A 1,153,433-nucleotide genomic window follows, 5' to 3' on the forward strand; every position below is an offset into this window, starting at 1 on the left:
TTAACCCGCTTCCACTGAGAGTGCAGGGTATCTTATGTAGCACAGGAGCACTGGTGGTACTTTTGTGTTCTACCTTTTTCCTTTGAGTAGCTGGTAAACACCAGTTATTACTTTGAGGGAAAAACCATGCTTCCTTTAAAAATGCTCAGAGTTGGGTGTGGTGAAGCATGCCGTAACCCCAGATTGTGGGAGGGAGGGCCATGGCAGGAGGGCTGAGTTCGAGGCCAATCTCCACTGCATAAGGAGACCCTGAGACAAAATCAGCACAGCAAAAAAATGATCAGAGCATGAGTTACATTAGTTTTAAGATCACCTGAAAACAGGCAAAGGGATAAAATAATGGCGTGCTGAGATACCAAACTAGACACTTGGACTCACGCTATGCAGTGAAGAGTTTAGTTTCTGCAGAGGATGAGGCTAGCATATTAATGGAACATGTTATCAACGTTCTGTTTTAGAATGCTATGCCATGGAAATATTTCACATAGCTAAGGCTGATCAATGAGTTACTTTACTGCTTTCTAATAGGGCTTTTAAAATATGCCACCACACATCTAACCTTTTGACATTTTGAAGCAACACTAATGCCTACAAAGGCCATGTTTGAGAACTCCATAGTCAAGTTACCTGACTTGCATCTCATGATGCTTTAAAAGTTTCCAACTCTTGTGTTGGGAGACATCACAGTTATCCTTGGCCATATGCAGTCCTCAGGCTGTGAGCATCTACTCGTCTTTAGGACTGGATTTTAACGCTAATTTAAATATGAAGTGTCATTGCCAGGCAGTACATTGCTTTGTGGATGGCATTCACCAATGGAAGTGTCACTGCTAGGCAGTACATTGCTTTGTGGATGGCATTCACCAATGGAAGTGTCATTGCCAGGCAGTACAACATTCAGAGAATAGCATTCAAGAACTACACTTAAATTTGTAGCTTTAATTTCAAGATGAGAATATTTTCTTCTATGGTTGTAAAGACAGCAGGGCAATTAAGCTTAACCTGGTATAATTTTTCTTCCTTACACACCTTAAACACATGCAAAGAAATGTAGGGTTCTGCATGTTGTTATAGAAACATTTGAGTCTAGTTACTGCTCTTCAAACCAGCACCGCTGCTGTCTAGAGCACACTTACTATTCTAAGTTCACAGAGGTCTGGGTGCAAGGCTTGGCACACTCTGTGTCTCCTTTGAGCTGAGTGAATTGCTTGCTAGCAAAAAGTTCTCCAGATCCATGTACACGCATCAGAGCAATCTAAGTAGAGGGCTGTTGGACAGACGGAGAGAAATGGAAGAGGGCGTGGGAGTGGGGTGTGAAGAAGCCAATGCTGAACAGAAGAAAAAGGATAGCAGATGGTAGCGGCGGGAGCAAGGAATGGGTGTGAAATGTAAAAAGAAAAACAGGAAATTCCCTAAAGGGACTCCCCAAAGTTGCACAACCATTAATGCACCTGCTGTCTAGGGGAAGGTGATTTGAAGGAAAAATACACAATTTAGGGCTACAAAAGCTGATGTCAGCATGTCTATCCCTTACCAGAAGCTTACAGCTAAGACACATGCTAGAGACACACGCTGCCGCCATGACAGCACAGAAGACCGACTCCTCGTGGATGTTCACTGAGATTTTACAAGGATTGTGAAAGTTGTATTAGTAAATAAAACAGAAAATAATCATTCTTCCAGTTCTGCACTGTTCCTGTCAGTACAGATCTGTGTGACACTCAGCTTTGATATTATCGAGGTTTTTCCTGAAGACAGAAGGCAGGGACACTGAGTGTCTCTTGCAGAGAAGTAGATCTGCAAACAGAAGAGCAGCTATCTGCAGAGGCAGATCCTGTAGCGTTCACCCCACCCCACATCACTGCATGCTGCCTCAGCCCCATGACTTGAGGCTCCTAGGTGCTCTGCTGACTTCTCATGCTTCTCTTCGGCTGCCTTGGTGTGGGCTTTCTTAACATGTGTGACAACTTATTCCCCTTGTTTACTCTGTCTTCCCTTGTGCCTGCATTACACAGTTTCAACCACTACTGCAGAGGAGGGCTAGGCCCTCTACCACGCCACTCACTTCTCTACTGGGTAAAGCCCCTTGCTGAGTGGGCTGAGTGGCGCTGGGGTCTCAAAGGCCAGGTGCCCCTGTTACCCTCCACAGTAATGCTACCTGATGCCTTGCTCGCAGGAACACAAAGCTCCCTAGACTGTTCTTTCAGGATAATGTTCATTGTCTCCACTTGACGCCCGGTGTCATGGTCTCATTACTGATTTATTCATTCAAATGCTCACCAAGTACTTGCTTTGACACGTGCCAAGAGAATATTTTGTTTTATTTTGTAACTGTCCTAAGATTGATGTGTTGGTTAAACAACCACTTGAAATTTATCCTCATATACCTTAGATTCGAAACCAGTTCAGTAAACAGGATGAAGGATGACTTCCCTTTGCCAGACTGAATTAAACCAAATGGAACAAAAATGCCACGATTTGATTAGCACATTCTGCAATAAGTTATATCCCGAAATTTCTATACGAGGCCTCCTGACAGCTGTATACATGGCCAGAGGTGTATACTATGTCACATGGAACTTTTCTGTGCCTTACTTAGAACTTCAGCCTCATTACAGGTGTGCAAATATTAGGGAGAACAGTGTACACTGGGTTTAGCATTATCCGTGGCTTCAGATGGCTGCTGGGAAGTCTTGGAGGCCCCTCCCCCCCCCCCCCAGAACAGGGAGACTATTGCACACACAGGTGTGCTGGTGCTGGGGAGCTCCTGGGGACTAAGCATTTTTAAACAAAGTCTCATTCTGTGGCTCAGGTCTGCCTCAGACTCACAGCAGTCCTGTTCCAGCCTCCCAAGTACTGGGATTACAGGCACCAAGATGTCACACTTAGTTCCGGTCTGAGGTTTTGAGATAAGGGGAAAAAGATAGGGCACAGAACCAATGGTTTTAACTTAAAAACCTTGCAATCCTTTGACTGAATTGGAATTACTGATAGGAACTCTTGTTGTATCTTATCTTAAAAAGGAAAATCAAAGAGGCTGCAATAAATAGCCCCAGTGCCCAGATTGAGCGCTCGGAATATATTTCCTGCCAAAAGGAGCCAAAGCTCCTTGAAGCAATGACCAACTCCAAGTCTGGATGGCAAATACAAGAAGGCTGCAAGAACCCTCCAGGTCAGGAAGAAAGGAAACTATAGAAGACTGTTACTATATTGGCGAAGGCATTCAGGGCTAACTTGGAGAAGTTTCCATTTGGTAAGAATGGCATAATATGAGTATAAAAAGACAAAGAATTGAAATATTTCAAATCTCAGAAAATTAAAAGCAAAGCAACATCTCACAAGTCACCCTGGAGGAATGGTGGGAAACTGGCCTGTTTTTAAAACAAAGTGCAGGGGCTGGAGAGATGGCTTGGTGCTTTGGTTCCTAGCACCTAAAACAGGTACCTCACAAGTGCCTATAAATCCAGCTCCAGGGTGAAGATGCCCCCTTCTGGCCTCAACAAGCACCTGCATTCACGTGCACAGCACATAACCAATCTTTTTGAAAAGAAATAACAATGCAGGGCAGGAAATGGGGCTCAGCAATTGCCTAACATGTACAAGGACTTAGATTTAATTCTCAGCTCTATAAAACAAGAACATCTAAATCCATAAAAGCGATCACATATTCAGTATCCTGTTTCCTACATTAACTATCTGTAACTAGGTAACTGACGGGCAGCAGATTCTTTTTAACCCAACAAAAACCACAAGTCAAATGAGAAAGAATAAAATAACTGGAACACAAATCTGATTTTTTTTTTCTTTCTAAGATAGAGTATTGCTGTGTTATCCTAGCTAGCCTAAACTTGCTTCATTGGTGAGACTGGCTTAGAATTTGAAGCAATTCTGTGCTGGTGCCTCTGAGGGCTGAAATTATAGCCATGAGCTATATGTCCAGCCAGTGATCAGGAATGCTGACGTGATCTTGCCTCAAATATCAAACTCAAATATGATGGGGGTTCTAGATTTCCACTCTTAGCACTATAGTCACTACTCTAACCGACCAGAGCTTAAACTGTGCTGGTTGTTATGATGTACTTAAGCATACAATGCACACCAAGTTTTGAAGGTTGGTGGAAAAAAAAAATCTTTTGAAAGCAAATGTTTGTGAAATTTTACAAGTACTAAAAAAATAACAACTCTCATCTTTGATTTTTATGGTACTGGGGACCATGCCCAGGGCCTGGTGCACACCAGGCTCAGCCGTTTCTCCGGTCTTCATCAAAGGTACTTGTCATCAGCCATCCAGGTGACAATTAAGTTCCTGCTTAATTGCAACTGCCCCATGATGGCAGTAGAGGCTCTCATTCTATTCCTGATTGTAATGTTTTCCTATCCTACGCTGTTCTTCAGGGCCTGGACAACTTCTGTAAGCACAGGATCGTCTTTCTGTGGAAGGGTGGGTTTTCTGGGAGGGGAGGAGGAAGTGTATTTTATAACACAGAAGTATTTACACAAACAAAACCCTCCCTCTCCTCCAAATGCACACCAATCATGCTTGTTTTTAAGGCTGACCTTCTCTTGAATACTAGTCAGGAAAAGTTACTCCGCCTGCATTTTGCAAGTCCACAATCTTTTGTGACATTTACTGACTGAAGTTTGACTCAGAGCTGTCTTTCTTCACATGTAGTTTATTTACTGAGATGTCAAATATTTCATGGATTAGTTGTTTCTTTATGCCTCCTTTAAAAAATTCTCCAGCATTTGATACTGCTTTTTGAAAAATAGTTTTAAAGTTAGCACAAAAAACAATGGCTTTGTTAGGCCATTTCCACACATACATGGCACATACATGTCTTTCTTCATGTCTTCCCTGTGTTCTCTTCTTGGCCCCACTTCTGTTTTCATACTGCCTGTTTATGATAGTTTATTTCTCCCAAATGACTTGACAGAAATTTTATCAAATTCATTGCAAATTTTGTAGGGATCAAAATACATATGTAAATAACTTTGTGATAAGTGACTGTAAGTAAACAAGCGTTTCCCCAGTGAGAACGGGGTCTTCTTAAATTTTCTCTGGAATATCACATTTTAGTGTAATAAATATCTTTATACGATCATGAGTAGCAGGGAAGAATTCCCAAATAGCTTAGAATTGTATTGCAAATGTAAATCTGAATTCGTGCATTTTCATGCTTAGTCAGAAGAGGCTGATCCCTTGTTAATGTTCATTACACCAGTCAGAAGACCAAAGGAAGATGAAATAACGCGTAGTAGGAGGGATCATGCTTGTGATAGTATGCTTTTGGTAGAGCCGTCTGTAAGCTTTGGGTACCACCAAGGTGCCTGCCCTAGAGGTAACCTACCCTGGTCCTGACAAGACACTGGAAGTAGTTACACTATGGTTTACCACTCTTTAAACACTTGGGCCTGACTAGTGGTTTTTATTGTTTGAGAGCACGACTTGGGTACCATGGAAAGGTCGAATGGGAGAGGGAGGGCAGGCCAAGCTCACTTTTATCTAATTTTTAAACCTCAGAAAAACATTTAATGTTAAAAGGAATGTTTAACCTTTCAATGAAAATCTAATGTAATATACATGATATTTAATGTCTTTCCCATAAACTGGGCCTGGTGGCACAGGACTGTAATCCCAGCTACACAGGGGACTGAGGCAGGAGGATTACTTTTTGCACATTCATTGCTTATCTAGGCAATAGAGTAAGTTTAAGAGCAGTCTAGGAAACTTAGACTCTATTTCAAAATGAGAAGTAGGTCAGTGGATGACTCAATGGGTAAAAGCACTTGTGGCTGAGTCTGACAGCCTGAGTCAAACCCAGGGTCCACACAGAGGATAGAGAAATTCTCCCACAAATTATTCTCTGATTGTCTTAAAAATATGTGGCACCCCACCCAATATATAAATAAAAAGGAAAGTGAGGGCTGGGGCTATAGTTCAGCAGTGGAAGGCTTGCTAGCACGTGTAAGAGCCTGGATTTTATCCCCACTCTCCCAGCCCTCACCCCCTATACACACACGAGCTCTCGTGGGAAATGGGAAGCAGTTCTCGGATAGTGTGTGTTTAACATCCACGATGGCCTGGGTTTATTCTCAAGCACTCCGTCTCCCCTGAGAAAAACTCTCAACACGATATTCCACAGTAATCAAATTCTATTTATCTTACTTTTATACACTGATTCCTATATGAATACCATTAATACTGCTTTGGAATTTTAAACCATGAAAGCAACACAGGATTTAAAAATGCATATGTGATTAAAGAGTATAAAACAAAGGCAGGACACAAAGCATGTCTAGCAGCAGTCACCATGGCTGGGATGCAGCAACTGCTTAAAGGATGAGTAGGGTATTATGGAGACGGCATGCTGTCCTTTAGTTTCTCTTCATGATGACGGTCAGGGGAAAATCCAGCAACTAAACTCACTCCTTTCAGTTATGAAAACCAGTGCATTCCCTTCCTTATCCACTTGTGATGGATTATACCCATGGACCCATGATTTGAAAATCAACTCAGAATTAATTTAACACATCCAATCTGTAGAACTTTATAAAATGGAAACTGAACTTTATATAAAACTGAGTTTTACATAAATATTAAAAAAAATAAGGAAACTGGGTTGATGACTATTTTTTCAGCTTCTCTCCTTACCTCTATTAGTGTCAAGAATAGTTTATTTATTTAAATATTAATTTTTAGGTGTACATGTGTGTGACTGAGTGCCTGACTCTGTGTGCAAGAACTCACTGGGGTCACAAGAGGTATCGGATCAGGTATTCCATGAAACTGGAGTCACAATGGTTGTGAGCCACCATGTGGGTACTGAGGATCGAATCTGGTCCTCTAGAAGAGCAGCTTGTGCCCCTAACCATTGAGCCTTCTCTCCATCTTATTTCCCTATTCTTGAAACATCTAAGTAGAAGATCAATCTTTCTTAAATGTGCGTGAGTGTGTGTGTGTGTGTGTGTGTGTGTGTGTGTGTGTGTGTATGTGTGTGTGCATGCGCACATGTGCAGTATATTAACCAGGTCTCTCCTATCATGTGGGTCCTAGGCATCCAACTAGGTCATTAGGCTTAGTGGCGAGTGCCTTTGCCTGCAGAGCCATCTTGCCAGCACATTTATTTCTTCTGTAAATCTGTGTTCTTCTTGAACTTAGATATTTCTAGGACTACATCACAGTTATATACTGAGCCTTATGTTCTCTGGTTCCTGTATCAATTACTGTTCCTGTTGCTGAAACGAAACACTGTGACAGAAACAGCTAAGGAAGCATTTATTCTGGCTCACGGTTCCGGAGGAATAAGAGTCCACCACAGAGGGGAGGCATGGCAGCGGCCGGAGCAGGGAGCTTAGAGATTACATAGCAACTGCACACAGGAAGCACAAGGTGTAAACTGAAAGTGAGGTTGTCAACTTTTAAAGTCCATTCCCAGTGACAGACTTCCTCCAGTTGCAGCTCCTAAAGGTCCCATAATTTTCCCCAAAGAGCACCACTAACTGGCGACCAAGTGGTCAAATACATGAGCCTCTGGGGGACATTGTCTATTCAAACCAGTACAGTCTCTGACATGCCCAACTTTGTCTCCTGTGAATTTTTAAGCTTCTTAGATCATAATCCCGCTAACGTCAACAGAGCCGTTCATCTTTCTGTTCTTGACTGCTTTTATTTAAGAATCCAGTGGAGCATCTTAACTAGTTAACACAGACGAGGTTTGGCTTCATCTCAGAAGTCTCTATGAACATTTTTACATCAGTTCTGTCTCTTAATTAGGTCTAATATTCAGAACATAGAAATTATACCAAATCATAAATTCATGCAAAGTATCTTTGGAAATGCAGGGAAACCTCCATGCTAAAGAGGCTCCCAAGCACCTTTTTACTCTTCCTCTTCACAGTCTCCGGTCTATCCAGTGTAGCTGAGTATGCGATCACAGAAAGGGCCCGTCTTCTCCACGAGGAGCTCGCACAGTTCGGCCAGCATCTAATCTGTAGCCTTCCTGAACAAACCCTGGTTTATCCTGACTTTGTCATCTCTACTTTAGCTCTAGGCACTCATCAGATGCTCGCTCATTAAAAGGAAAATACTTGAAAACCAAATATCACATCACTTGCTACAGGTAGTAGCAATCAAGTCTTCCAATTTAGTTTCTCTAACTTTTCACAGCAATTTCCAGAATACCCTATATATTTCCATTTAAAAATAAATATTGTTAACACCATTGGGCAAGTAAGACATATGGCAATATAGAATGCTTTGGTAGCACTATGGCTGTGACTTAAATTACTGTGGATCAAACTGCCAGAAGCTGAGAAGATAACTGAATTTTCCTCTCCCTTTATCCTGTAGTGAGGATAGAAGATAGCTGTATCATGCCTATCGATGAAAATATTTAACAATAAAAAGCTGAAAACACTGCTTTATAACTTAAATAATATAGTCTTACTACCAAATGTTTTAGTCATAGGATCTCTTGGAAGCTTGAATGGAAGCAAACTCTAGGGTTTTAATTATGGATGAAGCCACACAATTCTGGAAGCACAGTATAGCAAGCAGCCAAAAATGTTACACATATGATTTTATTCCAAATGGGCACATTGGCCAAATGGTGAGGCCCCGCACAATCATCCACTTTGACCACCTACTCAATAACTATCCCAAGGAGTCTGCGAAGTGAGCTCTCACACAAAGAATTCTGTGGAATTAGTTGGGCAAAATCAAGTGGTTCATGTTTCCATGCTGTTTAGTATTTGAGTTGGATCTAAACACATCACAGCTTAAGGTCTTTGGGGTCCTTCCTTGAAGTGGAAGAATATGGAAAATGTAAGGATACACTTTCTGCTTCTTCTTGCACAAAGGTGACCTTAATATTCTTCCTGTCGTCATTGATTTTTTGGTTGACAGAAAATATTTAGCTTATGTAAACTTCAATTTTTTTCATTTTTAAAAAGCAAGAATCCATATGCTATTTGCCCAACTAACACAGGCTTGAAAAAGACATCGGCTCATTAAGTCTGCTTGTTACTAAAAACAAAGAAATGATGTGAATCTAAATCATAAGATGCATTGTAAATACCTCAGGAAAGGGAAGACATCTATACCCGTCATGGAAATTACCTGCAAGAGACTGACGTTCCTCTTTAGAGCAGTCTCAGTGGCTTGGAGGAGACATGCCCTGCCTGTGTTCTGATCACCAAAATTAGTCCTCATTTTCTGAAGTAACTTTAATCTTCGTGATACTCTGAAAAAGAAATGGAGATTATATAGAGGAAAAAATTGAAAAGCAAACATTTTATTGCTTGATCAGTATACACCATTTCTTTCTTAATTGTATCTCACCTCAACTATGACCATGATTGAAAGCCGATTATTTTATCAACCAATGGGACAATAAAAAGAGTAGATAGTTTACTATGCCTTAAGTCAATCTGGATAAAATTATTTTTATTTTCATTAACATATACTTCTTATATGTCATAAGTACATGCCTTTCTTTTTTCGCTTCTGCAGTCTTTTGAAAGTATTTTAGAGTGTTGAAGACATGTAATTTTTGGTGAAAATGCAAACTGTAATACAGAGCTCCTTGTACACATAGTTATATATACCTCCCCACACATATACATTGCTATAACTTGCTATAGGAAACCTTCTGCTTAACACTTCAGTACCCCTGAATCTCATGTTACACATTTAGAATTGTGCTAAACTTCCATATGTTTGAAGAAGCAATAAAAATATTTTTTATCTCTTTTTCCAAGAGAAAGATGATGGTTTGATATATGAGTGAGAGGCAGTATGTATGAATGCCTGCATGCTCACAAGGTAAACCAATGCTTGAAGAAAGATGGAAAGTTATGAGTAAATTGTTTAACTACTTCATTATATATAATACACTTGAAAAGTTTCTTGTTCATTTTATAAGTTTTTGGGTCCTCTAAATGATAAGAAATCATGTACAATGATTAAAAATACATAAGTGGTATACAGAAAAACAGTAAGTCATGAAGGTTGTCAAAGAACAGTTTCATGGGGCTATCTTGAATGTAGAACTAGAAACCGAGGTTGATGAACATTTATTTTATTTTTGTTCTTATGAGAATAGCGTATTAGAACAGCAAAGGACAGGACTTGGTAATTAGACAACAGAAAAATCTGAAAGCTCACAGATAGTCAAAGAAGATTAAATATAAGATCATGGCTAGCTATACAAAATATGCTGGACCAAGTGAAAAATGATTAGACTATGACATCAGAACATTAGAGAGAATGCAGGGGCTGTGGCTGTACAAGTCATGCTCCATGAATATAATGCCAGCCCAAGATAAGAGGCCTCAAGTCTACTGAAAGCCAAGCTTGGAGCTGGAGAGATGGCTCTTGCTTTTCTAGAGGACTTGCGTTTAGTTCTCAGCACCCACATCAAGCAGTAAACACTTGCCTGTAGCTCTTAGCTCCAGGGGTCTGATACCCTCTCACCCTCTTCTGGGCCCCGTGTATTCACACATGTATAATTATACACCACACACACACACAGAGAGAGAGAGAGAGAGAGAGAGAGAGAGAGAGAGAGAGAGAAAATCTCAAGTAATAAACTTTAAATTTTTTTTTTTAATTTAAAAGAAAAAAAGATTCAAGTATGGTGGTAAGTACCCTTATTCCAAGCACTCAGGAGACACAGAAAGATCAGGGGTTCAAGATCAGTTTTAAGACCAGTCTGGGCCACATGAGACCCTTTCTCAAGAGCCCCTGCCACCAAAAATGTTCTATTGTGAAGCACAGAATGGGTGAATTTTGATATGTTTTTAAAAAGTAAGTAGATATATAGATGTATAAAACATAATTGTGCCTTTTAGTCTTAAGAGACAATGAAATTATCTCCAATAAAGCCTCACGTCAGAAAATGACACTTTAATATGTCTAAGTCTTCCTGTGCATGTTTCACTAATAAAGTCAGCACACGCTCCATATTTAGAGTATCTTTTTCAAAAACTTACATTTCTTCATGCCTTTTAGAAAGGTGGATTTCTTGAGTGAACAAGGAAGTCATCTTTAATCAAAGCTGGGCTATAAGCTTTCTGCTAAATAATAAAAACAGTTATTTTTTTCCCCTATGTTCAGCTCTACAATTTGGTCACTCTAGTGCTGCGACAACCCCTCGATTCTCTCAGAAGAGAAAACTGGCCATTTCATGTACTATGGGAAAGAATGCACGCAAACCCATTTGTATTAATGATTTCTTTCTTTCTTTCTTTTTTTTTTTTTTTTTTTTTTTTTGCTTTGTTCTTTGCATTTGCCAGATTAGACCCCAAATACCACGGATCTGGTAAACTCAACACACTTCGTATTTTCTACCTCCACCCAAACTCTAACCTTGAACTGAAACAAACAAGAGATGGTATAAGACTTGTGTACATTTCAACAGGCAGAAAGAAAAAAAAGTATATAAATATTCAAAACAGGAATATCACCATCCCTTGGGCATGTGCACAGAGACGGTGAGAAAGGCGAGTATGAACCAACTGGAAATCCATGGTCTTTCCTTCCCTGGCAGACTGCCCAGGTGTACCATCGCTCTTCCAAACAAGGGAAGTGTTTTCCATGTGTAACTCAGAAAAATCTCAATGCAGTCCTCTCACTGTAGCCTGGGAGGTAGGAACTCTCATTTGGAGAGTTTAAAAACTCTTTTTCTAGGGCACACTTTACACCAGGCGCAGCGTCACCTCGGCTCACGACCTTGCATCGAAAAGCACAAAAAGCTAAAGGTGCCCCACCTGAGGGAGGAAACTAAGACGTTCCCTGAAGGCGGCTTTCCTAAACTTTCTGAAATTAAACACTCAATCCCTGAAGCGCCTGGGGTCGGATGCCGCGGGGCAGCCTGAGTGGGACCGCACACGGGAAAACTCGGCCTTTGGAAGCTAGGCGCCCGACGGCAGGCCCAGCTCGCGCCTGTCTCCCCGGGGAAACGCCTGAGACCCTGCCTCATCACCTGGCTCTCCCCTGAACAGTGTCCTCCACCTAGGCCAGCTGGCCCAACGACCGACAGGCCGCCGCCACCCCGCGCCCACCGCCAAGCTCTTCCGGGAAGGCACCGCGAACCACGCCTGCGCAGGATCTGGGCGTGGCCAGGCGGCCAGCGTCCCGCCCTTTCCGCTGTGACGTCAGCGGCTCTGGCTCGGTGCAAAGTAGCCCGAGGGGGCCTCAGGGGCTTGGAGGGAGAGCAGCTGGTAGTTCGAGCTTTTTGAAAAAAGTGGGATCGGCCCGTGTTAAACAGTCGTCAGGGAGTCCGGGTGGTTTCCTAGGAACCCTGGGATGCTCCCATAGTGTGTAAAGTGTGTGTGTGTGTGTGTGTGTGTGTGTGTGTGTGTGTGTGTGGAGTTGGCATGGTATGTCATAGTATGTCTAGGTGCCCTTAGAGGCCAGAAGCCTGCTTCAGATATCCCTGGAGATCTGTCTGGATGTTGTGATGGGAATTCTGGTCCTCTGAAAGATCAGCCAGCGCTCATAACTCCTGAGCCATCTCTCCAGCGCCAACAACAAACATTTTTTGTCTTTGATTCACACTGTATGGATTTGTAATTCTTTTGCTTGCTGCATTTCATCTGACTTCAAAGCACCGTGCCTTTACTTGACAGATCTGTTTAGCTGATAAACTTCACACCCTTCCCCTTGAATGACCCGGTGTTCTGGGCTCACCTATGAATAGAGTAGAGCGTTTACTTGTTTACTTGATTACATTACTTGTTTGTTTTGTAGGATTTATAAATAATTTTTTCTTGGATGTGTTTTGGACTGCATGAACAGAGAGCCTATTCAAATGTTTTCATGTTGCTTATGACAAACTTTATGTACCGTCATGCCTTGGTTAAGTTTGCATAGCGACACAACTAGCAGAAGCCTACATTCAATTTTTTGTTATTGTTGTTCAATGCCCCACCTTTCCAAGTCATTGTCTGCCTTACTGTTAAACTAAGGGATAGTTTGGGAAACGTGCAATTTTTAGGGAAATAGAAACCAAGAATATATCACAGCAACTTAAAGATAGGTAGATATACTGTGGCCATTTACAGCAACCTAGAGAAGTGCTTTTCTTATGATAGCTCCTCTAGTATGGCAAAGCACATGGGTGGTCCTTTCCACGAGACAGCTAGTTGGTGAGGACAAACCTCTGGCAACTGCCCAGAGGGCATCGATTCCTATACAGCTTCTGTGTTTAGGCGCGATTGGTTTGTGGAGCGAAACACTCCGGCTTTACCCTGCAAATCTTTGTGGTCTTCTAAATAGCAGCTGGCCCATAGCGGGGTACTCTGGACATGTGTAGAGCACGTAATGTTCCCTAGTGCTGATTCCTGCACCAGTTAGTTTATGGCAATTATTGTCTTAGTCTCGCTGTATAGGGATTGCCTTTTGGAAAAGAAAAGTGTATGTATATATGGCGGCCCCAAGAGGGCATCAGATCCCCTAGAGCTGGAGTGATAGGTGGTTGTGAGTGGGTACTGGGAACCGATCTTGCATCTTCTGGAAGTGCAGCAAGCACCTTAGCCACCAAGCCATCTCCCCGGCTCCAGGAGTATTACCTTTTAAGTGGTACATTCTGTAAAGGTGTATGTAATGCATTATAATATGCCTTTAAGAATCTACTGACTGGCTGAGCCCTCAATGTATACTCAAACAATGCCAGAGGACGGCAGCTGGCAACATAAAATGACATTTGTTATTACTCCTTCTGTACTGGGCATTTGGCATAAATTCCACCTAATCTTTTTTTTGTTGCTTGTTTTCTTTTTTTTTTTGTGGTTTTTTTTTCTTTTCTTTTCTTTTCTTTTTTTTTTTTTTGTTAGAGACAGGGTTTCTCTGTAGTTTTGGAGCCTGTCCTGGAACTCGCTCTTGTACACCAGGCTGGCCTCGAACTCACAGAGATCTGCCTGCCTCTGCCTTCCAAGTGCTGGGATTATAGGTGTGCGCTGTCACCACTACCCGGCTAGCTACACCCAATCTTAAACAAGTATAGGTGGTGAAGTCACACTTATAGCTGAAGAAATTGATACTTGGAGAAATTACTGACTTGTGTTCACATTCGTTGCAAATGAGTATCAGCTTGTTTGGTAGAATTTTCCCATGAACTAAGATTTATTTTTCTAATGAAAGTACAACATTTGAGCAGTTGCTGGTATTATTCAGGGGTCACAAGGACATTGGAAATTCCTTGCTTTTCCTCATGGTCACAGCATGGCTTTCAGAGTCACTTTTGACAATTGCAATGCAGAATCAGTCAGCACAGGATCTTGTGACTTTTGGGTCTGTGGCGAAACAGTAGCTCATGATAAGAACTCACGACAGAGGAAGCTGTTCTATGGAACCATGGTTTACACAGAGGATATTATAACTATGAGAATCACGTGGATGGATGGCATGGCCGGTCATAGATGAGAGAGTGTGTTGAGCTGATTAGTCTGGACAGCATTTTGGAAAACTGAGTTGGCTTTAGAAGCGTGTCTCTGAGGTGGAATGTTTCAGGCAGTGAGAGGATACAGTGGTCATGTTGGATTTTCTAGGGGAAGGGAAAAATTTGCAGAGAAGTATGTGTGTGTGCCCATTGAAAAGAATTTTTTCTCCTACTTTCTACCAACCTTGTAGATTGTATTTCCAGTGCTAGGGAATTTCAGACAAAGGCTTGACAGTAATACACAGGATTATTAGAGAAGGCAGGTCTAATGAGCAGAGAATGGGAGTGAGATCAAGGAAGACTCGATGAAATGGCAAAGTAAGAAATTTATGAAAAAAAATTGGAAGAATCCTTGAATATTTCCAATACTCTAAAATACTGACAATGAATTCTGTCATATACTGTAGAGATCTTTTTAGATATCCTTTGAATTTATCATAGTTAGACAATGTTTAGAAAATAAAGAAATCATGACTTAAATGGGGTTGATTTTTCTTTCACAAATTTGTTAAAATGGGTTCAAGTATCCGTTTTTATTCCATTTGAAATAGAATCCTTAGAATTATTTCACCTGTTTTGTACTCCTACTTGGTCTGTTTTACTTTACTGAAGATATTTTACACTCAAAATATATAAAAAATGCTTTAAATTGTCTCCTGATGGATTTTGACCATATAAAAGAAGTTTATACGTACATACCTTTTCAGAAGCTCTTACTGGTGAATCAAGCATGTATCTAGGTTCAATCAGACAAAATGCTGCAATGGAGAAATCAGTAGCACACCTGGGACCTGTGTTGTGGACATGCTTGACTGAGATGATATCTTCTGGCTCCCAGAATCATGTTTAACTCCAGAGTTGTCCAGTGACAGTTTGTATATGCCCTTCTCGTTCCTGGGAAATGGAATTAAAAATCTTACCAGTTCTAAAACTGATTGAAGAAAGTATTAGGGCTTTTACATTTAATGCATATATGACAATTTTAAGTGAATCATTTATGTATTGTATACTTGTTAAATATGTATGCATCTCACTTCCCAAATCCCTTCATGTAAAGCTCACACGATCTGTCTGTCTTATTCTGATAGCCTTCTAGCTGTCTATCATCTATAAACATTTTCCAGTCCTGGGTCCTTGATTTCTCATTGCCATCTGATACTTATCTATTAGTCTATGAATGCTTGATATGGGATTTTCTTTAAGTAGGCATTTTTTTCCTTTTTTTAAAGTATTTATTTTAATTTTATGAGCATCGATAGGTGTTTTGCCCACACGTGTGTCTGTGTGAGAGCATCAGATCCCCTGGAACTGGAGTTACAGACAGTTGTAAACTGCCATGTGGATGCTGGAAATTGAACCCAGGTTCTCTGGGAAAGCAGCCTTTGTTCTTAACTGCTAAGCCCTCTCTCTAGCCCCAAAGTGGGCACTTTCTACTCATGGTTTTCCTGATTGTTTCTTGGAGTTTTTTCTCGCGTACAGCCCTGTGCCAGCTTTATCATTAGTTCGCCCGGGCGGGTAGCTGAGAACCCCTACCTGATATTGAAGAGTTGGTGAGCATTGTCTTCTGCCTTTCACAGGCTTTTGTAATATGCAGTTACGTTTTATAAAAACATTCAAGGCTCTGTGTACCTGGAAAGTTTTTTTTAAACAGTACTTTTTGTCATATTCACCCACTTGAAAATTTTCCTCAAACAATAAAAACACAGGGATTGCAATTTTACTGCTTTTTTGTTTATTTATGATCTAATGATACAGTAAAAATTTGTCTGAAAGGCTATTGTAGCTTGATGAATTGGGGGGGAACCTATGTCCTTTATTTATATGAAAATAAATGTTTTACCTGACTGAAGATTTCATGTGAATATACTCCCTCTTTTGTTGGACATTGAGTTTTACTTTCAAATCTGATTTTACTTTTAAGTGTTTCCTTTTTTTCTTTTCCTTTCCTATAAATATTTTTGAAGTGAATCACACAAGTGGTTTAATCTTATCAGCTCATCAAATTTTGATATAAATGTCACTCAATATAAAATATTAAATTAGGTAGAGACTTAGTTAATTTTTTCATCAATGTATTTAGTGTGTGTGTAGAGGGCATATGTGTGTGGGCATATGTGTGTGGGTAGAGGATGACTTTCAAGTTTGTTTTTTCTTTCCATTATTTGAGTCTTGGGGATTGAACTCAGGTTGCCAAGTTTGGCAGTAAGTACATTTATTCATTGAGCCATATTGCAAGTCCCTAATTTTAATAATTGTATTTTCAGAGATTAAAATAGAATAAAATAAAATTTTAATATCTTTATTTGAGTCTGGTTTTCTTAAATTCTGAGACCAGGGAAGTTGGAGGCACTAGAAAGAGACTATAACATACCTATGTTTTGATATGTTGCCCTGAGTCCAAATATGTATCAAATTGCTTATCCAAAAGCTTATACAAAGAATCATAGAATATTTGTTAGATTAAATTTCATCTATTACTCTTCCTATGCTGCCTGCAACAGGTGGGAATGCTTCCCATGATTGACAAGTTGGATAATTAGTTATCTCTTGAAAATCTGGAGTCTTGAGTATTTGCTCAACATGAAACGGGCTAAATGTAATTGCCTTTATTCCTAAAAAAATGTGAAGATTAGTAACAGAGGAGAAAAGAAATGGATTCCTTTTAACTCTAGATGGCAGCTAAACACAACTAACAAAGATCAATTTTTTTGAAATACAGAAAAACAAAAGTCGCAAAACACACATTATGGTCCCGCCGTCCAGTTAGTTATATTACCCAAATGAAGTCCTGAGTTGATATTGCTGAACAGATGTGTATAAAATGTTGTTACGCACATGTTAAATATATAGTGGAGGCCCTATCATGGCAAGTTTTTTTTTCCTTTTTAAATCTGAAGGCTTGGCTTACATGTATGCACTGCTTTCTATTGTATTTTGTCCTGAAATTTTTCGCTCAGTATGGTTTCATTACACATACAGGTTTTTAACCAAGTCAAACCATGCACCATTGGTAAAAGCACTGTGTGTTTAATGGTTGGGATGCTTCTCAGAGTACTTATGAGGGAAAGAAAACACCTTGCTAGTTCGTGCTTGCTCTTTGAGTGGACTGTGTGTTTGAGGACTTAGATACAGTTGTAAACAACTCTCTCGTGGGTGTCTGGATGCCTGACAAGTGGTACAGAAAGGTTCTTATATGAGACAGAACTAAAGCGCTTCATCCAGCTTGTCAGCCAGCTAGAAAGGTTACCGGAGCTGTAAGACATTTTTAATGAATGTATTGTGAAAGGGTTCAGTTGATTTGGTTCTCATTTCTGCATTTAGCAATTTATGCTGGATCTTTCTATAAGTAGTGAATGACTGCGTAGACCCTGGCCCTGCTGTCCACACTGCTAATGAAGTTGGAAGGAATGTTGTAGTGAGGGTCCAAATGCATGCTGGGCCAGGTATGCCCCCCGGAACCTGGGATCCCAAGAACACCTCAGATGCTGGAGTCAGTTTTTGCTGTTTGGGTTGCTTAGAGAATAAATGTTCAGTAGGATCCAACAAAGAGATGGGGTGTAGGAGGGGGCTGGCCACTTGTTCTTCCCTGCTGCCTGGCTAGCTTAGCTCCAAAATAACCACACAGAAACTGTATTAGTTAAATCACTGCTTGGCCCATTAGCTCTAGCTTCTTATCGACTAACTCTTACACCTTAATTTAGCCCATCCCCATTCATCTGTGTATCACCACAAGGTCGTGACCTACCAGCAAACTTTTGGCACATCTATCCCAGCATTCAGTCCATTCCCGCTGCCCCCCTCCCCCACCTAAGTTCTGCCCTAACAACAGGCCAAGGCAGTTTCATTAACCAATAAGTGCAACACATAGACAGAAGGACCTCCCACACGAATGGGGTCATGTTGCAGCAAGTTCCCCATGGTCTTCAAGTTATCCCCAAGCTCCTGACAGCAGGTATTGGTCTGTGACAGGTTCCTGAATATGCCAGTCTAATGCATTTCAGTTGGCATAAGGATAAATGATTTTCCTGCTTGAAAAACCACATGAAGTCAGGTTAACTAAAAGCCGAAAGCATAAGGATAAACGATTTTCCTGTTTGAAAAACCACATGAAGCCATGTTAACTAAAAAGCTAAAAGTTACAGGTTGTACGCTTATTTTAGAGAAATTTCCACGAGAGCTTTTCCTGCTGCCTCTTTCATTGTGCTGTTGTGTTTGCTGCGCTGAGCAGTGGTCTCATTATTACATCGTGATGCTTGTGCGTTAGGCAACTTTGCTTGTACTCATTCCTCCCACCTGCTTTGTCTTCGCCTCCTACTGGTTCCTTCTCAAATAGCCCCTCTTCCAGTTTTCACGCATTATTTTAAACTATAGGTTCTATAGATAGGGAGAAAACATGCATTATTTCCGTTTTCCAAGTCTGCTTTACTTTGCTTAAAATAATCCCCAGTTCCATACATTTTCCTGCATGGGACATGATTTCACTATTTTTGTGCTCAGATGGAACGGCATTGTGTATTCATGGGACATTTTATTTATTCTTCTGTTGATAGACACATAGACGAAGTCTATAAATATAGAACAAAGAAAGAATATTAAGAGCTGCAAAGGAAAAAGGCTAAGTAACTTATGAAGGCAAACCCATCAGAATAACATCTGACTTTTCAATGGAGACTCTGAAAGCCAGAAGGTCCTGGACAGATGTTATGCAGATACTAAAAGACTACAGATGCCAGCCCAGCAAAACTTTTAATCATCATAGATGGTGAAAACAAAATATTCCATGACAAAAACAGATTCAAACAATACCTAACCATAAATCCAGCCCTACAAAAAGTACTAGAAGGAAAACTCCAACCCAAGGAAGTTAGCTGTACCCATGAAAACACACTAGCAAATCCCAAAGAAGGGAAACACACACACACACACACACACTACCACTACCAAAATGAAAAAATAACAGGAATTAACAATAACTTGTCGTTGATATCCCTTAATATCAATGGACTCAATTTGCCTATAAAAAGACCCAGGATAACAGAATGTATGCAAAAAACAGGAGCCATTTTTGGCTGCATACAAGAAATGCACCTCAACCTCAAAGAGACATTACTTCAGAGTAAAGAGTTGGGAAAAGATTTTCCAATTCCTAGCTTTCTTAACTGATTTTTCTGTATGAAGTGATTCTGCTAGAAATTTGTAACTATAAATGAAAACAAAAATCATGCTAACTTGCAACAATTCGTAGCCTTTTAAGAGAAAACGTGTCAAATCTGTTGATATTTTTTTCAATTAAAGACAGGAATCTTGATTCCCAGGGAAATCATCTTATATTACTTTTAATAACTCATTCATACCAGGCATGTAGCTCTGTTGGTAGACTGTTTGCCTATCATGTACACAGTCATGGGTTCAATCCCCAGTACTTCATGAATGAAGATTCTAGGGAATATCTGTGATCCCAACACTGGGGGAGTGGAGCATGAGTTCAAGGTCATCGTTTGCTACAAATATAATACATGAGAATCATAGAGAGCCATTCTCCAAATAAAATCAAACTCAACCGAACAATCACAAAAAACCAACTCATTCCAATTAAAACCTACAAAGCAGAAACAAAAGTCCAACAAAACAAAACAAAAAGATAGGACTGGACTGTTTCCACCTTTTAATGTGTCAGTACTCTCTATCTCCTCCAAACCTGCTTAAGATCTCTGTGGCTGCATATGACTGTGTACTAGTCACCGTCTGACAACAGCAGGATACTTACATCTTCCCTGGCTCTCACCTGTAGGCCAGGTGAAGTCCAAACTCCTTCAGACGGCAGCCGAGATCTTCTGTGATAACTGCTCTGGCTGTCTAAGTTCATCATCCCATTTTTTTTTTTTAGATGAAATTTTGCTTTGCAAGATTTTCTCTAACATTAATACAGAGTGTCCTTGTTTTGTTTTTTTTTTAACCTATTTTGCCTTTCAAGGTTTACAACCATCGTTTGATGCCCAGCTAAAGTATCATCTTCTTGGGACTTTCCTCTGAAACTCCTGTGGCCCTTACTTCTGTCTATACGAATTCGCCTGAGGCCTAATGCAAACCTTCACGTACTGCTATTAAAACTTAGGTCTTGGGGCTGGAGAAATGTCTCAGTAGTTAAGAAAACTTGTTCTTACAGAGGATCCAGTTTCGATTTCCCGCACCCACATGATCCCAGGGGATCTAACAGGTACACATGTGGTATGTAAAGCATACATGCTTTAAGGAAAGACATCCATATAAACAAATTAAATAAAACATCTAAAAATTAAAAAAAAATATTTTAGATTCAGGGGCCCTTAACATGGCTCACTCAGCAAAGTGCACTCCCCACAAGAATGAGGACCTGAAGGTGATGGTCACATCTTCATGCTGCTGTGAAGCAAGCAGAGGTGGGCACACCTGAGGTGTGTTGAGCAGCCAGTGAAGGGGCATTGGTGAACTCCAGGTCCAGTGGAAGCTTTATCTCAAAAATAATCTGCATAATAATAATAATAGAGGAAGATACCTGATGTCAACCTTCAGATACAGGACACTCCACACACACACACACATACAATAAAATTTAATGTGAATATTCTATACGTGCATTAATGTACATAAATACACTATTCATTGTTTCTGTCTTCTACAGAACTTAAGGCATACAGTATGCATCCTTAATTGGTTGAATAGTTCTGATAGTTGCATTCTCTAATAATGTAGTTTTTCATTAGAAAGTTGGCTTTAACTCACCCTTCAAAACTAAGGAATAGGCCCTTTTATCGTAAGTGCATTTTTTTTTCTTGCAAAACAAAACTCCGAAGTTGAAAAAACTCTTGACAAAACTGTCTAAACATGCATTTGGGAAAGGAACCATGTTTAGTTATTATAAATTGCTTTCATGGAGTTAGCAGTTACTGAAAGCCCTCAGTTTTCACACTCATATTCAGATTATTATGTTAGCCTATTGGGTTAAAAGAAAAACCAACCAATCTGAGGCTCATTTGTTTGGGGCTAATAATGATCATTGTCTCTCTTCATGCGGGATTCTAAGAGAACTCATTTCCCCATCCCTCAGTCAACACCTGTAGCTTAGGGACAGCTGATGAACTGGACTAAGTTTGGTAGTGAGACCATAAAGCAGTTAATCTCGCTAGTAAACGTTCTGAGCTAACTCATCAGAAAAACCTTTGAGGAGAAAGCCCTGGCGTGTGCGTGGAAGGGGAGCGGTGTGAAGCGCATTGCAAGGGTCAGCATGAGAGGAGTGCCAGGCTGTGCAGGGAGGAAGCAGTGGTGTGTGCAGACTGAATGAACCCCTGACCAGAACAGGGTGTGAGCCGAAGACGACAGAAGACTGGGGAGAGCGAAAGACTGGGGGAGGAAAGATGGGGCTTTTAAAGACAGCTGGCGTGTACAGAACTGTTAGATGTCACAAGGTCTCCTGAGGTTAAATCAGTTTAGAGGGAACTGAAAAGAACTGTGTCCTTGCATTAACTGTTTTTCACATATTTTATTAAGGTACCAGTTTTCTTCCATTGGCTCATCTTTGAGTGATGCAAACACAGCTATGTACTGGCTTTATTCAAATTCCGAGAGAGTGTGTCTTTTCAAGATATTGTTTGCTCTAATATTCGTTTTTAAAAATTTGTTTTCCCACCATCATAACATGAATATGAATGTAGGGTTGTGTGTGTGTGTGTGCATGCGTGTGTGTGCGTGTGTGTGTGCGTGTGTGTGCGTGTGTGGGTGCATGTGTGATGCTGGGCATTGAACTCAGGGGCCTTGTACACACAAGATAAGACCTCTGCCCTCAGCTCTAACTCAGGGCACGGGTGGCACATGCCTTTAGTTCCAGCACGCTAGAGACAAAGACAGGTGGCCAGGCTGGTCTACGGAGCAAGTTCCAGGACAGTCAGGGCTTCACAGAGAAACCCTGCCAAAAAGAAAAAAAAAAAAGAAGTTATGGGAGTGTAGCTCAGTAGTAGGGCAGTTTGACTGCCAGCTCAGTTTTAACTTGATAATTATACATAGAGACCTACTGAACAGATTTTCTATAAACAGATACATTAATAATTTCCTTTTGGATATTACTAAACTGTATTTGTGAAACATTGTCCGGAAAAACATACCTGATCCCAGGGTCAGTTCTTAGTTAGAGAATAAAATGTCTGTAAGACTATGATTATAAACAGAAAGAAATTTTTATTCAGGGGGCTGGAGAGATGGCTCAGCAGTTAAGAGCATTGCCTGTTATTCCTAAAGGTCCTGAGTTCAATTCCCAACAACCACATGGTGGCTCACAACCATCTATAATGAGGTTGGGTGCCCTCTTCTGGCCTGAAGGCATATATTGTATACTAAATAAATAAATATTTAAAAAAATAAAAAATAAATAAAAAATTTTTTATTCAACCACAAAAGTAAGTATTGATTAGAAACAGAACTCTGTGCAGGGTTGGCAGGATGCTCAGCAAGTAAAGGTGTTTGTTCCAAGCCTGGAACCTGAGTTCAGTGCCCAGGATCCACGCGGTGGAAGGAGTACACACCCACACACACTCACATAATTGGTTAAATCAATCAATCACACCCATATAAACTCAAATAATTTGGATAAATCAATCAAACATACCCATACACACTCACATAATTGGATAAATCAATCAAACACACCCATACACACTCACATAAGTGGATAAATCAATCAATCAAACACACACATAAACACTCACATAATCGGATACATTGGATGTAGCTAGAATATTTTAGAGAAGAGAGCACTCGGTAGACAGGATTTTCTTCCCACGTATGCTGCTCAGTTGTCTCCTGGCCTGTGTGCTCCACAACATGAAGCTGCTGTCCTGCTTTACTTCTACTTAATGTGTTGAAGAATATCTGTAGCTGCTTGAAGGACTCTCTCTCTCTCTCTCTCTCTCTCTCTCTCTCTCTCTCTCTCTGATGTATTTACAAATCACAGAGGGTATAGGTTTGTAATGTATGTGTAAATGGGTGTGTGTATGAGTGCTTGTATGTGTATGCACATGTATGTGTACATATGTGTATATATGTGTGTATAAGTGTGTATGTTTATGTTTTGTGGATGCCCAAAGAAGCCAAAGGTCAGAGAGTTTTGGGACTTGTTTTTAAATGTCCCACCTAGTTGTAAATCCGAGTTCTGCTCCCTCCTGGCTACTGTAAACAGGTGTGGCTAGTTGCCAGACCTCGTGCTCCTGAAATAGGGAAGTAGTTGGTTCCTACCTAAAACAAAAGTCTCGGGATCCAACTAGGTTCTAGTTCTCTTTATGGAAATAACTTGGGATTCCACCCAGGGAGTGGTTTGCCTACAGAGTGTTTGGTATAGGGCAAGAGTCAAGGACCACTTTCAATTTATATGTTAATGCAGTCCTTCTGTTATACTCCTACCTTTTGAAATCAGGGGTATATTAAGCTGTTGGAAATTAAACACAGCGAATTTTCAGTACTCACTGGAATTCCTTTCTGATACTAACCTATGTGTTTCTGCGTTTTATTATTTTTTTCACGTCTTCGTATTCCTTACTATATTTCTAGATTCCCACGCCTCCACTCTGGAAGAAAGGTAACCTTGTCAAGGCTGGCCCCCCGACAGTGTTTGTGTGTGTGTGTGTGTGTGTGTGTGTGTGTGTACTGTTATTTGATCAGAGTGTTCTACAACACCTGGATCTGTGGTTTCATGACATTATATTATAAACCATATGCAATCATGTCCCCAGATATTTCTTCAAATGCTTCTCTTTTGGGGATTCCAATTCTGTGTACACACACCATTTGATACAATGTCACAGTTCTGGGATTCACTATCCCGTATTTATCCACCCTTTTCCTCTGTCCTTTTTTCCTTTGTTCATGCCTGACCCTGCCCTCAAGTTCACTGGTTCTGTCATAGTAGACGGTGGTGTCACTTTACATCTTCGTAATGAGTGGCAGCCTCAGCAGCCCTTAATACTCTTATTATTTAGTGTCCATCCTCATAAGTGTTAATGTAATTGTGGTCTGGAGAATTTAACTTTAAATCAATTTGAATTTTTAAAATTTTTTATGTGTGTGCGCATGCGTGAGTGCGTGTATGTGAGTGTGTAAGTGCGCGTGTGCATGTGTGTGTGCGTGCGTGTGTGTGTGTGTGTGTGTATGTGTGAGTGTGTACATAACCACACATGAGTATGCAGAAGCCAGAGGACAGCCTTAGGTTTTGTCACTGTGCCCAGCTTTCTATATGAGTTCCGGAGATCGACCGCTGGCCCTTGGGTCTGCAAGTTGAGCACTAGCTTTACTGGCCTGAGCCATCGTCCATGCTCTCATCTTAACATTTGAAAGAAATTAGCAAACAAGTTAATTGGTTTTGTTCTGGCCTCTTTATACATACTCTCTTGCTGATCTTCCTTGCCCACTTCTCCTCCTGACCCAGCATTGGGTTGCTCTCCTTCCCTCAGTAGTGCTTCTTCTGATTTCACAGTGTTCTGTATCCCCTTCCCTCATCTTAGATCTATTTATCCTTCTCATGGCCCCCTTCTTATTTCCTGACCCCCATATAGACACACATATACACCTGCACATAAATAAAAATTAAAACAACATCCATAAGTAGGAGATGTGGGGATTTTTTCTGTGTCAATATTATTTTGCTTAACACAGTAACTTTTGGTTCCAACGATTGCTGCTTACATGTCAAGATTTTATTTTTCTTTTTTTCTTTTTATTGATTTTTATTGAGCTCTACATTTTTTCCTGCTCCCCTCCCTGTCTCGCCCCTCCCCTTCAACCCTTCCCTAAGGTCCCCATGCTCCAAATTTACTCAGGAAATCTCTTCTTTTTCTACTTCTGAAAGACCTCCAGAGCAGGGAGACTCTCACTCAAGTCTCGGGATAACGCGACCCCCCAGGAACTCACGAGAGACTGTCTTTGCTGCAATCACACGAGGTTTATCGACAGGACAGGAACCAGTGCACTGGGGTCAAAACTCATTTCTCACGCAGGGGTAGAGAGTTGAACCCCCGAGTAGCTGGGAGAAGGGGTATATAAGGGAAGAAACCATCCAAAGAGGGTAGGGAGGTCATCATTGGAAAATTCCGAGAATACCAGTGACAATCACAAGGGGGTAACTCCCTATTTCTCAAGATTATAAACTAAGCCGGGCGATGGTGGCGCACGCCTTTAATCCCAGCACTCGGGAGGCAGAGGCAGGCGGATCTCTGTGAGTTCGAGACCAGCCTGGTCTACAGAGCTAGTTCCAGGACAGGCTCCAAAGCCACAGAGAAACCCTGTCTCGAAAAACCAAAAAAAAAAAAAAAGATTATAAGCTAACTTTATCTTCAGCTAGTTCCTGAAACAGAATCACTGAACCAGTTAATCTAGATTTTTGATTTTTCTCTCCCTGCTTAGATTTTTTTCGCTCTATTTTTTCTGCTAGAGGGGTCTGGATTTATCCAGGTCTTTCACTTCCCATACAAAGATTTTATTTTTCTTAACGACTGAATAAAACTAAAATTCCATACATGCAGCATTTTTCCATCTATTGGTGAGCAGCTAAGCATGTGCAAGTACCTTTTGGGGTAGACTTTCAAGTCCTTTAGGTATAGAGCAATGTAGTTAAATCACAAGGTAGTTCTGTGTCTAGCTTGTGTACGTGTGTATGTGTACTGTGCACACACGTGTGGAGTCTAGGGGATAGCATCAGGTGTCTTAATTGCGCTCCTCCTTATTTGCTGTGGACCCGAGCTGAGGTCCTCCTGTTTGTGCAGCAAGCACCTTCGTCACCGAGCCACTTGTCCTTGGTGGTTTTGAGAAACCTAGATGCCGATTTATATCGTAACAATGCCTGTTTATACTCCCACCAGCAGTGAATGAACACGTTTGTCTCTCCCTCCATCTCACTAGAATTCGTTGATATTTGTTTCCTGGTGTTAGCCATTCTGACTTGGGTGATGTGGAATCTCAAAATAGTTTATATTTTTAATTTCCTGGTGGTATTTAACATTTTTTAGAATATTTATTGACCCTTTTTTTCATCTTTTGAGAACTGTCTACTCAGATCATTAGCCTATTTATTGACTGGAGTGTGTGTGTGCGTGTGTGCGTGTACAAGCTTTATCGTTTTTTGTATTGTTGTGTTCTTTTGAACATCTTTGAGAAGTATCTGCTGAGCTGTTCTGCCTATCTTTTTTAGAAATTTTTTTAAATATTTATTTATTATGTATACAATATTCTGTCTGTGTGTATGCCTGCTGGCCAGAAGAAGGCACCAGACCTCATTGCAGATGGTTGTGAGCTACCATGTGGTTGCTGGGAATTGAACTCAGGACCTTTGGAAGAGCAGGCAATGCTCTTAACCTCTGAGCCATCTCTCCAGCCCCCTGTTCTGCCTATCTTTAAATTGTATTGTCTCCAACGGTGCTTAGTGCATTAAAGAACCAAGCAGTCACCATTAACAGGCTGCTCTGTCTTCTCTCAGAGACATCAAGCCTCAATTTCTGTTTCCTGAGACTGAGCCAGCAGTTTCTGATGATGATGAAGAGCCATGAACAAAGGACAATTAATTTCCAATGCCCCAAGTGGCAAGGACGAGGAGGCCTAGTTGCCTAAGCCATAAGCAGCTCAAGATGGTAACCAAGTAAGGAAAAAGCCTGGGTCTAGTCCTGGCCTGCCCCCAAATGGAAAACTGTAGCCCCGACCAGCCCCTAACTAGCCCTGGCCAATTAGAACTCAGTAATATGATTGCCACTTTCTTAAGCCAATTATAGATAGAATGTCCCAGCTGCCTTAGGACCTCCCCATGGCTGCGCTTAAAAAGAGCCCACCTTGCTCTTGCCCTCTCTGCCATCTTGCCTTTGTATGGGATGGTAGGCCCCAGCATGCCGGAATAATAAACGCTCTTGCTGATTGTATACATGGATGGTGGTCTTTTGTGGGACGTCTCCAAGAACCCAGCAGTGCAGTGTCACGAACCTGTAGCCCAGAACATGTGGATTTAAGGGCTTGTGGCCAGCCTTGGCAATACAGAAAGAGACTATCTCTGAAAAGATGGCCGGGAATCGACAGAAACCCAGGTCTCTGGTTAGCCCTGCATAGACACTACTGCTGTTTATTTACATGTGAAAGCCTGGAGAGAAGCAGAATAAGAGGATATGTTGGAGTTGTGCTTTTATTGTATTACCTTGGGGATGCTGGCGAAGACCTACAAACGGAAGTCATGAATATCCAGCTGGACATGAATCTAGAGTTCTCAGTGAAGTGTGTATTAGGACCAGACATATACCCTATGTATGTTTTGTGTAACAAAACTTTTCTTAGGGAGATGCAACATACACATTTACTTATCCCAGATAGGGAGCCAAGGTACCGAGATCACCAGATCCCAGCATGGTGAACCAGTTAGTTTTGTTGGGGTTACTTACATGAGCGTGGGTGAGGGGTTACTTACAGGAGCGGAGGTGGCTCACAGACAGCTGCATCACACTAGCCCACCCCAGCACTGGCGACAGCTCACTCAATCTGGCTGTACGCGGTTCATCAGGTTGGAGAGTGTCCTTTCTAAGACCCTCTGTTCTAAGCTACCTCTTCCAGGCAGCTCCGCTTGTGTCTGCTTCTTCCAGGCAAAGTGGCCTGGCTTGAGCTTTGCCCAGTCTGAGAGGGCCTCTCAGGTTTTATTGCTTACCTTGGGAGGGAAGGGCTTAGTCAATAAGGTATGTTCCAGGGCCTTCCTGATGCTATGCTGAGTTGTTTACCTTTCTGCTCAAGGAGCTTCCCTACAGGATGCAATGTTTCAGTCTCGGAGGAAACGGTTACACGATGATATGTATATAAAGTTACATGAGATTGGTGAACATGCATAATTACACGAGGATGTGCCAATTGTCTCTCAGCTTACAAAGAAGGAGATGTTAGCCTACGGCATGCCAATGCTTACCTGAAAAAATAAGATGGAAAAGTGGAGTCTGGAGAAATTGCAGATGTTGAGGTAACTCAATAACATTTAGAAGCTAAGATAGTTCTACTTGAGAGTTCCCAGATATTTCTCAGCATGTTTCCTAGCAGTGAGGTCAGGAAAACGTGACAAGAAAAACACAGAATGAGCCTCTATATAAAGTTTTGCCATATAGATATGACTGACCGATGTATCTGTCATCCTTTATGACTCTGCCTTCCTTATCCAGCTTTGTTTGATGATATATATTAAATGTTTCATCATGTATGATTGTCTGTCTAGCATCACAAGTCCCATGAAGTAAAGGATGTATTCCGGACACCTACAATGTATCCTTCCCTCTTGGGACCTAGTAGTTGAGTGACTGACAGTTGAGTGGGGAAGAGGGTAAAGAAGAGTCTTGGGATGGTCACGATGCAACTCTAGCATGTATAGGAAAGTAGAGACTGGAGGAAAAAATGGAACTTGTGGTTATAGATACCACAAGTTTCTAAGAAGTTGCTTCTGTTACTGCTGTGGGGGACTGAGGTAGGTGGCTTGCCTCTTCTGGGAAGGTTCTCCATCATAGGAAATGGTTACAGTGAGGGAAAAGAAGTCTTGGGGTAAAGAGCAAGTTTGTATGTTTGTGTAGCAAGATTGGTGGCTTGTCAAAAAAACAACTACTTCATTCACATGAGGAAAAGGAGGAATGCATTCACTAGGTTCTTGAGAGGACCTGAAGGCATGGGTGGGCTCCCTCTGAGCGGTAAAAGATGTTGGAAAAGTCCTTCCATGGCCACAAGGATGCTTCTTTGATGGTGACAAGAAGACACATATTGTGGATACAGGGAAGTTGATACAGTTAGTTGTCTTTTGCCTAAGTAGTTTAGCTGAGTAATGCCTGGAGCTATCTTATTCAAATATTGTTATGTAAATATGCTAGCAGTTGGCAGTGGAAGTGTCATGGTATTGCATAGAGTTATGAAGACTTTCCTTATTTTTCTTTGGAGCGTTTCTGCAGTGTCTGATAGCAAGCTTCTAGTTTGAGTTTCTGCTCTATAATTGGATGAGAAGATACTAACTGCCCTGGGGAATACCTCAAAAGGCATAGTTACTGGCGAGCCTAGCCAAAGAGATTTTCAGATGCGGGGAGGAGAGAGCTATTAAAGGGGGCAGGGTGAGGCCAACTGCCTTTCCTCAGAGCTTGCAGCAGGAAGGCGACACTGAGCACCTGTTCTTAAGAATATCTAGCAATTCCTTTGTAGTGTTAAGAAGAAGTCTAGAGTAAAATTAAAAGGACTCAGGATGGTTTGGAAGTACACAGCCAGCTTACACACAGGTACTCACATAAGACACTTAAGAAATGAGAACGACAAAGGGGGAACAGTATGAAGTGCTTTATCTATATGAGGATATTTGCTTAGTAGTTTTGAAAAAAAATGTAAAGAAGTTGATTAGCTACTTAGGATGGTTACAAAATCAAGGTCACATACTTTTAATCAATAAGAACATTTGGCTATATGAATATTAGCGATTAGTTCTTCTTAGAGTCTCATGAATCTTATGATTCATTTTTCCATGAATGTTTCAGATTGATTCTCTTGTTATACAATCTCACCCCATGTTAGTTTTCACAGTCATTTTTGAAATGTCATGATTCATGGAAATGTGGTGTATTGGAATATATTGTAAAATGTATTGTTAAAATACCAACAGTTATAAGAGAAATGACCCTAACTGATATAATGTTCCTTCAATCACTAAATTTTTGTGTAAGAAACAAATTGTCTTCTTTGTGTGAAAATATCCTCTACAATACATGTATGCACTTCATAAGATTAAGGAACGTTATAAAAAGAGGAAATAGCTGGGTGGTGGCGCACACTTTTAACCCCTGCACTCAGGAGGCAGAGGCAGGCCGATCTCTGGGAATTCGAGGTCAGGGTGGTCTACAAGGACAGGCTCCAGAGCTACACAGAGAAACCCTGTCTCGAAAAAAAAAAGATGAAAAGAAAAAAAAAAGAGGAAATGGCCTTAACTTAGGTTTACTCAAAGAGTTCAAGTGTAACCAATAAATGAGTTTAAGATCATTGATGTGATATAGAAATTAGCGACAATTACAGTGGATATATATATATATATATATATATATATATATATCCACTGTAATTATATATATAGTGGTTTGTTTAGGGACTGTGACATGAGTTTATTTCCCAGATCCTATGAGGAAGAGAACTGACCCTTCAAAGTCCTCTAGCTTCCACATACCTGATGGAGGAAGGTCATTGGCTAATAAAGGCACTGCCCTGGCCCATTTTATTGGTTAGAGGATAGGTGGGAGGAGTAAACAGAACAAAATGCTGGGAGGAAGAGGAAGTGAGCTCAGAGACTCCACAGCTCTGTTCTCCTGAGCAGATGCCTCAGCAGAGACGCCATGCTCCTGGCTCCTGGGCAGACGCACGCTATGAAGCTCCGACCCAGGATGGACATAGGCTAGAATCTTCCCGGTAAGACCAGTTCTCACAGATTATTAGAGATGGGTTGATCAGGATAACAGAATTAGCCAGTAAGGGCTAGGGCTAAAGGGCCAAGCAGTGATTAAATGAAAACAGTTTGTGTGTTGTTATTTCGGAGCATAAGCTAGCCGGGCAGGCGGCCGGGGTGTTGGGGACGCAGCCCCGCCGCCCCTATTATTACACATACCCATGCAGCACTCACTGCAAATAGATAGATAGATAGATACAGATAGATAATAGATAGACAGATACATAGATGCAGTGAATTTTTTACAGTTCAGTTAAGAAGAAAGGAATCACCACTGTAAATTATAGAAACAGGATAAAAAGGTAGATTATTGAATCTACTTTTAAACTCATGGTCATCTTGTACTAAAACTATGCCTCAAGACTATAGAGACTCGGTTACAGCAGTCTTGGAGCCTGGTTCACAATTACAATGGAGGACCTGGAAGAAAGTAGAAGCTAAGACCATTGTGCAATGAAATAGGGCTAGAGGTATGTAAATCTTCCAAGACCAACTTCTTGGAGTAGGAGATTATGCTAATGTAGAAAGGCAAGTTCCATATGATGACCAAACCCTGGTTTTATACCACGCAGCAGCTTTGAATGCTTGGGACAGAATTGAAGAAGTAGGAAAGAAGATTGTATTTACTAAAGTAATACAGGCCCAAAAAGAAACCTTCATGGATTTCTTATAAAGACTGACTTCAGCAGTAAATGTGATACCACATTCAGACGCTAGACAAATAATAATTCAAACTCTGGCTTTTGAAAGTGCTAATGTACAATGCAAAAGGGTAATTAGGCCACTAAAAGCAAGATCAGCACTCTTAGAGAGATGGACCTGAGATACAATCAATATTGAATCTCATAATCATGATGATTCTTGGCTAGTGTTAGGAAAAAAAAATCCTAAAACAAGCTGCTCTGCCAGCTCACAAAATCAAATTAAAACAGATTACACCAAATTAAAATGCCCATGGTTTATTAAGTACAGTGCTCTCGGGTGGCCGAGAGCATGGCAGGGGCAACAGAAAACCGGGGAGCACATGCAAACTCTGGACCAGCAGTCCTTCTCTGGAGGCCCACTTAAATACCCTGTGGGTGTGGTCAGGACCTGGCATGCTGGGATTTGGAGTCCAGACCAATACAACTCCCAGGACATGGGGCCGGGATGGATGCCAGGGGCTGGGGTGAGGCTCCCAACTTACATTACAGCTAGGAGAGGTGATATCCAGAGGTTTGAAGAAAAACTGAAATGTCAAGTGTTTCATTTGCAGTAAACAAAGGTAACTAAAAAGGGATTGTAAACAGGGCATTCCTAGAAACAATGTTTTTTTTGTAAGAATAATCCAAACAAAATGCCCCCTCCCTTCTGGATTATGCAGAAGGTGTGGCAAAGGCAGGCATTGGATTAATAAATGTAGATCAACAAGGGACAGTCAAGATAATCTTTTGCCTTTGGGAAATGCCTTGAGGGGCCTCTTACAGGCCCTCATGTCAAATTCAGCTCAGTCATTTCCTGTCAGTTTAGAGGAAACTCCTTCCCAGAGCAATTAAAAAACCTAATGCCTATTGTTAAAAAAACCATACTGCTCTGGATATATAGATATATCTGGATAGACAGATAAAAGATAAAACAAAAATTTCATGAGAAACCATAAATTAAAATCGATAGATATTAGATTAACCACTTCTCCAAAGTTAGAGTTGGGGCAGGGTTGTTTGTTTATATTTATTTACTTAGTCTTTTCAGTAACATGAAAAGAAACAACTTGAGGAATTTAAAGACCTTTGGACAAATATGCTTCCCAAGAAGAAGGAAGAACTACCAGGAAAAATTACCAAGAAAAGGTATAATCAGCCGGGCGGTCGTGGTGCACGCCTTTAATCCTAGCACTTGGGAGGCAGAGGCAGGCGGATCTCTGTGAGTTCAAGACCAGCCTGGTCTAGAAGAGCTAGTTCCAGGACAGGCTCCAAAACCACAGAGAAACCCTGTCTCGAAAAACCAAAAAAAAAAAAAAAAAAAAAAGAAAAAAAGAAAGAAAGAAAAGGTATAATCTGGCCTAATGTGATCTCTGAAGTCTCCAAAAAGGTGATGGTGATGGGATCCCACAACAGTGATTCCATCAGGACTATAATAACACCACTGAGCTGGAAAACACCATCTAAAGATGGGCTTTGGTCTACAAACTGCTCAGGACAATTTTGAGGTGACTGACTAGCTAAGATGATCCAGCCGCACAGACTACTTAAGCCAGGACTTGAGACAAGTCTTGTACTTTCCCATTATGCAGAGCCTGGACAACTCTGCATTGTCCAGGACTTGACATTTAGGCCATATTTTTCAATTCAATTCAGGATTCTCTAAAGATACCATTGCCCCAGAAAGCAGGAAGTAAATTCAAGAACATGACACCCACATTCCCAAGAAGTGGGGTGAGTAGTTTTTGGTTGTTCAATTGGTTATGGATATTTGTCATCATTTAGAGTGATTGGGTACAAGTTCTTATTGGTAATGATCAGGAAAAAACCTGAACAAAGGAGTTTAGATTCAGGATTTTTGCTTTGAAAAGAAAACAGGGGTTATAGATACAGAAATTGAATAAAAAGGTAGATTATTGAATCTACCTTTGTATGAAAAAAGCAACTACCAGTATTAATTTTTTTTTTTTTGATTTTTCGAGACAGGGTTTCTCCGTAGTTTTTGGTTCCTGTCCTGGAACTAGCTCTTGTAGACCAGGCTGGCCTCGAACTCACAGAGATCTGCCTGCCTCTGCCTCCCGAGTGCTGGGATTAAAGGCGTGCGCCACCACCGCCCGGCCAGTATTAAATATTTTACATTGACATAGATTTCTGTATATTGATATAAATTTAAGATTATTTTTTGTTAGAACATACTGTACATACATTTCTAATCTTGTTCAAGGTACTGGACCTATACAGCTTATTTAACAATGTAATGCAAATTTCTAGTCCTTGAAAGTTATTATGGCCAACTATTTAGGATAATAAGGAACTTCAGGTTAGTAATTAGTCACCTATTACAATCAAACTTGTAGTCATATTAACTATGCTTTCAAGATCACACAGAGATGTAGTTTAGATAGACAGGTCATCTTCAAACACTTCAGAGACATATAAAATATGCCATCTAAGATGCTTTAATGAAACATAGCTCTTTTTTATGACAATGAGACATGTTGAAGAAACTCCACATGGCAAGATGTGAGATGCCCTTCTGTATATGTGTTGCTTTTATTGGTTGGTGAAAAGCTATTTGGGCCAATGGCTTAGCAGAGTAAAGCCAGGCAGGAAATCAGAACAGAGATAGAAAGAGAGGGTAGGCAGAGTCAGAGAGATGCCATGCAGCTGCCAAAAAAGGCAGATGTCATGTAGCCACATAATGCAAGAGGTAACAAACCACAAGCCTTGTGGTAAAACATAAAATAATAGAAATGGATTAATTTAAGATGTAAGAGCTAGCCAGAAATACTCCTGAGTCATTGGCCAAGGAATATTGAAATTCATATAGTTTCTGCATGATTATTTGGGTCTGAGCAGTCAGGAAATGAATAAGCAGTGTCTACCTACAATAGAGTTTGCTTTCTTTGTGACCAAAGTAACCCCTTGGGCAAAAAAGTGCTCTTGCCTTGACTACTGACAATATGCTGTCCACGTTGGACAAGCAGGACACAAAAGAGAGTGACTGCCAAACTTTGCCAAAAAAAAAAAATCCTGCTTCACAGAAAAGTCTGCTTAATATTCTAGGCCTGTAGGCCAAAGAGGATGTTACAGAGGAACCTTGGGTGACTGTTTGAGCAGCCAACTATTTCTGTCATTTCTCACATTTTTTTTTGAAGTCATTTGCTTGCAATTTCTGCTTACTCAGTTGATATTATTTCCTCTCCTGGGAGTTGAAGACTAGATATATCTAGTTATAGTTTTCCTTGTTTACCAGACTCAGAAAAGAAATTCACTAAAGAAATGTAAAATATATAAGTTTGAGAGACATAAAAAGATAATTTTGGGTTGGTATTATAAGTCAGAATAAAAAATAAAATAGGTACAACATTTTGGACTCACCAAGATAAAATAGATAATGGAGTATTTTCTCTAAATTTGTCAAATGTAAACAGACTAGACATTGTTGGTATATTTATTGCCTGTATATATTGTATATAGTCACTGTACTCATTGTATATAGTTTTTCTTATATTAGTTATAACCTTTTTCTATTTTAGACAAAAAAGGGAAATGTGGTGATATTCTGTTTGTGCTTTAACAAATAAAACTTGCCTGAAGATCAGAATACATAGCTAGATATACTAGCTAACCATAGAGTCCAGGCAGTAGTGGCAAACACCTTTAATCCCAGCACTCAGGAGACAGAGACAGAGGGATTTCTGTATGTTCAAGGCTACCCTGGGCCATACAAAATTGAACCAGTCTAAAAAAAAAACAGATTCAAGTGGTGGAAGCTCACACCTTTGGTCCCAGCACTAGGGAGGTGGAGACAGGAAGTGATATGCCTGGGCAGAGAGGAATATGAAGTGGGAGGAGACAGGAGCTCAGGATTCAGTTTTGAGGTTTGGTAAAGACAACATTCATCTGGGTATTCCTAGAGACAGGATCACTTATTTGGTCTGAGGATTTGGTAGAGGTAAGAACTAGAGGCTGGCTGTTCTGCTTCTCCGATCCTTCAGCATTTATCATATTTCTGACCCAGGGGTTTTTATTATTAAGACCAATTAGAATTCACGCTACAGTAAACATTTAGGGACAAGATGGAGCCTGTGGCTGATGAGAGAAACACTGCCCATCCTTTCACAGTGTTGTACTGTATTCTGCTCTTCCTGCTCAAGAATAAAACATCGTGAAGCTTTCTCTTTCACTTCTCTAAAGTTATGGGTATGCTTATTCTCTTAAAAATACCTTCTCAGAATTCAGAGGTGGGGAGATTTAAACTCAAAGAAGCAGCCTAACTTCTTTACAGGCTGCAGCAGGAACACTGAACATTGAAGATCTGCCTAGGCCACAGAGTGAGCTCAAGATCAGCTGGGGCAGCTTAGCTATGCTGTGGGACAATGGTCTGTACCCTGTCACTTGTATTTTAAATAAACGCTGATTGGCCAGTAGCCAGGCAGGAAGTAGAGGCATGGCCACCAGGCAGGAAGTAGAGGCAGGGCAACGAGAATTCTGGGAAGAGGGAAGTTTCAGTCTGCAGTCATAACCCAGAGACAGAGGAAGCCAGACACAGAGCAAGCAAGATGTGACAGCCTCACTGAAAATGGTACCAAGCCACGTGGCTAGCACAGAGAATTATGGGCTGATATAAGAGTTAATAAGAAGACTGAGTTAATAGGCCAACCAGTTTATAATTAATGTAGACCTCTGTGTGTTTCTTTGAGAATGAACAACTGTGGGACCTGGTGGGACAGAAACCCCAGTCAATGACTAGATCCTGTTTTTAAAAGGCTAAGAACACATCACAGAGCTAGAGGCTTGTGTCTCACATACAAGATCCTGGGTTCAAACTCCAGTACAGGAAGAAAGGATATGGGAGGAGGAGCCACCTGGGTATAGAAATCTCTTAGCATTGTTATGAAAATTAGCAAACTAAAGTAAATGTTTGTTTCATGTTTGGTCATAGATATACGAAGTAACTACATAAAACAAAACCATAAGATTGTATGATGGATGATATTGAGTACCCACTATGCACGATATTCAAATTTTGCACAAATAACCTCATTTACTTCTCCCAGTTGCTTAACTAGGTAAACATTAGTTGTGTTCTATAAGAGAGGAAAATAGCACCTGGGGAGGGATGTAGTAACTTTCCCTAGATCTGTCAGTAAGTGGCCAACCTGACTAGAATTTGGCTGTTTGACCCCATATTTCTCATTCCTTTCTTTCCACCCACAGGCAAATCTTCCAATAACTAGTTTAATGTAGAATAAGAGGAATTTTGTGAGCATGGTGTGCAGCTCAGATCATCCGCAGTGAACGGTCACTTGCTTGCTCACAACTGTCCCTCCAGCCTTTGTCTAAGAATCCATCTCTACCAAAATGCCAAAACTATGTTGTTGTTGTTTTGTGTTGCGTGCAGGTTTGTGCAACGTTGGTGTTTTGCTTTGTTGTCCCTACCTAGTTTTCTATGATGGCGGTGTCTCTCATTCCCTCCGGGGCCTGCGGCTTCCGATGAATTGCCAGCAAGCCATAGGAGATCCTTCTCTGTTCACACCTATACCTCTCTTGCTCTAGGGTTACAGGCGCTGTGTATTACAGTACCTAACTTCTACATAGGTGCCGGAGAACCAAACTCAACCCACAGAACCACCCCCTGAGCCCTGCAGATAAAGAATCTGAAGAAATTGAACCTTAGTTTCATTACTGGAGATTATAAATGTCCGTAACTGACAGGAATTACAATAAATATAGGCCAAATAAAATATACCTGTTGCCTGATCAGGATTTATATAGACAATCAATTTGTAGTAATCTGATAGTAGAGTCACCAAGGGTATAACTTGAGGGAGAGATGCATTCTTCCAGGACAGGCGCACCCCTCCCCACACCCATGCACACGGGAATGGTAAACTAAGAACTCATGTTGGACACAGAAGAACTTGTACTGATCCTACATCTACTCCATGACTCCCCACGTGTCTTGCTGCCATCCACCCTCCTTCCTAGACAGCAAAGGTTCAGGCGGGAAGTTGCTCCCAGCGTGGCTGAGATACTGGTGGACGTCACAAAGCAGGGGGAATGTTTGACCTGGTGAGACTTGGTCTTGTTTCCTTAGAAAAGGAGGAAGAATATCGGTAAATCAGGGCAAGAGCATGACCTCTTGCTTGTAAAGGCCACCGCCGACTTTCATTTCCTACCGTGACGGAGGGCTACTGAGTGTTAAGGTGATTTAAAAAAAGGGAAGCGGGATCTCATAGAAATGCTCCATGCTAAGATGTACATCAAAAACCATACTTTATTTTATGTATAGCAATACAATTTACATATTAAATAACACTATAATAGAATGATTTGATATAGTTTAAAACAGAAGGAAAAAGGGAAATTTTCCAGGTTATAAAACCCCTGCCCCCACGGAACAAATCATTTAAAAAAAAAATTCACTTTTTCCAAAATGAGTCAGTGCGACACATGTACTCGGGAACTAGTCATGTCTACCTGCTATTGCACTAATGGTCGATGGGATTAAAAAGCAAGCCCGACTTTCACAACCACAGCCTCAAAGGAGGAACACACGTTGGATTCTCTTGGAATGCAAAGATGGCTCTCGCTACTTCAGTACACAGAAGTTCACATATCCACCACGGAAACAAAACAGAACAAAACAGAAAACTATGACACAGTTGAAACTAGAAAAAAATTAGCTTTATATGAAAATATAAAATTCTATGATTATATACCATAGATACAAAGTTCCCAGGAGATGCTTACTCAAGCAACAAAATATTTACAGTTTTAATGATTTTTTAGCTATTTGGAAAGGAAGTGAAAGAAACAGGCTTCGACATGAAGGTGGGATCTTTAGAAATGATGGCTGCTTGCTAGTTTGTTTCAAATGTCCTAACAAAAGAGGAATCACTACCCCAAATGTTGGAGAGTTACGACATTTTATAAAATTGACTGTCTCCTTTTCTGGAGATGTTTATCTTTTAAAACTCAAGATATTTTTCTTGAAATTAATTATCCTCTGTAGAAAATGTTTCCCTTTGCAAATATTTAACAAAAATACTAAAAACATTTTAACAGCTAAGACAAAAGTAGAGGCCAAATGTCATTATAATTTCTTATATATATATATACTTTTTATCATGCCTTCTTTCTAGAGATAAATAAAACCAATATTGTGTGTGAGTGGTAACTAAGGGAAAATGCAAAGGGTTCTGTGAAGGTACAGCTGCTGTAGAGAAAAAAAAGCAGGCATTTTCCCTTCGTATAAAAATTTACTGGCACCATTTGAACAGAAATTTTAGAACACAGGGGATGAAAATACATTTTCCAGTGGAACTGCAAAAGCCTTAAGACAACTACATTATGATTACTTTTTCTTAAATTATGATGCATTTGGGTTTTTTATTTTTATTTATTTTTTGCTTAGAATTAGTTATGTGTATCTTTGGTAAATTGGTATCTATATTTTAATTTTAAATATAGCATATATGCAATTAAGAAAAAGTCATGAGAAGGCAGCTGTGCCGCGCCTTTATAAGACAACTCAGGTTACTTACGGATTTCATTGTCCCTCGAACACCATAAGCCCTCTTCCATCTTGAACACTCTACCGGACTCTTCTATTCACAACGGGCTCTCAAAACTTGCACAAAGATTAGGAGAATCACTGAACTAACTGTACTATTCTTGAAGCTCAGAAGGTAACTTATGATTAACAAAAAAGGAACATTAAAGATGGTCTCATGGTTTGAGGTACAAGAAACTTTTCTGATGTCTCTAATACATCTCTGATGTCCAGCGCGTCCACCTGACCTAATTTTAACAATTCAGCTGCGTTTGGCGTGTGTCTTTCATTTCCCTAGAGGTAAATCTTACATGCAAACAGCATCTTAGGGACTTATACACTAGCCATATCCCTTCCCTTTGACTGCAAGTGGTTATAACCTTATTATGTACTTAAGCAATGTGTTTATGTCTCAAAGAAAACATCTTTGGAACTCTCTGCCTCTGGAAAGATGCAAAATGTCTTTTGCCAATAACAAAGACTAGTGAAGATACAAAAGAACTGAAAATGGCTGATGGTGACTATCCTTAGTGAAGGGGATGTGGACCACTTTGGCAAAATGGGCACATAGCAATAGGCTGGAATCTGCAGGCTTTGGTTCAAGCCTGCTGTAGATATGCAGGCTGCCCACAGAGAGCTTCTACCCCATCTTGATTTTATTTCTGTTTTGGTTGTTTCATCCCCTTCTTTTCTCCTTATTCTCGCACTCATGTAAGAGACAGTCCCAGAGTTGTGGGGAATATGCAATTCCACAAATCCAATGTCCTGTGTGAATAGCACAGAAAGTAATACTTGCTATTTGTCTTCTAATCAAGGCTACTTTTGTTAAGGGCAAATTGTGAGTCCATGAACTCCAACTTGAATGTTAATTCCGAATGGCAGAGCCACCAAGCATCTAACTGAAGAGCATCAGCTAGTATCAAATCTGTGTACAACAAAAAGAATCTGTTTAATTGGCTAAGAAACTCCACAGTCTGAATCTTTCCCCTTCTAGCTCAGCGCTAGAGTTGTAGCAACAGTTAGTCCTTCTTTGAATTGTGCAGGGTGACACCTCTGGTGGGGTCAAGTGTGTGTGTGTGTGTGTGTGTGTGTGTGTGTGTGTGTGTGCACGCACGCACACATGTGCAATGGTTAATGTGCTTAGTTTGCTATCTGGCACAGACACCTTACAGACCATGTTTAGCCATTCATGAAAGCCAGGCTCTCAGTTCTCCATGTGTTCAAAAGCCTAGTTTAGCCTGCACAAAGTATCTTCATGGAACTCTTTGGGTCTGGCCCGTGCATAGAAACCCTTGGACTTGGGCTGTGACCCCCTCCATAGCAGCTCTGGTTCTACAGTACATCTGTGACTAGTTTCAGACAAGCAGCTCACAAAGAACAACGCTTCCTTCCCATTGCAATGCTGCCTCAATAGTGACAGCAGGCGCAGGGTCTCAAGGTAAAGCTTACTGGCATAATAAGGAAACCAAACCCTGTTCCCTTCGTGGGCCCAAGCTTGGGGGATGATTTCAAGTCTGACAGAAGCTGACCTTCAAAAGGAGATGGGAAAAGGAAGACACAGATCTTGGTGAAAAGTTTAGTGGGGTTTGTTTGGTTGAAAACAAACTCAAATAAAATCTCCTAATAATGCTTCCAGTTTTCCCATAATGTAGTATGGGCTGAAAGCCATTCCAGCTGGACCTAGGACTTACTAAAGACTCCCACCACTTTTACTGGTGTACATCTGCTCATGAATATCCACAAACCTTCTCATGAAACCTACTCTACAATGGAGATGTCACCCTTCATTCAAAACTGAATCTTCTCTTTAAAACTCAAATTTCTTTCTCCAAATAAGACTGCTTCAGCTGTAGGAATTTCCCAAATATATTTCCAATTCAATCTTAAGTAGAATATGTATGTAATTTAGAGATTTATTATGAAACATTTGGCAAAACAATAAAGAAAAGAATGAGGTCTATAGGTAGTTTTTTTTTTATTAGATTGCTATAGGAGTAGTTAGTAGGGATTTTTTTTGAATACTACATATAAATTTAAATACCTATTTTTTTTTCTGTTGTTGGAGCTACTGTGAGGTATGGTACTATACCAAAAAGTCTTAGAGGAGATTAACTAAAGTCCTAAGAAAACTGTACGAAACAGTGTCACCTTTCCGTTGTAAGAGACAGCCCTGATTTTAGGGTGCAGCTACTTCAGAGAGTCAGGATGGAAATAACACACACTGTCCACATAGCTACTGTGAAATCTGTAATACAGAATGATTCTTTATTTTGACACATTTCAACTGTGAATATAACTTGGTAACTAAGAGGAGATGTTCACATGAAGCAACTCTTAAGCCCTCTTCACTTCTTAGTGGATCCCTCAACCATTACACATGGAACTGACATGAACAGACTTCTTAGGGGCTCCCCTTAACCTGTGGTCCTGCAATAGGAAACGACGCCCATCCACTCCATGAAAACAGAAGGCGTATAGTACTGAACGGTGCCTAAAAAAGAGGGGGACCAAGAAAAAGACAGTGTTGCCTGCTAGAAAAATGCAGTCGCTTTAGAATAATAACAAAACTGAGGTTCCTTGTCATAACCAAGACCTTCACTGCACGGAACTAGAGAGGAGCATGTATGTCGCCATGGAATGTCACATCAGGGTTTGCTGTAGTATTAGGTTATAGGCAGTAACACTGATCAGATAGTGCAAACTGGGTAAAGTTGCGGTTCACTGTGTGAAATGAACAGGTGCAAATGCTCACTAGGATACCATTAAGACATAAAATGGCAAAAAATAAATATCAAAACTTTTATCAGTGTAAAAAAGTAACTGGGTTATTGTATAACCTAGAGTCTGGCAAAAAAGGCCTCAAAAAAGTTCTGTCTTTACAAGTCTCAGAAGTTTACAAATGAAGTGCCCTTTCCGGGGGTCCAGTCACACCAGAGACTCCATGCTCTCGGCAGGGTCTGATTCTTCTCCGGTCAGCACAGCACCATTTTTGTCCCCTGTCATGGGACCATTTCCATTTTCTTTAGTGCTGACTAAGCTGAGCATTGCTTTGTAGACAAACTGGTATTGTTCCTGGAAGACAGGAGGGGAATCACGGGTCAGACATTTTATCTAAGATGCAAACACCGATCAGAAATATGTACTAGGAGGGGTGCTTGTTCGTTCTTGGCTGCCCAGACCCAAAACAACCACTCAGAAACTCTTTTAAATCACTGCTTGGCCAACCACTTAAACATATTGCTAGCTAGCTCTTACATCTAGTATTAACCCATTCCATTGTTTTATATTTTACCATGAGGCTTGTGGCCTAGGGCAAGGTTTCAGCTGGTGGCCTTCATCTTTCTCCTTTGGCAGCTCCAATGGCATCTCCTTGACTCTGCCTCTTTCTCACAGCACTCAGTTTAGTCCCCCCTCCACCCAGCTTAGCTCTATACTACACTATCACAGGCCAAAGCAGTGTCTTTATTCATTAACCAATAAAAGCAACACCTATACAGAAGGACTTTCCACACAAGAAATATACTCCAAAAAGGCATTCTCAGAGGGACAAGAACAGCAGAAATCTTATTAAGAAACTTTAATGGCAGCCAGATGAATCGTTGAGTTCTATACCTTCTTCATATCCTTCTGGTCTAGAACCTGTTTCAGAGTTTGTGGCTCATAAGATCATGGAATATCCCTATTTTGTAACAGGACAACATTCTACTCTTAAGCAAAGTTTTTTTTTTTGTTGTTGTTAGTGGTGTTTTTGTAAAACTACATTACTGATATTTTGGGCTAGATACTTCTGTGTTGGCAAGGGTTGTCTTGTGTGTGGCACAGTGTTTAGCAGTAGCCTTGGCTTTTATACACTAAATGCTACAGACTTCCGTCCAGTTGTGAAAAGCAAGAAGTCTCTATAGATATTGCCAGATGTCTCCTGGTCGACACCCGTAGTTGAGAACCCCTGGCCTATGGTATAGATCTGAGGAGCATGTGATAGGTTTGACATAGACACAAACTACTTACGATGTCTGTGAATACTCCAGGTCTCATAAGATTGATCATTTTTGCCACCTGGAAGACATCCACAGCATTTTCATTCTCCAGCTGCTGGGACAAGGTGGTAAGGGCACATAGCATTCCTGCAGAAACCGCTCCATACCTGGGGAGGAGAAAAGGAGGATGCAATCTCAGATGTACAGGCAGACTGCATGCAGTAGACGCTAAGTACCAGCACGTACTTTCTTAGGCATTAAGTAGGCTGGGTTGGTGCCTATTGTTTGTGGCAATGCTGGTTTACAATGATGACTTTGATGTCAGTTATATACAGAGAAAGCAGGGGGCTACACTCACACTGTTATGTTTGCACAAGAGAATTTCTATGAGCTCATGGCTATCACTATGTATGCATATATGCGGCTCAAAAGGAATCAGAACTTTGTTTTGTTTTTTGCGACAGGGTTTCTCTGTAGCTTTGGAGCCTGTCCCAGAACTACCTCTTGTAGACCAGGTTGGCCTTGAACTCCCAGGGACCTGCCTGCCTCTGCCTCTCTGAGTACTGGGATTAAAGACCTGCACCACCACTTCTAAAACTAATTTCACATTAAATTTCAAAGTGAAAATTTCAAAAGTGCCATAGGCCCTCCCTCAAAGTGACCACCACCTGTCCATAGTCTTCCCAGGTGGGATACTAATTGCTCCTCATTTTAAAGCTTAAAAGACTTTGGTAAGTTGATGGGTGATTAAGAACAAGGAAGGTTCTTAATAGGCTTTTTTTTGACCATCCCCATTTATTCTTCTGAGCTTCCCTCATTAATAAACTTTGGATACATCTGTTAGGTTTATTTCTTTCAAATGATTTTATAAATGATTTTATAGTATTTCTAGTACATGTTTCAAGTCTTTCCCCCTTTCTTTAGTTTTTATAAACTTTGTTATGATCATTTTTGTCTCCCTAAAATACAGTCCAGTTTGATGTAAATCTAGGTCATCTTTTATTTTGGGGCAGGGGGATTCTGTTTGAGAATTCTGTCTGTGAAGATTTATTTATACCTTCTAATTTTATTTTTCATGTTTCAAGTCTAGGTTACAAATGCCTACTGCTGCTATGTCTTCAAACCCATGTACTGGAAATTTTCATTTCATATTCAAAATACCTGTAAACCTTATGTTCCCTTCTGCCCAGTTTTATGGTGATTTTGGAACCAGACCATCAAGGAATAAATAATGTAGTTAGGATTTTTGCTACATTGCATGAATATATGGATGAGTTCAAGGAAAGCCATGCTTTTCTGGTCTTTTAGTTTTTCTCTTCACGAACAGCTTGCCCTTTCTCCATCTGTTTAGGTCACGTGGGCTTCAGAGTTTTTTCTATATCCTTGCACACCGTGTTTTACGTTCATTCCTGGGTTCAGAGGCTCTGCTTCTCCTCAGAATGGCCTCTTCTTGCAGGACTAGCTGTCCGTTTTCAGCTGATGCAGACAGACATTAATCGTGTTGACAAAGTGTGCCTGTACAGGCCACAGCAGAACTCCTGAAACCCTAGTCATCTGCCGGCTCTCGGGTGAGGGACTTTGTCTCTTGGTGTTTATTCCTGTCTCTGGTGTTTACTGCGTTGGTTAGACTCTGGAATGTTCAGTGTGCCAGCACTGGAAGCTGACATGCTCTTTATGGTCTTTTATGGTCAAGCTACACAAGTTTGGAATAAAAAAGAAAACCATGTATGATGGGCTTCTTGTAAGTGATATCTGGTTAAGAATAATGGCTTATTTTTTTTTGTTTGTTTGTTTGTTTGCTGAAGGTACTGGTGGGGGTAGGAATGCTTGTCATTTTATTCCATTATTTATTATAGATGCTTTTCCACTTATTTTTATCAAGCTGTTCATTTTTTAAAATCCCCTTTGAAAATATCTTGAATTCACCAATACATTTTGGTACTACTTACTTAGTGTTACATTGCTAAGATAAAGCTTATTTTCTCATACTATGTAACTCTTCTTATACTAGATTTTGTTGGATGGTATTTACTCATGGTTTTTAAAAATATGTAAGACTAGCATGTACATGGCAATTCTGGTGCTTTTTAATTAAGTTTGTGCTCTTCTCGTTGTACAGTTTTGATGTAGCCTCAGTGAGAGTTTGGGGGGCCCAGGCTCTTGGAGGGCTCACTCTCTCCCTCACTCTCTCCTACTCATGTCTTGGTATTCACGGCTGTGTGGTTTATGTTCTTTCTAGACCACTCCATACATGGAGTTCATCTTCCCAATGAGGTTACAATGTTGTCATCGTCACTTGATGTTGAAGAGGCATATTCAGGTGAAGTAACTGGCCAGCGAGTCTTTTTTTTTAAATATTTATTTATTATGTATACAATATTCTGTCTGTGTGTCTGCCTGCAGCCAGAAGAGGGCATCAGATCTCATTTCAGATGGTTGTGAGCCACCATGTGGTTGCCGGAAATTGAACTCAGAACAGGCAATGCTCTTAACCGCTGAGCCATCTCTCCAGCCCCTGGCCAGCGAGTCTTGCAGTGAGACTATGGCTAAATTTCAACTAGCAAATCTAAGTGGCTTATAAGAGAGATGGGCACATACCATGCATGCATTGTCTACTGCCTACGCTTAAAGTTTATTAACATAATGTTGTACGTAACCAGTCTCAAATCTTCACTTTATTTTCTTTTAAATGTATTTATTTCTAGCTTTTCAATCAGAGTGTGCTCAAGATACACAGAAGTATACTCTCACCAGGCCTGGCTGGAGCTATCATTCAGCTACACAAACCACCAGCATGTGGACAGTCTTCTGTAGGCGGAGACTGCTCTTTCATTTCCCGACTGTTCAGACACGAATAATCACACAGAAACTGTATTAATTACAACACTGTTCGGTTAATGACTCAGGCTTGTTTCGAGATAGCTCTTACATCTTGAATTATCCCATTTCTATTAATCTGTGTATCACCATGAGGTTGTGGTTTACTGGTAAGGGTTCTCGGCAGCTGCCTGGCATCTCATTGACTCCACCTACTCTCTGTATCTCTGTTCATATTTCCCACCTTGGCTTTGCTCTGTTAAGCTATTGGCTAAAGCAGCTTCTTTATTAACCAATGGTAATAAAACATATTCACAGCATAGAGAGGAATCCCACATCAGCCTCCTACCACTTATTCCTACATTTACATATGTAAATTTCAGATGTTTAATTTATAATTAGCTTGTGTAAATAATTTATGAGTGGTAAGAACCTAAAAGAACAAGCTTAAACAGATCATTCTCAGATGCGTTGAAGCTGTAGAAATGGGAGATCTTGTTTCTTCTTATTTATACCTTCTCTAAATTGGTTTCTTCATTGTTAGTGTTCACTCCCAGCCTCCCTTTCTCCCTGTCAAGATAACTTGTCATGGTAGAGTCCAGGCTGGTTGTGAACTCCTGATGCTCCTGCCTCTGTCTCCTCAGAACTGGGGCTGTAGAAGTATGTCACCTCTCTGGATATCACCATTGTATCTTTCCTTGGGCCAGGTCTGTTTACTGTTAACTCTTTCTGTCTTTGCTTCCTTTTCATCCTTTCTGTTTTCATCTGAGACTTACCTGTATTTCAGCCGTTTTATCGGTTTTACTTTCCCCCTTGATTTTTAAACTGAAAGCCAAGTTTGTTTCTGAACTTCAATAAATGCAGATTGGGCTATGACATTTTTAGGAGAAGTACAGTTTGATTCTTTTAGAAAGTTAATCTTTGATCATTTGTTATTATCTTTTTCAGTTTCAATCTTGCTTAAGACATACATTATTTATAAATAATTTCACATGTAAGAATTTTAATTTCCCTTAATAGGATTTAAAACCTTATTTAACTGCGGATTTTGAAGATTAATGTTTTGTGGCGAAGGCGTGTGGCTCTGTATCTAGTTTCCACACAAGTGGCTTCCACATCTGTGTTTCCGCAGACTGTCTCTCGTGGCTTCCACATCTGTGTTTCCGCAGACTGTCTCTCACGCAGTGCCCCTTGGGTGCACACAGGCCTGCGTCAATACTAGGTAAAGCTGTGTTATGCAGGGTCTCTCCAAATGCGACTGCTCAAATGGCTCCTAACTGGTTCAGATTTGGAACTCGACACTTCACTGTCTCCAACACTTTGGCTGTTGCTCTTCTTAGGGTTTTATCTCCCTGTGCATCGGCTCTCAGATACGTCAGAGTTCCCAACGAGCTTCTGCTTGATCTAGGTCAGCCTCACCTGTTCTGCCTCCAGTGTCTCTCTTTCACGTTTAATGGCAGCATTTTTCACTTTTAAGGAGTTACTTTTGTTACCTGGCTCATAGCATGTGTTTGTAATTATTTCATAAACTCTTCCATTAGCTCTCTAAATATATTATTTCAATATCCATTATGATTACCCCATTTTGGTTTACTCTTTTTGTTTGTTTTGGTTCTTTCTCATTGTGCCGTCTCCTGTTGGATTCTACACTGTACTAAGTTGGCCTTATTTCCAAATAGTATTTTAAAAAAAAAAAAACAAAAACATTTGTACTTGATTTGATTTTATGAAGGAAACAATTTAACATTTATTTAACTGGTCCTAATTAAATGATTAAACTTAGGAGTCCTCTCTTCATTTTCCTAGCTCTTCTTAAAGATTAGCTCAAGCTAGTCAAACAGAACAGCAAGATGACCGTGGTCTGCTCGTGGAGTATGCTGGCCATTCTGTGGGCTGGCTTCCCCTTCCTACCACTGGCTATTCTTTGTCAGAGGGTTTTTTTTTGGGGGGGGGGCGTTGAGACAGGGTTTCTCTGTATAACAGTCCTGACTATCCTGGAACTCACTTTGTAGACCCGGCTGGCCTTGAACTCACAGAGATCCACCTGCCTCTGCTTCCCAAGAGCTGGGATTAAAGGTATATGCCACCGTTGCTGGACTACCGCTGGCCTCTCTTAATACAGATGCTGTTTAGTATTTCCATCAAGGACAGGTACCACACATAATGGTGGTTCTAACACCTGGCCTAGGGTACATGGGCCTAGTTTGTGCAAGGACACCTGTGATGTTCACCCGTGAGGAAAGCCCTTAATGTCACACTTCCCAGAAGTGTGGCTGACCATCTGCAGAATGTGCTGGTACAAAAGTGGCATAAAGCTTGTGGGCGTAACCAACCACGATCTGCTTTGACTTAAGGTCTACTCCATGAGATGGAGCCTGTACCCAACATTGCTTAGGTTGGCAAGAACCTGAGACTGGATAGGCCAGCAACCTAGCGGGGAAACCAAATACTACTGTTCTGTTAAAGTAATATAGTCCAGTCTTATATAACTAGACCGTGTCTCACAACAACAACAACAACAACAACAACAACAGCAACAAAATCCTTACAAACAAAACCCAAGAATCACAATCTAAAATCAAATTAAAGTGTGGGAAGCAAATGAGAACAAGAAGCCAGAAAGAACTACAGCACAGCCCGAAAGAGAAAGAGGGAACAGGAGGGACCCCAGTAAAACCAGAGGAAGGCAGTGTGGAATGGCAGTGGCTTTGAGCCCCGGGGCTGGTCTCCTGTGTCTCAATGGACTTGCTCACCCAGGACTCTCCTGAGTGACGTCAGAGCTTCACAGTAGCCCTGGAGAGTCTTTGTGTCTTTTCAGCATTTTTTTTTCTGCATTTTCCATCTTACACTAGATCCCATCAATAGTGTGGCTGATGCTAGCTGACACGAACTATACATTTCTCTAGGCTGAAAGCCCCTTCCTCCCTACGTCTGTTTTCCCTGAACACAGAGTAAATGCCATAAATTATGTTTTTGATAATTTAAAAAAATATTTATTCATTTTTATGTGCATTGGTGTTTTGCCTGCATATGCATGTTAGGAACTGGAGTTATAGACAGTTGTGAGCAACCACATGGGCGCTGGGAACTGAACCCAGGTCTTCTGGAAGAACAATCAGTGCTCCCAACCTCTGAGCCATCTCTGCAATCCTGTTCTTGGTCATTCTAAGCAGTTATGGGTGTGTTTGCATCAGGAGGAGTAGATTCCAGTCAATGTATTTTCTTATAGAATTTCTTACCGGTCTTCAGTCCTTGATCTCAAGACCAAATTATAATAACAGCTAAACTCTCACTTATTTAAGCAATGTAAGCTATTAGGAATTAAAACTAGAAAACGTTACAGCAGAAGTCCGTGCCTGCTACTAATCTTGAGTGACAGTTTGATTACATGTCAAGTAGCTCTGGAAATCTCTATATATTCATGGCAGGCAGTGAACAAGGCAGATGGTCTCTTTGTTTTATATGTATATTGTAACATATAACATATATAACTTAACTTTTGTGATCTGGAAAGACCGTGGAGATACAACCCAAAAGGTTCTCAGACCACACTTTTGAGACTTATTAAATGAAACTAGCTTAGTTACATAAGAAACCAGTTGTTGTTTGAGTCAAGTGTCTGCTCTACAACCATCTCCAGAGATTTTATGTGCTATAGTCATCTTGGGTAGAACAGACCATCCTGGAAATGGAACAGACTTGAGCAGGGGGAATACAGCAAGGTGAGAATACCACATGTTACTGTTAGGGTGTGCCTGTCCTTGAGTAAGAGCCTGCTGACATTCTGATGAAGAACAGAAGTGCAGTAACTTCCCCCTTCTAGAATGCACACTCTAGGGACACTCGGAGCCATGTGAAATTTGACCAATGAAAACACAACCGCAAAGCTGTTTCATATGCACATATACGTATGTGTGTGTGTGTGTGTGTGTGTACCCTACATGAATAACATGGAGTATCAAAGAGAGAGGGAGGTGTTCCCTTTCAACCTCTGTATGACTCCCATAAGAACAGCACCAGGGTCTAATACACATAATCAGATACATACTCGTCATGGACAATAGTGGGGCCATCCCGGGTTAAGGCCTCTTCCTTGATGACGTTGATCAGCTCAAAGGTACTGCTTATGGGGGCATCCGGGTTAGGCCACTTGGGGCACTGAAAGTGCCGAACTTCTAGTACATAGTCATCCTGCAAGCAACAAAAGAGAATCATAGCTCCTCTCCTCCAGTAGTTCCCATGTCTGTAACCAAATGGCTGGAGCCTGCTCCCTAGAAAGCATCTATCACAGGAAATGCTAAACAGTGTTCAGTTGCCTAAACTGCACGAGACCCACCGGTCATCAAAACACAGCACGCCAGTCAACAGTAGGCAAACAGAACAAAACAAAAACCCTGTAGGAGACATTTTGCCAACTATTCTAACTTTGACTCATAACAGAAAAGAAAGAAGGGAGGGCTTAGGTATCATTTAAACTGCTGACATGCACGGAATGTCTCTTATCCTTCTAGGAAGAGAGCTATTATATGTGAAAATAGTGTTTATTAAGGTGTCGCGTTGTCTTCTTTACACATTGAGAGGCTATGGTTCTGATGTCAAAGCAAGCAGCATTTTTCTGCCATATTGAATATTATCTTATACACTGTCTTTATCACTAAGCCCGAAGACCTCCTTGTGTGCACGCTGAACCAGAGTCTGCAGCATCTCATCTACCCAACTGGAAAAGGCAAATATTTGAAGGAAGGAAAAACAGAAATGCACACATTTAAAGTTAGCCTTGCTCAAACAGCTGAGCTTCCGTCAAAGGTAGCAAAATCACTTTAGTATATTCTTACTTAAAAGAGGATATGGGGCGCACATTGGGCAATTGCCGAGGAAATGTGGGTGAAGTTACCTGCGTAGCTTCAAGGATAAAGTCATGGATGATAATCTGTTCTTCATTAGAGAGGCACAGCCTATCTTTGCTGATAAGGGTGACAGTGAAGGCCTCACAGTTCATGGATTCTTCTCGACTTGGCCAGTACACAAACTCGTCCTCGGCCTTTGGGGACCAGGAAAATAAATTATCTTACCGTGTTATCAAATATTTGCTTCTCAGTTTTCTTGCAAACCGGCCCCATCATGTTTGCCATCTTCCAAACCACTCAACTTACCTTTTAAATTGATTTTATAGAATTAATCCTCCATCTGGCTGGTTTCAGTGTTACTGCCGTCTATCACAAATCGCACTTTGGTAATAGCCATTTCATAGCGTCTTTCTCTCATCATAGCAACCCCAACTCTGCTCTGCAGAGTGGGCACAACCCCTTGGTGACACCCAGGCGCAGTGGCTGGACCCCGTAAATTACACTAAAAGTGTAATCAGAATAACCAGCACGCTGACATCTTTATGCATGCAGACAGAGCTTTGAAAGGAGCTGCCTGGGACTCTCGGAGCTGTCACTTCATGCCTGCTCTCTGAGGATGAGGGAGAATGGCCAGGGTGTAGCTTCTGCGTTCTCTGCCCCTCTTTTCTCTGGGTTATGTCTTGTGATAAACGTGGGTCATTTAAGTACATCTCAACAGTGTCTTGATTTGGGTGCAGCTCAGGTAATAGAGCCAGCCGGTCACCTTTGTCTTACAAGCATCTCACATGGACATGTATCCACATGAATGGCTTCTCCTTACTCTCTGATATTCATACTGTGTGCCTGTAAACGACCACAGTGTTAAGTGTTCCTAGCTGCCGAACCATGCCAAAACCTTCCACTGTGAGTATGCGCGACACAATTCCTACCTACATCTTTCCTGCTCTCAGCGTATGACAGACATGGCCAAACCACTACAGTGCATTTAGTTTTGTTATTCTACAATCGCTTTCATATACACTTGATGTTACATCATTAGTAATGATGTTTAAAACGTAAGTTTTGTGTATTTTCGAAATATAATACATGATATAGAAGAGATAGTAAAGTTTACCAAAGTCAAGTAAATTAACAGATTATCAATTTTCATACATACACATTTATATTCAAAATATATATGTAAAAATATATTATGTATTACTTTTGTGGCAACGGCTATGATATCATCTATCATAAATTCTAAGTATACTACAATTTTTTAAAAATATTTATTTATTTATTTATTATGTATACAATATTCTGTCTGTATGCCTGAAGGCCAGAAGAAGGCGCCAGACCTCTTTACAGATGGTTGTGAGCCACCATGTGGTTGCTGGGAATTGAACTCAGGACCTTTGGAAGAGCAGGCAATGCTCTTAACCACTGAGCCATCTCTCCAGCCCCACAATTTTATTTTTATAATTCTTAGACAGTACATGAACTCTAAATATCTTCATTCTACAGAAATCTGTAGTTTGTGTCTTTCAACCTACCCCTGCCCCTGATTACCATCTTGTTAGCTCCATATCTTTTGTGCTTCCTTAGTAGGATTGTAGAATGTTTTCTTCCTGTGTAAGAAGCCTGTGTAGGCTTGTTTAACTTAGCTCAGTGCTCTCTGAGCTCAATCTGTGGTAAAAACTTGACCTCACTCTTTCCCAGGGCCAGAAAACGTGCCCCTGTATAGACACTGAGGTTGTTTCTCTATTTTGACTGTGGTGCACAACACTACAGAAAACACTGGGGTACAGACATGATGCTTATCTTTTTGGCGGGAGTGTGTGCCCAGCAGGTGTTTTATATTTCTTTAGTAACTTGAATAGCGTTTTCTGTATGGTTGTATTAGTCTATAGTCCAATGTATAATGAGTTGTCTTTCTTTCCTTTTTCTTTAAAGACAGATATAGACCTTAAACATGCTGTAGACTAGGCATTTAACCTGCATTCATTTTTCTACCTCTGCCTTCCCAGTGCTGGGTTTACAGCCATGTTGTACGACACCAGCAAGAGTTACTATTCTTCCTTACCAACATTTGCTATTTATTGGTTTTTTTTAAGTCACCCCTTTTGATAGGAGGTGGCACTTTATACGAGAATTGATAATAACACTTAGTATCTTTGTACATACCTGCTTATCATTTATGTCATACTTGAAAACATATTTTTGCCCACTTTTTAGAGTTCTTTATAAGTTTTGGGTGACAGCCACTAGATATGGGATGTGTACCATCTGTCTTGACAAATGAAGACACACTCAGAGATGTCCATAGACTGTCTAAATCACGCTGCTGATAAAGGGTACAAGACTGCACCTTTTGGATAGGAGGCTGTGCACACACAGCAGGCAGGCCCTTGGTAAAAGGCATCTTTTATCAGACAAGCTACCCTGGTGGTGTCAGATTCAAGAGAGGGTAACACAGAAGCCGTTCAGCTCTGGAACATGCAAGCTTTACGTGCTCCTCTATTTTAAGTTTAAAAATAGAAATTCGGGCTTGGTACTTGAATTCTATCCCTGAAAATGATGGCTTCCTAAGAAAACCCTAATGGAGGAGACCATGGAATGAGATTACGAGGCTTTATAATGTGCTCTTTCTAATGTGCTCAACTGAGAAACTCCCACTTGCCTGCAGGAAGGAGGTTTGCATGGGTATCTTACTGAGAATGCCTACTTACTATCCCAGAAGTCAGGGGTAAGATTCACAACCAAGAAGACTTTGTTTGGGCTCACAATGATGCATCAGAAATGAGCCAGCAGTCCAGTGAGACTTATCACCCCTTCAAGCTTCAATATAGATTATTGCCAAGAACATTCTTATTTTTAAAGCTCAGCATAAGGGGAAGCAGATTAGCAATTGAGTTTAGTCTATACAAAAGAAAGTCTGGAACAACCGTGAGTTTTCTTATGCTTTGTTCGAGGAAATGGAAGTATGACCCTGTAAACGGATTCAGGATATATAGTTAAGATGAACAAAAACATCAGAATCCAACCACTATGCGGAGATTAATTTATTACTATTCTATTTACCCATGCCTTCATACCTCTGAAAAAACAAGCCTGTACTATCAAAAGACAGAATAGGAATAACTGATGATATAGTTTGTTTAAAGGTGTCAAAGAGATCAAAGGCAGGAAAAAAAAAACCTCCTGAATACAGACATTGAATTAGGAGCAATTAGTCATCTTGAGAGATCGAACAATTAAATTCATCTTTGCCCAGAGGGAACTTGAGCTTGCTACACAGCAACAAGGATGACCTTGAAATCCTGGTCCTCCCAGTCTCTCGCTCTCCAAGTACTGAGACTACAGGCATACGTCACAGACAGTTTTATGTGGTACTGGGGATTAAACCCAGGCTGCAAACATGCTAGGCAAGCACTCTATCAACTGAACTCCAGTCCCAGATCCAAGAGTGACTTCTTATTTCAACAGGCGTGTGTGTGTTTGTGTGTGTGTATACTTATATATATATACTATCTGTTAATTTGAGACAAATTCCTTAACAATGGCAATTCAGTATCCAGTAGTAATGTAACTATTTTTTCTGGATTTTTGGCTGCTCTACCCCCAGTAACGGCTACCATGAAAGATGTTTATTGATCACCTGGCATTCTTTAACTGACAATTTCCTGGCTTCCTCCATCAATGGCCAACTTTGGGCCCAAAAGGAAAATCCCACCTCCTTCTCTACACCTCCCTTCTGTCCTATACCTACCCCAGCTTGTAAGATCAAGACAGGCCGACTCCCACAGAGACCCTCTCCGCAGGTTCCCCTCTAAATAAAGACCCGCAGAGTCTTACACTGCTTGCTCTGTTGTTCATCATTCCTTCTCACTGATACATTTATTTATTTATTATTAAATCTTTTTTCAGATAGCACCTCATGGAGTACCGGCTAGACTTTGTAGCTGATGGTAAACCTTGAAGTCTTGATCCATCTGTTACAATATCGCAAGTTCTAGAGATTACCTAGATATAAATATATAATACTATCTAGATATAATAACTATAAAGATATGAACATCTAGATATAAAAGTATAAGATTATCTAGATATAAAGGAATTGATAATACTGTTTTTTAATTAGATTAGTGACTTATAAGTCAATTAAAAATTGGAGTGCTGTATAGTTCTAGTGGTAGTAAAAACACAACAAAATGATGTCAACTTCAGGTAGTCTTGTAGCCTGGCTGAAGAGAGATCCTGAGATGCCATTGTCCACATCAGTCATTGGATTCTATCTGGTCAACATGGTTCTCTTTGTTGGGTCTAACTGTTCCCTAGCTTTCCCACACAAATGAGCCCTGGGAGGAATCTTGGTGGTGAGTGGCCTCTGTTAACTGACTCACCCAGGAAATGAACGTTTCAACCCTAAACGCCTTCCATTTCCATAGGCCAACCAGAACGGGCTGCTGCCGCCAGCTAATTGGAAGAAACGCTTGCACTTCAGCTAAAGCTTCTCAACCTCGCTACCATCCTGTCCTACAGAAGCAGCCTTGGACCCTGGAGCTAGAGCAAAGCACGGCAGCATAGACGTTCCTATTGGCTGGACAAATGGCCAAATATTGCCTAGGGGTTCAACCACAGGCTGGTCTTCCTTAATTAGAAACTTCTGTTTAATCTTGCAGGTTCCATGTTCACAGAATACCTTTTTAAAGATGCACCTAATTCTGAAACATATATATGCATGAGATATAAACAGAAACATGGAATTCTGTTTTTAAATGTGCTTTCCCATCTCCTATACAGAATCTTAACAGAGAAGGACTAAGGGACGGAAAAACTAGTGGCTTAAACCCTCTCCATAGGATGGATGTAAGCAGCCTCTCCCTCGTCTCCACTGTAGACCTGACTGTGGATGGAAACACTACTAGCCCTTAGCTGAGACCCAGTGCTCTGATGTGGTTCGACGGGACCGTAAAATGATCAGAAGCATGGACAGATGACTTAGGGACAAATCCGAGTCTAATTATTATTGCATGCTCTTGGACAAGGTCATTCTTTCAGTTTCTCCAGCTATTAAATAACTTAATTCATGCAAGGTAAACACGGGGACATACACCATACATGAAGAAAGTTACCCATTTTCTGAAAGTACCATGCACTGGCTAAGAAGTCAGTGTGAAGTCATATGAAGGAGTTTCCTAAAAGGATGTTTTCAAAGCCTTTATCCAGTACAGCGTGGCTGAAGAGCAGTACAAACAGCACGGGGGAATCAAGATTGAGGGGCAGTCCTATGAAGACGCCCTTCTTAGCATACAGACACAGCAGCCCATGGCAAGGTATGACAGTAACGCATGTTTGTGGCTTTGTGGGCTCGCTGGCGGGCAGCAGATGTGTCCCTACTCACCAGGCTCTGGTTGTCTGGCAGCATGACGATGATCTGTGCGTTGTGATCCCAGATCATCCTCCAGAAATCTTTCGTCGTGTGCGGCAGAGGGTGCTGGGTTATAATGAATTCATTGCTTCTGTAGTAGCCCTTCGGTGAGGGAGAGGGAGGAGCAGTGACTACGGATGTTATCGCTAGCACTTTGGGGTGGTAAAATACGTTCATGCAACAAGGCAGCATTATTTTGGCTACGCTAAAAAAACGGAGAGAGGCATTCGGTCCGTGTGGCTAATTTTAAGTTGTACTTCTGTGAATATTATGCAGACAATTTTCTCTCCACATGCAATTCACTTCCAAGCTGCCCCTGCTGTTTTTACTTAACAGCAATTTCAACATGTATTTAAAGGCTAGTTGGGCGAATTAACAATAAAATTAATTCCTTAAGAAGCCTTTTGCTTAATTTAGAATTTTTTTTGTATTCCCACCCTTTAGGCATCTTTTATTAAAAGTTCCAAGCACAGAAATTTCTGTACTTTTGATGTTACACATTGAGAAATTACTTGGAAAAATGAACTCAGTCCCAGGGGTGGTATGTACTCCTTCATCGTAAATACAGCCAATTAAGCTGAAAGGTGTTAACGGTTGACTCTCACCATGATGTAAGAAGCATTAATGTAATCTGTTCCTTTCATTCCGGGCAACGGTGCAAGTCCCACTCGAGCGCGCTCGGCTTATCATATGGAAAGAAACAATAACACCACATTTGCCTGATTGTTCAAAGGAAACCGCAATTCCTCCTAGGCGCTACGCTGGTGAATGGCATGTCTCCCCGGCTCCTTGCTATGACTGGTGTATTTAAACACGCTTAAGTGTTATCTGGTAAGGAGGGCATAAAATGAAAATTTCCCTGGGGACACGGGTCACACACTATAGGATAAGAATTGAACTGTAGGAAAGGCTTTCATAGCCTATTAGGGCATAAACACGGAAAAGCGTTTCAGATAACCTGACCCTGGTTTTTTATGCTGCTACAGCATCGCTAATATACTGTACTTTGCTCTTCTCTGTCAACATCTCGGTGTCCTTCTCTGCATGAAGGGTGTAGAGAGCAGTGACCCTTTTCAATAGAGATACCAATATTCAACATTCATTATCCAATGATCAACAAATGCCCGTGTTTATGGGGTTTACAAAGTATTCCCTGCTAAGTCCTAGTTAGGTATACAAGCGTCACCAAAGACCAACAGGGCCCAGCTCTCAAGAGCTAATTTAATGATACAGTTCTAATGAGTCCAATTAGTGCTGATTAATCGAAGACCCAAAGTCTTAATGCCACAGGGATGCTAGCTTTATCATCACTCTCTCACGTTGAAATATGGTGGCATTTTGAGGTAAATCAAAACTAGGTTTCATGTCAGATAGGTCAAGCGACCTGCCGGTGTCTAAAGTCACTGCTTCTACATGCCTTTCATCGGACTGACGACACCACGTCTTGCACAATACGTGAATCTAGTTTTAAAATGTCCGCTCACTGAACGAACCGCGAAGCTAAAGTCTCACCTGGGACGACGGAAGAGTTCCTGTTCTTCTCCTTGTTACACTCCTTCTGGGCACTGAAGCACTCCACGTATTTTGCATTACACTGAGTGATGAGCTGGGAAGGAGCAGCATTTTGGGCGTTAGTCCCAGGGACAATTGCTAGTGCCTGCTTGAAACTTTGGAAGACTATATCAACCACCATCCAGACTATTAGGCAGGAAGAATATTTTTGTATCCCAAAAAACATTCATGTTTCACTCATGGGCCTTCTTTTGCTGGCTTGAGTGTGTCCTTAACTTGTGTCTGCTGGCAGACTCTAGTGGTCAGGAATGAAGGTACCGTGTATGGGGTATTTACTGAACACTGTGACGTTTCTGTCGATGGCACTGCTATTGGGAATTTTGTCTACAATTTTTCAATAGCATATACGAGTCAAATCTATACTGTAATATTACTTAATTTAAGATATAATCATACCTCTTGAGGATAAAGACCTAAACAGATTCTCTGCACATTTCTGTTGATGGCAGGCTTTTAACCTTACACCACAGAAGTGTTTCGCTTCCAGTTTATGTAACTAGGCTGAGCAGCTTTCTGTGTTCTGTTTTAGTTTTACAAATCTTTGACATTTTAATACATGTCTATAATATATTTTAATCATTTTCACCCCCTACAACCCTCTTACCATCCTCCTGGTGCTGTTGAGTCTTTTTTTTTTTTGTGTCACAACAAATTCCCCTACTAGTGTGTTTAATTGGTGTTTCTTGCACAAGCATGAGTGGAAGGTTATTTAAGCTTCACCAGTGATTACGCCACTGAAGAAAACATCAGAGCTGTTAAGTGTATGTATTACGTGGCGTTACATTGTATTAATACGTTACCATTGTATCACATGGTGTGATCAGCAGAAAGGAGAGCAGGCATTCTATCTGTATGAAACACATGAGGACAATCTCTCCAGGTGCTTTACTGCCACTGTACTGGGCCATAGATGGTCTTTTCATTTTTTGAGTTTCTGCAAAGGGCTAGTGTCTTAAAAGAGCCAACTGCCTGGCTTCTTTCCAAGTTTTGAAAGTTTCTTCTGTGAGATCTTTTAAAAGTGTACACAAAGAAACACAGATCAAGAGCTAATGTTTGGGAGCAGTCTGTCTGTTACTTGTGTATCTTTTAACACATATAATTAGATATCTTAGGGACAGAAATCATGGCATGATGGTATTTTTACATATCTTTTGTGCATGAAACAATAATTTCATGGTATGGAACTTCTTTTTATGACATCATGGAGGCAATCACAAAGGTTTAGATTCTGAAGCATTTTGGACTTTCGATTCTTAATGTAGGGATGCTTATTATCCTCTGATTCTATTTTCTGGCCCTTATGTAAAGAGGTTTTCATTTGTGTCAAGATAGACAAAATGAGATGAATTTGTCCCTCTTTGTTTTCACATTCAAACTTTCCCTAAACTCTGAAATCATCAAATATACCAGAAATGAAAAACAAAGGAAAATTTTAAAAATAACTTTGGTATGCCATGTTTTGTGATACCCACTTTTCACATTTAAACGAACACGGTGCCGTCTAATCACCTAAAGTGGTTTCACAGTTGTTAGGCTGTTTAGAGGAGAACAGGAAATTTGAAGTTGGTGTTGTGATTGAACTCAGTAAAAATTGATTTGTTTTTTCATTTCATACCACTTCGTATAACTCGTTTGGCTGTCTCATTTCTCCAGCGGAGATTCCAATGAGGGTTTCAGAGTCTAGGGCAAGTTTTTCCTGTGAAAACCTGGACTGAAGCCATTCCTTCCATTCTGCTATGGAGTGAGGAGATTGTGTGCAGAACATTGTGCAAAGACTAGAAAGGCAGGGAGGGGCTAGGAAAGGGGGAAGCACTCAGGCGATGGGAAGACCGTGTGGGAAAGAGACAGTTAATGACTTCGGTAGTCTCATTCCCCTTCAGCTACCCGCAAGTCTCAACAAGCACTGGGCCTTGTGTTCCATTACAATGAGTGAAGCTTATCTGACTATGGAGCAACTCCTTTAAGTTTCCTGATGACCTTCTGATTTTCCAAAGACACCAATTTTGATCACAATATGTATCCAGATAGTCACTCCCCTCCCCTCTACTTTCTCTTTCTGATAGGTTCTCACTCTACAGTACCAGCTGATCTTGAACTTGTGGTCCTCCTGCCTCGGCCTGAGCGCTCAGATTACAGGCATGTGCTACCACTCCCGGCTCACACAACCATTCTCAATAAAAGTACTACTGAATACTTCTGAGTATCCAGAAAAAAAAAACAACAACACAGTATTTTGGGGGCCAGAAAACTGACTGGAAGTCTTAGGTCAACGGGTTAGAGGATGGTGTCTGCATTCAGATAAAGTCATCAATGGCTCAGAAGAAGATAAAGCGCTGTACCACATCTGCTTGAACATCAGCACACACACACACACACACACACACACACACACACACACGTTCCAAACTTTCTTTCACATTACACTACAGAGTGAAACAGTAATCTATTTCGGCATCTACATAGATAAAAAGAAGACATAACCCAAATTCAGGGCATTTTCCACTACTTCCCTGTCTTTACTAAAGGCACCATGCAGAGCCCCACCTTGAACTGCTTTTCCAGCCGTGTCCTCCCTCCTACTCCGGGAATGAGGATGCTGTTCACGTAGCTATGCAGCTGATTTGAAGACACTTCCGTCTCCTTTCCGAGAATGGCTTCCAACAAGGCATCATGGATGAAAATGTACTGCTCCTGCAAGGACGAGGTGTGGCCGTCATGGAGGGGATCTGCTCGGGGACAGCTACCACTTCTAAGGTTGACTTGAGCCCAACACTTCCCTGAACAGGAACCTACGGTGCATTTCTCTGCTGTTGTCGCTAGATGGTGACCCCAATATTCGCTTGCTGATAAGCTGTCATTTACTATGGAGTAGAGACCCACGTTGAGTTTAGCTCTGTATTTCTCCACCCTGTCTAGACCAGGTGGTGTGATAATTAGCACACAGCTGCAAACACATGTTCACTAAAGGGCTCAAGATCCAACTTTTCCCACGTGTTTGCCAGAGACTAAACTTAACTCCCTGGGATCGGGAGCATGACTTGACCTGACTGAAGTTGACCCCGGTGTCTAGACAGTAAGACAGTGAGGGAAGGCTGTGATTCAGAAAGAGCGTCATCTCCAGAAATCTCAAGCACAAGTTCGTGTATTCCTTCAAGTTCTAAGGGAATGCATCTTTCTCTTCAGCTCGCGCTAACTGGTGCTGGGACGTCCTGACCGCCACTCCTTACCTCCGTCTGGACGAGGTAGTTACGCTGTGTCCTGATGTGCTTCAGGAATCCCAGGACGTTGACTGTACTTTTGTCCTTTATCTGCTGCAGCATGCTGTCTATGACAATGTAGGTGCCTGTCCTGCCCACGCCGGCGCTGGAAGAGACGAAGGCACTCAGTCGGCGTTTTCAACCATTGACCAAAAGATAAAAAACGTAAAAGCTCCCACGCTAAGAAATAGCCCGTTTTCCTGATCGCCTACTAGAAATGACCTAGACTATTCTATTCATATAGATATCGCCTGAACACTTTGCACCATCTAGCCTCAATGAAGAACACAGAATGCCTTTTACTCTGCGAGGACAATTGAGACACAGGGGCCATCTCAGCTTTCCCTGCAGTTCTAAGGGAGGAATGGAGCTGGAGGTACTGGACAGCAGCCATCTTCACCCACAAAGCAGTCAGCTGAGGCCTGGCAGGTAGGTCCTATGACTCTTACTGAACCTGGAAACTTACCCTTTGACTAAAATCCCTTTTGCGTACAACCTTCTCTGCCTGCCTCTGCTTCATGCAACTAGTGTTGGTAGTAGAAAACTCTATGATGGAGTATTTCCTTTTAGAAAAGGTCAATGCTATGCCCAGAAAATTTGGCTCCCTGTAGTTATTTTTCCTAATTCATATTTTAAAAGATAGCCAAGAAGCTCTGGAATCTGTAGTACCGAATGGCAAGCTTGTTTTGGGAGGATGCCTCCAGGAGGTTCCTCATCGAGCACAATACCCAGGCAGTTTGGCAGACTGTTTTTCATTGGTAGTTGCAAAATGGGTTAGCAAAAAGGTAGCGTTCTCATAAGGCTTTAAACGCGGGATGTGTCTCAGCTCCTGAAAATGTCTTGTTTTGTTAAAGCATATTATAAGAACAGCCCCACAGAAATGCTTAGCAAACGCTGAGAAGCTATGCAATGTTAGGCACAGAATAAGTAACTTGAACACTAAAATAGAGGAGGCCATGGCTGCACTTTCATGAACACACGAAACAGGCAGTGAAGACATCTAAACAACCATCCAAAGTTGTTTTAGTTTGTTCAGAGAAAACACAATTTTTTTCCAAGAGTTTTTGTTCAGAGAAAATTCTAGCTTGTTCAGAGAGAAGACAATTTTTTAAAGAGTTTTGTTTAGAGAAAATATGAACTTTTTCAAGCGTTTTTGTAAGAGGTCATTTAGGTAGCACATATAAGTTAGAAAATTGAAAGAACCTTTCATCTATGTCCTAAATACATGCTATGGAACCTTCTCATTTATATTCCAATCTTCTTAGGTGGAGCCCACAGTTTCCCTACAGTTGTAGGAGCTTACCAAGAACATTTCAGAAAAACTAGATATTAAATCAGTCAGTTTTTCCTCAAAGCTACACAGTTCTTTTTTTGACTTCTTTTTCAGGTGATGCTTCCATGTGACGAACTTATAGTTATTCATAATTGCACCGTGCTTCCCCTCTGCCGTGTTCATAGAGGACATGGGCCACACGAACTCTCTCTATGCTTCGTTTGAGCACAGGTGGAATTCACAGGGCTCCAATCCCCAGCTTCATCTTACCCTGCACACTGGCCCTGTCTGCACTGCACCAGCACGTGGCCCACATCCGCACTCTGCACGCTGGCCCTACCTGCAATGTACCAGCATGGGCCCACACCCCCAGCTTCATCTCTCCATGCTGGCCCTACCTGCAGTGCACCAGCACGGGGCCCATGTCTGGTACCCGTGCCGCTGATGATCTCCGCACAAAGGTCAGGACCGGGAGGGTGTACTCAGGTACTCCCATGTCAGGCCACTGTGTGTAGTGGTACTGAATCACCGTCCTCTCGTTCTGACGACCCTTGGGGTTCCCCTTCTGGCCCTGGAGGAAAGTATAAAAAGACACCTTGAAGCTTGAGGGTTAGCTCCTGGATGAGAATAGTACAAAGCTGTCAGGAAACATGACCTTGGATCTCAGTTCTCAAATTATTTCCTGTTTGTGACCGACTTCCATGTTGCATGGCCACATCCAGAGCGCTCAGAAGAGAAGAATAAAATCGCTCCGAGAATGAACGTTGAACAACATCAGGCTTTTGGACTTAGACAATACAGAGCACTTTGAACTCTCCCACAAAGCCTGCTTTTCCTGACTTGCTGCCTAATGGTCTGCTTTGCTTCCATCTGCCATTCCCATTTCTTCCTTACACTCAGTCTGGATACCCCAAGCCAGGGTTCCTTACTGCCACCCACTCTCCAAGAATTGAGGGAAAGCCAGAAATGTTGATAGAACCTGGCGCTCGAGAGCCTGGGGCCCAGCCTTGCTTCTCTGTCACTCTCACAGGTGACTTCTACTGAGTGGGTTTTTATCTAGGAGCCAACTTTTCCTAATCTCACCAATCCACGTGGACGACCTGTTAGGCACTGGTCAAACACAGAGCACCCCGAGTTCCTATTGCTTTCTCTCACTTAAGCTCCTATCAAAGCAGGGTAACTGGGCCTGTTTAAGTACGTTATGGATGCCTTGGATCTCTCTAAATTTTAGAATGATTATTGACTGGCTTGAATCACCCAGAATCTCAACAATAAAGACCACATACTGCTGCTGATTTAAAACAGTGCCTAGCGCTAATCATAGCCACACTGAGGAAGGGCTGCTAACCCTGGGCTATCCGTGGGCTTTAGAGCTGCCTAAATGTGGGTTTCCTTAGGACTACATTCTCTGAGATGCCAATGGAAATCAAACAGCACTGCTTCAGACAACTGTCAGACTCAAGACTGCGTCGCAACTGTACTTTCTCACTGAGCTGCTATTTAGATTCCAAAATATTGCTGTGGTGACTCTTGTTGTGACAGGGGATTTGTGGGGGAAAGAAACTGAGATAACTTGAAAGCAGTATTTCCACATCGTGATTCTTGGAATACTACGAGTTCATAGAAAAAGATGGTATGGGTAAGTCACATGACCAAACACGAACTCAAACATGATGGTCACTTGTGTTCATTGTCCCTTCCTAAAAGCAGATACATATTATGTAGCAGCCTCTTTCCATTCCTCATGAACAGCGGAGGATGAGTTTTAAATACCCGTCTTGCAGGATTAGAATTCCTTGGGATACAGTTTGGGAAACACTGCAGTCAAGTTGTCAGGAAACAGCAACCAATGGACAGGTACCATGGGACGTGCTGTATTCTCGACTTCCGACGACACAAAGTTAGGTTTGTGAAGACAGAGGAGCCAGCTAGAGGCCCTAATGGGTCTCATGCACTTTGCCAACACCTTTCATGTGACACACAGACATTGGGCAAAGAGGTACAGGGCCACAGAGCTCAGTGGGTAGAGCCCCGGGTCACATCCTTAGCACTAGGTAAACCTAGTAGTGTAGCGGAAGCTTGGAATCTAGTGCTCAGAGGTGTAGATGGGAGGACTCACTCAAGGATCTCAGTTATACAGCCACTTTGAGGCCAGGCTGAGCTCTATTTATTTTTGAGACAAAGAAAGAAAGAAAGAAAGAAAGAAAGAAAGAAAGAAAGAAAGAGGAAGGAAGAAAGAGGAAGAAAGGAAGAAAGAAAAAGGAAGGAAGGAAGAAAGAAAAAGAAAGAAAGAAAGAAAGAAAGAGTTGTGAAAAATGTCCTAAAAGCTTGGATTCGCCTTGGGTGTGCAGGCGTCTCCAGACAGCTCGCCCAGCGTGCACACGCACCTTTTTCACTTTTGCGTTTCTGACCGAAAAACGCCGGACAGTATAGCAGGCGTGTACTTTTGTGCTCTTCAGAGTGACAATGATGTTGCCATACTCCTCGCTGTTCTCCATCGGCCAATACTGATCACATTTTCTCTGCAAAAAGGAAAAAAGGAGGATTTTCAAACAACAGTATTAAGACACAGATAATAATTTTCAATTTTTTTTAAACTAAAAAAGAAAAGTATAGGCCGAAATGCTTAAAGGTTAGTGTGACCTCTGAAGAAGTTCATGACTTGGGATAAGTTTGTGCAACATTATCTGAGAAATGGGCCAGTAAATATGATCAGCACACATGAGAGAGAGAGAGAGAGAGATTATGAGGGAACCTTGTACAAAGTATGAGTAGACTGTGATACAGAATAGTTTTAAGTGCCATCTGGGCTGGGCTTACAGAAGCCAGGCTGGAAATCTGTTACAAGATTGGGTCACCAGCAAAACTGAGACTCCAAAGTCAAGGGTCCTGAGACACCCGATCAGCACCATCTCCACAAACTAAGAATACAACGCATTCAACTACACTTTTTCATGATGGTCATCACGTTAGCCTCCGTGTTCCTGAGTGTCTTTCTCACACCAAGCATTTCCCAACATCCCTGGTTTCTGCTATCTCTTATTCTGTACATTCTTTCTCTTGCTAAACTCATCTCAAACAGGGGCTTCCATAAAATTTCCACACTACAGGATGCACTCATCTGTCACTGCACCACTAAAACACGCCTGTGTAGCCCTACAACATGCCTACGTCATCAGTGTAGCCCTACAACATGCCTACGTCATCAGTGTAGCCCTACAACATGCCTACGTCATCAGTGTAGCCCTACAACATGCCTATGTCATCAGTGTAGCCCTACAACATGCCTGTGTTATCAATGCAGCCCTACAACATGCCTATGTTTCATATTAATTTGCACTCGTGATGCCTTAGCTCTTGCAGAGAACATGAGCAATCCCATGTGCAGAAGAGAGCAGGTCTATTTTCTACACCTGTGCACTTTCCTTCCCACAGCAGGTGTTTAATTCACTTTCATTCACAAAATGCAAAGAGAGTAAAAAAAGAGGCTCTCACCCTTCCTTTTTCCACAAGGTTTGTAATCATGATGATGATTCCTGTATTTTGTTCCCAGATCATCCTCCAGAAATCTTCGAATGTAGACTTTAGAGGTCCCTGGGTGGCAATGTAGGCTTTTGCTTTGTTGTAACCCTTCAAAGATGACACAGCACAAAGTGAGATGAAAGTGGTATCACAGAAGACCAGTTAATAATTGAAGTACCTTCCAAGTGGCACAGGCCATGTTTGGAGAGACATTTCCGTGTAGTGGTGCAAGACACCCACCCCCTCCGCCACAGGCGTCCATTCTCTAGAAGCAGTGTAAGAGCTTTTCTGACTTACATCGACATAATTTGCGTTGATGTAGTCGCTGTGCTTAGAGTCTTTTCCTGGTAAAGGTCTTAACTTCACCCTGCTGTGATCATCTACAGAGAATAAAAGACAAAAACAAAACGTAGAATTAGAACCAGCAACAACCGGCAGCATCCTTAACATGCACATGGCAACCAGGTGCTGCGACGAACAGCTACTGAGTACAGCTTCAATGCCATCCCAACACTGCACGGGCGCAGCTGTCCCAGAGAGGGCCCGAGGAGCATAAATAACAGTCTTTACCAGTTTTCATGAAACTGCTAGAAATTGCACAATATGCCAAAATTTCATTTTTCTATTTCAAAAGAAAATTCACGGGCTTTTGATTATCCATTCTTTCATCCTCTTCCTAGTACTATAAATTTAGAGAGAGAGAGAGAAAGAGAAAGAGAGAGAGAGTGCACAAGAACACAAGACACAAGAACTCATGAGGCTGTGTGGATAAGGATGTTGGGAAAAGTTAGAGGAGAAAAAAAGAGTATGATCAAAATATGTTGTATGAAAAAAGTTTAAACAATGTTTTTATGAAGTGACTTTAATGAAGTTTATATAGTCTTTAGGGTATTTCACTGCTCTGTGAGGTTGAAGTCTAGGCAACTCCCCAGGACCAAATGAAGGGAACGAACCAGAGCTTATCCTGTATCGTGAATCTGGCACATTCAGGATCTGATCCTACTGGTTTCTGTGACAGTTCTTTGGTGTCCTTGGCTATATAAAGTCATGAGCAAAGGGGTAGATGAATGTGGCAGGTAGTATGTACAGAATATGAGTGGCTAGAACATAAAAACCCAACTCTCTGAACTTGTAAAGCAGAGATGATGGTCTTCCAGCAAAAAACTTTCAGTTGGGCATGGTGGCATTCAGGAGGCAGAAGCAGGTGGATCTTTGTGAGTTTGAGAACAGCCTGATCTACACAGCAAGTTCTAAGCCAGCCAGGGATACACAAACGGACTCTGTCTAGACAAACAACACAATTCCTGTGTGCATCATACAAATGCTGCATTGGTTTTCTCTCGGATTCTGTCACCTACTTTCTGATTGCTGTGTGTTGAGGATGACATTATGTGTGCTCTTGCCTGACTCTTAAAAAAGGCCATGTCTATAGATAAAAGTTCACAGCTGTGAGCTACCTTGAATAGGTCAGCCAAATATGCTGTGAAATCTGATTCATGCACAGACGAGAAGAGAAAGAAAAGGCATTTTTTTTGCACCTTTTCCCTCCTCTTTACTCATTCACATAAATGAGACCAACAGTTCTACTCAAGAACAACTTGTTTTTTTTTTTAGAAATTAGGACAAGTAAAACTATCTCTATTAATAAACAATATGATCCAATATATTTAAGCCCAAAGGGGTTCCCAAAAATGATCTTTTAGGATGACTGGGTCTAACAGCGCTTCATGAAATACAATCAATATACAAAAATCAACTGTACTTCTATACACGGAGCATTTTCATTTGCAACAAGCATCAAAAAAAAATATGGTGGACCAAGAGATGGCTCAGTGGTTGAACACACTTCTTACTCTTATAGAGAGGACTGGAGTGCCATCCCAAGAACCTACAAGTTCTTGTGACTCCAGTTCCAGGGGAATCTGATGCCCTCTTCTGGCCTCTGTGAGCACTGCATGCACATGGTGCAGACATTCACACAGGCAGATATACCCATGCTCATATAAATAAATCTCCAAAAGCAAAAAAGAAAACCCCAAAACAACAAAGCAGGAGTAAACTTCACAGAGGAAGCCAAAGCTTGTGCAATGAGAGCGTAAACCATAGTTGAAAGAAATAGGAAGGCCTAAGTGAAAACCATCCACCTTCACGAAGGCCCCAAGACAATACTGAAATGGCAATGGTTCTCAAATCCATCCCACACTCAGTTCACTCTCCATCAGAATCCTGGCCCCAGATTAGGAAGTACGAGTCTAGTGCTAAAATTCATATGAAAATGCAAGGGGCTGAGACAGCCTGAACAGAGGAATCTGAGTTTCCAATTTAAAACTTTGCCACCAAACTGCCCATAATTACGGCAGTGCAGAGCTGGCAGGAGAATGAACGCAGACAGCACCAGGAATAGAATCCAGCAGCCAGAAGCAACTCATTACCTTACAGTAAGTTAACTGTCCATAAGAGAGCTGAGCCAATTCATTGAGGAGAAAGCCCTAAATCTTAAACCACAGACAAATAGATACCCTTATGCAACAAAATGAAGAACACAAAAAACACAATCAAAATGGATCAAAGACCTAAACAAGAGTGTTGAAACCATGAAAATTTCAAGAGGAGAACACAGCAGTAAACTTGGCATGGTTTTCCTTCCTAATATGACTCTAAAACCACCACCAACACTAACACCAGGTTAAACTGGATATTGACAAACTTTGGAAGATGGACTTTTGAAGATTTTAGAGAGCACCATTAAGAAAGATAGTCTGGGTAGTGGTGGTGCACTCAGGAGGCAGAGACATTTGAATCTCCGTGAATTTGAGGCCAGCCTGGTTTACAAAAGCTAGTTCCAGGACAGCCAGGGCTACACAGAAAAACCCTGCCTCAAAAATGAAAACAACAACAACAAAAACAAAAAGGGAAAAGATAATGCAAAGAATAAGCAGAACTATATGGAATCCCACAATATACAAAGTTCAACAGTAAAGAGATAAAATTCAGCTACGAAAAAGTAAAAGATGAGAACAGATTTTTTTTTTTCCAAAAGAAGATATACAGATGGGCCAATGAGCGTTAAGCAATGTACTGATCCCACTGACCACTTAGGCAACCACGAGAAAAATGCTCATCAGAGGTTCCCACCTCAAACCATCACTAAGACCCACCCCCCCCTCAAAAAACAAAAACAAAATAGGGTGCTTCTGTCAAAGCGTGAGGTCGCTGGACCTCTACGTCACTGCCAGTGAGAATGAAGCCCAGCACAGCCACTCTGAAAAAAGCCAGTCAGCTCTCCTAAAGTTGAACACAGGTTCATCCATAAACCAGCAACTCTGCTTCTATGTATGTACCCAAGAAGGAAGGAAACATTTCTACAGAAAAGCCTTGTCTGCGAACGACATTGTTCTTAAAGACCCAAGTTGGATAAAATCCAAACACCTAGCAAGATATCCCTTATGCATGTAATTGGAGTATTAACAATGGAGTCACTGATACACAGTGCAACATGGATGAGTCTGAAAGGGTGCTAATGTGAGAGGCCAGATACACAGGTTTCACATGTGAGTCCATCCACAGGGACTGTCCAGAAAATCCAAATAACGAGAGCTAGAAAGTAGTAATGGATTTCAGGGGGAAATGGTGTCTTTTAACAGCCATGGGGTTTCTTGTTGCTAGAAATACTTGAACATTAGACTGTGGTTCCAACATCTGTGAAAGGACAGTCCGAATGGCATGTAGACAATCTCAACATTTTATTCAAAAACTATCCACAGCAGTGTTCAAACTTTAAGCGGTCCAATTAAAAGTCTGTGTAATGTGGTTCTTACTACAGAAGGTAATGAAATTGGTCCCTCCATGTTCAAATCCTATTCCCCTGTAGCTATAACTTTAACCCGTTCTGATGTTAGGCTTATTCGATTCAGTTCTCCAAATCTGTATTAAAAAGACCCGCCTCCCACTGGTTAAAAACAAAGTCAGGATAGCCCCATGATATTCAGGCTTTGTCTCCCAAGATTTGACATGACCTCAGCTCACGTGAAAATACAAAAGCTCGGAAGAATTTCTTTTGGTTAGCTTATGGCTCCCTCGAAGCTCTGATGGCCCACGCTGCATCTACCTCGTGAGAGACTGGCTTTCAAACGCCAGCCTCTCTGGGTGGAGCAATTCTGACTCTTTGGCTTTCCCTGCAGGGCAAAGACTGAATTCTCCCACCGCTGAAGATCGTTTCAATTACTCACATGCTAAAATGTTGATATATCTGTTTTTGTGCTTGTTGTCTGGGTGATTGGAATGTTCTGCAGTGATGTTCATATCAGCTGTACAGCGCTGGACTTCCTAAAGGAGAAGAATGACAAGGTTTTAGACACGCTGGAAACTAAATGGAGCCGCCGCCACATATCACGCAGCATTCTGTCAGCATAGGCTATATGTATGCTGCATGCTGTAACTGAATTCTTACGGCCTAGTGATAGGGAAGCTATGCAACACTGTAGCACATACTCCTCTGCTGAAACATGGTGGAAGAAACAGACCAAGAGCGAGCCAGTCAGATCCAGGACAGAACATTACACGGGACAAAGTTTAACGTTGTCATTTTACGGTGTCCCTCTGCTTCATTCTGCAAAGCACTGTGACCTTTTACACTGGACACAGCCTCAATACTGATGCTTCCCATGTATCTTGAAGGCACCGCTAGGTCGTGTTGAGTGACAGGCCCACGCTATGTTTGTCTAAATACACTTTATGGTGCTTGTATTATGACGACACCACCCAATGTGGCACTTCTTATTATCTGACCTCATCTTATGTGGTGCAATTCCTCCCTTCCTCTATACACACACAGATATAGCTATCAGCCCAGTCCCTACAGTGCCATTGCTTCCTCGAACTCATTCAGATCTGAAAATTGCTGTAACGATCACAAACACAGGAACAGTGTGAATTAGGGATGGTCTCGTTCCTTACGAGCTCATCGCTCATCTACTTTATTCCGGTTTGTACCTGGAGTTGGGATGGTACAAAACAGTATCAATTTTGGAGTGCTGAGATACAAAAGAATATCTCTTTCTAAATAAGTCACAGTCTATAAGAGAAAAAAAAAAAAGATTGTTAGCCAAATGTGATCAACAGAGAAGAGGCCTGAAAAAAAATATGGGAACAAAAATAGAGGAACTGAGGGAGGCTTAAAATAGGACATAGCAATTCACTTCAGTCTTAAAGGAAGCACAGGAATTTCCAAGAAGGACAAAAGCACCAGGATTTGCAATGTGCTTGGAGGCCGCATGGCCTCATTTCATAGTTAGAACCCTCCATGCTAAAATGTCTATTTGACAGGACAGTCTTGCTCGGCCGACTAATTATCTTGACTGGCTCAGACATCGTTTGTCCTGATGAAGTGTTGGCTCTGGATTTGGTCAACTGAACTTGCACTAGAGACAGCAGAGGCAGCTCTGCACCACCGCCTCGGCCCCAGATAGAAGCCTCATCTCTTAGCTCAATATGAAGCTGCTGAAAAAGCTGGGTTCTTCTACCCTGGATGCTTCACACACGAAGAAATACTGGAGCCAACTAGTTAAGGAAGCCATTAGCAGTGCGTAGCTGCTACTAAGAGCAGGCGCAAGGTCACAAAAGTGCCAGGGGATGTTGTACACACGCAGATTATTGTGTTTCCCACATAGCCCCTGAAGAGCTATGCATGTGTCCATAGCAGCTACATCAAGGGCAGGGATGTAGTGAATACAGGGGGCAGACTGTCTCATAAAACCTCAAAGTACTTCCTAGCGAGCAGTCCCCTCTCCATGAAGAGGAACTCTGCAGTCAAATAACCTAAGGTATAAAAATGAAGGGTCATGATCTGTTCAGATTATTGAGTTTCCAATGCCTAGAAGCTCGTATTTAACTTTTCGTAACTGAAGGTCTTCCCAGCTGTCCCGGAAGACAAGACTCCGAAGGTGTCAAGTCAGTCCACATCTTCCAGGGAAAGGGTGCAATGGCGATTCTCACCTGTTTCCTACCTCTACGAAGTGGGATAAATTCTGCTCTCTCCTGTTCTAGTTTTATGACTCAGTTTTGCAAACAGTGGTTTAAAGGGCCTGAAACCTTTTGGCTCTTTTCTCCAAAATGGAAAAAGAAAAAGTATGAGTGCAAAGAAGATGGTGATGTTGATTATAGTTGGGTTATGGGGACCTGCCTTTTGGAACTGCCTTAAAAGTATGAGGTCAGTTTAAGGCAAAACACTTCACAAATGGATTTGTATCCTGAATAGCACCAATTCACTGTATACACAAATCCCAGGCACAAGTCAATACTCCACTGCTGGGTAAAAGCCAGCCTTTTGGGCAGGTACCTCTTTAAGACTGAGGTGATTGGAGAGCTTATATTAAGACATTTTAGCCTTAGTTCTTTAGTCGGAGATTCATTTTGTCTATTAATTCTTTTCTCTCTTGTACTGTATTTGGATCGGACCACCCTAGCCACGGACCGAGGCTGAGACTCAGATAGAATATAACACAATGGACCAGGGCTGCTTCTATAAAGCAGTCTCTCAAGGCAGCCAATCAGCTCCTTCTGCTATCTAAAACCCCTGGCCAGATGTGTGGTTTCCATTCATGCTTCCAATGAATGGCATAAAACAAGGGAAGGACGTAAGTAATGTTAGATCTGACTTTCTTAGCACTCATGCGGTCTGGCTACAGCCTTCAGATTTGGTCTTGAGGATAATAACATCACCTGTAAATTCCTACAGTATGACTTGACTCATTCAGGAGCCAATAATACCATCTGATCCTGGAATGATCCTTTGCTCTATCAGACTGGCATCGCAAAGTTAACGTGACTTTAGTAGGCGTTAAAACCTTTTAAAGTGACCCTAGTTGGTGGAGTGCACATGGGAAACTTACCTATTTCACACTTTAATGAGAGATTTAAGATGATGCTTGCTTGTATTTTATTGCCTATATTAATCTAGAGTTCTAAAAGTAGATATTCTGGATACTGACAGATATGTAACTCACAGGGGAGGGTCAAGAGAAGAGAAGAGGCTTAAAAGAAAAAAATAATAATTCATTAAAAACAAAACATGAAAATCCTAGCATTTGCTATCTCCAGAACTCTTGGGGGATGCAATCGGCTGAATCTCCTGCTTTGGAGATGTGGAGGGAGGAGGCCATCTGGAGAGCATGGGATGGCCTGCTAGCCTACCTTTCTGAGACACCACTCCAACAAACACTGCGTACACATCTATCAGATTACCCAACAAAGAGCCCTGGGAGAAAGTATTTTGGACCTGGTGTGTTAAGAGGCTAATCTACAGACAATGAAATGCATTGGTCATGACTAGTCCAGAGTTGGTCCAGTGTCCAAGAGAGAGTTGGTCCTCAAGAGATGAGGACCTCTGTGCCTTCCCACTTCCACCATCTTGGACTTGGCCATCACACCTGACTTTTTGCAATGCTGTGTGCTGGGCATGACTCCATTAGACAGGGACTTTTTGGTGGGTTCCAAATTACTTTGCCAACCTTCCAGGGAGGGTATTATCTTCTACCACTTCATGTTCTAACCTTAGCCTTAAACCCACGCCTTTTAGAAAGGTGGCATGTTTTCCTGTCCTAGGCATGGCTGCCATTTATCTCTCCCCTCCCACAATCCAAATCCCTGGTCTTTGCTCCCCGGGGCTGCCCTTTTTCACCGCCCCACAGAAAATTCTTTTGCAGGCAGAAGTTTATGAAATTATCCCATCTTCTTTATAAAAGTCCCTACTTAAATAGGAATTTTTCTTGGTAGTAAGGATTTAAAGCACATTTCTCTAATATTCAGACCAAATGCATGGTCTGCCGTATGCTCAGCTCTTCAGGGACAGTTTCTGCCATCCTCCAGTCATCTTTGTGTAGCGTTGCATCTCCTTCCGGGGACGTCCCTGCCTCCCATTATCAGCAGCCACCGACAACTCAGTTCATGACACAAAACAATGGGGCCACTAGTCCCTCAGCGCATGGGCTCAGGTGGACAGAGCCTTATGCTCCTGATTTAAGATGAACAACGAGTACCCATTTAGCCCAGTAGTTAATTGGAGGAGAGGTCATCCCCCAGAGGACTGTGTCAAGGGCCACGGACCTCTGGCTTCATCTCTGTGCCCAGCCTTTAAACTTCCGATTCCTCCAACCCCCAAGACCTAGTCCGCGGACCTCTGTAGCCTTCTCATGAATGTGACAGGACTGTGCTTTAGGAAGCCTTCTGTGTTAAGGTTATGGGGGCAGGGAAAGCGATTTCTAATATTTAATAATCAAGCCACTCTGGGATGCCACTGTCCAGGAAGCCCAGGGAACTAGTCATGGCCAGTTCAGGCAGCCAGGAGAAGGGAACGAGGAAACGTTAGCCTCAAACAAGAACCAGTAAGACTGCCACTGGCTGCAGAATCTTGGAGAGGCATAATGCCACCAGTTCTACAGCCCGCTCACAATCTATCTGACAGCACTGTTTTCCGACATCACCTCTAGACAAAGACTCAAAGTTACTTAGGCTGCTCCCATTCCCCCTCTTAAGTAACATCATTATTAAAATATGACAGTTGCTCACCCCCCCCCCTTTTTTTTAAAGCCCAAGGCTGAAAAATCAAATGGTGCCACAAGGAGAATCATCGTCACTGGGACACCCAGTCAACACGCACACCGTGGGGCAGCTCCATTTCTGTTTTACCTTATTTCCTTTTCATTTCTACTCTGGTCTCCTCCCTGCACCACCAGACTGAGCTCTTTTGGTAAGGGATTCTAATTAATCTTTGTACGGAGAGGGAATAGTTGATACTCAGCTGTTTTACCTTGCCCGACTAACTATGAGCTTGAACGGTACTCTCGAGAAGACCAGTAATTTGATTAACTTGAGGCTTCTGTTCAGATGTTGAGTAAGATTTCTGTAAGCCACACTGGGACTAAAATCACTGTAGAGTAGAAAGACTATGTATTCCTCACCTAATACATGTAGGAGAGGGTACCCTAACAGCCTGTTTTTTTGTTTTTTTGTTTTTGTTTTTGCCAAGGCACAGTTGCATGCGAGTCAAGGGCAAGCTTGTTTATTTCTCTTGACTCCAGCTCATTATAAGACATTACTTCTATGAGTCTGGAAGGCACTGGGGCTAACCACAGGGCTTGGGGTTTGACAGTACTGATCTCAACCCCTGCTGCCACCGTTTCAAAACCTGGCCACCTAATCTTGCTCTGCTTATGGATGATGTTTCCCCAACTTTAAAGTGAGGTCAGTGAGAGCCGAGATAAAGTAAAGGACTGAAATAATGCGCTGAGCTAACTGTGGGCCCTGGTTACTGCACACAAGTGATGGAAATTCGTGCAGGAGATTACGACTCTCTGACCACAATAAATGGTTTATTTTAAATATTTCATTGTTCTTTGTACTACATAAAATCTCATTTCCTGCCCTTACACAGTCAGCTATTACCTCTGCTTACTTCCTCACATGGCTTATTGCTATCTTTCCTTGTTTAGCAAGATTACCAAAAAGGAATGATGTTTTTGTTTAAAAACACTTCAAAGTTTTGCTGAGTTTTAAAGGTTGCGGTATACTGGTGAGCTCCTAGTCTGTCTCATTCTCCCCTTTATGTTGCTGCTTTACTATTTTTTTTTTCTTTCAGAATTCTGATTTGAAGCAACTCCAGTTTTCAGTTCTCCCCAGGAGGAGCCAGGAGATGGTAACGGAATCACAGTGGCTGCTTCTACTTAGGTTCCCCATCCCCTCCCATGAACAACCAGCTCCTGGTACTGAAGCTGTCAAGAGCAGTAGAGGTGATTAAACTCTTAGCTCACAGTATCAATATTTTTAGGATAGACACAGGATACAAATAAACGCCGGGATTTGTTCACGGGCGTGATTCTGATACAGCAAAGCCCATCTCTAAGTCAGATCAAGTATACAGAGGTGTAGCTGATTATTCTGAATAATTAAATGGTGTCAAAACCAGCTGTGATGAATAGCGCTGGGGTCTCAAATCATAAATAATTGAGAAAGCAGAGTTGCATTTGATCATCCTGATCAAATTCTGTCCTCTAGAGGATAAATGTTTGTCCTGAATACCATCAACATGGTTAAATGCCTCAATATTCTTGCTCGGTCATCCAGTCAACAGTCAATTGAGCTAAATCACTTTAACGCCACACACATTTGCTGTCCTCATGAATACAAAATGTTTGACTTAAGCCATGTTCTTCGTCGTGGACTAAGCACCTTTCTGGACCAGCATACAATAGCAGCATTAAATACTTGACGAGCTTTTGTTCAGTCTTCTCTCTACCACCTTTCCCATCATTTTTTTTTCCCTCAATTAAAACCTAAACGCAAACCAAGTCAAAACACAAACGAAACAAGAACAATGCCAAACTCACAACAGCAGCAACCTCAGAGCAAGAATTCACTTGAGATGTCAATATAATTGCCTTTCTGGTGACGTTTGGGAATTCCAAATTTGCATAGAGACAGGGGTTCTGGCCCCATTTTTCTCTTTGCTCACATGAGATAATTGCACCTCAGAGCTGTGTGTGTCCACGATGGTCCCCGAGCGCTTCCTTCCCATTTGTGTTTGAGCCCCAGAACCAACTGTGTCAAGAGGCAGGCAAGAAAGGCTCTTCGCCATCATTCCCATTATACAGTAGGAAGGGAAAGAGGAAGAAACCCACTCGCCCCTACAGCTCGAAGACAGCTGAGCTGCCATGAAAGCATGCCCTGTTCCACACAGCCCCTGCTGCCAGGGATGCGCCTCAGTAAAGAAAAGGGCAGTCTGTTTAATGGCTCCTCATTGACACCCTGTCACTGCTGAACTGGCACGGAACCCAGAGCTGGCAGAGGGGGACCTGCCAGATCTCTACCTTGTTTCCTACACACCAGCTCTTAAAATCACGAGGCTGTGCTAACTCCCGTCTTCTCTCCAAGAATTAATACACACGGAAACAACAACAATCAATTAATAATTAACCCAGCACGCCATGGAGGTTTATTTATTTATTTATTTTAGCCTAACAACTTTAGAATGCGGGTGACATTAGCACCATCTTTTTAAGGATGAGGAAACTGGGGAGCAGAGATGGAGCCTTATGAAACTCACTTCTGGCAGAGCCAGCGCTTTCTCTGGTGCCAAACCTCCTGTCTCCACCATACCGTGCGCAGCCCAGAAATGACACAGAATCAGGGAGCTCGGCAGTGGCACCGTGTGACTAGGCAGTGTGACTTCATCTTAGGATTAAGACGAAGAACTAGAAAAACCTATCCCCAGTAATTGTCCTCTCGTTAACCTCTATGGCCTGTCCTCCACCGATGAGCAGGGAGCCAGACAGGTGAAACGAACTCCCTCTTTCTACATCTGGCTCGGAAAACGTTGATGAAAACCATCAGTGAGAAGAGAAAGACATCTCCGGCTGGCAGAGTTATTGTTCTGATAGGTTTAGAATAAATGCAGTTCCCGCTGTCAAAAATCCTTATGAGATAAAAATAAACTTTCTCAAAATTAGTTTCCAGTCTTGAAACATACCTCAAAATCTTCAGAGAAGCCATGCTGGCTATTAGAATAGAGCTCGCCGATGTGTTTAACAAACTGTTTGACGGGAATGGCTTCCATGTCGTCTGCAGGAAGAAAATCAGACTCAGGTCACACAGAATATGTTCATAAAACCAACGGCACCGGAAAAGCAAATCCTACATAGGAAAAACATTTGACGAAAATGATAAAATTCTATCAACTGAAGTAAATTTCTGAAGAAAGGTTTGGGACTTCATTTTACATCAAGATCTCGTTAGGATTGTGAGTTGCTCTTAAGCCAGGCTAAATAAGGTATTTCAAACACACACACATACACACACACACACACACATACCTCTCTGCTTTCACTTTGAAGAGAATTTACACAGTAAAGGAAATACATTATACTCTACGCTAAAAGTCTGCTTTTATCAAGCGTACCCATTTGCCAAGATATTTGGCACTTCCTAGGTTTTTAAACTTCAATTATTATTCAGTGGCTAGGGCTTGTATGTGCATGATCTTTTCCCCTTGGACAGACACCCCATGCCAGCTGTGCAAAGCCTTCTACAGTTAAGTGTTCAGAATCTTAGTTCAAAACAGCTGTGTCTATACGGTGCCAAAGAATCAATTTGATGGAATTAACGGACTTTTTTTTTTTTTTTTGGTGTTGACAGCCTAGGTGTAGATTCAGGAAGACGCTACACACACCAATTTATTGTAGCTTTGCCACTCCGAAGGGACATTTCCAGCTCAAGGAGCCTAATGCCTGTTTTAGGTTTATTTACAGAGATCCAGGCTGATCCTTGACTGTGTCTGCGAAATGGCCACGCCCACTTCCTCCCTCTGCCAACTCCTCCTCCCTCGGCCCTCCCCCACAAATATTTCCCTTTAAAAAAAATGTTCGGCTGAATTTGAGATAAACAACAGACATGACATTTACTTTATTCAGAGTGAAAGATCTTTGGCAAAGGCACAAACATCCAAACTGCCGCAGATGCTTTTCTTAGTAAAGGGTATGAAGATCTCTATGTGTAAATGAGGTCCTACTTTGGCAGGAATTTCATAGATCCAGGCCTGACAATCTGATTTCTCTTCATCTGGTGACAGTTAACATTGCCTGTGTCATTCCTTCTCTACGTTCTTTGGAGAGAGCAAAGCTCTAGGGTGACTTTTTGCATCTATTGACATTTGAATCCTTCTTCAGTGGGAAGTTGCCACTCTCAGACTCTGTTTAAGAAAGGTGACTCCTATGTCCGTAACCTAAGTTGCTCAGCACCGAAACATTGTTTCAATGGGATAGCTTGTCCTTCACAAACACAAATTCTGTGTGACCGATTAAAGTCCTGATCACTTTAAAAGGAAACTTTATGAAGAAAATTGCCAAGTTATTTACAAATATTTCAGGATTGAAGATGTTCATGAATATGCAATCATTTTGTACGCCCAAGAAATCTATAGCTTCCATGATGTAACCAGCATTAACAAACTAAGAAGAGCCAAAATGTTTGCCCAGAATATTTAGCAGAATGCTACTCAAGAAAAGTTTCCAAAATTATCTGATCATTTAAAATGTTTAGAAGTTGGTGAATTCTATAATAACTGCTATATGGCAATGAAGGCCCCTCAGGCTAAGCTGGAAAAAAAGAATTAATATGCACAAAAATATAAGTACCCAAGTATAAGCACATCTTTGCACTTAAACAATATAAACGGTTCTCAAGGTCAGAGCAGCATAGACAATAACTGGGTGACAGAAAAGTTTTATTCCACGACCACTGGAATTTCCAGTTCCCATAGGGCTATGGCACTAGGAAAGGGCATGGAAGTCGGTTCAAAATGAGAAAAAAATTACGGTTGCTATATTTTGATATTTTACATGTAACATCAAGGATTTTCAAGACATAAAGATGCTGAGGTTTAAAAAAATGGCATTTTGAAGGTCACAGCACATGGCAAATCATTAAAAGAAATACTTCAAAGTTCACAGTAAACCACCTTTTTCCTATAATGTAGTCAACTGTGATGCCCATCCTAATGTCACATACCCAGAAATCAATCTGCCTGTTGACCCCATGATGGGATGCAGTAAGACCTAAGCCGGGCTCAGTAGGGTTGCCATGGAAAAATATGATGCACCATTTCTCCCCTTTGCATTTTTATCCAAGGAAACTGAGGCATCTTTATACCACACCGAGTTCCCAGGCACCACCAAAACCATAAAGGAAGTAGGAGACAGGCAGATGTGCACACAGAGGCACGCTGCGCTGACCTCTGCCAACCACACAGATAACACGTCACTTGTCCATCACTCAAGACAAACAGCAGAGGGCTCATATATATCTTTTCTTTCTCACGATAAATATAACACAGCAACTAACTAGAAGCCCTGACCAACTCCCTCTCGAATGGTATTTCTATTAGGTTTCCTCAACCATTTTGAACAGTACCGTAGGCCTGAGCAACTAACTCGGTTTTTACCTGGAAAGATCAAACTCGGCATAGGAAAACAGCTATCTACGGGATACTATTTCTACCTGAACGTGTTTGCTTACAGATGACAGCAGGACTAATTAACGACCAAGTGCTTTGCATACACCTTCTATGTGCCCTGGTGTAGGTACTACATGCAGCCTCCTCTTACAAGCAAACGACTTCTTCAAGACGACCTAAGGATGCTGTTCCGGTTTGATTTCCTGTGGCTCTGACCAGAAGCACCTTGGGGAAGGGAGGTTGGAAGCTAAGGCAGGCACTTAGGAAGACACCTGGAACAGACTACTGCCCAGGTCCACATACCTAATGGATGGTACCATTTGTAATGGGCCGGGCCTCTACATCAGTTAGCCATCAAGAAAATACGACACAGATGTGCCCACAGGCCAATCGGATGAAGGTCATTCCTCAATTAAGTTCCCCCCCTTTCTGAGGTATGTGAAGTTGACAACCAACATTAGTCATCACAGACAGGCATGGTCTAGAAAAGCTGGCTGCTGACCCATAACAGCGTGCTCCAACTCACCCCAAACTTTATGTTCCACTGTGGGTAATCACATTTACTGGCTGAGCACCCAGGACCAGCCGGCAGTTGGGGAGACAGTCCCTGTTCATGGCTGACGTCTGTGTCAGAAGTCAAGTCAACATAATGAAAGACCCCAGCTTAGCTGCTATAATGCCATTTTGCAAGGCTTTCACACAAACAAGTGTAAGTTCAAGGTAAAGTCGGTGCTCCTAGGCGGCCAAAACAGGATATCTGTGGTCAGACATCAGGCCTAGGAGGGGAACGGACAGTTCTGGGAAAAACTACATGTGCCCTAGATAGGGCCAAGTCAGCTATTATTATCAGATCTTCATGTCCCCGAGGAGGAACTCGTCCCCAAGTGAACCCATCGCCTCATCTGAACTGACCAATGGGATTCCTGTAACCACGCTTCTACTTCTGTATGCCTGCTCCGCCCACCCGTTTCCATATAAAAGACTCCCTGCCCAGCCTGGGGGGCGCAAGTCTTCCAAAGAGACTCTGACGCCTGCAGGTACCTGTGCAGCCGCTCAATAAATAACCTCTTGCCGCTGCAGCCAGTGGTTTCGACTGTTCCTTGAGTTCAGGGGTCTCCTCTTGAGGGAAGGACCGCTCTGAGGGTCTTTCAATAAGAAAGTGAAGGAAAAGCCAGTGTGTAATCTCCAGACGGAACACGGCCACTGCCGTCAAAACCTGGATGCGGAGGGGTGACCACTGATGCTGTGAGGTTATGGGAGAGACTTGAAGATGAAAGGTGGGCAAACTCCAGGCTTACAAGTAAAGTCCTAGGATATATGGGGAGACCACGTAAAGCTGGAGTTGGTCTAATTCAAAAGGAGCAACCATTTGGCCTGTCCTGGTTGCCAAAATCCACGACAATACTCTGAATGCATTTTTTTATTTTTAGAGGAACCAGGTGAAGGGAACAGAAATGTTTTTGTGATCAACCTACGGATGCTTGAGGCCGCTTATCTAAAGGGAATACAACGCTGAGCTTTGGCCCGGTGGAGTCAAAGCCTGGACTGCCTCTGTTTCTGAAAGTTAGGATAGTGAAGAGGGAAGCATGGCACTGAACACAATACCTTGGGTAGGCTGGTAAGCAACCATCATTTTGTGCTAGTATTTTTATTTGTAGAATTTTCTGCTATCTTAGATTTGCTAGGTGAAAATGAGGCCACCACTCCTGATCACTAAACCCCGCGATTATACAATGTTTTATATAATCAACTGAGAATCAGTATCTAAAGCGTGAACTTTGTTATCAAATATGATCATTCTTAGCTTTTGGGGTGAGAATTAAACCAGGAAAAAGGTTTTTTATAAATAGTTTTCATCTGGGCTCATCCACAATAAACCCCTTATCCTAGTCTCTGACTAGGATGGAGCGTGAACAGCAACTTTTGCCCAGAGAAGGCATCAAAGCTTAGATAATGATGTTCTCACACACCAGTCCTGGGAATAAAGAAAAATGCATTTGAACATAAAGAAAATCCGCTTCACAGATCCACAAGGTAAAGCCCTGCATCTTCAGAACCAAAAGAGGCAAATCTCTAATACCTTAAGCTTCTCCAACCAATTCACTCACGCTAGCTCTGTTCTCTCCTTAGCTTAAGAAAAAGAAAAAAGTTAACTTTCTTGCTGTCATCTTTGGTTATAGCAAGGGCTAGCCCCAACTTCAGTCTCTTACTCAGCCATCAGGAGAATGAAGCTCATTTTACCAGTCCTGTCTAATTAACTCCTTCTACGGGCCAGGCACTTCCACTCCGCGAAGTGAGCAAAGAAGTCAGAGCAAAGCCTGCCTCCCTGGGATTCCTTTCCCCTACCTGGGAAATGGCAGCAATAACAATGCCTTAGTCACTAAGTCAGTGGTTCTCAACCTGTGGGTCTAAACCAGTTTGAGGGTCAAATGACCCTTTTACAGGGGTTGCATATTTACCTTGCAATTCAAAGCAGCACCAAAATTACAGTTACGAAGTAGCAACAAAATACTTTTACAGCTGAGGAACTGTGTATCAAAGGTTCCCGGCATTGAGAAGGTCAAGAGCCACCGCACTAAGTGCTCTGAGAAATAACAAAGTAAGGACCTGCCAGAGGCTTGGCTTGGCATTTGGTGACTTTAGTAACTATGAGGTGTCATTAGGCACACTTGTTCTCTCTGTACTATCTGATCCAAGGGACAGATGAAATGATCTAGAGACACAAGGCACTTGCCTAATGTCCTTCAGCTATTGGAGGGCTAGGATGTCTCCAGGGCCAGGCTCACCCTGAGTGCAGTGCCTTTCAGACCTGACACTTGACCAGATCCTTCCCATGCAAATTACTGAAGTGACATGTTTTGCTTTAATGGGAAGTTTCGCTTCCTGACAAGCTCACACTGGCTCGCTGGTCACCTTGTTGACGTTAGGTAAAGAAAGGTACTAAATATTTACCTTCTTACCAATGGTAGCTGCTGGGTTCACTGGCGAAAGCTCTATTTAAGGAAAGATCCCTTTTGCTGGCTTGGGAAGTGGAAGGGCATATACACAGATACATTAGGATTTCAGAAATCCTTAGGTTACCTATTCTGTAAAGAAGAAAGAAGAAGGAAGAAGGAGGGAGGAGGAGGAGGAAGAGGAAGAGCAGGAGGGAGAAGGAGGAGAGGAGGAGGAAGAAGAAGAAGAGGAGGAGGAGGAGGAGGAGGAATAGGAAGGAGGAGGAGGAGGAGGAATAGGAAGGAGGAGGAGGAATAGGAAGGAGGAGGAGGAAGAGGAGGAGGAGGAGGAGGAGGAGAAAGGAGGAGGAGGAGGAGGAGGAGGAAGGAGGAGGAAGGAGGAGGAAGAGGAAGAAGGAGGAGGAAGAGGAAGAAGGAGGAGGAGGAGGAGGAAGGAGGAGGAAGGAGGAGGAAGGAGGAGGAAGAGGAAGAAGGAGGAGGAGGAGGAGGAGGAGGAATAGGAAGGAGGAGGAGGAGAAGGAGGAGGAGGAGGAGGAGGAATAGGAAGGAGGAGGAGGAGGAGGAGGAGGAGGAGGAGGAGGAAGAATAGGAAGGAGGAGGAAGAGGAAGGAGGAGGAGTTCCCTGTACAAGGGTTATTTAACCCTCAGTAGATTTCGAACCTTATCCCAATTCCAGCCAGTGCCACCCGTAGCAGTGAGAACATATAAAATTCTAGTATCAGGCTCCATTTACATCCTCGATGCTCAAATACTTTTCCAGTCCTCCCCACCAAGGCACTACCAGGGGCCGCTAAACACATTTCTAGTCAACAGACCTCAATCTCAAGAGCCCAGTCCCCCTCCGACTGCCCTTCCAGCCTCCTTGAGTTCAGTTTCAGGTTCCAGGCTTAGTATGACCTTTGTCTGTGTCAACTTAGGAAGACGAAACAAACATGAAAGAAAAGAGCACAGTCAAGATTTTAGTCCCTGAGTTACGAGCACAATCAACAGATTTTCGTCTAAATCAAACTCTTCGGATGTAAGGAGTATTTGGAGATTAGAGCATTTTATTTCCTGACATAAAAAGAAATCTTTTCATTTATGGCACAATGAAGTCAATGAAGAAAGGGTTTCATTATAGTCAAAATGCCAATGAATCTCCTTTGGAGATAATCTTTGTATAAATAAAATATCCCAAAAGGGTTGATTTAATCCCAATGGTTTAAACAGCACATATAAAACCCTTTCTATGCTGGCACCCAGCTGAAGCCAGTGACCTTCAAATTATTAAGCTATATTTTAACGGCTGGAAAAGCGGAACCATTTCTAGATTCTTAGGCTACTGGCAGCTCCCACAGTTTGTTTTATAATATGCTTATTAGAAAGCTAAGCTTTCCAGAGAAAGCGTTTTTCAGGACATTTGTTTTTGACATGTTGCATATCTGGAACTCTCTTCCAGGGTTTGAAGCGGGTTAATTTCATGAACTAACTTCTAATTTTAAAATGCTTATCTACGACACAAGTCTAAACGAATGATCTACTATAGTAAATACAATCTTGAGGTAAGGCACTGTGGTGGTTTGAAAGAAAACGACCTCCAAGAAGAGTGGAACCATTAGGGGCTTTGGCCTTGGAGGAAGTATGTCACTGGAGGGGCGGGCTTTGAGGTCTCTTGCTTAAGGCTCCCTCAGTGTGACAGTCGACTTCCTGTTGCCTCAAGATGTAGCCCCTTCAGTTCCAGCACCACGTCTGCCTGCATGGCACATGCTCCCCTTCATGATGAGAATGGGCTGAACCTCTGAAACTGTAAGGGAGCCACCCCAATTAAATATTTTCCTTTATAAGTTGTCATGGTCATGGTATCACGGCAATAAAAGCCGTAATAAGACATATACTTTGGTAATTCTTCACTAATCGCTAATGAGAATCTTACATTTGCTGACTCAGAAGAATTGTAACTGGCCAGGTGTGCAGCTCATTGGTAGAATTCTTGTATGGCAGATCCCTGGCATCTCGGACGCATACAGGTATGCACGTATATACATACCAAAAATACACACGTACACACAAAGTGACTTTCCAGATGTTTGGTTATTTTGCCATTTTTTTTATTATTATCGACATTGTGTGGTGATGAGTTCCAACCACAAGCCTTGGGGAATGCAGGTAAGCATTCTACCTATGAGCACCTTAGTGGTGCCGTGGAGCGTAGGGAGGGGTCGACTCCCTGTGTGACACAGGCTGGTCTAGAAGCTGTGAGCCTCTTCCTCTGCCTCATGACTGATTCTTTACAAGTGACATCTATCCACCTAAAAACTGTGCTTGTCGGATGAGTCACTTGCAAGGAGAAAGTGGCTCCCAGGAATTTCCCAGCAGTCACCACATATTCTGGGCAATATTGGAGGGAAGCGAGGATACAGACTGCTCCTGCCTAAGCCACAGGACGAACCAACCATCCATCCATCGTGACGGAGCCTGTTAGTGAATATGCATACTGAAAGTGAGTATACACACTGCTCCCGTGCAAAGCGAAGGGACGGACCATCCGTCGTGATGGAGTCTGTTCCTCTCTCTGCTTCTCTTCATACCAGTCACAGTTCCCCCATCAAGGATAAAAGTTAGTAAGAAGAACCCAGGGTGTCACAGGGCCCATGCCCACCCGCATTTAACCCTTTAGCTGTCTACCCAGCAGGAACAAGCAAGGGCATTCTGTTATCTATCTTGTCTCTCTGACAACTTCTAGTGAGAAAAGGCTGCCTAGATAAAGCCAATTCCAGCAACACCTAACGACAACATATGCAGACACAGAAAGGGACAATTACGTCCCTGACCATAACCATACCCCATGAGACTCTCAAACACAATTGCTTTTTGTTAGCCAGAGAATGGCTGTATCTTGAGCTTCATGCAATGGCTTTTATAAACTTTTAAATGTGTTGCGAACATTCATGTATCCATCCAACAGCAGAAACTGCCTACTATGTGGTAGGTAGTCTTACAGCCCCCGAAAATACACCCATTCGCCCTTATATAGTGAAGATAAAGTGATTTCAAATAAGTAAAATAGATTAGCTGGTAAGAACTTTGTGATAAGGAAGTGGACTGACTGGTATTTTGCAGGTAAGGAGCAATAGCACTATTCAAAGTACTTTCTCTGTATTAAAAAGCAATGTCAGGAAGATGCATAAGATATCCAAATACATGTATATTCTCTCTCTCTCTCTCTCTCTCTCTCTCTCTCTCTCACACACACACACACACACACACACACACACACACACGTCAGCAGTACCAAGTTCATATCTAACAAAAGGGAAAAGGATGTGCACACAAACGGTGGGTGAGATCTTAAAACCAACAAGCAGCCCCGCTCCAAGCTTCCAAGACCTGCAGCATTTCCTTGCACTGTCTCTAGTGTGTCCTAGCAATCCTTATCACACTGTAACCGTTCGAGGCTCGTGCTGGAACAGACCACTCTAGTAACACAAACAGCACCACCCAAGTGTCCAAGGTTCCAAAAACGCTAACAGTACATGGAATCTTGGAGGAAAACTCACCTTTGAAAATAGGTTCACACATTATGACTTAAAATCGGTGTATTTTCCACGTTGGAGCCGCCACTTTTTTCTCCTTATGGTGACGCTGTCCTACGCTAACCCATAGGTATTTTCTTCTGCAATGAGGATTTTATTACTTTGTAGATATGAAAAGGGGCCAGATTTTATGACATTAGCCTTAGTGAAATAAACCTTGGACCGGGCAAGCTTCAAACAGCTATGACAGTGATATTTTGTCATGTGCATCATAGAAAACAGAACAAAAGAGAAAGCAACCCACTGGGGACGCTGCAGTGCCCACTTACCCGGGATGGGAATAATAGGAATACTTTCGTTGGGGACCACCCGAGGTGAGTTGCTGTCTTCCACATAGAAGTGAGCAGTCTGGAAACATTTTCTGTGTGGAAAAGGAAAAGAGGGCAACCGTGAGCACAGAAGCACACTGTGTCTGAGTTTATCATCTCAAAATCCTTCACGTGAGCACAGAAGCACACTGTGTCTGAGTTTATCATCTCAGAATCCTTCTTTAACAGCTTCCCCAGCTTGAAACATCGCACAGCACGGACGGCAGACCCAAGGAAAAGTGGTAAATGCAAAAGCAGAGCGTTCAGCACACTGGAGGAACCCCAAGGTCTGAGGGCGTCGCCTATCACAGCCAGCCGCAAACACAGAGCCCCAAACGACTCGAGTAAGTGAGAATTTGGCACAGAGCAGCCTCCTGCACACGCTGTGAGGACACTACCCCATTTCTCTCTAGCTGTCGGGCTACAGAGGAACAGTCTGCTAGTCTCACCAGCCCCCCAAGTACCAAGTTCAAAACCACACCTTGAATCCCCTCCAATACAGCCATCAAACAACCCTACTGCATAATGGCACCACATTGTCTGTGCTTAGCCAAGGCCCCAAATCCTCAGACAGCTTTTAAAGGGGTCAAGGGGCTTCAATAGGATAAGCATGCCCCGAACAGAGGTTCTTTCCAGACAACCTCTAAGGCCGGGGCAGAAACCTGCAGGTGTTTTCTGCTTGCCTTCATCTGAGCTTTGTTTTTACCTGTACTTCAAGCAAAGCAGGGAACACACACTGGTCATCCCAGGACAGGCAGTGAACAGCAAGGCTAGGAGCAGCTCACGCAGCCTCTGCCTGAGATGCTGGCCAGCCCTCAGCTTTCCAGCATCCGCGTCACTGCTTGCTGAGGCCTTAATGAGCTGCCGGAAAGACGGGCTGAATATTTAATGAGGCGGCTCAGTGTGAATGGCTATTGTGACCAGAGAAGGGTCCCTGTTCATCTGGCGGAGGGGCTTTACAATAGCTGGCCCTACTGCTGCGTCTTTTAGCCAGGCGGGAGGCATCCTTCTGGTGCTCCCAGTCACCAGGCTCAATCTCTCTCCTCCTGTGTCTCATGCCAAGCGACACTTAACACACCACGGCTTTGCATCATCTGGGGTGTGTATTCCAACTAGTATGGATAATTCAACTTTTCTTCAGGGTATCTTTGCTCATAGAATGGAAAAAAAAAAACAACAACAAAAACCCTGGGACATTTTCAGGAAGACAAGGAATGCAGGAGGGTGGGGGGAACTAGGGAGAAAAGTCAGTCACTTGAACAAACCAAACCAGATCCCTGCAACACCCGGGAGACCTCAGAGACATGTAGCTCTCCCACAGTAGGGTGGCACTCATTCCAGAATGAAGGCTTTTCCTTTAAATAGTCTGTGTTGTCACATGGAAAGGGTACTGCCTTACAGCCTACTGCCTTACAGCCTACTGCCTTACAGCCGTCTGTACTGCTCTTCCAAGTCATAGGGGTTCCTGAACAGAAATGGCTTCAACCCCACATATACTGCAGGACTGGCCTTGAAGAACCCTAAGGGAAGGTCAGGGTTCTGCAGGAGTCTGACATTTATAATAGAAATAGAAAACTTGTATTTATACATAAAAGTGTGTGTGTGTATATGAAGTAGAAACCCTATTATTGAATATATAGGTATATACACACACACACACACACACACATATATATATGGTGTATATATATTCAATAGCCTTTACCTTGCTTGGGGTAAGGTGTATATATATATATGTATACACCTTACCATATAGTGCCATATCCATATGAAAAATAAGACCGCCACATCTGAAATGCCAACTTCTTTCTCTCTTTAAATTAGTTGCTCATTTTTTACTCTTGATTTTCTTTCTCCCCCTTTCTCACTGCCTGCGTGAAGAGACTTGCAGAATGCAATCCAGCAGCTGAAACATGGATCGTGGACAGTACAAATGAACGGGAGCCTTACTTGTGTAGGGCCCTAGCTATAGGAACTCTGCTTTTGTTCAGTTACTCGGCAGCCTGAACAAGTTCTCAAAGTCACTTAGGTAAAGTCACACACCGCACCAGCTCAGCTTTAAAATACAGAGTAACAAATGAACAGCAACAACAAAAATAACAACCACCTAAAAACTTCTGGGCTGGGAACAGTAGCAAACGTGTAATCCCGGCACTTCCCAAGGCCAGCTTAGGCTACCCGTGTGAGACAAGTCTCCAAAACGATTTTAGGTTTTAAGACTGCAAATTACCATGCCTATCACTTCTAAGACAGAAGAGGTTAGCAGATGGAATTCTGTTACTGTTACAGTCGGACAACCTTGGAAGGTACAGACCATAATGTGGATTATTATTTAACTTATATTTTATTATTATCGTTATTTGCTAGAAAACAGGCAGACCGTCCGTCTTGCTGTTAAATGTAGGACTAACAGCTGCACATTATCTTTGGGGGAAAAAGCAGTGTGCTGAAGCGAATCTCACTCCTGTGCCCCATGTGCTGCTGTTTATAATGGCTTTTCCCTGGAGCAAAGTGACGCCATGATTGCTATAGCAAAGCTGGCAAGTCAAAGTGACACCGTGATTGCCAGAGCAAGGCTGGCAAATGGGGCCGGGGTCGGGAACTTGGGAGATAAAGCTGTGCGCATCTGTGCCTGGCTGCACATCCCATGCTTTTATCCAGCACAGGACGTGGGTAGGCATATCACCCCAGAACCTAGGGAAAGCGCCTCCCTTTGAATGCAAGTTTTATGACCTATGACAGGAGTTAGCTCAGGGCCCGGCCAGAGCATTGCACACTCTGCCACTGTCCAGAATCCTCAGAATCAGCTCCTCAGCCCAGGTAAGCGCTGGAGTCATTTAGAAAGACCCACATAGGAAGAGATGATCCTGCCAGAGAGATGAGCGGGTACAAATGAACTAAAGGGAAAGATCAGTTCAAATCACCGCAAATCCCCCTCCTTCCTCTAGTCACTATTAACATTTTGGGGACTACCCTTCCATACCTTTGTACATTGGCTTTTTCAATAGTCTCTGGTCATTTTCAATGATGCTGGGAGCGGGGAAAACAGGACAGACAAGGATTCTGCCTTCTTGCCACTTACGTTTCCATAGGAAAGAGAGCCACACATATGTGAGCAGTTGTGAGGAAATACAGCTTAAGGGGATAGGGGCTAATGGATGAAGGAGAAAGAAGGAATTTGAGCTGAGACCTACAGGGAAGGACAGGCTCACAGTGGGAGCGGAAGAACATTCTAGCAGAGCCAGCAGCTACAGAAAGTATCTTACAACAGAGCAAACCCGGCAGGTGTTGTAAGTGAAAGGCAACCCGAGACGCATGCCATAAGGCTGGACAAAAGGGCAAGAGCCTCAGCATACAAGACCCAGGAGGCCTTTGTTGGCTTTTCTAGGGGTCTAAGACCCTTGCAAAGCCAGTGAGGACTCCAACCTATGCTGGGACGCATCTTTAGCTATCGCTTTGAACAGGCTTACGTGGGCTGCTGTGTGAGACGGATCACACACCATCAAGAAGGTAAGAAGATTAACCAAGGGCTACTCTTGTGATCACTCCAAAACTCAAGGGAGGGAGGAGGGAGGGAGGGAAAGAGAGAGAGAGAGAGAGAGAGAGAGCGCAAGCGCACAGAAAACATTCTGTGGTGTTGGGAGCTTCGCCCATGTGTAAGTGCTCTACCACTGAGCTACTTCTCCAGCCCTGCTTTATATATTAATAACAAACTACAATCCTATCATCAACATAAATCCCTTACGACAAAAGAGAGGTGATATTCTCATTACAATGTTGGCCTAACCAGCCACTGCATTGTTAGAATTGCTGCTTTAATAATCACGTGCTAAGAGTCTATCCTGGGGCCAGGCTGCTACCAGCCGTTCACTGCACTCCCCAAATGCCAATTTTTCATGTGTACAAATCCTATACTCTGGTTTTAACTTTCTGATAAGGCAGAAGGTATTATATTTTAATTTCTGAAAAATCCCATGAAAAATGTTTAAAAAAGCAAAGGGAAAAATATCCACAAGTTTAAATTCCTCCAAACTTCTCTCATGATTTGATAAGAGATGCAGGGCTGCCTCTGATTTTTGAGCCCAAGGGAATGGAGACAGAATTTCTCCAAGTGTTCTCAAGCATGCCACTGAGTATGCAATTTCAATTTTCTTTGTAGTTCCAATTCTGTTTCAACTAACATAGCCTAACAATCCCTTCTTGAACGAACAGATTTCCAGGATAGTGAAAAGCCATTTCCAAAATTGCTTTACCATGAGTATTTTTATGCAAGTATTATTATAAAAATGGGAAAACGAAGTAGGTCATGTTTAGAATAATGAAAAAATATATTTACAAGTTTAGTTACAAAGTATAATCTAGTTGGTCACCAGCATGCATTTTGTTTTTTCACTTCCCATCCCCCCAGGGAGCTCGCCCCTCTCTTACGGACCTAAGACTGGGTCACAGTGATTTCCACTGGATTGACATCATTGGTGTATAGATAATCCAAATTATCTTCTGCCTTCCCAATTCCATACTAGCAGTGAATATTTTTCGGACTCAGTTTCTAATTTGGAGAGTCTTTGGCATTTTGAGGGTTCCTAAAGGTAGACTGACTACCTGTTTGTCTATGTACCTGCCTGTTCTACCACTGTGATAGCAACTTGTCAGTCAACAGGGGTAAACTAACTGAAGTCCCGATCTTGTTGGTTTAAGAAAGCTATGTAGGACAAATCCTATACCTGGTGACAATCACCAGAGAAGGCCTGGATGGGACACAGCCCCTCGCTAAGGAAGCTGGTTTGCACTGTTCCTAGTTAAGAACTTCCTGAGACAGAGGGACAGTGGTTCCAGCCACTCTCTGGTGCTCATACTAAGAAGTCACTGAAAATGTGAAAACCTCAAATGGAAGGTGGATAGTATCATAAATGTGCCTATAAAAGTCCTATGAGAGTTTACAGGATCCTGTACGGCATGAGAAATAGTCACTATGGCTGTAAGGGTGCTAACCCAATCGAATTAAGTACACCAAAGGAAGCTGTGCACCACATACTTGAGTAACAATGTCCAAGTGCTCAGTTCTGCTTCTGTTAGAATCGAGTGTCAGGAACAGGGTGATGGGTGGGTGTGGTAGTGCTCACGTTTAATCCCAGCACTTGGGACACAGAGAGAGGTGGATCTCTGGGAGTTCAAGGTTAACCTGGTTTACTTAGTGAGTTCCAGGGCAGCCAAAGCTACATACTGAGACCATGTCTCTAAAACAAACGAACAAAAACAACAGAATGGCATTCTGGGTAGGATGCTAAAATGTTCTTCTATGCACACTAAATAAAAGCCTTTTGGGGGAAGGGGCTAAATTACAGAAAAGACATTTCTCAGTTTTTCCCTCCTAAGAGGCTAATTTTTAAATCACCCTTGCCCTTTACGCTGCCTGTCCGATAGCAAAAATCATTTTAGTTTCTGCAAAGGAATTGAAGTCTGTGGTATTTACTTAAATATCAAGTACTGTGCTCCATTCTGGTATCTTTAGTTCTGAGTGTTTGGTTCCTTGAAGAATCCGGAAACCACAGGGTGACAGGGCTTCCCATGACCTAACTCCATCAATAAACATGTATGTATCGGCGTAAATGAATTCAGACAGATTGTAATAATATATACAGCTTTAATGGGGAAAATAGACTTACAGAACCACCGGTTCCGCGGAGAACAGGGAAGCAGAGAGAGCGGTGGCAGGCTCACCACTCGCTAGATTTATAAGTAAACATTAAGCCGGGCGGTGGTGGCGCACGCCTTTAATCCCAGCACTTGGGAGGCAGAGTCAGGTGGATCTCTGTGAGTTCGAGACCAGCCTGGTCTACAAGAGCTAGTTCCAGGACAGAGAAACCCTGCCTCGAAAAACCAAAAAAAAAAAAAAAAAAAAAGTAAACATTAGCCAGAGGCGAACACGCACCTCTAATGGGCTGGGCTTATCCCTACACTTCGTAGTGAGCATCCCGACACAGGGAGCCAGTCTCCAACTTAAACAGTCATCTTGAAGGTAAGCACGTCTCCAACTGCATCAGATCATCAGATGCTGGACCAAGGCTGGCCAATGTATCCATCTATGCCCACTTCCACACAAGTGCTAGGTAGCCAGGTGGGAACGATTTTCCTATATTCTTCTGTATCCATCCATTCTCTTTGAGAAAGCTAACATGGACTTGTACATTGTGGAATGACTTCTAAGAAAGGTTTCCCTGAAAGTCAAAATTGTACGGTGAGGGGTATTTTCTCTAGCAGTTTTTCTAGTCTGTGTGGATTCTTCTTAGCAGCTCCTAGGTCTCAAGCCCAGCCCCCTCCCCCACCACTGTAGTCTAGAACTATGGGATGTCTGATTTCTTTTTGTTGCTGTTGTACAAGTGTGCATATGAGTGTCTAAGGACACTTGAGCCTTATGGGTCACCAAATTTTACTCTTTAGGCAGCATTTCTAAAATAACTTTCCCATCTTTCCAATAAGGGACGTATTTCCGTATTTCGAGGAGAGAGACTCGGTCTACCGTTGTGGCAGCAGCTGTCTGCAAGCAGGATGCAGCAGCCAGTGACCCGCATCAGCTGTCAGCTCTACGTCCTGGAGCTCCCACCGAAGCGCGCACACACCCTAGCACATGGCAGGGTCTGCCGCTTTTAATTGGCCCTCACGACTAACGACACACACACCAACATCTGCTCCAATAGCACAATCCAGTCTGAGAGTCTTGCTCTGCCAACAACGTAAAGCAAACTACGGAGATGAACAGGGGAACTAGATTTTAACACCCTTCCCTATTTCCTTCCAGACATCTGACATGTTCTCAAGGCAGAACACCCAGGAGGCCTGCATGTCTGCCCAACGCCCTCTCAGGGTGCCGTCTCTGTTTTTCTCCAGGTACCTGCTTAGACAACCCTTGATGGGGGCTAACAATTTTCTTATTTCTATCTCTTTCTGCTTGCCTGACAAGAATTTGAGAGTAAGCACACAGCCAACATTTTCCTGAAACAAAGGGCCGATATTGAGTCTAGAAACGTCTAAAGCTGCACTCGGCAATGATGTCTATCAAAAGGTCCCCTCCAAAGGCATGCTGTGATTCTGAGATTTCCAGACATTTGGCTCAGCATGTCCATCCTTTTGACAAGCCTCTTTCCATTCTCAGTCTCTGGCGTACTGCAACACTGTTTCTCTAGTGCTGTGGAAGCTGGGCTGGGGGCTGGAGGGCAATCCTAACAAGGTTTTTCAACTGAAATGAAAACTCAGAATTACAAACTAAACAAATGTTGATATATAGAGACTGGAAATCAAGTCACTATCTTCAGATTAAGTTCAATGGTTTTCTAATCACATCACTGTGTGAAGGAGTTTGTTTGCAGTGTGGAGGCAAAATTCTAATTGCAGACTATACTGGGCAGTTGGCTGAGGCACTACTGAATATTAATTGAGCAATTCTAAGTGATTCATAGGCAGCCCTCATTTGAATTTACAGTGGCATACCCGCTAATAATCTCATTTATTTTCATGTTGTCAAGAGCAGAAATCCCATTAATATTTACTTTTGTAAATGGGTGTGTTGTAGTGAACTTTGTATACGTAAGAGCCACTTATTAACTGAAAGCTGCAAATACTCGCAAGGGCCAGCAAAGGAGGAGATTGAGAGCTGTGCTAAAAAGACTCCGACTGATTTATTAGGGCAAAACATTTCCAGAAACAGAAGTGACACACAGCAATAGAATGGAAAGACTGTGCACAACGCTGGGCTTTCCCTCAGGAGTGTCTGCTGAAGCTACTCCGGTCTTGCTTGGAAGGCGGCCCAATGCAATGCTAAGTTGAGATTTTTCATACACAACAACCCACTTGCTGCTGAGTTTTCCTCACTGCCTGTGAAGCGATCCAGTTCATGCAGCTAAAGTTTACACAGTGTAGTCTCCGGAAGGGCTCTTCCAGCACGGAAGACTCAGAAACCAAAATATGCTTCTGGTTGGCATATTTTCCAAGCCATGAAAGGGGACACAAAAATCTGACAAATCAGGATGTGCTTTGGGGGTAATAATGTGGTGTGTTTCACATCAGGGTGGCTGGGATTCTTGGGCATGCGTTTGTCATGCTCTGGACAAATGGGGTGTGCAGTGGGAGAGGGGAGGGAAAAATGAGGAGATAAAAGAGAATGAGATCACGCGGAGGATAGAGAGGCAGGAGAGGGAATACAGAGACTCGGGAGAAAGTGTTCCCAGGTCTTGGGGATTTCACACAGGTAGCAGCAATGTCCTAACTCATCCTTGTTATAGGTAAAAGTGACACACACAAAACCGTTTGATTTCCACATGAAGAATGCTGTTGGATGGGTAACTGCCTGTAGTGAATTTCTTTGAGAAAGGGGAGAAAATGAATTGCAAACACAGAAGTGGCCTTGAGATAATAATGCTCTTTCTTGCTCAACATTATTTTGCCAAGAAATTCTCCTCGGTCCTTAGGGATGACTGCAGGGCACTTTCAAGGAAATAGGGGAGCAGAGGTCACTTCCTAAGCCACATCCAGTAACCTGAGCATGCTCTTTTCAATATTTTAGCCAGATCCAATGGGATAAACCCCTCACAGTTCATCTCCCTGGGAAAGGCTTGACAGCAGGGTCTTTGAGAAAAGCTGTTGTGCCTTTATATCCTATCCTAGAATGTTCTGAGCACCCAGAATAAGGCTACAGGTGCTTATCACAGTTTGAAGGGTAGCCCTGGCTGTCCTGGAACTCACTATGTAGACGAGGATGGCCTTGAACTCACAGAGATCCACCTGCCTTTGCCTCCTCTGCACTGGGATTAAAGGTGTGCAGTGCCATGTCTGGCTTGCTGTAATATTCTTAATAGCCTTAATATTTCAGCATCTAGGAAAACGCCGCGTGTATTTTTACTGGTCATCTCCATTGTAGCAATACTTGTGAAACTTGAGAGTATCCTCCTGCCAAAAGACACCCCACTGTCATCCAGGTGACATTCCCAACGATCAAGAACTGGTTCTTCTTCTTCTTCTTCTTCTTTTTTTTTTAAATATGTATCCATACAAGAACTTGGGAACAAGTGTTATAGACTGGAGAGGCTTTCTAAGGCAGTGGCTCTCAACCTATGGATCATGACCCCTTGAGGGTCAGATGGTCCATTTGGAGGGGTTGCATATCAGATATCCTGCGTAGCAGATATTTGCACTACAACTCCTAACAGCAGCAAAATTATGGTTATGAAGCAGCAATGATAATAACTGTAAGGTTGGGGGTCACCACAGCATGAGGAACTTTATGTTAGAGGGCTGCGGTATTAGTAAAGTTGAAAATTACTGTTCTAAAGAAAAGGAAAAACAAATGGTTCAATCTCCTTACAATAGATGGCAACATATCAGAAGTACACTGATACTATTGCTCCATCTCTGAAGAGATAGCAGAGAGGCCATGGCGCCCAGCACTGGAAGGGTAGCTCCAGACACGCACTGCTAACTGAAACCCCCTTGAGCCAGAGGCAGAGGACAATGGGTCACTCTATTCAAAGCCTCCCCGACACCCTCCGATGCCACCGTTTCCCTAACTTGATCCTGCAGCTGTATTTATGCATGTGCAAAATGACACGCTAACAGAGTTATTCAGCACAGCATTGTGTTGTGACAAAACTGACGGCCTTAGAGGATTGCTTGAACAAATCGTGGCATATCTATTTTAAAACCACCGCCCCCAAAACAGGGGAAGTATAGATGCCTAGAGAAAACTGTTACCTCAAACAAAGCCAAGCATGGGTAAGACATGTAGTATTTATTATGTAAAAAGGGGCATGGAGACATCCCTATCTGTTTAGATATCAAAAATTCTTGAATAATGTATAAATTACCAGAGATGAGCCTCTGTTGTAAGGAGGTGGACGTAAGGTGGGCACACAGAACTGTGAATTATGCCAAATACTACTTATTCAAAATTTAAGTCAACTTCTTTTGAAAACTTTGACACTTGAGTCTGGTTTTCAGAGTTTTATCCTTGGCTCAGGATCTGGGGCCTCAGAGGCATGGCCCTTCCTCGTGTCCACAGAGAAACAGATAAGAAAAGCATTGCAGTGCTGTTCTTTCGGCATCCCTGGAGGCTTTCCTTCCCTCCTCATTCCAGGCTGAATTTTTGAATGGGTGCAGGCCATGTGAGGAGATATGAGAGAGAGAGAGAGAGAGAGAGAGAGAGAGAGAGAGAGAGAGAGAGAGAGACAGAGAGAGAAACAAAGATGGAAGAGAGAAAGAGAGACAGAGAAACAAAGATGGCAGACTTGGAGGCTGGTGGAAGTGCTTATCCTGGTGCATCCCAGACTCCAATGGAGGCCTAGGAGAGGTTGCAGCCCACGCACCAGGAAACTATGCAGTATGGTGCTGTAGGAAATCCGACACCCAGTAGCCCTTAAGTTACCCGTCCACTGGGGCGTGGCCTCTTATACTATTTATGCCGATGTAAAGTGTGCATCTGGCCTCTTTTCCGGCTGCGGGATTCGGTTTCTGTTCTCCGTTCCAGCAGAGGATATTGATTTGTAAGCTACCCCTAAATAAATAACCCTCTATTATTCTCAATTCTGAGCTACTGTGGGATGTTTTTAAGCGTCCTTCTTTGGTGTGGAGATGGGTTAGCAGCTAAGGAGAGTGGGTACAATATGGAGCAAGGGAAGAGCATGTGGGTTGCTGGCTGTAAACATACAGAACACACGGGGAGTAGGTGACTGGAGGCTGTGGAGGAATCACATAGTCAGAGCAACTCCTTGGGGAAGATAAGAAACCCTTGAGCTTGAGCCCCTGAGGACAGAGTTTCTATCAGGCCATGCTCTTCCTCGTAAAGTACTGAACACAGCACAGAGCTAAAGAGAAAGGACCTGTGTACGCTCTAGCTGCCTAGAGAGGAGGCCCCACCCAACTCATCCCCTTCCGCGGGACTGCCTGGCCAAGTCACTTACCTCCTCAGAGTCTCAATGTCTCCTTCTCGGGTATTAACTAAGTCTTCCAGATAAGTTGCCTGATTTAATCTTCACAGCCATCCCTAAGAGGATGAGTTCTGAATAGACCCATTTTCTAGATGAGGAAATGGAGTCTCAAAGGGATCCCTGGTCATGGAGCCAGGAAGTGATAGAGCTCGTTACCAATCCACACGTCTCTGAGTCAAGGTCCGTGTCCGTAGGCCCACCGTAGAAAATTCACTTTATGCTACACAACCCACAGTTAGGGTGAGTCCATACATACTTTCCGTTCTTCAAGATAATTTCTAGCACGGACTTAGGTGGAATTAACTTACATTTCCCTCAGTCTTAAGCAAAGCTATCAGATTCCTTGACACAAACGGCAGGAATGAGGTATCTCCTGTACCAAACACAGTGTGCTTGTGGCAAGTCTGCTCCCATGTAAGGGTCAAGCATATAAGCAGGCCGAGCATCATATCTGTGAGCCCCAGAAGCTGCACAGGCATTTACTTCTGTATTGTGCATGAGACATGCTGGGTTTTTAAAGCACTACAGTAAGACATGTCACCATAGACTGGCTACAAAAATAACTCAAGTGATAAATTACATTTATCCAAGGAATAAATGTTATTATGGGTTGGGATTAAAAATTGTTCAAGTAATGTCCATAGAATAAATGTCACCATGGGCTGGGTATAACGATGGTTCAAGTGATGTCCATGGGAAGAAATGTTATCACAGACTGGGTATAAAACTGTTCAAGTGATGTCCATGGGAGAAATGTTATCACAGACCGGGTATAAAATTGTTCAAGTGAGTCCATGGGAGAAATGTCATCATGGACAGGGTATAACAGTTGTTCATGTGATGTCCACAGACCCCTCTCTTAAGATCTTTGAATTGAAAGCTATAAAGAGAGGTTTCTGGTCATATTTTAAAAAGCTGATGGAGGTTTGAAAGCATATGAGAAATTGGAAACTTCAAAGAGTTAAAAAAAAAATCACAGAAAGGAATAATGACATCAACAGTGTCAGTGTGCTGTGCACAGGGCCAGAACTGCCCAGATAAGGATGGGCCAGCCATGGGCTTTCTCATTCACCTGTCAAAATTCTTCCTCCATTATCACAGCTCTGTTTGATGATCCTGGGGATATAACTGAAATTTCATCTCAGTAACCTGATCTACGACAACTAACAGAGACAAGCCATTCCATGGGAAATCTTAGATGTGAATTTTATAAACCGATTGACTGAAAATACACACGTACTATTTACAACATAAATTGATCAACTACTCTACTTAACAACTTAGTATTAAACAATTATTAATATTGAACAGTCTATGTAAGATAAGCAATACAAATATCAAGAGGTTCAAGTGCAGATATGAAGAGTACATTTACAACTTCTAATTGCTTCTTATAAAACTCTGTAGGTTAGTAATTTTGGAAGTATTAAGCATTTATGCACATTTGCTTTTTTATGGAAAAGCATGTTATATCCACATTTGTTCATTTTCTGTCTTTCCTACTTTTAACCCTTTATTTATAAATTAAGACATTTTTCACTTATATAGATTATGCTTTTTTAAAAAAAAAAACAAAGCTCTAATCATGCATTATGCTCTTTTGAAAAAAAAACCAAAGCTCTAAACATGCAACATCTGAATTTTTTTTAAAAAAGAAAATGGATGCAACATACATACAGACACGCAAACGCAGTGCACCCACCATATGACCAACAGGAACAGAAAATACAGCCCAGCCCACAGAAAAAGCAAAGCAAGCACGGGCGGGAGCTACCGCAAGGGACAGCAGCGACCTGGAGGCTCAGCTGGGCTTTACAGTTCTTACTGGGTGGGGTGGAACAGGCGAGTATCAGCAGTTTCTGTCTAGAAGACTGTCACCCCCATAGCAACAAAACAGAAGTTCCGCAAGCCAGTCCCAGCCATTGAGACTCCCCATTAAGCCGGGCCGCCCTCACCTGCTCCCCTTCTCTCCTCTCTCCCCAGAAGAAGGCACTTCACGGGAACGTCTGGGAAAGCCCTTGGACTTTATTTTGTTACACCCTCTAAATGGATAAAAAACAAAAGAGAACATGTGTAGAAGACAGTAGTTGACTTGGCCACCCAGAGTTCCTCACAAATGCCCTCCCTCCACTCACACAGTGGACACCCACCTATCATGTACAACATTGTCAAAAGGGGGCACTCATGCAAAAATGGCTACGGTGTCAGGGAAGTCTCTGATGCAACACAGGTAGGTTGGTTCTCCAAAGTGATGACTTACATATCAGAAGGCGGTTTTATCTGGATACGGAAAAAGGTCAGGGAGTCACCATTATGACCTCATTCAGATGCCCGTCCTTCATCTCTGCTGTCCCCAAAGCAGACAGCTCAGAAGAACTTCCACAACTTGCTGGGTCTCTACTGCCCAGGGTGGCCTGCCTTCCACCACCAATTTCTCTGTACTTGACAGATGCAGGGTTTCGTCTTTTTCCCATGTGTCCCTGTCACTTCTGTTTCACACAGAACGTACCTCAGCAGACAGCTACCAGTACTTGGCAAGAGTCTCTTAAACATTTAAAAAGCTCAGGACCGGATGCTAAGCTGGCCATGTTCAGGATGCATTTTCTGACCCATGCAAATGCTCGCAGGTGGCTGATTGGATGGGAGTGGCCCCAGCCACCTGGGCTATAGGATGTCACACTGAAATAACTCTAAGTTCCGTCCACAGAACAAGGAAGCTGAACCCTAATACATAAGCTTCTCTTCGGTGGGAGCCCTGACTCACACACAGCAATGTAAAGTCATGGTCACTGCTCCACGTCTCAGGTCTCAGATGGTTCTCGGCAGCCGCTCCCTTCTAGGAATGAACACCTTTGACTTTTTAGTGTTGATGTGTCTCTTCTCCCTTTCACAAAGACTTTAATAAGTGATTTTGGTGATTACTAGACTGCCTAAGCGGTCAAAGTGCTTATCAAGGGAGCCAACCTTTACAGAAAGCAGAACTTGGGGACAAGGTTGAGAGGGGGAGGAAATGCACAGTTCAGAACTTCCTGTCTCCCTCTGTTGAAACTACTCTGTCACTACAATGACTGTCCTCCACACATCAGGAGTCAGCTGTGTGGCTGCGAACACTAATCTGAAGAAACCACGAGTGTGTTGGAATGTTTTCACAAATTTTCATAAAAACTTGAAGTCTGCAGCTTCCTACAATATTTAGACTTTTTTTTTCAACCCTTAGCCCTGCTCTGAATTCTGCCAGCTTTACTCTTTCAGGAATGTTGGAGCACAGCCGGCTATCTCTCGGCAGTTTTTCCTCACGCACCATCACAGGCTCTCGAGACTCCCACCCAGAAGCTGACAACACTTCGGGAAGAAGCAAACGCCAGTAACTAATATCCCCCAACAACCAGGGGGTAACCCGAGCAAGCGCAAGGGTTTAAACGTGGAAGGGAAGGGCAGTGGATTCTGAGAGATTGGAAGAAAATGGCTCACCCGGCCTAGAACAAACACCTAAGACTCAGCTCTCCCGAAAGCGAGCTGTTTAAAACTGTACCAGCCAGCGCAACCTGTGCTGTCTCTGAAGTATCAAGGACCATGTTTAAATGGCCACCTTTAGCTGCGCTTCCCTCCTGCTTTTGTCTAATGACTGTGTGTTAGCCTGTTCCAAGAGAGCTCCGACTGGCATCTCAGGGCCAACTCGACAGCAGGGGGTCGGTTACTATAACAACTGACAGCTCTCATGAATTCTGAAAGGCCCCTGAGTAGCCATTTGGGAAACAGTTATTGAGCAAAAAGTTGCCTGGGATCTGAGGCATTAGCTGCCACGTGACTCAGCTTTCCCTGAACAGTTGGGAGGAAAAAAAACAAAACAAAACAAAAAAACAAAGGTGCCCACTTCCTGGAACACCTGGGGACCTCAAAATGTTCCCATCTACATCCCTCTCAGATTCTCAGGACAAGCCAGTTTAACACCGCTGAGTTATCATAATCCCAGCCCTCCAAGGCAAGCCTTATTTTGGCACCATGAAACGTGTATTAGCTCTCCCCACAGGTTTGACACATTTTCAGGCTCTGGAGAGCTGAATGGTAAGAATTATTCTTCATGGTTCAAAATCTTAAAATACAGTCAGATCGGGAAGTTCTAGGTGGAGATGAATTGAGCCAGCAGTAGTTAATTTTTAGAAAAAAAAAAACAAAAACATACAAACACCAATGAATGATCTGTTTGCAGAAAAGATTGCATAAAGCCATCAAAAATGACTGAAGCTCGGGTTTTCTACCTTTTGATTATTTTCTCAGAACAAGAGGATACTGAACAGCCAGGATGGAATCCAGTGTTTTGAGCAAGCAGAACCACCCAGAAAAGGCTTGCCAAGAGGGACGTGTCATTTGAGGGACAAACCTATGGCCACACTGACTGCATCTCCAAGGCCGCCTCTGTCTGAGCAATTACCCTCAGCTTTTTTTACATTGTCGCAGCTCAAGTATTCTCTCCAAGAAGTCCTTGGCTCTCAAGCCGTTCCACTGGACCCTAGTCATGGTCAAGTTTCTTAAAGAACTCACCGTTCTCCCAAATGCATCCAGGAATCAGGCAGGAAGAGAAGGGACAGCAGATGCTGGTGGCCACCTGGCAGTGGCCATGATAAGGGAGCCGCAGGGTTCGCTCGGTCCAGCTTGATGCCACCACAAAAAAGGTGACAACGCTGTAGCTGGTTTTTCTATGAGATAGCCTGCTGGGGTTTGAATGAACCAGTACTTTCAAATAGCACAAAAGAGTTTAAAAAAATGGACCAGTTGATATAGGTCACTGGTTTGTGGAAAACGTTATTTAATTATTCATTTCCTCTACTAAGCTGTGAATTTCTCTTCGAAGCAGGAATTCTGATCCTGGAGGAGTCCCCAGTGTATGTATCAACATGCGGAGGAGTAAACGCACCCCAATCACACAGGTCTTAGTTGAGCAACACAAAATCCTGGCTATGAGAAGCTAACACTGTGAGGTGTGTGATCCTGGTCAGTCTTCCGTTCCTTTCCGGAAACTGTTCCCTCTCATTTCCCCTCATGGAGCGAGGATAATCTCCTGCCTGAGGCCCTGGCCACTGCACAGACTCTGTAGAATCAGAAGTGTCATGCACGTAGGGAATGGCAGAGCCCGCCTGCTGTCCCAGGTTCTCGGGGGACTTGTTCAAACGAGGCTAAGCCAGGCAACTCAAAAAAAGATCTTTAAAACGTGTTTGGGCTCAGTGGGCAGAGCACTTAACTGGCATGCACAAGGTCCTGAGTTCAATCCCCAGCACCTCACAGCGAAAGAGACGTAACACGTGCCTTCTTTCATTCAACTATTACTGGTGGCTTCTATTAGCAGTTTTGTATTTGATCCCCCTTCAGCCACCTACTTAGAAAAAGCAAATTCTTAGTAGACCCCCTCCCTTATGACTCTGCCAGGAGAGCAGGCAACCCCCTCATCTAAAGCCACCTCTAACGGCTGAGAAGTGCTGGCTGCCGGAGAGGCAGGTGCAGTGTGCCTGCTCACAGATCCTCTGCCTGCCATGGTCACTACCGTGTAACTGCAGGAAAGACCCACTTCCCAGAGAAGCGCACGTGACTGGCCATGCAGCCAGCACACGTGCCTTGTTCTCATGTGCCCACGCTCTCTGGCCGTGTGTCTCTGCCTGCCTGAGCCTCCGCTGCGCCTGTACAAATCCCCTACACAGGTGCCATGAGGATCCTTTCGCATCCTCTCCACTCTGTCTCCCACGGAACATCCAGAAGACAAATGCTGCAACGGCAACAAAACTCACTCATGTTCATGAACGGGATTCTTCACGAGGAGGCCACCAACATGTACAAAGGTCTAAAGATAAAACTCAGTTAAAAACAAACAAACAAACAAACACCTTTTTCTACCTGCAGATACCACTCACTGACATGAGCGGACTTGCCACAAAGTTTACAAACGACTTGGTCCTATGGTCTCGGTCACATGATCAAGAGGGAATGTGAATTTACCAGATTAGAGAAGGCTTCTCAGTATCCAACTTTAGTACCACTAGGGATCGGAGGCCACAGTTTCCGCTTACAAAGCTCACACCCTGCAATCCCAGAATCCATGAAGTTAGCGAGCCTATCTGAAGTAAAGCTGCTTTGTGGTTCTGCAAAGTCCCTTTCTAAGCTAGAATTACGGTCAGTAAGATACTAAACTAATCACTGCATTCATCAGTGGGACTAAGCCAAAGTAGGTGATATTATTCAACATCAAATTCTCAAACTCACAGAGATGTAACTGAATGTGAACATCATTACTGAGTCCCCAGAACACCTGAAAATATAACTGTTTCTCAAAAACACCGTCCACCTAATTTATTATGGCAAATTCAGAACCCAAGGTGATTCCTAGCTAAGCCTCCAGGCCACGTGGTCATTACTGTGCAAAACTCACACAGTAGTAGCTAAACAGTTCCTATGCCCATAGTGTCTGTATGACCTGCAGACATGAAAACAAGCTACATAAGGAATAACTGAAAGCAAGTTACGTAAGGCATAAATTGTTCCTATCATGCATGCTATGCCCTGATCTGGGGCAACAGAATCTAACAGTTAAGATGGTGGCCCATGGGGTCCAGATAGATGGATCAGTGGGCAAGAACACTTGTTGGGCCTGTTTCCTATCCCAGCACCCATGAATAAAGGTATACCCTTGACTCTAAACCCCACAGTGCTAATTTAGGGCGGAACAGAGGACCATCAGGGCTTGCCAGCTGTAGGCTCAGAGAGTGGTCATGTCTCTGATCATAAAAACGAGCATCAGGTGGCCTCCTCTGGTCTCTGCATGAATACCGCCCCCACATGTAGCACATATAATGGTGGGTTATGAAGTCAGGTTGGCTGGGTTCAAATCCAGGATCCACACACTAAAGGTTTATACCATGACTTGGCTGGAGGCAATAAAACAAAACAAAATAAAAAGTTAATTTAAAAAAATCTGTGCTATTCAGGTATTAAGGAACACAAAAGCAACTTACAAACAAAACCCACCTTCAAGACAGTCACAATTCTTGGTGTTTACTGATGCCCGGCTCCAGGTAGCTAATCTGCACCACAGCACGGATGCTCAACAAGTGACTTGAACCAAGGCACCTGGTGGCTCGCCTAGCATCCGCCTCAAATTATGCAAATCGAAAAGGTACCATCTGAAAGGTCCCGCTTCTGAGTGGCAGCAGCTATGTTGTTCATGTATTTTCAGGGTATTAATGCCACATAAGCAGCTTGCCCCATAGTTCTCGCAGTGAGCTTCCTTGCTATCGATTCAAAGCCTGCGCTGTTGCCATCTAGAATAGGAAGGCCAAAATGGCACATTTTCCTTTTCCGGCATCTTCAAGAACTCTTGATTTTATTTTTTTTACTTTTTTAAGTTGTTCTGACTCATTTGCAAAAGCTCTGAGCCACTGAAACAGATTGTGAGATCTGTTATATTTCTCATGCGCACAACTGGGTGCCATTCCCTGAAGGAGCCGAGCATTAACTCGGGTGATTTCCTTTCTATGTCCTGGTCTGTCACCCTGTCCTTTGTCCCAACCACCCTGCATGCATGTCTCTCTGCCTTCATTGTACTTTCTGGACTGCTACAGATTTGGGGTTTTCCTTTGCTCCAAGAGCAAACTGTAGCATCCTATTTGCAACGCCTCTGCTACAGTATTACAAAGTATATTTTCCTTTGTAGATCTATATCACCAGGCACATTTGCTCCTCAACAGTCCCCCATGGCTCCTCAGTAGTCCCAGGGGAACTCTATCTCAGATCTCTCTAAAGTCTGTGCCCATTATTTTTGTTTGTTTGTTTGAGCAAATCTGAAGTAATGAGGTTGTCGCTTTTGGAGACACATGTTGGTATGGCAGAGTCAATGGCTGATTACTCAAAGACACGTATGGTGGTATTTCATAAATACAGGTGTCCCTCGGGGCTAAGTTGATTCTCATTTCTCATGCACAAATTGCAGAAAGTTGGGGCACCAGGGAGGAGGACCTGACCCTGACCAACTTCATGTGGGTGACAAGAACACATGCCTCTCTTTGGTAGGCTACCAGCTGCTGCAGCTACTAATAAAACTCCAAGAATCCAACCAGCCCTGAGCAGGCAAGGACGCCCCTAGGCTTTGAAGCTCTTTCCAGAGGGTGTGTGTGGGGGGGTGCAGGGGCTGCCTTTACTCTGTTCCTACTCCATGACACCCTTGTCTGGAATTGCCTTTAGGCCCATGAGGAGTACCACCCGAACTAATTTTATTAACTTTATAGTCACCCTTTCATTTTGGCTCAAAGGAGTTCTGCTCAGTTGGTTAACCTACATTCATACCATACTTAGCTCTAAATTGATGACTGAGCTATTTCTAGGCTACTGTGCATAAGGAGATCATTCCAAAGAATAAACTCTAGAAGGAGATTCCTAACTTCTTTTTTTCAAACACCGTCTTATGCCATGATGAGATTACTGGAAACTATGCACAGTTAATTATTTTTTTTTTTTTGATTTTTCGAGACAGGGTTTCTCCGTAGCTTTTGGTTCCTGTCCTGGAACTAGCTATTGTAGACCAGGCTGGCCTCGAACTCACAGAGATCCGCCTGCCTTTGCCTCCCGAGTGCTGGGATTAAAGGCGTGTGCCACCACCGCCCGGCTGCACAGTTAATTATTGAAGCAAAAGATATTTATTTCCATCTATAGATTTCATTTTATCACTTCCAAACACTTTTAGGGATACAAGGACCCCAAATTATGTTTCTATTTCTCCTTAATGTCAGATCTGGTAAAATACCATGGCACGTATGTACTAGGTCCCCATCTGCTACACGGGGCAGACGTTTCTCACAGCCTATAGGGCCTGCCTATGTGCACTCAGGAACATGTTTCTTAACGACTCGACAGGTAAGGAGACTGACATTGGACGATGAATCTTCATTGAAAGTGGTCCTTCTTACTGACCTCTCTCTAGTATGTCCCTAGGCTCCCACTATAAATGGTCAGTCCTCCGATTTCCAAGCCCAAAATAGCTTTTATACATCTGACACACACACACACACACACACACACACACACACACACACACACGAGTTTTATATACAAGAGTTTTTCAGCTGCCCAGAACCAAATTTCATCCTTTGGGAAGGACAGTAACCTTTGCTAAGAATACATGCGCACTGTTCCTAGGGGCTACAGCTTTGACGGGGTCTGGCTTCAAATCCAGGCTTTGACCTGTGCTCCTAATTCAGCACTATAGGGTTACTGCCTCTCTCGGGTGCTGCCTCCTGCACCTTCAGCCCCCCCCCCCCATGTCTTTTGGCCATTCTTCGCATGGTGGTACCTCCAGTGCCTCTGCTGTCCCTGCGATCTGCTCCCATGACAGTCAGTGCATCTGTTTGCTGGAGGTTATTCCCTCTCCAGGCCTATTGCTCTTCAGCTTCCTCCTCTGGTTCCTAGCCGTTCAGCTGTCAGCATCCTGGGGAGCTTCTCCTGTACCTGACTTTCCTCCCGGGCTGCACTGAAGCCCGATGCACACTTAGCCTTCTAGAACATTCTCCATACTTCATTATGTCACACACCCAACTCTAATGAATGCTGAGGGCCACAGGGCTTTGTGACTGAATCACCAAGCACACCACAATGCATGATAATGCATGGTACCAACTCCATAAGCATTATATAAACAGCAGGAAGTTGCATACAAAAGACCATGCCCATGCAATGACAGAGATGGCTTCATAATTGCATAAACCGAATACTTAGCTGAACCTTCTAAACCAGCCACATTTCTAAGCCTGGGCAGTCCCCTGAGAAACTACCTCCAGCCAGCTTTCACCTCATATTTTTGAGGATAATAGTGGTAAGGCTAATTTTGGACTCCAGCGCTAAACCCAAGCACAATGGGCACAGTCCATCCTTCAGCCACCAGAAGATTCTGCAGATGGCCAGATGATCAAAGTAAGACATGAGACACAGCATTTGGGGGCCTCACGGGAACTGTGAGATGACAAAGTCCCTTTCTGTTGGGATGGAAGGATGAACATCTAGCATAGGTCAGAGGGCTCCCATGAAGAAAGAACCACACCGGCTAGCCACATCCTTATTCTTCCAAAATTGGTCACACCTGATGCCCCTGAAACTTTCAGTGAAATGAATTAATAATAGTCCCCCCCCCCCCTTGGGCTTAAGGGAATTTGATTTGCCTGTCAATTTACAACCAAAGGGCGCTCTGATGATATTGGGCTTTGCCTGGCTCACAGCAGCCAGTCAACAAACTTCAGCCCCCTTTCTCCCCCCAGGTCAAAGAAAGGAAAGGACCTCCCACCCTCCACACCGATCTGCATAAACCACAGAAGATGCTACTGCCCAAGGGTTTGGCACAGTGCCTGGCACTCAAGGTGGACCTAGGGAACATTACTACACTCTTCAACTGTACAACAGGAAACAGAGAATCCAGAGACCCTGGGATTCATTGTTACACTTTTTTATGTACGGTTAAGTTGCAGCGTCAACAGCGCCAGGCGACGGTACTCAAGCTAGAACCCTGGCTACAAAATACTGGTCCTGGGGTTAGGTTGCTGTCACCGTGGGCTGACGCTGCGGGCGCACAACTTGCCACCTGAGGACGTGATTCTGGAGGTCTGGGTGAGCCTCGCCGCTCTGCCTACGTCAAGTCCCTTTGTCAGTCACCTCAGCCATCCTGTCTCCATGCCTGAAGAGGCAGAGATGCACGGCTACCCTAGCTTCAAAGCCACACCACCACGGGGACACGAGTCTCTGTGGTGCTTGCCAGTTCTCTACGGGAGCCGCCTCGTGCTGCTCCTTTCATATCAACCACAGGAAAAAAGCTGGGCAGAAAAAGGGCCCTTGTCCCCTGTAGGCTGTTCTCATGCTTTGCCAATGGACCCATCTTAGCATGAATTCAATTTCATTTTTCCTGCTGTTAGGATTTTTTTTCCTTTTATAGCCATTTTTTGTGCACTTTAAGCTAGGGGAAAGTAACAATATTTTGGCATGTACTGTTAATCTATTTTCCATTTGGACTAACCGAATTTTTCAGATACATAAACAGTTGTTGTTTCAATCTTTAGGGAAAGTAAGCCAAGGACAGTAGATGACCTAGAGCTGTCTATCCTATGGACCAAGCTCTTTTGGAATCCGGGTGCTCAGGAGACACCGGATTATTTGTGCCTGTCCTGCTGCTCTGCTCCCAGCCCCTCTCAGTCTCCATGATCCGTGAGAGAATACAGTCTGGGATAGTCTAGCTGTTTTGGTTTTCCTTCCCAGGACTTGTCCAGTACAAGTGCCCTCCTACCCCCTTCCTATGTAGCCCAGGCTGCCACAAAATTGCTACTCAGTACAAGCCGACCCTGAAGTTGCAATCCTCCTGCCTCTGTCTTCAAAATCGAAATGCTAGAATTATAGGTATGCCCCATCCTACACGGCTCCACCAGACACTGCTGCTCCTGCCTTTTCCTGGTTTTTCAAGACGGGGTTTTTCTGGGTAGTCCTGGCTATCCTGGAACTCACTCTATAGGCTGGCCTTGAACTCAGAACTTCACCCGCCTCGGCCCCCTTATGCTTCTTCATGGCAGGACTGGAGAACATGGTCAGCTGAGTGGCAGCTGCAGAGCTTTTCCAGCAGGTCTCAGCCTGCAGGCCATGACCCCTTTGGAGAACACATATCAGATTTCCTGCATACCGGATATTTACATTATGGTCATAACAGTAGCAAAATTACGGTTATGAAAAAGCAATGACATAATGTTATAGTTGGGGAATCACTGGAACGCGGGGCGCTGTATTAAAGGGTGGCAGTGTTAGGAAGGTTGAGAACCACTGTGCCATGTTCCCATGTGGGGAGTTATCGTCACATACCTGGGGAAGCCAGAGAAAAGTATCCTGTCCTGCTCAGTTGAGAACAGACCTGAGGGCACACAGCTACCCATATGCCCTCACTTTCTGCTGAGCCTTCCCTCCAAGCACACGTGTGGTGATGGATGCTCAACTCAAACTGTCCCTGGCACGCCTTTCCTGGCCACTGAATGTTCTTCCTCACTGTCTCTGCTTAACCCAGCAGCAAGTAATTCTAAAGGAAGACCACAACACTCTTTCCTAGATATCCCCACTCACAGCAGTGGCCAGGCAAGGCAGTGGCGGTACACACCTTTAATCCCAGCACCCACAAGGCAGAGGCGGGGGATCTCTGAGTCTGAGTGCAGCCTGGTCTACAGAGTGAGTTCCAGGAAAGCCAGGGCTACACAGAGAAACCCTGTATTAAAAAACCAGGATGAAAAAAGGCCCAAAGGCTAAAAGGCTGTCTAGACCCAACCCTTCCTGCCCTGCCCTGCCTCTGACATTCCCCAGTACTCCAATGCGACCGTCATACCCACTTACTGGTTATTTCTGTAACATGGGGGTGGCTTTTCCACTTGCTGCCATCTATGCTAGAAAGGGCATTGGTTGGGCTAAGATGGAGCCCATCATTTAGGTCTCTGCTCAGATGACCGCCCCAATCAGGATGTTCATAGTCCCTCCAAGCATTCAGAATGCGCAACTCTAGGTCCCAGGATGACCTGGCCTCTTCCCAGAGGTAGTTTTCTCCAGCTCATACATGGAATTCTCTGAGGAATATCTTAGAGGTTGCTTTCTTGCCTGTCTCCACCACAGCAGAAGGCCACAAGGGTTGAACCACTGATTCTTGAGACTCCTTTAAGTTCACAAAGGTTAAGACACTGATACTCGCTATTGCTTTAAGGCCCCAAGGGTTGAACCACTGATTCTCACTGCTGTTTTAAGGCCACAAGGGCTGAGACACTGATTCTTGCTATTGCTTTAAGTCCACAAAGGTTAAGCCACTGATGCTAGCTACTGCTTGAAGGCCACAAGGGCTGAGCCACTGACTGACGCTGTTGCTTTGTCTCAACAAGATGCTGTGACTCAAACATAAGAGAACTGAGGAGAAGAAGATGAGGAAGAACTGAGCTATACCTGGGGCCATGGGCTCTTTTGCTCCCTTCCTGGTTGCCATGAGCAACAAGACCAGACTCAGCTTTGGGAAGGAAGGATTATTTGGGCTCTCAGTTTGAGTGTGGTCTTTCACTGCAGGGAAGATGTGGTAGCAGGGCCATAAAGCGACTTCCTCTCCACCAATCAGTAGAGAAGGGAATTCGAGCACTCTGACAGCTTTCTCCTCCCCCTCTCTGTGTTCAGGCTAGATGCCAGCCCCTCAGGTAGTACTGCCCACTTTCAGGGTGGATCTTTCCTAAGCATTTAATACAACCAAGTGGGTGATCAAAATGAACCATTACGCTGGTGCCCTAGTTTGCTTTCGATGGCTGTGAAGATCACCATGACCGAAAGCAACTTGGTGGGTGGGAGGGTTTGCTTGATTTACTGAATATCTCTACTGGAGGCATCACGGAGGGAAATGAGGGCGGGAACTAAAGCTGAGCAAAGGTGGGAACCAGGGAGGACAGCTGAGCATCGGCTTACCCACCTTTTCCCACCCTGGCTTTTTTCTCAGCTATTCCTCTTCTACAGCCAGGTCCGTCTGCTCAGAGATGGCATGGTGGGCCAGGCCCATCGACATCAATTAGCAATAAAAAAAAAATGCCCCCCCCTCAACATACCAACAGGCCAGTCTAATGGAGGCAACGCCTCACCTGAGGCTCCTTCTTCCCAGGTGACTCGCCTAGCTTGGGTCAAGTTGAGAAGAACTAAGGAGCGCACCACTAAACCCTGTTCACCAGTGATGAAGGCCACCTGGCCCGCAGTCTAGTTTAGCTGACTTGTTCCGCTGAAGGAGCTGAGAATCTAGCTGGAAACTCTGAGAAGGCTCCAAGCTGGCTCCTTGGGGGACACAGTGAGAGCTCTCTAGAGCAGTAACAACAAAAGGCTGGCCACAAGCTGACAAGCTTACCTCCCCAACACCTAATGCCACACGACCTAGGAACTGCTTGCCCTCACCCAATTTCCTTCTCACCAAAAGGCTACGAAATACTTTAAAGACAAAAGCTACTTAATGTCCTGAGAAAACACTGCAAGGTGAAGGCACGGCCTGAGAGAGGCTGGAAGCCTGTGGAACCTGCCCGCTCCTTCTGTAGGTGTGGACAACTAAAATTCAAAACAGAAAAGGGACCTGCACCCAGCGGGGAGTAGAGCTGGGGTGTGAGTAGAGATCTCCCAGGTTCTCCGGTGGAGTTTACCACAAATGCTTAGACCTCGGATGCAGTGCTGGCCTGTGCCATCGTCCCGAGACCAAAATAAAAAAAGTCTCCAGGTCAGAGACACAAGACTCGCAAATGCTCACTGCTTCAGCGCTCTGAAGACAGAGGCCCCATGTTTAACTCCCCAGGGGTCAATACCTGACTGCCCCCTGCTCACTCACCTCCAGTACCTCAATACCTGGCAGCCCCCTGCTCACTCACCTCCAGTACCTCAATACCTGGCAGCCCCCTGCTCACTCACCTCCAGTACACAAGCACAGCGATGAGAAGGACCAGGCACACGAAGGTCAAAGCTGAGACCACAATCAGGGGGATGATCCACTCCATCCTCCCCGGGGAGGGGCGGCTTATCATTCCGGAGGTGTTCTTCTCAGCTGCGAGAGAAATAAGCCAGTCAGGGGACAGATGTGACAGGCCAGCAGGCAAGGCATGATGCTGAGCTCTGTTCCAGGGAGAGCCGAGCCCTTGCCACTCTGAGCCACTGCAGGGCAAGAAGGGCAGATGGCTGTCCTAAGTCACTCTTCTGCAGGTGGGGTATTCTTTAGTGGCCTGTAGGATTGATCTGCTTGTGAGGTTAAAGGGGATGTGTTAGGAGAGCTCTGTAGAAGACAGACTTCAGCTTCACTCCTAGGACGCTCTCCGCACAGAGGGAACTTTGGGTTCACTTGGAAATAGCACTCGGGGCTCAGAAAGGAAGACAAGAGAGGATAAGGAATCAGTTTCCCCCAGATCACAGCACACACACTCCTGCCTCTAAACTACGTGGCAAACCTGCAACAAGGGTTGTTCTCCCTGGACACCCAATAGCTCTTACCCAGCAGTTCTTTCTTCCAGCATCTGCTATCTTTAGAACCCTTAGAAAGACAGCCGTGTCTCCCCTGAGCTATGGGGCAGATGCCAGGGAAGGCCTAGGGATACGAGTGAGACAGAGATACAGCCCAGAGCAGCCCAGACACACAGAAGCAGCCAGCGACAGGATTAACACTGACCTCTGAGGAAAGACCCAACACTCCAGGGCTGCCCAACAGCTGTCTTTGGAACAGCAAGTATCCCACCTGCTTGGCAAAAAAAAAAAAAAAAAAAAAAAAAGAGGCCAGGACACTGCCAGCCCAGAAGTATCCCTTGGCAACATGAACTAAATGCAGGGCTAATCAAGCTGTGTTTCCAGGGAGGGGAGATGGGTCAAGCAAAGAAGAGAAAATAGGCCTTGGGAGCAGATATTTAAAGAGGCAAGACTCCTGGCCTCGAGGTGTGCTCCTGTGTGATCCAATGCATTTTGTTGCATTACCTCCGTGTTTAGTTTTAGGCTCCTGAAGCAGGGGCTTCCCAGGTGCTCCCCAGCTCACTGAAGAAAGGACAGACAGGCAGCAACCCTGACTGATTCAAGCCTCTGGAAGCCTCTCAGTGTTCTGCAATGCCTTCTGGATCCGCCACTTCCCTGAAGACACACTTCCAGAGGGCAGGGTGGCAATGCAGGCTCACCTACAAGCAGCCTTTGGCGGGAGGACCAGTTAGGAGGTCAACCTCTGAAGAGTTGATCACAGCACCGCTACCATGGTGCCAGGGGAAGGAAGTACAAGGGATCAGGCCAGTTCTCACACCGTCCCAGGGGAGTGAGGTTCAGAGCAAGAACTACAGGGTGAAGAGAAGTTAGCCAGGCGAGTGTACTTGGAACAGAGGCCATGTGATTGGGGGAGCGTAAATATGGGGGGACGAGGATGGAAAAGTAGAAGTCAATCAACTGGGGTCTCCGAGGCTGAGTGAAGGTCAGAGACTTTAGTCCTCACAGTACAAGGCAGACCTTCTCACCTTCACGCCCCACACACTGCCTTAAGTGCAAAGCAGCGACCTCGGAGGAGCCAGGGGAACAAATGAGAATAATTCGGCAGGGTTCCAACAGAGGTCAGTTCAGCCAGACAATTATCCGGCTGCTGGTGGGGGCATCTCAAAGACCCGGAGGTCCTGCTAACAGGAGGAGAGTCAGGACGGCTGGCCGCAGAGGCCACATGACCCTTCAGCTCTGCTTTTACCCTGGGAGGCCCTCAGGAACTGGGGGTGCTCAGAGCCTTTTGTGGATTCTTGCCTGTGGTCCCCCCAATAATCAGTTCTCAATAGTCACTGGTATTGCTGCCATTCTAAAACCTGCAAGACCACTCTAGAATTTTCTTGGCTTTAGGGCGGACACAGGAGTAGCGGTGGCTGTGAGGATCGGTGGCACACTAGCTGTCCCTGAAACTGAGTGTGGGTCTATGTTGGTGTTTCTGTCCACCCCTTCCTCAGCCTTCCCAAGACGACCCAGGTTTGTACCCGGTCTTCACAGAGGCCCACGGCCGCACAGGGTGGTGACGAGAGGCTCTTCAATGTCTGACAGGTAAGTCCTCGAATTCGCAGCCAGCTTTGGTAGAGCTGGGCTGAGCCACTTCTTCCTAGCATTGTGTGGTGCTGTGTGACACTGTCCCCTAAGGCAGTGTCTGTCATACAGGAGACCTCAGTCGGCAGACACTTGCATTCCAACACCTCTTGATTTCAATCCTTGCCTGTGGCGGGGCTTTCTTTAAAACACCTAACACGGTGCTGGACTAGATTCCAAAATGGGATGCGAGACAGTCAGCCTCGCTGCCAACTTTACGGCACTGTCTTCTCTTGTCCATCAACGGCCTGGAAGGGGATGCCATTTCCTGTGAAAATCCACACAATCTGTTCCTCTCCTGAACCCTGGGTTTCTGCCCAGAGAGTATAGGGAGAGTGCCCAACCAGCCAGCCCTGCTGAACTGTAGCCATGTCTACCTGACTGAGACCCACATTTCAAGTGGGACGATCCGCCTTTTATCTGGATCGTCTGAGGTGGAAAGATCCACCTTAAATCTGGGACACACCTTCTGGTGGCAGACAAGGCGGGGGGGGGGGGGGGAGCGCTTGCTCTTTGCCTGTTTGTCCTCTCCCTCGCCAGCAAGTTCATCTCTTAACCGGCATTAGAGCCTACTCCTTCGGGACCCCAGTATACACTGAAGACCAGCTGAGTCATTCAGCCTTGCGGACTTTCCGTAAGGAGACAGCCACGGTGGGATAATTCAGACCATAACCTGCAAGCCGCTCTACTAGATCCAGTTTTTACATACATAGATTCGTCCTGACAGTCCCGTGTCTTCAGAGAACCTTGACTAACACAGAGATACTCATTCAGAAGACGTGTGTAGAATGCCCAGAAGTGTTCCAATGCCAGGCAAATGTACAGACCGTCTACCGTCTCTGTCTGTGTGCAACCCTGGACAAGTGAGCTACTGTTAATAATTAGTCTTATTTAGTTCTCAATGACTCAGTTTCCCCCTCTGTAAAAGGAGGTGATAATACTGGCCCCTGCGTTGTGGAGTAAGAACACACACAACGTTTAGAATGCTGCCTGGTGTTTCTCCTGGCTATCACTGGCTGTTGTGCCTGTCCCCATCACTTCATCCCTCCTAAGATCACTGGGACCATCACTCCCTACCATGTGTACTATGAGCATCCCCTCAACAGTCCCATCACTGAGCTCTTCCTCAGCCCCTAAGGGACTGGGAATGAACACTCCCTGGATGGTTGCTGAATCTGACTCCTCCCTGAGTGTGTGGTCACTCGGCACTTCAGAAGTACACGGGTCGAACAGTCTGCCTATCACAAGTCACCAGTTAAATACTGGAGCCTCAAGGGTGGCCTCCAGGGGAGACCAATCACTTTCTTTCTACTCCAGAAAGACAGTTGTCCAGGTGTTGACTTGATCTGTGATTCTAGCGGAAGAATGAGTTGCTAGGAGCTACCAAGAACACACAGCATCCCACACAGGCTGTTAACTTGGTCCCCCAAACCTTCTGCGTGCCTCTGGAGACAAGGAATCACAATCTGTTCAGGCCCCCAGTGGCTGCCTGAGGACACACACACAGTACACGCTTATCTATGCTGTGATTTTCCTACACATAAAGTTTATGATGAAGTCTAACTCGTGGATCAGAGTAAGGTATGAATAACAGTAAAACAGGACAATTAGAACATCCTGGATGACAGCTTTTTCTTATTTTTAAACAATGTTCTCATTTCTTAGTTTTGAAAATGTGAACCATGGCAATGGACAGTGTCAATCTGCTAACTAAGCAGCTAGTGCACGTGTTAGGTGTGACTACAGTCAGGACGCAGAGAGGATGCCCTCTCCAGGCAGCACGGAGTTAAGACAGTGTGACATTTCTTCAAGATTCTCATAACCGCAGGGCATGGTAGTGCCTGCCTTTCCTTCCAGCATGTGGGAGGCAAAGGCAACAGTGCTCTGGGATTTTAAGGGCAGCCTGGTCTGCCTATCTGTAATTGTCAAATTCTAGAATTCCCTTTCATTTTGTCTGGACCATAGCTGACTGGTGGTAAAGAACTTATACTGCAGAAAGCAAGCCTCGAAGACCCTTGTATACATTTTCGGTTCAACTGAGGCAGTATATCTGACCGCAAGCTCCTAGGCCTCCGATCGGTTGGAGCTGGCTACAAGCTGACAGGTTTGTGTGCCGCTTTGAGTAAAATGACTGGCAGCCTCAGAGCTGGGCCCTTCTTCTATCAGAGGAAAGCAGGTGGTAACAGGGATTACCCAGATTACCTAGGTAAAGCTGACTCTAAATTATGTCTGGATAATTCGCTAGTCAAATGCAAATGAAATCCTGGGGCAGCTTGTTCAAAACTCTTTGAGGAGTTTCCAGAAGGGACCTGAGTGATTGCAGGCGTGGGGCTGTTCCGAGGACAGGAACTGTTGAGTGTTCACCTTGCATGACCACAGAGCTGCTTTTGACCAGGGACACTAGCGGCTAGCGCCACTAATCCCGCCTGATGCAGTCTCAGGCTCAGTGGATGCACTAGCTTCAGAACCAACTGGCTAACTGGCTCTGGGCATCTGAAGAAGGGAGGCAGGGGAAGTGCAAGTACCTCCCGTCCTCTCCATCTTCATCCCTGCATCCAGCAGCAATTGAGTACAGTGCCTTAGTTCTGTTTAAAAAAAAAAAATTCAAAAAAAGAAAAGAAAAACAGTTTTCAGTGGCATATGTCATCACTGAATTAATGCTGTTTGCCTTTTACTGGCTTGGCTCGCATCCCAGTAGAAGCAAATAAAAAACCGAGCACAATGTACTCTACACGCGGCAGGCGGAGAGCATCAGATGGACCCAGCTGAAGGGCTTCCTGCCTCGAGGAAGGGCTCAGCTCCTGCCACGGTCAGGAACTCCGGTGCCCTTACGACTAGGACCAGGTTCCTCCTGAGGGCACCGTCCAGGTGGAGAAAAGGGTTCCTTTGTCAGGGAGAGACGTGGAAGAGGAGTTTGCACCGTCAACAACATACAGCCTGCTCTCGTCATGGGTGACTTTGCTATAGCTGTTCTGAGCGACACCCTCATTAAACACCACCCATTGTGAAGGAAGGTGGCTGCGGCTGGTGTGCGTGTGTGTAAGTGAGTGAGTGTGTGTGTACATACATAATGTAAAATTTACCATCTTAAGCATTTCTAAGTATATATAAGTATATAAGTAGGGCTACATGTCAACACTGTAGGGAAGCTTGTCTCCCCAACATTTTGATTTTACAAAGAGGAAACGGTACTTGGTGAGTCACAACCTTCTATCCTGCTCTCCAGCCTCTGTTCCACATAGAATTGGCAGGTCTGGGATCTTCCATAGCACCCACATAGGAGCTGTATTAGTGACAGCTTATTTCACTTAGCATAAAGTATCCAAGGCTTATCCAGGGTATGTGTGGGGCAGGGTTTTCTCTGGCTCCCTCCTGCCCCCTACCCCCACCATTTGGGTTTCCTTTCCAAGGCTAGGCAATGTTGCATTTCCTTCCTTCCCTCCTTTTTCCTTCATTGATGCACATCCCAGTTGCTTCTATAGGTCGGCTGTCTGTCCTGTGACCAATGGGGTTAAAACCCACACGTGCAGATGCCTCCTCAAGCTGCTTCTGGGAACTGGGATTACCAAGTTTTATGGTCATTCTAGGTCCAATTTTTCAAACAACAATCTCTACTGTTTCTCCTAACAATTGTCTATTTATCTTCCTTCGAAGAGTGTTAAAACCAGTTCCCATTTCTCCACACTTTTACTAATGTATTATTATTTAAAATACTGTGAAACAGTAACGCCTTTTACAAGCCCATGAGACTTGTCTTTATCTTCCAGGTTATCTTCCTGGTAACCCTGAGGTTATTTTCATTACTGTTCCAGAGACCCAGCTGCTCATCCGTTTGAAGCACACGCCATGTGCACATGCCCACGTAGTCTGCCTTAACAGGGCCTGGCTCTGTGACCCAGTGGCATGTGTAAACCACACTAGAGTACCATTTGTCTCTACTTGTACCCACGCCCAGAGTTTTCATGAACAAAGATCCCTCCCCACTCCACATAGGCCTGCTGTACCAGACCTCGACAATCGAAGGATGAACTGTCAGCTCCGGGAGCGCTTGGAATGTCCAGGGTGTTTAATCGTTCCCGATCTGACTCAAAGCCTCACAATTAGAGCTAGTCCTGACCCACTAGATTGCGACCAGGGACGCTCGAGCCATCGTGTGCATTATAGCCACACTGTTTACACAATAGCCAAGACATGGAAGCAACTGGAATACCCATCAAAGACGAAGGGAGGTCACCAGGACCACCATGCGGTCCTGAAGCTGGGTGCAGGCAGAAGCTGTATACAACCTTACATCAAACATCCTGCCCCTACTCCCACCCCAGTTCCTGACTCCAACCTCCTTCTTAGGGTCTGGTTTTTCACATGAAGAGCTACACACACTTTCCTAGTTCAAAGATCACATGGAGTATGGAGAAGAGCAAATTTTGAGGAACCAACACTTCTCTGAGAGGAAACTAAACCGTGTTTGGCATTCTGTACCCTGCAACAGAGAGCTGGTTCTTATCACGACACTCAGGAAGACGGCAGAGACGCACAGACTATAGCTCACAGAAGGAAGCAGACCAGTGGCCAGTCTTGCTAGCCTTGATTAAGACTGCTTGTGGCATCTCCAAAGTGTTTTCTGTCATGCATTTTAAATGCAGTGCACTCATAGGTCCTAACCTACAAAGAATTCAGTACTATATTCCTGACTTCTTTAGTCTGGAGAGCTTGCTCTGAGACTAATGTTTTGAAAATATTACACTTATGGTGCGTGTGTGCATGCATGTGTATGTACGTGTGCTTGCACAGAGTGCATGTGCACTCACGGGTAAGCGTGAAGGTCAAAGGACAACTTGTAGAAGTTGGTTTTCTTCTACTTGTGTTCTGGGGATGGAACTGGAGGTATAGCAGGCACTGTTGGTGCCTGAGCCATGTTACCGGCTTTCTGCCTTTAGATCAGTGACTCTCCTGCCTCCTCCCTAAGTAAGCTTCCTTCAGGGAAACTTGATATGAACACCACAAGTCAGGTCTGTCAACTTTGACATGTTGACACTGTGGGCCAGATATTCGCTTGCTGCGGGGCACTGTGTGCGCTATTCCCTGGCCCTTTCCTAATAGTTCCTAGGAACGCTCCCTGTCATGACAACCCCAACAGTTTCCATGGCCCTGCAGGGAGGGGCAGAACACCTGAGTGAGACCTTCTGCTCAGAATGGAAAACGGGCAGCTTCAGACGAAGGCTCTTTATGATGTTTATGTCTACTCCTCCTGCAATCCGGGAACTAGCACCAGAGTCCACAGGAGCCCTGGAACATGACGGAGAAGACTCCATGCACCTCGGATCAACAAAGCCCATCTTGGGCCCTGGACATGTTCCTTTACCCTTCCAAACCTTGGTGGTAATCATGACAGCAAAGCCCTCAAGGGAGTGTCTTAGGATAAGTGACAGGCAAGTGCTCTCAGCAGAAGGAGCAAGTGCGAACCCAAGGTGTTGTTTCAGTAACTAGCTTTATAACATTGGGTCCCTTAGAACTGAAGGTTTTCTACACTTCTTCAAAGGAGCGACGTGTCTGGGTGTCAGCATCCTCCACTGTGGCTCATCTTAAAGCGGAGCAGCCAGGCAGGAAGCGCCTATGTCTCTCTTCAGCGTTCCTGTCATGGGTCACCTAACACCAGGCCACATCCGATGTTTCCTGAAGTTTGTCATTTGCTACCCCGACCCAGACCATCATCTTCAGCACTCCACTTGAGACAGATGTGAAGAGGCAGTAAGGAGAGTCTAAGCAGGGTGTGATTTGAAAAACGTTGCGTCACTCACCTAAGGAGGCAAACTCTGACAAGTGTTGCCCTGAATAAGGAGCTTGCAGGTGGCATGCACTCTGAGATATTTATACTGGACACACTGCCCAGGAACTATGTCGGCTGACTTCAAATCTGCCTCCACCTTGTAGTTTATGTTCCTAAAATGAGGACTCACGGGCTAGATGTCCATGCAGCACTGATCCTTAGGAGGCCTGGGGGCTACAGAATGCTAGGAAAAGGTTTGAAGGACACACACACACACACACACACACACACACACACACCCCTCTAGACCCCAAGACCACAGCCACTACAGCGCCCAAGGACAGCAGCCACCATTCTAGTCGTGGATAAATGCGGGGCATTCCTACCTGGCCCAGGGACACATTTAGTTTGGAACATGCCAAAGCAAATTGTTTTTACAATTTAAAAAGTGGGGTACTCCACAAAAACTAGGATTTCTGACTCAGAGGGAGTTTCCAATGGCAACGGTGGGAGCCGAGACCGCCATCCTGAGAAACAGTAGGTACTCTAGAGCTGGCTACTGCATTCAACACTCTGTGATGTGTGAGAGCTGGCCCTTTCCTCTCATTGAAATGCCACTACTTCCACAGAAGGATTTCAGCGAGGTCGCGATGTCAGCATCATGGAAGGAATCTAAGCGAGCCTTTTGGGGATACTGGCTGACGTGCAACATACTCTGCTAACTGTGGGCACTGAGTTTTCAAAGATACTGAAGATTGACTCGAGGACTTTTTTACTTCATGGGAAGAAAACTTAACTGTGGAACAAACAAACATATACCCAAAGTCTCTCAGATCAATCGCCACTCACACATAGAGGATGGTTATTTCACTTAGAACAAAACCAAACCCAAGCTGGAAGAGCAGATGGGGGACAAGGCAGGACGGGTGGAGACGACATAAGATCATGGACACTACACACTACACACTTTGCTGGCTCCTCATCTGGTTATTCAAATCCTTCATTAAACAACAGACATACACTATTTTTTTTTATTTTATACCAGAGGCTGGAGAAGGTCAGAGTGTGAGCCAAATCAGCCCCCCCCCACACCTGTTTTTAGTGACGGAACTGTCTGGCAGTCACAGTCACTCACTGCTATCCTGTTCATAGCTGTGTGCTGTAAGGCAGAACCAGAGAGCTGAGACCTGTGGCCTATGAACACTATTTACTACTTGGTGTTTTTTTTCCTCCTCAAGGTTTGCCAATTCATGATTTCAACCCAGAACCACTTTCAAATTTGAATCCGCAGAAATTCAGAACATGAGCTGTGGTTTTAGGGAGAAATGAGCCTTGCTGTTCTGACTACAAAGATGACAGGGCAGAGGAGTGTTCCTGAACAGTCTCACGTATCCCAGACTGGCCTTGAACTTCAGATCTTCTTGTCTGGCCCTCTGAGTGCTGGGATTACAGGTATGTGCTACCATAGCAAATGTATGCAGTGCGGGGATTACAGGTATGTGCTACCATGTTGATGTACACAGTACGGGGATTACAGGTATGTGCTACCATGTCAATGTATGCAGTGCTGGGACTACAGGTATGTGCTACTATGCCGGATGTATGCAATGCTGGGATTACAGGTATGTGCTACTATGCCGGATGTATGCAATGCTGGGATTACAGGTATGAGCTACCATAGCAGATGTATGCAGTGCTGGGACTACAGGTATGTGCTACTATGCCGGATGTATGCAATGCTGGGATTACAGGTATGTGCTACCATAGCAGATGTATGCAGTGCTGGGACTACAGGTATGTGCTACTATGCCGGATGTATGCAATGCTGGGATTACAGGTATGAGCTACCATAGCAGATGTATGCAGTGCTGGGACTACAGGTATGTGCTACTATGCCGGATGTATGCAATGCTGGGATTACAGGTATGTGCTACCATAGCAGATGTATGCAGTGCTGGGACTACAGGTATGTGCTACTATGCCGGATGTATGCAATGCTGGGATTACAGGTATGTGCTATCATAGCAGATGTATGCAGTGCTGGGACTACAGGTATGTGCTACCATGTTGATGTATGCAGTGCAGGGATTACAGGTATGTGCTATCATAGCAGATGTATGCAATGCTGGGATTACAGGTATGTGCTACCATAGCAGCTGTATGCAGTGCTGGGATTACAGGTATGTGCTACTATGCCGGATGTATGCAATGCTGGGATTACAGGTATGTGCTACAACAGCGTTGTATGCAGTGCTGAGGGTTAGAACTGGGGATTTTTGCATGATAAACAAGCACCCTGTCGATTTAGCTACATTATCAAACTCCCGTAGGTCATTTTAACTTCAGATAGCGGGGAACCGCTCTTTAATGTTCATTCAGATTGCAAAATAGACCCACTCACGCCTCCTCCTCAAAGCCCCCACTGTGATGTGGCATCTGGCTGCTGGCAGCTCTCCTTAGCGCTAACAGGACAGGTGACTTCCACAAATTCACGTATCGTCCGTGCACAGCGGACAGGATGAACTCCGCTGGAGCGTCCCAATAACTTTAGCCGGGCAGTGGTGATGCACAAACACCTTTAATTCCAACACTCAGGAGGCAGAGGTAAGGGAACCTGTGTTGGAAGCCAGCCTGGTCTACAGAGAAAGTTCCAGGACCCTGTCTCCAAACCTCTCCTTCCTCCCCTGCAAAAAAAAAAGAAAGAAAGAAAGAAAGAAAGAAAGAAAGAAAAAGGCAGCTCTATCAGCACTATCTCTACACTGACTGGGGAATTTCTCATGACCTGCCCTTGGCAGACAAGGTCACTACTGGGCACAAACTCACTTGAGGGTCAACTGAATGAGGGCGTCGAGCTACGGAACTGAGTTAACGCCAAAAGCCATTTCTGCCAAACTATAAATTTTTTCTGATGCTGGAATGGAAGGGGCCAGAAGCTGGGTTTGGGGATCCCAGGGTTCGCTCGTCATTCTCCCCTTTCCTGGAGTCTGAGGTCTAGCTCTCACTTCGTCTTACCAGAATCAGTCTTGGAGCCCAGCCTTGCAGCTTCCCAAGCTATGACCAGCTCCTAATTCAAACACATGTTCTCAGAAACAGGCTGAGTCCACTCAGTTCAACTCCATCCCTTGTCTTAAAGAGGAAACACACGGGCCCAAGCCACCTGGACACATGGCCACCACCATTTCCGCGCATAAGTAAGTGTTCTTGAAAAAAAAAGTCAATCACACAAGCAGCTTCTCTTGTTAGCATCGACTCCCTGGTTTGCCATTTCAATTAAAATCTAACTTCATGTCTTTGGCTCTCCCAGGGTCTGGACTCAATCCTTACTACCACCGCTCCCTCTCTGTGGTCCTGCTCCACAGGGACCTCATCCCATCCAAGCTCATTCCCAGTTTAGGATCCCTAGACCTGCCACTCCAGCTGCCTAGAATATTCTCCCACGTGTCTGTGAGTGGCTGATTGCCCACACTGGTCTCTGTTTAAACACATTTGTTTGCCGGGATCTCCTCAATATACCTCTCCTACGAGCATGTACCCCCTGGGAGAAGAGACGTCTCCATCACTGGTCTCACTTTAATGCCTACTCGAGAGCCTGGCACACAATGGGAAGGGACTCTATACTCTTTGCTGTCTTTAAATGTAAGAAATTCAACTTGTTCACCGCAGCCTCTCAGAGGGAACGCACAAGGACGGCCTCATCAATGGCCACACACTCTCCTCTTCTATACAAGGCCACTGTAGCCTCGCTGCCAAACTGCCCCATGCTGAACGACACCCACGAGAGACCCCTACTTAGAAAGAGATTAGTTCACAGCAGCCTCAAGGGGAAAGTAATTCAAAGCATGAAAATGTATTCTACGTTGTATCTTAACATACGAGATCTCAGCTTTAGATGAATTTTAATGTTTACAAGCGGAAAAGCAAATAAATATTTACCAGTTGCCTTTTTTTTTTCTTTGCACTCATAACTTCACAACAGCTTAAATGAAAAAAACATTGTTGCTAAACGCCTTGCAGTCTGGCAACACGAGGGGTTTCTTATTAAGAGAAGCCCTTGCAACAGGAACAGCCCCTCGTGCCACGGCTCCGGCATCATGATGGCTCATCACGATCTGAGCATGTGACCGAGGGAAAACATTGCCTTCAGTGGTACAGCAAGTGGAGGCTGAACCGGCCATGCCTGCTTCCCCAGCTAGGAACGGGTAGTCTGCAGAGCCACGCTGGAGGACAGCCAGCCTGAGGGTTGCTTGGGCTAGGACCATGGACTCCCCAGACTGGACATGTCCTCTTCCCTCACCTGAGGTGGGTCTCCATCCTCCCCAGAACTATCAGTCACAACATTGTGACTGTCTCTTCTATTACTCTTTGACAATCAAACATCTCAGGTGGGTAGTTTCTTTCCTTGCTTGCCAGAAAAAGCAAACAAACAAACAAACAACCATCTCAGCAGCTTGCTCTCCCAAGTCGCCACTACCTAACTCCCTGGAATGCGCTCTAGCCAGCTGCTGTCAGTCATCTTTCCGTCTATTCCATGACACAGGCAAGGGGCTTCCCTGGCAGAACATCCAGCCTAGTGCCTGGCAGAACGATGGCCACCCAGAAACAGACGTATTTGTTTTTAATACATGACTAAGGAATAAGAATGTCTGTGTGGGCACAGGCATGAGTGTGAATGAGTGTGCCCCCCTATGTACACGCCTGTGTGTCATCTGCATGTGAACGTGAACATCTGAGAACCACCTCGGACCTTGTTCCTCGGGTGCCATCTATCTTGGCTTTTAAAGATAGTGTTTCTCACTGACACAGAACTCTTAAAATAGGCTAGGCTACCTGGCCACTGAGCCCCAGGAATCTTTCTGGTTCTGCACCCCAAGTGCAGGGGTTGAAAGGGCATGTCACCATGCCTTGCTTCTCTTACAACCTGGGTGTGGGGGCTCAGACTTCAGGCTTTCAAGGCAAGCGGTTTACTTTTTTTTTTTTGGCTACCCCCACCACCAGCACCCAGGACTAGAACAGAAATGGGCAAATGTCTCAGAATCGGCACCCACTTTCTTCACTTGGGTGTTTAGGGTGGAGTTCTTCTGAAGGAAAGACATAAGTACAAGGAAGCAATTACTCCAGCGAAGAGAATACTCCTTACAGGAGGAGAGAAGTCGATGTGGTTGCAGGCACAGACACGCCAGGGATACACACAATCCCAAAGTTATTATTACCTGCTTCCCCACCCCTCACCCCCCGCCCCCCTACTTTTAGAAATAGGTCGAATTTGCTCACAGCAGCCTGGACCCTCAAATATGGACCAGCACCTCCTACCTGGGTTAACAGTGATGAATTTGCTGTCCTCGGAAAATCGGTCCCCTCGGGACATAGGTTTCTTCGATGGCATTTCGGGCCTCCTGGGGTCACTCCCTGAATAATGTTCCTCTGTGGCTGTTGGGGGCACTTGGGTGGCTGCGTCCTCATTGGGATCCAAGCCTGGGACAACCTGGCCTGGCTGGTCTGTTGCAGGACCAGCGTGGTCCTGCCCACGCCCAGGTATAGTCTGATGTCCCCCCTCCTCTGTAGTCCTGTGAGGGGAAGAAGGCGTGGGGGCAGGAGCAGTCCGGTTCCTCTCTTCCGCTGTATGGGTGGCCTCGCTCTTCTCCTTCCTCTCCGAGTCCTTCTCCCCCTCCTCCTCTTGCTCCCGCTCTCCATCCTCACTCTCGCTTTTCTCCTCCTTCTCCCCTTCCTCCGCACCCTCGCTGTCCTTGGTAGGAGCTGAGTCGCCATCAGGCCCGGGAGAAGCTAAGGCCTCAGTAGTGGCAAGGACTGGTCTCCCGGCCTGCTTGCTGGCTGCGGCTGCAGTAGGAAGGCGTGTGGGCCACACGGTACTGGGGAAGGAGGAGATGCCACCACCACCGAAGCCCAGGCCTGCCAAGAGCGTGCTGGTAACCACAGAGGCCACTGTAGCCTGGCTGCCACTGGAGGAAGGACCCATCCCAGTTGCCATGGAAACAAATGAGAAGGGGATGCCAGAGGATGTCCAAGTAGAAGAGCCGGAGCTGATGGGGGCCATGTCCGCTGAAGAGGCAGGAGAGGCTGTCGGCTGAAAGGGCCACCCAGGGTGTGGAGAAGGGAGGTGAAGGAAAAAGCAAGGCAGTATCAGTAATCAAGAACCGAAGTGAGGCCCCTCTGCAAAACCTCAGAATTTCAGCCATCCATCCTACAGGTTTTCATAAGTTAACCATGGCTAGTCCAGGGTAACCAAGTTTTATTTCAGTGGCTTTATAGTCAGTTTGAATCAAAAAATTAACTACTGTATTAAATTCAGTTTTTTACTGATGTGGCTCACGGTTGGGCCAGATGGGGAAATATTAAATATTAAAACATTAAAAGTGCCTTAAAGATACACAACAAAAAAGTCATAGAAAGGCCAGATGCCCACCATTTGTGTGTGTGTGTGTGTGTGTGTGTGTGTGTGCGCGCGCGCGCGTGCGAAGTTGGGGGCAAGATGCAGAAGTCAATGCTTCAAGTCAATTTCTGCCCGTCAATGCTTCAAGTCAATTTCTGCCCGTGACTATCTAGCTCTGAGATGTGGAGAACCACGAAATGGAGTTAACTCCACCCTCATACAGCGTTGCAGGCAGCAGACCAAGAGGGAAAACAGCAGGCTCAGAAGCAGGTGCCACACTCGGGACACAAGCTTTACAGAAGCCTCTGCAGCTTCAAGCTGAGCGCAGTCCAGTCCCAGAGCCTTTCAGAGTGACTGCATTTGCCACAGCGCCACCCTGGGGCCAGGGCTTGCAATGCAGCCTGCTCTATGTACAAAGATGGGAAGGTGCAGAGTGAGAGGGAGTTTGGAGTTTAGCAAAGTGTGTGCTTGCTCGGCCAGAGGCAGGGCTGCTGAGGCCTAAGCTCAGCCCATCCTTTCCCAACACTCAACTGGGCTGAGTGATGGTGTTACTCAGGGGAGACATCTTCTACCAACACCAGGAGATGTCCTGGGAAAGCACTCTAAGTCCTTATGAGCTGGTGTAGAGAACACCAGATTATACCTCATCACTTATCCAAGTCCAAAACAACAGTGGGAACATATTTTGGAACTTCACACGACTTTAACATTAAAAAGAAAAATCTAGCCGTTTAAGGACCATGGGTTCTAAAGCTCATTTCTGAAAGCCAAGTGCCACCAAACACAGAAAAGCCTGCTTAGCATTGACTCCTTGCCTCACTCTGTATGACGAAGTGCCTATTCCTTTAACTCACCAAGCCTCAGTTTCTTCACCTGTCGAATGGGAATAACGGTACTACCATCCTGGGCTTTCTGGATGCTGGGATGTGCCTAGTGAGTTTCCGACTGAGATTCTCCCCAGCACTGGTAATTTCTGATCAGTAGCTATGGGTTACGACATCTGGATTTTAGCATAAGTGGAGGGCTGGGGATGGAGTAATCCCTGAATCATCTGATTCCAGGAAATCATACATAATTACAGATCGGGAAGATTTTTTATGATGACAAAATTATACGATAGAAGCCACTAATATTGCTGTCTCGCGCACTAGCTTAGACAGCAAGTGTCTCTGAACGCTCTGTGAGGGCAGTTCAACAACATTATACTGACACCTTGTGGCAAGAGCTTTAACTGCATCCAAATTAACAACAGGGACTGTGTACCCAGCATTCTCCACTTACCACGCCTGTTTTCACAATCCTGGTCCCTTGGAATATTCTGGTAGTATTAGCTGAGGGGGGAATAAAAAAGAGGTTACAATGTAAACAAAACACAATGTATACACGTGCTTCCAATAAAACCCTACCTATGGACACACGAATCTAAATTACACATACTTTTCATGGCACAGAATAGTACCCCTTTGTACACTTTCCAATCATTTCAATGTACGACGCGACACGCTCCTGAGTCATGCAGACATGGTCAGACAATCAGGATCTAGCCAGCAGTTCCCGTCGCAGGCAATTAATTTAAAACTTGCGATTATCAGTGATTTACTGAAACAGGACTTCAACAACAATAAGATGCCCACGGCTGCAACGGACGGCTGTGTTATCGCTGCACCGAATGCCTGTGAAACTTCACTGACCTTCGGATGCATTTTCCAGGGCTGTTGGGCTTCTGAGTTTCATCTATTTTTGTGGGGGGAGGGTCTCCATTTCTCATCCTTGCAGTGATTTTATTATGCATCTTTACCTTATGACAACTTACCATATTCTCAGCTTTTATTACATTTATGCATGTATTCCTTCATGAGAAGGCAGGGGATGGGGTGTGTGTGTGCTTCTCTTGTCCCATCTCGTGGGACTGAGCTTGGCTCATCGGGTTTGACTGCAAGCACCTTCAAAAACTGAACCATTCTGCCAGCCCAATGGTTCATCTTGTATTAGCTCCTTCACTGTGTCCTGCAATAACCCTATTGCCTTCCTCTAGCCGTGGACTGTCACGTGCTCCCTCCCCGCTTGCATCTGATGGTCTCCAAGCTATGCTCCACACGGTCACATCATTTTCTTTTTGCTGCACACCTGTTCTGTGCTCTTTTCTTCGCAAAGTTCCGCTCTCCCACGCAGTCTCCATAAAAGATACGCCCAGTACATGTCAACTTGTATTAAGAGGCGAAGGATATAAAATTCACCACGTTAGCCAGTCTTAGCATTTGATCCACTAATGGTCAGTTAGTTCATTTGCTTAATCATGCAGCTGACCTCCCCACCATTCATCTTCAGAGCGTCCTCATCTTGCAAAATGCAACTCTGGGTACGAGCCAACCAACTCAGTTCCTTTTATCTGGTCCCTGGGAGACACCACCACCGGATGGTACTTTCTATCTCTGCGTGTGACTCTTCTATATTGTGCATATAAATGTAATCATGCCCATTTGTACTTTGGTGACTGATGTATGTCACATAGCATAATGTCTGCAAAGGTCACCCCTGCAAAACAGGCACGGGCCAGAACTTCCTTACATTTTTTTTTTAATGCTCAATAATATTCTCTTGTGCGTCTCTACCGACTATGTTCAGTCATTCATTTGCTGAGGAACATTTGGCTCCGGAATAACGCTAGACATCATAACTTATAATAAAAAATATATCAGCCTTCTTGAGGTTATTTAATAAAACTAGAACATTCTATATAAACTCAAGACCTGCCTCCTATACACACAGCCTCAAAACATTACCAAAAATGCCAATCAACCAAGCAAGTAACGTATCTGCTATGCTTTTTACCTAATCTAGAAATGGCAAGGGCCCTACACAATTTTGTTTGCCCTATAATTTTAAAAAGAAAGACCCCCCAAACCACCACCACCAACAACAACAACAAAAAACACTGACTGTGTTATTAACTTTAGTCTATCACTCCTTTTATTGGGCACCTGGTATCTTGCTACTCCCTTTACCACCTATGCCCCTCGACAGGCCCCATGGACACCCGAATTCACAACTCTTGACATAATAATGCACGCATTTTGTTTAAGCAAAAGTACAGTGTGCAAATAGAGAACCGGGAGGGCAGATCTACAAGTCAATACAACTGCTTAGATAACAGGTCAAATAAAGAAGCTAAGGCTGTAACTCTAACCTGGGTCAAAATATACCCCAGACAGGCGTGCACATCCTGCTTCCTTAACAGAAGATAAAAGGCTCCCAGGAGCCCTGGTGGTTCGTGCCCTTTAAAAGGGGGTCTGAGAAGGCCAATGGGCTCAGTTGCCATTCCATCAGGCTGCTGGCTTTATTAGTCTAGAACAGTCTCTGAGATCTGACACCATTCTACCACCAGATCGACTCAGTGATTTCTGAGAATGGCTGATGGTGATCGCTCCTCGACACGGCAGCAGCTCCAGGACCAACGGCTTGTCACTTGGTGCTTGCAATAAATGCATACACGTATCACCGCAGCTCAGATTTGCTTGAAATATTATGACAAGTGTATATGACTTTAACTGATTCCCCTCTGATGGATTTTAGTTCTTCTTCTTTTTTTTTTTTTTTGGATTTTTCGAGACAGGGTTTCTCTGTAGCTTTTTGGTTCCTGTCCTGGAACAAGCTCTTGTAGTCCAGGCTGGTCTCGAACTCACAGAGATCCGCCTGCCTCTGCCTCCCGAGTGTTGGGATTAAAGGCGTGCGTCACCACCGCCCGGCTTGGATTTTAGTTCTTAAGACCACCGTGAGGGAGGATGTGCCTGACGACTTTTATGCTCAGACAGAAGGCTCTGGAAGCCCCACCCGTGACTGACGGCTGAGCACTGTACAGTGGCTAGCGCAGCTGCCCATGAGGCCTGTTGTCAACATGAAAGACTCTGTGTGGGGAGTGACAGGGTGGTTCACAGCTGTCCATGGGCCATGGAGCTGAGATGAAGAACACAGAACTCCACTCAGTAGCTTAAATGATTTACCTCAAGTTGATTGCTCTCTGAATATAACTTCCCCATTTGTAAAAACCAAACTAAACCACAACTACAGGTCGCGCTCCCCAACAAACGAACACACACAAAACCCTACATGAAAAACTGTCCCAGGTGAATGTCGGGGTGAAGCAGCCGAAGTGGTGACACTCTGTAAGGGGAGCCACACCATAAATGTCACTTGCTATGAGGGCTGCTAATACATGTATCACAGTGGCTGAGTACAGTTATTAGTATTTTAGCATTTATTACACTTTATTTATTTACTTATTGTATGTGCCTGTGTATACCTGTGCATGTCACAGCATGTACATGCCATGGGCACACGCTTTGAGGTCAGAGATCCACTTTCTGTCATCACGTAGATCCTGAGATCAACCTCAGCTCTGCAGGCTGGGCAGCAGATGTCTTTACCAGTGGAGCTGCTTTGCCAGTCCAATGCTTTGGGATATTATATGGATCATAAATAGGTTATAATCACTACAAACAATACTTCATTTGAGTTCCTATGCTCCCAAATCCGATACAATTTTATTTCTAAAAGCAGTTACAGGAAAGAAAAAAAAATTTCTCTGGAATTCTCGAGATCCTGTTTTCGTTCTTAAACCTTGAGTCTGAATAGGAGGTGAATTCTGCACCTTGCTCTCTCTTGCTCTGAAGCAGTGGGAAAAGGCTGGGCAGGAAAGGGCAGAGGGCTGACCTTGATGAGGGTGCGGGTTGGTTGGCACAGGGCTTTCATGGGTGGTGTGGGGAGGTGTGAACCAAGGATCCACTCCTATTCAACACATGGGGGCCAATGCCCCGCACACACCAGTCATTCTTAACAAGCCGCTGTGACCAGACATTTAAGATGTTCCCTGATTTGAATTTATACCTGATGGGGCCTTTTCGGAATAGCGCTGTTACAATCCTTTAATTTTTCAGAGGCCAGGCAGCCCAGGACTATTAATCAAAGGGGACACTTCTGCAGCTCCCAGGCTCTGGGTCCAGGCAATGAGAGGCCTAATCATGATTTATGGGGCTGAAGTCCCAAGGCCTGGCCGCAGCAAGCTCCCAGACCGGCCGACCTTCTCCCTCCCCTTGCCTGACACAGACCCTGCCACGGCCCAAGGAGCCTGCTCAACATGGAACAATGCATTCTTGTAAGTGTGTGGACACAGATTTATTTATGAAAAAAAAATGAAACTTTGGTAAACTTTAGTTAATTTTTAACAGAAGGATGAAATCATTAGCCAAGAATGTTTAAATGACACATGTACATTCCAGTTCCTTGGAAGAAATCTATGCTGGAGGACGTCCCCCCTGGGTTCATCGCTTATTATTTTCTTTTTTTTGGTTTTTCGAGACAGGGTTTCTCTGTAGCTTTAGAGCCTGTCCTGGAACTAGCTCTTGTAGACCAGGATGGCCTCGAACTCACAGAGACCCGCCTGCCTCTGTCTCCCGAGTGCTGGGATTAAAGGCATGCGCCACCACCGCCCGGCTATCATTTACTATTTTCAACCAAACCTCATAAAGGCTGAAACTTTATGAACACTCCCATGATGATCAAGTGACTTCAGGTACTGGAGGATTTGGACGTCACCATTTCTGGGTGTGGAATGTTCAATTGGTAAGGTCTAGACAAGCACTTCACAGTGAAACACCAGGAGTTGTTGGTCCACGGTCCTGTGATTTATGCTACACTGATTATTCAAGGCACACTGGTGTTAGTGTACAATGGCCCCCACGTACGCGCCTGCCTGTAAAGGCTGCCCGTTTCCTTGGGGTGGTAAAACCACAGCCTTAAGACAAACAACACAGGTTCTCAGCATGGCACAGCTGATGACCGCGGGCTGGGACCTGCACCCTCCCGGCAGAGCCCAGCTCCACCTTGGCAGTCTTCAGCATTTAACGCGCCTGTCAGTCACTAGGGCCATCTTGCTAGAACTCACGTTACTAGGTTGGTATGAGGGTTTGTGAGCCTGCGGAGCTCAGAGGCTTCAGATGGTGCTGGTGCAACCTGCCCACGTGACTTAAAGGGTCTGCAATTTTACATGCATTTTCTAGGAAAAAGTCCAGATGTTTAATCTGATCCACAACTCGGAAGCTAAGGATCAGATGAGTATGGTCTCTGTTGCAGAAAGTCACGGTAGAGGAAAATGGGGTAACACTGGCTTGGTGTGCAGGCTTTTCACCCGACAGGCAGAAAGCTGCGGCCTTGAACAAGTAAGCAGCCTGAGCGGTCGGAGTCTCTGCGGAGGCAGAGGCCCTGAGTTTCCTGATGGATTTAGTTTCTCTTATGAAACTATATTCATAAACTAAGGACCATAGGTGACTGCTGATTTCTGTAAATAATACTAGGATTAAAATGGGGCAGAAAAAAAGATTATGTCCCATGATTACTTCTATAATTTTTTGTTATTATTATATTTTCTGATAGAGAGTGAACCTAAGCCTTGTGGATGCTAACCACATGCTTCACTACTAAGCTACAACTGATCTGATCTATCTATCTATCTATCTATCTATCTATCTATCTATCGTTCTAATATTTCTGGAGTTTGAGATGGCTCACTTGTTAAAAACACTTGCTGTTCTTGCAGAGGAGCTGGGTTCGGGTCCTAGCACGTGCATGCAGCTTACAGGTGTCTGTTGCAGCTCCAGGTTATCTTTACATTCCCCCGGCCTTACTCATGAGTACCGCATGCATGTGGTGCATATACATGCGTGAAGATAAAACATGTATACCGAGAAAATAAAATAAGTTAATAAAATAAGATTTCAAGATTTCATTCATGAAATCTTTGTATTGATTGCTTTCTAGAAAAATGACTCCATTAAATGCATGAAGGCAAAGTTCCATTTGGTTCACCCTCAGTTTGGCCCTAGATCCTCCTAAAGGTCCCCAGGCAGCACAGAACACAGATCTCCAGACTGGGAAAATACTACACAGAGACTTTTCTGTGTGGCTTAAAAACTGGAAGGACAGATTTTCTATTTTGGGTTAGGTGGTGGTGGCGCACGCCTTTCATGCCAACACCCAGGAGACAGAGATTTCTGTGAGTTTGAGGCCAGCCTGGTCTACAGAACTAGTTCCAGGATAGAGAGCTGTTACACAGAAAAACCTGGTCAGAAAATACCAAAACTAATTAATTAGAAATTATATATATAATTATATATATCTTGGGCTCCAGTTTTTAAAAGGCAAAGATCAGTCCTGCTGGATATCTAAGTAAGAGGCTATGGCAGGAATCGGGAGACCACACCATCTGACGTAGCTTGCAACAAGAGGCACAGCTGGAACACATCAATGAAGCCCTGTAAAGACAACCCTGCTTTCCCTCTCCTTCTATCGGCCTCTGAGACTCCCAACCCCAAAGACAGACCTAAACGACCAGAGCTCCCTGAATACGGCTTACACCCTCTATGAACCAAGTCCCTGAGGAAAGAAGCAGCGTTAGGGACAGTGGGAGACACGAAGACAATAACCAGCCTTACCTTGAAAGAGCATCGTCTGACTGAAGTCACTGCGCATGTCATTCCGACACACGGCCTGTACTCGGAACAGGTAAAGGCTATCAGGTGACACATGGCTAATGGTGGCCTTCTGCAGGGGAAGGAAGAGAAGGTACCGAGTTGGTTCTGAGCTCACAGATGCGGTTCACCCAAGAACTAACCTGGGCATCCCAGAGTCCCGACGGTTGGCTTTCTCTAGAGACTGCTTAGGAATAACCTCGTGGGGGAAATCTGTTTCAACACTAAAGAATTACCAGCAACTGGTTCATAGCTTGGGAGAGGTCTTGAGCCTTTCTGCTCTCAAAGCCCTGACTTCTGTCGTTATCACTAAACATCAGAAATTGTAATTATTATCCACAACCACCTCCACAGTTATTAAAGAAAAGAACTCCAGAGCCATGTCAGTTTTAGAAAATTAGCAAAAAAGTTCTCTGTCTGGATGGTTTTCTTGTTGTTGTTGTTGTCTAAAGCCCTCCGCACAAAGAACAAAATCAACAGACTTACAAGACGTAACTTTGCCACAGTACTCTCTAGCTGCGTGGCCCTGAAACATGCACTAAATGTCTTCTAGCTTCTGCTAGTATGTGGACAGGCACAGCCACCTAACAGCGCTGCGTAACACAGGCCAGGCAAACTCTGCTCTTGGTAACATTGAAGAGAGCAGCAGCCAGAGCCAGCAAGCTATGGCCTGCATTCCGATCCAGCATTCCGATCCAGCAGGCCATCTCTTACTGTCACACAGGCATGGCCATTGTTTTTCTGTTTGTGGTTGTGTGTGTGTGTGTATGTGTGTGTGTGTGTGTGTGTGTGTATTCTGTAGGGTTACTTTCACTTGAAAATTGACAAGCTACAGCCTGCATGCTAGATCAGGCAGGTCATCTGTTATGAAGTTTCACTGGCACATAGACAAGGTCATTGTGTGTGTGTGTGTGTGTGTGCGCGCGCGCGCGCGCACATGTCTATGCATGGGCGTGTACTCTGTACACTTTCACCAAAACATTGACAAGTTTAAGATGTTTTGACAGACTATATGACCGGAAAGCCTAAAATAATTACTGCCTGGCCCTTTGTCAACTGTCATCAGACATCACGAGCCACATCCTGACCACCATTCCTCAATGCTTCCTCTCCACAGCCTTTAACACCGAGGAAATGGAACATACCTACAAAGTAGGCAGTTTTGTTCCTGGAAAAACAAGCAGGAAATGCCACTAGTCTCCGACAGTTCCCTCTAATGGGTGACAGGTCTCCTGGCAGACGTGTGTACTCCGAGCCAGTATGAATGGACTTACTAAGAGGGTTCTCCTGGCACAGTCACCATAATCCTCTAGTTTGGTATTAGCACGTGGTCATGGCAACACTGGTTGCTACCACTGGGAACAACTTCCAGATGGGAATGGGGGGGGGGTTAAGTGCTGTGGGATAATGCTCTTGTACACTGTAAAGATTTGTTACTCATATTAGTTTAGTAAAACGCTGGTTGGCCAGTAGCCAGGCAGGAAGTATAGGCAAGGCGACCAGATTAAGAGGAAAGGCAGAGAGTCAGTCACCACAGAGGAAGCAAGGTAAGATACCAAGCCATGTGGCTAAACATGGACAAGAATTATGGGTGAATTAAGCTGTAAGAGCTAGTTAACAATAAACCTGAGCTAACAGGGCAACCAGTTTATAGCTAATAAAAGCCTCTGTGTGTTTCTTTGGAATTGAACAGCTGTGGGACCAGGTGGGATAAAAACTTTCGTCTACAAATGGCGTTTGGCAAGAATTTCCACATAAAGCCTGAGAAAGCTTTAAAAAGAGAAAGAAAGGATCCTAGACAGACAAGACCAAAGTGAAGCACAGCTTCTTGGTAACCGTTTTGTCTCTGATAGGCTCTGTTTTCTGGCAGCAAGCAGAGAGCATAGATGTGCTAAGGCCGCAGAGGACAGCCTGATCTACAGAGTGAGTTCCAGGATAGCCAAAGATATATAGAGAAACCCTGTCTCAAAAAATAAAAATAGAAATGAAAGAAATAAAGTTTAAAAAAGCTATGTAACGATAGAAAATCCATAGAGAATCTGGATACTGTATGTTATTGTGTTCTTTTTGAATTGTCTGACTGCTGAGGAAGGAGCAACAGCTGCTAAAAGACATTTGATTATAAATGCTGCTGAATTAATCAGATCTATAGATTTTAAAAATATCTTGACTTCAAAATCTAAGTCAAAAGATATGTTACCTTGGAGGAGAGGTTTTGCTTTTGTTTCCATAGCAAATGAGAGGCTGTGGATTCATGCTGGGTTAAGAAAATAAGGCTTTATAGAGGAAGATCCCTAAAAAAAAAGTTCCAACGGGAATGGATGGCCCAGATAATCTAATATTTCAGAGGACCTCTGTTGCTGTTTTTTCTGAGTGCTGCATCCAGAACAGCTTCAAGGCTGCTGGCTGAGAAGATCCAGGCACACAGAATACTCCAGTCAGGACTTGACCATAATTCTAAATTTTCTTTGGGTCCTCCTAAAATTATCAGCGCCCCCAGTCAGTAGGAAGTAGCCTATAAAACTATGCCTACATGCCCCCAAAAAATAGATTAGGGATTTTTGCCTTTGTTTCGAGTGTTGGTTACAAGTTGTTATGGACAATGGTCAGGAAAAAAAGCTAAGCAAAGGAGGTTAGATTCAGAGTATTTGTTTTGAAAAGAAAGGAAGGGGTAATTCTGTGGGATAATGCTCTTGTACATTATAAAGACTTGTCACTCATATTAGTTTAATAAGACACGGATTGGCCAGTAGCCAGGCAGGAAGTATAGACAGGATGACTAGGTTAAGAGAATCCTGGGAAGAGGAAAAGTCAGTTGCCAGCACAAGCAGAGGAAGCAAGATGAGAACGTCTCATTGAGAAAAGTTACCAAGCCTGTGGCTAAACAGACAAAATTATGGGTTAATTTAAATTGTAAGACCTAGTTAATAATGAGCCTGGTCTAACAGGCCAAATGGTTTATGATTAATACGAGCCTCTATGTGTTTCTTTGGGACTGAAGAGCGTCAGGACTGGGCAGGACAGAAACCTCTGTCTACAGTTGAGGTCACATTCCTGAGGCTTTACTCCATTCTCTTCGAAAAAGCCTTGAGCACCAACACAGGGTTACAATGAATGTGTGGGACAGGAGACTGGCTAAGCCTCGCAGTAACTGTGAGCTAGAGGAGGGCACTCTCCTGAGTCAGCACTCACGGCGTGTGGCAGAAATAAGAAACTTAATTTTGTGTGTCTCAATAGGAGAAAAAAAAAGCCTCTATGAATCCCTGTGAAATGGAACATACTGTCAAAGCAGAGTCTTGTGCCCATCTTGCTTTCTGAATCCAATTTATGCCTTGTTCCCTGAACTTCTGTTCCATCTTCTAATCACAGCAAAATCTTCACTTCATCTAGATGGAATTCACTAGAATTCACTCCAAGCCAGCATCTCTTCCTCCCTGCACATTTAATTATTTTCCACTTAGAACAAGAAACAGAAGGGGCGCCTAGATGATTTCCGCAGATTAATACAGGCCTGACTTCAGGAAAGGAAGGATTCCCTGATGGACTCCCGTGTGCAAGAGGAAGGTTAAGGCACACGGTGACCTTGGGTGCCTTCCAATACAGCCCTCTCCAATTTCACGAAGCTCTGTGTTCCCTGATGCGACCCAGATAACAATGTCTAGTAGGGGAATTGAAAAGATAAATGACAATGAAGCAAAAGAATCTTCATCTAAAGGAATATGAAAAGTATTATTCTATGACTGATTGAATGAGCACCGAGGACTTTCTATTGAGAGAAAAAAAAAAAGTGGCAAGTCATTAAGAGTCCCACTCTGAGGAGAAGCATTTTCCATGTGCATATACAATTACAGGCTTCATTATTCTGGGGCCTCCTTTGATTAACAATAAAGCAGCAAGGCTTTCAAACTCCCATGCGTCACTTTGAGTTTCTTAAAGACTCATGAGTGTTGAACGGTTTACAATGAGGGAGAAGAACTTCTACAAGCAGATGCCCAAAGGGCCTTGCTGGGCGTCTGAGGCCAGATACTCATGTACATTTAAACGAGATGCTGGCGTTGGTCTGTGTGGCCAACATGAGGTCAGGTTAAAGCGCCCTGGGCTCTGGAGTTCATCAGGCAACAAGAATGTGTACTGACACATGAGTGACACATGAGGGACCCTGGGGACTATGGCCAGCAGCAGGCAGAGTTGTGTGCAGAGAAGATGAAGAGGTGGAAGCAGACGTAGGGTAACTGTGAGAGGTAACACTCAAACACGGCTCACTAAGTGCCATGACCCACGGTGCACTTACGTAACTCACCTAATACGTATTAACCACCTGATCGAAAGAAAAGGGCTTGTTTGGGACCAAAAGACAGTACAAAAACACTGGCACTTGAATGTTGAATGTCACCGTATGCGTGAAATTATATATTTCGGGGTAGTGTGAGCTTTTAATGTTAAGTCATAATAACTCTTAAGTCAAATTAAGCAGACCCGGCATTGGCGGTGTAGCTATAACTTTCTGATGTTAGTAAAAACAAAATTGGCGACTTGAAATTAAATCATGCCAAGGTTTTGATACACTTGTCTTAAGATATTAATGAAATACTTCAAAACACTGATACAAAGTGTCCAGATTCTCAGATGTTTGTTGTGTGAGTTTTGTTTAGTTGTATTTTTTTTTTCAGTGAATGTCTGGCACATTGCAATCCTCAAACATGTGGTTATCTTTGTTGTATTGGTATATTCAGTGACTTGTACATTCAGCAATAGCATTTGAGCAAGTTATATCAGCAAGCAATATTTTCAGTTATGTTTCAAAAATGAGTTTAAACTTGCTGAATGTAAAGATTGACCCTCAAGTCACTGTAGCTTTAGTAGTTGCTTATTGTATTAGTTTAGATGCTAGCACTGCATGTGCTGTGCATATTCTGGTTTTATTAAAATAAAAAGTTGAACTGCAAAAAAAAAATAAAAAAATAAAAGGGAAAACTGGGGTGTGTGACATGTCTGGGCATCCACACACCGCAGTATATGTGTGGAGGAAGAAGACCACATCAGGTGTGGTCCTTGCTTTCCATCTCCCTCGAGACACGGTCTTGTCCACTGCTCTGTATGCCAGGCTAGCTGGTCTACCAGCTTCTGGGGGGGGGGGGGGGCTCTCTGTCACCATCTCCTCTCTCCCTATAGGAGGAGATGTGCTCTCTGTATACTGTCAGAGGCCTCGATCCCAGGGGGCCTTACCAAGTCCTTGTCGCTGTCCTTAGTAAAAGTCTTCTCTTTCTCATCCTCATTCTTGGTCCAGCTATAGGAGATCATGTAATTCATGATGGGCGGATGGTAGATGGTTTCCGGTTGGCTCCAGGACACCTGCAGCGCTGTCTGGTTCAGAGGCTGCACCTTCATGTGGATGGGTGGAGAGCTGCAGACTGGAGACACAGGTAAAAATGAATGGGCAGCAGCACCACCTGCCACTCAAACGTCTGCCCCTTGACTCCGGGACACGGTTCTCAGGAAGTACGTACCCCCAGCCACCCACACTCTCTTCCGTATCGGTTATTCCTTCCTGTCTTCATTTACTTATTCACCCACTGTGCATGGGTGTGTGCACACACATGTGGACACGCATATGTGCACGTGTGCACACGAGTATGCACCCGCAAGTGTGAAATGTGTGGAGGAGGAGGACAACCTTGTTGTCCTTTCTCCGGCTTCTCACTGGCCTGGAACTTTCCAAGAACAGGGCCACCTGCTCAGCACTGAGGTCCCAGGCACTGGAGTTTTCACCACACCAGGCAATTTTTCTATTTTTTAAAGATGGGTTCTGGGGTTCAAACTTTGGTCCTCACGATTGCAAGGCGAGCATTTTACTAACTGAGCCATCTCCCCATCTCTCTTTTTATTTTTTGAGACACAGACTTGCTATATAGTCCAGACTAGCCCTAATGTTACGGTTTTACTGCCTTAGTCCCCTAAGCCCTGGGAGTGCAGTCAGGAACTACCATGCTTACCCCCAACACACACACACACACACACACACACACACACACACACACTGTGAACTAAGTAGACACATTGTTACTTCAGTCCTAAACACTCTGGCCTGCAGTTTTTAAGAACAACAACATTCTCTAATCAAACCTTACAGCCACAATCCTACCTAAAAAAAGCAGCAGTCAGGTTAATAGGATTAACTCATACAATGTCCATATTCAAACTTGTCCCCTTGTCCTCAAGATCACTTAGAGCTACGCTTCTCATGTTACCCTTTATTAATAAAGCTTTCTCCTGACTTGCCCTCAGGAAAGACTCTTTGAGGAAGCCAAGACACTGGACTGGATGACTATCCAGCTAACTATAGTTGCATATGAAATTTTATTGCAAACAGATTAACGCATAAATGCAATGCAGTCTTCAAATAACTTTAAAGCAAAGGCACCCACAAAAAAAGAAAGCTTCCTCTGAGGGTCCGTGTGTCTTTCCATTCGTGTAGCTGGAAAGCTTTAGGAGATGTGATGGAGCCACATCTGTCTAGGGCCAACTCACTACAGTCCTGACAGCTGTGGATCAGTCTGCAGAGGGGTGACTGGGGCACTCGCTGCTCTTGAAGGTGTACAGTGATTGCATAGTCGAGAGCACCACCCTTCTCTTCACCGGCACAGCCAAACTTGTCCCTGGACCTAAACAAATGCCTCCTCGGAGCCTATTTCCTTCGGTCGCCAAGGGGAGATGAAGATTTCACAGGAACTGCCTATGTAAGGTTGGTATTGGACACAGGTCTGGCAGATATCAGGAAGGAAAATGCCACTGTCTTGTAAGCTCTCCAGAGAAGGCCGAGACTCTGCTGGGGGCTGACTCCCTTGAGGAAGGCCCTTTCAACTGAGTGCTGAGCAAGACTAACCTGGGTGGGGTTGGAAAGAAGTGAAGTCCATGGAAGGGACCCAGAAGCAATAGTCCAGGTTTGAGAAGCCTGGAGAACCAGATGAAAATTCGGGGCTTTCTCCCACGGGCTCCTGGAACCACTGGAAAAGCCTGAGGCCAGACGGCAAGGTGAAGTTGTTCTGACAAAGACTCATTTGGTCCCACCAAAGCAGAGTCCCAAGAGGGAAGGGGAGGGCTGTCCAGGGTCAGGGGCACAGCTTTGTCTGCATGTTAGGGTAGCTCTGTGACTGGGCTAGTGGCAAGTCTGAGGCTGTATGTGCCAAACAGAGCACCAAGAGACACACACCTCTTTTCCCATCCCAGACTCACAAACCTAAGGCTGCCTCTGAAGCCAATGGTTACCCTCCCGCAGAGAGGATGGCTGGCTTTGGCTGTAGCCCTGCCTGGCAAGAGGCTCCTTGTCTCTGTTGGAGAGATGTGCTTTGCGTGGCTTCAACAGGAATAAGTGGGGATTGATGAGACATTCTCACTTCCCTGGAGAATGCCCTCCCCCCAACCCGAGGAATGGGTACCAAGCCACCATGCATTTCCCTCCAGAGCAGAGATTTCAAATACAGACTATGAAGACTGCTGGGACGGCCAAAGGTGACATAACAGAACAAGGACACTAGGGGGCGACAAGGTACTGCCTTTAAAGAGTTCAACTTACTAGGCTTCTGTTTCTCAAGATGGCACAAAGGGAGGGGGGAAATGAGCAGAGAGCCACATCTCCATCCTTCTTAACACTGGCAGTGAGGCCAGGTTTATCTACTGGGAATATTCTATACACCACAAAGATGACCTAATTTCCACATCTCTCACCTCCCACTACATTCTTCTTTTCCTCCCCTGCCGCAATTACTGGTGAGCTGTCAGGGGCATGTCTCTCCGGCAGTGACATCACAGTGACATAAATACCCTCAGCACCCACATGCACTGTGCTTATTTATTTTTTGAAACGAAAATGTCTGGCCTTTTCTATGTAGATGAAGATGACTCATGTTTTCTTGAAATATAATATTAGTACACAAAAGTAAGAGAAAGTTCTAAGATTCACCCCAAATGTTACTGTAACCTCAGACAACCGTTGCAAACATCCTAGAATCCAATGTCTGGTAGATTATCTATCTCCTTCTGCATAGGTCAAAGAGGATTACACATAATTTGATGTGAGGAAAAAATGAAATAAGAAAGAGCTGGACGTGGTCACGCATGCCAACCAGCACAGACATCCTCAGGATGAGGCAGGGGATTCTCAGGTCTGAGACCAGGCTAAGCAGCACAGCCAGACCCTGTCTCAAAAGCCAAATGAAGCGAAACCCCAAACAGACCAACAAGAAGAACACGGGCGTAAGGTCTGTAGGTAAGCGGATGTCGTAGCTAGTCGCTTGTGCCTATAATAAATGAAGTTTAGATGCCACTGCTTTGAGTGGAGAGTACAGAATCCCCCATCAGTTACAAACTACAGAGCTAAGCTCTCAGGAGACAGAACCACCTGCTAGGCAAGCGTTTCTCTAGCTAAGGGGTCACTCTAGAGCCATACTTGCCCTAGACTGCCCAAGACCAGGCCAAAGGTAAGAAGATGTTGCCCGAGGGGCCCACCTCCCAACAGTCCCTGGCTTGGAAAATGTGCTGCAAGGACAGAAGCTTCTTTCCACTCTCTACTCCCAAGCTTGCCTCCCATCCTCTGAGACAGCAGGTTTCTGGACAAGGGGGACGCGGTGGGGCTGATGTGGAAGAGGGCTCTGCAGAGGAACACCGTACCAGAAGAACCCAGGATAGAGCCTGGCATTCTTATCTATAAAAAGGGCAGATGGGAAATATTTTTGACTTTGCAAGTCACGTGGTCTCTCTGGCCTTCAAAGCACAAAGCAGCAGAGGCAGTGAGAACGTGAGCGTGGCTGTGTCCAGGAGAACGCACACAGTGGTGTTCAATTTCAGCTTTGGATGATTTCTCTGGGTCTCACTCTTGGCTCTTCTGTGCTGCTTGAAGGCATTAACATTCAGTTTATGTCACACAAACTTTGGTGGTGGGTGAGGTGTCCCCCATATGCAAAGGAACACATCTGTTTGTATGCTCGGCACAGCTCACAGGTGGCTTCTCCACAGAGCTTAGACCCTTGGCAGCGCTCACCTTGAGTTACCCTGCCGCTTCACTGGCTATCTGGAACAATCGGCCTTCCCCACTAGAGTAGGGTGTGGCCAGTGCCTCTTGGGTCATGCTCCATACACTGCCAGAGCCGTAGCAGTGGCTGCCGTGCGTATGTATCTGAACAGCAAGCAAGCTGATGGTACGTGGCATAAGATCCTAGGCCATTCCCTAGTCCACAGGTCTGTGTGATCGATCGGACCTCCGTTTCCAGCCTCCCAGGTTTCCACCTGCTCCTCCTCCCTTGCCTGTATTTGGCCGGCTCTGCTCCAGCCTTACTGGTTGTCTGTCTTCAATACCATGTAGGTCCCTCTGTCCTTCCTCACCACCTGCTCACTCCCTACGCTTCTGCCTGAGCTGTGAGGACCTCAGGGAAGGGAGCACATCACTGTTCACCAGGTTCCTGGGCACAGGCACAGCTTTTTCATCCTTGATGAGAAAAGATTTTGCTCCATAGTGCTGTTTCTGAAAGACTCCCATCTACAGAATCAGTCCATTCCTGTGGCCACATCCAGGACTTCTGCTTGTACAGAGATGCTGTCTACTCAGCAAGGGGATGCTCGCTACTCAGGAAACACATCCTGACCACAGAAGCGGTGAGCCCTTGTCCAGGCTGAGGGAGATGGGGAAGGCCTTGTGCCTGTGCCTCTAGGAAACCCTCGCGTCAATGAGGTCTCCCTTCCAAGCCCAGGAAGGAATTGGAAACCGTGCATGCTTTCACAGGAGAGTTTGGAAAAGCTGGCATATTGAAGTGTGGGATGTTGGCCCTTGTCTTCTATTGTCTCTTTAACTGTATGATGGGCCACTATTTGGTACTGGCTTCCTCATAGGACTGGGTGAGTGTGACGGGCATGTTGCACCCTCACAAAGTTGGGGTGAGTGTGACTGGCATGCTGTAACCTCTTGGGTTGGGGTGATGGGCACACGGTAAGTGAACTACAGTTGCAAGCCTCAGGCCCGTTGGACATTCAGGCCCCATAACCTTTACTTATAAGTCTCATGTTTAAATCGGGGGAGCTAGAAGAGCGGAGAAATGGTCTCCTTTAGACTATAGGTGCGTTCACATTTGCCACAGTTCCACCACACCCTACAGCTCCTACACAGCCTGCTCATCCTCAGCTGCCTGAACCCTCAAAGCCAGCAGTGCAGTGGCAGGCGCCTGCTTTCACATCCTTCCTTCCTACTGCCGGCCACTGCAAACTGGGATCTTTTCGCACATCCCTTTGTATAAAGATCAAAGCCTTTTAACCACACAGGAGGTGCCCCACCCGGTTCTCTAAACAAACATCCCCTGTGAGGTGGCTCTGACAGCAGCCCTTCCCTTCCCAGGGCCTGAGGACAGGCTCGCTGGGGACTGATGGCTCTTCAGGTCTCCAGCAGGACACTCCCTCGCAGCACTGAGGACCCCTGCTTTGACTCTGAATAACCTTTAATTACGATCCCAGCTTTCGTTAAATAATGAAGAGGCTTCTGGCTGAGCACCCGAGGTTTTCTGATTTTACATCAGTGTCAAGGACATTTCCCCAGTGGTCACAAAAGTCAATCTAAGTCTCTCCTGACCCCAGCCCTGCTCATTTTGTGCTGTTGGTAAGAAACAGGGACAGCTCTGATGAAAGTCAGTGTAACCCCAAATGTCTGAGGCTGTTTGAGTAAACGGCAGCTACTCCAGGGATCTCTTCTTAAGGCCCCCACCACTTCTGAGTGTCACATCTGAGGTGAGGGGCCAACTGTGGATCAGTGTGAGACATAGATTGCTCAAACACAGCACTTGGGCACTGGCTTACTATTACATAATGCTATCCAGGGCAACCGAATCCATGCGTTTCTTCAGGCCGCCTTTTCTTAGTAACAGAAGCAAAGGGGAGTCTTTAGAATATCTCCAGAACAGTCTCAAACTCCTGTGAGTCCCTCTAAAGCCAAAGGCAGTTCAACTGACATTCTTCTTGTGTCAGAAATGCATGTACAAGTCCTGGTCCTTCAAACCATCACAGGGAAGCAATAAACACACGTGGTCAAATCACTGAGCATCCATGGCCCTTACCTCGTGCTGCTCTGGCTGACATAGGAGATACCTATTATGAGTCTACGAAGCTCCCAGTTTCCCCATTAGCTTATTTTAGAGACGTAGCCTTAACAGGATCTCTTATTCACTTACTCAAATGATGAATATGGGCTGGAGTAAGTCTTAACATTTTGGAGATCACAGTCTGGCAGGGAAAAAGATAACCATCAGCAAGCCTGCACAATCAAGTTCTTAACTAGGGGCTCCTTAAGGACTGGAGCGAATTTAATGCAACCACAGACTTGGATGAAAAGGATGCTGTTATTTTCACCAATCTCTAAGATGTCCTATGTCTTTACATCTTACACGCTGCCAGCAAATGGCAGCAATGCTCCCAGGATGGGTGCAAGTTCACCAATTGGTAGCTGAGTCTAATAATGAATGCCTTGTTGCTCAATCTTGCAAGTGAAGCTTCACTTCACTTGCAAAGACGTGTAGTGGTTGAAAGAGAATGCCCCCCCCCACCTCCAATCATATATTTGAGTGCTCAGTCCCTAACTGGTAGTGCTGTTTGGGTAGGTTTAGGAGGCGCGGTTGTGGTATTTTACCACAGCAATAGCAGAGTAACTAATACAGTACACATGCCACAATTTAAAACCCTGAGTTCTGCTGAGCACCGGCTGGCCACATCCAATCTTCCCTCTGCGCTGCCTTGGGATGTTCCCCATACGCCATGCCAGGGCATCTCCTCCATCGCTGCCAGTAGCCCTGAGCTACAGTCCTGCTTCTCAGCAAACAAGGGTCTGCAGACACTAGCACTGTGACTGCTGCCTGGGAGGCAGAGCAGGCATCCTGTGCGCCAGAACTCCAAGTGCGCCTTCTGGATTTCCCCAGCCCCTCCTGCCGCTCTGGAGTCTGTTTTATCTATGATGTCCCTTTTCTTCTGAAAGCTAATGACCACGGGAGGTGTCCACATCCTGTACCGGAAGGAGCATTGTTTGGCTTGACACTAAGGGAGGTGGCAGAAATCAGAATCATCCATCTTCCAAGCCACAGTTAAAACAAACAAACCACTGAGTCCTGAGTATAAGACTGGATCTCTTTAACACACTCTGGGAAACTATCTCCCGTTACCATGAACATACTGACATCGAGCCAAAAGAGTAACGTGGACCAGCTCCACCTTAACTGAACAGCCCTTCCATGTGGTGGCTCTAACCTTCCTCCATCTCATGAACCTTGCTTCAGACATGGATTCACAACAGGATCTCTGTCAGAGACCCGGCTCTGTGCTGGGGTTCCTGAAGGTTGGCCTCCTGTTTCTGACTGCTAGGATGATGTTACAGATGTGAAGAAGCAGCTGTGCCACACAGCATAGGGGTCCAAAGATGCCTTTAGCAGCCAAAGGAGTGCTCTGTGTGACAGCCTAACAGCCTACAAGCTGACTTAAAGTTTTCACACCAGACATGACAAAAAAATTACATGTGACCCTCCCAGGCAGGTTAGCTAGGCTTTCATTAGAGTAAGCTATAGTCAGGAAGTGGGGGATCATTTGTACAGAGTCAAGATTAGGAATGGGCAGTAGGTTCTGGGAAACCCTATTTTAAATGGCCAATCCTAAACACACAAGGGACTGAGCTCCCTCTGACTTTAGGCTGATCTAACAAACGGGTCCACATGTTCTGAGGAGCTCAGGCTTTGTGGCTGGCAACAGCTGTAAGCGCTCAGCCTATGACGTCAGCCTATGCCTTCTGAGAAGCTGTTCCTGGTACCAGCCAAGAAACATGGCTCTGGGTCCTTGCTAACACACTACAGTACTCGGTTAAACGGTGCCTCCTCCGTATAAGGAGAGATCCAAAACGTGGTAGTCAAGGCATGTATCTCAGTCCAAGCCAATTTAATGCATTAGAATTGACACACACACACACACACACACACACACACACACACACACACACAAAGCTTCCCAAGATCAAAGCCACAACCGTAAGGCCCCCGGGTGTGTGGAGAAGAGCAAAGAATGAATGGGGAGTCAGCCTCACAAGGATGTCCAAGCCGTATTCATGGCTCCTTCTACTCCTCAGCAGCGTTGGAAGTGGCTGCTTCTTAGGTCATGACACAGTCAGGGTCCTGCCCATGTCTCTACACAGCAATTAAAGAATAGCTCCCAGAATCACCTCAAGGAGGCTTGAGGAATAATTGGCGGGAAGAGTGGGGAGATACATTAAGTCTCCCAGCTATGTTCCTCTGCAAACCCTGAAAGATGCCTGCAATCCGGGAGCCCCATGCTTCGCGAGCAGCAACTGCTAGCTAACCGGAAAGAGGAAGTCCGTTGCTCTGGGAGGAAGGACACTGTTGGCCTTTATTAATTTCCACATAGTTGTTCAAAAGCACCACAGTGTCCACATGACTAAGCCAATGTCAGAGCAGGTTTATCTGGCGAGCGAAAGAAAGAAGAAGCTGTAGGAGGGTTGCTAAGTTGGCCTCGAAGCTCCAGTTCTGCCTACCTGCCTGGAGACAGAGAGGATTAAGTAATTAGGTAATATTTATAAAGTGTGAAAACGACTGACAGCCCCTGGCACCTGCTACCGGAACTGGCTCAATACTCCCAAGCACAGACAGTAGTGGTGCCTGGGAACAAGCACTTCCTCTCTGTGCTGCAAGGCTGATCTCTGAGACAGCAAGGCAAGCCCTCACCGTCGCTTTGAAATGAACACTCAAATTCGCGAGGATTATGTCTATGGTAGAAGAAGCTTCTCAGGCTGCGGGTTCTGGGAGCGATACAGATACATGCTCTAAATGTCTGAATATGCTTCTGCTATAAGAGAACCTAGCATGGATAAACAGCAAATGTTCTGACTGGGACAGCACTATAGCAAGGTCCATCCATCCACCTACCCATCCATCCACTTATCCACCCACCCACCTATCCATCCACCCATCCATCTACCTATCCATTGATCCATCCATCCACTTACCCACCCACCTACCTACCCATTCACTTACCCATCCATCTATCCACCCATCCACCCATCCACCTATCCATCCATCCATTCATCCATCCACCTATCCATCCATCCATCCATCCATCCATCCATCCATCCATCAATCCACCCACCCATCCACCCATCCACATACCCATCCATCCATTCATTTATCCATCCATCCACCTATCCATCGATTGATTGATCAATCCATCCATCCATCCATCTATTCATCCCCATATTTACAGAAGAATCAGCATGGTCAGCATTCACCGTGCCACCTCCCCAAGAGACAGAGTCTTACCACATCATGGTACTTGCAGGGTAGCAGAAGAACAAGATATTCTAAAAACAAACGTCAGTAGTGCTAGGTGCTATGAGGGATTAAGTATGCATTAAGTATGTGTGTACTCCCGAATGACCAAACCAAAGCAGCCAAGAGACTTCCCCTGAAGTGCACCTTAGGCAGAGTTGTGAAGGTTGAGACGAATCAATCAGGTGCAGAGGGAGGTCAAGTGTCCTGAGGCAGAAGGAGCTGGCTGCTGGGGCGGAGCACGCCAGAGAATTGACGCCAAAGGAAGTGACAGGCAAGACAGGTCTGAGGAGGGGACAGGATTTATAGATCACAATGTCTACGTTTCTCTTCCTGTTGCTGTGATAAGACACTCTGATAAAGGTAATTTAAGGGTGACAGGACTTATTTTAGCCCACAGTTTAAGGTACAATCCATCATGGCTGGGAAGCCAAGGCAGCTGGAGCTTGAAGCACTTAAGTGATGTCACACCCATGGTCAGGACACAGGGCGATGAGTGCATGTATTCAGCTCACTTAAACCTTTTTCTTCAGACTAAGCCTCTTCAGCCTCAATCCAGAGAATGGTCTTGTCCTCAATTAAGATGGGTCTTCCCACATCAGTTATCGTAATGAAGATGGCTCTCTACGGCATGCCCAGAGGCCCAGCTCCTAGCTGATATATATTCTGTCAAGCTGACACTAACCATCACACACAGAAACCCCAACCTTTCCATAAAGGTTTCGACAGTTGCACACAGCCTGGCTTCACACTTCTTTCAAGGAGCACAACCCCTTTTGCTGAAATGTGAGCGCCAATGACCATGTCACAGATAAAAGGTTGCCCCAGATGTACACAGAACTCTCTGCTCACCTACAGACCGGAAAGCACAATTGTTTGCGGATAACGTTCCATGACCCATGACTCAGACTGTATATTATCCATCCTACAGCCTGCCAGACAAGGAGTCTGATGACCCCATCCAAGGATAAGTTCATCGCTCTTAAGACCTGAGCCTGGCCTGCTGCACACTGCCCTAGGCTGTCCCATCAGCCAGTGCATCTGCTACAGCACTGGGTACTGGGTGAGGTGCCACTAATTTAAATACGTACAAGGCTTTCTCCTTAGAAGCTCCAGATGGAGTGGTATGCTGGCTTCCTAGGGGTTGACCCCAGGACCAGGACCTCAGTAGCTTGTACAAGGAGTATCCAAAGCAAGCTGGCAAGCAGGAACCATTAAGCGCACAATGATAATGATGATGACATGTGCTGTAGGACAATGGTCTTTATCCTGTCAGTTATATTTTAAATAAATGCTGATTGGCCAGTAGACAGGCAGAAAGTGTAGGTGGGACCACCAGGCAGGAAGTAGAGGAAGGGTGACAAGAACAGGAGAATTCTGGGAAGAAGAAAGCTTGGTCTGTAGTCTTGACCCAGCCACAGAAGAAGCAAGATGTGACTGCTTCGTTGAATAAGGAACCGAGCCACATGGCTAACACAGACAAGAATAATGGGCTAATATATGTTATAAAAGTTAATAAGAAGCCTGAGCTAATGGGTCAACCAGTTTATAACTAATGTAGACCTCTGTGTGATTTCTTTGGGACTTAACGACTGCGGGAACCAGTCAGGACAGAAACCCCGACAACAGACACGCTTCATGGTGGTTGGTTTAATTAGCATATTGCTACAACTCAGAGTCACTGGAGCAGGGAAATGTTTACATCAAGCTGGCCCGTGGGCATGTCTGTATAGGGTTACCTTGACTACCTCAAGTGATACAGGAAGACCCTCCTGAAACGTGTACATTTTTGTGTTCCATATAAAGGTCCTGGGTCATGGGGTCAGCCATCAGGATAGCGAATGCAATCTTGAGCAATTTAGAGGGAAAGCCCTGGAGTACAGAAAACACTGAAACAGAGAACACCCACTGTTTCTGGTAGTGGCCCAGATAAAAAAGGACACGATAAGGATATTTGTTCTTTATTTCCTTGTCCTCTTTCCTCACTGCTGAGTTAGTTAGTGGTGGTGCTGGTGCTTCCTTTGCTGGTATTTTGGACAAGCTTTTCTGAGTTTTCAATATGAAATGAGGATCAGTGGCTCTCTAGGAACATTCTAGGCCAATGATTTCCAGCCATCCTGATGCTATGACCCTTTAATACAGTTCCTCATGTGGTGACCCCCAACCATAAAATTATTCTGTTGCTAATTCATAACTGGAGTTTTGCCACTGTTATGAATTTTAATGTAAATACCTGAAATGCAGGCTATCTGATATGTAACTCCTATGGGTTACGACCCACAGGTTGAGAACCACTACCCTAGGCCTTTGGCACCAGATTGGAACTGCTGAATTGACAAAACTAAGCAACTGTGCCAGCCTCTCGATGGAGAGCTGCTGTTGGGCTATTTCACTCATATTGTGTTAGCTGGTTTATACAAGCCTTTTCTCTATCTATCTATTTATCATCTCTTATCCATCCATCATCTATCTCCACCCACCCATCTATCTATCTATCTATCTATCTATCTATCTATCTATCTATCATCTCTTATCCATCCATCATCTATCTACCAACCTATCTATCATCTCTCATATATCCCTATCTACCAACCTACCTATCCATTCATCTTTCATCTATCTATTCATCCATCCATCATCTGTCTATCCATTCTATTGGTTCCCGTCTCTCTAAGAATCTTGATTACTACAATGCTGCAATTGGACAAAAGATCTTAATCTCCTGGGTCCCTGCTTTGTCTGAACACCTCCTGGCTGTGAACTTATGTTTATATAAGGCACTGATTCTAGTTGTTAATATTCCCTACTCCTTTATTTATTTTTCATTTTATTTTATTTTTGTTTTTTCAAGACAGGGTTTCCCTGTGTAAGAACTTTAGCTGCCCTAGAACTAGCTGTTGTAGACGAACTTGGCCATAAATTCACAGAGATCTGCCCGCCTCTGGCTCTGGAGTGCTGGGATTAAAGGCATGTACCACCAACGCCTGGCTAAGACTCCCTACTCTTTTTTTTATTATTATTTATTTATTTATTAAAGATTTCTGTCTCTTCCCCGCCACCGCCTCCCATTTCCCTCCCCCTCCCCCAATCAACTCCCTCTCTCTCATCAGCCCGAAGAGCAGACCAGGTTCCCTGCCCTGTGGGGAGTCCAAGGACCTCCCACCTTCTTCCAGGTCTAGTAAGGTGAACATCCAAACAGCCTAGGCTCCCACAAAGCCAGTACGTGCAGTGGATCAAAACCCAGTGCCAGGGGGCTGGAGAGATGGCTCAGAGGTTAAGAGCACTGACTGCTCTTCCAAAGGTCCTGAGTTCAATTCCCAGCAACCACATGGTGGCTCACAACCATCCGTAAGGAGATCTGGTGCCCTCTTCTGGCCTGCAGGCACACATGCAAACAGAATACTGACAATACTGTATACATAATAAATAAATAAATATTTAAAAAAAAAAACCCAGTGCCATTGTTCTTGACTTCTCAGCAGTCCTCAAGACTCCCTACTCTAAAAGAGCTGCTATGACGCTAGCCCAACTCAGCCTCTATCCAAATGGTCAAGTCAAGCCGGGCAGTAGTGGCGCATGCCTTTAATCCCAGCACTTGGGAGGCAGAGGCAGGCGGATCTCTGGGAGTTCGAGGCCAGCCTGGTCTACAAGAGCTAGTTCCCGAACAGGCACCAAAGCTACGAGAAACCCTGTCTCAAAAAACCAAAAAAACAAACAAAACAAAACAAAAAAATGGTCAAGTCAATCTCCTATGAGAGACTCCCATCCCTATCTAGATACTGTAACTCCGGATAACTTCACCTGACCTAGAAAATTCTACGGAGCCTTCTGCTGGTCTTGTGAACTCTATTTCAAGTACTCTGCAGATGTTCTCTTCATTTTGAGAGCCAAAGCAAGAGGCTCACACCCCTGTTCCTATCATGGGACCTGGGCTCTGACATTGCTATAACCACGCCCTACCGACTTTCCTGACTTGACAAAGGCCCATCTCCCCTGCCCTGTCTAATCTTGATTCCTCTTTGCTCACCCTTCCATGATGCCCCCTATACCCAAGGGCCTTTGCAAATGACTTTCCCCTCTAGACCTCTTCAGGATTCCCTCCCTATTCTCCTAGTGGCCAATCCCACAATCAGGGACTTGGTAGTCTATATGTGGAACACTCAAGATAACTTGGCAGAACAGATAACAACAAGCACGTAAAGAATGATGTTCTGCCCTGCTCCAGGAAACCTCTTTCCCACTGCCTCCCCCACTCTTGGTTCATGATCTGATTTCCCGTGAAACCAGTAACACTTGGGCATGATGGCCTCCGCTCTGTGTTTGTCTCGTTGCATCTTCAATTCACAACGTACACTGTGACCATGTGTGTTTGTCTACCTGTAAGCAAGCAGGTAGGGGTGGTGTGTGTGTGTGTGTGTGTGTGTGTGTGTGAGTGAGATGTGGGTGTGTGTGCGCTGCAGTGGTGGTGGGGGGGCTTGGGGAATGTGTATACACAGAGGCCAACATCTGGTTAGCTTTGTCCATCCCCTGGGATTTGGAAACAAGGTCTCTCACTGCACCTGGAGCTCACCACGTTTGGTGAGCTGAGCTTCAGGGGTCCCATGTGTCTACTTCCCAGGACAATGATTATGGACAGGTGCTACAGCGGCTGACTTTTAGGCAGGTGCCGGGGATTGGAACCCAGGTCTTCATGGTGGCAAAGAAAGCCCTTTACCCACAGACCCATATTCCCAGCCTTTAGTTCTAATGCCTAGATGTTCACCATGGATACTCAACAAGTGTGTGCTAAGTCCTGGCTGCAGGCATCCTGAAAAATTAAATACAGCAAATATGAGTGCCAAGAGGCCAGCACAGCACCTGGCACTACCAAGCTCTTCCTGGGCACAGATACTCTTCTTGGTAATCTTTTCAAAGGCAGCTGGAGCTACACACGGAGGTAAATCTATTGGTTGCAAACAGCGAGTGAAACAGACAATGTCAGCTGCGGTTGGGAATATGGCTCGTCTCTGCCAAAACCCATGTTGAGCCCTGGTCCTCAATGAACCAGGCGGTGGTATAGTGGTGATGAGGTCTTAAGGGACAGACCAGTTCTTTGTCCCCTCTCTTCTCAGCATACCCTCTTACTTTGCTGCCCACATAGGTATTTCCCGAGTCCCTCACCAGAAGCCGGGCAGATCCCAAATAAGCCTTGTTGTTGTTGATTTTAAACAAATTACTCACTCTCAGGTATTGTGCTATTGCAACAGGAAACAGACAATATAGCAGGAAGACAACACTAACATCATGTCAAGCAAAAAGAAAATAAAAGGCAATCTAATGTGGGAGTGTCATATATCAATCTGTTAATTTCATTGGTTAAGCAATAAAGAAACTGCTTGGCCCTGATAGGTTAAAACATAGGTGGGAGGAGTAAACAGAACAGAATGCTGGGAGGAAGAGGAAGTGAGCTCAGAGACACCATGCTCCCCTCTCCCGGGCAGACGCAATAGCTCTGCTCTCTGAAGCAGACACAATGGAGCAAGCCGCCAGGTCAGACATGCTGAATCCTTCCTGGTAAGACCGGTGTTACACAGTTTATTAGAGATGGGTTGATCGGGATATCAGAATTAGCCAGTAAGGGCTAGAGCTAATGGGCCAAGCAGTGTTTAAAAGAATACAGTGTCCGTGTAATTATTTTGGGGCATAAGCTAGTAGGCGGCCGGGGTGCTGGGGATGCAGCCTCGCAGCTCCTATTACAACAGGCAATCTACACAAACATATGATTACATACAATGAGAGATGTCCCGAGATGTTGGACATTTAAAAATGTTTGATGTTACGGTGTTCTAAGTTTCCAATCAGCCCTGTATCTTGCTACTTAGCCACTGCCAGGCGAAAACCAATAGCAAAGCCAAGTTCTTTTTGGAAGAGGGCAGTTAAATACCAGCCCTCTGTGAAGCTGCCTGAAACGTATGCTTTGCTTCAGCATGTACCTGTCCTGAGAGTTTTTGGAAGCGATAAGGTAACTTTGTAGAAGGGTTTCTGGGAGGAGCTGCTGCCTACAAAGGAATGAACCCTCCTATCAGACGTCCCCTTTAATAAGATAAAGTAATTGTAGCTCATTAATGTGGTGTATGGAGATGATTGAACTGAAAATAGAATAACATTAATATTTTCTCCAAAAATAGCACAAAACCAACATTTCAATGTCACACATTCTCCACAGCAATCATGGGGTTCTATCTTTGTTTGCTCATTTTGGTGGGAAATGGGATGTTCTGTCCCAGCGTATTCTGGTTGAAAATCAGCTTGTTACTTATGGCTATGTCTTTTAAAACCACTTTTAAGCCAAACAGGAAGCAATCTTTGACACTGAGGTTGAAGTTGAAAAAGACATCCCAGCAGAACAACAACCCACTTCCTACAAACCGAGGGACGAATTTGCGACACTTATGGCACGCAGAGAGCCAGTGTCCTCTCTATTGCCTCTGCTTTTATTACGTTATACCGTGTCACTTTAATTAAACCATCAGATCAAGTGGCTTTGATTCCACTGTGGGTTGAACAGGTTTTGTTAAATTAGTAAAAAAGTATGTTTTCTGTTGTTGGAAGCAAAGTTATTTTTCTTCAACCGCCATTCCGAACTTCTTCACAATAGACAGCATTCAGCATTTAATCACAGGATATTCTTCCACGTGCCCTGGGCGGGCTGAGGAATAACTGAGATGACAGTCCATTAAATCCTAAAGTCTGTCCAAGTCATTTACTGACAAAGGGCAGAGTAGCAAATTGGATGGCCCTTGAACAACCCACTGAGCCTAAACATTGTTTCCATTTTCTGGACCCAAGGCTTTACATTTCCTATGGATAACATCCATTATGTCTTCCTTAGGCAACAGTGTGGGATTAGGACAACCATTCCTCCCCCTTTCTTTGATGCCCTGCATGACCACACTTCTTGTGCTGGGGCAATAACAGGCGGCATTCTGTTGCCTCCCTGCAGTTGCAACCAGTATGTGGACAGGGCAATGACAGAGGCAGAGAAGAGGTGCTTTGCCTTGGCACCCAACCAGCACTGTTCTCGTGAAAGATCACAGCCATGGGACCAGGGATAAGGAGGAGCTACATACATTCAACGGAGGTTCTATACCTCTGATGGGAAGATGGCCAGGCCCCAAGTTGAAATAGTGAGTAGCGGACAACCAGCTTCATAAATCTCTAAGCAGAATGTAAAAACCAAACAGTTCATGGTTACTACTACCACCATTGGTGGGAGGTGACGGGATGGAATATGCATACCCATGTCTTGTGTATTTTCTGCACATGCTCTACCATTAAGCTATATATATTAATCACACCACTGTTTAGATATTCAATATTTAAAAAACAGATGCTTTCTCCATCTTATTTTACATGTTCCCTAGAGCACGGGCCAAAACTATGTTCCCAGGACAATTCTGTCCTTGGCTCATGTGTGCTCAATAAAGTGTCACGGGAAGGCAGTGTCACGGGAAGGCAGTGTCACGGGAAGATAGTGTCACTGGAAGGTAGAGTCACAGGGAGGCAGTGTCACGGGAAGGCAGGGTCACGAGAAGGTAGTGTCACGGGAAGGCAGGGTCACGGGAAGGTAGGGTCATGGGAAGGTAGTGTCACGGGAAGGTAGGGTCACGGGGAGGTAGGGTCACGGGGAGGCAGTGTCATGGGAAGGCAGGGTCAAGAGAAGGTAGTGTCACGGGGAGGCAGGGTCATGGGAAGGCAGGGTCACGGGAAGGTAGTGTCACGGGAAGGTAGGGTCACAGGAAGGTAGTGTCACGGGAAGGTAGTGTCATGGGAAGGTAGAGTCACGGGAAGGTAGGGTCACGGGAAGGTAGGGTCACGGGAAGGTAGGTTCACGGGAAGGCAGGGTCACGAGAAGGTAGGGTCATACATGCCCACTCATGTATATATTGGCCTTGGCTCCTTTCATGACTGAATGGCAGACTTGAATAGTGGCAACAGGAGTCAGATGGCCCACAGAGCCAAGAGTATTCACTACCAGACAAGCAGCCAAAGTAGTTTAAGGATGACTCTTGACTTAGGTAATTAATTTTTCTTTTTCTGTCACAACATCGCAACAAATGCATAAAACATCATCTCTTCCTTGAGGACCTACAGCTCCTGACAGTGAGCGGCTAGAGAATGCCAGCCAGAGGAACTTTGTCCTCCGTGAACACAAGCAGATCTCAGCACACCACACTACTCTCGGGGGACCTAGATTTCACAGATAAACAGTGAAAGGAAAAAGACTCTTCTTTTGCATTCCATCTTGCCTGGTACCCCTAAGACCAACCACATCAGCTCCTGGAGCTGTCCGATGACTGTGAGCATCTGTATGAGGCTTCTGCCTGTGAGGCCAGTGCATACAGCACTTGCTGGGTAGAATGCCCTGGCATGTACATGTAAAAATAAAACATAGCTATCTTTAGTCATTAAGGAACTGAAAACAAAATCCAAAAGAAAATACTTTAGCTCCATTAATGTGGCCAAAGGCAAAAGATGCACAATAGCAAGAGTTGGCAAGGATGTGAAGACGCCGCACTCACTCCACACCCTATCAATAAATGCAAATGGGTGTTGCCACTGTGGAAATGCAAGGGCGGTCCTCCCAACCTCACACCTAGAGATTTGGTGTCAATGGGATACTCTACGCCTGACTCTATCTAAAGGAACTGAAAACAGATGCCAACACAAAGACTTCAATGCAGATGTGAGGGTAACAACATCCCTAATCCCTCGAGAACTGAGAAATGGGAAGCTCCAAATATCCAGCAAGCAATACACTAGTACACAAACTGTAACATGGCTACGCAGTGCTACGTTATCTGACCACATCGCCTTGCTCGCTCCCGATTCCTGCTCCCACACATCGTACGTGAAGTGAGAGAAGCCGGAGACGCTCTGTGACCTACTGGTAGAAATGTCCAGAACTGGCCAACCGAGACGGACAGAAAGGAAATCTGTGGTTGCCAGGGGGAGAGGAAGGGTGGGTGCGGAAATCATGGAAAGGGCAATAAGAATAGTAGCTAAAGGGGATGTTGCTGTTTCGCAGAACGATGAAAGTGTTCTAGAAACAGACAGTAGAGGTGGCTATACAACTTGCTAGTCACACTAAAGCCACTGAAGTAGACACTTAACGATGATAAACCTTATGGCACATCAATTAAATCTCAATGAAGCTGTTATTAAAAACAGAGGGGCGGGAGAGATGATCAGTGGTTAAGGACACTGGTTGCTCTTGCAAAGGGCCCAGGTTCAATTCCCAGCAGCCACATGGTGGCTCACGACCACCAACTGCGAACTCTAGTTCTAGGGGAACTGATTCCTTCTTTTGGGCCATATGGCTACCTGCAGAGACGAGGTACACATGCAAGCAAGTAGAAATGAGCACATGTGTGCACATACACACAGAGAGAATATGTTATCAAGCAAAAAAAAGTATAGAGGATCAACTCAGCAATAAAAAGGAACGATCAACAGATACCTGGAGCAGAACAGGAATAAATCCTCATCCTAACACCACAGGAAAGAGAGAAAGAGATTAGAGTTGCCTAAGTTGAAGACAGGAAGAGAAGTTGAGTATGAGTGAGTATCCATGGCGAAGAAAACGCCCTAAAGCTTGGCTGCACTGATCAAACTGTCCATTTACAGCAGTGGGATGAACATGTAAAACTGGCCCAGATTATTTATAAAAGTTTGGAGGAAAAAAAAAATTGGAGTGCTGGGTGTGGCTCAGTAGCTGAGCACTTGCGTAGCATGCATGGGGCTCTGGATTTAATCTCTAGCAGCTCAAAGTGAAATCATCAAACAAATGGGACTCCTTCCCACTCTGGGCAGAAGAGCAAAAGGTGAATACAGCGACTTTAAGAAACGGACAAAGTCTTAGCAAAACTGAACAGCAGAGGATGAGGCCTGGCATTTAAACGACAGACAGTGTCTATATGGTCACCAAGAAGCAGGCCCAACTCATTTTCATCCTCATGGAAACTTAGAAATAGATCATGTTATCATGCGTACAGCAAGTACTTTCTGGACTAGTCACACTGAGGATCATGCTCAGAATGAACAAATCACTACTGCATGTAACGCTCTCAATACCAGTGTGGAATAAGGTACTAAAGCAGGCTAGTCAGTTGACTCCACCAGCGCAGGAGGGCAATGCGATTCTCTGGCAGTGGTTACCCCGGGAGTCCACATCTCGAAGGGCAAGGGGACTGACCGTTCTTTGATGGTGGGGATGTCAGCGCCTTGACCTGAATGCTTACGGCTCAGGAGTATTTAGTTTTGCTGTGGGAGCATATTCTGCTCCTTCAGCCAATAGCCTTTAAGATACCAGCCCACTTGGGCATGGTCTCTTATAGTTTAAAAAGCAGCTGGAACTGTGCACCCCACTCTCTTGCTTCCGGCTCCTGTTCTGGCTGCTAGACTCTGTTTCTATTTGAGTTCAGAAAACTGTTGTTTAGGACAGTGATCTGAAAGTTTTCCCCTTAAATAAATAACCCTTTTATTATCCTAATTCTAAACTGGTGTGAGATTGTTTTTCGGCATCACAGTTTGTGGAATTTCATCCAGCTCTGCTCATGTTACATGCCTGTTTCTCCAGATGTGCACAACTGGAGACCTCCAGTGAGGTCAGGGCTACTGTGCCAAAATATGCCATCTTGGACTTCAAACTGAGGGCATCTGTGGGATGGCAAGTACAGGGAGGGGCTTTCCCAGGTTCCTGTTCTCTTTCTGGGTGGTCACAAATCTCCTCCCAGGAACTCACTAGCTATGGAAGAGCCCCTTGTATCTAAGATGAAGTGTGCTCTCTCCTCTCTTCTCTGTGAGGAAGGTTCTAGACCTAGGACTTAAGTTCTTGCTTCTCTGTTATGCGGCCATATAATACACATACTTCATTTTTAGACCCAGCTTCTATTCATCTGTCTACCGTCAGTATGTGGCAGGAGGGGAGGGAGTGGACAAAGAGACAGCAAGACTAACTCATGAAAGAAGTCAGCTGGCAGGAACACTAGAAACCCCTCTCCACTGGAGTCACATGGGAAAGAGCAGACCCTGGGCAAAGACAGTCACACTGGGGGATGGGGAAGACAGATGGATGCTATGTAAATGCCATACGAGGCATCAAGACAATGGGGGACACCCTCTGGGGTCTCAGTCTTGTTCCCTCTCTCTTGACCACTTCCATTCCAGGGAGTGCCTTTTTCTTCCTTAATAAACAGTCCCCATATCCACCACTATCCCTGTGGCATGATCCAGTGCTTTGTTTTACAATATAAGAACCTGCAAGCTTCCATAGGTGCCCCATGGGCTCAGACCCACGTCTACGACAGTGTTTTGTACAGGTTCAGTTATCAAACACTCAGATGGTGCTAAAATCCAACCAGCATTGCAAAGCTCTCTCTCTTCTCCCCGACCTCTCTCATTATGACCCCTCTAGAAATATCAGACATCCTTTTCATAATTACACATACGAAGAGCTAGCAATGTACATGATCTGCAGAAAGCTCTGGAGAATGAGGAATTGACTGACCACATCCCCCATTTTTAGGCTTAGGCCACCACCTTCAGTGGAGGGCCTTGTCTACTTTGACACTCGAAGGAAGGAAGACCACTCCCCTCTAACTTTCATAGACAGCAGAGGCCACACAGTCTCTCTGCACAGCTCCTCTGTCACTCACTCAGCCATTCTGTCTAGTTCCCAGCTTTGCTACTGTAGTATTCTCAGCATTCCCGAGCTAGCAGACTGTGTGTTCCTCTTGGTCCAGATTTCACATCCCTTGAACAATCTCTGCACAGACTTCTCACAGAGAGAGAACCCCGAAGAAGTCTCCTTTCACCAAGTTCCTTGGGAAAAGGCCTTCGAGTTCAGTTATTTTTAGCTAAGTTTAAAAGGTTAGCCCAAGTGAGGATTTCTTTTATACCAACCCAACCCTGAGGCATCTCATAGTCTTGTGAGCATCGTAATTGTCCTGCTACTGATAGGAAAGGGGCTAGACATGAATCCCAAGCCTTTCGTGAGCACGCCAGGCCAGACCAGTGTTCTATGCCAAACCACAGAGAGACAGGTCAGATCCCGACTCATTCCTGCTCCCACCCCTGACCTTCTGAGCTAGCACAGAACTCTGGGCCTTGCTCTGACATTAGGTAAATGCTCTTTCATATGTTGCATCCTATACTCCCCCTACCTGCTGTCTTCCTTTCAGCTCCTTTTCAGGTTCAAGAGCTTGGAAAACGGGCTTATTATTATTATCCAAGTACAGTTATCATGGACTATAATCTTATTCCTCTGGACCCAAAAAGCTTTTTTCATGAGGGTGGAGACATTCCTGGAATAAACTCCCCAGGTCACTTATGGTGCCATACAGAGCACAGCCTTTTTGCTGGCAAAGCCCGTGAGCTCGTCCCGTGCCACCCAAACACACAACTCCAAAGGATTAGAGTGTTTGGTTGGGAAAGAGCTCTATCATCACACCAAGGCAAAAATTTCTGTTCCCACCCCTTCCAGGACTAGGACTTTGACTGGACTGAGTTTTCCACATGTTTCTGAAGAGGCAACTCACAATTGTGATTTATAATAATAATAATAATAATTAATTATTATTTTTACAATAATAAAAATAATAACTAATTATAAAATTATTAAAAATAATAAGGATAAAGGAAGAACAAGGGTTTCTGGGGGAGGAACTCATGTTTATTTCATACGAGAAAGCAGAAATGTAAGGAAGATGCCAGCAAGTGCCCACATCCTGAGCAGATACTGAAACTCAACTTGTCACTGGTTTAAGAAGCTGGTGGCTTCTGGGAAGCAGTCAAAGCTGAGTCACACTCCTGTAACATGGGAGTGAGCAGGAATGCAACACAGAAATGCTTAGTAGGTAGGACAGGGCCAAGGCTGTGCCTCAGTGGTAGAGCGCTTCAACCCAACAGCACAAATCCTTGGGTTCCATACCCAGCACTGCATAAACTCAGGAGGCAAAAGGAGGACTGTCAAGAGTTCAAGGTCAACTCTGGCCACAGCAAACTAGAGGCCAGCCTGGGCTACCTGGGACCCTGCCTCAAAAAACAAACAAACCAACAACAATAAAATACACAAGCAAGAAAGAGTTTGGCTAAAGAAGAGTTTCATTTAGACATTACTAATTAGTTTGGACGTAGGAAATAAAATAAACAAGAGGATGGCCGATCGATTCCTGCTAGTGAGAGGGGCAATTTTAAACAAACTAACCAAAATTATTCGCACACCATTTCTATTTACTGTCTAGACAAATTTCTTTTTGCAGAGAAACATATGATCTTAATACCATGTCCCAATTCTTGGTTGACTCTGAACTTGTGTGTGTGTGTGTGTGTGTGTGTGTGTGTGTGTGTGTTTGCAGAGGTTGACAACAGGTGTCTCCCTCAACTTTTCTCTACCTTATTTTTTGAGACAGTGTCTCTCTCTGAACTTGGAACCAACTGACTGGAAACAGTGACTGGTCAATGAGATCTGTGCATTCTCCATGTCTTTGTATCCCGCATCCACTCCCGGAGTTAGTTACAGATGCATGGTACTAAGCCTGGCTTTTCCGTCTGAGGATCTAAATCCATGTCTTTATTTCCTTTATAATTTATGATGAGAAACCTTCCTCCCTCAGGCTAGAGAACTCAGTCAACATTTACCTTTAGAGGCTTCTGTCCCCAGTGGGTTGTCCAGGAAGTCAGACAGGTCATGGTTCCAGGCATCTCGGACGGCGGACTTGGACACCACTCGGTCATTCAGGTCCTGCTGTGGCCGGAAGTTGTTTCTCAGATACTCCACTGACTTGACATGGTCTTGCTGCTCCGTGGTGAAGATGGAATAAAAAGCCTCAAGCTGGACAAAGAACCAGAGAGAGGAAGAGAAAAATGCAATTAGTAAAGCTCTGTGATCCAAAGGGCATCTATGGGGCGATCAGAACATGAAGTGGCAAGTGGTCAGGCCAAAGCTGATCTACCCCAGTAGTAGATAGCCTTCTGCAACCATATCAAGTGGCTGCATCTCTGTCCTGACCCCTAATGGAGACCATTCTCAGCTGAGGGTGGGATGGGGCTCTCAGCCACACGTGCCTTCGGCAGTGTCCCAGTAATACCTTTAGTACTATGGGGAAGACTGCAGAGTTATGGAAAGTCCTCGCGGTAAACTGCCTAGGTATGAACTAGAGGCCCTGCACACATGGCTTCCCCTGACCCTCTGAGCCTCCACTCTCCTTCCAGAAATAGTGGTAATCATAACAGTGTTGACCTGATAAGAGTTTGAGCAACAGGACTGAGGTCGAAACACTTCTCCACTTATAACATTCAAAGTACACACTAACATTTTAAGAAACAGCAGTTACAGCTGGGTGATAGCAGCACACACCTTTAATCCCAGCACTGGGGAGGCAGAGGCAGGTGGATCTCTATGAGTTCGAGGCAGGCCTGGTTGGCAAGAGCTAGTTCCAGGACAGGCTCCAAAACTACAGAGAAACCCTGTCTCAAAAAGCCAATATGTGTGTGTGTGTGTGTGTGTGTGTGTGTGTGTGTGTGTGTGTATGTATGTATGTCAGTCAATATGTGTGTGTGTGTATGTATGTATGTCAGTCAATATGTGTGTGTGTATGTATGTATGTATGTATGTATGTATGTCAGTTAATTCTCACAAATGCCTTTGTGCATGTGCTCCAAATCAAATTCCTCCAAGTCATGAAGATGCTCAGTGCTGTGTGGGAAAGTCCAACTGCCCAGTTCTAAATTTACCAGATGGCTGGCAAGTCACAGACAAGCTCTCTAAAAACCCAAGCTGCCTTATCAGTGAAATGCCTATCAATGTAGGTTCCCGAAAAGATGGAATCTACCTGGCTCATCTGGAACAACATAGGTGCTTAAAGAAGATCAGCTGCTGTCATGATCACTGTGAAGAAACATCTTATATAAGAACACTGATGAAACTTTTCAAGAAAGAAAAAGAAAACCTCAGTACCCCACAATCATATCCTGACTATCGAGATGGATTCCTTGTAGCCCTCAGCACTGCGTCATTAAGAAAGGTCATTCTTCTGTGTGCAAAGATGGAGCACTGACTGGCTGTCACAATGGCTCTCATCAGCCACAAAGACAATCTTGTCACTAAAGAAAGGGCAGAAAAGCAGAGGACTAGACGCTGTAGCAGGCTTCGGGGAGCTAGATAGCTGGCCATCAAGACTAGTATGTAAAAACTTTGAAAATTATTAATACTATCAGAATTTTTTGCAGTTTCTGAGTCGGGGGGGTCATCTTCAAGGCTGGACCTAACACAGTTCAGAGAATGACCCAGAAAATGACCAACTGTCGATAACTTGAGGCTTCCTTCCTTTGCTTGAGAAAGAGATGCAGTTCTTGGGAGACTCCTAGATTCTACTGAAATCCTTCACCTAGACTGTTGATGGTGTGAAGATACGTGCCCTTGATGCCACTGAGATGCAAACAAAGGGGCTAAAAGTTCTCCAGCCCAGTGATGCCACTGAGATGCAAACAAAGGGGCTAAAAGTTCTCCAGCCCAGTGATGCCACTAGCTTGACAGGATGACCAAAATGACAGAGGGAGAGAAAAAGAGAGAGAGAGAGAGAGAGAGAGAGAGAGAATGAATATGAATGTACAGGTTTCTGATTTTCCCGGAGGAAACGACTTCCTAAAATTTTATGAAATGAACTAACAAGGACCTGCTGGAGAAGGGCCAGGTAAAGGCCAATCAAGATGATTAAAAGTTGGAGACTTTCCTCGCCTGATGAAGGTTAATATTCAGGAGGATGCCTATATGTTTTTCTTTGGGTTCTCCTTCTTATTTAGCTTCTCTAGGATCACTAATTATAGGCTCAATATCCTTTATTTATGGCTAGAAATCAAATATGAGTGAGTACATCCCATGTTCCTCTTTTTGGGTCTGGCTTACCTCACTCAGGATAGTGTTTTCTATTTCCATGTGGGAGCCTAGGCAGTTTGGATGCTCACCTTACTAGACCTGGATGGAGGTGGGTGGTCCTTGGACTTCCCTCAGGGCAGGGAACCCTGATTGCTCTTTGGGCTGATGAGGGAGGGGGACTTGAATGGGGGAGGGTGAAGGAAATGGGAGGTGGTGGCGGGGAAGAGACAGAAATCTTAAATAAATAAATAAATAAATAAATAAATAAATAAATAAATAAATGAAAGTTGGAGACTTAAATCCTGCGAGGCAAAGGGAAAGGCCATAGGAAGAACTGTTCAGCCTGGAGAAAAGGTGAGGGAGGCACACTTTGATTGAAAGGCCCTTGTAGAAAACGCTGACCAGCTGCTCTTCAGGTCCAGGAAAGGCAAAATAAAAGTGGCTTAAATAAGCCATAGCGAAATGAGTTGAATAAAGGGGGAGGGACATTCAGGGTGGGAATTCGCTTGTTGCTTGTTTGGTTTTTGCTTTGTTATTAACACGGACTGGGCTACCACACCCAAGTCAGATAGGAAGTCTTCTCAAAGAGACAGTCTTGCCAGAGGGGTATTAGAGCCAAAGAGAAGAGCCTGGTATGTACTTCCTTCTCGGCTAGCACTCACTCCTGAAAAGTTTACTTCTGAAGCCTCGGGGGAAAGAATCAGTCACATAACTGTAAAAAGAGGCAGGTTGTGAATTAAACACAAAAGTGCCTTCCTTTAAATTGCTCTTACAGCTTAATGACACGCTGCGGTTTAAAAGCTCAAGATGGTTGCCTTGTCATTAACTCAACTCACCCGGCAGATTTGGAAGGAAGGATGTGGCGGTTTTGAGTGAACTGATGACCCGCATGATATTATATTGTCAACTGGATCATAGCGTCCCTTGACAGCCACACAAAGGGGCTCACGTGGGAGGACAGGCTCAGTGGGCTTAGCAAACGCCTTTAGGAAGGTTGGCAGCATTTGCTAAATGCTGGCATTCCTCTAAAAGGAATGGAAATTGCCGGTAGCCCATCCTTTTGGTAATAATGGCCGCAGTTGTTGATGGAGTAGTAACCTCCCTGATTCTTGGACTGCGACAAAGTCTCCATGCTTTGTTCTGCCAGTAGAGAAGTAAATCTCCTGGGTCAGAACTCCACTGACCTTCATACATATGTGTATGTGTGTGTGTGTGTGTGTGTGTGTATGTAACATATAAGTATATTTCTTATTTATTTATTTATTTATTTATTTATTTTTGGTTTTTCGAGACAGGGTTTCTCAGTAGCTTTGGAGCCTATCCTGGAATTAGCTCTTGTAGACCAGGCTGGTCTCGAACTCACGGAGATCCACCTGCCTCTCTGCCTCTTAAGTGCTGGGATTAACTGGCTTTCACTTATATTTTGGATTGTCCAGGGAAAGGCAAAAGACCAGAAGAGGAGGAGCTGTATGATGTGACAGTTCCCAGGCAAACCAGAGTCACAGGACCACCCAGACAGACATGCCTCTCTGGTCAGTGCACGTATGTGATGGAATCTTTCATATCTGGTTAGAAGTGACACAATGAGCCTTTTAAATCGTACACAGCGGTTCTGGAGAGATAGCTTGGCAGTTACCTCACTGGTTACTCATGAAGACCCAAACTTAGATCCCAGCACCCATATGCAAGCTCACACTATCTACAATCAAGTTCCTCCTGCCCTCCATGAGCACCAGGGAAGCAAATCATTCATCCACATAAAATTTAAAAAGATCTTAAGGAAAACAACTGGACACTTTGTCATGCTACAGCTCTGGTTGCACCATCTCAATCTCCCGCTGTTGATTATCTGCCCTGTGCCTCCTTTTCCATCCTTAAAACCCCGACTCTTAATTCTTGAGTCCAAACTTTCATTTTCAGATCCCAACGGACAAAGGTGCGGTCTTGGTCACCTTACTTCCTCCTCCTATTTTTGCACGTATTATGTATATATTGAAATGTACATGCCTGTATGTCTATGTGCAGGTCCTTTGAGCGCCCTCCACTTTACTTTTTGAGAAGGCAAATCTCTCACTAACCTGGAGGTCATCAATTCTGCTAGACTGGCTGGCACCAATACTCAGCGATCCCCTATCTCTGCCTCCCCAGTCTGGAATTACAGGCGTGTGCTGTTCTATCTGGCTGTGGAGGTTACTGGGGGATCCAAACTCAGGTCCGCATGCTTTCAAGCATTTCTCAGAATGAGCTGTCTTCCTGGCTCCCCATGTATCCTGTCCTCCTGAGACTTTGTAGTACATCAGGGATAACAATGATACTTACCTTGTGTGCTTTTGCTCATGCTCTAAGGGGTTGCTATATATAAAGTGTTTGAAATAGTTCCTGATACAAGGAAGTACTCAATAAATACTGTTCTCACCACAATTAATTTTATTTTATGAAGACTGTAGCTAACGGTGACTGTGTTCTCTGATTACAAATGAGAACGTGGCATATCTGCCACTTTCTCATTCTCTTTATTACTTATCAAACTTTATACCAGGCAGTTCAACAAACACTAGAACACATTGTTTTAAAATGCACTTTTAGCCTAAAAGGATAATATTAATAATATATTATTATTTTGTTGTGGTGGTTTGAACAAGAATGGACACATAGGCTCATATTTGAATGTTTGATTCCCAGTGGAAGACTGTTTTGGAAGGATTAAGAGGTGTGGGCATGTTAGAGAAGTCACATCACTTGGGGTGGACTTTGAGGTTTCAAAAGTCCATGCCAGTCTCAAGGTCTCTTTCACGCTGCCTCGGGCTTCTGGATAAGATGCAAGCCTTCAGCTAATGCTTTGGTGCCATGCCTGCCTGCCTGATGCCATGCTCCCCACCATGATCACGGACTAAGTCTCCGAAACTGTAAGGAACCTCTAATTCAATGCTGTCTTTTTATGAGTTGCTCAGTCATGGTGTCTCTTCACTGAAACAGAACAGTAGCTAAGGCAAACACTGACACCAGCAACTAAAACTTACAAAGCTCTTTGAGTATATCCGGGCACCATACTCAAAGTAGCACGTGCTTTGTTACTTTGTCATCAGAGAGGTCTCATGAGGCTGGGGCCATTGTTACTGTTAGCAATCATGTTACTGACTCCAGCTAGGAAACTGGCCCATGAGACTCAAAGAAACCAAAGGTTAAAGACTGGAAACCCATATCTGAGTGACTCAGTTTTTCTCAACAGCACCATGTCACACTGAATGGGCCCACAGTATGATTCAGTGAACGAGAAGCCAGCAGTGAGGACCCAATGTGGTGAGTTTGTCCCCAGCAATTTCTGCTAGTTAAGTTCAAGGCCAATTCAAGCAGAGTATCCAGTATCATCAATTTGTCCTCTTTTGTGTTCTGAAAGGAAACCACTTCCGATCAGGGCCAGCAGGGTGACATGAACAAAATGGCGGCCGAGAGGAAAATGCTTTCCACATCCCTAAGCCGTTACCACTATTCACCTGAGCCATTTCCAGGAGGAGATGGTGAACACACTTGGCTTTATCTTAACTTTAATGGAACTAATGAAGTCTTTATCATTTAGTAAAAATAAATGAAAGTTTTTATTTCTATAATATCAAATTGACTTTTTAACTTTTGAAGAGAGTGTAAAATACTTCTTTCTTTTATCCCTGCTCGGGGAGCTGTAATTGCGTTTTAACTAGGACTGTTACAAGAACAATTTTAACCTTGAATCACAAATGTGTTGGCTGGAAGTGTATATAAATCATTTCAACTTAGTTTTTATTATAAAAGTATTCCAGAGAATAATTAGTTTTTAATCTGTCAGTCTGAATCAAAGGAGAGTTGAAATCTATTCAGGCCCTGCATGTGCCCCCGGGGTTCTTGGTCCACAGGACGTGGACAGCCGACCACTGAGGCTGAAGGGGAGAGAATAGTGAAAATAAAATGTAATAGAATTAGGAGGCATTAAACACTGGGATAAGTGGTACTTTAAGGGATGGGAATATCGAAGCAGTTCAGACTAAACCGAGGGGACAGCATTAGGAATGTTTCATCTACGGTCCTGGAGAGGCTTTGGTTTTTGACTCTAACTTTCAGGAATGGCAGGGTGGGCCCTTTTTGTCGCCCCATTACAGAATGGACAGTGACAATGACCCTAAACATCTCAGGGTGCACTTCAGAACCACAGCTGCAAAAAAATGCTCTGAGACTTGCTAGCTAAAGGCAAGGCCGCGTCCTTCCTGCGGCTCAGACACTTACAGGAAGGCAATTACAGATAGGTCCTCTACATGAAGAAACTGCCTTCAGAAAATTAACAAGGAAAGCAGTCCCTGTTGGACCAATCACGGCATCGTCACCCTGCCACTTAGAACTTCTCTGTCTACACACGAACTGCACGTCAGATGGTCTTGGAAAGGACAGCGCTGGATACCTGACACACAGCTGTCATGGCCCTACTGCTGCGACATCAGGGTCTATCGCATGTTCTTCTATTATCCAGGCCACACTTTAGTAAGAGTTCGGAATGCTGGGTTAAACGCTGTTAAAATTAGTTTTCTGTTCTTATTTATATGTTTCAATGTGTCCACTATAGAGTTTAGACAAAACACATGGCTTGCTTTATGTCAATGGGGCAGGGCTGTCCTTTGGTTATGGGAAGACAGGAAGCTGCTTCCTCTCCTGTCAGGCACAAGTCAAGGCATTCCACCTTCCTTTCTGTTTCCACAGACGGGAAAACGGAGGCACACAGTAGAGAAAGGTATCTGAGGAACAGAGTCAGCAAAGGAACTCTCCACTTGAAGGCAATCAGCCCGCAAAGCAGAAGCGCTTAACTGCAAAGACATGGTCTAATTAGTCTGACAGACACGCAGCTGCCTGGGAGGGGGCAGTGCACATAAGCCTGTCCTTTCCAATCTGTCTCACTGATAGGGGGAGAAAAAGGTCAAACATCCAAAGCAGACTAATTAAGACATTCAGATTTATGAAATATTAGAGAACGTCCCCCCAAAAGTCACACTTATTGTGAAGGGCTGAGAGAGAGCTCAGTGGTTAACAGCCTGTGTTGTTCTTGCAGAAGATTCGGGTTTAATTCCAAGTGCCCACACTGTGGTTCACTCTAGTCTCTAACTCTGGTTTCAGAAGATTCAGTGCTGTCTGCAGGCTTCCTCGTGTACCAGAACCATTGTCCATGTAGCCCATGGACACATGTGTAGGCAAAATACCCATGCACATAAAATTCAAATATGAAAAAAGTCACACTGGAGAAAACTATAGGCAATGCCATATTTGAACCCATAGGAGGAGCAGATCTGATGGTGGCAATAGGCAAAGAAGCATCATTTCTGAGACTCTTCTGCAGAAGGGAATGAGTCCCGCCACAGTGAACTCAAAAATAGTATCTTCTGGACTCATCACGAGAGCACAGTACTGACCATACAGTCTATGTATGCATGAAAGCGTAGAGAGAGACTACAGGCAGCTGACTCCAAGACGGAGGCCTACTCCTAGACCATCATTTTGCAATGCCATTATTCCGACTGGATGACAAGACGGCATCACTTTATTTCTCATTTTCTCTCTTATTCTTATCCCGCTACCCCGTGTGTGCATGCACTTGGAAGCCTGAGACTGATGTCACGAGTCAATCATTCTCCATCCCTTTCCACCTTATTCATTCATTGGGGCAGTCTCTCTCAATCAAACTCCAAGCTCCCCCAGATAGCTAGTTTTGACAACCAGCTAGCTCTGGGATCTCCTGTTTCTGCCTTCCAAGGTCGGCAGTGACAGGCAGGCCACCATGCACACTCCGCATTTTTATGGTTTCCAGGGATCTGAACATTTGTACATGAGTGTTTTCACTGCTGAGTCATAGTCCCAGCCCCATGACTTTTGTCTGGTATTTACAATGGAGGGATAGTAGAGTCAAATAAACCACACCAACTACTGGTCAACCAAGATGTCTAGGTTCCATCAAAAAAAAAAAAAAACCACCAAATTTAGATCTATATTATCATACATGCCAGAGGCTGAGTTCACTGGCTAAGAGCTGGGGAGAAGGCCTATGTAGATTCACAGGAGAGAACAAAAGACTCAGCTTAAGAATCTGTCTGTGTGCTCTGCAAGCCTTTAAAGAAACCCATATCCCCCAGATAAAGAAACTCCTGGGCTGATCACCACATCTTACGAAGAACATGCTTATTCTGCTCACTGCTTGTAGGTACCCACAGAGATGAGAGAAGAGTAAAGAGAAAGGGGATTCGGAGAAATAGCTGAGCAGATTCTCAAAGACTTGGGCTGATTTCTTTCTGATGGAGGCAGAAAAATCCCTAACCATTTGGCTTTTCCAAACTGGCCTCTGCTTCCCCGAAATGCGTGTTCTGTGCTAGCTTCGGAAAGGATGCTGGCAGTGGCAGAGCAGGAAGATCTGAAGCAAGAGCACTCGGAGGACTGACAGACACTTGCTTTCCGGGGGTGTGTGTGTGTGTGTGTGTGTGTCGGGTGACGCAGCTGGCCAGCAAGGAGCCAGTGCAGCCACAGGGAAAGGAGGCTGTCTTTTCCCCCTGGGAGTGAGACGGGGATGTAGGGAGAAGGTTCTGATACAAGGTGCAGCATTATCTGCAGGCAATTGGTAATGAGAAATTAGAAAGCTAGTCCCATTTCTTTCTTTTTTGTTTCTCTGTAATGCAATCCCTTCCAGAGAAGGCAAAGCAAACGCCTACATCCTTCTTCTCCTTGCGTGTCCTTGTTCTCGAGCTCCAGAGGGCGGAAAGGGTATCAACAAAGCACTTTCTAAAAGCTCCAGTTTCCAAATGTCAAAATGCTTCAAATCCACAAACACTTCTTTAGACAGCCACTCCCCAAAAGTGTGTGCTTTGTTTGAACCTAGTAGATATTTGTTTGCCAAAGCAACCCAGCATATGCTGATGGCCTTCAAACCTCCTGAGTTAGCCAACTGCCACTCCTGTCTCACTAGGAATCCTAGTGAAAGCGGGAAAATCCGTATTATTTAACTTCAATAGCTCAAGCATTTAAATATTTGAAGGCAGAAGCATTTATCTTAAGTAACAAAAAGGACCCTTTTAAAGATCAACTACACACTTTACTCAGCCCTACAGAAATAAATATTTGGACTGATTTCTTTAAAAACAAAACAATGTTGGCTTCACCATTAGGAAGAAAACTTGTCTCTATTTCATTTTCTCCTTGTGGCTGGCAGATCTTGTGCAGGAACCAAATTGCTAGTCCTTCCTTTTTTTGTCATGGTGTGAATTAAAAAGAAAAACATCCTCAAAGGAAAAATGGATGCTAACAGCAGAAAAACTCAGGTTAGCCTGGCACCATGCCACCCTACTTTGCCAGGAGGATAAAGGGCTGCTCTGTTGAATCTCTTACAGCGCCTGCTTCCTGTAACCCGAGAAAGGTCAACACTGGATGCTCTGGGGGCACTACCCAGCACCTCTGCTGGCTTATTTAAGAACAGGCATGTGACTTAAGGCCAGATTTTGGTTGGCTGGGTTCTCAGATACATCTTCAGGAATCCTTTCTGGATGGAAGACTTGGCTTTAGCCAGCTCTTGCCAGATCTTGACCTTAAGGGTCAACTGGGACTAGTACAGCCACGATGGGGCAGGGCGGGAAACCGAGAGCAAACAAACCAGAGGAGAGGTCTGTGAAAGCCCAGGATTAGTACAAAGCCATGCAGGAAGCTCCCAGATTGATGAGACCTCTGCAGGCAAGACAGACAAAAAAAAGCACAGGCTTCGCTTCCTAGTTAGGAGTCAGTCCTGTGTAGGAAGGCTTACACAGCCTCACCTCAAAATGCCCTGACTTACTGCGTCTCCAAAATACACCATCTGCTTAAACTTCTTGAAGTGATCAACGCTCTTTGTTATAGCTGGACCCATGCCTAAGCAGAGAGCCACCTGGCCCTTTAGCTTACCCCCTAGTCTCTACCCAGAACTCTAGACTATCCCCCAGGGATCAAAATTTTATTGCTTCTGTTATTAGTTAAATACTGGTATTGCCACATCATTCTAGAACTTTCCCCTTCTCTTTGTCCCACTGCTGCTCACAACTGTAAGGGTGGCTGGGTGGTGTGAGGTCCTTCTGTATATATGTTGCTTTTATCAGTTAATGAATAAAGATGCTGCTTTGGACTATGATAGGGCAGAGTAGAGTTGGGGGAAGGGATAAGAGAGCTAATCTGAATGCTGGGAGAAAGAAGGCAGAGTCATAGAGAAGTCATGTAGCCACAGCAGGGGACAGACGCACCAGAACCTTGCCAGTAAACCACAGCCTCGTGGTAAGATATAAAACAATAGAAATGGGTTAACCAAAAATGTAAGAGCTAGCCAGCAATATGCTTAAGTAATTGGTCAAGCAGTGGTTTAAATACTATAGTTTCTGTGTGATTATTATGGGGGTCTGAGCAGCCAGGAACAAACAAGCCACCGTCTACTACAGCTGGGTGGGGAAGAGCCTCCCAAGAGCCCTTCATTTTGGATAGTGCTGGTTAGTGGCTCCGTCCTGCTTTCTCATGTCCTACCCACTATTCCTGGCACTACATATCAGGCATCCTACTATATTTTCCCAGTACAAGCTGAAGTCTTAAGTTTTTAAAATTAAAATTACTTATTATTTATGTTGGAGGGTCACATGTGTGGGAGCTGGCACTCTTTTTTTTCGTCATGTAGACCCTGGGGACAGAATTCACATCATTAGGTGTGGCTACGAGTGGCTTTCCCACAGAACTATGTGGAGTACTCTAGGCTGAACATTTGACAAGAAATACATGATTTCCAAACAGTCTTCCCTTCATTCTGTCAATTTTCAGGATGTGACCTAAGGGCCCTCATGCCTCTGGCAGCTCCATTTCTTCAGTCAGTGTGCCAATTCCAGGCTCCTTTCACAAGCTTCTCCCTATGATTAACTGTTTGGTCTGAGTCTCACCTTCCAAAGAGATAAACTCAGACCCAAATCAAAAGAAAGCAGTGCAGCAATGGGTCAGAAGCATCCAGATTTGGGGTCCTCACATACAATGCCTTTACACTCTGATGCCCTGTGTGTGCCGTGTTAGGACAGCACCCATGGCACCCAATGCCTCTACACTCTAATGCCCTGTGTGTGCCACGTTATAGCGGTACCCATGGCACCCAATGCCTCTACACTCTAGTGCTCTGTGTATGCCCCGTTAGGACAGTACCCATCTCTCAAGGCTTTTGAGTCACTGATCCAACTGACATATAAGGAGCCTGTTCAGAAATAGTGTGGGCTTCCAGGAAGGCTCAGATGTACCATGCCCTAGATGCTGACACTACAGAGAAGTAAATGACAGGATCGAGAGGATGCCAGCTCCTCCAAAGGCTAACCCCATGGACGAGGTCCCAGTGACATGCCTCTAGTGTCATGGCCCAACTTGTCCTTGCTGCTGGTAGCTTTTTGGTCATGAGAAGGTAGGTTGTTTCCTTCACCAATATCCTGCCACCCAGGACCGGAACAACAAGTCCAGCCAAGCACAGATGAAACACTCTGAAACTGAGTAAAAACACAACTTTACTCCTTCATGTTGTTCTGCTTAGATCATCTGACAGTGAAAAGAAGTGAGGGCCGGAGAGTTCAGTGAGCCATGCATGAGTGCTAATTCTTTGTGCACAGGGATCTATTTTCTCAGCTGTGGTAGGCTGGGTACTCATAAAATCCTGAGAGCCACTGACCCTGATCTGTCTTTATCCCCACCATAAAGTGAGGGTTTAAATAATATCTGCGTGCTAAGACCGCAAATGGGGAAACACACAGGAAGAACATATGTGCCTCGGATGCAAGTTATCACTGTGGACAGCTATTATTTCCACAAGACCAACCCCAGACAACACCTCCTGCCATTTCTGCCATGCTCAGCAAGTTAATCTTCAGCTGAGAATATTCTTTCATGTTTAGAGCTTATTGTTGATACCATGTTTACTGAATTTGTTCTTTGACAATTTCATGTGTGTATAATGTGGATTCTGAGTCTCCTAGTCCCTCCCACTGCCACCCCCACTCTCTAATATCCCATCCCTATCATTCTCTCTCCTCCCTAAAGGTTTCTTTTCCACACCCATGTCTTCTTACTTAGTCACTCTTGAATTTAACGAGGACTATCAGTGTGGCCACGGGTTTGGTACTATTTATTGAGTCTGTTAGGGGTCCTTGGTGGGTACTCAACTGAATACGACTGCCCCTTCTCCAGAATCCAGTCAAGAGGGATGGGTGGGGCCCTGTTAACGTCTCCTGGATCCATGACTGACTACTGACAGCAAAGCCATGCTGCGGGGTGGGGGCGGGGGGGTGGAGGGGGCATATTGACCACACTGACTCTGTCATGTCTAGAAGACAGCATTGGGAAACCTTTTTTTTTTTTTTTTTTTTTTTTGGTTTTTCGAGACAGGGTTTCTCTGTGGTTTTGGAGCCTGTCCTGGAACTAGCTCTTGTAGACCAGGCTGGTCTCGAACTCACAGAGATCTGCCTGCCTCTGCCTCCCGAGTGCTGGGATTAAAGGCCTTTTATTTGGTTTTGATTTTGCTTTTTGAGACAGGGTTTCTCTGTGTAACAGCCCTGGCTATCCTGGAACTCACTTTGTAGACCAGGCTAGCCTCAACTTCATAGAGATCAGCTGGCCTCTGCCTCCAGAGGGCAGGGATGAAAGACACGCGCCAGCACACCCAATGGAGAAATCATATTTTAAATTCTGCTATCCTTAAGATAAAAAGCAGAAAATTAAAACTCCATACTAGCAATAGTAAATATTCAATGCAAATGCAGTCAAGATGGAGAGCTCAAATGGAGGCGGATGCTCACCTGGTGGTAGGAGATGGGAACAGGCCTACTGAAGACAATCCACTCCACGATCTCACTACATGGAGGTGTGGTCAAGGAGCCTGTGTATCGATAGTAGCTACCCAGGGATGCGGGCAGGAGGTCTCGGAGGACAAAAGGATCCAGGAAGGTCTCCTTCTCTGTTTGGGGAAAGAGGTGAGAAGGTCATAACAGCCTCAGATACACAGCTCAAACCCCAGGCCCACTCAGACCCCCACCCAGCCTATCCCCTGGAAGCACTGCCACCTGGTGGCAGGAGGACCTCAGAAAATGAGGTGGCCAGGGGGCTGGAGAGATGGCTCAGAGGTTAAGAGCACTGATTGCTCTTCCAGAGGTTCTGAGTTCAATTCCCAGCAACCATATGGTGGCTCACAGCCATCTATAATAAGATCTGGTGCCCTCTTCTGGCATGTAAGCATACATAGAAGGAATGTTGTATACATAATAAATAAATAAATCTTAAAAAAAAAAATGAGGTGGCCAGCCAGTCTGGGGTGGTGGAGACACCAGAACAAGCTGCATTTCTTATAGATTAGGTTTTTCCAGCCAGCAAGGTCAGGATAGACACAGCAGGGTGATTCCTCCCTATTCCCCAGGACTCAGAACTCTCCAGCACAGTGAAGACTCACACTCCTACAGAAAAGCCCTTCCCAATCTTGCTTTATTTAACACAGAAATTTTTTCTATCTAGGAACTTTAGACCAGTAACCAGGAGAGAAAACTTGGAAGAAAATGAAAGAATTTCTACAACAAACAAAACAAAACAAAAGAACAAACCAACCAGCCACATGAGCTGATGCGACACTTATTTCTCAAAAAGGTCACACTCATCATGATGAATTCGGTGAACGTGCACCAGTTAGCTTCCACAGGCAACTTGACTGGATTAAGAAACACCTAGGGCATTATCAAAGCACACCTTTGGGTGTATCTCTGAGGATGTTTCCAGAGATTCCTAAAATGAATTAGGTACAAACTGAAGGTGGGGAACATTTCAGGCAGTGGGGACCATGAGTGTTGCTGAGCACATGGGCAGAGTACAGTAGAGAAGACTGGGCCACATAAGAAAGCGAGTACTCAGGAGGCAGAGCGTGACCAGTCCAGCAGCAGTGACCCTCCACGGTTTCGGCCTTGGGTGGGTTCCCCCAGTGATGGATTAATACAACAGTGTAGGCCAAAAAAACCCCTCTTTTCTCCCCCAAGTTGCTGTCCGTTAGCATAGCAAAGCAAACCAGCAAAGGGCCACGTGCTGAGTAAACTCACTAAGAGGCTGTCTATGAATGTGGGGTTGCTCTCCCCATCGGTCACATGGTCCAGTGTTCTCTACGGCTCCTTGTTTGTGGATGGGCTGTGACAGGAAGGACAGAACCAACCCCAGAGTAAAGCCACTGTGACCCAGAGAACAATGAAGACAAACCATTTCCGACAGGTGACCACTACCTATCCCGTAACTATGAGAGAGAAGATGGAAGCCTAGCCACGGGATGCTATCCATGGAGAGAAGGCTCAATTGCGAACTCTGCTGCAGGCCTCAACTTATCCAGGTGGTTTCTGTTAGATGCTTTGAGCATCTGATCTGATGCTATTTTCCTGTGGCGGTCTGTCCTTTCCCTTGTGAATCGTACATTTATTTCTGTTTAATGAAGAACTGCAGACTGTTCTTTCTTCCCATTCTAAACCACGAAATGACTAAAACTGTAATATCGTATAGGACAGATTTTTTTTTTAAACAAGGGGCTACTGTACAGTCAGACACTCTATTTGGGATTCTAGCTGACTGCCTTAATAGGAGCTTCCTCAGTCAATTTATGTTGGGTATTTTATGTACCTGCTTTAACAATATTTTGTTATCTATCTATCTATCTATCTATCTATCGATCTATCACCTACCTATCATCTATTTACCTGGCTATTATCTATCTATAATCTACCTACCAATTATTTATCATTATATATCATTGTATAATATATATTATATATCATCTATCATCTAGTTACCATTATCTATTTCTTTCTTTCTATCTATCTATCTATCTATCTATCTATCATCTAGCTATCACCCATCATCAATCACTTGCTATTTATTCTTTTACTTTAGCTTACTGTAAACAATAAACATACTCATTCCAAAAGTGAAAATATAACAACCACATATCCCTCTCTAGATGAACAGAACAGTCTTCTTATCCTCCCCACTAGTGCCTTATATACCTTTCTTTACAAATCAGAGAAAGTTCAAGTTTCTGTCTGCATCTCCAGGAAAGACCTGATTTTAGAACAGAAGTTCCCCCCCCCCCTCCTCAATTAAAGTTGCAGATGTCTTAAGGCTATCAAAATCCTGCTAATGGTTTGCTTCCATTCCTAAGTAGCTTCCACCCCAGCTCCCCAGGCTTTGCTGGTAGACTCAAATCTCTAAGCAACCATTTAGACGCACCAATATGCCTGTAACCACATTCTTTCCATGATTTGACACTGCCCATGTAGGATACCTAGGACAGGCACAGTATGACTGCCACACTTCAGAAGTCTAGGCACCTGGTAGAAACTGCCAGAACCTCAGTAGAAAGCAAATGCACTGAAATCACTGAAACTGTACTATCTTCTAGAAGAGACACTGTTTTTAAAACAAGACATCATGAGTTATCCTCTCTATTTGGCAATATCCTGTTCGTATGGCAAACACTTTCTCTGCATTTAATACACGTGGAAGGTCTTGTTCTAAGCTTTGCAAACTTTAAATTATTTGATACTTAACCTCCATCAAGTCAGTCCCATTATGAACTCTACTCCCAGAGTCTAGACAAAGCAGGGAGCTAAGAAACAGGCCATGATAATTCCTAGCAGTACACAGGCCTACAAAGGATGCAGTTTTGTGCGCACGTGTGTGGTGCACGGTTCCTGTGGATGCATAGGATGCTTGCCTGTAGAGGCTGAAAGTCAGCCTCTTCCCAGGTAGTGTTCACCTTGTTTTTGTAACAGTGTCTCCTCCTGGCCCAGAACTCACCAACCAGGCTAGGCTGGGTGGCCAGTGAACCCCAGGGTGGAAGCCCATCTTCGTCACCCTCACACTGAGATAAGAAACTTACTCCATTGTCCCAGCTGTTTTTTTTTTTTTTTTAAACACTGCTTCTGGGGACCATACTCATCATGGTGCAGCAAGCACTTCCCTGACTGAACTATCTCCATATCCTGCAAGCAAGCACTTTGAGATGCATGAGCGATGTGAGAATCAGGGCAGCGCGAAGCTAAATATAGACTCTTGTGACATAAGAGGGCAGAGGATGGCGGTCACTTACGGAGGATCAGCAAGAGAAGCCCATTCTCCTAGAAGTTCAAGATGGATTTTCATGATGGATTTTTTTAAAAGAAAAAATTACCTAATAAATGCAGGTTTTTAAATCATGGGTTTTGCAATCAAAAATCATGGGGGGGAAAAGCATTCCCAGCGGAACAAAAGGAGAAAACCAGAGGGTTTGCCTCTCCACCCCCTGGCAAGTCTGACCTTTAATTCTACCTGGTTACCAGCGAGCCAAATCATGGGGACAATTATGAGAGTGCACTTGGCTGGGACTGGTCTGGCTGGGAGAAGGGCTGTTTTGGCCCGTGCCTGTTTCCTGGTCCATGGAACAGGCAACACTTGGAGTCCCCAGAGGATATGTGCAGGGCTTGGCATCATGAGTGACAAAACCGTCACCTTCCTGTCTCCCTTGGCATCACACGGGCCTGAGCAGGAAAAGATGCAGCAGCAACCTGTCCCACCAAGGAGGTGGCACTGCAGTATGACAATACGGGTTCAGCAGGAGTTTCCCATGGTCTCGAGAGCTTCAAGTGTGGGCCCTGCTGTATATTCAGCAGAGAGCCCTGGCCTTGACTCTTTACAAGGTGTGCTCAGTTCTGTGTTGAAGCGGGTAGACGTAGCCAGGGGCTGGATTCCAATTCTCCATTCTGTCACCACCACTCCACCCACCCAGAAGGTTTGAGATTGCCATAGGTAGGGGTTTTGGGAGAGAGACTGCCATTACTTCAGGAAAAAAAAAAAAACCCTACTCTGGAGCCCAGCAACTCTTCACACTGAAAAACAAAGCCACTGTGTCCAGAGCTGAGCTGGAGACCAAGGGTCACTCCCAGAAGTGTTGATTTAGTCCAGTTTGTGGCCATTACAATAGCGGAGAGAAATAACAGAGATGGGGTCAAAAGCTTACGAAGAGCACAGACTCAAGGGTAATTCTTCCCTAGTATTAGGGGAAGCAATGCCTTCAGGACCCACACCTTGCCTCGAGCCTTTGCTTTTCCAAGCTGACTACTGGTGCCTTCAGGGTGCACATTTGCCTGTGCCAAGCTTGTAACCTGAGTCGTGGGATGCAATGATATCCAAAAGCTGTGCAACTTTGGGCAAAAGCGTTAGCCTCTCTGGGCTATTTCTATAATCCATAAAATAGCAGTTGTGAGATTTTATATCCTTCAGGATTGCTGAGACAATTACGAAGCTACTTGGTGCCTGGTCCACTGTCAGCCTTCATTTTTCAAGGGAACCCTCGTCTGAGAGCAATCACCGAAGAATCCCAGGCTAGCTTTTGCTGTGTTTCTAAGAAAGGATAGCAAGCATTCTCCGTCAAGTACCAGATAGTAAATATTTTAGGTTTTGCAGGCCAAGAGATAAAAATCAAAGATCTTATGTTAGGACTTATGTAACAGAATCACTTCTACAATCTTATTAAGGACATTCTAAATTCTACTAATGGCTGCATGCACCCTTCAAAATATGTCTGCATTAATGAGAAGACTGTAACTCATGCTGGGGGAATAACATTTTGCCTAATTAAAGATGCAGTGTAGAAGCTCGGGGCTGTGCCAAAACTGGCAGCGGAAAGGACTGGGCTTTCTGTCCAAAATGTGCCTACCTCTGTCTTTAAGTTCTGGAAGGAATCCCACACAATGTGACACAAATGTCACCCTGATAAGGCAGAGGCAGACTTGCAAGAGGGTCAGGGAAGACATGCTCTGTATGAGTTCAGGTGCCATCATCATTTATTTTGCTGACAGTACATAATAGAATTGACTTTTAGGTTGGTATTCCAGACACTGTTTTGCTATGTATTGCAGGATAGTCTTGAACTTGGGAATGGAGGCACCTGACATGGCAGAACTTCCAGGACTGTCCACAGTCTATTCAACCATAGGTACCGAACCAACAGAACCCAAATGTGAGATTCCTGATGCCAGGCATGACAAAGGAAAAAAAAGAACACATTTCCAGCTGAGACCTTAGCTCTTCATGAAGAAGATTTTAATAATGCAGCTATTAGGAAGCAGAGAGCCTTGCTCTGGCCAGACCACCTAGGCTAGCATCACAGCTCAGCTTCCCTCTAACCGACGTATCTCTGGGACAAGGAATAAGAAAGCCCTGATACTGGAGTCTGGGCAGTCACCAGTTAACATTCCTTAAGAGGTTAGGAGAGCACCGGGCACCGAGAGCGACCGGAGGGACTGTTCGATGAAACTTGTGCGCCTTGTGACCTTACAGGGGCTGTGTGGCTCCATGCCCTCTCAGAACTGCACACTTCCCCCAACTTCTAGACTAATTAGTAACTTGCATCCAAAGCATTCTTATTGCAGCCTCTTACCAGTTGAGGAAAACATACGAGACACTAAATTCTCCCAGCATGCCCTGCACTGTGCCAGAATAAGCAGGTGTGTGCACAGCACATCAAAGAACCGAAAATGGGAGAAGCCTCCTGTTCCACTTTCAAGGATCCCGGGTGCTGTATGCAGACAATATTATATTTTAATAATTAATTGTTCATCAAAGAAAAAATGAGGAACAGGGATGCTAAATTCAAAGTTATTCAAATTGCGAAAATGAATAATGTATGACTTTTATATTAAATACACACTGTATTAAATAGTCTACACTTCACCCAACTCTGTCTTTCACTTCTAAGCATTTTGAGCGACAATATGAATAATCAGTTAGGGGAGGTTTGTTTGGAAAAAGGAGTACCTTATTTGAATGCAAATGAAGTATATTCGAAGATGATTAAATTTTGCTTATCAATTAGGAAATTTTGTATGAGGGCCTTAAAGTCACGGTCAGCCATTAAGCTCAGCCCAGCCCAGCTATCCTTGCAGCTCCTCTCAACATTAAATTATATCTGGCTCATTCTGTTCAATTTCTTCTTTCTGATAGCAGTGCCAAGAGGCAATTTTTAATTAAAGAAAATTTGAAAGATTCAAACACGCATAATTGGATTAAAAATGTGATCATTAAAACATTAGATGATAATCACCTGATTGATTGCATTTTTCAGTGTGTTAATAACTTAATATTTGCAATGCTTTGGTTACACAGGGACAAAGAAGGGTCTCCATAAAATACGCTGAATAGTTAACATATGAAGGAGACCAGTGACGTCATCCAGAACTGTGGGATTTGCCAAGCATGGTGATGCACACTGCTACCCACAGAGAAGAGTGGAATATTCAAAAGAAGCAAGAACAAGGCAACATGACGTATTTTGTCTCCCTAACAGGCCTACTCTAGGGGAAAATCCAGGAACATCTACAGTAACATAAGTATCTGGTGTGGTTGTGCGGGCCAAGTAGGATTGGCTTATAGGCTGGAGAACCTATTTGAAGAACCCGGACACCTAAAGGCAAGCTCAGAGAGGCCGAAGATAATGACTGTCACAGACCCTACTGCAAAGCCATCTAGCCTCCGTGACTAGCTGACCATGCATGGCATTTTCATCTCAAGTCGATGTTCAGATAAAACAAAGAGAAATTATGAGGTTCACAATCAGAGAAATGGATGTGGCACTTAAGTTCCAGAAATTCTATAATGTCAAAATCCAGGACCATCCCAAGCAGTTTTAGGGCTTGTCTCTCTACCTGAAAAGCCCCGGAGACTTTAACTGACAGGGTAATACATTCACGTGGCTTTCCTTTAAACAAGGCAAAGAGCAAATTCACAAAAAGAGGAACACGGTACACGAGAATTAACTGATTTGGGCAATAAACAAGAAGGTGGAAGCCGGGCGATGGTGGCGCATGCCTTTAATCCCAGCACTTGGGAGGCAGAGGCAGGCGGATCTCTGTGAGTTCGAGACCAGCCTGGTCTACAAGAGCTAGTTCCGGGACAGGCTCCAAAGCCACAGAGAAACCCTGTCTCGAAAAACCAAAAAAAAAAAAAAAAAAAGAAAAGGTGGGTGATGCCAGAAGGTGGCCCAGCAGAGCAGAAGGAGACGGCATCTCAGACTGGACATAGTGACACACGCCGACAGCATCTCAGACTGCACATAGTGACACATGCCTTTAATCCCAGCACTCCGGAGGCAGAGATAGCCAGATCTCTAGGAGTCTGAGGCCAGCTGGGACTACAAACTGAGACCCTGTTAGTGAAAAAAAGAAAGAGAGATAGGAATGGGAGACAGAGAAAAAAGAAAATGCATCTCAGTATTCAGTATAACTGGGCTCAGTGTTCCACTATGAGGACTGGACAGGTCAGCTAATCTCTCCGAAGTCTCAGCTCCCTATCTGCTACAACATTGTTATCTCCTAGGCAACTGCAGGGATGAAACAAGGCTACCTGTAGAAAGCACCAGGGCAGGGCTAAGTCCATGGGCAGATCAAACAGCTATGACGGATGTGCTTTTTCCTTTCTTCCCCCTTCTGGCTCTTTACCCTACTCAAAACAGTACTGGTTACCACAGACCATCTATACCATTGTCTTTGCTGATTCCTTTACTTTTCGAGATCTTTTTTGCTTTTGTCTGTAGCTTAGACTGGTCTTGCCCTTGTGATCCTCCTGATTCTGCTTACTGAGCCCTGGGACCACAGGCGTTGCTACCATGCCTGGCTTCATTTCCTTTAGGTTTTCTATGTTTCAGCGAAGTCCAATGTCATACACTCAACAGCCAGGAGGAAACACAAGCAGAACACTCAAGAAGACATCTTCACTACCAACAAGTGTAAGTCAGCATGGGACACGGGAGAGGAGGGAACCCAGCTCATGTTCAGCACTTACCATGTGCCGGGGACACTGTGTGCTGGGAGATAATAGATCTCCAAGATAAACCAAAGACCTCACCATACAGTGGAGAAAACTGAGCTACTGAGAAAATAAGTGATTTGTTTGTACATCTGGTCAAAGGAAGAAATAATATTCAAAGCCAAATCCTTTGCTCTTGGCCCTGAGGTGACAGGACTTCTCCTATTAAGGTGACAAATAAACAGCAGAGAAGCCTGGTATAAAAGTCACCCAAGGGAGACCAGTGGATCACTGGAGATTTTTCTTAAACCCTTTGTTCTTTATATTTCACCGAAACAAGGTTAAGCGTGTTTCCCTAAACTCCCAGGGTCCTGTTCAAATGATAACACACTGACAAAGGAGGGTGGTTGAATGAGAACTTCTGAGGCCTTTTTATGTCTTAACACTATTGTTAACAATGCCATTTAGTGATAAAATAGCAATCACGCAGCATCCTACTTCCTGGACTTGGCCAAGAAAAGAAACGGAAACAGCTCGCATCTATGGTGGAGGTTTTGATAAACCGAAATCCAGGAAACTGGAAATGGCTTAAGCCTGTCTGTTTCTAGAAGATCTGAGATCAAAAGCATTCAGATAGGCATCAGTTCTTCCTGGATCCATAAAAAGACAGAAGCCAATTAGCCCAGCGCTGGCTGCTGCACATTTATAGCACACTTCAGGAAAGTTCCATGTAATTAAGTGCTGGAAACATAAACTTCAAACGGGAAATTTTGTCGCGTGTTATGATGCTCAAAATCACCAGTGAGCTGTAAATGTTCAGAACGATCAGTGAGCCGCAGATAGCATAGCACTGGCTCCCTCATTGAAAAGGGGGAAAATGATTTGAACGATTGCTTCCAGGTAAACATTCCAACAGAACCCTCATTAATTCACTTGAAACATATCTAGAGGACATGGGGACTGGGGCAAGATCAAAACGAAAGCACAGGCTGTTACATGGTGAGTATTTGATCATATACACACAGACACACACACACACACACACACACACACACACATGCACACACACGCACACACACTGGATGTGGTAGTGCCAAGAAGAAAGCACACAAAACTCCAGCTTCCTCTGAGATGAGGCTGGCAAACTTTTTCTGAGAAGAGCCAAAGAGCAAATATTTAAAGTTCTGTAAGACTTAATGCACTGCTAGTGACAAGTACTGTCTGTATTACAAAAGTTGCCACAGATAATATGTGAACAAATGAGTACAGCTGTGTGATAAAACTTTATTTATATTGACAAGCAGTGGGCCAAGATTTGTGTGTCTCAATCAAACTCTGAACGAGCAAGCAGGAGGCTTGATTTGGTTTCCAGATAGTTTCTTGAGCCTTAATCTAGAGTGCTGTGGGCACACAGCAGGCAACATTCCCCGTGTCTTCTCAGCCTCAATATTATCCTCATTTTCTCATATGGAAATATTAATGAGAGACACAGCCATTTGCACAGGATCACACAGCTTCTAAGCTTGAGAGTCAGAATTCAAATCCAGCCTGAACCAACACATGCTTCTGTAATCATCTCCATGTTTGCTCGATCCTAGGGTCAAACTTCATGTGGAAAGTAAGAAAACACACTTGAATATTTGGACATAGGAAGCAACTGTACAGGCAATTGAAAAGCCAGTCTCTGGAGCACCAGACCGCAAGTACAGAAAAAAAACTTTTGAATGATCAGAAGACGGTTCCATGTTTTTCCTTTGACCTCAGTGTCTTGACTAGTGTGTCTTAGGGACTCCATCGTGGAAGGAGGAATGGACTCACCAAAGATGCCTAAAGCTCATGGGTACATAATAAGCAAGACATCTCAAACTAAGCCAGCTCATCTCTGTGATGTCATATGGGTGCATGATGACATAGGTGTCTACTTGTGTCCTAATCATCCTCCCTACCCCAAGAGTCTTCCTTCCTAGAATTTGTGCAGACGTTTTCATTCACTCATTTGACCAAACAGTGATCTCAAGACTTTTTTTAAGGTATGAGCCATGGTCATAATAGTGATGGAGTCATAGCAACATAGCAGAGTCCTTTGAATACTTTTTACCTTGCTCCTTTGATAGAAACTATTTGGTGGGGCTCTGTTAAGACTGAAACCTGCAGATGGGGACACACAGTGACAAGGAGTGGCAACAGCTTGGAAGAAACAGGATGTAACATCTGTGTCACTTTTCAAGGAGTGACCCTAGACCAACTTCCCAGCAAAGGCCGCTTCACATGTTTCTGTGGCATGGAGATTAAGCGGTTGAATGTCAGAGGGTTTTCAGTAGAATCCATGGTGCCTGTTGGGCTAGTTTGACCTTTCCTGAGTGTCGAATGACCATGCAGCAACACAGAAGCGAGCAGCTTTTCTTTAGACAGTCACCTGCCTTCTTTGTTGTCTTTTCCTTTTTCTAAAGCCCAGGAGCAGAGTAGATACTGGCACCAAAAGTTACTTCTTAATGCTAAGATCCTGAGGCAGACACAGTTCTTTAACCAATCAACATAAAGAAGAAACAGCCTGTCAAGGATTGTTATGGCACAAAGGTTTTAGAAACATGGCTGTCATTCCCCTCTCAGCTTGCTGTGAGGTCTCTGAATCTCCCACTGTTGAATTCAAATCACTGTCTGCTTTGACTGCAAATGTAACATGAAGATGTGCAGAGCCAAAAGCCAATCACCCTAAAACAACTCCTGTGTGTGGCCTCCACTCGACTCTCAGGACACAATCACTCTCCTATTCATCCTAAGCAGTGGCAACGTCTTTGATTTTGAAATAATCACTATGTTGCCTTCCCTGCGGTCTCACCATGGAAATCTTCCTGGTTGAATACACCATGCTGCTTCACGGCGCCCCCCCCCCCCCCAACCTTTTCATCGTTTCACTGTGGCAAATGTATCATTATGCTAAGACGTCTCCCCCAACCTGCTAATGAATAGGCTTGGAGGTTTTTCTGCCTTTGGGTAACCAGAAGAAGCAATGCCACAAACACTCATCTCCTGCCAGGCATATCTCTGAGTTTCTCCTTGCAGTGGTTTTCCAGACTGTCTGTGCTGACTTATTACCACGTAGAAAAGTCCCGGGCATTCACACCATAACTAGCACTCAACACTCTGGGCAGTTTACACATCAGACTATCCACTCGGGCTGATGGGGGTTCTGTTTTGTTGTTGTTGCTTCAAGTTTTGTAGAGGGCACATATTTGAGACATTAGTGTATCAAACACATGAGCTACTCTTTAACTCAGAAAGAGTCAAATATAGAAATCAGCAGGAGAAACTGAATTGTAACTACGTAATCATCCCTGTGGGGTGTGTCCACACACAGGTGTGAATATGGATCAACAGGTGAAACGGTATTGTAACTATGTAGTCACCCTCTGTGAGGTGTGTCCAAACACAGGTATGAAAACGGATCATCAGGTGAAACTGTATTGTAACTATGTAATCACACCTGCGGGGTGTGTCCAAACACAGGTGTGAATACGGATCAACAGGTGAAACGGTATTGTAACTATGTAGTCACCCTCTGTGAGGTGTGTCCAAACACAGGTATGAAAACGGATCATCAGGTGAAACTGTATTGTAACTATGTAATCACACCTGTGGGGTGTGTCCAAACACAGGTGTGAATACGGATCAACAGGTGAAATGGTATTGTAACTATGTAGATACCCTCTGTGAGGTGTGTCCAAACACAGGTATGAAAACGGATCATCAGGTAAAACTGTATTGTACCTATGTAATCACACCTGTGGGGTGTGTAAAAACACAAGTGTGAATACGGATCAACAGGTGAAACTGTATTATAACTGTGTAGTCACCCTCTGTGAGGTGTGTCCAAACACAGGTGTAAATACGGATCAACACAAAAACGTAAACTCACTTCAGAAATTATGTAAGTTTTTGGTAATTTGCTTTTGTAAACTCAATGGTGTGATTCTCAGGTATGAACTCATGTGTGACATCATGTCTCATTTTCAAAATGCTGGGCATACCCACATAAAGAGCTAACAAAGAGCATTTTTAAACCCAGAGAACCCTCTGAGCTGCTCCTCCAACTCACCTTTCCATTCTAACATGCATCACCCTTGATTTGTTCTTGAGCTTAATATAAACGTGGCCAAGCAGTGTCTGTCCCTTTGTGTAAGATGGTAGGTCGCCATTTTTTTAACTGCCCTACGTAACGGGCTACAGTTGAAGATACCATGACTAGTTCATATGCTCCCACTGGTGAACACTCAGTATGTCTAATCTGTGGCTATTAAGAACAAAACTGTTCTTTTGTGTGGCTGGTTTTTTTTTTTTTTTTTTTTTTTTGTGTGTATACACTTAAGCATGAGCCTGCCGGATCAGAGAGTGAGGCATTTGAACAACACGGCTTTTTGAAGGGGCTCTTCCAGCCATGAGATCACAATTTACCTGCTGCTTCAGAAGCTCGCCAAGTCTGGGCATGTCTAGGATTAGAGTTCATTATTTATTGGGGAAACGGCAGTTGAGTCAGGGTTCGATGTGAAAAGAGACCAAACGTGCTGGCACCTGCTCTTACTGCCAGTGGCAAACCTTGGCTGGGGGCTGTTACCATGCACAATTTGACTTGCTTGCTCCACTTTCTGTGCGGGGTTTAAAATAACTCCAGCCATCACAGGACTCTGTCCACAGACTGAGCAGAAGATGTCTCCCAGGGCAAGGGGGAACGAAGGAGAAGAACAAGGCAGGAAATTATAGCACTGACCTTCCAGGGGAGGGGGGAGGAACACAAACACTTGGGCAGCTATTAACAGTATGAAAGGGGGTGCCGGTGGCTGGGGCTGATGACCCAGACAAGTCAAACCCAGAAAGAAGGGTATGCTGGGGTGCTGGGGCTGTGGAGCTGCCCGCATGGTGCACACAGCGAGGTCGGGGTTGCAGCTTTCAGGAATCTTCACCCATGTTGGAATTGGCCCTTTGAAAACAAAACTGCTTTAGAGTTAGCTGTTCACCAAAGTGAGCACTGCACTGCACAGCTGTTACCCTGGCCTGTCACAGGCTCCCTTTCTGGGGTGAGCACACCTGAGTATTGTAGTTTCCCCCTACGAGAAAGTCTGTCACAGTGCTGTTTTGTTTGACAGGTCATTTGAAGCTCTCCTGGGAAACATGTCTGCATCTTGTCCCACCCGTAACTTCCGCTGACAAGGAAAGCTTGCCAGAGCCTCATCTGGAAGGAGCAACCTAGAAGTGTGCTCTCAATGATCAGAACTTGTCCTTTCACAGACAGCTTCCTTGGAAGGATCCAGCGAGGGAGCAACAGAGAACATCAGATACATCCGCTACTCAAAATACGGCCAGTGCGAAGCTTTGCTGCCTGGGGCAGATGATGTTCCTAACCATCCTCACGTTTATGGGGCACAGAAGCAGCTCATCACACATGAAGAAGGAAGAGCAAGAGCTTGAGAGATGGCTCAGAGGTTAAGAGCACTGGCTGCTTTTCCAGAGGTCTTGACTTCAATTCCCACCAACCACATGGTGGCTCACAACCATCTGTAATGAGATCTAGTACCCTCTTCTGGGTGTATAGGCAGAACATTGTATACATAATAAATAAATAAATCTTTAAGAAAGGAAGAAAGGAAGGAAAGAAGAAGGCTTTTCTCTCTGCTCTGCGAATGAACACTGTTACCAAACACACCTCTCCTCCTTTTTCTTTTTCCCAGGTCATCTTCCCCCTTGGGAAATCTCTCTTTTAGTTAAAACCCTACCTTGGCATCTGATTCACAGAGCACCCCTGTGACCATGTGCCAAGCACACGGTGCAGCCAAGACCAGATAACTGCATCTCAGCTGAAGGAACACAGAAGACTCCTCTGGCTAAACAACAAAAAATAGCCAGCTCATACGAAGTTAACTTTCTAAGATGCAACCCCCAGAGGTCAAGATGGAGAGGCCGCTTCAGAGAGCCACACTGATCCCTTCCGCACATCACACATCTGCATCACCTCTCCCCAGCCAGAGAAGCTGTGAAGAGCACAATTATTTACGCTCCCTCAAATCAGCAGATCGCACGAATCCCTCACAGGACCTTCAACCAAAAACACATCTCAGCTTCAACAAGCGCTCTTTTCAACTCCTCAAGATGTCTATTCCCTTCCGGGAGAAAGGCATACTCTTCTGACCCCTTCCCCTGACCCCTTGCATATCTCGATTCTCTTCTCAATCAGAACCAAGCCTCAGTGGTCTTTAGTTCACCGCTTCCCCTTAGCATTCTATTCTTATACAATAACATTTCACTTGAATGTGTGTTCCTTTACGTGACTTTAAACATTTAGTTGTGATTTATCGGGCAGCCATTGTCGGCCAAGTGGGATATGTCATCTTTCTACCTTTCCTGAGGCTCACCCCTGAGGAGGTATTGTATGAGCAAAAACGATGTTCCATAAATGCTTGAGAAAGAAACCTGGACGATATGACTGAGAGTGATGGCGGTGGGCAGGGAGGAGTCGTCTGACAGGCAAGATCTGAACGGAGACTAGCAAGCAAACAATGGAGACACACTCGGTCAGCACGCAAGAGGGGAAGAACAGCGTGCCAAGAGAGGACTTTAGAGGAGACTTTTGCGAAGACTCCAGGAAGAGAAGGGCAGTGCCTCTCTTCCTCTCCTAAGAGCTGGCAGGGGCTGCCTCCATCTATGTCCCAGCCACGGTTGCATCTTGGTTTTGACTCGAGGGAGGTGAACTTCAATTGGAGGCAAACACTGTGTGTAGCTCTTTCCTGTCCAAGAGCAGGGTGGAACCTGGGATCACTGTGTCCCTCAGTCAAACAGAGTGTTCCTGTGGCGAATTGTCTGCGACTTCCCTGAATAACTCATGCCCAAGGAAATGGCAGTAGGTGGGGTTTGGGGAAGGCAATCCAGATGCTGAGGAAAGAGTCCTCATAGATGAGATGAGTGGAGACAGCTCAATGGGGGGGTTTTAATAACAGTGGGACCCTGGGTCTGATTCCCAGAACAGGAGGCGTGCCTTTATTAACATAGATCTGGAAGGGAACAATGCAAGCTTCTTCAAGTGAAAAAGCTCCGTGGGATGCTCCCATGGGGTCGTCATACATTCCTTCTTTCTTTGTCCATGTATGTGTCTTTAACATGTGTGTGGCAGATGAGTATGTGAGGATTCAGGTGAGGTGCATGTGGAGGGCAAATGGCAGAGGCGGGCGTTATCCGTGATCTCCCTCCACACTAAATTTTGAGGCAGGGTCTCTCATGGACTAGGCGGGGCCGGCTGGTCTACCAGTGAGATCCAGGGTTCTCTTGTCTCTGCACACACCCCACCCCAGCACTGGAGTTATGAGATATGCTGCCGAGCTTGGCTTTTAATGTGCATGTTGGCGATCTGCATGCAGATCCTCAGGCTTGTAAGGCAGGCACTGCACCGACTGAGCCATGGCCCGGCTCTCTGCTTTGCTGTTTTCTCTTGGTTTATTCTTGTTACCTGCTGCCTGACTGAACAGAACAATTAATGCTCAATCCAGTTTAATCGGACTCTGATAACAAGTTTAGTTTCCCGGGAAGAGGTATCTGCTAAGCTCTCCAGAGTTGGCTCACGTCGGAAGACAATCCTCCCAAAAGGTGTGAAGACATTTCATCACAGTGTAAGGAACGGAGGGAGATTTACTATGGCGACTAGGGCTATTTTTGTCAAATGTCTTTGGAATTCTAATTAGATTGTTAAAACTTTACAAATCATTACATGAGCTCAAGACTCAAACACCTTCCTGCAAGCTAGGGTGCTTCTGCTACAGGAGCATCTCTGTGCCACAGGTAATGATGCATGGCTGAGAATATAGTTGCAGGGAAATTCTGCCAATAAAACCAGCTGGAAGAGACAGAACTCATTCATCTTCCTTCCTCTCCCAGGTCTGTGCCTGAGGGTATGATGTCTGCTGCAGAGCGCGCCAGCCCTGCCCTTTCCTTGCCAGCAGCTGCAAGGTGCTGGGTCCCAGACTAAAGCTCAAAGGCTTGTCCTGGCTACTTATATTTCCCCTCTTAAATCTGCGAGGCAGATCAAAAATATTCACCAGTGGCAAGGAACTTGAAAACGGAATGTTTTGAGAAGAGTGAGGAGACAAATGGCAGGTATAACACCCGAGAATCGTCTATCTTCGAGCACTCTGATTTACAATGTGGGCATTCACAGAAATACCTGAGGGGAAACAAATGGTTCACTGTGAAGCCAGGCCGATTATAACTGCGCAGGTTATAACCGTGGGTGTTCTTTACTCGTAAGATAATGGCTCTAAAGCCCTTGCACAGCAGAGGGCAAGGAGTGACATCACCCTCTGTCCTCTGCAAGATAACCTGAGTCCTTCAGGTGAAGATTCCAGCCCTTCACTTTGCAGCTAAAGGAAGCTTACTCACCGTGATGGACGACGCCCTTCAACCCGTGGATAATAGGATCCAGTGCGGAATTGTCCCTCGGACTGACCTACATGTAAAGGAAACATGATTGGTTAAATCTGTACTGGCATCAGCTACAACGGCCTCAGTTTAATCTTCTAAAGAGAAGCAGGAAATGGATGCATTCAGGTCTCACATATACCACGGTGCTCACCAAATGCCGTAGATTTACAACACAGTAAAATTAGGTGAGGAAAGTCTAAATCACAACAAAGAAACTTCTCAGAATACATTATAACAGGAGAGACACACCACCTCTGTAGCAAAGCCTTAAAAAGTTACTGCTCCCGGTCCGTTGAACAAAAGTCACCGAAAGTTATCAGAGAACAATCCATCATGGGCCCAGCAGTCACTGCCCCCTGCTGACTGCGTTTTCCCTGCTCCTTAGAAAATGGTCCAGTTCCCTGCCAGCTCATTCTCCTCTGCAAAGACCCCAGTTCTCTGGGAAAACCCCTGTTCTCTGTGGGCATTCGTAAGAACCATCAAAGCAGGATGGTAGAAAGATAATGTGTCTGCCTTCATCTTCCTTCTAGAATCGATGCTACTCCAGACCGAGCCTCATGGTCCGTGGGCCCCACTGGTTCATTTCTTCAAGTTTTAGATACTGCTTAGTATATTAATGCCTTTTGTAGATGAAAATATCCCCAGTATGCTAGAGTTATGATTTTAGCTATTTTCTCTTAGATATGTACAAGGAACGATTTAATGAAGCAGAACCATGTCTGAAGTGTGCTTTTAAAACAATCCAGGAGTGGGTACCAATTGGAGAGTGGGGGGATGGAAGACTGACCTTGAATCAATCATTTAGGACTTGAATGGTAGGAATAGGATGCGTCATGATACACCCTTTCTACTCCTATGTATCTCCCTTTTCTCTCCTAAAAATAAGGAGCTTTTCAAAATCCATTATCTGCGGTTAGCATAGTCCCTGCATTTTTCCCCTTCAGGGACTGCATTTCCTATTAATCCACTTCTCACATAATGAAGTTGAGATATTGATGAACCTTTCAATGTGCAGCAAGACCCAATTTGCTGTTTCAAGTTAACGCAGAGGAATCCAGAGCCAGCCCTATGCTGAGTTTCTCGGGACTACAAAGGATACACACCACTTCCAGCTTAGGCAGATGCCCCCATCACTGTTGAGCTGCTGTTTCTGTCTTGCTCTCTTGGAGACAAATCCACACTTCACACATTTCCTTCTTTTTTTTGCTCCAGCATCGCTAGGACACTGCAGCAGCTCAAAACGGTAAACTGGGACACCTCTGCCCCGCTAAGGGAACATGTGATCATTCCCAAGACATTTCTGATTTGTCACAACTACAGTGGGTGGAGGGGAGTGGTACGGGATTCTAGAGAGCCCCTGACATCTATCTGGGAAAGACTAGGATGCTGTTAGGTATCAGTGATGCTCACAATTATGCCGTACAATGAAGCATTACCAGATGTTAGAGGCCAGCGGTGTGCTGAAGGGCTCAAAGTCTAGAGCCCCACGTTCTACCCCACCTTCAGAACACAGGTGCCATGATGCAGGAAGATCTTTATAGACTAGTAATGTAACATAATGAGAAAGTCACCTCTACACTGTAAACACTACAAAGGAAGGAAGGGAGGAAGGAAAAAAGAGACGAAGGAAGGAAAGACGGACAGTGTTAGGGGACTCACAGTGCTAGAACACACAGGTAAAATCCTAAAAGATGCCATGACTGAGCCCATGTCAGAAAGGGAGCCCAGACCAGGGCTAGGCAGTGATTAAAGTAGAAAACATTCTTAAAAAGCCAACATATGGCAAATATCTATAAGATATACCAAATCCAAATTATATTTGAAGAAATAATGTATTTCTATCACATCAAGTAACTGATCAAAAATTTAAAATATGGCCCCCCAAAAGAATCACAATTCAAGACTACACACAGGCGAAGAGAATCTCACCAGTGAGTGTGTCACATTTCAAGAGCCCAGAACAGAGTAAGAGCCTGGAGGAAAAGCCCTGTCTGGAGGCCGGAAGTAGAAGGGTGTTGTGGGTGAGTGCCCTCTACCTGTAGGTTTAAGGTTTTGTCTTTCAGGGGATGCTATGGGAAGGTGGTGGAACCTTTAGGAGTGATGTACTAGTTGGGAGGTTCTTAGTCATTGGGGACCATCCCTGGAGGCTTGCTGAGTGATGAGGTTAGCAGTACTACACATTCCCTATGTAATGGCCAAAGTGTGTTGGGGGGGGGGCAATCAATCATGGACTGGAACACATGGTATGAATCAAAATCAATCTTTCTTAAGCCAGCTACCTCTTGTATTTTGTTATGCGGCAAGAGGTTAACACAGGGGAGTGGTAATGTTCACATGAGTCTAATTATCTCAACTCTCAAAGTCTGTGGAGAGAGACAGTAAGATGGCCACAGACCCCCTTTCCTCCTTGCCACATACTCCTCCAGAGCTGGGGTTTGCCAGAGCTTCATCTGGTGAATGTGACAAAGGCAGATGCTCTTTCAGCACTGGGACCATAAGCCACCATGTGGAGAACCCCAAACTTGCCTATCACAGACTCAAATGAAGCAAGAGGGAGCATGGGCAATTCCAGCTGAAGGCCTTCTAGTTCGCCAGCTACCAAGAGGTGAGCAAGTCCACGCAAAGCCATGTGACCACTGCTCAACATCTGTAACCCACACAGAGCTGGAGCTCCTCCAAGCAGAGCCAGCGAGCCAATGCACAGAATGTCGGAATAATCGGATGGTTGTGATTTCAACCAACCGGGCTCATTTTTCTTTTAACAGAGCCAACTGCACATAAGGGAGCTTCTGTGACTGCGCAGGGGCTGAAATGGGAGGAATGGCTCTGATAATTTTCTCTGCCATTGCATGTTGCTTATGTTGTATGCTGTGTTCTACAGTTTTCCAAACGGGACTCCTTACCAGACCAATTCAGCTGCCTCGACCCTTCAAAATTAGGCCACCCTCCTGCTGCCTATGATGGCAACGTTCTAGAAACAGTAGGCAAAGTTTCACTGTTTGTATTTCATTTTCCTATTGTCAACTATGGTCTGAAAAGATTAGAAGGGAAAGTCCTATCAGGGTGGGGTGACGGTGCCCGTCTCTAACCCCAGCACTAAGAAACGGAGGCAAGAGGCTCAGTTTAAGTTGTCCTCAGCTACAAAGGGAGTCCAAAGAAAGCCTGGGATATAAGACTCTGTCTCAAAAAGCAAGTAAGCAAGGAGGAGAGGAACGCCAAAGGAGAGATAAATAATTCCTATGTTTGAAAGTGAACACTGTTCTGGGTTGGGGATGGAATCTTCTGATGTCTAGTCTGTAAGTGAGCCCACTGCCCTGTGTGACCACATAGGATCAGTTTCCTTCTCGTTGGTCCCTTAGTTCTCTCCTCTTAGCTTTCAGATCAGATGCCCTGTAGTCATTATTGCTTATGTTCAAGGAGCCCTTCTTTTACTCACCAATGACCCCAAATGCCAGCAATTTTATTATAGTACATTGCTAAAATTATTCTATTATTTTTGTTTGCTTGTTCATTTTGCAATAAGGTCTCATGTAGCCCATGCTTGCCTTGAACTTGCGATGTGGCTAAGGATGACTTTGAACTCCTGACCCTCCTGCCTTTACTTCCCAAGTGAAGAGATGACAGGCATGAATGTCCATGATTACTTTCTAATTAGATATTACTGTTAATTTCTTACTGTGTATACTAATTAATAATTAATTAACCTGCCCATTGAACTTTACTGTAGGTTTGCATGGGTAGAAGAAAAATATAATTGTGTTAGGTCTGGTATGACCTTCAGGCTGCAGCGTTTGCTTGGAATGCTGCCCTTGTAGCTAAGGGGGATTACTGTACCATGATGCTCCTTCCCGAGATGAGGAGGGATGTCTTACAGTCAGGGGCCCCTTGGTGCATTTAGTCCTGTCTGATGGTGTGAAGGCTCAGAGGAGGTGCTCCTAATCCTCCGTGACTGACACCCACTGATAACATACAAGTGGGAAATAACCAGGCAAACTAATCCAGGCTCCATTTCTGTTCACTTCTGATTACAGCACCTCCGAGTTCACCACTCAGACCTGGTCTCGTCTCAGCTCAAAGGCCTGCCCCTGGATTCAGAGAAACCCACGATCGCAAGTCTCTATACGGCCTCTTCAGTTGCCGCTGAGAAGACAGGCGAGGAAAAGGCGAAGGAAATGGAGCTGTTGGTTAGTCAAAGAAACTGCCTAATAATACCGCGCTCATTCTCCAGTCCATGGGCGGGGAATCCAAACCGCATGCTAATAAGTGGATTTGTTCCAGGAAGGCAAAGCCCTCACTGAAATAATCCCTTCCACTGACTGTTTCAATCAATTTGCCACTTAAACAAAATTGTGGATATCAGCTGAGCAACGTGGGCAGCTTTTTTAACACGATGGCAGTGAACAAGGCTGTTTTAGCAACCCATGTTTACATTCTGGTTCCCGTTCCAGCTAGAAGGAGGCCAAGTGAGAGAGAGGGAGAGAAAACGGGGCTCTGAATCAGGCGTGAACCCTCACAGCTTCCGTGTCCACATCCTTACAACGGGGACCAGAAGCAGAAAGGGCGGAGCCTCAGGTTCAGCACAGACAGTGTCTGCCTGGGACGGGTCCTCCTGAACAACCATCCATCCGAAGCTCTCTCATTTCAATGAACACCCAACAGCATAGGTCCTACCCGAAGCATCTCTGTTTGTCAGTAAAACCACTTCGAGCTAAATTTCAAAAGATCCACGTTTTGCTCGACATCTACTCAATTTTGTAATATGCCGCTCCTTTTAGAGCCACACGAGGAGGTTTCCTGGCTCTTGAAACTTGCTTCCTTCCACTTTAAGATCAAAGAAATTGCATGGTAACACAGAGAAGCCAGAACTTCCACAAAGGAGTTTAAAAATGATGGGGGGGATGCCCCCCCCCCAATGCTCACACACAGTTTGCGCTTCAACTGAAAACCATAGCTCCTGGCACTTCCAATTCTGAGCAGCTTTGTAGCCATAGTCATCTTCAAATGGATGAAACACAAACAGGACAGAGGGTTCTGAGTCAACGCCTTCCAGTTGCCTTTAGATATAACTCCAATTCATGGAGACATTGCCAATACAGGAAGCTGACACGGATGGACTTTGGGACAGAGATTAACTTCAGGCACGAGCTACTGAAATCTAAGCCACCAAATTTCCTTTGCACGTGGTCACTTACCACTTAGGTTTGTACGACCATCAAATTAGTAGCCCCAGGCTCCCAGTCGTCTGTCCATCTATGCTTATCATCCAGGCACTCCAGAATGGGCTGTGCCTATCCCCATCTTGGAGCAAAATAAAACAGACGTCGAGCAGTCCCAGCAGAACATGTGTGCCACATTCAAAGAGGCTCCTATTGCCTTTTCCCGAACCCTGTGCCATTTGGCCCTTGTCTCAGATTCTAATAATTGTCAATCTATCAGGTCCGGGCCATCTGGTAGATAGGATGGCCAAGACAACTTCCTTGCCCCAAATCCGACATCGGCAGCTGCTACTTTCCTACCACAAACCTCCTATCCAGTAACAACCACCCTCCTGGGAAAAAAGATTTACGTTTACAGAGGGCAGAGCTATCCCATGAACCAGAGCTGTGGGGTGGGGGGGGCGGGGGGAGAGTGTAAACAGTGGAGATTCTGTTCAGCCTTCCTGAACTGCAGTAACGATCCAACCAGCCTGAGGGCTAGCAGGTAACTGTGCATTCAGAGGCTAACACACCTGATCTGAAAGAGGACAAGCGCTTCCCATGAGGTCCAATTTCACATCAGTCTCCTTCCCTTCCATTTCCCTCACCTAAGAGCCACACAGCAAGGAGACTGCAGTTTCTTTCCTTCTGGCTGTTAGGAGCTTCCTGGTACCAACTGTTTTCACCTTGGCCTCTTCCCCAAGACTGTATTTCACAGAGTCCTTTCCTGCAGCTAAGAGTGACTATTTTCTGCTATTAACATTAAACTCTTGTGTGTGTGTGTGTCTGTTCCTATTTGTTTGTTTTTGTTTTGCAAACCAGATACAAGCCAGGGTCTACTAGAAGAGGGAACCCCAACTAGGAAATGTCTCTATCAGAGACAAATTTGTAGGGGTATTTTCTTGATTAATGATTGATATGGGAGGGTCTAGTCCCTGGGGTGCTGCCACCCCTGGGGGAGGTAGTCTTGGATTGTTTACACAAGCAAGCTGAGCAAGACAAGAAACAGCTGTTCCTCCAAGGCTTTGGCTATTGTTCTTGCCTCAGCTTCCCTCAGTGATGGTCTGTGACTGGTCAAATAAACCCTTTCCTCCCCAAGTTGCTTTGGTCATGGTCTGTATGGCAGTACAACCAAAGAAAATTAACAAGGGTAGATAGTAGCCAGCAAGTTCTGGCAATCCTTCCATCTCTGCCCTCCAGTGCTGGGCTTATGGGTGTGCGTGGCTTTCCGTGAATTTTTATGTGGGTGCCGGGGGTCTGAACTCAGGCTCTGACTATAAAGCAAGCTATCTTACCCACGGAGCGGTCTTCCCAGTCCCTGTAAATCAGGCACAGTGCCTACGCCCACTAACTCAATCCCCGCTAAGCGGCACTCCAACCACCCTTCCTTTCCCCAGTCGCTTATTGGGACTCTAAAGTCTCAGCAATGGATGAACAGGTGTCTTTCTTTCCTCCTGTCATCTCAACACCATCTTCTCCGCTGGCTGTCACTGCTATTAACAGGATCGTGAAGTGTGGGATCAGAGGGGCTGAAGCGTTTAGCAGCCCACCTCACAAGGAAATCATGGAGGAAAATGGGGACAAGGTTCAGAAACAGGCAAGGCACAGGAATGGGGACGGGGGAGTGGTGTACAGCAAGGCTGTAGGACCTTTCTTTAAAGGCACACTACAGTCTCTAGGAGAATCTAAGAGTAGCTTCCTGCTCCTAAGGTCAAGGGCTGGGGAGGTAGCTCAGCTGGTAAGAGCGCTCACATATGAAGATAAAGACCTAAGTTCAGGTCCAGGGATGCATGTAACAAAAGGGAGGCATAGCTGTGTGGGCCTAACCCCAGCACTGTAGTGGGTAGGGACAGGAGGATCAGTGGGGTTTGCAGGCTAGCAGCCTAGCTTCAGGCTCTGTGAGAGACCCTGCTTTGAGGGAATAAGGCGGAGAACAAAAGAGCTGAACACCCACACAGCCACGTGAATCCTCATACAGGTATGAATATAGCAAACATGTCTACATACAACACACACTCCAGTATTAGCCTTTCAGCCTAACCTAACAGCTTCTAAGCAAAGTGTCACCACAGCCTCAGGGAACAGAGTGCCCTCGTCTGAGGGGAAGGCTCTAGCCCTTGGTTATCATCCCGCCTCCAGCACTTGACAGACAGACCTCGAGGACTAGCTGCCAAGCAGATGAAAAGTCTCTAGGCCGCAGCTCCCGGTAAGGATTGTCATGAAAAGAGATGCGTGCCAGCAGGGTACAAACTCCTGTCTGCCTGGCAGAGCTCAGGTTCTGACATGGCTTAATTACTGTTAGCTAATATTCTTGGGGGTTACTAGTTAATTCAGGAGTGAGTCATCTCCACCAAAAGCCACCAATCTGCCCCATTAGACTGTGCCAAGACAGTCTTGCTTTCTGTCTACATAGGTCGTGTCCCACATTCACGGGTATCAGGGTCTTGAGTGTGGTGGTCAAGTCCTTTTCTTTGGCTTTCAGTTCACCTCAAGCCCAAGCAAAGCCATGAAAGAGGAAAAGGCTGAGGGCAGGGTAGGCAGTTGGCAAATAGTACCAGCACATGGCCACGTGGGCTTTTGTCCCATGTCTTTCAATGTGTCTCCCACCAGCTGATGATAACGGTTCCAAAACTGCCTGTCCCATCCAAGCTAGCCTTTTCCAAGGAGAGTAGGCTCTTGGAATAGAGTGCACACACAAAATCCCAAACCCATAAAGCTCAACCTAGAGTCTTAAGCTGCAATGTTCACTGTCTCACAGTGATACTGTTGCGACCTTTGGATTAAAAAGGAGAGGGAAATGTGTGTGATCTGCGAGAGCCTGGGGCGGAAGAGCAGCGTGTTTCAACCTCTACAGCTGGCCAGATGTTTCTCTCTGTTCTGTGTGGCACGCTGAACAGTCCCTACTCTCCCTTGGTAATGCTCCCGCCATGGACCGCAAACCTGGACAACTGCAAAAGCTTAGGAGAGAAAGCCGGGACAGCCGTTTCCCAGCACAGAGAGACTTCAACAAGAAACACATTCGATGTGAACTCTCACCTCTGCTTTTTCATTCCCTCTGAGCAAAAAGCTGCTCCAGGCACTTGATTCACAAAAGACAGAGAGGATCCAGAAAGGGCTGTGTAGGGACCGATGTAAATCCCCACCATGTATACAGCAAGAGAAATACAAGAAACAAGGCGTACCGGATCAAAAGGTTGCCAGACAGATCCCCGTGGCAGCAGAAAATCCTCTTCTAGCAGCAGAGAATGCCACTGCTTCTATTAGGAAAGCGGGAAGAATAGGTAAACAGCTGAGAGGTGGCGTGTGTAAAATATTTAAGTGGGGCCTCGGGGGTAGCTTACTGGGACAGCACTTGCCCTGAATGCCTTGAGTATGATGCCTTCAGCACTGGTTTGGGAAAAAAAGGAAAGCAAATGAAATATTAAAATGACATGACTTGGGGCGGTGAATCATGGCCCGAAGGCTGCATGAAACCCAGGATAGCTATGAATGTGGCCTGATACAAAATTGCCAAATAAAATCTTATAGATTTTTGTTGGTGTTTTAAAAATGCTGTGGTGTACATACAGCGTTTGCTGGTTCTGTACTGGTGTGTGTGCTGGTGTGTGCACGTAAGAGGATGGAGGACATTGGGTGACTTCCTGCAGCCTCTCTTGTTCTCTGCCCCTTCATGGTCTCTTGCTGAACCTGGGATTTGACATTTTTTCGGTAAGGCCAGTGTTCAGAAAGTCCCGGAGATCCTCCTGTCTCCAGTTTCCGCAGTGTTCAGGTTCCCGGCAAGCAAACCACGTCTGCCTTTTTATGAGGCTACTGGGTGTCATAATTCTGGTTCTCCAAGCCCCCTATCCACTGGGCCATCTCTCTGGTCTCATGATTTAAAACAACAAAACAAAACAAAAGCCTGCTGTGGGAGTTGGAATATAACTGGCCCCCATGAGCACAATGGGAGTAGCACTATTAGTAGGTGTGACCTTACTGGAGTAAGTGTGTCACTGTGGGGGCTGACTTTGAGGTCTCCTACACCCAAGCTAAACCAAAGGTGACACAGATCCCCTCTGCTGCCTGAGATCATCGTGCAGTTCCTTCTCCAGCACCAGGTCTGCCTGCACGTCACCAAGTCCCACCATAATGGTAATGGACTAAACTTCTGAACTGTAAGCCAGCTCAACGAAACATCTGTCTTTATAGGAGTTGCCGTGATCATGACGTCTCTTCACAGCAAGAGAGATCCTGACCAAGACACCTGTGCAAAGTTCTCAAATATGAATTTTGTAGATGCCAATGCTGTATCACAACGTCAAAAGACTGGCTTGTACCTGTAGCAATATAACGAGGTGACAGGTGACCAGTGCTATTAATCTAATTACATGTACCCAGCTCTTTAACATCATTTTATACTGAAGAGCCATGGAAGGCTGGGATAGGATGGTTCTAGAAGGCCTACCGGAATGCTTATCCCAAGTACCCTGGGCCTTAGAGTGACTTACACTGATACAGCAGCATGAAGCAAAGCAATGTGGCCACTTCTTTGCTGTGATTATAAAAGAACCTAACTGTAAGTATGTATGTATGTGTGTGTGTGTGTATGTATACAGTGTTCTGTCTGCATGTCTGCCTACAGGCCAGAAGAGGGCGACAAATCTCCTTACAGATGTCTGTGAGTCACCATGTGGTTGCTGGGAATTGAACTCAGGACCTCTGGAAGAACAGCCAGTGCTCCCAACCACTGAGCCATCTCTCCAGCCCCTAACAACCTTCATCTTGATGGCTGGCATTAGATCTTTCTTAATAGTCTTGTTGGAGAAACCACTATCACAAGGAATCGCAGGTAACCTTTGGCCACTGGTTAGGAGAGAAGTTAAATTCTCCTGAAGGTGTGACCTTGACCAACAACCTGAGCAAGTCTGGAAGTGGACCATTTTTAAAGTGAAGTTCCAGGTGAGCCCCAGCCATGGCTGTCAACGGGACCAGGGAAATACCTTGACCCAGAAAACCCAGAACATTGACAATGATTGTGTGCTGTGTTTAAGCTGGGTAGACTCATGATGCGTTACACTGAGACAGACAACCATATGCCACAACTTGAGTGCTAACCAGGATGTGACAGCGAATGGATGATGACACTCTGCTTTCAGTGCTGACAATCCAGTTCTGTCTCGGAGGGCACAAGCGGCTCTTTTTCTCACCCTGTCATCTTCCTTACGCTGTGACTCCAAATGGCTAAAACGGGCTTGGTAGTTTCCGTCCTTCTGGCTTAGCTCTTGCTCCTGTGCAGACCTCAGCTGCTGGCACTGGGGTAGAGCAATGCAGTTGTCATACCTCAGGTTCAGGTTGGGGAAACGGGGCAGCCATAATGAAAAGGGTCACCAGGCAGAACAATTAAGCATCAATAATCAATTCTGAGATGAAGACATTTCAGTAGCTTTTATGTTTAACCAAACATAGGAAAGCCACGGGTTTGCAGCATGGAATTTGAGGCCATCATCACGAAAGGTGTCCCGGGGCATAGCACAGGGCACAGAGCAGCAGCAGGAACAGCTGCTCAGAATCCCGGCAACCAAGTGGAGCTCATTATGTACCGCAGCGCTCTTTCGCAGAGGGTATTTCTACTCCGGCTGCCTTTCGGGACTGAATGATGGCGCCATTAATGGAGTCTCTGAAGATGGATTAAGTATCAATTCACTCTCCTCAGCAATACCTCATAGGCCACCCCCTATTTCGCACAGTTCTCCCACATGAAGGGCTTGCTGCCCGCCACTATAAGAGAGACACAAGCTCCCTGCCGCCGTCTTTCGAAATAAACCTGTTCACACATCTAGACGGTGCACTTCATTCACACATGGTGACAACAGCATCAGGACTACCAATAAATCTGTCGCGGTACTTGATGCAAGAGCATCAGCTGAGCAGTGCCTTGGACATTACAATTAGATCATCTATGTGGGTAAACAGAGCTAAACCCACTAATTAGACCAAGTCCTGTCTCACAAGTGGTCCCGTAAATGAGTCTAGAGCCACCTTGGGGAGGACTCAGATGATTGTGAACTCAGCTTTGCACTTAAAAGGTACCTGAGTTCAGCAGAGGGTAAAATTAAACCGCAACAGGGAAAGACAAAATCTTTCCCAGCAGGCTCTGATTGATAGAACACGCCATTTGTAACAGAACGAAACGGAAAACCAGAAAGTTTGTTCCCGCTATCACTGCCTCGCTGGGTCAACTCTCTCTCCTCGGAGAAAATAATAAGAGTTTCTCCACAGAGCATAAAGTCACTCGCTCAGGCACTGGGACTCCAGTGTTCTAGATTTAGCGTTACTTCCATTGGTTGGGGAGGGAGGGACTGCTCCACGGGGAAGAGAGAATCCCATAACATTTATAAAACTATCATTGACCAGAGTCTAAGAAGCAGAAACGATTTAGGACAAACGCAGATGGATCTCCTTAGCTCAAGGCAACAAGGCCATTAAAACAGCTGGTTGGGTATGTTAGTGGGTAGGTGCAAAGACTTTTTAAATTAATTAATTTTATATATGTTTATGTTGGAAATGTGTTCATGCATGCCAGGAGCTGACATCAAGTGTCTTCCCCAATTGCTATTTGTCCTGATTTTGAGATAAGATCTCTTAACTAAGCCTAGTGCTTGCTACTGGCTAGACTGGATGGACTGGCTGGCAAGTCCCAGGGAACTTTCTGGCTCTGCCTTCCAGTACTGGGGCTATAGTACACCACCATCACGCCTGGATGCTGACATAGCTGCTGTGCCCCATCACGCCTGGATGCTGGCATGGGTGTTAACGGATTTGAACTCAGGTCCTTAAGCTTGCACTTTACTGAATGATCTATCTGTGCCCAAGTGCAGAAATTTTGAAACTAGGTTGGTAGATGCAGATTTGAAATCTGGGTATGCTCTTTAACTTTTCTCTCTCTCTCTCTCTCTCTCTCTCTCTCTCTCTCGCTCTCTCTCCCCCCTCTCTCTCCTGCCCCCCATCTCTCTCTGGAGAAAAAGTGAGTTGGCTACAATTCTATCACTACTGCCTTAAATCTTGACCTTCAAGAGAACTTCAGCAGCTTTTCACCGAGGGGATCAAGTCTGAGAATCTGGGTGGAATGTTCACTCTTCCCGTTCTTGATGATGCTTCCGATGCTGATGCTGCCCGCTGAGCACATCCTGAATCCAGCTTGTATTGTCTCCAGCTCCTCTCTTCTGACTCCAGCCTAGGTGACTGTGACGTCTAACCTTCACTGCCAACTCAGAGGTGAGATGAAAACATACCTCTAGGCGTGTCTGCAATTGCCTTTCCAGAGGCAATTAAAAAGTTTGGGCTCTCACCCAATGAGGAACTTGGGGATTTAAAACCGAGTAGGCTATCGGGAGGTGGAAGAAGTAGGCCCCTGGGTTGATACTCAGGGGCTGGCATCCCTCGACCCCTTCCTGTAGCACCCCCACTCCCGGTCTGCCTTTAGGTGAGCTTCTCTTCCAAATTCCCCCATCACTTCGTAACTCTACCTTCACCACAGGCCCAACATCAATGGAGCCAAAGACCATGGACCGAAACCTCCCCAAGCACACTGTGAGAAGAAGGTTGTTTACTCGGGCGTTTGTGACACAGCCATGAGACAGGTCACTAATAAAGCCTTCTGTCTCACTCCAAATCTGCATGCCTGCTGGGCTTTTGCATCTGTTCTTTCAATACCCTCAACCCTGAATAACGGACAGGGTTCTCATGCATACCGTTTGCTGGAATCATTTTTGCCCAGCCCGGGAAAATCAGCAGGGCATACACACAGCAACGATAAAGCACTGTTTGCATGGACCTGGGGTTGGGAGCTAGGGCCCTGGAGCAAAAGCAAAAACCAAACAAAACCCAAAAACCTGAAAGAGAAGATTATGTATACCCCTTCTCCCCAACCCCCCCACTGTAAAAAACAGAGTCAAGTATACAGGCTGCCTGGAATGCCACGGGCAGTGGAGAAAGACCTTGACCTTCTTTTTTTTTTTTTTTTTTGATTTTTCTAGACAGGGTTTCTCTGTAGCTTTTGGTATCTGTCCTGGAACTAGCTCCTGTAGACCAGGCTGGCCTCGAACTCACAGAGATCCGCCTGCCTCTGCCTCCCGAGTGCTGGGATTAAAGGCATTCGCCACCAACGCCCGGCTTAAGACCTTGAACTTCTGAACCCCCTATAACTATATATATACTATAACTTTCTATGAAGTACTGGGGTTTGAACCTGGGGCCTCCGGCATGCTGTACGAGCATTCTACCAACTGAGCCACATTCCCAGTCCAGGAAAGGAAGATTGTTTTGCCTCTCACAAGCTTTAAAGCCTGAGTATTACCAACAGTGCTATAAATCTTGACAGATGCAGCATTAACAGATCAGGCAAGGCTGAATCTGTTTGATTTCTTTTTTTTTTTTTTGTTGTTGTTGTCATGCAATGAGTACAGTTTTTTTTATTGAGAAAAGGAGAAAAAAAAACAAGTTTCCACCTCCTCCCAGCCTCCCATTTCCCTCCCCCTCCTCCCACCCTTCTCCCCCTCCTCCCACCCTTCTCCCCCTCCCCCCACTCCTTTCCCCCTCCCTCTCCAGACCAAAGAGCAGTCAGGGTTTTCTGCCCTGTGGTAAGTCCTAGGTCCTCCCCCCTCCGTCCATATCTAGGAAGGTGAACATCCAAACTGGCTAGGCTCCCACCAAGCCAGCACATTAAGCAAGATCAAAACCCCGTGCCATTGTCCTTTGCGTCTCATCAGCCCTCATTGTTCGCCATGTTCAGAGAGTCCAGTTTTATCCCATGCTTTTTCAGTCACAGCCACTTTAGGGTTGGCAAGAGACCTGACCCTAGAGGGGCACCCAGGTGCCCAAGCCGAGGTCCCCAGTTAGTTCCTGGGGCAGCTGAGGATAGGGAACCTGAAATGACCCTATCCTAGAGCAATACTGACGAATATCTTGCATATCATCATAGAACCTTCATCTGGTGATGGAAGGAGATAGAGACAGAGACCCACACTGGAGCACTGGACTGAGCTCCCAAGGTCCCAATGAGGAGCAGAAGGAGGGAGAACATGAGCAAAGAAGTCGGGACCACGAGGGGTGCACCCACCCACTGAGACAGTGGAGCTGATCTATTGGGAGCTCACCAAGGCCAGCTGGACTGGGACTGTTTGATTTCTATGATGCCCCGCAGCAGGAATCACTGTGCTTCCCCAGTTTCAAACTTCTTTGAGGAAGGACTGACTGATGGTCATTCCAAAGGGTTTGACTATCACACACGGAGACTCCCAACCACGACGCAGAAGCTGTCCAGGTTATAGTACTCTGTACCTATTTGCGAGCATCCCGGGAGCATCCTGGACATCTCCAAAACCTAAAACCGCCTGTCGGTGTGATCCAAGAGATGCAGAGAGAATGGAGGGGATTCGCCTTATGCAGTTTGTGTAGTGCAGGCCTTCTGTGCAGACAGTATAGAGAATTCACCCCACGGAAGCGGCTGCTTAGCATCCTGGGATACCCCTCCTCTAACTCCTCCAATTCTATCCTTATCATTTTAGAGGCTACCTTTGTAAAAACACATCGCTGTTTTGCTGACTTCTCAAACAAATTAAAGCTCTGCAGGGGCATTTTGAGCCATCTTTGCAGGATCAGGTTCCAATAAAACAAAAGTCTTTGGGGAGTGGGCTCCCATGCTGTGCTTCCCAGCGGGTGAGCGCATTTCAACCCAGGGAGCGCTCAAGGACCGAGTGTGCTAGATTCAGTGACTTGTGAAATGAATCTGCTGAACCTGAAAATACATTTTAAAGTAATTGCCTGTTCGCTTCTAGAGGCGGTCAGGTAAATGACCAGATTTAAGTTGGGTGGCAATAAGAAATTTTACTAAGAAACAACTCGAAGACACAATGGCTTTTAGTTTTACCAGTGTGGAGGTCCAAACCTTTGATCCCAGCACTTAGAAGGCAGAGGCACTTGAGTGCAGCAGAGAGTCCCACCACACAGAAACACCATGATTACTATTTATTGAGTGACGTGCAAAAGAAATCTGAGCAGAAGGTAAGAAGATGCGGCAAAGATGCTCAACTTGAACCTTATCTAATGGCACCAAAAGGCATATGCCTAGCGCTAGGGCTCAATTTGCCTCATCACTGCAGGCGCTGGAAGACCATTATGGTAAAAAACAAAGACCTGATTTGGCCTAGACGAACCACTTAACCTCCTTAAGGCTTAATTCCCTTAACTTGGAAATATCAACAATATACCCTTAACGGCTGTCATGAGAACTGATACAATAATCCATTTATAAAATAAGGTCCTTATGACACTGGCTGTTATTATAATTGGAAAAGCTGCTTTTAGTATACCGAAAGCTTGACTTGCTAAGTAAGACAGACGTCAGACTAAGGCCCACCTTCCTCTGGTACTGCAGAATCAATTCAGTGATGTGCACAGGCATGGGCTCCCAGCGTATGAGAGCCCATGGTTATTTTGAACAACCATTCTCCTTAACATTCTCTCCGACCATTAGAAAACGCCGTAGATCAATCGGTGCTGTGCCTCTGATTTAATTAAATTCTAAATAGTAAACATAAGTTAATGATGATCTCGAGCTTAGCTCTCTAGAAATCAAGCGTGCAGGTCATGCTCTTTTCCTCTTTTAGAAGGCACTTCGGAGGGAGACCCTCCCTGCTTACATCCCTGTCTCTTGGAGACGATGATGCACAGCAAAGATTACAAATTAGCTGAGCGTCTGGACCAGAGAAACTCTTTCATCTCCCCGCAAACAGGGCATTTTCTGCCTGAGAATTTTAGTTATCAGCATTCATGTCAAGAGATAAGGCGAGAGGAAGGTTATCTATGAATTTTAGATACTCTAGACTCCATCTCTAGTGGAATCTGAGGGAGATTTCACTGCTGCCTGGTTGGAAGCCAGGCCATGAGGGTTCAGAATCATCAGGAGGTAGGATGCTATGAGAAGAAACTAGCATGATGGCAGCCTGAAAAAAGAAATCTCTATTTTATGGATTCCTTGGGAATCTATTATATAAGCTCTGGCTGTGTCTCTATACAATTAAAGTATTCAGTTAAACCCCATGTCAGCAAGGCTAGGCCCCTAGAACAGCCCAAGAGTATAAATCACCATCTGTAATTTGAGTTTGAAAGATCGCTTTAAAAATTAACTTTCTCTGTCTAGAGGTTAGCATTCCTTATCCTTCCTGTTCTGACTTTTACAGTTACTTGCCCAGTGAGAGGTCCATGACGGATGCCGGCTGTGACAGGTAGAAATGAGGACGAGGTAATGTGGTCACAAAAACCTGTGAGCAACAACAACAACATCCTCCTGAACTTAAAAACTGCCCATGCAAGGGACCAAGCAGGTGCTGCCATACCTGATCAGTGTACTGCGCTGTGTACTAGGCATCTTCAGAATCAAAACGGAGGATTCTGACTGAAATTCACCTCTACGAATTAATACAAAGGAAAAAAAAAACCTTGAAATCGAATAAGGCACAAGCGTGAAGGCAGCACTCCTACTTCTGTGCTGTTCACTAGAGGAAAAAAAAACAACTAGAAGTATATTGATCACTTATTACTTAAATAAATAATGATAAATAACATTTAGAGTCACACTATCAAGGGGCTAAAAAAAAATAAAGGAAAATGGCGTACTAATATCCGGATATGAACATGACATTCTGTTAGGACAAAAACTACTTTACAGTTGAGTTTCACCCTACTTAGGTAATGTGGATATTTATAAATATCCTTTAAAATGCTTGACAGAAGAAAGACCAGATATAGATGTTTTATGGCAGGATTAAGCATCCCACTTTCTCTTTAACAGACTTTCATGTTCTCTGAAATGTCTACAAACACAATTATTGTGTGGATTTAAGGGTACACGCATGTATTCAGGGGATTAACCTTAGGAGTCATTAACCAGTTGCCACCCACCTTGGCCATCTGTTTATTTTATAGACAGGAGCTCTACATAGCCCTGACTGTCCTGGACTTATTATGTAACCAGGCTGGCAATAAACTCACAGAGATCCTCACCTGCCTTTGTCTCCAGAGTACTGGGATTAAAGGCATGAGCTACCATGCCGTGTCCCACCTTGCCTTTGGAGACAGGGCTTCTCACTTGACATGGAAATGCTCAATTTGGATAGGCTAGATATCCAGTAAGCCTCAGGGACCCTCCTGCTTCTGCTTTCCAAGAAATGGGGTGATAAATGTGTACCCCTATGCCTAGCCTTTTTTTAAAAAAAAAAAAACATAAGGATTACTGGGATTAAACCGTAGTCTGTTCTGTGGTTTTCATGGCAGACCCTTTGCCTAAGATTGCCATTGCCCAAGACTGACTCTTTCTAGAGCTTCAAAAAAAGTTATCTGCGTTTTGAAAAACACAATATATGAAAATGTCAATATCAAAATTATTTGGGGACTGGAGAGAAGGATCAGTGGTTAAGAGAGATTGCTGCTCATCATGAGGACTGGAGTTTGGACCCCAGCACCTACACCACACTACTCCAAGTGACTTGATATGTTTCCAGCCTCTCCACATACTCACACAGACATACACACATACTCACACAGACATATACAGACACAAACTCACACAGACATATACAGACACACACTCACACAGACATATACATACAGACACACACAGACATATACACACAGACACACACAACAATAAACCTGAGATAAAAGAATGTTATGTTAAATGTTAAAACTATTTCACATGTAAATGCTGATACAGGTACATAAATATCAAATCTGATAGTGTATTTTAATACTTTTGCACATTTGGCGAGTATGTATGTTAGTGATTAGTCTGAACTATCAACTTCACAGCACCTAGAGTTTCAAATGAGGAATTTTCTAGATCATGTTGTCCTGTCAGCATGCTGAAGAGGGAATCATCTGGATGGTTAGCTAAGGTAGAAAAGCCTGTCTATTGTGGGCAGTTCACACAGGCTCTGGACAAAAGGAAACACAGCAAATGAGCAGGAAGCAAAAATGAACACAGGCTCTTTGTTCTCGTGGATGTGATATGACCAGCTACCTGATTTCCTGACTTAACTTCCTCTAAGTGGTGGGCTATAATCTGGGAATACAAGAAGAAGAAGAAAAGAACCTCTTTCCTTCCCTATGTAATCAGGGTATTTTATCAAAGCAATAGAAATGACACAGGAAAGCCGGGCAATGGTGGCGCACGCCTTTAATTCCAGCACTCGGGAGGCAGAGGCAGGCGGATCTCTGTGAGTTCGAGACCAGCCTGGTCTACAGAGCTAGTTCCAGGACAGGCTCCAAAGCCATAGAGAAACCCTGTCTCGAAAAAAAAACCAAAAAAAAAAAAAGAAAGAAAAGAAAGAAATGACACAGGAACAGACACTGATACTAAGAATGGGGTGTTGCTGTAATAGACTCGACCATATAACTTTTATGCTTTGAACTAATTGTCAAGACTTTGGAACTCTGAGCTGGAATAGCCATTGAGGACTGTGGCGAAGAGTATAATGGGCCTTCCTGTGGGAGCTTAGGGGAAGGGGTGCTTAAAGTTATAGTGACAGTAGAGGCCCAGGTCATGTTTCAGAAGGGAATGAGAACCCTGTTGTTAACTAGGCTATTCAGCTGTTGTTTGGGCCAAGAATGTATGTGCTAACCATGTAAGAGCTAAAGTAGCCACTGAGAGTGTCAGAGATCACTGACACTGACAACATTTGATGGTGATCAAAGAGAACATTGAAGTGAAACCTTCTAGGCTTCACTGACACCACCAGGATGTGTTTGCTTGGGGTTAGCACACAGAGGCTGATCCAAGGGAGCCAGACTACATCTCGAGCTGAACTTGGCAATATAAGCAGCATCCATGTGGTACTGGTGTTGAAGGAATGCAAGATGTAAGACTCTTAAGTGAGCCATGGAGACCAATGTCTTGTGACCAGGCTGGGAGTCCCTGAGGAGATGTCTTGAGAAACTACTAAAAAAGATGACGCCTCAGTTTCAATGGAGTCCCTGGGATACTGGGGATGTTAAGGGCACAGAATCTCCACCAAAAAGAGCTATAGGTGTGGGGCCTGCCTATGCCTGAGAGAAGTTGTGTTTGCTGCTGATAGCAGAGCTGGGGTTGGGGTGTGGCATGGACCACGCCCTTCGGAGCCCATATAAGCTGTATATGTCAGAAAATGATCTGATACACACTGCTAGATTTGCTTTTCTGTAGCCAGAGACTGTGCTTTTGCTTCCCAGTCACCAGACTCAAATGATCACACAAAAAATATATTAATTACAATACTGTTTGGCCAATGGCTCAGGCATATTCCTAGCTAGCTCTTATATCTTAAATTAGACCCATTTCTATTAATCTACGTATCACCACAAGGATGTGGCTTACCAGTAATGTTCTGGCATCTTTCTCCTTTGGCAGTTATATGACATCTCTGACTCCACCTACTCTCTCTCTATATTTTTGTTTGGATTTTTCTTGTGGTTTACTCTGCTGAGCCATTGGCCAAAATAGCTTTATTCATCAACCAATAAAAGCAACACATAAACAGAATGACATCACTTTTCCTTAAGTATGATTACTGTATGCTCCTATCTTTCACATTTTGGAATTAAAAAGAAAAATAGGAGCCCATAGTTAAGAGATTTTGGAGTTTTTAAAGACTATGGGACTTTTAAGGTTGGACCACAGTTTATATTAAGATACTAATACATAATTTTGGAGACAAAGAATTGGGAGGTTATGGTTTTAAATGTGTTTATTCTTCAGGCTGACATGAGTTGGATTGTACTGCTAAGTTTTAACTGTCAACAGTGATCCTCAGTGGTTCTCAACCTTCTTAATGCTGCACCCATTTAATATAGTTCCTTATGTTATAGGGATCCCCTAACTATAAAATTATTTCATTGCTACTTTATAACTAACTTTTCTACTGTTACGAACTGCACTATTAATATATCTGATATGCTACCCCAAAAGGAGTCACAACTCACAGACAACTACTGATCCAGAATCACCTGGGAAGACAGTTTCAATTGAAGAATTGTCTAGATCATGTTGGCCTGTAGGTATGTCTCTAGGGGGTTATCATGACTGTTAACAGCTGTAGAAAGAAACAGGTCATTGTGGGCAGTACCATTCTCTAGTTTGGGATCCTGAGCTATTTATAAGCGCAGACAAGACTAAGTGAGCACTAGCAGGAGGGAACACGGGCAATGCAGATGTGAGGTGATTTTCTGCTTGTCAATGCAGTCAGTCACTTTGGCAATGATTGACTGGAATCTCGAACTGTAAGCCAAATAAACCCTTTCTTCACCTATGCTGCTACTACTTGTCAAGGTGCTTGTCACAACAACACAAAGGAGACTAGCACATGTATCAGATATATAAATTAAAATGGAATTAGTTTATCCACATTCCTATGACAGCAAACATTTGTTTCAGTAAAGGCCAACCCATGGCCAATGGGCGTTAACATGGCGCTGCAGTGTTCAGCTGCCACTGTGGCTCAAATGGTGTCAAGTGGAGTAAGAGCGGAGCATCACATGACAATATGGTTACATGGCTTCCCATATCCTACCATGTGCAACACAGCAAAGATAGAAGGTGATAACACTGGATACGATGGAGAACCTAGCATTACGCTGACCTGGACAAGGGAAAGAGGACATTCTAGAAACAAGAACCATTTTCCCAGATAGATGCAGAGTGTGTGAGCTCTCAGTTAGGAATCTTTCTTTTCCTCCATGTAATTTTTCAAGAGATTTTATGTGAAGTAGAGTCTGTGCTGACAGATAGACTGAAGAAATAGATCCTAATGGGTCAAAAGTATACATTGGGCTTCTTGGTTCTGAGTTGCTGTTTTTATTTCTCACTCTGCCAGAATCTCTCCTCATAAGCCTGAACGTATGTCCACATCTTAGGGACATGATATTTCCCACTGAACATTTGAGCTAGCCTCCTGAACCCCTGCCTAGGAAGGGTTCATTCATTGCCTCTCCAACAATCCAAGTGCTGGTGGAAACCATTTGGCAAGTAACACTTCACATCTGGTGGATCTTTGAAGAGCCATACACAACACCACACCAAGTACCCACCAAGCAACAGGCAATTCTCCATGTAGAACTAACAATTCTCCCCATGCTGCAGCTCCTACAACCCAAGGGAGAATGAGAGCCTTCGCCACAGTCACAAGCATGAGGTAGTGATGGCTACAACCTACAGTCATGGCCACTGGGCCCCACTTAAGCTACTGCCAATACTTTATCACAGGTCCCAATCTTAAAGTCACAGTTTCCAACTAAAGCCTATAGCCATTTATTTAGGTCTTCAAAACCTTAAGGATGACAGAGACCCTGAGAAATATTCTAAAACTTTAATATATAATAGATTCACATGAACAGACACTGGTACTAAGAATGGGGTGTTGCTGTAATAGACTCGACCATATAACTTTTATGCTTTGAACTAATTGTCAAGACTTTGGAACTCTGAGCTGGAATAGCCATTGAGGACTGTGGTGAAGAGTATAATGGCCTTCCTGTGGGAGCTTAGGGGAAGGGGTGCAATGGTTTGGAGGGACAAAGGCAGATGCGATAGTCAGATTCCTGGTATCTTCCCTCTAAGTAAAGTGTAAGAACAGCTTGTATACATGGCAAGCAAGGGATCCAGGGTAAATACTAGTTTGAGATTTCCGCCATAAAATGACAGGTTCCCTTTACGGCAGCATTCATCAGCACGCTTTCATTCCGCTAAGGCACAGCTGATCTCTAGGAAGACACACTGGATTAGACAGTACTTCCCAGAACTTGATCAACGTCACATAGAGCTCAAGATCATTTCTAGGAACAGTGTGGCTGGGACAACCCAGAGTGCCACCTCCGGCAATGGTTCATTGCTCCAGGGGCAGCACTTGTCACTGTGATTTATCTTCGTGATGAGAGACACGGCAGAGAGAGCCCAGTTCCACTGGAGAGACTGGCCGGAACAATTCCAGGATGGCAACTGCCTGTATGTTATTGTGTAGTGTGTGCGTGTGCGTATGTGCGCACGCACGTGCATGCGTGTGTGAAGGACAGAAGACACCTTCAATGCAGCATCAAGAATGTCATCCATGCTAGAACCATTTCAGCTGGAACTTTCCAATCTGCAGCAACAGCTTTTATTGTACCATCCCACCTCACTCTGATCAGTTGGCTCCTAGCAATCCCCACGGTCAAAGAGATGTGGCCCAAAGCCCCAAAGTAGACAAGATGTGGACACTATTCTAGAAGCCAAGTGTCAAAAACTATGTCTTGCCATTGATGACTGAAAATCTAGCAAATCACAGCCCCAGTAATTCCCAGCAGCTAGTATCATGAACATAGAGAAAACAGGAAACAACCAAAAAGACAAATAATGTCCAGACACTTAGAATTGCGAAACACCGATGTCTTGTGGCAGCTCTTAGTCTAGAAACACGAGGTCACACAAATGCTAATGCAGAATGCTTCACAAGCACAGCTGCCTCCCTGGTTAACTTTTCATACATACAGGTCCTGTCTCCCTAACAAATTTACAAGGCAGGGCCTGAGTCCGGGTCCTCTATTTTTTTTTTTAAAGCACCTACCCTACTGCCAGTCTGCAGATCCTGCTGAATTACTCTCTGCTGAACAGATAAATGCCTTCATATTACAGACTCATAAAAGGATATTGACTTATTTTGTGCTTGCTGCAGGCACGCTGGTGAGAATATTCAGCACCTGATTACAGACTGGCTGATGTGATCCAGACTAGAGTCAAGTGAGTTGTTGAGCATGTGGAGAAAAATAGGGCACCCGTCACGACTTGGTAATTCAGTGGCAATTAAATCTGTTTTTTGTGGGTGGCTTTTTCTGTTACCCCCTTTTTTTTCCGGTCAGAGTCCCATCAGGAGACAGAAATCACACCAGTAATATGAACGTGGAACATTTTAAATCAAAGAATTGCTAGCAAGCAAAAATAGTTACCTACTGAAAACAGGTTAGATAAGAGAGCCCTAGAGAGACGGGAGGCTGGAGCAGGGAGTGGCTATTACCTCTGGGAGAAAAAAAAGAAGAAAGAAGGGGGGTGGGGGACAAACATGAAGGAGAAGGACCATCCCCTAAGGCGGATCCACTGAGCTATGGAGAGGGAGAAGTGCCCCAGGAACATGCTAGCTACTAAGGCAAGGAGGCTGCCAGAGGCAGGCTGTTGCTGCTGCTAGCAGCACAGAAAAGCTCTTTTCCCCGCTCCAAAGTAAGGAAGCTTCCTAGCCTGTTGCAGGACATCTAGAGGAGTGGTCCACAGAGGCCATGGTGAAATTTACCGGGGAAACACAGGCTCCAGAAAAATCCATGGGAACTAAACTGCTAAGCACGGCTCAGAATCCTACCACAGCGCTCCAGCTAACAAAGGTCAAAAGAGCCTTTTGCAGGGGCTGGCTGCAGGTGGGTGGATGGGTGAGCCTGTAACGGAGAGGAAACTGGTCCCATGTGACACCCTTCACACGACAGAGTTCCAGCAAGAAGAAGAGAGATACCGCCAACAGTCACTAAAAATCCTATAAGGACATGATTCAATTTCCCGTCCATCAGAAGAATGAAAGAGGAGGAAATAGCTCCCAGTGTGTCAAGAAGGGAAACCAAAATTAACGAGTGAATGACTGAAAATATAGGTCAAACACTTGCCTATTTTTCAATATATGGGGCGTGTGTGTGTGTGTGTGTGTGTGTGTGTGTGTGTGTAGAGGCCAGAAGACAACCTGAAGGATCCTCCTAAAAGTGCCATGTCTAAGTAAGTTAAGGTAGCCGATGAGCAAGTTTCAGGCTCCACCCATGTCTACCTTCCTGCCTCAAGCACCCCCTCACGCGTGTTTTCGTTTGAGTTACCGTGCAGATCTCAGTAACACTTAGCTCTCACGACGCATCTGAGCTTCAGAGCCTCCTGACAAATTCGGATGAAGACATAATCAATCACAGGCATGCCAACCAGGAGAGGGAGACAGACACATCTCTCTAATGAACTTCACATTTCCCTTTGTTCTCGGTCTTAATTGGGATACCTTCAGTGGCTCTGATGTACTGGTAAGAAGGACTGGTTGGTTCAATGAAGAAAATCACGTTCTTAACGTCAAGAGCGGTTTGACGTTACCATTCCTAGGGAAGGTGATCAAGAACAGACAGCCTCTACTCTAGCCTTCAATAAGGTTCTCGTGTTGATATAAATCGTTGGATTCAGTGTATGGAAACCAAATGATAACTTACAAAGCAGACTGGATATAAGACAAACACTGGAAGATTATCAGAACTACCAAAGGATAAAATTACAAGGAAGCTTTGCTGTAACGCTACATGAAAGACACCGATATCGCTTGTATACCCCTACCCCACGGGAACATCAGTTTTATCAAAAACACTGTAAATAAAGTAAGAGGTGATGGGGATCTGGGGTGAGCTTAGTGGAAGAGCAGAAAGCCCTGGGTCTCATCTGCAGATGATTGCAAGAGGTGTGCTGGGATTGAAAGAGTCAAAATGGACTCAGGGTTAAGACTAGACAAGAATTATACATGCTGTCTAGAAAAGGCAGCATCTTGTTCTTGGATACTTAGTGGAGGTCTCTCCCTTCTCCCCTACTTCTCTGGTTAGTTAGGAATGCACTGGACTTCCCTGCTAAGTCTGATGAGATGCTCTATGATGCACGGCCCAACCCTGCACCTAGATTCCAGTAATGCAGAAGAAACCACTTACTGGCCCCCATGACACCATCCAGATCCACTGAGAGTCCGTCGTTCCTTTTACGGCAACACTTTGTCATTTGCAAACAAACATTCTGTCTAAATCATCTCCTTTTCGATTTCCCTACAGACAGTAAAGTTTCCCCTCAAGAGATGAAGCAGGCTGAGAGTTTCCTATCTAAAATGGCTGAAGCCAGAAGTGTTACAAATTACACGCCTGCTAAGATTTGGGAATACTCCTAACATTCCCGATGTGTTATCTTGGAGATATCATTCATATTTAAATATGAAAGTCATCTATTATTCCTATACCTCTTTTTCTGTTAATTTGCAGAGAAATGAGATTTAGCTTAGGTCTAGAGACTAAGGATATTGTGCCAACATGGGCTTCTAGGGAATGGGAGAAGGCGAGAATAGACACATGGAGGAGCCGGGTTTGCTTTACTGCAACAATCTCCTCTTTTGAGAACTAACTTGTTTATGTTACACACCAGCCCTGGCTGGTCTAGAAGTCACTATGTAGATGAGGCTAGCCCGGAACTCACAGAGATTCCCCTGCGTCTCCCTCACAGCTGCTAGACTTAAAAAAAAAAAAACACACACACACACACACAGCCTGTTCCCCGCTCCCCTGTTCTTGGAAGAGTGTCTTGACATGCAGCTTAGGCTGGTGACAGATTAGTGACTCTGCCTCTGTCTCTTGAGCATCCAGATGACAGGCACATGCTGATGTGTGTGTGTATGCGTATGCATATATGTATATACGTATGTGTGTATATATACACAATTTACACACACAAATACGTATGTGTATATACATATACATGTATATAATGTATACATGCACACATACATATATGTATATACATGATTTATATAAGTATACATACTTCCTATGGTAATTTCATGTTTTCAGTATACCCCCATTTTTCAGTGTCATATGAGGTCAAGTCTGGATTTTCCTGCTCTTGGCACGCAAAAGGTGAGCATCCATTTTGGATGTGGGGTACTCCATCCATTCACATTCACACAGAAGGTATAGAAGCTATAAATAAAGAACTGAATCAATAGAGTTATCTAGAAAAATAAAATAGGCATTAGGAGAATGACTGAAAAAGAGAACAATACTCTCCAAGGTGATGAATTTTTGTTCCGAAACTATCCTGTCAGAATCCTTACACCGCTGCAGAGATCACACCTGCCATGGTAATTACTGCATCCTAGACACCCGAGAGTTTATTAAATGAACGAAGTGACAGACCCGAGAGAAGACTGAGGGGTTCAGAGTGATCTACAAACCCTATGCAGCCTGTCACCGGGTAACTGACTGGCTCTGGCTTCCAGGATCACAAGTCCAGGCTCTGTGCCATCTCCAGAGCTGTGGGACTCGTTAAACTGCCAATACAGGAAATGTCACTTCTCACACGAAGTCTCAGCTCCCTGTGGCCTCTGGCTTTGCCTTAAACTAGTTTCTCATCTGCACCAGACAACATCATCAGTCTCTCCCTGAAGGGGAGGCCTTCTACTCTTAAGTAAAGCTGTAGGCAAGTCAACCGGCATATGTCTGAAGGGAAGTAAAAATCAAACTGAGGCTTCCCATGCGAAACTTGCACGATGATTCACCTTCGACCCTGTGGCTGAGAGCTGCTGATCTGAACGGTCTCTACCAGAGCTTCATGGGTGGTGAGACAACGGCAATCTTGAATTTCCTGAGTTTTATCTGCTAAAATTTATGGGAAGGCCTAATAAAACTAAGACAAAATTGTTCCAGATTATTCACTGGAACGTTTATAGAGCTGTTTGGCCAGGGTGGCTAGCGCAGATACCCAGAACATACGATGAATTTCCCTCTTGACAATGACTATGGCATATTATCTTAGTGCAGTCTTAGTCATAAATACCTATGGACAACTGTTTCCTCCCCCAAGATCAGGCAGACCCATTAATAAAGCTTACATTCACAACTCTAAGATGACCTTGCTTCCTCAAGTGAGATATTTCTTTCCCTGAAACTACAGTGTTGAAGTAGTGAAGACTTCTTTGTTACATAGCTAGGCCATGCTAATGGCAAGAAATTATAAAGTATCATATATATTATAAAGTATAAAGTGAAAGCTATAAAAACAAAAATTCATTCCGTTTCCAATAAACAAACTTGCCATTTTGGTTAATAACCCATTTCTAGGTTGGTTTTTTTTTTAAAGAAATTTACCTAGTGAAATAAGATAGATAATAATTCAATTAGTTTATGTTGTATAAAAACTATCTTCAGAGCTCTGAAGTTTCGACATGGTCGGTCACACACGACCTTAGAGGTTTCACCAGGTCCGGGTTCCTCTACTACTAGCAGCGTATGAACAGGCCTCTTCCCAAAGGAAACCTGAAGTTAATTCTGCTCTTCACTAAAGCAATCATTGAAGAAAGAAGTAGGCTCAAATCTATGATTCATAAGGATCCAGCCAACTAGCCCGCATTTCTCCACAGGCCTGACATAACCAGGAACATGGTTTCCCAGGGCCTGGTGTGCATGGGGAATTTCATCCAAGGTCACTAAGAGAACGACTGCACAGACACCTATGCAAAGCCTAGGCCATTACCAAGAGAAAAGTAACTTCCAGAGGGCAAGATGGAAAACCCTTTAGGTTGGACTTTCACTCTCTGGGAGGGTTTCAACTTCATCACTATTAGCATTTTCTGGAATTTCTAAAACTCAGGGTGTCAGCCCCCAAACCCACAATGGACAAAGCAAAGCGGAAGAAGAGAACACATGCCAATCAGGGAAGCAGAAGGAAGATCAGTGGTACAGCAGCCCACAGTAATCACCAGGACACTATCCACGCTGCAGGGCACTAGCTGTGAGAAACAGCCAAGTAACCAAGTCCTTCTGTCATTTGTAATTGTGAGAAACCATTATAAAATCATGCCCCTCCCCCAAGACAGGGTTTCTCTGTGCAATAGCCCTGGCTGTTCTGGAACTCACTCCGTAGACCAGGCTGGCCTCGAACTCACAGAGATCTGCCTGCCTCTGCCTCCCAAGTGCTGGGATGAAAGGCGTGTGCCACCGCCGCCCAGTTAAATATACTACAGCTGCCGTTTCTGAGGTCCTTACAAAGTTTTAAACAAGCACTACAAGGGGCATTCCGAGCTCGAGAGAGATGTGAGGTCAAGACCTCAGGACCTCCTTCCCTACAGCTGAAAGCTGTGCTGGGGATGGCGTGCATCCTATCACGGAGGACAGCCCACCCCCCGAGAGCTTCATGTCTAGGCAATACAACGTAGCAACCAGAAGTAGAACAGATCTATCTCTGCTAACACAAGCATCGTGCTACAGCCTAGCACATTACTGGTTCTATAGTTAGAATTTCTTTTTCTTGAGATAAGGTCTCTTTATGGAGCCTTGGCTGTTTTGGAGCTCTCTATGAAGACCAGACTGGGCAGTGATCTACCTGTTTCTGCTTCCAGTGTTGGGGTTAAAGGCGTGCAACACCATGCCTGTTCACAGTGTGTATCCTGAAGTCAGTCAAAGGCTTACATGCTAAAAGCCCACAGGGTGGAGCTATTGGGAGAGGATAGAACATGGAGGAGGTGGGTGCCTTGCAGGAACACTTAAGCCACTGGGGAGGTGCCCTGGAAGGAGATAGCAGGTCTCTGATCTAATTTTTTTTTCTTGGCAGGAAGGAGAGCACTTGTTTTTTGCCATAGACTCCTATGACAACTTACTCCTTCACCACAGACTTCCAAAAGTAGAGGTCAATCAATACAGGTCTCGGTCCATGACTGTGAGCCCCAGGCAACCTTTAGTCTTTGCAAGGTGTTCTCTTGGGTGTTTAATTACAGCACAGAAGCTAAGCAAATCAACCAATGATAGTCTAAAGAGTTTAAGAAGCTCAAATGGTACAGAAGGAGAGATACAGACATTCCCTCACGTACAGACATCATTTGCCACATACACATGGGAGGAGGGAGGGAGGAAGGGAGAGACATAGGGGCAGGGAATATTAAGGAGGGAGTTTAATTTATGGGCCTGCAATAAGAGCAAAGCAAAGGCTTCCACGTGTAAAGGGAGAGTCCCAGCATGCCATGGGAGAGTCCCAGCATGCCACGGGAGAGCCCCAGAATGTCATAGGAAGATCGGAGCCTCGAGGCTGACTGTTTCATAACTGAGAACAGAAAATAAAGGAAGGCTGTCAAGAAACAGGATGTATAAGGAAACTGTTTTAAAAAGTGATTTCATAGGAGCAAACGCCATTGTGTAAAGAATGGCAGAAGTTAGTGTAGGGGGTGATAACTGAAAAGCCTGTGGGTTTGTTTGAAAAGGTGGTGGTAGTATGTGTCTGTGTGTCTGTGTGTGTGTGGGGGGGGTGTCACTAAGACAGTCTAGGGTATAACCCAGAGTAAAAAGGAGTCTTCTCAGAGTTTGCCATGGCATTTTGGTCCACTTAGACGATGGCCTGAGAAACTACTGGCTACTGCCTTGTGATGTGAGCATCACCCAGATTTCCATGCATTTGTATGATCCATTTCCTACCTCACCCTAAGGGCCAGCAGGCAGAGCTCACCCTCAGGATAGTCCGTCCTGAGATGCAGCCACTACCCATCCAGGCCTCTCTGAGGGGCACTGATGAGAAACAGCAGGACCTACTCTGTAAAAGAGCAGCAAAGGGGACAGAAGAAACATTCTTAGTTGTTTTGTTTCAATTATCTATGTTTTTAGCAAGCTGTTCAAATGAGGTAACAGTTGTTATCTTAAGTATATATGCCGAGTTAGACACCTGACCATGAAGCGAAGATGAGAAAAACGGTGGGATAATATTGGTCCATTGGCATAAGACAGTGGAGGATGAGCTTTTATCTTGCTGGGAGAAATAAAACAAAACATAAAACAAACCTCAGACTCAACAACACAAAAGTAGAGAAGATAGAAGCAATTACATTTTAAGTGGACAAGGAAAAAAATAGGATTATGTGGAAAAAATCCCATCCACATGACTCCTTTAAGAAAAGAGATACATCTTTGAGCAGCCTGTCATTTCAGAAGATGGTTTTGAAAAAATCATAATGTTTACTGTGTAGAAAAATGGTTTATGCGCTTGGAAGGAGAGCAAACTCATTTCAGGATAGTGTTAGAAATAAAGCTGGAGAGGTTCTAAGGAGTTCACTCTCTTAGGATAATGTGGGTCCATTGAGAGAGAATGCTTATGGCCTAGGAAATCCACCTGCAGGGATGGTTTGGGGCCAGACTAACACGTCTGCACTGCATCCACAGGAACTGGAGAGCAACTGCCATCTCCTGGATGAGGACATGCTACATGCTACTAGCATGGAGGGGGCACTGGCCTCTGAGCCTGCATTCTCCATGAGTGTTTCAAACACCCGAACAGTGACCAAGTGTGGTAAGAACGTGTATGAAGTGTCAAGCTTAATGCTCACGATGAAGCTGATCCTGTTACAAAAGCACAGCTTTTTATTTGAAAATTATTAAGAAAAAATAAGTTGTGGGGCAATATTATACAGGCCACATATTTCCACATTGTATGGAGGCCAGGCTCTCAAGCCACCGTTGCACCTGAGGTGGTCACCTAGCACTTACAGACAGGCTGTCCCCCAGGGTCAGGATATGCTAATGTTGTTCTGCTCCCTTCCTTGTAACTATGGAGATCACCTGGGAAGAGGTGTTAATCTAAGCTACCTGAAAGAGCAGCCACAGTTGTGGACATGACTTTAGTCCTGCTACCCCGGAATCAGAATGCTAATAAACTTCCCCATCAGTTTACCTTTGGATATGAAAGCTGTTTTGAGAAGAAATGTGGGGGATCTTCAGGATTTGAATGGACCCTGAGACTCCCAGATATTGCTGTGTGAACTGTGGCTGATCTGAAATTCACTGGAGACCCCAGAGTCTAGGAGCCCCACTGGCCTCTGCTTCCCGGAGTGGCATTAAAGGTATATACTGCCACACCTGGCAGACCAAGGGTAACGTTAACACAGCAACGGCAGGGAAATGCATGAGCTGAAGTTCTATCTAGAAATGCATGAGCTGAAGTTCTATCTACCATTCTTGAACTACATTTGGAACCTCAATTTGTTGCACAGAATGGCTGAAAAACACTGCTAGGGTAGCCGTGAAGGGTCTGATGAAAATAATTTTTCAACATAAATCGGAGTAGAAAGAGTCAGTATGCTGGCATTCTCCCCTGTGTGCACGGCTCTGCTTCATGACTGTCCCCGTCTCTTGCCCTTACAAGTCTCCCTCTGTGCTGAAGTCCTCAACTTCACCAGCAAATGCTTCACACATTTCTAGGAAGAGGGAGGTCATTTAAAAAAAAAATCTTGACAGGTTACCTCAGTATTTTTGTGTATCAATTTAATTATGGTAAACATCTAAGACAGAAAATTTAGCAGAGATGGGGCGGGGGAGGGGGGAGCAATGAAAAAGGAAGCCTTCCCCCAATCTCTAAAAGCACAGCACTTGAACTACCATTGAAACAACCCATCTGTCCACGGCTCTCTGAAGAATGCGCACGGCTAAAATGCCTTCCATTATGTATCCTATAATGTCCTCACTGGAATTTATCCCATGGCTAAAATGGCCAAGTGTTTAGTCAAATCAACTAAGAGCTAATGACATGGGGCCTTAGGGACACGGATTCTTGCGGCACGCACTCCCACGTGCTTCTCCTGTCATATGCAGGGCAGGAGAGCAGGAAGCCTCTCAGGCAGGTCCAGGTTGTGTCTAGACTCACTCTCTAGAGCACGGGTGAGGAAGGAAGCCATAGCTGCTGTTTGTTCTGGGGCACCAGCCACAGGAAGGGATGGACGGTAAAGCCATAGGAGGGCTGAGTGTTCACTGGGTGGTAAGGAAATTGCAGAGGATAAAGGAGGGTCCCATTTCCTGGTCTGAAATCACACCACTTCCAAAGGACAAAGGCGCCATAGGGCAGAGACAAACAGCCCATACTTGCCACACAGGAGGGAAAAGAGCCTGCCACACACCCTTCCAACTACGTCACATGCAGAATCATGCCATCATGGACATATACTATGGACATATACTATGAACCCCACAGACGCAGGGTCACAGCTATGGTGACCAGGGTGCTCATCCACTTACTAGCCACACGAATTAATGGCTAGATTCCAGTTTCCTTATCTAAAATGCAGCTTCTAAACGGATGTATCTCATTCATCCATGTCTGTCTGCTTACGTCACTTGACGTTAAATGCCTTGCAGGAAACCCGATAAAAGCCAACATGCATATAGTTTCTAATTGCTATGTTTGCCTATGGTATAAATCGATAATGTGCCTCGTGCCCTCAAGAGTCTCCAGGAAGCATCAGTTTCATGACGACTTAGTATTCCAAGGCCAAGATTGGCCTAACTTCTCAAATCAGTTCCAACATGTTGGACACTGGAGTCCTATACCTCCTTGCCAGAACCTGGCACAAGTAAAACCTGCAAGGTCCCCTCACCTATCCTTCCTCACTCCTGCCTCTTGAGTGCTGGAATTATAGGCATATTAACACCGGACCCAGCTGGAGCTTCAATTATCTTTATAAGATTAATTTTCAGCCTTAAAATACCAATTTCTGAAGGACTGGTAATGGTAACAAGTAAGGACTATCTATCTATCTATCTATCTACCTATCTATCCATCCGTGAGGGTTTACTTCAGCCTTTTGAGACTCCTGAGTAAATCCAGGGATTTAAGAGAAACCATGTGTTCAGACAAATTCTCTGTACAAAGGCAGACCCCAGGAAAGAGCTTCAAATCAATGGAGGACATTCCTCCACTTTTAGAACTTGTATTACATTTCCTGATTATTTCTGCGCATGCTCATAAGGGTATGTGCACATGTATCCGAGGGACAACTCGAGGGAGTCAGTTCTCTCCTTCCATGTGGATCCAGGGGTGGAACTCAGGTTGCCAGGCTTGCTGGCAAGTGTCTTCATAAGCTGTGTCATATCACTGGCCCAGGAGAATTCTTAAATGCAGGGATTTTTGTTTTTTTTTGGAGCCAATCAAAGAATGAGCTGTATGTGTCTCTAGGTGGCACAGGGACCACCACAGAAAAGTCATCGTGAGGGATTTTTGTCTACCCAGTGATCCTGAGATGTCACACCCCAATTCCTGCAGTCCCAGCACATGATCTGGCTGTGACCTTTCAAGTTCCATTTCTGTCACTTCAAGCCTGAAGGCTAGGTCCTAGCAAACTCAGCTGTCTATCTTCCTGAGAGTAAACACAAAACACTTACCATATGGTCTAGAAAAGATCTTCTGACCCTGTCTACTCAGGAAAACCGACGAGAAAGCTAACAGCTGGAGAAAAACCAGGACTCCTGGAATGCAGAGTACAGGAAGGCACAGTGATGGGCCTGGGGGCTGGAGCCAACTCTGTGGTGCTAGACATGTCGCTGAATGCCTGCCCTTCTCCCAGAGTTTATTAAGAACTGGCTGAGCATCACAGAGCCAGCATGAGAGTGAGCTACATCTTGTCTTCTGCATATACGTTGTGGTTGATCGCCTGGGGTTGCACTACTAGCAGTGTGAATGGGGTGTCTCTGACTCTTTTGTCTGCTCTTAGGACCCTTTTCCTCCTATTGGGTTGCTTCATCCAGTCTTGATTTGAGTGAGGGTTTGTGCCTAGTTTTATTGCATATTGTCATTTCCATGTCTGGTTGATATCCCTGGGAGGCCTGATCTTTTCTGACAGGAAGTAGAAGAACAGTGGATCTGAGGGAGGCAAAGTGGGGGACTGATGTGGAATAATCCTTCTGTATACTGTGAATATGTATTACTCTCATTGGTTAAAAAAAAAAAGTTGACAGGCCAGTAGTAGTGCAGGAAATTAGGCAGGAAAGCCAAACTGAGAATGATGGGAAGAAGGAGGGCGGAGTCAGAGGACATGCCAGCCAGCCACGGAGAAAGCAGGATGTGTAGAAATGAGGTAACATTTTACAAGCCACATGACAATTCGTAGGGTAATAGAAATGTGTTAATTTAAATATAAGAGCTAGCTAGTAACAAGCCTGAGCTCTCAGTTGAGGATTTATATAGTAATATTAAGCTTCTGTGTGATCAGTTGGAAGCGACTACCAGGATGGGAAAACTCCACCTACAAGGGACTGAGAAGAGTATGCGGAGGGGAGGCCGGTGGTCAGAGTGCATCGTATGAGAGATGACTAAACCAACCAAAGAACTAGGTAAGCATGAAAACAGCTACCACCACGGGAAAGAGCAGAATAATATTCACAATGACTACTTGCCTACTTAAGGATCAAATAATATCACGTAGGTGAAAGCACTGGATGAAATTTCAAGGATTATGGAGAGGTAAAGTGATATTAAATCTTTTTCATGCCCTTTTAGCAATCAGCCTCATGATTCCTCAAAAGCAAAGGGCAACCGGGAAGACAGTCTCAGGCAGGGAGTATTCAAATGACTGGCCAATGTGACAAGGGACTCATCGCTTACTTCAAACCGTTTTAAAATTATTTCACTAAAAGTACTTTTGAAAACCCCCGATGCTGCCCCGCCTAAAACAGATGTTGTGATCTAATGTTTGGCCATGCTTCTCCTCTCACACAACACTTCTTCAACACCCACAATACACTCGGTGCTCCCTACAATAGGAAACCAAACAAGGACCGCCACCATCATTTATCGGTTACAAATGTGTAATCTAATCAGCCCGTTTGAAAAGAGAAGAACAGAGAAGAATAATGAAAACGGCACAGACGAGATCTTTGAGAAAAGGAAATGTCTAGCTTCTAAGGCTTCTGATTATTAGTGTACATTTATTTATTTTGTGTATAACTTAAAGTTATTCTCACTGTCGTTTAGCACACACATGGCAGTGTACTTAGCCGCTGAACTACTGGGATTTTGTTAGTTTTATTTTTAAAGCACAGAAGAGTGACATTTTTTTCCTATCAGGAATGCTGTCATCAAGCTGCTTCCTATCAGATCTCCATAAGCCCCAGTATTTTTCTAATTTGGGTAAAGGTGAGAGAAACATCTGCCCTCAAAAAAAAGTGAGCCCTTCAATTCACTTTCATATACCAGTAGCGCGACTGTGCCAGAATGTTCTGTGATACACTGTGCATTCAGAACAACAGTCCCTTTAAACAGGAGGAGCTGCTGAGGGCTTTTCGGCTTGTGTTTCCTGGACTGGACACGGGTCTGGAGTAACGTCGCCTTTGGCAGAACATCCTGAACTACATTTGAGGGGAGGCAGAGTATCCCTTCTCAGCCAGGAGATTGCATGAGTAAGATCTAAGAGAAGCGCAAAGGCCATACTGTACCAAACCTATTTTATAATATTAGATTTTTACAACCATATCTCATTTATAGCACTAAGTGGCAGGAGGGAATCACTTACTTACTAAGAGACTGGGAGTTTGCCCTTCACTTAAGTGCGTGAGGATGGGAAGGCTGGCTGAACGCTGTCTCTCACAGAGAGCTTCGAAGGGTAAGATCTTAAAAGTGAGTCTGGCCCCGTAGTTTCACTTTTAAGGTGGTTAGGTTTTTGTTTTTTGTGTTTTTAGGATAATTGGCTAAATTATATATTTTTTAAAAAATCCTTACATGCTCCTGTAAGTGGGATATGAATGGAGGTCTTGGGGATTGTAAATTCGGAGTGCACAGTATGCCTGGCAGAAAGGCCAGTGCCAACAGAGGCCACTACCTCATCTGTTCCTTTGCTCAGAAAATCGTCATTGGGCTTCTGCTTGTTCATGAATCTGTCCTCACACACAAGGGTGCAGAGAGAATATGTTACCGTGAGTGGGGCAGTAACTTTTCATGAGACACCTACAGATTATCTTGTACAAATACACTAATGAAATCAACCCAGAGTTCAAAGGTGTTTTATGACAGGTGCAAATTTAACTAATATACTGGGAAGTGGCCAGTTGTATCTGAATATACAGCACATGACAACACATGAACTGACCGCCACTGTCCTCTCTGGCTAGCTTCCAATAAATAAAAATATAGCCCAAAGGAGGTAGAAGGCTCATTCAATAGAGTCGTCCATTGCACACAGACAAGGAGAGAAACAAACACAACAGGAGTGAACACCAAATGAGGAGAGTGGCAAGAAGCAAGCTCGAACAATAATAAGGGTGCTTTCCACAAGCCCAGGCGTTGCTCGCGAATCCTCATCTAACCCCCACTCCTACTTCAGAAGTGCTGTTTTCATTAGTCACCAAGTTCCTTCAAATGCAGGCTCCCAGAACCTGAAACTAATTTCCTTTCTCCAGCATAGGAACATAAAATCCTTACAATCCTGGTAATAGAAATAGATTGTTTATCCCAAGGTTCCAGCCACCACCATTTCTTTTCTTTATAACCAAACCATTTCAGCACACTACCCCGCCCCTCTCTGCAGAGGGTGCACTTGCCCAAGTGTGCCTAACATGCTAACCAGGTCAGTCACTTTGCCTCTTGCTGTGACTACCGGAGAAAAGTTCAGAACTGGTGCCCTTCAAGGCTCTCCGACTGTCAGTACTCCAGCAAAACCAGGACAGTTTCCAGCATTTTTTTTTCAACCCCTCATGATACAGAGTTCTGCTGGGAGGCCATCTGTATGCTGTGCCCTCTGTGGGAGAAGCCCACAAACTCACTCTGAAACACTCCCCTTTCAGCAGATCACAGCAAAATCCTATTTTCTTCAGGGCATGGTCTCCTGATGCCTAACGGGGCCTATTGACATCACAGGCTCTTAAAGCTCTGAGTGACTCCTTCCTTCCCTAGAGCTAACTCAAGTTTAAAACAGGACCACTGCCATTACCACTTACTATCTTTATGCGTATGTACACATATTCATCTGTGTATGACTACATATGCACATGCCAATGTTATACATGGAGGCCAGAGGTCAACCTACGGGGTCCTTCCTCAGAGTCTTTATTCCTTAGGTACCATCCACCTTGCTTTTAGAGATGGGATGGATGGAACTCTTCAAATACACTAGGCTGGCAGGCCACCAAACTCAAGGGATTCGCCTACCTCTGTCTCCTGAGCTCTGGGACTGCACATGTGAGTGCCTGTGCTCCAGGTTTTCACACAGATTCTGGAATTGAACCCTGATCCTCATGCTTGTTCATGAAACACTTCACTAACTGACCTTCTTCCCGGCCTCCATGACTAACTGAACTTTTTCCTGGCCCCCATCTCTAACTGAACTTTTTCCCGGCCTCCATCACTAACTGAGCTTCTTCCCGGCCTCCATCTCTAACTGAGCTTCTTCCTGTTCTCCACTAAGTGAGTTTCTCCCGAGCCTCCATCACCACACCGTTCAATCACTGCCGTTCCTCCAGTAGATGTGATGGCCACAGAGACTATATAGCACAAGGTAAGATCCATTAAGTCCATACCAGAGTAGACTCCAGGTATCACAGAAGCATACTCTTGGCCTCGAGACACATTTGGTGGCTAGATACCGAAAGATGCTCCGTTATGCTCCAAACTTGAGGAGGCAGGGCAATCCATGAGCTCCTGCATTGGTGTGAACCCAAGGATTGATTTGTGCCTCCCCAAGCAGGCCACACCCCGACCTCTTTCTAGGCATTCTTCCTTCACCTCACTGTAGGCCACACAGGGGACACGCATGTCCTCCAGACAAGAGAGCTCTGCGTAGCAGGGTCTCCTCTGACAGTGAGGCTGCAGGCACACAACCGCCGAGGGGAAGCTGCGCTCTCACCCTGCTTTATGACCCGTGTGCTTTACAATGAAGCTTTTATGCCAAGGATGTAATTGAAGGCACCGCTCTCCGCTGGAAGTCGGGCCTGACACTACATTTGCTCGACAGGAAGGCATTGCAACGGCTCATCATATACACAGCCAGGGATGACTGCACCGGAGCTAGGGAGATAAAGGCACCCAAGATAAATGATTTTACGAGCCTATGACAGCCTTCCTTCTCTGTCAAGTCCCAAAGGTCCTATGGGGGCAGGTGGACAATGTCACCTGAACCATTTAGCAGGATCATTTTAGCATGTCCAAAGAAGAAACTGTTACAGCACTCGGAGGCCCCCACATCTCATGAGACTATCATTCTTCTTGGGTCTGGTGCAGAAATAAAGTCATAGCCTTGAGCCTGGGTGGCCTCGGTGAGGATACTGGCTGAGGGACTTGGCTTTAGGCGCTAAGCTCTTCAGCTGGTGCCACAGGTGCCCAGAATATCCCAGCATCCTCTGATGAAACAACAGGACTGTCTGGCCAAAGGCAACAAAGCCAATTTATGGTGAGGTGCCATAAGCAACCAACTGAAGTCACACGTAGGCCCAGGGAAAGCCAAGCAGCAGCCGTAGCACCACCGGCATCTTAGGAGCACGCACTGGCAGGAAATGACCATACATACAAGATCCCTGTATCCTTCGTAGACTAACACCCTAGGTACTAGGTAGGGTCACCAGGGTGCTAAACCTAAGCTGAAATGGTGGGGGCACGTGGTGGGAGCCCACCCTAACACAAACATGCCACACCAGGGCAGCGAGGGGGTAGGCAAATTCAGATGTGCAATAACATCGTGACAGAGATGAGAACACGCACCTGCACAGTGAGAAAGCCCCGGCTGAGACCTGACCATCATCATGTAGGTTTTTTTTTGTTTTTTGTTTTTTTTTTATTTATTATGTATACAATATTCTGTCTGTGTGTATGTCTGCAGGCCAGAAGAGGGCACCAGACCTCATTACAGATGGTTGTGAGCCACCATGTGGTTGCTGGGAATTGAACTCAGGACCTTTGGAAGAGCAGGCAATGCTCTTAACCACTGAGCCATCTCTCCAGCCCCCATCATGTAGTTTTGAGGCCCATGGACATAGCTGCTATCTTGCTTTCCTGATAAAGAAGGGGAGGAGCTAAGTGGGGATGGGGGTAGTAGGCAGAAGAGGACGAGGAAGGAGGAGGACGACAAAGGAGCTTGTCCTTCTGTCCACTGCCAGGGATTTAAGCAGCGGCAAGTGGTTCCCACATTAACTGATTCTCAGAATTTAAGAGAAATCTTACACATCGCTCCTCACTCCTCCTCCCCGTCTCTTCTCCCTCGCCCAGTTCTCTTCATAGGCCTCTATATCTTCTTAGCGTTGGGCTACTCAAAGGATAATAATCCTGACCTTTTCTCTGGAGTGGCCTCTGGATCTCTGAGCCACAACTAAGCCCACGGTGGAAAGACCTTGCTCTGGCCTCGGGTGTTATGTAGACCCAAGATCAAGTTCCTGGTCCTCACACTTGTTTGGGGCTAAAGGGTCAAATGGGACTTGCCCTGCTTACCTGCTCATCATGTAGGAGGGAAGAACAGACAAGCTTCTGTGAACGTCTATGCTCCATCCTGGCCTCTAATCTGCCCTAGATGTGCAAGGGACTCCCAGGGCTGACTCGGTTCCAGCTCAGAGCAGGAAGAAGGTGACCCACAGACAAGGACAATCCCTAACACAGGGCCTCCTGACTGCAGGTCACAAAATGGGAAGAAAGTCCAAACTGGATGGTGGTATTCTCAGGAGACCTGGGGAGACTCGGGGAGGCACAAGCGTGATGTCACTCTGCTCTGAGATTAGGGGGGAAGGTATCGTCAGCATCTCAAGACTTGAGAGTACGCTAAGTAAACTGTAACCCGAGCGAGGAAGGCCTGGCAGAGACAGGAGGGTGGAGAGCAATGGAGAAACCCAAGAGAGTCCACTCGACAGGCCAAGGCCAGCAGCACTCAACCTGCATTGTACTTTGAAATTAAGGAGGAGATTAATAAATACAGCCACGCTCAAGACCAGTCACTGCCATCCCTCCGTGTCTGCGGGCCACTGAGATCATCTAAAGACGACAAAATCCATATACACCGGTTCCTTATATGAAATGTGTGGGCTGCCGATGGTCTAAGAAATATCTTACTTATTTTCAATCAACTCTGGTTCCGACATCACATATAACACAATAGAAGTTCTGCACACAGAGCTGTCCTACTCAGCGCAGGGAGGAACGGTAAAAACAGGGGTTCACGTTCAGAACAGATGTGACTTCCAACATTGTTAGAGTCAGATCTGCGGTTGGATTGAATGCGGTTGGATCGGGTTAGTCAGATGCAACACAGACTAACATGGTGCGTGCAGCTGTGCATTTAAATCCTGGAGTGGGATTCCAACGTTACTGTCATTAGAACCGGCTCCAGGATCCCAGCATGCAGCCACTGTGGAGGACAACGGTTCTCTACCTCGTCGGTCCAAAGCGTTGGAAAGAACACAAGATACCAAGGCGAGGCAAACTCAGTGGCAGGGCCGTCTCCTCTCACATGGACGAGGCCCACACCAGTTCCACTGCACACACGGTGACAAGTGCTGCTGTGTGCACAGAGTGAGAGAGAGCTGGCATTCACCTGCTACGTTCCCGTTCAGGCACATTTTCCCTACGAGACCTAATACAAACTTTAAAGCAACTTTCCAAGAATGAATGGTTATTACCAGTCCTATTTTCCACGACCAGGACACCGAGATAAAAAGAGACCAGGTGGAATTTCTAGAACTTACTGCTAGTAATTGCCAGGACTGGGATTTAACTGACCAATATAGATCTTAAAAAACTGATTAAGTAATACCAATTTTATCTCAGTGGCTCTTTGATTGAGATTATCAGCAGCAAATGAGCAAGGCTCCTTCCCCACACACATGCATGCGTGTGCATGTGCGTACACACACAAGCAGGGCATCCATAATAACAGGGACCACGTTTTATCTTTAATACTCATAGTGGTCATTGCATATGGCATACCACAGTGACCTTATACTTCTAAAAGGGAATAAGCAAGAGAAAGGACCCCCACAAAGTATGTATGTCAATCAACGCAGAAAGGAACCACAGCTCCCACACCCATCCTGTACCCGAATCCACACAGGGACTGAAGACATACATCACTAGAACAGGAAGCCATACCCTGGCACAGTATTTAACACTTCCAAAGGCTGAAACCCTACTGCTGCTTTGCCTATGACCAATAATCTCACAGAGGAGGCTGTATTGTATTCCCGACACCAATATGACCAACAATCTCACAGAGGAGGCTGTACTGTATTCCCAGCACAGATATGACCAACAATCTCACAGAAGAGGCTGTACTGTATTCCCGACATGGATATGACCAACAATCTCACAGAGGAGGCTGTACTGTATTCCCAGCACCAATAAGAGCACAAAGAAATTCTGTTTTTTATGCTCAACACATCAGGGAAACTCACTGCTAAGCAATAAAGACTCCCTTGGGTATGGGAGATAACCAATGGGAACTTGTGATAGGCATCTGTGTTCAAAACACTGCGCTCCTGGTCTCTCTACCAGCCAACTGGCTGACACAGTTCAATAACTACTTATTTCCCCACCCAAAGTGTAGCGACAATTACATTAGCCCCTCTTTACGGCAGTAAAAGAGACATGTAGATGCTCCTTGAGGAACTCTGAATTTAGTTAACTCCTCTCGAATTACTGAGTTACGGCACCAATAGCAACTCCTTAAGACCTTGACTCACAGCCAAAGCAGTCAGACGAGAGGCCTCGTCTGCCAAATGAAAGAAGGCTGGGAGGGTACACTGTGTAGTCACTAACTGAGGCGATGTGTCTCCTTCACTGTGTGCGTTCTCTCTGTGACTTCAAACGGAACGGTGTAATGTGTCCTCTGTCACTCTGGTACTGCACCCTTAATCATTGCAGATTATCATCGTCAAAACCATTATTATTTTGGCCCTTATTATTTGTCTTAATAACATGCAATCATCTTTGCTCTGTTATCTACACAGACTGGAAATAAATATTAGACACAAAACTATTATTACTTTGAGATTTCTATGAAGAGCATTAAAGACGTCTCCACAGTGATTTTATACATGACCTCATGTGAAATTTACAACCCCTCAATCAAAGAGAGGTATTTCCATGGTGTAGATGAGAGAACGGAAGGGCCAACCCATGACAGGAATCTGTCATCACATGGAAATTTAAAATTTTAGCACCTAATATCTTACTTCAAATGCGTAGACACTGATTCTGTAGTCAAAGAGCATGTAGAGTTTGGGAAGCTTCTGGAATCAGGATCTTCTTAGTGGGGAGTTCAGAGCACTACAGGATACTTGGTAGACAAAACTAGCTGAGTACACACATTATCACTGACTGTTCCCTTAATAGTATTTACAGGGAATGAAAACCAGACAATGGATGTCTCTTTCCAAAAGACTTAGGATTTTACCTGTCACATCTTGTAGTGAAACAAGGACATGCTTTGCATATAAAATTAGAAAACAGGGTGACCTTTTGAAAAAGAAAAGCCTTTAAAATTAGAAATAATTCATGGGCCGCCCCCATGCCACTAGGCTCAGTAGAAGGGTCTTGGAGATGCTAGCCTGCCGAGTGAACAGTTCACAAAGCTGAGTGGAACCACAGGAAGAGCCATCAATGGGTCCCCAGAAATGATGGAGACTTGGAATAGAGATTTGCTTCATCAAGTGCGGTGGGAACTCCCTGGAAGCTAGGAAAGTGTGAAGCATGATTAATAAAAACTCAGAGAGAGAAACTGGGGTTCAACCTGAAGATAAGAAAAGCAAAGCCACTGGCTCTTACCTCAACCTCAGTCTGAAATGGTGATCCTGCCTCCAGGAATCTCAGAGGGAGACTGTGTCTGTGAGCTGTCTCCTCCCATTTTATAATCCTCTCTGGCGCTGGGATTAAAGATGTGCACCACTGGGATTAAAGGCATGCACTGCCTGGTTTCTATGGCAACTATTGTGGCTACTGGGATTGAAGGTGTGTGTTACTGTGGCGTGGTCTGTAAGGCTTGCCAGTGTGGCTATTTTACTCTCTGATCTTCAGGCAAAATTTATTTATTAAAATAAAAATGAAATGCCACTACAAAAGTGACCCTAGAGGAGCATATGGAGCCTAAACTGGCCATCTTCTATAACCAGGCAAGGCTCCTGGCAGTGGGACTGGGACATCAACCTAGTCACAAAATCATCGACCTACAATCTGTCCTGTAAGACATGCTGGGGCAATGGCGGCACAGAACTTGTGGGAGTGGCCATCCCAAGACTGGTTCAATATGAGGTGTAGGCCATGAGAGGGAGCCCACGTATGACAGTGCCTAGAAGGTCAGGAACCAGAGGCAGGATATCTCAGAGAGCCAGAATAGACCCAAACATGACTGGCAAATCAATCAATCAATCAATCAATCAATCAATCAATCAATCAAATGATTCCTAATGTTAACCGGCTTGTAGATTGCTTTTAGACCGGCGCCTAGCTAATCATCATTTGAGAGGCTTCATCCAGCAACTGATGATGGGAGCGAATACAGAGAAAGCAGCCAAACACTAGGCAGAGCACAGGGCGTCCTGCAGAAGATGATGACGAATTGAAGGAGCCAGTGGGGACAAAGACACCACGAGAAAATGGCCTACAGAATCAACTAAGCAGGATTCATAGGGGCTCAGAGGCTGACCCGACAATAACAGAGCATGTGTGAGTCTGACCTAGGTCCTCTGCATATATGTTATGGTTGTGTAACTTGGTGTTCTTGTGGGATCCCAACAATGGAAGTGGGGATGTCTCTGAGTCTTTTGCCTGCACTTGGGACTCTTTCTCTCCTACATGGTTGCCATATCCAGTCATGATATGAGGGCTGGTGCCCAGGCTCACTGAATCTTAGGCTATGTTCAGTGGATATTCCTATGTAGTAATAAGAGCGGCGGGGCTGCGTCCCCAACACCCCAGCCGCCTGCCCAGCTAGCTTATGCCCCGAAATAATTACACGGACACTGTATTCTTTTAAACACTGCTTGGCCCATTCTCTTCTAGGCTAATTCTCACATATTAATTTAGCCCATTTCTAATCATCTGTGTTGCGCCCCTAGGTGTGCTTACCGGGAAGATTCTAGCCTAGTCCATCCTGGGTCGGAGCTTCATCCCGGGAGCGGGGCATGGCGTCTCTCTCAGGCGTCTGCTCCCGAGAGCAGAGCGATCGAGACTGAGCTCACTTCCTCTTCCTCCCAGCATTCTGTTCTGTTTACTCCTCCCACCTATCCTCTAACCAATAAAATGGGCCAAGGCAGTTCCTTTATTAGCCAATGACCTTCCTCCATCATTCCTAGGATATTCCTGCTCTCTCTCTCTCTTTTTTTTAAATGGAAACAGAGGAGGAATTGGAATTGATCTGGGGCAGATGGGAAACTGGGGAGGAAATGGGAGTAGAGGGAGGGGAAACTTGATTCAGGATATAATGTATGGGAGAATAAAAGCAGTTTTTAAAGACCTGTTTCAGATAAAATACTGCAGTGTGAAGACACATTGGGCAGGCCAACCATGGGATACTGGACATCAGTGTCATCTGTGACAAGAGGGTCAAGAGTGACCGTCACTAAGCCACCTATATGGCCATGTAAGGGGCTTTTGACACAACCAAAGAAGTAAGACTAGTAAAATACCAACTAAGTGGATTGGCAAGGTCCAGTTTGTACAGCAACCAAACCACCCTTTCAATTGCTGTTGTATTCACAGTGTTGGGTGCTTACTTAATGTGTTCTTACAGTACAAAGTAAGGCTTTGTTTACTAAAACCTGGACAGTTTCAAATCTCAGATAAGGAAGACCTAATTTCATTACTTCTATTATTTTGATAGTTTTTTTTTTTAAATCCATGACTTCAGTGCTGAAGACTGAATGGTAGCACGGTTCATGCTAAACTCCCATTAGACCCCCGTGTTACATAAATCTTAAGTCCCCGCTACTGAAGCCCTGTATTATATACAACTACCTAGGAATCTGTGGAATTTGTGTTTATGTACAAAAGTCATGTAACTCAGCATTTACTTCTTTTTTTAATATTTATTTATTTATTATGTGGACAGCATTCCTTGCAAGTGTGCCCGCATGCCAGAAGAGGGCGCCAGGTCTCATTATAGATGGCTATGAGCCACCATGTGGTTGCTGGGAATTGAACTCAGGACCCCTGGAAAGCAGTCAGTGCTCTTAACCACTGAGCCATCTCTCCAGCCCAGCATTTACTTCTTCCAATTACATATGAGCTAAGAAAGAGAGAGCCTGCTGTAAAAATATACCCAGGAAAGTCAAGGCACAAGGATGCTTTACAGTGCCCACAACACTCAAAATGGGGGCTTTGATGCTAGCTGTTTTCTGAAAAGACACCTGCAGTAATAACAAAGAAATGATGTGAACTGTAAACACCATGCTTATTGTACCATCACATTTGGATGCTTACCTGGGGCAGGTTAAATGCCTGGAAGAATACAGTATTTTAAGAGGGAAGTTCTCCCTATGGTCTCCTAATACCTCTCAAACAAGAGATGATGCATCTTGAAAAACACCACAGTTGGTGAATCACTGTGGTCAGGAACAACGGTTATAAAGAAAGAACAAGAAGAGAAAAGGCACAGTCTGGCTCACACTGTCCTGTAGTGTAGTACGGTTTATGCTGCAGAAGCGCACAGGCAGGAAGCATGACCCTGGCGTAAATTCTCTGAAACACTGTGAAACCTGTAAGAGGCGGAGCCTGTGGGAGGTGACCACATGTGAGCACCTTTACAGGAAGGTGTCCTGGGAGTAGGAGGGTTTCCACGAGAACAGGCAGACTATAAAAAGGATCAGTCTACTCCTCCTCTTCCTCCCTCTCTGACCACATCAGCTTTCTTCTCAATGCTCCTGTTTACACTCTCTCTGCTCGTCTGCCACACTACGGCTCAGAGCAGGAACCCTCCTGCCTAAGACAGCAGTTCTGCCTTACGTGGACTGTGTAGTCAGTACAACCATCAGGCAAGAAACGCCTTTTCTTTATGTGTATCCCAGTATTGGGTATTTGGTTACAGCATCGCCAAACAGATAAGACCCAGGGATAATGTCTACTGCCTGGCTAAGCCACAGACTCAACATACAGGTACCAAAACAGAACAGGTAAGGGAGACATAGCTTGTACGTACAATGGAACTGCTTCCATCTGTAAAGAAGAACAAAGTTCTATCATTTGTAGAAAAGACCTGGAGACAATCATACGAACCAAACAGAACTATGGAATAGAACTATGTTCAACATAAATTTTTTAATATTCAAAAACATTTCAATTTTTCTTCCTTTTTTGTTATCATAGTATACAAAAAGTGTAGGCGAATGCATTTCTACCCAACTAGAAAAATGCCTGTGCAAACCAGTCCATCTTAAAATGTAATCCATATGGTGTTCCTGGCATTTGCTTTGGCAATGTGGATTATAGGCTCATTGAGAGATTGACACTGTACAGAGGCGATGAAACAAAAGCCTTAGTTTATGTTTGGGTTCCAGTGACCTGATACGTTGAGTCTCCAAACGAAGAAAACAAAGCAGAGAGATGGAAACTTTAACTACAGAATCCAAGGCCATTTTTGCACGTTTTTCTGGGCAGTGAGTACCACATAGCACTGCATGCCGGGACATCAGAACCAGCGAAACAGTTAATGATTCCGTCCAAACACACAAAGGGCCAGGCAGTGGTAAAGATTTAGACAGTGAAATACTTAACTACTTCTACACAGGGAATTGCTTTATGATTCTGAACTAGATAAATCAAGTACAGAAGGGGGTGGGGGTGGGGTGGGGGTAGAGAAGGAGGGAGGGAGAGGTGAGAAAATAAAAATGACCTGAAGGTGTACGTTTCTTGTCCTCTACCTCCTTCAATAGAAACCCTACTTTCTGATCCTGTTCTCCACAAAGAATTGAGACAGACCGTATTCACGAAAGTGTTGCTCTGCAATATACTCGTCTTTGCAATTGTGGCAGAGTTTACACTGAAATAAGTCACATGCCCTTTTCCTACACCTGTAAAAGAAAAAGAAATTCCTCAAGAGTTAAAAGCTTGCCTGGGGTGCTGGCTTTGGTAGTACAGGCCTTTTGTTCCAGCACTCAGGAAGCAGAGTCAGGCAGATTTCTGTGAGTTCTGATTTTGAGGTCTGCCTGGTTTACACAGTCAGTTCCATGTCACCCAGAGCTACATAGTGAGATCCTGTTTCAAGAAAAAAGAAAGTAAAATAAAAGAAGGAAGGAAGGAGTGAAGGAAGGAAGAAAAAAAGAAAGAAAAGAACAACAAAAAGTCTTGCCCCAGGGCAATCCTTGGCTGCTATGGGAAGCAAACAGTGCTGTAGTTTGTGAAGGGAGTTTAACTTGGAATTTCCACAACCCTCACAAAAGGGATGCTCATTTTCTACTGTTCGTTCGTTCATTCATTCATTCATTCATTCATTCACGTGAGTGTGTGTGTGTGTGTGTGTGTGTGTGTGTGTGTGGTCACAGCATCTTTCTAGACTGTTCTCCAGTTAATATCTTGAGGACCGGTCTCTGGTTGCATACAGAGATGGCCCACTGCAGCTAATCTAGCTTGCCACCTTGCCCTTGGGCTCCTCTGTCTTTGCCTCAGGAATGCTGGAAGTACAGGCAGTCACGGAGCCCCCTCTGTTTTTACACAGGTTCAGAGATCTGAACTTTGATCCTCAAGCATGTGAGACAAACACTCTATCCACTGAGCCGCTTCCCAACCCACACAACCTTTTTGGAGTTTCCAATGGTACTTACCGATTTAAAGTTCAAAGGAATCTGCGCAAACCCTTACCTCTCTTTACTTCTCCCTATCTCAGTGAGAGGTCTATTAAACTTGCATTTGTTGCTAGCATTGCTGCGTGAGAAGAAATACCCATAGGAGCTCTTGAGAAAGCCATAATACTTAGAAATACAAGAGAAGCAAGAATTTTTTTTGCCTGTTAACTGTTGTTCTTTATGTTGGAATCTCAGATATCTAATATTATATCAGCAAGGACTGGGAGTGATGAGCCCGGGGTTGCTAGTCATTCCAGCAGTTCTGTCAACCTGTATCATGACATCATCAGCCCCGCATCACGACATCATCAGCCCCTGTACCGTGACATCATCAGCCCCTGTATCATAACATCATCAGCCCTCCCTGAGCTGAGTACCTTTTTGAAATTAAACTCTGGAGTTCTCAGTCACTTAGCAGAATTTCCCAACTTGAAACAGCATTGACAGTCTGGCCTTGTTCAGGGAACTCCCCTTTTCCCTGACAGATCTTCCCAGCAGCCAGGATTTCTAACCAGTAGCTGCCACTGGATGCCAATGCCACCTCTGTCAGGTGTCAGAAGTTATGGTATTTTTAGAAAGGACCAGTGGTTCCTTGGAGAGCAAAATTCCCCATGCACTCCCTACCCCATTGCCCTTCAAAGACGTTCCTGAATGACCAATGGCATCTTCTCCCTGTTCAACCACACTGCGTCTTCCATATTTATACGGAGCTTTAAAAGAAGGGAAGAAACTAAGGAAAATGGCTGCCATCAGAATCCTAAGATAATGATAAGCACACAGAGCGAGAGGGAATTTAAGATCAAAGGCTTCGACTAAGAACAACAGAAGCAGAACATAATTTAAAGTTATGAGAAAGGAACTATTTAGAGATCTGCAAAATAAAGGGAGGCCCTGAAGACTCCTATGACACAATAGTGGGCTGGTTACAGACACATCTCTCTCCACCTCGGCAATGTGGAACCCAACTTTATGATTTGGTTCTCCTCAAAGAGCACCAACAGTGCAGACAGACTGCATTCCCAGAAATGCTGCCTCTTCAGTTATGAACTGCCGTGTGGGTACTGGGAATCGAACCTATGATGGAGGAAGGTCATTGGCTAATAAAGGAACTGCCTTGGCCCATTTTATTGGTTAGAGGATAGGTGGGAGGAGTAAACAGAACAGAACGCTGGGAGGAAGAGGAAGTGAGCTCAGCCTCGACAGCTCTCCTCTCAGGAGCAGATGCCTGAGAAAGACGCCATGCCCCGCTCCAGGGATGAAGCTCCGACCCAGGATGGACATAGGCTAGACCGGTTCTCACAGTTTATTAGAAATGGGTTAATCGGGATATCAGAATTAGCCAGTAAAGGCTAGATAGAAATGGGCCAAGTGGTGTTTAAAAGAATACAGTGTCCGTGTAATTATTTCGGGGCATAAGCTAGCCGAGCAGGCTGCCGGAGTGCTGGGGATGCAGCCCCACCGCCCCATATTACTACTACAAACCTAGGTCCTCTAGAAGAGCAATCAACACTCTTAGTTCCTGTGCTATCTCTCCAGCTCCTAGTCGATCAAAATTTCGCAAAAGCCAAATGCCCGTGCTTCTATTTTGCAAAGAAATAATATCCGGAAGGGTTTCAGAGAAGAGAAAAAAATCTGTATAGCAGGTCCTCTGTCTTCAGTGTCTTATTGAATGAGTGTCCCCAGTGCTAGCTGACCAGTAGTATTTAGTGCTATACAGGAGCAGCTTTTGAACTGAAGAGACAAGACTAAAGCCATTTTAAACCCAGGCCCCATCTTTGTGAGAGTCTAACCTAGGAGACACCCCATCCCATGTGTCTCATCCCATGGACCTGTGAATTCATAGAAAAGCCACAACCGGCCCCAAATCTGCCTGGCTGCCCAGAGACTTGACAAACATATTTTTTTCTTGACAAATCAGAAGCTAGACAAACAAGATTTTTTAAGGTTACCTGATGTTTTTGAAGAAAGTTACAAAAATCCCCTCTAGACTTGACCCAACTATTCCCCTACACAATGTAGTAATGCCAAGGGCACATAACTTGTGATTTTTGAGCTCCTGGCTGAGAAAACTCCCGTGGGTTTTAGGGGACAATGGTCATTCACTCAACCTTTCAGAAAGTCAGGCCTGTCCTCAGTTATTTGGTCCTTGGGAGTGGAGGAGTCACGATAGAGCGACTAAGATCTCCAGGTCGAAGACAAGAAGCGTCTGTGACATGTATCAGAACAAATGGCTCCAGCAATTCCCAACTACCACTTAGCGTGCAAAGGCGAAGCACTTGGTAACCATCCTTGAAGTGCAATGATTTAATTAAAATAGATTTTCACATGGTCACATTCGAAGAACTCGAGTCTCTTAATTATGGAATGCTTTGCCAATAATTAAATAGTCTTTGGTAACAACCGCTAGGAGGGAACAGGCTATTTGCAGACAGGCGGTACGCTGGAAACACCTGATAAGGCTATAAATCCCGTGTTGTGCACCCACAAATCAGCTCCAAAATTGCATCTGAACATTAAGAATGACTCTGCCTTTCCCTTAATGATAAGTTCTATGAAATCAATTAGCTGTTAAAATAGCTTAATTGGAACATATGTATTTTAATTTGTGTGTGTATTAAAAAAGTCCTCTTAATCAACCCAAAACATTCTGAAATTGCAATTCTAGGTAATGGAGTAAAAGAATTGAACTTCTGACAGGGTACAAGCAAGGAGGTGGAAAATGCCGGAAGGGGTGTGAGCCCTTGCAAGGAGGGTGGTAAGAGCAACCCACTTTAGCGTGACGGTGCTCAAAAGCCATCTAAGAATGAGCTCCTTCAGTCCAAGGTCACGTTCTCAGACACAAAAACAGTTCTGGGGGATTTTTAAATCCCTAGGTAAGGGGTTATGGGGGGACAGTGAGGCCTCTCAGAAGGTAGAGGCACAATATGACCAGGTCTTGATGACCTGAGTTTGACCTCTGAGATCATCACCACCCTCTCACACACAACAAACAAACCAACAAAGGCAACAGAAAGAAAAATGGGGGAATTAGAGCAGTTGGGTACAATTATTGAGTCATATTTCTGCTGCCTAACTTCACAGAACTAGTGGGGAAAAATTAGAGCTAGCTATAGCTATGATAAATAATTTATTGTTATTAACAACAAAAAAGGCAGATAAAATTCTTTGGGAATATGTTTTTCAAAAAATGACTACTGAGGACACCATGAACAAAAGCATGATTTATGCTTTAGTGTTGGTAGTTGGTCTAAAAAAAGAGTAGAAGAAAAAGAGAAACAGAGAGAGGCCAATCCCAAACTTGGTAACTTCAAACTACAAGCTCTTCACATGAAATGTTCATCACTGTGAAATTACAGGAAAAATCAATTTGCATTTTTCACTTGGTATTATGTACTTGACCTGTCTAACATCCCTTCATCCTAGGGACAGGATGGTGGTCACTTGTGAAGGGAGGATTCAGGGGCTGTCCCTTATTGGAACTTACTACCCCTGGTTTCATTGCTGGTAAGATACAATGTTAGGTTCCCTTTGAAATTGTCATGGGGCCTGGGACGGAAAGTTGTCTGATAAACAGTGAAGACTGAATGAAGAAGTCATCAAATGAGGTGCAGAAATGAAGAAAGGGGAAAAATCTCAAGGCAATCTGAGAGAGAAAACCAGAGATGCAAATAACAGCAAGAGTGGGAAAAAGAAACAGAGAAGACCAGATGCACTAAAACAGAAACCAGCATCAGGGCCACACCCAGACCGCAAAGAGCAGCTAGCCAAGAGGCAGCAGAGCCAGCCAGCACAGTGACAAGAAGCCCAATTCTCACCCGTCATTGAGAAAGATGAAAGCACTTGGATAGGAAGCATTACAAAATAACTCTCAGACACAGACACACACACACATCGCACGCAGCCCTGGTACTAAAATATTCCTTTGGGCCTCTGAATTCAGTAGTGAAGAATTTTAAGGCTTGTTGCTCATTCAAGATTGCGGGCACAAATACAGAAATGCGTCCCTACGTTACATGAGGTGGTTTGGTGACGCCCCTTGGGGGAATCATCAGTGGAAGCCAATCACGAGACTCAAGGGTCATGAGACTGGCATCGCTCACGTTCACGGTTTGACTATCTCAAGGGTCATGTGCTTCTGCTATAACCAGTGTCTTTATGGGCGACGCACAAGAGCCTTCTGGACAGTGCTTTTTCCAAAACACAATTCACGGATGGGGTGGGAAAGTTCTGTGGGGTTTCCTTTGATTTAATAAGCAGCAACTGAGGCAAAGCATTGGCGTGAGGGATTGAGAGAGATGGGTGGTAGACACAGCAAGATCAGCAGCCATGGGCCTCTGCCTCAGAGAGTTCATACTCCACCCTCCCAGGAAGCACACCTCCCAGTAAAAATTCACAACACTCATTCACGGACAGACCATCAGTATCTCCCGCAACAAGCCACTGTGAAGAATCTCAACGTGACAGTCAATTGAGTATTTATTTGCACAAGCAAGTCACAAAACCAGTCACATACAAAAGAGGCCGTGATGAATAAGGCCCGCTGGCCCAGAGTGAGCTCATGGCACTGGGGACAAGGCAGACAAGCAAAACAACAGTTTCTCCACAAGATGGAAGGCTAGGGGCCACAGCAGGTCAAAAGAAGGACAGGTCATATCTGCTTCTGATGGGTTGGGGAGAGGAAGGTGAGAAGCAGGAGGTGGGGGAAAAGGCTTTGGAGCCAGCTCTGGATGGATGAGTCACCAGGAACTTCTCCTGCCTTCTCCATGGCTATAAATAACCCCAGGTGCTGCCATTTCATTTCATTACTAAGCCTCTCCAGATGGAGAAAAATAATTAAGCAGTCTGTGGTGCCGACGTGATATAGAGAAGAGGGTAGCAACTCGTGAGCCGTTTGAATTCTGATGTTTCCTTTCAACGGTGCAGTGAGGGCAGAAAGGAAAAGAGGTCAAAGGACAGCACAGACCTTAGAAAAACCCCAATAAGCGTAGTCGAACCCTGGGCGGAATGGAAACAGAAAGGGGAAAGCCGTGGGACGAAGGGCGGCGTTCTGCTGGCCCGTCCAAAGCAGAACTGCTAAGGTGAAATGGAGAAAGGACAGAACGACTTCCCGATGATGGGCTGTCAAAAAGAAAGACTTCAGGGGGGCTGGAGGGACAGCTCAGCCTTCACAGTACTAGCTCTTTCAGAGGACTCAAGTTCTTCAAATGAAATGGCAGCTGCTCATACCAGGCAGCTCACAACCAGCTCTAAGTCAGGGTGATGTGTGTGGTGTGTGTGTGTGTTTGTGGTGGAGGGTTCCAACAACCTCATTTAGCTAACACAGATTCTTGTACCAAATGGGTATACACATACACATAAACTTAAAAGGTCAAAAATGTTCAAAAAAGAGAAATACTTCATGAAAGCTCACTTATATATAAGTGCAACATAGCATATTTATACTTTATAGAAGTACACTAACTGGCTGTGTCTCTCGTGACATGAGAACCTTTTATATATTGGTATTCAAGACAGATTTAGAAGTGTCCCTATCCAGAGACTGAAACAGGAGAAAGAAGTGTCTGACTGTAGTTGGCCCTTCAAGCCTTCCGCATTCAACACCAGGAAGTTCCCTGGACTCAATGAAACATCAAAGCAATTTCATACATGCGTATGTAAGACAGGGGCCATGAAGGATATGATTGGGGCAGCCCACCAAAAATGACATGACTGGGGCAGTACACCAGAAAAAAAAAATCAATAAACTCAACAGTCATCAGGCGTTCTGTGCAAAGGCCGAAGTGCTCAAGTCTGAACGAGGGTGCCACGAGCCTCTACTCGGGAGACTGAAATCCTTCAGGTGGTCATGTGGCTAAAAATACCACCTTCCCTGGTGGGAAACAGGAAAGTATGGGAGGACTGCTCAGGAAGAAAGCTTGTAACTGAGAAACCAAAAGTGGACCTAACTTTGCGGCCGTGATGAAATACAACCCAACACAAAGCATGGATAGTCTCCTCTCAGAACCCCAAGTGAAGCCAATTAAATCTTTTAGCATATTATTTTTAAAAGCAAAATATCCTGCCACAATTGCCCAATTATTCTCCCGATTCTAGCTCATGCAAGCATGTGTGTATTCTTACTTGTTTCACGGGATAGCCCATGGGAGACATTACAATAAGAGAAAGGCGTAAAGGAGCACATTAATAGTTCTCAGAGCGTTCTACATTCTTATCAGCATTCAAACAAGGTTAACAACAGAGAATATTCAAAGTTCTACTCTAAAAAACAAGGCAATTATTTTAATTTTTGTACTTACACTAATTATTTATTCTTTGGAATGGTTTAACAACAAATTCCTTTATCCTTTACCAAGCTGTTTATTTCAAATTCTCTTTTTTTGTAAAGTCCTTTAAAACAAAACTTTACTCTTACTTATCTTTTTTTTTTTATCCCAAGGGCTGTGAACCCAAGGATGACCTGTGTGACCAAGAGAAAACGGGATGTAATCTGGATATATGACTGCCAGATCGCCAGGGACTACACTGAGTGACTCTCAGCATCGTGGGCCTGCACTGCATCCATGGAAGACTGATGCAACTCTTGATTTTCTGCTCTTGGCAGAGGTCCTTCTGCCCTTCCTCTGGGCTCCCAGGCGGCACTTGCAGGAAGGAGGCCTGCTGTGCCACCTTTCACCGCTAAGACAGACTCTTGAGTTGACCTGTTACCAAAAGATGCCAGCTGCCACTCAAAGTTTCGGTAGTCCACGCCCGGCACAGATACATAAGGAGCAGGCAAACATGAGCAGATGGGAACATCTATAGGCAAGCACAACTTACAGTGTGGGGAGGCACCTGCCTCCAAGGCAGTCACACACTTCTCGTCCTGAGGATGGCGAGAATATCAAGACATTTTCTATAAAATCTCCCACACTCAACATTAAAAAAAAAAAAAAAAAAAAAACTTCATGAGTTCAACAAATAATGTCAATGATCTGTCTTAAAGTCAGATCAACAAAACTAAGTTTAAGCCCAAACAAGATCCCTTGGTCTACTTGCTGGGCCGGTGCTGGATACGGTGCTCTGGCAATGTCGTGAACCGTACAGATCTAACCACAGCAAAGGCGGCAAAGGCACCAGAAGGACTCAGAACAAGAGATGTGTGTGTAGAGTAATCAACAGGAGGACCAACATCTCTGTCTACACTGATGACATGATTGTTTCACATTGTGGTCAAGGGGAAAGTTTTTATTGTAGATGGTGGGGGGGGGGGGGGAGCCACCAGAGGCATCTAGAAGAGTCTGGAGCAGAGAGAGAAAACAGTAGACCAACAATGACCAGTAGCTTAGACCTGGCCATGAGAGGAGCAGAAGCAGAGCAAGGTGGAGGGGGTAGGAAGACATATAGAGAGGAAGAACAGACTGGAGGAGGGAGAAGGGGAGGGGCAAAGATTGTGTGGGCAGAGGAGAGAGAGCATAGCTGAAATAGCCGGGCTCTCAGGAGAATGAGTAGCTGGGGGAGAGAGTCTCAAGAGCTGGAGAAGTCGAGGGTAGGGGTGGAGGGAAGAAGAGCTGAGATGCTAGCTGGACTCTGTACTTGTGATACTGAGAGAGTCTGGGAGCCAGAATGTGCTTTAGGATGCTATTAGGTCCCACAGACAGCCATGTGTCCCCTCAGCCAGTGGTAAGGGAAAGGGCTACCTTGGTAAAGGGAACGAACTTCACAAGTTCCTAAGATGTGACTGCTGGCTTTTGTCTAATCTCCAGAACGTGGGGAAGTGCACTTTTCCTTTGGCCCTGACTATCTACCCAGAAGTCTGCCCTATCATCCTAGGTTATCAAACAGTAGCCCGATGAAGACAAGGAGAGAGTGAGACACTTGTCTATTTGTGTGTGTGTGTGTGTGTGCGTGCGTGCGTGTGTGTGTGTGTGTGTGTGAGTACATGATGTGTGGGCAGGGTAGGGTAAACATGTGTGTCACCCCATGATGTGAATGTCACAGAACAACTCTCTCCTACTTTTTATGTGGATTTAGCATGGAACTTAGGTCATCAAACTTGCAAAGACCTTTACCCATGAAGCCACATACATCACCAGCTTAAGACCTCTCTATATATTAGACAAATAAAAATATTCAAACTTACTATGTGTTTAAAGGAAGAATTTCTGTTGTTTTAAATTATGTGCAAAGGTGTGTTTGTGTGTATGGACACCTGAGTTCAGTGCCCTGTAGAGGCCAGAAGGAGCTATCAGATCCCCTGGATCTGGAGTTACAGGCAGCGGTTAAGTCACCTGCCATGAGAACTGAACTGAACTCAGGCCCTGAGCAAGAGTAGTCAGTACCCACTCTCCACCACTGAGCCTTCTCTCCAGCCCACACAATCATTCTTAAAAGGAGAGTCAAAGAAGGAAATCAAGCCAGACTGAAAGATAACAATACTACCTTCTGCTTCTAGCGCACGGAGAAGCAAAGCTCCAACGTCTCTGCACACAGGAGGCCTGACGCAGAGGGGAACCAAGGCCACTCAGCACAGCTGTGTCCAACACAGTGTGGTTCCTTTTATTATCTGTCCTATATTTCTTGTTTCTACGACAGCAGGCCCAAAACTTGGAAAAGTCCCAACTAACGAAATATATGTTCAACTTTTTCATACATGAAACAGGAGCTGTGTCCTAGAAACACTTCAAAAACTCAAAGCCTAGATTTCACAGTCAAGTATTTTGGTGCTTTGTCTGCCCAAGCCTCTAATTGGTCCTATATTTAACAAGTGTTTGTGGAGGAATCAAAAAAAGAAAAGGAATTCAAACGTTTTGGCAAAGCATGCATCTTTCCAATACCTAAAAAACATCTTTCCAAACACGCCTTCTCACACAAACAGCACCCCACAAGTAGGGCCTGGTTACTCACAGTGGCTATGAAGGATGGTGGGAAATTGACAGTCAGCTATATAAAAAGCAGCAGGCAAAGAAGGTCAGAACACAATGGGTTAACAGCAAGGTGACAATTGCCTCAGAGGGAGAGGTCAGAGTTGTCAACTGTAGTCTGGTCACATCAGCAGCTACGAGGGGTCCAGACAGAACCCAGTGACCCTTCCATCAGAGCCGAACCTGAGATCCCTCCTCTCATGAAGACTCATGATATCACAAGGGTCTCCAGTCCACGAAACCCCACAGGGATAGATACAGAGTGTTTGGCTTGTGATGTGCTGTCCTCACTTCACAGACAAGAGTGTTGTGCTTCGGAAGGCTAACTGCATCACTGACAGGCAGGAGAGGGGCTCAAAAACAAGGGATTCTACTCCAGTAAAAAAAAAAAATCTCTGAAAAGACTGTGCTCTGCTTTGATGAATGATATAATCAAGGAAAAAGAGAGGGACTGAGGACAAACAGAAGATAGCAGTATGCAGCATAAACACAGATCTTCAAGGTGCTTGGCCATGGATAATGATAAATAACATTCTTCATGGCTTAATGTAGCATGTCTAGATTATATTTCTATGGATAAAGAACTAAGGATATTCGAAGAAAAAGTCACTGTGAATGACACATTCCAAATTTTTCGGGCTGTTTTGTTATTTTAGCTTATTCTGTCTCATTATATTTAAAATGCTGACAGAAATCCCTAACTAGTCTCATGGTCCAGTGGAATAGTAGCCTGTATTTGAAAGCTGGTGCCAGGGACGAGAGAGGGGGTCACTGATTAAAAGTGGTTTCTGTTCTTTGCAGAAGACATGGATTTAGTTCCCAGCACCCATATCAGGCAGATAACAACTGTAATTCAAGCCCCAGAAGACCCTTACACTTTCTTCTGATTCCACAGGTACCTCACCCCACATACATCTGCTCTTACACATGTATATACTTAAAAATAAAATAATGTCTTAAAAGAAAACGGGTCCAGACCCAATGCTTTTTAATATCAGGAGGAATATTAGCATCTAAGATTTCTACACATCTCCTACTGAAGTGTTTGTTCAGGAAAAGGGAGAGAAATCAGTAAGAAGAGAGGGGCAAAAAAACGGAGAAACTTGCCAATCACATGTTCCCCGCCAGAAGGAACAGTGGAACGACCTTATCTCAAACAAGAATGTCCCTTCTCCTTGGCAAAGCAGCCTGCTCAGAGAGACAGGTGTGGTAGACCTAGGCTGGAGAGGGTTATCAGTCCCTCTGAGTGGTTGAGAAAGCACCAACTACCAAGACTGAACCCGGAGGAAAAGAAACTCTTGTATGTGATGGCTCCAGACAATTGTGAAGACAAAAAGGCAAACCATGTATGTACTGTCCCAGTAACATTCCACACTAGACAAGAACCATGTCTCTAGAGAAATTTTACTTTAGTATGAATGGACTTCTTCAAAAGCCTGAGCACAGTCTAGGGAGATGACCCAGTTCTTAAGGTTGGCCTCATAAGCAAGAGGAACTGGGTTTGATCCCCACATAAAAATCTGGGCATGAGATGAGTGGCAGAAACAGGGGAACCCTGAAATGTGCTGTCCAGACAGCCTGGCCGTTTGACAAAGGCCCAGGCCAATGAGAGACCCTGTCTCAAGCAAACAGTGGAAGACGCCTAAAGAAAGACACCTGAAGTTGCCCGCTGACCACGAACACATGCTACATGAGCACATACACAAACATATGTGTGTTCACTTTTGTGAGTGTGTGCAGGCACACACACACAGCACACATCTGAGAAGCATTATCTGTAGGATGAAGGGTTTCCACTTTACTTTAAACCCTGATACAGGAGATATGAGCAGTAATCAATATAAACATATGAAGGGTAAGAGAAAGAATAGAGGGTAGAGGGTCACACCTGCACTCCTGGCACAGGGAAGCTAAGGCAGGGGGATTCCTGTGACTTCCAGGCTAGTATGGGTTATAATCTGAGACTCTATCTCAAACAAACAAAAGGAAGAGATGGAGAGTGGTGATTCCTAAGTGAGCCAACTTGGAAAGAGTCTCAACAAAGGTGAGTTGCCATAGCGACCTGGAGATGGAAGGAAGAGGGGCTTTTCCAGCAAGTGGCTGCTGCTACTTATTACGGCTCCTTCAGGTAATGTCAAATTTCAAAGTTGCTTAAAAGAAAACCACCTCTTTTTCATCTGCCTCTTAATATGCTGAAGGAACCTGTTCAAGACAGGGCTGCCACAAAGTAAGTTAGATGACAAATGTGTTCTTCAATCTGCACACCAGTCAAGTAGCAATAAAATCAGAATAATTCATGCAAAAATTTTCATTAGGTTTCTAAACATACTTATTTACATTTTAAATCACACATTGGACAATATGAAATATCTTTCATTTAGACAGGTGTGAACTAGAAAACAGATGCATTCATTAAACATGGAACAATTCGGCAAATTAAAGGAAAAAAAAGCCAAAGAACTCTCTGGTTGAAGTATTTCAGCCGCTGTTAACTTACTTGAAAAAATATGGCCATGGCTCCAATTATTCTGTTTTCAGAGATTGCCGTCTGGAAGCTGTCAAAGTCATCTGGATTGTAGAAGAAAATCTGCATCTGCAAAATAGTTAAAAATTGTATTAGAAAAAAAATTCACACCTATGGTTAAGTAGAGAATAGTCCAGAGAGGACATTCGCTTCCCACAGGCTGAGACCATAACCCATTTATTCTTTTATCCATAGTTTTCCTTTGTAAAACCTGTGAGAGCACATCCAAACAACATGCCACTTCCCACACGACTGCATCCATGCTGCCCAGGACACACTACTATGGAAGCGTTCTTATCGCGGTTACCCGACACATGATGAAACCTTCCCAACAGGCAAAGCTTAAACACAGCTTAGCACATGCGAGGAAGAAACAGAGCCTGCGAGAGGTAGCCAGTGTGTGAAATTATCAACACACGAGAAACGACGTGGGCATAACCAAGACTTGCAAGCTAGATCTCAGGAGATTATGAGACCACAATAAAAGGAATTTCACAAAGATAAAAAAATTAATGGTAAAAACTATGAAATCGTGTCTTAGAGTTTACTGTGTACATAAAAGCTATTCTACACATGAGATCACTGAATGTACTTCAAAAGCTCAATGAAGACAGAAGCTAAAGGCAAGGAAATACTGATTCAGTAAATGTCCATCAAGTTGCTTTAAGCTGAACCCCACAAGGAGAATGAACTCTGGGCGCCCCACACCAATGGTAAGGACCTTCTCTTGTATTAGCTAGAGTTTCTTACTTAAAACACAAAATCCTGATGCATCAATTTAAGATCATTTAAAAGACTGAGCATACATGCAGATGACACAAGCAACTGCTTTCTGTTGTTTGTTTTTGATTTTTGTTTTTGTTTATCAAGACAGGGTTTCTCTGTGTAGTCCAGGTTGTCTTGGAACTTGCTCTGTAGACCAGGCTGGCTTGGAACTCACAAAGATCTGAGTGCTGGGAAGAAAGGCGTGAGCCACCAGCATCCACCTAACTACATCCATTCTCATTCCAACATGTCTGGCTCCTAGCCTAGGAGACCCTCAGGAAGGCAGTGTTCTTGACATAGAAGGTCAAGCCTTTGTTCGTGGCAGAGGGGTTGTGAAGGTGAAGGTACACAAGCAGCGTTAGTGCTCCACGCTCAGATCCCAGCATTCCGCCCACCACCAACACAGGCTGATATCAGCAGACTTCTTAAACATCCTAGAGAGAGGGCTGGAGAGACAGCTCGGCGGTTGCTCTTCTAGAGGAAACAGGTATTATTCCCAGGATTCACATAGTGGCTCACAACCACCTGTAACTCCATAACTCTCCACTGGACACCTTCTTCTGACCTCCTGGGGCATTAGATACACAAATCATACATAGATATACATGCAGACAAAACACTCATAAACATATAAAGAACTGAATAAAAAATACAATCAGAGTATGAATGGATTGGACTTAATCTCCCAGGAAATCCTGCTCCTTCAAAACAAAACAACCCCAAAAAATCTCCTAGGTAGATGTCATCTCTCTCTGCCTCCGCTTACCCAGTTCCTAAATGGCATGCAATGGAAATGACGATCATATCCAAGCAGGGAACTTGGAGATTTGATACCAAACAATTAATTCCCAGAAGACACTGTGAACTCAAGGTGACTCCATATAGGCCAAAAGTGAACGGAGTCTGCATGACAGAATGAACTGAAATGCTGAGGAAACAGTGACAGGTTCATTTCTGAGGGGGAGACGAAGCCACCGTGTCAGCTCACGTTCTAGAGACATTCAGGGTCTATGTAGACGGGGGAAAGAGGTAGATTCTTTTGTGACATTCTTTTAAAGCAAATTCATTTTCTTAAGACCTTGAGTTCTTAGCAATGCTGGCGGTTTGGACACCTTTAGACATCATGAATTTACACTAAGAAAAATCCACTGTGCGAGGTGCCGATTAAAACCACTGAGTACTGGGTCAGGTGCTTCATGTTCAATGCCACTGAACCAAGGAGGAAAAAAAACCTCCGCACAAGTATATTCATAAAATTACACTCCACTTTCCTTTGAGAACTTAGACTCTCACAGTAAGTAGGTTCCAGAAAGCTTATCCTTCGGCTCCTGAACGGGGCACTACTGTTCAATGCACCACCTGAATAGCAGAGGACACAAAACACATTAAGACTTCTTCAAGAGCACTCTGATATATAGCCCGAACGGAAATGCATATTTGGAAAACATGTTCAAGTCGAGGCTCCACCCACCTGGATAATAAAACGTCTCAGAAAGACACCACTTATATGAGTTGGAAGTATCAATTTTCCTTGCTAGTGCTTTCGAACTGCAGCCTACCGAATTATGCTAATATGCAAAGCTGTCGAAAGATAAGAAAGCAAAGAAACGGATGAAGTTGTACTGGGGGAAACTGGACTCTAGCAATTGCTGGTTGATGAGAAACTTTGCAAAGACAATGCTGTCGAACGTGTCTGGTTAATTCAGTTCACCGTGACGTTGGTTTTGACCTATACTGAGTCCTTCTGACTTGAATCTCCAATTTCTGCATTTATTTTCAAAAGCCACACCCAACCATGGGGAGGGGTGGTGATGCGTGCCTATAATCCTAGTATTTGGGTGGTTAAGGCAGGAGGCTGTGTAGGAAAATCTTGACTGAAACAAACAAAACAAAATACAGAACAACAGGAAAAGTAACACCCACCACAGAGTGCATATATCTGGGGCATATTTGCTATATAGTAATTCCTGCCAAAGACACCTGAGGTGAGGGAAAGATCTGGAATGCCCAGTGACAGAGATGTCTAACTGTGCCATACCCGCTACCCAGTTCCACCAATAATTTATATTTTGTCCCACAGGCCCCATACTGTCTCTGTAGATGACCTATGGCCATCACATCCTTACTTTCCTTCTATCACTGGGAGTAAGAGGGAGACAATGTGTCCCATGAACTGAATACGTAAGCGTGTAATTTCTAAGAATAAGGCTATCCTCTTACATGATCGAGGTGTAATTGTTACAATAAGAAAATTTCACATTGATGAGATCTGATTACCCAATTCTCAGTTCACTTTCAAATTTAGTAAAAGTGCCCAGTAAAAGCCCATTACAGATCATCTTACAGTTCTGGGTGCAGGATATAACCTGGGATTAAACTCTCCACTCAGTGGCCATATCCACGCTGTCTGTTCCCACTGCCATCTGGAACAACTCCTCGACACTCCTGACTCTAATAGTGAGATGCTTCCAGGATAGTCTACATGACACTGTGGTCCATCTCATCACAGTTTCTCAGGAGTGCATTCTGGTGGTAGATTTTGTGCAAACTGTCACACGGCGCTACCATCTTCATTCAAGGTACCAATCCTAATACTAGGACTGTTTATCTCAATTATTTCAAGGGTGACATGGGACAATCTTCTCCACTGAGGCTTTTTTATTCCTTTGAAAATGCAAAGATCTTTGTGGGGAGAAAGGGTGAAACAATATTCCTACCCTGGTTTCTCAGTTTCACCCACTAGTTTTGGCATTCATTAATGATTTTCTAACTCTGTTTTTTTTTTCTGTATTCATGAATAAGATCTTTATGCAAGGAGTATCTTTCTCTTCTCTAGGTTTACGCATGCATGTATTTGTACATACAGACTTCTTTTGTGTGCACACAGACTTGCTGTGGCTTTTACTTTGTTCAATCCGCAATGACACTTATTCGAAACTGTATTATGTTGATGTGCAAACTGCCCCAGCTTCGCCCAGCAGGAGACCCTTCCAAAGGACTCCCTGCCATGCAACTATGCTCCTATCATTCTCTTTGCATATTGTTAACTCCCTCCTTCTTATCAGGCACTCTGGTTTAGACCTAACTTAAACTTTATCAATCCCAGCCACAATAAAAGGCCATTTTATTCTAGTACATACTGGATTCTTTTGGTGGGAAGAGTGGTTTAAAGACTTGGGAACTCAGTATTTTCCAAATGTGCTGAAAATAGAAAAACATGCCCTTAATCCCAGTCCTCGGGAGGCAGAGACAGGTGGACCTCTGAGGGTTTGAGGCCAGTTTGGTCTACAGAGTGAGTTCCAGGATAGTTGGAGAAGGTTCACAATGAAATTCTGTCTTGAAAACCATACCCCCCCCCCCAAAAAAAATTGGTTCTTCAAGAACACATTATAGCTGAAGACCAAGGTATCCATTCTGAAAAGGAAAGGAAGCTGAACCAACACTGTGAATGGATGTCATGTGACCTTTCTTTCTGACAGAGAGAGGCTGAAGGAAACTAAAGGAGAAAGCCACTGAGAAGGAGTGCATTGTGGGGCAGTCATGAGACCTCTTAGTCAACACTTCAAAGCCAGGAGTGATTAGGATGGGCCAGATCGTGTCTACCAAGGAGACTAAAAGAACTGGACCATCCTGCAGGTGTTCCTGTAGCCAGGTCAGGCGTGTCTTACCAAGAGCATCAAATGACATCATACAACATTTAGAAAGCAATAATTTACAGGGCAAGCAAATCACAAGGAAGCTTCATCACGGGCCAGGACACATGCGGTAATATAGGGGGATGCCAGCACAAGCTCTGCCATGTGGGATGGGCGCAGTGACGGATGACATCCTGCACGGCCTTGGGTGCTAAGGAATTACACAGAGTCTAAGATACTCACAGCCCTTCTCCTACATGGCACAAGTTCCCTATCACTTAAATTGACTCTAGGTGCAAAGGGATTTAATGTATTTTTTTCTTTCAATTTGCATCACTGTGTATGTAAAGTTGAATGAACCACGAATGATCAATCTGAAACAGGCTTAATATTGCTATTTTTCACACATTTATTGACCAGAAACAGGATATCAAATCCTGTTTCTACCGTTCATTAATGCTCTGTGAATAAGATATTACTATGAGTCTCAGGCAAGGAAAACAAAGGTTTGTGAGTCCAAATTTTTCAAAGCTCTTAAAGAAGAAAACCACATGTTAGTATAGGAAAGTAATCTTTTACCCTCAGAAATCAAGGTCTTCATCACGGTGCTTCCTTCCACCTGGCAAGAATATCTACTTAATGGCGACTCTGTATAAGACACCATGGTAGATGAAGACACAGGAAATGCTTGGGAAGACCAAAGTCCCGTTAAAGAGCCAAGGTTAACTTTTTCTTTGAATGACAAAGTTAGATAAATGCATGGAGCTTAAGGTCATAAAATACATGTTAAAACAAAGCCTAAGTCAGTCCAGCCAGGGGGAGGATGGGACGTCTTCATGAAAGTCAACACATTCTCTAATGTCATACCTGTGTACCTAAGTCAGTGCTCAGGTGACCAGGACAAAGGACACAATGAAAGTACCCCAAGTCAAGAGAGGAAAACCCTCAAGTTCTCTGCAGATTCAGAAAGAGCTACATTGTTTGTTTTTTGAGACAGGGTTTCTCTGTAGTTTTGGAGCCTGTCCTGGAACTTGCTCTGTAGACCAGGCTGATCTCCAACTCGCAGAGATCTGCTTGTCTCTGCCTCCTGAGTGCTGGGATTAAAGGCATACTCCACCACCACCAGGCGAGAAAGTGCTACATTTATATTATCTCCTAGAAACCTCTATCTCTCTTACCTACTCTCCATACACAGCAAAGAGCGGGGGTTTGCAGAGAAATAAGTAAGGGGACAGAGTCCAGACAGCTCATAGGAAAGGCTAGTGACTGAAGAATCCAGTTAACTGGATTCCTGGGAAGTTCTCATACAGGAAAAAACACACAGATAAAAAGCTGCAGAAAAACCGCAGAGAAACTGGAGAGATGAGCTATGGGTACATAACGCTCTTGCAGAACCTGGGTCTAGTATCCTGAACCTATACTTAGCATTTTACAAATGCCTGCAACTCCATCATGGGAGGATCTGGTGCCCTCTTCATGGCCTCTCTGGATACATACATTTATGTGCATATGTCCCCAACCAAGACAGACACAAATGCACAAATGAAAAAAGATGAATCAAATCTTGAAAGAGAGTTCGGGGTGGGGTGAGGGGGTCAAAGATGCGATGTAAAGTCTGACCAGGCAGCAACAGTGCCCAGAAGTACATAGAAGGCAGAGGTATGGGAGGGAAGAAGTGAAATGTGGGCTTTTAATGATGGAAGGGGATAATCTCCAGAGAGCCAGTTGGGATGAAGCAGTTCGCAAGTGAAAATCTAAACACAATGAAGCATTATCGGGGCGGTCTGCTTTAGAGCTAATTTCTACTGGGTGATGAAAGAAGTGTAATCTGAGTTCTTATGCTGTACTGCAGCGATAGTTTAAGCTGGGCTGCATAGACATCATACAAATACAACACTCAACTACTCAACAATATAAACTCAAGGGAGAGCTTGAGGAAGGAAGGCTTCCTCAAGGTTCACAATTCCAAGGTACAGTACTGCAGGATGGTAGGACTGAGGCAGGTGTTCACATTGCCTTCAGTCAGGAAATAGAAAATTGATAGCGAAGGCCGCTTGTTCGTTCCCAGCTGTCCAGACCCAAAATAATCACTTGGAAACTATATCATCTGCAATACTGTTTGGTCAATAGCTTAAGCATATTGCTAGCTAGCACTTATATCCTAAACTAACCCATCTCCATTAATCTGTGCATCACAACGAGGTTGTGGCCTACCGGAAAAGTTTTGGTGTGCTGGGGAGGAGGCATCTGTCTCCTGTGGCGGCTATATGGCTTCTCCCTGACTCCACCTACTCTCTCTCTACATTTGTTTAAATTTCCCTCCGGGCTTTATTCTGTTAAGCCTTTGGCCAAAAGGATCTTTATTCATTAGCCAATAAAAGCAACACATATATAGAAGGACTTCCCACACCAAAGAATAGTATAATGATGTGCTCAGCTCACTTTTCCCATTCAGCCGAGGATCTCTGTCCCTGGAATGATACTATTCATATACAATGTGGATCTTCTTACCCTCATTAATCCAATCTAGAAAATTAGTCACAGCCATGCCCACAGAATAGTCTCTCAGGTGACTCCAGATCCCATTTAGTTAACGATCAAGTATAACCATCACATACATGAAGCCATGTTCCAATTGTCCAGTTCTCCCAAGACCATTAGCTAGAAAGATCTAGGCAGGCAGATCATAAGTCATCTTGGCTCAAGGATGTGCCTGACACAGTATTGGTCAGTACATAGAATATGAAATTGTTTCTGGAAAGAATAAACTGGATAGGGACACGGAGTGACTTGAATGAAGATTTCAGAGTGACAAAATCATCAACAAATTCATATGATGCTCAGACAAATGAACAAACAAACAAAAAAAGGTAAACATATGCACTATGTATATTATACAATAATTCATATCACAGAGTTCCCAATGATCCAGGACACATATTTTATGAATACTTATTTTTTATTTTGGTGAATAAAATGTCTGGGCATGAGCATGGTGTGTGTGTGTGTGTGTGTGTGTGTGTGTGTGTATGAGCACAGAAACCTTAGCAGGCCAGAAGAGGGTGTTGGATTCCTTGGAGTTACAGGTGAGAGTGCTGGGAACTACTTGGGAGCCACCATTCCAGGTACTGTAGTTATTTTTAAATGAATCCTTATGTTTGTGGTAATGTTATGAGAAAGTACTTTTTTTCTCCTATGCTTAAGATTTAAACCATGAGAATTTATGAGTCCAGCAGACTGACTTCCATGAGGTACACGGGTCTTATCTACTCAAAGGTCTGAATGAGGTCTCTGGCAACGTCAGCCTTCAGATACAGGACTGCGACATCAAACTCAAGACGAAACCACATGGACCTGGGCATATCACATGATGAAAGCAGTCTGATCCAGTGACTTGACCAGCACATCTGCATTCCCCAGAATCAGGCTCCTCTAAGGTGAACACATCCCCAGTCACGACCCAGATCCCCTTTAGTACCAGAGAGAATACTGGGTGCTCGGTGTGGCAGCAGAGCTCACTTGCTGACTGAATATTGTGTTCTCATTTATCTATTTTTTGCATACATCAATTATGTAAAATATGAATTTCACTCTGAAATTTCATGTGTATATAATAACTCAGATAATATCCGCCCCCACTGCCCTCTCGTTTCTTGTTTCTTGCTGATTCCCCTCCTCTTTCAAAGTATCTACCTACTAACTCTCATGCCCCTGCTTGGTGATCCAATTAGTTTAATTAAAGTTACATTAGAGGCATGGGTGTGGGGTTATTCACAGGAAAACAGAAGCTTACTAGTGGCTACATCACTGATGAAAATCTTTCTCCCCCAGCAGCATCCTTTAACGCTCATGAATCCATAAAGCTGGCTAGGGCCTCATGAGATCTTCCACTCAGGGTTCCTATCTGAAAACCGGAGGCCATTCACAGCCTGAAGATTCGCTAAGCAATGCTTTGGAAAAGTCAGAATAAAAGAGACAGCTCTTATTTTCCCATGAATCTCTACGAGCAGAAGCGGTGTGTCAATGATGGTGAAATCGATTCTTTCCACATGCCAGCCAGCCTCCCAGGAAGTCATGCCAAAAGGTGTGGGCTCAAGCAGCCTTCATCGAAAGAGTATTTTTAGGAGAACTAAATTCTGAAGAGGAATTTTTGCCCACAGCATCTCTGTAGGCAAAGCGACATTCAAATGAACGTCCACATAAATGTTCTGAAGACCTGCTTAATACCGCACGGATCGGCACACTACACCCTGGTCTTCAGCAACTCCTTTCTGCTTCTGCCATGAACTGTCCTTAGCTCCTTTGTAGCTGGAGTTCTAGTTTTTGGAGCAGATGATCCCAAAGTGCAGACTAAGCCCAAGGGCCAGCAGAGCAGGAGGTGGGACAATAGTGTCTACTGCCAATTGACTCTGTAACTTCTTTACTCTGTTACAGACATCCTCACAACTCCCGGTCTAGGGACAAGTCTTTGCATTTCTCCTCTGATGGAGAAGAACCTGCATCCTCGAAGAAAAAAGAAGCTGCATTTCCCAGGAATTTGCTACACATGATTCATGAAGTTTTCACCTCAAGCTCAGAGAAAGACTGGAAAGCAATGAGGCGGGTTCGGAATAGCACATTCTGAGCTGGATCAGACGTTAACCCCTCACCACACATTTAGGGAAGGTGACAATAATCTACAGCTCTCCCAGGTAAGAGCTGCGTGACAGGGAGGAAGGAAGCTACTGACATTCCCACGAGTACCCTCAAGAAAAACTACAGCAGCAAGCTACAGGGAAGGGCAAACAAAATTAGTCAGGTAAAGCACCTTCTCTCATGACTTACACGCTGCATGTCACAGTGCTTGCGGCTTTAAATTCAGTCTAAGAGGAAGAGAGAAAATGCAAATAACTCAGGGGAAGACCTACCTTCCACCATTCTTAGATAAGAACTCACACATCCAAGAACCAAGGGTGTAATGGATAAATAAACAGCGAAAGCTTCACTCCAGCCATAGTAATGAGCAGATCTCACAAACAGAGCCGACCCCCCCCCCCACGTGTATACACACAAAAGGAAGGAGAGGAAACCTCACACATCTCAAAGGCACCACAGTGGCTCCCCCTAGCGCAGATCCTTAGAAAGACACACAGCGAGTTAAGTTCTCTGACTACTAGCTACCAGAAAGGCCTCACTTGCATGCCTATTATTTATGAAATGTCCTCTATGTGTACGATGCTTCAGTAATTACCAAAGCAGTTGTGCTATTGATTCCGGGGTGAACAAAGTCTGTCCCTGCAGAATCCACACCTACAACCCCAGTACTGGGGAGGCTGAGGCAGGAGGACTGCCTCAAGTTTAAGACCAGCAGAGGTGCTACAGAGCCAACAGAATGTGTGATAAGGAGTTAGGGCATGATGCAGTTCAGTAAATGCAAAGGAGGACATAACTTGTGTCTGTCCACAATCTCCCTACAGAGACAGGGTCATTATATAAATAAAGACATTTTTTAATAAAGAATTAAAACAAAAATAACAATAAAAATAGGCAAGGTGGCACACACCAGTACCACCAGTGCTTGAGAGGCTGAGGCAGGAGGATTGCCTTGAGTTCAACTTTTTAGAACTTACTGAAAAAAAGCAAAACCAAACAAGAAGAAGCTATCACTTCCTTGCAGACACAAGGTCAGCTCTGAAGCCCAGTGGGACTCACCACTCCAAGCACAGAGGACAGCAAAGATCCCCGGGTGCTCGTGGAACACGTTTGTTTTGCAGACACAGGAAAACCACTGGTGTCTGTGCTCCTTGCAAACTTTGTCGGAATCGCTTTGTGCTTGGAAGGCAACAGCCACATGATTCACCGTGAAATGAAGTCTGGAAAATCACTTTGGATAAATGGGCCTATAAATTCAATAGAATTTCCATGACAACACAGAGTGCAACGCTCACCACAAATAAAAGGCTATCCATCATTTGGCACCAACTAGGAATTGGCAATATGTCTCCCACCTGGAAATGCAAGGAGCCCAAAGCTCAGGTTGTGACTTACCCGCCCCAACTTACCACTAGGCTTCACTCCTTACTTCTCATATGTATCCTCAACCCCATAATGGCTTGTAGGTGACACCGGGAGGCTAGGAAATGGCAATTAAGCGAAATAAAATTCGTACAAGCGCGTCACCGGTTGTGACTCCTTCCCAACTTCCAGCCAGAGGCCTTGCCCTGAGTTGTGAGCAAAGATAAGCAATGCAGATGGTTATCCACTATCATGAAAAGCATGATGCCAACACTCGGGATCTCCGTAAGATACGACGGGAGGAGGGTTGGCTCAGTTGGAAAGCTGCTCGGGGCACAAGTATTAGGACCAAGTTTCATCACTGGAATCTGTGTCAAAGTTGTCACGGGCATTGGGGTATGCCTATAACCCTGGTGTGGAGCGAGCAGAGACAGGCAGGTCCTTGGATTCACTGGTTAGCCCAGCACAGCCTGACTGATAAAGTACAGGCCATTGAGAGAGGAGATCCCTTCAAATTAAAATCTGAACAGTGCTCCCGAGAAAGACACGTGAAGTTATTCTGTAGCTTATAAACACAAACAACACACAAACACAAAGGAACATGTTCTATGCAAATTATGTCTGAGGAAACAGGCACAAGACACCCAGTGACATCTCCAGCGCTTGAGTTCTGTTGAGTCCCAGCCACACTCTCGAGCGAGTCCACTCTTGGGCATTGTAAGATGGGGAGCACTGACGAATCGAGAACACCTATAACAGAATGCTCCTTGAGCCACCTTTGAATTTCAGATGGACGCCCCTTAAAACAGGTTCAATTTATGACCTCTCTGAGCACTGGACGTGTGGGGAAGAGCTGGGGGGCCGGTAGCAGGGGTGCCAGGGCCAAGCAAGAGCCAGTGCTTATTTGATGACTGCAATGGTTACCCACCCCCCACCCCAACCCCCAACACACACGACAGGAAATGTATTTTATTTCTGCATTTAGAGACATTTTCTTGCTGCTCTAACTCACAGGAACCAACTGCTGCAGAGAGATGCTTGCAGGAGGGGAGATCTGAGACTGTGGACGCACCTTCCAACAAGGCTTCCCACGTCCTGCCATGCTGCCCAAGGCTAGGCACGGCAACAGCCCATGTCCATCACTTCTCACCACTTGGACTTGGATGTCTTCACCATAAAACTAGGCGCTCATAGCCCTTTTTAATGCTTGATTTCAATATCAACACAACAGGATTTAGAAGCATCTAGAAGACTAGTAAAGTAACTTGGTTGTGCGTGAGTCCGTTTCAGAGAGGATTAAGAATGGGAAAATACCTGCCCTGAATACAGCACAGTCCTATAAGTGGGGGATTCAGACAGAACGAATGACCAAAGGGAACACTGAGCACAGCATAGGCATGCCCTTCTCTCTGCTTCCTGGATGCCATGAAGGTGAACTGCTTTGCTCCATAACACCCTCCATTCCAGGACAAACTGACAGCTATTAAACCCTTCTCTGTTTGGGCGAAAGCGTCTCCATAGGCCCCGGCATCCATATACCCCAAGAGTCTGGAAGGTTTGCGTGAAGGCTTCACTTCAGCCTCTGACATCCACATACCCAAAGAGGAAGGAGGCTCCAACCCAAACCCCCACCCCTGAAGCTGCCTCAGTCCAGACGCTGCCCCTGAGAAAGTCCACCAAGGATGATCCCTCCGTAGAGATGCTCAAGACCATTCCCACAGGGTATTTAAACTGCCCCCAGAGAACAAACACATGGTCTCCTCAACTTCCCGTGGGGCCACCTAGGAATGTTGTGCTCTGGACTTGTTGATTTGGTTTGACTGGCTTATTACATCAGTGGCAGCAGATTCCCAGTAACTAGGAACTTAAAATTGACACTCCCTTACTAATTCAGATAGCAGGAGGAAAAGCTAACAAACACACTTTTTAAACACATACATTCAGTCCTGATCTTACAGTCAGTGCTTTCATGGGAATATTTAGGGGCTTAGAATACCAGAATGGGTAGGACTCAATACATGCCAGGTGCCATAACAGGTGCGGGCTACAAAACTGTCTCCTGCAAGTGGCTCAAAGCATTCTTTGAGAAGAATATCCACGTTTTACACTTTCACTAAGGGTGGGGAAGAAGGCCTGGGATAGAGCCAGTTAGTACCGTGCCTGCCCTGGAAGCGTGCGGATGTGAATTTGAATGCCTAGCAACCATGTAAATGCACAACCAGGTTGTGGGCATCTGTAACTCCAGTGCCTGGAGACACAGACAGGCAGTCTACTGGTCCAGTCAGTTAGTGAGCCTCTGGTTCAGTGAGAGTGAGAGACCTTCCCTCAAAACACAATGTAGAAATCAGTCAGAGAGGACGAGACACCCAGGTCAAACTCTGGCTTCCACATACACCTGCATGTACATCTATTATGGGACCCTCACCCCTTATTCTCAAAGGGGCAAGAAGAAATTTCCTAGCAGAATGCTTTCCCAGGAAGATAGTGGTCTTCCCCTCTCCCACCCAGGAGATTCCCAGCACAAGGTCACTTAGCTGAGCCCAGCCAGCCACCTGGTACAGGCTGATAAAGATGGCCTAACTCAAGAACAGTGGCCTTGCTCTAAAAACAAGGAAAAAGCTAACTTAACAGAATGGGAGGGAGCAAAAGTCCTTGGACCCATGCCAAAACATTTTCAAAGATTCTCTTTGTAGTTATGCCTTTAAAAGCTTACCCCACAGAGGAGATACAAGTCCTCTCTACCTTGTTGTAATGGGGATGGAGATGAGTTCCAAACATGTTTGTATTATGCTGATTAAAACTTGCTTATTACAGTCTGGGCCTCTCTGGTGGTCTCTCTCTGGGAGTCGTAATCTGGGCACAACACTATGTCATCCCTTTCTTTCACACACACACGCACACGCACACTCACGCACACATGCACAAGCGTGTACACACACATTTTCTTACACTATTGCTAATCTGAAATCGTGGACTTTCTTAGCTTTCAGCCACTGGATGGATGTTTCTAATTTCACTTAATATTGCTCTGATAGCCATTTAGAATAAAGACTTTCCCTCATCTTTTTCTAATGATGGCCATTTCATTACTCACTGAAGCTTTTTACTTAGGCAAATCAATGCTCTCCTACAGGCCCTGTAAGTGCAGAGGCAAATACATGTGTACCTGCTCCTCGGCGTTGTTTATATAAAGCAAAAAGCCCTTGTTCTACATAATGTGTCAGAGAATTAACAAAACAACCCACCGAGGAGGGAAAGGAAGCGATCAATCTTCATTGAAAGTTCCTGAATGTACACTGTCAATGGGGAAAGCCAATGTGCAAATTAAATGCACCGCGAGCACATTCGATTTGCAAAGCAGCATGCCCCACAATGCTGCACGCATCACAATACCGGATGTGCCACACTTGTGTGTGCAGGGGCTTAGAAATGAAGTGAGCACGTACAGCTGGGTGAATGCCACCCACGAGTAGGGATTCTCTCAGAAGAAGAGAGCAAAACTAAGGTAGGACCCAGGAAGGAATTTGTTTATGGGATAATTTAAAACCCGTGTTAGGCTCGTAACAGCCCTTCTAGAAGACACAGAAACGATTAAAATAAGGGGAAAAAAATGGATAAAGAAAAACCGAGAAAGAGCAGGCCTGATTTTGGTTCCTTAGCTCTGGAGGGAGGAGGGGTAACTAATGGTTGGGTCTACTGGACAGCAGTCTCCTTAGGCACCTGCTCTGAGGACCAGAGCCATGTCATGGCGGGGGGTGGGGGGGGGTGTCTCCATTGCTCCTCTCACTTGTCATCTGTGAGTGCCACGAGTCAGATGACCCAAGCTCCCCAGCACTGAAGGGATGCAGAGGTAAAGAAAAGAGTGTCTCTGTGATAGACCACATCAGCTCTGATGGGCGTGTTTGCCGAGTCCCTACAAATTCGGTCATAAGAGACACCTCGCAAAGTCACCTATGAGAACTGGAGAGGGAAACAGAGCTCCATGCCGGGCAGGGTGCAGCACTGTCTTAGAGAGAGACCACCTCACCAGAGACTACCGCTGGGTTACAGAACCGCAGGAATAACATCTGGCGGTGAAGAAAAGACATCATTAGGACATGCAAGTTCCCCACCATTTTGACGATAATTTCAGAACAGTAGAATCCAGAGATGCAGAAGGCTAAGAGGACGCCACCTAAAGCTTGTGGGGAGGGACTGGGGAGTTGATGTCCCACGGGGATAGAGCTCTGGTTAGATATGAGAACAAGGTTCTGGAAATGAGTGGATATTCTGCATAGAATGAACATCCCTGAACTGCATGCTTAACTGAAATGATAAAACCATAATTGAAATGGTAAATCTTATATTACGTGCAATTTACTACAATTGAAAAAATAAGAATGAACCATTGGAAAAAAAGTAAATAAAAATGAAAAACTAAACGCAAGCTCTACCACACTAGGTATTGTTGTCAGGAGCAATCAGTGCAATTTCCCATTTCTGAATGAAACTGATAGGAATCTGACCGCGAATGGGGACAGCTTCAATGGACTTTAGGTTCCCATGCATCCATTCAAAGTCCGGGGCTAAGATTTAATACCACAGAGAAACAGAAATGTCACAACTACAGAATCTCAAACATTCTCCTTCTCCTCCCTTCTTCTTCGTAATTATCAGCATAGCATAAACCTCCTAAAAAATCCCTATTTCTGTTGAGCTGACTACTTAATTCTGAATCACGTACTGTGTCATCTCAAAGCCTTTCACCGGTGGCTTTTCTGACCTTCCCATTCCAGCTCACACTCTTCGTGTCCGAAGTTTCATCGAGAACATTTTAAACAAGGAGCAGGGACTGGAAGAGCATCATTGTGAACACCTAGATGCTCTTTTAGACAGTTCACCCCACCATCCACCAGACAGTCAGGCAGAGAATGCTAACGTGCGGAAGCCCACTGGCATTCTCCAATCCCTAGTCACTGCCAAACAAGCAACACTGGTGCTAACAGGAAGCCAAACAATGTCTCCCAGGCTCGAGTGGGAGTCCCTCTGGCTAGAACATTCTGGGGCTCTAAAGCAGCAGTTCAATCCCCTTAGGGGGTAACAGATATATCCTTCATATCCGCTATTTACAGTACAATTCATATGAGTAGAAAACTGACAGTTATGAAGTAGCAATGAAGTGATTTTATGGTCACGGGTCCCCACAACATGAGGAACTGTATTAAAGGGTCACAGCATTAGGAAGGTTGAGCACCACTGTTCTGAAGGGTAAATCTTAGTGGGTTGTTGCTACTAATTTGAAATAAAAATAAAGTTCAACGAGATTGAAAGCAAGAAAATATCAAAGCATGGCTTTATGAAGGCAAGCATCCACAGGACACAGACAGCCCCCTAGTCACGCTTGCAACTGGCTCTGTTCATCACCCATACTGAACAGCTGACTGATACACAACGTGTCTAGACAGGTAACGATAACTGTGCTCAAACACATGGTTCCTCGACTTGTCTCAGATCTGTAATGCAGAACCTCACACCCAGTACTCTGCATAGGAAGCCGGGTTCGGAATCTCTAAACTTACCAATCAACTACCACTGAAAGTCTCCTGATCAACATATGATAGCAGACGGGAGTTTAAACGGACAGATATTTAAAACTGGCTGCCTTCGCTGGAACTGAAGTACTCGCTGATATTACAGAGGAGTTCAAAACAGCATGAGTCAGAATAAAGCAGGACCAATGCCAGGTTCACTGCCAATTAATAAGAGAACAATTAGATAAATCGAGTAATGCCTGTACTATAGAGAACTAAGCAGAAATTAAAAAAGAATGGGCTGATCCACACTTTTCAAATAAAGGGGGAGATGTGGAAATTCACAGAGAGGGAGAGACTACTGCTAAGAGATTTAACTGTTGCTTCTTCAGAGACCTGAAAATGCAGGGTTGAAACGAAGAAATGACCTTGAACAGATAGATGCAGTACTCTTTAAAATATCAACAATATAAGCCACCAACCTCAGAGGAAGATGAATAGGGGCCCGGCATTACACAGGTGACAGGATGTATAGTTAGAGGGAACTAGATAGGAATGTATCTGTAGGCCAATCCATAGTCCCAGGACAATCTGAGTCACCCCAGGGAGGTTCCAGAGGGAGTGTATCCATGTAACCAGCATGTATGCAGATGCTGAGGGAATACTGCCTCCAAGAATCGCAGAATGCGCTCATCTGGTCACTACCAATGGCTGTCTAGAAGTTATCCAGACACACGTGCATTCCGTTCTAAAGCCTGTGAACTGTCTGGGAAAACGCACGTGAATATTTTATGGAGAATTCTGCCTGTGTACAACTCCCTGGAAGAGGTGCTGTCTTACGATTATACTAAAGACCAGAAAGGTAGGTTTGGACAATGAGGAATTGCTTCAAGAACACACCTGGTTTCCTGACACCTTCCAGTACTTAATTTAAACACACCTATCTGAAAGTTCGGAGCTAGTATCTACGTAGGAGAGGGAGCATCTGGCATTTGCCTGAATTTGGGCGACCTCACTCAAAATGATGACTTTCAGGTCTATCCATTCACCTGCGAATTCCATGAGTTCATTTTTTATACTTGAATAATATTTCACTGAGATTATGTGTCACACGTACTTTCCATTCGTCAGTCCACTGTTGTGATGGAGCAGGAAGGAGCACAGATGAGCAGGCATCTCTGTAGGAGGAGACACAGTCTTTGGGAACACGCCTAGGAGGGTACTGATGCATCATGGGATAGACTTCTTCCTAGCTTTTGGAGGAACATCCACACCAATCTATACAGTGGCTGCACCAGCCTGCCCTTCCACCAGCCACGAATCAATATCCCCCTTTCCCTAGGTCCATGTCAATGTTTGTCATTTCTTCTCTTGATCTGAGCCATGACTCTTGACTGGGTCATGGTAAGAAAGCAGAGCAGAGGTGATATGAAGGGGGTTGAGGAATATAGAGATAGGAAGAATTAACTGGAGTGGGAGTGGGAAGGCAGGGTGTGGGGTGTGGTCACAAACACTAAACATCTATGATGCCTGTACAGAAATGTACGATTACAGAAGCTTCCTGAAGCACATACATACAGGAAAAGAGTTTAAATGAAGTTTAATTCCTATACAGGGAATATGCCTCGCTCAGAAGCCAGAGGCTGTCAAATAAAATGCTCAGTGCCAAATACGAGTTTCTTTCCTCCCAGTTCTTAGGCAGAAGTATCAAGGACACATCTCCCTCCCTCCCCGCCCCCCCAAAAAACAATACAGGCTATTGGTTACCCTCTAGGATTTGATGGATGATTGACAGGACATGGAGATAAACATGCTGGTTTTGACCTGGGAGCTTCATGCATACTGGCTAGTCTTCACAGTGCCAGCAGGTCCTGTGCATGCTACTGGAAAAGAAAAGGAATCGGCACACCTGGGGACAGTATGCACCCAGACGTACATTCCGAAAGCCACAATAAAGACTAGTCTAGCAAGGGATCGCCACTGGCCTAAGAGTGGCATGGATGATTTCAGAGTCACCAGTATCTTTCTGATTATATTTAAGGCCCACTTCATAAGATGGAACTCACGCTTTGCAATGTTACCTGAGTCAGGAACCTGTGCCTGCGTAGGTCATGGGCCCAAGGGAAAAACTGATTATAACACAGTATTAATGTGCCCCTAAAAGGCTACGTTTATAACCACGGATTAGTGGCCCTCACAACTCTCTCTCTACAGGGGCTTCTTTTTATAGCAGAGGGTGATAACTATAGAGGCTCAGAATTGGTTAAAGCACAGCGTATAAGAGATGGGGAATGCCTAACACTTAAATGGGACATTTATATCACAACGTTCCACTCTCAAAAAAAAAACCCAAAAAAACTCAGAAGAAAAATTGCAAGAGGCAGAGGACAGTTGTGGTTCTTGACCATGACAGGGCTGTTGCTCATAAGATCTCAACAGAAGCTGACTACATTAACAAGAGTTTCACAATATCAAGTCAGCCAAAATGCCTGTGTGGATGGGGGAGGGGATCACAAAATCCCACCCATAGCTGAGGAGCTGTTGGCAACTGATGGTTGTGGGGATGAGGAAGAACCAGTTTTCTTTAGATGTGGTCCCCGAAAGGCTGTCTACGCTCCAAAGGACGGTCCCACACCCATGCAGGTACTGGCAGTGCTAAGTGGACTTAGCAGCTTTTGAAACAAAAGTAGTAATACGTACTATTAGAAGGGAAAAGGGGTGGTGAGGTATGGGAAGAGACAGAAGGGCGAGAGTGGGGTGTATGGAGCTGATCAAAACATACTGTATCCACGTATGAAAATCTCAAACAAACTGAGAAAGGATGAACACAGCTGGTGAGCAGGAAATGACGGTCTGCAGACTTCTGTTCCTCCGTAACGGAAATGACTCCTGGAGACAGCCGTTCCCCCACACAGTGCAGGGTCATTTGCTGTGGAGTCCTTAGGTGATGACAATGACCTGGATGCAGTTCAGGAAGAAAAAGCTCCTGGCCTGGAGTCAGTCTCAAGTTCAGGTATTGAGGCACTGCCATGCAGGAGTTAGAGCCATGTCTGAGGTGGGAACCTCAGTTGAAGAAATGCTTCCATGAGGCTGGCTTGCAGGCGACATCTATGGGGCTTATTTTGATTGTTGACTTGATGTGAGCGGGTCTAGCTCACTGTGGGCAAGACCACTCTTGAGCAGATGAACCTGGGATGTATGGGAACGGTAGCTAAGTTTAGCCTGGAGCACGCCACTAAACTCTATGACCTCGATTTTAGTGAGTTTCTCTTCTGGTTTCTGTGGGTGATAAACTGCTACCTGGAAGGATAATAGGAGATAAATGCTTCCCTTTGAAGTTGCTTTCGGTCACGGTGTTTGCCACGGCAACAGAAAGCAGACAAGGACAGTAGCTGTCACCCATACGCGCTCTCTCTCTCTCTCTCTCTCTCTCTCTCTCTGGATGACTTTGGTTAGAATCCGCTGTGCCTACCTGACGGTGACTAATATCAACTGATGTCACCCAGCTGCTACCTGGGTCACACTGACCAACTCTACCCGGGATGGACCTGTGGTTTACGGCGAGCAGCTCAACTCCCTGCTGGGCAAGGACAGAGGCAAGGCAGAATAAACCAGAGATACTTCTTGAGTGTGAACAGAGTGTGGGAAAGGAACACAGGCTGCTGTCATGGAAATGACACAGAATCAAATACCCAGTCTCCCCGCTGAAAGAAACCACTGCTCACTACTGCGTTCATGGATAAATCACACATACAATGTGTTACTAATATCACACGGTACTGATGTATGGGAATTTATTCATCTAACAGTTTAGAACTTTATATTATCTAATTATTATGTGAAGGTGGGAATGGGGTACACCAGCTGCCACACAATGAAGACACAACTGTCATGGAGAATATGACTGGGTAACGGTGATTTCTCACCATGCTGAGACAGGAAATCAGGTCGTCTCCATGAGGAATTGTATGAAAGGGGAAACACATCCGGGCACGCATGGCCAGGTATTCAGAGGGGTTTCTGGCAGGCAGGGGTTAGATTTTTATTCAAAGCATTATACCCCAATTTAATGTCTTGAGCTTCAGGCTGGTGCACTGGGTCTTATTACTTCTTCAGCTGCCTCCACCTCCAGGGTATTTAACAAACTGGCTTAGGAATTCCTACCAAAGGATTCCACCACACCTCGGGCTGTCTGCGCAGCACAGAGACCCCACTTTCCCCTCCCAGTCTGGGGGAGCAGAGTGGCAAGAAACTTGAAGCTGTCTATGTTCTCTGAGCACTGAAAGGCGTATAAAGACTCACCTGGAGGTCTTGGGCTTTGCGGTTCAGGAATGTTAATAAGATAATAAAGGTATTTCGTCCTTTTTCCTGAGGTGTGTGTTTGTGTCTGGGTGAGTGGACACATGTATGAATGCACAGGCAGATGGAAGGCAGAAGTCAATTGCCTCCTCAGGAACCTTCGATCGATATCTATTTGCAGACAGGGTCTCACTGAACCTGAAATTTACTGATTATTAGGCTGGACCTCTTGGCTACTGAGCCCCAGAAGTCCACTTGACTCTACCTCCCAAGTGCTGGGACGACAGGAATTGTGCCATCAAACCTAGCTTTTATCTAAGTGCTGGGATTAAACTCAGGTCTTTAGTATTGAATGAGGGATACTTTACCAACTGAGTTCCATCCCCAGGCTTTCCTTCGAGGCCATTGGTACCTTGACCTTGGTTCTCAGGGTGTAAACCTGCCCTGTACGGCACTGATACTCTAGTTGGAAATCTTCACAGCTCAACTTCTACATTTTGGTTTCTGTCTTTTTAATTATGATCAGTATACAAAACCACATTAGCAGCTGTCGTCAGGGGGAACACACTGGCTGGTGTAAGGACACCACACCACTGTGTACCATGTAGATGACTGGACATGACTCAGGAAAGGGTTGTCCCAACACAGTCACCTTTGAAGGCGCACTCCTCCCTAAGAGAGAAACACTCTACCACCTTCTTGGGCAGCAGAAAAACAGTGTAAATCTGATGATAGACTCCACTCAGAACTTCCCAGCCACACTCCAAAAGCCGGCTGCAAACAGCTGGGGCTTCTCAATGTAAACCATCACTGGTCTCACCAACTGTCCTGTAGGTGTGGTCAAGATAACCACACCCTTCACCTAAGGACAAGGACACATTAGAACCTTGACGTTAATAGCAAATATATCCCAAATGAATTACGTAACTCATTTGATTTTTACTAAAAGCAAGAATGGTCCCTTTACTGGTCAGAGAAGGGGTCTGTAGCTTCCATCCATCCCAAACAGTGCCTGCCTTAAAGAAATCAAGTTGCTCAATGCATGTGTCATGGGGTTTTTACTTAGTCTCCATCCTCGCTGAGTCTCACCTTCCGGTGCCCATGTGTGGTCTCAGAGCCCAAGGCACCCACTCAGAACAGATGTGAAATCCAAGGAAATACATAAGCGTCATAAGAGCCCAGTTCAGCCACAGTATCCCACAGTATCCCTCCCTTCTGAAGTCAAGGGTTCTCAAGCAAGCTGGCTCTGCCCCTCGGGAGGACTTTGATAGTGTTTGGAGATGTGCCACCTTGGGAACAGTATGTAAAGGATGCTTTTAAATATCGTACAATGAAATCAGAATTAAACATATCAGTGCCGAGGTCAAGATCCTATTCCCAGTTACACTAAAAGAACACTATCCAAATGCCCACTGCACACAGAACAAAGCAAGTATATATAAATGCTCTCATCCCACAAAATAAAATCAGCTAACATTATTACCAGGAGATGATACCAAGTCAGTCCTGTGTACACAGGGTGTTGATGTTCCTGTCTGTCCATGGCTGGATGAGGACATACACAGTCCTTGGATATGAATACAGATTCCATGTATGATGGAACGGTTGTTCAAACCTTCAGAACTCAGTCATATGGGCTGGAGATTGAATTCTGTCTCTTTCATTCACGAGGGAGTTGGATTAAAAGATTTATGGCTTGCATCATGCCCTCCTTCTGCCCTTTCTAACAGCGGTTGTTGTCTTATTGGGAAATAGGGTCTTTGAAGCCAACTGGGTTAAGAGAAGTTATCAGAGCTCAACAGGATGGTGTTCTTGTAACTAGGAGAAACTTGTTCTGTGCAGTGATAAAAGTAGGTGACATATGTAGGATCCACGGAGTGTCAAAAGTTGCCAGCGCACTGTGGGAAGCTAACAGCATGGAAGGCATCGCTTCCGGCTAACTGAAAAGCCGACCCTGCCAACACCCTCATCTTGAACTGCTGGCCTCTAGAATCAGAAAAGGAAACTCTCTAGTCTCACTTAGCTCCTGAGTAGTGCTTTGTGAGGGTCGCTGAAGGGATAGGGACAATCTTAGTCTTCTACCTGTCAGATAGATGAATTGTGACAGTATTTAGTGCTAAGTTTTACAAGCAGCTGAAAACACAGAGAAAAGAAGCCACCTTAAAGTCTAACAGACAGAAGCGGCTCACCCCTTAGCAGCTGGACGCCCCTCTGTGGCACCTGCCCGTTTCTCCTAGGAAGCTCGCAACAATCCAGAATGCAAAAAAGGAAGCAGAGTGCCATCTTTAAAACACGCATCCTATAATAATAGCACCGTAATAGTCACCACTTTAAAAATTGCAAAGCAGTGGAAGTGTGGTCTCAATTCTGCTAATACCTGAAACATAATTGAGCCTTAATTACAATATTAACCACAATAGCAACTTATGATGTAAGTACATCAATTTCAGAAAACAAAACTAGGGAAGCTTAAGATATAGTTCTACCTGGAAAACTCAAATTTGTGCCTATGTGTAGGAGGGAGTATTTCCTGCCCATTGTGCATCAGTGTCCCGGCCTGCCTTCCCAACAAATGCCAGAGCACTGGAAACCCTCTGTTTCCAATAAGGTCTATAAATGTGTCTTTGTAAAGACCATATATACTCATGTGAGCGCCTGTATGGCTCTGCCATGGGCATACTAAATGGTCTTTGAATGGCTCTCTTATGAAGCAAGCATGTTGTCATCTGCTCGATAAAAGGCAAAATGATACAGTTCTATCCAGACAGAGAAACAGGACTCCACAAAGCCTGGGATAAAACCGGACTCACTGAACATAGCAGACAATGAGGACTACTGAGAACTCAAGATCAATGGCAATGGGTTTTTGATCCCACTGCACGTACTGGCTTTGTGGGAGCCTAGGCAGTTTGGATGCTCACCTTACTAGACCTGGATGGAGGTGGGTGGTCCTTGGACTTCCCACAGGGCAGGGAACCCTGATTGCTCTTTGGGCTGATGAGGGAGGGGGACTTGATTGGGGGAGGGGGAGGGAAATGGGAGGCGGTGGCAGGAAAGAGACAGAAATCATAAATAAATAAATAAATAAATAAATGAAACAATAGATTCCCGTGTTTCCATCCATTTCTAAGCATGAAAGAACTATCACGTCCCAACAGAACCAGTCAGCTGTCTCGATCTTTACTGTGGTTGACCTTGCCTCTAACATATATTTTTCCATATGAATCAAGTCAAGGCAGTATCAACAGGGCCGCCATACTTCTTAGTATGACTCTTCCGCACATCACCTGGCCTGAGCATCTTTGGAGGCAAACACTATTAGGAAATGGCAAGCTAATCAGATCAATTCATCTTTAGAAATGGGTCTAGAGACAGTAACATGTGGGCAAACTCTTCTAAATAAATGATCAATAAAAACCAAGTGAACAGTGCTTAATCAACAGTGGAGCTTGGCTGTTACCATGGGTATTCCAGGAGACACTGCAGGCAAGTAGGTTTGTTCCTTTCATGGAGAGCTATGGAAATTTTAGGCTTATCTTGTACACTTTCCAAGAATAATATTCTAACATAGTCCCAACAATGAAAATGTCAACAGCCATCATGGATCATGATCAGGTAGCAGAGGCCAAAAAAAAAAAAGACTACAAGACTACAACCAGCTAGGCACTGAATTCTGGGTTATTAGGAATGAGCGATGTTAAAAGAAAAAAAAAAAAAAAACCTCCTCTATATCTTAGTCTGGTGTCAGGTGAGCCTGACATTTTGACTTACACAAAATTCAAGCTCGAAAAAGGTCCAAACAAATTACAAATCAAACTTGCAAATCAATCTCTCTTAAATAAACTTAAAGTGCTATGGTGGCCAGTAGGCTGCACACGCCTGGTTCTGAATGGTTTCTACATGGGTGTACACACATGTGCAGCTCATCAAGCTGATCCCTTTCCTATCTGAACACTTTGCTCCTATGTAGCTTGTGCTAAAAGAAAGTTAAAGAACATTCTCACTGTGTGGCAGCTAGGAGACAGAGCGAGAAAGTCAAGGGAATCAACTACCAGTTGGAGACTCATGACCTTGAAAGAGCAGCGACAGGAAGGTGTCCAGATATCAGTTCACATTTAGATGAGGAAAAACCTCTGGGCACCTACCATTCGGGGAGGATCCTGCAAAGTGTGCTGGCCCTGGCTGGCTGGGCCCCCTTTATCCTCAGCACCACAGGTGTGAGGCAGATGCTATGCTTATCTTTCTCGCAGCAAACAAATTCATACATTTGGAATTCTAAGCACCAGGCAGAGGAGTTTTAAATGTATTAAAAGCAAGGTACTGAAGTTCAAAATACAGATAATCGCTTACAAATTACTGATTTCCTTTGGAGTGCAATTACATTTATAAATATGAATACAGTCTATATTAAACCATGAAAAATGACACTCAACTATCTGTCAAGAGTTTGACATACCCTTGGGAGAATTTTTTTTTTTCAAACTTAGTTGAATGCACACTAACATACTTCTTTTGTCGAAGTGAATTGAAATAGGGAAAGCGAATGGATTGAAGAAACTTAGGGATAGCTTAAAAACTGACGCATGATAAGAACCGAGCAAAGGCTACTCTGGAGTCTCCCCCTTTTATGCTAATAAAGTAATATGTAAATGAATCTGACTACCAGCAAACAAAACAACAACAACAACAAAAACTTACCAATACAGACACATGTGAGATATTTTCCTTAGGGCTTGACCTGAACACTAATAGATCCTTCTTTCTTAGGATGTTTTCCTTTTCCTTTTTAAACAGGGCTGGGCTTTGCCTGGTTATAGAAGTCTGGAAACAGCAACCTGTACAGCCAGTTCCTCTCTCCTCTTTCTAATGTCAAATAACAAGGGAGCGAAAGGCTACGCAAACATACCAAACTATGGCCATAATAATTCTAACTAATGGGCCTGCCCGCCTGCATGCTTGCCTCTCTTCCTCCATCCCTTCCTTCCTCCCTCCGCCCGACCTTCCCTGTAACACATTCACTCTTCACAATATGCCCATCTCAACTATTGTATTTTCTGCATGTGCATGAAATCTCTCTACTTTTTTTTCTTGATAAATCAAGTATGCAATGGTATTAGCATAGTGTGTGTTTACTCTCAAAAATGGAATATCAGATATGGTAAAAGTAATAAAACATTTCAAAGAAGCACACTAATATTTACATTACAATCAGGTAATAACACACAAAATAAATTTCAGGTGAGCTTCAAGGTTAATGACAGGGCATAGTAAAAACATGTATTAAATAATATGAATAATTTATAATTTTCATATTTACTCTATGTCAGATTTGATTACTTCCAACATGTTTTGTTTTTTAATTTTTTTCCCCCAAAAGAATGGACAAGAAGAAATACGTTGATTGAGCCATTTGTCTGTTTAGGGAGTGGCAGTTTAGTGACACACATAATATTAGTATACAGGTTTATCTGTAATGGCATACATAAAATGCAATTGATTGCAACATGCCGAAAGCAGGGGATGCACATAGGTTTGCTATTCTGTTCTTTCAAACAATACACGTGACCTCCCCTGGCTCACAAGCTACATAAGCATTCCAGCTGTAAAGAATACACTGAATATTAATAATGGTTTCTTTCAATTGAAAAGTATCATAAAACTAGTTTCTTAACATATACTTTTCCCCTGGAGCCTAATTGGTTTAGTGCATTGCCTCAAATAAGAGGGCAATTTGATCCAATGTTCAAATTCACCTATCTGAGCAGATAAAGAAAATATGGATTCCTAAGCCCAAGATGAGAAAGCCGACTGGGTCTAGGGTAGAGTATCAGGATTATCATAGTCTAATATGGTAATTTCAAACCAAATAATTTATGCCCCTAACTCTGAGGAGCTCCAACTTGGTACGTATAAACAGTCCAGACAGCTCTGCATGCAAATATTCAACGCAGCGAATCATTGGTCTGGTTCAAGGTTTCTGAAGCATCACAAACACTGGAGCATTGCCGAGACTCATCTTGGATATCTCGCTGTTGCCAGCATCCCAGAGATCCAGCAGCGCTGCTCCTGCCTGTGCTCCATCTCGTAGACAGGGGAGATGTTGGGGTGGGTCGCCTCAAAGGACTGGATCTGGGTAGCTGAGTAGGGTACCCAGGCTGCAGCCTCTGCTGTCACCAACACATGCGGAGAAATTGGAAGGTGAGGTGGAGGACATGGTCCTGAAGTATTTCTACGCCCTATGTAAGGAGCACCAGAAGGCTGTGCTGTGGAGCAATCTTTTTGTACACTGTGAATATGTATTACTCTCATTTGCTCATAAAAAGCTTACAGGCCAATACCTGGGTAGGAAGAGGCTGAGTTCGGGAACCAGACTAGGAGAATTCTGGGAAGAGGAAGGGCAGAGTCAAAGAATGACCGGGAAAGGCAGAGAACCTGGATGAGAACGCAATACTGAGACAAGGCACCAAGCCACGTGGCAAAGTATAGATAGAAACACGGGTTAATTTAAGTGTAAGAGTTAGCTAGTAACAAGTCTGAGCTATCAGCATCTGAGTTGATTATTTGGGGCTGGTCAGTTGGGAGGGAAATGTCCGATCACAAGGCTGCACCCAAGTCCAGATTCCCCTCAGATAAGAATCCCTGCACCACCCTTTAGGGGAAGTTCCTTTGGAGACGTCCAGTGACACAAAGCAGGGGTCTTCCGAGAACTGCTGTGGATGGGCGAGGATCTAAAAAAGTGATGTGGCAGGCAAAGGCAAAGACAAGAGCTTGCCTGAGAGCAATGCAGGAGGAGGAAAGGAGTCATACACTGACGTCTGGTACTAGAGCTCACATCTGGGAGCCTGTCGCATCCTAGAGGTTTTCAGCTCTGTGACCCGCGATGTGCTCATAGTATTGTTTTTACTTTGCTTGTGATGGATTCTGTAGTTTTCGACCACACAGAAGTGCTTTCCCCTCTGCTGACTACAGGATTGAGGTCAGCTTAGGAACTTGTTAAAGGCTTACTTCTGGGCAAGTCTATGAGAGTGTTTACAGAGATGATGGGCATGTCTATCAGCCAATGGAGGGAGAGAATGCTCCTTAAGCCTAAATGTCACTATCCCCTAGGCTGAGAACACAGACTGAACAGAAGCCAAAAGTCTGGACCCGTCTTTGCTCTAAGCTGGGTTGTTCTGCAGTAGGTGAACCAATTTTCCCAATACTCCATCACCTGAGGCCTCGGACTTCAGCTTTTAACCTTCAGATTAGGTACACACTAGCCATGGGAGAAGCTTCTAGGCCTTCAGCCATGATTTGGGCCTGTGACACTGTTTGGTTTTGGTCTCAGCCTTCCAGTTTTGTGGTCCAGGGTCTCTGACTTGAAATATCTAATAAATCCATGTGGGCAGACATTCTATTGGTTGTGTTCCTCAGGAGAACTATAGCAACGTATTTCTTCATTTCATTGTTTAGAAGCTGGCACGGGTCGGCCTCACAAGCCCCTTCCAGCCTACACCTACATTTATCTCTCACTCGGATCAAATGTTCTTTTTCCCAAAGCGGATTTTTCAGTTTCACCTACTATCCCCGTTGTATTAATTTCTCTGTTGAGATTCTGCCTTGTTTCTGAGGCTCTTGTCATCTCGGCAAGGCTCCCAGCCATCTCCCCAAACCACTGGGAGCTTTCGAAACTCCCCCAGTATCACTTATATCATGGATTCAATTACTTCTACTTTCCATCCCCCTACTTAATTCTCCATGTTGACAGTTTTCAAGGTCCGGAAAAGATTCTACATAGTCCCATCTGGAAATGACTTGCCAGCGCAACGTCAGTTCGCTTGACTTAACAGCTCACGTGACAGAAGTCCTCATGCCCTTTTCTGTATTTCCTGTGATGTGCCAGGCAGGGAGAGCATTGCAGGGCCTGTGCGACATGCAAATTCTCCAGAACTTTCTATCTACCTGTTCCACTACTTCAAACCTTTTCAACTTTCCTAGATGCTCACTCTACATGATGGCTTGTGCATCTGTTTGTTTGTTTGTTTTTTTAAACAAATGCAAGACAATAAACTCCTACATGTGATGGAGTATAGAAGTTACTGAGTAAAGATGTAAGAGAACACAGGAGACCACAAGCACCACTCAAAAGAAACCCTGGGCAATGACATGTACGCAGCAAACCAGAAAGACATGTTTGCCCCTGACAAGGAAGTAACAAACTGATTTCTAAATAAGCCCTTCTCTATCCAGTACACCAAATAGCCAAGCACCTCATCGCTTTACTGGGAAATGGAGAGAGAATTCTACCAAGGAGCTGACATTCAAAAAGTCCAAAAGCCTGTATAGTCTAAAGCAGAAGGTGTACACAGCAATATCTTCCTCTGGTTATACAGACACCAAACCAACGGGGAACAGCTATGGGTCTGAGCCAACAAAAGGGTATCAAGGCATTGTAAAAAGAGGAATTTAATAATACGCTTTTTATTATTAAAACTTATGTAGGAATTTCGCCTTCTCATTCCAACTCAAAGTTATCAACTTCAAACTTGTGTCCAAGTTATCTTCCCTTTTACTGTCTTCTCATTTAGTTCATGAAGCATTCAGTTTTATATTGTGTCCCTTTGAAAGGGGCACAGGAAACGGGCAGGCCACTTGTCCCAGCTCATCTCAGACTCCTTTCCCTCCTTGCCTTTACCTAGAGGAAAGTATGCGCTTTCCTGGGCAGATTCTGAACGACAACGTTGACCATCTTGGTTCTTTGCAGCGGGTAGAACACACTTACGGTACAGACAAAATAAAAAGCTAGGGCAGAGAAAGCCTAGAGTACGACTGGCCGTGCATTGCAGATGGAAAGTGAAGAACACGGACATTACAAAGACAGTGTCGTTCCGCTAATAATGGAGCTTACTTACATTCTGGGATCTTTGAGCATTGAAAAGCTGGGGGGCAGCAGGGGGAGTGCCACAGATTAAGAAGGAGGTAATAAGACAAAGTAAGTTTAATAGAAATGACTCCCCTTCCTGTTGCAAACTGTGGTGTCTACACACAGCTAAAGAGCCAAAGCACCTCTGAACAGCTACCATCGGTGAACAAGGACAAGGGCTCCTGCCTTTTACGTTTTAATTACATTAATTAACTAAATTTTTTTGATACACAGTCTCTCTTTGTAGCCTTAGCCAGCCAGGAACTCACTGTATGAACCAGGCTGGCCTTGAACTCACAGAGGTCCGCCTGCCTCTGCCTCCTGAGTGCTGGGATTAAAGGTGTGCACCATGACTCCAGGAGAAGACTTGGCTTTCTAGCTACACTCTATGTATTTAGTGGCCAAGCTTGACTTTGGAGAACTATGGATACATTTTAGACTTTTTGTTTCTATATGACCAAACTCAAAGCAATAGTAGCAGAATATTTCTAAACTTCCAAATTATTAAATAACAGTATTACCATCACCACCTGAACAGTTTTATTTCGGTCTTTTTTTTTTTTTTTTGCCCTCAAGGATGGGGGCATCTACAGATACTGCCTCCTATTGGTATATGGATACTTTTTTTTTAACTCAGAAAAGAACAACATTAATTGCTTCCTTGTTAATGTATATGTATATAAATATACATACATATATACATCATACATGTTTTTTGAAATAGGTAAAGTAAGGATTTTCTTATCTCTATAAAATAACACGTTAACATGTTTCATTTAATATGAAACACTTGGAGATTTTAGCAGAGGTAATTGTCTTACTTTCAGCAGGCCTCTAAGAGGAAAGAAAGGAAAGTTGAGCCTCCGAATATGAAATACAGTAATTAATGGAGTGTCAAGTTGCTAATGCACATTTAAAAGAAATGAGTAAAATTAGCAAGCTGTGGCTACATGACTGCGCAGGCTTTTTTACATGCGCGTAAATCTAAACCTGAAATGTGTTTTTTAAACAGCATGGAGAGGGGGTTAGGAAGAGAAGGGAATGAGAAAAGCTTCTTGCATTTATACACTCAAAGGTCTGCTGGAATGATTTCTATCACAGGATGAAGGGAGTCATCCACACTACATCTGAGGAAGTCAAAGCTGGCAGCCAAGCACCGACTTAGAAGAGGGACGGTACCTAGAAGGGGGCAGCTGAATGAGGAAAGGAGGCTTATATACATTTGGGACTTCATGCACGTCTGGATCGATGAGTAAGGCATTCAGGGACACTATTGAAATCATAGGAATTTGGGCATGAGAATTAATGGATACAGCTTGCCTTCCCCTTCTGGATGCTGCTTGAAAATGCATCACTGGGCAATGAGACAGAGTATTTGGGGTTATGCTGGCAGAAGGTTTTAAGCTGAAAGAATATGACTGAAATGGGAAATGAAGCTTGAAAGCCTGGCAAGGATGGAGCTCTATTATAGATTCCACCTGCGGTTGTCGTACTTATATACAAATTACCCTCTCCACGCCCCACTTACATCTTCTGTAACACGGAAGGTAATATCGCCTACTTAGCACGCTGGTGAGAATTAAGTGACATCATGTTCATAATTAGCTCAGGGCACCATATCGTACCCTGCAAATGTCCAGTAAAGGAGAGAAGGTGTTATTAGCACACCTTTCTCCATGCAGACTACAAGTTTCAAGCATCCATTTATTCACGTCAAAAACAATCCATCTAAATAACAAACATCTTCTGCTACATTTAAGGATAGTTCTTATTAAAAGGCATGTCAATATTCTTGCTCTGATTACACAATTTCTTTGCACAGAGAACTGTGACTAGCTTAGATAAGGGTGGATTTAAAAACCTCGGCATGCAATAAATAGTAAGAGACAGAAAGATTTCGCAGCCCGAAAGCAGACAAAGAAGACCTTAACTTAAATCGAAGGGAGCAAACAGGTTCAATCTAGCATGCAGATGTTGACTTAATTGGGGATGGCTGCTTGGTTTTGACCTTTGGGGAAGATCAGGAAGTCCCATCAAATTTGGAGGAGATTCTGTGATGAATTAGTGAGGTCTAGTGTGAATTCAGGAGGTAATACGTAGGTACCCAACTCTTTTTCCACCTTATTCTGCAGTTATAGTCCATGGAGAAGAAGCATCAACAAAAGCCACAGTAGATTGACACATCTAAGTGAAATGAATAAGAAAGCCGAGGGCCCCTTGAAGCATGAGTGGGACAGAGTAAAAGAGAATGTAGAAATACACTGTCATCACACACCATGTTACTGCTGCCATCTGGTGAAACTCAGCCTGTGCAGAAAACATCATGGAATTGAAGTCATAGCTAGCACTTTTGACTGTTGTAGTGGTTTGAAAAAGAATATCCCCCTCCCAAGGCTGACAGTCATCAGGGAGTGGAAATCGGAGGTATGACCTTGTTGGAGGAAGTGTGTCACTAGAGGTGGGCTTTGAAGTTGCAGAAGCTCAAGCCAGGCCCAGGGGTTCACTCTCCGTTCCCGCTGCCTGCAGAGACAGGTGGAGAACTCTCAGCTGCCTCTTCAGCACCACGTCTGCCTTGTGTGCCACCATGTTTCCAGTCATGAGGACTAAGTCTCTGAAATGGTATGCAAGACCCAATTAAATGTTTTCCTTTATAAGGGTTGCCAGGGTCATGGTGTCTCTTCACAGCAACAGAACACCGACTAAGACAACTGGGGAAGGGAATGAAGCAAGAGAGCATAGGCAGGGAAGGGAACCACCTCTTTGTGTGACTCTATGGTCTGCCTGTTGAGAGCACTGCTAAGAAATTCCGGATGAATGGCTTCAGTCTTGTCTGGTCCTATCACTGACCACAATTTTTTTGGGTTCATCATATGGAATCAATCTCATTTCAACAACAGCACCCGCATGACTGAGCGCAAAGTTTGGCGTCACCATTCAACCGCACAACATGAAAAAGAAAGAAATCAGAACATGAGGAGAAGATTGAGAACATCGTAGTATTCAAAGTCATGATTGTCCCAGGGTGAATGCAGCCTGTGTCCACTGCCCTGGCTATCCCAGTGAGTCCAAAGGGCATCCGTCATGGCAGAAGTCCAGACGACAAGGGAATGGATAATCGTGGGGTGTGCACGCTTCTGATTTGCATAACTTTAATAAAAAGATGATAAAAAAAAATGAAGCTTGATTTTACTAGTTCATGTATGTTGAAGGTTTTTAAAGGGGAAAAAATGTCCAGTAAAGAGAAATCAGCTTGGGTTTCCATTTCTGTTTCTTGGCTTAGGTCTGTGAAGCTAGCTCATCACCAGCTTTGGAGTCTCTAAGTGGGTAAATTTAAATTTCCTTCAGATAAATGTTTTCCCAAATGAGAAAATGCTATTTTTAATGAAACCAAATAGCCTTAATTGGTTGTGATGGGAAGTAAACTCAGAGATAAACACTGCATAAATAATTCAAGGCTTTCCATCTGGGGAAACTTCTATGTGAATTGGATAACAGATACTCGACCTAAGACAGAGTGTGAGGCACATGAAAAGCACCTCACATCTCAGCCCACTTTCCGGTGCACAGCTACGGTCGGAAAGGATTCTGAGACCACGATGATGGGTACCGAACCCTGTAGCCCCGCCCCTCTCCATTCTTACAATAAAAGCAGATTAAAACATTTCGCCCGGGGTCACCTATTTTTATCCTCTCCTCCATCATTATGCTGTTCAATTTAAAATGATTACTATGTTCAGGCTGGATTAAAAGGATGGGTGAGAAATGGCCCCAAGTTTCCAGAACTTACATAATAAAATCCATTAAGTATTAAGGGCTATAATAAACACACAGGAAAGAGTAAATAAGAATATAGAAGGATAATTAATTCCAATGGGGAAGAGGGACTGCTTAATGGAAGAGCTGGCATTTGGGCTCAGCGATGACATCTGAGATCAGAAGGATATTAAAAAGAATGGCAACATACTGCACCGCATATGTTATTGATTATTTTTATTTCCTATTAATAGCCACAGCTAAGGATTCAGTTGTATTTACTATGCCAGAGCATGGACTATCTGTTTGAGTGCAATAGCTCCTTTAATTGCACAGCGGTAATCACAAGAGGGAAGCATCACTGGTTAAGTCAGTGGTAAAGACAGAAAGGTAACGAGAGGTCAGACGTGTTGTTGAATGCCATCTAGCTTGGGAAAAAGCAAAGCTGAGACTCCGTAGCCTTTCTCTGCACTGAAACCATGGTGCTCAAGGATGTGTGTTCTGAAGATACAGGAAGGGGTGGTGGTTGGGTAGAAAGTGGTGCCTATTAGGAGCAAAGCCTATCCTTCAAATGCCCAGCTCAAGAGAACTGAAAACCACTACCGTCTTCACATTCTGCGTTTGTTCTAGCTCATAATCACTATGGACATGCACAAAGCCATGACCATGTTGTGATCAGCTGACCTAATGCTCTCTTAGCATGATTTCAAACTCTAACAACTCCATATGTGTGCGTGTTGTGTGTGCCCGTGTGCATTCATGTCAAAGTGTGTACGCACGTATGCACACACAGGAAGCCAGAGGATAATCTCAGATACCATTCTTTATGTACTGCCATAAATGTTATATTTGTGAAATGTGATCACTTACTGGTTGGGAACTCACAAATAGGCTATGCTGGCTGACCCCGGAGATTCAGGGATCCACCTATTCCTGACTATGACTATGAAGTCCTGGAATTATGGGGCTCAAATTCCTTCTTTTTTTTCTTTATGGATTTTATTCCTGACTAACAAGATTACAACACTTCTTTGATAAAGGCTGAGTTTCCTAGTCTTTTTGGAATCTAAGAAAGACTAACTTGGTCCAATCACAGAAGCAACAAAACTTCAGAAAAAACAAAAAATATCTGACCCATAGCAAAGGCTTATTCTTTACAGCTAAACTAATATGGCCTAATTTTAAAGAACAGGATATATTAACCTGAATACTGAATATAAGAAAAGAGAAAGAGAGAGAAGGAGGGAGGGAGGGGAGGAAGAAGAGAGGGGAAGGAGGGAGGGAGTGGAGGATGGAAGGAGTAGAGGTGCAGAGAAAGAGAGGGGCGATGGGAGGAAAAAAGATGGATGGCTGGATGGACGGAAGGATGGATAGATAGATAGATAGATGGATTGATAGAGATGGATAAATGGATGAAAGGATGGATGGATAGATGAACAGAGAAGGGGAAGAGGGAGCAGGAGAGCATAGATGCAAGAATGTTATTTTGTCTGCCCTTTAAAGATAGAAGACATGGGCTGGAGAAACAGCTCAGCAGTAAAGAATGTCCAACACTCTTGCGAAAGTCTAGAGCGTAGTTCCCAGCATCCACGTCAGATGGCTCACAACTGCCTGTAACTCCAGCTCCGGGAAATCTGATGCAGACATCTGCAGCCATGATGTGCATTCACAAATGCACACACACCACACATCCAGAGCTTATCTTAAGGAAGGAAGGGAGGGAGGGAACGAGGGAGGGAGGGAGGGAGGGTTTTCCTCTTCCTTATCTTATCATCTAAAAGGTTCGAAAGCGGTGTTCTCCACCATCCTAATGTTGTGACCCTTTAATACAGTTCCTCATGCTGTGGTGACCCCCAATCGCAAAACTATTTTTGTTGCTATTTCATAACTGTAAATTTGCTATTGTTATGAGCCGCAATGTGAATATCTGATACACAGCATAGCTGATATGTGATCTTTTGGGGGGTCATTTGATCCCCAAAGGGGTTGTGACACACAGGTTAAGAACCATTGTCTACAGTGATGGAATAACTGGGAAATTCTAAGGACAATATCCCAAAGTAGATAGAAATGATATTTGACAGAATAAACACAGCAACCATTGTAAAACAGACAAGAAAGTCATGGTATAATAATTGAACATGGCTTTAAAAAGTCTCGATGGATATTGCAGGAGAAAGGACATAAGACACCAAAATAAACAACATTTAATCTGGAGAGTAAGACACCAGCTTGTCTCTTCAGAACTGATTCTACAACGTAAATTGAGAAACCTCATGAAAAACATGTATTTGCTGGGGCATTTTTATATGATGAAATGAAATAGAATAAGAAGTTGAGTTCTGTCTCTCTTCATGTCTGTCTCTTCAGACAGGTGAATCTGAACAACTGGGCAGATGGCCTTGACAGAAGTCACTCAATCACAAACATAGGCCCTAAGGAAGTGCTCTCAACAAGAAACTTACGTGTGCTATGTGGGGTCAACTGCATGTAAGTCAATGATTTGATTCTTTCAAAGTGTGGCTCAAAAGATACACATGACAGCACCAACCCTAGCCCCTGCTCCTGAAGAGGTTCTGAGGTACACAACGAAAACAACATCAACCAACCAGGCCACCAGTCCTGATTGAACATGGACAGTATACCAAAACATGGGCAGAAATAAGAACCCATCATTCAGATTTAGCAAGTTTGGCATCCAGTGAGGCCTCTAAGTCTCCAGAGCAACTATTTGCTTTTTTCTGTTTTCTTTTGGTGTTTCGAGACAAGGTTTCTCTGTATCTTTGGAGCCTGTCCTGGAACTAGCTCTTGTAGACCAGGCTGGCCTCCAACTCACAGAGATCCTCCTGCTTCTGCCTCCCGAATGCTGGGATTAAAGGCGTGCGCCACCACTGTCCGGCCTCAACTATTTTCTAAATAACCGCTGCAAAGAATCAACTGTGCCTTCCAGTTACACAGACGTTAAGATAACAGGAAGAAATGTGGAATGAAAGTACTTGGTGCCCAGGGGTACCCTCTCCACGTGTGCGCACAGGTCTCATCCATCTACGAGTTGATTACTGCCACCTAAAATTCACAGCAGAACCAAGGAGACAAGGACACAGAGGCTGGACGCAGTCACTGAGAAGAACAGGGAGAGGAAATACTCCGAGCTTGTGTCTTGTGTAATTCACCTTTGCCTGTGCCTACATCCATATCTGCATCCTGCAGGACAGGCATGCTAGCACCCGCCTGTGAGAGTCACCATTCATGTTGACATAAGCAGAGGACACAATCCAGGTTTGTTTGTTTGAGTTCTCGTTCTCTCTCTCTCTCTCTCTCTCTCTCTCTCTCTCTCTCTGCTTTTTACTTTTCTGTTTTTCTGGTTTGCCAAGAAAGACTTTCTCTGTGTGTAGCCCTAACTGTCCTGGAACTCCCTTTGTAGACCAGGCTGGCCTCGAACTCACAGAGATCACTCTGTGTCTATCTCAGGAGTCCTGGATTAAGTGCATTATTAAGAATCAAGTACTAGAGGGTTCGAGTGGGGACTCAGAGATTTAGAGCGCCAGCTGCTTTTCCAGAGGACGTAAGTTCAATTCCCAGCACCCACATGGCTCCTCACAACTGTCTGTAACTCCACTCTCAGGGATTCTGATACCCTACACGCAGGCAAAACACTAATGCACACAAAATAAAAATAAGAGAAACCAGGGCTTTGAGACAACTTCTAAAGGCTCGAACCTACCTATCCGTTTCTGTCAGGTAAGCCCCACCTCCGAATGTTCCCAAGGTCTTGCTGCAATATTGCCTTGACTCGGGAGCAAGTGTTTAAACCTGAGCCTATCTAGGCCATGCCAGTTTCAAAGCACAATCCTGGCTTCTTGCCAACCAACCCCCCTTTAGATCCCTGCTGTGTTGTGCTAAAGCACCACATCTGAGTTCGATTCAGGCCTTTGAAGCCGGGCTGATGTTTCAGTAAGGTCTCAGAGGGTTAATAGGACATGGCATTATACGTCTTCATCACTAGGGCTGCAATAGTCCCCATAGGTGTTAAATCTTGGATAAACACATTTCTTCAAGGGAGCCTTGTGATCCAGTGTATTGCAAGGCATTCCAACTACTGTTCAGGGGGGAAAACTGTCTCCAATTTGTGGAACTCAGTATCTACTTGGTGTGTGAAATATAAATATGTTGAGAAAATGAAAATGCTTTCTCCTCTTATGTTCGTTAGGAAGAGTCTTCTGAAATGGAGAGGCAATCCTCATGCCATGTTTTAAACGCAGATGCACCAAGCAGCTAAAAGACAACTTTTTAAATATTAAAGGCTTCGAGCCGGTTGCCGGCTGCTAAAGTAGCTACCTATACAAAACACTTAACGCTGAGAACCATCAGAAGCCAACACTTTCATATTAAATCTACTTAATGTCAAGACTGCTCAGTGAATGTCTTAACACAGAGTCACTTGCAAGCTGAGAAGATATTTTGTATTAAACATGCGTAGTGATGAGTGTATTAAATACACTATAATGCTGGGTGGGAGACAGGGAGGAGGGCTGTAAATATTACAGAACAAACACCAAGTGTCTGGAGCTGTGCTCGCCTTAGACACGACCCTATGAGGCCAGGGTAGTACCAACTAGCTGCAGCCACTCAGATGTGGCTGATTTCCCACCCCATCACACCCTTTCTGGTACATAGGGATGACCTATGTGGCCCAGGCTGGTTTCAAATTGCAATCCTCTTGCCTTTGATTCCTGAGTGGTGGGACTGCAGATAGAAAGTACCACGCCAAAGAATACTATTAAGTTCAACACACAGCCACATTTGTTTAAACCAATCAGCTATTAATTCAACATCTCCCAAGACAAGCAATAATACCATACGCAGATTCTCTTTCAATCTACCCAAAACTGAAATCTTAGGTTCGAACTGACGAAGGCGACATGCGTTGTCATTACAAGGCAGCAACTGTAGAAACACCTATCAAGAGGAAAATATTCGACAGTTATTGTAAAAAGAACTTCTCACCTGATGCCTACCATGTTGTAAGTGAAAGAGATTCTTTTCTTCTTGCCCTTATGGCATGTGGGCACTTCACGGATACCAGAGATGGTGAGCAAACATTTCTTAGCGGCTTTACAATCTTTTAAGATCTGTCAATCCATGCATGGGGCCCTGGGTTTAATTACCAATGGCACAAAAAGAAAAGAGAGAAAGAGGAAAAGAGGGCGTATGGTTGCTAACTGGATCGACTGCAGCGGGTCTGCTGTACTCACTACAGACTCCGTTCAGCTTTCTAACCTTGAATGTGCATACACGTCACCCATTTAGGCTCCACACTGAGAGATTTTAGAGGAAACGGAAAAAGAAATAAAATGTTCTTTCCTGTTAAAAAAAATGAGACATCTTTAGAGAAATTATTTCATTTGGTTTCAAGTTCATCCCATGTAGCGGATAACAAACAGTTCACGAAGTGGGCTGCACAAAGGTTTCAGAGTGCTAACTGGACCAGGAGCAAACATGCGTATTTGATTATTTTCCTTTATTCTTGGAATTTCCAAAGCCCTGCATTGTGGAATGAATGCTTACGTCCCTTCCCGCATTTAGATACTGAAGCCCAAACTACAAGGCACTGAGAGAGAGGCCTTTCTGTTGGATGAAGTCATGCACGTGGAACCCTTACAATGCGATTTTTTTACCTTCTATGGAGAGGCAGGAAAGCCCACTTTCTCTCTGCCTGAATACAGTGGAGAAGACGCCTCACAGGGGGACCTACGTTCCGGCTCTGGATACTTTCCAACTTCCGGAAGCACAGAGAAATAAAATCCTGCTGTTAAAGCACACAGCTATTTTGCTGTAGCAGGCTGGGCACACTAACAGAATAATGATGAATCGAGCCACGATTTTAACATCAAGAGCAGATACAAACCACCTCAGAGCATAGAATATAAGCCCTTAAGCAGGGCTGAAACCATTCTTCTCTGTCTGTGACACTGGGAACATCTAGAGACACCCTGACTGTCTGGCATGGAGTACACAGGGCCCAAAGTTCTGCCATACAGGACACATGAGAAGGCAGGGACAGACGTGAGGGCCGGAGAAGCCAACCTACCAAGAAGTTCCTTAAGCGAGGCGTGTACTCAGGAAAGGAAGGTTGCCCTCAAAGGCTGCCCAGCAGGCAGTGTCCTTGGTTCAACTCCCAGAAATGTGTACTGAAAGCCCGAGAGTGAAGAAAGCTCCAAAGGTCCTACAGTAAGTCAACAGAAGTGACTTAACTATGTAAATCTGGCTGTAGCAATGTGTACCTCCTATGCTGGAGTGCTGGCGTCTGTCCATACCAGCTCCACCCTTTCCCTGGCTGGGGGCTCCACATTCCTGGTATCACTAATGTAATCACCCCAGGCCCAACTCTCCATATCTGTAGGCTGCAGATAAAACCCGAGCACTTAGCTGATAAGGTTCCAGGAAGATAAAACATGCACAGAGATAATGTCATTGACTAACACCTCGCCCTGGCTCTGCATTAAGGGCGCCACGGATGGCAGGGCTGAGGGTGGAGAAGCAGCACTGACAACCCGGCCTGAGTTATCTCAGTACAGAGCCACGCACACGGGCGTGTGTCATTCCCAGCCACAACCAAGCGCAATGGAGTGTGCCCTGGGGGCCATTTAATCAGAGCAGGGTACAAATTACCCAGCATTTGTCTTCCGGCTTGTTCTGGAGCACACGGCTTTAGCAACTGCTTTTCTTGATGTTTATTTATACCGTTTCTTTCTGGAACAAAATCTCAGTAAAATTGCTCTAGGGACAGTTTTATCTCCCCACCCCTATTCCCAGGAAGCTGTGTGCATAGAGGAACTGTTAAGGAGGATACAGGACCCGCTGAACACCAAGGCAAACCAGGCAAGAGTGAGCCTGTGGGAGGCCACCTGACTGCTAAACTCCTGAACATCTGCCAATTCTGATTTCTGCCATTCTTTATGGTAGTAAGGACAGACAGGTGGAAGGGCTGGCCAGTCTCCCCAAATATTGACAGGGCTAGGACAAAAGGAAAGAAAACCCAAAGCCAAAAGAAGGTGAGGATACATTTTTAGTAAGAATCATGGGGATTTGCTTTGTTCTCCTTAAGATTATTTAAATTTATTTTTTTTTTAATTTTTAATTCTTATCTATCTTTTAGTTTTCCAAGACAGGGTTTGTTTGTGTAGTCTTGGCTGTCCTGGCACTCAGGGGTCCACCTCCCTCTTCCTTGGCAGTGCTGGGATTCGGGTGTGCACCACCATTGCGTGGAGAGTTTATGGTTTCTTGTCTTTCTTTTCTTTTTCCCTTTCCTAATTATTATTTTTTTTCCAAGACAGGGTCTCATTTGCAGACCTGGCTGTCTGGAACTCATTTTATAGTCCAGGCTGGTTCTGAATTGTGCCTCTACCTCACCAGTGCTGGGACTGAAGACCTGGCATTATTGTTTATCTTAACATGGAATTCATTTGGAGTGGGGGTTCGAAAACTAAAGAAATCACTAAATAGAAGCTTAGGTTAAATGTCTAGCAATGAACCTGGTAAACTATACTTCTGTAGCAAAATACAGAGTTCAAATGATTTCCCTCAATGAAGACCGTCGCTCTTCCAAAGCAATCTTCACTTTCTCAGCCATGTAGTGAGCCAGCCCACTACCCCTTTGTAGATAGAGCACATACTCTGAGGGGAAGGTATTGTTTTTTTCTGTATATATAGCAATGCCAGGCATAAAGAGAACATTCGGTAGGGTGGATATATCATTGAACTAACATGACATTAATTCCTTACTCATAAAATAAGGTAAGAACTAACAATGTCCCTCCAAATGGCTGGACCTAGGCCTACATCTGTCTGAAGTTTAAGTATGATCCAGAGCCCGAGAGGATACTAGGACCGCATCCAAGATGAAGAATCTCGCAGTGGATGTACCCGCCAACTTTCCCACTGGAAGCTACAGCTTCTCCATTAGGGAGTATGATAGATGTCACTGTCATAATCAGAAATTTTCTGCGGCTTCCAATGTGCTGGCTTTTACGCTGGAAGCCGGAGTATTAATAAAGCAATTGAAGGAGTTGGATTATAAGTCTATGAATGTCAGTGGCAAGGTTTCCCATATGTCACTTTGCAGTAATAAAGGACTTCAGAGAGAGAGAGCAGAGACTGGGCAGAACAGCTCCAGCTGTATTTTTTAAATAGTCGGTGGGGAAGTGAAGACAGGCCCCAAAACAAACAAATGAGACCAACGAAGGCAAACTCAGTCAATCACGTTGCCCAGGGACACGGTCATGCGCTGGTGGTACACGCTCCCAGAAATGGACCACAGCCACAGCCCATCGTATCCATTTCTCAGGGCAGAGCAGCCGAACCACAGCCTTCCTAGGTGGCTTTAACGCAGTAAGGTCCCTCCCTGGCAGATGATGTCAAGGTTTCTGGAACACGAGCGGTGCCGGATCACGGCAGTCAACTTCTCAGAGAGGGTCTTGCTTAGAGCAAAGGGCCACCAAATGGAGTCTAAAGCCCGCACCATTCTGGAGCCCCCAGAAAGACTCTCGATACTCATAGGGCTCACAGATGGACTTTACATGTGTGTGTGGGGGTGCAGGTAGGTTGTCCCTGGTTCAGCGAGGCTAACTTCCCCCAAAGCATAGATGTCTGCCTAGGAAGAGACCCCAGGGCAGGTACCAAACACTTAATATTCTCAGCCACCATCAGAATTGATGTGGCGCAGTCCTGTTCCCCAAGGAGGAGCAGCGGACGAGGACAGCCACGTGAACCTAGTTAATTCAAAAGTAATAGAGTGAGGTAGCTCCCGTTACATTTATCGAACTGGCCCTCGAGCGGCTGGCTGCAGTGGCAGCCAAGACCATTGCAGGGCCTCACATGGAAAACCCATCAAAGCCACAGCTTAGATTTGATTTACATTTGAATCATGCATGGATTTCTTCGGCCACTGTCTGTGTGCTGAAACTTTCTCGGAGTGTGCGGATGCTGACGAGGGTCCTGCATTCCTTCTACACCATCGCTCATCTGTTCTTGTCACCCAACAGGACAGCTGCTGTGAATTCTAATGGACAGACACCTTGAAGGACGACGAACCCACCAGCCAGGAAGAACACAAAGGAAGGGCCTGCAGGACAGGCTATCGGCAGAATCAAACAGGGCAGCGGCTGTTCCCTTTGAAGACCCTTCCCAGGTGTGACATGGCAACACACAGCTTTAATCCCAGCACTGGGGAGCTGAAGGCAGAAAAACACAACAATCACACATCCCAGAGAGTTTGGGTTATGTCCATATATTGTAAATTTAAAAAAGAAATCACTTTGTGCCTCAGCTTCCCTGTATAACAAGCACAGAGAAAACTGCTAACTTAGATCCCCTATGAGGATTAAAAACATCTGGATTGGGCTGGAGACATGGTTCTGCGATTATGAGCACTGGCTGCCCCTACAGAGGCCCTGGGTTTGATTCCTAACACTCACAAGCTGGTGTACAATCACCTTGCACTCTAGTTCCAGGGGAGACCCTTTTCTTTCCTCCACAGGCTCAAGGCATGGAAGTGGCGCGCCACACGTACAAACATGCAGGCAAACTAGCCACACAGATAAATAAGAAAAATTTCAGAAATTAATTGGAAATCGCAAGAAGTCTCAGACAGCAAAGTCCCTTGCCACACACACACCTGCCAGAAGGAGTTTAATCCCCAGAGCCTGAGGAAAGGTGGAAGGGAAAAGCTGACCGCATAAGGTCTCCCTCTAACCTCCATGTGTGCCACGATATGTATGCCTGTAATCCACAGCATGAACACACGCGCATGCACAAACACACACACACACACACAATATAGTAATCAACTTCAATAAGAGGGATATGTGTGGCACACACACAAAGCGGTCTCTGAAAAGAATATTAACTGATTGTCATGTCCTCATGAAAATCACCAGCTAAGAAGGGTTTCTGGACCCTCCAAAAGAGTTGCCAAGGGACTAGAGAGACCACCTGTACCTCCAGTTCCAAGGGATCCGAGGCCTCTAGAATACCCGAACTCATGCGGATAGACACACACAGAGAAACAGACAGGCACACAGACAGACTTGGCAAGCTCATTCTTCCTCGTGTCTTCTCGTTGTCACATAGAACAGGGCCACTTCTCAGAGGAAAGACAAGCTGGGAGTGGAGTTCAGAGGAAGAAAGCAGGAAACCTTCTAAAGAAGGAGATCAGCGGTGCTGGAGCCAACAGGAGAAGGGGAAGAACATCTCCAGATCCAACTGACTGGAAGAGCAGGCAGCCATAAGGGCACGCGCATATCACAGCCTCACGGTACACCCACGCCAGCACGTCAGGCACACTGAACAACCTCTGTGAGATTACAACAAGGTGAACTCATCATGTCTCCATCTCAGAACTAGGCCAGCCACTCATCCATTTCAATATTATTGTGAGGGAACGATTTGATAGACAAAGCCTGTGCAAATTTTGCCATCGGATCCCCCTCAGCATTAATAGTTTTGCCTGACAAAACCATCTGTATTAGCTGAAAACTCTGCTCTTGAAGTCTCTTACCCATGAGAAGGCGTCATGATTTTTTCACTGATTTGAAATTAAAATTTCCCACCATAAAAAAAATATATTTAGATCCAAGGCTACGTGTCACTTCTGAAATCTTGTCATTTAAATCACGTTAGGCGCTGAATGAGATATAGGTGAAATTTAACTTTCGCTGCAGTTTGGTCTCGATGGCGGGAAAATTTATAACCAAGGTGTAAATCCCGCTGTCGGGCACAACATCTTCACTAAATCAGATTTGCGGCTTCCCTCCTTCCTTTGATACTTTTGCAGAAATGGAATGTTCGTTACTAGAATCCAGTTGCATCCGTCTTTTCCGGCCACAAAGGCTCAGCTGAGCCTCCCAGTTCAGCACTGGACACTCTCTGGAGTACCCCGTAATTCTACACCATGTCATCAGGCTTGTCTGCCAAGCGGGAGGTTGGAGATGTTTACTCAAATCTGCAGATGCAATCGGAAGCAACTGATTAGGCAGAGGTCACCAGGAAGCTTTCTACTAGGCTCTTTTCCACTTCGATCCTTCTCCCCAGCAGCCTGGAGGGTGCTCTACTCCTCTGTTCCTCAAAGTCAGCGTGTTCCTCGGTTATTTCGTCTCAGTGCTTCTGGTAGACCCCGGAACCCTAAGGTTCTCCTTCAGTTCTCCCCAGTGGGGCAGGACGCGGTGAAACCTATTCCCATGCGGCCTCAGGTGTTTGTACTCTGTCCAAGCTCTGATATAGTTTAGGTATGGCAGGTCCATCGAAATCACGGTTTTCTCAGACTTCCCCAAATGCATACACCGAATCCAGCCTGGTACAGTGGCACACGCCTTTCATCCTAGCAACTGAGAAGCAGAGGCAGGCAGATCTCTTTGAGTTTGAGGGCAGCCAGGTCTACATAGTGAACTCCAGGACAGCCAGAATTGCATGTGAGACCCTGTCGACATATGGAGGTGGACAGAATCCATATTCTCACCCAGGACTTTTAATCAACGCTCACCTTCTCAACACAGCACCACCATGATCGCAGCTGAATTAACCCAAAGCTTCAACAGCCTCTGTCTGCATTGTTCCCTCCACATTCAACACCAATGTACTCCCTGACCCAGCCTCCAGTGAGGTCTAGAACAACAAGCATCATCCCTTAGCTGTGCCATTTCCTGAGCCTCCCAAGGTCACACTGGGTGGCAGGCCTCCTCAAGCTCTCCCATTGTATCTTTGAAGACACAGATCCTAAATTTGTCAATTCCCATGTCAGGATGTTTGAACGGATTCTCATTCCCCTTAGGGTAACAAAATCTTAGCTTATCGGTGTAGTGAGGCTTGTCTATCTTTCTGGCCATCTCCTTGGCGAGGCCAAGCTGACGTCACTCTGCCCTTAGCCATCTGGTCGGTACTTCATAGGGCTTAGTGTCTCCCTTAGATGTTACCAGAGTTTCCTGAGACCCTCTCCTTAGGTCTTTTCTATCACAATCTTCTACTTGTCTCCTCCGTGCCTTCATGCTTCAGGGAGCTCGAGGTCCTCCTCAGAAGTACTGCCCCAGCTTCCATGCTAGATAGGTTTATCACCATGTCATTGTCCAGGGTAACCTAAGTCACTTGCTGGCACAGTAGTCCTCAACCCCTACTTGTTGGCTAGCTGCTGTCGCAGCAGCTGGGTCATCTCGAGTTCCCTGTCCACTCCAGAGGTGAAGCAGCCATCATTCCAAATGTAGTCAAGAGCAATTCCTTGCCTTGTGCAGGCTTTTCCACAACTAATCCCTTAATTGAGACTCCTAGCATATCCTCCGACTTGTCTGCAACCCAATTCTTCATTTCATGTTGCTTGTTGCTCATTAAGAGTGCTCCCTCATCCCCATGCCGTGATTGATGAGTCCTCTTCCACTCCAAGGGCCCCTCCTCCGCAACCGTCCCTCGCTGATCAACTGATTGATCAATGGTGACATTTCCAGTAAAAGCCTGATTCCCTTTACCCGTAATTAAGGAGCAGGCACAAGCTGACTAATACCTATTTAACCACAAATTCTACCATAAATCCCCAGGCTGCAACTTCAAGTTTTTAGAAATGCTGTATCATCTATTAAAAATACTAATTAGTCGTATGTATATATTGTCTTCCTTATGTCTAAAACTTACTTAGCAATATTTCAATTACAATAAATCATTTGTTATGGAAACAACAAATTTATGAGAAATTTCATAGGAGGACCTTAGACACAAGATACATGCCAGCATCAAAAAGGTTTCCCCCAGTCCCCAAGAATTTATGCAGATTTTATTTCCTTGGAAGTCTGTCATTAAAGCTTTCATTTTAAAAATGGAGAAAAGTCAAAGAAAAAAAAACACTGGAAAATGTTTTCATCAATGAAAAACTGTATGCACATATAGAATACATCTTCATAAACATACCTGCTTAGGATTGGATTTCACTAAAAGCCTTATGCAATTTAAAACTTGAGTTAACTCAGGATATGTGAATGATAGTGGCAAATTGTAAACAATATATTTGTTCATCAAACCCATCTCCTTTAATAGAACATGGGGACGATCATGAAAGCAATTTATGAAGTCATTCGACCACAGCCTGAAAATGCAAGTTGGAAAATTATGTTGGACAATGCCCGGTGACAGGTGGGAGATGGCCAGACAATAGGAAATGTACCACATTATTTTGGGAATGTTGTCTTGCATGGAGTCGTAATTCACACTTTATTATCATTTATGATACAAAGTTTAAAGCAGATGCAAGGTCTGAGAAAAGAAGCCCAGAGTCCACCGAATGAAGAAGAGCAGAGAGCATGGTTCCCTTTCGTGTCCCACATTCCAGCCTAGTCAGAATGGAAATGGCCGGCTCTGACCACAGGAGGCTGGAAGGTCACCCACGGAGAAGTCAATTTGCCATGGGTTTTAATTTATGTGTTTTTAAAATGTGGCCAGCATCCAGATGGTAAGCTTTCCAACAGAGAGGGATAACTTAATAAATAAACAGCCCAAGCGTCTCTTCAGAGGACATTCTGCTGGTCTTGACTCGTTCATAAATCACAGCCATTTTTGAGGGTGTGCGAGGGATGTACAACTGGGGACACCATCCTGGTTACCTTCTAATAATGAGCGTGTCTTTAAAAATGCATACGCTTTTCAGTTCTTGGAGGCAACCCTGCAACCTGTGAGAATGCCATGAACGGTGTATCGGAAGGGACTCTTTGGGCCCGGCTTCATGCAACAGGCCATCATGAAGTTAAAGGGAAGCTCTGAAATCTCTGAGACTGATGCTAACCCAGTGTGGTGGTGGCGTTCTAGAAGCTACAATGAAAAATTCTCCTTGGATGAGCGCGGGTATGTGTTCTTTCCCGTGTCTTCTCCCCTGGTAAGAGCCACACAGCTCTAAGCTTGTGAATGCCACCTTTGTTCTACACTCTAAGGACCAGACACTTCTGGACGGAGGCAGACCAGGGCCTTCGATATTAAATACGAAGAGCCGAGTGTGAGCCCCGTCCCAAAAGGTATATGCTGGATGGATCAGACACCTGACCTACTAACAACAGAACATACAGAGCAGGAGGGACCATGAAGACACCAAAGGAGCCGAACACCATAAGACAAGGCTGCTGTTCGCTTCTGCCCACATCTGTACCCGTGTTCCGTAAGACACTTCTGGGTCTTTGTAACCAAGCTGTTGATTTTTAAGCTGACTTCTTTTCCTTGTCGTCTGCGTAGAAGTGTCATGAAAGATGGCAGGATTTTGCCTTCAGAGCGTGACCTGAAATTTCTTTGGATATCCATAAAGCATGCCCAACATGGTAGTGAGGCTTGTGGAGGATGGGAGTGGCATGAAATATCAAAGCAAACCTGGCTCCCAGCTTAGTCGACATGACTTCCTTCTGGCGGACTTAACGACAGGATTTGATGAAAACCCGCGCATTTCATAACGTGTTTGGTCATGCATTTCAGTTTTGTTTGGAATCAAAACCCTTCCTCCTCAAGAATATGACAGATTAAACTTTTAAAAATGTAAAGGTGATAATTAGTGTACAGTTTCCAAAAAGACCAAAAATTTTTCATGTGATGTGGATGTTACCACAGAAAGATCGTTTGGGAAAAGGATTTCTGTTTTTAATTGACAAAAACTACCTGTTTTTGGATACACTATCAAAGGGGCATTTTTGTGTGACATGCAGCTGGAGACCAGATGTTGACACAGGGTGTTTCCACCACTGCTCTACAACTTGTCTTTTGCGACAAGGTCTCTCCCCAGCGGTGACTCACCCATTGGGCGAGGCTGACTGGCCAGCATGCCCAAAAAAATCCTCCTGTTTCCACCTCTCAGTAAGATTCCAGCTATGCCCAGCCATGCCCAGCCTTGGGGATGGCAGATCCAAAAATCAGACCTTCATGTTACTCAGCAAGCACTTTAATGACTGAGATACCTGCCCATCACAGGAATATTTACAAAAATCTTCCTTTTTGCACAGGACGCCTGTCTCCTCCTCAGAACAAAAAACACAGAGATTCCAACTTCCAGTAAACCGCTGCCTCATCCCCTCCGTAATTAATGGCTACTGTGATTCCTAGGAACACTAAAGGATATTTTTCAAGTCTTAAATGCAGGCAGGGCTGATTCACGCATAGCCCATTTCCAAAGATCTGTGGAGTAAATAATCATGAGAAGAAACATTTGCCCGGAGCAACCGACACACTCCAGATTTCCAACAAGTGATGTGATTTTTTATTATAACAAGGAAAATTACTCACTGAGACACACAAAAAAGTGCCTTCTTTCCCAACCCCTGGCCTTGTCTTAGAGATGAGCACACACATTTCCTGGATAATCATTTAGCTATTTTCTTTTTCCCCCGTCGTTGTTGGCTCTGAGGCACATTTTTTTGATGGATTTGGAAAGCTGTGTTCATGAAGGACGTTTATTTCTTTTGCTAGGCCTCTGACTGGGGTAAAATCTGATTAAGCTAGCCTACAGGTAAATTTTTGTCATCTGCTTGGCTTAAAACACAAGTCGACACTTGGAAAAATTTGGAGGAATTACAGTTAACATGGCATGCCGGCTTTTTCACAAAAGCAGCAAGCTAATTTTATGCAGACTCTGGCTTCAACTAAGACCCAGAAGGTTTGAGGTCCTCATGGCTGCACGGGGCTGGGGAGGTGACGGACCTGGGCACAGGCCACTGCGCTGGGCAGGAGAACATGGGGTCAAAGGCTCTGAGGTAGAAGAAAAGCTACTGGTGGCCTTCTAGTCCTTACAACCAGAGCAACGATAGAGCACAGCCCTCAGGAGCTGTTAGGGCATTGTGGGGGACACCATTTCCCTAAAGGTTTTCCAGCACTGGGGGGGAGTCCAGGTGGTAGGTCGTTTTTTCTTATATTAACTAACCACTTAAAAAATCTGCTGGAGAAACATTTTTAATTGATATGCTAGACATCATCTCTGATTTGCCCTTTCCAATTGTAACAGAGTGGAGGACAATGACAAAAAGAGGTAAACATGTAACGAAAAGGTCCCTTTCCTAAGTGGTTACTACTGTGCTTCTCGGAAACCACTGGGGATGAGTAATGCTTTGACTCAGCAGCAGTGACAATCAAGGAGCCAATGTAACCATGGCGCCCATCAGCCGGCTGTGTTGAGCAGCTTGTCATGCGCTACCTATACACGTAAGGGACTTCTATATACCTACTTCTCAGATGAGAAAACTGAGGCTTGCCAAAATAAAGTCATGGACCTGAGCCCTGCAGGAAAGACTACTGGCTGTGGTTCATATCCAGACACACACTGGAAAACAAATCACTGACACTGGCCTACTATGATAGTCTCTGTGTCTCTAAGCGGGCATGAGGAGGATGCCCGTGGCAACCAGAAAAATTGACTGAGGTGCAGCAAAGTTAAGACGCATAGCTAATATTAAAACATGAACGGCTGGGGAGATGGCTCAGTGGGTAAGATCACTTGCTGTATGGGCATGAGGAGCCCAGCTGGACCCCCAGCACCCATGTAAGAAAGCAATGCATGGCTGCGAGCAGAGCTGGCATCCCAGGGCTGGTTAACAGAATGCGCCAGGTTCAGCAAGAGACCAGGATTGCTGGGTCCTCCCCAGGCCTTCACAAGCCTGTGCATGGGAAGAAGCAGCCACACAGGCACGTTCCCCACATGAACACACAAACACACGTGAAACAAGATCAGTAAAAAGTTCTGCAAGAGGTAAAGCATCGTATCTTCAATACTTGAAAATTTTTGAAACTTTAGTTTGCAGGAAAATCCAAGACTAACCAGGAAAATCCAAGACAGCGCTTAATACAGTCATCATCAAAGCCTTGTGTGTGATAAGAGCTGCTTTGGCCTAGGAAATCAATTCCATTATAGCTATTTATGCAGCGGCGCTAGTAAATCTGCGAGAAATAAACTGGCTTCACTTACTCCATTGATTGCCTGGGCTCAAGACAGATGGGACACGCAAACCCTAATGCATGGGTTGCAAAATCATTTTTCTCCTTAATAACATACCCTTTATTGAAAAAGAAATCACTTAAGCATTGTGACAATAAGGCCCCACAATTCCTATTAACCTTTTCAAAAACTTGCAGTTCGAAACGTAGCAGTAAAATATGAGAATGAATATAAAAATGGTCTGCCCCTATGAACCAAGAAGTGAGGAAATCACTCCATCTGGTAAACACTAGTGATGTCATCACAGAGAATTCCGACCCACCCCAACAATCTTCTCTACTCAGACTGATTACCATAGAATAAAATGATTGTAATTTTTACCCTAGTAAAAATACAATTTTATGAAACTGGAAATAAGACAGGTTTTGTGAGAAAATGTTGATAACTGATGTCATATGAGATGAATTTAAAGAAACAATTTTTTTTTACATTTGTAAACAAAGAAAACCTTAGAAACTTTTGGGGTTCTCAAATTTAACTCAGCAAACAAATCCAGTTTTTATAAGAAGTATTTCTGAGGTTTGGCAGTGGTGGCACACAGCTTTATTCCAGCATTCAGGAAGCGGGGACAGGCGGATCTCCATAAGTTCGAGGCCAGTCTGGTTTACAGAGTGAGCTCCAGGACAGCCAGCGTGACACAGAGAAACCCTGCCTCAACCCCCAACACCCCCGCCCCAAAAAAAGTTTTTGAAAAGAAATCATACCAAGGTGAGGATTCCTAGAACACATGGAGACAGAGGCACAGAAACAAGTTTTGGGCCTCTCGGCTGTCTGTCCAGATGGCAAAACTATACTCTCAAACAGCAAGGAGGAAGACCACTGGGAACTTAGCAGCATCAACCTGGCGTATCAGGTCTGGTGTCTGTCTAGTGTGTGCAAGGCCCTGGCTTCAATTTCCAGGGAGAGCATGAGGGCAGTGGGGGGAAGAGGGAGAGAAAGAGAGAGAGAGAGAGAGAGAGAGAGAGAGAGAGAGAAAAGCATGTGTTGCTATATATATAAAGCACTCAGACCTATAATTTTTTAAAAATAAGTTGATTTCTTTGGCGCAGAGGTGGGTAGTGACAGCTAGGATTCCACACGCTAGAATCTTCAGTGTCTCATCCCACTCCATCTCCCAGTGTCTAACTCTGATTTCCGTGTCCATAGAGACCACCTGGACCTAGCCTAGTGCATAAACAGCTCCCTTCTGACTGGGGTCACAGCGTGGCTTCCGGATTGTGGAAAGAACTCATACTATCAAAGTAAGAAGCTACTAAGGCTAGGTAAGGCAACAGTAGTAGAACCTGCTTTTCAAGATAGATAGATTACGATAGAAAAGGAGACACCTCCCCATCATCTGTGGAACTAGAAAATCACAAGGCTAAACCCCTAAGACAAAGTCCTCACTGCGGCGCTATGATCCAGTCTGAAGTGTTTGTTAGACGGATGGATTCAAACCACTACTGCGTGAGCGCTCCTAATCTACAGGTGCTAACCCTCAGAGGTATAAAAACCTCATTTCTTCAAAAACCCCAATCACAGTGCAGAGTAAGAAATGGAGAAGAGGTGAGAAAAATACAATCTGCGGAGGGAAGCGACCGGACCATGCACCACGGCCATAAAACTGAGATCGGATGACTGGAAAACAGAAGCAAAGAAGCAAAGATTCGGGCTGATTTTCCAGGTACACACCTTGGTCCCCAAGAGTACTGAAGGACAGTTAAGGAAACGTCCTGAGATGCCTGCTTCAGCTCAGTCCCGCACTGGCCAAAGGCACGCTGCGGTGTCGTCAGCGTTAGGTCATCTCTGCACTGCACGCTTACTGACGTATTTACAGTGGCTGGGGTGGATCTGAGCGGCGTTGGTGTAGTTGATTGACGGAATAATGTGCCCTGCTCTTCTTGCTTTGTTCTGTCTTATTCAATATTTAGAGCAGGTAATTTAATGATAACGTGTGGAGGTACAGTTAAGCTGTGGCTGTTTTAGTTTCAACTTAATTAATTAGAGCATTATTAAATAACGAATTCATTTTTTAATTTATTTATTGTATTATTTTAATAAAGAGACAGAAAAATTGATGACATTTTAAAAGATGAATACCCAAGGGGCAAAGAAAAGGACTGAGATAAATACCATATCACCAAGAAATTAATTACCTATTTTGTTAGGGGAAATAGCTTTGTTTTCCATAGAAATGATAGTTCCACAAAAACACACTTCCAGCACATATACAAAATGACTCTGAAATACAGGCACCACTTGGATTGTTATCTCAAGCTGCTGCTGGGTGAATTTCAGATCCAAGAGGCATATCACTGCAGCTCCTAGCCAATCAATTTGCTAATCCAGCCCGGACTCTATCGATCCTGATGCCAATCTTTGCACCTATCACCAAAACCAGGGTCTGTACTCGTGCATAAGAACATGAGACGTGTCAAACAGATGGAAGTTCGTATTCAAATCTCAGTTCCTGCCAGTTCGGAATGCCACTGTTACCATTCATGACATTATCTACTTACACTGAACAAAGACTGCTGGGTAAATCTTGCCGAACCTTCTACCTTTTCCCTGGCCAACACACGCAAGCATTGACTCTACTTTTCTGTTTTGAGAGGGGGAAATGGCCAAACATGCAGGTGCCGGCATCCTCATGGAAAGACAGTCGCCTGCTACCACCTAGTTCTAAATCTGTGATGGAAGATCCCTAATGTGTTCAATTAGGGAAGAGTAAAGGCAGCGGCTCCATTATTTTAGTCAATAAAAACAAGCAAACAAAAAACCACAACACCAAAACAGGTCCCCTGCACGCAGGAAGCTGTATGTACACACACACACACACACACACACACACACACAGAGAGAGAGAGAGAGAGAGAGAGAGAGAGAGAGAGAGAGAGAGGGAGGCTCATAGCCTTCACTAGCAAAGATTTGCTTTGCTGGCCTGGAACTTGCCATATAAACCAGGCCGGCCAACACAATGCAATGTAGACAGTGTGCCATGTACCCAATGATGCATTCTTGGCTTTTCCAATGAAAGTTTCTGGCTTCATCCGTAAAGTCAGACATTCTGACTGAGGCCAGCTTCTATCCCTAAATGCCAATAAAGCATCATCAGTGAACTCTCTCTCTTCTCCCCTTGTCCCATATGTATGCCTGGCCCTAGATCACCAGAGATAAACTCAGATACGCTAGATGCTGCTAACAAAGACGGAGGAAGTGACAACCAGTGGCGGAAGCCATCTACATCACAGAAGCAGACACAACGTTTACACATGGCCTGTTATGCGGCATCCAACAAAGCACTGCAGCAATTCCCATAAAAAGTCCCATCAGATGAGCCATTAGCGCCGGGTGTCAGTCACAGAAGGGGAACGAATTTAGAGAATAGCCCAGAAGCCCACCATTGGGAAGCAGCAGTGATGGGATCTGTTGGCTGCAGCCTGCTGGCTCCATGGCCCCTTGGCCACTGGCACTGACCATATTGCAAACTAGGGAAGCTGTAGTGGACACTGCCTGGGGTTAGGCAGTTCCCTCTCGCAATGAAAGACTCCATCTACTAGTGAAAACAGGCTGAGAAAATCATGTGTGGCCTGCTGGCATTTCTGTATGTTTTCAAGAAAAGCATAATCCCTTTAACTTATGTTAGATATGACTTTGGTAATAAAAAGACCATAAAGAATTTGGAAATTTTATTTTTATGTTTTCACATGCTATGTTTCTACTTGTTTGTGACTAAAAAATAAGGTCTTAGAAATAATATTAGATTAGATTTGTTTTGTTTTGTCCCTCTTCTCCGGCCCTCCCACATCTTAAACTGCTGTAACTGTGAAAAACACCCTACCGAATGCAGTGAGATAGAAATAAGAAAATAAGTGATCCAGAAAGACTGGGAAAATATTCAAAATCCTTGGAGGTCGTGAGGCGGTCTATGAGTCGACTCAGTTTAATAGTGTTCAGCCTCCCTCACACCACTACAAAGCAATGCAGAGATGTCTCGCCAGCAGCCAGGCACTGCGTGGTCAAGGCAAAAGGGACCCTGAAGGCAGACTATTAGTTTCCTTGACTGCTTTGGCTCAGACCTAAGGGAGGCTCTTTAGAGATATCTACCAGAATGACCTCTCTTAGACAACTGAAAAACGGAGGCAGTGGTTGTTAATTAATTGCTTCTTCTGTAGAAGAATTTCTTAAATAAATGATGATTAAATAACAGCATATGTACACGTTCTGGGTATAAAAAGTCAAAACTCAATTGCTATTACGCGACGTGCTTTTTAGCATTTGTCACTGATTTACTTGCCTGAGACAGGTTCATACCCTGTAATTCTGGATGTCCTAGAAATGGCTGTGTAGCCAGCACTGTCTGGGAGTAACACCTGGTACTCTCCTGCATCACCACCCAAATGTTTGGTATTATAGCCATAAGCCACCAAGTCTATGTATTGCTTAAACTTATAAAACTTGTGTTTGTGGAAGAGACCATGATATTCTGACATACGGATATCACTGTAGAATGACTTCAAACTAATTAATAAACCCGTCACTTCACCTATTATTTCTCGTGATGGGTAAAGTGTATTCTCCAAGGGCTTTGAGTGTGGCTGTGGTAGAGTGGGTGCATTCACTGGTGAGGCATAACACCATAACCCACAGAAAAACCCTGCAATAAACAATGCAACAAGCAACGACAAACAAAAGCCAACAAAACAGCCATCAAAAACACCTAATGTAATGTCTCAGGAGTTTTTAAGAAAATGATGGATTGCTATTAACTATAACCATTGCGCAACACTCCAGGCTGAAAGGTTCTGCTTTCCATCATTTGACACTAAGCTCAGGACTAGCACATGCCACTGGAACTACTGTGTAAGAAGCTGTAGCTAGATTCCTCAGTATGGTCCGCTTCTCTAGGTCCTCTTCCCACTAAGGCTGCTGGTTTTGTTTGCTTTGTGCCACTGTGATCATAACATTCTGATGAAGACCAACCTGGAGAGGAAGGGGTTTACTTTATCTCACAGGTTATAGTCTACCAATAGGAAAATTAAGTTAAGACACTCATATTTTATGTTATTTTCTTTCCTACTTTCTTCTTCTTCTTTGTGAGGCAGGTATCTTAGTTCTTACACTTCCTTATCACAGAGTAGCACAACTGATAAAAACCCAGAAATAGACTCTTAATCCCAGGGTCGTAGGTTCATGCCCCATGTTGGGTGCCATTATGTAAACTGAGGCTGTGCTTTTGTTTCTCAGCCACCCAGACCCAAATAATTAATAAACAATTATTTTAATTACAACATTGTTCAGCCAATGACTCAGGCGTATTCTTATCTAGTTCTTATATCTTAAATTAACCCATTTCTATTAATCTATCTATTGTCATGAGGCTGTGGCTTACCGGTAATGTTCTGGCATTTTTTTCCTTGGCCAGCTACCTGGCATTTCCATGATTATGACCCCCCCCCCCACACACACACCTCTTGTTTAGATTTCCTGCCTGGTTTTACTCTTCTAAGCCATTGGCCAAAATAGCTATATTTATCAACCAATAAAAGCAACACATATACAGAAGGCCATCCCACGTCATCACAGTTCATCAGTGACAGCAGTCAGCCCAAACTCAAACAGGTAGGAACTGATGCAGAGGCCATTGAAGTGTTGATGCTTACCGGCTTGTTCCTCATGGCTTGCTCAACCTGCTTTCTTATAGAACTCAGGAGCACCTGCCCAGGGTTGGCCTCACCCACAATGGACTGAATCCCAGCACATTCAGCACTAATTAAGAAAATGCCCTACAGGCTTGCATAGAACCTGATCTTATGAGGTATTTCTAAACTAAGGCTCCTCTCAGATGACTTCAGCTTGTCTCAAGTAGACATAGCCTCAAATTCCAATTCTCTTACCCTTGTGAACCAAGGGCACAAGTGACTCCACAGCCAGACAAAGTTTAGTATACAAAATAATCAATGCCTGTTTCCTTTTGCTGCAAATCCTCAGTACTGTTGACTTCACTTCTCTTAGTTCTCACATGCTTAGAGCTTAAATGGACTGCAGGTTTTAGTGATTTGACATGTCCAAGGGCTTTGTGTGGGGCCTGGTTCCAAGCGCATCCATAGGAAGGCATGGCCTGGGAGCACACAGGGTGGAGCTGAGCAGAGAAAACTGCAGCCTACCAATCCTTCCAGCGAGGGCATCTTCTTACAAAAAATAGCAGTGTGCCAGTTTCATGGCTTCCGCCTTAGCTCCCGAAACTGCTAATCTCAATCTAAAATTCCCACAGGCACACACTTTAATTCTACAACAGTAATTGCTCATGTACATATTAACAGCTCCCTCAAATCTGAACCTCACTGACTAATTGGAACAATCTGTCTTGATGCAGAGATGTGATGGCTGTTAATAGAAGAGCCATCCTCTGGATGAACAGGTCTCAAAAAGAGCATTTCCCGGGCTGCAGGACCAACCCCCTCCCACAAGTGTTGAAGCAGGAGGCAAGCAGATGAATGTGTTTACATGAAAACTCATTTATTTGGGGCTTTCTCATCCTTCATATAAGAGGCACAATAGAGGAAAGATCTGCTTCTTTAAACATCTTTTAAATGAATAAATTAAAAGTTTCCATTCTCAGGAATTGGTTGGTTTTTTTGTTTTGTTTTGCAAACCAGTATGCCTACAAGAAGAGGTTACATTAAAGGAATGTCATCTTCTTAGCATGTATTACTACTTATCCTGCTATGGGATTGTGTTCCTTAGCTGGCGCCAAGCTTTAGTGGCAAACAGACAGACCCCTTGCGCCCCAAAGCAGACTTGCAGCCAGTGCAAATGGCAGGAGGGAGTTCATAAACAAGTAAACAAATCAATAAGTAATTTCAGAAAGTGATGGGTATTGCAAAAAAAAAAAATTGAAAGCATGGGACAGCAAAGCAAGTGACAGAGCCGAGAGCACACGATGCCGTGCTCGTGGGTGGGGGTGGGGGTCGGGCCAGGAATGGGCAACACAGCTGGCAGAGAAGACTCTAAAATCAGAGAAATATCAACCAAAGGGAAGTGAAGGCACACTCAAGAGGCGGGAGGGGAACAGGAGTATTAACAACTAGGAGATCACGGAAGGTGAGGAAAGACGGCTGGTGTGTTTACCATAGCTGGAAACTAATAAAAGATTTTAGAGCAAAGGAGAAATATGATGCAGTTCAAGGGTTTAAAGCAAGGCCTTTGGGAAGAGAACTCAGTCAGTGAAACGCCTGTGCAGGAGCAGAGCAGCAGAGCCTGGCTCTAGCCCTACAACCCAAGGAAAAGGCAGAAGAGGTGGCTCACCACCAAACCCCAGCACGCCAGAGCAAAGACAGCCTGTTTGCTAAGAGTGTTGATGTATGCCTTGAATCCAGCACTTGGGAGACAGAGGCAGGAGGATCTCTATGAGTTTGGTCTACTTAGTGAATTCCAGGCTAGTCTGGGCCATATAGTCAGACGGTCTCAAAAAAGACAAAAGAAAATGCTATCTCCAGCTCCATATGCAACTGTACATGTGTGTGCACACAGATGCATACCTGCCCATACAACAGGAAAAGAATAAAAAATAAATCGTTTTCAAAAAGAAATGGATGGATTGAATACGAGCCAATGTGTGGAGGAAGCTCAAGCAGTCATGATGTGAATCCAAGTTGTCCCATTGTTGATAGTGGGTTTTGTTCTACTAAGACACTGCAGGTAGAATACTTGCTACATCTAAGATGCCAAACATCTGCTTCTCCACTGCACTTCCCAAGTACAGAGCTGCAGCTGTCTGCACACCACGGACGCTGTGGTCCATCCTGGAAAGGACTGGATGGCACACTGCCCAGGGACCAGACTTGGACTTGAAGCTGGCTTTATACTGAATGCCTATCATTTTTACATGCTCTTGGGACTAAAACGTTTAAGTCAATTCGCCTTAAATTGTGCGCTGCCTATTTTGAACACATGTTTCAGAATAAGCCAGCTCCACATATACCAAGTCTATCAACTCAAATCCACTCTGCAAAGGGACCTTCTTTTATTAACACTAGGTTTAATAGACACGTCTCTGTGCTCTGCTGTTCTTCAGCATATAACATTTACTGTGTAATGAAACCAGAATGGGAAAACTTTATCATCAGGCATTTTAAAGGCTTCTCCCCCGTTAAAGGACCTAATGGCTTGATTGGATAGTTATTCATGATTTTTCTCCTCATATTGTTCCTATTAAAAAAAAATCAAGAAATGCAAACTTTATCATCCAAGTGAGCGCTGATGCTGTCTCCCTGCGGTGGGTACGTTTATTCTCCATATAGTTAGAAGTCCTCAACACCTTACCTCTGCTTCAAGCATTCATGTCTGAAAGTAAACCCTCATCTTCTCACGGAGCTCTGAGCGCCTCCATTCCAGTTCTTTCCACTGTGGCCAGGAGCTCGTTCTAAACTGTCGTCTAGTAGCACTGCTGTTCTTGGTGAGAACAACCTATGAAAATCTTTCGCATCTCACCTGTGTTACCAGACCAGAGGTTCCCTCGGGAGGGCAACACTTTCTCCTGTTGCTGCCACTCTTTACTCTCTTGGGGGGGGCGGGGGGAGGCTGTGTGCTAGATTAGAAGCTGTGCTGCAATTATTCTAGGCGCACCCCTGCCTTATGATCTCAGCACCTAATGAAGTGAAATTCTCAAGACCAGGACTCCAGAAAGATGGGTGAAGCCTCCAAAAGAACCAACGCCATCCGCCATCCACACTTGAGAAACAAGAGACGGTTCAAGTGCATCCATCACCCAAGCCTTCCACAGAGTCAGGGAGAGCTCCTTTTCTGAAGGGCCAGGAAGCATTTCTCCAAAAGGTTTACATCCCAGCCCCATAGGACATGAAAATACTCAGGGTCCTAGCAGCAACTGAACTTGGGAGGTCCTCAGTGAAATGGTTAAAGGAAAAGCAAGCAGGTTTCAGCACTGGACTATTTGAGATGTCATACACATTGGCTGCTTATCAAGCGACTAACAGAAAAAGACATTTTGCAGAGTTTTGTAAATATACTAGACTAAAGCTCGCTTTCCATAAAGAGGGTTAAGACAAGAATCCAGGGAATATACATATAGTGTGTTTCACACACAGTTATAGCAATACTAGCCCAGGCTTATCCCGATGATATATGGGGACAAAGGAACTGAGTGACAGAGGCAGATACAGTTGCAGAAAAAGCACAGGGGTGGCTGAAGACTGGAAACTTTGTTTCAAGCCACCCATGATCTTGGAATGCTAAATACTGAAAGATAACTGGGAAATGTCCCCGAAGCACCAGCCATCCTCCAGCGGCGCTGTCAGGCTTTAATGAAGACAGTCAGAAGCCAGGGGGGTATCTCAATGTAAGAGCCGGGATGTAGACGTTATCTTCCACATATTAACCTGACTTTTAAAGTCCTATCTTTTAAGACATCATCAAACATTCAAGAGAGGAAATTCCTTTTTTTTTTTTTTACAGATAATTGAGTTTGGCCGCACTTGCCTTGCTAGCGTCCACATATCCCCGTAAATGTTCCCAGGGCACAGTCTACACTGAACACACTGCCAGGCGCACAAGCCAGTTTGGGAAGCCTGGAGAATGTCCTTCCTGTTTCATTCAGGGGTGCTGTGGATTTCTGTGCCAGGGACTTAAAGGAGTGAGAAGAAATAGACTTTCAAACTGGACTTCTTTTCGATTCCCTATAAATCTTCCTGACTGTCCCTTCCCAGTGGCCAGGGCACTAAAGAACTAGCTAAAGGCTTTAGATTTAAGATGGCTTGAAGCCTTTCTGCTCCAGTTTTGACAGGGCACAATAAAAGTGGGTGTAGGGGGCTGTGAGCCGCATGCCAGTAAATCCTCTGGACTTGAACTCACAATACATGCGATCAGGCTGCCAGAGGTCTCCACATCATAGCACAAAGGTCTCTCCAGCCAGCTTTATTTGAGTTTTTCAGGTTGGAAAAGGATTCTGAAAAGAACACCATTCAAAGCTCTGGGAATAAACATTGTGAAGGAGAAAAAGAGGAAAACCAGAAAGCTTATGAAGAAATCAATTCTGGGACGCCTGCAGTTGAAGTCTGTAATAAAGATGCTATACCCCAGAATGAAATAGAAGAACTGTACATATCTATCGGTATTTTAATAGAATTAATCATGTAGAGTTAAAGCGCGTACACGGGATTTGAGACAAAGCTAAATGGTTGCTAAATCTAAAAGGTTACTATAGCGAAACACATAAGGTTCTCCAGTTTACCATGCGAATACCTGCATTTGCCCCCTGTGGCTACAGCAGCCATGGGGCATTTGTTTAGGAGATATTCCACTATGACCAGTAATTGCTGGGTTGTGAATCAAAACTTTCAACTTGTTCAGCCTACAACAGCTGCTACTTTATGTCCTTCGACCTTCTCTGTTCTTGCTAGAAGAGAAAAAAAGGGCAAGTTACTTACTACAGAAAACTCCTCTTGAATAACTTGCACTGGTTTCCGGCTAACTTATGGCCTAATTCCATGACTGAGGCCGAGAACCTGAAAGTCTATGCGTTTCCACTTAGGAGCCATATTTGCATGAGGCGAGCGGGCATGTGGAATACAGAAGCGGTTTGTCCAAACAGAAATATGCTGTTGTAATATTTAAAATGGAACCAGTGAGTAAGGAACCTTGCTGCCAAGCTCAATGACTTGAATTTGAGTCCAGGAACGCACACTGTGAAAGGATCAAATTCTCTCAACTTGCCCTCTGATCTTTATACACATGCTGTGGCAATGTGCCCCCTTCACCTATACAAGACATTTTAAAAGATAAAGTGAGTTTCAAAGATTTAGTATTCAAAACAGAATGCAGGGGATCGCATTTGTAACTTTCTATAGTTGGTTTTATACTGGAATAATATTAAGGTAAATAAAACATTTTATTAAAACCAATGAAATTGTGATAGCTTTTATAATAACAATAAATATCTGCATAAAACAAACTGTTCAGTTTTAATCAAATCACCTGTTGCTTCTTATCTCTTTTAATGCAGACTCTAAAAATTCAGGATAGCAATGCACAGTTCATGTGACATTCACCCTAAGGTGGACAGTCCTGGTAACCATAGTACTCTCCACAGACCACAGACATCCCCTGTGCTATCTACACCAGGCTTAGACATATCTCAGAGATCAGAAAGAATTTTGCGGCTATTTTGATTTTGTAGAAACTTACTTGGTAATGAATCATGATGTGAGGAAACATGAAAGTATTTATAGAATATATATTTCCATTTAATATGGGCATTCTATTCAGGGGCAGCTTCCGCGATATGAGCATCAACTGTAGTACACACACACGCACACACGCACACACACATGTCCCCCCCCCCCCCCCAATCTAGAACCTTAAGAAAAAAGACTGGAGATTCTAAACCATCTGGCCTCCAGAGTCGGAGATAAGGAACTGCCACCCTGTACCATACAGTAATGTGTATGGGACGTATGGAGAAGACCGCCTTCGCTTCTCCCTACTTGCCAAGATGCTCTAACCAGAGCTGCAACGAACCAGCTGTGAGTCTAGCTGCAAAGGCGGCAGACGATCAATTTGGATCATTTAAACTTATTGAAGACTTCAACTCATAAAGCACCAGTACATTTGAATCAACAACTCCTGCAAACTCTTATTGTAATGAATACGATTTTAATTACTGTAGACAACAGCGCGCAATGAACCTCCACTTTAATGGAGCTCTCAGAGGTTCTGTTTGGAGGTTTTCCTTTGAATCCACTCCAACTTCCAGTATTAGTGGAAACGCGGTGTAATGCAACTAATATCTCCGTGTTAGGCAGTGCTCCGTTACAGGACCAACCACAACTGGCAGGCTGGGACTGTGGCTTCCTGCTTTACTTGTGTGTCCTTAGCACCTTTAACATCTTCAGTTGGCAGGGAAGCTGCTGCAGGGGGACAGAGGGCACTTGATGGGTCTGTTACCTGCCCCCAACAGGACATGGCAGTCACTCCCATTTGCTTTCCTAAGTTTAACTATGAGAGGGAGGGAGGGAGGGAGGGAGGGAGGGAGGGAGGGAGGGAGGGAGGGAAGAAAAAAATAGCTGGCTTTTGAAGAACACTGGATTGTATAATGACTTTATAGTTAACTATTAGATTTGATGTTTTTACGTACAGATACTGTGAGACAAAATCCAGGATTCTGGCCAGGAAAATAGAGACAGGCCTAAACTGTGCATGCCAAAAAAGCCATAGCTAACCTTAAAGAATCACAGAAGGGAACACAATCTACAAGGCTGGCTCTGTTACAGTTTACCCTCAGGGAGTGGGCCCAGGTTCTGAGGGGACAATGCTTGAAATTCAGCCTGCAGGGTAGAAGCCTGAAGGAGTTGTTGAAACTGCCAGGGCTGTGCTGGATTTCAAGAAGCAAGGTAGGCCACTTTTTAAATCAACGCTGAAAACAAGAACTCCGTGTTCAGACGCGTTTACAGGGATGCCACAGGGTGAAGGGCGGCCCAGTTCCACCAGTGTATGCTTTTGCTGTGCTAGTGGTTCACACACGTGACACTCATAACATCTGTGGGCTGAATGGCTTCTGGTACAGAGGGCTGTCACGTACGCTGCTACATGACGAGCATCCTGTCCCCAGTCAACTAGAAGCCAGGAGCATACACTAACAACAGTGATCATGGCCAAATTGTCCAGAGACACTGACAGAAGTACTCTGGCAGGGGTCATAGGGAGTGGGGATGGGTCCATTCTACCAACCTCAGCGTAATCTTCAACAAAGGTACTCCAATAGACTTGAAAAATAACCCCTTTTAGTTATCAGATTATTAAAACAATGCTCTCCCCCATGCTCGAATTTCCTCAGAAACTATACACTAGGAGAAGGAAAAGGCTGCAAACCCTGGACAGGGAGTCTATTTCCCAAAAACAAGATTTCTCAGTACTTATATGTGTGTGTGCCTGCAGATACACAGACGCATATGTAGAGGCCAGACAACCAAAGGTGTCACTGCTCAGGTACTAATCACCTTGTTTTATGACACAGGGTCTCTCACTGGCTTGGAACTTACCAGTTACTGTCAACTGGCTAGACAAGATCGCCAGGGATTTACCAGATTCTGCCTTCCCTAGCACTGACGTTCCAAACGCAGGCCACCGTGATACCTGGCCTTTTCACCTGGGTCCTAGGTGTCGAACTCAGGTCCCAAGCACTATACCAACTGAGCCATCTCTACAACACCCCCCTGAAAGGCATTTCCACAGTTGCCTAGAAAGAGAAACTGGAGTCAGAAGACAGTGGCGAGGGGTAGGGCCACACCTGAACCAGGATAGTTGCATCAGGAGTAGCACTTTGTTGCCTGACTTAAACACAGACCTCCTATCAGAACCCTGACAGTGGACTTGACCATTCAAAGGGGCCTCTCTGTTCTCCTTCCCAGTCTGCGACATTGAGTAAAATTGGCTGAACTGGCCATTTGAGGACTTACTAGGGCTGCCAGGACCCAAGCTCTGACCTAATTCCAGTAACATTTTGTTACCTGATACACGGCACACACAAAAATGATACCCCAGTTGTAGATCAAATTTTCTACAATTCTGGAAACTTAACTTGATCTCGGGGAAAGCTTGAACAAATGGCTAACAGGGGTGCCTATTAACATATCAAAGCAGACACTGGCTAGTTCCCCAAAATGATTCAGTACCTACATCTCTACCCTGCACTTCTCACCCCTCCTCCACCCTAAACCTCTCGCCTTCTAGGTTTTGCTGGGGTTCTGTCTCCCACCCATATACAACTCAGCTACTTTGGCTTGGTGTCTTCTCGATCCACATGCTTATTTGGTCTCTTTTTCCCCTGGTCTCATGGCTCATGCCTTGGCTTCTGGTCCCCTTCCAGTCCTCTTTCCTTCCTTCTTTCCTCTCTCCCTCTTTCTCTCTCTCTATTTCTCTCTCACACCCAAGGTCTGCTGGCCATGTTCAGACTGAACTCTTCCAGATGCCTGTGAGGGCTGTTTACACCCTCAAGTCTACAATAAATGTTCTTCTCACTCTACCCCCAGGAACAGACACATCCGCATTTTCCTATTCAGTGCAGAAGGAAGTGAGTAGACTCTGATGTCCCAACAGCACGGAAATACCAGGAAGAGCAAGTGTCAATAACGATCTTGAGGAAGGCAAGCTATCACCAATTTATAGAAACATTTGAGACAGAAGTGAGCAACTTTCCCGTGCATATTTTACACTTAGAGTGGATCCAACTGCCTTTAATCCCTGCAATTTAAGTACCTCCAAATATACCACTAAGAACATCAACATGTTATTACAATTTATAAAATCAAGCTATGAGGCAGGCTTAAGACCTGATGCCACTCAAAAACGAAGGACCCAAGTCATTTGAGCATACAGTAGGTTTGGGCATTAGATGTACCATAGCTTATTCCTCCAGCAATTCATGGCACTCTTGAAGCAATGGGAAGATTAAATGGTTTTCAAAATTCATAAGGCCTCCAAAGAAAATGTAGGTCTGCACTGCACACTGATCTAGAACCAAGTGTGAGCAGGAGGCACTGTACTGGCACTAGAGGGTGTGACTGCAGGTGAGCTGCACACTGATCTAGAACCAAGTGTGGGCAGGAGGGTCTGTTCTGGCACTAGGGGGTTTGACTACAGACAAGCTACACACTGATCTAGAACCAAGTGTGAGCAGGAGGGCCTGTTCTGGCACTAGAGGATGTGACTGCAGACAAGCTGGACACTGATCTAGAACCACGTGTGAGCAGGAGGGTCTGTTCTGGCACCAGAAGGTGTGACTGCAGAGGAGGCACACGAGTCCCCCTTCCTGCTCCACAGACATGCTTTCCCAAGCCAGACAAAGTTTTTAAACTTTCCAGCATGAGCCAATGAGCCATGAGCCCATTGAATGGCAACCCAATTTAGGGACAAAGAGGCTTCAGAGCAAAGCTGGCAGGAAACAAATCACCTCCTCAACTCCCGGTGCCAATGGGAAGTAGTCGGAGGACAAGGGACATGGGGAATGGCGGACCAGAACGGAAAGCCCATACTTACAAGCACCATGTTAAGTTTGATTCTAGGAAGCAAGTTTGCCATGTATTTCAAACAAAAACAAAAACTAGTACTTCTAAGATTCTAAGAGATGACTCATCCCATGCACAGGTCAGGAGGCCCATTAAGTCAAAACCGTACTCAGAATCGCATAGTTCACGTGACCAGGAGAGGAAGTTCCACAGACAAGGGCACACAGGGCAGAGGTGGGTGCCACACATTAAACAAATTGAGAGAAAACACAAAGCATCTTCTCAGAGTAGCTATCACTGTTGTCACCAGAGGAATCTATGTGTCAGTGCAGGTGACATGGTAAAACATGTGAGTGTATACATGGATGTGTACATACATGCATCCACGCATATGTATGTTCCATCCACAGGTCTTGGCTTCTGATCTTCCAAAAAAACCGAAGAAGGCTTCTCTAGAGAAAAGAAATGAGAATCCTCCTAACAAGGCCATTCTGCCAGACACTGTGTCTTGGAACTGCCCTTAAGGAAACTGTTCCCTTGTCTGATAGGATAACTAACCCTCGCACTGGGAGGATCTGGTCTCTCTCCATGAACAAAAATGGCACAGCCAGCCCAAAAAGAATGTGGAGAAACAGGTCTAGCTAGGCTGTCCTGCTTAAGCCCCTGGCACTAGCACAGGCATTTCTGTACACGCGTCTATGGTGTTGTTCACACTTTCATGAAATCTGAAAACGACTGTTCATAGGCACGGGACTAGGGGATCTCTGGAAAATGGGAAAGGAACAGACACACAAGAAGGTTGAATAAGAACTCGTTCATGGTGACGTCAGAAAGCTCCCATGTCCAGGATCATACCAGACCCACTCTATATTCTTTTTCTCTAACAGATTGCTCTAAAACCCTTAAAATACCACTTGTAACAAACTAGTGAAATGTAATTGTTTCCCTAAATTCTATGAGCTATTCTAGAAAATTAACTTGTGACTGAAGTAAGGGTTGCCTGGTAGGAACGAGGCTTTCTGTAGGCTCTGCAGAATCCCCACGCAGAGGAAAAGGAATAGATGCCAAGAGCAGCCAGCAGAACTGTTCGCACACCGTTGGGGTGGAAGCTTCACACATTCTGGGATCGAAAGTGGTCTGCATTGTGAGAATACAGTAAGAAAAGCTGGCGTTGAACGCACTGTCCCATTTACCCTCAAAAGCATCTCCACGGAGGAGATATCCATGCCTTTCCCGATGTGCACAAGTTCTCACACAAGGGTCAAGTCTTCGCAGAAGGTTAATAAACAGGCTTGGGGAGCTACATAATATACCTAACACTTTATAAGTCACACACATACATGTGAAATACATGTGTTTTCATTGTGAAGAGGGTCTCAAATATTTATCAGGCTATCAAATGAGACGCAAACTGAGAAACACTGAGAGCTGAAAATGATATTCCGCCATCTGGTTCCTAGGATGAAAACATCCCAGCATTCCACAGTGACTTCCTGTGTTGTATAACCAAAGACCACCACATCTAGTGAGATCTGCCACAAACCTGTCAGGCTTAGCACATGAGAAACAAGCCAATCGGCACAGGTTACCCTAACAGAATAAAATTCAAACACATGAAGAAAGAAAGAAAAAGGGGCCTGCAACACATGTGATGTACATTGATAAAGAGATTGGTTATGACAGGACTTCTTTTTCAACTCTATACACCTGAACCATGGCCTTCTGGTCACTACCCTGGATCTACAAAAAATGGACTCAAAATGACTGCAGAATGAAGCAGTGTCACCATGAGACCTAACAAAAAATGACAGAGGTTCATGCCGTCAATGGTCACATCCTCTGTCCCAGCAGCTGGCAGGGACCAAAACAAAACAAACCCTTCGAAGAAGTACACAACTCAGAGAGGCTTCTGAGAGTCCTTTTCATGTCACCAGCCTTGCCATTTTCTAAAGAGTGACAGCAAAGTCTATGCATCACAGAAAATGTCACCTTCAGAAAAGAGGGCTTGAGAAATGGATAGAGAAGAGAAACTGTCAAAAGGGGAAAAAATGATGGACATCACTGAGCAGGCTAAAGTTACTGTGTCCATGGACTCTTTATGGCTCTCCTCTAGAGCAAAGCCGAGTCTTGTGGGGAGCCCTTTGCCATGCTCTAGATACAGGGTTTCCTGAGAAAGGAAAGCAGGGTATGTTCATTTAGCCTGCAGAATGACCAGCGTAAGGACACGGCAGCCAACTGTGAGAATCCTGGGGTTCCCAGGTCTCTTACCTCCACAGGAAACCTCCGGCCGTTGACACTGTGCTCTGAGCCAGCGGAGCCATTGCTGTGGCCCCAGTGAAACTCCACCTTCTCAGCTTTGAATCTGCCAGGCAGACCAGCGCCACTCACGAAATAATCATCTTTCAGAAGGATGGCAACTGTCAAATGGAAAGAGAGAGAGAAGAAAAAGAGAGTGAGTTTCAAACCATTGGTCGTTCTACCGCTTTGGTCAAGTTCACGTTTTACCATGGTGTGAATGACTTCCCCATACACCTATAAGACGATTCAAAATCACCAGCTTGAGTAAAGGAAGGCGTTGCGGCTACGGAGTGCTCCTGAACCACCACCAACTGGTTCTTGCTCCTTTGAGCATTAACAGCCATCGATCACCTTCATCAGAAGAGCTGTGGGGATTGGGTTTGCTGGCCATGGGTTCCCTTACAGAAGAAGAACCATCACTGGACCTGCTCCTATGAACCCAGTCAATCCCTTATGAGCCCAGCTAACTATATGCCATTCTGCCCTATTGACACATGGCTCCCTGGTTTCAGGGGTGCTGAAGCATAGTCAATGGAAGATTAGCTAAAGTGGGAACTATACGTATGCATGGCTACGGGAAGGTCAGCATCCATACTTTTGGGGGTCACCCACATCCCTCCAAATGGTCCATCTTTCATGCTTTGATAATACATCTAATAAATGCACCAATTGCCCAATTTGGACTCTAGTCCAAATTGTATTCTAGTTTGTCACAAATGTCCTTGAAAGAGGGGGACAGAAATTTGCTTGCATCTACCTTCCTAGGCAAAGGGCTAATTCAACAGTTCTCAGTGGTGGCAATTCTCAGGAAGAGGAGGCAGAATCTTTTCTCCATTTGACAGAGAGGGGAAAATCGAGATGCTTCTAGAAAGCAAGACACACCTAAAGCACTGAGTCCTGAGGCTGCCCTAAGATTCAAGGTCTAAAATAAGAAACGTAAGATATGCCACTTGTGACCTGCATGCTCCTTTGACCAAAAAAACAAAACAAAATGAACAAGCCTCAGGCAGGAGAGCATGAAAAAGATTTTTGGAGGCTGGTCCCATAGTATGGTAGCAACAATAGGCGGACAGTCAGAGCTGTGGATGGTGGTCTTTAAGGTTACACACCAGCCCAACAAGGCATTAGTTTTTCACTAAAATCCTGGCCCCTAATTCTATTTCCTGTACTGCCTCCCTTTACCTTGAAGCATAAGGAAATGACGTTCAGTTGATGACAACAAACAATATCCACAACATAAAAGCATCAACCAATGAAAACCCTAAATATTAAAAATATTGTTTTCTTTCTCAAACCCCAGCAACAAGAACTCAAGGATCATATGGATTCTATTCCCACAAACTTTAGTTTTTCCAAAGGGAATAAGATTATTTAAAAGTATACAAAAGTATTTCAGTTTTACGACTGCTATATTCTCACTCCCATCCCCCACTCCCCTAAAGCTGATTCATTCATTCATGTAACAACTTCTTATTGGCTGCTAAATACATGGCAGCTGCCAAGAGATACACTGACTGGCTTAGGATCAAAAGGCAAGCCTGTGGAAGCCATGGGAAGGCACTCGGGTTCTCATTGTCTCTTCTTCCGAAAGCGATCCCAGTCAGCGCCTCACGCAGGAATCGTGCATGAAAATTAGGTCCACATAAAAGATAGGGACGAGACTAATGACCCATTTCTGAAACAGGGCAATTAGTTTCGGTGCTTTGCTATGGAAAGGAAGCATTAAAAGCAAGAGAAGGAGCCCTGATCACATAAATTCCCCTATTATTGCTTTCAAAAGGCACTTGTTCACCAACTTTTGAAAAATACACAGTAAATGTTCAATTAGCGGGACAATGCATTAAAGAATAAAATGAAGTTTAAAAGCAAGCATTGCTTGTGCCAATTAAACAAACGATGGCATTGTTCCAGCATCGCCCTGCTGGGGGTGTGCTTGCGAATAGAGGTCGGCACACTTTTCCCTTTAATGGCCATCAGTAAATATTTTAGGCTTTGCAGAGCAGTGAGTCGCTGGTGGAAACTTGGTGGAAGTTTACAGGGACCATATGGGAATGAACAAACGCAACTACATTGCACAAACACGCTATTTAATCACACTGAAATGTGAACTTAATGTAATTGGTATGTATCACAAAGTATTCTCCTTTAGAGTGTGTGTGTGTGTGTTTCCTGTGAGCATATGTGTACATGGGTATACACATGCATGAGTATAAAAGACAGAGGTCCAAGTTGGATGCTGTCCTCGATAACTCTTTTTATTTGATGGGATAGACCCTCTCACTGAACCTGGAGCTCACTGATTGGTTAGGCTAGAATGCCAGTGAGCCCTGACTCCTCTTTTCTCTGTCTCCCAGCATTGAGACTGAAAGAAGGCACCATCTCACTTGGGTTTTATATAGGTGCTGGCATCCAAAATCGGATTCCCATACTTATGAGGCAAACATGTAGACCCAAGATATTTCTCTTGCTCCTGTTTGCTTTATCTACTTAAAAAACATTAAAAGGGGCACATGTCCTGTCACAAAGTGGAAAAATATTATCAAAATTATTATGAAGCTGTGTTGTAGGAACTTAGTAGGATCACTGTATCTGAGGTAAACACTAGAGTGATTGGCTGCTTTCTAGAAAGACTCTGACCTTGAAGAATCACTGCAGGAAAGAGGGAAGAATCTTTGAAGGAAACACCAACTGCTTTCTGTGATTTGTAGAACTGTTTTCCTGAAGGGGTTTGCAGCCTTCCACGACTTTGGGCACAAGATGACTCTGGCACACCTGAGGATCTTGGATCATTGTGTATTACAAAGGATACATAATAAAGGACTGGAGTCATGAGGGCCTGTGATGCGTTCCTTTAGAAATCATATGGATTAGATAGGACCTTGGTAGGAAGAATTACATTACCCCAAAAGCAACTTTGTGTAACAATCAATAAAAACACCTTTTTACGACTGTTTTGGGTTAAGTCTTTCAGACAGGCTTGACCTTACTGCTACCACATGGGCCTTAAATTTCATCTTGGAGTTCCTTCTTGCTTCATCTAATCCACGCTACCCAGAACACCCCACAAAGTTGAGCGCATTGTTTTATGGGTATTCATTGATGGGTACAGAGCTATTATAAAACGCCTCCTAATGTGTTCTACATCTCCATGTGTCTTTCAGGCCAGTACCAGAACATACAGGCCTGTGTCCAGCCGCGTCCAGGCCTGTGGCTGGCAGGGTCTTAAATAGTGTGGGTTATTCTCAGCCTACTATGGATTCCACAGACACGCTTTCGGTTCAGAGGGACGGAAGCAGAGATTTGAGTGTTATCTTTTAGGACACACCCAGGGACTCAGCAACATTTCATGAATATTTGATTCTACCTAAATCATTTATGTCTCTGTCAGGGGTCATTTTACTTGTTTTACATGAATAATTAAAGGTATAATTAGGGAACTATGTATCTGAAACATTAATCTCCGTTTTCATTTTATGGACTTTCTCGCCAGACACACAGCATGCCGGTGCATATACAGCCCTCCAAAACCAGTTTATGTTTTGTTTACATTTTATTAGACGAAGAAGAGAGAGCTCCCCACCTACATTGTGACAGCTTTTTTCCTAAGGGCCGATGATGAATGGCAGCGCTATTTTGAAATAGGGATAAAATGATAGTTTCACATAAAGTCTTATGGCAGAGAAGTAGGACCCCAAGAAGTTTCCAAATTCTCTGTGACTCAGTTTCCCTCACTGTTCACAAGGGTATTGTAACAGGACCAACCCGAGGCTGAAGGGTACCACTTTCCCAAAGCACAACGGACATTGCCAGGAACCCTGCATGCAGATGGCTAAGGGAAAGCTGTGGCCATCTAAGTGTGATGCTAAATGTTCCCAAAGAGCTTGATACGGGCTTCAAAGTGGCTCAGTGGTAGAGCCCTGGCTAGCATGCTCAAGCCAAGGGTTCAATATCCAGCTAAAAACACAAGACAGAACTCAGACCTAAAGCTAAGCAGGCCTACATCAGTCCTGGGAGGAGAGCAGAAGGACCGAACTGTTCCTTTTCATTCATTTCAACACAGGCGGAAACAAGACACTCTCTCTTACAAAATATTTCAAGTCTTCCTTTTTCTTTGAAAAGAAAATCCGTTACTGCCTCACCTCACTCTTTGTTTCAAGAGGAGATATTAAACTAGAACTTAATAACACAGGAACCTTTGATTTATTTTCATGGATTATGGACTTAATTTAAACAGAGATTCTGTTTTGAACCTCTGGGTTTTCCATTTATGAATTGGATACAAAGTTTTCTTTGGAAAAAAATCACCTTATTTAATGAAAATAAAATTATCAAAGTTAAAGAAAAAAATGAAGTAAAGAATACTACAAGAACAAATGAAAACAACAGAAACAAGAGCTAAATGTTGGTAAGGCAGGGATGAGGGAGTCTGCGAGTAAACATTTCAACACTGGAACAACGATTAAAACACAGAAAAGTCTGCGAGGACCTAAGCCTGGGACATCGAAAGTCCCATTCCCAGTGTTCTTTATTGGATGGTGAGGCCTTTGAAAGGAGTCGAGCTCACAATGTTGGAGTTTTCATGCATGGAATGAGCACAATCAGAAGCATGCAGAGAGAGGCTCTTTGCCCTTCCCATCCAGGGGAGGATACAGTGAGAGCAGACCCTCGCGGAACCAGAAAAAAAGTGCTGGCTGGGAGTGGAATCGTAAATGTCTGAAGATTGGATTTCTAGTTTTGATATCTGTGAGAAATGGGTGCGCTACTCGCTCTCTGATGTGTTGTACCGGAAGCCGGAAATGAAAGACAGTAAAACAGGCAAAAGAGGGAGAGAGGGAGGGAGGGAGGGAGGGAGGGAGGGAGGGGAGGGGCGGAGGGAGGGAGGGAGGGAGGGAAGAAGAGAGGGAAGGAAGGAAGAAAGGAAGGAAGGAAGGAAGGAAGGAGCGAGCATTCAAATGAGTGAACTTTCTAGGACTTTCTGCTCACATGGACCAAATGCTAAGATGGATAGTGAATAAATCAAAACAGAAAAAGTGCAGAAGGAGATATATTGGGACTTCAAATTCACTGTTTTTGATGACCTGGAAGTCTAGGCCCAAGCCCACCCTCAGCAGTTGCTGAAGGTCTTTCTTTGGGCTCTAAGCACAAGGTCCCCCTCAAGGCAAGGCAAGAACAGCAATTGTTCAGGATACATAGAGCCAACATGTAAGGTGTACTCTGTAGTGAACAGGAACAGATCTCAGTATGGAAGACTCATTTGAGGGGATGCTCCAGAAGGCTTGCAGGGAGTTGCAGAGGCATTATCATAAGTCAAGCAGTCGACCAGAAGCAGCGGGTGAATGGCATGCCCTTGCGCGGGGAGTGAAACGAGAGACAGACCATGGTGGCTCAGAGTGTGGTCACTAAAGAGGTTCTTCATCAAGGGAAGCGTGGCGGGGGGAGCAGTCTACCTTGTTTATGACCAGGAGGTGCTGGGGCCCAGCGACAAGAGCGAGGCTGCCCTACGGAAGGCCGAGGAGGTGGTGCCACCAGCAATGTACCAGTTCAGCCAGTATGTGTGCCAGCAGATGGGTCTGGAGATGCCACAGCTCCCAGCCCCTCCAAAGATTAACTTTCCGAACTTCCGTGACTCCTGGAACTCAGGCATCATTTCTGTCATGGCAGCTGTGTCAGTGGCCCCCACCAAGGCCGGCAAGGAGGGCTGGGAGTACGTGAAAGAGCACACCAAGTAACGAACGCCACCTGTCCCATCATGATGGGGGGGCAAGACCAGGATGCCACAGACTCAACCACAGTGGGGACCCCACTCTGAGGGCAGCTTCCAGCATTGCTGGTCCAATAAAGGACTTGGAATAGTCAAAAAAAAAAAAAAGTCAAGCAGTCAGGCAGAAAGAAGTAAATAAATAACCTGGTTTCCTCTGTAGACCAGTGAGTAATTAGTGTATTCTAAAGTCTACGGTTCTTATAATATAAATCTACTTCTAAAGTCCCCAGGTCAGAAAAACTTAAGCAAGCCGAATGCTCTCTGACTCTTCTTATTAGTTGATGTGAACTATGAGTCTACAAATGCAGTCAATATTTTTATTAACATAAAATGATCTTTTTGTTTTATGTCTGCGAGAATTTGCTTGCATGTAAGCATGTGCACTATGCTTGTGGCTGGTGCCTGCAGAAGCCAGAAAGGGTGATGGATTTCCTGTAGTACAGATGGTGGGAGCTACTAAGGGGTTATGGGAAGCAAACCTGGGCCCTCTGCAAGAGTGCTTTTAACTGTTGAGCACCCAATCCAGCCCCTTATGACCATTACTTAAAGATGACCACAATAAGTGCAATGGTATTTTCATATGTAGAAAAAAATACAGGCAGAGATTAAAAAAAATATAGTAAACCAAAATGCAATGGGAAAATGGAAGAATTATGGTCTATGACAAACATGTTTACTATGTGTTCCAGGGCCAGTACTGAAAACCTACTGGTTCAAAACAATGTAAAATTCTCTAATAGTTAAAAAAAAATCACAGGAGGAGAAGACTTATTAATGGGTGTCTGAAAACTCATGGGAGCTTTAAACCCAATCATTTTGCTAGACATTAATGCCGGGACAGTAAGATTACACTGCAGTCTTTTTATAGAACATTGTCTTTTCATCCCATGCAAATCAAAGAAAGAGGATGACACTGGGTGGCTGGGCAGTAGAACTGTAAATCAGACGGTCACATCTCCTGGGGAAGAGACAGAGAGGCCCATTTGTGTAATCAGAGTATTGTAGATGACCTGTCAGAGTGGGCAAGTGTAACCAAGCCTCCCTATGATTTACAGGACAACACACACACACACACACACACACACACACACACACACACACACGGACGGAGAGAGAGAGGAGAGAGGGGAGAGAGGGGAGAGAGGGGGGAGAGAGAGAGAGAGAGAGAGAGAGAGAGAGAGAGAGGTGTCTCAGTAGCAAAGACAGATCTAAAGACTAAGAATGTTTTACAGGAAACCACTGTCTCCATGTAACAGGAAGTGTTAAATATTAGCTTTCTATATTGACATTTCAGTATCAGGACTCATTCTATTTTACAGATAAGTGACCTCAGATCTCTACAGATGGGGAATACATCTTGGATTTACTTTCTGGAAATATGAGCTTCGTAAAAATACTTCTACAGAAGAAAAAAAATAGGCTTAAAAAATAATGTTTTGTAGGCTAGGGCTATAAAACAGTGGGAGAGAGCCTGCTTAACACTGCACAAAGAGCTGGTATACATCACTATCATCATGAACAAAATAACTGGAGAAAAATTAATGATTTAAGAAAGAGAATATTGTTTTCATTATCTAGGTATGAAAGATAGATATGGCTACAGCAACAACAGACCACAGGGCTTATCAAATATGAATTTTTAAAAGAATAAACTTAATTTTTCAGGTAATTATAGATGCACATCTAGTTTTAAGAAACAGGAAAAGATAATATACCCCCAGAACAATGTTTCAAAACTCATAATATGTATGTAAAAACATCCCCAAAGACCTTGAAGGCTGCAGGTTATGTCTCTGTGCGACTCACTGGAAATTAGCAACTTACGCTTAGCAGGTACAAAGGACTCTGAGCTGACGTGTACTGAATTCACATGAATTATATAAATGGATATGATCCAAACATAACCCTCAGGAGGTAGATATTTCTCCAAAATACTAGCAAACCTGCGGACTTAATTTTAATATCAACATAATGAAAAGTATCTAGGGTTGATCATTTAAAAAGAATACAAGTTGATTTCAGTACCAAAGTTTCTATAATACTGTCTGCTGAAACTTTTAAGATCTCAAATGTCAGGTAGTGGCTATCACTCGAAACACGCGGCCCGACCCTGCCATCATCTTATTGAATTCAAGGGCCACCATCTAGTCTCCCGTGAATTCTACAGTAATAAAGGGAGTCTAAGAAGTCCGAGGGATTGCATCCTGCTTCTCCACTGCAGACAGATGTATCGGCGTGCTACTGGCTCTGCTCCAAAACCAGGAGCTCACAGTCTGAGCAACAGGTAGCACATTACTCTAGGAAGTCGGCAGGATGACAGAGATTGCTAATCAGCTTCGGGAAGGCCAAGGTCATGAATCAACTTACACTGAGTGAACCCTGCACACTGCAGAAACCTTTCACCGGTGATTCCAAGCTGAAAACTGTCAGGGAAACGTGTTATCTCTGCAGAAGGCTGTCAAGCATTGCAAGTCAAGTAGAAAACTGCAGGAGGGCGCCCGGTGAGCTGCCTCTGGCTTGCTTCGAGGATGAGGCACCGAAGTGGCACTGACTCCAAGCTCTGGTTATACCAAGCATGTCAAAGCTCTCACCCACTGTGTTCAGATAGCGTCACGGTTTTCCAAGGGACACTAACGTTTGATATACAAAATTTGACAATTGCCTGTGCCATAACAGCAAATCCATGATCTATGATGCTAAAGGTGGAAAGAGGAGATGGAAAGGCATTTGGAAATAACATTGTTGCGGTGTGTGATGTGGCTGGAGTGGCAAAGTTCAGAGTAGCGAGAAGCAACACCCAAATGTTGTCTGCTGAGCTCTACTCTACACACATGCTGGGGCATATGGACACCACCAATATCACATGCACATACACACACACATGCACACACACGCACACCCCAGTGCACTGATATCAATAAGTAACGTTGGTGGGTCACCAGTTGACTTTGAAGAGCTACAAAAGTGGTAAATCAAGCTCCGAGAAACAGTTGTCTGCTACACTGCCCTGTGGGGGGTTGAGTGAGAAGTGTCCCCCATGGGCTCTAATATCTGAATCCTAGCTGGTGATGCTGTTTGTGGAGGTGACGCAGCCTCCCTGGAGGAAGAAGGTCACTGAGGGCAGGATGTGAGAATTCATAGCTTCCCCTAACTTCTACTCTGCCCTCTGCTTCAAGCTCGCAGGTGAGGATGTGAACACTCAGATTCCTGTGCCATGCCTGTTTGACGGCACGATGAAACTCCTTCTGGAACCAAAATCCCATGTAACCTCTTCATCTGAGAGGCTGGCTTGTTTACAGTCTCATGCCAGCCACAGGAAAGTAACTAGTAAAGAGCCGAAGGTGATCGGTCCACAGAGCCTTTGGGGAAAGACCCCATTGCCGAGACTCACTGTAAGGAGTGTGTGGCCAACAGTTGTGTGAACAAGCCAAAGCAGTTTGAGACAGGTGCTGGTCAAGAAAATCCATCCCTAAAGCTGCCTAGGCAACCAACGAGGTTTAAAGGAAACTCAGTCTGAGGTTCACTATTTCACATGGGGCCAAAGCAGATAACTTCATTTTAGCGCAACACAGAGCCTCAGATCATCGGGGTCTTTAGACATGAACTTAATTCGTGACTATAGTAAGCAGTGACATACTACACACTCGAGTGTTTCCAGGGACATCAGAGATGAGGGCACAGTGTAACATTATCTGGGGCTTCTGTGAACAATCCAGAAACCCAGAGCTGCACAGGAATAGTTAACCCATAGATTTATCATGGTGAAAAGATGGTACTCCACTCAGCAACCCCTGATGATAAGTGGCATTCAGGAAAGAAGAAGGTTCAAGCATCAGGGCTGAGCCATAGAGGGCTGGGTTGGCTCAGGCCACTCTGAGATTCTAAACAAAGCACATTGTCAAGGAAGATAGGGGATTTTTCCATAGGTCCACTTGGCACAGTGTTTTCTCATAGGGCTTCTTCTATCTTTGGGGCATGCAGTATGGTAGCCAAGGAAGCTATGTAGCGGCTGAGCTGTGCCCGATGTTTTTACTACAGGAAGCTTGGTCTCATCTCATTTCATGGTTTTTCTGAGACAGGACTGTACTGTGCACCCTGGTTGTTCTGGAACTCTTTTCGTTAACCTCAAACTGGTCTCGAACTCACAGATTCACCTGCCTCTGCCTTCCGAGTGTTGAGGTTAAAAATGAAGGTCACCAGGCCCAGCTTTTATTTACTTTTTAATTAAAACTTAAATTGAAATGGAGCCCCTAGTAAATAGTACCTGCCACATCAGGTGTTTAGACTTAGTGAGTTTCTTCTTCAAGTCCATTCTATGAACCTAGCACCATTGAATTCACTGGACAACTGTAACCCTCTGAGATGGGTATTATTTTATTGATGTGGGAATCCCCTCTGTGCGCTGTCATTACCATTAATGAATAAAGAAACTGCCGTGGTCTGCTGGTAGGGCAGAACTTAGGTAGGTGGGGAAGATGGAACTGAATGCTGGGAGAAAGAGGGCAGAGTCAGAGACGCGATGGATCTGCCTCTAGAGATAAACCTGCTGAAACTTTGCTGGTAGGCCACAACCTCGTGGTGATACACAGATTAATAGAAATGGGTTAAATTAAGACGTAAAAGTTAGGCAGTAATAAGCTAGAGCAAATGGGCCAAGCAGTGATTTAATTAAGACAGTTTCTGTGTGATTATTTCAGTTCTGGGTGGCTGGGACGAACAAGCAGTTCCGCCTCCAACATTTGATGGTACATATTTTATATGTTTGTAAAAACTGGGACACAAATATCATTAGATATTTGCCTGAAGTAACACAATGGGGTATGTCAAAACCAAGATTGCTGTAGGCGGCCTATAGCAGAGGACACTATTTAAGAAGCAAGCTGGAATAAAGTCACAAACCAAAGACATCCCAATACAGATTTTGGCTGGTGGTAAACAAAGAAAAAGAAATGAAAGAGTCTACCTGTTTTCCCTGTGTTCTTCATCCAGGTCTTGTTAGAGGACTCATTGTCAAACCCATCAAGCTGAAGTTCCTGGTACTCTTCGCCAACACGGGCTTGGGGGTCTGAAATGTCGATAGGAGACTGATGGCTTCCCCGGCAGCTGGCACTAGAGGTGACCCAGTGCTCAGGACCATAGGCACCTGTAGAGAAAAGTGACACTTCAGTCATTGTGGCCCAGAAGTCTGCATCTGAACAAATAAGATGTGGCTAAGGGGGCTGTGGAGGGACTTGGTGGCTAAAGTGCTGTGAGCAAGCATGAGGACCCGAGTTCAGTTCCCCAACATCCATGTCAAGCCAGGCATGGTGGTCCACGTTCGCACCTTACATTAGAAGACAGGGGAGTGAGTCCAAGGTTAAACAAAAAATTCCTGTGTCAAAACATACGATGGAAAACCCTGGAATATGCAGACCTTCTGCCCTGCGTACAAGCCCACAAGCACATGTGTGCACACATAAACGCACATACACACCCTGATGTGGACCTCTCTGCTCTATTGTCTCTGTCTGTCTGTCTGCTGTCTCTCTCTCTCTCTCTCTCACACACACACACACCGTGATGTGGACCTCTCCCCCCCCACCCTCTCTCTCTCTCTCTCTCTCTCTCTCTCTCTCTCTCTCTCTCACACACACACACACACACACACAGACAGACACACATGCCCTGATGTGGACCTCTCTCTGTTCTTCTCTCTCTCTCTCTCTCTCTCTCTCTCTCTCTCTCTCTCTCTCTCTCACACACACACACACACACACACACTCACTTCACAGACCAGCCCAGTATTGAAACTAGATCTCAGAGAACTTGAGATGGTTTTGGTCTTTGATTTACAAAAAAACGCTTGCTTCATTTTGATCCAATTTAGGAGGCTGTGCAGAAGGGTCTGGAGAGTTGTTCACATTTTTGAAATAGTTTAAGTAAATGTCCTAAAAATAAGCAGAGTGCTCATTCACAAAAAGGGGCTTAATTAAGCATGTTTTGATGCAGAGAACCATAACCCAAGTATGGCTTTCCTCTTTAGGTCACAATAGTCAGTAAACAGAATAAAGAAACTCAAGACTAAATCAACTCAAAACAGGATGGACACCATTATGAGTAATGGAGGAGACCTTCATTGAGTATGGAAGGGTTCTCAGATTGTCCACAGGCTTTGCCTGCATCTCCTTCCCAAGCTTCTGTCTAAAAAGCCACAGGAGGAAGAGACTGCTGTTGAGACTCGGCACTCAGAAATAATAGACCTCTAGGAAAATGCATGCCATTAATTAAGAGAGAACCAAAATACAGTAGACCTCAGATGGGTCCCAATAAGACAGAAGGTCAAGAAACACATTGCATTTGCTGCTCAGCCTTATTTGAAATGAAGCAGTAGGCTAATGATGGCTATTAAGTGGAGATCATGTTCTTAGCGCTTTCTGCTTCTGTACCTCGCATTTAATCTTGTTGATACAGCAAAGAGAGAAAGATGTGTCTGCTGAGAAGATGGAGTGGAACCCTTTTAGCCTCAGGCCAATAGAAAGTCTAACAAGTTCAAAAGAGGAACCACAGGCATCTAAGTATAGCAAAGACACCCATATATACACACACACACATACACGTGGATGCATGTACCTATGCTCACACACACACACACCCGCAGACACAGAATATTTACATAGACACACATATATACTCACCCATGTATAAATACATACCTGCACAATACACACATACACACACTCACTCATGTGTAGTTGGCTTGGACTGCCAGCCTCCAAATCACGGCACTGAAACTTATTAGTTATGAATACTTGGTCTTAGCTTGGCTTTTTTCTAGCTAGCTTTTAATGAAACTTAACCTATTTCTATTCATCCATGTGCTGCCCTGAGGCTAGCTGACCTCATCTGCATACTGTCCATCCTGCTCTTCTGCATTCTCTCTAGCTGGCTGGCCACTGGCTGGCTCCCCTTTTCTTTTAGCCCTTCCGCACCAGCGATTCCTCCTCTTCCTAGCTATTGGCTATTCAGCTTTTTATTAAACCAATCAGGTGCCTTAGGCAGGCAAGATGAAACAGCAATACATCTTTACATAGTTAAACAAATGCAGCGCAAACAAATACAATGCATCTTTAAATAGTTAAACAAATACTCTATTTGACCACACTCATGGACATGTTCACATACACAAACACACAATACATACACAAACAGTTATGCACACATGCACACAAGACACCCACACATATACATACATGCATGCACATGAGGGCACACATACACACACCCCTTTGCAGCTTGGTTTTCAACTCTTTAAGTATCACATAGAAAAAGTAGGATAGGAAAGTGAATTAGGCATTTTTGTGCCTCTTCACACAACTACCTGGTGGGAAAGGAGCAGCAGACAGAGAGCAAGTTCTTTCTCCTACTGAAAAAGAGCCCCAATAGGTGTCCTCAGCCCCTTATGCCTAAGGCAGCTCAACGCAGATACAGACAATGGCACCAGGGGGGAAAAAAAAGACAGCAACGGACATCTTCTGTCAAAAAAAAAAAAAAGGAAAAGAAAAAAATTGGATGTTTCATAGCTGCCAGAGCAATTGGAATAGGTGCTTAAAATGATTTATATTCTCGCCCTCTGGAAAATACTTCAGCTTGGCCATAATGCTGGGTCATTTTCCCAAATGCCCATCCCCATCAGTAAGAGACAGAGAGAGAAAAAAAGAGTGGACTATCAGAAAGAACTTGTTCACACACAGGAAAAGGTGTAATAAGCCTGGGGCGCTTTTGAGTCATTTGCAAGTGTTTAATACTTTCTAGAAAAAGTCAACATTGTCGGTTTCCTTAGGGTGAGAGTGCAGTGAAGCAGGCAATGTCAAGGGCTTTGCACCCAGAACACTGCCCCTCTTGTGTAGGTTCCCCGAGGCTAACATGAGTCACAAAGAAGAGCAGTGTACTTCTGCAAACATTTCAACCCAACTTTATTTTCATTCTCTATGTATCGGAGGTGTTCAGAGTGAAGGGATACAACAAATGACTCCAATTAGTCTCCTGCCACTTCCACAATTTTCTTCCAGAGGCCACAAAAAAATTACATCGACAAACTGAGTGAGCCAATGGCTGATACACGGGCTGGAAACTCAAATGTGACTTATGGTTAGCTACGAAGGGTCACCATGTCCAAAACATGGGACGCTGTCTATGGGCATCTACAAATAAAATGCCTTAGAGAGACCTCCTAATGCAATAGAGTGAAAACCAACACCAAAGGAACCTAATGCTAAACATTTACAACACCCAGGAAATAATGGAGGCAAGGTATCATTGTGAAAATGGATACTTAACAATTATCCTACTAGACTGCCACTATTACACTAATAACAATTATTATTATGGTAATAAAAAATACCAAGGTCACCAGAGTGTTTACCATCCACATTAGATGGGTGAAATATAATTTAGGAGATTATAAAAAAATAATTAGTGCTCACACTGGTGGGATTCGCGCACGACAATCCAAGGGTTCGAGCTAACTGCGTGCTTGCCTCCACACTTCCAGCCAATATACATTCAAGTGCAATTTTAATTGAAACTGATCTTCCACTTCAGGTTTCAAATTAATTCTTCTTTGGAGTGCTTCATGCTCCAGACACCCTTGCTTTGCAACCCCCCCTATGTCATTAGCGGAGGAAATAGAACACTTTCTCCAAGCTCACAGGTATCGATTACCTATTTTCCCTTCGAAGCACGGTTACCCAACCACACTGTAGATGTATCTCTGCTGTGGAGTCGCTCTATAAAAGTTCGTACTGTTAATAACTCACAGTCTCACCATGTTCGGGGTTTCTGGCTTTTAGAATTTTGAATAAGTGCTTCAAAGTCAAAAACAAAACAATCAAAAATGCAAAACGACCTTTAAAGTTATCTGACCCCTAGGTCTCTGAAGAAAAAAAAAAACAGAACAAAAACAACCCACCAGAAAGATGGCTTCCTCTCAAGGAATGACGTTATCCAATGAAAATATGGGAAATTCATTTGCAGGCTGGTTCTCCCTTAAAGACTTAGAATGGGCAGGATATTTGCATTTCGGGAGCTCAATTCATTCCACACAGCTAACCCCTCTGACAGTGCAACTTCCTGACAGTCTCACATTCTCCAATGGGGAAAGCTGGGCCAGGGTAAGAGGCCACAGGCTCACTCTCCCTGGCCCAAAGTAACGTGCCTGATAAAACTCTCCAACCAATTAGATCAGAATGGAGACACCCTGCCAACCTTTAAATACCAAGAGAATCGAGCAACGTTCCTCATTCAGGCTAGGATGAAAATATTTCTTTTTAATGAATGCAATGAGTCCATGGGAAGTCGCTGGCTAAAAACGTGGTTTTCATAAAAATGGCCCACTCCTCCGGGCAATCTTGTTTCCGTTTATGCCTCTCCATCACTATTGTTCACTTACTACTTGTTCGTACATATCTGTCTTTCCTACTCGTGAACATATCTATAAGACAAGGTTCTCCTACGGTACAATTTCAAATCTCCTAGGCAGGATACCTGCATCACTGCCCCACCTCCGAACAATGGGCCCTTCCAGAAAGCAAAGCCGGACGGGAGATGAGCAATAGGCAGGACATTTGAACACAACCATGTCCCATACTAGCCATGGCTACTGCTCTTCCAGATGCTTCATATCCCAAACTATCCCTGGGGCTTCGCAAATCCCCACATCAACTAGGAGAACAAGAAAACAGTGTGGCTTAAAAGCAGATGTTCGCCACACCATCTCCCTAGTTCCTGCCCTTTCTCCAAGTACCTTGAGAGAACAGGGATCTGCACTCTGCAGGAGAAACTGAAACCAGTTCAGACTCCCGTTGTGTGGCTCACTTTATTAAAGAGTTTATGTCGACATGACACGAGGTAGAGTAATTTAAGGAAAGAGATTCCCAGTTGAGACAACTTGTAGGCAAATCTGGAGAGTATTTTCTTCATTAATGATGGACGTGTTAAGGGCCCAGTCCCTGTGGGCGGTGCTGTCCCTAGGCATAGTTACATAAAAGAAAGAAGAGCAAGCTGGTAAGCCGCAGCCCTCATAGCCTCCAGATTCCGACCTTCACTTCCTGCCCTATCTTCCTGGATGACCGACTATACAAGCTATAAGCAGAAAAAAAAAACCTTTCCTTCCATGTTTCTGCTGGTCATGGTGTTCTATCACAGCAACAGAAACCTAACCAAAACAATACCCTACCCCTAAAAGGATAGTCCTTCTTGGTGTCTCTCTCTAACCTCCTCTCTTTTCCTCCCCTCATCTCACACCTGGGACAGGCTCCTCGATAAAGACCTAAAGCATACGTTGAGAGGGAAAACAAAGAGCTGGAAAAAGAAACAAAGGAGGGATAAAGTGTCTTCTACCGACACTCTGCACGCTCTTGGCCATGATTTCACTTTAATTTTGCACATTTCTCAGCAGACTGTTTAATAAATCTCCCTCATTTCCTGGGTCTCCAGGGTCAGGATGCCAATTTCATAGGTAAATACTCCTTAGCTTCATTAACACATCGAATGAGTCTGAACTGCGAAGAGGTAAGACATGCTGCGAGCTGATGAGGAGCAAACTGAACAAGCCAAGCCTGAGAACGGTGCCTTTTAATGTAAGGGTGTAACAGGACCTGCTTTGGAAGCCCATTGGGAAGCATGGCTAGTTACTGTTGAACCTCTCATTGTTTCGTATCGCTAAAACCGACTTCTCTATTCAAAGACAGTCAAGGGGGAGGAAGCTGATTCCGAGTGATCCATTTAAACATGAACTTAACACACACTCGGGGCTGGGCCCAGTTTCCTTGGGATTCACCATAAACTTGGCCAACACAAGCTGCTGTGGCTCATTGCCTCATCTAGTGATGAGCTGCTCATATCAAAGGGCAGTAAGCAAACTCTATGAAATGCCACGTTCTACAGCAATAGCAGACTATGAAAGCTTGCTAAGGAGGCACTGATACAACTCTTGGTTTGTGGCTGGGCTACAAAGCATCCAGACGGCTCTCAAGGAACCGGCCTTAGAACAAGGGAAACAAGCCGAGTCCGGCCAAGGAGATCTTCACCTCCTAGGACTTGCAGAGGAGCTAACACTTGAATGCCATCATTTCTTCAGGCACACTTTTACTAGGCCAAAGTTATCCATCTGCTGCAGGGTCTCACTTGATGGGGAGTTTTTAGTTTGTGTTGTTACTGCTGTTAGTATTTGTCGTTGTTTCTATGGAAAACGGAAGTGAATGCTAGTTGGATCTGGTTCAGTTACAGGCCTGAAGACAAAAACAAGGTCGGACATGTAGCTCAGGTGGCAGAAGGCTTAATGTGCACCAAACAAGGGGCTGGCTCTCCATCCTTGTGTAAGAGTGTGTGACGCATGTCAGCTGTCTAAGCATGCTACAGCTCAGAGAAGAAGATCAGAGGTTGGAAGTCATTTGAAGAAACCCGAGAACTTGAATCCTAGGCGAGTTTGAATTCTAGGTCAACTTGAATCCTAGGTGAGCTTGAATTACATGGCAACCACTCCCCTGCCCCCCACCCTCCTACCCCTAAAAAACCAAAGGAGTTAAACAGTAACTTCACAATGGAGAAGCCTGGCAAACATCACCACAGCCAAGTGAAGAGATCCTCTGTCTCATAACATGCCGATGTCGGAGACATCCTGACTGGGTTCCGTAAGGGAGGCCATCACCTCTGTGGTAGGTTTTCAAACATTCCATTACCATCTGACCTGATCAGGAAGAATGGATTTGGAAAAAGCCAAGATCAGACACTTTCATACTTGTTCAACAAAACCTAAAACTCAAGGTCAAAAAAGAAAGCAAAATGCACGCGCGCACGTCCTCACCACCACTACCATCGCCACAACCAACAAACCATGAAAGAAAAAAACCCCATCCCAGATCACCAAAGAAGAAAGAGGTCATAATAACAACGTGACATGTGGCTGCTTTTGTTTTGGATTTCTGTGTGTTTGAGTGGGAGTCTGACCAGATGGCCCCTAAGTCCTGACCCTCCAGCTTCAGCTACCCGTGTACCACAATTCCAGGTGTGTGCCTCCCCTCCATGACCCACAAAAAGTCACTCTTCTGTGGATACCTGCCAGCATAAAGAGGAAATATTGGTAAATTTGCACAAAAGCCAGAGAAAAACTGTAAGCATGGTTAAACACGTTCAGCATCCCGTGTTACTGAGGACATGGGGGAGCTAGCTGTGGCCTAGCCATGGCAATGGTTGGCACATCATTTATGCACGAATGGAATGTGCACAGGTCCAGGAAAAAAAAAGGCGGGGCTAGAGGAGAAGCCTGGGGGGGGGGCCTTCGGCAAGCTAGAGGGTGATTTTTCATTATTTAAATTAGTATTTAAGAAAAGCCTTATGGCATATAAAGTAGGAGAAATTCCCCTTTAAAGACTGTAGTTAAGAAACAACATTATTAAGCCTAATTTATGGATCATCTGTGCCTTAAAAATAACACACTCCTCCTGAGTGTGCCATTAACAAGCCGCCATATCCGCCTCGCTGTGAGACAATAGAGTTCAGGACACTAGCATGGGGAAGATGGATTCCATCAGAATGGAAAATAAATCACACAACTGAGACTCATTCCATCTGTCTGCTAAAAGCAGACAGAATTCCCTGCAAAGAAGTAGCTCAAAGTCCAGCAAACCCAGGCGGGTGTATCAGAGCCTGTTTGTCATTCAGGGTTTCTTTTTAAGGCAGAGGTATCTTCAAAGAGCTGCTGGTTCACGGGTATCAATTTTATACCAATACTGGTGATTCCATTATTCAAACAGAATGCAAATAAGACAGGAAGAGGGATAGAGGGGGAGGGAGGGAGGGAGGGAGGGAGGGAGGGAGAGAGAGAGAGAGAGAGAATATATTCTCTTAATTTTTGTCATAGTTAGAATGACCCATAATCAGAAACAGCACTTTAAAGTCCAGGGAAGACAAATGTACTTTTCCACACTTCAAACAAAGCAACACACTTGAGTATAGATTCTCTTAACAGCGGACCGGAGACACAGACAGCTTACTTACAATGTAGACAAGTCACACAATTCCGATTCCAAACCACGGCTTCCTTAAATACATACATGATATTTTTCAGAAAACAAATACACATTTTGAAATTATTTTTCCACAACAGATTCAAATAATGGTTTCCATTCACTAATGAAAAGCCATTAAAAATAATGAATTCTGTCTAAATCTAATTAAAAATAAAACTAATATACATGTTATGTGCTGTTTCCAGTCAAATAAGTTTATTAATGCCCCCCTCAAGGAACTTTTATTAAAAACATTACCTGAATCCAGGCTTATTACTCTGCATCTTGTTGTCTACTTTTAGCCAACAGTAAAAATTCAAAATACATGTGCTCATTTTTCTTAACCACGTATAATTAATGCTTTTTCTCCCAATCTAATACACATCTTTAAATTATCCCACTTTTAATTAAAAACACTTTGTGAGATTCAGTTTATGATGTGCTTCTCCACACCAGAACTAGTAACTTAATTACTATTTATGCATTTATTGTTATACATGGGAGAAAGTGCTAGAAAAGCACCCAGACTGCTCTCTGCTGCTTCTATTAACTGATGTACAATTACGTCGTTGTTCATCTGTGTTAGGAGAGACACTCCCGTCCCAAATTCAGTTCAGAAATGTACAATGACTTTAAAGATGACAAAATGAGCCTCTACCTTTTTGTTTGTAAATTTTAAGCATAAAAATATTGTGTTCCAACTTCCCATTAATGATGAGAACTATCAATAACCAGGTATAACACCATAAATAACACCAGACAACAGACCCAAAGTGTACTTGACTTTCTTACTGCCAAAAATGGATTTCCTACTGCCAACAATTATCTGTTCAGTTTCTAGTGGTACTTATTTTATGACTCAGTGGCCTTTCTCTCTCTCAGTATATTTTTTAAACATCTATTTTACGTGTATGTATATTTTACTTGCATGTAGGTCTGTGCCCTGTGTTCATACAGCAGTGACTAAGGACACCAGAGAGGCTGTCAGATCCTCTAGGACTAGAGTTACAAATGTGCCCACCATAAAGCTGCTGGGAACAGAACCCAATGCCCCGTAAAAGAACAGCCAGTACTCTTAGCCAGGGAACCATCGTCCCACTGTTCTGAAAGAGTAAAGTGGTAATCACTGCCATCCATGAAGCTTGGAGCCAGAGGTTATGGTAGCATAGGACTGCTTCATATCACAGAGACAGAGAGGAGGCCAGGGTGTGTACAGGAGCAGCGGGGACTGTAGAAGGTCTTTCCAAGTCCAAATCTGTCACTATGCATGCGCAGAGGGATCTTAGATCAAAATTCTACATGTCACAGTTAGAGCCCATGCTACATCCAAACATTTGACACAAATGTCTAACTCAAACTGGAATTATCCAATACCTTCAAATCTCCCTGGCATGGTTTCAAGTTGGGTGACATTTATTCTGGCCTCTTACAGACATAGCAAAAGACTGGTTATTGTTAATGATGCCATCCTATTTTATGGCTGCATGGCATTTTACAGGCTTGCAAAATGGAGAGAAATTGGTTCTAGACCCGGAATATTGCACTTTATTTAACTGAGACACGCCTCCAGCAGTCAACGACCATTACTCGGCAAAACACCTACCTGTGCTTTTAAAATGTTTGCTTCTCGTTACAGACCCAAAAGCAGCCATCACAGGCATGGAAAGAGCAGCACACAAAGAACTGAGAAACCAGAGTTGGATCACGAGGAGGTTAAAAAAAGGAGACAAGACTTGAGTACTAGAACCAAATAATCCCCACACTGTATGATTACTGACCCGTGCTGATCCATGAAGCCCAGATCTATTAGCAGTGTCTGAAAAGGGTTCAGGAAGGGAAACAGCTGAATTATAGGTTTGCTTTTTCACCTCCCAATCTAGCTTGGGAAAGTAAGAGTTGGAAATTAATCACGTTTCATCAAGGTTCATTTCTTTTATATCAGACAAAGTTCCAAATTCCCAAAGGTTCTAAGCTCCGTGAGAACACTTCTGGCAATACTCAAAACAATTAAATGGACACATCTGTCTTATTTTGATTTTAGGAGAAAGGGTCTGTCAGTGTGACCTAGAACTCACTAAGTAGACCAGGCTGGCTTTGATCTCAAGGACCAACTTCTGCTTCTGCCCCAGGCTACTGGTGGGATTATGGGTATGGCATCTCCCTGTCTGTCTTATTTTGTTCAGCCATGATCTCCACGACACCAGACACATTCCTAAAGTTAGCCACAGGAATGTGATGAGGAACACACACACACACAAACACACACACACACTCCTTATCACACATTAAATGCAGGCATGTAGTAAGTGCACAAAAAACATGACTGATGGTGATCTTCTCAAGAACCCACATCTAAATCCCCAGGACTTGTTGCGATGGCTCTGACCCAGCTTCAGAAATGACACCTGTGCTGAGGACTTTTAAGTCAAATTGTCATAAATGAAAGTCATCTGAGGTGCTCAATTAAGAAAATGTCTCTCTGAGATCAGATTATAGGGAAGACTATAGGCATCTTCTTTATTAGTGGTTGACTGGGAAGGCCCAGGCCACTGTAAATGGGGCCGTCCCTGGGCTGATGGTCCTGGGTTCTAACAGGAAGCAGGCTAAGCATCCTTCATGGCTACTGCATCAGCTCCTGCCTCTGGGCTCCTGCACCGTTTGAGGCCTGACTTCCCTGGATGGTGGACTATAAGGTAGAAACGAAAGCCAAATAAATCCTTTTGTTCCCAAGTCACACTGGTCAGGGTGTGACCCTGACCAAGACAACACCCAACTAGAAATGGGGAACTCACAGAGGCCCAACCTTCTTGAGTCAGGAAGTGTATTGGACAACGCCTATACCCATTATGCTCTGGGGTTGGCTAGTCACAGGATCTGATTTAGGTGAATGCTATTCACACAGGGAGGTGCAGCCTTTGTGTGGCTGGCTGGCCCTGTGGGAGAAACCTGGCTAGTCCCCAAATATGACTTTAGAAGGAAGGGAGGGGCATGCCCTGCAAACAGAAGATAATGGGGAAAGCAGAAAACCAAGACCAAGGGGGTGGGGACAGGAGGCTGGGGGATAAGAGGCCGGGCCCTGAACAAGCCAAACCACACATGGAATGTAAGTTTTATCTTTAGACACTTCCATTTCAAGGGTCTTTGTATTTCAGGCTGAGGAGGCTATCCGCCCTTTGAAAGTAACAGGGCTAATCCAATGATGGTTTAAGACTACCAGTTCGATCTTCATACATCAGTAAGACCAAAGTGTCAAATTACAAAGATAATAATCAGTAGTCCGTGCAGGCTGGCATATATAAGGTCATCTCTTGACGCCCTCTTTCTTCAACCTCTTCCTACAGCTTCATTCCCTAGACGGGAAACATAAAGCCAGGGTAGGACTTGAAGATCTCATTTAGACAAAAGTAGAAGAAACAAGCTCCAGGGTTCCTTGCTGTAAATTTTTCCTCCGGTAACACCGAGATCACAACTTAGAGTCTAAGAAAGATGGAAAGGAAACAGTAATCTCTTGGGGCAGTCCTCTGCCTCAGAGACCTGTACCGCTCAGGTTAGTATGTGGGCAAGACTTGCTGGTGTGAGTATGAACTGTTCTGGAAAGTCAGTGATGCTTCTTGGCGAGTAAAAGGTCTGGTCTAAGAGGAACTGCATATCCTCTCTGGAGACTGAGGGGCTGCCGCTCATTCCTCCGCTCTTGGGGTCAGGCCCTGCAAAGCTATGTGTTAGCTGTTCTCAGGACAAACCGCAGCATATCCACATAACACCCTGTCTCAGAGAAGATAAAAAAAAAAAAGAGTCAGAAGTCAAGCCCACACTGGCTTACGGTTTGAAACCCCATTCTTGGCCCAGGTATTACATGACATAGTGGCATAAGAGACGGAACCACACCAGGAGCGCTTTGCCCTTCTGGAGAATATTCATGCTATGCACTATGATGGAAACTTCTCAATAACTTGTGTTAAGTGTGCTTTGTTTCTTTGTGTTATAGATGAGGTGATTGATGCTCAGAAGCTCGAACTCTGACCCTCACACAGAGAGTGACAGACCCTGCTCTGAAACAGTGCTTTCTCACCCGGACTCTGCAGGTATTCTACACGGAAGACAGTGACTATAAGAACTGCAAACAAGCATGTCTTTGCTTGGGGTGTCAAATCCACAGACACACTTGCAGCTTTTGGAAGGGTAAGGCTGGTAATGACAGCATCATCAGCAATATCCAGGATTAAAATCAAGGTAAGTACATATCACCAAAGGGTTAGTTAACTATGACAAATCAATACAGCAAAAGAAAGAACAATCAGGGTGTAGGAAGGGAAGGAGGAAAGAAAGGAGAAAGGGAGGAAGGAAGGGAAGGAGGGGAGTTCTTTAAGCTCAACCAGAACAGATTTCAAGTTAAATTTCTAAAAAGAAAACCCAATGTGCATTGTGGCATATTTTCACTCATTAAAAACTACAGAAAAACTACAGAGAACAGGGTCTAGGAATGACTCAGGGCACAGCAGTAGCCTCACAAGCATAAGACCCTGGGTTCAATCCCTACCACTGCAAAAGGGAGAAAAGAAATAAATGGCCATGTGTTTCTCTGTGTGTATATTAAATACCTATGCAAGCACATTTTTTTGTTTTTTGTTTTTCAAGACAGGCAGCACATTTAGGATGAAAAAGCACTAACACAGCACGTATGTGGTCTAAATATAAAATTCTGTAATATACTCCAGATTTAAAAGTTAAGTATTCAGAGTGCACAGAAATTTAAAACAGAGGCAAGAGGGTCTCACGCCATTCTGTGGGAGAAGAGAAGCTGGCATTAGAGCTGACACTATACAATTACATCACAGCATTTGAAGAAAGACAAATACACAGCAAACCTATAAACAGATCACACAAAGGTGAAAGGGAAGCCTGTGAGATCATTATCTGGGTGAAAAGACACTAGCTTCATCTTGGAAAATGTGTATCTTCAGGTGTCAATATATTCTGAGAACTCACCCTTTGCCCTGTCAGCATTTGCAAACCCCTGTCCTCATCATCCCTGGTTAGGGTAAGCAATGGTCACCTCTTGCCACTCTGAAGCTGAAATGCAAGGAGGTGGGTGGTACAGATGGGAAGCGGTAGGCCAACAAGGTGGCCCCAGAGTAAAGGTGTTTGTTCCACAAGCCTGACCCCTGAATTCAACTGCTCAAAACCATCCATAGAGGGAGGGGCAAAAAGAACCAACGCCATCCTTGTTCTTTGATCTCAGCCCCATGGAAACACAGAGATACAAAATAACAATAAATACAAAATACAGTTAGAGCAAACAATCACAGCAACAGCAGCAACAAGATAGTGCTGTCTCCTTAACAATAAAGCTTCATATTCTTTAGCCCCTAAATCAGTGTGTGTGGTGTGGGTTCTGAGGCTTTTGTTTTCTTTTTAAGACAAGTTTTGTAAAACAGGGACTCTTTCTATAGCTCAGGTTGGGCTATAGAAACTCACCATGTAGCTGATGCTGGTCTCAAACACAGCAATCCCCCTGCCTCAGCATCTTGAGGAGTGGGATTTTTTTTTAAATATAAACTATTGTATACAATGTGAAATATGTTTTTTGAACAATGAAATCAGGCTACAACAGTACTACAGGCATACTCAACAACAACACATCAGCGGGCATCACTAAGGACCACATTTGGATTCTGAAATATATTCCACAATGCCTAAGCATGTGAGAGAAGGAGAATTAGGCACGGCTTCCAATGCCCTCCCCTCACCCATTCCTTACTCACAGGAATCATTTACGGCCGCCAGCCACAGACCAGCAGCCACATGCATCTTCTTGGCTCCTGAAGATACTATTTTCATTTCAGGAATGGAGAAACTGGAGTCTGAAGAGATGAGTTCTCTGACACTCGGATGGATCCATTAAGCAGAGAAGAGAGTCAAGCTCTAACAGGGGGTTCCTGTCTTGGACTATGTATTCTGCCCAAATCGCTCTTGGCATTTTTGATGTCAGCCATCATCTAGAGGCAACCGGAACTGCTCCTGCCTGTGCTCTCCCAAGAGTTAAGCTCAACTACACTTGAGGGTACCCACTCACAGGTTACCTCTGACCACAACCCTTGATATCAAAAATCGCCCAAGACGTTTTAAATAAAACCTTGTATTTGTGAACAGAACGTCAAGTTAAGCAAACAGATAGAAGACAATGAGGAAATTTCAAAACTGTTTTTTGATACCTGAAGATAGATAGTCATGGGGAAACAGGCCCCTGAGAGCCTGTTGTGGTTTCCTTGAGAAGGGTCCCCCACAGGCTCAGTATTGGGACACTCAGTCCCCAGTTGGTGGCGCTGTGTGGCAAGGGCATGTAACTTTTAAGACATGGAACCATGCTAGAGCAGTACATCACTGGGGCCAGCCTTTGCAAGTTTTATAGCCTCACCCTGCTTCCACTTTGTGCTCTCTGTTTCCTGTGTGCGGACACACAGCGACCAGCCAGCTTCTTGTTCCTGACCCTGGCTGCCATGCCACCCCTGCCATTACAGACTCTCTAACAAAGAAACTTTTCTCCTTAAATTGCGCCTGACCATTGCCCTTTACTATGATAGCAGAAAAATAACTAATACAGTGCAATTCTCCATTTCGAAACACTAATGCCATCTACACTGAGGGATTAAGATGGAAAGAAAACTAAAGGAAACATCAATCAAAATCATAGAGCAAGAAAAGATGAGTGCTTATCCCTTGATTGTGATAGAGCAGGGGGCAATACATTCATATTGCATTCAAGATCCTAGAAAAAAAAATCCAAGAATACAAGCAGATGGCAGTCCCTGTCCACCAAAAGAAGATGGAATTCTTGAGTTCAGGCACTTAGATCCCAGGAAAACGCTAAGTGATCCCAGAACAGTTGGATCCTGCCTCTCAACATGTGGTCTAATGGGAAAATGAGAAGCCCTCTTTGCAGAAAAAAGGACAATTGCTGACAAGGTCTTAGCACAACAAAAGCACTTTCAGGAGAGGGTGGACAAGGGAGAGGCACCGTGCAATCAGCTATCATTCTTTCTGCAGCCAGGAACTCAACTGCGAGACTGCAATGTAAGAAGGACATTCTGAGAAGCTCTTTTCATTTATTAGCACTAGGCTGTCTCCCATCTCCCTCTAAAAACACAGAACTCAGGGGAAAAATATTCTGATAAGGAACACAGTTTCTTTACGCTGCAGGCTCTTAAGCATGCTTGCTGAGCAAGTTCATGTAAACAGATATCCAAATACTAGGGGCCTGAACAACACTTAATACTTCATATTCTGGTTGGTATTTCTTTTAGAATACATGCAAGTAGGCCATTTTCCTCCCTTTGAATAAGACCCCAAACAGAAGCAAATCTCAAGATAGGAAGAAAGATCAGTCAAAGCTTCCTGGGGTGGAAGGACAGCTGTGGTTCTCTTGTTTGCCACTAGTCTATGGTGTGGCACTCACGAGCACTGGATATTTTGCAAATACAGGCATGTCTTCTTTTGGTTCAGAGCAAAGAGCACATGTGCTATGAGATAATGCTCTTGTATTATTAGAATTGTCTATTATTGACTATTAGAATTGTCACTTATATTGATTTAGTAAAATACTGATTAGCCAGTAGCCAGGCAGGAAGTATAGGCAGGGCAAACACACAAGGAGAAATCTGGGAAGAGGAAACGTAAACACCAGCCAGACAAAAAGGAAGAAAGTTAAGAATGCCTCACTGAGAATAGGTACCAAGCCATGTCGCTAAAAATAGACAAGAATTATGGGTTAATCTAAGTTGTAATAGCTAGTTAATAATAAGCCTGAGTATTCATAATAGACCAAGCATTTTATAATTAATAGAAGCCTCTGTCTGTTTCTTTGGAAATGAATGGCTGTAGGACTGGGCAGGACAGAAACTTCCATCTACAAACTTGTTACTGACTCAATATTGTCTTCAACACTAAAGAGTTTCCAAAATTAAAGAATAAAAAAAAACAAATAAAAACCATTACTTAATTAGAAAAGGTAGCTGACAGGTCTCTGTATATTTTTCCCTTGGCTTTCGGCATTTCTTTGGTGGGAACTGGTCAAAAAGAGGAAGGAAGTGAAACTCACTGCGAACAGGCCATGCTTCAGAAAACAATAATTCCTTTTATTCCCTGGTCATTCTCTACTACCCACTGTGCCCTATTCCTGCATCCCTGGATATCAACCCTATTTTCCTAAGTGCACTTTCATAAGAAACTACCTATATTACACAATTCAGCATTCAACTACTGTGTGCCTACATGATTTTAATTATTTTGCATAGTTAATTAAAACTCTGCATGAAAAATTAATTTATTCACAAAATATCAAGTCTCTCTTACTTCTATTATATATTCATAATGCAAGGTTCCATTCACAGCACCCCATCCCTACCCCCAGGCTTCATGCATTCATTATCAGTGTGGATCTGAGCACCAAGCTACCTTCCCAAGTACTAGCTAGGATCTTATGTAACAAAGCAAAGAATTAAAGTAGACACGCAGAGTTACACAATTAATCAAGAAAGAGGAAGTACACTCAGGAATGGCAGTGAGAGCCAGCTGAGAGAAAGTCCTAGCACCATGGGACACAAGGCCCATTACACTTAGGTTATTACAACTCCCACATTGGTATATCTTGGGCTTTTCTTGAGCATGCTATATGAGATCCAGGTGGGGCAGAACTTGAAGCTTCTCTCTACCACCTTACCTGAGCATACTCTCTGTTTGGAAAATAAAATACAGGTGGAAAAGGGCTTCTTCACTCTCTATTCTCCTGCCAAAAATTGTACTGAATCTCTACGTAGTGTAGGAACAAAGTTTTCTGTCCCATGAAGAGTACTCTTTTTGAAGATTTACTTTTTGTGTTTTAGTTTTTGTCCGCATGTATGTCAGGGCACTGTGTGAGTGTGTGCATGTGTGTCTGTCTGTCTGTCTGCCTGCCTCTTCATCTGTCTGTCTGGTGCTGTCGGAAGTCAGAAGAGAGTGTTAAAGGTTATGAGCTATAATGTAAGTACTGGGAACCCAACGTGGGTCCTCTACAAAGTAACCAATACACTTAACGACTGAGCTATTTCTCCAGTCCCAAGAATATATTCTGGGGTATAGAGCTACTGACACTCTTGCTAGGGCCATCACTGCCCCCAAGGAACCCTTTAATCAAGCCAGACAGGCGGCCTGCATTGTTGACATTATACCTCACTCCTTCTGAAGCAAAAAGACAATTGTATACCCTGCACATAAGCAAGAAAATAAATGCACAGAGGTACCACACACATGAAGAAAGTGAACTATAAGTATAATCACCACAGCTGGAGAGATGGCTCAGCAATTACTAGCACTGGCTACTCTTTCAGCAGAACCCAAGTTCCAATTCCTGGCACCCATGTGGTGGCTCAGAAACACATATAAGTCCCAGGAGATCTGACATCTTCTTCTAGTCTATGCAGACACCAGGCATAGTGCACATACACACAGACAAAACTCTCGAATACATAAAATAAAAAAAAAAAACAACTTTAAAAAGAATAATTACAATTCCACCAAAACTTGTTTCAGATTGTTTTTGATGCAGGGTCTCTCTTGTTATTTCTTCCACTTAGGTATTTGCTTGATCCTTCTCAATTTCCCACCTTTGAGAGCTGGGGCTACAATTCTAACCCAGGGCATTGGGAAGGGGCGGGGGGGGGGGGGGGGGGAAGAAGATCTTGGCTTCCAAGTCTTCGTTGTTATTAAGCAAGCATTCTTTTTTTCTTTTTTCTTTTCTTTTCTTTTCTTTTTTTTTTTTTTTAAGCAAGCGTTCTTACCTGCTAAGTCATCTCTCTGGCCTGGGCTGAATCTTACAAATCCAAAAGCCAACTGTTCCTTTTGCAGCCTTTGGTTTCAGAGACTATAAAAAATACTGTACCAAATAAGTACCCAAATACTTCTATCAAATTCGTGCTGAGAAAGAACTAAGGAATGAATAAATACAAGTTCATTTGGTCTAATCCTCTTACCGCGTTTTTCTGTGTTAAAGTATAAATATGAAATCCCTTCATAACATTCTAGTGGTGCCCCCAAAACACAACCACCCAGCAGTGTACCCCAGCTTACAAAGGTCTGGTTCACAGTGCATTCATGTGACATGAGACGAAACACACCCTGAGACAGAGTGCAGCCTGGGTTTTCTTAACACCCCTCATCCCCCACTCATCAAGAAGGTTCATTAAAGGCCCAATTTCGGATGTCTCAAGTAACTTCTCATCCACGACAGGAGCTGCTGGTGGCTGCCTGTTTCCAGGACCGCCTGCTGTGCACACACGTAATTACCTGGCAATGCTCTGCTGGCTCTCACACAGTCCATGACATCAAAGAGGGGGAAAGCACATCTAAAGCAGGTAGTTAAACTTCACCGTGCTGTCCAAGTTAAACTTGATAAGCGAATATCACTAGTAACTGAAGTCAATATGGTGTGTTTGCTGATATAATGAAGAAGTACTGCTACTCCTTGCTTCAAAATCTATCCATCTAGACTGTGATGGTACAGATGGTGCTAACATCAGGATACACTCTGTCCATGGAAGAAAGGGAGTACTTGTAAGGACTGAAAACATACCCTGTGGGCCAGGTTCAACTAGGTCAGTTCAGTACAGGCAAACACCATGCACAGCCTGTCCCAGATCTAAAGGTAGTGGTCACTGAGATGGGACAAAAGACACCCTCCCCCACTTTGGGCAACTTGCAATACCTGGGCCTCGCTTCTCTTCCTTGTTAATAAATGCCCAAAGGCAATGCTTTGTCTTCATTGGAAACCTGACAGGGTGAAGAAAGGCTCAGAAGAGAGAACCTATCCCTTTCCTGGTGTGCCTGTGATGCGCTACCAGAGGTTATTTAGGGCTCTGGGCTAATGACTAGATTAATTCCTTGGCAGATTCAGAAGTTGATGACAGTACCCAGAGGTGGTGAGGAGGGCTTGGAAGGCAGAAGCAGGTCACTTCTCCTTCTCTACTTCCTGGCTGTCATGATGTGAAGAACTGTGCTCTACCACACCTGATGGGCTGCAGGAACATGAACCCTAAGACACTGGAATGAACTCCCAGAGATGTACGCCAAAATAAAACTGTACATTGCTTCAGTCCTTTCTTGGAGGCATTTTGGATGCAACTATGCAAAAGTAGAATACACTAACTTATGCCCTGGGTCAAGTCCAGTGCTTTGTTATCACCATGACAACAGCACATTAGTAGCAGCAGGCTGCTTGTTTGTCTCCAAACACTTAGCCTTGAAATAATCACACAAAAACTGTGTTAATTAAATCACTGCTTGGCCCATTAGCTCTAGCTTCTTATTGGCTAACTATTGCATCTTAATTTAACCCATTTCTATTAATCTATGTATCGCCACGTGGCTGTGGATTACATTCCCAGTGTCTATCTCCAGTGGCTCCATGGCTGCTCCTGACTCCACCCTTCTTTCTTCCAGCATTCAGTTTAGTTTTCCCCACCTAGCTAAGTTCTGCCCTGCTGTGGGTCCAAAGCAGTTTCTTATTCATTAATGGTAATCACAGCATACAGAGGGGAATCCCACATCACACATTATATGTTAAGTTTTCTACTACTACGATCTGATCATCATTTCTACCTGATGCTGAACAAACTGGAGGATCACAAGTAATAGCTAGGAAAAACTGAGCATATAAAAATCATTTTTGCTGATTCTCTAAAAAAAAAAAAAGGCATGGATAACCCATAAGCCCTCTCATCAGTACTATTAGTCTCTCACCCCAAAACTTAGCGTTCTCATAAATCTACACTCTGTACTAACTACAGATAATTGATTTTCAATGGCCTTTTTTAAAATAAAAGGAAAGAGACTGAATAAACGAGAGATGCTAATATATACTGCTTCTAAAATTCAAGGTCAATGAGATGCGCTATGTGGTTAATATGGCAATAATGTGGACTGGGTAATCCAGTAACTTGTCAAAAGCTTGGAAAAGGCAGAAACAAACAAACAAAATAAAACACCAAAGGCCAATATTCAGGCTGAGTCAGGCATGGAAAGCTGTTCTAAAACAGGGATCTGTGGCAGAGAGACAGGAGCCTGGGAAGTAAAGACGAGAGACTTGTGGGAATGGAGCATTGTGTCATGGGTTCTGGAAAATGCAGGAGGGGCTGGACGACCTCCTTTCTGGGGAGGGACAGTCTAGAAATATGAACCTCCACAGCGTCTGACAGAAGATTTAAAACCCCAATGCACAGTCTGCACTGTTGGGGGTGGGTCACGGACTCAAGCTCACAGTAAATGAATGACTACTTGCATGATGTATGGAAGAGCTGACAAGAAAAGGAGAGGCATCGGAGAAATCTCTCCAGTGTGGAAAAAATGATCTGCTACCTTTTCCTCTACTTCCCTGTTCAGGGAGCATGTCCATCTTCTCTAAGACATGCCAATATTTTTGGGGACACCTCTACTAATGACAACAGAGTAAAACTATTCTCTAGGTCTCCTTAACTTAGTTACACATTTCTGAAAAGCTGGCTTGAGGACCACCAGAGGCTGCATTTCCAAAGCCAGGTTCATTTGCCCCCATCCAACTTCTGTGGTTGGCATAAGCCATCAAAGGAACAGCTGAACAAGTGTTGTCGTGGTACTGTACAGAATGTCATTTAACGCACGGAACACAGGGAAGCATGGAATTCCATCATCCATAGACTTGATCGTTATCTTTCTCCAAATTGCACTTTAAACACCCAAACAGCAAGGAGGGATCAATAGCTTGCTCAGACGTCCGGCTGTCTGTGCTGTTTCACACTGGATCTAAAAGTGACGGTGTGAAATCCCGGGCAATAGTAAAAGGTTTCTGAGTTCTCAAGGATCACGAATTCATTCCAGTCTGAATACATAATAAGCCAGAGGTGTTTATGGCCATACCCACCCATGCTGTATCCTGTGACATCACTGCAGTCCAGGGTTCTCAAAACCTAACAGATGTCCTTTAGTGACCATGCCATCTCCACACCACACCCTGCTTCCATATACACCTCAGCTCTCAGGTTTGAAACTATCAAGTTATGAATTACAATGCTTTTATTAAAAATACAATGTTTTTGACTATTGTGGAAATGTGAGAAGTTAATTCATGGAATGCAGCCTTTTAATATTTTCTGACCATTATTCCTCATAAGCATCGAATCAGTAGAACCTTGGATTGTACTCTGAGTTCTAAGGTTGAGTTTCATTTTTTAAAGTACTCAATGAATTTTGACTTAAGACAGGGACAAAATTTCCAATGATTTTTGACAGGATCCTAAACATATTTCTGTCATTCTATTCTGTGCATTTATTTGAAAAGGCACTTTAGAATTGACAATTAAAAAACCCAAAATATCTACCAGTCCTGAAAAAGTGTTGAAGGGGGCCTACATCTTATTGTGCCAAATATTCACCCAAGATTTAATTACTTATGTGAAAAATAAATAATCACATGTATCTTAAAGTATGTGGATTCAATGTCATCATTAATGGATGTTAAAATTCTATGTAGCCCCATAATTGCTTTACATTTCTCTATATGTAAATGTTCAATTTTAAATCCATTTTATACATCTATACCACTGTGGTATGTAAAAATTTCTCAGGCCAAAAACAAAATGGCGGGGGGATCTGAAGTAGAAAAGTTTGAGAAACATTGTTTTGGAACAGATAAATGTGAAACGAACTTTCTAAAATGATTTAAAACATATACATACATGCGCAATATATCACTGAGTACATGACTCTTTTTAAAAAAGAATTGCTTGTGCATTTTACATAGACAAGTGTTTTGTCAGCATGCATGTCTGTACATCAGAATAAGACATTATTCCCATGAGATCATGGTAGCAGACAGGTAGGTTTTTTTTTTTTCAGCTGTCATGTGGGTGCTGGGAGTTGAACTCAGGACCTCATGAAGAGCAACCAGTGCTTTTCCCAGCTGAGCCATCTCGCCAGGTGCAAGTTACTGATCTTTCACAAGCAAAACCTTCTATTTTTAACTATGCCAAATAAAATACAGAACTGTTCTTTACAAATAACTAGAAAGACATAACTGTGGGTATGCAAAGCAGGTAAATAAAAAGTTCCCATGTAAAAATTATTTATAGATCCTTGTTCTGTGATACCCATTTCACAGATTTGGAAAGAGAACTCAAAGCAAATAAAGTTTACTCAAACCAAGCAACTTCAGGAACAAAGCAATTGGAGACATCGAATCTCGGTTTTCTGGTGTGCTTCAAAAAAAAAAGTTAGTTCTTTATAAAACATATTGGTTTTGTGCAGTCTAATATTCTGGGCCTGTCTTGAGAGTCAACACAGCCGTCAACAATCTTCCGCGATGTTAAACACTCTCTCAGTGACATGTCCCTATCAACAAGTATTTCTACTCAGGCTCAGAAGAGCTTAAAGGACTTAAAGGAGCTTAAGGTGTCAGACCCACTGAGGCAGAACACAAACCACCACGTAAACAACCCAGCCCTCAAGTCCCCGAATAGAAAAGCCTCTGCACATTAGTAAGGTTAAGTCATCGCCCTGAGAGCAATACCTGTAAGGCAGCATGGCAGAATGCAGTCTGTGGAGAACTTCAAACCCTTTACCGATGCAGACACTAGGTCGAGGGGCCTGGCCCACCCCCAGGGAGTCCCATTTAAAAGCACTGGAGTGGGAAGGGATGAGAATCACGGTCTATAGCTAGCTTGAACCAACACATAACTCACAGAGTAGCACACACTGGTCTCAAACTCATGGGATCCTAGACATGGACACCGCGGGGCAAAATGCACATTTCTGACAAGCCCAGGCTATGGGCTGCATTTTGAGAACACAGATACCCAGTAACCACTTCAGGAAGAAATAGACACTCAGAGCCAGACAGATGGCTCAGTGAGGGTAAGGGCACCTGCCGCCAAGCCGATGACATGAGATTAATCCCTGGGGCCCATACACTGGAAGGGAAACCAACATGGAAAAATTATTATGTTCTGACCTGACCTCCACACACACAGTCTCTCTCTCTCTCTGTCTCTCTCTCGCTCACACACACACATGCACACACCAAAATATGAACAAATCAATATGAGCATAGTAAATTTCATTGGAAAAACATAGAAATTAAGAGATTTTTTTCAAAAAAAAAAAAAACTAGGTTTTCCTACTCTATTTTTAAACTAATAGTACTCAATCAAATCTAAATTTGTGTGTGTCTGTGTTTCTCTCTGTGTGTGTATATATGTATGTGTGTGTATGTTTGGGAAGGGGTTGTATGAGTGCCTCTGCCTTTGTATATATGGGTTCATATGGGTGGCCTTATTTTTCTGATACAGGTCTCTTTCTCAACATGGAGATCACCGTCGTGGCTACTTGGCAAGTACGTGAGCCCCTGGGACCCACTTACCTCTCAAGGCCATCATCCCCCAGCTGAGTTAGAGACACAGCTTTTACAAAAGCTGCTAGGGACTTGAACTCAGGTCCACATGATAACATAGCAGGCTCCTTACCAACTGAGTCTGTAACATATAACGCCTAACTTCCAAAGAAATGAGCTGAAAAATCATCTTGTATTCTGATGCAAAAGCAGAGCGGCCTAACTTGCACATCAAAAACTGCACCTTAACATAGCTGGACGTTGCATCCGGCAGCTGGGGAACAGAGACACTGGCTGCAGTCAGCTGTCACGCAAGCAAAACACATTAAGTTCTTGTGCCTGAGACACAACCTGCTGATTTGTTTTCCTTAGGTGCCGTGGAAAGCAGACTTCATAACTGAAGTTTACGACTGGATCAAATGATGCAGAAAAGCAACCTCAAATGCTAAACGACTGTATCGTGCACACCATGGAAAGCCACAATTGTGGCAGGGCGGCTGACTAGACGAGCAGGAAATTTATCACCTGGACATGATCTGAGACAAGGTTTCATTCAGCTCCAATTGTTCAAGAAGAGGCTGGGTTACATGACCAGGATAAATACCACACCTTAAGACAGCAACGTCACATGCAGCTTACATTCGGGAGGTGGAAAGGCATTGGGCAAGGAAACAGGAAGAGAAGAACATAATGGCAAGTCAATAGAAATACAACTTGCTGGAAGTGTGAGTGGAGGAGGAGGTGCTTCAGGAGGTGTGAGTAGAGGAGGAGATGCTGTGGGAGGTGTGAGTGAAGGGGGAGATGCTTCAGAAGGAGTGAGTGGTGGGAAAGATGCTTCAGTAGGTGTGAGTGGAGGGGAAGCCTGAGCTGCCCTGATGACTGCCTAAAGCTAAGCAGCAGGGGTCTGGTCACAGGAAAACACATGAATGAAGCTATAGCTCAGCTTAGAAGGACACAGAGCTTTACAGATGGGAGGTGAATGGAATGTTTCATCTCTAAACTCGTGAACAATGGTACAGTAGTCAGGGAAGTTCTAGCCAAACAAGGAGGTGTCTGTGGTATGGGCGAGAAGAGTAAAAATGAACATTACAATTAAAGCAACTTAGACTAAAACTATAGCTAACCCTGGTCGGGGAGCAGCCACGGAACAAACTTTCCTCATGGATTAAGATTTCCAGTGCACAATTGTGAGACTTATAGACAGGAGGCAGCTACTAATGGCCTCCCATCCTTGTCACTTTGGGGCACCATCTCACGGTCTCCTGCGCATCTGTGGCAAACTCCCTTTCCTGAGATCCACACTATACACCAAGAGAGCAAAGAGGGTACAGAGTTTGCTGCAAGGCTCATTTTGGAAAAGGTACTTCTCCTGGTCAAAAGCACGGGATCTTGAGTGTTCTCTCTAGTCCGGGTAGAGATATGGCTGGCACTAACTTGAGAAACCTGCCTACTGCCACCTAGCAAGTGCTGGGATTAAAGGAGTGTCTTCCCACCTCCTGTGTCATTACATTCTTTAAGATACAACGTATCATCTCTCCGTAGCTACCCCTAGGGGAAATCAGTCCACTTCAACAACCACCAGACTGAATAGAGATTTTAAATGGACCAAGGTAAAAGAATTGCAGCATACACGTCAATCCTGAGATTAAGTTCTTAATTCTACACTTTAAGCTTGGCTAGCAAAAGCAGTTCAGAAATGTGCTTAGCATTTAATAAAATATTTTTGGTCATTTTGAGGACATCTACACTAAATCCAGGAAATTAGGTCCTTTTTCAGCCTCAGTTTCCAGAATTAATATTTGAAAGTCAAATCCAAACTTCAAAAAGTAAGCTTAAAATGAACATTTCAATTAGTAATACAGATAAGCCTGTGAAAGGAAAAGTCTAGCAAAATCTCCCTCCCCTTTTGGGTGGGGTGAGAGCTCTCAAATTAAGATTGTATCTAAATCCTTGCTAGTTTCAAAAACAGACCCAGTTGCTGAGGAGGGAGGTGACTGGGTGACTAAACGGGACTGCTACAACAGGTAGGCTCCCTCCTTCTCACATCAGGAATAAGGCAGAGCAGCCTGGCCATACCTGTTGCTCACTAGCTGGATCTGCATTGTAGTACGTTCTTCTGACAAAAAGAAATTATCTCGGTGCCTACTCCCCCCTTCTTACATTTATTTGTGTGTCTGTTAATCCCAACGATAAAAGGAGGAAGACCGAAACCATCATAGCCAAATTAATTAAAGCAAACTTTTCTTTGTGTACACAGGCTGTCTCTCCCTAAAGTCAGGGTTCAAGAGATCAGTCTTGGATACGGAGGTTTCCAAACAGGGGACTTGGCAGGCAAATAACATAAGAAGCAGTACTAACAAGGTAGTCATAACAATGGGTGGTTATAAAAACCTTCTACAACAGAGGCAGCATTTCAAGACTGATCATAACAACTTCATGAAACAAAGACATGATTGTCGTTTCCTGGGACAGAGAAAAGAACCATTTTTAATTAAGGTTACAAGTAGGGCATACTCCTGTATCACAATCCTTGAGAAAGAGCTATCAACAGGGATGACTGCTACTGGACTTGGTGTCAAAGTCTTTATCTCGATAATCCAGGATCGTATGTCTTCCAAAAGCCAATTAAAAGAGTCACGTTAACAAGGAAAAACAGAAAAGGAGGTTAGATGCTCCCACACTGGGAAAAGAGACAAAGGTGTTCAGGAACCCCCACCAAACCTGGCTGGTGGGGGCACAGGCTGTGATCCCAAGCCCAGTATATCACGGATACCTGCCCTGTCTCTGGGAAACAATTCTGTACCTTGTAATCCATTCTTAAGACAAACTGCCTGAGGATAGGGTGACCCTTTCCATGATGTCTTAATTTCTGACCTACAAAAGAGCCCCATTATTGTTACGAAGGAAATATGAACACAAGACCCAGTGTCAGTTATGGCAAGACCTAGAATCGGCAGAACTGGAGGAAACACAGTGGTATTCCTGACCCAGCCATCACAAAGAGAACAAAATGCTTTATTTACAACGACAGGCCAAGTGTACAGGTCTTTAATCCCAGCACTGGAGAGGCAGTGGCAGGTGGAGCTCTGAGTTCAAGACTAACCTTGTCTACAGAGCTAGTTCCAGCCCAGCCAGGCCTATATAGAGAAGATCTGCCTCCACCCCCTCTCCCTACAAATAAATAAAAATAAAAAAACACGACAGACGCTACAGCTGGAGATGGACATGCTGAGGATGGAAACAGTACCGAGTGACAGCTGGAGGGAGCAGACCGAGCAAGGATGCCATGAATTCCCCATTAGTGGACCCTTTCCCCCAGTCCCTGACAAGGTATGCTGCCCAGGCTTGGAAGGGTACTCCTCTGTTCTCCAGATGAACCCTCACGTTTGCTCAAAGAAAAAAAAGCCCTCTGATTTCTAGTTCTTGCCACCAAATGATCCCTGCCTGGTACAATGAGAGTTCCGAGTATATTTAGAAGAAAGAAATCTGAGAATCTCCAATTCAACAAGTGATTATCAACCATATATTCTGTGTTCTGCAGAATTGGGAGATGGCTAGAGACTCAATCCAGTCTTTGTAGACTTGGCCATCTGGCAGGGGAACTAGTCATAAAGGCAACTTATGTAAGGCAGGCTCGTCAGAGAGCAAATGAACATAGCCACAGCCATGGAAGCACAGAGCTAGGTGGTTAAGGGAAACCGAAGAGACTATGGAGGGCTGCATGGAAAAGACGAACTTTGATCCCCATCTACTCTCAATTAAAGACACGATCACTCTAATACTGTTCTTTTACCCTATTCAGAAGACTTTCTAGAATATGTGTGACCAGCCCTGCTTCAGGCAGAAATTAAACAGAAGACAGAAGGGTCAAGAGTGCTTTGTTTCGTGAGGACTGTGTCGAACAAAACTGCAGACTGCCCCAAGATCAGTACAGCTAATCCCCCAAGACAAATGACAAAAAGAAGGTTCCCGAGTTGCCCAGATTATTCACTGGCTACAGACTCCTGCTTCTGGGAGGTGGGGGGAGGAACAGTCAAACCAACTCAACTGCTACTGCCTTGGCACAGACTCCATGGAGGCTTTCAGGTGTGTGTGTGGAGGGGGAAGGTCATTGTGTAAAGCTGGCTGCAGAGGCTCACTTAAAATGGAATTAGAAGAGAACACAGGGGCTGGGAGTGTGGCTCGGATGGCAGGCTGCCTGCTTAGCACTCAGGGGGCTGGGCTTTCTGTGCCTGGCACTTTATCAAGCAGGTATGGTAGGGGATGCCTGTAATCCTAGCACTCTGGAGAAGGCTGGAAAATCAGAAGTTCAGAATCCTGTTAGCTGTATAGTGAGTTCCAGGCTGGCTTTAGCTACATGAGATCCCATGTAATAAATGGGTACACAGCCAGGGTGTGTGGCTCTGTGAGCCTATCATGTGTATGAGCTGCACGCTAAGCTGACACACTCCATGTAAACAATCAGTGAAGTAACAATTACAAGATCAAGGGACTTGAAGCTTTAAACTCCCAAAGTCTGTCCCCAGTGATCACTGCCTCCTGCGAGGCTATAGTCTTGATCCTCTTGGAAGAGCGCCACCCACTGGGCACCAAGAGAGGGACAGAAGAGAAAGGGAGGGAGGAGCTCTTTGCAAGGCTGTTTCAGATGCAAAGGAAACATGCTAAAACTGCCTGCAGCTTCCAAGGTCCTGTTCCAGACCAGACACTCCAGAACGATGTGGGATGAATCCCTTCCACGCAGAGAAGCTGCTCAAAGGCAACAGATCTCAGGGAGCAGAGGAGCCATCGCGGTCTCCTAATTGTGCTGGTGGGGGGGGGGGACGACTAGCAATTACTGACAGTAGAAGACCTATGTCAGGTGATTACATGTATGCCTGCCCTCCACCCAGATGCTGCCTCCAAATGCACAAACCTACGGAGCACGCGACCCAGCACACTGCATCATTCACCTAGAACCGTGCCGCCAGGGAAACGGAGCAGATGGCAAGTGCGAAAGAAATATTGATCACCATGAATAATTTTTACTAAAAAGCATATAAAAATGAGATTTTTAAAATATTTCAAAATAATTTATTCACTGTGGTCTCACTGTTTTACATTTCTGTTTATAAATATTTACAATGCACTACCTTCATAAAATCATTATTATTCAGTGTTCACAGTAAAGAGAGAAGCATCAGAGACTGACTGTTTGTGTGTATATGCCTCTGCTAATCTGTGTGACAATATTTTAATTTAGCATTAATTCTCAACTGTTCCCAGTTAAACATACACGGCTTTATTTGCTCTCTGTCAGGTGATATTTATAGACAGCAACAGGCATCACAGGACTAGTTTTTATCTGGGGTGATTTAATGATATGAGGGAGAGACTTTAAGCTAATATTAATATGAAATATTAACACATCTTGAACTCCACTTTCTGTTAACAGCAAGCAGTGCTCGAAACAAAAATGTGGAGAACTCTAAACCCCTGTTCACACATGACCACATTAAAGAGGTAAAAGACACACTGTGATCCTATTCCAGGAGAAAACGCCAGACAGATTCCCCACCAGGGAGAAGCCCCACCTAGATGTCATGTGGCCTGTCCAAATAGAACTGACATGACCACCAGCGTGACTCTGAGAAAGGAAGGCACACACATATGCCCCTGCTATGGACAAGGAGAACTCTCAACATTTGCCCATAAGGAGACACGGGACATGGATTAATTTCAACACATCAGTATAACCCTCCCTCGACTTCAATGATGGGGATGGAACCAAAGGCCTCCTGCATAGCTCTCTAAACAAAACCCAAGCCCTAAGTTTAATTGTTTGTGTTTAAAACGTTGAAAGAGGGAGATCCTGACCATGTTGCTCAGGCTGCCTTGAACTCAGGCTCAAGTCATCCTCCTTCCAAGTTGTGTGGATCACAAGTGTGCACCCGCTACCCAGAATCCTATCTAGTATTTTCTTCCTCATTTCCTCCCGATCTTCCTTCATTTAACCTCTCAGGTTCACAGCTGGAGTACGCATGAAGTCACACGGTAGCTGGAACTTAGAACAGGAATTAGGAGATGGTCTTCTTAGGCTCTGTTGACCCATGGATAATAGTGAGGTTGAGAGTCAACAGGGCTAATGACCCAGAGATGTAAATGGAAGACTCCAGAATGATACAGCATATAGCTGAACCACCAGTCACTCTGTCTCTTTCATGCTTTTCTTCCCATGTAATAAATGTCAGTGTATCCTGAGGATGTGCAGAGGTGTGCGCACGCAGAAGCAGGGTGGGCGACGAAGTGACACATTCCACGCACATGGTTAATGGAGCAAAAATTAAAATTAATTCCTTCTGGCCCCGTTTAAAGGAAGGGAATCACAGGTCTACTGGAAAAAAGAAATATAAGACAACTCACATACAGAACATTCTGTCCTTCAATAAACACACTTCATTGGTCCCTATCTTGGTTCATTTCCAGGCTTACATGAGGACACAGTCACTAGAAACAATGAACTTGACAATGCAGTATCTAAAGATGTAATTCTCTTCTTTAATAAGCACCAAGTATTTTACAATTTACCTGTGTGGGGCATGAAGGAAGAAAATTAGAATTCCCAGACACTGTAAACCGATATAGAAAAAAAACCCTTTTTCTTATTTTATTTCAGACACTAATAAATCATCTCTTGTTCAGGTATAACTCTCTAAAGTCTAGCAGAATACACACATGGATATGGGTGTGCCTGTGGATTCTGTTACGGTGGTGAAACTGGCATATAATACGCATCTTTAATTCCCCAGAGTAACACTGTATGATAATTGCCCAAGTCACATTTCTGTCAAGGTAAATTTAAAATAAAAGATTTTTTTTTTTTTTTTGGTTTTTCGAGACAGGGTTTCTCTGTGGTTTTGGAGCCTGTCCTGGAACTAGTTCTTGTAGACCAGGCTGGTCTCGAACTCACAGAGATCCACCTGCCTCTGCCTCCCGAGTGCTGGGATTAAAGGCATGCGCCACCACCGCCCGGCAATAAAGGATATTTTTAATAATGGGGAACTGTAGGAAAATATAACACTACAAGATTATTGAGCAAGCAAGGTTCTAGATATGGACTGGTACTGTTTGGGAAACAATCTTACATTCAAACATGCTTCAGCCATATGTGTATATCTGCACCATTCTATTCTTGATACCCAGTTCACATACAGTTATGAAACATTCAAAATTACCTTCTAACTACTGCAATATAGCATGGCATTGCAGGTTATAAATATTATTTTTCAATTAAAAACAATTGAAACATTAGCTAATAATGTCCGTCATCCTCTGGGACTGCATAGCATTAAAATTCAATTTATGTAACATTTACTTCCCATAAGGAAAAAATAAGATCATTAACATTTTCCATTTAAAAAGACCCAGCATCCTTTATTGGGTCTGACAGAATAGAGATTTGGCCTTGTAAATGATGTCCAAGAGAAAACTGAAGCTGAGTATAGTTCAAGGTAACGCACACAGGCCCAGAAACAGGGCGGTGAAAGCACAGTTCACGTCTGAGAACCAAGGTGGGGGTTAATGTTAGATTAATGGCTGAGGGAGGTCATTCTGTAAGGTCATTAAATTGAGACGACATGATGCCTGTAACAATGTATCACCAATTGATTCCATGGGTGGATTATTAGGTAGTCAACCCCACCCACTTCCCCAGGATATATAAGCACTGTTTAGTTGAACACAAAGAATATAATTCCCTCTCTCCAAATTAGTTTCGCTCCCATATCCCATATTTCTCCCCAACTGATTCAATAAACTCTTCATCCCCAGTCTCACTGAGATGTTGTCGTTAGGACCTCTCGATCTTTCTTTTTTAATGCCACTGGATTCACGTAAGTTCACCACTAAATATTCCCCGTGGCCAATACTGTATCAGTCAGCTCAAAGAAGAATATAATGAATGGGGTTTGGGGTCTTACCAGAGTTGCTAACTAGAAGATCTCCTTAAACCCTCCCCTTGCTTCTCTGAAGCCCAGCTTCCCCTCTCCAATCTCATGGACCACGCTGTGCCATTTTTTTCAGAGATGGATAGATGCCATCCATGAATCTCCCTCCACAGGTCTCTATTGCTCGCTTCCTAAGTAGAAAAGCTCTCCAGGCCAAGCCTACTTTCATCTATCATTTGCTCTCCTGCAGATCATCAAGGTGATGCGAACAGACTGTATTTAGAGCTCTCCTGAGCCTTCCAGCCTGGGAGCCCGCCTGCCCGGAGTCTGCTAACACCTTAGGCACCTGGGAATAAACACACACTAGTTTATGAACAGTTGGCTTCCTGGCATATTAGCATTCAAGGTTGACCTTGGCCCACAAGAGGCAGGCAGGGGCCTCCATATACACTCAAACCTCAACGCCCTGCCAGGCAGTATGGTGGGGTCAGGTGGGAAGGGTAGTTGGGCACAGGTAGATTTCATATGCCATGGAGTCTCCTCCCGGGCTTCCAACTCAACCCTCTGTCGAGGGATTACTCTGTGCAGAGTGGGCTGGCAGCATGGCCAAGTGAAAGAAAGGACTTTGCTCTAAAGCTCAGGTGACTACTACAGCCAAGCTACAGGATCAGCAGAGCATGAGTCTACCATCAATAACAGACTTTCTCAGGGCACGTGTGCTTCAGAGAGAAACATGAAAAGAACACACACCGTCTCCACCACAGTATCTGCTTCCTTCCCACTGCCCTACACAGTCAGCCACGATGAGTTCAAAGACTATGTGTCCTTCTATTTTGGAGAAGGTTCAGCAGTCAGACTTGGGCTAGAAATTATGTTCATCACATGAGCAGTCGCAGGGTGGGGGGGTGGGGTGTCAGCTTGTGGGAAGGGTCTCCCTGCTCTACAACCTAGCATTATACCCAGAATGCTAGTCCTAGTCCACACGGCCAACTCTGGGGATCCCAACAAATCAGGTCTGGGCACTCACTTCAAAAGGTAATGATGAAAAACCAGAAGAAATCCTCATTTAGTATAGCTATCCCAGAAAGCAAAGAGATCCAGGCACCTTGGACCTGTGAGGACAAGGAAGGAGATAAAAAGCTTGCATAGCTAATCTTTTTTTTAAAAAAAATATTTATTTATTTATTATGTATACAATATTCTGTCTGTGTGTATGCCCGCAGGCCAGAAGAGGGTACCAGACCTCATTACAGATGGTTGTGAACCACCATGTGGTTGCCGGGAATTGAACTCAGGACCTTTGGAAGAACAGGCAATGCTCTTAACCGCTGAGCCATCTCTCCAGCCCCCATAGCTAATCTTATTGGTCTGACTGGAGTGGCTGATCAGTATTTCAAGGTCAGTCAGGGGACCTTTGTCACAGGAAGTCATGGCTTTGGGGAAAGGAGGCACAAGTCTTGTCTGAGGATGTCTGTGCATCTGGCCCATTGTTCCTAGAATCCCAGATGAGTGCAGAAGAAAAGAGGCCAAAAAGACAGAATCAAGATGCATGCAGAGAAGTCATGTCTCATCCTGACCATATCTGCCCACTGGGCAGCTGCAGGCTCCAGAAAAGAACCAGTGCTTTTGGCAAAGGCAGGCGTTGTCTCCTGGACACACAATCACTGCCATTGTGATCCATATCACTAACTCCAACTAGCCTCCAAGCAAGTTGCTCCATCTACAGAGATGTGCCTGCCCACATTGGTGCTGATGCTGAGTTCTTTCCAGGGAGCAAACTCCCAGAGACAAAGTCAACAGCAGCATGGGAGCCCCTCTGTTGCTTTTCTAACCATTTCTTTTGGCCAGAACGACGAAACCACCTTTGTCTAGCGCTGTTTCTTACAAAGCAATACAGGATATAAGGATAGAAGCCAGACTTGAACCTTACTGGGGGCATCACAGTCCTGCACCTACTACCCCTGTGGGGAAAGAAAAACTGGAGGTGAGTTTTATTGCTTTATTTTTTGTTATTTTAACCTAGGCTGAAACTTAGCCAAGGGCACTTGGGAAAGTAAGGAGATTCCCTGGACTGACATGGAAGAATCTATGGCTCAGGGAAAAAGTAGGCCAGGTCCTCTAGAAATGTGTCCTGAGATGCCAGCAGGCCAATGAAAGGTCTTTGTGTGTGTGTGTTACTCTGTTGTGTTTGCCTTAAAGGAAGTACACTGACTTCAAGAGGACACTTCAGATTTCCCTGATGAGGCCAGGACGATGACAAGGGAGGAATTGGAGAGATGTTCTGAGATGAGACATTGCTACTGGATGACAGCAATGAGTCTGGGAGGAACGGATTGAAAGACCCTCAGGGACCTTTCCTCCGATGATGAAGACCCCAGAACCAGGACACTCGAGACCAAACCACAGGATGCAATTAGCAAGAGGTTTATTGAGTAGACACAGGTACCTGCGGGCGGCAAGATCTCTTGAAAGACTTGCACGCCTGCCAACTGGAGGGCGGGCTTTTTATAGGGAAGAGCAAAAAGCAAGTTTACAGAAGCAAAAGCGTGGTTATTGGAATGAGGCCAGGGGGGAGGGGGCATGAATGGTTTCCTCTCTCAGCATGGATCCTGTTTTGCAGTCAACCTGCTTTGTTGATGTCCTATCTTATCGATATCCTGCCTTGCAGTCTTCCTATCTCATAGACATCCTGCTCTCTCAAGCACATGGGATGTTCTTACGAGAGCAGGCTGGCTGCTGATCCGGAGAATTTTTTTTTTTAAGCAAACAGGACGTTCCCCCGGGAGCATGCTAGCTGCGGGTTTTGAGGAGGGGGTCTGTAGGGTCTTTTAGGGTGGGTACAAGGACATAGGAAGCACAGGAGGCAAGGCTACCAGAGAGGGAGAGGACTGCGGCCAATGGGAATAAACTTGTGGTTCAGTTACCCATAGGAACAGGAAAGACTAAAACTACCGAGTTGGCAAGATTTAAGAAGACACACTGATCTCACCTTTGGGGTGCCCACTGTCAAGGAGAAATCAGGCTATACAGCTTTAAATAAAAAGGGAGATCTCAGGGTGATCTGGGGACAGATAGCAATTTTAGCTACTATCAGGGTGTCTGGGAGATGGTACAAAGAGAAACCGCCTCCAGATGATGCATGGAGGGATTTCTACTGTGAACAAGTTTAATGAATGACAATGGTTCAATCTTTTTTCTTTTGTCTATGGCCTTGATATGGTTAAAATGGTGGCTTCTCACTCCCAGATCACAAACCTCCCAGGACCCCCCTCTCCTTCAGTGCTTAACAATGAAGCACAATGCCAATAAATCCTTCAGATTCCCTCTCTGAGACCAGATGCCTGGGTGGCCCAATGCCCATCTGCAAAAAAGCAGTGGATTCCTGGGGCTCTTAGTATGAAGACCTCTCCAGTTGCGTTCAACACATGCTGATCACACATCTCAGGTCTGAACCATAGTAGGAGACTGAACCAGCCACATCTTATCTGGAATTGACTTCTTAAGAGCACTCAGATAAAAAGGACCTCACAGGCCCCCGGGGCTCACCAGCAAAAGTCCACACCCATCATAGACTTTGTACAACCTCTGTCATTAGCCATCTTTCATACCAAGAAGAAAGCTTTACACATTTTTACATGTCTTATGTAAACCTCATGCATAGCAGACACAGGACAATGGGGATTCTGGAATTAAGAAGATTCCTCTCGCCTCAGGGAAATGAGGGCAGGCTGTAAGTCATCCTGAAACCGAATCATCCAGACCTAAACGTGGAGATCTCCTTCAGCCATACAATGACCTAGCCTGCTTCTTAAAAACCTCACTGATGGAGCTGGAGAGTTGGCTCAGTGGTTAAGAGCATTGCCTGCTCTTCCAAAGGTCCTGAGTTCAATTCCCAGCAACCACATGGTGGCTCACAATCATCTGGAATGAGGTCTGGTGCCCTCTTCTGGCCTGCAGACATACACACAGACAGAACACTGTATACATAATTAAAAAAAAAAAAAAAACCTCACTGATGTCTCTACACAGCCTAAACGTTTCACTTACCATATTCAGTTAAAGGTGATCTTTATAAGTTTATGTATGTACAAGATAGTAGTCGGCCATAGATGACAGAACCATGAGCTTTAAGCACACTGTTTGAGTCGAGGAAGAACTGACTACGAACTTAAGACTACTAACACATAGAGCAGAAGCAAGATACAAAGGTAATCACAAAGCCTATTCTGCTTTCTAAAACTTCCAACAGGTGCCACATCTAAAACACAAAACAGGATGGATCAGAAGCATTGGCTAGAGGTGTGGCTTGACGGTAAAGTGTCTGCCATCCTAGAATGCAAGGCCTTGGGGTCCGACCACAGCACACCTGAGACACACACCACAAAAGGATGTGCTTGTCACTTCCAATTAGAGTAACCAAGAAAAGGGCTCAACTGGGAGAGAAGACTCTTCTCCCATATGACTGAGGCAATCAGGAGCAGCTATAAGGACGATGTGAGCATCCCCTCAAGGCAGCGCAGGGCATGGTGAGAGTACCACCACATCTGACACTCACATTCCTCGCTCAGAGCTAGGAGACACCCTCGGCTCCTGCACACTACGAGACAATGACAATTAGTTAAGTTCCAAATCCCCGCTAGAAATTCTGCAAGGAGAGAACTGGAAAAAAGAGATGGCACAGTGCAGGTCTCTATCACTGGACAGAGGACAACGGCACAACCTCCAGGATTGAGCTCAGGAATTCGGCTCTGTGGCAGGAGAATGCAAGAATCCAGCACACCATGCAGCATCTCAGCTCTCTTACCAGTTGTGACTCCTTGTATTAATAATTTAAAGCTAAAGATCTAAAAATAACCACTTCCCCATTTCCTGTGGCAGGCATAAATATGGTAAAATAATTAAGGGGCTTGAATCAGCTAAGAATCAAGACTTCGTAGGAAAATGAAGACTTTTTCGTGTAATTACCAGAGGCACAAGAAAGGAGAGGCAATCTTCCCCAAATATAGCCAGTCAGAAGATATAGCCAATGATTTTATTTTTATTTTTTAAGAGTAATAGAAACCACTTAAGGCCTGGTTGCTACTTGGAACTTCAGGACAAAAATAAATTCCAATACCACGTATGCTCTTCCTTTCAACATTGGCTGTGTTATACGTTTGCTGTATAAAAGCATGGAGTCAAAAGCCAATGAGTAAGGCTGGAGCTCACAGGAGCACCCCCAGGGCGATGCTCAGAAATGCAGTTTGGAGGTTCAATCACAGATATGTGCACAAATCCCAGTGAGGGACAAGAGGCAGGAAGATGACAGCAGGGTGAAGATGTAAGAGCCGTGGCAGTTAAGGCAGAAGACAGAGAGCAGAGGACGCAGGACGCCCTACAAGAGCATGCTCAGAAAGATGCCTGCGGTCTACACAAAGTCAGAATGTGTTTACTGTACTTTTGCCAGGAGCAAATGACTGCTCAGAGATTTCTCTGCTGTGTTTCCTAGGTCATCGAAACTACAGCCCGCTGTATCCATGTGTTTCACAGTTTCAGAAACAATCGTGGGCTAAAAGTCTTTTGTAAAAGCTTTGTTAAAACATTTATGTGTAAAACATGTGTGTGTGTGTGTGTGTGTGTGTGTGTGTGTGTGTGTGTATAAATATCCAGGGCCAGAGAGATGTTTGCAGTGTAAGTATGAGGGCTTGAGTCCTGAGGACTCAGGCGGAGCCGGGGCATGGCAGGGGACATCTGTAACCACAGTGCTTCTGGGAGAAAGCCGAAGGTTAAGGTTGAGACCAGAGTATTCCCCAAAGGCTCACAGGCAGCTAACATGGAGTAAGCAGAAGAATAAGAATAGACCCTGTCTGGAAACAAAATAGAAGAAAAGGACCGGCATTTCTGTTTGTCGTTTCATGGTTAACATGCCATGGCACTTGTACGCCTGCACTGGACTGAAAAAGAACAAGCTTTTCCTTGTCAGTATTCCTCAGTCAACTATGAAACAACTATCTATAAAATGTCTGCACTGTATTAGCAATTGTAAGTCTTCTAGAAATTATTAGTAATCAAGAGAGCGTGTTTATGTGGACACTTGCAAAACTTCTAGCATCTGCAGAAGGAACGAGAATGTGGAAAGGTCCCGTGATAGCATCTGCTAACATATTTTTTTTTGCTATGTCTCCCCCTCTTTGGAGCTTAAGCAGGTTGAGCAGCATTACTGATGGCGAAAGAAATGCCTTCTCTCTCTCTGACAGCTCTATTCCCACTGTGATAAAGATAATCATAGACATTAGTGGTGGGAACACGCTATTAGATCACCAACTCCTGGCTCCTTCCAGGGAGGGCTAAGATCTAAAATAACACACTATCATGGTCACCTTCTCAGAAGTAAATACATTAACTCTCCCACTCCCAATTAACAGAACGGCTTCAGTGCACTGAGGTTGAAACCTGTGCTAGATGCAAACACGGAAGGGCTACCCCACAGGCATCCCATTTGGAGGCACTTCAACCCTTCTCCATCCCTTCTTTCTCAGGCAGCCTCATCTCCTGTTCCCTTGATAGCTCTTTCCAGAATCAATCCACACCTTCCCCTTTGCTGTAGCTATAGCAACCAACCACTCCAGATCCAGAGAGAATATGCCCCACAATAGAACCCCAACAACATTGTAAAAATGTCATAGGCTCCATAGAGATAACAATTACAGACATTCCGCACCCTGTTGAACTCGCAGTACCTTGAACAATGCCTGGATAGTAGATGCTCATTTATTCTCTGCTGAAAAGATGAGGAAACGGATGGGTAGGTTGCTTGGTGACTCCCTCACAAACAGATGCTGTGCTTGCCTGGCTCGCACAAGTTCTCCTCTGGACTGGTGTGCTCAAATTTCACTTCTGCAAACTGTGTCCTCAGTCCACAGTCTGTCTTCCTGAAAGACACACTAAGGGTTGTGTTTGGCAGCTCCTCTGAAAATGGAAGCAAGCAGGAGGTCTATGATCAGACACACACACCACTCTGCATGCAGAGGGCGACTGGTCTAGATAAGTCTTTCAGGAAACCTTAGAGCGGGGTCTGGAAAGCTAGAGGACGATTCACCCTGCGAAACAAGAGATGCTGAATGTATACCAGCAGCAAATGTCCCATCTAGAAACAAGAAAAGCCAGGCAACTGTCTGCAGATGCAGCCAAAGCCAGAGTCATACCAGCCCAGGGCCAGCAGCAGTTTATGAAATTCCAGTTTTTGCTTGGCCCTGATTATCCTGGACCTTCTGAGACATGCTCCAGACCCAATGCCTCGAATACCCCCATACATGAGCCTCCTCCCCCTAAAGGCCCAAACTCCAGCACCCCCTACATAACTGGCGTTCCTTTCCCCAAAGACCTCTGCGTTTCACCTCAGTCATTCCCACTGTAGCTAAAGTCCTCCTGAAATTTCTGATTCTCACGTGCAAGCCCCGTGCCTCCCTGTCCTTTGTCAGTGAGTTCCTAAAGCCTCTCTCCCTTTTAAAGATTTTCTACGCTTGAGACAGACGCTCAATCCATAGGCCAACCACAGCACTGACCTTTCTTCCACCTTAGTTTATCTCCTTCTGCAGGCCTGCAAATTAGCATGGGATCAAAATCCTAAATGCAGCCTTGATTAGCTGAGCTAATTAACATTGCTAATAAAAGCCTCCTCACCCCGGTTGGTCCACTCTGGCGATTCTTAAAAAGAAATCAGGGCCTTTCCCTGAAACCTCTGCTAAAACCTGTGCGAGCCTTCTTTATTTAACCCCACGCTCCCAGCCCCCAAGAAGGGATTTGAGTGGAATGCTCCTTCTTTTATTAGAAGCTGTCATTTCTCATCATACAATGTCTAAATTTGTTCAAATGTTTTCACTAATTCTCAACAGTCAGGTGAAAATGTTCTAGCAGAGAGAAGATACTGCAAAGAACCCTCGTGCAGGAACGGGCTCATGTCCTACAGACTCTGTGCTTGACAAGGTCTTTGAGAGTTGAGAGTAAACAGATGTCTTCAAATTTCTGCAATAGAAGAGAGTGGTGCCAAAATAGCACACCGATGCGGAACGCGACACTAATTACCCAGCGCAGGTATTTCGGGCCTCTCAATTACAAAATCAAGATGCCTCAATCCACAGCAATGGAGTCTTGCACCCAGGCTCTGCTTACCTGTGGGCTGAGCATCCCATCTGTCCTGCAACAAGCTCGCTGGAATGCGTAGAGCCCAAAGGACATCTTCTGAAGGTGGGAAAAAACTAACAGGGCAACACTTCCACAGGAGAAACCAAGGGCTTACTGAACTTCCCTCTCCTTAATCTATAAGCCGAGCCTCCAGGAAATAAGGTCCTCTCTGAGGACCACGCCAAACCATGCGTGTACAACAGGAACTAATGCTCTTATTGATCAAATTCAAGGTGTGTGCCCTTTCTGTACATCTGATAACTGTGGGATCCTCTGCAGAAAACTGCCCGGGTCATGGATGTGAAGAATGTACGATTCCCCATGGTCCGAAAGACTACTAGGCAGGATGGAATCACCATTAGGCAGGAAGAGGCAGACAAGGGACCGTACGCTCCTGTGGTGAACTTCTCAACTCACAGCAGTTTTGAATAGTGTGATGCTTAGTGAGTGAGTTCTCAAGTTCAATACCACAAGCAACAGTTTCAGCAGGATACAAAGACAGAAACAAGAGGAAAAAATGTACCAGCAAATAGACAAACAATGGATCAATTGACCAGTAAATCTATCAGTCAAGAAGCTTGGCTGGATAGAGACTTGTTCATTTCAACAGGGATGGTTAATAACATCCAGCCTTTCTGTTCCCTTTCTTTTCCCTAAGGGACAAGAATGGCAACCATGTATCCTGCTGTGATACTTAATCTTCTTGGTTTACCTCACTGGGTCCTAGAGTCACCTAGGGGGTACACACTGGGGTGTGTTGGTGAATGCATTCCAGAGATGCACCCAGCCTGAATAAAAAGATAAAAAGGGTAAGGTAAGCTTTGCATCTACACTCACCACTCTGCTTCCTGACTGTGGATCTGTGCTCCAGCCACCAACCCCTCCCCTTAAGGAACTGACTGTACATCCTCAAACTGTGAGCCAGAAGAAACCCTGTTCTTATTGCGGTCTTTGTCCTGGATTCTGTCACAGCAACGTGAAGGTAATTAATACTACCGTTCTGCCTGTCCCTACGGAGAACATCCTCAGGTTTACTGTTCATTCACAATTCTCAATACAGGCCCTAGACACACATCAAGCACTCACTGAAGAGAAGCCCATGTTTCACTGAAGCATTCCAATGGCGACAACAAATACCACTGTGCATCAACCTGCAGGGGAAACCCAAGAGTCTGCTGAAATCCACTTTCATGATATGTTGTAGGCATAATTTTTTCTGGCCAGGGTGAGTTCATACAATCTTCCCACGGCTCTGATACTCACTTCTGTTTCACTCTTAATGACTTTCAATAACAGCTGGAGGCCAAGTTTTGCAGACAGAGTCAAAGGGATCAATTACATTAAAGACGCCCTGGTCTGTGCTGGAGTTTGTCGACTTATCAGGTGTATGAGTGCAGATCCGTAATTTTAGGACTCAGGGAGCTGAGGAAGGATCACAGGCACTATTTTGAGGGCAGGTCAGGCAAGGCAGTAAGTTTCAGGCCGCCACAAACCTGAATCATCCGAGTGCCGCTCATTGCAGGTGCGTTTATATAATAAGGAATGAAGTGCTATATAGCACAGACCGAGACCTCCAGGAAACACAGAAGGGCCAGGTGAATATTCATCCATTGCCAGCAAAGGCCTTCAAGAACATCTCATGGAACACCACCAGTACCTTGTAGAGCAGCCTGGGTAATGAACGGAAGAGAAGGCAGCTGGCAAGGACGTCGTCGCTTGGATTCCCAAAAAAGATCGACTAAGTAGCTAAAATGATGTGCATTAATGTTAAACTCTGGTGGCAATTAAAACTAACACACACACACGGAGAGAGAGAGAGAATGAGAGAGAGAGAGACAGAGACAAAGAAACACAGAGAGAGAATCAAAATTAAATATTTTTAAAAATCGTACTTCAAGGAGCTGGAAAGTTGGTTCAGAAGTTAAGAAAGAGCACTTGCTGCTCTTGCAAAGGACAAGGGTTCAGTTTCCAGCACACCTGATGGATGGCTCAAACCTACTGTAATTCTAGTTCCAGAGGTTCTGGTGTCCTCTTCTGGCCTCTGCACTGTATATGGTACAATTACATTCAAGTAGGAGAAATATTCATAATCATAAAATAAAAACAAAAAGTCTTCAAACAAAACTAGCATATCTCAACAGGGCAGAGACTGACAGCTGTCCTAGCCTTTCCCTGGTGAATCAACTAGGCTCACACTCAAACTGTGATCCCTGTGTTGCAGGATGCTCCCTGGTCCTTAGATAAAAGGAGCATCAGATTGTGATGATATTGCAGAATCGTGTAAGCTGAGAGGGACTTAGATTCCTTCTGCCAGCATTCCCAGACAGCTATCAAGCTAGGCCCACTATGGTCACCAGAGTGGGGTTACTCAATCATCGGGTTCATCTACCGTGAGGGGTCACATGCCAGAGACGCACCCAGCCAGTAATTATTCTAGAAGTTTACGTCTAAACTCTAATTACAAGGTCACAATTACGTGAAAACTTGGCATCTGGGCTGTGGTTTTGTTTTCTGTGGAACATTTGGACAATGTCTGGGAGTTTTGCTTGTTATAAGTACGAAGGATGACCTCTGCTCAGGCCCCTCCGGAAGTCATTACTACTCAGGCTGATAATTCCTAACACGACCCAGGAAGTTCTGTCTTCCTCTGGAGCATTCGGCGGTTCTTTAATAGAGTAATGAATGACGGAAAGGACCTCCCAGCACACATGAACTAAAGACAACAAGGGAAAGAGACAGTGCTAGACAAGAAGCTGCCAACAACACCCGTGTTGCTCACAATAGGTTGTTAGTTTGAAATGAGTGTGAGGTAGCTTGACCGCATCTACTAAAGTGGCAGTTGGCCAATCCTCTGTAAGTGAAGGTCCAGCCCTCCATTCATACTTCATCCAAAGATTCACACGACGAGACCAGAACACAAAATTCTGAAGCACATTATGAAGCGGATACTGACATTTTAGGACATGACAGTGGCCAGTCAGTGGGCTGCTGGACGGTCCCTCAAGTGAGAAACTCAGCCATTGCATTGTGCTCTTCACCATGTGAGAGGCATTGCACTTCAAAAAGATGAGGAACAGTATATGCATCCTTATTTATGCATTAGCATTTTTAGACACTAGGTTTGTTAATACATTGGTATATCTAAAGCCTCGGGCCTGGACGTCCCCAAAAGCCAAGCTCTAACACAATTTCTATCATACGAAAAATAGCCATGTTCAATTTCTGCTTTGGATACGAGCATTTTCCTACAGCTACTACTGTAACAGACGGAAAAAAAATTTGTAATGAAAAACCAACGAAATTCACTTCAACTGTGAAACCACCCACTGGCCCAGCTGAGGGTATAATGTTGCCAAGCAAAGGTACCATCTATGCATGCGTTACATGGGCACTGTCAGGAAAGGCAAGAACAGTCGGTGACCATTACGATAGATGCTTAGATAGATAAATAGACAGATAGATGAGATGACAGATATAGATATAGAAATCTTCAGAGCCTCAAAATGTCAACTTGAAAGAAATCTTACTGCTTGTTTTAAACGTAAGGATGGGGAGGAAGTTTGTTCCAGATTTTACATAAAAAGTCACAATTTCTATTCCTGAAATTTTTTTTGTTTTCTTTGCTTTTTTGCTGTTTTTCTTTTTCTTTTCTTTTTTTTTTTTTCTTTTCTCCTTGTTACAGCCTTGGCTGCCTTGGAATTCATTTTGTAGACCAGGCTGGCCTCAAAATTCACAGAGATCCATCTGCCTCTGCCTCCTGAATGCAAGAATTAAAGGCAGGAGCTATGACACTCAGTGATTTTTTTTTTTTAAGAATTAAGGAGAAATAGTGTTTTTACTTCAAACCACTGGGTAGAGTTTCTGTAGGAAGGTTACAAATTGGTTATCCGCAAAGAAGGCTGACTGCTTGCATCTATCTGAGAGCGCCATAGCAAGAGGCTAGGGACCACAGCTTCTGCAGATCAAACAACAGCTCAAGCATCCATCACCACCACCACCTAACCCAGAGATCTGAGGGAGAACTGCGGTATTCCAACATGCATGCCGTGGGTAATGAGTATCTCTTTGGTCTGAACCTGAGAGAGCAGTAGAGATAAATGGCAAACAGCAGCTGCTGGGACACTTCCAGGGGTGAACAGTGGGATCAAGGGAAGTACCGGGTGCTTAGAGCTTAATGTTTATAATGTTCACTGATTTAGTAAGCAGATGAAGGAAGCATCTACTTTGGTTTCTTTGGGCTCTGTAGATGTGCACCGACATACAGCAGATGATACAGGGCTTTGGAGTCAGAACTGGAGGGCGGAGCACACACTGGAAGGGCACACACCTGACGCAAGGCCCGGTTGGACTAGGCTGGTTTCTGCCATGCAGTCATCCGTGTTCTAACTGTGAAGGCAACGGAACAAGACAACACAAAATGAAACACCCCTCCTTTCTACACATTGTTAGCATATGAAAACAGCCCTCTTGATGAAGTGCAAAGCGGCACAGCACTCTCAAGTCATTTATAGACTACAGGTTGTCAGAATGGCCGAGTTAGAAACTCTTCTGGGGGCTGGAAAGATTGCTCAGTGGTTAGAGCTTCTAGCCCTCAATTCTCAGCACTCACAAAAGGTGGCTAAAACTCCAGCTTCAGGAGGATCAGATGCCCTCTTCTACTTTTCAAAGGCACTGCACCCCTCCCTTCCTCCTTCACTCCCTCGCTCCCTCCTTCCCTTCCTACCAATAATAAAGACCAGCAACACATTTAAAACAGTTTCTTAAAGGAGGCTGGCTGTAGGTGAAGTTTTAGGGGTTAGCACTAAGTCCTATTTTAGGACAAATCATCAATCGTGGACAGTTCTCTTACTGACCGTCCAAGTCCATGAGATAACCCCCAATGGAGAGTCCGAGCCTCCAGACCCTAGGCTAAGCACTTCAGAGGAAGGAAGCATGCATGTCAACAGCTGTGACGTCAACACGGATTACCATTTCCGATCTGTTGTACACATTTGTGAGGACAGACTTCTAATTCTCACTTAATTCCTAAAGAAGAAAGGTGGCAACTATCATTTGGCTGAGACCACAATATCAGTTTGTACAACCCCGATTACGGAGCTCATCTCACTGAACTAAAATTAACCACCATGTAGTAAGCACCAGTTGAACACACAAGACTCCATTTGGACCACATAAAACTTGGTAGCTTCCCTAGTAAAATATAAAATCCTACTGACAGACCAAAAGTAAAAATCATCCCACGATACCCAGGGGTGCATGCCAAATCAGCAACAATTAGGGCAGAAACCAGAGTCCAGGAAAGCTAAAAAGAAAAAACAATGTCTTAGAATTTATTCTAGAAGCGTCCCATGGATATGATATCAGAAGTTCAAAGTTCAATGCTTCCTTTATTTTATTCATTTGGGCACTAACCTTGCAACTGGTACATTCTACTTAGGAAATCATTGCTAATGCACAGCTTTCCTAGAGGGATTTTTCCTGTACGTAAACACGCACAGAGAAGTTAAGGGATGTCCACCAGAAACAAGTCATGGAGCTGAGATGCGAAGTCACCCCTAGCGTCTTTCCATTCAGCTCCAAGAGGCTCAGAGTTCTCCCTACTTTCTGCAGCTCACATGGGTGGACATCCACCAAATGCATTACTGACCTGAGTGAGTCAACCATGCAGAGCAAGGATCTGATGACTGAGCATTTCACACGATAGGTTTTCTATCTGTTTGTCAGAGGTTGTTCCTTCTCGGTAAAATTCAGCACATAACTGAACCCTTCGTAACAAGGAAACTAAAGCTAAATATGTCTCTCAATCCATTTCCCGAAAGATCATAAAAGGGAATAGCTCATCACTTCAGGAGCAGAGTTGACTGTGTTCTTCAAGGAGTATGATCTTAATTCTTTGACGTAGTTAAAACTCAAACAACTTTATAAAATCTCAGGCAATTTCTCAGTATTTGCCCAGCTATGACAACAGACCCGGCAGAATAATCCACACAGAGATTTCATTAACACCGACTTTTGCATCGGGCTTCACCACAGAGAGCTGTTTACCAGCCGGACGCGTATTTACTCAATTCTGCTGTGCAAGCACCCTCTCCAAGCTTAGCGCTAAGGAGCTTGCCTGAGGTTCTCTGGGAGGCCTATGATGTTAAGCTATTCCACGGAGTTCTGCAAGTTCTCGTGGGAGGAAATAAAGACAGATTCGGATCAAAAGACAGCATCTTATTTTCCAAGGTGTCCTTACTAAGTATGTTCAAAGCCTGCTCGAAACACTGTGCGAAAGTGGCCATCAGTGTAGTGTCATGAGCGCAGTATCCAGACAGCCTCTGACAGCGGGATGGAGATGCTGCACCTGTACTGACAGCTGACCACCTAGCTGTTTCCACATCTGACCACCAACATGACACCTATACACTGACCTGCAGTGCGCCATGCAAATTTTTTTCTCCCAAAGCAAAAATCGGAAAGCTGAAGTTGAAAACCATAATAAATGATAAAGACATGAGGCAATGCTAATTCTCGTTCCCACCCCAGAACATATTCTTGCTTATCATTCCTACAAACATGGGCAACTGTACGAGAAAGTCATTTCCACAGTGGGCTCACTTCTGCAATAAGGAGAGCCGCGCCAAATACTCAAACAGCCCTCACACTAAATGAAACAAAACAAACAAGCAAAAACAAAAACAAAACAAAACAAAAAACCCAAATCCTGAAACAGGCAACAAAAGGAACAGGCTCCTCTGAAAGGTTATTAAGAAAATAACGATTCAAGGGGAGACCATACAAACTTCCAACACAGAGATGCTCATCACGGGCTACTGAAGGAATGCAAAATCAATTCCGCTACTCTGCTGGCATTTACAGATTCCACAAGAACACCTAGGATAGAATCTGATTCACAATAAATGTCAGTTTACATAAAACTCTATGGAAGAGATGAGCCATCCCCTCATCCTTTTCCAGATCAGACACTTGCTAATTTGCAGGGTGGCGTGGTTCAAGTGCTTATTTAAAACATAATGTTCGAGTTGATGATCACGCAGAAAACTGGAAAATCCAGCCACGTCTAGGAAGTTTGATGTAAGTAAAAAATTAAAGGAAAAGGCAGAGAAAATGGTGAAGAAGCAGAGAGGTATAGAAAGGGTGAATGCTAAACATTGACAAACACCCATCATTCAGGCTTGGCTAAGTACAGAGAAAAATTTAAATACAAAGGAAAATTGTTGTTAAAGCCTTTACTCAGATAGGATAGGTAATGTTAAATGAAACAAACCTTAAAGCAAAAGGAAACCCAACATCCAGAGAGAAAGAGAAGGTGGCATTAGAGTCGTAGGTTCCTAAGAAGGAACAATTGCATCCTAAGATAATTCGCTGAAAAGGAAGATGAAAAAAATAGAAAGAAGAAAGGAAAGGAAGAAGGAAGGGGGTCAGAGAGGGAGGGAGAGAGGGGCAGACGGGGGGGGGAGGGATGGGACCCAAGATTGAAATGGGAGTGTTTTTTCTTTTCATTTACAGCCTAAAAGCTTCTTGGCAGGACCAGTAATCTGTCAGAAAGGGTGAAAAATTGTGCTTAATAGATAGTTCTAAGACTACTCAAAAATGTTAATAAATATACTGGAGCTGGGACTTGGAAGAGGCACTCACAGTTCGACGCGCCCAATGTTCTCTCTTGCCATCACCTGCTATAAACCTACAACTGTCATCACTCTGCCTGCAAGTTTCTTGCCTCTAAAATAAGCAGGAAGCTGTGAAAAATGTTTCCTAGCTTCCAGGCCTCAAAGAAGAGAGAAGGAACTGCATGAAGTACGGTGGCCTCAGCTGCCTCCATCAAAGGCCAGGTTTTGGCTGGAGGAGGGACTTCTGATTAGCCTTCACTGCTCCGTGTTTCACACAAAGCTCCACAGTTCCAGATCTGACCCCAAACCTGGCTTTGTTGTCTAGGGGACTGCAGCTCTAAAGTTCAGGATGTGAAAGAGCATAGCAAGCCCCACAGAAGTGACCCAAGTTCAAAACGATGAACTGACCGCCACAGCATTGAGACCAGGGTTACCTGGGGATGACCAGTGGTTCTCACTTAAAAATGAGACAGGAGGAAAGCCAATCAGGTTAGCAATTTAGTTCCTTTTTCACTGGACAGACCTGCCAGAAAGCTATGCAACAATCAACTGAGGACCCGCGAGGTGTGCAGCTATCCAGAAAAACTTACAGCCGCTGAGATGATGAGTTTGCAGCAATGAAGATGACAGCCAGCACACTGCAGAGGAGACTGTGGTCCCTATTATGGTTCACAGCATCTGGGAGATGGGTGGAAGTAACCAGGCTGTTTTCCTGCTTACTGGATTTGCAAGACAAACACTTCACCTTTTTAACAGAGGATTAAATCCAGGGCAAGAGACAAGCACTCTACCCCTGAGCTACCATCCCAGGAGGCCTTTTCCTTAGCATTTCTAACACAGGGTCTCACTGAGCTGGGGAGGCAGGCTTCCAAACCATCTGAAGTCCACGGGGCTGTCATCTTGCATCATCCTGTCTTGGCCGCTGAGCAGTTACAATGACAGGGATGTGCCACAAAGCCTGACCCAAAAGCATCCATCTATTGACTGAGCAACCTAGCCTATCGGAGACAGTGTCTCATGCAGCGCAAGAAGGCCTGAAACATAATATACAGAGGAGTTTGGAATTGAATTCCTACCTTAGCCAACAAATTCTGAGATGATTAATATTTTGCCAGACTAATGGTGTTTCTTTTTCCCTAAGTGATGTTTCTTTAATATTATGTTTCTTTTATTATTGTGTGTGTGTGTGTGTGTGTGTGTGTGTGTGTGTGTGTGTGTATGACTGACTTATGGAGAGCAGAGAAAAATGTAGGGGTATAAATTCTAACCTCCCACTATGGGTTCAGATAATCAAATTCTCGTCATTATACTTTGCAGCAGGTGTCATGTTTTCTTGTTTGTTTCTTTCCCTAAGGTTTCCTTGGTTTCCGCTTGTCTTACCTGTGTGTGGGCTGAGTCTCACCATAGCAAAGGTTGACCTCAAATGCAGTACAGATCGGAGGGTGATAGGCAAAGGCAAATTCCCTGCCTTGTCCTCCAAGTGCTGAAATCATGGGTCCCAGCCACCACACCTAGCTTAAAAAGCATTTTTAATCACATGCCACTTTTTAAAATTTCAAGCATCGAGCTTGGAATCTTGGGACTGCTTTGGTAAAAAGGTGCTTTCATAGCCATTGCTTCTAATGACGTTACCGCAGAAGGCATTTCTTCCTCATTTTGCCTCTGGTCACCTGTAAGTCATTCTTCAGCTATAAATAACAGACAGTTTTCACAACCAGAAGGTAAGGCTCTGAGCTGCAATCCAGAAGGTTCCACACAGTTAAAAACTGGAATGCGGCTGATTGTCTTCACTTCACAGTGGGTATGCTAAGAAAAGCAGGGGAAGTTCTCAGGCTCAGAGACACAATGGAAGCCAGGCCTGACAAACACAAAGTAGATGTGATTCAATCTGTGCATGATTCGGGGGTGTGTGTGGATGCACACGCACACAGGATTAGTGCTGTTCCCATTCCTGGCTTTTGTTTATTAAACATTTAATTAGTAAACTACATAGGCAGTCAAACTTCAAAGTCATGAATCCTAACATTAGGGCAGAATGATTGCTCGAGGAGGATCATTTCTGGAACTGTGGCACCTGGTACTGAATCTAATTTTGGAAAAAGAAAAAGGGGCAGATTGCTTGCTTCTCTCAGCCTCCGTGTTCTGAACAGGACAGAAATGGAATCTGCTCAAAATACCCGCTAAATAATTATTAACTATGGATAACAACACGCAGAACATGCAACACACTTGTTAAATGATCAACTGCTGATAATAGTACCTAGAACATACAAGATGCATGTTAAATGATTATTAACTGTAGATACTAGTACCCAGGACATACAAGATGCATGTTAAATCATCATTAATTGTGGATAACAGTACCCAGAACATACAGAGGGTTTGGCATAGATGGTAAAGGTGATTCATATAAAAATAATGCTAAGACATGCATACTTAATTATAAAAAGCCTTTCCTTGGGTATAAGACAACACACAATTATGGAGAAATTTTAATTGAAGAGTTAAGAAAAGGGAAGGGGCTCTGATATTGAGAATAAAAAAATAGGAATTTAGAGGCAAAGAAAGGAATGGGTACAGCAGTGAAGTTGTTAATCCCTGCACTAGGGAGGCAGAGGTTGGATATCCAGGGCTACATAAGAGTCTGTCTCAGAAATAAGGGTGGATGGGTGGGGAGAAGTGGGTGTGAGTGAACAAACATGAAACACCAGCCCAGACCCTGGAAACTAAGAGGTCAATACAACAGAAAGCAGCACCCACCAAACCTAGAGTCTATTGCTTAGGTGAGGCCCCTCCTATGTGGTGAGTTTATTACTTCACGTTTATTGGCAAGTATTCCATTGTTTTCAGTGGGTCAGGGTGTGTGGGCAGGAATGTGTGCACAGCCCTGTCTTGGCCACTCTCTGTGACACTCCAAAGGAAGCTACAGTCAAGAATTCTGAAAGACAGGCTGTCCGTCAAACGCACAGGAGGCAAACCGCTTTCTGTCCATCTGTTACTTGCAAAACTGAGAAGCTGTGCTTGTTCTGAACATCACACTTTAAAGAGAAATGAGCAAACTGGGATGAGTTTGGAGGTGATAGACAAGGCTGGGGGGAGGACCCGAGTTTAGGAATGTATACAGCATTCACAGGGACCATGGTGCTAGGTAGCTAGTTGGGAAGGTAGAGGATGGAACTACACATGGCAGCAGTGGCAAACCAAGGAAAGCACGGGGGGATGGAGGCAAATCAATGAGCCCATAGGATGTAAAGAATAACAGGAGGGGCATAATCTCAGGATCTTCCTGGAACCCCAATGTCTCAAGGATGAAAGGGAGCCATTTCATTCACTAGTGGATGCAATGACTTCCAGACACTCATATATTTCTACTCACTTGAGCATCAATATTAAGACACTCAACAGGACAAGGTTAGAGAGAGAGGAGTATAACATATGTCATTTTAGAAAATGACACTCACTACATATATGAATGCATGCACTCTCTACATGTGCATACATACAACTACATGTGATGTAAACTATACATAAAACTGATACGTTTCTTCTCACTCTTGCCAGATTGTAGTTTCTATACACCTCCCTCCAATCACTGAGAAGCCAAGCATCCAGCAGAACATGCTAAATGCTCTCACAAAACAAGCCCCTAAAATATTCAGACACAAAAACACAGGTGCAGAAATGAAAGCATAGGGCCTGGACGACCCACGTGTGGCTCCTTCGTAGGGAGCAAATTAGCTTTCCCTGGGTTTCATGGCAAAATCTAATGGGGTGAGTTTCGTCAGGGGCACCTATTTCCAAACTTGATGATTTACTGATTACATGTTTGAAACAAATGCCAAAGAAAGAAAAAGATTGGTATCCTTGAGGAGAGAAAAGAAGAAATGAATTGTACGATCATGGCATTTTCTATGGTGAGAGACAGAACCTAAAAAAAACTCCCAGAATATATATCGAAAAGATAGGCTGCATAAAGAAGAAGCAAACATAAGTCCTTAGATTATAGGTAGGGCAGGGGGAGGGGATACCAAGGGTAACGATTATTAATGCCAATGGGAATCAAACTGTTAATTTCAAGATGGGTTTTTCTTTTCCAAACATTTATTGCTTCTAAGTAGAATATAAAGAACAGTATAGTAACAATCAACTGGTGAAAATTACAACCAACATCCAAAGTTTCTGCTAAGATTTATGTGCACCAAAGACTGTTTAGACTCATTCTGTCCTCTGACGTGTGAATTGGGAGACTGGCCACTTTAGAGAAGAAACTGAAATTGATGGAATGATTAATTCTTCAGCCAGAGCCTATTTCCTTTCATTTGTTCCTACGTTTGGAGACAGGCTCTCATGAAAGCTAGACTACTCTCAAAGGCCACAAAAAGCAGAAGCCGGCCTTGAGCTTCTGACCCTTTAGCCTCCACTTCCAAGTGCTGGGATTCATACGAGCATCAAACCTAGCTTTATCAATTCTAACATATTTAATGAGTGTCTACGTGTCTAGCCAATAACTAGAACAATTACTAAAGACAAGGTCTGTCTCTTCACGGACCTACATGCTAACTACAGAAGGTATCCTAGCAACATTCTAACTAGCATCACACTTGTAAGATTTTGTTAGTGTTTTCTGAGCATGACCTTGAAGAGAGAGAAAACGTGTGGGCCTTCCATGCAGACCAAGGCACCATCATTTCCGTCTGTCTCACACCTCTCCTGGCTTCCATATTTATAATGCTTCTAGGACCCCAATTGTAGGATCACAGGAGAGGCTGCGTTCAAACTGTCTTGCTTGTCTGACCACAAATTCTCAGCCATATGGGTTTCTTAATTGGATGTCCCACTCCAGACGGCCATTAGAGCCATGCTGGACTTCACCATCATTAGCTCCAAGTAAAACTGCAAGTTGAGTGGGCGGTTCCTTCTCTGCCATCTCTTGTTCAAGACCAGCCCACGGGTAGGTCGGAGGCACTCACTGCCAGACACGAAGAACACCCGAGACGGGAGAAAAGCAGTGGCTGGCTACACCTGCAGAGTCCGCAAGGGACATCAAATCAAGGCCGGAGACCAGGGCTGAGCAGAGCAGCTGCATCTTTCATCGCAGCACTGGGAGGAAGGGGCCGAAGGGGCAGAAGCATCCACGGGGTTTGCCTTCTGGTCGCGCCACCCACGTTGGCAAGTCATGGCTTAGTCAGCAACCCTGTCTCAAAAAATAAGGTGGAGAGAGACTGAAGAAAATAACTGGAGGTAACCACAGGTCTCCCCCGTGCATATGTGCAAATCACATACTCAACGCTGTTCAGTATCCAAATGCAAGGGCATCAATGATTGAAAAAAATAGAACAAATCAAAGAAATTTGTTCTTAATTTCAGGAAAAAAAAAATGAGGGTTCCTAAGCTATCCTTTCCTTTCCTGTCTGTCTATAGACTGTTGTCTCAGTTAGGGTTTATACTGTTGTGAAAAAAAATGCCATGATGACCTTATGGAGATAAGGATTTATTTCACTTTACAGCTTACAATCCAGCCATCACACAGGGAATTCAGGGCAGGAACCTGGAGGCATGATGTGGGAGTGTCATATATCAATCTGTTGATTTCATTGGTTAAGCAATAAAGAAACTGCTTGGTCCTCATAGGTCAAAACATAGGTGGGAGGAATAAACAGAACAGAAGGCTGAGAGAAAGAAGCTGAGTCAGGAGTCGCCATGATTCTTCCACTCCAGGCAAACACAGGTTAAGATCATTCCTGGTAAGCCATCTCGTGGGCTACAGCAGATTATTAGAAATGGGCTAGTCCAGGTGCGAGAGCTAGCCTAGAAGAGGCTAGATAGAAATGGGCCAAGTGGTGTTTAAAAGAATACAGTTTCTGTGTAATTATTTTGGGTAAAGCTAGCCGTGGGGTTGGCTGGGTGCCGGGGACGCAGCCCCGCCGCTCCTATTTCAACAGAGGCAGGAACTAAACCAGAGTCAGTGGAGAAGTGCATGCTCCATCTGCTTTCTTAGAGCACCCAGAACTATACCAGTACCAGCCTAGGGGTGTTACTGTTCACGGTGAGCTGAGCCATCCCACTTAAATCATCAACTGTCGGGCAAGAAAACACGGGCGGGTGGCGGTGGCACACGCCTTTGATCCCAGCACTCGGGAGGGAGTCAGAGGCAGGTGGGTCTCTGTGAGTTCGAGGCCAGCCTGCTCTACAGGGCAGGCTTTAAAGCTACAGAAAAACCCTGTCTCAAAAAACAAAAACAAAATAAACAACAACAAAAATAAACAAACAAACAAAAAACTTTACTACAGGCTTGCCTGCAGGTGGATCTGTTGGGAGGAATTTCTCAGTTGAGGTTTCCTCTTCTAAAGTGACTCCAGCTTATGTCAAGGTGACATGTACCTATTGGCCAACTATCATGAACATACATGTTCCGATTCCCTCAGCTGTGAAATAAGAACACTACATGCCATTAACAGTGGTTTCTGAGTTACATAATCCCACACAGTGAGAACTCGGCAAATGGCAGCATTAGATGCTTGTATATTGGACTTTTTAAAGGCTAGAGCCAAAGGTACTTGGTCAGCTCATGCAAGGAAGCTTATAATATATTTAAGTATTCATGTTCTCCTACATCTTCCTCGTAGCTAAGATGCCTCAGGCTGCCAGAAATAATCACACTATTTGTGATCCTATGTTTATGCAACAGAAACAAAATGGAATTTTATGGTCTGTTGTGGGCAGCACCCATGTGTACAGAGTGGTAAATCCAGCAGCGCTGAGGAGCGAGAGTCTGGCGAGCACCCTAGCCAAAGATGTACTCTCGCGCTGGCCAGCAGAGTGCACATTAGCGGGCCTCACCTTATGCATTCTTAGCAAGCCTGACAGGAATTGTCTCCATATATATATGTGTGTGTGTGTGTGTGTGTGTGTGTGTGTGTGTGTGTATGCATGTGTATATATATGTATGTATATGTGTGTGTATATATATATATAGAGAGAGAGACAGAGAGAAACAGAGACAGAGAGATGGATGGATGGATGGATGGACGGGCAGACAGACAGAGGCAGGAAGAAATAGTGTAACCAACTTCCTAAGTTTTAAAGAGAAAAGAAAAAAAAATTAAGTAAAAATACAGGAGGCTGGAGAGATTGCTTAACAATTAAGAGCCCTGACAGATATTTCAGAGGACCTAGGTTCAATTCCCAGCACCAGATGGCAGCTGACAAACATGTGAAACTCCAGCTACAAGGCCTTTTATTAAGCCTCTACTGGCACTAGGCATGAGAATGGTACACAGGCATAACGCCCATATACACAAGGAAAAAAATACAAGCGGCAGGCAACTGGCATGTTCAGGGGTACATGAAGTATGGTTAGGTTGTAAGAAAGAAACAAAATAGAACAGCAATGGTCGGCAAAGGAGCTGAAAAGATCTTTAGGCTCGATGGTCTTATATTAAAACCAAGAATGAAAGCGCCCTGTTGGCATCAAAGATGAATGCCTGTTGTAGCATCTACTCTAAAACTCATAGGTATTATTACTGAATAAGAAAGGGGGGGGGGGGGAGTTGGAGGACTTGAGTTTGAATCCCAGGCATCACACAAAAAGCCAGGGATGGCTGCATGTGTTTGTAACCCTGGCATTTGAGAGCAGAGACGGGCAGATCCTGAAGGCTCTCTGACCAGCAAGCCCAATGGAAATGGGAAGTGTCAGATCCAGTGAGAGACCACCTCAAGGTGGCAAGGCAGGAAGCTATCGCGGAAGCCATCCATCAACTGGCTCCTGCCACTGTGTGTGAATGAACGGGTGTGAGCACATGGATGTACCACATACCCACACCCACCCACACCCAATTCCAGACAAAAAAACAACTAAGGAAAATACGCCATCATTGGAGAACAATGTTCTAGCACTGGAGGACAGGGGATGGATCTCTTTTTAAAGACACTCGGAAGTACATGGCTTGGACCTCATTGTTAAGTCTCACTCTACTAAAACTGTTTTCTGGAAGAAGCTTGAAGGATGCAGGGTTACAATGTAGCAAGGAAGGATTTTAAAGAGACTCTGAAGGCACAGTGCCACCTCAAAGGCTAAACTTAAAGGTAAAAATCATTTACCTGAACTGAAGTAATTTCAGTTAGTCAATTAGGGCTTGCGCCATTAAAAAAAAATCAAAGTCTATACTTTCAAATGCTAAAATCACATTGTATCTATTCATTCAACTAATATTTATTGGACACTGTTCATGGGACCCAAGAAGAGAAGGGCAAAGCAAGGCAGTTTCTCCCTCAAATTCCTAAGGAGGACTTGTATAAAAAAAAAATTCAAACTGAGGTCTCTCTGTGTGTGTGTGGGGGGGGGGGGGGGGGGGGTTGTTCACACACACCCGCCTATGTGGAGACCAGAGGTCAACGTTGGGGCTTGCTCCTCAGGCACAGCTCACATTGCTAGTCTGGGACGAGGTCTTTCATGGAGCCTGCCAAGTAAAGTAGGCTAGCTGGCCAATTAGCCCCAGGGATCCATGTGCACGCAACTGCCAAAGGATGCCAAAGGATCCCTTGCCACACCTGGCAGTTGTTTTTGTTTTGTTTTGTTTTTTCAGACAGAATCTAGCTGGCTGCTCTGAAACTTATTCTACAGACCAAGCAGGTCTAAAGCTCAGCCTCCCAAGCTCTGGGATCAAAGGCAGGTCCTGGACACTCTTGGTGTTCTTATGGAACCCCAGGTATCAAATTCAGATCCTTACACTGAGGAACAAGTATCTGACCAGCTGAGCTATTGCCTGGGGGAGAAAAGAAACCCACATGGAAAAACAACAACAAAAACACAAGAAAAGAACAACAATAAACAATTCTACAATAATGCCAAAGTCAGATGTAAATATAGCCTGCAGGGGGCACAGGGAGGATTGAAGGATCAGGGAGAGAAGCAAGGGGGAAAGGAGCAACACTCTGCAGACCCTGTCAGGCCCAAGGAGCTGAGGTAAAGGAAGAGGAGACAGGAACATGCAGACAAGGGGTAGAGGAGTAGGAGATGACCACGCTGGGGAGGTGAGCAAAAGCCAGGTCACATGGGCCACCCGGTGAGAAAGATTCTGAACCCATGGGGGGGAATAATTCAGCCAGATGGATGCTTGTGAATGTTTTCAGTCTGAACTGTTTGACAACATTATCACCAGAGTCACTTCCCACAGAAACTCCCATGGAGGACACTCGCCCTAACAAGTGGCTCCCCACCAAGAACCATGGGCGAACCTCTGTGAGTTCCAGACTAGTCCACAGAGTGAGTTCCTGGACAGCCAGGACTGTTTCATAGAAACACCCTGTCTTGAAAAACCAAACCAAACCAAACAAACAAACAAAAACCACGGGATAAGGGACAATCCCAGCTTTGAACTCTTGAGATATACTCTGGAAAATACTGTCCTTTCTAATGTGCCTCTGATTGGTTAGTGAGGACAAGGGTCACTGATAACATTTCAAAAAGAAGACCTGATGTGTGAGAGACTTCGTACACTCAAAATGAACTGCTGAGGTCATCCCCCAGGCTGTGAGTTCCTTGCTGCAATCCCAAGAAGGAAGGTAACCTGGACGTTCACCCTTTCCCAGAAATATTACAGATCTTCTTCCTGATGGAACTTGCTAGGACTAACTTTGCTCAGGTCACTGGACCAAAACTACAAGAGATACACAAGATGATTTGTGCAGACACAATTCCTCTGTACTGAAAGCTGAAAAGCGCATTCAATACAGGCAAGATGGCTGTCACCGTCGGCTCTGCATCTCCAGTTGTATTTATAGACGCCGTGTAGGTAGCTCCATCTCTATTTTCCTCTATAAATACTTATACTTGCAGTTGTCAACCAGATCGGGGAGAACTTAAAAGCAGTTCGAAGAAGTAAAAAAAGAAAGATAATGCACTCTCTGCTATTCTATTATTAATTATGTCAATATCCACGAATGCAGGGCAGAAGAGGACATGACTGAGAACTTTAATTAAAACTTGGTTTTTCATTACTGACAAGACATGCCTTTTATGTAGTCTCAACAAGTATCCAGAATGGTATTCCTGTGTGTTATAAAAGAAATAAAGAAAATCAAAATCGAAAATCTCAAATCCTACACAGATAGTCTTCATGGGCCTCAAGGCAGAGAGCCCAGGGTCATTACCCACTCCTTTGTGGCTCAGTCTACAGTGTAGGCACTAGGTGGCCATCAGTGCCCTAGGGGTCGCTCACTCTGTAACCTACATTGTCTGTAGCAGTTTGCACACGTATTTACGGTCAAAGTCGAGGTCCAACCAGGAAAAGTTTAGGAGACTGCCCCATCATCTTTTGAGCCACGATACACAATAGAAACCTAACATCCCAAGGACAATATGGTTCAGTTCATGGTCCTCTCTCAAAGGAAGCACACAGGCAGAAGCATAGGGGCAGAAGCATATGGTCCCAGAAAGAGCAGCTCATTTTACAAGTGAATGTCCAATTCCAGGGTTGGAAAGGAACCTTGGGATTTAATAGAAGTTCATTTGAAATGAATGAATGAATGAATGAATGAATGAATGAATAAATAAATAAATAAGAAAATGGAAAGAAATTTCACCACTGAGAAATAATTAGGTAAAAGCAGTCTTCTTTCTTTCCTTTTTCTTTCTTTTTTTTTAAAAAAAAAACAAAAACAAAAAACTTCGGACATAATTATTCGGTAAACAAGAATTGCAAATTGCGAAGTAACAAGTTAGTCTTCATTGCAGAAGAAAGGATGCCTCTGGAAATCACGGGTTCAGGCGGCTCCCATTTTTTACTTAGAAAATAACGCTTCCTGCCTGTGATGAGCAGCAGATTGATCTTTGGCAGGCGTTTGGAGATACTGAATGCCACGTTAAGTCAAGCAGCTCAGGGCAGACACTTAGTTGTGGTTACAGCACAGGAAGGTTTTTCAATGTGCTCTGAGAGGCTCTTGCGCACATCAGGAAGTAGGATGCCAGCAACAGCTTCCACCTCTGACAACCACAAACCTCTCCTGACATTGCCTACTAGGGCCAGAATCGCAGGGAATCTGAGTATGCATCTCACCTCAACGCTTTGGCTGTGCTCTTGTTTTTGTTTTATACCTTTTGGTGGACAACGAAAAGGCCTGGAAAGAGAAAATGCATCTATAAATCCCATATTTCCAGCATCTTCCAAAACAATAGGGAAATAAAAGCAAAACATAGAGAAAAAAAATACCTACCAGTGCCTCCATGGCTTTAAGCTCCTATGATCACAGAGGTACCAACACCCATAACTAAAACCATCCAAACTTCAGCAATGTGTTTAAGAAAAGGTTGGCCCCACACCAGAAGAGCAAATCCCCGGCTCAGGCAATCTGACAGTTGCTATGATTTTTCTTTAGGGAAATTACATGAATTTGATCTAGCAAGTAGAGGATAAAAAAGTGGACTCAGGCAAAATAACAAGCTTGAATTTGAAAATGTGATGGGGTTTCTTTTCATTCCCCACTCACTCGAGACAGGAAACGGTTCCCACTGTAAGTGCCGGAGGTTAGTAGGCACTGAATTAGATCAGCATTCTCTAAGCTCTGTGGGCCCTGCCTTCTTCTGGAAAGACATTTAGAAAGGTCTACTTTACAGGCCCCGAGTTGGTTTTAATTATTTCTAGCTTCTAAGAAAAAAAAATGGCCACAGTTTGAGGCACGAACAGCAAGAGCAGGGACTGTAAACAGGGAATGAGTGGTTACTCACCTGTTTTACACTGTTACACACACACACACCTCACTCCTCATCTTAGGACAGCAGGTGCAGAGCATGCCACCTGGCTAACTGATCTCCCCGCTGCTGCAGAGAAGATTCTCACGAAGGAGGGAGGCTAGAAGAACAGACCTGAGGGGGCTGGAGAGATGGCTCAGTGGTTAAAGAGCACTGGCTGCTCTTCCAGAGGATCTGAGTTCAATTCCCAGCACCCAACTGGCAGCTCACAACTATCTGTACCGCACACAAACATGCATGCAGACGAAACACCAATGCACATAACAGATAGATAGGTTAGTAGATAGACAGGCAGGCAGACAGACAGACAGAAAGATAAGAGCAGGCCTGAGGCACAGAGGACTGCTGGACCCTATGCCGTTATACCCTGCTTACCCTCACCCTTCCATGAGTGAAAAGCTCTTGCCTACTGAGGGGAGAAGAGGGCACAATCTCTGCTGAGGAATTCCTCTGTAGTTTCTAGTAAACACTAACCAACTGCTCTGGCAAGGAGAAGATAAACCCATTTTGCAAACCAGGCAAAGGACACAGCTCACAGCGAGGTTCGAATTTTCTCAGGGGAGAAAATCCCATCGTGAGCTACTAAACTTTCTGCATAAACCGCACCAAATTTAGCCCCAGAGTTATTTTGGCCCGGTCTTGCTGAAAAGACTTCGTTTTGCAGACTCAGAGGGTTAGCAGCGGACCGCGGCAAGTTCCCAAGTGAAGTCATGCACTTCTCAGTGCCCAGCCAGCAAGGCAGCAGAAACGGGATAGAGAGGGCTTCTGGACGACACTCACAACCAAGCTCATCCTGTTTCCACAGGACAGGATATAACCAGCCTCGAAGCAGCCAAGTGGGAAACTTGCCCAGATGGCAGGGAAAATTGTCTATAGAACTCAGTTCGCATTTTGCTCTCAACAGCACATCGCTTAAATGACATTCTAAGGGACAGCTGAGAACTTGGCCTTCAAATGTCTCACAAAGACACTGCAGGGAGAGGTGCTGTACAGGCCTCGAAGATAAACTGCGGGATCAAACACATTCCCACTTAGCCCACCACTCGGTTCCAGGGAAGCGTTTTGAGCAGAATCAATGGTCAAGGAAACAAAAATTCTCCCGGCTTGGGAAGCGAAGGCAATACCAATGGCAAAGCCTGAATGAACAGGAGAGAAAACAGAAGCAGAACTCTGAAATGGAATGCAGTTGCCTAACACTGGAGTCGCCTCTAGACAAAAATAGAATCCAGACACTTGACAGTTCTATGCACCCAGGCAGTCGCACGGCATGAGTGATGCTTTCAAAATCAAAACCAGAAGCGCTCTGTCGGGCTCGTGGGCAACAATATGAACGGAAAACGTGTGTGTATAGACAAGTCCTCCTCGCCTTCATTATGTCTTCTTCCTGTGCTCCCGTCCTCTTTCCTTCTCTCCTGCTTTACCCCCGTCCTCCTTGTGGGCATTCTTTGTCTGTTTTTCTGTTTGTCCTATTTTGTGTTTAAAATTTCTGATCACCTAAAAACATGAACACTACTAAGGCAAAAAGGATGAAATAAGTCCTTTACATACTTTTGGTTCATTTCACAGGAAACGCCACAAATGTGTTGAGATTTTTTATTAATTATAAAATGCAAAAAGAATTGTAGTGGCGTTACGTGACTATGAGTCAAGGGGAGAAATGAACCACCCTACTGACTTTGCACGGTCCCACTTTGAGGATTTAAAAAAAAAAAACAACCTTCCTTGATCACTCTGGACTGCTCATACTTTGATCTTGTCTTTGAGTTACCTGGGGATGTAGGACGCCCCAGGTCTGGGATGGGATCTGATGCTATGAAGCCTAATAAGCTCTCAGGGGGTGCTACTGCCAGAGGACCAGGATGAGGGGCCAGGAGGCAGGAAGTGTCACCAATGGCCCCAGCCAGATTTTTTCTTGTTGTAGGAAAAAATAAAGAACTCTACTGGACAGCAGTGTGGTCAAACCAGAGAATGTGTTGCAGGAGAGAGAGACAGCAGCTGCACCCAAGTCCATGCTCATATTCTGGTTCGGAAGGGAGACGGCTGATTCCGTTTTGGTGATTCCCGTCATCTCTTGGACCTGACTTGGATGTGGAAATGTGGGGTGGGGCCTTGATGAGGCTCGGGTAACAATCTCAGAACAACAAGGCAGTGAAGATTACCAACATAAAAAGAACACCACAGAGCTAATGTAGAAAGATGGCCAAATAAAAGGTCGGCAAACGACAGCTAAATCTCTAGGCCACCATGAAATCCAGGCTGAGAATCGTCCTTTCAGCTAGGGTAGGTTTTACTGGAAAAGAACCGTGTCTATTTATGAATTGTTTGTAGAGAGCTGCTCTAACAAACACTACGTCACATAGCTGAAGCCACACACATCACCTTCTCACAGTTTGGCTAAGTGGAGGAGTTTGAGATTACAGATTCACTGGGCTTGGAAAATTTCCTTACAAACTTTCATCCTGGTTTGCAAACAGCTGCCTTCGTGCTGGCTCCCCACCCAGCAAAACAGCTGGGTGAGCTAGGGTGATGGACTCGTTGGTTAAGATCTGGGTGGGTTAGAGAGATGGGCTCATTGGTTAAGATTTGGGTGGGCTAGAGTGATGGGCTCATTGGCTATAAATGAGTGGGCTAAGAGGATCAGCCCATTGGTTAAAATCTGGGTGGACTTGAGAGATGGGCTCACTGGCTAGGATCTGGGTGGGCTTGGGTAATAGGCTCATTGGTTAAGAGTGTATACTGCTTTTACAGAAGAAGAGCACTCAGGGTGGGCAGCCCAACACCTGCTTACAGGCCAAACTCTAGGGTATCTGAGATCCTCTTCTGGCTTCCAAGGACACACACACACAAATACACAAAATAAATACAAAGAAAAAAATATCCCTCCCCCATCCTTAAGTAGTTTTCTTCTGAGGGCACTATTCCCATGCAGGGAGGCTAACCCTCATGACTTCATTACCTCCCCACGACCTCACCTTAAAAAAAAAAATCAACCCAGCATCTTGAGGCTGGGCTTACACACCTGAGTTTCAGTATACCAATGCCACTGGTCACAGCGGCTGCTACTCTCTAATACAGGGACCAAGAGGAGAAGTTACAAAAGACACTCAAAGGCTCTTGAGGTCTAAATATTGAATCTCCGGCCGTTTTCAGAGACACACTGCTGACCCCAGCCCGGGAACGTTATATCACTTCCCACGCCATTCATCCCACCTTCCGGTTTAACTCTGTGCTGTTTCCGGCGTGAGTAATGACAGGTTCTGCGCTCATCTTCCCTGCTGGTCAGTTTGCTCCTTATTACACCACAGACTTAGCTGAGTGGGAGGCGCATAGGACATGGGCAAGCTGCACTTTAGCACCTGCATGTGTGCCAGAATGTTCCCAAGTTTCCATTCCCTTCTCGGGCTCTTCCATTGAAGGCATTTACAATGTGCTAAAAACGACGGCTCTTAATATAGCCCTCTCATAATAAAAACCAGTTGCTTGCACCCTCCAGGAACTCCATTTCCTTCCTCCAGAGCCACTGCAGGCCGGGAATGGAGCTTCCATATCCGGACCCACTACATCCAGAAGCAGTTGGCCCTGGGGACCTGGAAACGCAGGTCAAAATCTCCATGACCATAAGACCCCTTTGGCATAGACAGGATGACAAGATCCCAGTCCAGCCAACTGGAGCTCCCTCCACAGTGACAGCAAACAATAGCATGTAACCTTTGGGAGCGCCAGAGGAAACATATATTTTGAACATAGGAAGAAAAAAGAAAAGGAAGAAGAAGATCCTTATAGAAAACACCCCAAGTTCCTGGGGAGCCGCAGCACAGGACATGGCAAAGACACCTCCTGATGCTTAGAACATTGTCTTGGAGAAAAGTAACATGATTAAAGGGAAGATTTACTTGTTAGTTTTAAAGGGCTATTTATTTCCCTGTTAGGGTTAGCAGTGAATACAGTTTCTCTACTAAGTGTTCTAGTGTAATAGCAAAGCAATCGGAGGGGGAAAAAAACAAGGCATGGGTGCCTACCTCCTGGCCTGGTGCCATGTACAGTAACAGTTTCCAACCCACAAAACAGGTACGAATGTAACCCTGTTCCCCCAACCTGCTCTACTTTCTCGTACTATCACACAGTATCTGAGACTGGATAATTAATTCAAAAGAGAAGAGGTTTATTTTCAGCTCATGGGTGTGGCAGTCTGGGAAGTCCAAGGCTCAGCGAGAGCATCTCGCAAGGGCCATGTGCAACCTCAACGCACAGAAGAAGGAAGGGAAAGCAGGTGAGCGGGGACAGACGGTCCAGAGAGCACCTGACAACATCCCCTTGCTGTGCTAAACCCACGCACCCAGAGGGGCAGTCCTCACTCCTCAGAGAAAGGCATTAATTTGCTCTGAAGAACTCCGCTCCCATGATCCAAAAAGAGTGTCCACAAGACTGTGGCACTGAAAAATTAAGCTTGAATGTGTTTTCAGTGGGCACAAGCTGGGGACGGAGGGAAACAGGCCTCAAAGAAGAAACGCACCAGCTCCAGATTCTGTACCAAAGAGGCCTTCTCCTTGAGATGCCCAGAAGTCTGTGCCAGTCCTCACTATGCTTGACTCCCTGGATGCCACACCACTGCTGCCAGCCTTCTTGTCCATCATTCCTTCCAGACTATGCCCCCAAGAGATCTGCAAAGCCTGTGTGCCAGCATGGAACATGCACATGAAATATGTGTTGCACGGCAGAGCCCATTTTTAAGGTAACTATGTTTTCCAGGACCTTTTGCATGTCCCACAGCATCTGATAACTAGTTAACTGAGTGGATTTGGGGACATCTGCCTGAGAAGAATCAACACGCTGCCATGACCAGTTACGCAGGGGATCATGATGATGTGGAAAAACATGATCAAGTATGGTGCAGGACCACGGAAGCTCTGCATGTGTGGTAACTAAGTACACAGTGCACATCCAAGCTTCCTTTCTGCTACATAAAGTTCATATGTAATACATCAATGAAACATAAGTGGATGCCTAACATAACACGTTAAATACCCAGAGACTAGAGAAACTCAACTAAAGGGGCAGGTAGGCAGGCACACACACACACAAACACGCATGCATGCTAAGATATGCTTAAATAACCCCAATACACAGACTTCGCTGTTTGCTTTTTATGAAGAGGTTATAGAAGATAACCAATTTTCTGAGCTGTAAATACAGAACCCAGTAAGAACACCATTCAGCAAGGGTTAGGCAAACGAGCCAGTTGGCTGCTCTCCAGTTCTGCTCCTGCTCTTCTCCCACTGCCCGTACTGCCATCGCCCTATCTGCCGTGGCCATCTCTGCCTGGAAGGGCATCTGTACCACTATTCTAATCGTTCATGCAACACCAAAGAACATGAACAAAATCTCTTCCCGTCAACACATACAATAATAGCTTGTTTCTTCACCGAACACAGAAAGAAAGGAGAGAAGGAACAAGGGAAGGAAGGCAGAAAGGAAAGAAAAAGAAATCAGGAAGAAGAGCGAAATCAACTGTCCTTGTAAAGGGCCAGGGGGAAGCATGGTGGCAGTGGGCCTGCCTAGCATGGATAAGACCTCCTGTTCTCCCACAGCGACATAAAAAAATCAATTACAAAAGCACAGTATATATCGAAACCCTAAGTTTGTGTATGAGGCAACTATTATTACAGCCCGATATTTATAAAGACAAGATCTACCAAGGAACTGTTACAACCAAACAGGATAAGCTAAAACAAAGCAAAGCAGCACATCTCACTAAACTCAAGTCTTTACAGACAAGGAATTTCCTACACTAAAGGTGAGGGAAAACTTTTAAATAAGTGTCGGTGATTCTCCAGTGGACTATAAATGAATACCTTCAAATGCACACATTCAACAATGTCACAGCACGATGCCTCGTTTATGTCAAAATACTTAAAAACTGTCTAAGAACTAATGCCTAAGAAGTGCCTATCTTACATGTAGAGTTATCAGTTATGGAAAGTTCAGCAGGGGTCTGTCCGTGCTCAGACAGCACGCTGGCCCATCTGGAAAGAGTATGTGAGAGAAACGCGAAGAGCACCTCTGGATAGGACCCCTACAAGTGCAGAGCTGGAAGCACCCAGAAAGCAGGCTTGAGCAGAGGAAAGACTTTCTCAAGAGCTGTGGGGTAGGGGTGCAGTTGTGAGCCACCTCCCTAGGAAAAAGCATCTACTTACCTACAGACCAGCTATACCTCCCTAGACCGTGTCTACACCTGGAGCAGAGTCGAGTTTCACACTCCAGACACTTCCTGGAGGTGGATAGGAAGCAAGAGAAGGCATTGTTTGTACCTGAAATTCTTCAGGGAAACAAAACAGAGCCACTGAAGTAGCAGGGACCAACTACTGGTGACTGCCTTTAAGAAGAAGACAGGGAAAAGGGGCCCTTAAGGACAGGCCTCATGGCTGAAGAAAAGTAAAGAGATACTTCACGTTTTAGTCAATTCCTGAGGCTATTTCGTGGAAAATCACGATGGACAGGGTATGATGCTCACACAAACATGGGTAAGAGACACACAAAGCAGAAAACATTCATCCGGTAATGAGATGACACTAGGTTTCCCAAGGGATCGGAACAGCCTAGCTGGGAACCGTTGTCATTTACCCAACTTCTTCTCTCCTACTGGTCTATAACTGCTGTGGGTTAGCACCTCTCCCAGAGCAGGTCTGTCATCATGCAGGAGACACAGCTTTGTGAGGAAGGGACACAACTGTTCAGACCCAGGTTCCTGCCTGAAGCAAAGACCTGAGCACATTTCAGGCCACCACCTCGACTCTGTATGGATTTCTAACTGGCTTTCTATTGGAGAACACGCAAAACTCTAAATATTATGCTACTTCTATTTCACCTTTCCACTGGAAAGCTATCCTCTTACATTGGCTCCAAGCATTGCCTTACAGGACTGTGAAGGACCAAACTTACCTGTCCCTGGAAGTAGGGGATGAGAGAGTGTGGCCTGGCTATTCTCTCCATAAAAACCCACCACCTCGGGGCAGCTCGACCACTGTGATTCCCAAGAGAACAGCAGCAGGCTGCAATTCTCACTTCACACCTGAACCATATCAGGGCCTGTGCCCTGACCTTTGGGATGACGTGACGTCAGAATTCACATTCAAAGCAAACTCGTCTACTGCGATTGTGGGGCAGGGGACCCCCACAGGCTTCCCAGTCCATTCTTCCAACTGCTCGAGCAGCCATTAATGGCATTTACAGAAGGATAAAGGAGTGTTTACAGAACTACGGTTTCCCGGGAAATGAGGTAGCCTTTGTGATGCTCTGTGTAAGACAGATCAATGAGGATCAGCTGGCCGGCAATATAAAATGTATCTTAAATGAAGGAGAGGTGAAGAGACAGGATGGTAGCAGCACCTCCCCGCCCTGCTAGAAGCCCGTTCACAGCTTCCAATTCCAAGGCAGCCTTGTAGAATCTTAAGGGGGAAAAGGAAGTGCCTGACTTGGCCCTGGGCTTTCTAAGAGTAGGCTGAAGTACAAGGGAAAGAAATGGATGGGTTTCACTAAAGACAAGAAGCTTTTACAAACTACCTCCTCCTTACTCCTCAATACTGTCTGTACAGGCGAATAAAGCCAACTCATCTACTGTGATTGTGTGGCAGGAGTGGATGCGGGCTTCCCAGTCCATTCTTATAACTACTTCTTTTCAATTAAAAAAAAAAAAATGGAGGCATGGATGACCCTTGGGGTCATATAGCTAGGAAAGCATTGTGCTTAATATCAAGTACATGGCTGATGGTTCTGGTCCCTGGTAGCACTTACACGTACCATGTTGCACCACAGGCGACTTAGAAACACATACATGTGCACATAGTACCCACTGCTCATTCCATTCAATAAGGAGTGTTTTTCTCATGTATGGAAAAGAGTGATGGTTCTGAACGTATGTGTGTCTTTAGTTATCCATCAGTCACTCACTTGATAGCAATTTCTTTCTGAGTCGATCTCCCCCAAATGTTTCCCCTTCCACAGTGATCCCAGAACTTGCAGTCTTCTGGAATGATCATATCCAGAACTTTCAGATCAGTATGTCCCTTGACAGGTCTCTCTACTGATAATATAAGAGCTTTATACATTGCTTGTGCTGACCCATTCTATGAGACCCACCTCTAAGCTCCGGGGTCTATTATTATTACTCTACGACCCTCCTAAACCATGGCCACTTAAATTCTAGACTTCTACCTAAAAAGCAACCTTTCTGAAATGTCTCTTTTGAGCAGGACAACTTCTACCATTTAAGAGCTATCTGTCTAACGCCGAGGAGCTTCCAGATACAATGTCTGTAGGAGAAAGGTGTGCCACCAAACTTCATGCCTGGCTCACACGACGGCAGGGTGTCATTTTAGCAAGACGCGGAGAACCTGTAAGACGAGGAAGAGTTAGACAAGAAGCAACTGCCAGGCAACGTGGCATGTTCATCGCTTAAACACTCCATTTCATTCCAAGGTACCAAAACGATAATAGACTTTATTCTAATTGGATTGTCTGCAATGAGCCAATTTAAGTGCTAAATGCTGCGAATTATTCAGCTCGACACAGCCATGCACTGATGTGAGCCACTGCGGGGCAAGAGGGCTGTGGAAGCTGTGAGTTCCAAAGCATAATGAGAAGCCGAGCGTCGAACTTGGCAATCCTCCACCACCCAGATTCAGAGCGTCTCAACAGCTGCAGGAGGCCCAGAAAGGACCGGCTGCCACCTTGACCCAAAATCCATCTGCCACCAGCCAGCGCAGCTGATTCCAGAGCAGCTGATTCCAGAACACCCAGCCCTCCATCACCGGGACAAAGACAGGTGGGAAGCTTCCTGAGAGAAGTGGGGAACCCAAGCAAAACTAGTCACAAAAAGGGCACTGTTGGACATCCTCAGATGTCTCGCTGGTTTCTGATGCCTCCACCCATGAAACAGCTAGGTATGGTTTTATAAACAGAGGCCCAGAGCTCAAGGTCTGAGGGATGGGGAAGCAGCCTTATAAACACAGGACCCAAGTTCAATTCCCAGAACACATATTAACACTCTGTGCACGATGGCATGTACAATCCCAGAGCCGAGGACATGAGGACCCCAGGGACTGGATGGCCAGTCAGATTCTTCTACTAGGTGAGCATGAAGCCAATGAGAGCCCTTGTCTCAAAGGAGGTGAACAGCCTTTCTGAAAATGACATTCAAAGTTGTCTGTGGGCCTCCATGCTGGCACAGCTGTGCACATATAGACAGCTTACATGCGTTAAATAAAAAACCTCATGTCGTTAATTCAATTTGGAGGTGGGGGTCACTGAAAAAAGACATGAAAACAGAGTGAGAAGAAGGGTGCCGAGGGGCAAAAGGGGTAAGGAAAGGTAATGGGGAGGTAGCTGTGAAGAGAACACATTAGACAGACAAAGCCGTCAGCGAACTTCAAGACCTCCTATTTAATATTCCTGTAGCTCAAAAAGGTCGCTTTATATGTGGACGTGATAATGGAGCCTGTGTCACATGGCCGGTAGGAGAGATGAGTTCACACGGGAGCTCTTCTGCTCAGATTTGCTTTCCAGCGTTTTAGTTCCTCTGTGTGCAGCACACCTTGTAAACATTACACAGACATTCAACAAGAGAAACACTATGCCACTGTAGGGTAAGTGCGATTTGGATGGGCACAGTGAAATCTCCCCTCATCCCTCTCTATTCTACCGGTCCATGACGCCCAGAATCCCCATGATGTGTATGCTAGTCCCTCAGTAGAGCCTAGGTTATTCCACTGTCACAGTATACAGTGCCTCTATCCAAGCAGCCCTTAGATTTCTCAGATATGACCCCAAAGCAAAGGATGAAAGCAGCTTATGTGTTATTATTGCTCATGGGTGATGATGATAGGTTTATAAGCAGAGAAATCATAGTAGTCAGGGAGTTCGGTGCTGTCTGTACATGCAGGCATCCTCTAGGATGAAGGCTGAGTATAGTCGTTGGATTCTGCACATCATTAGGGATCAAGACACATTAGAAAATAAAAATAGACAACAACCGAAATACAGAGTGGATATAATTAACAGCAGCAATTAAGTTTTCTTCCAAAACAGTTTTTTAAAAGAAATAAAGCAGCCAGCACCATCCAGCCTTAGCATACAGGGGAGAGAGATTTCAAAGACTCGAGTGCCGAGTCCTATTGAAAGTAAGATTTCCTGAGATAACTAGGAGCTGTGATAAACTGGCTAATAAAATGTCCTTTGGTAGCACTGCCATTTTGTCTGACGCAAATCACATTTTTCACTAAATATTATAGCTTTATATACACAGCCAAAAGTAAGCCTAAAGTCCTGTGAATAACTTCACTGGCAAAGACCAACAAAGAAACACATATATTCAACATTTAACACTTTTAATGTCACAAGGGAACATTCAAACAGCTTCTTGACAAAAGGGAAAATTAAGGTTCTCCAGAGGCTAGCAATTCTGATTCCACTTGGGTTGAGAGACTAAGGTGTCACGGTAGCCAAATATGACTGAATAGTCCTCTGTATGCTTTTCCCTCAAAAGAACCAACATTTGACTGGCCTCCTCAACAACTCTCTGTCTCTTAACGCCCTAAGTCACACAGGGTCTTGCACATGACTTAGGGAAGAGCTACAATTAGGTATGGACCTAAAAACTGTAGCTTCAAACTGGATACAATGTAGCCAGGACTTCTAAAAGCAATGGTAACTTTTTTATATCCCTTGTCCTTATCTGTGAAACCCCTTACTCCAGTGCATGCATGAGACTTTGTTTGTTGAAGTCAGGATCTCATCGTGTAGCATTAGTTGGCCTGGAATTGGCTATGTAAACCAGGTTGGCCTTGAACTTACAGAGGTCCAGCTGTCTCTGTCTCCTGAGTGCTGGGATTAAAGATATGCACCATCCAGCAATCAAGAGATAACGGGAAGCTAATCAGACTCTAACAAAACTTCCTACTGTATGATGTGCTCTTGGAGAGAAATTCATCTCCATTACATGGGCATCTGAAAAATACCCACAATTCTTAGACCTCAGTCGACCCCCCAAGGGCAGCAAGTCCCTCCAAGGCCTCACTCCACAAAGTCTCCAACGGCGGCTGCTGGAGCAGCTCTGGAAACTTCACTGCAGGGTTCTCTAGAGACAGGCCACGGAATAAGACAAAGACGATGGTTGCAAATATGATGCGCTTCGCAGCTCTAATTGCAGAACAACAACGCTTTCCGCCAACTCCAAGCCGTCTCCAGCTAAAAACAGTCAAGACACAGGAACGCTTGCACATTAATCAGGATCTCGGCTCCCTCCTCCGCCGCAGCCACACACACTCATTTTGCACAGCAGAAGGGAGATTGGCGTCCTGGGAGAGCCAGCAAACAGAACTGGGCAATTGGGTGACCTTGACACAGGGAAGAAAGAATCTACAGGGCCCTTTCTCTTAAACTGATTCATAAGGCCTTGTCCACTTCAGAGCTCACTCTGGAGAACCCGAACAAGGAGCTAATGTTTGGGGGAAGCATAGACAACACTACCACAAAGATTTCCACTTGGTCCACCTTGCAGGCACTCAGCTTCCTGCGGAGCTGTAGCCATCTTTAAACAGGGTTCTATAACCACCTGCTCTTTAGGCCCCCATTTGACTTCCAGGTCATAAGCGAGGGAGAAACCCAACCTAGAGATGCTGAGCAGACAACGAACTCCAAAGAAGACAAAACTGAGGTCATTTCAAGACATTCTTATTCATAAAAACCACGCTGACCAATTGATGAACAGCTTCAGATGCTTAAACCTGGCCCCAGAGATGGGCCACTCTCTGCTGCCCACACTGCGGTATTCATAGCAGGAGAGAGAGGCAGCCAAGGATGACTACCAGATGGGAAGGAGCTATCCAATACAGCTGAGTTCCCAGGAGCTTCTCTCTGAGGAAATGAGCAGGTCACAGAACTGTAAAGTCTCCCAGGGCGATACAAAGATCTGGGTCTTGACGCAAGAGAGCCAGTCAGAGGACATCAGTGAACTTCCTTACCTGACTCCAGCAGCTACCATGGAATCACAATGCAGAACAGCAAAGCAGGTAAGTGAATCCTTTCCAGCATAGGAAAAAAAATGGGTCAAAGAAAGTGAAAGGGCTGGAGCCCAGTGGAAACTTTATTCCGCCCTGATCTGATTTCTGATGGAGGCAATTATAGGAACATGTGCCTGAAGTCGTATTCCATTCAAGCCAGGAACTACTGAAGAGACATGGATGAAAAAAGCCAACTCTACGCCCACCGGTTTCCATTCAGATGGCAAATAAACTAGACCCTTTGTTAGCCCATTCTGAGACACACTCAATTAGGGCTAAGAGGGCACCTTTTCCTTCACTAAAGGAAACACAAAAGAGGGCTCTTTCACGGTTTCTACTGATCTCTGTGAGTGGAGCTGTTCTTGAAGACCATAGCCTCTCCACTTACAGAGCATCGAACTAGACATCCACTGAGTGAGGAGAAAGCCGTGCGAGGAACTGAAATAGGGAAGGTCTCTCCTTTCGAGAGTAGCACAGCTGAGTACCTCACATTAGGTCAACCAAGACAAGTAAAGCAGACCAAGCTAACGGTGCGATAAACTGAGGAACAGCACAAGTTTTCAGACATCCCTTAGGGAACACCACAGAGGCAAAATCATAAAGGAAGAAAAAAAAACTTCACATATGAACAGGAGACCTGGAAAGCCGTGATTGACAGCTAAAGTCACAGACCCGCAGACTGGCTAAGCAGACAGAGTTCAAATGAGCTAGAGCAAGGTGGCCCTTGCTGAGGAAAGTAGCGAGCATGCCCTGTTACACAGCAAAGGCTGTGCTGAGGAAATCACTCTATCCCTTCATATGGAAAAGTTCCCATTAATTATATATATATATATAAACAACTTCAAACCTAAGCATCAAGCCTGTCTAGATTCACACCCAGGCAGTCCAATGCCTCCCAGCAACTAGAAATACCCAGATCAAACTCCTCTTGAAACGCTTCTAGGCTTTACAGACTTTACATGCTTCAGAAGAAGCCCCTCACTGCACAGAGAAGAAAGAAATACCAATCTCCCAAACCTAGCTCCCAATTGACAAGAATAAGGGGAATTCAATATCAAAACTATGCAGATTATTCAAGTCTATCAAACAAAAAAGCAAGAGATCAAAAAAGAGCCATGAAAGTTTTGGAAAAGATTGCCAGCCACACAGGAATCAATCATAATGACAAACTCTGATGGAATATCTTTTTTCTTCCATTCCTTTTTTTCCCCCACTTACATTAAAGAGTAATTGAGTAAGGCTTAAGCAAAGGTCTGCCTCTGAGTCAGTAAGCAAATGCTAAATGATTCTGCATAAATAGTTCTCACGCTTCAAGGGGAACCAAGAACACACACTCCATGTGAACAGTGAATTCTCAAAGTGCTGCTTCTTAGACAACAGACGCCATGACTGCGGTGCTCACACTTTCCGGGCGGGAGAAAAGCTAAGGGCCACACTCTACTTCTGAAGAAGCAAGATTTCCAAGGCTGACTCTTGACTGCTACACAGTTTCTCAGAGAATCAAAGAATACTTTAAGAAGCCCCTTCTGCAAGGCTCTAAAAACGCTACCAAAAAAAACACCCCGAAAACCATGCAGGGCCAGGCAAGACTCCGACTCCCTGCTCTCCCAGCACTCATGAAAAGAAAAGATCTGATTACCCAAGGAGGGCATCAAAGAAGGCACAATAGAGGAAATGGAGGGTGGAAACCACCGGTGAAAAATGCACAGGTTTGCCTGCAGTGAAAGAAACGCAAATTGGAAGAACTTTAAAGTTATACTTCAGGGCTATTAAAACACAATGAAATTATAAAACCCAATTTTGGTGGGGCCCGAGATAAACAGGTATACACTGCCAGCCACAGAGCCAGCTTCAATCTTCCTAAATGATCCAGCAGCCTTTAATAAGAATTGTTCAATAGCAGTAATTTCAAAGAAATAACCGGGTTCGGGGAGGGTGGTCATTTAGACCAAAAAAATATTACATATCATTAAAAAATAATGAAATTGGAAACAATGCTTCAACATGGGGAAACAATTAGGAAAACCATGACAAAGCACAGTAGTATATAATGGCATTTTTGCTAAAGACATGCACAACATATTCCATTAAAAATATACTTATAGGCAATTTAACAGAAAGATACATATATTTAACACACACACCAGGTCCCCCGAGAACTACAGTGAGATGTATTTATACACTAAATGTAAAACACAGACTAAAAGCAGGTTCACTATAATGCCTTGGTCTAAATGTTTTACAGGGGAAACCAAAGTGCTAAAATTGGTAGTTAAAACATCAACGGTTTTATCCCTTGGGCCCAAGTGCCCAGCTGTATGCTCAGAATATTTAATGGTCAATTTGACTTTTTAACTTACCAGGATTCCCAAAGGCCCATGAGACAAAAGCCCTAGGCACACTTGGGAGGTGTCTAGAGTCGCACAACCTCTGGGCAGGCCTGTGAGGGATTTCCCTGTGTAAGTACTGAAGGCAGGATGTGTCTTCCTCAAGGTAGAAGGCACAGCTGTCTAGGCTTTGGTCCTATACTGTACAAAGCAGATGCTGGCTGAGCATGAGCCTGACTCTTCCTGTAGTGTGGACAGTGTGACAGCTACTTCAGGCTCCTGCTGCCTTACCACCCACGATGTACTGTATCCTTGAACTGTGAGCCTAAATAAGCCCTCCCTCTCTCCTTTCCTCGCTCTCATTCCTTTGGTCAGAGTACTTTATCACAGGGAGATGAGAAGTAACTAATATGGAAAGCAACAGAAAGTAATAAAGGCACAGGACCCTAGCATCTACAGTCTACGAGGGAAATGCCTCAACTCTCCACTCCCTTTTTATCTGTAAGCAAACAACATATCCATCATTAGATTGCAGAAAAGAAGTGTAGAAAAAACTGCAAAGAGGGGAATGGGGATTGATATGGGGGCACTAGAGGCCAACACCGATGATACTGGGGAAGTGGAAGAGGGCAGTGGAGGGAAGGGAGCAGAGGAGTGAGGGCCACACCCTGAGAAGCAGCAGCAAAAGGATGCTGCAGAGTTGAGTGGCATTTTGGTGAAAGAACCCAAGACTCCCAAGAGGTTCAGACCTGTGTCCGAGAACCATTGGAACCAAAGTCAGTTTATATCTGCCAATGATCCCATGGGGCTTGAGCAGTGTGTGCTTGGCTGCCCCTCAGGAACACCAGTGCCGATCTGGGGAAAGGAAGCGAGGAATAAGGCAAGAAAGAACTAGCCAAAAGAAGATGCAGGGCGATCTCAGGGCCAATGGCCCAAAGATGCTCATTACATATAGCATTGCAATGATCTTCACCCACAACCTCAACAATCTGGTAAAGAAAATGCAAGGCCAAGAAAGGAACATTGAAACTAGAAATAAAAGAGGTTTTGCGGGGCAGAAAAAAAAAAGATAAAAGTATAAAATGATGCTGAGTCTCCTAAATCAGAGACAAGAACGGGGTAGCGCACTCTACTGCCCACGATATACCCACTGGGTCTTCCAAAACCAGGATACAAAGCAAGGTGAACGGATAATGCTGGAGAAAGACTGTTCAGCCATTCCAGCAAGTAGGAACAGCACATATTGTTGAAATTCACTAACTAATAACCCAATTCAATAAATTTTAAAATTCCAAAATTCAACAAAAATTCCCAAGGTGCACTTCTGGATAGATATATGGATACTTGAAGACACACACATACACTTGTACACAAGCATTCAAACACACATACATACAATCACACATAAACCCAGACTCTCATAAACACACACACACACACACATGCACACACACGCAAATGCATGCACACACACCCCTAGATCCAGAAGTTATTAAGTATAAAAATCCTCACGCAGCACTATGTGTGGTAGCCGGAGACACAGGCAGCCGAGGGAACCGTTCGAATTTGGGAACAGGGAAATGCAATGGGAAAAGCAGACGCGCACAGAAAATATTACACAGTAATCAAAGGCAATGAGCAAGAATAAGGCAACTCAGACAGATCTCAGAAGATGGTTCTAAAGTCTGAACTGAGACATCACGAGGGAGAACACGCAAGGCTTCAGGTAAAGCAACACACTAGTAGTGAGTATCTGTGAACAAAGGGGGACCTAGGATAAAAAAATACATAAAGAACACAATCAATGAGGGTCCTTCACACTCCAAAAGACATGCTACGCTATAAAGAATATACTGGCTAAACCCTTTAAACTTGACACCTGTAACTCTGTATGTCTGTGTCTGCACTGCTGTGAGCACATGCACAGGCCAGAGGCCAACCGCAAAAGCCTTCACTTGTTATTTTTTGAGGCAGTCTCTCACTGGGACCTGGGCTTGCCAAATGGGGTAGATGAGTTGGCCAGGGGGTGCTGAAGACCCTCCCAGTGCTGAGATTATGGGAACAAAAGCCCACCCATGGCTTTTTTAATGTCAGTGCAAGGCATCAAACTCAGGGCCTCAGGGTTACACGGCAAGCATGGGACTGACTGGGCTGCTTTAGTCTGGGGACTTTCTTCTGTGTTAGGCAGCTTCTCACTATGTAGCACTGGTTGACCCAGAACTCAGTGTATAGATCTCACTGGTCTTGAACTTACAGCAAGGCCTCAGCCTCCTCGTGCTGGATTAAAGGCATGTGTTATGTGCCTCGATGGACAGTTCCTAAATAAAATGCCCCAGGGACCTGGAAACCAACTTGAATCTTTACCAGCAAAGAAAATCGCTCTTGATGTCTGACAGCGCATGGGTATTGTGGCCGTCATTTTAACCGTTATCTTCTTACAAAGGGCCTGGATTCCCCGATCTTAAAATCAGGATTGCTTTACTTCCCATCACGTAAACAGAGTCGGAGGTTTGTGAGGCTGAGCCGACAGGGCTACACATGGGCTAGCTGAGAAGGGCACACTCAAGCTGAGGTAACGGCTTTCCCAGGGCCACCAAATGCCTAACTCCTCATTGCTTGGCCCCTGAAACAGGAACTCTCAAATCCAGGTGGCTCATTTTTAAACTTCGCTCAAGAGCTTCATCTGAGCGTGTAGGCTGCTGTGTGCTCCAAATGCGATCTCAAAATTGGCCAAGAAATGAAGCCAAGAAAAGCCCTGTCAATTAAAACTATCTGGTTATTAAATTGCAAGGAGGCGGGATGATCCACTTTGTTCCTATTCTGGGGACAGGCAAGAGCCTCTTCGGTGTTTCTGAGAAAAGCCATCATGGAAAGCAGCAGCAGCAGCAAAGGTCTCCTGAGATGACAAAGGAGAAAGTCAGAGCCCTCTGGCGCCTCTCAGCCTGCACTTGGTACTCAGTGAGTCCAGGGCTTGGAAACTGCAAAGCAGTATCAATCCTGGCAAGGTTAAACCTGCAATCATCACAACCCCATTAATGCTCTTTCTTCAGGACACTCAATTCTGTAGACCAGAGGTGGTAACTTTCACCTCCGCAACAGACACTGACTACCTCTAAGGACACGAAGTCACAATAATTCGTGTTTACTTTCTTTCCTTCCCTTTCTCTCTTTTTTTAAAAACTGTTTTTTCAGGACAGTTTCTCTATGAAGCCCTGGCTGTATAAAACTCACTCTGTAGACCAGATTGGTCTTGAGCTCCGAAATCCACCTGCCTCTGCCTCCTGAGCTTTGGGACTAAAGGCACACACCACCATGCCAGGTCATGTTTGTTTTCTTAATTCCCGTCCCCAAGAAACACAGAGACAGAAGGTGTCAGGGTTTATTATTGTGCCAACTTACTAAATTATACCAGACTGAAGTGCCAATTCCAACCCAAGGTATGATGGTCAGTACTCTAGACTTCAAACTGCTGGTTCGAAATCACTCCAAGGCACAATATGCTCTCTTAAGCTTGCGTGCTGAACTGAGGCCAAAGAGTCAACGACCTGAAAGTTTTTACATGATCTCCTTTTCTGAAATGCTGGCTTGAAATTTCAATTCAGACCTATACCTAGGTCTCTGCTCAAAGTGTAGGCAGGCAACAGTAAGCTCTACTTCAAGGGTGAATGATGCCCCACAGACAGGACAACTGAGGGTACCTAAGCACTGCTGTGACCTCCTCGGTCAACTCCTCACCCTGGGTGCTGCCACTCACTGTGTTTATGTTTCTGCTGGGTGCGGCCCTCACCGTCTTTACTAGAAACATTTCCCCCAGATACCCTTCAGCACAAGGTTACGGCTTTAAGAGGACCTTTGGAGAAAATGTTTTTATTCAAAGATGGAACCTCTATGAGAGCCACGTGGGTTGTTCACAGGATGGCAAGAGGGAAAATTCAACAAACCTGGGCAAACATCCGAACCTGCCGCTGGCTTCCAGAAATTTCCTTAGATTTGCATATCTTTTGCTCAAATATGCAAAAGGGGAGAGAGGGGTAAACAAGCAGGGGGCACTGGGAAGAGGGAAGAGAGTGAAGAGGAAAGGGTAAAGATCCCTCCTCCTCCTCCATAATATTTAACTAGTTACTGTACTAGAGTAAAACCCCAGGGTAAGAATTGCTAGGCCAGTTCTTGTCAACTGGAGGAAAATATATATGTAAAATCTTAAATGCTAACTGTGTTCATATAAATGTCTTTCAAGGCTTTTACAGACTGATTTACATGTCTTTTAAGCCACTCAAGGAACAACATTTTAGAAAGCCAACATTAAACTCTGAGCAACAATTCCAATGTAGTGAAAAGCCCAGCTGTATACTCAGGGATTATGTAAGAGGCAGAAATCTGACCAAGAAACTAGGCAGCCAGGAGCCTGAGGCCTTCGGGAACTCACAGGGTGCTTTGGAGCCTGTCAGAATCTGTATGAAGCTTAGGTCAACACTGTTCCGCTCTCCCTCAGGATCGGCATGCCCACATTTGCTTGGTGGGCTGGTACACAATTAGTCGGATACTAAGCCACAGCCATGCAAACCACTGGTCCCTGCTGGGCAGGCAGAGAGCAGGCCAGCTGCACTTCTTTCTCTCGGCATGTCATTTTCCCTTTACATAGACAGTCTTTTGGGTGCTAAGAAAAACTCAGCTTCATCTTGAGAGAAAGCAGCTAGGCCCAGTTTCAAGGACTAGTTACTGACAAGCTGGAGCCCAGAGAGGGTTCCCCTGTTGTTGCTCTTGGTTGTTGAAATCATTACGCAGAAGCAACAGAGGCAGGACAAGGCTGTAGCAAGGAAGACCACTGAGTCCCGCGGCTGACCCTGTCCTCAGTAGGGAAAAGGATGCTCAGTGTTTATAATTTCCTCAGCCGCACCCGAGAAACCCAACACCAAGATGTGAAGAAACTATTACGGAAGCCCCTCTTCCTGCCAGTGTCTGCACGACATCCGCCTTGCGGCTGCCAGGCTCAAATCCTTCTAGAAACATGAGAAGAGGAGCACGGGGGGAGGGGGGGTGAGGGCAGTGGTAATTAATTACTTGCTTCCTATATTAATAATAATAAAAATAACGAAGCAGGTACAGACTGCTACATATTTAGATTATAAAATCCAAAATGGAATCTTTAAAAAAATGCAGACTATAGTTGCTCCTCCCCTTACCCATGCCCTTCTATCCTTCCTTGCTTCCTGTCTATCCCCCCACTCCACAAAATAGGGTTTCTTTGTATAGTTCTGGTTGTTCTGGAACTCTCACTGTAGAAATCTACCTGCCTCTGCCTCCCAAATGCCAGGATTAAAGAGATACATCACCATGGCCTGGCTGGCTGCCTTTGCTTTCTACATTTTGCTAACCCATAGTCTAAAAAACTTAAATGGGAAATTACAAAAAATGAAGACGTCATGAGCTTAAAATCACACGTCCATCTGAACAACGTCACTGTCCTCTGTTGCAGAGGGCATGTGAACCAACACTCTATCCCGCATGTTCACACCACATAGGCCGGTGCCCATTGGTCACTTAGCATCTGCCCTGGCTCCAGAGCACTGGGGCAGTAAAGCTGGCAGTATGGGCATGTACAGGAGAAGCAGAATGTCATTCCTGTGGGCACCATGTCACGTTACCCCCAGACAAGGGTGGGTACATTATAGAAGGGTATTCTAACAAGGGCTAGATGCCCATTGTGTTATAATTGTTTTGTTGCCAGTTTGGGTTGATAATCTCACGCCACACTATACATGCAAGCTAAATTCTAGCTCTGTGTGTACATAGGTTTTAAACATGCCCTGGGAGTTGTGAATCACACTCCCTAAGGATAAAGGGGGACGACTGTGCACACATTTCACCGAACCAGTCCAGCTAAGGTATTCATAATAGGCAGCAGGGAACATGGTTTGAGAGGGGGAAAGGAGGGAGCAGGGTATTTTTAAATGCGTGTTTCTGAATTCATGAAAATAAGAATTCTTGGCCTACAATTATTGTTCACTGGGCTTTCTTAGGGGGTCATTATCCACGTGGCTGCAACTTTTGAGTGTTTGCGGATGGAGAAGCAAAGGCAAGGCATGCCATGGGAAAGGGAAGAAGCCAAAGGCATCCCAGTGGGAGCACCATATTGTGAAAACCAGCAGGAAAGGGGCAGCTTCCCGTGGGCAGGGTAAGTGGCGGGTTCATAGCTCAAGAGGCTATGAACAGCACACCCCAAAAGGATGGGGGCAAGGCAGGGAGGGCTCTTTTCAGCAAGGTCTGCAACCAGCTTAGCCAGAGCGAAAGGTAAAACAGAAGCACTCCAGGGAGACAAGACAGAGCACTCTGCAGCCCTTTTTTTGTGTGCCCACTACCAGCACATACTCTCCACCGCAACCAAAGGACATGGAAAGCAGTGTCTCCCATGAAGAAGTGCAAGACAAGCTCAGGAGTGACCAGCACGGAAAAACAGGAGAGCTGGGATGTTGGTTACCACTGCCTGCTGATTGATCCATGATAAGCAAAGCTGTGAGATATATATATATAATGGTAAAAAGTGAATTAGGTACAAAGCTTTGAATTCACCAAAATCGGATAAATGACAGAGTATTTTCTCTGAATTTACCAAAACTAAATGGACTGGACATTGTGAATATAATTCTTACCTCATAATTGCTTTTATTGTATATTTTCCTGAGTTAGTTACAACCTTCCCTTTTTATTTAGACAAAAAGAAGGAAATGTGTGAATTTTTTTTAATCGCATTCTGAGGCTCCCAACACTGTGAACAAAATTTGCTTTGAATCAAAGGGCAGAGCTAGCTATTAGCTGACCAAAATCAACCACAGAAATGTTGGAGGAATGAGGAGAGAGAGAGAGAGAGAGAGAGAGAGAGAGAGAGAGGAGAGGAGAGGAGAGGAGAGAGAGAGAAAATAGTAGGGCAGGGCTTAGTGAGGGTCTTGCCCTTTTTGGATGAAGGAGAGACGGGGAAGGCGCTGGTCACTACTCAACCGGTTCTCTGATCATTCATGTTTTGACAGTGATATCTGATTCCTGACATTTTATTATTAAAGAATAATTAGATAAACGCACCCCTGGAGCCTATAAGGACCCTGACTCCTAATTTCCTGTGTTGCAGCCAAGAACAACACTGCTATGAGCTGGAAGCACACGCTACAAATTCGTGTTGTATATCTTTTCCCCTAATCATCTTTCTCTTTATGCCGCCTCGCCAGATGTGCATAAAACAGCTTTAATCGGCCTGGAAGCCAGAAGAAAACTCCATCTCTCCAGATGTCCATAGTAGATGACATGAGGTCTGTGAAAGTAGACAAGGACAGTCCACGCGTGATACAAACCAGCAACTCTCGGGCTGTGTCTTTCTTTCTCTACACCACAGTAGGGCTCTTCTCTTTCCCAAGCATTCATCCTCATATGCACACACAGGAGCAGTGGTCAGCCATCAAGCTATTCCTCCAACTTTCTTGAACGTATGTTTTGAGACAGGGTATCCACCGAACTTTGAGCTCCCCTATTGGATACACTGATTGGCCAGTGAGCCGCAGAGGTTTGTCTATCTCTACCTCCTGTATCCACGCTCTGTCCATGGCTGCTAGGTACTGGGTGGCAAGCCATTTCTTTTACCAACGGAGACACCTTCTCAGACTCCATTTTGTTCTTTTTCATCAGCTTTCAATCCGTGACAAGAACCTGCCTGGGAGGAGGGGTGTGAAACACTTTCAAATAAATGTGTTTACAGCATAATGCATTGATTCTGCTGTGTTGAAAGGCTTGGGCAACAGTATATATGACTCAAAAGAGAAGAAAAAGGCAAAGAGGTCTACAAACTGGTCTTGAATATCTCCTCAACAGCACTTCTCAGACCCCAGGAACAGGTGGCTACCCTAGGAGAGCACTTGGTGAACTGGCTTAGCTCAGAAACTGTGAAAAGGCTTGGGGTTTGATGTAGTCATGGCCTAGGATGCTATCCACACACAGCCCTCTCCCCAAGTCAAAAGGCAACCTGAAACCCCCTTCTAAATTCCTTTATGCTGGTGTTTCTGTGTGGTATATGCACATGTTCCTGTAGCTGTGTTCACATGTGCCTGAAGGTCAGAGGAACCCTACACCATATATTATCTGTGTCTGGGTACAATTTTTACATGTGTAGTAGAAGGCCATTCCCAGGTGATAACTTCCAAAGGGGCAAGAATACCTCACCCAACCTTCTGGAATCTAATTTCCAACTGCAACCTGATCCCAGTGTATTATTACCCAGAACAAACATTTTCCCAGCATCAGCTGTCACCAGGTAGTAATTAAAAGCAGAAAAGTCTTCAGATGAAACTCAAAACACTGAAACAGTTCTCTGCCTGCAACTCAACCTCCAAACTTGTCTGTTAAGAGCTATTGTCACATGGTCGAAAAGAGCTGTCTGGATCCGTGTCCGAGTACGGTAACAAAATACGACTGAAGAGAAAAGGCAGCAAAATATAAGGCATATATGAAATTAAATTAGATGACACCAGGGTTTAAGAATATTTAGATGAAGACTCTTGAAACTTCTGGAATCCACAGAAGTCTATCTGGGTTTCCTCCTGTCCTTTAAGGGCACTACACTTTCAGCTAGCAGATTCCTCGGCATTGGAGTCCACACTGTGTGCCAGCACCTGAACTGACACTTTTCTCATGTTCTTTATGTCTATGTACTTGTGTGGTATATGCACATGGCCTGTGGCTGTGTGCACACGTGAAGGGGGCCAGAGGTTAAAGCTGATCACATTCCTTGATCATTAGTCTTTTTCTTGCCATGTCCTCCCCCCCCCCCCCCCCGTCTCTCTCTGTCTCTCTGTCATGGGAGGGAGGGACGGAGGGAGGGACGGACGGAGGGAGGGACGGACGGAGGGACGGAGGGACAGAAGAAGAGAAACCATGTCAGGCAGAGTTCTCAACTGAACCAAGAACTCATTGCCACAAGGAGAACTGGCTAGCCAGCTTGATCCAGGCATGTCTGGATCCTGCTTTCCAAGCCCTAGTATTACATGGAAGTTCTCAAGCCTACCTGTCATTGATATAAATTTTAGGGAACCTCAATCTGGTCCTCAGTCTTGGTTAGTAAACATTTTACCCACTTAGCCAGTCTTTTTTTTTTTTTTAAATAGGATCACTCACTGAACACATAGCTCACTGATTAGCTAAAATGGCTACCCAGGAAACTCCCAGGATGCTCTCGTCTCTGCCTCCCCAGGGCTAGAAATACTGAACTCAGGTATACAAGAATTCATGGCACTTTACTGACAAGCCAAATTACCAACCCCTACAAGACAGCATATAACGACGATAACCGACAGAAAATATAACATTTCTTGAATTCACGGACTCTCCTGTTTGTCACATCTGCTATTAAGCTACCTCAACAATCTTCCCAAACAGGTTGGATGCAAAAAATGAGCCTGTAAATCCCAAACCCGCCACATCCCCATTGGTGCTCACGCGACTCCTAAGGTCTCAGCCTTGGAAGAAGGACTGTTTAGGGGATTCACTCTGGGCTGTTTCAGGCAGCACCTTAAGGGTAGGTGGGAGGAAGACTTGCATCAAAGGACAGGGACTAAAGGTGTCTGCCAAGGCTGAGGAAGTCCATCCATTTGTAGATCACTAACAGATCCACAGAGGACTCCCTAGCAGGAAGAGCCGACCCTTCACTGCGAGACCGGGGTGGGAAGAATTAGAACCACAACAGCCTTGGAAGAAGTCATTCATTTTTCTAATTAAATTCTCAAGTCGGCGGGAGTAGCCTATTAAAAACATAAACCCAAACAAACGTGCATGTTAAGGCCAGCATCAGCATAATTTTTAGCGATAAAGGAGATATTACAACCTCACACTCTTCGCTGATTGCTTCCAACTTTAGGGACTTAAAAAGGGGGAAGAAAGCAGGCGTTCTGGCCATCCTGTCATGTCATCTGATACTTGCAATTTGAGCTGATGCACTCAACGAGACTATTTGTGTTTAAAGCTGTGTTAGAAAATTACATTTTTTTAAAAAGGCATTTATAGAGCAATTTCTATTTGTAAAGTGCTTTGCAGTCATTTTTAAAAGTAATTCTTAACAACAACCAAGTAAAGTAGGTCAGGGTTATTATGCCCGACGCTGCCTCTCTCAAAAGGCTGAGTCAAGGAAGGTGCAAAAAGGTTAAATGATTTTCCTAGGCTTGCAGGCAAAGCAGGCAACAGAACTGAAGATGTTGTTACAGCTGCCAAATCCCAAATGCTGACGTCATCCTGATGCCCCCTCCCCCTACCAATTCCATGCCTACTGAATCAGAATACAGAAGCTGGTTCTGAAAACCCAGGAACAGGTGCAAGATGAGCCTGCAGGGAGATCTGGCTGGGACACCCTTGCTAGCAGGGCTTCGGGTAGGTTCATGCTTCACCATAGGAAGACAACAATGTTACAACCAAGCTGAGACCTCAGGAAAGCCAGAAGTGACCACACACTCGCCTGCTCACCATAGAGCTTTCAAAGCAAAAACAATTGGAAATGACTTCAGATCCGTGAGTCTTCTAATGTTCAAACACAGTTGTCTGGGGTGGGGGTGGGTTTCTGTTCATTTTTCTCAAACCATTTCCCTTGTGTTTCCTTTACCTAAATATAATGCCAATTCAGTGTGAGTAGCACCACCTTCTAACTGCTCCTTCTGCTGCATACTACAATATGCTGTTCCCTCCATACACAGCCCATGAAGCATGAGCAGACTGGCCACCTTCCATGGAGTACGTGGAAGGCACCCAGGCATCAGGCCCTGTAGCTCGTCTGCATTAGTTCTGTTAATCCAAACAGAAAGACTGCACAGATTAAAGTACTTAGGAGAATTTAAAGGGGCTGTCTAGGAACACAAACAGGACAAGTGTCTAGAATCCAGTTTCAGGACAGATTAATCAACCTCAGAGTCAATATAATCACCTATATTTCTCACTGGGGAACCTCCTCCACTTCTTCCTTCCTCTATATTTGTTCCTCTCAGCAGCAAAACCTCATTGAAAGAAAACGCTTCTCCATTGTCTTTGGTCAATGAGTCAAGAGAATCCATTGAAAAGAAGGAAAAGTAATTTCTGATCAGGAAGAAAAGCTCTGTGATCTATGTCACAGTGGGCTTTCAAGCAAGGAAAGTCACGTGACAGCACATACCTCACACTTGGAATGTGGGTGGTCTAAGCCCTAACACGCAGAAATCTAGAAAAAAGAAGCACACAGATAAGAAAAATAAATACGTAAAGACAAAGCTAGAGAAAGAAGGATGAGGACCTCTGCAATAAGGCAGAAACTATACAGTGCTTAGAAAAATGGAGGCCAAATACAGTTATTAGTAAAAATCTAAAGACCTTTGAGATGGCTTAGCAGGTAGAAACTCTTGCTGCCAATCCTGATGATCGAGTTCCATTCCCAGGACCCAGCTGCCCTCTGAATGCTTGCCTTGTATATATTTACATGTCTTCTCGCACATTCAAATAAGTGAACAAATGTGGAAAGTTTTTAAAAGCATAGAGTGAGACGGATCACAGGGTATCAGTTGACAGACAAAAAAGTGTTTGACAATCTCCAGTCTCCAATCATGAAAATGGTTGAGCCCCAGGAAATAAAAGGATCACTGCGACTTGACAGCGTGGCCACAGAAAACCCAACCTCTCCATTGAATTGGAAGTTGAAAGACTGAACCCATAAGTACAAGATGCGCTCTCCCCTAACCTGATTCGTCTTAGCGCTCACCGTTCTAGCTACTCATACAGCAGGAAGGAAGTGTGTTTGTCTAATGCAGAGGATCGGAAGCAGTCCCGAGTTCAGCGCAGTAAGAGACCAACCTGAAAAATCTACCACATTTCTATATATTTACAATGAACAAATGAAGCATGCATCACACTATGTATTATTCCAGAGTCAATAAGCACTTAGGTATATACTAAAGAAAGCATGGACGAGAAAGGGAGGCTGAAAGCCAGAAGGATATGAATGAAATCCAGGGAAGTCCAAATAAACAGAGGCAGGGCCTTGTGCTGGACTGTATGATCAACACAGCAAAGCTGACAAAGAGTCTCTGCTCGCTAATCTCTACTATTAAAACAGCTCGTACCAAAAAGGTGTCTTTGGCTCTTTTGGTTTTTGTTCGTTTTTGTTTTGTTTTGTTTTATTTTATTTTAAAGATAGTTTTCTCTGTAACTTTTGGAACCTGATTTGGAACTCGCTCTGTAGACCAGAGGTCTGCTTGACTCTGCCTCCTCAGCACTGGAGTTAATGTCTTGTCCAATGCTGGCTGTGTTTTCATACATGTCTAGATTATAAATTTCATACGGGAAACATAGGCCCTAGAACACCTGGCCGCACTCACAGCATAAAGAGGACATTTGCTGCCACCCCGAGACTGTGCAGAGCTGCAGCCAGGAAGACAGTGATGGCGGTGCAATGAAGGACATGAACCAGTGCCACTGAGGAGGTAACACAGACCCACACGCGCATGCTCAGCTGCCTTTGTGCTTCAGATTGAAAATGAATGACAGAAGAACAGCATCCTCAGCAGATGGTGCTAGAGAAACTCGCTGCCCATAGGCAGAAACCGCAAAAGAACAAACAGAAGAGCGCGGACCTAAACCTCACACCTCAAAAACACATTACCCCCAAATGACTTTGAAATGTAATACCACAGCTTCAGAAGAACGCATAAAGGAATCTTCAGAATGTTAGGGCTAAACAAAACCACAGAGAAACCCTGTCTCGAAAAACCAAAAGAAAACAAAGGGTTCTTGCAGGTGGCACCAAAACTGAGATCCCATGGAGGAAATTCTGACAGAGGGGGCTTAAACAAACTCAAAAAGCGAAGGGTAGAATGGACACAGCACCTTGGAACAGTACTGAGCAATAAAAAGGAACCAGCTGGACCAGGCACACACCTTTAATCCCAGCGCTTGGGAGGCAGAGGCAGGGGGATCTCTATGAATTCAAGGCCAGCCTACTCCACAGGGCTAGTACCAGGACAATTAGGGTTGTCATATAGAGAAACCATGTCTTGAAAATCAAAAAAACCACAGCCCTCAAAAGGAACCAGCTACAGATACACTTGAGAATTTCGATCATATCCTGGTGATGATTCTACCTGAAAGTTAGCGAATCTCCAATACTTTAAAATAATTATGCCATTTTTTGAAATGACAGAAATTTTAGAAATGTAAGCAAATCAATAACTTTCAGGAGTAAAGAAAGAGGCAGAAGATGACGTTTCCCTAGAAGGAACCAAGAAGGACCCATAAGGTAAAGAGACTGTCCATTCCCGAATCCTGTCCTTGGTCATGACAACCACATTACTATATGGTGATGAATCTTATAGAACTTAAGGATGAGTTTGTGTGAAGTCACAGGAATAAACCTCATTACACAATATACAGTAAGAACTATAGCAAGATTGGGGCTGGAGGGAGAGCATCATTGTAAAAACATTGGCTGCTCTTCCAAAGGACCTGGGATTTACTGCAACATGAACACGGTGGCTCACACCCATCCATAACTCTAGTTTCAGAAGATCTGACGGCACTGCATGCATGTGGTAAACATATATACATGCTACAAAAACCAGAGCACTATAAACATTTAATAAAATAATTTTAAAGGTTATATAGAACTTAACCTACACATACAGATATGAAAACTGAACATGGACATCTGAATAATATCAGGAAGGGTACTGATGTCAAGATACTGTAATGCAATTCCCTCCTATTTTGTCGCATGCAGCCTTTGGGGAACTGAGTAAAGGATACATAAGCTTGTTCCTCATCACCATCATTGTAACCTCCCAACAAAAGTTAAGGTTACCAAAAAAAAAAAAAAAAAAAAAAGACAGCTAAGCAGGTTAGCTGTTGAACTGTGCGGAACTCAACATGAAATGGTTTCACTTTCCTATTTGTCAAAGCTGGCTTTGGAAGACAAAGGACTCGTTAGGAGAATCACCTGCTAACACAATGCCTTCTAAACTGAGCTTTGGCGGCAGCCACTGGAAGCTGGCAGAACTCACCCCGGGAGCCAGCCTGGCTGGCTCACTTTCAGCGGCAGGAGGCAAGTGTGACATAGAAACTAAATCCTGTCACAGAATCCTCAATTTCACCAGCATCTATTGTGCCAGGCCCTGTTCACTGCCCATCCTTTCCGAAAACTGCAACTGTAGAGTCCGATGAACAGATATTTACAACAACAACAAAAATTCTGACGTCCTAAGATAAAATGCTCGCTGGGTAATATTTGCTGAGTCAAAAGGTGGTTGTGTCTTAAGACATGTGGATAATTGTTCCTTAGTTTATAAGGTCAAACTCCTACACATTTATATGCACGGCATGTGATTTTACAAGCTGAGAAACCTGGGCACCTCTTGAGCTCAGCTGTAAACTTGACCTCTGTGTGACAAACCAGTGGACCTGAGAGCTGAGAAGCAGGGCTGGAAGATGTCTCGGCACTCAGCACTCAAGCTTGGTAGCTGTGTGAGAAACAAAGCTGGCTTCTCTTCGCCGTTTCAGTGGGAGGGGTCTAAAGCAGGGCCTCACATATGCCAGGAAAAGGGCCTCACCGCTGCAGTGTAGCCCAGCCCAAGAGCTGGCTTCTGTGGAACCAGAGATGACCTGAGCTTGCATGGATGGACTGATTAGAACATTGGGACTGAGCAGAGGCTGGAAGGTTGCAATTCCAGAGGCTATTTTCATTCTCTTCGGCTAGCCTTAGCCATTTTAGGTCCACCTCTGTGTCCAAAGCAACACAACTTTTAACTAAAAGATAAAAATCTTTGGAATCTCTTAACATAGCAGGCCATGGGCTTCCATCCACCCAAAAGCTAAACATGCCATCAGAGATCATCACAGGCCTATTGGAAAGAGTCATCAATAGTGCTATTTCTTACTTCAATTGTGACAGGATTTTCCATCAGCAGACATGGTGGTTGGCCCCTCATGACTACTTCTGACAGTACTGGCCAAAAAAGATAGCCCCAGAGGAACCCAGCCCCATCACTTCACAGAATCCATGGATTCTCTTCGAATGTCCATCAATCATTGTGCGGTAAGAACCGATGTGGGAAGCTCTCTTCAGCATGAGGAGGTTTCGGAATTTCTATTAAATACACACCTGTTTACAAAGCAGAGGTCCCCAACACCGATCAACTCCTCTGGAACACTTAGTAATTTAAGAATTTCAGTCTTAACAATTCAAGAGGAGAGGGGCCTGAGATCCTGCAAAACATCCTACACTTCTCGGGACAGCACCCAAGGCAAAGAAATATGGTGTCGCAAATTTCAAGTGAGCCAAGGATGAAAACCCCTAACATCCAGAGATATATGCCGAGGGTTCAACAAACATAAGATTAAACAAGAGGATCCGGAAACGTTTCCAGTTAATGGGATGACTTCATACTGGAAACATTAGGGGGCAGGTGCTAGGAGGGAGATGGCAGGTCACTGAACCATGACCTTGAAGAGACACTGGGACCAGAGAACCCCACCCCACACTTCTTCTTTCTGGTTTTTGGCAACCATGAAGGAAAAAAAAAAAAAAACCTATCTCTAACACAAGCTTCTGCCCAAAACAAATTACGCCACCAAAGGGCCTAAGCAACAGAGCTAACGACCACAGCTACACACTCCTCAAACTGTGAGCTAAAGTAAGGTTTTTCCTTATCTATAAATGGTATACTGCTGGTACTTTTTCCAAGTCATGAAAAACCCAATAAAAAAAGCAAGCTTAGCAACTGTAGCTATTAAGAGGTGGTGGTGTCCCAGACCATTGCTTATCCTTTTACTTCCTTATGTTCAATTCACCCAGAGTTCCCTGAGTGCCCAGGACCTCTAAGAGTACCATTCTGGGGACAAAATGGCTAAGAGAGCTTGTTGCGAAAGTCAGAAGACTTGACTGCAAATTTTCAGGCCCACACAAAGGCCTGGTAGGGCTGCAAATGCCTAGACACCAGCTGGGGAGCTCACAGCCAAGCAAGCTTTGGCCAAGTTGGCAAGCTTGGTTCAGTGTGAGTTCTTGCCTCAAAAGCATGAGATGGAGAGCTAAAGAAAAGACTCCAGATAATCTCCTCTAGCACACACAGCATAGACCATACACTTCCACCCTGGGGGCGGGGGAGGAGGAGAAGAGAGAGAACGAGGGAGGGGTGTTCTAGAGCCATAAACATTACAGAAAAACTAAATTCGAAAGATCTGGGTGACATTAAGCAAGAAAATTACCTTTATCAAGACTCAGTTTATTATCTGCAAAGTGAATTAATTGTTTTTTCTATAAGCTGTTAGATCAATGAAACTAACAAAGAATGGCTTGAAGGTCCAGAAATTATATATTATTCTTAGTAATATCCTCTGTCCAGTTCCCACCAGAGTCCTCAAATGTGGGAGTCCCCTCTGTATGCTGTGAATATGATTGGTTAATGAATAAAGAATGTGCCTTGGCCTGTGATAGGATAGAGTATAGCTAGGTGGGGAAAACTAAACTGAATGCTGGGAGAAAGAAGGTGGAGTAAGAGAGAAGACATGTAGCCCCACCAGAGACAGATGCCAGAATATTACCCAGTAAGCCACAGCCTCATGCCAATACACAGATTAATAGAAATGGGTTAAATTAATATGTAAGAGTTAGCCAATAAGAAGCTAGAACTAATGGGCGAAGCAGTGATTTAATTAATACAGTTTCTGTGTGGTTATTTTGGGAGTCTGGGCGGCTGGGAAACAAACAAGTAGCCTCCTACAACACGCCTCTGCATCTCAGCAGCCAGCAGAGGAAGGGGGTTCACTTTTGGCATCGTTTTCAGACTGCATGGTTACTGTTTTCACTAATTTCTGGTGCCAAATAAGAGTTACCCATATTTAAATAACTTCTCGACACAGTGCCATTTTGGTTTCTGTCTGGGTAATGCTACCAGAGTGGCTCTTAGCCACCGAATCTGCTAATGTCTCAGATAAGAAACAACCCTGGGAAGACAGAAATTCATCCAAAGCAAACACACTTTGCCTCATATTCCTCAAGAACTGTTTGTGTTAATAAAATGTTTGCTTTGGCCTCTAACCATGTAAACACTGGAACACAAGAACGAAAGCACCCCTGACACACAGCTAACACAGCCGACGGGCCAGCTGGCAGGGAACCACTGGACCAGTGATGCCATCTCTGGACTAGCCACACACAGGACTTCTCCCTTCCACAAACCAATGGTCAGAAGGCCTGTGCCTAAGGACAACAAAATGCATTTTTAAAGCTCATGCCGCCCAGTCTTCCACTACTGGGAGCAGAGGTAGAGGGACTGTGGTTTTTACAGAGACACTAACGCCATCTCTAGTCCATATAACCAAGCCACCCAGAATGTACAGAAGGGATATTAACAGAACCCACCTCATAGGGTGCTTAGGGAGATCAATTAGTTACTGTATTTAATGCAGTAGAACTGTGCCTGGTGTTCAGTTGATAGTGTCACATCTGATCCTTCTTACCAAGGGGATAGCCATCTCCAAACCAGGTAGCCTGGAGTTCTCCAAACTTCAAAGAAATCACTAGGACACCCAAATATGTTACCCAATAAAACCATAATAGGTTCTTCACTTTTTCACATTCTGAGCACATCAATCAGAACATTCTTGCTACCACACAGGGCGTGCAGCAGCCATCCATCTATACGCCACGAGTAGGCTGCAATGATGCCTGGCCATCTATCACAATAACAGTTTCAACACAGAAACATCTGTATACTCTGGTGTTACCAGCTGGGAAAAGGGTTTTAAGAGCACTGCTTGATCCAACTCCTTCACAATAGAAAATTCCATGGACACCCTATGTGATATGGATCAGAAAACACCAGCCTAAGAGAATCCTGGCTACCTTGGTGTCCTCAATACCCACATGCTTCCCAGAAGGCAGGCTGCTATGTACAAAGCTCTGGACCTTGGACTTGGTTCTCTGAAGTCTCAATCCCAACTCTCTGGTCATCATTTAGGTCCTTGCCAAGTAAACTTGCTCTGAGTCCATCAAAAGGCCTAGAGTTTGTTTTCTAGTGTCAGATGAATGAAAGGCAAAACCTCCCCGGAAGATTACAGTTTCAGGAGACCCAGCAGGAATCTGAGTTAACATACAGAATAGAACAGAGAAGGAAAAAGTCAAAGATAAAATAAGAAGAAATTTAACCATAACAGACCTCTGAAAACAACAGCTCCTATCCACAAAGCATCCCCTTTTCTCCTAGAACTACATGTGATGTAGTTCATCAATTTTTCTACTAGCGCATGTTAATTATAAAAAAAAAGTCTTCATACCGATGTAAAGTTTCTCACTCACAGTCACGTTAATATGAGCTGTGATTCCTGTGAGCGAGTTGGTACAAACTGCCCATCGGCTCTCACAGGGCAAGCATCATGGTATATTTATAACACTGGATGCTGAACAAAGACTCCAGAAGTTTTAGGCCCCTTCACAAATGAGTAAGTTAGAGCTTAGTCTGGGACATGTGAGACCTTATGTCAAAGACAAACAATAAAACTGAGGAAAAAGAGGACCACTTTTGAATGGAAGATGTTGTTTCTAATTTGCCAATTCAAGATGGACTCCTAGATTTGATGATTTCAAAGCTCGCCAAGTTTAGAGTAAAACGGGCTAGAAGAGACTAAAATAGTGACTTCAAAGAAGGCCTGTAAATCTTCTTGGTGACACAGCATCCAGACATGTTTGCTCAGTGTAGATTTATTAAGTTAGGAACTGAAAAGAAAAGAAGCTTGGCTATGAAATGAAGAAAAAGGAGGAGGAAGAGAGAGAGGGAGAAAGAGAAAAAGAGAGGGAAGAAGGGAGACTACAAATATGGCCATCACTGGTTTGCATGATAAAAAGCAAAAAGGCTGGCTTAAATAAGCCAGAAACCAAAATAAAGTCGCAAAAAGAGACAAGAAAAACCAAAGAATAGAAATGACATTATCTTTCCTGAAATGCTCCCAAAGCTAAATTTAAGGTCCAGTTAACCTAACTTATCAAGCTGTGGACTGTTCTACATCCCATAAATATTGAAGGGTAGTAATTGTGTTTCAAAGCTCACCTTCAGGCTGCAAAATGAATCACACTCTGCCACTAAAATGAACACAACAGCTGTCCCATATACTCTGTTGAAAATTTTAAGTGGGGGAAAAAACAAAAATGTCTTTTTACAAAAAGTATTATATGCAAAAAGTGTGTTAATTTAGCAACCCTTAACAAAAGACTTGGTGAAAGAACTCCATGTATTTCAGAGACTACCCACTCACTGTGTATGAGTTACCTCTTACATACACACGCGCACACCTCTCTCTCTCTCACTCTCTCTCTCTCTCTCTCTCTCTCTCTCCATCCATCCACTTTACAACAGTGGTAAAATTTAATTTTCCTATTCAAATTCAGCATACCAAAAACATATTCAAACGACAAACATATCATCTTCCAGGGTACTCAGTAGTCAGGACTCAGACACTGTATTTGAACACAGCAGCCATGGAAGATAACAGTCATTGCACAAAGCAAGCACATGTGATCCCTAACAATAAAGTCAAAGCCCAAGTAAAAGATGAAGTCATCCTTCAGTAGAAGGGATGGATGTAGAGCTATAACAACAGCATTGCTGCAGACTTAGAAAGCCATCATAGGGCATCCCTGGCAGTAACATGCATTATCAGCGGGTAGCATCTGATGAAAACCAGATTTAAAATATCACTCAACCAACAGCGCATTCCTAACAATTCAGGGGGCTGGAGAGGTGGCTCAGAGGTTAAGAGAATTAGCTGCTCTTGTGGAAGATCCTGGTTTGCCTCCCAGCACCCACATGGCAGTACGGCCCATAACAGCATCCCAAATGGTTCCAAGCCTCAGTTCTGGCTTCTGTGGACACGGCAAGCCTATGGTACAAATACATACATACATGCAAACATTCTGTAGCTTTACACTACATGGAAATATGGTGGACTTAGACTGTTGGGAAAATCAACATCAGCGAAGGGTTACCAACAGGATCCCGTGTCTTCAGATGTCATACAGATATCATTACCTGTGATCTCAATATATTCATAAAGAAACACGGGAAAACCGATTCAGGTAACTGCCACTTGCTCTTCTAAACATCAGTTGCAAAACTCCAAGAGTCAGGAAATGCATCAAACTCAAAAGTCCAAAACGCCATAGTGTCTACAAGTGAGGCACACTCCTGCATTAGGAATTGGGGGAGTCAACCGCTGTAGACAACCTAACAGGAACAAACTGTACAATATGAACATAGAACGTGGATTTGATGATAGCACCTGTCTTAGTGACTGTTCTGTTGCCGTGAAAAGACACAGTGACCAGGGGCTGGAGAGATGGCTCAGCGGTTAAGAGCACTGACTGCTCTTCCAGAGGACCCAGGTTCGATTCCCAGCACCCACATGGCAGCTCACAACTGTCTGAAAATGCAGTTCCATGAGATCTGACACCTTCACACCAACGAACATAATAAAATTAAATAAATAAAAAGTTTAAAAAAAAAAAAAAAGACACAGTGACCAAGGTAATTGATTCAAGGAAGCATTTAATTAGGGTCTTGCTCCCAGTTACAGGGAGTTAAGTCCGTTTCCATCATGGAAAGGAGCATGGCAGCAGGCAGGCATGGAGCTGGAGCAGGATCTACAAGCCTGCATTTGATGCACAAGCATGAGTCAGAGAAAGAGAACTGGGTTAGGTGTAGGATTTTGAAACCACACAGCCTACGGCCAGTGACACACCTTCTCCAACAAGGCCACACCTCCTCATCCTTCAAAAATCGATCATCATTTATGGAGACCAAACATTCAAAAATGAGATCACGGGGGTCATCTTCATACAAGCCACCATGGTAACAGACCAACATTTAATGTTCTAGCTCAGAAAAAAAATGCTGCCTCCAGGTGGTGGTGGCTCACCTTTAATACCAGCAATCCAAAAGCAGAGACAGACAAAACAGGTGGATCTCTTTGAGTTCAAGGCCAGTCTGGTCTACAGAGTAGTTTGAGGACAGGCTTTAAAGCTACAGATAAATAAACAAAAATAATGTTGCTCCCATATGAAAATGCTATTTCTGAAAGACAAGGCAGGGGGAAGAGGGGTAGAAAATGGGAGAGAAGAAAGTCCAACTATCTGTGGTTGCAGACACAATACTCCTGTACTTAGAAGACCCTAAGGTTCCCCCAGAAAACTGCCAGGACTGATAAAAATCACCTTAAAAAATTCAGTAGTGGGGCTGGAGAGATGGCTCAGAGGTTAAGAGCACTGCCTGCTCTTCTAAAGGTCCTGAGTTCAATTCCCAGCAACCAAGTGGTGGCTCACAACCATCTGTAATGGGGTCTGGTGCCTTCTTCTGGCCATCAGGCATACACACAGACAGAATATTGTATACATAAAAAAAATTCAGTAGTTTACATGCACACAAAACAATCACAACACCTTGGGACTAGATGGGAGGGGGCAGAGTTTTTTCTTAACCCTACATCTCGTGCTATGTGAATTCATTTTTGTATTCTCTGTAATTCTCCCTTGGATCATATTGTGCTCCTTCCAAATGGAGACTCTGAATACTGTTCCTCATTCTTTTGCATTTCCAGCAGAACTCAGAAGTGGAGCATTGATTCTGGTTAAAGAGAAAAGTTATTGTGAGATCCTCTTATTTTACCCAACATGAATTATGGAGGATTTAATCACCAGTTCTTGCTTTAACTTCAGAGGGCACCAAACTTCGTTATGACCTGATAATACAGGATTATACTATTGCAAAACAATAGTTGTCAAACTCATTAACGTTGTTACTGGTCAAAGCTAACAAAGTAAACAGGGATTAAAAGGGAGTTCACATCAAAAGTCAAGGAATTTACTAATTGGCAGGAACTTCCCTTCTGGAATGTGGGGAAATGTGAGGTTTTGTTGTTATTAATATTGTCTGTTGGCCCTGTAGTCTTAAGAAATTTGAATCCATTTCAAGATAACAGACACATCTATAAATAGTAAAATGGGAAAGTAACAAATCCTTTCATTCTCTCTCTTCTTTCTGGTGCTACTGGAGATTGAACCTGCATTGTCCTGTGTAGCAAGCAAGTGATTGGCACCGACCTATACCAGAACATGTAGATAGAAATTGCTGAAGGTTGTGTGGCATCATTCCTCACAGCATCTAAAAATTCCTGTCATGCCTGTTGTGATGGCTCTTGGTCCGCATAAACACATGACTGCTGAGGGCTAGAATTCACAGGACAAGCTCATCCTGGATCCTCGTTTCCAGCCTTCCCTCTTCTCCATGCTCAGGGCCTGAACTCTGGGCAGAAGTGAGGACTGAGCAGTAGCACTTCAGGATAAGATGAAGCAGCGCGCTTTAAACCAGTACTTACAGACACCCTTACAGCGGAAAACAATGAGAAAATTGGAAGCCGACCCATTTTCCTCTTATTAGCTGGGGCACACAAGATGCTTCATTGGCTTGCTTGATCGTCCATGAACACTGCACTGTTTGACTTCTTCCCTAATCAAAACTTCACTAAAAAAAAAAGTCCAGTCCCCTTCTGATCAATTTCCCAACAGCAGAAAAATTCCACAAAACAGGGAGCTGGTGAAGCAAACATGTAATCAATTGTTTACACTCAATTAAGCAGAAAATAAAACCCTTCTATTTGGGAGAAGATTATCTATAAAACAGACGTCTGAAAAGACATGGAAAATGGAAGGGCTAGTTAATAGAGCTCACGATGGCTGTGGGCCTTAACTAACTGAGGAGTTTATCCTCAGTGGCAATCTCCTGCCACGTGATTCTCCAGGCACCCTGTCAGTTCCCTGCCTCAAGATTCTCTCCTTTCTCTACGTGACTTCGTGAACAGCAATGGGTGGGCTATGGCTGACGCGAAGAATCAAATGAGGACCCACAGAATCAGACAATATGTCCATTGCCACTATCCTGCCAGCGCAGGGTCTGACCTTGCAATTGTTTTCCTATGACTTCAGTTCTAAATATTCAACGAAACAAAAAACATCACCTGCAAAACATATAAAAATAGATGACTAAATGGACCACTAGAAGGTCATTCGCTGTGGTACAGAAATTTGAAAACTCAATGCAAGGAGGTTTATTTTATATGCACCCACAAGTGGCTAAAAAGGAAAGTTTACTATCCATCCCCTGATGGGAGCAGTCATAATTTTACATCTCTTTTCTCCATAGAAAGGAAGGTGGCTTTTCGGAGTCGAAACTCCAAGTGGGAAACTAACATGGACCCAGAATTACATGTCTGGTTTGGAAACGAACAGGTTTACTTGGAGAAATCCTCTCTGTCCGCGTGCAGCAGATCCAAAGTCACTATTCAAAGTAATCTAACTTCCCTGTACAACCTCTAGGCGCATGTGCATCTCCATTGTGAAGGCTCTCTGGAAGAAGACTCGGGGGGCAACAAGGAAGAATAATAAAAATTCGTGAGTGCCCACACAGATTAGCACAATGCATGTGCACATGCGCACACTCGGGGGTTTGCAAACCACGTAATAATAGTTGGTAAGAGCGGGCTTGTGATGGTGGAAGTCTGGTGAACTGCACGGACTTTAGGCTTCGCGGCACTGCTGGCATTTTCTAGAGTACCATAAAGAAACTCACAGTTCATGCCCTTCCTCTGGAAAAAAACAGAAGAAAGCACTGCAGAGAAACTCATTTTGCCCGGTGCTATCCGTTTCTCCGCCAGGCTGTCACAGTCTAACCATTATGTGATCTATGAAATTCACAGATGGGTTGAAAAGGCAGCAAAACCCTCCTCTATGCTGCATCTACTTGTATTTTCATGGACGAGCAAGGCTTTGAAATTGGCAGAAAAATAAATGACATTTTTCTTGGGTTGACAACAAACGTGCATACTGGATATCTGGTATTTACTGACTGTACATGCAGGGCAGATCTGGATAAGGCTCCTGGATGCCAGCAAGCATTCTCACTGAGCCCGAGGCATCCCGCTTGCTGAAGCTCTACCCTTGCTTTCTCTCTGAGGTTTTCTTCTGCTATGGACCCTTGAAACCTGACAGGAATCAAGGTCTCCCACAGAGTTTTGTGAAAGTGGCCAGTGGCAAACACAGAGCATGAAAAGGCAAGGTGGAAAACGAGACAGAGAAGCGAGCTTCCAAAGACAAGTGAAGCTCAAGCCTTGAAGAACTTCAACTTTTATAAGAAAAGCTAAGTTAAACAAATTGGCCATTTCTCTGGTTGCATGGGCATTCCTTACCTCTTTGACTACATCAAGTACCTGACAGTCCTGAAGCCTTTGGACAAACTCCAGGGCTGAACAAATTACCTTGAACATACAAGCATGTGTTCACAGTGGTGGGAGCTAAAAAGCAATGAGGCTCTAACTAAACCTCTAGGTCAAGCAAGGGTCTCCAAATTTTCTTTTCTCTTAAAGATTTTCTATAACTTACAATCCTCTATTGCGTCTGCTGATCCTACTTGCTGCTGGGGCTATTAGTACACTGTGAAGATACATTGCTGTAATGAATGTAATAAAGAGTTAAATGAGCCAGATGGCAGTGGTGCACATCTTTAATCCCAGCACTCAGGGAGGCTGAGGCAGGAGGATCTCTGTGAGTCTGAGGTTAGTTTGTTCTACAGTGAGTTCCACGACAGCCACAGACGCATAGAGAAACCCTGTCTCTAAAGAACTAAAAAAAAAATGAATGAATGAATGAATGAACAAACAAACAAGCACATAAGATATCAAAAAAATATCTATATGGCTAATAGCAAGGCAGGAGGGATAAGAGGGACTTCCAGTCAAAGAGAGGACTCTGGGAAAAAGAGAGGCAGAGAAGCAAGCCAGATGCAGAATGAGTCCGACGCACAAGATAAAAATCATATTGCAGAACACAAATTAATAAAATAATGAGTTCATTCAAGTTATAAGAGTTAGTTAGGAATGAGCCTAAGCTACAGGCTGAGCTTTCATAATTAATAAGAAGTCTCTGTGTCGTTATTTGGGAGCGGGCTGGAGGAACAGAAAAAGATTACAACCTACCCCTTGTTGCCCCCTGATTTTAAGAGGAATCTTTTCTTTCTTTTTTTTTTCTTCTGGTTTTCTGAGACAAGGTTTCTCTGTAGCTTTGGAGCCAGTCCTGAAACTAACTCTTGTAGACCAGGCTGGCCTCAAACTCAGAGAGATCCTACCTACGTCTTGAGTGCTGGGATTAAAGGTGTATGCCACCAACGTCCAGCTAAAATGAATGCTAAAGTAGCCACAAAGCTTGGGTGTTAAACTTTGTTTTCCAGCCTGTGGTGTTGTGGAAAAGCTGGGAGAATCTCTGGGAGCTAGGGCTGGTCAAAACAACGTTAGAGAATTGTGGTACCCTGAAGGAGATCCTGGGGTACTAACCACTCACCTTCTTCTCTCCCTTGGAAGGTCAGTCGACTGTGTGTGCTATTCACACAATGCCAGGGACCAGCTGCAAAGCCATCTCCTTAACTGTGGCCACTCCAGTTCCTACTTTATCCACGAGTTCAAAGTAACAGGGCCACACAAAGAGAGCAATGAGAGAATACTATAAACCCATCAGACTTCATGACATCCACTTTTATACGGCAATCACTTCTCGACCAATATTCTAATTCTCAAAGATACATTTCCTCATTTATATGGAATTATTGTTCACTTTTGCATATTCTCATAAGCAATTTTCATACCCTTTCCTGAATAAGGATAATTTTGAATTTCCAAATAAGGAGGATTTCCTTTAGAAGGTTTTAAAAGGATATAGCAGCAGAGAGAATCATTTGCCTGGAACAATTACTAAAAAAACTGAATCTAGGAGACAGTAGCTGTGCAGTGATAGGAATTCTAGAAAGGGCTGTGGGTATTCAGGTAGAGAAGCACAGGAGAAAAAAAATCCCACAGAAATAGAGAGCACAGGAGTCTCAACAAGAGACAAGAAAAGAGCCAGATAAAGTGGGGATTCCAGGAAGAGGTTTAGACAGAAGCCAGTACATCAGGAAAAGGATCCTTCCTGCCTTCCTCCCTTGGCCCCCCTCACTGTGGACACATGGAGGCCAGAGATCAATGTCAGTTGTCTGCCTGTCTGTCACCGATTAGACTGGCTGTCTTGTAAGATTGTGAGTTCTGGGGGTTCATTTTACTCTGCACCTCCAGCACTAGGGTGACAGACATATTTAGCCACACCTGGGTTTTAGTACATGGGTCTTGGGAATCCTAACTCAGGCTTCCAAGCTTAAGCAGAGGGTACTGTACCCCCTGAGCCACCTCTCCATACCAGGAGATCCATCTTTGAAGTCATTCTTCTTTTCAATGACCGGGCCCTGGTGGTGACAATGGCTACAACCTTGAGCATCAGCATGGGTGTTGAAGGGGACAAGGTGAGCAAGACTGGCACTGGAGAAACCATCAGGCATCATGAAAATCCCGTGGCTGACTGTGGAGGCAGGAGACCAGATGAAGAATAAGAGCCAAGGGTCAAGGAGGCAGAATAGAGGAGACCAGGCAACTGGTTTGGTCATCAAATCCATTTATTTGTCAAGTTTCTCCCTGAACCAAATGACAATTGCTTGGAACACACAAGTCAAAGGGCAGTTTACAAAAGAGTGGCACGGGGGTTCTGAGAGAGCGAAACCCAGATTGCACTGAATCAAAACAGGAACACTGCATGAATTAAAATGGGAACATGCACAGGGTGTAACCTGTTAACACTCAAAACATAAGTCAGCACATCTGACAGTCATGAAAATATGCTCGACTTTTTCATAAAAATACAGACACGCAATGTGGCACTCAGCGTCCAAACCCTTACCTGCCCACACTAACTATGCCACCACGACTGAACTAAACCAAATCCTTGTCTCCAAGATTAAGATGCATCTACTTCATATCATTCATTATGAGGCAGCCCACAGTTAACTGCACTGATGTAATTTCAAAATATGTCAAATAGAAACCTCCAGTTTCTAGGACACTCGGCCTTCTGGAAATAGACAATCAAGCTACGTAGCATGGCCAGCCTTTTGGAAAGCATGCCATCCGAGCAAGGTTCTCAGCGGAGGAAACGACTTTCTAGCTAGTCACTGGCATTGTGTGGACAGCACACACAGTGGCCTGACCCCCAATTTATGAGTTACCCAGATGCTTTTTAACTAGGACTCAAAATGTCAAATCACTTTTCCATTTGGAAACCGTTCCCAGATTGTGTTCCCAGGAAATGAGAGGCTTGGCATGCGCTTTCTCGAGCAGAGGAAACGCCTTCCAGGCTGGTGCCTTCAGAGTGTTAGTCAGATGTGGGACCCCTGCCCACAGGCTTTCCGTCCCTGCATAAGGCTGCAAGGGAGAGGGCGGCAACTCTGTCCCACGGATGTGCGGGGACTGGGCAGAGCCTAGGTGCTGCTCTGCTTTCTGTGAAAGGAGAGGACGAGCAGTGACTCACACCCTGAAATAGACATGTATTTAAAGAAGTTTCTGAGATGTTTAGAAACTCTATATTCAAAAAAACTGTCTGAAAGAAACATAACCAAAGATTCTGAACCACCTACTATGGTATTTATTATACTGCACCTTCGACCCCATACTCCCATATGTGGTGAATTCCTTTCTTTTCATGAGTCTTAAGAGAAATGAGTTACTGAAAGCTACTTTACAAACAGTTCTAGAAGCCAGATGCTACTGCCAAGGCCTATGCTTTCTCATTCAAAACTGTTACCTATTCTTAGACACTTAACACAGGAAATGTATTGATATTTTCCTAATGTAGACCCTATAATTCTGCACCAGTCCCAAGTGTGACAGGCACATACGTATCCCTCCATGAGGGTATTTGGGAAAGTCTACAATCCTTCTCTGTGTGACCGCTATTGACATCTGGACGGTCCAGCCACTTCGGTGGAGCTGAGACAATGAAAAGAACCCGAAAGGGAAAGAAGAGAAGAGTCTTCAAGTCTGCACACTGGAAGCGGTACAGTAAGATGGGTAAGAAGAAGCATGGTTGAAAAGGGTCATGGACATGAGATGAAGCTCGTCATGGCAAGCACGGGCACTACTCTTCCATTGTGGGCATTCAAAGTACCGTCTAGAAAAATACCATTTCCTCAAGTGCCAATTTAATGATGTGAGCCCATCTGAGACGTAGGATGGGACCCAAGGCCAGTGGAGAAAAGGTAACAGAGAGTAACAGAGATGTGAATAATAACCAAGTAAGATTCCTGCATGAAAATGTCTTAACAAAACCTATTATTTCATACGCTAACAAAAATGCCTGCTTTGGGGATCATTCTGCATGTGACCATGTCTTGAGGGCAAATAGCTGTAACCACTATCTCTTTATTTCTTCAATGTCCTTTTTCATGTGTTTAGTCTATGAAATCACTCATATTCCAAGACTTCAGATCCTCTCCCAAGGCTCAGAGCCACTTAACAGATAGATCTTAGAACAGGGATCCCGGGAAAGGATGGAGATAAACATTCTAAACAAATTCCACATTTATCAACTTAATTGCTACTTTGCTTCTAGCAAATAGGCTAAGTTTCTTCTTATTTATTTCTTTGAAACATGAATTATGCTCGGTATCGGTGATGAATAAATGAATGAAAACACCCTTATTAGTTTGCCAGATATGACAGCTCTATTAACGGAGCCAGAGGCAGGTAATTTTTTTTTTAACACTGTCATACAATGAAGGTGTAAAGAACTAAGAACAGAAGCGGTACTTTCAGTCCGGATTCCAGTACGCAACATGAGGCACAGCAGAAAAGGCCTTTCAGAGATTTGAATACGCTTGCTCTCATCTAAGATCACAGACACACATGGGGCCCATGTGATCCGAGGTAACGGAATGCCTGAACAGTGGGACAAAACACGCTAAATACTTTAGAAGCCAAAGCTGACTACTGCTCCCACATCCACTCGTCACTGCGGTATGTTTCACGGACTGTGATTAGGAACTAAACCTGTAAAGGATCCAGAACAGGAAGGCAAAAGGTAAGTGGTGGGTCTTGCAGAAGACAGAACACACAGAGAAAACCCTCAGCAACCCACAGAAATAAGGAGTCAATAAAGACAACATTTCCATGCGACAGGCTCAATTTGTAAACCTTGAGCAAAAAATGGGAAAACAATTCTATTCAAGGAGTGAAAAAGTGGTCAAATAGGAGCTGAGGGGAAAGGTTGTAGGTGAAGCACTGGCTGCTGATGGATGAAAGCTTGGTTCAATTCCCAGTAGCAACAGTAATGAAACAAAGGAGCAAAGAGAAAAACAAAACAGGAGTAAATGTGACAACGACAAGAAACCTAGTCCGTGTTAAAACCTAGGAAATGTAATGGGGAAACACTTATGGTCCAAAGAAGTCTGGAAAGGCATCCCATGTCCGGTGACCAGCAGACTTAGAACTGCCCTGGGAAAGAGAAATCTGTCCCTCTGTGAGTGTGTGCTGTGTAACCCAATAAGGCTCAAGGTTTCCATTCCGCACCAAAGTGAACTACACGGCAGTCCTGTGCACACACTGCCCAGGGATACTTAAAGGTGTTCTGTGTTCTGACGACTTTGACTCGTTTTCCATCAAAGGAGAGGAAGGGTTTAATTGCACAGAATTTATTGCTGATGAATTTACCTTTGATAATGGCCAGTCATTTTAGTTCTCTGTATCCTTGAAGAGATTCTCCACAACTGTATGGAATTCAGGTGCCTTATAGGTAAGGCACCCCGGTTAAGCCATGATGCCTCATGTTTCTGAATACAGCTGCAGCCCATCGGAACACTCCCTAAACACACTCCACAGATGTAGGAGGATTGCACTGTGCTTTACAAACGCGGGGAGAAAGTGAAGTCATGATCGAAACAGAAACGTTACCCACGGAGTAAACGTTTGCACTTCCCGTCCTTGCTGTGGCTCAGCATCAACAGATAGCATCAGGAGAATGAAATCCTGCTGGCTCCCGTCCACCATGACTACCCTAGCAGCAAGGCTCTTCAGAGCAAATGGGTACCACTCAATAGGCTTCTCCTGAAAGCCCCATGTTTAACAGGATACGGCAAATTCCTCAGAATTCATAAGTGGTGTTCCCGCTAAAACTGAGAAGGCTATGTGTGTAGTGAGCTTGGGAGATAGATGCCAGAGAGTGAGCAACAACTGCTCACAACTAGAGAAGATGACTGAAATAAAAAAGTGCCCCACTTAATAACAGAGACCTGAGGAAGCCATGGGTTCGCTAATGACTCCCAACAGCCTTCCAGACTGAACATTCCATTGTGCAAGGAGCTAATCTTGTTACCAGTGAGCCCCCCAAAATGAAGAGGACATTAACTGTCTTCTGAGTGATTAGGAGACCCTTCTGTCAAGAATACGCCTTCTATGGCACTTATCCTATGAACTCAGCACACAATCTTTGGAATGCACATCCTGGAGACAGGAACGGTTAGATTTTTCCATAGTTAACCTCGATCTAATAGTTTCTCTTCTTCATTGTCATTATTTTCATAACCAGTCACCAACCCTCTGAATCTGAGGTTTCTATAAGGAAACATCATCCAATGGGGCTGTAATGATGTCCCGGTCAAAATGCACACAAGGTAATTTATTGTTTAATGTATGCTATTAACCAAGCTAACATAATGCATTTCAGTGAATTGTTTGGCCACCCGCTCTCCATCACCTATTCTAGCCTAATGATAAACTACAGTCACTATCAGGCATCTCTGTGGCTTCTCCGTGGATCACTTTATTAGCCCCCCGCCAGGAGCCTAAGCATTTGTATTGGAGTTTAAAAACACAAAATTAGCTTCTGAGGATGGGGCAAGCACACTGGCCTAACCCTTCATTATGTAACAGCCATGTGGTCGACGCAGAAAGGTGAAGACAGGCTGCTATGCTCCCTGTGTCAAGTAACAACTAAAAATCACAGGAAGTCACAGAATTTAAATACAGGTTGTCTCACTTGGAGACTTCAACCTAGATGTCCTTACCGTTGGACCCAGATATTTGATCTGGGAAGTAGCACTTTAGAGGTGAAGAATAAAAGGCAATATACAGAATAAACATCTCAGGCTCCTGGATATGAGCATCAGTGACAAAGCCGCAATAGGAACCAAAGGCACAAAGGACGAGGAGGAAACCCAAGGAAAGCAATGGGATCATGTTCAACGTGGAAGCCCGCAGAGATCCAGTGGTGGCTGAGTAAGAGGCTACAACTTTAAAGATGCAAGGTTTTAAGCAGAAAATTATTTAAAATAAAATATCTACCTAACAAATATCAAAAATATTATTATTGGGCATTATCAAAAACAGAATCAGAAGGACGATATAAAAGCCATATACAGTATGATACTATTCTATTCACTGTACAGTACGTATGTCCACAAATACGAAACTGAAACCCCTATATCCCTTCCACCCGAATTCTGCAAAGAAGAGAAAATGAGAAGGAAAGAAAGCATAACTCAAATTCTCATAACTCATTTCTACTATATAGTACTTGAAACCTTGTAATATACCTATTGCTTTTATAGTTTTAAAAAAGGTCAAGTATTAAGTTCAAACAAATCTATAAATCTATCCTTTCAACTTGTAAAAATGTGTATGCATAACATGTTTTATAAAATGCATGTACGCTTTTTGAGTGTACATGTGTGTAAGTGTACAGAGAGATACTGGAGTTCTTCCGCAACTGATCTTTACTTTATTTGTGGAGACAGGTTCTCTCATTGAATTTGGAGCTTGCCACTGGCTAGAAGTGCTGGCTTTTGAGCCCCTGGATGCTCCTGTCTCTGCCTCAACCCGTGGCACTGAAATTACCTAGGTGCAGCCCAGCACCCAGCGTTTACACCGAGATCCCGTGCAAACATTTTACATACTGAGCCTCCTAGCCTCCCAACTTGGAGAACTAAGGTATGAATCACAGAACCATGGCCAACCTGCCAGTGGGTATATCAGGATTTTTCTCCTAAAGTAACCATTAACCATGGACCTTAGAGAGGGATTGGCCATGGAGTCCCATGAGCAGAAATCAAGCATATGTTTGAAGAATGTGACAGAAGTAACATTTGTTTTCTTCTGATTGCAGTTTTTGTGAAACTCTTCTCAGTGACAGACACTGGTCTGTCAAACACTCAAATCTCGACTCCATCATTTATAATGCTGTGTATTGTTTAACCGACAACAAAAGTCTACTCACCGTCAATCACGGAATGGAGCATACCTCAACCTTATTTCCAAACAAAAGTTCTAAGTTGAGTAAGTAGAAGAGAGAGGGAGGGAGGGAGGGAGGGAGGGGAAAAGGGAAAGGGAGAGAGGGATGGGGTGGGGGGAGACAGAGAGAGAGAGAAAGGGAGAGGGAGGGAGGGAGGGGAAAAGGGAGAGGGAGAGGGGGATGGGGTGAGGGGAGACAGAGAGAGAGAGAGAGAGAGAGAGAGAGAGGGAGGGAGGGAGGGAGGGAAAGAGAGAGAGAGAGAGAGAGAGAGAGAGATCAACAGGTTTCATACATGTTGCCCCCTTATTAGAGCTTTGTGGGAATAAAAGACATTAAAATAACACAGAAGGCTTGACAAACACATGAAGATAGCTATATGCGTGTGTGCACACACATGCACACGCGTGTGCACGTCTCTATGTATGTGTGTATTCACCCATGTGGCTTACCTCAAAGTGGATGTGCCCAATCAGTAGCTGCCGAAGGCTCAAACACAGATCAAGGCCTCTCCCTAGCCAGTGGGTGCCCAATTTACCCCGCCCTGTGCAGGGAGAGAAAGACCTTTCTGGATTCCAGCAGTCACCCATCTCATTAAGCCTATAACATCATTAGTTTTCCAGTGGAGAAGCCTCTCTCCCAAGGCATTCTCCCTTGCAGGGAAGCATCTGCCTCCAACAGAGTCACAGGCACCCAGGTCCTCTGGAAGGCAGGATGTCATTATAGGCTCTCCCACCTCCAATGCCCACAACAGAGCCAGAACACAGAAAGAAGGTGGCCTCACTCAGCACCAGAGCTCCCTTCTCCAAACAGCTCATGTCTGAGGTGTGATTTCCACCCATTGAGAAGAGACAGGAAGAAGGGAAACCAAAGCAAAGCCCAAGATTCCTGAGATCTTTGTCCACTCTCAATCACCTCTTTTCAAATTCATTGCGGGAGGAGGGCAGGTAGCGGGCACTTTAAAAGCTAGCCATTTTCCACTCTTATCTCTTCTGAACCTAAGGACAATCCTGAAAGGTAAGACTTGACAGGTTTATCTGGCTCCTTTCTGACTGGTTTTATCCAGTTCTGCAGAAGAGGAACTGTATAATGTCCAACAGATTCCACAATGAGACACTACCAATGGGAAGTGGTCTCAGAACTTCAGTTAAAGGCTCTAGCCTACTGTGTCCATGGTAGCCCTTGATCAAGCATCTTACCTCAGCACAGGAACAAGTGGAGCAGACTAGATCATTCTTTATCAGCCTGTAACAGTAAAATCAACTGTGTCTGTAAGATAGCTAGGGGAAGAATGGCTAAAGAAACTGGCCAGAAATTACATCTAACTACCAGGCCAGAATCACTGGGGAGAGGCAATGAGGGACCTAATGCTGGGCTGAGATCACCATGGTGAGCAGGTAAGAGGGTGGACAGCTGACCAACGTGTGATACAAGGCTGGACCCTGCACAGCATGCAACTCAGCTGCTTCTTGCTGGTGGTGGTAGAGATGGGGTAGGACTTCCCAAAATATAATATTCTCTATTCAGGGCCTGGCTACTCTAACATCTACCTCATTAAATATTCAGAAGCTAAAAAAAATCATAAATTTATAGAAGAATTTAGAATGACAGAATCCACTAGGCTGTTCCCTGCCTAGGGGAATAGGTGCCTGTGCTGTATACACACTGGGATGTGACTGCATCCCTGTTGCCCATCCTTCTGCGTAAATAGTGCTCTCCTGTGGTCCCAAAAATCAACAATCAAATTCATCTTCAGCCTTTACCACTGGTTGTGGCCAGTCATCTGGTGTCCTGGTCTTTAAACATTTAGGGTGGGCGGGCATAAGAATCTATCTTTAGAATAGGCAAAGAAAGGGGGGAATGGAGGGGAAGGAAGGCGAATAAGGAGAGGGAAGAAAGGAGGGAGAAAAGAAAGGAGTGAGGCAGTGAGTTTGGTTCTATGCATTTAAACAAAAAGGGAGATATTTACCTCTCTGACTCCAAATGTAATTCATGTCAGAAGCCTGAGTGTGAAATGCCCTCTTGCTCTGTAACCCCAAACATCAGCTTCACTAAACATATCTGCAGTGTCTAGATGCAACCCATTTGATGAGAGCAGATGGTTTCCAAGGTGATGGAGGGACTCAACAAAGTTGCTAGTCCCTTAACATCTGAAGGTGCTGAAGGTGTTGCCCAATGAACAAGAATTGCAAAGATGGATGAGGACCAAAGGACATCTTGCGTGGCTAAGGTCTCCAGGTGCCTACAGCTGGAACATTCTGTTTCAGAGACCTCCGAGTATGGCGTTATAACTGCATCCCGGATCACCATTTTCCTTTCATCAATCTCTAATGATAAATATCAGCTAACATTTATTCTGGGTCTCATACTGTCACTGTTGACTTTGGAATCCTCAGGGGAAAAAGGCAATCCAATGCCCACTCTTCCATGGGATCGCTTCACACAGGAAACTGCCGGACGAGGGGTTGAGTCTGACTTTAAAAATATTGAACCTGATAGAGGAATTGATAGTAACTTGGTAGTTTCAATGGCTTAGAGTACAGGACAACTAGCCACCACTCTTCTCCATAACATACCCAAGCACTTCATGGGTCACACATAAAACATATCATATCATAATGTAACAGGAAATACCCAGTACAGCCAACTGTCCCTCCAGTAGTATTTCACTTCTATTCCACAAGCAATCGGAAGTCGAAACTCTGTTCAAATACCCAGAAACAATGCAAAGGACAGATACCCAGAAACAATGTAACTGACAGGTACACAGTCATTATCAGGATCTGACAAGATTTAAGTTTTTGTCACATTTACTTGCCATCTGTGGTAACTAGAAGATGTGAAATTTAAGCAAAGAAAAGCAGATTCACAATGACTTCAGGCTCTTACTTTTTCATGTTAGCAGTTCCCCAGTCTGGAAAGGAATGCGGGGGTGAGAGGAACCACAGACAATAACAACAGAAATCTGGTTTACCTGCTACCTGTGACAGCTCTTCCAGTGGCAGCTCGTAGAACAAGATGCCACTATAAATTATAAATGTCCTCGCAATGCCATCACAGCTAGAGCAATCAGAAACTCTTCTATGTGACAAATGAGTTTCCTGATTGTCAAGCACAGTGGGGTTTCAACTTTACTGAATTACTACATAACTCACATGTGTGTTTATATCATTCTATCCTCTTTCCCAGAACTCTGAAAACAAATATGAAAGATTTTTACAAGCCCATTTCATTCCATGACTAGTGTTCATCTTCCCACTGACAGATGGGTATTAGCCACAGTTCTCCTTCTGTTTGTTAAAGATGACTCTGAGGTGGGATGTGGGGATAAGGAAAGCCTCTGTGCAAAGCGGTGGTTTTCCTGACCTGGGAATTTTACATCTGCTATGACTTCAGTTATCTTGAGATCACATGTATCAGATATACAAGGCTCACAAACAAACCAGGCTTTAATTATCTTGGGATGACTTGGATGAGCTATACAAGGCTCACATAGGAACCAGTCTTGAGTTATCCTGGAATTACATGGACCAGACATATAATGCTCACTATGAACCAGCCTGGAGTTGGGTTGATGTTCATAAAGAACACACTGGCACAGCGCCTAGCAAGATGGCTAGGAAAACTCACCAAGAGAAACAACAGAGCCCCTTTCTATAGATGTGAAAACACATTCCCTGGGGAGTCGTGATAAACTAACTGGCTGTCCCTGAGTCGGAACAACAGCACAGCCCATAGCATCTTACTGCACCATCAGACTAGGGACATTGAAGCTCACCAATAAGCCACATGCCCGCAATCAAAACCTTGTGAGACACCAAGCCAAGTCCTAGACCCAATTCCTCCCATTTTTACTGTCAAAGACCCGCTGCACGAGAAGACCTGCTTCAGTTTAAGTGTGTGCTCCTTTCCACAGTAAATATATTTATTTGGCCAATCCTTCCCAGAAAAAGATGTTTTGAAAAATGATTCCCTTGCTGAGGTTTCAACAGTCCATGGAGGATCTGAGTAAAGCCCCATTATCCTGGAAGCCAGCCTCACTGCACTGACTGAGCAGAGTCAAGGGATCTCAGGTGTCAAGGGCTTTGCTGCTGAAATCTTTGGCTCTGAGCTGGGCTTCGGTTAGGCTGGGCAAAAACATCAGCTCAGAAACACAGAACCATGGGTCCTTAATGCCCATAACCCTTAAAGTTAAACAGCCTTGCTGAGATACAAAATGGGGTGACGCAGAGGGAGCAATTTGTCTCTCTTGCAAGCGAAAGGCAAAGAGGCAGCATTGTTCAGGAGCTGCTATTCCAAAAGGCCTTGGTGGCCACTGGAAGCAGCTATGCCAGAATCAATGGAAAGCTGAGTGCAAGGTAAATTCTAAGGCCTGAAGGTGTTGAAAACAAATTCTCAATGTCAATACAACCTTCCTCTTTGCATAGAGGTCACTTGCAAGTCTGCCAGACAATATCAACAGGACCTAACAGAGCCAGGAGGGGGGTGGGGCTCTGTGTAATAGAACCGGATGCCCTGAGGAGATGAAAGGGGACACTGGCAAAGGAATCTAGAGAAAGCATCTCCAAGATGCTCTATTGTCCACTCTTGCTAGCATGCAGTATGAAATCCCCAACTCTCTTGGTACTTCTTCTAAATCTCTGTGTGCAGCTCTACCCCACTGGTGTTTTCACAGTGATTTAAAGAGAGAACCCTAGTGACACTGAGGTTTTCGTGAGACTCCTTATTTAAACATAAACCATAAACAGATACCTGAAACAATCCAGTTATTAATATTAAAGCTATTATTGTCTCTATTTGTTTTTTAAATCAGGATTTCAGTATCGCTTCAAGGTTCAAACATACACAACACCTTCACAGGTCTCACAGAACCATGAGGTACACAGAACTGACAGGAAGAAATAGTCATCCATTTTGTATCGAAAGATACAGCATCTGTATTATATGTATGTAATTATATATGTGTATGTGTATACGGGTGTAGGTATATACTCTTAACATATACATAACAAACAAAGGGAATAAAAACAGTAATATTTTATACAATAGTACCTATATACATATTTCTAATGAGACCATAGACAATACTGGGTACTCTATACTACTGTGTTACAAATACAGGTGTCCAACCAAAACTCAGGCTGACCACTGTCCCCAAAGAAAAGGGTGTCAAGATTTAGGGCCATTAGAAAGTAGGTAATGAGCTACATATCAGTTTGACAGAATAGGGGAAAAGTTTGGAAGGCAAGGAGGAGAACCAGGAGGGAGGGAGGGGAAGCAGAGACCATGGTTATGTGCAGGCAGAGAAGAAGGAAGCAGGACACAGAAGGTTAATACATCCGAGAAGCCACTGGACTTCTTCCAAAAGTGTGTCAGCACTAGAGAGGCGAATAAGCATTTTAGGTCTCTATGTTTTCCTAGTCATGCAAAGTACGGAACCATGAATTCCTTTCATACAAAGACCTGCCAACGAAGTACAAGACGGACTTTCATTCTGTGCCTCTTACCGAGTGCCAAACCCAGCTGAGTGTACGGAGATACCCTTTGGACAAAAGCATCAGCTCACACTGGGCAGTGATGATATAGGTCTTTAATTCCAGCATATGGGAGGCAGAGAAAGGAGGATCTCCGAGAGTTCAAGGGCAGCCAGGACTACACAAAGGAATCCTGTCTCAAAAAGAAACAACAACAACAAAAAAGTAGCAGCTCAATTCTGATTTTGACAAAGATATTTTAGAGAAAACAGGTAATCTCTCTAGAGCAATGGTTATCCACCTCCTAATGTTTGACCTTGTAACAGAGTTCCTCATGTTGTGGTGATCCTAACCATAAAATTGTTTTCATGGCTACCTCCTAACTGTAATTGTGCTAGTGTTATGAATCATAATATAAGATACCTGATATGCAGGATATCTGATATTTGATCCCTGTGAAAGGGCTGACTGACCCCCCAAAAAGGTGCTAACCCATAGGTTGAGAATTACTGCTCTAGAGAGATCCGGGTGCTAGGCAGCATCCCAGCAGGGATATCCTCAGTCAAGAGAAAGTGAGCAGCGAGAAAGGCCATAGTGACCACAGGGGAAAGCCACCTGACTTGTGCAAAGCGAAATGGCAGAGAGAGCAGACTGGCCAAATATGTTTGTGGAGGTGACCAAATTAACAGTCAAAAGATCTCATGACTCTGCTAGGATATTTCAAAGAATTCTGCGTGAGCCTTCAAATCAGACTCTGTAATAAATGTGTATTGAATTAAATATGAGGCTATTTCAGGTGCACAGGCTGATGCTCCAAGGATTTCAAAATATTAAGAGACCTTGAGCACAAGGAGAAATCATATTTGACCTCAGATCTGGATGGCGTGCTTTATTCCTGTGCAAGTGAGTGTGTGTGTGTGTGTGTGCGCGCGCGCGCGTGCGAGTGTGTGTATGTTCATGTGCACATGCTCGTACAGACTCTCTCTCTCCCCTCCCTTCCAAACAATTTTCTGCTATAAATTGGCCTCAAGGCAATTCCATATCCAAATGTGTTCACTCTGCCCAAAAAAAACCTTTGAAATCAAACTCACAGAATGAGAACAGGACAGAAAATGGGAACCCTGGAAGGGGAGATGAGCAGGGAAGCAGGAGGCCAGGGCGCATATCTTTCTTCCAGGACATGGAGATCTGGGGCTCAGTTTGAGATTCTAAAAAAAAGCTGTAGGTAGCATCAAAGTGGCCTTAACCAGTATGACTTCAGTGGTTTTCCTAAACAGACTGGCTGCATGGGAATGAGGAGGTGGGGCTCGGGGGGAGTCTCACTGCCTAGCAGCTATGGGGTCCTGAGTCAGTGAGAGCATGCCTGACAAGCAGTCATGAGGCTCTAGGTTTGAGCCCCACACTAAATAAAACCAGGCGATCAACACATGCCTATAATCCTAGCACAAAGAGGTGGAGGCAAGAGGGTTAGGAGGGGCTGGAGAGATAGCTACACGGCTAGGAGCATTGGTTGCCCTTTCAGAGGAGTCCAGTTTGATTCCTAACACCCACGGGGTTGCCCATAACCATCTGAAACTCCAGACCATGACACCGACACTCTCTTCTGGCCTTAGCGAACCGCAAAGACATGGTGCCCAGATATACACGCAGGCAAAAACACACATATAAAGTAAGTAATAAATTTTTTTCAAAAAGAGAATCAGGAGTTCAAGGGCATTCTCAGCCACTGAACAAGTTTGAAGCCGGGCTTGACTACATGAAACCTTTCCTGTCTCAGTAAATAAGGGAGAGGGATGATAATAAAGTGTCTAACGCTGCAACGGAAGAGCCAAACTCAAAACTCAGTCATAAACATGCCCCTTTCTTGGCTTTTATAATACTTCCCCCGGGTAAGAGTGAGGTTTACACTAACACAGGATACCACTAGTGTTGTGGTCATTTGCTAGACCACAGGCAAAGGAGCGTCACACAGATGGAAGCTCATGTGATCTGGATGCCAGGAGAGGTCCTGAGTTCAGCGGGGCGGTCATTGCTCAGCCCCCACCCCCCCCCCCTTGTGCCTCGGAGACTAACTGAAGTACACAAACTTCATAAGTACAGCAGGAACCAGGCAATGGCCCCAAGGGCAGCTGTAAGGGATTCTACCAAGTGCTTCTCTGAACTGGGAGTTCCTTAAGAGAAGCTATCAGGACCTTTTTGAAACCAATTTCTACCAGTTATCAAACTGTATGGGGGGGGGCTCCATTCCACCCCCACTAGACTCCCCACTCCCCGTTTTTAATAACAAGCTACAAGTCATGAAAGGATCGAATGAGTATTAGATTAAGAAAGCTTAGAGTATGGTTCCTAAAAATAATGAATTTTTAAGCAGTTATTATAAAATAAAGATTCACCTTGAAAGCTTATCAACTTCGACTCCTCATGCTGCCCAGCCACGTAAACCAAGCAGTATCCAGCAGGCACAGATTTCCCTTGGCTTTCTGCTTCCATCAATTACGCATTTAGCCATTCTCACTTCAGGAAACCCAGTCAGCTCAACAAGGGCTGCTGGTGTGAGTTCATGCACACTGGCTACTTGGCCATGAAGGAAGGCTGCAAGCTCTGTGAAGCAGGGGGTAAGCGGCCATGCCAGGCAACCAGAGGGGCTGCCATCAAAACCTGCTGTTGATGAATCACGGGTGACAGGGAGCCCCACTCGTCTCCAGAAGGAACTTCACAGGCCAGGCGGCCATCTGGAATAGATAGATCTCTTTCCAAACATAAGCAGCCTGGTGAGGAAAGAGGCCACGTTGGAAGGATGGCACCCTCCCCGAGACTCTAGCGAAACCCTCCTGTGAACCCTGGCCTTGGCTCTCAGGGTCTGCTCTCACTGCAAACAAACTTCCGTCTGCAGAAAAGCACACCCAATGCCAAAGTCACATGAGAGCTGCTGCCACAGAAGCAGCCACATCTACTTCTCATCCTCCACCACCACGAGGTGTTCTAGAACAAACACATGACTAATGGCCTAATTCCACAAAGGTCCGCAATGAAGGGAGAGATGTCTTGGAGCATCCGGTACCATCTACCTCCTGTGCCTGGCGTAAGAAAATGACCACGGTCCCTTGTGGGTACAATTATGTGTTACTAGGGACGAAAGGAAAAGCATTTTAGCTTCCGCATGGAAGAGACGAGAGCATCAAACAGTTAGAAAGGCAGTCTGCAACAACAGACTGATCCTAGTTCTTACCTCATAAGGCGAAGGGCTTCAACCACATTTGAGTATCAGAGGCCGGTCTCTTGACTGAGAAGACAACCACAGATCTGAACCAGGTGAGTGGACTCTGCCCTGTTCGAGCCAGGAGCAGAGCTACTATTCTATCTGCATGGCAGGGGAGAAGCTCCTTCCAAGATGGGATGATTTGATTATGAGCATGCTCAAGGTCATCTGAAGGAGGACATTGATGGAAGGGCTAACTATAACAATGGAGTCAACTACTGAAGAGAATAAAGGTGAATGGACCTTTAGGAAGTGGGACCCAAATGTGTTGGGTCACTGTTGAAGACTATCTTGTCCCTGGTCCCTTCCTCTTGTGTTCTTTCTGTTTCCTGGTTGCCATGAGGTGAGCAACCTTCCCTCCATGATGTTTCTAATTCAACTCAGCCCTGGAAGCAATGAAGTTAGCAGACCATGGAACGGAACCGCTGGGAATGTGACCCAGAATAATCCACTCCTTTAAGTCCTTTGTGTCAAGTACTCTGTCAGAGCAATGAAAGTGACCACCCTAGCGAAGGTCGCTATAGGAAGTTAGCCTAGAGAGTCGAAGGATGAATGTCAACCACTGCAGATACTGGAAAGAAAGCAATGCACAGATTAACAGGCTTCAGTTGTAAGGCATTCTCAGAGGTACCTGGCCAGTCTTCGCAAAATGCCCCCCCCCACCTTGCTCCACGCCAAGGAGCTAAAGACGAGCCTGTAAATGAAGCGCATCCCGTCTGACTGCACTATGCAGGCCTGTTATGGCGACAGCCTGCTGGATGATAATTAGCTGTCAGGGTCCTCCGAAACTGCTGTAGCTCGGCACTTTCTAGAAAAGGAAAGACGAAGCCAGCAGAAAATAAAAAGGACCCCATGACCCGAGCCTTCAGAGGCTGCCCTGCCCAGGCTCTTGAGCCATCACAGCAATGTGCTCTCCTAAGGTAGCAGCAGCAGAAAGTGCAAGCACAGAGAGGAAGAGCCTCAAAGGTGAGGTGAGCGGACTCTGACCTGTTCAAGCCAGGAAGCCACCTGTTGTTCCTATTCTGTCTGCAGGGCAGGGGAGGAGTTATTTCCAAGACCGGCTGAGCAGAGGACTACCCGGTTCAAGGTCACCTGAAGGACAGTGACCTTTACCCTTTGTGCTCCACAGCTGAGGGGACAATAGGGTACAAGTCACAGTTAACATTAGCTTCGCCCTTAGGAAGATTTTAGTACTGTTGGAGTCATGGGTTCACTATTGATGAGACAAATCTTTTGGATGGACCTCTAGGTTCCTCCCTTTTTCTCTTTTCCAGTTATAAAATAGAAAAAAAAAAAAGACTCTTACAGAATTTCTGGCGAACCATAGGAGGCCTCCGTGGAGGCCTCACACATGGCTATCAACTGCCAAGAACTGTTATTATCACCATCGCTACCATTACTGTTAGGCTTGTTCAATGTGCACAGATAGAACCGAGAATAACACTCTAATCCATCTGGTTCTGACTCCACAAAAACCAAAGGCATTTGTCTCCTGGCCACAGACACGGAGTAACTCCCCAGGATGCCCTGGGACAAAAGCAGCAGCATCTCTGCCAATCAGCAAAGATGGCCCTCAATTTCCAGACACCAGATGCAGCCAATTGCTTGAGCATTTAGCACTGGAGGATGCATACATAAAAAGAGTCTCAAAGCAGGTAAGAGAGAGGATGGCTGAAAAGACCCATGACAGAGGCATCTTAAAGCTGAGCAGTTTCAAGACACCTCAGCACTCCGATGGAGCTCTTACAGAAGCATTCCAACAAGATGTGCAGAGGACACTGCAGAACAGTCTCGTAAGATGAGAGGATACACACTCAGGTCCTGAGGCAACAGAACTTCTGCCCTCTTTCCAATGTGCCTCTCCATCCTAGCCTCCCCTCAGTTTCTGAGCACAGATGCAGAGGTGAAAACTTTAACAGGCCTGGGTTATTTCGCCTTGCAGGATGGCTAGTGAACCGGATTTAAAGACGGTAAACACAGCCACACAGCTGGATCATTGCAGTGGCATGGCGAAAAATTAAGGGGCTGAAACAAATTCACTTCACCATGCAGAGCTGAACTTGAGAGTTGGTTAGAGAATGATCAAGTGACAAGCAAATGTCTCCGGTCCCTAATCCCTCTAGAATTTGCCTTCATTCTCCCAGAACCCTTAAAAGGCACAGGGTAGCTACTATGCCAGCAAGAAGACAGAATTAGTGGGTTGGGAATTGCCAGATCTAGACAGAGGGGAACTGGGGTGATGATAATGTTTCAGTTGATCTATGCGTCTTTACACAGCACAAGCTGGGTCATTTGTATAGCAGTGCGCCTTTGGGATTAAAGTTGTGATGTCACTTCTGATAGAAAAAGAGGGCACAGAAAAGTGACTAGAGGTGGGGTAAGGGTGGGGAAGGTGGCTCATTTGGTGATGTGATTGCTGCATAAGCTTGAGGACCTGAGCTTCTTCCAAAACACTAGGCATGGGGCATCATACTTGCAATCCCAGCACTCCAGGGTGAATAAGTAGGAGTGTGGGGTTCCCCTCTATATGCTGTGAATATGTTTCATTAGCACTGGTTAATAAAGAAGCTGCTTTGGCAGTGAAGAATAGAGCAAGGTGGGAATTTAAAGCACAGATAGAGAAGAAAAGAAGTTGAGTCAGATGGCATATAGCTGCCGAAGGAGACAAAGTCCCAGAACTTTAAAGGTCAACCATGAGCCTCGTGATAAAATATAAGATGACAGAAATGGTTTAATTTAAGGTGTAAGAGTTAGTTAATAATAAGTGTAAGCTATTGGCCAAACGTGTTGTAATTAATACAGTTTTTCTGTGATTATTTCGATGTGGGCAGCCTCTGCTATATAATGGCACCAACATGGGCAACTAAACTACATCCACATAAAACCTGAGAGAGTTTTTAAAAATTCTAGGCACAAAAGAACAGAGCTAAGCACGGCTTCTTAGTTGCCATATTTTTTTCAGATAGGTGTTGTCTGCTGGCAGCAAGGGAGGGGGGGGTTAACAGCTTTCACAGAAAGCTTACTGACTCAGCATAAGAAAGGTGGCTTAGCTGGGTGGTGCACACCTTTGATTCCAACACTCTGGAGGCAGAGGCAGGAGGATCTCTGTGAGTTCGAGGCCAGCCTCATCTACAAGAGCTAGTTCCAGGATAGGCACCAAAATGACAGAGAAACCTTGTCGCAACAAAGAAAAAAGAAATGGTGGCTACCTGGTTTGTGCTGCCAGCATGAACTCTGACGTTTCAGGAAGCCAAGAGCACTTAAATGGGGTTTGTGAGCAGCATGCTACTAGTTGCTTAATGGCAACATAGACCAGCTGGGTCCCTGGAGCTGGGGCAGTGAACATGTCTCCACCATGTTGGACTGGGCAGAACAATAGGCAGGGCTGTGGAGTTGGTCCTAGCCATGCCAGCTGAACATGTAAAACAAAAAGCGCCTATGGTCAGAAAGTGATTACTAATACACAATAAAGACAGATTCAGATAAAAAAGACCTCTGAGTGGGTCATAGTGTTGGATAAATGCACATAGCCTTAAAAAAAGAATAAAATAAAGTCATTAAAGAGACAGCATACAGTCATAGATTTACAAAGTAAAGAACAAAATAAGCCACATGTTGCACCAGACCCTGAATTTCCTGTAAACAACTTATTTTCCTCTGCTCTAAGCAGCCTGCAGATGCTCTCAGTAGGAAACCCTGATGGCAGAAGAGTGATTTCTGGTGGGCCTGCAGCTGAAAGATCTGAGAGCTAGAGCATGGCCAGAGAACTATATAAGCTGCCCCTGAACACAATAAAGGGGGCATTCTTGTTTCAAGGATGACCCACTGTGTCCCTGTGTCTCTGTCTGTGTGTGTATGTGTTCAAATCTCCAGCCCCTTTGCGGGCTCGCAAATAATCCCTTAGTGCCACATAAAAATAAAAAATACACTGAGTTGAAATTATGTATATTATTGTGTTTTCTTTGCATTTTTTTTTACTATGAATGAGCTAAGTACGGAGAGAGAGAGAGTTCATTGTACAGGCTGCTAAGCAAAAACAAAATATATACTTTAAAGGTATCTTGACTTCAATATTTGGGTAAGGATATATCGCTTTAAAAAAAAGAGAGAGAGGTCCTGCTTTTTTTACATGGAAAATGAGAACCTGGGAATTCCTTCCAGACTAATGTGGTTTAAGGACCAAAACCCCTCAAAAAGTCTCTTTAAACCTTCAAAAATACTTCACCCAACAAAAAGCAAAAAAAGCAGTTAAAAAAAATAAATTCCCAAATACTGTTTATAATGTTTTCATTTAAAGGAGGATAACATTGTCCGCTATGTTCAGCAAGTCCGGTTTTACAGGACTACTGAGAACTCAAGAACAATGGCAATGGGTTTTTGATCCCACTGCACGTACTGGCTTTGTGGGAGCCTAGGCAGTTTGGATGCTCACCTTACTAGACCTGGATGGAGATGGGTGGTCCTTGGACTTCCCACAGGTCAGGGAACCCTGATTGCTCTTCGAGCTGATGAGGGAGGGGGACTTGATCGGGGGAGGGAAATGGGAGGCGGTGGCGGGGAGGAGGCAGAAATCTTGAATAAATAAATAAATTAAATAAAAAAAGAAAAAAATAAAGGGGGATAACAAACAAAGATGAAAACTTTGCATTGATATGTATCTTGGTTTATTGATACAAATTTAAGGTCAATTTTGTTATATGTATATTTCTGCTCTTTATTAAGGTATTGCATTTGTGTAGCTCACTTAAAATCTAATATATAATTAAAAACACAGGTTAATAGTCATCTATTAATAGTCAAGTTTGTAGTCATGTTACAGAGATATATTTCAGATGGATAGGTATTCTTCGAATATTTCAAAGACATACAGAATATAGGCATTTAAAATGTTTTAAGAAATTAGACTTTTCTCGACAGTGCGACACGTCTGCTTCTGGTAGCACTAATTACTTCAGAGAGATTGATGGACATTGAAGAAACTCGTTATGGAATTTGCCTTCAATGTAGCAAGGCTAGCTAGCCATTTGGGCAAGAAGCTGCTCTTGCCTGGACTGCTTGATGGTATGCTGTATAAACTGGACGTGCAGAAACTACAAAATAATGATTGGTAAAGTTGCCTAAGGAAGGTGAGGCAGTCTACTGGTCTACTCTAGGCGTGGCCATGGGTACTATATATACAAAAGAAAAAGCTGCATATTCCTCTGGCTGCTGGATTCAGTTCCTGTTCCCCACTCGTGCAGTGTTGATCGGTGAGTCTACCCCTGAATAAACAAACCTTTATTATACTCCATTCTAAGCTACTGTGGGACATCTTTATTGTAATCAACAACATAGGAGGATCTAGGGGCTCTCGGGCTAGCTCTATGGGAGACCCCTTCTCAAAAATTAAGATGAACGTGATTGAAGAAAATAAGGATAAGTCTCTGGCCTCCAGAAGGGCCCTCATGAGGCTCATAAAACACATGCACACACACAAGAAAGAGGAGGGGAAGACAGTGAGATAAATAGAACCACTAGGCCCCTATCAAGTCTTTCCTTGCAGAAGGGAAGCTGCCTGTGCCTGGCCCAATGGCTGATTTGTTAATTGGCTCCCTGCACTTGGCACCCAGCTGCTATGCCTGCATGAGGGGTTCTGGGCAACTGCACCCTGTGAGTTCTCTCTTCAAAACTGCATGTGAGGTAGTGACTTAACACAAAATGGGCTGACACCAGATAGAAACAAACGAAGAAGGAAATCTGTAAATCAACTGTTACAAGCAGGGAAGAAAGCGAGGTCAAACAGTGACAGGTAAATGTCCTCTACCACCCTTGGGAATTCCACGACTTTGGAGAAAGGCACCCTCTTAACAATCCCCTCAGTTTAGCAGTGGTTCCTGGGCCTACATCCACAGGAGGCCACCGTCCTCGGGGCTCTGTAGCAAAGAGTTTCACCCCATTCCTGACCAGAGGACACACCCTAAGAGGAAAGAAGGTTGACCTGTTTGCTTCAATTCTCTCACTATTCTACCCCATAGGTTCTTTTAATTTAATTTCACAATTCATACTGGATCAATGAAACAGCAGTACACACCGACTATAGACACATGGCAGCAATTTTAAATAGTGCAATAAAACCCACAGGCACCGGCAACTCTAACTGCCTGCCAGAGCAATGACTGCTGAGAAATGTGCCCAGGCCACCAGGATAAACTCGGTGTTGATGGAGTGTGCCAACACAAGCCCTCCATCCCCTCCTCTGCCTAATTAACACCAATCTAGGCCTCCCTACCAGGCCTGCAAGAGCCACTGTGGCCGATCTGGGCTCACCTGGAGCTGCAAATTACTTTGCCAATAGCAAAGAACAATACTTTGCACACTCAGAACAACAAAGGCGAGCATCTTCTGCAGCCCAGCTTCATCTCCCTTTATGTGGAGCGGCTCTCCAAGGCTTTGATGACAAAGGGCCAGGCTCTACAACCAGCCAAGAGCAAGACAGTAAAAGGCAGGCAGCATTCCCTCCCTCAAGGACCTGCTCTACAGGGCGGCCTTTGATCAGTATCTTCAAGGGATTTTGTTTTCCACCCGGGGTCTGACAAAGCCTGCACCATTTCCCTCCCTTCCACTAAAAAAAGAGAGAAAATGGAACTCAGAGGAAATATTGCATAACAATTACAGCAAGCCTGCTGCCTTTACAGCCGCATCACTGAGCCCTCTGTATTATGGGCTAATTCTCAAAACATCCTCTTAAGGATGGCATTGTGCGCTTGAAAAAAAAAAATCCACAATAAAGAGAGACAAATTGCTAACGCGTAACAACTCGGATGAAAGAAACTAGGCCCAAATAGTCTATTTACTGTGTTGATCCTGATAAATGTTTTTGAAATGATAAAAGTTTATGAATGAAGAGAGCAGCATTCCTATGGCTCCGCAACCACATAACTAGACAACATACATACACACACATGTGGGAGAAGTAGCCAAGGGACCTCTTGGTCTTCTGGAGAGAGCTATTATTTCTCTCAAATTTTCAATTTTGAAAGTCAGCTACGCTCTACACCCTAGGCATCACCACCACACTGCCTTCATCAACCAGTGGTTTCCAGAGGCAGAGATGGGATCAGATGTTTTGTAAAACCCGGGCCACCTGGAAAAACAAGATCACCTGAAACCAAAATGGCAGCTGTTGACTTAGAGGACGTGAGGACTAAGACAGCCTTCCGGTTTAGCACCCTGACGACAGTCCAACATCCACAACCAACCTCAATCCAACAGTCAGGTGGTATTCAATGATGAAGAACCCAGCGATCTTCAAACGCTTGGAAAAACATTAGAATTCACGTACAACTGATCCGGCATGGTTTTGAGAAGGAATGTTATCATTCCTTTTGAGATTATCGTGGATTAGCCCCCATGGTACCTTAATGATTTCTCAGCAAGGCAGAGAAGAGGCAAGAAAAACAATAAAAATCCTCAATCAGAAATTTGCTGGTCTCCTCACTGGCAAGTCTTACATTATGGCCTGCATATCAGGGGGGAAAGTAAACAACACTGATTTCTAAATTGGTACGTAGACAGCTCGGTAAAAAGGAACTTGGAATTTGTAATGATCTAGTCTGGCGTGCTAGATATAAGCACTGTGTTTAGAGTCTTTAAAATTTTTATTTATAGTCTTCCTCCGAACATACATGAAGGCATCAGAATTAAAAATCGGAGAGAAGTTGCCAGGAAGAGGAACTGAGAGCTGCTAAGATTTCAGCCCCACTCCACCCCAAACTGGCCGATTCTGACCTGTGTTACTCTGACGTGCCTCTTAATTAAAGTACTGCCAGAGAACAAACACCCATTTGCGTGTTCGAACAATAGCCACCAGACACCTACAATCTAAGGCAATGTGAACACGGTCTTTCTCGACAGCACTGAGAAAATAATGGCATGTCCAACCCCACTTGGCTTAATCCCTTGATTATACGATATTTCCACCATAACACTGTGTTGGTTTACAAGCTTGCTTTGTAAACTAAATGGCAAAATTGTCCCCTTTTGAAAGAATGAAATAAGCTTTAGGAGCTCTGTGAAGCCGAAGATCTGTTTAGGAGAAAAAAAAAAGGACTTGGTAATAACATATTTTAAAAATAATTGAAACCCCCACACCCCCGAAACTCTTCTGCATTCACTTTCTGAACTGGGCTTGCGGGTCAGAGTGAGCAACAGCTGGAACCCTGGCTTCTGTATTTGAGGTTTTCCTGCTCTGTTCCACAGGGACAAAAGCAGCCTTCTCCACAGGAGAGTGTCCTAACTCCTGCCTGGTCTCCTGCTGCTTTTCAACACCCAGCAGAACTCAAATGGGCCAAGGAAATAAGCTGGTAAAACTCCATTCTAATCTACTGAAAACACAGACCCATTTGAATAAGCAATTCTCAGGCAAGGATGAGCTTGCCCACAGGGGGTATTGGCAAGGTGTCCTGCAAATTTTCAGTGGCTGACGCTGGAAAGACAGAGTGGAAGACTGAGATGCTGTGGATCCCATTGGGTAGAGACCAGGGATGCTGTTACACAGATCAGTCCCCCCCCCCCCCCCCCCCCCGTCCCAACAGGTTTTACTAGCTCTGATGTCCATTGTCCTGGCTACTCACAGTTCAGCCAGATCTGCCATTGCTTTCAAAGGACAGAATACTAAGTTTGATTAAAGAATAAAATAAATTTCAAAAAGCCAATACTCAAAAGAAAATCAGTAAACATGGATCAAGTAACAAAAAAAATACATTACTCCTTCCAAGGGTATAGTATAAAGACCCAACTATTGCAACATTAAAAATGAAAACAAATACTGACCAACTAAGATCAACACTTATTTCATTTTACTTTGTGTGGGGTCCCTAGGTTGACTCCTAAAATCCTGAAATAATTTTCTACCTATATTCAAGAACGATCACTGTCAATACTCTATGCCGAGAATATCTCTGTAAGCACATAAACCACCACACAAGCATAGAACCAACACAGTGTTTACGGGGAAATGTCATCTACTCAGGGATTAAGGCAAGCGGATTTGGATATGTCTATTGTTTTGTCAGTGCTCCATAGAAAAGACAATTTTTATAACGCTTTAGAATGTAGGTACCTGGTGTATGTGTGACAGACGTCGTAAATCAAGGACTCAGAGCACTGTCTCTTGATGCTCAGGCAGCCACTGCCAATGGATGAGGCTTGCTAAAAAAGACGTTATATACATGACATCCAGAATGGCATATGGATTCAGCAGATAAAGATTCAAGTCATGCCTTGGCGATAGAAGGGCCATATGAACTTAAATTCACCACTCAAACTCTCTGGGTATGCTTGCGTCTAATACAAAGCATGCACTAGTAGATGTAACAAGGATCTTCTAACTCTAAAGTAGAATCTGCAATCTAACATTTCTGAAGTAACAATGTTGTTTTTATATGTGAAAACAATGTTGCTTTTATTTGTGTTTTTAAATTATGTATTTATGTGTGTGCAGGGGGGTGTTTGAAATACCACAGAGGCCAGAGGTATTAGAGCACTTAAGTCAGCAGTTCTTAACCTGTGGGTCTCAATCCCATTTGAAAGTAGAATGACCCTTTCACAGGGGCTACTTAAGACTATCTGAAAATACAACAATTCACAAAAGTAGCAAAATTATAGTTATGAAGTAGCAATGAAATAATTCTCTGCTGCAGATCATCTCAACATGAAGAACTGTATTAAGGGGTCGAGCCTTAGAAACTTGTAAATCTAATCCCAGGAATCTTGAATCCAGCCCATAACACCATTTATGTGGCTCAATCTTTGGAGTGTCTATACTAAATACATGAGACTATCTCAGTAAAGAACAAAGATTAGGTAGACAAAAGAATATATAGGTAGGATGGAAATTTATTAGGGAAAGAAATGGCCACAACCTAAGAAGGGTATTTGTCCGCCAAAGCACGGAAACAACATGCAGTGGAAAAACACATGGGATTAGACTGTGATAGAATTAACTTGGAAGACGTCAGTTTGAGTGGCAGCTTGACTAAAGAGAGCTATTTCTGTGACTTACGGTAAACGTGTGGCTCAGTGCCCTCACATACAAAGGGGACCAATTCCACCTGTCCAGTTACCACCATGGGAATTTCTCAAGATTAATCGCTACATAGTTAATGGGCGTCCAAGAACAGCCATGACTGAGTAATTTATGGGCTCTCCACACGACAGACCCTTTATAGGGCTATGAGTCAATGAGAGCGAGCTCTCTGTAAGGCCCTGGATACATATTCATAACAGAGGGGAGGGCGTCCTTTAATTCCATCATGAGAAACAACCAGGAAGTGAACTGAACACCATGAACGCATCCTTCTACAGGCAAAGAACAAAGTGCAGAAGGACAGACCTCATGTCATCCCAAGGTGGTGGTTAAGAAGGAGGGGTGGGAAGATGGGAGGTGGGAGGTGCCTGCCAAGATTCCATTCAGATTGTGTTTACACCACAGGCTCAAAGAAAGCTCTTGCAATCTCTTTGAAAATACCTTCTGTGTGATCTGTCCTAACCAGGTGTGGCTGGACATGCTAGCATCCCAGCACTGAGGAATCAGAGGCAGAGGACAGATGCAAGTTTGAGGCTGGCTTAGGTTATCTAGCAAAACCGTCTCAAGAAAAAAAAAAAAGGCCGGGCGGTGGTGGCGCACGCCTTTAATCCCAGCACTCGGGAGGCAGAGGCAGGCGGATCTCTGTGAGTTCGAGACCAGCCTGGTCTACAAGAGCTAGTTCCAGGACAGGCTCCAAAACCACAGAGAAACCCTGTCTCGAAAAATCAAAAAAAAAAAAAAAAAAAAAAAGAAAAAAGAAAGAAGGATTTTTTTCAACTAGGGAAGATTAGTGGACACCAGAGGCTGAGGGGACACTGAAGAGAGAATGAAGGGGCTCAGTGCTTCGTAGGTTTCTGAACCAGTCGAGGGAAACAATGAAACCAGGTGGGCATAACTGCGACACTGTATTTCTAACATTCTGAGATTTATTTACTTATTATTTATACAGTGTTTTACCTGCATGCATACCTGTTGCAAGAAGAGGGCACCAGATCTCATTATAGATGGTTCTGAGCCACCATGAGGTTGCTGGGATTGAACTCAGGGCCTCTGGAACAGTAGCCAGTGCTCTTAACCCCTGAGCCATCTCTCCAGATGGATAACATCTTGAAATGTACACTTTAAAGGGTAAATTTTCTTTTAAGTGTATTTTACAGCTTGAGTAAATTTTTGGTCTTAGAGGTGGGGACCACAGCCCATGATGAAGGAAACATGGAGGAGGAAGAGCAACAGAGGATGGGCACTAGGGGTGGGAAGGGAAATGTGTCCCCAAAAGACACTCAGGCACCTGCTTCTCCTAATGCAGTCGTAATCTGCATTCTCACCAACCCATACCCAACAGTAGACCCAACCCAAGCTTCACTGGCTTAATTGGCTTCTTCTTCTTCCCCATCTCCAGACATCCAGGAAGCAGGTATTCACACAGTTCAAAGGGCTTCCTTGTCAGAAAGCCTCAGGACAAAAGGCCCAGTACAAGCCAACACTAGAACTGAGGCTAAGAGGGGAACCAAAGCGGGAAATTACTGCAAGGGCAGATGTACTGTCCTTGGAAAATGTCCGCTCGACCACCTTTTGTATCTCCAAGGAAAGCATTATAGAACCATAAAGCCTGCATTCACGCGGACATTCAAAATCTATTGCTACTAATTCTTCAAACTCAGTTTGAAAAGTTTTCGTAGAAAGCCAAAATACAGGTAAGTAAAAACCTACAAGAATCCACAGAACCACAGAATTCTGAAGAATTAAAGGATTCAAGGGAGAACCCTTCCATAGCAGGAGGAAGCAATATGGGTATATCACACCACGAGCGCAGAGTGAAGCTAATTACCAAAGAATGAAGTACAGTGTAATCTGCAAAGGGAAGAATATGAAGTCCAAGGAGTTGAGGGAACTGGCGAAGGCAATTAATTAAATCCTTCAGGAAAAGAAGACAGAGATGAAGCGGCACCATAGTCCAGCTATGAGGACTTCTTACCCTCTCTGGGTAGCAGCTCAAGTGGTGAAGCCAGCAGAGGCAACCCCAGAGCCAAGCCACGACCCCTTTAGAGACCTGCATAGGAGATGGGGTACAGACAACCAAGGTAAGGCTTGGTGTCAAATAAAAAGGGGTCCAAACCATGCTCACTGTCTGATATGATGTGACATCCCTCAGAACTGACTAGAAAATTTAGGATTACAAAATGTATCTATAAGAGCAGACACTTCAACGTGCAAAGAATTTGGACATGTCACTTTGAAAGTATGGAATATTTATTCTTAATTATTTTTTAAGACAGGGTCTGCCCTGGCTACATAGCCCTGAGTATCCTTGAGCTCACAGAGAGCTACTGAGCTCTGTCACCAAAGTGCTGGGATTAAAAGCATGTGCCTTCACAGGGGAAAGCATGAGATAATTATATTAGATGGCCTTGACCACACGTCCACTTCTGTTTCAGTCACAGCAATCTTAGTATCCTGTATAACCAGGCCTGGGTCACGCCCCCATTCCTAGAGTCCAGAGAGGTGAAAACAGCTCTCACTTCAGAACAGATCAGCCTTGTGAAAGAAGCCAGGGCCAGAGTTAACCCCTCAAAGGTAATTTACAGAAAGACTTTCTTACCACCTGGATTGAAACCATCACACGCGCCTGGAGAGATGGCTTAGTGGTTCAGAGTACTGACCGCTTTTCCACAGGACCAGGGTTCAATTCCCAGCACCCATGGAGTGCCTCACAACTGTCTGTGACTCTAGTTCCAGAGATCCTGACACCTTCACATAGACATACATGCAGTCAAAACACCAATGCACATAAAATAAAAGAGCAATCACATGCTGTGAGGTCCAAATCTTATAGAAATCAATAACTCGCCCTATCGGGAAACGTGTGCCACTGTAGCAGTCTTACGCAAGGGAGGCCTGTGTGAATCTCATCAAGGTCTATAACTCGGGTGCATGCAAGATAACAGCTGGGCCTACAGTCATCTAAGGCCGTCCTTGGACTGAAGGATCCAACTGCAGTATGGCTCAATCACATGCCAGCAAATTGCCAATAGCTTATTATATGCTTCTTCATAGCCAATCACCTTGGCATTGAGTGGTTTTGAAAACCACTGAGGTCAGGCCTGGTGTAGTGTGAATGCCTGGAACCCTTGCTTTTGATAGGTAGAGGAGCTAGAGGCAGGAGGATAAGGTGTTCACCACCAGCCTGGGCTACATGAAATCATGAGTGTCTCAAAAACAATCATCAATCAATCAACATCACTCTGACGCTAATCACACCAAATTTTGAAGACTGACAAATTACAATGATAAGAAACTAAAAAATTGTTCGGTTCTACTTCAAAGTGACAATTAAATTTCAATGCCTATTTTTTTAACCGGATCTTCTTTTTTTGTGCCTTCAAACGATGCTACCTAAGGCGAAGTATCCTAGCTGCCATACCTGGCACCAGCCAAACTAGTCCAAATAAAAAAACACACCCATCCAACGCAGCCTATTGACCCCATGCTTCCTGATGCCAAATCACAGGGATTTCACAATCTGAAAGCACTTTGAACAGTAACATACAGAATCATACTCCGATTCCAGGAAACAGTTTCTCCTTCCATTAAGTAAAAAACATCAGCTGTGAAAACATAAGACGCTCACACTGATCAGGCGACCTCTGCCTCTTCCAGCCTGTCCACCACATGGGCAGACCATGCTGGACATCTTCTGGCCCCTCCACATTAGCCACGCTCCCTCTGCTCAGAGCAGTTGGATACTTTGCCTTCACAGTTTCCCAGAGAGCCCCTATTCTTCTGATGAACTCTTCAGTTCTCTCTCTCAGCCCACAGCAGTGAGAAGACAGGGCTTTCTGTTTCTCAGTGAAGCCCTCTGTTTAAGGGTTTATTTCTTTTGCTTAATTATGTGTATATGTGGCAGTTACAGGACGTATGTGCCTGTGGAGCCCAGAGGAGCCAGGGCCCCTGCAATGGCAGCTATTAGTTGTTGGCTGATCAGCATGGGTGCTGAGACTCAAACTCTGGTCTTCTGCAACAGCAGTGGAAACTCCGAGCCCAGATGCCATCTCTCCAGTGCAGACAATGAAGCCAACAGTTGTATCAGGGTCACGAATGACTGTAATCTCCTGCAAGCTGGAGATTTCCTTTGTTTCCCTGGAGCTTCTCCAGTTTCCTTCATTGCCTCTCACCAACCCAGATCATCTCTGTATAAGTCGGCTGACGGACAGAGTGAGGAAGGTTTGCATTATGTGTGAACTCTGTCTTAGTACCATATGGAAGGTGCTCAATTGCCACAGGTGAGAGCAGGAGAAGAGGAAGGCCAGCTTTGGGACACACCGAGGACTAACCTGCCACATCACTGATGGATGCATGCACTCTCATAGAACCTGCTGGAAAATGGCCCAGGAGGTGCCTCACTCCAGACACAATGTGGGGATCTAAAATGGAGACCCGCCCCTCAAGTCTATCAGGTTTCCTACAAAGACATGATTTGCTTTGCAAGGATGATCCCTAGATTTACCTACAGGGGGAGCTTTCCTTCCCGCCAACTTTAAATGTGGCTTCGTGGCCGTGGCACACATAGACACATGTGGCCGTGGCACACACAGCCACGGAGGCAGATGTTACGCAAACTCTCACAACTAACATCACCAAAAGGTCTGAACTGCCTCAGAGAATCAAACCACACAGAACCAGCACATCGGGAGACAGCCCACGGCAGTTTAAAACACAGAAACACACTACAAACGTAGATGACCCGTGAGGAAGAGCACCTTCTAAAGGGTTCAACTGTACATATACACAAAATTCTGACTTAAACCTTCTCCACTGTGAAATAACAGAAAGCGATGTAAGTCTTGCACAAAGGGTTGGCATACACAAGGAAATAAAGCCAGCTAGTGTTTTCCGTTAGGGCAGTTGGGATTCGCAAATAAATGGGCCATTAAGGCTAGTGGGAAGTACTTCATTCATTCATTCATACACAACTTATGATGATAATTAAGAATGAATCATGTTACAAGGACTACAGTCCACTGGGTAGGGTGTCTGGAGTCCCAGCATGGGGGCCTAACACTCAGTGAAAAGCCTGTTGCACGGAAGTCTCTCTGTAGACAGGACTGGAGGACCAGAGATAGCCAGGTCACTGGAGCTTACAGGCCAAGCAGCTTAACCAAGTCAATGAGAACCGAATTCAATGAGGAGAGACCCTGCCTTCAAAATTAAAATGGAGAAAAATGAAGACAACCAAAGTCAATCTCTGCTCTACATGGAAGCGTGCACACACATGCATCCACACACACATACAAACAACCATGCATACAATATAGTTATAAGCAAGGATTAACTGTTTAGTCATGAAAACAAAGTATCTGTGAAAATCCAACTTTAATCAACTCATTCCTGAGAAGTTGGTTTCAGTATACAGTCCAAGGTTAACTAGTTACATGCCTCAGTCCTTGCACGACTGCTATGGATGTATGCCTAGGGTTTCTTCCCTCTCTGAGCAGTTTTGGCTTCTCACTCAGGCAGACTAAAACGTATAAAGGCATCCACCCCATGACGTTATTTTAGCCCCCACCCCACGACATCCCTCACTTATGCCAAGTTCAACACATGTTCTTTAATGGCACTGGCAGAACCCGGCCTTAGGGACCACGATTAACTGTGTTCTGATCAATGCAGTGAAGTACTGTGTTGCTTCCAAACCATCTTCCTGAGAAGGCTTTCCAAAAGCCTGAATCAATTATCACCACACTTCCAGTTTCTAGAAAAAGCCCTCTGAATTTAGGAAATCCCCCCCTGCCACAGGTTCCTGTAAGTTGTTCAGGTATGAAATGCATTAAACAAACCATCAGTCATGGCATAAACCTGAAGGCACTAAGTGTGGCCACGGTTTCTAAAGAATGTTATCTATTTCCATCTTGTACAAATTTAGGAGCAACTGTGGTTTCCTGTTCCAGGGTGTTGTCCAAAAATGACTCCACAGAAGTCTGCAAAAATAATCCTGGGCGTTTTGTTTGGAGAGGGAGACTTGGAGAGTCTCCACTGAGAAAGGAAATGGCGTGTCCAGACTGCAAAGCATCTAGAATGTTCCCCACGCTGCCAGGACAGGCACAATGTTAGTTTAACCATTGTTTCGTTCACAAGTAAGGCAGGGCCAGCCAGGGTGGGAGGTGGGTTGCATTTATTTCTCACGCCACAGGGTCTGTCAGGAGACCAAACTAACTTCTTTTCTTCATGTATAAAATGGGAATGACTGTATCGCCTGTGTCTTTGTAAGATTGACTGTATTGTCGCGGTCAGGCATCTTTCATTGCAACAGGGCATGAAGAGAGTTTGCTCTGGAGCCAGCTATGAGTGATGTGGTCCAGGAACAGATTCGGGTTACACCCCACAACATGTTTCGATGTGGAAATTGTTCACTGAAGTTTTTACAGCAAAAGAGCAAACGGAAGTCTTGATCAATGTACTTTGCAAATATACCGGCGGGCAAGCAGGTAGGCAGGTTACAACAAGCTACGGAGTTGTGTTAGGGATTTCAGACACTATACGATGATATCCGTAGCCTTAGGAACCATAGGTCCTGTGGATCTGTTAGTACATCCCAAAAGGTTTTTCACGTGGAGTCATAGGAAGTAGGGAGGGCATGGTTGCTAAGGGGTCTGGAGGCAAAAGTTGGGTTTGGATCTGCAGTCTTCAAACACACCAAGACAAACTTTTAACCAGTGATCTTCGTACAACCTTTAATATAGGCGAGGCTCCTTTTCTTTCCTAGGAAGTTCAGTTAACAGTAAAAACTTAAAATGGACCCATTGTGTTTCGGAGTACCTGAGACATAAGGAGGGCATAAGAATATGATTTTGAGAAGTGTGCATATAAATTTATACATGGACATATAATTTTTGTTGGATATTAAGTTAACTATGAAACAAGGAAGAACACTGTACATCAAGCTATTTAGAGAAGATGGTGTCCCTAAACTCCATGCTCATTATAGGAATGACTTCATGTTTAGCCAAGATTTTATTTCGAAATAACACTTTGGATACAATACATTTCCCAAGCGTTCCCATAAAAGGCATATTATATATTCTAAGGTGTATCCCTACTTTTAACTTGAAACAGTAACAAGCTCTGACTCACTGAAGGTGATCCTTGCCAACAGAGGCATCTCAGGTCAAGAGCAAAAAGCCACCAGGAGGTCAGGCTTGCAAACAAGTCTCCTTGAACCAGTCAGCCTGGCAATCAGGGTGAGATCTCAAGAAAAGAGGCAGAGAAGGACAGCAAAAGACAGGACTGCAGCCCCAAGAGAGGACACAATGGCTGCCTGAGGCTACATAACACCTCCAGCAAAGAAGAAAGGAGACAGTTCCCATGGCTACTTTGTGTCTAGGAGGCCCTTCCCTGTCAGCCCCTTGTCATAAGCCACTCTAAGGACAAGGTCTCTGCCACCCATGCTCCAGCCAAAGGTGAAGAAGCATTTCCATAGTTCCGTTGTCTGTGCTGAAACCAGGAAGAACCTAAAGCAGCGCATCCCGCAAACTGGAGGAGCAAAGCCCTCCTCGACCTCAGCAGAAGCAAGACAGCCTCGCGAATACTTCGTGGAGCAGGGAGAAGGAGACAGGCAGGGCAGAGCCAGATCCAGAGCAAAGCTGTATATAGCAACAATTACATAAGAGCTGACAGAGTGCCACCCAGCGCGGAGACGGCTGGCTTGGCTGCCGTCTCTGCCTCCTCTGAACAGGAAGTCCCTGCATGAGTATGGGGACATGAGCCTCGGCCCAGCCTGAAAACTGAGATTTGTTTTTCCCTTTAGATGTTTTTTTTTTGTGTGTGTGTGTGTGTGTGTGTGTGTGTGTGTGTGTTTGTCTCTGAGTTTCAGGACAAAGAATAAATACACATTATACAACTCATTCAAGCCTCTTCTCTTGTCATTCTTTGAAGTTTGCATTTTTAAGTCTATACACTGTCTGGAGTTCCCAATGTTCTCATCATGGCAGTTGCTGCAAAGCTCATCACGTCATAATCACCCTTACAGACAACAGGTACTCAGCATGCTTAGGGCCGAGTACCTTCCAACACCAGCGCTGCTGTGGTTAGGTACCCAGAAATCGGTGTGTTCAGCCTCAAGTTCAGGAGACTAGAAGGCCAAGGGCAAGGTCTTAGCAGCAATGGAGAAGAGTTGAATCAATGTCTCTCTGCACTTCCAAGTGAATCTCCCCTTTCCTCACTGGTAGGAAAATGACCCTGGATCCCTAAGGGCAAGTTCCTGTGGTCATCTCTCTGTTCAATGTCCCCTTGCTATTTGGACACCACTTACATTGGGTAACAATCCAGAACAACTGTGTGTTATCTCACTACATCTTCAATGGCCTCCTTTCTCATTAACGTCTCGTTCTAGGGTATACGGGCTCAGTGTTTAAATAGATGGAAGGGGCTGTATGAGCTCTTTTTGGTTGCTGAGAGAACACACCACGACCAAGTACTACTTACAAAAGTAGGAGGTACGTATGTAGGGGCTTGCAGTTCCTCAGGGGGGAGACACGGAAGCAGGCTGCTGGATCAGGAAGCGGAAATATCACGGAAGTGGAGGGTCTAAACGGGAAGAGAGGCCATGCTATGAATTCTCAAAGCCTGTCCCCACAGCCTACTCCGCCAGGCCACATCACATCTACAAAGAGGGTCAGCAAGTGGGGATCAAATGTTAAAACACCAGAGTCTGTGGGGGACACTATGAATCAAACCCCCACAGAGAGGATGAAATCCTACTCGCCAACAATATTCATTTCATTTTAATAGACTTAGAACATATTTCTTCCTTCATTCTAGTTATATTCTAGGCATAACCGCAAACTATAAAACACTAAAGGGACTTAGGTATCAAGCCAAGAAAGGTGTTTGGTACACGACTGTCACCCCAGTGCTCAGGAATCTGAGGTGGGAAGACTGTAGCTTGAGTCTGGGCAACATGGGGGGTTCAGGCCAATGGGTAAGACTATGGCTGAAAGAAAAACTAAGAAGCAGCTGGTACCACCAAATACCCAAGATCAAGGCAGGTCAAGCCTTCCCTTCCTTCAAACCCAAAAGGTCAAGAAATAATTGCAAATCTCTAGCTGTCCCCGTGGCGGCGGCCCTTGCAACCTGTGACAGTGTCCTGAATATGCCACCGGCACACGCATACATACATTCCCAGCTGTGTTACGGGAAGACAGTTCATCACTCAGGTATTAATTGCTATTGTACGGATTAATTACTTGCCATTGTAGCTTTGAGTCTTAACAATGTAACAATAATTATCTCTTAAACATTATCTGTATAAGTAATAAAATACAGCAACTCAAAATCTCGAAGCATTTCCCTGGGGTTAGACATTGAGGTGAGCTTCTCACAATTATCGTCTGGGCAACACACTTCCCTCTGATGGGACAATACAGCTGCAGAAGGGTTTATCTTGGCTCGGTGTTTCCGAGGCTTCTGCCCACAGTTGCCAGAACCCAAAGGCAGTGTCAGGGACAACAGAAGTGTGTGACAGGAGGCAGTGACAGGGCAGGGACAGACCCACTGCCAACTCCTTCTTCCAAGTAAACCGCACGCTCTAATTTCTGGTGCTGCAGGGACATTTCACTTGTATTTTAATAAATGCAGCTCGCCTGAGGATCGGAAGAGAAAAACAGCGACACTGGCTGGCCTTACAGACCAGGTAGCAATGACACACACCTTTAATCCCAGGAGCCACAATAGCTTGCCATAGAAACCAGCCGGTAGTGGTGCACGCCCTTCATCCCAGCACTAGAGAGGATTTGAAGATGGGAGGAGACAGCTCTCGGTTTCAGATTCATTCTGAGATTCCTGGAGGCAGGACTGCCATTGTCAGACTGAAGTAGGGGTAAGAGCCAGTGGCTGACTGTTTTGTTTTTTTAACCTTCAGGCTGAACCCCAATTTTAGTCACCGAGTTTTGATTAATCATGTTTCATGGTGCATTTTGATGTCTTCAAAGAGTGAATCTGTCAATGTGTTAACCTGATGAGCAGGCTAGCAACTTCACGATTTAAAAAAAAAAAAATCAGTTTTCAATTACATATCCATCTGAACGTCAGGATTCAACCCATGCATGAGCCTTTAGTAATATTTTTATATATGAGCCAAAACACAGGAGCCAAGCAAAGCTTCCAAGACTGGCCTGTTTGCCCAAGGTTACAGAGAAAAATGCATGTCCCATGCAATCAAAGTCCAAAGCACACGTGGGCCTCTTAACTTCATCCATGCAGTTAGGGACCAGTCACATCTACGGTATCACTTTACATGGCATAGAATATCTCACAGCCTCAGCACAGAGTCACCTGGGAGCGTCTACCCAGAAAACCTGAGCAGCACACGATTTTCTCACTTCTCACAATACACAGCCTTATGCTCAGGGCTTCCCGGGGAAGAAACTTCCAGCTGGAGAGGTTTAGTTCAAGTAATGGCTTTGCACGAAAGCTTAAGGATGAGGCATGCGATTTTAAAACCTGCCATCATGGGTTTCTGCGGGAGAAACAGAAGTGTTATTTCAGGTCCCTGGATAATAAGATCAATAGATGGGTTCCCACAGGAGACATTTGCCTGCGACAGCCAAAAGCAACAGCACTTGCCGGTTGCCACAAGAGGCCACCCCACAGTTTAATCGTCCTCGCAGCGAGGTGATTTGTCCTTATCTGTAGCCTGAAATTCTTCCCAGAAAATTTCAATGTGGCATCCACTAGCTGCTCTCATAAATAATCCCTCTGTTCCTGTCACCCATTTAAAAATTCCTGAAAGGTGAACAGGACACTTGCAAGTGCCCTTTCAATCACAAATACTTTTCAAACACAAAGGGACCACATAAAACGATCTTGATCAGAGAGATACACAAACTGCAGGGCAAAATATGACGGGTGGGAGTGGGGTGAGGTGGAACCATGAGAAGGAAGGGGAGGGATGGAGGGAGGGAAAGAGAGAGAGAGAAAGAGAGAGAGAGAGAACGGATGATGAAATGAATGGTCCCATTTCTCTTCATTCATAAGCACTTGCGCCAATGTTAGCACTTTAGGAAGACTGGGAATGGCAGAGACAGCCGTGTCCTAGAGCCACAAGCAGCAGTATCTCACAACTGCCATTTCCTCATGCAGGTATCTACACACTATCTACCCATGCGATAATGTTTCCAACTTATTTCACAAAACACTTCTAGAAACTAGGGTTGCCAGGCTTAGCCAACAAAATGCAGACGGCAACTTGAATGTCATATACATAAAAAGAATTTTTATGCTGCATACACATTTTGGAGGTGTAGGTTCACATGTATCAAAGACTGTTCTCCAACTCATTATGTATCCAAGAATGACCTTGAATTTCTGACCCGCCTGACTCTATCTGTCACTGGATTATAAGCATGTGTCACCCCTGCCCAGGTTTGCACATTGTTGGAAGTCAAGCCCAATGCTTCCTGCATACTAGGCAAGCAATCTCATAAATATCCAACATGATAAACCTATATAAACAACTAGGTCTGTTTTGGTTTTTGTAAGCATTTAAACAACAGGTTGGAGAGATGGCACAGTGGTTTATATCTCTGGCTTCTCTCCCAGAAGACCTAGGTTTAATATCCAGCCCTCATGAAGCAGATTACAACCGTCTATACCTCAGTTCCAGGGACACCCTCTTCCGGCCTCCACAGGTACCAGGCACACAGGTGGTGCATAGACAAATGTGGAAGCCAAACACGCACACTCACAAAATAAATCTTAAAACATTCTTTTTTAAAATATTTATTTATTTACTTATTATGTATACAATATTCTGTCTGCATGGATGCCTGCAGGCCAGAAGAGGGCACCAGATCTCATTACAGATGGCTGTGAGCCACCATGTGGTTGCCAGGAATTGAACTCAGGACCTTTGGAAGAGCAGGCAATGCTCTTAATCCCTGAGCCATCTCTCCAGCCCTGAAATACATTTTTAAATTAAGGTTTATTTTTAAATTTTTTTAAAACCAGATATCTTTCAGACCTAGTTCAAATATAACAAAGATCCTGCATTTCCCCTGGTAAGCCAGGAGAACACGTAGTCGGCAATATTACGCTGTGTGGAAACCATGGACTACAAACTTGTGTGTCAGATTTCAAATTACGTCAAATGATGACTTGAGGCAAACTGCAACATACAACTCTCCTCCAGAGCATTACATAAGGATAGAACATACAACATACAACTCTCCTCCAGAGCATTACGTAAGGATAGAACATACAACATACAATTCCTACAAAGCGGGTACATAAAGGTAGAACATACAACATAGAGCCCTTGCAGAGCATATACATGAGGGTAGAACATACAACATACAATTCCTCCACAGCATGTACATGAGGGTAGAACATACAACATACAAATCCTCCAGAGCATTACACAAACATACAACTTTTCCAGATCATGTACATAGGGGTAGAACAAAAAGACCCAGGCTGCCACAGGAACCATTTCCAGAAATGAACGGCACTGCTGTGTTCTAGAACACGGCAACGCTGAGCAGCTGACAACAAGAGAGAGCGAGAGACAGAGACAGAGGGGAAAGAAAACGGAAGTTTTGGTGTTTCACTATTCTTTGTGGGTCAGCAATTCCTTTATATATTTATAGGAATCAATTCGGTGTTGAACAGGGCAAGAGATCAATGGGCCTGACTTTGTAACAGAACTGTCGCTGTCACACTCTATACCGTGTTTAATCCAGAACAGCCAAGCTGAGAAGCCAGCTGCTCCAAGCATCTATCAAGTCGCCATGCATCCATCATAGAACCCAGTTTCAGCTTTGCCCAGCAACCAGAAAAGGTGCTGGGGCTACTACAGCACACTCACACGGAAACAGTGCCAACACGTGCACACTCATGATAGACTGTGGGCAGCAATCAGGGAATTCCCTTCATTCCGCACTGCCCAATAGGGGGCAGTCCCCAGGAAAAGACAGGAACTGAATGTGTCCCCTGTATTTCAAGGTTGCATGAAAAGGAGATCGTGAAGATCCACATTAAATCAACCCGCTATATTATAAACACAATGTGTTTAAATTATGCTATCGTGGGAGCAACATGAAAACAATATCTCTTTTCCTATGGCATGGATGAAGTGAGTTCCTCAAAACTCCTCGCTGCTGAGCAGGGACAGACAGATAAATGTCTTCAGGCCAATGGAACGTGGCCCATGTGATGTAAAATACTTTCAGTATGACCTATAAAAATTTTTCATGCCAGACAAGTACCCAGAGCTACAACACAAGAAATGACAAAGTCCCTGGATGGCAGAAGGAGCCGAGCCTCCTGACCTACATAACTCGGTCTGAAAGAGGCAGGGAACAAACTTTTATTATGTTGAACCAAAGATCAAAAGCCTGTTACAGACATCAGCACTATTAATATATGTCCAAAACACTACAAATCAAATGGAAATCCAAATTATATTTCATGAAATGTCCAGCATCTTGCCTGCAGCTGGGCCACTCAGGCCTGATTTATACTGTATCCCACATCCGGGGGAAATGTCTCCATTTCTTTTCTTTCTCAATTTGATATTGATTGATTCTGCAAAGAAAATCCAGTTCTGCTGTTCATGGCAATTTAAACTTCCAAAATCCACCTGATCACTAACACTGCAAAAGACTAAGGAACCAGCATAAAGAATCTGAGAATACAGACAGACAGACAGCGGGGCATGCATGTGCTTGAACTATATGTAAGAAAAAGCACACCATAAAGTTAATACTTACAGCAATGTGGCACACGGAGATAAATAAAATCTACTCAGAAAAGGGAGAGAGATAAATGGCTGAGGTAAAACTTGCCCTCAGGGAGCAGTCTGAGACAATGCATAGTAAGAAAAATTAATAGAAAAGTTAGGGTGAAGAAGCAGCATTTTAGCTGACTGGGCTTTATGTCAGGTATTTTAATAACTTTGGCAGTTCCCAAATTCTTCATTCCTTCCCAAATCCAAGAGAATATCCCTGGGGCAATGTTCCTCTGTTTTATTACCAAGCCCCAAATAGTTAGTCTATCAGCGACATTCCAGTGACCAGAAAAGCCTTTTCCTTTATACTGCTGACATGTGAGACCGATTTCCTTCTTAGCCCTAACATGAATGTTCTGTTAGCCAGTGTCACATATGGTATCTGCCATCCTCAAACTGAGCAAAGCAATAAAAATAAAGTCTTCGTAAAAATGGGACGTTTCTTTAAAAATACCGATACATAAAATATCGCACGACCGGGTGAAGTCTAATATGGCAGGCAGTTAGTGTTAATGTTCATGCTAGCAGCAGCTTCAGGAACACATGTTCTACAAAAAAAACTTGGCCAAACGCTTCTTCTAGTTATTTTAGAAACCAGGAAAGGAAACTTACCTAGCGCTCCGTTTTATGGGGCAGTAATTAGGGAGGTGGTGCTTTAAACTGGTATGTTCCTCCATAGACTCACGTTTGACAGCTCCATCCCTAGCTGCTGGAGCTGTCTAAAGGGGCTATGGACGCTTTATGAGGTGGGGCCTTGCTGCAGGAAGTCCATCACCAGGGGTGGGCTGTGACGCTGTAGAGCCAGGCCCCACTTCCTGTCAGCTTCGGCCAGCAACCCCACCCCCCACCCCCATGAAGGACACAGCCAAACAAACCCCGTCTACCCTAAGCAGCTTTTCTCAGGGTATTAAGGGCAGAAAAGGAATTAATATAAGGGATAATTTACCCCGAATAATTCTGTTTAAGAACAAAATTTGCTGTAACCCGTCTGCAGTTTCTTCCCAATCTTACCACCAGTGCACAGAAAACCTGAATCAGGTTTTCAAGAGTACACAGTGCTCATCATATATATATGACGCTTACTTCAATCAGTATGTTCTGAGATCCATCCATCTGTACCATAACCGGGCTGGGTTTCTCTATATGGATGTACCACAAATTATCCATCAGCTCATCGACAACTCAAGTGCGTTGAAAAATATGAACGCCGGAGTGGTCTTTATGAGCAACACGGTTTTGATCACCTTAGCTTTGTATGAGGTCGGATGAATGACGTGCTGGCTGTCTGTGTGCATCAATTTGTTCGGGCCTCTCTGGGCCAACTTGGAGACAGTCAGCCAATTCAGGCTACCCAAATACAGTATCTGATTGCGTAGTATAGAAGCGATACGCCAAGTTTCAGCTACAACTATGACAGATTTCAGTGTCTGAGTCCCCATGTCACTCTTCCCTCCACCTCAGGCTGCTGCCTCGCAAGGAACTCTGCATTTAAACAAGGGTCCTACGCCACCAGACAACTAGCGGGTACCAAGAAAAGCTCTGAGCATCCCAGGAGGCTGTGCCGTTCTTACCCAGTTTCTACCAACACTGAATGGCCATTAGCAGACTTGTGGCCATGCACAGTGGCACAGCTACTGCCTTTCACCAGGTCCACAACCCATGTTCTGTCCTGGACTATATAAAAAATACTGATTCCTCCCAAGTGAGCTCCCCCAAAGCTCCCCTGCTCTCTGGCTCCCTCTGCCATCCGATATTCCTTTCTAGTGCTGGGATTAAAGGTGTGCACCACTACCGCCGGTTTCTATGGTGAACTAGTGTGGCCCCTGGGATTAAAGGTGTATATCACCACTGCCAGGTCTGTAAGGCTGATGGGTGTGATTGTTCTATTCTCTGAGCTTCAGGCAAGCTTCATTTACTAAAATACAAATGAAATAAAACCACGATCGTTGATTTATAAGACCAATAAAAAAGGGTTTTTTTGTCCTCTCTGAACTATGATGACAAAGTTGGTCTGTGTGTGCACGTGCGTGCATGCGTATCCAGCTTTTAAATGATTTTTTTCTGCTTGAACCTCTCCTGTAATAGACAAAATGTGCTAATTCTTGTGTTTATATGTGTTCCATACTTTGAACTAGAGAAAACAATCCTGAGAAGGGACATAAAGGTCTCCCTTTGGCCTCTATCAGAAACTGCTTCACGCAAATAATCTGTCTAGACTACACCTTCTTCTCCATGGTAAACTCCAACACAGAGTGGTAAATAAAACATGGAATTCGAGAACACACACTGTCATGGCCAAAGCAAGGAGTTATATAATTTGCATTTTGCTATCGACTGTAATTACACTCAATCATCTTCACTGTATTCAACTGTTTACAAAAATCAATTAACTTACGATATGAAAGCTTCACCTTTTTTATTGCCCTAGAACAATAAGATATATTTGCCTGAATAATAATTCAGTGTGTAAGGCATTGAATTTGTGTATTATGATAGACCTCCAACCCTCATTACTTGACATCTAGCAACTAGAGGAATGAAGAACAAAAGAAGTCCTAGACAGACAGATGAAAAAATTAACAAAGAATTTTCTTAAGAAAATTAATTGTATTTAGCTAAAAATTAAAAAGCAATCAAAATAGCTAAAACGAAACAACATGAGTTATAAGAAAACCATATCAAGTATTAGGATTTGGCTACAGCAAGCATCACAGTAGGAGGCAATACTTCTGATATAATGTCAAGGGGGAAAATGCAGGCACACATTTGAATATCTATGTGCATATAAACTGTAAGCATATACATAAATAAATGTGTGCTATATTCTCTAAATCAGAGACTACATGAATTTTGAAATACAGTCATTTTAATAGCAGCTTTGCTGAAGGAAAAAGGAATAGTGTCACATAAAAGCCAGACAACTCTGAGACGCACAGGGGTTATGTATGAGGGCCGAGAAGTTTCTAATACAGAAAACGCTGTATTAGATTGAGGCATGAGGATTGAGGGGTAGGAGGTGATGGGAAAACCATACCTAAAGGAAAACATCATAGGTCAAGAGTACTTCTCTTTATTGTAATTATCTTATATACATTTTCTTTGTTTATTGTCTATACTTAAGGCGTATTACTTCTATAAACTAAATAGCAACAAAAATATTTCTTAAAAAATTCCCCCGAAGAAGGCAATATTGTACTCAACACTGTACTCTTTAAAAGGCAAATTTCCCTCTTTGCATTTCAAGCTCTACGTTTATCAAGGTAGGTCTGACATGCTGTAGGCTGCACCTCTTGGAACTTATCTATCCTAGACACTTCTGGAAGCTGGAGAATATTTACCTTTTTAATGGACCTTGTTTTCGTATTTCTCTTCCGTGCTTATTTGGTGCTCCCAGGAGCAGCTGCACATGTGTTTAAAGAAACCGCAGAATATTATAGAAGATTCTTCTATTGTTTTCCCTGTATCTAAAACAGCATTCATTCTTCAGAAGCCGCTCTCGAGTCCAATAGCAACAACACTTAGATGGAATCCACTCAAAGGCTACTTAAATATATTGAATACATTAAATAAGCTTTTCTTGCCATTAATAAAAATTCCTTATCTCTCTGACATTCTTATTGGAATGAAAGGCTGTCTTCCTATCCGGAAAGACCTACCTTGGTGGCTTTGGACTTGCCGAGAACATCAACAATTCTTCAATGGCAACAAATAAATCAGAATGAGCCAGACGTCCCTCAGTCTACACTGAATTCATAAAGCAGGGGTTTTGCAGACACTGTAATTAACATGGGCCAACTTCATACCATTGTTCCCTAAAGACCAGCATACTCAGCAGGAAGGCTCCGATTTTATATAGCTGCTTTTAAAGCGCAAACTGTCGGAATGCCACAAAGACGCTAATAGCATGCTATCAATTTTATTTACAGGAACACAAGACAAGAACTAATTCCAAATGAAGGTGTTGGCAGGAGAAGGGAAGGGAAAGGGAGGCACTGGGAAAATGCTGAGAGCACCCATGCTCCCCTCTGGTCAGGCAGTTCTTGTGGGGCACCATGATGTTGCTGAGGTAGTAACATGCGGATGGCAATTCTCAGAAACGACTTCTACTTGAAGAGCAGATACAAATCGCATCGAGTTGAAATGATCATCGACATTCACAGTCATGAACTACTCTGGAGAGTGGAAAGGAAAAAACATTTTCATCACCTCATGGGCCAGAACACCTCATCAGAGGTTCTGTTTATCTACCCCAGAGCAACCTTATACAGGGACAGTTGAACACACTGGCTTCAGCACAACCAATCTGAAGGATGCTGGATGCTTACAAGGAGTAGGAGTATAAATTTGAAATTAAACCCATAAAGGAATTTTTCAAAAAAAAAAAAAAGGAAGACCTTAGTGGGCCTCCCACCCTCAGCGAGCGTATGCATGTGCAGTGCATAGAGTGTGTGGTGTGTGTGGTGTGCCACAGCACACAGGAAGGTCAAAGGAAAGCTTACTGTGGGAGGTTGGCTTTTTCTTACACCATGCAGGTCCTGGGGCTGAAACTCAAGTCATCGCGCTTGGCATAAAGGCCTTACCCACTGAACCATCTCACTGGCACTGGCCTGCTATGCATTTCATAAAAAATACAGTTCTTGGGCTGATCTTTGACAACCTGAGAGCACCAATCCCTCAAGCTATCTGCTTCTTAGTTCAAGGCGATGATCCTGTTGAGTTTACCATCTCCACTGAAGCTTGCTTCCTGCCCCAAATGCTTGCCTATCCAGCTGCTGTCACTCTACAGGTGTTGCTAAGTCATCTAGGTTGTGTTCATCCCCGTGCTCAAGCTCCAACCTAGAAAATATGGAGCTGCTTCTCCAGCTCAGGTGGTCCAAGCCCTGGAAAACTCAGTGCAAGCTGAAGAGACCAAAGACTAACGCTTGCTACACTGATCGCACTGAACTCCAACCACAGTGCCAAAGCAGACTGCAAAATCTCAGCGGCTTCCCTCTGCTCACCGATCCATGCCCTGCATCGGAAGAGCTATCACACTGCACAAATCAAAATTGAAAACTCATAATTTGAATGTTTATCACTTTGCCATCAAAATAAAGTTGAAAAAAAAAGTGAGTCACAGGGCTGGAGCCATGATGAGAGAGGGCAGGTGCTCCTTCGAGAGAAGGAAGAAGAGAACAAAGATCCCAAGGGGACAGTGGGAAAGTATTTGCCTGCAGGCTAACCAGAGGACTCAAGGAACATTCAACCTGCCCACACCTCCACCCGGAACTTCCATCCTTATGAACTGTGACAAAGTCAATCTCTGTAGTTTATATCACTGTTTATGGTATGCAGGCGTAACTTCCCTAGGAGCCTGATACACCTGGCTTTCACTTCTTTGACCACCTCTCAACTTGGTCACTAAATGCACCATGCTGCAACCAAGCGCTCAAACAAAGAAAGGCTCAAATAATCCTGTCTGGAAAGAGAAATTAGAAAACCACGAATATAGATGTTCAATTGCCAACAAGCAGGATCATGAAGTTGTGACCAGTGATGTGATCTGAACACGAAGAAAACTGATTTTACTTATAGAAGAGCCTGGAGCAGGGGCAAGAAGGGTGGCAAGAAGCTAAGGCAGTAACGAAGGGCCTTTCCACCACTAAGGGAAAGTCTGTAACGGCCCAAGACATCCTGGTCAAAAACAGGAATGCTGCTGTGAGCAACACATTCAACAATATACTTCTGAACACAAAACAAAGTATCTCTCCACAGAACTGACGTTTCCCATGCTGAACCTGAGGGATATTTGGATTTTCATTCTACATTTAGCTGAACTAAAGATGGTGAACACAGTAAAACATCATAAACACAAAACAAATTTGAAAAAATGTAAGCCTTCGTTGGCCTGGACTGACAATCTGGCTGGATTAAAATCCAGCTGTCTACATAGACTCTCAATATGTCCAGATCAAACAACTTAAGATGAGAAGCCAAAATTAACACCTCCCATCTGAACCAGACCTTAAATAGGAAGGAAAATTCTATAATGTAAATTATCTAACCATAACATGAGAACTCTTGGAGAGCAAAATAATCTCTAGACCAAAAGGAAAGCTTTATGAATGTGCTTGACATTATCCCTACTCCAGGCGATGGCTAGCCCAAGCTTTATTGAACCTCAATGCAACAACTTTAACAGCAGAGAATTGTGTGTGTGAAGAAATAACTCCAGGAAAACTAGAGTCACTTGGCAAACACACGGCTTTCACAGCCAATGTCTTGGTGGACAAAGAACCTAAAACGAGAAAGCAGGAATAAGCTATTTGTGGTGCTGGTTTTCCAAGAAAAGGACTTTCCCTTCATCAGCTCTATGGCTGACCTCTGTTTTGTGAATCACAGTAAATGGCAGTGCCACGATTCACTGAAGCAGGAATACAGACAAGATACGATGAATACTTATAACCTTGAAGATGAGCGTCTAGCAGTCTGAGAGGGTTCTCCTTTCAAAGAAGAGCGTCCCTAGCAAATGCCTCAACAGGCGCCCTGGTGTTAGGTTGTTGGGTGATTAACTGGAACACACAAAATACTGGGTTTGGTACGCCAAACTGCCTAAACTTGGGTATGGTGGCTCTTGCCTGGACTCCAGCACACTGAGAGAGAGGCTCAGGGAACACAGGTCTCAAATCCACAGCGAGTTAGATGTGAGCCTGTGTCCCGGAGATTCCCATCTCAAACTAGTCTTACCCTACCACCAGTAAAGGAACGAACTCTGAAATCTGAAGAAGGAGAAGCCAAATCCCTTCCTCCCTCACTGCCTCCCTGTACCTGCTGGGACATGCTTGCAGGAGCTCTGCCTCACATCTGTCACAAATGATGTCCAAGCATAAAATGCATTCTCTCGAATGCGCTTGATCAAACTAGGAAAACCTCTTGTGATCTCCTCAGCAAAATTTTAAAGGTGATTTCCTGGGTTGAAATATGCGTGCTTAGTTTTGACATACAGCAAGATATACTGCAGAACCAAAAGCTTTCAAGTCTATATCCTACAGAACATGGAGAATCCATTTAAGAGATTTCAGTCAATGGCTTCTCCCTCCCGCTCTGGGCAGCTCCATTCCATTTACACAATAAGGAGCAAGGATAGAACAGTGTGCAGCTCAGCAGCGGTGTGCTAGCCTGGCATGCAGTAGGACCCTGGGTCCAACCCTCAGAACTAGGGTTATGATGGAAATTAAATGAATTTTACAGGCACACAGAGCTTGAGTAATACCTGACAAGTAACGACACTAGTGGGAAGAAGTCATTACTACAGACAGCAAATCCAATATTCCAAGCTCTACTTCCAAATTCAGTAATTCTGCAAGTGGCACTTCTGCCGCCACATCAAACCCGGAAGCACAGCTGTGGGAGAGTATGCCAGTTACAACTTGGGGGTAAGACGAGCTCATCTGCATGGAATTATGCATGCAGGACCACCTCCCTCTTGTTGACTGAACAACATGATTACATGCATTTTGCCAGATATAATTTCTTGATTGACTCTTTCTGGGGTACAAATGTATAAATCAATGTATAAATATAATCCATTTAGAAACATTACAGAAATACTAAATTATTTTTTGAATATACCACCTAGAATAGTTACAATGAGTTAACACATGCGCTTATCTTGCCTTTATGCAAGTAATTATTCCAGTCTCGCAATGAAGCAATTAGAAAATTTTACCACCCCCAATATCTACCAAAGATATGCAGGTATGTATGTATAGCTGCATGCAGCTATATATGTGCACAGTTTGAAGAAACTGTTCTTAGTAAAAACCATCTCCTTCGTTAAAGAGAAAAATGCCTCAAAATCCCACCCAAGGGAAAAGAAAGAAAAAAACATACTTTGAGAGTTTTGCTTCTGTTTCAAGCTTCCATGGAATTTTGTCAGCTTAGAGTTCCTAAAACTCTCAAGGCAGAACAAGGGTAGAGACTTACTCAGAACCGTAAGAAAGTAGGTGACAGGTGCCACTTACAACATAAAAATGAGGTCAACGGTGTCTTAAATTTCATTTCACTCCCACCTGCTTTAAGCATCAAGGGACATGGAGGTCACTAGACAATTTTTCCCCTTTCCCTTTTGGTTTTTCAAGACAGGGTTTCTCTGTGTAACACCTCTGGCTGTCCTAGAACTAGCTCTTGTAGAACAGGCTGGCCTCGAACTCACAGAGATCCGCCTGCCTCTGCTTCCAGAGTGCTGGGATTAAAGGTGTGTGCATCACCGCCTGGCTCTCGACTATTTTTTAAACGCACTGAAAGTTCTTCATATTTTTGGTGTGTTTTTGATTTACAAATAATGATCCCACTGATTTTATGAAAGTAATGCCACTTAATATTGCTCATTGTTTTAGTTCCTATTCCACACCAACCTCGAAAGTATGGGTTCCCACACATACTATGCTCTTTCACAACAACGTTGACACAGAGGCTCACACACATTAACGCCTCAGTGAGGAAGTCCTGAGGGTCCTTGGTTTTGTGTGAAACAACTGCTGCCTGAGCAAAGCAGAAGGGATGCACACATGCCCTTAGCTCCAAGAGGTGAAGTTCCGGAATTACATCCGAGAACCATACTTTAAAGCTAAAAGTTCAGTCATGTTTGCACTACAGTTATAACTTCAGAGTCTAAGATTATTAAATTAAGGTTTCACGTGTATAATCTGGATGGGGTGGGTGGATGGATTGGTAGATGGATGATGGGTGGGTGGGTGAGTGGATGGGTGGGTGGGTGGATGGATAGGTGGGAGGGCGGGTAGGTAAATAAATAGATGTGTGGGTGGGTGGATGGGCGAGTGGATGGATGGATGGGTGGCTGGCTGGGTGGCTGAGTAAATAAATAGATGGGTGGGTGGGTGGATGGGTGGCTGGATGGATGGCTGGGTGGATGGGTAAATGAATTGATGGGTGGGCAGATATGGGGTGAGTGGATGGACACATCAATGGTGGTGGGCAGATAGATGGCTGGATAGATGGTTTTGTATGTGAGTAACTAAATGGATGAATTGACGGATTTCTTTCCCAGGTTTTACGGCTGTAATAACCACCATTCACCTAAAGTAAACATGATAGCTCACAAGGTGGTAGCATTCGTTATTGTAAGACAGCAAGCAGGAAGACTCACACCACCCAGTTTCTAAAGCACAGCAGTCTTGAAATTCACAGGGAAGTTTCCAAAAATACAGCAATTCTGACTGGTTACACGAGCTGTGGCTGGCAGTATTCCCAGGGTTGTACGAGATGACATCATAGCCTTCCTCCAACCTGGCTTTTACAGGAATAATCTTGAACAGCATTTGAGGTAAATCTAACTTTTAAGGACACCATCTATGAATGACAAAACACTGTCCTTACACTGGAGGATTCAAAGCGGTGGAAGCAATGCTTTCGCTTCTCTTTTTCCTGAGATGTGCATGAGGGCGTTATGAAGATGAAATAAAGGGGGCACTTCAGCTCGGTGCAAAACCAAGGGCATAGAACAGATTATGAATGAGAATCTCCCCCAAGTTCAGGACCTTGACATATAAGCTACACAAAATTACTAAATCATTTACTGAACTGTATGTTTTCTCATCGTATTAATTAAACAAACAGATGCTGAAACTAAGAAGAGGGATCTCCTGTACCATGGCCATCACACAGTACCATGCCTGTCATACACAGTACCATGTCCGTCACACAGTACCATGCCTGTCACGAAGTCATGAAGACTGGAGTTTGAATTCCAAATACCAAAGCAAAGAGCATGTTGGCACATGCTAGAGAGGCAGAGACAAGATCACTGGACTCCGTCCTTTAGGTAGTCTTGCTAAGTTGGTGAGCTTCAGGTTTAGTAGGAGACCGAGTCCAAAATAAAAAAAAAAAAAAATGGCGGTCTGAAGAGACCCCTCAGTGGTAACAGCACTTACTAATCTTACAGAGTACTAGGGATAGGTTCACAGCACCCACATAAGTCAGAACACAACTGCTTATAACTCCAGCTCCAGAGGATCTGATGCTCCCTTCTCTCCTCCATGGGGAATTACACACATATGGTGTACATACGTACACTTGGACACACACATACTGGCATAAAAAAAAATTAAATTAGTCTTTTTAAAAATACACGGTCAAGTGTAATGGCATTAGCCTCTGGCCTACACATCCACATACACACATAGTTGTACACACACTCAAGGGTGTACACACACACACACACACACACTCATACACATGCATGAAAAGAAAATACAAGCAGAGAGGGAAGAAAAGAGGGTCAGAATTTGTTCTGTGTAGCAGCAACACCAGGATGAAGCCCTCCAAAAACACCTGCATTGGAAACATTCTTATGGAGCCCTTCACTTTTGCTGACAACAATGTCGCATGATTCAAACCAAAATTTAAAAGACCGGGGTGGGAGAAAGAGGCAGGCAGAGAAGACAGAAGGAAAGAAAGTGAAGTGGGGAGATGGGGCAGCACTCGCTGTTGGAGCAGTGAACCCAGGAGGGTTTGCGTCTGGCCTGATCCTTTCAGCATTTCCCAGGTGGCATCCTTTTAGGCAGTGATTGGGCTAAGTGATGCATGATAAATGTCCCCCAGCCGGCACCCACCATCAACAGAGGCCCGCTTGGCCCTGGCTGTGGAAACAGAAAGGTCATTCATTACCCGATGTGAAGAAACAGAGTGCACGTCTGTGATAAATAACAGCCATTATTGAACTACAGTGCTCTCTGGGAATTCCCTAACACTTCCTTGACATTAATGTACTATTTGTGGAAGGCTCCATGAGGTGCTCTCGGTATTATTTAGTGCTTCGTGTTTTACGTGGGACACTATGACACATTTGCTTCTCTTTGGTTGGGATGCAACAAATACCGAATACCTCCTTTCATATCACAAAGCCAAGAGCTAAGGCATATATCCGGGCATTAGGTTAGTAGAGCAAACAAAGCCCATGCTGAAGGTAGTGGACACACGGTCCGGTCTGGGTTTGACCTCACCTCTGCAAAGGGTCGGTCACAAACATGACTGTCCCACACTACTGGTTCTCAGGAGAAGAAAAACAGACCTGTAAAAGATGTTCCACTGATATCCAAATCCATCAGGGAAATGAAAACAACAGGGACCCTCGTGACTCAAAAATCCTTGCCCTATTACTTCACACCAGCTGCTGTCACCGCAAGCAGGGCTTGTCACCCTCTCCTCAGGAGTTCTCTACCAGTCCATTCCCACTGGCTCAATTCCAAGTCCACTGTAACTGAAGCTGGTTCAATGTGTCTCACCCCAGACAAGCATAGCTCTTTACATCCTCTGGTCCCCATAGAACCTGCTCAAGAAGATCCAGGAAGGGCCCAGTGATGCATGGCAAGTGTCTGGGCAAATCCATGTCCCTATCCTCATTATTCACTGCCAACTATGAGCCAGTCCTGTGCAAATGAAGGGCTCATGGCATGCACGTAGAAGACATCATCTGCCTTGCTCTGGTCTAGTGGAATCCACCTACGGAGCAGAGAGGGCTTTGGACTTCACTGTCTGCATATTGCCAAGTGTTAGAATCCACACACGACACATGGTGATTGTGAACACATGTGGTGCTATGTGCAAGCGTGGTCAGAAGCACTTACACACACCTAGAAGTATCCATGCAGTGAGACGGGTCTAAGCGTTTATGGGAAAGCACATTCTAAATGCTAAAGCTTTCAACTCTGACCATTGTTTTATGTCAACAGGCAAACCTGTAGTGAGGGACAATTGTATTCCGTCTATTACATTTTAAAAAAACACTGATTGGCCAGTAGCCAGGCAGGAAGGATAGGTGGGAAAACCAGACAGGAAATAGAGGCAGATCAATGAGAACAGGGGTATTCTGGGAAGAAGGAAGCTCTTTCAGCAGTTGTGACCTAGGCACAGAATAAGCAAGATGTGACTTGCCCCCCTGAAAAGGTACTGAGCCATGTGGCTAACAGAGATAAGAAATATGGGCTAATATACATTATAAGAGTTAACAGGAAGCCTGAGCTAATAGGCCAATCAGTTTATAATGTAGTCCTCTGTGTGATTTCTTTGGGACTTAAAGATTGTGGGAACTGGGCAGGACAGAAAACCCCGACAACAAATCTGGAGTACAGAAACCACGTGGTGTGAGACGAAATATCACAATAAAAAAAAAAAGATGAGTAAAAATAAAACACACACACACACAAAAAAAAAAAACCACAGCAGTAGCTCAGCAGAAACAGGAACAAAAGCTGATGCCTTTGAAGCATGAGTCAGCAATGAAAGATTGCACTGCATCAAGCATCAGTTAAGTGAAATAAAGTATTAAGGAGAATGCAACAATAATGTTCGAAAAGACAACTTAAATTTGCCAAAACATAAAATTTGTCCAGTGGTACATACGAAGTGACATCCTGTTTTATTACATCTTATCCGAAGTATCTGTAGGGTTCTACAATGAACAAGAAGTGGATAATACTTTACAACCTACATCTCTAACATAGCTATAGCAGGCGCTGGTCAATTGTCAAGACCTATATCCAAGAACACAATATCTTTGTATTTTACCTACCTGACATTACTATTAGTCATTTTTCATTCATAGACAACCTACGGAAGCATAGCACTGGGGGAGAGAGAGTTACAAAACACTGCAGATGGGAACATCACCATGGATTGAAGAACTGCTGAGGAATGTCGCAGAATGCATCTGCTGGAGTGAGATGGGACCTAGAAACCAGAAGCCCATCCCCCACCCTGCTTACCATCTCTCCTGTCAAATGAATGCTACTTGTTATGAAGATAATAAGGGGGAAGACAAGGCTTAAATGGTTCAATATGTACAGGTGACAGGGTGACTAGAGCAGGAAAACCATGTCTAAAACTGTAATTTGGATATTGGAAGCCCTTCTGTATATGTGCTGTTTTGATTGGTTAATGATTAAAGAAGCTGTTTTGACCTGTGATAGGGCAGACTAGATCTAGGCAGGAAAACTAAACTGAATGCTGGGAGAAAGTAGGTGGAGTCAAGAAGAAGCCATGTAGCTGAAGCTACAGACAGAGGCCTCTGCCGGAGTCCAATAAAGCGTTGGCAGTAGGCCACGACCTTTTGGTGATGCACAGATTAATGGAGATGGGTTAGTTTAGGATGTAAGTGCTAGCTAGCAATATGCTTAAGCCATTGGTCAAGCAGAGTTTTAAATAATATAGCTTCTTTGTGATTATTTCGGGTCTAAGCAGCCAGGAACCAACGGACTCCGCATAAAATAAATAATTGAAAACCCCCGAAACATGATTTTGACCTAATATTTCCCAGAATAAGCAATATTTTTTTTAACAAAAATTAACCGTTCTTCAAAACAGAAATTTAAAAACAAGAGGAGTTTTCTCATTCATTGTTATGGACTGACTGTGAGATGTCCCAATAGCTTGTGGGCAGGTGGTAGAACCACTGGAGGATCACAGGAGACACTGTGGGAGCTGTACTTCTCTGACCAATTGCTGTATGCTTGGCCTCGGAGTCCTGTCCACTACAGGGTGAAGGTGCTTGTTGCCACCATGAACCACGTCACTACAAAAGAGCTCTCCAAAATGACACATACCCGTATTTTCCAACTTAGGTTGTTTCTATCAAATATTTCTGTCAAAGAAATGAAAAACCAATTACCATACTTCCAAGCCTCCTGGGTCATCCCTGTGACAAAGTCTGAACAGAGACCTGGGCTAGGAAATCTCTCCTGTCAAGCAAAGATGACTTTAGCAAACACAATAAAGGTACAGACTGACATATGCCTTCACAGCTTGCTCCCCAGGCAGCCAACACATGACCCATGGTATTAGGAAGGAGGGAGGGAAATCAAATCCCAGGTTCACCCTACTACAATCTAGTTGCCTAAGGATGTTCAAGACTAAGGCTCAAAGTAGAAGCAAGCAAAGATGAGATACTTCTGTGTCAGGAAAGAGAGCTGACCATATTTCCTGGAACACAGACACCTCTATATTAATCAGGACTTCAGGACAGGCTAGGAATTGGCACCATAAGAACAGCATTCAAGTTCAGAAAGTTTTATGTTTATGGACCCTGTCATACAGATTCTGATATCACAGAACATACGAGGTACAGGAAAGATATACAAGCACACACAAGCTAATCGCCCTCAAAAGCAGACTGAACTCCAGGGCATCACAAGCGTTCAAGTGCAATGCCAAGCCATCCCAACCCTGTTAGCAAATCGGCGGTCAACAAAAGGAAACAGGAGGAAATAGTCTAGACATCAAAGTTCTAGAAGATCCACCTAATAAGCTGGGATGGGAGGGTCAGGTGGAGGGAGAAACGCATGACCCAGTGGCTTCCATTGGCCTGATCAATCTCCACGAGATTCCATGTCACTCTGTGTCATGTCTACTCAGTGTCACGGAAGGTTGGTCCCTTCTGCTTCACTACGTTGGGGCACTTACACTGATAATCACTATATTTGGTGCTCCCTGGAGAGGTGGGAGGCTGCCAGAGAGGGTAAAAGGTCACAGCAGACACCCACTACATCTCCAAGACATGAAGGATGAATTCCTGCCTGCATTCCAACTTAACACAAGCTTAATTTGATATGTCTATTTAATGATAATAGTAGAGATTTTTTCAGTCTTTTTCTCCCTTCTTCTTTCCCTTTCTCCCTCCGTTCCTCCCCACCTCTCTCTCTCTCTCTCTCTCTCTCTCTCTCTCTCTCTCACACACACACACACACACACAAATTTCTATACATGATTTCAATGACATAAAATTCTTTTAACTCATTTAAATCAATTAATAAAATCATGGAGCAGGGCAGTGGTAGCACACGCCCCTTTAATCCCAGCATTCATGAGGCAGCAGCAGGCACAACTCTGAGTTTGAGGTCAGCCTGGTCTACAAAGGGAATTCCTGGACAGTCAGAACTATACAGAGAAACCTCATCTCAAAACAAACAAACAGTAACAACAACAAAAAAACCACTAAATAAGACTATGGAATCATTAACTAAACTGTAAGATCAATTCTCAGTATTACTCCAATTTTATGAAATAGATTTCAATCATGCTGTCATCGGGACCATATTTCAAAACTCGCAACTAGCACCTGCTTTATTTTTGCTTTTGTTTTTACAGATATGCGTGGTACATATAATATTCTTTAAAGACATAAATGATCAGTATGGACATTATACTGTTACCTTTTCCCTTACTGTGTGCCCTTTTCACCATGTCTGTGTCTGGTGGGCGATAGGTTCCTATCTGCTCTTCTCCACTCCTGTGTTCAGCACAAACAGCCTCTTACGTAAAACATTTAGCTCACTTCACTTAAATAAACCAAAGGACAGCTCTCACCAATGACTCAGAACTGTTTCTGTAGCTGATGTGAAGCCAGGGGCATCTGGATGGTGCCTCACAACATCCTGACCCTCTCACATCCTCAGCACAGGCCCCAGGGCCAGGGAGGTGGATTCTGGGCCACACTGAGTTAAATCACATAACTTATGGAATCAAGGAATCATCCTAAGAGTTTTGGATTGTGACCCTTGAATGGCTGTCTACCCAACAGGCAAATGGGTAAGTTGTAGGTTACCCCATACACAAGAATCTTACTTGTGAAAAAAGATACAATCTCACTAAAACATTAAGATCGAAAATCCTCACCGAGGACTCCACCCACAGGGGCGGTTTCTCTCACTGCAAAGGAAAATCTTCACCATAAACTACACCCACAGGGCAGTTTCTCCCACTGCAGAGGAAAATCTTCACCATAAACTACACCCACAGGGAGGTTTCTCCCACTGCAAAGGAAAATCTTCACTGTGGACACCACCCACAGAGCGGTTTCTCCCACTGCAAAGGAAGTTATCCTTGTTGAAAATTTTGGTCACCTCCCACACGAGAGTCAGAGTGTAATTCCCCAGTTTCCATTCACCTCGTTTTCTGAGACTGTCTCTCACGGGGCACAGAGCTTGTAGCTTATGCTAAGCTGCCAACTAGTGAGCCCCAGGAACGTGCCTGTCTCCACCTGCATGGCAGTGGGATGACAGGACACGCTACCACATCCAGCTGTCCCCCATTTTCACATGGGTTCTGGGGAGAACACTCTGGCTCCCAGGCTTGCAGAGTGAGCCCAACCTACTAACAACTGAAGGAGGGAAATGGGGCGTAGCTGCTGAGATTGACTCGGTCTCCACCCAGATTTCACAAATGGACCTCCTTATGGCACTTACACCATTCATCATCTCTGTACTAGCTGGCAGACAGACTTTCAAAGAAAGGAAGTATTCCTCACTGTCTCCTTCTTATTTTATCCATTGTTATTTGCTTTCTGAATCAGTATGGATTGTGCCTCTGTGAAAAAGAGCCTTTTTTACAATTTTTACCTTAACAGTCTTCAACATAAAATGAATGACTACAGTAAGTTTCCCACTAAATCGGCTAAGTCAAAATGAGTTTCCTCTAAATGCACAAATTCTGTATATCAAAAAGCCTACCACAAATATACTCATTTTGAATCTATGCACGGGGCAATGCAATTTCACTGAGGAAAACCCCTTGTATAGCTGTGTCAACTTGTACATCCCATTCACCGAACATTGGGGTATCAAATGCATCTAAAAGAAGAGAGCGAAAAGGGAGGGACATTTAGCCTGGGGCAATCATACCCATCAGGGGAAGGACGCTGACCCTCAAATGCCACAGGTAACAGACACCCACGCTGTAATTCCTTTTCCCACTAAAGAAGCTGATCTCATCCACTCTTAACTATGTAAGACTCCCACAGCACACATTCCCACCCTGGCTTCTCCTTTTTAGAGGAATACATGAAGACTCGGAGAAAGAAATACTCTGCCACTACGTATGGCATTTGACTAAAAGGGTAAAAGGTCACCACCCAAAGGACCAACAACTATTTCAGCACCAAAAATAACCTATTGGTGGCCGTGTAAAAATAGTTCCACGATGGAAAATTCCTCCTAGCTTAATATGGCAAGTTAGCATCTAGTCTACGAGAGTCATTCCTAGTATAAATCTCGCCAGTCTGTAGCCCCTTTCCTCAAAGGCCTGGCTTTTCGGTGCGCTTGTCTTCCTTTGAGGACAGACAGGCATTTCCTTTCTTCCGTACAAGGTCCATGTTCTACACTCTGCTGAGGTCGACTAGAAGCGACAGCACCATGGAATAAGTGTTGGTTCTCGTTAATGGAAGATTTTGATCCAAGTCAAGAGAGAGTCTCTGAACACTAGGTTAATATGCCCGGTAGGGTAGAATTATTTATTCCAAAAGGACTTTTACCTTTTTCGATTACAATGCAAACCCAGCCCTTCCATTATAGAAATGTGGAGAGAAAGAGAAAAAGTCAACACTGTTCTAAAAGGCACAGAAGTCAAAGAAACAGCAAGGAGACAAAAATGTGGCCTCTAAGAAGCTCTAATGAAAATAAATTCACTGGACAATGTCCTAATAATTCCTTCTTGTTCTCTTCTCAAGTCTGCCATGAAACTGTAACTACCAGGGCAGGCAAGATGGCTCAGTGGGCAGAGGCACTGAATGCACATGGCACCTTGAGTTTAATTCCAAGCGCACATATAAAAATGGAAGAACGAACAGACTCAAAAAGTTGCCCTCTGATATCCACATGTGTGGTACACATGCACATACATACCAACACGTAAAAATAAAACCAAATAAAATGCAGTTACGAAACTTGCCTGGCGTACAATTACCTGACCCCTGGTAGATGAAAAGGCAAACAGGCAACCATGGTGCTTTTCAATTATGAGGCGAAGGACTAGGCCGGTGCAAATTACAAGATGCAGTGGCTCTGAGAACGCCTCTGTACGATGCAGGAAATAGTAGCTGGTACTCATGGAGGTCCTTTGGATGCTGGGATGCAACGCTAAGAAGATGTTCTCCATCACTGTCAACACTAGCCGTATCCTCATTAGCATTTCTGCTAAGCATTCACCTCACAACTCATTATTCCCAGATCTTCACGACTTTCATCTTCTCCTATCTTCTGCTCCTCCTTTTTCGCCTCTTTCTAGGACCCTGGGGGTTGTCCTAGCTTCCCCCATTACCTCTGTAATTCATCGGAATCACTTGCCATTTAATTCTGAGTACTGACATAAATGGGAAAGATAACAGCTACCTACACCCCAAAATTTTAATCACATAAAATGTATAGAGATACCTTTGGTTAATATGGGACAATCGTGCAAGTAAGGTCAATATGTATAACTCTGATACTCATGCCAAATGAAAACAATAAGATGCTCAGAGCTAGAGAAATAACTATTAAGAGAGGGGGTATTATCTAGTACTTTAGGCTCAAGCCTGTCTAGCAAGACCTGGGGTCCATACTCAGCACCAGCAAACAGACCAACCAAGAAAGCTATTAGGAGCGACAGAAAATCTACACTAAGAGAAAATTATAAAAGGAGGGACAATATCCATGAGCAACATGGCAAATAAAAAGCACAATTAAGGAAAACCCTACCAGAAATGTTTGACACGGAGGAAAGATTCCACCAGCAAATGTTCCCAAGCAATCAAAAAACACCACATCAAAAAAAAAAAAAGTGTTAGAAAAATAAGAAGTAATAAGGTTGCCCAGAGTAGCCAGCACACCCCAGGAAATCACACTCACATACGATTTCCCACTAACATAACACAGAAAGATCGAAATCAGGATCCCCAGAAGAGGAACACAGTGAGTTATCTGACAAATTCCAGTCCTACCGTGCCCACCACAGTAGCCAGTCATTCGACACTAAAATATTACTGTCTGGCCACCTACAGCTGGTGAACCAAGAAAGAAAGCTAAGCAATGAAAATGCAAAACCATTATTGTCCATCGTGATGAGGAATTCCACGGGTCAACCTGACTAGGTCTTGCAAAGGCCAGGTATCAGGTTAAACAGTATTTCTAGGAAGTTGTGTGAGTCCTGTTGCATAAGATAAGCAATTGAATCAATGGATGGAGTAAAATAATGGCTCCCCTCAATGTCGCTGAACATACACCATCCAATCAGCTAAGGGCCAAGGCACAACAGAATTTTCCCTTTGTCTGCCTGCACAGGAGTGGGACCTTGGGCTCTTGGAATGGACTCCTTCACTAGGGACTCTCTGGCATCTTCTACAGGAGCCAATTTGTTTTGTGATTTTCTTAAAGGTATCCCCACCTTCATGATCATGTGATGCAGTCCGTGACAAAGCATTTCTAATGGAACCACGTGGGTCACACATCTTTCAAATTGTGGATTCTGGGAGGTTCTAGAACATTTGCAGTGTAATTAAGGTACCCTGGGGACCGAACTTAATTCTAAACTCAAGATTCAATGACATGCCAGCTGTACCTTGCACACAGCCCAAAGATACTTTCCACATTATTTTTATTCCTTTGGGACAGAAAACAAAGTTTTCTGGGATGTCATTTTCCACGTGCAGGACTGCGTAAGTACTGCAAATGCTCCAGTTTCAGAGTCTGCGGATTTGGGGCCAGCAGCTCAGGGATGATCCAACTGTAACCGATCTCTTCACACGTTCTGTATGTCTGGAGAAGGCTGGCTGGTGGAACAGCTAAAACCTCAAATTGAACTATTCCGCATTTCAGACTTTGCGATTGTCCTCCAGCCAATGTTAATCTATTCTTCATTATTACTAATGAAAGCCAAGATACACAAAGTATTCTTAAAGATATAAACTTTCAAGTCCTAAGAATCCATTATTAAGATAGTCTCTCAATTACATAACTTCCTTCTGTTTTTACAATGTGTTTGCTTGAGTCGCCATCCACATGAACTCTGTTCATTAACATAAAACAATGTGCTTTTACATCTCCTGTGACCTCTACACCCGCTCTTTATCTCTTTAACCCACGTTTGTATGAAATTAACTTCACCTGCTTTGTTTCAAAAGGCTTCCCCAATCTGTTTCTCATCTATTCTGACAGCACAGGCAAGCAGAATGGCTCTGTGTGGTCTGTACCATCCTTATATGTTCTGAGACGGATGGGATGCTTAATGGGCAAAAATTATTGTAGATTCGGTTTGGGATTTTATGGTTTAGCTCTCTGAGTTGCTTTCGTTCCTTCGAGGAGAATTAAAGACTAAAGCTGCCACCTCCGGTAATGAAAGCCCTTTAGAATTAACTGGCAATATTACAGGGATTCTGAAGACAAGACCATCAAGCATTTCATCTGTCTTAGAAATAACAAAAGGTCTACAAAAATATCTCAGTTCCCACTGGACATGGGTACTGCACATTTATTATCCTGGTCTTTGGAAAAAGCTGTGACAGAAGAAAAGCAATTTTGAGACAGTAGACGGAAGTTTCTGTCCTGCCTGGTTCCTTAGCTATTCAATCCCAAAGAAACACACAGAGGCTTATAATAATTACATACCGTTTGGCCTATTACCTCAGGTTTATTATTAACTAGCTCTTACAATTTAAATCAATCCATAATTCTCATCTGTGTTTAGCCACATGACTTGATACCTTTCTTCAGTAAGGCATTCTTATCTTGTTTCCTCTGCATCTGGCTGATGACTGGCTCTCTCTGCCTTTCCTCTTCCCAGAATTATCTTAGTCTGGATGCCCTGCCTATACACCCTTTCTTGCTACTAGCCAATCAGCGTTTATTAAACCGATATGAGTTACAAATCTTTACAGTGTACAAGAGTGTTATCCCAGGGTATGCAATGAACTCGGGATCTGTAGCAAAACCTGTCTCAAAACCAAACAAACAAACAAAAACAAAGGAAAAAGTTACTTTCCCCAAATCAGAAGTTCTTACTTAACAATGTTTTCAGTGAAGCTGTTAAGTTTTTTATTTTCTTGAATAACTTAAATAAAAAGGTTGATGGCTTTAGTTTTAACTTGTAGTAGTTAGTTGGACATATATCACTAAATAAATGTGGAAAATGACTGAAATAGCTACTGACCAAAAAGTTTACTACTACCAATGCTACCAAAGGACAAGGGACTTTCTCCTGACCTGTACCTCGAGAAGCCAGAGCTGGCACAAAGCCTCTCACCTGCCCCCATCACTGCGTGTCCATCATTATCACCCTCAACCACACTTCGGCCAACTCTCAGTAAGGCACCAGTCAAGACTTAAGCCTGTCTTCAAAAAGCAGTTTCAAAACTGATCTAAGCAAAATGAACTTCTCTGGGAAGCTGATCTCCAAGAAATACTAAGTTCTTAGAAGGCAGCAATGCCTGCGTGGCCTGGAGCTGGACTGAGGATGGTGGGGGAGCGACTCTGGGTTCTGGGTTTTCTACTCTGGGCACCAATGCCAGCATCGAGTCAACATTCTTACTCAAAACATGGCTGTTGTACTAGCTGAACCATATAGCGTTGGTCACCATTTTCACTGGTTGAGAGTGGAGGCTTGACAAGAAGGCCCTGAATCCATCTTACGCCAGCAGGCAAGGAACATACAGATTTATTATGTACATTCCACAGTACAAAGGTCTTCATCTGTCAGTAGTGGTTTTAGGGTGTTCAAAAGACGGCCGGTCATTATTTGACTTTAGGAAGGACGATAACCCAAGAAGAAGCAATGGCAATGGTAATGAGAAGTCTCTCCCAGAATTCCCAAACACAAGTTATGTTTCTGTAATACATAACGAACCTGATGTGCCGCCGTCACCCGTGTCTCCAGTGCCTGTAACTGTGCTCAGTACGAAACAAGAACTTCATAAATATTCATATCAGACAGATGCACTGGCCTCCCTTGACCTAATAAATTGATGCTGCATCTCTCATCTTGCCTGGTAATGACTGAGACCATACAGCAGTACGGTTCTCCATAAACGCCTGCAATAAAATGATGGAGAAACTACTTTTATTCAGTTAAGCAGCGAAGCCTCCTCATCTGGGTACCTAGGATTTTGCCACTATATAAGCATGTATCGTCTGATTAGCTCCAACGAGAAGTGACACTGGGAAATGGTTATTCCAATTGTAATGTATTCCATCTCGAAGGCTCCGCTGGTAACACGGCTGCAGTCAATTGAGACACTAAAATGAAACAATGAGATTTCGTTTAATAATAAACAAAACAAAATCAAAGCCAACAGCAGCCATTAAGGCCAAGCCAGAAGGCAGATCTCATAGAAGCTGAGTCTGAGGCTGTCACACTGAGAGTAATGGAGACTGCATTCACAGCTACACAGATGTGAACTTGTGTGTGTGTGTGTGTGTAGGCACATATATATGTACGTATATGTATATACATCTGCGGAGGCTGGGGAGACGGTTCAATTGGCAAGGTGGCTGCCCAAGGAGCAGAAGGACCTCAGCTTGGATTTATGGCACCAATCTTTAAAAAAAAAAAAAGCCAGGCATGGTGTTATTCACCTGGTTTTTGTTTGTTTGTTTTAGACATGATCTCTCTATATATCCCTGGCTGTCCTAGAACTCACTCTGTAGACCTGGGTGAAACTCCAAACTCAAAGATCCACCTGACTCTGCCTGCAAAGATCTGAAATGAAAGGCATGAGTCATTATGTCCAGTTTGTAAGGCCAGTAGAGAAGAGGTTGTAACAGGAGGGTCCCTGGGGATAGCCATTCAGACAACCCAGTTAAATCAATCTAGTGGTTCAGGGAGAGACCCTGTTTCAAAGAATAAATGGCAGCCTGGAAAGACAGCTTAGTGGTTAAGAGCACTGGCTACTCTTTCAGAGAATAGAGTTTCACTCCTAATACCCACATGGCAGCTCACAACTGTCTGTGACTCCAGTCCTTGTACCTTTGTGGGCACCAGGCATGCCTGTGATACAGACATTCACACAGGAAAAACACCCATACACATAAATGAATAAATTAATTAAAAAGATAAGCGGAGATTAAGGAAGAACTGTCACCTCTCTCTGGGCTCTATATGCATATATGCATACATGAACATATCAACACACAAATTCATCTCAATTCTAGCCTGCCTGAGCTTGGATGTTTTTTTATCTATAAACAGGCATAAAAGCTGTTAGTTCTATACTGGCTGCCATTAGGGTAAACAAGAACAGATATGCAATGCCCTTAGCAAGACTAGAACAGTCATGTAAATAAAATATATTTGTGTGAGTCCTTCCTGCTCACCCCCAACAAAAGAATAAAAAAAAAGGAGAGCAGAGGAGGAAGAAAACAACACAAGCATCCTCCAAGGCACCCGCACTTCAATACAAGATCTTTCCTTTCTCCTTGGCCTCAATCACCAGCCACCCCAAGCGGCTAATCTTGACTTTACAGAACTTCACAGTAATCTTCACGTGACACACATTTCCCACAGATCTGAAAAGCCCTTAACCGACAGCGCTGAAGTCTCAAAATCAAACAAGCAGAAAACCAGGTTGCTGGAGAGAGTAAAGAGAGGCCGCACAGCAGCGAGTCAAATACCAACAGTCTCCTGGTGGGCAGAGCAGCTCACTGTTGACAGCAAAGCCAGCCCTTTGGTTGGTTCTTTGATACAAGAGGTGGGAGAGCATGGAGGCTGTGGGCAGGATCCTTTCACTGAGGTGGCCCGAAAGCCAGAGCACTACGGAAACCCTACTCTACCCCACGTGACTTAGGACAAGGACTTCTCGCTAACTTTCTCGCTTTATGTCCTCGCCGTATAAAGAGAATCTAATGTTACTGTGAGAATCAAAATAAACTAAACAGTAACAGTAAAAGGAGCTTTAGTGTAGAGTCAGTGATGGTGTTGCACACATGCAATAACTGTATTTGGGGGGAGTTGAGTCAGGACGGCTGTGACTCTGAGACCAGCCTTGGCGACAGAGTAAAAATGGTCCCCCAAAAATAAAAATAAATAGATTAAGAGTAAAATAATAGAAAATCCGCATAATGTGTGGGAAATCCACCACCTACATACTCCGTCCATGTCCAGATCATAAACTAAATTGGAGACCTGACTACATTTTCCTTGGGGGAATATCAGTAATGTCTTCCTTATGGATTATCTGGGGTTATATCAGACTTCACACTCCATAGAGAAGAACCAAAAATCTAGCAGGCACTGAACAAATGCTAAACACAAGTAGCACAACTGTACCTTCTGTATTTAATTTAGGGCATGCATCTCCACTGCTGGTCAGCATAAGCCTCAGAATCCTTGTTTGTAGGATAGCATTAAACCGTTAATTAGTTTTTTATGGTTGCCACTGGGGTAAAGGACAGGTTGGTTTGCAGCATACTTTAGCAAGGTACTGGGCTAGGCCTTCCAAGCAACGGTGACTTGGAAGTAGTGCCATGCCAGCTCCTAGCTGTAAATTTTAGTTCTTAAACTTGTTTTTGCCTCCAGACTGGAATCTCAATAAGTAAGTCAACTTACTTCCCCAAACTACCTCATGACAGAGGACTTTCACTGTGTTCTTCCTCACTCCCAGGTAGAGAAAAAGACACTCGTCTTTGCTGAACAATGGTTAGTAGAACACATTCAAGTGCTATAAACGATTAAATGTTACATGTGACATCACTGCTTACAATAGTTAAAATTTAAAGATCTCCACGAAGCAAGGGTAGCACTCACGAGCCTACGGGAACCACGAACACGTGGATGAGTTCACATTCCATGCCAGGAGGAGCACACTAAGCACTCAACACAGCGGCACAACAGCTGCTCACACCTTTTCATCTGCCTTGATACCACCCATGTTCTCCCACACCCTGCCATGAACTGAGAGCCAGGGGAGGGGGGGGGCTCCCGCAGGTGATATCAAAAAAGACCTAGAGCCATCTTGCGTGAAAAGCAACTGACTGAACAACTGTCTGGAATTCAGGAATTCTCGTAGAGAATATTAAGCTTTATACTGAAGTTGTTGGTGAACAAAGGTGTACACCCCTATGCAGGACGATAGCATCCAGTGTCCTCCAGGGTCCATAGCAACTGGGATGCTCATTGTATGGAAATGTGTCGCCACGATTCATAGATCTGATTTAAAGCAGCGTGCCTTCACTTACCGTGAAACCAAGCAGGACCATGAAGCATCATTTTCAATTGGTATAAAAGATTACGACACAGTAAAGAAAAATGGGTCATGCCCAGAAACGACAGTAAGCAAATAGGAGTTGACTGAATGGCAGGTACACTGATAAACTGAATGAATGAGAGAATAAATGTCGGCATTGTTCTAAGTCACCCACACGACAATAAATCTGACATCAGTATTTTGACACACTAAAATGAAACAATCATAGCTACCAGAACTACCTATGCTCTGCAGTGAAGACAAGGTGTGCCAGGCTGCAAGTATCTTTCCATACAAAAATCACAAATATGTCCCTAAACATGGTATACAGTGACGGTTTCACCTCCTAAGACATCTCGGGTTCCTGTAGTTTTCTCTCGCTGTGTCCACACACACACGCTTTGAATATGAAAGCTGTGTGTAAAATTATGAAAGCCTGCTAGTAAATTGAATTATTTCTCTTATGCCACGATGAACGGAGAGAAAGCGCAGAGCTCGAGATGAGCAATAATCTAAACCGTTAGATCTGATTTGTAACCTAATGATATTCCCGAACTGGCAGAGAAACAAAACAGGAACGGCGCCACAAAACGAGCAAGGTGTGCCTTCGGCACTGGGAAACGAATTTTTATGGCTTTAGCCTGTGGGAATTTGGAAAAGGTCCATGCCATCATTTTCTCCCTTATCTCAATGACACAGCCAGTTACACCTTTAAATTAAGTTTAAGAATGTATATTTGCTCCGTTAATCATAACAAGGAAGCTCAAGTTGTGTTTTGGAAGGGGAAAAAAAGGAGGTCACGCAGACCTGGATGCAGGTAGACAGAAATTCTTTTTTTTTTTTTTTTGGTTTTTTTTGACAAATGGAGGTGAGGTGGATTAGCCCTGACCAGAGTGCTTCATTCCCCCCCACACCACTGAACATTGGAGTTCCTCTCAAAGCATTGTTCGAAACAATACACTGGGCAACTTGTCCTCTGCACAGGGCAGACTTCTGCTGCAATAATGGTGTGCAATTGGAAGAAAGGTGGGGAACGGGGAGCTGTTTATTGCCTCCTCACTGGGACCTGGGCACACGAGGTGAACACAAGATAACCTGGGCCCAGGGATTCCCCATACCTGCCACTCAGGGACTACCAGCAGTTAAGAGTCACCAGCCTCCTGCTCTACTCAAGGTGTCTCAGCTCCCCATCAAGCCACCTTCCAGACAAAGATCAAAGAGGCCCACAGAGCCCAACCCACAGTCACAGGCAGGGAATGTCCTCAAACGACCCTAGCAGATCACATAGGAGACATGCAGTAAAGAGTCTGCCCCATGGCGTCAGATCTGAAGACTTCTACCAGTACCCAGTTCCACCTTGACAAGCGCCCTTCTGACAGCCCCTCGCTCCCCACCGTGGGTGGGCTAAGAGGTGTCGTGGGACTCAACAGCATGACTCCTTGGCTTGCAGGGAACCAAACAGCCAGACGTTCTCTGTAATATCACCTAGTGGCGGCCCATTAAGGAAAATTTTGGAGCCTTAACGACAGACCTTTCTGAGGACAGAGGCTCCATCTGTCCTTGAGTTACATACAACAAACTTTGACAAATGCCCATCCTATCTGATTGGTGGGGATATAAATTAACTTGTCCATCAAAGGGCCACAGTGGAATAACCAACTTCTATACACAGAAGACTGAGCAGACGTATCTGTGCAGAATCCTGCGCAGGACTGAGCTGGCGCAGACGGACACAGCACAGGACCCAGACTACCAGTTGGTCTACACAGCAAGTACAGTGTGTTCTTCCCTGATGGTCGTGCACCTGCAGAAAAGAGGTGGTGTGCTAGAACATGAAATAAGCACCCTGCACTGGCACTATCTGTGTGGCTATCTGAAGAAGCCATTTCCATAGACGAATTTTTTGGCGCATGCTCATTCCTCTCCAATTTGTCCCTGCTTGGGATTCTCCCGTTTCTCTCTAAGCTTCTAAATGAACTATTCCTCAACCAATACTGTCATCCTCCATTGCGCGCGCCTACATGTCACTTCCTCCAGGAAAGCCGACATGCACCCCAGATGTACACTGGGGCTCCATTAGTTCAATACACTATTCTCCCATCCTCTATGCTGTATCCAAAGACCATCACATCTGCCTCTTTCCACACTCACTCCGCATATAACAAATACACTTTGTTTCCCACACGGTATTGTAATCTAGGCTGCGTATATCCCTGGTCACATAGCCAAGAGTCACTTGTCACATGTATGCAGCAAGCGTGTACTTCCAACCACATGGGTTTAACTGTTCTCTCATCCCCCTGGGCAGCTATGGGGTAGGCATGGAACCAACCTGAATTGGAATTAAGAGGAGACAGGGAAGCAGGAGTTATCTAGAATCCACAAGTTTTACAAACTGCAGTGTCTATACACCTGGTCAAAATGCTTCCAGGGGGCTTAAGAGATGGCTCGGTTATTAATCAATTGTCACTACAAGCATGAGAATCTCAGTTTGACTCCCCCAAAACAGTAAACATTAGGCATGGTGGTAAGCACCTGGAATCTCAATACTGGGGAAGTCGGAGTGGGAGAATTTCTGGGGCTTGCCCAACTGGCCGGTCTAGCCAAATCAGCAAGCAACAGATTCACTGAGATCCTGCCTCAAAAAGTGATTTTGAGAAAAACTAATGAAGACATCTTTATGCATGTTTACACACACACACACACACACACACTAAAAGCTTCCATGGCTCGAACTTATCAAATGGGTAAAATCTAACTTCATGAGCCCATTATTAAAATGCTTTCATTGCGAGAAAATCTTTGTAGCTGTTCATCTGACAAGAGATTAATATCCAGAAAATATAAAGAACTCCGGAAATCAACGACCAACAGGAAAAAAAGTAATCCAATCAGTAACTGGACAAATGAAGATTCTGAAAACGAGAGGGGCAGATGACTAGTAAGGACACTGAGAAAATGTTCAACACCTTTAGCCATCAGAGACATACGTCAATCAATGCTACACTGTGATTGCCCATCACCTGCTGGAAAGACTACCATCAAGCAAACAGTAGATGCTAAGAATGTGGGTGCAAAGGAAGTCTTATGCTATAAGCAGGGATTGAAAATTAGCCCAGCCACTATGGAAATCAGCAGGGAGGGTCCTCAAAGACCAACATCTATCATGTGCTAAATCCATCAGTCGTAAGAACATCTCCCAAGGAACCCAAATCAGCCTCCTACACACTTGCAACTCAAGTTCATCCAGAATACTCAAGTTATGGAATGAGCTGAAACGCTCACCCACAGATGAAGAGATAACCTGGACGACACTGCAGTATTATCGGGCCAAAGAGCAGGGCGTAAAGTTGGAAGCAGACAAATGATGGAACTAGAAATGACTGCGCAAAGGGAAATAAGTGAGACTCGTGGGGGGCGGGGGGGGGGGTGAGTATCAACTATTTTCTCTTATGTCATCTAGATTATTGGGGTAGGGCATCCAGACACAAGAGTGTAGGTATCTGAAGAGATCACAGACACAAGCTCTCAGTGGCACTGGGATCACAGGTAGCTGTGAGCTGCACAATATGGGGTGCTAGAAACCAAACTGGAGCCCACACGAGCGCAGGCTGTGCCTTTAATCCTGACACCATCTCTCCAGCACACAACCTACATTAAAAAGAAAAAAAAAACCTACTTAAGTAGCTGAACAGCTGGTAATAGAAATAGACTGGGGAGGTAAACAAAATACAGCTATGTTATACACAGTGAAAATATAATGCTACAATGTAACTCACTGAGTAATACAACTAATACACGTAAATAAGAGGTTTCACAGCCTGATGCACTCGTACAATTCTAACCTATAAGTTCCACCACCACATAAAGAAAAACAACTATTATTTATTTACTTTCTGTAGTCCTTCACAGCCAATGTCCTTACTTACACCCACAGAATTTAGCAGGACCAAAATTCAAATCTCATTTCACTGTGAAGGCACAGGTCACCCCATCTCACTGCCTCTCCGCATGGAGTCTGTTTACTGGTCCCATCCTTTAGGCTCGGCATCTAAACCCATTTCATGCAATGGCTACTTTCCCCAGTGGTACAGCCAGAACAACTGTAGCCAGGTCTTCTGAGGAAGAAGCGCCATTACTTAACTTCGGCACTGTGTGGTGGCTGTAACAGCATAGTCCTCCTGGAACTTCCTACCACCCTCAAGACAGAAAGTAAGAGCAGGTTGACTAAGCCATCCTGCAGGCAGCCAGCGAGCTGAAAGTGCACACTTCTATTCTTTATTCCTACGGTAACTTCTCTGGATTCTGTTCCCATTCTGCAGAAAAACGGCGCATGGGAAAGAAAGGTCACCGTTTAAGGTCAAGTTTAATAGGTAAGAGAAACTGAACTGAAGACAGAAAAAAAACAAGACAGGGTGTTTATAGAGGGTCCTATGCCTCCATTTTCACCCACTAAGACACAGAGCATCTGGGCTTCATTAGGAGATGACCCAAGTTTTAAAGCCTTTTGCACGGGCAGCTGCAAACAGCATTGGCTACAAGTATAACCTTCACTGTGGCTCCCTTGCCAACTTCTACGTGGAAAAGCAGAAAAGAGAAGGCTGTGATTCAATATTATCTAGGCCAGGGAATCTGTGCTTAAGGTACTATACGTTCCAAAAACTTTAGGCTCAACTTGAAAATCTTTGTGTTTTATAACAAGGATGGTATGTCCTATATAATACAATCTGTCCCAATATCACATTATGGAATTTAAATGTCTCAGAAAAAAATTTGATCCCTGTCTGGGTACTTTCTGATGAGGTTGGTAACCTACTTCAGATTTTCAAACTGGACCCAGTGACCACATGCATAAGAATTAGGTTAAGAAGATAGTCTATAATTGGCTGGATGTGCAGGTCTAAGGACCTGAGTTTGAGCCTCAGAATCCAGGTTTTAAAAAAATGCCGGGCATGGTAGCATGTGTCACAGCCCAACAGAATTTCAACACATGTTATAGGATGTGTAAGGATCAGAAAGGCTTAAACATATCACTTCTGGTAGCAGCAGCCAAACCTCTGCAATGCTGGCCTTAGAGGGTAAAGCTTTGTCGCCAGCTGGAGTCAATCTCCCACGCAACAGAAAACAAGATTTTGACTCTCATGACCAGCAGTATCCGTGTAGCCGTCCTCTCCCAGCCTCCCTGTCTCCCCTCCTCTCTCTGGAATTCATTATTATACTTGTAGCTGCCATGCCATAAAAATGCCCAATGTGAAAAGCTAGGACTAGGAGGACTCCGGCTGCCCGGGAATTTGATTATGTCTGCACAGAAGGCCCAATCCTAGCAAACCCATGCAGCACATTTTGAGAGTCTTAGTGTCTGCAGAGAGCCCTGTTTGGATAAGGCTATCAGGACACTGCCTGGATGGGATTACACAATGGCAGGGAGCAGGGAGCACATTGTGAGGCGAGCAGCTTGCCCTTCAATAATCTGATAAACAGGTATTAACAGCAGCAGCAGCAGCAACAGCAGCGTAAGCCCTGGATGCAGGGCCTGGAAGCCTTTGTTGGTCCAGATGTCGGAGCGCAGGCCTCATCCTGCACAGACAGAGTTACCCTGAGCATGGCTGCAGGACGGAAGAAAAGAGAGGGCTCAGGTCAAGAATGCTATCAACAGTCTCAAAATATAGTCTGAAAAGGGAAACATCATTTGTAGAGGATTGACAGTGACCCCTGGCTCAGTTCTGTCTTCACCTAGAGTTGACATGGGCATTCCGTGGCTAAGGTGACACGTAGGTATACATGTGTATGTTATTAATTATTTCCAGACAGATACTGAACAGGTCAACACTGTGAAGCAGTATTAGCTATAAATACATACATACAAACATACATACATACATACATACATATATACATACATACATACACTTAGAAATGTAAAATTAGGAAATCCAGTACAATGGAGCCTAAACTGAGTAAGACTGCACAGAATTCAACACAATTTAAGGATTCCTGTAAGATGAAAGAAAGCAGGGAGAGGTAGGGTCAAACAACAAGATGTAGCCCCTTAGGGTCAAACCCAAGTTTTGATACTGTCCATGGCACCAGACTATGTGTCCCCAAGACCCAGTGCAGCACACTAGAACTGTGACAAGAAGTATCAGTTAAGCACCGGCTGCTTCTGAGCTTGAGGAACCTTCAACGCTCTTGGCTCCCCAGGCCAAAATTTCTCAGTAGAAGCCCCTTCTTGCTGGTCTCCAGCAAACATCTCCTCCTCTGACAAGGAAGGCATAGACCCTCTCTCCGTGACTGACAAGTAGCATCGGGAATTAGAAGCCAATGCTTGTGCACTTAATTCAAAGAGGAATTTTTTTTCTTCTTTGCTTTTTTTCTTCTCCTTTTTGCCTTCAAAATATGACACCTTGAGCCAGTGAAATGGCTCAGGAAGGAAAGGCACCCTGCAGCAACGTTAGATGACCCAAGTTCATCCCTGGAGGCCATGCGGTGGGGAAGAAGAAGCGACCCCCAGAAGCTGTCCTCTGACATTCACATGTTCTCCGTGGTATGTACACATTCACACAGGGAAAATAAAGGAATAATAATTTTAAACAAATTACAATATCCCAAGTTGTTCTCCCCGTGTGTATGATAAATAATTCTGAAGCTTGACATGAGGTTTCAATGGCAAGGTAAAAGACATGATTCCAAACCCCGTGTTTGCGAACGAACAATCCTCCAAATGCTGTGGGCTGTAGGCCTGCTGTCTTCCCACCTGCACACCGTGTGCTAAATCTAATAGAAGGAAGGAGAGTATACCAACCACCGCAGAGAAACTTAATTTCCATCTTGGCTCATTTGATTTCCTAAAATTACATCAACAACAAAATCAGATGCATGGTGGAGGCTCGCTTCAAGAAGCGTCTAATTGTCAAAACTATTTCACTATTAAAGAACAGCGCCCCCCCCACCGCGATTCCACCGGGGCCCCAGAGCTATTTGGTTGTTACCACCTTTTCCTTCCTGTGTGCACACTGCAACAGGCTGACTGTTGTGTCCAACTTTTAAGGTAATTTAAGGAGAAAAATATAATGAATGTCGATCCAGAAGGCAGAAAAACCATGAGACTATCCAGAAATCAGAAAGCAATGGGGCTAAACTATTCAGTTAAACTTTCCATTCACAGCACCTAAGATGAAGCTCTTGGAGAATGGGACATACGTATTTAGGGCTCAGATAAAGAGGAAGAGGAACAGAAGTCTTGAACCCAACCATTTTAAAGACCTAGGGAGACTCAGCCTGGATACAGTTGTGCTGAGAGAGATACAGGTTCATTAAACTTTAAAACCCAACCTTGGGCTGGGAGGATAACTCAGTCGGTGAAGGGCCTGTGGTTCAAGCATGAGAACCTGAACTCAATACCCCAGAACCCACTCCTGAACTCAATACCCCAGAACCCACTCTAAAGCAGGTGTAGTGACGCACACATGCAATCAATGTGATGGACAGGCAAAGAGGGGGTGCAGTGGGGTTCTCTAGGTCTCACTGGCCAGTCATCAAGTAGATGGATTCTGAAGACCTACATGCAAGCTTGATTTCTTGTTTCTAAATGCACATGGATGTGCTCCCCAGATATGCACGCATTTACCCACAGGTGAATGTACATAAACACCTACAATTATTTTTAAAGAAAACATCCTGAAACAAGAATGCGCGTTATAACTAGACTATGTCTGTCTTTCCCTTCCTCCACTTTGAAAAGATGAAAGATTATTCCTGAATGGTCTTTTCACATCTTCTCTACGTCACAGCTGGGGTGAGCACTGGTATGGCAAGTACTAGAAGACAAGGATAAATGCAAAATTTCATTCAGTTCCCAGGATGCTGTCTGATTCTAAAGAAATACAATCCCAGGGTCTGTCTCAGAATGTAAGCCATCGGCCCACCAAACACCGTCACTGCCGACTAGAGTCAGGAAAGAGGTTTTTGTGTTCTTAAATGGCAAGGAGGGAATATGATTGACAGCTTAATAGAAAACACAGCCTCTGATACGAAAACCAAAGGTCACATCATAACTTTGCAATACGATATTTGTAAACCCATTTCCATCCTTTTACACTGACTAATGTGTGCCCTCAGAAAAAATTAAACATAAAACTAAAAGGTAGAAGCTTTAGTCTGGGCGAGAATCGCTAGAACAGTTCCTCAGGGCTTGGCAAACACACCCACGTGTACCAAAGGGGTAACTGTAATCTGTGTCTAGACATGCACACACATGCAGGTGCGTGCACCCATGCATGGGCATCAGGTGTCAGGTGCTCTCTATGGAGACAGAAGTTATCCCGGTAAGCAGCGGACACTTGGGATTCCCCAGTCTCCACCCCTCTGCGAGCAATGGTTAAGGGTATGTACACGGCCAGGCCCAGCGTTTTCAAGTGGGTGTTGGAGATTTGAACTCAGGTCTTCAAAGCAATCACTTTTATGCTGAGCAATTCCTCCAAGCCCCTGTAATTTCACCCTGTCCCATTCCCCGCCCTAGCGGAGTGTCACATCTGAGAGATTCATCATCTTCCAAGCTGTGTTTATTAACAAAACACAGACACAGTCTTCTGGTGGAAATGTCACCAGTGGGCAAGTGGTAATAGGTCTACTTTGATTTTCTGGATTTTTTTTCCTTTCCCCTTTGGGGAAGAGTAAATCTGGCATTTTCCTTAATATATCATCTATTATTAATGATGCAATGGTCATGACTTTAAAGCATTTAACAACAACAGAAAGGGGCATGTGCACAAGGCCAACTCAATCCTAGAGAGCACCCCTTCCAGGACAGCTCTTAACCCTGGCACTCAGGGTTCATCAATGAGCTGCACCAACTTGTGCCTTGTGGGACAGAGTTCTACAGGATCCCGGTATAATGACCAAAAAACTAGATAGCACCAAATGCACTCCAGGGGTAAAAATCACTGGTAAAATCACCTCACAGTGGGAGATGTAAGAAGACAGTGATTAAGAGCAAAAGAAATAACCTTTACCACCATCCCTCAAGCCAGGCACATGCTGGAAGACACCATCAGTGAGACAAACAACAGACTATCTTAAAGGAGCCGTCAAACTTCATACTGCGCTTTCATAAAACTCAAACCCCCAAGGGGCTCTCAGGAGAAAGAACGAAACTCAGCTTTCATAAGCACGGGGAGGGAAAATTCTAGGCTCTGCAAAGTGCCTGATGTCAGGAGATCTATTTTTAAAAGTTGGGAGGGGGGAGAGTCTAAATATGTTCCTAGTCGCTTTTCGTCTTTTTGACATATCAATAAAGTCTCTCTTTTTCTTCATATTGGGAGAGAGGGGTGTGAAAGTCGGTGGGTCCCGCAGTAAGAATTAGAAAGTGGGCACACGCACGAGGCAAGCCAACTGTCAGCCCTTTTAGTCTCTCCTTAAACAAAGAGACATCGATGAGACAGGTTTATTTACTTCAACCCTTGGTAGAAGAGGTTGACCAAAATGTTGTCGAAAGTGTCATCTGGACAAGAAGGTTTGGGCAACATTTAGGGGACCGAGAAGCAACCTGAACCAGGTAGACAGAAAGTGAAGCCCTCAATCACCCCTCCACACCAAGCAACCGGGCTGCTCAGGTGTTGAGGCTTGTCCCCAAGAGGATAGCAGCTAGTTCCCCCTTAATTGCATGTCAGAGTTGGCCGTTGCCCAGCGGCGGGAAGGGAACCTTTATCTATCACCCAAAGAAGGAAACAATGGGAGCTGAGATCAATCCAAAAGAACATTTAATACAGTGAGCTGACCCAGTTCCCTGGCCTCTTTGTGCAAGATGCTGAAAGGACCACACAGAAAATAGCAGGTGGCCCATGGGAATTTATGTGACTCAACAACTTTTGACTTGGTCTGAGCATTCTTTGTCTTCACTCTGAACCTAAAGGGCATTCTTGCTAGGAAGGAGTCAAGTCTAACTCACACTAAGCATCTCCTAGACTTTCCCACCAAACTGCAATTCAAATCCAAGGGAAAAGGGAATGGTTAATTCAACAAATGCATCTTGGCAGGGTGGATTTTTCATACTTGACAGCTTGCACCCTAGAGGAAACACAGAAGACCCTGGAATTGTATCATGTAGCTTCCCAAAAGCTTCCTGAATATTCTAGCAGACACAGAAGATTCAAGAAAAATGGATACTTGGAAATCTCTTGAGGTATACTGCATGTGATGTACAAGAAACATACAGAGTAATGTTATACACCACAGTGAGATCCTAGTCACCACCTGCCCAGTATCCCAGTTCACATCTGAACAACAGTTTACACAAGGCACAAAAATGGTCGTGAACTCTCAGGGAAGTGAGGCTGAGGCTGGGGGAAAACAAATCCAAGGCCACCCTGGGTTACAAGATGAGATCCTGTCTGGAGGAGTAGTAGTAATAGTAGTAGTAAAAGTAATAATAATAATATAAAAACTCATTAAAATAAATATATTGGTATCCTCCAGAAAAACACACTTATGAAGTCCTTTGGGATAAAATTCATTCATCAGGCATGCAATCACACAGAAACAGAAATTAGGAAAGTATTGTAAGTGCTCACAAAAATACATACACCCAGGCTGGAGAGATGGCTCAGAGGTTAAAAGCATTGCCTGTTCTTCCAAAGGTCCTGAGTTCAATTCCCAGCAACCACATGGTGGCTCACAACCATCTGTAATGGGGTCTGGTGCCTTCCTCTGGCCTGCAGGCATACTCACAGACAGAATATTGTATACATAATAAATAAATGGTTTTTTTAAAAAAAAATGCATACACCCTACATGCATCAGGCTGCACAATGCAGTTGCTCCTATGCACACATAGCCAGTTACACACCTGACATGCAGCTTGGCTGGGGGAAATTAAAATATACTGATGCTACAGAATATGTGTTGGGCTCCAGATATTGAACAGGACAGTGACAGTGTCAAGGATATCGCTCACAGTTTCACTGATGATGTGTTAAAAATGATAATAATTTAGAAAGAATGAGATAAAGAATTATATTCACTTTCATTTGTTTCTTATAAATTAGTGAGACCACAAGAGAATAGGGAATTGTGTGCTGTAATTGAGAATAATCCAATTTATTCATATCCGAGTATACCTAGCAGGATCGAGCCCTCCCTAATACCGGGGTAATGGAACAGCAGCCACCTTCCCAATATCTGCTTCGTCTTTGTCTCTGGTTGGCCTCCCAAGCTCTACTGTGTCATGTCTGAGTAAGAACTATGAGGACCCACTCCATACCCAAATCAGGAACTGATCATTTATCTTAATCAAAAGTTAAAAAAAAAAGAATTAAACCAGTTACTCCTGTAATTTTTAGTGGGGGGGGGGCGGTGGCGATTATTTGTTTGTAAAGATAACAGTGTTTGACATAAGGGTTAGCAAACTCTAACAAACTGACAAAAAACACTGTAGAACATGTTTGTCTCTACTGTACTAAAGTAGCCAATGATAATGGTAACAGGGTGTGCCCGAGTACCTGTGTCTATTTGCAAAACATGAGTTGCACTTGGCCCTACTATGCCTACCCCAGTTTCAGAATGTTAAGTGCCCTATGAAGAAACATATGATACCAGTGGCCCCATATCCTGAAGTTCACCAACACACACCCGTTTTGAACAAATCTTGAAGTGCTATGTCTTGAGACTGGGCATGGGAATCTGGGGCACTCAGTGCCCATCACTGCCAGAATCTAAATGTCCTTCGTTGTCATAGCATTTCTCTTGTAGATCGGGTATCACAAAGGTGACGAACTGAGAAACATCTCAAAGCATCCCTGTGATCCACTGAGAAGATGACCACACAATTTATAATGAATCATTGTGTCTAGAAAGCGGGTGTTGACAGGAATGTGTACAATTATCTTACTGATAGAGGAAACGAAGCCTACAGTGAAAAACTGGTCAAAAACAATCCCCAGGACACAGATATGGAGGCTAAGGAAACTGGCGATGGCGCTTCCCCTGTAACGTGTTGTGTTGACAGTAGACAAGTCCCTAACATGTCTAGTAGGGTGGGGCCTCCAGAACACAGAGGTAACGAACGGCACAACCACTTCGCAACATCCTCTCCTTATTCTTTTTAGCCAGCTTCCCAATTTCTATTTCTGGGCAACAGTCCTGGCTTTAGTCTAGTGGTCAGATCTCCCCTATCCAATCATGGATTGATGAACTGTCTTAAAGATGAAAATGGGGCATGGATTCAGAGAGGTTCATCCTATAACTCCTTGGGCTTTTAGGTATTAATAAAAACAACTGCTTTAAAAAAAATTGTTCAGTTCCCAACAGTACTTGGGGTTGAACCATGTGGCTCAATGCTGAATAAGACTGACCAAGGGATCATAGCGCAGCTGCACCCTACCTGAAACCCCACGTGTCTGCTTCTCCTGAGGAAAATCTTCCTTCCAAACAACCCCTGCAATGTGCTCTTGTACGTACAATGATTCAAAGCCAGGCCAACAAGGGCACAGAAAGACAAAAAGCACCAAACTAACACACACAACCTCTTAACAGGCCTGGGGGGCTGGACCCACCGACGTCAGGACCTTGATGTTTTGGCTGACACCAATGAGCACCTCCTCACAGTCACGAAGGCTATTCACGGGATATACCCCGCCCTTCCAGGCATAGCTGACTCTTCCTCATCTACATCCTCTTCAGTGTGTATGTGTGTAAAATACTTGCACAGTGGTTTGCACCTGAAAGGTGTGTGTGTAGGTGTGTATGTATCAGTACTGGGGAGGAATCATGAGTTGTGTGTTTTTGAAGCTAAATTAAGCCTTAGAGCCATTTCCCACATGACAAGCGCTCCCCTGAGACACCACTGCATCTGGTTTAGAAGAAGTGGCTGGTTACGCACATGCTTTTTACCTTCCGGGGCAAAGATAAGGCAAACAACAACAACAAAAAAAAAAAAAAAAAAAAAAAAAACGGCAGGAACCTTATCCCTGAAGGCTGTGAACAAATTTTCCATGTTTTCTGCTTCCTTTCTTCCCTGTGTAGCAGGGCAGGGTGGTATGTATGCGCATGTACACACATGTGTGGCCAGAAGCAAGTTCAGATGCCTCCCTTAGTCTCTCTCTCTACTTACCCCTTTGAAGCAGGGTCTTCCACGGAACCTAGAATTCACCAATTTAGTGAGATTGGTTAGCCAGCAAGCCCAAGGGTTCCTTGGCCTCTCAGCGCTGGGACTGCATGTGAGTATCACCATGCCCGGCTTTTAACCTGGATTCTAGGACCTGAAGTCAGGTTCTCATGTTTGAGCATCAAGCACGATACTAATTAAGCCATCCTCAAACCCTACTTTCTTTTTTTCCCCGTCAAGGACCTGTGCAAAGTTTGGTCCGTATTACACTCATTCTTCTTTTTCCACTCGTATCGTGTGAGAAAACCAAACCTGGTTCAGACAGCTTGAAACATCAATCTCACGACAGGGTAAGACGCAGCCCAACATCATGCCGCTCTAGAGTTGACTTGGACATCACCAACCGCCAGCTCCATCATTTGAATCTGGGCACTGTGCCTGCCAGTGTCATACCACCAACCGTCTCATAGGAGATCATTACCGGCTACCACTGCTCACGATATGAACCACACTTCTATCTGGTTCAAAAGATGTGTTAGTCTCACGGGGACAGCCAACACCTCAATATTCAACCGAACTAGCTAGCTTATATGACCACAACAGTATTTATCGACCAACTGGACCTCACCAGGCAGAGCCTAAACGTTGGGCCATAGATTCCCCTGACTTTACATTCACCTCTCAGGTGCATCCCACACAGGAGGAAGGAGCAGATCTTCTCCAGGGTCAGTGGCTGGCTCAGCGTAGAACGGGAATCTGCATTCAGTGTCCAGACTCCAGACTAAAAGGTATACTCTCTCTAGCGTGTAACACCTCGCTAATAAACTCACATTATTCTGGGAGAAGAGTTAGGCCCATAATTTCAAGGGAGTGTAACTAATGCCAAAATCTCCACAAACACAGGCTGGACAAGGTGACTTCCAGAGATGGCAGTGTTCAGAGGGGGAAGGACAAGGTTTCAACAGAGAAACCCAGTCATCACTGTAGCTGGGGATAAAGGCCCAAATTAAGTCATATGTTGGGAATCCTTACAGGATGTGATAAAAATAACCCTTTATATCCCTGGTATCTTCTGTCCAAAATCTAGAACCTCAGCTAACCACAAGGAGAACTTCCCCAGAAGCTTCTAGAAACAACAGACTAGTATTCTACAAAACTGTCAGGGTCATCTGTGAAAACAAAGTATGACAAAAGAACATAAACATACTTGTACACACACACAAACACACACACGCACACATGCCATTGAGGGTGATATCCTGTGTGCAACACTGGAACAGCATACTCATGTGTGTGCATGTTGTGTGTGCATGCGCATACACATGTATCCACAGTGCACAGCCACATAACAAAAGGCCAGTGAGCTAAGCTGTAGCCAGGAAGCCAGCCCAGTGACCTTCCTCTTCCCAACCCTCACAACACTTGGGTGAAAAGCATGTGAGCAGCTACCCCTTCTTTTCAGGTCAATGCAGGGATTTGAACTCAGGTCTTCGGGCACACACAGGAAACGTCGGTACCTACCAAGCTATTTCTTCAGCTATTAAAATGCAAACCATAAGGAGTACATCCCAGATAGCTTGAAGAAAAGTGTGAAAGATACAAAGCACACACTGCTCCCTCATGAGTAATGTGAAGCAATCTAAAGACGAAGAAAGGACTGGCTCCGTCCCACGCAGCACTCCAGCACAGCAAGCAGCCAGCCAGTGCTCTTACTTTGGTCCAGGGACCACTGTACTCATTCACACACCTGGGGATTTAATTCACTGGTTCTCACCTCCAACTCCTGAGCTACCAGGGAACTTGTTTCCGCACCACAATTATGGAGGACACCCACAAATGAAAAAGAAAACACCTCGGCCGGTGATCTTCCAATGTGAAGGTAAAAAAATTAAAACATTTAAGACCATTCAGCCTTAGCAAGAAAAACCGGCAACTCGTCGCCCACCTTGCCACACATTGATGCGTTAGAAAGCTAGACAAAGAAATTATATTCCTTCCCAGGAAGTGCTCGACAGAGGCGCAGGCCCAGTGAGGAGCAGCGAAGGACTTGGAACAGCACATAAAGAAAGGTAACATAAAGGTATGCCTGACAGTATTCCCAATGCTAAAGGATCCTGAGCGCCCTGAGATGATTAACCTGGTGTCATCTTACTGTTGCATACAGTATTTGAGGGATCTACACAGCGGGCTGGGTGCAAAGTAAGGAGGTGGCACTCGGGTGCTTGCAGCCATTGCTGCTCTCCCTGGATCCCATATGTGAAATCTTGCTTTCTAGCATCAAGGCTGACACTCTCTGTAAGCCCCACACTATATGGGCAAAGCCATGAACTTATTTCTAGAAATAAGTTAATTTCTGTAAGAGATAACTCAAAAGTTATAATTCAGAGAATACTGTAAAAAATGTCCAGACTTTCAGAAACAATCTCACCATTTTTATCTTATTTTGGCAGAAGACAAAAACATGACCATGGCTACAATGGTTTCACAAAAAGCAAATGACAGGGAAGAGGGTTTATGCAGGGAAGTGCACGCCTTGCAAGAAGAGGACCTGAGGTGGATACCTGAAGGGAGGGGCAGCAACAGAAAATGGAAAAGGTGGCAGGTGCTTGTAATCCCAGCACCAAAGAGGCAAAGACAGGTGGAGTCTTGGGGATGCCAAGCAAATAAAGCCCAAGAGCCAGTTCAAAGCCAAAGAGAGACTCTACCTTAAGGGGGGAGAAAAGGTTGATACCTGAGGCTTAGTCATCAACCTAGTTCTCTGGCTTCAAGACACACATGGACACAAGTATACCTGCATACACAGGAACACATGTGCAAACAAGTACACCAGTATACACAGGAACACATGAGCACACACTGAGAACACACCAAAAAGCATGCAATGAGACAGTAACGGATGTCTGTTCTAAATATCTTTGTATAATCAGTATTCACCATTGGGCCCCGAGTTAACCCAGAAGAGGGGGGGAAAGAGACAAACAAAACCCTGGCTTTGGTGTCTGAGGAACCAAATCAAGTGCAAATGAACAGCAACAAGAGAGATGGGGACACATTTAAGGGACGTACTCAAGTCCCAGGAGACCTACATTATGCACTATCGTGTCACCTGTAATCTGAAGGGGGAGAAAATTAGAAGGAAAGAGAGCAGAGGGAGAGGTGACCAAAAGTACAAGGAGTAGTCCCCAGTGCCATATGCCACCCTCAGACTTGTGTGCACACTTTGGAGAGGGCTCTGCTGGCTTCCCTCCGTTCTAAGGAATGAAGTTCTGCACACTTGGGCTCTGGAACCAGCAACTATCAAGCTAGTAAGATGGGAGGACTTCTGTCAACTATCGCCAAAGTCAGTCAGTAGTTATTAGAAATTCCTTTTGACACATGTAAAAAATAAAAATATCAGTGATCTACATTCTGAGACAGGTTTCTACATTCTTTGGTTTCTGCAAGGATGACTAAAGAATGCCAGATGCTCAGAAAACCCTCCAGGAGGAACCGAGTATAGACTGTGAGGGCAACACGGGCTTTCCAGGGACATTCCTTTCCTCGGTCTTGATTATCAGTTACCATTTGGAAATCACTCCCTGCTCCCAGATACATTATATCTGTCATTCATATTTTGATCAGACAAGTCTCAATCATAAAATATGAACCAAGTTATCAAGTGGTCAAATCATCCTTCCTGTTCATGTTGTCAACTGGACAGAATCTAGAATCACCCGGGAGAAGGGCAGTTGGGCATTCCTGTGGGAGATTATCTCAACTGCACTGATAAGGTGAAAAGTCCAACCCGTTCTGGGTGGCCTCAGTTCCTGGTTGAGATCCTGGACTTCACAGAAGGAGAAAGGGCTCTGAGCAGCAGGAAGCCTTACTGACTGTGGAAGCCACGTGAGGAGAGCATCAGCCTCAGGCTACTGCTGCCTTGGACTTCCCCACCATGTTGGAAACAATTCTTGAACTGTGAGCCATGGTAAAGCCTTTCCTTCTTCAGGTGTGTTTGCCAAAGGATTTTCTTACAACCAAGCGAAGAAACTTAAGACTCTCTTCCCCACTCCACATTCTCACATGGACCCTTCACTCAGCTCCAGGTGAGTTCCTACTGCTGAAACCCAATTCGAGGAATTCCAACACCCATTTCAGATGCTGCAAACACCAAGGGCTCCCTCCTCTTTACAACCCTGATGCATTTACTCATTTCTTCAGCACACACAACCTGTAGACGGTGCTTAAAATGCATAAGGGAACAAACACTCCATGTTTTAGAGACACTTGCATATTCTACTTGGAAGCTGCAATCTGCCACGGTGTAAGCAAACCGTGCTATCACTAACATCTTATATTTCAATTCTCTCTCCACCAAAACAACAAAATATTGAAACAGTTAACATCTGCTCAAAGACCTAAGAGATGAATGATTTCAGAAGGCATAGGCGGCCTGCTGACTATGGAAAAAGTCGAAACCCATGGGGGCCAGATTTCCGAAAGCCTGACCTATTATGTCAGGAAAGGCCAGCCAAACGCCAGGGGGAAAAAATGTATGGATGGAAAGCTGAAATCATAAACAAACTGAGAATATTGAAATGAACAGATGGTGAGAGAAAAATAAAGACGAGAATTTCAGAAATAATAGTAATGCTAACACAGCCTTTAAAAATACACACAAACACAAGTCACAAGAAGTAACCGTGCTAAAAGAGAGAACTGGGAGGGGGGATAAATGGTTGGAGAAACAGGGCTGAGATGGGAGATTGATACAAAATAACCTGCTGATCAGGCAAGGCAGTTGGGCTAACTCACAAAAAACCAGCCTGCAGCAGAGACCAGACACTCCAGATTGGTGACATTACCCACCCCTGAGCCTGTCACTTCCTCCCTGGCAGAAGCAGCTTACTCCAACACGGGATCTGGTAGAAATAACTGCAACGTGCCCTGGGAAAATATCAGATTAGCTGAAGAATCAAAAAGATGTTTGTTTATGTGTGGCAGGGAGAAACCGAGCAGAAGATGCTCTCGGCTGATTTCCTGCCGCCTCGCCAAACTTGGGACCACATTTGCCTTCACTGAGAGGAGCAGAGGGAGGCGCGGCTGCAGAAAGATCTGTACACATACTCCGCCTGCACTGGAAAATGCTGTCCATCCAGAAAGGAAGGCTATATGCTGGTGATAGCAGCTCAGGTCTTGTTTTGTTTTAAATCAGGGCCGAGCTGGAGAGGTGGCTTAGTCAGTAAAATGTCCAAGGGGCAAGTCTGAGAACTATAGTTCAGATCGCTAACATTCTGTTATTTTTTTGTTGTTGTTTTCTATTGTTGTTTTTTTTTACGGCAGTGTACAGGGTGAGACACATGTAACCCCATGATGGGAGGGCCTGGCAGATATATCCCTAGGGTTCAATGGCCAGTCACCAGTCTGACCCAGTCAGTATAGTTCAGGTTCAGGGAGAAACCCTGTTGTCCAGGGTTGAAGGCTAGGCAGGATGGTAAACACTCTCTATACCTACAGAAGAGCTAGAGACAGTTGACTCTGGAGCTCCTTGGGCCTACACAGTGAGAGCCTATCTCAAGCAAGCAAACTTACAAGCAAGCCAGGCTGGAGAAGTAGCTCAGGGTTTAAGAGCACTGGCTTCTCTTCCAAAGAGCCCAGGTTCAAGTTCCAGCACCCAACCGTCTGGTTGCAGGCGATCTGATACCCTCTTCTGGCCTATATGGGGATCAGACACTCAAGTGCTATGAGGACCTATGTGCAGAAGGAACACGCCTATGCATAAAATAATGAAATGAAAACTCTAAATACAAAAAAATTTAAAGAATTAAAAAAAGAAAAACAGATCAAAGTAATGGAGGAAAATGAGCGACATTTTGTGTGTGTATGACCTCTGGCCTAAGCACACACACACACACACACACACACACACACACACACACAAATAGATGTGAGCACACATGCCCACACACACAATCAATAAATCAATCCATGGCATTCGGTGGGTGTGCAGGTTCTCAAAAACAAAAAAGTGGAGGCCAAAGTACCTTGAGTTACAGATAAACTGGGCCCATGGCAAAACCCGACCTCACAAAACGAAAGTAAGAAACCAATGGCATCATGTGCCCACTTTATCAGCTCCTTAGCCTCTCCTGAAACAAGCAAACGACCCACTGGCCATGAAGAAGGGTGGGTTGAATTAGGAAACCTGGACAAACACATCTGAAACGTCAAAGGCGAACTCCTGAATTACCTGATCAACGATCAACGTAAGAACACTGGAAGTGGTGCATGTCAGAGTACAGCAGAGACTCAGCCATTGTCCACGCACAAGAGCCCGCTTTGGTGACTCGACCAGCTGTAAGGAACCCTCGGGCCCGCCCAGCTTGCTCAGATGGAGCAGCCAGACATCACAGAATCCCAAGCCAAGGTGGCAGGGAGCTCGAACCCCAGAGAAACCACGGTTTCTGGAACTCCCGCTCCACCGACAAGAAATGAAGCTACGTAAGAATGCTCTTCTCTGTTTCCTCGTCCCTAAAGTTTGTAAAATGTTAACAAAACCAAAACTGAGATGAGATTCAAATAAACTAATGAATAAATAATGCCTCCGCAAAGCCAGAGCGAACCTTAAACAATTCCCCAATTAGCACTGACTGAGTAGTTTACAAGAGAGTCGGTGAGTATCACAAATGATTTTATTAAATGTAGCAAGCCTCGTCCTGTTAAGTTCAACCCTGGATTCAAACAGGTGATCTAAGAAATAAGATCATCTCTGTTCCCAAAGCCACTTGGTGACACTGATTCAAACGCTGGGACAGCATATGTCCAGGAGCTCATCTCTGCATCGGGAAATAATTTCCTTGTCTCTGTAGGAGCAAGGCTGAATTACAAATCTCAGACACGACATAGTCTAAATACCCCAGGCTAATGTTGACTTTGTTTTTCCTGCCCACTGAGAAATTATGATTTCTGCCTTCTCAAAACTCTCCCCAGAGATTGAAATCTAACAGCCCAGGATCAATTATAGAGAAATATATGGAGACGCCAAGTCGAATAAAAAATTACAATGGACTTCTCTCCTGTTTCATTAATAATTTAGCAATATCACAATTATTGATTGGACATCTGTTATTGTAAACGAATGACCAATGTCTTATGTTGACAGCGTAAGAGAGAGCGTAAAAGAGACGCCGACATGTAATTCATTATAACGAAGAATTTCCTTGCAAATATGCAACAGATCAAAGCATCAGATTCAGCATATACTTCATCCAATTGACATTCGGGGGTTATGAACAAATCAATCACATACACACGGCAGAGATGAACAACTTGCTCAGACACACTCCTAGACAAAATAACTGAATCACGATGTGAACATCATGATGGTAAAGAGAGAAGAAAATCATAGAAACCAGAGATTCAGAGACGAAAGGGACTCGAGGGCTGGGGTTTGTGGGACGACACTTCTATCTGGTACGGCACAGCATGTGTGTGCCTGTGCGGGCAAAACTTCACCCAGAACCTTACCCGTGAACTTAGGCCAAGACCAAGCGGTTATTTTATCCATGAATGTCACTTAAGCATCAGCAGTAACTCTGATCTCCTGATTCTTATCTGGCACTGAAGATGCTAGAGAATGAGATGCGGAGGCTTCAATAAACAGCACCATATCTGAACTTCATCGAGTTTGGTTTTCATCCTAATCACTGGGCTAAAACATACTTTGTTCAACTACAAGTTCGGAATCAATAGTTTGTCGGGGGCACTTACAAAGACATGATGGTTCCTGGATAAACCCTTTTTATTAGAGGATGAAGGACTCAAGGGTTTACCACCCCGACAACATGTCCAGCAGCATCAGGGGCCAAGGACTTTCTTAGCAGAGGAACCATCTCAAGGCAGATGTGGTGCAGGTGTGGACCGCAGATGTCCTTCTCTACTGCCCATGCCAGCACAGAGCAGCAGGCTCACATGTTACCATCAACAAGTACAAAAAGGACCTGTTAGCTCTGTACACGCAGGCAGGCACCATCCATTATATGAAGCACAGAAGACAAACTCATTAGCCATGCTGGCCTGTAATCTCCAGGTTGGTGGGCTGGGTTTTAAGCATTATTTTTGTCTCACCTGACTCACACATTTCAAACACAGCCATGGTAATCTTTACAGATACTAGAGCCTAGAAAGGAAAGATCTAGAACATAGTCTAGTGCCAAGGACTGAGTGCAAAGCAAAGAGAAACCCAGCAATGCCATCCTCGGTGCCCAGCAACAGAGCATGCTTAATGACTACAGTCATTATAGAGTCTGGGTTTGCCCATACATGCTGATCTATCCAAACAGCAGGAGAGTGCATGAGGACAGAGATGATGATGTCTTTATCATCTATGTATTATATAGCAATCAAGAAACAATGTACCCTAAACACACTATGCATGCAGTATAGGAGATTACCCCAAAACCACTAGGTATGTGCAAAACTACATAGAATGGCAGCAATGAGTAAGTCCCAAAGTGACAACATGCCAGTCCAGATGAATGTGAGAAAGAAGCGCCTTCATCCAAAAAAGATGTGACCAAATGAGGGACAGTACCATGGTTCAAATCCAGAACTCTACCATGCTTCTACATGAAACCCTGTGAAAACACAGAACAACTGTTTAAAGGTATGGAAGCTTTCATAGACCTTAGCAGAATGGATGCAACAAACACTACCTGGCTCACAATGTCAGAACCATGTCCTGCCTCACGCATTACACAGACCTTCACAACACTGGGCCTCAAACACACTAGCTAGAATTCCAGTGACCTGGGATGCTGAGACGACTTAAGACTCTGGTTACTGAGTTTAATATTTAGCAAATATCATAGTACTGGTAGCAACACTAAGGACCCTGTCACCACTGGATGTCACTCAGGTGGTAGATGATGCTGGTTTCTCAAGGGGTCACAGTGACACTTGACAACTAACAGATCTTGCAGATGTTAATCAATGTCCCCATACTGAAAATCGCAAATGATAAACTAGGGTATCTCTATGCAATGAGTTTTCTCTGTAATCCTATGTACTCTGGTTGAGAGAGCTACACATAATTCTTTTCAATCTAGTAGTAATCCTAGGGACCAAAACTTCTCTCTCACACCTAAGAATAAGTTCCTGTCTTGTTCATGAGAAGGTCCCGTGTGTTACACACTAGTGTGGAGCGTCTGAACTATGTGAAACATCACTGAAACTGTGGTGCAAAAGTGGTCCATTCATGGGGTCATTTCTGAGGAAAAACACAAGAGGCAGAAGATTCTAGCAACTAGAGACTTTGAAGACTCTATTACAATAGATCCTTTCTTTTACACCAAGCAGGTAGTCAGTTCTCCATCAGGATCCATCCTCAGGACAGAAGCACAGCAGTAGAGACAGCATCCTTGGAGAACAGAATTCCACTGATGGCAAGGAGTTTCATGGAAGCCATCATGGCCACAAACACGGAGCTACAAAGATAATGCTCTTCATCAGGCAAAACAGCTTTACAGCCCATCAAGTCAATAAATCGGCCTACAGGAAGTTTCTAAGAACACAAGGACTTTAACAACTCCATGGGAACCATTGTGGAAGAATGGTTTATCATGCTGAAATCAAAGGATCTTAGCAAATAAGAATTGGGTATTAACGTCCAAAACATGTAAATAGATACACTGTGGTGTTCAGAGACAGTGACCAAACCAACCAAGAGTTCCAGATGGGCGTGACCAAGAGATCACAGCCGGGAGTTGCTCACTGCTGCCGCACATTAAATAGAAGCTCTTGGCTTAGGGGAACACAGAACCAGAATCTGTAATATTTAGAGTTTCACACACACAGTCTACCCACTAAAACATGGCATAGGCGTGTTCTCCAACAGAGGCTGTGATTTTGCTACAGCTGCCTGAGATCTACTCAGGAACAGGCAGAGAAGGAAGCAACAGCCTGAATCCCCTAATTCCTGGTATGAGGTTTTTCAAGTCCCTGGAATTGGTCCAAAGTAATTTCCCTTCACGTAAACCATCAACAGAACAAATGAACATTCAAGGTCACTAGAAATTATCACTATAATTCATTTCCTTCTCTTCCCCTCCCCACCCTGCCCTAACAGGGATTCTGGGATTCTTAGGCCTGACAGTTAGGAACTTCTGACCTGCTAAATGCCTACCTCTGGACAGCTCTCTTCTCTTTGGAGGTAAGTGTGCTTTGCTCAGGAAAGCATTAAGTTAAGGAACAAGGACGAGGAGGGTAGTAACCGGGGGATTCCAAACTCAGCTGCTTGCTCTCCATGTTTTAAGTTCAGTTACAAGAGGACAGGTTCTGTTCTCATGGAGGAGTTTCAAAAGCCCGGTGGAAATTTTTCATAGCATAAGCATTATTCTAAATCAACATGATCTAATCAGGGAGTGATTATTTTAAAATATATTAGCTCCAAAAGTTGACAGACATATGCCATTTCTGATGTTCTAAAAAAATCATTAAGATGAGCATATAAATAGAAGGAGCATACAAACAAATGTAGGGTTCCCATCCCCCCAAAAAAACCATTATACTTGCATGTTTCTGACAGAACCTACGTTCTAGATGAAGCTTTGGAATGGATTCCTCTTCCTGAACTCTTCAAAATCTTGACTTTCAAACTACTTCTGCACACATACAGTAATTATAATAACCATACCAGTTGTTTAATTATTTCTCAAAGTCCTTTAAATATGGGGAAGACCTGAGACCGTCCTGATGTAGCTCATGAGACCCAAGGCACAGCGTCAACCAAGAGTTTTGCCCCCCACGACGTACCTGCATTCACATGGACCAGTTGGCTTTCACATTATGAAGCAAGCCCGGGCTGTAACCTCTGTTCTTTTCTCAGACTGAAGAACAGAGAAAAACAGAAACTAAAGAACAGAAGAAAAACAACAAAATGAACTTTTCAAGCGAAAACGAAATGCCAATTTGCCCAAGGCAAATCCGCCTCCCTTCATGTCTGAACACTCACTGTGAAACACCCCTCTTACACCACCCACTTAACACCCCTTCAGATTACAGGGAGGAAGTTTTTTTAATTCCAGAGAGAATGGTAAAGAAATGCCAAAGACACACAAGGTTCGAGGAGAATCTATACTTGACATTCACCTAAGGTGGTGTCTATTTATAAACCTAAGAGGCTGCTGCTTTCTGTTTGGGAGAGGCCAAGGAGGCAGGCAGATGAGAGAAAGAGGTGGGTACGGAGTTCAACGGAAGGGGCAAAAGGGGATCCAGAGCTGTAGGGGCTTCTCATAGGTGCACTGGAACTAGGGGTTGTGTACTAAATTCAGAACACTGAATATACATCCCATCCCATTTCCAATCAAATCCCCATCAATGCTAAAGTGTATCTGGATATAAAGAATTCTGTAGCGAGGGCTGGGGGGACGGCTCATCTGTAAAGTGTGTGGCACGGGCATGAAGAAATGGGTGCGCCTCTCAGCATCTGTATTAAATGAAAAGCCGAGGGCCTGCACCTGTGAACCCAGGGCTGGGGAAGAGGATGAAGGAGAATCGCAGGGCTCACTGGCCAAACAATATAGCAAAGTTCTAGAATTCCAGGTTCAGCGATTGGCCCTGTGTCCAAAAACCAGGGGCCAGAGAGATGGCTAGGGAGTTAGCATCAAGTATTGCTCTTACAAAGAGAGGATTTGAGTTCAGTACTCAGCACTCACTCACAAACACCTGTAACTCCAGCTCCAGGGGGCTAATGGTCTCTATGGTTAACTGTGGGTGGAGATAGATAGGTAGGTAGGTAGGTAGGTAGGTAGACAGACAGACAGACAGACAGACAGACAGATAGATAGAATCAAGAGAGAGAGCAACAAGAGAGACAATCAAATAATTATAAAATATAGATTGAGAATGAGTAGGGAAGATGCCCTGTGTCAGTCCCTGGCAATCACATGCATGTCAATGAATGCTGGATTAGTTAGAGTTCTCTAAAAGATGGAGAGACAGAGAGAGACAAAGAGAGAGGAGAGGAGAGGAGAGGAGAGGAGAGGAGAGGAGAGGAGAGGAGAATGGCTTACAAGCTGTGGTCCCGCTACTCCAACAACTGGAAGAATCTAGGAGTTGGTCAGTCCATGAGGTTGGATGTCTCAGCTGATCCTGAGTGTACAGCAGCATCACAAAGAAGTAGACTCTAATACTGGTGAAGAATAGACTTTCCAGCAAGGGTGAAGGCAAGCACGCAAAGAGCAAAAGTGTCCTTCTTCCGAGTCCTTTATATAGGTCGCCACCAGAAGGTGCGGGCCATATGAAAAGATCCCCCCTCAAAAGATCCCTTCCAAAGGTTAGGCCTTCTGATTTCAACTAAATTAAATCAAATTAAGAAACCTCACTCACAGGTGTACCCAGCCTCTTGGGTTTTAGCCAATTCCAGATGTAATCAAGTTGACAACCAAGAATAGTCACACCACACACGCGCGCGCACACACACACACGCACAAACACAACTGTTTCTACATTTTTTTAAAGACTGCACATTTAAGTTTGTCAGTATAATTATCATAATGCTGTGATTTGGCGCACAATATTTGATACTTGCCCCTTTTTATGTGCCTAAAGGACAACTGTTTATTATGTACACACAGTCAGCTGAAGCACTAGCAAAGCCGAGTGAGCATACTTTATACAAATTATAGAACTAATTTAACACCAAAAGTTCTCTGTTACCAGAAACAGGCGGCTAATGGAAATCTAAGGATGCGGGGAGGACTTTAATTAGCCTGAATTATCTGGATAATTACATTGATTTTTACCAACGTAAATCCATTCTTAATTGGCGAAGTTAATTATATAAATATATATCTCTTCTCCAGTGTTCTAGATTTTTCAAACCAAACAGTTTTCAGTTTAATTGTCCCAGGTAAGTGCTAAATTACGCCCTCCGTTTTACATTTATATAAACAAACCCCTGGTGTGGATATGACCTAAAAAAGCACATATATCTCCCGAACTGTTCTCTCTCTAATTGTATCATTTGCAAAACCAAACACACCAGAGGTTAATGTGCGGAACCTATACTTAATTCACAGACATGCCTTGGGAAACTGGTAAGCAAGCAGGTGCCGGTTAGAGGCAGGGCCATGGATGCTGCGGTACCTGTTCCTGCACGTAATTAGCCTCTCCCCCCTCCCCCGAGCTATTTATAAATGCATAAATATACTTGTGCTCTACGTAACAATGACAGTTGGTGACAACACACTGATAAACAGTGCCACTTCAGAGCTGGAAATGAATATTTCATCAGCTGAGTTACCGCTGCTCGGTTACGACCTTCAGAGCTCTCATTGCGAATTCATCCGTTTTCAGACTATTAAGCTGTTCTTGAGCACGCCGTAGAAATTACAGAGGTAGAGGTAAATTTTCAGGATAATTTCCAATTCCAAAAAAAAGGGGGGGGTCAAGGATGAGCATACTGAACTGCTGAGAAGAATTCTGTCTTGTAATGAGAGCTAATGGATCAGGGTGCTTGGTAATGGTGGCTGCTTCTGCCATGAACGAGGAAAGGCAGGAAGACACAGATCACGGCAGCCCGATGAAATTATCAAGCTTCTAATTTCTGAGTAGCAACCACAGGAGACTTAATAAGGGGCAATGACACAGACACCTAGCTGAGAGGGCCTGGCTTATGCATGTCCAGAGTTCAAGCAAGACAGATGTGTCAGCTTCTGGCGCATTCTCTAGCTCTCGACCTGGAGCATTAATAAATTGCGATTTCTTAGAGTGTCTTTAGTAGCCCCCCTCTCCTTTCTCATTCCTGACCCCTTACCAGATTTCTCCAATTAAAAGCACACCCTTGCATAATCAAAAATAACCACATGTGGCCAAAGGCATTAAGAAATTACCTGAAAGCAATGAATGAGAAAGAGAAGGAAACCACCCCTTGGTTGACAGATACGACCTGCTCAGCCAAGCATCCCTCAACCTTGCCCACTAAGTGGCACATTCACTTCACCTCTGGGAATAGAAAGGCAGATACCAGGGCATATGGCTCGACTCCCAGGCTCCCTCGGTCTACACTCTAAGACTTCCGGGGCAGTGTCTAGCTCACTTCACTCTGACTTAGCCATGTACGTTTCTCTACCCTAGCCCCTCTGCTGTGCACTGCTCTGCAAACTTGGAAGAGTCAATGATAAGTGAAACGGCTCCAACTGCACATCCTGGGATCCTTCCAATTAACCGAAACAACCAGATTCACAGACCCCCTCATGGTTCCCAGTTACAAGCTCACAACCCAGCACAAACGCTCTCCAGCCTCTAAATAGGGCCGACAGATTCCTTCCAGAGGTTTTGACCTCCCAGTGGGCCCCAGCAAGAATTACGTAACAATTTAGTCTCCACCCTTTGCGGAGACTTGTTTACTGCAGGAACATGCTGCTACCGCCATCTCCAAACCAAACACCATGCCAGTGTCAGCTCTCAACATACACCATGCTCAGCCCTCTTATCTACAATCCAGTAGCACCCACAGAAATCCTCCACGTCCATCGCTGACACACAAGGAGTCCTTCAAGAACCTGGGCATTTCCCTGCTGTCACTGCCATCTCATGATGGAGCACTGGGAACTATCACAATCGTATGTGTTTCTTCCATGGAATCCACAGCATACGCTAAGAACTTCAGTACCCAGAATGCCTTACAAAGTCAGCGTGAAGGTGGATATGCTGAAGAAAGAGAATCACAAACTGAAACGAACGCGGTGATACCCTGAAGGGCAGAGCGGACATGGGATAGAAGCCTCAGATTTAATCATCCTCTTCACAACAAAAGGTTCTACTGCAACCATGAAATGGGCTACACTTTTCCTACTTTGGTTATCTGTGGTACTGGGGACCAAACCCACGCAGTCATGCACCCTACACAAATGCTCTAACAATGGGCACCGCCCCAACTCTCATTTTACATTTTACTGTCCATAAGGTCTCAGTAAATTCCTGGGTTGGCCTTGAATTTGTACTCCTCCTGCCTCGGCCTCTTGAGAAGTTGAGATTAACAGGCCCGAGTTAGCATGGGCTCCTCACCATTCTCTTCTACCCTTCATGTAGGCAGACCTTCCCTGCCTCCATTAACAAGGTCATTTACTCAGCTCCTTCAAATGCCACACGTTCTGAGTCATTAAACACTCTCCTTTACCTGCATATCAAACATCATATACATCACACTTGAAAAACCCACAACTGGTGAAGGATTTAATGATTAATACCAATGAAATGTAGGAAGGCTGGGTTCTTCTGCCTGGCCTAATGATTCAAACTCAATTTACTGATTGATGTGGGACAAGAATGTCCTGAAAAATAATAAAGTACCGTCTTCAGCTTAGCATTGATTGGCTTGTCAAACTCCTTAAGTACTTTGCTGGAAAATGAACATCTGACATTGAAGAGGTGGGAGAAGCATAGACATGGCTTCCTTGGAAAGGTGTAACCCGAGTAGGAAGATGAAAACAAGAGTCTTCCCACTGCGGTGTGGGAAGTCCTTCTGTAAATATGTTGCTTTTATTGGTTAATGAATAAAGAATCTGCCTTGGCCTGTGATAGGGCAGAGTGGAGCTAGGCAGGGAAAACTAAACTGAATGCTGGGAGAAAGAAGGGAAATCAGGAGTATCCATGTAGCCCCGCCAGAGACAGACGCCAGACAGAACCTTGTCAGTAAGCCACAGCCAAGTGGCAGTACACAGAGTAATAGAAATGGATTAAACTAAGATGTAAGTGCTAGACAAAAAGAAGCGAGAGCTAATAGACAAGCAGTGATTTAATTAATATATTTTCTGTGTGATTATTTCGGAGCTGAGCAGCTGGGAACAAGTGACCTCATACTACACCCCTGGTCTCAGAAAGTCACAGGGAACCACATGGCGATGCCCCTCTATTTCAGAGACCTGAAGCAGCTATGGGGCGTCACTCTGCTGCACTGCCAGGACAGTGTTGAGTGGATGAAGCAGCATGGTCATGACAGGCCAGACAGAAGTCCTGACAGATTTACATTGTCCATCAATCAAATAATGAATTGAGTTATTTGAACAACTGACATCTTTATAACAAGGACAATTGGAAATAAGCTTCCAGTCAACAGTTAGGGATGGTATGATTAAACAAAAATAAAAGCCTGCTAACAGACAAAATCATTCAGAAGGGAGAGGGAAGTAAGAAGAAGGAATGACATCCATTTCAAAGTTGTTGTCTATATTACTCAGAAGAAAGGCTTGAAAACAACTGACCTGAACAGAATCATCAAGCCACTTCTAGATTCTGTCTATCATTCAGCTCTAGAAAAAGACAACCTTTAGTATTTATCTGGAAAGTTGTTCATAGCTAAATTATTTCATATGTAACAACTGGCAAATTCAGTAGATGTTATGATACCAAAGTCTCTGAAACCCACACATACCCTAACGTTGTTTACCTTTGGGGAATTTTCTGTTGGTTTTGCTTTTTTTAGGCAGGGTCTATCACCCTAGCTGGCCTGGAACTCCTTATGTAGACCAGCGTGATCTTGAGCCCATAGAGATCAGCCTGCCTAGGCCTCCTGAATGCTGGGATTACACTTCCTGAATGCTGGGATTACACTTCCTGAATGCTGGGATTACACCTCCTGAATGCTGGGATTACACATGTATACAGCCATTGCTCACTCTGAACTTTTTAAAGACATGAAGAAGAGGCAAGTCAATACTGCCTTCCTACACCTGAAACAGCATCCTTGGTCCCAAATTTCTCTCATCCTTCAGCTTTCTATCACCTTCAATCAGCTAAGAGACCAAGAATATCCCAGCTAACAACTCTAAGAGCTGCAGAATTATAAAAGTTCTTGCCAACTCTCCCTGGAGGCACCCGCCACAAGAGCTCCTGGCTCTTTCTGGTTAACAAAACATGTTTGGTTAACAAAGATCCTATTAACTTATAATTAATAGCAATCCTCAAGTGGACCACCCTCTCCAATAAAAAGGGTGGACACAGGCTCACATTTTAATTTCACAGGTCCTTTATCTTTGTACAGAAGGCTAATTGGCTGCAGTGCCTAAGAATTGAATCTCTCAAATAGTTAATGAACTGAAAACAAACTCTTAGATCACAGATGCAAATTCCACTCTCTGGAGCAGGGGACAGACTTGTGGATATTCTTCTGGAGCAGTGGGGACTCAGCAAATGGAGGCACTAGGAATGTGCTTCAACATGGGCCCTCTGCAACGTTACTGCTCCATCCCACTGTGTCTTCTCTGGTCTGTACACACGCTATGATACATGCATGAAGGCACTAACATGGAACTTTAAATCAAACTCTTCCATTTTTAAACATTGGAAACCAATTCATAGAAAATAAAAATTCAAGACAAACAAAAAATTTTAAGCCGGGCAGTGGTGGCACACGCCTTTAATCCCAGCACTCGGGAGGCAGAGGCAGGCGGATCTCTGTGAGTTCGAGACCAGCCTGGTCTACAAGAGCTAGTTCCAGGACAGGCTCCAAAACCACAGAGAAACCCTGTCTCGAAAAAACCAAAAATTTTAAGAGGCCAGATGTAGACCAAAGTCATAGGATTTTATTTTGCCAGGGACTTCACTAAAAATTCCAGTTTCATTAACCATTTCAAAAAATTTTTCTGGGGGCGGGAAGGTCTGTGCCCACCTATCCTTTGCCATAAGGTCTGGATATTTTCTACCTTCACATCTCCTCAAAGGAACTGGTTAGACAGAAGATGTTCAGCAACTTCTGATGGATTATACTGTTTCCCTCGGACGGGTTATACAGCTTTCCTAACTCTGACTAGAAATGAAAGAGGAAACCATAGCCATGAAACTAACAGTAACTACACCACCTTGGCGCCCAACAACATTCTTAATCCAAGAAGGTTTTGTGTGCTGCCTACTTCCTAAATTCTGCTATGTCTACCTACAAGAGCACTTACATAATCCCCTTCCTCCCCTTCTATCTGCATCTTTGCCGCTGGAGGGATGTGAAAATAGGCTTATTTTTAAGGAGGTATTTTAGCCACAGCTCTCCAGGGACAAGTCAATTGTGATGTACGGTGCCAAACCCCAAGCCTTAGGCCCCCAACATCCACGTGTATAATTAGGAAGGCAATTAGGAGCAATCACATTCTTCTGACCAATTACTGCTTCTCCCAGGGAGTCTCACTCTTAAAATTAGACCTGGAGTCACAACCTACTTGTGCAGCATTATCTCCCCCACTTGGGGCTCTCCAAGGATCTATCAGATGTTCCCCTGGTTTACTTAGCTTCCAGCACTCTCTGGAGAATGTGGGGCTCTACACAACTTCCTAATGGATTTTAATCTCTGGCCAAAATGAAACAATCTCAAAATAGCAAGTGGACTGGCCAGAAGAGGTAAGCAGCAACTTCTAAGACAGAATAGATGTTTCCAAACTTCGGAGATGGAAGCATCTTCTTGAGGTGGCCACTGGAAATGCTTGCTGATCAATCAATCCTAGGACTGTTTTAACTCTAGTACATCCTGTCAGATAGTACAAGACCTACCTCCTCCCTTCCTCCAAGACTTCATCTCCTAATACTGCCTTCTGCCTCATTATAGTCCAGCCTCCACATAAAGTAAATTTTAGAGCAACCCATGCAACTTCTCCTCTGTATGGCTTTGGTCTTGCTCAAAATTATCTAACTGGCCCCCTCATTGACTACAGAATTGCATGATTCTCACCATAAAATAGATATTCACTACCATTATCAGTAACAATCCTATTGATTTTCTTCATGGTTGCACTACAACCACGATGTTCACTGGAAGGCTCTAAACTTGCTTGCCTCATTGACCTTGAAGTGGCAAAGAATAAAAGTATAGACATGCAGATTCCAGAAATAAGAATGTAAGAATAAAGAAATATAAAGTTGTATGCCTAGAAAAAGGAGAGCTGGCTGTCAGCAGCCTTCTCAGGAGCTTAAGGATTAGCGATTAACAATGGGTTACTTTGCTTTACAACCAATATCTCTGTCTCCAAGGTTGAAGCGGCCCTCTGCAAACGGAGGGTCGCTCTGCAAACTGAGCATCAGCTTTTAGATAACCCCGCAGCCGCTCATGACCAGAAACTGAAGTGAGCTGAGTTAACTTTTAAATGATGGGATGTCTGTGACTGTTTGGTTTAGTGTTGTTCCATACCCTTCTCTGCTATGCAGAAGTGGCAGTACCAGCGGCGTGCACACCAACAGAAAGAGCCAGAAGGAAACAATGACCTGAAATACAAACACTAGCTTGACTAAAAAACTCTGTTAATGAAAATTACAAAGAAGGGCAACTTGTGTCTAAGTTTTACCTCAAGATGGTAAAAATTCCTTTGTTCATGCCTAATGCTTGTTCCTTCTTGCTATAAACAGCAGGAGATAGGAAGCCCTCCTTTGCCACAACCTTACAAATCCATCTCTGGCTGTGGTCTCAGCTAGCTAATAAGCTTTTTGTGCCCCATGGAGGTTTTATTTTTTTTTAATTTTTAAAATTTTTTTCCTGGAATAAAGTTTGTTTCTGGTTTAATAGACCTTGGTGGTCTGTCCTCCATCTTTGTGTGATCTCCATGGACCGAAAAGACCTAGTAAGATCTGTTTCAGAGCAGAAGCTGTTGAGAACAATGTGGTATAAATGGTGACACAGATGCTTCCTTTTGAGTGATCCATGTGTTGGGTATTTGCAAAAGGCACTGGGGTCTATGAATGGTACTTTAAATACTAAAATTCTTACAGCACTGATGCTGAGCAAAAACAAAGTCATGGCCTTCAAAGCTCTGCCTGTAACAAGAGCCTGTCTTGAGAGTGAAGATGGGTTAACAGAATAGCTAGGTGACCATGTGCTATAAAACTGGCTAAAGATATCCACCCATGGTCCTTAACACACATTCAACTCCGATAACCCAAGTCATTGACCTATCCAGTTTTGGGCCTTCTGTTCCCAGTTCTGGGCTGCAAACAATGCTGGCGTTAAGCTTCTCTCTTCTGTATCTCCCAGTGGCCTGCTTGCCCTAGCTCATCTCATCTACTGCCACGCCTTAATGAGCACTGGGATCTGTCAGTCCCTCTGCAGGACTGCCACTGCCTCCCCAATCCTGGAAGAAGCCAATGCTGTTTGATAGTTCCAGAACCTTAAAAAAAATATTGCCACCGCATAGACACTTAATAGAGCCTGCTGGAAGGAAGAGGGAGGGAGATCAAGATTGAAACGGCTAATTTCTCTGTCTACACTGAGAGACACATGAGCCACGAGCCACATGTGGTCCTTAAATTTAATTTTAATCAAATTAAATTCATTTCCTAGGCCACACTTGCCATATTTCAAATGTTTGATGGTCACAGGTGGCCAGCAGCAGCACTGGTAGCCAGCAGAGAATGAAACATCTCTATCACAGTAGAATCCTATTGGAGGGACGGCGCTGAACAGACCTTCAGAAAATAAAACATCCTGAAAAACACTTTATTATTTATTGACGAGGAAAATGGTATTTCTAGACTTTTAAAGGTACTTGATCCAATAAAATGCTTCAAATATGTATATAAGATTTCTGTCTGTAGCCGGGTGGTGGTGGTGCACGCATTTAATCCCAGCACTTGGGAGGCAGAGGCAGGCGGATCTCTGTGAGTTCGAGACCAGCCTGGTCTACAAGAGCAAGTTCCAAGACAGGCTCCAAAACCACAGAGAAACCCCGTCTCAAAACCACCACCCCCCAAAAAAAGATTTCTGTGTGTGTGTGTGTTTGTGTGTGTGTAAGATGCCATATTAAGAGTAACGGAAGACTATGAGCCTCATCTTGACCCATAAGAATTTCACTAACAACTATGCAAAGCAAGACACAGTCCTACCAGTCAAGGGTCAGCTACAATTCAGAGTCAAATAATGACCAAGGAAAGCCATACGGAGGTACGATCACTAATTCCAAGTGGAGTAGGGAGTGAGATTCATATTCTAGCAGCATTTAGACAAAGAACTTTCTGCACTACTCCTTAAAGACATGGAAGATCTTAACAGACAAGCTGAGGCCATTGAAGGATTAAAATATGCAGAAAGTAAGAGTCAGGCGCAGAAAAAAAAAAAACAACACTGAGAAGAGTAACAAATGTCTTTGATGCTAAAAGAAAGAAATTGAAGAGAGGCTGTGGCAAAGCCTAAGTGTGCAGAGGGGACAGAATTCCTTTTATAGGGAGCTGGGTGCAAGCCGACAGAGGTCCTGGGTCAGAGGCACTCGCCTAGTTCACCACCAATGGCTCCCCTTGTCATCTTCCCTGGGCCTGGATACGAATCAGATGGAGAGGAAAATGTTAAGAACATATACCATCTGGCCCTCTGGATGACATCAGGAGTTACAGTGGCAAAGAAGGCGGGTAAATCTGTGACGGATGCGTCTACTCAGTGAACTGAAGGGAAAATCCAGTCAGTAGTGAGAATATCAGAGTCACAACACCACAGAACATTTGATGATGGAAGCCAAGCTCATGACTTTCAGAAAACGATGACCAAACGGTTAAAGACTAGGCAACAGCACCATTTTCTCAGCAGAGGGCATCACTCCCCATGCTAATAGGAAGAAAAGGCGGGAAGAGGAAAAGGAGGGGAGTGGAGGAGGAAGTGGTTTAGAGCAACAATTAGCAAGTGAGGCAGTCTGCGGTGTTCTTCATGTGTTGCTAATATTACAGATTTCAAAATGCTGAAAGGATTGTCTTTAAACGAGAAAAAATCACACGCAATCCTAATCTCAGCAAACACAGTCACAGGTAGGGAGAGAAGTCACCTGCTAGGAACTGAACATTAGGCAAGGCCTAAGAAAACGGTCTGGTTTGGAAATGAATGGAATTTGCCTTGGTGAAAGAATAAATTCTTGATTTGGGGACAGCTCAGTGGAAAGACTGAGTCATGTGGGCATCTGGGTCAATCTTATTTAAGCCAGTAACTTTCACAGAGCTCTTTTGGGGGGAGGGGAATTGTTTAGGTTATTGTCTACAGTGCTAGGTGTAAAATCCACAGCTCTGCAAATGTTCAGGGAGCACCAGGCAACTGAGCTGCAAATATTCAGGCCCTGGCTTTTTAAAGACAGAATTGCTATGTAGGCCTGTCTTAAACTCATTTTGCACTCTGCAGATGGTAATGAATTATCCCTGCCTGGGCTTCTGAAGAACCGGATTAGTGGAGTGAGCCCCACCCAGATGCTTATTTTCCTTAGTGTTTAGTAACCTCCAACATATGCAGGTGACTGAGGCAGGTAGCACCCTTCGGAGGTAGGTACCCTCTCCCCTAATTCTCACATTCTCTAATTATCAAACAATGATTTTACCTTTGAAATCTCTCTAGAGAGTAATCAAGACACAGCTACCCTTACAAAGAGAAAACAAGGGCAATGGCCTTGAGAGTGGAATCCACCTAGGTGGCCAGCAGGAGCTGGGGGCTGCAGGTAATTACTGCCTCCCTAAACCATTGGGACTCTTAAACAGCAGCTCCAAGACCAGGTCTCACATCTTTCATCTAAAAGCCCAAACTTCAAATATAAGGGGTGGTGTGGGGGAGACAGAGTTAGAATCCCTACCACCAAGTCCCACCCTAGGGACACTCCCTCTTTGCTGGTAAGACAAAGATGCAATTCTCACATTTGGGGAATTTCTCAGTTATCAAATGCATTTGCATTTTCTTTGTCTTTGTGAATTCATTTTAAAAACAATCAAAAAAATGTTTTCTTGAGAGCCAGCAAAGTGGCTCAGTGGGTAAAGCTGCTTGCTGCCAAGCCTGAAGACCTGAGGTCCATGGGTCTACCGGGTGGAAAGAATAAACTACTCTCAAAAGCTGTCCCTCCACAAGCACTTTAAGCTGTAACAATGTCTGTGACTGCCACGTTCTGCTGTGCTGTGTATGGCTAAAAGACTGCAGTCAATCTCTGATGATGCCTGATTCCCTCTTTTATTACCATTGCTTAATAAAGTATTGTGTGACAATGGTTTGTAGCCTGTCAATTGTATTTTAATAAAATGCTTTGTCTACTTCCCATAGCCAAGAGGATAACTATATGTTTTTCCTTTGGTTCACCTTCTTACTTAGCGTCTTTAGGATCACCAATTGTAGGCTCCGTGTCCCTTATTTATGGCTAGAAACCAATTATGAGTGAGTACATCCCATATTCATCTTTTTGGGTCTGGGTTACCTCACTCAGGGTAGTGTTTTCTATTTCCATCCATTTGCATGCAAAATTTGAGAAGTCATTGTTTTTTACCACAGCATAGTACTATAATGTGTATATATTCCACACTTTCTTCATCCATTCTTCCATTGAGGGGCATCTAGGTTGTTTCCAGGTTCTGGCTATTACAAATAATACTGCTATGAACATAGTTGAACAAATGTTCTTGTCATATGATAGGGCATCTCTTGGGTATATTCCCAGGAGTGGTATTGCTGGGTCCAGAGGTAGGTTGATCCCGAATTTCCTGAGAAACCGAAACACTGATTTCCAAAGTGGTTGCACAAGATTGCCTTCCCACCAGCAATGGATGAGGGTACCCCTTAAAGTTGCCGGGGAGAAAATTGAGATCTTGGGGGTGGGGTGGGATGGGGGTAAGGGGAGATGGGGAGAGAAACGGGAGAAGAGGAGGAAGGGGGGAATTTGGCGAAAAAGGAGGATTGGGATAAAGGAAGGTTGGATAGGGGAGCACGGAAGCACAATTCTTAGTTAAGGGAGCCACCTTAGGGTTGGCAAGAGACTTGAACCTAGAGTGGCTCCCAGGTGCCCAAGCCGAGGTCCCCAGTTAATTCCTTGGGCAGCTAGGGATAGGGAACCTGAAATGACCATTTCCTATAACAATACTGACGAATATCTTGCATATCATCATAGAACCTTCATCTGGTGAGGGATAGAGATAGAGACAGAGACCCACACTGGAGAACTGGACTGAGCTCCCAAGGTCCTAATGAGGAGCAAAAGGAGGGAGAACATGAGCAAAGAAGTCGGGACCACGAGGGGTGCACCCACCCACTGAGACAGTGGAGCTGATCTATTGGGAGCTCACCAAGGCCAGCTGGACTGTGACTGAAAAAGCATGGGATAAAACTGGACTCCCTGAACATGGCGAACAATGAGAGCTGATGAGACGCCAAGGACAATGGCAAGGGGTTTTGATCCTACGTAATGTGCTGGCTTTGTGGGAGCCTAGCCAGTTTGGATATTCACCTTCCTAGATATGGACGGAGGGGGGAGTACCTAGGACTTACCACAGGGCAGGGAACCCTGACTGCTCTTTGGACTGGAGAGGGAGGGGGAAAGGAGTGGGGGGAGGGGGAGAAGGGTGGGAGGAGGGGGAGAAGGGTGGGAGGAGGGGGAGGGAAATGGGAGGCTGGGAGGAGGTGGAAACTTGTTTTTTTTCTCATTTTCTCAATAAAAAAAAAAGATTTAAAAAAAAAATAAAATAAAATAAAATGCTGATTGGCCAGTAGCCAAGCAGGAAGTATAGGCGGTACAACCAGAGAGGAAGTAGAGGCGGGTCAATGAGAACAGAAGATTTCTGGGAAGAGGAAATCTTGGTGTGCATTCCTGTTCTGGCCACACAGGAAGGAAGATGTAACTGCCTCACCCAAAAAAGGTACCAAGCTGCGTGGCTAACATAGACAAGAATAATGGGCTAATACAAGTTATACGAGTTAGTAAGAAGTCTGAGCTACTAGGTCAATCAGTTTAAAATCTCTGTGTGATGTCTGTGGGACTTAAAGACTCCGGGAACCAGGCAGGACAGAAAACCTCATCCAAGATAACTCCAGGATGAGGATGGGGGAGACACCAGAAAAGGTGTCTTTTTATAATGGCTAACACTATTTCCAACAGAGGACATTCACTAGAACATCTAAAACAGAGGTGGAAAACAGTTATTGCATAGGTATCATTAAGTCTTTGGGGGTACTGGCTTTATATCTGGTTGCCATGGCAATTAAACTACAAACAAAGCAAGTTACCAAAGTCCAAAGGGCTCAAGGTATAAGCTGGGGGAATCCGGAGATCTTGAACTGTGAGCTGACACATGGGTGTGGAATGACTGGCTCCTATGGGTTAAATGAAAGTCAAGGCCGATAAAACAACAACAACAACAAAAATTAAATTCTGTAAGAGGTTTTGTTTGTTTGTTTTTAAGACAAAGATTAAGGGGGGGGGGGGGGGAGAAAGAGCTGGAGTTCCTGCAGTGCCTTGTCCCTGTCCTCTGAGAAACCAGGGCAAACATGAGCCAAACAGAGAGTAAAAGGCTTGGCACACTCTCTGACCTCCGCTCCACATTATGGGAACTAAAAGCTTCGTTTTCGGAAAATGTCAGAGCTTCACCATCATGCATCTTTGTTCTGCTGGGGGAAGGGAACTGTGCATTATAGAAGAAACAAGAGTTCAATTCCTTTCCATTGCCTCCCTTCGCTGATGTGCGAGAGCGCGCGCGCACGCGCACACACACACACACACACACACACACACACACACACGCAAAACAAAACACAAACAAAAAGCCCTGGGAACAAGAGAGGAAGACATAATAGAGATGCTATGGATAGAAATTCACAGCCAGGAAAAGGAGCTCCCTTAGCTCCCTCATGCTGTGTGTGTGTGTGTGTGTGTGTGTGTGTGTGTGAGAGAGAGAGAGAGAGAGAGAGAGAGAGAGAGAGAGAGAGATCCTTCCAGGCAGAACTGAAGACCCGAAGACCCAGAATACCAGCATACTGTAACATTAAATAAAAAGTAAGCAATGACATGGCAAAGGGGACCCAGTTTCCAGCAAGGGAAGGTCATTCTTATTTAATTATTAAGAGAAGCAGTGAAGGGGGCCTGCCTTCCCTCCACACACACCCAAATTTAAGCAGCCAATTCTTAATTGCATTAAGACAGCAATTCACAGGGCTGGAGAGAAGGCTCAGTAGGTAAGAGCACTGGTTACTGTTCTGCATAAGCCACAGGCAATTACCTGCACCCACAACCATCTGTAACTCCAGTTCCAGGTGAGCCACGGCCCTCTTCTGGACACCAAGGGCACTAGGCACACATATGATACAAAGACATGCATGCACGAAAGACACACTACACAGAAAGTGGGAATTCACAAATAAGTATTAAAAACTATTTGAGTTAAAATTCTAGATAAAAAGCACCCAAATAAATCCAAAGAATTTCTTTCTTTCATTTCTTTTTATTTATTTTATTTTTTGGAGTCGTCAGAGTTCATTGAAAATCCTTCACAAAACCATTTGAAAATGAAACGTGTGGAGGAAAACTACTTGATGTACGTAAGAAAATAATTCCATGCACAGGCATGAAGAACAGGTGTCTGCGCATCCTGTGTCTAACATGTTCAGGAAATGAAGTTTACAGATGCACCAACTGCTCTGATCAAGCCAGGGCACATTTTTGATTACTTAGGGAAACACGCACGAGGTACAGGCTTCTTGACTGCCATCCTGCTGAGGTTAAGAAAAAAGCAAACGTAAACCCAGATCACTCATTCTGAAATTCTCGCCTGACACAAGGAACCTTGCAGACTGGGGCCCACAGGTACCTGTTAATCTGGAAACTCCTGACTCTCACGTGCAGTGTGGCTATAGTTGACATCGCTCCCACTTTGCAAGGCCAACAAAGCACAAATTAAGAAGAACGAAAATACAGTTTTCTGCATTTGTTGGAGCAGTTGGCTCACAGCCCTTAAAGCCTGCCCAACTAGAATAAGAAACTCCTAGACTCACTCTATGCACGTGTGAGGTCAGGGGCTGGAGGGACGGCTGGGGTACATGAGCACTTCCTGCTCTTCATAAGACCCGAATTTCATCCAGAAAGTCCATGCAGCAGCTCGCTGACTATAATTCTGGCTCCACAAGATCCCACACTATCTTCTGTTCTCTCTGGATGCTCTCTCTCTCTCTCTCTCTCTCTCTCTCTCTCTCATCTTCTCTACTCTCTAGGCACTCATTCATTCTCTCTCGCGCACACACACAATTAAGAATAAATCTCTATCTTTCTAGTTTTTTAAAAATAAGAAAGAATCAGGTCAAATACCGTCAAATACCACTTATCTATCACACTCTACACTGTTATTAACTGTCCTTATTTCTGTAAGCACATTCATGTTTGTGTAGGGTAGATGCTACGGGTCTTCCTCAACTCTTCTCCCTCTTGCTTTCGGAGACAGGGTCTTCTACTGATCATGACACAGCCAGCCAGTGTCCACAGAGTCTGATGTCTGCTCAGTGGTGGGGCTACACACTCACATGGCCATATGCTGCTTTTTACTTAAGTCCTGTCCTGGGGATGCAACCTCAGGTCCTCAAGATTGTATTAGCAGGGACTTTTCCCAGTGAGTCTCTGTCCTGGCCTAATATTGTTTGAGACACATCCGAAGAGAGACGGTTTTTGACTATAGTTTTGACTGTGTACCCAGGGGACAGGTGGAAATATCTGGAAACATTTCTGATTGTCCATTTGAGGCTGCACTGTTTTTCACACTCAGAAGGCACCAAGGACCCTTGTTTCAATGTTTCTTTCCTACATGTAACTAACGCCTATGCTCATCTTTTTCCCTCCTAAAAATTACCTCTCGGAAGATACTCTTCTTGTGGAACCTGATGGACCCTCACCCAACACAGCCCGGCCATTCAGGATCCACCTGCTTGTTCTCACAAACTGCATTCTTCAAAAGTTTCTTTCCTTCATCCGATCGTTTATGGGTGGGAATTCTGTTCTTTCCAAACTAGGCATGAAATATAAACATCACACACTCTCAAAGGCTTCAGTGCTTTCGCAGGTTAAGTATTATAGGCAACTCATATCCGTCAATTTCCAAGTCGCCAGTTCTACTAAAGACACACACACACACACGCACGCACACACGCACACACGCATACACGCACGCACAGGTTCTGAAACATGCATTATAAGCACAAGAAACGACCTGGTGTTTCACTTCCCAAAAGGGGAAGAAGAGGAAAACCACCTTGGACCCATTTGGGTCCTGCTGCTCCTTTCGCTGCATCAGAGTGGGGTGGGGGCACTGAGAAAGCTAACTGATCAAAGGCTGGAAGTCCCCTATTGTCACAATCCACAAGAACAGGACAGCTCCTTAAAGCTGTCTGGAAACCACTAACCACATCAGATAGATGTTGCTAAGAACCACCTCCTGCATTCACCTACCATTCCAGGGTGCCTGCTAACACTTTGCTCACCGGGTGCATTTTCATGTATCCTTCCCTTTCCATAGAAATACTTGAGATCAAAGTGTATACCTAAGTCTTTATTCATGACTTCTGCAGTAAAGAAACAGAAATTAGTGTTTGCCCCTTAACATTTCCCCATCTTCCTTGGCCAGAGAACCCACTTCCCATAAAACAAAACAGAAAAAAAAAACAAAAACAAAACAGTCAACAGCCTGCTTTGCAGGTACACACAGATCTCAGGGACCTTCTTCATTTAGCTCTTTCCCGAAACATCCTTCATGGAGATCTAAAGCTGAGATGGTCAAAGAAGGATTTAATTCCACACTGTTGGTACCACGTTCACATAAAGAAACTGTAGTCCAGGGGCGAACACAATAAATCAATAAAAAGCTACTTAAATTATGGTAGCGAACAGTTAAAATAGCTGTAAAACTTCCCAGTGTCTGAAATTACTTCTCGCATTAAAACATAGCCCTTCAAAAGACATACATCACACCTACCTGTAAGTTGTAGAGAGATAAACCCATAGCTGGTTATGATAAATATAAAGATTGTTACATTTTTCAATTAATAACTGTCTCCATCAAATTCTAAGACCATAAACAGGGATTCTAATAAATGTGTATCTTTGGACCGCTATTTTACAGGCAAAATATAAAATCAAATAATGTACTTCCTATCATTATATTTCCTGTCCTCCCAACAAATAAATCTTTCCTCTTTAAAGAGATCAAAATCTACCTCATTACTCCCCGTATCTTATATTTGAAAAGTTCAACAGAGCACTTCAGCGCCTGTGTGAACAGTGAAAATGTACGTTTTCCATTTTTTGTGTACCACCTTTGCCCAGTTGATTAAAATAACTGTCGACCAATTAATGGAAAAGCTCTTCATATGAAATACAACAAAATCAACAAAGGGCAGTGCTCATCTGAGGCTACCTTTAGTTATTTCAGTAAGAATTTATATATTGGAGCAACTTCTACATGAGGAAGAAGTTTAAATAATTTAGTATAAGAGCATCATCATGCACGTGCAGAAGTATAAAGGAAACAGGAGTTAAAGACCATGACACAGCGTTCATGGCACTAACAACTAATCGTCAAAACAAGAAAAACCAGCTCTAGGGGTAGCAGTCTTTAATCCCAGCTACTCAGCTACGGAGGCAGGAAGATTGCAAGTTCAAGACCAGCCTGAACAATTCCAAATGGAGCTTTGTCTGCAACCAAAAGTAAAAAGAGGGCTGGACATGAAGCTCAATGTGAGTGTCTGCCCATTACACGCAAGACCCTAGCATGGTTTATTCTTAAATTTAAAACAATAAGGAAAAAATGCAGTTTTGCAGCTTCTGATTTCTAGGGCATGTGGTTTAATAATCTATAGTGATTTCATTACTGTTTGTACTTAGGAAACATTCCTCTGTAATAATGAACTTAAACATGGATCTGATAGGAGCTTAGCTCCCTTTTCATAAAGCAGACTGTACTTCCACTAGAGATATTGCAAGGCTGTACTCTCAGAGAGCAAACAACGCAAAAAATCATCTTCGAAACTGAAGTCTCTTTTTAACAGTATTAAATTTTACTTATTTTTTTTGAATAGTTATGGAACAGAGAAAGAATCCAGAAGTAAGAGGGGGCAAAAAGATAAAATAAGGTGAACATCTCCCTGGGAGAGAAGTGCAGTTCCCACAGCCTTCAGCGTCAACGGGCTCTGGACCTGATCTAACCTTCAGAAACATGGGTTGGAGGGAGGTGCACATATCGATATAATATTTGAACCAGACTGAAAAAACTTTGTCAACACACTAGCAACCCAATCAGAGGAAATCCACACTCCTCAGTGGGCCTGGCATCTGGATGATCTGACCCCCTCTGAAGTTCCTCAAGAGTCCCACAGGCACACCCAGTGATCCAAAATCGAGCCCAGGACAAGTCCATGTATTTCAGTATCTTTACTCTACACGGCGAGTGGCTGACACAGGTATTATGATTTCCTTTTCCAAAGACAAAAGAGGAAAATAGAGCTGCACAAACAAGGACCCCGTGATGTCTAAATTTAAATTCAAACTTGTACAAAAGGGCAGAGGACTGAGAAGGGAGAGAAACAACACCCTGCCGTGGAGAAACAAAGCTGATATGTGAAATAACCTAACATAGACTCGAACCCCTTACAGGGAAGCTCTTGTTCATCCATATGGAGGAGGGCGAATCTACTCCAGGAGCTACCCAAGGTTGCTGTCGTATTTATGTAACTCTCAGATATTAAGATATTTATACTTGGCAAAGCTGGGTGATGCTGCCCTTTCAATCACCACTCTCAGCTCCTTCCTTTCCCACTCCCTCTGATCCCAGAAAGTTGCTATTCCCTGTGTAGCCCTAAAGTGATTTGGAAGAATTACAATGTGGGGGAACTATAATTTTTCTCATGGTGCTGCAACGTAAGCCAGCTTACTCTTCAGGGTCCTTCACGGTCAGTGATACTAACATGGATATGATCTGATAACAACCCCCGAGATTAAAGAGTTGACACATGGAAGACTCATCAGGGACCTGGAAGTAAGACAGTAATAATAAAAGCAATCTCCCCGGCTCTCTGCTGAATGGCAGTCATCTTTCATCACCCCATGTGACAGAAGTGGTAGATGCTTCACCATGAGCAAACTGTGATCTTGCCCTTATGATGTCACAATAGACTCCCAGAATGGTTGACCTGCCTGGCTTGTCACTTGTACTGCTGAAGTTTAAAAAAAGGAAAAGCATTCTGTTATGGCAAAACTAAAATGTCACAAGTCTCCATGTGGCAGCAGCGGGTACCAAGTCCAAGGTGGGCCACAAAGGTAGCCAATCCCAGGCAGAGTGCCTCATGGTGGGTGAGAGACAGAGATGTGCCATGAAGACAAAGTGGGTATTTATTTAGTGCAATAAGGAGAGGAAAGGAAAGGGGGGAAAGAGAGAAGGGAGAAGAGCAGAGAGAGAGAGGCAGAGGGGGGGAGAGGAGGGGAGAGGAGGGGGAGGAGAGGAGAGAAGAGGAGAGGAGAGAAGAGGAGAGAAGAGGAGAGAAGAGGGGAGAAGAGGGGAGAAGGGAGAGAGGCAGAAGCTGACTCTTCAGGAGAGAAATGGAAAGGAGGACTGAAGCAGAAAGAAGATCTGCTTGCCTGGGCAGACAGGGGAGAGAGAAAGCGGGGCTTGTCTCTTAAAGGGACAGGACAGACCATTACAGTCCCTTCTCTTTTATAATAAAAAGGAGGGAGGTTAGCCACAACAGGTTAAAGGAATAGGGATGGCAGATTCTCAAGACTACTTCCTGCTTATTTGTGGGCATCATGGGGGGGGGGCGGACTCTGAGAAAGCTAGGTGCTGGTCACATCCTGGCATAGCTGGTCTCTTTGCCACTGTCTGGTGTTTGGGAAATGGAACTGTCTGCTGTCTCTTACACCTGTTTAAGGTACTGGCAGAACAGAGGGCAAAGTTAAGTTTAGGAAAAAAAAGTTTTAGGGAATTGAGAGGAATGTATCTGACCTGTTTAAGGTGGATCCTTCAATTCGGCTCCCTAGAACTCACAAGAATTATTTGGGTTTGTGAAAACGTAAGTTTTAGACACATGCATTGTATAAACAATAGCATATTTATGTCAGAATGACTGTGACAGATGTTTCTGCACAATGGAAATTATTTTTAAGACTATGGAAGGCAGCATGAGAGAAAAATTTGATAACTTATATTTGTCTTCACACCTTTATAACTTGCAAGTATGCATTTTAATAACTAGTACTTTGGGTGTAGAAGTGGATCCACTCCACCAGGACCAAAGGTCAGAGAATTCAAGTCTAGTCCTTAGATCATGTTAATGAAGTCTGTTGCCTCCCCAGTCGACTTTTGGAATGAAGTATAAAAAGCCTGTGGAAAATAAACAAGGTAGATTCATTATTCATTGACTGTCCCTCCAGAAACTATTCTGTGTTTCTATCTCTTATTTCTCTTGTATCTTTGTTCCTTCTACTTAATAATTCTAATCCTCGTATCCTAGAACGCCCAAGTTTGGCCAAAAATGGGCTTTGATACCAGAAGGTGCCCACTGAGGCTTAAGTAACATTAGGAAGGTTACTTTGGGTAGACCCGTTAACCCTTCTGAATCCCACTATACATCCCCTTTAGCTTCTCCCTGGAATGTTTACCCTACATATCCACAGAGCTGAGCCACCTATTCCAAATCCTCATTAGTAACAAGGTAAAACATGAGCATGCAATAAGATCAATGAAATTGAAGGTGGACTGGTCAGCGATGGAGCTCTTTGAGACAATGTTTATGATATTTGCTGAGAGGACTGCTCAGTCAGTAAAGTTCCTTGCTGGGTGAGCAGGAAGACCCGAGCGTGATCTCCAACACTCACATAAAAACCCTGGCGCAGCAGTGTGGGCCTGTAACTCAGGCAGAAGTATCATGGGGCTTTTTGGCACTGTTCTAGTCAATAGGTGAGCTCCAGGTCGGAGAAGCAATCTCAAAAAACACGATGGAGACAGATAGAGGAAGACACTCTACCTGACTGCTAGCCTCTACATGTATGCACACACAAAAGAGATCTTATCATGGGGTACTTTATTCTTTCCTCTACCCTATGTAATGCTGCCTTCGAATCTCTACAACTCCTGACACCACATCAAAATCTTAAGGAAAGGGTTCTGGGAATCAAGTCACCCAGAGGGTGACAAAGTATGGAGAAGAAACACCGAACCCTTGAGGCAGCAGAGCAGGAGCAGAGAAGTTGGAGGTTGTCCAAGAGTAATCGGGGCTGTAGATATATTGTCCTTTACTGTCAAGCCATGCATCCTCAGTCTCTGGAAAAGCTGAAGCATCTTAACTCATGCCCAAGTAATTTCAGGTACTTTAACATGCTTTTGGAGATGGTTCTGTGGGATGTTGAGAGTAGGCAATCTCAGGGACACTGCCAGCTGCAGGGTATCACAAAGCCCACAGGACACAAACCTTGACCAGCTCTTTCCTCTTCCACAAATGAGCATTCCAATGGTCATGAGCATAGAAACTTCCTTTTTACACCATAGTGGATGGTGAGAGAAAGGGCAAAAAGACGTGGAAAAGATGTCATAAGATAGCTCATTAGGAAGGTAGTGTAAGAACTAAAAGCCCTTCGTAGTGTATCCAAATCACTTATGAAAAGAGACCATCAGCAACTTAACAAAAGAAAGAATAAACTATTTCCTGTTGTTATAGAAAGTTCCAGAAGCAGAACCATACCCCCCATTGGCGCCTACCGGGATCTCTCTTTCTTTTTGGTTACCAACCAGCTCCCAAATCATGACACAGAGACTTCTTATTAGTTAAGAATGCTCAGCCTAGCTTAGGTTCATTCCTGACTAGCTCTTTTAATTGAAATTAACCTGCTTCTCTTTACCTTTCCCTCAGGGTTTTTTCCTTTATTTTTCTTCTGCATATCTTACTTTCACTGCTTCTCCTGTCTCTTTGGCAGCTGCCTGGCTTCTTACCCCAGGAATATCCCCCTTTCTCCTGGTTCTCCTCTCTTCTTTTCTCCTCTTGTTCTTTCTTCTTCTCTCAAGTCTATAACTCTCCTTCTATTATTTATTCTCCCTGCCAGCCCTGCCTATCCTTTTTCCTGCCTCCCTATTGGCTGGTCAGCTCTTTATTAGGCCAATCAGGTGCCTTAGGCAGGCAAAGTGAAACAATTACATCACATCTTTACACAAACAAACACACGTCCTTACATCATTAAACAAATGCAGTATAAACACATTTCGCACACCTTTATACAGTTAAAGTAACATTCTGAAGCACAATCAAATGTAAGACAACTCTGCCTAGTTAAAATAACATTCCACAACACCCAAAAATGGCCTGGCTCATCTTTGCCAATACTTGTCAAGAAGGCTGGTAGAAATTCACTTTTTTTTTTCATGCTAAAATTTCCCAAGCAGAAATTTCCCAATGGCCAGTCAACACTGACTAGATCACTGGCACTGCTATAAAGAGCAACACTGTCTTAATACTAGGACCTACGGAGCATGAGGAGAGAGAAGAGGAGCCTGCAGGAGGAAATCAAGCCCATGGGAATGAAGTCTTTGAGAGCACAAGTTTCATGCAGACTTTAGGAACAATTTTGTACATGTAAGAGGAGAGCCTTCAAGCTAAGAGTGTGAGCAGATGGGCTCAAGAAATCTGGATGTGCTGGCTTCTCCACACTATGGAAGACGGTGATGTCGAGTGAACCAGTGTGACACACAGCACAGTGACACCAGGAAGCACAAACCAAACCCCGGGTCTCTATCTGAAACTCAGCGAAGACTCAGCCAATAAAGGCAGGTGCTGAGCTCACTCATTCCCCAGCACCAGCACCAAGAAATGTGGATGTGAAGAAGAGGGAGCTTGGCTCACTACACAGGTCGACGAGAAGCCTGTATCGCCAGAGAAAGGATAGAGTTCACAAGCGACAACACCTGAGATTCTCCTCCGGTCACCCACCATACGCAAGCACACCTCGACACACACACACAAACCTGAGATTCACAATGGCTGGCAGAGGACGAGGGTAGATATTGACTGCAGGAGTCTGAGGAGATCCCTAAACATGGGGGATGCTCCAAGACAGTGTAGAGAGATAATTTGGGGGCCCAGAACCAAGTGCGAATCATGAGATGTTAAGCTATTTATAGGACTGAACGAGAACCACTGAGCCATGATTTCTGAATCAGACTCTGTATGTTTCCCTGACTTTCAGCCCAGCTCCAGGCACCTAGGTACGCTGTTTGAGTTTTCCAGCTGGCTTTGTCAGCTTCTCTGTGACAGCAATATTCCCTTCAGAAGGAAGTTGACCGTGCCACATCAGAATTGTAGCTTGGCTACTGTTTAGATAACTAAGTTCTGTTTGGATAATTTCTCTTTAAATTGGCCCAATGTTTATAAACTCTTCAATGTACATCTTCAATGTAACAGGAAGCTTAACGTGCCCACACAGAAAACTAGCAGGCCTGCCAGCGAGGAACCAAACTAGGAAACGATGGCATCAACATTCGAAGATACGCTCCTGCTGAAGACTCTGGGGCCAGACAGATCTCTCCTCGTTATAAAAATACCCGAGCAAGCGAGAGAGGCGTGAAGGACCTATTTATGCCAATGCCCAAATTTCTCCCTGACAGAAAACCTCTCAGAGGACTGGCATTATTAGATTAAAAACTGGTCATTTCTGGAATAACAGCAGCAACAAAATGCAGTGTCACAGGCACTGAAGATATTGTTTTACACTCTAGTGGCATCCGTGAAGAAGGAGGGTTCCTAAAACCAATACAAAGTGTGTCTCAAGAAGGCAACATCAGGACCGGAGAGGTGGGTCACCATTCGAAGATGCTCACTGGTCTAACAAGCCTGGGCATCCGAGTTTGAACCCAGGAAAGGGGCAAAGTAAACAGAACCAACTCTTCTAATCCTCCCCCCCCCCCCCCGACCAATAAAAACTACAAAGCTGGCAAGACTCAAAGCTGGGCATGGTGGTACGTGCCTGTTGTCCTGGTGCTCATAAAGCAGAAAGCTCAAGTGTTCAAGGCCAACCTGGTCTACACAGGTGAGGCAGCAAAGAGGATACTAAGGGATGTTACAGATGGGCAAACATTTGAAAACGTCAGAATGAAACCTACCGCTATATAGGCTGATTTAAAAAGATAATTAAGATTCTACATAATGTAGACACTAGGGCTATATTTCATAGCCTACCCCAGATCTTAGTTGCATGAGACACAAATGAGGTTTCATGAATGAAACGGACAGCTGAAAGGTTTGATCAACAGAAGCATGAGGAAGGCGGTTTAAGGCTCTTACCGCAGTCAGTCTAGAAAGGGGTATGAGACACGAGGCTCAGGTATTAAGATTTTTCTTAATCATGTAACTCATTTTTGGTTTGTTTTTTTTTTTTGGTTTGTTGTTGTTGTTGTTTTGAGAAAACAAGTCAGTCTAGAGGCATACAGCGCTGTTTGGTCCAGGTAAGTATGAACAATCTTGAAAGTTTCTAATGCAGTCAAACAACAATGCTTTATCTGGCATTGCTACCAAGACCACCTCACCAGGAAACAAGACAAGATAAGGAATGGAAACCCAATTCAGCTTAATGACCTCAACAGGAAAAAGGCCAGTCAAGTAGCACTTACGATGAAATAAGCCAACAGTATGTTGTCAATGAAAATGCTCTAAACCATCCTGTAACAATGTCCAGAGGGAAGGACCGAGTATTTCTTTGTTTTCTATCATCAGACAGTGGGTTTATGAACTGATTTATTAGAGTCAGATCTAATAAATGAGTCTGTGTTGTTAGGTATGAAAGATGACCAGTAGCCTTCAGTGGATCTCGCAGCACACATGACGCCCTGCTACATGGTAATCAAGCATGCACTGAGCTAGTGAGACTCTTCCTTTGGGGGGATTAATCAAAACTTCCCACTCATCCACATCCCCCACACACACCGTTCCTAAAGGAGTCAGTGTCAAAGGCAGAAATACCACCCTTTCAAATTTATAACTAGGAGAAAAGATGTCTGACTTTGATCCATCACAGATACAAAAAGTATATACTTCCATCTGACCCTGGGCCGTGTGCAGACCCACTGAATTTATGGACTAATGAATATAAGGATTTATGTTATGTCAAAGTAAATATTGACCTTAGCTCTGCCCCGGTCAATATTTACTGCTTTACTCAATAAATCCTCATGTTCATTTTCAAGCCAAGTCAATATCAGTTCATTAATTTCTACTCGGTTCATATCAGCATTTTATAGAATGTTTCACTTAAAAAATTTGGATACAGAAAGGACAAGAGCCCCAAACAGGCTTGCGTCCTTATGGCTTCATTCATTTCTAGGCTTTTCTCTCCTCACTGTGTACCCTCAAAATTTTAAGTAGTACACAGCACAAATTTAATATACATAGTCAATCTATCCTAAAACACAATCTTTTTTAAGTATTGGTATACTGGTATGAGAAATTGAAGTACTCTAGAAATATTTCAATAATAAATAGTATTTTCAAAATATTGACACAGAGACAATCTCATTCATTTCTAAACAGGACTGGAGCAGTGTCCACATTCCCCAGCCTACTCATAAAAAGACCACATTATTGATACTACATGAATACATATGGTGGTTCAACTACTTCATTTTTGTGGCTACTATATAAGAATGTCGGTTCTTGGGGGCTGGAGAGATGGCTCAGAGGTTAAGAGCATTGCCTGCTCTTCCAAAGGTCCTGAGTTCAATTCCCAGCAACCACATGGTGGCTCACAACCATCTGTAATGGGGTCTGGTGCCCTCTTCTGGCCATACACACAGACAGATTATTGTATACATAATAAATAAATAAATAAATAAATAAATAAATAAATAAATAGAATGTCGGTTCTTCTGGGGGTCATTTAGACTGTCTTAACACGGTGTCACCTTGGGGACATGCACAAGCCGTTTTCAGAGGTAGGTTCCTGAACTCAGTGGTGCTGAGAGAACAACAGTATTCAACCCTGGGCTAGGTAGGCTCTGTGGCGCAATGGATAGCGCATTGGACTTCTAGCGTGGTCAACCCTGGGCTAGAGTTAGATGGTTCAGTGTTTGCTGCCAGGGCTGACTGTGTAAGTTGTATCCACAGAAACCACAAAGTTGTCCTATGACCTACACACACACACAACACACACACACAACATACAATAAAAATAAAAGATTTTAATATTTTATATTCTAGAGATGTTCATCAAAGTCCACCAAAATACTCAATCAAAACCGCTAGCTTCAGAATCAATTTCAAACTCAAATCTGAACCATTTTCAAATGTCCCAACAAGAGCCAAATGAAATTTTCACCACTGATGCCACCTAACACCAAGGCAGCAATGGACAAAGACTTCATCTCCCTGGTAAGCTTGTTCACAGTCAAGAAGCCCCTCAGGCATGCAGTCAGGTCCTCTTCTGAAGCTCACTGGTGCCCATCGACTTTATAAACCATGGAGCCTTCTCTGGCAAGATGATGCCAAGAAACATTAGAATAAAGGTTTCTTTATTGTTTTCCGTTTTCTTTAAAAAAAAAAAAAAGAGAAACTCAAAAGGAAAACAACAACAGAAAAATATGAGTTCAGAAAACTTCTTTTAAACAATCAGAGAGGAAAAGCCAAATTTGGCCAACTGTGGAAAACCCACGCATCTGGCACCAAGTTTGCTTTGAAACAGGAAGCAAGTAAATGCTGGACCATGTGGTTCTGGCTCACCCCTGATCTTGTAGCCAAAGAATAAACAAAAAAAAAAAAAAACAAACAAAACAAACACCAACCCGTGAGAAAGCAACAGCCTTGCCTACAAGTTCCTCCCTACTTTGAGGTCCCTTCTACCTTAAAACAATTAGTTAAGAACACAGAAAAGGATTACTCACAGTTTCTAGTCAATGAAATAGAAGTCTAAAGAACAACACAAACACAGAACAAAGACAATCATGACACATTTTGACAGGATTAAGTTCAAAGTTTTGAAATCATTATAACCAACCCATCAGTCTCCTCCACATCCACTCATTTTAAATGAAGTGTGATGTCATCTTACGTCACCCTGGCAACACCCTAGACGCTTCATCATGCTTCCTCTTCTATGCCCAACAGTAATGGAGTCCTCTGGGCTCTTTCCTCTTACTTCTCGAAGCCCCCATGATAAGCCTCCTCAAGATTAACGAGGCTTTGTCTCCACACTCTCGGGGGTCTGTCATGATAGTCTAACACCTGGCATACAGTAAAGAATTCAAAACAGAACAGTAAAAAAAAAAAAAAAAACAGACTTATAGGCTATATAGTCATATTAATAGGGGTGTGTGCAAGTTCATTGTAAATAAAAAAAAAAAAAGAGGAGGCTAGGTGCCATGGGAGAGGTGGATCAAGGCTGAGGAACCAGACAAAGGTGACTTCTGAGCTGGGGACCAAAGGCTGACTAGATCTCTGCACAACTCCAACATGTTTCAGCCAATCAGGAGCTATCTACGGGGGGAGGGGAGTCGTCCTGGGAAACTATTCCCTCATGAGGCTCTGTAGGAGGCCTCAGGAGAGCAGTAAATAATACAGCAATATTAACATTAAACCTCCAGGTTCTACAGCGCCTTCCATTCTTCCAATGACAAAAGCAGCCTTCTGTAGGCATGTGTATTTTGATTTACCCTGTACAGACATTCTTAAAAATAGGCATGGAAATGTAATTTTAAAGAAGTTAATTATAACCTCTGTTCACAGGGGAGCTCGTTACTTAAAGGGCTCCAACTGCAAAGTCTTTTGTGCATCACCCACTCTTTGATCTAAATACCAGAGCCCGTTAGTGAGCACTGAGGCGTGGGATCTAGAGTAGAGACTCTCATTTATCTGTCCGCCCGTTCATCCAGATAAAACCTGGACACTAAAGCCTGACCTAGAGACACATGCCTATAATCCGAGGACCCAGGAAGCTGAAGCAGTGCCAATTCAAAGCTGGCTTGGGCTACGTGGTGAGACCCCGTCTCATAAAGGGGCACTGGATCTATCCTCAAAACCTGTATTCTTAGCTGGGGAAATGGGCCACATATCTACATACAGAGAGAAATGTGTTCAAAGAGAAGGGTGTAATGAAGAACCACAAGAATGGGTCTTCAGGTCCAACCTAAAAACCCCAAATTCATGTGGATGCTGAGATGCCTAAAACCTGAACCTCACATTGACACCATCTGCAAGGTCAGTCCTTCATCTCCATCTTACAGGTAATTTAAAAAGGTCTTAGCTATCCTCTGACCAAAAAGGCAGAAGCGATTCCTGTTAGAATAACCCTCTCTGACCTTCAACTTGTCCAAGGACACTGCTTCCCATAGGGAATTTTGGCAACTAGATATTTTGATTTTGGATTCCTCTGAAGATGGGCACCGCTCCCCCCCGAAAGAGATTCATACAATTTCTTTATACACCAAAGAAACTATTGGAGATGGAGAAAGTCCAGGGTTGGAGAGCACACAGCATGCTTTCCTCCCAGTATTTGAAAGGGAGAACACAGACACACAGGTTGATAAAGGCGCTTCAGAGTTCCTCCTGGACTCGATTCAGGTTTGTCTCGTATTTCTCTTCCCAGCAACTGTGACCGACCCAACATATGGTATCTTTCATGTAAAAACTACAGAAGTTCTGGGCCAGCTCCAAAATTCATGAACTACCATCACTTAAAGTTACAGGAAAAAAATTCTATGTCTTAACAGGTTATAAAACTACAGAAGACAAATCGTGTTAATATCTCCAGTAAGATACTTGAGAGAACTGCGTTTTCCTTCTGGTATACGTAATTCTTCATGAAATTCTTCCTTACCTGTAAGGAAAAAGAAATACAAAGACCAAAAGCCTCTTGAAATGGCACCATGCCTCCTCACAGGTAACCCTACCATCCAACATCTGTCCCTCATTTTTGATGGATGAAGTTTCCAACTGGATATAGATATTGTGCCCCTTTGCTACATACAGCATCTCAAATAATAGCCAGAGGGGGAACCCCATCTCTGGATGACTACAATCAGAGAACAGGCAGACTCCTCCACTAACAGTTTTGTACGCTGACATTCTAGGTGTCTGATAAGTCTGTCAAAGGACAACTTACACATCAACTATAAATCGGGATCTGTAGTACGGCAAAGGAATCAAGTAGAAATCAAGTAACTATGCCCACTCTCAAGTGAAAGCTGAAAGGTCTCCATTCTACGAATAGAGTACAATAGTGACGCTGCCTAAGAACAAGATAGCCCCAGCTCAAAACTCAAAACTCTTGTGCAGTGACTGTGAAGTGTCTACCTCGGACAGCATGGGAACTAAACTGCACCCCACCAAACAGCAAACGATGGAACCCCACAAGTGTTTCCTTGACCGATCCTGAAATGCAACCTGCCTCCCTCATCTTGTCTCTTCCAAACCCTTTTCTTAGAAAGGAAAATGCAAGCGCTACCCTAAAGACTTGCTGAAGTCTATGCAGACAAAGAGGATCACAAGGAAATCTAAGCCGTCTTCTTCACGCATGGGTAGCTCTGGATTAGACTCAGATCAGGCTCCACCACACATACATGTGAGTATGTGCACATACGCATGTCAACCTCACACAATAGTTCTCTCTATATATATTATTAACTATAAATACACACATACACACACACACACTAATTTTTAGCTGAGAAGCTGTAGTGAACCTCCACAGACAATACACAATGTAATGAGTGTGGTCATCTTTCAATAAAGCATGAAGCACAAACTCAGGCTGAAGCCTGCGGCTTCTCCACCTCTGAACTCAATGATCCTCTCTACAAACCTCATAAGAAATTCACAAAGGCAAAACGTAAATTTGCCCATGCCTGTCTCAGCTCCTTTGCCTTCGGTTCTATCTAGTGATTCCTGGAAAGCCTGGCTGCTCAGGGAGAAATTCAGAAACACCAACAAGTAATGCAGAAACAGAGTCAAGAGCAGCGAGTAAAGTTGGGTACTTGAGGACACAGACCACGCTAAACTTAAGCTGTGCCCCAGCTCACGTCACACGCAGAACACCCTAGCAGGGAAATGCTACTCGTTATTCAGTTTCCCAGAAGAAAAGTCGTGGCTCTGAGCAATGAAGTCTCTCCAAAATCAGACGCACTGTTACAGTATCTGACACAGGTCTATACGGCAGAACAAAATTCATAGTCTACGCGCTACCCCAACAAATGGTAACATCCTGTGAGAAACTAAATGGGTTACAGAATTAGAGGCATGATGTTCAGATCTGGTCCATTAGACTGATCTTTCAGACATGGCCTAATTTACCTTTGTTAAATTAAAAAAAAAAATGCCTCACAAAATGGAGCCTTTCTTTTCTCAAGTTCACATTTTAAGCTTCACTGATACCTCAAAGGTATGTCCCGGAATAGGACTAGCACAGTGCACACCAGCCTGCAGTGGGGAAAGTCTGCAGATGCCAAGTCTCACTGATTCCTGCCCTTCCTGTATCCATTAGCAGTTACGGAGCAGCCTCTCTGATGAACCCTAAATCTAGTTGACATGAGAACCAATACAGAGCTCACTTGATAAAAGAACCACTCTGATATCCTTAGGGAAATGGTTTCAATGTATGAAGAATATATACAGGATGAGCACCCCGTCTCAAAAGTTCTGAACTGTTGGAGTACTGACATGGAGAACACGTGGAAGATCCCACAACCAACCTTAGGAGGTGGGTGGCAGTTCAAACCCTAAATGCTATTAGAGTCATTGCATAAAATTACCTTTGGATGTTAGGTACACGTGATACACAATAATACCCTGTTCAGACTTGGGCTCTGTCCCTGAGACATTTTAATAAGCAAACATCTCACATCTCAAAGTCTGCTGGCCCCAACAATTCCAGGTGAGTTTCTCAGGTCATACATGAGCCCCATTTCCTTCTTCTTCCTCCTCCTCCTCTTCCTCCCAACTGATTTTCATTACCCCTGGCAAGCTGCTTGAGAGACTCTTCCAAGCTGGTCATATCCATCCCAAGGTTCTTTCTTCATGGTCTGCCCTGGATGAGCTTGGGTGTGTGTGTGTGTGTGTGTGTGTGTGTGTGTGTGTGTGTGTGTGTGTGTGTGTGATTTATTAAAACAAGAATTGACAAACTAAAGCCTGTGAACATTAATTACCCAGCTGGCTCCCTGTGAGGACAAATGCTTCTGAAGACCTGCAAATGCTCAGTTTAAACAAAAACAAATAAAACAAATTCCAAAGAGAGTATTTCCTTGCAACATAAAAATTACGTAAGGTTCAAGTTCCAGTACTCATGAACAATTTCGTCACACCATACCCAGGCTCTCCAGTGTCACCTATGGTGGCTCTGGTGACATGCTGGCAGGGCTGAGTGCTGTAGCAAAGACCCTGTGTCCTGAAAAAGTCTAGAATGTTTATGATCTAGATCTTTCCAGATAGGTGTAAATAAAGCAATCCCTCAACCTGAACTCTCAGCCTTCAGCTGGGAGCAGAACTCAAACCCAAAGACACACACACTCTGTAACACCTGAAGACGAAACAGGGCCCACCACAGGCAAGGACGTCTATCAATAATGGCTCCATTCCCCAGATGCACCACACACGCACGGCCCCTCTCCTAATGGGAGAAGTTCTGCTTCTTCACTGCCATTTGCACAGATGCCCTGGAACTTCCAATTTCCCCCCTAAGTGCATTATTATTCTAAATTGATGAACTGTAAATAACGGGCCACTTTACGCCTCTTCATGACGGATACCACAGCCACAGAGCACACAATGATAAATTTTCTTCGCATGTCTTGGCAAGAAGCTGTATGTATGTAATTTTGGCCTCCATCTCCCAATTTCCTTCATTTATCAGAAAATGGTGACAAAAGGCTCTAATTAGATAATTCTAATCACAAAGAAGGAGGTGTGATGGAAGACTTCACCATCACTGTCCGTGACAAGCCAAACAAAACAGATCTGGCCATTCTCCCTGCAGGGGCAGGAGATTTATCAGCAGACAAGAGAATGCAAACCGCCACCAGATAAGCGGTAATTAAAGATCAGGCTATACATTTTACACTGACATAAATTTAACAAGATTTGCAGGTGGAAATTGGGGGTTGAGGAGGAAGCCCTGGTTCTGAAGAGACTCACAGCGGTTTCCTATGCAACAACACGGCATAATACACACATTTATTAGGAAGAATAATCGCCGCACCTCCAAGCTCTTTCAAACAAGGAACTTGAATTATTCAGTACCCCAGTAATTTCAAAGCGCTCTGTCTTTTTCAAGTATTCCTCTTTAATTTGCTATGATCTGCTTTCAACAAGTTGGTGAGTTTTCTCATCTCTTTTAAAAATAACAAACCACCTAGTTCATTTTTTTTAGTTAACTGAAGGGAGCACAATCCAGAAAAGTCTCTACATGCAAGGAAATTAGCTCTGATGTAATAAGCACTAAAATGCTAGCAATGCCATCCGTGTTACTGTCTCAAACGTGCAAAGTAAAACTGGGCTCGGTATACAGCAGAGAGAGGCAATACGCTCAACCACAATGACTTGGAAAGAAAGCTGGGTTTCGTGGATGATGGCTTAGGAGAAACTCCATGAGCTATTGAATGCTGTATCATGTTTTGTGGACATTAAGGGTCACCACAGCACCCTCAAGGCAACACTCTGTCTCTCAAAGAGTTACATGTCTGGTACAGTGACTCCTTAACAAGGGAATTTCAGGGACAAACACTTTGAGGACCGGGCACGACGGGAAAACATGAAAAGAGCGGGCTTCAACGTTTCAAGTTTTAACAAAGCCAAACCTGCTTGACCAAACAGGGATCAGGAGAAATCCTGGTGCTCCTGTCTTCCAGGACACTGACCAACTTAGGTGGACTCACCCGAGTATGCCCAGTAGGGGTCTCCGGACGCCTTCCGCCTGCGGATCTGCACCGAGCTGCCCTGTCTGCTCTCCTGCAAAGCCCCCACATAGCCTTCAGTCAATGCTGGAAGAGAGGGAGAACACAGTCAGTCATTGTGCTGAGGTGGACGCGGGGCACAGGGAAGATGCTCAGCCACGTGCAGCAGAGCTAGTCACAGAAGCACAAGCCTTAGAGGCTATGTGAACAGAACCTCAGTTTTGTCTTGTTGCACAGCGCTTGTGCCTGCCCTCCCAACTGTTGGCTGGGGCAGGAAGATTGCCTCCTGTCCTGGGCTGGCAGGGCTACAAAGTAAGAGTCTGACTCCAAAAAAAACTAGAGAAAAGTCCAAAGCAAGATATTAACACATTTGATGCTCATATTAATGCTTAATATAAACAATATTATCACATATAATAATTATTAATATAATAATCACATCTATGTGATTTTTGTGTTTGAATTTAGTTTTCAGTTGATTGATTGTTCATTTTGAGACAGTGTCACTCTGTAGCCCAGGCTGACCTGCAAGCAAGCTTGTAGATCAGGCTAGCCTCAAACTCCCATCCAACCTCCTATTTACTCCATCCTCTCAGCTGGGATTGCAGGGATAAGCCCCAGCCAAACCTTCACTAGGCACATTATTAACCCGGTGCGACAAACATGGACACAAGGGTCTCAGTGGTAGAAACAAGCTTCAAGCAAGGAGATGAGTTGCACTTGCCTAAGGTCCAATGAAATCTGACCCGAAATGTGTGCTTTGGTTTATAACCATCTGAATAAATGTGTGTTTGGGGTATAAAAGCCTCCAGGGCACAAGTGCTCTTCACTGCCTTTGTTACACATCTGTTGGGGGGTGGGGAGAGGTTCCAGGTGCAGAGACACTCACTAGGCTTCAGCACCGCACAAAGCACATAGCAGATCTGAGAGCCAAACAGAAGCATTGAGACCAGGGCCTCTGCTCCACAAAGCACAGACATGCACTGGAGACTCCTCCAGGTCCACACCCTTAGGCCCACAAATGTTCTCCTGCAGTACAGAGGACTGCAGAGCACAGAACCTTCCACTGCCAATACTCATACTACAGCATAACAGTGACGCACTGTTGAAACCTCAAAGAAATCCAATCTACCCCAGAATATCGAAAGGATTCTCTACCGCCTCAGAGAGTTCCCATATGCACACTGGAGCCTTCAAAGCCCTCCCCCACCCCCCATCCCACCTGCGTCTTCTCCATCGAATGCAAATTGCCTCCAGTGATGAGCCTACGCCTAAGCGCACAGATGTGTACAAGGATAAACATCACAGGTGCCCCATTCCCAAACAATACATGCAACCCGCCTATATTAATACTCAAATGCACCCAAACAAAACCAAGTCTGCTTTCAGTAAGCAAAGAAAATGGTCAGGAGACACGTCCATTGGCTCTGGGATGCGGATGGAAACACGATACGAAGGTACATTTTCTACTCCGATTGGCAGGCAACGGGGGCACAAGGGTGTTAGCCTTGATGAGAAGGCAGCCAATAACAAACACCGCAACTGTGAGACCTAGTTGGAGACCCGCAGCCAGGGCTGGACTGCAGATGCTGCCGAGATGAGCCTTTAGAGGAGAGCTGGAATGGAGGAGACTCCAAACGTTCTTCTCAAAAGGAAACCTGCTATCACTTCTATTAGTTCCCTCGTTCAAAACAGCAAAGTAAAAAAGTGTAAGTTACTGCTCACTGTCACGTGCAATGAAAATGTGGCCACTCACCATCTCAGCCATCAGCTCTGCAGGTGAGCCGCACAGAGCATGCGTGAGTCGCAAGTTCTCACCTACGATGGAAACCATAGCTTCTGCTCTCCGGCTCTCTCATGACTCCCTCACGCTGGACAGTTCAAATTTTGGGGGGCATGTGTCAAGAATTTCAATGTGTTGCCTGCTTACTGTGCTTGACCTAGTACCCCAAAGCCTTTCTCTTTGTATCAGGACAAGGGGTACGGCAGCATCTTGACAATGTGACCGATAAAAGCCAAGTCTATGGAGGTTTTTAGTATGACCTAAGTTTACTAGCTTGTGAAATAAGGGCCCTAGAGGATAGTTCAGAAGACAGCAGGACTTACTGAGAGCAGAGCACCTAGCTCAGCCCCAAGCCCAACAGAACAAACGATACGGGAATTTACTCTTCCCAATTGACCTCTTGCTGAACGCGGAAGAACCTGCAGGAAGTTAACTGTCTAGAATGTGTGAAGGTATGACCAACAGGTTGGTGGACGGCTGCAGCTCTAACCCACTAAGCTGATTTTTGGTTTGTGCTTGTTGAAAAACAAGGTCACATGTAGCTCGAGATGGCCTTGAACTATTGGTGCCCTTGATGCCATGCCCCCAGTTTAAGGATTACAAGTGTGTACTTCAACATACCCAACTCACTGAGTAATGGAGACTAAACTCTGTGCGTGCTGGCCAAGAGCTCTACCCCCTTAGCTACATCCTCAGGCCCACGTGCAATTGACTTCTATATCCCCCCCTCCCCGCCCCCCACTCCTTTCTCTATAACTGATGTCTGAGCTCGCTAAGGGATGGTTTCTCAGAACTTGTTCTGGGTGTTTATTAGGTTCACAGACCATTTTTCATTTTCTTCTGCTCCAGTAAACTCAACTAAATTTAAATTGAACTGTTTGAGAGATGTTTTCCCTCAGCACCATCTCAATAAGAATTTGCTCCATAGCCATTGTTTCAGTGGCAATCATAGTCCATTCCATTTACCCACAGCTATCCAGGCACCTTTCTCCTTCTGGCGCATGGCTTGACCTCTTCTGACTTAAGCCACTGAGTCCCCACACAGCAGCATCCTGAAAACTCCCGCGATGGAATCAGGCACAAGGGTATCAGCCAGTCTTCCTTGTTTAAGGAAGTGCTAGGCATAATGAGTCCATGAAGATGTTGGGACATGGTCCCCAAAACAATGGGTAGGGTGGGCTGACGACCAAGTATGGGATCAGCACAAGTTGCAGTAATAACAAAACTTGGAGCTACGCCAGGACGCAGACAGACTGTACAGACCAATTCTTTTGACAGCATGAAGCCTGGCCAGTACCAAGGGGAAGCTAGAGAGTTGGAGAGTTACAGTGAACAGATTCGAATGTAAAGCTCTGTCTTCTATCACCTGTGCAACTAGTCCTGCAATGACAATGCCTCTAAATATGCACTTTGGCTTCTGACCATCACTTTACCATCTACAAGGTCACAGTTGTTATAATAGATTATCAACCCGGGGATAAAGTTTTTAAAATAGAAAGCGCAAATCAATGACAAACTGTCCTGGACTCTGGGCTTTGAAATTTAAATTAAATTGTTTTGGAGAAGTACCCAAAAATCAACTTTTTAAAGGTCCTAGATTGTATGTGTGTGTGTACAGCCAAAAGTCACCTTCTGCCTCCACTGACCCACTTTTAGGACCACTGCTCACCTACCAGAAAGAACAAACAATGATCACGCAAAGCAGGATGGGAAGGGCCTGAGAATCCCACAGGATGATCCTTAGGGAGGCGATTTGAAAATGACCAGGGAAGCCAAGACTCCACCACTGGGCGCCACATTCTTTCCAACAGGCGACCTGCTCATTAAAAGTAACTCTATTTACGATTCCCTTCCACTGCGGCAGTTATGTGTGGTTCCTTATCCACCTCCAGACAAGGACAGAAATGTGTATCAATGTCACCTGTACAAACTGAGGAAGACGATCTATAGCCCTCACCGCAAATATCTTCCAATCAAAGACGAGGTGGTTTGAAATGTATTTTTAAAACCATTCGAATAGCAGTCGAGATATATATATATACTGTATATAAAGCAACTTCATATTAGATTAAAGAAAGAGAGGCTTGCACAAGGTAACAGTCTGTGGCTCCCAAGGAAAGCTAGAGTCAGCAATGCCAAATTCAATCAATTCTAATACTCTGTCCTCTCCTCAGCTCCAACAGCCGAGCGGCCGCAGCATGGTATGCTATGGTATGGCTATGAATCATGCTATTGATTTTCAATATCTTCTGTGCAGAAAATTAAATTATGCAAATGCATGCCTTTACGGATCCTTACCTTAATGTGAAATTGCATACTTGCTTATGTCAGCAACTTAATTACACATTAAAAATGGAGCGTGCTTACATGAAAATGCGTGGTTTCACTCTTCGGAACAGACAATACGCGTAAATCTGCCTATGGTTATCATTTGAATAACAAGAAGGAGGAGACGGTGTTACGCAAACATAAACTCTAGCAAGTTCTACAACCGAGCCCCTATCGTTTAGGGATATGAAGTCATTTGTCAGCTAGAAGCATAGAAGGGCCTTTTGTTGTGTTATATATAATGTTCCAAGTTGTTGGAGCCATTGTATACAACACAGAAAAGCCCAGTAGTGTACACAGATACATACGTTTTTGAAAGAGGTCGACTCTAATGTCATTTTAAGAAGCACATACATATCCTCAGTTGACTAGAAAACCTGGGCAGAAGGAATTTCAAACTCAAGCTGTTTTCAAGGGTCTTTGAGTATCTCATCATCGAATGATTAGGAAGGACAAATCCAGCTACTCCCATCATCCCAGCCTACCAATCCTGACAAGATGAAAGCGAAGAGTTAAAAAGCCAACAATATTAACTAGCCAATGATGCTTCCATTGCACTCAGCAGGAGGAATCTTAAGTCACTTGGTTGCTAGGCAGGGCGCCTAATGAGTGGCAGGAGTTTTCAGGCGCTCTCTCTCCTCTCAGAACTTCTCCAGAGCCTAACGTGAAGAAGATATTTATAAATCTTTCAGACCCACAGGCCCAATCCCGTCCTATAAAAATATCCTATGAATTACCTATTGCTGAAGACATCAACGAAACAGTTTCCTGTGTGCATGATTTAATTTCCCAGAGCTACTGGACAGAGTTTATGAGAATAGATGTTTGTATGATGGGACTATAAAAGCAGATGCGTTACCCATCTCCTAACTGCATCTTTAGGAGGGTTCTGTTACCCAGAGCTTCACAGAAACTTGGTCTTAGGGGAAGGAACTTGAAGTTTCAGTAACTCCCCTGTGTTTATTTGTGTATGAACATATTTTCCTTCAAAAAGCACTCATTAAGTAACATTTTTGACATAAATAACTTCTTATTTTTAATTTGTATTCATTTTAGTGAGGATGGGGTGCCATGCGTGTATGTAGGTGTTTGCAGAGGCCAGAAAGGAGTACCACACAAACCCCTAGAACCAGTTATGATAAGCAGTGGTGAACCAGCCATCTTAGATGCTGGGAACCACACTTGGCTCCTCTGCAAGAGCCAGGAGCAGTCCTAACCACCGTCTCTCTAGCCCTAAATGTCTTCTTCAGTTTCACTGTCGGAGAGAAGTAAGCAAGACAATAAGAGGTAGGAATCAAGATGGGTGTGGTGGCTTGCACCTCTAATCCCACTAACTGGGAGGCAGAGCCAAGCAGGCCAGCCAGTGTTACAGAGTGAGATGCTGCCTTAAAAACAGGAAGAGAGAGGGAAGGACTGAGGGAGAAGAGAGAGAGAGGTCAAGTTGTCATATACAGCCGCTTTTCTTCCCAACCTAAAAAGGCATGGCTAAAAGTACACAGCCCCTGAAGTCTTTTCTGGCGAGAAAAGTAAGTTTAATAGGCAAATAATCATCTGCATATTCATTTGTAAATGAAAAATGGAGGTCTGAGATGCCCAGCAAGGAAGAAAGGATTTCAGAGGAGATGCTGCTTAGTTCTACAGGACCGGTTATACTCTCAGCTTGAACCAGTAACGCCCACTTCATCTCTGCTAACTCATGTTCTGAAATATTCTGAAGTGAAATCAAATCGCCTCCCCACTTCTCCCCCCCCCCATCTCGTTTGTGTGCACACACAAAAAAAAATACACGCCTTTTTTGTGTGTTGGAGGCTTATTCCTTAACCCCGACATCCTAAAGAGGAGACACCCACTCCATCAACGGATGGAACCATGCATGGCTTTATAGCTAAAAGGACTAGCAGGAAGGAGGGCCTGGTCTCAGGGAGGCACGCTTTTGATAGGAATCTTGTGTCTCCAACTTCTGATCCCTCTCCGTGCTTCCTGGATGGCATGAATTGAATGGCTTTGCCCTTCCAACATGAGGTTTTTCTCCTCACAGTCCAGGAAAAGGATAGTCAGATGCCCATGGACTTATAACCTCTGAAACCAGAAATGAACATTAATCTTTCTTCCTTTTAAAGTTTGTCTCAGAACCTATCACAAGAATGAAAAATTAATTAATATCATTAATGGTCACATAAGGTTATACAGCAGTAGAAACTAATTTGGTTTACCATAAGAACATCCCAAATACCTTCTGAAACATGCTGATAGACCTAGTATCCTGTCGATGAAAGTAGTTTTCCCTACCTAGGTGCCTACCTAATTCTAGGACATTCCAAAAGATGTGGGTGGTCTGGGAGAAGATATTTTTATGGAAAAATTGAAAATATCAGCCAGGCGATAGTGGGGCACGCCTTTAATCCCAGCACTTGGGAGGCAGAAGCAGGCAGATCTCTGTGAGTTTGAGGCTAGCCTAGAAACGAACAAAAAAAATTGAAACAGTCACAACAAAGCAATTGCAACGGAATGAAAATGACACATAAGGGACAAGGTGGCAGCCTGGCTCTTCCCCCTAGCTCCCATGGAAAAAAAGCCCACGTAAAATCAAGCAACAGACCCTCTGCTTTCCGTGTGGAGAATGCATATTTTTTACAGTGGCCAACAAATAGTTAAACAGGCTGTTTATGTCTAATATAACTCCTCATACAACAAACAAATTAAGGATCCCTCAAGGAGGAGGAAATCGGGCACAATTTTCTTTAGATTTTAGAGAGCATTTAAGAACATTATCCGCCACACAATAGTCTGCAATGAATATATCTTTATCTTTTTTGTGCCTACAATGAGCGAATGTATCAAATTATAGTTAAAGGTAATTAAATATTCTGACGAGGCTCACATTTCCTTTGCTACATTTCAATTAATTGTGGTGAGATGTACTTTGTCAGTGTCCCAAAAAGCAGAATCAGGAAGTGTGCCTCTCTGAGCAGCTACAATGACGCAGCCTGCTGTAACCATCTTGTGATACTGAACTAACCACAAATACAAAGGATCCTGTTACAGCAAATTGTCTATTTCACCGTATTCAAATGTACCTATTGTCCTAACTACAAAGAATTGTTTTTCATTATCTAACACGATAAAGAGACCTAGCATCGGGCCATGGTTTCTTTTGAAGTAAAATAAACCATCAAAACTCAGAAGTAATTCTAGGGAACAAAAGATCACACAGTAGTGGTAGGTCTTACTGGGCAATGAAGATACCAAACAGCCTTATAAAACTGAAATAAAATAGATGAGCAAAAGTCTGAACAACTATAACATAGCGTGATTCCAAAAGGCAGGATCTGTTGTCGTTTAAACCAAGACGAGAAAAATTAGAGCCACCCTCTCTGCTATAATTAACTCCGCCATAGTTTGAGAAGTTCAGAAACTAAAAACACTTCCCAAAAGGTCTGAGGCACACATGGCACACTTCAAAAGCTGACTCTTCCCACAGCTTAATAACCCCTTGCAAAGAAAATCCAAAAGAGACAGTTCCCTGCCACAGACGCACAATCCTGAAAAAGAAAGACTCGGTTCCTGGCTTCAAAGACTTCATGGCGCCGGTCAGAGGTGAAGTGAACAGCACTTTGGGCCTGTTTTAGAATAATAGATACTCTTTGGCTCCCAAAGAATTGAGTCTTGCAAGGCTTGTAAAATGAGAAAATGAAGGCTGGTCACAGGGAGCATCATGGCCACATTCAACCCGACAATGAGGTACGAGGATTTTAACACTCTTGCGTGTCTTTACCAAGTTTTAGTGATCCACAAGATAGCAAACACAACCAAGAGTTTACTCAGTGGTAGCCACCAAGCTGAGCAACCACCCACCTAGATGTTTTACTTCACCAAGTGTGTGTGTGTGTTGGGGGGGGGGGGGGGGGGCGTGCCCATCTATCCAACCAAGGTGGGAAAACTCAGGAAAGAAGTCTGATACGCTTGCTTCTCTAACTCTAACAGTTTATTCCCAACAACAACATGATGTATGCCAAATAGGCCCCTGTTTAGAGAAGTGCTTTGAGATACAAGCTCATTACACCTCCATCTCCCCTGACTGGATTTTCGTCTGACATAGTATTCCCATGACCATCTGAATTTGCATTCACAGCCCAGTCCATCAGAAGCCACTTACTAAATACCCTACTGCTATGAAGCAGGCACTATTAAAAAATTATTAGTACAGGGTCTGGGGAGATGGCTCAGTGGTTAAGAGCACTGGCTCTTTCTTCCAGACGTCCTGAGTTCAATTCCCAGCAACCCTGTGGTGACTGGTAATCATCTAGCGTGAGATCTGGTGCCCTCTTCTGGCCTGCAGGCAGACATGCATACAGAACACCACAATGGAGGGAGGGAGGGAGGGAGGGAGGGAGGGAGGGAGGGAGGGAGGGAGGGAGGAGGGGAGGGAGGGAGACAGACAGGTAAGTACAATGGCTCATGGAAGTGATGCAGTAAAAATCCTATGGCGAAGAAAAAAAAAGTAACTTAGAAAATGCTAAATTACTTGTCCAAGGATATGCAGCCTGAAGGCAGGCACTATCTTCAAGCTTTAGAGGTGACACTAGATTACAATTCTTGTTTTATTTTTCTCTGCCTAACACTAGAGATGGACCCAGGCCCTCATATATCCTCGGCAAGAGCTCTACTACCGTCTCAGTTCTTGCACTATCTTTCACAAAATTGCATTTGGGGCATCATAAGGTATCTGGGTTAATAGCGAGGCCATTTGCTCAAAGTGAAGAAAAAACATCTACAAGAGCCTCAAATACTAAAAATGGAACCATTTCAAAAGAACTGAGCTGTCTGGGCTACTTTTCCTACTCCTGTTGGCAGCAAGGATAAAAGCCTGCTCCTAATAGAACTCAGAAAATGTAGTGACTTTTCTACCATGCTGTGGAGAAGATCCAATTACGACTACACAAACATTACTTACTGCCTATGAAAAGAAAGTCACCCATGCCAAATACAAATCAACATGGTTACAATGTGTCTTTCGGGGGAAAACAGACAGAAAGAAAGTGATACATTGGCTAATAAATTCTCTTCATTCCATTCTCTTAAAATACGTAGTTCTTACTGCTTAACATACTTTTATTTACCAGAAATATGCTCCATAACATAGACTTCTGATGTAGTCAGATTATTTATATATGTACATATTGTTAGTGAGGTATTAAAATGGGCTTCATAGAGAGCAAAAAGTCCTATGATGTAAAAAATAACATACATGTGGCTTAGCATACATTTGAAAATGACATCCTATCCACTAACTCCAGCAAAACATGCCAACAGTAAGCAAGTAATTCACAGTTCTGGCACACAGTGACTAGTGACTGCTATTATTGTTAAAATGCCTCCCGACTTTCATGTGTTTGGAAACTTAATCCGCAAGTTCATATAGTACTGGTGTTAGGAGGTGAATCTGTGAGGAGGTAACTGGGTCATAAGAATCTGCCTTCATAAATCTCCAATCACCGGACATCAACAACAAATTCTCATACTTCTCAGTCACCAGAAACAGAGCTAAGGAAACCTTTATTCCTTCTATATCATCTACCCTGTGGGATTCAATTACGCCAACAGGAAGAAATCTAAAGTAGAGATCCCCAAGATAACACACATCGCCACCAGGATAACCACAACTAACAGCAGAGCATACGCACAAAGCCGGGCCTGATTTGAGGATCCAGTTCAGAGTGGATGGCAAGCATGACACCATTTTGCTGAAGACAACATAGGTCGAACTAATTCATAACATTTTATTATCATCAGAAACCTATGGCTTCCAGCGCCAGTTATTAGACAGTGTAAAGTCTTGTGTCCTCTTGGAACTTGACTTGGGAACACAGGAAAGTAAGTAAAGAGACACAAGACACTACCACGGAAAAGAGAGAGAAGAATATTCTAGGAGTAGCTGGAGAAAGGGTATTTTAATTTAGAGCATTCACAGAAAGAGTGGTAGAACCTAAGGTTGGATGATGTCACGGAGGCACAAAGAGGGATAAAGAAACATGGAAAATTAAGGTCACAAGGAGGCTGGCTGCAGAGTCTAGGAAGACTGGCTCGTTGGCAAAATTGTTTGCTGTGCAAGCCTGAGGACTTAAGTTCAAACCCCAGCACCTACATAAAATGCTGAGTATGACCACGCAAGCCAATAATCCCAGTGCAAGGGATAGGGAGGAGGCAAGAGGATTCCTGGAACTGGTGGGCTGGAAATAAAAAAAAAAAAAATGGTGGAAAATGACAGAGCGAGATACCCCACCCCTTCCACTGGCCTCTACACATGTGACACACAAGTCAAGTCCTTCACACACGCACATAAGGATATGTAGACACACAAGAGTCCAGTCTGCCTAAGCCTAGGGAGCTGGGCAGTGGGGGATGACGATGGCGACCACGATGAGGATGACTACAAAGGTTAAAAAGACAGGATTCATGTAAGACCTAAAGAAGATTGGGAACTCACAGGTGGCAAACTGTGGGTCTGGCAGGTGATATTCTCTGTCAGACAATCTCAGGTCTTTAGACCTCAGGCTCGTAGAGCAATCTCAGACAGCGGCTGCGATGACCTAACTCTAAGGCGCTTTTACGAATGGAAACTGCAACAGCATCTCTTTGCGCAGGAAATATAGCAGAGGCAGGTGGGCTTGAGCACAAGCAGAACTCACACCTAGCCTCTAGGAGGGGCACAGTACTAAGTGTGCACCGCAGTTGAGGGCTGTAAAGTTAGTTCTCCAGAAGCAAATACTGGAGATACACACTCACTTGAACAGAAACAGTCCGGGCTGGTTTTGAACTTTACTTAGCTTCTCTTTTCTATCATTGCAACTCACCATTTTCACCTGAATAGAGATGGGGGGCGGGGGGAGGAACTGCTAAGGGCCTAGGGTTTTGGTGGCTGAGTGTTTGCATAGCGTGCAGCAAGTCCTAAGTCTGATATTTACTACAAGAGAACAAAGGAAAATAATCTCATCATGCATGCAAACACTTTAAAAGTGGTAGGCACCAAACAACTACACAAAAAAATGAAAGAGAAAGAAACAGTAATGGAGACAGAAGGCTCGGTGGGTGAAGGGGCCTCCAACCCCGATCACCTTACTTCTAAACACGTACTCCTCCAAGTCATCCTCTGGCTCCTCAACGCACCAGGACATAAGCATGCACATGTGTATGCATACAAATGCATGCACGTATGCTCACACACGCACGCGCACACACACACACACACACACACACATTTCCAATCAAAAGTGGAAAGAGGCAATAATCACACACACACACACACATACTCACACAATTTCCAATCAAAAGTGAAAAGAGGTAATAATAACACCACTACATTTTTCGAAGTGATATCTGAAACATAACGCTATGCCCTCTTGTATCAAACTGCTTTTTCAACACAGCTACATCCACTGATAAGTCAAGTCCTTGGACCTCAACAGGGTGGCTTCTTGTAATAAAGAGACTGCCAACTGGACGGACAACTGTGGAGTACAGAGTGACTCAAAGCTCAAAGAACAAAAGGAAAAGGAGACAAATATTCCAGGAGGCATGGGGTGATGGGGAAACAGTGTCCTGACGTGACCAGCCCTCTGCACTCATGTAGAGATAGTAGATATGACAGCCTGCTTAAGATGAAGCCAGTCAACATTTCAGCAAGGACTGTAGAGCGGTGCAGGATCTCCCACCCCCAGATGCTCCTGGCAGCTGGTGACTGCAAGGGAAGGAAGAGCCAGTTTTCTTTAGGAATGTGATCCTGGAGAGATGAACCATGGTTCAGTACAAGGCCCCATGCACTATTTGGACTCAGTGGTTGGACTTCAGTTTTGTTTTTAAAAGAGGGCGTGATGCTGGGGAGGGGGTTTCTGGGAAGAGCTAGAGGAGAGAGCAGGCGTGAAGAGGATTGAAATATATTGTACACACATATAAAAGATCAGTAAGTATGTTTTTTTAAAAAAAAGCCTATACCCTCATACAAGAAGAGGGGCGACCTACATGACCCTGAAGCCCAAAGGTCGAAAGCACACTGCTATAGACTCCACAGGAACAGACAGAGTTGCTTGTTTCCAATGATCTAGTTTATGCTTAATGTGTGAGCCTGAGTGTGTGTATATGCACCATCAGCATGGAGGTAGCATCGGGTAGGCATTGGACCCCCTGGAACTAGAGTTATAGGTGGCTGTGAGCTGTTGCATGGGTGCTGGAAATTGAACGTAGGTCCTCTGGAGGAACAAGAAGAGCTCCTAACTGCTGGCTGAGCCATCTCTCCAGGCCCTGGGTAGAGTTTTAAAAACCACTTTGTCACTATTTAAACATGCCTAAGAGCATGGCCTTGGCCTCGATTCTGCCACCCTTAATTAGTCTTGGGATGGGTGGACCATTCTTCCACAACCAAGATGTAAGCACATGGAAAGAAAGTCATTTAGATAAAAACTAATTAATACATGAAATCAAGACTATTCATCATAAAGAGGATAATGAAGATTTTATCTTTAGCAATGGTTCAAGGTTGTGTATAAGTCACATAATAAGACAAGGACTGGAGGGATGGCTCAGTGGTTAACAGCACTGACTGTTATTTCAGGGGACCCAGGTTCAATTCCCAGAACCCACATGGGAGCTCACAACTGTCTATAATTCCAGTTCCATGGCAAAACATCAATGCACATTAAAAAAATGAAAGATTGGGGCTGGAGAGATGGCTCAGAGGTTAAAAGCATTGCCTGTTCTTCCAAAGGTCCTGAGTTCAATTCCCAGCAACCACATGGTGGCTCACAACCATCTGTAATGGGTCTATGCCCTCTTCTGGCCTGCAGGCATACACACAGACAGAATATTGTGTACATAATAAATAAATAAATAAATATTAAAAAAATAAATAAAACAAAAGATTAAAAAAGTAAAAACCAGGGACAATAAGACAACCTACTGGGAAGCGGAAAAATGGTCAACTACAATAGACTCTCATGGTCTACAGGACCATTTCCCCCTCCCAAAAGTCTAATAAACAGGCCTCTCACTGGCATCTTTTTGTTCAACACATGTAAATCTGTCTATGGCATTTAAAGGGAAAATAAAAACACAAGGAACTGGTTAACATTGCCAGGCAACCACACTGGTGTTGCTAGTTCCAGAAACCCAAGGTTACAAGTTTATCTGTGTGATCTCCATGTTTCTGAGGTGTTAAGCTGGCTTCTATTCCAGCAAGAAGGAGGCTAGCTTTGTTCTTTTCGAACACAGCAAGAAATCGCAAAAGAAATGCCTTGCATTCTACTTTGCTTGAAAGGGAGTTATTAACTTGAAATAACACAATACAACTCTCAAGGAAAATAATTTAAAAGAGCTATTAGAATCTTAAATAAAATGATTTAATTAAAAAAACTGTAACCACTATAAAAAAAAAATTTTTGCCCGATCACATCAGGATGGCTAAAGTACTTATCATGCAGTCTGTTTAAATAGCTGTAATAGCAATTTCTTGAATTATTAAAAGGAGGAGATAATTCTCTCTCTCTCTCTCTCTCTCTCTCTCTCTCTGTGTGTGTGTGTGTGTGTGTGTGTGTGTGTGTATGTGTTTGGGAGAGAGTATTAAAGCAAATGTCATTTTCCAACGAAAAAATGGTCCAGGGCAGGACTTATCTCCCATTTCGTCTCTTGGGTCTCTACTTTCTGTAAAACCTCAAGCTCAGACCAATCATACTACAAGACCCATCCAGAGTTGAAGGGAAAAGCAGGTTATGATTTACAAAGCTCAAGCCCAAAATTCAAAGTTTCAGTTCAGTACCCCCCATATTATTTGTATTAAAAAAAAAAAAAACTAAGAAAAACCAGTATCTAGTAAAGGTGTCCACTTGGAATTTAAATAGTGTTATAACGGTGCAACCTAGTCAATAAAACTGGAGGTTGTACGGGAAATAAGCTTCCTTCTTTCTAAAATAAAAAGACTCGTGTCAGAAGCAAACTGTATCTTTGGGGGCTTCACTATTGGGTAAAATCAAATAAAACAGATTGTGCCTTTGAATTTTGCACAGAGGAATAAAACGTAGCACATGGGAACATGCTACATCAGTCACAAACTGGTCTAAGAAGCTAGTCGGAAAGACTGGTCTGGAAACACACATTGCTTTCCATGGTGCACACGAAGGACTGCAGAAGCTCGTCATCATATACCACATCCCAGGTTCCCCCAAAGGCCTGCTAAGGGGATGCAGACCCCACAGACATAGTTTTACAAACAAAGAGGGGGGAGAAGAAGCCTCCGATTTCCCTTTTCTGCCAGTCCAGTCATGTTCAGATCAATCCATTCTGTGACAGTTAAAAAAACACTAGAATCCAAAACTACAGGAGGGGTTTAAAAAAAGGAAAGGACAGATAATTAAGTGTTGCAGCAGTGGCGTCTGGCGTGTGAAGTTTATGCATTACGGGGAGAAGGGGGAGCAACAACGCTGAATGACATTCCCTGATGGTATGCTACTGAAAAATGAGATCTGCTCTTGCCGAAGACCTGGCTTGAGCTCCCAGCACCTACATAGTAGCTAACAGCAGTCCTGCCTCCTCCACTTCCTACACACGTGTGATGCACATACATAATCCAGATCACACTTCAAACACATGGTAAAAAGAATTCTTAAAGTGACTGAACCAGAGTGCTATTATTCAAAGAGCAAAGTTTCGCTTAGCTCTAGAATTTCGCTTGCAACAATGTGTGAGATTTTCAGTTCGATTCTTGGCATCACACACACGTTAACTGTCTAATTTAGTAATTTTTTTTAGCTATGCTTTGCGGTGCATGAGTATAAACCGAGCACTTTGTTACTGAGACAGAAGGACCATGAGCAAAGGCTAGTCTGGGCTACATAGCAAAATACCTGTCTCAAGATTAGATTTTGAAAATGCCATAAATAAAGGACATTGAGCCCATAATTCGTGATCCTAGAGAAGCGAAATAAGAAGGTGAACCCAAAGAAAAACAGATAGGCATCCTCCTGAATATTAACCTTCATCAGGCGATGAAAGACAGAAACAGAGTCCCACATTGGAGCACCGGACAGAAATCTCAAGGTCCAAATCAGGAACAGGAAAGAGAGCACCAGCAAGGAACTCAGGACCGCGAGGGGTGCACCCACACACTGAGACAATGGGGATGTTCTTTTGGGAACTCACCAAGGCAAGCAGGCCTGGGTCTGAAAAAGCATGGGATAAAACCGGACTTGCTGAACATAGCGGACAATGAGGACTACTGAGAACTCAAGAACAATGGCAATGGGTTTTTGATCCTACTGCACGTACTGGCTTTGGGGGAACCTAGGCAGTTTGGATGCTCACCTTACTAAACCTGGATGGAGGTGGGTGGTCCTTGGACTTCCCACAGGTCAGGGAACCCTGATTGCTCTTTGGGCTGACGAGGGAGGGGGACTTTATTGGGGGAGGGGGAGGGAAATGGGAGGCCGTGGAGGGCAAGAGGCAGAAATCTTTAATAAATAAATAAATAAAAGAAAAATGAAATTTGTCCAAAGCAAAGAAATGTTCTATCCAGGATAAAATAGGACGAGAGGGACAGCGACAAAAAGAAGGTTTTAATTCATATCTGGAAAACTTTTTTAGATTTTCATTTCTTTGTCCCAGAAATAAATGACTTCTTCAAAGTCTTCCTGCACTGAATCTGGTTAAGACGTTCTTTGATATTCAACACCATGGAATCAAAATCTAGAGGAAAAAATAAGCCAGAAGATTGTGGGTGTTAAAAAAAAAAATCATGGTAAACTCTACACTCCTTTATTGATCCCTTAGTAGCTGAAGAAACCTGGGTGAGCCAGAGCCCACACAGATCTTATCTTAGGGTCACCAAAACTTTGAGGGGAAATTCTTACATCCTTCTCAGGTAGCAAACGAAGCCACCAAAATACAGAATGTTCAAGTTGCCCACCAAAAGGACACGGTATGTGACAAGTCCCAGATAGAGGCTGCTCAGCTGGACAATCAGAACACCCCGTTCTCTCCAGAAGTCTAGAGAGTGCGTAGCTAAAACCTTTTTAAAAACCATGCACAAAAACCCAAACAAAATGCCAACTGGACAATTCACACATCCAGTCTCAAGCACTCCATGGAGCAATTAGATGCTCAACCCCATGTCCCACTAGAAAACACATGTGGTTTTGACTGTCCTTTTCAGAGATTTCACACTGAATAGAAAATACTTTCTGGCTATCCCAAATACACTATAATAAAAGCGATAATTCCTGAAAACCATTATAAGGCTTGCAGAGAGTATTCTAACACTACAACCTACACAGGGAGGCATTATGCTAACGCCAACGAACTGCTGAGAAAACAATCCAGTTTCCCTAAAACAGAAGAAGAGAACGTTCCATGTGGGCATATGTTCACATTTCCACTGAGAAATGGGGATGAGAAGCCTTTAGAATCACACTGTCCCCTACTGCAATGGTTGGCCACATAGGCTTCATGTGGTAAGATACATTTCAATTACCAAGTAAAGAAAAGGTGGCAGAATGTCTGTCTACCAAATGTGTGCTTTTATTGAACGTTTGAAATGGTATTTTGAGGGGATGGAGAGAAGGAAAAGTACTTGTGCATGTATGACGACTTTAGTTGAAAACCCCAGCATCCATATAAGTGTTCGGCTAGCATGATGGTGCTCCCATGATTAACCCCAAGACTCTGGGCATAGAAAGGGGATAACCAAGGCAGGCTGGCTAGCTAAGATATCACTAGTTCAATGGTGCTCAGGGTAGTATTTTTAGGCAGCTTGGTGGTTCCCTGCTTTCCTCATTGAATAAGCACTGAAATCATAAGACTCCTAAGTCCATCTGGAGACCCCGACACCTGACATTGAAGAATGCAGCAGGAGAGTGCTGAGCTAGAGGAAGAAAATTTGGAAGGACATACAGCATGCACAGAAAACCACTCTACATATTACTACCAGTGAGATATGTAACTAAAATGAACCAATATAGTCCTCCTACGTTTACAGATCATTCTCCAAGAGCCACAAACTCTTCCAGGAAGTCAGGACCTTAGGCCTATATCCCCTCAGTTTTACAAGCGCTTTCTTTATGGGGTGTACTAGCAAACCTAAACACGCCATCAAATCTAGATACTCCCGTGGTGTCCAAGTCACAAATCCCCACCTTAGTCTGCCTCCTTCTAACTTTGTGTCAATTCTCTAAGACAGAACGTGCCTTTGGAAATGTTCCAGATGTCCAGGTCACAAGTTTCTGGTGTTACTGGAACCCAGGGTGGTGGTGCACAGTCAGTACTTGAGACATGAAGGTAGGAGGACCTTGAGTTCAAAACTAGGTTAGGCTACAGAAAAACACACCAGAAGAATGAAAAATGAAATACATTGTTGCAAACAAACCTCTCAGCAGGGCTCTCACGGGGAGACCGGAGACGCCAGGAAACAGAAAAAGCTAACAAACGTCTAATCAGACCTAAGTAGTTAACAAAGCAGCAACATTCATCGGCTCAAATCCAGTCCACTGATAACAGAACACACACACAGAAAGCTAGATTTGCTCTACACAGTACCGTCAGAGCGGCCAGAGATAAAAAGCAGTTCTGTCTGGCCTGCATTGGAAGGTCGCAGGTTTCACAACAGATGTGGCCTGGTTTGAACCCTAAAAGTTTGCATGGCTAATAACAGTCAGTGTAAAGTACAACAGCTGGGATGCTGTAGCTGCAACAGTTGGCGGGCTCAGGCCCAGCAGGACAAGTCCCTGATTCTGCCAGCACAGATTGCATCCCCTGCAGGCAAACTGCCCAGGAGGAGCCCAGCAAGTTACATACCCTCGGGTGGTCACAGACCATTACGTCAGAGAAATCACTGAGGACACAGGGAGGACCCTGGCTAACTTATCTAAGGAGCAAAGGAAGGGGGCCAATGACATTCATGCAGCAAATGAAACAGAGAGGCCTGTTGGCAGCTTTCTTGGGAACTGATCAATAATCTTATTATCACACGGCCAGGCATGCCCATGGTAAATCCTTTTTTTTAATAGCATTTATTGCTTTTTCCGATTATAAAAGCCATAAATATTTGCAGTAGAAGAAAACTTAGGTAATGGACATTAAGAAGCAGGGTACATTAAAGAGATGGGTGAGTACATAAAAGGCATAAGCAAGAAAATAAAAATAACTATAACCACTGTTCTTCTGTGTGCCAATAATCAATAAGCCTGAGATTTTAAGGTCTCTGAAAGGGAGCTTGCACTAAGATGGGCACTGTGATGTCAGATTGTAAGCTAAGTCCTTGAGATGAGCAAGCAGGGGGATTCGGGGTAGATACTAACCTGAGCTACTCAGTCATACAATTCTAAAAAAAAAAAAAAAAAAAAAAAGAGGTCCGTGCTAACTTTAAAAATGCCCCAAATGAAAAAATAAAAATAAATAAAATCTTGCTCATTTCCATGAAATTTAAAGTATTAGCACTAAAGAGCTAGCTAAATCCACCCAATCTCAACTGAGCAGTCAGTAGTGGAGGAGTATCTTAACATGGACACTCCAGATAGAAGATTTCCAGAGATGCCCAAGCTGAATATCAATAAATAGCGTCACTGCGGCCATTTTGCAAGCAAACTTTTGGGCAGTGGTTAGTGGATTACTGAATGGAGCTAAAGGCATCCTTAGTACCCCAGGCAAGAAACCACCCCCCAACAGGTGCGTGTATTTGTGTTTGTGGGGAGGAGGGGGGGGAGAGGAAAGAGGGGGAGTAAGAGAGAAGAGAGGCCAACTTAAAGAACTGCATTTCCAATATTTAAAAGCTTTAGCCATTTGGCTAGGAAGATGGCTCAGTGAGTAAGTGCCTGCCATACAGGCACGAGGACCTGTTTGTATTCCCAGCACCAATATAAATAGCCAGGCACAGTGGCTCGTGCCAGTAATCCAAGCACAGGGCAAGCACAGAGAGTATTAGCGACAAGCCTATCCAGCTACATCAGTGAGTTTCAGGTGCGGTGAGAGACTCTGTCTGCGAACTATAGGGCAGGAAACAACGGAGGAAGATTCCTCACATCAACCTCTGGCCTCTGCATACATGCACTCGTACACACAAAATAAAATCTTAAAATCTCAATCAAGATCTGATACTATATGCTCCACCAGTACTGTGAAAGTTACATGTCCTGAGCTGGTAATTCCTTAAACAAGAAAAGTCTATGCATTTTCCATATAACCTATACACATACTCTATCCATGGCGAGAAAGAAGATCCCACTGAACTAGAATTCAACAGACCTGGCACTTGCAGGAGGCGGTAAACAATACACGGAAAAGACAAAGGTGGGGCGCATAAACCACGCAATGAGACTTGAATGAAGTCTGACATGCAGTGCCAGACAGGGTTACACAACAGGGTCACAGAGGGTGAGAACTCCCTAGGGAGTATTTACACTGGAGACTCTAGATGAGAACAGGGAAGGTGTGTTCCCTACCCACCGTCCCGGGCAGTCACAAACATCCAGTCTCCCCTACAGCTGGCACTCCATGGTGCCTTATTTATTATCCATATCATGAATAACACACAGTGCTGGCCCCAGGAGCCCATCCGAACTCAAGGATCAAAGCCCTCGCGGCTCTGCAGAGCCTGGCCATCCAGTTCAACACGGGATTCCAGACAAAAGGAAAAGCCAAATAGTTGATAAGCAGACATTTCCAGCTCTTTGGAAATGGCCTTCAGGAAATGGGCCACATGAGAGAGGGCTTCTCAGAGAGCATTGGGGTCATTCTCAAGGAACACAGTGGTCACCTCAGGTAAAAATAAAACAGAAGGAGGTGGGGTTAGGGAATCAAGCCTTCAAAGGCAACACCATCAAAGAGGAGGAGGAAGGAAAATTACTCTGCGCCTTTCCCAGCTAAGATAATACAGACGGCATGGTGGGAGCGCGCGCGGGCAAGGGAACAGAGCAGAAACCGCACAAAGAGCCACGCAGTATGGTCACTTGATTGTACCCGTTTTCACAATGGCACAAAAGCCATTCCATGGAGCAAGGCGACACTTCCCCAGCCAGGGCGCTGGACCAGCTAGCGGCATATCTAAGGTTTTAAGCCAGGTTTAAAGCCGGGAAGAGAAATCTCACACAGGAAGGGAGATCAAAAGGCTTTGCAGATATAGTGGGCACATGACACTTACGGAATAATAGAGGAGAGAATTCGCTGAAGCAGGAGATCGGGGGATGAGTTTTGTGCTTTTGTTTTTAATGAACATCAAGACACTTTATGAACCGCAGAGGGAAAAAAAGAAATAGGACTTCATTACAAGTACAGACTTGTTCTGGGAAAGCTGTGGGTGCAAATGAAGTAGGAAGCTCTCGTATGAGAAAAAAAATTGCAAGCCATGTACCTGACTATCTAGAGCCTGCATACAATTCTTCAAGCCCAGCAGCAGGGGAGAGTGACCCAAACAAGCATGGTGACGCACGTCTGTAAACCCAGCACCTGAGAGCTGAGGCCATCCACACTTCAGGGCGAGTTCAAGGCAAAAACTCTGTCTCAAAAAAGGGGTGAGATGGGGTGGGAGCTGCTAAGAAAGTAGGCAAGACACACAAGAGGAGAAAGTCATGGGGCACTCGGCCTGTCCCCTGGGAAAATACAGACAGGGCTACCTGGAAACACTGTGGCATACCTCTCAGAATGGATGAAATGGGAAAAGAGCTAATTGGTGAGAGTTGGGGACAAATTGCAGAAAAAGTGGTCACCAGAGTGACAGGATAGTCGTATGTATAGAAAACCATCTTTGCAAAAGAATTACACCATTTCGTTTTTAAAAAACGTTCACATTTGCCAGTCGCACTGCAACTGTGGACATGAGCACTTACTGCCCCTCCCCCAAGAAAGAAGAATTAACTTTGTGGAACGGGCAAAGTCAAGATGTCTCCCAGAAACTGAAAAGGTGAGGGCTACCCAATATACTGAACACAGCCTCCCAATGAAGCTAGCCCAAAGACTGCTACGCCCAATATACTGAACACAGCCTCCCAATGAAGCTAGCCCAGTGACTACCACACCCAGCCTACAGGCGCAGCCACGGGATTGTGCCATATGAAAAGGGGCCACTTGCGTACCACAGGATTCTGTGCACAAGACAGTCTCAAAGTCATGCAATATGGAATGACCAGGAGACAGTCCAATGGGCACCTGGCCTCTGCACAACATCTGTACCTCCCTACATATCAAATTATTCCAAAGCAAGTAGAAACTTAAAAAGTCAACTGTAGGTAAATATGGAGCACATGTATCTCTACAGGAGCTTAGACAACCCTGGCTGCAATTCATTTATCAGTTTTACAATGATACAGAAACGGCATGTGTTCAGTAGAGCTAATAATATTGGGAACTGTGTATTGTAACCTAGTTTCCATGCTCGTAAGACACTGGGAAAAACACAAGATGTTGGGCAGGGGCAATGAACACATTTCATAGTTGCCTGGGTGCTCCACAGGGGGAAGAGACACGCTAGGGCGTACGGCCAAGCTGGAAGTCGTGAGCAAGATGCATTTTCCACTCAGAAAATACGAGAGCGTCGGCATATAGTAAGATATGGTTTCTGCCAGATGCGCCAGTCATCACTGCTTTTGATTTTTTTCCTTTTGATTTTACTTTATGTGAATGCGTGTGTGGCTATATGCCACGCGTGTGCAGGCTCCTCTGTGGCCGGCCAGAATAGACACAGAATTCCTTGGCATTGAGTTACAGGTAGTTTTGAGCTTGCTGACGTGGGTGCAATGAACTGGACTGGAATCCTCTGCACGAGCAGCAAAGGCTGTAGTGTTACTATTGAGCCGTCATCCCTCCACACCCCATGAGTGCTCCTTCCCCAACAGGTACTGAGAATTCCACATGGAAACTACGCTATCATAACCACGCAGGTGAAAGCTGTAAGATGCGGAACTGTGAGGAACTCACACGCTTGTATGTCAAATGAAATCCAAAGGCGGGGAACGTGGGCAGGATGGGAGGATACAGATGTCGACCCCTTACCACAAAGGCATCTCCACAGATTATCAGGTCATGAAATTAAAGATGCTGTGACAGGAGAGAGATGAAAAAGTGGAAAAATCTACCACACTGCAAACACATCATTTCCTGTTGATCTTCTGATAAAACACCTGGCCCGTAAAGAATTGTGTGTTACCGCACATTGCCAGCCCTCAAACACTGTACTGAGTAAGGACTGGATTATGTAACCTCTAAAACAGTGGGTTCAGAAAATAAAGGTGTGGGGGGAAGGGTGAGTTCTAATAGTTAGGCAAGGTCTGGTGCTAAGAACAGTTCTAACTAAGGGGCAGGCAGCAAAAGCAAAGCCCCAACATTAAACATTCCCACCCTCCTACCTACCCACCCCTAGAGCCACACACCCACACAAGCCAGCCCCTTAGATGGGACTTGAGGCACTACTTCTACCTTTCAAGCCATTCAAACTCAAACACTGCCTTCACAGCTTCATGATAGAGCCTGGCACCTTCACACAGTACCTGAGCACAGAAAATGCATGCTCATGATTAAACAGCTGATTTCCCAGTCTTAGGAAAAGCAAAACAGCAGTCCATCTACAATTCAATCAAATGGAGCAAACGCAACCAAACTTAAGCCTCGGTTATTAGCGGCGCACCAAAAGGAAATTTCACTTCGCAATATAAAACCAAAAGAGAGCAGAATCAGAAACTTACAGTGACTTCCAGACTCCATATAGTTGCACAAAATGTTGATCAACAAGAGAGACTCTGGCACAGATGAGGCTATAATATCAGCTCTTCTGAGACAGGGTCTACTGTAGCCCGGGCTGGCATGGAATTCACTATGTAGTCAAAACTGAACTTCCGGTCCTCCACTTCCAGAAAGCTGGGATTCCAGGGTTTATGCGGTGCTGGTGATTGAGCCATGGCTCGAGCTCATTCCCATGCATTGCAAGTTCCATTCTAATGCCAGAGAATTCTATGGTTGTCCATCTTTCTACTAGTTCCCCGCTTACTGATTTGCTCCCTCTTCCAGATCAGAATGCACTCGGTTTCTAGACTGTCCTTCTGTCACTGGGCAGTATGCCTTGCTGTAACTTGAACATTAATGGCGTTAATGTGCTGGAAGCTGGGGTCCAATGCAAAGGGTTTGGGAGGGGACTACCAGCAGGCAATTAGGTCCCAGGCACATCACTGAACTGAATGGATTAGCACCCTGTCTTGGTGGCCAGATGATTTTGTATAGGCATAGTTTTATAAAGAGGTAATTGGGGCTGGAGAGATGGCTTAGCCGTTAAGAGCTCTCGCTGTTCTAGCAGAGCAGAGTTCAACTGCCAGCACCCAGTGGGAATTGTGGGAGTTCACACATCATCGACAACTCCAGTGCAGGGAACCAACGACTCTTCTGCCCTCTACAGTCACCGGGCACACATGTGGCATAAATGCATACATACACATGAAATGAAAACAAAAGAATCTAACCCCTTTCTCTCTACTGTTGTGTGTCTGTGTTTGCTTCTCACCTCCTTTTCTTTGCCCTTCCACCTGGAATCAATCCATCAGATACAAGCCACTGCCGTGCACTTCGCAATCTCCAGAATTATGAACAATTAATTTCCTCAGATTACCCTGTCTGTTCTAGTCTGAAATAGCAGCGTGACACTGACTAAGACAAGCTCCAAGGGTGCTTCTCACTTTTGTGTGCCCTGCTTTCAGTAGCTCGCGTCCATTACATCACACGGGTTCCCTGCAAGAACTCTGCAGTCAAATCTGACACACAGGTGACCACAAGAGGACAGAAACAACCCCCAGGTGCAGGGCCTCTGGAAAGGTCTGACCTCTGGGCCTCGAGATTGCGCCCCAATTTGTTTGTTCTCTCTTTCTCTGAGTTGCATCTTTCTTTCTTCCCACTGAGAACATCCAAAGGTGAGTGACAGACCTTGCTTCAGACAGCTGCAGCCAAGAGTGTCTGTGGGTTTTATGAGAAGCAACTCAATTTCAGTGAGCATTGCCTGGCCCCATGAGAAACAGGAAAACGGGCCCCCAAATACATTTCTTTTCTTGAGTTTTAATGAGTATGTAATATTACCCACAATGCCATCAAGCTCCACAGTCAAGTGTTAAGCTGTTGGGAGATTTCGATTTGGTTGGTTGGTTTTACATTTCTGTTTTTCTAGATACTCCCTTGCCATCTTCCAGGATCAAAGCCACAGCAACTCCATCCATGGGAGACAAAGGGATGGGCTAAATGACACACCTTTGAGTGTAGACATCTTCGCAGCTAGTAAAGCCACCGTATCCTGGAACTCATGATGAAACAGTTAACAGCATCTTCAGATCCGATGGCAGTCAACTCCTTTCAGCATCGGCAACAACTCAGGCTGCGATTCTACTACAGGCAGCCACATGAACAACAGCCAACTCTCACATGGCCCCAGAGACTGGCCAGTCACTGCAGCAGAAATGTAAAATCGTGTCCGTCAGCACAGAAGCAGGACTGAAGGGTAAAACGGGGCACAAATGTATTATGCTTGGTTAAATTTACAATGTGGCGAGAGGCAAGAAGTTAAATAATCCTGTAAGACAATCACCGGAGAGGTGTCATCTGATTAAGTGTCTGGCAAACAGAATAGACAATAAATTAAAATTACGAGCAAAGAGAGTTCACCTTAGGAAATCACAGGTAAAATATTTAAATAATCAGGGCCAACACAGCACAAACAAGTGACAAAACTAATTGGCTAAGTAATAGCTGGTGCCTCGCAACCAGGTAACGCCTCGAACGCCTCCAACCGCATTTGACAAAGACTAGGAACAACCTATAAATGGGGACCAACATCCTGAGGTGTTCAGGACTCTTGGCCTATGATTAAGTTACTCTTTTGATGTGTAGTGCTACCTAGCTTGTGCTGGGCATACACAAGGTGAAAAAATTAAATACCAATAACAACCCAAACCTCAACAAGCCAGTGTGGTAGTTATCCTCGAAGAGGAAAAAGGTGTGTGAAGAGCTTCCCAAGGGGCTGATTAGGCTCTGGTTCTTGATCTGTGGGTTCCTAACAGGTGTGTGTTCAGACAGCGTTGGCCCACCAAGCCGCTCCCTGGAGTGTATTCACTTTCAAGAGGAAGTAACAGGCAGGGTGAAGGTCAATCAATACACAGATTGGTGCCAAGGAGACCAGACGAGTAACAGCAAAGCGGCTTGGCACAAAAGCAACCGCCAATCCTCAATAGATCCCTACAACCTCAAAGACTGTACTTCTCTGCACTGAATGGGAAAAGGCTACACGTGACTGGAGCCATTCGGCCTCCAATCTGGATTCCACTACTGTAACTTCTGCCCCTTTTGGGTGGTGACATTAGCTTTGCATTAAAACAGAGTTTGCAATGTAAAATAAAGGGGAAGTCGGTAACATGTAAACCAGCAGGGATGCTGGCGCCACCCCACCATGCTCCTGTGAAGGCCAGTTAGGTGGTTCTGATGATTTCACCCTCAGCACTCCTTGGAGCAGAAGAATTCTTTGATTTCAGGGTCACTTGTGCTTTATATTGAAAAAACTGCCCACTCACTAGATGTTCGCGATCCACAAGCCCTACCCCTAGAGACGGCAATCCTGTATTTCCAAGCATTGCCAAATATCCCCTGGGTGGCAACACTGTCTTAAATGTAAACACCACTATAGAGGAAAAAAACCATTCCACCCATCCTTGGTGTTAAAAGTCTGAGTAGAATAGAGGTAAGAAAGAGGGAGTCTCTTGCTCCGCCTGACTCAAGCAAAAACAAACAAACAAACAAACAAAGTGATGCTCAGACCCTGGATGCAAATGTTAGCATCCTCTCCAGTCCCCAGAGAGGCTCAGTCAGAGGCCACCCTTCATATCTTGCACAGTGATCACATGGCAGCCATGAAGACAACCGTGAATCAAATCCAACAAACTGAAACGGGAAGAAATGAACAGACACATGGTTTCATTATGCTCTCCCCCGTCCCCATGCTTTGCCACAACCAGACCTGCTGCCAAAGATACCACCAGAGTGCACCATGAGGAAGCTGGAGACACAGAGACACAGAAGAGGTTCGGGAACCATCTCAGGTGCAGCACAAAGCAATCAGTTGACATGGAAACCCAGAAGCTGCTGGAGACTCGCACAGATACATGACACACAGAAGGGAGATGTGGAGACCTGGAGGAAGCTAGACACTACCGTTGGTGCACTACAGAGGAAGTCCTGAGACACAAGACACCGAAGAGATTAGAAATCCGCCACAGTAGAAAGATGGAGGAGGAAGGGAAGCAAGGAACACCCAAGGAGCCCACAAAGGACAGAAGGGAGAGAGGAAAAATCCACACCAGGCACCCCATCCTCTCCCAGTTCAAGGTTACACATACTTTATAAATGCCTGCAAATATCTGACTCTTTTATTCTCATAGAAGTATTATATTCCAGAAACTTTGTTCAATTCCATTTTCATGCAGAACGCAGGTAAACAAAGTCCCACAAATTTCATACTCAATTTTCACTGTCCCCAGTGTAATAAAATCCACGGCTTATAGCAGGTAATAGAATACGATGTCTTACACGTGGAACCTTGCTGTCTGGACATCTTTTGCAAGAGAAGGAGAAGAAAGCTTTACCTACAATTAGGCAGGTTTTCTGTTACTTCATCAATCCAGGTGGTGCCTAGGGTCTACCATTTGAGACGGGTCGTTGGGGGTGATTCATGGAGCAACTGGGGTTTTAGCAGGTAATGATACTCTTCCAAATGTTTATCCTCATTCAACTGAAGAAGCGAATTTCAAAGCCACTGTGTGCTGCACAATTCAGTGCCTGCTGAGTCAGTGGCACTGAATGGCAGGCTTTTGTGACCAAGGGAGTCAGACTAAACGAGGTGGGTGGCCAGCCAAAAGGGTTAGCCCAGCTCTACTGAGCAGCCGGTCTAAACAGTACGCAGGCCACTTCAACATCCTTGCCTTTCCCAGGGCCTTGGTCTCACATCTCCTAAGAAAACCCACTGAGTCCCACACCCCAGAAGCCTGAATACACGGAACTCTCCCAGACACACTGAACCCCAGACTTATTTCATCGCAACAGATAGACAAAAACTTCACTCTCCCTGCTTTCTCCCACGCAGCAGTCAGCACTATAAAACAATCCCAGATTTTAAAAATTAGTCTTAGAATATTACACCACTCACCACCTTTTTTGTTTTTCGAGACAGAGTTTGTCTGTAGCTTTGGAGCCTGTCCTGGAACTAGCTCTTGTAGACCAAGCTGGTCTCGAACTCACAGAAATCTGCCTGCCTCTGCCTCCCGAGTTGGGATTAAAGGTGTGTGCCACCACCGCCTGGCACCACTCACCATTTCTAATGTACTAGAGCACCCACACACCCCCCAAAACCAAAAGGGGGGACATGAAAACAGAGACAACATGGGGATCCATGTTTCTCCAAACCCAGCTGGCATTTTCCAGTTCGTTCCTACATCTCAAGACAAAAGGCCAAAGTGAACGGTGGCTGTGAACACGGAAATCATTTTGGAGTAAAGTAATGTCACCCAAGGGTGACACGCCAGCAAGAAGAGAGTAAGGCGGTGAGTCTCTTGGTGAGTCCAAAAGGAACTTAATATTTTCTAACCCTGATTCAGCACTGGAATCTATCTGCAGAGCTTGGGACCAGGGGCGCTTTCTGAGTGCAAAGAGTATAGATTGTGAAGTCTTTGTAGCAATCAAGTCTTTGCATATATACCACAGACCTCATCTGAAATCTGAAACGTTTCGAGCAGCCAAGGCATGTTCACCTACGACCACCATCGACACAACTCCTAGCTCTCCTAGTCAAAGGTTAACTGTACCCTCAAGTATTATTACAGATGCAAGAAAGCAAGGAGACATTTTGACTTAGCACAGCATCCCTCTTGAAGCAGAGACTGGTCTTGGTGGTGAGAACGTGAACCTTAGTTCTTGCACTTGGAGACCAGGAACTCTAACAGCGGGTACTTCACCAGGCTGTGAGGGCACCTCACTGTCTACCAGAAGCTCTCAAGAAACTATAAGCGTTACCATCCGTCTCGCTATCCTACCCCTTTCAGTAAGACAGCTATCACAAGGAAATGCCAAAACAGGTGGTATAGGGTTTGGGGCTTAAGAGTTTAAAATGAGTATGCGATTCTAGGAACAATTTACACGCGGTCCCCAGCCTACCATGGTTTGACTTATGATTTTGTTTTCCCTTACAACAGTGTGAAAGGCTATGCACCCAGACACCATTGAAACTGAGCCTTTAACTTTCCGGAGCTCACAATGTACAGTCCCCACTCCTTCTCATGATGCTGGGCTCTTAACTGTGTTGGCTGATACGCTAAGCAGAGAAACATTCATTTTCCACTCCAAAATTTTCCCCCATAGGTTTGACAGAAGGGCCACCCACCATACATTGACAAGACTCTGTGGGGCTGCGGAGATGGTTCAGTAGTTAAAGAGTCTGCTGTGCGGGTGTGAGGACCAGATTCTCAGAACCCAGGAAGGACCAGGTCTTAATTTCAACAGTTGGAAGGTGATTAACAGAGCAAGCTGGCTAGCAAGAGAAGCCAGCCAGGTCAGTGAGTCGAATTCACCAAGAGACTCTGCCTCAAAGAACCAAGGAGAGTAACAGGAGACTCTCAATGTCAACTTCAGGCTTCCACACCCACCTTCCAAGATGAGCACGAACACTAACATGTATAACCCCCAACCCCTACACGCACACGTGAGTATGTGCAAGGAATGCATACAGAAAGTAAGAAATCAGCACTGGCAATGCATGTAATGCATGTCTACCACTGCAGCCACTCGAGGCTGAAGCTAGAACACAGCTAAGTTTGAAGTCTTCCTAGTGTAAGTTGGTTTTGTTTTATTAAAAAAAAAAATAGTAGCATCATCAACATGCTTCTTAGTTAAACCTCAAATAACTCAAGACAAAGAAGTCAGCTCTATAAACCATTTTGATGTCTGATGTTGTGGGAGGCTTATTAAGAAAAAAAACTAGGAATTTGTATGAGACAGTCAAAGGCTAGGTTTATTTCAGATGCTGGGGCCAGAGAACATTCTGCACACCAGCACAGTTCCTGTGCACACATTTAAGCAGAACACAGAAACATACTATTTTCTTCATGAAACAGAGTCCCAAGTGGCTTATGTAATATCCATGAACTTAGTACCAGAATAAGTAGACTGCAAAGCACTTATTGAACAGACCATCTGGAAGAGGGTACATAACCTATTCCTTCCCTTTGTATGAGAAGTGGATCTTTCCGCTGATAGCTGTCTTTGACACACACCAAATTCACTGCTGTACAAAAACACTGGAATTCCACAACTATGTTGCTTGCAAAGAAACACCCCGATAACTGCAGGAAACATGGCCCTCTGGAGGAAGACAGAGACTTCTTCGAGTTTTAAGAAGATAAGGCCTCAGAGTTGACGCATGAGCCACAGCACTGGAAGAGGAACTACCAAGTGTAAGGAGTGATGGAGGAGAGGGGAGTGGCTTGTGCAGCTACCAGGTAATTCTGAAACCCACCTAGCACTGTGGACGCCACACAGTCCCACAGGGAGCCACTCTCCATCCATTGCGACATTATATCTTGTTCAGAATACTATACAGAGCTGAGCATTGATAAGGATCTGCCAATCCATCTGGGGACTAACACATAGAGTTCCCCCTAGCGTCTTAATGGTAGAAAATTACCGAGAAGAAATGGGGATGGGGGTGGAGGTGGGGGGAGGTCTCTTGGAGGGAACTAGTATACACTGGAATCCATCCTAGCAGGGATGTGACCACATGATGTCATTACAAACTTGTTTCCCCACCCAATCTGTAGTTCTGATCCTTGGGGAAATGTTATCTTCACTACTCTCCACAAAGGTCAGCTCTAAGGGCTGCCAGCCACCCACAGAAGCTAGGGGTCAAGGGCCAAGGCCCGACTTCCAGGCAAGCAAAGTGAAGGACCAAGGCCGGACCCAATGACCTGGTAACACTACTGAGTCTAAGTGAGGTCTCGGAGGAGCAGATGGCCTCCTGAGAATCACTGCCCTGTGCTGGAAGCCACAGCTCTGAGCAAACCTCACCTGTTTGAACATAAAATCTATGGCACTCTTCGAAGCCTGTACAACTTCTGGCGTTTCCAACACCCATGAACTCTTTCCTCTACCCTAGGTTCCGTAAACTCTTGATAACCTTCTCCAAATTTCAGCTGGCTTCAACTCGACACACTCACTGCCTACTGTTTGCAAACATGCGAACCCAAACCAACCTTGCAAAGATAGGGAATAGTGACCCATTCCAATGCCAGAGCAAATACACCAGAGCAAAGAAGCTCCATCTAAACATGTGTTCCTTCACACAGCTTATAGCAGGTGGTCAGTGATGCTGGAACACAAAACAGTGTCGAGATTGTGTGGCAAAGGGTAGGACTCAAGGCGCTGGGAGTCCCTCTGGTGTGCAGATGGTTAGCAAGCACATGAGTTTCCTTGGAAGAGACACACCCAGCCTTTCAACAGGTGCCTAACTTGGAAAGCAGAGTCTGGCTGGAATTTCAGGCTCTTGCCCTTACTGTCAGAGGCCTTTCAGGAAGCTGTAATCATCACAACAGGACTTGCAGAGCTGCCCACTGCCTTCATCTGGTGTCTCTGAAACAAAGCTCTAACTTCATGAACTTAAGATCCAGTCCCAGGTCCACATTCCAGCAAGCAGGATTAAAAATGAGACAAAGGGCATGCCTCTCTCCCTTTAAGGAAACCTCTGGACACATTGCCCAAACAGACCACCAGACAGAATGTACATCAAAGATAGTAAAAGAGCTAAAAGCTGGTCTTCAGTTCACAAGTCTCTGTTTACCAGAAAAACAAACAAACACCAGGTTTCTCTATGAATGAAAACTAAGAGGAGACAAGCAGTCTCTAGTCCACTCTCCAAGTTCGGCTCACACTACTGTGCAGGACAAAAAGGTCTGCAGGACAGAAGGCTGCGGCTTCTCCCTAAGGAGAGGGCACAAATGGGCAGAACTGACACCTCACAAAGCCCGGTCACAGCTACAGAGTGCATACACCAAAAACCAGAGAGGACTTCCCTGCAATGAACTTAGAGATCATTCAGTTCAAATCTCCCATTTGGATCTTAATGTTTCATAACTATAACACTTGACAAAGAGAGGCGATACCCTCCTTTAACAATACGGCATTATCATTCATTTGTAACCTACCGATTCCTTTGTTCATTATTACAACAAATGCTTTAATGCCTTTTTAACACTTAAATCACCCATGCAATTAGCACAATGTCTAATAACAAGTGGAAACAGGCACATAACTGTCGCGGGCCATTTAGTAGCGCTGTGGATGCCTCATTGCCGGGTAATAGACAAGGTGACCACCCTTGATGAACCAAGAATTGGAACACACTGTCTACAGCACACAGGGATGACGGGAACAGCATTGTTCAGTCTCCACTGGCTCCGGCTATTACCACTTAAAAAAAAAAATCCTATGATACTAAAATTTAAGAAGGTAATAGAAAAGAATGACCTAAGCCCAGGCAGGCTCCATGGGGTCAATTTCACTGCCTGTTCTTCCCTATCAGCAAGATATTAGTCACAACCAGGACCTGAAAACCAACTTGTGGTCCTAAGGATCAGCCCTAACTCTGGTAAGAACATAAACTGGTCCTCAAAGACATGCATTCTAGGAAGGCAAAAGGCCTGGACACATTCCTTTCCTTTCTTCTGCCCTGACAACAGGCAGTCAAGGCAACGTACACAATGAAGAATCTGTTTTGGCTCAAAGTTCCAGAAGCATAAGAGTCCATAAGGGCAGGGAGGCAGAGGAGCAGGCGGCAGACATGGCAGCAGAAGGGACCATGTGTTCAACCATGTGTACAAAGCAAAGAAAGCAAACCGGAAGAGGGGTGAGGTGACGAACTCCACCCACAGTGACTTCTGTCCTTCAGCAAGATGGTACCCGTCCCCTGTATCACTAGCTGGGAAGCATATGTTCAAATACTTGAAGCCATGGAAGGCATTCCTAATCAAACCACTACACTGTGAAATCAAAAGAGAACAAGAAAAAAAAACTGGCTGAAGAAAGTGGAGAAGGGTAAGTGTTGCAGGTGAGAATTCCAGATGCTGGAATCGGTGGGATGGTGCGCACCTACAAGGTCAGCATTCATGAAGCTGAAGAAGGATGTCTGCGAGCTCAAGGGCAGCCTGAGCTACACAGCAAGACTCTATTTCCTGATTTAGAAAAAGAAGAAGAAATTCAAAGACTACCAACAACCAATGTACATTCATACGCATACATTCAACCAACATATATCCAACCAACATACATTTATACACATGCATTCAACCAACATACATTCTACACATACATTCAACCAAGATACCTTCATGCACAACCAACAACCCACTGGCCAGTTCCCAATATCCAGTGAGTTTGAGTTCACACAACACGCTTACTCAACTGTCTACTCTAAGGCCACAGGCTACCCCTGTACCCAGTGATTCCACGAACTTTTGGTCGTTCTGCATACGTAAATATGAAAGAAACCAAGATATTACTTTGGCTAGGCAAGGAAGAGATATGGATGTTCTCTAGTGTTTTCTCTGCCAGAAAAAATAATCTCACAAGCAGCTGTGACGAAACATATGCATGTGTTCAATGTCAGTCTGGGGTCCCCCCATGTAAACTCAGAACATAACTCAAAGCACAACAAATTATCAATGACAGTCGAGCCGGAAGTAAAAACTGTTTCCATGAAAATAAAGGCATCAATAACATTATACGTAATGCCATTTTCCCCCCAAAGTAAAACGTCTCTAATTTTATTGACAGACAGAATTCACTTAACATAAGCAGCTGGTGCAGGGATGGAGGACCAAGTCAACAGAAAGTTCTCTTAGGTACAAGGATCTGAACGACCTGGGTTTGCATCCTAATGACAGAACTTCCACCTTGGCAGGCTCACTTTCACAACGATGATGCTACAATTCAACCTGGCAATGTCACCGCGTGCCCTACCGATTCATCATTTCAGTACAGGTTTCAGCACATGGTAATCATCACTAATTAACACTAGTGATTACCATGTAAGTAAGATAGAGGCTTAAGCACCTATTCAGCCACCTGTCTATCAACAGTATACGAAGAGAAGGCTATAGTACTTCGGTACCAGCTGCCCCATTTACATGGCACCGTGGTCTTAACATTCTAACTTCCCTGGCTATGCTTAGTCGGGGCACTCCATGATCCAACATGAAGGGGCCACTCTCCCTTTACCGACACCTGAAATGAGGTGCCCTAGACTCTTCGGGAATTCCCTAATCCCGGCTCGTTCCACTGACTTAGGTTGTGAGTTCCCCTAGATAGCACCATCAGCAAAACCTGAGGACCTGGCAGAAACGAGATACCACTGCAAACCTCAGAAGGGCTGGCAGTCTGGATTACCTCTGGGCCTGCTGACCTGACCCATGCTTACCTCTGGGAGACTCAGGCCTGGCTAACAAGCCCTGTAGGTGGCAAAGACTGCTTTTCAGCCTTAGGTGATGAAGAGGTAGCAAATGCAGAAGGGATTACGAACCAGCCTCGGCTTCTTAGGGCCAAGAAGCAAAATCGGGGTATGTGATTGTTTAAGGAACCAATAAAAATGCAACTACTTAAAAAATGTAAAGACCACTGGGCAGGGGAGATGCTGTCCAAGTAGGAGGACTTGAGTTCAAATCTCAAGCATTCATGTAAAAACCCAGACTTTGCAGCATATCTGTGCTTGGTAGACTGACTGGCCAAAGCTCTACAGAGAAGAGAGAACTCTGTCTCTCATCTTCACCCCTACCCCTCCTGCCTGTCACCAAGCACAGATATGCTGCAAACCCTTCTGCAACAAATTAAGTGTATGAACTCTTCCAAGGGAAAGCTCATTTCCAGGATACCCGAATGTATAGAATGCTATGTTCAGAAGGCTGTAGAGTAACAATCTGAGACCACCAGGTGAAGAATGGTTACAAAGACTTCAAAGAGACCCAAAAACCGAGAAGTGTAGCCAACAATAGGAATATATTCGGGTAACCTGAAAATGATCTTTCCCTCGAAAGACAAACACACTCTAGACACATAAGATTCCCTGACTTCTGAGACGGTCTTATCATCAGGAAAGGGGGTTATTTGGAGACATGTTCAAACACTCTGTTAATTTGTTGCTTCGTTAATTCAAATAAATAAAATCCTTAATATTAATTTTCTAAAATATATTAATCACGGTAAGAAAATTCACAGAGAGCATCTGAAGCAATGTAGTTTTGGTACTTATTCTCCAAAGTCAGTACTGAGGCACTCCTTTGTCAAACAGTCTGATAGCTTCTGTGTCTTTATATATTTTCCAGTGACTAGTAAGAAAATAGGTCAGAGCCTTGATTTAAACTGAAGACGCAGCTCAGACCAGGCACATCAACACCGAGACAACTCCCAGCTCCATGTACACTCTCCGAGGGATTTTTTTTTTGGGGGGGGGGGTAAGATTTCTGTTAAAACAGCCCCGATTCTAAAGTGGAGTGCTCTAATTCTGAGTGCCCTAGGCAGGTCAGAGTGTCAACTGATACGTGCTGCATCTCGTCTATGCTGGCAGGAGTCCCATCCCCTTCAATCTGCAGGCTTCTCCCCTGGACTTGGGGGGAGGGCAGAGATATCACTATAACAAAAGAGGAACTTGCTGGAAGAAGAGGTGAGAGATGTGGATGAACTTGGCCATTGTTGCACCCAATTTCTGGGGGAAAGCGTTCAGAGGCACAGGATGGAGAGGGGACTGGAGGAGAAACAATGGCATCTTCGAGGGTTCCTCGATTATGAGGGTACCACATGGCTCCTGCTCAGCCCAGAGTCCCTATCCAAGCCAATAAGCAAAAATACCAGCAATTCAATGGATTCACCTCTATCAAGTTCAGAGGAAAAGGGGCTGGGGGACTGTGTAAGGAAGGCCCAGGGGCCCCAAGAGATGCAACAGAAAGTGAGTCTTCCTTTTACAGGGCTCTCCTTTATTGTACAGTTATGATTTGAGCCATCTACTTTTATTTGGGTAACAAAAAATAACCTTTAACTAATAACAGTGACATTGAATGACATCTTTTATCTTATTGAAGCTGGCACAGCGGTCCTTGGACAAACCCAGCGATAGAAGTGGCTAAGAATGAGAGTCACAAGTTCAAGATCAACCTAAAGTACAGAGCAAGTTGGAGGCCAGCCTGAAAGACATGAAACCTTGTCTCAAAACAAACAATCACTCGTACTGAACAAACTCAAAAGCGAGCTACTTCACATAGTAGCCATGGAGCCATTCAGTTTTTCTTTAACTTTTCCATGAAATCCAAAGCCCCAAAACAGTAAGAAAATAGTATCACTGACAAGCAGAAAAGAAAGGAAGCAGCTGTCCACCAGCCCATCTTCAAAATAATCAAAGCCCAGACAGATGCTGCAGTTGGGCTCCCCATCTTCATCTGCCTTCTTGGAAGTGTTACTTCTATCTCTTCTTCACACCCATCCCAGCATCTTCACCGACTTCACTTCACGCCTTAGGTGCGCCAAACACCACTCTGTAAGTCTGAGTGTGCAACCACTAATGAGCGACAAACCCATACCTAGGGCTCAACCACCCAATGCGCTTCTGTGCCTTCACCGCATCAAGTGAGCTCGCCATTGCCTGACACCTGTGTCCACGCCTCCCGCAAGCTTCTGCTCACACTCTCAGCAGGGCTGCCTGGGCTTGAACATCCTTTAAGACCTCTGCTGTGAAAATGGACCCTGGGAACAAGAGGCTGTGCGCACAATCCAGGGAAGCTGAACTGCTAGCGTGTTGGGGGGTGCGGGGGACAAGATTGTTGCTTGCAGTGGGTCAGGAACAGCAGGCAGGCAGAAGCAATCATTCACTGAGCAGTGGTGTCCTACCTCACTAAGGAGAGGACATACATCGACAGGACAATACAGAAAAAGGGACAGACAGACAGACAGACAGACATTGCTCCCTGTGTGTTATGGGCTTTCTCTTTCTCAGAAGCAATCGGAGAACGCTGGCTTACCACCAAAGAACTTTTCTCCTTAAAGGAAAAAGGCTATTTGACCAATAACTTTATCATACGTTTATTAAGTAATCTAAAATGAGACCAAAGGTCCTGAGAGCCCAGTGAGGAATTCTGACAATGCCTAGAGACAGCTCTCTATGTCACACTGCAGGAATCTACTGGATAGAAGCCATGGCCAGCACTGCCTGCTACAACAATAATCTGAAACAGAGACTCAAACAGTAACAAGGTCAAAGCACTCTGTCCTAGACAACACTTAGGACACTTTTCTCACAGATGGACAGACTGAAGGAGAGAGGTTTTTAAAACTAGCCACAGAGATTTGAGACACAAACCCGGTCTGCCTACCTTCAAACCTCAAGCTTCTCCCCACTAAATTACCTGACCTCCCAGGGGGCCAATTTTGGCTTCTCCTCTCCACTGGTCACCAAACCCAATTCAAGACCCTCACAGTATGTTCAAGGAAGGTAGAGCTGAGACGGGCTAGACTATGTCATGTTAACTTCACACTTGCAACACAAGGCAGCCTCCAGGGGGCTGCGGTTTAAAGAGGACCGGCGTGTGCTGTGTGTCTGATCGAAACAGCCACACGGGTGAAAGAGGAACCACGTATGTAACCTGAACACAGATCACACAGGTGAAGTAGTCACACCAATGAGTACCTAGTCAAGCATCTCAGCCCTGAGCATTGCACTTCACAAAGACCCAGCTCTCTTCCTCGACAAGAAGGCATGTATCAGCAACCCGCAACCCAAAGCAAGAAATGGCTTTTCCTTCAAAGGACAGAGAAGAGCTCTTGTTTAACATTAGAATTGTAAATATCCTTTATGATCAAAGAATCCTAAGCCAATATGCATGAATATGCTCACAGAAACCTATACAAACTATATTTAGTACAAATATTTTTCAAGTGAGAGAGTATCCCTCAGCTTATTGAGGGAGGGAACTGATTCAACTCCACTCCCACCCAAATGGACAGGAGAAGGTAGCGGCTGCAGAAGAGTCTCAGCAAACAACACAAAACGGATGGTGCCACCTCCCCCAAAGCTGTGCGGTGTTTTAGAAGTTCTACTTCTGGCTTCCAAACTACCGATTCTACTTCCGACCTCCACTCAGGAAGCCATTTAACCGCAAGGCTGTTAAATCACGCCAGCCAAATTTAGAATACAATCTGGAAAGGTGAGCGCAGAGCTCTCTCCTCGTCAGTCTTGTAGAATCTCACATCGCTGTATCCAGAACTTCTTTCCGAAGCTTGTCAGCTCTAAGCAAGACTGAGGAGTTTCCGGTTCTCCAGGATTGATCTTCCTCAGAGGATAATGGCAGGCCATGACTGGGGCAGGGCTGGTTGCTAGGAAACACCTGAAAGGGCCAGCTCACCCAACTTTCACATAAAGTCACAAAGTCATCCCACAGGAGGAAAACGAGATTCTGTCACCACCAACAATATCAGCAGTCAGAGCTCTGGCAAACAGAGTCCAGGTTCAAGGGCAAGCCACGAACCGATAATAAACGCTGCTATAAACAGGCTCCCACAGGCACTGCCAGAATGTTCTTTACACTCCAAACCTTGAAGCCCTGAACTAGAAGGACTCAAGTGCCTAGCAATAAGAAAACGGGTAGATCACTGTACATACACGTGGCCCACATCACTCGGGGTAATCTTGCATGAGCAGAAGACACAGGACACCTGTAGAAGGACACACACACACACACACACACACACACACACACACACCCAGGCTCATAGACAGTACGACAGAAACCACAAATGGTAGACATGCGGGTTTTCTCCTCAACAGGAGGGATCTATGCCTGTTCCGTCTAGAATCCTAGAAAAATTTTGTTTATAGCCTGGTAATCTTTGCTATCCTGTAGAGAGAGGCTTCATCTGAATTCCCCAGACTCCTGAGCATGGTTTCCCAGTCTACAGACCCATCCTTATGAAAGAGGTCGCATGACTTTCGCGAAGGAATTCGGTGTCATGCCCATTACAAAGCCTTTCTCCAAAGGTCCTCATCCTCAGCACGGTATTGCAGTCAATAGAACCCACTCTTATGAAAGAGGTCACAGGTACTTTGGAAAGCAATTTCAGTATCGTCAGGCTTTAAACTTTGTGGTGGTAACTGTCACGAGGAACCGTTTTCCCATGTTTTTAAATAGGTCAAAAATAAACTACTTGGGGTCAGACACCAGAAGTTTGAACCAGCCCAGCTAAGTCATGATGAACCCAGTTTCCTTTTCACCGCTCATAGTTAAGTTTCTCTGCCAGCAGTAGGGTTTGCAGGGGCCTCTAGACGCTGTGAAAATACAGTACAACTCTATTTACGTTGATGTTCTGTGGGCAAAATCATCCACGGTCAGTGGTCACCTGATGGATTATGAGGAGACAGTGAGCCACACGGCTACGATGCTGGGAACATTGTTGATGACTGTCACTCAGGTGACAGTAATACATCTGTATAAAGGTATCTAGCCACAGACTGCAGATCTGTGTTCTTTATATATGTGCGCACACAGGGACAGAATAGACTGGAAGGCGAGTATGGTTTTGTTTCTCCTTGCTGTTGTGGAACTTCCTCTGTAGAACAGGTGGGCCTGGAACTCACACAGATCTGTCTGCCTTTGCCTCCCAGAAAAAAAAAAAATGACTTAAATCATGTTAAATGGCACTCAAAGATGGAACCAAGGAGAGAGCATTTTGGATCAAAAATTCTGAGGTCTAATTGACCCAGTGTGCCTCAGAAATGAGAGAGTCCTGCTTGCTTGAATCCTTACTAAGAGCAAACGGCCCGATGGAACTTGGGAAGCAACACACGGCTTTTGGAAACTGTTGTGTTTTCTTGCTCCTGCCTTAGAAAGCCTACTGTTAGGCCACGGGCCCAATGGGAGTGCTCATTCCATTCTGTAGGACAGACACTGCCCTGGTTCATAAATGGTGAGTAAAAAGCCAATTAGATTTGTAACTGTTTGCTGTGCTTTGGCTTCTGAAAGCACATGGGCTGCTGTTATTTCCCTCAACATCATTACAGTGATAGCAAGTATTAAAAACAGTGCTCAACTCCTCTTCATTGTAAGAGCTATGAACTGACCAGTGAATATGGGTTTTGCTTACTGCCCCCTGCTTTGGGCCAAAAATGGGGGGGGGGGTGTGAAAGCAAAACAGCATCATTACTGTTATTATCAGTATAACACAAAATTAGAGGCCTAGGAGCGATCAGGCAATGCGATCCGGCTCTCCTCAAACGCAGCCTCAAAGAGAACTGGAAAATGAGACTGTGCATCAGGCTCTCTTCCATCCACTGTGAGTCTGGGCCTTCAGATGTCTTGTCAGCAGTGGGAGCAAACGTGAGAAGCATCACGCTGCCGTTCTGCATGTTCTGACAAGGCCACGAGGAAACACAGTCCCCGGGGAGTCGGGGAACCCAGCATGCAGCCTGATTAATCACCAGAGAAAAGGCCCATATGGCGTGATGGTAGAATGCAAGGGAACGCACAAGAAGAAATCTGTGGCTAGCCGTAAACAGAACAAGGGGGCAAGGAATGGGGGACTGGGCGGTTACATCTCCTACGGCCGGTGTTTCCAGAAACCCTGGAGTCTCACTCCAACGCTGGCTACCACTTTCTTGCTAATTGCTGAGATTCCATACAAGGCTGGGCAGTTTGCTCTGTGTGGCGGCAAAGCCTACAGCTGTAGCGTTAACGATAGGGATGAGCATTTGTTTCTCATCGAAGTGGTTAGGAGGGTTCGCATGTATTTCCCGTGGAATATAAAAGTAACAGATGTCACGAGCGGGAAAAGGGGTGCGCACGCAGAATGGAAATGACGCAGCTGAACTTGATGAAGGGAAAAACCCCACAAGAAACACGAAGAATGTCTCCTGAATTCTGAAGATAAAACTCAGAATGCGGACATTCTCGAACATCCCACACATCAACCTACACATCCCAAGGAGAGCCTCCAAAGATGCTCAAGTTCACGTCAACGTCTTCCAAATACACTGAAGGATCACGGCTCTAAGAAGTAAATTAAACAGAAATATGTTATAATGGGTAATAAAAGGAAGCAACCAGGGGATTCATTGAGCCCAATTTAGTTATAAATTTCCCTTAAAGTTGAGCTGAATATAAAGAAAGGCAATTAGGTCCAGGCTTTCGGCACTGGGCTGTGTGACTTCCACCTACTCAGGCCTAGGTAAAAAATCTCACCGTTGAACATGTTCAACTGTTGTGCAAGTTGGCCTTCAATCTGTGTACCTGCAAGTACCTAAGAACTAAACAGATTCGGGTAAAAATAATTTCATTCTTTCTCTGGGAAAACGCACGCACACGATTGCTACAGGCTCTCCCAGCACAGGCTTAGGGTCAACTCACAGGAGCATAGGTCAGTGCAGAGGGAGGGTAAGCATGGAAAACCCCTCCTCACCGAGTAAGGATGCAGTATGAGAGAAGCTAGAAATGTACCTGTCTCACCCCCCAAAACTCCAGACCTTGAAGTCTCTTTGACCCTGGACTCCAAAGGCCCTTAAAAGTCCACTATGAAACACGGGCTCTTTGAAATCCCACATCCCTCACAAAAGTGGTCCCTCTGAGGTGTCAGCCTCTCCAGTTGAATGCAAATCATCCCTCAGGAGACTTTGTCCTCTCCAGCACCCTCCTACACAGCAGTCTCCTTTTCTTCCCCCTTTACACCAAAGAGTCCAGGCTGTCTCCTCCCTTTGTTTCTCTACTGCACAAAAAACGCTATTGTACTGCCGCCAGAGCCATTTCAGCTAAGGTGACAACTGTCTCGGAAAATACAGCAAGCCTGTGTCCTGGTTCCTAGCACAGCCGAAGTGCCCTCTGCAGGGACGTGGGCTAGACACCACCACGCTCAGAAAGGCACGACAAGGGGACTACGAAAACAAAGGTGTACACGGATCTGCTAGGTAAATGGACCCCCATGAATGGCATCTGGAGAATGGAGATTGTCAAAGTGTGGTCCCTACAAAAGCCTCGGGAGTCCATTGTCAAGACTGTTTCAAAGGAACGGGGGATACAGGTTCAGAGTCTGTCCTGAAACTCACTCTTGTAGACTAGGCTGGCCTTGAACTCACAAAGATGCGCCTGCCTCTGCCTCCTGTGTTCTGGGATTAAAGGCAAGCAGCACCACCACCACGTGTCCCTGAATGAAGAACTTTTAACATCAGCACAGGCTGAGTGTAAAAGCTGTCTGTCTGCTGAACTGGATGTTAAGAGAGATTAGTAAAAATGGAAAGAGTAGGCAGTAGGCAGTCTTCTGATTAAGACTTCTTGGTTTGGAAAATATTTCTCATAAATATATGCAATATAAATATAAAAGTGAACACGCTATGAATTTAGTATTGTTGTTTCGAATGAACTGATGATTTTCAATTTTCTCAGCATCCATGTTTAAAATGGTAAACTATCAAGGCATAATCCATACAAACGGACTCCCTCCTCACTAACACTTAGGAGCCAAACAGAGATGGGTCTGAGAGGCACAAATCAGCCCACAGGTCAAATCTCACTTGTTGGTCAAGGTCAAAGGCACACAGCTGTTCGCAGCCACCAATCCAAAGCACCAAAGCCACTGTGTGTATTTATGTGGATAGTTTCATTAGTGCACAGCCACACCAAGGCATTACATAGTGTCCTAGGACTCTTTAAGGGCAAAGCCGAGTAGTTCTGGCAGAGAAAGCATCGCCTGAAAAGCCTACAGAAGGAGGAATCCTAGCTGTCCATCCTCAAGGAACCAGACAATAAACCACGGCCACTTTACATGGATCAAAAAGTGTGCGTCTGCCACTAATGATGGTACACAGAGAGTCAATGGAGTGTTCAACCACAAATGGGACAGCATGTACATACGCCATCCAGGGCTCAGGTCCACCCAAAAATGGGGCTGGAGAGCAATCGGGGGGGGGGGGGGGGCTGTTGTTAAAAGCAAGCGATCAGGGAGGACCAGCAAACCCAGCGTCTTCTGGACAGGCCAGAATTGACGCGCCCAAGCACACATAGTAGCTGTGACAGGCTGGACAAGACCAGTCACTGGTCCAGCAGTGAATAAAAAGGGGCCTATGGGCCCCCACCCTGAGTGAAGGATACTGACAGCTGATGGCTTTAGATAAGGCAGAATAAGTTTTAAGGGTGTGGTCTCTGACAAGTCAACCAGGCTGCCCCAAACCCATGAGTATACGGCAGTTCCAATTAGTCTCAGTGGTTCGCATTTTGGTTTTGCTAATTTTTTTAAAGAGGACAGGAAGTCACAGAGGAGGTAGGGTGGATGGGGGGGGGGGGGGTCGTCAAGGATAGGAGTGAGGTTGGATACAAACTGTGCAGCGTAAAACTCTCCAGAGACATCGTCCTAGGTTTCCCCACCTACTTACTGCAGGGGCAGGGTGAGAGATTCTGCGGCTGACCGTGCCCTTCATGATGCTGTTTCACATGACCAAGTGCCAGGCTTGGAGGCAGCAGTGTCCTGACCCCAACAAAACCAATGCTTTCCACACACCACCCCCAAAAACAGCGAGTCTCCGCCCCCCTCTCCACCATCTGGAAAAAATGTTTGACGCTCATAAAGTTCGGTGCTTTCAGGTCCCAAGACGGTTCCAAGTTGAGAAAGCTGGGAGATCAACCAGGACCCCAATCATGCATGAAAGGGAAGCTTGAGAATCCAAACTCAATCCACAGAAACCATGTCAAAAAGCCACGGAGACCTGCACCTGCAAGCCTAGCACCACCAAGTGACAGGCAGGCAAGTCCTTGTCCCCGCAGGCCTAGCTTAATATACAAGCATCAAGCCAGTATGAAAGAAATCATGTTTCAAAACTAAGGTATAGGGTGACCGAGGATTGATACCAATACTTTAGGGCAACCCTTCGCTTCCACATACAGAAGCTCACAGACACCCACACATGCATGCTTGGTACACACATATACACAGGAAAAAACAAGCATGGCCCATGTAGCTCACACACTCGTTCTAGCTAACGTCCAATGCTCCTAAAAGTATGTAAATGCCAGCCTCTCTCCACCCCTGCCAACACACACCCACGCTCAGTCAGCCCTCTGACACTTAATAAAAATATTGTGCATTTAAAACAGTAGTGCTTCTTAAACTGACACTAGACGTTATATCATCAACAGCATCTTTAAATAGAAATATTGTTCCCATGGAAAAAAACAATAAAATAAAGATTCAATAAACAGACAACTGCCTTCTGTGCTATGTATGCTACCTCAACCCGTGGCAGGCTCCAGGAACTGTGCCTCTCCAAGGAAATCCAAGCGTGACTTCTAAGTCACAGAACAAAGCACAGGGCTGAACAAGTAATTCACTGTTTGTCTAACAAGCCAAGGCCCTGGGTTCAAGGTCAGCGCACCCACCCACCCACCAACTCACTCACTCACCCACAGTCCCAAAAAGGAAAAGTAAAGAAAAACCAAACCAAGCCTGAAACAAGTCTGAACTTCCTTGATGGCAAAGAAAGATGCTTTAGTCACCGAAAACCTGCTCTCACTTTAAGAAATTCTGGGATCACAAAACAACCAAACACACACACACACACACACACACACACACACAGCAGCAGCAGCAACAGCAAAGACTTTCAAACTCGGCTGGCTCACACTTTGCAACACTCTAGGGCACCAAAGAATCCAAGCCAAGGCTGCAAGATAAGGTTCTATGAGGGGTGAGGAAGGCAAAGACTTCCTGCTGGCACCGACTTCCTAGGCTGCCCATCCCTGCTAACAACCCCTTTAGCTCACTGCAGAGATACACAGACTTTCCATTCAACATGGAGACTGAGAATCTTCTAGATCAGTGTATGGGTTTGCTTTTTGACCTATAAACATTTTTGTAGTGGCCCATCACACAAATAGGTCTCGTTTAATAAAAATCTCCTAGCGATGGGTACTGAGGTCAAGTCTCAAACCTGTCCACGGAGCCTTTCCAGACACGAACCTCAGTGAGGAATGTGGTTGTGTCATGTGTGTGTTCCCCCCGACACACACCCCTCCCTCCCCCCACAACAGATTCCCTGAAGTGGAGACACCGGGAGAAAAGAGCGAGCATTTATTTCCTCTCTTCTGGAAACTGACCAAAGCTTCCCAGAGTGTTCTCAAATCTTATTTCCGAGGGTGTGACTGCAGATAGCAGCAGTGAGCTGATAAAGGACTTGATAGAGGTATTTTATCAACTGTGTGCATCTCTGCCAATCATCCTGACAGAAATAATACGATCTCACTGTCATTTTAATACGTAAGAAGCTTTATCTGAAAAGACACACACACATATGTGGGGGCACCCTAGTCTTCAAAGGCCCTTCTGAAACTAGTTCCTGCCTCCGCCACTCTGGTCTTGTCCACTGTAATCTCGGTGATTAACTGGCATTCTGTTCCCACGTGACTTCGCATACATTCTCTCATTAAAACACCAGTCGCTCTCTGAAACGACGAGGCTGGCCCTCAAGCCCTGTGATGTCATCCCTTACCCAATTTGGAAACAGACAGCACTTAGACTCTCAAAGTTTTTCTGGATCCTGCTCCACATTCAGGCCTGGAGTCAGGGCTCTACCACCGATCCACACCTCCAACCCTTTCCTACCTCCTAAGGGAAGGCCCAGGCCTTGAGGCAGATCCATTATTCCTAAGCCCAGGCACCTAATGGACAGAAAATGTCAGCAGAATCTACAGTACACTGGCTAGCAGAAGCTATTGGTGTGAGCATCTATTCAATTACAACACATTACCTAGGCAGTTAAAGATAAGGCGTTCAGAATATAATAGCGGAATCCAGTGCCAAGCTTAAGAAGTGGAAGAATGTGGATTTTCTCTTACATAAAATATATTATTTCCCATCACAAAACCTAATGGAAACATAAAAAATCATTTATTCTAACAAGCTTTGGACGGGTATTAAATTCACAATTTCTCATATATTAATCATTCATACATCTTGCTAAATAGTTGGACCTTAATATGATGCCTACCTCTCCATAAAACTGAAACCGCTCGTTTTATGAATGAGCAAATTGCAATTTTAATATCCGTCCACTGTTAATCTTTTTTTCATTTTTATTCCAAGGAATAGCAACCAATTAATAAAAATCCTTACTCTCACATCACATCCAATTCCTTTAAGAGCAACCACCACCAGCAGAACTGGGAAGACAATAAAAAAGAAAATGTACAATCAACAAAAAAGTATGGACGCGTGTTTTTTAAAAGGGAGCTAACTTTCATCATAAATCTTCCTCCGTGCAGGGCAACAGTAGCTTGCGTCCACAGACAGCACAGACCACCAACAGCCCCTGAACATTCTGGGTCCCATTCCATCATACACAACCACATTATGATGCTCAATCATTTTATTATTCATACGGGGTAGCTGACAACCCCCAAGTGTAGTTCCAAGTGCTTCCAAGGTGTAGTTCTCCTAATTTGAACAATGGAGACTCAAACACTGTTTGTCCACTCTTTGGGGCATGTAAATAAAAAGAAGGGTATGTACAACACAGATGTAACATCCGACCTCTCCTCTAGCCATGATCTGGCACCACACCTACGAATCGTAAGGAAGTAAGCCTTAGTAACAGAAGAAAATTCACTATTAATCATCTATTATTCAGTGTTTATCACTCGATTAGACATGGAGTATATATAAATGGATAAGAATTGTCAGGAGTGCATGGGGGTCAGGAGGGTATAGGGGGATTAGCAGTGCATTGTGGGGGTCAGGAGTGCATGGGAGTCAGCAGTGCATTGTGGGAGTCAGCAGTGCATTGTGGGGGTCAGGAGTGCATTGTGGAAGTAGCAGTGCATTATGGGAGTCAGCAGTGCACTGTGGAGGTCAGAAGTACATGGCAGTGTATGCGCCCATGTGCAAAGCTCAGATGATGTCATCAGGTGCCCTGCTCTGTCATGTTCTTCCTTATCCTCTGAGCAGAACATCTCACTGAACTTGAAGCTTCTCAGTTTTCAGCTAAACAAGCAAGCTCTAGTGATTCTCCTGTGTCCACACCGCACGCACATCCCTCCACCCCAGTGCTGGGGCCGCAGGGGAACAAGGTAAGAGAATTCACGTCTGTGCAGCTCTTACGAACAGAGCCCTCTCACCAGCACAGAAGGCTCGTTCCTCATCCTCCGGTCCCCTCCACAATGAGAAGGCCTAACAATGCCCCGTGTGATAAGAACTTCCATTTCTTCCCCTCCACGGGCAAGTGCTTTATGAACTCAAAGAAGAGTCCCTTAACCATGAGACCTGCTGTTCCTGCCAGCTACCAGAACAGGCCCTCAAAGCTTACACCAGCATAAACATCACTATCGCCTGTCCTGATAAGAACAGGTCGTCTGCCCATTACTAACTTTATCTGTACTGGGATGCCAACAGACTAAAAATGCATTCCCTTTTCTACAAAAGTAGGGTGACACATGGGTGTGAATACACAACGACCCCTTTATGTCCCCTCTCCCTGAGAACACCCCATGTGGTAACGCGGTTTCATGCGTAGCTTGTAGCCACTTTTTGGAGAAATCCCACAGACATACCCAGACAGGCACACAATTCGGCTGGTCCAGAGAGCATTCACAAACGTCCAGGATCCTCTTCTGGACAGCACTTTAAACCCAAACACACGCTAAATTCTCTCAGTGTTAAGGACACAGATTGATGATCTTGCGGCTACCTAATATTCTATGTTTCAAGGAGGCCATATTTTATTTAGCCAGTCCTGCATTGGCAGAAACTAGAGTGGTTTCATTTTATCTATGCGAAAACATCATGTTTAGTCTCAAACTCAGGCCAAATGGCTGAGGTGCCTATTTAACAGATCTAGAGGACACTGGCCGCCAGTAATCACCTCCAAGGCCTGTGACAGAGGCCTGGCTCCTAACCGGTACCTCGCACCCCACCCCTACCCTGAACCTCTCCACCCTCGGCTTCCTTTCTCTTTTCCCTAGCCTCTCTGATTCATACAGAACCCTCTGCCATTTTGGCTATGTAATCTCTTGGTCTCCTGGGCTTCTAGTTCCTCTTTGCCCTCCCCCCACGCCCAATGGTCGGGCTCAGTCTGGACCTTTCCACCTGCTTCTGGCTCTGCTCTCCCTGACATCCACAATAAACCTCCTCAGTCGTACCTAGAAGCCGCTTGTCCTCATTACTTTTTTCCATTCACATAGCACACCCCCTCCCCCCAAAAAATCAATCATCCACTAAGCATTATCTTCTGAGAAATAAATTTTTTTAAAAAAAAACATGCTTTCCAGGAAGACATTTCTGAGATCTGAAACAGCCTGGCATTTAGTCTACAATCCATTCGTTTCCTTGTGGGGAGGGGATTTCATTCTCTGGCAAAAAGCTGACCTGAGCTCAAAAACCAACAGGCAGTTTGCGTTACTCAAATAGCTTTGCTTCTTCTAGCCAAGCACGTGATTTTAAGGAGGAGGAGTCAATATGAGGAATCTTGGGAGTCGGTGGACCGCTATCTACAATGGCACAATGCTGACCTTGATACAGGACAAGGACCAAATGTATCCCTTCACGAACTTTCAGGGCAAAATCACCCTAGGCACAGGAGCTTTACTTAGTTCAGTTCCCATTCTCTCACCGTGTCTTCCATTTTCCCACATCCATTTCTCTCTGCCTGTTTCAGGTGGGCAGGCAGAAAGACTCCTGCGACAGCGGCTGCCTCTGACAAAGACCCATGTCTAGGACGGGGACAATTAGTACTTCTTTGCCTTCTACGCTGGAGAGTGACATCCAGAAATGGAAAAGGATGAAGCAAAATGCACCCCCACCCCCGACCCCAACACACACAAGTTCTTATTCTGAGTTCTCGGTCTGGACCTGGCTCTGGAGAAGCTCTTTATGGAGGAAGCAGGTCCCTGAGTTTGGGTTGAGTTCATTATCCCTGGCCACTTGTTCTCTGTTCATCTATGATGTGAGCCTCTCCTCTACCACAGGTTCCCACTTCCACGATGTCCCACCCAAATGGCTGAACTGTCTGAATGACGAGCCACTGTAACTTTTCTCCCTCTTTTATACTGGCTATGTTGACACACAAGGAGAGCAGCAGATAACACACATCCCCTAGGGAGCGTTGGCAACCCTGTCTTCTCTTTTTAACGTTAGTGGAGTTCCAGAACAAAAGCTCCACCCTTGCAAGAACTGGTGGCCACCACAGGAAGCACTAACTGTGCTCCAAGCCATCTGCTGCATAAAATGAGAGGCAGTGACATTGTCACAACAGGTGAAGGCCACTGCCTCGCTGGAACTAATGCCAGAGTGCAGTCTGGCAAAGGTCCACCGATGGCCTCCTCCAGGGAAGATGTGGGCAGGGCCCAAAGGAAGAAAAAGCTGAACGCACACGAAGATGCAGAAATAACAAGGGCACTGGCTAGAAGATGAGCCCATGCTCGATGCTCCTGGCGAAGGCTTTCCGTTCCCATGCACTCAAGAGGGCCACGATTTGCTGGCTACTCAAACTCTCCAGGCAGAATACTGTCAGAATACAAACAGACATGCCCCAAGACGTCTAGTCTAATGGGAGCTGATTGGAGCCTCTTAATTTCTCTGATCAACTAGATTCAAAGACAGCAATAAACATGTTCTCAATGCCATTAACATACTGCTTTCTCTTTCATTTTTTTTTTCGGGGGAGGGGGTGATTCCCTAACAGTCGATACAAAGCTTCAACAAGCTACTTCACGTGGTATGGAACCCACAGAAGCACATTTCTGGAATTCGAGCTCTACAACCCACATCTACCATCGCCACTTGAGAAGTTATATCTGAACCTTCAAAGCCACCATGGTCTTTAGCATCCTAGGGCATCCCATGTGGGCAGCCTCACTAGCCACTGTCTATGTCTCTTCATTCAGCTACCACAGAAGAGAGTGGGCGACCACCTAGTTACTTGAAGTCTTCTCCAAGGCTCCTGCAAAGTGAATTTCATACAAGCCACACTTTACATTCTAGCTCAGACGATCAAAAATGCACATCCTATTTCAGTAAGAATCCCTATAGATTTTTATCAAGGGCAAATAAACAAGCTAGTTGGTGTGTGCACATTTATGTTTGTGGATATATACCATTTCAACTTACTATACATGACAACGGAGTTAGTACATAAATCACTCCCCAAAGATGTCATTCCAGTCGCCACTTCCAGATGGAGAAAACGTCAGGCATCTTTGTTAGTGCTGCCCTAAATATATACAGTATCGATGCTTGTCTTGGTCTGTGAAATAACTCAATTGGTAAAGTGCTTATCTTGTAAAACCAAGGACTGAGTTTGATCCTTAGCACCCAAATTTAAAACAAAACAAAACAAAACAAAATCTGGAAATGCTGTTGTATACTTGTAACCCCGTACCAGAGGAGGAGAAAGGTTGCTCGCTGGATATTGCTGGCCAGTCAGCTTAGCCTAACAATGTACACCAAGTGAGAGACCTTGTCTCTAAAAATAAGATGGACGGCTCTGAAGAGTGGCAACAAAGCTGACTCTAACCTCTGACCTCTATGTGCATGGATATGCACATAAGCCCACATACATGTACACAACACTCACTCCTACCTGAACTCCCAAAGCCTCCCAACAACGATTCGCGTAAACTAACAATTAAACAAACTTCTGTTTCTAGAACATAATGTAGAGAGTGACGGTTTCTGCTCCCTTTGGGTGGTGGGGGGCGGGGGGGGGGGGAGGCGGTTGTTAAGACACGGTTTCTGTGCAGCCCTGTATGTCCTGGAACTTGCTCTGTAGACCAGGCTGGCCTTGAACTCAGAGATCCACCTGCCTCTGCCTCTCAAGTGATGAAGCCACCACTGCCCAGTCAAGTGATGAATCCTTACAGAATAAACCATCTTCAAACAAAAGTCAAGGTCCCCAGCCTAGGGAAGGTCTGAGTCACTCATACTGGCTTTTTAACCAAGTATGGATCCAAAGTTGCTCAATTCCTGGCCTCTTTGTCAGGTTAAAGGAGGAGCTGAGTCCACATACTTTCCCTGTGGTACTGAGAAGACAGCCAAGTGGGGCAATGTTAGTTCACCAAACCCTAAGCCTCTGCTACTGAAAAAACTCATACAAAATAACCCAGAGAAAGAAGCTGGGGGAGGAGGGGACAAAGTCTGCCCTCTTCTAGGCGGTGACCCAGAAACAAGGCGGACCACTTAAAGCAGCAGCCGACAAGGGCCACAGAAATTGAATTTTGCAAACACAAATGCGAAGTCCTTTGCGATGGGAAGCAGGGAGGTGGGGAGAGGGAGTTGGCTTCTTTCTTCTGCTTGGAGTTGCCAGTGTCCCGCTCAGTTAGGGGCCAGATTAGACTGCGCCAATCCACCAAAGACTCTAGAAAAGAAAGAGCTGGAAGAGCCTTCCCTGCCGGGCAGCTAATCACCGACAAAGCTGAGACCTGCTGCCACAGCTGGTGGCCTCCGAGTCTCAAAAATAGGGGCCTTGATGAGCTCTGGCTTTGTGAAGCTCAGATTCCATAAAAGTCCCCAGCGGGGGGCGACAGATGCCTGGACACACCAGAGGCTGCCTCTAGGGGCCCTCCTTCTTCAGGCGGTCCAAAGAAGTCCTCTTTGCCTTGAAGTAACACCTGTGTAAATCCTGGAGCTTGTCTAATCCCTGTAAATAATAAAATAAATGTGGTAGAACTAAGGATTGCATCCTAGACTTTTTCCCTCCCATCTCTATTTCCCTCTCTCCCAAGCTGGTGCTACCCCTTCCCTGACAACCACCTTACAAGACCCAAAGAAGAAAAAGTGACATCAGCTACAATTCAAGAAAGTCAGACACCCCGAGAAGGGGCTGAATGGGTCTGTCTCCAAACAGCATAATTCGGAGCATTTGTTAAAGATATAACCACCAGCTGGGTCTCGACTTCCTCTTTTGGAGGCAAATCTGAGCTTCGCACGGACGGTCCTATCCACATAATGGTGTGTGATTAAACTGTCTTATTCTCTAGCTCTTGAGAAGACATGAAAAAAAAAATCATAATCCCACTATAAAGCTGTCACATTCTGAAGGCAACTCAACAAACTGATTTCCCGGAAAGGAGCAGGTATAGCCGCACAGTTCGATGTCACCCCCACAGATGCTTCTGCGTGAATGCAAATTGACCTCTAAAGAACTTGTCTAATGTGCTAATAAAAAGATTTCTTTGGCCAGCAAAGCTACAAAAGTCCTCCTTGAAAAAAAGAATTCATTTTTTTCCTAACTCGGTCTCTCCTATCCTTTTGTAGAAATATAAAACATAAAGACCTCAATTTCTTTTTGTTGCAAGAATGCTACAATGACACAGGGCAAGCCAGGTGACGTGGTGGGACAGACACAAGGCCTTGCCAAATCCACCCTGAAGGTGAGCGTCCTGACAGTTCTCCTTAAGGACTTACGATTACTGTGACAAAATTATAGGAGGGGGATATGTCCGCTTAATGAGGAAGGGTCTATCTGAGCTCACACTTTGAGATCCGTCATGGAGCAGAAGTAAGGGACAGCGGGAAGGTAAGGCCTGTGGTCACACTGCCTCCGTAACCCGGAAGCAGAGAAAGATGACCATCGCTTTCTCTTTTTCACTCAGTCTGGGACTCCAGTCCATGGGAACGATGCGGCCTACATTTAGGGTAGGTCTTCTCCCCTCATTCACCTAAGCTAGATCCCCCAGATGGGCATCCTCTGTCAGTCATTTCCATGGCGATTCTGAATCCCATCGCGTTGACAACCAAAACTAACCATCCCAAATATTTATAAAAATACTTGATTACGCTTCCATGAAAGGATAAGGGGCATGGCACCAGAATCTGTCACTGCAAATACCTAGAGAAAGTGAAAGCAGAAAGACCCTAAGTGAACCCGAGACAAGCTCTTCCGGTCAAGCTATTCCTCAAAGTTCCTCCAAACTCAATCCCGTTCCTAAGTGTCCTTTCAACTGGTAAGAAGGCTCCATCTTGCAAGTGGTACTCTCCATTCGGCATCTTCTTCCCAGCCTAATGTCTTCCTTCTTTAGGCTGAGCTGCTTTGGAGAATCTCCTTTTTCCAATTTATTTTCTGAATTGACGCATGCAGATATAATAAGCAAAGTCAAAGAGAAACGGGTGGTGAAATCCTTACTCTCCCCTTCCCCTCTTCCAAACTTCCTGGTGACACCTTGTGCTAACCCCATAGAAACAATCCCCTGGGTTAGAGCGATGGCTTAGCCAATTAAGTTTGGTCCCCAGAATGCATGTTTTTGCTTTTTGTTTTTGTTTTTAAAACAAACATACTATCTGTGATAGCCCCATGTTTGAAACCCCAGTACTGCAGAGGCTAAGACAGGGCAATTCCTGGGGCTCGACGGTGAGCCGGCCTGAGCTACATGGTGAATGCCAGGTCTGTAAGAGAGTAGGAGAGAAGGTGAACAAAAGGGCAGTGTCTGAGCAACCACATCCAAGACCTGATACTGTCCTTAGGCTTCCACAAACAAAAACATGGCTTCCCCTAGATTTTATTATGCAATCTAGGGCAATACCGATACAGACAAGCACAGGTATCTGCTCCCAGGGAGTCGCTTAGCTAGTTGTAACAGCTGCCCATACGCCATTACTTGGGTGAGCATAATTTATTAAAGCTGCCTCTATTAATGGGCTGTCAGGTTACCTCCAACTTTTCTCCAAATCCAAATGCTCCTGTGATGAACAGCCTTGACATGTGTCAGCTTGCACTAGAGGACAAGGTACATGTGCAGAGCAAGCACCCTACTGGCCAGGGTGCCAGATCAAAGAGTAGGTGCATGCAGAATTGATGGGCACAGCCCGGTCCCTTCACAGAAACTGCACAACTCCACAGCCCTCACCCACGGAGTGACTGGGTGAGTCTAAGAGGATTCACTCCCCCACGGCCTTGGCATTTGTCACAGCACAGGCCAGCTCTAAAAGGCCATTCACTTGGTGGCAAACTACAGTGCAGTATGGATTGGTCTCCGTCCACTCTATCTGTTACCAGACAATAACCCAGATGATGGACCTGGTAGGCAGATTCAGAGCAAAGATCCCCCACTATCCATTCTTCAGGTGAGGGACTTGGGCGAGCCCTAGTCCCGCACTTTCCTCACTGATCAGAACAGGCGTGTGGACACGCTCCACTATGTAAATAAAAGCTCACACCTCTCCACTGCTGCCTTGCTCCATGAGTAAACACAGCCATGTGCTAAGCACAGTCTGGGGGAAGGTCAGCAGCTGTGAAAAATAACTGCATTTCCATGCAGAACACTGTGCATGGCCACTAATCCAAAGCCCCAATGAGAGATCACCTCACCAAAGGCCAGACACCTTCACATGCCAGCCTGCCAAAAGCTGGCCCAATGGGTGCCACCCCAGCAATGTGCCTTGGTGAGATGGCAGTCAATTAGACTAACTGAGGCCGCACCTTGGAGGCAGAGATTAACTGTACCAATTTGCTGTTACAGCTGATGACCGAGGCTATGAAGGCAATAAACAGGAGGATGTGACAGAAATAAGATATGGCAAGAATCCTACGTCAAACAGTAGAGCAGCCCTAGAGGTGACCCACTACCACCTCCCTTCTAGAAGGAACCTGATACTCAAGCTTGAAGCACTTAGGATCCAACCATGTTTTGAGTCCAATGAAGCTTCTCCCCAGCCAAAGATTTCACAAATGGAACCCTAGGGACAGGGGTTGCAACTGTATGAGATCCTCACTGTGTTCTGAGGTCCTCACTGCCTCGCCTCCCACACTTACTGCCACCATTATTAACTACCAAACTACTCTAGCGTCACTGTGTCTGTGTTCTTTGCACCAAAACCATGACACAGACAAGGAAGCTTCATCTCTATGAGTATGCAATGCTCTTTAATGAAAACCTTTTTCTCACCTCCTTCTTGGCTAGACATTTCCAACTCAACATTCTTTCATTTATCTCCTGCCCCCACCCACCTTGTAGCTTCTGGGGATGGGGATTGAAGGCAGGGGCTTATCATGCCAAGCACATACATGTTAGATTACAGAGCTGTAAGTCCAACCCTAGCTTGGCTAGCCTGCCCTCCACAAAGAATCATGGTGCGCCCCTCCCCACTCCGTTCAGATTGTTCATATAGAACTTTCAAGATCTTACATATCTTCTTCACCAGGACCAATTCCAAACTCTGAGCTTCATCCATGCAAGGGGAGATGGCTCAGTAGAGACCAGTGCTTACTGAGTAGGCATGAGAAGGTGACTTCAGACTTACAGACCCGTGTCAAAAACAGCAAGGTCCAAACATCTGGAACCCCAGTGTTGAGAGTTCAGGGCAGTGAGAGCAGAGAAGCTGGCTCCCTGGGGCTTGCTGATCAACCATCGCCTCGTGAGCTGTTGAGCTGCCACACTGTGACCAGCTAAACATGTATAGACACAAGAGTTGAAGGTGGTTCAGGTCCAGAGAGAGACCCCATCTCAAAGAAGTAAGACTGAAAAGACCAAGACACCTGATAGTCCGTGATGGCCTCTGTAAAGAAACATGCACACACAAACACACGCGTGCACACACCATATACTAAATACAAAATAAGTAAATAAGGACACACAGACCCTTTTCCCCGCATTCAACCCTCAGGACCACTTGACAATATAAAGGAAGTACCCTTTAAATTGGGAGAGAGAATAGGAGTAAGTCAGAAACCAAGCAACCTCTGGGGACCAGACCTGGGTTAAATGTATCCTAACACCCCTCAGAGGCAGAAAAGGCCTTTATACTGTGGAGTCTCTAAGAACCACAGCCATGGTCATTTTTGCTACCCTCTCTTGGTACTTTTCAAACTTCATCCCCAAGTTCAATCAACCCAAACAGTTTTTCCTGGTAAATTATGAGGTCAGATCTCCAAGTCCTTCAAAATTTTGAAGGAAGGTTTTAATCTCCATTAATCCAATGCTGAATGCTGGTTTTGAAATCGCCCTAAGCTGTTGCACAAGGTCTGGGTTTTGACTCCCAGACAGAGCTGTAAATGTACCAGCATCAGAGCCCCAGTTTTTGGGACTTTGCATTTCCCACAGCGCCGGACTTCTCGCATAAAACCACACTTGGGTTTCGGAGTTCCTGTCATGTGTTGAAAGAGAGTTCTTCTGCGCTTGAACACATGCACTTGGCTACTCCCAATGTTACTGGATCCTGGCAAACAGTGACTCTGAGAAAATCCACACCAAAATGGATGCATAAAATAAGAGACAGAAAGCCATAAATGTTCACACAAAACAGCAAAAGTATACAACGAAATACAGGTAACCATTTCAAAGAAGAGCTAAGAACGCCTGAATCATTGACTATACATGGGATCAAAGATGCAACAAGCTAGCAATGCACCCTAGGGATGAGCTAGCAGCATTGACACAGGAGCAAGCGAACCACCTTCAACTCATGTGTGCACACACATGGTTAGTAGGCCACTCTGGGGCTGAGCAACAGCTCGAGAGGCAACACCTGGCTATGAGTGCCTCTTACAAACACAGGAGCCATCTCTACTGGCTCCAGGAATCAAGAGGAAATTGTCATCAAGGAAGCACAACTTTCCCGGGGACACTGCGCCTGGAAGGGACCTCAGATGTGTCCAACTCCAAGCATGGCCATGCTCCTCTCACCGCCACAAGACGATGTCACCGACAGAGCAACACATTCTAATCTCAGTCCCGGGGTGGTAAGCACATGGTTTCTACCTGGAGCACGATAGCTATCATTAAGCGCCTTATTATTATTATTATCATCATCAATAAAAAGACTTTTATAACTAAATTATAATGCCTCAACGATATGAGGCTCGCTGCTCTTCTCAACTCAAGCTCTGCGTCTTTGGTGGGCATTTTCCAAGGATTCCACCATTCAAGCGAGCGTTAAGTCCAAGCTGGAGGAACACAAGAGGGAACAAAATACAATTCACCGAAGCACAGAACACCACGTCCTAGGCAAAGAACAATCGATGAGATTTCCAGTTTAGTTTGGCTATGCGGTTTGAGAAAAGGCCACAAACTCAAGAGCCCTCTGGAGACAGAGAAAGCCAAATAACCCTGAGGGATAAAGGAGTAGCCGAGGGTCATTCTCAGCAGAGAATAATCTAGAAGCGAGGTTCACCAAAGGGTGTGGGAACCAGACATTTCCTAACGGGGTAAAAAGGGCATCCTTCATCTGGAAGTGAAAATTCCAGTTCCACGGAGAATTTGTCTGCTTATTCCAGGCCAATTTAGAGCAACAGCTGCTACACCACCGACATGCAAGCCATTCAGAAAACTGTCCTGAGCGATCAGCGCCGTTCAGGCTCTCCTGGCCTTGCCCAAGGTTCCCAGGTTGGGACTGCTGTCAATTACCAGCCCAGCTGTCTCTGGCCATCATTCTGTTCTTTATAGCTTGGCTTTTGCAATTCTCACTGCAAAGAGCAATTTGGCCTTACGGAAAATAAAAAAAAAAAAACACCTCAATGGCTCCAATAATGACCCACTTTGCAGGCCAAGTGTGACGTCCCTGCCACCAGTCAGCAAGACACCTTGAGTTTTGTCAGGCCTAAAACCAAATCCATTTATCTCCTATAGAGGAGCTTTTCATGCCACATGGAAAATTAAAGGGGGGAGGGGAGGATTGCCCACTTAAAGACAATTTGGCTAATAGATCACATATGTTCCCTTTTGTCTTCCTCTTGCCATTTTCCGTTTTAAATTTTATTACCATGCGGCATTTGCACCAAACAGAATCTTTTTCGTTGCTTAGGAATTAATCCGCCCCTGCTGTTTATTCCTCATTTCGAGTCATAATCCCCCATTTGTGACATCACAATTAGCCACTTGTGGTGATGATTATAATGTCATGAGCACAGGATTATGACTAGGAATTGGAAACAAAACAGCAGGGGCACCCAAGGCTGGACAAGGAAGCTGTCTTTTCAAACAACCATCCCAGGAATGGAGGAGAGTCAGGTGGGAGAGGAGGATGCAGATACCCAGTAGGGGAGGGTCACCTCTGCGTGCAAATTTCTGAAAATCCCCATCATTTCCCCCAGCACATCTACCAGCTGGCAGCCCACTCTACTGTTTCGATATTGAAAATTACAACCCCTAAGCCTCTACCTGCATCCATTACAGCCAGCATCTGGAAGTATGTTTGATAGTATACATGCCCACCTGACAGTCACTCATAGATTTCGGCAACCTTAGGTCCCAAATACTGGAGCAAACCTCCTAAAATAAATTTGATCTCCTCCACAATCATTATGGCAACCCAATTCAAATAACGGAACTCTGGAAACTTATGGAGCATATTGGTGTTGCATGGGCCATCTGAAATTCAAAGGCCTGTGTTTTTACGACTATGTCACATGTTAATAACCAAGAAAATGATGTCACCAGCATGGCAACATGGACTTGCCACACCAGCACCTGGGAGTAGGAATGGCACAAGACTAGGAGGATGAAGTCAGTCTGGGCTACACAGACAGACCCTGCTGAAGGGAAAGAGGGAAAGAGGAAAGTAGAGAAGAGAGGAGAGACAGGAGGGAGACATCTTTTTTTCAGTTTTTCTCCAACAGTCAATAGTATTAGTGATCCCAAACTCAGAATCTTTAAACATCTAAATACACAGCAATAAACAATTCTCATAGGTAAAGTTTCCTGGGGGCCTACTTTGTATCTTTAGGTGACCAACCTCATGTAAAGCCCACAAAGACTCCACAGGGCTTAAGTCCCTTGAGTGCACATTTTAAAGATGAGAAAGGAGGGCTAGCCCCAGAGAATGGCACACGTGTCAGAAACTCCCTCAAGGTGAAGCACACGGGCTCAGTGCCTTCTCCTAGTGATGACGCTGCTTCCTCTAATGGAGAAGTCAAGCCAGTCTTCCCAGGCAGACTGGCACGGTAGATCACTGGGACCCAGTCAACCTTTAGGGGAAACCAGGGCAGATCAATAGCCCATTGATAACTGCAGTTAGAAGCACAGATTGCAGGGTCACGCTGATTGAAGGCTTTCGGCGTGGGTCATGTGGAAAGAACATCCTACTGCGTGGGCTGCCCTCCGAGTGGGCTTTATGGCTGGCTGGAGAGTGGGCAGCTTCACTGGCATTACTAACTGCCTGCTTAACAGGTCCAGGAATGCCATTTATTCTAAACACAGAGTGAAGGTTTAAAAAGCCAAAAAAAGAAGCTTTTCACAAGCTAAAAGCTTTTAGGACTGGCTGGACCTTAAATCGCCTGTTTCACAGAGACAGAAATGGCTGCGGGGAAGTGAGGACATTATTACTATTTTTTTTAAAGAACATAAAGATATATGACTAACTCAACTTGACTGAAAACCAAAGCTGACCATCAAAGCCGATTGTGGAACAAAAATCCATGACCTAAAAGCCAGGGCCATGTTTGGAAGGATGGTGTCTGCACCACTCATCTGCATGTGTCCCAGGAATGACGTGGTATCCGTTTTCCCTGCCTAGCAAGTGGCGCTGGCCTGAGGCCCACAACTAACACTATCATATGTGTCGCCCTAGGCACCCTGCACGAAATCCTGGCAACTAGCAACTGGAACGGCTACGTGGAAAGAGGCTCAACTGAGCAACCTTTTAGTCCACAAAATAGACCATGGATTCCTATGGAATCTTAGTCCACACTAACAACCCACTGATTCAAAGGTAACCCTAGTCCACACTAACCGGCCACTGATTCCTATATAACCCCAGTCCACAAAACAGGTCACGGATTCCTATGGAATCTTAGTCCACACTAACAGGCCACTGATTCGAAAATAACCCTAGTCCATACTAACCGGCCACTGATTCCTATATAACCCTAGTCCACACTAACCGGCCACTGATTCCTATATAACCCCAGTCCACAAAACAGGTCACGGATTCCTATGGAATCTTAGTCCACACTAACAGGCCACTGATTCGAAAATAACCCTAGTCCACACTAACCGGCCACTGATTCCTATATAACCCTAGTCCACACTAACCGGCCACTGATTCCTATATAACCCTAGTCCACACTAACCGGCCACTGATTCAATGTCCCCTTTCTCGTCAGCCTTATACGGTTTTGCCTTTTGCTGATCTCCAAAGGAAACAGCAGCAAAGAGCCTAGGCATGGAAGCCTCGAAGATGGGAAATGAGGAAAGCCCTCACTCAAAGGGGGCCACAAAGCCAGCATCATGGTGTCTGTGTAGAACAAAAGTACTCACTAGGCTGGCTCAAGCACCTAAAATCCCCGATTTCTGGCTTATCTTGAAACACAGTTGGAATGACCATGGTATCTGAGCAACATGGTGAGGTTGGTAGAGCAGGGTGTGGGCTGCTTCCAGAAACGGGGTCCCAGCCATTCATAAACACTCCCTACCACCACTTATTCCAACTACAACCCCATCAAGACGTGCATACATGTACACATGGGTGCGCAGTGCAGGAACACATATGCAATACCATACGTGTGGAGGTCAAAGGACAACCTTGGGAAACAAGCCTTAGGTTCTATCTGAGATAGATTGCTCTCTGCCACTCCTAACCAGGGGAGCTGGTCCACAAGCTTCTAGGGAATTCTCCATCCCTACCTCCCACTTCACGTGAAGAGAACTAGGATTACATCATATACATATACATAGACATGCTGCCAAACCAGGCCTTAGTGGCTCCTGGGATTCGGACACTGATCCTCATGACACCCAGTAAGTGCCATTTCCCACTGATCATCTTCTCAGGCCGTAGACCAGGACAGGGAGCCTGACACAAACACACTTGAACAAGCCAGCATTGCTATGGCCACTGCACTCGGGTTAAGCTGTTTGGGCTCTGGCTTTGAGTCTCTGCACCAGATACATCTTTGTTCTTCTCTAGCCCCGTTTGTGAGACTCGCTCATTCTGCACTGGGACTGAGAGCATACAGTTTTAATATCTAATTAGTACATTGCTTAAGGCGACAACTGAGATTGTGAGCCTGCTCCAGGAGCGGGTCCTGTCGCGGAAATTGGGACACAGTGATACGGGTAAGGTGTCATAGGTTTCCACGCTCTAGGAACTGCCCTTTGATTCCCATAAAAAGGATTAAATCCCAGGAACCCCGATCAGCTGGGGTTTTCTTAGCAGCAAACCAATAAGGGGACCTAAGTCTTGTGCCTACAGGTTAGCGCTGCTCCATGTGCACTTCCTGGGGTCACTGTGCAGCTTACAGGCCCGGAGCACGTTAAGGTATTTGGGACTTTTTGAAGCAAAGTAAAACAAGTCCTTGGATATGGGGCAGCATGCCCGTATGCTTTCTATCTGCCTAAAGAACCCGCAACTGGGCTCCTCGCTGAACACAGCAGCCCTTAGCTTGAACACAATGCGACAGTCTACACCTTTGTAGTCACAGAAAGAAAATCAATTAAGGTATCATTTGGGAGTCTGGTGTCCATCTCTCATCAGTCATCCAAGTGGCGAGCTTTCTGAACTATCCACTCTCACTGGGCACGGCCATGCACTGTTGCTCTAGGCCTCTGAGAGCCTAACACACCTGTGTCTTCTGGTCAGATCAGCGCGACACTCAGGAGTAACTGGCGTTGCTAAGGCAGGAAGGCAGGAGACAGGGAACAGTCTAGAAAACTTTACAGGGCTGAGTTGCTTGGCTGGTGTGTGTAATTTTACCCTGCTTCCACAACCAGCATATAGGGCTCAACTCCATCCTGTCGAGAAAGAATAGCTTAGTACTAGAAATAACACTCGCAGCAATCAATGGAACCCAAACTTACTGATAAATTTCCTTTTTCTATATTTTACTAAACTTTGCTGTCTTCCTTTTTGTTTTTTGAGACACGATTTCTCTCTGTATAACAGCTCTAGCTGTCCTGAAACGCATTTTGTAGACTAGGCTGGACTCAAACTCACAGAGATCCTCCTGCCTCTGCCTCCCAAGTGCTGGGATTAAACAATGTTTTCCAGACCAGTAACATATAGGTATCATGAAGAAGAAAAACTGGTATATGCACACATGCACACAGAGAGATCAAAGTTTGGTTTCTGTGAAGCCCTCTGTTTATTAATATAGCACAGACCCACCTTTACTAGAAAAGAAATCATTATTCAGAAGCTGCTAAAGGGTTGAATTTACAAGGCATGGGCGCTGAGTGACAGACATCCGCGGAAGGGTAATGCTAGGCTGTTTCTTGCTTTGTTGACTCAACAATCAGCACTGAATGTCTTCCGTTCTAATTTATTTTAACTTCTGCTTAATTAAATGCATAAGAGAACTAATGTGTTGGATCTGGGTGTTTAAAATGACTTTCACCCAGCTGTTTTTAAATGCACAAGGAAAATTCTTGAATATAATTGTTCTTTTCAGTGGAAGAAAAAAAAGCACACCGTAACCATGACAGTCACACAGAGGGGAACCGTCACCTGGTGACACTGGCTGACATGTTCTAAACAGGAATTCCCCCACCAAGAGTTTGAAAGGCATTCCAAAACTTCCTCAGCCACCTCAGGAGGTGATGTAAATGCTTCAGATGGAAAAGGTCAACATAAAATTATTGTAAATTCATTTTCTGCCTATTTAACAAAGGTGCAGGATAAACATTTACTAAACAGAATGGAGTCCAGACACACGGCAAATCTCACATTGCAGGGCCGAAGGAGTCTGCGCCTCCCAGCCTTCTTTTTTAAAAATCAGCCTTAGCCGGGCGGTGGTGGCGCACGCCTTTAATCCCAGCACTCGGGAGGCAGAGGCAGGCGGATCTCTGTGAGTTCGAGGCCAGCCTGGTCTACAAGAGCTAGTGCCAGGACAGGCTCCAAAGCTACAGAGAAACCCTGTCTCGAAAAACTAAAAAAAAAAAAAAAAAAAAACTAAATAAAAATCAGCCTTAATGGAGTTCTATCGTGGTTTTAAACACATTGGGAAACAGGAAAATCTGAAAGAGGGAGGGGAGCAATGAAAACAATATCCTGATCTCATATTTTTTTTTCTGATCTCGTATTAATCAACGTGTCTGTGTGAGCTCGTGGGTTTTCTCAGGCACAGACGTAATTCTTCTTCAGACCACGGCCTTTGTCTCTGTTCAGCTATGATGGGGGTTGGGAGAGAGAGAGCTGGGGCTGAATTCAGACTGCACACGCCATAGCACCAAACCTTTCCCAGCTTAACATAAGGAACTGGCATTGTTCTGACCCAGTCCTCTTCGTCATCAAGGGCTGCTCAGAATTCTAGGATTGGAAGGAAGACTACAAAGGGGGCATTTCCTACTCAGCTGGTGCCAGATGCCCCACTGTCCCCCATATACCAAACTGACCTCCACTGCCCAGGCCGATACAGCCTCAGCCTACATCCATGAACTATACCTTAATGGTAGCTAAATTCTGCTGTAGTTTAGCCCACGGAGCCAGTCGGGTTCTTTGTAATTTTCCAAAAATTCTAATGCAGGGCTTAGGAAAGAACATCTGACAAGCTGTCAGAAATGTGTATGGGTTTCAAAGAGCCCAAAGAATTTGGTTTCGCAAGAGAGAGGACGATGTAATAATAACTTAAGACTCCAAAACACGAGTGACTGATTGAAGCAGTTTTTTTCTCAGCAAAGAGTTCACCCTATGCCAGGGGATACCCAGTAGCCTCCTTAAAAACAAGCAAGGTCCAGGGGAAAAGATATGTGTCCTGTTTTCTTCTCTACTTGTCTCTCCTGGAGCCCTGGACAGCTGCAAAGCAAACCATCTTCTTATGAAATTGCATCCCACTCTCGTCTGGAGGGAGCCCGAGGCCTGCCTCACTGTCTCCACCTCCCCTCAAAGCGGGGCGATTGCAAGCAGAACGGAGAGCTCAGAGTTGCACAAGCCATGGTGAAGGGCTCTTTTCTACAATCAATGATTTTTCACAGAACTCAGCAAGACTTTCAAATGGCGATACCAAGTCACCCGTGACGAATCTCACCATGTGGCGATGACACGCACCAGGTCTAATACCCACAAGCATGGCTAGTGGGCAATGCAAGGACAGCAGGGGGGGGCGGGGTGGGAGTGGGAGGTTAATATGCTGCCTCCCTTTGCCAACCCACACTGGAAGGTCTGGGCTCCTGGTCAGAGGCTAATGAGCTGGTGGGTCTCCTAGAGGCCTCGCTTTGGAGAAGAGCCATATGGGAAGGTGCGATAAGCAAGGGACAGATGTGACATTGGTCAGTATGAGGGGCAGGTGACTCCATTCTGAAAATGGATTACAAGTCTACAAAGCACTGTGACATAATTTAAACAAATATAATGAAATGCAGTCCTTCCCTTCCACAGGAAGCTCTCTTAAGAACGACTCCGTGTGCATGGAGGCACAGTGACACTTTGGGGCCCCTGATGGGAGTTAATTCTCTGCTGTCCTTAGATGACACCTCACTGGAACCTGATTTCGGGATAAGCCACGTCTTCTCCTGGGTGTCCCAAATCTGTACATCAGTGATGACAATCTGCATTTCTTTGCAATTGAATTCACTCCAATCTGGCTACACAGAAGTCATGATCTAGTCTCGGCTGCCTTCCTGGCCCATGGCTAGGCTAGTCAACACTTTTATGAGACTTCCACCATCAAAGAACAGGAAAAAAAATTGTCAAAGAAGTTGAGTAGTTAAAAAGGTTCAACAGTTTGCATGCCATGCCAGAAACCTAGGGCTACAAAGACCCCCCAAAAGTTTTCTTTTCTTTGGAATCTGAGTTTTACTATGTGGCCCAGTTTTAACTCATACCCTAAGATGTAGAGCAGGCTGGCCTTGAACTCAGAATCCTCTTGCTTCGGCCTCTCAAATTCTAGTCTCACAGACCCGCACATCCATGCCTAGGTTGAAATTGATTGTTTGGGGCTTTGGGACAGCGTGAGAACAGGATTTTGTCCTGTCTCCCTAGCCGGCCCAGCACTCAATACAGAGCTGGTTTCAAACTCCTAGGTCATCTCCTGCCTCCAAAGTGCTAAGATTGCATGTTTGTGTCACCCCACATGGGTTTGAATCAGAAACTCTCATCCACCTTGTCAGGCTGCCTCTTTCTCCTAAAGACTGTGCTCACAAAACATGTGCAGTCAGAGACAGTGCACATTTTGGCTTTTGAGACCTCCAAGACCATCTGTCACTAAGTCAACCCCAACCATGGTAGAGAGAGTACCTTCTCAGTCTGTGTCAATTGTCTTCATGACAACAGGTTTTTCCATCCATTCCACAGACGATGCCGACCCCAAAAGTGACACGTGCCCAAGAGAATGTTGAGGCAAGTGAGCACAGTGTGCTTGGAAGAAGAAATTCCTTGGTTGGAAGAAGAAAAACCAGAACAGTCACTCATGCCACAAGGCATCCAATTGAGTAAGGGTTTTTTTGGGGTTTTTTTGTTTATTTGGTTTTGGCTTTTTCGAGACAGAGTTTCTCTGTAGCTTTGGAGCCTGACCTGGCACTAGCTCTTGTAGAACAGGCTGGCCTCAAACTCACAGAGATCCGCCTGTCTCTGCCTCCCGAGTGCTGGGATTAAAGGCGTGCACCACCACCAATCGAGTAAGTTTAAACAGGCTCTATGTGAAATAGACACAGAACTGTGATGGACTGCCATGCTAAGGCCTCAGAGGGGAAGTGAGAAAGGGAAGAGGAGTAGGAATGGATGATGTCATCCACACTAGCAGCAAGGGGCAGGCCACAGATGGGGCGATGCTAGGTACCAGTGTCCCTTCAAGTCTCTTATTTCAGGTTCCAGCATCAAAGCAAACCACAGTGGGGACATTTTGCGCACGCATGCTGCGAGCCACAGCCATGACTTTGAACATGACAAGTACAAACCATACCACTGAGCTCCCCAAGGCTGCCACGGTCCCCAAATGCCTGTCCATCTTCCCAGGGGCTCCCACATACTAAGCAGGTAGTAACACTAGGGCATCCCCCAACCTGTGCTGCTGTCTGCTTGGAATGGGTCCTTCCTTCTGCTTCTCAGGCTCAATAAACAGGAGACACTTCTGGATGGGAAGAGCGGAGAAGCTCTACAGGAGGCTGGCACCTAGGCTCCTTTTTATCTGTTCTGAAGGAGGCAAGCCCCATTTGCTCACAAACCAAAGCCAAGTTTGAAAACACCAGTCTTAGAAAGCAACCCAGAACTCTTCACTCACAGGGAGGCCTGGAAGTAAATGCCAAGGCTAAAAATACAATGCATACCATCCATCTACCGGGGGACTGAGCTGTAATTAGAAAGTATTTCCATATTAACTAAAGTTCAGCATAATGAATGAACCAAAAAAAAAAAATCTGGGCCACCATTGATTCGGCATAGACTAAAGAAGTATTCTGTGCATTCGGCATGAGCAGACAGCTTCCCGCTGCAGTTGTGAGTCACTGCAGATAGAAGCCACAGTGGAACAGTGATGGAACTAGGAAGGGCCTCAGCCCGAGGTAAGACCATCCATCACTTGGGGACTGATGTACGTGGTGATTCAGCTCCAACATTTCTTTCAAACTCCAGGAAGAGGCAGTCATGTTGGGCAGAGGGTAATGTGCACAAAATAACGTTCATAAAGCAGCAATAAACCGAGCTCCAGCCTTGCATATTGACTCAAATGTTTCTCACAGAATTTGCATAATTTCTGATTTGATGAAAGAAAGCTCATGTCTTGATCTCCCCTTCCGCATTTCGGGAATCCGATTACAGAAGGAACCAGAAATTACTGTGTGTTTTCTGTAAGGCCACCATGGCAGTTTCTATCCTGAAACGTATCCACAAAAAAAACAACGAGAGTCATGGAAAATGTGAGGGGCTGTTTTCCAATTTTACACAGAGTTAAAGCCTCATTCCATAGAGAAATGCTGTGCAGACTTATTTTGATCTCCGCAGCACGTCCATTGCACACTCACTGCCAAGTGTCACCAACTGGTTTGGTCACGCTCATCCCAGTTTTGGTATCTTTTACTTGGTTTTTCATTGCCTTTCCTAAGCAGACCGTTGGCAATGCCTTGAGGAAAACATATTCTATGAACACGGTAATATTGCTCATTACACTAGGAATGGCTTCATACACTTAAATGATCGAAATATAACATGAATTTTAACTAAGCTGCATTTGAAAGTTTGTGGAATTGTGGTTTGTGAAACGTCCTCATTTTCTAGACTACATGTATAAGTGAGAACATTCTTCCATGTTCAGTACACAGATTTTTGTTTTCTTAGATATATGTCAAGATTCCCAGAGGAGTAAATATTTTAGGGCTGGTAAGTCACTGTAGTCTTTATATCAACTATTAAAACCTACTATTGGGAGGGGCTGAGACAAAAAAGTCTGATCAAAATATATTTAAAATTGCTATGACATGTTGTAAAAAGACTGCACTTATGCTTCCCGGCCACCCAGACCTGAGTAATCACACAGAAACTATATTAATTACAACATTGTTTGGTCAATGGCTTAGGCATATTTCTCACTAGCTCTTACATCTTAAATTAACCCATTTATATCAATCTATGTGTCACCAGTAAGGTTCTGGTATCCTTTTCCTTCGGCAGCCACATGGCATCTCCCTGACTCCGCCTACTCTCTCTATATATCTCTGTTCGAATTCCCTACCTGACTTTACTCTGTTAAGCCATTGGCTCAAACAGCTTTATTCATTAGCCAATAAAAGCAACACAGACACAGAAGGATATCGCACATCAGTATGTAGCAAGATAACAAAACACCAAAAATAGTAGCGAATGTCCGAAGCATCCTTATTTATCAAGTATTGATAGTATTCACCATCCATGAGACATGGTTCATAGTACTGAATCACAGCATCCATAGGATCAACTTAACAACCAAGAACCAGGCTAATACTTATCAGCTGGAAAGCACTGGGCAGGACTCTTTGCCTCCACACCTATGCCATCCTCACAGACATGCCCACGTACACAGTCTATTGTAGATCCCCAGGTCTGACTGTGTGTGTTCTTCCTATTAGAAATAAAGACTAACCCCAGTGGTGCACAAAAACACACATGAACAAAGCGAAAAGGAAACTCTTTGCAAAAAAAGAGAACCAAACCAGGTCAGCAGGTACCAGGACGGGAAGATTACTTGATTTTTAATTCTACTACTGTTGGTTACTTGTGTCTTTTCTACCTCCCAGTGTTTCCTGATTGGATACTTTTTAAAAACTAAAGAATACTGACCTTGGAGGATCAACTGCCTTTGACTTGGGGGAGAGCAGATTTCTCACGCTCCTGCCTTGCTTCCCAAGTGCCAGTATTACAGGCAGAAGGCACCATGGCCAGTGTGGCAGAAGGGGAGATGATTTACTGGAACTACGCACAGGCTCATTCTGGGATGGAAAAGGGAATGACAGACTGGAGAGGATTAAAACGTGAATGAAGAAGAAGGGCTGGAGAGATAGCTTGGTGCTTAAGCGCACTTGCTGCTTCATTGCGAGGATCAGAATTCAGGTCCCATCATCCACATCAGGTGGCTCACCAAATGCCTGTCACTCCAGGTCCAAAGGATCTAATGCCCTCTCCCATCTTCTATGGCCATGGAGGGGACAACAGACACACAAACACACACAGATGGAGCAAGGAAACAAAACGGTAGCTGGAACATATTGTGCATCCGTTTCCCACAAGCTCTGTTTTTCATTCCCTTGAGCCAGCTATTTGTCAACTAGACACGCTAGAGTCACGGAGAGGAGACAATTGACAAAATGCCTTCATAGAAACTTGCTGTAGGCACACAAGCCTATGGGCATTTTCTTAGTGATTGACGGGGGAGGGCCCAGCTCATTGTGGGAGGTGCCACCCCTGGCCTAGTGGCCCTGAGTTCTACAAGTGAACAGTCTAAGCAAGTCAGAGGAACAGGCCAGTAGACACACCCCTCCATGACTGGACATCACCAGCTCCTGCCTCCGGGCTCGGGCTCTGATGATGAAAAGTGCTGTGGAAATGTAAGCAAAATCAACTCTTTCCTCCTGAAGTTGCTTTTGGTCTCAAGTGTTCCATCACAGCAACAGTCACCTTGATTAGAAAACATTCCCAAAGATGCTACTCAAATACAGAGTTTGGCTATTGATTTTGGCTATGGCAAAGATGCTACATTTTTTAACTAGAGCTAGGAAGACCCTTTCTTTGTATGCCTATGTCAAGGTGCACAAATCTTCAAAGCAGGAAATTTTCAAGAAGTTTATAGAACCGGAACATCTAATCACACATAAGTGATACAGTTTAACTTGCTGGAGGCATGCTCCAGTTCGGAGCTTCCTTGTGAGCTCCTTGTGGCTTACTTAAGAGTAGAGTTCTTTGTTCTGATGGAGGCTCAGTCACACCATTTCCGATGATATTTCAAAGCCATCATAAAGATTAAGGCTGGCTCTAGGCAATAGGAAGAAGGAGATAACTGGGCCAATGCTTTCAAAGTACTGCTAAATGAATTAAACAAATTCAGGGGCCGGAGTTTGGAGGAAGAGGCATCTGTATAAAATTTCATTAAATATAAAAGCAATTATTAAATTGAAGTAATCTATTCATTTTAGGTTTCTGTTCCCTGACACTTTTTATTAGTTTATCTTCAGACTACGTTTTATATATCCTATGATGGTCTTGAACTCACTACATGGCCAAGACTGACCCTCTGATCCTTCCACCTCCACTGCCTGGGAATATAGGCATGCAACATCCATTCCGCAGTGGAAATAAAAACTGGAATTTGGTACTTCCTAGGCAAGCACTGTACCTATTGAGGTATATTCCCAGTTTCTCTCGACAATTCCTAAATAAAAGAAATACCTGGGCTGGCGAGGGGGCTCAGCGCTTAAGAGTGTGTATTCCTCCTCTAGAGAAACAAGAGTTTGGGTCCAGGCAGTCATTTCAGGCAGCTAACAACTGAGGTTTACGATGCCCTCTTCTGGCCTTTGGGGACACTCATAGACACATACCACCACCACCCCAAGTACATAAATAAAAATAAAATCTGTTTTTCTTAAGAAGAAAAGCCTGAGATATTTCTATCAGTAGGCAAGAATAGGTATTTTCTGGGGAAATTATCCAGATCATGAACTGGAAAGGGCGCAGAGCTGGGATGTCAGACACACGTCAGAGGGATTGCTACACAGCCTGAAATGCTCCGTGAAAAGCACTGGCTGCTCTTCCAGAGGACCTGGCTTCAATTCCCAGCACTCACAACCATCTCTAATCCCACTTCCAGGGGAATACAATGCTCTGCTGTGGCCTTCGTGGGCACTACACACAGGTCACATGCAAATAGATATGCAGGCAAAATACCCATATATAAAAAACAAAATTTAAAAAAAAAACTCTCTCCACCTCCCTTTAATGTTCAGGATGAGCCCAGCTCCAAGAATCATCTGGCCCAAAATGTCAAAAATGGCATCTAGATTATAACTGAAAACTGATATCTTAGACACACAGAAATGCAGTAACAGGGGACCCCTTGAAGGGTACTGTGTGTTTACCACCTCATCTGGCCTTCCCGTCAACCCTACAAAACACGATTTTCCCTGGGTTTCTCAGTAGAGACCAGCAGAAACCAGAACAGACAGCACAGAAAAATTGGGGCCACCCGCTACAAGCCACAACCTGAAATAAGAAGCCGGGAACTTGGCACAAGCTTGTCATGTTCACCACAGACGCCGCCCAGAGGGGGAAATTACTGGGCAAATTAAGACTGGTAGGTTTGACTTCAGGGAAATGAGATATCCCAAGTCTGTGCCCTGCTATCGAGTGGGAGTCTGTGTCTCTGTCAAGCCCAGAAGTAATTCAGACAGCTAGCAGGAGAAGAGAAATCTCATCACCTTCGCACCAGTAAGGAGCATTCAGCGATGCCCTTGAACTTGACCGGCCAGCTAAGAGGAAGAAGGTTTTATCAAGCGCCTGGCAGTTTATTACACTCTGCAGCTCTTTCTCTTTTATAGGATTTTCTGTCCCAAACTCGATAGCCACAGCATTCAGGAAAGCTTAACATCATTCTTCACCTGCGGAGCTGCCCGGGCACCTGTTTCAGGCCATCAGTTTAGACAGCGAATCTTTCACTTCCTTGGCCTCTCAAATTTACATATGCAAATTCCAACTGAGTGCTTCACCTTCGCGTTCTTTTTTAAACGTGTTGTTAAATTTCCATTAGTGTGTAGTCATTGCATGTGGTAGTAGGTTACATGAGGATATTTTCACATATATGATGTATTTTAAGCACACTCATGCTCATGAAAGCAAAGTCCTTAATGAGTTAGATAATATACTTAATTATTACAAACACAATCCTTTGCTCTGAAATTTTTAACTTGGCCCCAGATTAATCCGAAATCTCTATAAAATACAGTTGCATATATATGGAAAGATAGTAGCTAAACAAATCTGGTTGGTTCTGTGCAATGAGGGTAAAACCGTATTTCTGGTAAAGGGGAAACAGGAGTCCCAGGGATGGATTACTGGAATCCGTATTTCTGCATCAGCCTGCTCTCTGCTCTGAACAGTAGCGAGGTAAGAGCAGGCATGCGATTGGCTCCTCCCAGCTTCACCCTGACCACAGCACTTAACTGACCACAACTGAACCTGACATTGAATCTGACTCCTCTAGGATTGACAGATGCGTTGTGCAAGTACAGGTCTTGAATTCAAATACTAAGTACTTATTTTTTTTTAAAAAAAAAAAAAGCCATCCATGTGTGCCTGTAACTTGGCACTATCATTGTACCATCACTGGGAGCTTGTTGGCCACTAGCCCAGCTCTAAATTCATTGAGAGACCCTGTCTCAAGGGAATGAAGTAACAGAGCAAGGTCCAGGTTCTCCTCTGGCCTCCTCACACAAAGTCCCTATGCGTACAAATAAATAAATATGACATATTTACATATACACATAAGTGCTTATATGTGAATCCTCCCCTACGAGATACCCATTCAAAAGGATCAGAGCCACGGAAGTACTAAGATTTATCAGAAAATTTCACTCGCTCATGGTGTTCCTTTAAATAATCTAAAACCAAAAGATGTCAAACTCATTAAACATCACACAGCATTCAGACAAATATCCTACTCAATACCTGTAATGCCTTCTCCCACCTGCAGGCAATGTGTCCCTCATCACTGTTATTTACAGCACAAAGGGAAAAAACAAGATCTCTTTTCTGGTGTTCACGAAGTGAAAGAGATCAGGCCTTCATGCCCCTGGACCTGAGACAACACAGGCAGAGGAAGGGCTGTCAGACGGAAAGCTCAGGTCTCAGCCACCATCGGAGTCCCCTGAACACAGAAACCTGCTGCAGTCCCAAGTGAACGTCATCTGCTCGCAAGTGACAGGACCATGGTGTCTGCCTACCAGGCGCGTGGGTGGTGTGAGCTTGGCAACAATCTACCTGGTATGATCCAGCCGCAGAGTCAAGGCCAACGGGTCTCTCTTTGAATTTGTCACTAACAACCTAGGCCGACACTGCAAAGCAGAAAGTGTGCCATGACCTCATCTTTACACTGTACTCTGGCCACAACCAGAATTCATCTTCAGGGGCAGGAGAAAGGCAGGCCCACCGGCTGCGGCCTGGATGATCTGGATGATTGCTCGTGTCCTTGAATCACACCAACTCCAGGCCTCCCGAAAGCCTTTGAAAAGTCACTCAGCTCCACTTTACACAACAGTCTACTGAAGCCCACAAAGACTTTATCCTCTGAAAGCCATGCAAAATGTCCATTCTTTAAAACAAACACACAGAAACCCTTTCTGGGCGCCTTCTATACTCTGAGATGCCAGGCACTGGGGCTCACACACACACACACACACACACACACACACACACTGTGACCTTCACGAGGCACTAATCTTCAAGCAGCAAAGGCAGATTTCATTCCACCACGAGTGGGCTCAATGTCCCTGCTCTTTCCCATTGTTTCGGAAAACTTAAAGAAGCCTCATCAAAAGCTAACTGACCTGACAATGAAGAAAAGATAGTTTCTACCTTCTCTGGCCACGACTTCTGTTTCTGAAGCACACATGTGTGTGCACACACACAAACACACCACCACTCCTACATTCTGAGTTGTATGAACCAAGATACAGCTGCTGGTTCTTAGCTGGGAGCTCTTTCAAAATCACTGTGAGAACATATCTTTTTGTTGTGTTGTTCATGTAACCCCAAAACATTCTCTATATCTTGTTGTTGTTCATGTAACCCCAAAACATTCTCTATATCTTGTTGTTGTTCATGTAACCCCAAATCATTCTCTTTTCTGTCCCTAAAAAGGCACTAGCCAGGAGTCCCCACCACTGCTGGTTCCCATGCCGAAAGTGGGGGGGGGGGGGGGTGCGGGTCATGTGAGGGGGGGGCGTGTGTGTGTGTGTGTGTGTGTGTGTGTGTGTGTGTTAAGAAAATGATATCATAGGCTAACTGGTGAATATTAGATATTGTCCAAATCCCATCAGCAATCTGAACCAGCTATCTATTGCTGCCTAACAAATAGCCCCTCCAAGGAGGCTTCCAACAGCAACCATTTCATTTGTCAAGCTCATGGTATGGGCAAGCCAGGATTCCAGATCAGGGTAGCTAAGAGCTATGCTGGCATGGCCGCCATCTTTTCAAACACGGTCTTTGTGTGCAGTCCGGGCTTCACTCCGACAAGGTGGTTTGGCCTTTGGGTCTCTAATGAGGTGACAGTGAAAGAATTGGCTGGCATGTACGACTTGGTCAGAGGCAGCCTTCCAGACTCAAGCCAGGACTGTGAGCAGTCAGCTGCACCCCAGCCTCTCCACTGAGCCGCCAAACATTCACCATGTGGCTAACAGCTTCCCCCACAATCGGTGCCTGAGAGAAGAAGCCTGTAAGTTTACCTCGCTTCAATTTTATCCGGCGCGCCTTAGAAGTTCAAGTCAACAAATCCAGCCTGCCTACAACAGGAGAATTATACAAATGTCTACCCAAGATGTGTTGTCAGGTTTTGAAAGTGCTGTGATCTTTTAACCCTGTCTAAGAAAAGTACGAAACCAAGAGATTCGAAACTCATACTTGTCTGTACAGGTTAGTCTAGTCATCGGGAGAGTTATATTTCTATCAGAGGTAGGAGAGGAAGGGCAGCTGTGGTGCTGAGTGAGATATTAAGTCGGGTGTTTAGCCTGTATGCTATCAATACTTTAAAAATGACTGCGGGGGGGGGGGGGCTTGATTGTAGCTCCCCTTGTTACTCTTTGGGGCTCTCTTGACCCAGCATTTCTAAATTACAACCCTTTCAGGTTGAGTACCCTTATCTGAAAGGACAGGGAGCATAAACATTCAAGATTCTGGGATGTGGGGGGTTGGACCATTTGCATAGACTTCCGATAAGTATCTCCACTGTGAATGTCAAAAATCTGAGATGCTCCAACATACATCCCTTTCTGATGCTCAAAATGTCCAGATGTCACTCGCTGCATCTGGGATGTTTTGAAATGAGGAAACCCCCTATCGTGATTTCTACAATCTCATTTCCAAACAGCCTACAGAGCCTGGGGTTTTATGCATACAGGGCTGCATTCTTATAGATAACCTACAGAGACGCTATCTATATATATATTCCGCGTAGAGACAGCAAAAAGGAGGAAGGGGTGATTCAGAACAGAGTGTATCTTAATCAAAAGACAGGGTTTTTAAACAAATCGGAATCTGCTCATTCTTTGGTTTCCACGGCTCCTGTCTTTGGAGCAGGATGAAATGCCCTGCCCAAGAAAGACTCATTCCTGGAGGACGGATGGGATATTCGGCTGCGTGAACGCTTATATATTCTAAACCGCCTCAGGCAGCCAAATAAACAAGACATCCACAGCCCAAAAGGGAGCTCAGAAAGGAACAACTCCATAAATATCAGCCACAAGCCTGGGTCTGCTGCCCAGTAAGAACTTCTTCCCTCTCAAAAGATGATGTACTAACAAGCCTTTCGTCTCACTCATCAGTGAAGCTAACACCTTTGGGAGGAGGGATGGAGAGGACACTAGGGAGGCTACTTGGTCAATGAAGAGCTTCTGGGTGTGAGTGCAGGAAGCAGCAGAAACGGGTTGAGTCCCTCAGAGTTGCTAGCCTACTCAGGGAGACCCTGACCAGCCTCAAAAGAGCAACAGTTGAATTAATAATAATAATCAAGAAATACGGCCCATTGAGGTGAGGAATGGCACCAAGATGAGGAAGGTCTGCCCTCTGCGTGTACACGCACAAAATAAAGGGAAGGAAGTAGGGTACAGCTCCATGCTCACCATGTACAAAGCCTGGGATCTACCCCCTAAACCTAAACCCGAAGGAAAATATTCATGTTTGCTTAAGGACCACCTAAGACATCCTCTGCCTCATACACGCTATCACTGCATCGGCACTGTTGCTACAGGGACCAGGCAGGACTCTGGAAGCTCTTTTTGCATCATTCCCTTTAGCCCTGTACCATTTCCAGGAGTAGGTGGTGGTGTTCCTAGAACTGCTGTTAAAAAGTTCTACCAGGTGACGGGTAATGCCTTTAAACCAAGAAAGATCCATAGACTCCAAGGCAACAGCATCTGTATGTGCGTGCGTGCCAGAGTCCATAGATTAGCAGAACTGAGGTGGAACAATCCGCCATAAATGAGGGCTGCACCATTCCATGCACTGGGATCCTAGACCAAATTAAAACAAATCCAAGCACTAGCACCCGCCACTCTCTGCCAACCAGCCTCAGGTGCAATGTGACCATTCCTCAAGTTCTTGCTGTCCTGACCTCCCTGCCCAACAACTGCTTCTGTCAAGTGTTTTCTCACAGCACTGAGGTATGTGTACACAGACCAGTGGCGCTCGCACCAACCAATAGCCTATTCTCCATCATGTTTCCACGCTGCACACAGAGCACTCTGAAGACCAGTTGGGGCATTCCGCTCCTTTAACCTCCTGGTCAGTAGGTCTACCCACATAGTACCAAGCAGCTGCCTGGAGGGAGCACAAGCTGCCACCTACATCAAAACCCCAAAGCACTGCCTCAAGGCTGGTTAATGTTCATTTCCTCGGGAGCCAATTTTGCTCACACAATAGTCGTCATTTCTGTTAGAGCCTCACACCCTCTATCACTAGTTTAGTCTTGTTTAAAATGCTGACTTTCATCTTCAAGTTAAATGAGTTTATTTTAAAGGAAACTTTATAACACATCCACGAATAAAGAACAAGAAACACCGAGTTTAAGTGAAAGACTGTGATAAAATTATATCCCACCACACTAACCTTGAGACTTTCCTACAGTGTCTAAAGTAAAAGAAAGATTTAAATTTATTTATATATACAGTGTTCTGTCTGCATGCATGAATACAGGCCAGAAGAGGGCATCAAATCCCACTACAGATGGTTGTGAGCCACCATGTGATTGCTGGAATTGAACTCAGGACCTCTGTAAGAGCAGCCAATGCTCTTAACCACTGAGCCATCTCTTCAGCCCCCTCCTACAGTGTCTAAATAAGGCAAGACCTTCGAATTTCCTCAACATGGAGCTCTACATGGCCTAACCCTGTTAGACATCAGGAACATTCAAAAGGAAGACCTCTATCTGTGACATTAGATCTTAACATACTCTTGGGAAAGCAAGGAATTTCAATCCAAATGCTAAGATCTTGGGTCCCCAAAGAACCAAGCTCAGGAGGCTGCACTGTGCTTCTCCCTCATTTTCAGAAGGATATACATTACCCAAGCATCCTCCTCTCCAATGAACAGGGGCACAATCAAGAGCTCTCAAAACTTGAATGAGAAAACACTCGGCTGAGGAGCAACGTGTGAACTTGTACAATCACAGCCTTTGGCAAAGAGAAAAAAAACACATCCTATAGGCTATATAAATCTGAGACTAGCTCATCAGACTGACAGCTTGGAGCTACAAGAATAAAACAATCAGAAGTCTGTGTGATGTTAACCAGGTCATGACTCAGGACTCGCAAAAGCAGGGCTCAGCAAGGATTTCAGACGACGTGATCCCAGAGGAGGCTGCTGGGCCTAGGACACTGTCTGAGAAAGGGAACAGGGCTGATAGTGGAAGGAACACAAAAGAGCTCACAGTGCTAAGCTGAGGGTTGTCAACAATTCCCAGGCATCCTTCTAAACAAGCTGTGTGACCGGGGGAAAAAAACGAACGGTGCCAAGAAGACGGCCAGCAAACTCCACAAAGTCTAAAGTTCTTATTCCGTATACTGGGTGACCATGCCTCATCCAAACCCCTAAATCCCAAATAGTCCAAAAATCAAATCTAAGATCCATCATGATCACACTAATGGAAAACTCCACATCTGACATCACATTGAAATTTTGTTTCATGTACAAAGATATGTATAACATTATACTGAACTTTTTTCAGCTATGTACATAAGATAGTCATCAAACACACATAATCTTTACATTTAGACTTGAGTTTATCCCGTAAGAAACACCATTATATATGCTCAAATATTATATAATCTAAAACCATCTGAAACCCTTCTGATCCCCAGGTATTTTGGTTATAGGATGCCCAATTTGTCACTGAATGATGATGTTTTCCCGGATGTGACCAAGTAACAGATGAGAAGGAACAACACAAGGTCCTGACCACAAACCAACACCAGATTCATCTTTTTGTTCTACAGTTGTCAACCAGTAGCTGGTAGGTGCATACAGGCTGTCCCAATCCTGGGTATCAGGACTCGCATCCCAGCTAGGGAAACAAGCAACATGACAAACACTCATTTTCGAGAAACATAGCAAGAAAGCAAACAAAGCTTGAAAACAAACAAGATAAAGGTGGAGACAAGGTGGGCAGAACAGAAACCCAGGGAGCAAACCTATGACATTAGATCCCCGTTTTCAAGGTAGAGACCCACGTACAAGCTGTTGTCTCATCTTGCCAAAGGCACACAATGCTCCTGATCTTGAGGGCACACAGCCTCCTCCTCTAACTCTCTCCCTGGTCCCAAGAGCTCAGCTGGACACTCTACTGGGACATTCATTTGCCACCAACACCTGGGTTCACGTAGGTTTTGGCACCTGCTCAACCCAAGACAGAACATTCTATTGCTATCGTTTGACAGTCTTTGAAGGCTGAAGGCAATGGAGGTCCAAGCGTGTTGTAGAAGAAAAACCAAATTCAAGACATAGAGAGCATCTACCCCAAATCCAGCAAATAGCCCTCTTTCTATCTCATGCTAAAGCCTGCAGTTCCTAGAGCCCTCCGTCTCAAAAGAGCAGGGTGTCATGGGGTGAGTGCCCAGGGCAGTATCATAATCAGAAGGGCAAAAGCAGCCACCACTGCTCCTCGAGGCTCAGTTGGAAAGAACTGCTATGAAGCTTTACGAAATTCATTCCATCTTTAATCACACCGTCTTGAGCAAAAGTAGCTGAGGGACAGAACCAACCCCAAGACAAGAAGGGCATATGACTAATGACGGCACTGCTTCTGTCCCTGCGCGTGGGAGGGAGAGGTGGCGTCCAGCCTGGACTACATGACTTGAGAATCGATAAAAATATTTTTACAGTCAACAACACATTAAAACAATGAAGATTTGAGACCAGGAAACAAGGACAATGAAGCTACACAGAGTCTGGGCTCAGAGATGCTGGCAATGACCCCGGAGACACAGGAACGATAGAACTAAAACTGGCATCAAGAATACTAAAGATTCCAAGTCCTAATCGGGCCAGAAAACAAAGTCAGGAAAAGGCTCTTGTGGAAAGTTGAACATACTTGGAGAAGAAACCCATGGAAGGGAATTTGTAAAATAGTATTGCCAAAAATTTGCCACTAGTACTTCAGACTCTATGTCCCCTTTATCCTCAGATGCACCCATCTGACATTTTTGTCTGTACACCGCATTCCCAAGGATTCCAGATTTCACTACTCATATGTGAATTGGGATTGTGGGAGGTTTTCAATTCTACTCGCTAACCCGAGATCAGAGACGCACCTTTTGTTTCAGATCAAATGATCAGAAAACAGAAACTCAAATAAGGAAACTGATAAATGACGTCTAACATCCCAGGGACATGGCCAAAATGTACAGCCTCTGATGCGCGTCCTTCCAGGAATTAAGGACTTCCTAGGGAAGGCAGCAGGCAACCCTTCTTGTACAAGAAATTTTAATAATATCAATCTAACCCATCTTTTCAAGTACCGATGATGTTGCCTGGCACTATTCGAGGACCAGATGGGCACAAGTGAGTACACCAGGTACAGTGCCCGTGACCTTATCTTAACCTACAGAGTAAAGGAAGATCACAGATAGGTCCGCTTCCGGACTGCCAAAGGCTGGGGAAGTCATAATTAGCTTCCAAACAAGGAGAAATGTGAGAGGGACAGCACGGAGGCCCCGTCACTGGGAGTCGGGGCACAGGGATCAGGGATCCAGCACTAATTCCTGTAGCTGATCAAGACCCCTTCAGCCCCACATCTCAACCAAGAGATCCTCCTTTGTCAGCAGAGGGAAGCTGAACTCATGGAACCCAGAACAGGATGGCAAACGATCAGAAATGAGGCTCCTCCCCTACACCTGGCCTTTCTACAGCTATCATAAAAAGTCATAAAGAACAGCTCCACTCTCTAGAGTGATTGATTCCCACTTCCCAGGCCCTGCACTGGGCTCCAATGGGCATATCCAAGGCCAGCAGGACAAGGGGAACAACCACCCAATAAACTGTGTGACATTTTTGTCCCTTACTGGCCACACCTACTCCTTTACAGGTCTTGTGGTTAGCAAGACACCAGTGTTAATGTTGTTTGCAGCAGGCTCTGGCTTCTGCCGACTTCACTAAAACTACAAGCATTCTGAGCCACAGTCAACTGTATGTAACCTCTCAGACAAACCCAGTGGAGCCTGCTCTTACACCAGAAGCGTTTTCCCAGGTAAGCAAGGGGGTGCACAAAGGAGCCAAAAGCTGGGCAAAATGAACCCCAGCAAAGCAAAGACAGAGTAGCTAGATCCATGGGGCTTCAAATCTGTTCTTCCCTGGTACCTGGACATGATATGATGTAAATCAAAGCATTGTGTATAAAGACTGGAAACAGTAAATGTCTGTCCACAAACTGATAGGAAAATAGATGTCAGTCCATTAATTGAAGATTATCTCTACAACTGTGAGAAATGATGAAGGGGCGAATGCTCTCAGAGAGCGAGCCTTGGAGGAATGGGGAGATCTGGGCTGACAAAATGGCTTACCTGCAAAAAACACTTGTCACCAGGCCAGACACCATGAAGGTGAACACAGGGACCCACATAACATACATGGTGCAGGAAAGAATAGACTCCACAAGTTTACCCACAATAAATATGATATAAAAAATATGGAGGGGGCGCACATCTGGAGAGATGGTTCAGTGTTAAAGAACGGTAACTATTCTTCCAAAGGACCCAAACTGACTTACCAAGACTCATGTTGGGCAGCAGCTCATAACCAGCTTCAGGGGAACCTAACTTCTTGAGCCTCCAAGAACTCCTACATTCTTGTGCATATATACAAACACACAATATTTTTAAAAAAATAAGGTTGGGCATGGTGGTGCACACCTTTATCCCCAGGACTTGGGAAGCAGAGGCAGGTGGTTCTCTGTGAGTTTAAGGCCAGCCTGGTCTACAGAGTGAGTTCCAGAACAGTTAAGATTATATAGAACTCAAAGAGGGGAGGGGAGGAAAGGGGAGGAAAGGTAAGAGGGGGAAGGAAGGGAAGGAAGAAGGTGAGGGGAGGAAAGGTAAAGAAGAAAGGGAGAGGAGGAAGGGAAAGGAGGGGGAAAAGGAAAGAAAGAATGAAAAAATAATAAATCTTTTAAAAAGAAGAAATAGGAAAATCTCAATATAAAATGAAAACAGTGTAAACCACTTTGGACACGATACAGAATATCTGGTCCAGCAGGGTACAGCACCATTTCCCTACATAAGCAGAAACAGAGTTATAATCACACACAGCATACTGCCAGGTCACATGACAAGGCTCCTCTTCACTGTGAGGTGATTATAAGATCTCTTTTGGTCTGTGCTCTTTCAAAGCTGCCTTTCCAATTTTCTATGCACAGTTGGCTTTCCCTACCCATGAACTGCACTTCCTCAGATTCAAACAACCACAGACAGAAAAGACGTGGTAAAGAGAAAACACTTTGCCTGTAATGAATGTGAACTTTCCCCCTTGTCACTACTTATTAAACAACACAGAACAACCATTTCTCTTGACTGACGTGGTAATCTAGGGATGGCTAGACATATACAAGAGGATGTTTATCTGTCATACGTAAACAATACAGCATGGACTTTCTGGAAGCAATGTGCAACAGATCCCATGGCCTACATCTTCTAATTACTGCTCTATAGTGAACATGTTGGCTAGTATAACCGTCTGCATTCCCTAATACCCAGCTGTCCTGTTCCTCACTATGTTCCCATACACAATACTTTGATAGTAGATTTCCACAGCCCCTGCAGTTGTTCCTTTAATAATGAATTAATTAATAAATGATTGATGAACACTTCCTGAGCCGTTCTCAACAAGGGGACACTTGTCCTACAGAAGAACAGTATGGAGACCATGCTGCATACAGTGCTGTTGGGAGACGTAACGCATGCATCTGCTGAACCCAGAGAGGGAGCAAATACCAAAGTCCACCTTGGTGAACCACTGAGTTTGACTGGGGCTACTGACAGGACCATGGGTGAGGGGTTACTTACAGGAGCAGAGATGACTCAAAGACAGCTGCATCACCAAAACCCACCCCAGCATGGGTGACATCCCACAAGCTAAGAACCTGAAGCACACTGCACGGATTATAGGCAACTCCACAGGTTGTAGAATATCCTCCAAGTGATTAGGTGTTCTAAACCTCACCGGAACAGCTGGTCTGATTGCAAGAGTCTTCTCTGCAAATTGGCCTAAGTACAGTCTTTGCAGCTTGTACTGTTTACTCTAGCAGGGAGGGGCCTGATGAATCTGGTCAGTTTCAGGAACATCCTGAAGTTGTTTACATATGCCCTGGGGTCTAGTTCATTCAGTAGAACATGAGCTCTTGAGTTGTTTTCCTTCCTGCTGTTACACAACAACTACATACACCCAAAATATTCCCAGCCCATTGGTGTGTTCAAGAGTGCTCAAATTCAACTTTAGACTGCAAACCGTGGGAAGATCAACTCCCTTTTAACCTGTTAACCTTGCCAGGACACAGCTAGTCCAGGACCAGAGCACAGTGTTCCAGCTTTATTTATCAGGTTTGTCCACTACAACATCCTGTCAGCCAGTAAAGGAGTGTATATTATTAACAATGTGGGGGATATGACAAATTTTACAGCGCTAAAAGCCAAAAGGGGCTTGGTTTTGGGGATGAGGCTGAAAACCAACCCTAAGAAGTTAATCAACTAGACCCCACCAAGACACCAGATGGCATGTAAAGATTTTTTTTTCTTTTGCTTACAGCCAACACACCCATCTGGTAGCATATAGAAATTATGTTTTTCCTGGGAGAGGAGGGAGAGAGAGAAAATATTTCCAAATCCACCCATATAATTGAGGTTGATAAATAGGGTTCTGAAAGTGTAGGCAGAGAGGAAAGAAATATAAACACACAGAGAGATAAAAGCATAATTTATCTGAACCATTAGAGTCAGCAGCGTCATATAAACTTTTTACTAGACAACTCCATGGCAAAAAATATGGGTCCAAATTGCTGAATCACTGTTCAGATGTAAATGGGATTCCTAAGACTTTTATGGGTAGTTAAAATTAGTTCACAACATAAACAAGAAAAGCCGGCTATAAAGCCAAACGGTGGGGAAAGACCCTTTCAAACCCAGCATCTTCTCCAAGAGCTGCACCACCCAAAGCATCTAGAAATTAACACATTCATCAATTTTAACATCAAACTTGGCTATGTTTGTTGATAAAAATGTTAATTTAATTGGATTAAATGTTGACTCTAGAGTTGGAAAACATTTTCTTCGTGGGGAAAAAAGGTTCCTAGTGAGAGGCGCACGGGCTAACACACTAGTACCTCCCTCACTCAATCATCACCCAAGATCCTCCACATTGCCTCGTGAAAGCCACAAATGTATCCGATGCCTGGATCATGATTTCATGCTAATAGAGAAGGGTGCCAAATTTCACTTCTCCTGGCCAGGGCTCAATCATTCATGAGCCTTTTTTTTTTTCCTTTTTAGCTGCATCTCAACAGTTTAGTGCAGAACTCTCCACCATGCTTTTTGAACATGACTCTTATCTCACAAAAACCTTCTATACCGTATTTCCATTGCTGACCCCGGTGTGTGGTTAACTGAGGATTCGGTAATGCTTCTTCGCTGGCACCTGATATTTTTAGGATTACAGGACAGGGAGCCCCCACCCCTTAATTGGCTTCCTTGATTTACTTTTGTAATCTTTATATATTAAAAGAGAGTTTTTCAGCACCATGCCCAGCTGTGGCTCTCATTCTCAGATGCTTCATTTGTACAGGGACAAAACTAAATTAAAACAGAATTCTTCATTGTCTTAGTCAGGGATTCTGTTGCTGCAACAAAACACCATGTCCAAAAGCAAGTTGGAGAGGAAAGGGTTTATTGGGCTTACACTTCCACATTGCTGTCCATCACTGAAGGAAGTCAGGACAGGAACGTAAACAGGGTAGGAACCTAAAGGCAGGAGCTGACGCAAAGGCCATGGAGGGGTGCTGCTTAAGGGTGTACTTCCCATCGCTTGCTCAGCCTGCTTTCTCATAGAACTCAGGACCAGCACCAGGGATAGCATCGCCCACCATGGGCTGTATCCTCCTCCACTGATTAGTAATTGAGAAAATGCCTTAGAGCTGGGTCTCAAGGAGGCATTTCCTCAACTGAGGCTCCTTCCTCTCTGATGACTCTAGCTAGCGTCAAGTTGACAAAGAAACCCAGCCGGTAAATTCATTTTCATTTTCCTTTTGGAAAGACAAGAGAAAAAATGAAAACCAGAGGAGAGTGAGAAACAGAGGTGTTCCATTTTTTTGTAGCAACACCCACAACACACTTCCTAGCATGTTCAAGCGAGCATTGGTGTTCAGTTGTCCGTTAAGACAGGGTCTCACTCTTGTGTTCCAGGCTGGTCTTGAAATTGCTCTCAATTCTCTGCCTCCATTCCCATATGCCAAACCCAGCATAAAGGAACACTTCACAGCCTGGTTTTGGTAAACTAAACAGTACATGGTTGACATAACAGACTTCAGGGTGTAAGGAAAGGTCCCAGCTCCTAACCTAGGCTCTACCAGGTCCACGCCCTCTCAGCACTGAAGGCACCATAGGCAAATAATGGAAACTGCCCTACCTGGCTGTTCATCTGCCAACACGACACTCGATTCATCTAGACAATGTGACTAATCATTTCTAAGGGAGTCACAGGTATACATCTTCACTGGCAGTGGATCAAGCACCTCCCATCACCAGCTTTACTCTTCCCATCGGGATGGTGAAATACATCAGGAACAAGAACACAGGAGGCACTCTTGTGGTGAGCATCATTCTCAGCCCCTCTCCTTGGGAGTCTCCCAGGTGTCAATCAAAGGGATATTTAAGGAATGACTGCATCAGCCAGGGAGCTACTATGGTGCTACACCTCTCATTTAGTGGGGTTTAACAAGTGCTTATGGATCAGGATGGAAGACCTGAACAATTTGATGTTGGGTGATTCCGTAAAAGGCCATCACTTGCTGGCTGGTTTTCATTCCCCCTTTTTTGTGATGAACATGTCCACCCTGATAGGAACAAGCTAATTGCCATGTCCTTGGAGACTGGGATTGTGCTTGAACACATCAAGGAACTCAATGAAAAAACAGATAACTTCCCTGAGGGTAGATGGGAACCCACAAACTAGGGAAACTGGGGATCGACCTGCAATTCAGTTCTGAGACTGTTAACTTTAACTTCTTCTCCATCATAGTCCACTAGCCTTGCAACAGTTTCTCTGTTATGATATCCCCCAGCTGACCATATGCAGGGCTTCTTTATACAAATACTGAATCCCGCTTAAGACATTGTGAGATACTACGGGAATTCAGATATGGTAACGGCAAGAGGGAAAACAACAGAAGTTCACAGATGGTTCCAAGAATGTACAAGGTCAGGAATGACCCACAGGGTCAGAGTCAGAATCACTTTGCCAGCGAACATCTCCAGGCACTGAGTACACCCAACATTAAGGGCTGCCTTACCAATCTAATGATACTAGCTCCACAGGCAGTCAAGGCTGCAGTTTCTAACTCTGCCCCTTACTGAGCGGAATGTATCTAAACTAGTTAATTATATACCCTGTGGATCCATTTCCTGCTCTAGAGAAATAACAGCATCAGACCTCCGCCGGGGAGTCGTTAAGAAATTAGACAGTATGTATAAAGTGTTGAGTGTAAAACCAAGCAGGTTTGAAAGCTACAATTACTGTTTTGAGAAAACTAATCCAGACAAAACAGTAAATGGAAAAAAAATGAAAGACAAGGAGACCAGTTCATAAACTGCCAATTCAGCAGTCACATGGCCTTTGGGATGGCAGCTTCATATAAAGGGTGAAATAGACATACCATATGACCTAGCAATTCCACTCAAGAATATATATCTTAAGTTGACTTCAAAGCCTACAAAAAAAAAAAAAAGCCCACAGTAGCTTTGTAAGCATACCAAATAGAAAAAAACTATTGTCCTTCAAGAGTTGAATGGTTAACCAAACCGTGCTACAGCCATACTGTGGAGTATTCTTTGCAATAAAAAAGGAGCAAGCAACTGGGATGGGTCAAAGGAATCATGATGAGGGAATAAAGCCAATCCCCAAAGGTTAAACACTACGTGGTTCCACTTCAAGAATCTCTAAATGGCATCAGTTTGCCTAAAAATAGGGATTAGCAATGGGGAGAGGTGGGGCTGTAAAGGAGAGGAGCAGGAGCATGGGGTCTCCGAGTTCCTCCTGAGTGGGGTGGAGGATGCAAAGATCTCGAGCTTCATCTGCACACAAGCAACACGGACACAAGGAAGTGCATGGTAAACTAATGAAATCCAAATCAAGTCTGGGAATACACTGCTAAATCACATCGATGAGGGGCTGGGTCAGGAATACATGGGACTTCTAGAACAATCCCAACCTGCGGGGGAGGGGGTGACCAAATGAAGTATTTCTGGATTTATAATTCCACTAAGAGTATTGGAAGAATAGAGTTGAGTTCAATAAAGAGTCAGACAATGAGGAACAGGGAGAGGGTGCAGTGGGGAAGAACACTGGCCACTCCCGCAGAGGACCCAAGTACAGTTTCCAACATCACATGGCAGCTAATAAGCATCTGTACCTCCAGTTCCAGGGGATCTAACGCCCTTTTTAGACCTCCAAAGGCATTGCTTACATATGGCGCACAGATCTACATAAGAACAATGTACCCACGCACATAAAAATAAATAAATCATTTTAAAATAATAGTGGCACACAACTTTGATCCCAGCAAGCAGGAAGATGGCTGTGAGTTTGAGGCCAGCCTGGTCTACATAGTGAATCCAGAAACAGCCAGAGCTACACAGTGAGACCCTGTCTTGGGGGGAAAAATATAATATAATGAAATTATCGGCTTCATGGAGCAAGAATAAGTAATATTTTAACCCAAGAACTGGCGCTTTACACAGGTTTTTGCTTGTATGAAGAAGAAAGGAATTTACAGCTCTTCATTGAGTAGATGAGGACTAGGAAGCCTGGAAATAGAAACTGACATACTAGTGGCAAGGCAAATAGACCAAGCCTTTCTTAAAGGAACCGGTGGCTCAGCTACCAGGCTCACAGGGCAGTCAAGACCAGGAACTCACCAAACTAGAGTCAAATTGAACCACTTGCCTGTTCACAGATAAAGTTTTTGTTGGAACACACCAGTGCTCATTAGTTCACACAATGTCTATGTGTGCTTTCACACCACTATCGCTGAGTGTTTCCAGCATAGACTGCCTATCCTACACCTAAAGTACTGACTGTCAGTCTCATGGCAGAAACACTTCACACACTTGGGGCTGGATAGCCAAGCTCAAATACCAGAGGAGTGGAAGGAGACTTCCGCTCTTCTCAATGAGATGCAGGCACTGCCAAAACATCTCTCTTCCCAAGACAACCAACCTACCAATCATTCCAAAACTAGAGCAGACACCTGTGACTGGTGGAGCGCTGGTCATATGACCAAAGACATAGCTGCAAGGGAGGCTGACAACCCAAACAACACACATTCTTCCACATTTGCCAAAACTCAAAGCAGGCAAGGGCAAATGCAGAAAGAGGTTCCAGAAAGCGGAGAGGCAAAGGCACGGAACAGAAGAGTCAAGGAAGGTGAGGTCAGAGGTCATAACCACAACCCAAATGAGTCAGGCATTGCTGTCTGCAGCTCTACTGAAATACTCGGTTTCCAGACATTTTGACCAATTAGAAATATTAATCCTTGTCAATATTTGCTGTGCCCACTTTTCTGTTTGTGCACAGGCATCCTCACTTTTCTGTCTTACCTGCTACATTATGTATTTATCCCTGGGCTGGAAATGCTTAGCTTTTGTTTTGATGCTCTTAGTTTGCTAGGAAGCGACATGGCCAACTCAGAGCCTCTCTGATTGTATGTGTTTATGCTGAAGTTAACTTTAAAAGAAGGATGCAGCCAGGCAGCCCTAACAGACTAAGAACTTCCTGTAAGAAAAGGTATATTGTTGACCATAAAGCCACACCTTCCTTTCTCACAGGATGTGCTAACACAGATGAATTACCTGACAAAAGACAAGGCAAAAAGTCCCACGAATCAGAAGTAACTAGACATAAAAATTAAAAAACAAAAAAGAAAGAAAACAATGCTTCAATTATCGTATCTAGGGATTCTCTCATTCTTAACAACTTCTTTGGGTGTGCCGGACCACACTCCAGCACCCTGACGTGAATCAAGGATTTTCGACTCACAGATTTATTCCAGCTAACAACCACCAACATATTTCCAACTAAGACACACGTAGAAGAACTGATTGTAGGGAGGAGACAAGGCGAAGACAAATATCATAGTGCGTATTACAGCACATCAGCTGGAGCTGAGTCACAGGTCCAAGTTCAAGGCCACTCAGACAGAGCTGTGTTGAAAAATATAAGAACTACACTAGACTTTTTGCTCTCTCTCTCTCTGGTCTCTCTGTCTCTCTTTCTCGTGTGTGAACATGTGGAAGCCAGAGAAGGATGTACAGCACCCTACTCAATCCCTCTGCCATATTTCTTTGAGACAAGATCCCTCACCAATCCTGGAGCTGGGCTGGAAGCAAATGAACCTCAGCAGTTGTCCCTGTGTCCCATGCCTACAGCACTGTGGTTCCAGGCTTATGCCTGGCTACACCAGGATTTTTGGACTTTGTTGTTTTAAGTGTGTAAGTGTGTGTGTGTGTGTGTGAGAGAGAGAGAGAGAGAGAGAGAGAGAGAGAGAGAGAGAGAGATCAGAGAGAGAGATCAGAGAGAGAGAACAGAGAGAGAGAACAGAGAGACAGAGAGAAATGCAGAATCCAGGGAGGTCAGAAAAGAGCATCAGATCCCCTGAAACTGGAGTGGCCGGTGGTTGTAAAGCTGAGACCCTCAGCTGATGGCTGAGAACCAACCCAGGTTGCAGTGAGCACTCTTCACGGCTGAACCACCTCTCTGACCCAGCACCACTGTCTTCATCAGGGCGCTGTGGTTTGAACTCAGCTACTCAGGCTTGCAGAGGGGCTGCTCTCCCCCACGGAGCCTGCTCTCCAGCCCTCACACTCTTCTGTTCTGCCTGACTGCCTCAGACTCCTCCCTAGCTTTCCTGCCCTTCACCAGGTTCCTGTCTCCCCAGAGAGGAAGCCACCAGCTAGCATCACACGCCCTTGGTACATGGAAAATGGCATTTCTACACACAGAGGCCGCAACAGTTTCATGGGAAGATTTCCTGAGGCACCAAGAAAACAAAAGTCAAACTTGTAGAAAATGACATTCAAAACCTAAAGCTAACGTCAGTCTGCCAAAAATGATTTCTCCAGAGCTGACAAGACAGGGGCCTGACACAGCAGGTGACACCTCTTTATCAGCTCCAAGAACTACAGGGCACATAATTAGCACCCAATTAGTTATTAATAACTTAATATTCACACATCTGCTCAAACTCTCTAGGTGCACAGAGTAATTTCAATCTGATTACAATCGTCTCTGTTAGGGTAGGTGCTGTATAAATAATGAATTTGTTTCCAGAGCCTGGGGGAAGAAACATAGAAAACCAGAGAACTCATCGGTCCCATCCTACAAAGGGTCACCTGGTGGGAGGAGCTAAATTCTAACATAGTTGCAAATTTAAATTAAATATTACAGGACACATCAATCTGACTGTTCGTTCAACAGTGTTTGTTGGCTGTCAACTATATGGAAGCATTGTGTTGGGCCGGGCGGTGGTGGTGCACGCCTTTAATCCTAGCACTCCAGAGGCAGAGGCAGGCAGATCTTTGTGAGTTCGAGGCCAGCCTGGTTTACAAGAGCTAGTTCCAGGACAGGCTTCAAAGCTACAGAGAAACCCTGTCTCGAAAAACCAATAAAAGAAGAAGAAGAGGGGGGCTGGAGAGATGGCTCAGAGGTTAAGAGTACTGGCTGCTCTTCCAGAGGTCCTGAGTTCAATTCCCAGCAACCACATGGTGGCTCACAACCATCTGTACTGAGATCTGGCGCCCTGCTCTGGCGTGCAGGCATACATCAAGGCAGAATGTTGTAAAAATAAATAAATAAATATTTAAAAAAAAGAAGAAGAAGCAGCAGCAGCAGCATTGTGTTGGATGAGACACCTCAGCGTGCTCCTAAGAAAATCAGGATATCAGCTGGGAACCATGGGAAGGGTCAATAATCCGAGCAGTAGGGAGGCTGAGGGGCTAGGGGCTTGAGTTCAAGTCCAGCTTGGTAGTGGATATGTAAGCAAAGCCCTGAGTTCTAGTCCCACACACTACCAAATTTAAAACATGGAAAAAGTTAGTGTGTTAGTAACAACCATTTACAAAGACACTATCACATGCCACTTGGACTTCTAATCATTCTAAACATGCATGTATACATTACGTTATTGCTTCATTCCAGACAAATATCCTCGTTGTAAGGTAGAGCCTAGTGTTAGCAATCACTTACAAATGGAGAGGCTCACATAATTTGCCAAAGATGAAGACATTTTGTGAGATGCAACAATAATTCAAATGGAGTTCTCTCCACCGCCGCTTAAGCCCCTGAGCACCACAGGCCTCACGTGAGCCGTGAGGACTCATCCGAGGCCCCACATGGGAGTCTGGAGACACCTCTCAGCAGTCAGCGGTGCTCACTGCTTTTGCAGAGAACTTAGTTCCCAACACCAACAGTGGGTGGCTCACAACCACCTGTAACTCCAGCTTCCAGAAAGCCAATGTCTCCACAGGCAACTGTACTAATCTCCCCCCCACACACAAAATAAATAAATAAATAAATAAATAAATAATAAAAATTTAAAAGGGCAGGTTAAATGGTAGGTTTACAGAAAACTGAAGAACCCAGTGCTCTGTCCATTTGGCCAAACCTGGGTGAAAATGTTACTTTCACTGTTGACGTCATAATCTTAGACAAGATACTTTGTCTCCCTATCAAGCAGCCTCACAATAAACTCCTAAATCCGTCCTGAAGTGCAATCTCTCTACCCACATCCACCCACTTCCAAACACAGGACTCTGCCATCTCTGGCTGAGCATCTCTTGCCTGAAAAAACTGAATTGGGACCTTTCCAGATCATGAAATATTTGCACGCACAGATTGCAGTATTGGGAAAGGATCTGAGTCTAAACTTGAAATGTGTTTCATATACACCTTACACACAGAGCCTGAAGGTAATTTCATAGACCTTTCAGAGACCTTTATTTCAGCTGTGACCCATCACAAGGAACAGGTGTGGAATTTTCCACTCACAGTGTCCAGCGAGCTCAGAAAGTTTCAGATTTCCGATTTTCAGAGTTGAGAGGCTTGACTTCTACCAAAAATCCCCCACCCCCATCCACACAGGGAGCTGGAGTCTTTTTGAGCAGGGAGAAAAGCAAAGCAATAACACGCCATGTCCATCTTTCAAGCATGGAACCGTCTCACAGGGTGAAGGAGAGAGAAAACAGAACTGCCCTGTTGTGTTCAACACAAGACACATTTCTGTGACAGATCTAAATTACACCACAGCCGGCTACCCTCAAGCTGCCTAAATCAAACCAAAACATTTTAGACAGTGGTAATGACTCCTATCAAATTCTTCCTTGAGCTGGGGAAAAGGCTAAGTAAAGACCTAGCCCCATAAGCATGAGGATCCGAGCTCAAATAACCAGAACCGAGGTAAAAAGGAAGGGGCTGTATGAACACTGAGAACCCTAGCCCTGGAGCAATGGGAGCGGCCTCCATGGTGAAGTTCCAGCCAATGAGGAAGATTGTCTTAAACAGAAGATGGAAGAGCCCTGAGGACCAACAGCAAAAGTAGTCTTGTGATCCAAAGCACAATTAATAAAAACTCAAGAGACAGAAATTGGGGTTCAACCTAAAGGTCAGAAAAGCAAAGCAGCCAGCCACTGGCTCTTACCTTAACCTCAGTCCAAAAATGGCGATCATACCGCCAGGAATCTCAGAATGAGACTGACTGAGAGCTGTCTCCTCCCATTTTATAATCCTCTCTAGGGCTGGTATTAAAAGCGTGCACCACTGGGATTAAAGGCATGCACCGTCTGGTTTCTATGGCAACTAGGGAGCGTACTGGGATTAAAGGTGTGTGTCACCAGGGCCTGGTCTGTAAGGCTGACCAGTGGGGCTGAACTTCAGGCAAGTTTGATTTATTAAAATACAAATGAATTGCTCACAGTGACCCACACACACAGTATGATGCTACACACACTTGCACCCACATAAACAGATATGCTCTTGCACACTCGCATGTATACACATCCCTTTCTCTAAATTTGCACTTTACACTTGATAAGTATCTCCTGCCAGTTTCTCTATATTACTCCATGTTTACAAAGAAAATCTCACCATGCATGTAAACAGCAGCGCCTGCCGGGCGGTGGTGGCGCACGCCCTTAATACCAGCACTCGGGAGGCAGAGGCAGGCGGATCTCTGTGAGTTCGAGACCAGCCTGGTCTACAAGAGCTAGTTCCAGAACAGACTCCAAAGCTACAGAGAAACCCTGTCTCGAAAACAGAAAGAAAGAAAGGGCAAACAAATGCCTACGTCAGGGCTCATTTCTTTTTAGTGTGATGAGAATGTTCATGCCCACCGTGGCTCACAGATATTTCACAGGCATACTGAAGAACAGCAGGATCTTTGCTGCCCATCTCGCCTAAGAACATCCCCTTGAAGATTTCAGGCATCAAAGACAATTAAAGGAATGTTTGTGAGCATCTAGACATCTCTTCGAAGAATAAAGATATAACGGCGAATAAAGGCTAGAGCATTATCTCAGGAGTTAAGGGCATATGCTGCTCTTCCTGAGAACCCTGGTTTGGCTCTCAGCATCTACAGCTGCGGCTCACAACCAACTCCAACTGCAATGCCAAATGATCCAACGCCCTCTTCTCTGGCCTCCACAGGCACCTGTATTCACATGCACAGACAGACAGACACACACCGCATACACCATTAAAAATAATATAACTTTTATAAAAACCCAGGGCCTAGATTCAAGAAGTAAATCCTTACAAGAAGAAACAAGTTGAGGTCCTGGGTGAAGCCTGAGCAAATGCTATCTGAAACACTGTATAAATAGCAACTTAGCACTTCCAAGGAATTTATTTTAGGGAAAGGAGGATATGCGTTGAGATTTAGTTAGAAAGATTTCATCACAGAACTCATTATCACATCCGAAATTGTAAGCACCATTTACTTAACAATAAGGGAACCGCTAAGTAAAGTCAGGGCCCGAGCATTAAATCGCCCCTTCTCCACAGTCGATTCTAAGGGCTTCAGAAGAGTATTTAATGGCCTACGACAGCTTTCAAAGTAAAGAGATCAATGCAACAGCAGGCAGATGACAAAAGCATACAGCAGAATTCACTTCTCTTTTAAAAACAGGATGATATGAGTGCACACACATTTGGCAAGTATTCAAACCACTCACTTTACCTGTATTACAAAGAAACTATGTGGTTTTGTATAAGGAAAGCAATGCAGGCTTCGCTGCTGATATCCTGCCGTATTTCCCTCTTTTAATTTTCAATTACAGAAAACTTCTAACGTGTTATGATAAATAGCGCAAAGAAGCCCAAGCCATGTCCCCATGAGCTGACTCCGATGATAAATTCATGTCTAGTCCTGCTTCTTAGCACCCACCCACATTCTTTGATACCTTCTGAAGCAAACCTCAGATGCACTCACTCAGAAAACTGTAAGAGACAGAAACTTTAAATAATAATAATAATACACAACTATCGATAGACCTCTTAAAACTGCCGATAGGCATTCCAATTAGAGTTCAGACCTCCAAACAGAGGCTTTGCTCCCTTATTAGGTTAGGGCGCAAGCGAGGGACAGACTGATGTGCTGGCTAATGGTGGCGGTCAATTTGACAGGATCTAGAATCACACAGAAGACAAGCCGTGGGCATGGCTGAAGGAATTATCAAGATTAGACTGACTACCTTAGGTGCAGTATCGCTCCATGGACTGGAGTCCTGAGAACGTGAGCAGAGTGGTACATGCGTATCGGTGTCCTGATGGTGGACGTAATGTGACCAACAACTCACGTCCCTTCCGCCATGGCGTCCCTGCCATGATGAGCATTCTTCAGCCAGTGAGGGGCACCAAGCCTTCCTTGTCAGTTACTCTGCCGCAAGAAGACGTTACTAACAGACATGTCTCTAAAATCTTTCCCCTATAGGTTTTTTCTCCACCTCTCTTTTCCCTCCTCAAGTGTTTGGGTTATACAGCCTCCAGGTGGAGGAGAGTTGCCACTCCCTTCCCCACAATGCTTTTTGAAGGCGGGTCCCTGCCCTGGTAACTTAACCTGGCCAAGGGGGCTGGTTGGCTGGCTTCTGTACAGCAACTTCATGGAAACAATCCTCTATTTCCATCACTCTGTTCTAGTTACCTAGAATAGTGTCATTAAGCAAAACTTGTCCTCGTCTTGGCTATCCAGTATTAAAAGCGCGACTGTGCTTTCTTGGTTTTGTTTTGTCTTTCTATGGGGGTGTGGTAAGGATGCAATGCAAGTCATACATATACTACAATTAAGCAATAACCCTGTCTCAAAGAGCTATTATCACTTTGCTCTGCCACGGGTTTTATTATATTAGACAGTCTGGCCTTGAACTCAGATCCTCCTGCCTCCGCTTCCCAATTCTCCTTTTACGATTTCTTTTATACTTTCATTTATTCATTGTGTATACATGGATGTGGTGGTGGGGGGGTGCGTGCTCCGCGGCACACCTGTAGAGGTCAGAGGACAACTTTCAGGAGTCGCTTCTCTCCTTCCACCATGTGGGTTCTGGCAACAGAACTCAGATCTTCAGGCTTGGAATTGGTGCCTTAAATCCTAAGCTTTCTCACCAGCCCAACTATTCTTTATTTTTCCAACATACAGATCTTATACATCAGAATTTTGAATACATAAAATATGACTAGACTCCACAACCAAAAACCTCATCGTTTTGAAATAAAATTGGGTGTTAGGAAGATCCCCAAAACAGCATGGCCATCCCCAAATCTGTATCTTATTCAGGACAATGGGTTGGTCTCTCTCCAGCTGGGGCTCACACACACACACATGCACCACAGGATGGGAGAGGAGTGTGTGTGTGTGTGTGTGTGTGTGTGTGTGTGTGTTTGAGCATGATGCAGCCCTCCCTTGAGAAGATGGTGGCTGATACAACATGTCCTTATTTCCAGAATTTCAGAGTACTCGGGGATGCTTCCCAAGACCAAATCAGATGTCTGTGACCTGAACCCAAGCTGAGGGGCGAGCTGGGAAAGGTCCTCACACGGGGCAGGAAAACAATGCACACGGATAAAGTATACAGAAGAAATAAAACCACCAGCCTGAACTCAACTGAATGACGACTTTACAAATTGAAGGAGGAAGGACCCAAGGCGGAGAAGCCACATGCCTCGGCGCGGGGTCACAGCCTGTGGCTGAGAATGATGGCCAAACAGCCCAGCTAATAATTCGGGGTCGCGCTTGGGCTTCTGCCTTAGTGCTTGATTTTTATAAACGGACAATGCAGCGAAATGAGAAGCAGGGACAGGACAAACCCTGCCAGAGCAAGCCACAAGAGTAGGGATGCCTCTGGGGCTACAGATGGGGAGGCCGGCTAGGACCTCCTCCCCTGCCATCCAGGTCTCCTCAGTAGGCATTCATTAGCAAAATGTGCACCAGCCCACAGGAAAGGAGCCTAGGCCATTAAATATAAATGCAAAACAAAATTAGATCCATCCATTCCAAATCTCAGACTTCGACAGCCAGCAAGGCTTACTTCCTGTTTCTCATTTTTCTAAACAGCATTACGGCCTGGAATGACAGCCCCTGCCCTCCAGATTGGGCCAGAACCCTCCCAAACCACACAAAGAGTTGGTGGACTTTGTTTGGGCGTTTTTATCATTGCCAGATGTCACAAGGGCATAGGCTGTGACTCTTAAACCTGGATTAAGCATCTGAGTACCAATGGCCCATCTTCTATCTAAACAGAGCCACAAAGCTGTTGAGCCTTAAGGGAAAGGGAAACGGCTATGCAAATGGCAGAAGAGCCAGCTTGGTGATCTCTCTTTAAGAATCCATCCGTGAAAGGGATGCTAAAAAGAGGACAAAGAGAAAGATGCACGTGGAATTCTCTCTCCTGTAGAGGACAGAAATGATGAGTCTAAGCAAAGGTCTCCCACTGTAACTGCAGCTAATGGAACCACCACACCCTAAGCTTTCCATCCGCCTGAGATATGCAACCTGTCCTTAGGATAGAGGCCTTCTGAAAGGGAAGGGTGTCCATCTGCTGAGGACGACAGCAGTAACCCCAGCATGCTTTGTGCAAGAGGGAGGCAGAGGAAGAACTACACTCAGCACTAGAAGGGCAGTGGCTCCAAGCTACCAGCAACTCCCAGGAGATCAGGCTAGGGAGAGGGCTTGGTGGGTAAGAACACGTGACAGAGACCAGTTAGAATGCCCACCAGCCATATAAACGTAGCAAGGCATGGGTGATCTTGAGAGTCCCGTGCCATCCAGTCTAGCATAAACAATGACTTCAGTGAGGGACTGTCGCAAGGGTCAGGGAGTGGGCAACAGGAAGAAAACACCCTCGTCTGGGCTCCACATGCAGATCCATTAGTGTGAATAATGACAAACACATGCATGTGCAAACACACACACATATGCACAAGTCAAGCCAAAGGTTTCTTCCCTGTAAATACGCTCCGGTTTCAATATAATGAGAAGATCGCCAGCCTGAACTTTCCCTAGTCAAGGCTGGAAGAAGCCTTTCTTCAATGTCCTCCCACTGTCCACACCAGACCCTCAAACAGCAAACCATCCCCTTCTCTCTGGATACACAAGACCATCTCATCCAGAACACTGGTGGAGAACAAGAGAAACTCTAGCCGCCTGAGTCCTGTTTGGCATAGGCTGAAGGTGACCCAAGAGAGGTCAGAACATTAAGTATCCCAAAGCAGGGGGCTCAAGTTACTACAGTAGGTATCACCTGAGTACCACCAACCTGCTAGACAGGAGGGCCACACAGCTCATCCTCAGAGTCTGCAATCACAGCATAGACTCCTGCGAGCCACATGATGTCGACAGGTAATTTACTTCCCCACGGCGTTTGCCTCATCTGTTTAACGGGCTGAAAATGGTAGCTCCTTTGAGTTGTACTGGGATTAAACACGAGGAGCTGGTACAGAGCCTGGCTCTTGGTTTACATTTGGGAAGTTCTGCCAATCAATAAGGAGGAAGAGCAGCACCAACCACACACTGAGAGAGCCGGGCGACTGCCCCACGAGCTTTTCTGATTTCCCTTGAGAGCAGCTTTGGTTGGGGGGAAAAAGCAAGACAGTGATGGCTGTCCTCTGTGGACCCCATCAGCTTTCATCCTCCCTGATGGGCACTATGAATTTTCATGTTCATACGAAGTATTCAACCAGGAAACAGAGCTGTCAATCACAGACCACAGGCGGAACTCTGAGGAAGCAGATGGACCAGTAAGGGAAATGTCTAGCCGATAGGGACTGGTCTGAATTCAAGGTAGGAGACAACACCCCAATCTTCTCTAAGGAAAGAGACACAGTAGCAGGAAGGTTCAGGGGGAGCCCTGCTCCTCTTCTAGCTTGTTTCTGTTACTGTGAGAAACACGATAACCAAAAGCACTGTGGAGAAGAAAGGCTATTTCCGCTTACAGTTTACAGTTCATCATCACAGCAGAGGAACTCGGGGTTTATGTCAGCCTTTACTCTATAGTCACTGAAGAAAGCCCAGGGCAGGAGAAGCCTGGAGGCAGAAACCGATGCAAAAACTATGAAGGGATGCTGCTTATTGACTTACCGCTCAGCCTGCCTTCTTATACAACCCAAGACCATCTGCCCAAGGTGGCACCATCCACTGTGAGCCAGGCCTTCACGCACCAACCATTAGTCAAGACAATGTCCACAGACTTGCCTACACGACACTCTGATGGAAGCGAATCATCAGCTGAAGTTCTGCCCCTCTTTCCCAGGTGACTTTAGTTTGTATCAAGATGACAAAAATAATAAACAAACAAACAAAGTAGTCAGTGCACCTGCTCTGTGACAGAAAGCTCTGGAAAGATGGCCATCTTCTATTCAGCATCCAGTGTTCGGGATTTCTGGTTCTGCTCACTTGCAGCAATCCAGTGATTTCGATGAAGGCAGTGTGCTGCATAGGGCTCCCCATCCCCGTTGGAAAGATAAATCCACATCCTACAGGCTAGAATCTCTGAGCCTCCCAAGGAGAGTCTCCGAGTGTATCCCAGACTGCTCACGCGGGACCTAAAGACCGTGACATGTTTCCTCATAAGCATATAGCTGAGAGAGACTGACAAGCAAAGACCGAGGAGGCGGTGGGACCTGGAAAACAGACAGGGAGCCTCAAGTAGAGGTCTGTCAACAGCTACCGACAGCAAGCGCAGGGGAGGAGTCATGGGGGAGCCCAGCTGCCATTTCCTTGATTGCTGGCTTCAGGTCTTCAGAGCTGTGATAGAATCAATTGCTGCAGGTTAAAGAGCTGAGATTGCGTAGCTCTAAGAAACTACAGCAATGTCACCTTGCACCAAGCCCACATCCAGCCAACATAACTGAGACGTATCCCCTTCTTGTGTAAATCAGGAAGCACAAACCCAACAGGCTGGCACCAGGATACGTCAGAATGACACAAAGCAGCGGTGAGCTCAAGGTAACTGGTCCAAAAAGAAAATGCAGACCCGGAAAGGCACAACCGAGTGTCTGAGGAACCTCACTGTCAGTCACAGATAAAGCAATACTGATAAACCAAAGGGGTCTTCGAAGCACAAGCACATGTGTGCACATGCGTGTGCATGTGTGTACACACACACCATTTCCATATCAGTTCTGAAGAAAATTAGCTCTGAATACGTTCACACCTTAGCCTGTCTGTTTGTCTAAAGACCACTTTCAAATACCTGAAGTATACATTACATATTTCTTGGTGGTGGTTTCCTTTTCAGACATAATTTTACCAGAGGATGGCATGGAACTCACTATGTAGCCTTGAACTCATGGTAATCCTCCTGTCTTGGCCTTCCAAGTACTCAGATTACAAGTATGAGGCACTGTTTCTAGCATTAAATTATTATTTCTAATTCTAAAATACCAAATTTAAAATGCCCCAAAGTCTAAAGCTTTCTGAGCAATCATTTTAAGCAGCTAAGAAATTTGAGATTTTCAGGACAGGGATACTAAGCCCGTAGTCCATACAAATATTCCAAGATGATGCCAGTTCAAAACCTCCGACCAAGAAGCACTCAGGCCCCGCGGACTGATGGTTAGGACTTCTCAACCGTAATAACGTCTCAGGACAATTCTGAGACGAACAGCTTACAGAACATCGAACCCAAAGCTAACCAACCTTCTCCAGTCAAGAATTCTTTTAATGACATCCTCAAGTTCCTTGAGACTGAGTGCCATCTCTCAGTGATAACTAGAATTCAGTCACAGGACAGAGACTACACACAGCTAGCTCTCTCAGAGTATTCCAGTCTGAATAAACAACGAATCACAGGCTTGAACGACAAGGTGGGTTCTACTTATACACCACATTGAGAAGGAAACATCCTCCTCAGAGTCCCAGACCATGTATAAAAGCAGTTTTCTCAGAACATGGCCAATAAAAACAAGCACATGCCCACAAAATACCATGTTGTCAAGAGTGCTGAAAATGGGAAAATCTGGTCAGCTCCTAAGAAGGTTGAGTGGTTCATAGGTTTGGGCCCCAACACTACAACCATCTTGGCTTCCCAGAAACTGAAATCTCACGGGAACAAGCCAGCCATGGCACTGGAGGTGTTCTGCTGCCTATGTGCAGTTCTCTCACTTTTCCTCTGAGGAATCTCAGGGACTTCCCTGGATCACGTGTTCTTCCTTGAACTACTAGGCACCATGCCTAGCACGTGTGTGCATACACAGACTCTCTTACGCAATCCTCTCAATGACCCTGTAAGGCTAAGCCTTATCCCGTTTATGTGTGCAGAATAGAAAATCAACTAAGCTAGGCTTCAAGAAGCTTACTGAATGAGTATTGACCAGGCCAGAATTGGGGATAGATATTCATACTGACATAAAAAAGTGTGAGACCTCTAATCACACACAAATCAGTGCCTAGCAGGACAGCCCTGGCCCTCTCCACAGAAACAAGATACGACATGGCAAGGAGCCTCTGTCTGCAGAACAATCTGATCCAGGAGTCAGACGATGATAGAAAACAATGTCGCCAGTTGGCAGAAGACACAAGCTTAAATGAATGGATCGCCCGCAACTGATCGGTCAATATTTCATACTTTGAGTCAATGGAACCGGTGGCAACAGTCACAAGTTCATCTCAGCGTTAGCGTCAGCCCAACGTCACTCATTCAGCGGGTGCACAGCTGTATCGCTAGAGCTTAGAAGCTGCAGCAGAAGGACCATGAGTCCAAGGCAAACCCGAACTACATAACGAGGCCCCATCTCAACATACAGACCGAAAGTAAAAAGAAAGAACATTTGAGATGGGCGGATTATATAACACATGGATTCAATCGCAACAACGTTACCACAAATGAGAGCATCTAGGGCCTCGAACTGGACGTTTTCAGAAAGCTAGCTTATAATTAAGGAGAATGTAAGGGCCCCTTTCTATCTCGATTCCATGCTTTCTCTCAGTTTCCAGACGGACAGGTTTGTCTTTCACCAGCTCATTTTACTGAATTAACATCAAGGACTGACACTCTTAAGGGATGACGGTCAGGAAGCATGGCAGGGGTACTGAGGAACACGGAGGAGTGGAAATCCTGGAACGCCTGGCACACTATGATTGTAACAGTGACTGTATAGTATATAATGGAAAAGGCAACATAAAACACTTTCACTATTTTCACCAAAAAGGAATGATACATATTAGAGAAAATAAGTATGTTCAATACGATAGGAGATTCAATACAATGTATACATATGTTAAAACATCATATGGAATATTTCATCAGTATGCTCAATTTTTATGTCCTCATATTATCAATTCGTAAATAAATCTAAGGACTCGGGGTGTGGCTCTATTGGTAGACTGCTTGCCTTGTTTGCCACCCAACACCATATAAAACCAATCACAGCTTATACACCTGGAAAGTCAGTTCAGGACAGCCGTAGCTACATAGTGAGTTCGAGTCCTTCCTGGGGCAACATGAAACCCTACCTCAAAAAACAGTCTTAAAAAAAAAAAAGGAACAGTATATTAAAAATAAACGTTCTATTGTTCTATGCAACGAAGCAATGCCTGCAATGTGGCTGCCTGACAGGCTGTGACGAGAAGAGTCAAGTCTTTATTCTCTGCTCAGGAAGTCCATGCCTGTATTTTACAAGGTCTCGGCTCTCCTTTGAACCTTGTCTACTATAAACACAGGCTTTAGATATATTCTCACTTCGAGATCACTTACACCGCTGACTATCTGCAGGGCGGACAAACGCAATCAAACATGAAAGCTTCAAGGAGATTAGACAACTGCCAAGGTCTGAACTATATCAACAGCTCAAAATCGGCTCACTCAACAGCGCGCTGACAGCATTACGCCTGTAAAACAAACACAGCCAAGGTGTCTCTGTCGGATGCGGCACCGCACGCCAGCAGTGTAGTGATGGAGAGGTTTTCAGCCCAGAGGTGCTAACCCTGAAACAGGCACTGGTCTAAGTAGGGACTGAGTGAACTCAGGAGACGAGGCCATGCGTTTCCCGGGTTGGCTGGATGAGGGTCCAAATGGCATTTTTAAAAAGAAGGATGCTATTCTATCTGTTTATTTATTTGCCAAACCGGTGCTTGACAAAATGTAATATTTGCAGATTTTAAAAAGCAAAACTACTCAACAGAGTAGGTGTAAACCCGGTTTACTTAGCCGGACAAAGAGTCGCAGTTAGCCCCACGGCTGGGCTGCGCAGGGTTTTGTTGTTCTTACAGTCCATAAACAGTACATTAGAGAAATCCCTTATACATCACATATACTATATTAGGGAAAATATACGAGTATTTCTGTGTTGACCTAATATGTTACACTATTGGGTAAAGTCTGTTCGTTGACGCTGTACTATAAATGATCTAAAGATAATTTACAAGACACAGGAGGATGTGTTTAGGGTCCAGGCAAATGCTACTGTCCTGTGTATATGAAGGGGATGAACCCCTGAGGCCCCTGGTTTGGGGCACTTACTAGAAGTATTCCCCTGCAGATCCAAAAGAGCCTGTGGTTCCTTCCTCTAGAAACAGGAAGCGACTCCTTGCCTGTTCATCCTGCACCCATTTCTAGCCAGCGTTCTAAGTGCTGTCCGCATTCTGTCGTTTTCTCTCGACTACAGATTCTTGCCCAAATGCCACATCTGCAGACCTGGTCACTCTCCCGCCCCCATCCGGAACAAAACAGCAACACCTTTCCATCAGAGCTGGGGAGGACACACCTGCTTCTGCATAAACTGAGTGAAAACTGCCTCATTCACACCCACCCCTCCTGTGCCTATGTCACAAGCAAGGAGTGTGTCACCTGCAAATGCAGCTTCCTTCCTTATGGAGCAAGTGTTCACAGTACTGAAAACAAACGTCTTAAAAACTTGCCCACGTGGATTTGTATCTAACCAACGTAATAATGAAAAGAAAAAAAGAAGGCCCACACTTAAAAATTTGAAAGGACTTTTACACCTGGCAACAAGCTGGCACCCTTTTTAACTCTGTAATTTGAAGGGAGTGAATGAAGGCCCTGGCAGCTGTGGTCCGCTAAAGATCTGGATTCTAATTGCAGGGGTCTATTCCTTGAGGAGCTCGGTTTTCACAGCGCTGTGAGGAGGGTGTGCTAGTACCTCTTTCTACCCTTGTTGTCAAAGAGATCTGAAGCGGTAAATGTGTCGAACCATGCCAAACCACAAACGCATCACAAAGAATGTCAGCTGAACTAAAAAATTCCTTTGGCTGTGCCAGTCTTGAAAAAGATCCCCTCCAGGCAGGACTCGTAGTTCAGGGGTAGAGCACAACCCAGAAAGCCAGAGGGTCCGGATCCATCGCCAGCATTGAAGAAAAGAAAAACAAAGAAAGATTGTGAGGGATGGAGCCCCAGAAGAGCTCTCTAAGGGAATGTCTTTATTATTTGGTGGAGGGGATTGGAAAAAGCATCTTTGATTTGGAAGAATAACGCAGCACACCAACTACTTTGCAGGGTAGTGCTTTAAACCTAAGCCAGCCACTCCCTGCGAGGGTCCTGTGATATAAGCAGTCTCAAGGCAGCTTCTTGAGGGTTAAGTTTATGACGAACGACTGCTTTTCTCATCTGCTCAGGTAAACACCACGGTTAACAGGGCCAGGAGAGCCAAGCTCGATGCTCACACCTGGAACGCCATGATGTGGGAGGTGGGTGCACAAACATCTCAATTTCAAGACCAGTCTGAGCTGAAAAGTGTGACCCTGTCTGAAAAAACAAAACGAAAACAGAAAATACAACACACGTACACTCAAACTACCAGGAATAATGTGCAGGAAGAAAGGCGAGCCTCAAGTTCTCTCGACACCCATTTATTCCCCACCTTATCCACTGAAAACACACATCTGGCGGGCCAGTTCCTACACCTGGAGCCAAGAAACAGCACTGCGAAGCGAAGCTCAGTCATCAGCCGTGTTCAGTGGGTGTGGGTGCTTCATCCCAGAATGACTCCCTCCTCCAGTTCTGATGTTGTGTCCGGTAGCTCCACAGCGGCTCTCCTACCCCGCTAGCCAAACCCTCCCTTAACATCAGACTTCACTGTCTAATGGACAGAGGGGCCTTGGGCAGAAGATTCTGAGCAGAGACTGGTCCACTCAGCAAAACGGTAATGGGAAGGTCTCTCCCAGAGGCAATCTGCACAGCGTCCGAGGAAATAGAAAATCTTGCCCTTTCTATCCCTTCTTCACTGGGCCCCATAAGTCTGAAAACACAGAGTATTCCTGTGGCTGCCTGTGGCTCACAAAGTGTTCGCCAAGATCCCTGTAGATCCTATCACAAGGATGGACTCAGCTGTGAGGTTAAGTCACAGCATCAAATGCAAGAGCACATAGTCACTGCTCACCAGCAGCCAACCTAACCCTTAGCACTATTTCCTGGGAATATTAGAAGATATTTCAGGAGCCATGGGTGCTGACAGATGCCTTTAATCCCAGCCCTTGGGAGGCAGAAGCAGATGGATCTCTGTGAGTTTGAGGCCAGCCTGGTCTGCAAAGCAAGTTTCAGGAGAGCCAGAGCTACAGACAGAGAAACCCTATCTTGGCTGGGGGGGGGGGGGGGGGGGGGAGAAAAAAGGAAAAATATTTCAAATATAAATTTATAGATCCTAATGTTCACATAGGTGCCTTTAACGAATTGCTGGACAATATAAATGCCTCCTGGAGCCTGTATCTAAGTGTATCGTGATGGAATCAATAGAAGGCCACACCATGATGTCAACAGAGAGCAGGATTTTCATTGAAACTGACGGGGTGTGCATAAGTGGAAGAGCAGACACCTAGCATATCCAGGTCCCTGGGTTTAAGTACCAGCAACACACACACACAAAAAAAAAATGGTTTTTAAGTTGGACCTGGAGACACACCTGTAATCCCATCACTAAGGAGGATCAGGAGTTCAAGGCCAGCCTGGGATACATGAAACTATGTCTCATAATGTATAATATATAAATATTTGTTTATTTATTTATCCTAAAGGAGGAAGAGAGAAAACAGCCCCATCACCCATCATACTGGATATGCATTGGTTATAAACACAGCTAAGCCCTAACCCAGTCTTTACTAACAAAAAGTTTATGAGTCATGAACCCTTGAACTTGATCATGACCTTAGCTGGGTTTCCCTTTCTCTGATGCAAACTGGGAGCAAGTCTTCTGGAGGATTCTTTTTTTTTTTTTCAATGAAATAAATGAGAATTTTCTGCACGCAGTCTGTTGCGCCGGGCGAGGCAGCATCTAAACGTAGCGGCTCACTTCCTTCTGTGTCACCTCAGGTCCAGGCCACCTGCACTGGACTACAGCTTCTGACTGACTGAGCGTGGCCATGGGCACTGCACCCTTTGAAGCTGACAGGGCAGTGCAGCGAGAAAAAGTAAGGGAGCAAGGCAGGACCAGGTGAGGTAGAGAGAGACACAAAGTTCCTACAGCTGTGCACCTGGCAAACGCCACACACTCCTTGACAATGGAGAGAGAAGATGCAAAGGAAACACAAGGGTATTTTAAACTGCAATGACAAACTATAAAGCTTGTAAGAAAGTGGAAAGAACTGGAAAATATTATAGCGTGGTAAGCCAGGCTCAGAAAAAGAAAATAATAAGTAAAACCCAATATCAATGTTCTCTATCAAATTCACATACTCATGTGTAACTTTTTTATATGCATACCAATGTGGGCATGAGTCCCCCATTGACAGGAGAGGGTCATGAAACTAGAAAGAAAGGGGCCAAGAGGATTTGAGGGCGGATCATAGAGAGGGCAATAGAAAGGAGCACACTGGATATCTAAGTGGGAGGGAGCAGGGAAGTGGGGGAGAGTAGGGAGTCGATCAACCATGCATAAAAATTCGATAAGGGAGGCTGGAGGGAGCCTCAGCAGTTACGAGCACACACTGTTTTTGCAGAGGACAGAGTTTGGCTTCCGGCACCCACAAAGGACAGTTCACAGCCACCTCTAACTCCAGCTCCAGTGGCCTCTACAAGCTCCGCAGCCATGTGCTCATGCCAACACACACAGAAACACTCAGTTAAAATAAATCATAAAAAAGAAAATGTGTTAAAGAAAGCGGTTGTAGTGTATATTAATCTTAAAAGAAAATGTGGGGAAAAAAATTGAAATAGCAGCCTGCCATGAAAATAGGGCATAAAGCTACCCATAAGCAAGGGTTACGGCAACTATCAAAACTTCCCGTTTAGTGTGACCCCAAAACCTTGGCAGGGTACCATGCCAGCTGCCGTTCTCCTCATTCCTGAATGTCTGACCAAAGGACAGAAAGCTTTGACTTTGGCTCAGCCTACAGCCAGGCTGTAAAGCACACGGCCACGCCTCGCTCGACCTCAGTGAACCCAGCAGAGGACGGCAGAGGACGGGCTGCATTACCCCCACACCCTCCAGTGGAGTCTTTCATATTTGAAAGTTCTTGTCATGACTCTCCAAAACACTCGGCAAATAAGTAATCCCCCCATTGACAATTAAACACCTGCTAATTCCAACAAAGCACTCTAAAATTAAAAAATAAGAGGAATCAGTGAAGAGTCTGCTGAATAAAACGTCTCCTTTATTCCATGGGGCTGGGTTCAAATAAAGGAAAATGGATCATTAAATATCCATTAATTCTGCAAGACTTGGTTACTAGACTTAGAGTGACCACATTTATACTTAAGAGTACTTTGAGGTATAAGGTTCTAGCTTTAAATATGCATTACCCAAAGAATACTTAAAAGAAGGGCATGTAAAGTCAGTGGTCACCAGAAGAACAGAACACCAGTTTATTTATTATTTTATATTTTTTAAGCGTACCAACCTTCAGAAAGAGCAGGGCCCACACAGGCATTCCCTTCCACCTAACGATGCTCTGTATGTCAACTCATTTCTCTGTATACCAACTCAGTTTCTATGAGAAACGAATTTTTGCTTGGTTCGCTTAGGTTTATTGGGGGAGCGGGGGGGGGGGGGGGTGGTGAAGACAAGATTCCTGTAGTTACAGCCAGCCTTCAATTCCTGCCTGATCCTCCTCCCTCTATGTCCCAAGGGCTGGGGTTCGAGAAGTGGAACAACACACCCAGCCAAATGGCATGATAAATGGTCCCCAAAAGTGATTCAGTATCTGTCAGTAAAAGGTAAGGCTTCGCGTGTGTGTGTGTGTGTGTGTGTGTGTGTGTGTGTGTGTGTGTGTGACTTCTAATGCACAGGGTAGAAATCAACTCGGTATGTTCCGCACAGGGGTTACACACACACCGTGGCATCTGGCTTAAATATAGACACTGCAGTCAAACTCACATCCTCCTGCGGCGCATAGGGCACTTTGTCAAGACTGAGCCAATCCAATAAGTCCAGACCTAAAGACGTGCGTGGTAATGCCACAAATCAAACACCGTTCATCATCCATGTTTCTCCATTGAAGAATAAGCTTTTAATATTGATCTGATCCAATCAGAACCCAGTTCCTCAAAAAGAGGAACATGGGATGTACTCACTCATATTTGGTTTCTAGCCATAAATAAAGGACATTGAGCTTATAATTCATGTTCCTAGAGAAGCTAAATAAGAAGGTGAATCCAAAGACAAACACATAGGCATCCTCCTGAATATTAACCTTCATCAGGTGATGAAAGGAGACAGAGACAGAGACCCACATTGGATCACCGGACAGAAATCTCAAGGTCCAAATGAGGAGCAGAAGGAGAGGGAGCACTAGCAAGGAACTCAGGACCACGAGGGGTGCACCCACACATAGAGACAATGGGGATGTTCTTTCGGGAACTCACCAAGGCCAGCTGGCCTGGGTCTGAAAAAGCATGGGACAAATCCAGACTAGCTGAACATAGCGAACAATGAGGAATACTGAGAACTCAAGAACAATGGCAGTGGGTTTTTGATCCTACTGCACGTACTGGCTTTGTGGGAGCCTAGGCAGTTTGGATGCTCACCTTACTAGACCTGGATAGAGGTGGGCAGTCCTTGGACTTCCCACAGGTCAGGGAACCCTGATTGCTCTTCAAGCAGATGAGGGAGGGGGACTTGATCGGGGGAGGGGGAGGGAAATGGGAGGCGGTGGCAGGGAGGAGGCAGAAATCCTTAATAAATACATAAATTTAAAAAAAAAAAAAAAAGAACCCAGTTCCTCCCGGTGCGTGTGGCTGACCTTGGCACTGAAGTCCGTTTTAACCCAAAGGCTTTTTTTGCTTTATAACCTGAAGCGGGGGTTGAAGAACTGGGCCATCTCCACCAACTCCCCTCATCTGCTCTGCTAACAGCATTCAAGGGCTGTCGTTTTCCATTGTGATCTATTACGGTATTGGATCCAGGCGTTTGAATTCAGTTTCTACCCTGGTGTAGGGGAAACTGGATGGCAAATGACGGCCTCTATACTGTTTTACCAGCCAGAGTCCTGGTTCCCGCTCCTGCCAGCCTGAACTCCTCACACTGTTGGAGGAACAGCTGCCCACGTCTGGCACCCAGCCACAGCAATGACCTTACTGCCGTAGCAGACAGAAAGAATGAAAAAGCGCTCTTTCTAGCTTATTAAGCATTGTCAACTCCTTAGCCTAAGTGGGTTTTGAATGGTAACGCTTAAATGATGAAAGACAGCGTTCAAGTCATCCACACACCCCACTTTATGCCGACACAGAAGCTGCAACTCCTTACATCTTATGTTAAATAAAAAATGAAATGCAGGGTACCAAATCCCTTTTTAATGGCACACCAGCAGGCTAATATAGATTTCCAAGCAACAAGCAATTTCTGCAATCACTTTTGAGAGGGGGATGGAAGTCTGCCTCCCTCTGTATCCTGTCACGATAGATGGGAAAGAGGATTACGGCTCAGAAAAAATGCTTGTCTGTTTTTCTAAAAAGCTTTATCAGGAAATATGTACCATAAAGTAATTATCTATGGTGCAGTGAGGGATACCACCATTTCACCTTAAACTTGAATTGCACTCTTGATTCCTATTCAGCTGTATTTCAATTAGGCCTTTTATTTAAAGACAAGCCCCTGCAAACACATAATGTGACCTAAAAATGATCCTTTAAAAAAAAATCCTGTTGGGACAGGAATGTTATTTACTTAATACACGAGTAATGTGCTTCATTCCAGAGATTTAATGGTCTCAGTGCTTAAAAGGTTTGCAAAGAAAAAGAAAGCAGCGTAAGACACAGGGCTGCAAATTAAAAGGCAGTTGGGAACATCCTGTAAGTAGGGGAAACTTCAGCATCTTTAATCTTCATGCCCGGAATGTGACTCAAAGGGGTCCCACCTTCCAGAACTCACAACATAAGCAGTGTATTCCTAAATATTCTGAGGCAATCTACCTTCGGCATTCTATGACACTTTGCGGCACCTAGAGCAGATAAATTCACCAGGAACATCGGCAGCCGCTCAACAGTGTACAGTCAGTCCATCACGTCCTGTTATCCTAAAGAACACTAGAGAGTGTGGCCTCATATAGGGAAGTCTTCGGTCACGTGCTCAAAAGAAGGCACTGGGAAAAGCCAAGGGTGTCACAAGACGTGATGCCCTCCGCCCTAAGTAAGCCAACGAAGCGAGAAGGATGTTCATAACCTGGAATCCTTATATGTATGTTGGAAGTCATTTATCTAAAAACATATACTTTAAAGGGCAGGGCAATTTCTCATGGAAATATATATGCCTTTAAAAGAGAATCTATAATCAAGCTGGGCGGTGGTGGCACACACCTTTAATCTCAGCATTTGGGAGGCAGAGGCAGGTGGATCTCTGTGAGTTTGAGGCCAGCCTGGTCTACAAAGTTCCAGGACAGGCATCAAAGCTATAGAGAAACCCTGTCTCAAAAAACAAAACAAAACAAAAAGAGAGAATCTATAATCAGTAAAAGCAAGAGACTAAAGCTTCACTGGTAACATGCTACTAAGAAAAAGAAAATAAGAACCATATGTGTGCTGGCTAGTTTTATGTCAACTTGACACAAGCTAGAGTTATGTGAAAGGAGGGAACCTCAACTGAAAAAACGCCTCCATAAGATCCAGCTGTAGGTCACTTTCTTAATTAGTGATTGATGGGGAGGGCCCCACTCTTGGTGGGTGGTGCCCTCCCTGGGCTGGCGATCCTGGGTTCTATAAGAAAGCGAGCTGAGCAAGCCATGGGGAGCAAGCCAGTAAGCAGCACCCCTCCATGGATTCTACATCAGCTCCTGCCTCCGGGTTCCTGTCCTGACTTCCTTCAGTGATGGACAGCAACAGGAAGTGTAAGCCAAATAAACCCTTTTCTCCCCAGCTTGCTTAAGGTCATGGTGTTTCAACGCGTCAATAGTAACCTTAAGAAGGACAACGTGTAAGTCCTAATTCCCAGTATTTCAGTATGTGACCTTAAGTGGAAACAGGGTTTTATAGAAACAAGTTACGAGATCCTAGAAAAGGATAGACTTATACAAACAGTACTTTTGTCTTTGCATTAAAAGAGAGAGAACCGTTAGACCCTCAGTGTAGAGATAGGGAAGAAAAAAGGAAAAGGCAGCTTCCTCCTCCTCTCCCTCAAAATGAACCAACCTACAACACAAGATAACGAACTTCTAGTCTCCTGCCAATCAGTAAGCCAGCCACTAAGAGCAAACTGCTGTCAGAGAGCTCAGGAACTCCAGCTAGCTGATCCCATGTGCTGACAGTGACAACAAATGAGGAAATAGTCTTAGCCTGCCTGCTGCTCTCTCTCACGCACTGTTTAGTTTGATCAAGGATTCTTACACTCCTTAAAGAGATGAGATCTTTCTCAAGCAGCTCTTCCATTGGTTTCTACCAACAGCAACTACAGGCTTTCTTTGACTTCTTTAACTGACCTTTTCCAAACACATAGGCACCTTCCCCACTCCTCCCCTTCACCTCCCTACTCCTCCCCTACACCTCCCTTAACTATGAGAAGTCTGCTTTGCATCCCTCGGGAACCGAACTGGCTAGTGTGGTACACTAGTAAGGAAACTCAGCCTGAGCTCCACAGGCAGTTCTGGCTGAGAGTACTGAAGTAGCGGCTCACTCTTCAGGGCTGGGGTCAGGACTGCTGGCTCCACCGTACAACTGAAGCCGTGGGCAGAATAACGTCTAAGGAAGAAAGCTCAGCAGGGGGACTTCACAAACCAATCTTGCACTTCTCCGTGGAATGGAGAAATGTCAGAGTCTGCCATTTTCCTTCATTATCCATACAGGTGCCCTGTCCCTCATAGGGAGGGATCTGAATGTCAGTGTCATCCCTGAAACAGAATCTGATAGGGACCAGTCCAATCTAGCTAGCTGTCATGGCAACTCTTTACTGCCAACTTGACTACATCCGCAATCAACTAAAAACCCAGGCAGCTGGGCACAGGTGTGAGAATATTCTGGATCACATTATTTGATGTGCGAAGACCCATCCTAAATCTGCATCATGCGAGGTCACAATGGTCACCCTGAATCAGGGCCACGCCTTCTGGTGGCAGTTCACAGAAAGGGACATCGAAGAAGGAAGCTTTTACTCTTTTGCCTGCTTGCTCTTACTTTTGCTGGCAAGTTCATCAACCACGAAACTGGGACATTCCATCACTAGTGTTAAAACACACTTTTTCAGGATTCCAACACAAGCTGAAGACCAACTGAAACACACAACCTCGTGGACTAAACAACGTCCAGATCCTTGGCCTTTCTATTGGGAGAAAGCTAGCCATCATGAGACTAGCTGGCCCACAGCCGCAAGCCACTCTAATAAATCCCCTCAAGATTTTAAATGTGCTCTATCAGTTCCCTCCTAGTGGAGAAGCCTGATGCACCAGCTATCAGTCCCCGAGTGGGCTGGCTTCTCCCCTCACCAAGGTCTGATTATCCCACACTTTGCTTTAACCTGTAGCAAACCTAGCCAGCCCTTCCAAAGCCGCATTCCACGCTGATGCTTGCATACAAGAAACCCTGCTCCTGAATGTGTGTGTAAGAAATGGACCTGCTATTAGCATACACAGTAGAAAGCTAGGTTGTGCTATAACTTCAGAACTGGAAAAGAGAGAATACTGTATGTACTTCCTTCAGGGTAACAGATGCCCCTTCCTAGAGTCAACATAGTGGGGAGCAGGGGAATAACAGAATGTAATAGCATTACATTTTCTGATTCTGTAAGAGGCAGCTGCTAACTGTAAAGAACCAACATATATCACCCTTCAAGTTTGTTTAGCAATCCACACCACTTATAGTTCTTGTCTGTTAAGGTAAAGCTATTAAAGACTTTGCTAAGCCAGAAAATGGATTTCAAAGACACGAAAAGTCTCACTTTACCCTGCTACAGGATTCAGTTATTTGTCTAATGAATCAGAGAGAAACACTTTTGGTTGCAAGAGAAATGCAATTTAAAAGATCCCGAGGTCCGTTGTTTAGCAAAACGAGGTCTCTACCTGCAGCGTCTCAACATTCCGACAACATAATCTTCCAAATCAAAGTGGGTGGCAGCTCCCAAAATATGCACTGCAATCTGTCACCTAAAAATAATAGCAAAAGAAAAGAAACTATCCAAAGTGACTGAGTGAGTGACACTGGGAATGCAGCAACTTCTGCTCGGCACTAATTACAGCAAGCCATCCTCCTGCCACCCTCGGGGTCCCTCTTCTTAAGTAACCTTATAGGAGCCTAAAGAGACTCTTCTGATCAAAGCAAAGCCAAGGTATAGACCAAGGAGTGCTCCCCTACCTGATTACTAAGAATTTGATTATGCTCTAAGCATAGTGACAGGGAAGAAGCCAGACCAGCTAGCACAAGGGCAGGCTGAGGCTCGAGGCTGACTGTACGGAAAAAGAAGCATCTAATGGTTGGAGCCAGGAACATGAAGTCCCGTCAGCCACTCTGCCACGCAGATCTCCGTCAGCCACTCTGCACGCAGATCTCCGTCAGCCACTCTGCCACGCAGATCTCCGTCAGCCACTCTGCCACGCAGATCTCCGTCAGCCACTCTGCCACGCAGATCTCCGTCAGCCACTCTGCCACGCAGATCTCCGTCAGCCACTCTGCCACATAGATCTCCGTCAGCCACTCTGCCATGCAGATCTCCATCAGCCACTCTGCCACGTAGATCTCCGTCAGCCACTCTGCCACGCAGATCTCCATCAGACATTCTGCTATGTAGATCTTCATGAGGTACAACAAAGACTTCAAAACAGGATCTCAAGGGATACCCAGGGTGTTACACACCTGTGACCATAGCTCAGGAGGCAGAAGGATGGGGAAAGTTCAGGGCCAATCTGGGCTACTTAAGATCAAAACAGGAGGCAGGGCACAGGAAGAGAGACAGAGACTAAGAGTTTCAGGTCGCCCAAGGACAGAAACTACTGAGGGAACTGTTAAACCAAAATTAGATGGACATTTATGTAATATGAGCCCTGTGCTGGGGGCTTTACATGCGTACTTAATCCCCAGAGAATCACACTGGTTATCACAGTCTACAGATACAAAAAGGCACCTGCCAACTGGCTCCCCGGGAGCCTGAGCAAAGGCCAGTGTTGATTTCTTTAACTTATTCAAATGCTGTGGCTATCCTGACTGAAGGGCCCACACTCTTAACTCACGGTCTCTGAAGCAGAGAAGACAGGTTTAGAATATATACCGTGACTCAGTCTCCTCATGAAAAAGGAAAGACAGTAGGCATGGAAGGGATAGAAAGGAGAGGAAAAGGAAAGACACGCATGAGCTGAGCTGGGCAGGATGTATTCAAGGCACAGTATCTGGATAAGACATGAGGGACCTGTGAGCTTGGGTGACTCAGAAACACAGTCCTGTCTGCAGCTCCCACTACACAATCATACTAAAGCTTCAATGTTAAATTGCTTGCTATGTGTGGGATTGGGAGGCATGTGTACGTTCATGTATGTTCAAATATGTGTGGGCACACACAGAGACTGGAAGCTGTTGACATGAGGTTTCTCTAGCATTCTCGGCTTTATTTTTTCTGAAAGATGGTCTGTCCCTTAACCTGGACTACACTCACTCAGCAATGCTAGCTAGCCAGTATTCCCAGGAATCCTCCTGCCTCTGCCTGCCCAGCACTGGGATTACAGGTGCGATACCACATCTGACATTCTACATGGTGCTGTGGATCAACTCAGGTCTTCATGCTCGTAAAGCAAGCTGTTCACTGGTGTGAAGTCATCTCTCCCGTCCTATAAAGTCATTCATTTATTTAAAGTGTGTGCGTGAGCATTTGATGGCATGCAGGTGTCTTCCCAGGCAGCAGACCCCCTTGGAGTCACCTGATATGAGTCCTAGGAACCCAACTCAGGTCATCTGCATGAATAGTACAGGCCGAGCCACCTTTTGGGCAGAAGTCACTTATTTTAAGAAGATGTTGGAGCTCAATGATCTCCAGGACCTAGTAATGGCCCCAAGGCACTACTGACTGCATCAGTCATTTCTGGTCTGTACCCAAGACAGTGGGGATAGATGATAGATTAGATAGATGATTGATAGATAGATAGATAGATAGATAGATAGATGAACAAACAGACGATGGGTAGGTGGTGAATGGGTGGATAAATGGATAAGTAGATGGATGGACAGACAGTTGGACAGATGGTATTTAGATACAGATATGTATGTTTATATACATGTATGAATGTATATAATTTTTAAAGTGATCTGCAGAAATGGTTCAGTATATAAGGCACCAGCTACCAAAGCATGAGGATAGGTATCCAAATACCCACATCCAACTAAATTCTGTGTAGGCATGGTGGCCCACCTGTACTTCCAGCACTTGGAAAGAAGAACCAAAAAATGTCCAAACAAGTGGGTTACCTAAAGTAGCCACACTGGTGTGCTGTGGGTTCAAATGAGACACTTGCCTCAATGGATAAGGTAGAGAACCATCAAAGATTTCTCAGCTCTATCTCAGGCTTCTTCATGTGCACACACACACAACACCATACGCACATACACATGCAGAGAGAACACAAATACATATTTGCTGAGGGTGCAGGTAAATTTTCCTTGCTGGTAAGACCAGGTGATCAATGACGATTCTGATCCATGCTTCACTTCTCCAAAGGATGTCTTACTTCAAGAACCCTCTACAGCCAATGGCACCAGTATCTATCCTCAATGAATAGATGCTATTGCCATCGCAAGAAGCACTGCACTCTCCAGGGAGGGGAAACAGTAGTGCTGCAGCATCAGTCGTCCTCGATGGGTATTAGATTTGTACCTGGTCGGGGAGCAAGCCGGGGCTGACCGCCTCATCGTAAGCTCACACTCATCCAGATCCAATTTTGTCTCTGCAGATGCGAGTCACACCAATAGCCCCATCTATCATTGGCTTCTGTTGCTGCCTAACTTAAAAACGTGAAAAGCTGTTTTGAAAGATTAGTCAACATATAACAGGCAAATTGCAATCTCTGCCCTACCCCGTGTACATCACTACAAACTGTACAAGAGCCTGACATCCTCCTCCCGATTTCCTCCATTCAGAGAGAACAGCCACAAAGAAAACCAGGAAAAAAAAAAAAAAAACACAAAAAGCTAGAGATAGCTCAGTGAGTAACAACACTTGCAGCCAAGCCTCGTGACCTAAATTCAATCCCTAGAACCCACGTGGAGAAAGGGAAACTCAACTCTAGCAAGCTGTCCTCTGACCTCCACACACTTACCGTGACACACAACACACGCAAATATACACAAATAAATAAATAGATAATAATAACTTTGAAATGTCACCGTTCAAAGGGGTCCATCTATTAATCTAGTCATGACTAGTTCCCAGGGTTCCTCCCTGTCTGAGCTAGAGACACAGAATGTAATGGAGTTAAGCATAGTGCCTGTGTCCCTCCTCCAGGCTTCAGACGCAGAGTTCACAACAAATGAGAAGGACTGTGTGATGTTGTTAGTTCGGATACTTCCATAGGAATCTTTGGAAGAAGTCTTCACACGGAGAGCGCAGACTGACGGGGTGAAATGCTGCATCACTGGTGAAGGTCACAGCAGATGCTTCCCCAAGGCTCCTAAGCAAACCCAGCACCTGACCGGAATAGGTCCAGTCCACGATGCCTTTTACATGGTTCAAGACTGATTCCTGGTTCACCTCTGACTTTTTTTTTTTACTTTTTCTTTTTGGCAAGATGACAGCTGGAAGGCACGGGGGCACCAGGGATCAAATGCAGGGCTCCCTACGCGTTAGCAAAGCACTCTAGTGCTGAGCTATAACCCCAGCCAGAAAGGATTATTTCTTATGTATTCATATCTAATTTAAAAATCAACTCCAAAACTGTAATAAGAATTATTAGAGCACACCTGACCCACAGAGAACCCACGCCCATTGTTACAGTGGGAGGCCAAAGGAGGTGCTATTGGCTGTGTTGACCGCTGGGTTTCTCAACAGCTGCCCTACTAACATTGTAAGTCTGTTGAATGCTCTGCACTGCGTTTTTAAGTGTCCCAAACCCCTACTTGACAAATATCAAGAACACCAACACCAAATTAAAGGTCGGGGCCAGGGAGATGGCACCAACTTCCATGTCTAGTGACCTGATTTTGATCTCGACAACCCACACAGTGGAAGGAAAGAACCCACTCTTGCTAATTGTTCTTTGGCCTCTATAGGAACACTGAGGCAGCTGTGTGTGTGTGTCTGTGTGTGTGTGTGTGTAACACACACGCACACAATTAAATACATGCAGGTTTAAATTAAAAGAAAGAACACATAAACACACGAAGCCCAGCATTACCAAATGTCTCCTTAGAGGAAGCAAAATTGAAATTGTGATCATGGGACCCTGTACAAGCAGGTCTACATACCTATTAACAGAGAGAACCGGGACAGGAAAGTCTACAAAGAAGCCACCCAGCTAATGACAGCTCACATCCACAATCCTTTTGGGAAGTCTGAATAATGTCAAATTTGCCTTCTGGACAGAAGGCAGTTAAGGATGCTATGAGTGCAAACACACTGAGGGTCAAATGTACTGTTCACAACGGACGAGACCGGGACTGCTTTGACTCAACAACCGTCCAGAAGACACTCGGAAAACACCCATCATGGAGGGGAGTCAAAATCATGTTTAATAGATTATTTGAAAAGTCTTAGGAAATGAGGTTTGTAGATCTAAACCCCTCAAAGCTGGTTTAAGAGGAAAGATGGACGCGCTGTGAATGGAAGGGGAGCAGAAAGATAGTTTTCCCTAAACAAGTGCTGAACTTGGCAAACCAATACTAAGAGGCAATTTTTTTCATGTTAACAGTTTAAGAAAACAGCTTCCAAAAGCTCAATTGCCATCTGTAGTCATAATCAGGCCTAATTTAGAACACCCCACCATGCCGCAGTCTTCATTAAAAATAATACATACTTGCGCAGGGCTGTAATTTGAGTTCACAGCTTAAATGTTAGCAGGGCACACACACACACACACACACACACACACAGTCCATACACCACATACCCTCACACAGACACACCTCCACCACACACACACACACCTAACACTATATAGTCGAGGCTTAAATGGCTGGACTACTTCCCCAGTTCCTTAATGGCTACAGCTCTCCTCCATACGCTTTACTTAACTTTCCTATTTTAAATTAGAAAGGCATGTAGATTATATTAAGACAATTTGCCAGAAATACAAATGGATTTTTTAAGCCTGCCATCCTTCACACAGCACATGGCTAATCCTGTATTCCAGCCACTATTATCTTTACCCTGCATAACATTTCCAGTGCTGCAGGAGGAGTTTTTCCACTACCCTAAATAATCAGATTTACCAAGTACCACTTGGCCTCTTTGTAAGCTTCATAATTAGTTAGAATAATGTGCTCCTGCACATTTATTATGCAACATAATTTTTGCATTATAATTTCTTAATATGGTCTCCTGCACTTACCAGACCGTTGCCTACTGGGCATTAATGCAGACATTGTCTGAAAAGAACCGGACAAAATTCCAGCTGTCAGTCAAAGCCATTTCAGATACAATGAACGCAATGATGGCGAATATTGAGGGCCCTGAAAACCATACTAGGTACACCGTGCGCTACACAAGAGAAATGTCGCAGACCTATCTGTACACAGTGAGTCCTTGCATAGACACAACTTCCAAATCTCTCCTGGTAAATTCTAGTACTGCTCCTAAACGCAGCCTCTGGCAAGGAAGGCGCAAGGGGATGAAAAGCTGGAAACAACAAGGCTGCCTCCCCTACATGCCTGTAAAATTAAGCCTTTCTCAGTTGGACAATTAGCTTTATAGAGCTGATCAGGGAGAAAAAAAAATGAAGGCCATCTGATTCCTGAAATATCTGTATGTGACTGACACCATCTTCTTGAAGCAAATTTCCAAGCAGGAAAAAGCAGACCTTTGAAAACTCTATACACCCTCAAGAACACAAAAGCTGCTCTAGTCCCGTATTCCTTCCTCCAGAAGGTAGAAGAAAGATTCAGAGCCGACAGTCAGCCTAGCTGGAGGGGATATCTTTTGATACCCACCTCTGCTTCCTATCTGGCTAGCCGCTGTTGAGCAAGCTGCCCCATCTAATGGGCTGAGTGGCCTTTGGTATGGAGGACCATTGCCAGACCACTGTGCAGTTTCTTCCAGGGTCGCCCTGGGGCCTGGCTTAAGGGTCACACTAACATGTAATTGTCCTTCAAATATCAAGCACAGGATTGCAGTGAGTCTCAGACACAACCTGAAGCCAGCTCCTCAACCCTTCTCCCAGGCCTCCAACAGGCCTTTATTCTAGTCCTTGTCTTCCTATCTATTCTATTCCGATCACAGAGCCAGCAGCAACAGTGTTTCTCCATTTGCAGCCATGCCTCAGCTCCAAAGCAGCACCACCACTGCCCAAGTAGTGATGACTCTACTTACCATCAGGGCTGCTACACAAAACCGTGCATTTGATGTACAACCCAAGGTGAAGGATGAATGACTTCCTGTCACCCTTCTCCTTGACAGGAGGGATAAACTGCCATCCGTACTGTACTCTACCTGGAAGGAGGTAGAGTCTGTACACCTTTGCAGTGTACGATGGTCATCTGTCCCAACCGGTATCCTGTACCCAACCGGTATTCCCATCCAGAGGAAGACGGTACCTATACCAAGGACGAGAAGAGCTTGACGCGGAATCGTGGGCTCCAGAAACTAAAGAGACACATGTGCACACAACAGGAGTAGGCCTGAAATGTGTGAGACAAAAGGAGAAAACCATACACTGTCAGTACGAGTTAGGTTTCCGCTAGTGGAGAAGAGAGCCACCGGGGTCCACAGGAGAAAACGAAAATGAACCATGCCGTGTGAGCTGGGTACAGCAGTATGAATGTGTGGCTAACAACACATGATACTACAGCAATGAATACAACCTGTTAATTACTCCGGGGTCTTGGAGTTGCAGTACTCAGGAGCAATGTGCACACACAGTGTCTAGATGCTGGCTTCTATACATCACACTTCTCTAAAAGGGATCATAAGCGGAAAAGCTACTCTGTTCCGGGACAAAAAAAAAAAAAAACAGGGCTGGGTCCAGCAAAAGACAGTGTGGCTAGAATTTCTTGGTCTACAGAGTACAGACATATTCGAATAAAATTATTTCAGACAGTTATAAAAGGACCTAGGAGCCACTATCTCAATGGGAGGCAATCTGTATGCCAAAGAACAATGAGGAATTATATACCATTAAAAAATGGAACTCCCTGAGTCCTCAATCATAACAAATGAACAGGCTGAAACCTTAAAGAACGTAATGTCAATACTGCCCATAAGGGACTTCCTACAAAGAAGGTATGAGGAGTGACTTCACAATGGGGAAGCTCAGCAGATGCCGCCTCTATCCATGACCAAAGCTGAACACTGAGAATAAAAGGAAATGGAAATCATGTGACGTGAGGTGCTACCTAACAGAAGGAACGAACATTGTATCTGTGGTTCCTCTACCCCATGCCAAATCTGACTCAAAATGAAATAACTGGAACCATCAGATACAGCAAATCTAAGGGATCATCTACAAAGTGCTGTGTTATCTACAAATGCATCAAGGTCAGAAAAGTCAAAGAAAGCCTGAGAAAGCACCCAAGATCCGAGGGAGACACACAGTGGGCATTGGACTCTAGATAACTTCTTCTGGTGTTGGCAAATTTGAATGGTGTCTGGGAACCATATAGTGAAGGTTAAAATTGTGACATCCTTGCTTACTGAAAACCCTCATTGGAGCACCCAGGAGACAGTGTATCAGTACAGGGATGAGCCCCAGGTCAACAGGGTGAAACTGTTAGTTCATGTTGCTCTTACTGTTGCAACATTTTCTTTCTTTTTCATTTGATGTAGGGTGCAGCCTTTGGAGGTGGCAGGCTCTCTCGGGCCATAGAAACAGGAAGGTTACTGAGGAAGCAAAGGTTCTTAGGATATTATTTACAAGGGATGGAATAGCCAGATACAACTCCAAGGTACCAGGGTGGCATATAATATATACTTCACAGCAAAAGAGGGACATTACGGCCAGAGGGACGGCCTAAGGAATAAAGCATTTGCCAAGCAAGCATGAGGACCTGAGCCTGGGGCCCCGGAACACATGCAATGCTGGCACAGTGGCACACATCTGGAATCCCAGTGCTCCCATGGCAAGATGGCAAGCAGATGGAGAATTCCCAGATGTTCATGAGCCAACTAACCTGGCATTCAGAAGTAAATGAATACCTTGTCTCACTTATATGAAGGGAAGACAGAGCTCTCCTCTGACTGACCTACACACACACACACACACACACACACACACACACACACGATGTCTTTCTTTCTTTCTTTTTTTTTTTTTATTGGTTTTTCGAGACAGGGTTTCTCTGTGGTTTTGGAGCCTGTCCTGGAACTAGCTCTTGTAGACTAGGCTGGTCTCGAAATCACAGAGATCCGCCTGCCTCTGCCTCCCGAGTGCTGGGATTAAAGGCCTGCGTCACCACCGCCAGGCCTTTTTTTTTATTTTTTTAAAAGATTTATTTATTTATTTAATATTTAGCATTCCTTCCATGTATACCTGCAAGCCAGAAGGGGGTACCAGATCTCATTATAGATGGCTGTGAGCCACCATGTGGCTGCTGAGAGTTGAACTCAGGACCTCTGGAAGAGCAGTCAGTGCTCTTAACCGCTGAGCCATCTCTCCAGCCCTTTTTTTTTTCTTCAAGCATCATCATACATAGAGAGCTCACTAAGTAGAAATCAATGGACTAAATTCTTTCCATGTTACATCATTTTTTCCTCAATAAAAATCTCAGGGGGATTAATATCACTCAAGTAAATCTATATATAAAACCAACTCAACAAGGAAGGAACTGAGACCCAGAAAGTTTTCAGTTACTCACACAAGTTGGTGAGCAGCACCGTCAAGATTTGAACCTACCGGTGTGGCTCCAGCACATACACTAGATCCCTGTACCCCCCATGAAACCCACACACAACTAATCACAACAGATAGTGAGACAGAATGGAGCCCAAGGGAGACCCCAGACCGTAGTGAGAAGAGACCGGAAGAACTGAAGGGCAGAGGCAGAAAGGGATATTTTCAGATGCCGGTATCAAACATTCTCAAGGCAAGGAGGCCGATCACCAGAGCTGACCAACCATGTCAGACGAAGCTGAATCAGAAAGACACGAGCCTGAGCCTTTGATTTCTACGACAGAAACAGCCAATGAGACTTGGAATGATTCTAGAGCCAGGCTGTGAGAGCTCGTTGTCAGTACAACTGCATCCCCGTGAGGATCACAGCATCTGCTGGCAGTCTGAGACTTGGACCACCTTATAGTTCTCCCCGCTCTGAGGAGCAGTCAGTGTGCTGTCGAATTTCTGGTCCTGGGACAAATCCCTGGAATAACTTCAGGTTTATTTTCGGCTCCCAGCTTCAGACATTCCCATTGATAGCTAATGGGTCACACTGCTTTGGGGCCTGGGTCAAAGCAGGAAGTGCAATATCGCAAGAATTCACGGCGGAGGATCATTCTCCGCTGGGCAGCAGGAAAACACAGAAGGGCCAGGGTCCCCAAATCACCCTCAAGAACTTGCCCCCAATGACCTAACCATGCCCCGCCCTTCAGGTACACAGACCCTCCCAATAGCACCATCAGCAAGAACCCATCCTTTGAGGTCTGAACTGCTCCGTGAAGAGGAAAGCCATCCTTCTGGTCTTCCATTATGACACCTTCGCAACCCAATAGTGTCTGCTGTTTTATTGGGACTCCGGCAGGCTGGATTTATGTAACTGTTTTCCCTCGATAATAAACACTGTCCAGTTCCTTCTGATTTCATAGCTTCCCTTCCCGCGGAGAATGTCTCTCCCACAGATTAAGTCATTTGTCCTCCCTGCATCTCATCAGAGATTGTACCTGGCACCGTAACTGGGAGGGATTTAAATAGAGAACTTAACCTTGAGAGGATGTTCATCCGACTCGACAGAGCCTTTCAATCTAAGAAACACACAAATTCCCGTTCACCTCGGCATGTCTGTCTTTAATTATGACAGCAGTGCAGAGAAATTCATTTTCAAAGAGCTGATTGAGCCACAAGGGAATATTAATACCTAAATATTGAAGCAGTCCTGATGCTTGGAGGGAAAGGAGGATGGCGTTGCTAGATGAAAAGGCTTCAAAAAAGTCTCTGGTCTATGACTTTAAAAAAATGTTTTTAGTATAGTATATTTTTAGCTCTCTGCATTAAGCCAGAAAGTACAAGGTACTTTACTCTCTTAAAACCCCTTCTTAGCCCCATCAAGAGCATCGTCTGTGAGGCTGCCAGGCTAACGGGTGTCAACTTCACTTCTGCATTGGGAGGAAAAGACGTTCCTCTTGGTCTTTGACAGGCCAATCAGGAGCCGCACCACAGTGCCCACTGAAGCTGTGTGGAGAGCATTTCCCACTGCAGCGAAACAAACATGGAGGAACAGATGGGCCATGGGGACAAAGCTGACCTGCGCTTTGAGGGGAATTTGGGGACCCTGGCCCTTCTGTGTTTCCCTGTGTTTCACGGATGGCTGGTTCACAGCAGACACCTTTCCACTAGACAGTTGTAAATTAAAAATAATAATAATAATAAATAAGGAAGAATAATAGTTTCAGAAACTAGAGGATTCAGAACCTGAGCAAACCACAGGATCTCAATTTCATCCCTGAAGCTGATATCATCAAACTCCTTGGTGATTTATAGCCTGGCAATCTCTCTCCATTGATTATGCACTATTATGGGATAGAGCTGCTCTCTGCTCATTCTAAGACCTCTTAAAGTGTCACACTGAGAATACATTAATGTGCCTTTAATGCAGTGGAGATAGGAGAGAGAAAGCAGAGGGTCAAAACAGTCGGGGAAGGCACGAGACCAACCTTTCAACAGAAGTGGAGACGGGAGCTGTTCAGGGGCAGTCAGGCAACTGAGACCCTTGAAGTGAGTGACCTGGCATCACAACACGAAAAATGGGAAGCACACCCCATTATCTAGAACCACCACACACTCCATTATCTAGAACCACACGCCCCCGTTATCTAGAACCACCACGCACACCATTATCTAGAACCGCCACGCGCACCATTATCTAGGACAACCATGCGCTCCATTATCTAGAACCACCACACACACTCCATTATCTAGAACCACCACGTGGCCCATTATCTAGAGCCACCATAGGCTCCATTATCTAGAACCATCACCTGTTCCATTATCTAGAACCACCTGGACCTAATTCAAAGGAAGTACACGGGCATCTGACCTTGGCAAAAGTCATCCAAAACAATAATTCTGATCTCACCGGAGCCTCCAGGTGTGTTCCAGTGATGCTTCACAAAGGTGTAACCACAGCAGGACTTTGGTGGCACACACCTTTAATCCCAGCTCTTGGGGGGGGGGGGTTATATCTCTGAGTTCAAGGCCAACCTGGCCTACACAGTAAATTCCAAGACAGCTACGTAGTGAGACCCTGTCTCAAAACCAAACAAATCCAAAATAGATGTGGCAGGACAAACTCCTTCAATGACATGGAGTCTAACACAGTTTATTACCCAACCCAGGAGGGCAGCAAACTCCTATTGTCATCTTTCTTTAAGGTCTCAAATAAAGTGATTTAAAAAAAAAAAACAACCGATCGGGGGAGGGGGAGGGAAATGGGAAGCGGTTGCGGGGAGGAGGCAGAAATCCTTAATAAATATATAAATAAATAAATAAATAAATAAATAAAATAGAAAAAAAACAACCATTTTTAAGTGGTTGAAAAAATATCAGGAGATACTATTTCATGAGGCATTAAAAGTACATGAAATTCAAATACAGTCTTATTAGTAAAACCAGGCGTGTGCAGTGAAGCACTGCCTGTGGCCACATCAGCAGTTCAGCCCGTGAGCTGTAGATCCAAATGAGAAAGGCTTGAGCGAGATGGTACAGAGAGCCAAAGCTCTTCGCAGGAAACGCCTGGCAAACCCTTATTTAAACCACCCACAATTTCCAGCGAAACACTCGAAATACACCAAAAACTCACAAGACACATGTAGTGACTCAAACGGGTATGAAGGCATGTACCCTTAGTGTGGGCTACTCAGGAGGCTGAGGCAGTAGGAATTCTCCAGCTCTGAGTTTGGGGACAGCCTGGGCAGCATGAAAAGACTCCACTGCAAAACAGAAAGTCCAAAAAAAAAAAAAAAAAAAAAGTATCATTCCTTTCCCTGCTACTGCCCCACCCCAGAAAACTCCGGTGGAATCATAGTTGAAGCTTTCTTACCTGAAAACCGAGATGCTGGTTACAAACAGACAGAAAGAAGAAAGCAAAACACGACAAAGAAGGCTCCAGGCAGGCTATCTTACACACAGGACTCCATGTGCTCCACAGGGAGCTTCTGATGGACCTGTGTTTCCACTGTACATGTGAAGACCTGGACTGATGTCCCGGCAAGACGGCAAGCATGTCATTCCAGGATCACAGCCGTACAAGGTGTCCCCACACCATCGTAGGGACCTTATAGGTTTATCCCATGCCCTCACAGGGGCATGAACTTACAGGATGACACAGTGTCCTCATGGGGCCACAGCCTTACAGAATGTCACCACAGCATCCCAGCATCACAGCCTTACAGGATGTCACCGTGTCCTCATAAAGTCACAGTTCTACAAGATGTCACTGAGTCCTCACAGGGCCATAGTTTTACAGGGTGTCACCATGGCCTGGCAAGGTAACAGCCCTCCAAGATGCTTTTGCAGGTCAGTGGATCTTATTCCGCAAACTGGACATCACTCTTGCCGTTCAGAAAAAGATAATGAGGCAGGGAAAGAATAAATAACAGTAAGAAATGAAAGAACAGACCGCCTACCTTTGAAAGGAATGGACACTTTACAGAGAAATGTTTGTCTTATTAAATACCACATGCTTTAGTGTTAAGCTCTAAGGAATGCTAACTGTCACCCTGAGTGCAGCCAGATCCAGTAAGGCAAACACACTATATAATCTCTTTATTCCCCATGATGCCTGCTGGCTGGAAGCCTGCATCCTTGGCCCAGGGTGACTCCCACAAGCTTACCTCCCACAGCCGTTTCTCTATCCTGCAATAAATCACTTGTAATCTAAAAGACAATGACAATACATCTACCAATTGATTAAGGTCTTCTATGAGTCAGCCAGCAGTGAGCTTCGGATTTCTTTAGTTATTTGGACTATGCAGAAGAGCAAACATACACGGCACTTAAGAGTGTGCAAGGCACGGTTCTGAGTACCTTCAATGTAGTAATATATTAAACTGTTAATTCCCCCATGCATAAAGAAACATGTCATAATTGCTTTCATTCCACAGATTAGGAAACTGAGCCACAAAGAGAATGAGCTTTTTGGTAAGGTGTGGTAGCCAGAAAAATCATGCAGGTAGCTTGGCTTCAAACCCAACCCAGGTGGCATTAGAATTCACATGCTTTCCCACGTGCCTCGTTGTCTCTCCATGCTGTATACAATGAACGTGATTAGTTAGAAGTGGAAAGAGTTGTGTGTGACCATGACTTAATCTGTGCTATTCACACACATGCAGGCTTCTGTACCCAGAATTCACATTAAAAAAAAAAACAAGTCAGGTGTGAGAGCGCCTAGCCATCTGGTCTACCTACCCAGCAAACTCTTGTCCAGTGAGGAACACTGTCTCAAAAATAAGGTGAATGACTTCTGAGAAACAAGACCTATGGTTGAAACCTGGCCTTAACACACATACAGAAGGTGAAAAATACCCAGAATGATTAGGTTTTTAGGGTGCTTCAAGAAGTAGGGTTTCTTTCAGACACCATAGACCAAGCAGGAACTGCTTTCTATTTTGTACTGGTTTTAATAAATACCTAAACTATTTGGATTGCACAAAAAGTTGAAGTCAGCCTATCCTTGAAGGGTGAGGTTCTTCCCAGGCTGAAGGTTCGTCATCCTGGAGAGTAATTATGTGAATAAAAAGAGTCTAGTTTAATTCCTATCTGATATATAGAGACCAAGTTGTCAGAACCAAGTCTGGCTCCCTTGCCCTGGTCCCAAACCTCTATGGCCAACACAAGTGTTACAGCACTGGCAACCCTGAACCTGTGGAAGATGGGACAAATTCCTTTATCTTGCCTACCCTGCCCATAGGGTTTTGGCTTTCTTCTCTGGAGAAAGATGGAGCCTGACTTGCCTAACTCTCCAAAGGGCCAACACCAAGGGAATAGTATAGAGACTTAAGATCCTGTCATTAGAGTTAGTGGCAGCTAAGTCCAACAGCAAGAAGGCTTTCTTCATTGCCAATAGTTCACCTGCCTCTCCCCTGGTCTGTGTGCAGGCCAACACAGCTTCCTCTGTCAAGAAAGAAAAGGCAATAAAGACTTTTTTTTTTTGGTCTCGAACTCACAGTGATCCGCCTGCCTCTGCCTCCCAAGTGCTGGGATTAAAGGCATGCGCCACCACCGCCCGGCCAATAAAGACTTTTCTGAAGATTTATTTTGTTTTCTATGTATGTGTGCTTTGCCTGCATGTATGTATGTGTTTCATATGTGTGCCTGGTTCTCACAGTGGTCAGAAGAGAGCACGGGATGCCGCAGAGATAGAGCTAAGGATGGTTCTGAGCCAACATGTAGGTACTGGGATCTAAACTTGGGTCCTCTAGAAGAGTAGCCAATGCTCTCAGCCCCTGAGCCATCTCTCCAGTCTACAATAAAGACTTTTATCTCATATAACTGAGATGCCATTTGATCTCAGCAAAAGAGCAGGTTCTTCCCTTCCCTTGCAGTCAGCCCTTCTCAATGCTGACTTCATCCACAAGGCTGTAAGAAGACAGCTACGGCCACTGTAGGTGGCACTCAGAACCCAGGAAGACAGCAGCTTTTCAGGCCCGGGAACAAACAAGGCTTTCCCAAGGAGAGGTCAGCAGCTTATCTCCCCATCCCTTTAGGTAGTCAGAGCACAAATTCAGTGCTGAACCAATCACAAAGAAGAAATCTAAATAACCCAAACAAGTCTAATGCAGAGCTGGGGTTTGGATCCTCCCCCTAGCTAAAAGGCAGCAAGAAGGAAGGAAAACTTCTGTGAGGAGGAAGGAAGATGGAAGAGAAGCTGCTATAGGCCCAAAGAGCATCTTCACCCATCTTCCGACCATGGCAAGACAGACTACAGAGGCAAGGTGGCCACATATAGGGCAAACCTGGTTCAAAGGCAATGGCTTCATCGTTCACAATGTCACACAAAAACAACTGAATTCCCTAGCATGCTTTAAAAGCTGCAGCTTATCAAGCGAAACTTCTAGTTTCTGCTGAAACATGAGACCAACCTCACGGCACTGGCTCAAATTCCTGCAAGGCAACAACCAGCCCAAGCCAGCCCAAGCTGTCCCTGGACAAGAGGCAAGTTGTGTCCAGCTTGCTGTAGTCCAGTCACTCCCTGTCGTCCTTTCAGCTCCTTGGGCCAGATGGCGTTTATTTGGTTTGCAACTCCAGTATCTGCCTGTGATAGACACCTGATAGAAACAATAGCTCACCAAACTGCTAAAACTCGGCAATACCACTGCCTCCAGACCTCCAGATCTCCAGACCCCTGCTCAGACCAAACTTACTTCTAAAGAGAAGCCAGAGGCAAGAACCAGGCTAAATCAATTTCAGCCACATCCTGGATCCTTGCTCAGACCCTTTCTTAAACACAACAATAGTAAATAAAGCAATGTAAGTTTAAGAGTGAGCAAAGGTGCCGTCTTTGTGGGGAAGAAAAAAAATTCCATAAGAAGACAGCGTCAGGCATGCAGCTCCGGGGGCCATGTTTCTGACTCTGGCTAGTGTGCAGCCTAGGGCATTTCAGTTTAGACAAATCCTAGGAATATAGAAGATCTGAGTTTTACTGTCCTGTGGTATTACCTAGAGAAAGCAGTCATAAGGATTTAAAGGATGCCCACGTCAAGAAAACAGTTGATTAAGCCCCATAGAAAACCTAGCTACCAAGATGGGTGGTAGTGACACACACCTTTAATCCCAGTACTTGAGAGGCAGAGGCAGGCAGATCTCTGAGTTCCAGGTCAGGCAGGGCTACTCAGTACTCAGAGAAACTGTCTCAGAAAATGAAAACAGAAAAAGAAAAAGATCACCTAGCAACCAAGGCCACTGAACAGCCAGCTTAAACGTCATAACTGGCCATGTTAGAGCTGTGTTATAGAGTGAGTTGACGCAAAGAATACCAATTTGAAACCCCTGGAATTAAATGAAGTTGATCTGTGCAGAGTGTCCTGATCACTTTGGGTTCCTAAGTGGTCATTTGCCAAGGAGTCTTCCTTTTTCTCTTGCCAAAGACCCCTGCTTCCTAAGAAAATGTCATTTCACAAGGCTAAGGACCGAGAAAGAGGATCTTTACTCACAAGACAAGACAACCTCCTGGACCACGTCATGAAGAAGCAAGCAGGTACTGAGGCTGGGGAAGAGTTCTACACTTAACAAATAAGAAACTGTGTGTATCATGTGAGCCTCTGGAAAAAGAGTTCTCAACATTTCTACTGCTGCGACCCTTTAATACAGTTGTAGTGACCCGCAACCATAAAATTAATTCATTGCTACTTCATAACTATAATTTTGCTATTGTTATGAATTGTAACGTAAATATCTGATTGCCGAAATCAAGAAGGTTTGAGTGGTGACAGGTCCTACCCCTAGCTGAGGAGCTAATGACACTTGATGTGAACCAGTCTTCCTTAGGGTTATGACCCCTGACAGGTTGCCCATGCTTCAGCAGATAGTACTACATCCATGCCTATTCTAGAAACAGGACATGAGGGGCAGGGTCCCTAGGAGAAGCTGGAAGGGGGCACCAGGGGTAGGTATGGCCTATATATACTCCATCTGTGTGTGAAAGTCTCAAATTCAAATTTAAAAAAAATAACTAAATGGAAAACAGAGGCACCTCTGAGAATGAGGCCCGAAAACCAGTACTTCTGAGGACACATCTGGAAACTAAGGAAGCAAAGGACTAGCAAGGCAGAGGCTCTTCCCAGGAAGCCCGTCACTCTGTTTCTCCTGCCCTCCTTGTATATGAGCCCCATGGGCATGTCTGGCTAAGACAGTCAGGGAGTGACAGAGAATAACCTGAGTCAGAGCCCAGGAGTGGAGCAAGCAGAGAGGAGATCCAGATGTGGTAACGACATTCCAACACGGCCCCCCTCTCTGATCATCAAGAGGCAGAGAGCAGAGGGGGAGGCTCAGAGCATGCGTCATCCACTCCGCGGGCTCCCAGGCTGCGTAAGACAGGGGCCATGTCTACTATCCCACAGTAGCAGATACAGTGCCTAACTCTTCCTAGCTCTGACACTGTTGTCTTCCAGCCCAGCCCTGTGCAGGACAGAGACCAGGCCCACTACCCCACGGTAAGACGTGGCCCTGACGCTGTCTTCCAACTCAGCCGCTGTGCAGAAGTGGGGTTGCACCAGCTGGCACACAGTGGCAAACAGCGCTCAGATAATTAAACCAGTTTTACTGCAGCTGAAACCACGGCCCTACCTTCTCCCCAGTTCCATAAAGCATCTATGGCAGTTTAGATTTTCAACCAAAATGGGAGCAATTTGAAATCAATTTCCCTCTCTTGGATGAGCAAGGGGACTGTTTGGTGTGAGCCACCATGAAAATGAGAAGCCTATATGAAAACGGTATCTATCTGTCCCCCAGCTTCAGAAGAATGGGGTGTGTGTCTGATGGGGCACCCTGAGGAAGTGGGTCTTACTCTCCTAAGGATTTTGTTCTCAACTCTTTCTTGGGGGTCTGAGCTTCTCTCTAATTACAGGGAGGGGGGGTGATATTTTATCCTCCTTATTCAACCAACACATGTTCAGTGAACAATGACTATGAACTGGGTACCCTGGAGACCCATGTGAGCAAGACAGACATAGTTCTCATCCTTCTGGCAGGCACAGCCCAGCAACACAGAGGAGCCAGCAGCTCAGAGGCAGCACAGACTCCCATTCCACTACCATTTTCTAGAGACCTGAGCCGTGACCACTAATGTGTGCACATGTGTGAGCAGCGGGGGAATGCATAAGCATGTTAGCGTGCACAGGCAGATGTCCACCTCGTCCGTTGTTGGAGACAGTCTCTCAATGACCTGCTTAAGGAGTAAGGCTGGCTGGCCATTGAGCCCCAGGGAATCTGGCTGTCTCTGCCACCACAGCAATGGAATTACAGGTGCATGCCAGCATGGTTACATGGATTGGTTGCCATAGTTACAGGGATTGGTCGCCATGGTTGAGTAGCAAGCACCTCTGAGGGCACCCCCGATAATGAGGCAAGGCCTCCACAACACCACAGGCTTAACTTTCCTCCTTTCTGAAATGTTTATTGTCAACTGTTTTCGGAGAGGCCCATTTAAAACAAGTGGCAACCTGCCTCACTTGTGTCCCCACACTCCCAATTTCCATTATCCCTCTCACTTCTTCCCTGACACTTATCTCCATCCTCCAGGTATTATCCCTTGGGTTTTGTCAGTTTTCCAGATGTCTAAAATGGGGCACAGCTCACAGGGCATGCCAAGCGGGCAGATAGACAGAGGAGGTGAAAAGACTCCCACAGAGAAGCTGCATCCTCTTGATCCTTGAGCCTCCATCTGATACAAACAACACTGTTCTAGCTGCATAATAGGTAGATATCTATCAGGAGCACCAGTTGGAATGGGTAAAGACCTGAGATGACCTAAAGCATATTACGCAATGTATTTACTCCGTCTAATTTTCCTCTAGGTGTTGAACTTGCCCAGGGCACACAAACACACCTTCCCTCTTTAATTTCTCAGTGTCTTCATGACTGTTCTGGACAAGTGAGCTCAAAATAGCAGCCTAGGTTGACCAGGGATGATCCATTGTTTAAATGCCTGGTTCATTACAGTACCCAAGAAGACATCATTAACAAAACAGGTTCTCCTACCGAATGCCATCACGGAGACATCTAGCAAATGAAAGCACAGCATCACCACACTACAGAAAGAAGTTAAAGACAAGAGTCAGTGTCTAGCTGGGGCTTGGCAGTATAGCTCAGTTGGTAGAGTATTTGACCACAATGGTTGGATTTGCCTTTGGTTGGATGCCCTTTCCTGCAGAAACTGGGTGTGGCAGTGCACAGTTGTAATCCCAGGCTGGGAACCAGGAAGCAGAACAGTCAGGAGATCATAGCAATCCTTGGGTGCACAGTCAGTTAGCGGTCAGGCTGGGCACCACCCTCCAAAAAAGCCAAAAAGTCCAATATAAAGTATCAGCCTGTCAAAATTACCCTAGACAAATTTTTTGAATTGCCCAAAATGTACAGTCCACATTTTCTGGAATGGCACAGTGCCTGCTCTGTTGTGACTGCCACCCACTGGGCTTGATTAAAATCAGAGTCTCCCCGCATGTGACTGGAGGTTACACTTATTATGCTTTGGGGACCAGGGAGAAAAAGATGAGGAGCGGATTCTGCAGTGCGCCCATTCGTCTCCAGGGTTCATTTGCTTTTATTCTAGTAATGAGACCTCTGCGGCTTTTAGAAACACAGACGCATTTATTTGCTGTGGTAGAGAATGCAAGGCATGTAAAAACACCGAGAAGATTCATAACGCAACATGTGCTCACTAATTCTGAATGTATAGGTCGCCCGACTGGGGCCAGTCTTATTGGAGAGTCCAGAGACAAAAGCTAGTTAAACTTGTAACCGATACGGGTTGAACTGTGTCCCCCCAAACTTTTTGTGGCATAACTGCCAGTGCCTCGGAGTCTGACCTCAAATAATAAGTTAGTAAGGTTAACTTATTAATTTAATAAGTCATCTGGGATGAGTGTAAGCCAATATAATTGGTTATTCTTATAAAATGGAGAAGTTAGCCAGGCGGTGGTGGCACACGCATTTAATCCCAACACTCGAGAGGCAGAAGCAGGCGGATATCTGTGAGTTCCAGGCCAGCCTGGTCTACAAGAGCTAGTTCCAGGACAGGCTCGAAAACTACAGAGAAACCATGTCTTGAAAAACAAAATAAATGAATGAATGAATGAAATGGAAAAGTTTGGAGGGACACTCACATGGCCATGAAGGCAGATACGGAGGCAGTTCTTCTGATTGTCAAAGGTCGTCCACAAAGTCCCGGAAGCTAAGGCAAGCGATCAATCAGCAGATGCAACCAGCCCAGTCCACGCCTTGATCTTGGAACAGTGAGTTGATGCACTTTTATTGTTTTGGCATCATCAAATTGGTGCATCACCAGAATGATACACCGCTGTGGAGGCCCACGCACACTTACCCACCAAACAAGCTTACACTGCTGCTCGTGTCCCCACTATATATATGGTTGTCACACCCAAGTTCCTGGGCAATATAGTCTTGCAACTCTAAGACTTAGAGCAGTTCCCAACCTGTGGGTCACGACCCCTTTGGGCGTCAAATGACCCTTTCAAAGGGGTCACCTAAGATCTAAGAAAGCACAGACATTTGCATCCCAATTCATAACAGCAGCAAAATTACAGTTATAAAGTAGCAACAAAAACAATTTTATGATGGGGGGGTGGGAGTCACCACAACATGAGGAACTGTATTAAAGGGTTTGCGGCATGAAGAATGTTGAGAATTACCGCACATGAACTGAGAGCTTAGAGACGGCTGAGTTGCATTAGTGTGTTCTGACCTCTGCATTACCAGACAATCAGATGTATAACCTACCTCCTTAGCTTCCTCATAGTTCAACAGAAATCAGGAAATAGAAGCAGGTAAAGGAAAATGTATTCGTGTAGAGTTTAGTCAAACTGCCTGCCTGTAGCAGTTTTACAGTTTACAGGAAACCATGAGATAAAAATAAAATAAAAACAATGATGTGTCCACTGAACTGAGAGACAATGTCCTTGGTCCTTTCCTAGGGGAAGGCCACTCACCTAGGCTACCTCCATCATGCTGAGACTCCTCAGCATAGAGTCTGTGTTATGATTTCATGTTAAGCCGCGACCTCCCACAGTCCACGCTAGTCTTGAACTCTCTCGGTAGCTGAAGATGATCTGATATACCTATCTCCGCGCTCATACACGGATTATAGGTGTGAGACACCACATCTGGATTGCAGTTATGGGAACAAAACCCAGGGCCTCTGGATGCTTGGCCAGCAATCTAACTCAACAGTCCGACTGTACATTTTTATAGGGTATGCTTTACAGAGATCATTTCTTATTCAAGATGGGCTCGTGGAAAACAGTAATACTCGATCTCACAGAACCTGCCTCAGGGGTTTCCTGGGATGGAAACCCACTGCCCAGAGCCTAGCTACACCCTTGGACTGGTGAAAGCCTTCGTATCTTTCCTTGGGGCTCAGCTTCAAGCTCTCACTGCTTCACCTCCATTAACCACCACACTAACTGGGGGGAGGGGACAGAATGATGGCCTCTGAGGGGCAAAGGGAAGATGCAGTGTCTCTATCCTTAGAATTTACAATTTCTCATGTTTCCAACATGGGACACTGCTGCACCTTCACTCATTCAGCAAGAAAAAAACTAAACAAACAAACACAGAGACCAGGAAGGGGTGGATCAGGGTAACAAGTTCACACCCTGCTCCACAGACCACAGAGGTGTCTTGCGGTAAGACCCCCCAGCTGCATGCCTTATGCAAGATATTTTCAATTTTTAGACCCCACTCCTCTGCCTGCTCCATTCCTCTCCCCCCATGGTATGTATGGATAGATGGAGAGATGTATGGATACATCCCCCCGTCCGCAATCCTTCAGACAGGAGCTTGTGGCTCCACCCATCCCTCGATCTGCTTGCTCTATGTGGAACACACCGCCTCAAGAAGCCCACACAGAACCAATAAGACTGGCAGGTGGCACTGCTGCACTTTGAGCTTATTCACACTGAGCCTAGTCAACGTCCAAACAGGAGAGGAGCTTGGAATTCTGTCCATCAGAGCCAGGAGTGCCCTCCCCCAACCACCGTGCTGTTTGCAATGCCATGTCTGGAGTGGTAAAGGAGAACAGACTAGGAGCACCTTTCAAGGGGTTTCCATGGAGAATATTGTTCAGTTTGTTTTGTCTTTTCGGGTATTTATAAGTGCCTTCAGAGGATACATTTCATATCAGTAAAATGACCCAATGACAGCTAACATTCTGTCTTGATGTTTTCATTTAAATATAGACGTGGGGCAATAATCAAAAAATCCTGCCAAATATAGGATATTCAATCTTCCTCAAATCATCCATTTTAGAGGACTACACGAGACATAGAGAAAAAACACACACAGAGAATGTTAACACACGCTTAAGGTAACAGCCCAGCACTAAACCCTATGTGTACAAGGGTTGCATCAGAACCTTGACATTTGATGCCCTTAGACTCTGTGGGCAAACAATGGTCTTAAGCCACCAGACCAGGATAAGCAAAACTCAACAGTACATATTCTATATGATTTATGTCAATCACACACACAGGGTTATGATTTGGATGTGTCTCCCACAGCTCATGTGTTACAAAAGTGATCTCAGCAGCACTACATAACAGGAAGTGTGGGGGGGGGTCATAGGGCCTTGTTCCCATGATAATGGATTAATGTTATTACCGTGAAAGTGAGTTAGCTACTTCAAAAGGATGGGTTTAAGTTGGCCAGTCATGTTTCCTTGAGTTCCTCCTCCCTGTAATATCCAGAAGCATGCAAACAGACTCTTATCAGAAACATCCCCTTCACCGGGCTTTACATATTCCAGAAACATGAAGCAACGCTCTCTGGTCATTACAAGTTACCCATTTAGGTACTTTCTTACAACAGCGAAAGTGGCAAAGAATAAGGGTTGGTGTACTATTGAGGGCCGCTTGGCTGCTTGTTCATTTCCCGGCCACCCAGACCCGAAATAATCACACAGAAACTGTATTAATTAAATCACTACTTGGTCCACTAGCTTTAGCTTCTTATTGGCTAACTCTTACATCTTAATTTAACCCATTTCTAGTAATCTATGTATCACCATGTGGCTGTGACTTACCAGGTAAAATTCTGTCCAGCTCCAGCGGGCTACATGACTTCTCTCTGACTCCACCTTTTCTCTCCCAGCATTTGGTTTAGTTTTTCCCACCTAGCTAAGTTCTGCCGTGCTATAGGTCCAAAGCAGTCCTTTATTAACCAATAGTATTCACAGCATACAGAGAGGAATCCCACATCAGGTTGGGGCTAGAGAAATGGCTCAGTGGTTTGGTTAAGAGCACTCCTGTTCTAGATATCCCAGGTTCAGTTCTGAGCACCTGTATCAGGTTGCTTACAACCACTTGTGTGTCTCCAATTTCCAGGGATTGGACACCCTCTTTGGGACTCCATAGGCACATATGACATATACACACACAGACACATACATTCACATATAAATAAAAATAAAAGTGAATCTTTAAAAGGGAAAAAAGAATGAGGCACAATGGAGTGAGGCTAAAATTCTTAAGAGAATGACCACTGTCGGAGAAATCACCAAGGCTCTGCATGCTCCTCCATGTAATCACCTTCTCCTGGTGTTCTTCCATCCGACAGCAAACAACCAGAAAGCAACAATGGAGCCAGGAGGCAGTGGTGCACACCTTCAATCCCAGCCCTTGGAGTTCCAGGCCAGCCAGGTCTACAGAGTGAACTCCAGGGCAGCTAGGGCCAGAGAAAGTAGCAGCTGAAAGACTTGTGTTTCAGATCCACTTTTGTCACCGCCTGGGGGTGACCTCGGATGGGCCTCAGACTTCTCTGAGCTCAGTCCCGTCTTTAGGGACAAGAGAAAGGTTCACTAGACCAAACTCTAGAGTCACACACAGGAAACGTAACACTAAGCTAATACAAAGCCCTAGGGAATCTTAAACCACGTGTGCACATTCACAGAAATTTTAGTGATCTTAGGAGAGTGACAATCCCAAGGCTTGGGAGGCTGAGACAGGAGGATCACTACAACTCAAGGCCAGCCTGGACCACACAGTGAGGCCTCTTTCAATAGAGACCATAAAGAACAAGAATGTAAGCACAGGTAAGTGTCACCTTCCCTGTCTATTCATCCCCAAAGCAAACGATGACAGTGCACACTCAGCTTAGAGAGCAGCACTATTCAGTTCCCAGTAAATGAAATGGGGAAGAGCTCTCTGCTCTGAAATATCTATGCGCTAGCGTTCCAGAAAAAAAACAATTTTATAGATGATTTATCTATTTTTTTGTGTGTCTGAGTGTGTGCATGCATGTGCACTATGTGTATGCCTGGAACTGGAGTCAAAAAACGCACCCTAGTCTTCTGTAATAACTGGTGCGCTAACCTCTGAGCCACCTCTTCAGCCCCAGAAAAATCAATTATTAAAGTATACATTGTCCACTTCTAAAACCAAATATACCCATGGCGACCATAGACATTTCTCTCTAAAATGAACCATCTTCCTGTCCAGAGGTTTTGTCTCCAAAGCAAGGAACAGAAAAAGTAAACGGAGATTGCAGTATTTACTTTTTGAAAGTCTTCTCAGGGGCTGAAGAGAAAACTTAATAGTTAAGAGGAACTGCTCCTGCAGAGAGCCCAGACTCAGTTTCCTGGCACCCAGATGGCTGCTCAAGGTCATCTGTCATACTAGTTCTGGGAAATCTGCTGCCCTCTGATGGCCTCCTCAGCCACTGTGTGAGCAGGATACACTTATACGCACATAATCAAACACTGAGACACATAAAATAAAAATAAACCTTTAAAGAAAACAGATAAAATCAAGGTGTTATACAGCATTACTTTAGGTAACTTCTTTAAAAGGCCAAACTTTATTAGTGTCCTAGCTAGTTTTATGTCAACTTGACACAAACCAGAGCCATAAGAGAGGAGGGGGTCACATCCCTAAGGTCAGGCAAGCCTGTAGGTCATTTTCTTAATTAGTGATTGACTGGGAAAGGCCCCAGTCCATTGTACGGATGCCATACTTGAGCTGGGACCCGACTCTTTTGTAAGAAAGCAGGCTGAGCAAGCCCTGGCAAGCAAGCCAGTAACAGCTGCCTCCGTGACCTCCATGACCTCTGATCAGCTCCTGCTTTCAGGCTCCTGCCCTGACTGAGTTCCTGTTCTGACATCCTTTGATGATGAACTGTGATGTGAAAGTATAAACCGAATAAACTTTTTCCTCCTGCAGTTTCTTTGGTCATGGTGCTTCAGTACAGCAATAGTAACCTTAAGACAATTATTTAAAAAAAAAAGAAAACTTACAAAAATAAAAACATTGCACAGCAGAAGGAACCTAAGCCGAAGTCTATAGAACTCAACAAACTGCCAAATGTTGAAAATTGGCACTTGAAATAGACGCTATGGAGATACACATTAAATTTTATACTTGCAGTATTGAATATATTTTATGTACTTATCCATCACCAAAAACCAAACAATCCACGAAAAAAAATTAGAATTAGAAAAGCAATTACCTTCCTATTCTCTTTTATGATCTGCGTCCACTCCTTCTTCATCCCCTTAAATTCTTGCTCTTCCTTTGTGCTGTATAATCCGTGTTATATTCATGTCTAACTTCTGTGCACAGCTTATTATGGCCAGGTTTCTCCTACTGCAGAAGGCAGGGCAATCAGGAACGAATCTCTTTAAACGTTCCAGGGAATGTGCTGCCCAGCGAGCAAACCAACTCCTCAGAGCAGAAGGTGGGCACCGCACAAAAGCAACCCCACAACTTGTTACTTCTGCCCAGAGAGGAGGTATCACTGCTGCTCTGTGCATACAGCAATCCAGATGCAACCTGAAAAGTAGACACCATCTGTGTTTTGACGAATGGCAAACATCTGTACACAGATAGGCTCTCTCCCTTTTCACCTGGACTGAGAAAAAACTGCCTTCGTTTTCCCACGACACGTGAAAGATGGCTTCTCTTTTCAAAGGTGAGCTGACTGTAACCACTGTGGATTTCAGGCCTGGCTCTGCTGAGATCAGGCCATTTTGCTTCAACGTTGTGTCTCTTCCTGTAAACTGTTTCCCCAAGCACACTGGCAGACTGCCCTGCTGTGCTTTATTGATAAGAGCTAGCTTGAAAGCAAGGCATCCAGATGATAAGCAGAGTGTAAGTCAGAGCCATCCAAGTGCTACCCAGGTCCAACCCCCTGCAACCCATGCAGCATGCCCCGGGGCATGAAGTGGCATGGAGCAGACACTCGCTCGCCTACCCAACAGCAGCACCACGCGCCACCAGCAACCCTGTGGGTGTGCATCAGCAAATCTTGAATTGCAGTGGATGTGTGCGGTCATGCAGCCCCTGAAGTTGGTCCTGTCCTACAAACACCTTGCACATGATCATTCTGCTAAACTTCGATGTGAACTCCTGGCATCACAGAGGTACAACAGGAGTCTGCCCTACTCCCTTAAGGTCACTCCAGCCTCCAGCTCAATTTACATCAGCCTCAGAATAAAAAAAAAATCAATGTCTCTATAAGTAGCAACCCCCCAGTGTGCCTGCACAGGTGCAATTCCCTGGGTGGCAAGCTACCTATCCCCTCCTGGATGAGCTTTTTCATTTTTCAGCCTCTCTGGGTTTAAATCCAGTGTGGCTGGTGACATTCTGATTTGTCCATGATGCTTTCAAAGACTAGCTCGTTTATCCCAACACTTGAGACTAGGTCAGCTACTCAGTTAACCATGCTTAGGCTGCTGAGCGGGCATGAGGACCTAACTTCCGAGTCCTAGCACCCCCATAAAAGCCGGGTGTGTCAGCCCACACTTGTCCCCCTAGTGCTGGGAAGGAAGAGGCACACAGGTCCCAGGGATCTACTGGCCTAACAGTTTAACCAATCTGTGAACTCTGAGATACCCAAAGTCTGACTCTGGCCTACAAACACATACGCATGCATGCATGCATGCAAACCCCCCCCACACACAAAATACCTAACTCTGCTTTTGAAATGGCATCCTTAAAAATAATTCTACCAATCAATACATATTCACTCCAAGGCGCAATGTTATTAAACACAGCTGCTCATCTTCTGTCTACATTGCTGACAAGGCTCTAAACACTTCAGGGGAAAAAGAGTCCACTTGCTGGGATAATACACCAAACTGTGCATCTTTCCTGTGGATGTCAAGGTTGGGAAAAACCAGGCCCTGAGGAAGACCCACCGGCTACTCATAGCAACTTAACAGTCATCTCCAGTCCTGAGAGCAGCTATGCGGCCTGACAATGTATCTCTGTGTCCTTCGGTTTCCCTGACCAGTACTCCCCCTTCCTAACCATTTCCTCATTAAAAACGCCTCCATCAAACAGAAACAGAGAACAGCGCTGCTGAATAAAGGCAAGAGATTATGATGAAAACTTCATTCATCCCCGACTTCTGAAATCGGTGCACTTTAGCTAAGAAGGTGGCAGGTGTTGGACTTGATTGGGGGGACTGGAGCAATTCCCACGCACGGTACCTCAATTCTCTACCCCCTTCCTCTCTCCCCTTCTCTTTCCCCCTTTCCCCACCCTAAGCTGACATGGGAAATGCTGGCCCCTGGCTGAAAGGACTGCAGGGTTGCAGGGGTGTCTGTCCAGGTGGGGGATGGAGGCCCCCAGAGTGCAGATGGGGAAGCTCTAGGAAAGCATATTTGTCCTGATTTGTCCTGATTCTGCACATCTCGCCTTTTCTGTCCCCTCACCATCAGCAGGAAGGAACACACACTGCAAGGTGACACGGTATGTTCCCCAAGACCCAGGTAACGCCAAGGCCCCCTAGGACACTGTGGCCCCACTTTAAGCCAATACTGGCAAATGTGCACTGAAGGAGATGCATACGAGAACTTCTTTGACATGGTCTTAATGACTAGAAGCAGGAAAAAAGTCTAATGACTTGGGAGCTGGAGAGATGGCTCAGGTTAGGAGCACCGCCTGTTCTTCCGAAGGTCCTGAGTTCAATTCCCAGCAACCACATGGTGGCTCACAATGAGATCTGGTGCAGAATATAGTATATATAATGATAAATAATAATAAATAAATCTTTTAAAAAATCTAATGCCTTCTACAGTGTGTTTTCAACACTGGAATACTACACAGCGATTAAAAAGACTGTGCTAATAGATGAGGTAAACAATGCTTTTTTAAAACTTGCTTTTGAATAAAAGAGCAAGTGATAGAATGATGAATGTAGTATTATTTGTATAAAAATCATCTTTGTGTTCCTATATTTACGAATGTAAATCTGCTAAAGTGGCTTCCTATTGTGGAGGAGGGGTGCAAAGACTTGCGATGTAACTGAACATAGTCATAAACTAGGAACAGAATCCTAGTTCAAGAAAGAAAAATATCCCCGTTTCCTTCCTCGGGGAAGATACTCACTCCTGGCTACTCCCATCTATCAGAAATCAAAATGCAGACCAGAGACAAGAATCCATGGAGACTTGAATTTGAATATCATAGTATTTTGACTGCTTTAAGTGATTTAAAATTTCATTTCAGGGCTGAGAAGCTGGCAGGTCCTGCTCTTCCAGAGGTTGCAGGTGGTTGTGAGCTACCACGTGGGTACTGGGAATTGAACCCGAGGCCTCTAAAAGAACAGCCCATCTTCTTAACTGCTGAGCTATCTCCTAAGCCCCTCAAATTATAAATGTTTAATGAATCAATTTGAATGATTGCTTTAGAGTCTCATTAAAAAAATAAGTCTTAAAAAAATTAAAAACATATGTATAATATACTTTGGGGGTTGGGTATTGTGTAGCCCTGGCTAGGCTCAGATTCACAGAGATCTGCTTCCAAGTGGGAAGACAGAAAGCCTGCACCACAACACCTGGCTAAACAGTATCATTTTTATGACCTAGCTGCAGCACAAAACAAGCTGAGGGCCACAGCCCCAGGCTATAGCTTCCTGGTCCCTGTATTAAAGGAGTTCCTTGACAGGCAGATGAGAAAAGAAATGCCAGGCTATAATGCAACAAATGTTTTGCCTGTGGAGAGCTGACTGAAGTCCCAGGCACTGGCCTGCTTCAAAAGAAACACACGGATGTTTCTTTGCATACACCAATACGCATCTCGTAGAAACATGAATGCCTCTTGGAATTTGTATTGGGGAAGGTCTATGATAGAGGCAACATCAGTGCAACCGTACATCTCTAATTTAGAAAAGATAATAGGACAGTGTGCAAAATTTCCTCTCCCCAGTAACAGTACAGATCAAAAACTCAAAGTATCACAATAACCTTTCAGAACCAGGGCAGGGGGTTTTCACAAGGAGTGGACAGCAAGAACCATAAGGTGACATCATACAAGGCCCAACCGAGGGAGATTCAAACAGAGGGGCTAGTGCTCAAAGGCAAGAAAGGTCACAAAGATAAAGTTTCTAGTATGTTTGGTTGGTTGGCTGGTTGGTTGGTTGGTTGGTTGGTTTTTGGATTTGGGGTGGTTTTTATTTGGAAGGGGGATTTCGAGACAGGGTTTCTCTGTGTAACAGTCCTGGCTGTCCTGGAACTTGCTTTATAGACCAGGCTGGTCATGAACTCACTGAGATCTGCCTGTCTCTGTCTCCCAACTAATGGGGGTAAAGGCGAGCGCCACCACTGTCTGGCATTTGTTTGTATTTGAGACAGGGTTTCACGGGAAGCTCTGGCTAACCTAGTATTCACTATGTAGACCAGGCTAGCCTAGAACTCAGAAAGATCACCATGCCTCTACCTGCCCAGTGCTGGGATTAAAGTTGTGTGCCACTACGCCAGCCTCAAATTTACTTTTTAATATTATTTATTGTTGGGGTATGTGTGCCTGCGTACAGGCCACCGGTCCACATCGGAGGTCATTCCTCCATCAGTCTCCCTTTTTGCTTTGGGAAAGCCAACTTATTCTCTTATTAAATGTGGAGCACACTGATTAGCTAGCCTGAATGGTGAGCTTTAGGGATCCATCTGCCTCAGTTTCCCCTCAATGAGGCTATAAGTGTAGGCCACCATATCCAATTTTGTTGGGGTTTTTTTTTTTGTGTGTGTGTGTGTGTGTGTGTGTGTTGTCTTCTTTTGGAGGGTGGGGGCATTTTCAAAACAGGGTTTCTCTGTGTAACAGCCCTGGTGTCATGGAACTCACTTTGTAGACTAGGAAGGCCACAAAAACACAGAGTTCCGTCTGCCTCTGCTTCCTGAGTGCTGAGATTTAAGACATGCACCATTATGTCTGGCTTATAGTCAGCCTTTTTGTGGGTGTTGGGTGTCTGAATTCATTTCCTCATGTTTCCCATGACAAACACGTCACCAAATAAGCCATCTACCTTGCCCCAATGTTCCAGATTTCATAAGAAGAATTAAGAATTGAGACAGCCAAGGAAATGGTCTAAACACAAAAAGAATCAGAGCCTTAAAAGGTCATGATTGAAAACGTAATACATGTTTTCTTACAAAGGGAATTAGTGTAATAACTGAGTAAATATGAACAGAGCCTACCAATGAGATACCACAATCAAACCATGCCGCACTTTCAACATATTCCTTTCAAACATGCCATAGGTATTTAAGAGCAAAAAAGCATCATGTCCAAGTCCTTATTCTCAAACCACCCAGAAAAAAGTGTGTGCGTGTCAGAGAGAGAAAAAAAAACTGTTGTGTGCACATGAGAGAAAAGCTATGTGTGTGTTTATGTGTGTGTGTGCGTGCATGTGTGAGGGAGGCAAAATACTGTGTGTGCACGTAAGAAACTGCGTAGGTGTGTACACATGTACGTGAGAGAGAGAGAAAGCACTCTATGTGTGTGCTAAGAAAAAGAACAACATGATAAACTCAATACTGGAGAACCTCGGGGACTATTTCTCCAAGCGTGGTAAGTTCTCTGGAAAGCAGAAATTATTTCAGAGTTTAAAAACTTAAGGAGGCAAAGACCCATAACAATGACAAGTTTACACTGAAAGCCCAATTGCTTTCTGAGTTTCTATTTTATAAACTCACATCTCCTGATTGTTCAGTACGGCAAACAGGTTAACATCCAGACCGTGTCTGAATCAGTGAGTGCAAAGAAGCCTGAATCTGACCCCATGAACAGATACAAAATCGCTGAGCATGGTAGATCTCTGCTTGTAATCCAGCTCGAAGGCAGGTCCCCGAGCTGACTAGATGGAGAAGTCTATTCAGTGAGCTGGGGGCAAATGAGAGACAAATCGTGTCAAAGGAGATGGACAGGGTTCCCAACGAGGACTCCTAAGTTGTCTCTGGCCTATGTGAGCATGTGTGCACACAACGTGCGCACGCACGAAAGAAAAATGGTGCCTGTTGAAGACTTGGTGTTCAGCTTAGCTTTTGCATAGCACGTACAACGCTCTGAGTTCAGCCCCCAGAACTGGAGGACTGTATCTGTTCTTCCCAACAAAAAAGAATTCACGTGCCCCAAGGCCCAACATAGACCCATTATAGGAAACCACTCTTGACACCACCTAGTAAATATTGCTCTCTGTAACCACCTGTGGTCAGAGGACATACCTGGGTAGCACATGGTCCTAGAGAGATAGAGGATGAGCTGAAAGGGCAGCAGAATGGGGCAACCCTTCCATTTTCCTATCACAATAATAACTAAATGCAAGCAGAGCCTTGCCTGGGAAAAGCGGCAGTCCGAGACAAAATAAAGAGATGAGTCCAGGCCCTGCTGGCCCCACAAATCTCCCAGTCCTACACTTCCAGAACCCAAGGCATTGCCACTATGCCCCATCATCGTAGCCTGGGCCTCTGTGAAGCGCTTCCAGGCCTGTAAGCATTCCACCTTTGAAATGATGCTTTAGGATATTCCATCAGTGAGTGTGGCCACCAAGGCAACAGGACATAAGGCCACCCCAACTCCCTACACTGACTAGGCAGCTCTCCCTTGTTCCTCGCCATATCATCTCACCCACCAGAGTCCAGCAAGATACCCTGACCAAACAGACCAGCTATAATTAACAAGCTTCTGCTGCCAAGACTACTGCCTCCCTTTTTATTAATCGCCTTTTAAATTTCCTTACCAAAGAACCTAGCCTTCTGGACTCTGAGTTTTAAATCCTGGCTATGTTGAGATGGAAAGGGTCTACTCAATCAGAAGAATCTATCACCTAAAGAAAGCAATTAAAACAGCAATTAGTTCAGAATTCATGCTTGCAAAGCAAGGAAAGAATTAAATAATAGGAAAATTAAGCAGAGAGAGAACCATATCCATAACTGGTTTTGCTCAGCGGCTCAGAAGTTTTACCAAAGTGTTAATAGCTTCTTCACACAGTGGCACATGCCTTTAGTCCCAGCACTCGGGAGGCAAAGGCAGGCAGATCTCAGTGAGTTCGAGGCCAGCCTGGTCTACATCATTAAGTTTGCCTCAACAAACGACAACAAAAAGTGTTAAAATTCCCCACTTTGATCAGTGCCTTAAAGTTCATGATTTCTGATTAGCAACTAGATAGTGTCATGAGAAGTCAGTAGGCGAGGCATATTGGGGCCCACAAAGAACGCCACAGGTAAATGATATAGGAGGCCAGTTTTCCAAGAATCTCCCACCTTGGGTCAAAGAGGAATTTGAAACTTCATCTTTTTCTAAATAATGAAGCTTTATAATTGAAAATATTTCTAAACCTAGAATGTGATCCCCCTTTTTTAAAGGCTGTGTGTGTGTGTGTGTGTGTGTGTGTGCCATAGTGAGTTTATGTGTGTACCACATGCATGCATGAGCCCTCAGAGGCCAAAATCCCCTGAAATTGAAGTAACAGGTGGTTGTGAGCTACCATATGGGTGCTGAGACGAAAACTAGACTCTGGCGAGAGCAGCCAAGTGCTCAACTGCTGAGACATCTCTCCTGCTCCTATTTTGTGGGGGGGGGGGGGGGATGCGTGCACATGCGGCTTCATATGTGTACATGCATACAGTGCCAGAAGAGAAAGCTGGATACCTTGGAGCTAAGGCAACAAACAGCTGTGAGCTGTCTGACATGGGTGCTGGAAATTCCAGTCCTCTGCAAAGGCGGTACGTGCACTAAACCCCTGAGCCATCTCTTCGGTCCTCTACAAGGATCCTGATGCTCAGAAAACTGCCATTCACCAAAACATTACAAACCAAGTGGTAAGCCATGAGTCATGATTCAGTGTTGGCATCACAAGTGACCTCTAACAGGATGTTCCCATGTGTGGGAACACAGCAGACCAGGGCTGCTGCCTGCACACATGGGGCTGGGCAGGGTTGGACCTACATCTCCGACAACACTTCTCTGAAGGTCCAGACGCCAAGATGCTGTGTTGCGGAGGATCTATACACACAAACACAGTTCCACCACTGACAGTCTAAGTTTTAAAGACACGATGGTGAGCACGACTTTAAATCAAAGCAGGGATTACTAAAAATTAATCGCATTTGGAGGCACCAGCCAGGACGAATTATTTTTAAATCAGAAAGAAACAAACAACAAAACCGAACTTTACTCAAAAGCACAATGTTCTCTTGGAAGCGCTTGTCTTCGTCGTTAAACACAAATGAAATTGCTTCTTATTGATTTTAATTCAGGTTGGAACACTTGCTGTCCAATAATGCCGAGAAAGGAAAGTGCATGGGACGAGATATGGTTAGGAGCAAAGCTCTGGAGGCAACCTGACACTCTGCTGACCTCGGGTCTGCGAGTAAGTTAAAACAAGGATCAGCTGTGACAGAGACAGCGTCCTCCCCACCCTCGAGGATCAGGTGCAGACCGTGTCACTCTGGCCCTCTAGGGCCTCATACCATCACGGACTCTTTCTATTATTTTAATCCAAGCTATAAATGTTGCTCAGTTCTAAGTTTTACTCTCTTCTTTGCAGATTCTTGGGAGTCTCATGTACAAATAAAATCAAGAGAAGCATTTGGAGTGAAGTGCTAGCCGTGTATTTTCTCAAAGAGGCTGTCAGTCCCTGTGACCGAAAGGGGCAAATAATAATAATAATAATAATTATTATTATTATTATTATTATTATTATTATTGGCTTCTTTAAGAGCTGAAAACAGATGAACCTGGGGCTCAGAGCATAAGGGGAAAAGCCACTAGTAAAGGACTTCATCAGGCAGGAGACAGCTCCCACTGCCTACCTATGTGCCAATCCTCTTGTGGCCTTCCAGCTAATATTGATGCCTTTTGCTGAGTAATGACCAAAGTCAACCCTGGCTGAAACTGGTCTGAAAGAGGCCCTGGAAGGATCTTGGCCATCTACTCCAATCAGCTGTCAACCTAGCATTAAACAGGGCGAGAACCGGAACAGCGGTCACAACTGAGAGAAATAATGGAATCCTGGGCTGGAGAGATGGCTCAGAGGTTAAGAGTACTGGCTGCTCTTCCAGAGGTCCTGAGTTCAATTCCCAGCAACCACATGGTGGCTCACAACCATCTGTACTGAGATCTGTCGCCCTGCTCTGGCGTGCAGGCATACATCGAGGCAGAATGTTGTATACATAATAAATAAATAAATATTTTTTAAAAAAATAATGGCATCCCACATCATCTGGCTCAAACACTAAAGTCCAGAGGGGAAAAGGGTGCCCAACATAGCCTGGTCTTTGTACTGCCCTCCCTTCAGGTATGAAGGGTCTACATTCACAGAGTCACAAAAATACTGATTACATACGTAGTTTTCAGTAACAGCCATGGGCCTGCTGTGGACTACATAGTGTTTGGTTACAACTGACTCAGAGACTGGACTCTGATGGAATCTTATCCATGAAGAAATCGGGAACAAAAGACCCAACCCCGGTCCATGACAATGCTAGTAGCTACTTAAGTCTCATTTTGAAGACCAGTGTGACAGTCCCGGAGTCTTTCGAGGTGTTATTTTATGGTCTCCACAGCCAAGACTTGGGTGCAAATACCTGAACCTGGCTGTTGAGATCCAGTCAATGCCAGTACCAGCTCCCAGGCATCCGGCTCTCTCCAATGAGCATGTGCAGGTGACCCGGCATTGATAACTAACACCTGCACTCCCTGAGGAAGCCACTAAGATACAAGGCAGGCAAGGGCCCACATCTTGAAGCCCTATAACCCAGTCCTAGGAACAAGCCAATTTATTGAAGGCCAGCTACCTCCCAGGCTCACTACTACCCTGGCTCGCCAGACCAGCTCCCTAGTCCCTGAGCACAAAGGAAATACCAGCCAGGCTTCCGAGTGTTTATAAACCACTTTCTTCAAGGGAGCCATCTGTAAAATTAATTCTGACCGTCAACTTGACAGAATCTTGAACCACAGAACGATAAGCCTCTGGCCATCCATCTGTGTGGGAGTTCCTAGAACCAGCTAGCTGAGCTGGGAAGACACACCCTGAATGTGGAAGGCAGCGTTCCAGATGCCTGCCAGCATCAGTATTTCTCTCTCAGCTTTCCTGACTGTGGGTATCACGTGAGCAGCTGCCTCATGCTCCTGCCAATATGACATCCTTGCTGTGATGGGCTGTACCCTTGAACTGGGAGCTAAACCCTTCGTTCCTTTGGGTGCTTGTCAGAGAGTATATCACCAAACCAAGAAAAGCAACGAATACAGTGTCCTATTGCATTTCTTTATGGTCCCTTGACATCTGGGGTCTGGATCTGGATTTCAACATTTTATTTTCTCCAGCTTGAGCATAGCTACACAGTGAACTATTGGAGCAATCTTCTTTCCAGTTCTCAAATTCACACAGAGTTTTAGAATCCTTTTAACGCTTGTGGCACAAGCCTTTAGTACCATCACTGGGAGGCAGAAGCAGGCAGATCCCTGTGAGTTTGAAGCCAGCAGTCTATGTAACAAATTCCAGGCCATCTAAAACCTAGTTTTTAAGAAAACAAAAACAACAAATACCATTACTTGCATGTATGATGGGGAACCTCCTCCAGCCAATGGCTTTTGAGAGGCTGGACCAGGTTGAGGTGTGGCTTTTGGGTACCAGAAAGTCACGGCCCTACCCCATTCAGTCTCTTCTTCCCACAAACCACACCTGGATGTCAGCCCACATTCCTATTTCCTCCATGTGATGTGTGAGTTCCCTTTTAATAAAGAAAAACCTCAGAACACTATTTGGAGCTGGCTTGGAATTATTTGACTCGCGTTCCCCCCATTTGATGTGTTCTGTATCACATGTATAACCCTTTAGAGAAAATAACCTGGGGCCACTCTCACGGACACACAGGAGAACATGTGTGGTGATACATGCAAATACCACACCACTGCATTGAAGAGATTTCAACATCTGTGCATCCTGTGGTCCTTGGGAGTACAGGACCCAGTCTCCCACAGATGCAGAGCAAAGAGCATCACAGGCAGGATGAAATGCACAGAACATGCGCTGTTTGAAAGGGCCACTGGGGTTACCTGTGGTAGCCACAGAACCAAATGTTCCTCGTGAGGAGATGAGATGTCACCACCTGTGGTCATGTGAATGCTAACGGCCCCATAGGCTCGTGGATTTAATGTGGGTTCGTGGTTGGTGGCACTGTTCTGGGAGATTATGGAATGTACATGAAGTGATGACTTGCTGGAGGAGAGTCATCACTGGGGGTGGGCTTTGAGGGTCACAGCTTAGTCCCACTTTCCCAGTGCGCGGTTGAGATGTGATGGGCCAGCTTGCTCTTCTTTCTCTGTTTCCATGCTTTCCTCGCCCTTGCGGACTTTCCGTCTAGAAGCACAAAACAGACTTTCTTCTGAACTCGTTCTTCCCGATATTCTAGCCCAGCAAGAGAAAAGGAACGGATACACTATATGGATGCAGAGGCCTCTACCTCGTCCTACCGATAAAGGAGTGTACCATGCCATGAGAGCTAGCACCTCGGGAGTAACCTGGAGCCCAGAACCTGCATCCTGCCTGGCAGTGCTCGCACTCAAATGCGCACCTGACCTTTGATCAGACAGAATTCCCAGGGAAAGCAATACACGAGCCTGTGGTGCTGCTGAGGAAGGCTGGCCAAGCACTGTGGTGTGTTAGCGCCTCTGCCGACAGGCTTCTGTGGGCTGCATGCGATCTCTCTGAAGACCTGCAAGGCCCTGCATTTCAAATCATTGAACAGCACAGTCAGAATGTCTAAAGTGTTCTCTGACGTCTCTGAGTATCCTCAGTGGCAAAAACAGCCAAGACCCATGGCCCATTGTCACCCCGCCAGATCCTAGCAGTATTTTTGCTCATAAGCGCTAACAATAGTGATCCTGACTTTCAGATGCTTACAGAGGTCAGGGCTGTGCGTCCAATGGCTTACCTCATTCCTCAAACCACCTCACAGAGCCCGGACCCTTGCCCCATCTCATGAAAGGCAGACAAGGCAAATAACCCCAATGCTCTAAATTAACACTGACACCTCTGCTTTTAAGGCCACCGTTGTAAGGAGTGGTTTCTCTTACTAGCCCTAAGTTTTGAAATTGAGAAGAAAATGAGGGAGCCAGCATCACACTGGAGAGGACCGCAGGATCTGTCACCAGGAGGGTGGGACAGACGTCAAGTGGACTCTAGACAAAGGCCATCTGATATAGAACTTATGAATGCCATATGAAGATATGACACAGGCATTACATGCAAGTCACATCAATAATTTTAAGTTTATGGTATGGTGTAAAACAGTAAAAAGAGGCAGATAATATTAATTTTTAATAGTGTTTTCTTTTTACTATATGTAAAGTATTATCATTTCAATAGGCAGTCAATATAAATGCTTGGGTATGAATGTTCATGGATGGATGGATACATATGTGTGAGGAAGTCAGACATCCATGTGGGATATGTCATCTACCTTTTTTATTATGACGGGGTCTCTCATTGGCCTTCAACTTAGCAAGTAGGCTAGCCTGGTTGGGGACCCTGCAGTTCCAACCCAGAACTGATATTATAAGTTTTTTAAAACTATTTATAAGGACTAAACACAGATTCTCACGCTATGTGACAAGCACTTACCGGTAAACTGAGCCATCTCCTGAATCCTGCAATGTAACATTTTAATGAGATAGTGTATACATTTTTCTTCCCTATGTGTTTGAAATCAGCGTGTATTTTATACTGAGGCACATCTCAGACAAGATGTACTTCACCTCCCAGCAGGCACGTGAAATCAGTGGCCACCACGGTGGACGGAGCGGCTCAATTGGCTCGCAGGACATAATCCAAGGACACCAGAAGGGACCTTTAGGAAGACAGCCACACGAGACTGTTGGATGTCATCTAAGAAACTGGTAAGTAGCAAACACCTGTGTGTTACAGAAAAGGACTCCTCACACTCCTGTCTCTCCTCTCCAGTTCCCTTTTACAAAAGCAGCACCCATCCGAGGACCAATCAGATCCTGAGAGGGAGGTGACCATAAAGGTACCCATGAATTTATTCACAGTAAACACAATCCTTCACCAGGCATAAACAGAGGAACGGCATCCGTTAAGTCGGTCACAGTTTTAAACCCTGCTGTTGCTAAGCCCATGTTTAACACTTACTTAAATAGCTAAGGATTCCAAATGGTGTCGCTTCAGAATACAAACAGACTGACAAGAACCAGAATATGATGCAAAACCTCTGGGCTTTGAAGAAGGAAGAAAAGGTGAGTAAGTTTAGATCCCAAGGATCTCACCAATTAGAATATGATGTAACTACCGTCAAGAGATTGGATTCTTTGTTCCTGAATAAACAAACCTGAGTCAGATAGGAAACCAAGTCAATCACATGGACCAGGAAATCTTAACCATAGCCCACTTAGCCGTATACATATTTACAAGGTATAAAATCCCGCAGAATACACTTGTCCTTACTCTGCCGGTTTTGAAGGTTGGCTGTATCTTAGTATAGCACAGGGATGCTGCAAAAGTCCTCCCGTGAGCCATCTATAAGCTCTCATCCAGGCTTTGGCAGCAAAAAGCTCTATGATTGATTAGCAATGTCTGCCACTACTACAGGAACGGGAGCCCTGAGCTCAAATACCAGCAGTTGGCCCCACCGTGTAGAAAATGCAGGAAGAAGATATGACATAAGATGCTAAAGTTTCTTTGAATGTTCCTGTCTCTGTGCACCCTGAGGGCATGATGAGCTCTCTCCAAAGGTGGAAGCATCATACTCACAAAGATAATTTCAGTCATCAATTGCCACGGTACATACCAAGAATATTAAGTATGAGAAAGCCAGTTCCTACAAACCTGTCCTGCCAGCTGACAACTAAAGAGAGCAGCTCAAGCCTTAGCAGCTGCCATGGCTAGAGGCTAAAATTCCCTCCAAAGTCCCGTATGTTAAAGGTCTGGTCACTCCTCCATGACACCGTTAGATGTACCCTAGGGGATAGAAGAAGCATGTCCTGGAAGGGAATAATATTAGGACCCTGTCTTCTTCTCTTGTCGTTTGCTTGTCAGCCACCCCACTATGAACAGACCTCCCCATCACACGGTCCCACCATGACACTCCACCCCCATACTGGCCCAAAGTAACAGACTAAGCAACCACGAACTAGAACCTACCAAATCAGCTGCAACTCAAAATATAAACGTTCCTACTTTTAAGTTGACTGAGATATTTGGTTACAGAAACCTTGAGAATACCGTCTCAATTAAATGTTGACCAATTTGGTCTACTGCCTGCTCTCCAAGGAAAGCAGACTGGAGGCTGCCAACACCCAGAAAGCCAGATCTTCGGCTACTTCGCCAGCGATGGGCTCTCTGCTATCTCTGAACTCCAGCTCATTCCCCTCTCCATAGGACAACACAGCAGGAATTGAGAGCATACTTACGGAAGCCTTTGTTCAGTGTGAGGGCTGACCTGAGTGTTAGCATGACCTGATGAGAAACGCTTGGGGGAATAAGAAAGCACAGCCCTGGACGTGTCTGAGGACTCTGCCCTAATCAATAGGTTAATCAATCCATGGATGGATTCACAATGTGACAGCATCACTGGGAGACTACAGTTGTGTCACTGAGGGCGACAAGTTGTCAGGGTCCCTGGCTGTGTGCCCTCTGCATTGTTTCCTGTCTATCACAGGCTGCCACCCCATCTGTCCCACCACAAGCTGAATGCTGTGAAACTGTGAGCTAAAATAAGTAATCTCTCCCCAAAGAGCTTGTGTTAGGTACTTTGGCCATGGTGAAGAAGAGGTAATGGATGCAGTAAAGCCCGAGCAAGCCCTATTGGAAGCAGGGCTCTTTACAATATTCTACACAAGCCGCTCTTGGCTGGTGATTTGCACGCACGGCTCACTTGTTTCTTCTGAAAAATCTAGGAGGCTGGAACTCATGGCTTCCATTTTCAAAGGGAGAAAAACCAATAGAGGGAAGTTGTTGGGCAAAGATGGTGAAAGACAAAACTGAGGTTCACTCCAGAGTCTAAGCAGCTCAGAACACATCCGTTTTCCACTGCTCTCTTGTCCCCTCAGTATCTTGCTTAAAGGTCATGAAGCATTTAACAAGTATGTCCAAGGGTCTCCTTCGTTTATGTGGCAAGAGCACCTGTGCATTAGCTAGAACTTTCTAGGAATCAATTTTCCTCCACTTTGCATCAAGAGCAAAGGCAGGAATTTGAAGACCAACGGCTACCTCCTATCAAGCAAGAAGCTTCACTAACTGAAAAAAAAATCACAACCTGAAATATGTGCAGAGAGACCCTAACACCAACCTACCTGCCTCTGCTAGGCTACATAATTTCAGCGGCTTCCTCCAAAGTGGCCAGTTGAGAAACTGAGGGGCTGATAACCTAAAACTCAGGAGATTTTGCACGCTCTCCACTAACGGCCTTTATCCACAAGTAGGTAAAAGAAAAGAGCGAGCTTCAGAGAAGACGGGTCTGATGAGCAATAAACAGTGCGGGCAGCTAATGCGCTCTAGAAAACTTGGTCTCTGCCCACACAAGTGCGCGGTCCCCAGGATGCACCGGCCAGCACACAGCAGAGCCAAGGCACTAGAAACTAGGTGGGGAGCTAGCACTTGTCACTGAGGAACAGCAGCGGTGGAAGCCCTTCTCCTGGACAGCTGCCCAGAGCCTCTTTGAGACAACAGATAACTCCGCCTCTGCATCCCACCATCGGCTGAGCCTCGCTCTGCTAGCCTGGACATGCCCCGCATCCACATCTAAAATAAACAAAGCAGAACCGACAGGGCCTAGTTCTGACTAAGCCTGAAGCCAAGGTCGTTCTAAAATCGAGGTCATTCTTGACACAATGACCACTGGTTGGTGAGAATGTATTTATTTCACCAGAAAGAAAGGGAGACCAGCATTGGTACCGCCACAGACACGATCCCATCACCCTGCTGTTCCAAACACAGCTGCTCTGTAATCAGAATCTAGCCGGTTTAGACACCTTGGTGGCCAGAATCAGACGGTGCAAATTCAGACTTTCCTATTTTTCTATTTATTTTTTGACAAGGGCTCACTACATAGCACAGACTGGCCTAGATCTTGTTGTAACCCTATCTTCTGGACTGACAGTGGTCTATCATCACCCCCAGCTAGTTTTCCTTATAAAGATGGATCCCAACAACTGTGGAAACATTGAACCTTGGAATCCTATTAAGGATCGTTAACCTTGGGTAATGCTACTCCTAAGAAGATAAAGTAAGCGCATGGAAGTTTCTATACGTCCAAAGCTACCAGAGCTCGGTAGACTGTGAAAGAAGAAAGCTGTCTCTTCGTTCGGTCAGCCCTCAAATACAACTGCCACCACTCTGCAGGGAAGATGGATGTGGGCCTCGGGGGCACCTCAGTAGGCTCCTCCTACCGTCCATCTGTCAGTCAAAAGCTGCCCTCAACCTCAATACAAAGCTTAGGGATCCACACACTGCTCTTGATTTCAGGCTGGAGAGGGCACTTGATGGCAATCATGAGGACCTGAGGTAGATACCCGTACTCGTGAAGGGGAGGGGGAGCTGGGACACACCTACAACCCAGTGCTGTTCTGGAAGGGGTGGGGAATCACCCAAGTTTGCTGACTATCTGTGTCTCTCCAGAGTCTGTGAGAGTCTCTTTCTCAAGGGAAGATGATAGACAAAGCAAGACATATCTGATGGCCTCCTCTGGCTTCCTTGTGGAAACACACACACATACAACACACACACACACACACACACCTACACAAATACAAAGCAAGATATGACTGTTATCACTAACCAGAAATCCATTTATTAAAACCTAGAAGGGGTGGTGATTCTGTATAAAAAAAGAAGTGGTGAGGAGCCCACTAAACGTGCATCACTATCGTTAATCTACTCAGATCTCCCCGCTCTCACCACCGTCTTCACCCAGCACCCCACCCCACACCACCCAGTCTCAGGGAGTTGGTTAATAAGAAGGTGACACAGGTAGTAATTTGGAAATCAAACGAGATTTTCTCAGATCCCTGGTTTTAACTGATCAAACCCACCGTTGCCTAAAGTCGCCAATAGAAGTCACCACACTCCTATGAGATATTCAAACAGCAGGACATCTGTGAAGCCAGAGAGAGACCAGGACAACTAACAGCTGAGCCCAGGCTTCAAAGGTCAGATGGACAAGAATGACGTCACATCACCAGCCAAGAGTGAATGTACTCTAATATACACACACACATGCACATACATGCATGCTCCCAGACACAGCCAGTCTAAGGAATACAAAACTCTACGAAGTTAAAATAGATGGCTGGTTGGCTCGATAGCTGGATGGATAGATAAAAATAAAGCTAACAAAACCTGTCCCCACACCAAAGTAGCAAGCACCTCAAGAGACCAGCCTAGTCTTGTAAATAACCACTGTGGGCCAGGTGTGTGCCCCATCCCCAGGGGGCAGCCTCCATGTAATTCCAGCCTGCGCCTGCGGGTGTTGCCAAGCAAGAGCAGGGACTCCAGGACTCTAAACCTCCCAGTTTCTAATGAGTAACCCTTTCGTAGGAAGCTGCTAGGCAGGCAGGAGCTTGCAGCCGATGTGGCCCCCACTGTCTCCATCATGTCCCCAACACTGCCAGGGAAGCTATGGATTCTCAGTAAACATTCATTGATCGCATGAACGTAAAATACCCATTTTTTAAAATTATTTTTAGTTTTTATTTTGATGTTCTTTAAATGATTAGTTTAGGTGTAAGGGTGTCTGGGTGGTATTTAAGTCTGTGGACCACATGATGACCTTAGATGCCATGAAACTGAAGTAACAGACCCTTGTTAGCCACCACGTGGGTGCTAGAAATCAAACTCGGGTCCTCGGGAGCTCTGACCCACCCTCTTCTGGTCTCCTCAGGCACTGCACAAATGTGCTGAACAGACACACATGCAGGCAAAACATCCATATAAATGAGACAAAATTTAAAAGTTTGGCATGAGCAAATTTACATCCTTGGAACTGCCTTTCAGGATTCATAATATTGAATGCTTATTTGCAAAGCCAAAAGTAAAGAAGACATAGTGGTCCTCTCCTGGACTCTAGAATCCATGCAGCAAAGATGCTATAAGATGCTGAGTTCTTTCTAGGCTTACCTGTGCTATACAGTGAGGCCCTGTCTCCAAGGAAACCAGGGCCAGGGATGTAGCTAGGTTGGTGGAATGCTTACCCAGCGTGCACAGGCTCTGGATTAGAACCCCCAAACCACATAATGGGGTATGGTAGCAGAGTCTTATAATCCCAGCTCCTGGAGGAAAAGGCAGGACACTCCGAAGTTCAAGATCATCCTTGGCTATATAGTGAGGTCAAGGCCAGTGGGAATACCTAAGACCCTATCAAAAATATTTTTTATTTTAGTAAAATTAATAAATGACTAAAAACTGAAGTACTCGGTTTTTACATCCTATTTAATGGATTAGTGTTGACTTGATGTTAACAGTGAAAAAACGGAGGCCAAGAAGAAATCGGAATATTTTAACTGCCTCTAGGATTAAGTAGCTCCGGATTCCGAGCCCCTCTCTGCTCTATTGTACTTCTGCCAACATTTAGGGAATGCTGCTGCCTCCTCATCTTGTCAACAAGACCAAGTGTCCCTTCGCGGTGTTGTTCCCCCTACAGAGGTTCATTCGGTTTCACAGGAGACAAGCCATAGAACGCACTCAAGCCGCCACCAGCCTCCCCCGTTTCTGCCAACCATCGAGGATGGAGTCAGCTAGACAATGCTCCTATCCCATACAGGTCAGGCTCCTGTTCTGAACTATGTCGTGACATCATGTCCCGGAACGGCTTTGCCCTGCGCTTCTCACTCTTGTAACTCAAATGCCACTACAAGCAGGAGTCAGACAATGGTCTTCTTCAAGGCTATATCGCCAGCCCTGTCCCACAGGTGCTCAATTACCTGCATTTCTTTTATGTTTTTTCATATGCCTGAGTATGTGTGTGCCTGAGCATGCATGAAGGAGCCCTCAGAGGCCAGAGAGGGATCTGAGTTCCTTGTTACGGGATCTCTAGTTACGGGTGGTTCTGCAAGAGCAGTAAGTGCTCTTAACAACTGAGCCAACTCTCCGGTCCCATAATGATCTTTTCCTGCAAAGAAAAGGAAAACAAAAGGCCTGAGGCTGCAGATCAGTCACAGAGAGCTTGACTACTATCCACAGGCCCTGGGTTCACTCCCAGTACCAGGGGAAAACACATTCATGAGCATCCGCATCTGCTCACCATGCTAGGATAAAAACAGACAGCAAGAAGGAGAAAGAAAGTCTTTCTCTTGAAAGGCTGATTTTTACCATTTGTAATTGCGTATGAGGGGTCAATGCCCACATGAGTGCAGGTGCTGTCAGAGGCTTGAAGCCTTGCATCCACCAGGAGCTGGAGTTTCAGCCTATAATGGGTGCTAGGAGTCAAACTCCACGCCTGCACCAAAGCAGTACAAGGTTTTACCCATGAGCCATCTCTCCACTTTTCAAGATTAGGATTGAACCTAGGACTTTCAAGCATGCTGGGTCAGAGTTCCACCATTTAGCAATACCTCCAGACCCCATTTTACTTCTTGAGAAAGACTAAGCTTCCCAGCCTTGCCTTGGACTTCTGATGTTCCTGCCTCATCCTCGCCAGTACCTAGGATTACAGACCTGTACCACCAGGCCTGTCCCCTGCCCCACAGATCACCTGTGGTGGTTTGAATATGTATAAACCTCATAGACTCATGCATTTGAATGCTTGGCCCATAAGGGAGTGGCACTAATAGGAGGTGTGGCCTTGTTGGAGGAAGTGTGCCAAGGTGAGGGTGGGCTTTGAGGTCTCATAATGCTTAAGCTACACCCAGGATGACACACAGACTCCTTGTTGCCTGTCAATCAAGATGCAGAACTCTCAGCTCCTTCTCCAGCACCATGCCTGCATGCCACCATGGTTGTTTCCCACCGTGACAATGGTTGTTTCCCATGATGACCTCTGAACTCTAAGTCACCGCCAATTAAATGTTTTCCTTTATAAGACTTGTCATGGTCATGGTGTTTCTTCATAGCAAGGGAAACCCTAACTAAGGGCCATCCCACCCAGAAATATCCTACAGCAAGAAACCAAACTCAGGAAAAATTTACCAGGCACCATTCCCCAGAGTGCAGGGTGCCCCCACAGAGTGCAGGATGCCCCACAGAGTGCAGGATGCCCCCACAGAATGCAGGATGCCCCCCAGAGTGTAGGATGCCCCCCAGAGTGCAGAGTGCAGGATGCCCCACAGAGTACAGAGTGCAGGATGCCCCACAGAGTACAGAGTGCAGGATGCCCCCACAGAGTGCAGGATGCCCCCCACAGAGTGCAGGAAGCCCCACGGAGTGCAGGATGCCCCACGGAGTGCAGGATGCCCCATGGAGTGCAGGATGCCCCACGGAGTGCAGGATGCCTCCCAGAGTGCAGAGTGCAGGATGCCCCCCAGAGTGCAGAGTGCAGGATGCCCCCCAGAGTGCAGAGTGCAGGATGCCCCCCAGAGTGCAGAGTGCAGGATGCCCCCCAGAGTGCAGGATGCCCCCCAGAGTGCAGGATGCCCCCCAGAGTGCAGGATGCCCCCACAGAGTACAGAGTGCACTGAATAATTGACTTGCTTAGTATACAAAGGTCACAACCCTCCCAACAACTCAGTGTGGAAGCAGCGAACTTTAAAACTCAAAGAATCTTAGAAATGATTTAGCTAAAGATGAGGGGTGAAAAACTCAAATATAGTCTGGGCTGGGAATGTGGCCACTTGAAAATGGCCCTGGCTTTAACCCCCTGGACCACTCACATAGCTACAACTAGGAGACAGAGGAAAATCGGGAGTTGAAGATCATCTTCACCTACACTGCAAGTTCAAGGCCATCTTGGGCTACATGAGACCCCCAACACAGGCTACAAAGGGAGGGAAGGAGGGAGATAGGGAGGGAGGGAGGGAGGGAGGGAAAGAAGAAAAATAAGGTGAAGGTTTTGACTAAGATCTCACAGCTGGTAAGTAGGCTCCTTGAAGCTAGTTTTACACTATGGAAAAAAAAAATCCAGAACCCGCATTATCTCCTGCCAAGTTTAACTATCTCCGTCAACCCTGCTCCTCCAGTGCTGGGTGATTCAGAACCTGCGGCCCACACTCCACACTCACATGATATATAGGATGATGAGAGGCACAACAGTCAAAGCCCCAAATGGTTCCCCAGTTGGGGAGACTGGGAACATGGCTCAGTTGGTGAAGTGTTTGCCTTCCATGCTAGAGAACCTGAGTGTGGTCCTCAGAATTCAGGTAAACAAGATATGCGCGTGTAGTTAGGAGTCTGTGAACTCAGTGCTAGGGAGGTGGCTCCCTGAGGCTCCATGGCCTTGTCCAGTAGGCAGATCTTATCTCAAAAAAAAAAGAAAGAAAGAAAGAAAAAAAAGGTAGAGATGCCTAAGAGGCAGAACCAAAGAATGCCCTCTGCTTCCACAGGCACCTGCACACACACATGGGCACACCCACCCACAAATACACACGAACTAAATGAACAACTAAGTTTTTAAGAGAGAAAAGAGAATCTTAAACGAGAACAGTATGCCTCCGCTCATCTATGCCTAGTAAAATGCTAACGATTGTCTCCTTTACCCAAATTCCTCCAGATAATATTCCAAATGCGCCGGAGACTTCAGGAGCAATCTCAGTGTGAGAAACCAGAGAGCTCTCAGATTCACATAGTAACTAATAGGAATTCCTCAAAAGTATATACCCACTGCCCGATCCAACAGCCTGCTTCTCTGCTCTGCCGCAAAGTCAGCAACATAGTATCACAGGCCCAAAATAAGAGCACTCGCCCTATTTTCTCTGAGGAAGTGTTACATATTCCATGAACTGCGCTTTCATTTCTTCCTTTTCAGTTAGATTTCGGCAGCCAACTGTGTCACTCCCCCAAAATAGCTCAACTGAGCGGTTTAAAATCGCATTTTGTTGTTTGGACAGAAAAGCGCCATGCTATTCTGACTTGCGCCTTCAGAACTGGAACCAGAGGGCAGTAGCTGTGGCTAGCATGGTGTCTCCTGCACACGCTGCAGGTCCAAGTCCCTGAAACAGAGACATTAATGGGCAGAGCGCAGCACAGGTCCAAAAATGGAGATGGTACCCAATACCACTGCCGGTTCTCCCTTAGTCCAGCCCACAAAACCCAAAAAGATGATCACAGAGCAAGGGTTCATCAGCTACAATGAAGTCCAAAAAGGACAGAAACGCTTGCTAAGAGCTGTTGGAGCCGGCTGGAGCATCGGTGAACCACCAGTAGTGTGTCTGCCTGCCACACTCGCACAAAGAGCTGAGTCTGGATCCCCAGCATCCACACGCAAAGCCTGCCACTGGGGCACAAATCTGTAATTCCAATCCTGGAGAGGCCAAGTCAGGAGGATTGCTGGGGCTTGGCAGCCAGGCTAGCCAAAGAGGGGAGCCCCAGCTTCACTGAGAGACCCTGTCTCAAAATACAAGGCAGAGAATAATTAAGGAAGACACCCAACATCAACATCTGCCCTCTACACACACACACACACACACACACACACACACTCACACACACACACACACACACACCCCTCAGGGTGCATGACCAAGCCACTCCTTGTACCTAGGGATCAGAAAGATTGTTGTGTCGGGTTTGCCGGAAACACATGAAGTTGAGACTGGTGGACAAAGGCCACCACAGACTCGAACAGGTGAAAGGCAGCCAGCTTGCCTGCCTCCACTGGCCATGCCCTCCATGCTGTCCTGCCTCCTCCACCCAACAACAAAGGCCAAACAGAAACCCATTGTATATTTTCTTATCACTAAGTAGTCATCCTTTCTTGGTCCAGTTTTCTCTTTCCAGTATACTCCTATCCAAACTCTTCCATATTTATAAAAGAAAAAACGGTTAAATTATTGAGTTATTATTTACCACACATTGCACTAAATCCTTGAGCACTTTACCCCACACACTGCATAAAGACCTAAGGAGACGTGGTACCAGCACTATTCCTTGGCACTAATGGGGAGAGAAGAACAAGGCACAAGAGAGGGAAATCACTTGTCTCCGGTACACAGCTAGAGGAGAGGTAGGCCGGCTCTGGAGGACAAACTCCTACTGACTTCTCTACATTTGTGTACAACTCTCAATGGCAACCTAGGTTAGGGAAGAATAATAATAAGAAGAAGAACAATAATAATGAAGTATTAACAAGTGCCAGGCTCCTGTAAGACGCCTCCCTTGCTACAGTACGGTAGCTCTCACTGAATGATTGACAGAAACCGAAGCTCCCGAGGAGTCGGAGTTGCCTCCTACACAGCACCCCAATAAGAGCAGTCACACCCCCGTTCCCACAGAGCAGACATCACAGACAGCATGGGATCACCAGGCATTCATCCTTCTCCCGCCAAGAAGCATTTCCTTAATATTTTTTAAGATTCATCCTATCAAGCGCAACTGTCAAAATCCCTCAAGCCTGCACAGGCCTGGAGACATCTTGTGTTAAAGCAGGCCTTTGTTTTGTTTTTCTGTCAAAACACCAAACATTTTGTTACAAACGATAACAAGTAAAATGGCCCTTCCAAGGCTAGGTGTCCCTGAAGGGCTCACTCAACCCTCTAGCTACTTAGAGCGGCACTGCACAGCCAGTGTGAAGAAAGCTAAGAACACTTTTCACAGGTAGGCACAGGAAGAGGCAGGTGGACCTTTATGGGTGTATGGCCAGCCTGGTCTACATGCAAGCTCCAGACTAGCCAGAGTTAGATAGTGAGATCTTTCCGTAGTATGAATAAGCCAAGAACCTGTTACATGCTCCCATCAACACACACACACACACACACACACACACACACACACACGGTAGCTTCAACATTTCTGTGTAACTACAAATGACCTTGAATTTCTGACACCCCCCCTCCAAGTGCCAGCACCCAGATGATACATGCTGGGGTCCATCCCAGAGTTTCTTTCATGCTGGGCAAACCCTCCACCAACTGAGCTGTATTCCCAGCCCACCAAGGTTTTTTCTCCAAGTGTAATTCATCTAATCTTGCTACAAGATAGTTATCTTTTAAAGAGATTAATACTTGGCTAGTCCTGAGGATTTGGAACCAAAGAATTCAAAAAACGGTGGGGGGGGGGGGCTGTAACAAATACAGGGTTTGAAAAAACGGGGGGGGGGGAAGGGCTGTAACAAATACAGGATTTGAAAAAATGGGGGGAAGGGCTGTAACAAATACAGGATTTGAAAAAACTGGGGGAAGGGCTGTAACAAATACAGGATTTGAAAAAACAGGGGGGAAGGGCTGTAACAAATACAGGGTTTGAAAAAACGGGGGGGGGGAGGGCTTTAACAAATACAGGGTTTGAGATGCAGTCACCTTTTTAAAATGTCTTTATCAGTGCTAGGAACCGAACCCAAAGCCACGGCAAAATACCTTGTTATTTAGTCATCTTTTTAAAATTATAATACTGCATAAATGTAGCAAATAAATAAATAATGACGCTGGTAAAAGGTAACTCTTCCACACAGTGACACCTGATTCTGAGGGCACAGGGGACTGACTGACATGGCTTCCCATGATGTTCTCATTTCTTCGGGGGAACCAGAGGCCTGTGCTCTCTAACCCTGTCAAGACTTCCTGCAGATCTAGAGTAGCTGACCATGATGAAAAACGTGTCCACTTAGTGCTGAGCCAAGCCAGAGACCAACGTCCAACTTCAGGCCTGCTGAGAGCGCTCTAATGAGAACAGCTTTACACCCAGGTCCCTTGCTCTGCTGTACAGAGAGCTACTACCTTGACCGAGATCACGCGCAGTGGGAAATTGAACACAGGGAACTTCTTCCTTAGCTTCATTGTATTATTAGAAACACAATGACTCTTATTCCTTGCACGGGTACAGACGGGATCCCAAGGCCGATGATGACTAATCAGGACCCGTGAATGGTCAACCTGGCACCAAGGCAGATACAGGCTGACTGGAGGACGTCACCACTGTAGATGGAACTTTGGGATCCTTAGGTCTTCCCACAGCGCTCCAAGACATGAACACAAGAGACACAGCCTGAGACGAAAGTGTTGATCGTAGGCATGCCTGTCATTGGCACCTTGAATCGCATGGCCCCCCGGGGGCTACCATTAGAACATTGAAAAGAAACAGAATAAACGCCACCAAAGACATATTTTACCACCGAAGGCATGGTACAGGCCAGCTCGCCTACTTGGTTCCATGGTCTTTCCAGCCTCAGGAAGGTGCAGGTAGGTGCCAGATTGCTTCTGTGGCCAAAGAAGGAGGCAAGAAAGGGAGAGCAAGGACAAGAGGCAGTACAGGGCACCGTGTGGCACAGACACTCCTTTAACTCCTCCAGGAGATTTTAATGCCAACTTAGGAGTAAACGACAGAAATGTTAAATGGGGGGGGGGGTGTTGTTTGTTTGGTGGTTGTTTTTTATTTTGTATTTGCTTTTTCTCACTGCATCAAATCATCAATACTTCCTGGACATTCATTTAAGCAACATAGTCTCTGCTTCAGTGTAAACAGTATTATTCAAAGTCCTTCTACAGAATGCCCCCGTCTTCAGGTCAGCCAAGATGGGAACGTCCTACGCCTTCGTGTATTTGTGCCTGTTTGTGTTTGAGTTCTAACCTCAGCAATCCTCACCAAAAGCAATGTCTGAAAGGAGAGATGGAAGATTTGATTCTAATCGTGTCAGCGGGACTGGGTGCACAGACCAGATAACAAAGTCTTCTTTCTCACACAAATATGTGGAAGTGAGAAACTTGTCAGACCTCACTTCTAAGACCAAGAGTGAAGACTTCCAAAATCTACCCTAGTCTCTGCCTGAGGGGGTCCCAGGCATGGCCACTGAAATGCCCAACTCACATATGTAGTAGCTAGAGAAGCCTGGCGCTGGACCAGCTAGGATTCACGGGACATCGACTGTCAATCACTCGATTCTGACCCATTCAGGACAAAAGTAATCAGGCTCCTCCTTCTGAAGTATTCCAACAGCAACCTGCTAGATACAATGTCATCACAACACAGGCCATCAGAATCGAGAGAATGACTCTAGCAGCCAAAAGAAATTGATTTTTATGAATCTGTATGAACAGCTAAAGAGTGCAAATTAATTGGGGGGGGTGCAAAAGTTAACCCTTTCAAGTAATCTACTTTACATCCTGTCGGAGGTGATTCAGTTCCCAGTGTCTGGAGATAAAGACAAAATAGTTATGTCAACCACTCAAAATTATACTTAAAATCTTACATTTGACAATGGGCCTGTAACCCCAGCATCCCTGAAGGTAGGAGGATTAGGGATTCAAGGCCTACCTCAGCCCAGCTCAGGTTAGAGGCCAGCTTGAGCTAGATAGTAAGCTTTGCCTTACTATCACACACACACACACACACACACTAGTGTATTGAGGAGGTTGGGGATCTAGATGAAATCACTAACTGTTGAGGCTTCAGAGGAGATATCTAAGAATCGACTGTGTCGTCTCATGATTTTCCACATTGATATTTTAGAATTAGAAAAAAAAATGTGAAGTGCCCACTGTCGTGTTTGATAATCCTTCCCTCAGCACTCTGAAGGCATCGTTTGTAGCACCAGCTGTGGCAGCGATCCCACACTCGCCACGCCGTTAAGAGCCATAACCCTGCTTCCGACCGCTGGAAAACACCCAAGCCCTAGCTACTTTTAAAGGCCTCACTAAACCACAGCAACTCTGAGTTCTGAACAAGAGCTGGGGGCTCACATGCAGCTGAAAAGTCGGTGGGATTATAAAAAAAAAGAACAAAAATAACCAACACGAAATTTCAGTTAAGAACTCACAAGGAGGACCCTGATGAAAACCAAAAGATAAATAAAATGTATCCCAAGACAAACGTTAAACGCTTCCGAAGCTATGGCAGCAAGAAGTGCCGGGTCCCAAAGCGACAGGTCCCCCAAGGGTTTTCCAGCCTACCACGGGCGGCAGCATTGAGCTGTGGGTACCGCCTAGCACCAGATGTCGCAAACCCCCAGCCAGGGCACCTGGACGCGTGCGCCCCGACCCTTCGGTGTGTGCAGGTGGTTGAGCCAGTCTAGAGGAAGCTGGAGCTTGACAGGTGGCTCTGGGGCGCCCCCTGAGGTCCAGCGGCCTCAGCAAACCTAAAACCAGCATCTCCCAGGGCGGTGATATTTTTTACTTTGACTCCAAAAGCTGCCTTCCCTGTGCCTCTTACAAACCGCCCTTGGCTCCTGGGGTGAGGGTAAGGGCTAGTTGCCTGGAAGGCTGGGCAGAAACGACAAATGAGACCTGAGATGGTTCAAGCCTCATCAAGGCGGCATCCCTAGCGGTCCCATACTGGGTTGCAAGCCTCCTCGGGCACCAGAAGGAAGAAAGACGTTGTAGAAATACTGGCTACAGCCCGGAGGGGTCAGCCAGAAACGGAATTGGAAATTTCTGTTTTGCGAGGCTGCCTCCCACTGCCCCTATTAAAAAGTGTCCCTCACTAGGCTCGACCCCGAGTGCACTCGAGCGCACTCAGCTGGCAAGTCTCTGGGGAAAAAAAAGGGGGAATCTTGTCAGAGACAGTGATAAAAATAAATGCTGTTCAATGGTCTCTAAGGGAGAGAAGTGCTAATTCTCAGAGGAGATGCTCCTCGGTGTCTACTTCCATAGAGGCAGGACCCCAGGATGCAAACCCTGGGCCTCCGGTGAGTAGGCACTCACACCCTGACCGATCCTCGAGCGGGGTTTCTGGACTGTGCCAAGAGCTGGGTTGACAGCTCCAAAGACCGGAGGATATGCTGAGGAAAAAGGGGCATAAGAACCCGCAGTGTTTTGCCCTCTGCTCCTCGCAACCATCCTCGAACCTACCAAGAAAGGACCACTCGCTGCCAGTCCTCTTAGAGCGGGTCCCTGGGGGGGAGGGGCAGTGAGGGTCCTCACGCCTGACTCCTAGGTGCAAGACGGGCTTGGGGGTACCCGCTGCACCAAAACCCCGCGCTCCGGCAACTGAAGCACAAGCTGTTATTAACCAGGGAAAGCGGAAACACTGGGGCACGTATCTTTTTCTTGATTAGAATAACCGCCGCCTCCAAATATCCCAGAACCGGCAGATGAGAAAGCAGAAAAACTGGGTGTTCTGTCCTTAGGTGATCGAGGAAAGAAAAGCAATTCGCGCCCTCTCCCACCCTTTTCCCCCAGCCAGGACAGAGGATGTGGCCTTCACCCACAGAGAAGGATCTGGGCAGCTTGAGGGAGGCTTGGAGCTGCAGCCCTCAGACTCAGAAGAGGCTGGCCTCTGCCCTCACCGAAGCGGGGGAGGGGGATTTGAAGGCTGGGAGTGGAGGGTCACAGGCGGCACACCGCTACGTGCAGTGATTTAGGATTGTCGTCAGTGGCCAATATTATTCCAGTCTTAACCTACCTAGAAAAAGAGCGGGTCTGGGTCTGAATCTGGCAGGCACACTCAGCCTGCAAAAGGGCAAAGATGAAGGTAGGCAGGGCGCGCCAGACAGCAAAAAAATCGCCCGGACGCCAAAAGCAACCCAGCCGCCGACCCACCCCTTGCACTTGGACCCTGCAGCCCAGCCCTTGAGAGGGGTACTGACAGGGGCCGCGAACCCCAAGAGGCACCGATCTAGCCAAAAACCCCTGCTCCCTGTCTTCCAGCAGCCCCCAGGCCCCCGCATCCAGGGAGCTGTCTCGCGCCGGCACTGAGGCGTAGCCCGCACCTCAGCCCGGAGCAAGGCTGAAAGGAGGTGGCCCCGGCCCCGGCAACCAGAACGCGGACTGCTCCACACATCCTGAATCCTATGCAGCCAGCCTCCGCCAAACACCACCCCCCTACAAAGGGTCAGAGGGATGCAAAACGAGCCTCCGTTATGAGCTCCGTCCATCCCCGCCGGAGCAATGGGAGCACCCCAGATTACTTAAACCAACAGAGCATCCTTCCCACAGCCAGTCTCCCCAGACACCCTGCAACTCTAGCCCTCCGGATGGCTCCGGATCAGCAAAGCAATCCCCCCACCTCTCCACCCCTCGACTCAAGCTGCTCCAAGCTTCCCAAGCTACAGACAGGGCAGATCTCAGTCCCCAATCCTTCCCAGCCCGCCACTGCTTCTGCCCTCCCCGACTACCAGCCTCCTAGAACACTGCCGGAGCCAATGAAGCAGAGCCCTCTTTCCTCCGCGGCAGCCCGGCCCCCCTTCACCCCTCTCCGCGGTCCCTAGACTGGCGCCCAAGCTCCGCGCCCCGGCGACAACTCCGCATACCCCGCGCGCGCGGGCCGGAGCCGTGTCCCGTCGGCGGCCCTCACTCACCCGGGAAGCACACCACATAATGGAGCACAGAACTGGTGATTTTCAGGAACAAAATCCACCAACACGGTTCCAGTAACCTCCGCATGTCCGAAAACGCACATCGAAAAAGAGAAAAGCAGGGGGGTAAACTTGTTGAATAAGTTCTTGCTTCCAAGCGAGGCTCCGCTAAACCAGAAGGCTTTCTCGGCTCGCCCGCCACCACACAGGCTCCCCACGCTCGCGACCGGTCCCGCAGGAATCCTGGATGCTGCCAAGCGTCCCCGGGAAAACCTCAAAAAGTGACCGGAGATGCAAAGCCACTCTAGGGACGATCCTCTCGGAAGAGAAGGGCGGCTTTCTGCTCAGACACGATTCAGCCGGTCGGGCAGGGCGAGGAGAAGGCGCACGGCGGCAGCGCCCGGGGCCCGGGGCAGGCAAGGACCGCGGGTGGCGGCGGCGAGCAGCGGAAGAGCCCCAAGTTGAGTCGGCAGCGCAGCGCAGCCCGAGAACCGGCGGGCGACGGCGGGGCTGTGCGCTGCACGGCGGCTCCGGGCTTCAGGCGGGCAGCTCCTTCCAGGGCCCCGGCAAGGAAGGAGGCATGTCTGCGAGCGGGGAAAGGGAGGGAAGCGGCGGGGCGGAGCGCAGAGCCCCCCAGAACAGAAACGGCCGGAGGAGCGCAGAGAAACACAAAGGATCTCAGAGGGGCGCCGGGGCGAGGGCGCCTTCAGTCCCTGCTCCTGAAAGTTGTGGCTCCGGCGCAGGCTGGGGAGGAACCGAGAGCGCGGGGCTGGAAACTGGCCATGCCTCCATACAGGAAGTAACATGTGAGCATGAATCCTGGCAGAGACTTTAAAGCCGGCGAGCGGGCGAGCTAGCGAGCTGGGGGCGCGCGGCGGCGGGGGCGCGCGAGCACGGGCGCGCGAGGACGCGCATCCCCGGGCTGCCGCCGGCGGGCACGCGCGCTGCACTCTCTTAAAGCGGCAGCGCTGGGCTCACGCTTCCAAGGACTTGCACTATTGGCCTCTCTAGGCGTGCCCAGGGCAAAGGGTGTTAGGTTAGGGGAGCTGGTAGCCGTGGTTCGGTCTAGGACAGGGAAGAGACCGGCTATCTTCTGGGGTCAACGTGGCTCTGCTCCATTTGGGAGCTCTTAAAGACAAGCTTTCTTCGCGGATTAGGAAAGCTCCCTGGCTGGAATAGCTCGTGGATCCGGGACTTTGGGGAGAAGGGAAGGGTAGCGGGGTTAGAATCTGGGGGCGAAGGAGGGGCCGGCAGCTACCTTTTTCATGGAGAGGGGACTTCCTTACGGCCCTACCTCCTTGACCGTGCCTGCACCCCCTACGTCCCTCTCCTGGTGCATTCCAGGCTAGGAGACAAAGCCCAGCGGCCTTTGCACTCGGGTTGCTTTGAGATTTGATTTTTTTTTTCTTCCCCTTTCCGAGCTTCTATTGGCCGAGCCTACGGCTGAAAGATGGGGTGGGGGTGGGGGGTCAATCCCAGGCTTGCAAAATCCAGCCTCAGTTCTACACTCGCTTTCCCCAAGCCACGAAGGTCTGTGGCGGAGTTTACCCAACTCTCGCTCCGGAGAGAAGGTGGCTGCACCGTGGCCTGGTTGGGCAGAGGACGTGTGAAGTGCGCCTCTCACCCGGGGCAGAGGAAAGCAGCACCCCAGGGCAAAACTGGATTTTCCGGCAGCTTCCCTAGGAGCCACGCTTTAAGTAAGATACAAGGGAGAGGCATCCGGGGGAAATGCGAGGACTAGGCTTATCTGTAATGAGTTTTGTCCCTTGGCTCTTACTGAGATCTTTATCGCTTGAGCTTCCCAGCAACTTTTTTTTTTCCTCCCTACGTCGGTGCTGAAAGTGAGGAAGGCCGGCTTTTGACTTTTTGCTTTTTTTAAATTAAATTTGTAATTGAACCATTGTAATTTTAAGGGGTTTTTTTTTCCCATAATTTTTCTGCCTCTCTTTGAAAACAATGTGGACATGTTTTTAAAGTGTCCCCTTGCTGTTTCATTCCACCGCGGCATGGTCCCACACCCACCCGAACAACCCAACCGGATGTTCTTTGGGTTTTCAAATAATATACAGATGTCCTGAGAGTCTGCAGCATGGTGTGATTAGGAAAGCAGTTTCGCATCCACACATCGAAAGAAAAGCCTTTGAGAAGTTAGGTTTGGGGTGACAAACTAGTAAAAGCCAGAAAGTTCCTGGGCAGGGCCCCCAGCTCTATGTTTAGCCAAACCCGTCGAATGCCCTCCCGGGGCTGGGCAATGAGACCGATCTGCTTGCTTTGGAATTTGGTTTTTCCTGACATTATTGCAATCGAGGGGCGCAAGGGAATGCTTGTGATGACCAGTTATCTTGAAAGTCGTGTTGGGGGGTATTCAGGTGCCAATGAGAGTAAGAGAAGTTAAAATGACCCATTCCTCCTCCTCATCGCCCACTTGGTGGGACTGGAATCTCAAGAGGATCAGCGTCCTCAACTGAGCTTTATCTGTGGAACGGATGTCATAGGAGCTGCCCTTTGCACAACGCTGGGTTCTTTCTATTCCCCGCTGGTTCAGCAAGTGGACCCACTCAGCTGGGTATACTGAGACCAAGACATGCCAGCCTGTTTGCCTCACCTGGGGAAAGTCCAAGGAGGGAGGGTTTGAGAAGACATTGTGACCCGCTAAGAAGGGGCTCCAGGACCCCAACTTGTTCAGCTTCAAGACTATGCCCCTTACAGTATATGGGGTGCTGTGCTAATATGTTATATGACTTTAAGTCTGTCCTGGCTGTTGCCTGGGGCTCACCTGGCTACACAGTGAAACCCTATTCTAGGGTATTTTCTGTTCCTGTGATTAAACACTGCTCAGCACCAACCTGGAACTGTGTACTTGGGAGGCAGAAGCAGGCAGATATGAGTTCAAGGCCTGGTCTACAGAGAGAGAAAGTTCCAGGGCAGCCAAGGTTACACAGAAAAACCCTGTCTCAAAACAAAACAAACTCTACCAACAACAAGAACAACAACAGAAATTTGAAGAACAAATGGTTTAATTAGTTTACAAATCACAGTCCTTCAGTTCTAGAGGTGGGAAGCCAAAGCAGGAACCTGAAGGCAGGAAGTGAAGCAGAAGCCACAGAGAAGAGCTGCTTACTTGCTTGCTCCCCACAGCGTGCTCAGCTACCTTCCTTTGTACACCCAGGACCACCTGCCCAGGGGTCGCACTGCCCACGGTCAACTGTCCCCCTCCCCATCACAGCAATCATTAATCAAGAAAATACCCCTGAGGCTTGCCTACAGGCCAGTCTGATGGAGGTGCTTCCTCAATTAACTTGTTTCTTTCCAGATGATCCTAGCTTGTCTGCAAAATGGTGAAAACACGCCGGGCAATGGTGGCGCACGCCTTTAATCCCAGCACTCGGGAGGCAGAGGCAAGCGGATCTCTGTGAGTTCGAGACCAGCCTGGTCTACAAGAGCTAGTTCCAGGACAGGATCCAAAACCACAGAGAAACCCTGTCTCGAAAAAGCAAAAAAAAAAAAAAAAAAAAAAAACGGTGAAAACACTGGAGTTAGTAGCCAGCACACTGTTCCTCCTTGTGACCCACTGGCCACCTAAGACCTGAGGGCACCCAGCGTGTCTGGTGAGAATTGTATGACACGTCACTAGTCAGAGAAAAGAACACAGTTCAAAGTTAAAACTTTTCATATGGTTCCTGCTTTTTCATATGGTTCCTGCTGAATGCTGGTTGCTTTTTTATCGTGGCCAATACATCACAAATCGGCCCATCCTAAATCAAGGACCATCTCTCTGTGCAGACTGGTGGTTAGGGGCAATAGCTGTCAGGCAGGTTCAGCGGGTCTCCTGTTGTGTATATTTGCATAAGGACAGACAGGGTGGCCACTTGATGCCCCAGCTTCCCCGTGTGTAACTGGGGGAAATAGCTGCATCTGCTCCTAAATTGAGAGGATTAAAAGGAATTAATATACATAAAGTACTTAGAGAAGTGCCAGATACCTAATAAGTATTTAATAAATGTAAGCTATTACTGTTATCTGTTCACCCAGCAATACGATAGAGAACGAACATCTGTTATTTTCTAGCTGCTCAGCTTCCATTTCTTCTAGAAATGCCATCCCAGTTCTCCTTCGTGCAAAACTCCCCCAGATGGTTGCAGTGAGTCTATGCCTCCCCCACCAGGGCTCCCCCCACCATGTCAACCTACCTACCAGCTCAGCATGGACACGTGCCTTTCCTTGACCCCAAGAACATTTCCTCCCTCTGGCCTGACTGCCAGTTGGTCCAAAACGTTCAAAATTCTTGCTGGTACCCAGGTCTGGTTGCACATACTTCAAACTTTAGTATTTGGGAGGCAGAAGCAAGAGTATAAAAACTTCCAGGCCAGCCTCCACCATGTAGCAAGTTTGAGGCCAACTTGAACAACATGGCACCCTACATCAAAAAAAGAAAAAGAAAAAAAATCTTCTTGGGACTGGTAAGATAGCTCAGTTGGTAAATTGTTTGCCCTTGTAGCAAGTATGAAGACCTAAAACCAATCCCCAGAATCTATTTTCAAAGCCAGACATGGGGGCCTGGAGAGATGGCTCAGAGGGTAAGAACACTGGCTGCTCTTCCGGAGAACCTGGGTTTAATTCCCAACAGCCACGTGGCAGCTCACAGCTATCTGTGGCTCCGGTCCCAGGGGATCTAATGGGCTCTTCTGGCCTCCATGGGTGCCAGGCATGCATGTGGTACACAGACACACATGCAGGGAAAACATAAGATACATTTTTAAAAAACAAGGGACATGTCAACATTATACTTGTAATCCCCGTGCTGGGGAATCGGAGACATGGATTGCAGAGGCTGGCTAGCAAGCTAGTCCCTAGACAAATGAATGAACCCAGGCCCCAGTGAGAGGCTGTTAGAAAAAAATAAGGTGGATGATTTTGGAGAATAAGGCCCATTGGCTTCTATACCCATGTACACCCAGGAACACACATAAATATGTACACGCACATGAACACACACATAAACATGTACACACATCCAGCTTCTTGGGTTTGCCAAACAGGATGAACTTAAAGTTTGATCTGTCAGACAAGCTTTAAGCAGGACAAGGTTGTCTAACATCTCAGCAGACCTACAAAGGGAAGCAGAAAAAAAGAGGTAGTGGGCCAACAGATCTCTGATATTTTCATACAAGTCCTTGAATTTTGTACTGGAAGCCATAGCAAACCCTGGGCTTCTCAATCACTGGAGCTGATGAATTTCTCTATGTGTGGTTCTTTTAGTTGGGTTGTTGTTGTTTTAAGTTATTTATGCATTCATCATGTATATTTGTGTATATATACCTGATTGTATATGCACCACATGTATAAGAGTGTCCATGGAGGCCAGAAGAAGGTGTTAGATTCCCCCAGAAGTAGAGTTACAAACCCCTGCTTGTGAGCCATCTGATGTGGGTGCTGGGAACCAAACCCAGGTCCTGCGCAAGAGCTACAAGTATCTTAACCTACGAGCCTTAGTTCGATTTTTACCTAGGAAATAAAAAAACCTGAAATCAGGGTTACATGGTGCCAGAGAAGCAAAATACACACATTTCCCAGACAAATAACATTCAGTCACAATGGTGTTCATCAGAAGCCTCAAACATTTTGTCATTTGGCCCAGGAAATAAAATTGAAGTTTCTTAAAAAATGTCTGTGAAGGTAGTCTTAGTATGTTGTCATAGCAAATTATAAACTGACAAAAATATATTTTCAAAAACTCCAGTGTCAAGTGTCTCGTGGCATTGCCATTAAAATGATAGTGATGGAGACAGAAAGTGGCTACCTTACCCTGTTGAATAAAAAATCAGGACAAAAGGACTGAGAGGGCTTGGTGGTTAAAAACACTGACTACTCTCACACCCAGGTACTGTCCCCAACACCCCCACAGCAGCTCACAACCGTCTGTGTTCCAAGGGATCCAATAAGCCCTTTTCTGGACTCCTTGGCCACCGGGCAGGCCCAATTAATGCATATTTAACTTTATCTGAAAAAAAATTATTTAAAAAAAAAAACACATGTTCAAAAATTCTAAAATGACACTGGAAAGATGGTTCAGCAGTTCAAAGAACAGACTCCTCTTCCAGGGAACCTGGGTTTGGTTTCCAGCACCGAGGTGGCGACTAGCAGTGATCTCTAGCTCCCGTTCCAGAGGCTCTGATGCCCTCTTTCTGAACTCTAAGGGCACATCTTGCAGGTAGCACACAGACTCACAGGCATGGAAAAATAAAGAAGTCTTTTAAAAATGCATTGAATTCGAGCCTAGTCCCAAGCCAGGGGTAGTCTGACCTGTTGGCTGCATCCTACCTACCGCATGGCAGTCAAGACGAGTTTATGACAACCCAGACTTGTCAGAAATGGAGAATTTGACAAATCAAAAGCCAAGAAAACGAATCCTGAAGGGGAAAAAAAATACTCCTCCCTCGAAGGAAACCCCCAGCAGGAGAAAAAGCGTGCTAAAAGATCATAAAATGAGAATCTCCCACAAAGAACAAAACTACACTGCCCAACAGCCGTGGTTTTAAGTTTGTTTCTGTAAACCTATGTGCTGGGAGGGATTTAAGGCAATGCTGATGGCTTCTCACCTATACCTGATGGTTAAGCGGTAATCAGGATCCAGGGGTCCCATTGGTCATTTAGAAACTTCCTCACTGATACGGACATTCCATTCCAGATGGCCGATGCTAACAGTAATCTTGTCACCCAGAACCATGTTGTCTGCCGCCCTTGTGCCCTCTGCGGGGGGAAAGCCAGTTATAACCTATAGTACACGGCTGCATCACACCTTGTCACTACCGTTCTGGAACTGCATGCCTTCCCGACTCCTCACAGTTTCTTCTCATTCTCATATCGATTGCGACAATAAAAAGATAAGTAGAGCTACTGTCTTAAAAATAAACTTAAATTAAAAACAGGAAGCGACTGCACTAAAATGTGTATATGGTCCTCTCAGGATAACAAAACAGCCAGTCAGTTTTATTTTCTCTTCTAGAGTCTGAGATTTTTAAATTTGTCTGCCATGAAAAACAATTTTAAGTTTTTTTGTTTGGTTGGTTTTAAAATCTATGTGTGTGTATATGCGTGTGGGTGCAGGTGCCTACGGAGGCCTGAAGAGTGCGACCTTCTCCTGGAGCTGGCGCTAAGGGCAACTGTGGGTCACCCCAACATGGTAGAAGCTGCAGGAGCTTGTCCTGAAAATGTTGAGCTAAAATAGTCACTTGGAAAAAAAAACATTTTAGAGTTTCGTTGCCTTAATGAAGTCCCATGAAACTGGCTTCGACAGAGAAAATGTAGTCAGAAAGTCAAATAACAGCTTCCTTAACTCTACCGCCAACCCACCTCATTCTCATTCTTCCGTGACACGCGAGGCTCATTGCTCAGCCAGCGCTCATTAGAGGATTTTCACAAGCCCCAGGAACATATTCCTTTCAGCATATCAAACAGGGGCATGTCAGAAAAACTAAGAGTTCGTTTTAGCAAATCAAGTCGTTTTAAGACAAATTACCAGAAACATTAGACTTCATATCTGAAAAGATTGCTGCTCCCGTATACACACGGTATCCGAGTGGACTGGTTTAATAGAAAGTCATGGGACCGGTTATGGTTAACCTTAGTCATAGTCTTACTAGCTAGTAGTTATCCACAAGTTTACTGATGCCAGCAAGACGGCCTAGCTGGTAAAGACATTCCCTGCAGAGTGTGATCAATTGAAGAGTTTAATCACTGAAGTTCACATAGGAGGAGAAAATCAACTCCCACCAGTCCTATGACCCAGACACGTGCAGTGGCATGCACACACGAGCATGCACACACATACAGATAAATAAATGCCATTTGAAAACTAATGTTAAAGAACAGTAATCACTTGCTTTAGTCAGAGGTTTGCATTACACTGTGGTAGACGGTGCTCACTGTCTGCGCGGCTCCTCGAGCTGAGAGAACTCCGGTTTGCTGTGTGGTAGCATTGGGTGCAGTCCCAGCCCTGCTCATTTCGTACATGCGGTTTTCCCATCCTGCTTTGTAACTGCTCGCCACACAACTGTGAGGACCCAAATTTAAATTTCAGCACTCACGTAAACATCCAGGTGTGGTGGTACTCACCTGTAATCCCAGTACTGGAGAACCAGAGATAGGAGGATCTCTGGAACTTGCTGGCCAGCCAGTTTAGTCCAATCAGGGAGCTCCAGGTTCCGTGAGAGACCCTGCCTCAACAAATATGGTAGAAAGGAAATTTCGGAAGACAGCTGACTTTGACCTGGAGCCTACACACACACACACACACACACACACGCACGCACGCACGCACGCACAAACACTTGTTCACCCATATACACAAAGGCACACGTACATGTGTTACAAAAGGGTCTCCATTTTCACCAAACACGTTGAGTTATGTAGTTTCCACCAACGTTCTGGAAGAAATGTCTGTAGAAACAGACAAACTGATCCCAAATTTATATGAGAAAGTAAAGGAACTAGAATAGCCAAGCGATTATGAGAAAGCTAAAGGAAACTGGATACCATTATTACTCAGTTGTAGGTTTGAAGCTACATTAATCAAGTCAATATAGTATCAGTGGAGGCATAGACATACGAAACAATGTAACAGAATAGAAAATTCCAAAATTTGCCCATTGGCCAGTTGCGTTCTACAGAGGCACTAAGGGATTTAACATGGTACTTTTTTTCCAGCAAAAGTAAAAGACCAGTTGAGCATCAATGAGCAAAAGAAGTAATTTTCTGTGCTGTGGGGCATGGTAACTAGTACTTGTAATACTGGAATTTAGGAAGACACAGCAGGTGAATTGACCCAAGTAAAAGCTAGTCTTCCTACAAGGTGGGTTCCAGGCCAATCTGGGATCCAAAGATCTTATCCAAAATAACAGTGATAATTCTATAACCTACAAACTTAGGTCTTGCTCTAAATTAACTCAAAGTACCATAAATCTAAATGCAAAACAAAGCACCATCAGAACACATTTAACTCTTGGGGAGAGCAGTGTACTTCATTTGACAACGTGTTCCCCAATAAGATATCAAAAGCAAAATTCACAATAGAAAAAAATTGCTAAGAGGGACTTAGCCTAAAAGGTTTTACTCTGAGAAAGATACAGGCAAGGGAATTAAAAGGTGGACTATGGATTTATTCATTTATTATTATTATTATTTTGTTTTCTGTTTTTTTGAGGCAGGGTTTCTCTGTGTAGCTTGGGCTGTCCTGGAACTCATGCGTTAGACCAGGCTGGCCTTGAACTCAGAGATCCACCTGCCTCTGTCTCCTGGGGGCTTGGATCAAAGGTGTGTGTCACCACAGCCCAATTTAATTTTTATTATTTATGTATGTGTACACAGCATAAATCTTTTTGGAGTTGGTCCTGTCTTCCACCATGTGGCTCCAGAGATGGAACTTTCAGGTTATCAGACTTCGTGACAGGTGCCGGCGTGTGCTGGGCCGTCTTGCTCACCCCTATGGATTTAAATGAAATATTTGAAAACTAGATATCCAACAATTTGTATGGAGAATTTTCTTTCTTTTTTTTTAAATTACCAAGCCTGCCTGTATGAGTCTCTACCTTAACTCCCCAACACTGCTGATTTATAAAGAAACAAACAAATGCTTCTCAAGATTTAACAGTAAAATTAAAAAGAAAAAAAACACAAACAAAGAGTATATATAGGTGACAAATAAGAGCATTTACCATTAGAACACATCCTAGAGATGTAAGCCAGTGGTGTCTCCATCATTAATCCATCCTAGAGGTCTAAGCCAATGGTGTCTCCATCATAATCCATCCTCGGGATCTAAGACAATGGTTTCTCCATCATAACCCATCCTAGAGATCTAGGCCAATGGTGTCTCCATCATAACCCATCCTAGAGGTTTAAGACAATGGTGTCTCCATCATGACCCATCTAGAGATCTAAACCAATGGTGTCTCCAAATTAACCTGTCCTGAGATTTAAGACAATAGTGTTTCTATCATAACCCATCGAAAGATTTAAGTCAATGGTGTCTCACCACAATCCATCCTAGAGATCTAAACCAATGGTGTCTCCATCATAACCCATCCTAGAGATCTAAGACAATGGTTTCTCTATCACAATCCATCCTAGAGATCTAAACCAATGTTGTCTCCATCACAATCTATCCTAGAGATCTAAGCCAATGGTATCTCCATCACAAGCCATCCTAGAGATCTAAGCCAATGGTGTCTCCATCACAATCTGTCCTAGAGATCTAAGCCAATGGTGTCTCCATCACAGTCCATCCTAGAGGTCTAAGCCAATGGGCCAGCGATTTGACTAGGTGGGTACTGGCTGGTAGGTTGTCCTCTGACCCCCACAGGAGAAACCATTACATGTGCATGAGCACATGCACACACACACATGCACACATAAGCACAAATAATAAATGAAAATTAAAATCCAAAACTTTTTTTTTTGGTTTTTCGAGACAAGGTTTCTTTGCAGCTTTGGAGCATGTCCTGGAACTAGCTCTTGTAGACCAGGCTGGTCTCGAACTCACAGAGATCCACCTGCCTCTGCCTCCCAAGTGCTGGGATTAAAGGCGTGTGCCACCACCGCCCGGGTAAAATCCAAAACTTTTAAAACCAAAAACTACAACATCAAACAAACAACTGTCCAGAAAAACCCTACCAGCCTGATCCATTCCCCTTGGGTTGAGAGAGTGACCATCTTTGAAGAGAAAAGCCAGTTGCTATCTCTGAGTGCAGGCAGGCTAGAAATTCCAGACGACTGCAGCTTCAGCCTGGCATTTCTTTGATCCTGGATTATGCTGTACTTCGTTGACTATGTGACACCTTGCTAGCGGCTGTAAATTAGAACCAATTTCTTCTTACTTTCCTTTTTAGCTTGTGGTACCATGCACATTTTCCTGCGTGGAACAGCAGTAGCTCAGGGGTAGCATAGCATGCAAGACCGAGTGAGTGATAATTGACGGTTGTGAATACTTTTATTGACTGTGCATTTGCATGAACATCAGAAGCCTCCAAAAGCTCCTTTCTTCCTGATTCTCCCCAACCATGTTAAGAGCCAGGTAGCTGTTCATCTTGCTTCTCTTTGCTGTGGGTTTGACATGTGTGGCTCAGTCTTCTACCGATGGCAAATCAATCATTGCTTCACTATCCATCACTTCTGAGCCCTTGGTAATGAAGGTGTCTTTCTTCCCACATTAGCAATTTAGGTGGGCGAAAGACCCATAGAGCTGTATGACAGAAGACCGGAGAATTGGATTAAGCAAGGTTAAACAAGATTTCATTTCCTGGGACCCTCTTTGCCGCAGCAATTTTGTTGATTCTCAGAATGAAGGGCCTGATTGTTTAGGAGTCCTTTCCTTCAATCTCTCAGAAGAAAATTGTACTGAAATCATTTTTCCTCTGTTATTGGAATAGCAGAGAGTTGGGAATAGCTGTCTGCATACAATGACTTATTTATTTTAAATTTGTTAGAGGAAATAACTTATCCACCTAAAACCCTAACATGCGGTCCAGCTTAATTGTTCTGAAGACTCATAGATGAGATGATGTACTCATTGCCACCTCCAGGAAATCCCCAGAAAGTTCCAGCCTGGCCTCTTCATCTTCCTTCACTCCTTGCGTGTTTCCTGATGCCAGCTGGCCTCAGAGTTCTTCAGTTCCCACTTCAAGGTCACAGCAGTTGCCCATCTTGCTGGCTCGGGGTTCCTTATCCTAGGCACAATTGACATTTGGGTCAAATCATTCTTCTGTGATTGTGCGGTGGGGGCATGTGTGTTTGTGCCTTGGGATTTTTATCGAATTCTTCCTCAATTAATTCACCTTATATTTTTAAGTATTTACTTCTTTTTATTATATAGATGAGTGTTCATCTAATGCATGTGTGCCTGGTGCCCATGGGGGCCAGAAGAGGGGGTCATATCCCCTGGTTCTGAAACCACAGGTGGTTGTGCACCATTATGTGGGTGCTGGAAACTGAACCCAGGTCCTCTGCAAGAGCAGCCAATACTGAGTTACCTTTACATGACACACTGTTTAAAATTCTGTGTGAGCATGTGCGTGTGTGCGTGCTTCGGTGTGCATGTGCTTGCGTGTGTGTGTGTACGTGTGTTTCCGGGCTAGAGTTTTTCTCAGGTCCTCATGCTGGAACAGCAAGCACTCCTACCCGCTAACTTACCTTTTCTTTTCTTTTCTTTTCTTTTCTTTTTCTTGCTTTTTTTTTTTTTTTGACAAGCTGAATGGGATGTTCACTAGCTGTCTGGCAGCAAGGCCCAAAGATCTTTCCATTTTCACCTCCTCTGCACCCCAGCTCAGCACTAGGGTTATAGATGCTTGCCTCCATGTCTTGCTTTGTATGTGGGTTCTGGGAATTCAAACTTGGGTCCTTACAACATGTGAATGGCAAGCCCCACTCAGCATGTGTCAACCAAACTATCTCTAGGCACGGTCTAGTATTCCCCTGCGGAACCAAATGCGACCGTCTTGAGCCCAGTGTTTGAGCTGGAGGTATCTACCCCATCTCTTGGGCGCTGCATCTTTACTTCTTCCAAATCCAGCCCCAGAGATGCTTACTCCCTGTTTGACTATTACAAACCGCCGTCCTCTTCACAACGAGGGGCCTCGTCTGCTACGTCACATCTGCGTGGCCCTAATGATGTTTAAAATTGCGACCTTCTTCCTCCACTGGAGTTGAAGTCTCCCCCAGGCAGGGAGCTCACAGATCCATATTGTTCTCATCCCCAGAACCTGGAACACAGCCTGCATAGAGCCTTCATGAGCTCAACACAGAGTTATACGTGTTGGGTTAGTGAGGAAAAGACATGAAGGATTTTGTCCTTGTGGGGATTTGAATGAAAATAACCACCATAGGCTCTTATGCTTGGTCCTAGCTAGTGGAATTGTTTGGAAGATTTAGGAATTGTGGAACTTGATGGAGGTGTATCCTTACGGGTGGGCTTTGAGGTTCAAAAGTCCACAACAAGCCCAGTCTTTGTCTCTCTTCCTTGGTGGAATCTCGTGGATTGGATGTAATCTCTCTGATTCTGTTCCAGCACCATGCCCGCCAGCCCGATTGTTCCACGTTCCCCACCATGATGATGTCAAACTAACCGTCTAAAAAAGTAAGCAAGACCCCAATTTCTCGTGTGTGTGTGTGTGTGTGTGTGTGTGTGTGAATGTGGCTGTGTCTAGAGGCTGATGTTTGTTATCTTCTTTGCTTGTTCTCTACTTCATTTTTTTTTTTAATTACACATACTTATTTTAGGAGGGGGTGGAAATGGAGGTCAGAGAATGACCCCCTTCCACCTTCCAGTTCCTGTCTTCCTTTCTCCTTTCCTCACTCAGTACCCACTGTGTTTCAGGCTCCCAGAAAACCATTATTTGGGATCAAGTCCAGGTCACTAGAGTAGCCGGTGGGTTTACCCTTATGCCATCCCATAAGCTCTTCGTGCATCCCATACTTGGCTGAAGCAAAGTTTCCTGCTGAACTGAGTTAGAGTGTTAGTCTAGTCAGCCCGCCTCTTCCAGGGATCGCCTGGAGGCTGCGGGGGCTGGGCTTATAACTGGGCGGCCACACTCTGACTTTTACCTGGGTTTTGAGGACCCAGACTTTGCTCCTTCAGTTCTGAGCTGATTCCATAGCCTGTGTTTTTATTTTTAAAAGTCTCACTACGTACTTCATGCTGGCCTGAATTCCTTACCTCCCTGCTTCAGCCTCAGAGCAGAGCGTGGGCTACCACACCTACCCTCAAGCCTTCCTCCTCCTTCCCTCCTCCTCATTGTTTTGAGATAACATCTCACTGTGAAGCCTTGGCTGGCTTGGAAACTCCTTCTGTAACCCAGGCTGGCCTCAAGTTTGCTGCCATCTGTGTCCAAATGCTGGAATCACGGGCCCATGGGACAGAGTCATTCTGCTGCCAGGTGACACTGGTGTCCAAAGGTACCTCCAGAGGGGTTACATGTAGTTTTACATACAATTTCATGCGTCGCGTGTCTCATTAGCATCTGGGTGCGCACTTCAGTATTATAAAGCGACCTGTAGGTACGTCCCTGACGCTCTTGGGCGCTTCTGTAACTGTCGGTGCTCCAGCCGTTCTTTGTCTCCCTCAGCCTGCATGGGGGGTGGGGATGGGAGGTGGGAGTGAGACGTGTTTGCCTTCCTCTTTGTCTCCTTGCTTTGCTCACAGGCTGATTTCGTAAGGCTTTGTTTTCCCGCCTCAATATTAGGAGGGCCTTTTGCTCAGTGTAATTCTTACCAGGCCTTAGAAAAGTCTGACTTAAATTACACCTTCCATCAACAGGCACCGTTTCTCGGTCTTCAGTCCCCTCTGCTGTTTGGCCTCTTTTTCCCTCCGCACCCCACCCCCAGCCCACCTTCCTTTAACTTTCTCTCTCTCCCTCCCTCTCCTCACCAGCAGCCATTGTGTTGCACGACCTCGGAGAGATATGCAGATAAGGCTTCTGACCTCACCGTTCTCAGTCCTCCCTAGGGGACCAGCCGGGGTTAGAACACAAAGAGTCCTATTGTGCTGTGACCAGGAATGTTCCCAGGGGACCTGAGAAGGCTGTGAGAAAGGTCTTTGTCATTGTGTGCACACCAAGGTGCTCAAACGTGTGGATTTCCTTCCCTTCCAGGGTTTCCAGTCCCGGGACAGGGACTAGATTTGCACCTCTTCTTCCTTGTTCTGCCAACCCAGCCTTGTGTTTCCTAACTCAGTAGACACCGCCCTTGTGCATTGAATCATCTGACAGTTTCTTCTCTCTCTCCCTCTTTCCCTCTCTCCCTCCCTCTCTCCCTCCCTTCCTCCCTCCCTCCCTCCCTCCGTGTCTCTCTCTCTCTCTCTCTCTCTCTCTCTCTCTCTCTGTGTGTGTGTGTGTGTGTGTGTGTGTGTGTAACGTGTGTGGTGTCACTAAGATGAAGTCAGGAATGCTCCTTGACTGCCTTCTACTTCATCCACTGGGGCAGGGACTCTCAATCAAACCTAGAACTCATCTGCATGATTAGCTTTGCTCTGGGGAGCCCTTGCCTCTTACACACTAGATGTCACACCCATCTGATGTGGAAGTCGCCTCTGTGTGCTGTAATTACCATTAATGAATTTAAAAACAAACTGCCTTGACCTGTGGATAGGGCAGAACAGGTAGGAGGGGAGGAATGGACTGAATGCTGGTAGAAAGAGGGGTGGAGTCAGAGGGCCACCATGGATCCCCTGCCGGAGACAGACATTCTGAATCTCTGCCGGTAAGCCACTGCCACATGGCGATATACAGATTAATGGAGATGGGTTAAATTAATATGTAAGAGTTAGCCAATAAGAAGCTAGAGCTAATGGGCCAAGCAGTGATTTAATTAATACAGTTTCTGTGTGATTATTTCTGGGCTGAGCAGCCAGACGGCCAGGAACCAACAAGTGGACCCTCCCTGCTATACCCACCTGGTGTTCATGAATCTCTTCAGTCACTATGCTTGGGCTTAACCACTGATGGCCTCTTTTTAAGTCACTGGTATGGAAAAGTTGTATATTTTTTTCTTCTTGTAATTTGAATCAAAAACACATTTTCAGCCATAAGGACATCTCTGCAGGGAAGCAAATAAAAAGGCTTTTTAATTTATTTGATCCCTCAGAAGACAAGAACTTGAAATTGAGATTTAGATACTGGGATGGGGAGCATTGGGAAGAAACGAACATTAAGAGTAACTCAGATAGATAGAAGACCTCTGTTGAACTGAAAAAAACTAACAGTGGTGATAAGTATCCCTTGGGAGCTGTTAACTTTCCAAACACCACTGACAACTCTGTCAGAGACAAGGCAAACTTTGCATTTTTTTTTGGGGGGGGGGATAGGTCTCATGTAGCCCAGGCTGACCCAAAGTCTTTAGGGAGACAAGATTAGCCTTGACTTTATGATCTTCCTGCCTTTTCTTCCTAAGGAGTGGGATTACAGATGTTGAGATCAAGCTATAGCCTAATCTCAAACTGCGCCATATTGTGAAACAGGCTTGTGCAGCAAGTGCCTTTCTTGACCATCTTACCAGCTCACTAGCGGCCTTTGATTCCATTTGGAGGATGGAAGATATTTTTGCACCTTGGAGGACATGAGAATGGGATCGTCTGCCTGGCACCACACATGGAGACTGATCAATGACATACTTCTAACTGTAGAAATGGTGCCACCCTATACATTCACCAGATGGCTCTGCAGAGACACATAGCATCTTAAAATCATGTCAGGAAGATTAGGGCGGCACAAACCTTTAATCCCAGCACTAAGAAGGCAGACACAGGCAGATCTCTGATTTTGAGATCTGATGACAAAGTACTGTCCTAGGAATTTTAGCTTGAATTGGTCCTCACTGCTGATGACGTCTGCCTGGACCTGCTGTTCATCAGTCTACAGGTTCACTTGCCTGGACCTGGTCCTTCCCTTTGGCTCTACAGCCACTATGGTCCTGTATTTCCCTTCCACAGCTGGGCTCAGTCCTGTAGCTCTGCTCAAACCTGTGATCTGGAAGCATTCGACTCCACAGCCCTGGTGGTCGCCACAGACCTCCAGCCCAGGCAGGGATCTGATTGGAGCAGAGACTCCCAATTGCTGTCAGCTCAGCTCCCGCCTCTCAGCAGCCGGGCTTCCTTGGAAGTCTTTGAACTCTGCTTTGACCTCTTTGTGTGAAAGCTATTCTGAAGCCTCTATGTGTGCGCATGTAGATGCAATCACTGTGCTGTGGGTCAGGTGTGCTCTGAGAATTACTCTCAGCACCTAAAACCTGAATAGATGAACCTGCCTTTGCTTTGGCCAGGGGCATGCCGCTGAAACCCCTGTCCCTTAGGGACTTGGTATTCAATACATCGTGACATTGTGGGAAGACACACCACACGTGTTCATCCATTTCTGATGTGGTGCACTCACCACAGCCTTGTAGCACAAATGCTTTTCTGTTTTGCTTTTTGTTTGTTTGTTTGTTTGTTTCTCAAGATAGGGTTTCTCACTCTGTAGACCAGGCTGGCCTTGAACTCAGAGATCCACCCAGTGCAAGGATGAAAGGTGTGTGCCACCAATGAGAACTTTTGATTTGAGAAGGGTTTTTGTTTTTTGTTTTGTTTTGTTTTAATGATATTCTATAGTCACATGATACACAACCTTCTATTAGCCACATCTGGCTAAAAAGAGGACTTGCACAATCATACAGTTCAAAGACAGGGTGCTTTTTCAGTGTGTGTTCTGAGCGCTGAGACGTTGAGGTTGAGAACTTGCAGGATTCAGACTTGAGGGCAAGCAATGCAGATGATGAGAAAGGAGAAGTTTTATTTCAAAACGGTCGCAGAAACACGAGGTGCTCGCTGTGATTTATGACGACACAGAGGCCATTAATCCAGAGCGCTGGGGAGAGGCAAAGTGGGTGGGATAGCGACCAGAGGTAATGAGGATGAGCAGTGAAGAGACAGCGCAGGTCACGGGTAACCTCCAATTCTGCTTTGCTAAGCAAAGAGCCTGACAGCCGCAGAGCGATCGGGATGCTGGGCCCGGAATACTTATTGAAATGCCCTGAACTCCCAGTTACAGCAAAGGACCAGCAAGAAGGCCAAACAGACTTCTTGGAAATGATCCGGCCTCAGTGGGAAATGATTTCGAGACTCAACCTCCAACTCAGCTACCCAGGATGCTCACATCTGCAGACACTATTTACAGTGTGTGTGTGTGGTGGGGTGTTATTAGTCATATTGTTTTGTGGATGAAGAAAAGGTTCAGAGAGCTGAAGTGGCTCCTGGAAAGCCACCAGGCTAGAAAGTTGCAGAAGTGGACTGCCAGAGCATTGCTTTCCAGGGCTACTAACCACTGGCACTCTCGCTACTATTGTTCCTAGTGGGATGCAGAACCTGAGTCTGTCCAGACTTGCAGATGCAGAATCTGCATCTTTAATGCAATCCGCAGATGATGCATATGCTCATGCAACTGAGTGGCACTGCTGTGGGTGTTACTCCTTGCTATGCATGTTATCACCAGTGGAGGCTGAAACCAAAGACTGCAGGGGGCACCCCAAATAATTATATCAGTGTCCCTGGAAGTGGAGCAGGGGTGGTTTTTCGTTTTTGTTTTTTCTCAAATCTTCTCAAATGGCTAATTCTCAGCAAGGTGCTATACATGAGAAATTCTATAAGGAAAAATAAAAATTTATTTTGCCAGAAAACCTTGTAATCTTTTGAGGGTTTGCTCTGGAGTAGAAGTGTGGAGTGGGCCAGAATGGCCAGGGAACACCCAGAAGGCAGATCTTGAGGTTCTGATGAAACACTCGCCTGTTTCAAGTTGTGACTTGTCCACTTCAGCTCTTTTCCACCATTGCTGCTGGCCTGAGCCTCCTAAGAGCTTTCAAGTCTCTTGATAGCCTGAGTCCACCCCACACTAACACACTCTAAAGTCTGGGGAGACCCAGACATTGTGATTCCCAATGCTCATTCGTGTTTTCCATGGAGCACAGGGTGAAGAGTGAAAAACTCTCCTTCTCATCAGAATCCCTTGGATTCTGGGTCTTGTCATTTCTCTAGCAATGAATGCTAGTTTTTAAGGAAGAAAAGGGATGTAAGAATAAGTAAAACACAGCCAGTCAGTGTAGAAAGAGAGGCCAACAGTTTAAACCCCATCTCTATAGAAAACACAGTGGCATCAAGGAAAAGGAAGAGGACCATTATTCCTCTCTCTATGTTTTTGTGCATAGATAGTCAATGTCTTTTTCATATATTTGAAATGGGCTATTTTGTAGCCCAGGCTGGCCTCAAACTCCTGAGTCCTAGGATTACAGATGGGAGGTAGAGCAGTTCTGTGCTCACAGATAAGCATTAGGGAAACCAGGGTTGCTAAAAACACAGGCCTGTCCCTTCAAAGGGAGAGAGGCAGAACCTATTATCTGGTGTGGGACAATTGTATTCTGTTAATTATATTTTAAATAAACGCTGATTGGCCAGTAGCCAGGCAGGAAGTATAGGCAGGACAACCAGACAGGAAGTATAAGCGGGTCAATGAGAACAGGAAAATTCTTGGAAGAAGGAAGTTCCTCTGCAGTCCTGGCCCAGTCACAGAAAAAGCAAGATATGACAGCCTCGCTGAAAAAGGCACTGAGCTATGTGGCTAACACGGATAAGAATAATGGGCTAATATAAGTTGTAAGAGTTAATAAGAAGCCTGAGATGCTAGGCCAATCAGTTTATAACTAATGTAGATCTCTGTGTGATTTCTTTGGGACTTAACGACTGTGGGAACCAGGCAGGACAGAAAACCTCAGACAACAATTATCTACCCAGCATCTGTGGTCAATAGTCTGGTGTCCTTTGTCCCATATGTGGCTGAGACCACACTAAATCCTCCCCGCAGACACTTATTGTGAACTTGTCAATCTATAGAACCTATGTTTTTGGAAGGTATCATATGGAGTCAGTCTATAGCATCCATCATTATAGATGTCACATGTACTTTACAAAGAGTTTTGGTGCAGTCTTATCTCAAGTCTTATTGTGCCCATGGGATTGAGCTAATTATCACAGAGAAATTTTTCATCAAATTGTACTGTGTCTAAATGCACCTAAAATACCCTAGTTGGGGCCAGAATCCTGAAGTTTAAGCCAACAGTAGTTATTTAGAAGTTTTAAGCAACTCAGGCTATTTAGTTGTGTTGAACTGACGTATCGTTTTATTTCTTATGACTATGGCCATTGCGAAGGCCCCCTGCGTCAACCCTCATCTAGAAATATAATCATACTATGTTGCGGGAGGTCCTCCCACTCCTCCAGCCTATCACCGCTGAGGTACCAGCCCACTGGGGCGTGGTTTCTCTCCCTTTAAAAAAGCGGCCACTTCCCTCTTTCGCTCTCTTCACTTCCTGCTCCGCCTGCGACTAGACTCCTTTCCTGGTTGCGTAGAGGGCTGTTGCCTGGGACAGTGATCTGTAAGTTTTTTCCCCTTTAAATAAATACCACCCTAATAATCATAACCCCGAATTGGTGTGGCATTGTTTGTGACTTATGCCTTCATTTTGGCGCCCAACGTTTGGTTTTAGAACCTCTCCTTTCCCCACTCGCAGCCGCGAGTTCGGCTTGGCGGCCCCAAGTTCGGCTTGGCGGCTGCGGGCTTGGCGGGCTCTAGTTCGGCTTGGCAGGAGCCCCTCCTTCCTCAGCCGCCAGAGGCCTTGGACTCCCCACGTGGATTTAAACTCCACAGGCCCGCGTAGTCTCTGGCCGCCTGGTTTGCTCTTTTCTGAGTCATTTTTAAATCTCCCTTGCAAGTACAGCTCTTAAGTGGCACGAACCAGAGCACGTGGTTGCTGAAAGCTGCAACCCCTCAGGGTGACTTGTTCCGTCTCAGGAATTGATTTAATTAGATTTATTTTGTTGAGAAACTTGCATTTTCCAGTTTTTAACATCTACTAAGGCACTGAAACAGGACCATGTTTTCACCGCGACTCTGCAACAGCGCCACCTGCTGGATAATAGGTAATATTGCAGTTTTTGTTTCTAACGCAAATTTTACTGCTTTGTTTTCACTAATACAATGGATTAGTAAATTTATATTTACTAATACAATGAATTACATCATACAAGGTTTATATGATTATGGGGATACCTTAATTTGCTTGTTACTAGCCTTCAGTTTTCTTTTCCATATTCTATCATTAAGGAAGAATATGGCACTACTAAGAACGATTGAATCTTTACGTACTAATAATGAACAGAAGAATATGGCACTCCTAAGAATGATAGAATCTTTACGAACTAATAATGAACAACTAATTGACAGGATTAAAATTATTGAAAATCAGAGGTTATCTGAACAAGTGGATACTATGACAGACAAAATTGATTCCATATCCAAGGGTATTAGAAAGTTACCTGAAAGGGTTCAGGCTGTTGAATTTGACGTTCAGACTTTATCACAAAGTTTTGATAAGGTAACAGACAGAATGTACCTCCAAGATGGGAATCTACATGATATACAAGAAAAGTTTAAGGAGGACATGTTATCTTTGAAGGAAAAAATTAAAGCTTTGGAATCACAGGTGCAGAATGGGGACCAAAAAATTGATACCTCAGTGAAATCACTGGAAATATATACAGGTCAGGAGATTCAGGATTTAAGAGAGACAATGATAAAAAGATTTGAAAAGACTGGGGAAATTATTACAGCTGGTGAACAGAGTAAGGAGACACAAGGACAAGATATAAGGCCTCCACCAGCTATTAGAACTGGCTTACCCAGGGTTCTAGCGACATACCCTATACTTAATTCTGAAAAAGCATCAACTTCTAAAGGCTCAAAGGGATTCAGAGAAGCTAGATGGACGCCAATAGCAATGAATGATCTGAAAGAAATTAAGCAAGCTGTTGTTAATTTTGGCTTGCACAATGCATATGTAAAGGAAATGATAAGGACTTGGGCTTCTAATGCTAGAGCTACTCCCCATGATTTCCATCAGTTAGTGTCTGCAGTTTTAGATAATGGACCTTCCTTGATGTTCGGAATTTATTTCAGAGAAGAATCCAAACATATGGAACAGCAAGGAAGAGCAAAAGGTATTGAGGTTTCCCAAGATCAAATTCTTGGTGCAGGAGAATATGCTGATCCACAGGTCCAAGCTGTTTATGACGATGAAGTACTGTGTCTATGTCACCAAGCAGCTTTAAATGCTTGGAATAGGATACAAGATCCAGCAAAAAGGGTTGAATCATATACCAGAATTAGGCAGGGACAGAGAGAACCCTTTATTGACTTTTTGCAAAGATTAATTAAGGCTCTGGACATAGGGGTAACAGACCCAGAAGCTAGACGAATACTTCTTGAATCTCTAGCTTTTGAGAATGCAAACATAGAATGCAAAAAGATAATTGGGCCTTTAAAGTCTAGATCAGCACCTATGGATGAATGGATTCAGCATACGATGAATGTTGAGACGTTTAGCTATAATGATGAATCTTGGGTAGGAGAAGCGATTTCCAAAGCAATGAGGAGACATCAAACTGCCAGGTGTTTTAATTGTGGTAAATTAGGACATTTGCAAAGGAATTGCAGGCAAAGAATTTCTAGGAATAATATCTCTTCTGGGAATGACAAAAATAGGAGACCTCGGCCTTCAGGTATATGTAGGAGATGCGGTAAAGGCAGGCATTGGTCCAACGAATGTAGGTCAACAACAGACAGACGGGGCAATCCGATATCATCGGGAAACTCCTTGGGGGGCCTCTCGCAGGCCCCCAAGCCAACAGTGGCCCAGTCATTCCCAGTCACAGTGGAGAACGTGCCTCACCAAGAAAATTAAAAGCTCCAATTTCTGCTGTAAAAAGTAATACTGGTCTAAATGAAGAATTACGTGTGGAGGATGAGTCAAAAAACCCAATAGGACAGAGTAAACGTATATTTTGGCAGACTTCTATTAATGATCAAAGACCAAAGCTAAGAGTCTGTATAAATGGCACTTTTATTGAAGGCTTATTAGACACAGGTGCGGATGTAAGTATCATTACCCCAGAATCTTGGCATCCGAATTGGCCTCTTCAAGAGGTAGATGTTCAGTTCCTGGGAATTGGAACCCTATCTCGTGTAAAACAAAGCACAAGATGGGTTGAATGCATAGGGCCCGAAGGGCAAATAGGAAGACTAAGGCCATATATAGCCAATATTGCCATAAATTTATGGGGCCGTGACCTGCTACAGCAATGGAATACCCAGATTAACATTCCTGTATTTCCAGGAACTCATAATTCTGGGAAGGATATGATGAGGTATTATGGAAAAAGGTCACCAGCCATTCAGGCTGTACAAGAACATACAGCAAATACCAAACCTTTAGAGGTACCAACGGCCCTACCTTTAAAATGGCTAACTGAGAAGCCAATATGGACCAAACAATGGCCTCTAGCTGAAGATAAACTACAGGCATTGGAACAGCTGGTGCAAGAGCAACTAGATGCTCACCATATTGAAGAATCAACCAGCCCTTGGAATTCTCCTGTGTTTGTTGTAAAAAAGAAATCTGGTAAATGGAGAATGGTGACAGATCTAAGAGCTGTCAACAAAGTAATTCAACCTATGGGCCCACTACAATCTGGAATTCCTTTGCCTTCTCTGTTACCAAAAGGATGGCCTCTTATAGTTATTGATTTGAAAGATTGTTTTTTCACTATACCGTTACAAGAAAAGGATAGAGAAAAATTTGCCTTCACAGTGCCTACTTATAATAATTCTCAGCCTAATAGGAGATATCAGTGGACTGTCCTCCCACAGGGTATGCTCAATAGTCCTACACTGTGCCAATATTTTGTAAGTAAGCCATTGGAAATAATTCGTAAACAATTCCCCAAGTCCATCATTTATCATTACATGGATGACATCTTATTATCTGATTCAAATAAAGATACTTTAGAAAGGATGTTTGAAGAAGTAAAGAAAGTCTTGCCTAGGTGGGGATTACAAATTGCCCCTGAAAAGATTCAAAGAGGAAATTCTATTAATTACCTAGGTTACAGAATAGGGTTAGAGAAAATTAAAACGCAAAAGGCACAAATTAGGAGAGACCGGTTAAAGACTCTTAATGACTTCCAAAGATTGTTAGGAGACATTTCCAGTCTACGACCAGCTGTTGGGATAACACCTGATCTAATAGTTCATTTAAACAAAACCTTAGATGGTGATAAAGATTTGAATAGTCCAAGAGAACTGACAGCTGAAGCAGAAAAGGAACTGACTATGATTGAGGAAAAATTACAGGAGGCACATGTGGATAGGGTGAACCCAAATCTTAGCTGCATCCTAGTCATATTGCCTTCCAGAATTTCTCCTACAGGGATTCTAATGCAGAGGGAAGATATTATTTTAGAGTGGATATTTATACCTAATAAACCAAGTAAAAAATTAAAAACTTATGTGGAAAAGGTCTCTGAATTAATTATAAAAGGTAAGCTGAGACTTCGTCAACTAGCAGGTATAGACCCAGCAGAAATTATAGTGCCTTTTACTACTGAAGAAATAAAAAAGTTATGGGAAGACAATGAACCGTGGCAAAGAGCTTGTGCTAACTTTTTGGGAGAAATTAATAGCAACTATCCCAAAAGTGATAGACTTAATCTCATAAAAAGAACTTCTTGGATTCTTCCTAGAATTGTACGTGATGCTCCAATAACTGGAGCCCGTACGTTCTATACTGATGCAAATAAATCAGGGAAAGCAGGTTACAAGTCAGATGAATTGAGTAAGGTGGAACAAAGCCCTTATAATTCTGTCCAGAAGGCAGAATTATATGCCATTCTTATGGTGCTAAGGGATTTTAAAGAACCTCTTAATATAGTTACAGATTCACAATATGCAGAAAGAGTTATCTTGCATATTGAAACCACTGAATTTATACCAGATGACACAGAGTTGACTTCATTGTTTATCCAGGTACAAGACATAATCAGGAACAGGCTTTGTCCGATGTACATAACACACATCCGGTCCCATACAGGTCTGCCTGGTCCTCTAGCCCAAGGCAATGCTGAGATTGATCAATTATTGATTGGAAATGTGTTGCAGGCCTCGGAATTTCATAAGAAGCATCATGTCAATAGTAAAGGCCTAAAGAAAGAATTTTCCATTACTTGGCAACAAGCTAAGGACATTATAAAGAGATGCCCTACTTGTTCTTTCTATAATCAAACACCGTTGCCTGCAGGGAGTAACCCAAAGGGTACTAAGAGAAATGAAATCTGGCAGATGGATGTGTTCCACTTTATGGAATTTGGTAAATTAAAATATGTACACCACACCATAGACACGTATTCAGGTTTTCAATGGGCTACTGCCCTGAGCTCAGAAAAGGCTGATTCAGTAATCACACATTTATTGGAAGTTATGGCCATCATGGGTATACCTGCGCAAATAAAGACAGATAATGGTCCAGCATATGTATCTAAGAAAATGAAACGCTTTTTTGATTATTATAATATAAAACACATTACAGGTATACCAAATAATCCTACAGGTCAGGCAGTTATAGAAAGATCAAATCGTACTATAAAGGATATGCTGAACAAACAGAAAGGGACTGAAAATACCCCCAGAAATAGATTACATAATGCTTTATTAACCTTGAATTTTCTTAACGCTAATGAGAAAGGAACGACAGCAGCAGAAAGACATTGGATAATGGAAAAGTCTGCTGAACTAAATCAACCGATTTATTTCAAAGATGTGCTGACCTCTCAGTGGAAGCCAGGAGATGTGCTACGTTGGGGAAGGGGTTTTGCTCTTGTTTCCACAGGAGAAGAAAAATTGTGGATACCATCAAAATTAATAAAGTTTCGATTTGAAGAGGAGAAACCTCTTGGAAAGGAGAAATGACAACTCATCCACAATGATGATATTCATACAGGTGGTAAGAAAAACATAGAATGGGGGCAGGGTTCTGTTCTTATCTCCACAGGAAAACACTCATCTTTGAGAAATTCAAGGGACCCTGGATGTTTGGATACTGACAGATGGAAAAATACCTGCCCAATAGGAAATATCAAGACAACTGAATGGATTGTGTAAGTAATATTAAACCATATTTCTAAATTTATAAAGCTGGTTTTGAAGTTGGACTCTGGCTCAGTCCCTCTCCAATTCCAAGCCTGTTAGTAAGAGAAAAACCCAGAGTTTCTGGAGTTTCTGTCTCATGTCAAGAGCCATGATATGGGACAGAAAGAAATATGAGTTTAGAAAACATCTTTGCTTTTCTTCATATCTATCATACTTTTCATTGAATATATCTATCATGTCTTTCATTGAATATATATATATGTCTATATATGTCTATATGATTAATGTTTAAGTTTTTCATAATGAACAATGAGTTTTTCCTGAAGTGACATTTGAAGTTTCCAGGAAGAAGATGGGGCCCCATAACAACAACTCCACCTGGTTGGTATGACGTCATGATACTGATAGCGCTACTACAAGACCTGCTTTTGGTACCAGCTGCACAAGACAGTTCCAACTTGGTTAGCTGAAATGGTGCACATCTTATACAACATTTTGGCCAGACCTGCACAAAATACTCAGAGACTATTGGCAATTTTAAAAGACATTGATCTTGAAATTTAACCATCATTTCACTTTCACAGGATCCCCCAGAAAGAACGTCGCCCCCATGACAGCTGGAAGTAATTCTAGAGGACGACGTCCCCTTTCCCAATAAAACTTGCCCTTGGGTTTAGGGACATCATTTAGGGGTCGATTATAATTAGTATACGATTGAGGGTTGGGGGAGGAATTTTATACGCTCAGGGATCATTTTGAAAGAAAAAAAAGAGGGATGATGGGATAATAGATTTGTAATTGTGAGTTACTGTTTTTAGACAAATACATTGCTATAGATTCTTGTATATTGATACAAAGTTAAATTATATTGACTATTGTACGCATGCATGTTTCTACCTCTGTTTAAAACATTTTTTTATGTATTGACATATATTGTATTGATATATATATATTGTATATATTTACCATATTGCAGTGTACATTTCTACCTCTGATTAAGATACTTATATAATGATTGTGTATTGATATATATTTACCTACTGCAATGTTTATTTGTACATTGTTTATATTTGGAGGTCATTGTCCTCATTTGTTTCACAGTCATTTATTGTCTTAGTCTTTAAGTTAGATAGATATTGAGAATTATATAGACTAATAGTCATCTAAGTTTGTCATTTATAATAGACTAATCAGGTTCTTTAGATATATAGAGATTATACTCAGTATAGATAGATAATCTTCAACTTCTTCAAAGAGCTGTAGAAAATGGCCTTTAATCTAACTCAGAGTTTTGTGGTAGTGAGACACAATTGCTCCTGGCAACACCACTCTATTCCCGAGAGAATGTTGAGCACCAAAGACACTCCACCTGGAGCCTTTCTTTTTGGCAGAACTGGCGTTTGGGCAAAGAAATGCCCATACCTCAACAACTGACAAAGATACAGAGCATGCATCAATGGATAAAACAGGACTGTCATATCCTGCCAAGACAGGGTAAGATAGTTTTGAAAAGTTGCTTGCCTTAGAAAATGGTATGTCAGTTATGTTAGGCCTTAGCCAAAGTTGGTTGCTTCAACGCTGCTAATGTGACTTTGGGTGATTGCCCAGGTAGCTAGTTGTCTCTGTAATTTGTTGCATGTTTTGGAAGTTGTTTTACTGAACTTCCTAATTACCCAGGTAACATTACTTCCCTTCTCAGATCTTCGATGGGGTTGAAGACTATATAAATGTAGTTACTTTCTCTCATGACTTGGCCAAGTTATTTATTATACAAGACCTAAGCTAGTTAGAATAGGATATTTGTACTTATTGTATATAATTTCATAGTAGGTTTAGAACTCTCTTATTTAAACAAAAGGGGGAGGTGTTGCGGGAGGTCCTCCCACTCCTCCAGCCTATCACCGCTGAGGTACCAGCCCACTGGGGCGTGGTTTCTCTCCCTTTAAAAAAGCGGCCACTTCCCTCTTTCGCTCTCTTCACTTCCTGCTCCGCCTGCGACTAGACTCCTTTCCTGGTTGCGTAGAGGGCTGTTGCCTGGGACAGTGATCTGTAAGTTTTTTCCCCTTTAAATAAATACCACCCTAATAATCATAACCCCGAATTGGTGTGGCATTGTTTGTGACTTATGCCTTCAATACTAGTTGCAATCTAGCGTGGACTACAGAGAAGGCTGGGAAATAATGGAGTCCTCATGCTTTTGGTCCTTTGTGGATCATGCCTGAATGGTTTGGGGTTGGAAGGGACAGTCGTTTTCAGTTTGCCTCTAGCGTTTCTGGAGGCAAGTGCTCAAGTTCATAACCCAGACTTAGTTTCTGGGTATTCCACAAGAAATAAGACAACAGAAATCACTAAAAGACAGTGGCCTTCTTTATATGGCAGATATGGGAAACAAAGCACTTATTTTCTCTCTGTATTGAGCCTGGAGTGGTCTTGTAACCTGCAGAAGGCCATAGGACAAAGTCCAAAAGATGCAGAAGTGAGACAGGTAGCATTTCCTGGGAAGTCCCAGATGGCCGCTACCATCTCCATTCTAGCCATGGAGGAGCACAAGCATCTTTCTTTAGAGTCTAGAGCATCACCTGTGTCCCATCATGTCTTCACCACCTCCATTCTTGGCATGGAGGGGCACACATGCCTTTCTTCAGAACAACGCCTGTGTCCCATCATGACTTCAGCCCCTTCTTGTTCATCAGTACTATGCCTCTACATTCTCAAGTTGTTGCTTTCGTTGTCTTACCCTGTGCACTCAATATAGAGGCTATTACCCTCTACCACATGATAAAGGTCCAAACTGACATGTTTTGTAATGTGAAATATGAATCAGATTTCACAAATTTAGTAGAGGTGAAAGGGGAGGAATACAAAGAATCGCACATAATACATGGTAATTATATAATATCTTGGGGATGTTATTAAAGATTTCTTTTTTAAAAGATTTATTTGTTTATTTTGTTTGTAGTGTTTTGGCTGTGTGTTGCCTGCAGGCCAGAAGAGGGCACCAGATCTCATTACAGATGGTTGTGAGCCACCATGTGGTTGCTGAGAATTGAACTCAGGACCTCTAGAAGAGCAGTCAGTGCTCTTAACCTCTGAGCCATCTCTCTAGCCTCAAGGCTTCTTTTATTTATTTATTTTTTCTTTTTTTTCTTTCTTTTTTTTAATTTATTTAATTATTAAAGATTTCTGTCTCTTCCCCACCACCGCCTCCCATTTCCCTCCCCTCCCCCAATTAAGCCCCCCCCCAGACCGAAAAGCAATCAGGGTTCCCTGTCCTGTGGGAAGTCCAAGGAACCCCCACCTCCATCCAGGTCTAGTAAGTTGAGCATCCAAACTGCTCAAGGCTTCTTTTAATATTAGGTTTGTGACTCTTTTGACTACTTCAACAAAGTCACATCTTCTAATAGTGCCACTCTTTGAAAACCAGCAACAGCATCCTCTGTTAGAAATAAACTAAGGGGCTGAGGAGATGGTTGACTCAATAAAGGGCCTGAAAACACAAGTATAAGGACTTGGGTTTGGATCTCTGTCACCCACAAAAAAAAAATCTTGTCAATCCCGGGTCTGTTGATGAAGAAATAGGCAGATCTCTGAAACTCAATTGGACAGTGTACTCCAAGTTCAATGAGAGAGTCAGTCTCAAAAAATATGCTAGACAGTTACTGAAGAAGATATCCAATATTGACCATTGGCTACTGTGTGAACATGCTCCCATGTACAGACTGCCTTCACTGAAAGAAATGCTAGATATGCAAGCCAGAATTTGCATTTGAACAATGTCTTTGCATCTGTGTTAATTTCCAACACTCTCACTCTGAATACAGAACAGGAACAATTCTTAGACACTCCGTTAGTCCATTCTTTTTTTCCAAGACAGTACTGCATTCAAACCTGAGAAGTATCACCATCATCACCATCAACACCATCATCACCATCACTACCACCATCATCACCATCACCACCACCATCACCATCATCATCATCAATCACTACCATCATCACCACCATCACCATCAACATCACCATCATCATCATCACCATCATCATCATCATCATCAACATCATCATCATCAACATCGCCATCATCATCATCATCATCAACATCACCATCATCATCATCAACAACATCACCATCATCATCATCATCACCATCATCATCATCATCATCACCATCATCATCATCAACAACATCACCATCATCATCATCACCATCATCATCATCATCATCATCAACATCACCATCATCATCATCATCAACATCACCATCATCATCAACAACATCACCATCATCATCATCATCAACATCACCATCATCATCATCAACAACATCACCATCATCATCATCGTCAACATCACCATCATCATCATCAACATCACCATCATCATCATCATCAACATCACCATCATCATCATCATCATCATCATCATCATCATCATCACCACTATCATCATAATCACCACCACCATCACTGTCATCACCACAATCACCACCATCACCACCATCATCACCATCGTCACCATCACCACCCTCACCACTATCATAATCATCACTGTCATATTTATTCATTTTCTGGTCACCACCAGCAAGCAACACACAGCTCTGTCTCTTTCCAGGAACTTGAGTCTTTGTTCTGTTCTCTGTTCTCAATCCTATACGACACCAATTACTATTTCTTTTTCCTTAATACTCCATGTTCCCTTTCTGTTGGTATGATATGACACCATGACCAAGGCAACTTATAAAAAGGAAGTATTTAGTTGTGGTTTATAGTTTCAAAGGGTTATAGTCCCTCATGGTGGAACAAAGACACGTTGGCAAGAGCAGCAAAACAGAGAGAGGAACATTGGGAATGGTGAGTATTTTGAAGCCTCAACACTTGTCCCACCCCATACTCCATCCAATGACATAACTCCTCCAGCAAGGCCAAACTTAATCTTTCCCAAACTGTTCCACCAAATATTCAAACACAAGCCTATGGGGGCCATTCTCATTCAAACAACTCACAGTCTTCCTGAGATCCTGTTTTCTTCTCCTTGGTGACGGTGACATGTTATTCGGTGTCCACTTTATAGCTCTCTCGCCCTCACTGGTCCCTTTGTAGAGGCAAGTGTCTCAATCAGACTTATCCATTAAAGCTGGATGTCACCTGTTCCATAAGCAAAATCTCCAAATGGCTGGTGCCTAGCGGAGCTTTTATAAGGAGGACTTTCATAAATATTCCTGTCTTTGGAAAGCCAGACAAAAGAAAAAAAAACAATATGGATAGGCTTAAGCCCCCAGAGACCAAACAGGAAACAGTGAAGGGATGCTGCCTGGAATGAAGTAGCTTTATTGGAGCGAAGAGAGTGGGCCGGAACTTGAGAATTCTAATTTTGGCTCTTTCATTAACTTCCATTGCAAAGTCAGGAAAAGTCCGCCACCACACCCAAATGCCCCAATTTCCTCCCAACCATGGAGAGAACGTCCATCTATCCCATAGGATATCTTCCGCCATAAAAATAAAGTGTATCATTCTTCATAAGAGAAGAACAACTAGTAACTCTTGTTTGTGAAGGACATTTACCCCAATGTGAGCCATGGTAGTTTTCTCTGTCTGTCAGGAAATCCTATGTGAATTTTATCTGTCAAATGGATAATATTTCTGCTTTGCATAAAAGAAAAGAATCAAGTAGTCTTTGGGCAAATCTTGATTTCAGAACAACTCACTGCTATATTAAGGAGCCAGCTCACAGAACATTGCTACACTGATCCTGTGAATCAGGGACCCTCATTCCCACAAGTGAAATGAGCAGTTTTAGATACAACAGGGAGACTCTTGGTGACGAAGAGAAAAATCTGAGTGCAAATCATTCCATAATAAAACTAACGGCACTCAAGAGTAAAAGTCGCTGGGAACCTGAAGCAAGTTCACTTGTCCTGGAGAGATCTTAGAGAATGCAGCCCTACATCGTGCCTGGTTTCTTTGTGCCTTCCTAGCCCAGCTTTCAAAGGGTCACTCATCTTTTGAAGCTCCTCTCAGCTCTGCTACCCCCGAGCCCCAGCCTCTGAGAGTGAAATGTTATTACCACCACTATGTAATGTTTTCCTGCAGAAAAAAAATACTAAAATACTAGCATTCCCTCTGCTGTGTGATAAATCCCAACAATTTTAACATTTATGTTTCCACCCTTTAAAAATGCAACCATATTTTCACATTTCTAAAACACTTAGCTGGTACTAATTAATATTACAGTTGGGGACGTGACCTTTTATTTTTATCTCTAAGCAAACAAGCTGAGAGTTTGGCTCACCCTCCTTTGAGAGAAGAGGTCATGGTGAGAAAACCGGGATCTGGTCTTCTGTGAGGCCCATTAAAGCAATTTCCCAGGGACTAAACAAATGCCCACCTAGTGATGCAGAGCTACGTTGGAAGAAGCCATCTGTTGGCCCCAACTGTGACCTAAAAAGAGTCCTGTGGATTTTAAGGGTAAGAATCTGTAGGAGGCAAACCAGTTCTGTTCCCGGCAGACTGCCATATGGGAGGCCGTTGGTCAGTTGATAACAATAGCGGGCATTTATTGATTACAGAGGGTGTGCTTGGATCTTACACAATCTCACCATTTCTTCAGGGCTTTGAGGGATGTTGTCTTAGTTTACTTTCTATGACAAACATCATGATCAAAAACAACGTGGGCACGAAAGGGTTTATTTGGCTTACACATCCTGATCTCAGTTCAATTTTGAGGGAAGCCAAGGCAGGAACGGAAACAGAGACCATGACAGAACTCTAGTGACTGGCTTGCTTTTTCAATGGCTTCCTCAGCTCGCTTTCTTACGCCACCAAGGACGACCTGCCCAGGAATTACACCCCCCTCCCCCAGTGAGTTGAGCCCTCACTCATTAATTTTTGTTTGTTTGTTTGTTTGTTTGTTTTTGAGACAGGGTTTCTCTGTAGCTTCAGAGCCTGTCCTGGAACTAGCTCCTGTAGACCAGGCTGGCCTCGAATTCACAGAGATCTGCCTACCTCTGCCTCCCAAGTGCTGGGATTAAAGGTGTGTGCCACCACCGCCCGGCTAATTTTTAATCAAGAAAATGCCCTACAGACTTGCCTCTAGGCAATTTGATGAGGCATTTTCTCAACTGAGGTTTCTCTTTTCAGATAGCTATGGCTTGTATCAAGTTTGGACCAAAAGCTAACCAGGGCATTTACCTAATGATCTTTATTTTACAAAGTAAAATGTTTGGAAAAGTATAGCTTGTCTAAGGTCAAAGGCTAACGTTTGTATTAAGAACTCTTGAACTCACCAATCGCCCCTTGGTTTGAATATAGTGATTTCATCTGTGGAAAGTGTTTCACGTTGTGCGGCCAAATATCCACACCCACTCAACCTTGTTTTCAGAATGTCAGTCATAATGGCTTTCTCATTTAAATTCAAATGGCTGGCAGATTTGATTTTTCTGACTTTTGAGTTCTCTGACTGAAGCAAGGCAACTACATCACCATTTCTATTTCCCAATTGTAAACTGTAGACCTACAACAGAATGAAAACATTGGGGATGGGGATGATGGTCACTCAGGAATATTCCGTTTTCAGTACTGACTACCAAACCTGTAGCCTTTCTCCTGCTATATGCAAGTCCTCTGCCACTAAGTTACTTTTGCTTTCTAGAGGTACATTCTCATTGACTAGCCTCAAACTTCCTACATACTGAGGCTACTCTGAACTCTTTTTTTTTAAGTTTTTTTTAAATATTTATTTATTATGTATACAATATTCTTTCTGTGTGTATGCCTGAAGGCCAGAAGAGGGCACCAGACCTCATTTCAGATGGTTGTGAGCCACCATGTGGTTGCTGGGAATTGAACTCAGGACCTTTGGAAGAGCAGGCAATGCTCTTAACCGCTGAGCCATCTCTCCAGCCCCTACTCTGAACTCTTGATCTATCTGTCCCCATCTCTTAAGTGGTGAGATTACAGGCATGCGCCACCACACCCAGCTAAAATCAAATATTAGAATTAATTGTTTTGGTACTGGGGAACATGGGGCTAGGCAAGCATGCTCACACTGAGCCATACCCTGGCCCTCTTAGATCTAATTTTGAATCATTAGAAGTAACAAGGACTGGACAATGTACACAGATCTATGTCCTTATTGATATTTTTCTGCAAATATAATTGCTTCTTGAATTTGAATTAGATTTATTTGGTGGCGGTCGCATGTGTGTAGGCACGCATGCACATGCTGCAGGGAGGGAATAGAAGTCCAAGGACAACTTGTGGGAGTCTGTTTCTTTACCATGCAGTCCTGGGGCTTAAACTCAGATGGTCATGCGTGGCAGAAAGTGCCTTTACCCCTGAGCCATCTCACTAGCTGCCATATGGTTTTACTTATTTACTTTAATTTAAATTTTTTTCAAGACAGGGTTTCTCTGTATTTTTATTTTTTAAGTTGGGGTCTCACTCTGTAGCCCATACTGGCCTCACACTTGCAAAATTCCACTTGGCCCAGCTTCTTCACCGATGGAATTACAAGCTTGAGCAGTACATTGAAGTTTATTGCTTTTCTTGATGATAGTAACTCTGATTAAGATGAGATGGGATTTAAACCACTTTTTATTTACCTCTTCTTAATAGTTAAGAATATTGAGCTGGGCAGTCAGTGGTGGTGCATGTCATTAATCCCAGCACTCGGGAGGCAGAGGCAGGCAGATCTCAGTGAGTTCGAAACAGCCTGGTCTACAGAGCTAGTTCCAGGGCAAAAATTCATATATATTATTATTTTTCTTTTCTTTTTTTTTAAAATATTTATTTATTTATTTATTATGTATACAATATTCTGTCTGTGTGTATGCCTGCAGGCCAGAAGAGGGCACCAGACCTCATTATAGATGGTTGTGAGCCACCATGTGGTTGCTGGGAATTGAACTCAGGACCTTTGGAAGAGCAGGCAATGCTCTTACCCTCTGAGCCAACTCTCCAGCCCCTATATTATTATTTTTCAAATAATTACGTTTTGTTTTTATTCTTTCACACTTGTATACATATATATGTTCTTTGATCAAAGTTTCCCCAATTTCATCTGTCATCCCCCATATTTGTTTTTGTGACTTATTACACTTAATTATAGCTATTTGCAGGAGCAGAGATGGGAGATCGTTTGACCAACGGCAGTGTACCAGTGCAGAATGCACCTCCCCCTCCTGCCATGCTCTTACTGCCTGTAGCTTCTCAGTGAGGGGTGGGGCCTGATAAGCCCTCTCCCACGCAGGACAGAATGTTGGTGGGCCAGTGATGTGCACACCACTGCTGCCTTGAGTTCCTGGGTGGAGCATCCAAATATTGTCCACGAGACAGTATTTTAGAGCATGCCCTGTCCTGTTCTGCAATGTTTCGTGAGCCTCAGAGGGCTGATGGAGACGGCCTCCTCTGGATCTGAGCACTCAGGACTCCCTTGTGCTCTGACCAGTGATGAGATTTTGCATTAACTATTATGGTGGTTTGAAGAGGGGTCCCCCTCCCTCTTAGGCTTATAGATAGGAATGCTTGGTGATAAGGCGTGGAACTACTTGAGAGGGATTAGGAGGTGTGGCCTTGTTGGGGCAGGTGGGACCTTGTTGGAGGAAATGTGTCACAGGGTATGGGCTTTGAGGTTTCAAATGCTCGAGCCAGGCCTAATGTCTTTCTCTGCTCCCGACTGAGAAGTATAACTCTCAGCTATGTCTTTAGCCTGCGTGCCGCCATGCTTCCCATGACGATAATGGACTAAACCTTTGAATATCAGCCAGCCCCAATCAGATGTCTTCTGTTATAAGAGTTGCCATGGTCATGGTGTCTCTTCACAGAGATAGAACAATAAGACAGTTTGTTGTCCAGTGTACGGAGCAGTTCTTCAACCAAAGCTAACTGTAGCACTATTTAAAAAAACTAAAACACTCAAAAGCTGGGTGAGTTTCAAGATGACCAGAGCTGTAACGCTGAGAAACCCTGTCTCGAAAAGCCAACCAACCAAACAAACAAACACACAAACAAATAAATACTTAGAGTATTTAGTCTAAGTCATATCCATTTAGTGAAACAGTTGTAGGGTACCCCTGAGGGCCCATGACCTTCTTAGCCATGGCTTGGGCTTGTTGCAATAGGTATAGAGTTTCCCTTAGGGCTAAAATCCAACCAAAAAGCAGCAAATTACCTCGAGAACAGTCCTGCCTCTACTGTGTCTGAAGGGCTATTTTGTCTGGCAAGTTTGTATATTAGTTTTCTGGGTAAGAAAAACCACTGATGACATTTCTCCCCAGCTGTGTGCACACCACCTTCCCACACACCACCTGTCAAACTATGAAATCCAGCTCCCGGCTCAGCTCCACCTTGGCTTCTCTATCTCCTGAGCAAATTTTGTGGTATGCAGTGTCTTTGCTGCTGAGGCCCTTATCACCTGAGTCTGGTTGGTGACCAAAAAGAGGCAGAAGAGTCTGTATGGCCTGGGGGGATTTAGGGATTCCCTGGACCCAAAATTTAGCTGGCCTTGGCTTTCCACAGCAGGGAGTCTCTCTTTAAACTCTGTTTTTTGTTTGTTTTGTTAGACAGGGTTTCACGAAGCTGTGCTAGCCAGTCTTGAAACCGCAGGGCAGGTCTCAGCACGCTAAGCATGCACACCTGGTCCCAGACTTCTTTAAATTATATTTGAAATTAGTTTTTATATAGCTTTTTCTATCCTCCTTTCATTTTGGTTAACCTCCCTCCTCACCCATTATCTCCGATCCCCCTACTCAGTCTCCAGTAAATCCTCTCCAGCCCAGTGTCCTGTCCCTCTTACACTCCAACCATCTATGCCCCTCCATGCTACTCCTCTTTCCTATTTTTCCTTTTGTGAGCTGTCTATTTGGTTCATTAATTGTCTAGATGATATTTTAAAAGTTGCCCCCTTTTTTAATGTGTATGAGTATTTGACTGCATTTATGTATGGGTACTATATGTGTCTGGTGTTTACAGAGGCCAGAAGATGGCCTGAAACAGGATTACAGACAGTTGTGAGCCACCATATAGGTGCTAGGGTCTTGTGTAAGAGCAGCAAGTGCTCTTAATCACTGAGCCACCTCTAGTGACTACTCCGCTATGTATTTTTTTTCTTTTTTGTTTTTTTTCCGTTTTTTTTTTTATTGAGAAAAGGAGAAAAAAAAAAACAAGTTTCCACCTCCTCCCAGCCTCCCATTTCCCTCCCCCTCCTCCCACCCTTCTGCCCCTCCTCCCACCCTTCTCCCCCTCCCCCCACTCTCCCCCTCCCTCTCCAGTCCAAAGAGCAGTCAGGGTTCCCTGCCCTGTGGTAAGTCCTAGGTCCTCCCCTCTCTGTCCATTCCTAGGAAGGTGAACATCCAAACTGGCTAGGCTCCCACAAAGCCAGCACATTACGTAGGTTCAAAACCCCGTGCCATTGTCCTTGGCTTCTCATCAGCCCTCATTGTTCGCCATGCTCAGAGAGTCCAGTTTTATCCCATGCAAAGGGAGAAGGGGAGAATGGGGGGAACTTGGGGAAAAAGGAGGATTGGGATAAAGGAAGGTTGGACAGGGGAGCACGGAACCACAATTCTTAGTTAAGGGAGCCACCTTAGAGTTGGCAAGAGACTTGAACCTAGAGTGGCTCCCAGATGCCCAAGCCGAGGTCCCCAGTTAGTTCCTTGGGCAGCTGAGGATAGGGAACCTGAAATGACCCTATCCTATAGCAATACTGACAAATATCTTGCATATCATCATAGAACCTTCATCTGGTGATGGATGGAGATAGAGACAGAGACCCACACTGGAGCACTGGACTGAGCTCCCAAGGTCCCAATGAGGAGCAGAAGGAGGGAGAACATGAACAAAGAAGTCGGGACCACGAGGGGTGCACCCACCCACTGAGACAGTGGAGCTGATCTATTGGGAGCTCACCAAGGCCAGCTGGACTGTGTCCGCTATGTATTTTTAAATTTTATGTAGTTCCATTTGTCAGTTCTTGGGGTTATTTCCTGTGCTATAAGAATTCTTTCCTGAGCATCTCTCCTATGCCTCTTTCTTGAAGTTTCAGATCCTGCCTTAAAGTGTGTAATCCCTCTGGAACTGGTGTTTATGAATCTAGTTTCAGTCTTTATTATGGGATAGCCAGTTTAAATTTTCTCAGCACCGTTTGCTGAGGCTGCCATGAATGGATGTTAGATTTTTTTTCAGCATCTATTGAGAGGACCGTGTGATTTCTGCCCTTAGGTCTGTTTATATCTCATGTTATATTAGTTGATTTGTGTATGCTGAGCCATCCTTGCCTCTTCGGAATTAAAAATACATGGAGAGCGTAAGAATATCATGAAGTTTGGGTTTGGTGGCATGTTCCTTTAATTCCAGCACTCAGGAGGTAAGAGGCAGAGGCAGAGGCAGAAGGATCTGTCTGAGTTCAAGTCTAGCCTGGTCTACAGAACAAGTTACAGGACTACCAAGGATGTGTATAAAGATCTTATCTCAAACAAACAACAAAACAAAAATAAAGATTGTGAAAAGATCAAAGGAACAGAAAAATAAGAAGTTATAATGCAAAAGAATTTTTTAAATAATAATAAAAAAGGTAACCCAAACTAAATAAATGTATGAAGGGGAGCAAGAAAATAAAAGCTTTGGACTTGAGAGATGGCTCAGTGGTTAAGAGAACTGGCTGTTCTCCTAGAGGACCCAAGTTCAATTCTCAGCATCCATATGGCAGCTCACAACTGTCTGTAGCTCTAAGACCTGACACCCTCAGAAGACATACATGTACACCAATGCACATAAAAGTAAAAATAAATTATTTTTTTAAAAAAAGAAAATAAAAGTTTTCCTGAAAAAAAATATTAGCAAGAAAGTTAAAATTCACTAAAAGTGGCCATTTCAAACAGTGATGACATGGGTGGCCAGGAAAAGAGAACAGATGTTGGTGCTGAGCCTGTATCAGAAAAGTGTCCAATGTCAACTAGGGATGTTGTTTAGTTTCCTTTTTTGTGTACTAGGGACTTTGGTTGGCCATTTACCTTTGTGATCTCTGGGGTGGGTAAAGTCCCCCATTCTGAGACTCCATGTTATAGTTGTGTGTGGTGCCTCTGTCTCCCACATGCATTGGGAAGGGAGGAAGGAAACTCTCAAAAGAGATATGTTCAGGTAGACCTGTCTTCATGCTTTTAAAACCCATTAAACATTAATGACCCCACAGGAAGGATGAGGTTGTAGGTGTTGGGCATCCACAGGCCTTCTAGAGCTGTCACCATAGATAGGTAGCTCCACAAGTTCCAGAGTTATTCTTTGGCGATGAGACTTCCTGTCAGGCGGTGAGCGCAGATCTACCGCTGCCTACACACTTCAGGGCCTGCAGCAGCTTCCTGATGCCTGCACTGTTAGCTTGACCGGATTCTAGTTCTCCTCGACTGCCTCCTAGGGCTGATTCTCACCTTGGGGCTTTGATAGGTGAGAGTCATGCTTTTGTGGGTTTTACCTGTTACCGAGTGCCAAGGATAGCTCAGTTTTGAACAACAGATCCTGTTTTAGGATGCCTCAGGGCCACTGTTACTCTGAGCTGAGGGACTCTCCACTGTCGACCCATCCCTCAGGAGAAACCTGTGCAGCTGTGAGGGCAGTGGGCTTGTCCAGTGAGAGGACTGCCTGGCTTACCTCTAGGGTGAGGCTCTGCCCCCAACACCCGTTCTGCTAGGCCTCCACCACCATTTCCCTGCACTTTTTTTCTGCTATCCTAACTTTCCTTGTGTGTGTGGGTTTCCAAAGCTCTTTCTCTCCTTCCCTCTTCAGAATCTTATCTTTACCATGTCACACGAAGACAGCTTCTAGTCTGTCTTTCTGGGAAGTTCACGATTTTTATTTTTGAGCTTTACAAAAAGCACTAACATCCTTTGAAAATGTCGAATCTCCCAGTATTCAAGGTCTTCCCACCACCAAGATAATAGAGCCTTCATCTGAAACTTTTCTGTGCTTTTATTACTTTATGTGAACATTCTTTCTGCTTATTTGATATCTATGCATGGAACTTTCATCTCTTCAGCTGAATTGTTACTTTACCATTGACATCTAAAACCCTCTGATACTTTTGCTGACATCATCCTGAAATCATCAGAGTTTTAATCTTTTGTTCTTTTGTTTTTTTAAATTTAGACATGGCAGAATGTCACACTTGGAATTATCTTAGGCCCACTGGCATTTTTTTTTCTTTCTCATAGTGTTTTGTAATAGCTTGAATTAGTTGCCAACAAAGAAATTCAGGATTTTACTGATACACACACATTCCCACTTTCTTTTGAAAAACCAGGTCTGGAAATCCAGAGCCCGTATTACTTCCAAAGAAACTGGTCACAGATGCCACTGTGGACAGAAAATTACTCAGTGTTTCTCCAAGGTCACTACAGTACCAGGTCCTCACACCTGACACCTCCCTTTGCCCACATGTGGGTTTGTCCCGGCCAGGCGGCCTTCTCCATCTTGTCAGCCCAGACAGCATCTGCTGTGCTCTGTGTTCCATGACCAGGCTGCCATGGACTGAATACTTGATGGATATTTATTGTAAGAAAATGGAAGGGGGGGGGGGGCTGGAGAAATGGCTCAGTGGTTAAGAGTGCTGACTGATCTTCCAGAGGATCCGGGTTCGATTCCCAGCACCCACATGGCAGCTTACAACTGTCTGAAGATCCAGTTGCAGGGGATCTGACACCTTCATACCAATGCACATAAGATAAAGTTAAATAAACCATAAAAAAATATTTAAAAAAAAAAGAAAATGGAAGGGATGAAACATACCCTTTAATTTATGAAGCTGAGGTCAAATAGGTACCTTGTAGAGGGTTTTAACGTGTGTGTGCGTTTGTGAAGCCACAGTGGCTGTGAGACACCTGTAGAGGTTAGGGGATACCTGTGGGAGTCAGTTCCACTCCTTCCAGCTCGTGAGATCTGGGGACCAAGCTCAGGTTGTTAGGCCTGGTGACAGGAACTTCACCCACTGACACATCTCAGTAGCCCATTTTCATTTTTAATCAACTTTTTTAATTATCTGCAGGGGAAAATGAATTCCAGGCTGGCCTCCTACTTGCTGGGTAGCCAGAGATGACTTTGAAGGTCTGATTTTCCTGCCACTACCTGCCGATTGCTGTGACCACAGGTGAGGGCCATCACATCTGGTGTCCTCAGTCCTGGAGACTGAGTGCCAGGTAGAGCGGGAGACAAGAACTCTACCAACAGAGGTGCATCTCAGGCCATGGAAACTTTTCAACAGGACCACAAAGTATGTGACTCTTCTCCAAATAAGAGGCGGGACAGAACACCTTCCAGCAACACACACTCAGGAGGAGACAGGGGCAGGTGGATCTCTGAATTTTAGGTCTACTTGGTCTATACATCAAGTTCCAAGTCATTCAGGATTACGTGGTGAGACTCTGTTGGGACCATTTGGTGTCCCGGCTTCCAGCTGCTCTTCCCTGCTAGAGATCTTTACTTTCCTTCTGATTTGATTTATAAAAGGCTGTGTCAAAGTTGTTTACCAGCTCTGCTTCACGAGAACGTGTTGCCTTGCCTTGAGGATCAGAGGATAGGGTTTTCACCTGTTGGCCCACCTGACTGTGTTGGGTATATAAGCCTCTGTGGTGCTATTGAATAGAGGGCTTCTTACCAGTGACTAGAGGTCTATGTCTCTGTGTGAGTCTTTGTGTGTTACAACCTCCAGCCTCTTGCCTGAAGCTTGTGAACTGTCTGGTAGCACATAGAGCGCAGACAGGTGTTGTGTACTGCAAGACTCCATCTCTGGAACAAACACCAAATGAACATCTGTAAAGGTTATGAGTTTCAATGAGGCAAACCCTTAGTGCACAGGGATGAGGCTCTGAGTTTGGATCCCCAGGACCCACACAAAAGCCAAGCACGGTGGTGAATGCTTGTAACTCAGCTGGAGGGGAGAGGCAGGTTGATGAGCATGGCTCAGTGGCCAGCCAAGGGAGCTGAAACTAATCTCCAGCTTCAGGGAGGGACCCTGTCTCAAAAAATGAGGCAGAGGAGTATCTGAAGAAGATGCCAATGTCAGTACCATCGACTGACATTGTATAGTACACCTACACTATACACACACATGTTCACGTCTTCTAGTGCTGATTCAGGATTCAGATGGGGAGTTTGAAGTCCTTGGGTAAGGAGTTCTCTGTTGTGTGAAGTTTTACTCTTTTGGCTTTTTGGGGGGACCCACCACTCAGCTCCCAAATAAATCACACACAGAGGGTAATTCTTATTTATGGATGCCCAGCCTTAGCTTGGTTTGTTTCTTATGTTAAGTTTTACTTAACTTATGTTATCCTGACTACCTTTTGCCTCTGGGATTTTATCTTTATTTCTGTATACCTTTCTTTCCTTCTTACTCCGTGACTGGTTGGGTGGCTGCCCTTGGTGTCCTCCACTCCTTGTTCTCCTCCCTGTTTCTCCTTTTATATTCTCTACCTGCTAGCCCCGCCTAACCTTGCTTCTGCCTCACTATTGGCTGTTCATCATTTTATTAGGACCATTATTTATTTACTTATTTATTATTTTTTGTTTTTCAAGAAAGGATTTCTCTGTGTAACAGCCTTGACTGTCCTGGAACTAGCTCTTGTAGACGAGACTGGCCTGAAATTCACAGAGATCCACCTGTTTCTGCTTCCCGAGTGCTGAGATTAAAGGCATGCACCACCACTGCCTGGCTATCAGGTGTTTTAGATAGGTAAAGAATCCAAGCTTCACAGTTAATCAAATGCAACATAAACAAAAGTCACACATCTGAAAATAATATTCCCCAACAGGTTACTAGTTGTAGGTTTTCAGATGTTCACTGCCTATGGATTCTTGATTAGGACATTTTGCATATTAATGTTAGTGGGGCTGTAGTAATGTGATTATAATGTTAACCCAGCATATATGCAGTCTTTATTGATGGACCTTAAAATCATCTTTAGGTTTAAGGATGCAGCTCAGAGATAGACAGCCTGCCTCACATATATAAAACACCCCAGGTTGGAGTCCCAGAAGCACAATAAACAACAAAACAGAACAACAAAAGCCAACCAAACAAACATAGAAACAAAGTCAAACAAAACAAACTTTCTAAAGATTAAATAGGAGACACTTGGGGAATTTAGTTGTCCCCATAGCTCCGGAATGTGCTAGTAGGCAAGTTAATGGGCCACTTGCAGCCTGAGCTGATCAGGTCATATGGTTCACCGAATCAACCACACATAGATTCTAATAAGGGAGGGAAAGCTGGATGAGGTTGTGTACTTCCTACTGGGTATCTATGGGCTAAAAATCCCACGCTATCCAAATTCCTGGGACTTTGTAGTTTTTTTCTTCTCTTCTCCCTTTCAGCCACATTAGTATCCTCAATGATGGTTGTTAGGGTTAGGGTGTGTTTATCAGGACCAGAGGTTTGAGCAAAACACCTAACAGACAAGACCCCTGGGATCAAGGTTTGCTCTTGCTCTATCAAAGTCATGTTGAACAGTACCCCTGACCAACATTTATAACTAGCAAAATAAACAAAATAGGTAGCCACAATCGTTTTTGGGTAGAAAGGGATACCCTGGCGGGAATGGGTATCACTATAGAAGCCAATTAAGACTCCACAGAATATTGAAAGCTTCCTATCATTGGAGACAACTGATGCATTCTGCATCGCATCCCCTTTCCAAATCTTTTTACTCTGTGTGTATGGGTGTTTTGCCTACATTATGTCTGTGCACTATATGCATGCCTGGTGCCTGTGGAGGGGATCAGACCCCCTGAAACTGGAGTTATGGATGGATGTAAGTTGCCATGTGGATACTGGGAATCGGACCTGGATTTTCTAGAAGAGCAACCAGTGTCCTTATCCACTGAGTCATCTCTTCAGAACCCTCCAACCCTTTCCAAATCTTGTCTCTAATCCATTCGCGTTGGTGTGATGGGCCTGGAATCCCAGCATTCGAGAAACAAAGGCAGGGAGATCATGAGTTCAAGGTCAACCTCAAATAGTGAGTGGAAGGCCAGCTTGAGCTACAGGAGACGAAAAAGAAAAAGATGTTGCCTGTATCTTGGTAGCAGGGATCCTTGGGGCCTGTGTGCTATCACGTCCCTTTCTTTGTGTTTGGTGGAGACATAGCTCTGCCTGGTTTATCTGTGTTCCAATGCATTGCCTACGCTACTTGCTTCTGTGTTTAGTTTCGTCTCTTCTTACTTGCTTCTTTTACTTTACACTGCCGAATTGAGTAATCTTAAATAATACAGCAAACATACATTACAAGAGATTACCAGAGAATTAAGAGATTTCGAAAAAAAATTTGTTTTAGAAATGATGATGGAAGCTATTATACAAAAATTCGTTTAATTTATCTATTTTTGGAAATAGCAAAGGGGAAAACTTTTTTTTTTTTGAAGGTGGTTTGTTTATCTAGGGATTTCCCGAGGGCTTTGAGAAAAACAGACTTTGTGGAATTAAATGCCGAGTTGGTTTGTGCAAATGGAAATTGGAAACTGGCTAATTGGGTTAATTCTGTTCCTGCCATCAGGAGGATGGGCACTCCAAATACCAGCCCACACGTAGGAAATCAAGTGAGGGCCCGGCAGTGGTGGCGCACGCCTTTAATCCCAGCCCTTGGGAGGCAGAGGCAGGTGAATCTCAGTGAGTTCGAGGCCAGCCTCACCGACGAAGTGGGTTCCAAGACAGCCCAGATTGTTATACAGAGAAACCCTACCTCAAAAAACCCAAAGAAAAGAAAAGAAAGGAAGTGAAGGAGGACACAGGAAGCCAACTGGCTTTCCCAGAATTCCAAGTCCTCGAAGCATATTCTTGCTAGAACTGTTGTCCAGTTCTGTTCCTAGACTGGTGGTTCAATTACCCTACTAACACCTGCCACAGAAGGCGCTCCACAAGGGGGCGCTGATCTACCTAGCCCAGCCGTTTCATAAAGCATGACTGGCAAGCCACCTGATTTTCTTGAAACCCTGACCTCTTTGAGTTACCCGAGACCGCGCTGTGTTAAACAGAAAAGTAGTTCCTCTTGGGGTGCAAGAGGGTGGTGAGAGCCGGAAGAAGTACACATGTTATGCTGGTGAAAATCTTAGAAATGGGTCTCCGGTGTGAGACTCCCCACAGCCTCATCCCAGAACTGATAAACAAATTAAAACTTCAGGCCTAGGAACCTGCATGTAGCTAGCTGGAAAAGGGACTCTTTAAGCATATTGACATTTGATCAACTGATACCAGGAGTTTTTTTAATAATGTTTGCAAGGATAGAGTGGCTATGAGTGTGTTTGTGGAGAAGCTAAAGCCCTTTCTTGTAAAGTTGACCCCTTGTGATCAGAACCACACATAGATAAAATAGAAGTACAATCAATAATTTTTCCATGGTGTGGGTTGGGGACCGGGTGTGTCTGTGCCTATGTCTTGTGTTCACACGGAGGCTAAAGGACAACTTCCAGTACTCCAGTGTTGTTCCTTACACCCAAGACCCCTTCTGTCATTTTATTCTTTCTTTCTTTCTTTCTTTCTTTCTTTTCTTTTCTTTCTTTCTTTCCTCTCTATTTCTTCTTACATTCTTTCTTTTTCTCTTCTTCCTTCTTTCATTCATTCTCTTTCTTCTTTGTTCTTTCTCTCTCTCTTCCTCTCTCTCTCTCTCTCTCTCTCTCTCTCTCTCTCTCTCTCTCTCGGGCCTGGAGTCAGCTGAGTAGGCTAAGCTGGCTGTCCAATGAACCCCAAGTATCTACTTTTTTTTTTTTGTTGTTGTTGTTGTTGTTTGAGACAGGGCTTCTCTGTGTACTCCTGGTTGTCCTGGGACTCAGTCAGCCAGGCTGGCCTTGAACTCAAAGAGCTGTAAGTCTCTGCCTCCCAAATGCTGGGATTAAAGGTGTGTCCTACTACAGTCTGGCTCCAAGTATCTACTTTGTTTCTCTAGTGCTGGGATCAAAAGCCTCCATAACCATGCCTGGCTTTTAAACACGAGCTCTGGCATTCAAACTCATGTTTTCTTGCCTGTAAGATAAGCACTTTACAGACCGAGCCATCTTCCCATCCCCTCCTCTACCCTTCTCCTGTTATTCCTTGTTAAGTTTTTGAGGCAGGTTCTTGTAGTCCAGGCTTGCCTAAAACTCATAATCCTCCTGCCTCTACCTCTTGCATGTTAGCATTATAAGTCTGTGCTATGATGTTGAGCACCCCTTCTTAAGTGGTTGTCACCTAGTCTGCTGCAGAATGCTGGCATTTTTCCCGTCTGACTGTAATCTGTACCCATCAACTCCCCCCCCGCCCCCCACACACACTGGCCTTAGTTATTGCTATTTCCACATGTGTGAGATCAACTTTTTTCATTTCTGCATATGAATGATAACGTGGGCAGTTTTAGTTCTATGCCTGGCTTATTTCATTTAGCATCGTCTCTTCCAGGCTCAAGCATGTTGCTCAAATGATGGGATTTGATTTTGAATATTTGAATAATAGTTCATTGTCTCTACACACCATTGTAGGGCCCAGCCGTGACAGGCTCAAGAGAGACCACCCAGGTATCACCCAGGAACAGATCATTCAAGGGGAAATACCTAACATTCCAACCATCTTAGCCTAGGACACACCCATCCCCTTTTACTAAGACACTCCTAGACAAATGTCAGCCAATCAGGCGTACTGAACCTCAGAAATCCCCCTTACTCCAACCTCTACCATTATTAAAAAAAACAAACAAGGCTGGGTGGTGGTGGCGCATACCTTTAATCCCAGGACTCGGGAGGCAGAGGCAGGCGGATCTCTGTGAGTTCGAGACCAGCCTGGTCTACAAGAGCTAGTTCCAGGACAGGCCCCAAAAACCACAGAGAAACCCTGTCTCGAAAAACAAAAAAACAAAGAAACAAACAAACAAACTCACCCCAACTGGGCTCGTGGCTCTCTGACCTCACCATTATGTTGGATGAACAGAGGGTCCAAGCTTGAGCTTGAATCAAGGCTCTTTGCTTTTGCATATGAGTGTGGATTCCGTGGTGGTTTTGAGGGGACCCCGCAATCTGAGCACAATAACCACCAGATCTTCTTTGTCACTTCTCTTACGGTGGGTACTTAGTTTAATTCCATAGCTTGTCATCTGATAATTTGTAAAAGACCTAAAATAACATTTCTAAATGGAGATTAGATGAACTCAAATGATGGTTTCAAACAGAGTCTTCTTTCTCATCAGTCTCCACTGTAATGGTCTCTCTGTTCTGTTTCTTTAAGAAACAAGCCCCCTACCTCTCTGCTGAGGCAGGCAGATCTTCCTTCCTCCTTGCTGCTTACAGCCTAAGTCTCTTTCTTTTCCATATCCCTCTGGAAGTCACAGCTTCTGTGTCTTCTCTCTCTCTCTCTCTCTCTCTCTCTCTCTCTCTCTGCTCTTCTCCCCTTCTCTCTTCCCCCTCCATAACCCAAACCCAATAAATAAATATCCAACCTCACTCTGCATGGTGTGCTTATCCATCTCAGTCTCTTGCCTGCAACTGCATGCCACATGTCTTCCTGCCTGGGACCAGCCACCTTTGGAGACCTGCGTCATGAAAGACCTGGATAAATCCAGACCCCCCTAGCAGGAAAAAATAAAACCAAAAATCTAAGCAGGAAGAGAAAAATCAGGAATCTAGGATTAGCTGCTTGAGTGACTGTTTTTCAGGAACTAGCTGAAGATAAAGTTAGATTGTAATCTTGAGAATAATCTTGAGAAACAGGGAGCTTCCCCCCCTTGTGATTATCATTGGTATTTTTTGAATAATGTGTTTCAGGAACTAGCTGATTATGACCTTGAGTGATCTTGAGAGGCAGGGAGTTGTCCCATTGTGATTTTCTGACACCCTCCCTGCCCCTTTCAGATTATTGGGCTGTGGTTTCCTCTTATAAAAACCCCTTCTCCAGGTCACTCGGGGTCTAACTCTTCCCCTCAATGGGTTATGAGTCTTGGCCCCAGTGCACTGGTTCCCGTCCCATCATTAAACCTCATGTGATTTCAGCAAGGACGGTCTTGGTCTCTTGTGAGTTCGTGGGGGGGGGGGGTTGTATTATCCCGAAACTTGAGTGAGAGTCTCCCCAGCACTGGGGGTCTTTCAGTCTCACTTGCGTCTAGGTAATTTCACCCACCCCATCCCAAGTCCCATTCAAGTTTGGTTCTTGGGCAAGTTGCAGTGTTTGGCTTTTGGAATCAGCATTTGGGAAACAGGACAGTACACTTAGCCTGGCTTTCGAGGAGGGCTGTGGCAGTTCTTAAGTTTTCTTATTCCTAAAAACAATCCCCTGGCGGGCTGGCGGAGCCCGCCATGAGACAAGTGACTACAGTTTCCCACCAGCTGGAGGGCATGCGATGCGTGGGCAGTGGCGGTGGGTAACAGACACATAAACACAAAAGATAGACATAAAGGTAAAATATTTATTACAAAATAAGGAAAGAGAAAAAGAGAGAGAGAGAGGAAGAGGAAAGGAGAGAGAGAGAAGGCAAAGCCGTATGTACACCGGGAGAGAACAAAAGAAAGAGAGAGATGGCTGTCAGATGTCAGAGTTAAAAAAAAAAAGAGTGGGCGTGGCTAGGGCAGGGACTGAAAGAATAACAAGTTTCCTTAAGAAAAAAAAAAGATATATTTATTTCTATGCATATGGGTGTTTATCTCACTTGAATGCCTGGTGCCCATGGAGTACAGATTCCTTGGTTGTGAGCTGCCATGTGGGCTGGGAATTGAACTAAGGAAGAGCAACTGTAATGGAAAAATTAAAAATGCTGTGGATCCCCGGTGGCAGCAGGCCGCAGAAACGCTGCAGGTCCCCAAGCGGTGGCAGCCTGTTATGTGATGGCAGGCAGCAGGCCCAGAGAGCAGCCAGTCCCAGGCAGGAATGGCTGCAGGTCCCAGAGTGGTGGCGGGTCCAGGGCAGGGGGAGACACGTGGTGGCAGGCAAGAGACAGAGACATGGATAGAGGTTGGCTATTTAATCAGTGGGTTATAAGGAAGGGGAGAAGTGGGGAGAGGCAGAAGCTGCCACTTCCGAGAGGGAGTTGGAAAAGGGAAGGAACTCAGGCTGGAAGCTGAAGATCAGCCTGTCTCAGCAAATGCAGGGAGGGAGTGGGAGTGGCTTGCCTCTTAAAGAAACAGAACAGACCATTACAGCAACCAGTGGCCTTAACCACTGAACCATCTGTCCGCCACTTAAGATTCCTTTTTGTGGTGCACCCTTAAATAGCGTGGCAGCCCTGATCGACATCAGATCCCTGGAGAAAGCTCACATTCCTGTTTTGTTTTCCTTAGAGACATTAATAAGAAGGAAGAATCCTTTGATTATATATTTCAAGAAGCTAACTTTCAAATCTGCGCGTGCTAACTGAAGTGTGTCCTATTTTACAGCCTTAGAGACAGGAAGTGCCTGCAGGCAGGGTTTCCCAAACTTCTTGACTCAGCAGAGTCACCTAGAATACTTTTCATCAGAAATAGAAACCCTCGATTTAGAAGACAAATACACAATGTTACAGGATTGAGCCCTTTGGGGAAGCAGGCATGGGGTGGGGCGGGATGGGGGAGGGGTGCAGGCAAAGGCGTTGTTTAATGAGATTCCTCAGCAGAGTCCTAGGACCTGTCTTGGAGTGGCCGTTGCTGTCTGACTAGTCACGACACTGTTTTCCTAAGAAACATTGGCTGCTTTCCTCCCTGGGAACAAACTGGTTTGACTGGGACTGGGCTTGGGAGGTGGACTTTTTCAGACAATGGTCTCTACTTATGTGATCTTCCAATTCAGTCTTGGTGAAGTGTGGAAGGAGCTGGGACAGGAGCTGAGTCCTTAGAGCTTTGCACTGCTTTGCGGGAAGCTCTGGGTTAGGTTCCTAGAATCCCACAAACCAGCCTCGTACGTGGTGCCTGCCCTTCACCTCTCGGTTCTGGAGGTGAAGGCAAGCAGATCAGAAGTTTGGTCAGGGTGTGGTAGCCATGCTTTTAATTCCGGCACTTGGTAAGCAGGAGCTGGTGAATCTCTGAGTTCCCAGCCTGCCTGTTCTGAGGTTCAGGTTCATCCTTGGCTGTACAAGGGATGAACGCAGAAAAAAAAGAAGACTGAAGAGCAATTTTGGGGATGAGGTGGGAGAGGGGTCCTGCAAACACTGAGTGGTCCCATCTGTAGGTAGACATAGAATAATGAAATATTTGGTTGTCACAAGTGTCTTGGGATTTCTTAGTATGACCAAAGGGAACTCTTCTGTTTTTGACTTGGCCAGCTAGTCGTGTCTGCGCATGTGCCTGGCATGCATGTCTGCATACCAGAACTGGGTGGTGGTGAAACAAAGGGAAGGTCCCCTGAGCATCTCTTTCACTGGCTCTTCTTTACCCCGTTTGGTCAGCCCCTACAGTTTCATCTCTACTTGTTGGTAAACAGCCTTCCAGAGTTTGTTTGGAACTTTTCTTCTGCCCTCTGATGTTGACTGACCTTGGCAAAGGCACCAGGGAGCCAGGAGTGTCTCCTGCAGCTTACTGTCCAAGCCATTTGGCAGGTGGCAGCTCTGGGCACCATTCCCATGAACACTCATTTGATAACTTTGTCTCGGTGAGTCTGTGTTACCTTCTGGGCAGTCAGAAGAGCACACTGACCTTCTCCTACATGATGGAAGGGAGTGACAGGAAGAATACTTGGGCATACCCTGGAAAGTTTATATTCTAGGGACATTCTTGTCTTTGCCCACCCCCTGCTGCCTTTTTTGTTTGTTTTAATTGAAAATGTATTTTTCCCCCCATACATTATAGTCTGATCATGGTTTCCTATCCCTTATCTCCTCCCAGATCCTCCCCACCCTCTAACACCATGCCTTCTTCCTCTCTTTAGAACACAAGCAGGCAATTAAAATACAAACCAGAACAGAACAAAGCAAACAAAAAACAGAGAATAAAATAAAATAAAATAAAGAAAGGGTATGAGTAGCACATACACAGTCATACAAAGAAAGCCCCCCAAAACCACAAACTCAGAAACCACACTGTATAGGAAAAAGACCAGTAAGGTCAAAAACAAATGTCCAGACAGCTCTCCGAGACAACAACCACACAAAAAACAACTTCCCCAAATTCCATAGAGTTCATCTGGAGTTGGCTCTCTAGGCCTAGACATGGGGCCTGCCATTGAGAGTGGTTTAAATACCCAATGAGACTCCATTGGTGAAAACTAATTTTTCCTTTCTGAGGTTTGTCAGTTGGAGATAGTTTCTTGGTTAGACTTGGAAATTCATGTCCACATCACCTCTCAGGGCTGGGATTCTATCTGGCTTGGATCTATGGAGACTACCATGTATGATGTCACCATTTGCATGAGTTCATAGATACATCATTTTTTCCTTTTTTTGGAAGGCACTGTGTCTTCCATCTCCTCTGACTCTTACACTCTTTCTGCCTCCTCTTCTGTGTGGCTCCCTGACCTCTGAGGTGAAGGATTTGGTGGAGACATCCTATTTAGGATTGGGTTTCAAAGGTGTCTTACTCTCTCCACACTGTCCAATGTGGATATTTGTTTCTGTCTGCTGCAGGAGGAAGAGTCTTTGATGATTGCTGAGCAACTTACTGATCTATGGGTATAGCAGAAGGTTATTAGGAGCCATTTTATTGCTATATTCCTTTAGCAGAACAATAGTATTTGGGTTTCCCCTAGATTCATGATGTATCTAGTCCCAGATTCTTGGCTATCTGAGCAGTGTCAGACATGAGTTCCATTGCATGGAACAAACCTTAAATCTAATCAGATAGTGGTTGGTTGCTCCCATAACCTCTGTGCCACTATTGCACCAGTGGAGGCAGGTCACCCTCATAGACTGAAGGGTTTATATCTGGGCTGGTATTTACCTTTCTTCTCTGGTATCATACAGAGTAGTGTTCAGTACCATGAACACTATTCTGTAGGCACGAAGGATCTAGCCAGGCACCAGATTGACTTCTCTGTGTTCCGTGAGTTATGTCGGTATTGTTTTCAGCAGTAAGGACTTACCCTCAGTTTCTTGAGAGCACCCAATAGACTTGGAAATAACCTGAGTTGTTTGGGGGTATCCATGGGGCCCCTTTGGCCAACAACTCAATAAGATGCAACCAGTTGTTGATAATGGAGGTTTCATTTGGTGGCAAGAGGTGTCTAGGTGGGGCTCTGTCTCCCTGTTATTTGGTGATTCCATTTAGATCTCTTTCATTTATGTGCGTTTTCATATATTCTTATAAGAAGCTTCTATTATGGTAGGTTTCTGTATTGACCCCTTAGATGGTCCTTAGTTTTAACCATCCCTCCTGTATTTTCTCCCCTACCCCCCTCTTCCCTTTCTTTCACCATTTAATCCCCCCCATTCCAGTCTTACCTCCTCCCATGTCTCTCCATGACTATGTATTCTATTCCCCTTCCTCAGGAAATCCTTCCTTTCCCTCAATATGCTATACCTAATATCTGTAGTGGGGTGCAGGGTAATTTGGGTATATACTCAAGAGTGGTCTAGTTGGATCTTGAGGTAGATCTATCCTCAGCCTCCAAGGAACTGCCACACTGATTTCCATAGTGGCTGCACTCCCAGCAGCAATGGATGAGTGTTCCCCTTGTTCCACATCCTCATCAGCATCTAGAGTCATTCTGACTCCACCTTTCTGCTGTGGATGCCCTAGACTTCCATGTCCTTATTTTTGAAAGTGAGTCTAACACCTGTGTTCCAGGATTCTGAAAAGTGCATATGACAAAGGGACAGAAATCCCTAAAAATGTTGTCTAACTGTTGAAAACACCACAATTTTAATCGTTCTTCTTACTGCCAGATTAATCAATATCTTGATGTATTTTTCACTTCCCCCCACCCCCGCCCAAGACAGACAGGGTTTCTCTGTGTAACAGACAACTCTGGCTGTCCTGGAGCTCAGCACCCATCCTCCTTTTTGATACAGGGTCTCAATGTGGAACCCTTGATGGGTTGGGACTTGTTAAGCAGACCAGCAGACTGGCTTCAAAGTTGTGTTAATCCTCCTGCTTCTGTCTTTCAAGTACTGGAATTACAAGCATTTTTTAGTCTCTTGTGACGTGTGGGTATAGCGTACAGTTGGTGGCCTGTTAAAGCACTGATGATTCTGCTAAGGCAAGATCTAGCCAGGGTGGGATGGTTGTTGATAGCCTTCAGAGTACCAAAGAGGGGCCCCATCTCCAGTTGGTATTGTCTTCAGTGGGATGGGAAATGTCCACAGTGAGCATTTTCAAACCAGTACCTGGAATTGGGTACCGTTCGGCCGTATGTATTTTTGGATGGTACTATTTAGATCTGTGAAAGTCAGTTTTCATATTTGATATGGCTGCTTTAAGATGAATGTCTTTCTTCCACTTGTCTGATGAGGGTACAAAACAGCCCAGGGTGATTGCCGATTTATGCTGCCTTCCCCAAATTCTGTTCTTGAACTTTAATGCTTGAGTCCTCCCCCCCCTCCCAAGCAGGCTTCTCTTTCTGCCCATGGTGGGGGCGACCCCAATAGAAATTCTTCTCCAGGCTCAAGATGCTTTGTGACCCAGCCCTTGTTCATTCAGCAAGCAGCCGTAAAATGAATGTTTAGGGAACCCTGTGGCAGACGGAGGCAATGGGTAATTGGTTGAGGCACAAATCCATCTTCATGCAGTGATGTTGTTATGCTTACCTGGAAAACTCAAGTGTCCCTGAGGCCTGTGTGCTGGCTCACAGCAGTTTTGTCTAGAACACGCCTGCCTGAGTTATCCATGTTGACATCCTTGGTCCCAGAGTTGGCAAGTCAGTCTTTATTAAACTCCACATTATTTCAGCAATATTTGCACCATTCGATCAACTCTGCCTTTGCCTCTCTTCACTCTGGGCTGTGTGAGCAACAGTCTCTGGAGCAGTCGGAAAGCTTGCATGCAATGGCTGATGGTGGCCAGGATTTGCCCAACGTGCACGAGTGCCTTGCCTTCATTTCCCAGCAGACACATAGCACACACACACATGAATGCACACATGTAGGACCACCACACGTACCTTCAGGAGTGGACGTTGGTGTACTTGGGGACTGGTATATATTTTGGGACTGTCTACTGAGTCTGATGAGCAGATAGCAGTTTTACTTGTGGGAATGGATTTTATTGGTATGTTATCCTGCAGATGTCCAATCAGTTGCTAACATGGTTTGAATACAGTTTGACCACAGGGTTTAGAAGCAGAGCTTTTGGGGTGTTAAAGCAGGCTAAGATAAGATCATCAGGGTTAAGTCTCCATAACTGAAAAAATAATAATTATTTTTTTTTTCCGAGACAGGGTTTCTCTGTAGCTTTGGAGCCTGCCCTGGAACTAGCTCTTGTAGACCAGGCTGGTCTCGAACTCACAGAGATCTGCCTGCCTCTGCCTCCCAAGTGCTGGGATTAAAGGCGTGCGCCACCACTGCCTGGCGAAAAAAATGATTTTTGAATAACGAGAGGGGGGGGGACATGTACACACATGTGCTCCTTGTCCGTTACCATGTGGTGGTCTGTGCCACATTGGCTCTCTGCCAAGCAAGAAAGCCGTCGCTAGATATGGCCTCTCAACCCTGCACCAAAACCGCGAGCCAAAAATACATTTTAAATTTGTTAAATTTTATGAATTATCAATCTCTCTGTGTGGGCATGCCTGCACGTATGGCAGTGCACATGAAACCAGAGAAAACCTTGTAAAGTCCGAGCTCTCCCGCCTTTGACTAGACTAATTTGTCATCAGGTGCTTTTCCGTGCTGAGCGGTCTCCCCCACATTTTCTTTACGACTTATCGCTCTGTCAGAATACGTTTACAGGACCAAAACCCAGACTATTACATATGTGACCAATGGTATATTAACAAGGGTATATTTTTCAGACTGTTTCTTGGACGATTGATATTGGTGTGTGGTGGTAAGGGCGACTGTCTATGAGAAGAGGAATAGTTACACGTATGTAGACATATGGTACATGCGTTCTACCTGTGCAAGAATGAGGGACTGTCTATTTCCTAACAGGGACTAGCATTATCATATGTAAATAAGGGGAAAAGAGAAGCAATCGGATTTTATAAAATCTAATGCAGTTCACTTAAATGAATAAATACAAAGAAAAATAGAATATTTGGGAGGAATTAGATGAGGCAGAAGTGGCTTTTACATCCACAGTTTTCTATTTTTTTTTTTGTTATGTGTAAATATTTTGCATGGTCCAAGAAATGCCGCTAAAACCACTTTACAATTCTAGGTCCCCTTATCCATTTAAAATACTCTATAAAATGTTGGTTTCCTCACTCTTTCTGTGAAACACATTTATCGCGTTAAACGTCACCCATGTGTCCCAACACGGGTTTGTTTTCTCGCTGCTGTGGAGACTAGCGAGTTGTTCAGGAGTAGGCGGCATTGTCACCAAAAAGAAGCCTCCCGACAGGCTCAATGCAAATTCTTCGAAGACTCAGTCCCAGCGTCCTCTGCAGACAGAATTTCCCTATGGTCAATCCCAATGTCCCCAGGGATGTTGAAAGCATAACTTTACCATTTCTGACATAGTATATCTAGGTTTGTTTTTTTTTTAATTTATTTTATTTTATTTATTTATTTATTTTTGGTTTTTCGAGACAGGGTTTCTCTGTGGTTTTGGAGCCTGTCCTGGAACTATCTCTTGTAGACCAGGCTGGTCTCGAACTCACAGAGATCCGCCTGCCTCTGCCTCCCGAGTGCTGGGATTAAAGGCGTGCGCCACCACCGCCCGGCTTTTTTAAATTTTTAAAGCATCGTTGATACTCTAATACAGAGCCAAGTTAGAGGACTCCTGCCGGGCACAGCTTGGCAATTTTCTTTTCTTTCTTGAAATCAACTGCGCAGTGGGACAAGCCATTCCCTTGAGAGCGGGAGTTCCTGCTCTCTGGCTGAGCAAAGGGAATCTTCTCACAGGTGCCAGCAGCCGCCACCCTGTTGCCTAGCAGCGCCAAGGACAAGGGAGGACCGTTAGTCTTTCCCAGGAGTCTTGAGAGTGGGAAATAATGGCTTCTGGAAGGTCGCAGCCAATCGGAGGGCTGAGCCCTAATTGGAGGAGGTGGGGCAGCTTGGAAGAGACCCTTCCCCGCAGTTTAGAAACCCGGGGTTGCTTCAGGAAGTTTAGTGGGGTCTGGATGTGGGAGTAGGTGGGATGGGGCGAGGTGAGGATGCGGGTGAAGGTGGGGTGTGGTGTGGGTGGGATGGGGGATGGGGACCCTTGGTGAAACAATGCCCCTTAATACTTAACTTTGTCAAAACCTTGCTGTGGTTCCTCAGCCTAGGCCGGAAGCGTGGTTTGGTCTTGAACGGAGAAACCTTTTCTGCTGCCCACTGGTCGCTCCATCCCTGGCCTGGCAGTAACTGAACTGTCTCTCAGGATTTCCTCTGTCTCTCTTCTGAGGTGAGCTGAGTCCACTTCTCTCTACCCACACTTTTTTGATTTTGTTTTGTTTTTCCAAACAGGGTTTCTCTGTGTAGCCCCTGGCTGTCCTGGAGATCACTCAGTGGTCTGGCTGGCCTTGAAATCTGAGACCCACCTGCCTCTCCCTCTTCTGTAGTGCTGGGATTAAAGGCCTGTGCTACCACCGCTCGGTTTAGCCCACAGTCTTCTAATACAAAAACTGCTTTTCTGTAGAAAGCTGGTTTATTTGCTGACTCCACCCCCATCTCCCCTTGTCCCTAAGTTTAAGTTTAAAGGTAAGAGATCAGTATAGGTCCAGGACTCCCCAAGATCAAATTCTCATCCCAAAGGAGATTACTTTGCAGGGAAGAGACAAATTTCAGGACAAGGGAGAGGGGAAGGGAACAAGAGAAAGGGGGATTTTTTTTTTTTTTTTTTTTGTCCCTGGCGGGAGGAACAAAAAACTGCCTCTGGGCAGATGTGGCCATAGGCAAATGGTAGTTTACAAAGATAAAGGGGGGCCTCCCCCCACCCTAGGTGAGGTGATTAATTTTATTTCCGCATGTTAATTAGGTGAGCCAAAGGTTTTTATTTTTTGTTGTCCTGGTTGGGTTTCAGTACTTTGATAGCTGGACCCTGGTATTCTGCTTTAGGAGGAGGAAGTGGCCAAATAAGGGGATAGACCTTGGTGGTTGGATTTAGGAATGTAATCTAATGGTTTTCAGCAAGGCAGAGGATATGGGGGAGAAGGGCACGGCCTGCCAGAAGCCTTGTTTGCCAAGCCTGGGCTGGCTAGAGTCCCTTCAGCTTCCAGCTGTGTCTCTGAGCTCCCTTGCCCTGCCAGATTGACGGTCTCATGCCCTTTGACCCCAGAGTCGGCAGCAGAGCAAGGCTTCTCCAACCTTTGCCCCAGGCTAGGGCCTGGTAGCCCTCCACTTCTGCCTTTTTACTTAGTAAAACTTCTACGTATTTGTCTGCCTTTCTGTAAACTATCTCTCAACAATAGCCTAGAAATTAACTGTTCGGACAGTTGAATGGCTGGGGACGAAGAGGGAAGGATGTTTCATTAACTTTGCCTTCATTTTGAATTTTATATACATTTATTATCTGCTCTGAAGAATATAATTAAATTGTAGAAACAACAACAAATCCGAGCTGCAGGAAAATTCTATTCTTTACTATTCTCAGATTAACATTTGATAGGCAGATTTCCAAATCTGCCTCTTTTAAAAAACTCTTTAATTTCACAAGGAATATGTAAATATCCCCCATTGTAAATGCCAATGCAAATGAGCCTTCCTGCCATGAGGCTTTTCTGACATAATATTCTCGCAATTTCCATTCTGGCCTTCAATGTGTTTTAAGTTGGGCATATTAAAACAATTTTTTCTGGAGTGTATTACAAACACGGTGGGGGGGGCAGTTGTTTACAGAATGTGGACTTGGGATGCTTTTGAGTGTCTATTGCTGAGTTTTTGCTGAAAAGGGTAGTTAGGGTGGGCAACTGTCATGGTTTCCTGAGAACTGGGAAGAGATGTTGGAATTTTCTGTGCTGAACCTGGAGAAATCCTAGGAGAAAGGGGATAAGCTGGTCACCTTGAACCTTGAACCAGTCAGAATAAGATGCCAACTAAGCAGAAGGGTCAGCCCACACTGGTTCTCATCAGCACTCCAATTACCAAGACTCGTTTTGTATCTTTTTCCTCAGTTTCACAGAAGTATTGCTCACCCAAACTATGCTATTTCAAAAAAAAAAAAAAAAAAAAAAGAAGAAGACCTTAAATTGTACTTTAGACTTCATAAGGACATAAGTGTCATACAGAGGGAATTTCCATGACATTTGATGCTATTATGTTCTTAACTGAAGCCGCGAGATTTATCACCTTTAATGGCACATGCAAAGTAAATCTTGTTTTTAACCTTAGATTCCCCTCAAAAGAAAAAACAAAACAACAACAACAACAAAAAAAACCCACAAAAAACAACCATTCTGACATCTTTCATTTCCTGTGAAATAGCCCAAGGTTTACTGGAATCGCTGGATGTTGTTGTGTAACTGTGGCTGAATAAGTAATTAAAAAAGTAAATTAGCAGATGAAAATAATGAGTTTCGGAACGGGAGGGGTAGTAGGGCTATAAAAAGTAGTCAAGCTGAGAAAAAACGGAATACGATTAATTTCAGTGAGAAGTTGGTAGGGCACACTGTATTTCCAGTCTAGATCGGCAGGGCATGCTGGGTAAGCCGTTCCAGACTTCATTAAGCAGTAATCTAAGCACACAAGAGTAGCTCTGAGCAAATCAATGTGGCAGAGCAAAATAAATAAGGTTTTCAAAATGAATGTCTTTTAACAGTAGTTGGCTAATTAGTTAAAATAACACACCCGAGAAGAGGAAGTCTGTGAAGAAGCTCCCTCCTTCATGGTTTCCTGCCCGTTCACAATTGGAGTCCTTCATTTCAGAACTTAGAACTATAAAGAGCACTTTCTCGTTTCCTGTGGATCTTTTTAAAAAAGATGAAAGCTACGGGACTGGAGATTTTGTGTACAGATGGGTCAGTCACGTCGCACTGAACACTGTGGCGGAGGATGACCTTGTGTCTCTTCCTTTCACCTCTGAGGGCTGGAATGGTAGGCTTGCACCAAAGTGCCCGGTTTAGACAGTTCCCGGGTGCCAAGCCAGGGTTTTGTTCACGCTAGGTAGGCACTCTACCCACCGAATTGCATTCCCAGCTTCAATAGAGAGCATTTTAAAGGGTTTACCCTGGCCATTCCACTGGCTTTCGGAGGGGCTTCTCACCTGACAATCTTTCTGAAGTCTAAATCATCTGAACAATCTGTGAAGTTCTGTGTTTTTTTGTATTCATGTCCGTTTTTATGCAACTATAGCCCTCAATGTATTTTAAATTCTCAAGAAGTACTTGTTAGCAGTCAGGCACCTGTGCTGGCCTGCCCTTGGGGATCTGGCAGGACACATGCATGATCAGTTGGTACTCTGGTCTGCCCAGGGTTCTGACTACTTGGTCTCTGTGTATCTGCTATGCCCCCTTTAAGCCACAAGCTCCGCCCACCTCTTCCTTTCTTCTGCTCCTTTCCTCCCTCCTCTCCCTCACTTTCCATTCCCTTCTCCCAGTAAAATACCTTCCCCTGAGCCCTGTCGCATGATGATGGCCTCTCCCCCTGCCCCCCGTTTTTAAAATTATAACAGTACTGTCATGCTCAAATGTTTGGTATAATGAAAATTTCGGGAATGAACACCCCAATGTGTCCAGTGTCAACTCTTATCTGACACCGCTTCATCTGCCCCCTCCCCCTTTCCTTCACTCTTCCCCATGGCTTGGTGGGGCTGTGTGCTTTTTGCTCTCAAAGAGCTACGAACCCAGCTCTGCAGTCCTGCCAAAAGACACTTCTGCCTTCCCCATGGTGGACAGAGATAAACAAAGCCTCCAGATGTAGTCAGATAAATCTGCACACGGAGTGTCTCTGATTATTGGGAAGAATGGAGTGAATTTGCATAAAGGCTGCAAACAGTTTTTAAAGACTAAAGAAATGTAGATCCCGGCCATTTCCTCCCCCAGTCTCAGTATATTTCTAATGGTGAAAGTGGGTACTTTCAGTATTCGTGAAGACTGATTAGGGGCTGAAGTCAGAAAAAAAAAAACAGGAAGAGTGAACTACCTACCTACCTATGGACTATCCATCGATCCATCTGTCCATTGATCTATCTGTCCATCAATCCATCTGTCCATCGATCCATCCATCCATCCGTCCGTCCATCCGTCCATCCATCCACACACCTACCTACCTCTTTCTCACCATCCTTTCTTCTCTCCTTCTTCCCTCCCTCCCTTCCTCCCTCCCTTCCTTATTTGTCAGTTTAGGATAGAGATAACTTTCTGTCGTCAGGGTCATCACAACCCACAGGGCTGAGATTAGGGTGGGTTTTTTTTTTTGTTGTTGTTGTTTGTTTTGATTTTTTTCTGACAGATTTTAACCAGGTTAAATTAGTTTCTATTAGGAAGAATGGGTCACCCTTCAGATTATAATTTGTAACCCTGTCATTGGAGTCAAATTTATGTAGCATAAAGTTAACCACTTGTTTATTCATATATTTGAGGTACAGAGAGCTTTGAATTTGATCTGTAATGGAGACTGGCCTGGTCCCCTGTCTCTACTTTCTGAGTGTTGAGATTACAGTCATGCACCACCGTGTCCATCTTAGAAAAGAATGATTTTTTTCTAAAGATTTATTGTCATTATTTATATGTGTGTGTGTCAGGGACCAGCCTCAATAAAAATACCACTTTTCGGGATAGGGGTGTGGGGATTTAGAAATATAAGTAAAGAATATGGAGACGTGTTTAAAATAAAACAGAAACCATCGAATAGTAAGGGGAGGGAGTGAATACTGAAATCACACTCATTTAATTTCCAATTGCTTAAAATATCCTGACCCTTGGGAGGCAGAGGCAGGCAGATCTCTGTGAGTTTGAGACCAGCCTGGTCTACAAGAGCTAGTTCCAGGACAGGCACCAAAGCTACAGAGAAACCCTGTCTCGAAAAACCAAAAAAAAAAAAAAAAAAAAAAAGGAAATGAACAGACCAGTTGAAGGTTCTGGGCTACATCCATAGTTAAACATTGTGTTGCTAGAACAAAGCAAGTCACACTCACACCATAGACCAGAACATTCTGTAGGCAAACCACTCCCTGGGTAGACTCCAGTGTTTTCTCTTTAAAGGAACTGGAACCTTAGTTGGATCCTTAGACTTAGACTTTTGTTTGAGGTAGAAACACATCTACTTCTCTATTTGTGAAATACAAGGTCTGGCTATTAGCCACACCTGCTGACAATAACCTTGAGAGAGCAGAACTCTCTGATCTAAATCTAGGTAGGAACCTTTGTTTGAGGTAGAAACACAATAACCTTGAAAGAATAGAGGTAGGTTCCAACTCTCTGACCTTTGGTCAAGGTGGAAAGAGGCTCACATTTTTGGGTCTCCACGTGTGTGTTGTATGTGCTTGTGCAGACACATGTGCATGCACCATGGAGACCAGAAGACTGTCTCCTGGAGTTGTGGTTACAAGCAGGTTTGAGCTGCCTAAGGTAAGTCCTAGGAAGTGAACCACAGTCCTCTGTAAGAATAGAAAGTGTTCTTCACCACCGAACCATTATTTTTTTTTTTTGTCCCAAATAACTACTTCCAAGTGTAGAATTCAGTGATAGACATTTGGAATCTCCATTTTTGTTGCAAATGTTTTTCATCACTACCCCAAAGTAACCCTGCATCCTATTCTACCATATCCAATCCCTGCAACCGCTAATCCATTTTCTGTCTCCAAGAATTGGCCTCCTCTGAATATTTCAATAAATGACACCAACCCTTTTGTGTCTGGCTTCTTTCATTTAGAACAATGTTTTCAAGATGTATCTGGGGTAGCTATGGATCTGTTGGTTCTTCACTCCTATTATTGACTGGATGGTATTCCATAGTCCATCAGTCATTCATTGTTGGCATTCCAATTGTATTTTAATAAATAAAGACTGCCTGAAGATCTGAGAGTAAAACAGTCCTACTGGTCAGCCTTACAGACCAGGTTATGGTAACACACACCTTTAATCCCAATAGCCACAGTAGTTGCTATAGAAACTAGGTGGTATATGCCTTTAACCCCAACCCTAAAGAGGAATATAAAATGGAGGGAGGGGATGTAATAGTAAAAATAAAACAACACCATTTCCTGAGGGGCCTGTAGGCCATGAGGGACAGTAGGTCCCAGGCAGGGAGCCATGCTACGGGTGAGAGACCTCAGTAAGTCAACTGGTTCCAAAAAAGCTGCAGCGAGTGAGAGACAGAGACGGATAGGCATGCCATGCAGAGTGAGGTTGAATATTTATTCAGTGGGTTATTGAAGGGAAGGGGAAAGAGGAAAGAGAGGGAGAAGGGGGACAAGGAGAGAGAGAGAGAGAGAGAGAGAGAGAGAGAGAGAGAGAGCAGGTGAGGTGGGGGAGAGGAGAAGTTACCTCTTCAGGAGAGAGAAATGGAAAGGAAGGCTTGCAGGCTGGAAGCTGAAGAAGGAAGATCCTTTTGCTTCTGCAGAGGGAAAGGGAGTGGGAAGGGCTTGTCTCTTAAAGGGACAGGACAGACTATTACAGAGAGATAGCTCTCAGACTCAGTCTCGTTCTGAGGTTCCTGGAGGCAGTATTGCCATTTTAGGCTGAGGTCGAGGTAAGAGCTAGTGGCTGGCTATTTTGCTTTTCAGATCTTCAGGTTGAATGCCAATTTCAGACCCTGAGTTTTTATTAATTGTGCTTCAGTTCATCTCCTGACGAACACTTGGACTGTTTTCACCTTTGGCTGTCATGAATAATGGTACTCAGTTATTTTTCTAAATATCAGTTTTCAGCTCTTTTGAGCAAATACCTGGCATACACCTGTGATGTAGGAAGGTCATTGGTTAATTAATAAAGAAACTGCTTGGCCCTGATAGGTTAGAACATAGGTGGGTGGAGTAAACAGAACAGAATGCTGGGAGGAAGAGGAAGTGAGCTCATATGCCTTAGCTCTGCTCTCTGGGGCAGACATGATGAAGTTCCGACCCAGGATGGACATAGGCTATAATCTTCCTGGTAAGCGCACCTGAATGTTACACACATTAATAGAAATGGGCCAGGCAGTGTTTAAATAAATACAGTTTGTGTGTTGTTATTTTGGGGGATAAGCTAGCCAGACCGCCGGGAGCCGGGCTGTGGGAAGAGGCCTGCAGCTCCCTCAACACACCTGGGTATTGTATTAGTTCTGTGTTTACTTCATTTAGTTTTTGAGACAGGGTTTCTCTATGTAGTCATGGCTGTCTGGAGCTCACTGTGTAGACCAGTCTTGCCTCAGACTCACAGAGATCCACCTGCCTCTGCCTCCAGAGAGATGTGATCAAAGATGTGGGCCATCACATCCAGCTTGTCTTTAAGTTTTTGAGGGAATACCAAACTTGTTTTCATGGCAGCTATGCCATTTAACTTTCCTAGCAGTAATGAATGGGGATTCCAATTTCCCCAAATCTTTCTGAACAGTTATTTTCCTTTTGGGGGATTTTATGGCCAACCTCGTGTGTATACTCCTGAACTAGAGTTACCAGCCATTGTCAGTTCCTCAGTGTGAAACTGAACTCGGGGCTTAGCTGTTGAGCCAGCTCACATCTTCATATCTTTTGAGATAGGGTCTCATAATCCCAGCTGACTTCAACTAGCTGTGTAGCTGAGAGTGGTTTTGATCATCAGATCCCCCTGCCTCCACCCCTCAAATGCTGGCATTGCTGTTATGCAGTGATGAGGACCGAACTGAACCCAGAGCTCCCTGTGTGCTGGGCAGATGCTCCGCCAACCAAGCAACGTTCCTGGCCCTACCTTTGCTTTGTTTGTTTGTTTGTTTGTTTTTGTGTGTTTTCTTCCTTGTGAAGTTATGTTGGTGCCTACTCTTAGAAAGACTGTCATTTCTTCATTCAAATGTCTGTAGAGAAACAGGTTTTTGTCTGGACCTTTAATTCAGTTCCACTGAAATATCTGTCTGTCTTTATGGCCGTTTCACACCCCTTTTTGATTTGGATGGTTTTATTTTTTTAATTTATTATTATTGTTGTTGTTGTTATTATTATTATTATTATTATTATTATTATTATTTTGGTTTTTCGAGACAGGGTTTCTCTGTGGTTTTGGAACCTGTCCTGGAACTAGCTCGTGTAGTCCAGGCTGGTCTCGAACTCACAGAGATCCGCCTGCCTCTGCCTCCCGGGTGCTGGGATTAAAGGCATGCGCCACCACCGCCCGGCTTGTATGGTTTTATAACAAGGGTTGAGATCAGCAAATGTGAGCCTTTCAGCTTCTGCTTTGCCAAGATCGTTTGGGTGACTTGGGGTCGTTTATAATTCCTGAGGAATTTTAAAGAACCCCCATTTCTTCAAATCCAACCAACACAAACAAACAAACCAAGCTTTAGAATGCTGATCGAGTTTGCACTGAATCTATAACTTGCTTCAGGAAATGACATTAATTAGTTTTGATTCTAACACAACAACCTTATACTAACATTGCCCATAAATATTTAGTTCCTCACACGCTCTTTGAACCATCTTTGACATATTACTGGCTTTCTCATTGATGAGTTGAAACAGCTGACATGCATGCTTTACATTTGCATAAGAATCCAGATTTTATCTTTTAGAAAGTGGAATATTTTAACAACAAGGTCACATGTTATTTTAGGGAAACGATTTTCTACTTCGTGAAGATTGCCGGGGGAATTTTCAATAATGTTGTTGCTCGAACGGTACCTCCAGAGATTCTGATGTGATTGGTTTGGGGCGTGGTCCTGATTTTTTTTTTTTTTTTGTTCCTTGGTGATCATATCTGGGGTTGAGAATTGTAGTCTCCTGAGAAAAGCTGTAGTGACACTGTTGATTCTCATTGTAAAAGTTGCTGCAAGGAGATATCAGAAAAGAAACAGAACCGTGGGCACCTGGTCTCTTGTTAGTGGTCAGGCTGTCCTTAGATGAAAGAAATAATTGGGAATTTTAGTTTTACTCTCATCCTGTCCCTCAGTGGCTTCTGTGAGTGAGTGAGTGTGTGTGTGTGTGTGTGTGTGTGTGAGCATGCATGTGTATATATGGTTTATGTATGCAAAAACAATCATGTGCATGCATGTGTGTGTGGTGTGTAAAGGCCAAAGATTAATACTGAATGTCTTCTGCAATCACTCTCTATCTTATTAATTAAATTAAAAAAATATGCTATTTGTTTATTTATTTAACTTGTGAGTATACACATGCTATGGTAGAGGTGTGGAGGTCTTAGGACAACTTGTGAGAGTCGGTTCTCTTTTTCCACCATGTGGGTTGAAGGGGTGGGACTCAGGTCAGCAGGTTTGGTGGCAACCACTTTTACAAGTTCATCCATCTTACAGGTCCCTCTGCCTTGTTTGTTTGCTGTTTATTTATTTATTGAGGCAAAGTTTCTCACTGAACCTTGAACTTGTCAAGTGGACTAGAGTGACTGCCCAACAAGTCCCAGGAGTTCACTTCTTTCTCCTCCCTGCCACTGTTATGACAGTCATGTGCCCTCATACTTGGTTTTCAAATAGGAGCTTGGCATCCTAATCCAGCTCTTTGGGCTTGTGTGGAAAGCACCTTAATGACCAAGCCATCTTCCTGATGACCACTTGTGGTGGTTTGAATACAAATGGTCTCCTCAGACTCATAGATTTGAATGCTTGGTCACTAGGGAGTGACACTATTTGAAAGGATTGGGAGGAGTTGAAGGGTGTGGCCTTGTTGGAGGATGTGTGTCACTGGAGGTGGGCTTTGAGATTCCAAAAGCTCAAGCCAGGCCCAGAGTCTTTCTAGGATCAGGATGTAGCCCTTAACTGCTCTCCAGCACCATGCCTGCCATAGCTGTCACCATGCTCCCTGCCATGATGACAATGGGCTCTGAACCTCTGAAACTATAAGCAAACCCCTAATTAATTACTTCCTTTTTATAGGCCTGTCTTAGGTCATGGTGTTGCTTTACAACAATAGGACAATGACTAAGACACTTCTTTTCAGTAAAGGAAAACTAAACTTCCATCCTTGTTCTATGCCACCAAAGGGATAATAGCCCACTGTTTCTAATCATTGACAAGAAAGATGGGGTCTGGAGTCACAGCCTATTGTGAGCTGCCTTATGTGGGTATCGGGGCCCGAACTTTGAAGCTCCAGAAGGGCAGGGTGCACTATTAATCTCAGAGCCATCTCTCTAGCCCCATGAGAGCTTATTTCTAAGAGGACATTTTGTGGAAGCATTGGGAACAGATTCTGGAGCCAAAGTGCCAGGGATTACAGCTCAGCTCTGCTACCTACTAGTTGTGAGATGCAGGCAAAGTTACCCAGTACACTAGTTTCCCAAAACTATGGAGAAATGAAAGTATTTACTTCCTAGACTTATTGTGAGTTAATACATAAAGGCACTTAAAATAGAGCCTGGCTTAGAATGAGTCTCAATCCATGTTAGCTGTTTTATGATTATATTATTATTATCATTATTATTATTATTATTACCTGGGAATTGAAGCTTCTAGCTAGAGCAAAACTTAGGTTTGGATGTCTGCAGTGCCTTGAGAATTCATAAGGAATCCCTCATTACCATGCGTCAAGATTTTAATCTATCCCAATATTTGAAAATTTATCCTTATTTTAGTATGTATTTATCACTTTTAGGATGATTGCTCAAACTTAAAATAGAGTTTTTGTTTAATAATTCATGATGGCTATAGAAGAGAATAGATACAACACAAAGCTATGGAAGGTAAAAAAGTAGACGCAGTCCTGCTCCTGGTCCCCTTGTCTCTCACTCTCCACCCTGCATGCAAGCTGACACCCTTCTGAAGTCCTTACCTGCGGAGCTGTCTGTCCTTAACAATTTCATTATCCTTTCTCGTAGGCCTGTGAAGTTGTCTGCGTGAGAACAAAACAACGAAGCCAAACATTTGGACCAGTGTGGTGGCACAAGGCCTTTCATCCCAGCACTCCAGAAGGCAAGCCAGATGGATCTCTGAGTTCAAGCCTGGGCTGTATGGCAAGTTCCAGGACAGGCAGGGATCCATAGAGAGACCCTGTAACAAAACAAAACAAGACAAGACAAGACAAGACAAGACAAAACAAAACACATCCCCAAACAAAAAGCTGGAAACAAACAAACCCCGCAACCTTCCCCAATTACGTATTGCTAATCTGTTCTTTTTTTTTTTTTTTTTTTTTTTTGGTTTTTCAAGATTCAAGACCGGGTTTTTCTGTGGTTTTGGAGCCTGTCCTAGAACTAGCTCTTGTAGACCAGGCTGATCTCAAACTTACAGAGATCCTCCTGCCTCTGCCTCCAGAGTGCTGGGATTAAAGGCGTGCACCACCACCGCCCAGTTTGCTAATCTGTTCTTAGATAATCTTTTTGTGCACTGTGAAGATGTGTTTTTGCCCGGACACCTTCTGATTGCTTTCAAAAGAGCTGAATGGCCAATAGCTAGGCAGGAGAGGATAGGCAGGACATTTGGGGAGAGCTAGGAGTTCTGGGAAGAAGAGAGATAAGACTGGCAGGGATATGTAGGTTTAGTTGGATATACATAATGGAGGCAGGGTAACAAGCCATGTGACAAAACATGGAGGGTTAATTTAAGTTTTAAGAGCTAGCTGGGAACAAGCCTAAGATAAGGCCAATCTCTCATACTTAATAAGAAGTCTCCATGCCATTATTTGGAAGCTGGCATTCCAAAGAAAGTTTGACCACATTAAATGACATTCCTTCTCAGTTATTAATATAGTCTGATCACTGTGGTACAGAATTCATTCTTCTTCATTGTGGTATATTCCACATGACTACCTTTTGTGATTTTCAGAATATTTTCTCTCTCTTTTTCCACGCATAAAACTGCTTCCAGGAATGGGGATGTGTGGCTCAGTGGACTAGTCGCATGGGGACTGGATTATGTCCCCAACACCTTAAAAATATAAAACAACTGAAGTGTCCCCATTCGTTAACACAGCGATGACTCTGTATGTAGTTTTCAAAACAGCTCTGATCGGCTTTGTCAGTACTAAAGGCTTTGGAGAAAACAATTTGCCCCCGAATGGATGTGGTTGGAAGGGGATTCTGTCTCTGATTTTATAATGATAATGATACCTCCTGCTTATGTTTATATATTTTAACTGTTTTATATAAAAGATCTCATCTACACTCTGTCTAATGATATTTTGTTCTGGAAAAGCCTGCAGATTCTCCTGATAACACTATTTTTATTGTAATAAAGTCTTACAGCATGAGAGAAAACCAGCATGATAATGTTGTTATTGCTACCCATGCAGTCATTACTTAATAGAGATGAAAATTAATAATATCAATATTACACCATGCTTGGCCTTACCCAGATTTTGAATATTTACTAGTTATACCCTGCCGTTTTCTACTTCTAAGCTACAAAATACATGAAGAAAAATCAATAGGATTAAAAGGAAATAGACAATTGTGTGCTTATAGTATCAGTTTTTACGACCTCATAACAATTGATAGAAAAATTAGACCTCCCCAAATAAGAAAGAATTGGAAAATTTGAATAGCATCATCTTCTAAATCAACTGAACTGATATTTACAAGACATTTCAGAAATTAAAGGACAGGCCTCTTTTAAAGGACTTATCCTAAACTGACAGAAATGGGTCATACATCAGTTTATCAAAGTTAAGTCAACAAGTCTCCATATAGTTAGGAAAATTTAGTCATATAAAGTATACTTTTAAAAATTAAAAATTAATACAATACAAAGCCAAGCTCCAAGCATTCACAAATCAAGTAGCATACTTTTTAATAATTCATGTGTCTGTTAGAAATCACTAGGGAACTTAGTGTCTTAAAATATGTGTTAATGAACATATAATGTGTCGAAATTTGTGGGCTCAAACTATTAAAGCATTTAGATGGAAGACTGAACTTTAAATTCTTACACCAGCAATCATTGTGGTATACTTATATCAAGTCAACTTAAGGAAACCACAGTAAACCCAAGCACGTAGAAGGGAGAAATAACTACCTCAAAAGCATACCAAGGAGAAAAACAAAATCCAAATAAACAATACCAAAAATTAATCAAGAAGTTGGAGGCTTGGAAGATGGATCAGTGAGCAATGTGTTTGCCATGCAAGTGTGGAGTCCTGGGTTTGAATCCCCAGGATGGGAGTAAAGCTAGACCTGCATCTGTAATCTGGGTGCTTCTATGGAGGGCTAGGATGTAGAGACAGGTGATCTCTGGAAGCTGGCAGCACAGCCAGTCTGGCTCAGGCACTGGAATAAACAAGAGATCCTGTCTCAAGCAATGTAGAGGTGAGAACTGATACCTGAGGCTGTCCTCTGACTTTTATACATGTTCCACAACGTGCATATTCCCACATTCAGGCTTACACATATACACACACCGTGTGCACATTCATACGCACAAGCTGAAAGCTAAATCGGTTTGTGGAAACAATACACAAAATCAACAAACTTCTAGATGATCAGGAGAAAAACAAGACACCAATTAGCAATCTGAGAAATTAAATAGGTCTCATGATTACAACTCCTACCAGCATTAAAAATACAGTCATACAACTTTATGCTAACTACCTGCAGAGAAAAGTGTAGAACTCAATAAATATCATTTTAAAAAAAAAAAAAAAAAAGGAGTAGTCGTTGCTTTTATGAGGACCTGAGTTTGATTCCCAGCCCTCACATGCTGTCTTATAACTTTCTGTAACTCTAGTGTCAGGGGAACTGCTTCTGACTTCTGCGGGTACCACACATGTGGCACACAGACATACATACAGACAAAACACTCATACACATAAAATAATAAAATTATTTAAGAAGTATAAGACAAGAAAACTATTACATTAAAAATACAACTTGCTTAAACTGATACAAGATGAAACAGAAAATCTCAATAGCCCTATAATTGTCTTTTTTTTTTTTTAAATGTTAGGCCTGGATGGTGACGTACAACTTTAATCCCCCCATTACAAGACAGAGGCAGGCAGACTATGAGCTTGCAGCCAACCTGGTTGACACAGTGAGTTCCAGACCAACCACGTCTACATAGTTATACTCTGTCCTCAACAACATTTCATGTGTTCTTTAAAATAAACTTTATTTTATTATTATTATTGTGTATGGATGGGGTGTGTGCGTGTACGAGAGTGCAGGTGCCCTTGTACTACAGTGTAGCGTGGGTACATCCTTCCACATCTCACTAAAAGGCAGGAATAGTGTGGCTTTGAAAAGGCTTCCTCTCACTCCACCACCAACAAAGGCAAGAGAAAACAAAGCAGGTGAACCTGCCAAAGTCTGCTAATTAAATCACCATAGAAATCACAGCACGTAAAGGCCAACTGTGATCTACATGCTAAATCTACGTAGTATGGTTTAGTACTGAAGTAAAAAGAGAGATGTGTGACCCATAGTCTCCTAATGAAACAAAGCAGTGTATGGGATACAACTAGAAACTGCCCAGATGCTCTGTGATGTGAGATGTTCTGTATATGTGTTGCTTTTATTGGTTGATGAATAAAGCTGTTTTGGCTAATGGTTTAGCAGAGTAAAGCCAGGTAGGAAAACCAAACACAGATAGAAAGGGAGAGAGAGAGAGTAGGTGGAGTCAAAGAGACACCAGTGTAGCTGCCAAAAGAGAGAACCGTTAGCGGTAAAGCGCAGCCTCATGGCGACACACAGATTAATAGAAATGGGTTAATTTAAGATATAAGAGCTAGCTAGAAATATATCTGAGCCATTGACCAAACAGTAGTGTAATTAATATAGTTCTTATGGGATTATTTAGGTCTAGGCGGATGGGAAGCAAAAGAACAGTCTCCGCTTAGAGTAACCAAGAACCAAGAAAAAATTTACAAATTGAATGAGAAATATAATCAATTGATAATATCGAGATAGTTCTGATCTTTAATGCAACCACTCTAAAAGTGTTTCAACAATCAAATACAAATTCCTTTGAGACAAAATGAAAAACCAGAAAAACTCATTAAAAACAGTTATAAAAAATTATAAAAAATAGTAGAAATATTTGAAACTTGAAGAGTGGGCTGACTAGTTCATCATGGGGAAGAAGGGGAAAGAATGGATGACTTTGAGGACAGTGAAATAAGATTAATTCTATATGAATAAAAAAGACAAAAGGAAAAAATGCATTTTGAGGACCTGTAGAAAATAACGTAAGTTTCACATTTGGGTCATCAGAATTACTGAAGGAGGGAGGAAGGGCATGGGGCCATGGTAACATTTGAAGAGGTCTAATTTGGCAAAGACACAAACCTACATTTCCAAGAAGCTGATTGTGGGAGTTTGACTGTAATTGGCCCCCATAATCTCATAGGGAGTGGCAGTATTAGGAGGTGTGGCTTTGTTGGAGTGGGTATGTTTTCTAAAGAAAGAGTGTCACTGTGGGGGCGGGCTTTGAGGTTTCCTATGCTCAGGATACTACCCAGTGTCTCAGTCTATTTCCTGTTGCCTAGAAAATGCAGGACTATCAGTTACTACTCCTGTACCATGTCTGCCTGCACACCACCATGTCCCACTATGATGATAATGGACTAAGCCTCTGAACTGTAAGTGAGCCACCCCAATTAAATGTTTTCTTTATAAGAGCTGCCATAGTCATGGTCATGGTCACTCTTCACAGCAACAAAAAGCCAGATTCCAAACATGACAAACTCAAAGAAATCCTTGCCAAGACACACTGTAACTGAACATTACAAACTAAAGACAAAGGAAACCTTGAAAGTGGTCAGGGTTACTGCAATTTAGGGTTGAGTGATGCCCGTTCAGATTACAGTGGTCTGCTGGACTATTGTTTCCTCATGGAAACAACATGAGGGAAGAGAATATTCTAGAGATTTCTTCCCACCATGGCAGAGAGGGCATAGCACAACAGCTCACATGGTACCAGCCAGGAAGCAGAGTAGAAGCCAGGACCCTCATAATCCTCCTCTAGCTAGGAGTCTGTGGAGAACATTTCATGATTAACTGTGTTTAACACATCTGATCCTCACTTGCAAACTCCAGAGGCCAGAAGATACTGTTACCTTACTTATTATTGTTATTATCATCATCGTTGTTATTGTTGTTTAGAATTTAAAATAAAGCAACTATCTATCAACAGTGGTAGAAATATGATAGATGATTTGGCAAATATTACTGTTAAAACAAAACAAAAGCAAAAAACAAAAGCCTTAAAAATTGGGGTTGATAGAGTTAATCTTGAAACCTGGCTTAAAGATCTTTTTTAGGCAAGAAGATAACACTAAAAAGGAATCTTGGAACACAAGGAAAAAAAGATCAGAGAAAAGGAGTTATATGAATAAACACAACAGCCTATCCTTGTACTCCCAAATATTACAAACAATATTTACTTATTGATAAAAATAACAATATCACTCCATGTTCAAGCCACACGTGTTCCCTGATGGCTATGTATTAAGTCCAACATGTTTGTAGGTAACATCACCGCCAAAGATTGGACACCCCTCCCATGAATACAAGAGCAAAGAGTCTACCGAACATTCATCAAGACAAGCCATGTCCTGGGTCTTAAATGGACCTCAGTGTGTTCAATAAAAGGTATGGGAAGGCAGCTTATGACTGTGCTTGCCTGTCCTGTTCAAGGCTCTAGTTTAATCCTCAGCACAAATACAAATACAAAAATTGAAATCACAAGGTATGTTCTCTGACTACAAAAGAATTAAAGTAGAAGCCAACAGCATAAATATAACAGGATATTCACTAAGGCAACAATTAAACACACATTTCCAAATAATCCATGGCTCACGATGGAAGTGTCCAAAGAAAATATCTTAAATTCAAAGAAAATGAACATCTGGAATGCTCCTGATGCAGTGTGCAGAGGGAGAAAGGTCGTGGCAGAACAGAGGGAAGGTCTAATCTCCTAGGCTGACCTCAGGCTTGCCCTGTGATTGGGTCTGTCCTTGATCTCCTGTTCAGCCTCCCAAGGGCAGGTGCCACCTGAACAGTTACATTTTAATCAGGAAACTACAAGAAATTAGAAAAAACCAACAAAATAAATTCAAAGCACAGGGAAGAGTATGAAAAAAACAAAAGAGCAAACATCAGTGAGGAAAACTGAAAAGTAACAAAATAAGAGAGAAGCTGGCCTCTATTTCTGAAGTTATGACTCTACCACCAAATGCAGATGAATAAGCTCCAAGGAGAAGCTGGAGAGAAGGCACAGTGATTAAGATCGCTTGCTCTTAAGAGGGTCTGTGTTTGGATCTCAGCACCCACAGAGCAGCACAACTGCCTATAACTCCAGGTCTGGGGATCCAATGCCCTCTTCTGTCTATTGTGGGCTCCTGAGCACATACAGTGCACATAAGCTCATAGAAGAACACACACACAGACACACACACAACACACACATACATACACACATCACACATATACACACAACACACAAAACATACACACATACTCAAACAACACACACATACACAGACACCACATACACATAAACATACACCATACACATACACATGCACATACACACACACCCAACACACACCACATCACACACACACATACACAAATAAATCTTTAAGAAAGACAATGTATGTATAGTATCAAAAGATAATTTAATATATAACAAACAGTTTTATATGGAAGTCACAAACAAGAAAATAATTGAAATTCTATTTACATTATTTTTACTGAATTTTAAGAATCTGCCAGGTCTTTTATACTGAAAATATTTCTGAAAATTTTAAAGATGATTTAATAAACGGAGACACATACTGTGTTCCTTAAATTTTTCAAAATTTTAACATATTTTTAAAAAGTTTATTTGTATTTGTCATATATATGGGCATTTTGCATGCATGTATGTTTGTTCACCACATGTGTGCCTGTAGATGTCAGATGAGGGTACTGGAGACCCTGGAACATGAGTTACTGATGGTTGTAAGCCACTGTGTAGGTCCTGGGAACTGAACACAGGTCCTTTCTAAGAACAGGAAGTGCTCTTAAACACTGAGCCAACTTTCTTTGCCTTTTAAAGTGTTTTTTGTCCCCCTGGTCCTACAGTTGCTTTTAAAATAGCCACTCAGAGGCTTAATATTAATTAATTACATACTGTTTTGGCCTATTAGCTCAGGCTTATTGTTAACTAACTCTTGCAACTGTAATTAACCCATTTATGCTATTCTATATTTTGCCACAAGACTCATGGCTTCTTCAGAAGCTACTGGTGACTTCCTGACTCTGCCTTCTTTCCCCTCTATTCAGTTTGGCTTCCCTGCCTAATTATATTCTGTCCTGCAATAGGCCAAAGGAACTTCTTTATTAGCCAATGGAAACAAAACATATTCTCAGCACTCAGATGGGTATCCTACATCAAATGTGTGTGGGAATTTTGTCTGCATATGTTTGTGCTCAAGGATATCAGAAAAGTGTGCCCATTGGATTCTCTGGACTTGGAGTTAGAGATGGTTGTGAGCTGCCATGTAGGTGCTGGGACTAGAATCCCCATCCTCCGGAAGAGCAGCCAGTCCTCTTACCATTGTGCCCTCTCTCCACATCTCTCCCCCCTGCAGGGAAACTGTTTTAGTCATCTCTGTGTTCTTTAAAGCAAGTATAGTTTTTTATTTAGTTATTTTTGCTTGTTCATTTATTCTATCTATCTATCTATCTATCTATCTATCTATCTATCTTTATTTGTTTGTTTGTTTGTTTTTCGAGATGGGATTTCCCTGGCTGTCCTAGAACTTGCTCTGTGGACCAGGCTGGCCTTAAACTCGAGATCAGCCTGCCTCTGCCTTCTGGCTACTGGGATTAAAGGCGTGTGCCAGCATGCTTGACTTCTTTATTTATGCTTTGAGATTCCATCTCTCTATGCCTGGCCTGAAAGTACAGATACTTTTAATAAAATGTGTAGGTCTCGGGTGCTGCAAATGTCGGGTGTCTGTCATGCAGGCATGAGGACCTGAATTGGCTAGGCATGGTGGCGAGGCGTTTAAACCATCAGGAATGTGAAGGGTGGATCCCTGGAGTTGCTGATCAGTCAGCATAGCTTACTTAACAGGACTCGGGTCTCAGCGAGAGACCCTGTCCTAAAAAAGAAGGTGGATGGCTCCTGAGTGATTACATGTGAAGTTAAGCCCTGGTCCTCACATGCACACCCAAGCATATGTGCATTTGCACACATGTACATACGCAAATATGTATGGATGCTTAAAAAGAAATATCCATCTTTTAATATTTATACATTTTTACTTAAAAAATAGAAAGCCTGGGCATCCGAATCACTGAGCAGGTGGCCAGGGTGCTTTGGAGTTAGCATCAGAAACTAGCCAGTTTCTTCCCTTTCCAAGAGCATGGCCCAGTCTTTGGACTGTGGTTCGCATTTAACACATGGGAAACGTCCCCTAAGGTTCTTTAGTATGCTGGTTTTTCATCAACGAGCTACTTGGAGACTGGCTTCTGCTAAGCCTAGATTAAATTATTCATGGAAAACACTGCCTGCCAGCTGACGTCTTTGTTTATATTCCGTGTGATAGGTCTGGTCCCAAGGTGCCTGTGCCTTTGCCATCATGTACCATTCGGTTCTCCAAGGGAGATGCAGGGTCCCCACTGAACTGATAAGGCGAACGCTTAGGTCTGGACATTAGCCTGTGGATTTTACTCCTTGCCAGTTCTTTAGGACTTTATTTTTAATCCTTAATCCTGTGGACTTTTATAAATAGCTTTGCTAAATACAAAAGGCCATCCATTTCATCTCAGCTGAAGTTGGTATTGGTCCATGCCTTCATGCTTCCAACTATTTCTAATACTCAAAGTTGTTTTTTATTTTCTTCTTCTTCTGATGGGATAGGTCCACTTCAGTATTCATGATGACTATCCACAATGGGCTTTCTTTTGATTATTTTCTAGAACCTTCGCAGCACATTGATGAAGTCATTCCAGACAAAGTCAGTTTTTCTTTCCATTAGGTTATCATGGACAGCGCCAATCCAGTGTAAGGAGAAGATTTCTTTATCCAGAATTTAAAAAAAAAAATTCTTGTTCAGATTTCTGGTTTCTTATTCTCTATTTCTGACTGAGAAGATTTAGACAGAGTTGGGATGAAAAATAACCTATTTGGATATTGTCTAAGCTGTGGATGGGAGTGAGGTGCACAAAGAAAGCACATGCATTGGATTATCAGATCTGACCCCGTAAACTCAAATAATAGATTCAATTCTACAGGTAGATGCTGTAGTATAGTAGTGTAGGTAGCATCTAAATAGTCAATTCTCTGCAGCTGTAAGATCCTGCCCTAACTTTTTTGAATATCCCAAAGATAAAGAAGGCAAGGTTCCTGGACATACATCTATAAACCAAACAAAAAAGTTTAAGATAAAGGTCAAGGAAGAAGTGTAAATTAACCAGTGGAAATTGCCCAGGAGAGAACCTTACAATTGATCATATTCTGGGAGGTGTCATTGGGGAACATGGAATTTGTACTGAAACAGAGGAGTTGCTACAAATTCCCTTGGAAAGCATATGCCATGCAAATAAAATCGTTCATATTAAGTCCTAGAAGTCAAAAAAGGCATGGTTACCTCCATGGTCTTCTGGTGATTGGTACAATGCGCATCTTTGAGAAGAATGGAAGGAAACCTTAGTGATACCTGATTTCTGCGCCCACATCTGTCCAGGAGGAAATGAGGCCCCATGACTAAGCAACTAGTCTAAGCTGGTCTAGCTCCTCAGAGAGAGGACTCTCTGAATTCAGTGCTGCCACTATCTACGTGAGGACAGGGAACAACTTGATAAATATTACCAGTTAATATTACTTAGACTTAGAACGGGATCTTAATATCACTCTTACATTGTTTTTATGTAAATTAAAAGGAAATATGATGTTTTGGCTAGTTTCATGTCAACTTGACATAAGCCCCAGATCATTGTGAGCAGTGCAGTCTCTCATCGGGCACATGGCTCAAGGATCCTCTTCTTCCTCCTCCTCCTCTTCCTCCTCCTCCTCCTCCTCCTCTTCCTCCTCCTCCTTCTTTCTTCTTTCTTCTGACAGGGTTTTCTAGCTGTTGCCCTGCCTGTCCTGGAACTCACTCTGTAGACCAGGATGGCCTCAAACTCCCAGAGATCCTTCTGCCTCTGCCTCCTGATTGCTGCAGTTAAAGGTGTGTGCCACCACTGCCCAGCGTGGTTCTGGATTCTGTAAGAAAGCAGGCTGAGCAAGCCATGAGGAGCAAACCAGTAAGCAGCACCCCTCCATGGCCTCTGTCTCCAGCTTCCTGCCCTGAGTTCCTGCTCTGACTTCCTTTGGATGATGCATTAGAAGCTGTGAGGTGGAATAAAGCCTCTCCTTTCCAGGTTTCTTTCTTATGGCTGAGGTATTTATCACAGCTAGAGAAACCCTAGGGTAGGTGACTTATTAAACCTTGTTTGGTTTCAGTGAATATTAACATTAATTCTCAAATTCTACGCATACTCCTAAGGCATGACGGTTGTGGATGGGATTGTGTTGAGTGAAGGGTCAGATTTAAAGGTTAATGCGGATGCAGATGAATACTTCCTACAAGCAGCACCTCTTATACCCTCTCACCTCGTCAAGGTAACAGCACCTGAGGCTGCCGTTGTCAGCTCTACTTCACAATGGAGGGAATAAATACGTGGTTAATTGGCTTAACTAAGGGCCCAGGAAGTAGAAGTACTAGATATTACCAAATGCATACCCTCCACTACTATACTGAATGATAATGGTAGGACCCAGGCAGGGTGGTTTTGAGCAAATCACAGTCTTTTTAGGGGACGTAGAGTGCTCCCCTCAACACCTAGAGCATAGTTAATTCTTCATTACGTGACGAAAAATTTTCAAAGACGAAGTCATTTGCCTAGGGTTGCACTGACTAGGCTGACTCAGAGCACCACCATTTACACGTTAACATTTGTTGCTGGCTGTTTCTTCTTGCTCCAGGAAGCTTGACTTGTGTATTTTCACAGGCCAATAAAAGCAAATTTTGAATGCCATATTAAATATCTACAAAAGGAAAGCGAGCCTGGTGAGTTTCGGCCACTGTGGTTTAAGTATTTAAATGACAAATGCATTGGAGGCTGGGCATGAGGCTCCTGTCTTTAATCCCAGTACTCAAGAGACTGAATAGTTAGATCTCTGTGAGTTTGAGACTGGCCTGGTCTAGGGAGTTCCGTCCACCCAGGGCTATACAGTAAAACCGTGTCTTAAACAATAGCAACTCATAAAAAAGAAACACGTGTATTCAAATATCGGCATTTGAAGATCCTTTTTCATTGAAAGTCAAAGGTGGAAACACCCTATGCATTGATAAGAAGACATGCAAGGGAGCAACCATGGAATATGCACCCATTGATTGACAGGAGGACATACAAGGCAGGCTGTCATGGAATACATACCCATTGATTGACAGGAGGACATACAAGGTGGGCTGTCATGTAATACACACCCATTGATTGACAGGAGGATATACAAGGCGGGCTGCCATGGAATACACACCCATTGATTGATAAGAGGACGTGGTAGGCAGGCTGCCATGGAATATCAACTGACTCTGAAAAGGAAAACAACTCTTGAATGTGCTGCTCAGAATGAACCTTGACAACATTATGCTAGGTGAAAGATGCCAGTCACAAGAAGACAAGAACTAGTTGACCATGTATGTGAAATATGTAATATAATCCTCTGGGGCAGGAAGTAGAGTGGTGGTTCCCGGGGGCTGGCTGGAGGGGAGAACCCTAGTGATCGTGATAAGGAAGATGAGGACATTTGTGGAGGTAGCGGTGCTGATGGTTGTCAAATGATGTGAATGCAGCCAGTGCCACAGAGCTGTGCAATTAGGACAGTTCAGTGGCGCAGTGGGCCAAGCACTTGCTGTGTAAGCCTGAGGATCCAACTTCAATCCCCAGGACCCAGGCCGGGTCGGGGGCGGGGGTTACACTGAATTCACAAAGCTGTCCATGTCCTCCATACACATGCCTCAACAGACTAATGCCTGCACATAGACACTACATGCATGTACATATGTGCACACACATAGACACACATTTCTTGACAGACTCATGCTTACACAGAGATACTACACACACATACACACATACCTCAACAGACTAATGCCTGCACATAGACACTACGCACGTGCATATATGTGCACACACCCACAGGCACACATTTTTTGACAGGCTCATGCCTACACATAGACACTATACACACACACACACAGAAACACACACATACATGCCTCAACAGACTAATACCTACACATAGACACTACACACACGCACACACACATTCCTCAACAGGCTCATGCCTACACATAGATACTACATACACACACACATACACACACATGCCCCAACAGACTAATGTTTATACACAGATAGTATACACACATGCATACACACATACTTAAAATAAATGGAAGAAACATTTAACATTGTAAATTCTATTTTATGTACATTGCACTACAATTCAAAACACACACATAAAATTAAGATTCTGTATAACCAAAGTACAGAAGAATTTATAAAAAAATACTTAAAAACTAGTTAAAATCATTTTCTTCATAACACATTATGACTACTTCTTGATAAACATTTTGTTCAAGTACTGAAACATATTGATTGGAGCTTTCAGTATTCAGCAGTCAAATGCTGGAACTTAATAATGTTCTCATGGGTTGTTTTTTAGAGGTTCTTATTCCTCCTGTTCTGGGGAATGTGCCACCTGACGGCAGGTGGATGTGCTTTATAATTGAAATATTCAAGAGTGGAGGCAGACATGGGGTGGAAGACTGAGATGCTATTGTCTTGGCGGCTGTTGTACTCTTCTAGAAAACAGACAGGAGCTAGTATTTCTTGAACATCGTCAGTACCCATGATTTGACCAGCCACACTGGACACTTCTAATTTATTACTGCATTTAATTCTTTAAAAAAACCTTTTTATGTGTGTTACGTGTGTACAGGTGCCAGTGCGTTGCCCGGGAGGCAGGAACAGTTCATTGGATCCCCTGGCGCTTCCAGGAAATTGTGAATTTCCCTATGAGGATGGGGGGGGGGGGGGTCAACTGCTGTCCTCTGGAAGTTAACAAGTACTCTCAACCACTGAGCCATCCTTCTGGTCCCTGCATTTAAGTCTTATGGCGCTGATATAAAAGAAAATACACCAAGTGAAGAAATTGTGTTTTTCCTCCTTTCACATAGTTTTTATGTTTCTTTAGGCTTTGATTCTTTTTTACATAGTATGCATTGTGTGTGCATGTGCAGTTTCCCACAGAGGGCAGAGGCATCAGATGGCCCCAGAGCTGGAGTTACAGGTGGTTGTGAGCTGCTCGATGTGAGTGTTGGGACTGGAAACCAGGTCCTTTGGAAGAGCAGGGTGTGTGTAGAGCTAAGAGCAGTCTTTGAATTGCCATTATCCTCACGTTCAAGATGGTGGTTTTGCTCCTCAGAAAGGTCCAGTTGCAAATTGCGCGCGTCTGTTTCTCTTCTTCCTTTTACTGTCACCGGAGGACAGGTTTGGTTTTCTTGGAGATTAATCATAAAGAACACAGTCTATCAAAATGAAAAAAAAAAAAAAACCAAAATCAAACACCCTCCCCCATCAAATCTCAACTTATTGTGAGCAGTCCATGTGTGGCAGTTGGAGGACAAATTTCAGGAGTCAGTTCTCCCCCGCCAAACTTGTTGTGGCCTTACAGATGCTTTGGCATCCCGCTTTTTACACTGAGCACCACCCGGCCTGCACCCGCCTGCACCCGCCTGTACCCCGCCTGCACCTGCCTGCACCCTGCCTGCACCTCACCTGTACCTGCCTGCACCCGCCTGCACCCCACTTGTACCCCGCCTGCACCCTGCCTGCACCCCACCTGCACCCCACCTGCATCTCACCTACACCTGCCTGCATCCCACCTGCATCCGCCTGCACCCCGCCTGCATCTCACCTACACCTGCCTGCACCCCACCTGCACCCCACCTGCACCCCGCCTGCACCCCACCTGCATCTCACCTACACCTGCCTGCACCCCGCCTGCACCGCACCTGCATCTCACCTACACCTGCCTGCACCCCACCTGTACCCCGCCTGCACCGCACCTGCATCTCACCTACACCTGCCTGCACCCCACCTGCACCCCGCCTGCACGCTGCCTGCACCCCACCTGCATCTCACCTACACCTGCCTGCATCCCACCTGCACCCACCTGCACCCCACCTGCATCTCACCTACACCTGCCTGCACCCACCTGCACCCCGCCTTCACCCCGCCTGTACCCCGTCTTCACCCCACCTGCTCCCAGCCTGCACCTTACAGCATCAGGATTTGGGCAGCAAGGGCGTTTACATATTAGGCCAGATATTTCTTTTTAAAAGCGATGTCATTTTATGTTATGTCTAAACATTCAGTCAGAATTGAACATTGGGTTATTGTGTGACTAAAGAGAGGCTGATCTCGAAGTTTCTTAGGACCTTTGCAACAAATGAACACGGTCAGTGGTGTAAAGTCACACGAACCTGCATCTTAATTCTGGAAGTCCAAACTCACTGCCCTTCACCTGTGGATGCTGGAAGAGATTTCCTAGTTTCGGGAGGCTGCTGGTCTCCATCCCCAAACATAGCTCTTCTCTTTCAGCTCCTTTCCACACTAACCTACCCTTCTCTCTTAACGACGCTCACGATGACAATGATGTGCCCGGCCATCTCACGTTGATCCTGTCCCTGAAACCACAGAGTCACATCTGCAAAGTCCCTTTCGTTGGGCTGTGACAAAGCCATGCGTTCCAGGGATTAAAATTTGGTTATCTTTGGAGACTGTTATTCTGACACCTCAGCAGGGGTATGAGAACATGGGACACGCGGGGGCTCATTTTAATATAATGCATGGATTGATGTTTTTAATATGTTGGATGCTTAGGTACAACCGACATTTGATTTTCGCATTAGAAAAGTGATAAGAATTAATCAAATTTTAATAATATTGACGGAGATACTGTTAAGAGTTTTTAATAAAGATAATAACTTTTTCTTTTCTTTTCTTCTTTTCTTTCCCTTTCTTCTTTCTTTCTTTCTTTCTTTCTTTCTTTCTTTCTTTCTTTCTTTCGAGACAGGGTTTTTCTGTCCTAGAACCTGCTCTGTTAACCAAGCTGCCCTTGCACGGTTAAGATTTGCACCACCACTGCTTGACAAGACAGGTGTCCCCGCCCTCCCGCCCCACACGGAGACAGGATTTCTTTGTATAACAGCCCTGGCTGTCCTGGATCTTGCTCTATAGACTAGGCTGGCCTTGAACTCACAGAGATCTTCCTGCCTCTGCCTCCCAAGTGCTGGAATTAAAAGTGTGTGCCACCACTGCCTGGTGGCAAGACAGTTTCTTCAAATCACATTTTTTGGGGGTTTAATTATTTGGTTTGTAGAGATAGATTCTTACTATTTAATTCAGATTAGTTTTGGACTCCCCATGACTCTGCTTCCAGAGTCCTGAAAGGACAGACAGTATCACCATGCCCCACCTAACTTCGTTCTTAAAAACTAATTACCAGTCTGCCTAGAAGACAGAGTGTCTGCCGCAAGTACAATGGTCCTTCTAAATATATGACACACTTAACAGTCAAACTTTCCAATTAAATCCCCTTCCGAGAGATCAAAAAACATCCCATGCCAAGTTCAGTGTTTCCCACTGAGTAATAGTCCTTGAATATTGGTACAATACTTGAAAAACTGCATAATCACACCAAATTTTACTACTATTCAAACATATTGGGAGTGGGGTGGCCTGACAACTGTTAAACCAGTTGGTACATATTTAGACAAAGTGAGGACTTCCCTGTCCTGCCCAACTTCTGAAAGACTCCCGCTGGGTGTATTAGCAGCTCAGGCATTTCACCAGCCCCATGTCCCTCATTAATCTGACACTAATCTTCCTGACCAGGTCCCCTTTGCTCACTTTTGGGTTGGGGTCAGGGTGAGTCCAGATCTATTGCCCTGTGTCACAGGATCAGAAAGAAGAGCAGCCTTCTGGTTGAAAAGCTCAGGTTCCATCCAGGACACCTGCTGAGAAGATGACCTTGACCTTCAATTTCCTTGCTGCCAGAGGGCTGGTGGCAGTGGCACCGCCCCTATCCTAGGGTGAATTGTGGAGATGTGGGGCAAACTCAGCAAGTGCTTGTGCTGAAGGTCTGTTAGGAGATGGCAGCTCAGATCTGTTGTATTGGATTGTTCCGTAGGAACTCACTGGGTTGAAAGACAGGTCGGTGGCACCTTCCTATCTCCATTAATATTCTGAAGAGGTGCTGAGAAAGAATCTGCTCAGACAAGAGCATATTTGTGTCTCTTCAACTTTCAGGAAGATGTGGCCATAAAACACATCAGAAAAACCAACGGATATTTCCCATGCACACAATGCTGGCACGTATAGTCGAAGAAGAGACTTCTCCTGAATCTCCACCTTCCCCCAAGGCTGGCAGGTGAGTGCGGAATGACTATTGCATGCTGCAGTGGTGCCTGTACTTCTGTCTATGACAGGAGAGAGACAGAAAACAGGTGCAGACAAACCGCTGTTCTTTGTCTCTATAACCCTTTGGTAGCCTGTGGGGTCCACAGTGGTAACTATAAGGATCATCACAGGTCAGCATTGTCCCCCATTTCACAGGAGGGGAAATGGAGATATCCCTGAGTTGGGGGTGGGAGCAAGGCAGCTGGAGTAGCTCATGAAGTTTGAGCTCAAGCCTGTATCTCATTGATGACTAATCAACCCTATTTTTGCTCACTCTGTCTAGTTTCTCACCAAACTCAGAAACATGTGAGTTGTGGAGAGAACTTGGATAGAGACAAGTGAAATCTAACAGACACAAAATGGATACAAACTGTGGGGTGCGGACAGACAGCATGGCCGCTCAAGGAGTTCACGACAGGGAGGACAGAAACAGTATGTTCTAATTGGGGCTGACCCTATACGAAAAGCTTCAGGCAACTAAGTTAATGCTGAGGGTGAGAGAAATAGCCTTCCCCAGGGAAGAGCACCCCAACTGGTTATTCAATATTCAACCCTGAAAACACACATTCAAGTAACAGTGTACAGTTACTTGTTGTATTTAGGATTATATATGTATGTATAGTTGTACATATATTCATGCAACAACAATTAATGAAAAAGAAGCCATGGATTTGAAGGGGAGAAAGGATGGGATATGATTATAATCTCAAAGATAAAATAAAAGACAAAACCAAACAAATAAGAAACCAAGCAGCTGTCAGAGACCCCAGGAGATGAGAGTTCCAAGCCCGAAAGATGGCTGATACAAAAACATGTGTGGGAGAAAATGAAGAGTTTAGTTTGTTATTGTTTTTCCCTTCCTTCCTTCCTTCCTTCCTTCCTTCCTTCCTTCCTTTCTTCTTTCCTTCCTTTGATGGGGAAGCCTCTTTAACCAATTATCTTTGAGAGGTGGGACCAAGTTAGGGTGTGGTTTTCTGGGACCCAGGTGCAGTCTTTCTCTCTGTGTGGTTCCCTCGTGGCACAGCTGAGCTTGGACTTCTCATTTCTGTTTTGTGAGTTTTCCCCTTATAATAAATAAAAATACAATTGTTTTATCTTTTAGTTAGCCTGGTTATTTCCCGAATCGACTTAACTTCTACCTTCCTTCCTTCCTTCCTTCCTTTCTTTCTTTCTTCCTTCCTTTCTTCCTTCCTCCCTCCATCCCTCCCCCTTCTTCCCTCCCTCCCCCCTCCTTCCCTCCCTCCCTCCCCCCTCCTTCCCTTCCTCCTTCCTTCCGTCCCTTTCTTCCTTCCTTTCTTTCTTAAGGCAGGATCTTCCTGTTGAGCTTTGGTCGGTCTGGAACTGAGTATGTAGACTTTGCTGACCTCAAACTCATAAAGATCTGCTTGCCTCTGCCTCCTGAGTGCCAGCATTAAAGGCGTGCCTCACCATCTCTCTGCCTGGAGAGCAGTTCAATTTTTGTTTCTTCAGTCACCAGTTGGCAGTGGCATATGATGAGTTACAGAGAAGACTGATCAGCTGGTAGCCTATACCTGGGCAGACGGTGAGAAAGTATTAGGTGCTGGGTTCAGAATTGCCTGACTGTGATCCTGAACGTGAGAAGAACAGTGCTACAGCATGGTTGACATGGTCCTGGAACTGACCTCAGGAATTTACTTTCAGGGGGATGCCTATGAAGGTGTGGTATGAGTGATGGAAACAGGATGTGAAATGGTGCAGCTTCCAGAGAAGTTTGGTAATACCACAATACAACCTACACAATTGTTGTGTGGTCACTAATTCCCCTGAGGTACATGCTCAAGAGATCTGACGGACTAGTCACGCGGCTCAGTTGGTAGAGCGTTTGCCTACTTTGGGCCATGCTGGGTTTGATCCCTAGCACTGTGTGAACCAGGCTGGGTGGTAGACACCTGTAAGGAAGGAGGATCAGAAGTTTAATGCCACCCTCAATGGCATTTCAAGATGGCTGAGCTGGGTTACATAAACCAAAACCAGCCCTTAAAACAAGCAATAGCAGCAGCAACACTGAAAGCCTAAGTCTCCCCCAAAACTTTTGTCAACTGCAGTGTTATTCATAATAACTGGAGTAGGAGCAGCAGAAACACCCAGCTGTTGATAGGAAACACTGTAAACAGCCGGCTAGTCCATGCCGTGGTGGAAGAGTGTTCAGAGAGAAAAGTAAACAGAATTCCGACAAAGGCTACAATGTCTATGGACTTTGAGGAAATGCTGAGTAGAGAAACCAGGCAAAAAAGCAGGCCCCATGATTTCATTTAGGCATTGTTTATCACGGGCAAAAAGGACGGAGGGAGAGCCTGGCTGGGGGTGAAAGCTTACGGACACAGGGTTTCCTTCAGAGGCCATGAGGTGGCCGCCAATGGACTGAATGCCTCTGAATCTCATACTTTAAAATAGGGACCACATGAAAGCAAAAGTGTCTACACAAGTGAAGCTAGCAGCGAACTGAACAGGTGGCCCCAGAAGGGGAGGAAACCTCTGTCAGCTACACTTCAGACCGGCAGCGTTGGAATATATGGCTAGCTGCCGGGCTGCTGAGGGCCTCAGCACCTAAGACTGACTCTCAAGCCTAACGCCTTGGGTTTAATCCACGGAACCCACATTGTGAAAGGAGAGAACCAACTCCTTCAGATTGTCTTCTGACCTCTAAAGCCACACTGAGCTGTGGATGCCTCCACGCACATATACGCATGCACTAAATAAGTAAATAAGTGAATTACTAAATAAACGCTAATACATTTTAAAAAAAGAACTGTAAAAACAGAACACCTAAAACAAACAAACAAAAACAACAACAAAAAAAAACCAATAAAAGTAACCAAGCTAGTCAGTCAAAGGGCTACTGAAATGAACAGACAGTTCTCAAAAGAAGAAACACAAATGTCCAATAAGTATTTTTTTTAATTGTTCAACATTCTTAGCCATCACGAAAACGCAAATTGAAAGCACTTTGGAATTCCATTTCACCCAGATGAGAATGGCTCCTTCAGAAGAACCAAAGGACAAGAAATGCTGGCAAGGATGGGAGGAAGCATCTTTTCACTGCCAGTGGGAGCGAAAACTGGTGTAGCCATTGTGGGAACGAGTATGGAAGTTTCTCAAAACATTAAAAACAGCTACCATATGACCCAGCTGTCCTATTGCTGGGCACATATCCAGAGGACTGTATTCTACCAGAGATACCTGCATATCCATGTGTACTGTTGCTCAATTTATAGTACCAAGGAACGGGAATCAACTTAGATGCCCATCCACAGATAAATGGATATTACAGAAGTGGTTCATATCACAGCAGAATCCTGTTTAACCACAAGGAAACAGGAACTTAAGAAGCTGACCGGAAAGTAAATGGATCTGGAAATCGTTTTATTAAGAGAGGTGAGTCAGCTTCGGAGAGACACATGTTCTCTCCCACACGCAGTTCCTAGCCTTTAATATTTACATATGTGTGGGTGAGTGTGGGTATTTGGTGGCAGAGCATGCCGTGGGAAACAGAACAGTGTCTACTGGAGGCAGGCAGACGGGTGCAGGGTGGCGGAGAGACGGGGGGCAGGAGTGGAAATAAAGAAGAGCAAATTATCAAACCTATTTCTCGTACATTAATTAAAAAGTGGAAGAGGAGGAGGATTAGAAAGAGGGGGTGTGGTGGTGATACCTGTGACCTCAGAATATGGGAGGCTGAAGTTGGGTGATAATGAAGTTAAGAGTGAGATCCTGTTCAAGAAAAACAAAAGAAAAAAAAAAAACCCAACTAACCAACCAAACGGTTGGCTTGAAAAAACAGCAACAACAGCAACAAAAAGGAGGGGGACGGAAAGGCAACTCAGAGGATCCAGGTTCTGTTCCCCTCATCCAGATGACCCTGCACAACTTCTGTCCCAGGGGAATCGGTGCCCTCTTCTGGTCTCAGCGGGACCTGAGTGCACAGACACACGGGCAGGCAAAACATCTTTCATCATAATATGATAAAATAACATTAAAAAGAAAATTAGAAATTGAACATTTCAAGATCTACAGTCTCTTTGATTCATTAAAATGTCTAGACTTCCACTTCTTCATGTATGGTGTGTGTGTGTGTGTGTGTGTGTGTGTGTGTGTGTGTGGTGTGAGTGTGTGTGGGTGTGTGCACTATGTGGAGTCAAGAGTATACAGCTCATGGCGGTCTGCTTTCTCCTACTCTGTGGGTCCCCTGGGTTGGACTCAGGTAAACTAGGCTTAGTAGCAAGCACGTTTTACCTGCTAAGCCACCTAGCCTCTCTCATTTATTTATTTGGTGTCAAATATAATTAAAAATTACTTAAAAACTAAGGTGAATCTGATCTTTGCAAAGTATTTCTATTTTTATCTAGTCTATCAAACTATGTGGCCAGTCCTCACCACCTCAACTGCTTTTATCTCTGTCTGTCTGTCTGTCTAGCTACATACATATATATGGAAGTTAATATGTATGTCTCTTTATATGGAAGCTAAATAAGTATATATATATTTATCAAATTATATCGTATATATGCAGGTGAGGGTTGGTTATGTGTGTGTATTCCAAATGTAAATGAGAAAAAAATTTCTGGATTGGGGAGGTTGGGTGATAAAAATGAGCTTTTCTGTTTGTTATGTTCATAATGAATAGTAATTTTTATGAACACTGTTGGGTGGCTTCTCATATTAATCAACTTGCCTCACAAACAGAGACGACAGGGGCCAGGGGGCCACGATGTAATGACACTTGTTCTGGAAGAAATACAGCGGGTTGTTTTCTTCTCTGTGCTTGCTTGGGTGTTTGTGTTCAATTCCTACAGTAATATTTTAAAACTTGCGAAACTTCGAAATAGCCGTGTTCAGAAGCCTGTTTAATTGTCACAGAACTCTTCCGGGTGGGGCTGGCTAGCACTCAAATTCCGATTTGCTTCACTCTGGATCTGGATCTTCAGCCTTGAGTTAATCTTGCCGTAAGTAGGATGGCTTTGTTTTCCAAAATTCAATCTCAATGCAATTTCCTCTGGATTCTGAGGACTGAGTCCCAAATCTGTCCTTCAAAATGCCAAGCTTGCAAGGAGGGCATTGTCTGTGTTTCCACTCCTGAACATGTTCCAGATCCAGGAAATGATCCACCCACTACCAAAATGCCCAGGCACGGGGCATCTGTTGTGTTCAGGGGACAGACCAGAAGAATTGCTCAGTGCCTCTGAGCTGGAAGCGGTTGTGACTTAGGATGTCCTGAAGCCTACACAGAGTGGCTGAGTGCGGTTTGTTTTTTTTTCATTTATTTATTTATTTATTTATTTATTTATTTATTTATTTATTAAGACACTTTTACTTGTAAAATGCAGATACCAACTTAAGCTAAAAGAGACGTTTTCTCATAGAAATACTGGGGGTCTTCCCAGAAAGAGGCACAGTGAAACTTTAGGCCAAAATGGCACCTGCGTTGAGACACTAAGTTTTAAAGCAAATGGCCCGAAGTCAGATGGCCTGGACTTGAAGTTTACTTTGTCATTTACTAACTCTCAGATCTTGGATGATTAATCTCACCCTAGGTTTACTGTCTGTAGAAAGGGCATAACGGTGGCTTCTTCACGAACAGTTCGGAGCAACAAAGCAGGTAATGTACTTGCTAGTGAGTAGCCATTCAAAAATGGCAGCTGAATTCTCCTAAACGAACAACTGAACATCAATTTCTCAGTTTTTCAATCTTCATGGGCTAGGATGACCACACATTCCTACAAATCCTTTGTCCTAGACTAGCGTTCTCAAGGAATGAATTCACTTGAGAGGCTCCGTTCTAAATCCAGCTACTCACCAGCTTAGCGGAAAAGGCAGCAACCCCTGGTGTAGCGAATGGATGCCAACAATGGACCTGTGAAGAAATCATGTCTGCTCGAAAGGCAGCATAGCGGCCTTGTGGATGCAGACCAAGGGGAAGGAGGAGACAAGGGCTAGACCATCCGAGACCTGTGCTTCTAAGTGTGCTATTTTCCTGATGACCATCAGAAGAATGGAGGAAACAATGTCTTTATCTTCAAAGTCTCGAGACTCTATCTTTAATTTTTTCATCTTTCTTTTTTAAATCCACCAATCATCTAAATAACCAAGACTGTGGGTGGTTGGCTGAAGGAAGCATCTTCTGATGGAGTCTTTCAAAATTGCCACGGAGATGACGAAGACAATGATTTCCTCTCCCACTTCCTTTTCTGTGGTGAAATGTCTTTAACAAAATCTGCCATTCTGCCATGAATAATAGATTTTTCTTCATTAGTGTTAAATTTTTTTAAAATATTTATTTATTATGTATACAATATTCTGTCTGTGTGTATGTCTGCACACCAGAAGCAGGCACCAGACCTCATTACAGATGGATTGTGAGCCGCCCGCCATATGGTTGCCAGGAATTGAACTCAGGACCTTTGGAAGAGCAGGAAATGCTCTTAACCACTGAGCCATCTCTCCAGCCCTAAAAAATTTTTAAAGATATACATTCAACTTCAGAAAACACCAACGTTGTTGACGAAGATGTCTTACTCCATCTAAGCGGCTAATCCCTAAGCCGTGTGGATAGTTCCAGTAGTGTTTGAAGTATTCAAAGGGCTTTTGTCCTCTAATCTGACACCAGAAGTACTTGTTCTCAAAGAAATGGAAAATTTGAGTCACATCAGCTTCCATAATAGGAGGATCTCTCTGCTTATTGAGCAGAGATTTTCCAAAGATGCGCTGGCTTCGGGTGTAGACCGAGGGGGTTGCAGACACACCCCTCAGAACCAGCTTGGCTTCCCTAGGCTTTCTTTCTAGGTCATCAGCTTCATTTGAAGACTGGCATGCCCGCTGCATTTGCTAATTCACGCCTGTAATCCTAGCCCTTGGGAGACCGAGGCAGGAGGATCGCTGTTGGTTTTAGGCAGTCTCATCTGGATAGTGAGTTCCAGGCCATCGTGGACTACAGAATGACACCCAGTGCCAAACATACGCGCACAGGTGCTCTGGTTAACTGTCAATTGGAGGCTACTCCAGGATTCTCCGAGAATTCAATCCCAGCCGAAGATCATGATGGAGAATTTGGGGTCCTGTCAAAACAAGATGGCTATGTGTTCTGAGATGAAGGTGGACAAGTGTTCTCACAAAATGCCTGCTTTTATTTATATTGATTTGTTTATTTTTTTTTGTGTATGAATGTTTTGCCTGCCTGTATTATATGTACAATGTGTGTGCCTGGTGCCCTCAGAGTTCAGAAGAGGGTGTCAGATCCCTTGGCAGTGAAATTAGGGATGGTTATAGCCACCATTTGTGTACTGGGAACTGAACCCTCTACAATAGCAAGTAATCTTTCCAGCCCCATTGTATGTATCAATTTTATCTTTTTGCGATAGGGTCTCACTATGTTTTCATGGCTGGTCTGGAACTTTCAGGTTGAGACCAGACTGGCCTCAAACTCACAGAGCTCTGTACGCCTCTGTCTCCCAAGTGCTGGGATCTTCTTCTTTTTAATTTAATGTAATTACATTTCCCCCCTTTTTATGGTGCTGAGGATAAAAGCAGGGGCTCTGCATCTGCTAGGCAGGCTGGACCGTGAATTTCAACTCTGTAACTCGGGTAGGCCTTGAACTTGGAACCAACTGCCTCAGCTTCCTGAGTGACTGGAATAACAGGCCTGCCTCACGAGGCTAGCTTGCTTCTTTGGTTGTAAGTCGTGCTTCCTTTCTGTTCTTGACTAAAATGTCATTTGGTAAGCATGTCTCCTTGTGTGAGAACCTGAGTTAGAGAATTACCCTTGCACCCTCCTCCCCGTTCTAGACTGGTTTCAAAGTAAGAAGGGGTGTTCTACTCTGTGTTAGGTAGGTGAATTCTCCTCTGTGCTAGGTGAGTTCCACTCTGTGCTAGGTAGGTGAATTCTCCGCTGTGCTAGGTGAGTTCCACTCTGTGCTAGGTGAGTTCTACTCTGTGCTAGGTGAATTCTCCTCTGTGCTAGGTGAGTTCCACTCTGTGCTAGGTGAGTTCCACTCTGTGCTAGGTGAGTTCTACTCTGTGCTAGGTGAGTTCTGCTTTGTGCTAGGTGAGTTCTGCTCTGTGCTAGGTGAGTTCTGCTCTGTGCTAGGTGAGTTCTGCTCTGTGCTAGGTGAGTCCCACTCTGTGCTAGGTGAGTTCTCCTCTGTGCTAGGTAGGTGAGTTCTCCTCTGTGCTAGGTGAGTTCTACTCCGGCCTATGATAGATGACACTTCTGAAAAGTGAACCAGGTTGAATCTATCAGTGAAGCACCTCTGTGTGTAGTGAAATACTATGCAGATCTATTATCATCACTTGACGGCATCATGTTCAAACATCTTGATTTAGATTTAAAATAGTTCTGGCACGACTACTAAGCCCTCTTCCCATAATAGAGCCGACAATTATTTTTTGCATTGGGACGCAGTAGTTTATCTCATTGCTGTCAACAGCTATATATATGGTGATCTGAATTACTTGATATTTTACATAGGAGAATGTCTGGAAAAAATAGCACAGATCAGCAAACAGTGGGGTAGGGGAAGATCCACTTGGACGCCGCTTGGAAAAGGCTATTTCAATAGTGTTCTTTGTGGACTTCATCGGGCCTTTTAAACAAATAAACAAAATTTGAGCATCTGGGAGACTGAGCTCGATTGTCAGGGGAAGACGTTGCCATGCCAAGATGATCGTTGTCTTTCTAGTTCTTTTGCTAATGACCTAAATACCTCTCAGAGCCTAACTTTTTCCTTCTTTCCCACCTTTCTTGGAAAGGCATTTGGGGTCTTCCCAGTGTCAAATGTTTGAAAATGTCTCCTATTACCCCAGCTGGGCTTAGGCATCAATAAAATTAAGCAATTGTCTGCCATTAACTTAGCACATTGACGAAGAGCCTCATAGCACTTCCAACAGACTCAATCTCTCTCTTCTCGTATGGAAGACAAAGGAAAAAGCAAAGAGATAAACGAAGAAGTAAAACAGGCCCATCTTTGCGTTACATTGCCTTCAAGCATTTTGCTACTGTAGGTTGCCTTAAGTGCATTCCAAAAATGTGCCGCATATAGTAAAAATAGCTCACATTTTAATTTCAGGACTTGGGAGGCTGAGGCAGAAGGGTTGCCATGAGTTTGAGGCTAGTGTGTACTTTGTAGCTAGTTCCAGGACTGAGCTACACAGTGAGACCCTGTCTCAAAACCAATCAGACATCACCCAGAACAGTATGATATAATAATAATTAATAGTGATAATAAAGTTTTAAGTACATGGTTCCCAAGTGTGAGCTTTGTAGTTGACAATATTGAGCCATGGTGTCAACAGTTTGGACAGAGCTACACATTAGGCCAAAGAGACAAAGAGGTGAATAATGGACCACAGGACTCTGTCTGATTGCAGTCAGTGAACAGGCTCGTTTCTCTTTGCTTTGTACTCGGAGGGTCTCAGATTGATGTGGAAATAACAAATTATCTCCGCTCTGCACTCTGCCCCTCGACTCTGCCCACTCTACGCTCCTGCCCACTCTGAGCAGCTGTGTGTGCCGAAGTTCAAGGTCTGGGTCTCAGAGGAATGCCCCCCAGCTTTACAGTTCCAGGCCTCTGGAGAGGACCCCTCTCCAGCCCGGTCCAGGAAAGCACTTTTTAAACAGTTGTTTTTATGTTTTAACCCAGCCCTTTCCTTGTTCTGTTCAGCTGTGTTGTTTATCTTGCCTCTGCCCTGTTGACACGGAACTTCTGAATTGCTCTCTCAAATGGCCTTTCGGAGGTTTGTTTACAAATAAGGTGACTCTTAGATCAGAAGGCTATAGATCCAGTAATCATTTCCAAACCTGTCTTAGCTCTCTTGGTCTTCTTGTTCGAAATAAGACAAAATCCGGTAGCTCCCACAACCCCTCCAACGCTCTGTGGAAGTTTGGCCTTGTGCTGCCATCCCCACTGCAAATTCAAGAATTCGAATCTTGAGAGAAGGTAGCTGGCGAGGAGTGTTCTCTCTAGCTGCCGTTTTTTTTTTTTTTTTTTTTTTTGGTGCCGGTGTTGGTGATGGCAACAGGGGCTTCATACAGACCAGGCACATGTTCTACTGATGAGCTGTCCACTGATACAAACAAATGGTTGAGAGATTAAAATATATATCTCACATTCATGTTATACCGTGTTCTACAAACACCTCTTCAAGTACTGCACTTTTCTGGGTAGCCATCCTGTTTAGGTAAGCCAACAGATTTATTGGTCTTTCTTATGTCACCTAGAAGGTGTGTAGGTGACCCCATATAACTGTCTTGACTGAAAAGACTCACCTCAGTATGGATGATAACTTCCATATAGCTGCATGGGTGGAGCCTGCCTTTTAGTCAACCTCCTTTCCACGCTGCAAGACCAGAGCTGTTGGGTGAATTACACACACTTGGCCAGAAGGGGCAGAAAGGAGTGGCTGATTCCTCAGGGGAGGATACCCCCTTACAAAGTCCCCTTCTATGAGGGAACACCAAAAGGCCCAATGCTGAGGGTCTCTTGTGCTAGTCCCAGCTACTCTAAGATGGAAATGGCTTTTAGAACCACAGGGGCATAGCCTTCTCCCGAAGGTAACTCGTTTCCTGAGTCCAGCAGCCTTCCTACTGATTTTATAGCTCCGACCCCCAAACTGTAGCAAGGCTTGAATCCAGTGTCTTCAGCAAGGGATTGATGAAGTAACTGGTTGCTTAGATGCTGCTTGTGCTGTTGGAATTTGCGCATTGCTGATTATATTACTTCTCTCCAGTTTGGGGCATAATTGGAGCCGTGTATTTTATCTAGTCATCAATCTTTATATTTACCTATAATCTATGCATAGGGCGCAGAGAAAGCTGCTGCAAATAGCAGAAGCTGCACATAACCGGCCTGCAGTAGCTTCCCCTCGCTGCCAATGGAGAGAGAATGTGTTTCCATGTTCCATGGAACCTCTACCCCCAATACTTCTGCTTCCCTACCAGGTTTCTTTTGCGGATAAGCAGGTTTCTCTCTGGAAGGTCACCTGGTAGACAGAGCAGAAAGTCTATGTTCTTAGAAGAAAGGCTGTAATCTTCTCATCCCTTTATTTATAATCTGTTGTATATTAGTCATTTACAATTTAAGGCGAAAGAATGAATGGGTATGGTGGTCTATGCTTATGATAATCTCAGCACTAGGAAGACTGAGGCAGGAAGATCATGAGTGTGGGGCCATCTACTGGAGTATAGGACGTCTTACTGCTGGGGGCCACACACTTAAAAAAGCCCCTGAAGCTTCCTTCTCTTCCATTAGTTATGAATAGCTTCTCAGTTAAGGAGAAGAGCTCATGAGCCCCTCTTGCCTCTATGTGAGAACCTTGACTGACTTGCTCTTGTGTGTGCTGTTAACCACAGCTCTTAGGAGGCAATGAGTGAGTGGACCTGCCATGTCCAGAAGACGCTACTTTGCTCCTGTCTCCCCCCACCTCTGGCGTTTACAAACTTTTCCCCCTTCTTTCTGCAGACATCCCCGAGCCTTGCAGGACAGGGCGGGGTAGGGGGCAGAGGTGGTGGTATAGATGTCCCGTTTGTGATGAGCACTCCGGAGACTCTTATTCTCTGCACTTGGACTAGTCTTGAGTTTCTTCGTTAACTAACTTTCAGTGCATAACGAATCTCCTCTGATTAGGTCTGAGGCACGTGTGAATATGTGGGGAAAGAGACACAAATCAGAGGAGAGTTTGACACTATGTCCATTTTGCAGACTAATGCTAGTTCACTCACTGTGAACTCTCCAACCATAGGGTTTGGCTGGCCTTATAGTAGTAGGTATGCATTTCCTCCTATGGAGGTGGCCTTAAGTCTAAGAGAATGGACTTGCTTATCCCCATTATGGCTGCACCAGTATTGAATATATGGGGATATTTTGCAATGAGAGTCATCATTGTAGTTCACAGGGTTCACAGAGGGGTAGAATTGTTGACTTTTCCCCCTTAGCAGCCTCACTGCACCTTCCAGTACTGTGAGAAGCATGGAGGTGACTTGGGATTCCCCTCTGCATGCTGTGAATATTATTGGTCAATAAAGAAACTGGCTTGGCCTGATAGGGCAAAACTTAGATAGGTGGGAAAAACTAAACTGAATGCTGGGAGGAGGAAGGCGGAATTAGAGAGAAGCCATGGAGCCACGGGAGACAGAGGCCGGAACTTTGGCTGGCAAGCCACAGTCACGTGATGATACACATATTAATAGTAATGGGTTAAATTAGTAAGTAAGAGTTAGCCAATAAGAAGCTAGAGCTAATGGGCCAATCAGTGATTTAAATAATATAGTTTCTGTGTGATTATTTTGGGTCTGAGCTGCTGGGGGTCAGAAAAACGAGCAAGTGACCTTAGTACAACATGGAGGAAGCTTCCTGGTCAGTAGCAACTTGATGTCTCCATGTCCTGTGACCAAAGGATGTGGTGTCTTCAGCAACTGGGGTCTTATCAGGAAAAAGGACAATGACAATCAATACCTTTTATGCTCCAGTGCATTTCTGGGAGACTGTTGACCAAGAACATGGGGAAGGTACTCTATAATCTGGCACTATGCTTTTTAGTTGGCAACCCATGTCTTCTGGGAGGAGCATTATCCCCTGTGTAAGGTAACTCCAATTAAAGTATTCTATATGAACATACACATACACACACACATATGAGAGAGAGAGAGAGAGAGAGAGAGAGAGAGATATTGATTATGAAGCTTACTGAATAACAGGTTTCCTCAAGCTTCCCTTGTGTTACTAATTCCTCAACCCACCTCTCCTCAGCCCTACCCTCCCATTCCTTTCCTCATCCAACCCTTCCTCCTCCTCATTTCCCTTTCCCCTTTGATATCATTTGTGTTCTACTTTCTCTGTTACCACAGCCCTTCCAGGTTTTATTTGCATATATGTGCCCTTTCGTTCACTTAGATTCATATTCTACAGTGTATCCCAGAGTCTTGGGAAGAGGAAACGAAGGAATGAATGCCTTCCAAGAACATTCTCCAAATTCTGTGCTAAAAAGCTGATCACCATTAGGCCTAGAGTGTTGGACGCTTTCCTAGGTGATGACTCATCAAGAGTTGCAGAAAGGATGAAGTTTGCAGTCAGTGCAGCCTGGAGAATAACTGAGCTGCTTTCCACCCAGTGGCTCCTTCTGCCACAGTTGAGGGAGAGAGATGAATCCTGGTTTGTACAATGACTCTTCTCTCGAGCTGTTCAGTTCCTCCGCACAGCCTGAGTTCCCTCATCTGGGAAATTACGTGCGAAAGCTAAGACGTTGGGAATCTGATCTTACTCCACCGTCACTGGCCCCCGTAAAGCACAGGGCCATGCCACCCTTCTGACCCCCAGTTTCCTCTTCCCTATAGTGACAAAAATGGAAGGTTGGCCTTTTGAGCCTGTGACTTGGAAGACAGTACAACACTAGAGAGGGCTCACCAACCTCAATAATCCCAAGAGAGAAGATTGAAAGTCAAAAGTATTACAAAAGTTCGTGAGGAGCAAACACATTTTTTTTTCAATAAAGACAAAATGATGGTCTGCCAAGTCATGTCAGAGTCCAAGGCAGAAGGGAAACAGGATTAAATGAAATCATGCTTGCAAGGTACTTGGCACACAACTGGGTACATAGTGAGTATAAAATAAACACACATCATTATTATGAAATATTTCCCAAGGTTTCTTCTAGCTATCAAGTTGCTTAGCTACCAATTGTCCCCTCAATTTAGAGTCTTTTAATAATGTGGATACTACTGGTTAAATTTCAGGCAAAAATTTGTAGGGTTGGCCCAATGTCCTCTAGGCCTCTGGACAATACAATTGTCTGGACAATAAAAAATTAAGATATTTTAAATTATTTTTATATGCATATAGGTCTCAATAAACACACTGAAATGTTAGTATAATTTGAGAACAAGGTTAAGTCTAACCATGACCTGAAGAATGGTCAAACTAACCACTAAAGTCTGCTGGTTACTCACACTCCCTCCAGTTCCCATCCACCCTCGTGGGTTTACATATACCATAATAGTATATGTGTATATGTCAAATATGGAGTGAAGGTCTCTTATGCCCTATGGAAATAGCTAGATGTAAGACAACCAGAGATAAAGTGGAATAGAATCCTGCCTTTGGAGCTTCTAATGAGGGTTAAAATATGCCAGAAAACAGGCCTGTATCACATGTTAAGGCAATTTCCTGGGAACAATGTAACTTAGAGTGCAAGGATTTATAATGAGAAATTATTTCCATAAGAATTATTGTAAAAAAAATCTAGATACCTACTTAGAGCCTCACCGTTCAACACTTTTCATCCATTAACACTGACCCAAAACACATTTAAAAAACACTTAAAGGCATTATGTAAATACAGAGGAAATCGAAAAGGGCGTGTATAATCATTCATACCTTCAGATGCTGACCCTTGGCTTGTGAAAATTTACGGGGACCTTGTTACACAAAATGCCGCATAGAGAATATTCTTTAGACAGAGGAGTGATGAGTGCAAGGAGGAGCAGAGAGGACTCTGAGAATGGCCCAGAACCATTGCTGTGAACTTCACATCTGCTCTGGCTCCATGTACGTAGTGAGTAACCAAGCTAGAGACTGGGGACAAGAAGCAGTAAACTAATAAGGCCTATGGGATCTGACCCCTTTACATCCTCTTCTTGGTTTGTTTGTTTCTGTGTTTTGAGACAGGGCCTCAGTCTAGGCTAGGTTGTTCTGGGATCCACTCTGTAGCACACACTGTCCTCAGACTCATGGCTGTGCTCCTGCCATGAGATTGCAGACATGAACTATAATGTCTGGCATTTTATACTTCCTTTTAAAAGCTAAGTATTGCCATTATTATTATTTATTAATATTAATTTCTTTTGCAGAGTGAGGTTGAATATTTATTTAGTGGGTTATGGAGGGAGAAAGGGGAAGGGGAGAAGAGCAGAGAGGCAGAGAGAGAGAGAGAGAGAGAGAGAGAGAGAGAGAGAGGAAAGAGAGATAGAAGCTGCCTCTCTGAGAGGGAGATGGAAAAGGAAGAGCTAATATTAATATTATTGTGTGTGTGGTCTAGTGTCATTTTTGGGACTGTCATAAAACACATCTACAAGAGGCACCAAAGAGGGTGATTGAGGTGATGGAGAGATGGCTCAGTGATTAATATTCCTTCCTGTAAATCCCGGGGGCTGGAATTTGGTTCCTAGTGCCCATGTGGAAAAATTGCATGTGTCTTCCAGCCATGTAGGCCAGAAATTGGTGTTGATCTCATGAAACTGAAGTTGTGGGCCATTGTGAGACTCCATGTGGGTACCAGGTGCTGAGCCTGCGTCCTCTGGAAGAGCAGTCAATGCTCTTAATGCTGAGCTGCCTCCCTAGCCCATCCATCACTTGTCTTTGAGGTAGGGTCTCTCTTCCTTCTGCTGTGCTGTGTACTCCTGCAGTGTTGGGATTATTGATGCACTGCTGTGTTTGGCTTTTTATGTGAGTTCTGGGGATTGCACTCAGGGTCACAGGATTTGTGCCTTAGGCACTTTTACCTATGAAGCCATCTTGCCAGCCCATTATAGCCTTCTTAAAGATACCAAAGGAGAAATAAGCCAGTCTGTTCAAGCTGCTATAGTATGTTTCCATTGATATGACCTTGAGAATCTAAGGTTCTGGAGAGGGTTAATAAGATCAGTGGAATCCAGGGAGAGGGGGATGAATAGCAGAGCACATTAGTGCAACTACTCCATATGGAGCTGAAATGTTGTATAGACATCCTTACACATTTTTCTAGACCCTTAGAATGGGTAACAACATCAATTGCTAACTGAAACCATCAACACAAAGAGATAATGATGTGCTAAAGTGGGTGCATCACCAAGAGATGAACCCTTTTGCCAGGGGGATGTTGGTAACTAGGGATGCTATGCATGGGATATGGTAGGAGGTAAATAGGAAATCTTGGTACCCTTGAAAGTGTTCCAGTGATATATCTGAGGAGCTATGGGGGGGGGGAGGGAAGGTGGTACATGGGGAAGAATTTTCTTGATTTCTGTAGAGTCAAAATCTTTCCCGATAGGTGCTCCATAGCACACCGGCCCCAGAAGAATTTGTGTCGGGGAAGACATCATCTCTCCTTTATTACACTGCAACAAAAGCCAACATGACCAGAGACATAAGGAGTTCTACCTACTTACTTTATTGTTTATGCCCAATCTGAGCTCTAAGAGCTGGGCTTGGTACCCTAAGGTTTGTGCTCTCAGATCTCGTATGAGTGAACTCACACCTTCAAGTCTGTAATTGTTTTTTTTTATTGAAGATAGATTATTCTCTTTACAGCACATTCTGACCATATTTTCCCCTCTTTCTACTTCTCCCAGACCTACCTCCCTTTTCCTTTTTTCTCTGGATCCAATCCCTCTCTGTCTTCCTTCAGAAGAGAACAGGCCTCCAAGAGACAACCAAAACCACAAAAAGAAAGACTATCTCTAACACAAGGCAAAGCCCTCACACTGAGACTGGACATGCCAACCTGATAGGAGAAAAAGCATCCCAAAAGGCACAAATTAGGAGAGACCAGTTGCTGACTCTTAATGACTTTCAAAGACTGTTAGGAGACATTTCTAGTCTACGACCAACTGTTGGGATAACACTTGATCTAATAATTTATTTAAACAAAACCTTAGATGGCGATAAAGACTTGAATAGTCCCAGAGAATCAACAACTGAAGTGGAGAAGGAATTGACAATTGTTGAGAAGAAATTACAGGAAGCACATGTGGATAGGGTGAATCCAAATTTTAATTGTATTCTAGTCATATTGCTTTCCAGAATTTATAGGAATTTTAATGCAGAGAGATGATATCCTAGAATGGATCTTTTTTTTAACCACATAAACCAAGTAAAAAAATTGAAAACTTATATGGAAAAAGTCTCTGGATTAATTATAAAAGGTAAATTGAGACTTTGTCAATTAGCAGGTATAGACCGAGCAGAGACTATAGTGCCTTTTACTACTGATGAAATAAAAGTTATGGGAAGGCAATGAACCATGGCAAAGAGCTTGTGCTCATTTTTTTTTGAGAAATTAATAGCAATTATCCCCAAAACCATAGACTTAATCTTATAAATGGAACTTCTTGGATTCTTCCCCAAATTGTATGTGATGCTCCAATAACTGGAGCCAATACATTTTATACTGTTGCAAATAAGTCAGAGGAGGCAGGTTACAAATCAGAAGATTTAAGTAAGGTGGGACAAAGCCTTTCGAATTCTGCCCAAAAAGCAGAATTATATGTATTCTCATGGTTATAAAGGATTGTAAAGAACCTCTTAATATAGTTACTGATTCACAATATGCAGAAAGAGTTGTTTTGCATATTGAAACAGTTGAATTTATACCAGATGATGCAGAATTGATTTCATTATTCATACAGGTTCAAGATATAATCAGGAATAGGCTTTGTCCCATATACATAACACACATCCGATCCCATATGTGTCTGCCAGATCCTCTAGCACAAGGCAATGCATAAATTGATTGATTACTGATTGATGTGTTGAAGGCTTCAGAATTCCATAAGAAACATTATGTCAATAGAAAAGGTTTAAAGAAAGAATTTTCTATTACATGGCAACAAGCTAAGGAGATTATAAAGAGATGTCCTACTTGCTTTCTATAACCAAACATCACTACCTTCGGGGACTAACCCAAAGGGTACTCAAAGGAATGAAATCTGGCAGATGAATGTGTTCCACTTTCAGAATTTGGAAAATAAAAATATGTCCACCACACCATTGACACTTCTTCAGATTTTCAGTGGGCAAATGCTTTAAGTTCAGAAAAGGCTGATTTAGTAATCACACATTTATTAGAAGTTATGGTCATCATGGGTATGCCTGCACAAATAAAACAGATAATGGTCTAGCTTATGTCTCTAGGAAAATGAAACAGCTTTTTTGATTCTTATAATATAAAGCATATTACAGGTATACCACACAATCCTACAGGTCAGGCAGTTGTAGAAAGATGAAATTGAACTATAAAGTTTATGTTAATCAAACAGAAAGGAATGGAAAATACCCCCAGAAATAGATTACATAGTGCTTTGTTAACCTTGAATTTTCTTAACTCTAAGTGACAACAGCAGCAGAGAGACATTGGATAATAGAGATGTCTTCTGAATTAAATCAGCTGGTGTATTTTAAGGATGTGTTGACCTCACAATGGAAACCAGGAGATGTGCTACATTAGGAAATGGGTTTTGCTCTTGGTTCCATAGGAGAAGAAAAATTATAGATACCATCAAAATTAATAAAGATTCACTTTGAAAAAGAGAAATCTCTTGGTAAAGAGAAATGACATCTCATCCACCATGGTGACAACCATACAGCTGGTAAGGAAACCATACAGACTTGGGGCAGGATTCTGCTCTTGTCTTTACAGGAAAATACACATGTTCAAAAATTCAAGAGACCCTGTATGTTTGGATGCTGACAGAAGGAAAAATAGCTATCCAATAAGGATCATCAAGTAAAAGAAATGTGACTTGTAAGGACAGGTGATCAAAACATATATATATATATATATATATATATATATATATATATATATACACACACATATATATATGAATATATAGAGCTGGATTTGGAGTTGGACAGTGGCTCTGTCCTTCTCTAAATCCAAGCATGTTTTTAAAAGAAAAATTCAGAGTCAAGGGCCATCTAGTATGGGACAGAAAGAAGAAAGAATTTAGAAAAACATTTCTTTTCTTCATACCTACTTTTGTCTCTATTGTACCTTTCATCAAATATATATGTCTTTATATGTCTATATAAATAATGTTTAAGTTTTCCAAGATGAACAGTAAATTTTCCTGCAGTAATCTTTGAAGTTTCCAGGAAAAAGATTGGACCCGACAATAACAACTCCACCTGGTGGATATGACGTCATGATGCTGGGTAGTGCTCCTATAAGACCTATTTTGGGTACTAGCTGCTCAAGATGATTCTAACTTGGTTAGATGAAATGGTGCACTTTTTTACAATGTTCTGGCCAGAACTCCAAATAGGAACCTCAGAAAAACCCTACTGAATATTCAGAGGCTATTTGCAATTATACCAGACAGCAATCTTGAAACTTAACCATTATTTTACTTTCACAGGATCCCGTAGAAAGAACATCACCCCCATGAGAGCTGATAGTAATTCTAGAAGATGTCGTCTCTCTCCCAACAAAGTTTGTCCTTTAGGGATATCATTTAGGGGTTGATTATGATTGCTATAGGGTTGGGGGAAAATTATGTAGGATCAGGGATCTCTTTGAAAAAAGAGGAAATCGTATGAGATAATATATTAGTGTGAGCTTACTCACACTAATAATAATAGTGAGTAATGGAGTGAGTCTTATGAGCTATTATTTATAGGTAATTTATAATGGTATAGATTCTTGTGTATTGATACAAACTTAAATTATATTCCATATGTTCCTATTTTCATCTACAATATTTATATATCTAAGTAAAGTTACTTTGTCATATTGTATGCGTGCATGCTTCTACCTCTGCTTAAGACATTTTGTATATTGATACAATTTTAGGATATATTTATCATATTGCAATATATAGTTCTACCTCTGGTCAAGATACTTATACATTTTGAAATTATTGTCCTCATTTTTTGCACAGTTATTGAAAGATTATTTAATATTCTAATATGAAGTCTTAGTCTTTAAGTTATATAGGTATTAAAAGTCATAGGACAATAGTCATCCATGTTTGCCATTCTTATAGTTAGACTAATCAGGTTCTTTAGGTACATAGAGATTGTATTCTGCTTAGATAGGTAATTTTCAACCACTTCAAAGATCTGTAGAATATGGCATTTAAATAACTTAGGGTTCTGTTGAAGTGAGACATGATTGCTCCTGGCAGAACTGATCTATTCGCAAGAGAATGTTGAGCACTGAAGACACTCTACTTGGAGCTTGTTTTCTTTTTGGCATTTAGCCTTTGGACAAAGAACTGCCCATGCATCAATCACTGATAAAATGCACGTTGTTGTTCAGGCAAGACAAGCAGTATATAAGAAAAATGACTGTCAAATCTAGCCAGGGTTTTGACAAATCCTTTGCCTCTGAAAATGGTCTGTCAGTTAAGTTAGGCCTTAGCCAAAGTTGGTTGCTCCAACATTGCAAATGAGACTTTGGGTGATTGCCCAGGTAGCCAGTTGTCTCTGTCATTTGTTGTTTGTTTTGTAAGTTGCTTGATTGCTCTTCCTGCTTACTCAAGTAATATTATTTCCCTTCTTGGGTCTTCATTGGGGTTGAAGACTAGATAGTTGTAGTTACTTTACTCTCATGACTTGGGCAAGTTATTTATTATATAAGACATATATATATATAATATATCACTAAGATAGGATAATTATTGAAACATTTATTACATGTTTCTTGCTTGATATTTTTTATGCTGGTTGTAATTCTAATTTTTATATCTGATATTTGTTCTTATTGTATATAACTTTGTATTAGGCTTAGAACTTTCTTATTTTAATAAAAGGGGGAGGTGCTATAGAAAATCATTCACCCGATTGCCTTTAATTTACCCAATCACTTGGGTGTACTTTTATACTGTATATGCTGATGGAAAGTCCACGTCTGACCTCTTTTCTAGCTACGGGATTTGGTTGCTGTTCCTCATTCCAGCAGAAGATTATGATCTGTGAGTCTACCCCTAAATAAATAACCCTCTATTATACTCAATTCTGAGCTAGTGTGGGCTTTCTCTTAAGTGTCCTTCTTCATTCTGCCTCTTCTGTGGCATTCCCTGAGCTCCGAGGGGAGGGACCTGATAGAGACTTCCAATATAGACTCTCTCTCCTCTTAATGTATGACTGTGTGTCTCTGCACCCACTCCCATCTGTCGCTGGAGGAAGCCTTTCTGATGACAACTGAACCACGCATCAATTTATGATATAGATCATTAGGAATCATTTTATTGCTTTTCACTTCATGCTTAATCAGACATTGGTTGGTCACTCTCACAAGTTATGTGCAGCCACTGCCCCAGCACATCTTGCAGGCAGGACAGATTGTAGGTAAAAGTCAAATTGTGGCTGGGTTGGTGTTTAGGTTTCTCTTTCCAGGTTCTGCAGAATACCTTTCTGCCCCAAAGAGACTAGAATGTAGGGGTAAAGACACCATACAAGCACCAGCTCAACCGCTCTATGTTTAATAAATTGTGTGGAGTAGTCCTTCACAAAGGGCCCCACTGTCAGTTTGCAGAGAGCAACCCTTTGTCCTAGCATCAACCTGGGTTGTTTGGAGGAAATCTCCACCTGTGACCCTTGACCAACAACTCAACTGAATACAACCTGGCACTGCCTCTGCAAACCTTGCCTGCCTACAAGAGATGATCAGTTCAGATTCCATATCCCCCATTACTAGGAGTCCTCACTAAGGTTGCCCTTTTAGATCCAGGAAGTTTCCCCTGCAGTAGGATTCCATACCACTCCCTTGTGCCCTCCCTGTTCTAACCATCTTTCTCCAAACTTGCCCTTTTTATCTCATCACCCCACCACCTGGTACCTCCCTCTCTTGTCCCCACTCATCCTGAGTCTACTTACTAAATCTATTTTTCCTTCACAAGGAGAGTCTTGATTCCACCCCCACTCCCCCTTCAGTCCTCCTCTTTGGGTCTCTGGATTGTACCTTGGTAATCATTTACTTAATGTCTAATAGGTACTTATAGATGAGTACATATCTTGTTTGTCTTTTTGGGTCTGTATTACCTCACTCAGGCCGATTTATTTTCTAGTTTCATCTGTTTGCCTTTGAATTTCATGGTGTCATTTTTTAAACAGCTGACTAATAATACTCCATTGTGTAAATGTACCACATTTTTCTTTATCCATTCTTCTGTTGGGGGACATCTATGTTGTTTCCAGTTTCTGGTCATTAAGAATAAAGCCACATGAATATGGTTGAGCAGCTGTCCTTGTGGTAAGATTAAGTGTCCTTAGGGTACATGTCCAAGAATGGTATAGCTAAGTCTTGAAGTAGATCGATTCCCAACTACCTGAGGAACCACCATATTGATTCCCATAGTGGTTGTGCTAGTTGGAACTCCCAGCACCAGTGGAGGAGTATTCCCTTGCTTATCTCCTCTCTAGCAGGAGCTGCCACTTGCTACTGATCTTAGCCATTCTGACAAGTGTAAGATGGAATCTCAAAGTAGTTTTGATTTGCATTTTCCTCATGACTGAGGATGTTGAATATTTGTTTCTCAGTCATTTGAGTTTCCTCTATTGAGTTTTCTGTTTAGATCTGTACTCTATTTTATTTTTTGGTTTTTCAAGACAGGGTTTCTCTGTGGCTTTGGAGCCTGTCCTGGAACTAGCTCTGTAGACCAGGTTGGTCTCGAACTCACAGAGATCCGCCTGCCTCTGCCTCCCGAGTGCTGGGATTAAAGGCGTGCGCCACCACCGCCCGGTGGTGTACTCTATTTTAAAATTGGGTTATTTGTTATTTTGGACTTTTTAAAAAATATATTTTGGATATTAGAGCTCTATTGGATACAGAATTATTAAAAAAACCTTTTTCCATTCTATAGACTGAAGCTTTGTCCAATTGATAGTGTCCTTTGCCTTACAGAAACATGTCTGTTTCATAACATACCATTTATTAATTATTGATCTTAGTGCTATTGTATTTTGTTCAGAAATTCTTCTTCTGTGCCAATATATTCAAGACTATTCCCCACTTATCTTCTATCAGGTTCAGTGTATTTGGCTTTATGTCAAAGTCTTTGATCCACTTGGATTTGAGTTTTGTGCAGGGTAATAAGAATGTATTATTTATTCTAATGTATGCAGATATCCAGTCTGACCAGCACCATTGGTTGAAGATGCTGTTTTCCATCGTGCATTTCTAGCTTCGTTGTCATATGTCTGCAGATGTGTGGATTTATTTCTAGGTCTTCACTTCTATCCCATTGATCAGTCTGTCTGTTTTTATGCCAATACCATGTCGTTTTTATTACTATAGCTCTATAGTACAATGTGAAATCAGGGTTGGTGTGCTCTCCAGCAGTCCTTTTAGTGTTTAGGATTGTTTTGGCTACCCTGGGTTTTTTATTTTTCCTTGTGAAGTCGAATATTGTCCTTTCAAGATCTGTAAAGAATTGCGTTGGAATTTTGATGGGGATTGCATCAAATCTGTAGGCTGTTTTTGGTAGGGATGACTATTTTTTACTATGTTAATCCCTTTGATCCATGAGCATGGGAGATCTTTCCATCTTCTGAAATCCTCTTCAATTTCTTTTCTTTGAAGACTTCAAGTCTTATCATATAAGCCCTTCACTTGTTTTGTTAGTTACTTTTATATTATTTGGGGCTATTGTGAAAGATTGTAGTTCTCCGATTTCTTTCTCAGTCCATTTGTCATTTGTGTATTGGAGGGTTACTGATTTCTTTGAGTTAATCTTGTATCCGGTCCCTTTGCTGAAAGTGTTTATCATCAGTAGGAGTCCCCTGGTAAAATTTTTTAGGGTTACTTATGTATACTATCTTATCATCTGCAAGATAATGATATTTTGACTTCTCCCCTTTATATTTGTACCCACTTGTTTTCTCTCAATTGTTTTATCGCTCTAACTAAAATTTCAAGTACTATACTGAAATAGAAATAGAGAAAGTGGAAACCTTGCCCTGTTCCTGATATTACTGGAATTGCTTTGAGTTTCTATCCACTTAATTTGATAATTTCTAGAGGCTTGCTATACATTGTCTTTATTATGTTTAAGTATGTCCCATGTATCCCTAATCTCTCTAGAACTTTTATCATGAAATGGTGTTGGATTTTGTCAAAGCCATTTTCTGCATATAATTAAATAGATGATCATGTGTTTTTCCTCCAGTTTGTTTATATGGTGGATTACATTGACTGATTTTTGTATGTTGAATCATGCCTGTATCTCTGGGATAAAGCCTATTTGATCATGATATATGATCCATTGATATGTTCAGGAATTCAATTTGCAAGTATTTTATTGAGTATTTTTATGTCTATGTTCATAAGGGAAATCGGTCTATAATTCTCTTTCTTTGTTGAGTCTTTATGTGGTTTGGGTATCAGGGTAACTGTGGTCTCATAAAATGAATTGAACAATGTTCCTTCTGTTTCTATTTTGAGGAATATTGGCATTATCTCTTTGAAAATCTGATAGTAGAATCCTGCAATAAAATTGTCTTGCCCTGGGCTTTTTGTTGTTGTTGGGAGACTTTTAATGACTGTTTCTATTTCACTAGGGTTTATAGGTGTATTTAAATTTTATATCTGATTTTGATTTAACTTTGGTAAGTGTTACCTATTGAGAAAATTATTCATTTATTTTAGAGTTTCCAATTTGATGGAGTACAAGTTTTTAAAGTATGCCCTTATGATTTTCTGGCTTTCTTTGACATCTGTTGTTATATCCATCTGTTTTTTCATAGGTAGAGTTAGTCTTTTTGGATTGGAGTTTTCCTTCTAGTACTGTAGGATTAGATTTGTGGATAGATATTGTTTAAATTTGACTTTATCATAAAATAATCTGTTTTTTCCATCCATATTGACTGAAAGTTTTGCTGGGTATAGTAATCCAGTCTGGCATCTCTGGTCTCTTATAGTCTTCAGGACATCTTCTGGTTTTAGAGTCTCCATTGAGAAGTCGGGTATAATTCTAATAGGTCTGCCTTTCTATGTTGCTTGTTCTTTTTCCCTTACAGCTTTCAGTAGCATTTCTTTGTTCTGTACACTTAGTATTTTGCTTATTATGTAGCCAGGAGACTTTCTTTTCTGGTCCATTCTATTTGGTGTTCTGTGTGTTACTTGGACCTTTATAGGCATCTCCTTCTTTGGGATAGGAAATTTTCTTCTGTGATTTATTTTCTATACTTTTGAGCAAAAATTCTACTCCTTCTTCTTTTCCTATTATTCTTAGGTTTGGTCTTTTTATAGCATCCTAGATTTCTGGATGTTTTATGTCAGGAATTTTTAGATTTGACATTTTCTTTGGCTGATGTATCCATTTCATGTACTGTATCTTCAAAGCCAGAGATTCTTGCTTCCATCTCTTATATTCTGTTGATGAAGCTTGTGTCTGTAGTTCCTCTTCAAACTCTTCGCTTTTCATTTCCAGAATTCTCTCAGTGTGTGTTTTCTTTATTCCTTTTACTTCCATTTTCAGGTCTTTAACAATTTTATTAATTTCCTCCAACTTTGTTTCTTTTTTCTTGTTTTTCTTTAAGGGATTCATGTTGTCCTATGGTTTGTTTGTGTTTTCCTGACTTTCTTTAAGTGATTTATTAATTTCCCTCTTTAAGGACCTCTATCATCTTCACATAGTTGACTTTAAGGTCTTTTTCTTGTGCTTCACCTATGTTGGAATATTTAAGGCCTACTGGGGTAGGATAAGGGCTCTAGCGGAGACATATTGTCCTGACTGTTATTGTCTTCTTTTTTATGATGATACCTACACATCCGGGTTTGGGGTGATTATAAGTCCAGGTGCTGAGTTCTGGGAAGTCAAGAGGAAATGGTTTGTGGGATCCACAGGAGATGTGGATTGGTTTTATTTATTTATTTGAGGCAAGGTCTCATGTAGTCCAGCCCACGTTGGCTTCAAATGCACTATATAGTCAAGTATGACTTTGATTTTGTGACCTTCCTACTTCTGCCTCCTGAGTACTGGGATTACAGGTGTATAGCATCATATCTAGTGTTTGTGCTATGCTGAGCAAGCTCTTTTCCAATGGAGTCACATCCTCAGCTCCTGTACTTGATTTTACATTGAGCTTGAGAGGAGAGAGAGAGCAGGAGATCTAAACATGTTGATGAGCTTTAAGCTAAATCACATAGTGGTTTATAGTTGTCTCCCATATAGGGAATACGCTTCATAGATGGTTAGTAGGTATGTATTCCTAAATTTATATTTCAGATAAACTTAAACTTTAGTTATATTTATTGTTGGCCAGTAACATAGGTCATATATAATAATGAATGTTAAAAGATGCATTCCTTAGCAAAATGACTGGTATTCAAGATAAGTAGATACACTATAATATTTAGAGACATTTCTAAATTGCTTCATGAACAGGATGTTGAACTCCAGAGCTCTCTCCAGGTTCAGAATGGTAGGTGAGGCTTGGCTGTAACGTGACCCTACCCTCATCTACCTACTTAGATGATTCTAGTTACCTGTTGCTGGGTATGAGTTTAGCTGGATGATCTCTAAAAGTGTGCTTGTGTCTGTCTCTGCTTCATGCAAAAATAATGGTCAGGTACAAAGGCTAAAGAGCTATGAATTGGTTGAGCAAGGGCACTTGTGACTCCTGTTTTTGCCTGCCTGAAGATAAATGCTTATCCAGTAATGTGTGTTTGTGAGTGACGGGATTTAAGATCAACTTGGCTTTTACTGCAGCAAGATTTGGGGCATATAGTACATTGTCTTGCCAAGCATGTTGTAAACAATTACTGAACAGCTATAATGTTCTTTCTTTAAAACTCCAATCCTCCAGATAACTCCAATGTTTGCATTTATCTCAATAGTCTGGCCTTGTTTAGCTTGCATTGTCCAACTACATTCTTACCAGCTAGTGGTCTGTCCAGGGAAGACTTGGTTCAAATGCTATGCACATCATAACCCCCCCTTCCTCAGCCCTGGATATAATCGGCAGAACAATCATTTAAAATAAAAAAATAAAAGTGGATGGTGGTGGCACATGCCTTTAACCCAAGCGCTTGAGAGGCCAGGGCAGGTGGATCTCTGTGAGTTCAACACCAGCCTGGGGAGCTCCAGATGGAAACTCTGTCTCAGAACAAAACAAAACAACAACAAAAAGATAAAATAAGAAACTAAAAAAGATTTATTTCTTTGGGTGTGGTGGTACGTGCTTTTAATATTCTCAGCACTCTGGAGGTAGATGGAGACAGATATCTGTGAGTTCAAGGCCAACCTGGTTTATGTAGTATGCCCCAGGCCAGCCAAGGATGCATAGTGAGACCTTGTCTCAAAAAACAAATATATATATATTTCATGTGAGTATTTTGCCTTTATGCCAGTGTGTCACACAAATGCCTGGAGCCCTGTGGAGAACAGAATAAGGCATCAGATCCCCTGGAACTGGAATTATAGGTGGTGTTAATCAGCATGTGGCTACTGGCAAATGAACCCAGGTCCGCTGCCGGAACAAGTGTTCTGTACTGTTGTGCCATTTCTTCGGCTCCAACTCAGCACAATGATTTAATGTACAGAAAAATATATTCACCGGTACCCTTCGAGTTTCAGAATTTGATCACTCATATTTTAAGACCAAATTAAATCCACACCATATAGATATATGGTTCACATTTATTTCTTCTTATTAAAAGGATGAAAGTAAATTTTTTGGTAACGATGGTGTGAGTTATTTTTTCCCCCCCAAAAGATCATTATGGTCACACATAAAATACAGCGAGTGCTAGTTTCCACATGGGGTTGGGTTATAAAAATCAAGGTTTTCCAAATCCTTCCTGGGAACGCGTTGCTGTGTACAGACCGCACGCTTTCCTTAGCCTCTGGGTCAGAGCTGTGCTCAGTCCCTGCAATGTAACTCCCGTGAGGGAGGAATGCAGCGGTACATGGGACAGAACAAGCATGCTCCTGTAACTGTGGCTCTGCAGTGAGCGCGCACTGCAAGTCAGGAGAAAGATGCTGGGATGCGGAGGCCGAGACTGGTCTCGAGCTGAGGCACAAAGGGGCGCTGCTGTAGGGAGATGGCATCTGTGGTTGGTGGATGCTGGAGTGCCGTGCTGTGATATATCCTTGCACGATTTCAGAGGAGAAGAGAGCATCGTGGCTCACGGGTTTGGAGGTTTCTGTTCATGTCCGACTGCCTCCATTGCTTTGGGCTTGAGGAGGGAGAGGTAACCACGGTTGGATGAGGGGCACCAAGAACATACACTTTTCACTTCCTGGTGGGTGGGAAGCAGAGAGAAATAGAGGAAGAAGGGTGGGACAAAATGTAGTCTTCAAGGACACGCCCATTGACCCACTTCCCCTAATAGTTCCTACTGTCCGAACTTTCAACCCTTCCCAATGATGTCATGAAATTAGGAATCTCCCAGTGGATTAATTCGTTGATAAGAACGCAGCCTTTGACATCCAATCAACTTCTCAGCCGAGGAGCAACACTTTAAGACTAGAGCCATTTCTAGAACACTTAAAATCCAGACAACAACAGGTAAAGGGGCTCATATTTATTTCTCCTTAATTAAAAAATGCAAATGACTTGGAGGAGTTGCTGTGAGTTTTTCAAAAGGACTCTTTACCATGGTCGCATATAAAATACAGTGCATGCTACTTTCTCTATGGGCCAGGGTGAAAATCAGGACCAAAGGAGAGATGGCAGCATGTTTCTAAAGCATTGAACATATGATTAGTCAGAAAAGAGGAACTGGATAATGCGGGGTAAAAAAAGCAACTGAAGAGCATGAGAAGAAGGCTTTTAGTTGCTTATTAGCATGGGAGGATATTTTTGAGGAAAACGGGATTTTCTAGTAAGTAAGCAGGTGTGTGATATTAATAAAGCCTTGGCGAGTGACTTAGGCATTACACACCGTTTTTTGATCATCTCTAATGAGGTTAGTGGAAAAGAGAAATCTATAACAGGAAGAAAATTGGGAAAGAGATGGAAAGTAGACGACTCTTTGGCAGGAGCATGGATTGAACAGCGCCTGCCGCAGGCTATGCCACAGTGGCCAGCACCATCTAAATGACGGCGGCCTAAACCAATGTCTGTCCCTCGCTCATGCTGTCCATTTTTGGCTGTCATTTGAGGTTTACGTCCACAGTGGACTCACTGCAGTGTCCAGGTCAGTGGAGAAGCTTCATGTCGCATCCCCTTGGGAGGTGACAGAGGAATTAAGGTTTCAGATTAGCAATAAAATGGTGTTTGTGCTTACAGTATTGACTAATGTTCCAGGCCTTTCTACAGGCAAGAGCCTAGGAAGTGTGGAAGGCCAATGCCCAGAAGTATTGTGGAATCTGGGCAGATGACTTAGGATGACCTTTTTCTTGGAATAAATATAGGACATTTTGAATGTATAAAAATAGGACATTTTATCAGAATAAAAATGTCCTTTGCAGATTGATGCAATTCCAGTTTGGGGAATTCATCCTAAGAGAATATTCCTAGAAATACTCAATTCATTATGTTCCAAGACAGCTCCTCCAGCATTGAAAGATCTGTATTAAAAACTTCAAATAAATGTGCTTCTGCCGGGGGGACATAATGAACCGAGAGCCCGCACTGCTGCCTAAGGCCATGGAGATGTCCAGGTCCTTGCTGCCGCAGAGTGTGATGTCTGGGTCTGTGTTTTACTGAGGCTGGGTCTGTGTTGATGTCTGTGGCCCATGCTCCCACCGAAGGCCATAAAGTCAGTGGTCTGTGCTACAGCCGGAAGCTGTGTGGATGTCTATAGGTGGGCTTTGGTGCCCCTTGAGGCCATAGTGACGGTCTCAACTGATGCTGTTCCTGAGGATCATAAAGGGGTTCTTGGTCCTACTGCAGCTAGACTCTGTGTTGATGCCTGTAGCCCGTGTCACCACTGAAGGCCTGGCAGATGACTGTGGTCTACATTGTGGCCTGAAGTCATGTAGATGTTGATGGTACCTACTGTATCCAAGGTCCTTGTCTGGGTCCATGGCCCTGCTGCAGCCAGGAGCCCTGTTGGCGGTCTGTTCTGATGCCAGAAACCGTGTGGAAAGCCATGATCCATGTTCCCGCTGACCATAAAGAACAAATACACTACTTTGGCTATGGTAATGATAACTGCAGGCAAACAGTTAAGAGGGACATGGAAGGTTTCTCTGATAACCTCTAGTCCCCCTGCTCCACCCCGCCAAGTAACAGCCTAAACAAGAAGCCATCAAAGAGAACTCTTAAAAAGCCTGGTATGGATGCTGAAGTGTCACCTTGCACAAGAGATGACTTTTGGTAGGAGTGTGAAAGGGGAAGGACTTGGTTCTATTTGAGGAGCAGGCCACAGAGTGTATATATTCCAGTGAGTATATAGATAACATAAATTGGGCTAATTTCTTTTATTTTGTTGGGGAGAGGTCACAAGGATGGGGTGTTGGATAGGGAAGGACTGGGAAAAGAATGTGATATGGGTGTATGATGTGAAATCCCCAAAGAATTAGTAAACACATCATGCTGAAAAAATGTAAGAAAAAAAACCTTTAAATGATTAAAACATATAACACTGGGGAGATGGCTCAATGGATAACGTGTTTGCTGTAAAAGTATGAGGATCCAAGTTTAAATCACCAGGATCCATGTAAAGCCAGGTGTGGTAGTATAATCCCAGGGCTTCTGTTGCATGATGGGAAACAGAGACAAGCTGCATGCAGGCAATTGCAGTGTAGCAGCAAACAAGATTGAGACTTTGTCTCGAGCAAGGCCAAGACTAAAAACCCACAGCTCTGTAGGATTCCTCTATGACTGTGATTGCTGAGACATCGAACCTTGCTGACCCAACGGCTAGCAGGTTCTTAACGTGAGACAGCCATCGTTGGACAACTTGAACCACGCCCTGTAAGGCAGGCTAATAAATCTCAATATATATAACACTCTATCAATGTAGTTCCTTTAAAGTACCCTGGCCAATGCAGTTAAGAAAGAATTACCATTATTTATAAATGAAGAAACCAGGGTCCAGAGGAGTGAGGTGTCTTGTTTAACGGAGGTAGTTATAAATGTGCAATTCTGTAACTAGATCTCAGTTTGTTGGATAACAGTGGCTGCCTCTGGGCAGTAGGTGCCGTTAGGGGTGGGGCAGGAAGGAAGGACCTTCATTCTACTCTATGGTATTGAACAAGATTTTATTTGATGCTTGTGGACTATGAATGTAATTGGTCCCTATGAACTTATACGGGGTAGGAGAGCTGTTATGGGGTAGGTGTGGTCTTGTTGGAGGAAATGTGTCATTGTGGGGGTGGGCTGTGAGGTTTCATGTATGCTCAAGTCATGCCCAGAGTCTCAGTTCACTTCCTGTTGTCTGCGGATCAAAATGTAGGACTCTCAAGGCCTTCTTGAGCACCATGTCTGCCTGCAGGCCTCCATGTTGCGCCATGATGATCATGGACTAGACCTCTGAAGATGTCCGCCACCCTAATGACATGTTTTCCCTTATGAGAGTTGCCCTGGTCATGGTGTCTCTTCAGTTAAAAATATTTGCTTCAAAATTTTGAAGTAATGGGGAAAAAAGAAGGTGTGTGAGGATCTTCGGGAGAGAAGAAAATCGAAGGTACGGATTGTGTAGGTTCCTGAGATGTAGCAGCAGAGGGGATGAAACACTGTATCGAACTAGCTCTCAAAAACAAAGATGGGCGGGAATGCCCCCGAGGAGGCCGCTGTGTTGTGTGACTTCCTGGAGCCATGTAAGAAAATGTCTGCTTGACCTGACTGCCGAGCCCAGCTTGGCAGACCAGTGAATTCATCAGGATTTATATTTATAGGGACTTACAGGTTCCTCAAAGGCTTCCTGACCCCAAGAACGTTCCACCTTCAGCATGTCTCACTCACCTGCAGCTGTTGTGCTGAAATATCTCATCCCCATCCACCACGTGAGCTTGTCGCCTCCCTGTGCGAGGGAAAGTTAACAGGTCTGACCTCAGAAGGGTCTTGCACAGTTAGCTGCGGCAGCTCTGCCTCAAGACAGAAGTGGCCATGTTCAACCATCAGGGGATAGCTCTAGGCACACACGCATGCACAGTCCAACCTGGGTGGAGAAGCATCTCTGTGAAACAGCATGACTCTGCAAATGGTTGTGAGGACGAGAAGTTGGTGAACAGAAGCTGCGGGACGTAGGAATCTGACATCCTTGAAGAACAGAATGACTGGGGGCTGGAGAGATGTTTCAGCGGTTAAGGGCACTCGCTGCACTTCCAGCGGTCTGGGTTCACTTCCCAGCATCTAAATTCCACCTCGCCACCATCTGTTCCTCTATTTCCAGGGAATCCGGGGGAACAGAAACAGAGGCTTGCTTCAAGCCTCTGGGAGGACTCCATGCATTTGGCTCATTTATGTACATTCAGGTAAACACTCCTATTCACTTAAAAAAAAAAAACAAAAAAACCAAAAACCAGAATAATTAGGGTGGAGAATAAAAGAGCCTCTGCATTTGGATTGCTATGATCTCGTCCTGAGAATCCTCCTCTGTAACACTGTCGGATGGGCTGCTGCTTGGGACATGGGCGATTCTGATACAGGCTGAAGATGCCCGGAAAGGATGCAAAGGTTGTGTGTGTAGTGACATCATCCAGGTGCTGTGTGTAGTGGGAAAAGCTAGACATGACTACAGGTTTGCCAGTGGCTTCTGTTAGCTGCCCTTTCAGCACCCGACAGGAGACCTAATGTGGATGAAGAGGGGTTTCTTTTATCTTTTTGGGGGTCACTGTCTCCAAGAGATCAGTCTGTGGATACTTGTTCCCATATAGGTGGGCAGAGCATCATGGTGTCAGGTTTTGTAGAGGAGCATAGTCGCCACAAAGCAGATAGGGAAGAGAGAGAGAGAGAGAGAGAGAGAGAGAGAGAGAGAGAGAGGAGATAATCAGGGAAACCTTTCAAAGTCATGCTTCCAGTGACCCACTTCCTCTAGACAGAGTCCATCTCCAGGATTAAGCACCCAGAATGCTAGCCCACAGGAGACACTTTACATTCATATCTGAGCAACAGAATCAGTGAAAATATATGGAAACATCCACGACTGGGCTAATACATAGGTTTTTCAATCAGAAATTAGTATCTGTGACCCACGGGTCAAATCGGTTCCAAGGGCGAGGGATGACTTTCATGGCTTTAAATGGTAAAAACATCTGGATAAGAGTGCTCTTTCACTGCAGGGTGGAGGGGGTGTGTTGGGAAATGACCTTGCGACATGCTTTGTTTCTGCCAGAGCTTTTTGTCTCAGGCTGTTTTGACCCAGTGTTGGCATAGCTGAGTGAGTATAGCAGGGACCCAGGGGCTGCAAAACTTGCAATGTTTGCTGTTGGAACCTGAACAAAACAAACCTTTCAAGTTGTTCCCTGACTTTCCCCAGAGAAATGAGAGCAAATGTCAATTCACCCCAGATAGGGCACCAACAACATACTGAAGTCCTGGTTCTATCCAAGTCCAGCTCAGTGAATTAATGAGGCTGGGGAAGTTACTTCCAGGAGCATGTCTGATTCAAAGGTAGCTGTGGCATCAGGAAAGCAGCCAGGGCATGGGGAACTGCATCCCTGGGGCTCTGTGCACAGCTTATAGGCAGCCCTGCCTGATGGGGTGTCCTCCCTCCCCAACAATTGCTTCTGCTTCTTTAACTTTGGGGAGAGACCTGTTAGTCTTGTAAGTTTCAAGAATTGCTTGGGACTTGGGAGGTTCCTTTATTTCTTGAGTCTTAAAGAGCTGTCCCCTCCCCCCAGGAGATAATGCTTCAATCTGTAGGAAGTCACTAACACAAGAATCTCATCAGGAAGGGTAGATAGGTTCAGATCCTGAAGTGGCTGGATTTTTCTCAGGGTCTCTTGACCTGCTGTTGTTTGCCTGTTTGCTTATGCAGGATTTTGCTATGCAATCCAAGCTGGCTTCAAATCCACAATCCTCCTGCCTCAGTTTCCAGAGTGCTGGGATTATAGGTGTATGCCACCATGCTCGGTAACCTGATTTATTTTTTGTTTGGTTTATTTGCTCCTGTCTTTTAAAATTTGTTTTTAATTTTTATTTTTTTGCTCCTGTCTTGTAGTGTTATTGTCTATCATTAATTATAAAATAAAATTTTCACTGTTGTTTTCTACAGACCAGTAATGTCTAGTCATATTTAAAGAAATATGAATGCGTTATACAAAACACTGTCAGTCTGTTACCAGAATGAAAAGTTATTGAGGGCAATTTTGTTTTATTTTTGGATTTTTGGTGACTGAGTCTTGCTGTGATCTCAGGCTAGCCTTGAACTTAAGATACTTCTGTCTCACACAACTGAGGGTTAGGATTATAGTCATAATCCAGGCCATAATCCATAAAGTAGGCTTGAGTCATTATGCCTGGCTCAGGACCATATTCTCATTATCTGCTGCATCCCTCAGGACTTAGCATGGAGATCTGACAACATGTAGCAGCCCCTCAGGACTTCTTAGTGTGAGAACACAGATATGATAATGATACCTTTCTGTGTGGAGATGCCTGGGTTGCATAGGCAAACAAGAGTGACGTAGGATGTGGGATGAGGGATGCAGGATGAAGGATGAGGGAGAGTTTCCCTGAGGAAAACAAGCCTCAGAAGCTCCTGTAGTAACCTGTCCTGTGCAGATGTCATCTCAGGCAAGTGCAGGAAGCAATTTGCTCACCCGTTTTGTAGAGACACACTGGCAAGAATGCAGGAAACTTAGCTTGGAGTGTTTCCTGGACCCTTTTCCTTAGAAGAACAGCTGTATTTCTGTGCTGTACTCTTGTTCAGTTTCCTTCCTTCCTTCCTTCCTTCCTTCCTTCCTTCCTTCCTTTCTCCTTCCTTCCTTCCTTCCTTCCTTCCTTCCTTCCTTCCTTTTGTTTATCATTCTTATTTTTTCACTTTTGTGTATGTGCCCTGTATGCAGTTATATGTGTGTATGTGTGCACTTGTGTGTACTGGTATCCATGCACATGTGTGTGACTTGTGTGCAGGAACATCCACCAGAGTAGGTACATGTAGAAGTCAGGATACCTTGCTCAGTTGCTTTTCCATCTTACTTTTTGAGGCAGGGTCTCTCCCTGACCCTGGAGCTTCATTGTTTTGGTTAGAATGGCTGATCAGTGAGTTTTTTGGATCCGCCTGGCCCTGTCCATCTTCCATCTGTGCTGAAATTAGAGATGTACCCAACTATGATGAACTTTTATACAACAAGATTGGAACCCATGTCCTCATGCTCATATAAGCGCTTTATCACTAAGCCAGCTCCCCAACTTCATTTTTCTCTTTTGTGTGTATGTATATGTATGTGCATGAGGCTCTGTGAATGCATAAGAAGGTTAGAGGTCAACTTGGTTAGAACTGCCCAGGAGGGGAAGTCAGCAATGTTGGTCGTCAGGAAAATGCTCTCAACACTGAGCAACAACAATTTTACTTCTAGGAGTTTGTCCTTGTGTTGTTTTCTTTTGCTGAGATCAATACTGTGACCCAAAACCAACTTAAGGAGGAAGGCTTTCACTTCCACATCACAGGTCATCTGAAAGAAATGAGGACAGGAACTCCAGGAGGAGATGAGGCAGGAACCAAAGAGGAAAGCTACCAGATTGTTTTCAGGAACACATTCAACTACCTGTCTTATATTTCAATAAAATATCAAGGAAATGCCACACAAACATGACTCCAGGGCAATGGAATAGAGGAATTTCCTCAATTGAGTGTCCCTTCTCCCACATGATACTAGTTCATGCTCAGCTTACAAAAACTAATAGCATAGGAAACAGCCCCAGATGTGTGTGTGTGTGTGTGAAAATGTGTACAACATGATGTTTACTGCAGCATTGTTTATTGTGTATAATCTGAAGAAGTTCAAATGCTTAGTGACATTTGGGCTAGTTCACCACAGTCAGTTCCCAATGCCAAGATCAACTGAAGAACTGGTTAAATAGATTTTAGTACATTTTAAAGTGATCTATCTATCTATCTATCTATCTATCTATCTATCTATCTATCATCTATCATCTATCATCTATCTATCTATCTACTATCTATCTATCTATCTATCTATCTATCTATCTATCTATCTATCTACTATCTATCATCTATCTATCTATCTATCTATCTATCTACTATCTATCATCTATCTATCTATCTATCTATCTATCTATCTATCTATCTATCTATCATGTGTGTGGTACGGAGTACAGCCAGAGGACAGCTCGTGGGAGTCATTCCTCCTTTCCCCCTATGTGAGTTCCAGGGATGGAACTCAGGTCATCAGTCATGGTGTCAAGCACCTTTATCCACTGATCTATCTTCCTGACACAGAGTACAATACACGTCTATGATGGAACATTTTGCAACAGAGAAAAATAGATCATTTTTAATGCTCAAATGGTTACTCTTGGCAAAGAGGAGAATCCCATTCAGGAGCATATTATATATTTTATTATATACTATACTGCATTCTATATACTATATATAATATACTTCCAAGGCATTTATGATTTCATTCTCAAGCTCCATGTTCACTGGCTAATTGTGGTGTGTGTGTGTGTGTGTGTGTGTGTGTGTGTGTGTGTTGCGTGGGATTAAATCCAGGGCCTCACATATACTGAATAAATACTTTGCACGGAGGTATATCTCCAGTCCTTTATCCTTATTTCCGTTCTTTATACTTGCTATTTCTTGAATATTAAGTAACTAGCTGATAAAAGAATTTAAATGTTTATAGTTTTAGTGGTTTGGAGGGGTGACAATAAACTATAAGGTTTAGGTAAACAGATTGTACTGAATATTATGAACAGTGTCTAGTCAGGAAGGGAGGAGAATGGGAAGATAGCTCAGTGATTACAAGAACTTGGGCTTGGGTTCCCAGACCCATAATGTAGCTAACAGCTGGCTGAACTGGTGCCCTCTACTGGCTTCCAAAGTCACTGCGCACATGCGGTGCACAGACATACATGTAGGCAAAACACTCAAACACATAAAATTAAAACGAATCTTTTAAATGAGGAAAAATAGGATCAAAATATGTTGTATAAAAATGTAAAGAGAAATAAAAAACCTGGGTAAGCTTTCAGTACCTTTATGCATGGGCAGTGGTGATTTCTATTTCTAAATGAGCCTCATATTCATGTTAAGATTCTTTTGTGTTTATTGGTATTTATCTTTGTCTACTTTCTACCTTGATGCCTGACTTCCAGAGGGAGAACCTCCAGCATGGCTGTCAGATAGTCTTCTTAACACTCTTGTTTCTTCTCTGTCCTCCGTGGTCGCCAGTCTTCACAAGGTTTCAGACTTTATTTCTGTCATAGATCTACTGTGGCTGATCTTGGGATTATCCAGATCCCAAACTGGGGGTATTGAAAATCCCCTTGTGCATTTTTCATTAGCAGCATACATTTTGTTGTGATGTTCTTTGCGCACAGAGATCAGAGGGTTTGACAATAAATTGCTTCCAAGGAGGCAAGGATGTAGATAAGCTGCGAATTGACTTTAATACTCTCAGCCAGTGAGGCTGGTTGGGATGCTCAGTAGCTCCGTCCCATCTTACTGGAAAGGCAATCAAATATTAAGAGACTGGAATTCCTTACTGTGTAGGTGCTCTGTAGGGAGCAGAGCATGCACACTGGATTGAATCCAGGGAGGCAACCTCGATGTGCGTTCTCTCTGATTCACTGGGATGGAAAGCAGGTTCAGAGGCTGGGTGGTGATGGGTGGGCTCCTGGCCTTGGCCGAGTAGAATTTCTTGGAGAAATCACAGCTGGAAGAGAGGCATCAAGATGGTGGGAGGCGGCCAGCTCCTTCATAAAAATGAAAATGGTTTCCTGGAGAAAGAGAAACAGCAGAAGTCAAGTTCATTTGGAGCGTTCCAGCATATGTTCTGAATTTGAAAACATTGTGCAGAAGGAAAGCGAGGAAATAAGATTTTTCCTGCACGGCTTAGGAAATGTGTGGGCAAGTGTTTGTTGTGGGAGGACTCAATTATAAGAGCTTCTTATCCCTTTCTTATGTCTAGATCTCTTCACCCTCTGGACTCAAAACAGAAGAACAGAAAGTTCTAGGCAAATGGATTATCTGCCTCTTTAAATTACCTTTGTAGAGATCAGTGTATGACTCCCTCTGTCTATGTATCAGGGTTTTGTGGTTCCAAGTGACAGAACCTTCTTAAGTCAAAGCAGAAAAGGCCTTATTGGCTGCTGTCATAGAAAAACTCAGAGGGTAGTGGTACTTTAGTCATGGCAGGAGTCAAGGGCTCACTCGGAGATATCAGAGCATCTTCCTTGGTCTCTTGGCCTTGCTCTCCCCTGAGCGGGTTTGATTCTTCCATGGCCTCTCTGTTAGTGCTAGAAAAACTGTCTGGATCTGAAACCCATTTTCTTAGTAGCTCTAGTGGACGTCCAGTGCTGATTCTTATGGGTCTGGTTTTGTCACATGCAGGGAAACTAAATACCCCCAATAACTAAGTCTGTGTTGGAAACTAAGGAGATGATGCCAGCTCATTAAAATGACATGGGAAACGGTGGGAGAATTTGGGTCTCCTAGAGACGCATTGGGATGCCATCCTGAGAGAGAGAAGTAGTTATGTACATTGGTCTGTCAAAAGCCTTGGAAACTGGCTCTCTACCATAAGTCCAGAGTTCTGAAGCTCAACATGACTGCAGCTGACAACACTACGCAACACCAAAGTAAATAAGATTGCGTGAGATGGGAAAAGGGGGTCACAGCCCTCATTCTTTCCTGCTGTAATTTGTTCTGCAATGACTAACTCTTTAGCCACAAATCTGTGACCAAGGGCTTATCACCATAGAAACTTCCTTGGAAGGGACAATTAGCATCTATTGTTACCATTGGGGTGTCATCATCTCATCGGGAGTTGCTAATAATGGTGTTCCTTTGGTTTTCCAGACTTTTCTATAGATCTTTGTGTTGCAACCAGTTTCTTGAGGTCATGGCCACATCAACACGCTACCCGGTAGCTAATTAGTGACTTGTCAGCTGCCTGCTCGCTTGGTTCTCCCAACCAGCTCTCTTCTACTTCAAACTAGTGAGGGCTCTGAGGTGCATAAGGAAAGAAATAGTGAGGGCCATTCTGGACTTGACAGCCCCAAGAACATCAGTTGGGAACTAATTCAGTGTCTAAAAAAAAAACCCCAAAGATACTCTACAGTACACAAAAACAATATATGCTGGCCAAAAAAGGAAGAATAAAATATTGTAATGGAATTACCCCTTTGCTTTTGCAAATATTTTTTTACTACTGCTTCTGCAGAAATGATGGCTAATGATAGTTGAGCTAACTTGCCCTTACCAAGAATGATATCAAGTAGAGAGTCTCTGAACATTAAGCATAGTACTTCCTAAAGGCTGGGCTTTGGATCCCTGATAAAAACTTTCCAAGATACCCTTGATTGTAAACATCACAACATGGCGGACTAACTTAATAGGAAAAATTGTATTTTTAGAATAGGTATTTGAGTAAATAGGAAGGAACTCGTTGAATTCAGAGGATCTTGGGGACCATCCCTCTAAGTAAAACTCGGTTTCAGGTCAGGGAATGAAATGATTGGCAGACACAAGGTAAAAAGTGTATGCTGTATATGTGTGGTACTTGCTAGATATACAGGTACCAGGCTTAAAAACAATGTCACCTAGTCAGAGTCTCAGAGGGCAGGGGTCTTACGCCTCTGTTTTTGTGAGGCTGAGGCTCCCCAGGTGAGACTTGTGGGTGTGATGGGAGGTATACTGTGGCACAGCTTTCTACCAGTGAAACAGCAAACCTGAGACAATTAATACAAGAATGTTTTATTTCAGCGTATGGCTGTAGAGATACTAGTGTGTGGGTAATTGGTCCAAGCCTTTTGTACCTGTTGCCAAGCAGACTGTTATGATGGAGAACATGTGGTGGAAACAGCTAATAACATCAGGGTGGGCCAGAAGAGAAGGAACTGGTGGCATCAGGGGTGGTGGTGATATTGGTTTGTGTGTTTCAGTATCTCCTTCAAGGACATACTACTGTTGGACCAGACGAATTACGCGTAGGCCTCAGCTCTTAAGTAAGTGTTCTACTATGCCCCTGTAGCACTATAGGCTAGGGGCCTTGCCTTTGAAACACTTGGGCTGTTGGGAGATATTTATTCAGACCCATTTAGAAGATGTGGTTATTGATGAAAGACTAGCTTGAAGCGAATAGTGGAACAGAAAAACAAACTAGGCAGAAAATATCGGTAGAGTTAGTAATTGAGTTCTAAATGTTCATTCTGTCTCCCCTGCAGGTTGTTCTCAGGTGCCTGAAGGACCAACTCTTAGTCAACATTTCAAGAACAAAAGAACTCCTTGCATGTTGCCAATTCCTTCAAGTGATCCCGGTATTGCAGAGTAGACCCCTCAGGGCTCAGGTCTGGAAGGGTTCATATCAGTGTACATTTGTAGCCAATCATTTCAAAGATTGAGAGTCTGGAGGTTAAGAGCTTGGGCTCCTGAATCAGAGAGAAGTGGCTTCAAATACATCTCTTCTGGTTAGACTGGGAGTCACGGACTGATCATGTGACCCAGTAGCATATATTAACTGTATAAAATAATAGACAATAATAGACTTCATGACATGCTTGCTATATAAGTTGATCATTTCCCCCTCACTCTCCATCCTTCTGGTAAGTTCCTCATCCTCCCTAATAGTCCCTCTTCTACTATCATTTCCTAAAATCAAACAGACAACCTCTAGATTCCGCAGGAAAGAAAACATGTGATATTTGTGTTTTCCACTGTGACTTAATTTCCTCCTGTGTAAAATAAGACCAGGAAAACTGCATGATATAGCTGTCAAGAATGAGGCAATGGGTGTGGAATTCCCAGCACTGAGCCGACATGAGGTCTATATTAATGGGAACAGTTATTATGATCAAATAACTAATAATATATATTTACAGGTTACTTAGAGAGATGATATAGAGATAGGGGGTTCCCTCTCAGGGTCTAGAGAAGGAAAAAGGTCACCAGTGCCCGTGGAGAGCACTCTAAAGCAGAAGACACGTAAACTTTCTTACACTCTTCCTTTTTTCCACACCTCTGAACCTTCCTGAAACCTGACCTTGGTCCCTGAGCCTCTGAGTGAATATTGCATCTAAGGCCAGAGTGGTGGCAATGGCAACTTCTTCCTATGTGTTAAGTGATGAGAATTTCTATTCCTCCATAGTCCCAGAGGGGAGCATTTCTAAGAAAACCAGGCCTTTCTATAGTTCGCCTTGATATCACCTCTAGAGATCAAATAGTATATCCCACCAAAGACAACTTGTGGTTTCCCCGACCAGTGCAGCATCAAATCATTTCTACATCAGTTGCTATGGGGATTAGCATTAGCTAAGAACAATTCTGTAAAAAGTGGTATTAACTGTTGGAGGCTATGGAGAGCTAGAAGTCACAGACACTGACGGGGATGTAAGAAGGTACAACTTTGAAAGACCTTTTGGCAGTTCCTCTAAAAGATAAGCCTAGCATATGGTTCAATAAATCTGTCCATAGATATTACCCCAGGAGATAAAGAAGCATATACCTGCACAGACGCTTGCATAGGATTGTGTATTATGGATTTATTCATGCAATTAAAAATGGAAACAGGTGACCCAAGTTTGGTTCCCAGCACCCATGCTGGGTGACTCACAACCATCTGTGACTCCAGCTTTGAGGGTACCTGGCTTTACATGTGCACACCCACACATAGACACATAATTAAAAGTAATAATAACAAATCTTTAAACATGTTAATGATGAAATAAGTAATGACCATATAATTGAATACTGTTCAACAATAAATAGGGATTAATTGTGGGCAGACATATGAGCAGACCTCAAATTACTTATGTGGGTGAAAGAAGCCAGCTCCAACTAGCATATACTATATGAGTTCATTTACATAAGGTTGTCAAAATGTAAGCACAGAATGATAGCCGATGAGTGGTTGCCTAGGAATGCAGTTTACAGGCATAAGGAAAATTTTAGGAACCATCACAATGTTTATCTTCCTGGTGGTGATGGTTTCATGGATGAATCATTATGTGTTAAAATGGAACAAACTGTAGGGGCAGAGAGATGTTTCTGTGCTTCATGGACATGCCATGCAAGGCTGGCCATCTTGATAGATTCCCATGACTCAAATAAAAGCCAGCCACAGTATGTCTGTTAACCCCGTGCTCCTTTGGGAAGACAGGAGAGAGACATGAAATTCTCAAGAGTCTTAGGTCAGTGTCTTAGGCTAGCTTATGCTGTGGTGAGTGATAATGAGCCACGCCTCAACTCAGGTGGAAGATGGTTGTCCTTTGACCTTCACAGATGCTCCACACATGTGCCTGCACTATCATATATGAGACACACACAGCATGATACACACAAAAGATGGAGCAAATTGTATATTCCAAATGAGGTTTAATATACCTCAATTACGATTCAGTACAATGGTCCTCTTGAGGGGTGGATAGAATCTTCCAACCCCAGCCTAGATTGTTGGGGGATATTCGATCATGCCGTAAACTCTGAGTTCGCTTTTCTGTTAATTAAATAAAATTAAACTTGTGTCAGGAGCTGAGTTAGCAACTGGTTGACAGGAAGTAATCATGGAGCATCCGAGGGCATCTGGAAGAGATAGATGCACAAGAAGCACATGGAGGGAATCTGAGTGGTGTTGCTTTTTTTGTTTTGTTGAAAACGAAGGACTTTTTCTTTTTTGTTTGTTTTTTTGGAAGATGCCAGATCTAAGTTCTGATCCCCGGCACCCATGTAAAAGTCAGCATGCGATTGTCTACAATCCTAAGAGGAGAACCCCTGGTGCTGACTGGGTTGATACTTTAGCTGAATCAGTGAGCTCCAGGTTCAGAGAGAGACCCTGTCCTCCCAAAGAAGGTGGAAAGTGGCAGAGAGACACACATTATCAACCTCTAGTCTCTGCACACAGACACACACCCACACCCGCCCCCGCACGCACGCACGCACGCACGCACGCACGCATGCACGCACACTGTTGAAGGAATGAGAAGACTCTAGTGACTGCTCTTTGCACTGGCTACGTGCATGGAGGATTCTTCTGACTACTCACGGTCTCCATTCTTTCATTTTTAAAATTAAAGGATTATTCTGGTTTATGTCTAAAGCCTCATCCAGTGGAGATTTTTTTTTTTGGTTCTATAATGGCTTTTTAGCCAGTAGGTAAATTTGTCCGGTATCAGTTTCTTCAAATGATCTTCTAACTCTGTGATAATTCTTTCCTGTGTTTAATCGACCCGCTGAGTTCTCAGATCTCAAATACAACAGACCAATGGAATGAACTTTTTCAAGCTCTGAAAAGAGATCAATAGAAGCTTAAGATCTTCATGTTAAGCCTGTTATCAGCAGCGGCAGATTCGTGAGCGTCTCTCTGATGAAGGCTGTAGGCTAACAGTGGTCCTTGAAGGTGAGGTTTACAAAGAAAGAGGCTCATGCTTCCTCAACAGAGCGATGCCATTTTGTACAGCTGCTGTATGAGCTCCCCTGCAGTCTCCACTGCTGAGCCATCCTGGCGTGGCTTTGAGGGGCTACGACCTCTCCCCTCTGCCTCCTTCTTGCTGTTCAAGTATGATTTGGGGAATGTAAGCCTCCTCATGGTCCTTATTTTTATTTTATTTAAGTTTTAGATAGAGTGTCACTATATAGCCTAGACTGGTCTTGAACTCTCAGTGCTCTAGATTTAGCTTTCCCAGTGCTGGGATAGCAGGCACGTGGCACCATGCTGGCTGTTTCTAATCTGTGGGTGTAATAGTAACATTAGTTTGAAGATTGAAAGAGAAACATTCCATGCTTAATACTTAATACTGTCTCTGAAATATATCTTTAAATAAATGTTAATTGCAACTGTTCTGTGTCTGTCTGTCTGTCTGTCTGTCTGTCTGTCTCTCCCTCCCTCTTTCTCTGTGTATGTGTGTGCAGGTGCCTGTGGAGGTCAGAGGCCAACTGAAGGTATCACTTCTTGTGTTTTGGGATAGGGCATCTCACTGGGACCAGAGGCTCCTAGATTAAGCTGAATTGGCTGGTCAGCAAGACCCAGGGACCTGTCTGTCTCCACATCCTCAACGCTAGGATTATAGGCAGGTGTGTTTGAAGGTGCTGGGGATCTGGGGATTAAAGTCCCATCCTCATGTTTGTTCAGCAAGCACATTACTGACCGGCTCTCTCCTGGTTCCCGTTTTAGCTATCAATGGCAGTGAGCAACATCGTGATATGGGTGCACGTATCATTCCTCTGAGCGAGCGGAGGCTGCTTTGGGTGTCTTTGTGTCTGAGGGGGCTGAGCCCCCAGTAGATGTTCAGTGAATGCAGGGGGAGGGGGAATAAAGTTACGAATGATGACTAACCGCAAATGCAGGACGCAGGATGTTAATCTCTTGGTTGGACACACAGCCTCTGTACGAATCCTGCTGATTGCGAAGGAAATGTCACCAACTGTCGGGGATGCAGCAGCACATTGCTCAAACATATGTGCCAGTGAAACCAGAAACTTGTTATTGTATGTGTGAGGGAGCTGTAATCAACACAGGCAGAGAAATGCTTTGAGTTCTTCACTGGACTCCAACAATGTGTTTATGTGCATTTTATTCTGCTGTGGGCTTACACGACTGTGCATCAGTGTGCTCCCGTGGAGAAAGGTCACCGGCATGATCGGAACCCCAAGAGGGTCGGGCTCCTACCCCCATGCAGTTTCCCTTTTCCCTTGAAACCGTTTTCTTCTCTCAAGAGTGACTCATTCACTTTGAAGCATCATTGATGTCTTGAAGTCTGAGAGGAAGAAGCGTCAGATACGAGTTTTAGATGCATTCTTGTGGGACGTTCCCTGTTCCCAGAATGATAAAAGCCTCTGGCTTGGGAAGAGAATCAGAGAACTGGGGGCATTACTCAGACTGGACGCTGACTCAGGCCCAAGGTCAGCTTTGGTCACTCTTCAGAGAGAACCATTTACTGTCTGGGTCTAGCCCTTCTGCCATTCTGTCCAGCCTGCGTTAGAAACTGGCTGGCTCTATTTACAGTCCTGTAAAACCCGTGTTGGTGAACAGTCCACATATTTGTGCCCCAGCTGACCCTTTAGCTCTTCTAAATAAAGAGTGGAAACATGGATGCTATGGAGTAGCTAGTGACTCCATAATGAAGTTTTGAACCAAGCAGGTTAGCAAAGAACCTGCTGGAGTTCACCCAGCATTTGGGAACCTGCTCTGTCAGCAATGAGGATAATTCTGTAATTAGACTTCCTGGGTTCTAACCCAATGCTATCGTCTCCTAGTTGTGCGAGCTTGTTTCTCAACTGAGTTCATCATCTTTTCAGTGGCCATTGGTTTCTTAAGCTGTAATAGAAATTGCTTGACCTTAAACAAGGAGGGTCTAGTTGTCAGGACCCTGGACATTGTAGACAGCAGGAATATAAGGCAAGAACAAGCTCCAGATGGCCTCCTGCATGAAGGAATCTGGCTTCCTTTGGGCACCAGAGATTAAATGGAACAGCAACAACCTTCAGACTCCTGTTGTCTCTCTGCCTAGAAGTCAGATTCCAGAGAGGGAGCAATTGCCTCATCACGTGCTAACACTTCATGGGAGGGAGGATAGGAAGCTGTTCAAATAGTGCCCACAAGACAGTATTATGTGGAAAGTGTAACATATGGGAGGAGATAATGACTTTTAAGAATTGGGGATCCTAAGGAGTATCTAAACAAAACTGTGCAGATACATACTTTTCCTGGTCGTTAAATGAGATAACACTATCAAGCTCTCAACACAGAGCCTGGCCAGACTAGCTTTCAGTGAGTACAAGTTGGGGTGGCACAAATGGGTGACAAAAGTCAGATTGTAGTTCAGGGGCCAGATTTGCTCTTTTCACAACATGGTATTTGAAATTGTCTCAGAAATCCAACAATACTTCCCCAGAAATCAAACAACAAAACAAAGCAAGCAGAAAAACTAACTCCAGGACTGTGTGCTAAGCTCTGCCTGTTAAAGGCTCTACTCCACTTTTGCACTATAAAAGTAAGGGGCAATCCGCTACGATCCCTTGGGGACAAGGCACATCCAGACAGTAATATATAAGACCAGACCTGTCAGGACTCATGTCTTATCTTATGATCAAGAAGCATTTGGATTAAGAGCTCGACATCCTTGGCCTCTGAAGTCAATTTCATAAGAATAACTACAGAATTTTTTCCCCATTAATCATGAGCATTTTCATTCTTCTTTTGAAAAAATAACAAAATAAAATATAATAATATAAAGCAAAAACTGACACATCAGAGTTGGACAAGACGAGCAAACAGAAGGAAAAGATCCCAAGATCAGGCACAAGAATCTGAGATCCACTTGTTCTCACGCTCAGGAATCCCACACAAACACTAAAGTAGAAGCCGTAGAACAGATGCAGAGGACCTGGTGCAGACCTGTGCAGGCTCTGTGCTTGCTGCTGCAGTCTCTGTGAGTTTACATGAGCTGTGCTCCTGCTGTTTTAGAGGGCCTTCTTTTCCTGATGTCCTCTCTCACCTCTGGCTCTTATGCTCCTCTTGCCTCCTTTCCCCAGGGTTCCTTGAGCCCCAAGGGGAGGGATTTGATGGAGACATCCCATTTAGGACTGAGTGTTCCAAGGTCTCTCAGTCTGCATAAGGTCCAGCTGTGGGTCCCTGTATTTGTTCCCATCTGCTGCAGAAGAAAGCTTTTCTGATGATGGCTGAGCAAGGCGCTGATCTATGAGTGTAGCGGATTGCCACCAAGAGGCATTTTGTTGCTATGTTTGTTTTCATAATAGTAGTATTTGGTTTTACCATAGGTCCCTTGGTTGTCTAGTCTCTGGCTCTTGGTCAACCAAGCAGTGTTGGGTCTGGGTTCTAGTTCATGGAATGGACCTTAAGTCAAGTCAGATATTGATTGGTCACTCCCACAAACTTTGTGACACCATTGCCCTAGCAATATCTTGTAGGCAGGACACCACTGTAGATAAAAGCATTTGTGGTTGACTTGGTGCTTGTATTTGTCTTTTGGTAGTTTGCAGAGAGCCCTTCTGTCTCAAAGATGCCAGAACATTTGGGTGAAGGCTCCATGTAGGAACCAGCTCAACTCCTCCATGTCCATTGAGTTGTACAGGTGTTGCTTTCAGCAATGGAGCCTTGCTGTCAGATTATGGAGACCAATATGTAGTCTTGGAAACAACCTGGGCTGTTTGGGGGTGGGACCTCTTTAGCCAACAACTGGATTAGATGAAACCCAATCTCTGGACTGAAAGCTTCATTTGGTGAAAAGAGTTGAACAGTTGGGACTCTGTCTCCCCCATTATTTAGATATTTCATTTAGAGCACCTTTATATATGAATATATTTTAGGAAGCTTCTGCTGTATTAGGTTTTCACATTACCCCTCAATGGTCCTGAATTTTAATAGTCTCTTCCTGTATTCCTTCATCTTTCTCTTTCCTCCCCCTCCTTACTTAATCCTCCCATTCCAGCCCTCCCCTACTCCATCCATCTATAACTGTCTATTATATTACATTTTGCTAACAAGATCTGTTTGTACTTAGTCCCCGACTTTGTATTTACCCTCTGTGGTTCTATGGGTTGTATGAAAGTATACCATATTAATCTTTCTGGGTCTGGGATACCTCATTCAGGGGTGATGTCTTTTTCCAGTTTTTAAAATTTACCTCTGAATTTCATGATGTCATTTTTTTCTTAAAAAATGACTGGATAATACTTTATTGTGTAAATGTACCATGTTTTCTTTGTCCATTCTTTGGCCGGGGGATATCTAGGTTGTCTCCAGGCTCAGGCTATTGGGAATAAAGCATTCTGATCATGATTAAGCAATTGTCTCTGTGTTAGCATGAAGCATCCTTTGGTATATGCTCAAGAATGGTATAGCTGGATCTTGAGGTAGATTTCCATCTTCCTGAGGAAGTAGCACACTAATTTCCACAGTGGCTGGGCAAGTTTTCACTTTCACCAGAAAGGATAAGTGTTCCCTTACATCATATCCTCACCAGCATGAGCTGTCACTTGTTCTATTGATCTCAGCCATTCTCATGAGTATAAGATGTAATCTCAAAGTAGTTTTGATATGCATTTCCCTGATGACTAAGGGTGTTGAACATTTCTTTAAGTGTTTCTGAGCCCTTTGAGTTGTTTCCTCTTTTGAGAAGTCTCTGTTTAGAGCTGTACCCCACTTTTAAATTGTGTTATTGATTTTCTTGGTATCTAGTTGTTTTGAGTTCTTTATATATTTTTGATCTTAGTCCTTTATCAGATGCGTAGTTGCTAAAAATCTTTTTCCATTCTGTAGGCTGCCACTTTGTTCAAATGGTACCCTTTGTCTTACATTTCAATTTCTTTGTAATTACTTATTTTTATTTCATATGCATTGGCATTTTTGCCTGCGTGCATGTTCATATAAGGGTGTTGGATATTTTGGAACTGGAGTTACAAAAAGTTGTGAGCTGCCATGTAGGTGCTGGGAATTGAACCTGGGTCCTCTGAAAGAGCAGTCAATGCTCTTAACCGTTGAGCCATCCCCCCAGCACCATTTCAGTTTCTTGAGGTCCCATTTATTAACTGTTAACCTTAGTGCCTGTGCTAATGGTGTTCTGTTCAGAAAGCTTTTCTGGTGTCCCTGAGTTCAAGGCTGTTCCCTACTTTCTCTTCATCACATTCAGTGTATCTTGTTTACCTTAAGGTCTTTGATTCATTTGGAGTTGACTTTTGTGTAGGGTGAGAAATCTGGATCTGTTTGGATTCTTCTCCATGCAGACATCCACTTTGTCCAGCACCAATTGTTGAAGGTGCTGTCTTTTTTTTCTGATATGTATAGATGTCTATAGGTTTGTGGATTTATATCTGGGTCTTCAGTACAGTTTCATTGATCTTATCCAGCTTTGTGACAATACCATGCAGCTTTTATTACTATAGCTGTGTAGTACAACTTGAAATCAGGGATGGCGACACTGCCCACAGCTCTTTTATTATTCAGGATTGGTTTTTTCTAGACTGGGTTTGTTGTGTTTTTGTATGAAAATGAAAATTGTCCTTTCAAGATCAGTCATAGGATATTTAAATGTTTCTCTCTCAGAAACCACATGTCCCTCCCTCAGTCCCTCTTGATTTCTAGACCTCTTCTTTTCTAATTACTAACGCTTTATACACACATACACACAAACACACATCTATCTATCTATCTATCTATCTATCTATCTATCTATCTATCTATCATCTATCATATGTTTGTATGTATGTAGGTATGTATGTATCTATCATCTATCATATGTATGTATGTATCTATCTATCTAGTTCACTTACTGTTGTTTATCTGTACATGTGTTAGACAAGTTATTGCTATGAATTCCTGACTGGCATGGAACTTACAATGTAGAGAAGGCTAGACTTCTTGCCTCTGTCTTCTGAGTCTTGGGATTAAAGGCATGTACTAGACCTTTTTGCCTTGTTGGGTTTTGCTATTTTGTTTTGCCTTATGATTTAAAAAGATATTTACTTTAAATTATGTCCAGGAGTGTTTTGCCTGTGTATGTGTGCACATCAACATGTCCTCAAAGTTCAGAAGAAGGCTTTCCTTCCCCTAGAGTTATAGCATGACTGATGTGTTTATGTTTACTGGGAACCTACTTCTTGTTGCCTTCAGATGCCATGAGTCTTTAATCTTTAGTGGTATTTAGTTACTGGGACTATATACTGAAGAAAAATTATGCACATCAATGGGTAATTCATTATTTCACTCATTCACTAGGTATTGAGTCCCAAAATGCTAAATGTTGTAGCTCACGTCTACATGGAATTAAGCATTTGGGGGTGACAACCAACATGTGTCCGGTGATAGAATTCAAGTAAGATCAACTCAGGAAAGTGATTTTGAAGAGGGATACACTGTGACTGAAGGAGAGTTGTGCCTGCTCAGCTGCCAGGAACATAGTCCCTGTTAAATTATGCCTCTTCTAAGAATGGATGGATGAGCTGGTAGTAGCAAGGCTAAAGGAGAGCTCCACAGAGCATGTGCCAAAACTATACCTGTTCTGGGGCCAGAAGTGTGTAGAGACCATGAGGGTCCACAGAAAGACTAGTGTGGCTTTGTTGGTGTGCAAAGAGATGGGGCTGGGAGCTGGGTGGGGCTGTCAGATCACTCACGCCTTGTAGCTCCTTTCAGGGATCTTAGCAATGGATTTCAGTCATGGATGTGACCCAATATCATTTGCACTTGAAAAATAGTGAAGCTAAGGTTTGGCACGAGGATATGAGAAGACCAGAATGGCAGCAACACTAAGCAGAGTATATCTACAGGGAAGATGCAGGAATCTACAGAAACGGGCCTTGGTGTTTGTGTGTCTTACGGAAGACAGCTGTGCTGAGAACTGGTCCTCCAGGCATGTCGTCTTCCAACATTTGATAACTGATAGTTCAAATATTGCAATTAATGCTGGCCTCTATGGAGGCCTCATTAGCGCTTAGAATATACATCATTTATCCCTGTATGTTTTATGAAATAAAGGATATTTCCCTTATGCCATAGTGACTTCCAGAAAAAGAGATGTGGGAGTAAACAAAACATAGCTGATAAATTTATTATCTCTACCTAGCTTAAGCTCACCCTTTCTGTGCACGTCACACCAGATTTCCACTATTATTTTTCACCAGGAAGATTGATCCACGCTTTGAAAACTTGAGAATTTAGAATGATTCCCCTGACATGGTTGCAGCACTCAAAAATCCTAGAGTTTCTGTTGCTGTGAAGAAACACCGTGGCTACAGCAGCTTTCTTTTTTTTATTGCTTTATTGAGCTAATATTTTCTTCACTCTGCTCCCTTCCTCCCCCACTTCTACCCTCTTCCATGATCCCCATGTTCCCAATTTACTCAGGAGATCTTGTCTTTTTCTACTTCCCATGTAGATTAGATCCATGTATGTCTCTCTTAGGGTCCTCATTGTTGTCTATGTTCTCTGCGGTTGTGAATTATAAGACGGTTTCTCTTTGCTTTATGTTTAAAAGCCACTTATGGGTGAGTGTATATTATATTCATATTTCTGGGTCTGAGTTACTTCACTCAATGTGTTTTCTAAATCTATCCATTTGCCTGCAAATTTCAAAATGTCATTATTTTTTCTTCTGTGTAGTACTCCATTGTGTAAACGAACTACATTTTTCTTATCCATTCTTCAGTCAAGGGGCATTTAGGCTGTTCCCAGGTCTGGCTATTACTAATAATGCTTCTATTAACATGGTTGAGCACATGTCCTTGTGGTATGATTAAGCATCCTTTGGATATATACCCTAAAGTAATATTTCTGGGCCTTGAAGAAGGTTGTTTACTAATTTTCTGAGAAATCGCCATACTGATATCCAAAGTAACTGTACTAGTTAGTTCTCCCACCAGTAATGCAGAAGTGTTTCCTTTACCCCACATCCTCTCCAGCATAAGCTGTCACGAGTGTTTTTGTTCTTGGTCATTCTGACAGGTGTAAGATGAAATCTCAGAGTTGTTTTAATTTGCATTTCTCTGATGGCTAAGGATATTGAGCATTTCCTTAAGTGTCTTTCAGCCATTTCAGATTCCTCTGTTGAGAGTTATCTGTTTAGGTCTGTACTCCATTTTTTTTATTAGATTATTTGTTCTTTTGATGACCAATTTCTTGAGTTCTTTGTATATTTTGGAGATCAGACCTCTGTTTGATGTGGGGTTGGTAAAGGTCTTTTCCCATTCTGTAAGCTGTTTTGTCTTGTTGACCATGTCCTTTGCTTTACAGAAGTTTCTCAGTTTCAGGAGGTCCCGTTTATTAATTGTTTCTCTCAGTGTCTGTGCTGCTGGGGTTATATTTAGGAAGTGATCTCCTGTGTCAATGTGTTCAAGTGTACTTCCCACTTTTTCTTCTGTGAGGTTGGGTGTGGTTGGTTTTATGTTGAGGTCTTTGATCCATTTGAATTTGAGTTTTATGCATAGTGATAGATATGGCTCTATTTTCATTTTTCTACATGTTGATAACCAGTTATGCCAGCACCATTTGTAGAATATGTTTTCTTTTTTCCGTTTTATTTTTTTTGTGTCTTTGTCAAAAATCAGGTGTTTGTAGGTGTGTGGATTGATAAGCAGGTCTTCGAGTCAGTTCCATTGGTCCTCCTGTCTGTTTTTATGCCAGTACTATGCTGTTTTCAGTACTGTAGCTCTGTAGTAGAGTTTGAAGTCAGGTATTGTGATGCCTCCAGAAGTTCCTTTATTGTACAGGATTGTTTTGGCTATCCTGGGATTTTTCTTTTCCTTATGGAGTATTGTTCTTTCGAGTTCTACGAAGAATTTTGCTGGAATTTTTGATGGGCATTGCATTGACTCTGTAGATTTGGTAAGATTGCCATTTTTTTTTTACTATGTTTCTCTCCATTTAGTTTGATGTTGGCTGTTGGCTTTCTGTATATTGGCTTTATTACATTTAGGTATGTTCCTTGTATCCCTGCTCTCTCCAAGACCTTTATCATGAAGGGATGTTGTATTTTGTCGAAGGCTTTTTCAGTATCTAATGAGATGATCGTGTTTTTTTTTTTTCAGTTTGTTTATATGGTGGATTACATTGACAGATTTTTGTATGTTGAACCATCCCTGCATTTCTGGGCACAGCAACTCTTATAAAGGAAAACATTTAGTTGGTGGGGGGGAGGCTTATGGTTTTAGAGATTCAGTTCATTATCATTATGGCAGGACCTGGCAGCATGTTGGTAGACATGGTACTGGGGAAGGAAGCTGAGAGTTCTACATCTTGATCCACAGGCAACAGGAAGTAAACTGTGTCACTGGGTGTAATTGAACAGAGGAGATTTAAAGCCCGCCCCCACAGTGGCACACTTCCTCCAACAAATCCATACCTAATCCGACAAAGCCACACCTCCTAATTGTGCCATTCTTTATGAAGGCCATTTTCTTTCAAACCACCACAACAGTGGTGTGACCCCACACTGCCAAGTCTGTGAACGTGGTAGTCGTTCTGCTCAGAGGAAAGCCAGACAGGTGAAATAATAGTGCTTTTACTGGGAATGATGTGGGAAACAAGAGTTTGCCAATTTGCTTTTTGGTATCTTCCATGCATTGCTACCAACTAATGAGGGCCTCAACTTACCCCAAAGTATTTTCAGTTAAAATAAAAGTGGAAATCAAGTTGGAGAGATAAAAGGAGTATGTGGGAAGTACAGAGAAGCAGCAAGAAAATTTTTTTTTCCAGAAAACTGCAAAGGAGGGAAAGACACAGTATGTTTGCAGAATAAACCTGTGCTGGAGACGCAGGCATGATGTAATGACCCATGGAAGCAGAAAAGGGCGGGGCCTGGCACCAAGATGCTCTGGAATGTGATAGAAAGGAAACACAGAAGAGAGATCTTTGGGGTCAGGGCTTCTCCACTTAATGACTCTGATTTGGGGAATGTACTTGCCTCTCATTTTGCTATATAACCATCCTATGTAAATAGGAGTTTGTCACTGTAGTCATGTGTCAATGCTTTATATGGTGTGATTTAGCTTTTTAGAATCTTATTGACTGTTGATTCTCCGCATTTCTCTTCCAAATCCATGAGTGTCCATTTCCTTCCTCTTCCTCACACTTGAAAGACCTCCAGGTCTGCCTCTCTCAGATGTTGGTTCTTTCTCCTAAGTTCGTGTCTGCTGGATGCTTACTCCGTGCATTGCCATGGACCAGGGTCGGGACCCCTGGCTACATTGTTGGATTTGTCAAGTTTATGAAGTTATGTTTAGTTCCTCTTGGCAGTATCTGCTGAATTTCTAAGATGGTAAAAGGCTCATCATGCTTTCTTGATGTTCTTTTTTGTGTTTCCCCTTCTCATGTTGACGGGAGCGTCTAAGTGCAGACCCCAGAGCCTTCTACCCCTGCATCCAAACATTGAGTGCCCACCCAGCCTCTACCATAAAATTGCCTCTCATTTAACTCCTGACCCCTGATCTTATAGCACGTTAACCTTCCTTACTGGTACATATGGACACATCTGGATTACTTCAGGTTGTCTCTTGCCACATTTGTCTGTGTTTCCTGTCCCTTCATTTTTGTGCAGCTGACAGAGGCAGTCTGTGAAAGGGCCCCCTTCTAGAATTACAGTGTGAAGTGCGACCCAAATCCTAACATTATCACCTCCTCTATCATGCTCACACGGCCTTACCTCTGTTCCATAACCTCCAGGTGAGCCCGTACTCTAGTTCGCGGCCTCTTTCCATCCTTTCTCCGGGTCCCGTATTTTACACACTATATACTCTATACACGCATCTCCCAGCTATACAGGCATCCGTCTTACTTCCTGCCTGGGAAGCTACAAATGTCCTTTAATCTCATCTCGATTTCCTGGTACTTCTGGCTTGCGGTAAGGGGGAAAGTCCTTCAGATGTAATGCTTTTCTTCTGAGAGATTAAAGGGAGATTTAAGAATTCCTTTGTTCTTGCCCAGTCCAGCCTGGCTCCCAAGAGCAGTGTCTCACGTGCATATCTTTGTCCTACAAGGACGGTGGCGGTTGGAAGCTCCACCAGCAGGAGCTGGGTTGTGAGATTCCCGCGGCAAGGGACTCAGTAGATCATTAGTTTCAGTGGATTTTTTTTCTCTGCACTCTCCCTAAAGAATAGTTTCTCACATCACCTGCATTCTTCAGCTAGTCATGTGGGGGCTTCTTTGCTGCTTTAATTATTCATTTCCAATTTCTTCTGTCCCCTTTGTTTGCCTGACTCATTTAAAGACATTGTCCCACCTGGTATGCCGTATGTATTGATGCAGTGCAGTCCTCTCTCCTTCAGAAGCCACCATAACCCCAAACAAAGCCAAAGATCGCTCTCCGGAGCAGTCCTCCACCAGCTGCCAACGTCCACTTCTACAGTATGAGATGTCAAACTTGAATTTCACGGCCATAGCTTCAGTGGCATTTTAACAAATCATTTTATTGCAGAGTTTCTGAACCTTGGCACTGTTCACACTTGGGGCTGGTAGTTAGGCGTTGTCCTGTCCTGCTGTGGGATGCTTAGCAACATTCCTGCTTCCACACAGTAGATACGGGTTGTTTCTTCCCAGTTCTACCATCAAAATGTCCCCTGCAGGCTACGTTGTTCCTATTGCGAAACCACTACTGTGATGTGTATCTGCTGCTCAGAAAAAAAAAAAAAATCGAACTATTTATTCAGCAATTGAAAGACCACAGTGTACATGACTTAAGGAGAAATCTTAAGTTTGATAATTATAACAATATTACAATATTAAATGGAATGCTTATAAAATAACCAGGACATGAGTTTTAAATTGTTAGTCTTTAGATTTTGGACTTAACTCTCGTAGGAAAGGGGCTTGCAATGGGTGTGCTTTAAAGTGAGGTGCTGGCAATACCCACTTCCTGTTTTCAAATACTGTCTGATAGTTCTGGTTAGGACTGATTGAAGGAAGTGAGCATGGCGCTAGCAAGGCCACTCAGTTCATCAAGAGGGCTCCAGCACTCATGGGAGATTCTGCACTGGATGTGTGTCAGCGTGCTGGTGGAAGCAGAGATGATTGGTTGCAATCAAGGCATCATTCAGACAGTCCTCTCAGGATGACTGGAAGGCTAATGGCTGGGGCTGCAGCCAGTATTCCCTTTGCAGGCCACCGTAGCAACAGAGAGTTTACCAGAAAGAATTCTTCTGTTTTTAACCCCAGCAGGTAGACCATGGCCCAATCACAGGCATTTTAGAATGTGTTAATATGGAAACCATCTAGTTCTTGAAGATGCTTTCTGCTGAAACAGGGGCATCATTCACAAGGCACAGTGTCGATTCTTTGTTAGCTTGGAGTAACTTATTGCCAGAAATCAGCATCAATGTTCCCAGGGAGATGATGGATTGAATTTTAGTGCTGTTGTCCTGTTCTAGTTCATACTATACCTGTTCTACTAGAAAAAATGGCTTCTAAACATCCTAAAATACAGCTCTGTTTCGTCACCTTGGACATTTTGTACAGTTTGCATTCTAGTGGATGAGAAATGGCCGTGGTTGTTGCAGAAATTAGAACGTGAAAATCCCGTGGATCAGCCAGTGGTCTGTCCTGAAGCAAGGGAGCAGCATGCAGCAGAGGTCAGCAATTGCAGTAGCATCCGGCCAATGAGGCAGAACATGTATGCGCTTTTGTTTCTGTTTGGAACTGTAAGCTTTTTATGTCTCCCCGCTTATCAGCCATCAGTTGTTGATGGATACAGTAGCGTTTGCAGGTGTGGATTTTAGCGGAAAACATTTTTACATTCCTCTTGCTCCTCCTCCACCTCCTCTTCCTCCTCTTCATCCTCTTCTTCCTCCTCCTCTTCTTCTCTTCTTTGGAAATTAGAGAATTTCTCGTTCTGCCATGTCTTCACTCTCTATCCTGAACTCTTATTTATTTTCCACTCAGAAATGGGAAAAGTATGTGTGTGTGTGTGTGTGTGTGTGTTCACTTGTCCACGCATGTTCATGGTAGACCTACGGTTGACACTGGAGTTTGAGACAGGAGCTCTCTCACTGAACCTGCAGCCTGCCTGGCTGGCCATCAAGCACTTGGGATCTGCCATCTCTATGCTCCCATCCTTGGGTTTGCAGCTGCATGCCACTGCACCTAGCTTTTCGGTGACTGCTGAGGATGCTTTCGTAGCAAGCTTTACTCACTGAACCACTTCCCCTCCAAAGTTTATTTTTTTTTAAATGACAGATTTCCTCCTAAATATCTTGATGAATGGTTCCATCCAGATTGGAATGTTAAATGCCTGTCTCCAAACCAATTAAATCAGCAAAAGTCAGTGTATCAAGAAAAATAAACACCCTCCTCTTATATTTTCTGTAGTGTGATGTCTACAGAGGCCATGCTCTTTATTCTGGATAATACCACCATTATCTCCTCCTAGGTTTTGCTCATATTATACTGAGGTACCATTTCTGATTCTTTTTCTTCAAGCTCAAACTAGCTGCTGATAGCCTGTTACATCCCGTGTCATGCATCAGACTTCATGCCAAATAGGCCCTCTCTATAAAAAGTCTTGTGTGTAATCCACTTTCAGGCAATACAAAGTGATCTTTGGACAGTTTTGAATTGTTTGATTGTACAGTTCCAACTTCTGGCTTCATGAAAGTCAAGCTTCAAGCCCACTGAAATTGCAAAGGCCATTTTCCTGTCACACTAGGCTAAGACGCTTTGGTATATTTAACTTTTCTCAAAATATCAGGCCCTCTTTCTCTACTTCTCCTCACTGACTGTCTTTTGTATGGCATTGCCAGGCAAGGAATATTTCTGAAACCAGACTATAGCAGAGCAACCTTTCTCTCAGGGAGAAAATAAAGTTCAAATTTGCTTTTAAAAATTAAGGAAGATAGCATTTGTATCAACAACAATGATAATGGTGATGATGGAGATGGTGGTGATGATGGTGATAGTGATGATGGTAATGGTGGAGATGGTAATGATGTTGCTACTGGTGATAATGATGGTGGAGATGGTAGTGATTATGATGATGGCGATGGTGGTAATGATGATGTTTCTGCTGGTGATAACGACGATGGTGGTGATGATGGTGGTGATGATGTGTACATTGTGAGTAAAGGGTAATAGGATCATCTAAGCTTTATGAGCCAATTGAGTGCCGTACTTAGTGTTATGTTCTTTGCATATGTTTCCGTGAGTATAACCATTGCACTGAGTGTACAGATGAGGGAACCAAAGAGGTTATACAGTTCTGGTGCTTATAAATGAAGAGAATAAGTAAAAGTTATCTTGGTTGTTAGAAATAGTGATAATATCTGATGGCATTGAGTGATTCACTTATTTATCAGTAGAATTTTATTGTACTCTGTATGCTAGGCGCTCAGAAAAGGGAGCTTCAATGTGCTTACAGTGATTAGTATTTTAGGGATTCGTAGAAAACCTGCCATATACAGGATATCCGTGCTGCCGCCTAAATGAAAATTTACCCTGTTGTAAGCTCAGATATTGGAAAGTCAAAAAGACACAAGTCCCTTGTAGAACATTGAATCAAATGGGAAAGAAATTTAATCCTCTTATTATTAGTATTTAATCTATTTTTTTAAAATTAAAATTACCTGCCAGTTATAATAAACTATCAGACGTATTTAACATAAAAATGGAAAATCCTGAATCCCATCTATTAATTTTTATGAACTTGGAATTGAATCTTCATTTCTAAAAGTAGCAAAATTAAAAAAAACCCAAAGAGCTCTGTTTTGCATATAAATATGTCTCCATAACTTTGTAGGCTTTATGTCTCCTTTGAATTGCCTAGGATGAGTTTCTTAGTCTGGGGAAATGACTCAGTGGGGAGAGAAACTTGCTTTGCAAGCCTGATAACCTGAGTTTTGATTCCCAGAACCCACATGCAAGCTAGAACTTAGAGAGCATGCGTCTGTTATCCCAGTGCACTTATGGGGATATGGGGGGAGGGCAGTGGCAGGAGAATTCCAGGAAGCTCGCAGGCCAGCTACCTTGGTGTGTGCAGCAATAAGTAAGAAAGACCCTGTCTCAAACAAGGTGGTGAGGGCTGACACCTGAGGCTGCCCTCTGACCTCTATATGCCTGCTTTTGTATGTTCACACACAAGCACACATGCGTGCACACACACACACACACACACACACACAAATACACTGTTTATCCGATTCTGAAATAGTAAAACAATTTGTGGTAGGTGTTACTGAAATCGTAATGAAGTGTAATGTGATTGGCAAAGGACAGGGTTGGTAGGGTTGGGCAGGCTGCATGGGCATGAAACTGAGAGTTAAAAGAATATCCCATTTTTTTCTATGGGCACTAACTAATGAAATTCGCCTTCTATAGCGTGATAAAATACACTCTGAGATCTCTTTTAGAAAGCTATGTTTAGGATCATAAATGGCAGCTAAAGAAAACCGCCCTTTGACTTTGGCACAAGGAAGGTTGTACCCTGGATGCTATTAGCTGCCATCATTTGTTGACCCAGGCACTATGCTACACACTTCTTGAAACTTTATATAAACTTTTATTCAGGCTCCCTTGCCAGAATTTGCGCTGGAAATGAGAAATTGTGTAGCCTTGTAGATTGCAGATCTCTTCTCTTTGTCTTTAACATAACATGAAATGAAGAAAGAGACACAGTTTAGCTATCATCCTAAGAGTGTTTGTGGAGGTGTTTCTTCAAATGGCTGAGAAATGGGAAAAAACCCAAAAGCCCAGTAGGTAACTTGTTATACAGATGATGCAGAGTGTACCCCTTAAAATGCCAATGCAGAAAACTAATGATGGCTGGGGGAAACACGCATGTGCCACAGACCCACATTGGGTACCACGCGATGCCGTTTTAAAAAGTTTTATATGCATAGAAAACCAAGTAGGAAAGACATACTCTAAATGTTAAAAATGACAAAAATTAATGTTCACTGAGGTTATTGCTGGGTGGTAAAAAAATGGTTTCATGTTATTGAATTTCCTTACCTTTGCCTGAAAAATATTCTACAATAATCATGTATGGTTAGGGTTATTTATAAAAACGGTAACAGTGAGAAGGTGTAGGGACCGAAGACAAATGAAGAGCCCAGGGGATGTTAACCTAAGACAACATGGTTAGATGGATGCTTATAAAAGTGGACAATGGTGTTGCCACTTATTTCTGAACTCTTCCTCCTTTTTGTATTTCTTTATGTTTGACTAATCCTCTGTTCAGGGGATATCTATGCACTTTAGATAAGTTTTCATTTCCATTGCCTCCATGGCCAGATGTTTCTCTAACAGGCACCATTCTTCAAACCCTGGTCCCAATGTTTGAACTTTCTAAATCTATTCACTCAGTTGCACTACTCCCAGAGTACAAGCAAAACACAAAATAAATAGAAATCAATTATGATCATGAGAATAATCAAATAACATGGGAAAAAATAAAATTACAGCTATTTTACTAGAACCTTGGGCAAAGTTAATTTTGTTATAAAGATGGGAAAATGTGTGATTCTTACTATAAACCACGTTGAAATTAAAATTCAGAAGCTGCTGTTCTATCAGTTTCTCTGACATTGTTGTGGTAGGTGTGACTGAAATTGTAATGAAGTATAATTCAATTGGCAAAGGGTAGGGTTGGTAGGGTCGGGCAGGCTGCATGGGCAGGCCCAGGGCCAGCGACATCATTTGCAGGGCTCAGTGAAAAATCAAAAATCAGGGCTTGTTCAAAAATGGTTAAGAGTCTTAAGATTGTGAAAGCATCATAACCAAGCGCAGGGCCTTTTGACATCCACAGTTATATGTGGTCACTCAGGTTGTGCGACTGTGAAGCTAGTGCCTGTGGGAGACCAGGGCACACGTTCCATTCTGTCATCACCTTGGCTACCAAGCCAGTTACATATCCCCTTTAAACGTCATGTTACTCATCCGTAAACCCAATAAGGAATGGAATTTTTCAGAAAGCACTTTGTTTCAAGTGACAGGGATCCTTTCTCTCTCTCTCTCTTTCTTTCTTTCTTCCTTCCTTCCTTCCTTCCTTTCTTTCTTTCTTTCTTTCCTTTTTCTTCCTTTTCTTTCATTGTCTCTACTTGGTTCCCCTGTTTCAGCCACTCTTCAACATATAGCAATTTTCCTTGAACTTTCCTGGGCTCCAAAGAGGCCTGTTTGGTCACTTGACCTCTATAGATGGCCACACCTTTGTTTGAAACTCTTTAAACGTGGGCCACATTTTAAACCGTTGACGTTGCCTTTCTGCGTCATGTCTCATCATTTGGATTTCTCAATTCCTCACCGGCAGTGTGGTGTCATCTATGACAAGTTAGTCACTGCCCTTGGCCCCTCTAACTCTTCAAGTGAGTAGGGACATGGAAAAGATGAATCTTGCTGTCCTTTCTTAGAGTTGGGCTGCTGACATATAGAAATATTGAATGATTCATTCCTGACCCCTCACTTGGTATCTGGGTAGGGTGGGACCAGAATGAGGTCTCCAACAGTTTCTGTTTTGCCTAAGGTCCACTTCACTCTTTTCAGAATCATTAACCTCTTCCACTCTACTCTGGTCTTGACCTTCCTCCCTACGGAACTGACACCGGGTCTCTCTAAGTCTCTCTTAGGCAATAATTCCTACTTGAGGTGACCGATAGAAGGCTTCCCAGACCTCTGTTCTTCATGAGAGTCATTGATGCTATGGCCTCTGAAGCCAGCCTTTTCAGTGCCTTTGTGTGGCTTTAGTCAAACTGGGCTTTGTGATATGCTTCCATTCTCTGATGAGAGAGCCCCATTCCTCTCTTACAATTTCTTTTTACCATTTGCTGTGAGCATCAGTGACAAACATTTTCTATTAAAATGCAAGGAAATTGAAAAGTGCTGACCCAGTGACCCCAGCCTGGCTTCCTGAAGACAGTGCAGAGTAGACCCCATAGGCCTCCGGAATATCCAACTAGCTTCCCAACATCTCCTATCTCTAAGCTTTGGTTGACCAGAAATTAATCAAAGTAGAACATCCAAAACTGAAGACCTACTGCAGACGGCAGTGCTGATCCTTAGAGAGTGTCTGTCTGTACAGACAGTAGCAGCATCTAAAAAGACGAGGGTTAGAACCTCTAGCCCTCAATACAAGTTCAACCAAGGAAATCTCAGTCTTATAAAATAACCCTCTCCTGAGTGTTGTATGCAGAAAGGAAAAGGAAAGGAGATTCAAACACAAAGAAAGATACAACTAACAAACAGATCTCAAGTCCTAGTGTAGAAACAAAGGCAAAAACCAAGTGTAGAAACAAAAAACCAAGACTTGTCTGTCCCCAGTTAGGGATCACACAGTGCTGAACTGCGGTGAGGACAACTTTGCAGAGGAAAAAAATGATTACGACTGTGCGTAAACAACCCGAAGATGACAAAAACAAGGAGCTGGATTAAATAGGAAGGCCAACCCAAGTTAGGAAAGTTGAATTTAATAACGAGATCGAGTTGTTGAAGAAAAACCCAAACGGAAATGATGCTGGAAATAAAAAAACTCAATAAGCAAAATTAAAATTTCAGTGGAGGGACTGGAGAGACGGCTCAGCAGTTAGGAGCACTGGCTGCTCTTCCAGAGGATCTGGGTTCAATTCCAGCACCTGTGTGTAAGCTCCCACAGCTGTCTGTAACTCTAGTTCCAGGGAATCTGACATTCTCACACAGACACACATGCAGGTCAAACACCAACATATATAAAATAAAAATAAATAAATCTTTAAAAAATGTAAAAAAAGAAAAGAGCTCTGCAGTCATTGGGTGGTGGCGGCACTCACCTTTAACCCAAGTACTCAGATGCACTGTAAGTTCAAGGCTAGCCTGTTCTGTAGAATAAGTTCCAGGACACCCAGGGCAGTTACACAGAGAAGCCCTGTCTTGAAAAACCAAGAAAAAAAAAAAAAAGGAAAAAAAAAACAGAAAGAAAAACTTAACAAAACAAAAAAACCCCAAAACATAAACAAACAAACAAAAATCAAACCAAAACAAATACCTTTATTGGAAAGTCTCATTGGCAGAATAGAGTCAGGCTGGAAGATAAAGTAGAGAAATTAGATCATTCAGTAAATCAGTGAGAAATAAAACAACCACCATCACCACCACAACAACAACCAAAGACCAGAACGTGGGAGAGCCTTGGGACACCATACAACGACCTAATCTTTGAATTATGGGCAAATGAGGAAGAGGAGGAAGAGGATGAAGAGAAAAAAGAGGAACAGGAAGAGAGGGAGCAGGAAGAGGAAGAGGAGGAATGGGAGCAGGAAGAGGAAGAGGAGGAGCAGATCACCACAGTGAAGATGTGAATGTCTTCTATGGATGCTTTCAGTAAAATCACAGAAAAATAATTCCCAAACCCGAAGAAAGAGATTCCCATTCAAATACATGAGGCTTACAGAACAGCAAGTAGATATAAACAGAAAAGAAACTCTCCATAATAAATTATAATTAAAACATTAAAATACAGAAGAAAGAACTCAGCATGAGAACTGATACTCTGAATGTGACAGGGAAAAAAGACGGGTACACTCTTCCACTTGCAGATAAGGAGAAGAACTTTCTCTGCAGAGCACAGGCAGTAGAAGCTACAACAGACATCCACAAGACGAACAAGTTTCAGTGTAGCAAAGGAAATATCACCACGGTGAAGAGGCAGTCTAGAGAGGAAGCAAGTCATTAGTACTCATACATCTGAAGGGGAGTTAGTGTCTAGAATATACAATGAACTCAGAAAAACTAAACACAAGAAAGCAAACAACACAATTAAAAATTGGGGCATGAACCAGATGGCTGTGGCTCATGCCTTCAATCTCAGCGTTTGGTAGGCAGGGGCAGGTGGATCTCTGTGAGCTCACAGCCAGCCTGATCTGCAAAGTGAGTCCCAGGACAGTCAGGGCTGTTAATACAGAGAAACCCTGTCTCAAAAAAACAAAACAAAACAAAACAAAAGAGTTAGAAAAATAAAGAAGCATGGAACTAAGAGAGTTTTTAAAAGAAGAAAATACAAATGGACAAGGAAAGTTTTTAAAAATGTTCAACACCTTTATCATTCTAGAAAAGAAAATTAAAACTAATTTGAGATCTCATCTTACCTGAGTCAGAGTGGCTAAAGTTGAAAAAAAAAAAGAATGACAAGAAATGCTTTTGTGGATACGGAGAAAGGGGGGCAGTTATTCTCTGTTGGTGGGAGTGCACATTGATGCAGCCACTGTGGGAACCAGTATGCTAAGTCCCTCAAAAGGCTAGAAATTTATCTACCACATGATCCAACTCTACCCCTCCTGGGCATATTCCCAAGGGACTCTGTCCTACTACAGAGGAACCGCTCATCCATGATCATTGCTACACTCTTCACAATAGCCAGGAAATGGAAACAGCTTTGATACCCATCGGATGATGAATACGATAATGAAACTGTGGTTGATATATGCAGGAGACTGTTATTCAGCTACAAGGAAAAGCAGATTTATTAAATTTGCTTGTAAATGCATGATGCTGGAAATCATCATTCAGAATGAGGTGACTCAGACCCAGGAAGATGAATTCCACATGCTCTTTCTCACCTGTGGTTGTTAGCTTTGAATCTTGAGATATCTATGTTTAAATTAGAGTATCAGTAGAAAACAGGACACTAGGAAGGGGCTGTTTGAAAATTTTCAGGGGGGCTAGGACAGACTGTAAGTGGTATAAAGAGGGGGTATTGAATAATGGCACAGGAAGGGTTAAGTTGGGTGGAGATGGGAGGGCAATGTAGAGGAGAGAATGTGGGGTAGGATAGCTAACCCACTACTGTAGAAACTTCCCCAAATACACACAAATAAAGGGATTTAAATGGACTAACTTTATAAGAGGACGGGTGATCCTTTTCTACAGAACCATAGGTTATCAAAGTGCCCAGTGATAAAACTTTAGGTTACCTTCTTTTGAACCGGCAACCATTGGGATCCCACAGAAGCCTCAAACATTACAGGCTATTGCTTTGTTGTTTGCTACCCTCTAGAACTTGAGAGTAAGACCCCATTGCTGAAGACACCGATACTGGTATCACAATACATGGAAAAACACTAACTTTTAGCCTTCAACCCTACTGGCTATCTTTTTCATGGTGAGGGGGAAAAGTCATCAATATCTTACACATCTGGAGACCCTGTATGCCAAAAATAGCATCTTACTTTGCAAACTAGTACTGCTGGAGTGATACTGAGGCATGTATTACAGGAGAAACCGACCACTTCCTGATTGTATTTAAAGCTCACTTCACATGTCACACATACTTGGTTTTGTTGACTGAGCCAAAAGCCCATGGCTAGTTATAGACTCTGGGGGAGAACCTAGGGCTTTTATTCTGTTCAATGATCATAGTAAGAAACTGGCCCCTAAGTTCTTATCTTTATATCTTTATATATTAGTGCACTTCTAAAACCTCATCAGAGAAGCTTCTTTTTGTAGTAAATGACAATTAATACAGGGTCCTACCAACAATCAACTTGAAGAGAATAAAAGACTGAGGAGTGCCCAGCTAAGTCTCAGTAGATATCAAAGATGATGGACAGAAGGATCTTAAGAGCCAGAAGGGCTAGAAATCTGTAGAAAAACAGTATTTGACAGCACAATAGTACACATGAACTCATCACTGCTAGGACCCGATGTATAAGACCTGTACAAGATCAAGACAATCAACAGACCAGACCAGTATGGATAGGGGAAGAGCTTGTGAAGTCTTACCCCTGTCTTAGGAGCTATTGGCAATTGATAGCTACTGGGGCAAGGAAAGTGTGGTGGTTTGAATAACAATGTCTCCCATGGGCTCATATATTTTAATGCTTAGTTACCAGGGAATTGCAACATTTGAAAGAATAAAAGGATTAGGACACATGGCCTTGTTGAAGGAAATATTTCTCTGAGGGTGAACTTTGAGGTTTCAAAAGCCAACGCAAAACCTGGAGTCTCTCTCTCTCTCTTTCTCTCTCTCTCTCTCTCTCTTTCTCTCTCTCTCTCTCTCTCTCTCTCTCTCTCTCTCTCTCTCTCTCTTGCTTACAGACCGTGATGTAGCTCTCAGCCACTGCTTCAGTGCCCCACCAAGATGGTAGTCTACTAAATTTCTGAAACTGTAAGCAAGTCCTCAGTTTCTTTTTACAAGAGTTGCTAGGGTCATGGTGTCTCTTCACAGCAACAGAATAATGACTAAGACAAAAGTTGGTACCCATGACTGTTTTGAATATGGAAGATGGAAGACTTTGGGACTTTGGACTAGAAAAGTGGCTGGTTGTTTTAAGCACAGCTTAATGGGCTCTCCTAGGAGGGGCATGAAGGAAAATGCTGAGGAGGATTTGAACTGAGAGGGCCTAATTCAAGAAGGTTCAGAAGGGACGAATATTAGCAAGTAGCTTAGAGACCATTATCATCTGATTTTGGCAAAGAAAGTGGCTGATTTTTGCTCTTGTCCTAAAAATTTGCCTGAAGTTAAATGGATGACTTTTGGATTAATGACATTGGCAGAGGAGATTCCAAGACATCCTACTCTTGACTATGTCATTTGGTTATTAGTGGTCACTCTTAGGAACATCTATAATGAAAAGGGGCAAGCAAAGCAAGCAAAATACACACTTTAAGGAGAAAAGGAGTACTAAGAAGTGTAATGTTGGAGTAAAGTCCAGTGCTCAAGGAGATAAAACAAAAGCCAGATGCTAAATTAATAAAGGGAGTGGTAACCTCAGGGCAAGACTCCACCCAGTTAATCATCAAACTTGAGCAAAGGAAATAAAAGAAAGCGTAAGCAGTGAGGGACACAATCAAAACCAGAAGGCTGGTGCAAATGCATTTGAGTGAATGGGCCAAGTTCCAGTCCAAGCAAGCAGCTTTGGCCACACTTTCTGGCTTTAGTGTCAAGAATACAAGAAAGGGGTGTTCCTGCTGGCAGGCCCAGAAAGACCACTGTATGAAGTTGTGAGGGTGAAGTTTGGACAGTGTTGGAGACAAATGATGTTGGAGACCCTAAGATGTTGCAGATGTCAGAATTGTGGGTTACTTGCCAAGCAAAGTTGTAGACTGGGTATGGAAGCGGCCTAAGAGAGAGAAGTGTGTTGCAGTCAATAAAGCTGGCTCAAGAGTTCTATGACATCAGACATGGAGATGCAGTGTGTGGCATTTATCTTGCTGGTTTTGAGTCCAACTTTGATCCAGTATTTCCTCACTATGCTTCCCTTTCTTCATATTGGAAAGGTTAATGTATATTCTGCGCCACTTTATATTGTAAGTATGTGATCTGCTTTTTTGATTTTGATTTTTTTTTAGATGGTTACAGTTAAGAGATTGTCTTGAGTCTCAAAAGAGACTTTGGGCTTTTAAGCAGTTTTGAGATTGTGAAAGACTATGGGGATTTTGGAAGTTGTGTTAAATGCATATTGCATTATGATATGACTACAAGTCAATGGGGGCCAGGGAGCAGAACCTGGTGGTTTGAATAAGAACCGTCACCATAGGCTCATATGTTTGAATGCTTAGTCACCAGGGAGTGGCATCCTTTGAAAGGATTAAAAGTTTTAGGAGATGTGGCCTTGCTGGAAGAAGTGTATCACTGGCATGAGCTTTGAGGTTTCAAATGCCTATGCTAAGTTTAGAGTCTCTCTTCTTGCCTACAGATCATGATGTAGCTTTCAATTAAGACTCCCCTGCCTGCCTGAATGCCTCTATGCTCTCGTCTGGTGTGGGAGAATGGTCTGTATTCTGTCAATTATATTGTAAATAAATGCTGATTGGCCAGTAGCCAGGCAGGAAGTATAGGCGGGACAACCAGACAGGAAGTAGAGGTGGGCCAAAGAGAACACGAGTATTATGGGAAGAAGGAAGTTCTCTTTGCAGTTGTTAGCCTGCCACAGAAGAAGCAAGTCATTGCCTCACTGAAAAAGGTACTGAGCTATGTGGCTAACACAGATAAAAATAATGGGCTAATGTAAGTTATGAGAGTTAATAAGAAGCCTGAGGTAATGGGCCAATCAGTTTATAACTAATATAAACCTCTGTGTGATTTCTTTGGGACTTAATGATTGCGGGAACGGGGCAGGCAAAATCTCAGACAACACCCTATTGTTATGGTAATGAACTAAACCTCTGAAATTATAAGCAAGCCCTCAATTAAGTGTTTTCCTTTGTAAGAGCTGCCTTGGTCATGGTGTTTCTTCACAGCAATAGAATAGTGACTAAGACAGAGAGCCAGTTTTCTTCAGGGATGTGGGCTGGGAGAGTTATCCATAACCAGTAGATGGTCCCACAACCATGTACTTACAGGCAGAACCAAATGGACTCAATTGGTATTAAATTTTTTTAAAAAAAGCATGTGAAGTTGGGAGAAAAAAGTAGTGGAGGATGGGAGGAGTTAGAGGAGGTATTGGAATAAATTTGATCAAAACACTTTATATGTATGTATGAATATTAAATATTAAAATCCTTCTGTATCAAGAAATATCAAGAAATAATTTGTAAGAAGGCAAGGTAATTGGGGTAAACTTGGTCAAAACGTATTATATGTATGCATGAATATTAAATATTAAAAATCCTTCTTCATCAAGAAATAATTTGTAAGAAGGCAACTCACAGCATTGGAAAAAATATTGATTGGCAAGTCAAGTTTTTGGTAGTGGATTAATCTGAAAAATATTTAAAGATCACAGCACACGCCAAACAAACATCTCAATTCACAAATAGCAAAGGACTCACATAGACCTACCTTTAAAGAAGGCATAGTCTTAAAAAATCAACACACGGAAGATGCTCAAGCTTGTTAATCATTGGGTAAATGTAAATAAGGTCCAGAATAAGAATTTCACCACTATTAGGATAATTGTTCTCAAAAAATGCCCCTCGCCAATGGAACTCCAGTAGATAACTAGTGTTGGCGTGAATATGGATAAATCAGAAATTTTATCCATGGTTGGTGGGAAGATAAAGGGTGTAGCTGTTATGGAGAATAGTGTAGTGGTACCTAAAGAAAGTAAACATAGGATTGTCATGTGACCTATGATTGCCTAATACCCCTCCCTCCATGTCTATACCAATAAAACTGAAAGCAGGGACCTAGATATTTATGTAATGTTGTTCACTGCACCATTATTTATAAGAACAGAAAGGTAGAAACAAACCCAAGAGGTCCATTGACTGTAATGGATAAGCAAAGTGTCCTACACACACGCCTTGGAATATGGAACGGAGAGGATACAGTGTCCATTTGGGGTGATAAACCAGTTCTGGAGGTGAGTGGTAATGGTGTCACAGAAGGGTACAAGAACTAATGACACAGAAATGTACCTTTAGAAATGGTTATGTGTACTTGGTGACCATAAAAAAAAGTCAATAGAGGGCTGGAGGGAGAATTCACTCAGCCAGTAAATTCCTTGTCTTGCAAGTGTTGGGCCCTGAGTTTGATACCTATTTTAATATCACGCCTGCTAGGCGGCCATTACCATGAAAAAGAGCCAGGCCTGATGGCACTGGGAAGATAGAGTGGGCCTTGATGGCCAGATCCATGCCTGTGAGAGACCCTCACTCAAGAGAGTGAGACTGCTATTTTCTGAGGAATGAGATCCATGTTTGACCTTTGGCTTCCACACACATACACACACAACATACCTATGAACCGTCATACATATAGGTGCATAAATGCACATGAACAGAGGAGGGTGGGGTGAAGGTTCAGCTAAATCAAACTGTATCCCAGAGGCCATTTCTAGTGGTGGAGTAATGTGACAGGCTTAGCTTCCAGAGACAATGGGCCATGAAGTCCGAAACCCTCCTTTCTCTTTTTGAATGTGTCACCTTGGACAGGTTACTGAGCCTATTCCCTAGCCCAGGAATGGATAGGTAGAGTTGACTACGGCTCTGTGAGCCTGGCTTATGAGCATGTGATAGAGATGGCTGAGATCCCAGCAAAGAGGCTGATCTCCAGCAAGCCTTCATAAGTTAAGTTATTATTAAGATTGCACATATTTTATGTATGCTAAATAATGCAGCTGATTTGTGGAACTTCTCAATGAGTGATTTGCCTCCTGGGACAGAAGCTTTGTAGAGTCATCCATTGTCACAGCCGTACTGACACTTTATGTCTCTGTTTACTTTTGCCTCTGTCCCCCATTATCTGCCTAATGACTCGGGCCTGCCAAGGATAAGTGAGACCCATAGGTGAGGGGTGTCCACTAACCTTGGCGGAGATCTATAGCAGTCATAACCCAGCAGCCAGTGCTATATGAAACATTTGTGCCTAGTACTGCAATCCATGCCCTTACGTGACTGTGAAGACTTGGAGTTAATCCTACTTAGGGTAAATATTGTGATATGATAAAGCTAGAAGGCACATGGAATATTATTTAATTAGGAAAGGCGTGTCTACATTCACATCTACGAGGCTGTTCTTGTCTTCCCAGCAATTCTAGATATAGAGGGTAAGCAGTTAATTAGGATCAGAGACAGGTTTGAAGACAGAGTTTAAAGGAGAAACAATTTTAAGGGCTTTTGGGCTCACAGCTTTAGAGGTTATAAAGACCGCCTTAGTTGGAAGGGAATGTAGGAGCAGAGTAACTTACCTCTAGGTGATCAGGAAGAAAATAGAGAGGAGAGGGAGAGGTACAGGAGGGAGGGAAAAGGAGAGGAAGAGAGAAGGGGAAAAAGGGGGAAGAGGAGGAAGGAGGAAAAGAAGAGATGGAGGAAATGTAGAGAGGAGGGAGAAGAAGGGGATCTCATGTTAGGGGACCCCTTTCCATCAAGGCCCCACTCTATGGAATAGGGCTCCTGACAAATCCCTTTGAGCAATCTCTATGGAAACACCTCCATTAACAACAACCCAGAAGTGTGCTTCCCAGTGTCTGAGGTGGTTCTTGAGAGTGACATTGACAATCAGGATTCAATGTCATGGTGTCTTTATAGCAGACCAAAGAAGAAAGCTCTCCTTCTCAGTAGTTCTGGAAAACCCAGGACTAGCCCGGATGGATTTGCCCGTCATTTCTTGCCAATGGCCATAGTCAGGAAGGCAGATGAGTTTGAGAAGCCCAAACTGAGTGACCATAGACTTAAATTTTACATACTGTCAGAAAATGTGTGTATGTTTGCAATAAACATATTAAAAATTGTCTTTTAGACATGTAAAAATAGCTTAGTCAGGATCCCCACTACACCCAAGGCTGCACCTGATAACCAGAACCCAGGGACATCACTCACTCAAGATATCCAGACACAGGCCTAGAAACCATGACACCCACTGGACAGTGTGTAAACAGAGGCCAAGAGTAATGTTCTGCTCTGCAGAAATGCCAGCTTGATGTGCCCTGTGGTTGGAGAGTCTCCCCCAGGATCCTGACCCTTGAATCAGAGACTGTAAGAGACTGGACCCGACCTTTAGCTAAGATACCACACACAGGTGAGCAACATTAGATGAGAGGCTTAGGATGGTAGTTGGAAATTTGGAGTGTGCGATGACCCTCAGCATAATAAAATATGTGCTGTTATACTAACTACGTGTGTTTACTTCTTGCTCACTCCAGTGCGTCTGGGTAGTATGGAAAGAACAGAAAGTCCCTTAAAGTAAAATCTTGATCATGCCAATAGGCAAACATCAGGTACCCACTAGAGCAGATCAGCTCAGAAACTGCCATGCAGGAATGGCTGCTCCAACTATTCCATGAAAGGCACTCAGAGGAAAATAAGGGACTTCTTCCAGTGTGCTCGTAAGGCTGAGGCAGGAGGATGGAAGGTTTGAGGTCTGCTTGAGATCTGATCTTAAAATAAAAAGAGGCCGAAGGTACAGCTTGGTGGGAAAGAACTTGTCTAGTCTAGCATGTGTGACACCATGGGTTTATTCCTTATTAGCATGTACATATGTGTACACACACACACACACACATACACACACACACACACACACACACACGAGTCAGGTTTTCCATTTCGATAGAGGATAAGCGGTGAAATAGGATCAGAGACATTACCAAAACCCTGCATGTTTGTTATTTTTATTGTTGTTGTGATAAGATACAAGATGGAAGCAGCGTAAAGAAAGGGATACAGCCCATTTTGGGAGGGAGGATACGGTGGGATGGATTCTCTGCAGCTGGAGCTTGTGGCTGGCCCTTCACTCCTGGGTGACACTCTGGAAGGATAGCTTGACCCAGAAGTAGAGTTGACATCTGTCTCTTAAAGGCTCTTCTGTGAGAGGCATCCCTCTTGCTCCAGCTGTTTCTCACCCTCCCCAATCTTACCACCAGCCAGCTTGGGACCAGCTGTGCAAGCACTCAGGCTTCTGAGGGGCACCTTTTCGTTTCAAGAGGAACCCGGAAATGCTTGAAGGACTCCCTCACAGCTCACGCGAGTCACTGGGCCATACTTCAGGGCAGCAGACGTCCTTAATAACGACTATTGGTGAAGTCTGTTTTTTGTGCTGATGGAGGTACCTGTGACCTTTTAAGAATTATTTGACTCTAATTGGGCAGGCGAGTCAATAAATTCATTGATTCCCTAAGGAAGCCGGATTTCTGAAGTTGCCTTGTTTCAGAATGTCTGCCCCAGCATTTTGTATGCAAGTGGGCATGGAGAAAGGAACTTAGTAACGATCTGGTGATTAGTCTAGGCGCGAAAACCAATTAATGCATATTTGTGAACCAGTCTTGTATGCCAATTAAAACCAGCCATAATATCAGGTTCAACACGTTGTAATTTTTTTTTTTCATCTCAAGGGCCTGACCTAGAAAAATAACAGCATTTGTTTTCTTTTAAAATATTTTCAATTTAATATTTTGCTAATTTAGGCTGCCCTTCTTCTCATTAATCAAAAGCGGTGTGATTTCACAAAGCACACCCTCTTGAATAGTTATTTCTCCATTCCCACCTGACTCGAAATCTGCTTTTTTTAATTTCAGTTTAAAAAAAAAAGTGACTTTTCTGACCTTTTCATCTTAAGACTTAAGCTCAGATATTTTCTAAATAAACCACAGTAAAGATAAACACCTTGTAAGCAAACTTAAAACAAATAACACCTCAGTTTTATTACATTAGTTTTTTCCTCTGTGGAGGAAATGAGAATCAACCTCATGACCTCATGCACGCTAGGCAAATGCGGCAGCTCCTAGCTACATTCCCAGCCTCACAATCAGTCTCTGAAATACAGACTCCTCAATTCAGACCTGACTTTGTTTACAGACCCCCAGGCCAGTATCAAGTTATTATTAATATTCCTATTATTGTCAAAAATTAGTATTTTGGAATGGTTGATTTTTTCCTTCTTTTCTATTCCTTTATCCAGTGGGCCAATGTAAGTGGGCATAATGTATTTATGTATGAGTCAGCCTACACATGCGTGGCTGTACGTGTGTCATGGTGTGTATGTGGAAGTCAGAGAGGATGCGTGCGGGAATCTGTCTTCTCCCTTCACCATGTGAGTTCCAGGTTGCAAACTCAGGCCATCACATTGGCCACCAAGCACCCTTATCTACTGAGCCATCTTCCCTTGCTGACCCCTTCTCATGTCCCCTACCAGTATAGTAAGACCAGGGTTTCAGCTTCTAGAGAATATGCTTCGAGTTCTATTTCATATGATCGCAGGAGAAACAGGAAGCAGGAACAGGTTGCCATAAGAACTCTTTTTATTATTGCCATGGAGATTTAATAGGTTCAGTGCATTATTTTTCACCTGTCATGCCTTAAAGCTTTTGTTCTGCTTGATTTATGATGCCCAGGCTTAGTGTTTTCCCAAGTTCTAATCAATATGTATAAGGTGTTCTGGTTAATTAACAAACATTCTATCATTTGATTTTCCATTAAAGAATTTTTAGCTCGTCTTTTGCTGTGCATTTTCATAGCATATAGTTGCTATTTTTGTGGTTTCCCCCTCTCTTTTTGCACTTTTTTATTGTTTTAAAAAATTTTAAAAATTAAAAAAATTATAACCCTTGCAATATTGTATTGAAATAACTTTGCCACTAGTAGTACTGTGCACTGTCCTTCTCCTGTTTGCACTTGCACAACAAGGATTTCTCCACGGGGGCTCATCAAATATTTGGCTCAAAATGACTTGTACAAAAATCTACATATATGTGCATGAAAATGTTTACTTTTTAAGGTAAATCATCAGGCAGTCTAAAGAACTCATAGGGTATTTAAAAATAAGTGAGTTATCCTTAACTTACACTTGGATATAATTTATGAACCAGCTAGGAAATTAAGTAAAAGCTTACAAAAGACAAATTATTTTAGCAAAGAAACTTTCTGGAAAAAGTGAAAAGGTAAAAGACTTGGCAAACCCCTTATTTCAAATCATACCTTCAAATTCTCTGTGAGTGGCAGGGATTGTGATGGTGTTTTCAATGGACACAAGTAAGTTTTTTTTTATTGACCTAGAAACATTTCTATAAGATATGAAGGTTTAACCATGTTGTTGTTGTTATGTGTGGTGTATACTACAGTCATGAGTGTGGGGACTCACTCCCTGACACGTATGTGGAGTCAGAAGGCAGCTTTTGGGGAGTTGGTTCTTATCTTCCACCTTGTATGAGGCAGGGTCTCTCTTGCTGTCCACTGACATCACTGTGTCCTGCAAGTTGACTGGACTGTGCACTTCTGCATCTTGTCTGGTCTCTGCCTTCCATCTCAAAGTAGGAGTGCCATCCTTACAGATCTGTGCAATCACATGGGTTCCAGGGGGATCCAGACTCAGGCCATCAGGTTTACATGGCAAGCCTCTTTGCCCACAGACCCATCTCCTGTCCTGCAGCTATTTAAAACTACCTATTTCCTCACCATGGTCTTTTCATTACCATCCAGGAAAAAGACTAGTCACTCGTCTTGATTACTTTTCTACTGCTGTGATAAAGCACCATGACCAAAGCAGCTTCTAGAAGAGTTTATTTGGGCCTTACAGTTTCAGAGGCTTACAGTGAGAGTTCATGGCCATCTTGGCAGAGAGCATGGCAGCAGGCAGACAGGCAGGATGGCAGGCATGGTGCTGGAGCAGTAACTGAGAGCTAACACCTTAATCCTTAAGCATGAGGCAGAGAGAGAGAGAGAGAGAGAGAGAGAGAGAGAGAGAGAGAGAGAGAGAGAGAGAAGAGAGCACTAACTCAGAATGAGGCTGCTATTTTTTTTAAATCTCAAAACCCACCCCTAATGACACACCTCTTCCAACAAGGCCACATCTCCTAGGCCTTCCTAACAGTTCTACCATCTGGGAAACAAGTATTCAAATACATGAGCCAATTTGGGTCATTCTCATTCAAACCCCCTTCAATTCTGAAAAAGATTTTGGCTTCTTTTTAAATCTTTATGTCTTCTCTGTCCTTTTTCCATGGGATAAAGATGGGAGGCAGAAACAGGAGCATGCAGAAACACATAGGCTAGCCAGCCTGGAGTTCACAGTGAAATCAGTGAACAGCAAGGGAGACCCTGCCTCAGACAACGTGGAGGATAAGAACCGGCTCCCGGAAGCTGTCTTCCAACTCCACATACTTGTCATGAAATGAGTCCCCATACTCACAGTGGGAAGATTATGTTGAAGAGGTTATGGAACATCATGGCACAGCCAGTGAAGGATGTAACGTTCAGCAATTTCTGTATAGTGAAGTTACATTCTGCACCAGCCAATTACAACACTAGTTTTTATGGATGCCTAAATGACCGGCTGGTTCTATTTTCTCAGGCAAGCAAATGGTCCATATCATAACACTGTGTAATACCTCTCTAGATAAGTGAGTTGTCCATATTGTGGAGAATGTCTTTTCTAGTCATGCAGGCCACAGAGATGAAGAACAGGCCACCACACTGGATACTATCTGAGCTGTCCCTGGTGATGTTACCTGTATGTAATTCAGCTGGTCTTTAAAGTCCAGAATAAATAGGCTCATCCCTCTGATTCAGTTAGGTTCATTTTCTCACTTGTTGGATTGAGTGGCAGATGTGAAACTTTCAGTGGTCTGGGTATAAATTTGTTCCAAAGCAGAGAAAGGCAACTGATTGGCTAGGAGGATTTGGTAATCATAGATAATTTACATGGCCATTTTGGTCCTACAGATTTTTGAAGACAGTAAATGGGGTATAGTTGGCAAAGCATAAAATGCATTAATTTTGAGTGTTTAATTTAGTGATTCTCTAGTGTCTTCATAGTTGTGCCAACGCCACAGCAATCTAACTCTGGGATATTCCCTGCAGTGCCCCCTATGCTCATTTTTTCTGATATTCTCTTTCATACCCACCCTCTGTTTCTGTAGAGTTGCTGGGAGAGAATAGTCTACAGAAATGAAATGGTATAGCATGGAGCCTTTGGTATTCAGCATTGCTCTGTGTACTTGGGGTTCACCTACATTGTTACATTTATCTCCAGTTTGTTTTTTAATTATATTCCATTGTGTGAATCGATGTCATTTTGCTTATCTGCTCACACAAGGTGATAAATGATGGGGTTGAAAAATGCCCCTATTCCCCAGTGCTGGCATTGAAGGGTGTGGCTACTACATGTGACATCTTCAACATTTATAAAGAGACTTCCACACTGTTTTCCAAATGAAATAGGCCATTTTACATTCTTCTCAGTAATGCATGAGAATCCTAGCTTTTCCGTATCCTCGTTAGCACTTGTTATTTTGTGTTATTCTGATTATCACTATGTCTGTCTGTGTGACTGTATCTTGAAGAGGGCGGTTTGATGCATGCATTCTTTAGTCACTCAACAGATAAAGGATGACTGCTTTGTTCTAGTCCTTCAACTAGGTGTCAAGCACAACATAAATAAAACAATGTTCCTAAAACCAGTAAGTTCAAAGAGCACCGAAAGTAAAAAATAAGAACAAAAACAACAACAAAACCCCCAAAAGTAGTAGGTGTGATTTCTTGACTTTCCCACCCCTGGAACTTTCTATTTCCTCCTCCTCCTCCTCCTCCTCCTCCTCCTCCTCCTCCTCCTCCTCCTCCTTCTCCTCCTCCTCCTCCTTCTCCTCCCTTGTTTTATTGTGAGGTTTTGGCTGGAACTTACTGTGCAGATCAAGATGACCTTGAACTCATAGAAATCTTCCTGCCTCTGCCTTTGAGTGCTGGTTATCAAGTATGTGTAACTCCTAAGGTACTTTCTGAAGTCCAGCGTGGAGATCCAGAGATTCGCCTGGCATGGTTATGTTGAAGATGGGCACTAGAATAGGTAGACAAGTCATGTTGGGGGATTGAATTTGTCTCTGCTGGAGTGTGTGTCAGGTGAGTCTACAGGGAGGCAGGGCAGAGGATGGGGAGAACAGACTCAGACACAGAAGTGAGGGAAGACACCTAGAGACATCCTGGGGATCTCTTCTGCACATTCTGGCTTATGTGCTTGTCCCAAGTGACTTCCTTATTCTCCTCCGACTGTAAAGTGGCTGTCTCATCACTGTTGGCCCCCAGTTCCTATTTTCACTAGAGAAACTTTAAGTAGAATTGTGCTGCTTGTAACCAGAGGAGTTTTGAAGAGAGATTGTCCCGTTACAGATTTGCCATCATTCCATGTAAACCTCACTCTGAGCCCCATAAACTGGATTTCTCCATTGTCTTTTATTTATTACCTTTTTCTTTCTGACTACTGAGCCAATCCCAGGGAATGGCAGACACCACTTCATCTTGCTACTTTCTCCTCTCAATTTCCATACTTGACTTTGTAATCTATATGTTTAAAAATTACTGGGATTCTCTCTGTAATCATTTCCCCCCTTACCAAAGGGAATTTTGTCTTATGCTAGCTAATTTTTATCATTGACTTGATACAAACTAAAGATATCTGTGAAGAGGGAACCTTAGTTGAAGACTTGTCTCCCTCAGATGGCCCGTGGGCATGTCTCTGGAGCATTTTCTTGACTGATTTAGGAGGACCCAGCCTACTGTGGGCAGTACCATCGGTAGGCAAGAGGGCTGGGTCTTTAACAGAAAGGTAGCTGAACAAGCCAGAGGGAACCAGGCAGGAAGTAGCTGTCCACTGTGGTCTCTTCTTCCATAAATGCCTGTCTTGAGTTTCTGCCCTGACTTCCCTCAGTGATAAAATGTTACCTGGAGCTGTAAGATAAAATAAACCCTTCCAATAAACAAACAAACCAACCCTTCCACTATATGGAAACCATACATGGTCACCATGTTTATTACAACCACAGAAGCCAAACCAGAGCAGGTGTCTTGTGTGCTTATACAGGGAGGTGGCATGGACCCTTTAACAGGTGTGAAATAAGACCTATCCTTAGGTCAGGGAGGACCCTTTCCTCAGAAGGACATACTAAATGGCCCGAAGTGAGTTCTTGCCTAAAAGCAAGATGTTATCAAAGCCAAACCCAGTCCTGGTTCAGAGCTGTATTCTCTCGTGATCTGCCATGGATATAAGGGATTGACTAAAACTTGGACTTCTAGCATCGAAAACTGTAAGCTGAAAAAGTCTCTATCCTACATAAACTTACTCGCAGGTATTTCATCAGTGAAAAAAAATGTGTTAATAAACCTGACTGTTTGTTGCTCGTTTAAGAATCTTCCTGACTGCCTACCCGCTGATCCCACTAGAATGATAGTGGGAAGGAGAGAAGTGCCGGGTGGGTCTGTAGTAAGCGTATGTTCCCAGGGTTGCCAGGTACATTGAGTAACATGGAATGATTAAAAAATATACATGAATAGCTCACAAAATAAATATGAGAAAAGAGATAATGTCAGGTCCACAATGATGCATTTTTCTTATGTGTGAGGCGACGATGGAGATAGATGCCGAAAGACTAACCCAAAGCCAATTCTGTCCCCAAAGTCTGAGAAGTAAATCATAGTAAAACTGAGCGATTTGTGCCATGAGTGGTTCGTTTATAGTGACAAAACGGAGGGCTTAATGGAGGTAATAAAATGTCAAAATTGTAGAGCTAGAGAAAGAAATGCAAAGAGACAGAAAGCCCTTCTGTATTCTGCCGTGACTGGGAAGAAGTGCTGGCAGACACGGGCAGAGCCCATCCTTTAATCCTGCCTGGCTTCCCAGAAGCGGACTGGAGAGTCCAGAACACTGCCAACTCCTCCTGGAACTGCCAAGTGGAGACGCAGGCGTACCAAGATGTTACCATATCTGGCTTTCATTCCCCACCAAACTACCTTCCAAAGGGAGTGAATTGGAAAGACTACTAACCCTGTGCCTCCCAGAGGAAGTGAAAATCCCGTGGGCGGAAACGAGGAAGGAACCGGAAGTCTCCGTGTATCCACTCTGGCAGCGTTTCCCACACATTGGGTATCCATGCTATGACTTCCGTAATTCAGTCCTGACAAGAGCGCACAGTAGGGAGACTCTCACCGAAGCCTTGCATATTCTTGCTGAGCCGGACTTGGAGGCACGAAGAGCCCAATTCCCTCGAGCGCTGGCACTCTCGAGGCAAAGCCTTGGAAATTAAGAGGCAGAGGTGGTGAAGAAGAAAAACTCACATAAATGCTGACACAGTGGAAAATTGGCAGAGTCCTGGTTAAGAGGGATGCTAGTACTGGTGAGAGCTTGGACAGGAACCTGTCTACCAAGGCTGACTGGGCCCAGCGGTAGACCACCGCACCACAGGTAAGCTTAGCCCGGTCCCTGCGCATTGTGGGGGGAAATGGGAAGAGCAGTAGCTAGCACTCACAGAACTTCTCTTCTCAGCTGGATGAGTTATGAAATAGAGAACGCCGTCCTTAGCTGTGGCTCACAAGGGCATAAGGGGTCATAGGGTTGAAAATTTCCATGTGGAAAAATCTGGCAGCTGTATGTTTCTGAAGCACAACTATAAAAACCTAATTCAAGATCGCGTGTGTAATGAATCCAAGAGGTGTCTGTGAATTCTCACTTGGGTGGTCATACATGACTTCCATGCAACCCTTGTTTTGAACATGCAACATTGTGTGTTCGATGTTGCTCTGTGTACGCAGCCATTCCATGTAATACCAAGAAGAAAAGCTGCCACAACACCTCAGCTCAGATTTAATCCTGGCATGCTGGGAAGTGCACTGAATTTCCCCTTTAACCTTGCATATAATTTTCTGCTCTTATAGAAACAGAGTGATTTAATTATTGAAAAGACTTTCAATGTTTTCCTACCATAGTTCTTCAGTGTGTGTCAAATTACTGTATCTTTGGAATGAAAATTTTAAACATTCCTGTTTGAATTGCTGGGTTGAGTTCCACAAAAAAAAGCCATTAAGTGAACCGTGGCTTGGGATTGAGATAAAAGTTCCAAAATTGCCTGCAATGGCATTCTAAACATATCTCTGCTGTTTTGTACTACATATTTATATAAGGTAGCAATGTTTCTATTGATTATAAAATCAAATGTTGATCAACTCTGAAAATGTTGAAGATTTGCTGTCTTACGGTGTCGAGTATTCAGCAAGGGGACTATTCTTTACGTAATAACCAAAGAGCCTAACCATCTTGTTAGCGTGGAGATTTGTGTTCATTTTAAATGGTGAAATTGTATGCCTAACAAAGAATTGCGAGATAAAGTTATGGTTTATAACCAGTAGATGTTTCATTTGTATGCCTGTTCATGTAACAATGGACACGGGGTTATGTGAAAACTTCTCAGGTAAAAAGAGGTCTTCAGGCAGAAATCAAGAGTTGTAGGATCCCTCCCGCTCTATGAACGTGATCTTTTACAGCAGAGATTTTTGTCTATAATCCAGACCTCGGAGATTGTATCTACATACTAGTAAATTCTGCTGTAGAAAAGAAGGTTCCAGAGTCATCAGCACTAATGTCAGCAGCTGACATTAACTGGCTTTGGGTAACTGATGTTCCGGAATCTTTGGGATGTTAGTCAAATAGCATGGATGGATGGAATCACAGGCTTTGGGTGGTTGAGTGAGATTCTTTCTAGCAAACTTGGCTCCTTCCAGCGTGACCATCACTCTGAAAATATTGTGGGAGCAATTACACACACACACACACACACACACACACACACACACACACACACTAACCCTTCATCAGATGGCAGTTTCATCTAACCGTACTGTGCTCCTTCGGAGGATGAGCATAAAGGAGAAATTGATTCCAACACATGCAGCTCTTTATGCTCTTGCCTTGGTCGGTGTGGAGGGTGGCGGGGTAGGGAATCTAGAGCAGCTTGGAGCAGTTTGGGATGGAGGATTTTGGTTAGCAACTCCCACCCACCCCTCACACTTCAGAGCCGTCCGAATTCCCAGGGCTGTCAGAGAAAGGGAGGCGTGGGAGGGAAATAAGGACATACTGGAGACAGCCCCATTTCTAGTGGCAAATGTGTGAGTAGAACACACCCCGCTTCAGAGTGGAGGGAGAAACGAAGGAGTCAGGGTGATCAGCTATGGCTTTGATTCTCGCCTCTTCTGATTTCTCAGTGGTAATACTTCCCTAGGCAGATCTAAATTAATGTATAACGAAGTGTGCCTCAGAAAGAGGTGCTGAACCAAATGCATGTAGCCACACAGTTCTAAGACGGATCCAAAGGAGGAAAACCCAAGATAATATCCTGGAAAGACATTCTCACTGGCACCCTTATTTCCTGTACATGACACCAATTTCCCAGTGACAACTTTGTTTTCTTCTGGTATGTGTTTGCGTCCTGCATTTCCTCTAGCCTTCGGAAGAATGGATAATGTTAATAGAGAGAGGCTGGGCTCTGGATCCTTCCCTTTCCCCTCTTAACCCTGCAATCATTGTTCTGTTTGCTTGCTTGTCGTTCTGGAAGATTATTTGTCTCAGTCGTCTTCTGGTAGTGTTCTGATAAGTGTCTGAAAACAGCCGAGCTAAGTTTTAGTCCCATGTCATTCCTTCGGGACCCTTGCACTGAGAGTTGTATAACGCACAGAGCTGGGCAGTGCCTTGGAGCCAGACTGTGGGCCTTCATGTCCCCACCACTTACTTCTTCCTGGAAGTTTCTTAGCCGCACTTACTGCTTGTGGTTACCTGCAGGAATGACAAAGCAACTACCGCATAGGGTTATTTAGAAGCAAAGTGGACTTGGAGTTGGGCAGAATTTAATGCGATATCCACTAGACACTAAATTTTCAGTGAATAATACATTTTCCCAAGCCAGACATGGTGTGGCACACACTGATAATCACAGCACAGTGGAGGTTGAGGTGGAAGGATTGTGAATTTGAGTCCATCCTGTCTTACAAAGTGAGACCCTACCTCAAATAAATGAATAATGAATGGACCTTTACTTATACAACCAAACCAAACATAAAGCATTGTTCTGATGTGTTTGAAGCGGCAGAGCCTGGATGTAGTATTGTGAACCCCTAGTTCAGGCACTTGGGAGACCAGGGTGGGAGGATTGTTAGTGCCAAGAGGTCAAAGATGTCAGGACCTGCAACCCACTCTTAAGAAACTTTCTTTAATGCCAGGTGGTGGCGGTGCACACCTTTAATCCCAGCACTCGGGAGGCAGAGGCAGGTGGATCTCTGTGGAGGTCTGCCTGGTCTTCAATAGCTAGTTCCAGGACAGGCTGCAAAGCCAAACTTTCTTTAAACTATAAATAATATTGGGGCTGTTTCTTCACTTGAAACAGCAGGACCCATAGTATTTGCTGGTTCAGCCTGCCCTGTTCAGTTGTCCTTTTAGGTATGAACGTAGCTATGCTATGCATTGTTGGAGCTATCTCGTTTCTGTGTTATAGGCTATTCCATATGTAAACCAATACTCTCACATGTTTTGGCATGTTGCCAAATGGAGGGTGGGCTTTTCTGCTTCCTTCTGCGGGGAGGTATGGTCCCCGTTTCTTACCCCTTTGCCCTGCTTTTCTGTTGCTGTCTAACCAATCACCCTAATACCTTTGTGGCTTAAACAATCCTAATTATTGTATTTCCTGGCTTCTGTGGGAAGGAATTGGGGGAGAGCTCAACTGAGCAGGCCTGAACTGCAATGGGATGGTGGCTGGAGCTGGGAAGCGGGGACTACCCAGGCATTGTTCTCTCATTACAGAGCCCTGGGACTTCGCTGTAAGCTCTCTGCATGGCTGAGGAAGGCTTCCCTCACAGAAGAGCACTCAAGAGGAGGAAACACGCACAGGGCAGTTCAGGGCTCCCACATGTATGTGCCAGGTAACAAAGAGAAAATGAGCTTTTGTTTTTGGAGAGTTAACTTAAGGCTGTAAGAAGTTACTATGGTTTGTCCCCTCTAAAAGGATGCTGAATTCGATTGCTCTTGTGGTGATGAGGGGAGGCGGTGTTTCCAAGAGGCAATTAAATTAAGGAGGATTAACGCCTTCTCTCAGGACTGGATTAGTCATCTGAAGAGTGGGCCATTAGGAAGTGAGACTGCCTTCATGATTTGTCAATTCTTTACGTCCCTATGCCTGTTCACCTTCTGCCTTTTCCAAAGCCAGTCATGATGTGTTGTGAGGCCCTTGTAAGATGTGTCACCCAATCTATGACCCGAAAGAGCCACCTTTCTTTATAAAGCACGGCATCACTCTCACCTTCGAAAGCGCGAGAGAGAAGGAACCAAGATGGTGGTGTTTTGTCAGCCACACTCGTTAGCCGAAGTCACAAAACCTAGTTCATATTCAGAAGCAATGCTCAACTCGCTATTAAAATCTCTACAACTTCTTTAGGGATTTCATACATTGTATGTTAGTCGCCTCCATTCCTTCCCCACATCTCTTTCCAGATCCCCTACCCATCCCATGCCCAACCAAGTTTGTGTCCTCACTTTCTTTGAAAGACCCTCTGGCCCCCACCCAGTAATGGCTCCTAGATACTTCCAGGGGCGTCATCATTCTCTGGAATGTGTTAGACCTACCACAGTCCACACCCTTAAAGAAAACTAACTCTCTCCTTTCTGGTGGCTAATACCCATAGCTTCTCAGCTAGGGGTAGGACCTTGTGCCCAGCTCCACCCTCCACTTTGGGATTTTGTCTAGCTTGAGCTTACTCAAGGCTTGCTGTTACAACAACTGTGCATTCATATGTACAACTGCCCCGTTGTATCTGACAGTCACCCATCTGGTGCTGTAATTCACTGCCTTTGGCTCTTAAAGTATTGCCACCCCCTCTTCCGCAGTGCCATCTGAGCCTTGGGAGGATGGTGTGTGTGTGTGTTGCGGGGATAAAATGTCCCATTTACTCTCTGCACCTTGATCAGTTGGGGTTTTCTATGTTAAGGATCATATTGCAAGAAAGAAGCATCTCTGATGAGGTCTGCGAGCTGTGCTAGGGCTGGAGAGATGACTCAGCCACTAAAGCTCACAACCAAAACTTGAGAGATGTGCTCATGTATAGGTATAACAAGAAGTCCTTAGGAGTTGGATTAATACAAGCAATCCCTTTAGCATCATAATGGCAGTAGATTCTCTCCTAGGGCCATGACCTGTCCTAGCCACAGGTTCTTGGCCCTGATGACTCTATCAGGCTTGGGTTCTATCTTGTAGAGCAGTCTTTACATCAGTAGTAAAGTTGGTTACTTCTAGACCCTTCCTGCCACTATTGCACCAGTTGGCAGGTCATTAGTATATCTCGAAGGGCTCAGAGTTGAGTAAGATAGAAGATTCCTTTTCGCCTCTGAGAACACACAGAGCACCTTCCAGCACTATGAAAACTAGTCAGCTTTAATAAGATTCCAGGTCACTGCTAGCTTGATGTGTATGTGTGTGTTCTATGACTCAATATGTGGTAATGTCAGCAACAGGGTCTTACTGTCATATTTCAGAGAGTGACCCCGAGGAACGGCCATAGCCTGTTACATGTGGGTGTCTATGGGATCTCACTGGCCAGCAACTCTAACAGGGATAGCCCTTCCCTGACTCTGGACTTTCTACCTGCTAGTCTGTGGTGTTTAGTAGGGGCACTGTTGCCCATCTGAGGGCAACTCCATTTAAACTCGTTTTTAAAAAATATTTATTTATTTATTATATATACAATATTCTGTCTGCGTATATGCTTGAAGGCCAGAAGAGGACACCAGACCCCATTACAGATGGTTGTGAGCCACCATGTGGTTGCTGGGAATTGAACTCAGGAACTTTGGAAGAGCAGGCAATGCTCTTAACCTCTGAGCCATCTCTCCAGCTTCTCCATTTAAACTCTTTATATATGTATATGTTGGGAGAGGCAGGGAGGGGAGCAGAGAGAAATGTAGAGCTCAATAAAAATCAATAAAAAGAGAAAAATATATGTATATGTTCATATTTTGGAAGCTTCTCGAGTATCAGCTTTTCACATAACCTTTCAGAAGGTCTTTGGTATTGGTGATCCTCATGTTCCCCTTTATCCAGTCTACCCCCTTTATTCCTCCTTCTCCTTTATAAGATTGCATTCTCTCTCCCTTCCTTTGAATGCAAAGGGCCAGAGGGAGGAGTGATCCCATCTCTTGGTGGAGAAGTTGGCCATCTTTGGAAAATATTAATCCACCATACATATCTACCACATATTTTCCAGCTTCCTTGTATATAATTTACAATGCTCTGAAGGAAGGAGCAGGCAGAACAGAAACTTTTTCCTCATAAGGTGACTCTCATTTACCTAATTCAGACTGAATGCTTATCTGTCTTCTCCACTCTCCAAGTACAGTCTCTTCTTCTGAATAAGGAAACAATTGCTGGTTGAATGTGCTTTGTATCTCATAAAGTACAGTGTTTTGTATGTATGTATGTATGTATGTATGTATTTATTTATTTATTTATAGTGTGCTTTTGTCTCTCCTCCACAATGTGTGAGAATCCTGTGCTACAAATCTCTCTTTCTCTCTGTCTCTGTGCACACACGTGTATTTTTTATGTGTAGTATGTGTGAACATGAACATGCATACATGTACATATGGAGACCAGAATTTGACACTGTGTTTCTTCCTTGGTTGTAGCTTTATTTTTTAAATATTTATTTTAATTGTATTTGCATGTGTGATTGTCCTCTGCAAAAGCAGCAAGTACTCTTAACTGATGAGCCATTTCTCCACCTTAGTTTTTGAGATAGGGTCTCTCTGCATCCAACACTCACCAACTTGGCTAGACTGGATAACAAGTAAGCCCCAGGGGTCCTCCTCTCTATCTGCCCATGGCTGGCATTACAGGTGTATGCCATCATGATTTACTTCTTATGTGGTTGCTGTGTATCCAAACTTGGGTCCTTATGTTTGTTTGACAAGCCCTTTATAGACTGAGCCATCTTCTTGACTCTGTATTCTAAGCCTGTATATTCTTTCCCATCCCCACTGCTATCCTGGCCTTGAGATGCAAATTCCTCCTGTATGTGTATTTGTTGGATGAATCAATGTAAGGAAATAAAAGCTAAAACCAAGGGACAGGGAATAACAGGAAGAATATCATAATTAACAGAGAAAACTAAAGTTTCAAATACCTCCTTCTGAAACTGATGTGGATTCAGAAGGATGTCTTAGATGTGTTAGTGGGTGAAGGCTGAGTCCCAGAATTGCATCTCCTCCAAGATAGTATTCATCAGCGGGTCCCTGCTATTTGCTCTTGAGAGTCCCTTGAGCTGTGCTGCCTTCTGTGTTCCTCAGACCAGTGAAAAGCAAGTTGTTGGCAGACCACAGTGTAAATTAAAGGGCCAGGACGCATCATTAGACATATGGTCTCCCAGGAACGAAGACTTTCCTGTAGTAGGTGGGATTTGTAACACTCTGGCCTCTAGGACCATATGGCTGTATTTAGATCTGCCAGCAGGATAAAGCTGGAGTTTTAGATTAAGATTCCCTTTGCTGGTCCTTCCTAGCCATGGGGAGGGTTTTTGCTTTAAAATGGAAAAATACAACATGAGTCCAAAACATCAGTCCAAAACGTTCTACTTGTTAGTGGGAATTTTAGTCAAAGCATGGAATTGGTGAATCCAGGGCCAGCCTTCATTAGGTCAAGTGACATTAGGCTGATCCTTGAGGTGAGAGAGGGGAGTGATCTGTACCTCACCATTCCAGACTGCTTATAGCTGACTGGATGGGGTTTATTCCTCGCTCAGGAGAGCACTTCTGAGGTTGCTTATGAGTCCTAAAATCTTCCCTTAAACAAAAAGAAGAAGCTGCACTTTGCAATAAACATCTGGAAATTTGAAATTTGAAAGCCAAGGTTATTAGAGTAACAATGGAAAAATAAATACTTAGGACAAATTTGGCAAAATGCTTAAGATATACCTAGAACTGTAAAACATTGCTGGTAGAACTTTTAAAAAATAGAAATCGGGGAGATTTAGGTAGTTTTGCATGGGTCAAAAGACTGAGTACTATTAAAATGTGAATTTTCCCCAACAAATTCATACAATCTAACCAAAATCTCAATAGGCTGTCTTTAAAAATATTTTAAAATTACATCTACTTATTTTGCATGTGTGCATGCATGTGTGTATGTGTGTGTATGTGCATGTGCGCATGAGTGCATGGGGGTGTGTCAGAGGGAGGCTCGCTAAGAGTCTGTTTCCTTCTTCCACTGTGTGAGTCTCAGGGATTCTGTTCAGGTTGTCAGTCTTGGGGGCAGGGACCTTTACCTCTTGAGACATCTTACCTGTACAGTCTTTTAAAAATTGCCTATATTACTTTGAAAATGAATTTTAGAGGTGGAGAAATGGCACTATTTGAAGTTGAAAATTATTTTAAAGTTACAGTAATTTCAATGGTTTGGTATTATTGTCAAGATAGATAAGCAGATCAATAGAATAGAATAGAAAGTCCAGAAATACATGACCTGAATGTATTAGTTGATAGATTTTTTTAACAAAGGTAATTCAAAGGATGATATTTGAAAAAATAGTCTCCAACAGCTGAATATTCATGTAAACAAGCATGTATCACACTCCGGAACTCCTGTCACATTTAAACATTTGCCTAAAGTGAACCACAGGTCTATGTATGAAACCGAATAGCATGTGCTTCCACAAAAAGTCAGCTGCGAAACCTTTTTGACTTGGAGCTAGACAAAATTAGATAGAGGAGCAAAATCCCAGTAAAATCCAGAGCCCAGTCATCATCAGAACTAAAACCTGGTCTTTCAAATGTGCTGGTGTGAGTAAGACAGGTTCAACCAGAGACAAGAAAAAATATTTGCAAGTCACATATCTTAGATTTAAATCTAATACACATAAAGAATTCATAAAATGCACTAATAAGAAAATTTCTGTTTTGTGGAATAATTTGAGGAGTATTGGCCTTAGTTCTTCTTCGAAGGTCTGAAAGAATTCTGTGTTAAATCCATCTGACCCTGGGTTTTATGGTTGGGAGACTTTTAATGACTGCTTTTATTTCCTTAGAGTTTATAGATTTATTTAAATTGTTAATCTGATTTAATCTTGGTTTAACTTTGGTAAGTGGTATCTATCAAGTGAAAATGATCAATTTCTCTTAGATTTTCCAATTTGGTGAAGTACAGGTTTTTAAACTATAACCTGATGATTTACTCAGTGTCTATTGTTATGTCTCCTCTTTCTTTTCTGATGTTAATTTGGATGTATTCTCTCTGTGGCTTTTAGTTAGTTAGAATAATGGTTTGTCTATCTTATTGATTTTCTCAAAGAACCAACTCTTTGTTTCACTGATTCTTTGTCTTGTTCTGTTTATTTCTATTTTATTGATTTCAGCCCTCAGCTTACTTCCTTTTTTTCTACTTCTCTTGGGTGAGTTTGCTTCTTTTTGTTTTATAGATTTTAGGTGTGCTGTTAAGTTGCTAGAATGAGATTTCTCCAATTTCTTTATGAAGGCACTTAGCACAGTGAACTCTTAGCACCACGTTAATTTTGTCCCGTAAGTTTGGGTATGTTGTACATTCATTTTCATTGAATTTTAGAAAGTCTTAAATTTATTTATTTATTTCTGCTTTGATCCAGTAGAGAGTTGTTTAGTTTCCATGAGTTTGTAGGATTTCGTTTGTTTCTCTTGTTGTTGAAATCCAGCTTTAGTCTTTAGTGGTCTGGAAGAATGCAGGGAGTTATTTCAGTTTTATTATATTTGTTGAGACTTGCTTTGTGACTGAGTATGTTGTCACTTTTGTAGAAGGGTCCATGAGGTTCCGAGAAGAAGGTATATTCTTTTGGGTATAGGTGAAATGTTCTGTGGAAATATGCTAGGTCCAGTAACGTTTGTCAGCTCCAATTGTTCTCTGTTTAGTTTTTGTCTGGATGACTTGTCTATTAGTGAGAGTGGCATATTGAAGTCTCCCACTATCAATGGATGAGGGTTGATGGATGATTTAAGCTTTAGTAATGTTTCCTTTACAGGTGTGGGTATCCCTGTATTTGGGGCACAGATGTTAAAATTGAAAGTTAATCTTGGTGGATCTTTCCTTTGATGAGCATAAAGTGTCCTTCCCCATCCTTTTTTTTTTTGATTAATTTTGGTTTGAAGTCTATTTTGTTAGATATTAGAATGGTTACACCTGCTTGTTTTTTATGTCCATTTGCTTGTTGTATATTTCCAACCCTTTACTCTGAGATAACATCTATCTTTGATGCTGAGGTGTGTTTCTTGTATGCAGCAGAAGGATGGATCCTGTTCTTGTATCCATTCTGTTAGGTTTTGTCTTTTTATTGGGCAGTTGAGTTCATTTATATTGAAAGATATGAATGACCAACAATTGCTAATTTCTGTTATTTTTTATTATTGTTCATTTGGTTTTATGTGTATGTGTATGCCTCCTTATTTTGCTTTTGCTGGTGTGAAATCATTTATTTCCTGTGCTTCATAAGTGTAATCAAGCTCCTTGGGTTGGAGTTTTCCTTCTAGTATCTACTGTAGGATTGGATTTGTGTATAGATATTGTTTAAATTTGACTTTATCATAGAATACCTTATTTGCTAGGTATAGTAGTCTGAACTGGCATGTATCATCCCTTATAGTCTTCAGGACATCTGTCCAGGCCCTTCCATGAGAAGCTGGGCATTATTCTAATAGGGCATTATTCTTCCTATATATATATATGATTTGGTCTTTTCCCCCTGCAACTTTTAATATTCTTTTTTTTGTTCTCTGTGTTTAGTGTTTTGATTATTATGTGGCAAGGAGACTTTCTTTTCTGGTCCAAACTATCTGATAATCTGTAAGCTTCGTGTACCTTTATAGACATGCCCTTCTTTTGATTAGGAAAATTTTTATCTATGATTTTGTTAAACATATCTCTACACCTTTGAGCTGGGATTCTTCTCCTTCTTCTATTCCTATTATCCTTAGTCTTGGTCTTTTCATGTGTCCCATATTTCCTGGATATTTTGTGTTAGGAATATTTTAGATTTAAAAATTTATTTGGCTGATCTATCAATTCCTTCTATTGTATCTTCTACATCTGAGATTCTGTATTGTAATTCTTGTGTTCTTTTGGTCATGCTTGCATCTATAGTTCCTATCTGCTTTGTTTACTTAGATTTTCCATCTCCAGACTTCCTCAGTTTGTGTTTTCTTTATTGCTTCTATTTCCATTTTCAGGTCTGGAACAGTTTTATTCATTTCCTCTAGTTGTTTGTTTGTGTATTCCTGGCTTCTTTAAGAGATTTATTCATTTTCCATTTAAGGACCTCTATCATATTCATAAAGTTTTAATGTTTTCTTCTTGTGCTTCAGCTGTGTGAGAATATTCAAGGTGTGTTGTCAGAGGATAGCTGGTCTCTGGTGACTCCATATTGCCCTGTCTGCTGTTGATTGTGTTCTCACACTGGCCTCTAGGCATCTGGGTTTTGGGTAATTATAAGTTTAGTTGCCAACTTCTGAGTTTGTCTTTGTTATATGGGTGTTTCCTCCCCTCTGTTTATGTTTTCTCTCTGGTCTTCTGGCCTGAGTCGTTTGCAGTCCTGGTGACTGGTGAGTCCTCTGGTGTAGAAAGGTGCCTCCACTGGGGTGGACCTGAGTAACTGCTGGGGTTCTTGGTACTGGTGTGGCCTCTGGAGGTCTGGGTGCCAGCATTGTTTCTGGACTTCTGGAATTCTGAGTACTGGCATGACCTCTTGTAACATGAGGGCTGGCTTGTTGGGGGTTTCTGTCCTACCCGGTACCCACAGCTGGCAAGCCCCAAAGAAAATCACACAGAGATCTCCATAAGATTATAACTTGATTATCCCATTAGCTCAGGCTTCTTATTAGCTCTTGCAACGTATATTACCCCATTATCCTTAACTATGTTAGCCACATGGCTCAGTGCCTTTTTTTCAGCCTGGCCGACCAGCGTTTTATTAAAATACATGATTGACAGAATACTCTTATAGAGTAGGGGACTTTGTTGGAGTTGTGGGCTGGGATGATACTTTATTCTTAAGAGCTGGGATTGGAAAATAATCCAAGAATCTACTAACAGGTACATGGATATGCAGACTGTGGTGCATTCTTACCATGGGATACTACAAAGCAATACATGTAAGAGACTATGATATACGCACTATTGTGGGTTAATTAGGGAGGTGGGAGAGAGATAAATACAGACAAGAGGCGAGTTATAAACACCTACTAACAGCGGTAAGTCTCTGTATAAATGAAATTTCCTCATCTGGGCTGACAATATTCTCAGCAAGAGCCAAAGATGACCAAAACCAAACAAACAAAAAACAAGACATAAAAGCAAAACAACAAAAACCTCCAAGCAACACTAGGCATAAAACCTCTTTAAAAATTGTTGGTTAAGGTTGTTCAAGGGACTCCTAAAACATTACAGGCTTTTACTATTGGCTTGGTTGCCCTCAGGAGGTAGAAGTTTAGTCCTTATTCTGAAGCCACTTTGTACTTCAGATATGGAGTCAAAGCCCCTGAGCTGGAACTGAAGTGAATGTCTCTTCCCTGAGGACTAGATATTATAGTACTATAAGACAGCATGCAAGCACTCAATGGAGGGAAGCCAGAAGTAGTCCTATGCAGTTATGATCCCTATGAGCCACAGCAATGAGCAGCATGGCAGGATAACTCTAAGGGTGTAGTAGTGGCATACATACCTTGGTGGTAACCAACAGCTCTTATTGAGTAGATCTTATATACGATTAGAAAGCTGTTGGAAAGAAGAAAGGAAGGAGGAAGGGACAGAGGAACAATGGAGGGAGGGAGAAAAAAGGAAGGGGGAAGGACAGAGGAACAATGGAGGGGGAGGGAGGAAGAAGAAAGGAAGGAAGGAGGAAGGACAGATGAACAATGGAGGAGGAAGGAAAGAGGAAGAATGAAGAGAGGACAGAGGGAGGAATGAAGGAAGGGAAAAAGGAAGAAAGGAAAGAAGGAGAAAAAAGGAAAGAAAAACACTAAACCTCTGTGTTGACATTCGTCAACCTATGCAGATCCTTGTCCACTGGACCTGGGATCTGAGGGCCTGAAAGAATGAGATGGACTACAGTCTAATGCTGTAGACAGCCTTACTTCAGGTTCAGTGTACTTTTATAGAGGAATGAAACAATGAAAGCAATGATCCAAGGAAGGTTGTTTGGTTCAGAAAAACATGTAAATAAATGTCAGTAAACACATACTAATTATTAACAGCCCTTTCCCATAACTTTTCCAGGACAGACCAATTTAAACAAAATTGCCTGGTACATACTATAGGTTAGATCTGAGAAAGCATGAAAGCAAGGCAGAAGGCCATATCCAGATTCAGGGTACACTGACCAGATTGGGTTCTATAGCTACGTTCTGAATCCAACAAGAATGAGCATGTCTTATAAATTGAATGTAAATTCAATTGTAAACACAAGGAGCAAGAAATCACATTCAAGAACAATCCAGGGAACAGAATGCACCTGAGGTAAAGGCCCTCTGCCTTTTTTCCTGGAGCCTCTCTCTCAGTTCCCCATGGCGTTGTTAAACCATGCATCATTTTTTAGACCATGTTCTAACACTCAAGATGTGCAGTTCTCTTCCGGAACCAACAAATGGCCCTCTTACAACCAATTGGCATCCTTATGGCCAACTAAAATCGACCTAAAACTTGAGAGGGCTTGGAAAAGAATTCCAGACACTAAAGAACAAAGTTTAGCTGCATTTATTTTTACTGAATGGGCTTTGCTTGTTGGCGGCATGCTGTGGCTCCTTTAAGAAAGGTTTTCCTGATTCATCAGTAGCAGAAAAGCTGCAGCTTTGAAATGCTGGCTTTCTGGGTTGTGCTGCCAGGGGGAATCTCTGGCTCTTTCTGGAGGTCTGGCTATGGAGCATTTGAATAGGTCACAGTGTTGAACAGAGTGCTACAACTTGCTTAATGGCAACATAGACTGGCTGTGTGCCTAAAAATGGGGCTATGAGCATGGTTCTCAGAGGCAGCAAATAGCTCTGCTGGGCTGGGCAGGGCAAGCAGGCAGTGCCATATATACCTTAGTAATGCCACATTTTAAGTTTTTAAGAAGTGCTTAGCATTTTAAGAAGTGCTCCTGGACAGTAAAGAATTACAGATTTACAATAAAGACAGATTCAGACAGTTATAGACCTCTGAATGGGTCACAGTGTTGGATAAATGTATGAGATAGAGAAGAAAGAGTATAGAGAGTTATAAAAAGAAAAAATAAAACAAAGTCTTTAAGGAGACAGAGTTCAGACAGTTATACATTAAAAGGAGTAAAGAAAAATAAGCCACATAAAGAGGTAATATGCAAGAGAGTATGGATTATGTATGCTATTGTTCTTTGAATTTTTTGACTGCAGAGAGACATTTGATTCTGGGGATTGCTAAAATAAGCCAGCATATATATTTTAAAGGCCTCTTGATTTCAGAATTTGGGTCTAAGGATATATTACTTTGGAAAAGAGGTTCTTCTTTTGTTTCCAAAAAAAGATGAGATTCTTTGTTTTTCTTTTTGAGGGGTGGATTTTTTTTTTCGAAACAGGGCTTCTCTATGTAACAGCACTGGCCATCCTGGAAATCGTTCTGTAGGCCAGGTTGACCTCAAACTCACAGAGACCCACTGCCTCTACCTCTTGAGTACTGGGGTTAAAGGTGCGTGCCACCAACACCCAGCTAGTTCTTTTTTTTTTTTGAGGGCATTATTTTATTTTTTTTTAATTTATTTTTTTATTAAGGATTTCTGCCTCTTCCCTGCAACCGCTTCCCATTTCCCTCCCCCTCCCCCGAAAAACAAAGAAACAAAAACAGAAAAAGGTGAAGAAAGAACTACGACATAATTGAAACTAGAAAAACAAAAGTGTAAAACCCTGAGAGAAGCTCCAGGGCTTCAAATGGCCATTCTAACCGGTTGTTCAGAAGTTCACTGGGATGTACAGACTTTAGAATGGGGCTAGTGTTTATTGAGTGGCTACCTTAATATAGCCGTGTGAATTTTTTTTGTGGATTTATTACAATAAAATGAGTTTTATTTATAAAAAAAAAAAAACAAAAAACAAAAAAGATGAGAACCTATGGAATCATTCCAGACTAATGTGGTTTGATCGACAAGACCCCCTGAAAGGTTGCCTTGAACACCCCTCAAAAATTACTTTGCCCAACAAATACCAGGAAGTAGTTTGGAGAAGAACTATGTCCATATTCCTAAATATTGTTTATAAATGTTTGTTTACATTTAAGAGGGGATATGCTATAGAAATTTGCATTGGTATGGATCTTGGTTTATTTAAGGTCAATTTTATAATATTAATTGTTAGGCTCCTTACCATGTATGGCCCAGCATATGTTTATGTCAGGATGGTACCTGTGTTACATTGGGAAGCAGAAAGCATGTTCTGTCAGTACTTTGAGGCTTGAGGACCCCATGTCTTCATACAACTTTGATTTAAAGAAGATTGTTTCATTTTATTCTGGTTTTTAAAGGTTCTGATATTGCAGGTATGGTACCAAATGTCTTTAATCCCTGTGCTTGGGAGACAGAGGGAAGCAGCTCTTTGTAAGTTCAAGGCCAGTCCCGGCTACAGAGTGAGAGCCTGTCTCAAAGATACCTTTTCCACACAGACTTCCACATGAGAATTCTGTTGATGGAGATTTCTGTGGCTGATGGAAACGCTTTGGAAACTACTGCATCAATCTCAGAGACCCCCCTTTAATGTGTGATTGCATCCTTGTTCTTTTGGAGAAGATAAACCACAGGAGCACCATGCTGGCTCTCTCTGTTCTGAAGAGTTACCACGTGGGTCTATAGACTCGACAACAGACACATTGTGACTTGTTGGGATGAAGTGGGAAGACATTGCTGTCCCTAGAGAAGGCCTGATAAAGGCTGTGTGCTGTCAGGGACTCTGAAGAAGGTTCTCTTGACAGCACAATGGGCAGTCACTGGTAAGCCAAAGCTCCTGTGATCCTTAATACGACGGTGTGCTGTACCCCAGAAAAGTCTTGGTGAAATTGTATCATCTCCGTATCAGTTGCTAAGAGTCTGGTTTAGAAGAGTATGCTGTTGGACAGTTTCATTTTGAACTGCAATTGGAGATGCCCAGGAAGGGAGAACAGCACAAACTTGCTCATGAGCCTCCACCCAATTTTCTATAAGTTGACGGGTTGCAAAACCAGTGCGATGATCACAACCAAGAAATTAACACTGGGAGGGAACACTTGCCTAAATGAGAGGCCTCATTTGAATTTCATCAGTTTGTGTCCTGAAGTCTTTCCCCCAACAGTGATTAATCTGGTTATTATCTCCAGTATATTTAGGTTATTGATCATGGTTGGTCCAAAGTATATGAGATACTTAAAGATTTATTAGCACGCCATGTGAGAAACTCATTACCCGATAAGACTGTACCCTGATTTTCTGAATCCCAGACTGAGTTTGGGTACAGTCTCTGCTGCTACAGTCCATGCTGCTGAAGAGATCTAGTGACTGTTCTCAATGGCCAGCCCTGACACACTTTGCGCGTATGTATCAGAAAGAATGACAGGCTTCTCATCACCTAGAGCCTGTTGGTTAAGAGAGACAGGTAAATAGACAAGTGTGTGGGACATGGAGGCAAGCAGACAGAATTGCCATGGATGCCAGGGTAGAGACAGGTGCCTCAGGTCAGAGCTGGTACCCACACTGGCATGGCAGAAGACCTTCTACAGGAGAAGATAAGCATGCCTGGTTTAGAAAAACTGGACCCCTAGGATCAGTCCCTATGATGTCACTCCCAACCTAAGGAGACAAATTATGAGTGTAAACATAATATGTAATAGTTACATTCAGAATATGTGAATATGCCCCATATATATGGACTATATATGGAAAGCACAGTCACAGAGCTATGCCTACACAGTTCTTTACTAACAAATCCCTGTGTCGGTCTCTTTAGATCTACAGAAGAGTAGTCCTTTTACTGCTGTGTAGGGTAAAACTATAAAACAGCAGGTTTGGAAGTAGTCTTCAGACCAGAGATGACACCTTTGAGCAAAAACCACGAGAACTTTGATCTGGCTTCCAGCGTAAGCTGGCTCTTACTGGCTGGATGACCTCTGACAAGTCAATGAACCTTGCTGACTCTGTGCCTCCTCATCTGTCAAACAGGCAGTCATAATACCAACCTCAGAAGAAAAATATGGGAATGATTAGAAAGGATTAAGTGAGGTTGAGCAGTAAAGTATGGCTGTTCGTGTGTGTGTGTGTGTGTAGTGTGTGTGGTGTTTGTGAGAGTGTGTATGTGTAGTGTGTAGTATATGTGTATGGTGTGATATATGGTGTGTGTGCATGTGGTGTATGAGTGGTGATGTGTGTATGTGTGTGTAGTGTGTGTGGTGTTTGATGAGTGTGTGTGCGAGTCTGTGGTGTGTGTGGTATATAGGTATAGTGTGGTGTATTGTGTGTGTAGTTTGTGTGGTGTTTGGTGAGTGTGTGTGTGGTGTATGTGGTATATAGGTATAGTGTGGTGTATGGTGTGTGTGGTTGGGTAGAGTGTGTATTGTGTGTCTGTGTGTGTGTGTGTGTGTGTGTGTGTGTGTAAGAGAGGGGGGACCTCAGCAGGAAATAGATGGTGCAATCAAGTTAACTAATGCTTGAAGGCTTTAATCAAGGGGTTATTGGCAAGGCCATCAGCAGGGTTTAGTTGTCCACAAGGATGGTGCGTTAGTCCATCTTTCTGACATCACAGCTACTGGAGAGAACATCTAAAAAGGAAGCCATTTCGGCTCGCAGTTTTGGAGGATCTTGTGAGTCTGTCTATGGTCAGTCACTCTGTGGCTTTGGGAAAGCAGATGGTGAAACAACAATACTCACCTCATGACTGGGAGACAAAGGGAAACCGGAAGAGACCAGACTCTCACATCCCTGTTGAGGACACCTCTAGGGGCTTGAAGATTTCTCACCTGACCCCACCTCACTCTGTGGTCGCTCTCAGCTAAAGATCAAGTGTTTACCCATGGGCTGTGACTGTTCTATCTACAACCAATGACGTGATATCTTAGGTCATACAATAAGGGAGTTTTTACCCACTGCAGCCCCAAAAGGAGGCTCTTGTCCTCTGGCCTCTTGCTGCCCTCCCTTGGACTTGACTGGTCTTTTAACAGGAAATATAATGGGAATTTGTCGTTCTCCTGGCTAGCCTCAGTCTTCTCTTTCCATCAGAATACTTGCTTTCCTTGTAGGGGTGCGCCCTTCTCCATCTGCATTAGTCACACGAGTATTCCCAGTCTGTATGTGGTAAGTGGGATTCGGGTTCTAGGATGATGTATCCTCACGGACATTGGGTTGATTGACATTGATGTATGACTGAGCACCAGGCTCTATTAGGAGTCAGAGTCTTTCTTGTTTGTTTTGTAGAATTGTAGAGATGAAAGGGGAGGCTCTGCTTCTCCACCAGGGACACACTTGAGTTGGATATTTAAGTCAACTTCACTGCAGAGAGGTTTGAGATCCCTGAACATTGCCATTAAAGAACATCATATATTTCCAGTTACATTGTGTTGAGTTGGGTTTGCTCTCATACCAGAATGAATCCTGACCAGGACACTGTCCCTATATAGGATTCTTTTTGTTGTTGTTGTTGTTCCTAATATCAGTGTAAATCTGAGTTTAAGGACAGGCCGTGGTCATGGCAATTAGAGCAGTTACACACATTCTGTGTGGTTCACCGTAAAAGATTCGTGTTGGTGAGATCTGGTCTAACACAAGGACCGGTGACTTAGCCGACTGTGGAGGTAATGATGAGGTTGTTGAGATTTGTGTTTTAAAACACATTCTTGTGCAATCACTTCCCTGTGGAATGCACGCAGAAAGCTACGGCTGGAGACCAGTATTGATGTCACACATCTGCTAAGTGGCTGTCTGGGTAGAAAATGACAGCCGTGCTCAAAGTTAAAAATCTGCCATTTGACTGAACTGGCAAAGTAGAAAAATCCCAATTGATCTCGTTCCCGGTAGCTGGTTCGTTATAATTTTTCTTAATAAAAAGTGTGATTTGGGAATTACAGAGCTCTCTGTCAATCGTTGATCAGCTGTTCTTATTTAAATGTCTCTATTTTAAAAGCATCCTTATCCTATTCAGCCTGGTTGAATTTTAGGATGTAAAAGGTGTTTTAAAAGACACGAATTTAAAATTAGGAATTATGAAAGCTAGTTCTTGGCCTTATATTTACGTAGAATTTAGAACTTAGTTTGTCTTAAAACACAATGATGCTTATTTTTTAATAGGTTTATTGGGATGCGATTCAGGTGCTAGAAGGAGTTCCTTCCATTGATATTTAGTATATTAAGCTGTGCGACCATTACCACTGTCTAACCCTAGATAATTTCTATCTATAACCGAACGAGTCACGTCCTCATCCAGACTCTGTCGGTCACTATGGATTGGCCTGTCTGGATGTCTCACATGCGGTGGCCTATGTGACAGGCTCCTTGACTTGGTCAGTGGGTCCTTTCAGGCCCAGTGATTCAGAGTTTGTCCACAGAGTGGAGAGATTTCTGCCTGAGCTTGGAAAGAACAACCAGGATCAAGATGTAAGACATGAAACCCTGTCGGCATCCCCCGCCCCCAGCATTACAAATCATCATTCTTTATGGCACGCGCAAGGTGAATCCTTAGCCTCTACGTCATGGGTGGCCCTTCCACCAAAACTACCAGGCCCTGGTCATGTCCCCAGATCCACCAGTCCTCCTGGCTCTTAGTTCAGTTCCCTGGGCTGCTTCTACCAGTCAAGGACATTTATTCATGCTGTCCCCTCCATCTGCAGCTGCTTTTCCACCTCTTAGTTAAATCCGGGTTCCTTCAGAGCTCAACTCCAGTGTCAGTTCCCCGAGTCTAGGTCAGGCTCCTTAATTACTTTTCTGCATAGCATTTATTCAATTTGTAATTATACCCCCATCACTGTGACTATTTCATTAATTTTTATATTCCCCAACTAGATAATAAACTTTCAGAGAATAGAGTTCACATCTGTGCAGGGCGTTAAAAATAAAACCCCACATATCCTAGCACAGGCAGGATCCTCTTTACCTCAAATAATTTTTGGAATATGTTAGTCTAGTTTTCCTGTTTGCTGTATTCAATAATAGAACACTCTGAATATGTGACCTGTGTCTATCAGAGTATTGGATTAGACTACCTGGTCAGGATGTGTTTAGTGCTGACCACACTGATCAAGAGCAATGGGTTAGAACCAGGCAGGGAGCAAAGGGAATGGTAGTTAAGAGAGATGCTCCCTCTCCCTGTTTGGATCCAACATTCCCACTGCCCTTTTCTCCCTTCCTCTCCTGTGGTCTTTGTTCTCGGTTCTCTCCCTCTCTCTTCTGTGGAGGGGAGCAGCTTTCAAATTAAATTACAGACCGCTCTCCTTTCCAAATGGGAATCAGCACATGGTTGCTTTTTTAAAGCAACCCTACATTTTTTATAGAACAATAAATGACATGATCTCATCTTTTTACAAGGTAATTATATTAGAAAAACTCTTAAAGGTTTTACATGCAGTTGATTTAAATGCCTTTAAAAACATATGATAAAGCCTGGCAGATGCGTTCTTATAAAGAATAAATGCTCTCCTGAGGGACCAAGTCAAGTGTTCTGGGAATCCTTGCCTTCAGAAGTGCGCTATGGAAAGCTGAACTGACATCAAAGGTCAGGCTGTGCTGTGGGCTGCCCCACTTCCCTGTACCTTCACAGCTCTGCCCTCTTCTCTGGCAAGGGGACATCTGACAGTGTTTGGGGAGCTCCCTCTGTTGTCACACTCTGGGAGGTGAGAAACTGCTGACATCTGGCAGGTGGGGGATGTCTCTAAGTGTTCAGCAATGCTTTGGACCTTTTTGTCCTCAGGGAAAACCCAGCACAAATGTCAGAAGTGCCAAGACTGAGAAACTTTGATCTATACAAAATAGGGTAAGGACTGTGATGTTTAGTTATCCAAATGGCCATTTCTTTTGTTAACCAACAGTTTGGAGGAATTCTAGAAAAATTAACTATGCCCATGTCTTTAGCAATTGCTTTCTGAAAGCAGACTTGGGTAACCACTGAACATACATGTTTTAAAATGCATAATATCTGGGTCCAGGAAGATGGTTTAGTGGATAAAGGTACTTGCCATCAACTTGAGTGGAACATGTATCTGTCCATTATAAGCAAACAGGAAATGAATGAATAAATGTTATGATTCTGTCCCCTCAGTAACCAAAACCAGCCACTCCCGACCTTGGCACTGAACTATTAAGGTCAGCAGGTTGCAGGGATCTGGGTTCCTCTCCAGCCCTCTTTTCTCACACTGGACTGCAGAAGTCTTTGGACTCGGGACTTCTGCCCTCATGGTCTACTGCAGAAGTGTTTATTGGTATCTATGCCCAGGTACAGCTCCAGGTACCCAGGAGGACAGATAGACATACCCATCCCTTGTGGCTTTCAGTCTCAAAATAAAATATAAAAATACTTTAAAGCATCATAAAATGATAACTATATTTATCACTGAGGTGTTTGCTTGAATCTGCTTAAGGAGCTCTGGCCACATAGAAAAAAATGCTTTGCCCCATCCTTGACTCTCAGAGGTGGCTTTTGAAGGGCACAACACATCTGGACTGTATCTCAAAGGTTGAGAAAAGGAAGGGAGTAAAAGTTGGATTTCCTGTAGGGACTAAGATGGGGGAAGAGACACAGAACCTTGTGTCTGTAAGCACTTTGATGCTACTTCCCTAACGTTGAAGAGAGGCGAGAACTGTGACTGCAAGGATGTGAAAGACACGTAAGAGATGGTTTTGTGAGCAGGTTAAGGAGCTGGGAGTGGGAGGAAAAATACAACTTGTAATTTATGTAAATAATGCTAGTTTTTTTTGGAAGAGATGGTCTTACAGGACCAAGACTGGATGCAGGGGGACCAATTAGATGGCTGTTCAATGGCACAGGTATGAGATAATGAGTTCTTGAACCTATGTGATGGCAAAAAAGAGCATGGAAGATGGAACTTGATGAGCAATATTAGCAAGAGAGGTTCAGCAGGGCTGTGATTGGATGCAAGTTCAGGGAGAAGATGCCCCTGTGTCTGGCTCAGGGTGGCTGTCTCTGGGGGAGGGGGTTGTTTTCAATGCAGGGTGGAGATAGAGTAGGACATTTCAGTGACAGCTTTTCTGTGGACATGTTAAAAGCGACTTTCTTGGGCAGCCTACCTGAAGCCCTTGAGAGACCAGGACTGGATGTGCTGATACAGGGATCAGCAGCACAGAGGGAAGAACTAAATGGTATAGTGTTTTAGTCCATCTGGTCTACCACACAGAGACCTGAGCAATGGTTCTCAACCTGTGCATCTCGATCCCTCTGTAGGCTGCATATCAGATATTTACATTACGATTCATAACAGTAGCAACATTACAGCTATACAGTAGCAACAAAATAAATTTATGGGTGGGGGTTACGACAACACAAAGAATTGTGTTAAAGGGTTGCAGCATTAGGATGGTTGAGAACCATTGGGCTTGAAGGCTAAAGCCACCAAAATGTATTTTGTCATAGTTCTTTGGTGCTGTTTTCTCATATTGTTTCTCTTTGGGCTGCAGAAGAACCACCTTCTTGCTGGGTTAAAACATGACTTTCCCTTTGTGTCTGATCATCTTCCCTCTCACTTCTCTCTCTTCTTAGGAGAACACCATTGATGTTGGCTTAGGGCCCTGCACTTTCGACTTCATTTCAATTCAATTACTTCTTTTAAGGCCTTTCTTTTTAGGTACACTCTAATGGGCTGAATGGGCTAAAATGTGTGTTCCTCCAAAGCTTCCATGGTGAACTCCTAACACCAATGTGATAGTGTTGGGAGATGGGGCACTTGGGAAAGAAATGGCGTCATGAGTAAAATCAGCACCCTTTAAAGGGATTTCCAGAGATCTTTCTTGTCCTCTTGATGCCATTTGAACTTTGTCTGTCAGCAACCCGGAAGAGAGTCATCGTCAGAAACCACCATGCTAACATTCTGACCTGAGACTTTCAGTCTTCAAAACCAAATATTTGTTGTTCAAGCTACACAGTCTGTGGTATTTTGTTAGAATAGCAGTCAAACTGAGAGGATGGGAACAGAAACACAGAGAGAACCGCAGGTGGCTACAGAGGCAGACGAGGAATGGCAATTCTACAAGGCTAGGCAGGAACAACAGTTGACTTGGAGAACCAGAAGCTCGAGAAGAAACCAATTCTCTCTCCAAGTCTTCAGGAAAACACCTGTCCTGCCCGCACCTTCAGTCTGTATGCCTCACCCCTAGACCCAGAACACAGTACTTTTCCATCACTTGGACTACCCCGTTGATAGACATAGTTATGGCGGCTCTAGGAAATGAGCATATACATTCATGGCAAGAATATTTAAAAATAAAGATAGACAGCAAATCATGAGTCAAAATGCTTTGTTTTTGATACCTCTCGTTAGCTCTCTTGGGAATCTTCCTGCATCAGGAGACATAGGAGGCTGAGCAGAGAGGAAAAGGAGGAAGAAATCCTGCTTTCAGGAGACTTAGTCACGTGGCTTGTTATGTGCACCAGGAAACCCCGGGTCCTCAACGTGGGAATGTTTCAGAGGCGCTAGAGGAGACGGAGTTAACGATAAAGAAAAGATCTTTGTTCGCAGATGGTCATTCTCTGAGCCAGGATGAAAAAAATCATGGAGAGGGACATGCAGGTGTGTGAGGTACTGCAGAGCAGAAGTAGGAAATGACTGTTCATGCCAGGCACGCAGTGTCTCTATGCTATACCCTCAGGCCCCCCAATTTTTTTAAATGTGGTTCTAGATATCAGTATTGTTGTATATCCTGGAAAGTTCAGTAGTGAAGAACTCAGGAAGTAAAGTGTGAAACCAGTGTCTTCCACCCGGCATAAGTTACCTGCTCTTGGGGTCAAGGACAGTACAGCTATCTAAAGGCCCAGCTGCTTCTTGACACTGAGACCTTCTGTGTGCTACACACTCCCCCGTTCATAGTTTTCTTAATTCTTCTAACCACCTAGGTCCTTAGTACCTTCATTTCACAAGTGAGGAAGCTGTGGTTGACATAGTTGTTGTTGGAATAATGATTGCCCAAAGGAGCCCGATGAGCGTGACTTGAAATCTCCAGAACTGAGCCAAAATAAGCGTTCTGCCTTTAGGCTGAGTTTTCCAAGCTTTATCACAGTGGTGAAGATCTAACACAATGGGAGAGAAAGAAAGTCTTTTTGCTGATTTGCTCAAGGACTGAACTTAAAGAGAGCGCTGTGGGTGTTCAGAAACTAGTGGCTCCAGCAAGACATTAGTGGCCCTGTCCCTCTTTACACATCAAGATGAAGCGTTTCACAGTATCTGTCTTCCTACATACACATCACAGGTGTATATATGGATATATGCACATGGCTTATTATATGCTTACATCTATAAATAAATCATCAGGATTGATTTCAAATACATAGAAAAAGGTAAAACTATAGAAGCCAATACTCATGTCAGAAGCTGTAGCTAAGATGATTAACAGTTTCCACTCAGCTCAACAGGAAGTCAAAATATGAAACAAGTCGATGGGCCAGCCTGATAAATACAGCTGGCCCTGGGTCCTGCCCATCACCGGCTGAGGAGGAATGCTTATATTTACTGCAGGGAAGAGCACACACAGAGGTCATGCTAGTGTTGTTAAATGCAAATTTTTTTACTCTGCCTAGTGTCTCTCTAGCATTTAATAAAGATTTTTCACTCATATTCTGGATAAGGCATAGACGAAATAATACATATATTAATTTTAAATGAAACAAAGTTTCATTTAAGCTCAGTATACACAGGGGAGTCGCTTGTCATTTTTTTTTTTTGCTTCATTTAATATGTTCCTTTCCTCTTGGTTTTTGATCTAGAGGCCCGAGAGAATGATACATTTGGTATGGAGTTAGAGATTGTGCCTCTTGGTTACAACAGCGCTTCTCCAGCATGCAGGAAGCCCTGGGGTGGGTCCCAAGTGCTTCATAACACTGGCTGCAGTGGTCCATGCAGGAGCTAGAGGCAGCAGGATCTGAGATTTAGGGTCATCCTTAACTACGTAGTGAGTTTGAGACCAGACTGGGCTACATGAAACTCTGTCTCAAAAACCAAAGACAAACACCCTCATCCTCAAGCCCAGCCTGAATTTTGGCCAGTGCCTTTTGTGCTACGCATGGAAAAAGTGCTGTAAAATTTGGGATAGTCATACTAATGCCTTGGTTGCAATGTTGTCTTCCCATAATGCTCTGCTCCATATGGGATGTGGAATGTGAAGTCCCACACTTCCCATTCCCCCTCTTCAAGAATGTACAACTTCCCCTCACTTAGATTTGGATACAAATTTCAATTCTCCATTTGTTGTCTGTATCGCGCAGGGTGAGTTTAAGGTAAGCATGTAGCATGCTCTCCGAGGCCTCGTAACATTCGCACAAATCTAGACAGCACTCATGAAAGGTCGTCTCTGGGTGCCACATCTTCAGTCCACCTTCAACACATGTGCAGCCATGCCTTGGCAAGCTAATGCTGAGATGTGACAACCTTTGATGTCACCCTCGTGGATTAGCTCATTCCTTTCTGGAATGTAGGCGATCATGATGCTAGACTCCCCAATCCTAATGTATCTCATTAGTCTTTCTTCTGCACCAGCGTTCATTTTTATCGTAGCCTATAATTTCTTAGATGTCAGACAGGAGTCCATTTGTACCCCGGAAATTGTAAAAATAACGTAATAATGCACATTTGAATAGTCTTCATTTTTGAACAACGTGTAGCTTTTTATAAACACAACTGGAAGGCACGGAACTGGAAATAAAGTGAAAATGTGGCCTGTATATATTTGTCTCTGAATGTTGCTTGGGTAAGAAATGAGTCCCCAGATGAAAGCAGTGTGCTTCGTTTCAAGTCTAACTGCCTCATATTATCATAAGATTGCACTGATGTGTTTGTGAAAACTCCACGAAGAATTCCAGAAGGAACTTTTGATCTTGGAGGGCTCCTGGGATGCTGATGCGGTCTGAAAGGGGAATGTCAGCATGCGTGTTTTTGAAACAAGTGGATTTTGCAGCATGGCCACAGCCAGTGTATTCATAGGAGAGGAATCAGATTTTTCAGATAAAGTATTAAGAATGAGATTTGAAGGCACAAGCAATAACATTCCCTGTGTGGAATATCAGGTCTGCAACAGCAGCTCTTCTGTGCACCACTTGTATTGCTAATAACTCCCCGCTTCTCTCCCATAAGCCTCCACATGACCCCAGAATATATTCAACACAGTCCTCCAGGCAGTGTGGATAGACAATGACATACTGGTAAAAGTTTACGAATCTTCCTATAGAGCATGTCACACAACTTCTGTTGGTAGTTTTTACTCTTTACTCTCTTGGCTCTTCGAGGGTCCACCACCCAGCTCCCAAATAAATCACACTGAGGCTTATTTTTACTTATAAATGGCCAGCCTTAGCTTGGCTTATTTCTAGCCAGCTTTTCTTAACTTATCCCATCTATCTTTTGCCTCTGGGGTTTTATCTTTCTCTATTTTTGTATACCTTTCTTTACTTCTTACTCCATGGCTTGCTGTGTAGCTGGGCAGTGGCCTCTTGCAGCTTCCTCTCCTCTTTTTCTTGATCCTCCATCCCTCTCTCCAGTTTTCTCCTCCTGTTTTTTTCTTTCTTTCTGCCGGCCCCACCTAACCTCTCTCCTGCCTCACTGTTGGCCGTTCAGCTTTTCCGTAGATCTATCAGATGTTGTAGTCAGACACAGTAGCACAGCTTCAGAGTTACACAAATGCAACGTGAAAAAATGCAACACGTTTGCATCGTTAAACAAATGATCCACAGCATAAACAAATGTAACGAATCTTAAATTAATATCCCACAGCACACAACAATATTTTCTTTCTTTTGAAGATAGACCACAGGCGTTCCTACTGTGCTGCCAGGTTCCAGAGGGCATTAACTTAAATAGCAGAACTCTGAATCCTGCCCTCAGAGAACTTCAGTTTAGCAAGGGAAAACAGAAAACAGCAGATGCCTCACTTAGGGGAAGCTTATGACAGCCTGAAGCTGGGCCTGCTATTTCTCCTGTGTCTGTCTTTGTCTTGTATAACAAGCAGGGGTTATCCAGACAAAATTTGAAATGTTCTAGAATTGCAACTATTAACTTTGGTTTTGGTCTTAGATTCTTTGATATTGTTGAAGGTTGCTAAGGATTTTTCAAAAGGAAAACATATAAGCCAGTTTTGGTGGCTCACATTGTAAGGGTGGCGAATTTGAAACTAATCTAGGCTGTGTAGTGAGACCTTGGCTCAAAAAACAAAGTGTTAACAAACAAAAACAAAGCAAAGCAAATGAACGCCACGCAGTTGTTCAATGATCTCGCAGTCCCTCTCCAAAGAATTATGGGTACAAGCTCAGATACTTGCACAGCAAGGTTCGTAAACCCAGATTTGCACAAATGTCTGTTAACAACGGAATGGATAAGCAAACACAGGATGCCTTACAATAGAATGCTGTACCGTCTTTGAAAGGAACGAGACTCTGACTCAAGCCAGACAATGCATGAGCCATGGAAACATGATGCTGACTGAAAAACGTTAGCCAGGAGCAAAAGTAAAAACAAATAGTGTAATTCCACCTAGAGTAGCTGCGCCATGCTGAACAGAGATTCCCAGAGGCTGAAGGCAGGGAGGGGTGAGCTGAACTTCTGTTTGGGACGATTGAAAGCTCTGCAAATGCGCGCTGATGGTGCTTGTCGATACAGTGATTGAAATTGAATTACATTCTGAAAAATGATTAAAAGAATCCATTTTATTCTATTTATGTGTTATTGTACTACTAAAGAAAAAAAAATAAAAGAAAGAAATCAAGGCTCCCAAAGAGCTTTTATTTACTTGAGATACATTTATCTCTAATTGCCGAATTCAAAATTAAAATGGAAAAAAATCACATTCATTTTTTCATTTCATACTAAAAGAATAAAAGCTTCGGGGGTTAATGTAACTTTTTTTCTAAAGATCAAGTAAATTATGAGAAGCCAGGCAACACGTATTGTTGGTTGTTTTGAACAGATGAATTCATTGTGTTACTTTTTAAAGATTTATTTATTTTGTTTTATGGTATGATTGTACTATTTACATGTATGTATGGGCACCATATGTGTGCCTGGTTTCCCCAAGGTCAGCAGGAGGCACTGAATCCCTGGAACTGGAGTTACAAGTGTTTGCCAGCGGCTATGGCTGCTGGGAAGAGGACCCATGTCCTCTGTAAGAAAAGTGAGTGCTCTTAACCACTGAGCCATTTCTCCAGACTCCCAGTGTTCAGTGTTAAGAACACAGTGGGTTAGGAATGCAGCAAAATGGAAGAGCACAGGCTTAGAACACACGAGATCCTGGGTTCAATCTTCAGCATCCAAAACCACATAAATAAATAAGGTTGTCATGCAAGGTCTTCCAACTCTGAAGTCTAAACGCCTATGCCTTGTTTCATGAGGAAAGTGGCTCATTTGGCTTGTCATCCAGCCCCGTGCAGCACCTCTGGTCCTGCCTGTGACCACTGAGCTCACAATGCAACATCAAGAGTTGTAGGTGTACTTCCCATTTTGTCCTTAGAAGTTACATGTATTTGGGGTTAAAATTTAAGGTAAGTGATCATTGATTCTTTCTGTGTGTCTGTCTGTTCATGTGTGGTCACGCATGTGTGGAAGCAGGCCAGAAGCTGGTATCTGGTGACTGCTCTCTGCTTTGAGACAGGGCCATATTTTAAATTATGTGTCTGTGTGTCTTTGTGTGTATACATATGTGTATGTGTGTGTGTAAGTGTATGTGTATGTGTGTGTGTGTGTGTGTCTGTGAGTACAGGTGCCCGTAGAGCTGTAATTACAGGCAGTTATAAGCTGCCTAATGTGGGTGCTGGGAACCAAACTCAGATCTTCTACCGGAATAGTATTTGCTCCTAACAGGGGGTTGTGTCTCCAGCTTGGGCCCAGTTTTCTCCATGGACTCGAGTCGGGTCCATATGCTTACATAGCAGATAGTTTATGGACAGAGCCACTTCCCCAACCTGCATTTCCATTCTTTGAGTAAGAACATTAAGTGACACTGGGCATTAAAAAAAATGGCTTTAGTCACTATTGATTCAGAACCATTAGAGGCAATGCCAATATTGAAACAAACAAACAAATACCCTAATGTTAGAATAAGAATTCTTTTGTGGCCGGGCAGTGGTGGCACACGCATTTAATCCTAGCACTCGGGAGGCAGAGGCAGGCAGATTTCTGTGAGTTTGAGGCCAACCTAGTCTACAAGAGCTAGTTCCAGGACAGAATCCAAAGCTACAGAGAAACCCTGTCTCGAAAACAAAACAAAACAAAACAAAACAAAACAAAACAAAATTCTTTTCTGTTCATGAACTTCCAGTGTACACAGTATTTGAGAACCACAAATGCTCTAGGCAGAGGGAGAAGTCACGTACGTCAGAAACAGACAGAGGGATTAACTGACGTCAGGAGACAGATTGAAAGTTGCTCATTCATTCAGTTTATTATCCGTGTCTACTGTGTTCCAGGAACTGTCTCTGTCACACTGGGACTACAGTGGCCATCTCTTTTCTCACGGAAAGTTCATTGACATGGGGGTTAGGAGGTGACACATGAGAAATGGAGAAAATACACCAATTAATACATTGCATGAGCTCACTCCAATTTAGTCAATCACCTGTCTTTTGAGTGAATTTGTATTTTTCCACCAGTTTTAGTTATTGAGAATACGATTCATAGAAATGTCTGGGCACAAATCTACCTTAGTTCAAGCTGTAATGATAGCGGCGCGGATGGTAAAACAGGAAACATTTTTTATTTCTGGTTTGGAGGCTGGGAGTCCAGCATCAGGTTGGCACCCAGACTTCAGATGTCTTCACATAAGTAAAGAGGGTAAGAAAGCTTCCTGGCCTTTTCTTTCTTAGAGACAAGAACTCATTATGTTGTCCTGAGTGGAAGTCACTATGTAGGACGGTCTGGCACTGGACTCACAGAGATCCACCTGCTTCTGCCTCCTAAGTCCCAAGACTAAAGGCATAGGGCTACTAGCTGCACTCTCTGGAATCTTTTTTTAAATGCAGTCACTTAATACTACTCATTATGATGTGACCCAAATGCCTTACCTCTTAATTCCATCATATTGGATATCAGTTATTGACACTATGGATTTGTTAGTACACATATTTAGTGCAAAATCTCTCTCCTTAGATGTGGTTTTGCTTTCTTAAGCAAACAGGCTGTGCAATCGTTAGAGGACAGAGTAGATAGAGGTTCTCATCTAGAAGCAAATTTTTCATTTATGGGACATTTGACATTTATTTATTTATTTATATTGATTTTATTGAGCTATAATTTTTCTCTTTTCCCCTCCCTGCTTTTCCACTCCCCTCCAACCCTCTCCCATGATCCCCAGGCTCCCAATTTACTCAGGAGTGGTGTGGGAGAATTGTCTGTATTCTGCCAATCATGTTTTAAAGAAATGCTGATTGGCCAGGCAGGAAATATAGGCGGGATGACCAGACAGGAAGTAGAAATGATGTAATGAGAACAAGAGAATTCTGGGAAGGAGGAAGTTGATTGCTCATATTCCTGCCCAGACCACCGAAGCAGCAGGATGTTATCTGCTCCACTGAAAAAGGCACTGAACCACATGGCTAACATAGATCAGAAAAATGGGTTAATCAAGATGTGATAGTTAGCCAGTGAGAATCTAGAGCTAATGGGCCAATCAGCTTATAACTTGTAGAAATCTCTGTGTTATTTCTTTGGGGCTTGCCAGCTGTGGGGTACCAGACGGGACAAAAACCCCAACAAAAAAAGCAGGCCTGACCGCTCATGTTACTCAGGAGATCTTGTCTTTTTCTTTTTCCCATGTAGGTTAGATCCATGTATGTCTTTCTTAGGGTCCTCATTGTTGTCTAGATTCTCTGGGATTGTGATTTGTAGGCTGGTTTTCTTTGCTTTATGTCTGAAAGCCATTTTTGTGTGAGTACATGTGATCATTTTCTTTATGGGTCTGGGTTACCTCACTCAATATGATGTTTTCTAGCTCCATCCATTTGCCTGCAAATTTCAAGATGTTATTTTTTCTGCTGTGTAGTACTCCATTGTATAAATGTACCACATTTTCCTTATCCATTCCTTGGTCAAGGGGCATTTAGGTTGTTTCCAGGTTCTGGCTATGACAAACAATGCTACTATGAACATAGTTGAGCACATGTCCTTGTGGCACAATTGAGCATCCTTTGGATATATACCCAAAACTGGTATTACTAGGTCTTGAGGAAGGTTGTTTCCTAATTTTCTGAGAAATCACCACACTGATATCCAAAGGGGTTGTACCAGCTTGCACTCCCATCAGCAATGTAGGAGTGTTCCCTTTACCCTACAATCTCTCCAGCATAAGTTATCATCAGTGTTTTTGATCTTGGCCATTCTCTTACAGGTGTAAGATGGAATCTCAGAGTTGTTTTGATTTTTCATAAGGATGTTGAACATTTCCTTAAGTGTCTTTCAGTTATTTTAGATTCCTCTGTTGATAGTTCTCTGTTTAGGTCTGTACTCCATTTTTTAATTGGATTATTTGTTCTTTTGTTCTCCAATTTCTTGAGTTCTTTGTATATTTTGGAGATCAGCCCTCTGTCTGATGAGGGGTTAGTGAAGATCTTTTCCAGTTCTGTAGGCTGCCATTTTTTGTCTTGTTGACCTTGTCCTTTGCTTTACAGAAGCTTTTCAGTTTCAGGGAGTTCCGTTTATTAATTGTTTCTCTCAGTGTCTGTGCTGCTGGGGTTATTTAGGAAGTGATCTCCTGTGCCAATGCATTAAAGTGTACTTCCCACTTTCTCTTCTATAAGGTTCAGTGTGCTTGGCTTTATGTTGAGGTCTTTGATCAATTTGGACCTAAGTTTTATGCATGGTGATAGATATGGACCTATTTTCATTCTTCTGCATGTTGATAACCAGTTATGCCAGCACCACTTGTGCTTTTTTTTTCCATTTGATATTTTTTGCTTGTCAAAAATCAGGTGTTCACGCCGGGCGATGGTGGCGCACGCCTTTAATCCCAGCACTCAGGAGGCAGAGGCAGGCGGATCTCTGTGAGTTCGAGACCAGCCTGGTCTACAGAGCTAGTTCCAGGACAGGCTCCAAAGCCACAGAGAAACCCTGTCTCGAAAAACCAAAATAAATAAATAAATAAATAAATAAATAAAATAAAAAATAAAAAATAAAAAATCAGGTGTTTGAAGGTGTGTGGATTAATATCCGGGTCTTTGATTTGGTTCCATTGGTCTTCCTGTCTGTTTTTATGCTATTACCATGCTGTTTTCAGTACTGTAGCTCTGTAGTAGAGTTTGAAGTCAGGTATTGTGATGCCTCCAGAAGTTCTTTTATTGTACAGGATTGTTTTGGCTATCCTGGGTTTTTTGCTTTTCCATATGAAGTTGAGTACCATTCTTTTGAGGTCTTTGAAGAATTTTGCTGGGCATTGTGTTGAATCTGTAGATTGCTTTTGGTAAGATTGCCATTTTTACTCTGTTAATTCTGTCTACCCCAAAGCATGGGAGATCTTTTCACTTTCTGGTGTCTTCTTCAATTTCTTTCTTCAAAGATTTAAAGTTCTTGTCATACAAGTCTTCCACTTGTTTGGTAAGAGTTACTCTGAGATATTTTATGCTATTTTGTAGCTATTGTGAAAGGTGTTGTTTCTCTGATTTCTTTCCCAGCACTTTTATTATCTGTGTACAGGAAGGCTACTTATTTTTTTGACTTAATCTTCTATCCTGCTACATTACTGAAAGCGTTTATGAGTTGTAGAAGTTCCTTGGTAGAATTTTGGAATAGCTTATACAAACTATAGCATCATTAGCAAACAGTGAGAATTTGACTTCTTCTTTTCTGGTTTGTATCCCCTTGATCTCCTTTTGCTGTCTTATTGCTCTAGCTAGGACCTCAAGAACTATGTTGAATAGATATGGAGAGAGTGGGCAACCTTGTCTTGTTCCTGATTTCAGTGGAATCGCTGGGAGTTTCTCTCCATTTAGTTTGATGTTGTCTGTTGGCTTGCTGTATATTGCCTTCATTATGTCTAGGTGTGTTCCTTGTATCCCTGCTCTTTCGAAGACCTTTATTATGTTGTATTTTGTTGAAAGCTTTTCTGGCATCTAATGGGATGATCATGTGGTTTGTATTTTTCAGCTTGTTTATATGGTGTCTTACGTTGACAGATTTTCGTATGTTGAACCATCCCTGCGTCTCTGGGATGAAGTCAAGTTGATCATGGTGGATGATGGTTCTGATGTGTTCTTGGATTCGATTTGCCAGTATTTTATTTAGTGTTCTTGCATCAATGTTCATGAGTGAGATTTGTTTGTAATTCTCTTTCTTAGTAATGCCTTTCTGTGGTTTGGGTATCAGGGTAATTGTAGCCTCATAAAAAGGGTTTGGCAATGTTCCTTCTGTTTCTGTTGTGTGGAACAATTTGAGGAGTATTGGTATTAGTTTTTCTTTGAAAATCTTGTAGAATTCTGAGCTGAAACCATCTGACCCTGGGCTTTTTTTTTGGTTGGGAGACTTTGATGTTTGTTTGTATTTTTTTTTTTTAGCAGTTATAGGTCTGTTTAATTTGCTTATCTGGTCTTGATTTAATTTTGGTAAGTGATATTTACCCAGAAAGTTGTCCATTTTCTTTAAGTTTTCCAATTTTGTGGAGTACAGGTTTTCGAAATATGACCTGATGATTCTCTGGATTTCCTCCATGTCTGGGACATTTGACATCTATGATCATCGTGACTGGCACCCAATAGAGGCCAGCACCAGTGCTGAGTGCCTGAGGCATCACATCAGCAAAGGCTGATCTAACAGACCAGCAGTGTTCAAATTGTGAAATTTGAGGTTACGTGGATGCCTAACAATTTTGCTTCTATTGATTGGACCCAAGACTTTTAATGCATGCTAAGTGTGTATCCTACCATTGAGCTATGCCCTCTCAGGGTTCAATTTTTATCTTGTGAGGTCATTGTGCTGTTTTGTATTCCCACCAGCAGGGTATCAGTCTGTCCTTCTTCCAGCAGGTTTGCCAATAATCTGGTGCTGTTAATGTCATTTTGATTTTAACCACTTTCTAAAGCCAGTGTGTTGTGATTTTTAATGGTCCTTGTTGACTAATGTCGTTGAACATCTTTTTACATTTGCATATCTGCTTTGATGAGATGTGAAAAATGCTGTTTGGTTCCTACTGAAGGCGTAGCCTTCCCACACTACTGTCAAGTGAAAAACAACGTCAGACTGTTCTAAGTCAAAGACCATTTGCCTTTGTTGAAGGTTTTGACATCTATATTCATGAGAGATATTGGGCAGCAGTTTCTAAAGGAGGTTTTGCTAGATTTAGGTATCAATGTAATAGGGCCTTGATAAAATGAGCTGCAAGGAATTCTCTCTTCTCTAAGAGGGCTTAAGATGCTTATTTTTCTTCTTTAAATGTTAGATAAAATTTACCAGTGAAACCATCTGGATCAAGAGCTATCTTTGTAGGAAGATTTTTAAAAAAATAATAGATTCAAATTTACATTCTTACTAATAGTGGGACATTCAAATTTTAGCATATTTTTTTATCATTTTTTTCCCAACGTAATATTTTTAGTTGATTATTTAAGGATTGTATAAAATACACCCCAATAATGCTCACTTCCTGTTCTTCCCAGGTACATCCTCCCAGGTACTTCTTCCCCACAAAAGAAAAAAATACCAAGTTCAGTTTGTGTTGCTCATATATTCTTGGGAACATGGTCAAACTCCCAGGGGTCACTACCTTAAAGAAAGCTGAATTGTTCCCATGCCCTCAACCACCCCAACCCCTACCAGAGCCATCAACTGTGAAGAGCTGGACTTTAGCATCTTTATCGCAAATTTAAGGACTCTCTTCAATGGTTTCCTGTCTAGACTGTTTCTTTTTGCTGTGGGGGCTTGTCGTCAACTTTTATGAGTAGACTTCTTTAAAAATCTGTTAATGGGAGGGGCAGCTAGGTAGTTTAACAGATAAGGGTGCTTGCTGCCAAGCCTGATGACCTGAGCTCAGTCCCTGAACTCACATGACAGAATGAGAGACCCAGTTCCCCCCCCCTCTCTCTCTAACTAAATGCAATAAAGAAAATAAAAGTTTTCATTTGTATGGCTCATCAACTTTGTGGTGTAAAGTTGTTGGTCACGTTCTGTATCATGCTGTCAGTCTCCAGAAGGAAAAAGAAATCACAGAACATTCCTTACCCATTCCTGATATTAATGGTTTTCAGGTTTCTCTCTTATTTTTCTCAGTCTCACTAGTGATCTTATTGGTCTGATTACTTTGCACATAGAACTGGATTATTGTTCTTAGGCTTTTCATTTTTTTTTGTTTTATATGCCATTGATTTATTTTCTTCTGCTTATTTTGCATAAAATTTCTGTTTTTCTCTATTATGAGAATTCACTCTTTGATTTTAGCATTTTCTTCATTATGATCTTCATCATTTAACATTTATTTTCACTTTAGCATACTACAAATTTTCATGTGATTTAATTTGAAATATCTTCCAAATAGAGCATGAATTATTTAGAAATGCATTGTAGTTTGGTAGGGACTTGTCACCCATGCCTATGATCTAAGAGGCTGAAACAGAAGGACCATGGCTCTCCTGGGCTAGATGGCAGGAAGATTCTGTCTGTAGACCCCATGCATCCCAGAATAGCTATGAAAGAGACATAACACGCTAGCAGATCACAAGGGAACTTCACAGTGTCAAAATGCTGGGCACACTTGATAGACACAGATTATAGAGTTGCCGTGTCCTTTGTGTGCTTTCAGGCAAGAACCCAAGAAAACACTTCCCTAGACCTGTGTTAAAACAGGTAATCCCATCCTCAACCCAGGCTTTCCCCCTTTAAATGGATTTTCAGTTCATGCATTGGAGATCTCAATGAATGGGGTCTTACTCTCAGGGCTTTTCTATTGCTCCAATGAAGAATGTGAGGTTTTATAATTGCATGGGCATGAACTACCCTAACCACTACAGATGCTTTCTCTGTAGTGTGCTTGTTTTCCATGTCAAGGTTTCACCCCTCTTCTTGCTATGTTCATGTCTTTTTCTTCCACCCAAAGCTCCTTGTCACTGTAGATCTGAATGAGAGCAATGAGCAGAAGTCATGACACAGCCTGAATACTATGTTGTCTTGAAATTTTCACTGCCATAGAAGTAAGCCCACTTTTTCCAATCTCACGCCACTCCAAGTTCTCAAGACATGGGCAGAATAAAGCAAAGAGTCTTGCTACAATGTAACAAGTAGACTCTAGCCCACCTCATTTTTTGCTTCTCACTGTAATTTTGTGAACAAGCCTCCAGGGTCTGCATTTCTCTCAACATTCTGCTCTTCCACACTCCCAAAAAAAAAGAATGGATTATGAAGTAGTGTTTACAGATCTCTAGGTGCCTCAAGCCCACAGCTCCATCTCGTTTACCTTCCTTCTACAGCCCAGCTCCAAACAGAGTCAGCTTGACCACAGCAGGAAGCAGAGATATGAATGCTGGCAATCAAAAACATCTTCTGTTCATTCAGTCTGGGACTCCATAGTGTGGAATAGGGCCACCCGCATTCATGGTGGGTTGTTTCCCCTCAGTTAGTCTTTTTTGAAAACACCTTCATAAACACAGCTTTGCTTCCATAGTAATTTTAAATCCAAGTTAAGTTGACAATGAAGATTAACTCTGACAGTGGCTATGTAAAATAAGACAGCATACTGAAAGCAGATACACACTTAATTAAAGATTTTTTTTACTTTAGAATTGATTTATTTAAAAATCTGACACTGGTGTCTTTAAATTTATTTTTAATGTTGCATGTATGTGTATGATGTTTCTGGACATATATGTGCCACAATACACAAATGGAGATCAGAAGACAGTTTCCAGGAGTCAGGTCTTTCCTTCCACTGTGGACTCAGAGATTGAATTCAGGTCATCAGTCCTGTACAGCAAGTGCCTTCATCAGCTGAGCTATCCCTCTGCATCTCCCACTTAAAAAAACAAAACAAAACAGAAACAAGATAGAATAAAAATCTGCTTTTCATCCATTTCATTCTTAGCTATACTTTTCCCTCACCCTACCGAGAACTCCAAGTTCTTTGAGTATCTTTCTAGTTATTCTTTACATATATAAACAAATATTAACATATTTATTTCCTTTTTATATGATAGTAGCATATTATACATAATGTTCTATTATCTGCTATTCTCACTCAAAACTATGTCCTGGACTTTTTTCTAGCTGTGTATTTTCTTGCTGTATAGTCTTTCATGCATCATAATTTAAATAACCAAGCCTCTACTGATGGACATTTAGATTTCAAAAGATCTTTTCTTATGGAAATTATTGTTGCAATGCATAGTCTTGTAATACATTATTTATCTGTAGGATAATTTCCCATAGGTGGACTGCTAGATCAGACAGCATTTGCATTTGTAAGTTGTTAGCTCTGCTCAACGGTTCCCCATTGGCAAGCTTAGCTATTTCAGTAGTGTTCACTTCTGAAGTGCTATACGGTTTTCAACTAGCTATAAAAGTGTTTCTTCACTGGGCTAGAGGAAAGTGGAGGAGAGATGACACTACTGAGATCATTTTCTTAAGCAACATCAAAATTCTTTTTGAAATGGGAAAGAAAGAAAAGAAAAAAAATTTAGAAGTTTCACTGTGTATAATGTGTTCTTCTGGGTTATGTTGATAAATTCTTAGAACTGTTCTGTGAAGTTGGTTTTATTTTTTTCTCATTCAACCCATGATGCAGAACAAAGTCCCAGATAGGTTAACCATCATGTCCAAGGCTGTGCTAATGGATGGATTCTCAGCATCCTGAAGACTCTTCTCCTACCTGAGAAATGCTCTCTTTGCATGGTGAGGCTCAAATAGACAATGGTGGTCAGACCATCTCATCCCTGAGTTAAGGAGGGTTTTGAGGACTGAACTTGCTGACAGCTTACTTGTAATGCACCCTCAACTTGGCTGAACTTCGAAACTTTTTGTCAGAAGATGGCGCTGAGTTAAATTTTTTGGAGTGAAGTTTTTTCACTGTTCTGTAGATTATCTTATCTAATAATAGCATTTTCAGTCCCACAAAGCTCAGATAAGGCAAACAGATCATTTGCTTGAGGTTATAAATTAATTGCTGGCAGAAGTCAGTCATGAGAAAGAGTATATATTTTGACTAGAGTCCAGTGAGTAAGAAATCTTAATTTCAGCAGTCCATTTCAAGCTGACCCGAGGCAATATATCACCATGACTGCTTCAGCACTCCGTTTGCAGAATAAAGAGGCCCTCATAGATAACTCCCATCACTAACTAATTTGTACTTGGTAAAAAGAAATTAGTCATGATTTTTAATTCCGCATGAATCATGAGCTAAGTGGAGGAACAGCCTTTGTGTCTAAACAATATCTCACCTGACCCTGTCCTGCTCTTTACCACATCTATGACCTGAGAAGCTTGAGGACTATTTCCTCATCTCCTTGTATTCTATCTGAGTAAGCCAAAGTTATCCATCATAAGACATCAGTAATACTTATCTTCCAAGGCTATTTTGAGACTTAAATGAGATCACATGAATATAACACTTAGCAATAAACCGGGACATAAGACATACTCATTTGATGGTAACTGCTATTACCTTTGCATCTTACTAATCAATTGCTAACTCTCTGCAGAGGTCTCTTTAGCCCTGACTGTTGGAGGCCGATTTGTGTACCATGAGAACCAGCTCTGTGTGGTTTAGCCTTCCACTCAATCGAAACACAGAGGTAAAGCTCCACCTGACCTTGTCCATGGCTAGCTTTTGCTTTTTCATGTGTGAGATTTGATTATTTTTATTGTTGTCTTAGCGTGTGTTACCTACATATCATAAAATTACCCCATCTTTTTAATATCCTCCCACAAGCATTTATCTTTTTGACCTTCAGTAAGATTGCCTGCTCTTGAATGTACCTAACTATCTAATGTCATGTGAAGTCCCCAGTGCTTCTATTTAATAGCTGTACCATGGTCACTTAGATGCACGAGCTTTGATTCATCCTTGCCACTAGATGGCACTGTAATAGAACACATTTACTGGTTCATTGTTTTTATGGTCTAGGAATACATGCCATAGAAACAGGGGCTTAAGAGTAACTATCGATGTGAAGTTGAAATTGAGAGGACTTAAATGACAGTATATTTTAAATAGAAGAGGGTTTTTTGGTTCCATATAGGTTCCTCCAAAAGATGGTCTCGGGGTGTAAATGAGACAAGAGGTAGGGGGTGGGAGAGATGGAGGGAGAGGGAGGGGGATAGTGAGAGGGGAGAGAAATAGAGGAGGGATATATTTTAGGGTTTGGGGCAGCAAGTCTCTTATTTCTTTTGGATCATACAGTACTATTTAAAGTTACTCACACAGTGGTTCAGAGGGAGCTCTTGTCCATTGGTCCAGATTGTCTCCTACTCTTTCTGTGGGTGTATGTATGGACTAGCATTCTGTTGGCATTCAGGACAGATGGGGAAGACCAAGTCCTCAGTGTGAGTGAGAGGAAGGCTCTTACCAGTTTAATATTGGATGGAATGATCTGTTCTAACCTGGTTACCGTCAGAGGAAAGGGTGGATGGATGTGACTCAGGGCGCCAGATGTGTTTGCTACAGCTACCTAATAAATCATTCGCTCTGTAAATTCTTCCAGTTGAAACAAACAAGGAATCCTAATGAACCATCTGCATCTCCAAGTCCTTGGGGGCCCCCTAATAGGTATCTTAGCAAATGCTTCATGAATAAAAGTATAAATGGCTACCTCGAAGTTCAGGTAAAAGAGGTATCTTGTCCTTTATATCCCAGTAAAAAATAATTTACAAATCATTTTATCCCTGTGTGCTAATATGGAAGCATGAGGGGTTTATTTTTATAGAACTAGGGATAATTTGCTAAAAGGAAACATGGGTTGTACAATAATTAGAAGGGAAATTATATTAAGTTGAAAGTTATGAGGTAATGATGGATATAATATTTAGGTCACCTTAAGGTAAGTATAGTAAATTGAGTCTATCTATCTATCTATCTATCTATCTATCATCTATCTATACATCTACACATGTATGCATACTGTCATGTTTTAAATTGTTGTCTGAGGTTTCTGTCCCACCAGGTCCCACATTCGTTTAGTTCCAAATAAACACACAGAGATCTACATTATCATAAACTGATTGGCCCATTAGCTCAGGCTTCTTATTAATTCTTACATCTTATGTTAGCTCATTATCCTTGTGTGTGTTAGCCATGTGGCTTGGTACATTTTATGGTGAGGCAATCACATCTTGTGTCCTCTACGTGTGGGTCATGACTTCAGACTGAGACTTCCTTCTTCCCTAAATTCTCGTTGCCACGCCTCTACTTTCTGTGCCCCACCTGTACTTCCTGCCTGGCTACTGGCCAGTCAGCGTTTATTTAAAATATAATTGATAGGTTATTGTTGCGGGAGCTCCTTCTGCTCCTTCAGCCAATAGCCGCTGAGATACCAGCTCATTGGGGCATGGTCTCTCTCCCTTTAAAAAAGCGGCCACTTCCCTCAGCTCTCTCTCTGGCTTCTAGCTCTGCTTCCGGCGACTAGGCTCCCTTCCTGATTGCGCAGAGGGCTGTTGTCTGGGATGGTGATCTGTAAGTTTTTCCCCCTTAAATAAATAACCATTCTACTAATCATAATTCCAAACTGGTGTGGGATTGTTTGTGACTTACGCCTTCAGGGTACAGACCATTGTCCCACAGGATTAAATATAATGCATCTTTCATATAGACTTATGCATTTGAACACTCATTTACTAGTGTGATAATTAATCTCAATTGGTTAATTTCTAATAAAAACAACTTGATAAGCTATAGAGCCACCTGGGAGGCAGCCTTAGGGCCTGGTTGTTGGGGTCATCCTAGTTAAGCTGCTTGATATGGGAAGACCCACACACTGGGCAGCTCCATTCTCTGGGGTTGGCCCTGAGCTCAAGAGAAAGAGGAAAGTGAGCTGGGTACAAGCATTTGTCTTTGCTTCCTGACTATGGATGCATCATGGCCAACTGTTCTAGCTCCTGCTGCCTAGACTTCCTCACCACAATGCCTCCATAGTGTGTGTGTGTGTGTGTGTGTGTGTGTGTGTGTGTGTGCGCGTGCGCACTAGGGGTTCTGTTGCTGTGAGGAAGCACCATGACCACAAAGCAAGGCAGGGGAGGAAAGGGAGTATTAGGCTTACACTTCCACACCACTGTTCATGGTTTAAGGAAGTCAGGACAGAAACTCAAACTCAAACAAAGTAGGATCCTGGAGGTAAGAGCTGATGCAGAGGCCATGGAGGGGTGCTGCTTACTGGGCTGCTCTTCATGGCTTGCTTAGCTTGTTTTCTTGTAGAACCCAGGACCTTCCCTCACCAATCACTAAGGAAATTCCCTACAGTGTAATCTTATGGAGGAGTTTTTTTTTTTAACTGAAGTTCCTTTTTCTCAGATGACTTTAGCTTGTGTCAAGCTGACCTAAAACTATTGAGAACACTGTGAGACAGAATAAATTCTTTTTACCTTACATGATTTTGGTCAGGGCATTTTATCACAGCAACAGGGAAAGAAACTAAGACATTGGTTGATGGTATTGTCTTGGAAAGCATGGAATCATTGGGAATTTGGAGGTCTGTCCAGAGTAAACAGGCTGCTAGAAGCAGGGCTGTGACCCTTAAAGCCTGTTCCCATACTTCTGCTTTATCTTCTCTTTCTTGTTCTACTGATGTGCAAGGATCCCCTTCTGCACACTCCTGCTTCTATAGAGTTGCCTGCTACCATACCTTCTGCACAACAATGGACTGTTTCCCCTCAAACTATGAGCCAAAATAAAAATCTTCCTACTGTATATTGCTTCTGTCACAATGATGAGACAAATAGGTGATATAGAAAATTGGTACCAAACCTGACCATGTGGTTCTTATGTTTTTTGAACTGGTTTGCAGGAGAAATGAGTAAGACTTTAGAGCCAATATATTATATTTTGGTGAAGAATCTGGCTATGTTCTGCCCACGTCCTAAAGACTTGAGTGAGGCTGAACTAAAAAGTCATGGCTTGAGTAGCATTTGGGTTTGGGCATAGCACTTTCCAACGCTAGGAAATCCAGCCAGTAGGTAGGAACTTCATTTTGGTTTAAGAATGACATCTCCATGTGCTACAGCCTAAGTGTGTGGTATCCTTAGCAACAGGGCCTCACCATGCAACTGTGATGGGTGATCAAGAGCAGTGGCACATGCCCTGTGTTGTTCTGGCCACCCCTGGGACTTCCTGACCAATAACTCAGTTTCCATTGATTAACCCATGTCTTTTGAGAGTGACATTGTCTACTCATGCAGGATGATTCTATTTGAACATTGTTCCTCTGAAGTTAAACCGAAAAAGGGGAAATGATGGAGGAAGGTCATTGGCTAATAAAGGCACTGCCCTGGCCCATTTTATTGGTTAGAGGATAGGTGGGAGGACAAAACAGGACAGAACACTGGGAGGAAGAGGAAGTGAGGTCAGAGTCTCGACAGCTTTCCTCTCAGGAGCAGACGCCTGAGAGAGACGCCATGCCCCACTCCCGGCATGAAGCTCCGACCCAGGATGGACTAGGCTAGAATCTTCCCGGTAAGCGCACCTTGGGGTGCTACACACAGATGATTAGAAATGGGCTAAATTAATATGTGAGAATTAGCCTAGAAGAGAATGGGCCAAGCAGTGATTAAATGAATACAGTTTGTGTGTTGTATTTTCGGGGCATAAGCTAAGCTAGCCGAGCAGGCGGCCGGGGTGCTGGGAACGCAGCCCCGCCACCCTTATTACTTCATTCCTCCTTTTTTTTTTATTGTTGTATTTTGAAGTTAGCTTCCCAACTGGTGGGAAACCATAAAGTTTCTTCATATGTTTTTAGTTAATCCATCTATGGTCTTTTCCTCTCCTCTGTCCTCTGCCCCATCCCTGTTAAATCCTTTAACTCTTGGTAATCTGCCCTCTTTTCTTAGTTTACACATATTTTATTGTCCCTGTAGCCATCATTTTTAATTGGGTTGTGAGATGCAGATTAAATACATTTGGATTGCAACACACTTTTCCTTCAGATTAACCCTCTCCTCTGACCATAGGAGTACATGACACATGGGTACCATAAAATGCAAAAATCACATACAGATTCATAAACTACAAACTCAGAAGTGAAGACGTCCCATTACATTCACTTAGATGACTCACTCCTCGGAAACAGAATGGGGAATGAAAGGTAATGACTCTACAGAGAAACCAAAACTGCCAAACAACCATGGGTTCAAGGGGAACAGCTCAAGCATGAGTCACAGGGGTATTACATAACCCCAATAAGAACTCGGCCAGGAGTATTCCTTTGCAACAGTTTTAATTCCCAACTAATCATGCAATCCCATAAACTCAAATTGAGGAGAATTCTACAAAGCACAGTTCTTAAAATTGTCATGAAAACCAAGAAGAGGCTGAAAACAGTGAACCCAAGATGACTAATGAGAAATAATGACTGACTATGGTAGCCTAGCTGGGATTAAGCAAGAGAAAAAGGACACAATAGTAGAAAGACTAGAGAAATTCAAGGCAAGCCCGAAGGTTAGTTATCAACACAGCAATGCAATTTTATAAAGTTTTCTTTTAAAACTTGTTTAGTAATTGAGAATTTCATACCTTTATAAAAGGTTTATTTTAATTGAATTCAATCACACATTCCCCTTACTCCTATTCTTCCCAGAGCTCCCTATCGTCCTCCCAACTTCCTGTTCTCTTAAATTTTTTTGTAACTTATGGAGTCCAATTAGTGATGTCCATATGCCCATGGGATTATTCCAATCCACTGGAGTGTGGGCAGCCTACCAGGGAGTCACAGCCCTGAAAAAAGTGGCCTCAATCTCTAGCAGTCATTACTATCAATGGTGGGGAAGCTCTCGATGCCTTAAAAGCCAGAAACCCAACTAATACATGGGAAAAAATTGCAGTTTAGTGTGGACTACTTTGATAAGAAATTAATTTGTCTTCTGTGCTATGAGATTTATTTATTTGTTTCTTGTATGCATGGATCCAGGAAAACCAGTTATAATTATTGCACCAATTAAGGTCAAACTGAGCATGTTTTGTACTGCAGAGAGAAAGATTTGAATCCCTAATAAGGCTTTTTACAGAAACTTGGGGGATTTCATAGTCACAGCAAGTAAAACATGTTTTATATAACTACTTAATTTTCAGAACTTCTCACAACATTGAGAAATCATCTTTCAGTCTCCCCACTTCACACATGTAAGAACTGAAGTCAGACACACCGTGTGTATAAGCAGGGAGTCTACAATTAAAACTTAGACTTAGCCAACCCTGGATCCTGTGTTTTTGATTCATTGTCTCAACGCTGGTAGTTCTGAAAGGTTGAGTCACGTGATCTTGTTTCATCCAGGTCTCCAGATGCGCAAGGCGGACAGAATCTCTGAAGTTGAAGCCAATGAGTCTCATTTTTAAGAGATGTTGATCAGTGAGAGTCACTCTGCTTCAAAGACTTTGAATAAGTCTTACTCAAACACATCCTACCCACACAGCACTTAACCACACATAAACTAACAGAACAACAGAGTGTGTACCCTTAGCGTGGCTCACACTAACCTGCTTCCATTCATGACTTTTTCACTGGAGGTTTTCCACACTGTAGCCCCTTTCCCAACCACTTGCTAGCTATTGGTGTAATGAATATACGCAAAACAAGCATTGGATTGGTTTAGATAAATTTTGTGATTCTCAAGAAGAATCTTCCCATGGCTTTCTGTAATAATAAACAACAGTGAATTCATCAGAAGGAATATTTTTCTACCTACATGGCTTTCTATATGGAATCTCTCAAGACTGTTGAGAAAGACAAATATGGCGCAGCATACACTTTTTTTAACTATCAAGTTCAAGACAAAATGTGATGGAGAAATAATCAAATAATACATAACAGCTATTTTTTACCACCCTAAAATAAATTATTTTTAAAATGGTTCCTTCCTCTCAGCCTTGCTTTCTTGGGGGAAAAAAGATGCTAGCTAAAAGGATACATAGAGGTTATTAAAACTTCCATTTTGCATGACCTTGTTTTTGGAGGAAAAGATCCATTATTGCGGCTTGAAAATGTCCTAGTGGTCCAAGGAAAGAGAAGCACCGGTAATTACTTGTCCCCGCTGTGAAGCCACCTCTTTTGTTTTGGGTTAGTTCCTTTTACACCTCTCTTCAGTTTCCTCCTTTCTAAGTAGGAGAATAATGGGACCTGCTTCACGAGACTGAGGATGAACTGTGTGTGTGACGGCCAGCCCCACTCCAGGGTCGTAGCAAGCATGGCAAAGCAGAGATGATTACAGTTGTTAGCGCCTCTCTCTGTTTATGTTTAGAAGAACATTCTCTTTGGATAGAACATAAACACACACTACACCATCACAAACTCTGTGTGTTTGGGAACTGTTGAATAAAAACGAGAGGCCAATCAGCAACCACTGAAGATGTGTGTGATTTCGTTGAGTTTGCCGCTCCCGGTGTTGGTTCCCCAGAACGAGTTCTTGACTGTTTCCAGGCTTGATCTCTTGTAGAGGTTTTTTGGTCTTCTTCCCAGAGATGGCTTGGCACATGTGCTGGCTAATTTTATGTCAGCTTGACACAAACTGAAGTCATCTAAGAGAGAAGAGCCCCAGTTGAGAAAATGTCTCTGTAAGATTGGGCTGTAGGCAAGCCGGTAAGGCATTTTCTTAGTTAGTGATTGATGGGGGAGGGCTCAGTCCATGGTGGGTGGGGCCATCCCTGAGCTGGTGGGTCATGGATTCTCTAATAAAGCAGGCTGAGAAAAGCATCTGGAGCAAGCCATTAAGCAACGTCCATCTGTCATCCCTCAACATTAGCTTCTGCCTCCAGGTACCTGTCCTGACTTCCTTCATTGATGGACTACAATGTGGAAGTGTAAGCTGAATAAACCCCTTTTCCCACAACTTGCTTTTGGTCAGTGTTTCACGATGGCAATTGTAACCCTAAGACGATATGGTTCTTTTCTGTGGATTAGCAACATTCATGCCACCTGCAGATAAGATTTGAGATGCAAGAATAATGTCCTGTGGTATTAAGAATGAGTTGATAGACTCGTGGAAGCCTGTTGGCCCTGTTGGTTTCTGATGATCTTGTCTATGCAGAATTATGAGTGTGACCCTCTCTACTAGTCTTTCTGAGTCGGTGAGATGGCTCCATGTATTCAGGCATATGTTGCCAAGCCTGACGACCTGAGTTTGATCCCAGGTCCAACACAGAAGGAGAGAACCATTTCCTGAAGTTTGTCCTCTGACTTCCACGTGTGTGCTGAGGCGTGTCTGCACATGCACACACACACACACACAGTAAATAAATGTGATCACAGTAAATAGAAGAAACACAAATCTTCTGATGAGCTTAAAGAAAGTATATCTGGCATAGAAAAACTAAAAAAAACCAGAAAACTAAGACTATGAAAACAAGTAATTTCTAATTCTAAAGAAAATTCCGCTAATAAGTCCAACTTTTAAAAACTTTATTCTTTGTGTTTTTCACATAATGCATCCCACTCGTCTCCCTGCCCCCTCGCTTCTGCCTTCTGCCCTCTGCACTTGTGACTTCCCCTTCAAAACAAAATTTAAAAGTATAACCAGAAAAACCAAACCAAAACAGCAGCAAAACATCTCAATGTGGAAGCTGTCATGTGGTCCAGTGAGTCACACAGTGTACCCTTTAATCCACACATCTTTAAGTGTTCTTTGCAGTGGATCGTTGGTCTGGCTCCAGGCCTTTGACTCTTTTATCCTGTTGATAAGGGGCCTCCAGTGAGACTCCTGGATGTCCTGCTGCTGTCCTGTGTCACTGAGATCCTGTAGCTTTGGATCTGCAGGTCTGGCCCCTTCACAAGCTCCAGCAGATCACAGATGAAGTGGATGTTGGGGTGGGCTACCTTGTAGCCCTGGTTCTGGGCCTGGGTTGTAGCTGGATTGGTCAGACTGACAGCTACAACCCTCACTCTCACCATCAAGTGAGCTCTCCAGCATTGCCCCAGCTAGCCCACCCAATGTAGTAGAAAGCAGGGGGCAGGGTCAGCCCTCCTGCTCATACCCTTGGGTCCAGCTCACCCACGCTCACACCACCAGGGCTAGCTCTACTGTTTTGCCCAGACAAGGTTTATGGCCTGTTCTCCCAATTGCTGCCGTTGGTAAGAGACAGGACCAATTCTTACATTTCTGTGTGCCCAAGGTTGGCTCTCCCATCTACTGCAGTTGGCAAGTGGTGTGGAGAGGAGGGCATTTCCCCCCACCCATGCCATCACTTGGCATAGAGGGGTGAGGGCAAATGTCTCTCTCCTATTCTTGTATCAACAGGATCAGTTCACCTTTGCTGAACTAGAGGTTCAGCTCCAGTGGCCTGATCTCCTGTGTGCTGCACCCGGTGAGGGACAGAACCAGCTCTCCCACTTCTAAGACCCCAGGGCCAGCTCTCCTACTCACCATAGGTGGCAAGGGGTGAGGTGAAGGGAGGCTAGCTTTCCCTCACCCATTCTATCACGTAACTGATGAGGGTGGTGTAGGTCAATGTTCCTGCTCTTACACCTTCTCAGCTGACTCACCTGAATCCCTGCCAAGAGGGTCAACTCTACTATGCTGCCTAGGTGAGGGGCAGTGCCAATTTTCCCACTCTCAAGACCCCAGGACCAGCTCTCCCACCTGCCACAGGTAGTAAGGGTTGGGGGGGGGGGAGGTCTTCCACCATATGGCAGATGAGGGGTGGGGAGATTTAGAGGAGGCAGATCACCTGTGGGATTGCCCCTCTCCCAACAAGCCCTGTTTCCTCTAATGCTGCAGCTGGTGAGGGGCAAGGCCAGTTCTCCCTACCTAGTGTTGTGGTTGGTAAAGGATGGGGCTGACTCTGTGTAGCCCTATCTTCACTGCTTTGGGTGGCATCAGGAGCCATGAAGCTCACCACAGATAAAGGCTGTGGCAGGGCCATGGACCATACTACACCATGGCCCCAGATAGCAGCAGATATCATTCAAGTCTGTATGGACTGGCAGCAGCACAGCCCTCTGAGACCAATATAGCCATCGGTGGCAGCCTGGATTCTGGCTCTCCATGTGGCCTTTGTTGGCAGCACAGGCCATGGACATCAACGCAGACTCAGCAGGACCACGGACCATGACATGGGTGTTGGCAGTGGCCCGAACCTGAATATCATCTCATCATGGCACACTTTGACACTGCAGATCACCCAGACGGGCATGGCGCCAATGATGGTGTGGCCCTAGAATGCTAACATGTCCTCAGGTGGCAGCCCAGATCCTGGGCATCTGCTTGGCCTTTGATGGTAACCAGAGCCATGGGCATCAACACAGACTCCAGGCTTGCTAGGGCCACCAATCCAGATGTGGCCCTTGGCCATGAAGACACCATGGGCAGGTGGCAACTCAGGCCTCTCAGTTCTAAATGACACCAGAGGCAGCTTGATCCTCAAAGACCAACAGGCCTCAGGTGCTGGTCCAGACTGCATGCGTCTGGTGCCTTTGGGCCCTCTGTGGCAGCAGAAGCCAAGGCTGCCAATTCAGAGCCTAACCACAGGAGGGCCGTGGCTCCTGGCAGCAGTTATGGGTGACAGTGGAGGCCTCTTAGACAGGCCTTTTCTGTAGGGGCACATCCCTCACACACCGACCTGGTCACTCCATGTGTCCATAGGGCCCTTGGTGGTAGCACGAGCCACAGACATCAACACAGACCTTTGCAGCTGCATCAGGGCCACAAAGACATGGCCCTTGGCAGCAGCTCAGACCCAGACGTCATCATGGCTCCGGCCAGCAAGCAGGGTAGATACCTTTATTAACCTGTTCCTCATCATCCTTTTCTCTCCAGTTCCACCTCTCTCCCCAGCTATGAGTCTTTCTGCCTCTTTCTCTCTCCCATGTCCTCATCTTATACTCATTTTGCCTGGTCACCCAGCACCAGAGACTCTGGGCAGGTTCGTGACTGATTCTGCACACCTCAGACAAAGGGGCCTGGTGGTGGTGGTGGGGAGATGTCTCTGTCCTCTGTGTGCCTGCTCACCCATAATATTCTGACCTTTAAAATATATTTTTCTCCTTTATGGGGCTTTTTAGATATATTTATTTGTTAATGGCAAAACGATACAGAACGGGGCTGGAGAGATGGCTCAGCAGTTAAGAGCACTGACTCCTCTCTCAGAGGACCTGGGTTCAATTCCCAGCACCCACATGGTAGCTGACAACTGTCTGTACCTCCAGTTCTAGGGGATCTTATACCTTCACACCAATGCACATAAAGTTGAATAAAGTATAAAAAAAGAAAATTAGAAAAAACCCACCAAACTATATAGATCATTATAATAAATTTTCTTATTAAGGAGAATTGCCCTGTAGACCAGGCTGGCCTCGAACTCACAGAGATCCGCCTGCCTCTGCCTCCTAAGTGCTGGGTCTTATTAAGGATATGCCACAGGTATTTACCATCATTGTATATTTTCTAATTTAGTTACTTCTTATTGTCATTTAAAGATAAGTTTTAAGAGGTAGAAGGTCTACCATTCAGGTGTAATTTCATTTTGGACTTGAATTTTTTCTTGTCTGTTTTTTCAGCCACGCCTGCTCGGCACAGAGCCTTAGATTAGAAGCTTGTTTGCTCAGGACTTCCGTCCTCACTGGCTCTCGCACGGCTAACCCACTCAGGGGCTCATGCTGAATGAAAGGGTGTCGAGTGAACTCTTAGTATCATCCCCGCTGGCCTTCACTCCGGTCAGGGGCTGAATTATAAGAGCCATGCCTTTATGATCAAAACTATCTGATCTAATTCTGGAGTGGATTTGGGGATGTTCAGAGACTTGACCTGGCGGATATTCCCTGTCCTTGTGCCAGGTATTCAGGATGGATGTCCAGACAGCATCCTTCCACATCCTTCTGCTTGCCTCCTGCCTCCTTCCTTATCCCTTCTCCCTGCCTGGTTATCTCTGGTCCTCCCCTCTCCAGTCTCAAGGCACCAGGGACTGAAAATTGACCTCATGGAAGCTTTGCAGGTGCTGTACAATTGAGCCACGCACCATGTCTACATGTCCATGTTCTCAGAAATTTTTTAGTATTCATGTTTGTCTTTCGAGTGGAAATGTACCTCCGTATTACTTGTAAAGCCTCTCTACCCACTCATCCCTTCCCCTCGGAGTTCTCCTATCCATCTTCAAAATGTTTAGCTCTGAGCACAGAACCTACTCAGTGAAGTGTTTCATATGTAAACTAAAGCAGAACAGAGACAGAAACTCTGCTTCCCAATCTGAAAAGGTAATTTTCTCTCTAAGGTTTAAGGTTAAAAAAATAATTGGGGCTCAGGAACAAAGCGTGTTCTGTAAGAAAGATTGCCACTTCCTCTGGGTCTCGTTGATAGTGAGTTCAGAGAGGAAGGTGGCTGCAGAGGAAAAGGTGGAAGAAGACCCAGGACTAAACCCCTGGAGGGCGATTCATGGACCAGTCGTTACCAGGAAACCGGACTGACTGCCCATGATAGGTACACAGTGGACCATGGCAAGATTTCCATTCTCGCACCTTTGCACCCATTAGATAGGCAGACAGGCCTCCCATTCTGTAACTCTGACATTCCCGCAACAGGTAACGGGCATACCTTGTACGGTTGCCGGCTTGTTTTGCTTTAGGGCTAAATTTAGAAAGAGAAGTGCTGGATCTCCTGGGAGAATAGTCTAATAGCTTCTGTGTAATTATTACCAATATTTTAGAGTCTTATGTTTTGTCAGAGCAATAAGAACACATGGTTTAAATTACTATTGGTATGAAGAGTTATACAATGGAATTGTCCATTGCTGTACCCCTCCCTGCCACTAGAGAGCTAACTTCTTTTCTTTTTTCTTTCGTTTCTTTTCTTTTCTTTTTTCTTTCGTTTCTTTTCTTTTCTTTTTGCTTTTTCGAGACAGGGTTTCTTTGTAGCTTTTTTGGAGCCTGTCCTGGAACTAGCTCTTATAGACCGGGTTGGTCTCAAACTCACAGAGATCTGCTTGCCTCTGATTCCCAAGTGTTGGGATTAAGGACCTGTACCACCACCACTGGGCTGGAAACTTTTCTTAATTACAAAATATTTATATCATTTTCCCTTATCTTTTCCCACACTTCCTCTACCATGTAGTCACCCTCTCCCCACACTCTCTCAAATTCATGGCCTCTTGCATCTTTTGTTACACACACACACACACGCGCGCGCGCGCGCACGCGCGCGCGCGCATTTCTGTGTATTCCTGAAAATATAAATACAATCTGCTCAGTCCATAAAATATATTTATGTAAATAGTTTCAGGACTGACCCTTGGTATTGGATAAACAGTTGGGGGTTTCTATTCTGAGGGAAATGTTCTCCCAGCCCCAGTGCTCCTCAGTTGCCTGTAGTTGTCTAGGGCCAGTGTCCTGTGATATTTCATTCTTCTCTGTTAGAATGTCTGTTGGCATCCTCTTTGTTCAGGTCTTGTTTAGGCAGCCATGCTGGGGTGACATGGGCATAGCTGTCCTGACATTTCTAGGAAGCACACTCTCAAAGCAGACTTCCTTTCCTTCTGGCTCTTCTGGTCTTTCTGTCTCTTCTTCCAAGATGTTCCCTAAGCCTTGGGTAGAAGAGTCATCCTCTAGAAGGATCATTTGTGATTGGGCCCCATACAATTTCTTGCTCTTTGCATTTTGATCAGCTGCCATTTTCTGTAGTGACAGGATTGTTGTTCCGTTGCAACGAGAAGTTTCTTTGATGGGCATGGAAGCTGCATGTAAGTGTGTGTATAAAGACAAATATTTAAAATGTAGTTGGGGGTTCTGCTGGCTTAGCGAGTGGTTGTAGGTTTTCCTTCAAGATCCGTGGATTGGTTAGCTGTGGCTAGTTGGCTAGGTTTTCAGTATCACGCATGATCTCCCTCTTGGTGTAAACACAATTAGAGATCTTTTGGTGACTTCCAAGGTATGGGTACCATCACTGTGATTTTAGCGAGATCCTGCCATGCTGGTCATTGTTGTGGTTTGGAGGTACCACAATTACATAGGACTATTGTTTGCTTCCCTCCTTTGGTAGCTTGCACGCTTTATTTCAGTACCATAAAAACTAGTCCTCAAGGAGAGGGCTTTCAGATCAGATTCAGCTCAGGTCCTTCAGACTCTGTGTCCAAAGTGCATGGTGCCTTCAGTGATGGTGACTTGCCTTCAGCCTCTAGGATGCAACCAAGGGCAACAGCAGGTGTCTATAATAGTTTGAGTCTCTTGAACTCTCCTGACCAGCAATTTGTAAGAGGGCTTCTCATGCCTGGCTGAAGGTAGCCAGCCCAGGTGAGAGAATTCCATTTAGATTACATGTGTAACTTAGTGAGGAGCCCCACAGCTTCTGTTGCCAATGCCTATCCTAACAGTATAGAGTTAATTGAATTGTATAGACTTTGGGTCTGGTTAATTTTGGCCTGTAATTTTTTTATTTTATTTGCAGTTTTTTTTAAATAAAGTTTTATAATAAACCTTATAAAATTAAAAGAATAAACTACATACATTTTCTTAGTTTTTATTGATGTGACGCAATGTTTTGATTGAAAAGCATATTGGGAAGGGCTGGGATTTGTTTGGCTTACAGTTCCATTATCAGTATTCATCACCGAAAGAAGTCAGAACATGAACTCAAACAGAGCAAGGTCCTGGAGAAAGAAACCGATGCAAAGCCTTGCTCCACATGGCTTGTTCAGCCTGCTTTCTGTAGAACCTAGAACTACCAGCCCAGGGATGGCACCACTCACCATGGGCTTGACCCTCCCTGATTGATCACTGAGAAAATGCCTCAACCTGATCTTATGGGGGCATTTTCTTCACTGATGTTCCTTCCTTTCTGTTGACTTTATCTTGTATCAAGTTGACATATGTGTATGCATAGACTTATATGCATTATGTGTCATTTTAGGTAAATTGACAATAATATGATTCCTTAAGAGATTTTTAGATAACCTCACTGTTATTTTAATGCCTCCCTCCTTTTTCTGTGCCTCTCTCCCTCCCCCTTACAGTTAATCCCCATCTTTTTCCCCTTCAAATAATGTTTTCCCTGTGATTTCCCTCACTATCGCTCCTTTCCATTGTTCCGGAGGGAGAACTTAAAAAAATTATATTCCACCCTTGGAGTCTCTCCTTGTGCTGGGAGCTCCTTTCCACTCTTCCGTAATAAATCCAGACAAAGAGCAGCAACAATAAGCCCTACAGAAACACTTTCCAATTCCCAGTGGCTATTCAGCGCTAATGGATCCACCTTGGGCCTTTGGTCTTTGGTTTCCATCCTAGTCCAGAAATCTCTAGGAGGACCTGTTGGTCAGAATTTTGCTAATTTGACTGATGGGGGTAGGAAGAAAGAACATCTTCAAGGGGCCTTTAGTAGTTAGAGCCTTAGATGGGGAAGTCAGGGAAGGAATTATCTGTAGAGATGATAGAATTTAGGGGGACCTTTAAAGCAAATCTTGTCAAACAGAAATTATTAGGCAAAAGATGAGACTTTGAAGCAAACCTATCAACTTCATTGTATAAATAGTGCAGTTCATAGTCTTCCTTTTCAGGAGCAAGCCACCAAATTTATTGTAGTTTGGTGTCCTATAGCTTAGCATAGAAACAGAGCAGAGTAGTTTTTGTTCTTGGAGTAGTATGTACTCCTACTGTCATCATGAAGATGGGATTCGATTAGCCATGCCTTTCTCACCTTTCAAAACCATGCCTCATATGACCAGCTCCTCCAAACAAGAAGTTTAAACTCCCGGTGTTTTCATCCATTATCCTAGCATCTTTTGTGAAAGTATCTCTTCCCTCTGCCTCCACCTACGTACTGCTGGATTTGTCCTGTAGCTCTTAGCCAACTCTCATTTCAGTTTGTTAAATTAAACTACACCAACTTCCACCTTGTTAGTCTATTAGGTATGCAGTCTGTTTAGAGTTATTTGTATCTCTGAGGGCTGGAAAATAAATGGTCACCTTTCTGTCTCTGCCCAGCATGGGTTCTTTTAAGGAAGGTAGTTTTAAAGACTTCTTTTCCGTGCAGAAATGGCTATTGGGAATTCATGTCATCTTAGCAGAGCTTGTTGCTCAGTTCCCAGGGACCCACTCCCTTACTCCATCAAAAGATCTTGTGCTTTTGGTTCTGGGGAGCAATGGGGCCTAAGTCTCTGCCTTTTGTGATCTCTTCTATTCCCTTGGTTTTAGGGGGAATCCAGCCGTCTTTGAAGTAGGTTTTAAAGACGCCTACAGGAGGCCCAGTCAGTTCTAACATTAAAAACGCATGACCTTTAGGGTCACAGACTCTAGATTCTGACTTCTCTGGTTGAAATCATCCTCTTTCCGGAGCTGTATCCTAGTGCGCGGCGGGCCTCAGTTTCCTCACCCATGGGAGCAGCCATCAGGCTTCCACAGTGGTGGGACGGGATGGCCTCATGTAATTGTCGTAAGACAGTCTTTGTGCCATGCTCGAGACTTAGTAAGCCCTCAGTAAATGTCAGCCAGTATTTTAATTATCGTAATATTGCTTTGTAATTCGAGGCTTTATAAAACAAAGTCTTCCAGTCTCTAGAGAGGCAGGGAAAGCCAAGCTCTCCAGAATCCAGAGCTGTGGCTCTTTGGGCAAAAGAGAAGAAAGAAGAAAGGTACTCCAAAAGTCCAAGGAAGTCAGGAGGCTCGATTTTAAGACAATGCAAAACTTCTGTTGGTCAGGGGCTGAGATCCTTGGCTTATGGGTAGCACATAGCCCCACCCACTAGATTAAGTTCTGTGGCACCTAAAGGGAGCCACACATATAAATCTATGTGTGATTGCAAGCCTGAAGTGCTTCCTATCTGTCCCTTTAAGAAGATGGTTGTCAAACAGACCATGATGGGCACACACTTGTAGTCCTAGCCTTTAAGGGGCTAAGGCAGGAGGACATTGCCTTTGAGGCTCGCTTGAGTTATATAGCAAGGCACAGTTTCTAAATAAGTAAGCGACAACAAACCAACCAACCACTTCCCTGAACAATGACTAAAAGGGACAAAGGGAAGAAGAAGGCTGTTGATTCCTGACCCTGGACCATCCCATTTGTTTAAGGATTAGCTTAAAGTGCATTAAACAGTCTAACTGGGGTGAAGAGTGCAGGGTGAAGGGACCAGATAACCCCTTCCCTCACTGCCGTGAGATGCTTAGCTTTCACAGGGGAGCTGGACCTACACAAGTTGTCAGAGCCTACGCAGGTTATGCAAGGTTGTGTAAGGAGTAAGACCTGTACATGTTATCTGAGGAGACCTACACAGGTATCTCCAGAGAGGATTAACTAGGCAGGCAAGACCAGACCTGGGTGGATCCACACATCATTCCATAGACGGAGTCAGTGGAATCAGACAGGAAAGAGGAGATCTCGTCAGCCCAGGTATCCATGCTGTTTCCTTGTGCTATGATGTGAATGGCTCTAATTTGTCCCACCCTTCTTTCAATTGATTGACACCCCTAAAACCACAGGGAATAGTTTTTCCTTTCTATAGCTGTTTCTGTCAGATATTTTATTATAGAGAAGAAAATGTCTGACACATATGTTGTGGGAGCTCCTTCCGCTCCTTCAGCCAATAGCAGCTGAGATACCAGCCCATTGGGGTGTGGTCTCTCTCCCTTTAAAAAAGCGGTAACTTCCCTCTCCTCTCTCTCTTGCTTCCTGCTCCGCTTCCGGCGACTAGACTCCCTTCCTGATTGCGCAGAGGGCTGTTGTCTGGGACGGTGATCTGTAAGTTTTTTCCCTTTTAAATAAATAACCATTCTATTAATCATAATTCCAAACTGGTGTGGGATTGTTTGTGATTTACGCCTTTACACATACGTGAAGTTTCTATCAGTATTTCATAAAATGTGGGTGTTCAATCTATCAGAAAGGCAACACATAGAAACGGAAAGATGAAAAAAATATTCATTTAATTTTTATTTATGTATATGTGTGTTTGTTTCAATGAGTATATGTACACCATGCATGTTCAGGTGCTTACAGAGGCAAGAGGGCAGTGGATCCCCTGGAACTAGAATGCTGGCTTGAGCTACCTTAGAAGGATGCTCAGAACTCAATCTAAGTCTTTTACAAGATCAGTATGTGCTCTTAACCACCGAGGCATCTTCTTAGCCTTATTCTGCATTCCTGATTTATCCCATTGATATGTATTTATACTCATTGACACATAACATGCTGTTTTTATTACTGCCATTTGTATTTCATTTTTAAATTGGCACTTATTCTTTATTCTTCACTTTTTCAAGGTTATTTCGTGTCCCTTGTGTTTCCAGATGAATTTTAGGATCTGCTTGCCAATTTATGAAAAAAAGAATACAGTTGGGACTCCCATATGGATCGTGCTGAATCTGTAGATCAATTTGGAAGCTTTTGTTATTATCATCAAAGATTCTAATCTAAGAGTTAGAATTGTTTTCCATTTATTTAAATCTTAAATTTCTTTTAAAGTGTTTTCTACTTGCTAGGGTTTACATTTTCCACTTTTAATATTAAATTTACACCAAAGTATAACAGTTCATTTTTTAATGTTATTATAAACAGGATTATTTCTTAAGCTTGGTTTTGCATTCTTAATTGCCAATATCTAGAAATACAATTGACTTTTGCATATTGATCTCTCATACCACAATGATGCTGAACATGATTATGAGTTTTCATCATTTTCTAGTACAGTCCTAATCAGAAATCATGGCCTGAACCCAGATCCACCTTCTCTGCTTCCTGCTCAGTGTGACTGTGCCACCACAAAGCCATCGGGAGTCAGCTCTTGGGATTTCATGATCTGTGACTTGTCAAGAGTATGGCACATTCTGTGATCACACATGTGTCCCTTCCCCAGGTCTGCACGTAGAAGGACTGGGCATATACATATATGTATATATAATTTTGTATGTATATATATAATATATATAATATATATATATATATATATATATATATATATATATATATTGTCTTCAGAACTTCTGTTTCTCTGCCCCCATCATGGTTCTCTTACTCCTACTTTGATGAGTTTAACTGTGTCATTTGGATATTCATTCTTTTAGTTAAGCATTGTTCCTTTATGATGCTTCATTACTGGCAGGTTGTTGAAACTAGACTAGCCGACTGCTTGTTGAACACCATATAAAGGAAATGTGATTAAACGGAGGATCTGTCTTCTTGTGGGTAGCGGTAGAAAATCATGACTATGCCAGCTATAAACTCTGTCAGAAATAAAAGATAAACCTTATTTCCTAAAACCTTAATTTAGGAGAAAGCCAGACCTATTTTTTTCCCAAAACAATTTCCCCCGTCCCTATCCATCTTATTTTCTTCTTTTTATTATTTTTATGATGTATTAAATTAAACCATTTCCTTGTAGCGTGCTAGTTAAGACAATTTCCTTAGCATTTGCTGAATGACTTGGCAGGCTAGATGTCCTAGAGCTGGATCGTAAAACCCCATTAAAATCTAGTCATATAAAAATAAAAGATGCTGCCTGGTACACCCCATGACATGTTACGGTGAGGTCTCATCACATTACAACAACAACTGCCAGAGAGAAATGACCGCTGTGTAACAGAATATGATGGAGAGAGAGGGGTGTATTAGCAACACAGCCAACTGCATCTAATTAAATCCATGTCCAAATTAGCTCCCTGATTGGCATGTAAGAAGAAAACATGTTTACTGTGATTTCAAACAGCACAGTTGTTTTTTAAAACACACAGGCTTCTTAGCCTGCCTCTGCTTCTCTTTGGCCTTCAAGATTCTTGCTACGTCAAGGATGAAGTTGTTGTTACTACAGTTGCTTATGTCTTAGGGGAGGAAGAGCAGGTCTTCCATAGGATAAATACCACACTCATTTCACCAGGCAGACAACAGAAGAGCTGCAACACAGACTTAGGCCAAGAAGATTCAGGGGCTTGTACTGTTTGTGCCAAAGGCTGGCAAAGAACAGCTCAAGGCCAGACTGAACAGTTGTCTGTTGTGTAGGCCAAGAGTCAAGATTGATTACTAAGTGAAAAAGAAAAAGAACACACAACGAAAGTATGTGAAATTCGTGGAGTAAGATTTCAGTGTTCATAAATGAAGTTTTATTGGAATGTAGGTGCATCCACTCTGACTGTTGACAGTAGCTTCTTCACGCAATGGTAGGACTGAGTAGCTGCAACAAAGGTTAGACGGTCTGCAAACCACCTAAAATTAAACACTATTCAAGGTATAAATGTGCTGTGCTGAACCCTATCCAGGGATACATGTGGCCCGAGACTACAGGTTGGACATGCCTGATTCTGTACCGTTATAGGGAAAAGGTTGTTAATCTCTGCGAACTATGATTTTTTTAAAAAAAGATTTATTTTATGTATGAGTGCTCTATTGACTTTAGGTTAGAAGAGGGCATCAGATCCTACTATAGATGGTTGTGAGCCACCATGTGGTTGCTGGGAATCAAACTCAGGACTTCTAGAAGAGCAGCCAATGCTCTTAATTGCTGAGCCATCTCTCCAGCCCCGTGATCTATGATTCTTAAACCAAGGTAAAGTTAAACATTCAGCTGGCCCCTAAGGATCATCATATTGAAAAAGAAATCCCTAATATTAATTTGATGATTACAAAGAAATCATTGCTGTCTTCTATCATGTCATATAGTTCTTCTTTTCTTCCACCAGTCCACGAGGCCTAGAATGATATAAATGATTGGATGGATGAGGGCAGGGTTTGTATATTAATTTCTTAGACAGGATCTCACAGTGTAGCCCTGGTCGGCCTTGAACTTGCACCAATCCTTTGCTTCTGACTTCTGAGTGCTGGAATTACTGGTATACCCCATCACCCCGACTTCTGCATGTGCTTTTGACAGTGTGCTACATGTCAGGTGCTGTTCAGTGATAAAACCTATAGTTGAGAGGAAAAGAAACAAAAGGCCCAATATAAAATTACATGATAAGAGGTCCACATTAATTGCCTAGAATAAGAAGACTTACTATACAAAGATGGAAACTCACAATAACCTTCAAGTTCAAATAATGAAAATTTTGCTTCTATTATAGTACCAGACTTAGAGGTTTTGAGAGCTTACATGTTGGCAATGTGAAACTGAACTATAATGTATAGGCATTGTTGGAATGTTGGGGGCAGACAATAAGGTGTTAACTGTGTTTTGGATGGAGTGCTGAGCTGGTGTGAAGCCACAGGACTCATTTGTACAGCTGTTTGCTGCTTTTATAAAACAAATACAAAATCGGATGGGATCATTATTGCTGTAAATGGATCTAGACAGTGAAAGCCTATTTACCTTCAGCAGGAAGGTATTTAGACATTAATTTTAGTAACCAGCATCACTGTGATACATACGATGCTATGTTATACAAGCCTAATGGATTTCAAATTATTTTTCCCTCTTGAGTTCAATTCTGGTTTTCTTGGAACTGTTTAGGGATCTCTTTGTCAACATGCTAGGGTGGCATGTTAGAGTGAGAAGGCAAGGTTTTAATTATAACATTATCCCTATCCATTGGTCACAGGAGAAGCAGCTTCTAGCACATTGCCAGCGCGGGCTCAGCTTTTGAATCTGTAAAGATTAGAAAATAAGAAATGATAATGCAGTTGGAAAAAAAAAACTCTTCTCTAGATGAACGCATTAGCTACCTTTGGCTTTTTAACGGACTCCTTACAAACTGAGAAGCTTCGCATAACAAATACTCAACCCACTAGTGAGAGCATGCTGGGGATCCAGGGGTAGGTTGGGTGGTTGGGAGCGACTCTGCTCAGGGTGGCTCACAAATGAACACAGCTGGGCCTGAGGTGCCATCAGGGTTCACCCACATGGTTATCAGCCAGACACAGCCCCTCATGGGCTGTTGCCTTGAGGCCTCACTTCCTTGCTGGCTGTTCATCTCCCTGAGTCCTGACAATCTGGGTCTCTTTACAGGGGTAGCTCAGAAATGGTAGCTTCTCTCATCATGGCCAAGTGAGACAGAAAAGAGGACGAAATGGAGGCCCAAGTCTCACCAGTGACACGGAATGAATTTTTCTGTATCCCGTTCTTCTCAAGCGGGGTACTCCATTTAGTTTGTCCCAAGACCAGGAGCTTGTACAAAGGCACGGATGCCAAGAAGTGGCAAAGTCACAATTTCATTTTCTTTCCGGAATATGGAAGTAATATGGACACACACGAAAAAAAGAGAATCCACTCTTTATAGATAGACCATGCATTACCAAAATACTCATTGAGTGCCAACTAACCTACCATGTACCAGACATGTATGAAGTTAGAGTGCTCAAAATGAGCATGCTTACCGCTTCCATGCTGTGTTCCTTCTGGAAGAAATAAACCATGCTACAGTGCTTGGCATGCAAGGACTCCCCCAAAAGACGTTATTTTTATTTTTGCAGGGCAAATATTGGGCCACAGAAACACAGCCAAGCTTCCCAGTCTGTGGTATCCCTAATCCTGTTGCAGACAAATAGGATTTGCTTAACCAGCTCAGAAATGGCTCTGTGTTCGCTTACATTTGGAAAGAAAGGTGGTTCATAACAGCGGGCAATGCTGCATACTCGTAACTGCCTTTCTCGTGTTTCTGTTTCCTGAGTGGCCCTTTTCCAGACAACAAAAACACAGTGGCTGTTCCGACAGTCTCCTGGGGAGCCCCGCTGACCACCATGTCCTCGCGGACTGCGCAGGCCAAGTTGACCTAACATCTTCCAGCCCTGAATTATTTTAATTGCTTTCTTTTCTAGATGCCTCCTTTCAGTCTCTCAAGTGCTCTTTTAAAAATGACTTCACGAACTACAAACAAGATTTCAAATGTGTGCCTGGCAATGCCAGTATTTTGTGGTGACTTTCTGTAATTAATATTCCACATCTCAGAAACTGTCTCAAGGTTTTAATTGACTTCTGTCACCCCCATCTTGTTCGAGTACCGTGTTGGCCATCCTTCTGCATTACTAAGCAGCCGCACACACTGTGCTTGCCTGCCCCCTCAACTCCGTATTGAGTTCTTTCTCAAACTTTGCTTTGATTGACAGTCAAAGGAGACTTACCGCATTGGCTTCTAAAAGCTACAGTTTGCTGTGATAATTAAGAAAATCCTACAGATGAAGGAAGCGATTCGTTTGAAAGAGTGAAAATTAGAGGCTGGGAAGAGGGCCGAGTGAGTAAAGGGCTTGCTGAGCAAGCATGAGAAGCTGAGTCTCGATCTGAGAATCTGTGGATAAAGCCGAGTGTGGCTGTGTGCTTCTGGAATGCTCGCGCTGTGGGAGATGGAGACAAGCTAGGGCTTACAGTCCAGCCAGCTGGCCAGACATGAGGTCTAGGTTCAGGGAAGAGCCCCATTCAAACTAAGAGGGGAATGATGGAAGAAGACACCCTGACATTGCCCTTTGGCCTCCAAACACATGCTTGTGCATGTATCCATACACACACCAATCATACACACGTAAAAGAAAGAATAGACATAATATATTTTTCTTAAGCACACACTCCTCCATACAGCGTAGAAACAATTCCTTAACCCAATGAATGACATTCATTAATGTATTTGAGTTATGAGATATTTTTAATAGAAATATTGATTCATTGCTCTCAGCGTTAGGAATATGTTTCCAAAAATACAGTAAAAACCTAAGAAGTTTGATCACTGCAGTAATTATTTATTATTAAAAGTGACACTTTGAAAGCGGTCTTTAAAATGCTTGTTTTTCATGGTTTACTAGTTCAGTTTCTTATTAGAAATTGGACCTCCAGCTTCTCAGTTTGACGTTGTCATCGACTGCTCTCTGGCCAACTTTCCCTAGAGTGATAGTCACTTCTGATGTTTGCAAATCATCGGGTTGCCTCAGTCTACCCATTTGGCTTTCCAGCTCACTTAATCTTGGCAGCGAGTTCCTTGTACTAAATTCCTTTGTAAATGATCAGACATAGGGCTGAAGAGGTAGCTTGGTGGTTTAGAGTGTTTGTTACTCTTTCAGAAAACTGAGTCTCAATTTCCAGCACCCATGGTTCATAACCATTCTATAACTCCAGTTACAGGGTTTCTGATTTCCTCTTCTGACTCCCCATGGGTACCAGGAATGTTCATTATATATATGTGTGTGTGTAAGACAACACTCATACATATAAAATGAATAAATCACACAGAAACACATACACACTAATATATACCCACACACATACATACATGCCCCAAAATAAAAACCCTACCAAATATGAAGGCTCCTACTTATGAGAACATGACCCAGATATACTTTACCCTTCTTCTTTTGCTAAATATAATTGAAAACCCTGGCTACTATACATGAAACATGTGTAAGAGGACTGTGAGATAGGGGCACGAAGATGAAGATGGAAGAAGAGGATGATGATGGTGATGAGGTCGCTGTGGAGGCATACTAGACAGGGATATCAGGACTCACATAATGGTGAGCGTATCCCATGATCACCATCCCCATATCTGAGATCAGACACAGGAGAAACTAGCTACTTACTTCTGCCAAGAGGTGCAGATGAAACGTCCAACAAGGATCCGCTCCACCCTTTAACCAAGACATGAGGAACTTGTTAAAGAACTGTTGGATAGCTCCTACTGAATAGTAGACAAACATCATAGAAAAAACTGTTGCCCCCCATCCCTGTCTCTCTCCAAGCAAATGCTGAATAGAAAACCAGAGGGTCCTGTTTTTTCCAGGAAACAGTGGAGAGATCAATCAGTAAAGCTAAAACAACAACAACAACAAATCGAAACAGATAAATCCGCAGTGATGGCTGAAGACTTCCACATCCCTTTCTCAAGACTGAGAGAACTCCTTGACATAAAACCTGCAAATAGAACTCAATATGATCAACCCACAGAATCAAACAGATACTTGCAGCAGACTGCCCATCAGGAACAGAACACACACGTTTGTGTTTCTTGTTTGTGGTACAGTGAAGTACATCATGAGCCGTAAAACCAACCTCAGAAAGTGCAGAAACTGATATCATATGGAGAGTGTTCTTTGACTACAATAGAATCAGAACAGAAGCCAGCAGCAGGTTCAAAAGTAGAAAAAGCACTCAGGGCTTGAAACTTGAACGATACGATTCTAAATAACAATGTTGACTCCGGAGACATAAAGCATACTTTGAAGCCAATGAAAATACAACATCTCACAACACAGGGGGTGCAATGAAAGTGGGGATGAAAGATAAATTAGACCTCAGGAGTGAAAAGTCAAACTTGATGATGTCATCAAGATGGCAGAAGGAAGCAGCTTCATTTTCTAAGAAGTGTCAAATGACAGTTCTCCACAGATAACAATGCTATGGAGAGGAACAGAAAAACCCCGGTTCCCTATCCTCAGCTGCCCAAGGAACTAACTGGGGACATTGCCCTGGTCACCTGGGAGCCACTCTAGGTTCAACTCTCTTACCAACCCTAAGGTGGTTCCCTTAATTAAGTTATGTGATTCCCTGCTCCTCTATCCAACCTTGTTTTATCCCCAATCATCCCATTTCCCCAAGTTCCCCCCATCCTCCCCTTCTCACTTTTCTCTCCCCTTCTCCCCTTACCCCCATCCCACCCCACCCCCAAGATCCCAGTTTTTTGCCCAGCAATCTTGTCTATTTCCCATAGCAGGGATAATAACTATATGTTTTTTCCTTGGGTTCACCTTCTTATTTAGCTTCTTTAGGATCACATATTATAGACTCAGTGACCTTTATTTATGGCTAGAAACCAATTATGAGTGAGTACATCCCATGATCCTCTTTTTGGGTCTGGGTTACCTCACTCAGGATAGTGTTTTCTATTTCCATCCATTTGCATGCAAAATTCGAGAAGTCGTTGTTTTTTATGGCAGAGTAGTACTCTAATGTGTATATATTCCACACTTTCTTCATCCATTCTTCCATTGAAGGACATCTAGGTTGTTTCCAGGTTCTGGCTATTACAAATAATGCTGCTATGACCCTATTCTATAGCCATACTGATGAATATCTTGCATATCACCATAGAACCTTCATCTAGCGATGGATGGAGATAGAGACAGAGACCCACACTGGAGCTTCGGACTAAGCTCCCAAAGTTCCAATGAGGAGCAGAAGGAGGGAGAATAAGAGCATGGAAGTCAGGACCATGAGAGGTGCACCCACCCACTGAGACAGTGGGGCTGATCTATTGTGAGCTCACCAAGGCCAGCTGGACTATGACTGAAAAAGCATGGAATAAAACCGGACTCTCTAAACATGGCAGACAATGAGGGCTGATGAGAAGCCAAGGACAATGGCATGGGGTTTTGTTCCTACTTCATGTTCTGGCTTTGTGGGAGCCTAGCCAGTTTGGATATTCACCTTTCTAGGCCTGGATGGAGGGGGGAGGACCTTGGACTTTCCACAGGGCAGGGAACCCTGACTGCTCTTCGGACTGGAGAGGGAGGGGGAGAGGAGTGGGGGGAGGGGGAGAAGGGCGGGAGGAGGGGGAGGGAAATGGGAGGCTGAGAGGAGGCAGAAATTTTTTTTTAATAAAAAAAAAAAATTGAAAAAAAAAAAGAAAAAAACCCGGGCCTGAGTTACATGGCACCCCAGATACCTGAGTGAAAGACATTGCTACAGAGCAGTAGGCACAGCGCTGCCTTCTCTGTGTCCTCCTCTCTCCTCCCCTTCCCCTTCCAAGGCAGCACCCTAAAAGGTCTCCCTAGGGCTCTTGGTTTCTAGGAGGGTGAAAGAGAACCAGAGAGATGGGTACCAGCTTCCCCATCCCTCTGAGGAGCTCCTTAGGAGTGCTACCCGTTCTCACCATGCAAGGGTTTAAGGATTTGGGATGAAATTTCTTTACTAGGCCACCGGAAGTCGTGTAACAAAACATGGGGGTGGAGCCTGGAGAACCCAGTGAGCAGATATTGATGAAAGGTCAGCGTATTTGCCGGCAGGTGCGCCTGATCAGCAGTCAGTGCCAGCGAAGAACAGAGTCCATCCTCAGAGCCCAAAAGAGGTGGGGAGTCCTGCCCGCCTTGGAGCCCTAGTTGGTCGGTCCCAGGACTCTCCTCAGACCACTGGGGTCACACAGGGAGAAGAATGGAAAGCGAACCTTTTCCCAACAAGCAGACTTTAGACAGTATCTGTGAGTTTAACCCCACGTTTATCGCCAGACCCTGTTCAGGAAGGGAGGCAAAAAACAAACTTGTATTTCTACTGAATAGAGCAGTCACAGCTCTAATTCTGACCCATTTAACCTCCAGATCCCTCCAGGCTGCTCCTGTGACCCTGTCCCCATTGAGAGCACCTTGGACTAGGGGACCTGGATAGATGATGTTTATAAAAAGAGGAGGTATGACTGGCTATTAAATCCATGAACTAAATGATTAACAGTAATAATCAGAAAGAATAGACTTAAAATACATCTGTTAGCATAGGCATTAATAAAATCACTAAAGATACTAAGTGTTTCTGTGAGGGTATAGTAAAGAAAACCTTCATACATCGTGGGAAGGAAGGTAAACGAATTTATCTGTTTTGGAAAACAGTATGAAAAGTCCTCGAAAAACCAAGAGAATTAGCATGTGATGAAGCAATCTCACCTGTTAGTATTTATCGAAAACATTTTTACTTGATTGTTGCTGTGTTTTACTCTTTTTCTCTTTGAGGGGGCCTGCCACCCAGGTCCCAAATAAATCACATGCACTGAGTCTTACTGTTAAATATAAATTCCCGGCCGGTCTTAGCTTGGCTTGTTTCTAGCCAGCTTTTCTGAACTTAAGTTGTTCCGTCTACCTTTTGCCTCTGGGCTTTTCCCTTTCTCTATGTCTGTATACCTTTCTTTGCTTCTTTGTGTCTTGCTGTGTAGCTGGGTGGCTGGCCCTGATGACCTCCTCTCCTTCTCCTCTTGCTCCTCCTTCCAGCTTTGCTTGTTGCTCCTCCTGTTTATCCTCTCTGCCTGCCAGCCCCTCCTGTCCTTTCTTCCATTTCACTATTGGCCTTTCAGCTCTTTATTAGACTGCAGAGTGTTTTAGACAGGCAAAGAACCGCAGCTTCACAGAGTTAAACAAATGCAGCATAAACAAAAGCAACACATCTTTACATGATTAAACAAATGTTTCAGGGCATAAACAAATGTAACACACCTTAAAATAATATTCTACAGCACTGTTTGTATGTTGAAAGAAAGCCTGGAGACTTGTGTTCACTGTAGTGTCCTTAGCCAGTTCCAAAGGGGAGAGAGCTGTTTAAAAAGCTAATAATAGAGAGCTTCCCCATCTCAGAGAAAGAGGAGGGTACCTGCTTCCAGGAAGTTAAAAGCTCACCTGTCAGATTCCACTCAACCAAATCTACCCAAAGCTTCAGTATAACCAACGCTTGAAAGTGAAAGATGAAGAAAAACACCTCAAGTCCCTGGGAGAAGACTAAGAGGGAAGGCTGTCAGGTTGTCTGGGGTAAACTCAGCAGAGACGCCACCAACCAGGAGACAGGGACATAATATTTCCACACTGAAGCAGAAAACCTGTTGTTCTAATTTGATTTCTGCTTCTTTGATAAAACATTCTGACTGAAAGCAGCATAAAGGAGGAACGGCTTTATTTGGCTTACGCTTCGAGGTCTTAGTCCATCACTGAGGGAAGTCGGGGCAGGAACTCAGGCAAGAACTGAAGCCTACGCCACAGAAGAATCCTGTTTGCTGGTTCGCTCAGGCCCACTCTTAGCTTTATTTCTTATGGCCCCAGATCTTCTGCCCAGCAAATGGTGCTGCCCAGAGCACGCTGGGCCTCCCTCCACCAATTAGAGGGATGAGAATACATCAGTAGTGAGAATACATCTCCAGTAAAACTTGCAACTTAAAAAATGCTAAATGGAAGCTGGGTGGGTGGTGGTGCACGCTTTTAATCCCAACTCGGGGAGACAGAGGCAGGCGGAACTCTGTGAATTCAAGGCCAACCTGGTCTACAAGAGCTAGGACAGGTTCTAAAACTACAGCGAAACCCTGCTAAATGGAGTTTTCTAAACTAAAAGAAAGTGAGTTTGATGAGTAAAAGGTACACGTTAGAAGGTGTAAAAATGATTTACTGAGAAACCACAAATTCAAACTGTTAATATTGTAAGCATGATGCCTAAGCATTTATATCTTTGGAAGGAAGACTGAAAAACCAAAATGATTATATTAATATGATGATATTAATGTTTAGAGACAAACAGCCCACAAAGATGGAAAATAGGGCATTAAACGTTTGGAAATGTAGGAACAATGGAGTTCAAATGTGTAATTTGTCTTAGTATCTTATCAGAGCATTAGTATTATTATTGATGTATTTTATTCGCATATTTGTTCTTTCTTTTTTGGTTTCTTAGCATTAGAATCAGGTTATCACTGTAACATAGCTGAGTAGCAGGGTGCTTGTTTTTGAAAACCTTGTATTAACTTCCAAGCAAAGGTTTATTCTAAACAAATGAAAACTGCTAAAGAAGGAACATAGTAGTTAAGTTCGAGAATCAAGTCCTGTGTCCACCAGTAGACAAGCAGATAAAGAGAGGAGCACAGCTCTAAGAGAAACATTCCTGTCATCTGTACAGCATAAATGGAACCGGAAGTGTGCTCAGTGACAGAAGCCAAACAGAAAGGTGATTCCTGCATCCGTAGGTTGGGAAATGACTGAACTGGGGAACAGAGTAGAAAGGTCATCACTGGAGACTTTGAGTGTGAGGACTGAGAAGACTGTCACAGGATACGAGACCTCAATGAGATGGGAGGCAAAGCTTCCCTTTCAAAACTGACCTGTCTTCCTTCCTCCCTTCCGCTCCTTCTTTCCCCTTGTTGCAGGTTGTTGCCTATAGAGAGGACTATAGCTAATTCTTGTACATCTTAGAGTTGCAGAGACAGTGGATCTTAAATGTCATCATGTAACACATCACATATTTGAAGTGATACATGGCTTGGCTGCCTTGAACTGGCTTTCCACACCATGTAACAAAACCACAATGTTCTCCATCAATAGGTATTGCTACAATGTGTCACCTTAGAATGAAAAAAGAAAAAGAAGATAAAGCCTCGGTTAGCAATCCAAGCTTCTACCATGACCATGTAGTGTGCAGCTCGGAGCTCCTGTTGTCCTTCCTTCTGTGCCTCTGCGATGACCTGGCCCAGGGGTGGCACTTTCTTGTGGAGCACTCTTCAAGAGGCAGTCACTGTGGAGGATGGAAAGGGACCCACCGCAAGTGACCTGAAAGAGGCCGAATGATACCTTGCTGATTCTCTTCAGAGCCTGTGTTGGATATGGTCCCAATGGAAGAGTGCTGCCTGAATTCCTTGGCTTCCTGGTATAATATAGTGTGAGCCCAGGGACCTAGTGGATGGTGGTGATGAAGATGATGAAGGAGATGAAAATAACATCAATAGCAGGACTAACTCCGACAGACCATCTGCAAAATGGCCCAAGTCACAGTCTTAGCAATAGTTTTCATGAAATTAGGAAAAATACAAGTGACGCCTGCTCTTTTGTCTCAGTAAGTGATTTCCGAGCACAGAAATACAATGGAATACTCTGTAACGTGAAGTCCCTTAAAGTAGCGAATCAATTTTCATCATTGCTTTCACTTTTTAAAAGATAATCATGGAATTAAAAAAAAGTGTGATGTCTCCACCTTTCAGTTTGTTATAAAAAAGTGTGCACTGTAGTTTGATATAAGTTTATTTTGGAGAACTGATAAAGATAGGCAAAATGGTATATTAAATGCCAGAATATCAACACTTTATTATAAGTAGTGAGAAAATAAGGACTAAGAAATACTGAAGAGAAAGGAGAGCCCCTGAAAGAGATGCAAAGAAACCTTGAATTTACATGTATACTCATCCTATAGACAGAGATGACTCTAGTCAGTCAATGTGAATTAATCTGATTTACCTTTACACACAAGTATCTTAAAGGAACTAGGAGTATGATTCTGTAAGATATGCATACACAGACACACAGGCACACACACACCTAAACATGCGAGGCCTAATTAAGCGATCTCTTGTGTTTGCATCAAGGATCTCCTATCCTGTAACCATATTTAAATTTTATGTCAAGAATTATAGAATCATTTTCAGAATATATTCATAATAAAAAAGAGATAGTTGATCAAAAGAAAAGGGTTAAAAGACAGCACAGGACAGTGACCGCCCCCCCCCCCCCCCGGGGTTTGCAGCAGGAGTTTGAATCCCTCTGGGTTTGAGCTTGAGGATGAGAAGGAGGCTTTTGCTGCATCATGGTGGGAACCGCAGTTCTAGGAGATGACACCTCACCTGGCATCAGGCTTGGCATTGGCTCGAGGACTGTACCTGCTGCTAGCTTTTAGGGAGGGAGCCTGGATCCACTTGTTGGTCTCCCTACCATTGAAAGACACCTTTAGGAACAGAGAGGACAGGAAGTCTCCGAGGTTCAGAGAGGGTTCTCAGAGCAGAGAGTAGGAGGGTAAGATGGACGCGGGTAGAGGGTGGGTTTGCAGGGACAAACAGGATATTCAACGCAGCTTTCCCAAGGTTATCACATAATTGCAGCCATAAGCCAAATATTTGAAAGCATCATCTCTGTTACCTAAACGAATCAGCTGTTTGGGAGGGTCAAATCTGTAGAGATTTGAATTATGTTTAAAGAGTTAAAAATAATTGAAAGTAATCGCCTCCTTTATGTTAATGCCTGTCCTCGAGTTTTATGGCAGGTAATTATGGGAACACTACTAAGCCGTGGTCGACATTGGTTGGGGTCTGAGAAAGATCCCAGTGTCTGGACTCGACTCAGCATTTCCCTTATTATCGGATGACCTTGGGCAACTTACTGAACCTCGAACAGCTTCTGTTTACTCATCTGCAAAATAGATGTGATAATATCTACTTCTTAGAATGGTTGTGTAGCTCTGAGAATTAAATGAAAGATGCATGTAGAGGCAGCTGGTAGGCACTCAATACATTTTGATTGAATTTGAATCACAAATTCTAAATTAGTGGCTTCAAAATTCACGAGGTAAGGCCACACGTTAGAATTAAGAGTGAATTTTTAAAAAGGGAAGAAAATCTGTGTTGAGACTGCTCATGTCATCTATCACTCAGTCAACAATTATGATAATATGATCGGCAAACCGTTCTCTATTGACGGATTTTCCACCGTGTTTGGATTACAAATGTGAAATCTTATCAGGTTTCAGATCATATTTAGAATTCAATGATTTTCTTAATTATCGGATAATCTTCTTAGAAAGGAAAAAAGGGAGGGAGGGAGGGAGGACGGACGAAAGAAGAAAGAAGGCTGGAGAAAAGAAGGAAGGAAGGGAGGGAGGGAAGGAAGGAAAAGACCACGTTGTTTGGTATAGGCTGTTGTTTGCCCCAAGAATTTGAACTTCACCTCTTTAATTTGAAGGATGTGAGCTTGACTGGCGAACAGCGGCTCGAAGGCAGCCTGAGGTACATCTTTTTTTTTTTCCAGCCCCTCGCAAACAGGTTGTCATGGTGATGCTGACAATCACAAACTCTTAATAGCAACAGCTGAGGGTGTGGGCGAAAAATAAATATCTCAGGTAGAGTTTGGATTTAGAAACACTTTAATGCCTACAATAGTAGCCCCATTTCCTTTTTAATTGCAGGCTCAGACTTGATTATAAACGTTTATCATTATAGAAATCTTTGTTTTTATTAATTATCCTTTTATTGGCACACTTTTCAGGAACAGGCCAGCTGTACATTTTAATAGGCAGGTGTATTTTATACGTAAGAACTTCCCTGCTGGGTCAGAGCCACAGTCTTTGATTCTTGCCAGTGACAGAAGCCTCTGAGACTGTGTCAGTTCCCCCTTTATTTTTTTTGTTTAAAAATATCTATTTATTTATTATATATACAATATTCTGTCTGTGTGTATGTCTGCAGGCCAGAAGAGGGCACCAGACCTCATTACAGATGGTTGTGAGCCATCATGTGGTTGCCGGGAATTGAACTCAGGACCTTTGGAAGAGCAGGCAATGCTCTTAACCACTGAGCCATCTCTCCAGCCCCCTGTTCCCCCTTTAAAGACATTTTAAAATGGCCAAAGATTTGCTCTCACTGGGCATTTCTCTTTTTTAACAAAAAGCCAGGCAGAAAGTCTGAGCACCTCACGGTTTTAGAAGCAGACTATTTTCCCCTTGACACGCACCTACACCGAGTCCCGTGAATTTAGGATTCCACACACCACGAAAGCAGATTCTGCCCTCTTATTGTTTGATACCAGTTCCGCTGTGCCTGCAACAGTCCTCCACACATTGTAGATATATGGACAGATAGTTACTTTAAACTGGAAAATAAGTATTTTTAAAATTAAAAGCATTTTCCTGTCTCTGAAGGCGGTCAGACAAACTGAGAAATACCAATTGTGAAGCCACCGTCTTTGGATAAGGAGAGCGTCTATGGGCTCCGCTGCCATTTTATTCTCTGCTGGTTGTAGACTATTAGAGTTTGAAGAATGGGTTTAAGGTAACTGGGGAGATGGCAAGTTGAGTGTTTGCTGATCCTGCCTGGGGATCATGAGTTCAGATCTGTGGCACCCATGGAGAGAGCTGGTCATGGTAGAACATGCCTATAGCTCTGTTTCGGGAAGCAGCAATAAGAAGATTCTGGGCACTCACTGGCCAGCCAGTCTAGCCATGAGTAACCTCCAGATTCAGTGAGAGACCCTGTCCCCCAAAATAAGATAGCGATAAAGGAAGACATTGCTTGTTGTTCTCTGGCTTCTCCTGCACGCGTACACACACACACACACACACACACACACACACACACACCATGAGAAAACCCATTTCTTTGAATGCTAACTTGAAATAATCAATAAAACAAAAAGAAACAAAACCACAAAGCCCTTACCTAGTAGCACACAGGAGTCCCTGGGTTGCATCCCCATTACCACCAGACAAACAGACAGTAGACAGTGGCACTGTCCTTAATCGTTTTATCCTAAACCACCCCCGAGGCTCTTCAAGCAGGGAGGGTAAAGTAATTCTAATCTTAGGTTACATAGAAACAAGTTCAATCCATGCCACGATTAATATCCTGGATGTAAACTTGGTGCAGAACGTATTGGTTGTGCTTTTCACATTGAAATATATGTGTATGTGTGTGTTCACACATCTCCGACCTTTTCCTTAGATACCTTACACTACACGTATGCATATGTGTACAGATTACACATACACACAGTTCACACACAGTTGTGTGTAGGCTCTCCGGATGCCTTCCTAGCGTCCCCGAGCTTTGTTCCATCTGTCCTGTAGAGGTCTGTGAAGAGTACAGCAGCTTACCACAGTGCTTTGCTGGGCGTCTCCTGCTTTCTCAATCTGTTCTCCACGTAATAATCACCCGAGTAATCTCCTTAAGATGTGCATCAGCTCTCATTACTTCCCCGCTTCCCACGGCAAGAACGTCAAGTCCAAGCTTCCCCGCCCCACGTTGTGTCCAGTCTGGTGTCTGTCCGAGTCTCAGAATCACCTATAGCCCTTCTCCTCTCCCATGGCCCTGTTTCAGTTCCGGTCATGTGTTAGAGCATTTCTCCCTCAGCCCTCCTGGGGCCTGTGGACTGAGCACCTCCCAGAATCTTGTCCTGCCATGGTCCATACGGGAGTTTGCAAGAACCAGGACTTGGCGGTGGTGCCCTGGCCGCAGACCACGCTCTGTTTATTACTGTAAACCGGGCTTCCCCCATGTGAGACGGAGTGTCTGGAACACCTATTTCCTCCTCTCCGAGTAACCTCCGTAGTAACTCCCCCAAGTGACTAACCCAACTGTGTCAAACAGGACCTGGCTGTGGGTGTTGCTTGCAAGTTATTTTGACACATTCACGGTATGGACCGACAGCGTATTTGCCTTGCTGAAAGGGATGTGTCAAATGGAGTTAGCTGTTATGAAACTGGTTTGACAATAGCTAAATCATGTCACCCTTCTGAGCCTAGCACTGACACCGGGATGATAAATAATACCTGCCACCCACCCTCTGACAAGAGCGAGGCGAGCTTGAATTGGATTAGGAAGACGGCAGTGGAGAGCTTTGATTTTCTTCGAGAGAGGGGATCGGTAGGCAGTGCTTGCTGGCATCTGTGCACATTGTCACTCACCCTGTTTTCTTAGTCTGCGTGGCTCTGGGTGCTGCATGCATTGTGTAACAAATCAATTGCACCTTGAATGGAACCTCTTCACAGATGCTCACAGTCTGATTTATTTCTGTGGTACAGCCAGCAATTCAAGTTAGCTTAGAAAGGCAGGCAGAGAAGCATGCATTTACATTTATATTGTGGTCCCTAGGGTTCTAGGAAACCCTGTGGGTGGTGGAACACAGGCTAATTCTCCTAGAGGGGGAAGGGGGAGGAGGGCTTAGTTCATTGGCCGACTGGTGAAGAGCTGGACTTTGATTTCATCATCATCATTATTTTTTTTTTTGGCAGTAAAAGCTAAAATGAAGCAGAGAAAGAACCTCCTTGAAGTGTGAAATAGACACACACACACAACAATTCTGCTTGGCATCTTGTTCTGAGAAGTTGCAAGCGTGGTAAAGAACACATATTCTAGATGGGACAGGTGACCCAACCTCTCCAAGTCTCTGTGTCCGCGTCTGCAGGATGGAATGTGTTGGATAGCTGGCTTCTCCTTGACCCATCTGCAAAAAAAAAAAAAAAAAAAAAAAAAAAAAAAAAAAAAAAAGAAACAAAAACAAAAAACCCAAAAAACAAAAAAAACCAACTTCTGCTAAAATAGACTGCTGAGGCCTCTGCTTCTTTTCAGGCTGGCCAATGGGCAGCTTTGGTCCTCCTCTGGGAGGGCAGAAGGGGAGGAATTCTATGATATTTTCTTCCCAAGGTTCCCGCCTTGAAAGTGTCACCTTGGGTCGAGTTTGAACATGTCCAAACTAGCTTTGATCAACTTGATGAGAACAGGTTTAGATAACACAGTATAGGCCCAGGGATGATGATGGAGCCTAGGTCCCTACACCCTCTTGACAAGCGTTTCTGTATTTGCTTTTGTTTTATTTGTTTTTTGAGACAGGGTTTCTTTGTGACTTTGGAGCCTGTCCTGGAACTAGCTCTTGCAGACCAGGTTGGCCTCGAACTCACAGAGATCTGTGCCTCTGCATCCTGAGTGCTGGGATTAAAGGCATGTGCCTCCACTGCCCGGCTCGACAAGCATTTCTGTAAATAGACCCTCCTAACAGTTTAATCTTGAGCCTGCTATATGTTTTCTGTTGGGATCCTAGCAAATATGCAAAGATAATCACAACAGCTATATTTAGTGGATGGTGTTGGGCTGAATGAGTTTGCACATCTATAAAATGCTTAGGATATAACAGGGACTTGGGTTACACAATTGCACGAGGGACCTGTTCAAGGTTCAGGTAGAAAACTCTAGGGCTCTGGGATTAATCAGCACATTCTATGCCCCTACCTACCATGATGTCATCCAGTCAGTTACTGGGGCTCTGGGATCAGTCAATCAGCACATTCTGTGCCCCACCTACCATGACGTCATCCAGCCAGTTACGCTGGCTCTGGGGGTAGCACAATCGGTATCACAGTTTCTCTCCCTGATTTTCAGATGGCCACTGTGTGGTCATGATGCTTGTCCACCCAATTTTGTTGATTTTACTGTTGTTTTAAAATTTTCTGCACTTAGTACAACTCCTTGTTGCCCACCCATGGGAGACTGCCACCTTCCCCTCTTTATATAGCCCTGTGCTAAAGTTCTGTGCGTGAGACAGACCTAAGTGTAACTTCTCTAGGAAACCAGTCCGGGGGTGGTGCTAAAAGGGCCCAGCTTGGGAAACAGCGCAGACAAAACTGGAACTCTGTTCAGACCACAGTCAAAGACCTCCCACCAATGGATTTAGTCAATGATGCCAACCAATCACTTTCTTAGTCGCTGGGTTTCCCCACCCCGCCCAAACCCAAAGTTTCTTTACTGATATACATAGGTGCATTGGCATTTTGGATCTGAAGCCAAGAAAAGATTGATATTTTCATCTATTCATTTTCTCATCATTTGACTTTTTTTTTAATTTATTTATTTATTAAGGATTTCTGCCTCGTCCCCACAACCGCTTCCCATTTCCCTCCCCCTCCCCCGATCAAGTCCCCCCCCCTCATCTGCTCGAAGAGCAATCAGGGTTCCCTGACCTGTGGGAAGCCCAAGGACTGCCCACCTCTATCCAGGTCTCGTAAGGTGAGCATTCAAACTGCCTAGGCTCCCACAAAGCCAGTACGTGCAGTAGGATCAAAAACCCACTGCAATTGTTCTTGAATTCTCAGTATTCCTCATTGTCCGCTATGTTCAGCTAGTCCGGATCATTTGACTTTTATAGATGAAGCCACGTCTCATTTTCCTCCAGATGAGTTTTTTTTTTAAACTTTTTCTCCCATAATGCACTTTGGGATGTCAGTTTCAGGAAGGAGGCCAAGCCTGTGTACAAGTTTGAGCAAGTTACCCACAACCCCATGGACTCCCTCCATGTGGGAGGAGATTGGACAAGACATGTGGTTTCTATTTCTAGCATTTTGTGAGCACCTCCATGTGCTGGCATTTTGTTTGTGCTTTAACAACAAATAAAGCTTTCCAGGAGATCAGATTGTGGAGCTAGTCACACTAGTTAGCCACAGAGGCCAGGCATTGGTGGCACATACCTTTAATCCCAACATTCAGGGTACAAAGGCAGACAGGTCTCTGTGAGTTCAAGGCCACCCTGGGCTACACAAGATTAGATCAGTCTCAAAGAGAAGCAGAACCACCTTTAATCCCAGAACTAGAGAGTTGGAGGTGGGCAAAAAGAGGAATAGAAGGAATAGAAGAATGGGAGGAGACAGGAGCTAAGGATTCAGCCTGAGCTTTTATAGAAACGGCATTCAGTCTGAGAATTCATAGGGACAGGATCTCCCCTTCAGTCTGAGGATTCGGAGAAGGTAAGAACTAGTGACTGGCTGCTCAGCTGCTCTGATCTTTCAACATTAACTCCCGTATCTGACTCTGGGTTTTTATTATTAAGACAAATTACAAATTTGTGCTACCCCTCCACGTGTGATAGAACTGGTCTCTGAACTAGAACAGCCACTTTAGTCAGAGACTATGGTAGGCTTGCGCCATTCTTAAAAATAATGGAGGCAACTTGCTTGTTAACATGGAGATGTGGGCCATTTTGTCCGCCTCATATTAATTTCCTTTAATTCAAGTTTCCTGAAATAGATTTGCTCCACATTTTAGCAATTTAGCTCACACTCTCTAATCATGTTCCTGAATTCTTTCCTATATAAAAGACTCATCTCTCTGAAAGGAAAGGTGGGGCGATGGAAGGACGGCGCCTGCCCTGAGGGTTCTGAGTCTTCACCACAGGCTGTCCCCTTAGGTCCCTCAGGTGCTTCAAAAGCACACTCTGTACCCAGTCCTTTTCTCTATCGCTCTTCTCCCTCCTCGTGTTCCCATCTCTGTGAACACACTGACATGTGCTCGGCTAGCCAAAGCGGAAGCCAAGGAGTCTTGGCTCCTGCTCACACCTCGTGTTGATGCCATCTTCTTTATGGTTTTCAGTCCTTGAGTCCATCATTGAGAGCTGCTGTGGCAAATAGGCTCAGGCAGGGTGGCTTTAGGACAGCAAAAAGCAATTTCTTCTTAGGTCAAGTGTCCAGAAATCCCAAATCAAGAGGTTTGTGAGGTTGATTCCTTTGGGGAGGTCTGAGGGACAACTGTTCTCAGTCCTTCCTAAGATCTGTGTAGCTGCTGGATATTCTCAATGTTCTTCAGCTTGTGGGTCCATCACTCCGTCTTTGCTTCTGTCTCATAGGTCCTTCTCTGTGTCTCCATACCAGGCAGGACATTGCAGGTCCTTCTTTATGTCTCCATCACAGGTCATTCTCTGTGACTTTTTGCATCCTCTCATGTTTTTTGAAGAAATTCTCATTATATTTTCACCCCATCAAGACCTGGCATTTGGATCCTTACCTAAATCTACCCTCAAAGACTCTCTGAATAATATTACAACTTGAGGTTGTTGGTGGACACTAGTTTTGTGTGAGGGGTACACATGAATCCACTACTAACCTGTTCGCCCATGATTACACTGTGACTTCCAGCTCTTCCCTCAACAGATTCCTGACCATAATCCTTGGTCTCCAGCTTTGTCTTTCTCTCTCTCCTTTTTTTTTGTCTCCAAAATCTCTCTTTTATATAACTGATTTAAGCATATGTCATAGACATGCTAATGACTAATAGGTAGAGCCAGCAGGCAAGCTTCCTGTAGGTAGGCTACTCCAACACCCCTATCCCATTGATTAGACCCTGTAAGCTACAAGTCCTGCTCTGCCCCCAAACCCTCCTATCTCCTGTGACCTCAAAGGAACTCTGAAGCACAGGCTGCAGCGACACAGAGAGGACTAAGAGAGTGGACCAAGAGAGCAGGTTGAGGAAGACCTCTCAGTGTCTCCCTGAGACACAGACAGCAGCAGTACAGGGCAGACCAAGAACAGTTTCCAAAGACACAGACAGCAATTGCAAGGATTGGACCAAGAGGCAAAAACACTGCCAGCACCAACTGGAGGAAGAGATGGGTAGGCACCAATGCAAGAATTCACCCAACAACCTAAAAAGCAACATGGTAACACCAGAAGCCAGTGGTCATACAACAGTAAGACTTGATCATCCTAACCCAGAAGAAGCAGAAGAAAATGATTTTAAATGTAACTCTATGAGGATGATGGAGATATTTAAAGAGAAAATGAAAAAAAAAAACCCTTAAAGAAATAGAGGGAAAGATAAGGGAAACATTAGAAGAAATCAACAAATTTCTTAAGGAAAATCAAGCAAAAACAATCAAATAGGTGAAGCAAACTGTTCAAGACTTGAAGACTGAAATAGAGTTAATAAAGAAAACACAAACTGAGGGAATTATGGAAATGAAAAATCTGGGTAAATGGACAGGAACTACAAAGGCAAGTAAACCAACAGAATACAAAAGATAGAAGAGAGAATCTCAGATGTTGAAGATACTATAGAGGAAATAGATTCATCAGCCAAAGAATACGTTAAATCCAACAAATTATTAACACAAAACATCAAGAAAATCTGGTACACCATGAAGAGACCAAACCTAAGAATAATAGGGATAAAGAAGGAGAAGAACTCCAGCTCAAAGACACAGAAAATATATTCAACAAAATCGTAGAAAAAAGTGTTCCAACCTAAAGAAGGATATCCCTATGAAGGTACAAGAAGCTTATAGAACACCAAATTGACTGGACCAAAAAAAAGTTCCCTCACCATATAATAACCAAAACATATAACATATAGAATAAAGAAAGTATATTAAGGGCTACAAAGGAAAAAGGCCAAGTAATATATAAAGGCAGACCTACTAGAATTACACCTGACTTCTCAATGGAAATGGTGAAAATCAGAATGTCCTGGACAGATGTGCTGCAGACACTAAGAGACCATGGATGCAAGCCCAGACTACTATACCCAGTAAAGCTTTCAATCACCATCGGTGGAGAAAACAAGATATTCCATGATAAAACCAGATTTAAACAATACCTATCCACAAAACCAGCCCTGCAGAAAGTTCAAAGGGAAATTCCAACCCAAGGAAGCTAACTGCACCCACAAAATAACCTCACATCACCAAACCCCAAAGAAGGGAAACACACAAACACTACTACTGAAAAACAATAGAAGTTAACAATTACAGGTCATTAATATCTCTTAATATTGGTGGACTCACTTTACCTACAAAAAGAGAATGGCTAAGAGAATGGATACCAAAGCAGGAGCCATCCTTCTGCTGTATACAAGAAATACACCTCAGCCTCAAAAACAGACATTACCTCAGAGTAAAGGGTTGGGAAAAGATTTTTCAATCAAATGGATCTAAGAAACAAACAGGTATAGTTATCCTAATATCTGACAAAATAGACTTCAAACTAAAATCAATCAGAAGAGATGGAGAAGGACACTTTATATTCATCACAGGAACAATCCATTAAGATGAAGTCTATATCCTGAACATCTATGCCCCAAATACAAGAGCACCCATATATATAAAAGAAATATTACTAAAGATTAAATAGCACATCAATCCCCATACACTAATAGTAAGAGACTTCAATACCCCAATATCCCCCAAAGGACAGGTCAACCAGACAGAAACTTAACAGAAAAACAAGAGAACTAACAGATGTCATGACTCAAATGGACTCAACAGATATCTACAGAAAATTTCACCCTATCACAAAAGAATATAACTACTTCTCAGCACCTCATGGAACCTTCTCTAAAATTGTTCACATACTCGGTAACACAGCAAACCTCAACAGATACAAAAAAAATTGGAGCCGGGCGATGGTGGCGCACGCCTTTAATCCCAGCACTCGGGAGGCAGAGGCAGGTGGATCTCTGTGAGTTCGAGATCAGCCTGGTCTACAAGAGCTGGTTCCGGGACAGGCTCCAAAGCCACAGAGAAACCCTGTCTTGAAAAAAAACCAAAAAAAAAAAAATTGGAAAAAACCCTGAAACTTATTGGATCACCATGGTTTAAAGTTAGAATTTAACAACAACACTACTCTCAGAAAGCCTACAAACTCATGGAAAATGAACAGTGCTCAATTGAACCATCCCTAGGTCAAAGAATAAAGAAAGAAAGAAATTAAAGACTTCTAAGAGTTCAATGAAAATGAAGGCATAACATACCCAACTATGGGACACTATGAAAGCAGTGCTAAAAGGAAAGTTCATAGCGCTATGTGCCTACCTAAAGAAAGTGAAGAAATCTCACACCAGTGCCTTAATATCACACCTGCAAGCCGTAGAACAAAAAGAAGCAGACTCACCCAGAGGAATAGACAGCAGGAAATAATCAAATTGAGGACTGAAATCAATAAAATAGAAAACAAAGAAAACAATACAAAGAATCAATAAAACAAAGAGCTGGTTCTTTGAAAAAATCAACAAGATAGACAAACTCTTGTCCAAACTAATCAAAGGGCAGAGAGAGAACATCCAAACTAACAAAATCAGAAAAGGGGGATATAACAACAGACACTGTGGAAATCCAGAGAATTATTAGGTCATACTACAAAAACTTGTACTCCACAAAATTGGAAAATGTAAAAGAAATGGACAGTTTTCTGGATAGGTATCACATACCAAAATTAAATCAAGACCAGCTGGGCAATTTAAATAGACTATAACCTGCAAGGGAATAGAAGTAGTCATCCCAACCAAAATAAAAAAAAAAAAATAAAGCCCAGGGCTGGATGGTTTTAGTGCAGAATTCAGAACATCAAAGAGGAGCAAATACCTATATTTCTCAAAGTATTCCACATAGTAGAAACAGAAGGAACAATGTCAAACTCTTTTTTATGAGGCTACAGTTACCATGATACTGAAACCACACAAAAACTCAACCAAGAAAGAGAACAATAGACCAGTTTTCCTCATGAACATTGATGCAAAAATATTCAATAAAATACTGGCAAACCGAATCCAAGAACACATAAAAAAAACCATCCACCGTGATCAAGTCGACTTCATCCCAGAGATGCAGGGATGGTTTAACATACAAAAATCTGTCAGTGTGATCCACCATATAAATAAACGGAAAGGGAAAAACCATGTAATCATCTCATTAGATGCTGAGAAATATTCGACAAAATCCAACACTCCTTATGATTAAGATCTTGGAGAGATCAGGGATACAAGGAACATATCTAACCATAATAAAAGCAGTATACAGCAAGCTGGCAGCAACCATCAAATTAAATGGAGAGAACCTCAAAGCCATCCCACTGAAATCAGGAACAAGACAAGCTGTCCACTCTCTGTATATCTATTCAACATAGTTCTTGAAGTTCTGGCTATTTGTATATGATATGATAGTATACATAAGTGACCACAAAAACTCTACTAGGAAACTCATACAGCTGATAAATACCTTCAGTAATATGGCAAAATACAAGATCAATTCAAAAAAAGCAGTAGCCCTTCTATATACAAATGATAAAGAAATTGAGAAAGAAATCTAGGTTGTTCCCAGGTTCTGGCTATTATGAATAATGTTGCTATGAACATGTTCTTGTGGTACAATTGAGCATCCTTTGGGTATATATGCAAAAGTGGTATTGCTGGATCACGAGGAAGGTTGTTTCCTAATTTTGTGAAAAATTGCCACACTGTTTTCCAAAGCATCTGTACAAGTTGGCACTCCCACCAGCCATGGAGGAGTGTTTCTTCTCCAGCATAAGCTGCCATCAGTGTTTTTGATCTTGGCCATTCTGGCTTTGTCCTTCTCTTACCCCCAATCTTTTCTTAAGCAGTAGCACTTTCTAAATGCAAATCTGGTCAGTCCCTTGTTTAACTAGGCCCATTCCTTCTCCATGACAGAGGGATTATCTTTAAGCTGAAGTTGGGCTAAAGTAGGTTCAGCTCCCTGCTGGCTATTCCCACACAATCCCTTATTACAGAATCCTGATGGCGAAGGACAGTGATGAGCACCACTACAGCTCTCCTTACCAGAATCTGCAGCAACTGTGGCTTTTATAAGAGGCACAAGGCTTAGTTTTGGCCAATTAAAAATAATGGACTTCTCAGAGAGCAAGCAGAGCTCCCTGATTCCTTACTTTTCCTGTGTGCTTTTCTTCTTGCCTGGAATGGAGACAAGACATTAATGTGGAATCATCATATGTGACAACACGGGTCAAGTCCACATTCAGAGAGGCGCTATAGTGCAGTAGGCACTCCCCAAATCCTTCGTGGGTTTGTGACGTCTACATCAGCCTTAGACCCCACTTTTTAAATAGAAAAATAAATTTGTATTCACTTAAGGAACTTCTTTAGAGGACCTGTCACATCTGAAGGTAGCTCCTTACTGAACTGGGGACACAGATCTACCTCTCACAAGATCCTCTATTTTCTTTCTTTCTTTTTATTTATTGTATGCGTCTTTTACATCATCTACCCTGATCCTATTCATTTCCCTGTCCCTTCGCCTCTGCCCTTCACCCACCCCAGTAAAGCAAAATTTATGAGAAAAGAAAAGAAAAGAAAGAGAGAAAGAATCAAACAAAAATACATTTTAATAAAGGTTAAAAAATAAAAATCTTGTCATGGAAGCTGCAGCGTGACACAGCGAGTCATGCAGTAATCCCCTTTGTTCATATATGTTTACTTGCAAATGTTCATTACTGCGTCATTGGTCTGCTTCGAGGCCTCTGGTTTCTCCTACACTATCAATGCTAGGCCCTCACTGGGACTTTTCTTGAATAACCTGCTGTTACCCCGTTCTGTGGAGGTCCTGCAGCTTTGGGTCTGCGGGTCAGGTCCTTTCACATGCTCTAGCAGATCATAGATGGGGTGGGTGTTGGGGTAGGCCAAGTCATAACCCTGGGTCTGAGCCTGGGCAGTGCCTGGTTGGTCTGCCCGCCAGTACTCTCCTGTCCTCAGAACCAGGGTGAGTTCTCCAGCACCACCTCAACAAATTTACCTCTTACAGCAGTGAAAGAGGAGGGGTGGGGCCAGTTCTCCTGCTTTCACATCTTCAGGATCTGCTCTCTCACACCGTGTGTTGCTCAGGTGAGGTACAGAGGCCTCTCTCCTGAGTGCTGCAGCTAACGAGGGTAGGGACACCGGGTCACCAGGGTGCATAATTGACACTCTACAGTGTACCATGGGGCCGAGCCGTGGTGCTAAGCAGGTTAGACATAGAGAACATATTTGTGACTTAAGATCTTTTCAGCGTACAGTGGTTTGGTTGAGACATAACCCATCACTAGTGGAGAGTCCTGAGTTGTTCCTCCTATCTCTTCTCTAGTTTCTTTGGAACAGCAGAGCATTTTATTGTAGTGAGGCACTTCACAGCTTTCTTTGCAGCTAAGAATACTGTGTGAATACGACCTGGCCAGTGCGCCACGTGCTCTGGGAAGGATGCAGTTTTCCTCCATCCGCTGATGGGTTGATGATTTCAGCTCAGAAATCAAGTATCTATTTTGGATTGTGAAAGTGGCTCTGCCTGTCATGCATTTCCTTGAGTATGGACACCAAGAACCTGGTTTCAGATGGCATCATAGAGATGCCATAGCAGTCTTCAAGTGACTTCCTGCATGACAGAGAAGGGCATTCTTTTCCTTTAATACATCGTTCCTTGGAATTCCCTTGCTTATAGTTGAACCTTGCTCACCTTGTTTATCACTTAAGCACTGTGCTTAGAAAATTAGGAGAATCAAGAAGTTTCCATAGGGCTAATAGTTGTGTTCTCCATGCCTGCCTTTCTTCCCTTTTCAAAAATATAACTACATGGAATGAGACTCAGTGTTCCCAGTCATCCTTACTTCTTAGCTGCCCCCACATGAGGTCCTTTTCTGTTTGAAACTTGCAATAGCCCATTGCTATGAGGAGGAAAGCCAGGAAGGAAGAAAGAGTACACATGGATGCTATGAGGGGAGCCATGAGCTTTGTGGATGAGATTTATTGACGCATAACAAAGTGTACCCGTGTCTGACAGTTTAACACAACAAAAATTTCCTGTGCTTGCTCCAGTTTCTGTGTGTAAGGAACAAGGACATGAGTTCGTTGACGGAGGTGGGTTCCTGTTTGAGGTGGTGTCTTGTGAGGGTGAGTCATCCTCTCTATGGGGCCGCTGTCATTTGTAGACTCATGTGGTGGGCTGGAGAATCATTTCCAGGCTCACTGACGTGGCTGTTGACAGGCCTCTGAAAATCTGCTAAGTTTCCTTGGGTGGTTGCTTGCGGCTTGAGTTGTTACACCATATGGACCACTCCCTAGGCTGCCTGAGTATCCACACATGACAGTAGTGAACTGGAGGGACAGAAGAGAATAATTCAGAAGCTCCAGTCTATTTATTACCTAATTTTGGAAATGGCACCCTATCCCCTATGCCATATGCTTTCTCTCATAAGCAGCCAGTAAATCTGGCCTGCGCTCAAAGGGTGGGTGCTCCACAAGACGTGGTTATCGGGAGGGGGGATCATTGGGGTACCTTAGAAGTGGCCCATCGTTTGTGCTCCTGTTGTGTGTTTTGATTTCTGGAGATAGCATCTCTTTATATATTCTCACCCTGTCAGATGGAGGGTCAGTTGCTTTTCTGTAGTGGTGACAGAACGCCACGACCAAGACAGCTTATAGAAGGAAGGGTTTATTTGGGCTTCTAGTTCCAGGGGCTAAGAGTCCCTCACCGTCATAGTGGGGAGGCATAGCAGGGGTGCATGTAGCTGGAGCAGGAAGCTGGGAGCTCTCATCTTGAATCACATACATAAAAGCATGAAGCAGAGAGACAGCCGACAAAATGTTATGTTTCTAAACCCTTAATGTCTGCCTCCAGGGTCATAACTTCCTCTGCTAAGGCCATGCCTCCTAAAAGTCCCCAGAGAGCACCCCGCAACTGGAGACCAAATATGTGAGCCTACAGAGGATATTCTCATAAATACACACACACACACACACACACACACACACACACACACACACACATGGGTTCTTGCTGAGTAGGTGGCTCAGTGGTATGTTAATTCAAGTACAAATATTCAGTGACCATCTGCTGGATGGCAGTCATTGCAATGGATTGGAGATAGAACGGTACATAAAGTAGGTATGATCACTGCCTTGAAGTCTAGCTGGAATCCTGGGCCCCAGCCATGGGTGATAACTCACTATGTTTCATTGACAGCCCCGTACCCCAACATGAGCAACAAGAGGCCATCACACATTTCTTCTTTATTCCTTCAGTCTTGGCCACCTGTCTTTCTAGATAATGACTTAGGGGTTACCTGAACCCATTGGATGGACCAGGAATCTTTCCATCTCTTACCAGGAAAGGTTTGGCAGGGAGAGGATTTTCTAGGGCAGATTTGGTGTCCAGTACCAGCTCCCTCTGTTACATGTAGTTGTGCACTCTGCTTATCCAAAACCAATGTTCCTATCTGTGAATGAAAATAAAACGGGCGTATGATCGCAGTATCCTAAGGGTTAAATGAGGAAATGTGTGGGAAATCTACCGTGCAGTTGATAGTGTAGCAGAAGCCAGAGGCCTCGAGCCAGACCAAGCAAGGGCTCTGCAATGAACACTTGCTAGTAAAGATATATGGAGAGAAGGGTTTACTGCGTGACTCACTGTGTCACACTACAGTGTCTATGATGAGACTTTTCCCCCTCTTTTTTTCATTTCTTTTTTTTCTTAGATTTTATGGGGGGGGGCGGTTGCTACAAGGCAGAGGGCAGATATGCAGGACAGAAAATGAATGGGATGGAGACGCATGATGTAAAAGACACCAAGAATAATTACAGAGAAAGTTAAAAGAAACAACAAAGTAATGACTATGTAAGTAAAGAAAAAAAAATACCCCGTGCAGAATGTGGCACACAAGATACACTCCAAGGATGCTACTGACTCAGAAACGTGGCTTTGTGGTGACTTTTAGTAATGTCACATGTTTGGAAGTAGGGAAGCAGCGTTGGAAAGAGATTTTTTTCACAGATAATCCACTACATCCATTTGTTGATAGGCCACCTCAAGTCTTCCTGTGACAAAAGCAGGGCTGGGCATAAATTAATTAGCTACTGAAGAGAGGAGATCTGTGTTAGGACTTTGCGCAACAGTAATCCTTTTTGCAACTGGGAGATAATCCTTAGGTAAACAGTATAGAATACATTCAGACTGAAAGCATTTAGTCAAATTGGTCAAATATTTAGTGTACCTGATACAAGTGTGAGCCAGTCCTCGTCACCCTCAAAAATAAGCCCTCCCCCTGTGGCAAGCAGTCTGGCTTCTAAATGTGCACCTAATCTTCCCGGTGATTCGTGCTTAAATATCTTCGGAATTTTTCACACATGTGTACGTACTGAGAAGGATGAGCAGCAGTTTTTAAAGCATGTTGTAGAAATGCCAATTCCCAGATGGATTTGTTTTTGCTTCAGAGTCAGTTAGCACTTGATTCATGAAAGAGTGGGTGGAAAGGATATGTGGTGGTGTGGAGTAGGCCCTTATACCCACGTAGGGTGAAACCTGACAGGGAACGGAGGCCAAAAAGAACTGAGAAAATGATGTACGCATTCAAATGAGCTCCTCCAGATCTCCGATCAGAGCGATGGGGAGAAAGAGAAAGGCAAGAATTCACGGTGTACAAACCAGAGGCTGAGCGTTAACCCTTCCGACACTCAGGACCAGAGGAAGCTGTGATTTGTGTCTGTCTGAGACTGCCTACCTTGTTATTAAATGCTAAGTGTGGGCAGGAGAACAAAGGCTGTACATTGGTCATAGTTCCCTTGCTTTCCTTTTTTTTTTTTAAAAAAAATTGTTTTTTAAATAAAATTTCTAGCTAAGGCATAACCCAAAAAGATCTGAAGGAGATGAGAGGGAGTTTTTCCTGTGTGTAGGCATGCTCTGATCTAATCTGGAAAATGTAACAGCGTTGCCCTTTGCAACTGTCTATAAGTCAATCTTCTGTTTGAAATGGTCAAGACGCCATGTGGAAATATAGAATGGACCAATCATACATGGTCTAGGCTGTTAGACTTCGTGTTAATGCCTTCTCTGCTGGCCCTAGCACAGTGTTGGGGATGGCCACTGGCGCTTCAGTTTTCATCCCTTGGAAGAGTCGTGTCTGCTGTGAATCAAGACTGAGACAATGAAAACTGTACCAAAAATCTCTGATATCCTACGTTTTCAGTGGTTGTATAAATTACTTTTCTCCCTGCTGTGATCAGTTATCCCAAATAAAGCACACAGAGGGAGGAAGGGTTTATTTGACTCACAGTTTGAGGGAATACAACACATCGGGCCTGGAAGGTGGGGCAGCTGGTCACATGGAGACCGTGGTCAGGAGGCAGAGGGCAGAACACCAACACATTCTGCTCACTTCTCCGTTTTGTTCAGTCTGAGTCCCAGCCTAGGAAAAGGCTCTGCCAGTGTTTAGGTGGGTGTTTCCATCTCCCTTAACCTGATCTAGAAACTTCCTCAAAGACTTGACTAGAAGCTTTTTCCTAGATTGAATTTCTTAATCCTGTCAAGTAGGCAACATTAACCATCACACCAAGGAACGTAGATAACAAAAATAAACATGTGAGCTGTGCAAGCAGTTCTTTAGGATCGATGCTTAACAGCAAAACTAATTGTTGTCATCCATTTAATTTGATGAAATGAGCATCCCCAGCATCTCTACTTGTCTGCCTCCCCCTGGCAAATGAGAAAAAAAAATCTTTATACCAAAATTCCCATAAACTCTTAACATACCCAACTTTGAGTAGGTTTAATGCAATGCTTTCCTAATTGATAATAATTTTACAATTTTCAATGTGCGGGAGGGGTGTAGGTACACTCGTGCTATGGCCATGGTGCCTATGTGCAGGTCGGAATCCATCTTGTAGGAGCATGCTCTGTCCTTCCGCCACCTGAGTCCAGGGATCTGAGGTCATTAGACTTGAGGCATCTCACTAGCCCTAATTACTAGTGATTTGAACCTCTCTTTGCAACATTAATATTCCCAGTATACAACCTGGCCGTTCTTATCCTTTGTTCATTTTCCTATGGAGGTTGACATCAAGTTACTAACATTATTATTACTAGTTGAGACAGGGTCTCACTGTGTACCTCTGACTGCCCTGGAACTTGCCTTATAGATCAGGCTGGCTTTGAGCTCACAGAGATCTGCCTGCCTCTGCCCACTGGGCACTGAAGTTACAGGTGTGAGCCATTAAAACTGAAAAGAAAAGTTATTTGAAAGAATTCTGTCTTCTAGACTTTTCCAACATTATATATATATATATATATATATATATATATATATATATATGTCAAATGTGGCTGTTCAACACTTGAAGCTTGGCTAGTCTGAATTGAGACATGCCATGAACATAAAACATGCTTAAAATTTTGTAGATTTAAGATTTGAAAGATGTAAAAGATCTGAGCAATACATTCTATAAAAATGTATTGAACAGATTGATAGAAAAATATTTCGTATAAATGAACAGCCCACTTTCACTTTTTTTCTGCAGAGTATCTCTGTGTCTCTCATTCCATTCCATCCTGTGCATGAATCCTGTGTTTGATAGACACTAGAGCATCTCCTGAGCTGCCAGACCCATTTACTCTGTTTATAGTGACACGTAATTGCATCCATCCATGTGTTCGAGTGGTGCTTTTGAAGTTTGGTCGAAGAGTTCTTTCTTTATGCTGAGGTCACAGAGATATTTTCCTACATTTTTTTCCTGTTGCTTTGATTGCATTAGTTTCTGTGTTCTTTATATATATGGCGATTCACATCAGGATTTAGTTTTTATGTTTTTCCCCCCGTTTTGTCTTTGTGCCAGGGATTGAACGCAGGGTCTCCCACATGGTAAACATGTGTTCTACCCTTGAGCCTTCTATTCCCCAGCATTCGTGGGTATTTCTGAATCCAGCCTTCCTTTCCTCCGTGTGATGAGTCACTTTTTCCAACACTATCCACTGAACTTCTTTCTGTCTTTGACTTGCACTGTCCCTTTGGTGGTATGTTATTTTGTGTTAAGGTCCCTGACGTAAAGTTAAATTTAATTGGCCAACAGTATTAAACAATTGGGGTGCATCACAGAGACTGTGGATTTCCTGTATCGGAAAACTGGAGGCTGTAGCAGTTTGGAGTTCACTTTTTCCAGTGGCAGTGTCAGCTGGCCTTGAGCAGAGAATTTTTTCTGAGGGCCAGGAGTCCAGATGTCCTCAACAGTCCCCAGTGTCACTGAGCACTGAAGCTAGTGGGTCAGTAGTCATTTTTCATGGCACAAACATTACAGTTTTCCTCATGGTAGAGTTAAGTGGTGACAGAGTAATGATTATCCAATATGCTTCTTGGCGTCAGGAAAAGGGAGACCGAGGGACTTGGCCTCTTTTATTCACCTTCCCAGTTCCATATGCACATTATATTATAAATTTATTTATTGAATAGATTTAATTTTATTTATATCTCTGAGTCTACGACACTTATATGCAAGTGCCTGCAGAGGCCAGAAAGGGTGCCAGATCACCTAGAACCGGAGTTACAAGTGGTTGGGAGACACCTTATACCTCTGGTGGATAATAGAAATCAAAATTGGGTTTTTGGGAGGACAGCAAATGTTCCTTAAGGGCCAAGCTCTTTCTCTAGCCTTTAGGGATGGTATTTTTAATACTACATAAAATTGTTTTTGGCATTATTTTTTATATTTCTTGTATTAAATTTTATGTGGAATTCTGTATAAAAATGTAGTGGGAAAAGTGCGCAAGAGTATGAAATCTTCAGACTGAAAAGAGAGTTCCTGTCTCATGCTGCTTTATATTCCTCTCTAGAGCTGGGATTAAAGGTGTGCATCACCACCACCCGGACTCGGTGACTAACTATAGTGGCTGCTGGGCTTAAAGGTGTGTGCCACCACTGCCAGGCCCGTATGGCTGACTAGTGAGGCTAGCTTTGCACTCTGACCTTCAGGCAAGCTTTATTTATTAGATCATAAACAAAATATTACTATAAGTGATGCCACAGGAGAATGTATTCTAGCTAACCCTCTGTGAATGCAAGTTCATGAGACTCGAAGCTGTCTCTGTCTAAATAATGTTACAGCTACACTGAGTCAGCAGGGGCCAAGAAGTCAACCTTCTCACAGCAGAATTCATCACCGAGCAGGATTCTACTAAACACAAATGGCCCAGGGGTTTGTCATATCTCTATTTATTTCTGTTTTATGTCAGTCAGTCTCTTAATGCTGAAATGTGGGGTGTATGTGTGTGGGGGCAGGGGTGGGGGATGGAGTGAGGAATGTGGGTATGGGAGGGAGAAGGGAAAGAATCAGGAAAGATCAACCAACTTTTAGTTCTGGTCCTTGCAGTTCTTAACTCATGTGGAGACCAACATGTGTATAATGCTAAGTAGGGAATAGTTGAATCTCTTCTGTGCATGTATGAACTGCAAAAGTGGATAGTTTCAGGGACTTTTAATACAAATAAATGCTCTTTTGTTTATACTGAAATCTGTGTTATCCAACATAATGATCAAAGGTACAATGCATGCTAATAGTTAAACTTTAAAATTTGTCTATCCTACAAATGACATCAAAAGACAAAATAAAAACATTGAGACAAATCAGAATAGAAATCCTAGAAGAAAAGGAAAGAACTTCATATTTTTGTACTGCTGGGGAGGGACAAGCTCCCATCCACTCTCTTTGATTGTTGATTGGTGACCTTGAAATAAAAGAGGAAAGGACAAATTAGTGAGTGGAAGGTCAGGCGCTCACAGAAAATGTGACTCAAAGGCAGTGAGAGGAGCCAGCTAGTGTTCCAGTCCAACAAGGCTGGTGGGTTAGAATTTCAAGGGACAGGACAGACAGTCATAAAAGGAAGAAATAACAGGTGGTGGCCTTAAATTGAGGTCTGCGTAAGCAGTTCCCAAACCAGGTATCAACTTCCCACCTCTAGCGACTAGAGTTAGCCTCCCCAGTCCCCCTTATTCCCCGCAACACACATAAAGATTCCCTGGAGGGGAAGCTGTGACATCCATCTGTCTTTTAAATCTAGTCTTAGGTTAAAGAAGAGGGGCTTCACTGTTTTATTTTGTGCTTGACACTACAATGTGCATAGCTACCTGTGGAAATAGTATAGAGATGGTAGAGAAGATTCGAATTCTACCCAGTAAGCCAGTCTCTACTGGGTGTCCAGAGGTATAGGTAGAGTCCCAAACCTTTTCAAATCTAGTCAATATACTGGTCGAATTTCTTTCTGGACTTTTATCTCCCTCCCTCTTTCCCTCCTTCCTTCATTCCCCCTCCCTCCCTCCCTCCTTCCCTCCCTCCATCCCTCCTTCCCTCCTTCCCTCCCTCCCTCCCTCCCTCCCTCCCTCCTTCCCTCCATCCCTCCCTCCCTCCTTCTCTCCCTCCCTCCTTCCCTCACTCCCTCTTTTCTTTCCTTTTTTTATTTAATTTTTTTCCATTTTACTTACCAACCCCAGTCTCTCTCTTCCCTTCTCCCATTCCCCCTCCTTTTCCCCATCCTACTCCCCCATCCACTACTCAGAGAGGGTAAGGCCTCCCTTGGGGAGTCAACAAAGTCTGGTATACCAAGTTGAGGCAGGACTAATCCCCCCTCCCACTTTCCATATTAAGGCTAAGCAAAGTATCCCACCAAAGGGAATGGGCTCCAAAATGTCAGTTGATGCACCCGGGATAAGTCCTGGGTTCCACTGCCAGCACCCCCACTCGCCCTAACAGATAAAGCAGTTCCTTGCCCAAAGGCCAGTTTTGTCAAGAAAAAAATAAGCTCCAAGTGGAGTGTCTTCAGTGCTCAACATTCTCTCAGGAATAGATTGGTGCTGCCAGGAGCAATTGTGTCTCCTGTCAATAGAGCTGTAAGTTACTTAAATGCCATATTCTACAGCTCTTTGGTTGAAGCTTGCCTATCTATGCAGAACACAATCTCTATGTTTCTAAAAAACCTGATTAGTCTAAGTATACGTATGACAAACATCTATAGATGGCTATTGATCTATAATTCTTAATACCTACATAGCTTAAAGACTAAGACTTCATATTAGAATATTAAACAGTCTTTAAACAGGTGTGCAACAAAATGAGGACAATGACCTCAAAATGTAAACAATGTATAAGTATCTTGATCAGAGGTAGAAATGTATAGTGCAGAATGATAAATATATCCTAAAATTGTATCAATATACAAAATGTCTTAAGTAGAGAAAGAAGCATGCATGCGTACAATATGACAAAATAACGTTGTCGAGGTGTACAAACATTGTAAACAGAAATAGGAGCATATGCAGTATAACAAATATAATTTGAATTATTATCAATGTACAAGAGTCTATACCAATGTAAGAAATTATAAATAATTGTAGTAGGATTATTTCCTACTACACTAGTGTGTTCCCGGCTACCCTCCACTTGTTTGTTTCCTAGCTTCCCAGACTCCTGAAATAACCACATAGAAATTATATTAATTAAATTACTTGAGCATATTGCTAGCTAGCTTTTACATCTAGAATTAACCCATATCCATTGTTTTATATTTTACCATGGGGCTCAGCAATGTTTCAACGTGTCTATCTCTAGTGGTGGCTCCATGGCTTCTCCTTGACTCCACTCTCTTTCTCCCAGCACTTAGCCCAGCCTTCCCCCCCCTAGTTCTGCTCTACCCTATCACAGCCCCAAAACAGATTCTTTATTAACCAATGGTATTCAGAGCATACAGACGGGAATCCCACATCACCTCCCCCTTTCTGTTTAAATTTAAAAAAAAGGTATTAATTTTAACATAGTAAATTTACATAAAAGAAAACAGGTATTAAGCAAGAATTACAGCTACAACATTTATATCTACTTTATCTTTTATCATAACTAAGGAAAACTATAACTATAACTATATATTCTTCAGCTCCATCAAAGACCACAGAGGGATATAATATTGCCTAAATAAACAGGAAGTACATTGTAAGAAACTTCCAAAACTCTAGAATTGACAGAGACATCTTGCTACAGTCACCCTAAGTTCTTCTGTAATGTTGCAGGCACCCATCTTCAGCCTACTGGCCCATGGTATCCTGCAGACTTTTCCATGAAGCAGGAAATTTCAAAGGCAGTTCCATCTATATTGACAGTTTGTCAGTCACATTTTTCTGTATCTTGCAGAATGTTTGGCAGACACTTTCATGAAGCAGGAAACCTGAAGGATTGTCTCACCTTTAGGCAAGTTCAACAGTCATTTCTCTCTGGGTCCTGCATGTCCAGTTCATACAACATAGCATCAAGCATTCCTGGCAAGAGCAGTTTCTTACCCAAATGGCTAGCAAACTCCATAAGGAGCCTCTTCAGTGTCCATCGTCCTCTTGAAGTAGCTTGGTGCTGCCAGGAGCAGATGTGTCTCACTGTCATGAAAAGTCCTAAGTTCTTAAACATTTTAATGTTTAAACTCTGAAGATCTTTGAGGTGGTTAAAGAATACCTAGATATCTGAAATATAACTCTATATATCTAAGAACCTAACTAATATGACTACAAGCTTGATTATTACAGATGATTATCTATTAACCTATATTTCTTAATATACATTACATTTTTAAATGAGCTATACAAACACAATATCTTAATCAAGTGCAGAAATATATATACACCCTATAACAAAATTGACCTTAAATTTGTATCAATAAACCAAGATCCATACCAATGCAAACTATTTATCTTTTTTTTTTTTTTTTGGTTTTTTCAAGACAGGGTTTCTCTGTAGCTTTGGTGCCTGTCCTGGAACTAGTTCTTGTAGACCAGGCTGGCCTAGAACACCCAGAAATCCACCTGCCTCTGCCTCCCGAGTGCTGGGATTAACAAAGTATTTATCTTTATATCTCCTTTTAAATGTAAACAATAATTTATAAACAATCATTTATGGAATTTGGGTACAGTTATCTCCAAACTGCTTCTGGCTTTTTGTTGGACAAAGTAATTTTTGGCGGGTGTTCATGGCGACAATCAAACCACAATAGTCTGGAATTAATCCACAGGTTCTCATCTTCTGTGGTAACAAAAGCAGAACCTCTTTTCCAAAGCAACATATCCTTAGACTCAAATTTTGAAGACAAGATACCTTTAAAGTATATATGTCTGTTACTAAGCTCCTTCACACTCAAAATTTTAAAGAAAACACAATGATATACATAATCCAGACACTCTGTATATAATGGCTTATTTGTTTTAACTCTGTTACTTTTTAATATTTATTTTATTATCTTTACTCCTTTAATCTATGACTGTGTGTACTCTGTCTCTTTTAAGACTTTACTTTTTTAAAAAAACATTTACTTCTTTTTATAACTCTTTATATTCTTCCCCCCCCAGTCCTATGCACATTTTTTAAACAAACTGTGTCTTATTTAGATGCCTTTTATGTCCGAATCTGTCCTATTGTGTACCTGAAATACTTTTCCGTCTAGGAGAGCTTCTTACAATGCTAAGCGCTTCTTAAGAACCTAAGCTGCAGCATTACTAGGGGAAATATGGCTCTGTCTGCTTCTTAGCCCAGTCCGACATGGCAGAAATCCATTCACTGCCTCTGAGACTGCCAAGTGGGAGCCACCTTTACCACCTCAACTCTGATAACCAGTTGGCCCATGCTGCCACCCAGTAACTTGCAGCACACTTCCCACAAACTCCATTTAAATGCTTGGCCTCCTGAAAGAATCAGAGATTGTGCTGGTAGCAGAGCCCAGAAAGTTGCTGTTTTGAAAAAAATGTGCTTTTTTTTCCTGCTAATGCTGAATCAGGAAAACCTCTCTTAAAGGAGCTGCAGCATGCCGCCAGCAAGCAGAGCCCATCCTGAAAAAAAAAATGCGGATAACCTTTTTCTTTTAGTGTCTAGAATTCCTTTTCAAGCTCTCTCAGATTTTAAGTGGATTTAGTTGGCCCCACATTGGGTGCCAATTTGTAGTAGGAGGCAGCTAGTCTGTTCCCAGCTGCCCTCTACTTGTTTGTTTCTTGGCTGCCCAGACTCCTGAAATAACCACACAGAAACTGTATTAATTAAATCACTGCTTGGCCATTTACTTAAACATAATGCTAGCTATCTCTTATATCAAGAATTAACCAATCTTCATTATTTTATATTTTACTATGAGGCTTGTGGCATACTGGCAAGGTTTCAACATGTCTGTATCTGGCAGTGGCTCCATATCTTCTCCATGACTTTGCCCTTTTTTCTCAGCACTAAGCCTAGCCTTCCCCACCTAGTTCTGCTCTACCCTATCACAGGCCCCAAACAGTTATTAACCAATGGTATTTACAGCATACAGAGGGAAATCCCACATCAAATAATAGCTCACAAGTATTCACTCTATTATTCATGATAATTATTAGTGTGAGTAAGGTCACACTAATCTACCTATTATCCCATCCAATTTCCTTTTTTCTTTTCTTTTTTTCAAAGAGATCTCTGATCCTATATAAATTTTACCCCAACCCTATACCAGTTATAATTAACCTCTAATTGATGTCCCTAACCCTGAGGACAAACTTTGTTAGGAGGGGGACATCATCTTCTAGAATGACTTCCAGCTGCCATGGGGGTGATATTCTTTCTATGGGATCCTGTGAAAATAAAATGGTGGGTAAGTTTCAAGATTACTGTCTGGTATAATTGCACATAGTCTCTTAGTATTTGGTAGGGTTTTTTTCTGAGTTTCTTAGTTGGAATTCTGGCCAGAACATAAAAAGGTGCACCACTTCAGCTAATCAAGTTGGAACCATCTTGAGTAGCTGGCACACAAAACTGTTGTTATAGTAGTGCTCTCAGTATCATGATGTCATATCAACCAGGTAGAGTCATTGTTGTGGAACTCCATCTTCTTCCTGGAAACTTCAAAGATTACTGCAGGAAAATTTATTGTTTATTGTAGAAAATATAAACATTATTTATATAGACATATATTCAATGCTAGGTAAGATAGAGATAAAAATAGGTATGGGAGACATGTAAATTTTTTTTCTGAATTCTTTCTTCTTTCTGTCCCATACCAGATGTCTCCTGACATGAGACAGAAACTCTTGATTTTTTTTTTTTAACAACATGCTTAGATTTAGAGAAGGATAGGGGCATTATCCAGCTCCGAAGCCAAATTTGATTTTTAAGTGAGTCATGACTATTATTCTAGTGGGCAGCATACACACACACACACACACACACACACACACACACACCACACACACCTCATATATTCAGTGATTTTTATCCTCAGATGACCTGTTCTCAAAAGTCATAATTCTCTTTGCTTGGTGATCTTATCTGGATAGTTATCTTTTCCTCTTTAGGTATCTAGATGTCCAAGGTCTCTTGACTTTTTGAAGATAAATATTTTTCTTTTTTAATTTTTATTATTATTTTATTTTAATTTGGTTATTTATTACGTATACAGTGTTCTGCCCACATGTATTCCTGCTTGCCAGAAGAGGGCACCAGATCTCATTACAGATGGTTGTGATCCACCATGTGGTTGCTGGGAATTGAACTCAGGACCTCTGAAAAAGCTGCCAGTGCTCTTAACCTCTGAGCCATCTCTCCAGCCTGAAGATGAGTATTTTTCCTGCAAAGAAAAGAACATAACACTGACCCAACCCTTATGAGGTTTCCTTACCACTTATGTGGTTGTCACCTCTGTGAATGAACTGTATTTTTTTTCTCAAGAGGTTTCTCCTTTTCAAACTGAATATTTATTAATTTTGTTGGTGTTCATAGATTTTCCTTTCCTGTGGAAACAAGAGCAAAATCCCTTCCTCAATGTCTTTATTTGTCCAGGTATACCCATGATGGCCATAACTTCTAATAAATGTGTGATGACTGAATCAGTCTTTTCTGAGCTCAAAGAAGTTGCCTATTGAAAACCTAAATAATTGTCAATGGTGTGGTGTACATATTTTGATTTTCCAAAATCTGCAAAGAGGAACACATCCATCTGCCAGATTTTATTCCTTTTTGAGTACCCTTTGGGTTTCTCCCTGCAGGTAGTGGTGTTTGGTTCCAGAAAGAACAAGTCCCAAGCATTTAAGGCTGCCTTGTGGCATAAGGACAAGATTTATTCATCATAAAGAGCTTGATCCTATGGGTCAGCATAAGTGCCCTTGCCAAGAATTAGACTTTGGAAACCTCAAGACCTTCTGCTTTTCCCTGTTGTTCTAAAATTTTTGCCTGTTTTCACAAATAACATTTTCACACTAGTTGTGACCCATCTTCCAGGACTACTGAAATTAATTGAAGCCAAACATGTGGGGTAGCTTTATTGCTAGAAGCCCATGTCTTTACAATTCCCCTAAATGATTGTGAATGCAAACCATGATATACTACTGCTTACTTAATTTCTTTTAGATCATTTATACCTCTACATTATTTGGATCCTTTTGGGTATTTAGACCTTGAAAATTTTTAAGAGTTGATTACAGAGTAGGAAGCTAAAACTCTGGGTAAGTCATCTCAGATTCTGACAGGTACTGGTGATGTTAAATCCTATCCTTTTTCCTTCTCTCCCTGCTCATCAGTTCTGATAATTTCCTCAGTCTTTTCAAATCTTTTTACTACTGTCTTTTGTAAAGCCTGAATCTCTTGGCCTGTATATCTTTCTAGTGATTTCATTGAGGTATCTAGCCTCTGGTCCTCATTCTGCACATGTGATTCTAAGGTATGAAGTTTTTCCTTTAAAGATAACATCTCATTCTTGGACATTATTTGGATAGTGTGTGGATTGCCTCCCTGGAGAGATACTCTATCTGTTAACCTATCATAACTTTTTAACAGATTTTGATTATCAAATTCAACAGTATGATTTCTTTCAGATAATTTCTCCATACCCTTTTGGCATAGATTGAATTTTGTCTGTCAAATTTTGTTCATTTAAATGGTATTAATTTTCAGCTAACTTTTGATTTTTTATGGTATTTTTCTTATCAGCTAGCTGTTCATTATTAGTCTGTAAAGATTGCATGATTTCTAAAAGTGCCTTATTCTTGGTTCTGTTATCAAACCATTTTCTTAAAGATATAATATGAAAAAGAAAACTAAGTCCCAACACCCAATAAATGGATGTATCAGAAAAACCATGTAAGAATACCATCCAAAGTATAAGCAAAAGGTTATTAAGTTCCTGGATGGTAATATTTTCTGCAATTATACAACTTTCAAGTATATTGATTTATTTATTAATCAAATAGTTACCTTTATTATAAGATTTTGGTCAATTGTTGTAGATGTAATAACCTTTATTATCCAGCAGGTTTCATGGTTGCAACTGTGTGGAGAAAAGTTGTGATCAGCAGTGGCATGAACAATAGTCTTGCACTGTTTCGGTTTCACATGTTAGTGTCTGATGAAATACCGACAAATATGCTTTGCTTGACAAATTAAAAACAATCGAATCAATACCATACACATAGCAAGAAACCCAGAGCTCACAAGCAGGGAGCACAAACCGGAAGCTGTGCAAGTTGCCACATGGCAGGGAAAGTGGCAGTGGGGGGAAGTATGCATGAGCCTGGAAATTTTCCGAGTTGCTGTGCTTAGCTCTGCTGTGCTGGGATTTTCAAAAAAATAACCAAAACAACAACAACAACAACAATCCTAAAACCGCTTAATAGGTGAAATCAAGGTAGGCAGGTGGAGGTGGGAAATCTTCTGGTCTATGGACCTTTTGGGCCTTTTAGACCCATCCACCTGATAGGCATGGAGTTGGGAACCATCTTGGCACCACATGATTATGCATGATAAAAAGAAATTTCTCACTAGTTCAGAATTGAGTATAATAAAGTGTTATTTATTTAGGGGTAGACTCACAGATCACATTACTCTGCATGAATGGAAAACAGCAACTGAATCCAGCAGCTGGAAGAGAGAATGAGTGTTTGCTTTACCTCGGCATTTATAGTGTAAGAGGCCATGCCCAAGTGGGTTGGTATCTTATAGGCTATTGACTGAAGGAGTTCCTATAGCAAATGTCCTTGGGTATGGCTGTGCATCCTTTGGGTATATACACAAGAATGATATTGCTGGCTTTTGAAGTAGATTGATTCCCAATTTTTTGAGCAACTGCCATACTGATTTCCAAATTGGCCAAGTTTGCACTTCCACTAGCAACAGTGGAGTGTTCCCCTTACTCCACATCCTCTCCAACATGAGCTATCATCAGTGTTTTTGATCTTAACCATTCTGACAAATTAAGATGGTATCTCAGAGTTGTTTCGATTTGCATTTCTCTGATGGCTAAGTATATTGAACAATTTCTTAAATGTCTTGGTCATTTGAGATTCTTCTGTTAAAAATTCTCTGTTTAGATCTGTACCCCATTTTTAAATTGAATTATTTTGTATTTTGATGTATAGTTTCTTAAGTTTTTTATATATTGTGGAGATTAGTCACAGAGGTTGTAGGGTTAACGAAGATCTTTTCCCATTCTGTAGGCTGATGTTTTGTCTTATTGACTGTGTCCTTTGCCTTACTAAAGCTTATCGGTTTCAGGAGTTCCTATTTATTAATTTTTGTTAGCAGTGTCTGTGTTATTGGTGTTATATTTAGGAAGTGATCTCCTGTATCCATGCATTCAAACTCAGGGTCAGATCATTTCAGCATAGTATTCTACCAGAATTTCAAAGAAGAACTAATACCAATACTCCTCAAATTGTTCCACACAATAGAAACAGAAGAAACATTGCCAAACTCTTTTTACAAAACTACAGCTATCCTTATACCCAAAGCCACATAAAGATGCAACTAAGACAGAGAATTACAGATCAAGCTCCCTCATGAACAATGACACAGAGAAACAACTAATAGAATCTGTTTTCAACAAGGTGGAAGGTGATAATGGACATCGGAGGTTGTCTTCTGTCCTCTACACATTAGCTGTGGAAAGTGAACAGAAATTCACAGAAATGGATTTATACACACACACCTTTTTTCCTGTTGGCAGTTGTTTGAACCCACAGCTGCTGAGGGCCACATATACTTGTTTTTGTGAAGTCAGGCTACTCAAAGGGCATGATAAGACTCTCATGACAGAGATAAATGCTAGATTTCTGGTATATTTCATTTTGTGTGTGTGCATAGGGGTCTTCAATTTGCATGGTATATTGGTTATGTGTTGTGTGTACTTGTTTGGGTCTGTGGGGTGGGACAGAAGTCAGCATTGTATATCTTTCTTGAATTTTTCTCCACCTTAATTTTTGTGACAGGGTCTTTGCCTTACCTGAGCTCATAGATTCAATTAGGCTGACTGGCCTCTAAGCTTCAGAAATCCTTATGCCTCCTTCAACACTGGGTTATATGCATTTAATCATGATTGGCTTTAATATACCTGCTGAGGATTGACCTTAGTTCCTCATGATTGTATGTCAGGCACTTTACCAGCTGAACCATCTCCGCAGCCTCTCTTCTTTTCTCCCCCCTCACAGACCAGCTCCAGCACTACCTTCTCCCAGTCCATGCCTGCATTCCCATTTTGAAACATATTCACACCCTCTTTTAAAAGCCCCCATTTTAATACTTTTATATTTTTTGGTTAAATGTATCAGGCTTTTTCTTTTGGACAACCAACCAGCTCCCAAATCATGATATGGAGACTTAATATTAGTGTAAATCCTCAGCCTTATCTTAGGCTCATTTCTTGCTAACTCTTATAACTTAACCTGTCTCTCTTTATCTATGTTTTGCCTTGGGGCTTTTACCTTTTTCCCTCATTCTCTTCTTCCTTATCCTAATTATTCTCTCTTCCCACTAGCCCCACCTATTCTTCTCCTGCCTTGCTATTGGCCATTCAACTCTTTCTTAGACCAATCAGGTGCCTTAGGCAGTCAAAGTGAAACAGCAACACATCATTTATATAATTTTATATAATTAAAAATGCAGCATAAAGATAATAAGTAGTACATCTTTACATTATTAACAGAGGCAGCAGAAACAAATGCAACACATCTTTACACAGCTAAAATAATATTCTGCAGCAAAAAATAAAACACATCTTTACTTAGCTAAATATTCTGCAACAGTTACATGTTTATATGTGTTTAATGTAGAAAATGCATAGGAGAAAAGGCAAAACGAAGAACAGAATTCTTAATTATAGTATGAGTATGACACATGTCCTTTCTGTCCCTCAGCAAACAAACCAATGTAAAAAAATATGTTTCTTTCATTTAAAAATGAACACAGGTGTAGATGATGTTTAGCTAACTGCTTTTCACTTGATGGTTCTTCAATAAGTTTCCAAATTCTTAAATATTTTTTCAGTACCTTTTTGTAAATAGCTACAAACTATCTCACCCTCTTTTGCTCTTTGGGACAATCCATTGCTATACAGTCCCAAATGGTTTGATACTAGCTATAGCTATGGCCTTGAACTTGAGGTATTTCTCATGCTTCAACTTCCAGAATGTAGGATTATAGGCACCAGCCATCATTTTTAGTAAATCACCACTCCTACTTAATCATAATCTTTTTTACTTCTTCTAAAATTGAATACAAACCTAGAGCCTCATGCATGCCAGGCAAGTACACATATCCCTAGCCTTCATTGTCATTGATAGGTATGTAGGTGAGGTTTTCTGTCCTGCCATTCAGCTCTGTCCTGCTCGTCACTTTTCAAATAGCTACACAGAGACTTATTATTACTCATAAATTCTCGGCTGCTAGAATAGACTTGTTACTAACTAGCTCTTACAACTTAAATTAATGAATTGTTCTTATCTACACTCTACCACATGGTGGTACCTTTTTACAGTACAGCATGTTTATCTCTTGCTTCCTCCATGTCTGGCTGGCAACTCTGACTTCCTTCATGAACCCCATGCTTCCCCCACCACCCTCTGGTCTTGCCTAACCTCTATCTGCCTAGCTATTGGCCATTTAGCTCTTTATTAAACTAATCAGAGTGACAAATTTTCACATTGTACAAAAGGATTATCCCAAAGCATTTCCCCTTTTTATCTAATTAAAAAGGAAGTCTTTAAATAGTAAAGCTACATATAATAAAAACAGTTATCAATAAGAATTATAATTACAATACCCAGTTTATTTGTATTTGGCAAAATTAGAAAAAATGCATTATTATGTATCTTATCTTTGTGAGTCTAAAGTTTTATACATAATATACCTTTTATCATAACTAAAGAAAACTTTAAGTCTAGTTATTTAGTCTTTAACACCATCAAAGACCCCAAAAGTATATAATATTACCTAATGACAGGGACATTTGGTTACCTGGACAGTCACCAAAGTTCCTCTGATATTCTACAGGCCTAGTATATCTGACAGAAATTTTTGAGAAGGAGGGAATATTGAAGAACTTTCTTTCTTTCTATTGCCAAAGTTTGGCAGTCACTTTCTTTTGTTTTTTTTTTTTTTCTGACCCAGTTTGGGCAGTATTCTGTAAGCAACTGAGGCAAGGGTAGTTTATTTGCCCAGTGGCTAGCTTTTGCCACAAAGAAAGAAAACTCCATATGAAGTTGCTTCAATGCCCATCATCTTATCTGAAGTAAATTGGTGCTGCCAGGAGCAGATGCATCTTATTGTCAAGAAAAAGCATTATGTCAAAGCATTTTATGTGCTATTTTCTGTAGGTCTTTGAAGTGTTTGAAAATCACCTGTCTAAATATATCTGTTTGACCTTGAAAATATACCTAATATGACTACACATTTGATTATTATAGATGACTAACTACTAACCTGTATTTCTTAATTACATGTTACATTTTAAATGAGCTGTATAAGCACAATACCCTAAACAAGAGTAGAAACATACATACAGAATAACAAAAATTACTTTAAATTTCTAACAATAAACAAAAATTCATACCAATATAAAATATTTTTTAAATATTTATTTATTATGTATACAATATTCTGTCTGTGTGTATGTCTGCCGGCCAGAAGAGGGCACCAGACCTCATTACAGATGGTTGTGAGCCACCATGTGGTTGCTGGGAATTGAACTCAGAACCTTTGGAAGAGCAGGCAATGCTCTTAACCACTGAGCCATCTCTCCAGCCCCCAATATAAAATATTTTGAGATTAATGGTTGCTTTTTGGATTAAAGTAAGTTCACAATCTACATTTTTTTCTATAATTTCTATATTCCCCCCTTTTAAAGTAGATTCAATAATCTACCCTTTTTTTATCATTTTAATATTCTCCCTTCCCCTTTTTCTTCAGAAAGAGATTCTTGAATCTAACTCTTTCATTTAGCTTTTTTTGGGGGGGAGGGGGGACCATGATCAATAACAACTTGTACCACACCAACCCCCAATGATGATAAATACCTATAACCCATCTTTTGGGAATGTGGGTGTCATTTTCTCTAGACTGCTTCTTGTTGTTTGGGAGTACGAAACCTGTGAGGGAACCTTGAGAAAATTAGAATAATGATTAAGTCTTGACTGGCATAGTCTGTGACACTGAACCATCTCAACCAGCAGCCTTGAAACTCTTCTAAATCTAGAACTCCGAGGGAGCTGCAACAGATGGCCTGAGATGTTGGATCAGCTGGGCCATTCCTTTCTATTTGTGTTTGATACCCTTGCTTTTAAAATACATAAACTTTCAAAGGTAATATACATACCTTCATTAATACAAATACAGACCGTGGGCTGTACACAAGTCAAAGATTTTTTATTTATTTTTGAGTAGGTAAAATATATGTTACATGTGTTGTAGTTTTTCTAAGTTTATTTTTTTATGTTTATTTCCAAGACTTTCAGGGGTCTTCCTTCATCAAACATGATCATCTTCAACCTTGAATGAATCCAAGATTTTCATTTTCTGTGGGAGAAAAAGCTTAGCATCTTTCACAAAGCAACACACCTTTTGATCTCCATTTTGAAGTCAAGATATTTTTTTTAAAATACATAGGTTGCTTTACTACATCAGCTTTCATAATTCAATGTCTCTTAGCAGCTATCATTCATTCAGCAGCAATTAAAAATTTAAAGACAACATGATACCATTCAGGATCCAGACTCCATGTATATTTCCCGTCTCTGTGTAGCTTATTCTTTTTTATGATTTATAAACTATTTGATTTTTTTCTATGAGTGTCTATGCCCATTTTCTTTTCTTTCTTAAGCCCACACACATTTTTAAATACACTGGAACCTTTATAGAGGTTTCTTTTTTATTGTGTCTAAACCTGCTTGACTGCGTATCTCTAGCCTTTTCTGTTTGCATGAGCAAAATCATAAACTACTAAGCTACCACTGGATCCTCTGCCATGGCTTTGGTGGCTGGCTCCATCCCATTCTGGGGTCTGTAAGAGCCTAGACTTCAGCTTACAGGCTGGTTAAAGGTGTGGGACCAGGAAATGCATTCGATCCCCCTACCACCAGCTCTAAGAAATTGGTGCTTCTCACTGTGGTAGGCATTTTTACTTAAGTATTTATTTCTACTTAAATACTGGCTACCCAAGGGCTTACTGTATGGCAGAGCCTCTTGAAGAAGTTGTATCTGTTTTTCTCTCTTTTTTACTTTTTTTTTTTTTTTAGCTTTCTAAGGCCCCACTTGAAAATATGGGCTCTGTGTTGGGTGCCATTTATAGGCAGGGTTTTCTGTTTTGCCATTCATCACTGTCCCACCAGGTGACTCTCAAATACTGAGACAGAGACTTATTAATTATAATTACTTGGCTACTAGCTTAGGCTTGTTAGTAACTAGCTCTTACAACCTAAATTAATGTGTATTTCATATCTACACTCTACCACATGGCACAGCAGGTTCATCTCTTAGTTCCTCTATTTCTGACTGGCAATTTTGCCCTCCCACCCATACCCGACAAATCCCACCTAACCTCTACCTGCCTAGCTATTGGCCATTTAGTTCTTTATTAAACTTATTGGAGTGACAAATCCTAACAGTGTACAAAAGAATGATTCCACAGCATAGGTACTCTCTTTTTATCATTAAGTATCAACAGTTATCTATTTGGAACATATTAAATACAATAATATTATCCTAAAATTCCATAAAACTTCCAGTCTATAGGCAATCCCCCCTTTTTTTCTTTTTCACAGTTATCTCCCAAATGTCTGCCCTTGTTTGATCTTATAGGCACATAGGTCATATTCTCTCTTTAGCCAGCATTTGAGCTATGTAAAGTCCAGATTCAGGTCACTCGATTTTTATTTTTATTAGAGTTGTTTAAAATTGAAGGGTCTTCCAAAAATGCTTGCCCTTCTTTGTTTAGTGGAGGACACTATTCTCCTCTAACACACCCTTACTAGATGTCTGGCACCTAAAACAGTAGCCAACACTTTCTACATAATCTTTTCCTTATGGTAGAATCTCACTCTTTGTAGGTACACAGATCTACGATAAACTTTATGGTATCTTTCTTTCAGATCCGAGTTACCAGCACCACCGCTCTTGAATTTGGTAAACTTGGGGCCTTTGAAACGCTGGGTTTCTGAAATAGCATACAGGCCTTGTGATGCCAAGGTGGTTCATCTGAAAACTAAGATGGAAGCCAAGCGATTCATAGCTGAGTAGAATATACTGCTCAAATCCACTCTACACAAAGATGGCCCTAACCCAAGAGAGAAGGAATGTCAGGGTAAGACTTCATCTAGAAGGGTTTGCAAGTCACTGTATGTGGATTGCTTATATGTAGAGTTCCAGAGTTAGTATGCTTGGACGGCAGTTCTTAGTAGGTAATTGAGATGGCAGGAAGTGAACCTGGATTAAGAAGGTACTAAATAGCAAGATATGAGAAGTCACATTAACCAGCTACTCCTGCCGGTTAAAAGCTTCCTGGGCCAGTGTTCTGCTCTGAGGGCCACCTGTGGCTTTCCCCCACCCCAATCCATGTCTTTTTATTTTCAGAGTCAAAAACATCTGGCTGCATTTTAAATTGACTCACACAATTTATTTCAGCAGCCTGCAGGCCCCAGACTGTTGCTAGCTATGCATCAGTGTCTACGCTGGAAGTCAGAGGGGGCTGTGCCTGCCCATCTGAGGAGGTAATCTGCCCTTGAGTCTTTCCGTTCAAACGATTCCCCACGTTGAATTGTTTAGTGTGAAATAGGATTGTTTGCATTCCGTTTAGTCTTTCCTTTCTTAATTACAGTGACCTCCAGCTCTGTTCTACCAAGTGTTGCTTTCTATTATGTCTTTCCAGGAACCCTCCTGTAATAAGGTTAACCTTAAATACCGCGTTTCCTCGAGGATGACATAAAATTCACTCTCTTTAGAAAAAATTAAATCCAAGTCCTCAGCAAATGGTGCCAGACAGAATTCTAGGAATATGAGAGCCATGTAGCTTGGGATGCTTTCCCCTTTGACACTGTAAACGTTGCTTTAAGGCAGTCAGTCCTCTCTGTAACTCAGGGGCCTGAGGCATTAGGGATGTCCTCTGTGATGTCAGGACAGTGTGCACTTGATGATCAAAGCATGAAGGTTAGTGCTGTCAAGGTGACAGTTTCTAGACTCACCTGGAAGGGTGAAGGATTATGTTGATTACTTTAGTCGATGTGGGTAGACTCATTGTTATTGTGGACGTGGGACCATTCCCTGGGCAACGGGACCCTGAGCTGGTAAAATGGAGGAAGAAGTTGAGTCCTAGCACGCAAGCATTCTTTGCTCTCTGCTGCTGACTGTGGACAGCGTGACAGCTGCTTCAGGCTCCTGCTGCCTTTATTTCCCAGCCATGAAAGACTGCACCTGAACTCTGAGCTAAAATAAACCTTTCTAGTCAGGCATAGTGGTGCACACCTTTAATCCCAGCACTTGAGAGGCAGAGCCAGAAAGATTACTGTGAGTTCGAGGCCAGCCTAGTCTACAGAGTGAGTTCCAGGACAGCTAGGGTTACACAGAGAAACCCTGTCTCCAAAAATAAACCAAAAAACAAAAAAACAAAAAAACAAAACAAAGCAAAACAAAAAAAGACAACAAAAGAAAACAACAACAACACAATTTTTTCTTTTTTAAGTTATTGTTGTCAAGGTTTTTTATAGTAACAGAAATTAAGTAAGACAAATGACGAGACCATTCTAATGTTTTCTTGAGTCTAAAAATTAATGTGTGACCCCATCTTTCTGTACACATCCTATAGAAGGGAAAGCTAACACACAATTGTGTGTCAGATCTGTTTGGGGACCATATCCCGCAAGCTGCTGAATGCCTTGTTTTTTAATTTTCTGCTTTGGGATTCAGCTTCATCCAGACATTCACCTGTGTTCAGACACCCAGGATTCTTCCCCTCACCAATCACTAAGGGTTGAGGAGATTCTACTTTCTATTTGAAGCCTGTGACTATCACCTGCTCCTGGCTTTTGAATGGCTTAGCTCATATTTACTGGACAGAATTCCTGACTTAATATCTCGATGTCTCTTGTAACTTCACATCTCCCTTATCAGCCTGAAAACCTTATGTCCCACATCCCGAACACACAAGCATGGACCATGGGTGCTGGTGGAGTTGCTCATTCGTTCTGCAGTCCTGTGGGGCAGACACTGCCATGTCGCATAGAGTGGCCCTCTACCCTGAACGCGCAACCTTTTTGTTCCGCCTGGAATGCTCTTCTTTCTATTTCCTCCAAGTTGGCTCTTCCCTGTGCTTTTGGACACTGCCTTAAGTGTCACCTGTTTGAATGGAGTTTTAAGGCAGGAGGATTCTCTGGATACAGAACTACATAGGAGCTAACCAATCAGAACAGGCACCTGTACTGACGAGCAGTGATGCAGAAACAGTAAAGACTTGCTTAAGGTGAAACTAGCTCCTGATCAAGACAAAATGTCGGGCATGAGCAGAGACCTAGCATCTTGTGCTACTCAAAATACAAATGAATTAATCTGGGAATTAGTCCAGTTGGGGCCATCAATCACCCCTCAGGAAAGGTGGAACCGCTCCTAGGAAGGCAGGCTCACATTAGACCATGCTGAAGAGATGGGTGTAGCAGCCATCCCACTAATGAGATACCCTACTTTCCCTTACGGGCTTCCCCGCCCCTTACTGCAGTGTTACAGAAGACAGGCTGTGTGGTCTGCCTGCTTTCATGAATTACTTCCTTCTGTCTAGTTTTGTGACACATGCTGATTTCTCTAACCTTTTAGGCTTCCCTAACAGGTTGGGTTTCGCTCTTTCTTCAACCTCACCACCACCATCACCGCACGTTGCCTTCTGCCGCACCACGGCCCTCCATGCCTGCTTGGCTTGGGAGGCCTGGCTTACATCTTGCCTGCCCTGAAATTTTAGTTTATATTCTAATAAAATGGTCCTCTTTGAATTAAACATTGGCTTTGCTTGACTTTCAAGCTTTTCCTACCTTTTGAGGCTTTAATGGGTGGGGGACAAATCCCACCCACCTGCATATGTCTACATGGGCACCAGTGGTTCGCTCATCTTGGGGAATCACTGGGTTGGTAGTGGTTTGTATTAATTCATCTGACTGGTCTGTGTCAGAAATTCCAACCTCTAAGTATTTATCCACGTATTCTTTCTTTCGGAGTGCATTCTCTAACCCAAGAGTGAGACTTTGGCTTGTCCTCATCCTTTGGGAAAGAAAAACTTTTATTCTAGTTCCTTGGGTTCAGTACTTGAGAGCTTCTGAATTCAATTGGTGATAAGTAGGTTAGTCAAAGGAAAGACACCTTGAAATTTGTGTATCTGTAGAGGGTGGGGTGGGGGTGGGGACCCCAGAAAGAACTGATTCTCTGAGATGATGAAGGTAGAGACTGTATAGCCTTTACAATAAGGGGAAAGGGCTGATGGGGGAGAAAAGTCTTCCCTGGGGAGAGCAAGTGAGTTTCTCTGCTGGATGAATGGACTTTCGGAAGAACGAGTCAAGAAAAGGTCTGTGGTGATGTTTGCTCATGCAGACGAAGCAGCCTAGCCTTGCTACCATCTCCTTGGCCCTCTCCCTGAAGAGGGATTTATGTCAGTTGTACTCAAAGTCTCCTTCCTGAAAGAGATGCTGCCCTAAAGACAGGATGTATGACAGCCTCATTTCCAGAAGTTTCTATGCTTAGTCAGATAAGGGAAGCTCCAGAGGCTTCTTTCTGCATCTACTAAATCTCACAGGCTCTTAGAGTTGTCTCTGTTATCTACTCAGGGTCCAGAATGTCCCTCATCTCCTAGCACCAACTACTATGCCTGACCCATAGCAAGTCCTCAAGAAATTTGCTGCAATGTGAATCAATGAAGCAGCCATTGCTCGTAGTGGCCCAACAAGGACACCTTGAAATTTGTGTATCTGTAGAGGGTGGAGTGGGGACCCCAGATAGAACTGATTCTCTGAGATGACAAATGTAGAGGCTTCACAGCCTTTACAATAAGGGTTTGTATTGCAATTTGTGGTTGTTTGTCTCAGGTGGAAGTATAAATATATGTGTGTTTGTTGTCATCGATATGAGTGTCAAACCAAAATAATCGTAATACCAGAGAGAGAGAAAGACCAGCTTAATATTATGATTTCAGATGTGCCCCTTTCATTGCAGGGTTGGATAAAACTGTTTAAGGCTAAAACCTTCGATTACACTGTCCTCCTCTGACATTTTCTTCCTGACTCACTAGACAGAAAAGTTTTCTCCAGAGAACAGTCCAGCAGGTGCTCATTTCAGTCTCCAAAGCTTCCAATGGCTACTAGAAGTGAAGTGAAGACTCTGAGAGCATTGTGGGTGAAATTCTTACTTTGGAAAGTCTGTGGGGTGAGGGGTCTTCTCCCAGCTAAGGGTAGTGACTTTTTTCCAGGCTCCTGTTTGTATCAGAAAAGTTAGAGCAGCAGATGTGTCCTGTACCTAGTAGGAGGTGGTGGAATGTTTTCCCGATGGAAAACATGGTCCCCTCACCTCACACCCGCTGTGTCCCGCATCACTAACTTCAGTAATGGCAATCTTGGAATCGTCTTCTTCATCACTAAGTTCAACCACCCTTTGTGCATGCTAAGTGCGAATGGTACCATCCCATGGGCTGGGATCCTGGACTGGTGGGAAGGAGAAAGTATGAGCTTCAGCGCTCACCTCTCTGCCTCCAGACTGTGGTTACAGTGTGAACAGTGGCCTCATGTCTTCACTGAAGTGACTTCTACACTGCCTTGTTGAAGTTGTTTCCATCATGGGTTTTGCCATAGCAACAAGAAGAGTAACTTAAGGGATTTCTGGTCAGATTTAGTGTCAACACATGCCTGACCATGTACATCTTGCCAAGAAGCCCTGGTGAGAGAACACTGCTAAATGGATACATCATCCAACTTCCCTCTAAATTCATGTCTCTACCTGTGGTTTGGGGTAGCTCTCAGACCTCGTCAGAGAAGTTTCTTTGTGCAGTGGTTGGTGGTCAACGCTGAACTTCACAACTGGTCAAAGCACAGAGGATAAACATCTGTGGAGTGCTCACTACTAATGGGACTTCTCTATCATACCTTCCTCCAAGGCTCAGGGATCAAAAAGAAAAAGAAGAGGAAGGATTTTTAAGCCAGGGACTGGTGGTGCACACACTTTTAATCCCAGCACTTGGAAGGTAGACCAGGTGGGTCTCTTCCAGTTCAAGGCCACCATGGTTTACATAGTTCCAGGACAGCCAGAGCTACACAGTGAGAACTTGTCTCAAAAAACAAAGGGTAGACTCTGTCTTGGCTTGTTGGGGAATGGGAAAGGTAGCATGGGAGCCCCTGTCTCCCATCAACATAGTGCTGCAATGTTCAGGGTAGGACTGGGACAGGGAGGTGTTGGTTTGAATAACAATGGGCCCCATAGGCTTAGAGGGAGTGGCACTATTTGGAGGTGTGGCTTTGTTGGAGGAAGTATGTCACTGGGGGTAGACTTTGAGGTTGCAGAAGCTTAAGCCAGGCCCAGTATCTTTCTGTTCCTGCTGCCTGCCAATCTAGACATACTTAGAACTCTTAACTCCTTCTCCTGCACCATGTCTGCGTGCATGCTGCTATGATTCCCACTGTGGCAATAATGGGCTAAAACCTCTGAACCTGTAAGCCAGCCCCAGTTAAATGTTTTCCTTTATACGAGTCGCCATGGTCATGGTGTCTCTTCACAGCAATAGAAACCCTAACACAGGAAGAAAGAGATGAGGCTGACTTCCAAAGAGACTCTGTCCACATGGGTTCTGTGGTATGCCCTTCCTCCTGATGCATACATTCATTGCAGCTGCCTTCATCCACTGTCATCCCCCACTTTCCTCCATCTGTCTGAAACCTAGTGAGGTGTCTCATCCATGAATTGCCTCCCCTCCGTGTCTGTCCTGGTTATGGGTTTCTTTTTGACCATCAGTTTCTGTGTCTTGGAAGGGAGAGATGATGAATGCTCAGCTGTTGATGGATATGTTCCCAGAGATGTCCAAGACACCTTGCACTTGACTATTCCATTCCTAAGGAAACGATCTATTGCCTGGTATCAGAAGTGAAGGGCAAAGCTGTATGCTAGTAAAATATCATCCAATCAAATATGAGCAGTGACAGCTGTCCTGGGCATGTCTCTGTTGTCATTAGATTCATTTTTGTTGCTGCTTTTGTAAATGCCTTTCTCAAATGTGGGCTCCCATCCCAACCTTTTGCTGAAGACATTTTTTTCCTGTCTGCCATCATGAGATCAAGCTTTTCTGTTTTATAGAAACTTGATTAAAATATTTCACATCTTGTCACTGTTGATCCCCCACTTGTGCTCCTGTTTGGGAACACTGAGAACCTGTAATAAATTCAGATGATACACTGTGAACAGGACAACCCCATGGATGTCCTATGATAGCCCAGTCCAGAAACACACAGGAATAGATAAAATAGAGAGCCTTGGGCTTGGATGTCACATGCTCCTTCACGTCTTTGGAAGAGCACTCAGAGTGTGAACAGAAGCACACGAATAGTGAGTGTTAACTGTAACCATTGCATCCTTATGCTTCTCTGAGCTTTAGTTAAAACTACTTGGGGGTGTTTTCCGTCCCCCGCTACTGCCAATGAGTGTGTGGTTTGCATTCACAATAAAGAGAGAAAAAAGGTGGGGGAGGCTAATGAGGAATAAATAATGAAAAAGGGTAAAAAAAAAAAATCTTTGTTTGTAAGTGTATCCAACCTTATAAACTTACATAATCCACGGATCATTTCCATAGCGGACTGTTATGGCTCCAAGAAGAGCCATTGTGCTAATGCGGCAGCTGATGGTGCTTCGCACAGACCCTGCATACTAAACGCCCTTATGAAATCAGGAGTGAAATATGGGAACCGAGTGCGGCCAATAACCATTTTTAAAAATAATGAAGTACTTTCCCACCTCGGTCTTCCGCCAGCCCCCACTCCCACCGTCATCATGAAGAGCTGCATCAGCGTGATGAACTAATTGCCTGAAAATGTTATTAAAAGAGAAAAAGAGCTCCAGACTTGTGGGGAGGGGGGATCCAACCAAAACAGGGCTTGCGTTTTGAAATATAAAACATGTTTTTTTTTTTTCACTTAAGGAAAATAAGTGAACCTGTGCCACATCTCATTACAGCAGCTGATACTTAAGCCTTGAAAATTAAATCATGGACACCCCGGGCTTTAGAGCAGGGGTGGAGGTGGGGACCTGGCTTTGCCAAGGCACTTTGGGCCTAAGTAGCAACACACCCTGCTTGGCCACACTGGAGAATAGGCTGCCAATTGGGCCAAATTACATGATGCTTTTGAGATGTTGTACAAATAGCCCATTACACTTTTCACAGTGTTCCTTCATTAAGCCTAGAGAATTGTTTCTTTATGTTTTCCCCATAATAGCTTCTGAAAGGTCAAGAATTGCTTGCTTGACTTTCTGGTGCCCTTCAGGGAAGAACCCGGTTAACCCTTTGTGGCTCTTGCTGCTCAGAGCTGACATTTGCCCCAAGGATTCCCACAGGCTGTCAAAGCTGTCTGACCTGACCATCACATGCACACACAAGTGCACATGTACATGCAAACACACAGGCACACACATACCTCTGAGTGGTGGGAGGTAGGAGGCAGACTTGGGAACTCTTGCTGACTTAGATTTTGTTTGATGTGAGTTGATATTCCACTCTAGTGACATTTAGAAGCAGTAGAGGACTTGGGTTTGGAGAATCATACTACTCAAGTTCAAGCTCAGACCTGCTCCTTCTGTGTGGGTGACCCAGGGTGAGCCAGTTAGCTCTCAATGGTTGGTTTCCATATTTCACAAAGGAGAATCATAGCATCACACCTTGGAAGATGCACCCCTTGAAGAAAGTAAGCATTAAAATGTTGAACTGGGGTAGGGAGGGAGGCTTTGAGGGGACCGAGGAGATAGTTCAGGCAGTTAAGTAATGTAGGTTATGTAAGAAGGCTGGCCATGCTGGTAGGTGTTTATGATTCTAGCAGTGGGGGAGCCGAGACAGGAGGATCCTTGGTGATATAGGAATTCCTTCTGCATATGTGTTGCTTTTGTTGGTTAATGAATAAAGAAGCTGCACGGCAAAATAGAGCTATGTGGGAAAACTGAACTAAATGTTGGGAGAAAGAAGGAGTGGTCAAGGAGATGCCATGTAGCTGCCAGAGGAGAAAGGCCGGGAACCTTACTGGTAAACCACGATCCTCGTGGTAAAATATAAAATAATAGGAATTGTTTAATTTAAGATTTAAGAGCGAACTAAGAACACACTAGAGTCATTGGCTAAGCAACGTTGCAAATAATATAGTTTCTGTGTGATTATTTTGGGGTTGGGAAATGAATGAACAGCCTCCAACTACAACCTGGAGCTCACTGGCAAACCAGCAGCCAGGCTAGATTACTTTGTAAGGTCCAGGTCACTGAGAGACACTTTGTTAAAAGACAAAAAAAACAAAACAAAACAAAAACAAACAAACAAAAAAAAAAACCAAACAACCTAACAAAAACAACCACAACAGTGGATGATTCCAGAAGAATGATACCTGAGGCTGATCTTTGTCCTCTGCACAAAAACTACTCACAAGTGCATGCACACACACACACACACACACACACACACACACACACAGAGTCATCCCTACCTTTACATGGGTTTACAAGGGTAGATGCATTTATCAAAGGTCTTGAATGTGCCAAGGGCTTGTGTATGTTTCACACGGAGTTCCTTGATGACCCGAAAAACAGGTAAACACAAGAAATAAAGAAAGCATACTTTGCGTTAAACCCCCTCAATTTCAGACTAATGAAACTCCTTTAAGTTCCAGAGAATTCATAATTTGTTCTTTGAGTACAATAACAGTTGAAATTTGGTGTACGTTTGTTCTGAAATACACCAATATGAATGTGAAAATACACGCATGCATGCATCTAGATATAGGCACGTGTATACTCCACAGAACTAAAATCGGAATCAATATCTTCTTACATGCAAGGCTCCACATCTAAGGCTTTATTGTTGCCAAAGCTGAGAGATAGCATGGAGGAAATATTACAATGCTTAAGATACTAATAATAGTGTTAGAAGGAAATTCGTTTTCAATTTGGCAGCTAATCTGATTCCTCTTAGGGTACCCTGGGCCAGGAAAGCATTTATTTTGTATCCCTAAGCTTTATTACTGCCATAAACTAAGGAAATAAATCTCCCTCCACCCCTCAAGTAACACAGTTACCCTCTGAGCACACCGCTATCTGCTTCTTTAATAAAACAAAACAAACATTGCACAGTTTCCCTTTAAAGACTTTTACCTTGGCCTTGAAATCAGATTTGTGTTGGAGTCCTTAGTCTGCAGCTTATTAACTTTATGACCTTGGACAAGTCACAGAATTTCTTAGAGTCTCAGTTTCTTCATCTTTAAGATGAAGGTAACGTCTACCTTGCAGTTGCCAGGAGTGTTAATGTATTTTTTAAAAGCCGCATGAAATGTTTGCCAGTGTTTGCTCTTGCATTTTTAATTAGCTTTTATTTTATTGTGGAAGTAACATGAGCTTCTTGTACAATTAAAAAACCCATTTTTTGTTGTGTATTGTGTATATGTACATTTCAGTGTGAGCTTAAGGTCACGGCACACGTCTGGAGGTCAGAGCATAGCTTTGGGATGCTGTATGCCGTCTGTCTTGTTTCCAATAGGGTTTTTGTTTGTTCATTTTGGATTACCCTAGTCCAAATGGCTCAAGAGCATCTGGAGATTTCCATCTCCACCTCCCATTTTGTCTTCGATAAGCTGGGATTGTAAACACTTGCTGCTGCATCTGGCTTTCTGCAGGTTGTGGGGATCTGAACTCTGGTCCCCATGCTTTCACAATGAGGGCTTTATCCATTAAGTTATCTTTGGAACCCTGGTAACAATTTCCACTATAATATTCAGTGGAAAGTAGAAATCCTCTCAAGATTGTCTCTGTTCTTTGTCACGGTCAAGCTTATATCACTGAAGGAATAACATTCATTTCTTAAGACACATTGCTATTAAAAAACATTCTAGACCTGGAGAGTAGCTTAGTGGGTAAAAATACCCAAGCAAACCTGACAACCTAATATGAGCCTCTCATGCGTGGCACCAATCTGTAATCCCAGCATATGTACTGAAGAATGGGAGGAGGAGACAGGACAATGGACAGGAAGCTGGTGGGTCAGCTAGCATGAAATATGCTGTGTGGTGTGTCAGGGACAAGAGAGACCCTGCCTAACACGGGGGAAGGTAAGAACCAATTCCCAATCTTGTTCAATGGCCTGCCACACACACATATACACACATACACGCACACCCACACACCACTCACACCCATGTACACGCACAAGCGCGCACACACACATGCACACACACACACACACATACACACACATGATAAAGAAAAAATAATCACAACAACCTAAAACCAGTCTTGTACACGTGTACATACCTATAATCTCTGCACTTGTGTGGATGAGACAGGAGGGCTTGTGAGTTTTAGGCCAGACTTAAGATCCTGCAAAAACATTGCTTGTCAAGTAAGCTAAGTGTGCAGACCACTTACTTTCTTTGGCAGTTTTAAAGGTTTTCTATTTTTATGTAATTTAGAAGGGGAAACAAAAACAAATCTTCAGATTCAGAAGTGGGAGACAGTGATTAGAAACTTATAATTTCTAATTTAAAACCAACAAAATCATGTAGTTGTGGGAATTTATTATTTAAAATCTTTTTTTACCATGATAATACATACTTAGGGTAATGGCAAACAATTGTTAGCTTTGTAAAGTAAATGAAATTTCCCCCTCACACTCTCTTCATTCTGTTTTCTAGAAACTAGTACTGGAAACAGGTCATCATCCTCCTCCTCACCATCACCACCACCACCACTACCACCATCACCTTCATCACCACCATCATCACCTTCATCACCACCATCACCATCACCATCATCACCTTCATCACCACCATCACCACCACCATCATCATCACCGTCATCACCATCACCACTATCATCATCATCATCACCACCGCCATCATCATCATCACCATCATCACCATCATCGTCACTATCATTACCACCATTACCACCACCATTATCATCACCACCAACATCATTATCACTACCATCACCATCATTATCATCATCATCATCACCATCATCATCAAAACCATCACCATAACCATCATCACCATTACCACCATCACCACCATCATCATCACCATCATCACCATACCATCATCATCACCTTCATAACCACCATCACCATCATCATCACCATCATCATCACCATCATCACCACCATCACCACCACCATCATCATCACCATCACCACCACCATCATCATCACTACCATCATCATCACCATCATCATAACTATCATCAGCAACATCGTGTTCAGTACTAGGGAATCAGCCCAGGGCCATGCACATATCAAGCAAGACTTTCACCTCTGAGCTATATCTCTAGCCTGAACAATTTTGATGTCTTCACTTTTCTATGGCCACTAGAATTGAAAAAGTTTCAGCCTAACAAGCATGGTTTAATTCCTTTTATGACATGTCATTCATTCTGCTTTGGTTTGCTTGGTGCTTCCTCTATTCGTCATTTATTTGTTCAAAATTTATTTAGTCATTCCTTTATTAAACATTCCCTAGACATCTGCTCCTACTCAGATACTGTGTAAGTGCTGGAGCCTCCTGAAGCCTGAGGCCCAGGCTAGCTTCACAGAGATCTGGGCATCACAGAGCTCTGCAGGGCCATAAAGGATGGACTCTTAACCCAGGTTATCTGAATTGAGATTTGAAAGCTTAGTCGGCATTAAGATGGTTCAAGAGTCAGAGGTGCAGGGCAACAATGCATCCAGAGATGATAGCGAACTATAGGGTGAGAGCACCCAGATGGGGCAGGGACTGAAATTGCAAGAAAGAGAACAGGTATTCTGTCATAAAGGACCATGTACGCTGAACTGAACGGTCCCATTGAAAAGACTGCAGATAGGAAAGATATACGCTCTGACCACAAGGGGGAGGAGAATCAGAGGCGGTTCAGGAGACAGAGCAGGGGAGGCTGCTGTAGTTATCTATGTGAATTGCTCCTGGCCTGATGGTGGGGGAAGCAGACAGAAGCAGGAGTGGAGAAAGGACAGTGGGGCTCAACAGAGGAGATGAAGCCATTTGATTGAAAGACTCCCTTCTCCAGTAACGAGGGAGGCCAAAGACTTAGTTGGAACTCAGCTTGATAAACAAAACTAAAATTAGAGGGGTTTTTGTAATATCAATAATTATGTAGCAAATCCCCACAATTATGAACTAGTGTTTAAAATGCAGAGGGGGAAAGGAATTTCTGAGGCCCAGTTTGTTAGCACGGACTTATGAAGCATGGACCAATACCTTTCATGGCATACTTAAGTTTAGACACGAGTTTTATTAAACGGTGTCTTGAAAACAAATATTCACTTTGTCGTTTTCCCTAAGGAGCCTTTTGATATTCAGATGATTCCTACAACCACTTTGATCGACTGCATGATGCTACTATCTGTTGTGAATGGTGCAATTTGTTCAGAGTGGCTTATGGGCTTTTTAGCGTTGTCTAGTTATTCGTAATTGGCAAAGAATCTTAAAAACAGGGATAACATTTTAAGTGATAATCTCATAGGTAAATAATTTTGCTATGATAAGTTTTGCTTTTCTATGCAGTCTGTGGCCTATGGGAATTTCGATAATGAGCACTTGGATAATCAGGAGATCCCATTATCTAGCACCTATTCATTGGGGTCGTATGCCAACAGAGAAATACAGAGGCAAGTTTTCCCCAGGGAAGAGCAAAACGGATGAGATCTTCATCTTCCAGGGCTAAATCCTTTGTGTACATCAAAGGCACAGCGGAGGAGAACATGAATGGCCTCTTCAAATGTCTCTCCTGCTCTCTCTCAGCTGATGTTTGCCCAGCAGTGCTCCCGTCAAAGGGCACAAGATTCACTGGAAGACTCCACTCTTTCTGGAAGGAAGCCCATCGCTCATTACCAATAAGAGAGCACCATCTTACCCACTGATGTTTTATGCAGGACAAACATCCCCTCCTCAGTGTGAACACAGCGTTCGTCCACCGCTCCAGTCCTCATCCCCATTCCTAATCAAAGGGACTCAGGAAGGCCCTGAGTTGTTATTGTCTTCCTCCTCATGAAAATTTAATTTTCTGGGGTCTGTGAACCGATCTGGAATTTCTGTCATTGTTTAAAATCTTTTGATGGATGACCCATTAATTGAAAATCTAATCCAATTCTTTCCCTTCTTCCTTGTTATTCCCTGTTTTCGTTCACAATTAAGCATTAAGTACTGATCTGTAAGGCACCATGCTGGGTGCTGGAGCCCTGACACAGCTGTCACCCTAACTCAAGGGCACCCTCATAAGCAAGTCACACCAGGCCTGATTTATGCCGATTGGGATGATTTCCCTTACTCTGCCTCTTTATGTCTGTGTTATAGGCATGTTCTACAGATAAGTAACCTAAGAAACGTCAGCCCTACATGGACATTTAAGCACACCTTTTCTGTTTGACTTCTTTGTTGGACCATCTTTTGTGTGCTGGGGGTTCTTGGTAAGCAACGGTGAGTCCCAGGACTGTCTGCAGCTCAGGTTACAGAAGTGATTGTGAAGCCATGTTCCTGTGTGTACAGTCCCAAGAGTAAGAGCAGTGCCCAGGGCCCATTGCATGCCTGAGAAAAACCTGGGGGATTTCATATTACACTGCTTCAATGTCTCTTTCCAAAAAGGCAGCTCCCAATAGCTAGATCTCTTTTGGCATCTTGTTGTTGATCATTATCCTCCCCGTTCTTTTCGTATTGCAGGTGTGCTGGCCTCACCTTCTTCTCTGTTTCTACTTTAATTTCTTCCCTATGCACATCTCTAGTTAACGAGGTGATTAGCCCGTGACTTGGCAGCCCCAGGCTTCATCTTTATTCTCAGTGCTTCACAACACAATCTTCATACAGTTAAGACAGATCTAAAAACTAATCCATGTGGAGTGACTGTGTGGATAACCAAGAAGAGGTGTTTCAGTTTGTTGCTGGGGCTCTAGAAGCATCCCTGTACTCCCCCGTTCAGAGACATTACGCATTGGTGTCCCCGTTTTTGGAAGCAGTTGTGCGGAGCAATGGGAAAGAGTAGAAATGAGAAAATCAGTGGAGATACAATGTGGAGCTGGTTATTCCATTGGAGAAAATGTGTGGTGACCCTCAGACTTGCCCTTCAGAAGGATGGAGGGAAGGGATGACATCTGTTCAGTGACTCACAGTCCCTCACGGTTGATGGCTGCCTTCAGGGATGGGTCACCACTCCTTGTAGGCTTCAAGGCCCAATGCTGAGTGAACCATACAGAGACTCTTTAGACAGGAGGGAAACCAGTAGGCAGGCAGAGGAGGTACCCAGCTCTGCTGTAGCCACAGTAGAGAGTGGAGGTGTGTGGCTTAGGGGCCAGAAGCGGCCACTCTGTTATCACCCCTTGCGGTTGCGCAGGGGACCACGTTGCACAAGGCAGTACCTTCATGCTGTGTAGTATTTTGTTTGTGTTCTGACAAATAAAGCTTGCCTGGAGATCAGAGGGCAGAGCTAGCCACTAGTTAACCATAGAAGCCAGGCAGTGGTGGCGCAGGCCTTTAATCCCAGCACTCAGGAGGCAGAGACACGAAGTGGTAAGATGGGGTGTAGACAGGAACTGAACGTTTTCGGACTGAGGAACGAGAGAGGGAAGAAGCAGTAGCAGCTGCTCCCGGCTCTCTGATCTTCCAGGTTTTTATCCCCATATCTGACTCCTGGTTTTCTGTTGCTAAGATTAATAAGATTTAGGTTTCACCTCCACCGTTGCTTTCTGACTGCCTAGCACAGTCGCCAGTTCATGGGAACTATTCGGTTTCATTTGGAACTCAAGGAAAGTCAAGGGACTGCGATCAGAAACTGGCATTCTGTACTCTCCTTGGTCACAGCTTTCTTCATGCCCTTGAAGATGTCAAAACGTCACTGATTGTTTTACTTAACAATTCTTACTTAAAAATACAGATGGGCATCTAAACGTTTCAGCAAAAGAAAGTTCTCTGCTGCTCATAATAAGAAATATGATCTCCCTACACCCCTAACTTCATGGTGCCTCGTACTTTGGTGTTTTACATTTCTCTGAGGCTTAAGACAAAAACCGTCAAGGTGGGGAGGGAAGTGGCAGCATTGGATACCTGAAAAATGTTTTATTCCCCCCCATTTGTGAACCACCTCTAACACTCTCCTGTGAAGAGTGATAGGATTGCTAATTTCCTACAGATTCATTATCGCCACGAAATGAAATTTTGGAACACATCAGAGGTAAAGTTAAATGTGCAAATGCAGAATCCAACAATCCGAGTTTTAGCTGCCTCCTGTTTTTACACCTCTGTCAACAAGACCCTCATTAAAGACTTCTCCCGGTGCTGTACTTGAAAGAGAGGCTGAAGAGAATGTTATAATACCCAGGAAGGAGAGCTACTCTCCCTGGCAGACTTCCGAAGGGAGCCCTCCGCATATGGGTTCCTAGGGTTGAGATTGGATCACAATGTTTATTGTGCTCAGCACCGTGCTGAGTCGTGGGATGAAATTTTGAAATAACATGTACCTAATCTTGTCCTTGTGGGATTTGTGGGCTAGTGGAGGAGGGCTATGAAGGACGTGTGTAAAATTGTATTTTAAAATAAGTGCTTCTAGAAAAGGAGCTGTGGTCTTGCCAGAATGAAGTCCAAAGGAAATCATATGGTCTCAAAATTTTAAAAATCCCTCCCGCCCCCAAAGTGGGATTTGAGGAAAAAAGTGAACCCCAAGGAAGTGAAAGGGAGGTCAACATTTGCAGAGGACCAGAGGGAAGGACAATAGGAAGTTCCCGAAGAGCAGAAGACCTGGCTTCCTCAGACAGCACAGGAATGTGGAGGGGGTGAGGTGGAACCTGTCAGAGGGATGGGCTTCTGGCCAAGGAACAATGGAAAGTCACTGAACTACATCAGAGGGACCTGATGATCTGTTTGGGTCTTTATATTTTACACAACCTTTATATTTACCAAGGTTTTTGTATTTATACAACCTTCATGTTTTCAAAAGTCATATGAACAATTCAAACAAAAACATTTGTTTTTACTAACTATCCTTGCTCACATGGGCATACAACATGCATGTGTACACACACACACACATACACACACGCGCGCGCGCGCGAACACACACACACACACACACACACACATACACACTGATTTTTCCAAAGGATGTCAGTTAATTTGCTCCAAAATTACCAATCTTTCTCACTCTCATTTGGGAATCAGTTAGTTTGTACTCCTGGGCACGACTGTATTTACCCAGTAACTAAACCCCATGCGGTGGTGTCATGGGGAATGAATAAGGAGTCCTCTCCCTGCATATTAAGTATGTAAGTGAAATCTCCTCCCTTTGTTGGAAACAGTGGAGCAATAGCCATCATATAAATAAGATTGGTCTAACGGAGTTGTCTGGTGGCCTCTGTGGGGACTCTCTAAACCATGTTTGTAATATCCATTTGCCTCCCCGAATTTCTTAGCCTATCCCAAAATGGATTAACTTGCTTCGACAGACTGTTTTTATGAACCTCTTCAGCCGTTACTTACCATGTTATTTTCCTCAAGGTGTTAGCGGACTGATTTATGATTTCATTCATGATTTTGACTGGTGGTTGCGAAACGTTAACTAGCCCACCTCTTCTCGGATGTGCCTGTGGCTGCTTTATCTCCAGCGCTAAATCAGCCTGCTTAGATGCCCCTGGTACATAAGTCTCCACAGCAAATAGCAGGGGAAGTGCATCCCGCAGTAGCTGTGTTGTCGAAATGTTCAACCAATTCTCACCTAGCTCTGCTGATTTATAAATATTCAAACTGTGTAACCGTTCTCTTACCGATCTCTTATTAATTCTGTTTCTTCGTATTCCCAGAGACCCGTTCATCTTTATCTTGGTGATCTCTTGCTTTCCTCATTCTTGTGCTAAAGACTGAGACAAAATAGTGACTCTGTCTCCACACTTGTTTCCCGTCTCTCATCATCGCCCTTTCCTCTGGTTTAGCAAAAGCAGCCATTGTCTCCCTGGGTGGAGCATCCTTTTGTGTTTCCAGAAACCTTTGCCCTCCTCTCTTACTGCTTCTGCTTTTGTAATTCTGCCCCTTGGCTGCTATCTTCTGGAGTTGCTTCTTCTTGCTATTGAGGTTTCTTTTCCCCAAACCCTACATAATTGGATTTCCATACCCCTCCCGAACACATCAGGAAACATTAGTGCTCTGAGTCACATACATCTGACCGTGTTTGCTGGCTAGATAAAGGCACCCAGCACCCACCTGTGTCCCCCCCCCCCCCGGAAGATGTACTTGAAGGACCACACCCATGCTTTCTTCATTTCAGCTGAACAGCATAAGTAGTCCTCATTTAGTTCCTGAAAGATGGCTGGATCCAGGCCATTTCTTTCGGAGCAGGTCCAGAGAGTTGATTTGAAACAAACAGCAAGCGAGCATGAATCCAAGACAAGGAGGTTCCCAATAACGTAAAATAATAAAAATAGTTCTTGGAAGAAGCCAGGATCTGTCTCATCGGAAACACCCTAGACATTTTAATGTGTTTTCTAAAGAGCAGGCAGTGTCCACCAAAAAATAAAATAAAAGGAAATGCACTGTGCCATTATATTCATAGCGGCTCAAGACAAAGCAAGCAGAGCTGTGGTCAGAGCAGGGGTGTATGCTGGTTTGACCATGCTAGAAATTCCCCCACCTCATGGTGGGGACTAGGCTCGTATTTGGACAGTTCAGCAAGCTGTATGTTTGTGGAGAGTGTTCTTAAAGAGTTGGCAAGGCCTTCCATACATTTAATACTTCGGTTTAGGGAAAGAACATGATCAGCATGATTCCAAAGCCAGTTCTTTGAAGCTGTGATATTTTCAGTAGCTGTGGCCACATGGGAGGCTATCTGAAATATCACTTCTTTTACGACTGGTGTGTGACTGTGTTGTTAGACACTTTCACCTCTCTAGTCAGCTGGTGGGATGTGGATGGTCATGGTTGCTGCTTGGTGGGTAGCTGCAGTGTCACAGTATAGTCCCTACAGCTGTCACCTCAGAGCAGAGACAGGGTCCTGATTTCCATCTTCCAAATGAACACAGGAATCTAGAGAGATCATGGGTGTTTTCCAATAAACACAAAGTTAAAGAGAAGTGGTTATAGAGTCAAAAGCAGGTTTGGAGAAATTCCGGCATCCGTGATATTTCCTCCCATGTAATGCCCAGGAACGTTAGACGATTGTGAGTCTGTGTGCTGGAGTTCTGGGCAGAGCCCTCAGATGTTTCTGTTTTTGTTTGGGGAGACAAATGAAAGCAGATACTTTGAAATAAGTCATCAGTGATCTTGGCTGATATTTGGGTAGTATCTAGAGTGTGTGGTCCTATTCTGAAGGCATTATTAAATATAATAAGATCAGCGTGTCCATACTTTAAAACGAAGCATCATCTTCCTTATCTCACAGATGGAACCCCGAGACTGAGAGGTTGAGAAGGCCGCACAGCTGGGGCGCTTCAGCCTCCGGGGCTCACTTTACTGGCCCGTTTTCCACTTACCACTCTGCACACTGATGAGTTTGAAGAAGGTATCTGGAGGAAGTGGGTTGATCAGATTTTGTAAAAACAAAAGACAACTTTTTACAAACAGGAATAGACATGAATGAAAGGGATATTTGTCAGATGTGAGACAAATGTGAGAACTATGCTGGCTTATTGCATCACTTCTAGTGTTTAGCTTCAGAGCTGATGAGTTTAGCTCTTACAAGGCCACAAGGCATGTCACTGCTCACTGGAGTGCCTGAAGGCCAGGGTGCCCACTCTGCCAGCCACCTCCGGGTAGACTTCTCACCAGAGACAAGAGGTCCAAAATACCCACCCTCCTCTCTCAACTTGCCTTTATGACTCTTTCTGGTTCTTGAATATCTATCTTGGATCATTTCCCTCTGGTTCTGTTATTTTAAAGGTATTTTCTTATGTGTAATAATCTGTGTGTGTGTGTGTGTGTGTGTGTGTGTGTGTGTGTGTGTGTGTATAGAGTGTGTGGTGCATATATAAGGGTCAAACATCATTACTATGGAGACCACTGTAACATGGATGCTTTTAGTTCCCAAGGAATTTTTTTATGTTCTGCACACCATTGTGCTATAATGTTTTCTTGATACCTGTATCTTTATTTTTTTCCATTTCTCTCCCATCAGATTTGAAGCTTTGTATCATAATGGATTTTTCTCTTCCTGCTTTTTATTGGTAAGAGAAAAAATACAAAAGAGTAATGTCCCACCCTATATACTGTACCTAAACATATCAATTGTTAACATTTTACCACATTTGCCTTCATATTTCAATGCATATGAATCAATGCGTTTGTATATAATGCATGTATATATATATATATTTGAATCATGTAAGAATTATTTACAGATACTGTAACTAAGAGTTATAATCGCAAGAACCCTCTCTTTTGTGACCACCATGCAGTTATTCTGAGTCATTTAACTTCACTTTAAAGTAATTGTCTAATATATAGCACACTGTAGAATTTCCCCGAGTTGTCCCAATAATATCCTGTAGCTACTGAATATTCCATATCCATGATTCAGCTAAGGCTCTTTAATCATGTAATTCTGGTGTTTCGTGAGTAAAGGCCTTTGCTTCAGACATCTCACTGAGCTCTGAATGCGGCTGTAGGTACAAGCACTCCTCAAACGCCCGGTTTGTTTCAGGGACCACTCCAGTTCAATACCACAGAAATAAAGTGTGAGATAACCCTTGTGTGTTCTGGAAAAGACAGAGCTCCCCTCTTCTGCATGCTGCAATCCAGCGACCCGATGGACACTGAGAGCTCCTTCTGAAAGTCGACCTGCTAGGTGACTTGGGCATTAGTGCACTGTTTGGGGCCTTACAAGGAGAGCTGACGTCTGATCAACTGTGAAGAGTCGGGGATCCCACCAGTGGCCTGCTGGGAAGGAAAATAAGCTGAAATGCTAAGCAGGACTAATTATCAAATGTTCTGAAGTTGTCGTGACTCCCATCACATTCTGCCCCTTTCGACACCAGACTAAGCCTTCTGCGAGAGCTCCTGGGGTCTCCTTGCAAGCCAAGGATATTTACAATTCAACGGCTAACAGGACAGTTGTGTGACAGTTGCCATAATGACGCGATGAGGCCGTTGACGGGGCTTCATCTCTGTCACACTGAATTGGGCACGAGGCCGAGTTCGAAGATGCAAGTCGGTGATAAAGAGGTTTCACAGAAAAGATGTAAATTTGAGTAGCGTGTACCGAGTCTTCTTGTAGAAGCAGTCTGCCAGGAGGAGAGCTTCCAATTCGGTCTTCTCATTTTTTTCTTTTTCTACGCACAGATGTAGTTTTCTATCAAGCTGAGCTTAAACGCTGTTTCTGGAAATCGACTTTGACTGTGCACAGAATTTGATAAACTCTCAGGTTACACATTGCCATTAAGCAATCGATACTGGACCTACCAGCCATTAACAAATTAGTAGGAAACCCACATATTTATTCTGCAAATGTAGATGGCAGTATTGGCAATGGGTATTTATGGTGCTTCCTCCTTTGGCAAAATAGAAAACCATCTTTATGAAAAACAGTGTTCTGTTCTTGCTGTTTTGAGTGCCCTGGATTACACTGTGTAATTGACATTTTTATAGGCATTCTGTTGCTTATTCCTCACTGCAAATGCTTAGGGTATAACTTGATATCATCTTCATTTATAGGTGAGACTCTTGGTGCTCAGAAGGTTAAATAATACATATGATAACTATTGCCATTGGGCTTCGATTCCAAAGGTCTTTTCTGCGATTCAGTGCTGACTCTGCCTCAGCGGATACTGGTGGAGCCTGAGATCTGACATTTCTGAAAGCCTCCTGAAAGATACAGGGAGGTGTTGCTGGTGCAAATCCATACTCAGAGAAGCCAAGCTCCATCTTCACTGTGGTTCTCACTGAGCACCAGAGGGGTTCGTTTTAGAGGCAAAACTCGCAGAATGCATGCAAGGATGTTAACTGTCGAGTACCAACAACAGTCAGATGTGCTGGCGCCTGCCTGTGATCTCAGCACTGGGAAGTTGAGGCAGGGGGAGCGTTGTTGTAAAACCACCTTGAGCTACACAGACTTTGTCCCAAAGAGAACAATAAAGAAACATTATTGTAAGTAACGTAGTAGTCTCTCGAGTCTGATTGATTGAGCTGTGTTTCAACCAGGAAATAGAATTCATAGTGAAACTTAAGTCTTTTTGTTACAGATGGTAAGGCCTTTTTTTTTTTAAACGATAGTATGAAATAGTTGTATAACTGATGACCTGTAATGCAAAATCTATGAATTCTTGCCTGTGAAACCTCAGCAAAGGCATGGTAGCAGTCCACTGTATGTCTTGTGGCTTGTAAATAAATTGCACTTAGAAACACATTTATTTATGAAGTCGCTTTCTCCAAGCTTTGCTAGTTCTTGCTACACTGACAAAAAGATAGGCTATTATTTAGGAACTCCTGTGTGGGTCATGATTCTTTCTAGGTACTTCTGTTGGGATACTTACAAAACAACAATAAAATCCCTCTTTTTATATGCTGCTTTCCATTAGTGTATAAACAGACATCCATATGGACTGAGCCAAAGGCAAGCTTTTCCGTTTTGGTACTGATCCCCCACCTACCTGCACTGTCCTCCCATCTTTTCGTGAAAAAGAAACTTGTATATCCTTACTGAGCTGTCAGGTTAGAGATCATGTCTCTCTCAATGAGGGGAGTGACTTTACCACTGATAGGCTGTTTGCTGTCCAAACAAATGTGACTGAATTTTACCTGGGTAATTAATTCATTCTGTGCATGTTAGTTGGGGAAGAAATAAAGTGCGGAGCAGCCACAGGGAATGGGCACCTGCCCTTTCCCCCCACCCCTGCCTTGGAGGGTTGGGGTTTTTTTGTTAACCGATTGGTTTTGTGATGTGGGAGTGTCATATATCAATCTTTTGATTTCATTGGTTAAGTAATAAACAAACTGCTTGGGCTCATAGCTTAGAACATAGGTGGGTGGAGTAAACAGAACAGAATGCTGGGAGGAAGAGGAAGTGAGATAAGACGTCTCAGACAGAGACTCGACAACTCTGCTCTCTGGAGCAGAGAGACACCATGCCCTGCTCCTGGGCAGACACACGCGATGAAGCTCCGACCCAGGATGGACGTAGGCTAGAATCTTCCCAGTAAGACCGGTGTACACAGTTTATTAGAGATGGGTTGATCGGGATATCAGAATTAGCCAGTAAGGGCTAGAGCTAAAGGGCCAAACAGTGTTTAAAAGAATACAGTTTCCGTGTAATTATTTCGGCTAAAGCTAGCCGTGGGGGCAGCCGGGTGCCGGGGACGCAGCCCACCGCTCTTATTACTACAGTTTTGGAGTACAGTGGACCCAGATTTGAATCTTGGCACTGATGTTGGTGAACTATCTTGTTTGGGCAAGTCTCCCTAGTGCCACTGACCTCTTTGCCAAAAACAGAGTGTCAGAGTTGTGGGTAGACACAACCAGTACCTCCCAAACCTGCTGGGTCTCTGTCCATAGTGTTGGACATTACAGCTCCTGCAGGCTCTGCACCTGTAACTTAGCCAGCTCAGGGTCTCAGGAGGTCCCTTTACCGGGCAGTTGGGCCCCACCCTTCTTCCTTATCAGCAGTCAGGGGCAGGGCCTAAGCATTGGCTGCTCTAGCAAGTCACCAAGGGATGGTGATGTTGCTGCTAGAGGAACTGCCCTCTGCCACCACCACCCACTTGCTTCAGATTGAGTGGTGCAGTTTGTCTGAACAAGGGGTGACTTCTGTGCACCCTGGGATGCCTCCTTCCCTGCTCTATGATACTTTCTAATTTCCTTCCCCACACCCCTCAGTCACTTCCTTACACTTCCTTCGCAGGTATGAGCTTGACAGCTCAAATCCAGATGAGCCTCACTTTGGAGAAATCGTTCCAGCGAGAAGTGAAGTACTTTCCCTTTTTTTTTCCATTTCCTTTTTGTTTTGTTTTCTTTCCCCCTTTTACTCTACCCTCCCTCCCTCCCTCTCTCCCTCCCTCCCTCCCTCCCTCCCCGTCTTCTGGAGGTTGACCTTAGATGTCTTTTTCCATCACTTTTTACCTTATTTTTATATGGAGGGACAGGGTCCCTCTCCATTCCTGGGCTCACTGTTTCAGTGGCTGGCTGATGAGCTCCAGAATCTTCCTGCTGGTCCTCTCCTGCACTAGGGTTGCAGACATGTTGTTTTATGTGGGTGTTCAGGATCTAGGCTCAGGCCCTCAAGCTCACACAGGGCACAGTTACCCACTGAGCCATCTTCCCAGCCAAAGGTATTTTTTTATCCAAATTTCCTTTTGATCTTTGACAATCATCGATCTTACACTTTTGAATAACTCAATAAGTTCGTCACTAAATTTCACATAGTAGAACATCCTATTGCAAGTTATTATACTTTTTCAAAATTTAAATGTTCTCATTGTGTTAAGCATCATTATCCATGTACAAACAAAATCAAGCTTGCACTATATTGATACAACAATATAAAAGTTATATACACACAGTATACATTAATACCATACATTGTATACATTAATATCGAACATTTACATACTGTGTATGTGTGTATGTTCATATACATTTCAAGCTCCTTCTTGCTGTGAGTGTGGTTTCTGTGCCCTAGGAACGCTGAGTTAACTGCAGCTTGGGATTCACTAGGGTAAATGTACTGTGTCTAGCAGGAAGAGTAACATGCCTTTATGGCACTAGAGAAGGACCACGGTTTACTAGAAGGGATGCTTAAGGAGAGGACATTTTGGCAAGGGTATAGAGAAGGACATAGATCTGCCTTGCTGACAGTAGAAAACTGGGAACTTAGGGATGCAGTGAGGTTGGGCTTTATGGGTCTTTGTTGTTTAAAGCCTGTTTACTGCAAAACCACAGATCATGTGTGGGCTACTACCAGTTGAAACCCCCACCCCGTGGATGCCAGAGGCCATAGGCAGTGCTGAACCCTGTGCAGACTGGGTTAATGCTATGTGTAAATATCTGTGATGAAGGTTCTTGTCATTTTCTCCTGAATACAGTTCTGTAGTTCTGTACCAGATCATGTTACAGCAAGGTGACCGCTGAGCCACCGACAGCCGGTAGCAGGCACAGCGTGGAATGACTGTTACCTTGGGCAAGATGGAGTGGGATTGAGCCAGAGTTCATTGTGATGCTGGGAATGGCTGTTGACTCAAAACTTATGAATTTCTTAATATTTTCTGGTGGTGACTTGGGTTTCTGAAGTCACAGAAAGCAGAGGCCATTGTAATAGCATATTAAGTAATATCTATTAATGCTTAAAACTATGAACTCTGTCCTCCAACTCAATAACAGAAGAGATCAAAATAAGTAAAAGACTCCATTTCTCTGAAGAAGACATACTCAAGGTCAGAGGGTACCACCAGGAAAATGCAAATCGAAACCATAATGAGATATTATCACCCACGTGTTAAGATAACTGTTAACAAACAGCTGGAAGATAACGGGACTGGAGAGTATTTGGAGAAACTGGGACTCTTATACAGGGGGATATAAAATGTTGTAGCACTTTATAAGATGTGTGTGTGTGTGTGTGTGTGTGAATGTACACATGTGTACCTGTGTGATGGTAAACCGTGTGAGTATAGTGTCAGAAGAAGCCAGAAGAGGACGTTGCTAGATGAGCCAGAAATAGCATTCTTGACTGTAGGTCAGGATCTTAAAGAATCATTAGAATTTTCATGATTATTTGCAGGATTGTTGACAATTACCAAAGTGTGGAGATAATTAGGCAATTACAGTTTTAAAATGACATATATGTGTGTAGATCTGTATATATGTGAATATACGCAGGGGCATATTATTTACCTTTAAAAAAAAACAAGGAATTCCTCATTTTTGAAAACTTGAATCAGCCTGGAAGGATATTATGTTCAACTGTAGTGAGCCAGATGCAGAAGGAGAAATACCCACATGTGTTCTATATAAAAATGTTCAAACTCAAAGAAGCAAATAACCTGTGGTGGCCGGAGCATAGAGGGGGTGACTAGGGCAAAAGGGGGTGACTAGGGCAAGTGGCTTACGAGTGAGCGTGGAGTTTAGTTGTGTGACGTAGGTAGACTCTAGAGATCGCTAGCCAGCACTGGACCTACGGATGCCAAGACGTACTGTGTGGGCAGGGTCGAGCAGTTGTAGCTCTCTATTTCTCCATCTGGAAATGCCACTGAACTATACAAAGAGATTAGTCTGTTCTCTGTAACATTACAGTCACGTTAAAACTTCTCTTGCTGTTTTTAATCTTTTTTTTTTTTTTTTTTTTTTTTTTTTTAGTTTGGTTGCTGATAAGCAACAAGTTCCAGGGATGTGTCAGGCCTTCCCGCGCAGTGCCAATGCTGGGCCTGTACTCTAGCAGGGCCCTGAATCAGTATGCTGGGTGCAAAATGGTATTCACTAACTCACCTTCGGTCGTGGGTGCAAGTGTGTCAGCAAATGAGGCTTAATATCTACAGTTTACAATGATAAGCCAGTTAGGCCACAGTTGCAAATCTCTATCCCGTAAGTGGGAGAAGTCTCGTGATCTCTCTGGATTCCTGTGTTCATTTGGAAGATGGGGATCAGGACATGGTCTCTGCTCTGAGGTGACAACTGTAGGGACTATGCTATGACACTATAGCTACCCACCAAGCGGTGACCATGGCTATCCACATCCCATCAGCATACTAGATATAAACAACATAGTTGTACACCAGACTATAAAGAAGTGTTCCAACCTTTCCTTGGAGTGTTCGTCTAATATGAACATCTGTCATGAACACACACTGTTTCTCCTTATAGCCCTGGTGTGACAGATTAAGTTTCACGTGGCTCTGCGGAGAGCATGGGAGCACTGTATGGCCCTCAAGATGGCCTGGGGATTAGAGTACTAGAACTGGGGGTCAAGCAGGAAATGGGGAGCTGAGTTTCTAACCTGCCTAGCGTCCTCCTCCTCTGAGGTCCTGGGCACCGGCTCTGGTTATCTAAGGGATGTCTTCAACCTTTCTTCAGTCTTTCTTGACTAACATCCCTCATTCTCTCTATAGCCCTTAAAGTGATGCTTCCCTTTCTCTGAAAGCTCAAGGCAACCCACAGGCAAGTTTAAGTGATTGCAGGGTTCCCACAAAAGACAGCTGCTGCTGGCTTCAGACTTCCTCTGAGATAAGAAAACACACATCCTAACCTCTATATGATGGGAATGGAGAAGACACAGGAAGAGCTCACAACAAAGATCAACAACATCCTCACGGTCCCCTGTGGCTTTTCACTGGCTGGTGGTGACACTCCCTTGCTTCTTTATTGAACACTGATTGTGTGTCAGGTATGCACTGTCCCCTGCCTCAGGAGGAAGCCAAGACAAAATCCACTGTCCTGATCTCCAGAGACTCACAGACCATCTGCAGAGTCCACAATCATTGGTGACCTTGCCTTGCTGAACTGAACCTGGAGAAGAAGCCCCTCCACTTTTACTGCTTTGGATGCCCCTTGTAGAAGCAAGGCCTGTGAAGAGGAACAAGACTGGAAGTCACAGCAGCTTGCTAGCCTGGTATGCCTGAGCTGGGGGCTCCTACTTGAGACATGGCACTTTCAGCCCCTTTCCAAGGATGTCAGTGGTTCATTACTCTCTCTGCCCCATTTTTTAAGCCAGGGTCTCTCAGTGAACCTTAGAGACCACAGATTTGACTAGATGGGCTAGCCAGAAAGCCCTCCAGAACTTCCTGTCTGCACCCCCACTTCCTCCCAGTGCTTGGACTGGAGACATGCACCACTGTAGGACTTTCTGGGGATCTGAAATCAGGTCCCCATGCCTGGACAGGAAGTGCTATACTCACTGAGCTACCTGCCAGGCTCCTTAGGGGTTCATTCACCTCCTGGGAGTCCCTAGAACATTACTGTTGGTGATTATTTGTATTGGGGTAATAATGTGCACTTTTCTTTGTGAAGGCACAGAGTACATGGCACCCTTGGCTCACTCTAGGTGAGTATCTAAGCAATGGATCTATTTGTGCTCATTTGATGAGGGTGAGTTCTCATACCCTTTCCAGGATAATACCCCTACATCGGACATCTCTCTCTCTCCCTTACCATTTCGCTTGCTTAGACATAAATTGCCTTCCTGTACCTGGATGATGACTTCATTTTATTTTTCAGGAACCACTGAAAGAAATATATGAGGCAGCAACTTAATATTATTGGCAAGCACGGGTTGGCTTGGCTGGGTTCCTTAAATGAGAAAACAGTAGAGAAAGAGAGGGAACGGACCAGCAACTGTTCTCCGTTAGTCATTTCCTATTCCAGTAGCCTAAATAGCCTCCAGTTTATTTGTACAACCGTAGGAACTTGAGATGCATGGGGAACCCCACAGGTGTTGTGTAATACAGCGTAAAGAGAGGTGTGGGGTTTTGTGGTGCTGTGGACATTGAGTCAGTGTTCTGCCCCATCTTTCCTGGCTGACTGGAGACTGGCTTCTTCACCTCTAATCCTGTTTCCTCATCCATGAAAGATGGAAGACAGGTATCTATCTATCTGTCTCTGAGGGTTGCTGTGAGGATAGCACACCGCCAAGCATGGGAAGTGGCTAATGATCGCTACCACTCCTGTTCATGGGCCTCATTCCACCCCCTCAAAGATACTTCCTAATGCCTCAGAGCAAGACCATAAAATATTAGAAAAATTAATGCAGACCTGATGCTTTGATGTATGAATAGAGTAAGCCAGTTTGCAATTCACAGATAAAAGACCTTTGCTAATATGTCTCGAATCAGCCTTCTGATCTCCCCTCTCCTTGCAAGGATTTATTATAGTGAAGCCTACTAACTGGACCTCAAGCTCCCCGCTTATGCCCTGTCCTCCTTGCAGTGGTTAATTTTGTGCACTTATTTGTGTCGCTTTAACCTTTGCTGAGGAGATGTGAACACAGGTCTGTTCACACCAGATAGGGCATTAATGATACACAAAAGACACATTCCACCCCAAGTTTTGCTTGATGACACAATGGACTGAGCTGGGTTAGATTACAGCAGCCTGTGTAAGAAGGGTATGGAGGAGTTTGAAGAATTCACAGCATAGCTCTCGAGGCTCCTCCCATCCCCAGCAACCATTTACTGCTTATACATCCTCAGGGAGAGGCAGGGTTCTGTGTACAAACTCCTCGGCAGTTCTGAGGCTACTCACGAGCCCTGTCTTCTATCCAGGAGGGGATATTCGTGGGCCCAATCCTGTGAGAGTTTCCCATTCTGATTTTGATACAGCAGCAGACATGTCATTTCAGAATGACAGAGTTCTCTAGGTTGTCTAGGTCACAATACCCAGCTATTTCATCAGACATTAAGTGAGGTGTGAAGGAATTTTGAAAAATGAGATTGACATTAAAATCAGCAAAAGTGGTTTGCATTTTATCTAGCGGACCTCACCCTATTGAAAGTCGTAAGACAATGAGGACTGAAATCCCCTGAGGGAATTGGCCGCCCAGACAACGTTTGGGCTTTGTAACATCCACTCCTGCCTGCGTCTCCACTCAGCCAGTTTGCCCTACACAGTTAGGGCTTGCCAGCCTCTGTAACCACACAAGCTAGCCTATTGCTAGTCATATTCATCCCGTTGGCTCTGTTTCTAGGAGAACCGTAACTTTCCTAACTCAATGTAAGAAAGCTAGCTTAAGTCATTGTTTACGTCTCAGTAGTGCTAAAGGAGACTGAAGGGTATTGGGGTGATCTGGATTCACCCCCAACCCTCTGTGTAGCCGAGACTCATCACTGGACCATACTTCTGTGTCTTTGCTGTGTCTCAGCACTGCCGGGTGTCCAGTCCAACAGGGCACATCCTCCAGAAAAGAGAAGGCAAGGGCAGTGCATCTCCCTCTTTGAAAATGCAAGTTATGGAAACTTCCCCACAAGGACTAGGTGAAGAGTTTTCTGGTTGATTAGATTCATTAGACTCTGTCCTTCCAGGAGCAACCTGGGTAATGTACCCCTCGATCTATTCCGGAAGATATCCACGAGTCTTTCCATAGTCTGGCCAATGTCTTTAATTTTGGATTTTTACCTTGAATGTAGTTCACTTGTGGATTTTCTTCCTGACACGAAGCAGTATGTATTTCATGGTGTGTGTGTGTGTATGTGTGTGTGTGTTCACAGATATAAGAGTAACTGGACGTGAAGTGTCATAAACCCTGTTAGTGAACAACCCAAATCTGTAAAGAGCATTATTTAGCAACTATTGGTTAAACTCCTGCTTTGTCCCCACTGGCTGGTAAGAAACAATTACTCTGAAAATAAGATTTTTCCAAAGGGAAGCTGACAGATCCATTCACTCGTGACTTTCTGAGCCCAGAACTCTCCAGCCAGGCCAGCAGTCCCCTTATGGAGGGCATAGTTTCTCTGGAGCCTGAAGTCACAGAGGGCCTGATAAAAGGGGCTTTTGTGTCCTAGTCCTTCCGTTGAGATGCTGAGGGGCCTGCAGGCCAGGCTGTCCTCACTTTTGCCAGCAGCAGGGTTCTCTGATTCTGAGATTCTAGAGAGGGAAAAAAGCAAACCAGCTCATGTTAAACCAGCTCATGTTAATTTAGATATTTTTACTTGCTGCTAGCTCTCAAACTCCAGCCAGCAACTAGACATACCAGGAAGCACTGCAAGAAACCACCAAAAGATAAAATTTCTTGTTTTCTTCTTTCTCTCTTTTTTGTACGTTATAATTACGTCATCGTTTAAACATTTTTTGACAGTTCATATGTGCCAGGACCTACACTCCACCTTTAACTCATAGTTCTGGACCTACGAGGTTAAGGGGCACATCTGGTTATGGTCTCCTTGCTGGCAGAGTCCCACGTGGTACATGGCATCTGTGACAAGAGACAGGAAATCATGTGGGCATGGTACCACTCGTTTTTGTGTGCACATGTGTATGCATGGGCACATGTACTTATTCCCGTTCGTGTGTGTGCACATTCACATGTGTGCAGAGTGTGTGGAAAGGCCAGAGGACAACCTTAGATGTCATTCCACAGAAGACATCCAACTTTTTTTTAATAAATTTTTTTAAAGATTTATTTATTTTATGTGCTTGCATGTATGTATGTGCTTCTCATGCTTGGTACCCACAGAGAACAGATAGAATCAGGTTCCCAGGGATTGGCATTACAGTTATGAGATATCATATGGGTACTGGGAATTGATGTCAGGTTCTCTGCAAGAGCAACAAGTGCCAACTCTCCAGCGCCCCCCCCCCCCCAATTCCTTTTTGACACATTGGCCTGGAGTCCTCCAATACAGGCTAGGCTGGCTGGATAGTGAGCCCCAGAGATCTACCTGTCTTTGTCCCCAACACTGGGACTTCAAGGAACCCTGTCGTGGTTTTTATCAGGTTGTGTGTTCCTCCCTGGTTTGCTTTCTGTTGTGCTAAAACACAGCCTAAGCGAAACAGATAAACACCAACCTAGACAGACCTGGGAAGAGGAAATATCAGTGGAGGAATTGTTTCTATCAGATCAGCCAGAAGGCAAGTTTGTAGTGCATCTAAAGTTGGGGGGGGGGGGCGGGGGAACACTCAACCTACTGTGAGCTTATAACCCTGGGTAACTGTCTAAGAATGGTAGCTAAGCACGCCAGGGGAAGCGAGGGTGGAACAGTGTCCCTCCATGGTTCCAGCTCCCACTTCCCTCCCTGACTAACCCTGACACAGCAGCCAAATAGCTCTTTTCTCCCCTGAGTTGGTTTGCTAGGTGTTTTATCAGAGCAAGAGGAAGCCTACTAGGATAGTGAGCCATGATGCCCAGCTTTTTTTAAACATAGATTCCAAGACCAGAACTTGGATCTTCTGCATGCAAGACGATCGTCTTACCAACTGGGCTGTCTGCCTTGCTCGGCGTCACTTGTTTTTAAGGTCTTCTTTCCAACAAGTTTTCTTCACACCCGATTTAGCCCTACATGGGAACAGCTAGCACTTTGTGGTGTGTAAAGTTATTTAATATTTTATTCAGAGGCAGCTTTTGGGCTTGGGTGATCTGGTTGCATTTTCGTGCCTTTGTATAACCCAGCACCCACCCACTTCAGTTCTGCAAACCACGGTCAGCACTTTAGCTAATGCATTTTCTCACCCCTGTAAAGTTTATTGAGCTTCCATTTCTAACTTGTACACAAACTTTGTTTTTAAAACGTTCAGATATACTCCGATGGGCTGTAGTTATTCCCAGGGAGGTTGGCTGAATTTAGGAGGCCATCACTACCGTTTCTCCTTGTTGAGTCTTAGTAGGAATGGGTCCCTAGATTTCAGATGCAAATAGGATGAAGCTGGAGTCAGTTTGACTCCTTGACTGACAGCTGAGCGCAGCCATGAGAGTCATGCTGGCTGGTACACGTTCTTCCGAGCCAATCTCAGAAGCAGCCATGGGGAAAAGCTCATGCGAGTGGGGGATCGTGTTCCAGCTTGAAGGGTCACAGCTCCCTGAGACGCAGCTGCTCGGGTGAATTCAATATTCCTAGGGAACAGCAGAGACATCAAGTAGTAAGGAAGAGGCCCGTCCAGCAGAGCAAAGATCTGGATGTGATATCTATCCTCAGCCCTCCAGGATTATTTGTTTTAGAAAAGTGTGCCTTTTATGGGAACCTCAGAGCGAAATGCAAACCAAACTACAGTTCTCTTGCCTTTCCACTCCAGGCAAGCTCTCCAGTCGCCTTTGGCTGTGGGCACCGCTTTGCTTAAATTTTCGGCTCATAAAGCAGCAAGGTAAACCCAGCCAGGCTAAGAGGGGAAGATTAAAATCTTGTTTGCTGTGAAGGATTAAGAGGAGAATAATCTGATGGGTAGGTTTTCTGTATTGTAGACGTCGCTGCTTATAAACAAGCCCCCCCCCCACGCAGATGGAGTTCTTAACAGACTCCACCTAACTTCAAAAACAAGGGCTGAATTGGAGAAACGTTATTATTATTATTGTTTATCTTTTTTCAGTTGTGGAAAAAAAAATTTCCGCCTCCTCCCCGTTTTCCATTTCCCTCCCCCTCCTCCCACACATCTCCCCCTCTCCCCCTCCCCCCACTCCATTCCCCCTCCCTCTCGAGAATGAAGAGCAGTCCAGATTCCCTACCCTGCGGGAAGTCCAGATCCTCCCACTTCTATCCAGGTCCAGGAAGGTGAGCATCCAAACAGGCTATGCTCCCACAAAGCCAGTCCATGTATTAGGATCGAAACCTAGTGCCATTGTCCTTGGCTTCTCATCAGCCTTCATTGTCCGCCATGTTCAGAAAGTCCGGTTTCATCCCATGCTTATTCAGTCCCAGTCCCGCTGGCCTTGGTGAGCTCCCAATAGATCAGTTCCACTGTCGCAGTGGGTGGGCACACCCCTCGTGGTCCTGACTTCCTTGCTCATGTTCTCCCTCCTTCTGCTTTTCATTTGGATCTTAAGAGCTCTGTCCGGTGCTCCAATTTGGGTCTCTGTCTCTATCTCGATCCATCGCCAGATGAAGGTTCTAAGGTATTCATCAGTATGGCTATAGGATAGGGCCATTTCAGGTTCCCTCTCCTCAGTTGCCCAAGGTACTAGCTGGGGACATCTCCCTGGACACCTGCGAGCCCCTCTAGAGTCACGTCTCTTGCCAACCCTAAGGTGGCTCCCTTAATTAGGATATATATTTCTCTGCTCCCGTGTCCATCCTTCCTTTATCCCAACCATCCCATTCCCCGAAAGCTCCCCCCCATTCTCCCCTTCTCACGTTTCTCACCCCATTTCCTTTTAGCCCCATGGTTTTTCAAGACAGGGTTTCTCTGTAGCTTTGGTGCCTGTCCTGGAACTAGCTCTTGTAGACCAGGCTGGCCTTGAACTCCCAGAGATCCGCCTGCTTCTGCTGGGATTAAAGGCGTGCACCACCACCGCCCGACAAAACGTTAATATTTTAAGACTCTTTCTTTGCTTCCTCTATTTGGGTCTGGTTTTGTCTGCTAACAGAGTAAGAAGAGTTTTTAGGCTAAAGGGAAAAGTGAAATCATGCGTTGGGCCAAATTTGTTTGGTTATAGCTCTTTATCTGGTTTGTGAAAACATGGTAATTTTCATATGTGAGATAACATAGTGTTATGCTGTTGAGAGTGGGGGATAAAGATGGTTCCTGGCCAGGTAAAGAAGGTGGCTGCTGCTGCTGCTTCTTCTTCTTCTTCTTCTTCTTCTTCTTCTTCTTCTTCTTCTCCTCCTCCTCCTCCTCCCCCCTCCTCCTCTTCCTCCTCCTCTTCCTCCTCCTCCTCCTCCTCTTCTTCTTCTTCTTCTTCTTCATCTCCTTCTCCTCCTCCTCCTCCTCCTCTTCTTCTCCTTCTCCTCCTTCTCCTCCTCCTCCTCCTCCTCCTCCTCTTCTTCTTCTTCTCCTCTTCCTTCTTCTCTTCCTCCTCCTTCTCTTATTCCTTTCTGTGGTTCAATTGGGAAGCTCTTAAGTACCTAATTTGATTTTCTTCCTGAAGTGTTGTGATGGGGAGCAACAGATTTCAACCTGCCTCAGATCAGTCACAGTTTGAAGCAGTTACAGAGTTCTAAATAATCGTGGGAAGAAGGAGGAAAGTCTTCTCCCCTCCTACAATTATTAGCTGGGTGTCTGTGAATTTGAATGGCAGCAGATAAACGAACAACGGAAAAAGTTTATCCGCCTGCAATACAGGGAGGAAATAGAAGAACAATGACAGACAGGAAGGTTAAAGACACTTATCTACCTCTTGGGGTGGCAAAGAGAAAGTGAGGAGAGGCTGCCCCAGGGCCAAATGGGGCTCTCTGTGAAGGAGAAATGGGTTCTAGAGAAACAAACGTTCTCAAGTGCAGCAGCTGACTCCGTTTCTCCTCCTCCTTCATTGCCACGATGCTCTCCAGAGGGCACTTGTAGCCGTTTGCTCTTGGTCTTCTTCCTGTGTGTGAAAACTGCCCTGAAGGGGGAATTTACGGCGTTCTCATTTCCCAGAAGTTTCTGTCAGATAACGGACACAAAGAGAAGTATTTCCGCATTTGTTGAATCCCAAATGTTTTCAACTTAAGATCACCTCATTCCAGTTCTGCACTTGAAAGCGCGACTCCAATGGGTGAGTCTGCCCCGATGTTGTGAGCATGGGAGAACCTGGAGAACCGTCCTCATTACTGCAGCAGGGAGACTGGCCCCTCACCGCCTGAGCCACAACAGTAGAGCTGGTCCCAAGGTGTGTGTGTGGGGGGGGGGCAGACCCTCAGGGCATGAAAGCTGGAGAACTGGCCCCGCCCCTTGCTCCTAACTGCAAGGGGTGAACTAGCCAGGGCAATGCTGGAGAACGCACCCTGGTGGTGAAGATAGAGGAGAGCTGGTGGGCGGACACACTGGCGATTAAACAAGCCCAGAACCGGGATTACAGATTGGCCCACCCCAACATTCATCCCATCTGTGAGCTGCTGGGTCACCGGGTTGGGTGGGGAGCCCTGAAGATCCAGGGCTACAGGATCTCCACGACACAGGGCAGCAACGGGATGTCCAGGAAAAGTCCCAGAGAGGGCCCAGGGTAAAGGGTGTAGCAGAGACCAGGGGTCTCAAACCAGACCAATGGTTTTTTGTGATGAATGGCTGTATGTAAAGATGCACGGATAAAGGGGTTTACTGTGCGACTCCCTGTGTCACACTGCGGCTTTCAGGATGAGATTTTCCTTCTTTTTTTTCTCTTAGTTTTATTTTGTTTTATTGTGTGTGGGGGGGAGTGGGTGGGCTTGGGAGGCACCTTGTGTAAGATACAAAGAATAAATAAGAAAAAAATTAAAAACAAAGCAAACAAAAGGATGACACCGAGCTGTCTGTAAGTTTTACAGCTCATTGTTTGGAAGAAAAACAGACCTGAAGATGCTGTCTGGAGCCTGGCTCTTTGACATCTCCTCAAACTTTGTTTGGGAAGCTAGCACTTCATTTGCCTCACTATGGTTCTTACTATTCCTTAGCATTAGGAAAGTAGGTGTTTATCTGTTAAATGGGGATACATACTAACAACCATGCACTCCTTTGATTGGCTGACGCCCCTACCCCACCCCCAGCTGTGAAACTCACAGGTAAAGGAGACAGACTTCTAATACAAAGCCTTCCAGCCTTCCATGGCCATCAGTTCACTGCCGGCTGGGGCCCATAGAAAGAGGAGATGCTCAGATGATGTGAGATTGCCCTCTGTATGCTATGAATACGTTTCATTACCATTGGTTAATAAAGAAGCTATTTCTGCCTATAGCAGGGCAAAATATAGCCAGGCTGGAAGAGATAGAGATAGATAGATAGATAGATAGATAGATAGATGATAGATAGATGATAGATGATAGATAGATAGGTAGATAGATAGATAAGGCAGAGTCAGAAAGATGCCATGTAGCTGCTGAAAAAGAAAGACACTCAGAACTTTTACCAGTAGGCCACAGCCTCGTGGTGATACATAGATTAATTAATAGAAATGGATTAAGTCAATGAGTTATTGGCCAAGCAGTGTTGTAATTAACGTAGTAACTTTGTGATTATTTGAGTCTGGGCAGCCGGGCATAGATCAAACAGTCTCCATCAACACCCCAGAAAGGTCATCTCTAAACCTCCTCCATAAGAAGGGAGGAGAAGGAGTGTCTGCAGGCTTACCTTTCCTCTCTCTGCTCCTCTGCTCCATCCCAGCCTTCAGCTGAATTTGCCCACTCACATTGGACAAAGACAGATGTTCCCACCATGTGGTAGACATCCATCAATTAGTAAGCACAAAGGCAAGGCAAGTGAGGACCCAAAGACGCAGTCACCCAAGAAACAGTCTTGTCATGCAATGCTTTACAAACTCAAAAGTAATGCAAAAAAAAAAAAAAACAAACAAAAAACCTGAAAACATGTTGAATCAACTGTCATTATTTTAAATAAAGATTTATTCCAACCTTGCACTTAGATGACTCTTAACTTACTGGAGCCTATTTTTTTTCCATGATCCCAATAAATCCTTATTTACAAAAACAAAACAACAACAACAAAACATAGTTGCATATTGTCAATTTGATATTTTAAAAGGACTATAGAAAAATATGGTTAATCTAGCCTCCTGGTTTGGGGCACTCTATTATGTTTTATTCTTCTATCTCACCCTAATACTTGACTTTGCTTTAGTATTGTCTTTATCTACTACATGAAGATCCTGTGACTCAGACACATGGCACAGATCTCATCAGTGACCCTCTATGGCTCCACAATGAACACTGAACCACCATAGACATCCTCTCTCCTAGGCACTGGTCCTTTAATGGATCTGCCAAGAAACTGTCTGTATTGCTTGACATTCTCTAAAAACGAAATCATGCAAAGGGAAGAAAAAGAGAAGGGGAGAGAAAGGAACAGAGTTACATAGCTAAGAACTCGTTAGGGAAAATGACTCAGGAGTGTGGAGACTGTGAAGGCCAACACTGCATGCAAGCTGGAGAATCAGGAAATACAATAGCATCACTCACTCCAGGTGCAAAGTACCTTAGAGTCAGCAACATCAGAAAATTAGGAGTGTGTTCATGAGTGGTGGTAGGGAGGAACTAGGCCCAGAATCCAAAGGGACAAGGACTTGGAGTTATGAGGTCCAAGAACAGGGCAGATGTGTCATTTGGGGGAAGAAAAAAGGAAAGAAGAGGGTAAATACAGAAGTTCATATTTCCTCTGAGCTTTGCTTTGGTATCTGTCTTTGACTAATTGGATGAAACCCACCCACACTGAAGTACAACACGTCTTCCCTTTTCAGTCCACCAAATCAAATGCCAGTCCCTTCTAGAAACACCCTCAGAGACCAGAAATAACAATAGAAATAGTCCTCTGCCAGGTGTCTGAGGATCCTTTAGTTCACTCCAGTTGACACCCACAATTGAATATCATCGTGCAGAGCGATGCATAATTCCCCAACCCCGACCTTTCAGATTTATAGTCCTCCAACCCTGGCCTTCCTCATAAACTCTTACCTACTCTGAATAAACATCAACGTATCTGGTATGGATCTGTGAAAGAAAAGTAAGGAACAATCCTGACTGCTTTTAACACCTCAAGAAAACTCAGTAAGGTGAACACTTGCCAACCCTACGGGGGCCCATTGACATATTGCAACTGGGTGTGTTTCTTCACAAGTATAGGGGCAAACCTGGAAGTGGGGCTGTAAAAACGAAAGTTGGACATTTTATGATTTTTCAATATCTAATAATTGCACACGAATGTACCTGATTTTCCATTAACTAAATGGAGTTGCCAAAAGGAGCTAATGAATAGTGCACGGTTGAGTTCTGTCCCCTTTTAAAGGGAATACTGGACATAGAATAATTTCTTTTAATCAAGAGACAAAGACAAGTGTCTTTGTAATTTAATGAAAGGCGCCAGATTGGGAAGCTGGTACTGCAGTCTCGCCTCCTCTCCACATGGACCTGCAGAAGGCACTCAATGTGGGCTTTAATGATTGATTGACAGCTTAACTGACAGCTTGATAGGCTCAAAGCTTTAGACTCCAAAGCAGGTAAACTGCAAGATGGCCCAGTTCTCCTTGTACTTATATCCCATTGTTTGCGAGTTCTCAAAAGACGGTAAGGGGTAGGCCAGGCCTTTCTCCTGATGTCAGTGGCATTGCTGTGAAAGTCCAAGGGACTTTCCTGGAAAGGACATTTCTGGAATTATTAGCTGTGCTTCGTTCCTTTCATTTACTGCTCTCAGCTGCCAGCTTTCTTCTTTGTTATTGACTCTGACGTGACTTGTTTTTTTTCTTACGGATGAATATGAAATATTTTCATTTTAATATTTGTGCAGTGTTCCTTCTTCATTTTCCTGCACTTAAAATGATTCCGTGGGCTCACAGGATAACTGCTGGGTACCTTAAAGTAGGCAGATGTCCATACAGGTCATGATGAAGACCCAGCTTTCTTAGAAGTGGGACAGCCTTCACATAATCGAATGAGTTTCCGGAATTAATTGGAAATGTTGGCCATCGAAGAGACTGACAGCAAATGAATCCTAAAGCCTTTTAGGAACATCGAATTGGAATGGGGTAGCTTGATTGACAGCAGTCTAATGTTATTAGCAATTATCTGGTTAAAAAAGGGAGGAGGGCATGTTTCCTTGAAGTCACAATCTTCATTTTTGCACTTGGTAAATTATTAACCATTCCATTAGAAAAAATAATGAGGAGCTGTAGATTAAATGGCAAAGGCATAGTTAGTAAAAATAAATGCCGTTTGATGGTTTTGACCTTGGGAATGAGATGGGTGTGGATTAGAAATAGATGCTTTGTTTCCTGGGTTTACTTCTCTTTACCATCATACAGGGTAGACTTGGCTCTAAGCATGATGCAAAGACAGTAAGACTATTGCATACCCTGAACTACAGATATTGGGAATGTGCAGAAATCATTTAAAATAAAGACATTTTCACCGAAAGTCTCCTGAAAAACTAGTATAGGCAAACTTTTGAGCTAGGGCTTTGAGGATAAAGGGGCTATAAGATCTACAAAAGAATTTATCTTCTGGTTGCTGAAACAAGTAGAAACACAGTAAATGTGGAATTCTTTTTATGTCTGTGCACGTGTATGTGTGTGGTGGGGATGTGCTCATGGTCTTTTGAGGTCACGTGGAGTCTGCAGGTTAGCAGGGGTCTTTTTCATTGTTCTTTGCCTTAATTTTTGAGACAGAGTCTCACACTGAACCTAATGCTCACCGATTGGCTAGACTGACTGGCCCAGAAGCTCTGGGGGGATCCATCTGTCTTTGCTGCAACAGTAGCGGGTTTAAGGCATATACCACATTGCCTTTGTCTTTGCACAGGTGCCAGGGATCTAAAGGCAGGTTCTCAAGCTTGCAAAGAAAACACTTTACCCACGGAGCCATCACTCTAGCCCTATGTAATTCTTTTTTTTCGGCCCCAATGTATGTAGGTATCACGAAGTGATCGATTGTGTATTAGAGGCAATTTGAGAGTAATAATATTTTAAGGTACAAATCATGATAGTCATTAATTAATGCTGTTTTAATGGAAAAGGCAATTGTAGCTAAGCAGAAAAATATGATACAAACACTTGCAGGGTGCGGGGGTTGTGTTAGATGGATCCTAAGAGACAGGTGGAGTATAAAAAGGTTCCTGTCCCACTAAGTCTATAAGAGACTCCCTTGTGACAGCTCCTTCTCCATCCCCTTCCCAGTATCTTTTCTCTCCGATCACTGAATATTAGAGTTCCTCAACCTTGCAGTCATGATTCTCATGCCTTTCTCTGTCTATGCCTGTCTGGATACTCCCATTCAAGCCCAAGGCTTTAACATGCAAATGCTTGTGCTTACAATTGCTCCTCTGAGTCCAGACTGTGTTAATGGTCCCAGCTGCTTTGCTGACACTCCTCCTTGGATATCTCGTGTATATGGGGCTGGAGAGATGGCTCGGCAGTTAAGAGCACTTGCTGCTCTTGCGTAGAACCTGTGTTCTATTCCCAGTGCCCATACATTGCCTCACGAGCACTCGTGACTTCCATTCTAGCGGATCTCACACCTTTGAAGGAGCAGGCATACACATGGTGCATAGACACGCAGACAAGCAAACATACATACACACACACATAACATAAATAAATAATTCTTTTTAAAAAAAAAGTTTGGGTATATAACCCAACATAAGCCAATGAAATAACATGGGATGTATGCTGGGTGGTATTGGTGACGGTGCCTCCTGTGGTCAAGATTTGCTGACCAGTGCCTGGTCTGTATCTACAGACCTGGACAAGCTGCCTGAACACTGACCTGCTCTCCAGTGCAGGACAAATACAGCAAGGATGGGATTCAGAGGAAATCAGGCAGAACAACCAGGTACTTGAGAGCAGGGAGCACCACCCTATCAAATAAGTTCTGATGGGAGGTGGCATGTATTCATGCTGTCTTAGTGTTCACGATAATTTTATTCTTAACCACATACTTCTTATTTGAATATTTTAAAGCATTGGTCCTCCAACTAGACAACATCTGTGTCTAGTCCCCCCATCCCCCAGCTGGGATTTTTTTGTACAAATAACCATATCTGTACGTAGTAGTAAGGGAATATTCGACAGAGGAGTACATGGTCTAGCTACAGGTATAGTAAGGGATTATATAGTTAAAAGACTAGCAACATGAGATGTTACATGATTAATAAAAACTCAGAGACAAATATTGGGGTTAAACCTGAAGACCAGAAAAGCAAAGCAGCCAGCCACTAGCTCTTACCTCGACCTCAGTCCGAAAATGGTGATCTTGCCTCCAGGAGACCTCATAAAGAGACTGAGACTGAGGGCTGTCTCCTCCCGTTTTATAATCTTATCTAGTTCTGGGATTAAGGGCGTGTACCACTACCACCTGGTTTCTATGGCAAACTAGTGTGGCTCCTGGGATTAGAGGTCTGTGTCACCACTGCCTGGTCTGTAAGGCTGGTCAGTGTGGCTGTTTTACTTTTCTGATCTTCAGGCCAGCTTTATTTATTAAAACACAAATGAAATGCTGCTGCAATGGGATGTTGTTTGATCGATGCAATGACTGTTAAGCATGAGCTTAGGGTAAATTTGGAAGAGTTTAATCCCAGGTCAGGTCTTTTGAGTGGCTGTAGCACTCTTCATAGAGGGAGATACCAAGTATGTCCTTCTACACAGACTGAATGGGGCAGAGAGAGAAGCAAACAATGAGAGAATTGTACACAAGAAAGGGGTCTTGGGGCAGGGCTGAGCATGGCTTGGATGCCCTTGACGAGCCAGATGCCATTGCGAGCAACATCCAAAGATTCAGGACTTGTTCTGGAATCCTTAAAGATGGGGGACACAAGTGAGGGTTGACCCTGTGTCTTTATCTGATACTTAACTTGTCTGTGAGGATACACTCACTTTGCAATTTCCAATTAGAGGAAACAGAGGGCCCTGTGTTCGTGATTGTACAATTACACATACAATGGGCAATGTAATTAAAAAAAAAACTTTCATTTTAAGCTTTTAAAAGCATGTCTCCCTGGTTGAAATTGAAAGAATAATTGCATACACGGTGTCTTACCTGTGGGCACATTTCACAGCCATTCATTTTCTAATATCTGATGTCAGTAATTTAAGAGAGACTTCCAGAACATTATTCCTCTGTGTTACCATGTCGGCCACTCAATAATTTCAGATTGAGTCATTGCTGTACCTAATGGAAAAAATCATTTTAAGCACTCTCCCCATTTTCCCTTAGGGAGAATGCTTGGGGAGTCCCCCGTTCAATAGTTCTCATGATGTCATGGCTTGATGTTATGTTTTTAGAGGTCTGGAACAGGGCTTCAAGCATCTAACGCTAACTGGGGAAACCCGATATTTCTGAGCGTTAAACTGCTTTATCCCTCAAAGATAAAAGTTTCCTAAACACCTTTTTGAGTAGCTCATCTGAAATAGTTATGTATTTTCTAATTTTTTTTGCCAGTTCTCAGGCTTTTTAATAATTGCTACTTGGCACATGTTCTTTTAGGAAAAAAAATGAGAATGTGATTCTATTCCTGGCCATACTTATTAATCTAAAATAGTGGGAAACATGGTAACTCTGCCTTGTTCATCTTAACAGCCATCCACTTTCTGACCAAAGACACAGATAGCAAGGGAAGAACTTCCTGGAAGGAATTTGGGTGCTCTGCCCACCTGCAGCCCTGACCAAAGCACCAGATGTCTCCTATAGCACCCTACCCCTTGAGTGGGCATCATTTCCCTCAAGTAATTTAGTCTCCACCTGCCTGCCAGAGTAGCTCTTAAACACTGCATCCCTTTGTGACTTAGCACTCATCAAGTTATAAGAACGTAAAGAACTTAGCACTGGACATGGTACCTGCTTAACACACCGCTGAGAGCATCTTGTGCCTTAGCCCGGCACTGCTGCTCCTGCTGTTCGGGCCTGAGGTACTGTGTCCTTTTTGGACTTACCACACCTGGTTACAGGATAAGCCAAGGGTCTATTCCAGAATTACACATTATTCAGTGTGTACGTGTGAGCATGTACATGCGCGCACATGTGTGTGTATGCGGAACCCAGTGGCTAACACTGGTATCTTTCATCAGTCACTTCCCACTTTTAATTTTTGAGACAGTCTCTTACTGAACTGGAAGCACATCAGTTGAGGTAGACTGGCTGGCCGGTGAGATCCTAGGTTCCACCATCCGTCTCCATCCCCTAAATGTTTGGCACTGGATGTCAAATTGCACATTGTCACTCTCAGCATTTTTCTCTGGGCGTCTGAGTTTAGCTCCCCATATTTGTGGTGCAGGCACTTTACCCACTAAGCCACCTCACCAGCGCCTCACTTTTCTACACCTGGGCACCATACGCCTTTGCATATTATCATTGATAGTCTTTCTTGATGAGGTTTTATGGACAAGGAAACGCAACAAGGCAATGTAATCTGCCTTGATGTTCCTTTGTAGACAACCATGGTGAAATCCAGCATGTGTAACAACAGTTTTGTGCTTCTGCTCACTCAAATTCCTCGAAGAACAATTGGCTTGGGGGAGTTCTACTGCCGCTGCGGCAAACACCCAGTTTGTTCCTATGAGGGCAGCCTCATGTCTTATGTGACTTGCGGTTTTAGAAGTGTAAAGTTGGGGAGAACATTTTCGTCCCAGTGAGGGCTGTCTTTGCTAGACACATTGCTAGAGGAGATATTACAAAGTGGCAGGGTGATTTGGAGTCATGAGATTACGACCTCTGTGATTCAGCTCTCACGGTTAATCTCTCGCTGCTCCGCTTCTTCAATACTCAGCCCTGCCCTTTTTTTTGGGGGGGGGGGTTCTAGTGTAGTTTAAGCACTCGTGAGTTTGCTCTTTACTCCCACCCCCAAATCTTCTTTGGCCTTTTGCTTTCTCTTTAGAAGAATTCTCAGTTTTTGTCTGTGTCTCATATGTTTTTTTCTCCAAGTGTATTGTTTTATGCTCTTATAAATTGAACCCAGCGCACTTAGACCGGTGGGCCTCTCCAAGGCCTCTGTATTATGCTGCAAGGTTGATCTACCTTTCACTGTTTATGATTTTCCACAAATAAGAATAATGTACAATCCATACTCTGTGCTTCAGATCATTAATAAAGATATTAAATAGCGTGTGTTTTGGTTTTTACCTCCTGGCACCCTACTTTTCCCTGTTTGACTCCGGCCTCTTAACAGCTATTTTTTATTCTGTCAGGTTTTTTTTTTTTGGTCTTGTTAAAATATTACTGTAATAATTTCCAACAGAAAGTAGCTTGTAACATTTCTTCATCTCAGCACCTTGGAGCAGATAACCAAGATAAATTGACAGACATCCTTTCTACATCTTTTTCCTGGCTGTGGTGACACAAGTGTATAGTCCCAGGTGCTGGTCTTGAGGCTGAGCTTAGAGGATAGCCAGTTCAAGGCTTGCCTGGGCTACCCAGAGTAGACTGAAGGCAAGCCTGGGTGACTTAGTTGTAACGATATAGCAACGAGGAGCTTGAGAGATAGCTCCAAGGTAAAGAGCACTAGCAGCTCTTCCAGAGGTCCAGAGTTCAATTCCCAGCAACCACATGGTGGCTCACAAGCATCTGTAATGAGATCTGGAGCCCTCTTCTGGCAAACAGGAATACATGCAGGCAGAACATTGCATACATAATAAATAATTTTTTTAAACAGCAATATAGCAATGACCTCATAACTTCCCTTTTAGAAGCCCTTGGATTGGTCCCAGGAGAAATGTCAAATTCCTCTGAAGCCATCCAAAGGTTTCTCTCCCTCACTTTTTACTTTATCTCCTGTACTCCACATCCCGTGGGATTTTCCCCATATTAATCTGTAGCTAGTGCTTTGCAGTATCTGCTTATGTGAGCCCCCTGAATGTCCTGTCTCCCTTTCCTATTCTAAGAGTGTTCTGGGTGTCAAAACCTGGTGAGTGTGTGATCATACACACAATAGGTAGAAGGGAGGGTGACCTATACAAAACATAGAGCTAAGGATGAGGAAAGGTCACTTTCCCCAAGGAAACCAAGATTCTTTTTGCAAAATAGGAGTAAATGTTAATCAAGAAAATCCTGGAAGATTTTTATTTTATATGAATCTTTCAGAGAGCAGGAACCATGTCATTGATGTCTTACAGAACTCTTTACTTGAAAGTCTCCAATTACCAAAACTCATTTATAATATTGGTTAACCTCTTCTTTTGATAACTTTGAATAACCTCTCATATCCAGGAGCTTGACTCCTGCATGATGTATAGAAGAAGTGAGATAGGAAGAGGTTAGGTAATAGAAAAAAAATCATTAAAGCATCTGCAAGGAAGAAATTTGAATTTCTTTGCAACAGAATACTTTTAAAACAGTATTCATATAAAACATTGCAACTCAGGGAAGACTTCAAATTTCACTTCTTAGCATAGGGACAAGTATGGTTCCCCTGCTTGTCAGTGTAAGAATTTATCATTATGAGGCAAGTGTCATGCTGGAGCGAGACTTGGCTGTGAAGGCCAGCCAGGATGACATGGAGGTTATCTGAATAGCTGCAGTCAAGATGCTCTGTCATATATCGTTTGTAGATGTCTCTCCCCAATTGCTTTTGTTGGCAAATCTGGTGAGGACAGGAGCCCACGGAAGCCGTCTAAGCATGCCCCCTTTGTGTGAGCTAGATTCAGGGTGTGTCTGGAGCTGTTTGCTTAGCTGGGCTCGTGGACCAAAGCAAAGAAATCCAGACCTTACTCTGACCGACCTTGAATAATATGGGTAAAGGAAGAAGAATGCTAAAGAATAAAAAGCATGTGGACGTCCCATGTGTGCTTAAGTGAGGTATTTCTGAGTAGTCAATATCCTGACTCCTGGTCACGGCTTGAGCAATGACTTCCTCTCCATACTGACTTCTTGCTAAAGCAGCATTTGTTCAGCTTTCGGGAATCATTTGTCCCATTGGCTGTTAAATGAGAAGAACAATTGCTCCCAAAGCTATTGGCATCTCTATCCATCCAGTTTGCATTCTAGATCCAAGTATCAGTGGGGTATTGAGAGCTGAGAAGCCCTGAAATTGAGTGGAAAAGTACCAAATGCTCTTGCAGATCAAAGGGTAACTGCTTAGCCTATGTTTAAGAGACTTTGGTGGTTTAAATTTGTGTGTCGTTTTTATGATCTTGTCAAAGGACTCTTACTTTTGCAGTGCAACAAATGACTCTAAACGTAAACAGCTTACAATAACTACTTCATTTTTCTGTGACCTAGAATTAATTTTCTGTGACCAGGAATGAAGAAAAGGTTCGTCTGGGCAGTTTTTCTTTTGGATCTTCAGTGTGTTTATAGTTCACTGTCAGCCAGGGTTATGGCAGTCTGGAGACTTGATGATAGGACAGGCAAGGTTGCCTCAGCCCAATAGTTTTAGATGAGGTTAACTTTTGACTGGGAGGTCAGCCAGGCTGTCTACCTATATACATGGTGTCTTGAGCAACGCGGTCATCTGAAAGTCAATTTCTGTTGTGTTTCCTTGTTGTACACAAACAAAAGGTATAAAGTAGAAGCAGCATCTGCACAGCACCTTTCCTGGGGTTGTCTTAAGCTAAATCCATATTTAAAGATTTATTAATTTATTTTACTTGTGTGTATATGTCTCTCTGTATGAGCACATGCATTCAGGTTTGCACAGTGGCCACAAGAGGGTGTTGGATACACTAGAGTTGGAGTTACAGGTAGTTATGAATCACTGCTATGGGTGTTGGGATAAAACTCTCATCCTCAGTAAGAGCAACAAACACCCTTAACAACTGGGCCAGCTCTCCAGCTGCCATGTGATCATTTAGAGCTCACTTAAGGTCATCATAAGATGCCTTCCCTGGCCACTTGGAAATACCTTCTAATTGCCCAAGATGTAATTTTTAGTAGCTATCCGTTGTCCTGATATGTCAGCATTCCTCATGACTGTGGGTTGTGTGGAGACATCTTTTTGCCCTGTGTTCTCTAGTAAGGATCAGGATAATGTACCAGGATATTACTTCTTTTATAAAGGACAGCCAATACTTTTATGCCAACTTCAATAGGGGGAAAGGAATAAGAACTAATAAGCATTTGGGTTCTGCCCCGAACAATTGGCATATTCACCTGGACCCTCAAATCAATCTAGTACTCTATAAAATCGCTGCTGATTCTACAAGATTTTAATACAGCAAAAAGACACATTCTCTGGTAGTTGTACATTAAAGATAAATATGAGAGTGCATTGTCTGCTTTGTCATATCAAGAGACTAGAAATTGTGCAGTCCCCCTTTAGAAGTAATTTCCTTCTCTAGACTTTAACAGTAAAAGTCTACAAAGGTCTACCACTAACTCAGATTATCCTATAGGAAAAAGGAATCTTTTCAAAGTCTGCCTTAAAGTCCACCTTATTTGGGCATTCTTCTTCATAGGTTATTTTAGAGCACGCTTGTGGGAGCTGTTTTTCTCTTTGTACAATAGAATGGCTGCTTGATTTATCTTAGTGAGCCATTATACAGAGAAGGTTGTCAGTTCACCGGTGAACAGACAAGGGCTCAAATTCCTGCTTTCAATTTCGTCTTTCTCCTCATAGAGATGGTCCTTCACATATAGTCTGGTTTACTAATGAGCTTCTACATGGTAAGGAAAGGCGCCTGCTTCTTTACCTTGATGGAAATGGTCTGTTGTTAGCTCCATGAAGGCTGACTGTCAGAGTAAACACACGGAGACCTTCTTTTAATAGTATCCCTATGAATAAAAGTATTTATACTCCAAGCAAATTAACTGAAATAGGTTGTTGCATGTGCATCTGTTGAAAGAAAACAATCCCCTTGGCTTCGTACATGGAAGTGAAGATAGCCATGAAAATTATTTAATAATTGCTTTTGTTTTCTGGTTGTTAGGCCACAATATAACTGGAAGGTTTTCTCTAATATTCTGCTATTAATGTGCTTTCTAGCACACTGATTAAAAAGCAAAGAAAATGAACCATTCCTTTTCCTTGGGTCTCTGTGTTTCTGTTTTAAATGGCATGGTATTGTAATGCCATAGTGATTCTAATAATTGCAAAGGTAATAATTTAAAAATGTTAAGACAAAACAGTCTACCTAATTCACTGCCCCAAGATTATACTTTTATTTCATCCAATGTTTCTGATGTTAGAGACCCCAAATCAAGGTATCAGCAGGATTTGTTTCCTCTGTGGCCTGAGAAGGCTTCTCTTTTTGGCTTGTAGATGTTCACATATTCCCTGTATCCCCTTACATCATTTTCTTTCTATGACTATGTTTTTGGATTCAACTAGTTATACTTATTAGACTTTGCCACAGCTACTACCCCTTTCCAAGGTCACAGAGATATAGTTGCAAACCTGAAGACCTAACTTCCACTCCTAGAACCCACATGGAAAACTAGGCATCATCCCAGTGCTGGGAGACAGATGGGAGGGTTCCTGTGCGTGCTGCCAGCCACCCAGCCTAATCGGTGAGCTCCAGAAGCCAGTGAGAGGACTGTGCAAAATACATATTCTGAGGAGTTGATCTGACCTTTAAATGGGCACACGTGCAAATAAATATCCCTTTCCATACACAAAACACATACACACACACACACACACACACACACACCCCAAACAACAACAAAACAAACTCAAAAAACACCATTTTCCAAATAAGATCACATTCTGAGGTTGAAGACTGGCCTTCAATATCCAAATTTGATGAGTCATTTTGCAATAAAAGAGTATAGCCTGGAACCAATTTTTAGGCTTTGAAATTTGGAATAGCTAGAACGTTAATGTAGCACTGATTAGTCAAAAATGGTGCATATGTCATCTTGATAAATATTGCCAAAATATGAACCATAAATGTTGCATCCTAGATCTCATCAGGAGTGGATGAGCATAGCGTCTCTAATTCTCATTACACAATGGGATTAGACACTGGGCCTTTGACAAACTCGTAAGTGGTCATGATTGTTAAAGTTTAAAATTTACATTTTTGCTTACGTATGTGAAGCTGAATATCCTTTCGCATTGCTAAATATGTATTTTTAAAAAGAAGTGTGGTTGAGCTGCAATAATACTTTATAAGCTTTTTCTATTAAAGTCGCATATAATGGGCAATCTTCCATACTATACATTGTTTGTCCACAGCAGGAAAGTTATATGGCTTTGTTCTATCCTATCTATATCAAAATTTATTTAATGAATCCCTTATTACATATTTACATTGTTTCTAATATTTTTGGTTCTAAAAGAGTGCCAAGGTACTATAGAGACAAATCTTTGTGTGCAGCTGAGATAGCAACATTTAGTTTCTATAGATAGACTTTTGAAGCTAAATTAGTAATTAAACAGAATTATATTAATACTCTCTTTTAACTTCCCTGCACAACCACACTTGCCTATGATTTCCAAAAATCCACTTCTCAGAGTTTGAAGTTAGATTCTATTTTATTTTTTTTATTTTTTCTGGACTACTGTCCAATTTCCCTTTGATGAAATTAATCTGTCTTTGAAATCAACAGAACCATAAACTTTGCCATAGAGCAAGTATGAATGACCTCGTCCTGCCTTGGCAATGTAGTTTTGGAGAGTTGGAGACGTGAGTCTCTCAGCGTAAAGCTTCAGCCATAGCAGGACTATGAAGAATGGAAACAGAGAAACACTTGAAATTCATTAACTCATTTAATCTTTTCACAAAGGAGAACTAATGGGGTGGAACCAGGACTCTGTAACAGGCAGCAACTGCTGTAGAAACACCATGTAATAAACAATCCGAAACATCAGGGTCTCTCTACAAGAAGCATTCAGTTTTGTTCTGCTGGTGGATTTGAGTCTAAGGCTCTGCTGTGCTTGGTGAGGACTAGGTGAGCCTGGGTTAGATCCAACTGTTAGGTTCAGATTTCCTCCGTGTAACAGCCCAGCCTGTACCAACTGCTGCTTGTGAACGGTTCTCTAGTGATGATGGGCAGAATGGAGGAGGCAAGCACCTGTAAGGCTGCAATTTCCGTTTCATTGTCCCCAGGGGGTTTTATCAACAGGGCAGAAAGGTGTGTTTCACCTATAATGGGAGAAAAGTGTCAAATTCTGCATCTGGTTCTCTCACAAGAGACCGAAGAGCTGGAACTCACAAAAGAGATCTCTGAGAAACAAGCTGTGACACTGTGAATTTTTCATAGTTTTTAAACACGGATTGAAGTTCTATGGCATCAAAATTCCACTAAAGATCCTTTTTGAAAGATTTAATTTTAAGATGGTTAGGACCTTAAGAAGAGTCAAACATTTGAAAGAGCAGGTCCCCTCATACTCGGATTCTAAATGAAATATTTATACAAATAATCTCATAGCAAGCTAGCTGAAAGACGGTAGAGTTCATAGGTCAGCTGCAGATGACTGCATAGAGGGACTTACCACGCAATAACTGGACTTTCTGTAACTTCTTTTTAGTAGGGTATCACATGTAGTCTAGGTGGCTTAGAATTCTTGCTGTAGAACCATGCATGTTCGAAAGTAACTGATCAGATGGTTTCTGAGTTAATTTGCAATGAAGAGTATAGAAGAAATTCTCTACTCACTAAATGAGGGAAAATTTATTTCGCAGAGTTATTGTAGCTACTATTAAGAAAATTTCGAGGCGACTATTGGCGTGCCACCGTTCTGGAAAAACAGATTAATGTGTTTCTTGAGCCTTCTGTCTTTCAACAAATTGAACAATCTGGAGTGTCAAATGGAAACGCGAAAGCAAAAGAAAAATCATAAAAATAAAATGTGAGACAGCGAGACCCCTGGCTGGGAAATGTGAGGATTTCTTTAGCTTCAGAACACGAAGTTAGAGAGAGAAACAGAATAACATAGCTCATCGGAAGTCACTCATTCGGGGTCATTTATTTTACAAACTGGAGAAAACTCCCCACTTGTGAAGGCGAGAAAGCCTCGGTAATTATCAGTTTTTATATGAAAAAAATTACAACTGCGTGATGATTTTTCTTTTTTAGGCAATCGTGTTAGGTTTTATTGCATTATTTTGACCAAAGTTATCTGTCGTTGTTTTAATGGTGGAGACACAACATCTGTCACGGCTGAGATGGAGTGTGATTCCGCACAGCTCCGCTCAGAAACGGAGGCTGATTCTTTCACAGAAACACTATTTTACCTTTAGTGATATAGATGCTCTGAGTTAATTTTTCCAGGCAAGTTGCTAAGATTTTTACAGCCAGTGTGAGAGTAATAGAAAATGAAATTGGTAAACAATGGTACCAGTAAACTCATTACAATGTAAAAGAATTTCACCACAGGGGGAATCCTCAGGCCACGCTGAGACTAACAGTCTCCACATCCGTTTGAGATGTTCGAATGTGTTAATCAGGAGGCAAAGCACAACCGACACGGATGAAGACAATGATATAATAATTTAGGCTCCCGATTAGCGTTATGGGGAAACCGTGAGATACTTTGCCTGGTAAGATACATGTCTAGATTCCAGTTCACACATGTTCTACCCCATCATCCTTTCTAGCAAAATCACTTTAAAAAAAGACTCATTTGTGTTTACGCAGAAACAAAACAAAATTTGGTCATCCCAGGGCCTAGTTTTTAGCTTTACTGTTTATTAATCAGTTGCTCATTTTGTTCATTTTGTTTGAGATTTGCTTTCTACTCTATAAAATTTGGGAATAATGCTAATTGCAGAAGCTATGATAAGGAGGCTGGGGAATGGCTCAGTAGAGAGCTTGCAATATGAAAACCTGAGTCTGGATCCCTAACACCTACATAAAGAGTCAGATACACACTTGTTAGAGCCTGTGTGCACGTGCGCATGTGTGTATGTGTGAATGAGTGTACATATATATATATGTGAATGGTGTATATATATTTATGTAAATGAGTGTGTATATATGAATGTATATGTGTATTATTCAAATGAGTATGTGAATATGTGTGTATGTTAATGTGTATATGCATGTGAATGAGTGTGTTTGTATGTGAATGAGTGTGTAAGTATGTGAATGTGTGTGAATGTGTATGTTTTCAAATGAGTATGTGTATGTGAATGAATATGTGTGTATGTTAATGTGTATATGCATGTGAATGAGTGTGTTTGTATGTGAATGAGTGTGTAAGTATGTGAATGTGTGTGAATGTGTATGTTTTCAAATGAGTATGTGAATGTGTGTATGTATGCATGTGAATGTGTGTGTATGTATGTGAACTGTGTGTATTATGCAAATGAGTATGTGTGTATGTGAATACGGGTGTGTGTGTGTGGTGGAGGAGGAAAGAGACAGATGGATTCCTGGTCAGCCAACTTTGCCTAATTGATGAGCTCCACGTTCAGTGAGAAATCCTGAATAAAAAATATAAGATGAAGATGGGCATGGCATCACATAGCGTTAATCCCAGATTTAGGAAGGCAAAGGCCGGTGGATATCTGTGCGTTTAATGTCATCCAGGGCTACATAGCAAGTTCCAGGCCAGTCAGTGAAACCCTCTCTGTCAGTTTGTCTATCTATCTATCTATCTATCTATCTATCTATCTATCTATCTATCTATCATCTATCTCCCTTAGGATAAGTAAAGAGCAGTATTCCTTCTGCCTACTCTTATGTTAGTACTGCTTGCTCATGCTATACATGCTTGTTCATATATAAAGTACAGGGTGAATAAGGAAGATACCTAGTACTGACTTCTGGCCTTCATGTGCATGCATGCTTAGATGCACACAAATGCACGTACATGAATATGTATACATACATGTGCATTCAAAGTAGTGATAAGTAAAAAATGAAGTAGTTTTATGTGATGACAAAATAAATTTCATTGTATGGTTTATATTATTCATAAATTGTTAAATATATAAATTTTTAATTTAAAATGTGCATAGACAATCATGTATCTTGATAGATCACATGCTTACGAAAACCCTGAGTTCAAGCCACAGCTCCCGTGGAAGAAAAGATATAGATTTCCATTACTTTTGAATTGATAAAATGTTGCAGATATTGTATTCATTAATTAAATGGAATGAGTAGGAACACATAACTGGCCTTGCAGTTAGCAATATAGTATCAAACTGAGAAAAAGGCAGCATCTCTATGGATATCAGAAGCAAGGCCTTTCTGATCCTCTCCCCATCAGTTCCTTGCCTTCTTGTTTCCCTTCAAAGAGATTCATAGATACCAGAGTTCTCCCTTGACTCCCGTCCTTTACCAAGGTGGATCATAGAGACCAGAGTTCTCCTTCCCCTCCCCTACCAAGGTGGGTTATAGAGAGGTGAATTCTCTCTCCCCCACCCCCTACGAGGTGGATCATAGAGACCTGAATTCTTTCTCCCCATCCCACACCAAGGTGGGTTAAAGAGACCTCTCTCCCCTCCCCCACCAAGGTGGGTCATAGAAATTCCCTGCAGCTCACCTTTGCTCCACAGGGCTTCTGTGCAGTGCCTGGAGGAAGGCCGCTACATCTGAGGTTCAGAGTCTGAACACACAGGTTTCACTGAGCTGCCCTCAGTCCGTTAGCAGAGGTTCACATGCTGGTTTTCTTCTCTCATAATTCTACCCAGCTGTCTGTTCTGACAGTTTTGATTGAGTCTCTGGTCTCATTCTGAAAGTTGCCATGCCATGTAAAACTCTGATGATGTAGGCCAGTTAAAAGTCACCCTTCTGATGAGTCAGGATCAGTGTCCCACCTGTCTACCCCCATGTTAGCACCGCTTGGTTATATGATTTGCCCACTCACCATTCTCCAGGATGCTAAGGTCCAGCACCTGGCTTCAGTGGTTTAACCTTTGTTAACATGGTGGGAAGGTGGGCAGGGCATCTCTCTCTTCTCTAAGTCTATGTCTTACTTCAGCCGAAGAGAGGGAAGGCAGGGAACTTACCTGCCTCTAATCGTCTTTAGCTCAACAATCCTTCATATGATGGAGAAGCAAAGTGGAAGCTATATACTTATTAGTCCATGAAGTTCTTATTGTTAGCAAGCAATGGCTTTGCATACTGACAATGTACAGGGTGATATTTCAATATACACACTCAGCATACACATATCAATTCAGGGCACTTAATGTTTCCACACATATTTTATTTTAAAACTTTTAAAATCAGACATCATTACATCACTTGATCCTTTCCCTCTCCTTCCTCGTGCCCCTCGCTTAGCCCTCTCACCAGTCTTTCCCATGTTCCCCACTCTCAAATTGATAGCCTGTTTTTCATTGATTATTATTGTTACATATATATTTATCTATTATTTTTCTTTTATTTCAAACCAACACTCAAAGTCTTTGTGGATGCTCTTTAGGTTTACAGCAATTGTTTTGCGGGAAGTGTGATTGGGTGTGTGGTTTCTCTTGATTAGCTGCCATTTTGACCTGTGATTGATAAGTACAGTGAGGTTTAGATTTTAAGGGCAGTAAGACTAGATGAAGCTGTTGAGAGTTCTTACACAACAAGAAAATTAAAAGAGGATTACTGGCATTGCAATCTGTTAAACCCCATCATTACTTTCTGAGGTTAGAAAGCAGGAGATTCTGTATTCATTTACAAATGCTTGATGTAGGGCCCAGCCATGACAAGCTCAATAGAGGTCTGAGTCTCAGTAGTTTACCCTGAGGCAATACCTGGATCTGATAAAGACCATAAACTGAGAGCACCCAGGCACCACTCATGAACAGAGCATCCAAAGAAAATCCCCAAGGTTCCAACCGTTGTAGATAGGATCATGTGCCAGCACACATTTGCTTTTCACCAGGACACCCCTGGACAAATGTCAGCCAATCAGGGGTCCTGAATCTTAGAAAACTCTCACTCCAACCTCTGCTATTACAAAAACCCCACCCCAACTGAGCTGGGGCTCTCTGATTGTGCCAGTGTGTTCAAGAGTCAGAGTTCGAATTTGAATAAGAATAAAGGCTCTTTGCTTTTGCATATAGGACTTGGTCTCCTTGTTGCTTTTTGGGGGACTCTGTGGATCTGGGCATAACTGTTATGGTTTAAGTAAGATGGTGCTGTTCCCCAAGTGGCTGCAGCGGGCAGCAGGTCCCAAAACCACGGCAGGCCACAAAGGGAGCCAGACCCAGGTAGGGAGCCCCCAAGTGGCATGTGGGACATGAGGGCCAGCGCGTCCTTGGCAGGAAGCCTAGGCAGGGAGACACACAGTGGGCAAGAGACAGAAACCTATTAGGCACATGCAGAGAAAGTGGGTATTTATTTAATGGGTTATATAAGGGAAAGAGAAAAAAGGTAAGGGGAGAAGGGGGAAGAGCAGAGAGAAAGAGAGAGAGAGAGAGAGAGAGAGAGAGAGAGAGAGAGGCAGAGATGGGAGGGAGTGGGGAGAAGGGAGTGAGGCAGAAGCTGCCTCCATGGTCACTGAGGGTTATATTTGCCTTTTGTTGTTTAGCACAGAGCCTGCTAGGCACCAGAAGACAAGCCTACCTTGACCTGAGCAGCTAGGCTATCAATTGCAACAATTCTGTCCACAGTCTGGAGATCTTCAGTTTAGATGAAAGGCAGTTTTGCCCAGTAGTCAGTGCTTAGCAGTTAAAGCGAATTATGATGGACATTGTTGTGTACCCATTTGTCTTCTCTCTTCTTTGGAGGAAATAGGGTGTTGCTGCTAGGAGCCAACCTGTCTCTCTTTGTTATGAAAAGTTTTAATAATTAAATATTTAAATACCACATTTCTCAGATCTCTAAGCAGTTGAGAGCTGTTTACCGGGTATAGATAAGTTATAGATTCTGTCTGAACAGCTGGGTCCCAGCTTGACTGTAGTAGCTTTCAACAGGTAAAGCCGGGATGGATTAAATATATAGTATTTTATGTAAGAGACTTAAAAGTACCAATTTAAAACATGAAATTTATTGGTTTGTTAGTCTGGAATGAGATATAATGAACAGACAATTGTAACACTTAACAGTAAACATAGGTGCATTTAAGTTATATGTATGTACGCACACGCTCACACACACACACACACATACACACACACACACACACACACACACACGGTGAATAGGAATTGGGCAAAGTGGATGCTCTTGGTGGGCCCTACCAAAGACATGCCACTGCGCAAAACACACATGTAACAGAGTCAACACCAGGGGATGAGGCAGGGAATACCTCAGTAAAGATGGTGGGACTTGGTTGCCTGACCTGGCGCTCAGTTAAGATGGCAGTGAAGTCACCTGACTTCAGTCAAAATGGCAGTGGTCATACCATAGCTGAAAATGTGAAAACGCCACAAGGCCTATTGAAGAGCATCCTCTCTTTACAGGCAGGGTGTTAAAGCCTGACTGGCTTCTGTCCAGGCAAGAGGCTGCTCGGAACAGTCTCTCACAGCATGGATCATTTACAAGTAGTCCAAAAGAAAAGAAAGGAGAAAGAAAAATTTTGGTGGGGGGACCCTGGGCTCCTAATCAAATTCACTGAATAGCGTGTGCTGTGCTACCGTGAGAGGACCAATCCTGGGTTGTCTGGTCACGTTTTTAGCTATAGAAAGCAACCAGAGATGAATGCCAGTGAAGGCTGTGGTTGGGGGCTGGAAGGGGAAAACTCACCACTGAAGCTGCTGGTGTGTGTAGAGGTCGGTGTTGAGGCAGAAAGGATGCAGAGCTATTGTAAAGAAACCTGGTTCTAGAGCCTGGAGTTCCACATTTTCCCAGCCAGTATGTGTGTGTGTGTGGGGGGGGGAGTGGATGGGGCTTGTCTCTTAAAGGGACAGGACAGACCATTACAATAACACTTGAAAAACTAGCTTTAAATGGACAAAAACATTCCTTTATCAAAGGCCTAAAAGTTAAAGCAGAAACACAAGAGTAACATAACTGTAAGGAAAAAACAAAACAACAAACAAATAAAAAAAAAAACACAGCAAAACCTCAACAAAACAGGTCCTCACACCCAAGAAAGGGGCTAGAGTTGCTGTCATCAGTAGGATGTTGTTTACCATGCTTTTCTTAGAAAGCTTTGCAGTAGGGGTTAAGACCTTTGCTTCAATTTTAAAGAAACGAATCAAATATTGATTAGTCATGCTAATCAATGGTGCTTGGGTGTCCAAAATGTGTTGTTTCCCTTATTTGGCTCTGGATTTTACGATTCAGAGTTCATTTCTTGTTTGTTCTGGAATTCTTCTAGGCTCTTGTTTATCCTCAGGATTGATAGCACCTTCAGGAGCAGGGGTGGAGGTGGGTGGGAGCAGAGCTGGACAAAGGGAAAGCTGAGACTGGCAGGGGAAGGATCAAGCCATGCATAGGCTCTATGTTGCAAAATCTTTTGATATCAAAAAGTAAGCACATAAGCACAGCAAAGAGATAAACACAGGGGAAAGTCTGGAAATGGAAAAATACGTATTCCCAGAGGAAAAACATCCAATGGCATGTGCCCAGAAACAATGTAGTAGCTAGCATTTTTGTTTTGTTCTCTCTCTCTCTCTCTCTCTCTCTCTCTCTCTCTCTTTCTCTCTCTTGAGATAGGGTCTTGCTATACTATTTAGGTTGGCCTCCAAGTCTCAGTCCTCCGGACTCAAGCATCCAGAGTGCTGGGATTATGCCTGGCTTAGGGACATAATGTGATTTCAAACCCCATTCTTCTCATTTTGACTTAAATATGACTTGTGGAGAGAAATAGAATGAGGGGGGAATAAAATCCAAAATGGTAAGACGATGATTTTGGATCAATCAATGGTCAGTCTTTGAAGTGAAAAAAAGACGCGGATATTATAAACAAAATGATGATAAAGAAGCAGATGAAGCAAAGACGGGAAGAATGAAGATAGAGATTCCAACTTCTGGGGCTGACTCCAGCACATTGGCTTTTGCTGCAACTGCCTTCCTCTACAGGCAAGAGAGCCTTGCCTAGGACTTTGTTCTTAGGTCTCTTAGCCAGAGATTTAGTCATAAAGGTGTCCAGTGGGAGGTAAGATCTATTTTTGTGGTGGTTAAACATGATTGTTGGCATGCCCTAATTGTGTTTGCAGTAAAATTGAAGGCCATTATAAGAGCAGGAAATCAGCTGAACAATCATAAATAATTGGTCAAATGAGAGGCTGTGCTGCCCAGTTGGCACCATCATTTTTGTGGTCATTGGCACTTGGGGATTGCCTACTGGGTGCCTGGCATGAAGGAAGCAAAGGCCATGACTTTGAGGGAATTAAGGGGCTCAATTTCTTCAGAGCTCTGTTGTGCTTGGATCCTGAATGTCTGGTTCCTTTGTATCCACTACTCTTGCCGAAATTACCTTCCAGATTACTGGCTCACCCCTGCATCCCTCTTTTCTCCTTAGCCATCTGAAAAACTTAATCCTCCCACCTCTGTTAGCCTAGCTTCATGGTCTGTGAAAGCTTTCTGCCTTTAGTCTGTGGGGAAGGAAGGCCCTCAAGATCACTGCTGGGATGCCCCAGTCTGTGCACTTGACCTTGAGTTTTTGTCCAGGAAACAAGAAGTGCTACACATCTTTACCTTTAACTTTGGATGGCTGGGGAGCTTCCAACACAAACTAGAACCTCCAACCTAACCACCACTTTTTATGTTCCTGTTTCCTACCTCACATCCAACGTGTCCATAGACCCTACTGTATTCACCATACCTTCCACACGTCCAACCCACTGGCTTCTCCCAGAGTCTAAGCTTGTTCCCCTAGTCAAGTATTTTTGTCATTCTGAAGATTGCATAATAATTTAGACTTTCACGTTTTCCCAGCCCCATATATGCTGTCTTGTATGTGTGTGTGTGTGTGTATGTGTGTGTGTGTGTGTTTGTAAGGTTGGAGATTGGACTCCAGGCCACATACATGTCAGGAAAGGGCTGTACTAACCTTAGACATAGGCATTAAGGAAGGCATGGTGGTAGCTACATTCCTCAGCCACCGATTCATCTGATCCTCAGTTCTTCCCAGATGAGGTCCCTGATGCCAAAGACCCAACATGGAACCATCTTGGCTATGCTTTTTCCAAATCCCTTTCTAAGAACCCGTAATTTCTGTGTTATGTCACTATGTGTTTTTATTTATGATGTGAAATATATAGCCTGAAAATTAAACAACCTCTCTATTCCGTTACTGAGATGAGGGGAAGTGGAAGAAATGAAGCAACCTTCTCACATCAAAGATGGGAGTTGCCCACAAATTACGGCCGTGTAACAAGATGAAAGAAACCTGGACATTGTGGAACCAACATCCTGTTGGTTCTCAGTGAGGACTAAAAAGATTCTGTTTTGTTTAAGTCTTTCTCATCTGGAGATCTTTGTTATTCACTACAGCAGCTGCATCTGTCTCCTACATTTTAAGTGCTAACTAGGTACCAGCCACCAACTGGGGATCCTGCAACTCAATACAGACTTCTAATTCAAATGGATGACAATGTCATGAAAACTCCATATAATACTCATTAGGTGAGGTTGTTCAAGTTCCGAAGATGTCGCAAACTCTTTTTGAAAAAGGAAGTTCAGAAGATTGTGGGAAATGTTAAAAATGATATCATCCATACTGTCATGAGAGTCACATAATCCAAGTTAATCCTAAACTAATCTCAGCTAATCCTAAAGGCAAGAATTGTTATCCTATTTTAGACTAAGAAAGCAAGGCGCAGAAAGGTTACAAGGTTTTCTAGGGGTCACACAGAGGAGATCCTTTCTAGCCAACTGGGACAGAGGATGAGGATTACCCCATTATCCCAATATAAATGAATTTGTTGTGTCAATTCACATTTTTATTTATTGTATTTTTTATGGGACACAATCGGAGATGCTATCTTAATTACATCAAAGACAGCTCAAAGATTTCTGAAAGAGTGTCTGCCTATGATTTAGTTAAGTGAAATCTGGATGGCAAGGCTCACTCTCATTCAGTGTTTGAAACTAGCAAATTATATGCAAGAAGTATATGGAGGATCAAAATGTGATATGAAATGAAATACTAAAAAAAGAGAAAAGCAGGCACACCCTGGGAGGGGATCTTCTTATTTACCATACCCAACCAGAAGTTCACATAGACAGCCACAGGGATGGGAACTTAATTGCTGTATATAACCAAAAGTCTGCAGTAGGATCGACGAGAGGTGATTGGCTGAGGCATGTCAGCTCTATAGAACAGTACTAAACAAGCAAACATCACGGAATCCAGCTGTCCGAGGACAAGCCCTAGTTCACACCTCAGTTCACACCCCAGGCTTCCGGTTTCTTCTTCCCTTGCTCTTGTGGGTCGGGCCTGGTACCTGAGTGTTTCCTGTGGATTTAGTTTTCATTTGGCTAGAACAAGAGATTTTCTAGCTTTACAATGTAATAATTAACTCTGAATCATACCCCTGAATTTATAAACATTTCATTCTAATTGCATGTGGTGTGCATCCAGAGACTCAGGAATTCTCCACAGTTTTTGCTTGACACACTGTGATGAGATACGTAGGAGGTGTGTGTATCTGTGTCTATATGTTTGTGTGTGTGTGTGTGTATATGTGTGTGTGTCTATATATTTATGTGTGTATATGTGTGTCTGTGTTTATATGGTTATGTGTGTATATATGTGTATCTGTGTCTATATGCTTTTATGTGTATATGTATATGTGTGTCTATGTTTATGTGTATATATGTGTGTCTATATGTTTATGTGTGTATCTGTGCATCTGTATATATATGTGTGTGTATCTGTGTCTATTTGCTTATGTGTGTATATGTGTATATGTATGTGTCTATATGTTTATGTGTCTATATGTATATATGCGTCTGTATATATGTATGTACCTGTATCTATATGCTTATTGTGTATCTGTGTATATGTATATCTATATGTGTGTATGCATTTATATGTTTATGTATATGTGTATGTGTTTATATGTTTATGTGTGTATATGTATATATGTTTCTGTATATAGATGTGTGTATCTGTGACTATATGCTTATGTGTGTATATGTATATATGTTTATCTATGTGTGTGTCTATGTTTTTGTGAATGTGTGTTTATTAATGTATGTAAATGTGTATGTGAGTGTTTGTGTGTATTCAGAGCATTATCTCAGCAAGGAATTTACTTAAAGATTAAGCATTGTTGTGAGTGCACGTGGGTCTCATGAGCCAAATCTCTTCACTACATGTCCTGGTGCTTCTGTGTTCTGGATCATCCAGAACCAGCCAATAAAAGGCAATCAATGTTTCTCAGCAGACTAGATTTTCATGGATTGATTTGTGTATCATAGAATTGCTGAAATGTACTAGAAAAGCTTGAGTTAATAGTTGTACCTATAAACCTTAAGTCAATGTCCATGACAGTCCAGAATAAGAAAGGAAGTTGGGAAGTTGATACAAAATCACTACATATAAATTACCCCAGGCACCGAAAAGAATTTGGAGAAAATTGTCTTGTTAAGTCTTTCTGTAATTAAAAAAAAAAAGTATAGGTTCACATTTTTTTAAAGTTTATTCTAGCAAAGTAAAAAGTTGCAGATTTAGAATTTTGCAGTTTGGAGCATTTGGGAGTTTGTGGGCTTCCAGGACACACACAATTACTAAAGTGCACATGTAAGCCCCATGGGTCCTGAAAGCCGTGTCAAGAATAAAAGTCATTCATCAGATCGCTTTTCAAACAAATCTTTTTCCTGAATGATTGTATCTTAGGATCTTTTTCATTAATGGATTAAGTTGAAAGTCTCATTATGTTACAAGTACAGTAAATACGCCTACCAAGCATTTTTGCAAGTCTAGCCTTCCTTAAATGTCCCGAGAACTTGTTCATTAGCCTAGGGTTTGACCCAGTCATCCGACGTAACGCCTGTTTCATATTAAATTGTTGAAGGTTTAATGAACTGATTGATTATCTGTAGTTAGCAAACACTGGCAATGAAGCATTGTCTAGAGTAGCCGTTGTTACTATAAGGATCCTGGCTGAGTGGGGGTGGGAGCTATGGAGGCTGTTGGCTGCCCGACTATAATTGACGGAGTATTCTGTTGTGCGTTGCTATCCCTAAAAAGTATTAAAATTAAAATGTCAAAGGTGGTTCCCACTGAATGTGTATTTCTGTCCTGCCATTGTGAAGTTGAAAAGTGAGATGACAACAGACATTTCACAAAGCCAAACAGCAAACGGCGGTGAGAAGTTGGAGACAGTTTGTACTGCTAAGCTGAACTTGAGGACAAGGCCTTCCCAAAGGTGTGGACAGCAGCAGGTCGGGACTGATTATTGGAGGCCACCTAAGAACTACCAGGCAGGCCTTTCAAATGTTCTTTGTCCCTCCTGTAACCCAGTTTCATACTGTTTAAAACCCTGGACTCGGTTTTTAGGAGCCCCCACTTCTTCCTCAAACCTGCCCTGTCAACCTTACCCAAAGTTTGTATTTTTACCTTTGTAGTTTTTGTCCTGACTCTTATCATCCACTGCCAAGAACTTCAAATAAATGGCTTTTGTCTTATTTCGCTTTTGTATAGGTTTAATTATTGGCAATTGCCATTCCTGGAATCAGGTAAGCATCGTCCTAGTCGGTTTAGTCTGCTACTGAATACTGTAGACAAATGCTACCAAACACCATGGGCTTCAATAATGGGAATTTATTTTCTTGAAACTCTGGAGGCTGAAAATCCATGACTAGATTACCAACGTGGTATCTCAGGCTTTGGGTTGTAGATGACCACCATCTTACTTTAGACTCATTAACCTCTTCCTCCTCTGTCTACAGAGAGAGACAAGTTCTGTCACCTCTTCCTCTTCCTATAAAGGAAATGGTCCCCTCATGAGTCCCACCCCCAAAACCTCATCCGAATCTAATGACATATAATATCAAAGTTATCCAGGAAATTATCCCAAATCCAGTCAAACTTGGGGTCAGAGCTTCAACATAGGCATTGGGGTGGAACTACGATTTAGTGCCTAGTAAGCAATTTCAAATGGCTCAGACTAACAGTTACTTATGAAATTTGTACATATTCATACAATGGATTTAAAATGGGAAAAAAATGAGGATAAAAATAGTTCCACCACCACTACCCGGAGGTAAATTGCAACTGCATTTTATACTCTCACATGAGTCTAGGCTCCTGCCATATGTAGACCACTGTGCTTTGCATTTCGAGTTAACACAAATCCTGGGACAAGGTTCCTTGGCAGTGGTTTTACAGGAAGCATTGTAAATGGCAGCGACACATTACCAGGACTCCTGGATTTATGTGCATCTCCTATTTTTTTTGTTACATATTTATAGAAATTGAGTTGCTAGGTCAAAGGGCATAAGATTTTCAGCCTGAGTATTTTAAATTTTCACAACAAAACTTTATTATAAAAAGCTTCTTAGAAATTTAACAAGTCCTATTTTATCACATACCCCTCCTCGAAATAGGAATTCTCTGTGTAGTCCTGAATGTCTGCAAACTCTTTCTGTAAACCAGGCTGGCCTCGAACTCACAGAGATCCGCTTGTCACTACTCCCTGAGCGTTGGGATTAAAGAAGAGTACCACCAGCTGTTGGCTGTTTTACCACTCATTTTTACTTAATGTTTAGTAATTTGAAAAGTCAAATAATTTCTCTAATTGCTCATAGTGATTCCTTCTCTTATTTTCTCTTAGGTTATATCCCATTTCAGGTAAATCTCCACAACCTTTCTAGATTTTTCTACAAATATAAGCTTGATCGTATTGCTCGTGCGATAAAACCCTGCATTTATTTTTCAAGTGCCCTAGACCTAGAGAATGCTTCATCAGGGCTTTAGTAACTCTTTCAAAGGAGTTATTTCTATGTGTATGTATCTGAGTGTATGCGTGTGCCATGTGTGTAGGCCCCAAGGAGGTCAGACGAGGCTGTGGCTTCCTTAAACCTGGAGCTACAGTAGAGAGCGGCTGTGTGCATGCTAGGTACCAAAGTCAGGTTCTTTGCAAGAGCTGTAAGTGCTCTTAACTGCTGAACCATCTCTCCGCCCTGTAATCTTTTGAATATAGTCTCAATCTCATTTTTAACCGCTGTCCTCTCCTCTCCTCTTGAGTATCAATGGACCACTTACGGTTTCTAAACTACCAATTCTATAAGTTGCCCTTTTGTTTCCTCTGTCTGGAGGCGTTTCCTCTCTGGGTGTTCAACACGCACAGTCTGTTTAATGAGGAGGTACAAGCTGGATGGGATGCTCCATTCCTGGAGCTGGGGATGCTGTTGTGACCTGCATTGCAGTGGGGGTTCCTTAGCGTTGTCCCCATGGAGAAGTGCACGGGCCCTCTACATGGCAAACATGCTTCTGTGCTCTTTAACCTTCTGAAGGATCGGCAGCTCTTCTGATGTAATTTTTTCTAAAGCAGCTTTCACGTAATCTTTGGTGATTGCTCTACCTGGGCTAGTGTTCAAGCTGTCCTTCAGAGTGCCAGCAGATACTCTTTTGATCCTTGCTGCTTGATTCTGTCTTTTCAAACAATTCTTAAAGGTACCTGAACCTCTAACTCTTGCATCTCTGCAATGATGTCATGGCTTTACTGTGGCAACTCTTGTGTGCAAGTAACATTTGCATATCTTTTCTTAAGTACTGGGTGTTTTTTTTTTGTTGTTGTTGTTTTGTTTTTGTTTTTGTTTTTTTTTTTGCACAAAATACATTGGTAGTCCACAAATGAATGCCACAGAGAACAGGCAAGTCATGCGTGGGGAGCCCGCTGAGTTCACGGTTGTTGTATGGACAATTGGAGTAAGGAGGAACCTGCACTCACCTCCCAAGAACATGTGGTAAATCTTCCTGTATTGCCACTTATTGTTTCTATGCCTACAAACACTCAAAACAGAAAAGGTTTTGTTTCATTGTAGATGCTTTGATAGGCTGCTACTGTATTACACTTCCATGGTTTTAAAGAAATCATCATCGGGACAGATATTTTCCAAGTCAGAGTTCAGTGAAGTGTTGGTTCACATGATTTGTTTGCTCTAAACCAAGCTTTATTTATAATTTAAACTGTTCAAATATCACCACTATCTTAGCATCATCTGCTGCTGCTTAATAAAATACATGACAAAAACAAATGAGGGGAGAAAGGGTTTGCTTTAGCTTACAGTTCCAGTGGATGGTCTGCCCTTGCTGGGAAACCATGGTGGCAGGAACCTGAGCAGCTAGTCACACGTGCAGTCAAAGACGCAGAGAATAAATGCATTCACACTTACATTTGGTGCATCTGCTTCTTTTATATGGTAGATCTATAGCAATCTGTGATTGGTTGGAAAATTGAGAGGAGTTTATAATACAGATATGATGGCCATCATGAAATGCCTTTGCAATCGGGACATAAGGGTCATCTTAAAAGTCATTCGAGGAAATTTCACTTAACAGAAGTGGTAGAGGGAGCTGGAGAGATGGCTCGGTGGTGGCAAGCACATACAGCTCTTTGAGTGGACTCACCTTCCATTGCTGGCACTCACTTTGCGAGTTCACAACCACCTGCTGCTCCAGCTCTAGGGGATTAGATGCCCTCTTCTGGAGTCCATATGTACTGCACTCATATACACAGACATATAGCCATTATTTTTTAAAACCTTAATGTTGAAGGAGGGCTGCTTGTTGGTTCCCGGCTGCTTAGCCCCGAAATAATCACACAGAAACTGCTTGATCCGTTAGCTCTAGCTTCCTATTGGCTAATTCTTACATCTTAACTTAACCCATCTCCATTAATCTGTGCATTGCCACGAGGTTGTGGCCTACCAGCAAAGTTGCAGCATGTCTGTCTCCGGCGGAGGCTCCATGGCTTCTCTCTGATTCTACCTTCTCTCTCCCAGCATTCAGCTTAGTTTTCTCCACCTAGTTCTGGTCCCCTCTAGCTCTGCTATAGGCCCAAAGCAGTTTCTTTATTCATTAATGGTAATCACAGCATGCAGAGGGGAATCCCACATCACCTTAAAAAAGAAAAAAGGAAGTGGTAGAGTCCAGTTTAAGCAGACATGGCTTTTGTTGTTAGGAAAGTTAACACTTCTGGCGGAGAGTATTTCAGTGATACATGGAGACACACAAAATGTACCCTGCTCTTCTCTCATGTAGTGACCCTTCAGAGAGCCTCAGTCCATCTTGTATTCTCGTCTACAGACTAGGTACCTGCAGTCATTAGAAGAATACGGTGAGCCTTGGGCATGCTTTTCTGGATAGTAGAACTAAGGCTAGCCTGATTCTAGGTCCAGGAATCCCCCCAAAGTGCAATACAATGGGAACAACTAAAGGTTTGGTAGCTGAACTTGTTGATTGGCCAGAATTCCTGTGCTTGAAAGTGTAAACCAAATGCAACTCAATTGACACAAGAAGAAGCTCAGATAAGCTGCAAACCCAAGGAGTAGCTTCGGGCAGAGGAGTAGCTTTGGGCAAAGCTGCTCTCTCAGATGCTATACTTGGTCGTTCTCTAGGTTCTCTAGCCCTCTCTTGCCCTTGCTTTGCCCTGCTTGACTTAATTCCTAGGCAGAAAAGTTAAACAGCAGCTTTACACTGATATCATTTTATGAAAAAGCAAAAAAACAAAAAATAACAATCTTTGTGACAAAACACCACAGGAAATTGGCTTAGCTTGGGGTTGTTGTCTTCTTAGAGACAATCATTTTAACCAGGTGGCATTTAATGCTTTGGTCAAGCTTGTTTGCTGTGCATTTCTCTGTACTCATTTCTACTTCTGCAGAAACAGACATGGACAGCTCCATCACAGCCATGTGGACCAGGAACAGTCACGGTCAGCTCCATCACAGCCACGTGGGCCAGTAACAGTCACGGTCAGCTCCATCACAGCCACGTGGGCCAGTAACAGTCACGGTCAGCTCCATCACAGCCACGTGGGCCAGTAACAGTCACGGTCAGCTCCATCACAGCCACGTGGGCCAGTAACAGTCACGGTCAGCTCCATCACAGCCACGTGGGCCAGTAACAGTCATGGTCAGCTCCATCTCAGCCACGTGGACCAGGAACAGTTATGGACAGCTCCATCACAGCCATGTGGACCAGGAACAGACACAGTCAGCTCCATCACAGCCACATGGACCAGGAACAGCCATGGTCAGCTCCACCACAGCCACATGGACCAGGAACAGCCATGGTCAGCTCCAATCACAAGCACATGGGCCAGGAACAGTCATGGTCAGCTCCATCAAAGCCACATGGATCAGGAACAGACAAGGTCAGCTCTGCCACAACCATGTGGACCAGGAACAGCCATGGTCAGCTTTGCCATAGCTACATAGATCAGGAACAGACACGGTTAGCTCCATCAGAGCCATGTGGACCAGGAACAGCCATGGTCAGCTATACCATAGTCATGTGGATCAGGAACATCAATGGTCAGCTCCACCACAGCCATGTGGGTAGTTTTATTATTGGAAAGCGGTCAGATTTGATTATCATTTTGAGGTAATATTGGGAACAAAGGAGTATGTGTACCAAGTTACTTAACAGGATATTCAAAAAAGTTGTGACTCAAACACTGAAAGCTCAAAATGCAAAAAATATTTCTAAAGAAGAGGAGGAGGAGGGAAAGGAGGAGGAAGAAGGCAGAAGGACTACCTTTTTATAATATGCAGGCAATTTTCAACTCTAAGTTGACCTAATGATATTTTACATAGTATCAGGACTCAAGCTATGTTTTATTGAGACGGTATCTATAACGTACTCAGGTTAATGGTTTTCAAAGTCATTTCCCCCTTAGGTGTATATGGTATAGGTTTATAGTCACAGTGCTCCCGTGCTTCTGCGTTTGAGTTACACACATTAGGGTTTAAGCCAAGTCGTACATTCTGTTGCATATCTGAATTGATTCTGATGGCACAGATCCCCTGGTGTGAAATTCTTCTTTATGATATTTGAGAACTACATGGAGGGATGGAGGATGAGCTAGATTAATATTATACAAATCTGATTAACATCGTCCGCTCTGCTTCAAAGGTCAGGTACACTCAACGAATTTGCTTAGAAATTATTTTGTTTATTCTGTGGGCATATACATCATACGCTTTCTAAAGGTCAAAAGCAGAGTTTGTTCTTGGATTCTAAAGCAAGCTGATTTCCATTTACATTGTGCTTTAGTGACCCTAAGTGTAGAGGCAGGACGAGGTAAGTCACACTTCCAGTCTGGGTGTAATTGTTTCACGAGGAAAATCCCTGCTAGATTAAAGCGGTGCTGACCGTTTCTCCTAAATTACTTTTATTTCCAATGGGGTTCATAAGAGAATGTTACTTATAAATGACATCTGAACTCTGAATGTTAGTTTCATTCCCATAATCCTTTCAAAGATCTAGAAGCATCCTAGTCAGCTAATTTCTTACCTGGAAACAGGAGCGAGGTCAGAGCTAGGACTCCTGGGTTTTATTAACATTTACCTAGAAGGGTCTGGAATCTTCATTAATTAATATTTACAAAAGCACTGACCAGATCGCAGAGAACTGGCTCTGATCAATTATCCAGTCTTCCTCACTATTTGAAAAACATCGGTGGGCTACTCCTATACATGAAATATTTTTTATTAATTATTTTAAATGTTTTCCTGTTTTCCTGCTTTACCATATGTACTTTATCAAGATAAAAAGAAAAGCTTTCAGAGTAGTTTGCATCCGTGCTCATTAACATTCCAGTGGAATAACAAACCTCAAAATGATTCATGTACGAATCAGCGAGGCATGGCTAATTACAGTTTTCAGCCACACAGCCAATAATGTTCACCATGAAATGTGCTGTCTGTTAAATACATCTCTGCGTTTTTTTTGTTTTTTTTTTTTTTTTTTTTTTTTTTTTGTCGGGGAAAGAGTGGTAGAAGATAGGGAGGTTTTAACTGCAGTTTTAAAATGTCTAAATATTTTAGGGGATTTTTACATTATAAATATCTTTCAGGCGAGTATTTATCACAAGCGTGACATCTTGTTATCAAAACAGAAAAAAAAAAGTCCCAGAGATTTGCCTTAAAAACAAACAAAACAAAATAATACAGAAACATCCCAAATCCTGAGAATGCACCACCTTTTAGAATAGAATGGAAAAAAACTTCTCTGGACATTAGTTAATATTATTTATGATTTACCTAAATTTTCAAAGAATGATTTATTTTGAATTTGATACACACATTTCATCTTCCGTTCAAACCCATTTTTACCATGATTCTAATACAGAACCAAACTTAGAAGACAAAAGTCTGAAAAGCAGAGTGCCGAGTAAAAGTTGAATTCAAATTTAGAAATGATTTCATGATCCATGTTAAAAATCGTTCCTAAGTCTGGAGAGGGAGCTGGGCGAGCACAGTGCTTAGCATACACACAGAAGGACATGAGCTCAGTGCTAGAACCCATGCAAAAACGTTGTGTGTGGTGGTGTGTGCTTGTAATCCCAGCTCTGGTGAGGCAGGAGCCAGTAGATCCCTAGCATTCACTCACCATCCATCTTAGCCTAATGGTGACCTCCAAGCAAAAGAGAGACCCTTTCTTAAAATAAAACAAGGTGGATGGCAGCTGAGGAGTGACAGCCCTCCCCCCCAGGATCATCCCCAGCCTCCACATACATGAGTACACACAACATACATAAGGATCCTCTCACATACACACAGTCCTGAATGCACACATACACACACATAAAGGAAAAAAACTTTTTTTTGTTGAGAACATTTTCTGTTAATACTCTCCATTTTATTTATTATCATCCAAGTAGTACACTAATTAAAAACCTCGATATCTTCACTGAAAGTGTCAAATTTGTACCATTTTAATTGCAAAAGTATTTCATGTTCTTTATATTTTAAAAATATTAAGAAAAGGTCCAGAAGTTTAGGATAGTGTGCAGCCAAAAGACAGAGTCTCCTAACAGCGGTGCTGGCTCAATCTTCCCACTTGGAAAGCTCCCAGGGGTTCTTCAGAATCGCGTGGGATTCTCCCAGGAGTTTCCTTGCCAGTGCAAGCACAGATCCATACTACTGAAGTCCAAATCAATCAATCAATCTCTGGAAACCAAAAGGTTAACCTGACTGAGGGCTTTTAATGGACTTGCTTGTTATATCCATGGATTGTTACGTAGTAATGTCTGTTGACAGGATGCTGTCCCAAAAGGACCTGAGCGCGGTAGACCAGGGAGTATAGGTATGTACTTTTTTCTACTATCTACAAAACTTATCTGTTTCCAAAATATACCTGCTCCAAAAGCTTGATGTATGTACTTAGAGATGCGAGTAATTGTGTGTGTATCCTTGTGCAATACCTAATCTTTTCAGGCTTACACAAATAGATATTATATATGCACTGACTGGCAACTATATTTATGGACTAATTCAGCCTTTTCCCTTAAGACTTTGACTTAATCTCCTATCGTTTTACTTTTCATTAACATGACTTTCCACTAATAAGACTAACTGTTGACCATCACGCCAAGCTTGTTTGTATCTTAAAGATTTTGTATTTGCTGTTCCCTCCGTCTGGAACTTTCTTCCACAGACTTCCTCATGGTTTGTCTCCTCATTTCTTCAAGCTCTTGCCTCATTATCCTATCTCCTTGACCACTGGATTGTTATGCCGTACACTGTTGTTTGACTGTTGATTGCTGTGGGTGGGTCCAGCTCACAGTGAGCAGTGCCACCCCTGGGCAGGCAGGACTGCATCATATAAGAGAGGGAGGTAAGCAAGTCGGGAAACAATCCAGTAAGTTACCCCTGTTCTAGCTCCTTCCTCCAGGCTCTTTCTTGGGCTCCACGATGGGAGAAATCTGTCACCTGGAGGCTAAAACAAATCCATTTGTTTACGGTGTGTATCACAGCAATTGGCAGGCACACCAGGACAGTCCTCTACTAAAGAAATACAGCTTTTTAATTTTTAGGAAATGTTTTTAATGGATTTTAATCTTCCTAAATGATGGAATGCCTTTAACGCGGCAGTGAGCCTGGGCCTTGTGTCTGGATGTATCCTGTCTTGAGGGAGAGTGATGAGGAGGCACAGCTTTTCTCTGAGCCACCCCAGTGAGAGCACAGCGCAAACACTGAGCTTAGTTTTATGTACCTTATGCTCTAGGTAACCGGGAGATGATTGCAGACGATGGCACTAAGAAGGATTAAGTGTGATTATTTATGAGGCATAGTTAAAAAAGAGACAGCGTCCATATGTTCTCTAACTATAGGGAATATCCTGATCTCTTCACTATCTGATGAGTAGATCCACCCGAGTAATCTATTTAACATGGGAAAACAAAAGAATAAATAGGACAAAGGGACAGGACAAACAGAGAGAGCGGAAGATTTGGACAATATTTAGTATGTCATAAGATGGTTTTATGCTCTTTTTAGCAACTGTATTTTCCCTAACAGCCAGAAAAATCTCCAGGATTACAAGCTGGGATTTGTGAAGGAGACAGGAACATTTCAGGTCAGCTGAATTTCCCAATCTCTCTTTAGTTTGGATGATAAAAACAAAACATTGCTTTCCCTGGGTTAATATAGTTTCATTTTGGATGTATTTTTTCTCAAATAAATGCCCTCAGAATGCTTGTCTGACTGTCTAGTTTATGACCTGTAACATATGGCTAAAATGAATTATGCAGAGGGCTGAACTCTTTGACTGCCAATGACTGCTTAGTTTTGAGACTTTCCACAGTAGAGATTTCTGTGTTGGTCCTGTGAGCTTGAAGAGGATGCTCTTGGGACTCCACTATGTGATCTCCAGGTGCCCCTCAGGGGAGGATGATCCTGTATTTCTCGTAGTGGAAGGTTACAGGGAGGTCATCTGGATGCCTTTGCCTCCTGACTTTGCTTACTACTCTGGGGCTCTTCTAGCTGTTCATTGTGTGCGCCCTGCGGTTAGAGCATAGCTATGGTGGCAGGTTTCTTTCTTGACTCCCATTGAGGAGGAAGTTCGTCAGAAAGTGCTTGCTTCTCAGAGTTTGCATAGCAGGAGACAAGGAAAGAGCAGAATGACAAACAGTGGCTACTGTCTTATGCAAAGCTACTTGCTCTGAAGAAACGCTGTGGAAGTACAACTTACGGAACTCCTTTACAAGAAATGCCTTCTAGGTCTACACATTACTTCCATCTTTGCCCCCCTTCCCCTCCATGAAGCTCTGGTGTTTAAGATCATGAGAAAAAACAGAGATAAACAAAAAAAAATGAGCATGTCTTCAGCAGTATGTTCTCTAAGTCTCCTTTCCACATCTCTTGATCTTTCCTCTATGTACCCTACTCACCATGACTCCTCTTACAGTCCCCAAGAGTTCCTGTTTCCCAGAGTCACTGTTTGGTTTACATGCCTTAATGAAGATTGTTAGAGAGGACAGTCAATTTTAATTGTTCACATGGTAGAGGGTACACGGGTAAAGCGGTAAGCAGCTTGGACTGCACATGACCATGTGTGTGTGCGTGCAGCAGCTGTCCCTCTCTCTCTCTCTCTCTCTCTCTCTCTCTCTCTCTCTCTCTCTCACACACACACACACACACACACACACACACACACACACCTTGGTACGTATTGACCATTGACCTCATTTTGGGATTATTCTTATTCTATTAGTCTCCATGACACAGCAGTGGGAGATTTCCACCCGTGTCTTATTTCCAACGGCATGACTTCAATTTCTAACTTTGTGTTCCCAGAGGCCTGATAGTTCAGAACATAAACACCCCCTAAAGCATCCCCTACTGAGGGACGGGAATTAGTGCTTCGGTAACCTAGGTCTTCTGCTTACCTGTTGGCACAAATCAATTCAGCATAGTCTTCTTAAGACTCCCCAGGAGGACTGAGCTACAGTTGCCACCGAAAGTGACATGATGGATGGGCCACTTGGTGGTGGTGGTGGTGGGGGGGGAGTGTGTCTTCCCTTCCCTGTTTCACTTTCCTATTCTTTTTCTGGTATTTTCTGTAAGTACTCTGTGATAAACAACTCTCAGGACATGCTTCTGGAAAAACCTACACTGCAGTAATTATTCAATCAGTTTGTAGATTAGATTGTAACCTTCCAGTCGATTGTCTTGGTGCTTAAAAGTCTTGGATCTTGGAAGAAGGCAGACGGTGGTGGTACATGCCTTTAATCCCAGCACTTGGGAGGCAGAGGCAGGCAGAGCTCTGTGAGTTCGAGGCCAGCCTGGTCTATAAGAGCTAGTTCCAGGACAGGCCCCAAAGCTACAGAGAAACCCTGTCTTGAACCCCCCACCCCCCAATAAAAGAAGTCTTGGATCAAAAAACCAGATCCAAAGATACAAGCTCCAAGACCATGTCTTGGTGTTCTTGTTGTTCTTTATATTGCTAAAGGTGACAGCTCACCCAGAAACCCAGAAACATTCACAGCCAAATGTTTATATTCATATAGCTATGTTAATAAGCTGTTTGCCAATGCTATAACCATTAGTATACACAATGTCATATCTTAAATGTATTGATATTCATCTTTAAGTAGTACTGCAGACTGGTACTTCCTTGGGAGGGGTTTAAGTGTTATGGTTCCTGGCTTCCTATGGCCCAGGGATTTTATTCCACATTTAGTTTGGCACTCTGCTACACAGTAGACACGGGTGGTGACATCTCTCATGCTGATGAGCTAGAGCAGAGCTGGGACTGGGGAGCCAACTCTATGCTCACGAAAGCTAAAAAGAATTGTTATATTATAGGAAATAACCCTAAGCTGACAGAAGCCTGTGTGAGGAAGCCTAGAGAAAGTTTTAATCCCTATGTACAGGATTAGCTCTGCGTAATATTGATTCGCATTCTTGCTGTTTTAACTGTTATTCTTTTCGTGTTTCACCGTCATTCCTAGTTTGCCTAGGGTCTCAGTGTTAATGGGTGTATTTGACGACCATCCTGTGTGGCATTCTCCCAAAGTAGTTTCCAAGGACATCAGTATTTCTTACCAGGATGCTTTACGCACACCTTGCTACTCTGCAAGTCCAAACTTCTGAGACTCGCACAACCTCCTGCTAGTCATGAAAGAACGGCAAGGGGAAGGGTGCTGTGCCACAGAAAACAGCGACATATCATTACTGCTCCTTGTTTAGAAACATTAAAGACTAGCAAATATCTTTCTTTTCTCATACTCAGATCTGGGAGAGAATGGAAGAAAGAGAAAGGGGCATTTCTCTTTCTTTCTTTCTTTCTTTTTTTCTTTTTTTAGATTTTTGAGACAGGGTTTCTCTGTAGCTTTGGAGAGCCTGTCCTGGAACTAGCTTTTGTAGACCAAGCTGGCCTCGAATTCACAGAGATCTGTCTGCCTCTGCCTCCCAAGTGCTGGGATTAAAGGTATGCGCCACCACTGCCTGGTGGAAGGAGCATTTCTAAGAAGAAGGAAAGAAGATTGTACTCCCTGCTAAGGAGCTGCATGATCATGTGGCAACCATATAGTCACTCCACAATATGCAACTGCATTCATTGGGAAATTAAGTTGTTTCTCTCATCCATTATTAGACCCGGAATATGTTTAGGTTTAGAATCGGCTAAGTCAACGATTTCTCCGCCATTCATGCGGCATCTGGTAAAGAATACACTGAGGAAATGACTGAATAAAAATGAAAAAGAGCAGGCATAAAAGACCCGTGGTGATCAGAGATGAGTTGAATGGATATGAGCGAGAGGTAGAAGAGAAGGTCATATCTAGATATCACTCAATTATTCAAAACTTATTTACTATGTTTGACTCGTTGTGTCGTTCCCCTAGGTGTAAGAAATACGACAGCCAAATAAAAATCTACTTCTTCAAGTATCCTGGTGGAGCAGTAAGACAATAAATGGCACCAATAAGTAACTTGCAGTGTTCGCTGGTGAGAGCCTAGTTGAAAATATTGCAAGGGCGGAGGATTAAGACGGGGGAAAGGCATGGGAAGGTTGTGCTGTGATTTTGACAGGATGTCAGGGGAGGACAAAGGGAGCAGTATGATGGATCAAGTAGGGCTTTGGGGGCCTCGGGAATGTGTTCTGGGAGAAATACAAAAGTCTTAAGCAAACAAGAAGGAGCCAAGGTGGGGGAAAGGAGACGCAGCACCGTTAGATCAGCTCTGAAAGGAAAGAAAGCAAACGTACAGGGCAGGCTTTCATTTCAAGAGAAAAATAATCATGTTTCTTTTTCTCATTTGGAAAAAGCCAAAGATTGTGTGATTTATGACAAAAATCTCCTTTCAAAAGGGAGTGTCACCTTAGACAATCTACTCCAAGACTCGGCGTCACTGCCCTTTGGCTTCCGATTGGCAGGTCGTAAGCTCGTGCTCCTCATCGATTGGTCCCCGCTCCTGTCTCCAGGCGGGAAGCCATATTGGATCCCGCCCCTGCCGCGGGGCGCTGTGGGGATTGTAGTCCGTCCCGTTTGGCCCCGCAGCCGAATCGTTCCCCCCCTCAGCTTCCCGGTCCACCCCAGTGGGCACCCACTCAGGCGGCGCTCCCGCCCTCTGCCTTTCATTCCAGCCGCCAAGATCTTGGAAGGTAGGGGCCCGGGAAGCGAGCCCAAGTGGAAGAGAACGTGGGGCGCGGGCTGGGTTCCCACGCGCGTACCTCTGCGGCCGGCGGGGCGGGGCCAGGCCAGCACCTGCAAGACCCTCGGGGTAAACTGAGGCACGGGGTCGCGCCAGCGAGTTCTCGAGGTGTAGTTGGCTAATAGTTTGTCAGTCCCGTAGACAAGTGTCAGTACCGTAGAAAAGTGTCAGGGACCTCAGACCCAAACAGGTCTGGGTTAAACAGATAACCTAGCTTTAGAGTCCCCAAAGGTCTGAACCGGTGCCAGGGCAGCAGCAGAGCCGGGCACACCGAGCACAAAGTTTCGGGAAAGAATTTGCCTTTGATAAGTGTGTAAGCAAAATAAAGAAAAGCCGACAAACTCCCATCCGTTCCCCGTGGCGCGAGAACGCGTCACTCGTCGGACCTTAACAGGTTCGTGCATTTTAATTTGGGTTTCACACGCGGGGACCTGGAAGCTGTAAACGTAGGTAGAAGGAAGGAGGCGGGTTTGTCTCTGCCCTGGGACTCTGGACCACCCGCCCAGCGGTCCTCACGTGGATAAAAATCAGCTCCCTGCTCTAGTGGCCCAGAGAAGCTGCCTAGAGCTGTAGTCGACCTTGAGGCCAGGCTTGCGAAAGTTTGTCATTGGAAAAGGGCTTATTTTCGGTCTTTCAGAATTGTGCTGAAAATACCCCGTGGTTGTTTCGGGCATAACTAGGGCGAGGCCTGGACTGCCAGGTGCAGCTCAGCTCAAACCTGTGCTTAAGCGGATTGCAACTGAAAGCTCTTTTTTTTTTTTCTGGCTCCATTTTATGACCCAAGACCTGCCTCTTGGGCTGCGGAGGCTTCTGGGATTTGTAGTCCTGCCCCGTGTACCCTACTGGCCTGGCACTTTAGTACCCAACGTTCCATTTGGCCTGGAGAGATGTCTTCTGGGAGTTGAAGTCTCACTCTCAGGATCCCCAAGAGGTAGTCCAGTCCCGTAGAACTACGACTCCCAAATGCCCTCCCTTCATGGCTGCTTTCTTTATCCATCTGCTTAATTAAGATGGGGCTAAAGGTAAAGGGTTAGAGAAGATACGCCCATGTCTTTTTCTCCCCCTCTGATTGCATATGCTATGCAAAGTATTAGGTATGGAGTTTTTGTTAATGCATGTTTACATGGTCTTCAAATAATTCTGTGTCTTCCATAATAAAAAGCTTGAGAAGATGGCCGAGATGGCTGTCATGGTTTCATAGCAGTAGCAAAATTGTGCTATAGATTCATTTATAATTTAAATTCCTTTAGAGCTATATGGTAGAATTTTTTTTTTTAAAAAAAAATATAAGTTCTGGGTTTGTAGCGCCTTCTGTTTGCTAGTTTGTTTCTTCCTAGCAAAAGAACCTACCTCACAGAATGCATTCTGAGACTCTGGCCTGTTGGAGTATAGAATACAAAACCTTTCAATTGCACAATGGCACTTCTGTAATTAGACACTAAATGCTAGTGTTGCAAAACCTTTTGAGCTTTTTAATGTCCACGGCAAGGAGTTCAGAACAGTTGCTGGCAGTAGAGGTTTCAAAAACTGTAGCTATATATAGCTTGAGTGCGTCTTTATTTCAGTGATGAGGAAGCTGGTCCCTGAGGCAGAGCCATTTGCCTGGGGTCACGTTGTTGGTTTAAGACAGAGAGGAAACTACTCCCCAGAATCTTACTTGTAAAAGCAATAAGCTAGAAGGCACAGTAAATGTATAGCTATCTGGATAATGCCATCCTCCGTGTTCCCAAGATTTGTTCTTTAGAGGCCCGAGACTAGGGCCAGTTGAAGTAAAGTCTTTTTTTCTCATGACTAAAGTTGTCCAATTTCATCAATTCAACAAATCCCGAGAAACATTTTAAACATATAAAGATGTGCTCATCTCTTCAGGTGCAAAGGCTCTTTAAATGACAGGTGCCCCGTGGGCTAGAGCTGGATGTTCTCAGGAATCATCCCTGTCGTTTTCATTCTGTAGAGAAGTGGGCCAGCAGTCTTCTTCTCACGCCTTGGGTCAAAGAGAGGGTTTCCTGAGGCTTCACAGGGCTGATTCGCCAGAGGCCTGCTGGCCTCCTCTTCATGTCCCTACTCCACATCCCTCCTGCAAACATCTGGTGGCGTGTGTTAGGGACGTTTCCGTATTCTCATCTTAACAAGCAGCTTCGCTGTGTTCCATTTCTATTAGTTTTGACTTGGTTGCCAGTGCTCCTTTGTTCCTCCGGAGAGGAGAGACCTAGTGTTTGGTGCTGTGTTTACCTTCACAGAGATCACAGACGCTCTGTATGAGGTACTAGAAATGTCCAAAGCTGTGTGTGTTTCCCAGAACTTTGGTTCGAGAAGACACACGGGCCCTTCAGTTATGTATTCACAGATATGTAAGCAAGCACCTCTCACCTTTTCCCGTGTGAGAGATGATTTCTGGATAATTAGAGAATGACATCACAGCCTTGAAAATCACTGACTCAATACTCAGAGCAACTTGCTATGCACGAAGCTCTTCCCAGCCTTCTGCGTGGCCTCCAGCACCCTCCCCAGTGGTAGGCTGGTCCTGCGCCACCCCGCAGGGCTGACCACTAGAATACGAGAGCAGGTCTGTGGATTTGCATTCATTAGCACCCCTGAGCTCTGCTCCCCGGGCATTTTTCAATCTCGCTTGTCTCTTCTAAGGTAGAAACGCAGCTTTGAAAGATTAGATGTAGGTTATGTTACTTTCAACGTGAACACGGCAGAGAGACATCTCAGCCTCCGAGGTCATCTTCCAAAGGGTTGTATGTGGGCATGTCCGTGTCTTTGACTTCTCAGATGAAACGGCATCCAGATTAAAGCAACACATCTCACGGCATCTCAGTCACGTGGCGTCCTGGGATTTAAATCCCAGCTCTTTCTCTGAGGCTTCTGTGAGGCTTGTGTCATCTCTGCATTTTTGCCTAATGGGGTGAAGATAAGAAGAGAGTTTCTAACTCTGAGCATGCTTCCCAGGCTCCCAGGAGCCTGCAGTAAATAGATAAATAAGATGTCTTAGTTTGTCATTGTCTATGTAAACTTGATATGTGAAAGCAAAATAATTTTTTTATTTATCCTCTTAAAGGAGGAAAGGCGGGCCATCATACGTAAAGTACAATATTTTTATCGCTCTTGAAAACCCGTCTTGTCATTGCAGTGGTATTCTTACGGGCAGGGAGATGGCAAAGACTGCATGTGAGAATCTCCTGCTGAGAAGCCTGACCCATGGCTCCATGCAGATATTAAATTTAGACTGAGGAGCAGCTGGTTTGTGTCAGTGAGGCCTTTTGTCTACCTGTGAAAAGGAGGAAAACCCGTGCCAGGGTCCTCAGGGTTCAGCAGAGGCAACTGTCCTCCAGCTGGTGAGTAATTCCGGGGCAGCAGCTGGTGGCTTGTTGCTAAAGTTGATGGTGCTGATAAAGACATCATTATCTGTTATTCAGTGATAGAGAAGGAGGACCAGAAATGAGGATCACGGCCAAACGAAGAAGGAAGGACTAAGTGGACAAAGGAAAGGTCTCTAGGGTCCTAAACACTGAACACACGCAGAACGTGTGCTCCTGGGTCCCCTAGGCCCTCTGCTACGTAGCAATTGTAGAGAGCTATGAATGTATACATCGGAAGGTAGCCATGGTGGTGAGTGGTGGATATTCTAGAGGGAAGAAGGAAAGTGCCGGGATTTGGGGAGTGGAATGGAGGTCTGGGTACCCAAGCGTGATGTCCACTGACTACGGAAGCTGACAAGGTGAGGATGCACAGACCAACACAGACGGCTGTGCTGCTTCGTTTCTGTCTCCTGGACACAACCAGTGTGAGCCAGGGAGAGGAAACCTTAGCTGGGAACTTGCCTCCATCAGATTGGCCTGTGGTTGGTCTGTGGAGGCATTGTTTTGATTAACAATTGACGTATGAGACCCAGCCCACTGTGGGTGGTATCAACCCTGGACATGTGATCCTCTGTTATAAGGAAAAAAGCTGAACAAGCCACAAGAAGCAGGCCAGTAAGCATAATCCCCCTAAGGACTCTGCCTCAGTTCCTGCCCTCCCGTGAAGGACTGGAACCCTTAAGAGAAAATCAACGCTTTCATCTCTGTGTTGTTCATCACCGCAATAAAAAGAAAACAAGGACAATAATGTTCTACACTGTCCAGCCTCTGCGAGAGTCTTGAAATTTATTCCAAGGGAATTTGGGAAATCACCTACCAGTCTCAAGTGAGGAATGAAATGTTTGCATAGTTTTAAAAGTATAGATCCAATGGGTAAGGAAAATCAGTGTCAGGCAGTAATTAATGTAGAAAAAAATATCTACAAATGTGCTTGCTGCTTCCTCCTGACAATTTCATATATGATGAACTTTTGGTCAGAGAGAGAGGCGTTATTGTGTTTAATTATGGCTAGTTGCATGAGTGTGAATGAGGGGTATTTATTAGAGCATTGGCAGTTTATCTGGCTTTACCATAGAGGAAAATGACACCTCACCCCATAGCAAACGTTAATTTCCGAAAGTTGTCCAAGGAGAGGTGAGGTCTTATGAACCCCTCACGTGTTCCTGCAGACATGCTGCTGATGGGCCCAATCTTGTCATCTTATGTCAGTCATGTGGAGGTAATCCCATGAGTTCATTAGTGTAACAGCCATGTTTTATCAAGCTGACATCTTCCTGTGTAGCATTCATTCTTCCCATAACGCCCTCTGCTGCGATGTTCCTTGAGCCTTGAAGGGCTGATATACATAGATCTGTGGTTTTTGGACATTGGCGTGTGCCTTTGTCCTTCAATTTGGTAGATAAGCACAGACCAGAAGACTAGTCTGTCTAATAGGCTCTTGCTACTGCTTCATGACTTGTATTCCGCAGAGAAAGGATTCAGGCAGTTCTTAGGTGGTTTGGGAGAGCTGGGATGAGAGTAGGTGAGAGGAGGGACCCCGTCTCAGTCACTGTTCTATTGCTGTGACAAAGCACTATGAGCAAGGCAGCTTGTGAAAGAAAGCATTCAATTGAGCTTAGAGTTTCGTAGGCCTAGGGTCCACAACAGCAGAGCAAAGGCAGCCGGACCAGCTAAGAGCTCACATCTAGGTCTGCAGTCAAGAGGCAGAGAAAGAAGACTGGGATTGGAAACCTCAAAGCCCACTCCCAGGGACACATCTCCTCCAACAAGCCACGCCTCCTAATCCTTCCCAGGTTCACCAACTGGGGACTGAGTATTCCAGCATAGGCTCTTGTGGAGGTCTTTCTTATTTACCTCATCAAAGACCAAAAGAACAAAGGGCTTTGGTTTTTAATCTTGGTCCCACCCTCTGGTTGACTCAGGGTAAAGTATTACAGTTTCTCTCAGCCTCAGTTTCCACATGACCCATAGAAAATGTTTAACTGGTAGCTGTCTTCAGTATATGGTAACTTTTCATTTTGTTATTATTATTCACAGTAATAAAAAAATATAAGCTGTGAGGTGGATGTATTTAATCCCAGCACACTCAAGAGGCAGAGGTAAGCAGATTGCTGTGAGTTCGAGGCCAGCCTGGTCTACAAGAGCTAGTTGCAAGATAGCTATATCTGTTACATATTACACAGAGAAACCCTGTCTCAAAAGAAAAAAAAAAAGCCAAACCAAACAAGCAAACAAAACCAACCAATCAACCAAACGAACAAACAAAACAAAATAAAATAAAAGCCCCATAAGCCAAGCACTGGTAGTCTCAGTCCTCAGCAGGTAGAGGCAGGAAGATCATGAATTCAAAGCCAGCCTGGGTCATATAGTGACTTGTAAGTTTACCAAGTAAGACACTAGAAAAGAGTCAATTAACCAAAAATAAATAAATAAAATCACAGCTTGGTGCATTTTGTTTCATGCTTCCTTGCTTATCATAAACTGAACATTGGATGGAATATTATCTTTAACCTTATTGTTTTAGCTCCCCTGGCACATACCATGTCTGGAGGTTCTCCAACCATTTGTATCGATTTAAATATTATTCGTGCAGCAGAATTGAAATATCTTTCCTTTGTTCATCCTGGACTCATGGCCAAGGGAGTCCCCCTACCTCCCCACTCCCCGAACAAAAGACTGGTGAAAAACTATCAAAAGTTACAATTTTGTACACTGTAAGTTTTACGATACATGGGTCCTTATGAAGTAATGATGAGTTGAAGACCATAAACCTATGTATTTTTATGCCAGGGTTGATGAAGTAGATTGAGTCATAATAAAAACAGTGTGATATGATGTCAGTACCCCAAAGGAAACGGAGGGCCTGTTAGATCGGATTCTTCACCATGACCCCTTTCTTTAGATACGGATGTGTCCTTCCTCCAGGTAGAGGGAGGTTATTTCTCATGAGCGTTTTATGACCTGTTTCATGGGAAGGTTGAAAATCCTTCCTAGATTTTATAACCTGCTTCAGGAGAGAAGGAGGAAAGTTGACAATAAAACCTTGTTTCTGATATTTGTGCATCCCACCGAGGGCAGAGAGGGATTTCAGACCATAGTGGAGCCTCTTCGGATTCAATGAGAAAACCCAAGGTCCTTAACATACCATGTTCAAGTCAAAGCTCCGTTATTAAGAAGGGACTTTGAGGCATTGAAATGGAAATTTCTCCCTTTCTACAATATTAATATGTTTGGATTGCTTTCCAATATGTGGTTTTCAGGGCTGTCTAGCTACCTTAGAGTCCCCCATCCCCACCCGGGATTGGCTGTTCTCATGCAGATGGATCCAGTCAGATTGGCAAAGGAGGCAGGGTTGGCATTTTCTTTTGGAAGTTTCTCAAGTGATTCCAATGTCATAGTTATGGAGCAAGATATGCGGAAAGTAGCATTTGAAGCCCTGGGGGGTGAAAGGCATGAGATGTCTCATCCAAAGCGCTCCTGGAATTAATGAGTAAGTACAGGTGGTGGTACCCTGGGCCATGTCCTCATTTCACGCTCTGCTATGCCTCCCTCCCTGCCCCTCTTTGTGTCTCTAGCCTTGCTTATCCCAGTCATGATTCTCCTCATGGGGACTTCCAGGTTGGGGTTCTCTTCCTCGTATTTAGTTTGCTTCATTCTAAATAACTGGCAACAAGAAACAACCAACTCATTGCAATTATGTTTAGAAGAAATTTTCAGAAGCTGTGGGAAGGTTGTACAGAGGTCTAAAGGGCCATTCAGGGAAAGTACCAGCCGCTCTTACTAGTCACATTCTTTGTTTCTAGTGCAGTTGTCCAAAATGCATGGCTTCCTCAGAGCCGCCTCTCCAAAAGTCTGGTTCCTTTTCTTAAATAATTACTCCCATTTTCCACTGGCAGATTAATTAAGATAATTTGATTAGATACCTTTTATTTTCTGAATTATCTATATGAAGAGGAAGAAAACTTCTTCTACCCTCTTAGGTCTTGCTTCTAGGGCCCTAAAAGTTAGGCGTACAAAGGGGAGATGGCAAAGGGGGAGCTTTTTATTAGGTATGCATGTGGAAGACTTTAGAGAAGAGGAGGTAGGCTGGTGCTTGCATGCCCTGTGCAGATAGAACAGAGGGAGAGGTGCTTTAGGAGGAGAGGTGGGTGGCAGGGTGAGTTAGGAGGAGGCGCCTATAGAAATGGATGGGAAATGAAGGCTTGCTGTGCACATAGTCATGCTCTTTTTGGTCGGGAGAGGGGCACATCTTTACAAACACGTCTCTGTCACAAAGAGAATGTACGCCCTGCTTTCAGCTAGCTGGGGAGGTGTTGAAAGAGCCCTCCCTTCCTGGGCAGCTGATAAACTACCATCGCACAGGTAGCCACTCTTCTAAGGTGGTGTGTATGGGGCAGACAGGTTCTGATCACTGCCAGAACTCTCTTTTTAAAAGCCTTTTTCCCCATAGAAAATGCACAAACTTATGTTTGAATATTTATATTTAAAACCTTTTCAAGCGGCTCGGAGTATTCCTGGCCTGAATGTATATTAGCCAACAGCACGTTATTCGGCAGCATTTCTGGAGTGTCTACTCAGTGGGTGATTATTTCACAAAGTGGTAGCTTTGTTTTCCTGCTATGTTGACACCATAGAGAGGAAGAGAAAATGCTGGAAGAAGATTGTTGCCATTGGGCTTAGCAGTTAAAACATTGCATACTGAAGAGTCATGACATTTTTAGAGTCATGGCCTGTGTTTCCTTTTAATGATGAATTAAGTATGAATAAGAGAACATTGAGTCAGTGCTAAGAAAGTTCACAGAAGGTATGGTTGACTATTCTGGAAAGTAAAGATAGGTAAGGTCTTTTGTGTGTTTGTTAGCAATCCCCCCTCCTCCCTCTTTCAGGTTTGCCTATTTCTATTAGCAATCAGAATTCTATTAAAATTCAATGTATTTCGCAGTTTCTCAGACTCACAGTTACTGGAGTTAAAAACCATCATAGATAATGTTGAGGTGTCAGTACTCCCTATGAGGTTTAATGCATGCGTATTTTAGTTAGAGGAGATTACAGCCTGTAGTCATTTAATCAGTGAAGTTTGTGGTATGTGGTAAGAACAAAATTTTCATTTTCTGCAAGGCTTGAAGTCTCTTTCCCATGTCTTTCAGTTTGGAAAAAAAAAAAACCCACCAAAATAAAACAACAATAAAACTTTGGCTTTGTCCTCAGATTCTGCATTACCCAAAGGATATTTTCCCCCTTGTTATCAGGAGCTGTGTAAACCATGGCAGCAGGATTTTATAGACAGAAGCAAAGCCCTTGGGACAGGTAGAGGGAAGAGATGGGACCTGCTGAAATAAAGGCTATGTCAACCCTGGAGCACTGGGCAGTTCCAGTTCACCTTCCCAGGGCTGAGCCCACAGCGAGGAGGTGGGGGGAGGACACAGAGGACAGAAGGGTGAAGGAAACAAAAGAATTTATATGAATAGCAGCAGTAGGGAGACTGAGCAGAGCAGAAAGGAACATGCTTCTCTCCTTCCGTATCATACGAAAGAGGAGGTCTCCTCTCACTGAGCTGGGCTTGCTCTCTGGATGGTCTGATTTAACGCGTAGTCACCAGCACGTTTAATCACGTGGAGGCATGGTAGAGAAATGAGTGGTTATCATCTAGGAGAGCGGAAGCTAAGGTGCGCCTCTGGTTTGGATGTGACAGATTTTTCCCAAAGGCCCCTGTACTACGGGACTGGTTACCAACTAATGAGCTTCAGGGAAGGGAGGGTCTTGAGGGCTCTGACCTAATCAATGGTCTTATCTTTTGATAGACTCTTCTTTTGGTAATGTTACTAGGAAGTACTGCGAACTTTAGGAGGTGGGGCCTAGCTGGAGGGGCAGGACATCAGAGGTGTGCCTTTTAAGGAAGGGCCTATCTGGCCTCACTCCCTCTCTCTGTCTTTGCTTGCTGGTCGCTACCATGCGACCAGCCTCCTCTGCCCACACACCCATGTGAGTGTTGTTCTGCCTCACCAGAGGCGCAGAACTGCTGAGCCAAGTGCTCTACTAAGTCTCCAGAACTGTGAGGCAAATTACAAATTTCCATTTATAAAATAGTGTCTCTCAGGTGTTAGTAACCGCGTCTAAAATCTGACTGCCAGAGAGAGATACCAAGCCCTTCTGAATCACATAGGATCTAGGTCATCTAAGTTGTATCCCACACGCAAACTGTTGCTTAGAAAGCAGTCCACATAGGTTAAAATATGAAAAAAAAAATATGGCCACTATGATCAGGCTAACTTCAACTTCTAACCATATTATAAGACATGCCAGATATAACGTATTTTAAGGTTTTCAGATTTTACCATCAAACTTAGAGTCTCAGTTTTTATTAGCTGAAATATATCTACTTGAGCATAATATCCAAATAATTAATATAGATTGAAGGTGTTCCAGCTTGGGTAATGAGCCTACCACTTAGAGCTCTTCCCGTCCCCAGAATCAGGCATGCTGGGATGGGCCAGGCAAGGGACATATTCCCAGCTCTGAGAAGAGGTTGGCTCAAAAGAAGTAGGGAAGGACTGCTTGTGTGCACAGCTCTTGGGTCTGAATACAGAGGTGGTCTGTTTACATGGAGATGGGGATACTTTGAGCAGAGGGTTAATGATACGGGAGGCATAAGACCAGCAGGTGACTACTGCACCTTAACATCCTAGTTGCAAAGTTCTTCTGGCTTAGGGGGGGTAAAAGAAAGGTCAGGCAGCCTTATTAGCCAATGCCCACAGATAAATCTGCAGCTGAGGCCCCCTCTTGGCTCTGTGGAGCAGGGATAAAGCTTCCTCCAAGCTTAGGCTCCCTTTGGCCTCCTGAACTTCCAGTAGGCAGGAGGCCAAGGTTTCCCTGGCCGAGAGGAATTGGCTGGGCTTGGCTTCCTAGTGCAGATGGAACAGCTGGGCCCAACTCCTGTGGGTCAAGGGCTGGCTGGAGCCAAATGCATGGGTCCCAGGGAGGCCAGAAGCATCTGCGTTTTCAGCAAACTCCATGGTTTTGCTCATGATGAACTCCGTGGTCCTCACTTGAAATAACAAAGTTTTAGTCTTTATGACTTGTATGAGTTTATCATTCTGTTTTAATGGTATGAGGAAGAATTGTTTATAATTCACAAATCTAATGTATCTGGCTATCTATTAATCTCTCTCTCTGTATGTGTGTATGTATATGTATATATATACACACACACATATATGTGCATATATATATATATATATATATATATATATATATATATATTTAAGAACTATTGAGCAAGTTGTTTCAATTTGTAGGTATTCTCAATAAGATGGATGGAATGGTATACTCTTTATTAGTAGGTCTGAATTTGGTGGTAATTGTGGTCCAAACCTAAGATGTCTCCACAGCCTTATGTTTTGAATGCCTGTTTATTAGTTTGTTGCACTAGTTTGGGAAGGTGTGGAGCCTTCAGGAAGAAGGATATTGCCAGTAGGAATCTTGCCCCTGGTTATGGCATCATTCTTTGCTTCCTGCCTGCTGGAAGCAAAGCACACACTTCGCCCCTGTGGCCTGAGATGTTCTGCTAAGTCTTCCCTATCACAATGCTCTGAAAACATGGGCCGGAGTGAGTCTTCCTCCCTTATGTTGTTTGCCAGGCCTTTTCTTAGTGATGCAAAAATAGCTAATAAAACATTAATTTTTTACAACATCATTTGTATAGTAAGCACCTGATAAATGTAATTATTAAAATATTTTACAAATTTACTCTTTTGAGCTCAAGTATTCAGATACATTAAACCTAAACATAGACCTTAATAATCACCAGCTGCATGAGTCTGAACTGGTTACTTGGCTCAGGCTCTATTTCCCCATCCTTAAAATGTATGTTTTAATGGGAACTCCTTAAGAATGTTGTGTAACTTCTGTGTGTGATATACTGTGCTAGGTATGGATAGAGAGTTGTGGCCGAACCGGGAAATAAGCACTCAGAAAATGTGATTAAAAGACCTCAAGTCCAAGAAGGGCAGGTGCACAGTACTGTGATGAAAGGGGGCTTGGGTCTCCCCTTTAGATAAATTACCTGGGGATATTGAATAGAGACTCACATAAAGGATGCAATGGAGCCGGCCATATGATCAGCTTGTAGAATGGTGTTCTTAGCAGGAGGAACAGCTTTATTGGTTGTTAAGGTATGCCATGCTTGAAGGTGACATCTGTGGTTAGTAGAGACTGTCAGGGTTGACTAGATAGACTAGATAAGGTCGCTCATAAGCCCAGGCTTTCTAGGTCCTGAGAAGGAAGCATCGAGTTTGGGAAATGGTACCTGGACTTCAGTGCTGAAGCTGGAACTGGATTCTTGATGTCTGGGTCTTCTTCATCGTCCACATCTTCTCCATCTAGCATGTTCTCCTAGACTCCTTCTCCTTCCTTGTTGCTAGGACATCAGTTTTGTTCCTAGTGATGATGTATACTGCCTCCCATCTCCACAGGCTGCTCTTCTGTGAACACACTATTGAATGTTAAGCTCCATATGTACAACCAGGGCGCTTTCACTTCCTCCACCTGCCTCTGCTTAGTGTCTGCTCCACCTGTTTCTGCTCCTGATGGGGTAGCACATGTATGTCCCTCCTGTTTGGTTTCTCTTCCGTATGGCCACAAAATCATGAAAAGAGCCTTGTGGGAGGGATGCAGTCGAAGGGGAAACGCAGGGTGAAGGGAAGAGCTCAGGATCTTCTGACCGAAGAACCAAGATGTTGTTTTCATCATGGCTCCAAGACACACTGGGAAAAGAGCTTCACAGCTCCCACGTCCTTATTTGAACATTTGGAAAACTACTTCTAAGGTGGATGAGTGACTAAGTGGTGTCATGGACGGAATCAGCATCATCATATTGACCTCACTCTCTTCTGAGCTAGGTCCTTGTATTTTACTTACTGAGCTTCTACACTAGACTTAAACGAACAAACAAACAGCAACAAAACAAACAAGCAAACAAAAAAAAAACCAAGCAAGCAAGAAACCAACCAACCAACCCAAAACAAACAAACAAACAAACACTCCCAAACACACAAGCAAAAACCAGCCTTTATTTTACCTGTGTCTTAACGAGAACCTCTATCTGCTCCAGAATGCAAGTGCTATAGATGTCAAAAGTAGTGCCTATTCTCCCGTGACCATCTCCTCACCGCTGGTCCTTAAACTTCAGTTTATTGTTGAACTTTACATCGCCCCAGTTTATGTCTGTGCTTTCCGTCTGTGTTGTTGTGAATTATTTCTCTGGTCAATCGATTTTTACCTGCATGGTGCACAGGGGTAAGGAGTCGTTCCTGCTATTTCTCTGAACTTGCACAGCCCCGCTCCCTTCCCGTGTCAGGGGTCAGAACTGGCTTATGATATGAATACTGTCTGTCTTTGCTCTCTAGCTCCTTGAGGGTAACCACTGCTGTCCTGTTTATCCTCTGTCTCCATGCATAGACAAATGCATGATTTATGCCTCGCTCTTACCATCAAGATCTGAAAGTCAGGGTTGTTGATCCTGGCAGATGGATTATTTATGCTGAGCAGATAACAGGAATTTTCACAATGCTGGCCTGACGATGTGGGACTCTTAAGACATGTCTCTGTCACCATGCTCTAAAGATTGACTTCTGACTTTGTTTCTCATTTACTGTGCTGTTTTGAGCAAAGAACTCAACCTCTCTGAGCTGTGTAATATTTTTGTAAACTGAGATGATAAGACCACTAAGCTTAGGTGTCGTGAGTACCAAAGGGATGGATGTAGGTGGAACCATAGGAAGTGCCTGACACAGCACTCAGCAAAATCTGCCTGATATAGAATGTGGATTATTCAACCTGTCTGACTAGAGTTGCTGGTTAATAGTTACATGCCTGTCACTCTTCACATTGAAAATCATAGGTCAGCTGTGCTCCTAGCGCAGTGTTAGTTGGTAAAATTTCACACTCACTTTATTGTCCAATAAATAAAGAGACCATCAGTGCTGGGCATGTAGAATTTACTGAAAATGTCAATGAACACCACCTAGGATTCAGCATAAAAAACAGATGCTGGTTGATGCAAGAGACAGGAATATAAATCAGAATAAACACATCTGCAGGACTGTAATATTTAAATGCCTGCTCATAAACACTTAAGATTCTCATTAGTCCAGTACCAGAAAAATGATAAATATTAATATTTGTCATCAAAGCGAAAGCTTAGAAATCAAAGCAGAGTAAACAACTGTTATCTTTCAAGGATTACATAATGCTGGATGCATTTTTAATTCAGCTCTCTCAGACCGCTATTAAAAAAATTCTCTATGATGCAAGCTATTTTTATCGACTACATAAGTAAGAAAGATGTGCATTCCATTTAAAAACTCAGGTGTTATGCTGATTCAAACAATGTCTGCAGGAGCTGGGGATACTGTGTCTGTCTAAGAAAGAGACCCTGGAACCGAGCCAACACTTCTACCTTGATCTTGGATCTGTGGCAGGAGAAGGGCACTGGAGCTGGGATCCAGATGGATCACCCAAGGTCTTGGTGCTGCTTGTCTTGGCTGCAGATTCTCTGCACTCTGGCCAGCTCTGAAGGCACCTGGAAACACATCTCATAGTCTCAGGGGACAGTGAGCACACACTGCAGCTCTCACTGGGCCTGTAGCCAGACCTGTCTTTGCTTTCCTAGTGACCAAGGACACAAACTCACCACGGGCGAGCATTTCTCGGCCACCAAAGAGCAGAGGCCATTGGGAGGCCTTGGGGGTCCAGCTCTGGCTCTCGCTGGGCACGCATGTCTTCCCTTTGTTGGACCTCACTTTCCATTATAGTGAAGCCAGGGTTTGGAACAGATCATCCTGAAATCCCATCACTCTCCAACATGCAGGGACATGGGTAGAGAAGTTCTGGGCTTGAATGAGCTCTTTCCTCATGGTCTGCAGAAGGGTAAGACAGCTGACTTTGGGCTAGGTAGATCTGGGTCTTTGGTACCCCACGTGAGCCCTTAGCTGCCTTACCACACGAGGAGAGAACGAGGGTGTTGTAGACAAGGGAAAATGTTTCTGGAAAGCGTTGTAGCATCAAGTGCTGTATTGGGCAGAGCATAGGATTTATTGATAATACAGTGATGTTGTAATTGCTGTTATTGTATGAGAAAACATTAATATAGATTGTTATATGTCATGTATGCGGTATGTTGTTGCAGACAACTTTTGTATTTTGATAGCACTTTTGTGTCTCTTCATACATCAATTTCCTCATCTGAAAATGATCATAGTAGGACACACCACCTCACTGGTTAGTATGAGGATCACATAAGAAAACATATGAAACCGCATAGGGTGCTTCCTGGATTGCAGCAGGCACCAAATACATGTTAGCAATCATTTGGGGAATTATTTTATTATTAATCAAAATACTTTAAATATGAAAGAACTGGAAAAAAACAAGACATATGGTCCAAGATACTTGTCCTAAAGGTCTCATTTATTTTGTGTTCTGTGGAATAAATGTGTCAATACAGCACAGGGAATCAAGACCCAATGTTAATTCTTAAGCAGAATGTCGAGGCCTCCATACAGTCTAAAGTTCCCAGCTGTCTCCACATAAGCATAGACGATGAATTAGGGCCCCTTCCTTTTACCAGATTACCGTGTGCCAGGCATGAACACAAGACCTTTGTATGTTGTCTCATGTCGTCCTTGTAGTGACTCTGAGTCAGAGGCGCTGGTTACCACGACTTCACAGGAGAGACAAGGAAAGCCCCTGAGAAATTGAGTACATGCCCAGGATGTTCAGCTGGCCAGTGCTGGGCCTCCAGGCCATGTGAATAGAGAGCTTGATCTCTTCCAGCAGATGCCATCAGAAGGGTGACCTGCCTGCTAGCTGCTCTCTCTGTCTGATGAAGTCTGATGGGGAGGGACGGGCCTAGAAACGGACTTGCTCTTCCTCGGAGACACAGCGTGTCAACATTCATTCTCATTGTTTTCAGGATCGTTCAGTTTCAAACAAGAGGGCAAACTTCAATGTAGAACAGACTTATTTAAGGAAATGTCAATGTTTTTCTCAAATTGGCAACATCAAAACGGTATTTATGGAATTAAAGAAACATACTGCATTTATGTAATGCTGATTCCCTAGTAAACATCGAATTTCTCTGTCATTCTTTGTAGCCTAGCTTGCAGCTGTTGGCATCAGTCTATTTTTAAAACACAAAAATAAATTGTTTCTTGCTAACTCCATTAAGTCTATGGGCACACATTAGACAAAGTTGGCGTCTATGAGGCCAACATTTTGGTCAGAAGGCGCAGAATATTCTATAATACTTTGCTGTTAAACTGACTTGCTAACTAACTCATTTTACTTAACGCATAAGAAAGTAGACTTATTTTCGATGTTTTTACCTGTAGAAATGCTCTCTAAATAAGATGGTATTGGTGTTTTACCTTTATCTGGCATCGCTGATGCTTTCAGTTAGCGCCTTTCCTTCTTTGAAACCGCTCAGCTACACTTGTTTCTTCTTCATGCTTCATATGTAGACGGGTCACCTTTCACTCATCAGTGAACTGGGTGATTGACATTTCCTTATTGTTTCCAAAGTACATCTTTGTTCGAACACAACATTATTTTTTAACCTTTCCAAATTATTAAGCTTTTAGGTTTCCTCCATCTTTTTTTTTCTTTTCGTTCTTTCTGGTACATACTAATGAAGACTGTTTGCATGTAAATGTCATCATCCATGGTCTTTTTCTTAGGATGCATTCCTAGAAATGGAGATTCTGGGCCACATTGTAAGTTTCAGGATTATGTGCCCCCTTTTCCTGCAGGTAGGCCTCATTTATAGACTTAGAATCCTTTTAACAGTGTTTTTCCCTGAGCCCTGGTTTGCTGGAACTTCAGAAGAGAGCTGTAAAGCCTGAGGGTGGTAGGACAATTAGCCACATCACTCTCCAGGCTCTGCTGGTTGATCAAAATAAACATGCTGGATTGGTTGTTCAGCCTAAAGAAATCATATATTATTTAATATGTTAATCTGCTACCATGGTTTATTTATTAATAGTGGATTAGTGAATATTGCTAGTTAAAAATGTTACCATAATATATACATATATATGATGCATTAAGTGTGGCAGAATGCCTACAGCTGCAAGCAACAGAAAACTTAGTTTAGATCGGCTGAAACAAACATAAGAAAAAATCTAGAAACAGGTATCTGCTCGGCCAGCCAGAGACGCGAGGGAGTGTCTGCAGTGCTCTCTTGCCCCTTTCTGGTAGTCTTGGGATAGCTAGCAGCTATATGCAGGGAGCGAGGAAGAGGTGACAGAAGAGAGGGATGAGTGTCACATGCCCTCTGTTCCGGGAACTGGTAGTCTGCGGTGGAACAGAAAGGAACACATTTCTCTCCATTTATCTCTCACCGCAGCGGTGACATGCTCACTGTAGGAATGATCTCACCTGTGGTCCTGCCACTCGGAGGGAATCCCTGTTCTGGTTCTGATGTCTGTCTTTCTGGTTTCGTTAGACATGTTCATATGCAGAGAAACTAAGATTATCCGTGTGCTGCCTTGGAAGTAGTCTTTGTGATGGGCATCCAGGTCCATACTTGGACCCGGTGCTGGAGATGCCTGTCACTGCAGGGCCTTGGAGGATGTGCTGCTTTGCACTCCCACCGTCTGCCAGTTAGTTCTTAATTCTTAGTGAGATTAAGGAGGATAGCATTCTGGTGTGTGTGCACGCTTGCGTGCATGCGTGTGTGTGTGTGTGTGTGTGTGTGTGTGTAACCTATTTATTAACTCAAACATTAAAAAGAGTCTTTCACCTGAAGTCTCTTTTCTGTTGCTCTTCCTACAACCTAGCCTCTGGTCTCTTCTCTCGGGGAGGCACTAAGAAAAATAGCTTCCTTTGATATCTTCTCAGTGTTTTCTAAGCACACACTGGGAAAAGAATAGACATTATTTCCCTTCCTTCCTTGTACAGAGAGCAATGAGAAATACACATGGTTCTGTGCGTTGCGTTATTTGACGTGACTGCTGTATAATGTTCCATTATGTGACCATTCCATAGTTTTATTTTTCTGTTCTCCTGTCTAGCCTTATTTGAAACCCGTGTCTTTCCAGCCAGACTGGGCCCAAGTGAACCATAGTATTCTGGCCCTGCGGCTGTTCCACTAAGAGGCACAGGCAGCTGTGTCTTCATTTCCTATCCTGCTGCCTGGGCTCCTGCACACTTCCACATCTAACAACACCCAGTGTGTGTTTGGCAATGTCTGAGGAATTCTGGAACTCCTAAGGAGAGAAAAATCTCCAGGGGGGGTTATGCTCTTACATTAGTAGGCACTCTCATATTCTAGTCTGAGTCATGAGCCAAGCCCTTTTTCTCCTCCCAGGAGCCATAGAAATGAAGCAGGACAGGAAGTTGTAGGCTCGGGGCCTTCTGAGGAAGTTCATCTCACAGAGTGTAGTAAGTCGCCTGTTTTGACATCTGTTCCGTCTTGCATCTCTAAAGACGAACTTAAACCTTGGATTTCCTTCTTGCTCCTTGTGAGAGTTTGTATGTATTTAGGAGGTGTGGCTTTGTTGGCATGGATATGGGCTTGTTGGGGGAAGTGTGTCCCTGTGTGGGTGGGCTTTGAGGTTTCCTATGCTCATGATACCACCCATGTTTCAGTCGCCTACAAGATGTAGGGCTGTCACTTCCAGTACCATGTCTGCTTGGATGCTGCCATGCTCCCCATCAATACGACAATGGACTGAACCTCTGAAACCATAAGCGAGTCACCTCATTTAAATGTTTTCTATATAAGAGTTGCCATGGTCTTGGTGCCTCTTCACAGCAATAGAAACCTTAACTAAGACAGTCACCCAAAGGGCACCCCACAACCTTGTTCCAAAGTATGGTCTTCCATTATTCAGCACTATGCCAGATGAAGGGTGAAGGGTGAAGGGGTAAGGACATGTCCCTAAATGGGTATCCGGTTGGGCTTTGTTCCGCCCATGTAGTCCCCCTTAGGTGGTTCTGCATGTCTAGTATCCAGCACTACTTCCTTTGTGAGCCCCCCAGATCCTCCTCTGTGACCCACTCTATATTCTCTCCCTTTGCTCCTCTTTACAACATGCAGATGGCATCTGTTCCCCTTTTCTCAGTCTAGAGCAGAAGGGCTAGGTTGGCCAGTGGACTTCGCTCTCTAGTAGAGGACCCAGCACATAAGAAATGCTTAGGAAATATTTGCCCAACTAATTAACGGCTGTTAAAAATACTGCATATAAAAAGCACTCTCTGGTACTTATTTAAATCTGATCAGTAAACATAGCTAAGAACTTTCAGATTATTTTTTTTAAATGATATTCCTTTCAGACGACAGGTTCCCATGCATGTGTAAGACCGGGATAGAAAGAATTCTGGGCACACGTCAACCAGTTTCTTCTAATTAGAACAGTTTCAGAACTGTAGTTTACCATCCATACCCAAAATGGCAATGTGGATGGAAGCTACTCATTTCATTGGGAACTTTCTAGTCTTCTGTGGAGGTCTGGTCCTATCTGCTTTTTCTGGGGGAGCATCTTTGAATCCTGTAAGGATGGTTCTTTATCATGAACATTTCTTTGATGGCCAGTCTGCACACTTCTGAATTCCTCAGAAATGGAAAATGCTAATGCCGGATGGAACTTTGGTGGTCATTTTGTTGTTGTGGGAGTTCCCAAACTCTAGAATTTCAGGAACTGTGACATGAGATTGAAAGGGATTTTGGTTGGGCCCAGCACAGACAAAAGACATGATGTGTGTTTTATGTATGTGTCTACGTGTTAGCGGGCTCCAGCGCCTCTATTCACCTGGCTTCAGGCTTTGACTCCAGAGCTGGCTTCCGAGTCTGCTCACACAGCTGTCTGTGGAGCAGCTGAGGAACATCCAAATTCTTTTCAATTCAACGTGCTAAGGATCTGGCTCTGTCCCTTGGCGTTGTCCCTGCATTGCGTCTCACAGGGCCTTGCCGAGAGAAAGCCCCCACTCAGACAGAAAGGCTGGATGACCCATTGAGTAGATAAAGACACTTTTCATGTCTCCCTTGGTTTACTCCAGGCAGAATATCCAGGTCCCTCATATGAGGTTTAAAAAGCCACTCCCTCCCCTTTGTATGGTACTGCTGTTGATTTTTTTCTCTTTTGAGAAGTTTGGCTTCTGTTTTTCCTAAACTATGCCCTCCTGATGGAGCTCCAGGGAGGACAGCAGGAAGAGGTGAGGCTGAACAAGCGTGCCATCTTATTCAATGTTTCGATAAAGTCGGGACCTCATAAAGAAACCCAGTTCTAGAGATGTAGTTGGGGCGAATATTTCCAAACAAGCTTGGACGAAGAGCAGAAAATGGTGACAGTATGGCAGGGTAAAGGGACTTGGGGTTGAGGGAATTTACTGGCAAGAAAAGTGGCGTGGATTAGTGTGATTCTGTTTGTTCCAAATCACCTCCCTTTCCAGCCTCTGGCCCGGGGTACTACTTCCTTGTATCGAAGACAAACCTGCTGATTTTTAAAGTCCCTTTCCCTGTATTAAAGCTGCGTATTGGGGTGGGATTCTTTGATCCTCATGGCATCATGTGTTTCTACACAGCAGCTGGAAAGTCTTCATTTAAAGCACCTGCTGAAGCCATTTCTGGCAGTTAATAACTACAGACTGTACTGGGAGTTATGGCGGTCAGACGCTTCAAAGAAATCTCACACTAGCTCAGAAATAAGAAATAGGCATTTATTAAGGGGTAAACTCACAAATCAGAATTCTCCGCTTGACCGGTTGAATCATGCGACCCAAAGGAGTAGCCATCCAGGCACGAGCAAGGGAACAAGAGAGAAGGGGTGCATGCTCAGCTCCCCACCTCCGTAAATAGTAAGAGAGGCCACGCCCCAGTAGGTGGGCTAATACAAGCTGTAATACTTCCTACAGCACCTCCCCTTTTTCTTTAAATAAGAGAGTTTTAAGCCTAATACAAAATCATATACAATAAGAACAAATATCCTATTCTAACTAGATTAAGTCTTGTATAATAAATAACTTGGCCAAGTAGGAAAGTAACTACATTTATATAGTCTTCAACCCCATTCAAGATCTAAGAAGGGAAACAATATTACTTGGGTAAACAGGAAATACAGTCAAGCTACTTCCAAAATGTGCAACAGATGACAGAGACAACCGGCTACCTGGGCAATCACCCAAAGTCTCATTTGCAATGTTGAAGCAACCAACTTTGGCTCAGGCCTAACTTAACTGACAGACCATTTTCAAAGGCAAGAAACTTTGTATCAACATATTAGAATCTACTTGTCCAGAAACAATAAAATACCAATCTATTAGCCCATCATCCAATTTTCCCTCTTTATTTTTTTAGAAATAGGCATTTATTAAGGGGTAAACTCACAAATCAGAATTCTCTGCTTGACCGGTTGAATCATGCAACCCAAAGGAACAGCTGACCGGGCACGGAGCAAGGGGAACGAGAGAGAATGGGTGCATGCACGCTCAGCCCCTCTCCCCCCATATAGTAAGAGAGGCCACGCCCCAATAGGCGGGCTAATACAAGCTGTAATACCTACAACAACGGACATTAAATAAAAACCTCTCCTATGTTAGCTCAACTCAGACATTGAAATTTTAGGTCCAGACTCAACCCTTGGTTATGCTAATACAATTATTTTAAATTGATTTTGGATTATGAGAACGGGTTTTGAGTTAGGAAAGAAAATAATCCAAACGGCACACTCTGGGGTTTAGCAGAAAGGGCAGGCACACTCATGAATATGTTTGGTTTCCCTCTCCATTCCAGTTTGTAGATCCCGTGGAAGAAAGTTGTGCACTGTGAAAGACATGGATTATAATCTAAAACAGCTTTCTGCAAGAGAAAGTCAGAATTTTCAAAACCAAATATGAAACCAAAGAACATTTTTCTTCTTCATTTCTACCTATCGTGGCATGTGGATGGTTGCAGTCATTTTGTTCATTTACTTACTTAAATTCAAGATTTTAATTAATGCTTAAGATTTTATGTTTAATAGGGTACCATGTGATACTTTGATATAAATATATATTACATAACACTTGAAATTCTAGCACAGTCTCTATTTTTTGGTGAATTATATTTACCACTGCTTGTGTTAATTTTCATGGACTTGTACTCTGAACACATTTTTCTGCTCTTGGTATTCTATGTGCTGCGACTTTCTCTGCTGTCAAAACATGTTTTTAAAAATAACCTGTGGATTTTAATCTGTGCAGTCAAGATAAATTAGATTTTTAAAAATAAAACCTACCTAACCTATATAGATCAATGAGGAATTATGTTTGTGATTAGCTTTTGATTTTATGTGACAGGACAGGACAGAGTTATACTGACATCTAAATTGTTTAATTAATTTTTTAGGCTAGTTTTAACAACAGGAAATGATAACTCCCCCAGTGAAGGACCACACGGTTTCATTTACTGGCTTGTTTCTTACCTCGTTTTCCTGACTTTATCTCACTGGATTTTTGAAAGGAAACGTTCTAAGGGGAAAGTCGCCTTCTCTTCATTTTTTACCTGGTCTCGGCTCGAATGTCCTTCTGACAGGAAAACCTTTTCTGACCCACATGACTTATTTGGTTTTTAGCTTCTTACGCTCTTTTGGGTCCTGTACTTCAAGTTATTACATCACATGTTATTTTACATCAATCTCAGGTATACGTCAATGCTTGTCCTTTTCCTTTGCTTGTGAGCTAAGCTAAGGCAGAGGCTGTGTCTGTCTTCAACATTCTCTTCCTGGTTCCCTGTCTGGCTCGTCCTTGATGCCAGTAATGCTTCTGGAATCACTGACTGGAGACCAGAAAGCCTGCTCAGGGGTGCATGGGAAGGGCATTTGAGCAGTGTTTTCATTTGTGTTGGTGGGGACTCTTTTCTCTTCTTTCTTTCTCTCCGAGTGTGTTTTAAGCATCACCACATCAAATCACTGAAGTAGAAAGACTGACTGACGTTCTGTTTTCCAGTGACCATACATTTGACCCACTTCTCTAGTAATGTCATCATGATTGTACCTCATGGCTGTAGGTTCTCAAGGGCTGACAGGCGGAACTGGTTGCTTCAGCGTGCAATCCTCATCCGCCACACAAAACAACTCGCAGATTCTTAAGATGTACATGCGATACAACGGGAGGGATGCTTTTCTTGTTGGGCTTTTATGATAATTGAAAGTAACCATATCAGGGCACAGGGGGAAAGTATGGGAAAGCAGGCGGTTTCTGAGGGGGCAGTCCGCCTGGTCCCCACCGCAGGAGTTGAGCCTCAGCTCCAACTGCACAGGCCCAGGATGGTGCTGTTATCCAAAGGTTTGAGATTGAACTGGTGTATGCTTTCAAGTACAACGCCTTGGCTCACACTAGGGCACCTCGGCTGACTGATAAGATGTTCCTTTCATTGTCCCTGGGAGACACATCCGACACATCCTAAGGAACCTTGGTCATGGGCTCTGTGTGCTCTTCAGTTGGAAAAGAAACCGCTTTAGCATTCCAGATCAATAAACTGTCGGGGAGAAATGGGAAACGTGCTATGAGAAATCATAAAGCAGAGAAATTCTACTGTTCCCGAGTTCTGATTCAGAGGAAATAAATAACACTTGACTGCCCTTACAGTTTGTATTTTACAAGCTTGGCCCTGATGAAACAGAGCATCACATAATACTGCATCAATGACATTTGCTGTCTAAATGGCTCGGCCCTGTAGACAGAAGCTATGTTTCATGGAGTTGTTTTTAGTTAACAGGAAGGTTTCACCTCACACCCGTGAAAAGTTTGAACGTGGTGACATGAAGGCAGGTGCAATTCAGCAGCCATTCAAGTCATGACTCGGTTATATTTTAAGATAGCTTGGAAATCACTTAGTCGAATAAAATTCTAAAGTACTGTAACTGCCAGGTTGCTTTATCTAATTTATGAACCAGAGGCAAAGGAATCAACAATAACCCTCCATTTGCCATTATTAGATTAGCTATTACTGAAACCACAGAAAGTATATAACCCTTTACTTTGTGCCCACTTGAATTCAGTTATTAATCCTTTGATGGAACTTTCATTTAACCGAATGCCTTTGTTTACAACAATAAAGCATGTTAAGTCTTTTGTGTTCCGCATTCGATATGGCCACTTTAGAACATGTCACCCACAATGGCATGGTAACGTCGTAGGCTATTCATTTGTGTCCCGCCAGACATTTTCCATTCAGTCCTGTCTGGGTCCCGTTTTGTTTCCTGAATTTCAAAAAAGGGCATTATCAGATCTCTAAGTCCTTTCCTTCTACAAGAATATAACCAGGCATTAGCAAACATGAAACTACGTGTAGCAGTTCCATAAAATTGATTTTTTTTCAAAATTATATAAGCATCTGGTGGTCTGAAAACGTTTCATACCTGATATTTAAAAGATATTCTGACTATTGGCAAAAAGAATCGATTCTTCCATGCTGCTTCCCCTGTGGATGCTGTCATATGCCACAGTGTTGTGGAGCTCACAGCTGAGGAGGGAGAGGGACCAGGCTTTCTCCCTACACTTCCGTTTAAATGCTCAGACCTTGGTCGTGAATTTAGGAGGGCTCCGCAGCGCACACAGCAGACCATGTTTGTGCTTGTTTCTATTCAAAATTTTGTTGGTCTGAACAGTATTTCACTGATTCTAAATTAGGTCACATAAAAGGAACGCTTTCATCTTTACAGAAATTAATATTCTGGTGTCTTGGCCATATCTAAACGTGACATGGAGCATAGTTCCTATTTCACACGTGACCACATACATAGCCTGAGGGTGGATCGCCACCACGAAGGTGGATATTTCAGGTGCTAATGGTGTAGCTCATGAGCCAAGTTCATATTCCAAAGAAGTATTACTTATAAAACACATTTTTATTTTACTTCATCTACAGTGACATTTAAAACTTAGATATTGGGTATTTTAGCTACCTGAGCTAGAAATATATTGCACTTCCATTAGGAAGGGATCCTTTAGACCACTGTTAGTTTTATACTTTGCTTCCATGTCTGTGAAGCATCTCTCCGTATTGTAATGGTGTGATTAAATTTTTCATCTTTGTTTTCTTTACATGCATGTTTTGGGAGTAGTGGTAATGGCTTTGGGTAAATCCACACCACTTTCACCCATTTCCTTTAGCCCTGTAGCCATGCAAGAACAAGAGAACTTTGGGCTGTGAGCTCTGCTGACCTTGGCCTTGACATTGAGATGCCCTTGCTCCGTGGTGGGCCTTGGGGACCAGATACTTTATATGGCTCCTATAAGGTGGAACGTTCTCATCTGTGCCATCTTTTGTTAGCTTGACTGATGAATCACAGGAGAACGAAAGCTTCTTTAATCTGTGAAGGTTCCAGCAGGAATAAATGTTGGGTCCATGGTGTTAGCGTAATGCAAAACAAGATAGCATTTAAGACCATCTCTGCGTCAGCATCATGGTGACAGTGCCTCTCACTTGAGTCAGAAATCGAGGACTTACTGAGATACACCATCTGGCAAAATACGGAAGGCCGCTTTGTGCCAACTGAAAAAGCTGTGTCAGATCCAACTCTCGTGTATTTTGCACATTATTGCATGCCTTGAAAACCGTTTATCACTTTTTAATTAGGAAGGACTAAGGGATTTTTAGTGCCCCCAAGAAAATATCAGTAGCTCAACGATAGAACCATTAGCCAGAGGTTCATACGGGGTGGCATAAGGGGACTTAATCTTGAGCACATGTAGGAAATGAGGACAGCCTTGTCCAGGGCCTTTTTAGAAGAGTCACAAGGGTGGCATGTCTGGGTAGGACTGGGGACCAGGCCGCTTGTAATTTTGACAATTGCTCATCTTCTTTCTCCTGTGGCATGACCAGTCTTTGGAAACACACGCCAAGAAATCAACTTGCTTCTGCATCTTGGCCTATCAAGTAAACTGTGGCCTGCCATGTTCATTAAAATGAAAATTTGTCGAATGGAATTTTCCCGACTGGCGGAATAGTTTAAATGTCAGATGTTGTTAGGCCTGGATATAAATATTATGTTTCTATTGTTAATTAATTGCAGTGCCTTAGTACCAGTGATCCAAAATCCAATTTAGTCTGCAATAGGCCCGTGGATAAGGGCCAGAGATAATGAATGCAGAGGGGAAAATGTATTCAGAGTTTCCATTGTATTTATCAATGTCCTCTTAGAAAAATAGCAAATTTCAGTGTGTCACTGGAGCTCAAGAGTTGCAAAACAGGACAGAATTAAGACTCATTGTCTTTTGAAAACTCTCAAATGAATCTGTTCACTGCTGCCACTGAGTCTGTCTTGGCATCAAAATTCCAAAGATAGTTTGTCCCATTCCCTTTCCTTGACTTCATCCTCATTGCCCTTTGCTCTGTCTTTGTCTGAATACCATTTCCCTCTCTTCTGCTCAATATCCTTCCCCTCTTCTGCTTTTCATCCCATGTTTTGGTCCCCAGGCTCAGCAGCCTGTCTGTCAAGTCTGCCTCTGTTTGTTAAAATCATTTTACTTCCAAATTGAGCTAGAGGCTGACTATCACCCAGAATAAAGCTGGTAGAATTGCCTACTTCAGAACGGGGAGCAGAAATCTTGCTGCCGGTGCCCAGACTTCCAAAATGATGTTTTTGCCAAGTCATGAGCCAGCAGGCTTTGATTGCCATCCCCAACAAGTATTTTGTTGAATGCTTGCTGCGAGCATGGCACCTTAGCCCGCCACCTCAATGGGTTCCAGAGGCACATGGGAGTGCCAGGCAGAGAAGGGCTAATTAAGACTTTGGAAGGCAGCTCTGATGTGGTCCAGTGGTCAGGGATCCTCATTTAGTTCCTGGCATCCTGCTCCATGCCAACCTCATTCTGCCCCTGTGATTATCCAGGCTGAGAAGTAGAGACGGGAAGATGAACTTTGGTCTGCTTTGAGTGTCCCTGTCCAGCAGTGTCTGTCAGATTAAAAATGAGAGGGAAGGAGGCCAGAGAACCTTCCAGATGGAGAGTTCAGAGGAGGGCACAGCCAGACTCCCTTTTCCAGTGACGTCGCTGGGTCATTTGAGCCCTTGGCCAGGAGCCAGGAGATGCACAGACTGTTTTCTGGTCTTGAAGCAGAGCAGGGTCTGGCAGAACAGGCATTATGGTTTCTGGGTGGGAGCAGATTCAGTGGGGGTACACATAGACTGGGCACCACCCTTACCCCAGGGCTTTGTCAGTCTGGGAGGTGTTGGCTCCCTCTTCTTGGTCTTTGCTTAAGGGCGAGTTCCCAAGTCACATGGAGGTTAGAGTTGGCAAGGGTGGAAACATAATGGGGAGCCAGCATCCTCAGCATCTCCTGTCTCTTCCGGGCAGGAAAGGTGACTTTAGGAAGAGTAGAGCAGTGGCCGTTGATCCTTAGACTGACTCACATGTCACGTGGATAGCCTCTCTGGGAAGCTGGGGCTTGGTGAGACCACAGCACACCGACAGCCACTCTCTCTGCCTCTTGGTAACACTGCTTTCTAATTAATTTCAATATGTCCTGAAAAGTATCCAATATGGGAATCCAGGAGGAAGAATGTGTTCGAATGAGAGCGAGTTTTTAGACTGCAGTTTAAGGAATGCCAGGAAGGGAACAAATGAGGCTCTGCTGTGTATCTGCTTCAGCATCTTAGAAAGTGAACGGTTTTAAGTCTGGATTAGCATACCAAAAAAAACAAAAAAAACAAAAACAAAACCTCAGTTTTTCCTACAGATGAACTTCTTTTTCTCAGTAAAGTTTCGGGGAGGGCTGGGGCTGTTGGGAGCAGATCTGTTTGACTTGAAATGTCATCCCATCCCGAGAAAACATGCTGGGGGCATGTTAGGGCATCCCTGAGCAAATGCCACATTGTCACATTGTCTCCTTCTGAGATTAGTCCCATATGTTCTAGTCCTGTCTGGGTGGTCAGACAAATTCATTGACCCCTCATTTTCAGGGCACCTCCCCAGCTCAGGTCATACTCCCTGAGATTTCACTGAATCCGATTTGTCTGGAATACTGTAGATTTTGAGGTGGTCATTATTGACCGCTTGGTATTCTGTTCCTCAGATGTCACGTAATAGCTTTCAGATCTCAGGCTGCTTGGTGAGTTTACCTTTGCAATGCCTATCAAATACAACCATCTTGACCAGGCGTGGTGGGGGTGTGCAGTGTGTGTCTGCACGGGTGCTCGTGAAAATGCTGCAGGCCGTGGAAGGCAGGATTGAGCAGAGAGAGCTTCCTTTTGGTGAAACAGAAATTCAAAGAAAAAGAACGTAAGGAACAAATGAAAACAAAGAGCAAATCCCCAAAGTAACCATGGCTTTAGAATTTCAATCTATGTATTCTAGTAAGAGCGAGGAGGTACTCCTGTGTACTAGTAACAGTGAAAATGTACTCTTGTGTTAAGCAAGCTTCGCTGAGTGCCTGTTGCTTGCTAGATGCTTATAGAAGATGTAGATGCAGCACTGATCAGATCATCATTGTAGTTACAGATTTTTGAAGGACTTCTGCTTACTTTTACAACATAAGCTAAATCGCAGAGGTAAGGTTACTCTGAATCCCAAGTAAACTCAAGTTTCACAAAGTCTCAGAATAGCTCATATAGAATATATACATATACATTAAAATACGATTTCCAAGAGTATATTGGAGAATGTGTCAGGGTTTGGGGTCTTGCTGCTATTTCTCGCGAGTGTTTAAATCGCTATGCAGATTCTTCAATAACTCCATGGATTTAAAACTATTCATTTATCATCAGGTGGTTTACCCAGGCCTGTTTCCCCACCGCCTTCTTTTTGCCGATACATTGAGAAAGGTTTTAGAAAGTGGTTTAAGCATCTTCTCTTCGTCGAAATTGGCTATCATCTGAAAGACTGTCGCAGTAATTTGTCTGCAGTAACAGCTCAGTGAATGCAGCATAAAAATGAAAATGAGCACTGAATTTATTCCGTGTCTTCACTGTTGTACCTGAACGCACAGCCTCTTCCCGAGCTGTGGAGATAATTGTTACAGACTTAAAGGTCAATAGCCAATCCCTCAACATGGCAGTTAAGTCGGGTGAGGGCTGCAGAATGTGACAGCAGACTCAGACGCCCGAGTTCTGAGTGTTCCCTCTGCATGTAGGGCGCACCTGGATGGTCCTTAGAAATAGCTTTCAAGTGCAAGAAGCAGAGCCGCAGTCAAAGCCCACCTGTGTGCTTGGGAAGGCTGTACCCAGCCTCGGAACGGCAGTTTCTTCTAGTTCAGATCAGTTTGTAAGAGATCTGGGGGTGGGTCACGGTTCAAGGGGCTTGGGGTTTGTCAAGCTGCGAGAAAACACCAAGATAAATCAGTTTCTCATTGGCCTGTTCGGTTTTGGCTCCCTGTTTATTTCTTTGAGGAGCAGCTGAAGCCCAATCCTATTTGGATCCATTTAAATCTAATTTATGTCTTGCAGAAGGTCATCTGAAGGATGTAGGCACTGTCTGCTTTAGAAACGAGTGTGCTGAGTTTGGCTTCGGGAGAGTGGGGAGTGGAACAGCTTTGCAGCTGCAGAGGAGAACGTTTGCCAGGCCATGCAAGTGTAGGTCCTTGGACGGAGCCAAAGGAAAGGGAAGGCTAATTTTGCCTGGCGATTTCCAACTTTTGTCTAGATTGACATTTTTGGCACAGGAATAAGACCTTCTGGGTCCTGACTTGTTCCCCTATGGGATGACATGCACACACACACACATGCACACATACAAACACACACACACACACACACACACACACACACACACACACACATTTTCAGGCACTAAAAATGTTATAAAAGTTATACATAGGATGCACTTGCATTTGAGTGTTCAGCACATGTTTTAATGAGTAACTATGGATGTTGTGATAAAATCTCAGGCTTACAAAGCATAAGGCAAGCGGGTTTGAACAATGACAGGTGTAGGTTTTAAATAACTTAGCATCTGATTAACGGCAGAGAATATAAGCACACAGAACATAATAGCTTGCATATCCATCCCAGAACGTTACATGGGACACCAAAGCTGTTTAAGACAGTCTCCCACCACTAGTCTCTGAAGGGAAGATGCAGTGAAGACTGAGTTTAACACTTATTTCTTGAGAAAGCTTTTGCTTATTTATGTGCTAATGTATAATGTGTGGCTTTGTCTGTAGGTTCACGTGCATCCCAACATGCATGTGGATGTCAGAGGCTGAACTGTAGGCATTGGTTGGTTTTCTCCTTCCTTTGTGGAGGCTCAAGGATCAGTTCAGGTTGTTCTTTGCCTGCTGAGAAGAGAGCAGTCACTGGTTTGCTACTGAATGTTGAGGACCAGTATGTTCCCCAAGCATGTTTGCCCCTGCACAGATACACAGCCCACGTGATCTTACAGTATGACACCCTCTGGAGGTGCATGTCTTTGTCAGGTGAGGTTTGTGACATTGCTAATAATATTGTGTGACTTTTGATCCTCTGTCCTAAAAATGGTAACTTCTGCCTGCTTCTGTCTTGGGACACACGCCTTTGGAATCTTGCCTGTACATCTGGCAAACTTTAGTCCTTCCACTCAGGAGATTGAGAAAGAAGTACTGGGAGTTGGGGGCCAGTTCTGGGTCATATAGTGAGGCCCCCTTCTCAGGAAAACAACAAAAGGACAAAGGAGACCAGGTGATATATATATATATATATATATATATATATATATATATGGTTTTTGACATGTAGATTTTTATGAAAATGTTTAAATATATGGAAGAAAATGGAATATGGAAAAATGATCATCTAATTACCTTCCCTCACACCAGAAGTAACCCATACTCGGAACCCCCATGTTTTTCCTCATATACCTACCAATACTCCAAGACAGGGACCCTAACATGTGTGTAAGACCTTTCTTTGCTTTCATTTTTAGCTTTTCTTTACTTATGTTATATTCCCAAACAACCTGGTATTTATTTTGTCCTTTTGGGATGTATGAGAGAATGATATTATGGAAGACAGTCTATGCCTTGCTTTCCCCCATCCTTGTTAATGCTGATGACGGATCCATCAGCTCTTCCGGTTAGTATGTTATTTGATGTGAAGAATCTGTGAACATTTTATTGTACTGCTTTGATATTCGGGTTGTTTCCCATGTTTTGCCATGCTGTTTTTATCCATGGTGTTCTTGGACAGTTTCTGTACGGGTGTGAGTGTGACCGCACAAGTCTGTGGTTATGTGGCTAAGGAACGGCTAGCTAACTTCAGAGGACTCACACATGTTGACATGTATCGTGAACACTCTGACTTCCTCTAACCCTTCTCTCTCTTACCACATTCCATGTGCTTGGGATAAACTTCTCAGCTGCATTTATCCAAACACTAAGCAGCAGTTGTTATCCTCTGAGCTGGCCAGTTTGATGTTAACTTGACACAGGCTTGCATCGTTTGAAAGGAGGGAACCTTAATTGAGAAAATGCCTCATAGGATTCTGCTGTGGGCCATTTTCCTAAATATTGACTGATGGAGAGGGCCTAGCCCACTGTGGGTGGTGTTGTCCCTGGACTGGCAGTAAGAAAGAGGTCCTGGGTTCTGTGAGAGAGCAGGCTGAGCAAGCCATAGGAAGCAAGACACAGGGAGCAAGCCAGTAAGCAGCACCCTCCGTGGCCTCTGCATCAGCTCCTGTCTTCAGGTTCATGCCAGGCCTGAGTTCCTGTCCTGACTTCCTTTGATGATGAACACTGGTGTGGAAGTGTATGCTTTTTTGGTCACAGTCTTTCATCTCAGCAACAATGACTCTGACTAAGACATCATCACTGGTATTTCCTGTTGTAAGGAGGCCCCTTGATCATTCTGGTTGCTTGGTAGCTCAGACCCAAAATAATCACACAGAAACTGTATTATTTAAAACACTGTTTGGCCCATTAGCTCTAGCTTCTTATTTTCTAACTCTAACACCTTATTTTAACCCATTTTCATTAATCTGTGCATCACCACGATGTCGTGGCCTACCAGCAAAGTTTCAGCGTGTCTGTCTCTGGTGGCAACTCCATGGCTTCTCCCTAACTTAGCTTCCTTTTCTCCCAGCATTCAGTTTAGTTTTCCCCACTTATCTACCCTATCAGGACAATTCAGTTTCTTTATTAACTAATGGTATTCACAGCATATAGAGGGCAATCCCACATCAATTTCCCTTTTCTTTACAACCAGAATTATGATTATTACTTTCTTTACAATCTGATTTTGATTAATATTCATCATTGATAATAACAGTTCAGTGGACTTTCTCTGGTCACCATTGCTTTTTACTCATTATCCTTTCCCTCTGAGACAAATTTCTATGGATTCAGGTTCACCTTGATTTTTTTCAGTGAAAGCAAACTACTGTATATGGATAGCAATCTTTTTTTTTTTAAATCTGAATAAAGTCCTTATTTCTATACCATTTTTGAATGATAGAGTTGGTATGAGTGTAGTTTACTGATCTTTTTCATTCTCAGCACTTTGAACATGTTACACCATCACTACCTTGCTTTCATTTTATGGGCGGGTAACCTGTTTTTTGTAGGTGTACTTTTTATTGAATTTAGGGCTGCCATTCTGTCTCTGATGTTCTGTAGTTTCATTTGGATGTATCTAAGTTAGGATTTTCTAGTATTTATCATATGATTTCGGTGTGCTTTTTATGAGGGCTCATGGCTTTTGTTCTAGAAAATTGATATGCATTGTTTTTCCATGTTGGTCTTTCTCCTTGCCACTTGTAATTCTTTATTTTGCTTAGCATTTCTATGTATTTTCAATGAAAAGGGGTTCAGGCTATAAATTTCTCACATTTCACAAAGGAAATGTTATACAATTTCATTTATTCATTACCAAATTATGCTTTTCCCAACCCTGCTGTTGCATGGAGCTAAAAGGGGTTTGAGAAAATTTTTTTATGCTTTTCCATGAAGGGGCCGGCATTAGTATTCTAAGGTTTATAGCATTGCCTGTGAATATAGCCTATTCTTTGGTGGAGTTAAGGAACATGGAGGGAAATAGTCCTGTAAGACTTAAAGCCATCACTCAAAATATTGAAAAGAAAAAAAAAAGCTTTGTATTTCTCAACTATTACAATGTTAGGATGAATGAGAACCTAGCCAAGATATGAGAAGAGGCAAATTACAATAATTTCATGGACTATGTGAGTGATGTTGGATGTTATAGAATCAGCCTACCCAAACCATAAGTTGTCATTATTTTTCAACAGCTGGCATTTTGCAAGTGTTTTCACAGATCTCATTGATTAGGATGTGGCAAGCATATAGTATATTTGGGTAAGTGGGGAAGTTAACAAGTAGAGGTTTGATCTGAAATACCAAGTTGTATCTTCTGCTCTCTTGTGAGTTTCTCCTAAAAGGAAGCTGCACTCTTCCTGGAGAGAGGGTGTGACTGTGCTTGCGTGGGCAGCAGCTGCCGCCCTCTCTCTTACGGGACAACAGCACTGAGCTGAGCTTCTGGCCCACGTGCCTTCTAGGAATGGAACAACCTTCCAGAACTCAAAGTTCCCATGGGAGGTGGAAATCACAGTAGGAAAAGGGTCCAAACCAGACCAGGAATGTGAGTGTTTGGTCAAGTTGCATGTGCCATCCTGATGTTTAATACATCTTGTCACTCCACGGTTCATGCGCCATTCACTGATGAGGTGCGTACATCCTGCAAGGTTGAACTGTAGATGTGGCCAAGTCTGGATGATGCAGATATGACCAACTGTGTGCTGTTTTCAGTTTGTTTCTCTATCAGCCTGTTTCCTTTTTGCTGATGATACACCACAGCAAAAGGGGCATTATAAAAATCTAAGAGGTTTATTTGGATTATGTTTCTGAAGGTGAAAGCACAAAGGACTCCATCTAGCCATGGTGTTTTGTGGCAGAACACCAAGGCTGGCAGATTATCACATACCAAGAGAAAGGGAGTATAGGTGTATGTGTCCATATATATCAATGTGTGCATTGTCTTCACAGATCATTCTCCTTTAGGAAGACAGAAACACATACATACACACGTAGACACACACACATATAGACACACACAGTCTTTTGTTGTGACTGTCTGATCTTTTCACACATGCACACATGTACACACACATACACATATACACACACGTAGACACACACACGTAGACACATACACATATACACACATGTCTCTTGTCGTGACTGTCTGATTTCTTTCACACATACACACATACACATAGGCACACACAGACATGGACACACACATAGATACACACACACGTCTCTTGTCATGACTGTCTGATCTCTTTCATACATACACACATGTACATACATACATGCATGTACACACACGTCTCTTGTCATGACTGTCTGATCTTCACACATGCACATACGTACACACATACACATATACACACATAGATACACACACGTAGAGACATACACACATACACATATGGCTCTTGTGACTGTCTGATCTTTTTCACACATACACACACATACACATAGACACACACAGACATGGACACACACATATATACACACACGTCTCTTGTCATGACTGTCTGATCTCTTTCACATGTACACACACATATTCACACACATGTAGACACACATAGATGTGGACACACACATGCCTGTTGTTGTGACTGTCTGGTCTCTTTCTTTTTTTTATTTTTATTTTTTTTTTGGTATTTCAAGACAGGGTTTCTCTGTAGCTTTGGAGCCTGTCCTGGAACTAGCTCTTGTAGACCAGGCTGGCTTCGAACCCACAAAGATCCGCCTGCCTCTGCCTCCTGAGTGCTGAGATTAAAGGCGTGCGCCACCACGGCCCGGCTGGTCTCTTTCACACATACACACACATATACACACACACAGATGTGGACACACACACACATGCCTCTTGTCATGACTGTCTGGTCTCTTTCCTTCTCTTTATAAAAGCCATCAGGATCCAGAATTCAATCCTGAAGCCTTTAACCCTAGTAACCTATTCGCGCCTACTGATCTCTTGATGTCCTTTCCTCTAACTAGATTCAGATTAAGTTTTTATTCTTTTCATACCTCGTGATAGAAATTAAATCTTGACACATGGAACACTGGGCCATGTTAAAACCGTGGCTGTCTGCGTCTCTGGTTGGCCTCTTGGGCAGGTGTGAGGCACAAGTTTCATCGATGGCGTATTTAGCTAGCACCACAGACCACAGCCCATGGAAATTCTGTTGAGAAACGCGGAAAAGGAACATTTGGTGTTTTGCTCTCAAGCATCTCAATCTTTCATTTTTATCTCTCCGTAGCTTTGAAGCTCAGCAAAGAAGGGAAAATCCACCGAGAACAGTCTGTAAAGGTAAGTGTATTTGTTACGAGGCCTTGACAAACATTGCCTTTACCACATTGATTTTCCCTTTATTCGGAGATTTAAACACTTGGATTAAAGATCCAGCTGACAGGACAACTTCCTTAACCACCTGCTCGTCTCCCCTCACAGGCAAAAGTGCTGAGCAATAGTTAGCAGAGAGCGGGAGGAAATAGAATGATGTGCTGAGGGTGGCCAAATGCAATTGTGTGCTTGCTGACTTTTGCTTTCTTTTCAGCGCCTAAGACATTTCAATAGAGCTAGGTTTACCAAGATTAATGCTAGATGGAAGAAGAATGCACTTTTAAATATCTGGTCAATATTTAAATAAAACCAGCGGGCCAAAGAAAGCATTTAGAATAAAACGCAGATAGGCATTTCAGTTGGGCCGGATGAAATTTATCACGGAAGGCAGTCGTGTGGTTGAGTGGAAGAGCTGGTTTTGTATCACGGAGACAACCTTCCAGTCTGGTGGGGCTGATTACCTTTCCACCAGTCACACTGGGGTCCTAAGTGAGTTATAGGAAGTGAACTTCCAAGTTCAAAGCAATAGCAAAAATACCAGTTCTGTGAAACATTACGGTTGAGTTGGTTTTTGCATGGGAAAATGTAATTGTTTCTCCTTCGCAGGTGTATTTATAAGCGTACCTCTGTACAGCAGTGTTCTTTGATTCATTGTTTAATTTCTGTTCTGCATGAAGTATTTTAATTTAGAGAATTCACTCTGAGGGATTATAGGGCTGCACTTTCATCAGGAGGCTGTGGTAGCCAGGGTGAAATATGCCACAATTTTACGATTGTTTTCATCATCAATTATGTTTTTGACAAATTTAGTTTTTTTTCTGTCATTTTTATTATAGTAATTATGACCGTGACCACTTTGGTTAAAGTTGAAAAGCAATTTTGATTTACTTTCTATTTTAAGTTATTTCTAACTTTATGACAAACGAGTTTTTAATGTTCATTTTGAGAGTAAAGTATAGTTTTACAAAGAAATTGGAGAGAGATCTTTTTGGAATGTTTAAAACATTATCTATAAAAACTGATTGGAGGATTTGCTTTGGGGTGATCAAGTTTTGGCGCATGAAGCCTGGCTGCCTTGGGATTTTGATATAGTGGTGGCCCTAGTGAAGAAAATATCAGAAGATGAGGATGGTCCTCATTTTCCTATATCGTTCATATCGCTGCAGCCTTGAGCCATTTCCTGGAACATGACAGGACTCGATAGCATTGGAGTTAGAGATGATAAGGCTGTTTCGAGGACTTTGCAGTTCGGTGGTGTAGCTGTGATGTTTGTGGTCCTTTGGAGGAGGGGGTGTTTTCATACTCTTTGTCGAGTTAGTACTCTGCAGTCAGAGGTGGGTTTGGTCCTGCTTTGGTTATTGGACCATGAACAATGTGTTCATTCTCCTCCCTGTCTGTGAAATGGAGATGATAAGATATCCTCTACCTCATATGGTTGGTCCATGACAAGCAGATGCTGCTTACTGTCACTGTTGTTACTGTCACTTCCTCCTTCTGGTCCTCATTGTCATGAGCAATAGCAGCCTTAAACATTTATTAAGTATTTTGAAAGTATATTCTTTTTATTTATTCATGTGTTTATATGTGTATGTGTGTGCATGTGCATATGCACATAAGTGTATATATGTGTACATGTGAGCGGGACAGAGGGTGACATCGGGTGTCTTCCGCCAGGCTTTCTGACTGTTTCTTGAGACCTACTCCCTTAGTCTGGAGTATACCTATTGGGTCAAGTTGGTTAGCCATCCAGTCATAGGGATCCTCCTGTCTCTGCCTCTGCAGCAATCAGATTGCTCATGGCAGCCTTCTTGGTGTAGATGCTGGGGATTGAGCTCAGGGCCTTTGGCTTGTACAGCGTGCTCCTTATGGCTTGAGCCATTTCTCCAGCCATGTCCCTTCTTCTTATGGTCTTAATGATTATTTTTTTAATTGTTTTAAGTTATGAATGTATGTGTGTGCCCGTGTGTGGATATGTGCACCTGAATACAGGTGCCTGTCGAAGACAACATGATCCCCCAGAAACTGGAGTTACAGGTAAGTTTTGGCTGCCTGGCCTGACCTGGGTAATGGGCCTTCGGTAAGAGCAGCAATCACTGCTAAGCACTGAACTAAACATTGCTAAGTCTCTGGTGCCTACTTTTTTTTTTTTTTAAAGATTTTTTTAGGATGTTTTCAAAATGAGAATGTTACTTTTAATAGGTAATTAGGAATGGGTCTGTTAAAATAGCTCAGCAGATAAAGGTGCTTGCTGCCAACCCCAATGATGGGAATTCGATTACCACGTTCACACAGTGCAACAGGAGAACTAACTACCATTCCTTTTCCCCTGGCCTCTACTTGTGTTGTATGCCATGTCCAAACACACGCACGCACACGCACACACACACACACACACACAATGTCCAAATGCGCGCGCGCGCACACACACACACACACAGAGAATCAGTAAAATGTAATAAAAAAGAAATATAAGAAACCTTCAGAAGAAAAAAACAAAACAGGTTAAGTCTTGCGAGCGTCGGGAAGATAGACCTTTTGGCTCTGCATGGCCAATTACTAATTACAGTAGTCTTAAATTATATTCTTAGGAATTTGTGATCCACAGCTAGGTAGTTTGTTAAGCAATTTTTGAAGGAAGCCTTGGTACGTGTAGATGAACACCCTCCCCCCATTTCCCCTCCGCTCTGTACTTTTTCTCTTCAGGGCTTCCGTTTCCTTTAGGGTGAGGCTGCAGTGGACTCTTGCAGTCCTAAATGCAGGGCGGCTGCAAGCTCGTTGAAGAGCATGCTTGCTCTTTCGGATTCAGATCTTTACTAAAACATTCTCCTTTGTCCTAGGTGGACATTCTGGCCTGGTCCTACCCATGAGACCGCGGATAGCATTTCCTGGTAGTCAGCCTCTTTGTCTGTCTTGGCTCTTCCATGCCTTATCTAACCTCCAGGTGCCTTTCGTAATCTAAATCTAGCCAGTTTGTTCATCTTGCTAACAATTTGAGAACCCTACCTAGTAACTTGGACATTAGTGAGTAAGATTTCGATTAAGTGGCTATGTTTGGAGATTTCACGAAGAGAGCGTCCATTCCCTTCTTTCACTCTGTGTAAGAGCAGAGTGCTTTACAGGAGACTACAAAACAGACCTCAAAACATACGATTTTGGTGTACTCCCCATGACCCCCGTGCTTGATACAGATGCTTGGACGGCTTCTCTGAGAATGCAGGATGCTTACACACACAGCGAGAGATGGGAAAGGCACCCATCTAATGCCCAGGGTCTTAATGTCAAGGATGTGGCCTAGACTTGGGAAGGGCTGCAATTTACCTCATCATCTCGGAACAAAACAATGTTGTTTGTTTTTTACTTTCCTCTAAATTTTAATTTCTCTTTTCAATACCATTTTTTTTTTGTTTCTTTTTGTTGATGTGTAAAATGTGGTTGAAAACTTCACTGTTTGGGTCTCTGGCACTCTTATGGTTTCCTGAGAATGGAATGGGCAGTATTTCCCGCATGTCTTCTTTGTTGCCTACTTCTCTGTTTGGGGCAAGTCCTGGAACAAAGATACTTAATGACTGTTCTCCCAGGGACACAGGGAAATCATCTTCGCTCCCCTGTTGCGACTAAGTACATGGTTGCATGCTGGAAAGAGCCTCAACTAAAGGAAGCACGCCTTCCAGTTTGGCTCTGCAGCTTGCTAGCTTTGGGCTCTGGGCAACAGTCCTGCAGTCCTAACGTTCCATGCAGTCCTAACGTTCCCTGCAGTTCCCATTCCTCATCCGCAGAGTGAGAGTCACTGAACCTGTACAATGCGCAGGGCTGTGTGAGGATCACATACTGATCATGTACATAGACATGTTTGGCAAATTATAAAGTATATGACTTTCTGTCACTCTCTCAAGTCAATTCAACAGGTGTATTTTTAGGGATATGGTGTACCTGGGGTAAAGTTAACTGTTTATTGTACACTCTTAAGAACTGCGTAAGAACTGCGTATAATTAGTTCTATAAAAGTTTAAAATATAAGTGGTATAGCATCATTTTTTTTTTTTTGGTTTTTTGAGATAGGTTTTCTCTGTAGCTTTGGAGCCTGTATTGGAACTAGCTCTTGTAGACCAGGCTGACCTTGAACTCACAGACATCTGCCTGCCTCTGCCTTCTGAGTGCTGGGATTAAAGGTGTGTGCCACCACCACCTGGCCTAGAAGTATAGCACCTTATATTATAAATTGTCCTTTGACAGTTAATAAAAACAACGTATCTACATTATATAAGTAGAATAGCATCAAGAAGCAAATGATGAAAAGCTGCAGCATCTTTCTCCTTTCTACATATTTCCCTTCCCTCGGAGCTCCCTCAATTGACCTCTTTCTATTCTGATTCTATTGCTATTTCCTTTTCTGTTTCTAATAAAATGTCTATATCACCTTTTCCTTATATGTGAGTTCTAACACTAGCATTCTGACATTTCCCATTCTGGCCACTTCCATTTCCCACACAGCCTTCTAATACAGTCATATCCCAATTTTTGCTTAAATCTGTAGGTAATTATTGCATCATTGTAATGATGTCGCTTTTCCACAGTGAGCCAGGAGTTATAGGCTAGTTGGTTATTTCTTGTAATATGTAAATTCTAATATAGTTTATATTTAATGCATGGTTTCAAAAATTATTTTCCTCAGTATCCTATGAGGAAAGTGATCGTAGATGGGCCAGGTAGGTGTTTCCATTTTATTGATATGGAAAGTAAGGCTGAAGCCAATTAGTTTGTCCAGAGCACAACTAGGGTCAGATCTCAGAAGGATTAATAGTCCTAATCAAGACACTCATGATGGATGCTGTCACGTCCATTGCTATGCTAACCAGCAGGACTAAGATGGAGAACAAGAGCCTGCTTGTGTGGCACTCTCAAGGCCTTATCCAGATTGCTAGCACAGAGTGGGGGGTGTGCCCCACAGGCAGTGTCCAGGTCTGAGTCCTGTCCTTCCTCTATCACAGTTACGTTGATGCTACTCACTGTCAGTCACCATGGTTACCGTCATCAGGGATGTAAGGCTGTGTTGCTTGGTACCCTCAGTTGCCAAGTAGCAGTCCTGATGTCTGCTAAAGCGTCTGCTCTGTGACCTAGTAAGTGACATCCTACTGGTGGTGATTCAGGTAAATATGTATCCCATCATTTTTAAATCTAGGAGATATTTGGAGGGAAGGTGCCCCAGAGAACTGGATTAGATGATTTCACTTCTGTTAGCTTTATTGTGTGGCCTGGTACAAAAACAATGAAAAGTTTGTTCCCATTTGAACCCTCCCCTTTAAGGGACTTGCTTTCCTCTGAAAGTTTCCTTACAGTGACATGGCAGAAAATATAAAACTTTGGTGACAGAGGAACCCTGATGTCTTTGTTCTGCCTGTCACCACCTTCATACTTGGCACTTCTTGTTTATCAGGCAGAAGAGAAGTGGTAAAATTTGGCCTGGGGTTTTCTCATCCCTAGGTGTGAAATTATTTCAGAGCTATAGTAATAATACTTTGCATTTCTACCGCGATTTTATTTGAAGATCTTAAAGTGTTCAGCTGGTGTTAATAGAGCTTCGCAGCACTCTCTGAAGTAGGTAAGTCTTATTAGAGACGGATCCCTCTAAGGACGTTTTCACTTTCCATCCCATGTGTGACTTGAAATGCTTTGGTATTGTTTGGGAATCTCAAAAATTTAAGACCTGTGTGTGTAGGGCACTTCCTTCTTTCAGCGTTCAGTCCTTATTAATGCCCAGTACATTGAGAATCAAGCAGCTTCTTATGAGTGGGTGGGACATTTTGTAAGAGAATTAAGATAGGAGTTTGTTGTCGCCTTTGGTGTGACTGTTTAAACACATTTAACATTGCTTGCCAGCCGAGGGGCCCCTTGTTTCCCAGCTTCCCCTTTACAAAGCATAGTGATGAATATGCTGAGTGACTAAGGAGAACCTGTCCTTGGTGGGGGGGTGTCCTTCAGAAACCGAGGACATGTCAAACCAACCAAAATTACACACGGAGTTTGCATTCTGACTTAAAGGTGTCATTTTTAGAAACTGTTCTAAATCTTACACCTGTGGCTTTTGTGGTGTGACTTTTCCTGGGGACATGTTAACAGCAGCCTGCTCTTCCCAGCAGACCGCCAAGAACCCAGTCCAGCTGAGCCAGCTTGGTGAAGCAGTGCATTTAGTGGGCATGTGTTGTAATAAGGAGCGGCGGGGCTGCGTCCCCAGCACCCCGGCGGCCTGCTAGCTTATGCCCCAAAATAATTACACGGACACTGTATTCTTTTAAACACTGCTTGGCCCATTAGCTCTAGCCCTTACTGGCTAATTCTGATATCCCGATCAACCCATCTCTAATAAACTGTGTAGCACCTGTCTTACCGGGAAAGATTCAGCATGTCTGACCTGGTGGCTTGCTCCATCGCGTCTGCTTCAGAGAGCAGAGCTATCGCATCTGCCCGGGAGAGGGGAACATGGCGTCTCTGAGCTCACTTCCTCTTCCTCCCAGCATTCTGTTCTGTTTACTCCACCCACCTATGTTCTAACCAATAAAATGGGCCAAGGCAGTTTCTTTATTAGCCAATGACCTTCCTCCATCAGGCATGCTCGGGGGAGCCTAGGTGTGGAGCACCTGCACCCCTGAGTACCCCACTGCAGCTCTGTGGATGACTCCAGAAGCCGGGCGTCGACCCTCTTTGCATAGCTCCTCTTCAGAAGCAATTGTACCCTGCTTATATAACCCTGGGGAGGGGCATTGTGAGTCTTAAAGGCCACTGAGCTATGTGAGTCATGTGATCACCCCTCCCCCACTCCCCAGGAGGGAATGTTGCATTCTGGAGGGAAGAGTGACACAATTTTAATAGTGCATAGGCACAGACCTGGTTACAGTTTCCCTTTAAATACTGGGAAAAGCAGAGTCTGTGCTATTTGAGCTGTATACTGATCTGTGGTCATTGGTGCAAAAATACAGCAGGCCTGAGATAGCCCAGAGCATTGAGGAAAAGGCTCTTCCATCTTTTCCATCTTACACCAAACACATTCGGGGCATATTGCCTGCCCAGTGCAATACAGCTTTGTTGTTTCTAGTCAAAAGAGGCCATGTTCTTTACTGTGACTTCAAGGTCAAAGTCTCCATGTTCTCAGCAGCCTGTCACTATGCCTATTGAAAGTCCTGGCAGGAATGGGGGTGACAGTCTCCCCTGGTTTACGGAACCAGAACACTTTTATCTTCTCTCCAATATCAGGAAAACCCATTTCTCACTCTCCTGCAGTTGGCTACCTAGGCAAGATCAGCGGAAACAGTGTGGTTTTTAAGCAAAGCAGAAGCAGCCTATACTTATCTTTATCTGTTGTCCCTTATGGGGTCTGGCACATTCCGTTCAATGTATTTAAGACTTGGGGGAGGAGGGGATCCATACTGGTGACAAGAATTGGGGTTTGGGATTGCCTGTGATAACTTTCTCTTTAGACATTCCCTTAAGGCCAAGTGTGTTAAAGCTCTTGAAACGAGAAAAAGAGATTATTCCCAGAAAGGATGACCTACCATACAGATTGGTATTTCTAAATGACGCTGCCCAGTTCCATGCTGAGAAAGGCAAGATGTTTCTAGGTGGGAGCTTTATGGCTCTCAGATGAGAGTTAAGTGGTCGCATAATTCACCTTTTTTCCCCTGGCTTCTCACTTGTCTTTCTTTTCTTTTTTCTTTTTTGGAAAAGAATCATTTAAGATCTATCATTTAAGGATTTGGGAGAATGTTGGCAGAATTATGGATCTCTCTACCTTTTCTCTGGAGTTTTCATTCAAAGGAGGATACATAAATTTCCGGCTAATTATGTGCAGCTAGATTTATCATTGAAGATGCTTTTGGCCACAAATAATCAAAAAGTCAGCTTGAAATGGTTTAAGAAAATAAGGGCATTAAAAAGCAAAGCTTTCCTCCCTCCATGTCCACCCGCCGCACCTCTCAGATTCAGGATGGCTGTAAACCGGTGACAGATCGCTAAGCCCTGACAAGCGTTTTCTGAATTTCTCTACCGACTTGCATTTGAAATTCAAAAATCCAAATCTATGAGACTAAGAAAGGTGAATTCTATCAGGACGGAAGCCCTCCTGGAGGATGTCGCTGTAGGTTGTTTTAGTACACTGGCTCAGTTACGTCATCACAATCCCCATGTCCTGTTCTTTCCCCTCTTCCACCTTTGCTGTGTTGACTACTTTCTTAGACCGGCTGTCTTCTGGTTTTTGTTTAGTTTTGTTTTTTGATGAGCCTCAAGCAGATATGACAGCACCATTGACCAAAGAGTCTATTCTTATCTATCTCCGCTGACCAGCGAAGAATTTTTTCTTTAACTACCAGCAGCACCAGAATTCTTTTCTGAGTCAGACACTGGCATGTAGACCAAGATTACCAAGTGCCTTATCTACTCTATTTTGTTGTAGGCTATAGAAAATAAAGTTTGGTCAGCAGCATATTAGATAAAGAGAAAAGGCTACCTACAGCTGGAAGTGGTGTGCGTGTGTGTGTATATGTGTGTATGTGTGTGTGTGTGCCTTTGAATGAGCAAGAGGCCCCTGTGCTAGCTGGTTCTGGTCAAGCTGTCCTAGGAACTGGAAGAGTTGATATTAGAGCAACAGTAACCTAAGGTTTATTCCTTATGGGAGATAAACAGACCCTTTCTTGGGTACATGGCTTTGAAGAGGGAGGATACGCAATACAACTAGGCTTATGTTCATCAGGATTATCCAGAGGAACAGAACCAATGTATTAATTATCTGTTTGCTTATTTATGATGAGGAGTTGGCTCATATAATTAGGAAAGCTGAGAACTCCCATGCTGTGTCATCTGCAAGCTGTAAACCCAGGAAAGCAAGGGACTCAATAGCTTGGGAAGCAGTATAGCTGGGGGTGCAAATTCCAGTCTGAGGACCAAAGAAGACCAGAAGATGTGTGTGTCCCAGCTCAGATAGCAGGGCAGAAGAAGGAAAAACAGTTACCCCTTCCTTTAGTCTGTTTGGAACTTTTAGGATTTGAGTGATGCCCAACTGCTTTGGGGAAGCCAGCCTTTTCCCAAGTCTACCATCTGAAATGCTAATCTCATTCAGAAACAAATTGCATTTATTTAGGGCAGCCTTGGTGCATTCAAGATGATACAGGGACTCCATCACTGCAGGACTCTGTCTAATGAGTAGAAGGAGAGTGATGGGAAGTCACTGTTTTTAGATGGGTCCACTATGTCTCTTCTGTGGATGCTTCTTTTGTTGCCTATGCACATAACATTCTTCCTTGAATGGCTTGTATTAGTTCAGGCCTTTCCCTTGTTGGAGTCAGCTGTGACCCAAGGCCCAGAGTACTTCTGACTGCTGGCTGCCTACTTAATTGTACTTCATCCTACTTGCCAAGGTTGCAAAAGACTTTCCAAGGAAGGTGGAATACAGGGCAGACAGACTTGTATTATTAACCCCTGTTAAATGTTGCTTCTTAGGTTCTCTGTCTTTAATATCCCTGGTAGAGGGCCCAGTGATGTAAATAACTTAGTCAGCAACTGAGCTGTTTACATGATTACTGATTCCAACTACAGGGACCCACATGACACACGTACTTAAGAAGTAGTGATGGTGTTGATGAAGCTGCCTGAACTAGGATGATGTTCCTTCCCAATGGTGTCCGTCACTTGTTTTATTTTAGTGGGAATTCTTCTTTGCTTTTTTTTGTAAATCGAAAACCTTTTTGTAAATAACATTCTATATCTTTAAATCTCTTATAATTGCTCTATTTTTATTCTGTAACTAGTGCATCTGAATTTTATAATATTTAGGAGCCACATCAGTGAAAGAGGAGAAAATCAAAACTGTTCTTAATCCAACTCTGCAGAGATCACCAACTATTTCCTTCGGATGCTTTTTCCGGCTAGTTCTCTATGTTAATAGACTCTCTGGAGGAAGTGGGACATGCAAGTTTTTCAGCTGAGCATAATATTGTGGTGTTAAAAGCTCCCCTAAACCATCATCATCTAAGTCTGCACTGTATTCCAGCGGGTGGACCTTGCCTGCAGAAAAATGGAGGTACAGGTCGGAAAAACGCATCTGTTTTTCAAAATGGTCCTCAGGCTGAGATGTTGGCATGCAGCCCAAGGTCTGTGTGACTGACAAGATCCTGCCTCACTGACTTTTAGGGGAGAAGGTGATTGTAGAAGTTGGTCAGTAATTAAGTTTGTATGATAATAATTACACTTGTCCTCTTGGCTATCCTTTTCCTGAGGATAGTCTGAGTGAACTCATTTGCTGTTTTGCAAGGAGGGTGGCTCAGCTTGAATATCCCTGTAAGGAAAATAGTCAGCAGCCCTCTCAGGGTTCTGGAAGCATTTCTGCAGCTCAGGTTGGGGTGGCCCTGCAGTCTGTGCTTGCTGGTCCGGATAAAGCAAATGCAAGCATGCCAAATTGCTTTGCTCCGGCTTCCCCCTTCTTCAGAGTGAATCCGTAAATGCCACAAAAGGAAAACCCATGAACATTTGATCTACAGAACTCAGAAAATGCCCTGCCTGCTTAATCTTCTTCCTATTTTAGGGGGAGAAAGTTTGTTTATACTTGAACTGAGAATGGGAGGATCACAAAGATGAAGGTTGGATGCCATGCTAGAAGTCGCCATTTGTGCTTTCTCATTTCCCTTGGCGCCACAGTTGCTCTTTGATACAGCTGTGTTGATGGGACTCTGCTATGCTTTCTAGAGATCTCAGACTCTCTTCCAGCTTTGAGAATGTGACTGACGACTGCCCCTTTGGAGGAACCTGAACCCCTCGTTTCAATACAGGGTGTTTAATGTAGGAGATTCTGAGAACTGATGGCTGCTTCTGGAAGGTATTGTCCCTGCCACCTATCCCCATGACTATATTTAAGTGATGGCAGGCAGTGAAGGCCGTTTCTCCCACTGTGTTTTTTGGAATCAGAACTGCCCTTAAGCTCAGAGTCAGGAAGTTACCCCAATGATGTTACTCCTTGCTGTCATCTTGGTTTGCAGGCACCCACAGAAGATGATTTGGAAAACTTTCTGACCTGCAGTCTCCTGCAGTGGAGCTCGGATGTACTCCCTAGCAGGTCTGTGTCAGTTTCTCCCTATCAAGGAAGGTACCACAGTTGGTCTGCCCATGTCCTGTTTATGCATGTCTGTGCCCCCCAGCTGTCTTGGACTAGAGGTCTCTGGGGCCATCTGGTTAACTCCAAAGGTTCTGTGTGAGTAGAGCCAGTCACAGCGAATAACTGTAAACACAGGAGATGTCTGCCCAGAGGGGACTTTGGCTGAGATGTGTGTGAATCTCCTTGGAGGGATAACAGCTAAGATGCCGAAGCAGTTTACCATCTCCTGGGTAGAGGCCTTCTGGGAGTGGTTTTTTTTTTGTTTGTTTTTTGGGTTTTTTTGGGGGGGGGGGGTCTGGAAAATATTGCAACCATCAGGTGCACACATGTTTCCCTTCCTGTGGCTTCAGGTGCTCAGCCTTCAGGTTGAGAGCTAAGAGAAGCTGTGTGGGCTTCACAAGTATAGGAGGCAGAGAGCGAGAAATGAAAAAGTTAAGGAACTCCGAGATGTCAACAGTTTGGAATATGCCGAGGTGCCTTTATAAATATTGGTACACAACGCGGTGCACACTAATTCCCAGGAGGACCTGCTGACTGCCCCTTCTCAGTAAACATTGAAAACATTGTTTCCTGCATCTTGGACACAGGGGAGGATTGCTACTTGAAAACATGAGGGTGTCTTATCACCATCACGTAGACTGTGAGGCCTTTCTTTGACTTGGTTCCTTCCTGTCAGTGTCTGGAACAGGGTCTAGTTATGTAGGTCAAGGCTAGTGTGGGGCTTGAGCTCCTGCATCAGCCTCCTCTGGGCTACAGCTCTCTGCCATCATGCTAACTTCATGAATATTTACAGAGATATTTTGATCTGGTCCTAAACCATAGCCTTTCTAAAGAGCTGCTCTGTTTTATATATTCCTTCTCTATTTCCTTATGCTTGATATTTTTTTTGATTCACTTACTCATTTTTTAAAAAATTCCATCTATTCATCTATTTTTATATGGATGATGGCAGGGGACACTCTAGTGTCAGAGTGCACCTGCAGAAATCAAAGAACAACTCACAGAAGTTGGTTCTTTTACTATATTATGGGTCCCCATGACTGAATTCAGATTGTTGGGCCTGACAGCAAATGCCTTTGCTTGCTAAGCTGCCTTGCCAAGTCATCCCTCACCCCCTACCACCTGTGAAATAGGGACCTGTTTGTTGACAGCTGGATCTTAGAGCAGTAGCAAGCTAGAAAATTGAGAATGTGGAGAGAGGGGCGCCCTGAGGGAGTTGGGGCATATGGCACATTGTAGTGAGTGTGGAGAGAGGCAGCAGAATGCAGGAGCTTGCTCCAGAGTTCTTGGGGTGACCTCTAGGTAATGTGTCATTTCCCGTTGGGAACCCCGGTTAGTATTCCAGAAATTTGGTCTCAGCTCAGGGACCGGTGTTTGTTCTGCACTGTCAGCCACAATGAAGAGACCTATTAGCAGCATGCCATTTCTTTGTGATGGCTAATTTGTGAGCTCAGATATGTATGTCTAAAAGAGACAGCACAGAAGAGATAAAGGACATTCAGACCAAACAGTACAGAGGACCTTCTCTGTGACACATGTTTAGAGACAATCCAATTCTGGGAATAAATAAATAATGAGTTGATCCACAGTCCGCACTTTCATACCCTTATTTATGAGTTTGTGACACCCCATTTATAATTTGCCCCTAGCACCGAACATTGACACTCCTCCATGTCCCATGTACCTTTCCGGGTGATTCCTTGCGATTTAGTTTTGTTGAAGGGACAAGATATGTGGTGGGGTTTGGGGAATTTCCTATGTACAAGAACTTCTTGGCACATAGTAATTGTACATGTTTATGTGTGATGTGATAACATATATGTGCATAACTTATTTATTCTCTAGTATGCATTTAAATCAACAGTTCTTCATAGTAATTCATGTCATGCATGATATGAGAAGATGCTTTGGGTTAGTCACATTGGAGTTCTTCCGTTTCTTTCTATTAATGGTAAATGATGCAAGCTATATACTATATGCAGACTATGTACACACATGTGTATGATACTGGATATTTACAGTGCTTACATAGAATTGTCCTCAAAATTTCATTTATATTGAAAATAGAGTTGATTTAAAGAAAAACACTGTATTAGTGATAGAATGTTCACAAACATAAAGGCCATGGAAGGGACAGGTGAAGGTTTGGCCCAGTTGTCTCATTTTGTCTGGGTTTCAAGCTTCATCCTTCACTGTGCTTTGGACACAGCCCCTTTGAAGACGTCCGTTTCACTTGTGCTGCAGATACTGCCTGTTACTCCATGTTCTTCTTTTTTGTTTTACATTAATGACTCGGTTCCATGGCACACATCTAGAAGTCAGAGGACAACTTGCTGGAATTGGTTCTCTCTTTACACCATGTGCATCCCTGGAATTGAACTAAGGTTCTTAGGTTTAGTGGTGAGTGCGTTTGCCTCTTAAGGCATCTTCAGTCCTTTATCTCTTTTCTTCATAGGTTAGGGACATCTCAGAGAAGGCATCCAGTTTTGTATAGCTATAAATCAGGTAGCCATAGGTTCTTCTGCATTAAATGCTCACCTAAGCATGGACTAATATGTGCATGTAAGTAGGCATGTTATAATTAGCAGCTACATTGACCTTTTGGCCATGTAATTATAAAAAGACTTAGTAGAATAAATAGAATATTTGTTACTTGCCCTAGGTTCTACTTTTGATGAATCTACCCCTGAATCATTTTTTGAAGGACAAGAAAAATTTTCAAACAAGGGTAGAGTTTTTTCCTGTGCAAGTATTTATTAAGCTTGGAAGTAGAATAGGAATTCAGTATCAAGCCTGCTGGGACTGGATTCTGGAACTTGCTAGCGTTGGACCACTTGGACAACCTGGGGGAGTTATTTTGGTTTTGGAGTGGGTTTGTCTTTAGGAAGAGCCAGGAGAAAGAACCCAGAGACTGTGGGAGTCGCCTAAGGCAGTGGACATAAACAAGACTGGGGAATTGGTGCACGGGAGTCCAGGTGACATCCTGGGCTCTCCTTAGCCCTGGTGTCTAGAAGATTTCTTCCAGAATCTTACGGTGAAACTGTATTTCCTTCAGGAACCAAAGGGACCATCTGTCAGTCTGTCTGTCTGTTTGTCCGTCCATCCATCCACTCTCCAAAGTCTCTTGTCACACTTTTGCCTACTAAGATTGCTGCAACAGAAGTGAGTTTCTGTCCTTCGTAGAGACAGACCGCCGCGTTCCCACAGCAACGAATTTGTTTATCTGCCATAGTCTCTTGATAATTAATGAGTGAAAAGTCAAGAAGATATTTAAAAGCGACTGATGTTCCCAGTGCAGCCATTCGTAGCTTTGCTTACTTGTTCTTTTTGTCACGAGGAGCAGTTATTTTCTTTCACATAATTTTGATTACTTTGTCCCCAGTAGGTGATTTGCCAAACTAAAAAAAAATAATTTAAGAATATTTGCTTTCTTATTTTTTTATATGTGTGAAAGAAGACAATCCAAACATTCACATTTCTTTTAAATAAATTTAAAAGAAAAGCCAGTGGAGGATAAACTCCCTTGAAATGTATTTATCCTATAAAATGTGTTCCACTGTAACTTGGGGAGCTCAGGCCTAAAATGGCTAACAAATACTGTTGTTAATTTATCCCTGTATATATCATGGTTGTCTGTTTAAGCAAATTACTCAAACTGCTGTGCTCTACACTCAGTTGGGTAACAGCTGCTAGCATCATTGGTAATCTCCTTGTGTTAGTCTTGTGTGTCTAAGAAGTACAAGGAAGACAATGCATCATTTGGTACTTTTGGCAATCAAATCAATTTATGTCTTGAAATAGTGAGTTTTAAACTGTGTGTTCATCAACTTTCTATGGCTGTGACAACATACCTGAGAAAATCTTTTGGTACTTTTGGTAATCAAATCAATTTATGTCTTGAAATAGTGAATTTTAAACTGTGTGTTCATCAACTTTCTATGGCTGTGACAACATACCTGAGAAAATTGACTGAAAAACAAAGGTCTTTTGACTTCAGCTTCCTAATTTCCCCACAGGCATGCCACCAAAGACCAAACTTCCTTTCTGTAGTCCTCACCCCCAATTGGTTCCGACATCTCCCGCTAACATCATCAGCTGGTGTCCCAGCCTTCAATTCATGACTTTTGGGAGACATAGGTCACATCACACAGACAGCAACAAACTTAGAATTCATTCCTGACCGGCATGAAAATCGTAGTTTGTAATTGTGCTCCAAATTCTGCAAACTGACAAGATCAGAGAAGATGAAGTAGGGTTTCCATTATCTCCATAGTTCTCTTATATGGAAACAACCAGAAATAGGTTTAACCTAGGATCCAGACATGAGCCACCATACTCAAACAAGTATCTGTATCTTAAGGAGATTTGCTAAGTTACAATGATTAAAGAAGTTCTCCACATGGCTCAGCAGTTAAAAACACTTCCTGCTCTTCCAAAGGTCTTGAGTTCAATTCCCAGCAACCACATGGTGGCTCACAACCATCTGTAATGAGATCTGGTGCCCTCTTGAGGAAGAGACCTGGTCAGTTGTCCTTATCGACCATGAAACCCAATATGGACAAGTTGAACAGAACCACCATATACGGGCTCTTCATGCATGCGTCAGCATCGCCACGGCACACATTTCATTTTCATTCCAACGTTACTCTAAACCACTCATTGAGACTTCAGAGGTCTGCGTCCCAAAAGACATTGTCTGGGATTTTGAGAACCCAATTATGATCGACTACAAAGCTCGCACTTCCATTACAGTAATTACTCGAGAAGAATTGCTGTGTAAATTGTCTGATGCTGTGAGTGAAAGGAACGCTTGGAGAGTCTAATCTGGCTGTCAGCAGCTCAGTGGTTTGCATAGTCCAACTTCTACATGTTTTTATACTGCCCATGCTCTTGCACGCTACATGTTTTGTTCTTGATCTGTCTAGGGAATGAAGGAAGCAAGAGGACAGTGCTCGCCATCAATTGTGTAAAGAAGTACAAAGCACTAGCGTGACTCATGTGCCACAGATTTAAAGTCTGCAGTGAGTGTGCCCAAGGAGCGGGTCTAGGAAAGCTAAAGTGTGTGACCTTCCTGGACCATTTTCCAATCACTACTGTGTACCATCTTGACTCCGAATCATATATTTGTTTTGCTACAGGTTTGAAGTTTTCAAAAATATTTGCACGGCCTTTATTTTACTTCGTAGCATAGCCTACACGTTTAGGAACCTTTAAAAATACGGAGCTTTATTTTAAAACGAAAGCTTGCACATTTGGCTCTACTGTTTCTCACAAATCTCAACCTGTCAAGAAGAAGCTGTAAAAAGAGAAATCCCTGATCTATAGGCTCCACCTTCTCATGCCGCACCCTATCATTTGACTTCCTGACCCCTCCAAAAGAAAACACAAACCCGAACACCCCGGATTGTATAATTCATCCCAGCACGCATTGCAGTATACATTAAGGAAGACTTCAATTTCCAAGTCTCTTTTGAATGAAGTCATATTGATGCAATGCTGGTAAAAAGCATCCAACTAATGCAAGTAGCAGCAAAGAAAGGTGAATTTGTTGCTATTTATTCCTGGCTAATGGCATACATGGAATAACAGAGCTGCTGGCGTGTCTACTGGTCTTGCACTTTCTCTAGTCTTCTCCCGGTCATCTTGGTGAGGCTACGGTGGAAAATGGTGTGGATGGATCTAGCTTGTGTTTTAGCAGAAGCTACGGTGCCAAATCTCCCCAGCTCATTTGCAGCATAGTTGTGTTGCGTGGGTTCATTATTACCTGGGACAGTCTCTCCATGTAGCCCAGGCTGGCTCTGAACTCACAGGTTTTCTGCTTTTGCCACCCTCATAGGTTTCTGGATTTCAGGCACCTACTCCCACTCCTGGACTCACTTTGGTTTTGCCCCAGAAGAAGCAAGTCCCCTTAGCTAGCAGATTAATTTCACTTTCCATTTTCCCAGAGGGAAACACCATAGTGGTTCCTTATTTACTAGTGATTCCTCCCTTCCTGGTGTTCGCAGCCATGTCGCTGAGACCAGGGTCTAAGCCCAGATAATAGGTTTTTGAAAGTTATGTAATAAATAGACCCATAGTGTATGAGGTCCTCCATGTGTGGTATCTTTTGTTCAGCATTGTATTTGTGGCATTTGGAATCTTTCCTTTTAGCTTTTAAGAAATAATATAGACTTGTGGCCATTAAATAAAATCATAGGATGTGAAAATGCTTTGAAATTTCCGAGTGCCTTGAAGATAAAAGGATCAACTGGTTGCTTGTATATTTAAATCCTCTGACTTTTCTCAGGTATTTGGGAAAAATTCCCAATTTTTGGTTTCTATTTATTTTTCTGATGAGTTCACCCACAAAGTTTGCATGTGCAACCTCCACAGCAAGTCTCTCACTTAGATCCCAACTGAGCCAATGGCGAGAGTTTCAGGTATTAGTATCCCAAAGGTCCTCCTTGAAAAGTGCACCCTGAGGTTTGTTTTGTTTTTGTTTTTGTTTTCTTGTACAGGGTAGTGGATCCTTTCTCATAATTGACTAATCAAGTGGAAACTAGGGATTTTTTTTATTTGTTTGTTTTTTGTACCTAAGGCAATGTCTTAATGTTTCTGCCTTTTAGTATTTAACCATATAAATATGAGAATAATCCACAAACACAATACTGTTTCCTTTTACTGGCACACAATGTGCATAGGACTTGACATACAGATCAGATTACATACTGCATTGCTATCTTTTGGAGGCAAAATATGTAGTGGTTTTCTTGAAAAGGACACTACCAGCCTAGCAAGACTGTAGTAAACCCCATTTCTTTGCCAACACCCGATAGTCACTATACATGTGGAACTGAGCCTCCAATGGGTATGAACAAGTGTGTTCGATTGTCTGGAGAAACATCCTTTGTCCCTCGGAAATGAGGGTCATGATAACACACACCACCGATGGTTATTTGGAATCTAATCACACAGAGAAGAGAAGAGAAGAGAAGAGAAGAGAAGAGAAGAGAAGAGAAGAGAAGAGAGTGCCAGGGCCGAGCAAATGCCCAGCAATGCCCAGTGATGTGTGCCTAGCATCTGTGCACACGCCACATTATAGAAATCACCACGTGTTCCTGGGAACTTTAAGCCTCCCACTCCGTACTGTAAGAGGAATACACCCACTTAAATACCTCCTGACCACCAACTGCATCCTTTATAGATTTTTGTTTAATTCTACATTTAAAAAGCGCAAGAAAAACCAGTGGAATTCTGAAGGTGGAAGAAGCCCAGTACCATTTTTCAATGTCCGTCTGATGACAGTCTGGTTATTAGGTTGTCAGAATTTTTTGACAAAATGTAGTGCCGGACTACCTAATTACATTGCTTCAGTGCAACAGGGCTTCCGATCTGTTTCCTAATAATTTTTTTTGGCCAGGGCTGTTTTGTTAAAGGCAAACATATCAGTCATGTGACAAATGTTTGCTATTTATGTTTACTGGACTAAACAAGGAAAATCCACTTAGGCCTGATATTTAGGACACAATAATAATACCCACTGCTCAGAGTCCAGATGTCCCATCCATCTGAAAGTTTCAAGCCACTACAGAGAAACTGGAAAGAGCAAGACTTTCTGCGTGCTTTCCTTTATTTCATTGAAAAATTACACAGGGATATCAGAAATCTTAAGGATGTAGATTTAAAATCATTTTTTGTTACCACCTACCAAACTTGTATATTTTATTTAAAGATCTGGAGTTTCCTTTCAGATTGAACACTTACGTGCTGGAGTATACAAAGGAATTTTTATACACTGTCCTTTATATTGGGGTAGGTTCAGGCTTTGTGATGTCATGAGCTTATGTAATGAGCTCATGGGATACCTCTTTAAGGTAAAATTTACATATGTATTAATATAAAGTCAGACACAACACTGAAATGTATTCTAATAATGTGGCTTCATGGTTGTTTTTTTTTTCTTTGACAATTTCTGTTCTTTGTTTGTTTGCTTTTTTTTTTTTCCATTTTTTGAGATAGGGCTTCTCTGTATCTTTGGAGCCTGTCCTGGACCTCGCTCTGCCGACCAGGTTGGCTTTGAACTCACAGTGATCCACCTGCTTCTGCCTCCGAAGTGATGGGATTAAAGGTGTGCCCCACCACAGCCCAGCAGACAACTTCTTTATAAGAAAGGGCTAAATGTGATTCTCTGTGGTGGTACAGTTTCCTAGCATCCACAGGGCTCCGAGCTTGATCCCAAGAAAACAAACAAAACTTGTTGGCACGGTGTGTAAACCTGTAGTGCCAGCACTTGGCCGGGCTGAGCCAGAAAGGTTCTGAGTCCAAGACCCACCAGGACTGTATAGTAGTTCTAGGCCAGCCTAAACTACGTGGTCGGCTTCAGATCAACAGGCAAACCACCCAGACAGAATAAAGTACCTGTGGAGAAGTACTTGCTGTCACATCCTCCCAAATAAATCACCAATTCCCCTGGGTTCTCAGCACTCCTAGGGTCTGTGTGATGTGGGCCCCTATGGCTAAGCTTCATCATCATTTCCGGCAATCCCTTTCTGTCTACACGGACCAGCTGCTGAGTCAACAAGGATGTAGCTGCTTGGATTATACCTACAAAGTGGAAGGAGGCCATGCTGTGGAATAATACATGAGTTGTAGTGCATCCTGCATCTTCAGTGGTGGTGAGGGCAGATCAAGAGGGTCCGTCTTTCCCCCTGGCACCCTTTAACCAGAGCGTTCATTGTGTAGATGCTCTTATGACTCCATTCGCTCCCAGGGGCTACACGTCTTAATAGCCTTGCCTTGAGGATTAAGTTGTAACATGAGTTTTGGATGGGGCACTGCCATTTAAACCTTATGTTCTAAGGTTGATACTAAGTTGATAGTACCTGTCATGTGTTCTTTATTTAATGAAAAGTCTTCTGAAATTCTGTTAGGTGACTTTGATGAAGGGGCATCATAGTTAGCTTTGGTTGTGAACTTGAAGCACCTGGGAAGAGGGAACCTCATCTGAGGGATTGGCCCCTCAGGCTGGCCCATGGGCATGTCTGTGAGGGCATTTTCTCCATTGCTAGTTGATGGAAGAAAACCCACGCCAGTGTGGGCACTGCCATTCCTGGGCTGCATAAGAAAGGTAACTGAGTGTGATCCTGGAAGCAAGCTGGTAAGCAGCCTTTGGTAAACAGCCTGTCTCCATGGTCTCTGCTTCAGTTCCCACCTCCTGAGTTCCCACTCGCCCCTCCCTCGGTGATGGACTATAAAACATAAAATGAAATAAACCCCTAAGTTGTTTTAAGTTGTGTTGTTTTTCACACCAACAAAGAAATTAAACTTGGCCAAGGGTCACCTTGCTGTTTTGGTGAAGGGTGACTGCCAGAGACGCACAAAGGGACATGGGGAGCATTTGTGGTGGCTTGTGAAGATATTTTGGCCTGTCATTTACTTCTTTAGAGAGAATTCTGAACCAAATGACTTGAAGTACTTTCTGCTAGTGTTGGTTGGTCGCTTCTTTTCGGCTCTCTTTTTCAATGCAAGTTTTGTGAAGCATACTGAAAAAAGTGTGTGTGTGTGTGTGTGTGTGTGTGTGTGTAGGCTAGATGACAATCTTGTATGTCATTTCTTAGGTGCTGTCCACCTTATATTTTGAGCCTCTCACTGATCCCAGGCTCACGGACTTGGTTAGACTGGATGCCAGCAGGTGCTAAGTTTTACCCGCACTAGGATTATAATAAACAATGCCAGCATGCCTTGCTTCTTGTTTTTTGAGAGAGGGTTTCTCTGTGTAGCCCTGGCTGTCTTGGAACTTTCTCTGTAGACCAGGCTGGCTTTGAACTCACAGCGATCTGTCTGCCTCTACCCCCAAGTGCTGGGATTAAAGATGTGTGCATCACCGCTGTCCAGCCCCATGCCTGACTTGTTGATGTGGGTTCTGGAACTCAGGTCCTTGGGCTTTTGCGGCAACTGCCTTAGTAATGGTGCCATCTGAGACATTTCCTTGGGCCCTACTTTTGTTTTTCAGTTTTTATTTTTTGAGACAGGATTTATTTTGTGGGGAGGTTGGCCTGGAACTTACTGTGTAGCATATCTGACTTCAGACTCATGACAATTCTTCTGCCTCAACTTTTGGAATGTTAGAGTCAGATATTTTGGGACTTTTTCTGCCAGGTGAAATGCTTTGCCCTAGAGCTCCAGCCCGAGTTCTCTGAGGTTTTCTGTGCATGTGGCTTTGATTTTCCTTGATTCCTCAGCAATATCCACATATAAACCCACTCTTTGTCACAGTCTATTCTTTCCTCTTCTCTCAGCCCTTCCTGTGGGGTTCACACCAGTCCCCAAGTTCATGCAGTCTCCTTATTGAGCAGATGTAAGAGTAGCACACATTTTGGGATTTTCCCAAAATTCCAAGGTGCTTTCTACCAGGGCTAAGACCAAAGTGTCCGTTTCCTGCCTCTAATGTTGGAGAAGGTCTCACTTGGAAGAAACCGATGCCCTCACAAGTATGTGTAACGAGGAGGCGCTTAGAACTGCGCGGTAACGTTTCTTTATTTTATATGGATGTAACTTCTTCAAGGTGTTTAAAATGTCAGGAGAACCTGAGAAGTGTATGCAAATAATATCCTGCAACTAACGAGAAGTGAGATTTAAAGACGTGTCAGTGTTCCAAACAACTGAAAACAAAGTTTGGCACGGCGACTGCCTGTGAAACATTCATTTCCTACAGAAAATACCTGCCAAATCAATACCGTGTTTTCCTTTGGAAGTTAACTGACATTTGGGCTGTTAAAGCTGGAATTGGAAGGTTCCTTCCCCTCAGAGTAAACACTGATTAACTCAAATTTGCCAATGTAGATGGATCTTACAAGTTTGGTAATCCTTTCCCGATGCTTCATATTTAATGACATGCCTATTTATGCAGAAATCATTCAAAATGATTAAATATGCACACGTAAATTATATCAGTAACTCAGCATCTCCTTTCCTTGACATCACGGCCTAATTGTTTTATCATGGTGGCTCTGGTTTTGAGGTTCTGTAAAGTTGTAGGTAATATTCGCTTTGGAGTTACCACAATCAGTGGACATGTATTTTTTTTTCTGTGTGTGTGTGTGTGTACCACAAGCTCTTCATTTTATTAAGCATAATAGAGAGCATATATAGTTATAAAGATAGAGTTATATATTAGAAGATGAAGGAGTCGACTGATACCTGTATTTGTTACCTTGATTGAATCTGAGACTGGCCATAGCAACTTCTGGGGTGGGGGTATTTCAGCTCATGGTTTCAGAGACTTCATTCAGTCATGGTGGGGAAGCCCTAGTAAAGCAGCCAAATGGTATCAGGAGCATGTTGCAGAAGTCAGAGAGGCTGACCTAGAGCCAGAAATAGATACAGCTTTCAATGACCTGTCTGTAATGACCTCTCTAACATGCCACATGTCTCAAAGATTCCATGACTTCCTAAAACTATGCTGCTGGCATTAAATGTTCCTGCACACAAACTTGTGGGAGAAATTTCACTTCCAAATCATTATGGTATTTTTTTTTTTTTTGCAATTGCCCTTTGCTCTTGCTGTTTTTCTGCTTCCAGCCCCTATGTAGTGGGACCTTCCACGCCTCTCTCAATAGTGTGCAAGTACTGTGGGCTCCCAATTCTATCAGAAGATGCTTTTTCCAAGGGCTGTTTTAATGAAGAAATCACACAGAGTTTGGAGCCCAAGTGATGTCAGGCCATACGGCAAACTGCAAGGAACACTTTGCCTGTGATGATGCTGGGGGAGCTAGACTTTGAGTGAGGAGGAGCGAGGACTGGAGATTAAGGATGTTGTTAAAATGTGGGCATAAAGCTACTCTGTTTAACCTGGCTTGGTGCTCAAGCCTCCCGCTAACAGAGTCACTTTCAAGTATTAAATTCATCCCTCAATTTCTTTCTTATGGCCTAATAGTATCTTTAGGTTCTTACAGGATAGAATGGTAAGATATTTGTATTTTTTTTCAGTGAAATTTTCTTCTCTTGAAAACTTGTTGGAAATAACAACTGTATTTTGCAAATAAGCCTCAGAGATGTAATGGATTAGTATACATACATATTTCATTAATTACCACCCATTGGAGATTCTATCACCAAAGGAATAAAATATGTCCTAACAATAACTAACAAATGTCTTTACAAACAACAGTGACAACAGTTCACACACACACACACACACACACACACACGCACGCAGAAGGTGGGGTCTTTGAGGTTGATTTTAGTCCTAAATGCCAAATCAATAATCAGCAAAAAAAAAAAAGAAAAAAGAAAAAATTATTCAGCATGTTTTAGAGTCGTAGATGGATGAGTAAATTGTCAAATGAAATCCAAGTGTAACTGACTGAGAGTTAAAATATAAGGATCTTTTCTCTTTAGCAGTCCCGGTCGGGAAACAGCAACAGCAAACAATCTGGTTCCCTGGAGGAACGATGACGGGACACTTTGTAAACCAGCGACACTGGCACATTTGCACTGATTCTTTAAATGATTCATTTGAAAAGCCCCCGTGTGAGAACTGAGGTGTTTGCAGGATGTTGGCCAGTTTCTGACACCCCAGGGCAGCATCTAGTCATCTAGCCCACTCGTCTCTGGGGCAGTGTCTTCTTGGAACAATATAGTTCTTTCCTGTCTTTTTTTTTTTTTCTGTGTCATTCCAGAGGTGTGCCAGGCACACATATATATTTTTCCTTAGAGAAAAAAATAAAGCAGAATGCATTCTGTGCCGTCTTTGTGTTTTCCTTTGCATATTTGAGGTAAGATTATATTAGATAACACTGTATGTTGGTGAATGAAAGACGACCTTGCTTTTAATGCCCTCAGTGGATTCTCTTGTGGAGTTGTACCATCATTTACTTAACCATTACTGCACTGAGTACAGATACTGTAACTGGGATACTGAGGTTGCTTTCAATATTCTGGCAGTAAAATTCTGTGTCTTTTTAGTCACTCAGGGTCTGCACATTGATTTAACTCACAGAACACAATGATGAATGTGAATTGTTCTCAAGAGAAGATTTCTCTGTCCCCAGGAACTACAGCCCTGTAGTAATAGGAGCAACAGGGCTGCGTCCCCGGCACCCCGGCCGCCTTACTAGCTTATGCCCCGAAATAACAACACACAAATTGTATTCATTTAAACACTGCTTGGCCCTTTAGCTCTAGCCCTTATTGGCTAATTCTCATATCCCGATCAACCCATCTCTAATAATCTGTGAGCACCGGTCTTACCGTGAAGATTCTAGCCTATGTCCATTCTGGGTCGGAGCTTCATCGCGTGTGTCTGCCCAGGAGCGGGGCATGGCGTCTCTGCTCTGAGGTGTCTTACCTCACTTCCTCTTCCTCCCAGCATTCTGTTCTGTTTACTCCACCCACCTATGTTCTAAGCTATGAGCCCAAGCAGTTTGTTTATTACTTAACCAATGAAATCAACAGATTGATATATGACACTCTCACATCACAGCCCTTTGGGTGACTGTAAAAGCTCACTCCTCACCTGTTCTGTTTCTCTCAGGAGAAACCACCACATTAGTTATTCAACCAAGAGATGATTGAAGGAATGAACTCAGTACAGTCCCACAGGTAGGTGGTTATTCCGCACGTCACTGTGCCCAAGGATCACCAGGGGAACTTGGGCTATGTCCGTTCAGGAGAAGCCTGAGAGTCGGCATTACTAACACGCCTCCAAGTGATGCCCAGGCTGCTTTTGGCAGGGCACGATTTGAATAATAAGATTTGTGGGAACACAGCACCTTTTAATTTTGATGTAGTGAGTGATAGCATTCAGATTTTGAAGGTAGGACATTGCTTAGATTCTACAAATGGTGACTGTGCCCCTGTTCTCCAGGCTGGATGACCAGTCTAATGGCTAACGGTGGCATGTACTACCTGTCTAAAGGGTAGGTTAAGTCACACATGCTTAGCTCTGGGCATATTGTGCAAAGTTCCTGATTTAGGGACATGGCAGCCTTCAGTTGATTAAAAGAGGATTTATAGAACGAGCAGTTTAATTTCTTCTGTTGTTGTCTTTGAAGATGGCATCTACATATGGCTCCTGGGAATAAGATTTATATGACGAAATGAGACCAAGGTGGCCAGGCTTCATTGTGATGACAGCTTTACTTCTTCTTAAAATGTAGGTTCTTTGTAAACAAGAATTGTTTAGTAGAGGGGGTGGAGAGCGGTTGAGAGCACGGGTTCCTCTTCCGGAAGACCCAGGTTTGAGTCCCAGCACCCACATCCTATATAACTCTAGTTTCAGAGGATCCTCTCTCCTCCTCTTGCCTCCATGGTCACCAGGTACACAGACAGACGTGCAGGCAAAACATTCACACACATAAAATGAAAATAAATAAATCTAAGAAGTATTAAAGAAGAATAAATCTTAAGAAAAAGAAATGGTTGAATGAAATATTTTTTGTCTCTTCAAAAAATTTGATGTGGCCTCTGATGAAAACTATCTCTTTATTCAAACTTGAAATGTATTTTTCAGTACTAGGATTCAAAGCTAGGACACTGCACATGCTAGCATGAGCTCTGTGACTCAACTCCATCCTAACTCCTAAACTCCTCTGAGTCCTCTTCTCCGCCAGGCATCTAGCTAGGTCTTGGTACCCCTGCAATAGGCTGATGTTTGCAACAATGCTGATAAGTGGTATTTGGGTACCTTGGCATTCTATCAGATGCTTTCCCACACCCCTGCTCTCCAGTCTTTGGTCTGCCTTTCACAGGAGTCCCGTTGGGATTAATTCTACGAGATTTCCTCTACTTCTTTCAGTAATTTCCCATTCACTGACCCCCTTACCTTCTCTAATATTGTCCATAAATCCTAACTGCCTTGCTGTACTGAGAGAGCCTATCCTCTCCTGTGCTAGTACCCTGTGATAAACTCCTTACCTATTGAACAAATGTCGGAACCAGCTTTGTTTAATATCTGTTTCTTGTCCTTCTGTACGATGATCTTCTTGTGATATTTGAAAAGCATTAAAACTAGAAGCAAAATTTATTCTCGTCACCTTTAAAATTTTTTAGTGAATTTAGAATCACAATAAAACTCACGTTAGATGCAAATATTGCTCAAAATTCCATTTTTAAAATAACATTGGGAAGAAGTCTGAATTTGTTACCAAACTTTTGGGTCATTAAAAGGTAGTTTTTAGAAAGAATTAAATCATGACTCATTGGCCTAAAAACACGCACACTAAAGATTTAATTCGACTTATATGGTGTGAGGGAACTAATTAGATGTAATAACGGGCTCAAGGGAACAGTGAAACAGCGTAGATGCATCTGGAGGTAAAGGATTGTAGAGGTGAGTTGCAAACCGAGATGAAACCGGCTTTGCCACAGTGGGAAGGAAGTCAATTAAAACTGCTATCTGTCAGGGCAGAATTTATGCATTTCTATCAGTTGCATACAATTTGTAAGTGCGAAAAATAGCTCAAAGACAGTGAGCTAGGGTGAAGTCTGATGGCGGGGAAAGATTCACGAGAGGTGCCATTTTCTATTGAAATGGATTTCCCCCCCCTTCAAGATGACGGCCATTTTCAGTTAGGCATGTGACCTCTAAGTCTTGACTTGCCACCTGTCTTGAAAAATAATAAAATATCCCAATAGTTGTGGATGATTTCTTTAGTCAGGGTTATTATTGCTGTGATGAAACACCATAACCCAAAGCAACTTGGGGAGGAAAACGGTTTATTTGACTTACATTTCCACATCATTGCTCATCAAAGGAAGTCAGGTCTGGAACTCAAACAGCAGGAACCTGGAGGCAGGAGCCGATGCAGAGATCATGGACAAGCACTGCTGACTGGCTTCTTCCCTAGGGCTTGCTCAGCCTGTTTTCTTAGAGAACCCAGGATCACCAGCCTAGGGCTGGCACTACCCACAATGGGCTGGGCCCTTCCCGTCATCATCATTTATGCCCCAGCAAAGCTTTAGCAAGCACGGGCAGCCGTTTATGGCCATTCTCCAGTTGTTCCTAGTCCTAGATGCTGTGTTACTGTCACACCCAAGGTTCCACAGTCTTCCTTTATGTTGTCTATCCAGCATTTTCTGGGCCTTGCTCTTTTCCTTATCCCGTGCACACCTCCAAGCAGTGCTATCTTCGGGTATCTGCCGTCATTCATTCTCATAACACAGCTCAATGTGCCGTTGCTGTATCTTGTAGTTTACTTCCTTCTGTAGATGGATATGTTTCTTAGTGATGGCTTGGCTGGAAATGACCAGCTAGGTCCTCTGGGGAATTCAGTAAGTGGGTGGAAAGAGGTTCATCTGTTCGGCTAAAGGCTACCACATGAAGAGGAAGAGACTTGACCTGGTCAGTTGTTCTCATCAACTCAGACCTTGAAACACCATATGGATGAGTTCTGGGCCCTTCCTGTTCATCATTAATTAAGAAAATGCCTTACAGGCTTGCCTACAGCCTGATCTTATGGAGGCATTTTCTCAATTGAGGCTCTCTATTCTCTGAAGACTCTAGCCTATGCCAAATTGACATAAAACCAGCCAACGCACTGATCATATAAGAAAGGACAGTAAAAAAGATGAGTTCAACATTATACATGGTCATAAAGCAGTGGAAAAATGAAAGACATTTTTATATTATGTAGTTTTCCACCTTCAATCTTGTAGTCAGAAGATAAAGAAAAATATCTGTTTTTCCCGAGAAAATTTGAGCATGGTGTGAGGCCACTATCCACCCAGAGCAGGCTGTTTTCAAGAGTTCATTTTCATAATTGAGCATATTCTTTTGAACCAGAGTATATTTAGAGAGGGCAGTACAGTTGGAGTTGACCAAAACCAGTTTGAAACCCGGCCTGGAATTAAATCCGTATTATCCAGGAACCAAGCTGAATCAACAGATGCTAGAGCAGAGCCATTGTGTTGTCTCCATTCTGAGAATGACAGCTGGAGCCCAGAATCGCTGGGTGGAAACACGACAAATCCTTGGTACGCAATTACCTGACTTCCTTAAGTCTCTTTCCCTAGGAAGTGGGGTCAGCTAAGTGGACCATTAGGTAAAACTCATGACGTAGTGCCTTAGGCACCAGCATTCTGACTAAGTCTTCTCTTTATGGGAGGTTTGGACTAGTTACTCTTCTGTGGCTGTGATAGAATACACTAACAGGAGCAGTGCAATGCTTTATTTCAGTTCAGGTTCCGGATGGCAAAGGTCACAATGGGAAGGCCAGGCAGGGAGAGAGAGAGAGAGAGAGAGAGAGAGAGAGAGAGAGAGAGAGAGAGAGAGCAGGAAATGGAGCCAGGCTAGCTGCCCTCAAAACCCACACCCCAGTGATAAAACTCCTCCAGCAGGGCTCCATCTCCTAAAGGGTCCATCACCTCTTCAGACAGCATCACTGGGGACCAAGTGTTCAAACGTAAGCATAGACGGGGCATGGTGGTACACGCCCTTAATCCCAGCACTTGGAAAGAAGAGCCAGGCAGATCTGTGTGAATTCAAAGTCAGTCTGGTCTTTGTAACAAGTTCCAGGCCAGGTAGGGCTATACAGTGACTCAAATAAAGAAAATCAAATGAAATAAACCCGAACCTAACCAAAAAAAAAAAAAAAAAAAAAAAAAAACCCACAATCCTATGGGGAACATTTCTCATCCAAACCATGAATGTGGACCTTATTATTTATTTATTAATTAACTTACCCTTTGACAATTTCATGCATGGAATTAATCTGGGAGACAGCTTAATTGATAAAGTGTTTGCCTTGTAAGCATGAGTACCTGAGTTCAACTGTCGCTGTACAGGGTAAGCAGGATGCAGCTGCGAAATCTTGGTTAGGTTTGATGCTGAGGTCTGTCAGCTTCCATCTGAGATATGCCGGGTAAAACAACACAATTCACTAAAGTTTTGTTGTCTTTGCTGTAAAATGTAGGTTATAAAAGAGCGTGGAGTTGGCTTGTGAGTTAAGTGAGTTGTTCTAGAATGTGGAGCTTGCCACTTGAGCCCGACAAATTTTCCAGGATGACTGTTCCATTTTGCCCTCTGGTCCTTTCCACCACTTGGGATTTTATTTATTTCGGTTTCTATTTTCATCCCTGTTTTTCTGGTAAGTGAAGTTAACAGGACTAGCAAAATGAAGCGAGCGTCTTAATGTCTGGCTGCCGTGTGTAGCACTGTCTGAATCGGTCTGGAGGTCCATCTTGGTTCTGTTCTGAGGTGGTCTAGCACATGTCACACTGGCCTTGGGGTGTTATGGTACCAATAGGACCGGATCCTCCTCCAGAGTTTCTGATTTGCGTCAGGGTGATGATTAAGAGCTGTCAAGTGGAATTATTCCACATGTGGAGACCCGCGCCTCTGCAGGTCTGTCCAGTCATCCGCTCTTTACAGCGGTGCAGTGCCAGGAGCAGAGTTCGTTTTCAAGAACGGTGCCACTGAATCACAAATAACAACAACGGCAGCAGCACCCTCATGGTGTTGAAGTGAGTTTAGGGTTTTGTGTTCGACTGCCTCTGTAGCTCTCCCTCACGCCACAGGCTGGGCATGCCTGCTGCCATGCAGCTTCTGCTCCATACAGGACTCAAGCCTTCACTTCTTGTCTTTGCTTTGTCCTGGATCAACATCGCCAGGATTTTCCAATTCTTTTCATTCTGAGAACTCGATGGGAGGGAGTAGGGGATAATCTTGCCAGAAAGTTCTCATTTTGGTAAAGAATATCCCTGGGCCCTCTAAAAACTGAGTTCTGTGCTCTTTTAGATCCTGAACGCTTAGAATACCATACGCTCTCCCCTTTTCCCCTTTGGTTCACTTTTCCTGTATTTTTTTTAAATTTTTAATAGAAATATTTGCTCTGAACACAGTCTGTTCACTGATGTGTGAAAGTATACAGAAGAAGGTACCACCTTCTTTGCCCTTGCTAAGTTTGCAGCTGGGGTCCCTACACAAAAATAAAGATTAACATGAGAAAAATATGTGATTTTAGGAATATTTTTCGTAAGTCTTTAGAAATAAACGCCAAGAGAATCTGAGGGACACACACATCTTTGTGCTGTTTGAACAGTGGGCAGTGGTGTAGAGCCACAACTTAGTCCAAGGGTCAGTAGTCATAATCTGGGGGCCTTAGCAGCTGCTTACTGGGGGAAGACCCTCATCCTTGTGACCTCAGAGATAAACATATTCCTCCTGCCTAGGCACAGGAAGAGAACTCTGTGGCCTTAATGATAAGATTTTATTACCTATTTTAGAGGGTTCCCTGAAGGCCAGCTTCAAAGGGAAAGTTGGAAAGAATTTCCTGCTGTGTTTTTATGAAATGCCAAGGTGTTAAATTTTGAGGAAGTATGCCTTGAACCATATCACAAAAATATTATTTGTGCTTTCTCTGTACCAGGCATTCACTTAAATTGAGCTAGGATACAGTGGTATGCATAACCGGGTATCGTCCCTGCCACTAGAGAATTTTTATTCTATGGAGAGAAACATAATTCAGAAGAGTTTGATGCATAAATGTCAATGGTGGTAACCCGATAAAAATGCGAGGTAGCTGTACCCTGGGAGCACACAGCAGGAGACAAGTATATTGGTAGGGAGGAAAGATGGTTGGGAGTAATAATTTAGCCAAGATCTGAAGGAAATTTAAAAACAAACTCAGTCAAGTAGCTGGAGTGGAGGGAAGCACATAGCAGGCAGGAAAAAGCTGTGTGCAGAGGAAGGAAATAGCACGGCACAGTCCTACATGATGAGACCCTACACTGCATATTCTAGCACGAGATCTAGGTACATTTTAAAGGAGAATTCTCAAAAAGGTAAAATCATAACTTATACTGATATAGAATAACATGTTTAAGATTATACCAACTCATAAGATATACCAACTCAGGCAAATAGTAGAACCAGTATAGAGAGAATTCAAATACACACACAATATACATACAGACAGACACACATATATGTATATAAATACATGTGTATGTATGTACATATGTATATATATATATATATATATATATATATATATATGAAGGTAAATTAGTTTCTAATTTGAACCCCCAACAGACAGGATAAAATTTGTTTGTCTACAAACAATACTTACCTTGCATGTCTATCAATTAGGTATGGTTTACAGAGTTTTAAAATAAATCTGGACCTTATAACAAAGAGGCGGTCTCCTTTATATACATGCTTTTCTACAGAAACACATTCATTTTCTTCTATAACAGAAGCTGCAGTTATGAATACATTTTTGTAGTTCAGAGCTAGTTGGATTTGATTTTAAGTGGGCATAATACAGTGCTGAACAATTCATATCCTACCTTGACTTTGTCCCACCATGTTGAACAGAATATCCAACGACTGTCTCCCTACAGCTCCCTTTAAACGCAAGTTTAATCGATCTCTAATGGCTAACTTCTTCCCTGTCACTGCAAAAAGCAAGAAAATACTATCTCTGGGAGAAGGCTTATAGAAAAATAGGGCAGAACTCAGCTTCCATGCTGGGGCCTGTACGAGAACTAAGAGGACACCTTGCCAGTGACCCCCTAAAACCAAAGTAGCCTTGCCAAGATGAGATCTGGCACAGCCTCCAGAGGGCTGGCAAGGAAAGAGAATCTCAAGTTGTCAGTCAGACTTTTCGTAGAGAATGGTAATCATTTGGTCAATTAGCAGAATGGCTGGTGCTGATGCATTTTAATTGATGGCTTGCTTTGTTGAAGTGTTGAGCCAGCGTTGACAGGTACTACAACAATCTTAATTGGCGCTCCCACTCAGGAGCCATGTGTTAAAAACGTTCCTACTGTTAAGTAGAAGGACTCACCCTCCTGTTCTGTTGAAAACTGGGTATGTTGAGTATAGACTGTGTTCTGTGTTGATGCCATATTGTGCTTTGAGACAGAATTAGAATAGCACCTTCTAATCTAATTGTAGCAGACCAAAGTTCAAAGCTGCTGCATCACAAATGTTGGATTTAAAAAGTAACTGGTTTTGATTGAGTCGTGTTGTTGTGCCCCAGTTACAAATTTTCTCTCTTTCTTTTAATTAGTGTAAATTCATCTAGCTTCTCATGAATGCTGTCTCTAGTGTTGTTTCTGCTGGAAGCTTCTGGCCTGTGGGATATTGCATAAATACTTTAAATAAAGAAAGAGTAACAATGTAAGTAAGTTACCTCCAGGAAACAATGCCACTGGCATTCTTTCCCTTCTTCAACAAAGGTAGCACACAATGTTAAAACCAGGTCTTAAACATCTCAGTTTGCTTCCTTCTGCTTTCATCCTGGTGAAAAAGCTATGAAACCTGTATAATTTCTGAGCTATATTTGTTGATTTATTTAAAAGAAACACGTAACATAATCCCCAAGCCTGCAAAAGCAGGTTTACTGTTTGCTAAATCAGGCCTCTAATAGTAAACAGCTCAGAAAGCCTTCCATAATATTTATGAACAGTTTCTCAGTTTTATGCTCAGATATTTCTGTTTCACTCTACAGAGGAGATAATCCAGGCTGAACAAAAGAGGAACCTTTTTTTTAGAAGGAGGATCCTGGACAGTTGAGTAGTGAGCTGCGTGATTACCAATTCTTCAAGCCCAGCTTTTATGTAAGGCAACTTTATAACTTCATCCATTCCAAAGAGGCAAACATTAAAGACCATAGGGAAAATAAAAGGCGAAAGAGATGTAGAAACATATCCCATCCTTTACATCTCTGGAGCCACTGTTCCATGGCCACCCTTGCTGAGGTAACCGAATTTAAGGCCATAGCATAACTTGTGAAGGGTCATTTCACCATTCTCCACTGCGGTCAGTCTACATAAGCAGTGAGAGGGCGTGGTTACCATTACTCTTCTTCCTTCTACTCTTAAAAAACATGCTTGTGCCTTTCTCTGTGCATTCTGTGTCATCAGTAACTTATATTTTAATGTGCACCCAAATGGCCAAGTAACAGTGATTACAGAAAAAAAAAGAGGAGCCTTCTTGTCTTCTTATGACTTGTAATTAAGATGAAAAGTCTGACAGTAGTGTCTGTACACAGAAATACACTCATAGCTTTGTTCTCTAAATTTATTGATCCACGCCTGGGGCTCCTACTTGATGCTTGGCTATGACATGCTTCTTAAGCGTGGCCGTCTTGACATTTACCTGCAGATGATGTATGGAAAAAGTACAGACTCCTGGCTTCCCTCCTGCAGTGGAGAGAGAGGTATCTTGGGTCCAGGATGGGTGGGATGGGGAATGGGTAGGTTTCTCATACTTTCCAGGTGGATAATGGATACATTTAATGTCTGACCATTGTTTTAAGGAAATAATAAGCCTGACATGTGGGACAAACTGTGAACAGTAAGTTAGGAAGAACATGGGCAGTAGTCGTGGCTTGTGTGTGTGTTTCAGTCCTTCGTCCCTCAAGGCACAGCTGTTCTTATCTTAACAGTAAAATCTTCTGGAGCCTCTTTTTCTCAGTAGAGAGTGTGTGCCCATCCATGTTACACTTCACACCCTCAGTAGATGATGTGTGCCATCCATGTTACACTTTACGTTCACAGAAGAGGGCTTGTGCCCACACATGGCACACTTTGCACCCACAGTAGAGGGTGTGTGCCCATCCATGGCACACTTTACACGTCATTCGAAGGGCTTGGGGAATCCCCTGACATCCACTCATAGATCTGGCTGGGTGTGGTACGTGTTCCAGGATTCGCTTTATCTGTGGGGAATATCTTATGGAGTACGGAGGGTAAAAAAGTGTTTCTAGGTGTACCATCTTGCTCTTGCCTCCTTGTAGACTGAACAAGGCTTGCCATCAAACACCGGGGCATTGAGAGTGCATGCCACTGCCACTGTGTGAAGCCAGCAGGGGACCTTGTCTCCGCAATCAGGAGAATGGAGCAGTTTCACAAATTCCTTCCTGTGTACAGAATTTTCCAGGTCCAAGCCAGCTGACATACTCCAGTTCATCTGTGAGCAGGCCAACGTCCTCTGTGGGCATGCAGTGGTTTGAAAGGTTCACAGAAACCAAATAGGATTAGTTTCATGTATTGAAAATATCATTATCTCTGACCACACAAGGAGAGGCACACAATTATTTTGATTAATATTTGATTTGACTGAATTGATAAATTAAATCATAACTTAGGACTGAACTAAAGCCAGAGAAGAACCTTCCCTCCCCTTTAATGGCAACAGTACTGGGCAATAGTTATTTGGTTTAAAAAAAAAAAAGGTAGCAATGTTGGATATTGGTCTGGTACAGTGGAAGTTTCCCCAGCTTGCTTCTTGTAAATCATCCAACCTTTATTGCAGCTGCTGAGAAGCACGTGTCCCTGGGTCTCCTAATGGACTGCTAGGGTTTAATTACATGTTGTTTTATGGTGTCTGGCAGTGCAATTCCCGTCCCTGACACGGCTATAGAGCTCCTTACAGATAAGGCTCATCTGTCTCTCTCCTCATTTGAGGAAAAGCGTTCGTCCCTTCGGTTCCTGCAGACCCTTACTGATGCACTGAACTTGTGCCTGAAGGTGCTATTTCGAAAAGAAACCCACTCCAAATCAAATGCCATTGACGACAAAGACACTTCTAAAGCAGTTGATGACGTGAAAAAGGAGAGTCCATGTAAAGATTGCGTCTGTTGTTCTGGCCTTTCCCTTAGAGAGAAAGCCCGGTTTGAAGTGTGGGATAGGTAGCAAGGGTGAACTTCATTAAAGAGCAAGATATAAAATGATCCAGTAAACGCAGCGACATGTTTGTTAGACATTTCCATTTAATTCGCAGTTGTTCAAGACCAATGCATGTTCCTCAGGCCGCCACTGGTTTCTAGTTGCCAGTGCTGGAAGCCTGTGCCTCAGGAAGCCCTGGAAATGGAAATGTGTGCAGACTCAGTAAAACCTGCACCTTGTTTGACACATGGATGGTTCTGTGTGTGAGAGGTTGTGCAGAGTCAACAGTTGATTCTACTTCACGGTGACATTTGCATTTAATAAAGTCGTGTTTACTGTCATTCCTATATAAACACAGTGGGCATGTCATGTGTCACAGCTGAGAATGCAAAGCGAAGGTATGGTTTCACTAAGGAGATATAGGGAAGAACAATGATTGTCTTGAGTGTTAAAACAGTTCAGATCTTGTCTCACAGAGAGAGAATAATCACAGTTCTTGGCTTGTGATGCCATGGTGTATCCTATCTGTATTTAACAACCATTCAGCTTTTTTTCTTCTTCTTCTTCTTCTTCTTCTTCTTCTTCTTCTTCTTCTTCTTCTCCTCCTCCTCCTCCTCCTCCTCCTCCTTCTCCCCTCCTCCTCCTCCTCCTCCTTCTCCTTCTCTTCCTTCTCCTCTTTCTCCTCCTCCTCTTCGTTTTTTCTCTTCCTCCTTCCTTCCTTCCTTTCTCCTTCCTTCCTTCCTTCCTTCCTTTCTCTTTTTTTATGGCTCTGACAGGGGTTGCTATGGCAGTTCTTAAATACATTTCCTTGGCACATACATGAAAGTCAAACAGGGCCTTGCCACTAACCGGCACATGACCAGTGCTCAGAATGGGCGTGCCCAAAGTCATTCAGTGACTCTCCAGAGGAGAAAGGTCCCTCCCTGCTGACCCCACTGCCCTTTTGAGAGTCAGTGCTGCTTGTGGGCCAGCCATTGCCTGTCTCAACATCCCAGGCCCTAGGAAAATTCCTGGTAATTCCTATTTTTAAACCATCTGAGATGTCTTCATTTTTGCTGTAGTAAAGGCATCACCAAACAGCTCCTTCCCGTCTGTTTTTAGTGGCTTGTCACCTGTGGACTTTGACACACAAGGTGTTTTTTCTTGGATATACACCTCAAATACACCAAGGATGATAGGCTGTATAAATACTCTCCTAATCTTTAAAAATCTTGGATATTTTCATCCAAGTGTGTCCCGTCACATTTTATTTTCATCCACCCTGGGAAAAATGGTCCAGTTGACCCATTTTTGCAGACGAATTAAATGCATAAGACAGTCTGTGTATATATAGATGTATCCCTTATAGCATATGGACAGTTGGTTTTCTTTTCTCTAAAGGCTATATGTTTATTCTCTCTGTTGTCATATGGTGTTTGACAGTTGAATGTGCTCAGCATAATTTCTTTTACATGTCTTGCCTGTAAAATGTAGCTGAAGAATCACAGTCTTCTGGAATTTCTTACAGCTGTCTTTCTGCTTTGAGTGTCCCCCAGGCTACAGTAACAAATGGCTAGGAAGGTAGTAAGAGCTGCAGATACATGGACTCCTTGTAAGTGTAAAAAGGAAACCCCTCAAGCAGATTCACAGCTCGTTCCTGAGATGAAACATTGGCAAGGCCTTGATAATTACAAACTATCAATAAGAGTAGATATTGCTGAATGGGACACAATACAGGTTACATTGTATGTGGAACTTGGCCAACGAATGAGAGAGATGAAAGGGAAATGGTATAGACTGTACTTCTCAACCAGCAGCTGGAGAGGGCTGTATGGTATTTTTCTCAGATCTGTTGGAAAGTCCTGCCTTCAGTACTCACTCCTGAAGGACAGATGGTGAACCAAAGAGACATGCTTCCTGGCTCAGAGCTTAGACTCTTGGACAGCGTGATGGTCACAGACAGATGACTGCAGTGTTATTTAGGGACAGTTTGGCTACATGCTGAGAAACAACTCAGGGTGCAGCCAATGGGTAGTGGCCTCTCCTAGTTGGGCATTTGGACAAAATGAGTCCTTAGCGGACTTAAGGAATTGTGGTAGACACGTGGATCACTGGTCCTGAGACCCTACCCAGGTTCAGTGTTTAAGGATTATAAGCTAGGAGAGTTCACAGGACTCAGTGTTCAGTTATATGATCGGCCATGATTTATTGCCACTGAAGGCTACAAAGCAGAATCAGCAGCGAGAAAGGTGCGCGCGGTGAAGTTCGGAGGACGCCAGGTGCAAGGTTGCTTGCAAGCATCGTCTCCCGGCGGACCTAGGAGGATGTATCTAATGCCTTGTATGCTGACAGGAAGCTCATTAGAGGAAGCACAGAGGTTTTTGTTGTAGGCTGGTCACAGAGGTTCCCTACATCTAACAAGATCATAAAGGCAGGCTCCTAGATGGAAAGGAACCTCGTAGCATGAACAATCAGATTACGCGAAGAAAGCCAGGCTTACTAGTTCTAGGAGCAACAGGAGCCCTGTGTGCTTCGCGGAGCCCTGTTACTGCGGGGAGCCCTGACACTAGTCCTGAGTCAGAAGCAGGCTGTTCTAAGGTCTTCCCCACAGAACATTCGTTGATGATGCAGCCTTGCTTTCAAACATCTCAACAGAGGAACGCAGGAGCCGATGAGAGGCATGAATGTGGGAGAGTCTTGCTTCTTATTTGACTCCTGAGCACGGATGGTAGGGACCTATGCCTTTCATTCTGCCTGTGTGAGAGAGTTATTAAAAAGAGGAGGGTGGCGTGGTGCATGCCAGTAAACCTGGTCTGTGGGAACACGGCTGACAGTTCTAGGCTACACTGGGCTATATGGTGAACACGGGAGGAAGGAAGAGAAAAAGAGAGAAGGAAGGAGAGGAACCGTGATGGGTATTGACCAGTCATGGTGAACACTAAATTTTGCTTAGCTCTGATGTTTTAAGTTCAGTTTAATTAAATAAGTTAATCGAGCACCTATTTCAGTTTAATTCCATGAAATAAAGAAGCCTTTTCTTTAACACCTATGAGATACCAGGGGTTTCCCCAAAGTCTTGAGAGATGTGCAAAGATAAACAGCCCAGGAAACCTTGGTGCCTCTGAGCAGTGTCATCCATGAAATGGTGGTCCCCTGAGTGTACCCTCACTTGGATGTTGCAGAGAATCGCTAGAAAGTGAAAGAGACCAGCTGGTGCAGGTTTCGGCGGCAGCCATGAGCGCTGTGCTAAGTGCAGATCGCCACCACCGGGATGTCCATGATTTCCGTATTGACTGAGAAGAATATTCAATCAGTCAGGGCTTCCTGGAGGGAGTGGAAACGATGACAGGGACCCTGCCTGGGAGTATTGCCTTTGGCAGTGGCTTGGCAGGAGAAGAAGGCCTGTCAGGTCCTCCCTTTGAGGAGCTCTGGATGTGGAAGGTCAGATGATGGGCTTTTATTTAAAAGGGAATAGGTGAACTATCGAGTTGGAACTCAGAGGTGGCTTTATTTGAAAATGCTTTCAAAAGCTGTTTTGACAAGAACGGGGAGGAGGCCGTGGTATCATTAAATAAGCGGGCAACTTTTGTAACCAGCCTTTTGGTTCTCACCTCTAGGGAGAGTCAATAAACTTTGATTCCCAGCATTAATGTAATTATTTTGATTTTTTTTTTCTGGCTCATTCGAGGGAAGGCTGCAGAGCTGCAATATCAGATGGCCGCAAGCAATTCAGAAATCCCGTGTCCCCGAGGACGCCCGCTGCCTTTCAGAAGTAGCAAGCGAGGAGGTGGAATAAATCTTTTCCTGTGATCTTGTTAGTGTGGAGGATGTTGTGGGGGAAGCGAATGCATTGCAGGGCTCATACTGAAAGGCTATTGTAGGCAGGGTGAACAAAATCATAGACTTTCCCTGCTTTGCAAAGGTTTCCTTAAAAATGTTTTTTGAGTATATATTTAAAGATGATTGTGAGTGTGTGTGTATGTGTGTGTGTGTGTTTGCATGCGCACACGCATGCAACAAAGAGGGGGGTGTTCTATTTCCCTCTATGAATATTCTTCATCTTCTGTTTACCCTGTTGGTTCACCTGTCATCCAAAGGTACTCCCAGGGACTACTTCTGGCAACTACCAATGTGCTTCTTTTCTTTTTAAAATACCTGGATAGAGGTGGGCAGTCCTTGGGCTTCCCACAGGTCAGGGAACCCTGATTGCTCTTCGAGCAGATGAGGGAGGGGGAATTGATCGGGGGAGGGGGAGGGAAATGGGAAGCGGTTGTGGGGACGAGGCAGAAATCCTTAATAAATAAATAAATTTAAAAAAAAAATTAAAAAAAAAATGTCAGTGAGACTCTACAACACCACAATTTCATTTGTTTAGGCCAAAGGGATCATAAAAGGTGTAATAGAAGTTTGTTATAATTGTTAAATAAAGACATGTAACCAGTTACAGAAAAAAAAAAAAAATTATTACACACACACACACACACACACACACACACGCAATTATTACATAGGCTCGTGTGTATGTGTGTACGTGTGTGTGCTTATGGAGGTATGGAGGTCAGCAGTTGATGCCAGGTGTCTTTTGCTACTGTTGTCCACCTTATTTTCTTGAGGCAGGGTCTCACTGGAGCCTGCTTGTTCAGCCAGACTGGCTAGCCAGGCCCACATTTTTGGTGCTGAGGACCTGAACTCTGGTCTCCAAGCTTGCACAGCAAGCACCTTCCTTGCCCACTGAACCATCCCTCAGCTCTGGGAAATCATCGTTTTCAAAGCAACAGCAACACCAGGCCATAGCACACAAAGCTCTGCACATATTGTTTTCTGGAAACAACTTCAACTGGCTGGCTTTGGGGTCTAATATTAGAATGCCAGGGTTTCTTATTCAATATAGATTTTCTGGAGGAGATATTTTAAACTTATTTTCTTCAGAGGACTTCTCCGACCCTGTTTATATAATGGTAGCAACAACAACAACAACAATAATAATGATAAATCACATATCAGATCCATCAAAGTCAAAAAGCAAATATAATCCAAATCAATAGCTGTTTAGAAGTTTGGGACATGGAAACCCACAATTATAACTTTTCAAATCAAATGTTTTCTTTAAATCATTGGACTAACTTGAATGTTATTTTCTAGTTCATAAAATTATATTTTCCTCAGTGTAAAGAGCATAGATTATCTTCATTTTACTTCTCAAATAATCTCTTGCCATTCATGTGTTCACCTATTTTTGCATTCCTCAGTGTGGTTGGAAAAGCTATCATTACGACAGTTGTTTTTCAGTTCATAGCATATTTAGATTTTAGGAGAAATGCCATCTGTCTCTCTCACCAGGTCAGCTGTTGTTGTGAATGTCAGGGCCACACTGTCTGTTCCTGTGGTCACCGGAATTGTGACCAACTGGTCGACCCACAGCCTGCTTTCCACACTGATGTCCCACAGATTTTGTCAAGTCAATGGACATCGTGCCATTCCTTTATGTATCCCTTCTGTTCCTGGAACATGCAGCTCTGATGCATGGTAGTAACTTGCACACAGGATTTGTCTCCATCCATCTCCTCTCAGACTCTACTCCTTTGCCACACAAATATAATGTACTTTCCAAACATTCCTCCCCACACCTCCTTTCCATCTGATATTCTGCCCTTCTTCCTTCCAGTTTGTCACGTTGGTCAGCCTGGACAATGTTACTTTGACATTAGTGCCATAAACATACAAACACACACACACGTACATACATATGAGTTCATATGGAATCTAGGCACCACAAATGAGGGAAAACATACAGCATTTGTCTTTCTGATGCTGAATTTACTTAGCACTGTTTCCTCGGTTGGATCTACTTTCCTGACAAACCACATAATTTCCTTATTCTCCATGGCTGCGGAATATTCTATTGTATGTATATATACACTGCACTGGAATATTCTATTGTATGTATATATACACTGCACGTTTGAAAATCAAAACACCGGCCACGTACTTTTGCCAGTTGCTGCCACATGTTAGGCAGGTAGTCCTCTAGGGCAGCTCTCTGTTCTCTGTTCCCTGCGTATTTTCTGCCAAAATGAGGTTCTTCTGGCTTACACTTCGGCCCGTCCCCCTGTCTTCCTGATCTCTTCTGCTCACTTAGCCGTCGCCTCTGTTCTTTAGGTTTCAGTGGAAACAGTATGTTCTTCAGATTCGATCAAGTATTCTATCCTATCAGAGTAACTACCTTTTTCTTACTAAAATCTATTTGATAACCCATTGATTATTGTAAGATGAAATTTGTGGGAGTTATCTGTTATCTTTAAAAATTTTATAATTAAATTATAATTTAAAAATAAGGGAACGTGATTTATCAAGAGTCTACATATTCTAACATGAATTCTCAGTTCAACAATGCTTGAAGATGCAGAAAATTAGCCAGGTGCTTATAACTGCTTGTTGTGAACAAGATTGGATTGAAGGCAAAACTATCTGAAGCTATCCTATGTAAAGGATATACAAAACGAAAGAAGAATAAGGGGCTCTGACTAAAAGTGATAAATCGTAACATATATGATGAGGAGAAGATGACAAAATCTCAGAGGTAAGGTTCATGTGATAAAAAGAATAACACCATTTGAATAGATGGTGTAACCGAGTGTCCCGTTCCTAGAAGCTAGTTAGCCTTATTTATAAAGGGACCTACAGAATAATTCCCAGGCTGAGTGGTCCTGGAAAGTCACAAGAAGAATGCATCTAATCTTGAAATCCCCCCTGAGGTTGAGGCATGCATTTGGTCTCCAGCTCTTCAAAAGCTCTCAGTCGGCCCACAGGGAATAGGGAATGGATTGAAGAAGAAACAGTAATACAAAAAGTCATAGAGAAGCTGTATGGGAGGGACCTCTAGGGACAGTTTCACTGTTAGATTGATAAACAAGAAGCAAATTCTGAAAAGGAAGTAATTTTGATCAGCAATTTCTCACCATTGTTAGATTTTTTCAAAGTATATATATATATATATAATATATATTTGTATATATATAGTATATATATACACACATATATATAAATCAATAATATATATATATTTATATGACAATAAAACACTCTCAATGAATGCGATTGTAGATATCCCGAGTGTCATATGTCATGGTCAATTTGGCAATATTGTGCACTAAGCTTATTTCTGGCTTCCATATTTGCATGTGACAGATAGGAATGAAGACTAATAAATCTGAACTATGTTGCAGACTAGGTATCGAAAGCCCTGCTGTTAGCGATGTGGTTTTCTGAAACTGAACAGCTTCTACCGTGTTGAACCAAACAAAGTATATTCTTCCTTCAGTTTGCATGCTAGTTACGTTTTTGAGAAATTCAGTGTGAATCAAAAATGTGTAAAAAATACTTTGGGCTGTTATACATAACATAATCCCATTTTTTTTTTCCACGACCGTCTGGTGGGATATTGAAAACGGTGGGAGACAAAGGCTCCTTTGTCATTGTGTGGCCTGTTCTGCACCTCACAGAGTGCCCTGCGTCCCAGGTGCCCCTCAGGAAATACTAGTTGCTTTCCCCATGAGTGAGTCGGCTGCTAACTCTCCCAAATAATCATCTAGGGAACAATATCACCCTTGTTGTGCCCTCCTATGGAGAGAGTTTCTCCCTTTACCCTGTCATCGTCAACACTGCTGTCGCAATTTGTTCATTGGCTCTCATCCCTTACGGTTGAAGGTTGCATGCATTCAGGGGAGGTCTGACTTCACGATTGCATGTGGAAATGTCGAACTTATGGAGCACTTTTATAAAAGATTAATTAACTACACAGAAGGTCGGGACAGCACGTGAGGTTCTGCTGCTGCCACTCAGTAATCCATTCCCTCTGTGATGACACGTTAGCACTCAGCTTTCTTAGGATAGACCTGCATCTTGGCAAGGTTAGTCTTGATTTTAGTTTTCCTAATTTTTATTAGTATATGTTCATTGAACAAAGTGATGGGTTTTATAATGACATTTTTGTTCAAGTATGTAATACATTCCTTCTTTGGCCAAAGTCACCCCCCATTACCTTCTCTAATCCCTTCTCCCCACTCCTGTGAGGCTCCTTCCTTTTCTCAAATAGCTCATTAAATTTTATGTAATATATGAATATGTAAAGATATACATATGTGTGAACATATGTGTGCATGTGCGTACACTTGTATAGTACAGTGTTCAGTGTTTGTCCTTCTGGCTGCGGCTTATTTCACTTGATATATTGTCCCACCAATAGATGAGTAGATTGAAAAGATATGTGTGGTATCTAGATGTGGTTAATTTTACTCAACCATAAAGAGGAATAAAATTACATTATTTGTAGGAAAATCAACAGAATTGGATACCGTCACATCAAGAAATAAACATAATCTGATAGATAAATGATGCAGCTATGGCTAGAAAGTAGCAGGGCCTTATTTATAATAGTTTCCAAAAGTAAAAGCAGGGACTGACTTCCCTGTAAATGAATGCTGTGATTCTGTGATTGTCTCTATGTTTCCCTGCCCGTCAATCTCATGTTTGATTGATACCTCGGGCTACTGCTATGGAGAAATCATTCTAAATCTACGGAGATAAGCATTATACTCTATAATATTTTATATTTTCATGTTTGGATTTTTTTCTTTCTGTGTTGAGGAATGAACGAGGGCCTTGTGCGTGCCAGGCCTGGCCAAATTAGATCCTTTTCTTTAGGGAATATCCATGAAGGGTTCAGTACTGGGAAATCGGGATATATTGTGCAGCCTACAATTCATTACACACTGTTCTTAATGCTTGTTAAAATTGGATCACAAGATTATTTTTGGAGAAACCTTGACACTCTGACTCACCTTATATTGAGCCAATATGACAGAAAACTATATCATTTTTTTTTCCTACAGTGAAATGAAACAGTCTTGAAAGTAATGGGAAAGATACTTAGTCTAAAACAAAGCAACATAATTTGCAGTGTGAATTGTCAAATGTTTTATATAGTTATTATCTCACTTAAGCTCCCCAGGTAATATAATTGCCAATATTAAAAAATCTGTTTTGTTTTGTCACCTCAGCAGAACATTTTGCCTTGAGACTTAATTAATTCATTTTTCTATTAAGCATGTGTTCTAGACACAATGGGTATAACCCTAGGTACCTTTCAGGAATGCCACACATTCCTGCAGCGTCTCAAGAGGCAAAAAACAGCAAAGAGGACTGGTACTCCATGTCCTCCCTGTGAACAGGAGGGGAGAGTGTTGTTGCAGCCATGGTTATTAGAAGCAGTTGTCAGTAAGGGATGTCCCCCATGGACGGGAACAAAAGATGCTATAGAGGTCTGTGCATGAAGATAGCACCCACGAGGCATTGGGATAAATAAAAGTAGGTAATATTAATGATGCTCATTAATGGATGTCACTGTTGGGGATGAAGTGAATTTCATACCGAAGAGTTTCATATATTACACTTTTTAAAACTGTCAGCTTTTTGACTTTGATGTATGTCCACATGGATAGTTTTAATAAGCTCCTACATTCATCTCTTTACATATACCCTAAGAATCCTCAGAATTGCTGGCAGCGATGTCACCACGACATTTTTGCTCAATGATTGGCTTTACTTGGGTGAGTGAAGACTCAGGTCAGTGCATTCCCACTAATGCATGGTGCGAATGTTTGTCTCAAGAATTAGTTTAAAATATTGAATGACCAAGCAGATTTGTGTAGTTTGTTCAAAGGAGTCTTCCACAGGATGTTGCCTCTATGACTAATAGAATTATATATGCATAAACTGCTTTTGCTCTAGAAGCCACAACGCAGAATAATAGCTTGTCAAACTCTCGTTTGCAAGCGAGATCATAGACTTTAGAGTCCGAATTAGGTTGTGTTCTTTTCCTTTTTGTCAGGTCATATTCTAATAACCATATTGTGTGCTACACCCTGTGATTATCCCGACACTTGATAGATGGTGGGCTGTTAATTTGTGTGTAAGACAGAGTGATTGCCAGTGCCCTAGTGTTCAACAAAACACAAAATATCAGGATCCACTTCTGGTTACATTTTGCTTGACTTCACTTTAGCAAGGTAATCCCAGGCAAAAGAGTTTTAGTGGCATATCGTATCTTTCATTTTACTACACGGCGTGCTTCACCCATCATTGGAAGTAGAAAGGATTAAGGGAGAAGTAGATTTTCTTGTTTATGTTCTGTTTTTTTTTCTTTTTCTTTCCTGTGATAAGTAGTCATCAGCCGTAAGGGTTAATTGGAAGGAGCTAATGAGAGCTGTGAGTAGACAGGATTGAGTTGCTCAATGTTGAGGGTGATTATGGTTCGGTAGTAGCATGTACTGATGCATGTGTAGGAGACAAAAAAGTTTAAAAGTTAAAGGCACATTGTCAAATTCGCTAAAAACTGCTGGAACTAATAAAGAGAGTTGGAAGTGTGACAAGATACAAGATCAATATACAAAGTCAATTTTATTTCTCTACACTAGCAATGAGCAGTTTCGAAATTAAATTAAGGAAATAGTCTCACTTATAAAAGCAACGAATGAATAACATACTTAGCAATAAAGTTAGCAAAGAAGTATAAAACTTACACATTCAGAATAATAGAACAAGATAAGAATAAGAAAAGATAGTAAAAAACAAACACAACAATAACAATAAAAAACAATTGGAAGGGAGCTGGAGAGATAGCTCAGAGGTTAAGAGCATTGCCTGCTCTTCCAAAGGTCCTGAGTTCAATTCCCAGCAACCACATGATGGCTCACAACCATCTGTAATGGGATCTGGTGCCCTCTTCTGGCCTGCAGCATACACACAGACAGAATATTGTATACATAATAAATAAATAAATATTAAAGAAAACAATTGGAAGAATACTCATGGACTGAAAACCTAATATTGTTAATAGTGAGATATTGACCAAAATGATTGACTTATTCATAAAATCCCTAACCCTAATTAATTCTTCTTAGAGGTTGTCAAGTTGTTCCTAAGTGCACATGAGCTACAAAGGATGCACAATAGTCAAACAATTATAAAAGGAAAATCAGTTAGAAAACCCATACTTTCTGGTTTTAAAGTTTACTAAAAAGCTATGGTATCAAGTATTAACATTAGAGAGAATTTTTCTCTGACTCCTTGCTCCCACAAATTGATCAGTATAGAACAATACAAAATAAAACAAACAATACTTTCCAAAGGAAAGACACACACACACACACATGAGAGAGAGACAGAGAGAAACAGAGAGAGACAGAGACAGAGATATACTCACTCCAAAGATAAACCCTCACTTGTGGTTACTTGCTTTTTAACAAAGAATGCCAAAATGACTCAATTGGGGAAATATTCTTTCCAATAAGTTCTTTCCCTTCTTCTTCCTCTTTTTCCTTCTCCTACTCCTCTACCTCATATGTAAAGCAACAATTTAGGACTCTACCATCCAAAAATTAGTTCAAAATGAAATCATAGATCTTAAGATAAATGATAACACAATTAATCTAACAGAGGAAATTGTAGAAGTTAATCTTTATGTCACTGAGTAAGAACTTTTGGAGTCATCAACTGTTGTTAGAAGCCACTTGTTCATTCCTAGCTGATCAGTCCCAAAATAATCACACAGAAACTATATTATTTAAATTACTGCTTGGCCCATTAGCTCTATCTTCTTACTGGCTAACTCTTACATCTTAATTTTACCCATTTCCATTCATCTGTGCATCACCATGAGGTCATGGCCTACCAGCAAAGTTTCAGCACATCTGTCTCCGGCAGCAGCTCCATGGCTTCTCTCTGCTCCGCCTCCTTTCTGCTAGCATTCAGTTTAGTTTTCCCCACCTAGCTCTGTTCTACCCTATCAGGCCAAGCCGGTTTTCTTTATTCATTAATGGTAATCACAGCATGCAGAGGGGACTCCCACATCAGTTAACAAAAACATAAGTGACAGTATTCTGATTTGTAAGTTAAAAGTTAAAAAAAGGAACTGTTGACATCACAATAAATATAAAACCCTTACATGTCAAATGAAACCACCAAGAAAGCTGAAAAGATGACCTAAAGATAGAAGATAACCATCCATCTGATTAGGGACTTGTATCCAGTGTGTGAGTGTGTGTGTGTGTGTGTGTGTGTGTGTGTGTGTGTATCTTGAAACTCAATAATAACAAGAGAGATAACTCAATTGAAAAAAAAAATGAGCAAAGGATCTGAGCAGGTGTTTTTCTGAAGAACTGACACTCTTAATGAGGATATATGGAAAGATGCTTGGCATCACTCGTTAGGTAAATCAAATCAAAACCACAACAAGCCATTATTTCATATATATGGCTAACATGAAAAAGTAATGGTGAGAACAGGAGAAATCAGAGACCTTAGATACCTTGATGGGAATGTAAATGGTACAACCACTTTAAAAAAAACATCTTGGCAGTACCCCCAAATGCCAAACTCAGTTATCATATGAGCCAGCAATTCTTTTCTTTCTCAAAATCATTGCCAAAAACTTTAGAAGCATGCATACACACAAAACTTACACATAGATATCACTAACAGAATTATTTATAATGTCCAAAGAGTGAAAACAACACAGATGTATCCCTGCAGTGAATGGATAAGCAAAACAGAACATCTGAACAATGTGTAAGCTTTATAAATACAGAGAAATACCAAGCACTGTGTGATCATTCATCCTCCAAACCATCCATGTGCATGGCCCTCACATAATATGTAGGTGCTGTATGTGTTCTATGCTATGTATATTTATAGGACATGATACGCTGTTAGCTTTCCATCTCGGTGACAAAATACCTTGAGAAAATCAAGTTCTATGGAGGAAAGACTTACCTTGGCACACGGTTTTGGAGGCTAAAGCCCTGGCTACTTACCTCCTTTATCTTAGAGTAGGGTGTGATGAAATAGCATGGCAGGGAGCATTTAGTGGAGCAGAGCTGCTCACTTTATCCAGATAGCAGAAGAGAGATGAAGGGGCTTAGGTAACAGTATAGGACATGGTATAGATCTCCCTCTAACGTAGCCATACCTCCTGTAGGGTTACCATCTCTGAGTAGGGATGTCAACGGGGAACCGAGCCTTCAATGTAGCAATGGGAGATACTGAAGATCCAAACTGTAACTTATCGATGCTTTCAATGTTTGCGTATGCTATGAGCAAGTTTCAGAAAGATGTAACCATTTGGTCTCGTGACTATTCCATAATTCTCAATGATATTATTCTTTATTGACTGATTAAATTTCTTGCAGTAAGACATATTTGTTAAACACAGTGGATTCATACACATGTGGCAACCCCTTCTCTCCCCTGCCACAGAGAGAGAGAGAGAGAGAGAGAGAGAGAGAGAGAGAGAGAGAGAGAAATAAAATAAAAATATATCTTCAAAAAGAATTGTTCATATATACTATAGTTTAAAAATGAGTTGGGATGTTTCCATCAAACCTGTATCTGGTAAAGATATTATTGACTTTATCATTTTGTGGGAAGTGAAGAGAAACACACAGTGTAGTTGAGAACAAATATGAAATTTACTTAAATCCAACAGAGTTCTCTGAGTTGAGCTGAACGCAGTTTTAAAATACATTCTAAGGCATGTAATTATTTGTGTTTGATAAGGTAGTGGAAACAGGATTTAACTCTAATGTTTAAAAATATCTTTAGTGGATGAATATTTTCCTTTTCTTAAAACCACACTTTAGATTTAATGCTACCTTCCCCAAAATGTGATCTTTAAAAGCTGATGGGCTAATTTTAAATGTCAACAGAAACTACTGGTATATTTGGATTATCTCTTGTGCTATGGCATCATTTGAGAATGTCCTAAGGAAAAATATGAACTAGCTTTCATCTTAAATACATTAAAAATGCTATGCTATAGCTATTATTACCTTTCTTTTTTTCTATCCATTTTGTATATGTGTGCATGTGTTCAGAGGCCAAAGGACAGCCATGGGTGTGATCCACTTTGTGTTTTGTATATGAAGTGGGTCTCTCATTTGTCTGGACTTGACTGACTAGGCTAGGGTGACTGACTAGCTAGGGTGACTGACTAGGCTAGGGTGGCTGACTAGGCTAGGGTGGCTGACTAGCTAGGGTGGCTGACTAGGCTAGGGTGACTGACTAGCTAGGGTGACTGACTAGCTAGGGTGGCTGACTAGGCTAGGGTGACTGACTAGGCCAGGGTGGCTGGCCGCCTAATCCAGGGATTGGCCTCTCTCTGCCTCCCTACTGCTGTCCTTTCAATTACCTCATTATGCCCACCTCTTTTTACATGACTGGGGATTTGAACTCAGCCCTTGTGCTTGCAAAGCAAATGCATTACTGACTGATAGAGACATCCTCTCAGCCCTTTCTGTGCTTCCCTTGCCCTCTTTCTGTAAAGACAGGGTCTTGCTTTGTAGCTTTGACTGGCATGGAGTCCACTATGCAGACCAGGCTGGCTTTGAACTCATAGAGATCAATCTGCCTCTGCTTCCTGAGACCTAGTATTAAAGATGTGGGCAGCTATATCCAGGCCCTATCTTGTTTTTAAAATAATCATTTTTAATGACTGCGTGATTTTTCATCACCACCAAGCTGTTGAAGTGATATAGAACTATGGGGATATTTTTGAGTGCAGTGAAGCCTTTCATGGCCCTTGGTTGGATTTGACTCGAGGGGGCTAGCAAAACTGCCAGTAGGGCTTTGGGTTGTTTTCTTGTGAGTGTGCTTACAGAGGGTCCTAGAGTTTTAGAAAGAAATACTTCATTCTAGGATTAAAAGAAAGAAAGAAAGAAAGAAAGAAGGCAGAGCTCCTGTAGAGCAGGAGGGTATGGTTGAGTCATCATCTTGGAACTAGTAAAGCTTCTCTGGATGCAGGAAGGGACGGGGAGGTGAGCTGGTGGCTTTAGTTCCCCTTCCAGCCCTGTTCTCAATACAGTTTCCAGGAAAGCCTCCCTTTAGTGGAAGAGATAGCAAGCAAAGCAAAACAAAACAACTCCCCCATTTTCTTTTCTGCACCCCTGGCCTGTGTGAAAGATTGACACCAGGTCCCCTGGTGGTTGGGAGACCAGAAGGGTGGGGGACAGACTTATTTGCTCTGCGGAGAGAGCTTGGCTAGAGAGTTTATTTATTTAGTGGGTATGGGTGAGGGTATGAGAGTAAATGGTTGGGGGCTGAGAGAGAGACAGAGAGACAGAGACAGACAGAAAAGATGGAGAGAAGGTAAGAGGTCAGTTTGCCTCTGCAGGAAGGGGAGAGGAGATTGGGGGTGGTCGGTGCTTGTCTCTTAAAGGGACAGGTACCCAGGTGAGGGGGAAGGTCAGCCGAAAGCACTATAGCCCTAGCGTAACCAGAGATATTTTAGCTTAAATACTTCTGACCTCTGACAAGGATGAGGGCACTCACAGGCTAAGGACATTTCTGGCTTTTAGCTAAGAAAGAAACTGTCACTTTGTGAGGTATTTTCCCCTAAACCACCCAGGCAATTTGTCCCCGTGACAATGGGAAGTAAAGCAAAAGAATTTGGGGCCCAGCTGAGCATCTTCTGCCCACTCATTTCAGGAGACCCCAACAGCTTAGGGTACTGACATCCAGGTTCCCCGCCCCCTCTCCCCCATTTCAGCAATCCCATTGGTGTCTAGAGACACTGTTGACTTATTTGCATACAATCTCAGGAGCACAAAACCACTTAGGACTTGATGATGGGGAGGAAATGATCAAAGGTGGAAGTTTAGTACTAAAACTTACCTTTGACTCAGCAGACTAAACTTTTAGTATCTGGGAAAAGAGGGAGGCACAACCTGGTATTTTCTATACTTAAGAGTGAAACCCAAATGGGAAAAAGATATAATCAGAACCCACCACCATCCCATTTCAGCACAGCATGTAATTCTCTGCTTAAAAAAGAGATCTTTTAGGAGAAAGCAGTTTTAAGATAATGTGTCCACAAGCCGCTGCTGTGAAAAGCAGGGAAGCTTAGGCTTTTCCAGCGAAATTGCTTTGCAATTGTAAAGGTGCAGACGGAGACAGCTCGAGTTCCTGGAGGGGTACCGAACACACGGGGTGTGTGGATGACCTGATCTGCACGGAACCTGAATAATAATGGAAGCATACCACGGGCCCACTGCTGTGGTCCTCAGGGCCCTGCAGGACCAGCCTCGCCTTGGAATAAAGCTCTAGTTCCCGGAAGCAAGATAAAGATTTGGTTACTGCTTTTGGGAAGCCATTGTCATGACAGTTGAGGGAAAGCTATGTTACCTTTACATAAGTCAACTGATGGAGCTGAAAGTGACCTCTATTTCTGACTGGATCAGTGAAACACACGATTTTCCTCTTTCTCCCTCTGTAAAAAGACTGCTGAGCCACGTCCAGTGTGGCAGCTTCTGTGTTCTGTTTGAGACCAATTCTCCCAGCTTCAGTGGAGTGGCTGGGAGAGGGTGCTTGGCATTGACATGCAAATGAACGTATCAACTATCTCTCTGGGCTACAGCATTTTTTTATCTGATGTTGCCACAACAAACAGCTCAGAGGTGTTTGTTCGAATCACTCTTGGCTTTTTATATTCTGACTGTTGGATGAAAGGGACCCACTAGGAAGACTTTTCTTTGAAAGGAGAAGTCCATTGTCAGTGTCTTTGAAGCGCTGAAGCGAGTACTTTCTAGTTGGATAAAGCGCCACAATAGGTAGAGGAAGTGAAGACAGCCTTATAAATTTCCTCCCGAGCTAGCTGGCCTATTGTTGTCTTTATTAAAATTATGCCTCCAAGCAGGTGGTTCTATTCTGAGTGATGCCTCCAGTCAGTCTGAAAGAAATCACCAAGAACTTAACACGTCCTTAAAACATCTTAGGCCGTCCTGAGAAATCTGAAAGGGATGGATGGCTGTGGGGTGCTGAGCAGACAGGTGTATTGAGCAAATTCACTGTCTAGTCTTAGACCTCGAAACTGATGATGATATTAATAATGGTAAGCAAGCTTGTTGACATCAACATATGCGTTCTCTTTGTTTGTTTGCGTAATACTTCTGGGTAGCTCCCAGAGCGGGCTTTACCCAGATCCCATATGCATCAAGACTTTCATTAGGTGGGAATGGCATACACATATCATTATAACATACCCATTAAAGCAGAAAGGGACATCTCAAAGTAATGACGCTTCTTAGTGTCTCAGTGTGAAATACTCCACAGTCAGTTTCTAAAGAATTGGTGTTGTGTGTATGTTTGAAATATTACGCTGTTTTGAACTTGTGTTTTTATTATTTTCTGTGCTAAGCATGGTCACTGAGGCAGGACACTCTAGATAAATAAGGACGATCAGTGAGACCTGTCACTAAGCTGTCTGTTTAGCATTCAGGCATTTCCACTGGCCAGCCCTCAGGTTCTGACAGAAAACATCCTCAGCGGCCTCTGCTAGGTAGCACTCTCGCTGTGCGCATGCACTGTATCTCCACACCCCACCCCGTTCTGATCTCCAGAGGCCTCTTTGCCCTTCCCCACTAAACCTCCCACATGAGTTCTGTTGTCTGGCGTTACTTTCCTTCCCACGGCTGCTAAACTACGACACTGTCTGTAGGTTGTAGACTCATGTAGGGCGTGCATCCACGTCTTGCTTCATTCAGCATTTGACAGCACGCTTGAGGTTTCCCATTTCTCCATTAGGTGTGCAGGTTACTAGGACACAGGCGGTTGCTACCCTCCAGGACCTTACCGCTTTCTTTCATTATGATCAAAGCTGTTGTCCTGTTTCTTCTGAACCGTGGGAGAGTAAAATATCCCACCCTACGTATATTTCTTTGTCATAGTTTGAGTTGATCATCCGGAGAAATTGTTGGCCGCCATAGACACAGGAGTAGCATGAAAAAACCATTCTTTTGCAAAAAGGAATCCCTACCTTCCCGTGTCAGTAAACAGTGGATACAGGCACCTCTCCCTTACCTAAGAACTGCCTGCCCGTCCACCCATCTTGAGTGTGTGTGTGTTGTATATGTGATGTTGGTTCATATATCTTTTGTGTGTGTTTGTTGTATGTGTGATGCTTACGCATGTATGTATATGAATGTAAGCATGCATGTATCATAGTGCACACATAGAAGTTCAAAGACAACCTTGGATGTCGGTCTTCATGCCCCACTTTGAGAAAAGGCTCTCCTTCTTATCGTTATTGCTGTAGTGGGTCACTGTGTATCCCAGGCCAGTGAGCCTGTGAGTATCTGGGGACTCGCATGTCTCTGTCTCCCATCTTGGCGGATTATAGGAGCCTGCTTCTAAGTCTGTCTTTGTAAAGCTTTCGTGGATTTGCAGGGTAAGCATTTTACCCACGGAGCTATATCCCCAGACCTTAGGAAATCTCTTCTAGAGGAAGAAGAGGCAGAGATCTTAACACCTGCTCCAGATGAGACCACAAGTAGCACGACCTGGGAGAATCCATCCTCTGTACTTACGTGCCATAAGTGCATCTCTCTTCATCCCAGAAACACAAGCCCCTGTCCCATTGTAGTTCTTTACATAAAGGCTTGGTCATCCTACCCTTTTGAGTCTCTGGCCCTGTGCCTCTTGGATTGGTAAACAGGACTTTAATGTTCTTTTTCTTGGTATCTCACCATCCTCAGTTAATTTCATAAACAAAACCCACTAAGTTTCAAAGGGAATAGACTAAATTTAAACTTCCTTACAGTATCCTCAGTGACATTCAAGAGAGTGGTGTATGGTATATTCACTGATGCAGAATATATATATATATATATATATATATATATGTATATATATATAACATATGTATATATTATTGTTATTGCAATTTTTAGATATTCTTAGTTGATAAGGGATCTCTTTTCTAGCTCTGTTTTTTTCTACATTTTCATCTTTGTCAGCTGAATTTGAATTGTGAGTTTATGACCTGGAGTTGTTTTCTATGCCTCCGTTCTCTGTCAGGCATACTGTTGGCACTTTCTGTTTGTTCTCTCCCTCCTGCCCATATCCTTCATTCTTCCTTTTATCTAACAGCAGCACCAAGCTCTAAAGTCTAGAGCTTATATTATGAAACACTACTACTCTCGCAAATGCTCCTGGAACGTTAAGTTTGGACCCAGCTGTGAAAATATATCAATCAAGTCAGCTGCTATTGGCTACAGTAATGTACAGGAGACAGTATCCCTCCCTAAAGATTATCATTTCATAGTGACGTTTAGCCTGAGAAGTAGCCAGGATACTGAATACTTCCTTAGACATCTTATTGGGTGTGTGGGTGACTTACAAGGGGAGATCAAGGTTTCAACACAGACAAACCACATTTAATATTTAGGAGAAAGATTTCTGCAATAACAGGCGGGGAATAGAGTCTGTCTTTATATGGCCTATGCCCCATCTACACATTATCTTGGTAGTAATATCAGAGAGATCATTGTTGTACTTATCATCATTGTCATTATCATCATCATCATGACCACCACCATCACTACCATAGCTCTTTTACAGTTACGTTCAGAAATCCCTTGAGATAGGTTCCATTGTCACTTAAATTATATAGATGATTGAATACGTTCAGAGTATTCAAACCGCTTATCCTAATTGATAGAGGTGGTAAATGCCAGTCAAGACTTGCCCCTTACACCCCGCCACCAGGGCTGGCTGCCGCTGAAGTGCTTTTGTTGGAGACACACAGCCACTGCTCATTGTCTTTTCTGCTTGTTATTCTTCCTTGCACAAACAGCTGCTAAAAGTCTTTATTCTCCTAAGTGGTTATGAGTTAAGTATTCAGGTTATCTTTCATCTGTGTGTGAACACTGCCGTTTGCTGAGTCTGTTTTTAGATAAATTTTCGAAAGGCAAATTTCAGGTTTTCAAATGGCTGTGTCCAAGGATGATGGCTGATGTTAGATAGTGCTTGCTATTCAAATCCACTTAAAGTACCAGCACTGCTTAAAGTGATGTGCAGCATAAAGCCTACTTAGAAGATTACCCTACCATGTATATGTGAGGCAGGACTCAGCGTTTGAAAATGAAATCAGTCTTCATGTTATAGCAACATTTATTGAAGTGTCTGTTATATGTATGTCCTGCTATTCAAGTGCCTAAAAGAAATTCTAGCTATTAATTTACTTTCTGACTGCTTATTCAAAGGATTTGAAGTAGTAATAACTATTTTTATTTACCGCTGAGAGCTAAAAATGCAAAGGCAAAACATTTATATGGAAGACAGTGATGTGAGACCTTGATTCCAGTTTTGGATTTCTATCTGTAAAAACTAGCAATAGTGATTTAAAGTCTAGAAGCAGATAGTTCTAGTTTTGAATCTCTATGTGACTATAGTTATATTTTAGACCAGGCTACTGTTTTTAGAATTTAATTTCTTGATTTTTAAACTAGGGTTAATAAAAACTAGTAATCACTACGAGGCTTACATGAACTAAATTGTGTATGGCACTTGATATGGTGTTTGGAACCAAAGAAGTGTTCAATATATGTGATGATGATGATGATGATGATGATGATGATGATGATGATGACGACGACGATGATGGAGTTTCTTGTCAGGGTGGAAAAAGTAAGGTACCACTTTGCTTTATTTCCCAAAGTAAAACCTTATATGAAAACCAAATATATGAATTTGATTAGCTGGATGTGGGCAAGGTTCTTGCTATATTTGGCATCATCACGAAATGTGTGTTCAAATGTGTCTACCTGAATGTTTCAGAGATGATTCTTAGTTTGAAATTAGGGAGAATAGGTGACAGCAGGGAGCAGCAGAGTTGAAAAAGCGTCAGGGAAAGATACTAGAAGCTTGGTTTGGAACTGGAGGCTCTGCTGCTCTAGGCTCACCTTATCTTATATAGTGGCCCGAATCTTTCTGAACCTGTTTTTTTTTTTTGTTTTTTGTTTTTTTTTCCTGTCCAATATGGTGATGGCGATGCCTACTTACAAGGCTGTTCCATGGAGTTTAATAGAATCTAAAGGTAAACTTATTTTGGCTGGTTTAAGTCTAGATTGGCAAGACAAGCAACACATACTCGTTTCTCAGTTCTGAAGACTGGAATTCAAGACTGAGCTGTGTGTTTGGAGGTCGGGTATTTAGTGAGGATGGCCATTTCTTTCCGTGTGTCTTGTGAGGGCAGTGAGCTGAGAGAAAAAGCCATCTGTGGTCTTTTTTTATAAGACATGGAATCTACTCTCCTTACCTAATTATGTCTCAAAGGCCCTGCCTCCAAATGCTGCCGTATTAGGAGTAGGTAGGTATACTACATACGCATTGGGGAAGGGGTGCAAACACTCAGTTCATAAATACAGCATACTGATCTACAAATCTGTTTTTTCCTTAAAAATCAAAACAAAGCAAAAGGTAATGGCACTGTAATAAAATGGTGATATCAATCGCAGCTGACACTTTATATAGGGGACAGTAGATGTTTACAGATGTGGCTCGTGCATTTTTATTTATTTTTATTTATTTTTTTTGAGCAGGAAATGTGGATTTATTTCAAAAATATTAGTAAACAAACACAAATAAGTAAGAACAATTACAGAAAAAAAGTTAGGAATTTCAAAGAGAGAACAGATGTATATTGGATAGGTTTTTTTTAATTAATTTATTTATTAAAGACTTCTGTCTCCTCCCCGCCACCGCCTCCCATTTCCCTCTCCCTCCACAAATCAACTCCCCCTCTCTCATCACCCCAAAGAGCACTCAGGGTTCCCTGCCCTGTGGGGAGTCCAAAGACCTCCCACATCCTTCCAAGTCTAGTAAGGTGAACATCCAAACAGCCTAGGCTCCCACAAAACCAGTACGTGTAGTAGGGTCAAAATCCAGTGTCATTGTTCTTGAGTTCTCAGCAGTCTTCATTGTCCAATATGTTCAGCGAGTCCAGTTTTATCCCATGCTTTTTCAGACCCAGTCCAGCTGGCCTTGGTGAGTTCCCGATAGAACATCCCCATTGTCTCAGTGTGTGGGTGCACCCTTCGCGGTCCTGAGTTCCTTGCTCGTGCTCTCTCTCCTTCTGCTCCTGATTTGGACTTTGGGGTTTCAGTCTGGTGCTCCAATGTGGAACTCTATCTCTGTCTCCTTTCATTGCCTGATGAAGGTTAATATCCAGGAGGATGACTATATGTTTTTCTTAGGGTTCACCTTTTTTTTTTTTAGCTTGTGTTTAGCCCATTTTTTCTTTTTTTTTTCTTTTTTTATTGAGAAAAGGAGGAAAAAAAAACAAGTTTCCACCTCCTCCCAGCCTCCCATTTCCCTCCCCCTCCTCCCACCCTACGCCCCTCCTCCCACCCTTCTCCCCCTCCCCCCACTCCTTTCCCCCTCCCTCTCCAGTCCAAAGAGCAGTCAGGGTTTTCTGCCCTGTGGTAAGACCTAGGACCTCCCCCCTCCGTCCATATCTAGGAAGGTGAACATCCAAACTGGCTAGGCTCCCACAAAGCCATCACATTACGTAGGATCAAACCCCCGTGCCATTGTCCTTTGTGTCTCATCAGCCCTCATTGTTCGCCATGTTCAGAGAGTCCAGTTTTATCCCATGCTTTTCAGTCACAGTCCAGCTGGTCTTGGTGAGCTCCCAATAGATCAGCTCCACTGTCTCAGTGGGTGGGTGCATCCCTCGTGGTCCCGACTTCTTTGCTCATGTTCTCCCTCCTTCTGCTCCTCATTGGGACCTTGGGAGCTCAGTTCGTGCATTTTTAAATAGGGGACAGTAGAAGTTACAGATGTGGCTCATGCATTTTCAAAAAATTAATTTGTATGACATGCCACAGTGGAAAGGCACTTAATAGGACAACTTTGTGGAATGGGACTGAACTCAAGTCATTAGGCTTCTGTGGCAAGTGCCTTTACCCCGTGCACCACGTTTTACACACTAAAGCTGCAGCCCCCTCATTTGGCCTCGCGCTGGAAGACTCTGAAGCAGTGACATTTCACCTTAAGACTAAGAGGTCACCTTTCTCTGGGGAAACTCTCCTCCTTGATTCTTGGACATTATGCCTTGGATGTTGTTCCTGATGCCATGGCAGGAAGAGGGAACCCTAGTGTGACGATGTGCTTAGCGGGGCATAAATCTGCCCAACTAGCAGCTGGATGGTGCCTTGGAGGCCTACTCCAGAGCCAGTCTGTGTTAACCGAGTTAGAGGGGTGTGCTGACTTTCACATCCAGCTCATGGCCCAGCTGTGAACAGCTGGGAAGCGATTGTGGCCCTTGGTGTGGCCTGTTGTGCCAGTTATCCTCCTTGTCAGTGTCACCACCATCACCATGAAGCCTTTATTAAGTGCTGGAGTGTGGCGCTTCCTTAGGTGTCATTGCCGGCTGACAGGCAGCTTTGTGTATTGAATGAGAACCTTGGGCAGGACTGTGAGGTGGAAAGACCCAGTGGCGACCCATGGTGGGCCATCGTGTGGATGTGTGGGCGCTTGAGAGGGCAGCAGGTGGCCATAGTAGGCTTTTGTATGTTTGAGAGGTCAGCTTAGTCCATAGCCACGTTCTCTAGAAATTGCTACTTGTTCTCATCGTCAAGGCATATCCTGGCAATCATATATCTTCTACTTGCTTTCTATTGATACAGAAGAGGAGATGCATGGGATACAGGGTTAGGGGGCACAGCTGATTCAGTTGGTTCACTCAGATGGTTTTTCTCAGAAGCTAAACCTGGGACTAATGCGTGTTAAACGTCACGGATGGATGGGTAAACTTGGGAGCCACGGGCAGCCACATGTACCCTTCATTCAGTCATCCCCAGAACTGGTCTGGTAAACTAAGTTGTCATTTCATTGCTGTTTTACACATTGACTTTCAGGGAGGCTAAGTGGTGTACTTGAAGTCTTAGAGTCAGCACACAGCAAAGCCAGGCACAAAGCCAGGCAGTTTGAGCATATATGGGGGCAGAGAAGAGGGAAGAGAGAAGGAATAGATTGAACCGAGATCCAAGTTGCAAGGTTGTGCAGGGAGTAGGAGGGGTGAGAGACAGTAAATCAGGTTTATTAGGTAACATCTTGATTCTTTCTTTAAAATTAATTAATTTTTTAAAAAAATTTCATTTTACATTCCAACCATAGTTCTCCCCCTTCCCTTCCTGTAAAGTTTTTACAGCCCGATAAGCCTCTCTGCTGCTGCAATAATCCAAATCAAACCAAATTAGAAAAACCCAGGTTTAATGGATGCCAGGCCTCCGGGGAGGCCCTCTGGGAAAACACAGAGAGGGGAAAGGAGAACCAGAAAGAACACGTGCTCGTTCTCTGTGGGGAAGTTTAAATAGCCGGTGGGAAGATCATCTCATTAGATGCCAAAAAAGTTTTCGACAAAATACAACATCCTTCCATGATACAGGTCTTGGAGAGATCAGGGATACAAGGAACATACCTAAACATAGTAAAGGCAATATACAGCAAGCCAACAGCCAACATCAAACTAAATGGAGAGAAACTCACAGTGATCTCACTGAAATCAGGAACAAGACAAGGTTGTCAACTCTGTCCATATCTATTCAATATAGTTCTTGAGGTCCTAGCTAGAGCAATGGGACACCAAAAGGAGATCAAGAGGATACAAATTGGAAAAGAAGAAGTTGAACTCTCACTATTTATTAATGATATGATAGTTTACAGTAAGCAACCCCAAAAATTTTACCAAGGAACTTCACAACTCATAAACACTTTCAGTAATGTACCAGGACACAAGATTAAGTAAAAAAAAAAAAAATCAGTAGCCCTCCTGTACACAGATGACAAATAGGCCAAGAAAGAAATCAGAGAAACATCACCCTTCACAATAGACAAAAATAACATAAAATATCTAGGCGTAACTCTAACCAAACATGTGGAAGATTTGTATGACAAGAACTTTAAATCTTTGAAGAAATTGAAGAAAACACAATGCCCTTGGGTAGGTAGAATTAACATAGTATAAATATCAATCTTACCAAAAGCAATCTACAGATTCAGTGCAATGCCCGTCAAAAGCCCAGGAAAATTCTTCTCAGACCTCGAAAGAATGGCACTTAGCTTCATAGGGCAAAGCAAAAAACCCATGTTAGCCAAAACAATTATGTACAATAAAAGAACTTCTGGAGGCATCACAATCACTGACTTCAAACTCTACTACAGAGCTACAGTACTGAAAACAGCTTGGTATTGGAATAAAAAACAGAAAGGGGGAGCAATGGAACCAAATTGAAGACACAAATATTAATCCACACACTTTTGAAAACCTGATTTTTGACAAAAAAGCAAAAAATATCAAAAGGAAAAAAGAACATATTTAGCAAATGGTGCTGGAATAACTGAATATCAACATGTAGAAGAATGAAAATAGATCCATATCCATCACCATGCACAAAACTCAAGTCCAAATTGTTCAAAGACCTCAACATGAAGTCAGCCACACCGAACCTCATAGAAGAGAAAATGGGAAGTACACTTGAATGCATTGGCACAGGAGACCACTTCCTAAATATAACTCCAGCAGCACAGACACTAAGAGAAACAATTAATAAATGAAACCTCCTGAAACTGAGAAGCTTCTGTAATGCAAAGGACACGGTCAACAAGACAAAACGACAACCTTCAGAATGAGAAAAGATCTTCACCAACCTCACATCTGAGAGAGGTCTGATCTCCAAAATATACAAAGAACTCAAGAAATTGGTCGTGAAAAGAAGAAATAATCAAATAAAAAAATGGAGTACATACCTAAACAGAGAACTCTCAACAGAGGAATCTAAAATGGCTGAACGACACTTACGGAAATATTCAACATCCTTAGTCATCAAAGAAATGAAAATCAAAACAACTCTGAGATTCTATCTTACACTGGTAAGAATGGCCAAGATCAAAAACACTAATTACAACTTATGCTGGAGAGGTGTGGGGTAAAGGGAACACTCCTGCATTGCTGGTAGAAGTGCAAGCTGGTACAGTCCCTTTGGATATCAGTATGATGATTTCTCAGAAAATTAGGAAACAACCTTACTTAAGACCCAGCAATACCACTTTTGGGTATATATCCAAAGGATTCTCAATCGTACCACAAGAACATGTTCTCAACTATGTTCATAGCAGCATTGTTTGTCATAGTCAGAACCTGGAAACAACCTAAATGCCCCTCTACCCGAAGAATGGATAAGGAAAATGTGGTATATTTACATAATGGAGTACTACACAGCAGAAAAAAAATGTTATCTTGAAATTTGCAGGCAAATGGATGGAACTAGAAAACACCATTTTGAGTGAGGTAACCCAGACTCAGAAAGACAAATCTCATGTGTACTCACTCATAAGTGGTTTTTAAACATAAAGGAATGAAAACCAGCCTACAGATCACAATCCCAGAGAAACTAGCCAACAAAGAGGACCCTAAGAGAGACATACATGAATCTAATCTACATGGGAAGTAGAAAAAAGACAAGATTTCCTGAGTCAGTTGGACGCATGGGTATCATGGGAGAGGGTTGAAGGGGAGGGGAGAGGCAGGAAGGGGAGCAGAAAAAAAATGTAGAGCTCAATAAAAATGAATAAAAAATAGCCTGTGGGAGTGGTTTCTGGGGAGGGGTCACTGTTTGGAGGGCTTTCTTGGAGGTGGAGTATGTACTGAGGCAACTCCTAGGGAAGGGGTTTGAAATGGAATGTTCTACCCAACATTCCAAAATGGATGCCAGGGGTTGGGGTCAAGCCCCACCCAAGCATTCCAGGCTCTTTGGATATAGGGGTGCCAGGGGGCTGGGGTGATGCTTCCAACTAAACACCATCTTTAACTCCCCATTGTCTCTGCCCCCAGCCACCAGCCATCTACTGCACCCAATGGGTAAGTCATCAAAGACTGGCACATTAAGTTGGGTGAGAACCAAGCCTCTCCCCCCTGCATTAAGGTCGATTATGGCATCCTACCGTAGGGGATGAGCTCCAACAAGCTAACTCGGGGGTAGATCCTGGTCCTACTGCCAGGGGCCGCTCAGATAGTCCAAGCTTCACCATTGTATCCCACACATGGAGGGCCTAGTTCCATCCCATGGAGGCTCCACAGCTGTCAATCTAGAATCATGAGTCTCCATGAGTTTGGTTCAGCTGTCTCTGTAGATTTCTTTATCTTTATCTTGACCTCCCTTGCTCATATATTCCCAAAATCTTGATTCTCCCCAGCACCTGGCTTCCAAACTCACTGGCCACATGTACTCTAGAGCTCAGGGAAGTATCTCCACATCCTTAAAATAATTTCTCCTTTTCTGCTCCATGTAGTTCTGATGTGAACCTAGTACTTGCAACACAGGGTCATGACACATGTCAGGTCCATTGCAGTTTGGTGTAAAAAAGACAATGGGCCATTCACACAATTTCACAGCCTTAGCGAGGTAGGACAGTGGAGGAGAAATTGTAGAACACAGTTGATGGAACTTGGAGTAACAAGGGCTCTTAAAATGGTAAGCATTAGTTGCTATAGAAACACATGCAGGTGCGGCCCTCATCCCCCCCACTAAGAGTGAAAGCTAACAAGCAAGCAAAGGAAACAGAGAAAGGGCACGGGGAATGGGGAAGGGGCAACATGGGGGCATATTTGTTCAATCTTGAAATGGCGTGGCATTTGACTGTAGGAAGGGCAGGTGGGAGAAAAGGCTGCCCAGGTCGTGAGAAGATTGTGGGAAAAGGTGAGAACTATAGTTTAGAAAAGGCAGGCAGTTCCTTGTGCTATAGGAAGAGGAAGGTGCAGGGAAAGGATGTGCAGCTGGAACCTTCGACTGGACCGTACCCCAGAAGGTCTCCAGTGCAGTGTGGGTGAAGGAAATCCATAAGCTAGCTGTTCATTCACTGTCCTGTCCGTGCCCTCCAATAGGAAAGAGTTTAGAGATTTTGAAACTGGAAAGACAACGTTCTGACAACCTTAAATACAGTTGTAGAACAAAGTCAAACATGTACAGAGTCCCAACATCCAGGACCACTGTTTTCATTTCTGCACGTTATTTTCTATTGGCCACAAACATGCCTGTGTCTGTCTGTGCTCACAGCCCATCTCCATATCATTTTCACTTCCGAATAGACCCACGAGGCACTCTGTGTTTCTATGGTGTCCTCTTATTATGGTAACAGCAGGATAAGCTTACATTTCACAGAACCTTTTCTGGGACCCCACATGGCTCTGGCAGTGCATTTGGTTCTGATGAAACAAAAATACGCAATCTGGAGAGTTTTGCTTTTGAGCGACTTGGGATATGGTGCCATGGTTGCTGTTGAGGAATTTAGTAACACACACATTAAAGTATGACAGTTAACAGTATACATTCAGGATTTTTGCTCTGTTTGGACAGGGTATCCTGCAGTCCAGGGTAGCCACAAATGATCAGGTTTTGCTCTCTCTACCTCCCAAGTGTGTATTCAGGTTCTTTGAGGCTCCATCTGTGACCCTTCCTCATCTGTATTCATTCTCCATCTTCCTGCAACCCTCAGAAGTATTACTTGGCTAATATTGCTTCTCCTTCACATGCTGTGTTCAGGTGCTTACCTGATACCTTGTCATATCGTGTGTTCTGTAAAAACAGAAAACAGCTTGATGGATGTCCACAGGCTCCAAACCAAGCCCTTGAGCTGGCTTAATTTGCTTGGGAAACATCCTCATTGTGGCCACAGTCCAGTAGCCATTATTTTAATAGTACAGGCTTCTTCAGCCTAAACTAATCATGTATCAGCTCCATTTTGGGGTGGTGTTGTGGCACC

General features: G+C 43.8%; 4 protein-coding genes across 8 annotated transcripts in view; 2 read left to right on the plus strand and 2 right to left on the minus strand.

The window, feature by feature from the left end:
• Window positions 1–12,115, minus strand: part of CUNH3orf14 (chromosome unknown C3orf14 homolog) — a 17,064-nt gene extending 4,949 nt beyond the window's left edge. The window contains exons 1-3 of one of the 2 annotated variants that reach the window (XM_041662739.1): window positions 11,985–12,115; window positions 10,993–11,073; window positions 9,119–9,242 (exon numbers count right to left, since the gene is read on the minus strand). In XM_041662739.1, coding sequence (XP_041518673.1) covers window positions 9,119–9,242; window positions 10,993–11,045 — 177 coding nt within the window. In that variant the 5' untranslated portion in view covers window positions 11,046–11,073; window positions 11,985–12,115. Of the gene's footprint in view, window positions 1–9,118; window positions 9,243–10,992; window positions 11,077–11,984 lie in introns of both variants that reach the window. The other variant, XM_041662740.1, reaches the window with a different exon arrangement.
• A 25,769-nt stretch (window positions 12,116–37,884) lies between these two features.
• On the minus strand, window positions 37,885–714,697 carry Ptprg (protein tyrosine phosphatase receptor type G). Of its 2 annotated transcripts, XM_041662358.1 has the most exons (30): window positions 714,587–714,697; window positions 549,128–549,232; window positions 328,366–328,545; window positions 317,612–317,760; window positions 250,467–250,562; window positions 191,491–191,557; window positions 175,068–175,225; window positions 162,000–162,192; window positions 139,195–139,379; window positions 133,933–134,041; window positions 127,727–127,776; window positions 125,368–126,139; window positions 112,122–112,254; window positions 99,617–99,703; window positions 86,647–86,738; window positions 77,371–77,462; window positions 70,079–70,175; window positions 66,147–66,229; window positions 65,823–65,957; window positions 64,715–64,849; window positions 62,726–62,898; window positions 61,025–61,160; window positions 60,342–60,488; window positions 57,738–57,831; window positions 56,831–56,907; window positions 56,199–56,327; window positions 50,863–51,009; window positions 50,017–50,159; window positions 43,183–43,318; window positions 37,885–42,246 (listed from the first exon to the last, which is right to left on the minus strand). In XM_041662358.1, the coding sequence occupies exons 1-30, from the start codon at window positions 714,669–714,671 to the stop codon at window positions 42,100–42,102; spliced, it is 4,332 nt and encodes a 1,443-aa protein (XP_041518292.1). In that variant the 5' UTR covers window positions 714,672–714,697; the 3' UTR covers window positions 37,885–42,099. The 2 variants fall into 2 exon arrangements, with proteins under 2 accessions (XP_041518292.1, XP_041518293.1); XM_041662359.1 differs by lacking the exon at window positions 99,617–99,703.
• Window positions 322,978–323,370, plus strand: LOC121455332 (MICOS complex subunit MIC13-like). Its single transcript, XM_041663005.1, has one exon. The coding sequence runs from the start codon at window positions 322,978–322,980 to the stop codon at window positions 323,368–323,370; it is 393 nt and encodes a 130-aa protein (XP_041518939.1).
• Window positions 714,698–1,055,223: 340,526 nt separating the features above from the next.
• Fhit (fragile histidine triad diadenosine triphosphatase) overlaps window positions 1,055,224–1,153,433 on the plus strand; it is a 1,425,825-nt gene continuing 1,327,615 nt past the window's right edge. For all 3 annotated transcript variants that reach the window (XM_041662668.1, XM_041662665.1, XM_041662664.1), the window contains exons 1-2: window positions 1,055,224–1,055,341; window positions 1,089,990–1,090,039. The gene's annotated coding sequence lies outside the window, so the exon portion shown is untranslated. The remainder of the gene's footprint in view (window positions 1,055,342–1,089,989; window positions 1,090,040–1,153,433) is intronic.

This window comes from Microtus oregoni, unplaced genomic scaffold (genome assembly GCF_018167655.1).
Source record: "Microtus oregoni isolate MIOR12 unplaced genomic scaffold, Mior012 000013F_ref0000133, whole genome shotgun sequence".
NCBI lineage: Eukaryota > Metazoa > Chordata > Mammalia > Rodentia > Cricetidae > Microtus > Microtus oregoni.

Excerpts from the sequence above, each read along its gene's own strand:
- LOC121455332 (XM_041663005.1), top strand. The coding sequence starts at position 322,978 with ATGGCATGCCCTTGCGCGGGGAGTGAAACGAGAGACAGACCATGGTGG.
- Ptprg (XM_041662358.1), bottom strand. The coding sequence starts at position 714,671 with ATGCGGAGGTTACTGGAACCGTGTTGGTGGATTTTGTTCCTGAAAATC. Across the intron at positions 99,704-112,121 it reads GCTGTGCTTGTGTACTGGAG|AGGGTGTAACAAAATAAAGT; the intron begins GTGAGTGAGCAG and ends TTATCCATTTAG. Across the intron at positions 50,160-50,862 it reads TTATCCTTGAAGCTACGCAG|GATGACTATGTACTAGAAGT; the intron begins GTAACTTCACCC and ends TGTTGCTTGCAG.